The sequence below is a fragment of the Anthonomus grandis genome, chromosome 22 (assembly GCF_022605725.1).
Source record: "Anthonomus grandis grandis chromosome 22, icAntGran1.3, whole genome shotgun sequence".
NCBI classification, from domain to species: Eukaryota; Metazoa; Arthropoda; class Insecta; order Coleoptera; family Curculionidae; genus Anthonomus; species Anthonomus grandis.
In genome coordinates, this window is record NC_065567.1 from 10,089,685 (window position 1) to 11,243,117 (window position 1,153,433).

At 32.3% G+C, this 1,153,433-nt stretch overlaps 11 protein-coding genes and 2 long non-coding RNA genes across 44 annotated transcripts; 4 read left to right on the forward strand and 9 right to left on the reverse strand.

Annotated features, from left to right (window-relative positions):
• Positions 1 to 1,974: 1,974 nt before the first annotated feature.
• Positions 1,975 to 14,249, reverse strand: LOC126748782 (membrane-associated tyrosine- and threonine-specific cdc2-inhibitory kinase). The gene is made up of 7 exons (XM_050458232.1): positions 13,866 to 14,249; positions 7,844 to 7,958; positions 7,294 to 7,784; positions 6,682 to 6,889; positions 6,353 to 6,498; positions 5,979 to 6,139; positions 1,975 to 4,651 (listed from the first exon to the last, which is right to left on the reverse strand). The coding sequence occupies exons 1-7, from the start codon at positions 13,929 to 13,931 to the stop codon at positions 4,393 to 4,395; spliced, it is 1,446 nt and encodes a 481-aa protein (XP_050314189.1). The 5' UTR covers positions 13,932 to 14,249; the 3' UTR covers positions 1,975 to 4,392.
• A 10,629-nt stretch (positions 14,250 to 24,878) lies between these two features.
• On the reverse strand, positions 24,879 to 175,499 carry LOC126748785 (myocyte-specific enhancer factor 2). Of its 13 annotated transcripts, none has more exons than XM_050458236.1 (10): positions 175,380 to 175,499; positions 163,391 to 163,432; positions 90,667 to 90,729; positions 38,761 to 38,925; positions 36,801 to 37,004; positions 34,514 to 34,684; positions 33,915 to 34,096; positions 31,860 to 32,040; positions 31,104 to 31,426; positions 24,879 to 30,319 (listed from the first exon to the last, which is right to left on the reverse strand). In XM_050458236.1, exons 4-10 carry the CDS (start codon positions 38,812 to 38,814, stop codon positions 30,082 to 30,084), a joined length of 1,353 nt encoding a protein of 450 aa, XP_050314193.1. In that variant the 5' UTR covers positions 38,815 to 38,925; positions 90,667 to 90,729; positions 163,391 to 163,432; positions 175,380 to 175,499; the 3' UTR covers positions 24,879 to 30,081. The 13 variants fall into 13 exon arrangements, with proteins under 13 accessions (XP_050314193.1, XP_050314197.1, XP_050314194.1 ...); XM_050458240.1 differs by having other exon boundaries at positions 175,376 to 175,486; XM_050458237.1 differs by lacking the exon at positions 175,380 to 175,499 and adding an exon at positions 174,955 to 175,206.
• Positions 79,171 to 108,889, forward strand: LOC126749251 (uncharacterized). Its single transcript, XM_050458953.1, has 2 exons — positions 79,171 to 79,416; positions 107,672 to 108,889. Exons 1-2 carry the CDS (start codon positions 79,171 to 79,173, stop codon positions 108,527 to 108,529), a joined length of 1,104 nt encoding a protein of 367 aa, XP_050314910.1. The 3' UTR covers positions 108,530 to 108,889.
• Positions 175,500 to 182,740: 7,241 nt separating the features above from the next.
• Positions 182,741 to 184,234, forward strand: LOC126748681 (uncharacterized). 2 transcript variants are annotated; one of them, XR_007664797.1, is made up of 4 exons: positions 182,741 to 183,454; positions 183,510 to 183,591; positions 183,649 to 183,799; positions 183,867 to 184,234. It is a non-coding gene; the product is annotated as an uncharacterized LOC126748681 (long non-coding RNA). The 2 variants fall into 2 exon arrangements; XR_007664798.1 differs by having other exon boundaries at positions 183,652 to 183,799.
• Positions 184,235 to 188,803: 4,569 nt separating this feature from the next.
• LOC126748694 (isoleucine--tRNA ligase, cytoplasmic) lies at positions 188,804 to 209,888 on the reverse strand. The gene is made up of 8 exons (XM_050458072.1): positions 209,575 to 209,888; positions 195,778 to 196,085; positions 195,240 to 195,719; positions 194,611 to 194,873; positions 193,163 to 193,368; positions 192,881 to 193,092; positions 191,359 to 192,629; positions 188,804 to 189,766 (listed from the first exon to the last, which is right to left on the reverse strand). Exons 1-8 carry the CDS (start codon positions 209,724 to 209,726, stop codon positions 189,056 to 189,058), a joined length of 3,603 nt encoding a protein of 1,200 aa, XP_050314029.1. The 5' UTR covers positions 209,727 to 209,888; the 3' UTR covers positions 188,804 to 189,055.
• A 12,109-nt stretch (positions 209,889 to 221,997) lies between these two features.
• On the reverse strand, positions 221,998 to 233,248 carry LOC126748589 (zinc finger protein ZFP2-like). The gene is made up of 5 exons (XM_050457928.1): positions 231,714 to 233,248; positions 223,490 to 223,781; positions 223,300 to 223,432; positions 223,046 to 223,245; positions 221,998 to 222,973 (listed from the first exon to the last, which is right to left on the reverse strand). The coding sequence occupies exons 1-5, from the start codon at positions 233,078 to 233,080 to the stop codon at positions 222,803 to 222,805; spliced, it is 2,163 nt and encodes a 720-aa protein (XP_050313885.1). The 5' UTR covers positions 233,081 to 233,248; the 3' UTR covers positions 221,998 to 222,802.
• Positions 233,249 to 245,066: 11,818 nt separating this feature from the next.
• Positions 245,067 to 781,956, reverse strand: LOC126748496 (plexin-A4). Of its 4 annotated transcripts, XM_050457765.1 has the most exons (19): positions 781,481 to 781,956; positions 665,188 to 666,356; positions 314,401 to 314,583; positions 287,186 to 287,314; positions 262,449 to 262,549; positions 258,461 to 258,590; positions 258,243 to 258,405; positions 257,977 to 258,185; positions 257,583 to 257,916; positions 256,912 to 257,491; positions 254,731 to 255,019; positions 254,137 to 254,388; positions 253,024 to 254,067; positions 252,761 to 252,941; positions 251,177 to 251,384; positions 250,974 to 251,122; positions 250,414 to 250,725; positions 250,195 to 250,340; positions 245,067 to 250,123 (listed from the first exon to the last, which is right to left on the reverse strand). In XM_050457765.1, the coding sequence occupies exons 2-19, from the start codon at positions 666,313 to 666,315 to the stop codon at positions 249,947 to 249,949; spliced, it is 5,715 nt and encodes a 1,904-aa protein (XP_050313722.1). In that variant the 5' UTR covers positions 666,316 to 666,356; positions 781,481 to 781,956; the 3' UTR covers positions 245,067 to 249,946. The 4 variants fall into 4 exon arrangements, with proteins under 4 accessions (XP_050313722.1, XP_050313720.1, XP_050313721.1 ...); XM_050457763.1 differs by having other exon boundaries at positions 250,974 to 251,384; positions 781,675 to 781,956; XM_050457764.1 differs by having other exon boundaries at positions 250,974 to 251,372.
• LOC126748497 (uncharacterized) lies at positions 651,473 to 657,964 on the reverse strand. The gene is made up of 2 exons (XM_050457766.1): positions 657,498 to 657,964; positions 651,473 to 657,420 (listed from the first exon to the last, which is right to left on the reverse strand). Exon 2 carries the CDS (start codon positions 656,981 to 656,983, stop codon positions 652,340 to 652,342), a length of 4,644 nt encoding a protein of 1,547 aa, XP_050313723.1. The 5' UTR covers positions 656,984 to 657,420; positions 657,498 to 657,964; the 3' UTR covers positions 651,473 to 652,339.
• A 38,226-nt stretch (positions 781,957 to 820,182) lies between the features above and the next one.
• Positions 820,183 to 856,909, forward strand: LOC126748498 (transketolase-like protein 2). Of its 2 annotated transcripts, none has more exons than XM_050457767.1 (7): positions 820,183 to 820,336; positions 835,618 to 835,732; positions 850,818 to 851,153; positions 851,258 to 851,573; positions 851,626 to 851,845; positions 852,275 to 852,774; positions 856,282 to 856,909. In XM_050457767.1, the coding sequence occupies exons 2-7, from the start codon at positions 835,626 to 835,628 to the stop codon at positions 856,684 to 856,686; spliced, it is 1,884 nt and encodes a 627-aa protein (XP_050313724.1). In that variant the 5' UTR covers positions 820,183 to 820,336; positions 835,618 to 835,625; the 3' UTR covers positions 856,687 to 856,909. The 2 variants fall into 2 exon arrangements, with proteins under 2 accessions (XP_050313724.1, XP_050313725.1); XM_050457768.1 differs by lacking the exon at positions 820,183 to 820,336 and adding an exon at positions 827,618 to 827,636.
• A 13,007-nt stretch (positions 856,910 to 869,916) lies between these two features.
• Positions 869,917 to 909,640, reverse strand: LOC126748159 (trehalase-like). Of its 6 annotated transcripts, XM_050457192.1 has the most exons (8): positions 909,494 to 909,640; positions 898,538 to 898,738; positions 898,032 to 898,283; positions 896,516 to 897,435; positions 895,913 to 896,463; positions 889,487 to 889,731; positions 882,797 to 882,907; positions 869,917 to 870,694 (listed from the first exon to the last, which is right to left on the reverse strand). In XM_050457192.1, the coding sequence occupies exons 3-8, from the start codon at positions 898,151 to 898,153 to the stop codon at positions 870,643 to 870,645; spliced, it is 2,001 nt and encodes a 666-aa protein (XP_050313149.1). In that variant the 5' UTR covers positions 898,154 to 898,283; positions 898,538 to 898,738; positions 909,494 to 909,640; the 3' UTR covers positions 869,917 to 870,642. The 6 variants fall into 6 exon arrangements, with proteins under 6 accessions (XP_050313149.1, XP_050313150.1, XP_050313148.1 ...); XM_050457193.1 differs by lacking the exons at positions 898,538 to 898,738; positions 909,494 to 909,640 and adding an exon at positions 898,381 to 898,456; XM_050457191.1 differs by lacking the exons at positions 898,538 to 898,738; positions 909,494 to 909,640 and having other exon boundaries at positions 898,032 to 898,471.
• A 1,840-nt stretch (positions 909,641 to 911,480) lies between these two features.
• Positions 911,481 to 949,665, reverse strand: LOC126748161 (uncharacterized). The gene is made up of 3 exons (XR_007664647.1): positions 949,575 to 949,665; positions 949,189 to 949,316; positions 911,481 to 911,570 (listed from the first exon to the last, which is right to left on the reverse strand). It is a non-coding gene; the product is annotated as an uncharacterized LOC126748161 (long non-coding RNA).
• Positions 949,666 to 1,040,966: 91,301 nt separating this feature from the next.
• On the forward strand, positions 1,040,967 to 1,092,021 carry LOC126749129 (catenin delta-2). Of its 10 annotated transcripts, none has more exons than XR_007664903.1 (16): positions 1,040,967 to 1,041,263; positions 1,056,777 to 1,056,862; positions 1,056,972 to 1,057,041; positions 1,068,956 to 1,069,021; positions 1,069,923 to 1,069,964; positions 1,071,012 to 1,071,327; positions 1,071,983 to 1,072,164; positions 1,076,712 to 1,076,957; positions 1,077,846 to 1,078,086; positions 1,078,170 to 1,078,474; positions 1,079,385 to 1,079,647; positions 1,079,711 to 1,080,225; positions 1,080,296 to 1,080,487; positions 1,084,582 to 1,084,734; positions 1,084,932 to 1,088,316; positions 1,090,768 to 1,090,978. XR_007664903.1 is itself a non-coding variant. In XM_050458777.1 (16 exons), exons 3-16 carry the CDS (start codon positions 1,057,010 to 1,057,012, stop codon positions 1,090,918 to 1,090,920), a joined length of 2,793 nt encoding a protein of 930 aa, XP_050314734.1. In that variant the 5' UTR covers positions 1,040,967 to 1,041,273; positions 1,056,777 to 1,056,862; positions 1,056,972 to 1,057,009; the 3' UTR covers positions 1,090,921 to 1,092,021. The 10 variants fall into 10 exon arrangements, 9 of the variants coding, with proteins under 9 accessions (XP_050314734.1, XP_050314733.1, XP_050314739.1 ...); XM_050458777.1 differs by having other exon boundaries at positions 1,040,967 to 1,041,273; positions 1,084,932 to 1,085,018; positions 1,090,768 to 1,092,021; XM_050458776.1 differs by having other exon boundaries at positions 1,084,932 to 1,085,018; positions 1,090,768 to 1,092,021.
• Positions 1,092,022 to 1,094,695: 2,674 nt separating this feature from the next.
• LOC126749131 (protein masquerade) lies at positions 1,094,696 to 1,140,549 on the reverse strand. Its single transcript, XM_050458785.1, has 10 exons — positions 1,140,302 to 1,140,549; positions 1,125,217 to 1,125,500; positions 1,118,196 to 1,118,238; positions 1,117,559 to 1,117,992; positions 1,102,246 to 1,102,561; positions 1,101,870 to 1,102,046; positions 1,099,393 to 1,099,624; positions 1,099,059 to 1,099,336; positions 1,098,830 to 1,098,984; positions 1,094,696 to 1,095,302 (listed from the first exon to the last, which is right to left on the reverse strand). Exons 1-10 carry the CDS (start codon positions 1,140,405 to 1,140,407, stop codon positions 1,095,135 to 1,095,137), a joined length of 2,193 nt encoding a protein of 730 aa, XP_050314742.1. The 5' UTR covers positions 1,140,408 to 1,140,549; the 3' UTR covers positions 1,094,696 to 1,095,134.
• Positions 1,140,550 to 1,153,433: the final 12,884 nt, after the last annotated feature.

A 1,153,433-nucleotide genomic window follows, 5' to 3' on the forward strand; every position in this document is an offset into this window, starting at 1 on the left:
CTGTAATTGTCTGCAAACGGCTTTAAGACAAACGATATATTCCTTACAAACCAACTTTACAGAGCCAACCACAGGATTAAAACCTCGAGAAAGGATTAAATGTCGCGAACTCCATCTATCACAACCACAGAACGCTTTTTAAGTTTACTAGAAATCTTATATTAAAGCAAGCAAAAAAAATCTGCCATATCTTAAGGTGAATGGAAACCCCATCTTCAGCAAAACGTTGAGGCTTTCGTGGAGTCTTCATAGCCAGTTCTCCTTAGACCTCTTCGGCTTGGGATGGTTTCCTAGACACCACTTCTTCCTAAAAAACGATAAATTTTCCAGCGAGACACGCAGCCTAGGCCACATATTACTTATTATAGGCAGCCCAACTCTGAAAAATTTGTCTGGCGAACCGGTCAACGAACATGCTAGAACTTCTAACGCAGTCGTCCTACAAAATGAGTTCCCAAGTTTTCGGCTACTGAAGTTGTATTACTGGCAAATTTTAAATGGAATTAACTTAAAGTGTAATAGGAGCGAGATCCTTATAAATATTGCGAAAAGGCTTTTATTTGGTCATTAGCCATAAACAATGTTAAAAAAATGGCGAGTGTCATCTGAAGACGAATTTTAAATTGAACTATTCTGATTGATTTGATCAATCAGAATAGATCAATACGAAATAACTTTTAGTAAAAACAGATAAATCCATGGCATACTTCCAGATACCAGGCAAATATTAATATTTCAGTAAATAGTTGAACTTATTTTGAATTATTTGTCTTCTTTTGAATTTCCAGACTGACATATTTACTCGGTATATTTGTCTGAGGGAATGTCTTATTGAGGAGATAATTTAAAAAAAAAATGTTAAAATGGGAGTGATATAAATAATATTTATAATATTGGTTTTCTATATTACAACTAGAGAGATAAAAAGCATAAGGACCTTACCGACAGGTGTTCCTACTTTTTAGTTTAAGGAAAAATGCAAGCAGGAAATAAAAGAACAAAAACAAGATATAATATATTATGTATACAGAACCAAGAACACCTGCAAATAATCGATTGATGTGATCAGTTGAGGCCATGCATAATATTTTTTGTTTGTTAGGTTTTAAATAATTTAAAAACTGACCACCCTATTAAGTTTTTACTTGCCTATATTTAAAAAAATAAGACTAATGAGTGATACCGAATTATCTGAAGTTATTTTGGATTGGACATCAAACCAATTTTATTTAGAGAATTTAAAATCAAAGATCCAAAAGTTTTAAACTTGTAGTGGTTGTCAGCATAATATCAAATAATAAGTATAAATTTCTATAATGAATATGGACCTAACTTATTTATCAGGTATAGTTTGTTACATTTGAGAAATTTTTTCCGGCAATTTTCAAGGTATGTTCCTGTACACATATTTTTTTGTTCTTTCATAGAGCATTTATTTTTATGTTTAACTTTTCTTAAACTGCTAGTTATTTTCCTTCTTAAATTAAATTTTTTACTTGGATAAGCGTACTGCCATTTCATTTGTGTCAAGTTTTTTAGGTTAAAAATTCAAAAAATTAGTACTAATATAATGAAGTATTTTTGTAATGTTTTTGGAAGAAAATAAAATTAAAAAAGAAAGGTAATTCCCCATTCCCCGAAAAGCACAAGTCCTTCGGGTCAAACACCAACTTTTTAGAGTTAGACTAAATTATTTTTAAAACATCACTAAAAGAATAACTGCATAATCTTTTTTTTAAAGATCACTTGAACGAGAAGACTTAAAGGTTAATTTAAGTAGTCGCGTTCAAACATCTGTAACTTTTGGTAACTTCTGCATTCAGGAGACTACTTATTTCACTTTTCCGATTTTCTTTTAGGCAATTTATATTTACTTTGATCGTCTTAACATTTTAAAAATACTTAATAAAAATTCGCTGGAACCTATTTAAACTCATTTTTGAGTGAAAATAGTATTGTAATAAAACAAAAAAGTTTTTGTTATAGAAAAATGTATTAATAAGCTAATAGGTATGGTTAACACAAAAATAAACTCTTCAAAAATACTAAACTAAAATCACAAATCCACCACAGAACATTTAACCAACCAACATGATAAACTAAAAATAAACATGACAAAATAAATAAATGCATAAGTAACTAAAATGAAAAAAAAAAAACAAAGCCAGTGATAATTCTAAAACTGGCTTCATTACCTTACAACCCAACCTGTACAACCCGGTTGAGGTGTATCTGAAAAATGAAACTAAAAACTAAAATATACATTCTGAAATAAAAGTATTTTTCCGAGTTTTTTAGCCTAATATTGCGAGAACCTTATTTTTACATTTATTGCATCACATATGGTTTTAATATAGGAACCTCAAATACGCGTGTATTATAAATAAATATTGCTCCAAAAATCTCTTTAATTTCTACAGAAATTTAAATTTCCTAATAAAAACCTCAAAAATTGCATAATATTTTCCTTGTATTAAACGTAAAATTTAAATAAAAATAAATATGAAGTGCGTTACTTAGTGAGGTATGAAAATATATTACCAACATAGTCATTTACCACTACTAAACTCTTAAGCAAAGACTATTTCTAAAAAAATAATAAATAAATAATGTGGATATATTCCACATGTAATATTAAATTGACTTTAGAAACATTTATTTTTTTAAGTCCATATTAATGTGCAAGTAAATAAATTGTATATTTCATTAAATGTACATGTAATTAAAACAATTAAAAAAAAAGATTAAATATGCCCGAAAATATTTGTAGCAATTTTTATATGCTGATAGCACTTAAAACTCTGATACAACAGTAACAAAATAGGTTAAGAAAATACTAAAAGATAAAAAACGAAGTACGATATAATAAAATCTAGGCCATACATATACAGAGTGACATAACGAAAAGTATGCGCATTAATTTTCCAACAGTATTTCGTAAAAAAATTAAGGGCTGCTGTCCTTAAACTTACTAAACTTTTTCCTTGTTTTTGACTATAAGAGGTTATAAGAGTTAACTATTGATTCCAGCATATTTTTCAGCACTGTATTATCAGTACAGTGCAATATATTAGCATAAATAGATTATGAAATTGATGAAGAAGATGAAGATTTGATTGTGCAATATATTAGCATAAATAAATTAAAGATGAAGTTTTAAAAAAACATTTTCCTTACAACGAATAGTTAAGTTCTGTTCATTCTTCTCAAAAGTTCTGTTAAACTTTTTAAGTAAAGGCTAAGAATAAGGGTGGTTTTAAGGATTTCTTCTTTTTAACTGATTACTCGACTATAAAAATGCTAACACCGGAAAGTGAAAGGATGTAAACGTTCTATATAGAAAGCGTTCGGGGTTTCTATATACAACAAAAAATTACGGGTTTGAAGATGTGGAAACAGAACCCACTAACTAAGAAGAGAAAAAAGGTTAAAAATATGGAAGATTGAAATAAATCCTTCCAAAAAATTCACCTGTGCTAAAAGTTTTTTTTTGCGAAACATCTGAGAAAACGATTTATACTTTTCATTAACCATCATGTTGATACTGCATATATGCAAAATTTATAAAAATGAGGCATTTTATAGGTGTGTACATCAAAAATGTGGGTGGATTGTGATATATTTGATGTCCTATTTCAGCCGGGTTACTGTTAAAATTTATTAGCTTTATAACCTGCATAAAACATATGAATAAAAATAAATAAAATGTGTACACACCTATAAATTGGTTTGTTGTTACTGTCACAACAAATTGCACAAGAAACTTATGTACTGCTATAATATACAGCCTTCTACATATAATCACAATTGCTTTTGCAAAACAATTAACAACATTTATAAATAATAGTAATGGTTTTCTTTACCGAGTAACACTTGTAGTTAGTAACGAAAATAAACTCAACTTTTTATGGGTTTCAAAAAGGTTTGAAGATAATTTAAAGCAATTTTTTTAAAGGAATACAGTCAGTTGCGTACAAAATATGACTTGGAAGATGATGTTTAAGGTGTTGCCATAAGACTCCTAAAACTGGTAATCATCTTGATAATGATAATGATGAATGATTGAATATATTTAATTCATTAACAATACTTGTTTTCAAAATGAATGGATATTGTACATTTACTTAATTAATTATTCAAGCCAAAAGAAACATCTCTTCTCTTACGCGAAAAAAATGTATCCAAATATGTTAAAGAATTAAGTAATTACTGATCACATAAATAATGTCCACACATGAATATGTAATGTTGTCTAAAAACCTATCTTTTAAAAAAATATGATTTAAGGACACTTCATTACATAATCATTCTATGTACTAATATCACAAATATAAACTCAGCTTTAACCTTAAATATCAATTTCTTCCAAAACTTGTACCTCCTACCAGTAAACTATTCACCAAAATGAAGCTTTGTTTTCGGAATGCGCCTCGTCTGTCTAGGTCTTACAACAGGAGTTGAAGATGGAAGAGAGTCTACAACAAAAAGCTCATCTTCCCTGTCAGTTCCCAAAGATTCTTCACAATCCATCCCAGAATCGGTAAGACAGCTGGCCAAATCACCGAATTCGTCATCCAATTCAGGGCTGCGAAATAAGACATGTCTGCTTCGGTTTTCTTTATCAATTCGGTCATAATTCCTATCATATTCTCTGAAATAAGAGATTAATAGTAATTTTGTTGTTTGTGTTTGAAAACCTTTTTTTCAGAATTGTCAAATGCATGTATGAAATAAATAACACATAACTACTAAGTATATAATTTCAACTAAAAGGGCAACCAGGAAATGAAAAAAAATGCATAAGAGATGACACAGAGGAACAAATAATAAACTTATGGTTTCTGTAGGTATCTATGTTTTTTTAGTTTCTAGGTGCCTGAAGAAATCAATGAACAGATACACATGTAAATAAGAACCTCCTTTCCCTGCTTTCCTTATTTGCGGAATATCCAAAAGACTCTTTTATTCCAAACTTATAGACATTTGTGTAGAAAGGAATAACAAGAAAAATTTGCGTAAAACAATGAACGGCTGTTATTACCTATCTAAAAATAAGAAATTAATGAAAATGAAGATGTTGGCAAAAGAATACCAAAAAATTTAAAAAAAAACCTATGTCAAAATCTATAAAATATATACATATCAAAACAGCAGAAGCAGCAAAAGCCTATTCTAAAGTGAAATTTCATTATAAATTGAAGATAGCTTAATTCTTACTAAAGTTGAGTTTCATCGCTTTTGTGAACGACACAATCGATAGTTTTTGAGATTATTGGGCAATGTATTGTGGGCCCAAAATACTACCTTGCGGAACTCCTTGACTAATATTCATGTAATCATAAAAAGTTGAATTCAAGGGCACTTTCTGCATTCTACCTACTAAATAGCTTCTCAGTAATTTTATGACTGACTCATGTAAGCGAAAATATCTTAATTTGGTGAGAACAAGGGAATCATCCAAGATGTCAAAAGCTTGACACCCAAGAGCAAATTCCATAACTGAAATGTGAATCCACTAATGCAAAATATACACTTCAAGCCAGCACAACACCTGCCACACTCATCACCCTTTTTATGGCATAACAAATTAAGGATAATATGTGATTTAACTTGGTGTCAATATAAAATAAAATCCATACTTCTTTTTGAAATATAGAATGTACAACAGACTTTAATCAGGTCGTTATTTATCATTTGCCTCAATTATTCAAATATATTCTTCCGTAAATTAAAATATTACCATGATAAAAACTACAGTAATGAGGACAGGTCTGCAGCCTAGATTTTGTTTTAAACTCAATTTTTGATGAACTTGGGTTATATTTACTCAACCACCACTATATCACCAATATATGAAATAGGTGCCACTCTTTAATAGGGTTCTGTTGCTGGTATCCTTTTTCTCCATTGCTATTATAGCTATGGTATTTCAATGTATAGAAAATATTTTAAACAAGTATTTTTTTAAACTAACTTACCTAAATCTACAACGTTCTTCATAGAATCCCGAGGATCCTTGATACAAGGACCTTCCATTGCAAGGAGGCGTCGTAGTATTATTGTTGTCATTTGCGTCCATCAGACGAATAGGTGATAAAGGTACCACCTGATATTCATTATCAGACTTGATATATGGTGCCTAAAAAATAAACAAATTTATTTAACTTGCAATGTTTGCTAGGAAAAAATCCCTAGTCAGAACAAGAACAGTCCATGTTGATAAAAAGTTATAAAGAATGAAGAAATAAATCAGTATCTTGTTATGGAAGCTTTCAGTAATATATTATAATATAGATAATATAATATAATTGTGAGCAGTAAATAAAACGGAATATTTTTAACGCAAACTTACGGCAAAGTCTTCTCTCTCCAATCTTTCATCCCTCTTTGCAATTTCGCCCAATTTGGGAAATAATAAGATAGTTTCTGCTGATGGCCGCAACTTGTACTCTGGTTGAAGCATTTTTTCTACCAATTTTTGGAGTGATTTTGATACCCCTTCAATAACATGAAAATAAATATTCATCTTTAAAAATTATTGTTTCCGTAAATACAGCATTTTATTCTCTTAACTGTTTTCTAAGAAACCAAGAATTTTAAATTAAAAATAACCAACTGATTTTTTAAAATTAAAAACCAAATGTAACTCGTTAATTAATTATGAATAAATACTAAACTCACTTGTATAAAACATAGGGGGCAAAACCATACTTCTCAGTTGATGCCATAGCATTCCATATTCAGGAAGTTCTATGTCAGTTGCTAGTTCCAAAATTGAAAGTCCCAAACCAAAAATATCACAAGAACTAGTATAAATTCCTTCCAATACTTCTACGGCAAGATATTTTGAGTCTCCATCTGATAAAGTGGATTTCAACACTTGGTTTTCCTTCAAAAAGTACGGATATTAGAAAATTGAATAATGGGGCGCCAACATAAAGGAAAAGCAATGTTATCACAATGATTTTAAGATGATTTTCTTAAAGTAAGAAGCAAAATTGTTGGCCGTCTTGATGTTTTGATGTTACTTGGCAACCCATTAAAGTCATTACAGCAAAAAACAACTGTGTGCCACCGGTGGACTACGACGGCATCTATGAATACATGGAATATACCACTTCAACGCGAAGGATTCAATAATTAATTAAACAAGAGAGAAAATTAAAATTAGCAAATCCAGCACAAAAGAAGTAAATAGTTCATTATATTCAAACACATTTAAAGTAATTTAATCATCTTATAGAGAATAGAAAATAGGATTATTATTAATATGTTATAACAAAGAATACTTACCCCTTGTAAGTCAACTAACAACCCAAAATCTCCTAACTTAAAAACGCCTTTACGCATCATAATATTGCCAGGTTTAACGTCTAGGTGCAGCAAATTCTTTTTGTGTAAAAAATTTAGGGCTTTGCTAATGTCATACAAAACATTCCAAAGTAATTCTTCATGTATATCACTGTTTAATTTTGAATAGTCAGCAAGAGACATATCGCAGTATTCAAGTTGCATAAAAGTGTCACAGTTTTCCTCCCAAGCCATAAAATACTGTACACAATTTTCATTAAATCCAATAGTCTCATTATTTTTAACTTCTGCTCGCCTATCTTTAAAGCTAATGTTAGCCTTTAGCCATTTAACTGCATAGAGCTTTTTGTCTTCCTTACTCCTGACTCTGTAAACTTTGCCAAAGCTGCCTTCACCCAAACAACCATGTTTGGTAAACACTTGGTCTAAATATGAGTTTTTCTCATTTGGATTGTATGCAGGACTCAATGTAGCTAAACAAAAAGATAAACCAAAAGGTAATATCTGTCTCTTAAATCAACAAGTAACTTACCATTGTTATTAAAGCATAGAAGGGTAAGTTTTTTGTTGCAGCTTTTTGAACTTATATTGCGCCTTATTTTTATAGGTCCTGGACATGAACGATTATGTCCTCTCTCAGCCAGTTCCTATAATAAGAAACAACAGAAATTAAAAATAGAGAATTTATTGTAAAACTAAGGAGCTTTACAGGCCTGATGCACTACACTGTTACTTAATATATTATTTACTTATTTTATACATTTTATTTCAATTGTTAATCTAGTCAAGATTGCAAAAAAAGGCATGACAAAACTGTTGAAGATCTATCAAATGTACATTTTCTTTGACTGGATGGTGCTTAATATTATACATTTAAATACTTAATAAAACAGTCATAAACAATAGTATGATACAAATAATTTATTATATATTATATAAGTATTAGCATATATGCAAATATTTAGATTTTATTAATGTAGCTTGTCCTCCCAGGTACCCATAGATTGCTTCGCTAATATTTGGCATCAGTTTTTCACCTCCAACATAGCCTGACAACTATTATCCTTTTTTTACAGGTACCCTTTTGGCTTATTGTGCCATCATTCTTTGAAGTAGGAGTGACAGCTTTACTTCTGCTACAGAAAGGGCATGTATTTTGTGTTATCTCTTGCATCATGCATATAAAACTGAGCAATATAAAACCCTCAATATTTATTAGCAATATGGACTAAAGAGATTTGTTATGAAATCAAACAAGCCATGCCAGAATTTCAATTTCAAATAAAAAATTCGTATGATCTACCAATTACCATGTCATTTTTATTAATTTTGCTTTTGTGATGATACTGCAGCATACTGATGACATCTTTTTATTCAATTCCAGGATATTATAACACGCAACAACATAAATAAAGCTATGAAAAGATGAATTGAAATCTAAGCACAATATTCACAAAATGGTAAACACAGTTGAGGTACAAGGAAAGTATGGTACATAATTCCAATTTTGATGGCATTCAATTAATGGGTCACCCTTAATCACAAAATCAAAGACATAATGATTAAGTGACAAAATTTCAACTAGACAAAATTGAATAAATAAATTTACTAGAAATATGATTTAAAAAGTTATAAAAAAATTCAACATTTTAAACAAATTGACAGCTTATGGGTATCAAAATATAAAGTTAATTTCCTCTTAAAACTAGCCTCTGAACTGAATAATTACCTATTTTGTTGGGTATTATGTCAGAAATATATAAATATCAATTTATAAAATACTATCTCAATTATTGAAAAGAAGAAGGAAATGAGAGAAAGACTTATTCATGTATTTTGAAAAAATATGTACTTTTGTATATGTATATAAACTTAAAATTCTTATGGAAAAAGTATTTGAATTTTCAATAGCCTATTGCAAAAAAATTTTTTGTACATTTTGGCAGTTTACAGATACTCAGTCATTGCTCTACTGCCTATTACAGGAAGAACTACAGCCTATTACAGGGGTTCCCCAAGGTTGTGTCCTGGAGCCGTTAATATTTTTTCTTTATATATGGCTTTCCTTTGCTCGCCATAAAAAGTAGGGTTATTTACTACTTAACAGTTTTCTCATTCTTTATATGGAAACTGCACCACTCGTACATAAGTCCGTTAGTCCACTATCCTCAGTCATAATACTTGTCAAGTAAACAACTTATCTCTTCCAATCCCCACCTCCTCACTTACGAGAAACTCTCTTATATTTATTAGTCGTAAAATATTTAATCATGTTCCTTTTTCGATCAGGATTTTACAGACCTTAAAAAGTTTAGGAGGGAACTAAAGAAATTAATCTTACCAAAAGCTTACTACAGCATTGAAGAGTATTTTATCGACTTATTTTAATATTTAAAACTAATTATATATCTGTTGATCAGATTTTTTTTATTATTTTTGTTTCATGTTAGTTCTTGCCTTTTCTTTTCTTCTTTTTTAGTTTTTTGTTTAATTTTATAAAATATGCTCCTATGTACAATCAAAATTGATTCTGTATCCTGTTATTATCCTGTGTAACCAAATACCTACTAGTATTATAAATTCCAGGATTAGAAAGCTTTTAGCACAAGTTTGTAAACTTAGCAAATAAAGTATATTTTGACTTATGTTTTCAGATGACACCACCATCATTTGGCATGGAAAACACATTGACCAACTGAAAATGTTTCTGGATGCTGACTTGCTTACAATTAGGGAATGAGGCATTGCAAATTGACTTTCTTTTAATGCTTCGAAAACAAATCTGTTAAGTTTCAAATGTTCAATAAATTCTATTATCATTAAAGAGCCAATATCAACTCGACAGTGTTACAAGTTTTTGGCATTAAAAATTGAGTACAGACTCAAATTCCAGGAACACATAAATAAAGTGTGCAGTAGGCTGTCATCAGGTTGTTATGCTCTTAGAATAACTTCTAAGAACTTAGATGTTTACATGGCAAAAAATGCTTATCATGCCCTTGTGGAGTCACATCTTCGCTATGGTATTTGTTTCTGGGTGCCATCATCAAAATCTGTAGTGCCACTCAAATAGTGTTCATTACATATTTTTCTATAAGTACAAGACAGAACCCTATTGCTCAGATAGGACTGGAACCGACTTAGTCCTCTAAACCACAATTTAGCAAGAGAAAAAAATATAGATTTTGTGTGTGCTTGTTGGCGGTTGCAGAAATTGTGTGGACTGGATTCTGTAAACCGTATGGTGTTTGACAGAAAGGGACATGAAGAAGTAAATGATTTCGGGTTGAATGAGGTGGCACATGGATTGAGAAGAGAGCAAGGCAGTCATAACATCTTGTTATTCATTTAGAACCTTAAAAGCAAAACATACATCATAGTACTCCCTTCTACTTGACAAGTGATTTAGTGATAGATAATCACATAGTCTGATCAGTAAAAATAGGTGTACCTGATCTTGAAAGATCATGATAAATCTCATGAACTTGAAAAATTTGTGCCGAACATTTTCAATCCTTGATATTTGATAGTTAAGAGACAATATTACATTAGCAAACTCAAGATTAGACCTGACCACAGTATATGCAAAGATTGAAAAACAGGAATACTATACTGAAATCCCTACATGGTCTCATTACTCGCCCAACATTCTGTTTGTATTAGATACAATATTATCAAGATGATGAAAAAAACAAAGCTTAGGGTCCAAATAGACACCAAGATCCTTTACTAAATCAACATGCTTTAGAGTTGCATAATTAATTCAGTATTGTACATGGTACAGACTCCTTTGTCTACTGAAAATATTAAGTATGTCATGCAATTGGCACCAAGAAAAGATTATATTAATGTCATTTTCGACAATTTCAATATGTAGAGGAGAGCAGATTTGTCTATAGTTTTAAATTCTCCCAATAGGAGAACTGTTGACTTCACAAGAAGAGCAAGATCATTATAAATGGATTAAACAGGAGATAACCAAGATGCACCCCTGTGGAACTCCTGAAAAAGCCACAAAGCTTCGAGACAAACAACCATCAATTTAAACTTGCTGCTCATGATTGCATAAATATGATTTAATCCAAGATAACAAGGTGCCAGTGCCAGACAATTGATGAATCAAAATGGAATGGTTAACCTTCTCAAAAACTTTACTAAAATGATTTACTATACCTCATGGCATTTAGTCTTCAAGTTAGTAAATATGAAAAGGTTGGTATTGACTGAGAGACCCTGACAAATCCATGTTGTTGATCAACCAAAATCTCTTGAAAAACCTCTGCCAGAACAGCCTCAAAAAGCTTTGGAATATATGGAATATATATAATTTTTATTTCCAGATTGAAATATTGGACAAATGTTGGACAGCTTCCAATTTTCAGGGAACAAACCTTGATTCAATGAATCACTAAATATTTTGTGCAAAGGGATATAAAAAGAATGCCAGCATTTTTTCAAATCAAAAATCCAATGAGGCATTTTGGTAGCTAGTATCATAAACAGAAGAGTAATGCTTTGCAAAAAGCTCTGAATCAGCCTTAGTGTCACCAAGGAGCATTACACTAGGAAGATTGGAACCACCATTAGACTGAGATCTTAGGAACTTCCAGAAGGACTTGCTGGCCTTTATAGCACTTTTAGCACTACTAAAATAATGGCTATAATAATCCCTAGATAGCAAACTGGCTTCCAGTCTTATGAGCTAAATTTTGCATAATCAGAGATGGAACCAGATTGTTTGTATAAATTGTGGGCAATTTTTTTCTGTGTGCTAAGATTTTTTAATCCCCTGGAGAACCAAACTGGATAATGACTTTTTATAGGAACATACATATCAAAACAATAGTATAAAACAGTGTCTGGCATCTCCTGAACTCTGCATTGACATGGCCTTTTATTTTTCATGTTCTATTACTATTTTCCGTATATATTATTGTAAATCTGTCATGAAACATAATAAATTTTGTTTATTATTATTATTATGAAGTTGGCAACATTAACATTTAAATCAGCATTAAACATTATTGTTACCCAATTCCAGTTTAGAAGATAATTTTTTATCAAAGTAAAATCTGCATGTTAAAAGTCATAATAATAAGTCACAGGTGAAGTTAAATATTTAGGATTAAGACAAGGCATTACCAGTTCAAGAGTGGATCAGGATTAACAAGACCATTAGATTTAATTGTGAAGGATAAATCAAGATTTAAAAAACAAAAATTGACCCATATTCATTAGCCACCCCATTGAACTGAGACAATCGAATCAACAATAGACAATAGAATCCCTACCAAACAGTATGTTACTAGCATATAGACCGGGTAGGTCTTCCCTGGGTTTACAAGATATACTAAGAAGATTAAAGTGACCAACCATTAAGACATTTTTATACAGGTCACAAACTTTTCTACAGTGCTTTTCATAAACAGACAGAAATGTGCAAGTAGTTCTACAGTGCTTTTCATAAACAGACATGTTCATGGTAGGTGGGATATAAATACAGCCAAATCAGTATTCCTTATGGTTGCCTGCTGAAAATTTGCTTTAGATATAGGATTGCAATGAGGGAGAAATTCTTTCAACAATGCTTAAGGGCCATAGATTGCCATCGAGTAATCCCTTAAGAAGTGATTCCTTTACACCAATTTTGAAGGAAGCAACATCCTCATTTTCAATCAATCATTCATGCTTTATTGTATCAGGAACTAACACTCCTATTTACAAAGCTGTATTAAAAAAGAAAAAATGTTAGATAAAAGTACAAAAAACTTTAATTAGTGATTTTTATGTCTAACAAAATAACAGCAAAAGGCAAACAAACAAGAACAACAATTATAAGTTTACAAGAGAATTAACAATACTAGCAATTTACAATGCTTCATAATAAAATTCCTCATGAGAATAAAAGGCCTTGCTTAAGGATACTTTATTAAAGTCTCACTATCTAAATTTTTGATTTTCACAGACACATGGTTAAATATTTTGAATACCTCTTATATGATTGAACTTTTAGTCAAGGAAATTTTTGGAATGGGTAATCCCAAATTATTGTTTCCAAATGTTGTTACCATTAATAATATTGTTCTGCTATTTAGTATTTTTTGTAAACTATATTTGCAGTCATTAAGTTAAAAAGTGAAGTCGAAGTCAATATAAGAATCTTGCAGTGCTTTCATGTCAAGAATTTCATTTAAAATCTTAAAATTTAAATATATTTTTTTATCATTAGTTTTAACTCCATTTCTGTTTGTCTGGTTGTGTTTTAATGAATGTTTTTTAACAGAGGTTAAATAACTTTTGTTTAGTTACCCAATCCTTGATACCCTACTATTTTTACACAAATTCTTAAGACTATTCTCTCAAAGCCTTTGTGTAAGCATCAAATTTGTCAGACATTTCATATTTTTCACAATATATTTACAATATATTAAACAGATTTCACGAAAAGGATGCTGAACTCTAATATGAGACATTTGTTTGGTTGTCTTTAAATGGTATATGCAACAAGTAATAGCAGGTTTAGAACCCAAAATAAGGTGAATCATACAACTTACCTTCTTGGTAGATAGCCTCTCATTTATGTGTAACTCTTCTAACCCAAATCCGCGTTTGCGATTCATTTTAAGCAAGTTTTAATAACAAGTTAAGATTAACACTACTAAAAAAACTACGATTATCACAAATATACGGTTTTTACATGGCCACGTGAGTCACTAATACATCAACCACTTTCCAAATAAAAGAAAGAGATAAAACTTAAAAATGTGACCGGAATGACACTGTTGACAGCGATGCCAAACAAAAAGCGCGCGCAGTTTGTTTTGCATAGGAGTAAACCCCTTTCTTTGTCACTCCTTTGTGTGTAACAAAAGTGGATGACGCGGGAAATTTAACTAGTCCACAATCAAATTATACGTCAACATTCCTTACAGGCGACTAACATTCTATGGAACTAATGGTCTCTCGCATTGGTCAACTATTAATTGCTTCTTGTTGCTTAAACTTCTAAAGAAGAATAGTTTAGGGAGGGAGAAAAAGAAAATATTACTCAAGATTAGTTATAATCACGAACTTAATAAATATACCTGGACTGCCAATTCAATGAAAAGTAAATGACCACTACTAGGGGGCCGCAATTTTGCGTGATTGTGTCCTTTCGATGTTGGTCACTCTGACAAATTTTAGTTGTGCCAACTGTAGGGAAACAAAACAATTAAAGTTTTTGAGAGGTTATGTTTACAAAAATACAAAATAGAAAGTTACATGTTACATATAGGTAAGAATTTAAGATAGTTGCGTTAGATCTGTGATTTTTCTGCTACTTCTTTAAGAATTTCGTTAAAATTTATGAAAAAAAGTAATCCTCACCTAAAATGAGACAAGGTTTCAATCAACTTGGAATAGATGCATGCACTTTAAAATATTTGTTTTATCATTCTGATAATCTTTAATTTTATAAATCCTAATACCATGAAAATCATGATATTCATTTAAATTTTTGCTTGTATTTACATAACAAATTCAGTTAAAAACACTTATTTTCTTTCTATTTTTACTATTCCAAGTTTTACTTTCCTTCCATGTACAGTGTTTCCACATTAATACCATCTACAAGAATCAAAATATAGATGATTTTATGAGGGTTTGTAATTATAAAGAGTTTATATAGTAAAAATATATTATTCTGTCAACAACTCAATATATTATTCTATTATAAACAACACAGACAGACAATTCACAATAATTCGGTTTTGAGAAACTGAACTAGAGGTGTCTAGTTCGTGAACGAACTAGTTCCAATGAACTATTCCTTACCCGGAACGAAATGAACTAGTTCCCATTTCTTAAATGACTAGTTCACGGGAACTATATGATTTTCTCTTCGCAGTTCCAAGTTGCAATACGGGACAGAATCGAGCCAACTCAGCCAACCGACGCGACGCGACGTGACGGATAGATGCGACGTTTATAAAAAGTTTATTTTTACGAAGAATTTGATACCTGGATTATAAGTTATATTGAGAGGTCTTTGGTTATTTTAATTTTTTGGACGTACAGACTAAGTCAAAAAAAAATCCTGTTAACTATGATGACGTCGGCAAAAATATTATGAACGTATTTTATTTAATTTTTTATTTACACGTACGCTATAAAATAGACAGACAATACTAACAATATACACCGTCTTATCGCTTTTCTGAATTTTATAGGTACATAACCTATTCAAGAAGTTAATTTTTTTAAATATTTTTTCTGGGTTACGAAAATAGTGAATAGTGTTGTCTGGACTGTGATACAATGTCAATTGACCTATTTTTCTTATATTTATATTCAAAATGTCAAAAAAGCGTGCACTTTGAGGTTTTAACCGATGATAATAATAGAGCGAAATATAGCTACTGTAAGCATTCTTTTTCGATCTCCGGAGGTTCGCTCGGGAACTTAAATAGGCATATGAAAAGAATGCAGTCCACCATTCCAATTACTTGATCCTTCTCTTTTCCCGACACAGAGAATGCAACAACTTTCAAGCATTTACATTCCGAAAAACCTTAAATTAATAATGATTGTAAGTAATGGTATTAGAGATGGTAACTTTTAATCGTGCTTGGGACCATACTAAGGGTAGATATTTTTTAGAACCCATAACAAGCAACGGCGCCAGTCAGCCTAAGAAATGTAAACTGTCGCATTCGGTTTTGCAAACGGACATATCGACTTATTTGACGAGTACCAAACCGATGTCAATACATAAACGTAAAGAATTGGACTGTCAGTTATTGCGCATGATTGTTAAAAGGTATTATCCATTTTTCTTAGTTGAAGATCCAAAATTTATTAAACTGATGAAAATGGCTGCTCCCGGCTATAAGGTACCGACTAGAAAAACTTATCTAGAAATATTTATACAGGAGCAACTGAATTCTGTTAATTCCTTAAGTGTGACAACAGAATAACAGATTCGTTGACATCGATAATCATTGAAAATTATACAGCCTTAACTATTCACTATTTATTAGAAGAAAATGATAATCTTGCGTTGGAATCCCACCTAATAGATTGCTTTTCATACAGTGACCGGCATACTGCTGAACATTTAACAGCCCTTCTAAGAGCAAAATTTGAAGAATTCGAAATAGGCGAGAAAGTGGTCTGTGTTGTCAGCGATAATGCGGAAAATATTCTAGCAGCGGTAAGAAACGGCGGTTGGAAGTCAGGCAGCGGTTTCGCACACTCCCTCAAACTATTAGTGCAGAATAGATTAAAGGCTACTGCCGCTAGTGTTATTATTACTAAAATTAAAGCCATTGTAACCTTTTTTAAGCAAAGTTCGGCAACTCTTACAAAATTGAAACAGATCCAAAATTAAATGGGGTTACCAGAATTGAAGGTAAAACAAGATGTGGTTACCAGATGGCACTCCACACTGGATATGATTGAAAGGGCACTAACAATCAAAGATGCACTGATTTCTACATTAGCACTAGAAAATTCCGACTTAAATACAGTAAGTACAGAAGAATGGTTTATTTTGGAAAAACTGGTGGTTCTATTGAATATTTTTAAAGACATTACTGTGGAGATAAGTGCTGAAAAAAACGTCACAATATCTAAGATTTTGATATTTGTTAATGCTATTTATGATCATACCCAGGAAAATTATATGCAACTTAAAGAACCAGAATTGAAAGCCGTCCTCGAAATATTTAGAGACAATTTTTTCAAAAGATTTTAGGATGTGAAAGGCAAGGAATTTTTCACAGAATCGACTGTTCAGATCTAGATCCAAGATTTAAAAAATATGGACTCAGAAACGAAAGAAAATATAATAATTGTGTTTCAATGTTAAGGAAAAAATTATCTTGTATCTACCCTAGTTTAATTAGTTCCGAGACTAATGTTTCGCAAACCACTAAAGTTCCACCGACCCAGGATGTTCAGAAAGTGCAATTAAGACCACCAACAAAATGGTCACTTTTCGACAAAGCTAAGTAATTTAATTCAAGAAGTGAAACCTACAGCAGCAGCTATTATAGAATTGGATCGTTATCTTAGCGAACCTTTGATTAACCGTGAAGATGATCCACTGGGATGGTGGTATGGACGGCGATACGTGTATTCAACTCTTTATATTTATAAATATATAAAAAAACGTCTTTGTATACCCTAAGTAATTTAATTCAAGAAGTGAAACCTACAGCAGCAGCTATTATAGAATTGGATCGTTATCTTAGCGAACCTTTGATTAACCGTGAAGATGATCCACTGGGATGGTAGTATGGACGGCGATACGTGTATTCAACTCTTTATATTTATAAATATATAAAAAAAGTCTTTGTATACCGGCCACTTCAGTTCCCTGTGAACGCACTTTTTCTAAAGCGGGTCAAATTATTACGGAAAAACGATCACAAATTAAATCTAAAAAAATGTCCCAAATGCTGTTTTTAAATAGCAATTTTTAGTTTAGTCTTTCCATGTTACTGAGCATGTTGCATTAGTTTATTGTTTTATTTAGTTTAATATTATACCCTTAATTAATATGTAACTGTTTTATTATTGGTTTAAGTTTAAAGTATACTTGTTTGCAAATGATAAACACAGCATTTACAAGTGGATTTTTTGGTTTGGTTTTTTTCATGTAGCCGAGCATTTCACATAAGTTTTTTTTTGTTTACTTTGATAGTTTAGTCATACATGTGTTATAATATTTCATTATCGCTTATAAATTATTTATTGTTTATTCAATAATAAACATCTACAAGGCATGTAATGAGCGGCCTTGTATGTTATATTGATTCGGTTCATAAAATAACAAAGATTAGTGGCGTCGAAAAACCATTACCTTTAATAATACATAGGATATTGACAATATTGTTGGTGAACTAATGTAAACTAAAGAACTAGTTCAATGAACTATTCCGCTTGAGGAACTAGAACTAAGGAACTAGTTCACCCCAAGGAACTAGAACTCTCATCCCTAAACTGAACCAAATACCTTTAAATAAAGATGGTGATACATTATTCACGTATTAAATAAGGAGAAAGATACATCGCCTGTTCCAGACGATATACCTAAGCGTCGTTTACAAATCGCCAAAAACTAGGCAAGTACTCACACGTCAAACGTCAGCGTTGTCAACTTCATTACCGTTATTTAATATATTTTTTGTTGGCAACACTAAAAATTTTAAGAGTGACCAATATCAAAAGGACACAACCACTATAAAAATGGCGGCCATCATGCAGTGGTCATTTTGGGTATCGTGGCCATATGCATTAGCAGTCCAGGTATATTTATAAGTTCGTGCTTTCTCCTTATTTAATACGATAATGGATAATTTAGCAGTATCCTTTATTTAAACGTATTTGTTTCACTGTTTCTTAAAACCGAATTATTGTGAATTGTCTGTCTGTGTTGTTTATCATAGAAAATAATATATAGAGTTGTTTATTTCTACTATATGTATAAACCCTTGCTAAATATAAACCCTCATAAAATCATCTACATTTTGATTTTTATAGATGGTACCTAATAATGTGGAAACACTGTACATAGAAGGAAAGTAAAAGTCATAAATTAAATAAATTTGTTAAGGAAACACAAGCACAAATTTGAATGAATATCATAATTTTCATGGTATAAGGATTTATAGGATTCAAGTATATCAGAATAATAAAACAAAAATTTTAAAGTGCATGCATCTATTCCAAGTTAATAGAAACTTTGTCTCATTTTAGGTGAGGATTACTTTCTTTCATAAATTTTAAGGAAGTTCTTAAAGAAGTACAAGAAAAATCTCAAATCTAACGCAACTATTTTAAATTCTTAACTTTCTATTTTGTTTTTGGATACATAACAAACCTGCCAAAAACATTATTAATTGTTTTGTTTCCCTACAATTGGCACAACTGAAATTTGCCAGAGTGACCAACATCGAAAGGCAAAGGACACAATTACGCAAAATGGCGGCCACCTAGTAGTGGTCATTTACTTTTCATTGAATTGGCATATATAATTGGTCTATACGACTCTATAGGTATATTTATTAATTTATCAGGGATATTTATTTGTTTCTATTTAGTGCATGTTGGTTTTCTTATATTTATATGAAAGTTGTATATCCCTATAATCATAGTCCAAGTGAGGTTTCATATTGTCATGTAAATTATTATGGATTTAATTCTTGAAACTTAATGTAAGAACCACTTGGGTCCATTATTATTTATTTAATACAGCGGCTTTGCCGACCGAGCCGAGATCCAGGAACCTATTATATTTGTTTATGTTACGATATCGTTTTTGTTGATGTTTCAGTTTTAAGATTTGGGCGTTTGGTTGTTGTGTTTAAAAAGAGTGGATTAGAGTCTTAGGAGTTTAGCTATAGGAATAAGTACCTTATATAATTTTATAATTTTTTTATGTCATTATATTAGTTTGTTATTAAGAAGTATCGCGTTTTATTTTGCTTACATTAATAATTAAGTTTTGAATGAAAAACTGTCATGCCTAAATTTTTGAATAACTAGAAGATAGTGGCAGATGTCTCTATTTGATCTACAAGTCCAGTCCCAGTTCAGTTAGCCCAAAAGAAAAAATTCTTAATAATTGCTGTAACCACCAAAAATAGACAAATTATGTAGTTTTATGCACATTTTATAATTTTTCAATAGGTTCCCTATGATTAATTGACCTTTCCCATTAATAACTTTACACTAACGTCAATGCTCCAAACATACATCTGTCATAAAAAAACTTCTGCTGTGCTATACAACGCTATCCCATGATTTGCAGAGCGAGGGCCTACTTGGATTTGCTTCCTAATGAAGAATCCTCTAAACAGACTAAAGAATTTTATTATCAACAAGATGTCTTTAATGTATTTAATATGGTAAATATCATTTGATCGATTGTAAATATTAAGTGTTAATAAAAAAGTGTTAAAATAAAAGCTGCATCCTAGAAACATGCATAAATAATCTTACCTTCATAGTTTGGTTGAAAAAAATCAATGTCTTTTGGATAATTTGTTACTAAATTTTAAGGTTTCTTATTCCTGGATGCTGTGAAGTTTAGTGGTATAACTTCATTTAATATAATTTCTATTTGCATCTTTGATTATTCCTAAATGTTCCAGGTTATTTCTTATTAATTCAAGCATATGTCAAGCATCCAGAATATTAAATATTTTTATTCCATTTTCGTCGCAACATCAAGTTGTTTTGATTCTGGTTTTTATGGAAGACCTGAGAACATTGAATGCCTAGAATAAGCCGAGCTGCAAACCATAGGCGAGGTTGTTCGAGTTCACCATCTCTCAGACAATGATGTCAAATTGACTTTTCAATTTTTCAATATATAATTTTCTTAATCCTATACATATTTTTTTAATGTGTTATATTTTGTAACATGTAAAAAATTTACTCTTTAAAAGTTTCGTTTATTTGCCGACTACATATATACTTTGAGAGTAATCAACAAATTTTTCAGAATAAAGAAAAGATTCCTGACAAAAAGTTAATGCAAAAACAAGCAACTTGGCAACGTAGAATACCTCTATGTTTACAATGCACGTATCCGATGTTGCCACTTTGTCTTGTTTTTCTAGATATTTTTTCATATCTGTAAAGCTAGCGCCCGATCGATATCCAGCAACCAAAGATCTAGAACGTAGCATCTGTAGTATAGTCAATATAGATAGACAGACAGAAATAGATTTCCATGGTAAAGAATTTTTAAATAATCTACTTCAATGCATGATGATGACATAATTTCAAGTTTTTTTGACACACATTTAGTGTGCTGGGAAAAGTTTGATCAACGTATTGACCTAAAAATTTGGTTTGATCGGATATTGAAATTGACAAACATTTAGTTTAAAAAAAAATTTAGTTATGTTTTCTAGTCTACTTCTGTTTGTACTGACAATTAACTGTTATTTCATGCAATGTCTATGTGTCATCTGCATAATTTCTGCCACGTCCAAGTCCTATTTCTGCTATTTTTGTGTAATTTTTCAAAAAATTGCCTAAAGCGTTTTAAGTCTTAGTTGATATTTTTTTTAATTCCATTTTTCCTAATTTAAATAGATTGTAACAAATATATAACAGTTATATGCTTTAGATAAGTCCAAAAAGAGCCCACAGCGATTTTATTTCTAATAGGTCAACGATGTTATTTGTAAATTGTGAGACAGCAGTCTGATGTTGGGTGTCACTAGAAAGATTTTCACTACGAAGAAATGTCAAAATACTCACTATAAGTCTCAAAAATCTTTGAAAAACTAGGGGGCAGGCTTATTTACTTGAGGCATATCAAGAAGAAGATTAATTTCCTTAATTGATGTAATATTATCATAAGCTGTATAAGCTTTTGGATAAGTATGGGCATTAGGATCATTTAGAGAATACATTTTGGTTTATACAACTCCCAATTTAAAAGTTTTTACTTTCTACTATTTACCAATATTTAACAGACACGAATGATACGACTTCAAAAGAAAAAAGTTTAGTGCATCAGTAAAAAAACATAATCTAGTAAAAAAAATGCAATCCAAAATTCCTCCGAAGACATTCAAAAGTTAAATTTTAATGTCATTAATAGTGTGAATTCTGTCAATCATCTAAGACTATACCCTTTGTTCCGCGAGCAGTTTTGGTTTTTTACCTTGGCAGGTTAGTTGACAATGCCTTCGACATGTAATATAGAGGAATAAATTTATGGGTATTATAAGCAAGACGCAAATATACAAGACATGTGTATGACCTATTATGACCTGCGCTACAGAAACACAAGCAGAAACAGCCGCTACTAAGCAACTGCTCAGAACAACGGAAATGAAGACGCTAAGGTCAATTGTGGGAAAAACTCTTAGGGACAGTGAGAAGCGACATCAGATCCCAGTGTGACCTACACCATGTTATAAGATGGTCCTGAACAAGAAAAAAGAGCATGGAGAGATCAGGTCGACAGAATGCCTCACAATCGATTAGCTAATATCGCAAAAGAAGAGAAACCAACCAACCTCAGACCACCCGGAAGATCTCCAAAACGTTGGTACGAAAGCTCGACATTGGAGTCACAACTAAGGCTATAACTTTGAAAAACAAGACTTTAAAATAAGAAGAAGATGTCAATCATATAATATTTTAATATGAAAACTTTATGTGTGATTTTTTTTTGTGTAAAGATTAGGCTTTCGCTAAATGATTCTTTAACTTACTTTAAATCTGTAACCATCCATAACACATAGTTGAAAACCATATATTCTAAGGTTCTACTATTGACTATTGGCTATTGACTTCTACTATTGAATCTTTCATTATTTCATGTACAACTTGCTAATCTTTACATGTTCAATTTTTTATCCTAAACCAATGCAGATTACAACAGCAACTTATTGAGCCAGGTGATACCATAGAAAGCCGGAAAAAAAATGTTGCTTAAAGATATTTGCATTTTATTATCACAGAATTTACTTTAAATCATAATACTTGTACTAGTATTATTATTTTAAGAACAGTTGACTTTCGTTTCAGTTTAAATGAAAATAAGCACTTCTTATCTTTAACAATGGTGTACATCTCTGAACGTGTAGACATTATTTATATTTATGGTTCTCAGGATATATTTCTTATTTATTTAAGGACAGCGCAACATTTGAATGAAAGGCATTCAGGTCAAAATTTAAGCCTTGAGTATCCTCGCCAACTAGTAGCCAAATTTATTGGAAGAAACTCGTTCTGTCACGAATAAAAAGAAAAATCGACGAATTAGTCGACGAAATAGTGCAAAATGAAATTCTGAGCCAATTTGCAATGACTTCAACTTTATCAAATCGCCAAGCAGCTGTAGGAACTGGAGTATCTCATGAATCAATTCGAAAGGTAGTTAAATTTCATAAGTTTTATTCCTATAAACTGCAAATACTGCAAGAACTGGGTGTCGACGACCCGAACAGAAGTTTCCAGTTTTGTGAAATATTGACAGATAGAATTACGGCAGAACTTCTATTGGTTAAAAATAATTGCTTCAGTGGCGAGTGTATCAATTTATATAAATGGGCATGCTTATAAGCAAAACTATCGTTTATTCGTCGTATTATCATTATTTAGAGAAGGGAATACCCAGTACCTCAGAAAACTAATGTTTAGGCAGGTATATTGGGCGATGGTATTATTGGCTCAATATTTATACCAGGAAATTTAAATGGCAACTTATATGCTGAAATGCTACAGAGATCTATCGAACCACTAATAAGCATCCCTGCTACTTTTTCCGGTTATTGACTGAAGTAGCCAAGTATGTTCTGAAGTTCACCGATCCTGAAGGTTGGGTTGCTCAAAAGCTGTTTGGAGAGTTCCAGCTTTGGCGGCTGTTTCCAGTAGTTTTATGCTCAAATTCCAAGAATGTCTGATATCCCTTTTCTAGATTTTATTGCTGAGACAGTATGTTGGTTCTGGGCCTATGAGTCTGTTGCTGGCGTCTTTGGTTGTAACTTGGATTATTTCTGGCCTGTTTTGCTCTTTGGCTAGGTCCGCGAGATCTTCCAGCAGTTTTGTACAGTGTTTGACCTAGTCTCAAACTGTCCTAAAGCGTTTGTTGTTGCCTGGTCTCCTGTTATGATTGCTAAGGTTCCGCCCTCTTGGCGCCCCTTCTCTTATCAGTTGGTCACAGGTCTGGATTCCTATTATGTTTACCTGTAAGTCTGTTGCTTCCAGGACCAGACTCAGTGTCTGCTTTTGTCAGAGTTGTCTACCCTGTTGTCTCCTGATCCTTTAGTACGCCCACTGCTAGCCCGATCTTCGGTCGTATGTCCCCAGTGTGCCATACTGCCTTGCCTAAGCCGGGTAATTTATGTGACCTTGGTTTTGTCCGTTCTTAGTGCCATACGCCCAAGGTCCTGTATCTCGTCAAATAGGGGTGTCCAACTTTCGTTATGTTCGTCGCACCATTCGACAGTAGCCTTTTTGCTTCTGTCCGTACAACTAGATGTAGTCGGCTTATTCCGGTCAGGTTTTCTAGGGCAGCAGTCGGTGTCATTGATATCTCTCAGACATGCTGTTCTTTGCATTTTGACGAGTATCTGCATAATAGTCCTTCTTTCTGCCGCATGCCACCATATTGGTGCTGCGTATGTCAAATTCTCACTGAAGGGCAAATAAAAGCTAGGAGCTGGAAAATAGAGGAAGATAAATAAGGTTAAGTGAATCCATATCATAACATGATGATTCCTTACTACTACTTTAACATACACTTTTCTGTAAAAGTCACAGATACACAGGACTGGGTGAGAGGCCTGGAAGGCCCGAACATATTTTTATGTTGAGTATTTCTTTTGTTGGATATATATCACATCACACAACGTTGAATGGCGGCAATATCGGCCTGGAAAACTGTGATACTGTTCCCTACACTTACGGCTATATTTGTTGTTCTAGTAATTCCTATATTTCAAACAGATATCCCGAAAAAGTTCTTGCATTACTTATTACTTATAGCTACAAAATTACAATCTTTAGAGGAAAATGGAAAATATTTTAGCAAATAAAACTGACTAATAATCTATATGTAACAAACAATTTTATTTGGTTTTAATTCAATACAAGTAGATAAATAAATGTCAGATTAATATTGCACATGACTAAAAAAACACCTTACGTCAAATGGATGTAACAGAGAAAATAACGTCTTCATAAGGAAACCTTTTTCTTGTTAAATCAGTTAGACAAATAAAATATACAAGTACAGCTAACGTTAAACAGCATTGTACAACAATTTATTTGTAAGTATGCTATGTACAAGTACAAGCTAAACATATGCATTTAGTCCATTTGAAAGAAGGCAAAAATTAACACATTTATGCATATAAAATACCGAAAACTAAATAAAAAATATTTACTCCATACACTTGCAATATACTAATCAGAACATCAATATTATATTATTTAATTAAATTAATATGTTATTCAAAAAAAAAACATTTTCTTTGAAAAACTGAACTGTCCAATTCCCATAATAACCTGCGATCGTATCAAAGTCTTCAAAATTTTAGATCTTACTAATATAATAGATATACAATCATTCTGTGACTAGATGTTTTTGACTAAAACTGTAAGATCACGTCTACTGTTTTTTAAAACAATAAAAGGGTATCTCGAAAAGAAATTCTAATTGATAAAAATGTATATTTTGTCAATATTCTGTAAAAGCTAGAGTACTTTACTATGGGAATAGGGCAATATCAAATAAATAGGGCATGTGGAAGCCATCCGCTCGGAGTCACTGGGAAGTCAAGGGAACCTAAATTAAAAGGGAATTAAACTCATATGCTCATAAAAAAGGTGAAAACAACACACATTGGCACGAGTGAAAACACATTAACTTAACTGTACGTTTCCTAATTTAATAGAAGCTACATACATAGAAAATACCAATGTGTGTTAAAAAAAATAAAAAGGGAAAAGGCACCAAGCAGCAGAAAAATGGCTGCAGCGGGATAAGTGTGAGTAAATAGCAAAAATACCCTGTGAAAGTCAATAAAAGGTGATCATACAAGAGGGAAACCTCGTGTATGGACGCCTAAACACTATATAAATTGTACCGCAGTGGCGTTTAAGAAATTAATGATACGATCTATAAACCTTAAGACATCAAACTGTGTTTTTAACATACAGATACGTACATACTGATGTCGAGGCACTGTGTAAGGCAATCCTACAATTAAATCAGTGGAGAGGGCTCTTATGAGACACCCCGAGGGGCAGGTACTCTGTGCATCTCCTTACGTACTGGCGCAAGATGTATCTTTCTTGTTACCTTTAATGTCAAAAAGTGGAATTTTTTATTATTCAAACAGTCAGCTTAGGCTGGTTTTTTGAATAATGCTGGTAAACATAAAAACCAAATTGAATGAAAGAGATAAATAAAAGTTATAACAAAATAAATAATTACAAGCAAGTAATATTTTTCTAACATGAAGAATGCATTTTGATTTTCCTTATATTTTATGTGATGCGAAAATGATTTATTTTTCGAATTCAAAAATAATGCGTTTCTTCTAGAAGTCGAAAATAAATCGACTAGTTAGAGAAGCCCCATCATACTTTTACCTTTTTTACTAAAAATCGTAATTAATGTTAAATTTAGTAAGGTCGCAATTTTGTAATTGAAGTTCGCAGAGTCACATTTTTAAAGCGTACATATCTGGTAACGAGTAAGGAAAATTATTGTAATTATTAAAATGATCTAAATGGCTAACTAAATAGTAATGATTGACGCTACTAATTCGCAAGAACCAAATTAGTATGAATTATGTCTCTTCTCAATGTAAACTTAATTGTAATTTATTTGCATTACTGCCTTTATTTAGGTATCTAGTTCAATTCCTTGTTGTTATGGAACACATCAAGATATAGGTTAATATTAATGATTAAATATCCGTAATAGGTAGTTGTGATGTATGTGAAAACTTTAGAATAAATAAAATATACTAAAAATTTTTAAAGGGTACAAGAAAGATAACATATGGTAGACATATATAAAAAGAGCGTCTGCGCCTACGATTATTAAAATTCACATTTAAAAACTATGTGCAAATCAGGTGCACACAACAGTAGATAAAATATATAATATATTGTACAATTTCTATGTTTTTCTTTTTATTATAAATATTCATGAAGTGTCATTGATGAAGACTTTTTTAAAAATCATCACAAATGATTTAAAAGGCTGCAACAATGGACACCCTAGGTTTCTTAGAAAGTTGGTAATTTTCAAGTATAATTAAGGACTTTTCTTTAGAAACCTGGTCCCAGTACTTAAATATAACAGCCAGTGGACAGAGTATAATCTTATCTATATAAGGAAAGGGAGAGCACCAAACATTATATTTCACCAGGGCAATATCTACAAAAATATGCATATGTAAGGATTTATAGCGTTTTAAGTATCTTAGATAATTAGGGCAGTTTAAAAGAGCATACTATAGCAATTAATTATATTAAGAGTTTTTAACAAATTACAACGCATTTTTATATCAAGTAAGGTTATAGAAATATATTTTTTTTGGGACAAACTGTATATGTTGATAATACTTTGTACTTACTGTGCGTCCTTTAGAATTTAGAAATTGACAATATTAAAGCTTTCAAGACCCTTTTATTCCAGGCTTGATCAATAGTTTTATTATATATAAGGCCGCTGTATTTTATTTCACGTATTTTATAACATTTAAATGATATAACTAGTTAAACTTCAAAATGGTCAATACAAAAACGAATACAAGAAAACTGAATGGCTATTTTTAATGTAATTACAATTGAAATCTAGTAATTGTTATATTTTAAGATTAAAATTTAACAAAAATATGTTGTAAAAGCATTGTTGTTATCTGAGACTTGGTTAGCCCCTTGAATAAACTAAATGGTTTATATTAATTTATTGTATTAAATAGTACACTATTATTAAATTGTTGCGAGTTGAAATAAATCAATAATTTTTTTGTAAAATATAAAGCATTGAAATCCTTAAATATGCTTATAAACCTGGTAAACATGCGCGCTGTTGACATTGACATAAGGGAAGTGAGAAATGGCACATCTACGTGGATAGGAAGTTGGTAAGGTACTTGCACCAATAATTATGGTTTGTGTGGCATACTCGCTAAATAACAAGTGTACATCTTTTAAACATACATTCTAAATCTACAACATTTATAAAAAAACACTAATTACTTATGTACAAGACAAATGGCACTCTCTTACGCCCCACCTGTCTCACTTAATAAAATATATTTATATATCAATATATTCAATTTCAATTTGTGTCGAACATTATTAAACGTAACAATAGTTTCCTGCTCATGGGTTCTGTAAAAATATCAATTATTTTCTTTTTAAGTCCGACAAATAAATATACTATGTGCAACAATTAAACTAGTATAACGTGTATATTCTGTGAATAACAAATTTAACAATTTTAGAGTATATAATTTTCTGTTTATAAAAAATCTCCCGGGTGTATCGACTATTGTGGAGAATTTTATTGGCCGATCGGCCATATTGCACAGTCATTATAGATTAGGTCTTTTAAAAAGCATGTACATACAATATGAACAAAACAAGATAAAGCAAGGTTTATAAAGTCTTTTTTATCGTAAAAAAGCAATTTATTAATTAAATTTGAAACTCTAAAAAAAGACAAAAGAAATAATTACGTAAAGTAATTTACAAACATAATATCAAAGTGGCTTTTCTTTTTTTATAGCAACACACTGTGTGCTCTCTTAAAAAAGTTACTCCACAATAATTCAATACAAGGAGTTTAAACTTTAGTAATCAGTATTGATAACTTTGCTATTTTAAGAGCCAAAAAGTCAGTAAACTAGTGATTTTTTACGATTAACTACAAAAAGAAAAAATATAATCGCGTTTTAATAAATGCAAACAATTCATTTATTAACATTTTATTTTATTAGAGGTATATTATGGCAATGCTTGTACCTTAAGTAAAAGCACATTGCTTTTTTTATATTTTAGGTGTCTTAAAATGTGAAATAAATAAAAATATAATTAAAAGGAAAATTGATTACAATCAAGTTCTAATATTGAAAATCAAAACGGAAACACTAATTTTCTCACTAATTAAACTGACCTTAAGGTACTTTAATAAGCAAGCGTGCCCACTTATAATAAGTACGAACACTTGTTTATACCAGAAAGAAAGCTATAATTTTATTTTGTCGGCAAAATTTTACAAATTTCATATACCGGCAAATAATATAATTACAAGTACGTATAAATAAAAATGTATATAAATGTATTTGTATAAGATATGCTTTTTGGTACCTAGACGCTGCACCAGGCGAATCGCGACTGTGTACCGTCACCTTAGTAACTCATTTTAGTAAAACTAAAACAACAACATTCCACCATAAATTTCATTCATTCATCTGCCATTTATTCATTTCATACTAACTTAACACACAAGTTTTAAAAAATATGTTTAATTTTTCATGACTATCAACTTATTTAGTTTGCAGTTCATATTTTTTTTTCTCGGTTTTTAAAATATGGTCTAAAGACTCGAGTTTATCACATGTGATGACAAATTGGCAATTGATGCAATGTTTTTTTTTAAATAAAAGGTTGTACATAGGATTTTACATAGGATTTAATTGATGGATTATAATAATTTTAGTATTTACATTTTTGTTGCACGTTTTAGCCTTACCAACAGACAAAAGTGTTATAAGCTTACAATTTTTGATTGTATAATGCTTCACAATTATTTTGAGTCGCTAAGAGGTATTATTATAGAAAAATAAATATGTAAAAAATTAAATAATAAAGGTCTAATCGACTTTGTTACATGTATCAAGAATTTAAACCTAATGAGATCTTTAATAAAACCAAAAGACATTTCCTTATTGTAAAACGTTCCCTATTAAAAAATATCTGCTATTCCCTTTAATAGAGTTTATATTAGTATAAAGAAGAGGCTGATTCTTGACCTACATGTAAAAGTTTAGATTGAACACCAAAGCGACTTTCCAGTCATGCAGCATGGCCTATACAACAACATAAAAACAGCCAATTATTCTATAAAAATAAATCTTATTTCTTTTTTTCGTCCCTTGGCCACCAATTAAATCCTATTTAAATCATTGAACAAAGACATAAAAAGATCATAATCGCGCTTTAAGCTGTCCACTTCCACATGTTATCACTATGGCACTGAGAGGCACCCCGGTGCGGGTACCACGTGGCCTATGATGGCCAATCAGAGAGTCGCGGTCTCTTATGAAGCTGAACCGAGCCTGTGTCGTAATCTTGTGCTGAGGGTCCCGGCGGAGGAGGCGTCGGACTCACACTCTGCAGATTTGTCGGTGTCACGCTGCCTGGCGACGGGGTTACCTGACCGGCACTACTTGGCCTCGGATGATGACTACTGTGCGTCAGATTCAGAGTCTGTACATGCGCAGCTTGTGTGTGATGGATGGCCGTACTGCAAAATGTAGGATAATAATTAACTATCTAATAATCAATTTATAGCCGTAAGAAAATCGACAGTTATCCACCGAAACCATTATAAGAGGTCCCAGGTACTAATTATAAGAGGCTTCAAAACTAAATAATAATAAGCAATACAAAGGCCGCCATTTTTTAAATTTTACTTATCTATTTTTTTTTCCGGCCATATTTTTACCATCCTTAAAACATAACTTGATTTATATCTTATTTCCCCCTTTTATTATTTCGTTTATTTTAGTGTAGTTTTAATTTATGACATTGGCAGATACAATGTTCTTATTTCTGTATCTACCAGTTTCTTTGAGATCACCCATAAACTACATGAGGCTAATTTTCATCAAAATATCTTTCTCTTGGGATATTGAATGTCAGTTCCCGAGTGTCACGCAACAGTTTATTTTGACCCCTCCCCTTTTTTAAGTATATAATTTCAATGTCATAAAATAATTACAGACTGAAAATGAAAAAAAATTAAATTCAATTCAGAGATTATTCCTGAAATTGAATTGCGTTTTTTTAAATAAAGATTTTTTATATGATTTATACGTCACGTAACATTTTCTGAAGAGGTCCCCTACCTTGCTATTCTGAAATATGGTAACACTTCCTCAAACCCCTTCCCCCGTCTTTAAAGTGTCACATAGTTTATGGATGATCCACATTTAATTAATGACCAAATAATTTACTACTGGAAGTTTCAATTTATGATTTTACATTACTAATCTATATAAATATATTTATTAATTCAAATGTAATACCCAGAAAGATGCGTATGATGATCTCTTGGTGGTGAAATAGGTTCACTTTTAATTTTTACAGGAAGAGGTGACCCCGCGGTAGGTGGCGGTGTACTACTAGACACTGCAAGGTGAGGCAGACAGCCACTGCTCGACGTGCCACTATGGGCCAGCGATGGTACCATCTGGTGGCCACTCCACGCCATAGAAGTTAAAGTCATGTCCGCAGATCCAATACTGAAATCTTGTGCTCCAAACGAACTTAAAGACCCAGGATACCCCCCTAACCCTGGGGTTTGTAGGGCCACTACTGGTGTGTTAAGGGTTGCTTGTGATCGAGCGTGCTAAAATGAATAAAAAGCGTAAATAATCTTTAATATTTTTTTTTACATTACGTTTACATCGGCCAATTTATGTTATGTGTTTTTAATAAGGATTTACTCTCTGTTACTAGTTCATTCGATAAAGAGTTTTTAATTCTTTTCCTACCTTTTTAAAAAAAAATTACATAAAAGTAAATAATAAAAACCTTTTATATATTAACGATTGTATGACCAAAGAGAAATCCTTGTTTGAGGTGAAAGAGCTTAATTGACCTGCTGGTGAGCTTAAATGAGGAATCAATACAAATAAAACGATCATAAAAATGCTGTTATGTAAAACATGTAATGTGTTTATTTGAATTTTTAATAATTTGCGTAGAAGATAACAAGATGTGTGTGTAATTATAGTGTATTATTAAAGTAATAAATATGACAATATTGAAACAACACATACCTCAGCGTATGAAACGTCGTCTGTAGTGATGCTCGATCCGAGTGGCGTGGGTATAACTACTCGTAAATTTGATCTGGGACCTGGTGAATGCTGCTTAGGGTGTTTAGAAGAATTCATCCCAGGTCCTGGACTAGGACCAGGTGAGGGTGAACCTCCAATGGGAGAGGCCGAGTTTGGATATCTGTTATTAAATAATATACTGGGTTAAAAAATCATTTTATAATCTAATTAGGCTGATTTATTATTAGATTATCTTAAAATGTATTAATTTAGGCCTTAAAACAGCTCAAGTTTTTTCAATATCGTAAAGACGATCGACTACTGCGCCGAAATCTTCAATATAAAAAAGGGCTATTTGAAAAATCTTATTTAAAGACATGCAGATTGTGGCGTTTCAATTTTTAATCATAATTAAATGACCACTGCCACTTTAAATTTGATTCTATATGTCGTCGATTTTAAAAGTATGTAGGGCCGAAAAAGATTATAAAAGCTAATATTATTTTAAGTTATAATAATTTTCCATAACAAAACAAATTTTCGATCAATGATTAAACAAGTTTTTTCGCAGGTCTCTATATCTAGTTGACATACATATATTTAGTACATTAGTTCATTTTAAACCTCCCTAACTTAACTTTAGGAGTATTTTAAATGGACAGGTATCTAAGCCAAAAGTTTAACTGTACAGAAGAAGTATATACATTTCAACAAGACGGAACATCGATCGACAGGATGCAAGATGATTTGCGAAGATCTCGTCCGAAAATCATACGGGGGAAATAAAATGAAATATTATTTATATTACTTTTTATTTCCTTATTATATTATATTATATTTTATCTATTAGTCTTAGCTTTGGAAAAAATTTACAATAGAAAGTCAAATTATTGACTTAATTTTCGAGATACAAAGTAACTACAAGCTCAATATAGCACTTAAATAAAAAAAGGTTTTTATAAAGTTCAGGTTTTATTTTGAAAGAAATAAATATATGGCAATAACGATTTCAACCCATTAAGTAAAACAGTCTCAGATATTACTTAGTATATATGGGGTGATTAAAAGAAATTATTCACTAAATAATTTTTTGACTTTTTCATTAAGCTATTATGTGAAACTGGTGAATTGAGTAAGCCGTTTTCATTACTCTTACCAAAAAATAGTTTTGCGAACAAAAGATCAAATGACGTAATATAATATAAAATACAGTGATTACCAAAACCACAGATGAAGCTTAATTCTGAAAAGACTGAAATAAAAAATTATTTGTCGCAACTCTTTTAAAGATTATGTACCCACTATGAAAATACAAGTTAAGATATAAGACTGTATGTATTTACTAAAACTGTTTTTTTTTTAAACTGAAGCCTGCACTATCCGGTATTTAAGAATTTTTACTTCCTCTTTGACAAAATTTTTTTGAAAATAATAAATATTTTGTAAAGTGACATATATAATTTCTAAACGGTTTATCTTTGTAGGATTTCTTTGGCAAGAATTTGTACATTTATGGTCAATCTCGCCTTAAAAGCAAACAATGCAAATTCACCCTTATATCGTGCATTGCCTTCTTCTAAATGCGAATGTTGATAATCTTGACTCTGTCAATTTAAAATTGGTGTAATATATATTGTTATTTCGTTTTAAAAAGGCTTTTTTCTTTAAGTTTAATGTACGTTAGCACATTCCTTTTTAATACAATATCTCAATGAAAACTTTCAAATGCCCTGCTAAACTGAATGGAGAGAATTTTTTAACATTTATTTGTCTCATTACTTTTAAATTAAAAAGACTTATCTAAAAATTGTACCGATTTTTCAGTTGATGGTTGATATGATTTCAACGTTTAAAATATCAATAAATGCAGAAAAACAAATAATGTAAACTTTATGCTTTGCACACTCGGTCAACATTGGACTGACCCCATGCCCCTACCATATCCGTCGGTGACCATCTTACTAGACAATGCCGAATCCGGAGAATCCGAGTTAGTGATCAGACTTGTTGAAATATATAGACTTTTATCATTTTTTTCCAATTAAAGACACTTACCCATTACTCATTTCTAACATGCCTCCAGTAGGATAAACTGAATCTGTTTCTGAAGAAGAAGGTCGTGGACTTATACTAGGATGTGCCATTTGCGGACTAGATTGTAGGAGACCCGAATCACCGTAGCTTATATTAACTGGAACTGATACTGGTTGCGAGTAGTTTGACGATCCCATACTAACCTAAAACGTTATTTACAAAGTTTAAATTAGGACAAAGTACTACAGTTCTTGGCATTAATACAGTTATACTAGTAATACATAATACCACTTTAATAACAATTGAATCAATTTTTATTAATATTAAAATATAATTACAAATAAGTTGCTAAAATTATTGTTTGTTACAATTATAAGAATAAGGTCTGAAACCATAAAGTTTTAATAATAATTAGACTGAATTTTTCCATTATTTTATGATCATGAAATTTACCCAGAGAGCTCATTCAAGTTAAGACTGTAATTTAAAGAAATAAGATTATATCAAGTAGACAAAGAATATGCTTATGAGATTTTTGAAAAAAATGTTACGTATTATTAATATAACTAATATCTATACTTTCAAAAGTGGTAATATAGAATTAAATCCAAAATACTAACAGGACTAACCCTTTGTCCGTTAATTGACTGGTTCCTCTGCAACATCATTTGAAAATCTTCATCGATTTTACTGTATTTCGCTTCCGTCCTTGGTGTGAGCTGGTATTCTGTTTCAGGTTCTGGGCTCTCGGGGCTCATCACTCCGTTTTTATGCTCCTTCTTATTAAGTGCCTGCAAGTGTCAGTGGACCAGCTCATGGAGAAAAACACTCGGGTATAATTTTGGCCAAAGATGACAAAAATTATACGCGGCAATTATTTAAAGAAATCCGGGAAGAAAACTTGAAAATGCTTTTTTGTAAACTAGTTTTTTTAATGTAAAAAATATTCTGTGCCAGAGAAATATAATGTAAATTTTTGAAAATTTAAAAAGCATAATTTCATCTTCTTCATTAACTTATAGCTACTCTAGCTTTTATAATGTTATCAAATAGTATTAGTAAGTGTTAGGAATATAAAAGTTTGTGGTAAGTATAGTACTAATTTACCAAGTGCTTAAGTAAACCCAAGGCAAACAATTGTATCATGAAATTAAAAATAAAAACTCATTATTCAATATTGCTTTTCAAACATTGAACTAACCTGACTTGTTAAAAATTATTAAACTTGTTAAAATATTATATTGATTTTAGCAAAGGCTGCCAATAAACAAAACAAAACGATCAATTTCTTGTTTAATATTTCCACTAAGGAGTAAATATAGAGAATCAGCGCGAAGAGAGCGAATGCTTCGTGTGATTCACGACAAAGTTCTCTCTTGTTCTATAGTTTTCTATCTATTTTAGTGTTTTTACTTTGGCAAACATTCTTCATGACAAGAGTAATTAAAGTTAGAACGAGAAAAACATTTCTTTTATGATTTAATCATCTATTGTAAACATCTTACTTCAATTTAAATTACTTTTAAATAAGAAATAAACCCACATAAACTTACATAAGAATTAATCAAATTTAGTATTTATTTCGCTTTTTGTGAGTCTGTTGATAGGTTTTTTAGTGAATATGCCTCGCAGAAGATATTTGTCGGAAGATCTTCGTACAAAAATAGTTGATACACAAAAGAGTGGTGTACGACAAGTGAAATGCTTAGTTTTTTAAATTTCCAATTTTAAAACACGTGATTCCTTAAAGAGCAATATATTGGCGGTAATATTAGTTCTAAGACCATACAAGGACGTCTAAAGAGTAAGATTATTATGAGAAGAGCCACTAAAAAAATGCTAATCAGCTGGAAGAACCAGAAGGCCCAACTCAACTCTGCCAAAAAATATTTGGATTGGGCAACAGCTGGAAAAAAGTTCTTTTTACTGATGAAAATAAATTTAATTTGGGTCTGATGAAATATCGTGGGTATATCGCCTAGATGGAAAAAAATTTAAGCCAAAGTACACAAAGCCTACTGTAAAGAATGGTGGTGGACCCTGCATGATATGGGGTTGCTTTTCTGGGTACGGTATAGGACCATTACGTGTTATTGAGGATATTATGAATAGATTTCTATAATTAGATATTCTAAAAAATCTAATGTTACTATTTTATGACAATAATTTACCATTGACCGGTATATATCAGCAGGATAACGACCCTAAAGTATACCTCAAGGAGGAACTAGACCGGCCTTTAAGACAACATCAGATCGATAATAAAAATTATCTAATAAATATTGAAAAGTTAGTAGGGGAAGTCTTTTCTCCACAAATAAAAAATCCTCTAATTTCAGGAGTGATGCAATTCGGCAAGTGTTCTTGCCATCATCCGCCTCTAAAAAACATTTTCGAACATTTTTTTCACATTTCAAATTTCAATCACAAAATGTGTATTTTTTATAACACTGTACTTAATACCTACAAAACTACTTCTAGGTTAGATTTATTGTTAGATTTAATTTTGCACATAAAATAGGTAAATTAGAAAAAATTATGTGAATTTCAATTTGAAGCAACAACTTGTGTTAATAACATTAGGCAAATGCAAAATGTTTCGATAACTAAATAATAAAAGATACGTCAAAATTTATAATGTTTTTAAAAACAAAGCCATTAGGAGAGAGTTATAAAAAATCTAGACATTCTGATTTATAAAAGCTGACGAAAAAAAAACAATTTCCATGCAGATACATAATTTGAAAAAATTATTTTAATATTGAAAAAAAAAGTTTTAACATTGTCTGAATTTTCTACACCCCGTTGCACTTATTGCACCCGTAAGCTATTCATTATGCGAAGTTATCGTGATTATTGTGCATAAGCCAAGTATTACTAGCCCAGTTGCTGCTGGTTTTGATGTACCTCGATAATATTTTTGTTGGTCAGTGATTCGTGAGGCTCGTTGTATTCCGTGTACTTGAGAAGTACTTTATCCATGTCCGTACTGGCATATTGGTACAGCTTGTTACTGCTACTGAATATAATAAGTGCTATCTCGCAATCGCACAAAACCGATAGTTCATATGCCTTCTTCATTACGCCAAATTTACGTTTATTGAAAGTTACCTAAGAAGAATAAAGTCATTTTATTATAATGCGATGTAAAGTTGCATATATCAATGGTGAATAATGTTAATTGAATAATTTTGTTTGTACACATTTGTTTTTTAATTTTTCTTTATTTTTATAGCAAAAAGAGTTAAAGCTGGTAAGTTCAGTTAATGAAAATTTAAATCAAAATAATAATTTATAGTAAAAAACTTGAGTATACATTTTTTATATTAACTATAATATATTTTAATTAATTAATTTAAATGATAAAATTCATTTAAAAATCGGTCAGTGATTTAAATTTGCTAATGCATATAAATACAAATGAAAATAATCAAAAGAAGTTATGTTATTTGTCATAATGTTAAAACATTAATTTTTATCAACTTTAATGATTTTTTAAATACATAAACGTTAATGTTCATCCTGTCTTTACTCTAAAAAATCTCACTTTTTTGATAGATTCAACTTTTTAAAAAATTTATACTTTATGATATTATGGTAGATATGTACCTTTTTTTGTGAAATATGTCTACAGATAGCTGAATTTGTTTTTCTATCTACCTTAGGTTAAATCGAAAGAAAAAAATCAAAACTTAATTTATAATCTTGGTGTGGAATTGAGATTTTAAGAATAAAGGAGGTTAGTAACTATAAAGAGCTAATTTTTGAATACAACAGCAATAAAAAAAGTAAGATATAGGATTCATATTTTAAGTCAAAATACAAGCATAAGGGAAAGCTTATATTGTATGGTAGGAATATAGAGCTATCATCGTAAAACTGTATAAATAGCACTAAAATATAGTAAACAAATCTGACTAAAAAAAATAAACTTACTACATATCTTGCTATGTATCACGTGTATTAAAAATATTAGCAATTCGCAGTAAGACTGATTTAAAATATTCGATTGAAATTTGACACGATCAGGAGATGTGACAAGATCAACAACTTATAGGAGCTTTATAGAAAAAAATAGAAATAAAATGGCATATTACACAGTAAAGGGTGAACAGCGATGATTTTTGATTATTGAATTTTACTTAATGTAACATAAGTTCCGATGCGAGTACTATTTGAGATCCCTTTATAAAACAGTGTTTATTTTATTTAACTTATACCTTTCTTTGACCCTGTATAAAATTTTGGGAAAAATTTTTATGCAGGTGAATACTACTCCCAAAGAACTTTAATTTAAGGTATCACAAAAAAGGTAGTGCTATTTATAATATTGGGGTTGGGGTGCATCGAGCCCAAGACGCGACGCACCCCATAGCCAAAATATGGTGGTTGTGGTTCCCCCTATCTGTATAATATTCATACTAAATTGCCCTTTTCTAACTTTTTTATTTCAGACATATTTGCATTGAAAGTTTTCAAATTGACACCCTATAACACATGTATGTTAGATAGACAAAATATTTTCAAGGGGTAATAAAACTCCCCAATTTGATGCTGAGTTTAAAGTCTCAAAATGTAACACTATTAAAACAAATTAAGCTGGGTTGGAAGGGATCTAACTATTTATATTACCTTAAAAACATTCAAAAAAATTCGAGTTATCAAAAATAAAAATAGATTTCTATAAGAGAATATTTCATCTAACAGCTTTAAAAATGAAAAAAAATATTGATGTACTACCCTTCATACTTTTTTTTAACCTTTATTTAATTTCATTATTACTGCTCATCATATTCTTGTAAATTCATTTGCAGGTTATACTTTTATGATGCTTTTTCCAATAGATCGATATTTTTGTTTTAATTACCTGTCGGTTTCGTTCATCTGTAATCCTGGATATTTGTATTTTTTTGCGACCCATGGCAGCAATTTTGAAAAACTTAAAATAAAACCCGTCGCGGAAAATCCAACAAGAGTCGGGATGCGACTCGTATTCTTAGTCCTATAAGGTTTGTTCCCCTGGTTTTGCAACCTGAAATAAATAAAATATTTTTCATTAAAACATTGAAAATTATAGCATATTAAAATTCAAAATTATACATTTGTACTAAGGGATATAGTTCGAAGTCTACTTCCGTGAGTCATTTATTTAACTCAAAACAGTTAAATATATTGCTTATATATTATTTCTATAATTATTTAATAAAGGCATTTTTATAATCCGCACTACAAAAATTATTAAATTAATTTGTAGAAAATCGGTACCATATGATGGACAAAACACTACTTTAATAACCTTTTTTCAATGATTTAATGTAATTTCGATGGTAAGCCAGTGGGCGACAAAGAGGCTTTTATGCACATAGGTCTCCTAATGGAGGTTTACCAGAGGCACCTGTCTAATGACAGCTGCTTCCGTCCATCTTCGGAGGGACCACACAGGGACGGCAGACTCTTCATTGTTGCAACAGCTACATATTTCGCTATACCATTTAAAGGTTCGGGGCTTACCAGCCGTTTTGCAGATCGCAGTCTAGCAAGAAAGTCCGCTTCCAGCATAGCCCGATACCCAGAAAAGTTGAACTTTATTGATACGACTGTATTGCGCAATTTATGATTTTCTGTCCGAATTTCAACGGGGGGGAGAGGGGGGGGTCACGATCATGCAGTAATATCACCAGGCATCAGTCTTAGTGATGTGCAACGATTACTTTTATAGGTACCGAGCAGATACTGATACTTTACTTTGTATTCGTTACAAAGTAGTCATGACTTGTTAGTTGTTAGCGAACATACAGGCCAATATTAAGATTTTATATGAATACCTATATTAAATTTAGGGCTTGCTTTGGCGTTTGTTAAATTTTTTGAGTATATCAAAGGGTTATCAAGTTTTAGTAAGATATTACAAAATTATACTTTAATACTTATGCTAATAAAAAATAATCAAGTAATCGGGCAAGACAAACGAATTCAAATACTTTTACCTAGAACAACCGGGTAAATATAAATAGGTATTATTGATTAATTATTTATTTTATTTCATTTGGTTTATTTCATTTTATTAACAATATTGCCATATTTTACTTATAAAATATATTTAGTACGCATAAGCAGCCACCGATGACTTCGAAATTTAGGATTCAAAAAAGTATTCGAGTAACGAGTAGTTGGGGTCGAAGGATTCGATTACTTCGAATCTGCGCATGTATCAGATATTAAAGTATTGAGTAGATACTATCCGCACATCTCTAGTCAGTCTGCGTCATATAGTATCAGGAGAGTTTGCAATATAATGTAATTCCCAAAAACCGATCTATCCTGGAGTGTTACAACTGCACGCCTCTCAGAGATACAACAGGTGGTGTACCAAAATTACCTCTCCTTGTGAAAAGTAGCCGCTCTGCTTTTTTGAGGTTGATCTTAGGCCTTCCGAGAGTCATCATTTATACACTATACGTAGGGTCCTCATCATTGGGCCCTACATTGTGGCGGTTTTCTTCCCCGGGCAAAGGTGGTTATCATTGTAATCCGGCCTGTGGTCTATGTAAGCCTGCGTGTATAGGCCAGCCATGTTTAAATAATTGTTTAGGCGGTCGACTACTTGGAACCACGGGATTGATGACAATAAGGACCTCCCTGTTGAAAGCCCTTAGCCGCTAATGTTTTGAGAATCTCACCCTTAAACTGATCAGATACATAGCGTTGCGAAAGCATGGCCTCTATTCATTTTATCAGGCAGAGTTTTAAGCCGTGACATTTGAGTGCCCGGCAGACACTCCTATCATAGCAGGAGTGTTATCAAACGCCTGGTCAATATCTAGAAACGCCCAAACAGGCCTTCCATTTGCCAGAGAATCCTCCACCCGAAGAGGTGTAGGGTCAGGTCCGATAATTGCTCGTCTGGTAGGCGTATTGTTACACACGCAGGGGTCTTATAACCAAGAAGCCTTTTTTCAGGCATCGATCCTCCCCATTGTCTTCAGCAGAAAACTGGTAAGGCTGACTGGTCGGTACTATTTGGGGTCTGTGTAGTCGTTCTTTTACTGATATTTCGAAATATTTTGTATTTTTTAATATATGTAACTTTAAGTATACTTACAAACATACTTTAATCACTGTATATTTACATATTATATATAAAATATTTAAAACATTTGATGATATAAGTTATTCCTGGACCCTGACATCCGTAAATATGTATATAAATTAATTGTTAATGTAAAAATACACTAAAAATTATTAAATTTTGCGCGAATTAAATATGTTACTGCCGAATCAGATTGAAATTTCATAGAAAAAATAGTAGACATTTATGAAATGAACTATGAAAAGTTGATTGCGAATTAAATTACACTTTTAATAAAATTATTTACCCGATTTTGACAAAATTGATAAATGCTAACATTTAACTCTTTTCTATGTTGACTTTCTAATTAAATTTTCAATACAATTTTAAAGATTTATCTTATTACTTCACACCAGCTTGTATTCAAACGAGTCTTGTGGATCGGTTATATAATCGCGATTATATTTACTATTATTATTGTGTTATAACTATAAATCTGTATTACAAACAAAAAAAAGTTTTGAATTTTAATTTATTATTATTTCACATCTTTGTTACTTTAGGTATAAATAGTATATTCATTTGTTTGGTTTGTGATCTTATTGTAAGCTATACTATTTAACATTTTGTTTGTCCTGTCACTAGCAAAGCTTTGACTTTTGTGTATTTTTTACTTCATATACAATAAGTAAGATTGATTAGATTTTCGCAAAAGCTTTGACGATAAATCAAGTTGATTATTCTTATGATGGTACATTTAAGTGGTGTATATTTCTAAATTAGTTATTTTACTTCCTTACTTTAACAAAGTGGGTTTTAACATTACTTATTTATTAAAATTAATTTATAAGATAAATAATAACATACATGTGATTGTATATTTGCTTCTCACCTTATTTGTTGGCAGTATATGTTTTTAGCTAATGCGGTCATTGAGATTATTGTTGTCTGTACTTTTTAAGTATGTATTAATTATTTTTTGAATAATAGTGAATGTTTACTAAAAGCGATAAAAACGTATGTATCTATAGTTAAGTCTTTTCATAGCTTGTTAGTCATAATACGTACTACATGATGATATATTCAAATGCAACGAAAGTTATATGCAATTTTCAGTACCTAAATCTTTATATTTTATTTCGGTTTTATGTTACGTCTCGGATCCTGACTTATTAGATCCATTTTTGCTAAAGTTTTTTTAATATTCTATTACTTGCAACTTATTATAGGTCTTTTTTTAAATTATGGTAAGCTTATAATTTATTACTAATACATTTGTCAAATTGTTGACGATATTCTTCTATATAACTGCAGTTGCTTATCTATAAATTATCTAATACAGCGAATCTAACATATTTTACAAATTACGAACGTATATCTCCCCGTTTCGCTTCATATGACATACATAATGATAACCCACCCAATCAAGTGGCTAAAGGTGTTTCGGTGTAGGGAGAAGAGCAGGTTTATTTTATCAGCAGGAATTTAAGTTCGACCGAACTTATAATAGGGCTGTTCCATTAAACCACGGCATTACACGAACCGATATTTTAGAAGGAAAATTTCCCAAAATCGGAAAACCGAGAATAAAAATAACGCCCTTTCAACCCTTTCTATCCACTAGTCGATATATCGATAAACTCAACCCTATCTAGTAGCTTTAGGACATTAATATCTCCAGGTAGGCAAAGGCTTCGGTATGTAGCTAATGTGAAATAGAAATTGATAAGAAAGGAGGCCACCCGCAAACACACTGACCCGATTTAAAAAGGCGGACGGCTGTGATGTGATGGTAAGGGGGTGGCAAAATCGATCGCCGAGGGCAAGGCCGGCCGCGTGCCCTCCTACGCAAGGGCACTGCGCTGCCGCCACTCCATGATACCGTCAGGGCGCTGTTGCCAACCCTAATTGCTTTCTCGATGCCATTTCCAGTGGCGTACCTGTATAAACTTCATTTAATCCACCTGTCAACTATTGATTTTTAAAACAGCCGTATGTTGACTCAACGTCACAAGGATGTAACCTCTCTTAGAGTAATAAAGTTTAATTCCGGATAACATTTTGAAATTCAATTCCTGAAGCTTTTATAATTACATTTAGTAACACTTTGGCTCTACGTAAGAGAATTATCGGCAAAGTTAAAAATACTGCTAATGATACTAAGTTTTTTGCCAATATAACTATTTTCATAAATAGTTGGCAAGAAATTAGGATATCGAATAATTTAATTTTAAAGAAAACATTTTATAAATACATCTTAAATACCAAATAAGAAGATATTCATAGTAAGTAGATTTTGATATGAAAAAATGAGAATTAATAGAAAGTCAGAGTGTAAATCTAATTTATTTGATATGTAAAAATTTGCCTAGTTTTTAAAGTTAGCATGGTAAATTAAACCTAGTAAAGTTATTTTTTTGAATCTTAACGTTATAAATAGAATCTTTTAAATTGTACTGCATTTTTATTGCATATTTTTTCTGAAATTAAAAATTTCTACTACATATGGATTTACCGTTCAAAAAATTAGTCAAAATATTACTCAAATTCAAATTTTGGGTATTGAGATAAGAAAGTAGAAGAATGCACAGGTGGTTATGGAGTTAGGAATGAAAGGAGCGATAAACTTATTGAATTCTGCCAAAACAACAATTTTGTAATAATAAATATATTGTTCAATATCGGACGTATCGACAATAACGTTCAATAACAGAGACTTTACATATGGAAAATACCAGCAGATAAGATCGTACGAAACTAAATTGACTATGTATTCACTAGACAAAGATACAAAAACGCAATCATGTCGGAAAAACTTATGTAAATGCCGACATAGGAGCAGGTCATAATCTGGTATCAATCGAAACTAGGCTTATAATGATATTTGCTTCAGAAGAAGCTCCGAAAATACTCGAATTGACACTACAAGATTAAGACATACGAAAACAAAATAAAATTTGACAGAGGAAAATAAACAAAGGACTAAAGGTTATAAAAGAAGAAATTCTCTAAAATACTGATATAGAAAAAACATATAGCTTCAAATGAGTAGATGAAATACCTAAGAATCAAAAGAAAGTGTTGAGACCAAAAACATTCAAAAAAAAATAATGGATGACAGGGGAGATCCGGGAGTTAATAGACAAAAGACGGCAGTTCAAAAACAGAGATTATATAAAATATAGAGAGATAAGCAAGCAAATAAAACATAAAATTAAGCAAGCAAAGGAAAAACGGCTAAAAAACAATGTGAAAAGATAGAGGAGATAAAAGATAAAACCAGGAATACTCAAAGATGCAAACGGGAAGCTAATTTTGGATACAAATCAAAAACTAAAAAAATGGACGGAATATATTAATGAGTTTCTTGGAGACACTAGATTAGGATAAATGGAAGATAGTGAGTTTTTAAAAATATAAAAAACATAATTAAAACTGGCCGTAACAAACAGATACATTGGATAGGCTACTGGACTTATTTAACGAAGTATACAAAAGATATATATATCGGAATAATGGTTACTCTTCTGCGCTTTCTCAAAAACCATAATCGGTAAAGGCTATTGTGAATACAGAACAATATCTTTAATAAGTCGCGCACTCTAGTTATTTTTGAAAGGAATAAATAGACGCATTAATAAAAAACTAGAAGAAGAAATAGATGACAATCAATTTGGCTTCAGAAACGGATGAAGTACCAGGGAGGCGTTGTTTGCACTAAATGTGTTAGCACAGATGTGTCTAGACATGAACATCGCTATGCATTTCTGTTAAGTTGACTTCAACAAAAAAGCCGTCGATAAGGTAAGACATGAAAAACTAGTGAAAATTTATAGAACAAAAAACATAGATAACAGAGACCTAAGAATAAAAAGAAATCTTTACTGGAATCAATAATTGTTCATTATCCACTATGAAAAAAGCCCAGAAATAGAAATAAGAAGAGAAGTGAGACAGGGTTGTGTTATGTCACAACCCTGAAGAGGTCACAACCCTCAATTTTTGAAGAGGCACTACTATCGGAGCATGAAGGAATAAATTTTTCATTTATTATTAGGAAAAGTAATAAACAATACGAAATTTGCGGATGAGACAGTGATTATGGCAAGCTCCGCGGACGATCTTCAAAAACTATTAAATAGAACCAGTATATCTTGTGAACAGAAGGGATTAAAAATAAACATAAAAAGACTAAACATATGGTAATAACAAAAAAGCTGAACATACGATTACTAGATCGACCAATAGAAAGAGTTCGAAAATACATCTGAAACAAAAATTACTGAAAACAATCCTCTGCTTCAGAGATCTCACAATAGAACTAAGAGTAAGAACTGAATGAGGTGCTATATGTTTTCAACATTATATTATGGACTGGAAAGCTGGATACTTAAACAAGAACACAGAAACAAACTGCAATCATTTAAAATGTGGTGTTATAGAGTTCTTATAGTGCTCAGGATACCATGGAGACAAAGAAACTATAAACATAAAGACGTAAAGACAAAATAAACATGGAAATACTTCGAGAAATGGGTAAAGAATATCGAGTAACTGAAACCATAAAAGCAAGAAAGTTAACATATCTATTACATATAATGAGAGGAAATATATAGGATGCTTAGACAAATTCTGCAAGGAAAGATAAACAGAAGAAGAAGCATTGGCATGCAAGTCTCCTACACTTGCATGGTTTAAAGAAATTTAAGGGATTGGTTTAACTGTAGCTGAATAGAACTTTTTAGAATGGCTGAAAATAAAGTAAGAATAGATGATATCCAACCTCCGATAGAAGTTGGCACCCAAAGAAGAAGACATAAGATATTAGTTACTCAGCTAAGATAGTAAGCAGTAAATTAAGTTTAATATGTATTAAATTTGTGTACACCAGCCTAAATTTAGTATTTCAAAACCATTAATTAGTTTACTTGTATAAGAGATAAAAACAATGTTTAGGTATATATAAAAACATAGAGAATACTAATTTAAGTACTCATATATTAACAATATATAAATCTACTCAATGTCCGATAGATCACTAAGAAAGTGAGAGAAGACAACATAAAATTATATTTGTACTTCGTGAACTATACAAAAGCTTTGTATAGTTCACGAAAAGCGTATGACTCTGTAAACTGGTCACTTCTATGGAGAGTGATGGGCAAAATGGATGTTTTCCCCAAGCAACTGATATTTTTAATTAAGAGACTACTAAAACAATAACGCCAAGGTTAGAACAGGACATATAGTAGGTATCCAGAGAGCTTTTAAGATAAATGCCGGTGTCAGACAGGGATGCATACTTTTGCCCCTCCTTTACAGCATATTTAGCGATGAATTACGAGAAAGTCCTTGATGATTGGGAAGTTAAAATATCGATTGTAGGAAGAAAAATTAGTAACTTAAGGTATGCGGACGGCGCGGCACCTTGGTTATTGCAGCAGGCGAAGAACAGCTGCTAAATATAACGAACCAGAGGAGAACTATTGTGGAGAATATGGTTTAAATGATAATGAAAAGTTATGATTATCAATCTATCCAATATCAAAAACGTAGCGGGATGTGGTGGACAAGTTTGTATGTATCTGGGATCGTTAACAAAATATGGAGGATGCTGAGCTGAGAGGATATAAAGAGAATATTTTCAATGGCCAGGACAGCAACAACTAAACTCATACAAATATAGCGAGACCAAACTCTTTTATGGTGAGAACAATTCCTTGATCTTCCTAATTGCTGTTTACCCTGCTAAAACATGGACGAAAAAGAATTGAAGCTTTCGAATTATGGCGGTACAGACAAATCCTGAGTGTCAATCAAAGAGTGTCATGGGTGGAACAAACGTCTCTATTCTACAACAATTAAAGATCAAAAAGCATATACTAAGCATGCTCTTTGCAACTCTCAGTTACTTTGGCCACATAGCTAGAAAAACAGGTGATCCGAAAAATGAAAATCCGGTCGAGGGAAAAGAAGCTAGAGAACGGTCCCCAGTAAGGTGTACCGATAGATTAAAAGGAACGACGGGACACTTAAAGCAGGAGGCAATACATCTAGCACAAGATGGAAACGCAAGAAAACAACAAATTCAAACGCAGAAAAGAAAAATATTTAAAATAGACAAAAAATATGACTATATTATTATCTAATATGTAAATTTAAAAATATATATAAATAAGAAATATATACAGGAAGTTTCAGAAACTCACAATCATAGAGGTCGAGTATAACGGGTGACTCGAAAAGCAATAGAATATTTGATTATATTTTTATCCTATATCTTATACAATAAAAAAAATTGCACTCACAAAAATTTCAATATTTAGTAATCTTCTTTTTGCGGTAAGGGATTTATCAAAAAATTAGAATTTATACAAAAATCCTTTGCTTAATGGGAGCTCTTAATCGCAAACTACTAAAATTACCATTAAGGTTCTCATTCCAAAAAAAGCAAATTCCTGTAAATAATTTTATTATAGCGGAGATATGTTATCCCTAACGCTTTGTTGCCTAGAAAGCCACATTTAGCATAAATATTATGTTACTGTTCTTGCATACTTCGCAAACAAATATACTTTTATTTTCATTAAAAATTGAAATAACATTTTTGTTTGAAACATACATAAAATAATCTTTATGTCTAAAGCCATCGTTTATGTAATTACAGAAAAAAGGGTTTTTCTTTTAATTTAGTTCTAATGAATCATAGATTACCTGGTACAATCTTTCTTTAAGTGTTTTTGAGTTTTACAGGTTCTTTCCGCATAAGTTAACATAAAAGTTTGACTAAAATTATAAAACTAATATTATCATTCATTTACTGTAACAGGAACAAAAATCTAATCGTTTTTTATTACTTATCTCACATAAACATATATGTAATTAAAAAAAAACTGCTTAAGTAGGTGCATTTTTTGGGGAATATTATTGTTCAAAAATGTCATAATTTTAAGTGCTTTCCAAAAGGGTTTTTTTTTTGTAAAAACGGCTATGGATGAAGGCAAGTACAATTTATTCATTTATGCGATCCTTTTTAACCGGCTTCACTTTTTTACAATCTTTTTTTTCGTGATTACCAAATAATAATAATTCACTAAAGTACAGAATATACCGTTTTTTTAAAAAAAAGTAAAACGTTTTCGCTAAATTGTAAATAACTCTCGAAATTGAGGCTTGGAGATAATTTGTTAGTTAGTTTATGAGCCACAATAAACCTAGGGTCGCAGACACAAGGTGCCCCACTCATAACACACCTAACCTAATCTAGTTAGTTTATAGTTTGTCTAGAGGTTAACTCTTTTCTGGTAAAGTATTTAATTTTACCAGAAAAGAGTTAACCTATAGATAAATATATACAAATTCTAGAAAATTTAAAATACAGGGATTCACAATAATATAACCTGAATAACTGGAGCTCAAACAAGATGAACCACAAAAACCAGCAGAATATCACAGAAACTATGAAAGTAATTAGCGGAATTACCATTTCATAATAATATATACATATGAAGCGATACCTCACTATAAGATGTGTATAATAAATACAAGGGTTAATAACTACTAATAAAAAGATATAAACTTTAATAATTTATGAAATACGGTTTGAGGAGATTGTGTGAGGTTTAAAAAAAATAAAAGTATATAATTTGGATCTACTATAGTAACAAATATTTTTTCGCAACAAATAAAAATGTATTTAATATAACACATTTATTATATTATATATATTATGCTATATATAAGTCAGTACTGTGAAGTACTGTTGAAATTTCATTTATAAATAACGCGTAAGTATTGGCGAAGAATTTAAAAAATCACTTCAAATATTTTAATAACTTTTTTTGCGGAATATTAATTTGATTTTATGATTTCGTTAGATTTAGATTAGCAGTAAAATTTCGATTTTAAGTCGTCCTGGCTAAAATGAAACAAAAAGCTTTGTATAATGCCTCCGAATTAATTAATGGAATTGGCTGAAAAAAACTTTAAATGCAAACTATTTTTTAGCATTTTTAAAAGAAGGCAAAAAGTAAAAAGGAAGAAAATTTCCGAAACAGAAAAACATTATATTAAAAAAATATGATCTAAATATTGTAAAATAACCATGAACTTTCGAAAAAATGTTCACACAATATGCGGACATTAAATAACGATAATGCGTATGTGAGGTTCATGTAAATGGATTAGTAACTTCGCGACATGCCTTTGTGAATGAAATCTACTGATTTTAAAACTGTTTTTTCTCTAATGATACTCTTGGTTTCTTTCAAAATATATGGAAATATCCAGGTTAAAACCTAATTATTCTCAGTAAATTAAAGCATATTAATGTCTAAATACCCGAGCATTTTAAGATACAAACAGCAATGCCCATCTCAACAGAACTAGCATTGGAGAGGCCGCAGGGCAACTTTGAATCAAAAAACGAAAATCATTGATGCATTTTTTATCATCAAATCGTGCATGAGAAATTTGTATGCATTGTAAAGTACCAATTACAAAAAGCAAAATCACATTATATAAAAATTACAGTTATGAAGGTTTTAAGTCTCTTCAACCTTTACCATTTCCTTTTCTCAAAACTCTATTTTCCTATATACAAATGTAAAGATTTTAATGAGACTGACTATCCATAAATCAGCCATGTGTGGAGCAAAGGCCCACGGGGCGTAACATCAAGTTAAACAGAGATGAACCCGGAATTATTCTGTATGTGTTTTTTTTTAACTTGATGTCTCACTAGGTGGCTTGTGTTTCGTCTCGCACGTAGGTCTAGGCTGTACCAAATTATTGAGAAAAAATTGAAGTAAATCGTAGCGGAAGCTTATAACGTGAAGTAATACGAAATTGAATCCAGGAAATGAATGTGGTCCATTATTCATATCTGGCAGTAGTCAACTAGTCATAAAATTCTTGACCTGAGGAAGTGGTAGAACATTCTATAAACCTAAGCTTTTCCATTCGGCTATTAGACAATTTTATATAGAAAAAACGATATTAAGCAGGCAATATGAAATTTGTTTAATATTAATTTAACGTTTTCTTTTATAAATTTCTGACGCGTGATCTGACCTACATCAAAAAAATAAATGATTTTTTTGAGTTATATATTTCATTTAGAAATAAATTTAAATGAATCGAAATTGCAATCTCCATACCAGTAGTTATAATAGGTCTGAGTGTATAAAAGGCACTGTTTTATTTAATTTTCTTACGCTGTAAATAAACCTGGAAATAATTTCACCTCATATGATATCATATGATATATACTGTATCGGACAAAAATTAAGCGACGCTATAATATTCCTAAAAAACTTTTTGACTGTACCTCGTATAATTAGGAACAATTTTGTAGTATCAGTACATATCTTTGTTAATCATATTTAAACATTCTTTGCCTCTTGTGATGAATAGCAAGAGATTAGTAAATTGTTGTATGTTTTTATGCATTTTCTCATGGACAAAAATAAAGCGACTTGATCGATGTTGTTCATACCATTAGTAGATAAACATCGGTTTTGGTCGGTATCAAATCTATATTTTGTTTAAAAATGCCTCGTGGTAAAAGTTTTTCTATTGATCTTAAAGAAAGAATTATTGCATCGTATAAGATAGTAACATCACAGTATGTAATAAAACAAGAACTAAGGGTTTCAAAATCTGTTGTGTCGAGGACCATTCAGAACTATCGAATTAGAGGAAAAGTAGTTAACGGGTAGACCGAAAAAAACTTCAAAGAAACTGGATAGAAAAATTAAAAGGATCTCCCAGGCAAATCCTTTTCTGTCAGCAAAGCAAATTCTGGCTGAAGCTAGGGGCTCCAATGTTTCCTCTCGAACGATACAGCGCAGACTAGTTGAAGCAGGTTTAAAAGCATGCAAACCTGCCAAAAAACCACTTCTTAGTAAGAAGAATATTAAAGCACCTCTTCTGTTTGTAGAACAACATGCTCACTGGAGACCGCACCGGAGCAATAGAAAAACGTACTTTTTAGTGATGAGTAAAAGTTTAATTTATATAAAAGTGATGGTGTTCAATATGTTCGTCGTATTGCAGGTAAAAGACTTGACCCAAAGTATGTCCAAGGTACTGTAAAACATGGAGGTGGCAACGTGTTAGTGTGGGGTTGTTTCTCTGGCTATGAAATGGGACCAATTTACCAAATTGAGGGCATTATGGATAGGTTTAAGTATAAATATATCCTTGAAAATGTCATGCTACCTTATGCGGAATGGAATATGCCACTACGTTTTGTTTTCCAACACGACAATGATCCTAAACATACAGCAAAATGTATAAAAGAATGGTTTAATGAAAATAAAATAGCCATTCTTAAATGGCCAGCCCAATTGCCCGATCTTAAACCGATTGAAAACCTGTGGGAAATTGTGGATAGGCAACTTAGAAGTAAAACCTATTAAAACAAAGAGTACATTTTTGAAGAAATTAAAAATATATGGAAAAATATTGATAAAGATATAATTGATAATTTAATTTCTTCCATGCCTCAAAGGTGCCGCCAGGTAATCGCAAATAAAGGCTTGTGGAATAAATATTAAGGGCGCAATCTGATAATGTTTTCTTTTATTTTTATTGTAAGCGTCGCTTAATTTTTGTCGTATAGAAATATTTAACTTTTCTTTTTCTTTTTATGATCTTGTTTATTTGGAAGAATTTTGGTATGTTATGTAATAAATATATGTTTATTAATGAGTGTATTTGTTTTATTGAGTTTTAATTCTTCTTGCGTTTTTGCTTTTTTAATAAAATAAAAAAACTGTATCGTCGCTCTATTTTTATCCGATACTGTACATATACACTAATAATATTACTGTTTATGTTTTTAAATATAGAAATTGTAATAATTGTCACAAAATTCTAGGTAGACCTAATAAATTATTTATACCTACTAAATCATTTATTTTTAGTAAAATTAAATCAGTGTTATAAATCTTAATTCAATTTAAAACGCTCAGTTAATGCAGTTTTCAAAATTATTTTAATCTAAATTCTATGCTATTAATTTTAGGGTTGGATCGGAATACTCGCAATTTGGACTTATTATAAAAAAAAAGTCAAAATATCAAAACCGTCACTCCAATTAAAATCTTATCACTGCAAAATTGAATATTTAAAACATTATACAGAATATTATTCAAAAATACAAAATACTGAAATTTTTGGACAACTCTTAAATAAGCTTAATTATGCTTACACTTTTTAAATATTTAAAATTGTATTAAATATTATTCAGATTCTTATATCATTTATCAAAATATAAATATTTGCATTTTGTAAAATATAGCACACAACTTTGATGTTTTAGTTTGACTAATAAAGTCATATTCCAAACAAAAAGAATTAAAAATCGACTTTTCATATTAAAATATTGAAGACTATCAAAAGGGTTCCGTAATATTTAATTTGCATTTTCTATTATTAACAGATTCTTACCAGAAATAGAAACAGAACTGTGCGTAATCAACTTCGCTCGATATAGGGTCATCGATTATATTTAATTTATTTATGTACTTTTAGTCTGACCAAGTATATTTTTCTATAGAAAATCATGTGTAAAAGAATTTTAGAATGAGATTTAGAATGAAAATTTTGAGGGCAAATAAAGTTACGAAAGCTTGATTGTTTACTAATTAATATTTGCTTCAGGTACTTTCTGTATTGATCTAGTTACTATGTTTGCTACTCTTTCCCAATAATCTTTTAAAAAATAAAAAATGATAATATGTAAGAATCTGTAACATAATCTGATATATATACAACTATAAAAAAAATAAAAAAAGTAAAATTGAAATTTAAAAAATATAATAAACGACTTTCTGATTTTAAGTTTCATTGATTAGATTATCAGAGATGAAGGTATATGCTTTGCAGTTTGAGATCTGCTTATCTTTTAGGCAATAATAATATACAATGTACCTGCACTTACGTATGTACGTACATACATACATAGATATGTAATTTCATACAAAGCTCGCCCTTAAAAAATAAATCCTCAGTAGCCTTGGTTTTTCGAAAAGTTTATTTTATATGATTTTGCACAATAGGTTATACAACTCGCGATAAAAAAGTTTAGTTAAATCATTACTGTTATCAAATGTGTTTGTTGTCCCGTAATAAAAAGCATGAAAACTCACCGCATTTAACATTATATTAAACGAATTAGTAGCGTTATTTTGCTTATATGTTGCGGTTTTTAAATTAACAATGTATCAAATGTGGATAAGATTTGTGACGCAAAAAATACATAAATAAATTGCGAAATTCTTTAATAATTTCAAAAACATCTCTTGGCTATCGCAATATCGATGCACCTATATGTTTACTAACAAAGATTACAAAATAAACTGACAAAATATCCTTTATATATCCAATAACATTTAAATGAATAAAAAAAATAAAAACCATTGATGAACTAACCTCACCGCATTTAAAATGTTATCGTAAAAATGATTATACACATACTACAATTACTATAGGTTCTATTTTAAAAAATTCTGCATACTATTTTTAATATATCGATAAAAGCGACGCTAAATATAGTTACAAACAAACAGAAAATAAATTTCATTTTGTTTAATACTATAAATAGTTAGCACAGTGAGAATTCTAATATTACTACAGAGTTTTCGATTGATAAATATCGACGTTTTTAAAAATAGTATTTTTTTTCAAACGGAAATAATACATAAAACTGTATTACGACATTAGGTTCATTCACCAACTACCTAGACAAACAACGATATCGGAATACGATTATGATATAAGTAATATAATGAGTTGTTAGATAAGTCACATTTTTTACAACTGTGGAGCTATTTTTTTTTCTTCCATGAACAATCTAAGATATGGCTAAGAGTGTTTTGCTTCAAAGACAAATAACCCAAATACATTAAACTAAGCTACTGGTTGACTTACAAACATTTCCTGTATAAAAATGCACCTATTCAGAAAATAAATGTAAAACAGTCTTTAGATTTATACGGATTCAATTTATGATCGACTGTATGAACATGTGAGCTATCCCCAGGAGTGTATCACATGGCTCTTAGCAGAGGAAAGAGGTTTGGAAATTTTAACCATACTATTATAGATATTATTATTCAAAATATAATATTGGTTTTGATGACGTTCTGACATTTAAATGATGTTGTGATGTTGTATAAATGTATAATTTTTCATATATATCTTTAAATTCAAACTTCTCATAGAAAATTGTAAGGAAAAAGTTCTTGCTCTATAAATATTTTAAGTGTGACCACAGTTACAGTAATATGAAACTGTGGTCACACTTAAAATATTTATAGAGCAAGAACTTTTTCCTTACAATTTAAAACTAATGAGAACAATATGTTTTGAAGAATGGAAAACTCTAAGCATATGTTATGTTACATTTTTGTGACCTCTCAAATAATTTAATTCTATTTATTGATTTTGATATAGCATGTGCTAAACTGTTTCTCCGATTCTACAAAAAAAGGTCTTTGGCGTGTTAGGAACGACGAGTCAAATGCTTCTGTTATATATGATGGTATGCTTCTTTTATCAACAACTTTGTGCATTTATTTCATTAACAATTATGCTACATATCTGTCTCTTTAAACATTATTTTTAAGCGTGAAACCAGATCAAAATCTTGGCTTATCTAAACTATAAAGGTTTACAATCTAAGGGGACCCATCGAAATCACTCCGCAAGGTTTACGGGTTTGTATGTAAAAATGAAAAGAAAATCGCTGGACCTGTATGTTTGTTCTTAGAGAAGTACATATTTACACATAAATCCCATCATTATAACTTCGACTGCTAGCGGCAGCAGCATTCACCCTTATTTTTTCAAATAGGAGGTTGCGCGACATCTTTTGCAAGTGTTTAAAATTTTCTGTAAAATGGCGCTTCAGGCTTTAAGTTTGACCTTCAGCCTATAATTTTGAATTAATTTGCGTAAATTTTTTGTACCTCTAAACCATTGTTGAAAATTTTTTATATCATAGCAAGAAATATGAGATTTGTCAGTACAATTTAGAATAATTTATATAAAATAAAATTGTAAAATCGAGAATATACACATTGAAAAATGTAGTATGTCTTTACTTTGATAATTATTGCTATATACTATTTAGTATCCTAATTATACTTTGATATATACATATTTGCTTCCAAAACATATAGGTGTTTAGAATTCTTGCAAGACCATTTCCTATTTTGTTCATGTTTTTTACAAGTAGTTTATTTGTTATCTTTTGCTCGTATGAATTTGTATGGTTCAGTAATAAAAATATTACAATAGACTACATTCTGTAAAAAATTAAAATATATTACTGTAAGTAATTATAATATTTAAAATGTTATTATACTGATAGATACGTGCGTATATTAATGAATTATGCTAGATTTTAGAACAGTTATAAAACCTAAAAATTATTTTAAGTCATGGCTATTTTACCCCCTAACAATTTTTTATTATAATATCTTGTGCACTAAATAATTATGCTTTTTAAAAAAGTTTAATTTTCTTATGCTTTATGATTTAAAAAAAAACTGAAAACGAAAAAATGTTCTATATAATATTATAGAATATATTTTTTTTAAGTAAAAAAACTTGTAGCAGACTTTCCCCTTTAAAAGACTTAAATTGCCAGCTCTGGTGTGTAATCTATTATTAAAACAATATTTTAGCACAAAATATTATTATAAAAAAAGTACATTGTGAAAGAAAAAAATGACTATTTGACCATATTACGATTCTTAAACGAATAAGATCATAGATTTTTACAATTGCAGACTTAGGTAGACACTATGGTTTTAGCATTATTTATTCAAATAAAAACGTGAAAATTAATATAAATATTTCAAAAAATCTTAATGTAAATATAATTTCTTTTTTCACTGGATGAGTTGCCCAAATAAACAACATATCAGCGTCATCCAAAAATGACAAAAAGAATTGCTTTAGCATTGAACTTTGTAAGATCTTAAAAGCAAATACATAAATACCGAATGTTATTGTTACAAATTTTTAAGGTTAGATTTTATCACAAAGTCTTGAAAAACAAAAAAAAAATTACCTCACCACTGCAAACCGAATTACGTATGTTACATTACACAGGCTGTAAAAATCACACAGAAAATTCAGATGAAGTAGAACAGAGCACTGGGAGAGAACGGGATAAGACGTGGGGACGATCGGGACGCGTCGCGGGTCGCCTTTCAGACTTTCACCTGAAACCGATAGACTGAAAACCGCTCTAAAATTTACAGAGCACCGACAAAAACTGAACTGGGGCTCGGGAGACGCGCATCACGCTACCGGCCTCGAATTCCTGATGACTCCTGCCAAGTTGCTAGGTTCGGGGTTAGCGCGCCACCAGAACTGGTCTTCGATTGGCCTGGAAACGACGGTGACGTCGGTTAGGCAACCAATCGCATCCGACGTCGGTTTTCAGTTTTCACATCTCCGAGGAGTCAGCTGAAAGATCCCGCGTGGGGTTAAATTCCTGAAGAGACGACGGCTTTCAGCTGTTTCTCGTATCATTTCTTTTACATATTAGATGTATATAATATAGGGTAAATCTTTAGATGACAGTGCTACTTTATTGTTTTCGTTTAAAATAAAATGCTTTGATTTACATGAAAAACTTGTAGATTAAAAGTTTGCTAATATTCGCAATTATTTTCCTCAGCGTAACTTGTGTATACTTGGTGACTTAACTTGCCCATTGTTCCTAGTCGGATGAAGAGCATTGGAAGCAACGATATTCCATATTAAGCCAATTCATTCTTAGATTTGATCTTCATCGAGGATTAAAATCTGGAAATCTTCATAGCAGAGGAGTTAATAGACAAACCCGACAAATACCAACCACCTTTGTCGTTTACACTTGCAATGCCACATCCGAAGAATAATGAAATCATTGGCAGCGGTTTTTATAGAGATTTTGACAGAGCAAATTTTAACACGATTATCACTTTTTTTAACAACTTGTAACCGGGACACTTTGTCTTTAAATACGTCTCTTCATGAAATCCTCAACATTTTTTATGAAGTAATTTATGTATGTAATGATAGTTTTATTCCATTAAAAAAGTATTATTCAAAAAAAAATCCAGTTTGGTTTTCTGCCGAACTAAAATCTATGAAAATTGAGAAGAAAAAATTAAATAGACAGTACAACACTAAATTGTATTTTGATAGAAATGTTAATGTTAGAGCCTATACAGTGCTTCCGTAAAGTAGCGGGTAAATTCAATAAAAATGAAATGGACCGTTTCTGAAAAAAATGCCTGAACCCGTCGATTTTAATATTGGGTTTAGGATTTTTCTATGTGGAAATTAAATATACAGGGTCACTCAAAAAAAATAATGTCATATGTTTTTTAAATGGAAACTACCATTTTTTAATGAAGAATCTGAAAGAACGCATTTTTTTACAAAGGATATGGTACAAATGAATAGTGGTTACGAAAGCAATTTTGAACGAAAAGTGATGATAAAATGTAAAATTAAAGAAATAGTATCTTTTAAAATAAAATCTAGATTAAGTTTTTCCAAATCGTTGGATAGGTAGACGAGGGTTCATTGAATGGCCACCCAAATCGCCAGATTTAACTCCCCTCGATTACTTTTTATGGGGATATACTTAAAAAGTAAAGTGTATATCACTAAACCAGTTTAGAAAATTTAAAAGAACAAATATGCCAAGAAATTAGAAATATTACTCCAGATGTCATTGACAACGCTCAAAAAGAATTTTTAAATCGCCATGGTTATTGTCTTAACGTTGCTTGATTCGAACATTTAATTTAGATAGGTATTTCTTTAATATTACGTTTTATCATCATTTTTCGTTCAAAATTGCTTATGTAAAAAAATGCGTTCATTCTGATTCTGCATTAAAAAATGGCGGTTTACATTTAAAAAACAGATTGATGACGTCATATCTTTTCTTTGAGTCACCCTGCATATTTAATTTCCACGTAGAAAAACCCTAAACCAAACATTACAATCGACGGGTTCGGGCATTTTTTTAAGAAACGGTTCATTTCATTTTTATTGAATTTATCCGCTACTTTACGGATGCACTGTATTTATATAACAGAATTTTCCCTAGGTACTAACTGGAGGCACTTCTGGAAGTTTGTTTGCTCTAGAAGAACCAATTTCCATACACCCACTTGCCTAGTTTTACCGCTATATACAAATCAAAAAGGAAATGATTAAGTAGGTTTAAGGATGTATAAAGAGGCACAGAGGACATTTTCAAACATATCAAAATTAAAATTATCTGCTATTTGTGGTAATAGTGGTTACTCTTTTTGATATTTTCTGTTAAATTATGTTTTAACAAAATTAACTTAGAATTGGGTATTTCGTTTTCACTGTTTAAAGGAAAACAGTGTATTGATTAAAATAATGTACGAGTAGTTAAAATATAGCAGAGGAGTCAATAGTCAAACCCGACACATACCATCCACCTTTGTCATTTACAATTGCATATATACCAGGCATACCAAATTTTACGTTATTCTTCCCTTAACATACAAAGAATAGTGCAAAAAGTGCATATAAAATAACAAACGAAGTTTCTTAATAGTCAGGCCTCTCCTTTATTATGTTCAAATTATCCCTGGGATCTAATGAATTTGCTACTGGAAGACAAGTTTTATAACACCAATTCCGAAAACTGTTGAAAACTATTAAGTCAACAACTATAGACCAATTATAGTTCTTAGTACCATACATACATACCGTACATGTTTGAAAAATTTGTTTGTGAGATTCTTAAATCTGCTCCTCAGGATCAATTATTGGATCGACAATTTGGTATCATTGCTGAGCGTTCTGCTGAATTGATGTATTTTCTTTTGTTGAATACATGACTGCGGAGAAGTGTAAAGTACATACTCACTTCTGAGTACTGACACTGACTTTTCCAAGGCCTTGATAGGGGTAAATCAGTGTTTGTTAATATATAAACTTATGAAAACAGCATTTTCGGGTCCCTCTTTAAATGGCTTGAGACTTACTGAACTGATAGAATACAGGTTGTCAAAGCGCTTGGTCATGAGATTCACGTATTTTCTGGTGTTCCACAGACGCTTACTTAAGACCTCTGTTGCACAACATTTCTGAAAATGATATTTTGGAGTGAATTCAGCACAGCTCTTGTCTCCTCTTAGTTAAAATTTTTTTTGAATTTTATCCACAGATAACTACTTTAAGCTTCAGTAAGATTTAGTAAGACTTTATGATTGGTGCTTTGGGAATGGTATAGACTGAAATGCTGGGAGTCACCTTGAAATCACTTTTATTTCCTAGGTGAAATCTGTTAATCAAATCAGGGATCTGAGGGTTTTACTTGGCAGAGGTCTGAGCTTTATTTCACATATTCCAAATGGTTTTAGATGCTTGCTTTTATTAAAAGGTGTTCTCAGGATTTACATAATATTACTCATTTCATAATGTATTGCTTACTGGTAGGTTCAAATCTTGAACAATTGTAGGTCTTGTGTCTAATCCCTTACTATAGTGAACATATATATGAAAATGAAAGTATGCAACCACAATTCTGAGATATGTGGCTTTTAAACAGAGCTGCTTATTAATTATCTAGATGTGTTTAATTCCCAACAATTTAGGTCATCCCTAAATTTAGAAAGTCTGAAAACTCGTCGCAAAGGTCAAGACTTAAAGATGTTTAATGATAATTTTCATTCTATAAACTTTCTCCGTTTACTTTTACATAAAATAAGTCTTCATATTAACATAGCTCACACAAACTAGGCAAGCAGTTTCTATTATTCTATACATTGCACGAATTATGTTCACAATTTCTTTTTAGCAAGAACTACTAGGTTGACCAATCAGCATTCTCATTTATTAAGTACCGGTTAAGGGCAACTTATATAAAAAACTTAATTTTTTCATTATTATTTTTATTATTATTATTAGGTATTTTTTTATTAGTACAAATGCCTTTCTCTTTAAATTTGACGACTGTATGTATACTTAAAGAAATGTCTTTTGCTTATTCGGTTTCCTTCTTCAGAGAATATAATTTTAAATATCGTTTTAATAATAGAATATCGAAATTTATGTTATTTTCTACACAATCATAAAACATTTAAAAAAAATCAAAACAAACGAGTATGTTAGCCAAAAACGAGTATGGTTGTATTAGGTCCTATCAAAACAAATAATAAAAGTAAGATAATTAAAAAGTGACACAGGTATAAAGCAAAAGTTAAAAAAAAAACTGTACCACCATGTACAATTTTTTATTAGGCCATAAAATACATTCCATCCGCATTCCAAGCCTTCGTTATAGCAAAAATAATTAAATTAATACTTGTAAAATAAGAATGCTCGTTAAAAACCTTACTGTTAGAAGTAAAGGGTGGGAGTCTTTTATTAATAAATAGGAAAAAAAATTAATACAGGTTTAAATACCTTAATTATAGTTCTGCCTATTAACCATGCTTTTAAGGTGTTACCATAAATCCTTGGTTGAAAATCTGCTGAGAGCGTTTTTATTAAATCTGCGCTGGTAGGTACCGCTTTCAAAAAATATACATGTGTACAAATGTACATTTCAAAAAATGTAACATATAAAAACATGGAATACCAAAAGATACCAAAAAACAACAATAACAATAAACATTTCTATTTTTAACTGCTCTCAAAAAATATTCGTCATCTTTAAAGACGCGCAAATATTTTAAATGTTGGTAATTTAGTATTGTTATCTATAAATATTGATCAGGTCGGTATCTAATAATAGGTAATTGGAATATTATTACTCAATACTATAATGATGGAAAATCATCTATTCTAATCTCCTCACAAATAAAGATGGTCAGAACACTTTTGTAATAATTTATTAGAAGATAATAATATTATTTTGCAGCAATCGAGGAAGACTCAATGGAATCCGAAACTGGCTAAAGACTTTATCCAAAATTAGAGTTTGCTTAAAACCATGGGTTTTCATATAGAAGACCTACTTATAAACTTGCTCAAAAAATTAAGGTACGGATTTGTAAAAACTTCATTGAATTTTGGTATAAAGTGATATTTTCTTGTAAAAATAAATACCTTTAAAATTTTTTGGATATGATGGTGAACGAAAAAAAGCCAGAACGCCTGAATCATGAGACAACACAAAACATGGAAAATAGAATGAATAATCTAAATTTAATGATGGACATATTTAGCTGGATAGATATTAGTAAATAATTTGAAACAGAATAGTACAATTCGAATATGATACTTGTAGGGGATGATATAAAAATATCTTCTTATAAGCCTATATGGAGATAGTACCGCAATGTTTATTTCTAAAGCCTACTTTGTTTCAATCAACAGTAAGTTTAGTTTTAGTTGGGCAACCCGCAATTCTACATCGCACTACATTTTGCACTAAGGTTAAAATTAGAAACAACAACTTTGTTTGAGTTCAACATGTGTACAGGGGCAAGGGGAGTGTTTTGTTTACAAACATAGTCATCGATTCTCTGTTGTCAATTTTCAAAAGAGGAAATTTTCAGCTATACCGAGTAGTGCGTCGCCGAGCGGAACATAGTAAACCCATGTAAATTTTAAGGGGGTCAATTATTGACTTCCCTGTACATTTTATAGAAAAAATGTAAGATAACTTTTTGAAAAGACTAATCTGGCAAACCCTTGTGCAAAGTTTCAAAAAAATTTAAATAAGCGAGTCTTGAATTATTCAGTTAAATGTAATTGCAAAATTAGCAAATTTTCGGTTCTGGTAAAACCAAACGGGCACCAGTAAAATGAATATTGTCACTGACGTGAGGAAAAGTGTCAATAAATCAGTGACAGTCGATATTTGAAAACTAGTATGAACTATTCAATCGACGAAAAAATAGACATTTTATTTAATATAACTTCTTCGTTATATTAAATAAAAGTGTAGATAAAAAAGTAATGTTATCGTGTCTTACTTTGAATGTATGGTTGTAAGATTGATAAAACGAAAAAAAAAACATTTCTTGTATTCGGCTGTACGTCAGATTTGACAAACCCTTATAACAAATTGTGTGCTGGTCGAAAATTTGGTAATTTTGCAATTACATTTAATTGAGTAATTCAAGATTCGCTTATTAAAATTTTTTGAAACTTTGCACGAGGGTTTGCTAGATTGGTCTCTTCAAAAAGTGATCTTTCATTTTTTCTATAAAATGTACAGGGAAGCAAATAATTGACCCTCTTAAAATTTACATGGGATTTCCTATGTTCCGCTCGGCGACGCACCACCCGGTATATCAACACATATAATAATATTAAATTAACATATTGATGTTAGATTTTGTATTAAAAATAAAAAATAGAAATAGATATATGTTATTCTAAGCGCAAAAAAAATTATTAACACTCCTATTGGTAAAACCGCTTCTAAAAAAATTGAAATGGCAACACTGCAGGCAAAAACTCATGTCATCTTGTCAAACGGCTTTGTGTTTACATTCGGCATTTGTGAAGTTCTGTGTTTTTACTTTAGTTTTAAGTTGAAAAAGGGCAAAGGTTGAGTCATGTTAGTGTTTTTCTGAACTGTTACGATAGTAAAAACTTGTGCCATTTGTGCCGCACCCTGGGAAAAAAGCGAATTAGTCGATCTTTTCATGAGTAAATACCGATATTATCATAATATCATATCCAGAGACAACTGTCGTCATAAACATAGAATTATAAAAACTTATTAAGAAATCTAAAATAATTATAAAATATTTAATTTACATACAAATGCTTTTTATTAGATAGTAGTACGTACCTTTACTCTAAGAGTTCATAAACGGTAATATTGTTTATAATTTAAAGCATAATCTATTAATAATAAATATTTATCATGTAAATGTTTTTTGACGACGTCACTGGCAAAGATTACTTGTATCGGTCGAATCAACAATGCGATCGAGCGGAGTTGCGACGTTGTTGCCTTTTTCTGTAATATAGGGACGTTATCTACATTCATTTAACTTTGAATGTTGACTTTTTCGTAGAGTATAATATCATATTTAACGAAAAAAAAATGCTTTATATTTTATTAAAGAGGAATAGCATTATTTTGAGCCTGTCAAAATAAGTGATAAATTTTTATATTATAAAGTGTGTTTTTTTGCCACTTCTACATAAGCATTTGGCATCATTGCATCACAGATGTTGCAAGCAAACAAATTACCCATAGTTCCACGGCAATGCTAATTCTAGCATTCCAATATTCTAAGGCTAGAACTATATCAAATTACTCAGTCACCATTAAATCGGGGTGCGATTCAAATCTTCTGTTCTTCTGTGTTACGTTTCTAAAACTAATGTCTTGTCATACAAAAATTCGTTGGAATCTTGAACTTGACCTTTACATTATTTGTATTTATCGATCACCGGACGCTAATGTGCTGATTTTCTGCCAAAAACTACTGAGCTTGCTGGAATCCCTACCTATAAAAAGTAAATTGATTTTATGTGGTGACTTTAACATTGACTTCACTAGTGTGTGTGCTGCTCAAGAGTCTCTGCAGTCAATTTTTGATTCATTGCGTTTAGAAATGCACATCAAGTCTCCAACCAGAATAACTAAAAATAGTTCTAGCACAATCGACTATATTGTGTCATCATTTATTCCATCATTCGTTGATTGTACTGTCTTAAATGCAGGGTTTTCTGATCATGAAGCTGCGATTTGTAGATTTTCTTTGGAATTTAAAAACAAAAATACTTTACGTCGATTAGGCCGTGTTTTTGGTGACAAGAATTTATTAAATTTCAAGAATCAGTGCCTTGAGTGCAATTGGGATTTTCTTTCTGATGATACCGATGATGAGTTTTCTAGATTTACAAGGACTTTATCAAATATTTCAGATAAATATTTTCCTTTGAGGCCTATAAAAATTAAACATCATAAGCCTTGGTCTACTTGTGGCTTCTCCGTCAGCGACGTTTTCCACAATTACGTCAGGCGATACAGAAGAGTTTATCACAAGACAATAAAAGCTGCAAAGGATGCCTATTATAACAAAAGGCTTACTGATTCTGGTAATGTGTCTAAAGAAACATGGTCTATTGTTAACGAAATGAGAAATAAATCTTCCTCGCCTAGCACTATCACTACTTCACCGGAAGACCTTAACAATTACTTTGTAAATGTGGCTAAGAACCTAATGACCACCATATCACCTTCTCACGATCCACTTTCGTATCTTTTTAATGGTAATCTGCCCAGTTTCTTTTTCACCCCTGTATCATTCACCGACCTTCGAAGTACAATTAACGAAATAAAAAATAAATCATCGTCTGGTACAGATCGCCTAACTCTCAAAATGTTTGCAAACCTGCCTGATTGCACCTTAAGTCACTTGGTGAACCTAATTAACATGCCATTTCAGAGGGGAATCTTTCCAAGCTACCTTAAGACTGCAATTATTATTCCACTGCATAAAGGACGGGATAAAGATCAAGCCTCAAATTATCGCCCAATAGCACTTCTCCCAACTTTATCTAAGATTGTTGAAAGACTGGTTAAAGAAAGGATTTTGTCATTTTTGCTTAAATATAGAATTCTAACACCGAATCAATTTGGATTTTTGAGAAATAAATGCACCAGTGATGCTATGTTTTCGCTCCTAAATAGTGTTTATTCTAGCCTAAACAATCAACGCTCCACAGCTACAGTTTTCTGCGAGTTCTCAAAGGCATTTGATTGTGTTAATCATAATATTTTAATTAACAAACTCCAACACTATGGGTTTAGAGGATCTTCTCTCAAATGGTTTAAGTCATATCTTAGTTTCAGAAGTCAACTCGTGAAGGTTGATACGACAACATCTTCATGCCAACCAATTGAATGTGGTGTGCCGCAAGGTTCAGTTTTGGGCCCCATTTTGTTTCTCCTATTTATTAATGACATGGCCAATCTGGATATCAGCGGCAAAATTTGTCTGTTCGCCGACGATATTAGCTTTACTTGGAGCACTCCAGATATCACGTCTCTGCGTGCAACTATATCTAACGATTTACTTACCATTAAGTCCTGGTGCGATTCCAATCTTCTATGCCTTAATATCTCTAAAACCAAGGTTGTATCATATAAAAGTACCATTTAACCTTTTACTCTACAAAATACCAGTTTGGATATTGTTGAATCTGTCAAGTTCTTGGGACTAATTTTAGACAGCTCTCTAAAATCGGAATCTCATATCGACACCTTATCCACAAAGTTCAGTATGTTTGCCCAAAGATCTATTTCCAAAGTATTAAGCTTTTTAACATCTAAATCAGTTTATTTTGCCCTTTTTGAGTCACTTCTTCGTTACGCCATTCCATTCTGGGGTTTATGCTGTGCCACTCAATTTGAGAGCGTATTCAAGTTGCAAAAGAGAACGATACGCTATTTACTGGGACTTGACAGTACAGCTCACTGCCAAGAATACTTTAAAAAACATAGAATATTATCTCTTCCTGTTTATATTTGAATCTGTTTGCTTAATCCGAAAGCATGTGTCAGAATTTCCAAAGAGGCCTTCTCATAACTATCCACTTAGAAGCATGATATTTATCTGCCAACCCCACGGTCGGAATTAGTAAAAACTTCAATACTCTATAGAGCAAAAAAAATGCACAATCATCTTCCTTTTACGATTAAATCTATGACAACGTTTTCCTGTTTTCGCCATGCCTTAAAAGCTTTACTATTGGAAAAGGCTTTATACACAGTAGAAGACTTTTTTAATCTTTCCTTTTAAATACCACACACACACACTGGCCCTATTTACTTTATAGTCTCCATCCCTAGAATTAGTTATACCTATATTGTGATAATAGTCGTAATTTAACTTCAACTTATTTTGTATACCTCTTTTACCTAATTTACATTTTCGTATTGTTTTATATTCTTTTTAGTATCAACTTCTGACTTTATAAACATTTAGTTGTATAAGTAATTTGACCATGTACAATAGGTTACCTATTTTGTATAAAATCTAAATGTCTTGCGTTTTTGTGTTTTTGTTTTTTGTGTACTCATGTGTTTATTTATTTATTTATATTAGCTTTGTCTACAAAATTTATAATTTTTTGACAATAAAGCGATTGTATTGTAATCTTTATACCTCTTAAGTTTTTGCGACTTGACTGTAGACAACCTTAAAATGAAATGTTCACGTAAATGTCTTTGGATCAGTTCTCCGATGCGTTCTGCGGTACATCAACGTTGTGGGACTCAATTTGAGCGTATTTTTAAACTACAAAAGATATTCGTTATTCAATGAAAAGTAATAGGACTCCGTATCAAGAATTCCTTAAAAAATATAAATTAACTTTTCCTTCTTTATCCCTATTTGAATTCACTTGCTTAATTCGCAAGGATACATTAGCAATTCGAGAAAAGCTAGTACAAAACTATGTACTATATTTATATTTTGTATTTTATTGTAAAAAGATTTATAGTATGTATTTAAGTGTTGTGTTTTTTGTTTGTTTTAGCTGTGTCTACATATTTTTAAAAAAATTTTTTGCCAATAAACGAAATTTATTACTATTATTATTATTGTGCTGAAGATTTTATGCCAAACGGCAATCGCACTCCCCCTGGGGAGAAGGAAAGTTTCACTTATCCTAGATATCAAAAGGATGAAGCTCTGATAGAGTCCTTTCCATGCTATCGGACTCTGTTCGTTACTTTTATTTACACTTAAACTAAAATTACATATGGTTCTTAAACTAGTTGACGTTATTTTGTTGTTATTATTTTTATTATCATTATTATTATTGATAATTATTAATATAATAATTGCATATTGTTTCACGTTAATTGAAAATTTCTCCTCAATGAGAACCTATGTTAACATTTGACAGAAAGCCACTTTGAATGACAACTGAAAAAAAAATCGTTTTTATGAATATATTTTTTACTATACTTTGTAAACAATAATAAAAATATTTTCTTCAACTTAATATATACCTATATAACTTAATAAGCGTATATTTACAAATTCCTTGAAGTAAAAAGTTACCTGTAATGACTAAATAAAAGCTTTTTATCCTACTTTAGAAAAAATTTATTAAAAAAGTTTTCAATATAAAACACCCGTAACAAGTAAGAGGAATATTTTATTGGTTTATAAACACCTACAAATTTACAAATACAAATAAAGGTTATCGATATTTATATAACCTTTATTCTATATCAACACGTTTCCCAATCTAAGACAATTTAATGATTTTGACAACATTCTTAAATAATATTTTTTTTTACGTAGTATTTCTTTTATTCTAACCAATATGAGGCTTTTGTAAATAACACAAGAAAGACAAGAGGTCAACGATAACGAGGGATCAGTTGATTGATGGAAGTTTAAGCAGTGTAAAGCAAATGAGCATTTTGAGCAAGGAAAGAAATTTTAACACTAAATTTGGCAAACCGGTATACTTGTGGCTTAGTTCTTGTTCTTTCTTTATTGTTTTTCAAATTTGCTGTACTCTTCTTATAATTTCATATTATTTCTTATAATAATATAAATTTAAAAAATAAAAACATACAATACTATTTTTACTAACTTTTTAATAATATGCTTTTTTACAATTTAATTGTATTACTACTTGTCATTTCATTAAGATGTCTTATAGTAAGCCTAATAATTACTAATCATTTTTTTGCTAATATTTCAGCAATGAAATATATTTTTATTAATTGGTTAATCATTATTAGAGAACTAATTGCTTTAACCTTTTATGCTATTATGAATTTCGATTTGTAGTAAAGTGCATATCAAGTTTATTACGTAAAAGTTATAAGAAAAACTTACAAATATTAATGCTAAGAATGTTAGACCATATCATGGTCTTAAATTTCATTAATCCTTTAAACGACTTTTCTAAAAGAAGTTTCATACAAGGCCAGACGAAATAGCTTTAAAAAAATACAGATAAAACCCTAACATAATTAAGCCAGTTTGGACTAAAAAAGAGCAGAATTACCGTGGCATTATTTTCACACATCACTAATGGCTTTCAACAATCTATAAAGCCTTCGATTTAGATCAATAAGTTCTCTTGTGAAGATAAAGTATAAAAGAAATGTTTGAACTGGGTACATGTAACATGGAGACTGCAAATAACTTATAAATCCATTAGTTTTGTCCCCTTTGATGGATTTTCGGTCTTCAACGTATGGAAAACTATCAGAATAGATCCGCCTTTTAAAAGTAAAACTTTTTACATTGCCTTCCGATATATGAAAATATATTGTTACTCCTAACATTTCGGAACATTAGGCTTTAGACATGTCAGACCGAAGAGATTATTCGTGCATTCAATTTTAGATCAAATTTTCACATAATAATAAAATGTTTTAATTACTGCTTTTAAGTGAAAAGTTAAGGAGGTTTCTAGTATTTACAATTTAGACCAATTTTTCACTTTCCATCTAATAATAAATATTTTTATATTATTGCATGACAGAGTATAGTGTCCCTCAATTAGGTATTCTGGAGCAAATGTCGGTAGCGGGATTAGGGACAACAAATCAAACCTCAAGTTTTTAACTGGCCGACGTTTCGACGATATATATTTTTCGTCTTTGTCAAGGCTAATATAAAAAAAATTTTAACAAGTTTTCCGGAAACCTCTAATTTTTTTATATTAGCCTTAATAAAGACGAAAAATATATATTGTCGAAACGTCGGCCAATTAAAAACTTGAGGTTTGGTTTGTTGTCCCTAATCCCGCTACCTACATTTTCACCATAATTTTTATATTATATTTTTTCATGTAGTTATTTAGAGATTTTTGTATAAATTGATTACTTGCCAAATTGTTAGGTTACTATTCGAATTTATTTGTTTGCTGTTAACTTTTTTGATTTCTAGCACAAATGTTTGGATGACCAGTATTGAATTAATTTGAAATGTTAGTTTTTGTCTTAAACATATGGGTTTTTTGACTAATAACAAGACAAAAAATCCAAACACTAATCCCATGGTCTCGTGACGCCCTATTTGTAACCCTAGTTTCAATCATGCAAAAACTTTTTTTTCGTTTATATTGATTGGTCGTTTTACTATTGACGCTTTTTAAATTTAATATAGGTTTTTATATAAATCAGATTTGAAGATGGTTTAAATATATATGTACCTTATTTATATCTTCTTCATAAAACGCCAAATTATGTATTGCCTATTTTTATAGCCATAACACAATTTCAAACAATTTCATTATCGCACATGGTTTTACAATAAGGAAACCAAAAAACGGGTCTTCAATGAAAAAAATTGCCATTTTTCTTTAAAAATTATTTTAGTCACATTAAAAGCTTGTCCAAATATTTAATTAGGCCACTCTTTAAAAACGTTATTTTAAAATACATACTCAAATTTAATACTTTACCTTCACACACTCGCTGCTAGAATATTTATTACTATTAGAGAAAAAACTAAAACTATAACACTAAAACATTTTCAACTAACCTTACGAAATATAACCGGAGCACATTTTGCCAATTAAAAAAAGTTAACCGATTTGCACTGATGTCAACAGAACTAACCTACACGTATCTCGAGTGAACTCATGAACATCTTAACCACTATCTCAGATCAACTAACCTTGAATCCGAACATGTACATTATATAATGATAAGATATCAGCCATGATTTTCGATAAGTAAATAACAAAATATATACATGCACGCATATATATCCATTACATTTGTTGCAAAGTTGTGTAACGACCAATAACAAAGCGTTTAATAATTTTTAACTTATTTTTAAATTGGAACCTTTCCTTACCTACTCTATCGAGCGGACTAGCAATTTTTCTTGATTTTCAGTCTCCACAAAAATTGACCCGTTGATTTTTGTTTTAAAGGGAATTATTTTAATTTTTTATTTAACAGGGTAATTTACCTAATTAGTTAATAATACAAGAGACAGTAACGACCAAAGATAGTCACATTAGATGATAAAACATGATATAAGTGTTCAGGTCTAGTTTAGTATACCGGGTGGTGCGTCGCCGAGCGGAACATAGGAAATCTTATGTAAATTTTAAGTGGGTCAATTATTGGCTTTCCTGTACATTTTACAGAAAAAATTTAAGATAACTTTTTGAAGAGAACAATCTGGCAAACCCTCGTGCAAAGTTTCAAAAAATGTTAATAAGCGAATCTTGAATTATCCAATTAAATGTAATTGCAAAATTACCAAATTTTCGGTTCAGGTAAAACTAGACACCAGCCACCAGCAAACAATTTGTTAGAAATGTTTTTTTTTCGTTTTGTCAATCTCACAACCATACATTCAAAGTAAGTCACGTTAACATTACGTTATTTTCTAAACTTTTATTTAATATAACGATGAAGTTAAACCAATAAAAATTATTATTATCGATTATTAAAAAAATAATTTTATCATACTTAGAATTTAATTAAACCAATAGCAGTATCTGAAATATTTTAAATTTATTTTCCCATCAAGCCTATCTGGTCCATTTCAACCATTAAACCTATTGTTAGTAAATTCGAGTCCAAAGACATTGCAATAAATAATTGTAAATGTTTAACTCAAAAGATCGAAAATAGATCCGAAAAAAGAGAGAACAGAACTCTCAATATTTTACTAAGTGTGGAAAAATAAAATAAAATACAATAACTTTTTTAAAAATAATAGAGAATTACATAAAAACATCAATTAATCAAATGCTTAAACAACCCCCCCATTAACAGCTAAACAATATCCTAACCGATCATAAAATCCATTTCTAACGTTACTTAAGTTGATATTGCGAAATTTTATTAAATTCTAACGAAATAGCGTTTTGTAACTGGTTTAGATTCTCAAACTTTACACTTTTATAAATGACACTTTTTAAATGATCCCACAAAAAGAAGTCATTCGGTGAAAGATCAGGTGACTTGGCTGGCCAAAGTATCCGGTACCGTGGACCAATAATATTGCCGTTAAAAGCATTTTCCAAGCACTCTCTCAACCATACGGGCATTATGGGCCGGGAAACCATCCATATGGTACCAGATCATTTGATCTTCCTGAACAACTTCTTCCAAGGCGGGTCCAATTTGATTTTGAAATAAGTCCAAATAGGTTTCAGCTGCTAGGTTATAGTCCATAAAAAAGGGTCCAATGATATGGTGTCCGATAATTCCCACGAATACATTTGTTTTTTGGGGATATTGTGTCCGAGTATGAACAAAGCGATGTTCATTTTCTTGGCTCCAATACCGGCAATTCAGAACATTTGGTTCATTGTTGAGGGTAAATGTACATTCATTGGTAAAACAAATATTTCTTAAAAAATTCCTATCATTATTTGCTCTTTCCATCATTTCAAAACAAAATGCCATTCTTTGCTCTTCATCTCCTTCCTGCAGCTCTTGATGTTTTTCGAATTTATACGAATAATATTTGTGTTTTTTTAAAGTGTGCAATACCGTTGTATGATGTTTATTTACCTCTTGCCCAAGAACCCTCGTACTAACCATCTTGTTTTCCTCCACACTCAGTAAAATATTAAGATCTCTCTTTCTTCGGCTCTGTTCTCTCTTTCTTCGGCTCTATTTTCGATATCCTTAGTTAAACATTTAAAATTATTTATTACGGTACCTTTGGACTCGAACTTATTGACAATACGTTTAATAGTTGAAATGGACGGAATTGGCTCGGTGGGGAAATAAACTGAAGGGGAATTTTATTAGGTAGGTTTACTTAGGCTGCTACTTATGTTTCATTTAACAGTTTCAGTTTAGCTTTTAGTAACTTATTTTGTTTAAGGACTCTAATTTATTTATTTTTATTGTAAATTCTGGTCGGTAAATTTTCTAGATTTTATATACATACTTCCTCTCTTTGATAGCTAGTGCTTTCCTTAAATTATTTAACTGCATCAGTAGAAATAATGTTGAATTTTCCCAGCGTTTCCAAATTGTCCCTTTTTAACAAACGACTTAAAAAGGTGACAAGCATGGTGACATTTAATTCAGTTTAGTTGTTTATTTTGAAAACAATTCAGGTACAGTCGAACCACGTTTTTATTATTAAAATAAATTAATCAACTAAAATCAAAATATTAAACGAATCCCATTCCGAGCAATAAAACTTACAAAAAAAACCAAAGACCCATACAAAAAGAGATCTAAGTTTTGTAATCCGACATCGAGAATTGCGTTTCTAATATAAAAGTATATTCCCGGTATTAGCGTGTTCCAGACAGGAGTGTGTTCTTGAGTTCCGTTACAATATTTTGATTAGGGATCAGTTTAAAGGTTTCTTTTATTTCCTTTTATTATAAGCTCATATACACATTTCTATCAAAAATATAAAAAAAGCTTTGGTTAAGTAAAAAGTAATAACTACTATAAAATAAGTATAAAACAAATTTGTTTTAAAGGACCACTCAATATAGACTATTTAGGAGCAAATCCTAATCGTCTAATAGTCGCCTTGGCGAATCCGACTCTTATGCAACGCTTTATTATTCAGTAGCCCAGTTCAGATTAAAAGGTCCTTGGCAAATCCAAGAATAAGTTGCTAATACAATCGTGGCTCGCAAATTTAAAAAAATCATGATGTTAGTAATCAAGACGATTTGAAAAAAATAATTTTAAGGTCTGAATCACAAAAGACAATTTGTCTATACTCATTTTCTGAATAAATAAAACACATCAAAACGGTCCTAGAGAACAAAGGTTATTACTGCCATATTCAAGGAATCCAAATTTCAATCATGTTCAGCTGATCTTACATTCCAGAAGCTACCGCTTGAATTTCTGATGCAATTTTCCTTTCGCACTAGCGGTAAACATTAGACAAAGTTCAAAATTAAAGTTCGCAAGTTGAGGGTTACCATTTAAGAACAAAATCCTAAAGACCTGGCAGCATTGACATGGATCCTGATCAATTGAATATATTTTATTGTAGTATGGCTTCTAATCTTATCAAAAATTTATCAGTTGTTTTTATGAAAGATCCAATATCATATCTTCGCAATGTTTCATACAGAGGCTCCTTTTCCTTTTTTGAGACGAACAGAGATGAAATTAAGGACGTAATATCTCACATTAATAAGAGATGTAGTGGACTTGACGAGATTTCGACGAAGGTTCTTCTGCACTTTACCTGACAGAGCTTTGGATGCTCTCTCCGATTCCATTAATGAATTTTGGGCGTGAGGTTTGTTTCCTTTTTGCTTGAAATCTGCTTTGGTGATACCTTTGTTCAAGGGTAGTGACCCAGGGGAACCCTCTAACTTCCGCCCTATTTCGTTGCTACCGGCTCTGTCCAAAATAATTGAAAAACTAGTAAAGAAAAGAATGTGGGATTATCTCCTTTCATTCAGGATTATTACAGACAGATAGTTTGATTTCCAGTCTTCTGGGAGTACCCGGGATACCATCTACAGCTTCCTCGAATGGATCTACTTTGGGATGAATCGGGGGTACTGCTCGGCAGCGGTGTTCTGTGATATATCTAAGGCATTTGATTGTATGGATCATAGAATAGTGCTGTCAAAGCTTGAGAAATATGGGTTCCCGGTTGCATCTTATGCTTGGCTCAAATCATACCTGGAGGGCCGTTTTCAGACTATACATCTTGGGAAAAAAAATCATCTTTGACAGCCATTTAGTGCGAAGCTCCACAGGGCTCTGTTTTGGGACCGCTATTATTCCTCCTCTACATAAATGACCTAGCTCACCTCAACATGGGAATTTTACTCTTTTTGCAGATGACACTTCGATTCTTTGGCAAGAAAGGGATATAGAGGATTTAAAACATATAATATCAAGCGACCTCAAACTTATTAAGAAAAGGTTCGATGCCAATCGTCTCTCTCTAAACTTTACTAAAACATATGTTGGCGGCTTTAGGTATGATGTGGAGGATCTAGTGTGAGGATCTTTTAAATTAGAGCCGCCTTGCGGGCCTGGAAGTTGTCAAGTTTCTGGAAGTCCTAATTGATGGGAAAAATGCATTTTGAGGAACACATAATGTGTTTAAGCAAGAAATTTTCATCAGCATGCTTTGCGGTAAGAGCAATTAGAGAGGAATTGGATCCTAAACTGGCAAGAACAGTTTATTTTTCTTTTTTTGAGTCACACCTCACATATGGCATTCCATTTTGGGGGGTGGCCAGTCAGGGTCTTTTGAATATGTTCTACAGAAAAAAAGCAATTCGATTTCTTATGAACATCAACCAAAGACAAAGTTGCAGACCGCATTTTGTGACTCAAAGAATTCTAAGCTTAACATCTCTCTTTATTTTGAAAACATGTTCTCTAATTTTCAAGAATCGCGTTTAGCTTCAGGGTCCTACGCCTTACTACAATACTCGCCAGAATTTTAATCTGCCTTTGCCATTGCCGAAAACAACGTTTATTAGGCGGTCTTTGATTTATGAGGGGCGAAAATTATATAACCACTGGCCACAATTGGCCTCAGAACCATTAAAAATCTTGACGCCTTCTTGCACTTTTTAAAATTTTTGTGTTATTGTATAATGATTTTTTTATATATGTTTTTTATGACTAAATTTTAAGTATTTTGCTTCTTACTTGGGTTAATGTATTAAATATTTTTTTACTTTTAGATGTAAGTATGTTTTGTCAATGAAAATTTATATTTTTTAAACAAATAAAGCATTTTTGACTTTGGACTTTGATCGTTGCTGTGCTTAACTAAATTAGATAATTAACCACTCAATATTTACCTCTATTTAAGGAAGAGTTTGTTACTTTCAAAATGTTTCCAGTTCATCTAAATTTTCAACTAGAACGTCCAAGTCAACTATAACGTCCGATAAATTACCACCAGTGGATTTTTAGATAAAAGGCCTAAGGTGTTATTCAAAATTTTATTACGATACACATCAAAATACGAAAAAATAAAAGTCAAAATTCTATATTTGAGGCCAATCGTTTAATGTCACTTCCGACTATTAAAGAAACTCTGGCATGAAGCATAGTAAAGTAAAAATATTAAAAAAAAACGTATATATATAGGTTTGGTTTACTATTGAGTCACCCAAAAATACCCCTTAATAAATTAAAAAAAAAAAGATTAAAGACATAATAAAATTAGTATGTTTCCCCCCTTATTCCATACGAGTACGAACAAACGTACTTTACAAACGAACCAACAATAATTATTCAATTAAAATTCATAAGGCAGAAACGTGGATAATACACTAGGGGAGATTAACATTAATCAACAATATTAATTAAGCAATAAAATTATAGATAGGTGAAAAAAAGTAAACTGAAAGACTATTTATTTACTTGGAACTATGTAGGCACTTGGCTGATTTTATTATTACCCAAGCGTTAAATTGGAATCCAGAGTAAATCCAAAACCAAAAGAAACCAAAAACCAAAAAAAAGAAAACTTTAAAATAAATATCCTTTGTTAAACAAGGATTAAGTACAAATCAAAAGCCTTACCTTACAAACCAATAAGTTACACCAACACTAACAAATGTGGTTACCAAAAAGTACCACTAACACTAACAAATGTGACACAGTCTTGATAAATAAACCTTGGAGGTTGTTATAAAACTCCCTTCCGGACAAAATTACTTTTCCAAACTAGAGTACATCAATTCCGAAATTTCAAATGGAATTGTCCACATTGTCCCCTATCAAGGGTAAAATTTCCGAAAAATTCCGTGACAGTAGTGACACCGTGCGGTCACAATTAGAACAATTCTCTTCGGTCACAATCTCAACAAATCTAGCAAACTGAGTAACTAGTAAACGATCTCTTCTTAAAAAAAAAACTACAAAAACTATAATTGCAATGCGAAACACGCATAAAATGCTGAAGCAAATAAATAATGCAAGTGCCAGAACAGAATTCTTCTAATGAGACATTCACAGGAGAAACAGGGAAAACATCGTATTGGTAACGTCCACGATTGCCCTAAGATCAAAAGCCAGCGGTTGACTGTCATTTTGACCCTAAGGAACTCTAAGCTCTATACATGGCATTTCTCCCCATATTAAAAATATCATATTTGTAGCTATTTCTTAAGTGCGTGCTCAAGATCAACAAGCATCCACTTCTAAGATGTTTTTTCCAAATGATGTCTCCGACAGTAAATATACATAGAGCATGATGAGAAAGCCAACATAACCAAAAGGTTAACAAAAACAGCCAATTCGCCTTCCAGAACAAGCTCTAAGCACAGAGAGAAACAAAATAAAGTAGCTTTTAGACTTCGATAATAGTATAGACCTAGTTGGATTACTAAATTTCGACAGGGATACAAGAAAAATACGTATAAAGCCTAATCGGATCTAAAGAAGTATGAAACAAAGGACAAGACACAAAAATATATAGAAGAAAAATTCCGGTGAAAAAATTCACCAGTTCTGGTCCATTTCTTATTTTCAATGAATCAGCTACTAGAGAAAAAGAAATAATAAAATTAACTCTTAAGAATATGTCCTAAATTGGTAACACGTCACGTGAATATAATAATGTCAACCGATTGCTGGTTACGGCGCTTATCACATTGTTTAATAGATTATATTTTTCGATAATTTTTGGAGTAACTAACTCTTAAAATATTAGTTGATGGAATGTGTAAAGACCAATATGAACTCGGAGAATTTGAAGAACTATCTTTGTTCGTTATTATGGGTTAAAAAATTAATTTTTCTTCCAAATTTTTTTTTCAAAAGTTTTTTTTAATTATTGCTACACTAAACCCGGTTTGATTGTGATCGATTGCAATTGTTTAGATCGCCTTGACAGGAATAGAGCACTACTTTTAATGGGATCAGCTTGTAATTATTACTCATTAACTTTATCTTGTCATAATATTATTACTGGGGTAGACGTATCGCTTTAAACTGCAGTAAAAATTGGAACGAATTTAGCAATATTAAACTGTCATCTAAATTAAAACCAAATATTGGTTTGACAAAAATCAGTCAGTCTAACGAAAAAATGCGCAAAACAAAACGTATTATATCTTTCATACAAATGTATTGAGAATGGTTTAGGAAGGGGAAGACAATTTTTTAGGAGTAATGATTCACCAAAAAAATAAAATGGATTTTTATTATGTATTAATAGTTAGCATTTTTGCAATAAAATTAGTAGATCTTAAATTTAACGACTCTTTTAAAGCTATTTTTAAGGTTGTATACTTTATGTAATCTACTATCTTTTTAGTCCTATCTTCCACATATTATACCTATTATTTCATGTCATTAAACACCACATGAAAATACCAGCCCATTACCGTTAAAGAGTGATACCAAAGAGTTTTGAATATAAAATATATCATCATTTTAATGTTGCACATATATCCTGTAAAATGCAAGAATGTAAGGAACTAACTAATTTTATGAAATATAATTATATATATATATATAATGTAACATTACCATCAGACTTACTAGACTAGTAATATACTAAATTCGGGCTATATGGTAAAGTCTGACCGTCCTCGTTTTCAGAAAACATCCCTCCCTGGAGTTTCCATTTAGTTGCCCAAACTCAAGTAAAATGGCATTTAATTAAGCATATTATGCCAATGTTTATCGTGAACTTTATATATTTTATTGACAAGGATAAAAATATTTTATATCATTACTATTGAGCATCAATCGTATATACGATATAAATGTATAAGTACGTAATCTATGTTTTTACTTTATATCATTTCGTATAAAATATTGGCACCACACATAAAAAAGGGATAGAAATGGAGTTTAACAGTCTGAGCGAAGACGAACAGGATCGAGCTGGGTTTTCCAAAAAAAAAAATTAAAAATGACTGACTATATATATGAAAAAAAATCCTCTCTAAAATCTAAAATTTACTTGAGTTGAAATTAACAACAAAAAGGTTTGAAAAATATGTAAGATAAAAAGGCAATCTAGACAGATTGAAACAATTAGATCCACTAGATTTGCGTTATAAATTTCTAAATATAATTAGTACTAACAAGCTAATTTTTGTTAAAATTGATTTTTTTTTTCGAACACGTGGATAATGAAGAGCATAAATCGGCCATAATACCCAAAGAAACCGCACATGTATCATCAAAACATTGCTTGTGCTATTTTCCTATATAGCTAGTCATTTTCCTTTGAGTTAAAAGCATTTTTCGCTAGTCAGAGGAAGCTGCTTTTCTTCCTATGTAATAGGGGCTTTGCGTTCAATTTTCAGCAAGCACGTATCTCAATGCCGCTCAGGTAAGGCACGTAGGTGGCTTTAATTGGTCTTATTTTAGTGCTCTGGCGTGTTAATTTTTAGTTTTGTTAGTTATTTTACAATAACCAGTTCTAAAATAACCTGTTGATCTCGGTTCTTTTTACATAATTACAGTTTCTATTTTAATTTTATAAAAAAAATGAAGAGATTATAACATTAAGTTCTAAACTTTGAGGTTTATACTTATACTTAACTAACACGAGGATTATACATCAGCAAACCGGTGACTGATAAACATAAAAAGTAATCCCAAGATATTTTAAATCCTTTACCACTAGACATTTTAAATGCTTATCCATTAGATACGCTTTTTTCACTTTTTGTCCTAACTTCACATATTATACACGCTGGGCCAACTAAGGTCTTATGTGCGGAAATCTATCAAAGAACATCTAAGCTAACTTGTGTTTTTTTTGTGATTTTTTTTTCTATGAAACTAAAAAAATTAAATGAGAGTTATTTAGACAAAAAACTTGATTGCACTTTTTGAAAATTAAAAATTGCCTTGCAAAATCGCGGTATTCGAAAAGTGTCCAATCCTTCTAAGCCAAACGATTTTCGGCCAATTAGAATTCTACCAGTACTCTCTTTAAATGTTGCAGCTGAACAACTCACTTCCTTCTTTGATAGGAATAATATTTTTCGTAAAAATCACAGCACTACTACAAATTTACTTCAAGTATCTCATGTCATTTTGGCAAACTTATAAACCCTGCCTTATTCTCTTAGATTTTAGTAAATCGTTCGATACCATAGAACATCAACTCTTATTAGGTAAATTAAAATATTATGGTCTTAGAAATGCAGCTCTACGATTCTTTAAAAGCCACCTTATTAATAGAAAACAAACTGACTCTGAAATTAAGATAATTAATCAAGGTGTCACCCAGGGCAGTATGTTAAGTCCTCTGTTTTGTACATATACAATACATATTTTGTACATATATGCAGCAGGCTTTTCTCAATTTCTGCAACATTTTAACTTTAAATGAAACCGAAGCCTCGGAGCAAGGTCGCTGCCTGTGGATCGCCAGTGCAGGTCTGGAGCCGTTGCTGGACATCACAGCATGCGGACCGTCGGTGGCAGGGTGCTGGGGGGACGGGTTCTTGTCATACAAGAAACTACAGCTCCACCACAACCCCCAGTTGCACAGGATCATCAAACACCAACCAGGACCCAACCTGCTGATGGTATTCCGCAGGAAATTCAGCCAGTGCTCACTCAAGCAGGGTTACCGAGACAGCGCTTAAAATTGAAATCTGCTATGAATAAATCTATAATGCGTATTTTCTTCAAGGTAACAAATCTGGGGCAACAAGTGATGGCATGCCGAATTCCGCAGACAATATCCAAATGACTGTGCAGGGACTGAACAGAGAGTCGCTAACCAATACCGCGTCATTCTAAGAAACTTGATCCCAGAAACGCGAATTACTCTATTAAAAGGGAAATTGCAGCAGAAAGAAATGATCAATAGACCTTAAATGAAGGAAGGGATAATTTTCAGGGCAATGCCGACCAAGAGAGAATAGAAGCGGCGGAAGAAAACTTACACCCGCCAGACCAAGCACCATTACCAGAAGTGATAATAAATGAAGAAACCCAAAATGAAGACCAGAATATTGAACATAATTATGAAATGCATTCTAAACTTAGAACAGAGTTTAGAAGAGACTGGCAGAGTATGAAGGCAGAAACCCCTCAACAAGACCAGCTCTTCCTAGAGTTAATTCTTCCCGCAAATTGGCTATTCTTCTTAATGCTGCCAACTTAATTATACCTAATTATACTCTTATAGTTACGACACTTGCACAGCTTCATCTGATAATCTACTGTGCGGTTACGGCTGTTATTAAAACCCTGGGATTAAAAATAACAAATCACCAGCAAAGTGTGACACGTAATGAAAGACCGACACCGCCATGGGAAAGGAGACTACAAAAAAGATTGAAAATATTAGGAAAGACATTGGCCGGTTAAAGGAATATATCGGAGGTACAAGAACCAGATAAGTACAAAAAAGAGTAGAGGAAATAATACGTCTGACCCAACAACATATACTGCAGGACCCAGAAAACTGTACTCCGGAACAATGCCTAGACACCCTTAAACAAAAGTTATCTATATATTTTTTCAGGTCGCTTTTAAACGCTCAGAGAAGCAATTCTATCGAAAGCTTAACGAGCCTTTTCCAAAAAACACCGCCATTAGCATTTACCCCACTATAGAAAACATCGAGGAGTTCTGAGGCACTCAATTAACAATACCTAGTGAATGCAACCTCGACACTGAATGCCTTACTGAAGAACGAGCAAAGAGCCAAGCATATGACATTTTTACCATTTTCAGTTGACGAAGTGACTAACCTCATAAAAAACTACATAACTGGAAAGCTCCAGGCCCAGATCACATCCAAAATTACTGGATTATGAAATTGTGGTCAACACATCAACAACTGTAGTGCTAGAAGAGTGCCGAACTGTGAACATTATTGAGGGTAAGTTACAACCAGGTGACTTTCAAGCAGAAAACAATCAGATAATGAATGCTATGGACGAAGAAGAATCCAACAAATATATAGGAATGGAGCAGGCGCAAAGAATAGACCATAGAACTATAAAGGATGACTACTAAGTTCACTAAAAGAATGCGACGACCCCTTAAAACAAGTCTTAATAGCAGACACTTATTTAAAGCTATTAATACATATGGAGTCAGTTCATTAACTTATTTTTTTCATATTATAGGATGGACTAAACCGAATATCGAAAATTTGCAAAGAAAAGTTGGAACACTCCTAACGAAAGCCAATAAGCATCATCCGCGCATTGCCGTAGAACGAACTACACTGCCTCGACATATGGGAGGAAGAGGAATGGCTGACATAGAAAAGCAGCTGACTGATGGAAGGCATGTTCTCGAGGTTTAACAAGAGTATGTCGACATAGCGGCGTCGAACTACTGGTTGACTTCGGGACAGTTTTTCCCAGAAACTGAAGGGTTTCTTGTGGCTATCCAAGATCAATTAATACGAACAAGAACTTATTTAAAGTTTTTCGTTGGTGACTCGACGGTACAGATTGACAGCTGTAGGTAGGGATGGGAGACAACGGAATCTATTTAGCATGTCACCAGTGGATGTCAAACTTTTGCACCAATGGAATATAAAGAACGATATGATCTAGTTGCAAAGATACTGCATCAGGAGCTCATAGAAAAACTAAACCCTCTTATCAGCAGCCAAGGTCCCATATTATAACTATAAGCCGGAACCAGTTCTTGAAAATTAACAACACAAATTCTATTTGGATCGCACTGTACTTACAGACCAACGAGTAAGTAATAATAGGCCTGACCTAATATTAATCTATAAAATTTCTAGGAAGACAACCCCTATTAAGTTACTTATTCCTAATAATAACAACAAAACATAATTGAGTACAGGGATCTAGAACACCAGATACGAAGACAATGGGAAATGAGAAAAGAACGGACAATCCCAATTATTGTGTCAACAACAGGAGTAATACCAAAGAGCCTGATCGAAAACATGAAACTGCTCAACCTTAAGGAAAGCATCTATAAGCTAATGCTGAAGTCGACGAGTCCGATAGCATGGAACGGACTCCATCCTTCTGATATCTGAAATATCTGGGATAAGTAAATGATCCCCTCTTCCCGAGGGAGGAGTGCGACTGCCGTTTAGCATGAAATCTGATAATAATAATATTAGTAATAATAATGTTAAAATTCATAAATATGTAGCACGTTTCTTGCAATTAAAAATATGCCCTTCAAGCAACAGTTACACAGGTTACTAAGAGAATTTAATAAATGTTAATCATTGGAAATGAAGGCAAAATCCTCAAATTTGCGGAAAAAATTGCAAGATAATTAATTAAGATAAACAAGGTACAAGGGATATAAATACAAAATGCTACATAATAATGCTTGGATCTGGAATGACAGCTAATTTCAAAATCCAAGCGAAGATATATAATCTTAAAATAGTGTTGTAAGTTACGAGATTTACTGTAACTCATACCGAATACGTCAACTTCATCGAAAATGGGACACCCTGCAGAGAGAAAGGTAAGTAATTATTTTGTCGCTTAACCTATATGCTCCGGGTTGCTGTACATTTCATGAAGTATAGACTGGTCGCTGTAACAAGGGACTCGCCAGCAGAGCCGCGGCGCGACAGCTGTATCCATATTCTGGATGTGGCAATGTTGAAAAAGCGGAAATCCGCCTGATGTCTCGCCTGTTACTCGTAATGGCATTGTTTGTGTATTGTCATATATCGTCAGTTTATGGTGAAAGTTACGCTAGTTATGATTAAGTTTTGTAATTTTGTTTATGACAGTCTTTGTCCTAAGTTTCTTATTTAAAAAAGAAAAAATAATAAAAAAAAGGGATTTTTTAACAGGAAGTAAAATTCTGTAAAAACATATATTACCATGCAATATAAAAAAGCAACGATCAATTTATTTTAAAAAATTGTTCACTCTTTTACTTAAAAAAGTAAGTAAAGTTGAATTAAAGTTTAAAGTTTTCAAACTTACGAGGATATTGCTTACTAACGTACTTAAAATTACCACTAATTACAATATCTTACACATTAAGGAAAATAATATAAAAAAGATAAAAACGGTTTTTCGTTTTCACTAAAACTGTTGAAAAGATTTTTTTAATTTTTTTTCGAAAAAGTTAGACTGTACTCTGATATTACATTTGCTTGATACTACGCTTGCCAGAAGACGATATTTTATAACAATTTATGCTTAAAAAGTGCGTATTTGTCGCTTTATTTAGATTAACGAAACGGAAGAGAAAAAATTCGAAAGAAAGAGAAATAGAGCCCTCCTACTCAACGAAAATATCAAGGCTGACAACCCACGTAAAAAACCTGCAGTTTATTGAATTTTTCTGCCTCAGTGAGGCTCAAGCGATATCGCAACCGATATCTGTAATAATTAGTTTCAAGCTTCATGCGTTTGGCGGCAAATAAAAATTTAATCGGGGATACCTAATTCATATAACTTAATTACGTATATAGGCAGCTTATACGTACCTACTAAATGCTAAGGTATTCTAAACTTTGAATAAACTTGATAAAGAGGTATATGTTGCAAGCCACAACTTTTTAATGTTGTTTGGTTAACATAGTGATCCTACCCTAAATAAGAAAAGACATTTTTTCCATTTTTAAATTAAAAATAATATATTGTATAATAATATTACGACTACCAAATAATATTTGATTTATGTTTACTGATTCTTCTAATTACGGTAAATATCCTACAATCTCCCTGCACTCGATGTCTTTAATGTTCTTAAATTCAATCGCAAAAATAACACTAACAATCGAGTAGAGATAAACTCGCTTATCTTTAAACCATTATTTTTTTTTAAATAGTCTGTAATAAAACGTACGTCTTTTCCGTACCTCTAGCTTTATCTCAGTTCTATCTTTAGTGTATACTTTTTTGTGGCAAACGCTATGAGATAAAAGAAAATTATATAAATACATTTGATTGAATATTGAAATACAATTGAATTGAATTAAATACAAAACTGTTATAAATTAAAATAGATTGCTCTTCAAAGGTATAATTTTGTAATTTTAAAATAAAAAAATATTGATATTTTTATTAAATTTTGATAATGATCAACTATTACAAATGCAACTCAAAAAGGTCCTGTCAAACTTTAAAGTCTATATTTTACATTAAAATATTACGCACTGTTGTCTATCATGAATGGAAATGATTTTAGCTGCGATCAAATGTTACGAGGAATGATGAAACCTAACTTCGTCTTTTGATAAATTGATCGAAGAATAGATTAGTCGACTTTTCAGAAGTTGGTCATAGATCAGCTCCGACTTAAAGAGATCGCATCCGCGAACTACATGCAAATGTAGGAAACATTATCAGAAACTGTACGAGATGATTTGAGGGGTCAATATCCTGCGAGATGACAGCTGTTATCAAAAGAGAATAGCCCTGCTCCTTTAAATTAGGATTAAACATAAAAATTAAACTGGAAATCAATGGCCCTAGATTAGTTCACAAAAGAGTCTCGATTCGGCTTGCATCCAAGTTCATATGGAGTCAGAATATGATGAGGAACTTAAAAACCCACAGGAAATGCACAATTACAGGGGCGGTAGTGTAATAGTTTGACTAGTCTAAGACTTCCCGCAAGATTGAATATCTGATTTTCAATGAAATATTTTGTAACTACACACATGCTCAAAATTTAGGGATATTTAAAACTTGAACTATAATTTTTTTGGTGAATATTTCTTTATTACCTTAAACTATATTAAGCAATGTAACACGTTTCTATAGCAATACTGATGATGTAAATAAACGACTTAAATTCATCTGCAAATATTTTACTCATAAAAAAACTGTTTTTTTAAAAACGCCTAAAATTTAGAATATAAATAATGTATAATATTATTAATTCTTTGTCAAATCTAATAGAGCAAAGGTATTTTTTAAATTGTTTAAATATGCCTAGACGTAATTTGGCAGATAATGAGATGTTAAGGACTGGTTTTTGGGCCCCCCAAAGGTAACTACTCCTTCTATGGGTCGATATGTTCAGTTAGGAGCTCGAAGAAATGATACAGTAACAGCATCACAATTAATCAGTCAAAACGTATCATCTAGAGAAGGTTGAGAAAAGTAAAATATAAAACAATAAAAGTGAAAGTTGAGAAAGTAAACCGAAGGCCTTCCTTGGAGATGTCAACGCTTACATCAAAGGGATCGCGCCAGTCGACTAGCTTTTGCTTAGGAACATGTCAGTTCGGAGCAAAATGAATGGCAAAAATGTTTCATATATTGATGAATGTCACTTTGTCTTGTATTCAGATTCTCGAAGAATATTTATATGGAGGGCACCTGGCACAAGAAATCGAATCCAGCATACCCAGAAAGTTCAAAGTTATAGAGCAGGCACAATAATTATGGTATAGACAGGAATTTCTCTTGGGCGTCGAACTGATCTCTTTCTTTGGGATCGTTTCTTATCAGACCGCTACTTTAAAAATGTTCTGGAACCTACTGTTGTTTCATAACCCCATTTCAAAATATTGGTGCAAATTTTATTTTAATGCATGATACTGCCACTCCCCATACAGCTAGAGTCACACGAAGTTTTTTGAAAGAGCAGAGCATGCGTGTTTAAGACTGGCCAACTCAATTACCTGATCTCAATCCTATAGAGCATTCCTGAAATATGGTTCAGCGAAGAGTTCTTTAGGGCCTTTGTAATTCAAATAATTCAATATGCCAAGATTTGGAGCATGTGTGTAGTTGTCTAGGATATAGTAACATATCGCTCGGATAAATTAACATAATTTTTATTTTTTTTGATGCAATTGAATTTTTACAATGATATTTATTCTACAGTTAAGTTCTTGGTAAACTAACCAAATACAACATTTCTTGGATGATCACAGTCAATAAAATCACAGATAATGACACGGATTGAAGAGGTTTTATCTGGAATTTATTAGTTAAATATACTCTATCAAACATAACACGTAAGCTAAAAAAACTAAAACGGCAATTATGAACATAAAAGAAGACTTTCAGAAGATATATCTGTTTAATATTTCTTCTATTACTCGTAAAAAGCTGTGAAGTAAATGAGCGAAATTTGCGGCAACTCGGAATAGATCGGTTGCCCCGATCGTACATTTCCGCCTCTTGGCCCTTCTTTATGTTCGCGGAGGAGAAACCCTATCGTTCTCTTTTGAACTTGTAACTTAAACCTAAGACCTGAGTTGGCCAAACTGGTATATTTAATTCTACGAAATACTTAAGATTTATGATTATGATTAATGTAATACTAATTAAACGAAAAGAGTGATTTTAAACACGTGAGTAAGATTATAGTATTTTCTTCTTTTTTTCTTTTTATTTTACAAAGTATAAATTAAAATTTACTAAAAAAGAACTATACATAGATTTTCTACATATAAAAATATATTTTTATAAAATTCCACTGTAATATTATATGATATTTTTATAAGCTAAAGATGCAAAAAAATACTAAATACGCATGATGTAATATTGATTTCATTTTTTCATTTTTACATTGCCAAAGATAACAATTAAAGAGATCTGTGCAAGGTCCTATTATTAAATACAGATCAAACAAATCAAAAACTTGGTTTAAAAAAATTAAATATCAATACCAATCACAATCATATTCATATAAAAAGCCATATCCAAATCAATAATAATCAGATTAATATAAGATAATTATTTATCATTGTAGCTAAAGAGTCCCTATCTGTTTTCTCTATACGCGTTTTTTGTTTATAGGACTCAACCTTTGAATCCCTTCTAACGTTAAACAATTGAGAGTGCTTCTTCCGGAGCTTTTACATAAAATAAATTTCATTGAGTGCTAGATATGTTTTTGCATTATTATACATGTATACAGTATTCAACAATTGCTAACGATTTTCTATTTAAGTTTCCACTGAAATTAAATAATTTAAAAGAATATTGATAGGTATTTTAATTTATTTATATATTTGATTTATTATACTATGACTTAATTACTAGGCAAAAGTTAGACAGCATTATGTAAATAGTACAAAACCCTCATGATGAATTGTCATCTCTCCTTCATAGGTCATTACTTCATGTACAATAATTTAATGTAACTGGATTTTCAAAAGAACGTTGCATATGACTGATTTGAGAGCAAATTGATATGCACCTATACACTACCGCTCAAAAGTATTTGCCCACCATGTACTCTTTTTAATATTTTAAATTAGATACAAAAATCTTATCTTTATACCTAAATTTAGATTGTATCTCTTTTTGTAAATTGCATATATGCTTAAACAGCATACCTATCAACTATGGTTCATTGAAAAACACTGAGTATTTAAAAATAGTCTTGCAAATAACAAACAATGTAGTGAAAATATGCACTTCTTCTAAAAAACTAATCTGTTTACAGATCGTTTCCGATGAAATTTGAAATATTTAAAGGTGTTTAGTCTTCAAGAATTGATTTTGTGTAACATTGGTAAAAAATTTCGCTTGCTTATTGACGATTGTCACCGTTTCTTTGCTGGTTTTTCAACATTCTTTAAAATGGCTAAAACAAAAGAGTTATCGTTAGAAACAAAAGGTATTGGTTCTACATTGGACTTCATAAGGCTGGAAAGACTAACCGTCAAATTTCGACGGATTTGGGAATTCCAAGGCGGACTGTTGATTATAATGTTAGGAAATTCACCAGAGAAGGGACTATTAGCAAACAAACCTCGATCGGGAAGGCCGAAGGCAACAAGTTCAAAGGAGGATTTAAATATTATAATTACAAGCAAACGCAATAGACGCCTTACCGCCCCTGAAATCACAGCAAAAATCAACAAGGAGCGTAAAAAAGCGGTCAGTGTTTCGACAGTAAAACGGCGAATTTATAATGCTGGTCTTAAAGGACGTTTAGCTGTATCAAAACCGCTACTGAAGGATGCTAATAAGAAGAAAAGACTTGAGTGGGCCCAATCACACAAAGAATGGAACATTGATGACTTAAAGAAAGTTCTCTGGAGTGACGAGTCGAAATTCGAGGTTTCTGGAACGAAGAGGCGAGTTTTTGTTCGCCGTTATGCCAATGAAAGGGTCGCTGAGAACTGTAGGTCTCAATTAAACACGGTGGTGGTTCGGCGATGGTGTGGGGTTGTTTCGGAGGATCTGCAGTGGGGGATCTAATTAGAATAGAGGGAATTCTTTGAAAAGAGGGTTACAAAACAATTTTAAGTGACAATGTACTTCCTTCTGGTACTCGAATAATTGGGAAAAACTTTATTTTTCAATACGACAATGACCCCAAGCACACGTCGAAATTGTGCAAGCAATATTTAGGTCAATTACAAAGGCAACATCTTCTGAAAGTTATGGTATGGCCCCCACAATCACCGGACCTCAATCCTATCCAATTACTGTGGGATAGACAAGTGCGAAAATCATGCCCCACATCAAAAGAAGACTTGTGAAGGATCATCCAAGAAGAGTGGCACAAGATACCTCAGGAAACTTTGAACAAATTAATTAGAAGACTACCGAAACTCTGTGAAGCTGTTATTAAAAATCGAGGCGGACATGCAGATGAATCCAAAATTTGATTTTCTTAAATTTAATTAATTGAAAAATGTATTATTTATACTCATTTTGTTATAAATAAACCGTTTCATAAGAATAACTGATGGGTTTATTATTTTTAGTTATAACTTTAAAACAGTCATATGTAGGCAAATACTTTTGAGTGGTAGTGTATATAGTACAGTCTATGAATACATATCTATTCTCATGAACTTTTAATATACTGAATCCGTATGTTCAATTATTCCACATCCGCCTTGTGAAATAATGTAGAAATCTAAAATTTGACACGATAAAATAATTGGGCTCAATAACTGGTATACTAATGCTTTTTTTTTTAAATCCTTTTTTGACTTCAAGCTCTCTAATATATAACGGTTAATAACGGACTTTTTTTTTATTTTTCGTAAAATTATGTTGTTAGTTCTGTATAAGGAAAAATGATTTACAAAGTGCCAATCTAAAAACTTTCAATGCAAATATCTCTGAAACTAAAAAAGTTAGAAAGGCGCAATTTGGTACAAATATTATACAGGTAGGAGGAACTTCAACCACAATATTTTGGTTATAAATTAAATAAAATAAACTCTGTTTTTATGAAGTGTTATTTCATAATTGTAATTAGATGCTCAAAAGGCATTCCATTTTGGGCTGAACAAAACTATAATCTATTTTCACATTCACTCATTTCTCACATTGTTAAATACTTCTCTTAAAATAGATGCACATTCTGTAATAATCGGTTGCCGAAGATCATCGAGTGAAGCTGGTTGCGTTTTAAACACAACAGTTTTTAAGTCAACCCAGAGAAAAAAGTCAAGTGGTGTTAGGTCTGGTGATTGCGACGGCCCCTCCATTAGATCTCTTCTCCTAATCTCCATCTTGTTGAAAATGTACTAAATCTTAGGTTCCTACCCCGCTGAATATCCAACTAACTTTGAATGGCGGTTTCCAATATTTCCAACTTCGTCTAGGGTCATTATTAATATATAGAGGTTCAACAATAGTATCACTCAGTATTCCTGCCCACACATTGAGTTTTCTGAAAAGTTGCGGATTTTCATCACTTAAGTATCTACAGTTGTGTTTACTTACAGAACTATTAAAAAAAAGGTGCATTCGTCTCTAAAACAAATAATTTCTAACTCAGGAGTAATACGTAATTTTTCTGTCATTCTCTCGCAAAATTCTGTTCTATTCACGCAATTCCTGAAGAACTGCATTCCAACTTAATAAACAAACTTCTTTATCGAGTTAAAAAAATTATTTTTAGTTTTGACAATGAAGTACAATGTAATTGGTTATTAGATTGGATAATTCAGTAGCAAACAAGAAAAAACAGTTCAGCGCCGAGTACTTGATTATCTGGCAACGGATTTATTAGAAAGTGTACATCTTTTCCAAGGGAAGGCTTTCAGAATATCACTTTATAAAACAGAGTTTATTTTATTTCAATTATACCATTCTTTGACTCTGCGTATAAAATTTAGGAAACATTTTTATGCAGGTTTTCCCTATCGGTATAACATTTGTACCACATTGCACTTTTCTAACGTTTTTAGTTTCAGAGATATTTGCATTGAAAGTTTTCAAGTTGACACCCTACATATAATTTTTTATTACCATTAAATAGCAAGTTAAAATAGTGTTACGAGTGGACATTAAATGAAGGTGCACCCTATAAAATATATTTTATTTAAAAGTTCATATAAGAATTTTATTTTTTATTAAAGAAGGGACAACAACCGGTTGACAACCGGACTTTTCAAACAAATCCAGATTTTCTAAAATCTATTAGCATTAACTTATATTAATAGAAGCATACATGCGATCAACATAGATTAGGTTAACTTTCTTGACAAAACATTAGATGAACGTTAGATTGGCATTCCTTTTTCCCCCTCATTATTTTTAAAGAAAATTCAATTCTTGATTTCCCTGATTATGGCTTGAAAATAACTTGTCTTTTATTTATGGTTTATTTTTTTACATATTTTGAAGCTTATACTCTTTTTTTCAACATTTTATTAAAGCATTTTTTTAAAGAAAATCAGAGAAAATGCAGACGTGTGCATATGTCATTTTTTTCGTAATATACCGCGTCATGTCAAATATTGGCAGGGAAAGAAGAGAATGCCAATGTAATCTAACCCCCAAAATCTCTGCCACTGAAGAATTTTCTCAATTAATTTTAATCACAACTTTATCTGTCTTTCTTTCAAATTTAATGACGTGTTGCACTATCCTGCATGAATATAAGATTAAACTAATTTATATATAGTCACTTACTTAAAATCATTCAGGTTATTATTTCCAATCATCAATGTTCAAGGAAACCCAGCTCATAAAAATCTGAAACAGAAAAAAATTTAATTACAATTTATCTTAAAAAAACAAGAGCTCTTAAAAAATTTTACTACTGCACTACATACGGGGAAAAGTTTACGATTAAAACCAATTCAAAAAATTGATACACATTTTATTCAGGTAAAAATAGAGTTTATATCTGTTACTATAGCGTAGCTTCAAAAACATTAAATTTACAAAAAAGTTTTTTTAGTGGTGGGCGCATACCGTACATTCTGACCACTCCTAACAAATATTCCAATAAAAAGACGCAAAAATAAGATTTGTGACGTAACCAATGACGCCGTACTCTGACGTCACAAAATACAGAGCGGTGTGGTTTATGTCCTGTCTATTTCCAGTACGGGAATTCTAAATCTAAAACGGCACCCGATGCCGTAGTGTAAGGTGTGGAGGAATATGAATGAAAAATCATAGTGCGGATTTATTTTAAAACAATTATTTTTGGAAAGGATTTTATTATCGATGCTACTAGAACTTTAAATATACCGGCCAGTCAAAATACACGCTAGTTCAAGTGTATATTAAGACCGCCGTCGGTCCTGACCCGTTTTGTTTGACAGCTCGTGGATCAATGCAACAGGCGACTTTATTTTTGTAACCGATATGAGTGGAGCACCGACATATAACTGACCCTTCATTTTACTCAATCTTTAATTGCCATATTCACATATATTTTAAACTTTTATGTACAACGCCAATGGTTCTGGCATTTGCTTCCGGATTTGGTAACAACTAGCGGATCATTGCCGAAAAGCTTCCAGGGTCATCTTATCTGATGTTTAGATCCTTTTACAGATTTAGCCAGTCACATTAACAACGAATAATTCAATATACTCAGACGTTTTAATACACGAGACGCCACGTGACTTTTAAATAAAAATAGTTTTATCATTTCCGTAATTCTATTAGGATTATTTAAATATTTACACATATTTGGATAACCACCTTAGCATCTTCAGAAAAAGGTCCAAACTTCTATAAAAGCGTCCTTTCGTATCAATAATTTAGACAAATTTAAAAAACGAAGCGCTACTTCAAAGAAAGGTTAATGCCTACTCAAAATATGTATCGTAACATACTCCTTCCCTATTGAAAAACTAGAGGACCTAATAAATAGCTCCTCCTAAGGAGTTAAAGTTATAGTTGTAGTAATGGAATTAATAGAATAAGCCGTAAACCTAGCTTTACTAAACAAGACCCATACATAGATAGCTTATTATATTTTTTTTATTACTACTTTCTCTAATATCGTATAGAATATTGACAATGCGCGCAATATCTTATTCGCAAATAATATTACGAGGGCGGGTCAATAAGTCCGTGACTTTTTGAATTTCCGCCCTTTAATGGAAATGGCAACTCTGCTCCTGTCAACAGAGAACTGTCAGTTGACGCTAAAATTTGAACAAGTTGCGTCATTTAGTTTGTGTTTGACAGCTGTTGATAGCAGACTACCACTCGTTTTGAGAAGAAAATGGAAAAAAGTGAATTTCGTGTGCTCATTAAGCATTATTTTTTACGGAGAAAAACCATCACTCAAACCAAGGCTAAGCTTGATAAATATTATGGGGACTCTGCACCATCCATTTCCATGGTAAAGAAGTGGATTTGGTTGGAATTTCGATGTGGCCGTACAAGCACGGAAGATGCCGAACGTACTGGACGCCCAGTGGAGGTCTCTACATCCAAAACAATCGAAAAAATTCACGATATGGTTTTAGCCGATCGGAGATTGAAAGTGAGAGAGATTGTGGAAGCCATAGGCATCTCACATGGTTCAGTAGTTTCAATTTTGAATGATCATTTGGGTATGAGAAAGCTTTCCGCAAGATGGGTGCCGCGTTTGCTCACAATCGACCACAAACGCAACCGTGTGACAATTTCCCAGGAGTGTTTGGCGTTTCAACCGCAATATGGACGAATTTTTGCTTCGTTTCGTCACCGTGGACGAAACGTGGATCCACCACAACACGCCGGAGACCAAACAGTAGTCAAAAGAGTGGATTTCTCGGGGTGAATCGGCGCCCAAGAAGGCAAAGGTGCCTTTGTCATCCAATAAAGTCATGGCAACCGTTTTTTGGGATGCACGCGGTATAATCCACATTAACTATCTTCAAAAGGGAAGAACAATCAATGGAGAATATTGTAATGACTTATTGGATAGATTCAATGAGGAACTGAAAGAAAAAAGACCACATTTGGCCAAAAAAAAACATTCTTTTCTACTAGGACAATGCAAGGGTCCACACATGTGCAGTTTCCATGGCAAAATTCAATGAATTAGGTTACGAATTACTTCCTCATCCGCCCTATTCTCCAGATTTAGCCCCCAGTGACTATTTCCTATTCCCAAACTTAAAGAAATGGCTCGGCGGAAAGAGATTTGACTCCAACGACGAAATCATCTCTCAAACAAATGCCTATTTTGATGACCTCGACAAATCATATTTTTCCGAAGGGATAAAAAAATTAGAGAAACGTTGGACTAAGTGTATAGAACTCAAATGAGACTATGTTGAAAAATAAAATAACTTTTTATATAAAAACCTGTCTTTTATCCAAAAAGTCACGGACTTATTGACCCGCCCTCGTACTATATTCGATATTTTTTAAGCGTTGTTCTATCTTTCTCTCGATTACCGAAGAGTTGGGTCAAACCAAAAATAGCAAAGCTTCTCCTACCGACATGCGTATTTAAGTTTTTTCCCATCTTGTCATTAATTGCATTATATTTTCTCTTTGGTATTTATTAGAGTAAAGTCTTCCATTTACAATTATCTTCTTTTACAATCAAATTCGTTTTTTCAGTCATCAATGTGGCACTGAGTGCAAAAAAAAAAGAATTACGGCAAATAGTATCAAGAAACTTTTTTTACACATAACTTTATGATTTTTACATTTCTAAAAATATATGTAACTATGACTCATATGTGAAATACGTCACTGTGTTTAAATATTAGTATTAGAAGCTTTCAGAACTCATGTTAACACAGCGATTGCAGTTTTGTTACTGTTTAGACTTTAAGTCGTTAAAGCACCTTAACCAGTGAGCTTAGGACTCAACAAACTACTTACAAGCTCCTTAATTTTATTTGTATTTTCCTAGGTACAAGTGATTTTGAGCGCATTGAAAACTTTAAATGTACACTACCGCTCAAAAGTATTTGCCCACATATGACTGTTTTAAAGTTATAACTAAAAATAATAAACCCATCAGTTATTCTTATGAAACGGTTTATTCATAACAAAATGAATATAAACAATACATTTTTCAATTACTTAAATTTAAGAAAATCAAATTTTGGATTCATCTACATGTCCGCCTCGATTTTTAATAACAGCTTCAGAGTTTCGGTAGTCTTCTAATTAATTTGTCCAAAGTTTCCTGAGGTATCTTGTGCCACTCTTCTTGGATGATCCTCCACAAGTCTTCTTTTGATGTGGAGCATGATTTTCGCGCATGATTTCCAGTTCATCCCACAGTAATTCGATAGCATTGAGGTCCGGTGATTGTGGGGGTCATACCATAACTTTCAGAAGATGTTGCCTTTGTAATTGACCTAAATATTGCTTGCACAATTTCGACGTGTGCTTGGGGTCATTGTCATGTTGAAAGTTTTCCCCAATTATTCGAGTACCAGAAGGAAGTACATTGTCACTTAAAACTGTTTTGTAACCCTCTTTTCAAAGAATTCCCTCTATTCTAATTAGATCGCCCACTGTAGATCCTCCGAAACAACCCCATACCATCACCGAACCACCACTGTGTTTAACTGAGGCCACCGTACAGTACTCAACGACCCTTTCATTGGCATAACGGCGAACAAAAACTCGCCTCTTCGTTCCAAAAACCTCGAATTTCGACTCGTCACTCCAGAGAACTTTCTTCCAGTCATCAATGGTCCATTCTTTGTGTGATTGGGCCCACTCAAGTCTTTTCTTCTTATTAACATCCTTTAGTAGCGGTTTTGATACAGCTAAACGTCCTTACCAGCATTATAAAGTCGCCGTTTTACTGTCGAAACACTGACCGCTTTTTTACGCTCCTTGTTGATTTTTGCTGTGATTTCAGGGGCGGTAAGGCGTCTATTGCGTTTGCTTGTAATTATAATATTTAAATCCTCCTTTGAACTTGTTGCCTTTGGCCTTCCCGATCGAGGTTTGCTGCTAAGTACTCAGTGTTTTTCAACGAACCATAGTTGATATGTATGCTGTTTAAGCATATATGCAATTTACAAAAGAGATACAATCTAAATATAGGTATAAAGATAAGATTTTTGTATCTAATTTAAAATATTAAAAAGAATACATGGTGGGCAAATACTTTTGAGCGGTAGTGTAAATATCTTGAAAAGGGTTAATCATAGAGAGATTTTTAAAGTATATCTTTTTTAAGCAAAACTAATTGCAAAATGCTCATTTCAAATAAAAAAATTAATTTTACCATCAAGCCTAAGAAAACTAAAAAAAAAATCAAAATGTTGCTGGTGGCATAATTTAAAAAAAGTTAATTATTTTAAATTATGCTAAAATTATAAAAGATTTACCTTATAAAAGAAAGCTCATTGTCCAAATTTTGTTACAAAAAAATGCTAAATTAATGGCCCAAAATCAAACAAATTACAAAGTTTATTAAGTTTATCACCCTGTATCTTGGTTATCTTTTATATTTTAATCTAAGTAAAAAATAATTCTATTTATTACATCTATATTACCAAAAAAAAATACAAAATACAAAAAAAAGCTAAATAAAAAATGCATCACAATCTATATAAATTTTGCTAAAGCATTCGACACGGTCTCTCACTCCTTGCTATTAAGGAAACTGGGCCGTATTGGGGTGAGAGGCCGTGTGTTAGATCTTTTTAAATCATATTTGGAAAATCGTATCCAAAAAGTGCGATGTAATGACACATTAAGTAGCGGGACGGTCTTTGGAACTAAAGTACCTCAAGGGACAGTCCTGGGATCAGTTTTGTTTTTAGTTTATATTAATGAATTGGGACAATCGCTAAAGAATAATTCGATTACTTGCTTTGCCGATGACACTGCAGTGACATTTACAGACAACAATTGGGAAAATGTATTTTTGAAAGCTGAACAAGGCCTTAGCGTTTTACAAAAATGGATAAGTAGCGATAAAATAAGCCTAAACGTTGTAAAAACTAAATTTATAGCACTTTCATTAACGGCTGCCGATCAATTCGAACAATCTGATATTAAAATTCATGCCACAACCTGTAATTTATTAAATACTACTTGTACCCAAATATACAGAAAACGAATAAAATTAAATATTTAGGCTTATATATTGATCAAGATCTTCGCTGGAATGAGCATGCTATCGAAACGGCGGAAAAACTTCGAAAACTATATTACAAATTTTACCAGCTTCGAAACATTCTAAATGGAAAAACAATAAAAATAGTTTACAATTCCCTTGTAGAGTCTATTTTAAGATACTGTTTGCCAATTTGAGGTGGTCTTCGCGAAACTGCTTTGCAGATTTTAAAGGTGTGCCAAAACAAAATCTTAAAGATAAATAATTCTATACAAAAATAATCAGTATCCTACAATTAATCTTTATTCTGAATTGAATGTTTTAAAGCTAAGAGGATTATTTGTAAGTACAAGTCTTTATTTCTATAAAAAAATAAAACATATTTTCACTGAGCTGTCATTATAGCAATAAAAGAAATAATGAAATACGATCATAATTTTTTAACAAATCTCATTTGCAAAGAAATATGTTATTTTTATATTTAAGTTATTTATAACAAAAAAATGTTAATATTGAACACATTTTATTTCACGAAATTATAATAGTTTTAAAATTTTGTTTAAATTTTTGCAATTTTGTTTAAATTTTTAATTTCCTTCTAGCTACTTCTTGTGCCTCCTCCGCTCCTCTGGTGCTTATAGTAGAATACCTAACATATTTATTTATTTACAAAGGAAACAAATACTTTTTTTTGTCTTTGTATCAATGTAGTAAATGAAAAATTTTGAACACAGGCCTAATTTGTGGTCTGGTAAAATTTTTAGTTTCATTCTAATGGATTTATTATTTAATTAAGATAATATGAAAAATAAGAATCACATTAATGATTATTAAATTATCTATATTTGATTATGTATTTGTAAAATTTCCATATTATATACATTTTAAATTTGAAAAAATTCAATTTTTTGAAATTTGAGAGACCTTGGAGTTTTAAAACTTAGACTATTTTAAAAGCTATAATAATAATATATTCCTCCGAAGATGTTTTAGAAGCAAAACTTCTAACCTGCACAATATCTTCATATAAAGATAATATTTTTGTGTGAAAAAACAACACGCAGATCATCATCATTCCATCACAGGAAATAATCTGGCAACCAGGACTCGGTTCATGAGTCAACATTGCAGCCGTCGTGACGCCTTTCCCCTTACTCCCCTTCTTTACTAGGATCTGCCGATTCTGGCCTGATGCCAGCCGGGGAAAGCATCTTCCATCTACCGCATCCAAGCACCGTTGCCAGGTATATGAGCGTTTTAACTTTTCTAGTGTAATACATGAAGATGGCAATTTTTTTGTGACTCAGACCTTGGACCGAATTACAGCAACAAACTTTAACCACTAAAGTCATGAAGGCAATAGAACTTTTTATTTTAAAATAATATATATGAATATATGTCAAAAAGATTAAAACGATAAAGATAAAAGTTATAAATCACTAAAACTTAAAAAACATCTAAACTAATAATAATAGGAGGGAATATAATAATTTTGATACATTTGGCAAGTAAGCAGAAATAGGCCTCAAGAGAAAGAAAATGCCAGTTGTAGAAACCACCAGAATTGACACCACAAAATTGAAAAGTTTTCTGGAAGGTACTATAGTAGAAGACATACCGCTAAAACAAAAAGAGAAAGAAATAATAAAAGTCTAAAGAATGAATGTCCGAAGAAGAAATGATAAAATGACGTTAGCAGCAAGAGAAACTTATGGGATAAAAATTGGTGAATTTGCAGGATGCGGATTAAAACCTTATTAGATTAAAAGGCTAGAAGATAAAACATCATTATACCCAATCATTATGCATTAATTACATTATTAATTAATATTGTGGCTAGTAATTGACCTAGTTCTGAAGAAATATTTTATATACATATGTGGGTCCAAGACGTCTGGGTAACGTACGTAATGTCACATTAGTGTGTTAATCATTAGTGAAATTCTACTATTAACTTCATTTTGAAAATAAAAACACTAGAAAACAACGCAATTATTCAATAAATCTATTCTCTTTATCCTGACGAAACTATAAAAAAACTGAGCCTTTGCTTTCTTAAAAAAAAACATGTGGTCCTTCGTCGACACACGCAGAAATAAATTCTTCATGTAGTAGTTCCAAAGCATCAATAGCGATGAATGTCGATTGCATCGGGCAGTTGAATATTTCCATTGGATATTGGATATTGACACCCAGTACACTAAAAATAAATGTGCAGCATGAAATCGTGAGATCTGGCTTTAAAGGAGATAAAAAAAGGTGGTCCCAACCCCCAGGTAAGGAAGGAGATAAATGAAACAGTCTGCCAGCCAAGTCGACATATTTAGCTCCGACGGGCCTCTTATTATGGGCTTATTGCAAAAGTCGAAAAAAAATTATTCGAAGAGAACTACATCTAAAACTCGGAAATATTTGGAAAAGTGTAAAGAAGTTAATTGATGGCATTAAATCAAGCCCAAATGTTTTTCCAAATATGTCTCTATTGAATTATTATTGAACTTAGACCTTACTTAGACATGTTGTATGAAATGCATGTAATATGTTTTTGAAAAATTAAATTTCCCTTTGATTTTTTAAATATTTTCGTCAAAGTATGTACTTAAGATTATATAATGAGAAAAAATACGCACAAATAATATCCCGTAAGTTATAAACCAGCGCAAGATGGTTTTGATATGGCAACATGGTTATCATTTAGCTCGTTACTGCTTAGTGCTACTGGCTTGCACACGTGCCTCAATCTAAGAATAGCATCACTAACTTTTTGTACAAAATTTATTGCCCGCGCTGAGCCGCAAGTCGACGAGATGTTGTTTTGCCTTTTTTATTTTGAGGGACCGCGCCGCGACGCCTTCCCTTAGCGTCATCAGAAACTTTCCTTTATTATTACCGACCGACGCCATATAATATTATTCAAAAGTCACATCGGACATTTTAATTCTTTGTCACATTAGTCTTAACTTGAATCCTTCGTTTTCGCTTTTATAATGGACAATTATTATTTATAACACATAAAACTTTTTTTTGGTAACATTTTCAGTTGTGACATATTTGTATATAATAAAAATGTAAATTCGGTAAATGAAAATGACAAAAAAAAAGTTATATAGTTTAAGTCCGAGCAGCCTTTCATCCTTAATGCGCTTTTCAAGCTAACAATTTCTCTAAAATGCCGATAACATCTTCATCATCATGACCTCTACTCCCTTTTGTTAATCATCTTTCTACAGTAATTGTTAATCTTTTCAGTTTTTTAGTGTCAACTCTGATGATGCTATATCCATATTGGTGAATGATCTTTTTCTTGCATATTTTATCGTGCATCTTTCTTATTGGATCGACTTGTTGAACTATCACATCAACATTATTATCATCTTGTTTCATCCCCATTACTAGTAATTTACTTTTCAAACTTTCGGTTAATTTTTGAGTACAGTATTTCTTTATTTTGTCACTTCTTCGTCTTTTATTTTCTAGTTTCGGTTTGGTTAATGTCGTGGTTGATAGTAATAATGTAAGGTTTTACACCTTACATTATTGGTATTTTTAGCAAAATACCCTACATCATGCACCATGTTTTCAGTCAATAAAACCTTATTAGGGGAATAGTATTTAGTAAATAATATTGTTATCGCCAATAAAACGGTGCATATTAATAGAGAGTGCTCCAACCGTTATTTTAATTTTAATAAATCAATAAATTTTCTATAAATTGAACACGCGCAAACATTATTTAAAAAATTCTCATTATAAAGGCGATAACTAAACAACAGTTTTCTGAAATAATGAAAAATTAAATATATTTTTTTCCTAAAAATAAATCGTATTGAGACCGCAGTAATTAGCACGTTATAACTTAATGCTACTGGCTTGCACATGTGCAAAGTATATATCGATAAATCAACAAGAATTCAAAAATTATTTCCACCTTTTATATGCATATCCCGAATATATTTTCAACACCCTTGATGTTTTTAGTATCTTCGAATTTCTGGGGAACAAGAGGGGTTCTCGTAAGTAGAAGTCAATGACCATCCTGTAACAGGAAGTAACAAATGTCCCAGGATTGGATGCGGTGCAGTCTTTAATGGTTACTCATCTCACCTTAGGGATCTGGCGGAACAGCCCAGAGCCATATGCTCCGTTTTCGGGACTCTAAAGGAGGTAACACAGGGGGGTATTTCATTTATTTCAATAGTTACATATGCGAATAACATTTGTTACAACGGATGGGTTCTTGTCGATCTCTTATAATATTTAGTAAAAATGTAATATAATTTCATATTTTTATCGGACTGATGTCTTGCTTGTCTCTGTATCTTACTATGAAATAGTAAGGTATTTTCAAACCACAATATTGCCGCTGAATAAAAATTTCAAATAGGTACGCTTCAGTGGGGTGCGGTATCATTTTTAAAAGAGAAAGAGTCTTATTCTTTTTTATAAAATATATCAACATTAAAATATAAAATGAATAATCTATTTGTACATAAAAAATAAAATTTACAATTTTAGTTAACATTGCTTATATATTCTGAGGCACTCTCTACATAGTTGTACTTGATGTCTATTCCATCAAAAGATGTACCAAGGCTAACACACCAATGCCTAAAATATCAAAACATTATTTTAAGTGATCTTTATAAAATGATTTTCTTCAATAAAACCATGGTCAAAACTATACATTGTAATAACAACTGAAAAATATGAATTTCGCAAATATATTCAAATAGATTTTGTTTCATGGAAGACTTTGCATTTATGTATTAATTTCGGAAATCAAAAATTTCGTTAATCCTTGACATAGTTAACGCGGTTTGGCTCACATGCAAATTTGTTTATAGCATAGCGTAAAATTTTGGGTTTTCGGATAATAGAGCTAAACTAAATTGTACAACTAGTTATTTAAGCCAACAGTTTAAAAAAAAATCAATAGATTCCTAGGCATTTCTTTATCACTTATTTATGTTGTTTCATAAATGAACAACGAATGCAAAGCTGAGATATCCAATAAAAATTCATGATTAAATCGTATTGAATTAACAGTATTCTTTTATCATAGATTATTATCAAAAATGTCTTCTGCAGATATTGTCAATTATAATTATTCTTTTTTTAGTTCTAAGTCCTTTTTGTTATCTCCTAGATTCTTCAAATCATCAATTAGTCTAATCCAGAATAAAATGTCAAGAAAAATGGAAATCAGTAAAAGAAAAAATCCCTGTAAAAGGATTGGAAAAAAAATCTAAATCAAATAATTGTTTAAGCCAATGCAAATTTTCCTTAGGAGTAGTAGCAGTCTCAGCCCCATTGTTCAATCAGTTCATCATCTAATCAATCATATCAAAACACAAAATTCTAGAGGAACATGTCAGAGTAAAAATATATAAAACATATTTTCAAAATGTGTGTCTACGATTTTCTGACAAAACCTATTGTTCCTATCGCCTACAAATACAACACAATAAATTATGAGCTGAATGAAAGCAAATACATCTTGATGGTCTTCCAGATTTTTGAGTAAATAATTTTATACACAACGTGATGACCATGACGTATGTCCCTGGCATAAATTATGCTCTTTCAAACTTGCTTGCCTGCGTAATATGAATTTTGGAAGAAATTCGTCCACAAAATTAATTCCAACGTTTTCATATTAAATTTCGGCGCAATTTCCGCTATAATTCTTTGCTGTGTAAAACAGCTCTAATATAGTATTGCCCATCAGCAATGTAACGTGTTGAATTTTTGTTCAACACATTGCGCTCTTTTATACAAACGCAATAAAATATTTTTTGTGAAATATTCAAAAAGATCAAATAAAATAAATACGTATTTATTGCCATTTTGTTAAAAAAAATTATTTTTAATTTTTTTTTTCATTTTTTAGATATTCTTTAAATATAGTAATAATAAATATCGTAATCTAATTTAAAAAAATCAATTTATAATACTTTTATAATAAAATATCAGTAATTCTGTATTCGTTCTTTTTCTATGCCCTACAAAAATATTTTAAATAGTTTGAAAAAACTATCTTTATCTACGATAATGAATATCTACGACTAATAGAGTAATGTAGACGGAAGTAATATAGGAAATAGATATAAATAACGGAATTTCAAAAAAAAATATACAGGGAGTTGTATTTAAAAGCCTAAATAAGTTGCCAATACGTTGAACCGAATACAACATATCAAACAATATAAATGACAATATTTAAAATACATCGAATTTTACAACATTGCCAAATTTCCAATGAATTATGTTTGAATTCAATTATAAATTGAAAGACGGTGTCGGTAATGCCTATGAGCGCTATCAGCTATTTATTTATTTATTTTAACGTAAATTACATTTGATAAATGTTACAGTTTACAATATTAATACCAATTGTAGTTATCTTAAGCTTAACGGCAAAGCTTAGTAGCAATGAACAGTATATGTGTCCATAGAATGGAACAATAGAATATCAAAAGAACTACAAAAAACACCCATAAAGAGAAAAATAAATAAATATCCAAGTATTTTATTGCTTAATTATGCAGAATAGCTTCTTTTTTGCTTCACACTTAAATTTATTTGGGGAAGTACAACTAAAATAATGTAACACCTTACTACAATATTTGTGAACGTTATTTGAGATTTGGTTTACTGGGCTGTAACGCAAGTAAAATGTTCTGCAATGTGGCACATGCTATTAGGTGCTTGGTTTGATGGCACATGAATTTTAAAGGTGGCTAAACACTCTGGGCTATCTATACAGTGCTTTCATTTCAAAACGATCCACCCTTTTTTTAATAACTTTCTTAAAAAAAAAAAACGTCAAATTAGATATACAGTGGGACGTTTAATTATGCATTTACTGAAGTTCTGTCAATCACTTCCTCACCTCCAGCTAACCTCACTTTAATACGTCAAATGGGAACCCCCATCGTGCATGATACATCATAGTAAGGAGCGTAAAATTCTCTATTCAACGGTACCAAAAAAAATGAAATCGGTAAATGTGTAAGCAAATAGTTAGTGAAAATGTCTAGAAATAATGAATATTTTATTTACGCCAAATTTCGGTATGTCAAATGGCTACCCCATGGTGTGATACATTATTTTAAAGGGAATTCATTATGCTATCAATGGTTGTAAAAAAAAATAAAATTGATTCACCAAGAAGCAATTAAAGTGTAAATCGGTAGGGTAGAAAAACTAATTATTTTATTAAATGTTCAAAATGCGCGCCGTTATTAGCAAGACAATAAAAAAGCCTATTTTCAAACTCCTTACGAACATTGGCAAGGGTCTGCCCGCTAATTTCTCTACATTCTTGAAATATTCTATTTTTTAAATTCTCAATACTCTCAGGTGGAGTTTTATAAACTTTGCTTTTTAAGTAGCCCCAAAGAAAAAAGTCTAGTGGAGTTAGGTCCGGAGACCGCGCAGGCTATTCGATTGCACCACGTCTGGCAATCCACTTTTCTCGAAAATTTTCATCAAGCCACTCTCGAACTACCAAAGTGTAGTGCGCGGGAGCTCCATCCTGCTGAAAATGTATATAATTTTCATTCAATAATATAGCACCATGTTGATCTACTTGATTTTCCATAGATTGGATGATGGAAGGGTACATTGCATTTTCTAAAAGGTTTAAATAAATTTCGCCAGTCAAATTTTCTTCCAAAAAAAATGGCCCGAATATTTCATTCCCATAAATTCCTGCCCAAACATTAATTTTTTGGGGATATTGGGTATGGCCTTCCCGAAAAACATGCGGATTTTCATTATCCCAGTATCTACAGTTATGTCTGTTCACCAGGCCATTTAAAAAAAAGGTCGATTCGTCACTGAAGCAAATGTTCGTCAATAAATGGGGATCGTCGTCAATTCGCTGGCACATCACTTCACAAAATTGAATTCTCCTATCAAAATCATCTTCTCCGAGTTCATGAAGAATATGAATTTTATAAGGAAAGAACTTATTTTTTTTTTAAACTTTATGTACGGAACCAGTGGAAATATTTGTTAGTTTTGCGGCCTTTGGTATAGACAAAGTTGGATCCATAGCAAATTGTCCTAGTGCTTCAACTTGGCATGCTTCATCGACAATTCTTTTTGTTATTGCAAATCGATCCCGTCTCTTCAATCTTCGTATCAATTCTAAAACGTATTTATGGCTCACGTTTTTATCTTGATACCTTTCATTAAATGCTCTCGCGGTTCTGCGAGCACCCCGATCTTGAGCTCCATAAAGGAAAATTATTTCTATTCTTTCGGCTAGCGTATACACCATTTTATTAACTAAAATTGAAAAATTGCACGCGTCAAACTGACAGTTTTAACAATAATAAATCGCCTGCTTTTTAAACGCCTTAAAAATGTAAGGTATTGCAGTGTTTTTTTGTACCTATTAGGTAGGTTTCGCAAAAAATATAAGTGAAATAAATACACATACAAAGTTATAAGACTGCAAAGATTTTTGCAAAAAATTTGAAGACACTCTTTTTTCTCGCAAATAACGGTACATATTCTTTACTTAAAAAAATAAATAATTTGCTTGAACTAAATGTACTGTTTGTTACCACACATTTTAACTTCTAAATTGCTTGTATTTTTTTTTTTGATGATCTATTATAAAAAATGTAAGAATTTTAAAATGATGTAGGTACCACACTAAAAGTATTCATTTAAAATACCAAAGTTTGGCGTAAATAAAATATTCATTACTTCCAGACATTTTCGCTAACTATTTGCTTATACATTTACCGATTTCATTTTTTTTGGTACCGTTGAATAGAGAATTTTACGCTGCTTACTATGATGCATCACACAATGGGGGTTCCCATTTGACATATTAAAGTGAGGTTAGCTGGAGGTGAGGAGGTGATTGACAGAACTTTAGTAAATGCATAATTAAACGTCCCCTGTATATCTAATTTGACGTGTTTTTTTTTTTTTTTTTTTTTTTTTTTTTAAGAAAGTTATTAAGGGTGGATCGTTTTGAAATGAAAGCACTGTATAGTTATTTAACACTTTTTATGCGAAAAAAACATCATAATACTCCTTTCTAGCAGACAATAGATTTAGGTTTAGATATGACATAGTAAGTTCACTGTTTAATATTATCCCAGACTTAGAGAGTGTATAGCTAGCATATCTTAGAAATTTATTTTGAATTGTGTCAATTCTGTCAATATGAATTTGAAAATAGGGACACCAAATAATGATTTAAACTATTCAGAATATTCAGTGCTATGTCGGTAACACCTCATATTTATTTTTCAAAACACTATACGCCACTGACTTTTTAAAACGTTAATAGTTTTTGTTTTGCATGAAGCAGAGAAAAATCACTTATTGTTCTTAAATTTGTTATTCATATAAACTATTAAAAACTGACCTGTAACTATTATTTTTTCTCATATCAATGCTCTATTACTATCCTTGTTTAAAATTACTTCTGAAACATTTTAAATAAATATAATTATAAAACATGTATTTTATTAAACATTAAAATTTTTTTTATATCTGTAGACAAGCAAAAAAGTTCAAGTTTAAAAAATTATAAACTTTGTTTAAAAATATTCTTTACTTAAGTGCCTTTTTAAAACTCCCAATTTACCACCCAATTTAAGAAGCTTGATTGAACAAAATCAGATAAAGCACTAGTAAGCTTTCACGAAAAGCAAAATACAAGAAAAAGGATTATACAACTCGTAGCTTTAAAGCAAAACATCCCTTTCTTATATTAATATAAGCTTTCCTTCTTAGAAGCTCCCCGTACACCAGGGTCTTAAACTACTCTCTTTTGCTACGTGTGACCTTTACAATATTAATTACAACGTTTTAATAAATGAATTATTGTCCTCAGGACTATAAAATAGATATAAAATGTACATACATAATATAAGCAATGTTATTAAAGATTACGGCGAGACGACGTTCATAACTATAAGATAACTTGAAATGAAAATGATTGAAAATAACATCATATTATGTGCATTGATTAATAAGCTCGAAAAAAATAACGTAAAATTTAACATTAAGTATAAAAGGTGTAATAAAATTCGGTGCATATATTTAAAGAGCGTATTGCTGAAGTTACAATAAGACTTTTTTTTCCTATAAACATGTGTCCTAAAATGCACCCCCTTAGAGCTACAGCCCGCGCAAATTGCTTAAAGAAAATCAATTATTTAGAACATTGACTATACGTCAAATATTTTGGAAATTTGCTAAAAAAAGTCCTAATTGTTTTGGGTCCTCTTTATATTTTCGGACCCAAAAGTGGTGTAAACCCAATTTTAGGAAAGGATTCAGGGAGGGTTACCCTTTTGATGGCCCATATCATACGTTTCCAATAGGAAACTTTGAAAATGTAGAACACCATCTAATTAGCCATGAAAAAATCTAAATTTATGGGTTTTTGCATTTTTGGATAACATTAACTTGATTTGACAAAAAATAAAACAGTCACAGCCCACTTCGTTTTTTTCTAATTTAATAGATTAATCAGGTTTAATAATACTCCCTTTCGTTTGTCAGCGATTTTCTATTATATTATGAAAAAATGCAACGGAAAAAAATTTATATTTTCCCATGGCTTACTAGACTGTGTTGCTAGATTTATAAATTTCTTATAGGAAACATAAGATACGGGCCATCAGAAGGCTAAGCTTCCCTAAATCCTCTCCTAAAATTGGATTTACACCATTTTGCGGAAGGAAAATAAAAAGAACATCCAAAAAAACGGGGACATGCAAATTTTCAGAAGAATTGATGCATAATTGTAGTTACGATACCAAACAATCGATTTTCTTCAAGCAAATTGCGTAGGCTGTGGCTCTGAGGGGGTGAATTTTAGGACACATATTTATAGGAAAAAACACCCTGCATATTAAAAGAAAATATAAAAAAACAGGATCTTAACATTTAGCTCGTTCGTCTAAGTCTTAAGAGTTATAGAACCAGTATTATAACTTTGTTTCTACAACTAGTAAAATATTAAAATTTGGACGAATCTATATAGTAGGAGAAAAATGTATAGAAACTGTTTAGGACGATAAGTATGGTAACGCTGTATCTGTATTTATACAAGGTGTCTCATTAAGGAAGGCGAGGTACCATATCTCAGCTATCTTTCAGCAAAAGAATCAGTAAATAAAAATAAAAGAGTATACTGATATTAATTTTTATTTCCTAATTCTGCCGCTAGGGAGAATCATTACTAGACTTAAGAAAATTTTTTTTTTTATATACAAAAAAATATTGTGACGCAAATTTAACTAGAATTCTACATCCTTTTTACCTAGAACATTTTTTTGCCATAAAATGCCAAATTAGGGCAATAGAGAAGAGATAGACCTATTGATAAAACTTTTATATTTTTGGTGCAGTCTTGTTTAAGAAAACAAGGTTTGCTTGTTAAAAAATACTACCTCACCTTTTTTCACAAAACCTTACCTTTTTTAATCTTTCTCTGAAATTTTAACCGGAATGCCATAATTATTATAATACTGTCAAAAATTCAGCAATAAATATAAAATACTTAATTTCATATTCTCATTGATTCCGGAGTTATAGCGAAAACAATAATCAGATATTGATGAAAGAGATCAAACTTTTATTACCAATTTTTCAAAAATTTAGAGATCGTTTGTTGTATCAGCTTCATTTGATAACCCTGCCACTGCTCAAATTTCGAAAGGTTTTGTGTATGCTCCTGTAATAGAAGTTCCCCATGAAGAAGCATTTTTAACGGAAAAGCAATGGGGATTATTTGAAAGTGGTCGTTATAACAAAGTCCCCATCTTTATAGGAATGACCAGTGAAGAATCAATGACGCTAATGCATGCAAATTCGACTGAAACCTGGGATGCTTATGATAATAATCCAAGCATTATGGTGCCATATGATCTACATATAACTAATACGGATATTAAGAAGTCAATAGGTTGGGAAATTTGGAACCAATTCACTGATGGTGAGGGTTTTAATAATGATCTCGTAAAAGGAATAAGGTACCACAGCGTCCACGATTTCGATAAGGCATCAATTAAGCAAGCTGAATTAATGTCGAATCATAGCGATGTATATTTTTATCAGTTTTCATATAGCGGATTAATGGGGTATTTTGGTTATAGATTAGCAGGCTGTGGCAACGTTTCTCATGCAGAAGAATTGTATTATTTGTTTAGCAAGTGGTATAGTAATGATATTCCTGACAATACTGACATGTCTTACTTTCCTGAAGCAGATCAAAAGGTGCATTTTAGGATTATGGCTTTGTGGACTAATTTTGCTAAATATTTGAATCCAACACCACCTTTTGTTGATGTAGATCTCTTGCAAAATGTGACCTGGGAACTTGTAAAGCCTAATGAGTTTAGATACCTGGATATTGAGAAGGATTTGATTATGGTGACAGGTTATCCCAAGGAAAAAAAATACTTATTTTGGGATACTTTATACAAAAAATATGCTGTTCCGCCATTAGATACATTTTAAAGCTGTGTTTAATAGATTTTAATATTTAAAAGTTTCCATGAAAACTGAGTAATTTTAATCGATAAGAAATATTATCTAAAAAAAATATAAAGCCATTCAACGTATTTGGATAAAAAAACTATTGTTTTTAGGTGCAGTCGTTGCAAAGTAATACGATATTCCTGGTTAAAAAAATCCTATGTAGTTGTTTAAAACAGACTGGGAAATTAGGCAAAATTTAATAACACCGTTTAAAATAATCTTTTATTCTCATTTATTTACCTAAAATATTACATTAATACATTAAACAGTTTAAGGCGTTTTTAATTGTTTTCATTATTTCTTGTTGTATTTTTGGACGGATACTGGACGCCGTATAAAAAATATATAATTACTAAAATTGCACCCAAAACTTTAAAATATAAAAATTTACAGTCATTGAATATCAAAATACAATTGAATATGGCAATTTTAATTCATTCCTTTTTTTAAGACTTTAATGTATATTTTTATCTTTTATTGATAAAACGTTAACGCGTTTACACAAAATAAGGTATTTTAAGTGTTGGAGGATACATATTTAAATGTAGTTTTTCAGTATATCATACAGAACGCAATGAGTAGCAGCCTGCTTTTTATGCGAACTGACGTAAATATATACTCGTCCAGGTACACTGAAAAAAGTCTTAAATATACATTCTGTAAACTCTGTAAATATTAATAAATACTTTTAAGAAAAATATAACAAACCCCTTTTTTAAATTCAAATTCTTCATTCTCTTTTTTATAAGCAAATAATAATGACCCTTATAACATTAATCCATCTAATATACAGTTTTAATTTGACATTCATTAAAAGAAAACGTCAATTAGTCGCGAAGCAAAAATCAACTTCCTTTACAGACTTCTATATCTATACTTCACAAAATCGTTAAATTCGCCAGTAGAGAAACGTCATTCCAAATAATTTGATTTCTTAAATATAATTTTTATGAACGCTGCCGGATACGTATGGCTATGTGGGTGTGCACGTATCTGGTTTTATTATATCTTTGTACGTGGAATTTCATATATATGACTTCTTGTAATTAAAGTTCTAAAGGTACCTACTAATTTAATAGAAAAATTTATAAAAAAAATGGAATTTAATAAAAGGATTATATATACAGTATTGTGCAAAAAGATAGCAACATTGAACTTTCCTGTTATATATCTTTTAGTATCTATTTTATAACTAAGGTTTATATATTATTTACAAGAATAGTTAGACCCTGTTTATATTTTCATATTATCATATTTTTTGTATCATAATAAATAAAACACCAAATTGTTTTATGCAAATTTATTATTCCAAAATATAGCAACAAAAAATAAAAGTTTTGATTCTAAAAAAAATATAACCCAACTAAATTAAAATCAATTCAATATTTCGTGTAGTACCCCTTCTCCTTTATAACATCTGCACATCGTCTTGGCATGGACTCAATTAATTTCATAATATAGTCATTGTTCACTTCTTTCCAAGCCTTTTCCACTATTTCAAAGAGAATATTTGTATTAGAGCATGTTAGGTGCCTGATTTTGGTGTCAATGTAATGCCATAAATTCTCTATAGGGTTTAGGTCCGGCGATTGAGATGGCCGGACCATTACATTTATTTTTTCATCGGATAGCCTCCTCTTAACAAATTGAGAAGCATGTTTTGGATCGTTGTCATGCTGAAATATGGCTGTTACTGGCATGACTTCATCCTTATATGGCACTAAATGTGTTTGCAGAATGTCTTTGTACATGAAACGATCCATTTTGCCCACTATTCTTACTATGGGTCCCATGCTACGAGCCGAGAAACATCCCCATACAAAAATATTTCCCCCTCCATGTTTAACGGGGGGGAAATGTACTTTTTGTTTAATCTTTGTTCACTGGGGCGTCTGACGTACATCACTCCATCAGTCCTGAATAAATTATATTTAGATTCATAACTAAATACGACTTTCTTCCAATCAGCTACAGACCAGTGGACAGTGGCGATTGGGCAAAGTGAAAACGAGCCTTGACGTTCTTCTTTGAGAGTAACGGTTTTTTGGCGGGGCGAGGAGCAGGTAAGTTGGCATCAAGTAATCTTCTCCTTACGGTACTGGAACTGAGGTTTACTCCTCCACCCTCTTTTAATTTTGCCAAAATTTGGGAAGAAGACAAAAAAGGATTTTCTTTGGAAATTCGTAGCAGCTGCATATCCATCCTCAAATTTGTTTTTCTGGGTCTACCAGGAATGGGCGCCGGTGCAGCTGTTCCAGTAAGGCGAAATTTTTTGCAAACTCTGAATACGATTGACCTGTGAAGCCGTAAGCTTCTTGCAATGTCACTCTGCCTAACACCATTTTCGTAATGCTCCACAATAATTTTTCTTACATCACCAGAGACGGTTTTTGAGCGACCCATTTTAAGTTAATTCTGAGATTCAAAAATTACAACTTTACAGCAGGTAAATCGATATTTAACTGATAAAATAAATGCGAAACAAGAATGTTGCTATATTTATGCACAATACTGTATATATGTACATAATTATATATACATATGTATATATACATATACATAACAGAGGCTATTGTGGGTCATAGTCATGGTCTTTTTTTTAAACCCTAGTAAATGAACACGACACTTAAATATTGTATATTTTAGCTTCCATATTTGTATCCCTTACGAGGGGGGTAGTGTCATTCCTAAAATATTAAGTGGGAATGGTATCGAGTTATACCTTATTTTACAGTGTCTTAACAGCATTTTCCTAAGATTGACCAGCTTTAATCAGTATATTATTAGGAAGTTCTTTTGTTAAAAATCCAAAAAATCGTACATTTTTTAAACAAATAATGGGTATGTTTTAAAAGTAGATGCTTTAAAGGTTTTTACAAAAAATTACTTTTTAAATTTTTTCCATGTCGCAATATAATGCATATATCTAGTAAGGTGTAAAAGATCTCTTCATATGATGCATTAAATTGTGCAAGAGAAGTATAATAGATAAGATGGTTGGTCGACTCGCAAAACTTATATATGGTATTCGAAGTAATGAAAATACTTATAATATATATTTATTTTTGGAATCTTAGTGCATATGAAACAAAATGTGATAAATAACGTACAACATATTCAGCTATTTTATTTTACTGTAATAACTTCATGTTATTCCCAATAATAAATAAATATTAAATCAATAGCACTTTATTTCCGACAGTCACCGACTTACAGGAAATACAAAAATGTAGTTAGATTTATAAAGAAAACTACAAGAAAACTAAACAATAGGTTACAAATGTGTAGATACTGTAATAATAAGTATAAATGGAAAATCAAAATATTTTAGGCCAAGAAAAAGTAGATAAACCAAGAAAAAGCAATACACAGAAATAATAATTAATAAAACAATTAAAACTTTTTTACAAACATATTTTTTTCTTAATGGATTCCAGCGAATCTAAAAATAAATCTATTTTATTTCCAAATACATTAAATCTTTGGCATAAATAATATAAAAGGTTACTTCACTTAACAGACTTACACAGTCTATTTCGTTGTTCAACAACTTAAACAAAAATGAAATGGTAATCACCCTTCTGCGATCTAGAGATGGCCTCAGCAGGTCCCTTTTTGATTCTATAGTGCAATATCTCAACACAGCTTGATTGTTTATGCGAAACGGGCAAAATTGGAGAAAAATGGAGAATACAAGAGAAGAAAATTTGACGCTGTACATGCGCAACCATAAGAAATTATTATTCTTGGATTTGAAACTTTGATTCACTACTACACTCATAATAATAAACAACAGCCGAACTAATGAACTAAATCAGGTGAACCAACCCCAAAGAAGGCAAAAAAAAATTAATCGGCGAATAAGAAGGCGTCTGTGTTTTAGGATACAAAAGGAATTATTTTCAAACATATGGAAAAGGTTATATCAGTCACTGGTTAATACTACTAAAAAAAAGGACGAAGTCAAAAATAAACGACCTCAATGGGCGAAAAAAAAAATCTTGTTTCATGAGATTGCACCTACTGATTCGTCGTTGTGGCTTAAATCAAGCCAGATTCTTTCAAATGGTTTTGACATAATACAATAAAATGTGCAAGAAGCATGAGAACAGCCATGCGCAGTTGCAACTGAACCGATTAATACATTTAATTAATTGAGACTTTTTCATATATCAATTAAATTTTTTACATTATAATAATATTTCCTTTATTGCCAACAAAATCAAAATAAATTTGACAAAGCAACGTCAAGCAGAAATGGTGAATTCCCTAAAATAGATTCACGATGAATATTGCATATAATAAGAAACATGATACAATCAAATACATATAGAATAAAATGAGATAGACTAACAAACAGTAAAAGTTAAAACAGCAACTACAAAGTTAAAATTACAATATCAATAAATGAAGTTCAAAATATATAGAATATGTACTATATTAGAGGCAGTATGTTCCTCCTTGAAGTTTAACTATGGCCTACACACTATCGGACAAAAGTAGAGAAACGTTCAAAAATTAGGTTTTATTTGAATATGCCGAGAATAATGCAGTTCTATGCATAATATAGAACAACGATATTTTTAAAAACTATATAACAAAAAACAAAAATTTTATGTAAATAAACAAAATACCCTAGGAACAAAAGTAGGGAAGCCATTTTTTTACTAAATATTTACTAATAAAATTCATCGTGGTAAAGTATCCCTTATTGACAATAACCTCACGATATCGGTTTGGCAGGGATTCCAAAAGAATTCTTTAATAGAATTCTAGGATTCTTGCAAGGAATCATTCTAGGAACTTTTATTAGATCATTTTTATTGCTCATCTGATGTAGTCTTATACGCTGGTCTAGTTCCTCCCAGAGGTTTTTAATAGCGTTAAGATCCGGACGTCGTGCAGAAAAGTCCATAACCTTCAAAACATATAATCGTCCTATACCGTACCCGGAGAAGCCCATATCATGCAGGATCGACCACCAGGCGTTACAGTAGACTTTTGATACTTTGGATCAAATCTTTTGCGTTCTGGACTCTGTATTAACGATATTCCATCGGACCGAAATAAATTAAATTTACTTTAGTCAGTTAAAAGACATACTCTTCTACTAAATATTCCTGCTTACCTTGGACGACTTTGTATGGGCTTAGATTTACCGATTTGGGAATTTTTTTATAATCATTTTAATTTTTTTGGTTGCTTTTCTCAGGCCGCCACTTTCTTTAATGCTCTTCAAAGAATTTCGTGTTTTATAATTAGAAATTGTCTTGCTTACAACGGATTTATGCAAACTAAGTATTTTGCTTGTGTCCACTTGTCGTACACCTCTCTTGTGAGCATCAAGTATTTTTGTACGAGGATCTTGTGACAAATATCTTCCGCGAGGCATATTCACTAAAAAACTAGTAACATATCACGTAAAGCGAAATAAATACTAAATTTGTGAGTTTCTCTATTTATGTCCAACCTAAAATATTTGGATTCATACTATAAATAAACAATTAGTAAAAGGAGTGTGGAAAGTGATGGAAAACAACGCCGTTGTTAACAGCGACAATATTTTTGGGAAATAGTAATTTAAATACTAAAGGTTTTTACAATTTAACGAATTTAAAAAAAAATTTTTACTTTTGTCTGGTAGTGCATATACGAAAAAACCCAATTTTCAAAACATTATTTTTTAAAATTACATTTTAGTTTTTAAGGGCTAGCTTAAAAAATAACTTAATATAAATGACACTATTTGCACTTTGCAAACTGAAAAATTCAATTGCTCTGTTCATTGGAAACTAACTAAATATCTAAACGAGGTTGCAATGACAAGAATGTAATAGAGGCAACAAAAAAACAAGATACTTCTCACGAAAAAATATGTAATCTTATTCGACACCCCAATCACTTCTCAATGCTGTCTCCCAGGTGTCATTGCTGAGAGAGATGATGAATTCTACCTTTTCAAGAAAATTCTGTGAGAATTGACTATTTTGTCATTTAAATGTGCAGCTCATACAATGAATGTAACATAGTCTAAAACCGAATATAATATACTTGTATATGTCTTTAGCACATAATTTTCGTCATAGCTAAAGTTTATCTTTGTTTAACTCATGGTATCTGCGGTAAGTATTTAGAATATTTGAAACTTAAAAGCATGGAACTGTAAAATGTTTATATCTAACTTATATAAGTGTAGTAACATCTCTTATTGCTTCTGATATTTTAAACTTGTTCTACCGCGTATAATCAGATAAAAAAAAAAAGAGCGATGGCCCAAGAAACGGAAATGATAACCAAAAGTAATGTGATAAAGACCTATTATATATTTTCAAACAATCTCCACGATATTGGCCAATCTTTATTTTTAAACTCATTCGAACTCTCGAGAGTGCGTGGTGTAAAAATAGGCATTCATATAAAGACGTGTGGTGGTGAGGTTCACGTAATTAATATTACTGAGCAAACCCAAAATCAAGCCTAATCTTGGGCAATGTAAGACGTGTAGAAAAACCGAGCCCAAATAAGTGCAAATCGGCAACATCGCAAGAAAACTGAGGTCGTCGTCGGGTTTGTAACCCGACGCAAGTCCTGGCGCTCCTTAAAAGGTATCGACGACGCCGCCTTATTTAAGTCAAGTCAGACGGAGAACCGAGACTCGAAACTTACATTAGAGGAATCGGACACTCTTACTTACATCTCCACCGCTATACTGATGTTTCCTTGTCTTAGTCGAGCGGACTTCAACTACTTTAGAAATAATGTCCTAAAATAGTTTTATCAATAGTGCAAAGGTCTATTCGATTCTATTCAATTTATTAATAATAAAAAACAGTATAAAAGAAAACAGAAATTATTTGTTCGCATTCTTGTATTTCGCCTATATTACCATAATAACACATACCATCATTTACGACTTCTGAGTTCAATACTTTTTATGAAGGTTTCTAAACATAATTCTATTTCTTCTTTATTGAGTATAGTGCTAGCGGTATAACGGCAATTCTTGCAAAATACTGCATTTTGTGATACCAAGGTACCACTTGGTACAGATGTTCTTTAGAACCATTTAAAAGATTTGGCCCGAAGAACACTCGAAATTTTCCGTGTGGGTAGATTTTAGAGGGGGTGGGGGGTTAAAATTAAAAAAAAAATTGATAAATAAAATTAAATAGTTAATAAAAAAAAATCAAAAAATTAAATTTACCCTAGAGGCGAGATCTGGGTGTCAATTTCATATAATTTGAACCGAAGGAATTTAATGGTAGTACCAAAAATGCCATACAGATGCTGGCAGTCTGTCAAAAGCCGTCATTTTTAAAAAATTGCCGACTTTTCATTGAATTTTATCTTTAACGTAAACCGGGTCGTGTAAGGTGTCTAGACTTATGTTTTTGGGGTCAGGAAATTCATTTATGGCATTAAAAATAACCTACGGTTGGTTATCGAAAATGGACGCTATGTACCATAAGCGATTTTCAGCTAGATAACTCATGCATTATAACCAATGCAAAATGTTAAATTGTATCACGTGGAGTCAAACCCTGGTAAAATTTCCCGCGAAACGGCCGAAAAAGTATCAAACAATAATATTGTGATACCCTTTAAAAACATTGACAGTGCTCCGTGATCCTTGCGCGAATTGTCGCCCCCACCATTTTGGCTGACGGTAGAATAGTGTTACATTTGCAAGTGAGTTCATTCCATTATCAAAAAAGTTTCACAATAAAATATAAGCTAAAGAGGTAAGAAAAAAAGGGCATAACCCACTTATTATTGCAGAACGCCATCGAGAATGCGGGACTACATAATATAATTGTTCGAAGTTCTGATACAGATGTTCTTGTACTTCTAGTATCTTTCTTTCCAAAGCTCAGTCAGAAAGGTTTAAAGCATCTGTGGCTGCAATATGGAGTAGGATCTAAACAACGCTATATTAGTGTTCACCAAATTTCGCAGACTCTTGGAGACGACAAATCTGAGGCACTGCGAGGTTTCCACGCTTTTTCGGGTAGTGATTTCACGTCCTTTTTTTGTGGCAAGGGCAAGCGTTCTGCATGGGCAGCATGGGACGAATCTTTCACTAATGCCTTTAAGGAAATTTCCAACCCACAAACTAGAGATATTCTACAAACAGACAAAAGACGAAATTAGTCCGATCGTATATGCGGACTTAGAGAAATTTACCATAAAACTGTATGGCGTATGCACATCGGAATCAAATGAGGTAAGACTATTTTATCTTTGAATGTACTGGGAAAATAGTACACAGTAAATTAAACATTTATTTTTCAGGATTCACGTTCAGGTATAAATGAGGTGAGAAAGCAGATGTTTGCTTCAGACGGTAAACACCTAGCTTCAATTCCTCCAACACGCGATGCATTGGAGGAGCACATAAAGAGAGCAGCGTATGTCGCTGGTCACATCTGGGGCTGTGCAAATCTTGTAAAGGAAAATTGCACAAGTCCTGAAGGATGGGGATGAACTCTTGATCTTGAGGTCAATCATTGGAAGGTTTTGTGGTCCAAGTTGCCACAGGTTTGGAAGGCAGTTCGTGCTTTAGATAGATGTGGCTGCGTGACAGGCTGCGAGACACTTCGGTGCAGCTGCCGGCGACAGAGACTGCCATGTTCCCCTGCATGCCAAAAATGTATGGGGGATTGCTCAAATAAAGAAGGGTAAATTTATTGAATATTTCCGATATAATCTACTACCGAACCTCCCATATTTATTTTTATGTGCAATTTGTTTTAGTGGGAATAACGATATGTTTTATTTGTTGCTGTTATTTATTTTTATTTGTTAATGTGTATTTTTACGTTGTTTTTATGGGATAAAAATACATAAATATATATAATAAAATATTATTACAGTCTTTCATATACACTTTCGATACCCGTGGGCTATTTTCAATATTATAAATGAACTCCTTGACCCGGAAAACATAAGTTTAGACACCTTACATGACCCGGTTTTGGTTAAAGACAAAATTCAATTAAAAGTCGGCCATTTTTTAAAAATGACGGCTTTTGACAGACTTCCAGTATCTGCATTACATTTTTGGCAAGACCATTAAATTGCTGGGGTCCAAATTATATGAAATTGACACCCAGATCTCACCGCTAGGGTAAATTTATTTTTTTCAATTTTTTTTTCTTAATTTTTACCCCCACTTCCCTAAAATCTACCCACACGGAAAATCTCGAGTGTTCTTCGGGCCAAATCGTCTATATGGTTCTAAGGAACATTTGTGCCAAGTGGCACCTTGGTATCAAGAAATGCAGTATCTTTTGGCGTACCGCTAGTACTAGTAGTAGCCTTAACATTAAAAAACTTATAAAAAAGTTAAATAACCTGGCTGTGACCATTTTAATCAGAATATTATAATAGGTTCATATAATATATTATTTGTTGACTATTATTGTTAATTATGGTACACATTCTAAGCAAATTTACAGTAGTATAATATTCGATGTCATAACCCTTTATAGCTTATCCACCCACCGTCGCGTCATAGCATAAACATTTTTTAAATATGCCATGTTTATATATTCTCAAGTAGTGTATATATTCTTAAAGTTCTGAGAAGAGTTTACTAGAAGTTGGAGCAGGCTTTATGCCTTGTTTGGTGATCAACGTAATACCACAGGTTATTGATTGAATTTAAATCTGGCGATTATGAAAGCCTCTGCAAAGCATTATTGTTAAACCTTTAAATTACTATTTGATTTACATTGCTTTTTTGATGTACGAAACCAATTTGTTGTTCAATATGTTACCTTACATAAATTGGTTCATATGTATGTCCTATTGGACAAAGAAGCTCTATAGCCCCAGAAACATAGCCACACCATGGTAGGCGTTTCACAGTAGGTGTGAAAGTTTGTTTAGTCTTGACCCTACAGAATCCTGATTATTTTTTAGCATTTGTACGATATTTAGAAAGTTGAAGTTATTAGAAAATTATTTGTAGTTGCAAGATTTTCGAAGTTTGAATAGCACGCTCTTTACAGCGATGAGATTGTTTAAAAAATAGGCCAAGATCCTAAATTTTATATAATGTTATGCGTAAAATTCTTATTTAGTCATTTGCATGTGATACGAAGTGCAATTTTATTTATTTTAAGATCATCAGCAGTTATCAAAGAAAATGTTATCAAATGTCCAGTTCTGAATTAAATTTAGATTCTGTTCATCTTTTAAAAATACACCTTTCTTGCTATAAAGTCCGTATTTCCTAAAATGTAGGTTATTAAGCATATTCCTATATTATGATTATTTCTTTATTAGACTTGTTGGATACGGGAAAACATACAATCTTATCACTAAAGCCGATAAGACATTATTAGGCCACTTCTCCTATCGAGAACCGATTTTTCGATATGATTTGCTTATAGCAACCAGCAGTATACTGGTTAAAAAGGTAATTATTAACAAGAAACTTAGCTGCCAGATCGCAACCGCTTTTGACTATTGGTAGCCTCGGAATTATCCTTTTCTTCTTTAAATGCCTTGCCTTTCGAGAACATTTGCGACCAATCGCATCATTTTAACTTTGCTTGCAGCACACTTGCAAAAGTGTCAGGCGGAAGAAAGAAGTTAAAAAATCGATTTTCTGAGCAAGAGTTTAAAGCTGATATTGTAATTTTAGTTCGACTGGCATATCCAGATGTTCAGGAAAGTGTAAAAGCAGACCACATAAGACGACACTTTCCAGAAGGCGCTAGTGCCACTCCCGCCAATTTGAAAAACTAAAAAAACTTGATGCGAAGGGGCAATTGTCGACCTATATTCAGGTCTTTTCGCTCCAGCACCAAGCAACAGTGCTTTCATCGACGCATGTGTGGATGGAACTTCTGCACTGTGCTGCTGGATACAAGTGCGACAAAGACAATCATATAGGAGTAATAAAATCTGCAGGTTCGGTAATTAAAATGGCTTCTACGAACAGCGACGGGATATCGAGCAAATCTTGATGGTGAAGCAAATGTTAGGTTAAACATAAGAACACCACATTTAAACATCCTGTGATAGAGGATCAGGTGATCATCAAGACGGACATAATAGACAGCACCTATTCCTGTAAAGATATACTAAGATACCAGTCTCAGGCCAGCCCAAAGAAGACGACTAAGGCATTTAGGTCCACAGATATCGAGATGTTTCTGATACTGGGAAGAAAGGAAGGACCAAAATAGTCCAGCACAAAATTAATACAGGAAATGCTCGTCTCATCCGGCAGAGAGCTTGAAGACTACCACTAAACACGAGAGCGGAGGCTGATAACATTGTCGAGAGTATGCCCAAGGAAGGTGTCTTAGAACCATCTAGCCATCGTGGTCTTCACAAGTGATATTGGTAATGAAAAAAGACGACTCGACCAGATTCTGCGTAGATCATCGGCAGCTTAATCACGTGACTGAGGAGGATTGATAACCTCGTCTGTGTAAAAAAATTAAAAAATCAGCACTCAAGTTTTCGAGCCAGTATGCTATTCGCCTCCCAAGACTTCGCTAACCCTCTCATTCCTTGGAGAACTGCATAACATAGAAACTCATATATTGCATTTCTCACTACATATTTCTGATTTAATGGTAATATATTTTTTACACTTCTACGAAACTGCTTGACTCATTTACTCTGTCCATCCAGAGTATTCAACATTCTGCGTTAATCCCACATTTTGAACGATTCTTGTTCTTTGCAGATACTTTCAGTGGGAGTCCATGCTTCCCAAACTAAAGACAGCAGCATAACACACGTACTCTCAAACAAACCTTCTACTCATCAAAGCTCATCATCAGCCCAAAAATGTGCATGCTGCACTCTCTCTTATTTTATAACTTTAGAGCTACCTTAATTAACGCCGAATTATAAGGAAGGTTATGCCGAATCACATTGGAAAATTATAACATTCTGGATCAAAAATATAAAGGCAAATTACAAACTTATTGTCACTTACATATGGTTGAGAAAAATGGAAGACACAGTACAACCACACATACTCCTAATAGGAGAGTATGTCCAGATCCATAAATAATTCTTGAGGTAGACTCACGGTTCCTAAACATTTCACAATCACGTGAGGCATAAACAACCTTGACTCTGGTGCGTTCCGTATAATCTATACGCTTTGACTCTACAGTCAAAAAATGTGGCAAGGCCCAACGTACCAGGGAACATCGTAACTATTGCTTTATCGGAAGTCATAGCAAGTAATATAACAGGTTTTCATATATTTTAGGTCACTTAGGATGGCAGCTGTAACCATTACGACTGGACTAAAAATGCTAATTCGCAATCGGCGTTTCCTTCCCCTAACGGGTGGCAGGAATATTTAAGCGTTATAATTTGCAACACGCAACCCAACAGCCCTGACGTCATTTACTGCTGAAAAACTGCAGTTCCTATTGATATTTGCCTCGTTCAAGGATAGCCGATAAACGACCGTGTAGCATAACCTACCCCTGCAATTACAGGTTCGTTTGGTCAAGAAAATAATTGTTAATTGAGATTACGAAATTAGATCACCAGTACAGGGATAATTAAGAAAACTTGATACCTTAAGTCGATTCAATGAAGTTGTCTTATATAACTAGGCTGCTATAGTGAGAATAGATGTACAAACATACGATCATAATACGCAAGCTGTACATTCTAACCAAATGCGATATCAGCTTAAGAAATAGGATGCAGATAAAACTGTTTTATCCTTTTTTTAAATCTTGATTTTCATCTGATTTTTATCGAAATAAAATTGATTTTTTGAAATATATCTTATTGAATTTAGCAGTTTATACATAATAGTATAGCGCATGAATAAGAAAAACAAAAGCACACAAATAGGGCGTTTTTCGGTTTTTAAAAGTACAAACAGGTTTGAAATATAGATTGGGTACAGAGCTTTTAACAACAAATCGATTCAAACTATCAGAAGAGTTACAATGAATTCGGAAGTTAAGTCAACGTTTTGCAATATAATATTAGCATGATCAAAATTGGTTAAGAAGAACATTAGTTTGGTCAACGAGCAGTCAAGCAGAATCTGATATCAATAAATACTTAAGATTTATACCTAACATGAAATTAAACTGAATGAAACCAAAGCATAATTAATCAGAAGCTTGAAAACATCCTTATCGAACTAAATTAATCGGGAAGTAAATATATGAGTATGGTACGTACAACTTAAATAGCTTTTAAAGAAAAAAACTGATAATTGATTATAATGCTTCATAAACATAGTTAACTAAAAAATGTCCGGGTCATTATTATTAATTTATTTAAAGAGGCTTCTGGGCAATTCCTAGATTTTAATTAATATATCGCGCTAAGCGTGTTTTATACAGGCATCTTAGGGGCTGCATCGAGTACCTCTAGAGGATTGATTTAATTGGATTGAAAGCAAATCTACAAAACGTCACCATAGAAAATAAAGGTTCTCTTACGCGTGTGATGTTTTCATCAGGAGCTATTCGAGAACTAAATACACTTTCCCCATATACAATGTGAGTAAACTATTATAATATATTATCGTGAGCAAATATTTAATAATATTTATTTATCATAAGGTAAGACAAAAAACGTTTTTCAATAAATGTAATAGGCCAACTTTCTATATATTTTTTACATTTTGTTTTTGTATTTTTACACTTTTATATTGAAAAGAAACCAAATGGTATCTAAGTTTGTGTCGGTATTTGTTGCTTCGTTTTCACGAATATAAAATTAAACAGATGTTTAAACAAAGAAAATATCCTTGGTCTTTGAAAATATATAAAACATACATATACCAAAAATTGGAACCATAGATGACGGCTATAATGATTTTGTATATATAAAGCAGCAATCTTATAATGTGCAAGTAAGTGGTCAGCACTATGATTAAATATGTTTTTTCTTGATTTAGCGCTATTTTAATTGATCATAAATATGTATTAAGATCTATCAATAATCATAGCCTAAAAATATACTTATTAAATTAATAGTAACTTCTTCAGTAAAAGAAAAAGATAAAAAACATAATAAACACAGGAATACTAAAACAGAGACATCTTCTCATTTATCACTATCATAACTAATAATTGGATATAGAATTATAGTTTTCATAGTTTTCGTAAATGCACTGAATATTACTCTTTCAAAATTACTTGGTTAGTGCTTGATGTATTGTGATTCCTGCTTTGATTTTGATCAATCTGCCTTACATGCATCTTCATGTTTTCGTTTTCTGCTTTTAGACTGTGTTACATCGATAGCAGTAATTGGTCCAAATGTGAAATATTTATTCAGTTCCTTTTGTGTAATGTTAGGATTTACTTTAATTTGAAAATCAACTACTTGGGCTGTAATTTATGCTTGATGCTATTAGTTTTCCTTATATTGTTAAAAACAATTTCCAACTTCCATTCATTCTTTTTGGTTAGGAGTTTCCGTGTTAACTTACATAAAAACTTAATTTAATTTCGTAATTTTTACAAACCCTTAATTTAATATTTTTTTTATTCAACTTTTTAAATAATTCGAGATTTTTTATATTTCTTGCCGTCAAATAACCATATTACTTTAAAATCTCCAAATACCAGCAGCACTATCATGAAATCACTTTCTAGCAAAATATTTTTTTATTATCCAAGAAACTTCAGTTTGTGTCTAAAAATTGAAATTTTTATACACAAACTACATTTTATGCTTATGCTAAGGTACAAACCTCTTGTTTATGCGCTTGCGCGTATGCCCGTCCTCGTTTATAGAAAATCATCCTGATCCGACTGTATATTAATTTTCGATATCGTCACAAGATTTAAATCTACTTCTTAATTTACTTTAAACTCACGGTTTTGTATATCGAAATTGCATGTAATCAACACTTTAGAGACACTTTAAATCATCACACAGCATATCACTTTATCAACGCTCAAAAGCGTTAACGTTTACAGTTTACAAGGTAGAAGACATTTAATATTACATTTTTTACAATTTTCAGTTTACAAAGTTCCAAGCATTCTATTAAAACTTTTCTTTTTTATTTATTTTTTTTTCGCGTCCACATTTTCGTTGGATCGATAAACAAAAACAATAAAAAAAAGAATTGACTACGCGGGAACATTCTCTGCCTAAATACCAACCGGTATACCAATAATATCGACAATGTTACGTATCGCAACATATATGAAAATTATAAAATTGTTACCTTGAAAATCTGTTTAGTAAACAATGTTCGTCGATTAATTATATTAAATAGCATAGGTTTAACGTGTTTAGTTGCTAGTCTAGAACCTGGACACGTTTGCTTCTTAGGCCCTTAGATTATATCGTGAAACACTAAAATGGACTTAAAAAATCATTATCCAAGGAATAGCTTCGTGAAGATATTTTAGAATCTTTTTCTTGCAGGCTGATGCTATTAGCTGAAAACTGTGCTCAAACAAAGGTATTTTTCAGAGAAGTAGAAAAGATATGAATGATATTGTCTTCTTACATTTTGTGAGCCAAATATGACTGAAGAGGATTAGTGATGTTTCTATTAACAATTCTAACCTCTATAACTCTTAAGAATATGGTTCCAGCGCGATTTGCCGATCCGATTGAAACGTTTTGAAAGAAACGCAGTGTATACGAAAGTTAAACAGCGAAGCGGGAGGTATACCACAGACATGATGTAACGACTCGTGTCATCCAAAATTTCACAATGTTGTCTTAACAGATTAATTGATAAATAAATATAAGGATGTTTTGTATATTAACACGTGAACTATTTCTTAAGTTCCGTATAGTAAGTCAATGTAAGGAAAAAGGGCGATTTCTAACAAGTATGATTTGTTCGTACTGAAAAAATAACAGCAAAACTAAATTTGCGCTATTCAAGCCATTTTTTAACCTAGGACCTCTTCTTCCAATCCACTGGTTAGTATAATTATTATTATCCAACCATCATTGCCGGGAACTACATAATGACCAGGTGCTACATCGTGTTGGAATTGTAGTAAGCGTTCTTCTAAACATAAATTTCCGTGTATGTTCTTTTGGTTTTCTAATTCACGCACTCGATAGATCGATAGGCCTTTGTTGTATTTCAGTATACATGTCGCCATTCAAATTTCCTCGTTTAAATATCGGGCCGGTAATGCCATATATACCAATCAGCCCAAATATTAATTTTCTGGGGCTACTGGGTATGTCCTTCGCTAAATACGTGTGGGTCTCGTCATTCCCGTAACAACAGTTTTACTTATTAACATGCCCGTTTAAATAAAAAGTACATTCCTCACTGAAACAAAGATTTTTAACTAGTCGAGATCCTACCGTAATTGTATCACCATTTCACACAACTCGATTTTTCTGTCCGGGAAGTCATCACCCAGTTCTTGCAGAACTTGCAGTTTATAGGGATAAAACTTATGAAATTTAAGTACCTTTCTTATTGATTCACAAGATAATCTAGTTGCTACAGCTGCTTGACGAGTTAATAAAGTTGAACTCATTACAAACTGTATGTCTAAAAAAAAACACAAAATTACTCTAAAAAGTATAAACTGATTACAATTTTATGTGGTAAAAGATACTCTTGTATAGCACAAGGAAGATGATGCTATTTTAGACACAAATACATTGGTGGCCAAAAGTAGATTGACAACTACTTATTTTTCAAATTTGTTTATATCATGGTTTAGGAAATGATAAATTAGGTAGGACAGTACCTGATTAAAAAACAACGGAGCCTATTTATAATGTTTAATTATATTTAAACTATTTATTCGTAATACCCAATTTTATTTAAAAAAAAATTAAAAAACTAAACAATTTTCAAGTGGCCAAAATTAAATTAACAAATTCAAAGCTTACTAAAATAAAAATAAGCATAGAAAATGTAAAGGGTTTTATTCAATAATGCGTTGCATAGCCTCTATTTCTTCTCACTTCCACCAACCTTTTGGGCATTGACCTAATTAAATTGTCAATATAGGACGTGTCAATGGATATCCAGCATGCCTTCAAAGCTTCAAAAAGTTCTTGTTTATTTTTGAAATTTTTACATCGGATGTGACGATCAATCTAATCCCAAATGTTCTCGATCGGATTTAGGTCCGGTGACTGTGACGGCCAATTGATAACATTAATTTTTTCTTGGGTCAACCATTGCTTAACGACCTTGGATGCGTGTTTCGGATCGTTATCATGTTGAAAGTAGTGATTGAGTGGCATAATTTCATCAGCGCAAGGTACCATAACATCCTGCAGTATGTCTTTATACATGAAACGATCCATCGTGCCTTCTATCAAGTGTAGTGGACCCATCCCATAGCCCGAAAAACACCCCACGGAACCACCTCCATGCTTGACTGTGGACACCGTATATTTGGGATCATACCTTTGGTTCACAGGACGCCTAACATATCTTTTGCCATCCGAATTAACCAAATTGAACTTTGATTCATCACTAAAAATAACCTTTTTCCATTCGGAGACTGTCCAGTGACTATGTTCTCGAGCAAAGCTCAATCGCGCCCGTACGTTTTTTAAACTTAGTAGTTCCTCCCTATTTGAAATTTTAACTCCTAGAGCAGGTTTCATCTTTTTTAAATCCAAAAGTGTTTTTTTTCAAATCTTGTTTTTCTTTTGGCTTTAATAAAATACTAGGTATATGTTTGTCCCATACGATTAGGGGGCAAAAAGTTTATAAAGTCTTAAATGGTTTTAGACTAAACCATAGAATAATTTTTTGCACTTTATTTCCTATTTTTGCTATTTTGCTCTGTCGATTTTCTAGAATTCCAGAAATTTTCTTTTAGTGTTATTTTCATATTTTGCATTCGTCATCAATAATTTAAGTTCTTTTTGACACAATTCGCACATCCATATTTAGATTTTGCCAACTTTAATTTTTTGATATAGTTGCGCGCTTATGCCTAGACAGGGAGTATGGTACCACGACTGAAATTTATCCCCGCAGAACAGGCTCTGGTTACCATTTCTCACGTCCTCCTTGCAAATCTTGCATTCGGCATCTTCTTCCTCAATTTGAGTCATATTGCATGAGGTAAATGTATTACCTCATGCAATATAAATAATATATAAATGTCTTTGACTTGAACTACTGGTCCGCAGCACATCAGTATATAAACAAAGAACATGCGATGGTTTAATGTTAAATAGGGTTAGTTTTGGCAACATTAAGTAGAAAAAATACATACAGTGACGTACACACACTAAAACTTTAGAAGACACTCGATCTTTTTTAAGTTTAATTTGCTTTTGTAATACTGAAAATATACTGTTTTTGTGGAGTAACTGCTGCGGTATGCGACGCGACCGAACAAAAAAGCGATATATATAATTTAATTTTACAAAAACAAGGATAAGGTGCGCCGAGGAGTTATTAAAAAAAATAATATGCAATAAAAAAGCACCAGGAAAAAAGAAGGAATAATACAATATAAACAAACGAAATAAAAAATTTATTCTACATTTAGGCTTTTCACCAAAATGTTACTATTAACTGGTTGCTAAACCGTTTTAATCAATAGTTTATTAAATACGTTAATAAATAAAACAGAATTTGGTTTCACACCTTAGAAAAAGAAAAAAATTTCTTGAAAGCGTGAAAATGTGATCTTTTCTTCCCGTACTCTTCATATTTTTTTAGTTAATATTAAGAATGGCATATACAGGTTGGGCAAATAAGCAAGGTAAGCGGCTGTATCTCAGAACCAGTACATCAGGCAATGGATTTTTTTTTAATTATTATACCGGATGGTGCGTCGCCGAGCGGAACATAGGAAAACCCATGTAAATTTTAAGGGGGTCAATTATTGGCTTCCCTGTACATTTTATAAAAAAAATAATTTTTTGACGAGACCAATCTGGCAAACCAAAAGGGCACCAGTAAAATGAATATTGTCACGGACGTGAGGCAAAGTGTCAATAAATCAGCGACAGTCGATATTTGAAAACAAGTATGAATTATTCAATCGACGACAAAATAGCCATAATTAAGTGGCATTATGGGGGAAACAGTTTTAGAGCAGTATCTGAAATGTTTTCAGTTTATTTCCCCACCAAGCCCATTCCGTCCATTTCAACTATTAAACGTATTGTCAATAAGTTCGAGTCCAAAGGTACCGTAATAAATAATTGTAAATGTTCAACTCAGGATATCGAAAATAGAGCCGAAGAAAGAGAGAACAGAGATATTCTACCGAGTGTGAAGGAAAAGAAGATGGTTAGTACGAGGGTTCTTGGGCAAGAGGTAAATAAACATAATACAACGGTATTGCGCACTTTAAAAAAACACAAATATTATTCGTATAATTCGAAAAACATCAAGAGCTGCAGGAAGGAGATGAAGAGCGAAGAATGGCATTTTGTTTTGAAATGATGGAAAGATCAAATAATGATGGGAATTTTTTAAGAAATATTTCTTTTACCGATAAATGTACATTTACCCTCAACAATGAACCAAATGTTCAGAATTGCCGGTATTGAAAGAAATATTGGTAAGAAAATAAACGTTGCTTTGTTCATACTCGGACACAATATCCCCAAAAAAACAAATGTATTCGTGGGTCACCATACCATTGGACCCTTTTTTATGGACTATAACCAGCTGAAACCTACTTGGACTTATTTCAAAATCAAATTGGACCCGCCTTGGAAGAAATTATTCAGGAAGATCAAATGATCTGGTACGAAAAGGATGGTTGCCTGGTCCATAATGCCCGTATGGTTAGAGAGTGCTTGGAAAATGCTTTTAATGGCAATATTATTGGTCCACGGTACCAGATAATTTGGCCAGCCAGGTCACCTGATCTTTCACCGAATGACTTCTTTTTGTGCGGTCATTTAAAATATGTCATTTATAAAAGTGTAAAGTTTGAGAATCTAAACAGTTATAAAACGCTATTTCGTCAGAATGTAATAAAATTTCCCAATATCAACTTAGTAACGTTAGAAATGAATTTTACCGTTGATCGGTTAGGATATTGTTTAGCTGTTAATGGGGGGTTGTTTGAACATTTGAATAATTGTTTTTATATAATATATGTTTTTATGTAATTCAACAATTATTTATAATTATTTATTGCAATGTCTTTGGACTCGAATTTACTAACAATAGGTATGATAACATTCTTTTTTTAATAATCGATAATAATAATTGTTATTGGTTTAACTTCATCGTTATATTAAATAAAAGTTTAGATAAAAAAGTAATGTTAACGTGTCTTACTTTGAATGTATGGTTGTGAGATTGATAAATCGAAAAAAAAAACATTTCAGTTTAGTCAGATGTAGCTATTTTAAATATACGGTCGCATTACTTCTCTTTAGTTCCTAATAACAAAGCTGGAGGGCGTAATTTGTAATAATTCCAGTTTTTTTCATTTTACTTCAAAAGTTTAAGTTGACCGATATACATTTCACGTATTTAAAAAGTAGATAAAATTTGCAAAAATACTTTGAAAACCGGACGATGATATACTTGCTCGTTTTAAAGTTATAGCGAATTAAAGTTTTTTTACGCACCGAGTCAAAAAGTTCGGGCTGAAAAATGTCTAGTTAACGTATAGTAAGCAGAAAAACCAAAAGAAAGTTTCTTTTGAAATTCAAATCTTTTGCTCGATTTTTTGTAAAATACTTTTTACAAAAAATCGACACTGGGAGTTTTATTTGACCCAGATTCAATACGCATATTGGAACTTGGGTGGTATCTTAACATTTGGCAATAGGTCTAACTACTGTTCGAAATATACTAAAAGATCACAGGTAAGTAATTTCATTGGCGCATCTTTTTAATATCGTTTTCTCCTCGAATATATGAGCATTCTTTTATTAATTTTATTTTAAGGCTCCATCTTCATTCTACATCATGAATAGGGGTATGTACAGTCAACAAAATTGAAAATGTCCCTCGTTCCGTGGCTCTTTACCCATTTACACGTAATTTAAGCACAATTTGGCTACACTGTATGAATGAAGAAAGTATAGCGGCATTTTTCGGAAATAAGTAATGGGGGCTGATGCGGGGTAGCTTATGCGATGGATCTTATTATAACATTGTGTGTAAGGTTACCATTGTAAATTTTAAGATCTATTTTTAAGGAGGGTTTTTCCATATTAATTGGTGGCACGGGGATGCAGGTAAAATGTATAAGGTGGTAATTATAAATAAATTTGATGGTAAGTAGTATTGTGCTGTCTTTTGTGTTTATAAGTGCCTCGAGTCTATTTACGTGTTTAATTTTTTTAATTTTTTAAAGTATTTTATGTAATATTTTTTCATAATGCCAAGATTGCCTGGACAGAGGGACAGTACCATGGAAATTCGTACTAGAATTATTGTTATGCATGAGATGGGTGCCACCTTACGAGAAATAGCAATGGCTACGGATCTTTCAGTAAGTTTTTTTTGTATGCATTTCGTTTAATTTTGTTGTTAGGTAAAATCTATTTAAACTAAACTATGACATTCGTCAAAAATCTTCAAAAATTCTCTTTAACTTTCATTTAAAAAAAAAGGTTTGTTTTTAAACGGAACCAACTTTTTTTAATATCCCGAAATAAGCTAATAAATTTAATAGATCAAAAACGAAAATTATTATCTCATCGTCCCGGGAATCTATTCAAATAGGAGTGATTTCGAGGGTAATTTATAATTTTTTCATTAAATTTTTTATTTAGAAAAATAGCTAAAGATTACATATTTTAAGTTTAATTTATCGATAGATATCTAAAAAAGTTATAAAACTCACCTATATTTTTTAACAAAAAAAAATATACATGTTATTGGGTCTATCAAAATAAAAAATGATTTTGTTTTATTTTTAAAGTAAAATCATTTTACATATGATTGATTGTTTTTTTTGAGGTAGTATTTTTTAAATCCAAGCAACCCTTAGACAGGGTGAGTTTTTTAAAGTGTTGCAACGCGATATCTTGAAAACATTCAAGTTTTTTCTAAATATTTAAAAAACGAAGGTATAGTTTTTTTCAGATAATAAATGAATTTAATGCAGTACCATACCCTAAAAAAAGTATTAATGGGTTTAAAGATTTCTCAAAAACGGTACTCGAGTGTAGTATAGATTGGCGATATTTTGAATTTTAAATTTAATATCTGACTCACTACTGCACCAGTTGAGGGTTAAGGGGAGTGGCCCTATAAAAAAATGTTTATTAAAATAATATTTAGTCCAAAACGCACCATGAGCCAATCCACTACCTATTTACGACATTATTTGTATCCATTAAGTATATTTTTATATCTGTATTATTATTGTATTTATTATTATACCCGTGAATGGGTTTTTTTTATGCCAAATTTAAGCTTTACCTCGTTAATTATATTTATTCGATTTAGTAATATGATACATTATGTATATGCATTTTACGATATTAGACTGACCATTGACATAAGTGAGCTTTGACATAGGTAATTTACGAAAAAGAACAGAAGATCGCCTCCATCGCCAGAATCTATCGCCTGCTTTTATTATAATTTAAAATAATTTTGTCTTTTCGCGCCGGTTGTTATTTTTAAATATGAAGGTTTTATAAAACTCATAGCAAACATTTTAATCTGAAATATTTTCACTTTGAAAACTTTGTCAATATTTTCGTTTTATTTGCTTTTCACCATATATTAAAAAAAGTTGTCATAGAAATATATTTTGACGTAACGCTCTGAATGTTTTAAAAAAACACCAACAAATAATATAAAATTTTATTATTGTTAAGAGACGCTGTTATTGCTTTTTTAGTACCTACTTTATTAACTTATTCTTAATAATAAAATATTTACTGCTATTTTGTATCTATACCTATACATATAAGCCACCCCTTTGCTAAACTGTTGTCACTAACCTAATAGTATAATAGATATCTATTTAATTAATTAATACTAATTACTGCATTTGCTTTTAAACAGGTCAAACAAGTTAGACGCTGGATCCAACGTCAAGAGGCAGAAGGGCATATAGAAACCGGACAACATCCTGGAAGGCAACCTGTATTGACCGAAAATATGAGAGAAGCTATTGTTACCCAAGTAAGAAATAACCCTTTCACAAATAGCTGGGTGGTCAAAGAAACCATGAACTTGGATGTTAGTATGCAAACAATTAGGAATACTCTTCGTTCAGCTGGAATAAATTGTAGCCGACGACCAGCCAAAAAGGCCAAATTAACGGTCGACAACGCAGAGCGAAGGCTTAGGTTTGCTCAAGAAAATATAGACCGAGACTGGTCAAATGTGGTATTTACCGACAAAAAAACACTTTCTTCAGACATAAGGTCGCATCAATTAGTGTGGAGACCTACAAGTACCAGATATGATTCCCATTATTTCCAAGAAACTGAAAAAAGCGGGAGAATAACATTGTCATTATGGGGTTGGATGACCCAAAATGGACCCGGAATGCTGGTAACCACGCCACCCCGAATGAATTCCGCGGACTTTTTTATCCAAGAAGAAATCACGAGAGTGCCTTATTTACAAACGGAAATATTACTTTATTCATCCATTCAGTTAAAAAGTGTGCTTTACTCATGAGAACCACATAGATTTTTTCTACCTCTTACCAAGTTATAGAAATAAACAATTTAAAATATGGATTTGCCGAACAACATTTTGGGTTAATCGAACAAGTGGGGACAATTTTGAACAGTTCTTGTAAAAACAATGTCCACTTAACTTGATAATGAGTAAAAAAAAATTCAATAACGCAAACTAACTTTCTTAATATGCAACTTTTACTATACGAGTATAGGCAATTTTTGGTATATCAACTTCTTTTGACGAGTTCTACACCCTGTATTTTTATATAGGTATACTTATAAATAAAATGTGAGGAAAAAGAAATAAAAATCTTAATTTTTTTCCCATAGTATGGTAGTCCTTAGTACAAGTACTTAGTTTTACTGCGCTGGACAGGGTATTCCAAAATAAGTAGTTTTGGTAGTATCTCAGCTCGTATTACGTTATTAATGGTAGGAGGCGGTGCTAACCATAGCGCGCTATTTTTTATGAAACCTTTAATGCCTTAAACACGTTTGAGTTCGCGTTTTTCATTTCCTAGACACAGGATGAAAGAGAAAAATCTCAACATATACAACATATACTTATCGTATCTGCTGTAGCACTTAAAGTTTCTATTATTATAATGTTTCCTTTTTTTATGATTACCTATATTTTGGTTTACACTTACTGGTTGCTGCCAGAATTAAAAAAACTATTATTTTATCATAGAATTACATCTGTTTGTTTACTTATTTTTAAATACACACCATATATTTAAAAATAAAAAAAACAAATAGGTATTTTTTTAAATTATATTATTTTATACAATAACGCACACTTTAAAAGTAAAAAACAATTTAAAATTTGGATTGGTATTTTTATTTAAGTTGCATTTTATTTTTCAAATGTTGGGTGAGTAATATAAAGTAATACTTTGATAAAAAAAAAATTCAAAGAAAACATCGATTAGGATTTTTATGTAATACATAAAAATGTAAAAACGATTTTTTTTTCTATTTATTTTGACAACAAGCAGCATTTGACAACAAAAATATAGGTTGTGAAAGATCAAGCAAAAAAATAATAATTTGGAGTTAAGAAATATAGTGTCCCAATAAAAAAATAACTAAAAGTAATTTCTCAAAAGTGATGAACCAAACAGAATTTTGAAGAGCGCATTTAGCCAACGTATAAAACACTATAGCGCATGGTCCTAAAAACTTTACACAAGGAAGAAAAACAAACTGATTGATTTTTTTAATATCAGCTTGCACAGCCACAAAAATATTCGAAACGTCCCATTGCAAAACCCAATCTACTGAAAAATGAGTTCCGTCACCCCTTCCTATTTATACACGACTAAACTCGATCGATATACACCCTAGTCACCTTACCGCCCGCCGTACGCTACCCCAGTCAAAAACCATGTTGCCAAATTGTAAGGCAACGAAGTCCGAGAGCAGATGCGAGGGACATTTTCAAATTTGCCGACTGTACATATGGTAGGGATGGAACGAACCTGATTTTGTGCGCAGAATTGATTTTTGTCAATGGATGCTAGAAATTATTCGCGAAAACAGGGATTTTTTGACACAGATTTTGTGGACGCATGAAGCTAGTTTTAGTAGCGGTGTTCTACCAACAGGCATAATATGCAGTATTACTCCGCTGAAAATCCTCTTAGGATGCGAGAAGTCCAGCACCCTGGCTGGCATTTTTGTAGCATTTAGCTGGCCTGCAAATGTATGATGTGGCATGATCAAATGAAAATCACTGGTCCTTTTTTTTTTGATGGCACATACCGGTAATGTTTTTTTTTTGAATTTGTTAATAAATGCTCTACCGATTGACATTGGGAGTGAGACGGACTATGCATTGCCAATTAACTGGTATCCATTACATTTTTCCCGTTTCGTGGGGGATTATACTAATAATTATTTTCAAGGGCGCTCGATCGGAAGGGAAAGTCTATTTCCTTGGCCAGCCAGGTCACTCGACTTTTACTTATGGGGTCGTTTTACGTATTGTGTATCACACTCCATTTACAACTAAACATGATATGGAAAACAGAATCCGTGATGCAATTAATCAAATATGAGTTGCTGAAATCGAAACAGCAGTTTTATCCACCCAAAGAAGATTGGAAGCTTGTTTGGAATATAGAAAGCAGTGTTAACATCTATCGAGGTAAAAAATATCTAATGTTTTAAAACAGCTACAATGATCTTACAAACAGATTTTGAATTGCTACAATCGACTAATTGGTTTAGAATTTACAATAGTTTTACTGATTCCACTTTCAATAGCCTTCTCCCAGCCCTGCTATCGTTCGTAGGCCAAGGAGCCTTAAACCAAAATGATGAATGAATTTTCTAGGCTTTTTAACAATATTTTGAAAAGTATAGGTTAATATATAAGTTTTCGGAAGAAAAGGCGTTTTTTGTTAGGTAATTTAAATTTAGGAAAATAATTACTTGTACTTAAATACTTAATTAATTAATACTTGTACTACGCCACTTGTTGCCGTATGTACAAGTCATGAGGTACATCCGCTTACTTTGCTCATTTGGTCACCCTGTACAATGAGAATGACAAAATTATCGAGTATTTTAAAAATATCTGCGAATATAAATATATAATAAATATTGCAATAATATTTGTTTTGCCTGTCGATCATTAAGCCTAAAGGGTTATGAGTGTGGTATGAGCACTAATGCTAGTACGTTATATAAAGATAGAGTAGTTGTTTTGTTAGTTACTAGTTTAACATCCTTAGCGTTTGATTGCTTTGGGTAATCCATTAAAAAGGGTTGAGCGAAGCTTGAGTGGACTGTTATTGGTTTCGCTTAAGGTGCCATTATCGGTATTGGTTGGTTAACATTCTGTTACTTTGTTCATAATTTTGTATGTGCTTTAACAGCTTTTAGGCAGGCGTTTGTCTGTCTTAAGTAACGAGCCGTATTCTCTCCGCCGTTTGGATGTTCCTGATACATTCTGTCTTAAATCAGTTTTCTATTTTCGGACATAATTATCGGAATATTCTGTCTCACATTTGAATAGTTCTTCATTAATATTTGTACTATTTCTTGCTTTTTATTCTCTTTGTTGGTTTCAATTTTGTTACACATTTATTATATTTCTTAATTTCTGAATTGAAGCGATGAGATCTGCTTTTTGAATCTTAAGGTCATTCAAGTTAGCTCCTAGTTCAGCAACAGCACCTATAAACTTTGATTTGTGATTATTTTAGCAATCGAATAGTATTTTGTCATCCAAACTTTTTCCAATGTATTGATTATTAGGGTCTGATCATTTTAAGTAAGACATGTAATAATAACTATTGATTTTAAATATTTTTTTTTCAATAAAGGTACTTGTAAGACCAAGATTTTTTTTCCGTAACTAATTAGTTTACATGTAATAAGTTCATATCACCTTTAGTACAACATTATTTGTGTGTGTCGCTAATTTAATTTTTAAAGTACCTCTAATGTAACGCAAACAAGAAAATCACTTAGTATTGTTATTACACTACAGGTCAAGAAGTACAAGTTGTGGAGGAAGTAAGTTGTCAATTCTTGGTATATACAATATATTACTTTTTCTTAACCGTTGCGCATTTTTTACTCCCTGCCCACGAAAGATAAAAACGATTAACGCGGTTTAAGTAGTCGCTTTACAAGATTTTGGCATTGGGCCAGGATCGAGTTTAAAATTAGCCTATGTGCTGCCATAAGCTAAGATGGCGGACATAAACTAAACACCGTATCACACACACAAAAACCTGATCGCTAACACAAAGGCAATGCGACATTTGCCAAATGCGAAATAATAACTGTTGGTGTGTCGATTCATAATTTTATTAAATCAATATTGAGCAAAAAAATATAAATTAACAAACCCATTACATTACATCGTGTTAATGACATGCAGAGGTTAATTTCATTCGGAATAAAAGAAACATCTCTAGAAGAGAAACATGTTTTAAAAACAAGTTTTCTTTGTATACACTCTGAAGTTCAGAAATTAAAAAATGTGTATTTACAAAACAATTTGTATTTGTATCTTTTAAAACATTTTGTAACTTAGTTAATTAAACATTTTTCGCAAAACTTTATAAACGAGAAGATATTTTTTTGCAGAAAAAAATATGATTGTCAAATTGTTCATATACTTAACATTGACCATTGAACCGAATCGATCTGGTTCTCGTCATTTTTAAAAATTGTTTTTATTGTTATCTATTATCTTGAATTTGCATTGTATGTTTTGTAGGTCGACACACAAAGTCGCACAATCGCGCCGATGTTTTCTTGCCGAATTATATTTTTCCTAAATTAAGTCCAAGAGGCAAAATACTTACAAATGTTTTTCTTAATGTTATTCAATGATGACAAAACGCATCCTTGAGAAACCATTCAAAAGAATAAATAAAAAAAACCTAATGCCGGGAACTAGCAAGCTTCGAAACGCATATAACAGAAAGAAAGGAGGTTTTAATAGTTTCTACACACAAGATATGTTAATGGTGTATTTGCATAAATTAGGAATTTAGTTAACACATTCAAGGTTATGGTCTTAACCTTACAAAAAATTTGTGTTAGGCTACACTTATAAACGAAATTATTTGACGAAATATTCATATTTATGATTTAGTAGTATCAAATGGCGAATTTAATGAAAAACCTATTAACATATGTGTACCCGTTTACTTTAAAAATATTGTAAGAATGCTCGTCTCAATGTCGAAAATTAAACAAGTTTACTCTCACAATTGAGATTAATTCAGAAAAAATATTTGTAACTTTCAAACATAAGATATTTAATAGACCGCGCCATATAAAAAGGTGTCATAATATTTCTGGTAAAACGTACTAGAAATAAGCTGGTTGTCAGTTAACGTTATACATAATTTTGAAAATTTCAAAGAAAACTAAAAGCTACATTTCACTTAAATGTTATTAAAGTTCAGTAATTAAAAATAAAATTATAAAGATCAGGTAAATCATTTGAGTAGATATTCGCATTTTTTTAAGTAACATTTGTAATATTTAATCATAGATTTGTCAGAAGAGTTTTAAATATTGCTAAAATATAAGAATTTAGAAAGAAATGTTTTTTTGAGCTAAGAAATTTGTGATTGAAAATAAGTACAAAATCTATGTTGTACAGTTTAAGCAGGGTCGTAGCCAGGTGGGTACGATGAAGGGTCGAGCCCCTTGTGCTGAGTTGCCTCTTGAAACTGAAACCCTGTTTTTTTTTAATTTCCCTGAAATTAACGTATTTTAATAAAACCTACATAAGTATTTCATAATATTGGTTCCAATATTTTTAATTATTTTACTCCACTAAAATTTGACTCTACTTTGAACCAGCAGTAACTGTTTTTAGTATTTTTTCAACATTTTTCGTAAAATGACTCGTGAATTCAAACAAATTGCATTTTAGCTATGGAAAAGGTCTGGATAATTTTTCGAATGAATTAAAGAAGATAATAGAGAAGTTTTGACGTTGCTTTCGGCTTTAGAAAATATCGATACAATCAAGATATTTTAAAAACATCTGAAAAAACTCAATTACCCTTCGCATCTAATGTTGAATCCACTGTTATATTACTAACTTCCTAGAAAAAGAACTTGAGGAGTGTCTTTTCAAATGGGGATATCTACATCTTATCTTTTTTTTCAGGAAATCAAAAAAAAACTGTTAGAACAAATACGAAAATATTTGCGGATAAGTGGTTTTACTGTTTAAAAAGTACATAAACCTACTATTAAAACACAATGTTCAGAAAAAAATCATGCCTTTTAATTTTGATGTTAGAAATTTCCAAAAATGTAGAATATCCTCTTTTGAAAAATCCATTTCAATTAATCCCCTTTTGTCTTGAATTAATTGTAAATATCCCCTTTTGTTTATTATTAGTATGAAGTATGAGTTTTTGTTTTAACTACATTTTATCAGGATAATAAAAAATTAAGCAGATCTTTTAATATTTTTTATTAAAAATATCTTAGACGCTATCAAAAATAAACAAAACACAAATTCTAGGTCAAAACAACAAAATATTAGTGGTCAGAAGTTGAAAATTTGTTAAACTTCACCTAAATCATCTCTAAGAAAATCACACATATTTTCCATTTCGGGGTTTGATTGTAACTCGGAAGCACTATTTGGATCATCAATTATTAATTTTAATTAATTAAATTAAACCACTCATCACCAAACTGTTTGTTCAGCAAGTTTTTTATGTCCTTTTTTTGTTCTCGCTTAATGAACGTAACCCCAAATTCAAATTATCTCATGAAAAAGGATGCCCTTTTTAAGAATTGTTACAGGTTTTTGCAATGGATTATCAAATCTATAGTTCTCATAGCATTTTAAATCAATGACCTTGAACCTTTTTTTTAGTAAAAATCATTCAATTTCTGGATACCATCCACTTTTTTATAATATTCCTCCAAGCTTTTTACATCTTTTAGAATCCAAGCGTGCCCCAATAATCTTTTCTTTCTTCAGTCGACCGAAAACCCGGTCTGCTGGTAGAAAACTGTGGCCTCGTACTGGAAAAAATAATGTTATGTCCTTAAGATGTCTTGGGGAGTCATTCAAAAGGTAGAACAGGAGCATGTGTATAATGTGGCTATTCTTGTTTTGCCCTCCGCAACCATTTAATATGTCAAATGGAAACCCCCATCGTGTGATACATCATAGTGAGCAGCGTTAAATTCTCTATTCAACGGTACTAAAAAAAATGAAATCGGTAAATGTGTAAGCAAATAGTTAGCGAAAATGTCTAGAAATAATGAATATTTTACTTACATTTTTATTTACACCAAACTTTGGTATTTTAAATGAATACTTTTAGTGTGGCACCTACATCATTTTAAAATTCTGACATTTTTTATAATAGATCATCAAAAAAAAAAAATACAAGCAATTTATAAGTTAAAATGTGTGGTAACAAACAGTACATTTGGTTCAAGCAAATTATTTATTTTTTTAAGTAAAGAATGCGTACCGTTATTTGCGAGAAAAAAGAGTGTCTTCAAATTTTTTGCAAAAATCTTTGCAGTCTTATTACTTTGTATGTGTATTTATTTCACTTATATTTTTTGCGAAACCTACCTAATAGGTACAAAAAAACACTGCAATACCTTACATTTTTAAGGCGTTTAAAAAGCAGGCTATTATTATTATTTAATTTATTATTGTTATTAATTTATTATTATTGTATTAATTTATTATTGTTAAAACTGTCAGTTTGACGCGTGCAATTTTTCAATTTTAGCTAAAACAGTGAGTTAATAAAATGGTGTATACGCTAGCCGAAAGAATATAAATAATTTTCCTTTATAGAGCTCAAGATCGGTGTGCTCGCAGAACCGCGAGAGCATTTAATGAAAGGTATCAAGATAAAAAAACATGAGCCATAAATACGTATTAGAATTGATACGAAAAAGAGACGGGATCAATTTGCAATAAAAAAAAAATGAAAATAGAGTTGTCGATGAAGCATGCCAAGTTGAAGTACTAGGACAATTTGCTATGGATCCAACTTTGTCTATACCAAGTGCCGCAAAACTAACAAATATTTCCACTGGTTCCGTACATAAAGTTTAAAAAAAAATAAGTTCTTTCCTTATAAAATTCATATTCTTCATGAACTCGGAGAAGATGATTTTGATAGGAGAATTCAATTTTGTGAAGTGATGTGCCAGCGAATTGACGACGATCCCCATTTATTGAAGAACATTTGCTTCAGTGACGAAACGACCTTTTTTTTAAATGGCCTAGTGAACAGACATAACTGTAGATACTGGGATAATGAAAATCCGCATGTTTTTCGGGAAGGCCATACCCAATATCCCCAAAAAATTAATGTTTGGGCAGGAATTTATGGGAATGCTATAATCGGGCCATTTTTTTTTGGAAGAAAATTTGACTGGCGAAGTTTATTTAAACCTTTTAGAAAATGCAATATACCCTTCCATCATCCAATCTATGGAAAATCAAGTAGATCAACATGGCGCTATATTATTGAATGAAAATAATATACATTTTCAGCAGGATGGAGCTCCCGCGCACTACACCTTGATAGTTCGAGAGTGGCTTGATGAACATTTTCGAGAAAAGTGGATTGGCCGACGCGGTGCAATCGAATGGCCTGCGCGGTCTCCGGACCTAACACCACTAGACTTTTTTCTTTGGGGCTACTTAAAAAGCAAAGTTTATAAAACCCCACCTGAGAGTATTGAGAATTTAAAAAATAGAATATTTCAAGTTGTTAAACTAAACAGTTTGTTAAACTAATTAAATTTGTTTTTCTAGCCTACCGATTCACACTTTAATTGCTTCTTGTCAATCAATTTTATATATTTTTTACAACCATTCATAGCATAATGAATGCCCTTTAAAATAATGTATCACACCATGGGGTAGCCATTTGACATACCAAAGTTTGGCGTAAATAAAATATTAATTATTTCTAGACATTTTCGCTATTTGCTTACACATTTACCGATTTAATTTTTTTTGGTACCGTTGAATAGAGAATTTTATGCTCCTTACTATGATCACACGATGGGGGTTCCTATTTGAAATATTAAAGTGAGGTTAGCTGGAGGTGATTGACAGAACTTCAGTAAATGGATAATTAAACGTCCCCCTTTATATCTAATTTGACGTATTTTTTTTTTTTTTTTTTTTTTTTTTTTTAAAGAAAGTTATTAAGGGTAGTTCGTTTTGAAATGAAAGCACTGTATATAGGAAATGCATATAATAAGAAATAAATAATAATTAATAGATGCAAAGACAAATCTAACTCACAAGTTTTAAACTCTACAAGAATCAAAGTTACATACAGATCGAGCTTCAACGATCACATGAACTGCGAAACCATTTAAACATAGAACATATTACGAGGACTCTCAAGGAACCTTTTAAAAAACCTGACAAAGATTAAGAGGTTTTGCAGGTGTCCGATCATCAATTACGTCAGCTAGTATACCATCAAATCTATAAGCCAAATGTCGACCAAATCTACGCTGAACAGACTAGACCCGATTAATGTGATACTGATCAAGTGGATTGCATGCAACATTCCAACTTTTCCACAACCAATAATCTAAAGGTAACTACACAAAGTCTGTGTAGTTCCCTTTAGATTATTGAATCTAGGCCTCTTTGAGAAAATAGACGACTTCTTTCAATTTTCAAAAACCAGTTTAAATGTACATTCCAGAATAAAGTTTCTAATTATGAAACTTTATGAAAACAAATCTCTCTGACAAATTAACCACCAAAGGTAAATTCAAAGATAACAACCCAGTTCAGTAATCTGATAAATTCTGCTCAACATAATAAGTATTGTTAATTAGATAATCGTAGATGACTTCAGTACACCAAATCTCCAGGTAGCTCAGATAGTTCATAAATACCCATCCGATGAAAGCTTATGTCATAATCGGTATAAATTATACAGTGAACAGCAAAAATGTGGAACAAATTCAATAAAAAATAAATGAGGGCGTGTTCGAAAAAACGCTCGCACACATCGATTAATATTTTGGTTGTGCATTTTTTTCAATAAAAATTTTGTATACATAATTTTTTTTTTGTCTCATGTAGCGGTCGTCAAAACTTGTTCTATTAAAAAAAAAATAGAAAAAAAAGGATTTTACTTTTCTATTCTTACTTTATTACCTTTTTTCTAAAAACATACAAAATATGATACATGTCAAAAAATATGGAACAAATGCACTTAAAATTGTTTAAGTATCTAACAGAACAAGCATTACTTAAGGTATAAAAGGTATATTGTCATGGTAAGTAAATTTTCAAATATGACTTTTGTGAATGCGTATTTAAAGTAAATGTGGTTCTTTTAAATGAAACTCAACGAATTGAATTTTTATTGGAAACAGAAATAAACAAAACACTCAAGAAGTTTGTAATTTGTTTAATACAAAATATCCGGAAAGGCCCATTACAAGTAGTACAGTAAGTAAAATGGAAAGAAAATTTAAAGAAACAGGGACAGTAAAAAAATCGTGTACCGCCAGGTCGTCCAAAAATTAATGATAAAGCAAGATTTATTATTTTAGTAGAAGTAGAATATAATACCCATATTTCGTCTTCTGAAGGAGCCTCAAATAATATTGTTAGCCAACGAACATTTGTGTATATTGAAGAAAGAAAAGTATCATGCATACAAACTTAGATTACTGCATGAGCTAAACGATGATGATCCTGATCGCAGACTAGAATTTTCTGAAAATTTGATGAAAATATGTAACTTAAATCCATTATTCCATCGGCAGATACTATTGAGTGAGGAAGCTACGTTCTGCTTAAATAGTACGGTAAATAAGCAAAAGTTTAGGTATTGGAGCACGAATAATCCCCATTGGATGAGAAAAAATGGTACACAGCATCCGAAAAAATGAAATGCTTGGGCAGGGATTTTAAATAATAAAATTATTGGACCTTTTTTTTCGATGAAATTCTTATCGGAGATCGATATTTAGAATTTCTTGAAAATGACTTAATTATATAATAACGCATTTTCAATCCAAATCCAAATCAGCTTAATATGCCAAATAGATCTATTTGGTTTCAACAGGATGGTGCCCGACCCCATTTTGACTCGTCAGGTACGCGAATATTTGAATGCGGTATTTTCCGGACAGGGGGAAGGAGGGGTCCTACGAAATGACCTGCAAGATCCCCAGATCTCACACCCCTGGATTTTTTTATTTTTTTTATTTGAAATCAAAAGTTTATAAAGAGAAACCGCGCAATTTAGATGATCTCAAATTTAAAATTAGTCAAATTAATGAAAATACTCTTAGCAGTGTTTTGAATAAGTTTTTAAATAGACTAGCATTTTGCCAAGAAGTGAATGGTGGGCATTTTGAACACTTAATAAATTAATTAAAATATTTAATTCGTTGAGTTTCATTTATAATTTTACGTACATTGATTTTTTTTACATGTATCATATTTTTTATGTTTGTAGAAAAAAGGAATTAAAAAGCAAGAATAAAAAAATGAAATTCGTTTTTTTCTATATTTAGTAAAATAAGTTTTATAGACTAAAAACAGCAATTTTCAAAACCGCGTATCTTAGAAACAGTAGAATAAAAGTATAGCATGTGATTTATAATTTTGTGTAGAATCCAAAAATGTAACCACACAGAGGGTGTTTTATTTAAAATTAGAAAGATGGTATTGACCACGGCTACATGAGACTCTAAATAATAATAAAATCATTTTAACAATATGCTAAACGATGTTTTAAACGAATATTTTGAGTAAATACTAACATCACATATCGAGTAAAATTTACGTTCTCATTGTTTATAAAATCGTGTTTAACAATCTTCGTATGAAACAAAAATAAAGCGAGAAATATTTATCAGCTATTTCATTTAGACATATCTTCAGTAACCTTATAGATAGATGGCTGACGTGGTATTGTGAGATAGTTAGTTAAAACAAAAGTGGTGGTGGCAAGATGTAATAAACTACTAGTACAATTTCAGTTTTTTTTTTATATTTTTAATTATCATAGAAATAGTTAATTCTTGTTATAATTTTGTTCAACGATTTTTTAGAAACTAGTTTTTTCTCCTCCTGATTATCAAATTAATATAAATCAATTAATATTATATCACAAAGATAAAAATGTATTCTCCTAAGGACGAAATACTCATACATCAAATAAACATTACTTCCATATCATCCAAATGAACCTAAAATAAAAACCTAATTTTATCTAAATCGAGTAACGTCGGAAGCCTCCGGAAATGTTCGGTACTCGGTGGTGAAAAAATCGCCTACGTCATAAAACATTCTACTACTTTATTTTAAAGCCTTTAATCACTCCTGCTAGAAGGAATGTTAATAAAAATATACTCACTTTGTGTCTAAAGTATGTTTATTACAAAGACAGACACAGTCTAATCATAATTAGTAAAAGATTGTAAAGTAAATATATGCGAAAAACCCTACCTACTTGTAACTATTCGAGATTCCTTAAATACTAAACAAAAACCGTTTAGGGCAAGTACTGTGTGAAAAAAAAACAGAATTAAGTATCCATAGTCCAGTCTTCATAAAACGACACTGAAGGAGTTCAACCGAAAGCACTAGCTACAGACGTCATCACTGAACTTGTCGCACGACAGACACGGCACGCACGTAAATTACACAGGGGCTCTTCGGGCAACCCCTAGCGAGCACGGGCCCCTTTTTGAGGGGCCCCAGCACCGTTCTACCGCTTGCTACCCACTAAGATTCTATCCAGAATAATATCACACAACAGGCTCAAAATATAAGTTTTATTTCAGTACTTGTATACAAGCGAAGCTGCTTTTTGAGTATTTTTGACCTGATGCCTAAGTTTAAGTTCCACACAGCAGAGCATCAGTTGCCTGAACCAAAATTTTAATGTTAATTATAGACATAAACAAAACAGAAATATCCATCCTATACATAGAATCTCGTTAACCTTATGGTTTTTTAATAGAACTCTGTATTTTTGGGACAATATACCAACCGCAATTGATAGAGTTTAAGGCATGTGGTATGTATACCTTTTCCGAAATATCATAACAAAAAGGAAGTTGTGCCGAAATATACTCAACCTTGAAACTTAAAGTAAATATGGATTTTTTGAATAAGTTTTTTTAAATGCCCTACCTTTAGATAAGACCTACTAGGTATTAAAGGTTTAAATTATTAATTATCAGCATTCTCCATGTTGTTTTTTTCACGTAAAAATTGATAAATTCCAAAATCAAGCATCAGATTTTTAATGTTTAATAAGGTAGACGCAAATATTTGCGTGCATACGATTATTTATGAAATAATAAATTAGTATGTTTTAAAATTTTTATTATACAAAAAAATACTTTTTTTTTGTACAAAACAAAAACACAATCAAAAAGTTTGTACACTTGTTTTATTTTAAATAGTTTATTTGCTCCATAAAAATAATAAATAAAAATACAAAAGACAAAAACATTAAAAATAAGACAAAAACGACAGTATAAAACACCGGCGTAAATTGCATGCTTTTTACCGATCAATGTCTTAGAACTAAAAAATATTTGCCTTCTTTTAGGGGTGTGCAAATACGTTTTTGTCAATTTATTTCATACAGATCCTAAAAAGCGTTTTTCTGCAAATAAATTTAAAAAGATTATGAGCATCTTAAATAAAAAAATATAATACTATAAAACCAACTATCATTATTAATTTGTGTCTTGACTGGCATTATGAATTATTTATCATGGTGTTGATTTATTGTTATTAACCCCCTAAATTATACTATTTTCCAGAAAAATCGCATAAGTGTTCAAATTTTTTTATTTAATTTATTTTTTTGTTTTAATTTTAAATAGAATTTTTAAAAAAATACCGCTCAAACCATTAAAACCAAAAAAAGTCTATAAAATACGTTAATGTTTATTTATAAGTCGAATTCGCAGGGATATAAGCAGCCGTTAGTTTTATAAATTAAATAAAACTTTTTTAGTTATAAATGGATAATAAAAATTTTTTGAAAGAGTGTATAATAATATAAGTCTGTATCGCTGTTGAACTTAGGTATTTAATATTTTTTTAAGGATTTTATTTATTTTTTGCATATTTAAAAAAACAAATAACCGACATATTAAAATAAAGTCACACAAAAACAGATTCGATGCTTAAGCTTCTTGTGCGGTCTCCAAAAAAAAAATGAAATAGAAAATGTTGTCGCAATAACTTTAAATCGATAAAACGTCATATAAGTTGACGGCGCTACCAGATTATCGTACACATTTTCTTGTTATTTTTTTTTTTTTTTTTGGGTACGAAGTACACATTGGTTTTCGTGGCCCCCTTGCTGCAAAGTTTTTCACACATATGCTCCATAAAATGTCCCCTACCGGTCGTGACACAGCTGTTCGCCGTACTACGTCGCACACGTGCAAGTCAACTCCACGAGCCAACACGCAGACATATCTTATGTCGCTTCCAGGGACGTAATATGCATTTTTTCCGGATCAGATTTTCCTTGGCATTTTCAGATTTAAAAAGGTTAGGCACAAATGAATGTTTTGTTATGACAATCAATACACAGGGTGGCCCTTCGAAAACAATCCAGCAAGGTTTGGGGCCCTTTTTTTAAAAAATTTTAAAAAATGTTCGGACCTCTCGATTATTGATTTTAAGGGACAATTTTTTTTAATACTTTCAACCCCTTAACATCAACCCCTTTGGCGGGGGTTGCAACCACCCTCAAAATTTTAAATAGGAGTAGGGTTGAGTTTTCGCAGTATGCAGCTTGTCAAATATTTTCAAATAATACCATTGTTTAATAATTTGTTTTTAGAGGTTCTTGATTTAAAAAACAAAAATGTTCGCACCGTCGATTTTTGATTTTAGAAAAAACGATTTTTTGCTTAAATTTTTAACCCCACAACTTCAACCCCTTAGCGGGGGCGACACTGACCCTTATTTTTTAAGTGGGAAGGGTTTTGATACATCTTTTGAAAGAGCATTCAATTTTCTTTATAATAGCTCTTTGTTTTTTAAATTTGAGCTGCGGGTTCCAGAGAAATCTAATTTAATTTTATTGATTAGTACTTACGCATCATCTTAATAAATGTTGAAAATGTCTACCTCCATACAATAGTACAGTAACTGGTCAAAGTGTTTCCGGACATTGTGAAGAATATTGGGTCTTATTTGTTGGCATTCATAAATGATGCGGTTTCGTAAATCTTCTAACGATTCAGGTTGAGTGGTTTTGAAGTTTTCGATTTCAGATGTCTCCACAAAAAGGAATCAACAGGAGATAAATCGGGTAATTTCGTGGGCCATTCGATATAGCAACCCTTCTCTCAATCCATCTACCAGGAAACTTTACATCCAGAAACTGCCATACTTGTAATGCATAATGGGGAGGAGCCTCGTCTTGCTGAAATATCGCATTTTCCTCATGGTAGCGTTGGTCGATTTTCATAATTTCAATCAATGCTATGTTAACGGCGTTCTCCAAAAGGCCTAAGTACGTATCTCCATTTAAATTTCCCGGCAAGAAAAATGGTCCAGTTATGTGATGATGTTATTTTTGAGGGAGTTGATGGATATATGATTCTTGGATTCGTGTCGGACCAGTACCGACAATTATGACGATTGACAGTACTATTGAGAAAAAATAAACATTCGTCTAATAAGCAAACATTTAAAAGATAGTTGGGATTATTTGAAGTTCGGACATTATTTTACAAAACTGTAAACGGCGGTCGTTATCATCTTCATTTAATTCTTGAAGAAGTTGAATTTTATATGTGTGCCATTTATTATGTTTTATAATTCTCTGTACAGTGGTTCACGAGATTCCCGTTACATGAGAAAGTTTTCTGGTACTTAATGTAGGGTTCATACTAACTTCACCCAGAACATCGACTTCTACTGCCTCATTTCTCACTGGATTTTTAATATTCCGTTTTTTATTTGCCACCGAACCAGTTTCGCGAAATTTTGCCACTAACTTTAGGATGTAACCATGATGTACGTGTTTATTTGCATGTCATGTTTAGTTACATGTCAAACGAAAGAAAAGCACAGAAATAACTAATTCACATCAACTTGTTTACTGAAGATAAAGTCTTTTAAAAAAGTTTTTAATAGTTTGCTGGACTGTTTTCGATGGGCCACCCTGTATTAAAAATTACTAATTTCTTTTTTTTTTTTGTTTCATATGCTTTATTTCGTAACATATAAAGTTGTCCTATCCTTCGAAACTTTAGTGTGAAACTGAAATCACGAGACAATTTTGATCTTGCAGGTTAAGACAGCATTAAATGTTTGCAAAAATCTTGTTTCCTCGTCAGTTCATAAATTCAAGTTACAACTTTTGAACCCCACAATTCCAAAATTATATTGTTTACACAAAATCCATAAACCTGGCAATACAATGAGACCATTTGTCTCCACTATAGGATGTCCTATAGGAACTTACAACATTTGAATGTTTTCAGTAAGGCAATGTGAGACATTAAAATTACGTTATGAATGCTTTTCAGTCAAAAAACAACAACAGCTTATTTCAGAAGTCAATAATTTAGTTCTAAGTGAAAATGGAATTCTTGTTTCTTTCGATGTATTTTCACAAATTCTTCACAAGCATGTCTATACCAGAAACTTTGGAATATCTGATTGAACTTTTGGCAGGCAATGGTTTCGATAAATATTCAAGAAATAATTAAATTAATAAAACTTTGCATGTCACAAAATATTTTTTAATATAACAACTCGTACTATGAACAATAACAAGCCGTGGGTAATTGCCTCTCTCCCTTTCTAGCAGAACTCTTCATGAACCGTTTTGAATGAAAAAATTATATTCCAATACTTTCATACTAGACAAAAGCAAATGAAACATTGATAATTTTGTAGAACAACTCAATAACTGTTTCCCATCCATCAGATTTACCTTCGAATAAGAAATAAATAATCAACTTCCATTTTTAGATACTCTTATGAAAAATATAAATCCGTTAGGACTTGAAAAGAAACAAATACTTTTAGATACTTAACTAGTAACTCTAACCATTATTTTCAAAATAAAATGGCTAAGCTCTTGGTTTGATCTCATTTCCTCTAAGTAATAACGGTTGCAATATCAAAACTATTTTGTGATTTAAACATATAAAATGTTTATTCTTATTTAAACGTAGAAGGTTATAAATCAATTCTAAATGAACAAAAAACAATTATAATATTAAAAAGAATTAAGACGATAATATATTGTTGAATGCAACGACCACCTGTAAATCTGCTTTACTATAAACTATGAATTTGCTGGTTCCTTTGGAGTACTCAAGACAAGAACATTCTTGGGCACTTAATTTTTTCTTTATTTACGTATTTTTAATGATGTTTGATAGATAAGTAATTTTCAGTAATAATTTCCTTGTATGACATATATACTAAATAAATCCGAAGAAGACAGCTAGAAAAAGAGCTATATGGAATCATACTTAATTTAAGTAATTATGTAGAGAAGTACTGTTCAAATTCAATTTTTACGATTTACTTGTGTAATTTTTTTCGTATAAAGAACTGTTTTTGAGAATATAAAATTTTGGAAACTACCCCCTCAAATATTTATTTAAATGAAAAACTATTGATGTTGCGCAATAAAATATAGTATACAAGGAAGTAAAACATAATAGAAAATGTCAACGTACCTTAGAGGATGTTTAAAGGGATAACGCGGGACGGTTCCCAAGCCTGCAAGAGGGAACTCATCAGAAGATGACATTAGGGTAAAATGCCAATTTTAGGGGGAACGAACCTACGATGTCTTTTGGAAGTCATTAATTTTCAAGTAAAGTAAACTGTTATCTTTCTTTCCCTTATAGATAATACACTAATGTTGGGTGCACGTGACAAAAGCCCTGTATAATGTTAGAAACAGTGTACAGGGCGGTCCACGATTGACGCACCATTAGGAATCGGCAACTGTAACAATTACGATGTTTGTTAAATTGTGGCAAAGTTCGGCAATTTCACAATTTTCGTATAAAACAAAATGCCGCCTCTTCATAATTTAATAAAGATCCGACATAAATAATAATAAGTGGCTAGTTCAAAATGACTGGTAGTTTATCTATATAATTTGGCCACTCTTACTTCTACTTACTACTTCCCCGTCCGGGAAAACTGTTTTGCTAAACTTTCTCTACTAGATCCGTTACAAATGTGAAACATAATAAGCTAGCAGTTTTAAATTTAAATTAAGATCTTCACATTAAAATCTTGGGTAATTTTAACTTTCTTTTGAAACTTTTTTTTAACTTTTGAAATCCTAGTACTTCATTACGCAATATTACTACTGCTAGTATTAATATCTCGCAATCAAGTTTTTACTTTCGTTGGGTTCTGTATATAATGCCTATATATACCTACAAAGAACAATGTATTAATACGAGGATGAAGAACAAACTTCTCAATTATCCAAATTGATCAAGATCATTCTGGTCTATAGCAAAAGCTTCAAGGACTTCTGCAAAGGTTTCTGTAGGTCAAAAATTCCACCATTGATTAGGGAATATGATTTCATTGCAATGACCGCAATGGAAAAGGCAGACCCAGCAAGGTCAGATAAACAAAACAAAAACAAAACAAAGCAAAACACCACCGAGAAAGGCTTCTTCGATGACAGACCTAGTCTTCCGTCACTTAAAAAAGTTCTGAAAGGCTTGAACACTAACAAGACCACCGGCTCTGATGGAATACCGCCAATATTAAAAAAGTGTGCGGTCGTGCTGACACCACCGTTGTGCAAACTGTTTTCTCTTTCATACAGAGGAGGTCTCTTCCCTGGACATTCGAAACTTCGCGGATTCAACCTGTACCCAAAAAAGGAAAAAAGACGGTGGCCAACTATTACCGGCCGATTGCTTTAATCCCGGCAATCGCCAAAGTAATTGAAAAACTCGTCAAGCAGCAAATTCTGAAACACCTGGAGTCTACCGGCATAATTAGCGACCGTCAGTATAGTTTACGAAAATACAGGACTACTAGAGATTTGTTGGCCTATGTCATGCATGAAAACCTCTTAAACAAACTGTATTCTGATAGTTCGCCACCAACTCTCGCTGCTTGGCTTGAAAGCTTTTTTGAGAACTGATTTATCCAGGTTGTCATTGATGGACACACCTCGCAGATCTTTCAAATTGACGGTGGCGCCCTCAGAGATGTATCTTGTTTCCTACCCTCTTCCTAATATATATGTACGACCACGCCAAGACTTCTAATCCAATTTACAGCTTTGCTAATGACAGTACATTTGTGTCTTTCTTCAGGTCGCTCAACGACTTCAGCAGACACTCAATGTCAGGCGTCGCCAGGTAACAACTATTAATACCGACCTCAACTCCATTTTGAATTGTGTGTTTCTGAGTGAACCTGATTGAGTTTGACGCATCGGGACGCAATAAGGCTGCTGTATTTTCAAAGAAGGCTGCCTCTGCCGCCCCAAACTTATTACGTCAATTTGCTTGTTAGGTGTGGAGGTTGGAAGCAATATGCCTTGGCGTGATCATGTAGCGGGAATAGTAAAGCGGCTTCTCAAAAACTTTAAAGCGAAACTTTTAAACTGGGCTCTCTTTAAAACGAGAAGTTTGCATACACCACAACAGCTTTTAACACTGTACAAGGCTCAGATTCAACAGTCTCTTGGATACTGTTCTCACATATAAACATGCACTCAAGCACATTTTGAAGCTACATGATTCCATCTAGAAGTGATATAGGGATAACTGAGAGCTTGGACAATTTGGCACATAGAAGAAACGTAGCGGACCTGACGTTCATTTCTGATCATTTTATCGGAGTACCATACAGTTTGCCCTTTTATATCAGTGTATTCCGTAAAAAAAAAATAAATTACAAACCTTCATTATAAATTTACTTCAAATTGAGGAAAAGACGATTGTGGTAGGATTGTTCACTTTCCTGAACAATTGATTGCCTTTCCTGAACAAATTAATTAGGTGACACCCAGTGCACATTATACGTGCACATTATAGCCACAAACAACGCACTGGAATCGTTTAATAGAACCATAAAAGATAGCAATACATTACGCGAAAGATTTCCTTTGTCTCGTTTTCTGGTTATCGCATCGGAGATGGTTAACGAATGGTCCTGCAAAACTACAGAGGAGTCCTTTTCAATTACTGCGCTTATTAAACTTCCTGATTGGACAAAAGCATATCAATGGGCAAAATTAGACAAAAGAATAAAGGTGTTAGATGCTGACACGAAGAACAATGTCTATATAGTACCAGGAGGTCAAGTATTGGATGTTCAGACTGAAAACCCTTGGAAAACTTTTGATGAATTCAAAGAATTTTTTTTCCACTTGGAGAGTAACAATTCCCAAAGAAAAAGATGATTGGATGAATGGTAGCTGCAATTGTCCACAGTTTTTTTAAGATGTATATGTGCAAACATCTTCTGGGCCTAGCAATTAGATTAAAATATACAGTTCCGCCTGTAGAGGCAAAAATATCCATATTGGACAAAAAAGAAAGCGTGGACGTCCATCAAAATCCAAACCTGCTTTGGTAATTCAGTGATGTTTTTAATTTATTGAAGTCTTATTAATAATTTGTTTAATGTTCACTCTTTTTTGTTTTGTGATTCAAATACTGTTTTAAAAATGGCATTTTTTGTTCTTTTTGTTTTATAAATAGAAGACAATAAAGTATATTTGTGATGCCTATTTTTGTTTTATTTTATGCTCACTAGCTTTTGTCATATTATAAAGTATGAAGTTCAAACAGTTTTTAGAAGCTTTATTATTTAAATAGCTATCCAGATTAGTATAAAACAGTTGACAATATTAACTTTATTAGATGCTAAAGATTAGATGCTCAATAAGTATTTTTGTTGCTCCACCCAGTTTTTAAACGTGCTAAAAAGTATAAAAACTGATGTTCGATTAAATACTACCCAAATAATAATATTACACTCTGAGCAGTAGGTTTTTAGATAGGATAGTATATACATTTAGTAGGATTAAAATTTTTCACAGTAATATACAAGGAAATATATATTTTCATTCAATTTTGATCAGTTATATTACTCGTTAAATAAACAATTATTTCATTAACACAATTTCAACAACAAATATTTGAAGAGATTTTTTTCCTTCCTGAAAAAATCATGAAAATAAAAAATAACGATTTAATATGGAACGTTAATTTGAAACCGACGGACGTGCATTACGGTTGCTATGGTCAAAAATTCTAATTAAGGACTAAAAAATCTTTCCGAATGAATTATAAAATTAGAAAATACGAACTTTTACGATGCGGATATAACAAGAACTTAAAGCCCATTAGCGAATATTATATTTTACCTAATATAAAGTATAAATTAATACTCTAAATTTGAGTATTCATTTGAGCGCTTTGAGAAATTATCCCCCGCTGTTACCAGCTTGCTTTAAACTAAAACGAAGAGAATGATTTTTACGGGGGCGTTGAGCACGTGCTCTCCCACGTGGCTTCCATTTTGAATAACGAACAGGAGAACACAACAGGCCGTGCTAAAGTGCGTCACTCCAGCTTCTTGCTACAGCTGCTATCGATTCTTTTATAATATCATTTCGCTCAGCGTACAGTAATAAAATAGTGTTCGAATATGAACATTTATCATGGGCGTAACATATTGAAAATTGTTGTTCTTATGATAATATACTTTCTAGAACAAGCAGTTATGTTCTTCTATTGAAGATGCTAACATCCTTAGCGAAACACGTCTCGAGAGTAAAATAAAGAGTTTTGGTTAGTGGTAAAACTGTGTCGTAATTTGAGTCACACCAAAGGTTCCAATTATAGGACTATCCTTAAGATGGCTTGTTAATAAGAATTAATTTCACAATCATCACCTGTTATCACAAACATCCTATAATTTTTTTATAAATTTATATTAAATTTATTGGGGTATATTCCAAGTTCAATTAATTTTTAACATATTTATAAATATCAATAACTACTTTTAATATGGCATATTAAAAGATCCACCATCCCAGTCCTCATGTTCAATAAATATCTTAATAGGTAATTTTTTTAAATTTTAAATTAAGTTCAAATAAAATAATATTATAAAATATATGCAATTACCGAGATGCCTCCTTAAATCCTTTTTGTGCAAAATTCAAAATAGTTCAGAGAGACTACAAAGAGTTCCCCTCAAACAATTCCAATGCACTTAAACGTATATAAAGTTCAGGATATTCCTTTTTAAGTTTTAAATAAAGCCGCTTACACCGAAATCTTCGTTCATTTTAGGATTTTGACTTAAATGAGATTATTTATACCACATAGACTGTCTAAAAATGGCTTAAACTCCAATTTTTCTGGTATTACTTTCATTGTCTAATAATAATGATGTGTGTTTATTGAATCAGATTAAACCGGTCTCTATCAAAATTGATTAAATATCAATTTTAAAATAATACTTGCCAAATACTGCCAAAATGTATGAATTGTAATAACGCAGTATTCATTAAATTGGTACTTCCATTGCAATGAGTGACATTAATTCCCGGTAAAATTAACATAAAATACATTTTTTTTAACAAATAATTAAAAAAATGTTAAAATATTTGATTCTGCTCTTAGTTAATTACTATTTTTAATGAGACGATTTAAATTCATTTACGCCATTTACCAAAATATAAAAAGTACTCCGTTAATCACGTGGCTCATCATGCCTGCTAAGGATTATTTATGTAAATTATTATTTTTGGTGTATGTTTTTTTTTGTTAATGAGTTATTATCTAAATAAAATTTACTCAAAAAAAATGTTATAATATATTTAACAGAGTTTTTAAATTTCGTTAATTAAATGTTTCAATTAATTAAAATGTTTCGTTTTTGTTAATAGATATCATATTGGATTTTATTCATTAGAAGTGACCTTTATGGTAGTCGCTCAGTCAGAGAAGATTAAAACTGTATATAAACTTTATACTGTAAAAACTTTATACAGTTTTAATCTTATCCCGAAGATGCAAACATCCACTAACACGCTAGTGGTAAAACTGTTAAAATGTTAGTGTTTTTTTCAAGTTCTGATGAGAGAGCTTTATTTATATATCTCATCATATTTTAGCATATGTTTTTTTAATGGAAACCACCATTTTTTAATGCAGAATCAGCAAGAACGCATTTTTTTACAAAGGATATGGTACAAATGAATAGTGGTTACATAAGCAATTTTGAACAAAAAATAATGATAAAATGTAAATTTAAAGAAATACCCATCTAAATTAAATGTTCGAATTGAGCACCGTTAACAACCTGACAATAACCAAGGCGATTTAAAAATTCTTTTTGAACGTTGTCAGTGACATCTGGAGAAATATTTCTAATTTCCTGGCGTATTTGTTCTATTAAATCTTCTAAACTCGCTGGTTTAGTGACATAAACTTTATTTTTTAAGTATCCCCATAAAAAGTAATTGAGGGGAGTTAAATCTGGCGATCTAGGTGGCCATTCAATGAACCCTTGTCTACCTATCCAACGATTTGAAAAACTAACCACACTATGCTTTGGTAAAGCATAGTGTGGCGGGGCTCCATCTTGCTGAAAAAAAAGATCACGTTGGTGCATGCCGGGTTCTTCCAAATCCGGATACAAAGTTATCAGAGCAGGGATAAAATCATTTTGAAGTCCGAATACCTCTCACCAGTGAGAATTTCATTAAAAAAGTAAGGTTCTAAAACTGTTCCTTCCACTATACCGCACCACACATTGACTTTTTGAGGATGTTGTGTATGACATTATGTGGCCCAATGAGGGTTTTCGGTCGCCAATTCTGTCTGTTCACATAGCCGTTTAGAGTAAACGTTGCTTGGTCAGAAAATATTCGTTTTACAAATCTATTGTTATCAATACATAATTGCTTCTTTTGCTCAGAAAATTCATTTCGGCGATCAAAATCATCTTCCGATAGCTCTTGAAGTAAGAATGTTTTATAAGAGTGGAACTTTGCTTTTTTCAATACTTAGTAGATCGCGATAAATTAACATTAGAAGCCGTGCCTGTTGATTGTGGCTTTGGGATTATCTTGGACCATTAAACTCATCTTCTTCAGTTATTGAAGCCCGACCAGCTTTTTGAGTATCCCGAACATGCCCGAATTCACGAAACTTTGCTTCAACTCTGCTTACCATGCTTTGGCTAATTGGCGACCGATTAGGATGAGTTGTACTAAACAACTGAACCACCTCCTTTTGAGTACGCGACATCTCCCCGAAACCAATCATGCACAAGATTTCGATTCTTTCACGTTCGGTAATAAAGTGTAGTTGCTCTCAAAAAAAATAAACACCACTTGCAAATGTAAAAATACTTCAAATAGTTGCACCGAAATACATTCACTTTTTGACACTGACAACAATAACGATAATAATAACTAAAAAACCAAAATACTAACATTTAATTTAGAGGTATTTCTTTAACTTTACATTTATCATCATTTTTCGTTCAAAATTGCTTATGTAACCACTATTCATTTGTAGAAAAACCCTAAACCAAATACCTATTAAATTCGACGGGTTCAGGCATTTTTTTCAGAAACGGTCCATTTCATTTTTATTGAATTTATCCGCTACTTTACAGATGCACTGTATATCTTTCGCTACCGATCACAATCTCTTAATGAAGCGGGTCTGATCACATGATGAGTTGCAAAAATTCTTAATATTACTGCGTTTATAAATATACGTCTCGTATCATTCTGCTCGCTGCATTTCTACCATTCTATTTTTCCACGTGCCATAATTTTAACTTAGTTTCTGTCTTATAAAATAAATGGAGACTGACAAAATTAATATTTGTTGTTTGATTTTTGTCAAGTGCGAATATGAAATTATTGTATGTTAGTAGATATACTGTTTTATAAACAAAAATAAAGAGTGTCTTAACAAGAGCTCCAGATTTGAAGAAAGAGACCACACCATGTCACAGAATCATAAGCAGTTCTTTTAATACTAATTTAATTTTATATTTTAAATATTACAGGTTTTTAATTATAATTGTAATAAAGGATAGATTTTTTCTTTCAAAAAAATAAAAACAATTTTGAAAAAATATATTATACCCTTGGTTAAATTAAAGCCAATCGAATTTTTATTGATAAACTGATTCTATTTAGGAATATATAATTTGTAGTTTTAGTGAATTGTATTTAGGTCAGGATAGAATTTTATTTAACATAAATGCTGATCGATCAGGATCAGCCAGCACACAGTTGAAAGTATGAGCAATAAAGTTAAGAATTTGAGGTAATAGTTTCAAGAATGAGCACCGCAATAGTAACAAAATAAGTTGTTAAGTAAGAAAAACAATAGTACTAGAGTAAATACGATTAAATAAAAGAATAAACTTTTTAATATTGTATTCCTCATTAAAAAAAACTGAGGTTTCAGGTTTTTTACTTATTTGCCTCAGGAAGATGCATGAACTAAAATCAACTCGATTAACTAAGAATATTTATATTTGCAAGAGAACGATATTGTGAAAAGCTGTCCTAGCTCAAAGATGAACGTTATTACTAGGAAGAACATGCAGAGTATTACAGGTTCCTCCTAGCTATAACTCAGCAGCTGCCAAAAAATGTTCTTTTTGTGCGTACGCACCTAGTTTAAAAACCCTAGAAACTGCTTGTTAATGAACATCGCAGATTCAGCGCTCATTTTTTCCGATAACACCTACATATGCCAATTAGCCTGTCAAGGCTAATATGCCAAGCGTCCTTGGGGGCCAACGCATAATGTTGCGGCCAATGGGTAAAATTTTAAAAAATAAATAAGAGATTTGTGTTATAAAATCTACAGATTTACAGACTAAGGTCATGCAACCACCACCCTTTCCACTTCTTATTTTAGAATTGGCACTAGTCCCTCCTAGGGGTTTTGCAACCCCTGGTATGGAAGTAAATTTATGCATTAAATGAAGTCATCAAAAATTAAACGTTTGTATGCCTGGTTAAGAAGTGAAAACAGTAGCCTCTGTTTTCACACCTATATATATTTAGGCACCTCAATTAAAACCATTATTTTAAGTAAATATTGCTTAACTCATTATTAACTCGGTTTATGTGACATTCATTTATTTTATATACTTCTCTAAAAAAATATTGATTTTTATTATCTATTTTATGTTTTATTATAAAGGGCAACACTGTGCAATAGGTCAAGCCAATGACTACGTGAACGAACTTTCAGGAGGACGGTCAACGAGCATTTGAAAGCACTGAATCGATGTTCTTCCCGCGCGCACAAATGATCTGCACGCTGACGCTTTTCCATGTGAAATAATACCATAACATATTTTTTGACTTCTTTTCCGAGTACAGGATAGTTATGATTTATTTTATTTAGCCTATTTGTCCGCTACTATGAATTTTAAAGCCTCCGTTGTACAAAAACCTTTCAAAATTTCTGAGACCGTAAATTTTATGTTACTCCAATATTAGTTGGAACTATAGCATTTTTTAATAGTACTTCACAAAAAGCTGAAAACAAAAAGTCTCCAAGATTTTAAGCTTTCATCTCATCGAAAATCAGAAGAGTCAAAGACCGTTTAAAATGAGGTCATTTGATCAAAATTCTCTGCTTGTCCACAATTATATTGTTTATAAATAGGCAAACCCTTTAAATATCGACAGTTCTCTCACCTATATAGTTGTTAACTGTGCGTTTATGGATTTAATAAATTGTTTGTATTATACACGTTTGATATACGTATTTGTATATACTTCATGCACGGCCTTTGGATTTCGTAAATATTTATAAGCAGCTTAACCGTGTAGATATTGTGCAACTATTTATTTCCCTTTGTATACAAAGTACCGGATATTTAGGCCACATATGCGTTTTTAAAAAGCATCAAACTTCTCTGAAAAAATTGGAGCTTAGCACATTTTCTATAGCGAAAAAAGGACGGTATTACGTTATTTTTATAAAAGAGTGTTATATTGTAGTACATTAATTATAATGCCTAATGTACCTAAACATAGCGGATGAGATACTGTGAGACGGTGTCTCATGGTCCAAACTGAAGGTGATAGGGGAGAAAAAAGTAATGTGAGGTGAAGTTTATGTTTCCAATGTTTTAAAGTTTTGTGATCGCAAAAATTGCTTTTCATTATTTAAAAAAATTTAAAAAGCCTAGAAGGACCTTGGTGATTAATTCACAGTATATTCATTCGTAAAGAGTAGAAAGAATCAGTAAAAAAAACGCAAAATATAAAACATAAAATCGTATCATTCAATTAGTTTATTTATTTTTTTTTAATAAAAATCATTGGAAAATATTTTTTGGTCCCTAGCTCATTTTGCAAAACTTCAAAATGGCGGCGGGACGCCATTTTGAAAAATTTAATTAAATAGAAAGAGGGTTCATGCGATACATCGTTTAAAAGCTCCCACTGAATGCTTTATGGTCATTACTTCTACACATAGCAAAATAGCAGCCTTTCAAAATTTTATCTTTCGCATTTCCATTTAAAATAATTAAACTTTAGGTAATACAGAAATGTAACTATTTCACTACAAAACATGTTAAAAAATGTGCACCATTAACTTCAAGACAGTAAAATAATCTCTAGGAAAATGTTCACAAAAATGTTGGAAAGTAGCAACATCGATATTGCGACATGTATCAATGTATTCTTTGACTTAGATCGAAGGTAGATTCGACCTGAGTGACGTAAACTTCTTGTTTTAAGTAGCCCCATAAAAAAAGTGAGGAGGTGTAAGATCGGGTGACCTGGCTGGCCACTCGGACGGCCCTCGACGACCAATCCACCGATTATTGTAAGTATTAGTCAAATATTCTCTTTCCTTTCTTCAATCAATTCTTAACATTTCTGCTAAGTGGGGCGGCCCCATCTTGTTGAAAAACTGTTTCTAACTTAAATTCATGAGACTGTCTTCAATAATCTCAAGAATCAGTGGTTCTACTGCATTTTCCAACATGTCTAAGTAAAGATCCCCTGTCAAATTTTGGTCTAAAAAGAGAGGCAGGGCAATGTGATTCCCTAATATGCCAGCCTAGAAATTTATTTTTTCTGAGTATTGTGTTACACGAAATATGTGGGTATTTACGTCACTCCAATAACGAACATTTTGTCTATGAAGATTACCATTCAAAAAAACAGTACATTCATCACTGTAACAAATGTTCTTCACATAAGTAGGCTGGCGTCCTATTCTCTCGGTCATTACTTACAGCAGAATTCCATACGTCGATCAGGATCATCTTCTGTCAACTCATGACAGATTCGAATTTTACACGGATGAAATTGATGTTTTTTAAGTACCCTTTAGACAGTACCAGAAGATACATCACAAGTGTCACCAACTGTGGAAGTAGAATGTTGTGAAATGTGGAGAATCTCTTACCATAGCTGCTATAATATCCACCTGTTTTTCTTCGGGATAGCTGGGACGCCCTGGATTCTTCCTACTGGCAACACTACCCGTCTCGGTAAATTTCTGAATTAGCTCGCGTATATACTTTCGACATATTGGGCGGTTAGAAAAGCGAACATTAAAAATTCTTTTCGTCTCATGTACATTACGATTTCCACCGTAAATTAAAATAATCAATTTTTTCAGCAAGGGGACGCTATTGGTTTATTTTTGCTTATCTATTGATCGATATACTAAAAATTTATGAAATTATAATTTAAGTATAAGTTGTGTAGAAACCATTAGTGTCATAATTATCTTAAAGAGGCGTGTGAGTTCCGACAAGTGGCTGTGATTTTTTTTCTTTTCTTTCCTTGTAAACTATCCAAATCTCTGTCCTCTGTAAAACCATGACACATATTATATTGAAACTAGTTTGAAATTTGATAATTAGCCGCAAGAGGGCACATTTCTCTTGCATTCCATTGAGTATAATTTTACGAAAAACATTTAAACCACATGGTCATACTCTATCTACTAAATTGCCCTCTTTAAAGCTATATAAAATTTATTAAGATAAACAAATTTGTTTAAACCAGATTTTAAAATAACTAAATTTTAGTATAAACCAGAAAGTTTTTAATTAAAAGTTATGATGATTTATACATCTGCTAAAAAGAGCATTAAGCAATTATATTACGATTTGTTAAAAACAGCACTTTGATTTATTTATTTGCTTTTGTGTTATATCCTTATTAAGTTTATTAATTCAAATTTTCCTATTAAGCAGCACAACTTACGCAATCAAGCAGCATACGTCCGACATCTAGCAGCCAAATAAAACAGAAAAATCGGTGAATGGATATTTTTTTTTAAATATAAAGTCAATAAAGTTTGCGGATAATAAATATTTTTGAATAATAGTATGTACATTCCTAAATTATTATGAATCAAACGACCATCGCAGCAACTAGGCAAGCAATAAATAAATTTAACTTTTAAAGTTAACTTTTTGGTCATACATAGACAAATTATAACTGGTTTAAACGTACTATAAAAGTACACCAACAAGGAAGCATTTAATATATATAGCATAAGTCAAGTGTAATGTAATTCTTCTATCTGTATATTATTTAGGAGTTTAAGCGAGTAACTAGCCGTTTAAGAAAAACTGGTAGCGTACCTCCTCCACTTTTTCATCACCAAAAAATGTTTGATGGTCCCGTTGTACAGAAGAATGGTGCTTAAAATGTTTTCAACTCGTAATTTAAAACTAATCGTCCCTCTGAACGCTAAAAAAAGCACCAATCCCTTTAATCTGTTTTAGTCCCCACTACATAGTGTTAGCTGTAATGAGGAATGAACTTGGAATACAACCCAATGCACATATTTTCCTAAGAATGTTCTTCTAAAAGTTCTAAAATACTACCTTAAGGTTACCTCTTTTTTAACATTTTCCACTTGGAAAAGGGAAATATATATAGTTTTACTACACTATACAAATGCACTTACAGTGTTTTGCTAATTACTAATAAGGAAATTACATCAAAGGAATATTCTTACCATTATCATCATGAATTATTATGTTCTTTCTAATAAAATTGCATATAAGAATTAATCAGTCACATAAAATGGCGTACTCACAAAAAAGTTTCTCACAAACACATAAGACCATCCCAATGTTAGGGTGCAGTCAAGCATGCTATACGCGCCACTTTTAAATTAATATTGAAATTTGAGGTTACATGAAACATATTATTTGCATAACCCCGAAAAGATTAACCCATCCTCTTTATGCAAAAAAAATATGGTTTTTTCGAAGCCACATTTGTTTAGTCATTTTAATTTACATCCCTATCAGCGCATATTTAAAGGATTATGTTAGAACCTCTTACTGCATATCAAATATCCATTGTAAAATCAAAAACATACACGTTTTGATAAAGATAGCAAAAAGGAATTTCAAAACTTACAAGGTTTGAGGCAAGATAACGATAATGCAAGAAATAATGTTTTTTGTTCGGATTTAATTAAGGTGAATAATAGTAATCTTTTTTTTTTATAAGAAGTCCATTCTTGAAGTAGAGTAGCTATAATATAGCGGGTTGAGAAGGGCGGGAAGTCTTTTCTCCATCACAGTCCATCCAAAACATCACAGCTATGTAGTGTTAGAGCCTGATGATGATAAGTGGTAAAACTCATCGAAATGAATAACTCTTGACAAAGATTGGCATTTTCATTCGTGGAGAAAAGTCTTCCCGCCCTTCCCAACCCGCTATATAGTAATCTCAGCTGGACATAATGTAATGTCCTGTCCTAAATTATGTCTTGCGATATACTCTTTTTGTTAGTCTAGATATATTTGTTTGCTACTCCTTATCAACATACAGAGATCACACTAATCCTATTACAACGTAATATTAAAATATTTCGTCATTCTTTGTTCTTGTTCTGCTGGTCGAGTTGAGTCTATTTGCATTAAGTTTATCGGTTTTTCTTTCTTCTATAATAGCTGCCATCCCTCGTGTGTCGTATATGCTGGTGAAGTTCATATGTGGTAGGGATTGGGTTAGAAAGGTGGGCATTTTATATTTTCTTTTGAGACGATCTAAAATTGTTATAAAATATTTTATGAGATTCAAGAAAACAGCAAAGATCATTTGCCCTGTAATTACCATCGTATTATAAGACAAGCTAGCATGATATTTATTTTTCCTTTATGGCTAATAGCTTTTGGTCTAAATTTGAGCCTAACACAAGTTTCAAAAAGACAAGTGTAGTGCTCAGAGCAGATCAGAAAACTACCTACTTCCTGAGAAGAGTTTGAGATAATAGTGACAGAGAAGCAACCTCGCCTGAAGGAGGTAACATAAATATCAACTTCTGAGTGTTTTTTTTTTAAGATTTGAGCCATATTATTTTTATTATTCAAATTACTGTCCTTCAGAGTATTGATATATTTTTTTTAGAAATTACAAATTCACTTTCTTCTCTTTAATGTCCTAATAATTAACATAAAAATATATTTTTATGTAATTCCATTTAAAACAGAAACTATTAATAGATTCCCTTATTGTTACATATTCGTGACATACTGTTGTAATACACTTACAACATTTTGGTCTGATATTACATTAGTGTCTCATAGCCACATACCATCAATATAACTTTCTAGAGCGCAGTTGCGGAAATTCGGCGATAGCGGGTCTGTCTATGATGTTGTTTCTCTTGTACAAAACTAAGTCATTTATGTACACATAGTAATTTTTGAAAATAATTTGTATCAATTAGAATCTAAACTAGAATATTAAGTTAAACACTTACCAAAGCAGGCGTTTCTTCAAAAGCCATGTTGATTTTTCGAACCTAAAAAAAATATCAATAATTTATAACAAATTTCTCACAAATTCAAAGATTTTTTTGCTATGACATGTAATACATACAGTGACGAAGAAAATATATAATTTTTTTTTTTTGAGTGACAAGTACACTTGCGTTCATAGAAATCGGCCCACTGAAAACTTTTGACTTTGAATATATTTTTTTTAAAAATTATACATCAGATCAAAAAAAGAAATATGCTGTTTGAAAGACAATTTAATATCCTTTAATATGAGTATAAATTTATGAAAACTTCCTAATGAACATCCTATCTTTAACATAGTGAAATTAATGCATTAAGAAAATTAGGCTTTTTTATTATTAACATAAATAGGGTTATTGACAATTTAAAACTTAACACTTAATTTTTTAATAATGTGTATGACCTCCTCTTGCCCTAATAACATCTCTCATACGATTAGGCATAGATCTAATCAAGTTTGCTATTGTTTCTTGTGGGAAGTTTAGCCACTCTTCTTCTACTGCAACAATAAGCTCTGGGATCGAGTTTGGGGTACGAAGTCTAGCTCGAATTCTTCGTTTTTAGCTCATCCCATAAATGTTCGATCGGATTTAGGTCAGGACTGTATGCTGGCCACTCCATAACCCGAAAACCGACTTCTGCAATGTAATCTTGCACGATTCTTGCGGTGTGCGGCCTTGCGTTGTCATGCATAAAGGTAAATTCATCTCCAATGTAGTCGACGTAAGGTACCACATGAATTGCTAAAATCTCCTCGATATACTTAGCAGCCGTTAAACCTCTTCTTCCGTGAACACGGTCGCCCCTACGAATGAACTGAAGGTCGGTTCGTGCTTCTATAGAAATTGCACCCCAGATCATGTAGGAACCACCTCCATAAGCACTTCGCTCTTCAAAGCAGCAATCTGCAAATCGCTCTCTTGGTCTTCGGTACACTTTCCTTCTTCGGTCGCTATCATGGAGGCATATTCTGGACTCATCTGAGAACAGAACAGATCCCCATTGTTCCAACGTCCAATTCAGATGATCCCTTGCAAAACGCAAGCGTGCTTGCCAATGAGCTGGAGTAAGTTTTGGACCAATCGCAGGTGTTTTAGGGGTCAGGTTATTTTCCTGCAGTCTTCGTCTCACTGTCCACTGACTAATAGGCACTCCTCGCACCTCACGGAGCTGTCGTTGCACTTGAACGGCATTAAGGTGACGATTTCTTAATATTGTTAACACAATAAAGCGGTCATCACGAGCGGTTGTAAATCGCTTCCTACCTGTTCCAGGTCGCCTATGAAAGGATCCAGTCTCCTCATAACGTTGGCACACTCTTCGAACTGCTGCGCGAGTCATATCCAATTGTCTAGCAACAGCTCGCTGACTAAGTCCATTTTCGATTAAAGCAATAACTTGGGCGGCTTTTTGTGGTGTAGTATGCATTAAATTAACACACTTGAACACTATTGAGGTTATGAAAAACGAATAATATGCAAATTTCAGTTGCAAACGCAATAATTTTATTATTTGACAAATTTGTTATATTCGTTACAATCACCACATAAACACGGTTCATTTGTTTACCGGCTTCTTGATAAATTTCTACTCACATTAAAGGATATTAAATTGTCTTTCAAACAGCATATTTCTTTTTTTGATCTGATGGATAATTAAAAAATATATATTTAGTCAAAAGTTTACAGTGGGCCGATTTTTATGCACGCAAGTTTATATTAGTTTCTGTTAATTATTGCGATGTATACACAATTAAATTGGATATCTAATAATCTTTTTAAAGAAAATAATTTTTATTGACATTCATAATTTTACATGAAATGCATTTTGAATTAGAATTGGAAATAAGTATGAAAACCATGGATTCACTATTTTATAAAATACATATATTGTTATATACATATTATTAATACTGGTATAGTAGCTATGACTACTAAACCAGTTGGCATCCAAGACTGCCTGGCCTCTTTTAGGCACAGAGTCTCGGGAGGAATTTTCAACCACTCATTAAAGAATATAAAATTGTTGCTTTCTAAGATCGCAATGCATTACACTTCAGCTATCTAACAGATGTTTAATATGGTTTAAACCTGAGGATAAGAATGGTCGTTCAAGTACAATAATGGCTTTCTCAGCAAATTAATCTTTTTGTATCTTAGTCGCAAGTTTTGAATCATTATTCTATTGAAATATCCATCAAGAATATCTTCTGCAAATGGTAGAAAATGCATTTTCGAATACCTTTTTTTATTAAAATCAAGATCGAGAAAATTTTCCCCAAACCATCATGAGATCCAGATATTCTCAATGAGCAAACTCTATTGGAGCCTTCCTATTCTTTTTTGATCTAAGGGCGGCTTTTTGACAGTAATTCTTCCATAGAGATTTATTGAGTGAACGGTTAATTACGATTCTACTTATACCCAAAATGCTTCGAAGTTTTATTTCTAATTTGTTCTGGAATTAAATTTGAATATTCTTAGTACTCTCATTTTTTACATAACCAGGATTTTATATTTTTGTATGATTTTTGTCAGCGCATTAAAAAAAAAACAATCGACAACTGTTTGTTTAAATTTAGATGAAACACACAAACACCGATTTCTTGGCATGGGAAGCTATTATTTACACCATATTTGTACTGCTGAATTTAGAACCTAAAAAATTGATACTTTCCATACTTATTTCCATCCACAAATCTTTATTCCAAAAAAAAACCGTAACAAAATTTCAGAATAAAGTTCAAATAATGTTCAATATACGTATCAGTCAAAGGATAACAAGAAAGTAAAAATATTAGGCCTCCTGGTTGTTTTCCTGTTTCGATCAACAATTATAAGTGGAATGGACATAATTCTTTTCAATTATTCTCCTTCTTCATAATTTTATTTATTTTTAAAGCTTTAATTTTTAGGATAATTGTCAAAAATTACGTTTAATTTAGTACTTGAAAATTGTATTTATTATAGTATCTTATAATTTTGTTTTATTAATGTTGGCCTAGAAGGTATGTAAGAATTAAGAATAAAACACTAAAGGTAAAAGAAATTCATGCGATATCGCGATTTATCATGCAAAAGTCTAAATGTACGAGAAAGAATTAATGTTACTAAACAACACTATAAAAATTGCTATAATTATATAGCAATATATGCTAAAACTAGATAACTTGATTTTGGGCTATTTTGAGTTATCTATAATTTCGCATTAAATATTTTGTCCCCTTTTCAATGCTATAACTAGATATCTCCTAGAATGACTAAAAGGTATTTAAATAAAGTTGCGAAAAGTAGTTAACTTCGACATTCCTATCTTTTTTCGTTCTATAGTGGGATATTTCAAGTTGCCTAGTTGTTGCATTAAAATAATAAAATCACTTGACAAGGCCAATAGAGATAACTTAAGTTATCTAGTTCTTGCGTTATTTTTTAAATATACTTGGATGTCTTCTTCTCTGGTTAGTTGAGATATCCAGTTACCAGTTGCCAGCTGTAACTCGTGATGAGAGGGTGTTTTCTTATTTTTTTCTTGCGGAACGAGTTTATTTAAATATAAAATATTACTTCTAGAGGTAAAAAAATTCTGGAGGCATTAAAGCATATTAAAGGTTAAAATAAGCCTAAAAAAGCAATTCTCGTGAATAATAATTGGAGTCTAAAAAAGTGAGGTTATGTAACACACAAATTAATATTGTTGTTTATAAGTAATCTTATAAGCTCTGCACCCTAATTCTTTCTTCTAGAAGCTGAAGTAAATGAATCAACGGAGTTATTTCCATTTAGATAGCAGCCCCAATCACCCTTAACGGATACCGGAAGTAAGTTGCTTTTATAGTTTAAGGGCCTATTTTACAAGTGCCGTTTAACCTCAAACCGAAGTTTAAACCGCACATGCTTGCATTGCAATTTGCAGTTTAAGCTTCGGTTTAAAGTATAAACGACACTTGTAAAATAGAACAACATTTAACAACTAATTATGATTTTTATCGCAGCCGATAATGTGTTACCAAGAGCAAAGGACATTTCTAATTTCGCAACGATAGAATGCCGGCCTGCACCCAGTACTACATCCATTATCAGTGATGCCCAAGGTATAAAAATACTTTACTAAAAACTGTTCCTAAATTAAAACGGCTGTTATTTTTTTTAGATGGTAACAATGGTTTCGCAGAAAGGGTACATATGGCTATTATGCAACCTGGACCAAGTGGTTTTTGCGTTGAATCAGATGTTGAGCCCTTTTCGCCGGAAGATTCTGATTTTATTCCATCAAGCTCTTCAAGCGATTCGGACATGGAATTAAAAACAATTTCAAAGAAAGCTCCTCCTAGGAAAAAGAAAACTACATATAAGAAATCCGCAACATTTAAACAACCAAAAAAAATTGCGAGGACAATTATTGAAGAAGTAGATTTTGCCGAACCTCAAAAAGATTTAGAAGGTATGGAGGAATTTCCAACTAGAACTAGCAAGCCTAGGAAAAGAAAAAAGAATATTAACAATTGGAACTGAATTGTATAAAAAAAAAGAAGACTGCACGGAGAGGCCTATGTTTCATCAAAAGGAAAATTTGTACCTGGAACATCTTTAAAAGATCCTTGTCCACCAACTTGTAGACGTAAGTGCAGCAATAAGGTATCCTATGAAGAAAGGCTTAAAGTATTTCAGAATTACTACAAGTTGGATTTTTATGAAAAGCAAAGGGACTTTATTAATAGCAACACGGAAAAAATTAAGAAAAAATGGACCACTACACAAAATTCAAGACGAGATAGCACAATTTTATTTTTTTTACCTCGAACTAATAACAAAGTTCAAGTTTGCAAAAAAATGTTTATTAATACTCTTGGCGTATACACAAAGGTGTCGTGGACATAGCTTTGAATAAAAGAACTGAAGGCAATTTAAGTACAAGTGACAACAGAGGAAAACACGTGAAAAAATCAACATCTCCTGAAATAATTCGAGCAATTAGAAGTCACATTGCGAAATTTCCAGTAATGGCTTCCCATAATTGCCGTGAAAAGACGCAAAGAAAATACTTATATCCAGACTTAAACATAACAATAATGTACGGTATGTATAAAAAAGGTTGTGAAGAGCGAAATATTGAATTTGGAACTGCAGCTATTTACAGAAAGGTATTTTGCAATGACTACAATTTGGGCTTTTTTCGTCCACGAAAAGATCAGTGTAGAATATGCTGATCCTATGCATGGCCTATAATACCCCTGGAAGTGATCAGAGTAGTTTAGAGTCTGAATATCAAGCACACATAAGTGCGAAAAATAGGGCCCGTGAGAAGAAAAAATCTGACAAAGAAAAAGCAGCCGAGTCTGAGGGAAATGTTTTTTGCTGCAACTTTGATTTGCAGCAAGTTCTTTTGGTTCCGAGTGACAAAACTAATAATGCGCTATTTTATAAGCAAAGACTTAAAACCTACAATTTTACAATCTATGACACCGTTTCTCATCAAGGTGATGTGGAGTGTTTTATGTGGAGCGAAATCGAAGGAAAAAGAGGCAGCTGCGAAATTGCTAGTTGGCTCTATTCTTATTTTAGATATTTGCCAGAAGCAGTTAACCATATCGTTTGCTACAGCGACAGATGTGGAGGTCAAAACTTAATCAAGTATATAGCAGGTATGTGCTTGAAAGCAGTTCAAGAAATTCCTCACTTGCAAGCTATAGATTTGAAGTTCTTGGTAAAAGGACACAGCGAAATGGAATGCGACTCAATGCATGCTGCCATAGCTACCGAATTTAAAAGAGTCGGCAAGGTAAATATTCCTTTTGACTGGAGAACAATCACGAGATGTGCTCGGAGAAAGGGGGACAAACCATACATAATTCATAACGTCACACACAAAGATATTTTTGACTGGAAGAAGTATTCTGAGCGGGCTTATATTTTTCGAAAAGAAGACAGCAATAGAAAACCCGTAGGTTGGCAAAAAATATCGTGGATAAATTTTTCTAAAAATTTCCTTCATCCATTGTCCAATCATCCATTGTCCTGGAACCACTATATATGGGACAGCTAGGTTTCAAAAAAGAGAAATATAATGATCTTAACTCTTTATTTACGATTAAACCTCTGGGTCTTCCTGAAGAATTTCGGTCGTTTTATCAAAAACTGCCTTGTCAGGATCGTTCCAACTAATAGAGGAGTTAAAGCTTCTTCTGATACTGAAGAAGAATTTTAATAACCTTTCTTCAACAAAAACAAACACTAGAATAATTTAATTTAGTTTATACATTTCAACCCGATAACTTTTGAAAAATTCATGCTATAAATAGATATATTGCAAATTTGTGCTAAAAGTAGACATCTCGTTTCACACTTTTGTTAATAGTAATTTGTATAATCTTTTTCAATGGCAACGCTTAAAACTTCCAAAAAGGCTAGTTTCTTAGAATAAAATGTAAGTTTCTAGAAATATTTGTTGTTTTTTTTTTGGTTCTCAAACTTGAAATCAACTTTCTGCAAAACGGATTTTTTAAAGTTATCTAGTTTTAGCATTAAGGGGGCGATATTATAGTAGATGTATCATTCGATTCAATTTATTAACATAAAATAAAGTATACTATATATTAGATATGTAATGCATGTCCGGCACCTTCGCCGAAATTTTACTAAATCTGCTTTCATTAAACGTGCAAAATTTCACTGCGCGGTAAGAAGTTTATTGAGCCGATTTTACCAGTAAAATTAGGAAATAAAGAGATTGTATTGGAAATTTAAAACTTACAAACTCCGTGAGTTTGTTGCATTTAAACACAGCTTTCACATACAAATTTACAAATATGTATGAAATTTATCGATTTTCGCACAAGAAAATTCTCCTCTTGTATAAAATTGAATCTAAAAGTTACAAAATTAATATAAAAAATATAAAACTGGTCAAATGAAAAAAAATATATTTTTTTACGCGCTTTTTTTCCATATACCTTGTGTGGTGCCAACGAAAATAAGACTAGCGTTAGGTATTAACGTTTTTGAGAAAATTATAAATGATTTTTAAAAATTAATTTCAATAATGCCATACAATATTGAGACTGCGGATCCTTTATATTTTAAAATTATGCCTAATAAGTTATTTCATCATATTCCTCAAAAATATACTATTTAACAGTTTTTTTCAGTTGCTAACGTCAGATGTTTCACACTACACATAAGTGTAACTATAGTAGAACTGAAGAAACTTACGGAGATTTTTTATTAATTTACCACAAAAGTACAAGCATATTTTAGAGGTCAAAATAAGAACTTTTTTGCTCATAAACATGTCGTATCCGAAACAACATCCCTTCCCAGCAACGGCCATATTAAATTCCTCTAAATGATAAATGGGTCTTATATTTTATGACCACGTTTACGCGGAAATTGATACACAGTATAATCATAAAACAGAAATTTTTTTCAGAAAACTAAGATTTTAGATTTTTGCTTTTTAGGTTTGTTTTCCATGATGTTTATTAAAGTCTTTGCAGAAAATATCTAATTTCTTTGGTAAACGTATAGAGAAAAATATATCCATTCGTGGTGAAAAGGTCTAATTTAGACCACAATATTTGAGAATATTCTTTAAAGAACCCAATATTCTTTGAGTATATTAGTTTTTACATAAAACTTGCATAAAATTATTTTACATAGGATATATCGAGAGTAATTTTAAGATAAACATAAAAAACGGACTGAAGTATTATTATCGATAGCGCTTGTTATTGCTTAGTTGTTATTACTAGGTTATATTCTATTTCGATTTGAAAATCACATGGGTTATTATGTTTATTTCAAAAAAACTTTCCCATAATGCAAATTAGCTTAACAAGAAACCTGGGTTTGGGTTTAAACCTAATGTTACGCTGGTTTAAAGAATTAGTAGCATTAAATTCTACACACGGAGAGTAATTTAGTAATGCCAAGTCACCCTAGCGTTTAAGTTCTTTAATATAAGGTTTAAAAGCATAGAAATAATATTACACAGAAATATTTTTTTGCCATTTCAGCAGAAGCAAAGTAGTGCTCGTAAAATTATTTGACTACTGGTACTAATATTCTTTGTATTAAGAATTATAATTATTAATTTTTTTCTAATTATGTTTTTAAGACCGCCATCTTGTTTTAAACTCAAATAATGTCGCAATATTCGGATATCATAAAGCCACACTCAATTATTGTTAAAAATCAATAAAAGTTACAACTTGGAAAGGAAGAGAGTACTTTTTAAGACTTGTGAATCAGTGATAAGATTTTTTTTTACATAACTTGTTCAAACAGTAGATTTATATTATGTATTCACTATAATATTATGACCTTGGTTGGTTTTCATAGTAAAAGATTAATTTGTTTCAAATTGTTTGTTTGAATTTGCTAGTAAAAAGTATTCAATGTAAACTAGTGAGATAAAAAAAGTTTTTTTGTATGGAAAATCATAATGGTTGCAATTAATTAAATATTCTCAACTTTTCTTATAAAAAGCTTCTTTAACATGCTTACGATCAATCGAATTATGCCTACGCAATATTCACGGATAGTATATGGTTACCACGCAAATGTTGAGTATTCGCAATACAAATTGTGTTGTTATGATGTTACTTAGCTGAAAAGTAAACTTCGAGAACCACCTATTTTCCAAGAAAATATATTCAAATTTTGTCAACACTTTAAAGGGCATAACATTTTCAATTTACTCCAATAATTAGCGGCAAACATGAAAATTTCACTCCCTCATTAGTATTTTTAACGAAAAAAAATCAATTCAAATAACTGCTAATGAATATCGAGGATAAGCCACTCGGTATCTAAGCAATACACAACATGCGTTAATATAAATTGACATCAAGAAAATTATTAAACCCAAAATACCATTTTATAGCCATATTCGAAACTTTTTAGAAACTTATCAGTCCATCGGTGATGGGCTAACTTTATACTATGTAAAACTAAACTTTTAATGTAAAATAAGCGAATTTTGTAATTGAGTTGGATCAGTGTGTCATATAATGAACGATTCAAAAGACCGAAAAGAAGAAGAGAAATGAAAAAAATCGATGTGGAAACCGACAATTTAGGTGTGTGCCGGATTCCCTTGTAAATATTAAAACAAAATGAATGGTGTATTTAAGAATGCTTACTTATGCGTTTCTGTTATGTTTTTTGGAACGTTCTTGAGAGGATATAGAACGTATTCAATATTTTTAGGCCACTTCTTCGTAATTTTGGAAATAATGTTTGACGTTATTCCTTGCTGTGTACTGTGTAAAACGGCTCTACATATAGACAACTTTACGAGCTTTTAAATTTATTTTTTATTAACTTTTAAATTTTACGAGCACTACTCTGCTTTTGCTGAAACGGCAAAAAAATATTTCTATTTAATATTAGGTTTAAAAGAGTAGGGAACTTAAACGCTAGGATGGCCTGGCATTTCTAAATTACTCTCCATGTAAAACTCTCCAAAAATAATGTGAGGTGGCGATTATATTTCAGTAAGAACACGTTAGATCTGGACTGGAAAGAGGCGGTTTTTAAAAATCAATCGAAAATTAATTTATTTCGAACTGATAGACTTTTATATATTGTAATGATTGTATGAGTAGTAAGCTGTGCTTAACTCATAAATAAAACACACCACTTTTTGTATTCAGCATATAATCAAAACAAAAATTGCTCCTTAGCGCTTTCGGCCGTGGACCATCATCAGGGCTTAGGATATTATCAATGCAACGACACTATTTAAAAATGGTGCAAAGCACATCTTTGCCTATGGTTTTTTAAGTAAATTTTTTTTAAGCAACGACACTGCTTTGACATTGCCCTAAGCCCTGATAATGGCCCACGGCCGAAAGCGCTAGGAAACAATTTTTGTTTTCATTATAGGCTGAATACAAAAAGTGGTCTGTTTTATTTATTTCATATGTTAGACGTTCTCTTAATGGAAGACAGGGCCAACAATTTATCACGCCTACTGTGGCTTGAAAATGGTATGGGGATGTTTCTTTAGCTTTGAGAAGGGGGCTCTTCCGCGAATAGACCGGCATATGAATCGATTAATGCACCTGAAAATACTGAGCCACAAACTGATTTTATAGATTGATAACCTAATGCATCTGACTAATTTTTGCAGCACGATAATGATTCCAAATATAAATTCAAACTTCGTCAGTGGTTAGGGTTAAAAAATAACTATTTTTGCTGCTTCGTGACTCTAGGACTATATCGCCAAACCTAACCTTTTATTCATTTAAGTTTCCGTACTAACTTTCCTTTTTAATAACACCACAAGTTTTCCAGCGGCCTTATAGTCGCCAGACTTAAATCCCAAAAAATATTCAAATAATAATTAGAAAATATTTTTTTATGAAATTTTTAAACATTGCTTTTAGTGTAATAACTATAGTCAATAAAATTTATGATGTTAAGACGTTAATTCGACGTTATTCTTTCTTCTACTACTCTGTATTTTATGAGATTAGTATAAGTTTTGTCTTCATTTTTAAACGTTTCAATATCGAAAATCGAAAATGTTTTTTTTGAATGGCAGAACTTTATTGTGTTTTATTTCAAAGTTTCAATAATTAAAAAGCATAATAGATTTTTGCAAAGATGAAATGAACCCAGACAAAAATAACGATATTATTACATGGTAGTATAGCAATATAATCTTAAAAATAACGTTACAAAGAAAATAAATCGGCCGACTGTCATTGGAGGTAAACGCACTTAACTGACTTGTCTGCCTGGGCCTGACAGTTTCATAAAATAGCCAGATGTGAGAAGCTACTAGTAACTTTGCTGGTAATAAGTAGACAAAAATATAAAATATGTATTTATTCATCAACGTGTTCGAGAAGATCGACAACGTGCGTATTGCAAGAGAGGAGACCATATTAAAGGTTGCTTTTTTCGTTTTTCATTCCTAAGTTAATACTTAATGCCAAGAAGTCATACAACCTGTTTTGCTACTGTTGAACAGGACGATGTTTTGTTTTTCTTTTAAATAAATGTAATTTCTAGAGGGCGCTGGTAGATTGACGTGCAATTTAAATGAAATAAAAACTATTAAGGCTTGTTTTCAATTTTTTTTCATGCTACATTACATTTGATAGCAGGGGTATAAGGTCACAGGTCGCAGGCGGGATAGCTTATAATCAAATAAAACTCAAAATCTTTTTAATGATAAGATACATTACAAGTGGCTTATATTAATAAGAAATGCTAAAAAATCTTCATTCCCTCTTAAATTTTACTGACCCCTGCTGGCCTTTGAAATCTTTGGTTAAGCAGCTACAGCCCATCAATGTCAACACAGTAAATTTGCCGGTGAAGGCCACGGCAAAATACATAAGTATGGGCTTAATAACACGTTTGGCTAGGTCAATTTTAGTAAGAAGCTGGTAGGACAGGGTCAAAACAATGTAAACAAATAACTTACAGTCAGGGCAGTTAATAACAAATTCTGACACTTAACACAAGAAACGATGGTATAACCACTAGCACGGGTATATGACACTACTTACACTACTAGCCAAGTTACAAACAAGTGCACTACCCCCCTTCCGCTCTTGGCGACTGATATCGCGAATCGCGATGAAACAAGTCTGACGTCAGCTGTTATTGATTCTAGAGAACGGTAGGAATACACTGATCAGTAATGCCGCTATTAACCACCGCAAACAGGTGACAACTTATTTTATAATATTAGGTACCCAACGCGTGAGTTGGTACGTTTTTGAACTATTAGGCAGCGATATATTCTCTTTCCTCTGATATGCGACACCAGCATTTCCCGATGATGTCATTATGACATCACACTATACAATATTCGCTTTAGGCAAATTTAAGGCCTTGATTTTATATTATACACTCTCAATTTAGTTAACATAATATACACATAATGTCCATAACCAAACAAAATTTAAAAAATACACAAATTCTTACCTACATTTTGGCTTATAAATATAAAATCTTAACGGCACTTTTTAAAAACAACTTATAAAATATTTGATTACAATTGATATAATAATAATGTTTATTAATTCGCTTTTTGCCTTCGGCATTGTGAAGTTTCTTATCATGGACACCCGAATTCTCATTAAAGATAAAGATATGCAACACAAACAACTTCTAAGAGGAAATTTAATGCTGTGTTTATACTGACACGTTGGTAGCCACGTAGTAAACAATAGTAGTAAATAAATCTGAGCGCTTTTGTAATGTGTTCGCGTATCAAATTACTTGGTTAAGAATTCAGTCGAAATTTGCTCAATCGGTGAAAAATTACAATAACAATAAGATATAAGTCCTAATCTAAGCCTAGTAAAATAGTCAAATATTAACATCGAACATAAACTATCACATATTTGAAGAGTGGTCGAGCTAAATGATCTAAGTGCTAAAATATACATTTTCGTTTTTTTTCTCTCAATATATTCTATGTGCCACCGCCAATATCCTACTATGAGATCTAAGTGCCAATTTCACCCTAGGGCTTGCAAACGAAGTCCAAATATGGGGCCACCTCTATGTCCGGCATCATATTCTTTGCTAATTGATCTAAGTGCCGGTATGCAGGTCGATATTCTTGGTTGGTTTGTCGTTAGATTCGATTGCAACTTAGGAACTATATCACCACAGCCGTTAGAGCAGAAAAAAAGCTTTTTATAGAAATAAATTTAGGAACTGTACATATGGGGAAAAATTGAGTGAATTAAGAAAAATATTACCTTGTAAGCAAAAACAGATTCCTGAAGCTTTTAAGAATCCCGATAATTTCAACAATTATTTTGTTGACAGCAGTAAGGTACCTAGCAGCAATAATAGTCAGGAAATAATTAATTTTTATAAAAATAATTCCTTGCCCGTTTCAAATTTATTTTTATTTCGCACAGTGAGTTATAATGATATATGTTCTATTTTATTTAGCATTAAATCCAAAGCATTTGGTATCGACAATCTTAATATAACATTAATTCATATGTGCTGCCCTTTTATAATACCTTTTATATTGCATATAATTAATAAATGCATTGAAAGCAGCTATTTGTTGGAAAGAGGCCTTTGTGATGCCATTGCCAAAGGTAAATAATCCAACAAATTTTAATCAGTTTAGATCCATTAGTATTCTGCCTACATTTTCAAAAATTCTTGGAAGAATCTTAGACACTCAAATTCGAAATTTTTTAAATGCTAATGATATCTTGCCCCCTAAACAGTCTGGGTTTAGAAAGAACTTCAGTTGTGCTTCGGCGATGGCGGATGTTATTGATGACATCATAAGATCTAGGGATGATGGTATGATTTCTGCCCTTGTTCTATTGGACTATACGAAAGCCTTTGATTTTGTTAATCACGAAATTTGAAAGTCTATATTTCACTATATAGGTTTCTCTGATAAAGCTATTAATTTCATTAATTCTTATTTAAGCGGTAGGGTGCAGCGAGTCAAGATAGAGAAAAATGTGGTATTTTGGGACCCTTATTTTTTATTATTTATACTTTTAGATTTTATTTTTATTTAAAAAACTGCGTTTACCATTTTTATGCCGACGATGCTCAGTTGTATTACTCTTTTCTGCCAGAAGATGCTAAAAATGCGGAAGCAAAAATTAATCAAGACTTACAAGCCATATGTGATATTTCTTCAAAGCATTTTCTAAAATTAAATCCTTCTAAGTCGTCTGTAATGTTTATTGGTAATAAGCAAAAAATTAACCATATTTTAAACAGCAACACTATTAATATTAAGATGGGTGATGCTAATATTCCTGTTGTAGATAATTGCAAAAGTTTGGGCTTAATAGTGGAGAGTGATTTGCGATTTCATCAACACGTTTCTAATGTTCTAAAAAAAGGGTATTTTGCTGTAAAATTAATTTACTTGCATAGGCATTATCTAAGTGAAGATATTAAAAAAATGTTGTGTGACTCTTTAGTGCTGTCACAATGCAATTATTGCGATGTTGTTTACGGTTGGTGCCTAGACTATAATGACAGGTGCCGATTGCAAAAGCTTCAGAACTCATGTATTCGCCTAATTTTTGGCATACGCAGACATAATCGCGTTTCCCATAGACTTTCCGAGCTGGGGTGGTTAAATATGCAAAATCGTAGGGTTGCTCATTCACTTACTTTTTTTTATAAAATTCTTAAATACCGCAGTCCACCTTACCTATACTTTAAGATTACTTTTAGAAATGATGTTCACCATTTGGGCTTAAGAAGAAACACAATTCATATTCCAAGACATAAGACTCAATTATTTAAAAGGTCCTTTTCCTATAATTTTGCATATCAGATGAACGCTTTGGGCACAAATTTTGAGTTGGGTTTGGTGTCTGTTCAGACTTTTCGCAGGAGAATGATGGTGCGTCTGATGAGTCAGCAGCTGTCTGCGTAAAATATTGAAGGGTCAATATTGTTAGTTTGGGTATGGGTGGAGACTAAAAATTTGTGTTTAGTGTGGGTAACTAATGTGCGTGTTTTTTTTTTGTGAGAGGTACTATGTTAATGTTAATGTTTTAAATTTTTTGGGTAGGTGTGTATAATTAAACTTAGTCTGTTACAAGCGTTTCTACATTTTTTTTTCTAGTTAGTTTTTTTAAGTTTTGGGCCACAATGTTAAAGACCAGAATCTGCCTTGGCAGAATTCTGAATTTGTCGGCCTTTTATTTGCATAAAATAATAAATGTGTATTTCTTTCTCTTTTTTTATGTAGTTATGTTGAATTTGCAAATAAAAAATATTTATTATTATTATTATTATTATTATTATTGTTATTGTCTGTGTATTTATATGTTAAAGTAATTACAATGAACTCTATTGCGTTTGGCGATAATACAAATACGAAATCAAGAAGAAAAAAAACAGAGTGAAGCTAGATTGAGTGGAAAATCTTATGTTACACAAAAATCAAAGCTGCACAAACCTGGAAAAGCCGTTCCTCAAAATGAGGTTAGTACGAGATTTTTAACGATATTTCGCTTGAAATTTTAGACTGCTCGCTGCGCGGCCCGATAGTCAAATCTTTGTAGCCGATAGTTACATTACCCTGAGATTTTTTTAATTTCAGATCACCTGTAAATGTAAATTTAGCTGTAGGGATGTGATTGATATGAAAGTTAAGCTTTTCGATCTATACCATGGCCTTGAACTCAACGAGCAAGGCAGCTATTTCATGGGATTATTGCAAGTTTTACCAGTCCAACGTCGCCGCCATGGTACCTACGATGATTCAGCAGAAAGCAGACGAGAATGTACCATAGCTTTTGCTGTTCCAGATGGGCAAGGTAACGCAAAAAGGGTATGTAAAAAAACGTTTTTGGAGATATTTGCTATCAGTCCGCAGAAGATTACCACGCTTGATTACAACTTGCTGCTACCATACAAATTCTATAGAAGAGTTTTTGTAAAGGATTTTCCAAATCTTTCTTTTAGAAGACCTAGAGTTGATACGTGCAACTTGTTGACTTGTGATTTACTGTTTTTAAGAAGCAAGGACATAGACTTTAATGTATCAAGAAAAGCTAAAAACGAGCTGGAGTTGCATCATAGAAAAACAGATAAAGGTTATTCAAGAAGACAGTGCGAGTAGCACTCTTCCAGGTAGCGATACCTGTACCATTACCATGAATCTACAGAAAGTTTTTTCCCTACCAAAATTAACGCATAGTAGTATGTATTACAGCCGCCAGTTGTCATGCTACAATTTTGGAATACATGTGCAAGATACGTCAGATGGGATAATGTGCATCTGGCATGAAGGACTGTCGAGCCGAGGTGGCAACCAAATGGCATCATGTCTTCTACAAGCCTTGAACACAGGTCAGCTTTCAACTTATAAGCGAAAACTATGTATATGGAGTGACAACTGCGCAGGGCAATTAAAAAACCGAATGTTCACTTTCTTATACATGTTATTAGTAGCCAATGGATATTTTGACACCATCGACCATAAATTTTTAGTTTCCGGCCATAGTTTTTCGTCTTCAGATAGAGATTTTGCCCTTATCGAGAAACAAGCAAAACGTTCTAAGCTTCAGACAGTAAACGATGTCAAAACGGTAATTGCGGCTGCTAGACTCTTAGATATGGGTGAATGTACTTTTTTTGATTTTGATAAACTATCATCAAAACTTATAAATACAACTAAACTACGCATTACACAAGCGTCGTGGTTACGTGTGACGAAAGAAGAGCCCGGCATAGTATTGTACAAGAAAAATTTCAGTGACTTAATAGGATGGGGGAAGTGCCGTGTATTAAAAAAGGGTGTGACTGTGCAAAATTTAAAGTCGGTTGAGCTCTTAGCCTTGCCTGGTGTTGAGCAAATAAAGGAAAGTAAGAAAAAAGACCTTCGCGCAATGCTAAAGTACATTGATCAGGACAATAGGGCATTTTTTTCCACTATTTTAGATTTTTAATCATTTATTATTTTTGTGGACTTAGATCATTTCCGTTATTTCTTCACTTATTTTGCTTTACGAAGTTTCTTTGATGTCTTACAACAGAACATTTGTTTTAGTTTATCTCTGTGTTTGCTAATAAAGCCAATTGTCCATTAAAAAAATTACATTTGTTTTATTTTCCTTATTTGTCAAGTTTTCTTTGATTTCTAGCAATTTTTAATTTTGGCACTTAGATCACTTAGCTCGACCACTCTTCATTTGTAAACGTGACGACATAACTTATTAATATAGTGCAAGAGGTACATTTAATCATAAGATTTTTAAATGAAAATTTCAGTGGTAATAATAAAATATGCCCTGGATAACCTAGAGGCCCCATAGGATTTGAATTGAAACATTTTTACCATATAAATTTTAAACACAGCTCTAATTTGTGGATTACCCTCCGTAAAATACACCCTATAATAACCTTGTCCTGTGTTTCAAATTTTAATTTTGTTCAATGTATTTTACAACTATGACATTTTACATTTACCTGCTCCTATGTATTATTATACCGGGTGGTACGTCGCCGAGCGGAACATAGGAAATCCCATGTAAATTTTAAGGGGGTCAATTATTGGCTTCCCTGTACATTTTATAGAAAAAATGTAAGATAGCTTTTTGAAGAGACCAATCTGGCAAACCCTCGTGCAAACTTTCAAAAAATTGTAATAAGCGAATCTTGAATTATTCAATTAAATATAATTGCAAAATTACCAAATTTTCGGTTCAGGTAAAACCAGACACCAGCCACCAGCAAACAATTTGTTATAAGGCTTTGTCAAATCTGACGTACAACCGAATACAAGAAATGTTTTTTTCGTTTTATCAATCTCACAACCATACATTCAAAGTAAGACACGTTAACACTTTTTTATCTAAACTTATTTAATATAACGATGAAGTTAAACCAATAACAATTATTATTATCGATTACTAAAAAAATAATTTTATCATACTTAGAATTTAATTAAACCAATAGCAGTATCTGAAATATTTTCAATTTAATTTCCCACCAAGCCTATCTGGTCCATTTCAACCATTAAACCTATTGTTAGTAAATTCGAGTCCAAAGACATTGCAATAAATAATTGTAAATGTTTAACTCAGAAGATCGAAAATAGATCCGAAAAAAGAGAGAACAGAACTCTTAATATTTTACTAAGTGTGGAAAAATAAAATAAAATACAATATAACTTTTTTAAAAATAATAGAGAATTACATAAAAACATCAATTAATCAAATAAATCAAGACCAATAATATTGCCGTTAAAAGCATTTTCCAAGCACTCTCTAACCATACGGGCATTATGGGCCGGGCAACCATCCATTTGGCACCAGATCATTTGATCTTCCTGAACAACTTCTTTCAAGGCGGTTCCAATTTGATTTTGAAATAAGTCCAAATAGGTTTCAGCTGTTTGTCGAATTTATACGAATACTATTTGTATTTTTTTAAAGTGCGCAATACCGTTGTGTGATGTTTATTTACCTCTTGCCTTCGAAGAACCCTCGTACTAACCATCTTGTTTTCCTCCACACTCAGTAGAATATTAAGATCTCTGCTCTCTCTTTCTTCGGCTCTATTTTCAATATCCTGAGTTGAACATTTACAATTATTTATTACGGTACCTTTGAACTGGAACTTATTGACAATACGTTTAATAGTTGAAATGGACGGAATGGGCTTGGTGGGGAAATAAACTGAAAACATTTCAGATACTGCTCTAAAACTGTTTCCCGCATAATGCCACTTAATTATGGCTATTTTTTCGTCGATTGAATAATTCATACTTGTTTTCTAATATCGACTGTCACTGATTTATTGACACTTTTCCTCACGTCAGTGACAATTTTCATTTTACTGGTGCCCGTTTGGTTTTACCTGAACCGAAAAATTGCCAATTTTGCAATTACATTTAATTGAATAATTCAAGATTCGCTTATTAAAATTTTTTGAAACTTTGCACAAGGGTTTGCCAGATTAGTCTCTTCAAAAAGTTATCTTACATTTTTTCGATAAAATGTACAGGGAAGCCAATAATTGACTCCCTTAAAATTTACATTGGTTTTCCTATGTTCCGCTCGACGACGCACCACCCGGTAGTAATTAGTTTTAAGTTTTAATTGACTTTGCTTTTTTTATGATGTAGTCGCGTAAAAAAGTGAACAGAAAGTAGTACGCTAGACCATAAAAGAATAATATTCTTAACAGTGCTGTAATACCAAATCAAACCTCATATAGAAAATTTTCACTTGTGGAGCTACAGTTGCATATTTGTAACTATAAACTAATCAACTTTATTAATATCACCATATTTATGAGTTATGACACTGGTGAGAAGACAAAGGCGGCCGACGGCAAGAATGGGGGAACGATTCTATAATTATGAAATCTAATTTTTAATACAATAAAAATTACAAAAAAACGTAAATTTTTATTCTTAAATTTAGTTTAACAAGCCTTTAAAATATTCATGATTTTCTAACCAAAAGATTTTTGTAATATTTTTCAATTTTTTTTCATATGGAGCGTTCTTAATTGAAACAGGAACTCTATAATAAAAAGCATAGGCAAATCTTTGACATAAGCAATTACTCACAAAATCAATAGGAAGATTTGTTTTTGTAATTTTACTCTTGATGTAGAGGCAGCCTCTATACGAATACCTACTTATACAGTGCTTCCATTTCAAAACGAACCACCCTTAATACCTTCTTGAAGAAAAACACAACACGTCAATATACAGGGGACGATTAATTTTATATTTGACAAAGTTCTGTCAATCACTTCCAGCTAACCTCACTTGATATGTCAAATGGAAACACTATCTTGTGACACATTTATTGTAAGCAAAAAAATTAAGACAGTACCAGCGAATAGTGAGGTAAAATGTCTGGTAATAACGGCTATTTTATAATACAGTAAGGGTGTAAAATTATGTTTAAAAAATAAACAATATTTTTTTCAATTTCATCAGTTCCCAGAATTTATTTTATTAAGTGCTCCAAGTTTTCTCCGTTATTTGGGAGACAATAATAGTGTCTGTCTTGAAATTCCTTACTAACATTGTCTCAAGAGTTTGTCCGCTAATATCTCTACATTCGCGACTAATTCGATCCTTTAACTCATTAATAATTTCAGGTGGGGTTTTTCGAGGACTGGATTTTTTGGACTCAATGAAATGTTTATTACCATACATTTTTACTGGTAAATCGCTTTAACTTGCATCAGTTTTTTTGGCGAAGTAAGATGGAAAATTGTTTGCCATTTAAAATATTGTGTGCCACGATGAGGCAACCATTTGACCTACCAAAGTTTAAGTTAATAAAATTGTATCTTTTATTACCACACAATTTTGCTTACTATATGCTTATACGTTCTCCGATCTTGTTTTTTTCGGTTTGGTTAGATGGGAGATTCTGTGCCTTTTAGAATAATGTATACACTTAGGATAGCCATTTAAAATACAAAAGTTGGGTTGGGTTGGGTTCGGTAAAATATCCATTATTCCCAGACATTTTTGGTCACTATTCGCTGGTACGCGACATAAATCGAATTAAGGAGAAGGTATTATTGGAAAAGTGTTTTTTGATAAAGTAAGCTCAATATTTTTATTTCCCAGACATTTTTGGTCACTATTCGCTGGTACGCGACATAAATCGAATTAAGGAGAAGGTATTATTGGAAAAGTGTTTTTTGATAAAGTAAGCTCAATATTTAATATTTCTGATTATTTATTTACGCCAAAAAGCCGTATTTAGCAGGAATTTTAAAAATCGAAGTCCTAATGATGATTGGGCTTGAAAACCGGATGAAGTTGTGGCTATATTTCGAGAAACTCATGCTGATTTGCCCCTACTGAGTCAAAGTACTGTGATTAAAATTGCGGATCAGTTCAATACTCGGGAAAATGTAAGCGGTATCCCTAAACAAAAACAACCATTGGTAAGTGAGGATACAAAACTGGATATTCTACTAGGTTATAAAGAATCACCTATAACTCCGGCAAGATAAGTAGCACGGGATTACGATCGATGTCACCAAACAGTTTTGAAAATTCTGAAGTCACCAGGCCGCACCAATCCAAACCGCTGAATCCAGTCTAGGTTTTGCTAGTGGACGATGCCGATCGTAGATTACAATTTTGCGAAACCATGATGTATTTGGTTGATAAAGGTCAAATACTTTTCAACTAGTTGTTATTTTTATACGAAACAAACGACTTTTACTATTAAATGTATACATGTACCTTTTTCTTTTAGGTAAATACTAATGTAAAAATTGTAATTTTTAACTTGTAAAATTGTTATTATTATACTGAAACAAACCCCAAATGGGTTAACTTTTCATGATCTTTTAAAACTTAAACAGAACCAGAAACGTTTCAATTTAATTTCAAAAGAAATTCGATTTTTTTAATAAATTAATGACAAACAAAATGTCGAACCTCCATTTTTAAATGAGCATTTGTACAATGTGGCACAAGAGGTATCATTCCACTTAAAAAATTATGTCAGGACTTACATAATTTTTTAAGTGACCTCTTGTAAGATGGCTGAAATACTTTTTTACAGATTGATCACTTTCTCAAGATAAACAAAGTACGCGTTTTTTGTTGTTAATTTCCATACCTCTAAGCAGTTTTTTTCAATTTAAAGTCAATGGTTGATTTATTTCAAAAAGAAAAGTACTCCGTCAATTTCTTTTTTAAAAGAGCTCTCCAACAAGGTGCTACAAGTGACATCATCCTATTAAAAAATTAAGTAGGGTTAGGGTTCATCCTTTCAGAAAAGTTGAAAAAAAGTTTTTATACATTTTTAAAAGCCTCAAAAACTTTTAGTAGCCGTGTTTTTGTGTTTTTCTCAAATATTTTTTTCAAGAGCGATAGCGAATTTATTCTAGTTCCGCCCTGTATATATATCGAATATTTAAAATTTTATAGGTATAGTATAAATCATCAGTTGGATGTCTACAATGTCTCCTTTGAAGTCTTCTTCAATACAGTATTTAGACACATAAAAGTTTTTTAATACTGTTACTATAGGCACCTCCCGATAGAATTTTTACAGTATCTTAGTATGGAATCCACAAGCCAAGTATATAAAGCAATTTTCTTCTAGAATGGTTTCTAACTTAATAAAGTTTATAAAAAAATATTTCCAATTTTTTTATTGAAATTTATTATATGTTCATTCCATTGCAAATGCTAATCCAACCACCAAGATATTTGATTTTACTTACTTTATTAATATTATTTTATAGACAAGGTTGGTCTTTACTTCTACGAGTCCTGCTGTGAATTAATATTTAGTTTCTACTAAGTTAATCATAAGAATCAGACAACAAAATTGTGTGGTAATAAAAGATACAATTTTATTAACTTAAACTTTGGTAGGTCAAATGGTTGCCTCATCATGGCATACATTCATAAAAAAGATTCTAGTCATATTTAAGCAATTTTTGTTTTAACCATGAAAGCATCTGAAATCAATTATTTTTCAAAAATAAAAACCAAAACATAAGCCCTCTTAAAATCGAGATGATATATCTTAAAGGCAGACTTCGGGAACATAGAAATGATCAAAAAAAGCGATGATCAATAGCGCATAGAACATACATTTAATGTTGACGATGTCGTGTTTTTAAGCCAACAAATAAATTACAAAAAAACTCTGATAGCTGAATTAATAAAAATTAAACATAATAAAACCGTTAATAAGAGAACTGACCTTAAAAACTTTCAATATTTTAGTATAATTGGTAAATTAAAATAATATTCTGTTATAATCTCGAGACATACAGTGTTGTCATTTCAAAACGAACCACCCTCAATAACTTCTTGACGGACCAGCAAATAGTAAGCTTAAATGTCTGGTAATAATGAATATTTTATCGACGTCATACATTGGTATCTCAAATAGCTGCCCCATAATGTGATACATCATTTTAAAGGGCATATAATCTCTTATCTAACCAAACCGAAAAAAACAAAATCGGTTGACGTATAAGCGATTAGTACCTAAGCACAATTGTGTGGTAATAAAAGATATTTTATTACCACACATTTAACTTAAACTTTGGTAGATTTTAAATGATAAACAATTTTCCAAGTTACTCCGCCAAAATGATTAAGGGTGGTTCCTTTTGAAACGAAAGCACTGTATAAGTCAACTATATGATCCACCATTAGAATATTAATAAATTGTTTTAAATCCACAAAAAAAAATTAATAAAAAGAATAAAACAATCGAAATAGTTTCAATTGTACGCTTATCCTTCTGTATTGTCCTCCATTTATTTTATTTTAAGATCGACTTAAGCCTACAAATAAAACGTGTTTAATTAAACTTAACTTTCTACTTGTATCTAAAACAGTTAATATTATAAGCAAATTGTTATATTAATTTGTATTAAAATAAATCGACTCGAACATGTAGTTTTACTCCTCATAACCTTTGGATATTAAATATTTGTTAGAGCAGCTTATACCAAAACATTGCCCACACTTCAATCCAAGTTTAGAACAATTTTCATCCATCATTTAAACACCACAAAATACTTTGCGTAGTTTGTATCTTTGTTTTACTATCGGTATCTTTCACTGTCAAATTAAATATCTAACAACTGTTTGGTTTGGTTTTTATCATTTATTATAAATAAAAATACATAAAGCGTGTAAGATTAGTTAATATACTATATATAAATTTTTTCCTTCATGTACCATTTGTAGCAAAAGGTATTACCTCGCGATTATAAAAACCGATTGCATTAAATTACAATCTCCCTGGAATAACCCGACGAAAACCTAACCAAAACAAAAAATAAGAATTACGGCAAGACAACGGCAGGGGAAGAAAGAAAGTCATAGAAGAGAGGACCACAAAAGCAACACTATTAAATAATAAGTTCTATTATCATTTACATGTCAATTTATCAAGTCAACATGAACACATTACAAATCTACAATTATGAACAATAAAAATTAGACACTATTGAAACATCAATTTAAAATCAAAACTCAATGTATTTTATTTTATTCTTTTTTACAGGACTCAACAGAAAAACTCCAATAATAGAGAGGAAAAGATGCTTATAAACATGAAATCATCTTATCAAAATAAAATTAATATTATAGATATAGTAAATTATTAATAAATACCTAAAAAAAGATTATATAAACTAAGTGAATTCTTTTAATTTCGGCTAGGTTACAGTTAAATGTGTCGCACTGATCCTGTATAGAGTTGTATGTATTGCAAGCTCTACGTATAGGTAAAAATTTTGTAATGTTGGTTTTAGATCTTGCAAGGTGAAAAGTTTCAAGACTGCGAGCTGGCAGCCGAGGAGGGAGTAAATTTAGTAGTTGCAGGATCTCTGGCAAGACAATTAAGCCATGAATTAATTTATACAAGTATTGTAGATCTGCCGAAACCCTTCTTTCCTGTAAAGATTTTACCTGACATTTTTCAAGTAAACGAGCATGTGAGCAGCCGATTTTCGGATACACTCTTTCGCATTTAAACCAAAGGAATAAGAAATTTTTACTGTATATTTTCATGTTCTTGAATATGGTTTCGATAGGATTCTCGGATTCTCTCTCTGGACTAGGATCCGCAAAACTGCTAGTAGGTTGAAACTATAATCGGCATAGCGAAATGTGTAGCTGCCACATCAATAAAATCTGCTCGATTCAGAACCTCCAATGTTGGACGGAAACACCTGACAGGGTAAGGCGCATATAGTTGGGACCTCTGCCTGTCTCATCAAACAACTACTGCGCTTCGCAAAATTCGGCTAGTGATGGGTGCCGTTGGTACTGGGAGAGAGGAAAGTTTAGACGTCATCGGGGAGGTCACAGCACTCACGCGCGGTACGTTTAAATATCTGGACAACAATAAAAAAAGAGCAGAAAAAAATCAGACCAAAGCGCCTTACTGGCTTGTCCAAGGCTATTGGCCTCTGGTAACCTTCGGTTGGATACGACGACTCCATCAGGAAACTTATGTGCACAACAGCCCTCTGGCTCCCGATTATAGGTGATTTAAAGTATCACCTATTTTGTAAATTTATCATTAATCTCTTTGTTACAACCTTAATTATTTTTTAATTAAATTAAAGTCGGTTTCAGAGCATTATTATTATAATATTTTACAAATTACACAAACTGTATAAATAGAAATTCAAATAAATGAAAAAGGCCACAGAAAAGATAACATTTAATTCATTTGTAACTAATTTAATTTTATTATTTCTTATTAAATAAACAAGCTATCTGCGAGGAAAAAAATAGAAGGAGAACTTGGGTTGAATTAATTTAAATACACAAAAAGATGTAGGCTTCTGTTTGTTCTTGGGAGATTTACAATCTTTTTTCAACATAAACAATTATAAGGATAGATGTAATTCAATGGTTTAAAAAAAAGCTATCATAAATAAAGTATGATTGATCAAAGTTTTAATTGGATAATTTTCTTTAATATAGATTTTTTGTTAAAGTAATGTTCTCAGATGTAAAAAATGTTTTTTTCTAAAAGTTATAGAAAATATTACGTGCCTTAATTAAAATACTGCCGGAAAGTTCTATCCTACCTTGTAATTCTTTGCAGTGGGTTTTTGATGGACCGCCCTGTATGGCTAACAAACATTTATATAAAAATTATTTCAATCGCTACACATGACAGTATTTAAGATCTTATTTTAAGTTTTATTCGAAAACTTAATTTTTTTTTAATTATATACCTTCGCATTTTTTTTAATTTTATTTATTATGATACAAAAAATGTTAACTATCGAGTATTATTTAAACTATACACCAAAAAATTTCGTTAGCAAGAACCTTAACTTTAAGATGGTTGGGAAATTATCACAATTGTTACGAAATCAAGAGTAGAATCAGATTGAACAGAAACAAATTACTCTACTGAAATTTTATTTATTTATTAACTTGACAAATGTAACAAAATACCAAACGTTCAAAAAACGTTTAGGAACTTTTAAAAGTCAACATTTTTGGTCAAATGAGAATAAACAAGTTTTTGAAAGCATAACGAAATAAATAACTTCTGGTCGATTAACAAATTTCATATTAAAACAAGAATGAATAAGTTAAAATAATACTTTACCAATCGTTTACAGATCGAGAGGGAAGACTCGGGTCTTCACTACATTTTATTGATTCTTCCAAAAAATGGTTCTTTCTCCAAGAGGATTTTCATTAATGATTGTTTTTATAACTCCTTCAGTATTAATTGTTGAAAATGAACAAAAAGGTTGTAAAGTAGGTGCTGGAGTTTCGACAGTCTTTCCCTGGGGAGTGACAAATATAGTATTTCCTTTTGCATTAAGTAAATCTTTTGTAGACAAAATATTTTTATCTAAAAATACTAAATCAAAGTCTTCAATACCAAACAAAGTGCTAATTTCATGTCGGAATTGTTCTATAGTAATGTCCTCGTTATTATATTCTAAAAGTACGAGTCCCTTCGTAGCACCATTACAATACTTGGTTTTTAATCCGACAACCTGCACATTTACCCATTTGCATTGTGGCAGTAATACAGGTTTTCCCAAAGCAATACAAATTTTACAATCTTTAAGCGTTTGATTTTCCTGAATAATAAAAGAGTTTGAGTTTTTATTAGCCAAGGGCTCCAAAGTTGCTTTAATTGTCCCTTCAATGAACCCCTTATATTCTTTAGCAATACGGTCTATATCACCCTCAGATTCATAGAAAACCACAATTTCATCTGTGGGAACCAGATGCGCCTTCTTCCTCAATTTCTGAATGCGGTTAATGATTTCTCTGGCAGTTCCTTCGTCTTGCATAGATTCATCTGGAGTAACGTCCATAAGAATCAGAACGTCGTTATCACTATTTACCTAAAATAAATATTTTCGTTAAGCTAGTATGCAAATACTAACGAAGTAGGTGGTTAAATATTAAAATATAATGATAAGTTAAGTATATGAGTAAAATATATATCCTGAATAACATAGTAAAAGATCTCAAAACCAAGCTACCCTTAAAAAAGATATCTACATTTGGCGTCAAGGGCTCGTTTAATAATAAGATTAGTTATCACCCAGCATGCCATAAAAAGTTGGTATAAAGACACTAAGTTAAAATTCAATGTTTTTTTTTTTAAGTTAGTTTAGAGTTTTTCGAAATGTGGCGTCCACTTCAAATACAAGCTTCTTCTAACTTTGTTTCTTATATTTCGTATTACAAGCAAAATTATTATAATATATATGATTCTATAACACACAAAATGTCTTCGTTAGTTGCAATATTCCATTACTATTCTTAGTTATATCATATAGTTCATTCATATATATCAATTTGTCAACCGTTTTTTATACAAAAGTATAAATTAGACGTCTTATTAAACCGTAAACACGTAACGATTATAAAGCATATGTATTAAACTCTGAAAGTAATATATTCACTGACCCATCAAGTTCTTGGCTTTATTAATGACAAAAAGGGTCATTCTAGAAAAATGATAATACAGTTGTCACCGATTTGCGAGCCACAGTAAATGTGAAAACTTGACGTTTGCGCCATTCTCTAGGGGGGCATTTATAGCGTATGTTGACGTAGAAAACCATATAACCATGTATGCGTTCATAATTAGAGCCTAATCTTGAATTTACGTATCTACTGTTTTCTTTTGTTTTAGATATATTATTCTTTCTCTCTTTCTGTTCTCTTTTCTGTTGAGTAAAATTATTTTTTATATTATTAACAATTTTCTGTTATTGGGATATCTTCCCTGAGGAACATAAAGGCTTATTATTATTTTTTTCATATTGCCAACAATTATTATCTGCTTACGAATATACAGTAACAAATCTACTCAAAATATTCTACATAAGTTATGATTTTTGTTTAAATAAAAGACACGCTTTTTTACACTAGTGAACGCATTTCTTAAAGAAAAATTAATGAATTAATTTGGAACTTCCCTAGACCTTCACCAAGTTTATGCCTGGTGTTACTATTTAAATTTGAACATTTACGAAATTCATTTAAATTGCCATTTTTTAAACTTTTGGCTACCCATATATTGCTTCTCCCCAAAAGATAAAATGTAAGCTTCCTCTAAGAAATATAAATAATAAAAATTGTAAGACTGGACCTATACTGCTCAATAGTTTATTATTAAAAATTTAAAATGAGTACCATGTATAAACTCAGTTTATTACGTATTTTAAGAAAAGATACGAGTTCACGAATCAAACACTGCATGAAATGAGAAATAAAGGAGAATAATAATTTTATTAGAAGAACTTCATAATTCCAGTTTGTACCCAATAAGCCTTAAATTACATGTGACAAAGTTCACATAATTTTTTTTCTCCTTTGTGTTATTTACCTCAAAAAACTATCAATATAACGCTTATATAAAAACAAAATACAAAAAACAACATTCCTAAGTACAATAACAAATTTAAAATAAACTATATATTACCTCATATTGTTGAGAAATCATCTTGTCAGAAGTAAAAACTAACTTGATCTCATTAACATCAATGCGCTGTCCACAGATATCCCTATAACCCTTGGTAACCATTTCATTGATTTCACTATCAGTAAGGGCTTTAATGACTTCAGTAACGGCCTTAAACTCCTGTTTTAGCCTTAGGCCAAGTACCTTGTGGTCCGGCATTGCTCTCAATGTTATGCCAAATTTACTCTTGTCAGTAGTAGTAGAGATTTTGCGTACATTTAATTCAGAAAGAATGTAATCTTTCAGAGAAAGAACATCTTCAATGTGCTTTGGATCTTGATGAACTACAATCACCTCAGGTAGTGGATACTTAATGGGTATAGTTTTTCTGTCTCTAATGACCCTACCAAGCTCAATAATGCTTTGCATCCGAGCTACTGCTCTTTCTATATTAACATCAATCAAAGACCTATCTGCAGAAGGATACATGGCCATATGTACACTTTCTGTTTTAGCATTGCGGGCAATTGTTTTCATGTATTGGTACATATTTTCTGATATAAATGGAGCGAAAGGAGCCATCATTCTTACGATATTGTCGAGCACATTAAACAACGTATTAAGGGCAACTAAAGCATCGGCTTCACCACCTTCTCCCTTTAGCCTTTTCCTATTCATTCGAACATACCAGTTGGTCAAGTAATCAATAAACTTTGTCAGCCTTGGTACAACTGTGTATAGATGGTAAAGTTTCATTTCCTTCTGAGTGAATTCTAGTAGCGATTGAGTAAATGAAAGAATCCACTTGTCCATAATGTTATCACTCTTCGCAAACGAAGGGTCATAATAAAAAGGTTTCTTATGTTCTTCGACGAAAATTTCAATATTCTGCATTAAAAACCTAAATGCATTGTACCACGGTAAAAATACATCCTTCACAATATCGCGGACACCTGACTCCTTAAATTTTAAATTCTCTGCTCTTACAACAGGGCTACTAATCAAATAGAGCCTTAACGCATCGGCTCCATATGTATTAACAACAGTTAAAGGATCAGGATAGTTTTTCTTTCTCTTGGACATTTTCTGCCCGTCACTTGCTAATATTAGGCCGTTGACTACTAAATTTTTGTATGGCGCCTTGCCAAAAAGGGCTGTGGATATTACAGTTAAGGTATAGAACCACCCTCTTGTTTGGTCAATACCCTCAGCTATAAAATCTGCGGGAAAATTTTCTTCAAATTGTTTTGCATTCTCAAATGGATAGTGTTGCTGTGCGAAAGGCATCGATCCTAAATTTAAAACAAAATATATTTTTAGTAGAAATGTAGTTAGAAATGTAATGAGTAATTTTGTAAATATTTTAGTTATTTTATACATATTCACTTATTTTTTTAAATTAGAATTTTATAAATCGTTTGTAAAGAAACTAACAATTTAAAAAAACTGAAATAAGCCTCAATACTCTATGAATCAAGCAAAACTTATTTTTGTTACCCAAAAAGAAGTTTAAAAACATCTGTTTTAATATGTTCAACCTTACCTGACTCAAACCAACAATCAAAAACTTCGGGGACTCTCTTTAATGGGGGATTGCCAGGTTTTAGGCTAGGAATTTCTAAGTGATCAATGCTTTCTCTATGTAGATCTGTGACCTTTTGCCCAGTGAGCTTTTCCAGTTCTGCAATACTTCCAATGCATCTTATTTCGTCTCCAGATGCAGACATCCAAATTGGAATTGGCGTACCCCAATATCTGCACAGAAATTATGTGGTATTATTAGTGTTTATGCATTTATTAAATACAAGTAATTTAACAGCCTTACCTATTTCTGCTTACAGCCCAATCTCGAGCTTCTTTTAGCCAGTTGCCAAACCTCTTTTCTTTTATGGTTTCTGGCACCCAATAAGTTTCAGCTGTGGCGTCAAGCAACTCTTGTCGCATATGTTCAACCCTTACAAACCATGATGGAACGGCTCTGTAAATCAAGGGCGTGTCAGAACGCCAGCAAAATGGATAACTATGCTTGATCTACAACAGACGGATGAGCTATACATAAATATAAAGCATGAACACTACTGATGGTTTTACATACAGTTGTCGTCAAAATAATAGCAGTATTTATTTGTTACTGGATGCTTTAAGAATTTGATGAGTTTTTCTAATCTACTGGTATGTTTGATATACTTCACATTGTGGTCATGATCTTTGAAAATAACCTTTTATTTAGAAAGATGGGTAGAAACAAGCATTGTTCTCAAGAAAAGCGTGAAATAATAAATAAATATTTAAAAAAAACACTACGCGCTCAGGGAAAATCATATTCCCAAATACAAGGAATAATAAAAAAAAGAACTCGAACAGTTAGTAGCAATTCCTGGCATAGCATCCCGGTATCGAGATGCCGTAAAGTCTATGCCACGACGATGTGAAGCAGTAATTGCAAGCAAAGGCTTTACCATAAATTATTAAAGTGTTATATAAATTGTAAAAGTACTTTTTTGATTTTTCTAAAATAGTTTTTTTTTTAATTTTTTTTCTTTGAACACTGCTATTATTATGACCATACAATAAAAGATATATTTTTTAATTTTTTAGTTATTGTTATTTATTAATATTAACATATACTATGTTATTGTGTATTTCAACCACATAAAAATATATTTGCTTTACTTATAATTTCCCAATAAAGATACATTTTTCTTTTCGTTGTGCACATACTGCTATTATTTTGTCTACCACTGTATGTAATAAATAAATTAATAATAAACATTTTCCTCTAATTTAAAAATACGGTAACTATGCGACATGTGGTATTATTAACAAGTTTAGTGGACACAAGGATACCTGATATTTATGATAGGATAAAGGAAGATGGTTTCTCAATTGACATTTTATTTATTTATAAATGCTGTTTGAAGACTTTATTATCCCAATGGTCTACATCTAAGGTTTATTGCCATTACATATATGCCTCCACTCCATTCAAAGCTTCAGTTAACTGGTTATAACGTATTTTATTATCACGAACACGAGAACAGATTAATAATTTATTAGTTGTATATATTTGGTAAAATGATTATACACACACCCCCCTACTTGTAGTACGCATGAAATATTATATAACTAATAAATATAATAATAAATATATAACTCCGATAGACATTCAACGTAACACTCATCTGCTACATTATAATATTTTCATTTTCTTTTAGATAAAATACTAAGTGGCAGATTTCAAATAAATATATATTTGAACATCGACAATCTTACCTGGGATAAATGAACCAGTCTGTCCTGAGTTTTTAAATGTTGAATAATCTGCTTATCAGCATCTTTAATGTACAGCCCCTCAAAATCCGAATTAATAAATCTTCCAGAGTCGTCTAAGAGAGAGATGGGTTCCATGTCCTTTGTTATGACTCCAGCTGCTAGGCATACACGGTAATCATCCTCTCCAAAATAAGGAGCTTGGTGAACTATACCAGTACCTGACTCAGATGTTACATATTCATCAACTAAAACTCGAAAAGCACCTAAAAGAATAAAAAATCAAATGTAGATGTGGCAGATTATATGTAGTGAGAACTATAATTTTTAATACTAGAACTAAAAGAATATGGATGATAAGAACTGGAATAAAAATGTTTTACAGAATTTTCCCTCAAATTGTACAGTTACCATTTAGAAACTTTAAATTTTCAAAAGCTTTGCTGGGTTTAAATAACAGTTTCGAAAAGCCCATTTGGTGTCAATTTCACATCCTATTGTCTTATTTGTGGTTTGTTTATCATAGTTGTTGTACCAAATGAATTTAACAATATAACATATAATTTCAAGTAAAATAACTAAGTAAACAGATATCTGTATTACAGAAACTGGTTATTGAATTTTGTACTTACCTCTTTCAGCATATTCTTTGAAGTACGGAAACAATGGTTGATATTTAGTACCCTCCAACTTTTTACCAAGAAATTTCTCAAGAATCTCATAGTCTCCTTCTTGAAAAATGCTGTCAACTCTACATTCCATCATAATAAACATCTTTCCAGTTGAGAGCTGCTTAAACTTAACATATTCCAATAATGGATGGACACAAGCTGCCATATTGCAGGGTAATGTCCAGGGAGTAGTTGTCCACACAAGGATTGCCGTATTATCTTTATCGCCAATGATTGGTAAGCTTACAGTCACAGCTGGATCAACTACCTCCTTATAGTTTTGACTAGATTCAAAATTGGAGAGCGGGGTGTTGCAGGCAGTGGAATAGGGCATCACTTTATTTCCTTTATAAACTAGCCCTTTTTGATAAAGTTGTTGAAAGACCCACCAAACCGATTCCATAAACCAAGGATACAAAGTTTTATAATCATTCTCAAAATCTAATTAAAATTAAACATAAGTTAATAAAATGCAAACTTAGCTCTGAAGCACACCTACCAATCCATCTACCGAGTCTGCTAATGATAAACTCCCAGTCCTTACTGTATCTTGTAACGATTTGCCTACAAGCATCATTATAATTAGCAATACCCATTTTCATTACATCTTCAGGTCCTTTAATATTAAGTTTTTTGTCAATTTCAAACTCTACTGGAAGACCATGGGTATCCCAACCGAATCGTCTCTCGACGTGATAGCCTTGTTGGTGGGCATATCGTGTTATTACATCTTTTATAGTACCAGCAAGAATATGGCCATAGTGGGGTAGACCTGTGGCAAATGGAGGACCATCATAGAAGGTGAATCTAAAATTTAACTCAGAAGTTGAAATTTACTCCTCCTGCGCTGTTAAAATTAAATGAATTGAGAAAGTAACAAAAAAAATCTGGTTTTCTTTATAATGAAATATTTTATTAAATAACATACCGGGTGGTGCGTCGCCGAACGGAACATAGGAAAGTTTCAAAAAATTTTAATAAGCGTATCTTGAATTATTCAATTAAATGTAAATGCAAAATTAGCAAATTTTCGGTTCAGGTAAAACCAAACGGGCACCAGTAAAATGAATATTGTCACTGACGTGAGGAAAAGTGTCAATAAATCAGTGACAGTCGATATTTGAAAACAAGTATGAATTATTCAATCGACGAAAAAATAGCCATAATTAACTGGCATTATGCGGGAAACAGTTTTAGAGCAGTATCTGAAATGTTTTCAGTTTATTTCCCCACCAAGCCCATTCCGTCCATTTCAACTATTAAACGTATTGTCAATAAGTTCAGGTCCAAAGGTACCGTAATAAATAATTGTAAATGTTCAACTCAGGATATCGAAAATAGAGCCGAAGAAAGAGAGAACAGAGATCTTAAATATTCTACTGAGTGTGGAGGAAAACAAGATGGTTAGTATGAGGGTTCTTGGGCAAGAGGTAAAAAAACATCATACAACTGTATTGCGCACTTTAAAAAAACACAAATATTATTCGTATAAATTCGAAAAACATCAAGAGCCGCACGAAAGAGATGAAAAGCGAAGAATGGCATTTTGTTTTGAAATGATGAAAAGAGCAAATAATGATAGGATTTTTTTAAGAAATATTTGTTTTACCGATGAAAGTACATTTACCCTCAACAATGAACCAAATGTTCAATTGCCGGTATTGGAGCCAAGAAAATGAACATCGCTTTGTTCATACTCGGACACAATATCCCCAAAAAACAAATGTATTCCTAGGAATTATCGGACACCATATCATTGGACCCTTTTTTATGAACTATCACCTAACAGCTGAAACCTATTTGGACTTTTTTCAAAATCAAATTGGACCCGCCTTGGAAGAAGTTGTTCAGGAAGATCAAATGATGTGGTACCAGATGGATGGTTGCCCGGCCCATAATGCCCGTATGGTTGGTTAGAGAGTGCTTAGAAAATGCTTTTAACGGCAATATTATTGGTCCACAGTACCGGATACTTTGGCCAGCCAGGTCACCTGATGACTTCTTTTTGTGGGGTCATTTAAAAAGTGTAATTTATAAAAGTGTAAAATTTGAGAATCTAAACCACTTACAAAATGCTATTTCGTTAGAATGTAATAAAATTACGGTTTCTTAGCATAGTTTGTTAAAAAAAGTTCAAGTTCAATATAAAAACTCCTGCTGGACCAAAGGGTGGCAAGTGTTTGTTGTGCATAAAGGTGTTAAAGTGCTAATAAATTCTGAAGACAAACTGGATGAACTTACGAGGAAGAACAACAACAATCAGGACCCGCGTAATTACTAATGTAAGGGTTTTTATTTTTAACTTAGGTTCAAAATCTAAATGTGTTGAATTGATCAAAGAAAGTTAACAACTTGAATATGGTGTTTTTTTCCGGTTTATTGTGATTTTCTTTTTTTTTTGGTTTTTGTTTTAATTTTTTTTCAGTTCATGTATCTTGCATTTTTTATGTTGTTTATATCAGGAAACTCCATATTATATTATTTTCCTTTCAAAATGCTTTTCTAAAAACTTACGCTCTCTGTGTATCATTTATTTTTTGGGTTATTAGTTATTTAGTTTGTAGTATCAAGATTCTCAATCTTCGGTGTTTGAGTAATTGGGTCTATACAGATGTGAAGAACAAGACCTATATTGTATATCTTTTTTTCTCTCACTCTATTAAAATTATAATAATATAATGATTAAAGCTTATGAACTTTTGTCTTTCATATCCAGTTTTTCTAATCACAGTTATGTATATAAGTTTAGTGTGTATATTTATATAACACTGATTAATTATAATTATTTTCATCTTAAATTACAATTATAAATTAGTTTAGTTAAAAAATAACTTCTGGTTCTAAGTTACGACACAAGATCCAATGTGATCATTTCATTTAATAATTTTCTTTTTGATGTATTTAAATCTCAAAGATGTAATCTTATATCTTGTGAATATTATTTAAATAGGCCAAAGTGCACCTATGCAATAATGTTTAGTCAAAGCATAGTGAGTGCTGCTGTTGTGATATGCGTTTTGTTTCAATTAAATTTATGTTTTGAGAATGTATGGTTGATAGTTTGTATTAAATATCTGTTAGTTTTAGTGTCATGGCGAAGGGGGTGGGTGGATGTGCGTGGGTCAGGATATTTTTTATGGGGTGATGGCGGTTAATACAGCAATACGAGCAGTTAATCAGCAAGATAATTTGATTAATCAAGATTATAAGAGGGTAGGTATGAATTTTACTGTTGCGCATTCTAATATTCGATCGATGAATACCGGATTTGACGAATTTTCAAAGTATGTGTCCGATTACGACTTTGACATTTTGGGACTGTCAGAAACGTGGTTAACTCCTGAGCATGATAGCAGTAGCTTCGAAATTCCTGGATACAAACTTCTTAGGAGGGAACGAGTAGGAAGGGGTGGAGGCGTAGGGATATACATTAAAAACAAATATAAAAATGAAAATATATATTTTAATGTAATTTTAGCTGATTTTGAATATGCTAGCATTAAACTTAATATAAATAAAAGATCAATTATGTTTACAACTGTATATCGTCCGCCTTCACCTAATGCGGATCATTTTATTGATTGGTTAGAGGAAATATGTAGCTTATCCTTGCCATTTTACGATCAGGTTATCTTTGTTGGAGATATTAACATTGACTTTTTAAAACAACATTCCAAAAAAAAAAAAAAACTTGAAAGACTCTTAGAAATTTTTAACCTAAAACAAACAAACAAACAAACAGTTTTAGCCTCATTGATGTTATTATAACAAACCAATCATCAATCATAAAAAAATCAGGTTCAGTAAGTATTTCGCCAGACATTTCAGACCACAATATGGTATATACTGTTTTGGATTTTGCCAAGGGACGTGATACTGTTAAATACATCCAGTATAGAAATTATAATAATATAAATCGCGATCAGTTTAACTTAGACGCAGAACAGCTACCATGGGATAATATATATTATACCCAAGATATAGATTGACATATTTAAAAGGAATATATTATTTTTAATAAATAAACATGTTCCGCTATTATCCAAAAAGGTAAAAGAAAAACCGTTTACGCCGTGGATTACAAATAATATTAAATTTCTTATGAAAGAAAGAGATAAGGCTCATCGTAGATATTTAGAACAAAAAACTGAAGCACACCTCCAGTACTATAGGCAATTAAGGAATTTCGCTAAGCATGCTGTTGCGAGGGAAAAAATCACCTATTTCAACACAATGACACAAAAGCATGGAAGAGAATTTTGGAATGCTGCAAGAAAATTAAACCTTGGCTGTAAGAGGCATTCTGGCTTACCAGACAAGTTTTTAAATGCAACTGCTCTTAGGAACTATTTTTCAGGTTTAAATACCGCAGCTGATACAACTTCAAATGAAAAACTTAATTTTTATAAAGCTAATAGGTATTTTAACACAAGGTCTTACCTAAATTTTACACAATTGGATGAGCCAACATTAATTAAAATCATTAAAACAATACACTGTAATGCAATAGGTGAAGACCCCATAGGCTTACAAGATCTAGAAATGTGCCTACCATATCTTACAAAATCATTATTAAATATTTTAAATAGCTGCTTATTACAATATTTTTATCCTACAATTTGGAAAAAAGCTATTTTGAAACCTCTAGCAAAGGTAGCTGATCCAAAAGGGTTTAAAGACCTCAGACCCATTAGTATACTGCCTCTGGTATCCAATATTTTAGAAAGGTTTGTGCACCAACAAATATGCAGCTTTGTTGATTTTTATAATATCATCCCGGACTGCCAATCGGGTTTTGGAAATAACTTTAGCACTACCACGAATCTAGCACACCTTCTTAATAACTGTAGGATAAATGAGGAAAAAAAGGAAATAACATGTCTCGGATTATTGGATTTTAGTAGAGCTTTCGATACTTTAAACCATGAAATCTTATTAGCAAAGCTTTATTATTTTGGTTTTTCGAACAACGCGATTGATTTCTTTAAGTCATATCTTAATAATAGAGCGAATTGCGTAGTAATCAACAAGGCTTCTACAACTGAAAAATCAAGTTTTTATCCTGTATCTACCGGTGTTCCCCAGGGTTCTATTTTCGGGCCGTTGCTTTTTTCATTGTATGTTGCAGATATGAAATCCTGCATAAAGTACTCAATGTTTATTTATTTATTTATTTATAATACGGGAAAACCCCATTAACTGTAAATTTTACAAAGCAATAATATTTACATAAACAACTGTCATAATCTAAACCTACTTAAAAAATTAATACTAAAGTAAAAAACACCTATACTACATATACTAGAAACAACCTTAATAATTTATAAGCAAGAATGTAAATACAAAATTTCACAACAATGTTACAACAATATGCTGACGATTCCCAGCTGTATACTTCATTTTCAAGTGAAACTCTACCCATAATAGAAGAACAATTTAATAAGGATTTAGAAAATATAGATAACTTTTCCTGCGACCATAATTTGAAATTAAATTCGTCTAAATCATGTGTAATTTTTCTAGGTGGTGGAAAGAACGCCCTTAATGCAGCAACAACTTTAAATGCAAAAAATCGTAATGAGCAGCTACCAGTAGTATGAGAGGTCAAAAACTTAGGAGTATACATTGATAGCGGTATTTCATTTCAAACACATAAAGAATAAGCTCAAAATTGCATACATGCGCTTAAAAAAACTTTACGGCTTAAAAAATCATTTACCTCCTAAAACTAAATATTTTTTATGTAACACACTTGTTTTATCCTTATTTGATTATTGTGATGTGGTATATTCGGATTAATTGACTGAAGACTCCGCTTACTCAATACAAAAACTTCAGAATTGTTGTATGCGTTTTTCTTACAAAATTCCATTTAGAAGTCACATTTCTCCTTATTTAAACAAAAACTTAATTCTAAATATGAAAAATCGTAGCAAATATCACATGTATTCCTTCGTGTATAAATTTATAAAAACTAGGGAGCCATTATATTTAGCTAACAATTTTACAAATTTTCTTCATGAGCATAACACTAGATTTATAAATTTATTTAGAATACCACAACATAGAACAGCAAATTTTCAAAAATCTTTTGTTTTTGTCGCCTCTCAACTTTGGAATAGACTTCCGGCTAATTGCAAAAGTTTTCCGTTTACTGCATATAAAAAATATATTCGTAATAAACTGCTTGATTCTCAAAAAAACAATACTTAATCTACAATAAAAATTAAAAGAGCTGAGCCGCTTGATCTTCTATTGCTGTCTACTTATTATTGTTATAAATATTAATTAATTTACCTTTCCTGCATATCCAGAACCCCGCCTGGTTCGCCTTACTTAAATATGATACTCAACACATGCATGTCTCGATTAATTAAGAAAATCTTTTTTTTTACTTTTTACTTTTTACTTTTAAGGTTTTTGAAGGGCTATGCCACACAGGTTCTTATGATGAACCTGTGTAAACGGTTCTCTATAATCGAGGCATGGTCCTATTTATCATGTATTTGGTGGGTTGTACAACATATGTATATTATTATGCTACAATTTTGTATATGATTATTTATTTACCTTCATGATAAATAAATTTGTTTTGAATTTGAATTTCAAAAAAATGAATGTTATGATCGGTTAGGATATTGTTTAGCTGTTAATGGGGGTTGTTTGAACATTTGATTAATTGATGTTTTTATGTAATTCTCTATTATTTTTAAAAAAGTTATTGTATAAAAAGTTATCACTTATTTTCGTCACGTCGAGTATCACGTCGATCCGCTCTTAAAACGTTTTTTTATATAAGTTAAAGTAAATCTGGAGTGTTGAATTTTATGTTAAATTGTGTGTTTCAAAGTAGGGTATTCTCCCTGTCTTTGTTCCTGAGTGCTACTGAAGATTGTATTACGTAAAATCAACAAAATACAAAAATATATGCGACACTACAAAAATAAACACACAAGGTACCCATTGTTCAAATACAAAACATTAGAATTTCTTTTGTACTGACGAAATACTTTAATAATACGATATTCTAGTCCGATTAAATATTAGTGGAGCGAATTTTGCTCACTATTTTAAAGACTTTTTGTCCTTTTTCCTGCAATGGCAGATGTTTTCAAATGTTGTAAATACATATAATGCCAATTGGATATGCATAGTTTGCAACAATATCTGCCATCCTAGTTGCATGAAAAGAACTAAACACTACGAAATTTTAAATGACAACTTAATCTACTGTTCCACTGAGTGCAGAGATCTGGCATCTAGAACTAGTGACGAAGATTATGACTCTAGAACCTTTCTGGGAATGGTACAAAATCTACAAGCTGAACTGGAGCATAAAAACAATTACATTACGCGGTTAAAGCGCAACTCTGCCGTATTGGAAGATGAGTCAACTGAGATGGAGTCAAAGTTTCGGAATGACCTTGAATCTTTAAAAGCTAAAGTTCTGGAATTACAAAACCAATTAGAAGAAAAAGATGTGTTAATTAAAAAGTACGAGGATAAAACTTATGCGGAGTGCGAAACCCAAACGTTAGCAAACAGTAATTCCACTTCAACTCAAACATTAATTGTGGGTAAAATTTCAAAAAGTTCCCAATCGGAGAAAGTTAGAGCATGTTCTTTGGGAACTCAGACCGTTTTTAAGTCATACACAGAAACAGAAGTTCAAACTGATGATCCTGATACTCCCCCACTAACACTCGCAGACGAACTTAGCTTCAAAAAGCCTGCATTATCCAACTCAAATCATCATAATAACGATAATAAAAACACAATTGAGAAACTATACAACGAAATTTCACTTCTTAAGTCTCAGAAAGTAGAACTAAAGGACAAACTTCAAAGTTTTAAAGTGACGGAAGAAAACCTAAAAAAATCGATAGAAGAAATGACTGAAATAAATAGAAAGATGATTACTACCATTGAAGTTTTAGAAAAGAACAATGAATCTTATGTAATAGAGGTCTCACAGTTACGTCAGCGTTTCTCGAACCTCAACAATATCTGTCAAGTTTCTAAACTGGACGCTCCCACTTGGTGGGATCTCTGGTAGGAAAGAATATACTTGTTATGGGTTCGTATGTTCAGGGTTATCTTCCACTTTTAAAACGGCTCACCAAGGGTAAATACCCTATTGCCGTCGGTTTACCAAAGACGACTATGTATTTTTGTTTACTTGTTCACAAGCTTCTATAAGCTGCAAAGAGCTAGATGAATGCGGCATTAAAGAAAAAATAAGACTATTTGAGCGAATATTGATACGAATCTTGCATTGATTGGCCCAATGCCATTACCTAATCGTCCTACATTTAATAACATTATTGCATCCCATAACCTGACACTCCACAAATGCATTCAAGGTGCACCTACAGCCATCTTCATACCTCTGCTCTTACCTTCTCCTAAACAGCTGGTGGCTGAATACCTAGTGAACTGTCTTGCTCTTAATGACGGTAGGATCCACTCACTGGAGGTGCCTCTTAATCCCAACATCCAGCTATCATCAAGCAGAAATCCGTCAGGCGTGGAATCAATGCAGGTTCCCAACACAGATGAAAATTTTTTATTGGCCCTTCAGATTCCAAAGAAGTCAAGGTAGCCCCAAATTCCAAGTTCTCGTTAATGTTACTAAATGTACAATCTCTCCGTAATAAAATAGGTGAACTTTCTCTACTTTTGAATGAACTAAAGGAACCTAATATTATCCTCCTCACAGAACATTGGTTTAAAGTGAACGAAATGATGTACATTAGTAACTATGTAGTGATTTCTAGCTTTTGTAGAACTGAATTATCTCATGGAGGATGTATGATCTTAGCTGGCAAAAGTTTTTTAACGGAAAGCACTTTTCAAAAGATTGATAAATTTAACCATCTTCTAAAGGAATCTGTTTTTGAATTTGCTGCATCTTTTTGTAAGGATTTAAACCTATACATTATTTGTATTTATCGGTCACCATTATCTAATAGCTCTGAATTCTGCTTATGCTTGGAAAGTCTCCTGCTTATGATCCCATGTTCATCCTCCATACTGTTGGCGGGTCATTTCAATGTGAATTATAATGTGAAATCTATTGCAACACTGACCCTCCATAATTTACTTAGTTCATTTAACCTTCAAATGCATGTTAGGTCTCCCACTCGCATCACACGGTTCTCGTCCAGCACCATTGACTATGTTTGCACTGATTATCCCGAACATATGGTGGATTGCACTGTTGTGAATTCTGGTATGTCGGACCACGAGGCAGTGATCTGTGAAATCAGTGAAGGGAAATGCCCCAAAACTGCTGAGTGCTCCTACGGTCGAATTTTCAGCAGGCGGTACTACGACAGATTCCATGACTAGTGTGTGGCTGCTGGATGGGAAAGCGTGTTGAATTCGACGGATCCATTGTCGTGTTTCCACCGGAAATTGATAAACCTCTTTGATATCTCTTTTCCCAGGGTGAAAATTAGACCAAAAAAGAACAAGAAGTCCTGGTTAACTACGGGACTTAAAACTTCATGTAGAAATTTGAGATCCCTTCACACATTAAGAAAGTTCACGAATTGCCCGGCTTTTCATCAATATTTTAACTCTTATAGGTCTTTGTATCGGCGACTAATAAAACTCGCCAAAAGATCCTTCTACTCAAATTGCCTAAATAAGGCCACAAACAAGTCTAAAGAATGCTGGAAGATTGTTAATGATATCCGTCAATCATACAGCAATTATTCCATGGCAGTCCCTGAATGTTCTGCTAGTCATATAAATGACTTTTTTATTGGAATTGCTGATAAAATCCATAAAGATTTGGGTTTCCCAACAACAGATCCACTTACTTATTTATCAAGCACCAGTATTCAAGGATCATTTTTCTTTATACCTACAGACTTGGTTGAGCTTAAGGAGGTATTAACTTCTATAAAAAACAAAAACTCAGTCGGGGAGGATGGCCTATCTGCCAAAATACTCCTGAACATGCCGGACATCTCTCTGAGTATCCTTGTTGAAGCTATAAATGCATCATGGGTTATGGGCACCTTTCCCGCTTGCCTAAAATCTGCTAAGGTTATCCCAATTCATAAGACGGGCAGCCTCGCTGAACCATCAAACTTTAGACCAATATCCCTTCTGTCCACACTTTCAAAGATTATTGAAAAATTGGTTAAAAAACGTGTGATGTCTTATTTTAAATCAAAGATTATTCTTAGTGGTTCTCAGTTTGGCTTTCAAGAAAATAAAAACACAAATGACGCAATGTTTAACTTTATGAGTGATGTCTACTGTCAGATTAACGGTGGTGGAGTTTCCGCTGCTGTGTTCTGTTACTTGTCGAAAGCCTTCGACTGCGTCAGTCACGAGGTTCTGCTGCGGAAGCTCTTCTACTATGGTTTTAGGGGCTTGGCGGCGAGTTGGTTTTGTTCATATCTGAAGGGTCGTCGTCAGAGAGTGTGTGTGGGGTCGGAGTATTCTGAATATCAATCTGTTGCCTGGGGAGTACCTCAGGGGTCGGTACTGGGACCAATACTTTTTCTCCTATATATTAATGACCTCATCCGACTTAATATCCAGGAAAAATTCACGCTCTTTGCTGACGACACCACCGTTCTCTGGCATGGGTATGATACCGACTCTTTGAGAATAGCCATGTTGGCTGATCTTCAACTTATATATGAGTGGTTCAGGGCAAATTTACTATCATTAAATCCAGAGAAGACCAAACTACTTTGTTTTACAAATAATAACCGTAATCTTGATAATATTCTTATTGCTAACTGCCCTGTCCCGCCTTATTCTAACAATAAGTTTTTGGGTCTGGTGGGAGGAACTTAAGTTTGAGGACCATATACGGAGTCTCAGCAATAGGGTTTCTGCGGGTTGTTTTGCTGTTAGGGTGGCCTGTCGGGAGCTTGGCATGGGGATTGGGAGAGCCGTGTACTTTTCCCTGATTGAGTCCCATCTCAGGTATGGTGTCTGCTTTTGGGGTAGTGCAAGCAACTATCTTCTACAGAGGTTGTTTGTTCTACAGAAACGTGCTGTGCGTTATATATGCGGGATATCACCTAGGGAATCATGCCGACCATATTTTATTAGGGAGGGTATTCTTACAATCTACTGCCTATACATATAGGAGGTGGCATGCCTTATTTTCTCCCATCAATACAGGTTCGTCCTACAGAATCTGTCACCCGCCAGCGGAATAATTTGCAGCTTCCCATTCCAACATCTGCCTTGGTAAAGAGATCAATTTTTTATGAAGGTATAAAAATCTTTAACCACCTACCAGAGGACATTAGAGGGGCAATATCTCTCATCAAATTCAATCAAGTTTCTCTTGAGGAGATTTCTGAGTGGTCGAGCTTATTACTCTGTGGCTGAATATTTCAACGACAATCAGATTTTAATTAATTAAGGGAGACCTAGCTCTTTTCCTAACCTGTTTGTTTTAACCCTAAATGTTGAACTGTACTTAGTTAAGAAAAGTTAGATATAGTTGATTTTATTAATTCAAAAAAAAAAATTAAAAAGTAAATTTTAACTGTTTAACTTTGATTCGTCATTGTAACTTGTATTTTTAAATATAATTTTAAATTTGTAACTCTGTCTCTTTAGGATTAGGTGAAGCTTTGTTTATAACAATATTTTGTTCAAACAATAAAGCATATTTGAATTTGAATATTTTATTTTATTTTTCCACACTTAGTAAAATATTAAGAGTTTAGTAATTGTTCTCACTTTTTTCAGATCTATTTTCGATCTTCTGAGTTAAACAATTACGATTATTTATTACAATGTCTTTGGACTCGAATTTACTAACAATAGGTTTAATGGTTGAAATGGACCAGACAGGCTTGATGGGAAAATAAATTGAATATATTTCAGATACTGCTATTGGTTTAATTACATTCTAAGTATGATAAAATTATTTTTTTAGTAATCGATAATAATAATTGGTATTGGTTTAACTTCATCGTTATATTAAATAAGAGTTTAGATAAAAAAGTAATGTTAATGTGTCTTACTTTGAATGTATGGTTGTGAGATTGATTTTGAAACTTTGCACGAGGGTTTGCCAGATTGGTCTCTTCAAAAAGTTACCTTACATTTTTTCTGTAAAATGTATAGGGAAGCCAATAATTGACCTCCTTAAAATTTACATGGGATTTCCTATGTTCCGCTCGGCGACGCACCACCGGTATATAATACAAATGGAAATCTTAAAGTATCCTCAAACCCTTACTTGCTAGTTATAAGTGATAAATTGGAAGCCCTTAATGGACTGCCATAATATTTACAATAATTTTGCATTGGCATGCCAAAAATTTAGGAGGAAAAATATATAGATTTCTAGGACCCATAACATATTGAATGCATTCACAATTTGACAGTCTGATGGCTAAATATACTGGTATTGTAATTAATTTATTTCAAACTTTCACACACACCAACCACTCAGTTTTAGCATTATTTAAAGGAATTTAAGTGATAATAACAACATTGAGATGAACACTAAAAGGAGGAACACAGAGAGGACCCAGGCTAGAATTTTTTTTAATTAACTATTATTTATGTAAACTTAATATTTTTAAATGAATTTCTTCCAAAATACATAAGAACAATCTTTGTAAAAAGCACAAATATGATATAAAACTGGATAATAAGTATATATCTTTTATAACTTAGCAGAAGCAGCAACAATTCAGTGCTGAATAATAGGTTCAGAAATTAAGGTACATTATTAGTGTGACCTAAAAGCTTACTAACTTTTGCTTGTTTTAGTTGAAATGATGATTAGAAACAACGTACACACTGTAAAAAAACCACATCATCAACATGATGTGAGGTCAGTGATATTGATATTGCATAATTACTATTATATGCAAGACTCCTTGCTTCACTGCAGATGGTCAGTCATTTACATAGATCAAAAATATTAGGGGACCAAGAAAAGAACCCTGCGGCACACCTACTGTGACACTTTAACTTTTTTAATTCAGAACCAGCAAAATGAATCCTTTCACACCTGTCAGATAAAAATGATTTTAACCACTTTAAAATCAGACCTCTAAAGCCATACATTTCTAATATTTGCAACAGTATTTTTTGACACATAGTCGAAGACCTTGACCCTATGAGATGATACAGCTTCTCCAACATATGAAAAACTGCACCACTTGTATTCTTGGAACACTAAAAACCAAATTGAGATTTATTTAAGAGAGATTTTTTTTCTAAGAATGCATTCATCCTATTTTTAAGCAGCTTTTCAACAATTTTAGAGAGTGAAGGAATTAGAGATATAGGTCTGAAGTCAGCAGAGGTATCCTCTCCCTGTTTAATAATGGGAATAACTATAGCTTGCTTTAACAGAGCCAGAAAGTCACCATCCAAAAAAGAGGCAATTATGCATTTAGCCAATGATAATAGTGCTGGAAATTGCCTCCCAACCTGAAGAATACCAATCAGTATTTATCAAAATTAGAACTTAAGTATCTTGGCTAAGGAGGATTCAATATAATTTAATAGATTTAAAATAAATACTGTCCTAAAGGTAGTTTACTCTTGAATCGAAAAATATCAAACTGCACTAAAATATACTTCTATGAGCACCATTATAGTGATACCGTCTTCTACCACAAAATCAACAAACATTGAAGATGTTGGCTTGTATCCATTTTAAGTGGGATACCCTGTATATACTAAAGTCAAAATAATTTAGAGATTTCTTCCTAAAGACCAATAAATACACTACCATGCCTCAGAAAAGGCATTAAAAGGGTGTTTATATTATAATGTCAACAATCTTTTTCAGAGAACTGACTTTATCCGCCTTATATGCTTATGTGAGTAATCCAGACTCAACTAAGGTGTCACATTTTAAGAAGGATGTTCTAACTTGCTTTTCTTATTTATTTTATTTTGACAGGATCTTAACTTTATAGAAAATGTGTATTAGGACAATATATCAAATAAAATTTAGGGAAGAGTTTAAACAAATCTCCTTCTCTCTTTAGAAAGATGAAATTTAACATCTAGTGAATTAAAGGAATTGGTTAACACATATTCGTTTAAGGATGTATTTTATACATTAGATGAATTTAGTGATGGATCCAAGAATTATTTTTAGGAGTTAAGTACAATGAACAGTCATGTTTAGGTAAGTATAAAATATGTAACTTATTGTTAGATGTTTCTATTGAAACTGTTTTAGCTTAGCTTTGTTTTAATTAATAAAGCAGCATCTATCTATCCCTTTATTTTTTTGATTTTTGATTATGAATATCTATGAGACAGCAAGTTAACTAACCTGGGCTTGTCTTTGGATTGTTTAAGACAAGTTTCAAAAGCCTTGATTTCATCCCAATATTTCTGAATTTTTTCTTCCTCTGTCTGAAAATTTATTGTTTCAGGGACCCTTGGCACTTGATAGTTGGTTATGGGACTTTGATTGCTGGCCATTTTACGGATTCGCAAACCATATATAAGTGAACTGTCCTCTTCAATAGGATAATGTAACTTTTATTTACACTTTCATATCCAGTTGCAAGAACATCTGGAATAACCCAACACAACTTACGTACCCCAAAACGTACAAACACGGAATGGTAAAGGAGAAAACATAACCTCACTACCTAACATCTCAATTAAATCCGTGATTAAAGGTGCTTTTACATAAATAAGTCAATGTCAATGATGGCGATAGTCGCCGCAATTAATGACACAATTAATCTGGAGTCAGCACTGGACATGACAGCATGCGGACCGTCGGTGGCAAGGTGCTGAGGAGGCGACTCCTGTCATACAAAAAGCCACAGCTCCACCACAACCCCAAGTTTCGCAGGGTCACCAAACACCAACCAGAACCCAACCTGCTGAAGGTGTCGCGCAGGAAACTGAGTCAGTGCTCACTCAAGCAGGGTTACCGAGACAGGGCTTAAAATGGGCACTAGCCCTTAATGAATCTATAATGCGCATTTTCTTTAAGGTAATAAATCTGGGGCAAAAGATGATTGATTGGTCTATAGACAACAGCTACATGTCGAATTCTGCAGAAAATATCCAAATATGAACGTGAGCAGAGTCGCTGACCAATACCGCGTCATTTGTAGAAACAACTTGATCCCAGAAATCCGAATTAGTTCTATTAAAAGAAAAATTGCAACAGAAATAAATGATTCACAGACCTTGAACGCAGTAAGGGACAATTTGCAGGACAATGCCGACCACGAGAGAACAGACACGGAAGAAAACCTAGACCCACCAGACCCAGTACCTTTACTAGAAGTGATAATAAATTAAGAAACCCAAAATGAATTCCAGAACAATGAACAAATTGATGAAGGGTATACTAAACTTAGAACAGAGTTGACAACGGAATGGCAGAGTATGGAGGCACAAACCCCTCAACAAGACCAGCTCTTCCTAGAATTAATTCTTCCTGCAAATTGGCTATTCTTCTTAATGCTGCCAACTTAATTATACCTGATTATATTCTTTCAGTAACGACACTTGCTACAACAGCTTCATCTAATAATCTACTGTGCGGCTACCGTTGTTAATTAAACCTTGGGAATAAAAATAATAAATAACCAGTAAAGTATTGCAAGTAATGAAAGTCCGACACCACCATGGGAAAGGAGGCTACTAAGGAAGATTGAAGATATTAGAAAAGACATTGGCCGGCTAAAGGAATAGATCGGAGGTATTAGAACCAGAAAAGTGCAAGAAAGAGTAAAGAAAATAATGCGTCAGACCCAACAACATACATAACAGGACCCAGAAAATTATACCCCGGAACAATGTCTACACACCCTTAAACAGAACTTATCTATTTTTTCAGATCGCTTAAAAAAGTATAAATCCATTAATAAAAGGAAACAAGATAATTTACTTTTTGAACGCTCAGAGAAGCAACTTTATCGAATGCTTAATGACGCTGCTGCAACAAAGACTGCTATTAGCATACCATACCCCGCTAAAGAAAACATCGAGGAGTTCTCGGGCACTCAATTAACAACAGCTAGTGAATGCAACCTCAACACTGAAAGGCTGGATGAAGAACGAGCAAAGTGTCAAACATCTAATCAAATGGCATTTTTACCATTTTCAGTGGAAGAAATGACTAATGTCATAAAAAAGCTACATAACTGGAAAGCTACAGGCTCAGATCACGTCCAAAATTACTGGATTATGAAATTGTGTCAACACATCAACAACTGACCAACCTTCTAAACGACGTACTTATGAATCCTCAGAATATGCTCAATTTTTTTACAAAAGGTACTACATACCTCTTGTCCAAGGACTGCCAAAACACTCAAGATCCGGCTAAATATTGGCTAATAACATGCTTATCCACACTTTATAAACTGATTACATCTTGCATTACAGAACGTATTTACAGACATTGTGACCAGAATAACATCATACCGGCTCAACAGACAGGATGTACCAGAGGTGCCATGGGGTGTAAAGCATGGGGCATTTAACAACAAGAGAAACCTTTTCGCAGCATACATTGACTACCGAAAAGCTTAGATGCAGTTCCACATAAATGGCTTATTAATGTACTTAAATTCCCGCACATAATTTCCTTTTTAGAACTCACTATGGCATCTTGGCGAACATCAATAAAACTTCAAGTAGCGAACGGTAACTGCTTTGAAACTATACGATTCCTATTCGTAGGGGTATTCTTCACGGAGATTCATTATGTTCACTTTGGGTTTGCCTTGCCATAAACCCACTTTCTAGCCAACTCAAGTCATCTAAGTACGAATTTGGCTTCAAAAAGAATAATAGAGAACTAACAAGAGTAAACCATCTACTTTATATGGATGATTTAAAAATTCTTGCGGCAACACGCAATCAACAATGGAATAGATGCTTAAAATAGTGGAAAGGTTGTCTGATGACCTTTGGACTGGATAAGTGCCTGGATAACTGTGAACGTTATTACGGGATGTAAACTTACAAACTACAAGCAGGTGATTTTCAGGTAGAAAACGGGCAGATAATTAATACTATGAATGAAGAAGAATCCTACAAATACCTAGGAATGAAGCACGCGCAAAGAATAGACTATAGAAATATAAAGAATGAGCTGACTACCAAGTTCACTATAAGAATGCGACGACTTCTTAAAACAAGTCTTAATAGCAGAAAGTTATTTAAAGCTATTATAACATATAGAGTCATTTCACTAACTTACTCTTTTGGTATTATAGGATGGACTAAAACGAACATCCAGAACTTGCAAAGAAAGGCTAGAACACTCCTAACGAAAGCCCATAAGCAACATCCGCGCCGTAGAACATGCCAAACAATGCCGTACAACGAACTACGCTACCTCGACATATGGGAGGAAGAGGAATGGCTGACTCAGCAAATTGGTAACTTGATATCCTGTTTCTTAAGAAAGGCTGAAACATCAGACATCCATCGTGCCGTATGTGAAGCAGACGATTCAACACCACCTAAACTTCAGGAGCTTAAGATACCCATACACCATAGCACTGAGCAAGAAAAAATGCAAGTTTGGATGGGAAAGCCATTACATGTAAGGCATGTTCACGAAGTTCAACAAGAGTATGTCAACATAGCGGCGTACTCTAACCAACAAGAAATTATTTAATGTTTGCGTAGGTGACTCGACGGTACAAAGTGAGAGATGTAGCTATTGATGTGAGACAACAGAGTCCATTCAGCATGTTACCGGTGGATGTCAAACTTTTGCACCAACGGAATATAAAGAACGGTATGATTTAGTTGTAAAAATACTGCATCAAGAGCTCGCAGAAAAACTAAACCTCTTATCAGCCGCCAAGGTAGCATATTATAACTATAAGCCGAAACCGGTTCTTGAAAATGAGCAACACAAATTGTATTGGGATCGCACTATAGTAACAGACCAACGAGTAAGTAAAAATAATCCTGACCTAATACTAGCAAACTAGTTTAAAAAACATATGTAATTTTAGATAATAATAAATAATAAATAATAAAATAATAATAATAATAATAATAATAATAATAATAATAATAATAATAATAATAATAATAATAATAATAATAATAATAATAATAATAATAATAATACGAATACGAATACGAACAACAGCTACCTGCACTACTGATAAATACGCTTCCAAGTAGTAAGCAAACCTAGAGCTTGTCTCATACTGGCCTACCTAGAAAAGAAGCGCCGGTGTCTGCATAAAATCAGAACGAAAAAAAGAGAACATGGGCACAAACGAAGTTACTTAATTTAGAGAAGAAGCCAAGTCCAAAACGGGGTCAAGTCTCCCAAGACAAGTTCGAAAAGCAAAGCCATAAATAAGTAAGAAGGTGGGCACTGGGCAACATCTTTTATTCCTGGTGTCCACAATATGCACAGTATTATGTGCCGGACCATTTTACGGGGTAGTGCTGTGTCTTCCTTAAGTATGTAGGAGAATGTGTACTGTACCGTTCTAAGAGTTTTGCGCCTAGGCTGTAACAAAGTTCCAGGCAGTCTGTCCCTGTAATACCGTTTGACTCGCCGCGCCGTCCTTAGTATCTGCGCAGTCCAATTTTATTTTCTTCACAAGCAATATTTTCCGATAGAAAAATCTGATAGATTGCACAAACATGTAATAAGCCAATAATAGAGAGGAGATAAACATTCACAAGAACAAACAGTCGTCTATTTTTTTTTTCACTTTTTATGCGATTGAAGAGAACCAAAGCAAAGGATTCTTTAACCGACCTCGGTTCCGACTACATCTGAAGCAATCTATTACTGACTTTAAAACCGTTCAAAATCAGTCCAATACTGACTTCAAGACCTATGACCGACCTCGATACTCTCAACACCGGGAGGAGTCTATTGCCGAAGGCGGTCTATTAACGAAATCGACACCGTTCGGAACAAAAGCAGTCTATTACCGAAAGAAGTCTATTATCGACTTCCATACCGTTTGTATCAAAGGCAGTCTACTACTAATCTTGACACCGTGCGCAGGGAAAACAGTCTATTAGTTGAATAGAAGTCCATATTTAGTAGGAGAATGCGTATATAAATATTACAAATAGGGGAAGTCTTTATCTCCAAGAAAAATGCATGTAGGTCACTTAGGTAAATGTATTATGCATTTCGGCTGTGTAAACAGCCATCATCAGATACAGAACATTACAAAAAACATATCTGATGATGGCTGTTTACACAGCCGAAATGCATAATACATTTACCTAAGTGACCTACATGCATTTTTCTTGGAGATAAAGACTTCCCCTATTTGTAATCTTTAAAACAGTCTATTACCAACGTCAACACCATTGGCATAAGCCCGCTCACATCAAAAGCAGTTTTTACCCAAAGGAATCTGTTCTTCCAATTAACTACTAAAAAAATCCGTCGGGTAGAGCAATTATGATTACTGTCCAAAGTCTATCGAATACTTGACGACAGGCAGAACACGACCTCAGCTGGTACATTGTCATCCGAAAAAGTGATGACCCGGAGCCAGGTCGTCCGAATCTGGTGACGCACGCGTCAATCTGCTGGATATATCTTATGAAGAAGTTTGGACTTAACACTTCTAGCACCGTGGACATTTCTGTCATCAGCTTCAGATATGGAAAGACTAGAATAATGTCACGTGATTGCACTTACTCCAGAAACTAAATCAGTGCTGTCCTAGCACGAGATCCTCACAGTACTGCTATCGTAAAAAAATTTCGAGTCGACCAACTTAATGCAGATTATCTCTACCATAAAATCCCCGATCAAGTTTATCCGACTCTAGACCGCATTTATAACTTTTTATAGTCGTGCCAGATTCGGATACATACGAGAGCTGCTTACTCATTCAATGGGGACCAAACTGTAGCAATCTGCCGCTTTCATAATTACCCAAAAATACTGCGGAGGGTTCAAGTGTCAACGAAACTATAATCGCCGCTACCGAAGCATATAGGATTCCGATAACCATTGAGATCTCCTGTTAACTAAAACCTCGAATTATTTTCGCAACTCACTTTCGACATTGCACTTTCTAAATCAACGTAATGCCAAACTACACCTCGGCACAGGCAATATATACCTCGGAGACCGTTTGTTACCATTCTCAGTCGCATGCACTGTCATTGGATAGCACTCAATAATGCAATGAACTCTCAAAAACTGGATCAATTTATGAAAAATGAGCTCAGCAAATTCAATGCCGTAATGGGCACCACACATTTAGTAGAATATTCGGTTCATCTACGAGACCCAGAACGAATAAAGCAGGGGTATTGACCGCAGAACCGTAAAATAATATTATAAATACTGAAGTTCGAGAGATGCTAGAGGACCGAATCATTAAGGACGTTTATCTAACGAGTAAATTTTGTTAGTCAGGACGCATATCCACTGCCTTTCATTAAAGCGATTTTGGACAAACTACGTAGGGCTCGATAGATATTGATCTAAAATAGAGCTAAAACAGTGCTACTGGCAAATTCCATTTTCCGAAAGCAACAAACCGATAATCGCATATAACGTGTCTGGAATAGGTCTATAGGAGTTTAGGGTAATGAACTTAGGGCTACATTTTGCACTGGCCATGTTCCAGCGATTAATAGACAGAATTATCAGACCAAATTTAGACAATTTTTGCTTCGCATATCTTGATGACATCATCATCTTTGGACAGACGTTACGAATAAACACAGAGAAATGTGAGTTTGGAAAGAAATTGTTGCTATATCTACATATACTGCTATATCTACTATGCTCTACAGCATCTGGTCACGTCCGATGCGATTCGAACTGACCCAGAAAATGTAGCCCCTTTCTGGTAATAGCCTCTAGTATCGACGCTTCCTACAAAAGCTTAGCTTACCTTTTGCATTAAAAATCGTTAATGATACCGACCTTTTTTCCGATGTAACTGAGTCCGTAACTCAGTCACAACAAGCTCGTGATGCTATACTCAAGGAGAATCATTATTATTAAGACAGTACACCTTGGAAATAATGCAAGATATTGTTCGTTATGTCAAGAGTTGTCCCTTATGTCAAAAGTGTAGGCCATCACAACAGATGTCTGTCTCAAAAGCTTGATTGATTAGTTGACTTAAGTCTTTTACTCTTATTTTTAAATATTTTCTGGCTAGTATCGGCCTGCGTGACATTTTAGACATGTCGGCCAGGCCTTCTATATAGGTGGCCTAGTCCGTGGCCTATGGATTTCGTCTATGGGGTGCAATCACCTGATCTGCTAAGTTTCTTGTCACCATCGTAATGTCAACTACCCTTCGGTTATAATTTACAGAAGTAAGTCCTAGGTATTTCTGCGTCAGTTTGGGTACAGGCGCAGATGTTTAGGCCTGATGCCTCTAGCACGTTTTTTGTTCCCTAATTCAAATTGATTTGTTCCCTAAAGCAGTAACGTTGATAAATTAGTACTCTCTTTTTTGTCAGCCCCGACACTATTTCGTTATGATGATTTCGTACCAATATGATTGGTACGTCAGTTTGAGTACAGGTGCAGATGTTAAGGCCTTATGCCTCTAGCCCGATTTTTGTTCCCTAATTCAAATTGATTTGTTCCCTAAAGCAGTAACGTTGATGAATTAGTACTATCTTTTTCGTCAGCCCCGACACTATTTCGTTATGATGATTTCGTATCAATATGATTGAACGAAAATTACAATTGACATTGCAAAAATACTCGGAAACTCCTTCCTAAATTGGCTTCTTCCGTCCTTTAACCATTAGCTATCTGGATATCGGGATCTCTATCTTGGTCTCTTTTAAGATCCCCAAGTATCATCGACGATGGTGGTTCTTAACAACTAATAAGGCTTTCTTAATACGGTTTGCTGGATTTAGGTGGACGATCGCTCCTTCTGATCGGTCTTCTTTAGTATTACATTGGCGGGAGTGGAAATAGCGTCTTCGAACTCAAGGGTTTGTGTTCGAGTAGCTACTATCTTAGCTAGATATGCTAGTAGTAAGTCAGTAATTCCATCCAGGAACTTTTGATCTGTCAAACGTTCCATGATTCATGGAACCGATTCTGGCAGCGCTTTTTCAACTGTGCAAGGTAGACATGTTCCAGGTGTAACTCGCCAAAACTTGTCTCCAAATGCCTCACAAGGTGAACATAGAATTCTTGCTCTTCTGCAGATATTCTTTGTAGTATGGCAGCAGCATCTTCTTTCAAGGCCAACGCAAGGAAAAGTGGCGTTCTCTTGGATGACCAACCGTTTGCTTTTAAAGCCGCTTCAAACTGACGCTGATAAATGTTCCAATATATAGGACCATTAAATTGAGGTCATTTGAAGTGCATCAGCCCAACATATTTCATATTGGCACACTTCGTCCTTGGTCTGAAGGTCTACAGGGCGGCTTTTAACATTGGCTTTTAACCGGAGTATTTCTAATTTAAATCTTAAATCTAAAAATATGCCATATATTAGATCTATTATCCGAAGCTTCATACTATCAAAGAATATATATCGATATATGATTCTTATATTTTTCCTATTACCGAAATTTGGCTTTCCCAGTTGATAATGGGGTATTACGTATAGACGGTTTCAGAGATAGAATTCTTGTGTATGTGAGAAATGTTTTTAAATTTTCTGTGTTAAATAGCTATGCCTGTACATTTTCTGTACAAATTTGGGTATAGCTGAAAATTTGTGGAATTATAAATAGTATATGTATTTTCTAAGGTCACCGGGGTTTCGAATATAAATGAATTTACGAGTGGGTTTGATTCTAATCTGTCGATATCTGCTCCTCTCTGTAAAATCACTAAGATATAATCTGATATGTGTTGGTGATCTTAATATTAATATCCATTATCTAGAATCTACACATAGGCAGCTAGCATTTCTCGGTGCAGATTTATAATATATCTCAAGTTATATATAAATCAACTCGGCCTGTTTTTAGAGAAAATAGGTCTTTTTTGGACGTTTATTATTTGTTCTGATAAAAAATTCTTAATAAGCAGTAATATTGATCCAACTTTGCAGGTGTTAGACCATTTGTCATTTTGTGTTAACGTCGGCTTTTTATTTCTAAGCCCTTCCCTGTTTTATTAACATATAAAAACGTTAGAAGCTTTAAAAAACGCCGTTTATAATGATTTGGTTCATTCATTCGTTTACATAATGTATTTTACTTGACAGATAGTAATGATAAGGTTGGTGTTTTAAATGCTTGCATTCTTAGCCTTTTCGATAAACATGCATTATATGTAAATAACAAAACGGAAGAGGGCTTAGATTATAGACAATATTAGATATCTTATGCTTTTACCGAATAGGGCTGCTCTTTCAAAATAAAAAAGAAAAAAAAAGATAAATAATTGGGAAACCTATCGCTAACTTCGGAATCAAGTTACAATAGCTATTGAACGAAAGGGCTACGTTGAATAAAGATTGCGGCAGGGTAAAAAAACTAAAACGTTCTGCGCAAGATTAATATTTACTCCAAACCTCGTAATGCAAGTCCTGACCTAAAGCTAATCGCGAGACAATTAATAATAATTTTTTTTTGTAAATCCTGCGAGCTTGGATACTGCGAACCCAGTAACTTTGATATTTATCTCAAAAATAAAAAGAAAGTAGTTGGAAACTTTGAGTTTCAACTTGTATCTCTCGAGGAAGTTAGGCAGGCTTTATGGTTATGCTGCCACACTGTTGTCTAATTATTCTCCCTTTTATCCGTGCATCTCGTTAACTACTGTATAAAATCGTCTACTTTTCTAGAAGTGTGGAAATCTTCATATTTACTTCCAATACCCAAAGTTGCATCATCAAGTCAATTATCCGAACTATCAGTCTATCAGCATTCTTCCTACTGTCTCCAAAAAATATAGATTATTAGAAAAAGTTTTGTAAAATCAAATAAGGGCAAAACCTCCAAAGATCACTATTTAACCTTAAATACAAATAAATATCAGGCCTCTCTCGTTGGTAGGATTCAAAGCAAAGACAAGTATAAAACCTTGTAAAAATTAATGTAGATGGTGAAACAATAAAATGTACTACTGTAAAATGCATTTGTAGAAGGGCATACCCAGTACCCTCAAAAAATTAATGTATGGGCAGGCATTTTAGGAAATAAAGTGATTTGGCCATTATTTATTAACGAAAATTTAAATAGAGACATTTATTTGAATATGTTGGAAAATACCATCAATCCGCTTATCACTGAATCCATTGAAAACCAAATCGATGATGATGGAAACCCTATACTTGATGAGGCTGAAATATATTTCCAGCAAGACAACGCTCCTCCTCACTATGTTCTTCCCGTTCGGCAATGGTTAGACGACGAGTTTCTAGATAAATGGATAGGGCGAAGGGGGCCTATAGAATGGCCTGCTAGATCTCCTGATATAACGCCGTTAGACTTTTTTCTACGGCGTCATTTGAAATCTATTGTGTTTACTCCCCAACCTGAAAGTTTGGATGAACTTCGTTAACGCATCATCGACAGCTGCCATGAGATCCCACAACATGTTTTTGAAAATGTCCGTCTGGAATTTGAACATCGCCTATATCATTGTTTGGCCAAAAACGGGCAACATTTTAAACACCTATTGAAATAAAAACTGATATTTTCATGTTTTTGTTTTGTATCTGAACAAATTATGATAAACAAAGATTTTTCTAATTTTCTCGAAAACGAATCGACCGATTTAAAAAAATCAAACGTCAAAATAAAAGACTTCGAAAGACCTTTTAAACAAGCTATTACTCGATACCCCTTACCATTTAAAATTTTTAAGAGGATGACCCTGGCGGACAGAGGGTGAAAGGGGGTGAAGTAATTTTAGGTTAGAAAGTTGTCCCCCTTGACAAACCTTTTGACGTATTTCGGCGTTTTTTTTTTAAACAGTGGTTTTCGATAAATCCGTGGTGGGAAGAAGTTTCTCTATATATATTTAAACTTTGTTTAAATATTTAGTTATAATGTTGCATAAATATATCAAAATATTGTTTCGTTTTTTTTATTGTTTATAATTTTATCCTCTACAAAATATTAATGTTTCCGATTTGGCAAAAAAAATTATGGGCGCGGCGCCCACAAAAATTTGTACATAATTGACTTTTTGTACTCTTCTAAATTCCTATTAGGCTAATAACTGATAACCGTATAATAACTGATTTGCCCCCCCTTCCCTCCCCCCAGGACCTCAGTCTGGATACGTCACTGATAGATGAGGTGCACTGTTTCGTTCTGGATAGTGATCCACTGTCTGCTTAATTTAGCATAGATTATCTAAATGATAAAGAGATTTGACTGAAACTTAAATAAAGGCTGATTTATAACTAAATGTTTTAATGTTAATATTAATAATGGCATAAATATAATCCATCTTGAACATTTTACTTAGAAATTAACGAACACATTTTCGACAAAATTATCGGTCTTAAATAGAAATTTATCTAGTGAATTAAAACCAGTTTTTAGTTATTTATTTAATTCGGTTTTAATCTTCTCCCGAAGATGCTAACATCGTTAGCGAAACACGTATCGAGAGTAAAAATAAAGAGTTTTGGTTCGTGGTAAAACTATACGACGTGGTCGTCGTAATTTGAGTGTCACATCAAAGGGTCCAGCCATAGGACGATTACTTACCTAATTAGATTTAACTTTTGTATAAAATGTATTTAGCCTTTTTAGTGCCAATTAACAGGGAATTTTTCAAGTCTTTTGGCAAGAAATTAAATAATTTAATTGCCCAGTATTTTGGTTTGTCCGAATACTGTGTACAAAGTGCCATTTAAACACACATTGCAAGTATTCATAGACTGCTTTGAATGCTTTTGCATTGACTTTTGCTGTCTGAGGTCTCCATTAAAGTTTAGTGTCGAAATTGCATCTTGTAATATTTACATGTAGTAATTTTTTATCCAATATTGGTTGATTTCAAAACGTGCTTGCGTTTTCTTAGAAACATAATTGCCTCTATTTCGTTATTGGCCTAAAAGTTAAAGAAAATGTCATATTAAAAGCTTCTTAAACCTATTCTGTCTCCTATGATTATACACTTACATCAACCACATTACATTCACATTTTCAGATATGTTAGAAAATATGTAATCAACGTACTATGAGAGACCTAATAGTAGCATCAGTGTGGAATCCGAAAAGGTCTATAAATTGAAAAAATCAATGCAGCTCTTTTTTGTTAGATGGTACGAGGAACACTTAGACAAACGGAAAACAAAAATATGTATCCCCAGCAACAAACAACAAAGACTGCGTGTTTTTTTTTTAATTTCAAATAATACATTTTATTAGTTGTTTCATAAATTTGTTAATAACCATTCTAATAAATTGTTTTGATTGTGTTGAGTTGAGTTAAACGTCAAACCGTCCTAAGCATACCAATAAAAGCAGTAACTTATCGGAGAATAATAAATCGGGATTAAATTTTTGTAATGTAAAAGTTAATGAAATTTTGTCTGGGCATTTAGAGAATACTGTGTAAAAACCAGAAGTCTCAGTCTAGAGTCATACATTGGATTACGTCACAAGTTATGTGTTTTAGTCTCCGAAGTGCAATGCGCTGTCAAAGTCTCATAATACCGCTTTTTTTTGGTAACATCACTAATCCAATCGGCGTCAATTTTTTGTAAAATTTTCTACAAAAACTAATTTAAAAAAACTATTTTTTTAAATTTATTAACGAGATTATGGTAACTATAATGGTATTATCTAAATATTAACACAACAGATTCATCAATCATCAGTGTTGAAACACTAAGTAACAAAACTAATTACTAAAATAGATTTATCGAAAAAGAATCATGATAAACGTACGTCCTTAGTTCAATACGATGCACCCGAACATGATGTAAATGAACTTATATTGAAAACAATCTTATTTCAGCATATTTAACTTAAAATCGCGATATTATAGTTACTAGGCAATTTTAAAAATTTTATTATGTTAAATTTATTTAAGTATGTTATTTAATTACGATTAATTGTATGTAATTTTAATTTTATTCTAACAAAACCAGGAAGTACGTTTAGCAATTTGACTTGAGTAAAAGTATATTAGGAAGCAAGGTATTAGGCGCCAGCTTAGTCCAAATTATATAATTTATTATTGCCTTAATCGTCGGCAATAGTCCATATATTTTATATTGAATATGGGGTTTACGCCAGTCGACCTAGGCCAAAGGCAAAAAAAGTATTGTTTCTTATCCAAACCATACTTTTTTTCGATATACCTATATACCTTTTCCATATTAGAGAATATATGTACTTTATATTAGAGTATATATAGCTACAATATATATGTTCTTCTCAAAACTACTCATTACAACCAAAGAAGCTTACGAACAACAAGTTAATTGACAATGCGAATCGCATCCTTCTTTTTTAGGTTAAGAGCCTTATTAATTATTCATATAAGACTGGGACGGCCTATAATTAATTATCGACAATGACTATATTATGGATTGTTAAACAACAACGCGCAAGCAAAAAGTAATTAACGTAATTAACAATAAACTAGAAAATGAACAACTATTCTACTTTCTTAAGGCAACATGCTCAGGATGCTGGGTTTTAACATGCTTCTTACAATCGCCCTTTTGCCTGAATTGCCTACCGCATACAGAACATGCAAATGGTCTTTCATCGGTATGAATTCTTTTATGATTATTTAAAGCATCTGCTCGGAAAAACTTTTTATGGCAAATCTAAAAAAGTATTTGTTACAAAATCATTCAAACTACATTTTTTTTTTAAATTTTGAAACCATTGGTACTTACCTCACAACTATATCTTCTATCATTTGTATGAATCAATCTATGTTGATAATAAACTGACCCTGTAAGAAAAGTCTTACGACATACATTGCACTTGAATGGCCGCTCTCGTGTATGAACTTTTCTGATATGATCTTTTAAATCTGGTCTGATAGTATATCTTGCGTCACATCCTTCATGAGTACAAGCAAAAGGTTTTATACCTAAAAATATAAATAAGAATATTTTATAATGTCAATTAAAACTCCAACCAATACCTTGGTGGAATCTCATGTGCTGCCACAAATGGGAACTTTGGGAATAGCTTTTACCACAGGTGTCACAAATGTATGGTTTTAGGTTCTTGTGAATCCTATAATGAATGAGCAGCCGTTTAGCGCTATCAAGTTGCTAGAAATTGAAAATAATAATGATATCAATTGTATATGAAAACCTAAATTAACAAACCACTCCACATTCTTCGCAGTAAAAACTATTCATATGATCACTATTGCGATGTGCTTCTAGAGCTTGAATACTCTGAAAAACTTGGGAGCATTTTTCGCATTGATACCGCAACCCATCATTTACCAATGTATCGCACTTTTTTTTATTTCTTCCAGTTTGTTTTGGAAATTCCAATAGATTTTTTCTTGCCTTTCCTTTTGAAACATGTCCTACCGACGTGACCTGACTTGAAGATGGATCGTGTGTTGCTTGCTGCTCAGATTCTCCGTACGTAGAGTGAGTGAGTTGTACACTACAAATAATACAGATTTGTATAAAAGAAAGTGCCCGAACGTGATTAATATAATTAGATTAAATAAAAATTTTGTATTTTACTGTATTGTAATAAAAAGAGAACAAGATTAGATTGTATGTACATATGTATACATAACTTTCTGGTGGTATTACTGTATTAAGGATAACACATTTTGCTGCATAACTCTACTACATATCTAGTTTAAGAGATTTTGCTTCAACTTGTTTTAAAATTTTTCTCAAATAGCTTACTCCACCAAGAAAGGTACTCACAGACACGTCTAAAACTTGGCACAATGAATAAAATTTGTAATGTATGTGTATACTGCATGCATAATGTATTATTTATGTCCTCGGTCTGAACTATAAGTTTTGAGTATTTTTGCGCGAACAAGACAAAAAATCGTCACTATCTCAGGCCACTCTTTGATTCCATTATTTTCGTCTCTCACAGAGATGAAAAATATGCAGGCCATGACTGTAGAGCCATCCGCTACAATTTTATTAGTTTGGACCGCATGTAATTTTATTATTTATGCTTCTTATCGGTGATTATTAAGCCACAACGCGAAGCAAATAAAAAGATCATTGCAAAGTCCATCACTGGACAATCGGTCCGCATTCTCACCCTCGTTTTTGGTGAACGCTTTATAGGTGATTAGCAGTGAGTGGAGGGTACACAACAATGGATCAGAAAAAGAGAAACCGTAGAGTGCTGCGCACCAGCTTTACCAAGATGGCTGGTGAGTTCTAGGAGCTTTTGTCATCACTGGAAGAGAAAGGGAGATTAATCACAGTCTCTTTATAATTAATAAAGCAAAAAATGGAGGTTTTAAAAAGACTTGACGGGGAGATTTATGCCCTTATGTTAGAAAAAGATGACATTGAGGAGGCAGATTTATTAGCAGAAATAGAGGGTGCAGATAGATATTTCAAAAGATATACAGACCTGAGTCTTCAGTGTGAGGAATATTCATTAAAGCCTAAAGTAGAGGAGGATCCAGAAGAAGAGATAAATTCGGAGAGTAGTGATAGCAACACCAGACAAGGTAGGCGTAAATTTAAGTTACCTCTTCTTGAATTGAAAAAATTTGATGGAACTGTTAAAGACTGGTTGCCTTTTTAATCTTAATTTTAAAAGGTTCACAATGATTTGGCAATTGATGACAATAACAATGTTGAATACTTAACACAGGCGACTATGTATAGCAGTAGGGCAAGGCAACTAGTCGATAATTTTCCTGCGACCGGAAGTAACTATAATAAAATTGTGGAGTATCGTCAAGAGCGTTTTGGTCGGGAAGACCTCCAGGTCGAAGTTTATGTGTGTGAGTTACTTAAATTAGTAATCAATAATATCTCGACTGGCAATAAATTAGACATTATTCGGTTATATGATAAACTGGAAACTCAGTTGCGGTCCTTAGAAACTCTTGGTATTACTTCTGATAAATACGCGGCAATGCTATTTCCTTTGGTAGAATGTTGCTTATCGCCAGAGTTATTAAGAATTTGGAATTGGACACCAGACACCGGAGACACAGGTAAAATTTCACAAATTTCATCAGATAGTACAGGTGGTCTTACTACAATCGAAAATCGACTTAAAAGTCTTATGCATTTTCTAAAATTAGAAGTCGATAATTAACACCATATTTCTCTAGCAACAGAAGGTTTTAATTTGCGAGGCTCTGTTCATAAGGATTTCAAACGAGATGGCTACCAATCAAATAAAGTAGGATCAGATTGTGAGCCTAAATTTCAAACCGCGATGGGTTTAATCAATTCCGATGGAGCCATAAACGACAGCAGCAATTGTTTTAAAGCTTAGAAATTAGGTTGCGAGGAGAAAAGGGATATTTTAGCAAAAAATGGTGCATGCTTTTGATGTTTAAAAATTGATCATTCATCCTGAAAATGTCGAACACGTTTAAATTGCATAGTTTGTGGTAAATCTCATGTTACTTTAATGTGTCCAGAACTTCCATCATGTAACTCTAGTCGGGAAAGTTCTGAGAAAAAAGAAGTTATAGAGAATGGAATAACAAACGTACATCAGACTCTGGGAAATAGTTCTAATACTCTAATCTTTTTACAAACTTTATGGGTAAAAGCGCAAATAAATCTAAGTACGTGTGCGCGCTGATAGGTACCAGTTCCCAAAAATCTTATATTTTAAAAACGACGGTCGATTTTTGGGCTAACAATCGAAAAGGCAAGTGAACATTATTCATGGTTTGTTTGGGGGCACAGAGTTACCACAAGTTCATAGTTGTTATGATGTCATTATTAGCTATAATTTTGAGGCACTGGATCAACCTGTTATTTGCAGAGGAGTGAATGAATGTGAATGGAAGAATTACGGACACTTGATGTCAAGATATCAAATTCATGTAATTCTAACCCTATCGAACTTTTAATAGGATCTGATATCGCTGGTAAACTGTACACAGGCAGGAGACATATTTTGAAATGTGGTATTGTAGCTGTAGAGACTCTATTAGGATGGACTTTAATGGGAAAAATACCACTTGAGCAAAAAACCACTTCATCTATGACTGCCATATCTCTTTTTGTAAATAACGTGTCTATTTATAACCTATAGGAACTTAACGTGCGGAATATAAGTGATCCGGTAGAAAGAAAATCTCGTAAAGAGACGGCCCTGGCAGCAAAAGCATTATCTCTCGAGACTGTCAAAACCGATATTGAAGGACAATACGAGGTTCGACTTACATGGCTTGCCAAACAGGCTTATGTCAACGCCAGAAAGAGATTGGGCAATACAATCTCTAAAGTTACGAAGGATGGTTATAATGAACCTATAATCAGGTTTTTAAAGATTGGCAAAATGAGAACATCATGGAGGAGGTTTGTGAAGATCAACGAACTACAAGGGTTAATTATCTACCTCATAGGCCCGTAATCAAATTAAATTCAACCACAAAAATAAGACCGGTATTTGATGCTTCGACCAGGGAAAAGGATAGTCCCTCCTTAAACTAGTGCCTTGAGAAGGGGTAAATGTAATTAAATTAATTCCAAACATTTTATTGAGGTTTCGCCAACAAAGAAAAGGTGTACTATCAGAATTCGAAAACCGTTTCTACAACTTAGCATACAGCAAGATGACAGAGATTTTCATCCATTCCTATGAAGTGATAAAAATGGCCAAGATAAAATATTTCATCATCGTCGTGTGGTGTTTGGTATTAACTGTAGCCATTTCTGTTAGGAGCTTCACTGGAATAGCCTTTGTCAAGGATGTCCGAAAAATGTGAATTAATGGCAGTATTGTAGTCAAATTGTCAAAAAGTTTCTATGTTGACAATTGCGTGACTACTGTCGCCAATGAAGAAGATTTGGAATCATTTATCAAAGGATCTACAATCATAATGGCTGAAGGCAAATTTGACCTTAGAGGGTGGGAGTATACTGATCAGATCCAAGATAATACTCGAGATCCTATAACAGCTGTATTAGGCATTAAGTGGCATAAGGAGGAAGATAGTTTATTTTTAAATCAGGACATCGAAAATATTACAGAACTTCTTAGTCAGCCAGTAACAAAGACATAAATGTTATCACTGGCGCAACGGATATTCAATCCCATAGGATTTAGTTACCCTACAGTATTAATACCTATTATTACATGGGAGATACAGATGATGAGGAAATTGAGTCTTTGTTCAAGAACTGGCTTAAAGAACTTCCACTTTTATCAACCATCAAAATTACTGGATGAATAAATGCAAGACCTCAAGAGGCTGAACAATGGTCCCTGCATACCTTTTGTGATGCAAGTAAGGAAGCCTTCTCTGCTGTAGTGTTTCTAAGTGGGGTACAGAATGGCAAAGTATTTGTTCATCTATTGAAGATTCATCTAAATCAAGGATAGCTCCAAAGAAAATGTTATCCATTCCAAGGCTTGAGTTAATGGGAGCTCTAATTGCTGCGAGGTTGTATGGTAATATCGTGAGTAACTTTGAAAATAGAATTGAAGCCTTTTTCTAAAGCGATTCAACAGCGGTCCTTTCCTGGATAGAAAGGCCCGAGGAGTGGTCAACTTTTGTCTGGAATCGCATTTCAGAAATAAGGAAGCTATCAGCTTCTGGCTAAGTAACTTTGAAAGTTAAGTTACTTAAGTAAAAAGTAAATACTTAAACTTAAGTACCGAAGAAATTAATGAAGCCGAGAATTTTATGCTAAGACAAGTTCAACAAGAATTCCTGGAAGACAACAACAATAAAAATAGACTAAGTGGCATGGATATTTTCAAAGATAAGGATGACCTCATTAGATTAAAATCACGCATAAGTAACAGGAGTGATTGTGACAACTTTCTTTTTCCTGTGATACTACCTGGAAAAATTTTTTGGTTAACACTTAAAGTTAGCTCATAGTGGCGTCCAAAGTTTGATGAGTGTTTTACGTCAGAATTATTGGATTTTGGGTGGTCGTTGGGCCATAAAACATGCTATATCAAAGTGCGTGGTATGCAGAAGACACATATCAAAGCCAGTTACCGTAAGACCGCCACCTTTACCGGTTGATCGAATTCGCGATGCTATAGCATCCGAGATAACTGGAGTCGACTTTGCTGGTTATAAGTCAAATTTGGAGAAAAGGTGTGGATATGCCTTTTTACGTGTGCGGTATATCAAGCCGTTAATTCGGAAATCTGTTTGTCTTTATCTGTTGTGTGTTTCATGTAAGCAGGAGGGGTCGTCCACGGGCCATTTTCAGTGATAACGAGACAAATTTTGTGGTAGAGTTTGACTTTGAGTAGACTTTGAAAAAATCGTCGAAACTAGTAGTGTTGAGCGGATTCAATGGCGCTTCAATCCTCCAACGGCGACGTGGTGGTAAGGATTCTGGGAAAGACTTGTGGGACTTTTAAAGCAACTGTTGCGCAAAGTGTTGGGGAGTGCTTTACTTGATTATGAAAGTTTGTTAACAATTATCTGTGATTGTGAGGCTATTATCAATTCGAGGCCACTCACTTGTTTGTCAACTGACCCCAATAAGTTGGCACCTTTAATCCCTATGATGTTTCTTAGAGATCAGTATGTCAGTGGTGTTCCAGACTGTGCTGCTATTGACCGTCAGTCTCTATCTAGAAAACTGCAGCACGGACAGAAATTGATAGAAGATCTTCGTCAAAGGTTAACGAGTACCTAGAGCAGTTACAGCTGTGGTCCAAGTACCAGTCATCAAGTAAAGATTGGAGATGTGGTTTTTGTTGGCAATAATTTAGACAAGCGAGTTAATTGGCCGCTGAGGCGGGTTATTGAGCTGTTACCTGTTAAAGACGGTGATGTTTGAGTTGTGCGGGTCAGAACCGAAAGGGGCCAGCTTTTGAGGCCTTTACAAGGTGTCTATCCCTTGGAATGTGCGGACGTGGACCTGATGGATAGCAAGGTTTCTTCTAGCTTTGCATCGAGGTCGACCGAAGCAAATGTACCCTGTGAGGACCGAAGTGTATCTAAGGATGATATCGAAAGCGCGAATCGGGAGTGTTTCCCCGAATCGAGCGTAAATGATACGGCATATGTCTCGCGAAACGAGCGTACGGTTCACGTGCCGATCAGGTATAGGGATAATAATTAGGGAAACTTTTTCTAGATAATGTTTACTGTATAATTTTTAATTTTTAAGGTTTATTTTATTGTTGAAATGTTGCCTCTGATTTTATTTACGTGAGTCATGTTTCTTGATTTTAAAAAATGCCTCAGTTGGGAGAATATCAGAGCCACCCGCTATAACTTTATTAGTTTGGACCGCATGTAATTTAATTATTTATGTTTCTTCGGTGATTATTAACCGCGACGCGAAGCAGATGAAAAGATGCCGTATCGCTAATGTGTTGTGTCCCCTTTTCTTGTAATAACAAACGTCCGCTACACAAGCTTTATATTTTCTACAAGGTGTTTCAGAACTATGGGATCAAACTTCTTGAGGTTGTTCAGTGCAACAGAAGAATCCATTTAAGTATAGGAACCCATGTCCGGAAATGCGTCACTACGCCACTACGGCCCTAAGACGCGTTAAAATTTATAAAAAACCTTAATTACCTAAATAGGATCTGCTGCATTTATTTTTACCTTTTGTACATGATACCATAACAACAATTGTTTAAAATCAACGCTTATCAATGTCAATTCTCAATGTCATGTTTAAAAATTTTATAGCTTACAATTTTTAAACATTTATTGCTAATGGAAAACTTTACCAATCAAGAATTGGCGGATATGCATTTGGCATACGGAGCAACAAACTGCAATGCACGAGCAGCATCGCGATTGTATCATGAACGTTATCCTGAACGACAGCATCTTGGATACAAAAAGTTTATGACGGTTCATCGGCGGCTCGCTGAGACAGGCATGTTTAAGACCAAGATGCATGATACTGGTATTGCTCGAACCGTAAGAACGGTCGAATTTGAAGAAGAGGTGCTTCAGCGAGTTGCCGATGCACAGATAGCACACCTGACGTCGCTAAGAATATGAATACAAGTAACGCTTCTGTCTGGCAGGTACTACACGAGCAACAACTTCATCCCTACCACTTCCAGAAAGTTCAAGGTATGACTGCAGCCGATTATCACCCTAGAGTTCAATTTTGTGGATGGCTTCTGGATCACATCATTGCACAACCAAATTTTTTACGATATGTTTTGTGGACCCATGAAGCTTCTTTCACAAGAGACGGTATTTTTAATAGTAGGAATAGCCACGTTTGGGACGAAGAAAATTCTTATGCAATGTTTCCAAGAAAACATCAGAATCGTTGGTCTGTCAACGTATGGGCAGGCATTGTTGATGATTATTTAATTGGGCCATACCTTCTACCGGAACGGTTAACAGGACCTATTTATCTTCTTGGAGGAAGTTCTCCCAGGACTCCTTGAAAATGTTCCACTAAACGTTAGACAGCAAATGTGGTTTCAGCATGATGGAGCGCCGGCTTACTTTGCTGTACAAGTACGCGAGTATTTGGCTCAGCGGTTTAGGCACCATTGGATTGCCAGAGGTGGAGCAGTTTCTTGGCCTCCTAGTTCACCCGATTTAACGTCGCTCGATTTTTTCTTGTGGGGACATGTAAAGTTTTTAGTCTACGAAACTCCAGTAGAATCAGAGCTAGACTTCATTGGACGAATAACAGCAGCATTTGAAATCATTCAAAACGAGGATCAAATTTTTAGTGTAGTCCGCCGAAATCATGTGCGGCGTTTAAATCGGTGAGGTTGGAGGAAGACATTCTGAACAGTTGTTGTGATGGTATCATATACAAAAGGTAAAAAATGCATCAGATCCTATTTAGGTAATTAATATTTTTTCTAAATTTAAACGCGTCTTAGGGCCGTAGTGGCGTAGTGACGCATTTCCGGCCATGGGTTCCTATACTCAAATGAATTCTACTGTTGCACAGAACAACCCCTAGAAGTTTGATCCCATGGTTCTGAAACACCCTGTATATTATGAATAGTGCTCTTATAACTTTAAAAGATCTCGGTCGATTTTAAATTAACGGGACCGGGATAATAGGTTTGCTTTTTATTGATAAATTTAAGTATACTACATGTTTTTAACCAATTTAAACTGCCCGATTTTTATTTAATAATATAAGATAGTGTATTACAGCTTTTAGCTTTTTATTATTGAACCGAACCGCGTATGGTGTACGACGGGTAGTTTCACATTAATAAGCACCCAACAATGACAGTACTCAACTGAACGCACAATATAGGAGATACAGAAAATCTAATAGTTAATGTTAGGCGCAAGATAAAAAAACGTTTCTTGTGTTTTCAGTATTTATAACGTAATTTTTCACCAAAAAAACTTCTTACTGAATTGAGTATGAAATACTCAGTATAAAAGCATTCATCAAAAACAAGTAAAAAAAGCTTTATGTATAATCTTACCTATTTGAATCGTCAGCTTTAGCTTCCTCTTTCACCGCTGTTTGATTGGTAGACTTAGCCTGCTCAACTTTATTTTCTATTTTGCTCTCAGTTTTGTACATTTCGAAGTTTTCATCATTTTTGTTGGCAACTTGCTTTGTATCTTCAAAATTTAAGCTTGGTAATGAGACAGGAACATCCAGGACCTCTAATACATCATGAATTACTTTGTTTAAGTTTTTATTATTTTCTGGGATTTCCTGTTGTCTCTTTTCCTGGTTGTTTCCATGCGGTGCGTATATTTTTGGCGAATAATGTTTTTTCTTTATTTTATGATCATACAAATTACTATGACTTTTAAATTTTCGATTGCAATAGTCGCAAATCAATAATTTCGGCAAACAAAAAACGTTTGAAAATTCAGTACAGGTTTTAAGCCAGTGAGGACATGCTCTTAAATATGATTCAAAAACTTGGTTACAATCAGCACATTGATAATTTTTCGCTGTTGTGTGCTTACGTTGATGAACCAACATAGAGTTTCTGTCTGCAAAAATGCTGTTACAGAATTCACATTGTATTAAAGTTTCAGTAAATATGCTTTCCACAGGGCTGTGTTCGATAAAAACATCATTTTCGGGATCACAATCCTTTTCAAGAGTATCATTGTTAGCTGTCTCATCTTTATTTATCTTTATAAATGGTTCTAAGCAAGTTAGCACGTGATTATAAGCATTCTCTGCCGAAGAAAACACTGCGTTGCACGCCCTACATTTATATACCCTGAGGTCGCTTCTGTAAAATTTTGAAATTCCTCCCGCCTTTTTACAATGATTTTCCTTATGAATTTGAAGTCTGCTTCCACTTACGAAATGTTTTCCACAAAACTCACATTCATTACTTTCGTTTACGGTATGAATGGTACTGTGACTCTCTAATTCGGCCTGAGTAGCGAATGTTTTGGAGCAAAAGTCGCATTCGTAAATAATTTTTAAGTTTTCCTCTAAATCCAATTCGTTTTCGTTACGTTGGTCAGAAATGTCATCTTCATTTAAATCGCAATGGTGGCGTTCATACATATATTTAGTGGGAAAAATAGTTTCGCAGTTTTGACACCTTGACAAAACAGGAATGTTTAATTTGATCGGTGAATTATCTTGCGCAAGTGTAATAAAATTTGTGTTATTTGAAGTCTCTTCAATATTAAAATCTTCACTGCATCCCAAATTCAATTTTTCCTCGTCATAGTTTTTAAAATATTTGAAATCAGACTCAGAAAGTGCTGGAATTACTTCTTTAGGTTTCTTGCCATTTTCGCTCCGCAATGTATTTACCACTTCGTCACCTTCTAGTTTGTAAATGTAGATTACAACGTTGTCGTTGCTCATTTTGAGTTAATTTATAGGAATACTATTAGGACTTCACACACTGTTTGAAATTGTCGTTATACAATTATTAAAAATTCACTGACACATGTAATCACACATTATAAATAAATTTGCACATTTTAATATGAAAATTTGGATTAAAATATAAGCTGACACAAGAGACGCGAAAAAAACATGACAAGACGCAAAACAAATATAGCGATGCGCTTTTTTTTTACTTTTAGTTTTAACTTCCGCTGTTACGTCTCTGATGGCGCCACATAATATTTTTGGAGCGCTCTATAATAAAGTTTTATTTATTCTCTTACGTTAAAAATAATTTAACGAAATCTTTATACAATTATAATTTGTGTCGATATACAAAAGTAACTTAAGAATTAAAATCTATTAAATTTTTTACTTCATAAAGTAAAAAAATCATTGACAGCTTTTAACGTGCTGTCTTTATGGTAGGGTCATACTTAACTGTGCCTAATAGAAAGCACAGAACACGAAAGTTTCATCGTGCGACGACGTCTACTTTTCAGTTATGAAATTCAAAATGAAATACAACAATAAAAATAAAGTCATCTCCCATGACTTTATCAGTGGTTCCTAAGAGTTAAATACTAAATTATCGTTTTGTTTTTAAATCACGTTTATTCAGTTAACGTAACAAGTGTGTTTTTTTTGTAAAAATAATTTAAAGCAATCCACAAATGATGTTGGCTTAAACTTGGTCTCTTATTTTGTTTTTAATGTAAAGTGTTGTCCTTATATTATGAATTTTATTTCAGTATTTTCTTAAACAGTGAATCTAAATAACAGTTCTTCCCTTATAAGGCTATATATCGACGACTATGTGGTGATACCACATAAATAAACTCCTGGACAAAATTATCGCACCACTTGATTTTTAGAGATTTTTTTTTAATAAAGATAAAAAAATAAGCAAACTTATAAGCATTGTTGACTATGCATTATTAATTAACAAAAACAATTATATTCTATTTAACAAAACGAGATTTAAGTAACTAAATTCAATACAAAGAAAAGCATCGATTTTCAACTTCAATTTTGATACAAAAATAAAACAATAGACCCATAATGAATTCTTAATAATGTGTATTGCCACCTCTAGCTGCAATGACCACTTGAAGTCTTTGCAGCATTCCTCGTATCAAATTATGAAAACTTTCCTGCGGATGTATTCTCACTCCTCACGAGCAGCATGTTCCATGATAAAGCATAAACATAGTTTTTGTCCAGTTCTGCTTTTTATATGAGAAAAGATATTATAACTGTTTTAACTGATATTTATTTTTATTTAAATTAAAGCGGGAAAGGTACTTCTGGTCATATATTCAAAATAAAAGAACTGGTTTTAGTCTTCCCTCCAGAATGACATACAATAACAGGATTAGTATGAATATCTCGGATACTGCGGATATCTTTGCAGAATACTTTTCATCCGTCTATTCGGATGAGCAATGACATACCATCTTTTGATTTTGATAAATCAATCTTCCTCTAAGAATAAGCTCTGCTCTGGACCAGATGGGATTCCGGCATTCTCCCTAAAGAAATGTGTTTGTGTTCTTACGAAACCAATACTGTTCATTTTTTACAAATCTCTAGGTACTGGTTCTTATCCCACTCTCTGGAAGAGAAGTTTTCTAAAACCCATTTTTAAATCTGGTAGTAGAAATGAAATTTCCAATTATCGGGCTGTGTGTAACCAATCTGAGTTGCTAAAGCTGCTTGACGCCTGGTCAGTCATAGGATTGCCTGGAGTTTATAATCTTTATTTAATCCTGAGCAATTTGGATTTATAAAAGGCAGATCTACTGATGCTAATTTGGTGCTGTATGTCAACTACCTCTACCGCTGCTTGGAGAAGGGACTTCAGGTTGACTCAATATATACAGATTTTTCCAAGGCTTTTGATCGAGTTAACCATGGGGTACTCTTGCAGAAGCTTAGGGCTTTAGGTATTGTGGGGCCTCTTCTTTAGTGGATCTCGGGATTCATCAGAGGTAGAACCCAGATTGTTAATCTTGGAGGTACATGTTCCTCTGAAATTTTGGTACCATCTGGGGTACCACAGGGCTCTCACTCGGGCCCTGTTTTGTTTTGCCTCTTTTTGATTGATTTAGTTTGGAAACTTGAAAATTGTCGTGTGCTAATGTTTGCTGATGATGTGAAGCTATTTAGGCTTATCACATCCCTTTCTGATGCTGTGCTCCTGGAAAAAGACCTTAATTTATTCTTTGATTGGTGCCACTTGAATAGAATGTCCCTTAATATCAATAAATGCCATAAGATGACTTTTTCTAAGCAAAGAAACCCTATTGCTTTTCTTTATAAAATAAATAATGTGTGGATGGCTTTAAAAGGCCTGATGATGCTCTAACTAGAGCGAAACACGTGTAGCCCGTTTAATTACATGTTGTGAGACTGTGACTTTGTGTTTTTATTTGTTTTTCGTTAAATAAATAATGTAGCAATTGGTGTCAAAACAGAGGTTTCTGACTTAGGAATATTTATTGACTCCAGGTTGTCTTTTAAAAGTCACATCAATCAGGTGACTGGTAGGGCAATGAAAATGCTGGGTTTTATCCAACGGTCTACAACTGATTTGTCTTTGTTTACTTTTAGATTACTTTATTGCTCTCTTGTTAGGCCCATCTTGGAGTATGGCTCAATTGTGTGGTCCCCATCATATAACTGCTACATTGAGCAGATTGAAAAAACTCAAAATAAATTTTTAAGGTTGGCGGCTTTTAGATGTGGTTACAGGAGACAGGAGTATTACTATTAGTGGGTCAGGGATAACCTGAACTTACCCACATTGGAGTCACGAAGAACATTACTCGACTTATGTTTTATGCATAAGGTTTTAAATGCTACTATAGATTGTCCCGAGTTATTGTCTCTTTTTAAACTTAGGGTGCCTTCCAGATTGAATAGACAATCAGAAATATTTTCAGTCCCATTCCACCATACCAATTATGGCATTAATGAGCCAATTACACGAATGGCTCGAAGTGCTAATGGTCTGTCAGGACAGATAAACTTTTTTGACTCTAGGATAACATCTTTTAAGGGGCAGTTAAAGAATATTATTTCATAGGAGCTTTAATACACCTTACACTGATTTATAGATAGTTTTGTATATAATGTTTCTGAATATATATGTTTGTATGGGTATGCTATGTAATACTTTTGTAAATGGATTCTGTTAATAAATAAATAAAATAAATAAATTTTGTCCAGGAGTTTACATTACGTCATACTTTACAGGTGGAGCAAAACACTGTTTTTAAAATTGGTATTGAAAGATATTTTAGGAGTTTAGGTGTTTCAGTTTTTATTAGATCATTAAATAGATGTTTCCTTAATTTTGAGCTAAATGTAAGAATTCTTATTTTTTTACAGTAGATATGGGAAATCACTTTTACCTGAACATATGAAATTGATAGTTACTTGATGTCACATAGCTAGAAATAAGGAAATACAAGTTGAGGGAAAAAATATTGCACAGAAAAAATTATATAACTATTTTCTGGATATTGTATATATATTCAAAAAATAAAAACGAGTACAAAATAGTTGCTATTTTTACTTTTCAACATGAGGTAAGTTGTCATAAAAACTATGGCAGTCTTTTGATATCACAGCCTTTAGTTGTTGAAGATGATCCCATTTTTGTTTTTTTATTTTTATAGGCTGGTTTCTCAATTGACAGAACAACAACAAATCATGTGCAGGTTTGCTATGGTTTCTTCTTTCTGGAAGATTCTGAACTTCTTTAAAATCTAGTTTGATTTGAATGTTACCATCTGACATGTATTTTATTACTTTTATGTCATTTACATTGGATCATTGACTTTTTTGTCTGCTCTTATGGATGAATATTTCTGGTTTACAGAGTAATCCTTTACAAAATCATAGGTAGGGATTTTTTCGTCTCGCCTCTTGTGTTATTCTAATGTAGTCGCTAGGTAAAAAAATTGATTTATTCTTGATATTTTGTTCAATTAGTGCATGTACAGAATCAGCTTCCATTTGGGTATGCCCCTTTTCTAGAAATTTTTGGAAGATCAATTTTTCGACAATACTAAATTCTTGTTCTGATAACAACATCCGTCACTACATATTATGACAGGTTTTGATACATCTTGCAAATTTAAAATATAGTCAACTAAACAGGAAGCGAATGTATTAGCAGTTAGGTCTGCTTCCGTTTCAGTGAACCAGTAGCATAAACAATGGTGTGTGTTTACATCAAAAATAGTAAAATTGTGACACACAAGCTCAATAATTATGGCTTTAGAGGTGTGGCATTGCAATGGCTGGAATCCTATCTGTCTAATCGTACCCAAAGAGTTACAGTATCTGGATGTTTATCCGATTCCAGATCCCTTAAAACTGGAGTACCTCAGGGTTCAGTGTTAGGACCACTATTATTTTTGCTCTATGTAAATGATTTGGGTTCATTAAAACTGCAGGGCAAAGTGGTTCAGTTTGCTGATGATACCACTATTTTATGGAATCATAGAGATTTTGATAATGTTAGAGCCCAGGTTTTTAAGGATCTTAAGATTTTATCCGAGTGGTGTGCTTCAAACAGGCTTGTATTTAATGTGGGCAAAACCTTTATTATGGAATTTAAGTATGACGTTCAGGGCCTTATGTTTAGTGAAAACTCCCCCTTGCAAAACAAAGAAAGCTGTAAATTCCTTGGTATTACCATTGATGGTCGCCTTCACTTCGAAGATCATATCCTAAATCTTGCATCAAAATTATCCTCTGGATGCTTTGCAGTAAGAATGGCGGGGCATGAGCTGGGAGGGGTAGTTGCACGTTCAGTGTACTTTTCTCTTATTGAGTCCCACCTTCGTTATGGCTTGCCTTTTTGGGGTTTAAGCAACAAGGGATTATTAAACATAATTTTTGTGATTCAAAAAAAGGCAGTTAGATACCTATATTCCGCTGGGTTAAGAGATTCTTGTAAACCTCTCTTTATATCTCAAAAAATCCTAACTCTTTTTATCTTAGAAACAGCTACTCTTATTCATAAATGTCCTAAACCTCCCTCTAACACTGGTCATATGACTCGCCAGGTTAACGATTTTCCCTTACCAATCCCTACATCCTCCCTTAACAAGAACTCACTTATATACCTTAGCAAAAAAATTTACAACCATGTTCCTCTATGTATCGGACAAATTTTAGAAGTTAAGAGATTCAAAAAGGAATTAAAATCACTTTTATTATCCAGAGCATATTATAGCCTTGACGATTTTTTTAATGATACCTTTTAACCTGTGCTCTGACATCATTTTAGTGTTTTAGTTTTGTTTCCTGTTAAATAATTTAATTTACTTCTTCTAAATTCTGTTTTATTGACAGCTTTACTTATTTTTTAATGAAATTTATCAAAAAGATGCTTTTTTTTTCTCAATCTGTTTTGTTATGATTAATTTTGGTAATGTGTGTAAATGTTATGGTAAAGTGTTTTAGATGTTATGTTTGTTTGAAATTTGAAATTTAAAGTAAATTTGGAATTTTTTAGTTTTTAGGATGCTTGTACACAAGATTTTGTTTCTCAATTGAGGGAACAACAACAAATCATGTGCAGGTTTGCTATGGTTTCTTCTTTCTGGAAGATTCTGGAATTCTTCTTTAAAATCTAGTTTGATTTGAATGTTACCATCTGACATGTATTTTATTACTTTTATGTCATTTACCGTTGGATCATTGACTTTTTTGCCTGCTCTTATGGATGAATATTTCTGGTTTACAGAGTAATCCTTTACAAAACCATAGGTGATGTTTTTAACAATGTAGGGATTTTTTCGTCTCGCCTCTTGTGTTATTCTAATCTAATCGCTAGGTAAAAAAATTGATTTATTCTTGATATTTCGTTCAATTAGTGCATGTACAGAATCAGGTTCCATTTGGGATTTTTTTTTTTGGCTAAGCTGCAAGTTTACAACTAATGCAAACATTATTCTTTATCATCAGAAATATCGTAGTCTATATAGAAAGACGATAAAAGCAGCTAAGGTTAAATATTATAGTGACCGCTTCAATATGTCCTCAAATAGGCAGAGAGAATGTTGGTCAATTATAAATGACTTCAGGCATTCTCACAAGAAAGTTTCAGAACCAGAAGTAAGACCAAATAGTTTAAATGATTATTACTGTAATATTCCTCATTTATTGCTCAAGGATGTGAATACTAATATTGATCCTTTGCATTATATTCAACAAGTGTCAGTTCAAAATTCTTTTTTCTTTTATCCTGTTAGCCTTACTGATGTTAGAGATGCAATTAAAAGCTTAAAAAACCATAAATCAGCTGGAGCTGATGGAATATCATCAAAATTACTACTCCTTTTGCCTGACTCAACATTGAATGCCTTAGCTTCTGCCATAAACAATTCCTTTCATAATAGCATCTTTCCAGCATGTTTGAAGGAGGCAGTGGTTATCCCTCTTTATAAGGGTGGAGATGTGAGTGAGCCTTGTAATTTCCGTCCAATTTCTATATTATCTACCCTCTCCAAGATAGTTGAAAAACTTGCAAAAATCAGAATTTTATCTTTTTTGCAACATAATTGCATTTTATCTGCAAATCAGTTTGGATTTCAAACGGGAAAAGGGACTCATGACGCTGTTTTCGGCTTTTTGGAGAGTGTCTATGTGTCCTTGAATTCTGGAGAGTCCGCGGCGGCAGTGTTTTGCGATTTATCCAAGGCATTTGATTGTGTAGATCATGGAATACTGCTGTCTAAGCTCAATAATTATGGCTTTAGAGGTGTGGCATTGCAATGGCTGGAATCCTATCTGTCTAATTGTACCCAAAGAGTTACAGTATCTGGATGTTTATCCGATTCCAGATCCCTTAAAACTGGAGTACCTCAGGGTTCAGTGTTAGGACCACTATTATTTTTGCTCTATGTAAATGATTTTGGTTCATTAAAACTGCAGGGCAAAGTGGTTCAGTTTGCTGATGATACCACTATTTTATGGAATCATAGAGATTCTGATAATGTTAGAGCCCAGGTTTTTAAGGATCTTAAGATTTTATCCGAGTGGTGTGCTTCAAACAGGCTTGTATTTAATGTGGGCAAAACCTTTATTATGGGATTTAAGTGTGACGTTCAGGGCCTTATGTTTAGTGAAAACTCCCCCTTGCAAAACAAAGAAAGCTGTAAGTTCCTTGGTATTACCATTGATGGTCGCCTTCGCTTCGAAGATCATATCCTAAATCTTGCATCAAAATTTTCCTCTGGATGCTTTGCAGTAAGAATGGCGGGGCATGAGCTGGGAGGGGTAGTTGCACGTTCAGTGTACTTTTCTCTTATTGAGTTCCACCTTCGTTATGGCTTGCCTTTTTGGGGTTTAAGCAACAAGGGATTATTAAACATAATTTTTGTGATTCAAAAAAAGGCAGTTACCTATATAAATACCTATGTTCCGCTGGGTTAAGAGATTCTTGTAAACCTCTCTTTATATCTCAAAAAATCCTAACTCTTTTTATCATAGAAACAGCTACTCTTATTCATAAATGTCCTAAACCTCCCTCTAACACTGGTCATATGACTCGCCAGGTTAACGATTTTCCCTTACCAATCCCTACATCCTCCCTTACCAAGAACTCACTTATATACCTTAGCAAAAAAATTTACAACCATGTTCCTCTATGTATCGGGCAAATTTTAGAAGTTAAGAGATTCAAAAAGGAATTAAAATCACTTTTATTATCCAGGGCATATTATAGCCTTGACGATTTTTTTAATGATACCTTTTAACCTGTGCTCTGACATCATTTTAGTGTTTTAGTTTTGTTTCCTGTTAAATAATTTAATTTACTTCTTCTAAATTCTGTTTTATTGACAGCTTTACTTATTTTTTAATGAAATTTATCAAAAAGATGCTTTTTGTTTCTCAATCTGTTTTGGTAATGTGTGTAAATTTTATGGTAAAGTGTTTTAGATGTTATGTTTGTTTGAAATTTGAAATTTAAAGTGAATTTGGAATTTTTTAGTTTTTAGGATGCTTGTACACAAGATTTTGTTGTCTTACGTAATATAGCACATTTTCTTTCTTTCTTTCTTTCTGGGTATGCCCCTTTTCTAGAAATTTTTGGAAAATCAATTTTTCGACAATACTAAATTCTTGTTCTGATAACAACATCCGTCACTACATATTATGACAAGTTTTGATACGTCTTGCAAATTTAAAATATAGTCAACTAAACAGGAAGCGAATGTATTAGCAGTTTCAGTGAACCAGTAGCATAAACAATGGTGTGTGTTTACATCAAAAATAGTAAAATTGTGACACACAAGCTTTGTCTTATAATATAATGCAGAGGCATTTAAATAAGGACAGACTTTTGCAGCTTGAACATCTTGGGTCAATACAATAGTAATAGTTTGTCATTGTTCTTTTCTTCTCTGGCTGAATTCTTCTTATCTATGTGACACTGATAAATATTCTCGTTGATATTTTTAGTTTCAAAGCTACAGCAGGTATCACATTTATCCTTCTTGGGTTGTTGGAATGAAATGTTTTTCTCTTTAACAATGGAGCCAAATGTATACCTACAAAGTGGTTTTATGCTGGGATCTTTTTCTCTACAAACCCTTGAGTATTCCCTATAAACTGATGCCATTGAATCTCCATAAATTGGTTCGACATACAATTTATTAGTCGATTTTCTGCAATAGTGGGAAGGAAGCTTCAGCAATGAATACAAGAAATCTATGAGACATGCTTTGAGAGATCAATATTTTTTGTTGTTGGTTCTTTTCTTTTCATTTCACGCCTAGATGTATTTATAGCATCTTGAGATGGATGCATACCAGATAAAGATTGAGATACCCAGTGAGAGACGGTTTATTCTTTTAGGCCAAAGGTTGATAAAATTAACTTTTTACATACTGATAAAACTTGTTCATCTGGAGATTTTATACTGTATTTTAAGCTACTTGATCGTCTTGATGTTTCTCCTGGGGCTTTTGTCGATCTTGCAATATGAGATTTGGTTACTAGAGTTGAAATGTACACCTTTTTTTGGTCCCAAGTCATATTTGACTGAAATTCTCGAAATAGCTTCTGTCGGTCTTCTTCAGTAATCGCATTGCATTTCCTAGTTTTTGATTCACACCTTGGTCCGATTTTTCTTTCTTGTCTTTCAGTTCCCCGTTTAGCTGGTTTATTTTTTGGTCTACTCCATCCTGTGTAAGCCTTTCCATGTTGTCTTAACTTTTTATTTTTGTTATCATTCCACTCTTCTTTTACTAATAAGCGCTTTCTTTTATTGCATTTTTCATCATCATCTGAATCTTCTGAGTCATTCTGTTCTGAGCCAGAAATAGGAACATATTCTTCACCTTTACCGTTAACACTATTAGGTTCTTCAGAATAATGTGCCTCGTTTTCTATCTCCATGTCGGGAAACAGATTATTTTCAAACTGATTGAGCCTTGGAATATATTCTGTGCATACCTCACCCAAAAGTGAACTATCGTTTAACAATAGAGATGCGTTATTAATGGTTCTTCCCTCAAATTGAATTACATCACGAGTTTCTTCTTTATCAGAAAATAAGTCAGTTTCAGTTTGAGATAGTACAACTATTCTGCTGTTACAGGGCTCTTCGGTGTAAATTCTGTTATTTATGTTCTCCCCCAGTTCATCCAACCATTATATATGTTGTATGATGCATTATATGATGTTGTTCAAGGTAGAATAATCTAGTCTGTCTGAGCACTATAGTAGGAGGAATATTTAAATTAAGCTGACACAACAACTCAGGAGACTGTATTACATTGTTAAGAATCTTGTATGTGGTGACAATATCGCAGTTTTTACGTTGAGTCTCCAACTTTTCAATGTTCAGCAATCTATACATTTCACTGTAATTAATATCAATACAAGGAATATTAAGCTTGTAAGCAATGTATCTTATGAATTTATGTTGAACTTTTTCTAGACACATTATATATTTAGCATAATAAAGTGACCATATACATGAATTCGACTCAAGTTGACTGCAAACCAATGAAAAATACAGAAGTTTGATGGAATCAATACTGCTGAAATCATGAGTGTGCCTCTTAATAAAACCCAACATTTTGCAACCCTTATTACACAGGTTTTCAATATTTTTTGAAAAAGTTAGTCTGCAATCAAAAAGCACCCCAAGATCATGTATCTCTGATATCTTCTCAATAAGTGAACTCATTAGATGGTACTGATGAAATGGTGGACCAAAACTCCTGGTAAATTGAATATATTTGCATTTTTTAGCATTTAGGACCATTCTATTGTTCTTGCACCATAATTCAAATTTGTGAAGATCAGAACAAAGTTCGTGATGTGCCAAGTTACTGTCTATAATTCTAAAAATCTTAGCATCATCAGCAAAAAGCAACACATTACAATAATCAAAACAATGAACAACATCATTAATAAAGAGATTAAATAAAAAAGGGGCAAGATGGCACCCTGAGGAACCCCAGAAGTCACTGGAAAAGGACCAGAATAAAAGTTATTTATCTTTACAATCTGTGTTCTTCCAGACAGATATGACTTCAACCAGGCCAAAAGACAACCACCAATGCCATAGAGTGACAACTTTGCAACCAGGAGAGAATGATTAACCCTGTCAAAGGCCTTGGAAAAGTCAGTATATATGGAATCAACCGACATACCGCTCTCTAAGGCCTCCGACAAAGCTGTTTGGTAAAGCAACAAATTAGTGGTAATGGACCTACCTCTGACAAACCCATGCTGCTTAGTTGAGATTATGTTTTTAAATTTCTCTGATAAAAAAATCTGTGACAAAACTTTCAAAAACCTTTGCAAAGTGACAAGCCAGAGAAACAGGACGATAGTTTTTCACATCATTCCTCTGACCTGTATTCTTAAATATAGGAGTCAAATAATTTAACTTCCATCTACCTGTCTTGAAAGAGTGTTGGAAATCTACCTGTCTTGAAAGACAAATTATAAATCAGCCATAGTGGATGTGCCAAAGCAAAAGCACAGTGTTTTATGAAGACAGCTGGAATACAGTCAGGCCCAGGGCCCTTATTAACATTGACATTGGTTAACTTTTCCAGTATATTTGTACGTGCATTTCATTAATATCAAAAGAACATGCAATATCAGGCTGCATAAATTCTTGAACATCAAAATCATCAGGATAGTAGACTGAAGAAAAATATTGTGCAAATAAAGATTTAAGCTATTTCATGGCCATTTTCACCCACTGCGTCTAAATATTTCACAGTAGATGGAATACTGTTATTTTGTGTCTTTGTGATCTTTGATCTCTTATATATTTCCAAAAATATTTAGGATCACTGGAAATAGAAGATTGGCTCACACTGTCTTTTTCACACAGCTTTATACATTTAAAAACTCTTGAATGAGTATTCTATTTTCAGTGACATGCTTCATACATATTTCTTAAAGATTAACAGTAATTTAACTAGTGCAAAAAATTGTCCATCACATGGTGTTCCGCAAAGGATACAATTTAATATAGCAAAAATTTAATATGAGCAAACTTATCTTAATTTATAATGTTAAATATTTTTTCATAAAGTTAACTTAAAACAATTTGTTTTAGGTGCTTTAGTGGATATTACATTAGATAGTAAAACGGGTACTCCTAATAAAAGAACTAAATAAAAAGCTTTACAAACTTATTAATGGTGGTAGCTGCTTGCTTGCCCTCCCTCTGCTTTTGTATGTTATCGAAAATAACTTTTTCTCGAAAACTTACCTTAACATTTAGCAAAACTATATATAAAAGGCGTTGAGCATATAAACTGAATACAATTTTTTAGTCGACACCAGAGACTGCTGATACTTATGATATAATGTAAAATTTTTTTTTAAAGTTCACTTGGTTTTATTTAAAAAAATATAGGATTATAAGGTTCATAATGTGGATTAGGTTTCAATAAAACAAGATTAGTTTTCTATTAAGTAGTTTAGTAACTCCATTCAGTCTTTTAAAATAACATATAGTAATACATTACCATTCATAATATAGCCGATGCAATCCGATATACACACAATTACTATGGATATATCAATAGATGCGTACATATAAACACGATTGTTCATTCACTTAGCCATACTTACATACGTACATATATTTAGTATTTACAATTCTTACTATGCATTTATCCAGAAGCAGTTTTTTGGCATAAAAATTGTATATACAATGCTATAAATAAAGTACAATAAAGAAATTAAAAAAAAATACGTGGATTATATAAGAAAAATAAACCAGGTAAGTATTTCAAACATGATATGCGGATATAGCTGCCCGTAAGCTTTTAATATATTTATTTTGAGAAACATTTTTGGTTTAATAGGGACGGTGCCTATAAAATTCACAAAAAATCGATACTAAATATATAGCATAATAGCATTCACAATATTTTTTTGTTCCCTTAATTTATTTTTTCCTATAATCCAAACATCCAGTGATTATATAGACACAAAATCGACACTATACGATTTTATACAAGGCATTACAAACGTTCATACTTTGCAATACCATGTAGAGATAATAAATATTAAGCAATACTTAGATGTGTAATAAACAGGTAACTAACTCTCTTAGGAAAGGTAAATGTCGTTCCAATCAAAAATAATCACTAGAATTTGAATGTATTCTTCAAGACAATGATAGCTGGAAATTCTATCCTTACTATCTTACCTTACTATCCCAGAGACGTAAAAAATTCAAGTATTTAAAGAATTTATAATATAAAAACAAATGTCTTATCAATAAAAATGGCAGTTAATTAGTACTTACACAATAAATGTTAAGTGCGTTTTTTAACAATATCTGTTTATTTTTTTGGAAAACTAATATAATTACGTTATTGAATATAGCAAGCGGCTGAAAAAAATGTGATTACGGTAGGTGGTTATATCGCATTCGAAAATTTTATTTACCATTGCGAAAGAGTGTCCTTAATTAAATTATTACTGTAAAAATGTTAAATACTGCAGGATTAAAACATTTTGCTTTCATAATCGCATAACTTACACTTCCTACAGTTTTTGATGAAGAGGAAACGGCAATAAAACATTGTATCACATAACAGCCAGCTAAGTTAAAAAACGCTCTACAAATATTCTTTCCAAAAGTATATATGATTTTCTTACTCATTTGTACCTATTTTAACTTCTGGAAAGCAATTTAATAAATTGACAATTATTGCAACAGAATAAGATCACTGAATGATTTCTGTGACACTCGTGAATAATATCAGATCTCGTCGTCTAGCACTAATATTCATATTTAGACACATACAAAGAGCTTAAATTATAATATTTTATTTATAAGTATAGTTAGTACTCTCTCACTAAAAAGGAATGTTATCGACAATGTCTTAAAATTAATGGTACGTTCTACAACAATATTAATAAATGAATACAAAAGTACGAAAATGTATATTTAAAATCATCGATGAGTATTTTTTACACTATAATTGTAATAAAATGTAAAGTAATGGCACAGAAACATTCAGTAATATTAATTAATAAGTAAAAAAATATACAATAAAAATATTAAAATATACATTTGTATGATGCATAAACTAAAAGTATATAAACTCGATATAGCGCATCTCTCTCAAGCTTTAAAGAACAGAAAAGGTAAGTTTATAAATTTGCTATATTTTATACTAGTTTAGCAATGTACAAAAATAGTTGAGTATAAATAAATAATTAAAAGATAACTCACTTTGTAAAAAAATCGCCACCCGAATGTAATAAGATATATTTACGAAACAATACGACTTACTGTTAGGGACACTTTAAAAAGGTTAGGTTGCAATTAAAATAAATGTGCGAAAAGACAAAAACAAAAATTAAACAAACATTTTTTATAATGCCTGACTGAAGAGTTTTTGACACAATACTCATATTAAGGTACAATATCCATTATTATACATTTTTATATCATACGGATTTTTAAAAGCATTTTTGACATATGATTATAGACATCAATCAATTGTTTCTGATTAGGAAATGCATAGTGTGCTATTTTTCACAAATAATTTTATATAGCCCTATGACACATAATAAAATACTTAATACTTTAGAACTAAAAAATCTATGAACGATGATAAAGAGTTCCACCAATTTGTTTTAAAATTATGGAGAGATTGATGAAAGAAAAATAGTGTCTTTTAAGAAACTAAGTTGAAGAACCCAGGGTAAATTATTAATTAAAGTATGAACAAAAATGTTACAAAAGAAATAAGTTAAAAACAATTATTTTAATTTAATTAAATTACTATATTTTGTACAAAATAATATATTAATTTGTTTAAAGTCATTACTGAATGATTGAAAAATCGCAAGTAATTTTACACCCTGGTAATTTTAAAATTTTGAAGGACTATCAATCCTAATTGCATTTTGGGCGTGTACCTTAATTCTACCATTATGCGAGTAATTTTTAGACAAAAACCAAATATTTTTACCTTTGGAGCAAATTTTTCTTATTTAGGATAATCTGGAATATAAACAATGGGATCAATCTAGTTAATTTGGGGAGGTCTTTAAATTCTTATCAGAGATAATTCTAGTTTCAAGTAAACCCTATTACAATTTCTGTGCAATAATACCAATTTAAAATAGTTTGATTATACCATATAACAATTTAATGATATTAATCATTAGATTATTATAGGGCGTATAACCCATAAATAAGATTTAGGTATCTCATTATTGATTAATCTATTCTATAGTAAAATAATGTTGGAGAAATAAGTTAATTGAAGAGGTAACTTTGACTTTTTGCATTTTCCATGAAATGATATCATGTGTTAGTCATAAAAGTACTAAACAAAATGTAAATGAAATACCATAGCTTGATTAATAATTAATGAAATTTGATTTTTTTAGGATAATTAATTTTACTGTTAATTTGGAAAAGGTTTATTTAGATAATACTTTAATTGAATAAAAATCGCTTAGAAATTGTTTTTCGGGCAATATTATTTAAGACTGCTAGTAGAAATATGGTACAGTGAGTGAGTACAGAAGCTTTGAACTAAAATACAAAAATATTGTTAACTGTATAAAGTTTATAGTAATTACACATATAAAAAAAGCATAAAGTTGATATTTCATATTTATCGATATTATGGACTAAGGCTGAATTTATCAGCACAACAAAGCAGAATCCTATAGTTATCATAAAAATATAGTACATTTATTATTAAGGTACCAGTACCACTCAATTGCTGTTAATATGCCAGTTTGAGTGGGACCGATTCCACATTACACTGAACAAATATAATTGCACAACAGCAATCTTGTAACACACAGAAAAGTAATAGTTTTTTTTGTATTACGGATATGTATTAGTTAGTCCAACCTTTTCTGTCAACATACAATACATCTGATAAAAAATCTTTGTAGTTAGAGATAAATCTATAATATTTGGGAGTAAAGTAAGGCTAGTTTTAAAAATTAATTAGATTTTTAATTATTATCATAGTCCGTCGTGTCCAAAATCCTATATTAAAGTATTTAACTGGAAAAAAACTACTTAAGAAAAGTTAATGATTTAACTTTTCTTAAGATTGATTATTGATGTCCAAAATTTGACTATTAGTTTCGATACTACAATTTATTTATCTAGATATTAGGTTTCTTTTTAAATGTACTAATAGCAGGAAATGGTTTATGAAGTTTCTCTTATACCATGTATTGAACCAAAGCTCAACTACATTACCTATTCAGCTCTTTTCCTTTCTATTTATTCAATTATTCTAGAAGGCACTTACCATTTGAGCAATTTCATATACTAAACAAAAATCTAATTCTTTAATTTAATTTTAGTTTAAAGCTCTATGTAATTTCTTTTTTATAATTTCAGAACAAAGAAGTCTAGGATTTTCATACATTTAAAGGTTGGACAAAAATTAAGGTTTTATATATTCCTTTAATATAACTTCTAATATAAGTCTGTCAAATCTGATATTTTTGAAAAAGGTAACCTAAATATTAAATCGGTATCATTTAATTCCTTAATTCATATTTAAAGTACATTCATACAACAACATATAAAATAAGAAATGATATAATTACATAGTTGCTACAATCCAGTATCGTAAATTTTAATATATTTTTAAAAAAGTAACATGGCATGACCGTACCTGTATTTAGTGTTTTTTTTTCTATCCTGCTCGATTAATAGAAAACTATATTGCTTTTTCTTGATTCTTTTATTTTTGCCCCAACATTTGTTAGTTTTTGAAAGATGTATAATGAGTCAATTAATGGATATTAGCTCATATGAAAGTAATATTTAGAATGCAAGTATTTCATTCTATTTAATCGATTTTATAATTTTAAGTAAGTACTTACACTTCAAAATTTAGAGAGCCAAAATACTTTAACAAAAATGATTTTGAACACACCCAATGTTTATAAAGTCACATTTGCCAACTCATAAATGTGAGTAAACTTACTAAAACTGTATTTTATGGAAAGTATTTTATTATTCAAATTATTCTACAAATAAAACTAACACCTTACTTTTTAAAATATACGAGAAGGCAACTCTAAATCATTTATAACTGAAAACCACGGCAAAACCAATGTGAAGTGGTTGACAGAAAAAAATTAAGGAGGACTAATTTTGGCGTATAACACTTATCAGCAAGCGAGTTCCTGAGGTGCAGGGGACAGAGGGGGAGCTGATGGAATCAAGAGATCATCGCCTTCACCTTCATCCGATGGAGGATTCATTGGCAAAGTATCATCTGATGAAAACATCAAATCAAGCTCTCCTGACTGGCACGTCAGGTCAGGCCAATATCATGGATTCCCTGACTCGTTCATTATATTATGAGCCTGTTCTAACTTCAGGGCTAAACGTTGCTTCTCAGAAAACTCATCTTCTTCTAGGGTGACAGTTAACTGTTCGTTGTATTTCACTGCATAGTTGTATAATTCGTGGAGGGCACAGTTTGTGTTAAATTCTGTTGTGTGTAACTGTAACATAAATATTTACCATATAGTATAGTGACTATAACAAAATCTTATTTTTATTATTTCGTACTTACCCTAGAATCCTCGGCTAACATCGCATTCATATCTTGGTCAGAAATGGCTGGCATACTTTTGATATCAGAATAATATCTATCCACCCAATCTTTATAACATGGAATGTCCTTTGCATATAAAAGCTTAGAACTAGGGGAATCTTTTCCTAAAAAAGACATAACATTTGATTAACAAAATAGGATTTTTTATTTCTGGAAGGCATGAAAAAACATTCTTACCTAGTCTATGATCAGACGTAGAACAAGAGTCCATAAAGGTTTGAGCAACAACGGAGAGGCACGCGTCGACGATATTCGACTTGTGAATATCAAATACGAAATTGGGGTTCTTTATTAGATTCACCCAAAATCTAAGCGGAAGTGAGTTGCTTTTCCACGTGTGCACTACTTCAGGATCCGAGATACCATGTTGCAATGCTTGGTCATCCAGAAAATCAAACATATATTTTATGGCAAGCGGCAGGGCAGACCCTCTATGCGCTGTGCTAAATATGGTTTCAAAAAGGTCATCCACGAATTTTTGTAAAGTACCTAAAAATAATACCGTTTGTTAGGATAAATCTAAAACTCAAAATATACAAATTACATACTTAAATACCATTAAAAATGCTTGTAATATATTATTAATAAACTTGCAATGTTGAGCAATATTTAAATCAGTTATTCAAATTATAGTATTTGTATAGTACTTCTAGATGTTGTATCATTTGATGTTATGATACAACATCAAATGATGAACAATGAATGAGCAATGACAAATGAATAAAAAAGGTACATACCTTTTGTGGCAAGCAACCTAGTCAGATAAATTTCAGATACCATTTTGTTGCCCCTTTCACCTTCTTTCTGGTTATCATTATCATGGTGTTTTACCAAATGCCACAATTTATATCCCTGATCATGATCATGATTTAATGGACTAGTGGCTCTACTTAAAGGTGGACTCACAGAGTTAAGCTTACTCAAATTTAATGTTTCATACTTATGTGTCTTATCATTCTTATCGGAAAATATGCTCAGGTTGTATATTGAGCTTTGTTTTGATACTAGACTAAGGCAAGCCCCGTCAGGCACTTTATAGTGTTGGAGCGTATTCTTTCTTTTCCACTCTCCCTCTACTTTAGTGGTGGTATCTTCGTCATAGAGAATCAATCTTCCGGAGGTTCCTGTGCGCCATTCTGTAAAATAAACTAAATTTCCTGAATAACTAATAGCCGAAACATAGTAGCGATTGGTCATATACACTTCAACGAGACGTCTGTAGTTGTTTAATTTTTAAATTATGACCCGCTTAGTCAAAATGTCTAAAGAGGAGCAAAGATCAATATTTTCTGTACTTTAAGTTAGATTCATTTCAGAAAAACTTAAACTATATAAAATTATTTTAAAAATTGGCGTTTATTGTGACTCAAGGAATTTCAGGTGAATTTTATTTTATAACCTTGGATAGCGTTTAAATTACCCTAAAGTAAAAAACTGGTAAATTATATTCAGATTAACGTAAACTGTAAAATAATTATGGTTGGTCCAAAAATAAATAAATATGATCGTCTTATATTACAGAATCAAGTTCATGTCGGGTTTATCAAAGTACCCACGTTTCAGGTAGTTTTATATGTATTTATTATAATTGACCTCTTTTATTTTCATCCATTTTTATATTTTTAACACTGGTTGTAATGTTTATCGATCTTGAATTTTTTTTCAAAAGTTTAAAAATTCCTATAAAGATACCAAATTTTTTTGGTTTTAACCTTTATAAAGGCCCTAATATTCCCTCAATAAATAATTAACCGCATTAAAATGTAACCTAGATTTCCTTTCAGTTCTAGTAGCTATACTGGAAGTTCTTGACTATATTTGTGTTTTTTTCACCTTTCGGCCAGACCTTACAGGTCACAAACATTATTTCTTGGGCTAATTACCATGGTATTTAGCCCAAGAAATAATGTTTTAATCAGTTTCCTCCTCTGTAGACATATATCTTTTAAATTCTAATGTTAGTATGATGCAACTAGCAATTAGTCTTTCTATATTGCTAATCGGGGAAGGTGTTAGAAGGAAGCATATTTTTGGTATTTTTGGTACAGTTTAGGTGAAGGCGTTGGACCACTACAGTGATTTTGTATTAATGATATGGAAACTGATGTAAATTATATTTTTATGATTTTTTTAACTAATTTTTTAAATTCTCTTGTAAACATACTTTTCTCATTAAATCGTTTTTTGAGAAAAATCAAAGATTTAATGTTAACAAAGTACAGCACTCAATAGTATCGACAAGAGGGGCTAATAATCATTTGTTCATTGAATAATTTACAAAATGCCCCTTTTTAAATTTTTACGGCAGATTCCGTTTTTGTTTTGTTGAAATTTTAAGAAGTTAACTGAACATGTTTTCAGATTGACTTGAGAAACAAAACCATTGTAATATTAGTTAGGTTCACTGCCTTTACCAACATATTTAAAAATTATATTCTAAAGTTTCTGCCAAAACTAAATTCATGCAAGCGTGTGGGGATTTTTGGTAAAAAGGGAAAATAAAATTAGAAATTCAAAAGTTCACCTAAATCAAGATCCTCCTTTCTAGGTCTTTGTGAGTAAGGCGTAGCCCTATAAATGGTATCCAGGCACTTTTCTTTAACCTGGTTTATGGTATCACAGTCCAGAACCTTTACTGGAACATTATCTGTATTTATATCCAAACCTCCCACAAAGGCTTGTTGAGATATCGATACGTATACAGTCTGAAAAAGTGTAATTACTAGCTTATCTTAATTTTTGGATTATCGTAATAGCTTATTAAATGTAATTAACATATTTGCTTACCATAGGTCTAAAATCTATTGATTGTCGGATAAGTTTCTCCTCACTAAGTGAATACCTAGCTTCAGAAGTTATAGCATCTACTGGACCTTTGTCTACTTGCTGTTTAACTGCTCTGAATAACATAAATAATGGCTCTCCAGCACATTCTCTTAAAAATTTGTATAACAGGAAGGTAAACCACGCGCTAAGCATTTTTTCTGCCACACTTTCAGTTCTTCTAAGCAGAAGTTTTGGATGGCTTTTTCCTTCCATGCATTTCTCTATTAATTCAGCTAAAAGGGTTTTTAATATATCAGTGCAATACTCCATTTTGCTTTGCAAAGTGACCATAATAAGACTAGCTACGTTTACTCTATCCCTCATAGAGAAATATCTATTGCTCTCCAAAGTCCTTATAAATAAAAGCAGAAATGTTTTGTTCATTATTAATTGACCAAATAACCTAAGCCCCTTCTCTTTGCATATTAACTCGGGCCGTTCCCATTGAAGAACAACATGATCTTCTTCATTAGGGAACAGGATTTTCATTGCATATGTTCTATAGTCTAAGAAAGGAATACCACCAGCAGTTAGATCGCTTGTCAGATCTGTCATTTCAGTCTGTAGTTCGGCGAAAGCTTCTTTGCACTCTGCGGCAACCCTTAACTCTAATATATCCATTTGTTCTTGCATGTTTTTTAATACTCTATTACTTTCTGTTGACTTTCTTCTGTACGCGATCAAAAACATGACAAATGATACTGCGATAATAACCACAATAATACTTGCTCCAATTAACGTAGGTTTGGTAAATGTTCCATTTAAGCTTTGAGGTGAAGAGTAGGAAAGATGACCAATAGAGTATCTAAGAGAGCCTCCCACAGTTACAACAACTTCTGGTAAAGCTTCTCCATTTAGTTGACCAGTTTGATCAATAGCAGGAGGTTGAGCTTCAGGGGGTCGGCAAGTTAGTTGCTGTCTTGATAACGACGTTACATTACAGTAACTTGTTCCTATGCGTACTTCTACATCTGATTCCTGGCATGCTCTGTCAATATTTTGTCCCTGCAAATGTAGACAATAGTTAGCGGTGTATAATTTTCGATATTGTAGAATTTTAAATTATTAACTTACGTTGATGTTAAGGTAGTCTGATTTGTAATATTTCACCTCCTTATCAAATGGGTAGAAAGTGGGATTAGGATAAAGAAGGAATGGGTTAAATTCTTTTTTAGATTGAGTCAGATTTTGCACTCCAGTAACATTATCCATACGAAATCCATACTCTAGTTTTAAAGGATTATCTGCATCTAATTTTGAATCTTCTACTTCATCTATTACTGGGCTCATGCAGACCATACTAGTATTGCTTAGAACTGTACATTCCTAAAAATAAAATAATTTACATATTAATTTGGAGTAGAGTGACTCCTGCATATTTTTATTGATATATATGACATCGATATAGATGACTATTTCATTATCAGCTTTCTTGAAAACTTATTGTAAATAAAGAAGAAAAAGCGTTATTAGGAGCATTAAAGGCAAAAAGGGGGTGTATACTGGATATACCTAGTTGAAAAGAAATCAACCGGACGGCCGATCAAAAATAAAACTTTAACATTGTCGGTGATTTTTGTTATACGGAAGTGACAATTTGTTTGACAAATGGAAGTTATGTTCATTTGTCATGATTTAATTACACTAAAATTTAAGACTTATACTTACACTAATAAACATCTTCTGCTCATAAAAGACATACATCTGGGGCTTCTGTATATATGCCAAATTCTTTCCAGTTACAGATATTTTAATACCACCGGCTGGGATACCCTTGGGAAATTTTATTTGTCCGCTTTGCACTCCGGATTCAGCAGATTCAATTACTGGATCTTCCACATATTCGAACATCATATTTTCAAGGTATCTATCACCTTTATCAAATTTCATTTTAAGTTTCTTCTTTGATGTCGTATTTGAAGCACTTGTGATGCACAGGGCCTGGTTCTGTTCCGTACTGTAATACAAAATATTGATTAATGAAAGGAAATAGTCACAACAGACTAAAATTACCAATATGAACTAAATTAAAATTATAAACTCTGTATATATACAGTTAGTTAATGGTATGTCATAATTTGCAAGAGCTATTCGTGGATTAATTTTAAGTACAAAAAACAAAAAGGTGTGTTTGAATGTGAATACAAATAAAATGATTAATAACAAAACAATCATCGCTGACAACAAGCAACGCTAATTTCATTTATTTCAATAATTTTTGCTAAATGTTTATGTAGTTAATATAAAATATTTTTTTAACGATTTCTCCCATACCCTAAGCTTTACGACGTTTTATGACAAAAGAGGCCTTTTTGCTTATAATTAAGTGATAATAAAGAACCTAATAGAGAATGATAATTAGTTCCTCAGGGTTCGGTTCTGGGTCCTATTTTATTTCTATTATATATAAATAACCTGGCGTCTCTTCACATAAGAGGATTCTTCATTATTTTTGCAGATAACACCACCATTTTAGAGGCAAACAATAATAAAAGCACATTAACAAGAACAATTTCTGAAGATTTATTAACGGTTAAACAGTGGTGTGATGCTAATCTGTTGTCTTTAAATATAGATAAGACTAAATTATTAAGTTTGTATGTTCAGACCAGTTAATGATTCAAAAAAATAATTGGAAGTTAATAATTTTAACAGATTTCTTCGAATTGTTATTGATGATAAACTGAAGTTTTGTGACCATATATCAGCATTGAGGCAAAAACTGGCTAGAGATGTCATGTTGTTAGAGTGATTTCAAATGAACTGGAATCTGCAAAATCAGTATATTTTTTATTGATTGAAAGTCACCTGTGGCACGGAATAGCAATTTAGGTTGCTGTAGTCAAGGGCCTTTTAACTCTGTGTTTGTTTTGCAAAACAAAAAAGAGCCATTAGATGTGTCATAAATCACAGGACTCATGTGGACCCCTATTTAAAGATTTTATTTTTTTTTTAATTATATGTTAGTAATATTTCGATATATATTCCCATTTTATATTATAAGAAGCTTTAAGAACAAATACCATGTATTTATGCTACTAAAGCATGTTTTTATAATTTATTTTCTTAAGTTAATCGCGTAGTATTTGCCATTACTACGCCACTTATATAAACTTTTCGAATTAAATTCTACACATTAACAATGTTATGACATATCATTAAGTAACACCTTTTATATCTTATTAGCTAATTTAATTTTTAATTAATTATTTGAAACATGCTTGAACCTTTAGCGTGAGGCACCTCAACCGTCATGGAGTTTTTATTAAAAAAATGTAAGTAACGCATGGTATAAATATAAATATATTTTTTAATAGCAATTAGTAAATAGAATTAATAAACGTTTACTCTAAAAATTGAAAATAAGTTCCTGTGTACAAAAACATAATTTGGTTAAATGGTATTTAAGAGCTGGGTGTGGGTGAATTGATTGGGCAATTTATTAATTTAACTAATTTCCAGGTTTCCACATGAAAGGCCTGGAGTAGATGTATAAAGAAGTTAAAAACCAAAATGCCGTGAATAAATAAAAAATACTGTGAATGCTAACAGGGAACTATTTTCAAGCATTTGATATGTTAATTAAGTTACCAACTTGTTTAATTTTAAGGCTTATTAAGGCTTATACATAAATACAACATTTAGATCACGGTTTAACAAAAAAGAACATTTTGATAGAAACTACTAAATCCTAAAAAGCGTATGGACACCATTCTTAGATTCAGGTAGCGTAAGTGGGGCAATGGCGAATCAACTGAAATTAAGGACTCTTTAATCTGTTAACGCATGGCTATTTTACGCACTCAAGAAAGCGAATTGCTGACGGTGTATATTAAAAAAAAAACTTACGAAACTATTTTACATGGTAGATCTTCTAGGAAAGCCTGTATATTACTTCCTGCATTCATATATTCTCCAGTTATTTGAAGTGCCGTGCCACCAGATTTTGGTCCATATCTTGGTGAAATCCCAGTGATAGATGGATCGACAAATCGGTAATGTGTCTTGGATTCTCCCCGATAATCTTCAACCTTAACTGTAACCGGTCCTTGGCGAGGTTCCTTTGTACCAGGACCATCAACTATACATACAATTTGTTTTGTTTTTATGTACAAATGCTTGTAAGGTTGGCAACTGATCCCCGCTATGCTAACCCCTGTATATATATTGTCAAATGTTTTTCCTAAGTTAATTCCTTGAATGGTAATATTGGTACCTCCCTCCCAGGGACCCAACTCGGGAGAGAATGAGGTAATTTCAGGATTAGGGCAAGTTTGGCTCCTATTTAGCCAGACTGCGGAACCTACTTCGCACTGATCCTTAACCTCGCATCTATCAGAACTTTGGCACCATCCGCATTCGTACTTTTCCGAGAGAGCTAAGCAGATACCGCAGTTGTCTGCCATGTCATGGCAACGATATATCACAACTAAAATATAAGAGCATTACAGTTAATGAGATAAAAAAAACTTAAATTGGACTTAAAAAACGCTAATTAACCAGATATGAGAACTACGTACTGTGTATGTTGTCCGGGTTATCCAAAGGCTTTGATCCACCCCAAATTACGGCAAAGGTAGCAGTTATATTAGGTGCTCTCGATGAATAGGAGAACTCCATCGAGTCACAGTAAATAGTGTCTCCGAGCAATTGGGCATTAACACTAGTGACCCTGCCTTCAATGTTAAATTGACAAACAAATCTCGTTTGAACAATAAATTGTCCAATAATATGAACTTTTACTTTTATAGCTTTTTTAATTCCTGAAGCCACTAAAATCTCCGGAGTATTACCAACAGTAGAGTTAATAGTAGGACAAAATGCAGGTCCTGACCTGTAGCTTGGACCAGCTCGCTGAAATTAAGAAAATTTTAAAACCTAATTTTTGAAAAATATATTTTGAGATAGACTTACGCTAACACCAGTTACAAGAATATCATTTCGACAATTCTCAGCCGTGTCATGGGTACATCGATGTCCATCAACGCACCAATCACAAGGGAAAGAAGAAGAAACACATTGTGTGCAAGAGCTGTAAGTATTGCAGTCGAAAAATGTGAAATTCGTTGCAACAAAGTCTGGACCCGATGTCATCCTTACTGAAAGCTTTGCTGTGAAGTGGTCTAAAAAAACAATCAATTATTTGCATTCTAATGACAAACCAATTGGCGTTTTCTTACGTTGACCAGGAGGTATAGAAGGTAAAGAATCCGTTCTTGGTGTGGTGCAATTAACTCCAGAACCTTTTCGCGTGGCATTTGTTACTAGAGTTTTATCCAAAGCAGTAAATGCACATAAAAAGTGACCGCTGAGACTTGGAAGATTATCAATAACTAAGTCGAGCTACAAATAACGAATGTTAAATATAAAATTTTAAAATGATGTTTATACTACAAACCGTTCTGGCTGTGGTCCTCTGTAACTGATTGGGTATAACCGAAGTTATGGTAGTACAACGACCACTTTTATAACTAATCCAGTATAAAGGGTCTTTAGCAGCGTCTTGACAGTCTGATCTTAGGCTGCATCTGAAAATAATATATGCTTATAGATCTAAAATGTTTTAAAAGGTGTAAGAAGTATCAAAAATAACACATAACGTAAATTATACACAGTGGAATTTATGTAATGTTAATAAAAAAACTGAAAATATAAGTAACATCAAATTAATACGTATATTAAACTTCAGTGTAATTAAAAGACACACTAAGGTAAAACTAAAATAATTTAAAATGTGTTAATTTTTTTGTGCAAAGACAAGGAACCGTTCATGGTTAAGATAGAAGAAATAAAAACTTTATGTGAAAGAGGAGAAAGTGACACGTAAAAAACAAAGAGCCAGACGTGACTGTTTTATTTGTCTTAACTTATCCACCGTGATCAAGTTGCAAAGGATGAATTTCTATCCATGACAGAGAATCTGCCCGCAAAACAAACTTACCCGCTGACAGCAGTTTTAAGACTTTCAATTACATGTCCCTTATTTTTACCTTCGGCAAGGAACTTTTTAAATTAAATTTGGTGTCAAATAATCCGGTTTCAAGTTTTCTTCCTGCTGAAAAGGGCCCCTTAAATCCTAATAAATACCGTCCTAAATCTGAATCAATATCTGGAAAGATAGATATGATAGAGCTTGCACCTTTACAAAAGCCTGTTTACTCGCTTCGGTCCGTTTGAACTTAAAACGAGAAATTATAGTCGTAAAATAAAATCAAAACGCCTTTAAACATCAGGGCCGTAATACAAACTATAAAAAAAGACTTCTGTGATAGTTTGAATGTTGTGTTCTATTTCTATAGATTATAAATGAACTGATATTTAATAGAAAATGTATAATCTGGATATACACTGAAATTCAAAAACAATCCCAAATGGACCTTTCCAAACACTCATTTGTTTGTAAATCAATGAAAATTCATCCCAATCAATCAATTCAAGAATTTAAATAATACCTTGTAATACAAGCTTTTCAGGCAGAAATGTATATTATTTTGAAAATGATTTTTGAAATGACTTTTTGATCGAACATAAGGTTTCGCACAATGTAGGTAATAAATTTGTGATCTTTCACATAGTTAAAAGTCACATACACATCATTCAAATAAAACTTTTTAGGAATTGGAAAAGAAACACAAAAGCAACTATACTTGTATCAATAAGCATGTATGGGTCAAAATATTCACAGTAAACCATGGCTGCGCCAAGCAGCCAAGCGCTGCGTTGCAACTACACTAGCCAGGGAGCCATTACTATGTTAAGTAAAGATTCAGACAGAATTTGCAAGTTAATAATAATATAATAATATCCTTTATTTGCCAACAAAATCGTATACAGGACGACAAAGCAACGTCATATAAAGAAGGATCTAGCTCCCAAAGGATACATTAATTTTTCTTATCTAGAATTCATAGAGGCAATAGCCTCATATAAACAAAATTTAAAATAAACATAAGTTATAATTATTATCTAAAAGTAAAAACATTTAATCTGCAATCAGTGGTAAACAGCTTTTTTAAATTGGACTTTAGATTCAATGCTTCTAATATCAGCTGCTACCTGCTGATATTAGAAGCATTGAATCTATAAGCCCTGATGGCCATATAATGAGAACCTCTTTCATAGTGAGCTGAATTATGCAATGGAATGCGGTGATCGCTTTTATGTCGTGTGATCACAGTCACATCCTCAGCGTACATTGCCTATTCTCAACAAACAAATGATTGTGTTTTTTCACGAATAACACCAAAGAAGAAAAGTATAAGGAGGGAAGGGTGAGTATTTTTAGTTTGCTGAAGTAAGGTCTATAGGAAGTTCTGTAGGTCAGGCCCAATAAACAACGAATGATACGCTTTTGCATTCCAATTATATCTAGAGCTCCTCTTGCTGATCCCCAGAAACAGATACCATATTGTAAGATCAACTGTACCTGTTCGAAATAAAATAGGCGAAGAGATACCTCAGACACTACATCCCTTAATCTTCTAAACAATCCGCACAAGCTAGCTAATCTGGAATAAAGGTTTTTAGTATGTTTCTCCCAATTTAAATTGAGGTCAATGTGTACTCCTAAGAATTTAATACTATTGGCTACAGGAATTGACTGCCCACCAGACCACACAAGTAGAGATTCTGAGACAACAGTGACCTTCGAAAAATTAATCTCTCAGTAAGAACTCTAGTAACTCCGTTTTACTAGAGTTCAAAGACAACTTACGGTCCGGACACCAGGTCCTCATGCGCTCCACTGCGGTTGTGTCGTTGGCGAATTGACAAATCATATCAGAAGGGAACAGCTCAGGCAAACCATTGACATAATATAATAGGAAGAGCACAGGTCCCAAGATTGAGCCCTGAGTCACACCTCTTCCTATAATTTGGGAAAACGTTGGTTAGCCGAAATGTGTCACACAAACTATTTGTTCTCTTTGCTCTACATATAAACTGAGTAATTTAGATGCTGCACCCCTGATGCCATACTGTTCCAGGATGTCCAGCAGGAATGGTCAACTGTGTCAAACGCCTTAGACAAATCGAAATACAGTCCAGCTACTCAAGAGCCTTTCTCTCAAGATCCTCCATGATATATTGTCATGCACTAAATGGCCATTTCCGTCGATCTTTTGGGAACGAATCCGTATTGTTGTTTATTTATTATTTGATGGTAAGTTAAATAATTCATAACTATTTGATAGATAAATGGATGGTAATACGGATACCGGCGGAAAGTTGGCAATATTCGTTTCTTCTCCCTTAAAAACAGGTACTACTTTTACTCGCTTAAGAGCAGAAGGGAAAACTTGGGTAGCAAAACTCTCATTGAATAACATTGGAAATGGGTCCGGCTAAGTGAATCCCCACTAACTTTAAAACGAATTCCGGAATTTCATTCGCGCCAGAGGAAAATTTATTTGGAAGGTTCATCAATATCTTAAAGATATCCTGAGAATTAACAGGATTGAGAAATATGGTTGGATAATCATTATGCAAGTCATGTATATTGGAGTTACAGCTTTGTTGATGGCCAAGAGTAAAATGTTTAGCAAATAATTAAAGCTGGGTTTTCAATGGACTGACCATCTTTCCTTAAAACAATATTGTTGTTAGTTTTATTTTTACCTGACTCAGATTTTATGATTGACCATGCCGATTTTATCTTGTTTTTTGAATTTTGGATTTTGTTATCATTTATAGACTTTTTATAAGAGGAGATGTAACATCGATATTGTTTCCTTTCACGTTTGTATGTAACGAAGTATTCCCTGGAATTAGTATATTTGTACCAAACATAGAGATCTTTTATGTAGTTAGAATATCTTTTTATCCAGGTTGGCTGCTACATAAACTTTCTAGTTCTAATTTTAAGGATTTTAAAAGAAGTATGTATCATTTAGAAAAGTCATTAAAACCAAAACATACATTGATATAAAAAACATACACGACTGGCCAAATATCTTTCTTGGATGCCGAAATACCCGGGAAAAAATTATAGGCAAAGTCTTAAGTTAGAGAGAGAACAACAATGCTTCACCAATTCCACGTTTTCCCACTTGCACTAGTCGCTGAGAAGAAAAATGTATTTTTGCGTGGTAATTACACTCGGGATTGATCAGGCGCCGAAACATTAGCACTAATCCTCTCTGCCTTTTTCCCTGTTCAACTTAGGTCGAAACAGGAAAAATTCTGTTGTTCTCTTTTTAACTTGTTATTTTAAGTTAATACTTTGATTTCCATAACCAAAATATAAGTTGGCCAGACGTGCATAGTGAATATGGAAAGAACAAATTACAAAACCATATGGCTAAAACTCATAAATTATTTGCTTTTCATCCACAATTTTATAGAGTTATATCGGCCGATAATTGAATAAATAATTTATAAAGGCTTACTTATTTTCTAATGAACACCATCCGCAGTACGGGTCTTTTACTCCCAAACACTCCATACAATTTCTGTAGACTGTGCATTCTTGAACTTTCACTTTTGACACCTGCAAGAAAAAAAACAGTTAAAAAAATAAATGGCGTACGCATTACTATTTTTACTAATACGAAAATATATAATTTTTTATAACATTTGCTTACATTATTTTATAATCATATTATATTTAAAAAAGAGATGTACTTTAATACAACAAATGCGTTTAAAGCACCATAATGGTAAGGTAAATCGAATAATAATAATAGTAACAATCCAATTCAGTAATAATTCGTCATTTGGCTTTAAAAGCGATATGAACTCCGATACAAATCATGGCCGGTGACTGCATCATTGCAGTTCAAACTTCCATATTTAATAAATCTAACTTGACTGTGACACATATTTGGATTATTCGATATATTCGTTAAACGACATAATTTGTCAGCTTGTTGTATACAATTGACGATTACATTCTCAAACAATTAGAATAGGATGAGTTCGAAAATGCATGCTCTCGTTAATTTTTTAAAGACAATTAGTATTATTAAGACGGTGGGGCCTAACAAGTTAAATAGTAGTTATATTAACCTATCGCGATACTCACTACACTATTCTATTCTTATAATATACCTAATGTTCTACAGATTAAAAAAATACCTTGTCCTCTGAGATGCGTAGATGAAAGACTACTAAATACAAGACATGAAATAAAATATTCACTATAAATAAAGCGTGGTTGACTTAGTGCATTGGATAGAAGAAATATAGAATAGCCGAATGTAGCTTTATAACAACCATTTCATCTGAAAATAAGCTGGATAAGCTGAATTTTAAGCTGCTGTACTCTTAGATTTGAGAATACAATTACTTAATCTTCTCCTTTCCCCAGTCGTGCTATTGCGCAACCGAATCACAGTTATCAAGATATTTTGTTCAACCTGTACTAGGATTAAGAATGAATTGTAACGTTCTTTTAATTTTTTTTATATTACTGTTATTAAACGATAATAGATAAAAGATAATATTGGGTTTAACATCTTGTAAGTTGGACGTTGTGTTATACAGAGCTCAATTTGTCAATATAGTTGAAGCTAGTTTTAGGCACTAAACGTACAAAATGGTAGTTTCTTAGGAGTTAGACTGATTTATGAAAAAAATACCCAACAAACATTAAAAAATTATCTTCCAAACTTTTATTATCTAACCAAACTGAGAAAAAATCGGTGGACGTATAAAGAAAAAGTAAAGAGTAAAAAATATATGTGGTAATAAAAGACATTTTATCAACTTAACCTTTGGTAGGTCCAATGGTTGCCTAAAGTGTCACACATTTTTAATTTTCCATCTTACTTCGTCAAAAAAATTGATGCAACTTGAAGCGATTTATCCGCGAGGTCGCAAAGTTAACTAATATTTCATCAGGTTCTATACACAAACTTAAAAAAATATGTTTTTCCCCTACAAAATTCAAATGCTTCAACCACAAGGAGGAGATTTTGATAGGAGAATTGAATTTTGCAAACTGATGTGCCAGCGAATTGACGAGGACCCGTATTTAGTAAACATCTGATTTAGTGACGAATCAACTTTTTTTCTAAAAGGTCTGGTAAACCGGCATAACTGTAAATACTGGGATAATAAAAATCCACACCTTTTTCGAGAGGGTCATACTCGGTATCCTGAAAAAATTAATGTTTATGGACAGGAATTTATGGTAACAAAATCATTTTTTTTTGGAAAAAAATTGAACTGGACAAATTTATTTAGACCTTTTCGAAAATACAATATCAATCGTCCAATCTTTGGAAAACCAAGTGGATGAAAATGGTATCGGAATCCTAAACGAAAATAATTTGTATTTTCAACAAGATGGAGCTCCCCCGCACTACGCTTTTACAGCTTGAGAGTGGCTTAATGAACAGTTTCCAGGGATGTGGATTGGCAGGCATGGTGTAATTGAATGGATTGCACGGTCGCCAGGCTTAAGACCACTAGGTTTTTTCCTTTAGAAGTATTTAAAGAGTAAAGTTTATAAAACCTCACCTAAAAATAATAATGATTTTAAGGATCGAATTTCTCGCGAATTTAGAGATAGTGGAGAAACGCTTGCCAATATTCGTGAGAAATTTCAAAAAAGACTATTATTGTGTCGCGAATAACGGAGCATATTTTGAGTACTTCTAACAAAATAAATAAATTCTGTGTACTGATTAAAATGTTTATTTTTAAACACATTTAGACATCCTAACTGTTTATAAGTCTATAAACTTAGGATGTACATATATAGGATAGCCATTTGACATACCAAAGTATGACGTCGATAAAATATTCATTATTACCAGACATTTTAGCTCACTATTCGCTGGTACGTTAACCGATTTAATTTTGTTTTGCTACTGACTTGATGATGTGTTACACGATGGGGGTGCAAATTTGACATATCAAAGGGAGGTTAGCTGGAGGTGATTGAAAGAAATTTGTCAAATATAGAATTAAACGTCCGCCTGTATATCTTAATTAACGAGTTTTTATTTAAAGAAGTTATTAAGGGTGGTTCGTTTTGAAATGAAAGCACTGTATACAAAAGACTGACTTTCCGAAATTGTGCAATATGCCTGATTCTCCTAAACTTTAACACTTCAATCACTGTTATTCAAAAAAAACTTGGAGTCGTCGCTAAACATCACGTGATTATGGTTTGCTGATCCAATTAATATGTTCTTCTGAAGATAAGTGTTGTGAAAAGCTACCTTCTATTATCTGAATGTGAGACATACTTTAATATGGCACAAAGTTGTAGAAACTTATCAAACTATAGACGCTCTTCCACGACCCGAATAAGACTTTTTTCTAATAATTTGATAAAACGCAATCTATATGTATGTGTGAGATCCATTGTATGTCTTCATACATTTTTCAATTTTTGTAGTTAAATCTCAACATTTTTAAAAGAATAATATATTAGAGATAGATGACAATAATATACGTAATACAACGTACTAAGGTACGTAAAAAAATATGACAATGCAAATTCAAAAGCAGTACCTAAGCAGAAGTAAAATACCATATTTCAATTATTAAGGAAATGTGGAGAAGAATACACATTTCACCCACCTTTTCACATTATAAATAAACTCCAAAAAATAATCTCCAATAAAGTTAAGTTATGATTTTAAAAGTGTGTTCCATATATGTAAACGAGATAAAATGCATTCATAAATGATAAAAAATACTTTTTCGAAAGTTTAAGAAAAGAAAATCACAAATAAGAAAAAAAACAATGTTTCTATGCATTTACAGAATAATTTACTTCTAAACATATCTAAGACTAATCTTAAGATTTTTGGAAATATAAATAAACTTGAAAATATTATGTCGATATAATTGTCCATACAAAACCTGAATTTATTTTTTAATACGTTTTGTTAAGACTGCAAACAATTTGGAGATTTTGTCGATTGGAAAATTTATACAAAAATAGTAAATGGCTTTACGATTGTGATACAATAATAGCTTTATTTTAGATTATTCACTTAAACGTATCTTTTATTATTTGAGCAGATTGAGTTTTAATAAATAATAATACTTTTTTTCTTCTATCGATTTTTTTTATATAATAATATTAAATAATGGAAAACACTGCCAACCTCTATAGGTTATCCTTGGAATTAAAATTTTAACGAGTTGTTTTTGTTTAATATTTCTTTTACTTTGAGACTTCTTACTTGTCATATTTGTTTACGGTGTATATTTTTTTCTTTCGTAATATATTTTGGTTTAGTGAAGTAGATTTCGCAAACTAGACTATGGCTAAATTTTCATTGGTAGGATCTACCAAATAAACGATTTTAATGTATATTCGGTTTCTCTACTATCATGCTTCGATGTAAATTAGATTATGAAATTTGGAAAGTATTAGGAACGAAAAGCTGAATACAAAAACGGTAAACACAGTTTTGATAAAGCAAAGGAGGAAGAAAAACAAGTATATTATCTCACGCTTATCTGCAACCCCTTGGACAGGGTGAGATACACCCCTAAAATCTTAAATATAAAGAAGGGTCAAGTTGATCGTTCTATATATCATGTCAGCAACGTATAAAGAAAAGAGCAATGGATGCAAAATAGAACCTTGCGGGACAGCCGTAGGTAGATAGAGTGTAGTAACTTGATTTTTTGATTTTGATTTTTTTTTGTCAAAAAACAATAGCAAATAAACCAATACAAAATACCTACGGTTTGACATGTTTAGGATGTTCAAGAGACATGTCAGTATATTGATAGGCATAATTTTGAACATTTAATTAAATCATAATAAAAAAAATTTAAAATGTGTTTTCATTTATTATTTTTATTCATAAACAGAGAAGAATTTTCTAAAATTTTGTTTGTATCATGGGAAGCATTTTTCAACAGCTTCAACATTATGTATCTCACCCTGTCCAAGAAGTTGCAGATAAGGATGAGAAAATATGCTTGCTCTTGTTTCCCCTTCATTTTATAGACACTGTAATTTTTTGGTTTTTTTATTCAGTTTTTTGTTCCTAATACATGGCCATTTCAAGTTTGTCACTCTATTTACAGGGTGTCCAGAAAGTCAACGATAATACTGAACATGCTGATGGAGCAACTCATAAGAACCCAGAAAAACATAAAATGACCTTAGTAAAAAATCGATGGTTTTCGAGATATTGGCACGTTAGTGGAAGTCACCAAAATCCTACTCTTGGATCAGATTTTCGATTGTCACGCCTTAAAAATAGATATTTTTTAGATTTTTTTTAGCTTTGCAACACTGAAGTCATTTTACTAATCAAAGACAAACATTAAACTAAACAGCCAAAACGTTTAATAGGACATCTATTCTAAAATGAAGTATTACTTATTTTTATTTTTAATACCTCGACTTTCACACCTCATACTGGACGAAAAAATTGTACGGCAACCTGGCTAATACCTCGTTAAGTTGGCCTCATTTAACCTACTTTTAAAATTTCCCAATATGTTTTAAAAAACTGTTTACTGATATTATGTTTGTTATTGTTTATTTGTTATTAAAATTAAATAATTAGATAAACTTTAAAACTTTGTATTTTTAAATACATTAATAATTTATATTCTCTGTACTATTGTTCTACAGGTTTAGTTGAACACAAATGCGCATTCTTTGTTTCAAATTTTTTTATTTACAAATATGCGTTGTGTGAAAACTAATTAAGCTATGAAAATGGATGCTGCTCGTCGGATAATATCTATGTCGGATATTTTGCATTGATTGAACATTATGCATTATTCAGGAATTATGACATCGGCCCTATTCGAATAAAGTAATATATTATTAAAATGCAGGTCTCCTCTATATAGGTATATATATTTGAAGTCATTACTTATTGTTGCTAATCTAGCTCTTTAATATAAATTTAAATTTCAATCTATCGGGACATCACGGTTTATATCTAGTTAAAGCGAATAATATTTTTTATTAATTTGAAAATACGATCATGGTCGTGCTTATCTATACAGGGTGTCATTGAAATGGTGTAAAAAAAATCGGGTGGTAATAGTACCGCTAAAAATAGTAAAAAAAGATTCTATAAGTATAGGGCGAAATTTCTTTACACCATTTTAATGACACCATGTATAAAAACATACCTGTAGAAAGTTATAAGGAAATGCAACCCACCAAATTTAAACGAATTGCATCAGCCTCCTAAGTAATTCTATTATTTTACACTATAAATCTTAATACTGTACTGTAATTTCCCAAAATCAATCTCTCGATGAATTTACGTTCTGCTATATAAGAATATACCAAATATTCCGGACTTAAAATAGCCTTTTGTTCGGATATTCGGAAGTGGAGGCTGATCTGGCAGATCCACCAGGCGTGAAACATTTAAGGGTATAAAGTGTTATCGATATATAAAAGGTCTAAGCACGAACATAAACGTGGTGCACCAACATCTGCAAGCAAACATACCTCACACTTTAGCTGTAGCAAAGACGAAAGTGAACTCGAAAACAATGAAGATTCATATGCTGTATCCAGGACAGGACCTCCACACCCGATTTAAGTACAACTTTGGACTTGCCGTCTTCATTAGAAGGGGCATACGTTGGCAGCGGGAACAAGTTCTGGAACTTCCTGGGTTCGATGTTATGTGGTTTAAAATAACAACCGACAGTCAAATCACGAGACCAAGAGTGTGAGAGAGTAAAAACTTTATTTTACTCTCAAGACATGTTTTCCTCACGATATTAGCATCTTCTGGAGAAAATTAAAACTCAACTAAAACTACTTAAGATGTATACACAAACAGAGCAAAAATGCAACGAAGCATAACCGAACAAATCTTAACCACTAACTAAACTATACAATTGAGTATAAGGGATTGGACCTTTATCCTTATTAAGAATGGTCTTTTGGTTTTTGAATAATGCCAAGGTTTCGTATGCATCTAGTTTTCTATTGATACTACTGGTTTAAGTAATTTTCATTTGTCAGTCAAATTGGTTCAGTCAAACTTGACTTTTCAACTCTTCCATATTCCACAGGAGCTACATGTTTTTTAATTCTGACATTAAATGATCTTCTTGTTTGCCCTATGTACTTCTTATCACAAGTTGCAATTAATCTCATATATTCGGGATCCTTTTCATTGGTCTTTATTTTATCTTTTGGGTTTCCTAAAAGATTATATATCAATTATTTTTAACTTGGCCGTATTTGAAAGACCTTTTAAGAAAAGTCTTTTTCTTAAAGTTAAGTCTAGGGCTAGGGCTAAAGGGCCTAGGTCTTTAAAAACCCTATCAAAGCCTTTTGTCTAGATAGGATCATATGGTATTGCCACGAAAGTGTGCAACGTCGTATTCGACAAAAGCAAATGCAATATTGAAAATTTTGTAGAAGGCATTAAACATAATAATCACTTAAAATTTGATAGTTAGGTAGAAAAGAAACAAATACTTTCAGATACATAACTAGTGACATACCATTGTTTTCATAAAATGGCTAGCATGCATATCTTGGTATATCGTTTAATCTCATTTCCTTTTAGTAATAACAGATTTAATAAAGAAAAAGTAAAACAACAAAAATGCTGCTTATCGCAAATGTCAAAACCGAAGCCCTGCAAATCGTGTCAACTTTGATGCCTTGACAAATGCGTGCAAGCAGACACTCGAAACCTGCAAAAAACATATAATGAGAGAGTGAAGAACAAACTTCTCATTTACTCAAATGGATCAAGATCGTTCTGGTTCCAACCGTAATGAACAGGCCAGACTTGCTGGGGCAAATGTTCGTATCAGACTCTACCATAGACCTACACGGAAAAACACCTTTGCCCAGAAAGGCTTCTTTGATGCCAAAGATAGTATTCTCTCACATAGATCTTAAAAAACTTCTCAACAAACATTAACAAGGATGCATAACATATTAAAAAATTATGCGGTCGTGCGGACACCACTATTAGGCAAACTGTTCTCTTTCATACAGAAGAGGTCTCTTTCCTGGAAACTAAAAATTTGAGCAGATTCACCCAAAAAAGATCGTGCCTATTAATTACCATCCGATAGCTTTAGTCCCGGCAATCATCAACGTAATAGGGAAACTTGTCAACTAGCAAATTTTGAAATACCTGGAGTCCACCAACATTATTAACGACCGTTAGTATGGTTTGAGAAAACATATATCTGTTGGCATATGTCACGCATGTTTGGACCGAGGCTATCGAGAAATCCGGTGAATCTGGTGCAATAGCTCTGGATATTCCAGAGGCATTCGATAAGGTCTGATATGATAATGATATCTCTTAAACAAATTGTATTCTTATGGTTTGTCACCAACTCTCGTTGCTTGGCTCGGAAATTTCCTCGAGAACCGATCCATAAAGTTTATCATTGATGGACACATTCTACCCTCATCTCACATCTCTACCCTCTACCCTTTTCCTGTTACATTTTACCGACCTTCTCGACTTGTAATCCAATTTACAGCTTTGCTGATGACAGTATATTAGTCTCTTCCTTCATCCTTCAAGTCGCCCAACCAGACTACTTCAGCTGACACCCAGTGCCAGAGGCGTCGCCAGGTAACGACTATTATTGTCGACCTTAAAGTCATTTTGGAGTGGGGTGAGTGCAATCTGATTGAGTTTAATGCAGGTAAGGCAAAGGCGGCTGTATTTACAAAGAAAACTGCCTCTGTGGCCCCAAGCCTTATTATGTTCGTGATTACTTTTACTTTGCCGCTGTCTTCGGCAGTTCGCCTGTTATGTCTGGAGGTTGCAAGCAATATGCGTCTTGACATGATCATGTAGCGGAAATATCTAAAGCGGCTTTTCAAAAACTTGTGGCTCTCTTTAAAACGCAAAGGCTGTATACACCGCAACAGCTCTTGATGATTTACAAGGCTCATATTCGTCCACACAACACCTCAACTTCGCTCACCCACAAACACGCATTGAAGCTGCTTGATTCCATCCAGAAAAAAGGCATACTCCTTATAGGATATCAAGAAATAACTAGAGGCTTGGACAGGGGAGGCACAGAAGGATGGGAGCTGATGTGACTCTGTTTTATCGATACCATCACGGTAAATGCGCTTTCGAACTGGCCCATATCATTCCACCTATTTACACAAGATCTACTCTATAAGAAGATGCATCTCATGAATATCCAGTGCATCTGCAGACGCCTAGAACGTCGCCATATCGGAACTCTTTTTTTTATGGAGCAGTGCAACTCTGTGGAATCAATTCTAGTGTAATCCGTAAAGAAAAATTTTCAAGAATTTATTTATTTTTGTTTAATCTCTCATTTATTTTGTAATAAACTGCCAGAGCAATAACATTTTTAAAACTATATTCACCACAAATCACTTTATGGGAAATCCAGAAAGCGTTTTTTAACAGTAAAACAATCTTTACAGCTCCTATTAGCTTAAAAAGCTAAACTTAACAATTTATAAATAGTACCTAAATTTAACATGCAACACTTGTATAACACTGAATATACCTCTATGTCTGCTTATAGAAATCATCTAACAAACAAAGCTTGTTAAAACTTTCACCAAAGTTTTAACAAGCCTTGTTTGTTAGAAGACTTCGGTGATCTGACAACAGAGTGCGATGGGTAGCCTCGGCTACTGTACGTATAAATGCAATAATTGTGTCATTGACACTGTTTTTAGAAATCTAGCGAAACAGTTTATATTTATAGCTGTTTTTGATTTTTTTGGACTGTTTTTTTAAATTATGCAGTAATTAATAAATTTCTATCAACTTGAATTTATCCAAATATGTTTTACAAAAATTTTGTTTCAGGATTTGCGACTGTAAGTCGTTTATTTTCGACGGTAATTGTGTTTCATATAATAAATTTCCATGTGCTCGCATATTGAAATAAACATCTCAAATTTCGGAATAACACCTGAGCGTATACCAACTTGGTAAATATGTTTTGTATTATATAGCTCACAACTTTTGTACACACTTCTAATAAGCTCTAATTATAAATTGTTTCTGCTTTAATCCGAAATGACCATTCAACTTTATGTCGGTCACTTCGTTGGATCAGTGGTACTTTAATACTATCGTTAAGCCATTTAAACGAAAGGAAAATATATTTTAAATTAATTTCATTATAGTTATGTGAACATGAATAATAAAAAACCTTATTTACGTCAACGGGTAAATTAGCGAATTTTCACCGATTGCTTCTAGCTGTAAAAATATTGGTATGATGTTCAATTTTGTGCTTTCTTTATTTTTGGGTTATCCTAATACCCTTTGGATAAAATAAACACATTTTTAATTGCTAGGATTTACCAAATAAGTGTGCAAACAATTTTTTTTTTATACGATTTGATTTAATATTTACTCTCCATGCTATATTTGTTTGATTCAATTTGGAAACTTGTTATATTTCGATAACTTATTATAATTGAGGATTGAATAAAATTTAAATAATTTTCATAATAAATTTTCTCAAGCATTTTTGCCAATAAGTTTCTAAATAATTTTTAAAAATTTAGAAAAGTGGAAAATGGCATATAGCAACTTTTCATCACTTGTGTAGTAGTGTTTCTGGTTATTCGTTTTTAATTTCGAAAAAATACTATTTTCAACTCTTTCGTTTCAATCTACTTGGCACGCAATTTGTGCAACAGCGATAATAACGATTATTCTTAAACCAATATGTCTAACATACAGTGGAATAATTCTATGATAAATTTATTGAGGCTAAACAGAATAAAAGATGGAAAAAACATCTATAATACTCATTAAAGTAGGCTTTTTGGATGGCCTTTACCTGCTGTCTCACGTGCTCAAGTAGTCATGTCAATACCAATAGATCCATCAATATACGTTTACAGAGAAAATTTTAACCAGTGTCGATGTTTTAATTATTACGTTTATCTCTATTTGTGCAGAATGCTTGCAATATAAAATAATTAGACCCACCACCTTATCCTAAGATGAAACTGACAATCTTGCATTGCAAGTCCTGTGTAATAACTAATTTTCATCCGTAACAAAACAATAGCCTTAGAATCTGTATGTAAGGATGTATAACTGTTACGCGTGTTTAATGTTTCTCTCTTATTATCAGTTTTTGTTACAGTTTATCAAAGTGTTATAAGTTGTGTTTGATATCTAAATGTGTGTTTTTAAGTGCTTAATTTGACTGGCTATAACTGAAGTTAATCCCTAGAACAGAATTACATAGAATCAATAAAATGCCAAAGACAGAGTAGTTTTAACAACAATACATTGGAATTTCTATTATTCAAGGAACATTCCTATAGTAAATGGACTGCTACCGTTAATATTAGTGTAGCAAATTTTCATACTTTTTAACTGATATTAGTGCAGCGTATTTCAGCTGAAATATTAAATTTTAGTGCCTCTTTTTTAATCGCAAATTGTTTGTGTAACCAAGAAGTAAAGGATGACGGAAGTGTTTGTCTGTCCTTATTGTAATCGCAAATGCAATCGTAATCATGCAGTTATTGAGTGTTCTAGTTGTTTATCGTGGGTTCATAAAGGCTGTTCCTTGTTAACAAATGCGGAATACGATCTATTGGCTGGGAAATTTAAGAAAAACGGGTCTCATAACTGGACGTGCAAAAATTGCAAATCAAATGTAAACAAACGTCTTTCTGCTGGCTCGGGCTCTGACATCGGTCATAATATCACTTCTGTAAGTGTTTCTGGAGACACTGAAAGTCTTGAAAGTGAGGTAAAACTAAAAAAGCAAATGGATAGCCTTATAAAGAAACAAAATACTTCGAATAAGGACATTCTTACAATTATGGTCAGCAATATTGACCTCTTATTGAAGCAAAAACAATGTTTGGAAGGCTCTTTGAAGGAAATTAATGAGAATGTAAGACTTAAAAATGATCGAATTGACGCTCTGGAGTCGAAGATTGAAGAACTTAGTGTAGAAGTCTCTCAGCTTAAGCCGGGTGGAAATAGACAAGAAACAACAAATGCCCCCCTAATCCACTTGTCTGCAGTACAGCAAGTGGACATGTACTCTGAAATTCAAGAGAGATCCTCCTGTTCAAAAAATATTATGGTATTTAATATTAATGAAAGTCGTTCTGAGGTGACCAAAGACAGAATATATTATGACAGAGCGCAGATACTTGAGGTCCTAAACACTCTTAACTTGCCTGAAATAACTGACTTCAAAGTCTCTCGAATTGGAAAAAAGAGTGAGAGGTCTAGGCCAATCAAAGTTATATTTGCTGAACCTGGATCTGCTCTTGCTTGCCTAAAACGCAAACTGAGGCTTTATACCACAACTGTACGCATTAAACCTGATCTGACCCCAACTCAACTAGCCCATTTAAAGCAGTTATACTCAGAACTAAATGAGAGAAAGGCCAATGGTGAGAATAATATCGGCATTAAATATAAAAATGGTAATACGTTTATCACCAAGATTAGCTCCTCTTCAAGTGATGGTCAGTCAAAACACGGAGTTTAAACCCCCTGAAAATATATTATCAGAATGTTGGTGGTATGAAAACGAAGGTTTCAGATTTTAAACAAGCTGTGGCCCTGACTGTATATGATGTAATTATTTTAACTGAAAGCTTGCTTTCGATCAATATAAATGACTCCGAAATCAACATCAGAGGCTATTCAACATATAGAAAAGATAGGTGTGTGCTGACAAGTGAAAAGCAGTATGGTGGAGGAGTCGTGATGTTTGTCAGGAGTCCCAGGCTAGTGAGCACTGATTTTGAATCTGTTGAACATTTGTTTGTTTGTTGCAATTATGGAGGTACCCAACTTATTTTTGCAGGAGTTTATATCCCTCCTAATTCTGGCCTTGATGTTTATCAACACCACTGTGATGCTGTAGAGCAAATTTGTTACAATAATCCATCATCCAAATTAGTTCTGTGTGGAGACTACAACCTGCCACATGTCACATGGGGCAGCCATGAAGATCGATTAACTGCAATTGGTCAGCCTGTAAGCCATGCAACCTGTTTAGTAGAGTCCTTTACATTTTTAGATCTTGTTGAGATGTAGATGTTTACTTAGATTTAGTTTTTCTTCATTTTAAAGAAACCAATTTTATGCGAGCTATTGATTATCTGTTGCCTGAGAGTATGCACCATATTCCTTATGTTGGTGAGATAGCTGTTATGCATCCCCCTCAATTGAAAGTAGAGCATACTTACCTTGATTTCAAAAATGCCAATTATATTGGATTTAACAGCTTTGTTTCCAGTATACAGTGGGGTAGTCTTTTTCAGGATAAAAGTATTCAACTCTGTAGTGACACTTTTTATGAAATCATTAATCTGGGTCTAGCTATGTTTGTTCCAACTAAAGTGTACAGAAGCTCCAATTTTCCTTCTTACTTTACCTCTGAATTGAGGACAAAAATAATATTGAAAAAGCAAGCACACCAACAATATAGAATAAGCGGCTACCAGAGGGATTTTCAATTATTTGCTGCAATGCGGTCTGAATGTAAGATTTTGGCCAGACGAGATTATAACAACTATTTAATCAACACTGAAAGCAATATTACTGATAACCCTAAAAAGTTCTGGTCATTTGTTAACCAGCAAAGAAAATCTCACAATCTACCTACCTGTATGTTTTATAATAACAAAAGTGCAGATAATAGTAAAGATATAGCTGATTTATTCGCTAATTTTTTTTCTAATGTTTACTGCAACAGTAATGTAAGAACTCCCAATTTTAGTTTAGAGAATAGGCTTGATTTTTCTATTTGTGATATTGGCAATAAAATGAATAATATATACACTATTGATGACATAGTACTTAGTTCTGTTGAGTCAATAAAGGATTTAGGAGTAGTCTTTGATACTCAGATCAAATTTGGGGAACCTGTGATCTTGTGGAGGGGAAGGCCTCTCAGATGTTAGGTTTTGTTTTACGAACTTGTCGTGACATGTCTATATCTACTTTGAAGATACTTTATTGCTCATTAGTTAGAAGTCATTTAGAGTATGCCTCGATCATTTGGTCTCCTTTTTATAATTGTCACAAAATGCAACTAGAAAGAGTCCAAAAGAGGTTTACCCGGTACTGTTCCTACAAGTTGAATATGCAGGATAACCTACTTGACATGGAGGCAATATTGGGACTTCAATCGTTGGAATCTAGAAGGATTCAAAGTGACCTCAGCTTTATGTATAAGGTTATTCATGGGCTTATTGATTGCCCTGCTCTCATCAACAGCTTTAATTTAAAGGTCCCTGCATGCACCCTAAGGAGACATGAACTGTTTGCTTTACCAATCTGTCACTCCAACTATTCTTTACATTCTCCAATCTGTCGTAGTCTTACCTATTTAAACTCTCACCCTGAACTTGATCCATTTGCAAGCTCACTCTCTGGATTTATTGGTCAACTGGGTCAAATATTTTAATTTATTGTTTTCTTATTGTGTTTATTTCTTGTGTATATGTTTTGAAGACTGTCTAATTATGTTGGTGATAGTACTTTTATTATGTTAATTATACATCTTTTACTTTATTTAATATTGTAGCCAAATCTTTTGTAGAATGGGGTTTCCCGTATATTGATTGAATAAATAAATAAATAAATAGCCTGACCGTTCCTATTTTGACTGGCTTTGGCAAATTTTATTGCGTGGAATAGGTCGAGTCGGCATACACACTCAGTCGGCATCACATCTCCCGAATAAAGTTACCCATCTCTGTTGAATCCTCATCAAAGTCGGCTTCGGTGAGGATGCAATTTTAAGTACTTTTTTTATTGATACAGCGTATAGGAAATATTTTGTTTTACTACTTGCGTTTTGTCGAGTTATGAATGGTTTTGTAGTTGTGATTAGGCTTAAAATCTGGGAGGAAATTGTGGTACGCATGTACGCATTGGTGAAACGCATTTTTCGTACCAGTCGCTACAAGAAAACCTTTTTGTTGTAAACCTTTTTTGATCCATTATCATCGAATACAATTTTATTGCGACGATGATACAAGCCCTTATTCTTGGTCTAGGTGTAATAAAAACGGGCATGATAGTAATGGGCGTGGTAGACTAAACAATTTTTTTATATGTTTTTACAAGAGTTTTTGATAAATGAATATGGTTTTATCTGTTATATTTCAGATCTGCTTAAAAATATTATGGAACCAGTGCTGCCGTACAATTAAAGGATAACCTGCATCCTTAAATTGTAACAATTATAATTTTTTCAAATGCATAGATGAAATTAATACAAATTAAACTTTGTTCCTACGTCTAGTTTGGTTCATGTTTTTGACATATAATTATAATGCTATTTAAACTTTGAACAATGTTGCAAAATTTATACTTTAGTATTTATATAAAGTTATAATATGGTAATTACAGCCTACGTTAAGCTGTGTTTGGGAACAGATTTTTTATATAAGTTTTCGTATTACTACATACGAGAGTGCCTTGAAACATTTCCGACTTAACAAAGATATAAGGCACTTTTTCTTAAAATGGCTTTTCATTTTCCTAAAGAGTCTGCTTGTAAGTCAACCATGGTTTTATCTCCTTAACACGTCCAAATAGTATTCGGCATCTTTCAGAATATTTGTTCAACGAAGGTGACGGTTTCCTCATTTGAAAAAGTCTGTTTCCGGGAGTTTATGGTGCTTATTATTAGATTACGGAATAAAAAGAAAACGTCTGGGGAGTAAGGAGGTGATTAGGCCATTCAACCCCTAATTCGTGGATTTCCGCCATGGCAAGCGCTAAAATCCAAGAGTTGATTTTATTAAAGCATTTTTTTTTAACTGCAAATATGGAAGTTTTTTCGCAATTTTTGCTTATCGAGTACATAGTAAGCTCCAAAATTTGATCAGATATAGCGTCTAACTAATCTTTAATTTATAATTTACGATAGTAAATATTCTCTAGAAGAAGAGAGACTTTTCTCTAGAGACTTTTCTAAGTAAAAATACTCACAACGACTTTGGCAAGAGATAAATGATTCTTAATAACCCTGCATCGAAAATGGCTGGAAAATGTTGGTGAGTACCTATCAAAAAGTAGGCCACCAAGTTTCCTAAGCTTTCATTGATAAGTTGTTTCAATTTCACATTAAGGTCGGAAACTTCACTGCCCTACTCTTCTTTATACCTTTCTTTATACCTATGATCCATGAAATTTCTTAAATAATGCAAATATAGAGGTCTAACACCATATATAAATACAGGGTGCGTGAGCAAGGCGCACGGCTAAAATAGCGCCTAAACTATACCGAGTGGAAAAAAACTTATGTGACATGGTTAAAAGGTTAACAAATTCTACAAACTAAAAATAATTTTATATATACAGGGGGCGTCACAAATAAGTTACAGAAAAATATGTAGTTTTTTCAAATGGAACACCCTGATTTTAATGGCAACAAGATCTTTACAATGATACCTCATTTTTTAAATTTTATTACGGCGTTGCTACGTAATTCGTATTTTGAGGATATTTTTAGTGTTTTAAGGGGGTTTTAATAAAATTCTTATAGCAGCCGCTGTGTTCAATCTAGATAAACGAAATTTGTAATGCTGTTAGTTTACGATATCATATCAGCTTTATCTTTCAGTAAAAGTCTGAAGTTTTTTTTATACAGAGTGTCGAATATAAATTTACCAATTTACTCGAATATAATATGCAATAACTCAATTTTAATGGAACAACCTGTATTTTTCTCTTTCATGAAGTTTGCTTATGTATTGCTTACATTTCTTACAAAGTATATCCTACACCTAACTCGCTTTTTTTAGAGTTAAATAAGCAAACTTCATGAAAGAGAAAAATACAGTGTTCCATTTAAAAAAAATCGAGTTATTGCATATTTTATCTGAGTAAATTGGTAAATCTATATTAGATACTCTGCATAAAAAAAAAAACTTTACACTTTCACTGAAAGATAAAGCTGATACCGTAAACTAACTACATTAAAAATTTCGTTTATCTAGATTGAACAGCGGTTGCTATACAGGGTGTTCGGCGCATAAACCGACAAATTTTTTTGGCATATTCTTGGCATTTGAAACCTTTTTACCCTAATAACTTGGACGCTAAAAGTTACTGTTACGAAGATATAAATTTTTTAATGTTTTTTTCTCCAATTACTTAAAATGTCGCCTTTAAAACCATATAACTTTTTTATTAGTGACAATAAATTTACGATTTTTGAAAAATAATATTCCCTAATCTATGGTATTTAAATAGGTAACAGCTTTTGTTTCGACTAATTGTCCTAAAGGGACATACGAAGTTTTTAACAAAGTCAGTAATTGTTTGAAAAAAATCAACGTCAAAATTTAATTAAAAAAAAAAGTTGCGGCAATTAGGAGCTTCATTTCATTTTAATAAATTCACCAATTACTGACCTTTCTGACGGTGTGCTTATTATTAATAAAAAAATGCATGGTTCAAAAAATACAGTATTCTATAACACGAGTAGAAATCGATCAGAATTTAAAAATCATGTTTTTGATCGTTCATTTGAAGAAAAGTTTAACTAGAAAGAAACATAATTACCTAAGTAACTATTTTCTTGTTATACATTTTGTTCGAACTGCTGTCATCTATTCCTCTGCACGCTCGATATCTCTTTCGTACTTCAACAGTTATGGTAGATAAGCGTATTTCTTCTCGCATTGTTCCAAAAGCGGCGCTTATCCTTTCGATTAATACCTCTCTCGTAGGCAACTCCGTAGCATAAACTAAAACTTTGGCCCGCCCCCAGACGTAAAAGTCTAAGGAAGTTAGGTCTGGAGATCGTGCCGGCCTTTAGGACCCAAGGTATTAGGGTAAAAAGCTTTTAAATGATTTCAAGAATATGCCAGAAAATGTTGTCGGTTTATGTGCCGCACACTCTGTATCATAAACCCCTTAAAACACTAAAAATATCCTAAAAATAGGATAGCCAATACGCCTATCAGGTGGGCAAATCCACGGACCTGGCCCTACACCACCTCGTGAGGAAGGTGGAGGGTGCTCTGGGTAGTGGCAAGGCCTGTCTGGGCGCGTTTCTAGACATTGAAGGGGCGTTCGACAACACCCCTTTCGCATTAATCTGCCAAGCACTCGAGAGCCGCGGCTCAGAACCCTGTTTGGTTAGCTGGATAGAGGCCATGCTCTCGAAACGTCATGTATCTGCCCAGCTGAACAACGAGATTGTCAAAACGTTGGCGGCTAGGGGCTGCCCGCAGGGAAGAGTATTGTCTCCTACCTTGTGGTCGACAGCCTGATAAATCTTTTAAACAATGCTGGCCTATACACACATGCCTACGCTGATGATCTCCTCTCCTTCTGATGGGCAGTGACTGCATGGCTCCAGTGACTGCGAGGGATTCGTGACGCACATTGCAGGCAGAGAGGAGTGGCAGCATTTCAACAGACCTGGATTGCTAAATAGGGGCACCATCTGGTACACAGATGGTTCCAGAATGAATAACAGAGCTGGATCAGGGCCTTGTCGTGGGATCCCACATACCAGTAGGGCATACTCGCTGGGCGAGCACGCCACTGTCTTCCAGGCCGAAGTATTCGCTGTATTAAAACGCGGACAGAAAATCCTAAGCTTCGGACCCGCAATACAGTCGTATCAATATGCTCGAACAGCAGAGCTGCCATTAAGGCTATCACGGTCGCAAAGGTAAGCTCCAAGCTTGTACTAGAGCGCATAGAAGTCCTGAAAAAACTAGTGCAGGTTGGCTGCAGAATCCAGCTCGTCTGGATACCTGGCCACGCAGGCCATGCAGGTAATGAGAAAGCGGACTCTCCTGCCAGACTGGGATCCGCGAATGTGCCGATGGGGCCGGAACCCATAGTTGGTATCGCCAAATGCGTTGCGGTCGCGTCAATGAAGGTTCTGCTGGACAAGTGAACCCACCGAAGATGGACTCCTGTTCCCTGATATGAGACAGGCCAAAGCGCACATAGGTGGGCCCTCTGCCTGTCTCACCAAAAATCTACTACGCCTAAAAAGACGCGAAATTCGGCTAGTGACAGGTTTTTTAACCGGTCATTGGCACTTAAGAAGCCATCTCCATACTATCGGTATTGCGGACAACCCGGAATGCCGATGGTGCTGTGAGGAGGATGAAACCGTTGACCATGTAGTCGGGGAGTGCCCAACACTCACGCGCGCCAGGGAGACACTTTTAATGTACAGAGTGACTTTAAGTCCTTCAGACCAGAGAACCTTATCGGTTTCTCTAAGGCCGTTGGGCTCTGGTAACCCCTGGTGGGGCATGACGGGTCCATCAGGAGACCTATATGCACAACTGCCTTGGCAGCCCACTGTTTCGACAATTCAATTCAATCCTAAAAATACGAATTACGTGACAACGCCGTAATGAAATTTAAAAAAATTATGTACCAGTGTAAAGCTTTTGTTGTCCCCAAAAGCATAACTTATTTTTGACGCACCCTGTACATGTAAAATTATTTTTAATTTGTAGATTTTTGTCAACCTTTTAACCATGTCACAAGTTTTTTTTCTACTCTATAGTATAGTTTAGGCGCTATTTTAGCCGTACGCCTTGCTGACGCACCCTGTATATAAACACTTCCAGAAATACCTCCCAAATGGTTCCTATCCTATTTTGTGAGTGATTTATTTTACATTTGGCACTTATTTTAAAATCGACAAAAATAATTGCCCGGCAGCATTTACTATAGGCTTCGGCACCCATTTAAATAAATCTTGATGCAGCCAAGCTATGGACTATTTAAGGTGTCGAATCATATAGCGGAATGTCATGTAATAATCATTTATAACGGATGCTGAATCCTTAGGTACAACCTCAGAGCGGTACCGAAATGTAGAGTGGAATGTTGAGATTGTTGATGTAGGTCTGTAGGCTATATATGTACATTTTTTAAAATCTAAGCTATGTTTTATTGGTTTTTTTTCTTATGACTATTTCTTTCTTCTTATTATGAAAAGGATTTCTTTATAATTTAACTACCCCACTATATTTTTTGTTTCACCGTGCAGAAAAAATCTGCAATATAAAAGTTATAGGTGTTATGAAGCTTCCATTTAGGTCAAAATTATTAATCAACATGTGATACTTTACATTTTTCGCAATTTTAACAAAATCTAATAATATACATATATCGATAAGAGCAAAAATACAGTTCTTGTTCGTAGCGTTATTATGAATCGCCTTGTATATAACATTATTAAAAAAAAAACTAGATAACAACCCCTACCACCTCATTTATATTAAATTAATAAAAATCACCAGAGTGAAACAAAAATGATAATCAAATTTTAAACATCCTGTATTATGTTAATATCTGTACTATAAGGACAAAAAAGGTTATTGTTTAAATAAAGTAGGTGGATAAATCAATAATCATTATTCAGTAAAAGTTGACTCAAGAAGCATTATTATTTATGGATTAAAAAAAATATATATATAAAGAACATGGTACTCATATAATGAAAGCGGAAAAGTTTTACATCATGTTAAACGAAAAAACTGACACAAACCACTTAAAAAAATCTGAAAAATAACGGTTGTGTGCAACGATATGCACCTTATTACTCGACATTCCACTGTGTGTTTCAGCACCAAAATTTTAGTCACCAAAGTTTAAATTAACCAATCACAATAGAGAGGGGTGCCAAATCCTATACTGGAATGTCTAAATGCGTTCCGGCAATTCTAGCATCACATGCTAATATTGATATTGTTTCTTCAGCTTGGAGAATTGGGAATCTAATGAACGATTTAGAATCTATGATTTTTAAAAACATAAATAAAAATCATGAGATTTTTTTCAGACTGGAAATCATTTTACAAAAATAAAAACAGTAAATCTAGTGTATTCCTTTACAACTCTAAATTAAAAAAAAATACTAAAATTATATAAGTAATTAAAAGAAAATATTAAGTATATCAAACTATTTCTATTCGACAGGTTTTAAGTCTATACGTTTTTATTCGTCTTTTTACATTCTTACATTCTAGAAACACATCTAAAACAATTTTCAAAATTTTTTTTTTTGGAGTAATATTTTTGAGTAGCATTTAAAAAATACAGTTTATATCACCAACACTCTTTTTGTTTAGCTTGTATTCATCAATAAAGCCCCTCATTTGAAGTTTTACTTAAAAGAGGTTCTGCTATTTGATATGTTATCCTCAATGTTATGTAGCAGACCATTTTGAAATCGATCATAACATATTTGCTATTTTATTATATAATGACTAATAAAAGTTTTTTTAAACTAATATCTGCTAGAAACCTACAAGTAAGAAATTAAACAAATATCACAGTTATACAGTACAAATGTAAAAGGTTAAACCACTTTCATGTAATTTCGCAAATTTCTATAGTCGATAGTGTAGCTCGCGCGAACTGGAAAATTGTGGCCTAAAGCAAAAAAAGGAATCGACTCCTAGCCCTGACTTAATAGCCGACAAACATGCCACTAAGAGAATCGACATATTACAAATGCCTTACACCTAATTGCTCTAATCCAATTATTTCCTTTGCAAAATTACTACTAACCGAGTTTAGTACTTTATTTTTTATTCTTAAAGCACATCACGTACTACACCCCGCTGCCTACTTGCCTCCCTATGGAATTACCATTTTACAGTAGAAATGTTTGATTCACATACATATATTTGACGTTGTATCATCTTGCTTTACTAAAAGTATATTAAATATGTTTTTTTAATACCTATAAAATGCCAAATTGTTTTTCTTTATAATATGATACTTTTAGATTAATTTTTCGAATGTCAGAATATCAGATTGACAGTGCTTAAAATAAACTCTTACAAGTTCCCAATTAAAAAAAAAACCTTTTTTTTTAATCATACATCGTATCACACTATACATATTTTTGTGAAATTTGGTATAGTTTTCCATCCATCAAGAGGACTTTCTGATTTGCAACTAATTCTGTAAATCCAACCTATGATGTACGTAAGCACTTTAAACGGATATTGTTAAACAAAGAAGTAATATGAATTTCTTTAAAATTATAACTATAGGGTGTTACAAAATTCGGTGCAAATATTTTAAGAGCGCATTGTTGATGTTAAAATAAGACTTTTTTTTTCTATACACATGTGTCGTAAAATGGCACTCCCTCAGAGCTACAGCCCGCGCAAATTTATTGAAGAAAATCGATTATTTGGAATTGTAACTACAATTATGCAACAATTCTTCTGAAAATTTGCACGTCCCCGTTTTTTGGGGAGCGTACCCTTCTGATGGTCCGTATCTTATGTTTCCTATAGGAAATTTAAAAATCTAGCAACACCATCTAGTTAGCTATGAAGAAATATAAATTTCTTGTCTTCTGCATTTTTTCCATATAGTTAAGGGTTTTCGAGAAAATCGCTGATAAACGAACATGAGCTTACTGACGTTTTTAGATGCAATTAAAAGCTTAAAAAACCATAAATCAGCTGGAGCGAGCTGATGGAATATCATCAAAATTACTACTCCTTTTGCCTGACTCAGCACTGAGTGCCTTAGCTTCTGCCATAAACAATTCCTTTTATAATGGCATCTTTCCAGCATGTTTGAAAGAGGCAATGGTTATCCCTCTTTATAAGGGTGGAGATTTGAGTGAGCCTTGTAATTTCCGTCCAATTTCTATATTATCTACCCTCTCCAAGATGGTTGCAAAAACTTGCATTTTATTTGCAAATCAGTTTGGATTTCAAACGGGAAAAGGGACTCATGACGCTGTTTTCGGCTTTTTGGAGAGTGTCTATGTGTCCTTAAATTCTGGAGAGTCCGCGGCGGTAGTTTGGGTTCATCAAAACTGCAGGGCAAAGTGGTTCAGTTTGCTGATGATACAACCATTTTATGGAATCATAGAAATTCTGATAATGTTAGAGCCCAGGTTTTTAAGGATCTTAAGATTTTATCGGAGTGGTGTGCTGCAAACAGGCTTGTATTTAATGTGTGCAAAACCTTTATTATGGGATTTAAGTGTGACGTTCAGGGCCTTATGTTTAGTGAAAACTCCCCCTGGCAATACAAAGAAAGCTGTAAGTTCCTTGGTATTACCATTGATGGTCGCCTTCGCTTCGAAGATCATATCCTAAATCTTGCATCAAAATTATCCTCTGGATGCTTTGCAGTAAGAATGGCGGGGCATGAGCTGGGAGGGGTAGTTGCACGTTCAGTGTACTTTTCTCTTATTGAGTCCCATCTTCGTTATGGCTTGCCTTTTTGGGGTTTAAGCAACAAGCGATTATTAAACATAATTTTTGTGATTCAAAAAAAGGCAGTTAGATACCTATGTTCCGCTGGGTTAAGAGATTCTTGTAAACCTCTCTTTAAATCTCAAAAAATCCTAACTCTTTTTTCTCTTTTTATCTTAGAAACAGCTACTCTTATTCATAAATGTCCTAAACCTTCCTCTAACACTGGTCATATGACTCGCCAGGTTAACGATTTTTCCTTACCAATTCCTACATCCTCTCTCACCAAGAACTCACTTATATACCTTAGCAAAAAAATTTACAACCATGTTCCTCTATGTATCAGACAAATTTTAGAAGTTAAGAAATTCAAAAAGAAATTAAAATCACTTTTATTTTCCAGGGCATATTATATTGACGGTTTTTTTTAATGATACCTTTTGACCTGTGCTCTGACATCATTTTAGTGTTTTAGTTTTGTTTCCTATTAAATATTTTAATTTACTTCCTCTAAATTCTGTTTTATTGACAGCTTTACTTATTTTTTAATCAAATTTATCAAAAATATGCTTTTTTTTAATTTTTACAATCTGTTTTGTTATAATTCATTTTGGTAATGTGTGTACATTTTATGGTAAAATGTTTTAGATGTTATGTTTGTTTGAAATTTGAAATTTAAAGTGAATTTGGAATTTTTTAGTTTTTAGGATGCTTATACACAAGATTTTGTTTTGTTTTACGTAATATAGCACATTTTCTTTCTTTCTTTCTTTCATTATTAAACCAGATTAATATATTAAATTAGAAAAAACCAAGTGGGCTGTGACTGTTTTATTTTTTGTCAAATCAAGTTAATTTGATTCAAAAATGCAAAAAACGATAATTTTAGATTTTTTCATGGCTAATTAGATGGTGTTCTACATCATAAGGGTAAGCCCCCCATAACTGCTCTCCTAAAATTTTGTTCACACCGTTTTTGGGACGGAAAATTTCAAGATGATCCAAAATAATTAAGACTTGCAAATTTCCAAAAGATTTGACGTATAACTGTAGACACTGTATCAAAGAAACCATTTTCTTTAAGCAATTTGCGTGAGCTGCAGCTCTGAGAGGGTGCATTTTAGGACACATGTTTATAGGAAAAAAAAGTCTTATTTTAACTTCAACAATACGCTCTTAAAATATTTGCACCGAATTTCGTAACACCATAACAGTTTTTTATTCCTACTTAGAAAATATCCCCTCTTTTTTTTCTAGCTCACGAAGTTCTAAAAAAATATATAGGGAATATTGTTTAAATTATTATACTTTTTATCATATAGGTACTCGCAGAGTTTTCACACCCCTAAAAACATACAAATGCTAAGAATTGTTATAGAAAAACGTGTAAATTGAGAAAACAACAATAACGACTGTATAAGATCTTAACGATTTAAAACGTTATTTGAACATAAGTACATTTTCCCAAAGTTTACGACTCAAAAGTTAATGCGCTAACGCCTTTTATTTTTTTCGTAATATTAAGAAAACACCCTGTACAAAACCATATATGATTTCAAACTTTGTAATAAATTCTTTATAATTTATTTTTCAATATTTGTTTGTATTATTAAAACAATTATTTATTATAATTTAATTATAATAATCACTATGCTATTTATTGGCTTATTACAATTCCATGCAATACGTTAAAGCACTTAACCACCAAACAAGGGCCTAAGAAAAAACAACGAAAGAAGGGATAGAAAATAATAAAGAAATTTAATTATAGATGTCACTAAAGATGTCTGACAGGGTCGTAAACACTTTCTGACACTTTCAAAGACCTGGGTGCGAATTATTTATTAGCTTCAAACGTCACGGTCTCTCTTAACCCTTGTTTGCCCTTTTGGTCGATCACGATTTGTTAGTAAGGTAGTTATTTTAAAGCGCTTTGTGTTAGTGATTAGCATTCGATATAAATTTTTGTACTGCGCGAGGACCAGTGATGGCAACATTTAGAAATTAATTTACCTTTTTCTCCGTCATAACGTACAGATGCATCAACTGGGAGTCGAAATGTAGATCCTGGTTAACTGGAGAATTTTCCTCTACCACAATATCGCCATACTCAAGGGCTGATGTCTGGGATTCCACTACAACCTAAAGCAGAAATATGAATAATTAATTTTAGCGACAACGCGGGCAAATTTGGATATGCGTTATGTATACATGTGTATAAATTTAAACAACATTTTTCATCGCTCATAACTTTTAAATAAATCGAAAAAACTAGCTGTACTTCACATAAATACTGCACTAGGGCTACATTCAAGATTAATAGGAGATGGGGTCAGTCAAATCAGCCAAAATCATAAAATATTAACCGGATATATTTCGAGTCCTAAACGTTTTTCCATATATAGATGTTCTGTGCAGTATTCGTGGTTTATTTTCATTCTAAATAGCAGTACTTTTGTTGAGGTTATACACATAACCTGAACGAAAAATAAAATATATGTCATATAATTTGAAACTAAATAAAAATAAAATGATCATTGAAAAACTAAAATAAAGTTTATATAATTTAAAATTAAATTATACAAATGTCTCCATTCTTACTCTTTTCGTGTTTTCTAACAATAATTTTTACCAACATATTTACTTTTTCCATAATTTTTTTTTTGGCTATATAAATTAAAAGAAAATATTTTTTCTCACACCTTTACCACCGTGATACTACTTTATTATTTTAAGTTAATCAATAGTTTTTCTTAGTGCCTGGCGATTCTTCAACATTTCCAATGAGATTTATATCCGGACTTAATTTAAGCATTATGGTAATTAAGATAATTTCGTACTAAACGGGCCACGTGTGGTCTTGCATTATCATGTGGAAGGATATACTTTGACTCCATATTTTCAGCGAGCGATATAATCTGGAGTTTCAAAACAGTTATGCCTTTGTATAGGGAATTTCCCTTGGCAAAGAACTTTTAGGCCAGGGTATTCAAATATGTCCCGCTCTATACTAGTGTAGATAGTATAATTCAGGCACCTCCAAAAGCCTGGCCATATTTATTTATTTATTTATTTTTAATTTTTATTTATTTATTTACCGGATGTCCCATTCTTACAAAATTACAAAATAAATTATATCCTAACCCTAGATGCATACAATTATACCGCCATCAACAAATATATTAATAAGATATTGTATAATAAACTTAATCTATTAAATATCTAAATTTTCTATAAATCAATAAGATATCTATCTAATGTATATAAATATGTAGCAGCCCAAGATATACAAATAAGATAAAACTTTCAATAACTTAACTAAAAAAATATAAAGCAACTAAAAACATACCATTAAAATAATTAAAATAAGAAAAGTAAATGCAATCAAATTTATTTGATACTTAACGCATAGTACTCAACGAGTAAACTCACTCAGACACCTTTTAAGTTTTAAAGGCTTTAAATCCACTAAGTCAAAAGCGTGATTAAATCTATTTCCCAACATGTGGAGTCGATTACTTGGAGAAAATTTACCATAGTTTGTATGGTGATATTCAACCAGAAAAAGGAACGTCTCTCTAAGGACTCTGGTATTGCATCTAAAGTTTATCCGCGATAACAATTCAGGGCAATCAATAGCATTATTAATTAACTTGTGAAGAAATATCATATCACACCTAGTTCGATAGTCCTCAACAGAAGTCATATTTAGCCTTAACTTAAGTTTCAATAAAGACTCATCTCGTACATTCAATCGCCAGACATAAGTCCTGAGAAATTTATTTTGGACCTTATCAAGACTGTAAATATGGTTAGCATAATAAGCGGACCAGACTATGGAAGAGTAAGACATGGCACTACGAATAAGTGTAATATATAAAACTCTGAAGGCAGCTACTGAAAAGTCTTGAGTATTTCTAGTTATAAAACCAAGAGTACAAAGGGCTTTACTAGACAAACTATCTATATAGGGTATGAAAATCAGGGAACTGTCAAACAACACCCCCAAATCTTTAATTAGCGATACTCTTGATATTTTGATGATTTGATAATACTAAAAATATCGTTAATAAATAAATTAAAGAGTAGATGCCCCAAATGTGACCCCTGAGGCACCCCTGAAGTAACCAAAATAGGAAGTGAAAGTGAACCCGTTACATTAACGAGTTGTATCCTTTTTGTAGGTAACTATTTAGCCAAGAAAGAAACCACTTAGGGAAACCATAGCATTTTAATTTAAAAATGAGCAATGGATGACTGTGTCAAAGGCCTTTGAGAAATCAGTATAGATGGAGTCGATCTGATGACCCTTCTCGAAAGCCCTGACAATGAAGTCATGCTATAATACAAGGTTTGTAGAAGTAGATTTACCCTGCCTAAACCCATGTTGCTCGTTGATCAAGAGACCTCTACAATACCAAGTAAGATATTTGTTCAGGATAAGCTCAAAAAGCTTAGGGATAGCAGATAACATAACAATGGGCCTGTAATTTTTTATATCATCCCTGTCACCATTTTTGAATACAGGAGTTATAAAGCTGTCACGCCATTTTTCAGGGAAAGTTTGTAATTTTAAAGGCAAATTAAATAATATACACAAAGGTCTAGACAAACTATAAACACATCTTTTTAGGAAATAGGTAGGAACATTATCAGGACCATAACTCAGTTTGTCCTTAAGATCAAATATAGATTCAAAAACCTCAGACAGGGTCAACTGGATAAAAGGCATGTCGACAGAATTTGCTACTGGAAAATTAAAGTTACTGAGATCAACCTCATCAGAGTGATAAACACTAGAAAAATAGGTAGAAAATAACTTTGCAATATCCTCCCCCGAATCTGCTGAAATATCATTTAAATGCATAGTATTTGGGATACCATAACTTTTATTAAGGGAGTTAATATGATTCCAAAATTGTGTGGTGTCAGATTGAATTGACTCATTTAAGGTCATCTATAGCATTGCTCAGTATGAACTTTACATTGAGTACGTAGGTTAGCAAACAGGACATAATCTTTAGCTAAGTTAGTAATTTTGAATTTAGCATGAGCAGTCTTTTTTGATAGAACAAGATTCCTTAATTCTGGGGAAAACCAACGAGGAAACCTGGAAGGTTTATATATTTTTTTTGGTACATAGAGATAGATTGCATATAAAACTACTTCATAAAAGTTATTCACTGATTTATCGATGTCTGAATCATCAAAAATACTAATCCAGTCCACTAAAGAAAAATAATCATTCAAACTTACAAAATCAGCATTTTTAAAATCAAAACAAGTTATACTATAATCCAACCTTTTAATCCTATCACTAACCCTATCGCAAATTGTTGCTAAGTGGTGAAAGTTGTTCGGAAGAAGATTGTCTAAAGCTTGTTGAACAATTATTTTATGGCACTCGTCAATACTGTTAAAAATCAGATCCAGAAATACACCATGATTGTTTGGAATAATGTTAGATTGTCGCATATTCAGATAAGAAAATGATTCACAAACTATTTTGGCTGGATAGGCCAGTGCGCACTCAACTAACAGACCCTCTTCAATTGAGTAATTCCAAGTGGCTAAGGGTAAATTGTAATCTCCAAATAGAAATACAGGTATATTGGGAAAATTGTCCTTAATACTTTCAACTGCTGAGCAATGGGCACGGTAGACTTCTTCTGAAGATTTAGGAGGAATGTAAACACAACCCAAAATATTAGATAGCTCACCATAATCCACTTGAACAAAAATGTGCTCCTTTGTGCTCATTTAAGATATCGGTCTTGAGTTGTTTGGCTTTAAATTTATTGTGTACTAACATTAATACTCCACCACCACGTTGTTTAGTACTAGTTAAGGAATTGCGATCTAGCCTAAAAATCTGATATTCAGAATTAGCTAATTCATTGTCTGAGTAATGTTGATTTAGCCAAGTCTCAATCAAAATAATGACATCATAATCACATTGCAATATGGCACCACGAAGTTGATCAAGTTTAGTACCAATGCCAGCCAGATTCTGGAAATAAATAGATAAGCTATTCTTATGTTACCATCAAGTCTATTTCGACTTGTCATAGCATTTTTTACCAAATTTGATTGTTTAGTTACCACTTTAACTGGCCTGCTTCTTCCTTCGGAAGCCTGCCGTACTCGTAAAGCCTTTAAAACATCATTCTGTGCGATGCCAACATTTTTTAAGATGGAGGCGAGTACAACATTGTCATTAATAATTCTTTCTTGCATACTGCTACTTTCAGACTCAGAAACACCGTAAACCATTAGATTGTTCGCCCGCTCTGCACGATCTTCAATTTCATGTAACACTGATTCCATGTTAGCAGGAGCACCCCAGTTCCCTTGAGAAGTCTGCTGTTTTTTTAATGTTTCCACTTCATCCTTTAGGGATTTAATCTGCTCCTCCAGTTGAATAAATTTGTTTGTCAGCAGAGGAATTTTTTTGAAGGAGAGCACACAAAAGAACAGAATAATGCGTTCCTGCACAACTATGGCTTTTACTTCTGCTCACTTGCACAAAGACCGGAAAATTTTTCATCCAAATGAAAAAATACACGGCAGCTATCACATCTAGAGGCTTTCTCTATGTGATCATCATTGATTGGCTTTAAACACTTGTTGCAGGGCTTCATTATTCACAATATTACCTTACAAACTTTACTTAGAAAAACTCCAATAAAAACAAAATAATTGTGTAGAATCAATATGCTACACACACAGTGGCGACTTAGCTCTTTAACTTTAAGCAAAATAAGTTTTAGTTTTTGCTATAATATTAAAAAAACTCAAAATTAAATCAGAGCAAAAATAAACACGTGTACAATTTGAGGTTAGGTTATTGAACTGTGCAACACAAAAGGAGCTCGTCTGGCTGTCGCCAAATTCTAACACTATTTGCATTATTTAAAAAAAAAGGACTCGTAAGTAAAAATTAAGTTGCTCCATGGCTGCCTTCTATTAATGCGCTATTCTGCAAAAAAGTTTCTAGGCCTATCATGTGCAGGATTATGGAGATACTATAACTTGAATTCAACTTTTTCCGCAAAGTTAAATACGTACGGTATTTACTTCATATATCATAATTCTAATGGTCTTTAGTATAGGACCTGTTAAAAACTTAGACCATCTTTAATTTTATTCATTTTTTTTATGGCGTGAATAAGGTTTATGTGTTTATTTATAAGATACATTATATTTCAAATAAAAATGTCAATGTCTTTATTAATTGCATACTTTTAACAAATAATGGAAAATATTATGCTGTCCAAATCCAGTAAAGCTCTCTAATTAAATACTCAATGATATCTAAAATCAATAGCACTACCAAATGTAAAGCCAGATTGAATAATGAAATTTTAATATAACTTGTTTTGGTGGTTTATATGGAGAGTATGTAATTAGGGGCCATAGAAATGAAAATGTGTACATACATACATTATTTAGCCAACTTGACGGGCGTTTGATTTTCATATAGTACCACAATATTTGATAACTAAGTTGCAGTGGCGTAGGATAAAGAAAACAGAAGTTGAAATGTCGATTAGAGTATCGCTTGATATGAGATACATGCGAGGTGACCGGTTATTAGATAATGAATGATTTGATCAATTAATCAGTCAGCCTTTTTCTTAAAGATACATAACAGTGCGATAATAATTTAAAAAAAAACACAGGTCATAAGAAGAGTGTCTTATTCAATTATCTTAGGAAATAAGTAGCATATCAGTATCTGGTTTTTTTTAAAGACAAGCATTATTTATTTTCAGTATATTCCCCAACCTGCTTCTCTTTTGTTACAAACAAAAGTTATTTGTTGTGATCTTCCTTTACTAAACATAAGTCTTAGACATACATTTTAAATACTTGAATTCTACTTGGCTCGAAATTATTAAGACTAGCCCATTGTAGTGTGTGGCGTTCAGATTATTTGCATTTCACGTTAATTAAAAACAACATTTATTTGCCAAACACAGTAATAAGTACAAATTATTAAATTAAATAGTATGACGCCATTGCTTGCATCATCAGAAAGTCAAGAGCGAGAGAGTCTAGTAGTTTCCGCTTCTACACCTCGCGCGGCGCTCTCCTCGCGCATGGTGACGTCGTCATGAGGAAGGGATGCGGGATTGCCAAGAGTTTACAAAAATAACTGTCGACCAGACACCCATAAAGTGTCAAAAAACTATAATGGCGATAAAAGAGATTAAAAAATTGCCTTGTAAAAATATTGTTTTTAAAGCAGAATATCCGGTATTTAATTTACGAATTTGGATGTGCTCAGCAAGAACACAAAGCAACGGATATTGAATTCAAGTTTTTACCAGGCGGAATTATACAATAGTATTTCACTGTAAATCAGAAAAAAAATTATGCTCATATAATGTAAAAAGTAGTCTAAATGATAATTTTACATTGCTTACGGCCGGAATTAATCACTTCATTAAAATACACCTCCAAGTTGCAATTTTCATTTCAACTTTGACTGATACATGAGATGCCAACACCTTATACACTTTAAAACTCGACTGCGACAAAATGATTAACAATAACCCTTGAAGAGTTTTAAGTATGCCTGATAAAATGTTTTGAGTTCAGTTTAGTATACCGACGGAAAACTTACAAGTTAAATCTAAGTTAAATCTAAAATTTCTGGTACTTGGAAAGTTAAGAATTTTATAAATTTTCATGCATTTTGTATTTATGAAAAGCAACTGCTACTAGTTATAAGTTGAATTATATTTTGATGTCAACATATAGGGGACTTCACCAGCATCGAGTATCTCGATTAAAGTTATGGTTCAGATTTCAAAATAACACTAAATATAACATATACATATTAAATTTGGTATAAAAATCACTATAAACCACCACTAATGAATATTATTAAAGATAAGAGTGAAGTTTCCAGGCCGAGGGTATAGTTTTTTATAATTAAAAGGTTTCCAAAAATACGGCCTCAATTTCTATTTACTTGTTTTATTTGTTATGACATATTTCGTCTTGAATTTGAGACTCCTTTAGATGGCTAGAACACAGACGACCAAGGAATCAAAGCAACAGGTACATAATTACAGAACTTACAATACAGGGTGTCCATTTATAAACTGACACATTTTAACTGCTTATAAGTCGAGAACGAAAAATTACAACAATGTGCGGTTTTCACAGAACTTCATCAATATCTTTAAAGTTTTTTTTGACAGTGCTGCCAAGTTTAAAAATTTACCTGAAATAGGAGGAAAAAAATTGATGATTTTCAAAGGCCGATTTCTCAAAAATTTTAAATGTAACACCCCGTACTTTTTAATGTCACATGAAAGCCTGTTAAATCCCCTTTCCGAAAATGTATAAATTGTCTTAAATTCATTATTTTTTTTACAGAGCTAATTTGAGTAAATGACACCTTTTTGAAAATTTTCCTAGAATACATATTCGGTGATTGATGAACATTTTCTGGTAATTGCCTATGTATCGCTTTAGCATGATCATAATTAAATAATTTGCGCTATTGCCATGTCTATAAAAAGTATTTATTCTATGTATTAAATTACAACTATTTACAACAATTTTAACAACAAACAATTGAAGAAATTAATTTTAAATTATAACTAATAAATTAGCTGCTGAATATCACCCCCATTTTGCTCGGAACACAAATGTAGACGGAGAAATAAGTTGCCGAAGGCCTTTTGAAACCCTGTATATAACAACAGATACAAATTTGACCAGAAAAATATAAAATATATTAGAGGCTCCAGTACGTACTTTTAATTGTGTTAAATTTTTTTAACGCAATTTTGCACTACGAAAAGTAAAGCTACTTTTTTTTTAAAGAGTTGAAGAAGTGATTTTCAGATGTCTCATATAGCGAATGTAGACCCGAGTTTAGTTTAATAATTGCATCTTTTACGTCCTTCTCCTTAAACAAATATCATATTTAAGTGTCGTCAGCATAACAATTAACGAACACTGTAAGTACTGAAGTGAGTTGTGAACAGAAGAGGCCCTAGCACACTTCCCTGTAGAACGCCCGAGTAAACAGATATTTTTCCAGAATATTCCCTATCAAGTGCTACTTTTTTATCCGCGCTTTTAAAAATGATTGAGTCAGAGATTGTGCTCTCTGACCAGAACTATTATAAAAGAAAATATTATATTATTTAAAAAATATATTTAGATTTTCATGTAGATAGAGTAAAAATATAATATATATAGTGTCATTAAATTCGACTGTCAAAGTTAACATAGATTTCCAGTACAACCGGAAATGCCAAAACTATCAAAATATTTTAGATGTGTTCTCTCAATGAACATAAAACCTTGTCAAATTTTCAACATTTTCCTATTCAATTCATTGTTATCCTATAATCCATCGATGCAGAGGACGACTCTGTATAAGTCTTTGTATTTATTAGTTTATTAAATAATATCTGGATACAAATAATAATTTTATCATAATTTTTGTAAAAATATATTTTTCAGCTATTGTCTAATGAGATGCGGAAAATGTGGTTTTAAGTATAAATATAATAAATATACAAATAATGTAGTAAAGATCATTTTTTTCTTAAATTGATGAGAAAATCTTAAAAAAAAATACATAGAGAAATATTGGGATGTAACCGATACTTCGGTATAAAATACGGTAAAATATACAGGTTGGGGAATTGAAGATTACCCATTATCCAAAATAATGGCAACAATGCTTCCTTTTGTCGATGGCCGAAAGCCTCCGGTCATCTGACAGGTATTTGCTACTTTTTTTACACTAACAATATCGATATCGGCATGCCACATTTTGCACGTGTGGAATTTTAAAGGGGAATAATTTTTTCTCAACTTATTATGGCTGTTTATATAGTATTTTTAAATATACAACAGCCATATAACAAGCCATCCGAAAGAGTTCAAATTACTAAATAGTTTTATGGAGGCAATTCGGCAGTACAATGGAGACTTGTTTTCAATTTCATTTAAAAACAAACCGATTCCTTGCAAAAAATCAATTTTCATGTCATTCTGTTACCTTCAGAATTATCATAAATGCCACATTAAAGTGCAAGAACCTTCGATCGAAAGGGTCCAGAAGCAAACACGACTGGAAGAAACGGCTTCTAGTGCTCTAGAAATTGATTTAACACGATCAAATAGAAGTATTGGAGAGGAACATTTTGGGTATAGACCATAAAGCTGTTACCAGTATTTGGAAAAAACATACGTACAAATGTCTCAATTACTTCAATACTCAGAAGATATTTCCCGATATTACATGGCCATTTTTTATTGATGGTACTTTAAATGCCCAAAAACATCTTGTTACTGCAAAACCATGTTTTTTTCTGGCATTCAAATGCTCCATGATTTAGAGATCGTGTTGTTGCAAATAGAACTAACCATCTTATTAATGTAATATGTAATGATTTCCTAGATTTCCAAATTTGTCGCCAAATGTCTTTTATTCTTGGGTTTATCTTAAGCAGAGCATTTACAAACACAAATTTAGAAGTTTTAATTTTCTTTTTATTAGAATGTTGCAATTAGGTATAATTTTTATTATACAATACACAACGTAATAAACATTTTGAGATTACAATTCTATGTGGTTTGTACACTGATGTATCTAAAGCCTGCATCAGAAAAATACTATCGAAATGCCTGAACTTACGCGAAAGTTCAGGCATACTTTGCGAAATTTGGGAAAAATTGCGAAACGTCGCACTGAAAAACAACGGCGTCGCGTATATTGGATTTCATTTGAAATATTTAAAATGTTTAAGTCTTAAGCAGTAATTTCTTTTAAGTAAAAACATTGTAATATAAAATACAAATTTCTTGCTGTTGGGCAACGTTTCCAAATTTTAAACTTGGAAATCCAATGATGTTGCCATTATGCCAATTAGTATTATGCTTTTTAAAATCTGGCACAAACAATAATTAAAACTTCAATTATTGTTTGTAAATTTTAAAACTGTATCTTTAATAGCTTGTGTACAAAAACAAAAGCTTTTAATGAAATTCCAGCAAACAATTCAGTTCATATTTATTTCAAGAATAGTTTTTTCGAGGCATGGGTAACCACCATTACGCGTTCTTTCCACGAATTCACATTTAATCGTGGCCGGAATGCGAAAGCGTATTTTGAAAACTGCTTTTCAATTCATTCACGATAATTTGGTTTACGGCATTCGGCGGGGCTTTAGCTAACCTTGTCCGAGGGTCAACATTTGGTAAATTATTTCCAAATTTTGTAAAAATATATTAATTCAATGTTGGTGACAATATTAGAAGCGTCGGGAGTAATGCGATGATAATCGCAAAAGAAGGCCTAATATAGGCCAAAACGTTGGCAATTAAAGAAACAAAAGTTTTGAAAAGCTTGGATTTTAATTAACCCCTTATGAAACTATTAACCCTTAAAAATTAACAAAATGAAACTGGGTCACTCAAACAACACACAAAATCTATAATTAGATATGGTATATGAATATAAGGCAGTATATGTACCGCATATTCATATACAGGGTGTTTCAGAACTATGATTTCAAATGCTGCTGTTCTTGGTCCAATTAAGTCTAGCTCTGATTCTACTGGAGTTTCGTAGACTAAAGACTTTACATGTCCCCACAAGAAAAAATCGAGCGACGTTAAATTGGGTGACCTAGGAGGCCAAGAAACCTCTGGCAATCCAACGGTGCCCAAACCGCTGAGCCAAATACTCGCGTACTTGTACAGCAAAGTGAGCCGGCGCTCCATCATGCTAAAACCACATTTGCTGTCTAACGTTTAGTGGAACATTTTCAAGGAGTTCTGGGAGAACTTCCTCCAAGAAACGCAGATAAATAGGTCCTGTTAACCGTTCCGGTAGAAGGTATGGCCCAATTAAATAATCATCAACAATGCCTGCCCATACGTTGACAGACCAACGATTCTGATGTTTTCTTGGAAAAATTGCATAAGGATTTTCTTCGTCCCAAACATGGCTATTCCTACTAATAAAAATACCGTCTCTTGTGAAAGAGGCTTCATCGGTCCACAAAACATATCGTAAAAAATTTGGTTGTGCAATGATGTGATCCAGAAGCCATCGACAAAATTGAACTCTAGGATGATAATCGGCTGCAGTCATACCTTGAACTTTCTGGAAGTGGTAAGGATGGAGTTGTTGCTCGTGTAGTACCCGCCAGACAGAAGCGTTACTCGTATTCATATTCTTAGCGACGTCACGTGTGCTATTTGATGGTTCATCGGCAACTCGCTGAAGCACCTCTTCTTCAAATTCGACCGTTCTTACGGTTCGAGCAACACCAGTATCATGCATCTTGGTCTTAAACATGCCTGTCTCAGCGAGCCGCCGATGAACCGCAATAAACTTTTTGTATCCAGGATGCTATCATTCGGGATAACGTTCATGATACAATCGCGATGCTGCTCGTGCATTGCAGTTTGTTGCTCCGTATGCCAAATGCATATCCGCCAATTCTTGATTGGTGACGTTTTCCATTAGCAATAAATGTTTAAAAATTGTAAGCTATAACATTTTTAAACATGACATTGAGAATTGACATTGATAAGCGTTGATTTTAAACAATTGTTGTTATGGTATTATGTACAAAAGGTAAAAATAAATGCAGCAGATCCTATTTAGGTAATTAATGTTTTTTATAAATTTTAACGCGTCTTAGGGCCGGAGTGGCGTACAACCCCCAGAAGTTTGATCCCATAGTTCTCAAACATCCTGTATGAGGCAGTATATGTCTATCTGCCTCATATATGCAGATAGACATCATATTCTCTATATGAATAGACATATATTCTTTATATATGTCTATTCATATATTCTATTTTAAATTTATGTAAAAACAACATAGGTCTTCCACTAAATTTCTCTTTGATATGTTTGAAATCCGTATTAATACATTCTTACAAACTGCTTGAATTGAGCCAATTTTATCCATCATGCCTCGATGTGTTTAAGACAAAGCAGTAAGCAGATAAGAGTTTGGTTTACTTTTATTAAAAATTGAATTTCCAAAGCTTGTGAATTGGTCGAGATGGAGCTGTGGCATAAGGTGGAGCAGTTGTGCTGGTCGACTTTTAAGAACTAGAGAGGGGCATTTGTTCTACTAGGAATTATGACATTTCGTGCTGCCTTCATTCTGGAGAGTAATGTTTACCAAGAAGAATGAGGTTCATTCTTCAGAGTGGGGTGCACGGTGTAAAGCTATTTTAAGGTCAACGTTTTGCCAGCTAAAGTATCAAAGCCAACTAGAATTTAGTGCTCTCAACACAATAATTCAACAAACTACCTCCGCAGTTTTCTTTTAGCAAGGCTGAATTTTTAGATGCAAATTTTATTAATTTTAGTCACAATTTTAATGAGGTCTATTTACGCATATTGTTAAGTTTTATTATTTTAGTGTTTTCTAATGTTTGGTTTATAATTTTATTTCTTAATTGGGAAATATTTTATTCAGCATTTTGTCACATTTTAAGAATTATGAATTTGGGAATACAGTGCGGCTATTAATAGATCAGAGGCACAAAGGGTATTTGTATTTCAGAACAGATTTATGAGACTGATTTTTGGTTTGAAATATAATAAGAGCTGCCGTGAAACATTTAAAAAATATAATATTTTAACAATGCCCGGAATTTATATAGTTAAATTATTGTTATACATATTTAAAAATTAAGAACATTTATCCAAAGTAAGTGATTTTAATGAATATAATGTTAGATGTAAGGATGCTCTTTATTTGTCAAAATTTAACTTTGTTTATTTTAAAAAGACCCGCTTTTATGAAGGAATTAGCTTATTTAATCAACTCCCTGCTTCGTAAAAACAAATAGATAACTTCAACATATTTAAAAATAGACTAAAACGGCTTATTATAAGTTCTGTCGTCTATGATATTAACGATTTAGCAACATGCTGAAAGTCACCTAGTCAGTGTCTGTACTTTGTTTGTACTGACCAAATAAATCAGTAATCATTAATTGTATTCCCCTCCTCTTATCTTTTAAATGCGTTAATATAAAAATTTGAAATCTGGCTTACATCATTAGCAACTTAAATGGCAGCGGAACGCCATTTTGAAAAATAAAATTTATTAAAAAGAAGGGGCCATGCGAAACAAAATGGCAGGTGTAATTTGTTTGTAGGTGTATTGGTGTTTGTAGAGTTTGTATTTGTTGTCAATGTCAAAAAACAAAAAAAATCAAAAAACTCTTCAAACTAGCTTAATTACTTTTTTACTTTTCAAGATAAACAAATGAAATTTGGTATATCGATAGAATAGTTATATTGGTATATATATGGTTCAATAGGCAGTGATACTAACTTTTTTGTTTTAAATGGGACAATTGGTATATTATTACGTATTTTGATAGAAAATAATATTCTGAGAATAGTGATATCGCATTCGCTACTTTTTGATTTATACTCATAGAAAAAATCTTTTTTAAATTTTGAAATAGGGTGCCATGAATGCGTTGAAAGTTTTCATTTTTAATCAAGTAATCACCAAAAATAAAATTCATTGTATTTTATTTCTCGAATCTTTTACACGCCTACATAAAATTTCCAAACCAGTATTTTTAGGCACTTACTTAATTTTTTGAAACATTACGTTATTATGAATAACCACTTTTGCCATGCAGTTTTTCAGTAATACAGCCAGTAAATATTTGAAATATTAGTAAATACTAAAATTCTTTCAAAAGCTGGGGCGAATTTATTTGAATGACAAATAATAATTGCATTTGACAAGATGTCATGTATTATATCAATTGGAAAATAAATGAAGAACGCGTCAAAAGGCAGCCTCCTATTCAAGAAATCAAAGCCTTCTATGCTATTTTAATAATTAAATGCTTACTTAATATTCAAACTTTAATTTGCGAATCTGTAACCATTTAATTATAACATTTTATAGCATAATTTAATATAACCTATATATTTCTATCTAATAATAAAAAGAAATCTAAATATTTCTTGAAAAAATTTTTACAAATAAAAGTGATCCTAATTTCAAACTTCTTAGTTTTTAAACAATATTTCGAAAATACGAGTAATCAATCTGCGAGTACCAATTGATTGTTACTCTATCTTCTGTTGTTTTCAAGATAATAAAAATATTCCCCATCCTGTTTGTACGATCCAAACTATATTAATGGAAACCAGACTGCTTCAGCGTATATACAGAATCGAGGATTGCAACTGTACAGATATAAACATATCTGTTCTTGAGACAATCGAAAACAAGCAGTTACGCCGTTACAAATCCTCGCCTAGGGTGAAATCCGGAGTAAATTTAGCAAACACAGTGCTTGTACAAGTCCCGAGCTGAGCTATCGGTAGGGAAATCGGGCTGACTAATTATCGAAGTATCAATTGGTTCGAGCCCAAAATTGACGTATCAAAGCAAACTAGTAATAACCGATCAATTGCATTACGCTCAATCTTAAAGAAAAAATACAATTAATTTTTGGCTTCGCTAAGTAATATCAGCATAATACACACATCAAAGTGTTCCAGGGAAAAAAGTACCGTAATGTGAGGCTACTTGCCCACCTCGGGGTAACTTGCACACCACGTGTATTTTTGTTTACTTTTTTTTTTAGGTTATGTTATTTTGTGTTTTATCACCGGCTATCTGTTGTTACAGGTCAATAAAGTATAAAAATGGTTCGTACGTACAAAAAAACTCCGGGAGCAAGAAATTACCGGAATTACTCAGAGAACGCCTTGCGCCAAGCGGTAGAAGCAGTAAATGCGGATATGTTGAGGAAATTAGCAGCCGAAACTTTCAAAGTAGTTTTAACGGACTACGTTAGGTCGAAGACTTCTTGGTGCACACTCGAAATCAGTTAGTCATCCAAAGGTTTCAAATGATCAAGAAGAGGCTCTCATTTCAAAGACATTGGGTGTTGTAGCAAATTGGGGATTTCCTCTCACAAAAGTTGATATTCGTGACGTAATAAAAAAATTCTTGGACAAACACGGTAAAAATATTCGAATATTCAAAAATAACTTCCCTGAACCTGATTTCTTACAATTATTTATAAAAAGGAATCATTTAAGCGTTAGAATGGCTTCAAATATAAAGAGATCCAGAGCATCAGTGGATCGTAATGAAGTTTTAAATTTCTTAAATAATATTGACTTAGCAATTAGAGAAGCGAAAAGCTCAAATTTGTATAACTATGATGAAACCAACGTTACAGATGATCCTGGGTCCAGGAAGGTGGTAGTGCCAAGGAACACGAAGAGAGTGGAAAGAGTTCAGGAGCATTCCCGGGCTACGATCAGTTTAATGGTTTGTGGAAATGCCAATGGAGACCTTTTACCACCAATGGTTGTATATAAAGCTTTGAATCTTTATGACAACTGGACGGAAGGTGGACCACGAGGAACAAAATATGCGAGCAGTGCGAGCGGATGGTTCGACATGAACTCATTCGAAATGTGGTTCTTCCAGCTTTTCCTGCCTCACGTCGAATCCACCAGAGAAAACAACGACCAGATGATTCTCGTTGGTGACAACTTGGCAAGCCACTTTTCACCACAGGTGATAGAGGCATGTGGTACAAATAACATCTACATAACTTATAACTAACATATGAAAAGAAAATGGAGAGAGATTCTCGATCAGTGGAGAAAGGAGTCGCGGTTCCAAGGCTGTATAAGAAAGAACAATTTCCGAACCTACTAGACAGATTGTGGAAAGGGGTAAGTCAAAATGTAGCAGAGAATCTCAAATCAGGATTTAGAGCAACTGCACTTAGAGCAAAGTTTTGAAGCGCATTCCTGGTGGACTAGAAGATGCAGACATCGAAAGAGTCTTAGACAACAGCTTGGTTGATTTGTTGAAAGAGCACCGTGGAACAGGGGTTGAGAAAAAACGCAAAAGGGGAAAAAAAGTCGAACCTGGAAGTGATGCGTCTCGCACTGTCACAGACCCTAATATTTTTGAAAATCCTCTAACCGTTCCTGAGGAATTTCGAACTACAGCCGAAGAACCAGAACCCTCTTCATCTAGCGTTTTGCCATGCACTCAGCAACTCCCTACCAGGAAAATCAAGAGAGAAAGAAAGACTTATAACTCCCAGTTGGAAAGACTACAGAGGCGCAATTGATTGGATACAATGCACGAAGTGTCGAGCTTGAATTTGTGGACCCTGTAATAAAGACAGCAAAGACCCTTATTTTGAATGCGAATGGTGTGAAGATTCGGAAGACAATGAATCTCCAGTCGATGACAGTGATGCCGACAAGGACTTCCTAGTTGACAATATTAAATAGCCAATGTTTTGTTTTTGTTACACTTGTGATTTTTTCAAAGAATGTGCCTTATTTTACCAAAGTTTTGCTAGATAAAGTTTGTTTATTTTTCAATAACTTCTTATTAATATTTCTAAGGATTTATAGGTACAGAATTTGTTTTTAAGTTTCATATATTTTGACAATATATTATTTTTTCTTTAAAAATATTGATTTTTAATTGGTTTTAACGGTGGCCCTTGTTATAGGTTTTTTTTTCATATGATTAAGGCGTAACATGCACAGAATATGCTTTAGAATGCAATTTATAAACATTTTTTCATGGATGTGCAAGTTGCCCCAACCATGGGGTAACTTGCACACCCCACAAACAAATTTTTTTTGGGACCAATGGCTGCATTCTTCCAATTTTTATACCAGCCATGGGTAGCCCTTAAATAGGTCGGTACAATGTAATTTTTGCAAAGTTGTAAAGTTACAATGTACGGGGGTACATTGGGAAATGTGCTGAAAACGTGTGCAAGTAGTCCCAGTTTACGGTATCAAAGGACAATTGAATGATAATTTGGAAATTTATTTGAAAATATTAAAATTAAACATCTGAATTCATTTTAGAAACACTGCTGAATATTAATTTATCAAAAACAGAAAAAGTCATCGTAGTGTACTGAAGGATTAAAATGTATGACCATTTAAAGTAATCAAACATCGAAAATTGGTACTAAGAACAGTTAATTTGTTAGAGAAAAGTCCTTGTTAATAGACTGTATGACCACCCCTGTTGTTATTAGCAGCTCAACATCTTAATTGGGATTCTGTCAATTAAATTGTTGATGTCGTTTTGCTTTTTTTTTTTGAGAAAATTTTGCTTAAGTCATTGATCTTGCATACTTACAGTTCAGCAACACTTCTTTTATCTGAAAAACTATTCCTTGATTTTTCAAAATGTGCCTTTTTAACATATCGCGGACGTCGCGGATGTTCATACCCCAATGTTGCACGCACAATTTAAACAAATTCTTACTATACTGGCAGCAAAATTATACTGAATACATTTTTCAGTTTACCAAATGCCCTTAAAAAACTAGACTATTGATTTAATATCAACAAGGATAACTTAATATAATGAAATATCTTCAAAGGACGTTCATCTTTAACGAAACAACAATAATTATTGACTTAAGAATAACTAAAGAGATCTCATAATTATAATTTTAGTGAAGATAAAGTTAAGACACTTAATGGCTCCAATGGTATTTATTAAGGCAAAAAGTTGATCTACCAGATTTTCTTTTGACAAGAACCCACATTAACATTACAAGAAAGAAAAGCTACGAATTTACGGGAACGTGGTCACGGCATACAGAAGGCCTTAAGGCTTTGACAGTCTCCTAAAAAGCCTGATACGTACAATGACTTGCAACGAGTTGTTTCACCATTTTAAAGCGTTTAAACGGTATCTGAAGAGTATTGAAATAAAATATAATCTTGTGTTTTTATTTATAATATAATAACTGTTTGTCAGTTTCTTCATAAAAAATAGATGATTTTTTATTTAATGCTAATAACTTATAAAAAAATAATTTCTTAACACCAGGTTAACTTGAATAACAGCAATATTTAAATTGTATCTATTCCTTATCAGAAAAATTATGAAATGAGACAAAAGTATATTTCAGTAAACATAAGAACTAAAAATAAATGTGATTTGTTTGGTCAATAACTGTAGAAACTGAAAACAGCAAAGATCTTCTAAAACAATTTTAAAACTATATGTGTCAATCAATAATTTATTATTAGAATTGACCATGGCTCAAATTCGCGTGCGTTGTAAAAATTCTGAGTCACATAAATAGCCCCAACGTCAAAAAACCTGACCAAAGGCTATGTGTAGTAAAAAAATCTCATGAATAATATATAGACCTTTACTTGGTTATATTCCCTACACACCGAACCCTCATGAAGTTTAATGAAATAATGTTTAGGGATCAAGTGGCACTATTAAAAGGTCATTAAAATAATTCCACTTTCAGAAGTTACCTACTAGTACAGAAAGATTGTTTCCGTTTCCTATTGTAAGTTTCTATTATCTATGAACTATTTTCTTCAAGTTATTTATTCCTCCATATATGGTTTTCTTATAGTATAAAATATTTCTATGCATGTATGTATTTTAAATCACACTGCATAACATACTAGAGGAAAACTCAAAAGGACGAATGCATGAAATTCTACGGATAAAATTTATTATTTGAAAGAATATTACTAGTTTCAGCATTTATGTGTATAGTTCTTGGAAAAAGAACTGTTATATTCGTTTACTAGTGAGCAAACCAAAAATAATAATTCTAAAATAGAAAAAATATTTTAGAATTTTATTTTACGATAAATTATACAAATTATAACAGTTTATAAGTAAAACAAAATTCAAATCATTTTAAAGTTATGAGGTTGTCTTACATAATTTTACGAAAATGATCTTCATATTGGGTCGCGTATAACCTAAAACCGCAAAACCATAATTTATAGTGTCAAAGAAATAAGCCCCAGTCCAGCGGTCAAAATTTGCATAACTTCTATCCTCGCTTAATTCTATTAGAGCAGCAATAAATTTAATTTCACATCAACGCCTTATTCTACCCAAAATCTCAGTTGTTAACTTATTAAAAACGATGTAAGGTTAATGATATACTAACGATTCAAATCTGGTTCAAAATTTAAATCTGACCTCTGTATCCATTCAGTATTATACAGTGCTTTCATTTCCAAACGAACTACCCTTAATAATTTCTTAAAAATTAAAAAAAAAACAACACGTCAATTGAGATATACAGGAAGACGTTTGATTTTATATTTGATAAAGTTTGTCAATCACCTCCAGTTAACCTCACTTATACGTCAAATGGGAACCCCCATCGTGTGACACATCATTGTAAGCAGCATTAAATTGTCTATTCAACAGTGCTTAAAAAATTTAATCAAAATTTTGTGTGAAGCCAATATTTTGTGTGAATTGTCTTTCGTTTTCTTTACTTCTTTAGGTCTGATTATTGTTGTTAATTATTGGTTGATTCTCTCATTTTGCTCTTTGAACATTTTTTGCTTGAGAGATAAATTGGAAAATCCTCTTTAATATTGTGGATATTTGTTGATCTCTGCTAAGTTAAGAGATTCTTGCAAACCCCTCTTCATTTCTGAAAAAATCCTAACTCTTTTTTCACTCTGTATCATAGAAACAGCTGCTCTTATTCACAAAATTCCCAAACTACCCTCTGACACTGGCCATTTGACTCGTCGTGTAAATGATGTTCCCCTACCTATTCCTACGTCTTCCCTTACCAAAAACTCATTAATTTACATAAGTAAAAAAATTTACAATCATGTTCCTCTGTGTGTTAGACATATATCGGATGTTAAGAAATTTAAAAGAGAATTAAAGTCGCTTTTATTGGCTAAGGCATATTATAACCTGGATGACTTTTTTAATGATAGGTTTTAACCTTGGACATGTTGGAAAGTTTTCTTTTTTTCCTTTTTTCTTCTCTAGTTTTGTCAACAAGTTTACCTTTATTTAGTAATTGATTGTTTTATTTAGTTATCTTTAATTTAAGTATGTTCAAAAAGTTTTGTCTTCTTGTGTTTAATTTTGTTCATTGTTTTGTCAATTTTTGAAATTGTATTTGTGTTTTGTTTTTTTAGCTTGTAGGATGCTTGTACACAAGATTATTCTTACGTAATATAGCACATTTTCTTTCTTCTTTCTTTCTTTCTTGAATTCTTGAAACTAGGTAAAAATATGGTACTTTTACAATAGGGAGAATTACCATGGATGGAACTTACCATTATTTGGGCTGTGCTCTTTTGTTTTCATCCAACTAAAGCGAACTCATTATTTTCCGCATGAAAATCCTGGTTTTCCATAAAATGATGCATGATTCAACCTACGGCCGATCGTGGAAGTCGCTGTTGCTCTGTTTTTCATTTTTCTATAATAAGTTCATCCCATTTGACGTTGTTCTGGTGGATTTCTTTTATCTATTTAAACATTCCATGTGAGGTTTTAGCGGTCAAAAAGATTCTAGAACGTTTTCAGTTCGTTGAAGGTTATGATTGTAACCGCAGGTGTCGTAAGAATTCTTGCAAACTCAACCCTATTTAGGGGATAAAAGTGGTTCAATTACATTTGAAACTTTGGTATAGTTGTACAGAATTATCCATTTTATGCTTGGGAAAGTAAAGTTAAATAAAACACACAAGATATTCAGATGGAGACGAAATTTTTATTTTGTTTTAAAGATTGAACCATTCCATTATATGTGAAATACAATATCATTTACATGTCCACCGCGGACCTCTGACAAACTTCAATCCTTTTAAGAAAATTTTCAATCACTTTTCGGCACATTTCAGGTAATATCTCGGCTAGAACTTCACGAATGTTGGCTTTAAGTTGTTGAAGAGTTTGAGGGTTATTGGCGTAGACACGATCTTTCGCATAGCCCCACAAAAAAATCCAAAGGTGTTAGATCACAGGATCTTGGGGGCCAATAGATATCACCTAATCTTAAAATTAAACGTACTGGAAACTTCTCTTGCAAAAGAGCTCGGTTGGCCTGTGTTGTGTGACTTGTGGCCCCGTCCTGTTGGAACCACATGTCTTCCAGATCTTCTTCTTCGATTTCTCTCCAAAAATAATTGGTCAACATGCTTCCATACCGTTCAGAGTTTACTGTTAAGGCTCTCCCACGATTGTTTTCAAAAAAATACGGACCAATGACACTACCAGACCATAATGCACACCATACAGTCACTTTTTCGGGATGCAAAGGCCTTTCTACGATCACCTGAGGATTTTCAGAACCCCATATGCGGCAATTCTGTTTATTTACGTAGCCACACAGCGTAAAATGAGCCTCATCACTGAAGAAAATTCTGCTCGAAAAATGAGCATCAGCAGCTTGTTGTTCAAGCATCCAATTTGCGAATGTTCTGCGTTGTCCATGGTCTGTAGGCTTAAGTTCTTGAGTCAGTTGGACTTTGTACGGATGGAGCTGTAAATCTAAATGCAAAACTCGCCACATTGAGCCGTAAGACAAGACCCAACCCAACCCAAATTTTGAACACGCCGAGGAATTGACAAATTTGGATCTTCCTCCACACTTTGAGCCACAGCAGCGATATTTTTAAATTTTCTTTCTGTGCTCGAAATTGTTTGCACTGTAGGACGATTATGTCGACCTTAATCAGCTCGTAAAGCTCTAAACGTTGACACAGGAGAATCACCATTTTTATAGAACAATTTAATAATTTTAGTACGTTTTCGACTGTTAAACGATCCATATTTATAAATGGCAAACCTTTAAAAAAAAAAACGCTTCACATGACGTTTATTTCTGACAGGTCTCAAACGGCAGGGTTAAACTTAGCCAACCTCGAATCGGATAACCCGCTACTATTGTTTGGAACCGTAATTTCGCCCGGAACAATTTTATAACAACCTCCAAGGGTTTATTTAAAATCAAACCCACTGCATCACACACCTTAGTGGCACATTTTTGATAATCCTCATTGGTTTCCGAGGTAAGACCGAAGATTTCGAGTTGATCCTATTTTAATAAATGTTATTTCTTTTACGGTTTTAGTTTTCACTTTTTAGCTTCCATTTCAAGGTTTTTCGTTTGGCTTTATTTTCAAACATCTTCGTTTTGTTGAAATTATTACTAACAATAATCACTTCGTTAGCTATTATACCGATTTTGACATACTGCCCCTCTAGTGACTGGAATACACTACAAGAGGAACTGATACTGCTGGCTAACTACAAATCCATAGCAGCTTAACATCAGCTAACTACCTAGTTTTAAGTCAATAAATAATGTTAATTTTAATTACTTATCTTTGGTATCTTTTTTTTACTTAATATTCATTAAATGAATGCCCCCTTAGTTTATGCCCATACTTGCTTTATTAAGTGGAGTTTAATTTATAGGGTCTACTTGTGAAGCACGTATACTCGCCATGAAGTAAAGGGTGTAACTAGACCAATCATAATTTGTTATTTTTGTTGACTTAGTTACAAAACTGGTACTTAGAGCCACAATAATGTAAACCAACATACAATGTAAGATCTCATATATATATACCTATATAAACATATTCATTTGTAAGTGTAATTTGATTGAACACAGGACTTTCATTATTAGTCGATAACATCCATTGTTGAGCCTGTGAACATATTATCTATTGACTTTAATTTTTCCGTATTTTTGTCCTCTTTGTCCTTCTGGGCCTTTTGACTAGAAATTCGGTTTTATTTCGTTTTTGTTTAATTTAAATTAAGATTAGTTGGTAAAATTCTGGACTTAACAAACTCCCCCGAGTAGAGTTGAATATTAAGTGGTTGAATGTCTAATTTCAACCAGAACGAGCATCTGGTCCTTTACTTTGTAAATCACAACCCTACATTTTTTTAATCCTTCTCAGGTTTGAATACCTTTGCTTTTTAAATACCCCCAAAGGAAAAAAAAGTCTGGCAACTGTGCGGGCCATTCAATTGCACCACGCCTGCCAATCCACATCCCTGGAAACTGTTTATCAAGCCATTCTCGAACTGTCAAAGCATAGTGCAAAAGAGTTTAAGTTTATAAAATGTCTTTTATCACCACATATTCTTGCTTAATATTCGCTTATACGTCAACCATATTACCATCATTTTATTTTACCATTTTATTTATATATACCGTCATTTTGTTTTTTTTTCGGTTTGGTTAGGTAGCCATTTGAAATACAAAAGTTCGTGGTCGATAAAATATCCATTATTCCCAGATATTTTTGGTCGCTATTCGCTGGTACGTTAATCATTTTAATTTTCTTTAATACTGTTAAATAGATATTTTAATGCTACTTACAATGTTGTGTCACTCGATGGGGATTCCCAATTGAAATATCAAAGTGAGATGAGGAGGTGATTGGTAGAACTATGTCAAATATTAAATTAAACGTTCAAATAAAAGCACTGTATATTACTTGCCTACAAAGCTTTTGAAAATTAAAACTTCTATGAAGATGGCAAATGGAAAACGTCTATTATCATATTTGTTTGTCCATTCTTTGGTTTTACAGTACGCTCTTAAAAGAATTCGGTAAGATGATCAGCGAAATGTTAAGAACTGCCTCTACGAGTAGCAATCTAACACAGGCAATTATCAAATTTTTTGTATTGTTTATATTTTTATATTGTAATTTTCTTTATTGTTTAGATGAATTGTTTTTAAAAAGAGACGTATCTTTTTTGTGCCTAAATATTTTTTTTTATTAAAAATAAAAACTTGCAAGTTTATATAATGTTTGTAATAAGGAGTTGATAACTACATCGTTTTTAAAATTTTTTTTTTAATTGAATTCATGCGCCTTCAAATCTGCGGTACAGTCTCACTACTACAAACTTATCGGATATAATTTAAAAATAAACCCAAAAAATAAATCCTGTTATCCGGGTCGTTCTATAGGCTAGCGAACCAACAATATTTTAAACGTTTGGAATTCGTTTTTTTTTGAGGTGCTACATATACTTGAAATATCTCGCTTGCTTGCTTCTTATGGAGCTACAATTTAACGTGGACTCTGAACCACGAGTGGACTCGATTTCCTTCGTTTCCGACTGCCGCCCAGATCACTGTTTATTTTTCTCTATGACAAACACAAACAGCCATGCTTATGCCAGGATTCGAACCTGAGACCACACGATCGCATCGGGAACACTTGCCCACGGTGCTACCGGGATGCGAATTTACAATTCCTCTACCATTACAGTCACGAGGGTGACTGAATTCGGGTAGTTTTTATTTGCAGAATATTATAATATAGTTACATATTCTATTCCACTACGGGTACAGAAATTAACTGTATTGGTGTATGATTTGTAAGCGAAATTTTTGATTACATATTGAGTAAATGTCTACACTGTTTCAGTCATGTATGTAAAACTAATCAAGTACGCACATAAATTAATTTATTGGACTTTTATGTACACAATGTTCGCGTCCGGTTATAAATGTACCCCCCCCTTTAACTTTTTTGTTTGACGTTTTCAGTAAATAGAAATTTAAATTTTATTTGATTTTTGGATTCTCCTTAAAATTCTCAACATTTAGGCAAATACAAAACTTATAATATAATATATTCTTCTTTTTTTCCAGAGTGGTTAGTTTTCCAGACTGTATGCAATTCTGACCTTTTTGTCCCCTTTCCTTTCTTCGAGCTATAGCTGTAGGTTGTACTCGAATTTTTCGGTTCCTGGAATATCGAGTTGTGTGAGAAAACATAGATACTATTTGTGACGAAGTCTGCTTTTTCCAATGTTGTCACAAATTTTTTTAGCACTGTGATATTCAAAGGACATTGATCTTTTTTTAATATATCCGAAAGTCTTATAAATTCGGCTTGCATTCTATCAATAGTTTCGTTGTATTCTTGATTGAGTGTTTCGGTAATTATCAAATCAAACGAATTGTTAGTTTCAGATTGATGTGATTGAAAAATAATATTATTTTCTGGGTAACACGTTTCATTACTTTCTTCGGGATGACAGTTGTCATAGCTTATGTCATCAATATCATCGTAAAAATTGGATGAATACATTTCTCCTCAGGCAATTTTAGCAAAATCTTGCCGATCGCATTTAGTCAACAACAACGATTTTTTTAAAGAAAGTCCATATTTTTCTTCTACCGCACATAAATGCTTAAAATATTGCCCTCCTTGACCAAAATAACAATCACAACACTCAGTTTCAATATTCACTTCGTAAGAGTTACTTTTCGATGTAACACGGTAAGTTAAATTACTGATCTGTGTTACTTCTTCGATATCTTTTAAGCGTCGAAAAAACTTATTATAAACTAGAGTTAAATGTCGTCCTCTTGTGTTAGCAAATTTTAGAAGTCTATTTTTGGGACAGTTTTCAAAAATTCCTGTGATAAAATCAATAAGTGCACACATGTTAAATACTTTACATCTTTGCAACATAATGTCCTTGAAAATTCTGATGGAAGCTTCACAATAATTACTTGTATTATTGCCCCTATGCAAAACGTCACTACGAAACGGTCAACGCCATTCTTCTCGACGGCCCCAAATGAGTTCTAAATGAGCTTTGGCATTATTGTACTTGTTTAGAGTCTGGTTATTTAATAACTGAAACAAAAAGCTCTCTGCATCTGAAGTAGTCCTAGCAAATAAAACATGGCGGAATAACGTCATGTCTTTCGGTCATCTTTCAGAATCTTGTTATTGGAGTCCCATAGCCAGCGCCACAAAGCTTGTGTAACATGAAATATACACAAAAGCAAGCGAGCCTTTTGTGTATTACTTTATTTACTTACGTATTTACTTTTGGAAATATTACTTTCAATGCATTTCTTTCTGCGGAGTCATCGTCGGTCATAATAATTTATGGCTCAAATAGTTTATCACATGTGGCTTCTAAGTATTGCTTTGCAATGTTTAGAGCATGTGAATAATCATTTTCTGATTTATTTTTATGAAGAATAACAGCTATTGGCAAAAACATGAATTCAATGAGAATGTTCATAATTTATATTGATCACTGCATTTAAACCTTGTTTTAATAAGTTAGATTTTCTCAAAGTAACTTCAGTCGTTTTTAGAAATTTTATATTTATACTTGCCGAGCACCCATAATTTCTTGTACTTCCTTTTTTCTTAATTACACGTTTATTCTTTTTGGCTAGATGACACACATATAGTTTGCGAAATTCATAACGAACACAGTTATTAAACACTTTGCTTACTATCCAATTAGTGTTTCTGTTACGAGAAAGTCTTTAATAAAGTTGTCAAATTTTTTCTGATAATTTGTCCCTTTTGTTAACTTGCACTGGAATTTAGTCACAAATTGATCTTGATTTTTCTCTTCTAATTCAAGATAGTGAATTTCACTATCCACAATACCACTCAATATTGTTTTAATCATTTTGAAGCACTACAAATATGTTAAATTAAGGTAACTACACTGTCATAACCTAACTTAACGACGCGACGCCGACGTGGCGTGACAACGGATACAAACAACGGAGTGACTAACTGACTGATATAAACCGTTTAACAGCAGACTTTTTTTTTAAATTTAGACGGGTTAGACTTTGTAAAGACAAAGGCGCACAAAATAAACTTACAAATTCTATTCTATTATTCTGCACCGTAATAGATTAAAAAATGTAACTAATATTCTGCAAACAAAAACTACTCGAATTCAGTCACCCTCGTGACTGTAATGGTAAAGGAATGTTAAATTCGCTACCGGGGTCGGCATACTTCGGGCTTTTGAATTTTTTTTCTCTAATACTGGTCCAGTCAGATAGACCGTTTAGCGGGACAACAGTTGCTTCTCCAAACACCACCTGTGGGGTATTGCTTGTGGATTGGGCATGCATCCTGTCTGTATTTGATCAAAATGCTTTATTTGAATCTAAATTTCATATTCTGGTAGCTGTTGGATGATTTTGGGTTTATTTTTTTAGTAAATCGGTAAAAGTAGAAAAAGTCATTATTTTCAAGGTTTTTTCCAGAATTATTTACTAGACATAAAAAACAGTAAGACTGTATAAATTTAATTTTTTTTGAAGATCCTGGAACATTTTAACGTGCGCACACATCCCGTTTGCAGCTATATAATTTGGTAATTAATTTGTAAACTATATCTAAATAAACGTCATACAAACTGAATAAACCCACCGCTTAACCAATAAGCATGTGTTACGTTTTTTATCAATATTGCGGACACTATATTTACATCGGTTTATATAGGTTACATTTATAATTGAAGAGCTATTACCTTTCCGACTTTTAACAAAGTATGCGTTGACCCGAAAAATCATTTAATAGTTGTCATGAAAATTAAAAAATTTCTAAATACCTTTTTAAGATGTCCAGTGGAGGTACCAATAAATACAACAGTAAAATCACCAGTAGATGTCGCTACCACTGCGGTTAACCTGGTGTTAAAAAGCAGCACTGGTGTAGCATTTACCGGATCCTCTCCACCAAGGGGTGTATTGACATCTAACCCGCAAAAATCTTCGGCAATCGATGATAATTTCTGGAAAATAAAATATTATATATTAGTATGTGTTTTAAGGAAACGTTTACTAATTTTTTACAACGATTCGAATGTAATGGATATAAATCGGAAATCAGTAAGTAATATGGCTTTTAAGAAAACTAAAGAAACTAAATGCAATGCTCAGGCTGAAGATTTTACTATTATATCTCTTACAAAACCTGCTTAGATTCCGGTATTAATAATGAAGAATTCATCATTCATTCTCGATTCTAGCTATAACTTTTATAGAACAGACCGTAATGTTGACAACAGTTCCAAAAGTCGAGGTGGAGGTGTGCTTCTTGCTACCAAAAACTATATTAAATCTCGTAAAGTGGATATTGCTGACCCATCCATAGAAGAAATTTGGATTTTAGCTGATCTGGGCAACCGTGAGGAATACTGCCTTGGCTGTATTTATATCCCTCCTACCTACGGACATATCTGTTTATGAAAAGCACTGTAGAACTATTGCAAAAGTTTGTGACCTGTATAAAAATTTCTTAATTGTTGGTGACTTTAATCTCTTCCTAATATATCTTGAAAACCCAGTGAAGACCTACCTGGTCTATATGCTAGTAACATACTGTTTGGCAGAGATTTTATTCTCTGTGATTCACTTGCATTTTCAGATTTATCTCAGTTCAATGGGGTGGCTAATGAATTTGGGAATCTCTGCCTTTCAAATCTTGATTTACCCTTCACAATTAAATGCAACGGTCTTGTTAATCCTGATCCATACCATTCTCCTCTTGAACTGATACTGCCCTGTCTTAAGCCTAAATATTTAACTTCACATGTGACTTATTATTACAACTTTGAGTATGCAGATTTTACTTTGATTGAAAATTATCTCCTAAACTGTAATTGGAAAACAATAATGTCTAATACTGATTTAAATGTTAATGTTGCACACTTTTACTCTGTATTATATGATTGCTTTGATATGTTTGTTCCCATAAAGAAGTCATTATCCAGTTTGGTTCTCCAGGGAGTAGTAAGCTTTTTGCAAAGCATTTCTTTTCTGTTTATAATACTAGAATCAAATGCCTCATTTGATTCCAATAACGATATCAATTATAAGCTTAATTTAGTGTCTGAGGTTGTGAAAAGTCCTACTGATGTTGAAACTGTACTTTCTAAAGTTGATGCAAATAAGGGTGCAGGTCCTGATCAAATTCCTAACAGGGTGTTGAAAGAATGCTGCCATTCTCTTTATCTCCCTTTGCACAAATTATTTAGTGATTCATTCAATCAAGGACTGTTCCCTGAAAATTGGAAGCTGTCCAACGTTTGTCCAATATATAAATCTGGAAATAAAAACGATGTGTCTAATTACCCCCCCCATCATATCGTCCATTTCTAAGCTCTCTGAGCAATGTATCGAAGCTGTTCTGAAGAATATTTTTTAAGAGATTTTGGTTGATCAACAACACGGATTTGTCAGTGGTCGCTCAGTCGATACCAATCTTTTCATATTTAACATTTTCATTTGTAGTTCATTCCATAAAGGCCATGAAGTACATGACATTTCCAAGCCTTTTAGCCTTTGGAAAGGTTATCCATTCTATTTTGATTCATCAACTGTCAAAGCTTGGTATCTCTGGCATCTTGTTATCTTGATTAAATCATACTTAAGCAATCGTGAGGAGCAAGTTAGAATTGGTGGTTGCTTGTCTCGACGCTTTATGGCTTCTTCAGGAGTTCCTCAGGATTCGCATCTTGGTCCTCTCGTGAAGTCAAAATGTCTCCTATTTGCTGATGATTTAAAACTGTATAGACAAATTTGGTCTCCTCTAGATATTGAAATCCTGCAAAATGACAAACGTTGCTTCACGAAATTCAGTACAAAAAGGAGTCTGTACCCTGTAGAATACTTAATTAATAATTCAACTCTAAGGCATGTTGATTTAGTAAAAGATCTTGGTGTCTATTTGGACTCTAAGCTTTATTTTTCTCACCACTTTGATAATATTATTTCTAAATCAAACAAAATGATGGGCTTTGTAAGGAGATCATAGAGGGATTTCAGCAGTATTCCTGCATTTCAATATTTGTACATATCTTTGGTCAGATATAATCTTGAATTTGTTAGTGTAATATGGTCTCCTAATTATCAAATAAATATCAATAGGATTAAAAAAGCACAAATTTGTCAAGTTCATGAGATTTATCCTTTCAAGATCAGGTACACTTCATTCTACTGAAGAGACTATATCATATCTATCACTAAATCCCTTGGCAAGTAGAAGGGAGTACTATGGTGTATGTTTTGCTTTTAAGGTTTTAAATGGTATAACAAGATGTTCTGACTGCCTTGCTCTCTTATCAATCCATGTTACACCTTACTCAACCCGAAATCATTCACTTCTCGATGTCCCTTTCCCAAGTGATAAATTTATATATACACCTTTGTATTCTATAAATGTTGTAAATGTTAATGAAAGTAAATAAATTAAATTAAAAATGTTAAAATAAAAAAATTTAAAAAACTCTAAATTTAATTAACGAAAATAAAAATTAAAAATGATTACTTTGTTTGTCTGGATTTCAGATTCAATAAATTTTTGAATATATGCTATGTCCCTTTCTCGACGATAGTCTTAATTCATTAATGTATGTGACCAATGTTTTATTCATTATGTTACGGTACTTAAAAGTTATTGCTGCATATGTTCTTCTGTCACATGAATCCTGAAATTTGAGATAAATCCCCATTCCATTAGGCCTCCCGCAGAAAGCCAAACATATGAAGGTCACTCACTTGACAATAAATTATAAATATAATACATGCAATATTCCGCGTGAAAAAATCTCAAGATTTAGTTAAACTTAGTTCGTTTCAAATATCTCACAAAATAGATGAAATAGTAAACATTTATTCAACTTCAAAGAATATCAATTATAATAAAATCACAAAATTCCACACGTTGGAATTTATACAGGGTTAAGAAAAAAAGTAACTAACAGGGGTCGATAGGAATTATCTCCAAACTTTTTTCATTAAAAAAAATATTAAGTCGAGGCTGATGGGAAATAACCTTCTTATTAAATTTTGCTTGAAGACCCATCAAAACTGTTCTCGATCAATATTAAGATTCTCGCTTCGGTAGTTTAATTCAAATAATAACGCTATTCTAAATTCATATTTTAAATTGGATTAACTAATCTTGAACACTTTATTATTTAAATTTAAATGAACCACACACATTTTACTAAAATGTAGATAGTGCATCCGGAAACTTTAAAAATAGAAATATTAATGTTATTTGGGATTGGGATAGGATGCGAGCCCAAAATGAAGATAACACATTACTTCAAGCAAGGCATCCCGATTTGCCTCCAATAACGCAAGGTACTGTAAACAACATTCCAGGGCCTTTCAGAACTGATGGACATGTTACAATATTATTTCTAAATAAAGACCTCAAAGCGAGAGTAAAGTCTTAAAACAGCAGCTAAAATACTGTTTTTTCCACATAGAATATTTATGAGACGTTATTAAAAGACGTTTACAGAATATACCAAATAGCCCATCATTTCTACATTAGGGCTTAAAAGCACACTAAACTTAGTTAAAATCTATTCGTACAGGGGTAATTGAGAAATGTCTTAGTTTGTAGTCTATATAATATGGCATGTCAAAGGCTCAAAATAAATAATTACCAGAGTAATGTTATTATTAGAAATCACATAAATGATGTTTTATAAAATAACAAATATTTACATGAGAAATATTTATTATTAATAGATTATGCTTTAAATTATAAACAAAATTACTGTTTATGAACTCTTTATGCATTTTTTTAACGTACCTCATTAGAGTAAAGATACCTATTCAATAAAACGCATTTGTAGATTTCTGTATAAGTTTTTATTGTTCTACGTTTATGACGACGGTTGGCCCTTGATATGATGTTATGACAATATCGGTATTTACTTGTTAAAAGCTCGGCTTGAATCGCCCTTTTCACATGGTACGGCACAAGTTTTACTATAATAACAGTCCACAAAAACACTGAAATAACTAAACCTTTTTCTTTTTTCAACCAAAAACTAAAGAAAAAACACAGAACTTCACAAATGCCGAATGTAAACATAAACCGGTTTATCAAGATGACATTTCGCAAGATGACATCAGCTTTTGCCTGCGGTGTTACCATTTCAAATTTTTTAGAAGCGGTTTTAGGAATAAGTATGTTCGTATTTTTTTTTCCTTTGGAGATGTTATTTTTGCGTTTACAATAACATACATCTATTTCTACTGTTTATTTTTAATCTAAAATCTAAAATCAATAAGTTAAATTAACATTATTATATGTGATGATAGGTATAAAGCTAAAAATTTCCTCTTTTGAAAATGCGTGTAAAGTTGACAAAAACTCGAATCGATGAATATGTCTGTAAATAAAACACCCTTCTTGCCCCTATGCACATGTTGAACTCAAAAAAAATTGTTGTTTACTAACTCTAGTCTTTCAATGTTCTTCGACCATAATCCGAAATTTATACAGTAAAATAATGTTGACCTGGTCGATGAAACTGGTCGATTTCTGTGTCAGGATTTTTTTTATTTTACGGTGCCAATAGCGAGGGTGAAAATTGAAAATATAGATGGGAAAGAGAGGTCGACTTATACTTTATAGCCCTTTCAACCATGATTTCATATGGTAAATTACCATAATCCTTATCCACATCCTGATTATGTTATTACTACAATCCTTTTGGCGAGGGTAATTTTAGCCCCCAAACAGTGCTGGAGTTTAAGGGGAAACATTTTGAGCGTCTTCTGTTCGTTTTCACTGAAATAATGAATTTTTGACATAAATGAAATCAAATTTTTTCCAATATTTTGATAACCTATTAAAAACATCATGTTGTGACAAAAAAAATACTATTCCCAAAATTGGACACTATGACGTGATCTACTTTTTGTACTTTTTATAGCAGCAAGTCAACTCAATGAGAAAACTGGTAGAAAATGATGTCCTCAATTTTTGTCCTTGTATATGCTTCCACCCCACATTTTTCATTCTAACGATTTCCACAAAAACATGTTACAGGGTATTTTTTCGTCAAAAATATGGCAGATTGAATGTGTTATGAATACATTTTTCAGTTTAACACATACGCCGTAAGGAATTTAAACTATTCATTTAATAGCAACGAAAACAACTTAATACCAATGTGATAAGGTATGTTTAAATCAATGTCCAAAAAATAATAAACCCAATTTATCTTGGAAACAAAATTTTTCATCTAAAGATAAAACGGCTTTTTTTCATGTCCCCTAGACGCTTCTGATATGCATAGTTATTAAATGTAACTTAAGCTGAGCTTAAAATCAAAGATTATCGAACATAAATTTACTTTCAAGATTTTTTTTAAAACTTTTTCCTCCAAAACATGCAGTTTTTGATATATTCCCGGTGTTCCACTTTTTTAACAAGTTGAAAAAAATATTTAATCAATTAAAAAAAATGATTATTAAGAAAAAAATTTCATAACAAAGGGTTTCTCTGGAATTTTTTTGGCATCTTTGGTTTTAATGCATATACGATCTCTCGAAATCCCCTTTGTGGGGAGGCAAACATCCAAGCGTTAAATCAGCTTTAAATTGATGGATATGCTGGAAAGTTTAACTAGGTCTTTTTTTATTCCAGTCTTCGTTAATTTTTTATTGAAAAATTTTGCCGAAGAAAATTTTTTTGCGCAAGCATAGCAGAAAAATATTTTGGTTCGATTTTTTTAATGCGATTTTCACCCTCTGAAGTATTATCATTAAATTTACGAAGATGCTTTCCAATAGATGGATTACAAGATGTGGATAAAACCATTAAACTTTTTATAACAGATATTTTTTTGTTAAGAATAACCTATAACAGTTAATGTTTTTTATTCGCATTATACAAGGTGTCCCGGTTCATGTGGGAAATCTCTCGGATTCAGGTAGAACATCGAAAAATAATACCGAACGTTTTTATAAAAAAATTCCTACAGCCCTTCTTTACGAAGATACAGCCTCCTAAAGGACGCTGCTGGAAATTGATTTTTCATAAATTACTTTTAAACTACCCGGTAGAATTTAATAAAAATTTTAGGTGATGAACAGTATTAGGGACCTCTTAAAATGACATCCTTAAAATACATTTACCTTGTTTACTTTACCAGGGGCGGACTAGGTTGTACACTTTAATGCGTATGTTTTTAACACCTTGTATGTTAAAGTCTAAAAAAAATAAATTTGGATACCTTGAACCCTAGGCTAAAAAAAAGGTACTCTTTTTCATTATCAATAAAATGAACCGTTTTGGAAAAAAAAAATTATAAACGAGCCAATGTTTTTTTTTTTTTATTTTTTTTTAAATGAGATAAGTACGCTAGTTATTTAAATAACAGAGAAATTTCGATGTAAGTAATTTAATTTAAAATAATACATGTTCCTAAAAATACAGTGGTGTCCTAAAAAATACTTTTACAAAATAATAAAAAAAAACCTATGATGAGTGTATGTTTTTAAATTAGAAAAAACAACTTACAAAAAAATGCCAAAAACCAAATATGTAAACAAAAGTTAAATTCTTCAATACGAGCAATAAACAATTAATTAGGTTCGACGTGGGCTCCGTGAACTCTAACACATTCGCGGGCACCACGAATCGAGGACTGCTGCACTCGCCACAATAACCCAAGATTGTTTTTTATATTATCACAATGAAATGTAATTCTTTGGAGCAGTTCTTCTCGAGTATCGACTGGGGTGGAATACACCAAGGTTTTGAGGTGACCCCATAGATAAAAATCTAATGGCGTTAGATCGGGAGACCGAGGAGGCCAAGCAACAGGTCCTCCTCTACCTATCCAACGGTTTTCAAAACTATTATTTAAGTGGTGTCTTACAGCAAGGCTAAAATGGGGTGGGGCTCCATCATGCATAAAATACATATCTCGGTGGGTTGCAAGGGGCAAATCTTCTAATAAATCTGAAAGATTGTTCTGGAGGAACTCCAAATAAAGTTCCCCGTTTAAACGTGGTCGCAGTTCAAATGGCCCAATCAAAAAATTGCCAATAATTCCTGCCCAGATATTTATTGATTGGAATTGATGTTGATGATGAGAAATAATAGTATCACGGGGATTTTCATCAGCCCATACATGCGAGTTATGTAAGTTTTCAATTCCATTTTTGGTAAACCCTGCTTCATCCGTAAAAAGAATCGTGCTGATAAAGTTAGGGTTATTGCGCTGCTGATCTAACAGCCAGTTTGCAAAGTGTATTCTAGGAGTAAAATCTCTGGGCAGTAGTTCATGCACTTTTTAAATGTGATATGGGTACAACAGCTGTTCTTGAAGTACCATATGTAAAATTGTTTTGGACGAATGAAGCTGAGCGGCTAATTTTCGAGTACTCGTTGTAGGAGTGTCAGCTACAGCGTCTAAAATATTTTCTGTTCTGTTCTCCTCCGACCACCATTATTCTTTTTTTTTTTTCAAAACATCCTAAAATTGCATTAAGGAAATTTAATAGTATTACCTCATTAAGTGGAAAACAGAAACCTACCAGTTTCCCTTAGACGTTGATCAACACGTTGAAATGTTGTCTGATCCGGAATAATGCGATTGGGAAATCTTTCTTCGTACAATCTTTTTGCTTCCAATGCATTGCAAGACGCCAGACCATACATAAGATGCATATCTGCATACTCAATAAAAGTAAACTCCATATTTTGACGTAATTTAAATTAAAAGCTACCAAAAAATACAAAAATTAAAAAAATATTATCAAATAAAGGATGAATATGTTGACAAAGATTAGGTTTAAATGATAGGTATTTGCTAAATTTGGAGTATAGCAACGTTTGTAACAATAATGCGTTCAAAAATGCAAAAATTCCGATAAATAAGTCAGGTACAATACAATTGGTTTACATTATTTTTTAAGTTTTTTTTTGTTTAGTATTCATCTTAAGAATAACAAAAAAGAAATAAATGTATAATAAATAAGAAATATTTTGTAAAAGTATTTTTTAGGACACCACTGTATTCTCAGGAACATGTATTTTTTTTTAATTAAATGACTTACATCGAAATTTTCTGGTCTTTGAATAACTGGCGTACTTATCTCATTTAAAAAAAATTAAAAAAAAAAAAAAATTGGCTCGTTTAATTTTTTTTTTCTCCAAAACGGTTCATTTTATCGATAATGAACAATAGTACCTTTTTTTACCCTAGGGTTCAAGCTATCCAAATTAATTTTTTTAGACTTTCGATATTATTTTTCGATGTTCTACCTGGATCCGAGAGATTTCCCACATAAACCGGGACACCCTGTACATGTAGCCACCTTTAAGAATTTTCGATAACAATAGGATACTTTAAATTATTAATTAAATCTCAATTCTCAGACAAAGAAAATTTTTAATTTTTTTTGCCTAAGAATTGAGTAGCTTACGTAAATGGCATTACTTCTGAACTTCACATTCGACATGGTAAGGCTAGTTTCACCAATTTATAAATTTATGTGATATAAGATTTTTCGTTTTTTTATAATTTTTTGATTGGTAAATAAAATCTTTTTGTCTAAATTTTCTTTTTGATTTGAATTTAAATTATTTGGACAAAATATTAGTAAGAGAGTGAGGAGTTTATCTCAAAGTAAAAATTATATATATAAAATAAATATTACGGAAATCGGTATTATATCTCACTAATTTTTTTAAGTAAAAACACTAAGCAAATATTTCAAAGATACAAAAATGCGAATAATATCGATTGAAGTTATGCATTAGGAATTGTGTTAGTCTGACCTAGACTAGTTTGGGTTTACCTTTTTGATGTTTAGTTTTAGAATCAATAAAATTATTGATTTTATATTAAAATTGTCCATTTTATAACAGTTTCTTTAGGTATTAAACTTTACGATTTTCCTTGTGTGCATTCGTTAGCAAAATTTTTGATGATAAAATTATTTTTACACTTAACACCATTTATATCAATTTAGGCTTATATGCAATTCAATTCGTAAATTCTCATAAAATAAAAATTATGGAAAAAGTTTTTTTTCTTAAGAAAACTTTGTGATAAGTTCTTTACCTTTAGAAAGATATTTTTCGCCCTATCTCATTAAATGGAGTAGTAAAAAACTGTGCCTGGGCTCAGGTTCCCCCTCCAAGACTTAAAGGGGCACTTAGACCTGTTACGAAAAAGTACGTTTCTGGAAAAAAGATTGTCGTAATTTTAAGATTGTCGTAATTTCTGTTCCGTCACGTTTCTCCATAATGCGTTCCCATATAAAGCAGACCGATTCGAGCGTGAAGCTGTCCAAAAATTTGAAAAATATAATCGTTTACCGCTTTTTATGTGCCTTTAACTTCCCTTAACAGTTTTATTTTAACGTGTGTATACGCCCTGTAGTTTATTGCAGCAAAAACGAATATGTAAACCCCTCACGTACGTGCCAAATAGAGAGACTGGTCACTTTTCATAATTTTTAAGTTGACGGTAAAAAATGTCTAAGCCATTTCTAATAAATGAAAACACGACGGTGTTCGAATGCAAGAAATCCATAAAAATCTATTTATTTGAAACTTTAAAACTCTAAAAAAATGGAACGCACAAAGTGACGTTAAGCTTTTCAATAAAAAATTAGCAATAGATGGAGTTTTGTAATTTAAATATTATGCAACAATGGATCAGGCTATTTTATTATTAATACAAAAGAGTTTTACTTAAGAGTTTTTAAGAATCTATGGTTTTCTACGAAAATTGAAAAAAAAAGTAATTACATATATAGGGTGTCCGGAAGCTAGATGCAATTCTTTAAGGGGGTGATAGCTGACTTAATTTCAAACATTTTAAGCTAAATATGTGTAGGTCGAAATTTGTTTATAAATTTTTTATGGCAATAAAAAATTTTGCATTTTTCTCAAGAAATACCAAAATTTCACACTTAAACGATAATAGAGCGCAAGTTACAATTAGTATCGGAGTTTCAAAGTTTATTTTGTTTTGTCTAATTTGTATTAATAAAAATACGATCAATTCCAAGCTTCTGTGTAAACTTCCTTTTATTTTTAGAAAGAGAAACGCCCTTTATTTTTAGATATCACTTATTCTCACAATTATGGTCTCTTTTGTGCGGCAGGTCATGTAAACAAAAATTATTAGACTGAGACCTCTCATAAGCCTACTAAGCATTAGAGCCCCGATTGTAGGGTTATTTTAGGTTTTAATGTTAAATAAAACACAATTTTGCTTAAACTATTTATTGTTTATGTTCAAAATGCAATCCATTATTTGTAATACAGGCACGAGCCCTTTTTGTTACTTCGGTGGTGGTTGCTCTTATGGTCATATCTTCTTTCATCCTGTCAAATGCTTCATTTATTTTGCGAATCAACTCTTCTCTTGTTCTTATTTCGGTGGTGTATACAAGCTCCGGCCTTTGCCCGGCCCCATATAAAAAAATCCAACGGAGTTAGGTCAGGCGATCGAGGAGGCCAAGGAAAGGTTCCGCCTCTACCGATCCAACCGTCCGGAAAACAGTCGTCTAAGTAATTCCTGACAGCCAAGGACCAATGCGCTGGACAACCATCTTGCTGAAAGATTATTGGTGTTTCTCGTTCCAATAATCCAGCTTCGTCTAGAAGAACAGGGATATCATTTTGTAGAAAATCTAAATAGTTGGCACCATTTAAATTCTCTGGTAGAAAATGTGGCCCAATAATAGTCCTGCCTATTACTCCGGCCCACACATTGACCGAAAATCTGTTCTGAAATGATTTTTGTTTTTTCCAGTGCGGATTTGCATCTTTGGCAGCCCATTCGTGGAGTTGTGGAAGTTGGAAAAATTGGACTCGTCTTTCCACAAGATACTTCTTAAGAATAACGGGTCCTCGATGTCCATGTTCAATAAAAAGCGGCAGAACTGAATTCGTCTTGCAGGGACTTCTTCTTGTAAGCCCTGCACCCCCGTACCATGAAAGGGATACTGTCCATCTTTCTTCATGGTCGTTCACACCTTCCATCTAGAAAGGCCAAGGTCTTCAGCTACTTTTCTGACGCTTGCAGTAGGGTCTGCGGTAAAGGCTTCCAGTATTTGCTCCTCAATCTCTACATTATTATGGCCAGGATCGACTCCACGTGCCGGATTATTCCCAATGCCAAATTCAGTAAGACGGCGAAAGGTGTTTTGAAACACCCTGAAGTTTGGTAACCTCCAATCTGAATAACGTTCCTGGTACAAGCGTCGTGCCAAAGCTCCATTACCGTTAGCGCGTCCATATGTGAAGACAATGTCAGCGTACTCTTGGTTGGTAAATTCCATTTTACAATACTGTTTAATAAAACGGGCAGAAACTCGATTTAAAAAAACAGTGGATGCAGTCAGTACGAATTTGATAATCTTATTAATTAGAGGCGAGAGTGAAACTAAACAACAAGAGGCTAAAATCACACGTTTTTATTTATTAAGCGAGTACCTAACTTGTAACCCCCACCCCAAAGTACCTACTAGGTACCCCTTACCCTACAGTATCTACTATTAGGTACCTCTGCTTAATTTTGTTTTTATTACTTTTTATTTAACTGAATGTTTACCTGAACTGTCCCATAATAGAAAACCAATCCAGTAAGTTTTGTTTACATGACCTGCCGCACAAAAGAGGCCATCATTCTGAGAATTGGCCAGGCATCGGCATGAGTGATATCTTAAAATAAAGGGCAGAAGCTAGGCATATTTTTAGAGAGATTTGAACGACAAAAACATTTTCATAACAATTATTTAAACATAAAACAAAGCATTTTTATTTTAACTCCATGTTTATTTTTTACGTTTCAATATCTCTATTTTTTCTAATAAGTTTACACAGAAGCTTGAAATTATTCGTATTTTTATTAATACACATTAGAAAAAACAAAATAAACTTTGAAACTTTGATACTAATTGTAACTTGCGCTCTATTACCGTTTAAGTGTGAAATTTTGGTATTTCTTGAGAAAAATGCAAAAATTGCCATAAAAAATTTATAAACAAATTTCGACCTACACATATTTAGCTTAAAATATTTGAAATTAAGTCAGCTATCACCCCCTTAAAGGATTGCATCTAGCTTCCGAACACCCTGTAGATTTCCACATGCATAAAGTATTCTCGCATTAAAATGTACAAAGGCCTAAATAAAAAAGATTATCATTATATCAGCTAGCAAAATATATACCTACTATTGATTGATCTTCATAAATATCTTAAGAAAATGGTCTTAACTTAACTTTTCCCTTAACGGTATAATTATAAGCAGTAACGACATAAAACTTTTCCCAATTTTGAAACCTGGGAAACTATTTATTAACCAAGACAGGTGGGACCTATTTCCTAGGGTGAAAATATCTCCCTCTCTTTGAAATTGTAAGCTGACGTCCCCTCCTCATTTTGTAAATGATCTTTCTGACATTATATTGGGTGAAGTTTGTTGTTTGTTACTATTAGAAAATGGGATTTTTTTTTACTCTATAGCCCAGTAAGGATATAAGGAAACCTATATGAATTAAAAAGTAAAAATTAGTAAGAAAGTTTAGTTTAAGTAATAAATTATGATTGGTTTTTTACTTTTCTGAAAGTTCGTTATCTCAAATTTCACATAAAACAGAAATTTTAAATAACTTTAATACGTTGAAAATTTTCCGTTAATTAAAATATTAACATGCACATTTCGAAATAACTTTAAAATTAACACGAAATGTATTGTTCGTGAAAATAAGGCAAGCATCCAAAACTCGCGTCAATAAGCAAATGTAATAAATAAAGCAGTCTCGAATGGGAATTCATGTTGGATCATAATTTCACAGATCCTACTTCCGTTTTATTGCTATAATAATAACTTACGCCTGGGCGTGTTCAAAACCCTAATTAAGGAAAATTGAACAAAAGAATTTACCAGCTTTACCAAGTTTTATTCTTTATTCTTCACGAGACTCGCAAAACTAAGTTTTCCCTTCCCAGAGTTATTCCCCTTTCCTTTTCAATTCTTATTTTATCAATAACTTAATTTTAGTAAACAACAGTCACCATGAGTATGATATATTAAGTTACAGTTATTTTGTTGATAAAATGGTTCTTTGGCTTTCTTTGCAAAAATAAAAAATAGAGTTATTACTCAAAATATTCAGAAACGTTATAATTAGTTAGAGCAAGTTTACCATTATTTAACGATATTTTCTTCATTTAAAGAAAGTCCAAACAGATAACAACGCTCTCAAATTCTCGCATGTATAGGCGGGTTGGAAAGACGTTTATGAATATTGGAAAAATAGGCTTTCTTTGTCAACACGACCGTTCAAAAGAAAAAGCTTTGCGAATCAATAAACTCTAAACACTAAGGGCGTGGATTTGAGCCGTCTTTTAAATGTAATGCTAATTCTAGCCGTTGCGTGCTAGCCCAGGACTTTACTTAATTTGGGTTTCTGTACTCGACCGCGTTTCTTTTTTTTACCTATAATGCAGTTATCGGTAAGTAACTATTTTCCATTTTTGAAGTTAATAAGATATTTAGTATAACACTGTAGGTTTTTGATCCTTACATCTAAATCAGCAGCCATTTCGGTATTTGTTAAAATTAAAAAGGATCAATATTTTCCTTTTTAAAAGGGCGAGAAAATAAATAGGTGTTTAGCATTGCTATTTTGTTTTAAGTTGAAGTAGGTCTTGCAACTATATTGCATTTACCTGTTTATTTATCTAAAAGCCACTGATTGTTGCGTTCTTGTTATACAGTGCATCTGTAAAGTAGCGGATAAATTCAATAAAAATGAAATGGACCGTTTCTGGAAAAAAATGCTTGAACCTGTCGATTTTATTATTTGGTTAAGGGTTTTTCTACGTAGATATTAAATATACAGAATGACTCAAAAAAAAAGATATGACGTTATCAATATGTTTTTTAAATGGAAACCACCATTTTTTAATGCAGAATCAGAAAGAACGCATTTTTTACAAAGGATATTGTACAAATAAATAGTGGTTACATAAGCAATTTTGAATGAAAAATTATGATAAAATGTACAACTAAAGTACCTATCTAAATTAAATGTTCGAATTAAGCACCGCTAACAACCTGACAATAACCAAGGCGATTTAAAAATTCTTTTTGAACATTGTCAATGACATCTGGAGTAATATTTCTATTCCTGGGGTATTTGTTCTTTTAAATCTTCTAAGCTCGCTGGTTTAGTAACATACACTTTGATAAAAAGTAATCAAGGGAGTTAAATCTGGCGATCCCGGTGGTCATTCAATGAACCCTCGTCTACCTATCCAACGATTTGGAAAAACTTCATCTAGATAATTGCGAACAGGTAAAGCATAGTGTGGCGGGGCTCTATCTTGCTGAAAAAAAGATCACGTTGGTGCATGTCGGGTTCTTCCAAATCCGGATACAAAGTTATCAGAGCGGGGATAAGATCATTTTAAAGAAAGTCCAAATACCTCTCACCAGTGAGAGTGTCATCAAAAAAGTAAGGTCCTAAAACTCCTCCTTCCACTATACTGCACCACACATTGATTTTCTGAGGGTGTTGTGTATGACATTCTGTGAACCAATGAGGGTTTTCGGTCGCCCAGTATCGACAATTCTATCTGTTCACATGGCCGTTTAGAGTAAACGTTGCTTCGTCAGAAAATATTATCCGTTTTACAAAATTATTATTATCATTACATAATTGCTGCATTTGCTCACAAAATTTATTTCGGCGATCACAATTATCTTCCGATAGCTCTTGAAGTAAGAATATTTTATAAGGGTGGAACTTTGCTTTTTTCAACACTTTATGCACAGTAGACCGCGATAAATTAACATTAGAAGCCGTGCCTGTGATTGTGGCTTTGGGATTATCTTGGACCGTTAACAGAATGTTAAGCTCATCTTCTTCAGGTATTGAACCCCAACCAGCTTTTTGAGTATCCCGAACATGCCCGAATTCACGAAACTTCGCTTTAACTCTGCTTACTATGCTTTGGCTAATAGGCAACCGATCAGGATGAGTTGCATTAAATAACTGAATCACCTCCTTTTGAGTACGCGACATATCTCCGAAACCAATCATGCACCAGATTTCGATTCTTTCACGTTCGGTTAATTTTCTCAAATTTCATGCAATAACAGTAGGTAATAAAGTGTAGTTACTAATAAAATGCAGGATGACACTGCTTTGACCTCTCAAAAAGAATAAACACCACTTGCAAATGTAAAAATACTTTAAATAGTTGCACCAAAATACATTCATTTTTGACACTGACAATAACAACGACTAAAAAACCAAAATACCGACATTTAATTTAGATGGGTATTTCCTTAATTTTACATTTTATCATTATTTTTCGTTTAAAATTGCTTATGTAACCACTATTCATTTGAACCATATCCTTTGTAAAAAAATGCGTTCTTTCTGATTCTGCATTAAAAAATAGTGGTTTCTATTTGAAAAATAAATTGATAACGTCATATCTTTTTTTGGGATACCCTATATATTTAATTTCGACGTAGAAAAACCCTAAATACAATATTAAAATCGACGTGTCCGGGCATTTTTTGCAGAAACTCAATCATTTTGATTAAATTTATCCGCTACTTTACGGATGCACTGAATATTATTTTAACTTTCCTTTGTAATTTCCTTAACATTCATATTGCCTTAGTTTTTGCGCACTTGGCATAAAGTGTGGCACTTTTTTTTGCATGTTATCTCTATTCTTATGGTGCTATTCAATTAAAAAATTAGATGTCTCTACAAGTGCTATTTGAAGGGTATTTCTGGTGTATATTTCTGGTATAAATTCTGCATTAGAAGTATATTTATTTAATAATCCAGCAAGTACGTATTTCCACACCTATAAATCAATATGCTTGACAACGATAATAGGCTTAGGGGATCTCTCTACCTTTTTTGCTTAATGATGCAATTGTATACCTTAGTATTTGCGCTATAAACGTTTTTATTAACATTTAGTAATAATATTATTATTACTAATAATAAAAACAATTCTCACAAACTTCCTCAACCGTTATTGAGTATGTTTGTAGTGTTTGTACTCAAGATGAGGACGATAGCTGTGAGTGTGCGGTAATGAATCCACGTCTGTCTGATCATTGGTACTTTTTGGTATTGCTTTGGGTAGGTATGGAGAGCGAGCTGCGCGTGCTAGGAAACAGGGAAGAATCTCTTTAAAACATAACTTTACACGTTTTATGTAGAAATGTCAAAGCACCGATTGGACGGGCCCATCTAACAACCACACTTTGTCTCAGTTCCATAGCTCCCTAACAACAATCTTTGAAACAAGGTTTTCCTTAAGGAATTTAAAGACCAAAAATAGAAAACTTTGGGTTACCAAAGGTATAATAACTGCTTCTAAAAACTTACATTCTATTCTTAAATTTTTTATGAGTAAGGCCTTCTTTATCTCTTATTTTACTAACTAGAGGAAAAATTACAGAAAAGTAATAGAATATTCAACAAAGAAATATTTTCAAGCCCAATTAGCACTGTCTTCTAATAGACAAAGGGAGTGCTGGACCATTGTCAATCAATTGCGCAGCAAAGCCAACAAAGGGAATTCTAAGCCGTCATTTGAGCCTGAAGTTCTTGAATATTTTTGCAATGTTTCACAAAGACTATCGAGTAATATTAAAAATGCAATTAATCCCCTGGATTTCTTAAAGGACAGATCTCCTGACTCATTTTTGTCTGAAGATTTCCATGGTGGTCCCACTTAACAAAATGTACCGATGCCAATAGCCCCGAACACTTTCGGCCCATTGCACTCTTGCTAACACTCTAAAGGATAGTTGAAAAGTTGAGAGTAAAGCATAGAGTAACATCATTTTTGGAAAGCAAAGAGATTCTTAACTTTAATCAGTTCGGCTTCCAATCGAAAAAAAATACATCTGATGCTATTTTTCACTTTCCTACTAAACTTTATGTAGATCTTAATAAAGTTTTCTTTGCTGCACCATTTTGTGATCTCTCAAAAGATTTGATTGTGTAAATCACAGAGTATTGCTGCAGAAGCTGGAACACTATGGCTTTAAAGGCAATTCTTTTCTCTGGTTTGAATCATATTCATCATAACAACTCAACCAAGTCTAATCATTATCTAGAGATATTTAGATCTCTGCGCAAGACAATTAAAGCTCTAACTGCACAAGCCTACAAAATGTACATCCATAGTATTGAGAACAAAATAACCTCCCATCCGAGTGAATTTTGGTCTTTTATTCGAAGCAAACGTAATCAGTCTCAAATCCGGCTCAATGAAGCTTTCTAACCAATCATACAATACGCCTGACAATGGCGAGCCAGTGTCTCAAAAGCAAAATGACCTCTGGCCCAGATCTAATTCCTATTTTTTTAGCTAAAGACTGCTCTGTTGCACTTACAGACCCTCTGCTCCACATTTTTAATCTGATCCTTAACACAGGCATTTTTCCCAATATCTGGAAGCAAGCCAAAGTTTGCCCTATCTTTAAAAAGGGCGATGCTGGAACAATAGAGAATTACCGCCCTATATCCATTATGTGCAATTTCTCAAAGTTATATAAGTAATGTGGCCAGCTACTTTCGAATCAAAAGTCCAGTTGTCATTAATTACTCAGTTAATGGAGAGTCTCTGGCAAGGTCTACCTGTTTTAAGAATCTTGGAGTCACCTTTGACCGAAAATTTTCTTTTATCCCTCACACCGAAGATACTGTTTCTAGAGCTACTCGCATGCTGGGCTTTATTATTAGAAATTGCAAACTTTTTTCGAACACTGCCACTGGCAAAACTCTCTACATGCATTTGTTAGCTGTAGTCCAGGCTGGACTACAGCTCCCTCATTTGGTCTCCCATTTACAACCAGCACATTTACCTATTAGAATCAGTCCAACGGCGATTCCTTAAATGTTTGGCATTTAAGGATGATGGAGTCTATCCTCCAAGTGGTTTTGACCATAACCTGCTGCTCTCTAGATATACTGAACGGTCACTTGTGAAGAGGAGACATATGCATTCGGTGAAATTCTTGTTTAATTTACTTAACCATAAAATTGACTGCCCATCCCTTTTGCAAAGGATTTGCTTTCACATACCACGCCCAGGATCCAGACAGTGTCTAGCTTTTAACTTGGACACAGCCAGGTCCAACATTCTGTACCAGAGTCCTATTTACTTTATGTGTCAAAACTTTAACACTATTGCTGATTCTTGTGACATTCACCATGATAATTTGGCACTTATTTTGAGTCACCTGCGTATGGTCGGTGGGGGAGGCTAGGTTATTTAGTTTTTAGTTATTTAGTTTTTAGTTTGAATACATTTATTTACTCATTTTTTTTCTGCTCTTCTGATTTAAATTAATTCTTGATTAACTTGTACATTTATATATTTAATTGATCCCCCTGTAACTGGGTATATGTATTGGAAATAAAGCTTATTATTATAACTGTAAGGGATGGAAATTTTGATTCAAAATTGAATGACAATTTATTTCTATATAAGCATTTGGCATCATTGCATCAGAGATGTTGCAAGCAAACAAACCTGCACATAGTTCCACGGCATGCTACTTCTAGCCTTTCAATATTCTAAGTTGCTGACTTTATCTTCTCTTTTTATTTTCGAAACCTGTTTATTATAAAAAAAAAAAGTCCAGACATCTAGCACCCACTGTAAACAATACAAGGCAGAGAGTAAGAGAGTAGTTTACTAATAACCATTCTTCACTCAGCTCTTATCAAAAATTCCATGTTATACAATGCCAGGAAGATCTATAATCGTCTGCCAAAAACGTTGAAAGAATCCAACAATTCTTAAGAGTAAACTAAAAAATATTCTCTTAAGCAAATCCTACTATACCGTGAGCGAATTTTTGCAAAACAGAATTTAATTCCTCGGCACTTTGGTTTTTCTTCCCTGCTTCTCTAAATATTTTAACTAGTACTAGATTGAAGATCTTAATATTATTTTTTGAACTTGTGTGCCCTGAGTTTATAACTTATCCTTTTAATGTCTGATTATTTATTTTTTTGTTTTGTAACCTGTTTTAAAATTTTTTTTTGTGTTTCATCTGGATTTTAGCTTATATTTAAATCCCTTGTTACTTAAAATATTTTTATTTATTTATTTCACTTTATCGTTGGTATAGCTTTGTCAATAGAATTGAAATGTTCTATAATAATAAAGCATTTTTTGAACTTAAACTTGATATTTTTTTATACTATCTTCATAATTTTAGGAATATTTGTTACTACCTTAGATAATTTGTAACTTCATAAACGTCATTTTTAGCGGTAAATAGAACATTTATTATAATGAATAAAATATTCAAAACCATCAAAACAATTCCCTGGTCAAAAGCATCATTTTATTCTTTTATCAAATTGGTGACGATGGCCGGAATTTATTAGTCGACCGATCAATAGAATGTAATAAATTATTTAAACCCACAGTTAAATGATTAACTAATGTGGACGAACTATATGAAAACAATAGTAAAAAAAGCATTTCTTTTTATTCTCGGCTTATACATACCATTTTAAGATTCAAAAATATCAATCAACTTGTAAATAAAAAAAAATCAATGACCCATACTGCTTAAAATTATATTATTGTTAACGATATATGTATACTACTAGAAAAATGTATAATATAAACAGTATTTAAAAAAAAAATAACTTTTTAGTAGTAATATATTGATCCGAAGAATAATGAACAGGGAGGCCATAGGGAGTTTTTACATCCACCATTTTTTTTTACGTCTAGAGGGGTCTAAGATTTATGTGCTTGTAAAGCTGGCCCCGCACAAAGAAATAAAATTATTTTACTGGCATTCAATTTCTCTCAAATAGTTTTAGGGGTGACCTGACAGCTTCTAAAAATTCTATAACTGTTCAAGAAAATAGAGCTGATCCGGGCTGTCCATGGCAAAATTTTGACCATTGTGTGAAATATTCAAACGGTCATAAAATGTATATATAAATATTTTCTCCTCAGGTGAAGTTCGCATTGTTTAATATATTTTTAAGACTTGCATCTTACATTTTATTTATTATGGTAGGACTTGTTTTGTTATAAGAACTCTAGATTATTTAAATTAATGTTTAAGTGACAACAAAATTTTTTATTTAAAATCGATTGATTTTTTTGAGTTTTTGCAAAAAACTAAGATTAAACCATATTGGATTTAGATAAATTTAAAAAATTGGATAGATCCAATATATGCACTACATGAGATGAAATACGTTTTTTTTTTATCCGAAAATATCCGGTAGTTTGACATTTTGCTACTCTGCAGCTGAATACACTCCTATATACCTCTGAGTATCGACAAAATGAGATGATCGATGTCTGGTTGTGGCATGCTATTCCAAGCAACTCGAACTTACTTACTAGAACTAGATTAGCGGTGCCAGAGATGGTGCAAAGTTATCAGTATCCTCTTATCATGTCCCATACATGTTCGCTGGGATTTAAATCCGGTGAACGGGGTGGCCACGACAAAACAGTAACAGCATATTTTGTATCGTAAAAGTTTTTTTCATTTATTAAGTTAATTGGTCAGCGCTATATATTCCTTCGAGGAACAAGCCAGGCTGCAGTTCTCCCCTCGAATAGGACGTGTGGACGGCCTTCTACGTAATGCAGTAAAATGATTTGTAGGACATTATCAACATAACGCGCAGCAGTCATATTGCCTCGAGTAGAAAGAATTACTCCAACAGTCCTGCGTATATGCCTTTCAACAACAAATCCAATGTCACGCTGTTCTCATGGTGCATACCTAGACAGAAACGCGATATGTCGCTGAAGATGACATTATGTCATTCTGCCTCTCAATGTTGCCATTCTCTGCTCGAGTTCGATGCACCGACAAATTGTACATAAAGTAACAGACCAGTTGATCGTTCGTGCTCCTCTACCTTCTTCTATCCATATCCAACACACACGCATTATCATCATTACAGTACAATTAATATTGTGGCCAATTTCGCGATAGGACAAACCAACATCTCGATAGACAACAATTATACCCCTGTCAAAATCGCTAACATGATGATAAATTTGACGTCTTCAAACTTGAGGAATTTTGTTATGCTTAACACAAATAAACGGATGAGCAATAACCAAATTCAGGAAATTATTCGTTCTGGGTGTAATACTTCTTATATTAGTAAGTATATACCTAAATATACATTTTATCACCGCTGACGAAGTGATTCCTTTACTATTGGGTGTATTTAGGTGAAACTTAGAAGTATATATTTTACTAAATATAATAGGTATGTACAAAATCATTGCTATCAAATGTCTGATCAATGAAGATGTCTGTAAAGACAAGTTTCATTAGCTACCTAGAATCATTACAGATTTCAGTATTATACAACATTTAGATACCTAAATAAATATTCGAGTTATACTATTATATTAAAAGTTCAATTCTAAAGTAAAGTGAAAATATATATAAATATATATATATACAAAAAAAGTTTCTATAAACATCAGTTGTTTCGTTTCTGAGAAAAGGGGCATTAAAACGTATTTATGGTATTTCTAAAATATCATAAATAACAGATTTGGTTAGGATTTAGTATAGTTAAATAAAGCAGCTCCGGATGCATGTTCAAAGTAACGTTATTTTTTTAAAACGACTTAAAGAACCATCGAAAGTTTCGTGTCCTAGGAAACGCCATGTTCTTTTCTCAAATATCTACCCCTCACATTCATGTTTTTTTTAATTATTAACCTTTTACAACAATAAATTAATTAAACAAAGACTTTTTATCTGGCTTTGACTAATTGCTTTTCAGTTAACAATATATAGTGAATGAATAAGCCTTGCAGGGGAACATATGTATTTAAAGTATTGTATGTAAATTAAGACAAAGGTAAAATAACATCAATTTAAAAATCTGTCTTTAACAAATCTGCATACTTCAAAAAACTTTGATTAGCTGACAAAAGTTTAAACTTAATAAAAAGCCAGCATATCAGATTATGTAATAATAAATTCAAAAATCATGCAAACAGCGTGGAAAAACATAATGCGAGAAATTGTATATAACTAGATTTAAGTAATAAAAAAAAACATTGGGTGATGTAGGTGTGGTGTTCGTGAGGTTCATATATATAATCGTCTAATGAATCTTTTGTCAGAAAACGTAAGAAGCTAATACAGGGAAAAGTGAGGCAACTCTTAAATTAAATTTGGCAGTGCATTTCGTGTTACAGGGGAAAAACACTTTTACGAAAAATGCGTGCGATCTCCTACACGGCCACAGATTTTCACGGGGAGGCAGGAAGAACATTTGTTCGGGCTACGCTACACCTAAATTACGTTTGAGTAAAATTAAATTGTAAACCGTCCAGCACAAATTGCTCTATAAAGTTGTTCCCCCAATTCTAAGAAGTTCTATTAGACGAGTTGGAATTGCCTTGTACAGTTCAAGTTGGCTTGGTAACTCGGACGGTTGAGGTCAAGATATTATTGTACCAGGTGGGAATATGCAGAGACAGGGACGAAGTCTCGAAATTTATTGTTTGACCCAACCGAACCTTTCAGGTTGGGGTATTTAATAACTTTAATATCAAAACTTTTAGTGATTTGTCCTTGGGTTTCTAAATTATAAACTTACCTAATTTATAACGATTATATAATTTTGAACTTAAAATATATCGAAATAAACAAATATTTAAAAAAAGACAAATAAAGTAATATTATTAATTTAAATTATCTTAGTATAGTTTAAATAGATACCACCTTAAATTCAATTTATTCCGAACAGTTTCATGAAACTACTAACTTAATAAAATCGAGTCTAAAATAATGCAGTTTTAGGAAATACATATGTATTCAAAATAATACAGCTTTCAGTTCAGGCAAACTAGTTAATGCACTAAGGTACGTGTTATTTAATTTAGGAAGTTAGGCCAACTTAAAAACAATCCATATGCAGCAAACTTAAAGGAACTATAGATAAATCATTTTAAAACTTAACATTGCTCTTCACCTTACGAAAAGTTGATCAGAACATTTCTGTAGCATAATAGTGTATTCGCATAGTTTTTAGTAAAAAGTTCATATTAATCGGATGCGATATTTTATTCTAACAAGCACATTGAAACAAAATTCGACTGGATTAATTTTGATTCGAGCCAAATTTAATACATTTAATACATTTAATACATGAGCCCAATTTAATACATAAAAGGTGCATAGGTTAGATATTACCTAAAGATACAAAAGATTAGGTATTAATTAAACATAAACATAACATTAATTTTTTTTGTTAATAAAAAATAACAAATACCCGTAAATACCACTCACGCTAACTAAATCATAATTATTCATATATTACCTAAAAAAATAACATAAATAGGTATTACCTAGGTTAGATACTAATTAAAAGGAAACAAATTTTCTTTCTTCGGCAGAGGGCAGGTTAAGATCAAAAGTGAAAGGACCTGTATGATAGGACCTGTAAGAAAAATTATAGTAGTAATAAAATTATATCCAAAAAGGTAATAAAAATAGTAATACCTATTAAATATTTCCTAAATCTTCATTGAAAGTAAAATGCCCCCTAAACTCTGTAGGATTTCTTAATGTGCATTTTATTTGGCTACAATCAATAGAAGATATGTCTTCCACTTGAGGGTTTTTGCCCATATCGTCGAAGACAACTCACTTTAAAGCCGCTTTCATCCTTGGAAATGATTTTTGAGACAAACACTTTTTTTGCCTCCTTTTTTGTTCCTTCGTTGTATATAAATTCGGCCAATACAAAATTGTAGGCAGGAAAATCAGAAACTGTTTGAAAAGAAGGGCTGTAGGTTAAAGTCTCTAATGGAGCGCAAACCTTTGATGTCTGCTCAGGGGACTTCGGTGCAACAGAAGCTAAAGAAGCACTTTCTTCAGAGCTACTTAAGCACAAGGTTTCTTGTTCCTTTTGGGCAATGGTAAGAAGATCTTCTTCTTCCGACGAGTCCATATACACAATATTGTTAAAATCGCTGCTATCGCTTTCTTCTGACGAGACTGACGATCGGTTATAATTTTTTAAAGCTTGCTTTTTGTTTTCCAAAGTTTTTCTGGCAGCTCCTTTGCTGGTTGATGGGATGTTATTCTGTGGGGTGAGATCTTCAAGGGTGATACTTTTTCCAGGAGCTACGTCTATTTTACACCTTTTTCTGGCAGGGGCATTGGTATTTCTTTCTCCGTATCTCATGTTCATTAACATAATTAAAACGACATCCGAAACCACCTGAGAACTACTAGGATCATTATTTTCATTGGGCTCTTTCGGAAACCGACCTAAAACTTCCTCAGGGTTCCATGGATAAATCCCGCATTTCCTGAATCCGGATACCAAGTTATCGGACTTGCAATCTGGTGCAACAGCATCACATAACGATTTCAATAATCGAGGAAATATTTCTTTTGGTAACACTTTCGACTTTTTTTTTTAACTGTTTCCATGTATCCAATATGGATCTCCACTTTCGCTTTAAAGGCCCATAAAAGGCCACATCTAACGGCTGAGTGATGTGGGTAGAATTTTTGGGAAGACAACAAAATGAAATATTGTTTTCTTGAACTGCTCACATTACCTCTTCAGAGAAATGACTTGAGAGATTATCTCCTATAAGCACGACTCGCCCTTCAATGTTTTTTCGAAAAGGTATAAATGAATTTAGGAACCAATCGGCAAAAATAACTGCGTCAAACCAGCCGCTCTTACTGCGATTATATCGAGTATTTTTTGGTCCTCCTTCAGTCCAGGTTTGCTACAGATTTTCAGCCTTATATACTACGTACGGTGGGAGTATACGTCCATCCGCAGATCCACAGAACATTACGGAAATGCTACTTTTCGATGAATCTCTAATGCGTTCGGGGTATTTTATGCCTCTTGGAAAAATACATTTTTCGTCCCCGGGTCATCTGACAAATTTGTCTCATCATAATTAAATATCCTGTTTGGAAGTAAAGGCTCACCGTTTTTAAAAACTATTTCTTTTAAATTGGAAAAGTATTGCGTCATTTTCTCAGGTGTTACGCTTGCCTTAGATTTTTTCAAATTTTGACAAATTCTTAAAGTGAGATGATTTTTGTGTCTTCTAATAAATCTGCGACACCACTTCTTACTGGGCAACTTATTTTCAGGCAGTTGAGGAGCATCTATTCCGTGCTTAAGGATTAGTTGCTTTACCAAGTGAGACAAATCTGTATAATCAAATGGAAAACCCCATTCACTTACAAGTAGGGCGTGTTGCACAATAGCATTTTCCAATTCTACCGGAAGGACAAATGGGTTTCCAATTTTTCCAGTGTGGCGGTTGTTTAACTTATTGGACAATGTGCCTTTTGGAAAACCGTACTGTTTACTCGCCTGACAAAGGCTAATTCTTTTATGTTTTATCATATTCGGCACCTTTTCAAGATTTTCTTTATCTTCGGCATTATTATAGCGCCGGTATTTACGTTTTGGATTTTCCGCCGACATTAATGTAGTCTAAAAGAAAAAAAAGTCCTATATTAATATTGCTTCCCTGTTTTAAAAATGCACCCATAACTTTGAACAGCCGTTCAAAGTTATGGGCAGTTTTTAAAATTTAGAGGTTAGGTTATAAAATGTAAATTAAAAATATTATACCCCAAAATTCAAGTTTACCCATATACTTACGGTTTTATAAGACCCTAGAGCTCCCAACAAATACAAAAAAAAAGTCTTTACAACAACTGTGTGGTCAGATGCAAGTTAAAGTTTTCGCACTACAAATTTACCGGTTTTTTTAGACAATGTTTTCAGGATGAATAATATAAATCGAAACGTCCAATGCGCTGAAGGAATGTATTCGTGTAGGATTGGTCTAACGTATCGAACAGTCGATATTATAAATTGTCTAGGCGTGATGTTAGAGATAATATGTTTTTATCGCTTTTTGTTCAAAGTTATATGACTGCTCAAAGTAATAGGGTTTTTTGGTACCCGATATTTCACAATCTTAATTTTTCCACACTTTTGGGGTGCTGCCTGCTTATGTCAATTTTAATACGTAAAAATTCACCGTCTTCGCATCGTTTTAGAACGAAAAAAAGCTTAATTTTCGATGTTATGAAAAACTTGCTCAACTGATGCCTTTTAGAGTAACGAGATTGTGAAAATAGTTGTTTGTAAAGGTTATCGTTTTTATATAGTCAATTCTAAATAAGTAAGTTATAATTTTATTCCAATGCTTTACTCATATATATAAAAAATATGATGTGATATGGTAATATAAGCATCCCCCCCTCACAAGCCAAAATAATTTTGCTACAATCGTTGTTTTAGACAGAACATTTACAATAAAATTAGATACATATTTAATAAAAAATGTAAATCTAGAACTAGATACATAACCAATAAACTATAGTTTTCAGCATTAAATACCTAGTTTGCATTTGTGGTTTACCGCTCTTACTCATTTCCTCTAACAAATAATAAATTTCATCGAGAGTCAAAAGCTTTTGTCAATAAGATTATTATTTATATTTAAACATTATCGATGAATTATTAACTATTTACATTTTTTAAGAACATAAATCAAATTAGAACAAACCTGTTTTAATATTTAATTATAATGCTTTTGTGATTGTTAAACGACTTTAATTGTCTCGCCAACTTATTTAAAATCTATAGGAGATTTAAATCTAAAAAATTAAAAATCTCCTGGGCGGTAAGAATGGTCTTGTAACCAAAAAGTCTTATATTATTATTTGCGACATTACTCGTGTTAAAATAAAAAATAATTTGGGATACATGTTTTCCAAGTGCAATAAATTTTCTTCACTTCTAACCATCACATTTATGTTACTTAAACATTTTAATAAATATAGTTATGAACATAAAGAATTGATATTAAAATGTCTACGGAATAATTTAGAGTCTTATATTATGTGATCAGTGCCTTCATTAAAAATAAACGGTATAATCGTGACTGTAAAACCGATAATGCATTAACCGTTACATAGGAATTTTGCAAGGTTAACTCTGTGCTAAAGTAGAATAAGTAAAATGGTCCAAGAGTTGCTTTTTTCGAGCGCTTGCCTAGCACGTTATTCCTACGATTTATAATCGAGATAAATCTCAATTCTTATTACGACCGAGCAGAGCTACTTTCGAGAATTGCACTGCAAAATATTAAAATTTCTCATCAACTGGGGAAATTTTATAATTTATATTGTTCTTTGCGCTTGATTTTTCAGAAGTGCAACTGCAAGCTACATTGTAAATATTTATGGAATTTGTTTTTATTACTTTGAGACCAGATTTCTAGGACGAGAGCATATTTTTTGTATTAGTATTATTTTTATTACAAAAAATAAACCACATATTAAATACTTTTCTTAGGAATAAACAATTTAATAAATTATTAATTTATAATAATATTCGCAATCTGACATGTCAACTGAAGCGTTTTTGAAACAACTGTAAATATTAATTATTAGCTCGCACATTTCTCTGGATAAAAAAGATATTCAGAATTTTTCCTGACTACATTGGTCTCGTGTGTTGTTCTTGTGCATTATTTCAGATAAAATGTATTTATTTTGTAAGAACATTTATTAAGAATGAGGAATAAAATACTCATTTTTTTAAAGAAATAAATGAGTAATATTGCATTAATTATGGTATGCATTTAAGGAATGCACGTATACTGAAAATAATTTACTTACGATTAAATAAAAAAGTTTCACAAACGGTAAATTTCAATATAACAAGTCATCATTCTAAAAAAAACATAAAAGTAAGCGACCAGTTTAAATTGAAGAGTAGCGTAAGTTCTTAAAAAAAATCGGGGTACTCACATCAACTCACACTACCTGGCTGCCATATAATATAAAGCAGCTACGATAATTCCTGCCTGTTCTGTAACCAAGGGTAATCTCTTTAATTTACAGTATACATCTTCAAAATTCTTAGGAGCTAATTGGTATTATCTTTTAGTTTATTAGCCTACTCTTTTCAACTACATTAAACATATTGATATTCCCATTGCAAAAACCATTATCAGCATAATATTGTGTTTATACTATATTGTATATCTAATATTAACTCCTTATTATCCTAACTTACACGTTTTGTCATAGCATTTATATGCTAATTATTGTATGGCTTTAATACAGGGTTACGTTTTACTTAAAATGGTGCCTCAAGAAAGTCTTGTTTAAGTCGTAAGCAGCTAAAAATGTATCAATAACATTAACAAAAAGTTAAACAATATCTGCTGTGGACATCATCCTAAAACATTTTATAGATGAGAACTAAGATTTAATAATATGCAGCAATATTATTTAAGATGGTACCGTAATGTGGGGCTACTTGCCAACCCCGGGGTAACTTGCACACCAAATGTATTTTTGTTTACTTTTTTTCTTAGGTTATGTTATTTTGTGTTTTATTGCCGGCTTTCTGTTGTTACAGGTAAATAAAGTATAAAAAATGGTTCGTACATAAAAAACTCCGGGAGCAAGAAATTACCGGAATTACTCAGAGAACGCCTTGCGGTAGATGCAGTAAATGCGGGTACGTCGAGGAAATTAGCAGCCGAAACTTTCAAAGTAGAACGGACTACGTTAGGTCGAAGACTTCTTGGTGCACACTCGAAATCAGTTGGTCGTCCAAAGGTTTTAAGTGATTAAGAAGAGGCTCTCATTTCAAAGACATTGGGTGTTGTAGCAAATTGAGGATTTCCTCTCACAAAAGTTGATATTCGTGACGTAATAAAAAAATTCTTGGACAAACAAGGAAAAAATGTTCGAGTATTCACAAATAACTTCCCTGGACCTGATTTCTTACAATTATTTATAAAAAGGAATTATATTTAAGCGTTAGAATGGCTTCAAACATAAAGAGATCCAGAGCATCAGTGGATCGTAATGAAGTTTTAAATTTCTTTAATAATATTGACTTAGCAATAAGAGAAGTGAAAAGCTCAAATTTGTATAACTATGATGAAACCAACGTTACAGATGATCCTGGGTCCAGGAAGGTGGTAGTGCCAAGGAACACGAAGAGAGTGGAAAGAGTTCAGGAGCATTCCCGGGCTACGATCAGTTTAATGGTTTGTGGAAATGCCAATGGGGACTTTTTACCACCAATGGTTGTATATAAAGCTTTGAATCTTTATGACAACTGGAGGCAAGGTGGACCACGAGGAACAAAATATCCGAGCAGTGCGAGCGGATGGTTCGACATAAACTTATTTGAAAAGTGGTTCTTCCAGCTTTTCCTGCCTCACGTCGAATCCACCAGAGAAAATAACGACCAGATGATTCTCGTTGGCGACAACCTGGCAAGCCACTTTTCACCACAGGTGATAGAGGCATGTGGTACAAATAACATCTACATAACTCCCTTCCCAGCCAATGCCACGCATTTAATGCAGCTCCTTGATGTGGCCGTATTTGCGCCTATGAAAAGAAAATGGAGAGAGATTCTCGATCAGTGAAGAAAGAAGTCGCGGTTCCAAGGCTGTATCCCGAAAGAACATACTGGACAGATTGTGGAAAGGGGTAAGTCAAAATGTAGCAGAGAATCTCACATCAGGATTTAGAGCAACTGGTTTGCATCCTGCAAATCCCAACGAAGTTTTGAAGCGCATTCCTGGTGGACTAGAAGATGCAGACATCGAAAGAGTCTTAGACAACAGCTTGATTGATTTGTTAAGAGCACCGTGGAATAGGGGTTGAGAAAAAACGCAATATTAGCAATATAGTAGTAGTAGCGATATATTAGCGAGCTTATATTTGTGGACCCTGTAATAAAGACAACAAAGACCCTTATTTTGAATGCGAATGGTGTGAGGATTCGGAAGACAATGAATCTCCAGTCGATGACAGTGACGCCGACAAGGACTTCCTAGTTGACAATAATAATTAGCCAATGTTTTGTTTTTGTTGCACTTGTGATTTTTTCAAAGAATGTGCCTTATTTTACCAAAGTTTTGCTAGATAAAGTTTGTTTATTTTTTAATAACTTCTTATTAATATTTCTAAGCATTTATTGGGTAGGTACAGAATTTTACAGGTACAGAATTTTGTTTTTAAGTTTCATATATTTTGACAATATATTATTTTTTCTTGATTTTTAATTGGTTGTAACGGTGGCCCTTGTTATAGGTTTTTTTTTCATATGATTAAGGGGTAACATGCACAGAATATGCTTTAGAATGCAATTTATAAAAAATTTTTCATGGATGTGCAAGTTGCCCCAACCACGGGGTAACTTGCACACCGCACAAACAAAATTTTTTTTGGACCAATGGCTGCATTCTTCCAATTTTTATACCAGCCATGGGTAGCCCTTAAATAGGTCGGTACAACGTAATTTTTGCAAAGTTGTAAAGTTACAATGTACGGGGGTACATTGGGAAATGTGCTGAAAACGTGTGCAAGTAGCCCCAGTTTACGGTATTTTATTTGGTCTCCTAAGTTAGGAATTTTATATGGAGTAAATGGCGAAAAGAATACCATTGATAAAATAACTTTAAATGACTTTGACTAAACTTTTATCTTCCGGATTTCAAACTATTTCCTTTTGAGAAAAAATAAATTTTGTATTTTGTAGAATAATATAGTTGATAAAAAAAAGCATTAACACACTGCGATAGGAAGAAAAAACAAGTTACATATAGTACGTTTATATATATATATATATATATATATATATACCTTTGTTTGTTCTAAAATTATATACGGATTAGCCCTTTTTCTATTGACTTTTTATTTCTTTTTCTATTAACTGTAAATTATATATTTTTCTTTTAAACGACAAATTTTGATCTAATAGTGTACATTTGAAATTTTTTTACGTTGATGCTTGCGATAAAAACCAGAGACCGAATACCCATTATGAGTGATGTTCTGTTCTATCGCGTTAACCAATCGTAACCGATTTCTGTTATGTATGTCATATGAATGTACGGTTTGCTCATGTGTCCCTGTCGAAAGCATGAAAATACCATTAATGTGTCTTTTGTTTTTGAATTTGGAATTTATGATAAAAGCCAGAAATTATTTTCTGGTCTAAAGTACTTACAGCTTGCTTAGTATTTTATTTATAGTTTAGATTAATTTATATTTACTTCTTAAGTTAATATCTGTTGACCTAACTTTGGTGTTTTTTTTTATTTTTAATACCGATTGTATTTAGGTCTTCTTTAATAAAATATTCAACTGTATTATAATTAAGTCTGATGTATGGGATTATATTAATTGATTTAAGATTTTATAAACAATATAACAAAATCCGTTAATATCTGAACCTCTAACACATATTTTTAATCTTAGTTTTAAGACGGGTACCATACTGACGGAATTGATAACAGCTGTAACAAAACCGATTTTTAAAAAAGGAGATAAGGAACTAGCATCTAATTATCGGCCTGTTTCTTTAATAAATAGTATAGCAAAAGTTTACGAAAGATTAATTAAAGTCAGATTGTCTACCTACCTTAAAAAATACGACTTGATATCAAACAAATAATTTGGTTTTCGCGAGGGCATTAGTACCCAAGACGCAATCGGCAATTTAACTAACAAAATCTACCAATCTCTCAATGGTTGTAATCCTTGTCTATGTGTCTTCCTGGATCTGGCTAAGGCATTCGATACAGTTGACCACCATAAACTATTGGAGGACTTGGATAATATTGGAATACGGGGAATACCGCATAAATTATTTACAAATTATTTATCTAGTCGCACTCAAAAGAATTTCAGAAGAGGTTTTCAAAGATGTTTTTAATTGGTTTTCGAGCAAAAAATTAAGTGTAAAATATGATAAAACTAAATTTCTGCGTTTTTCGTCATACAGAGATGGTCTTCAAAATTATGATAGGTTAAACATTTAGTTGAACGATAAGATAACTTATATTTCAGCAGTACCTAGCATAAAATATTTAGAAATTACCATAGATGAACAACTTAAGGTGGAATATTCATGTACACAACGTTGCAAATACCTAAGATCTTTATCACGTAAATTTAAGTTTTTAGCTGGAATATTAAGCATTTCGCATTTAAAAATGATTTATTATGCCTTGGTAGAATCTCGTCTTCAATACGGAATTTTAGAATGGGGAGGGACTAGAGACCTATTTTTAAAATGCCTACAAATTGTTCAGAAGAGTATCATTAAAATCATTTATAAAAAACCTAGACTATATTCCTCAGATCTACTGTGCAGTAAAACAAAAATTTTCGATATTCGTCAAATATTTTTTTATAATATTTTAACATATTTACACAAATATAAGTCAAACATTTCATTAATTACCCATCAATATAATACAAGAAATCGTCAACAGAATTCCTCACAAACCACTACAGCTAGGAAGACAATAGACCAACATTGTTTTACTTTATCTTCTTACCAGATGTTATAATTTTTTACCAGTAGAAATGATAGGTGTTATTCTAGGTAGCAACTCATTGAGATTGGTTAAAAGTAAGATCAAAAAATTTATTATCCTTTAAAATAGACAGCTTATTGATGGTTTGGTAAATATTAGAAATTAAGATGTCCACTTATATGGTCCTTTAATTTTAATCTTGATCTGTGTCTTACTTTGGTGCAGTACGGTAAAAACAGTTTTTCAAAGGACTACAAAATACAGTAGGTCTTTAGTTTGGTAATCCTGTTATAAAAATGTTTTGTTGAATTGTTTGATTTATTTGGTTTTGATTAGTTTTATGGGTTTTAATTAATTTTTATGCGTTGCAAATAGCATTGCAATTGCAATAGATTTATAGTTTAGATTGTTTATTTTGTTTTGCAATTTAGGTTTATATTAAGGCGAAAAAAAAATACCAGCAAGTCCTCGCACAGCGTACTAGCTCCTGAGGGCTTGGTGCATTATGTATTTATTGCCAAACCAATGTTTATTAAATTTACTTGTATTTCTTTTGTTATATTGCATTTGAAAATAAACATTATTATTTTTATTATTATTATTATTTTTATTTGTATTATACAGGGTCACTTTTAACGTGCCCACCAGTGGAATATTCCAAGAGAGGGTGATAGATATAGAGCATCGGTCAAACCAAAGAAATTTCGCAATTGTTTAATACGAAAAGTTACTTCAATATTCTTTCAAATACACACATCAAAATGGTCTAGGGAATATATACAAATACGTAATATTTCTGAGAAGATTGGAAAAAAGTTAATTATTGCAATTTTTTTACATTATTCGAATAAAATAACAATATAATTATTAACTTTTTTTTGTAGATTATAATTTACTTATAATTTAGAGCCCAAATAAAAATAAAGAACAAAATCCCATTTATTACCGTATATTAAAAAGATTATAAAAATAAAAATTTACCAAATACAAATTAAACTAGTAGCCAGATGGTCCACCTTTATTATTAATAACACTTTGGCATCGCCTAGGCATACTTAAAATTAAATTATTAATTAATTTATGGGGCAACTCCTCCCAAACATGTGTCACAGCAAGACGAAGCTCCAGAGCGCTTTGAAAAAAGTCAAATCGTTGAAGAAGTTGCCTTTTTAACAAATCCCAAACATGCTCAATTGGATTAAGGTCCGGTGAGGTAGAGGGCCAGGGTAGAAGATTGATTTGATTTTCCTCAATAGCGATTCGTACAAGCCTTGCTCGATGTGGTGGGGCATTATCTTGTTGCAACAACGAATTTGGGCCCATTTCGCGTAAATATGGAACAATTACAGGCAGTAGTATATTATCCCTATAACTTATTCCAATCATTAATGAGGTTCGTTTTTCCGTCAAGTTTAATGCCACCCCAAAACATTAGTGATCCACCACGTTGCCTTACTACTTCCCGGGCATGACGCAAACGACTTTCATTTCCTTCCTCTCTCCAGACACGAATTCTACCAGAATCAGGATAAAATGAAAATCGAGACTCATTCGTAAAAAGAACTGTGGCCCATCTTTCTTGATTCCAATTAACCTGTTCTTGGCACCTCCTTTGGCATTTCCTAAAGTTAACCGAGGAACCCTTAGGGGTCTTCTGGCATGAAGTCCTCTCTCATGCAAACGGTTTCTAATAGTTTGACCTGAAACCTCGACGTAATGCACTCGTGAGAGCTGCTGAACCAAAACAGGGGCTGTTACCGTGGGATTTCTTTGAGCTTGCAAAGTTATAAAACGGTCTTGGGCAGGTGTGGTAACTCGCGACGGGCCTTGATGCCGTTCTCTAACATCATTTGTCTCTCTATATCTTGTCCACAAACGGTTAATTACACTGGGAGATGTATCCAAAGCTCTTGCAACGTCTCTTTGATTTGTTCCTGCCTCAAGCATTCCGACTGCTCTTAGCATTTCCTCTCGAGTTAAATGTCGTCTTTCCATTTTTATTGAATAAAAACTAAATCACAATTGTTCGGTTGGAACCACAGAAAATGCGATATTGCGTTAGAATTTAAAAGTTATAATCTGCGTTATTTCGACAAAATGTGCAAGTAGCAAAAAACGCTGTTCTGCCATGATTTTTTGTACCCAAATATTTATTTTACTTCGTTGGTATCTTAATATTAAAGGTAGTATCTATTCCGTATGAAAATATAAATATATAAAATTTTATAAGGCGAAAAAAACTATTTTTCTAAGTGTTCCTTAGACCATTTTGATGTGTATATATTAAAAAAAAATATTTTTGCTCTATAAACAAAAATAGGCAAAAAAATAAGAAACAAGAGGAAGCCGCTCTTGTTTTGAAAAATATGCCATAACGCTCCTATTAAATGTTATATTGGCATAAACATTAACATCATAAAGCACAATCATTAACACAATTTTCACCAAATTCTTGTAGCAGGTAAATGAACAATGGGTTCCAGAATTCGTGTACTATTAAAAGTCCCTCAATGAGCACCAGATTAGTCCGAAAACCTATCGACACTCCAGCACAAACCATAGCAGTTCCACCTGTCTACTTCTTGACTGGTTTGTAAGCGAGACGACTAGCAAGGGGTTCGCGCGACACCTTCCGCCTTCTTAAATTAGGACATAAACCAAACCTTGATTCATCGGTGAAAAGAATGCATGCCCATTTACTTTCAATCATGATGTTTTTTGGCCCATCCTAATCTCTTTTATAGCTTGAGATGTTGTCTTTGCATATTGACTATGTTGCATTTAAAACAAATTCTTAGTACACTGGCAGGAAAAATTGTACCGATACATATTTCAGTTTACCAAATACGCCTTAAAAAAATGTAAGCTTTTAATCTATATAGAATTTAATCTAAGCAATTTATATTAAAAACATATTTTTTGTCAAGAAATAAATATAGATTTTATACTGTAATTTTTGTAATTTACAAAATCTTCTGTCCAACAGTAATTTAAGATTATCCAGATTTTTGTTTAAAGCCTCTTGAACTGTCAAACATTCAATTTTAAGAAAGTTTTCATCATGCTGATGATACAGAAAGCTGAAAATAGACGTAACGCAGGTAAAATTAAAGACGTAGTTTCTTAAAACGGACATAAGAAAATAAATAAAAGGTGATATACTGGTATAACCAGAGAGATAACTTTTGTAATGGGATCTAAAATTGATAGACATCAGTTACGAGCCGTCGTAACTTACGTCTTGACAGTCTCCTACTCTAACATTTGTTGGAACTTTGTATTTAGTTTGTATATTATATGTTGATTTAAATAATTACCATTGTTCTTATAAATAGAAATATAAATATAAATATAAATATAAATATAAATAATTAAAAGCAATATGAAGTACTTACTGGCTATATATTTTAATGTCAAAAAAGGGTTTTCCAGCAATAAACGCAACGAAAACTAGTGACAATATTTGATGTTTTTACTAGATCCTAATGTAGACATGATAATATTCCACCCTTATATAACGTTAGCAACATTTTGAAGTTATCATGAAACTAAATATTATATTAAAATAATACCCTTTACTAAAATTCATAGGACAAAATTATATTTAAAAAAAATCGGTAGTAGTAATAGTAAAAATTTAGTGAGTTGCCGTATTTTGTAGTTTTTTTTTGCATTTAACTTTTTATGTATATAAAGCCAAAAAATCGAGAGTAGTATATGCATAAACATATAAACATATAAAATTATTATTACATCTAGTATTTTAAATAGAGTTTTTATTTCAAGTTTATTCCAAATGAATGAAAATAATGGTTGGAAACGCGAACGTTTATTGTACATGTAACGCCTAAGTGCATCCGTCAGGTAGCGGATAAATTCAATAAAAATGAAATGGACCGTTACTGAAAAAATGCCCGAACCCGTCGATTTTAATATTGGATTTTGTGGAAATTAAATATACAAGGTATCTCAAAAAAAAGATATGACGTCATCAATATAAACGAAAAATTATAATAAAATGTAAAATTAAAGAAACACTTATCTGAATTAAATGTTTGAATTGAGCTCCGTTAACAACCTGACAATAACCAAGGTCATTTAAAAATTCTTTTTTAACGTTGTCAATGACATCTGGAGTAATATTTCTAATTTCCTGGCGTATTTATCATGTAAAATCTTCTACTCAACTCGCTGGTTTAGTGACATATACTTTACTTTTTAAGGATCCCCATAAAAAGTAATCGAAGGGAGTTAAATCTGGCGATCTGGGTGGCCATTCAATTTACTCTCCAACGATTTGAAAAAACTTCATCTATATAATTGCAAACAGGTAAAACATAGTGTGGCGGGACTCTATCTTGCTGAAAAAGAGATCACGTTGGTGCATGTCGGGTTCTTCCAAATCCGGATACAAAGCTGTCAGAGCTTTCGGGATAAGATCATTTTGAAGAAAGTCCAAATACCTCTCACCAGTGAGAGTGTCATCAAAAAAGTAAGGCCTAAAACTCTTCCTTTCACTATACCGCACCACACATTGACTTTTTGAGGGTATTGTGTATGACATTCTGTTAACCAATGAGGGTTTTCGGTCGCCCAGTATCGACAATTTTGTCTGTTTACATGCCCGTTTAGAGAAACGTTGCTTCGTCAGAAAATATTTCCGTTTTACAAAATTCTGTTATCATTACATAATTGCTGCATTTGCTCAAAAAATTCATTTCGGCGATCAAAATCATCTTCCGATAGCTCTTAAAGTAAGAATATTTTATAAGGGTGAAACTTTGCTTTTTTCAATACGTTATGCATAGTAGATCACGATAAATTAACATTAGAAGTTGTGCCTGTGATTGTGGCCTTTGGATTTTCTTGGGCCGTTAAGCTCATATTTTTCAGTTATTGAACCCCGGCCAGCTTTTTGAGTAACCCGAACATGCATGAATTTACGAAACTTTGCTTCAACACTGGTTACCATGCTTTGGCTAATAGGCGACAGATCAGGATGAGTTGCATTAAACAACTGAACCACCTCCTTTCGTTGTAAAAAAGCGTTCTTTGTGATTATGCATTAAAAAATGATGGTTTGATGACGTCCTGAAAATGCGCTGTCGTTTTAACTTTGATTATGCTCTTTATTTTTAAAAAACACAATTACATTTTTAAAACAAAATATTTTAATTCATTAACTAATTAGAATAATTAAATAGAATAATTTTAATGAATTAGCTTTTAATATATTTCAATTATTATTCATTTTGGCTAGAACTATTAGTGCTTATATCAGGTAATATCATACAGTGCATCCGTAAAGCAGCCGATAAATTCAATAAAAATGAAATGGACCGTTTCTGAAAAAAATGCCCGAACCCGTCGATTTTAATATTTGGTTTAGGGTTTTTCTACGTGGAAATATAATATACAGGGTGGCTAAAAAAAAGATATGACGTCATCGGTCATTTTTTTAAATGGAATGCTATATTTTTTATTGCTATTATGAAATATATGCGAAATTCCAAGCAAGTTTCGTATAACACACCTTATCTCAAAACTCAACTGTTTCAGAAATATTTACATTTAACCAACAAGAAAGAAAGTAAGTACGTCTATTTACAAATTAAGATAAAATGGAGGATAAAATGTTATAAACTGTGAAAACTCTTATTAATGTATCAAGTGTTCAAACTGATCCCCATTTACTTCTTGGCAGAAAGCAAGACGGTTTACAAACTCATGTAAAACACTATCAATTATTTCGGGTGATATACACCTAATTTCATATCTAATTCTATTTTACAAATCTTCTACGTTGTTTGACTTCTCAATATAAACTTTACTTTTCAGGTACCCCCATAGAAAATAGTCGCAGGGATTTAGGTCTGGTGACCTGGGCGGCCACTCTATTGGCCCTCTTCGTCCTATCCATCTTCCTGGGAACACTGTATCCAAGTAATTACGGACATCTCAGGGATAAGATTTTCTTGAAGAAAATTCAAATAGCGTTGTCCTGTTAAGTTTTCTTCGAAAAAGTATGGCCCTATTACTTTATTTTCCACGATACCAGCCCAAACATTAATAGATTTACGGTACTGTGTATGAGCCTCAGTTGCCTAGTGTGGATTTGACACTGACCAGTACCGACAATTTTGCCCATTTACGACACCGTTTAAACAAAAAGTTGCTTCATCCGAAAACAAAACTCGTAACACAAACTGACGGTTATTATTGCAAATGTTCATCATTTGCTCGCAAAATTGGTTTCTTCGATCAGGATCGTCCTCATTGAATTCGTGTATTATTCTAATTTTATAAGGGTGGTATTCATTTGCTTTTAAGATGCGTCATACTGACGTTTCGGCTATATTATTATCAACTGAAATTTGTGAAGTTGCATTGTTTGGATTTTCTTCGACGGAGAGCAGAACGTTTAATTTTGTTTCTTCAGAAATTTTTGGACCACCTGATCTTGGCAAATCCCTAACATGACCTGAAGTTATAAATTTGTGCTCTATTCTACTAACTGTTGAGTGAGAAATTGGATAGTTTGGGTATTTGGTTGGTATTACAGTTCACTTACTTCTTTTTGCGTGCGCACTCGATCCCCGTACCCTAGCATCATCAAAATTTCAATTCGTTGGGTTTCCGTTAAATTAGCCATAATTTATTCTGATAGAAACTATTAATCTTCGAACTGACAGTGACATTCGAAAATGGAGATTCTTTACAAGTGCAACCATGGAAATAGAAGCAATTGGCAGTATTTATAACATTATTTTTATCCTCGATTTTACCTTAATTTGTAAAGTACGTCTAACTTATTTGTTTTCTTGTTATTTAAATGTAAATATTTCGGAAACAGTTGAGTTTTGAGATAAGGTGTGTTATACGAAACTTGCTTGGAATTTCTCCTATATTTCATAAATGCAATAAAAAATATAGCATTCCATTTAAAAAAATGACCGATGACGTCATAACTTTTTTTTGTTCCACCCTGTATACAAAAATGTATGTGAAATAATGCGCAACTTAAAATAACAATCGACGGGTCCGAGCGTTTTCTTAAAAAATCATGTCTTCAATTTTTATCGAATTTATGCGGAACTTAAGGCGGTCACTGTATATTTCTTATTCTTAAAAATATCTATAAAAAAATGGCAATTTTACACGTGTTACATTTTCACTGCCAGTGTTAGTTTATTCACGTTTTAGTAAAAAAGGGGCGTTGCTGTCTTTCCTAATTTTGTTAGATTATGTTTACACTTATGCTACGGAATATTTTTTTATTAATAAATGTATTTAGTTATTTTTCTTTTTTTAACTTATGGTAATTTGTTTTTAAAATTTTAAATCTATAAAAATGTATAATATTTTAGGTATTTTAAACGAGGCATATTTATTTAAACTTTAATTAACCAATCTAGTAAACTAATTAACCTATTAACTGAAGCATATAAATATATATTAAAAATTATTATACATATATACCTTCTATATATCTACTTAGTACTATACTTACAGCGAAAATTCAAACAAATTTTATTTTCTATTCATATGTTAGATATCTACCGAGGGCTTTTTTTGGAATCTGAAAATATGCACCCAGCAGACTATGAAAATTTCAGAAACTTTCAGTAGCAGCCTGCTGCATTCTTGAAAAGAAAGCTTTAAAACAGGCAAGGAAATATTATGGCAGCATCGCATACATCCTGTGTATAGGTTATATTTAAATGTTTAGGTGTGGTTCATCTGCCCACAACACGTTTCTATGTATAAAGTCAACAGACTCGGTTTTTTAATCAAATATTTCACGTTTATTGCGGTCGGAACTCTATAGACTTTTTATTATCTGATGCTTTAAAATAGATTGCCAATTGAAAATATCAGAGAATCAGGTAATAGAGATTCACGCCCAATTTCGTAATTTTGTTTTGGGTGTGTTTGCTGCTCTTTTGAAAATATAAAATCGCGAATCACGCCTTGGCTAGTTTATGCATACTGTTACTCAATATTGCTTTTAGCACCTATTGTGCTGTCTAGTTTGTTTATAAAAGTAAAGTTAAAACAATATTTAAGTAAGAGGAAACTCTTGATAGGTGAGGGTTGTATCAGAAAAAGATAAATAAAATAGGATTAGGCATAGATTTTCTGTTTAGAAAAAAAACATATCTTGAAAACCCTACATATCATTAATGGGTTTTTTATTTTTTACCGAAGTCTTAATAAGTGAGCAACAAATCCATTGAGCCATTTTAGTGAATCATTAATTTAAAACTGTTTTGAACATATTTTTTAGAGTTTGGAAAAATACAGAGAAATAACCGAGGCATCAAAATGTTATTTATAATTTTTGGTTAAACATCCCAAAAACTGAAAATGGTTAAGCTATACTCGTCTATATCACTTATAAAATTATCGAAAGATGTGCTCATTTTGTCATCCTTTATAATTTCTTAAGGTCTAACATCATGAAGATGTAGACTTTCTATATCATAACAGCTGGTAAATGTGCGCTAGAAGTCATAATATTTATCTCTCAAGTCGTAAAAATGCAGTGCTCCAAAATTAGATAAATCCAAAAAATTACTATAATAAAATCTAATTAGACTACAAATTATATTCACAAATAAATATAGTTTGTAGCAATTTTTAGATGCAGATGCCAACTTTTATTATTGGCATGCACTCGTATACGAAACTTAAATATCTTAGAATTGCGTGAATCTCATAAATATAATTTTATTATAAGGTAATTAAAAATACTAGAAGCACAAATTATATTTTAACCATAAAAATTTTAATGAATATTATTTAATAAAGGGCAGATTTATTTATTGATAAATAACTTTCGGTAAATTTTTTGTGCAAGGTTATTTATTAAGCCACAAAAAACCAACTTAATTGATTAATAACCTGAGGCCATCCATCTTTTTCTCATACAGAAATCTGCACAAAAGTATCGCCATTTTCCTATATTTATATGATGTATTATAGAGTATCGTCAAAATATTGTTAAAACTTTCTCAAATTTAAATTCCCTCGGCCAAATTCTATTTGGTTTCAATATAAAGGATCGATAATCTTCAAATATTTCAATTAGTTTTCATTGAATCTAGACGGCTCACCTTATTTGAGCACCGAAAAAGCGGCGGAAGAAGAGGGGGAAATTTTTTGCATTTTCCGAAGAGAAAAGTTAGTTTGAGCCCTCTATGAAAACAGTCAGGCTTGCAGAATCCTAAATAAATTTTAATTTACATATAAATGACGTTCTTATTCGGCTACGCTGTTTGGTTTTATGCAAAAAAATTACTTTTCTGATTTCTAGACGGGGCTATTCTAGATATTGAATAACGAATTTTATCATAATGTTATTATACAAATTTTGTTAGAATAATTAACAAAAAAAAAGAAGAAACTGTGATTCATTAGCGGCAAATATGAGTAATATATATTTTATTTCAGTTTCTATTTATAATTTTAATTACTTATTTCATTTCTAAAGTAATCAAATTCAAAAAAGCCACATAAACGTAATATAAATGTATTAAATTATACATATATTTACTATAAATATTGAAATTTATGATGTTTATTGATCTGGTTAACCAGAGATATGAAATATTACAGGAAACGTAAAAATATTTTTAAAAGGTTAATTTCTTCACAAATGATTTAAACCCTATTTTATAACAAAATTATACATTTAAAACTTATAAAACTACTATTTTAAAACCTATTAAAACTCCTCAAATAAACTAATATACCAAAAGTCAGCCATATACAAGGTGTCTCGTATCGTTATGTTCAAATTTTAGGGGAATATAGTACGCTTCATTTTAAGTAAAAAAAAACGCAAAACTTAAAGCTCCATTTTGATTTGTTTAAAAGTTACTCGCCCATGAATGTTATTATAGAGGGTAATACTAAAAATAAATTCCTAAAGTATATAAAAACTACTAATTTTTTTTTCGGAAATCACAACGAATTTGTTTTATGATAAACAAGGTAGTTAGTTATTCCTGGTTTCTTAGTGAGTATCTTTGTGTATGGCTACTGTAACGGCAGTGCTCGTCAAGCAGTTATCATATATCGAACATCGGTTTCCAAATAGGCGCATTCCTCATTGCAGAACATTTCTGGAAGTACACAGACAATTTCGGGCATGCGGACTGCGTGATTATTATTTCGATCGTTGAGTGAACTTGCCAGCAGACTTGGATCAACGAGTATTAGATCCTGTTGCAAGAGATCCAACTATTAATGTACGTCGAATCTCTACACAAGTGGGAGTACCGCGAATAACTGTTTGGCGAATTCTAAAACGTGAAGGCTTACATCCGTATCATTATCGTAAGGTATCAGGTTTGCTTGAGGAAGGTCACTATCCTCGTCTAGTTTATTCTAGCTGGATTTTAAGAGAGTCCCGTCTTAATTTTATTTCTGCAGAACAGTTCTGTGAACATATGAAGCGACATTTACAAGGCGTGGTAATATAAATCTGAGAAACCTGCATAGGTGGGAATTAGAAAATCCAAAAGCTGCACGTCCTTGTAATTTTCAACATGCATTTTCTGTTAACGTTTGAGCTGCTTTAATCGGTTGCTTGGTCCTGTTCTACTTCCTGGAAGATTCAATGAAGACTTCTTATGGAAGAACTGCAAGGACTTTTGGAGAACGTCCCACTCAATATTCGTCAACACATGTGGTTCCAAGTGGATGGGGCTCCACCGCATTTTGGAATTGTTGTCCTAAACTGGGTTACGGCCAATTATCCAAGATGGATTGGTCGAAATAATCCTATTGTCTGGCCACCTAGATCACCCGATCACAATCACCTTGATTTTAATTTATAAGGGGTACATGAAAGATTTGGTATAGGCGCAAGTTTCAAATACAAGGGAAGAGTTGGACCGTATTCAGCAAGCTGCTGAACAAATAAGACAAAAGAGGGGTCAAATACAGATAACTACGTCATCTGTTGGCTTGCGGGCACAAACCTGCATTCAAGAGGTGGACAATTATAAATATTATCAATTAACCTTTTTTTTATAAAATCATTTTTTATTTACTTTACAAATTAATTTTTAGTATTATCTTCTTATATTTTAGTATTATCCTGTTAAATTTAGTAATAACATTCATAAGCGTGTTAAGCTTTATTAAGTTAAATTGCTACCGTTTTAATAAAAATTGTTCAAAATTGTCCCTATTTCTTCGATTAACACACAATCTTGCTCGGCGAATCTACGAAAGAGTCATGGATTCGCTTATTGGCACAAGCTTCGAAAATAAAATCGTGGAGTATTTACTACTCCATACACCAACTCTTTCAAATAGCCCCATAGAAAAAAAAACCGTTAAATCTGAGGAGCGAGAATGTCAAGAAATGGGTCCATTGCACCCTATTCCATCTATTCCGAAACTCATTATATAGATGTTCATGAACTTTAGGTCTAAAATATGGCGGAGCCCCATCATGTGGGAACCACATATTAGGTTTCACATTTAGATGAACATTTTCTAATAATTGTGGTAAATTCGGTCGAACAAAATTTAAATAAATTTCACCGGTCAGTGAAAAAAGTAGGCTCCAATAGCATGCCATTTACCACACCAGCCCAAACATTTCATGAAAATCTATGTTGAAAATTACGGCAAAAACTTTTTTACGGCATGCGAATTTTCTACTGCCAAACATTATTATTGTGGAATTTTTGCATTCCATCTCGTGTAAATATTGCCTCGTTTGTACACAAAATTAATTTCGTAAAATATTTATTTCTGTTTTAAAAGGCTCTGGTAAAATATAACTCCTCTAGGATGATCTTCAGGTTGTAACGCTTGTACCCGTTGATATTCTTATCATATTAACTTCCACACTTTACTATGAGAAACTTCAACTTAAACTGCTATGGCTCTAGTACTCATTGTGGGGTCGTCTTCGACCATTTCTAGTTTCAGGTTGAGCAGCTCTTCCAGCGTGGTTTTCTCGTTATTCTTTTGAATACCCAGTGTCACGAAGTCTAATAACTAAGTGTACAAACATACGTGGGGCCGGACGAATTCTTAAAAGAAACCTTTTCGCATATAACCTGCATGCTGCAGTTGCATTTTGTTGGCAGTCGCCATAAGTAAGTACTATGTCCACCAGTTAGTTCATTGCTTTCGTAAACATGGGCTATTTTTCTGCACAAAATAATCATACGGAAGAAATACTATTAAAAGACTAATGCAACTAATCGAACCATTGTACAATAATAAACATTAGTTTTTTTATATTTTTATTTTTTCCGATTTTTTGTGTTTTACTATCTCTTTTATTATGCAACTTTTATGTAAGTAATTTCTGGTATATCAACTCCCTTTGACGAGTCCTACAAGCAGTTAAAATAAATGACTCGATAATTAAAATTGAATTGAAAACATCCTGCATATTATAAATGATTGCTTTAATTTACCCTATCACCCGAAAAAATGTGAATAATCGGTGTATTTTTACAACACCTTGTATATTAAACTTCTATGTTTGTATATGATAATAGTGATGTTTGAAAACTAGGATCGTAACACTTGACACGAAAAAAATATTATACCTGAAAAATATAACTATATCTAATTTTATACGACACATTGTCCATGTTATTGGATTTATTATTCCTGTATAATACCTTTCTCAGCAGATTAGGAAGTTTCCTAAACATAGGATTAGGCTTGTCCTAAAAGAATTTTTAATATGTACATTATTCTATTATATTAAAAATTTTTAGGCTTAAAATAATAATAAATCAGCAAAAATGGTTTTGGATTTGTTTATGATGTATGTATTAGTAGCATTGGACATTGTTCCGGGCTTTGGCCAGGGTTTATTAATTTGAAATAATTACCTATTATACAATTTCATGTACTCTAAATTATGTTCGTACCTACTGCCATGACGAAAATGACTAATTTAATATTTCCATAAAAAACCAGTTTTATAAAATCTCACCTCTATATATATGTAGAATTAAAAACTTCTATACAACAAACAAAATTACTATAAATAGGGCTTATCTTTAGTCAAAACTTTATAGATAAAAGCTACAAGAGTAAAAATGATATAGAAAATAAATATTGATTTAACGTATTTTCTCTATCGTGTTTCAATAATATTTTTCGTTAGAAGAGCAAACAATTTTTTTTTCGTATCTCTTCACCTAAACCACTACATTTTCTATGAACCGATTTAGGTTTTTTTTAAAGAGCCCCTTGTTTATCCTACAACCCTCTATTTATGAAATATTATTTGTCACGACCAGCCTGAAGTTTGTCTGTCTCATTCGTTAACAAATTAGAAACGAACATCTTTGAATACATATACATTAAACATACAGATCCAATTTAATGTAAGAAGAAATGGGATCAAACCCGATCACACCCGAAAAGAAAAGAGAAGGACAGGAGCCGCTAGTTTATCATAAAACTACTCGAATTGATCCATGACGTCGCTCAGAAGGCAGATCGACAAAATGTAATGGATGGAATGCACCGAGTAAAATATTTCATTTCACTCGTACATTTCACACACGGATTACAAGAGGGTACAAGGCATAGTTTTCTTATAATCGGTACTATCATTTCCTCTTTCAGTCTTATCCCAGCCACAACCAACTCTACTTATAAAGAAAGCTTCTACACAGGTGCTGTGGAATCGCTGTACTACTTCTGAGATGAGGGGTGGTCCAGACATCACAAGACTACGAGTCTGTCTCAAATATGTGTACATGGTCTTATCAGTAACGTTACTGATGGTTAGTTATTCTGTCATTAATATTTCAACACACACAATCATGTTTTAAGAGCACGGTATCTCAGCATACCGCAGCAACCTGTTTTAGGTTTTGAAATCATCTCAGTAGATATAAATAACAGTCTCCATTCGATTGGTACGAATGCCAATTTATTGTTGAATGATAGTCGTTGACTGGTTTTGTTGATATAACTCTCGGTCACTGTGGTAGATCTTTAGCCTCACAAATGATTTCTGTCTTTGGCCTTTGTTTTTCGAAATTGTCAAAGAAAGTTACTGCACAGCGTCAAGGATTATTCTCTACCATTCAACATTCGGGAAGATTAAATTAGAAGTAATTCTTAAGACATTATTTTCAAAACAGCAACAAATAGAAGTGTCTAACAGGTTTTAAATGAAGAACAATTTCCTTTAATTCTTAAGTTTGACAAGTACTGGTGCTTTAAACTTTTGGTTTAAATACATGCATTCACAGTAACATATAATTAAATTATATGCACTTATACATTTCTTTTATCATTCTATTTAACAATTATTAAGTAAAAAAGGCCTCAGCTTAGAGGTGTAAGTGCACTCATTCGCATTCCTTCCAAATTAAAGTTCCTTATGGTGTAAAATAAGACAATGAAGCAACTTCAGAGTTTAAATACTTTTACGGCTGTAATTTGAAATTAGCGTAGATTTCAAACAAAAAAATGCCATGGTCTACTGAAATTTTATTATTTGTGCATAAAGCTTTAAATTATAGACAATTTCATTCCTAAATAATAGGTCTAATAAATAATTGAATAAAATAAAAAGGAAAAACTTATTGACTCATTAAATATAAAATGGAAGTAAAATCTTTTTTTATCAGAAATATTGGATTATTATCTTGATCTTTCTTATTATTCTACCTAAACACAAGAGCCACCATAAGAGATTTAGTTTTAGATGCTTTGAAAACGTAGGTCGTGAGTAGACCTTTCGATGAGAAGCTCTATTATTTGAAAAGCAATTATATCTCATTTTTAACTACTGATCAATGAAAAATCTAATGATAAGAAACTACGAAAAAGCTTAATTCTGACCTTGACACAGTCCGTTAATCTCAAGTCTTTATAATGGAAGATCAAGACTGAAATGAATTCCGATGAAGAGTTAATATAATCCAAATAGAAATGCAGAATATTACAGAATTTTTCAATACCCTGTGTGTTTAGAAGAAATTTACTTCATTTATGTTGCTGATACTGCACATGATAATCGACCTAAAGAACTTTGTTCTAAAACAAATGCGTTTGAAAAACCAGAATTTTTTCTGAATCCAGGCCATAGAAGCAGTGAACTGAGAAAATCAGTTAAAGATATAAATGTTAAATGGTATTTGTTCTTCATTTTATATTTTAGAAAATTTTATACAGTTACGTAATAATATTAATACTCTAGTGATGACGAGCCCTTATATGTATTATTACTATATGTGCCCATAATGTTATTTATAATAGTAATTGGGCTCTATATAGTGCATTTCACGCAAATTAAATTGTTCTATATAGGATTTTAGAATCTAATCATGCAAGTAACTTTGAATTAGATATGGCATCATTATTGTACGGTGAAACTGTTATTTTAGTTAAATAAACTCCTGAAACTTTTTTTCTATAAATTTGGTGTGTTTCATAATTTTCTGTTGGAGAAAGTTTTTGAATTCTTCCTTTGTTTTTGTAGACGTTTTAATTTATATGTTCTTTTTATTTACAGGCCACCCACTGGAGATATTGGTGAACAAACCTGACTATCTATTATACCAACTGTCCCTACATTCTAAATCTATATTAACTGGTAACTTTAAATAACTTCACGTAACCTTGCCAAATCTTACTTCTCTTTCAAGTATATTGAAATCTTACGATTTAAAAATGCAAGTTCTTTCTCCCACACGTATAACATTCTCATCTGCAACTACTATTGATTATTTGTGTAGAAATTGAAATGATGGTCATGTACAGTACTCTCTTCTAGTATTTCTCACCATGAAGCAATTCATGTCTTATGTGATAGGATAAATCAAGGTTTTCCTATACAGAAAAACGATTAAAGCAGCAAAGGTTAAATATTATAATGACCGCTTAAATATGTCATCAAATAGGCAAAAAGAGTGCTGGGCCATTAATAATGATCTTAGGCATTCTCAAAAAAAAATTTCTGAACCAGAGGTGAGACCATTACATTATATTCAGGAAGTGCCAGTCCAACAGGCTTTTTTCTTTCATCCTGTTGATCTCGCCAAAGTTAAGGATGCAATTAAAAGTTTATCAAACAATAAATTATCTGGAGCTGATGGAATATCAACAAAGTTACTACTCTGTTTGCATGACTCAACATTGAATGCCCTAGTTTCTGCCATAAACAATTCCTGGCTTAATGGCATTTTTCCTTCATGTGTAACAGTGGTGACCTCTCCTCATAAGAGTGGCGATTTGAATGAGCATTGTAATTTCTGTTTTATCTATATTCTCCAAAATAGTTGAAAAACTTGCAAACAGCAAAACTTTGTCCTCTTCACAACATAATAGCTTTGTTCGCGGTGATAGTTTTGAACGCATCCCTGATCAGTCAGGAACTCCTTATCCTATAAGGATATGCGCATGCATGATTCATAACCGGTTCGGAATTTATTTCAACCGCGAACGATTCACGGACTGTCAACATCTAAATTTGTTTGGGTTAGTATAGGTTGTGTTTTTCGATTGTTTCGTTTAGGAAGGACTTTTTTTTTTTAAACAGTAAGGATTTAAAGCAGGGAAATGGCTAAGAAATACTGTAATACATTTTAAGGGAGGTATTTTTTCTGAGTCTCCTTTCTGTTCTTTATAATATGGGGATGCAGCAAATCGTCTACCAGTTCATTCGTCAGTGCTGAGCTCATACGAAAATGTTAAAATACAGGTGATCATCAGATTGTGGGACAATCAAAATATTCAACATTTTTGGGAACATCGGTAACTTCTAAGAGGTTCTCATCACTGGAACTCAAATGATCAGACATGATAATTTTATCAGGAACAACTAATCTAAAACAAAATCGATTTAATTAAACAGAAATTGCTATTTAAGTGACAAAACACCCATAAAACTAACAAAAAACAGTAGGACAAGCAATTATTATTTGAAATAGTAACTATTATTGGTTTTATATTTAGAAATAAAATAAAATAAGCTCCACTTATCAGAAAATAAACACAAAAAGAGTAAATAGTCAACATACATCAAATAGGTCATTAAAAATCTACTGCGCAAGTCCAGAACTCAAAATTCTAATGGGAGTCCAAGGATTGATTGAACTAGTTATAGATTGATCCCGAATAAGTAACAAAAAATCCGCGAACGGCAGGGTTTTGAACTAGAAGTTCAGGACTGGTCACCGCGAACGCTCTTTTTAATAATGCGCATGCGAAGTAATTCTGAACTTGTCCAGAGCTGTCACCGCGAACAAAGCTGGTACGAGTCCAAACGAGTCCCTTTGTGTTGCTGTTTTTAGCTTTTTGGAAAGTGTCTATGTGTCCTTGAATTCTGGAGAGTCGGCGGCGCCAGTTTTTTGTTATCTAGCCAAGGCATTTGATTCTGTGGATCATGGAATACTCTGAACTTTTTGAATTATCAAAGCTCAATAAATATGGTTTAAGGTCTGTGGCATTGCAATGGCTGGAATCCTATCTATCAAATCGCACTCAGAGAGTTTCGGTATCTGGGCGTTTGTCTGATTCTAGATCCCTTAAGTCTGCCGTACGTCAAGGTTCAGTGTTAGGATAACTATTATTTTTGCAGTATTTAAATGACTTAAGACTGCAGGGCAAATTGGTTTAGTTTGCTGATGATACTGCCCTATTGTGGAGTCATAAAGATTCTGATTTTCGGGGATCTTAACATTTTATCGGGGTGGTGTGCTTCAAACAGGCTTGTGTTTAATGTCGGTAAGTTCCGTATTATGGAGTTTAAGTGTGAGGTCCAGGGTATGATCTTAGTGAAGAGTCCTCATTGCAAAACAAAAGAAACTGCAAGTTCCTTGGTATTACCATTGATGGTCGCCTTCGATTTTAAAATCATAGCCTAAATCTTGCAGCAATATTATACTCTGGATGTTTTGAAGTAATAATGGCAAGACATGAGCTGGGAGGAGTTATTGCACGTTCAATGTGCTAATGTTTCTCTTGTTAAACAGTTTCTCTTGTAAGCAACAAGGGGATATTGACCATTATTACCATTATTATTGTGAATTAAAAAAAAGCAGATAAATACCTAGTTCTGTTGGGTGAATTGATTCTTGTAAAAAACCCCTCTTTATATCTCAAAAAATCCTAACTCTTTATATTGGAAATAGCTACTCTTATTCATAAATGTCTTAAACCTTCCTCTAGCACTGGTCATATGACTCGTCAGGTAGATGATTTTCCCCAACCAATCCTCACATCCTCCCTTACCAGAAACTCGCTCATTAGCTTAGTAAAAAAACTACTATCATATTCCTCTACCCATTAGACAAACATTAGATATTAAAAAGCTTAAATGCAAGTTAAAATCACTTTTATTAACTAAAGCATATTATAGTAGCCTTGATGAATTTTTTAAATATACCTTTTGACCTGTGGTCTAACATCATTTTTATATTTTTAAATACCTTTTGTTTTGTTCTATTATTGTTTAATTTACTTGCTTCAACGTCTGTTTTTGGCAGCCGTTTTACTTATTTTTAAGCCTCTTTTGTTATTATGCTTTTTTAAAATTTTATAGTTTTCTATGAATTTGACATTTTTTAGGATGCTTGTACACAAAATTTTGTCTTACATAATATAGCGCATTTTCTCTCTTTCTTTTTTTCTTGCTTTTAATAAAACAATAACTAGTACATGATCCATCATATTAGTAATATGACCATAATCGTCTTGGCTCGTATCAGGTGTTTTATACATTTTATTTACATGAGATAGAATAAACCATTGTTATTAATAAAATCAATATTTGTCTGTATAAGAGTCTGCACTAAAGTGTTTCTATGTACACGTAATTATTTCCTCTACATTAATTTAATTTCCTAGGTCGATGCGTAATTTACCTGATTAATGTATATTGGAGTGGTCAACACAAATCTCCCCTCAGAACTCAAATATCTTTGTCCAATTTTGGATAAATCGTATTTGGTTAATGGCCGTATACAGAAAAGCACTAGGCAATGTCTTGTAGTCCATTAACTAAATGTCATATTGGGGGAGCCAGATTATTACCGAAATTTAACTTTTTCTTTAAGTTGGATTATAGTATTATTTATACCACAAAAAAAATAGTGACATATATTGCAGAAAGCGCAGAGAGATTTTTTTAACATTTAAATAATATAACAGCATTTTAATAGTATAGTTTACATAAATTTAAAAGTAAATAGAAGTAGAATATCATGGTAGGGTCTTAAATATGGCATTTTGAAATAAAAAAATGCAGTGCTTTAAAAACACTTTTTTTAAATTACGAAAATGGATAGCATTGTCTTTCTGAATTAAAAGCCCGTAATTTTTAACTGACTTTTTGTCTCTAAACTTCTTTGTTGTTTGAGGTAATTAACGTTTGGAATTTGGTTTGCGCGATTACAAAATTGAGTTTCCGGAAACAGCAATAGAGGATGGAGGGTAAAATTGTTGTGACAATAACTGGCAGAAAAAACAAAAACATTTTTATAACGAAAAAATAAAGCTTTAGACATATACAAACTCCGATTGCGTGATTGTAATTGTCCGTGGCATTTTCAATTTAGTTGAAATCATACTAAATATGCACCATTTGTCAAAAAGGCCATTTATGTGAAATTCATAAAATTCCAGCATAAATTGGTTTATCGAATTTCTGTTCCATTAAGTTCTACTAAACAATCGTGTTAACGTTCCAAATTATTGATTTGCACCGTTCTAATTTAATTAATTTTTATTATGCTTTAAACTTTAAGGCATGCTTCATTGGTTTCTTTTTAAAAGAAGAAATTTTATTTAGATTTTTATTTTTACTCGGTGTCAAGTTTATTTCTTTCTAACATTCACAATATACTGGAAGTAGTGGAAAAAGAGAGTTTTATTTACCAGTTTTACGTCTGAAACAAGAACTAATTCGGCGTGTGTGTTTTGGTCACACAAAAGTAATCGATATGTTGTTTGGATACGATGTGTAGTTTGGATTTTCAAACGACATTCAGCTATAAGTTATTAGTGCTATCAAAGCTTGAGTATTGTTGTCTAGTATGGTATCCAACCTATCAGGCTTATGTACAAGATTGCTCAAGGTATTAAATTTTAAAGAAAATAGCGTCTATCCGTAGAAATGATAATCTCATTTTGCTTTCACAGTGATTCACTTGGTTTTCAAAGAAACCTTAATTTTCTATCATCTCTTAATTTTATTTATAAACTACTTCATAATAAAATCTTTTGTTGTCATTGTTGGACTTTTAGTATCATGAATTTATTTACGAATTCTCCATTTTTTTTCAGAACTTCGTGAACCAGCATAGCAACAAATTCAGTAGTTTTTATAAGTATTACTGTACAGTATTACTGTTCTCTTAGGCAGTTCGCAATTAGGCTATCCAGGTTTTTTTTAGTAGTATTATTTTATTTCTTTAGGTTTTTTTATTTAGTTTCTATTTTTTAGTAATTAAGTTTACTAACAAAAAAAGAGATTAGACTGCTTCTATATCATCATACAATGGGGAATAGAAAGTTATTTTGTCTTTATAAAAATTCGTTAATCCTCTTCTAACCTTCACAATTTCTTTGGTCATTCAATATCGATCTCTAGCCAACTAGCATTAAGAAAACAAAATATCCAATATCCAAAACTTTCTGACAGTCCTCATTGACTAGGCTTAATAAATCTGCAGCTGTAACCTTGTACTACTTCTTTTTATGAGGCAAGCTAAAAATAAACCTCCATAAGAAAAACCCTGGCATGAATTTGACGAGTGACGGTTTAAAATGATAAACTTTGGTTGCCTCCAGAACTGTCATTTAATTAGGCTAGGAAGTCTTTTGGTTTCACAACTTCTAAATATTATATATTACGTTCCCTAGTTATCATCCACCGGCAATCAAATACTAAGGTAACTGATCAAACTGCATATTAATAGTAACGATATTTGTATTTAAACACATTTAAAGTATGTGCCTTTAAATCTTGAGGTCACCAGTTGTAGTTTAGCTGCATTATGTAAAAAAACCTTTCTGATAAAGGGTTGTTCATTGGTTGTTTTGAGCATTTCGTGTTTAGACATTGTGTTTTAATTAAGTCTCTGTAGTTTAAAACATTGGAAAATCTCGTATGGCCTTGCCACAAGCTGGTATAGTCTAAGTAAACTCAATAGAAGAAACAAAAGATCTTAATTAGTTTTTTGTTTATTTATTTCAAGTGAGAAAATCTAAGTTTGTGTTTTAGCGAAATTCTAATGTGACGTATTTATATCATGCGACGGGATTGGCTTTGAACAGACATAACTTGGAAACTCCGAGTTAAAATATGTTTATGCTAAGCTAACAATTTTTATTTTTATATTAGAATTTTGTACTGATCTATTTGGTTATATGGTTTTTAAAGTCCACTTAAAAATTATTTGGTACAAACTTAGAAAAACGTTTATTTAACATAAGATATTCCCCATTTAATTAAAATCTAACGCGCAAGTTTATGACTAGCACTACCCTCCCCAAAAAAAATCTTGTAAATTTATAGGTAAAGTTTAGTGTAATAAAGGGCAAAATATTACCCCTCATATCAAAATTTCCTTATTCCGCCCCCATACAACTAAATATTTGAAGAACTAATTATGATTTATTCAGGATAGTAAGGGGACGAAGCTGATATTTTGCCACCCCAACAAGTGGATAAATTCACGTCCTTCGGTGGTCCGTACCTTCTTTTTATCCTGCTCGAGCAGGGGTCGAAGTGTTGGGAAGGGAGTTTTACCGTAATTTCATTCTAACGTATTAGCAGGGCTACACTAACTACATTTCTTGTTACTTTCTTCGACATGAGTAACAAATCAACTTTTTTTAGCCTCCCTTAGAGCTTTTATTGCTGGGGTCCATTTTAAGCATTAGTGTAAAAATGCTAAAAAAAACCCTTTCACAGAACTGGACGTATCTTAAGCAACGTATTAATATTTAACATTACATTTAATGTTCATTATTTACAGTATTTTAATGTATAAATTCAATGTTAAATTAATTTTTATTTAAATCTTGAAAAGTTTAAGAGAAAATCAAATGATTCTTTCATGATTTAAACTACATTATTTATTCCCAATATTATTATTGAATACATTCCTTTCTCGTACCTTCATCCAAGTACACATGCCGCGTAACTGCTATCTTTATGTAACTCTCTGGCTTACCTGTAACAAAAATAAACAATAATTAGTAAACATAAACAAAATATATAAGTACAAGCGTTTTAATGGATATTTTAGGTGTGTGAGTAAAAAATTGTTTTTAAACTATCAAACATCAGTCAACAATCCGACTTTATCTGCAGTAAACAAGTTGATGTGAATTACTTATTTCTGTGCTTTTCTTTCGATTCGATAAAAATGGTTTATTCTATTACGGAGAGAGTGGAAATTATTGAATTATACTTAATAAACATTCAATGTGCAAGACTAACGGCAACTTTGTTTAATGAGAGACATGCAGATAAACACGTACATCATGGTTACATCCTAAAGTTAGTGGCAATCGCGAAACTGGTTCGGTGGCAAATAAAAAACGGAATATTGAAAATCCAGTGAGAAATGAGGCAGTAGAAGGCGGTGTTCTCGGTGAAGTTAGTATGACCCTACAATTAAGTACCAGAAAACTTTCTCATGTAACGGGAGTCTCGTGGACCACTGTACAGAGAATTCTAAAACATAATAAATGACACACATATCAAATTCGACTTCTTCAAGAATTAAATGAAGATGATAACGACCGCCGTTTGCAGTTTTGTGAACTGCAACTGTGAACTATCTTTTAAATGTTTGCTTCTTAGACGAATGTTCATTTTTTCTCAATGGCACTGTCTATCGCTATAATTGGCGGTACTGGTCCGAAACGAATCCAAGGATCTACCATGAGGTTCATACTCAACACCTTCAAAAATTAAACGTTTGAGTTGGTATTTTTGGTGATCACATAATTGAACCATTTTTCTTACAGGGAAATTTAAATGGAGATACGTACTTTTAGAGAATGCCGTTAACCCAGCATTGATTGAAATTATGGAAAACGGCCAACGCTACCATGAGGAAAATGCGATATTTCAGCAAGACGGGGCTTCTCCCCATTATGCATTACCAGTACGGCAGTTTCTGGATGAAAAGTTTCCTGGTAGATGGATTGGGAGAAGGGGTGTTATCGAAAACTTATTCCACCCAACCTGAATCGTTAGAAGATTTACGGAACGGCATCATTCATGAATTCCAACAAATAATACCCAATATTCTTTACAATGTTCGGGAACACTTTGAACAATTACTGTATTATTGTATGGAGGTAGACGACGGACATTTTCAATATTTAATAAGGTAATGCGTAAGTACTAATCAATAAAATTAAATTAGATTTCTCTGGAACCCGCAGCTCAAATTTAAAAAACAAAGCGGTATTGTAAAGAAAAATTGAATGACCTTTCAAAAGATGTATCACAACACACCCCTCACTGTTTAAAAAATAAATATAAATGTGTATACAGTCGCATCAATATACTCGGACAGCAGAGCTGCCATTAAGGCTATCACGGCCGCAAAGGTAAGCTCCAAGCTTGTACTAGAGTGCATAAAAGTCCTGAAAAAACTGATGCAGGTTGGCTGCAGGGTCCAGCTCGTCTAGATACCTGGCCACGCAGGCCATGCAGGTAATGAGGAAGCGGACTCTCTTGCCGGACTGGGAATGTGCCGATGGGGCCGGAACCCATAGTTGGTTCGCCAAATGCGTTGCGGTCGCGTCAATGAAGGATCTGCTGGACAAGTGGACCCACCGAAGATGGACTGAGTCCCCTGATATGAGACAGGCCAAAGCGCACATAGGTGGGCCCTCTGCCTGTCTCACCAAAAATCTACTACGTTTAAAAAGACGCGAAATTCGGCTAGTGACAGGTCTTTTAACCGGTCACTGGCACTTAAGGAGCCATCTCCATACTATCGGTATTGCAGACAACCCGGAATGCCGATGGTGCTGTGAGGAGGATGAAACCGTTGACCATGTAGTCGGGGAGTGCCCAGCACTCACGCGCGCCAGGTTCAAATACTTGGGTAACACTTTCAGTGTAACAAGTGACTTTAAGTCCTTCAGACCAGAGAGCCTTATCGGTTTCTCTAAGGCCGATGGGCTCTGGTAACCCCCGGTGGGTGTCGCTCCGGCTAAGGGGTTGAAGTTGTGGGGTTAAAAATTTAAACAAAAAATAGTTTTTTTTTTAATTTGACGGGTGCGAGCGTTTTTGTTTTTTAAATCAAGAACCTCTAAAAACTAGCGCTGAAAGTATTAAACAATTGTCTTGTTTTAAAATCTTCGACAAGCTGTCTCTCTGTCGAAAACTCAAGTTAGCAATTATTTCCAACGTGGCAGTTGTAAATAGAATAAAAAGACCTTTAAAATAAGCTTATCACTTGACACTTCTCATATTTAAGATTTTGAGGGTGGTTGCAAATCTCGCCAGGGGATTGAAAGTATTAATAAACATTGTCCCCCTAAAATCAAAAATCGACCCAGCATGTTTTAATTTTTTTGAAAAAAAGGCCCCAAACCTTGCTGGACTGTTTTCGATGGGCCTCTCTGTATAAAAATGTGAAACCTACTCTGACTTTTTGAAATGCCACTTGTTGGAAACCTCTTTAAAAAAGGAAATTGGCGGTGTATCTTTTTTAAACAAAGGTTTTTGTTTCATAAGACAAACATATTGGTGACATAAAGATAAAGTGTATTTCACTAATCATACTACAGTGGAAGAACTTGAAGCAGCCGTTCGACAAGCAATTCAAGAAATGCCACGACAAATTATCAAAAATGCTTGTTGGGCTCTGATTGAGAGGTGTACATTATGTATTAACAAAAAAATGAGGTCTTTTTAAACACTTTATTAACTATTTTTTTTAATTGTCTAATTTCATTTATCGTTGTAAGTTAAAAATAACTTGTTTCAATTTTTTGTAATTTAATTTTAATATTAATGAAATGACTTTCTTGTTTGAAGAAAAAAAACAAAATAATTGATTAGCAGCGTTTGTTTTCACAGCCAACTAAGTAAAAAGGTCAGTTTTGTGCTATGGTTGCAAAAAATCTAAAATGCCTAGAAAAATATCGTTAACATCAATCGATTGGTCATAGTAGATAACCCAAAACTTTTTATTTATTAAAATCGGATTCAAGATGGCGACGATATTGCAGGTTTTCTAAAAACCTAATTTTTAGATTTAGCCCGATATTTTGGAAACCCCTGTAGATATCGTGGATCTTACTGTAGCATCTGATTGGGCTTGGAGCAGCACAACTTTTACCCCATTCAACCGAAACTATGTCTCTTACCGTTGACGACATCCCCATGCATTTAAGCCTTTCAAATTTTATCTGGGACAACCTGTATATTACGAAACAGTTTTAAAAATTCTAGTCAGCAGGAAGAAGACCCTTTAAAATAAAACCAGTCCAGGAGCTGCTAAAGAACGATCCTGATCGCAAATTAGAATTTTGCGAAACCATGATGAATTTGGTTGATAATGGTCAAATACTTTTAGACGAAGCCATATTTACTATTAAATGAGATGTAAACGAAAAAATCTACTTTCAGCAAGATTCATTATTCAGCGCATCTCATTATGCTGCTAATGTACGACAATTTCTTAATATTTTTTAAATGGACGAAGAGTGACAATCGAATATCCAGTAAGGTCGCCTAACCTTAATCCATTAGATTTTTTTTTCATATATTTTTAAAGGCCACAAAAAGTATTAGTAGACGTGTTTTTTGCGTTTTTCTGGAATATTTTTTTAAGAACAATAGCAAATTTATTTCAGTTAGAGTTCGCACCCTATATATATAATTATTAAATTTAATTGTAGAGGTACTTTCTTCGGGATTATTATAAAACTATATTTTTAGATTTAGATATGAAACACCAGATAACTTTAAGGGAAACATTAAATCAATCATTTTTTATTTAATAAACACATTTCCAAAACTCAAATTGGAAGCAACATTACTCGTTTATGTAGGGTAAATAGAAGTTCTGGTGTGGCATCTCTTAAAACAAAATGTCATCATAAATAGCTATTAACTGTAAGAATATTTATAACCAATTCTCTCATTAAACGCTGGTTGTAGGACTTTCGTAGAATCAGATTCCTGTCCTTATTTTAGAATTACGATCTTGTATTATTCCCAACAAAATAGATTCTTGATTAAGAATGTAATAGTAACGACTTTTCTTTGGTAGCCTAAACTCCTCTAATTTCTTAAAGACAGTTTATGTCTAAAACAATAAAACTTTCTTTTAATACTATTCCAAAGCCATTTAAACTTAGCCAGTAAGACTTTCCTATTTACGTTCTCTAACCAAATTAGTGAATACAGCACCTTTACTACCTCTGACTGAAAAGAATATCGAACTTTTTAAGCACGCGAAGTTATATAGAAGTTTTGTGTACCTTTTGGCTTATAAGCTTATTAATATTATTTTTCTAGTGGAATTTAGAACTGTTCGATCATAAATAATATACTAAAATATGTAATTAATCACGTTATAATTATATTACACAGTGGGGCTCTTAATTGTTTCCCCCTCCCTTATCTTTTGAATGTGTTTATATAAGAATTTGAAATTTGGAACACATCATTAGCAACTTAAATATTACTTTTTGGTCCCTCATTTTGGAAACTGGAAAATAGCGGCGGGAAGCCAAAAAACAAAATTAAATTGAAAGAGGGGTCCTGCGGTACATTAATAATAATAATAATAATAATACTTCTTTATTTGCTCATATACATCCAACAGCTTAGCATTGTCAAAAAGTATAGACTGTCAAACGCCAATACTACAGTGCGTAAAGGGAGACATTAATGTATCACAGTTTTACCTACATAACATAGCAAACAAAAAACTTACATTTTGTTCACAATATAAAACAAAATACAATTTTGGTTCGCATCAGAAATGCTCACTAAGTATATATGAAACATTTGTTATACAGGTATGAAAGTATAATATTCGATAAATTTTGATAGATTAGATTAAAGACTATTGTAGAATTCGTCCAATGAGTATGGACAGATCTCCAAAATCAGGTTTTTCGTTACTTGCTTAAATCTATTTAAATGTAGTTGTTTTGTGGTTTCCGGTATTGCATTAAAAAGTTTTATGGCATTAGTCATATAGCCCTTATGGGTCAGACTAAGCCGGTGTTGTGGAAGTAAGAAATTTCCCCCACATCTGGTGTCATATAGGTGCCTACTATTTACTGTGCTAAATCTAAAAGAGTGTGTTCTAGTAAACGTCAGACATTGGTGGATGTATAGGCCAGGCATTGTCATGATTTTTAAATTTTTGAATAAAGGTCTACAACTATCTGTTGGTTTTCTGTTTTCTAGATTTTTGCAACTTAAATGCTCTTTGCCAGTCAGCCGAGTTACCCCAAAATAACAGTCCATATGACAACTTTGATTGAAAAAGTCCTATATACGCCGTTCTACATACTACTGGAGGCGCCAATTGAACAATTCTGCGCAACAGAAAAAGAACCGACGAGAGTTTTATTGCCAGATCTATTATATGACTCTTCCATGATAATTTATTATCTAGATAAACATCCAGAAATTTGATCGCGTCTATTCTCTGATGTCTTTCCCTTAAAGAGAAATTAACCACCTCTGTTTTATTTGAACATAGATTATTGTCAGCAAACCATGCTTTTAATGTGTGAAGTGTTGCACTAGTTCCATTCTATAGGGAAATCAGATCTGAATGCCGACTGAGAAGAGTTGTGTCATCCGCATGTTGTACAGACATCACCTCCGAGAAGTGAACAGGTAATTCATTTACATAAAGTAAAAACAGAAGAGGACCCAAGATTGATCCCTGAGGCACCTCTGCTGTTATTGGAAGTATGAAGGATGTTCTTCCTCCACAAGTCACCATCTGCTGACACATACAAAGGTAGGACTGGATAAGTTCCAGGCAAATACCCCGGATACCATAAAAATCCAACTTGGTCAACAAAATATTATGCGAGACCCAGTCGAACGCTTTTGAGAGGTCTCAGAAAATTGCACCCACTGTCTTGCCCCCCTCAAATGCATCAACCATTACCATGAGTGCATCAGCAGTGGATCTTCCTTTTCGAAAGCCAAACTGCGCTGGTAAAAGTAAATTATGTTTATCAAAAAAATATATGAGACGTTGGTTTAGACAGAGCTCAATGGGCTTGGATAATATCGGTATTATTGATATGGATCGATGATTTCCTGGATCATTCATATTATTTTAAGCTACCTTATTATATACTCATATTATTTACTTATTTTAAGCTTTTGTAGAAATGTACCAGATGAAAAACATTTGTTTATTTATTATTATTATTATTTGAAAGCTCCCTCTAAATGCTTTATATGGTTCTAGATTCTAGAATATTAAGTCATTACTTCTACCCATAGCAAAATGGCAGCCTTTCAAAATCTTATTGTTCGCATCTGTTTTTTTAATTACATCTGTTCAGATGTAATTTGTTTGTAGGTGTGTTGTTGCTTGTAAAGTTTTTTAATTTTTTTTGTTTTTTTTTTTTGTTTTTTGACACTAACAAAAAATACAAACTCTACAAACAACACACCCACAAACAAATTACACCTGAACCAGTGCAGTAAAGAAAATTAAAAAAAATAAGATAAAATTTTGGAAGGCTGCCATTTTGCTATTTTGGGTAGAAGTAATGACTTAACATTCTAGGACCATAAAGCATTCAGTGGGAGCTTTCAAACGATGTATCGCATGACCGCCCTGTCTATTTAATTATATTTAATTTTATTCAAAATAGCGTCCCGCCGCCATTTTAAAGTTTTGCAAGGGACCAAAAAGTAGTATTTAAGTTGTTAATAATGTGTGACAAATTTCAAATTTTTATATAAACGCATTCAAAAGATAACAAAGGGGAGGGGGGGACAATTAAGAGCCGCACTGTATATTAATATAATGAATAAGAAAAAAGTTAGGTTTTATTAAAAATGATTATGTCAAATATTCCTTAAAAATTACAAAAAGAAGGCGTTACGATTCGTAAATTAAAATGACCGATCAGTGTTCACTAAAATTTATTTTAAATTTTATAACCTAACTAACTTTAAAAAATAATATAACACAATAAATAAGAAAATGACAAGATTGGCAGGAGTAGGTGTAGATAAACCATATTGTACTCTAGACAATAGACTAATCTATATTATTACATAATGCAAGATGTACTAGTGCACGTTACCAACGGAAGTTAAATTATAGGTGGTTATTTCGACTTAAGAATAAGATTTACACTATTGTCTATTATGTTAACATCGGGTTTGACATATCCGATTGTGTAGGCCATTAGCGGGGATGCCAGGCTTTTGATTTATATGCCTGTTTATACGCCTTTGAGTCTACCTCTATTTGATAAGATACGGCTATAAACATGAATTAGTGAAATCTGGTGAAAAGCTCGGTTTGGTCAAATATCTAAATTATCTATATTGATTATTGATTAGCTACATGTAAAATAACTAATACACTTCAAGTTTTCCTTTTTTTAGTAAACTTACTAATAAATATTTCAATGTTTTATACGAATACCAAAGTATAAGCTGAGGAATATTGTTTAACAATCAGAAAAATTGAAAAGATAATTGGTGTAGCAGATATACGGCCTATACGGCCTATGTCAGGATTGTCTAGTCCTTGTCAGCGAAGAAAATTAAAAAATACTTAGGAAGAACTATGCCAATTATCAAGAGTAGATGCCAAATGGGCGGCCAAAGGTAGGAAGGAGTAGAAGGACCAGTTGATGGAGAATAATGCTTTAAAGAACCATAAAGTATTATATAGTCATTCTTCAGTGTATTAAGTGTTTTAAATAACAAAAAAGCATAATAAGAAAATACAACCTTCAAAGAAACTTATGTTAAAATCAAATCGAATTTTATAAATTATATTAAACCTAAATACAATATTTTAATCGGATTAACAGCAAAAAAGTTAGACACGAATAGTCACGTGACTCTAAAACTCAAAATTTTTCAAATTTAATTTAATTTATCCTAAATAAAGCCCAAATCCAAATGAATCCGCGTCAAAATTTTTTGGACGCGAATGATTTAATAACTATTAACTTTGGAAAAAGTCTAATTATACGTAAATAACCAGCTCATGATGGTGTGGTAATACCTAAAAATATAAGACCTCTCAGTGCCACTTCTAAAAACTTATAAGTAAAAGTTATTGGGTATGACTATCTTGGAAAAAGTTCAGTGATACTCACCCTGTGCGGTACATCTAAAGCGGTACAAGTCTAAAAAACTTAAATTTCCAGAAATCCTAATAAGAAAAATTTCCTGAAAAGCTTTAAATTATTTTTTTATCTACGTTACCGATTAACGTCTAAAGCAATTTGATTTTTTTTTTAATTTTCCTACTTTCTAAATGTGGCGTCAAACTCCTAATTACACTTGTTTTCTTGTGCTATCTTAATTAAGCCTAATAAAACTACTATATATTACACACCTCGCCTTATATCATCTTCGCGAAACGTATTATCATTCCATAATTAGCCATAGGCAGCATAAGTTCTAGGCGCGTACTTTGTGTTGTCTATCGGGGTCTTAAAGTATCACATTGAATTCTGAACTTTGACTTTAGATTCGAATAAACAATAAGCAATACGGACATAATAAACAAAACTCAGTGTACTCAAATACAATATGCCACCTTGAATCCTATAATTATATTAGCTGGATGATGTAATTTATTGCTTCTCTTTTCTATGCACGTAATAATAATTAATTAATGACAAAAGTTATCGAGGGTAGATATTGGTAGACTATACGAATGTCAAAATGCTAGGAAACAAAAAAGGCAAATTGGTATACAATTAATTGTCGCTACACTAATTTTGCTTTACAGATGCCAATTATCAGTCAGTATTGAAAACGGTTAGTAATCACTTATCTGGACGAAGAGAAATCTCCACCAAAGCCTAAAATAATCGCCATAGTGAGATCAAAGTAAGAAAAAAATTAAAAACGTTTAAATATGTATCTTATTATTATGTTGCGACCAATTTTTTCCTATTTCTTTGAACATATCTTATCACGTTCATCATATTACGTTATTCTTGTTGATATTAAATAAATAGCTCAATTTTTCAAGGTAAACTGAAAAATGTATTCACTACAATTTTTGCTGTCAGTATAGTACGTGCAACATAATCAATATGCAAAGAAACATTTTCATCGCGAAATACAGTTATACGCTGTTGTATGATACACACATGATCATCCGCAACGTCGCAAAAGCTGTAAATTCTACCAAGAACAATTATAGGAAGGTTATGGCAGAGATTTCAAGAGACTGGTGATGTAAGAGAAAAACATACTGGTACAACAAAAGCAACGAAATCCATAAGAATGCGCCTTTAGCCATGACGAAACTTCAATATTACTGCCACGCAGCTAAGAAGTGAGCTTCAAAATGTTCATGGCGTTAGCGTCATTGCTGGTACAATAAAGAATATGTCACATACAAATAATCTTCACGTCAGACCTCCCATTAAAGATCCAGTACTATCCCGTGGATATCGCGCAAGGAGATCAGGATGAGCCGAAGAACATCAGAATTGGCAAGGGCATGAATGGATGTATTCACACTCTTGCATTTCTATGCATTCGTTTTACCAATAAATGTTTTATTTCACATCCTGATTTAGGAAGCTGAGGCAGTGGAGAATACCTGGCAACGCGTCTCGCTTGCGAGCAGTTGACAGGCACTAAGGCAGAAGTTTGAGCTGGAGTTTTGATAGGATTTTGTGCTAATCTGGTTCCTATTTGGGGGTTTTTAACAGGTATTGGCATGGCATTACATTAATTTCTACATAATCCTCTGACTGAAATCCAACCGAGCATATTTGGGATATAGTGAAAAGTCGTTAAAATCAAGGAGTAGTATTCCGGACAAGCTTGAACTAAGCTGTATACAATAGCAATGGCTACAAAATGAGCAAAGAAATATTGGCAATTTAATAAAGAGCATGACAAACGTCGAGCTGGTAATAACAATAGGGAAGGTTCTTTTTTATTAACTTTTCTTTAAATTTTGTTCAATAGGTTATTTCTTTAAATTGTCATACATTATTAAACTACGGGGATTTTTGTTTTTAAAAGACTAATATTTAGCAAGTGTTCTTGAAATTAAATTGCAAATTTTTGTTTAATTGTCGTTTAATACCATTATCTCCTACACCATTTTGTTGTATGTTTTTATACAAGGTGCCTCTGATTAAAATGGTACTACTGGTATCTAGGTAATATATAAGATCGGGTCGGATAACTTAGTAAACTAGTAGGATTTTTTCTGTCGATTAAAATGCTAAAAAAAATAGAACATTTCGTTTTCGCGAAAATATGAAAAATGTACTTCTGTTAAATAAAATCTGTATATTCTTACAAAAGAAAATAATTTGTTTTAAAAAAGTGTATTTACACTAATAGTCTAAACCTAAAAATAACAATAACAACATCTTAATCATTTTGCCAAATTTGGGAAAGTTGACTTTGATATTTTTGAGAACAAAACAGATAAATCATTGTTTAAATAATAAAATGACAGTAGCCATAGAGATTTATTAAAATAAATACTTATACGTGAGCAAAGTTTTTGTGATTTTTATAAAATATACATTAGTAGAATACCCATATTGCAAAATGTGATATATTATAGAATGTTACCTTGTAGGCCGCAAAAATAGTGACAGAATGCTAGAAGAAATATACTTCTCAATTCTCTACAGAAAATTTAGAAGTAACGAAAACTTGTTTAAAAGAACTAGAAGAAAAAATCAATTTATAGTAATCTGGATGTGAAAATTTGGATTTTGACATATTCTGAATCTCATATGAAAAACTCAACTAGAGATTTACCAAGAGCTTATGGTGTGAGCTTGAAGGTTATGGCGGGTCTTAAAGAAACACAAATTTGTGCCATATACGTATCGACCAGTACAAATTTTTTGCCTGGCGATAACGAAAGAGCACTTGCTTTTTGCAACTGGCTACGTAATGCATATGAAGCAAATATTTCAAACAAAGGTATGCTTAACCGTAAAAAATGTACACTATTGGTCCCAAAAAAATCTTTTCCTTATTGATCACAGAAACCCTCAAAATAAATTTAGTATAAAAATTTGGTGCGACTTAATAGGAAACCAAATGATAGGACCTGTGTTTAATGATGTCGCCTTGACCGATAGGAGATATGTTGACCTCATAATATCGGAAGCGCTGGAAGATTATTTGGATAATGTTAACTCGGAGAGACGGCAACAAATCTATTTCTAACAGGATGAAGCATTTCCTCCAACTTAATAATGTAAGAGTGTTACTTAACAATAAATAGATTGCGACACGTGGCCAACTAGATCACCAGACCTAACCCCTCTTGACTTTTATTTTTGGGGTTACATAAGGAATAAAGTGTATGAAAAAAATACAAAACTGTTGTTGAACTTTAAACAGATATTAGGCAAATAATTGGATCAACAGATGGAAGATCAATCTTAAAAGCTACGCGTGCTTAAGTGTGCTCAGAAATGTATTAAACAAGATGGCGATGATTTGCTAATGTTACAAATTAAATAGGTTTACTTTATGTTGTTATTATATTTCAAAGCTAACTTGTTTAAATTTGTTAAAATTATTAATATCGCTATAACGTTGTTATTTTTAGGTTTAGGCTATTAGAGTAAACAAACTTTTTTAATAAGAAAATTATTATCTTTTGACTCATGTAAAAATATACAGCGGATTTTATTTAACATAACATAGGCACATTTTTCATATTTTCTCGAAAACGCGATGCTAATTTAATTTCTGTTTTCACCATTTTAATCAACGATACCAATAGCGCCGTCTTAATCGGAAGCACCAATTTACCCAACAAAAAATCGTATATAGGTTGAGTTGGGTTTGATAATTCATAGATGAATCTCTCTCAATCTAAAAACACAAGGAAATAAAATGAAATCTTAGCTTTATTTATTTAAAACCAAATTACTTGATTACATATTTTTTACACCAATTATTTTATATAATAAATGTTATATTTTGAACTAGACTTTTTTTATTAAGATGTTAGGTAAAAAAAAATAATTTTTGAAATTACAGTTCTTCCAATTAAATTTGCAAAATTTTATAAATGAACTGGAATTTAAACCAAAAGACATAAATTATTTGTATTAACTGTCTGCCAGGTGGCACAAAAAATATTACTCCTAGTTTTTTTTAATTATTAATTCAATTGCCTGTGTGTTTGTAATTTTTACGTTCTCCCAATATTAACTATAATGCTTTGTTTAAGCTCTAATAAATCTGTTTAAATGCTCAACTGCTATTTTTGAATGAAAATTTTTTTGTAAATTTTAACGAAGTAAAGGAAGCATGAAAATGTAAATTCGGCAAAATCCACATTCACAGTTAATGAATGTCTTTTGCATAATCGAAGATAGAATTATAGATCTTTTTGCGGTTCTTTTCCTCTTTCCTATTCAAATCCAAAACATATAACCTGATACTGTACTACAGAGATAAATGGATAAAATTATTGTTAAAAGAACTTAATATTATTTCTTGTTAATAACGAGGTAAATAATGTATTTATTATATGGGTTTCTTCTTTTCATTTCCATGTTTTAAAGATGTTTTAGTATATAACCATATTAACTTTCAGTTTTATGATTGCTCTTTTACAGCACGTATATTGCTACAATTTCTAGTAATAAACGCAGTCTCACGGTGTATTAAATAATATGGATTTTCGAAGTAAAGAAAATTTATCACTTTTCAGATTTATACTTTGTAGGCTGATATTTATTTCAATGCCGCTATCAAGCTAGACGCTGGTGTAGAAACCCATAAACATAAATTCTCAATGGCTCTTTTTACAATTTACAATGTGAAAAGAGAATTTTTAGCTCTCATATGGTGTATAATTTTATATCCTCTCTTTTAGAAAATGGGTTTTATTGTCAAACTCCACGATATGTATTAGATTTCATTCATCTTTGTCATTTCTTTTTTACTACTAAAAATTGTGGTATTTTTGTTCGAGTTAGTAAAAAAAGCATAATATATTTGGTAATTCATATAAATAAATAGTTTATAAATATAAAAATTAGAATCCAATGCAACAAGACGTCTAACTAATAGTATAGTTTAAAATTTATTATTTACTTTTTTAGTTTATTTTTAACGATTTTCTGACATAATATTTAAACCGTTGTATGAAACTTACTCCATTTAATTATATAAATTATCCGGAAGAATATTTTGAAAATAAATAAACTAGTCTCTATTTATAATTGTTCATCAAGTATTTTCAAACAAGCATTAGACAAGACTGAGATACTACGTCAAATTAGATGCTCCCAAAAGTTTAGAAATTTAATATAATAGACATTCGGAGATGACATACTTGATTGAATTTGATTAATGCCTACAAAGAACCATCCAGCCATAGATGCTTTTGGCGTCTAGCGAATGCCATTTTACAACAGCAAGTGGATGAGCATGTCGGTGTTTTTATGTCGAAATAATGTGCATATTTTATTGAAATTGTTTTATAATACCTATATATTTAACATTATTCCGACGCTAGACGATAAAGAGTGCGGTATTATTATTAAAAGTAAAACATCGGTTTTCCATCTAGGGAATTTCGCTATGGCGAAAATTTATTATTTATTTAATTCACACCACTTTGGTGAAGCGAAATATAATAAAACTATTTTTTTTTATTTTATTTAAGACTGGAATAGCACAAATGTTATCATGATCGGATAAGTTCATAACTATTACATTCACTATAGTATCCATAACTTCCATTTCCTAATAAGTAACTATCGGTAACTAAGGTATCTGCACTTACGCATACAAATTTTGGAAAAATTAAAGAAAAATCATTTCTCTTGATACGCTAATGATTAAAGAATTTTCTGATCGCGCTTGGTCTACCAAAGAAATATATTTGTTACTCCCTGAGAAACGATATGAAATAACATCGATTTTAGAATAGTTTAACAACTGGTTATTTTGGCAGTTCGGTGATAAGTGTGATCTTTATTTGTAACAGTAACAGCAGGTATAATAATAAAGCAAATTCAATTTTTTATGCAATGCCATAATACGCTAAAAACTGTTGGTTACTAAAATTCTTAACTACTAATTTTTAAAACAAATTCCATGAACATGATTAAGCGCCAACATAAAACTCCAATATGGAACAAGTCAAGTTTATATCGAACATCGAATTTCCACATTCCACATTGATGTGATTGATTGACCAACAAAATGGTTTAGAAGACAACAAAAAAAAAACGTTTTATCTTTAGACTAACAATTTTTGTTTTTAAGATAAATTGTGTTTATTATTTGTTGAACTTACGTAATCATATTGTTATCATATCATTACGTATCAATTACGAGTTGTTGGTGTGGTACAGGTTGGTATAAATAGTTGCGACGTCAAAGGAGCTGTAATCTACCAAGAGAACTATAGAAAGGTTGTTGCAGAGATTTGAAGAGAATGGTAAGAGAAAGACATACCTCTTCCGATTGAGCAAGAGCAACACAACCTATAAAACATGATATGTTCATTCGATTTCAGGAATTACGAAACCCCAACTGCCAATCAGCTAAGAAGTGTGCTTCAAAATGCCAATCACGTTAGGGCTACTGCTCAAACGATAAGGAATAGAATACATGGAAACGTCAGGAGTCCAGTCCAAAAAACATTAGAATTGGAAAGGACGTGAATGGGCATGCATTACTTTTACCGATAAATCAAGGTTTGGCTTACATCCTGATTGAAGAAAACTGAGGATATGGTAAACATCTGGCAACGCGTCTCGCTTGCAAACCATTCAAGTTGATAGGTACCAAGGCGGAACTTACAACATAAAACTTTACAAAAAGGTTTTGACCTTTTTTACACAATATTTTTAATATGTTTGCCCATACAGAGTAAAATTTTATATAGAATACATTTTTTCTTAGTTATTAGAATCACCTCTATGTATCCTCTCCTTCCTGTTATTTTAATATAATAAGTTACTGACCCTTCCTACCTTACTACTTTATCCCCTGTCCATGTTGGTTTCCTCGGATTATTTATAATCCCTCAAAACACCGTCTCCAGTTCTTTTTAATTATCTACGAAATTAATTTACAGCAAGGGATACGAGTTTTGAAAATAGGATGAGGTTTTTAATAAAAAGAGTTGGTATTAAGAGGCCTTACACCAATTTCCATCGGTCGGAAAATGATAGTAAATATAGATAGTCATACATATAGTGTATGGTACAACATATACTATGAATGAATCATATTTTTGTATTCGAAGAAATTATGCAAAATTGTACGGCAAAGTTGTTTATAAAAAATCCGAAGTATTCCTTTTTTTTCTGCTGTTTCCTTAGTAGGTAAATAAGTTCTGAATTTGCTTTAAAATCGGTTAATTTGTTTACTTTAAATACAAAATAATAAAAAAAACATAATTCAATAGTATTATTCTACTGACGATTAAGTACTACAAATTAAACCCAAATTCAATCGAGGAAGATTTCTGTAATTTCAGCATTTTTTTGATAAAAACGTACCTAAAACAATCGCTTTTCTCCGAAAACTAAAAAATTTTAAACGATCTCTTTGGCCTTTGACATCCGTAGAAGATCTGCTCTCTTCAATATCACTGTAAAAAAGGAATTCCCAGTAAAAATTATAATATACAGATTGGCGAATGGATCACTACGCATATAAAGATCCTAACAGGCGAAATGTTGCAACGGCGCCGCCAGTACGCTGGTGTTCGAGGTTCGAGCTCGATTATTTTAAATTTTATTTTAGCAAGCGTCTGACGTTGGTGGGGAATGTATCTCTTGCGGCAAAATTTAAAAAAAATTTATGCAGCATTGGTATAATATATTTCTAATGCAGTAATTACATGCGCAAAACCCGCATAGATTTGTAATTACATTTTCTTATGCTGTGCATTGCATATTTAAAATTAAAGCGTTGTTCTTATTAAAATAAAATAGAATGTAAACAATATAAGAAACAAAACAGAAAATAACTCTAAATAATAAACCTAACAAATAATTCTTTAAATAAAATGCTGAAAAGGACCTCCTTTAGCTAAACAAAAGGTTAGCATATTATAAAAGCTGTTTCTTCTAAAGGAGTTTGAGGTAAAATGAAATTGGCAGATTCCACAATTTTGTTCAACCCTCTAAATACGTTGGCCTACTATTATAATGTTTATAAATAGTTTCCTTAATCCCAAAAATAAAACTTATTTGGTGACAAATCGGGAGATCTTTTAATATTACCAGTCCCACTAATAAGGCCGTTAGAAAAAGTATTTCTTAAAAATTCTTTTCCTCTAACCGCATGATGAGCAGGACATCCATCTTGCTGAAAATAGACTGATCTAAGGTCTATATCAGGGAGAAATTGAACAGCAGGAAGAACTTGGTTTTGTAGCAACTCAAGGTATTTTCGGCGTTCAAAGTACCATCAATGAAAAATGGCCCAATAATATGGTCGCCCAAAATACCAGCCCAGACCTTCAACTTTTGAGGGTACTGAATACGGAATTGAAAACTTCTGTGCTCGTTATCCTGAGACCAGCAACAAAAATGGAAGGATTATGTTCACCATGTAATGGAAAAGGCAACTCATCTAAAAACAGAATATTTTCTAAGAAATTTTCATTTTCATTTGCCTTTTCCATCATGGTTTCACAAAATGCTTCGCCACTGGTTTCCAGGAAACTCCTCCTGAGTTTTGGCGTATTAAAAACATTTGTATCCATGTTTTTTCCAAATACTCGCCACAGTTTTATTCTGTATATTCAGTTTCTCTCCAACACTTCTGCTCGATCGTGTTGATTTTAAAACTAAAGCACTACAAACCATTTCTTCCCGCCCTTCTATCTCCTGGACCCTTTCAATAGGTGGTTTTTGAGCTTTAATGTGACAATTTCTATATTGTTGGAAACAAAAAGATGTCTCAAAATTTTTCACATTTAAAATAGTTTAAGGACAAGGAATCTGTAATTTGTCAAAATTTATTGAGAATAAATTCCTGCATTCTACAGCCGAATTGCCTCCATAAAACCTTTTAATCAACTAAACTTTTCCGGAAGGGGTATAAACAGCCATAATGATAAATATTTAAAAAAAATTAAATAGCGCTTAAAGACTCAATAGTGCAGTATGCAATTACACGGCAAAATAAAGTCTGCTGATTGTGCCATGCCGAAAAGAATAAATCAGACGATCGGAATCCGACTCGTCGCTTATCAACCAGAAAGTAAATGAGAAGCGGTGTTGCCATTTATAATGCCTATGTGTAGTCTTCTATTCGCCAACCTGTATATAAGTTTGCAGGCACTTTTGCGATTCATGAAGAAACGCACAGCACTTGCTTAGCTTAAAATATCTCTAAAATTTTAATTAATTGGCTTTAAGTACTTTTTCCAGAATTTGACTCTGATCGTTGCGACAAAAGTTTTTAATTAAACATCTCCCTGTTTTCAAATCCAGAGAATGCAAATATAAGGGTTTATTTTTTAAAAAATTACACTAAAATTAACCTGAAGTCTGTGCCATAAACAACTTATGTCTGAACTATTTTTTTGCAAGTTAAGTATTTTTGGAAAAATGTGGGTGCGTAAATTAAAATAGGTCCTAATAAAATATGAGTAAGCTTAAAAGTATTGATTATTATTGATATCAGTAGGTTAAACCTCGAACAAAAACTAAAACAATGCAAGCATAAACAATGAATATAATTTTATATAATTTATTCAGCGACAAAATCACGAACTAAATTTGCAATAATATGCTATAAAAACAGTAAAACCGCAAAGTGGTCAAGACGTATTCTAAGAGGTCATTTCGTGGAAACCGGATTGAGCCAATATATTGATGCATCGACAAAAAGTTTAGATTGCATATGAAAGTGTGCTTGCTGGTCCTGTTAAAGATGACTAGTAATTGTATTGAATGTTGAATTTGCCGCAAAACCCGACAACAATTCCCAGAAGCTATCAAACGCGCTGCTGTTGCGGTTGTGCTGATTATTATGGCGGTTTTGTATATACTCTCTACGTTGCGGACATAAATAGATTTTTTTTATAACATCTAACCACATATTTTGTCCTTAACTAAATATACTATATTTATATATTTTTATTATTTAATTAACCTAATTTATAGATAATAATTTAGCACAACAATATGATTTAGCACACACATAATCGTTTACATGACTTGATAAGCCTCTCAATAACATTGTCCTGAATTCCTTCAGAAAACAAACTTTTGCATGTAAGTAAAATATCTTTTTCTGCCTATAAACTGATTTATTGACTGACTGATTTCTTTCAAAAAAAAATTAAGTTGAAAACACACTATATTGAAACAATTGAAATACATTAAAATACCGATAATTGACTTAAGGCATCGATGAGTTTTCTGATTCCTGATATTGATGGAACAACACTCTATCTTAACATAATGAATAAAATACCATGGAAGCAGCTAAAAAACTTTGATAAAAGCAAAGAAGGTGACTGTAATATAATTTAATCAAAAATTCTACTATATTAAGTAGAAGATATGTCTATTCAGCTAACACAAAAAATTTTAGAACGCATAAAATAGTAGTACATTACTAACCTAAGGAAGAAAAGCCAGTGCTCAACGTTACAAGTAATTTGCTACCTAAGAAAAAGCCGATTCTAACAAACATGCAAACCAGGAATTATTTATTTCGTCCCGAAAATACTTTGCTGTTTTCCTCCTTTGCTTAACTAAATATGATAAATTTGTTATGAGACGTTTATTCCGTTTGTAAATTTATATTGATTTATTTGTGTAAATACATATAACAGTCTTAAGATTTAATGATAAATTTTGTTGTGTTTCAAATGCCTTTAGGAATGTGTTAAAAATTGTTAAGGTAGTCACTTTATTTAAATAAATAGAATCTGAACCATACATGGAAATTGTGTAATCTGTAGAAGACATTTTTGATTGTCTTTTACAACTTTGATCTGTTTGAAAAAGTGTTGCTTAAATGCCACACAATTAGTTAGTTAAATACGTAACTTTATAAAAGGAAAATAATTGCAAAAAGATGCTTGTAAATTCGACCAGAGAACAGCTAGCTTGGGTTCTTTTTTCTAAATTTTGTCTCTGGGTGTGTTGACAGACCGAAATTTTTAGACCATTCTTTATAGTCACTAATATATATGGTTTTCAACATTTAATTGTTTTCACAAATAAATTTACATTTTATTAACAAAAATCATATGGCATTTAGTAAGAAATTAAACTAAATATTATGAATAAAAAAAATTTAGTTTTTTAAACATTTGGAAAATACAATATATTAAAATTTTTTTGGAAAATCATTAGAAAAATTAAGTAAAGCTTAAATGTCCAAAATTGTTCACATGATAACCTTAGAAATTTTCCAATAATAAAAAATTTTATTGGAAAAATTCTCTTTCTTATTTTGTTTATGAATAAATTATCATTTTCTATTAGAAATAAGTTATTTTCAGTTATTAAATTGGAATAACGAAGAGGATCTAATATAAAATTAATAAAGAAAATAAAACCGAAAGCTTCTGCATTATTTAAACGATAATTTTATCATTTTCCTTCTTTATTTCCTTGGAATATTTATAACTTAGTTTATCGGGATCCTTTTCCCGTAAATATTTTTAATTCTCTCTCTTAAATATTCCCTGTTTTCATTATTTAGAAATAGTGTATGCTATTAGGTGTAGTAGTAATGGTGGGAAGACAGTGTCTGGTGGGTAGGCCTAAAAGTCCCTTTCCGCCAACCCCGGAAACTCTGTCATCACCGCTGATCACCCTCCAGTCTCCCTAAGCAGGCGAGCCGTCCTTCCCAGTTAAGGTCCTCTAGTTTCTCTCGTGGCAGGAACAGAACACCCATGGTTTCTCTCCTCATCTTAGCCCAGCATTTTAGATAACAACATAGCCTTCGCATTCTCCCATAAAATGATATGCCATTTCCTCCGCCAGATCACACCTGGGGCACAGCGTGCTGGGTACCACGCCTAAGACATGCAGATGTCGCGTCGGTTGAGTCTGCAGTGACCTGTTAGGACTTTCAGGTCTGCTATAATCCCTCTGTGCCGAGACAGCAGCCACGCTATAGTTAGATTTGATAGCAGTTCTTTGGCCTATCGACAACCGCTGTTCCTATTCCAGTTTTTCCTGGTCTTTTCCCATGCCCAGTTGTGTAGGATATGGGAACTGTGTCTTTTGCATAGCCCACGGTAGGGTTCGGCGCTAACTGGTGGAAAAGCTGATTCGAGCCTCGTGAACTCGTTCACCCGCTCATTGCCCTCCACTCCGCTGTGCCCGGGAACCCAAAACACTCGAGCCGTCTTCCTCCTACCCAATGTGTCTAGCGCATCCCTGCACTCTTGCGCCAGTTTGGAGCTGGTCCTGGGTGCTTGGATGGATTTTAACGCAGCCTGGCTGTCGGAGTAAATGATTATTTCAGTCTCCAGGCCCTCTTTGACTTCTCTTATGGCCACCTCGAGAATGGCGAACACTTTGGCTTGGAAGACTGTTGAATGTCTTTCAGACGGGGAAGCGTGTCCTCGATCGGTATCGCTATGATACTCTCCAGCTCCTGGCAGCCCTGTGTGAGTCGTGTACCGTCTGTATACCATATTTACAGATCGTTTCGAGGTCGAGCCTCTATGTTAGGCCATTCTTCCCTGCTTGCTCTGTCAACCTCAAACGAACCTCCTAACTACAGAGTGCCCTCTGGCTTTGCATTGAGGCGCAGCAGAATTGGCATTTCCTTCTCTACCAGTTTGGTAATAGATGCATGCCTCGCTACCCCTAGTGTATGCTATTAAATTATATAAATACATAAATCTTTTCTTCCATATTTAAGCTTAAAATACCAGTGCCATTTATAGAAATAGAACAAAAATTTTGCCTTTTCCAAATCGACTCGAGGGAATAAATATAATTTTATTTTCAAGTCGAAATATTTACCAAAACAGTTCTTAAAGCACTCTCCAAAAAAAGTTGAGTACTCGGTAAAATTAGGGTTGAAATTTTCACCAACGTCGGTCGGCGTCGTCCAAATGTAAAGTGCAGCGGGCGTGCATCTGCTTAATCGTAAAAATAAACGCTAGTTCAAGTAAACTCCCTAGAGGTTGAGCTTTCTGCTTCTGAAGCGACTGTTTGAATGTTACAACACTCCCTTTTTAACTATTTATATATATAGTCAACATTTTGTATATGCAACATTTAACGACTTTGGTATATGTACTACATATTTTGCTTAAATATATTAGTGGATTATAAAATTAGTGGATATGATAACAGTTATCTAATCATTAACATTGCAATAAAATATTAAAATCCAATATGAGGTGTCAAAAATAGATAATTTAATTATGAAAAAACATTAGAAATTATAGCTATTATTATTAAAATATTACTAATTTATCAAATTATTTATACATTACTTAGATTTTGGTAACAGAAACATATCTCAAGACCTTTAAGAATAAATATTTTCTATATAGTACTAGTCACTATAAGGTAGCTGGACTTTTTGCTTCACAAAAATAATTACTAATTATTATTAAATAAATAATAAAGTAATTCTTTAAAATGTTAAAGTTTAGAAAAAATTCTACCGGCAAGCTAAATAGCACCTACTACAGTTCATTAATGTCGGACGCGAATGATTATTCATATAGCGCTGTATTGTTATCAATACTTCCAAAAAAAAGGGTAATCGATACTGAAAGTTACTCTTTCTCTTTGCTATACAGGCATTTTTTCAAGTAAACCAATTAAATGTTATGTATAATCGATTTTCAATTATTACTCAGCGTTTTTAATATTGTAAATAATTTAAACGATACTTTGAGACGTAAATTATTTCAGGTTATTCGTTAAACATAACTTACCTTACTAACAGTAAAAAAGCCCGTTTAAATTGTTGTATTTAAATTTTAAACGTAATTTATGATTTTAATCACAATAATAAAAAATAAATTAGACAGTAATGTAGCTTAATGCTTGCACCAAAGACACGTGTGGTGATATAATAAACGACCGACTTATTTTTAAAAAAAGTTGTGCAATTTTAACTATCAAAAGTAATGTATCAATTAAAAGAATGTTATAGTACGCATCTTGCCTCGTCCTAACTATAATGTAAATTAAAATGCTTGAAAATCTAAGAAATTAAAATGGTGGAAAACATTGTTATGTATGTAATGCTTGTTACATACACATAGATTCAAAAATTTTGCATCATCCTCAATTTACAAAAGTTTTTTTTATCGCCAAAAATAGATTAAAAACTTATCAATTGATTATATTTAATTAAGAAAACAACTAAAGTACTTAATTTATCTTAATCAAATGTCCTACAAAACTTTATAAGACCGTGTATTTCCACCTCTAGCGTTTATGCAAGCTTGGACACGCCTGCCTATACATTCTATGAGATTGGTTATACGCTGTTGAGGAATTTTGTGCCATACTAAGTGAGGAGCATGAACAAGCTCTTAAGTTCATAGGTGGGTTTCTGCGAGCTGCCATTGCCCTGAAAAGCATGTCCCAAGCAGGTTCTATGCGATTCATGTCTGGCGATAGTGCGGACCAGTCCAAACGATTGATGCCTTCGGATTCCAGATACTCATTTACAGCTCTGGTACGATGAGGTCGAGCATTATCATCTATAAAAACGAAAGCCTTATCTACAGCTTCTGGCCATAGTGTGACGTAAGGGTCTAAAACCTTCCTTATGTATTTGACACCTTGAAATTAAATTAATTCTGTGAGATCATTAAACATGATGCAAGCCCAGAATATAGCACTGCCTGCTGCAAAGGGTAGTAAAGGGTGGACATGAGCATGCTACGCAGCTCTTATTGGCTCCCTTCATGCCCGTACCGGAGTCAGAAAAAAACACCGGGTTTCAAAATACCACAGGTAAAACCATGTGCTTTTCTGTTCACTGTAGTCGATGAACTTCGCGCTCAGGTTGTAGTCGGGGCACTCTTAATGTTTAGCGACAGCTCAAACTGTTTTGTCAGTATTCGCCTCCGCAATGTCAAGATCGATACTTGAACTCCCATGACGATATAAGAGAGACATACCAGAAGCATCACGCATATTTCTTCGAATGGTTAAGTGAATATAACGGTTCTGTTGTTGATTAGTTACACGCCTTCTACCGCTTCTCGGTCTACCATGGAGAGAATTGTTCTGGATATAACGATACGAGCCACATTACTTTGCCAAACTCCAACTCTATTAGCCATCATTTTTGCATGGTCTTTTATGACTTGTTAAGGCATCTTCTCACGTAAACTCGTAACGTGTAACTGTCTTGATCTTAACAATCGAATCAAAAATAAAACATTTACAAAAAAAAAATGGTAAAAAATATTTTTATCGCACAAGAAATATGAGACTAAGACGAAATATTTGTTGCCCGATAAAAATATTGACATTGACAAAAAAGCCCACACACAAGTGTGGGTGCTAAAGAATTTGTTCGTATAAAAACAAGGTGATGCAAAACTTTTAAATCTATATATCTAATATGAAACATGTTAAAATATGTAGGTGCAACATTGTAGAGCTCTGAAAGAAGTAAGACGATACTATTTATATATCTATATTGTTCGAAAAGTTCTTAAGCGTATATGAATTTTGGTACAGGATATTATGGCATATTACGATATATGGTATTCTACATACTTTTTAAAGATTTTTTTTTTACAAATCAATAGCGTGCTTGATAACTCAAGATTGCGTAGTGCAAGGTTGAATCAGAGATTTGAAGAGTCTGACAAAATATGTACTGGGCTAATAAGAGCGACAGAACCCATAAAAAATTATAGATTTATTCATCTTTAAGCATTACAAAGCCCCAATATTACTGCCAGCTAAAAAGTGAGCCTCAACAAATTGGTTATGCTGAAACAATAATGAATAGGCTACACAAAAACAATATTTCTGCCAGACGTCTCGTTAGAGCTCCAGTACTATGCCGTAGAAATCGCGCAAGGAAATTAGGATAGGCTGAAGAACATCAGAATTGGCAAAAGCGTGCATGCATTCTTCTTATCAAGATTTGGCTTACGTCCTGATTCAAGAGGACTGAGGGCGTGGTGAACAACTGACAACGCATTTCACTTGCAAACCCGTCAAGAACGTGATAGATACCAAAGCGGAACTTCGATGGTTTGGGCTAGAGATTTGATGAGTTTTTGGGTTAATTTGGGCCACTGAAATATTTTTAATAGTAAACGAACATCGAGATCAAATTCTGAAAGCAGTTGTTTATCCACGAGCTACAAAATGCCATTTTACTGTCCGTGCTAGCTTTTATTCTTTGAAACTGTATTGACTTCGGTTAAGCTTGTATTACACACGTAGATAATGGTTCCTTAGTATGGATGCTGTATTTTTTCTCCAAAATTGGAGTTAATTGAGCTGAATAGAAAAATTGGTTGTTTGCTCCTGTTCGTGATCCCTTATGTTTTTTTTAATTTTTGCCCTGGTTTTCTGGTTGCTGAGCTTTGAAAATGCCAAAAAGCAGAAACACGCATCGGCAGGTACCATCTTTACTTGTTCTGCTTCGTGATAGGGAGTATCCCAAATAACCTATTCTTTTTCCAGTTTATTGTTCTTTTAGATTTTGTTACTTTGATATTTCAATATTTTACTTCTTTTAATTGTAATTCATTATTAATTCCCCAGTATACGATACAATTTTGTGTTTTTGATAAATTAACGTTTAGCAGAGTTTTCGAAATAAATTGAAATGTGTTTAATTTCAATATTTTCTAAATAAATTTCCAAATGTTCAATTAATTGTCCTTTAATACTGTTATCCGTTAGACTATTTTGGTGTATGTATTATAAAGTAATATTATAAAGTAATAACGTATAAGAATTCATTCAAAAGATGAAGCTAAAAATATACATTAAATTTAATAAACTATTAGTCTGCCTCATAGATTGGTATGCCTAGTTCAAGATTAGCAATTAAAAAAAATTAATTAATTTTATAATTAATGAAAACTTTATGATATAGCTTTTTAAAAGCTTGTTCAAATAAAAATAGGTTGCAAAAAACTCTTGAGAAAAAAAGGTATTAAAAAATAATTTAAAATCACTTTACCAGCTAATTAAAAAACTAACTTCAAAAAGAATTTTTAACGATTTAACGGATCTGTTGTTTTTATATTTTTATAAAATCTATAAATTTAATCGTGAACGCAAAACTTTAAAAGTTAACGGAGTGTAGTCTCAAAATAGCGGTCTTATAAAGTTAGCAGAGCATACAAAAGAAGAATATAAACTAGTCAAAACGAAATAAAGACCACTATTAAAAACACTCGTAGTTTTATTAATTTTTTAATCACTTTGGTAAATTTTTGCTATTATTTATAAAACAGACACAAATATTTCGTGTGTAAACATTTTTTTTGAATACATTTAGTACATAAGCTCCTTTTGTTTGAAAAAAAAAACAATCTTTAAGAAATGTATTCATTGGTAATGTTGGTGTATTGGGAAGACTTATTGGTTAAAGAAAACATTTAAATCAAATGGAAGTAATGCCGCAATCATTTAAATTGGAACATGGGTCAATGGAGCATAAATACGGATGAGTCCAGTTTTATACTAAGCCACAATGATGCAATCCAAGCTCTCGCACCTTGAAGACGAAGAGGTGAACGATATCTGGATCAAAATGTAAGGGAAACCGTTCATTTTGAAGGTCGCTCTATTTGGTCTGGGGCGGTATTTCTTTAACCGGACGAATCTATTTACATGTGTTTCGTGGGGCCATGTAAACGCTCGCCAATATTTAGAAGATATTATACAACCTTACAATATTGCCTTTTGCCCACGAGGAAGGTCCAGATTTCATTTTACAGCAAAACAGTGCAAGACCCCACCTTGCCAGGCTAAAAATATTGACGGAGCAAAAAATATTGAGGGTTTGGAGTGGCCAGCATATTCTCCAGACCTTAACCCTATTGAACATCATTGGGACCACCTTAAGACAAGGATAAAGAATCGCCAGCCCCCTTAAAATTTGGACCAACTGGAAAACATAGTTCAGGAAGAGGTGGCATAGTATTAGAAGGGAGACAATTGCAAATTTATTTGAATCTATGCCTCGATGGTGTGTAGAGGTCGTACGAGCTCGAGGAGGCTATTCACATTATTAGTCATATTTTTTTTTGAATAATTTAATATTTTTTTTGTTTGAATTATTATCAAGAAATAGATTTTTGTTGTTTTTCTTACTAGATTTTTTTTAGGCTCTTTAAAATTTTTTATTGCTTTGTTGTTAAGTTATAGTTTTGACAGTTTTTAAAAATAAAATAAAAATATGCAAAATAATTAATTACAAAAGTGATCCTTATTTCATTTTACGTAGTTTATACAGGGTCTTTCAGAACTATGGGATCAAACTTCTAGGGGTTGTTCAGTGCAACAGTAGAATCCATTTGAGTATAGGAACCCATGTCCGGAAATGTGTCACTACGCCACTACGGCCCTAAGATGCGTTTAAATTTAGAAAAAATATTAATTATCTAAATAGGATCTGATGCATTTATTTTTACCTTTTGTATATGATACCATCACAACAATTGTTCAAAATATCTTCCTCCAACCTCAATACACCGATTTAAACGCCGCACATGATTTCGGCGGACTACACTAAAAACTTGATCCTCGTTTTGAATGATTTCAAATGCTGCTGTTATTCGTCCAATTAAGTCTAGCTCTGATTCTACTGGAGTTTCGTAGACTAAAGACTTTACATGTCCCCACAAGAAAAAATCGAGCGACGTTAAATCGTGTGACCTAGGAGGCCAAGTAACTGCTCCACCTCCGGCAATCCAACGGTGCCCAAACCGCTGAGCCAAATACTCGCGTACTTGTACAGCAAAGTGAGCCGGCGCTCCATCATGCTGAAACCACATTTGCTGTTTAACGTTTATCATCAACAATGCCTGCCCATACGTTGACAGATTAACGATTCTGATGTTCTTGAAAAAATTGCATAAGGATTTTCTTCGTCCCAAACATGGCTATTCCTACTATTAAAAATACCGTCTCTTGTGAAAGAGGCTTCATCGGTCCACAAAACATATGGTAAAAAATTTGGATCGATAAAATTGAACTCTAGGATGATAATCGGCTGCAGTCATACCTTGAACTTTCTGGAAGTGGTAAGGATGGAGTTGTTGCTCGTGTAGTACCCGCCAGACAGAAGCGTTACTCGTATTCATATTCTTAGCGACGTCACGTGTACTATTTGATGGTTCATCGGCAAGCACCTCTTCTTCAAATTCGACCGTTCTTACGGTTCGAGCAACACCAGTATCATGCATCTTGGTCTTAAACATGCCTGTCTCAGCGAGCCGCCGATGAACCGCAATAAACTTTTTGTATCCAGGATGCTGTCGTTCGGGATAACGTTCATGATACAACCGCGATGCTGCTCCTGCATTGCAGTTTGTTGCCCCGTATGCCAAATGCATATCCGCCAATTCTTGATTGGTAAAGTTTTCCATTAGCAATAAATATTTAAAAATTGTAAGCTATAAAATTGTTAAACATGACATTGAGAATTGACATTGATAAGCGTTGATTTTAAACAATTGTTGTTATGGTATCATGTACAAAAGATAAAAATAAATGCAGCAGATCCTATTTAGGTAATTAATGTTTTTTATAAATTTTAACGCTAAGGGCCGTAGTGGCGTAGTGACGCATTTCCGGACATGGGTTCCTAAACTCAAATGGATTCTTCTGTTGCACTGAACAACTCCCAGAAGTTTGATCCCATAGTTCTGAAACACCCTGTATTATTCAAATATAATTTTTAATGACATATTTTTCTTATCTAAAAATACTGAAAGAGTCTATTCACTATATTTTAATACAAAGAAACGAATTAAGTATTGTATGCACCAGACGAGTTTCAAAACAAGCTATTTTGAAATTAGCAGTAAGCACTCTCTTCAATTCGATGGTTCGTCACATGGAAATATAACTAGTTTAATATTAGGCTAGTCAATCAACTTGGAACTGTTTCTAATAGCTACAATTCCAAAACACAATTCATATTCATACGTAACTCCACTGCCTAAATTTCCACTAATTGGTATATTAAACCTGCAAACACATGGAGAATTGATAGTTCCATTTCCTCATGTGCAACTCTATTTTAATTTTATAACCATCTCTGTAAGTAAAGGTGCTCGATGTAACGGATTAAATATAATAAACATAATGTAGTTGTACTGATTAAATTTATTGTTTTAACTGTATTATTTATTTTATTATTTCTATAATTAATAGTTTATTTAAAATCAGTAAGTTGTCTGAAAGCTTCGCAATGTAAGCATAAATGCTATATATTATTTCTAGGCCCGAAAAAGCTCTAACAGTAAGATAAACACGTTTGCATTTTTTTTTAAACAATAGATGTGTCATTTCGTCCCAATCACACGACTGTCTTTACTACTATTAGAGAATTCTTGTGGCTAAAAGATATTTAAGAAGGTGGTCGATGTTTTTGCTTCCAATAGCCAACATGTTTTTATGGCGGACCCTTAGGTATGAAGGTCTCAAGGGAGAGGGTCTGACTAGTCTTTAACAGAAAGATATCCAGACGGGGTGTCCATGGGCGACTCGTATCTGTTTTTACTTTTATAAACAGAAAGCAGTGCAAGCGGATACACCGAAATAAAACAAAGTGAATAAGGTATTTAACAATTATCATTTATTTTTAAGACATGGCAAATGTTCAGTGCGTTCATTATGCAGATATGTTTATTAAATTAGCCGTGTTTTAATTTTAACAAAACTCATTTTTTTATATGAGCTTTTGGTGATTACACGATATGTTTAGGATATAAGAAATGTCATTTTCTGTCGTTTAATATTTTTGGGAGCAAATTTGTTTTTCCAGTTTGTAGATTTTGTAGGTTTTATTTTTTAATATTGGGTATTTTTGTTTATTTATATTTAAAGGTATTAAAAGTGACATAACTGTCTTGTAATTGATTAGACTTGAATGTAGTTTTTTGAATTTATTAGTTCATCACAATATTGAGTTGAAACAATTTAATAATAAATTTGCTGATACAACTTATCATATTGTTTTATTTATTATAAATATAAACGATTGTAGCTGCTAAAAATTAGTAATATATGAAGTTTATACAAGTTCTAAATTATAGACCCTACCTTACAGGTATATGTTATATTAAATTAAATATAACAGGTATAAGTCTAATTACAAGACAGTAACAATAACAAATTATTTCTTAATATAGGTACATACTATACCAAACCAATTCAGATTTTTTTCCCAACAAAGGATTCCGCAAATAGATATAAAAGAAATATTAGAATAATAAGAATAACACATTGTATGTGAAGGTGAAAAAGATTTGTATTGAGAGTCTGCAAGTAGAAAGTATCATTTATGCTAGAACTGGAACGTGAAGCAATGAAATTTAATTTCTAAAATAGATAGGGGCAGTCTAACATATTATTAACTAGTTTATGTAAAAATATTGAGTTGGCATTCTTTCTACACTTCTTAAGTGATGTGGAGTTTGGAAAGTAATGGAAAGGTTGATCCATTGGAGTCCAATGGACAATCCTGAGAAGGATATACTGTATACTGCTCAAAACTTAAATATTTCAATAATCTTCTTTGAACATTCTTTATGGTAGAACAATGAACATTACAATCCGGGGTCCATATAACGGCTGCAAACTCAAGCCTAGAACTTAACAGCATCAATATATTAAAATTCTCAAAAAAACGTACAAACATTTTCAAAGACTCAGATGCAATGGAGTTATAGTATAGTATAAAAGACATCTCAGTATTAAAGTTTTAATAACTAAAAACTGCTGCTTTATTAATTATACACATCCAAGATACAGATTTATTTACCAATTCAAAAAATCTAATTTTATAGTCTTTAATGTAGTTTTGCACCTAGACATTGAATGCCTGTTGTGCAAATAAGAAGAATTAAGTTTGCTCTTAAATTTACTAATGATTAATGCTACTAAAACAAAGTAGATATTAGAAAAAAAGAATATTGTAACCTGTCTTTATCCTAATATTTTATTAAACAGCAGTGCATTTTAAAATGTAAATGCTTTAAACTTTTTACTAAAATTTTAAATTGTGTTATATTTCTAATTGTTATTGGTAGCACATTATATAGTTTTGGAACTATATAATTAAAAGAATTTAAATTTAAAGTTTAGTGACTGACCGGTAGTACTGATGACACTGGATTATTTTGATTTTTTCTTATTTTATGCTTATAAATACAATTTTTGAATATTACACATCATACAGTCTATATAATTTACTTTTTTTATAGGCAGGTCCCCTAAATTCCTAAATTTATCTGAGCGAGTAAGTAGTACGTACTATGTTTAAGTAATAGTCGTAGAAGATTTATTGTTTTTCCTTTTATAAGACCCTACAACACATTTTTTAATATTCAATTAAAGGTTATATTAATTACATCAATTATTAATTACGGTTAGCTTTGATTGAATAGTTACACGAATATTAACATATTTAATTTTTGTATACAAATGTTTGTCGTCCCCGTATAACAGATAATTAAACATTTAGCGAACTACCTATGTTTTAATAAATAATTCAGAAAAATAAACCACCAGATATGGCATAATGTATGATAAAACTTAACTTTTTCGTTTATTAAATAAATTGTAAACTGTTACTCGTTGAGTAAAATCATATCTTGCATGTTATTATAGAAAAAGAATGTACACTTTTTATTTTATTTTACTTAATTTCAAATATTACTGAATCTAAAAAACAACACGAAAAAACATGTATTACCCATATAATCTGTACAAATCTTTAAAACATTAATTATAAGTAGAAAAAGCTACGGTTTCCCTATAATTAGGGGATGCGAAAAAGAAAATAAGAAATATGATGCAATAAGTCTTCCTCAGTAAATAGATGTCTTTTGGATTGAAATATTAAACATTGGCGCTATGGATAAAAATCAAATATTGACATTTTAAGCTTCCTCCAGATACAGAGATTGTAGTTTGTTTGCTTTTTAATAACGAATGTAAGTAATTGTATTTTCCTACTGAAATTCGACAAGGCAGTACAAGAAAATAAACTTAATATAATAAAGTCAATAAAAATTTAAGCGTTTCTAAGAAATTCAGTAAAGGCAATATATTGTATATAGTTAGAACCAGTATCCTATTAAAATACATACATGTAATATTCTTAATTTATATACCTTTATACATACTTTAAAATGGTCTAGGGAATAAGAAAAAGGCCAGTTTATTTTTAGAGGAATAAAGTAGTTTCCAAGACAAATTTTATTTATTATTTATGCACATACCTTATCACATTCATCATATTAATTTATTCTTGTTGAAATTAAATAGCTAAAATTTGTCAAGGAGTATTTGGAAAACAAAAAATATATTCAGTACAATTGCTGCCAGTGTAGGAGGTCTAGCAATTAAATAACGAGACTGGTTACGAAAAAGGGTTTTATTATAAAAATTATTACGTTTTTTCCATTGATCGAAGCAGTGCTGGAAGTCTTCTTTGGTGAGGGCCTTTAGGAGCTCTGCCGTTTTTTGCTTTACCGCTTCCATCGAATCAAATCGGGTCCCTTTCAAAGCAGATTTTATCTTCGGAAACAAAAAATAGTCGCACGGGGCCAAATCTGGCGAATACTGCTTCACAGATAGCGCGTTATGGGCAGGTGCGTCGTCCTGATGCAAAATCCACGAGTTGTTTTTCCACAACTCGGGCCGTTTCTTACGAACTCGTTCTCGCAGTGTTGCCAAAACTGACAAATAGTAAGTCTGGTTGACAGTCTGACCCTCTGGAACCCATTCAGTCATCACGATACCGTTAATATCGAAAAAACGATCAACATTGCCTTGAATTTTGATTTGGACTTCCTTGCTTTTTTTATTCTGGGCGATTCAGGCGTCTTCCAATGCATCGATTGCCGCTTGGTTTCAACATCGTATTGAAAAATCCACGTTTCGTCGCAAGTAATAATGTTTTTCATCAGTCCGGGATCTTCTTCTAACCTTTTAAGGAAATCTGACATTACACATGACAAAAGTCAACTTCGCATGACTTTTGTCATGTCTAATTCTCCGTGTAAAATTTTTCTAACCGTTTCTTTATCGGCGTTTACAGCCTCGGCAATCATCCGGGTGCTCATTCGACGATCTGCATGCACAATTTGGTTGATTTTGATCACTGTTTCCGGAGTTAAAACAGTGACAGGGCGACCTGAGCGCTGGTCATCTTCAGTGCTCTCTCGGCCCTCATTAAAGCGCTTACACCACTAAAAACACGCGCACGAGAGAGAGAATTTTCCCCATAGGCCTCTTGCAACAATTTATAGCACTCAGTCGGAGTTTTTTTCAATTTAACGAAAAATTTAAGATTGATGCGTTGCTCTTGTTTTTCGTCACACATGGTTTTCGGCACGAGAAAAAACACGTTCGTTTCAAACCGCTACTGCACGAATACTATAATAGTGACGAAAACGTGTTTTGGTACGTGCATAGACAAGATATCCTAGATACCCAACGCACTAGTCGTTTTTTTCCCCACCCGTCTAGGGCGCCCTCTAAGCACGCAGTCTCGTTATTTAATAGCCAGACCTCGTAGTGTGAATTTGTTTTAATCGTGCGTGCAACATAGTTCATAAATATGCAGAGGCAACATCTTGATTGTGAAACACATTTACAAGCTATTGCTGTGAACATTCGCGACGCCGCAGAAGCTGTAAATTCTACCAAGACCAGTATAGAAAGGTTGCGCCGGACATTTGAAGGAACCGGTGATGTGTGGAAAGACATACTAATTCAACAAGAGCAACAGAATCTATACATAATAGGTTAATGCACTTTCAGGGATTACGAAACACCATTATTACTCCCAACCAGATAAGAAGTGAACTTCAAAATTTTCTTGTCATTAATGTCACTAATCACACAATAAGGAATAGGTTACATGACAAAATCTTTACGCCAGATGCAAGGAAATCTAGTAAGAAAAACTCATAAGATTACTGATGAATCAAGGTTTGCCATACGTCCTGATTCACAACGCCTCGCTTGCAAACCATTCAGTAAGTTGACAGGTACCAAGGCAATATTTCATCTTTGAGCTGGATTTCAACGGGTTTTCATGCTAATCTAGTTCCCAATGAAAGGTTTTTAATACAATCAAATTCGCGAATGCATTGTTCATCTATGTGGTACAAAGTATGGTGAAAATTTTATAATTATGCATGATAAGGACATCCACATGTTACAAGAATCGCTAGAAACTTTTTGGAGCAGCACAATATTTAAGTATTGCCATGGCTTTCGCAATCCCCGAAATTAGATCCTCTTGAGGACCTTTGGGATATGTTAAAAAAAGTGTTTTAAATCAAAGAATAGTCTTCTAGACAGTTGCTGAGCTGTATGGCAACAAACTAAGCAAAACGACATTGACTTGAGTATATTTAGGAGCATGCCAAATACATGTCGAGCTGTTATTGAAGTGTATATCCGAACAGGGATGGATATACACTTTATGAACAAGGACTTTTTTCTATTAACTTTTCTTTAAATTTTGTTATTTCGAATTATTAATATTTTACTGCTTGACATACATTATTACTTCCCCGATATACCACGATTAATTTTTGATTTTTCAAAATTCTTCTTCGTGAAACAGAAGAATTGAAGCGACGTGGAGGACCAGGAAGGCCAATGACCTAGAACTAGAAAAGAATGAGCTGGCCATATGAAGATCCAGGTATTTCTACTCGTAAAATTGCAAATACTCTAAATGTAAGTAATGGTACAAGATTCTTAGAGAATATTTGTTGTACCCATACCACATACAACGCGTTCAGGCACTTCTTCCTGCAGATTTTCTTCTACGTATTGCATTCTGTCAATGGATTTTGCACACATTGGTTTCAATCCCTCAACTACTGACTCTTATTATTTTTACCGATAAAGCCAAGCTCAAGAAATGTTTGGGCAGAATAATCATGTTTGGGCAGAAGAAAATCCACATGAGCTGCGTTCAACATCAGTTCTCGTTAAACGTTTGGGTGAGAATTATACGTGACTTCCTAATTGGACCGGTATTTTTGCCAGGAAGACTTACCGGCGAGGTATACTTCAAATTGTTGGAACAAACGCTACAGTTTCTGGAGGATTTACCATTGGCTACATGAAATGGAATGCGCTTTATGTACGATGGTGCCCAGCGCACTTTAGCATTTTGGCTCGACAGATTTTAACACCCTTTTATTAGCTCGGATTGTATCCATGTATGTATGTAATAGAATTTTTGAACTTAATTTTCACTGGCTTCTAAAAGTCTGATCTACCTAAGACGGTAAGCAGAATTTTGCTTAATTGTACGTTAAAATCATTGTATTTTCTATTTATCAAATTAGTATACTTTTTCAGGTAACAGTCATTTTATCGATTTCAATAATAAGAGTATGAAAAGTTTGAACATGCCGCAAAGAAAGTATCCAGGTAATATAAGATGCTTTCAACAAGATAATGAATAATAGTTCACAAAATTAAAAAAACACGCTTTTATTGCTAATAGAACTAAAAAGGAGAAAATAATTTTTAATTATAAAAAGTTTTTATTACAGTGGAAGAAGGTCGGACAATCAATCATAATTAATTACCCCAAATTAAAATCATAATAAAATTTAAGTTATTAAGAGAATAATTCAAATCAAAGCAAAAAGCGTGGGGTGCTCGTTATATTAAATATGACAATTATTATGCTTAAATATATATATGCTTACAATTATTCTCTATGACAATTAATATGGCAAGTATCTATGAGAGAAGCGTTATGAGAATAAAGTAAAATGCCCCACACGCTTTTTACTTTGATTTGAATTATTCTGTTAATAACAATAACTTAAATTTTATTATGATTTTTATTTGAGGTAATTAATTATGATTGATTGTCCTACCTTCTACTAATGTAATTATAAGCTCTTTGTAATTAAAAATTATTTTCTACTTTTTGGTTCAATTAACAATAAAAGCGTGTTCTTTTAGTTTTTTAAAACTATTATTTATTAACAGTAACATACGGAGATCGCTGGATTGGTCCAGGTGGAGCTCACATATGGCCTGCTTGATCCCTGGATTATTTCCTATAGGGACACCTAAAGTCATTAATTTATACTACTCCAGTGGAAGATGTAAAAGATTTGAGAAATCGGATAATTGCTGGATGTAACGCAATCAGAAACAATCATGGTGTTTTTGAGAGTCCGGGAGTCGATGAGGAGAAGATTGGATTTTTGCATCTGAGCGAGCGGTAGTCGTTTTAAACAGTTCTTGTAGATTAAGAAACATTACATGTAATTTTTGGTAATAAATAATTGGTATTGTCAAAATTCTTTTTTGCCCCGTATCTTCGAAACAAAGCATGGTATCAAAAATCATAAAAAGACAAAATATCCTTAGAATAGTCCAAGAGATAATGGCTCAAATTTTTGCCGCATGTTTAGTAAACACCCTGTATCAGTGTCATCAGTGAACAAGGAATCGTAGTCTCAAAATGTTTATTATGGTGTGCATTGCATAATGAAAATTAAAGCGTTATTCTAATAAAAGTTAAAAAAAACACTATACACAAATTAAATGAAAACTCTTAAAAACAAATTTTACATAAATTAATTCTTTAAATAAAAGGCTCAAACATGCCTCCTTCTTTGACTAAATAATAATCATAAAAGCCATTTCGTCCTTTCAAAAAAATTTCTGCTGAAATGCAATTCGCAAATTCAACAATTTTCTCTTGCAACTACTATAAATTTGTTGGCTTATTGGTGTTTAAAAATAAATGGTCTCCTTAATATTACCCCAAACAAAAGTCCTTATCGATTAATCTAGACAGATCTAAGAGGCCATATAAAATCGCCAGCGCCACTAATACGCTTAGGAAAAGTATTTGTAAGAAATTCCCAGGTCTAAGTCAGGAAGGATTTAAATGATAAGATGAACTTAGTTTTGTAGCAACTCAAGCTATTTTTGGGCATTTAAAGTACTAGGTATTAATAAAAAATGCCGGTATAATATGGTCACCCCAAATACCAGCCGAGGCATTTAATTTTAGAGAATACTTAGTACGGAATTGAAAACTCTCGTGCTCATTTCCCTGAGACTAATATTGGACAACGCAACGGAAGGATTGTGTTTTCCATGCAATAGAAAAGAAGAATCATCTGAAAATAGAATATTTAAAAAAAAAAAAATTTGCTTGCCTTTTACATATGCCATTTACATATAAAACTATAAATTATTTGTGAGACACGCAAAGGTATAAATGTAAAATATTTCTCATATCTTCTATATGTATTCGTCTTTAAGTATATATACTGTATATAGCACTGATATTAAGCTTTCGTACATTTAAAATATTGCGAGACATATTGTTTTGGAAATGAGGCCGCCTTCTTCAATTACTCGCTCCCTTGACAAATTCCAACAATCTTTCTTTCGGTTTGACTGTCGAAAACTCAAGAAAAACTTCCTTGGAAAATATTACGGAATAAACAAATATCCCAAGACCTGCTTTCAATATATCTATTGCAATACAGCCATGTTTTATATAATTACGTTGGAATTGGAAGAAAGGAAGGGATCAAAGTGAGTTAAATAGCGGTTTCTATCGATGTTCAAGTAATTCTGCTGTAATATATCATTAAGAAAATATAAATGAAAGAGAGCGATAATATATTTTTTTCTAACTATATTTAAAAAAATTAATGTTTATTAAAAATATGATATCCTACAAATGAAAAAAAAATGCAACTAGCTTGCGATGTTACGTGAAAAATAATATATTTATTAATTAAAATAAATTATTTAGTTACATCTCATTGGTATAAAAGCAAATATACTTTACGTGCATACCTATAAAAATGGAATAAAACTTTATGAACATACAGTTAACGAGCTTGCGTTTTTTTAATTACTTTCCAAAAACACTTATAAACCTTCAACATTTATCTTTATTTAAAAATAACCCATTAAAAATCTAAACCAACTGGTTTGTAATTTCATAGTAATTTTGTAATTTGGTAATAATAAATTAACAGTAACAAAAAAATGCCAAAACTGTTTTATTCGTGTTTGGCTAAACGTAGTTAACATTAATTAAAGTATATTTACTTACATTCTTTTAGGTGAAATATCACAAAGCGTTTAAACACTAACCAAAACTCTCTGTTTTAATCTTCTCCTAAAGTCGCTAAAATCCTTAGCGAAATACGAGTCGATAGTAAAATAAAGAGTTTTGAATAGTGGTAAAACTGTTTTGTGATACAAGTTGAGAGCTGGTGGGAGAAACTAGTGTCGCGATCCAACAGTTAATGAAAGTAGTTAAAAAAAAAGACACTGCACTACCGTCCTCCGTGTATTTCTTTTTTTTTGTATTAAGAAGGTTCTATTGCTTTTCTCCTATGCAGCTAAAGAAGTCTTATGAACTGGAAAGAGGATTCAGGATATGTGTATTAAGTGTTTGAAGGTTTCTGGTATACTATGGAAATTATATTTTTTTTACGTGTCTTTCCTCAGGATGAATCACAAACTAAATACTTGTATATACAGGTGTCGTAAGGTCTAGGGTGGGCATTGGTATCTCGGAGAGCGTAAAAGATGCTTAGAACCTTACATGCTTACCACATAGAAAGGCTAGAATTAGCATCGCCGTGGAACTATGGTCAGTTTGTGTGCTTGCAACATCTCTGATGCAATGATGCCAAATGCTTATGTAGAAATGGCAAAAAAATACTTTATAATATCATAAAAACTTGTCACTTACTAACTCACTAACTTCAGAGGCACAAAACAATACTACTATTATACCTCAAGTCAATTATTGTATTTAAAACTTATTGAACTTAAATTAAGTATAACGAAAGGTATCATTAAATATTTAAGTTCATATTTCTTTTAAATACGTGAATAAGTCTATTTTCTTCTTCTTTTCAATTTTTTATAGTGTGAAATAAATTTGTTTTTGCAAATTGATTTTTGCTATAAGTGACGTAATATCCAATAAAATAAGTAACTCAATATGAATTCGTCACAACAATACCGATTTTACTTTAATACTACTGTTCCTCCGTAATAAAATATAAAGCATTTTCTTTAATAATATATGATAAGATACTCTATAAAGAAGTCAATATCCAAAGCAAAATAAATGCAGATTACGTATATTTGAGAAAAAGGCAACAGCATCGCAACGCCGCTCGATCGCGTTATTGATTCCAGCAACACAAGAAATTTTTACCAGTGACGTCGTTAAAAAATATTTACATGATAAATATTTATTAATAATAGATTATGCTTTAAATTATAAACAATATTACCGCTTATGAACTCTTTATGAGTTTTTTTAACGTACTTCTTTAGAGTAAAGGTACCTATCTAATAAAACGCATTTTTATGGAAATCAAATATTTTGTAATTATTCTTGATTTCTTAATAAGTTTTTATTATTCTACGTTTATGATGACGTTTCTCCGTTGATATGATGTTATGGCAGTATCAGTATTTACTTGTGAAAAGATCGGGTTGAATCGCCTTTTGCCTATGGTGCGGCACAACTTTTTACCATTCACAAAAACACTTAAATGCGTCCTTTTTCAACTAAAATCTAAAGAAAAAACACAAAACTTCACAAATGCCGAATGTAAACACAAAGTCGCTTGACAAGATGAAATCAGTTTTGGTTGCGGTGATGCCATTCCAAATTTTTTAGAAGCGGTTTTAAGAATAAGAATGTTAATTATTTTTGTTTGGAAAATGTTATTTTTAAAATAAGATTTTTTCATATATAGTTGAAAATTCTTCTCTTTTAAAAATGTGTGACAAAACTTGACAACATAGAATATGTTTGTAAACAAAACACCAGTAAAGTTGTTGTTTAATAATTTCTAGTCTTCCAATGTTCTAAGGATAAATGCTTCTTTGGTTTTATGTAACAAGCGATTATTTTATTTAAACAAAATAAGTGTACTCTAATTCTTATTTCATTTCTAGATATACAGTTTTTTTGTGATTTAAAGTTAATTCGACATTTTTTAATTAGGTAAGATATAAATAAGCAGTTATATAGATGTATGAGACGCGCAAAGGTAAGTATTATAAAATATATAAGGAATTTTATGTTGTGATTTCCATTGCCATGGCAATAAATGAAAAAGTTCGTCCCAAAACTTTAAGCGAAGCGAGCAAATTATCTCCCTACTCATTGATTTTCTAGACGAAACTTGCCATATTACTCTTGTGCTCTTCTAGAGAGAAACACACAATGTCTCTGAGCGCTTGTTAGAAACTGCAAATCTGATAAGCCCTTAAGTATTATTATGATTCCTAAGTGTTTACAGGAATATATACTTTAGTTCCCCTTTGCTTCTAAAACTTTTCTTTTTCAAACTGTTGGAATATTAGTCACAAAGCCTTAACAAGTTTACTAAAGGACATGTCTCTGTACTTCGTTTAATTTAAATAACTTCAAAATACTACGCTAGCAAATGACTTCGTTCAGGTAGGTACCGGAGCTTTTAATCTTAAAATTAAAAAGGATATATATAATAATGGTCCCCTACATGCGCCTAAATCGAGATTAACCCATATATAAGTTGGTTTTAGGGACTAAACGTATTAAATTAAATTTAGGGTAAATGGACCTGCGGGAAATAACTTCTACGCTTATAACTAAAACAATCTATTGCATCTAAAATACTGCTTCACGACTTACAAATCCAGAAAATAATTTCTGGATTGAATTATATTAAATTATTTCCCTTGTGGCTTAAAGTATTTAAAAAGAACTTAACGATAGTGGTATTAGTGCGTGTTTATTTTTGAAAGAAACTGAATAGAAAATTAATTATTTCTTAAAATCATATGGTAAAAGCTTATAAAATTAAGTAATAAAAGGTAAACCATATCTATATGAAGAGGTTAAAATAATACAATTTTTATTGAATTTGATCGTTAATTTTTTACCGACTTTGCGAACCTATTTTCGCCAATAAAAAATACAATTAAGATTTCTAATTTCCCTTTTACCTAACTGAAGCAACGTTTTTATTTTCGGAAAGTCTTTTTGCAAGCCCCTGATAAAAATCGTATTGTAATTCAGTTTTGGAGGTAAACTTATTTTTAAATTGAGTTCCTCCCCATGAATTCGCGTCACGGATTTATCTGTCGGAATAGGCTCGCAAAAAATCAGAATTTAAATACGCTTAGTATAAATATTAATGCTTGACGCGTTTATTTTATTTCTTTTTTTTTTAAAGCGTCAAAAGCCGCTGAAGATTACTTTTTTATGTTTACTTATGTAATTGGCTTTTCTATTGGTTGAAAACCTTTTATTGGCTGTATATTGAAGGAATATTTTTACCTCCTCATACTTTTTTTGCATACAAGTATAGCTATTTAAAATAACAAGATAAATATAAAAAACTAGTCGTTTTATTTCTTTCTCTTAGGCTCGAATATTATTTATTAAAAAATGTTTGATAGAAGGGCAAGCCTTTTTTCTAGATTTTCTAAAAAGGCATAATTTCCATATCATTAGAATGAAAAAGATTTTTTTCACATTTTTATATCACAAAAAGGAAATCTTAAAAAGTTTAAACAATTACTTAAAGAGTACATACATATAAAGATATTGACTAAATAAAAATAACTAACATATAAAACATACATATCGAAAGTAAGACTTTTGTTTTGAATGAACAAGTATAAGGTTCTTTTTAAAACATCTCACTCAATTTTTTCATAGACATATGCTAAAAATACAATATAAATTCAAAAGCACGTAAAAAATGTTATCCAGAACAAATTTTTTATGCCAAAATTCAGGCACCCCCTTTTACAGTCTAACTAACTACGGCCTATTTCGAGGTAGGAGTGTAGTAGTCAGATGGCATCATATCGAAAGACTGACAAAAGAATATTTTGAAAAATAGAATCATAAGGTATAGTATTTCAATCCCTCTTGAAGTGAATTTTAGTAGCTTGATTAATTTCAGAATATAACTTATTCAAATACGGAAATACCATTGTTTAATTTCTACCGTTGTCTGTTGCAAATCTATTTAGTTGATATATATTTGCATCTCACAATTAATGTTTTGGATAATATTGTGGACAAAGCCTTATTTATGCGTAATGATTTTAAGTTAATCACAAAAATCTAGCTTTCGGATTTGAAACTCTGGTGATCATATACAGGGTGATTTTCAACCTATGAGCATAAACTTGGGAAATGGTAGGTGAAGATCAATAATGAGTAATAATGAGAAAAAAATTTAGTTAAGTATTTTCGGTTTCCGAAATAAAGTTAAACAAATGTCAAGAGAACGTGTATCAGACGAACTTATTTTGTTTATTAATAACTGATAGTAAACAAGTCATAATGTTTGGAATTTGTTGTTTGGAATCTTTAGCAGTACTTAGTTTGTTAGTGGCTGTGATCGTTATCGATCGTTATTTTCACACGAACAAAATAAAAGCATCAAATGTAATGGCGCACATTTTTACAAACGAAGAACTTGTCGACATGGTTTTGGTTTACGGAGAAACGCATCAGAACGCAGTGGCAGCAGCTGATCTGTATGCCCAAAGATTTCCCCGAAGATATCACCCGAGACGTGGGGCTTTCTTACGTGTTATTCAGCGGAGTAGAGAAACTGGCAATTTGCGGCCGCGGCCTGGACAAGATGGAGGAGCTATTAGACCTAGGCACATTCTAAATCTGGAGGAGGATATTTTTGAAGTTATCGAAGAACAGCCATGAATTAGCACTAGGACAATTGCAGCGCGATTTGGAATATCGCAATCTACAAGTTGGCAAATTTTAAGGCACGAGTTGCTGTACCCGTTTCATGTGCAGAGGGTACAAGCCCTACTTCCAAGAGATTTGCCGCTTCGAGTACGCTTTTGTGAGTGGTTGTTACATCACCAGCAGTTAAGCCCAAACTTTACCATGAACATTTTAGTTACGGATGAGGCAAATTTTACTCGCAATGGAATTTTCAACTTTTATACCACTCATTACTGGGCTTTGGAAAATCCGCATATTACACGGAGAACATACTTCAACAACGTTTTTCTGTAAATGTATGGGCTGGAATTCTGACCGGGATGCTCATCGGACCTTTTATTCTGGAAAATCGTTTGACTGGTGCTCGGTATTTAGAATTTTTGCGCAACAATTTACCAGTGCTCCTTGAAAATGTGAATCTCAACGTTAGGCAGAACATGTGGTTTCTTCATGATGGAGCTCCACATTTGTCACGACTAGTGCGACAACATTTAGATCGTGTGTTTCCCGGACGATGGATAGGCCGTAATGGTCCAGTTGGTTGGCCCCCTCGCTCGCCTGACCTTAATCCATTAGACTTTTATTTGTGGGGTCATATGAAAACAATGGTGTATGTAAACGAAGTTGATACTGAGCAAGAGCTACGACATCGCATAAACGCTGCCAGAGACGCAATTCGCCTACAGCTTGGTTTGGCCCATGCATGTACGTCTTTATGGATTCGACGAGCTCAAAGTCTGTATCGAAAATAATGGAAACAACTTCGAGCAGTTGCTTTAAATTAGTTTAAATTAAACACGTTAAAAAATACATGTTTTTATTTAAAAAAATATGGATATCTCCACAACTAAAAATATTTTACTATTTTTTTTTTCATTATTACTCATCAGCTATCATTTCCCAAGTTTATGCGCATAGGTTGAAAATCACCCTGTGTGTATATAAGTGTCGTAGGTAGAAATTAGAAATGCCTTTATAGTCAACTAATTTTATACATTAATCAACATAGGAAAATTCAGATATTTTGTATTTAAACGAATATACAGAAACGGAAAAAGTCAGAAAAAAAACACGACAACTTAGATATACAGAGGGTCATTTAATTTTATAATTGACAAAGTTCTGTCAATCACCTCCTCACCTCCAGGTTACTTAACTTTGATATGTCAAATGGAAACCCCGATTGTGTAGTGAAGCTACTAATGATGTGAATAGTGACCTAAAATATCTGGTAATAATGAATATTATATCGACGTTGTACTTTGGTATGTCGAATGGCTATCCTATAGTGCCATATAATCTGACACCCAGCGGTGTATAAAAAATTTAAGTATATAAACTTAACAGTAAGGGTGTGAAAAGGTGTTAAAAAAATTAGTAATTTAATCAGTTGACAGAATTTATTTTATTAAGTGCTAAAGATGTGCTCCGTTATTCGCGAGACAATAATAAAATCTGATTTGAAATTCATCACGAACATCGGGAAGTGTTTGTCCGCTACTATTTCTACATTCGCGATGAATTCGATTTTTCAAATCATCAGAAAAAATCTAGGTGTGTTAAGTCTGGCGACCATGCGGGCCGTTCAATTGCCAATTTATATACCTGAAAATTGTTCATTAAGCCACTCTCAAAGTGTCACAGTCTAATGAGGGGAAGTTGGTTAGATAGGAGATTAGATAAATGCCCTTCAAAATGCTGTATCACACTTTGAGTAGCCATTTGAAATACAAGTTTGCGGTTGATAAAATGTCCATTATTTCCAGATATTTTTGGTCACTATACGCTGGTACGTCAACCGTTTTAATTTTTTTTTGGCACTGTTGCATAGATATTTTATTACTGCTTATAAACGATATCTCACACGATGGGGATTAACATTTGACATATCAAAGTGAGGTTGGCTGGAGGTGAGGAGGTGATTGACACAACTTTGTCAAATATAAAATTGAATGTCCCTCTGTATATTGAAATTCACGTGTTTTTTTTAAGACGCCTTAAAATGAAAGCACTGCATATGTACATACAAAAAAACTATGCCATCACATTTTATATTAATATAAGTGACAATGAATTTAATTTTTCTACCTTAAACGTACTTTGCATAATTTTAAAGTTTTAACAGCAGGCGAGAATCCAACTCAAAAAGGGTACGTGAACTAGTCTAGCTACTTGTTCTGTAGCTAGTTAGCAGAACATTAGTATACAGAGAATCTGATTAAAATTCTATAAACATCGTAAGCAATTACGAAATCCCAAACGCCAATGCACATATACGCACATACCAAGATTGTTTTAGCTGTAAGCGGTTGCTGGCCACAGACTAGGAATGAGGACCCTAAACGCGGGATACGATCCCTTAGGGAGTGACCGGTCTTTCCGAATTAGATATCCAGACTAGCTGGACTTTGGATGGGACCCGTCGTCTAAATTGCTATATAGCCCGGGAAGATAAATAACTTGATACGCCGTGTACTCAAACTGATGTTCCTAGTTTCGCGTTATTGTAAATAAAGTATGAGCTTCATTAATAAAATTTTACTCTAAAATTAGACCCACGATAATGGGGTTAATGAACAAAGATTAGAAAATACATTTTTGATGTCATTGAATAATACTATAACAGCTTAGCGGTAAGGAGTACTGAGTAGTAGTTTTAACTATATTTTTTATAGTGCTACTTAAACTATTAAAGAAATTAATAAAAAAAAAATATTTTAATATTTTAAAATAATATACAGGGTAATTGATGCTGGATGGTACCTTAGAGGTTTTTTGGGAGAACGAAAAATTGATTTTTTTTGAAAATTTGGCATCATGGATTTTAGCTGCTGATCTAAGGATTAAAAATATTTTTAGCGATACAGCGTTGCCGCTTATATCAAAAAATAGAAGCAACTTTGTTATTTTAAGTGGAATATCCTGTGTATTATTTTATTTTCCGATCCGCTATAACTTTAGGACTATTAGTTTTCACTATAAAAATTTGTTCTACGTTATACAGGGTTACTCAAAATTAGTGATTTTACCGCTAGGTAGAATAATTGTGAAAAAAGCATTTTTTTAATGGAACACGCTGTATATTATAAAATATTCTAAAAGGAAATTGCAATCCCTTTCTAACGAGGTATCATGTTCCTATATCTAAGTAGTTCTGAAATAAAAGCAATTTTCTGTAAAAATCGGAATATTTTGACATATTTGCTTTAGGTCATGAAAGGTCATCACGCAACAATGCTATGCTATTGATGTTTGACAGTTATATATAGTTGATTAATAGTAAATACGGTTGGGTGTTTTTTTTTAAAAAGTGACCTAAAAATTCATTAAAATGGAAAGAAATAGTGATTCAAGTGAAGTTTTTATGAACCTACTTTCACGCTCACAAGCTTCCATCCGGAGTGCAGCAGATGATTTAGGCCTAACTTATTATTCTGTGTAAAAAATTCTACGACGACAATAATACGCATCCCTTTAAATTTAATTTGTTTAAGTAGTAAACGTCGTGTTCGATATTGTGAGACACTTCTGACACGCACTCAAGAGGATCCAAACTCTAAAAAAATAATATGGACAGATCAAGCACAGTTTTCTAGAGAAGGTATTTTTAATAGAAGAAATCAACATTTTTGGGCTAACCAAAATCCAAATGCGGTTACGGAAATAGGATTTCAAGAAAAATTTAGTTTTAATATTTTCTGTTTACTAAAAGACAATCAAATAGTTTTCTCGCATCTGCTCATTACACTGAGGAGGTGACGCGTGATTTATTTCAGAAATTCGATGACCGCTGGTTTAGGCGTTTGGGACCATAGGATTGGCCTGCGAGATCACCTGATCTTACACCACTTGATTTTTATTTTTGGGGTAATTTGCAAACGGTATACAAGACACCGGTTAACATGAAACAGGAACTACATCAATTGCATTGGTCAACAAGATTCTTCTGAAATACAAGCAGCGACAACACATGCTATACAACGCAGGATTTTGAAGTGCTTAGAAGTCAATGGCAATCATTTTGAAAATTTATTGTAAATTACTTATAAACTTAGGATAACTAACTAAATTATTCTTAAGTTATGAAACGAATTGGATAAAGTTATTTCGAATTCGCACAAATTTTCTTTTATCCATTTTTTGTAAACATTTCGTTGAACTTTCGGCATGTTCTTGCTACAATTTTGTCACATTGTCCATGAATAATAAATAGATTCATCAAAACTTCATTTGAATAATTATTTTTATCATTTTTCACAATTTTCTATGTATCTAGCGGGAAAATCACTAATTTTGACCAACCCTGCATAATGTGGAACAAATTTTTATAGTGAAGCCTAATGTGCAATGCTTTCGTAAATTACGCTTATAATTTAAATTTTTTGCGCATTCCAGTGCCGTAGTAATAAAAATTTATTTGGAGCTATGTTTTGGTCAAAAAATAAAGAAAATAATGCATAATTTGTGCACTTTCAGGCCAGGCTAAATCGATTTTAGCTTAGAAAGATGCATAATTTGTGCACTTTTAATTTCTCGATAACTATGATTCGAAATTTTCAAAAAAATTCTATTTTCCGTTCTCCGTAAACGTCTAAGGTACCATCAGCCATCAATTACCCTGTATAAAGTTCACTATTTCAACTTCGTTTTTCAACTGGGTGAGTCAACAAGGCGTACGGCAGAGATAGCTTCTAAACTAGACGACATCGAGCAAAAAGTTCTATAGAAAAATTGCAGGGTTGCCAAAAATCTACCAACAAAAAATATTTTTTTACATACAGGGTAGGTCATAAAAAAGTTATCATAAATTATTTTTTTTTTTATAATGACTCGAAGAGAGCTTTAGTTTGATATAATTTTTTTTTTATTTGCATGTGACGTTACAAGGTAATTAATTTTCTGTGGTTATTTTTGTCTTTCAGAGGATTAATTTAAAAAATTATAACTAACTACCTATACCTGTTAAAGACTGACAGTGATATTTTGTATTAGAGATTTTTGAATTTACCAAAATTAAAAACGCACTATCGCAAAATTTTTAAATTAAACTGTAATTATCTGTAAAATGTCTTAGTTATTTTTAAATATGTGCTCACCTAAACCATTTATTTTTTAAGATATCTTGAGTTTTATGTAAGAAGACATCCCCAAACACAAGTGTCAAAATCTAAAGGATAGATTAGAAAGAACGGTAAATGTTATGTATGAAAAACATAAACGGGTTAAAAATAAAGATAATAGGATGGCAGTAATTTTCAGTTTTATTGAGGATGATTAGAAAAGTACTGGACAGCTTACTAGAGTTTCCTTTAAGTGCACCATCAATTGCCCGTATGATCTGAAGCAAACCATTCAATCCTTACCACATGCGATTATTACAAGAATTACAATCAGAGCATTATGACAATATGATCACTTTTTGTCAGTGGGGGCAAAATAGGATGCTAAAGCATTAATTTTTTGATTTGAAGCTTTTTTCCGACGAAGCTATATTTCATATATATACAGTGTGGCGACTTTAACTGGAATAAATTCAGTTAAAACTAATCAAAATTTATCTCGCAAAATTCCTAAGACCCGCCGATTTTTGTTTATTTTTTTTTACATTATATATATATAATAATGGCAGTGTTAATAAGTTTAAGAAAATGAAAGATAGCACGAAGAGTCAAGTGGCAAAAGCATACGTTTTCGGGATACTCCGTAAAAAGAGAAGTAGAACAAGTAAAGAAACTTCCGACACTTGTTTCTGCTTTTTGGCATCTTCAGGGCAGGGCAACCAGATAACCAAAGGAGAAAGTAAAGTAAAAACACATAAGACATCACGAACAGGAGCAAACAACCAATGAAGTTAAATTTAAAAGAATTGAAATATTGCGTATAAAGAATGTATTTAATTTTGGTAAAACCGGAAATTTTTAACAAACAATCTTCAACAGATATCTGACTAATCGTAACACAAATTTTGTAAGTCTAGGTTGAATTCGTAGTTACAATTCTTTAAACGAAAAGGCAAAAATAAAATTTATAATCTGGCAACGCAGTATGTAAATACTTAAAATGTAATTACTAGTTCTTAATCACCATGTCATTATTAAAATTCAATATAAACATTTAAATGTTTCACCTTTCCTTTTTAATATATTAAAGAAACTCAAAATTCTTATAATAATGAAGTTTGCAACATCGCATTGACCTAATTTAAAAGCATTAGGAATTTTTTATAATCAATAAGTGTAACTATACTGCGGCAGGAATTATTCAACGCGATTTCTCGCGGCTCTTTAATTAAGAATCATTGGCAATATCCGAACACCTTTAAATTATAAATAATAACCGGGGTCGTAAATGTTTACGCTCATTGCTTTATTGATCACTCAGAATAAGTGTTTTCGTTAATGTATTGATTGAAATTCTATAGGGTAAATACCGTTTTTTTTAAGTGAGAACAATACCTATAATTTCATTCGGTTTTTATTCACGTTACCACTCACTCTTTATATCGGAAAATTTTCTATTTTGTGCATTATGACTTATCTCTCACGTTCATCTACTATTATATTTCCTAGTATGAGCGTAAAAAAAAACAAGAACCAAGACAGTGTGATGCAACAGTGCATAAAAGAAGTGATTAATGCAGTCTCATAAATTTAATTTTTTGAAGCTTCAATATTTTTTTGGCAATAATATTACCGGAAAAAATAATATTTGGAAGTAATTATCAGCAGTTTTGATGCGAGATAATAGTGAAAAATATTAGCATTAATTTCAATAAATATCATGAACGCATTCATTCATATACGCCCATGGTACTTTAGGTATCACAAAATTGAAGTAGTTGAAAAATATTGATTATAATTAAGTTTGCGTCAACTAAGATCTGTTTTTATTCCATGTAACGTCTAACATCCCAGATAGAAATGAAGAGATTTAGAGATGGATATGGACTCTATCTGTAAATTGTATTTGCAAGCGTTTGATCATATGCAAAAAATTCATGGAGTATCCTATATACCACTAAGTAAAACTTTTTTAGTTAAATAAAAAATGTATGATAAAAATTTATCTTAATATGTATAATTAATTTTAATTCTTTCTAATATTTTTATTTTAATAATTATATTGACCTATGGACTATAGATTCGTTTAGTATCTATATTAGTATTTATATCTATTCTTCGAGACAGTAATACTAACACTGGCTATTTAATACCCTGTATATTGTTCTTCTTAAGCATTACCAATGTTTTGTTGCAATTTCTACAATCCTTCATAATTTTTCTATAATTGTCTATATAGTTTTTATTTACAAAAACATATGAACGGAAGTAAATTGCCTTTAACTCCTTCCCCAATGCTGCTTATTAATGAATAAAATGTGATACTTGACAAACGCCAATTAAGATGTCAGATAACAGTTGACAGGCCATTTTGGGATAATTTAAAACTCACTAAATTAATGGATTAATGTTAGCTGAGAGAGGCCTTATAGTGCGATTGCGATTTTGTTATGCAAATTACGAAGCAGGGCCCATCTTAGATAACGTTTAGATTTAGCGAGGGCTACCAATTTTACTTTTTAAAGTGGCAAAAGTCTTAAAAATGTATATATTCTTAAGCATTCTAATTTTTTATTCGATATGCTAAATTATACATTTGAAAACGATAGATCAAAAATCTTTCTTTCAATAAAAATTAAATAAATGAAGATGTAATATATAAAAATTCTGTTAAATAGAAACCTGTACACCATTACCAAACATAATTTATGAACATAAGTCCTACATAAAACACAATCAGTCTCAAAAATCGAAAATTACATAATGCATGTGACAATAACCATAGAATAAACTGGGCTGCTTCCTCAATTTTAGCAGAGGAACCAATTTCAAAATTACGTAAATTAAAGTTAAATGAGGATGCATACCTACTTGTTCGGTTGATTTCAATAATACATGGATTCCTTTGCTAAAGAGAGAGGTAGGACAAGGCAATCTTAAAATTAATTGATAAATTGAAATATATTTTATTTATATATCTACTATTAAATTACATTAGGATCATACCCCTTTATTTAAAAAAAAAGTAACCTTTTCAAAACAATTTATCAAAGTCAAACAATCATCAAATTATGAAAAAATGTATTTTAAAACTATTTTTGAATTAAGAACCAGAGTAACAAAAGAAAAATAAGAGACTAAAAGAGATAAGTATATTTTTTATATTTATAATTTAATTTTATTTATTTTGCAACGAAAGGTATCGTAAAGATTTCAGTTCATATTTCTTCTAAATACGTGAATAAGTCTATTTTCTTCTTCTTTTCGATACTTGAGCGTGCGAGATAGTATATTCTAAATTGATTTTTACTATAACAAGTACGTAATACCCTCAATATGAATTCGTCGCGACAATACAGATTTTACTTAAAAATCTTCCTATTTTATTTTAAGATGCCTTGGGCATAAATCGCTAATTTTTGGATTATATTAGCTGTCTAGGCGAAGACACACCTTTTAAAAAAAATAACTTGGTAATATTAATTTGTTTTATAACAAGCTACAAATAAAATTTACACTGCAAGAGTTGCCTAAAATCTTTGTCTTACAGGCTATTTACAACATTTTCCTGATTTAGGTTGTCAAGCTGGGAGCCATAAATTTATTTAGGAAAAAGCTGTTACTCGCTGCGCATTCTTTCGAGTTATGTTTATACGGTAGTGGGCATTATTAACGGCTACAAAGTAAGGCCGTTCTGAAACATTCAAGCAAACCAAGAGAAAGTAATATGTGTAGGAAAATGAAGTTGCTTACTAAAAACAAAATTCTGAATATATTGCATCAATGTCGCTTCTTACATACTTTGCTTAATATAGATTTGAAAATATATCGTTGGCGGTTTATGGACCTTTCCTTCCATAAATCAGTGGTACACTGATTTATAAAATAATGCGTAGACTTATATGTACTATTATGCCAAAAAAAAAACTGGGACAGCAAAATCTCCTAAATCTCTTGGTCTATTAGAATAAGATATTTTGATGTTGTCAAAGTTAATTTAATTTTGTTACAGCCGCATCAACAAAATCGTTCTTTCAAAATGCCTGCATTATCTCCTCAACAAAATGCGATAATATACACTCGTCTCATGAATGGAGTTCCTATAAGAAGAATCGCAGAAGAATTGCGCATTAGTAAAAATACCGTTTCCTTAGCTAAGGCAAAAATTGCAGAATATGGAGCTATTGTAAGAAATCCAGGTTCTGGTCGACTAACAATTTCAAACGACATTCAAGATAGAGAGTTAGATGGCTCTAAGAAACAATCCGTTTGAAACAGCAATAAAGGCGAAAGAAGACACGCATTTTCCTGGTTCTGCTAATACAGCTCGTAGTAGGATAAGAAATTCGGAAATTAAAAGTTGCTGTGCAACAAATAAAATATTTTTGACTGAAGCAAACAAACAGAGAAGATTAGAATTTGCCCATCAATATGCACACCAAAACAACATATGGGAAACGGTAATATTTTCGGATGAAAAAACCTTTCAATCGTGCGATAATGGCAAAATCCGCGTTTACAGGCCTTCTAATACCAGATATGATGAAAGATATACGCATAAGACTAATCAAAGTGGACGTTTTAGTAACCTTTGGGCCTGATTAGTTTTAGAGGACCAGGCGTTTGTCAAATAGTGCAGGGAAGGCTTAATGCCTTAGGATATTGCAATATCCTGAACAATGTTATGATGCCATCTGTTGGTAGACTACACCAACAATAGGCAAGATTTTATCTTCCAACATGATAATGCTCCTATACATAAAGCCCGTATAGTTCAAAACTATCTAGACAAAAGACGAATTCAAATTTTATTGTGGCCCTCGAAAATATATGTATAAAGATAACTTTAGGCCTAGAAATCAAAATGAATTATGCCTAAAGATAGATGACGCATGGGACCAAATAACCGAAGAATATACCAGAAACTTAATTTTAAGTATGCCACGACCTGTAATTGATAACGACGATGCGCTTACTAAGTATTAATAATTTTTTGTTATTCCATTTTATCAAAAAAGATATTAGTTAGTTTTGGTTTATTTATAAAATGTGTTCCAAATAAAAATAAATATCGAGAAATAAAAATGTTTTGTATCAATATTATTTCTTAAATATGTAATTATAAAGACTCCAAAAATTCAAAATGCGTAAAGATGTATACCATACCCAAGGAATGCGATTTACTATAATAGACTAGGAGACAATTCCCTACCTAAATTTTAATGTTCCAGTTTTTTTTTCGGCACGATGGTACATCAAAATGAAAATTTGGAAAACATTGAAATTAAGCACATCTGAATTAATTTTGGAAACACTGCTAAACAAATATTATTATTATTATTTAAAATAAAACCATCGTAATATTTTGAGAGATTTATAATGTATGACAATTTAAAGAAGTAAAATATCAAAAATTCGAAATAATATTTAAAGAAATGTTAATAGAAAAGAAAAGTCCTTATCAATAGAGTATATAACCACCACTATTGGTAATACCAGCTTGATCTATTTGGCATGCTCCTAATTAAATTGTCAATGTTGTTTAGCTCAATGTGTAGGTATTACTTTTGCATAGAGTTCAGCAATTTTGATCTTGTGTGGAAGACTAATTCTTAACAATGGGTTCCAGAATTTGATCTCAGTTCCAGAACCAGTCCATTAGTCCAAATAGTCCAAGATTCCAACCTAAACTCTCAAAAGTTCCACCTTAGACCGGTAAATTTCTAGTAAACTTCAATAGTTTGCCGCGTTGTCAAGTGCTCGCCACACCTTCGGCCTTCTTGAATCAGAATGTAAATCAAACGTTGATTCCTGGGTAAAAAGAAAGCATATCCACTCAGACTCTTGCCAATTCTGATGCACTTAGGTTCATCCAAATCTCCTTGCGCGACGAACATTTTAAAGTCTACTTCTAAGGTGATTGGCGCAATATTGAAGTTTCATTATGCCTGAAGGCAAATAAACTTTACAAAGATAGGTTCTGTTACTCTTGTTAAACCAGTAGGTCTTCTTAAATCTCTATCACAACGTTCCTATAGCCGTTTTGGTACAATTTACAGCTTTTGCGACGTTGCGGTTGTTCATACCATCTGCATCATACCAACAGCTAGTAAGATGTTGCGTTTGAATATTAACTTAAAGAATTTAAACTACTTATAATGATCAAGTCTAATAAGGTTTATTTAAAGGAATATCCAATAAATAATAAACACAATTTGTCTTGGAAACAAGTTTTTTCATCTAAAAATAAAACTTTTTTTTCCTTGCCTTCTAGATCTATCTACTAAATTTAGTTCTGTTAAATTGCTCTTCTGATAATGAAAACAATTAATTCGAAAAAAAAGGAATGTTAGAACAAATATATTTGCAGGGGCATGTATTACTATAAAACTTGACATTCGTCTAATAATTTACAAGTAAAAAATATCAATATACTTCTAATTGAACAGAACTCACATAGATCAATCGGCTAACGTTTTTTGGTGCATTCTACTAGCCCAAATCAATTGATAAAAAATAATATCCTAATTAAATACAAATATATTTATCAAAGCACAATAAGCAGAATAATGATAGAAGTAAATATTGATTATCAACGCTAAACCAAATCATAAAGCTCGATGTGATATATGCAGGAATAACATGGCCGCAAACATGTCATTCTAAAGACTACTTGATAACAATAATTTTAATATGGATTTATGACCATTTTTTTTCGTTAAATTTACGTTTTAAAGTATTAAATAAATTAATTTTCCTTTATTTATAATAAAACCTGTAAAACGATTAATATGAATACATCTGTAGATGCTAAACTTTACTCCTTCTGTTTCATTTCATCATCCACGATTTCATCGGAATTGCTTCTTCTGGTGATTACTTGTAATCAATAATTTTTAAACATCATTCACGCAATAATACACACATGCTAAAATCTAGGGATTTGATTTTAATTACAAGGCGGATGTACATTTTCAAATGAAATATTTTTGGACCCATTATAACTGGAGATACCACAATAACAAATTAATTATGACGTGATATCAAATTTTCAGAAGATTTTCTTCAGAAAAATTAAAATTTATTTCCAACATATGCAACACAAGAAAAAATCTGTTATCAAAATTAAAAAAAAATAGAAAAAAAAAAAATATGTAATGTGACATGCATTGTTTGTGGCTCTACAACGGGTTTCCATGCTAAGGATTAGGTTATTCAGATCTTCTTAATGTTGGGAATTTCAATCCAAAACTGGTGAAGAGCTTGAAACAGCTGATCTCATTTTGAAACTCATTCTGGCCCTAAGAACTCATCGCTAAAGCATATCCCAGGCACTCTATAGGATTAAGATCAGGCGATTGAGCTGACCAGTCTAAAATACGAATGTTCTGCTCTTCGTGTGATTCTAGCTGTGTGTGAAGTGTTATTATCAGTATGGAACAATAATAACTGCTAGAACATTTTTAACGTATCGGTCTGGTGATAAAAAATGAGCCAGCAGAACGAGCTTCGTTTGACTCGCAAGAGAAATTTCTGCCCATACCATAATTGTGCTCCCTCTATAACTGTGAACCTCCTGTGTATGATGGATTCCATGTGCCATGTGCATGATTATTGTGCCATGTGCCCTACATCCAAGTACTCTTAAAAAATCTGAATACAAGCCAAAGCAAGATTCGTTAATAAACAAAACATTTTGCCATTCATTCATTCCAAACATTAATTTTTTAATTGCGGTACTATTACTGTGTCATTTCTTCAAGCTTCTAACTGAACAATTCGATCCATATGAGGAGTTACCCTTGGTCGACACAAATGCCTTTTGCGTGTGGCTTCAGATGCGAGAGATAATGCTTTGAGTGGTGCAAATAATATCAATCAATCAATAAATATTGCTAAAACTGTTTTACACTGCGTAACATAGTTTAAGGTAAGAAAAAAACTCATATAAAAAAATAAAACCCATACTATCACATTATATGTATTTCCACAAAGTCTTTTTATCATGGTGACGTTGTTGATAAATTCTGGAAAGCACAGCTGCCAGTGTGTTGATAATGCCTATAGTCAAAGGCCGCGGCTTTGAAATCTCACAGTAGATACAATATTTTTCCTAAATTTTCACTACATTGTCAGCATTTCCTCTAAAATTTAAGCAAAGGAATTTGAGATGCCGTTTTTAATGACTCTTTTGCAATTGCAAATACCATGAATAATATTAATTAAATTAATCATTTATTAGAAGCTTACTTTTTAAATACCGTTCTAGCAATCCAATTACAAGAAATATTATGGAATAAATCCTTCAACTTTATGGCGGTATTGGCCTACTTTTTAACGTAATGACCAATTTTATAGGGGATTTAAAGGATAATGAATTTAACATAACCCTAAATTTTATTTCAGGTCTTTTAAAAGCTTTTGATTATGGTCAGATTTAGAAATGTTTCAAGTGGTAAAATTGTTAATACGGCAATGAATACATTACTCGAAATATACTTATTTAACCAATCTCTTAAAATTAATCGAGTAATTTCTTAAAATCATTTTCTAAGGAGAAAGATGCGAGAATCAAAATTTTTGATTAGAGAATATACCATAGGGCTATGCAGATAAGTTTCGCGTGCAATTTATTCTAACTACTTTCTTTATTATTCTTAAATCTATACTATGCGAGTGTCGACTACATGGGGGTGAAACTGAATTATCCGGTCTCCGCTATAAAAAGAGACATTGTATGAGTTGTCGTATAATTTTATTTAGGCAATGCGGGGTGCTTATTTAATATTAAAAAAAAATCCATAAACACAGGTGTCTCTGTTTATGGCTGCCCAAAATAATGTCACATATTTCTCAGCTATAAAAAATGTAATGCGCATTTCTTGTTAATTTATTGGTCATTATTCTCTGAAGTTTGCTGACCTAAAGCATTGGTAAAATGTAATTTCATTAAATTATTATATAGATTAAGCAATAACGCTTAAAAACAACAAAACCAGTATAATAATAATAATAATAATAATAATGTGTTTATTTTGTAAATCATATAAAACAATCCGATACATAAATATACAGGGTGATTTTTAAGTTGATACTTTTTTTTAACTGTGTATAGAACTCGGTAAAAAATACATTTTTTTCAAATGACTTTTTTCGATACGCTCAAAAACAAGGGACATACAGAATAAAAAAAGTGAATATAGGTTTGTTTTTCATCGTCTGTTTATGTTTAGTTTGTGCTCGAATTTTTGTATTATCGATCACGCATTGTACCGATCAGTTAGTCTTAGACACTTTTGGTTTATTGTTGTTAATTTTAAATTTGCAAATCCTAAAAATGGCACATCGTTATAAAAACAATGAACTTGTGGATATGTTGCTTATTTATAGAGAGTGTATTCAAAGTGCTGCTGCTGCTTCGGTATTATACGCAGGCCGCTTTCCTTTGCGGAATCATCCTACACCCAGAAGTTTCATAAATCTTATTCAACGGGCTAGGGATACTGGCGATTTACGGGAACATCGTGGAGGGCATGCAGGAAGAGGAAGGAGACCTGAAAATGTTCATAGGAAAGAACAAATTTTAAATCTCATCGAAGAAGATCCAACAACAAGTACTCGAGTTGTTGCAGGGCAGGTCGGATTAAGTCAAACAAAAGTATGGACAACATTGCGCGAGAATCAATTTAATCCCTTTTACGTTCAACGTATCAAAGCGCTACTGCCAGAAGACTTCCCCCGCAGAGTTCAGTTTTGTGAATGGTTCCTACAACAATGATCAACATTTTTCGAACAAAATTTTAGCCATGGACGAGGCAACATTCACCCGAAACGGAATTAACAATTTTCGAAATACGCATGTTTGGTCTGTTGATAATCGCCATGCAATTCGCAGAACCAATTTTCAACACCACTTTTCTGCTAATGTGTAGGCAGGAATTGTGAATGGGATACTTATTGGACCATTTATCTTACCAGACCGTTTGACGGGCGATGTTTATTTGGACTTTTTGCAAAATAATCTGCCTGTTCTGTTAGAAGACGTGCCACTGAATATCAGGCAAGCTATGTGGCTCCTGCAGGATGGAGCACCTGCCCATTTTAGATGAGAAGTGAGCGAATTTTTGGATATAAGTTACCCAAATCGGTGGATTGGCCGAAATGGACCAGTTGCATGGCCACCAAGGTCACTAGACCTAAATCCATGTGACTTTTTTCTCTGTTGCGTGCCGTTACGGAACAGTGGTTAGGTCGAGCAAATCGTTGTGTTGAAGTTAATGGTGACAACTTTGAACAACTTATTTAAATTAGAGAGGACCGTATTGAACTCATTTTATAACATTTTGGCAATGCAATTTTTTTATTTTTCGGTTTTTTGAATAAAGTTATTTGAAAAAATTTTTTATTTTACCGAGTTCTATACACAGTTAAAAAAAAGTATCAACTTAAAAATCACCCTGTATAAAATATTAATTTTGTCATTGATTTACGAAAGGGAGCCAAAAACAATTAAAAGAAAGATCAAGTCTAACTCCGAAAACATAAAAAAAAGAATTCAAAAACAAATATACAATTGAAAATATTATATACTACCACTGTTGCCCGCAGAAAACTAAGCAAAACGTACAAAAAAACATACATATATACATACATACATATTATAAACCTTGATCAAGGCATCACATAAGACGTAACCAAACACCATGCTACTAAAGCAGTAATTTTACCTTTTTTTTAAATGAGCCCTCCGATAAAGCTTTTAGATCTATAGGAATGTCATTATAAAGCTGATAAAAGTTTTAAGAGAAAGATCGCTGAAAAAAACTGGTCTTGAAAAAAAACTTAACTTAAAAAACTTGAAAAAAACTGGTGGTGGAGTAATTAACCCTTTATATCTTAAATTTAAGTTATGAACGTCTGTTCGGTATTTAATCTTCTCTAGCAAGTAAGGATACTCGGGAGGACACTTATTAAGTATAATTTTTTGAAATAAAACCAAAGAATGTAATTTGCGTCTCTTCGCCATATTTAACCAGTTACAGTCCTTTAGTTTATGAGAGACCGGCTCATACTTTCTAATTCCATAGATGTACCTTAAACAACATTTTTGTACCCGTTGAATCTTTTGTATTTCAGTGAAATGTAAACAAGGTGAGTAAACCACATCACAAAAGTTAAAATGGCTCAAAACTAAAGTGTCAGTCAGCTTAATTTTTAAAGATTGCGATAGTGAATGCCTGTGAGGATAAAGTAACTTCAGCCTTTTATAGACAGGTTTTAATATGGAATTTAAAGCGCAACTCGACATCCAGATACAACCCTAAACTTTTTGAAACTTTCTCACAAGATAAAGAATCATCACCTATACTTATGGTTATAAAAGATTCAACACTCTCCTTGTTTCTACCAAAAATCAAGGGTTTTGACTAAGGGTTAATAAGAAGATTATGATGATATGAAAATGATAACAAAATATTTAGATCCTCGTTTATGACTTTCTCTGCATTCATATATTCAGATGGAAGAAAAGAAAAATAAAGTTGTGTATCATCGGCATATTGGTGTACCTTGCAGAATTTTAGGCAATTAGTAAAGTTGTTAGTATAAATATTAAAGAGTAAAGGGCCCAAAATTGAGCCTTGTGAACACCACAACTCACCATATTCTGATCTGCCATCTAATGTTTCAACAAACTGAAATCTATTTGAAAGATAGATAATCCATTAAAAGTACAATTGCGTGCTCTGAAAACCCAACAAAATTTAAGATTGAAGAAAAGAGTTATATATTATATATCCTAGCATAAATAACTATCATAATATGCCGGGTGTAATTGTACTATTTAAAAGCGTGTAGACAGACTAGCTTGCAAATTTCGCCAATAGCAAAGCAGAAAGAAAGAACTCTTCTCTCCGAAGAAGAAACTCCACGCATATTAGTCAAATGCGAGTCACCATCGGTAGCAAGAGTCTGAAATTAGCCTTTTAAACCAGGTAACCACACCCCGCTTTTAGCAGGCGCATGACTTTGCTATCATGTCACCCTGTCCAGGAAAAACTAGATTACAATTCAATAAATGAATCCAGTAAGTTATCTAGGGACCTTCCTAAGTCCCTAAGTCATCTAGGGATCTAATAACCACTCCGCTGGAAGAACTGAGGAATCTTACGACAGACATTGACTACGCCAACCTGTCCATCATTTTTACGCGGTTTACGTTCCCCACAAAGCGCCTACCTACTGACATTAATGCTTCCTCTCTCCATCTAACTTGCATTACTAAGTTGTCCCGGCCATTTGCCTATCTGTATGTAATGTTCAGCAAATCTGTATATTTAATCCATACAATTTAATATAAGATAATTCAAATATTCGATTTCTTAATGAAAATAACTTTATTTCGAGCTTTGGTGTTGGAAGTTGCCGAATTAAGCAGAACTTACTAATGACGGCTTTCAAACAATTAAACAGTTTTCAGATGTTCTTCATACTAAAGGTAAACCCGCTGTAAAAAGTAATTATAAAAATTATAGTAATTTATATTGAAATAGTGGGATAATGGTGTAGCCTATTTCCTTACCAATATTAAGATTGTAAAGTTCAAGGTGATTAAAAATTCAAGCGTGCAGGAAGATGTTCGGGATGTGGCGCCAGGTGATAAAACACACTGATGCTTGCTAGTACGCACAATTACAAATAAACCTATTTGCCAAAAATCCTGTCGATTATTGGAAACGGAAAGTTGAATGGAGTGGTAAATACAGGGTGTCCCAAAATTAGTGGACGAAACGCGAACCCTGTATTCTTTGGTCAAGAATAACCTCACTTTTTCCTATAAACATATATCGGCAAACGCCCCCCAAGGGAGCTGAAGATGGTTTTTTCCACTTATTTTCGAAACGGGTAAATATAAAAATTTTAAATTTTGGTATTCTCCCAATTTTGATATGCTGAATTTAGTTGTCATTTCATAATTTTCATTATTTAGTCAGGTGCGTATCATTTAGGGGGTGAGCCTAAAAAAATACCTAAAAAAAAATTGTGTGCAAAGTTTTTGTTTTTTTTTCTTTAAATTTTAAAAATTTGAAGCTTTTTACGTAAAAAAGTACCTCTTCGTCAATAACTCTACGAGTTACCATTTTCGAGAAAAACGCATTTAAAAATAACGCTGCATAGTATTATTTTCACTACCAATTTTTATGAAAACTTAGTAGCAGACTTTGGAAAAAATTGACACACTGCATAATGACATTAACATTTGTTGTAATTGATTAGTTGTCATTTCGCATTCAAATTGTTAATATCTTTTTAACTATTAAGAAGAAGACTTTTCGATCCGTGAAAAAGTAGATATTCATTTTATGTATGGGTTTTGCAATGGAGTATCGGCGGAGGTTTCTTCAAGAAGGCTTCCACATTGGAAAGTTTTTGTTAGAATTCATAGAAATTTACTTGAATATGGATCCTTTGAACGTGCTCGAGGGCAAGGAAGACCAATTGCAAATGATGGTTATGGGGAAGTACTAAATTTAATTGAAGAAAACCCTCAAATATCATTGAGAACCTTAGAAGAGATTACCAATATCCCAAAGTCAAATGTAAGTAAAATTAAATATGATAAATAAATAATTAAGTACCTAATTTGTTATCCAAAAAATTAAATTTAAAGTACTTATAACTAAAAATTGAGATTGGTATAAATAGTGTTGTTATTAATTATTATCGTCGGATCGCATTAAATTCATTTCAAAATACTCTAATTACTATTATTATTATTATTTACTTTATTTACTTGGATAAGTCTTATCACAAACATCAAACACCCGAAAACAAATCCTTTTGATGACTAACTGGAATGTTTAGTGGCTTACTAAAGTTTAGGCTTATTTCCTATGCAATATAAAATATTTAAAAATAATTTCAGGTTGGAAGAATGACTAAGATGTTAGTCATTATAAAAGGGTTCAGGAGTTAGAAGAAGAAGAATTTCCAGCTCGAGTAGACTTTTGTCATTGGATTTTAAATCACCCAAATCTTCGTCAAAAAATTTTGTGGTCAGATGTGGCAACTTTTTCTAGGAGTAAGGGCTTTAACAGCCGTAATACTCATTTTTGGAGCATCGAGAATCCGAGAGTAGTTCGACGAATTAACTTTCAGCATAGATTTTCCTTTAACGTATGGGCGGGTTTGATAGGAGATAAATTGATAGGCCCAATTATTTTGCCACACAGACTGGTCGTCATTATTTAAATTTTCTTCAAAACAATCTCAGAGATTTACTGGACGATGGTCCCATAGAAACTCGGCTGGAAATGATTTTTCAGCATGATGGGGCACCAGCTTACTACAGCCGACAGGTGAGAAACTAGCTGGACAATAATTTTACAGGCAGATGGATAGGCCGAGGTGGTCCAATAAACTGGCCTGCACGATCGCCCGACCTTAATCCTCTGGATTATTATCTTTGGGATAATATGTGCAATATTATTTATGCCACCGAAATTGATACTCCAGAAGAGCTTCAGAGGCGAATTCTCGCAGCTGCAGGCCAAATAAGAGAAAACCGATTTAAAATTCTTAGATCGACCCAAAACATTCAAAAAAGTTCCAGGTTATGCATTCAGGAAAACGGAAACTTGTTTGAACATTTGCCTCAAATAAATTAGTATTTTTATCTGTTTGCAATTTTATTTGTCAATTTACTGTTGAAGCGTGCTATTGAGTTTTAATAAAAATTGTTATTAATAATACTATGCAGCGTTATTTTTAAATGCGTTTTTCTCGAAAATGGTAATTCCTAGCGTTATTGACCAAAAGGTACTTTTTTACGTAAAAAACTTTAAATTTTTAAAATTTAAAGAAAAAAAAACAAAAACTTTGCAAACAATTTTTTTTAAAGTATTTTTTTAGGCTCACCCCCTGAATGATACGCACCTGACTGAATAATGAAAATTATGAAATGACAACTAAATTCAGCATATCAAAATTGGGAGAATACCAAAATTTAAAATTTTTATATTTACCCGTTTCGAAAATAAGTGGAAAAAACCATCTTCAGGTGCCCCCTTTAAAAGGGAGGTAGCTCCGTTGGGGGGCGTTTGCCGATATATGTTTATAGGAAAAAGTGAGGTTATTTTTGACCAAAGAATACAGGGTTCGCGTTTCGTCCACTAATTTTGGGACACCCTGTATAATAGGGTGTTTGACAAATAGTTTGCCAAATGACAACTGTTCTTTTCATTTAGAACCTATTAAAGCCCATAAAATTGTCCATTTTAGTACTAATTTTTATTATGTCCATTGCCTTACAAAGGCTTCAGGTTGGTCTTTTGTGTTCTGAGGGCTTTATTTCCCTTGTCTTCTCTTAAGTATATGTTAGTGGTGAAATGCGTTCTGTTTTTGTTAAGCGCCAATAACGTAACTGGAGTAGCATTAACTATAGAATGCACCATCCAGTTGTCGAACAAAAAAGAATAATACTTAATGAAAATGGCAAGTAATAGTCTATTGGTTGATTATTGTAGTAATGATGCAAAGTTTTCCGGTAAGTGATCAATAAGTTATCAAGAGAGAGATGAATTTACAAATTTTATGCACGATGTGCTAATATTTTAAGAATATACTCAGGTTTTTGAAACTTTATATTTTTATAATTTACACCTAACAAAATTAAATAATCACAAAATATGCAAACAATCGGATGCACACTCTATTGTAATGGAATCTGGCTTTTTTTACTAGCTAGAAAACTATTCATTTGTAAATTATCCTAAAGTTGTAATAAATCTATTACATAATTCACCAACTAGGGGATAGGGCCACAGATGTACGGTTTTGACCTCAATGGCATGGCGACATGTCCAACGTATTTTAGTAATGCTGCTCGGTTTCCTCATGACCAGAGATTCCAAATGCGTTATTGCTACTGTTAAACGTTTAGTCAATGGCATATATGTATATATTTGTATCTAATCTAAATAATCGAATGTGGCTTACTTTTAGTTAAAATAATGCATTTAATATAAGAGCTTAAAAAAATTATGCAAAAAACAAAATCAAATCGCTTTAATAACATAAGACTTCTTGTGTAGCCAGCGAAATGTCGTAATCATATCTATATATTAAAATCTAAGTAAATAGAAATTTAAAATATAATTTTTACATAATTGTACTTACAAATCACCCAAGACAGTAGTTACAAACAATAGCATTTATATGTTTCTATTAGATAAAGTATTAAAATCAAACTCCTCTGTCCTGACCTCGGACAGAATTATTAGTAACAGAAAAAAAACGCAACAAGTAACCAATAGCTATTACAATTAAATTAAATATTAGGTTCACAGTAATCACAGTATTATCTATAATAATTATAAAAGTAAGCACTTTCAATTTTCGAATCGATGTGAATAATTTTTAGAAATAGCTTGAATTAGGAAATTGCGAGATGTTATTGTTAGTGATACCATGGGTGATGATTTGTATCGTTGCTGATTCCAGTCACATAATTTTTTTTTTACTTCACAGTCTTTATTCTTGTTATGTGTCTTACTATACTTTTATGAGTTTATCATATGGTAGCCCTCATTTGCGGAAAGTGTCATTTTACCATTAATGTTTAGGCTTGTAATTTCATTAGCAAACCCTCAAACAAATTTTTTTGCATCTATTGGTTGACTATGACTTAAGCTCAAAAGAACACAAGTTTTGTTTAAGGATAAGCTATAGTAATATATTTCCAATATGAAGGTAAAGTAAAATTGAACGATAGACAATCGAAATTTTTATTTAAACAATAGAAAAACATATAATACATAAAATGTATAACTATTTATAGCGGATAAAATATTAATTAATAAAAATTAATAAAGCGGACAGTTTCAGTTTTCCCCCAATTTGGGAGACCGTTTTTCAATGGTTGTAGTGTTTTTCACAATTTAAAAATTCATATTCTCTTTCTGTTCTATTTGAATTATACGAAAATTTAAAAAAATTACGTTAAAAAATTACTATTTATAAAAGTAAGTGTATTCTAAATGTAAATAAAAATGGTTTAGAAGTTTACACTCAAAATTTGCTCAAAGTACAATAAAACATTTTCCTTAATTTAGGCCCTTAAATAGAGAGGGTAAATACCTAGATTCATTTTCTAACATAGAGCACAGATTCCCGTCTCAAAGCATAATAATTTTCCTGAGAGGTATGATGTTATCTACTTTAAATCTATACATACATCTAATGGGGCTCACTGCTGATAATTCCGGTAGGTAAATGTGCCTTCAGCCAGCAAATAGACATGTTAATGCACGGTTATTTTGATAAATTAATTTATAAACTTTGATAACACAGGCCTGTATTAGCTTTAGCTCTGCTTTAAAGCTTTATGAAAATTCCATTCAAAACTTTTCTCGAGATTTATGAATCTTACTAGCTTTTTTCATTTGGCTTCTTCTTTAGAATTTTCTAAGTTGAGATACAGACATTTTTGATCTAACTAAGGGAAGGCGACATGGATGAGACAAATTAGTTAATCAAGCGCACCTCTTCAAAAGTGACTCGATAAAGAAAGGTTTTTAAAAAAACTTAAATTAGATGAAAAATTAGTTAATGTAGTTAACATTTATATCTTGTTAAAGTTTGATTAAACTTCAAAGATTATGAAAAATATGCTGAGAAATACATAAATAAAATAAAAGCAGACTATATAGAGAAAAAAAATGAAAATTTGGTAAAACATATTAAATTGAGTGAGGATAAACATACACGAGGTACGTGTACAATTTATTTGAGATGACGGACATTCTGGCGAAATATATTAACTTTGTCATTTCTAATGAAGGTTCTGTAAACTAATATACATATTTTTTAGTGTCTATGTATGGTTCCTATGTACACGGATTCCAAAAAGTGGAATTAAATAAAATCTAAAAATCCAAGTTAAAAAATATTTTTAAATCTTCTATTTTTTTATTTATATTAAAACTTACTCAAACAACTCAAAATTCTAATAGAAAACTACTGTTTTTTGCAATTTTTTCAGAATGAGTGTAGTGAGTTTCAGGGGAGTACTCTCACCGCTGCTGTGGAACCTTTTATCGTACCTGCTGGTAAAATGACTGGACAGACAGCATATCTGCGCTGTGCAGACGAAATCGTTCTATTAGCACAGGAGGCACCCAGGCTCATGTATTTAAAAAAATGCAAAGAACTCTGAAGGTTGTCGAGCACCGGTACATGGAAAAACAACTAAGGGTAACCCTTGCAAAACTACTCTAGTTGCCTTAACAAAAAAGAGGAAACTAGAGCCATTAGAGACCTAGTGCTCTTTGGCGAATACCTGCGACTCGAAGATAAAGTCAAATATGTATAGGGGTGACCCTAGATAAAAAAAAACTCAGCTACAAGAAGTATGTAATCAACAACATAAACAAAACCACGAAAACTTTTATGTACTGCAAGAGAATATTCGGCAGATCATGGAGACTATCACCAAAAATAATACATTGGGTATACACAACAAAGGTGAGACCCATCATTAGATATGCAGCACTGGCAGCATATGGTGACATGCGGCAGAAAGGAGGACTGTTATTAAGAGACTCAATAAAACACCAATAATAGCGTGTCTGGGTGTCAACAACAAGAGCGATGTCAACAGCACCGAGTGCTACTGACTGTCGAATGACGCAACGATCATAAGGAAAATTCTTGTTGATTCTAGTTTGCCCACAATAACACCTACAATTTAACCCATGTTAAAAATAATTCTACGCTCCTATTTTAAATGTGTTATAATTATAACTTAAGAAACCTAGACTTAGTATATGACGAGTAGATGACTTAATATAAGTCGAAACGTCGACATTTAGGTAAACAGGTTTCTGTTTTATTTCTGACACCACCCAACAACCCTCCGCAATATTGAAGATATTGGGTCACAAACAAGAAACTGAAAATAACGAAAATTGGACACTTGGCCGTATGGCACTAAGAACGGAAAAAACCAAGGTTTACACAGTTAACCAGGCCCTTTGTAATTAAAGAAGGAAAGGGACCACTAGGAACAGAAGTTACACGGCTTACGCAAGGCGGTTACTCGGTATGATATACTGCGGCCACACGATCAAAGATCGGGGTAGCTGTGGCCGCACTAGAGGATGGACAACAGCGCAGGCAACTTACGCTGAAGCTAGGCCTGGAACAAATGGACCTACAGGCAACCATAATAGGTATCTGAACCTGTATCTAACTGATAGAGGAATGGGCGCCAATGGGCTGAATCTTCGAAATTATTACACGAGATCAGACAGCATCAAACGCTTCAGGACAGTTTGAGACTAGATAAAAAAACTGTACAAAACTGCTGGGAAGGTCTCGCGGACCTAGCCAAACAGCAAAACAGGCCAGATGTAACAGAATATGGGCAAAGATGGTGCTGCAAGAAGGAGAATCAAATGCAATCAAGGGCGCCAGCAACAGTTCCATAGGCCCAGAACCAACATGATGTTTCACCGATAAAACCTGGGGAAAGGATATCAGACACTGATTGAGATGAGATTGGAACATAAAAACTGTTAAAGTTATTAATAAATATTTCAATGCTAATATTTTTTACAGTAGAATAACCAAAAACTGAAGAGTATGATTAATTCTATTGTAATTTTATGACAAGTATTTTGTTGGTCATATTTAAATATTTTTATCTTTTATTTTAAACTATCAATTGAGGTATTTTTAATACTTGACACGTTATTAATAATATATTATTATTAATATCAAACTAACGACCTGATAATAGTATTTAGGGGCAAAAGCATAAATTATCTTTTAAAGGAATATAAGATTAAGATAAGATAAAATTAATAAATGGAAGGAATAAAGTTTATCGGTAAATCCGCTTAAAACAACGATTATTTCTGTCATGAGAAAAAAGAGACCTCAAGAACTAAAAAGCCCAATGCTCAATGAAATGTTAATATGATTCTCTAAGTGAGTCGAATGCGATGTAGTCACATTTGACCAGCAATGGAGGCGCTCCTGGATCCGACAATCTCTATTCTAATCCATAAACTGGTATTCCCTCAAACAACAGCAAACATGGTTTGGTATACTGACTGCTCAATCACCAATGCTCGAGTGTAGGCATGATAACAAACCTAGGACTAAAATTGCTATATGCTTGGAAAATATATTACACAACATTTAAATCGTGACCTTATAATGCTGCGCTATATATTCATATATTTAAGGAAGGAATAGCGTGAAGCCAATATCAGATTAGCCGGAGACTGCATAAATCAGAAACAGAAGCTTTGTCAAATAAACCACATGTACTTTGGGGTCAGATCATGAAAGTCACCATGAATAAGGATAAATTAGTCAGAAAAGGCTCAAGCCATAAATCAATAGGTTCATAGTTATTATGTTGTATTGCACAAGAACAGTTCAAATCTAGGTTATAAGACAAATTTGTAAAATCTAACAAGTCTAAATTTTTGGTAGACCTTTCGAACCACAACAGGAAAGTTGTAACAAATTTCTCAAAAAAGAGTTACGGAGAGTGTTAATAATAATAGCCTATAAAATTCTGCATCTTATATTAACAAACTTTGAACCAATTTTTTGCAACAAATATTCAAATTTAGTATCTAAAATTTAAAGAGAAATTATAAAACCCCGGTCACATTTGTATTTCAGGTTCATATGTCTATATCATCTTTTATCAAACCTCAATTCTGACATCCAGATGCACTACAGAAAGTGGCAAACTAAGGTTAAAGAAGGGGTTTGAAGTCGAAATCCCGACAAGGGAAGAATGGTCGGCGAACCAAATTAGAGAGCCAAGTGGTTTCCGATAGTCAAACTGCCCTCAAGGCGATTTAGAAACCCAGGGCCAGCTCAGCGCTAGTCCAGGAATGCAGAGACGCATTGGAAAGGCTTGCAACACACAGGGAAGTGAGACTGAGGTGAGTCCCAGGACACCAAGGTGTTGAGGGCAATGAGCGGGCCGACGAACTGGCAAGACAAGGTTCGTAGGCCCCGAACCTTGTCTCGGTCTTAGCAAAAAACAAATCTTCCAGGCACTCAATAATTGGGCCTGGGAAAAAAACAAGGAAGAATTGGAGAAGGACAGAAGGATGTAGACAGTCCAAGGCGACTGCTAACAAAGACCCGACAAAGTATCAAAGCCTTGGTGGAAATCCTGACCGGGCACAACAGTCTAAACAGGCATCTACACCTTCTTGGTATAAGAGAAAGTCCACTCTGTCCGAATTGCGGTACAGGGGAGAAAACTTCATACCACATAGTAGGTATCCGTGATAGGTAGAGTCGCCTGAGAAGGAAAATTTTAGGAGCAACGAAACTCCAACGGGAAGATCTTAAAGATTTGGACTGGGACAACGTGCAAGCCTTTATTAAAAGGACTCAGTGAAGACCGCGCATTGGAAGTGGAGGCGTAGGGGTGTGTGATTCTGAGGTTGGCGAAAAGGGACTGTTCAGGCCTACTTGCCGAGCTCTAGCTTCCCCACCCTTACTACTACTACTACTACTACTACTACTACTACTTTATCAAACCTCTCAAATTACTACCCTTAAATCTATTTTTACTTTGTAGGCTTTACCGGATACAAGTCTTCGTTTTCGCGATGATTTACGCTTAGACTCGATTATAACAAATGCGGCACAAGCAATAATGGCGTTATATTCATCAAATTACTGTCGAAAATATGTCTACAACTCAACCATATTTAAGTGGCCGATGAAATTTAGATGCACAGTGGCAAAACCATGTGACGAAGATCATCAGTAGTCATTGAAAGAACTCCGGTCGTAGTATACATCGCAGTGTTATGGCCGAGTATTATAATGAAGGTCGATTAAGTGACTGGTGTTTTTTGTGTATTTTCAAAACTTTAATTAATTTTAAATTACCTTATAAAACTAAAATAAATTATTAATTGGTCAAAATCGAGAATAAATAGTGGCCGGAAAAGTCAATATTCCTCTAAAAAGTTATTTTCTAATAAATGTTTCTTGTAAAGTGTAAATACTAATCCACCCGTTATACAGGCATCATCATTTTCAATTCTCAAAAAAAGAAACCAAAACAGAAGCATTGAAACTCTTCTTGAGGATGCAGATTTGAGAATTTTGCGGAATACTATGCCTACATTAAAAAAAATCACAAAAAATTTGTCAAAGATACCAGCTATCAAGGATGCATCAGAGAAAAGGTCAAAACAATCGAAAAGTGCTAATGGAACATTAGTCCATCAGATCGCTTAGGATTGAATTTCCAATAAAAATAATGCGTCAGTATAGCGAAGCAAAGCGTGACATCATATTGGAAGTTTGGAAGGTATTAAAAAACCGATAGGCAAAGGACTACGCCTTATTACAGTGCCGGTGAAAGCGGGTTTGTTCCTAATGCATATGTAAGTTCGAAATCATCTTGACATGAACTGCGAAAATTATAAAAAGTCGGACATGGTGACTAATTCCAAATTTTAAAGCAGGAACTAAGGTTGTATCTATACCATCCAAATCTGAACCCAAGAGTTTGTTTGCGCTGAATTAAAGAAATATGTGGCAAACACAAACGAAAAAACCTAATTTGTAAATTTGATTTTAAAATATATATTATATTTGTAACTAATATTATTTAGCATTTTATTTGGCTGTAAAATAGTATATGGATTTTTAAAATATTATTTTAATTTTTATTTATTGGACAAATAAATTACATTTGAACTTGTATAAAAAAGTCCAGTACAAACAGAGTAAAACATTTTACCTGGGAAAATAATACATTATAGACCAAACCGAAAAAATAAAAAGAACAAATTTTTTACATTTTTGCAAAAAGAAAATCATTACGTTTATTTAGGACAAAAAAAAATAATTTTTTCTTGTGACGTTTGCAATTAAGTAATTCTAAAAGAATAAAAATTATAAAACCTTTATTTTAATTGAACATAATGTTACAATAATAAATAGAACATATTGTATATTATGAATGTTTTATATTAAAAATGTAATCAAGCAATTCAAAAACAATCGGCTACAATAAGTGAATTTTATTTATCATAATAGATATTATATTTATTGCAAAATATTACTAAAAGCTACGCAAATTCGTAAAAATTTTGTATAAGGTTTATCGTTTTTTGTCCCTGTTGCACATTGACTCTCTCACTCTTTCGTCTGCGCATCTCATCGGCCACTTGGGTATGGTTGAGTAGTAGATATGACCATGCTGAGTCTTTAATTTGTTAGTCGAAAGTATCGAGAGTCTATGAAAATGTTCACTAAGCAAGGACGCGGCTTTAGATAAAAAGCTCTAATTACAGTTGGGCGTTAACACAATAAACCTTTTTAGCTTGCGGTAGACTTTGTCTAGCTAAGGAAAGGTACACCATCTGTTTCAAAGCTGCGCCAAGTTTTGTCCCCTAATAACGCGCGATTAGCGACAGAAGCGCGCCTTTTTTTAATTTAATTTAATTTAAAGGCACAGAACACAAATATAAGAATTAACGCAACGGCACTGTTTATATGCAAATCGGGGCGACCGATACCGTTGCTTTGGCAGCGGCGTAAACAAATTTACTGCGCAACCGAGCCGAACAACACGTGCTGTACCTTTCCTTAGCTAGGCAAAGTCAAAAAAAAAAAAAATTCTAGCAAATCTCATTAACAAAGCTAATCTCATGTAAGGTAACCTAATACTAAAATTATAAAAATAAGAGTTCTGTTTGAAGAAAAATATTTACTATTTAAAGAAGTTGAAATAGTAACCTAACTTATTGTCATGTAAAGGTTTAAATTTAGATTTGGAAGTCCTCTTTAATTATCTAATAAGCGGAGGCTGATATAACAAAATTTACTTACTATTGCCCTGGCTTAGTTGTTTTTTACTTTAGTGACACTCACCTGAAAATAATAAATAAAAGTTATTATTACCATATTAGCATTACCTCAAACATTATAAAATTTATTAAAATTAAAGTATTTTAATAGTATATATTACAAGTTCTTAATTTGGGTGCTCAATTGTTAATAAGTTAGAATTTGAGAGAATTGATCGGAGGGTTCGGACATGAGGGCGTATGGCGCCCAACGCAGTAAGTATTAACTTTAAATGTAAATAAGTTTTCATATCAGTTTTAGATAGCCTTAAAGATGTTTTTTTTTTTTAAAGAAGTTTATATTTTTTAAACATGTTATAATTTATTTCTAAATAAGGTAAAATATTTTTATTACAAATTAACAACTAAATAGACATACATTTTCCAAAACTCAATTTTGGATTGATTTAAATAGCACGAGTAAATCGAAAATTTAATATTCATTTAATGTTACTTAATAACGTAATAAAGTTTAATAAACTCTATTTAAAATTACATCCATAAATGTAAACACGTGCCAAAGGCAACCATGTGTACGCAAAATTAGAATTTCAAAATAAATTATTTATGTTTCTGAACCGTGAAATTTTTAATTATAACATAGTGGCCACTTTTCCGGTACGTTATATACAGAGTCGGCCAAGAACAGCGTTATGGAAATTGCACCTGAAGCAAAAAATTACATTCTTAACAGAAGATATGTTAGGAGATTTGGATATAAGTTTTCCAATTCTTATCTGTTGTATCATTGTTTTAAGAAGCGAAACACACACGAAATCCTTCATTATAGATTAAGAATTTAGTCTAAATACATTGTTCTTGAGACAGATGTTGATAATGTGACACCATTATGTTTCTAGAAGAAATCTGCTATAGATGTGAATAGAAAATTGAAGAATGGTTTTGGAAGCGGGAAAAACGATAATAACCAGGATAAGTGCTCACAAATTAAATTGTTGAACATACGCCAATGTTTGAAATAATACGTCACAGTCACTGGTGTCAAAATAAATGCGATAACTTTTGTTTATTTAATGTTTGTGTTTAATGCATTTATACAGGGTGTCCCCTTTGAAATGGTCAAAAATGCTAAAAATGTATATACAAGAGTCATAAAGAAGGAATTTGAGATCGAACACCGATAGTCGAAAGAGCGCCTTTTCCAAAATACAGGGTGTTAAATTTTTTTTTTAAAAATTCGATTATTTTCCTCTGTATTATACGCTTATAGCGATTTGAATGAAACTTTTCAGTTTTCAATGACAGGTGGTGAGGCAACTTTTTGAGGCATTGCAGGAGATTTGACCTGTCCAGGGACGCCACTGTTTAAAAAAAAAATTATCGAAATATTTCGTTCATATTTAATGAAACAAATCCCTTGCATTTTTGCGGTCCGACGCACCGCTTTCGCGCAAAAAAATACAATTTATACAGGGATCCTTCAAAATTTTTTTGTCACAACGAAAATTTTAATATGATTACAATGAAAAATAAATAATTTAATTGAACAATAAACAATTTAAATAAAAAAACTTAAAAAGAACAATAAAAAATAATTTAAACAATTCAAACCAAATGCTCAAAGTGTCCTCCATACATTTTCTGTATCTGTTGACCCAAGATGTACGCGAGATGACCATAAAAAACTGCCTTAAATTTTCGGGAAATAATAAAATAAAGAACTCTGGAATGGAATTTATTTTTTTGCACCAAAACGGTGCGTCGGACCGCAAAAATGGAAGGGCTGAGTTTTGTTAAAAATAAACAAAACATTAAAAAAAATAGTGGAGTACTTGTTTTTTTATAAAAAATATAACGTGCATGTGGTGCAAGTCCGTCCCTGGACAAGTCAAATTACTTGCAATTCCTCAAAAAGTTGCCTCACCACCTATCATTTAAAACCTAAAAAATTTATTTCAATTAAAGTTTTTAATATAGTGGGAGAAAAATGAACTTTTTTAAAAATTTCAACACCCTGTCTTTTGGAAACAAAGCACTTCCGGCCATTGATGTCCTATCTCAAACTACTTTTTTATGGTTATTGTATATACTGTAGCATTTTTGACCATTTGAAGGAGACACCCTATATATAATATAGAATATGCGTTACTTTTAAATATGTTAATAATTTTATTGTTGTAATTATACTTCTATCACAATAATCGACATCCAGACTTCATTGCAACATTTTTTGTATAACATAAGAATAAATCAAGAATAACAAAGAATTAACTTCTTGGAAGTGAGGCTCACCAAAACCAAAACACAGATTTTTGCTTTTTTCGTAATACAATTAATTTCCTTTAATCACATCGTTTTTTAAAGTGAATAGCTGCGACCAAATTCACAATTCACTGCTTTTATGATACAGTGCATTTATGCCTGGGTTTTTGCCCTTATATGACACAACTTGCGTAAAGTCGATGGCTAAACTAATTTACAATTATTTACAACGCTACTTCACTGCAAGTAACGTTTGCCGATCTAGACGCGAAAATGTAACGTTTTCACATTTTGGAACCCTCAGTATTTTTGGTCAAATATTTTTTCGAAAAAGATCGCAATTAATACTAAAAGATTGTTATTGGTCTAAGTAAAGTAAAAACATGGCTAAATTCTCGTAAATTATCACTTAATCTTGCTAAAAAAAATTATCTTGCTTTTTCTCTTACTAAATCAAAAAGGTATATATACAACTCAATTACTCTTCAATAAGCCAACACAATAATATATGAGGTGTCACATACTAAATACTTGGGCATAACTGTAGATCAACATCTTAAATGGTCAGAACATATTCATGATGTAACGAACAAATTAAGAGGTCTAATTCACAAATTTTACCAGATAAGAAACATATTACCTCATAAAATTATAACTATGATATACAAATCATTAGTGGACTCCATGTTAAGATACGGTATCATAGCCTGGGGGGACTTTACAATAATGCTCTCAGTCAGTTAAATGTAATTCAGAATTACCTATTAAAGATTATTTACAGAAAAGATTGTCTATATCCAACAAATCAACTATACTATAAAAGCATTTTAAATGTTAGAGGTCTATACTTTTTTAGCTATTATACAGGGTGTTTCAGAACTATGGGATCAAACTTCTGGGGGTTGTTCAGTGCAACAGAAGAATCCATTTGAGTATAAGAACCCATGTCCGGAAATGCGTCACTACGCCACTACGGCCCTAAGACGCGTTAAAATTTATAAAAAACATTAATTACCTAAATAGGATCTGCTGCATTTATTTTTGCCTTTTGTACATGATACCATAACAACAATTGTTTAAAATCAACGCTTATCAATGTCATGTTTAAAAACTTTATAGCTTACAATTTTTAAACATTTATTGCTAATGGAAAACTTTACCAATCAAGAATTGGCGGATATGCATTTGGCATACAGAGCAACAAACTGCAATGCACGAGTAGCATCGGGGTTATATCATGAACGTTATCCCGAACGACAGCATCCTGGATACAAAAAGTTTATTGCGGTTCATCGGCGGCTCGCTGAGACAGGCATGTTTAAGACCAAGATGCATGATACTGGTGTTGCTCGAACCGTAAGAATGGTCGAATTTGAAGAAGAGGTGCTTGAGCGAGTTGCCGATGAACTATCATATAGCACACGTGACGTCGCTAAGAATATGAATACGAGTAACGCTTCTGTCTGGCGGGTACTACACGAGCAACAACTCCATCCTTACCACTTCCAAAAAGTTGAAGGTATGACTGCAGCCGATTATCATCCTAGAGTTCAATTTTGTCGATGGCTTCTGGATCACTGCACAACCAAATTTTTTACGATATGTTTTGTGGACCGATGAAGCCTCTTTCACAAGAGACGGTATTTTTAATAGTAGGAATAGCCATGTTTGGGACGAAGAAAATCCTTATGCAATTTTTCCAAGAAAACATCAGAATCGTTGGTCTGTCAACGTATGGGCAGGCATTGTTGATGATTATTTAATTGGGCCATACCTTCTACCGGAACGGTTAACAGGACCTATTTATCTGCGTTTCTTCGGGGAAGTTCTCCCAGAACTCCTTGAAAATGTTCCACTAAACGTTAGACAGCAAATGTGGTTTCAGCATGATGGAGCGCCGGCTCACTTTGCTGTACAAGTACGCGAGTATTTGGCTCAGCGGTTTGGGCACCATTGGATTGCCAGAGGTGGAGTAGTTCTTGGCCTCCTAGGTCACCTGATTTAACGTCGCTCGATTTTTTCTTGTGGGGACATGTAAAGTCTTTGGTCTACGAAACTCCAGTAGAATCAGAGCTAGACTTAATTGGACGAATAACAGCAGCATTTGAAATCATTCAAAACGAGGATCAAATTTTTAGTGTAGTCCGCCGAAATCATGCGTGCGGCATTTAAATCGGTGTATTGAGGTTGGAGGAAGACATTTTGAACAATTGTTGTGATGGTATCATATACAAAAGGTAAAAATAAATGCATCAGATCCTATTTAGGTAATTAATATTTGTCTAAATTTAAACGCGTGTTAGGGCCGTAGTGGCCTAGTGACACATTTCCGGACATGGGTTTCTATACTCAAATGGATTCTACTGTTGCACTGAACAACCCCTAGAAGTTTGATCCCATAGTTCTGAAACACCCTGTATTTATTGTTTTAGGAATAAAAATAAACAGCATGTAGATCATGCTTAACCTATCGTAAATAATTATAATAATATGCTGATTTTCTTTTTTAGAAGCTTTGATAGTAACCAGAGATTTGCATCTGTAGTTGCACCAAAAATATATAATTTGCTACCTAATAGTATAAACGAACTAAAAAATTATTGTTAATATATTAAACAAGTCAAAATATTTATTTCAAAAAACATGAATAGTCTGTTAAAATTTTTGTAATTTATTGTGTTGTGTTGTCAGATTGTTGAAGATCAAATGGGTATTTCTTGGGGATTGTTAATGTAAAACTATCCCAAGGATCATTGAATATAAATTTTGTTATTAATAATTAAAATTGTTAATAAGTTAAGGCTACAGGAATATATTATTTCACTTGTGTCATAATTTAATATTAGAAATGATATATAATAAACTTCTGCACATACAGGTGCATGAAACAAATTTGTGAAACTCAGTTCTAGATATAGGATTTACATGTATGTATTTTTGTACTGTACATTTTCTAAATAAATAAAATAAATAAATAAATACTGAAACATTAGAAATATCAAAAAACACAATTAGAAACATTTGATCGCCGAAGAATAATGGAATGATGCCATAAAAAGACGTCGTACTAACTTTTGCCTAAGTCAACAATCACGGTGGAGATACCTATATTTTCCTATCCTCACATATACAAAAATAATTATGAAATATTTTCTTAATAACTCAAATGAAAACACTCTACGTCGGAATCAGTAATCAGTGTTTAAAAATACTTTGCGATAATGAAAAAAATCGATCGTATTTTGGTGCTCACTTTGTCCCTGGACGTAAAGAAATTAATTATCTTTATCTTTTGCCCCAAAAAGTTTTCTGTAATACTTGCGATTTAGACAAAAAATTAAATTCAGATAATTTTGATTTTCCCAAAAGAGGGCAAGGAGTGAGGATTCATTTTCATTTTTACGCTTAGACCGTAAATCTATTAACTGACACCAAATAAACCCTGCATGCATGTTTTAAATCTACGGACCTGTTCTGATTGGTTGTACAATTGGCAAAACCAGGTTTTTATCTCAGTGATTCACCGTTAGAAAAAAAAATGAATACAATATTCTATAAAACAAAAAATGTGTCTAATAAATATTTATCTTATTTTCTAGGAAGTTTATACTCTTAGATAAAAATTCAGTTATTTAAAATCTCAATAAATTCTTCACTCCGCTTTTATAATTTATATCCATTAAACACATATTTACAGTTTCCATCCTTTCTAGTCTTGAGGGTATAGATTCGATCCAGACTCTTTTCAAGTGGATAATAAAAAAAGCAATGTGGATGGAATTTTATAGTTATAGCCGTGCTCTTTAAGGTCCAATACTAATATATCATGTGTCGTATTTTTATTGCTATGTTTACTGTGTAAATCCATTAATGATGGGGCTGTAAAAGGGTGTACGTTATTCTATCGGGGATTATCTATCAGATCTAGGTCATAATTTAAATAATTAATATTAATATTGGCAAATTAGATCATCCAGCACTGCAAAGACTAAGGCAATACGTTCTCAAAATGTTTAAACTGAAGCAGATCATATAAAACATTTAGCTCATCAAATCATTGATCTCATAAGGAGGTCGGATTTACTAGAAAAAATCTATAACAAATACGAGCAACAATTAACAGAATATTCTTCATTAATAACTTAAATTTAGGTTAGTCACCTTTGATAATGATAGTTGTTAGATTGCTACTAAAATTACAATTCTAAACACTAATGGTTACTTCATATTTAAATTCAACTTAAAGCTACAAGTCTGAAAACGTAATATGAATTAGATTTAAAAACTTATTCCTAGCAAAAGATCATTATGATAGATTTTTGCGACCATTGACAAAATCTGAGACCATAATGGAGGTTGCCCACCTATTTAGCTTTACAATTAACCAATTTTGCTTTCCCCTTCATTTACAATTTATAAGAGACAATCAAATCAATCATACAAACACTCTTAAGGTTGAAAATGATATGCAGCATGGTTTAAATGTAAAAAACTCTGTATTTGGCCTTACTTATTCAATAAATTTCATAAATCAATTGATAAATGTTAATAAAAAGCTATATAAATTTATGATACATGACTACTTATAAATATCACTTTATACTGGGCGTTGCAAATTTACATATAATTACATCCTATAACCTGGTTAGTAAATCATATCTAAGTAATATCTATTACTTAGATATTAATATTTATCTCTTTTTATATATTTAATTATGTTGAATTCTCTCTATAAGAGCTTTTATCAAAAAAAGGAACAATATTCTTATTTACAGATCTCCTTTTTCCCGAGAGAGATTTAAACTTAATATAATTGAGATTGAAGTAAAACAAATATTAAAATTTTAAAGCAAAAATTGATTTTTTTCTCCTTCTACTTTTAATCTATTTTCCTTGTTGGCAAGCAGAATTTTGGTGTATTGGTATTCAAAATGGTATGCTATGGCGAGGGAAAAAAAGTGAATCTAAGAATAAGTTTTTAATTGTATTAGAAGCTAAAAAAATTAAAAAGAATAGATTTAAAGCAAAATATTTCACAGGAAATATTGAAAGGGAACAATATCCGCATTCAAAAATTCTTTATTTAAAATCGTGAATTTCATACAAGGTGGCCCATCCAAAACAGTCCAGCAAGGTTTGGGGCCCTTTTTCAGAAAATTTCAAAAAATGCTTGGGCCTGTCGATTTTTGATTTTAGGGAGACAATTTTTTTTAATACTTTCAACCTCTTAACATCAACCCCTTGGAGGGGGGTGCAACCACCAAATCTTAAATAGAAGTGAGAGTCAAGTGATAGCTTATTTTAAAGGACTTTTTATTCTAGTTACAACTACCTAGTTTGAAATTGCTAACTTGAGTTTTCGCAGTATGACAGCTTGTCAAATAATTTGAAACAATACCATTGTTTAATACTTTTAGCGCTAGTTTTTAGAGGTTCTTGATTTACGAAACCAAAACGCTCGCACCCATCGATTTTTAATTTAAAAAAAAAACGATTTTTTATTAAAATTTTTAACGCCACAACTTCAACCCCTTAGCGGGTGTATTATGATACATCTTTTGAAAAGGCATTTTTCTTTACAATAGCGCTTTGTTTTTTAAATTTGAGCTGCTGGTTACGGAGAATCTAATTTAATTTTATTGATTAGTACTTATGCTTTATCTTATTAAATGTTGAAAATGTCCGCCGTTTACCTCCATGCAATAACTATTTGAATACAGTAACTGTTCAAAGTGTTCCCGAATATTGTAAATACCCGATATTCGGGTGTTATTTGTTGGCATTTATGAATGATGCGGTTCCGTGCCATTTATGAATGTAACGATTCAGGTTGGGTGGCATACATTTTCGATTTCTTGCTGAAATATTGCAAAAAAAATTGTCCCCCTAAAATCAAAAATCGACGAGTCCAAGCATTTTTTAAAAAAGGGCCCCAAACCTTGGACTGTTTTCGATGGGCCACCCTGTATACCGCCGCCGTAACAAAAGACCAGAAAAACCAGAATTGATAAAGATTAAATATTTTTACTGAAAGCCTATTGTTGACCCTCAAATTTAACTCGATGTTAATTTTTTTTTTAACTATAGGAATATCACTTCAATGATGTGTTTGAATGTGTTAAATATATTTCCATTTTTTAAAATGTGATTTACAAATCGTATAATTTTATTAACATATAATATTTGCCAAGACATATTTTTAAATCCACAGGGAATGGAATGTGTAATTTTGTCTACTGATGGGTTAAACCATCGGCAACATCGGCGTGATCGGTTGCATCGTGCGAACGGCAAAGAAAGGTCGCAATGCATCTGACCCTAGTTACCAATAACGGCCATTCTCCGCTGTTATCCCACAAGCGCGTTCGAAAAAAACCTATAGACACGTCTTAAGTTACATCGTTTTATTCCGAAAGGCTTATCTCTTCCGCCTTAATAAAAATCCCTGCATTTACGAGCTCGAGTAATTGTATTTCTAGATTTTCGAGCCTGCTCAATACCGACCATTAATTACATATGCGGTTATTATTTTGTTATCGAATGCGCCGTGAACGTGAAACCTTCATGAGAATGCTGTTTTACTTTACATATTTTATCGATTTAAAGTAACTGATACGTGCTAATTTTAAAGCAGTTTTTAATAAAAGCAGCAGGTCATTTATTTTCTCGAAAGTAGTAAATGGATAAAAAATGTATTAGAGAAAATAAACAAGATCTGACTAATCTTTGTAGAACTTCAACTATTGTAAAACTTAATGCAAATTAAATGATCCAATAATATGAAATAAATACGTAAATCACTTATAGGTAAATCAAATGATACATACACCAGTCCTATGGTTGGAACTTGGAAGCTATAGTAGCATACTCACAAATCACAAACCAGTTTTGTAAAAAAACTGTAATACAAAATTAGATACCCAATTATATTAAGTGATCTTAATGCCTTCTTTTCAAATGACTTGAATTTGTTTGTGATTGGAATGAAATTGACAATTTTGATTAAACTTATTAATTTTGATGTCTTTTGCAGATCATACTTTGTACACAAATTTTGAGTTGATCAGAAAGTAATCGATGGTAAATCGTCGCCACACATTTCTTTCATTAGAAAATTCACCCAACAAAAGCCAGAAATTAATTCATGTTGTTTATTTGCATCAACACCATATTAGTAGAATATATAAACATGGAACCATATATGTGCCAACTCCTTTTATCTTTTCAATTTCTTCAAAAGATTAAATTTTAAAAATAATAATCAAAAAACACGCCATTCTATGTATCAAATTGGCGAATAACCAATTAATATATTATTTCCTTTGATATTAATTTCGTCCGCCATGCATACATCACATCAGCCACAAAAGAAGATAAAAAGCATGAAAATACAATCAGCTGGTATTCTGGCGTTATTTCTCTTTTTAAGCTCAAATATTACAATGCATCATGTTTTTGTTTCAACCTGTCAAGAACAAGTGTAGGACAAGATGTCCGAGCTCGTGGCGTAAAGGTGGCTATACATATAACGCTGTACTAGATTGACACACGTGCATTAAAAGAACAATCTTAACCCTTATGTGACTGGGAAAAAAAACACCTTCTAAGGACGGCGTGGGTACCTACTATGTATTTTATATAGAGCCGTGGCTTTTTCTGTGAATTTCTACCCTTAACTATAAACATGCACATCTGTGTGGGTTTTTCCCTATCTCTGGCCCCTCGGACTCTTTATGTTTTTGCACAAGATCAGTTCATATTTGTCAGTAACGCGCTGTACCTACTTGAGTAGAGTTTGAATTACTTTAAATCTAAAGTATTTTTTATACGTTAAAATGTCGGATAGTGAGGCCGGTCCTAGTCGAAGCGATAGTGCAAGAGGAAGATGACGGAAGACAAGGTAAAACAAATATATTTATTATTTTTACAGAATAGGTAAAATGTCAAAGTTAATACAGAGTACAAAAGGAGGTAAATTAAATAATAATAGGAATATTATAATAGGTTGACCTATTCGGAATTAGAAGAAGCCTTAGAACACCTAAGTGATGAAGAAGAAGAGCCATTTATTGCTTCTGATGAAGAGGAGTATATTCCACAACTGTCAGATAAAGAGGGCGAGAATTCTGATGTTGAAAACGATCCTGTTGTAGAGCTAGAAGATTCGGAGTCTGATGATGATGATGAAGTTCATCCAGATTTAGCTTCACAATTCCAATGGACTAGAAAGATGGCACTCAGTGGAATGACTCACCTACACCACAACGACAAACGGTAGGTCGAAATATTTTGCGTGAAAAAAGTGGTGCACCAGCCTTAAGTCGTTTATATACGCCCAAAGACATTTTCAAAACTATTATATCCCCAGAAATGTGTACCCTGATTCTAAAATATAGCAATAAAAAAGGGAAAGTATTTATTCCATTTACTGATGTAGAACTAGATGCATTTTTCGGAATTCTAATTACTGCTGGTTTACATATGTAGGTTCAATAAAGAACATATTTCTGAAATATGTGGAAGATGGATTCGCTCCCTTTGTTTCGCGCAGCTATGCCTCGTGATCGCTTCAAAATGTTTCTAAGATTTATTCGGTTTGATGACCAGAATACGCGTATAGAACATGCAAAGACAGATAAAGCAGCTCCAATTCAAGATATCTGGATTATGCTGAATTCAAATTTGGCAAAAAATTATCGGCCAACAGAGTGTATTATAGTAAATGAACAATTATTTCCATATAGAGGACACACTAAGTTTACCCAGTACATTCCCTCGAAACCAGCGAAATATGGAATAAAGGTTTTTTGGGCTTGTGATGCGATAAATTCATATCCTCTAAAGGGTCAGCTATATACCGGAAAACCACCAGATGATGAACGTCAGGCAAATATTGGTGAGAGAACAGTATTGGACTTAGTTGCACATTATAAGGGATCAGGAAAAAATATCACAACAGACATTTTTTTTACAAGTTACCTTTCAATATGCAAGCACAAAAAGATAGAGCCATAAATTCAACCATTTTTGCATTCAACAAAGTTGCTACATTGTGCTCTTATGTTCTAAAAAAAAAAACAAGGCAGTGATTTTTTTATCAACTATGCACACAACAGGCGAAGTAGATAATACTTCTGTTGCAAAGCCTGAAATTAACAGATATTATAACAAAACTAAAGGCGGTGTTGACACTATGGACCAAATGCTATGTGAATATACTGTCAAACGTAGAACAAATCGCTGGCCATTAGCATTTTTTTTCAACATAATTGACGTTGCTAGTTTAGCTTCATATTGTATATACAAGGAACCTAATCCTTCGTTCAAAGCTACTGATCAACGTCGGCGATTTTTAAAAGATCTTGGTAATGAGCTGTGTTTGTCAAATATCCAAATAAGATCCCAAATTCCAAAAGTTGTTGGTAATCATTTTACTCGTCAGGCTATAGAAATGGTACTTCACCGACGAATGCCTGTTCCTTTAGATAATCCAGTTAGAGAACAAGCAGTTTGTGAACGAGATGCATCTGGACGTGTAAAGGTGGTTGGTAGTTGCCAAATATCCTCACTGTAATTTTCTACGACTTCTTATTACTGTATATATAATTAAACATATGAATTTAACTCTTAAAAATTTTATTAGTTTTATAAACATAGTATAGGTACCCGGGTAACCATCCAGTCAACTATGGGTGAAAATTTTTTACACCTTATTTACTTTGAAAATAAAAAAAAAATAATTTCAAATTTTAACAATAACTTAAAAAAACCAAATTAAGAAATGTCACAAAAGTACAAGCTTCATCGAAGGTGAGTTAAAAAGATATTCATATCTGAAAACTGAAAAGGTACCCGGGTACCTTTCCAGTCACATAAGGGTTAAACTGAACCGTGTTAAATGAAATATCATGATTTTTGGCCCTAAAAAAGATTTTCTTAAGGTTAATCTGAATATTGTATTTGATAACATTACTCTTCCTAAGGTGGATTATGCCAAAAATTTAGATTTGTTTCTAAACACCGAGTTAAGATTTCACGATTATATAGTAAGTTATTGATTGAAAAGTTTATTTTAACATTAAAAATTCTACATAACATTCACCATATTATTATTTTAAATTTTCATTTGCGTAAAACGTTTAAAATCCCTAGTCTTGTCCAACTTTAGCTACTTTGGTTTTATCTATGATACTCAACATCGAAGAGAAATGTTACAACTCTTTTCCAGCAGAAATAGTACCAATTTGAAGAATACGGACCTTAGTAATTTAATTTTTCCTTTTAAATTTAATATCTCTTAAAAAAATCTATTCTTTGAAAATCATACATCAAGTCACAAAGGAAACACAGGGATAAATATCCCACGCATTAAAATAATTGCCGACACCAGTTACGGTTATGTACAGAATGAGAAATAGGGCGGACGTAACCCTTTTTGTTGCCTCAGACCACTCCAAAATTTATAATAAATGCATTACATATTTTTAGGGCCCTTAAAGAAGAACTATATGCATTGTATAAAGAAATATGAGATAGAGAGGGGTTAAAAATAGCTGCTAGTCCAGCTTAATTTAGCGTAGTTTAAATTTTTAGTATCGTCTAGTTTTTAGTTTTAGTAAAAATTATGATTTCCTTTTACTACAGTTATCTCATATTAAAGCAAATGTTTAGTAAAACGGGCAACCGAGAACAACTTTATATGCAGAGAGTAAAAGAAGTTTTGTAAGCAGGCAAAAATACTCACATCAGATATCCTGTACAACATATTTTAATATACTATGTGCCCTTAGATATTAAAGTTACTAACTTAGCCTTAGCATTTAATGAAATTTCTGCTTTCTCAAAAAATATGTGAAAACACAAAATTTCTATAAAATGAATAATTTATGGTGTAAATGAACTTATTATTTCTTATTTATGAATAAATTTATTTTATACGAAAAATTATAAGGGAGATGTTTTAGAAAGTTCATTTTTCATAATACTAGATGCAAAGGTTAAAACTTGTTTAGTGTTGGGGCACTAATAATTAAAAAAAACTATGCAACCTACTTTAAAAAGATTTCGGCTCTACATATATACATAAACATGGTAATAATAGGGCCCAAAATATATTGGATTCAACAATTATAATGTGACGTAATTCAGGAACACACTTCTTTCTGGGACACACTTACTTCAGGAATACTCTTTTATGTTAGGAACACACTTTTTATTAACAACGTCAAAACTTTAACCTTGCACTGACTATTGACGTCGTTTAATTGTTTCCAAGGTAAACAACAAAACAGATTAAAATGTCACGAAACGCTTTTAAAGACCCATGGACCGATTTAGAGATGTTTAGAATTTCCTACATTGTTTTTGTTGATAGAGACCAGTAATTTCAAGAGAATACTGAGCGTCAAACCAAGTAAGTATACAAATTCTAGAAAATTTAAACAACAAGGATTTAAAATAATATAACCTGAATAACCCTCGCCTAACCTAAATAGGCCCTCAAGAGTAGAGTGTGGTACGGCAAACTGTAGGGATCTAAAACAGTTCTTCGTCAACTTCCCTTGGCACTCTGTCTGCTTCCAAACATCAGATCACCACATATGTAGTGACGAGATTACAGAAGTGATTTTGACGGACATGGAAGCTTATATACCACATTCCAACAAAAGATTAAATACTAATACAAAACTTTGGTTTGACAAAAAATATCAAAAAGTAGTTGAAAGAAAACACCGAGCAAAAAGCCTATGGAAGCAAAACCAAACCGCCCAAAACCATGCCAAATTTATCGAAGCAAGAAACAACTGCAAAAGGGTTATCGACTCTACCAAGGATCGCACAATCAGAGGATTAAAATCAAGTTACTTAGGTGTCCGAGCAGCTCCAGATCCTTTTGGTCTCTTGCAAAATCTGTTAACTCCAATTTTAGCAAATCATCAATACATCCACTAACAGATGAAAATGGACAATTGGCAACCACATCAAAAGAAAAAGCCAATATGCTAGCCAGTATTAAAGAAAAACACCACCAACAATGGAGCAGGTCAATCACAAAATGGCGGAGTTGACTTTTTGCCACAGAGATGTCCGAAAGACCTTGCAAAATCTAAACACAAATAAGGCAACAGGACCCGACGGATACCTGAAAATGTGACCTGGAAATTAGTCTTGTAGTTTCTAAGCTATTTAATCTATTTTATATATAGGAGACTTTTCCACCGTCCTGAAAAATCGCTGCAGTGCAACCGATTCCGAAGAAGGGCAAAAAAACTACACCATCCAATTACCGTCCGGTTGCTCTGCTTACACTTATTTCAAAAGCCATAGAAAAGGTCATCAACACAAAACTGCTAAAATACCTGGAAAAACACAATATATTCAAAGATAGACAATATGGTTTTAAAACAAAAAAGAGATCAACAGGCTACATGCTAACTTATGTCACACATCTATGGCATAAGGCATTTGAGCAACATGAGGAAACAAGAGCGGTGGCATTGGATATGTCCAGGGCATTTGACAGAATGTGGCACGAAAATTTGTTAAACAAACTGAATGCCTTGGGTGTTTCCGTGACACTTTGCTCCTGGTTTTCTAATTTTCTAGGGGATAAATCTATTTATGATGTTTTGGATAAACGAAAGTCTGGCATCTGTAAAATTAATACAGGAGTTCCTCAGGGAACAATACTTTCGCCAACACTTTTTTTAATATACATTAAAGACTTGCTAAACAATACAAAAAACCCTCTCTATTGTTTTGCAGACGATGGCACTATTGTATCCCCTACTATACCACTAAGATTCATCAAGAGAGTTTCACAGCCCAAGAATTATACGAGTATCTCAACTTAACGAAGATTTAGAAAGCGTAGAAGACTGGGGAGTTCGTAACCCCGTACAGTTTAATACAGGAAAGACGCAAGATTATGATGGCTGAAAGAACGATACCTTTAAAAACCCGTCTGAGTCTTCTAGGAGTTACCGCAGATACTAATCTGTCATGGCATACCCATGTGTCAGATATTGCGAAGCGTGCTGGTCAGAAATTGGGCACATTTGGTCAAAAACGTTTTAACCTTTCTGGACAGCATACAGAAACGCGCTGTACTACTTGTCAACAATCCTGAATATACCTGTAAACTTGATAGTTTGAAACAGGGAAGATCCATCGCAAACTTATCTCGTTTTTATAGACACTTCAATGGAAAGTGTTCCAAAAAAATAGCATAGATTATTCCACCATTTTTGACTCCTCCCCGACGATCACGACAGATAGTGAGAAATCATGGATTTGTGGTCGATCTGGAGACTCCTGGAACAGCTCTCTATCCGACTGCTTTTATCTGGGGGACAGCGGCACTCTGAAACGAACTTCCCGCAGACGTGTTTCCCGAGGACTACAATCTACAGCGATTTAAGACGAATATCCACCGACACTTCCGCGCACTTAGGTTTTCCTTGCAAGTGTATGCAACAATATAAAAAAAATCAAAAAGCTAGGCACTATGGGTAAAAAGAATAAACTTAACGGAAGTAGAACCCTAGATAAACTTATCTATGAACACAAAGATACGAACAAAACAGTACAAAAACTATGAAAATATTTAATGTATTTACATTTTAATAACAATATGCTTAATAATTAAACCAACTGTTTAGTTAAATATTATAATAAAAAATAAGTCCAGAGGGAAAAAGCTAGTGGAAAAAAGCTCTAATCTAGGAGGAAAGTATAAAGTAATATCACCCGTCAGGCCTAGTTCAGTCTGCTTCTGAAGGAGATGTGTGAAAGCATCAATATAAGTCTTTGAACTCTTTGACCTTTTAGTCAGCTTCTGTTAATAAAAAAAAATAAAAAAAATGATTATCCTATAACGGTAATTATCCACAGATGGTTAAGCAGTTGAGCAACATTTTATTTAAGTCTAAAAATTGCTTTTTAATTCAGTAATATCCGTAAAATAATTAGAAATTTTAAAAATTTAAACACGAATTGTATTTACATTTCAAAAAAGGCTTGTATGAAAAGACACATATGTAATTAAATTGTTTTATACAAAAATATTTAGTGGGTGGAAGAATACCAGACATATTCTCTCAACAAACTCTCCAGAAGATCAGACTTAAGTTATTTAACTTAAAAAACTGCTTACGCAATACCCTCTTATACTACGTAATATAATTAATAGGGTTAAATTCATTCAAGAAATTCCACCGTATAAGCGAGAACTATTTTTGGATACTTTACTTGAGATCTAACCTTGAAATTTGATTAAGGCATAACTGAAACACCTGACATATTTTCGGCTCATATTAAATAACCGAAAGACGAAAATTTAATAGGGAGCAAATATTCTATACTATACGATATGTACATAATATGTTTAATGAAATTAGCATTAATAGAACATAAAATTAATAGCATTTTTGTAAGCGGCACTAGTTTCCTGATTAATAAATATTTAGTGGCTTTGTGCTGTTACAAATATTAAAGATGCGCTTATAAAAACTGCATCCAGATAGTATACAGGTTAGGGAATTGGCGAGTACGCACTGTCCAAAATAATGACAACACTACTTCAGTTCGTCGTTGATAACCTCCATTCGAAGTATTTGTTACTAATAATATCTGCAGGCCTAATTTTGCAGTGCGATGCACGCTGCACTGTTGAATTTTACAGCGCTTTTTTATTATTTTTTTCTCATGTGAATATGGCTCTTTATCCTTTCTCCGAAAGAGTTGAAATTATTAAAGGGTTTTATGAAGCCGACAATATAATGTAGGTATTTATTTTCACTTATATTTGAAAATAGGCCGATTTGTTCTCAAAAAATGTGGTTTCGAATTTTACGTTACTTTTGTCTTCAATATTGTCATAAATGACACACTAAAGTGCATAAAGTTTATATAGTCCAGCAGCAAAAGTGCCCAGGAGCAAAAACGACTGCAAGAAATAGTTTGTAGTGCCCTGGACGTGGATTCAACATGATGAAGTAGAAGTGTTGAAGACGAAGTGGTTATGGACCATAAAACTGTTACCAGTGTTTGTGTTCGAAAAATATTTTACGAAAATATTCTCAAATCATATTTTAGATATATTTTAGAAATTCCCGTAATTTACCCCATTAAAGTCTTATTAACGTCGACGGTCGTTCTCGAAAACAACGCCGTAACAGGCGAGTAGAAGAGAGCGTACGAAATGCATGCATGCGCGTTGTCATATTCCGACTTTAAGGACCTCTCTATGCATAGTGATCGACTCGCCAACCTATATATCTATCTACTTTTTAACAAAATCTAAAGAGAAATCCTTAGAAAATTGAAAAGCTAGAATTTGCATTGCCGGGGATCTATGGGCAGTTGTTTGCTTGCAACATCTTTTATGCAATTATGCCAAATGCTGTAGAAATGGCAAAAAAAACACACTTTATAATATCATAAAAATTTGTAAAAATTGAAGTGATTTTATTTTTAATTAATGAAACAATTTATTTTACGCTTTAGATTTCAGACTCAATATAATACTTCAATATAAACCCTATCCCAATTGTAAGTGCCGAAAGACGAATACAAGAAAAGGCCAGTCGAAGAGACTAGTTTCTATTATGTTGAAGATAATGGAAATAATTGGGTATAGGTCGTGTCAAAATTTCTGTGAAAAAAACTTGCAGCAGCCAATTGCTGCATGTTTGATAATGTTGTTTCCGAAGCAATATATCTGTTGAACCGGAAATATGGCTAGACTAGACTTCGATGGTGACCACTGTTCATTTTATTTAGAGATTTGACGCGGCAAACTCGTAAGCAATATCTGACAACATTTCTCAAATTGTTTATGCTGCTCATTTATACATCTCAAGACTCAAAAATTAAACTAGTTTATTGATCTGCGATGGCATCACATAAGAGAAAACAGTATTATCGCAACACAACCGGTTTTTGCTGACGTGTAGAAGAATAATAAATGAAGGAGACCTGTCTCTTCTGAGTGTTTTCTTTAAGAAGGATATTTGGGACAGTTCATTAAGATATATTTCCCTTTAAAAAAGCACAGTTTTAACTGAATAATTGTTGAAGTATCAAAGATATTGTTTTTTAAATATTAAATATACATATTTTTTAGCACATATGGCCTACAAATTTAGGTAATATATATTACCTTACTTTAATTATTATAGTATATGGGCTCTAATTATAGTAAAATAAGACTATAACAGTTATATGAAACACTTCGACATATCTAAACTTTATTGGTTATCTCTAACTAAGGCTAGTAATATTATAGTAATGTTAGTATTTACTATTTTATAAACAATGGAATGTCCAATTGCATCCATTTTCCAGTTATCCAGTATATAAAACAATACCGATAAAATCAGAAATTCTATATTATTAATTTTTCAAGAATATTCACTATACCTGATTAATAAGAAAACATTTAGATGACAATATAGACATTTAGATAATGATTTAGATTTACAATAGTTTGTAAATTTTTGTTGATACACTTTTAATAAGTCTCACTGTATATAAAACCAAAAACATTATATTGATAATAGTGTTTTATCAGTTGATGGGTGGAGAAACCTATTTAATACAATGATTTGTAAAATATAAACCTAAATAAAAAAAAGTATAAATTCTAATGCTACCTTAAAAAATTAAATATAATATAAAGACACAAATTGGTTATATCCACGTGGTACCCTGCAAGTTGTTAACTAAACAAAAAACCAAAGAAACGATAACATATTTTGTTTACTGGAACGTTGGCAAATAAAAGAAAAAAAACCTCTCGTCATATTTATGATATTAACAAAAGTCACCTTTTTGTTTATATCATAAAGCAAAAAAACAGAAAACAAAACAAAATAACTAAAATATTGCAAGGCTATACTTCTGAAGTGTATTCAAAATCTTTTACAAGTCAAAATGTACTGCAAGGCGGTATTCAAAAAAAAATTAAATAAAATCTGGATCAGTGACAAACCGTTATTTAAAAGCACCACATATTTTAATTCGATGTTCTTTTTGATTGACAGTTATAGCCCAAGAAACAAACTTGCCAAGATCTTCCATTAAAAATCACTTAATCGAGCTCCAAGATAACCTGCTACTCTCTGACAGTTGATCAATTATCTGTCGGCGGTCTGTGGGCATAAGCTCTCGAATTTTTTCAGTATGTCGATTCGGGCAGTTGCTAGGCGTCCAGAACGAGGGTTGTCATCAATCATCATGTCGTCATTTTTAAACCACTCATACATTTGTTCCCATAGGGTTATCCTTGTTAGCAACTTTCAATATAACAGTTTCACCAGTATTTTTTCCGAACAATACTTGTAGATTTTGGATCAAGTGATGCTATTATAAGGATCATTTAATCTTGAACCTACATACAGATATTAAGGCTCATGAAAAAATATCTAACGATATTTGCTAGACAGTTATAAACAAAAGTAGAAAAATAGGTAGATGAAAATTGTACTAAAGCACTACTAAGCAGTATGAGATGCAAATTAGGCAAACCTTTTTAAAATACCTATCAGAAAAACGAGTAGCAAAGACTAAAGAAAGACAGAGATAAAGACATAAATGAGAGTATATTATACTCTATGTATGTTCTATTTTGGGCTATGGTCGATTCAGATAGTTTTAGCTTACTTTTAGTTTAGTTTTAGCCTATATTCTAATATGAATTAAAATTTAAAGTAGACTTTAGTCTATTATAACTGTAGTGTCAAATAATTATTAAATGTAAGTCTAAGATTAAGAAAACAACTTTGGCAAAAATAATCACTGCAGATGAACAAAACAAGCCACTCGTGTATGATAATGCAAAAAGCTTTTTAGGATGACCATAGATTTGTTCTTACAGCAGTAAGAAACAAGTTTTCGACAAATAAACATGCGCAATAGAGTAAAACGCGTTCGCACAGAAACTTCTGATCGGTTTCAAATCAAAAGTTTGATGTTCTTACACAAATTTCAGATTGTCATCTGATTGTCAGACTTGTTTTCGGATTTATTTCAAGCAAAGTGTCAGAATTCGTGTAGCCAGTCAACGCCGATCTTCGGAATATGAACATAACCTCTAAATTGTTGTTTGTATTTTGTCGTTTTGTATAGTCCCTGATATTCGTTTTAAAAAATTGGATTTTAAATTGTTGGATTAGTCTAAAAATACAGATTAAGGAAATGAGTGATTTTGAATCGTCGGAAGAATTTGATCAGCATTTTGTTGATTCCGAGTTATGTTGATTCCAACATAGACTTTTAAAGAAGGTTTACTTGAAGAACGGATAAGTCCCAAAAATCAAAACTATTTTGATGAAACTGTGTTCAAATTTAATAGAATAGAATTTCTCGACCATTTTAGAGTAAGCCCTGAAGTAGCAAATAATTACACAATCTTAAACTCTAATAATAATATTTTACAGCTATTTTAAGGTTGTACTGTAATTTTTTTTTGTTTATGTTTTATTTTATTGCCCTTTTCCCACTGGCATAAAAAAGCGAGGTTATTTTTCTTCTCCACTCAACCCGTATTTGATGTTCGCACAGACAAGACAGTTTCAAATCGATCAGAAGTTGTAATATTTTACGCATGCGCATCAAGAATGGTTTGAAAACAGTTTCAAACTTGTAAGAAATTTGCAGTGAGAACAAACCTTATAATGAACATAAATTTATGATCACTATCCTAAGGTTCGTCATTGGTAGGGGGCAGAAGCTTGAAGCATCGAAGCACGAGCGCACGAGCATGCGTATTCGCACAAAAGATTTTATTGCAATCAAACTACTGCAATCTACCGATCTGTTATACAAAGTAAGGGAGAGTCCATATCAATAATAATACCTAATAAGTGCAAAAAATTAAGCAAATTTATAATGAATAGATAGGGTAATCTGCTTTCATATAAGACTATATCATTTAACAGAAAAATAGGTCTTAAGCCTTACCCTTGAAAAATGCGATTTGAAGAAGCATCAGTCTTACTTCACCTTCATTAAAAAATTAGAAATACATAAAAATAACACTATTTTTATGGACATGCAAACAAATGGACAATGAATTATGAACTTTCTGGGTGATATGTGGTGAGATGAGCTGTTAATTTAATTCATTTAATATCGTTGGACATTTTAATCATTCTTTTTTTCATTCCCTTAGAGAACAGCATTTTTTACAAAGGATATAGTACAAATAAATAGTGGTTAAATAAGCAATTTTGAACGAAAAATTTTTATAAAATGTAAAATTAAAGAAATATCCTATCTAAATTAAATGTTGGTATTTTGATGTTTTAGTTGTTGTCAGTGTCAAAAAGTGAATGTATTTTGGTGCAACTATTTGAAGTATTTTTACATTTGCAAGTGGTTTTTATTCTTTTTGAGAGTTACTGTATGAAATATGAGAAAATTAACGGAACATGAAAGAATCGAAATATCGTGCATGATTGGTTTCGGAGATATGTCGCGTACTCATAAGGAGGTGGTTCAGTTGTTTAATGCTACACATCCTGATTGGTCTCCTATTAGCCAAAGCATGCTAAGCAGAGTTGAAGCAAAGTTTCGGTAATTTGGGCATGTTCGGGATACTTAAAAAAGCTGCTCGGGGTTAAAGAACTGAAAAAGATGAGCTTAACGCTCTGTTAACAGTCCAAGATAATTCCAAAGCCACAATCACAGCCATGACTTCGAATGTTAATTTATCGTGATCTACTGTGCATAAAGTATTGAAAAAAGCAAAGTTCCACCCTTATAAAATATTCTTACTTCAAGAGCTATCGGAAGATGATTGTGATCGCCGAAATAAATTTTGTGAGCAAATGCAGCAATTATGTAATGATAATAATAATTTTGTAAAATGGATAATATTTTCTAACGAAGCAACGTTTTCTCTGAACGGCCATGCGAACAGACAGAATTGTCGATACTGGGCGACCGAAAACCCTCATTGGTTCACAGAATGTCATACGCAACACCCCCAAAAAGTCAATGTGTTGTGCGGTATAGTGAAAGGAAGATTTTTAGGACCTTACTTTTCTGATGACATTCTCACTGGTGAGAGGTATTTGGCCTTTCTTCAAAATGATCTTATCCCCGCTCTGATAACTTTGTATCCGGATTTGGAAGAACCCGACATGCACCAACGTGGTCTTTTTTTTTCAGCAAGACGTAGCCACACTATGCTTTACCCGTTCGCAATTATCTAGATGAAGTTTATCCAAATCGTTGGATAGGTAGACGAGGGTTCATTGAATGGCCACCCAGATTGCCAGATTTAACTCGATTACTTTTTATGGGGATACTTAAAAAGTAAAGTGTATGTCACTAAACCAGCGAGTTTAGAAGATTTAAAAGAACAAATACGCCAAGAAATTAGAAATATTACTCTAGTTGTCATTGACAACATTTAAAAAGAATTTTAAATCGCCTTGGTTATTGTCAGATTGTTAACGGTGCTCAATTCGAACATTTAATTTAGATAGGTATTTCTTTAATTTTACATTTCTCACTATTTTAATTGTACTTTTTCACTATTCATTTGTACCATATCCTTTGTAAAAAATGCGTTCTTTCTGATTCTGCATTAAAAAATTGTGGTTTCCATTTAAAAACATATTGATGACATCCTATCTTTTTTTGGTCACCCTGTATATTTAATTTCCACTTAGAAAAACCCTAAACCAAATATTAAAATCGACGGTTTCAAGCATTTTTTCCAGAAACGGTTCATTTTATTTTTATTGAATTTATCCGCTACTTTACGAATACGCACTGTATAAATATTATATAATTGTATAACCGCTGATATAAGTCAGTATTTGTAATAAAATTAATTGAGATTTCTTTAAGAAACATCAAAAGTTAGGTAAATGCTTAAAGAGGAATCTCCTAGGACTCTATTTAAAACAGAGCATTTCAAATTTAAAATACTATAAGTCGCCAATTATTTTAATTTACGAAGTTTTTAAGATGAAATTCATTTACGTTAAAATACCGAGAATCGCTCTTTAAATAATATTTAATTTCCACTAAACGTCGAGATTTTTAACTACTCACAAGAGATTTATGAAGCTAAAGGTCGATTTTCCGACATTTTTCTTCCCAGTAAAAGTTTCGATTAGAGATATAAAATAGTAATTTAACTTTACCAATAATTTTTACGATGATAATCTTAGCAGAAACGTCCGTCGACGTAAGGATACTAGCTAAATGATAATGCCATAAATTTTTAAAGGGTTGGAGTGTATTTAAATCCTTTTGTAAGCCTATTTGTGGATTAAAGGACCTTTACAGTTCAAGATAATTCCAACAATAAGCCTTTTTCAGCACAGTTTAGGTGAAACATAACATGTAAATCTGGAAGATATATGCCACAATATCCGTTAAATTTAAATTTCTAATTAAAATGATGTTTAAAGTTATATATAGTTTACTCGTGAGAGAAAAATAAACGCAAGTAATTAAATATTTCCATTAGTAGTAGACATTTTTTATCAATACTCTTTAAATCCAACCTTATTTTAGACTGACGCGAGTTCTTCCAGAGAATGTCTTCTCTATTCGATAGGAAGCTTTCCTGGACACTACTGCTTTTAAATACGAGCGCTTCAACGTTTCAGCCGTCGAATGGATTTTGAGATTGAAAGTAACTGAAATATCCTGAATGTGTAGCGAATAAAATCCAGCCGAACTATATAACTTCATGGTATTTTCGTCTCTCAAATATTTCTCCCGAATGAAAAGTCTTGTCACGTTTAAATTAAATGACACCTGCTGTGGCTATATATTACCTTTAAATGAACTCTTTTTTCTATTTCCACTCGGGAGAAACTAATATATATTATATTTATTTTTTTTGCTATTTTACTCACTTACAAAGTGGATATACATGCAAAATTGATTTTTTTTTCCTGTTGGCATTATATTAAAATATACCTAATATAAATAGTCTTTTAATTGCGTTTTTAACAATAGCACTTTCCTAGTGAAAATATTTATAAGATTTTTTAAAACTATTTAACTCCAAAAAATATATATGTTTACAAGTACAACTTTAAAAAAATTATTTGATTTCATACAAACATAAAATTGTTACAAGATCTTTGTAAAGCCTTTGACAGCATAAAGATTTTTTCAAGGTATTGAAAACTTAAATTTTTCTAAAATGGTGATCTTTTCAAAGAAACTTGTAAGTCATTAGAATTATTTAAAACTAACATCAATACAATTTTTGCACAAGTTTTCAAAATATTTAAAGTTTTGTAAAGCGTTTGGAGATTTTTTTTTAATTTATTGCATTTATTTAGGGAACGGCAACATGGCAAATCTGTGAGTAGGGGTGCTGTCGCTTGGCTCCGGCTAATTTTGTTTACATAAATAAAAAATTCGTAATTTTAAAGTGACGATCCGGTTTTAACGGATGCGGTAGAAACGCTGCGGTACCGCATTGGTACGACAACACAAAGTAGTCCAGTCAAAATAAGTAGAAAAAAAATGAAAGTTTACAATAATTCAGGGAAAGCTGAAAATTTACATAGATGTTAAAAATAGTATTACAAATAAAATGACAAAAATCCCCATCGATCCTCCTTGTGCTAAAAATTTTATACAAGGTCGAACGTCAAAAATATTGGTTTTTCGCATATATCTCGTAAACGGTAAGTTTTATCATAAAAATAGGTCAGACCAAAATTGTAGATCATAAAATAATATACAAAAAATATTTCTACACTTTTTTTCGTGCGAGTCACCATTCTTGAGATATATAAATACTGATATACGCTTTTTCTTCAAAAATACTGACATACGTCCTTACTCCACCGTGTCATCTTATGAAACGTTCAATACAATAAGTAACGGTCTACCTGATTGTTGAAGAGTCGTCGGTCGTATACCTGCTTTTTTCAAAGAACGGTATACAGTATATATTGCGTAGAAGTGTTTAAAAAAGACGATTCTTCCCCACAAGCCATCATTGCAAATGGAATCCATTTTCTTTTTGCCATGTACGAAGCTTCAAAAAAGATTGATTGTTTAGACAAGTATCGATATTTAAGTTTTGTAAAAAACACACGAAATAATAAAAGAGTAGAGTTATCTTGCCTTCCTCCGACATCTGCTTCTGCTTGTCAACACTTATATCGAGTATACTACCAAGTTCGAGTCTGGCTTGGTAATGAACTGGATTGGGGTTGGAGGTTGACAGATAATAGTTTGCAGCCAATTCAAACTGTACTTGCACCTGCTCCAGAAAAACTCCTTAACACTATGTTCTGTAATTGCAAAAAGGGTTGTAGTAATAGTTGTCGCTGTAAAAGAGTAGGATTGTTTTGCTCAGCAGTGTGTACGCATTGTCAAGGACAATCTTGCTCCAATGCTGACAAAAATTTAGCAGATGAGGATCCGTATGAGATAAAAGAGAAAATTGATTCATCTTTATATTTATCAGAATCTATAGAAATAGAAGAAGAGGAAGAAGAAAGCGAAGATGAAGATTTTTTTGAAGATTATGAGTTATAATAAAATTATTTTTACATTATAATAAAATTATTTAACATATATAACATTTTTATACAGATATATAATAATTTTTTAAACGCTATTAACCGCTATTGCATGAAACTTCCTTACTTGCAAGATAGATTGTGGACTAAGCCTACTGGGGAAACCACATTAAAAAAAACGCGCCGATCACACTACCTCGTATAGTACAGATGGTGCGGAAATGTGTACATATTATGTGTAATACGATTTTTTCAACTTTTAAAACCGCAATATTTCAAGAACGGTGACTCGCAAGAAAAAAAGTGTAGAGACATTTTGTGTAGGTAATTTTTTGAACTACAATTTTTATCTAACCTATTTTTATGATAAAATTTACCGTTTACGAGATAAACGCGAAACACCAATATTTTTGACGTTTGACCTTGAATAAAATTTTTAGCACAAGGAGGATCGATGGGGATTTTTGACATTTTATTTGTAATACTATTTTTAACATCTATGTAAATTTTCAGCTTTCCCTGAATTATTGCAAACCCAAAATTTATTTTGACTAGGCTAATAGATTTAAAAAGGAGGCGATACACGATGCGTTAGCACCGCATCGACGGAAGAGAAACGCAGCTTGCTACGGTAGCAACGGACGACGGGATGGTCCCTAGCCAACACACGTGATTAAATGTATCGCGACACGATCCGTTTGTAACGCGCATCTTTAGTCATTTTCACCTAAATTATTACATTAAATATCTTGTTTTAACATAGTTAACAATTGGTCAAATGATTTTTTAGATATTCTATAATAATTAAAAAACTTATCATTATACAGCCGAATATTTGTATAAAATTTATCGATTTTTTTTGACAGGATGATGGATGCCTTCAATGGTTACGTTATATTCGCTCTCGCAAAAGATTTTCTGCTTTAAGACCACAAATAATTATTAGCAATGAAGACATTATCTGTACAAAAATCTCGAAACAAATAATTTTTTTAATTTTTCTTAGTGCATATCCGTTTTCAACGCAGTGTGTATCGCGTATATCCCATGCGGTAGAAACGCATCCGTTGAAACCGCATCTTGTATACCCGCACTAAGCGGTCTGTGAAACAAAAATTGTGCAAGAACGGCTGCGAGAAGCCTTAAAGACCTCAATACACGTGTTGAACTAATTTTTGAAGAATTCAACACCGGTCTACGCAATCTCCAAGCTAAATTGTCGAAAATGAAAACAACACAACATCGAACAGTCAACCAAAATAAACTGGAAGACAATATTATGGAGGCTTTCGAACGAAGAATTCAAGACTTTTGGTGTATTATGAATAAATCAAGTTGGTTCAATTAAATCGAATGTTGACTTAATCCAGAAGCGGACTCATAATATAGAAATGAAGAACAACTCATTTTGTGTGGTACTTCATGGTATCAAAAAAGACAAGTCGCTAAACTTATATGATGCAGTTGTTTTCTAAGAAAATAAATGTGATTTATCGATGTGTTACCGTTTGAGAAAACAAAATTTTAAAAAGGGTCCAGGCCGATAATGGTCGAATTTGTAAATCAGTGGTGTCGTAACGAAATATTAAGCAATAAAAAGAAACTTAAAGGCTCTGGAATAATTACTACAGAACTGCTTACTCGGAAAGTCGAGTCTTGTTTAAAAAATCACGCGAGATGTTTGGAAAGTCGTCGTGGTCATATATTATGTAATGTATTTTTTTTCTTATTTTATAATTATTTTAATATCTGTTAAAATTCTCATTTATTCAATTAAGGCATTATCTATCTATTTATACGATTTTTTTAAAATTTATTATAAAACTAATTAATAACTCCAATTATCAGCTTTTATATAAGACTAAACTAAAATGAAATCGAAACAGAATGGCAGTTAATTTTTAAATACAGAGTATTTCTTAACCTATACGCATAAACTTGGGAAATTATTGCTGACGGCAAATAATGACTAATAGTGGAAAAAAAAATTAGTAAAATAGTGTTAGTTACGGAGATAAACGACTTATTAATTAAAATTAATAAATGTTTATTTAAGTAACTGTTTGAAGTTATTTCCATGACTTTCAATACATAATTGAGCACGCCTAATCCAAGAGTTGCAGACAGCAGCTAATCCAGGTTGTAGTCGAATTTCCTCGGCGGCAGCAAATATCCGATTTCTTAATTCCACAAATAAACCACAAATTACAAATTCTGCCTAATGTGAAGAGGGACTTCTTCAAGGAGTACCGGCAAATTTTGTCGCAAGAATTGTAAATAAAGAGCACCAGTTAGACGATTATCCAAAATGAAAGGGCCAATAAGTATTCCGTTTACAATTCCAGCCCACACATTTACTGAATATCGTTTATGAAAGTTTGTTCGCCGAATGGCATGCGGATTTTCAACTGCCCAAAAATGCATGTTGCGAAAATTGTGAATACCATTGCGTGTGAAAATTGCTTCATCCGCAGCTTAAATGTTCCTGGTAAAGTTTGGGTTTAACTGCTGCTGATGTAACAACCACTCGCAAAAGTTTACTCGAGGCGCATGATCCCTTGGAAGTAAAGCTTGTACCCTTTGGACGTGAAATGGATACAGTAATTCATGCCTTAACATTCGCCAAACTGTGACTGGTGATAATCCAAATTGCGTTGCAGTTGTTCTAGTGCTTATGTCAGGATGCTCTTCGATGATATCTAAAATCAAATTCTCCAGATTTAAAATGCGCCTAGGTCTAATGGCTCCACCATGTTGCCCTGGCCTCGGCCGCAAATTTCCAGTTTCTCTACCCCGCTGAACCACACGCAAAAAAGCTTCACGCGACGGATGATACCTATGAGGAAACCTTTGTGTATAAAGATTAGCTGCAGCCACACTGTTTTGTCTTGATTCCCCGTATGCCAGTAACATGTCCATTAGTTCCTCATTTGAAAAATTATGCGGCATAATTTTAATAAAAAACGAAATACGACCACAACTGTATCAACTGATAGCAAAGTAGGTACTACTAAACATAATAAACATCATCCGGACTTGTTTACTTCTTAATTTGAAAACAAAATTCCACCTGATAAAGTTATTACATTTTTGTGAAAAAAAAAGAATTATCTCAGAAACTAAAAATATTTTACTTAAATTTTTTTTCACTATTAGTCTTTATTTATCATTAGCAATAATTTCCCAAGTTTATGCGTATAGGTTAAGAAACACCCTGTATAAAATAATTTTATAATCCTCAAAATACGTCGTCAAATCATATAATCATCATATTATGTTAAAACCGTAATAAAAGGAACTATTTAATCGTGGTATGATTCAATATAGCACCCATGAGAAAAAAAATGATCATTTAGGGCGGCAAAACTGGCCATAAAGAAAGTATGATTATTTACTATATGACATTATTATGTCCACCGGAATAAGTAATGGAAAAAGTGTCATTCATTTTCCTTTACAAATTGAAATAACGAAAAAAAGACTTTTTCAGTTCAATTTTTTTTTCAAATTTCTCAGAAATTATTTGGAATTGTTTTCTTTTTTAAACAATATTTTAACAAGCATCTAACTTTGCCATAATTTAACCTTAGTTGAATTGCACTTTGGCATTTAGGACGCTCTGTAAAAATCATTACTTTTTTAAATCGAAATATGAAGTAGAGATTTTTGATTCTTATTAGAATGTATTTTAAAATGATAAAATAATTACAAATTATACAACGAAAAAAGTTTCATCTAAAAAACCCTCGGTATGGGGTGCGTTCTTATGTAAATAAATTATGTTACAACCAGGCCAATGGGGAGCTAAACCAATATAGCATGTGAGTAGGCAATTTCTACTAGCAATATCTACAACTATTTATTGAAGATGTCATTATAAAACCTAGGAAGCATTTGTTGGACTCGCACCTTAGAGTCCCCTTGAATAGTCGTCAATAAACCTTGTATATTTAGATGCTTAAAAAACTGTATGCATTATAATATCACATACAATGCTTTTAAAATGAAAGGAATACATTTTTTCAAAATTTCGATGTTTCATGTTTTACAAATCATTTAGTATTGGCACTATTTAAAATGTAGACAGCCTTAAGTAGGAACTGTGACGTCTGCATTATTTGAATTGTTTAAATGGCATACTATAAATCGTGTAATATTCAGAATTGATTACAATATTGTAAATTATATTATGTTTGATTTAAGGAAACTTAGGATATACTATAGAAATATTAAATTTTGGTAGTTGTACTACTGTTTGAAAAATACATTAATTCAACTAAACAACAATTAAATAACAACCATCACGTTATGTACGAGTCAAACTCTATTTTAAATAATAATAAATATTAGTTTTGCAGTTTGCTAAATGTTTTAGTTCGTAGACGATTAAAGAACTTATGGATTGCAAAATTGAAGAAAATTGATTTTTCATTGATGAGGTACATCAGCAACTTGTAGTAAAAGGATGGTCAGTTATGCTAAAAAGTTAATCGATTTTTATTTTAACGCAAGACTTGATTTTACCCAGAAGTTCGGCGAATTAACCCAAGATTTCTTGTCAAAGAATTGGTTGCCTGACTAGAGTATTTTAACAAATTTCGTACCTGTAATAATTCACCTATAAATAATTCGTTGACCGTAACTCAAGGAAAAACTAAACCCGACCTAAGAAAAACCTACAGTCATATAAAGTTATAAATAGTATCATAATTTGGAGCAGAGTAAGGTCTCTTTTATACTGCTGTGGCGAAGGTATTTTAAAAATTTACGAAATAATAAGAATTATTACTATGTAATAAAGTAAATACGGTATATACGGCCAAGTATTCTTACCTACAACCTTAAATAAAATATAAGTCTATTAGTGAAAAAATGTGTATATTAGTTAGAAATATTATATTATTAGATAGAATTTGTAAAATTTGGTATGAAGTATAAGCTCAAATCCTTATCCGCAAAACAACTAATTTAAAAATTCAATTTTTCTTAGACGTAAAATTAAAAATCCGCCTGAAGAAATGTTCATACAATAGTTTTCATGAAGATTAGACTGGATTTCCCAATTGTATTAGGCGCTCGAGCGAAATTTCCAATATCTCAATGTAAATGCAATCAAAGACTTGATATGGATTTCAAAATGACGACATCGCCCGATTCTTATTATCGAAGTATAAGATTGTAATTTTAAACGAAAACTGGTTTTACTACTCCAAAATGTTTAATTAACCACTTAACCCGAGTTTTCCTAATGATCCTTCGCAAATGAGTATTTTCAAGAGAATATTAAGACTATATAAACTAAAGCTTTCTTAAATAATAAAAACGTATTTATTAGAGCCAGATGTGCAATAGAGCAAAACTTAAAATCTAACTAATTTTATAGTCCAATCTCTATAATATTCTGTATCATTGTCCGAAAATTACTAATATAATTAACGAAGAAATATTTGAATTACTACAAGAAGTCAAATTGCAGAATAACAGCATTAAGGCAGATATTTCGAGAATTGACGCCACTCTTGAAGAGTTCAAAAGTAAAATACAGAAACTGGAGGATAATATTTGTTAATTGGAGACTGATAATTCCAATATTAGGAAGAAGATGAAATATTTGGAAACACGAACGAAGTAGTAATATTTGGATTTGAAGGAAGGGAAGAAGACTCTTTGAAGAAGAACGTAACAAATTCCTTTCCTAGACCCTTGCTGACATTGATATGAGGACATGAGATGTTGATAATTCACAAAGGAAAGGAAGCACATGGGAAGATCAAAATAGACCAATGTACCAAAATACCCAAGTAAGATTCGTCACGTTTTTTTGTAAAAAAGCTAATTTTTACCAAAATCTTGGCCCCAACGTAGCAAGGAACTGGATAAAGAAAATATACACCCATCACTGACAGAAGCCAAAAAAGTAGGAAGACCAAAGCAAATAAAGGAGAAACAAGTGAAAAACAAAAAACAACTAACTCACATCAACGGACCGAACCGCCTATCTCCGTGCTTAGTGGTAATTCACAAGCAACTAGGCAGACAGAAATAAAAACTTCCATTTATAGCTATGGGCAAGCTTTGCTTGTAGGTATAGTTTTGCAGTTGGATTTTCTATTGAACGCCTCCCTTAAGTTTGTCAGAGTCTCTTGAATATCTTGAAGATCAGCTACCTCATATCATTCTCACTTATATGCTTCAGCCTGAAAATCCTATTCGAGTAAATGCAGTCACGTTTTTATAACCTTATTCAATATTCAACACGTTTAACTTTTCATGGTAATCCAGCCTTACTGGGCCTAGTATTTGTATCACATGAGCACATTTTCAGTTAAGCTGAATCTAATACATCTCAGATCATTGGGGATTTTTTAAATAGGATTAATAAATATGCATAACAACGGACAGCTAGATACTTGTCTGACCGTAAGTGTAAATACATTTCAGATGTTATTAGTTAATTATCGTGTGGAGAATTCTTATACATTCGCCTTACGAATGACAGACATACAGAAATATCAATGATTACAAAGGCGTTTTAAAGTAATGCGGCATAACTTGATCATCGCATCTCCCCGCATATCGTTCAATATAGCAGTTTATTGACGAATACGTACCGCTTCAACATAAACTCTTGCATACAACATTTAGAACTTTAGAGTGAATCATAGTACCACAACTATACTGACTGGTTTGGTTGATGATATAACAGCCAACATAGATAAAAAATATATTACGGCCCTTTTATTACTTGATTTTTCTAAATATATATCATAATAATAAAAGAAATATATAAAAGAATTTAAATACTTATACAGGTAAGGGACAAAATTTCACCACGTTACTTAAACTGTTTAGGTGAATTCGAGTCAAAAATGTCCTTTAAACATGGGTCCCCAAATGCTTCCTTACCAAGATATGATTTTTTTTAATAGTGTTATTAAACCGAAAACCACAATAATGCAGTGAAAATAATTGTTTAAAGTGTTCACTTTTACAATGTAAGCAGGTGTCTGGCGCTTTTAATGATGTGGTTGAGAGCTTGCCCAATAACACGGTACTTTATTAGTTACACATATTACTTAGGCCGTTAACGATAATATTGATTTTACGAGGCAGTTTAGCTCTGGTATGTGATTTGTCTGCATACACTAAACTCTTCATATCTCGTCATAAGCAATAGTCTAAACGATTTCAGTTCGGTGAACGGGGAGCCCAGGAAACTGCGTCCCTGCGTCCATTCCAATGTGTAGGAAAAGAATTATTTAAACATTCACCTATATTTCTTCTACTCTGGGGCGGTGGTCCATCATGCTGTAACCACATTTGTTGTCTTTTTTGAATCGGACTATCCACAGGCCCAATCGGAATATCCCATTCAAGTTGCCCAGAATGGGAATTCCTTAAATTATTGACGGCGTCGGGTGAATGTAGCCTCATTGGCGACTAAAATATTATTGACCAAATTACGACATACAATAAGACAATTGCAGAACTGCATACGAGGGCGCAGATCAGTAGCTGCCGAGCTTGGACTGGCTGGCAGATAAAATGAGTATAAACCGAAGATATGCATTGTGCTCCATACAGTTAGTTCCTATAAAACTAATGGTGACCGTCCAACACTATTTAGTATTATATATTGGGTAGCTGCTGATGAAGACATATGAGAGAAATATTCGGGATGATGTTCTCAGTTGATTAAAAACTCTCCGAAATACTCGTCTACCATTCGATTTGTATCCCGGCGCCGATATTCAACAACTGCTGCTCTACTACTTTCGTTACAATATCTGTATACTAGCAGCATACCTGCGTCTTCTTCATTTGTAAAAAGAAACATAACACTAATTTGAGCAAATTTTTGGAGAACTACTTGAATAGAATAAAAAGCGAAAGTATCCAAGAAAAAGAAAAGACCAAGTATCCATGCACCGTACTATTTGTTGTTGATAGAACCTCACAGTAGAGATAATTATTATTATGGCATTGTAGTTTTCCGCACAACAACACCGTTAAATTAAAAAAAAAAATCATATCTTGCTAAGGAAGCATTTACGGACCTATCTTCTTAGGACATTTTTGACTAGATTAACCTAAAGAGCATGTAGTAAAATTTTGTCTTTTACCTCGCGGGACACCCTGTGTAAATATTTGAATTCCTTATATATATACAACATAATAACAAAAGAAGATATTTTATTATAATACTAAGCTAAAATTCTATAACTAAGTATAGCTAGTTACTAGGGTTAAGTGGAAGAATAGCTGACTAATGCGGTTCAGTACCACGATCAGTTAAATCTCACCGTATTAAACTACATATAAATATTATTGTGTTTCAAAATAACACCGAGAAATAAATAAATACATAATTTTATACAATTAGTTAATAATTAAGCAGCTTTGTTACAAATTAATCAATTATAGAAAATAAATCCTTTGACCTTATTTAAGGCACTTTCTTGATTGTCAACAATAGGTAAATTTTGTATGCATCTATTTTTCAGTTGTTAATGAAATTATTGAATATAAAATATTTTTATTTCATGGTACGACTTTCATGTGGAGAAATAAAGAACCCTTACCGAGCATTCGAAATAAACTCATTTTACTATTAAATATAAAATGGGTTTATTTCGAATGCTCAATGTGTAAGGATTCTTTATTTCTCCACATTTACTATGAAAATCGTACCATAAAACAAAAATATTTTATATTCAATAATTTTATTAACATATAGTAATAACTGAAAAATAAATGGTTAGATGGATAGGAGGTTATTAGAACGGAATTACCTTGACTTATTTACTTTTTGGAACGAAGAAGAATCAACATAGTAATTGATACGTATTAAATGGAAAGACTAATAGAGCTTAATAAAACGAGTATATAAAGCCCGCTTATGATTTAAACTGGAAATAACCCATTACCAATAACTGTTTAATAATAACCGAATTTTGGATATGCTTAATACAAATTCGGTTAATTAGGAATATGCAATTTAGTTCAAATATCATGATATTTAAATATAAATAGATAAATTATTAACAAAGCCTATCAGAAGAGACTTTTAATATTGCAAGAAAGGCACAAATATATTAAAAGCGTGTATACCACGTATAGTAATTACCATCGATAATAACATTTTCCTATATTTATATTTATGGTATGCAAAATTGTCGATTAACACGACTCCATAGATGTTGAACAGATATTGCCCATTAACGAAACAAATTTTATTAAATTGCGATTCTCTAAACGCAATTTCCGATGTACACATGCATTGTAGCTGGAATAGATTGCTCTACACATCCTATCATGTTAAGGGCATATAACAAATAATTTTTCGAATAAAAAATCTGGGCACAAAAAAAGTAATTTTTGTATTTTAATGATTACGCTTTCTAGTCCTGAAAATTAAGTATAGGAAAGTATGGTGAGCGGTCAAAAGAATGGATCCTCTATTTTTTTTCAATATTAAAATTATAAAAAATTCAGATTTTTAAATTAAAATGATGGATGGGCACCATCTTAAAAAACTAAATAAAAAAACCTCGCGCAAAAGAAAAACGACGATATATAAATTCCTTAGTAAAAATATAACCAATTTTGTTTAAACACCATTATCGTGATATTTTCACAATGCTAAAGAATACTTTGAACAGTTGCTCTTATATAGAGGTAAACTGCGGCGATATTCAACGATTAATGAGTTAAAACGAAAGTACTTATCAATAAATTAATTTAATTCTTCGACAACCCGTAGCTGAGATATAAAAACTGAAGCGCCATTTTAAAGGACATTTAGGAAACTTATTCAAAAGATATATTTATTCGGGTTTAGAAGTTGTTGCCCCTTACCATTCAAAAGGTCGCAAACGTTGCTAAACCGCTTTTGATGGGCCACCCGATATATACAGGGTGACGTTTTGAAAACGTACAATAGCTATACATGAGTTCAAGAATTCAAGTAAAAGTTCAAGAATGTCGAGCTATTTAAAAAAAAAAGTTGTAAATGTCCGCAGCAGTTAAATAAAATAGACTCTATTATAAGGTCTTGACAATAAAAGAAATGAAACAACAATGAAAATGAAATTCTTGTTTCTTTCGATGTATGTTCATTGTACCCAAGCATTCCTATACCAGAAACTTTGGAATATCTGATTGAACTTCTGGAAAGTAATAGTTTCGATAATATCCAATAAATAATTAAATTAACAAAACTTTGCATGTCACAAAATATTTTTCAACGAACAACTGGAAGGTACTGCCATGGGTAATTGCCTCTCTCCCTTCCTAGCAGAGCTCTTCATGAACCGTTTTGAGTTAAATGCAAAAAATATATTCCAATACTTTCCACGAGTTTGGTTAAGATGTGTTCATGATGTGTTTACCGTGTTCGACAAAAGCAAATGCAATATTAATAATTTTGTAGAACAACTCAATAACTGTTTTCCATCTATTACATTTACCTTCGAACAAAAAACAAATAACCTACTTCCATTCTTAAATACTCTTGTCACTAAAAATAATAATAAGTTAGAATTTGATATTTTCAGAAAAGAAACAAATACTTTTAGATATATAACTAGTGACTCTAACGATTGTTTTCAACATAAAATGGATAGCATGCATTTCTTAGTACATCGTTTGGTCTCATTCCCTTTAAGTGATAATAGATGTAATACAGAAAAAGCAACTAAAACAATTGCTAGGGTCAATGGTTATGACGATAAGATTATCGGTAAGCTGATTAGAAGATATATGTTTAAAGTTAATCTTAAAAACTCTACCACATTTTTAAAAGATGAAAATAATCAAACTTTCGTTGCAATACCATGCGATCCTATCTCGATGAGAGGTTTTGATAGGGTTTTTAAAGACTTAGGTCTAAGAATGGTCTATCAAAGTTCGACCAAGTTACGAAATCTTTTAGGAAACCCAAAAAATAAAATAAAGACCAATGAAAAATCCGGGATCTATGAAATTAATTGCAACGACTGATGATCAGATGATCAATTAATATCAGATTTAAAGAACATAGCTCATGTGAAATATGGAAGAGTTGAGAAGATTGAACATGTATTAAATACTGATCACTTTGTAGGGATAGACAAGTTAAAATGACTTAAACCAAATAATAACAATGGAAAATTAGTTGCATACGAAAGTTTAGCAATATTCAAAAATCAAAAAAATATTCTTAACAGAGTAAAGGTTCTTTGGTTGGTTAGTGGTAAAACTGTCTCGTTAATTTAACAATAGAAGTAAGTTTGAACATTTCTTAAATTAATAATAAAAAAATACAATTTTAAATTAATTAGGTACTGTTATATTTAATAAACAAAAAACCTATACCTCTTCGAACGCAGTTTTGTTACTACCATTTAAAGGCATTTTTTAAGAGCTTTAAGATCAGCTATTCTGAGCAGGGGGATGACTTTTAAGATTATAAAATTGAGACAGCTGCAGGTGACGGGGTAAATGAAAAAAAATTGGCTATAACGTTATTTTGTTTTCCGTTCTCTACAATAGAGATTTTTAGATTTTTCACCTTGTGTTCGTTTCTACTGAAACGTTTAATATTATTATATTATTTTTGAATGTGAATCTACCGCAGTAATTTAGAAGGCTTATATTTTTCATTTAAATTGAAAGAAAATATCGTTATATTTTAAGGGATCCTTTAGTGGGGTAATTGAAATTCCAGACAGATGGAGATGGAAATGAAAAGTTTACCCGTACCAATAAATCGTTTCTCCTTGCCCAAAACCGACACGTACGATGTTTAAAACGGACCCCAAAAAAAATCGTTTCAATCTCAAAGAGGAGACAGAAAGTTATTCAGGGATCGGAGTTCCAAATTATTGACTTCAAAGGGCACTCGACGCCCTAATATCGCCTAAAGACTCTAAAGTAATTTTTTTGCAAGTTTTTGCAAGGACGTGGTCTTCTTCATAATGCGGAGGATAAGGTGTAATTTATATTGTGATTAATATTCATTAGGCGCAAATGTACCCCCGTTTCTTACTCATCGACCAATTCATTAAAAGTGACACTTTTGGAACCCGGAAAGTAAACAGACCTGACGTATATATCCCGAATCTCAAGAAGTAAAGCAATTTAAGCAAGTCTGGAATTTTCATTGGTTAATTTTGAATAACGAATTATATGTCTTATTTAACGTAAACAAAGGTTTAAAACAAAAAAGATAAATACTCGTTTATTACCATACCATAACAACATGCCGAAAAGAAGTAATTATGTCACATGTAGCCTTAATCCTTTCTAGTTAATTAGAAACTCGTAATTTTTACCATGTTTGATATACTTAGGAATAGTTTATACGGTTCAGAAAAACGGTTTCTCACTTATTCTGTACGGCTTTTTTTAAACTAAGAATATACAAGTAAAATAATCGTTATACACCGATACAAGTTTGGAAAGAACGGCAAGATGAATTAATAAAGCATACATGAAAAAGTGGTGGAAAGCGCTGCATGACTGCTATGTATTATTTATATAAAAATAAAGATATAAGGAATTAATAATTGTTTTTTATTTGCCAGTTATCTCTATCTACATATGAGGTCTGCTAGAAAACAACCGATCTTATTTCTTATATTCAAAAAAAATCCAACGGTATTGAATGAAGCTTGCTTGCATGAGCCACCCTTAAACTTTCGCGTAAGTAGCATGAGTTGTATGATGCAAAGTGAGGTTATGCGTGATTATGAGAATACTTTTAAAGATATTACTCTGGGTATTCAGTTGGATGAAAGAATAGTACAATCATTTTAAAGACGATGGCTAATAAGTGAAGAGCAAGCAACGCTGTGGTCGACCGTCAAATTACTAAAAGTTTTACATGTATACCCTACATTGTCTACGTGACGTCACGCGGAGGAACGGTAGAATTGACGGCTTTATCACTCTTGCATACTGTTCGTTACGTACCTGTTTAGCTCAATAGGCTTTGTAAGGATTATCATTATTATTATTATTATTATTATTATTAGAAATTATTAAAAGAAAAAATCCATCGTGATCAATCATGTGGCTCCGACTTCACAGGGAAGCTGTAGCACTAAATCTACATACTTGGCTCGCTTTTTCCTCTCCTTAAGCTCGACATTCGTTTCTGCCGGGGCAGAAAACTCTATGACATACATACATACAGTTGAAGGATATTTGTAACATCCATCAACATCCCTGAGTGTTGTTAGGTTGATTATTTGGACATTATGGTGTTAGGTTGACTATTTAAGTATTGGGTTTACTCATTTTGAATTTCCGTATTTTTGAACAGTTTTATGTCAAATCTTTTCATCCTTTAGATGTCTTAGATGTCTTAGATGTTGATTTCATTCGCTTACTTATTAATAACTGTCTAAAATGGAAAAGTGTTTTCGTAGAATTTTGCGGCATTTGTTTTTTTTTCACTACTGTTTCGTTGTCGCCGGGAGTATAACGAAGTATCGTCGTTACTGTAGAAATGTCGTAGATGATAATAGAGCACTACATACAGTATACACTGGACAAGCTGAGAGTAGATGAATAAGCGTTTCGGGATGCTGACGACATGTTCCACAACTAGTGTTGGCCCCGACAGAAAATTGACAATTGTAGGCTAGGGTGTTAGTTACTCTATCCTGGCAAGCAAGTAGAAAACTCTAAGTCTGAGACTTCATACCGGCAGATTTTAAAAAAGCAAACGTAGGTCCTCTGGATAGATATATTTTTTTTCATAGGACAGTCTTTAAGTTTTTAAAGCATCTGACTTTAACACGCGGCACTGCATCATCCGCTCCCACTCCGTATCTGCGAGTTAAGCGATCTGTTGCCCTAAAAAAATGCTCCGAAATTAGCGGCCTCCTGACCTTTCATGAGGCGTAGTAGTGGATCTTCCTTGTTGATGATTTTGTATGCCATTACAAAAGCCAGCCACTCCAAGCTTAAAAGACCTCTTCCTCCTTAATTTTTTGGGAGGTATATTCTGGAAACTGACAAACGTGTATAAATGCTGCCTTTAATAAGCTTGCTCATATTTGCAGCAGCAATCTTATTTATACCGATTCTCAAGTTTTACGCAGGTGCTGCTTATACCTGCTTTGGAGCGTTGTTTTTACATTCTCGGTATCCTGCTTCCAGGTTATTCAAAATCGCTTCGTCGGCGACTTGCTTATTTTCTGGATCGTTTCCATATTGGCTCTTTTCTGGGGTTAACACCGTACATTTATTAAGATATATGTGTCTGAAATATTCGTGGACCACTTTTAGGGATTGTTATAGGTATCTTTAGCGGGAAGAAAATAATTTAAAGTCATTCATATAAAACGGACAGTAATTTTTGGCCCTCGTTTTTAGTAGAGCAGAGCAATGCAGAAAAGTAGAAATCTCAGAGAATCGCCCTGACATACACCCTCTTTAAATTAAAAAGAGTAGGCTCTGTAGAAATCTTTTCGTTTCCCGCTAATAAAGAAAACTTTTTTTTCTAGAGCGGCATCCGGTGTTCGATGCATTGTATTAGAAACTTCATTGTTTCAAGTGTTTGTGCGACTTATAGCGTTTTCAACCGATGTATTAGAAGTTCATGTGGTGTTGTATCAAATGCCTATAATCAAATCAAGCCATTGACAGATTTCCATGATATTAGATCGAATTATGTGTAACACATTTGGTCTATCAACAAATTCTCATCACAACCTTAAAGTTTCCTCCTTCTGCCACGCTGCTCACAAATATCGACCGCTTTTTTCACCTCCTTCTTTATGACTCGCGGACTGTCGTGTAGACGTAATCGCATGTTTCTGCAAAAGATTCTGAGATTGGTCAGGAGTCCGTAACCGCTTTGCAGATTCATAGATTTTCCTCCAAAAATCCTTAGATTAGAGATCAACAATTGTTTCAATTTTTAGAAATTAACCTTTTAAGGATTTATTTTCCTTTGAATAGTACACTATTTCACGTTAGGAGCTTATAATGCAAAGAGTAGTCCTGGTAGAAAAAGTAGATAAAATTCTCCTTTAACATATCAAAGGATATGCTGGTGAATATAATTTAACTTATATGGAACAAATGTAATTTAAATAAAAGTTTTTTACAGGTTAAGTTTAAATTTGTCTCCTTAAGTTAATGTAGGTATACAGTGGCAGACCATCTGCTGAGCCTGCTAATAGAATTACACTTTTAGTGGCCCTAAAAACATAAACAAGAGGATTTTTTTATTATCGTATTTTAATTTATTTTTCATATTCGCAGATAGTGGGCTGCTTAATATATTATAATAAAGTCGGAAATACATAAACTGCAAAAAGCAAAGAACAGTTAAAAATAAAATATAATAATGAAAAATAGAACAAAGAAAAATAGTTATCACCAAGTCCTAACACCTAAGTATATACATATAAATCCATAATATGCTAAAAATTCTTAGCTAGAAATAGAATAATAAACATTTTGTTTTATTTTGCTTTTCTAAATACAATGTCTATAAAATTTGAAAGGTAGGTGCGTTATTTCCGCAATGGCTTAAAAATTTAAATTTGCTTAAGTTATGTAAGCTACTGACTACAGTAGCATTGTCTCGGATTATAATAAAAATGGATATTTACTTAGAGGTGGTAAATGAGAAGCGAATATAAGCAACAGAACAGTATCCCTAGCCAGTGTAAATCGTGCAGCGAGGCAAACTATGATTCTACCTGATTGCGGTCCGTAACTACGCCATAGAATAGGCATGGCATTAACATTAAAGCACTTTTTACAACATCCCCTCATAGAAATATGCAGTTGCAAACCTGTTTATGCAAAATGATATCTACTGTGATCTATATATAAGAATAGAGATTTTTCAGTATCTTTTCGTTTATCACGTATTTTAAAAGTGAATAAGTCTTGTTAATTTACCACTAAGAACTAATTTCAAAGACGTAGTCGTCTGATTTAAATATATACGCTGTAATACAAATAGAGGTAAATTTTTTATAAAGTTGTTCCTTTTTTCTTGGCTATCTTGGTGTACAACTCAAGCATATTTTTATATAAATACATATTATATTCAAACATATGGTTAAATTAGTTAGGTGTTGATGACTAAATTTTACCTAAGTTATTGGAGATTCAACTAAGCATTCACTTGTATTTCTCGTCCACTGCTGCAAAAAGTAGAAATCTTCATAATTCGTAGTATCCAATACTTCCTTCACATAGACTTACATGAAAATCCATACCCATCCAGGTCCTCCGCCTCAAGTCTACAGACCTCTTAGAGCTAGGTCTGATCTATGTTTATGATGTGTAAGGAATCATCAAATCAGGAAACTACAGTCCTATCAGAGTTTCGTACTTTTACAGCAGTGTAGTATACTACTATAGATACTCATTACTAACCCCATAAATACTGATCATTAGTCTTTTTATCACCATCATTTTAAAATTTACACTACTTTGCTGTGTGCTTCATATCTTTTTTTTATAATTAGGTTTAAATTAGTTACTTTTTATTAGTTATGTCTAGTAAACCGTATAGATAGACATGTAGCCCCGTAAATAGGCCTGTTTGGAAGTAGTCACGCGGACTTTTGGCCCTATAGAATTAGGATGTGAGATTAGATTATTTATTTAAACTGGCAATGTAACTTCTGATTCTAGATTAATGACTTTGGCTTCTAAGTTTTGTTTTAGCATAGATCCGCATGAAAACCTTAGAACTAACTTTTTTGTGCTTATTTTTAGTTTTAAACGATAACCTTAAATTCTAAGCTTAACCAAGGGATTTTGATTGATTGGAAACTCACTTGGTCTTAAAGTGCTCTTACACTAAGATCTTAATTTGAAGGGTGGCCGATTTCCTTGAAGGATTTTCTTTTGGATTTGCAGGCATAGTACTTGTAGTAATTTTCTGTTTTGATGATTATGAAGATTTTCTCATTCATGGTGTTTATATGGTATTAGGTGATGTTTATAATTTATTTTCTCTCTGTTGAACCCACGTCTACTCTACTACAGTTGTTAGTGCTGGTTCCCTTCTTTTTGAGCAATCACCTCTAAAATCTCAATCCTTTAATATTCCTGGTGCTATAATTTGGTTTTCCCTCCTTCTTCGGTTTCTCTTTCACCAATTTTTCCTTCTCATTGTTTTCAATTTTACTAAAAATTATAATTTAAATTAAAATAAATAAGAAATGCAGCATGACTTTTGTATTTATAGCAACTGCTATATTGTTAAAAGCAGACATGAATATTTCCTGTGAGATTCGGCCTGATCCGCCATATTGCGGCGTAATCAAAAATTTTCCAAATATTTTCTTAACTATAGTCATTTGATTTCAAAAACGTTTGTAGTATGCTTTAATTCTTTCAACTTTAGTAAAATCTTCTTGTGTGATTCAAGATAATATGCAGTTTACTCAAAAAGTTTCATTATTCAAAATATATTACTATATTGTAATGGAATTCAGGAACACATTTGCCTGGAATACACTTATTATAAGCGTGATATTACAAAACTTTCACCTGACTCGGTTTGACTGTCTTGAATTGTTTATTAACTCTATTAAGACCTATGCAAAAATTTGGAAATGCTTGGAAGCTTCCACATTGTTTCTGTCGATGGAGACGAATAATTTAAAAAAAAAACACTAAATAAACTACTAGAGAAAGACCAACAGAGAACTACTAGAAATTAGACCCTAGAGGTGAAACAATTAAAGTAAATATACGTAGAATACAAAAATAAGAAAATACATATAGAGCACATTTTTACATGCCTCAAAGGAATAATCTCATGTCAGTTATTTCATATACCAAGGCTTAATGGCAATCCAAAAGCAAACCTCTTTCATCAAAATCACTGATACATCGATTTTATTCTATTAATCCGTTTGATAAATGATCTGAAACCTTTAAAGTATAATATGCTTACTTATAAGTAGCTATTGTATACCCTGCATATAAAATATATTATTTACCCTCTAAACGCTTTTAAAAATAAAACTAAAAACAAATGCGCTGTAAAGGATTTAATTAGTACCTAATATAAATATTAAAATGTGGTAAATAATTACATATAACTTTATTAATATATAGCAAGCAATAGCTTTTCAATTTTAAAACAAATAGAAAATTCAATTTTAGCGATGTAATTGTGTTTTTGACAGCCGAGTACATGTGGATTTTTCTCTGATAATGGAAGTGTGGGTTTGGTATTTTATTCTTTCTTAGACAATAATATTTTCAATTATACTTTCTGAAAAATAAAGCTTTATTCAATTTAGTCATTTAACGTTTTAGTCACAAATTGATAAGAAAATCCAAAAAAATATTTCACTGAGCTATATGTATTAATCAATTCCATGTATATAGTGTGAGAAATCTATTATATCAGGGACCTAGGCCGACTTCCAAGTATGTACGTTTTGAAGTTTCGAAAAAATTTGTTATTTTGAAAATTTATTAATATCAACTAAGAGACTGAGTTAAAAAATGCCTTTATTACAATTTGAAAAAACGAGTAAAAAATAATTTAAAAAAATAATCAAAGTTTAGCTTTTGTGAAAAGAATGTTAAAAATATAAATTTCTCTTAATTGTCCCCCCCTCTGTTATCTTTTGAATGCGTTTATATAAAAATTAGAAATTTGGCACACATCATTAGTAACCTAAATACTGCTTTTTAGTTCCTAGCACATTTTGCAAAACTTCAAAATGGCGGCGGGATGTCACGAACATTTCTAAACTTAAGAATGGGGAACTTTAGGAATGTGGCAACATCAATATTGTGGCATGCATCAATTTTTCTTTGGCGTAGATCGAAGGTAGATTCTGACTGGGTGACGTAGCATATTTTCCCTATAAAAAAAAGTTCAGAGGTGTAAGATCGGGCGACCTGGCTGGCCACTCGGTAGGCCTTTAATTGACTCGTATCACCAATCCGCCGATTAGGGTAAGCATTAGTCAAATATTTTCTAACATTTCTGTTTAAGTGAAACGGTGCCTCATCTTGTTGAAAAACTGTTTCCAACTCAAATTCGTGAGGAATGTCTTCAATAATTTCAAGGATTAGTGGTTCTACCGCATTTTCCAACATGTTCAAGTAAAGGTCCCCCGTCAAATTTTGGTTTAAAAAAAGAAGCCCAACAATTTGATTCCCTAATATGCTAGCCCACACATTTATTTTTTCTAGGTATTCTGTGTGTATTGCACGAAATATGTGGGGATTTACGTTGTTCCAATAGCGGACATTTTGTCTATGAATATTGCCATTCAAAAAAAGTATATTTATCACTAAAACAAATATTCTTCACATAAGCAGGCTGGCGTCCTATTCTCTCGGGCATTACTTCGCAGAATTCTATACGTCGATCAGGATCATCTTCTGTCAATTGATGAGCCATTTGACTTTTATACGGATGAAATTTATGTTTTTTAAGTACCCTTTTCACAGTAGCAGAAGATACATCACACGTGTCACCAACTGTAGAAGAAGACTGTAGTGGATCTCTTAAGATGGCTGCTAGAATATACACCTATTTTTCTTCTGGATAGCTGAAACGTCCTGGATTCTTCCTACTGGCAACACAACCCGTCTCGATACATTTCTGAATAAGCTCGCGAATATACATTCGATACACTGTCAGGAAATCCAACATTCAACATATTCTGTGTATTCAACATATTATTCGCTTTTATATATTGGTAAACCAAATAAGTTTTTGCGGGGAACAGTAACTTTTATGATAATAATGTGACATTGACAAAAAATATAAACTCTATAAACAATAACATACCTACAAACAAATTACACCTCGACAGGCGTGGTAAGGAAAATAAAAATAAATCTAGATAGAAAGAAATGCAGAAATACAAACTTATTATCAGGTCTGTGACTAATACAACTCATTTCACAGACCTTTATTACACTTACTAGTCACAAATCGCTACCTGATAAGTTGTATTTCTTATATATGCCAAATTTCAAATTATTATTTTATTATATATATTATATATAATATCTATATCACTATAGAAGTGGCAATTTTAAAACAAAAAAAATGTGACAAAATCTCAGGTGACAGTAAAATTAGGATCAAATAACCGTCGAGAAACAGAATATTTTAAATCAGGAGTAATTTACAAGCTGGATTTATATCTCTTATAAATTACGGTTCGCGTCAGCACTATAAAGACAACAAATTTATAGAAACAGTCTTTAATTCAATTTAAGTTATTAATGTGAGAAAATAAGTGCTGAAGTTGAGAGTTCAAGTTCAGAATTTCAAAAAAAAAAATTCCAAAGCAATAGAGCACTTCAAAAATAACAAGTGATTGTCGGAAATGAAAACAGCCAGGTGTTTAAATACTTACAGTTACTATATAGGGTGAGTCGGGAGGAACGCACCAAATTCCAGATGAGTTTGTACACGTGAAAATAGTTTTCAAAAACCCATATGTTCTTATGCGATTCTCATTTGTTTTCAAAATATAACTTAATTACACACTAACAAAAATTCCACCAATAACTGTAAACACATTCTTCTTCATCTGCGAGGGGTTTTTGTTGCTTTTCTAATACGTCGACTTAGATTAGGGCCTCCCGGGTGTTGACTTTCAACTCCACAAACAATAGTCTAGTGGTGTGAGGTCTGGAGATCTTGGAAGCGAAAATGTGTGGGCGAATTAAATAACTATAGACCATACCACATCACACGTTTATCGACAACTTGTGCTGAAAATGAGTTGCCACTGTTGCGTGTGGATATTGGTCTGACCATACATGAAAGTTGTGAGTATTATTTATTGATGCCATCATGGGTAAATGTGGCTTCATCGGTAAAAAGCATACGCGATACAACAGGATGATTATTATTTATCCACTACAAAGTTGTATACGTCTAATATAATCTTTCGGTTTTGAGTGCTATACATGCTCTACATGTAGGTATGGATATAGGCCTTACTTGTGGAGCGTGTTGATTACTCTTTTCTGTGGAATGACCAATAGAATAGCAATTGTTGGTGAGCTGGTCGTTGCATCATATTCTACCAAATTCAGAATATTTTGCTCCATTTTCTAAACCTTGTCGAGTGGCTCGTTCAGATGTTATGTTAGTACTGGGCATAGTTCCGGTCTCGCAAAGTTTGTTAAAAACTCTGATCAATAAGTTTTTGTCCAGATTTCTCCCGTGTGGAAATCGTCGATGGTATTCTCGAACAGCAGCTGTAGCCTTACCATTATAAAAGCGGTTAATAAAAACCATATATTCTAAATTTGAATAGATGTTTGGCATTTTATACGACTTGATCGTATAAACTGGAAAATAAACGCTTCAAACACTCTGATACTGGCATTAACCCAATTGACCAAAAAAATTGGCACCTACAGCATTTGTGAGAAGAACCGGTAAACTATTTAAAACATTTCAATTTAGCTATAATTTACAAACCAATGAGAATGAAATAACAACGTGATAACAATGATGTTTTTTAAATTCTTTTCACGTGTACAATGCTCACCTGTAGTTTGGTACATTCTTCCCGACTCACCATGTATATATAATACATATAGAGACTCCAGACGCAAATATATTAATTTTGTGGTAATGGTGTAAATTATAATGGATTACGTCGATTTCATTGTCTAATTTGCATTGCTATGTATAGAAAATTAAATCACGAACCTTCCAATATGCCCGAGAGCGAGCCCAATAACCTCAAAGGAAGTCAGTTCATGGATAAGGTTTTCGCTCTAATAGAAACTTGGCTTAAAATGGTTTGTGTCAAGGTTTGACTAATAATTTTATATACTTTAACATTATTTTGCTACATTTATTTATTTTAAACTTTAATTATACTTACAATATTTTTTCAAGTTATGCATCTTAAATTGGTCCTTTAAAATTTACTATCATATTTTTTTAATTTGATAAGCCTAGGGACTGATATTTTACTTATAATTTTAGTTCTAATAGAAGTATTTGGCATGGTCAGTAGTTAGTTTGAAAACTAGTGTTGTTTGCTTTCTTGTTATTTTACCTTTTGACGATGAAGAAATAATGGACATTGAGATCCATAATTTTGAATGATTTGAAAAATAAAAAGATTTCAGAAAAACGGAAAACGAATCACTAAACGAAACTAATGATGCTTACAAAGAAGTAGCAAAAATAAGTTTTAGAAGAGTAAGAAGTATGGTACTCGAAATTTATACAGCTCAGTTTAAACAACAACACAAATAAGGATACTGATGTTCTATCCGATATCGTGTTTCCAGAAGAATAGCTGCCCTAATTTTTGAATAAAGAAATTTTACTAGAATTCTACCATTCTCGGTAAAACTGTAATATTAAATCGAGTTGTCATTGCTACTAACAGCTCATATATTGAAAACATTAGTCACGAAAAACACATCTATACCAACGAACAAAAATAGTAATTATAAAATGGAATTATAAATGGAAAAAGTCATTAAAAACCCTGATAGATTTACTCTTCTATATTTTTTATTAATATGATACATTAATTATTCTTTAGTATAAGTAAAGTATATTCAGAAAGGGTCAATTATGACGAGCCTCCTAAAGCCTTGCCCTAGGGCTTACTACTTCTTGAACAAATAATCCTACTTTAAATAATGAGTCTACTGTGTCGCAGTTCCAAGAAAATATCATTAAATTATGTAGTACGTTTTTCTTTAAATTCTTGATCATCATTTTTATCTGTATTCGAATTTGAATTTATTCCTGGTTTCTATCTACGAATAGAAATATATTTTATGATAATAAATCCATTTTTGAATCAAGTATTTTATCTAAAAGAGAATTTCAGTGCTGAATATTATTTGAAATAACAGGATAAACGAATTATATCCCTAATAGATAGGTCGCCGCGGGATGTAGAGAGAGCTGAATGGAATTCTTTAGGGAATACCATCTAATTTTGGACTGATGATATAAAACAATCGATTTTCCAACATGTGCATTATGTTTACTACTGCTTTTTGATAAATTTATTGTTTATATTATTTGATCTTAAATAAGGCTTTTTAATGTTTAGTAATTTTAAATTTGAAACCAACTATGAAATTCAGATATAGGAATTGAAATTACGCTAAAAATATAAGTTATTTCTGCCAAATGCAATAAAATCTTAAATTAATTATGTAGTATTATAGTATTTTTAGCATTAGCATAGCCTAATGAAAATGCGAATTATAGATTCATTGTTTCCTCCCGTCGTTAGTGTACTCTTTTTCCTTTTCTGGAAAGAAACAGCTTTTTTATTTTGACTGAAACTGCCGTAAAACTAAAACAAAATGTTATAAATGTTTGGGTCATTGTGAAGAAGTCAGAAAAGGTTCTTTAAAATTTTCAAAAGCTTGATATTTCTAGATAGATTATTAGATTTCTATTTATATGCCAGTAATAATATTTGCACCTTGGAATTTGGAAGCACCCTAATGTAACTTTACTTAATTCGTTTACATACATTGAAATTAGTTTAGGTTTACTATATCCTGCACAATAGCCCAGAGTAAATACTTTGTCAAATATGACGTGACAGATTAAAATTTTTTTATAGATTTATTGCAACTAATGTTTAATTTGTTGCCCATTTGACTCAATGAGTCATTTGCAATAAAAATTTTGTGTACAGGGTGTCTCAAGTAGACACTATAACGCCAACATTTTTTATGTGATTTCTTAGAAAGTAAGTAGCCCTTAGTATTTTCAAACAGTTTCGGATAGCAGAACCTACTTGATAAAGGCTTGTAATATATTTGTGAGTATAATTGTCACATTAGTTGTCATATCACGCATAACTTTTTAATAAAATGCATTTATATGAGATAGAACGAATTCAAATACGAAAAAAAACGAATTAAAATACTTGCACCTCCTTACTTTGCCATCGCCATTCGACAATTTCTGGATGCAACTTTTCCTCACAGATAAATTAGACGAAGAGGACCGATTAAGTGGCCATCAAGGTTCCGGTGACCTAAAACACCATATATTTTTTCTTATGCGGCTGTTTAAAGTCCAAAGTTTATGTGAATAGACCGAATAACATGTGATCTAAAGCAAATAATGCGAGAAGAAATTAGACTAATCGATCCGAAAGTTATATAAAATGTGCAATTGGGAGTTATTTAGCGACTTCAAAAATGCATTGAAGTAAATTGACAAGAAACTGAACAGATGCAATAAATATTGTATAATTTTTTTAATGTTTCATTAGTCTATTACGTAAAATTTGAAACCGCTGACTTTAGGCATATGGTATGCTATATATATATTAATGTTGACCTCATACTCAAGGTATCCTATATAGAGAATTTTAATTGCAAAAAACGCGCAAGTGATAATGCTAATCGACGTGTCTGAAAAATAAAAGAAGAAAAAAATACCTGAATTTTAAATGAATTTGTTCCTTTCATCGTGAATGCACCATCAGCCGGTATATACAGGGTGGCGCATCGAAAACTTTCAATACTTCTTCGCTGACAATGACTGCAGTCTCTCTTTAATAGGGCATTTGCATTTTCATGAATCTTTACTGCTAGTTTAGTGCTAAAGTGAAACTCCTGTAGCCTCTCTATCCATCTTGCCACTTGACCCTCCGGATTTTTAACTCCCTGATTGGAAATGACCATCTTTTTCTGATCTTTCGGAGCCAACTCAACTTGCGAGTAACCACTTTAGGTCTGGGTCCACTAGTTAGTCTTCAGGTCTGGTTTGTAAAAGAGCTTCCATCCAGTCGTGTCCTCTGGACACTCTGCTCTCTTGGCCAGTGGCAGTCTTCGTGTGTTCTGCTAAATGGGACGAGTATTTCGTGTATTGATTTTGTGCTGCACTCTGTTGGTTCTTTCCTTCATGCTTGAAATACCAAACTTTCTATGATCCTGTCGAACCAAACTTGTAATATCAGCTATAGTTTCTTGCAAGGGCTCTCCTTATTTCTAGCACCGATTTTTTAACTGCATGTTGTAGACATTTTCCAGATGTGACTGATCATAACGCATCTCCATATGTTTTACCATATGATCGTAGACCTCTTGCTCTCCGGAACACATTCTTTGCAGGATGACAATAGTATCTCCTCTTAGGGCTAACGTAAGGGTGACCAACTAATTGCCTTTGGAGCTTCTTATTAGTCTACTTTTGGCATCGGTTAAATTGAGTGTATGAGAATTTTACGTTTTTCCATATTTTCAATTTTCTTTAGAAATAACAATTGTGCTAGAGCAACTGCATTGTCCTCCAATGGATTCCATCCAGATGCACACTTATCCCATATGTACGCCATAAACTTAGTAGGAAAATTTCGAAATTGAAAAAGAATCAGTTAATCTACAAATGTGATAAATCCAGTCCTAAATAAACCTGTAGAAGTTGCAGGTTTGAGTCATATGTAAATCAATCCCACAGTCAGTACAAGGAAAGTAAGTGAAATATCAGGTGTTTCACGTAAAAGTGTCTAGAAGATTTAAAAAAAAATAGATTTTATCCCTACAAAATTAAAGTAGTTCAGAAACTTAAAATGATAATAAGCGGCGATTAGAGTTTTGCGAAATTATGAATGAATGAATAATTGAAAACCCAGAATTTATTTTTAATGTTTGTTTTTCTGATAAATGCAGCTTTTTCCTTAATGGTATTGTAAACAAACATGGGAAGTACAGACCCAATATTCCGAAAAATTAAATGAATAGGCTGGCATTTTCGACATTTTTTAACAAGGGAAATGTACCTTGAGTTACTGGAAACTACTATTAATCCAGCTACTGCCATTCAAGAAGATGAGCGAAATCGACCAGAAAATTTAATTTTTTCAGCAAAACGGAGCACCTCCGCATTATACGTTTCCTGTAAGGCAATTTATGGAAGATGGATTGGACGGAGGGGTCCAGCTGACTGGCCTGCTAGATCTCCTGATTTATCACTCCTTGATTTTTTTTGTGGGATTATTTGAAATCCAACATTTATGCTATACATTCTTTAGATGTTTTTCATAACGAATAGTTCACGGAGTGCCAACAAATTACACCTGAAATTTCATGCGCGAGAATTTCGAGCAGTGCCTCTACTCTGATATTGAAGTTGGAGGAGGGCATTTTCATTATTTTATTGATTAGAAATAAATTAAATATAAATATTAGAATATTTTTATTGATAATTAAATTTTTTTGAAGGATCCAACATTTCTTTTTATTTATTCATTTACTGAAAGAAAATGAAATCACTATTTTTAAACTCATAAAATAAATTCAGAATTAACAAATATTTCAAACTTTTATCACTTAATAATTTAAAAAAAAAATGTCAGTTTTCTATCCTTTTTGCTGTAGACTAGCCCTCTTAAAAATGTGAAATAAATAATTAGTTTGAAAGGTGAAACAAAAACCTGCTTTAAAAAATTTGACAAGTTCTGATATCACAGAATCTGAAAACAGCAAGTTAACAACCCGCGTAGTTAGTATTAACAAGGTTGATAGCAAAGATTTATAAATACGAGATTATTTTGTCCCCCCCAAAAATCAAAAGGTGCGATTTTGACGAAATCGCGGAGAAATTCGGGGTGGAAAGTTTTCGGTGCACCACCCTGTATATAGCGGGTGATGGCATGTATATTACAAATAAAAAACTGAACGAAGTATAAAAACATGGTGCACACAAAGGAGAATAAGTGTAGTTTATCCTTCGGTTTATTGAATTTCAGCAATAATATAAAAACACCTTCTGCTTCTAAATGCCAGACTAAACGTTGTGCATTCCCTTATGCCTCCATTATATTAAGACTGCAAAACGCACGACTGCAGTAAATTATAAGTATTTCAAATTTGGATGGCTGCGCTGCATATTTAAATTCCTTTTTCGTAGGATCTGTTACATGTTCTCAAAATGGTGTAATATTTGTAAGGATGGAAATATTTGCCGAAAAGTATATGGCTATAAGAATTTCTAAAGTTGTAATTTATGGAGATTATTGTTCCTTTCCCGTTCTTTCTTCTTCGAGGCCATATCTAAAAAGAGTAATAAGGTGCATGCGATGAATGCCTTACTAGAATAACAATTATATGTGTGGTTTTTTAGAGTTTTATTCAAAACTATAATGTGAATATTACTGTTGCCCTATCCTATAGTATCTATTGTCTAATAGGCTTCTTCAATTAAACATAATATGTTCATATAAAGATTAAATAAACACCTAAAATTATATCTTAGTTGTATATTTATACGTAAAAGTAATAAATTTTCGTGAAATCTCTACTAGGCGGTTTTATTATTTATTAATTTCGGCGTAAAATTACAAATAATTATTGCTTTAGTAGGGATATTTTTTATAATTTAAAACAATAGTGGCCTATGTATTAGAGAACTATGTACCAAAATCAAATGGAAGCAGCTTTATATATCGGCGTGCTGAATATAATGTTGAAGGGTCTGCTAAATAAGGATTTAATAATACAATACCTACAAAGGGTAAACGTTTAAACCGTATGAAAGCAAAGAGGTATAGGTTCATTAATACATGCTCTATTATTATCAAACTTTCCATTTTACTTCGACAGATTTATGATTTTTAGGAAACTTGCCTTACGACGTTTTGCTTCAGTTAATTATACTATTTTATTTTATATATCGATGGTTGTTTTATAACATTAAGCCTCATATTTTAACTTTTAAGTAGACTTAATTACTATGCAATTTGTATCATAAAAGAATAATTGTTAAATATTATTTTATTTAAATATATTTATTTAATAGTACGACACTTTCTTGTCTGTAATAGGTCACACAACAGAAAATTAAAAAGTAACGTTGAATTAAATTTTGAATTGTCAAAACAGTGGGCTGCCAAGCCAGTCGTGCATATAGGTCTCCTGATGCCCCACCGGGAGTTACCAGAGCCCAACGGCCTTAGAGAAACCGATAAGGCTCTCTGGTCTGAAGGACTTAAAGTCACTCGGTACAGTGAAAGTGTTACCCAGGTATCTGAACCTGGCGCGCGTGAGTGCTGGGTAGTCCCCGACTATATGGTCAACGGTTTCATCCTCCTCACAGCACCATCGGCATTCCGGGTTGTCCGCAATACCGAGAGTATGTGTTAGGAACTAAACGATATTTATTTTTTTATATTATTAACCATTTATATTTGAGATATATTGATGAGTCCATATTAATATGTGCTCTACGTGACAACGTCGCAAAATGTTTGTGACGGCCGGCCGTGTGGGCGTCATGAGAGAGTCTCGTCCCTGTCTCGGTAGCGTTAGCGTCATCTCATTTTTTAAGTCTAATGAAGCTCAGGGAATTTAAGAAACCATTATCGGCTGCGCACCCTTTTGTCGGTCCTATCATGTGTTGTGCCTTTGTTAAATAAATATGGTCCTTCAAGCATACATTAGTTGTTAGTTCACTTCTCAAACCTGTGCGAGAAAACTACGACCCCACAGTATGGAGATGGCTTCTTAAGTGCCAGTGACCGGTTAAAAGACCTGTCACTAGCCGAATTTCGCGTCTTTTTAGGCGTAGTAGATTTTTGGTGAGACAGGCAGAGGGTCCAACTAGCCGGAACAATATCAACTAGTTTCGGCCCCATCGGCACATTCGCGGATCCCAGTCTGGCAAGAGAGTCCGCTTCCTCATTACCTGCATGGCCTGCGTCGCCAGGTATCCAGACTGGACCCTGCAGCCAACCTGTACCAGTTTTTTCAGGACTTTTATGCACTCTAGTACAAGCTTGGAGCTAACCTTTGCGGCCGTGATAGCCTTAATGGCAGCTCTGCTGTCCGAGCATATTGATACGACTGTATTGCGGTCTCCGCAGCTTAGGATTTTCTGTCTGCATTTTAATACTTCGGCCTGGAAGACAGTGGCGTGCTCTCCCATCGAGTATGCCCTACTGGTATGTGGGATCCCACCACAAAGCCCTGATCTAGCTTTGTTATTCAATCTGGAGCCATCTGAGTATCAGATGGTCCCCCTATTTAGCAATGCAAGTCTGTTGGAATGCTGCCACTCCTCTCTGCCTGCAATGTGCGTCACGAATGCCTCGCAGTCCAGAGTCACTGGAGCCATGCAGTTACTGCCCATCAGAAGGAGAGGACATTCCTGTATGGCCCGTGATTTTTGCGTGACCCTCGCCCGCACGTAGTTCGCCGACTACGTATAGCCTGTACGAAGTCCTTATTGCCTCGAATTGCACAACGAGGTCCAGAGGCGGAAGGCCCAGCAGAGTCTCAAGCGCTCTAGTTGGCGCCGTCCGCATGAAACCCGTTATGCTGAAACATGCAAGACGTTGGACTCTGTCCAGTTGAGCACGAATTTTCGCTTTCTCCGTACATGGCCACCAAACGATAGCCCCGTATGTGAGAAGAGGTCTCACAATGCGCGAGTAGATCCAGTGGAGGATCTTAGGGGACAGACCCCAGGTATTGCCGAAAGCCCGCCTGCAGGCCCATAGCGCGCAGGTGGCCTTCTTCATTCTGATGTCTGCATGATCGTGCCAAGAGAGTTTGGGATCTAACTTGATTCCCAGAAATCAAACTGTCCTGGAGTAATGCAGCTGCACGCCACCTAAAGATATAACAGGGGGCGTGCCAGAATTACATCTCCTCGTGAATAGTAGGAGCTCTGCTTTTTTGGAGTTAATCCTGAGACCCCCCGAGAGGCACCATATGTCCACCATACGCAGGGCTCTCATCATAGGGCACCGCATTGAGACGGCGTCTTTCCCTGGGCAAAGGATGACCAGATCATCAGCGTAGGCCTGTGTGTATAGGCCAGCATTGTTTAAAAGATTTATCAGGCTGTCGACCACAAGGCACCACAAGGTAGGGGACAATAATACTCCTCCCTGCGGGCAGCCCCTAGCCAACGACAATCTCGTTGTTGAGCTGGGCAGATTCATGACGTTTCGAGAGCATGTCCTCTATCCAGCTAACCAAATAGGGATCTGAGCCGCGGCTCTCGAGTGCTTGGCAGATTAATGCAAAAGGGGTGTTGTTGAACGCCCCTTCAATGTCTAGAAACGCACCCAGACAGGAGTGGCAAGGCTACCCAGAGCACCCTCCACCTTCCTCACGAGGTGGTGTAGGGCCAGGTCCGTGGATTTGCCCGCCTGATAGGCGTAGAAAAGTAACGTTAATGATCTAATACAACTAATAAGAAATTCAAACTTGAACGACACCAGAAAGACATTGTATTAGTGTTTGCATTATTGTCGTTTTGTAATTTACATCAAATCTCTCAGAATAGCACCAGTGATGAAATGCGTAAATACTGTAATATCTAATCAGTCTACCTTTTACAACTGAAATGTGAATTTTATGTGACATAATTTTTTTTTTCATAACACTCAATATCAACATTTGGTAGGCGATGTAAAAACGAAGGACACTCAACTAAAGGAGGAGAAAATGAGTGACAAGAAATCCTTTCGTATTGACCTTCGTCAGACAGAAGATGTGTCAGAAAAGCCGACTCGGAACACAGTTGCAGTTTAAATGGTTCAAGGCGGTTAATAAGGTTAGCTAGAAGTACCAGTCATCTCAAAATAACAAGTAGCATTGAAATTTGATGCATTGAATTGATTTTTAGGTGCAGTTATTATCAGACATCTAAGCGCACTTTCGCCTGTATTATTCTATATAAAACTTAATATCCTAAAAATAATTAAAAATAGCTGCCCCGACCCGTCGCAGTTGGCCGGTTGAAAATAACCATTGGAATTTTAAGGATTTGCACTTTCTGTTTAAATATTATCAAAAAAGAACTTATGGATAAATGTGCAAATAAAATTTAGTAGCAAATTAGTAGGATTTTTTTTGTTGATTAAATCGTTGATCGCGTTTTCGATAGAATGTGAAAAATAAAACTTTTGTTAAATGGAGTCCCCTGTATAGTCTTAGATAAATCAAAAAGTAAAATTTTTTTTATTTACATTAATAATCTAAACCTAAAAATTTAACAAAGTTATAGCGAAAATAATAATTTTACCAAACTTAAGGCAAGTTGGCTTTGAAATAAAAAAATAACGTCAAGTAAACCTACTTAATTTAGAATGGATGACCAAAAACATCGCAATCTTACTCAATAGATTTCTCTGCACACTTAAACAGGCGTCTTTTAGCTTTTAAGATTGATCTTCCATTTATTGCTCGTGTAAAGGAATTATTAATAATATTATTTGCCTAATATGTATTTGAAGTCCATCAACACTTCTGTATTTTTTTTATAGACTTCATTCTTTATGAGTCTCAAAAATAAAAGTCGAAAGAGATTAAGGTCTGGTGACCTGTTGCGAACGAATCAAGCTACGTGTCGCAATCCATTTATTAGCTATAATCAGTAATATTTTTGCATCATTTAATTAATGGTAGATGCTTCATCCTGTTGGAAATGGATTTGTTGCGGTTTCTCCAAGATAACATTATCCAAATACTCTTCCAGCCCTCCAGATATTATGAGGTCAACATATCTCCTTCCGGTAAAAGTGCCATCATAAAACACAGGTCGTATTATCTGGCTTCCTACAAAGCAGGCAACAATATTAGATATTAGTATCGATCAATGTTGACTGATCGATACTAATACTAATATCTAATACGCCATATTGTTTCTAAGCTCACACCGTAAGCTAGTAGCTCTAGTTGAGTTTTTCATATAAGCTTCAAAATATACCAAAATAAAAATGTCAACATCCTCGCTTACTAAAAATTGGTTCCCTCTTCTAGTTCTTTTAAGCATGTTTTCGTTAATTCAAATTTTCTGTAAAGAATTAAAAAGTATCTTCAATAAGTGGCGGTACTCTTCTAGCGGTCTGTCACTATATTTTCGGTACATTCTAACAGATCGCATTTTTACTAATTTAGATTTTACAAAAATCACAAACTTTGATAGACGTGTAACTGTAAGTATTTATTTATTTTTTTAAATCCCTACGGCTACTATCATTTTATTATTCAAACAATGATTTATTTATTTTGCTCTCTTTTTGAGAGCCAAGCCAATTTGCCTAAATTTGGCACAAAATTATTAATATCGCTATAACTTTGTTATTTTTAGGTTTAAGCTATTAGAGTAAATACTTTTTTATTAAGAAAATTATTTTCTTTTGATTGATTTATGTAAAAATATTTAAACAAGGGATTTTATAAAAGTTCATTTTTAATATTTTCTTGAAAACAAGATGTTCAATTTTTTTCCTGTTTTCACCATTGTATTCAGCAAAAAAAATCTTACTAGTTTGATAATTTACCCGACCCCGTATCTCAAATGTTAACAAAGATACCAATGGCGCCGACTAAATCGGAGGCACCCTGTGTATTGGTTTTATAAAAATAATAGTAGTTTTTAATAAAAAAAATCTTCAGTTAATGACATTTACTTTTGTTATGTTTAAGTTTGTTATTTTTTTTCTGCAAGACCAAGTCAGTACAAATGTTTCAGGCAAAATAATTTTAAATAAAAGCATTTTAGAGGCCTCAAAAATTAAAATTAGAGACACTAGTCGAGATGGAAAACGACGGACAGAGAACACGAAGAAAAAAACAATTAACTTCTCCATTTTCGGTATTTTCGAACCCTCCTCGAGAGATTGTTTAGACATCCGGTTGTAGTCCCTCTTTAAATTGACAGCTTCACAAAATAAAGAGTTATTTCGACCAAAAATAATGTAGGGGCACTGAATGAGACCATATTTTTCTTCCAATGATTACTATTTTCATTTCGACGGTATTACTAACTGTTGGCAGTTAGGTTAAATATAACGCGATGAAAACAAAGCCCATTCTTGCTGCTTAAACTCAACAGTTCAAGGCGGATGAACGGAAAAGGACAAAAATAAACAATAACCACTTTTTCCTTAACCATTCCGATATTTCCATTCATAAAATCTGTTCCTTTGTTAAGCGACATAATTTGACTCGTATTTATAAATATAAATGGAGAAGTGTTGTTGACTTCACATTTTCTATGATAAAACGGTTTAGCTCGAATCTCAGATTTCGTCAATAATATTTGGGACACGCTAAAAGTATTTCCACATGTAATATTAACTAAAAATGGGTTTAAATAGCTTATATATTTCTAAAAGTTTTTGCACGCCATTATTAATAATTGTAAAAAAATAGGTTAGTAGGTTTTTATATTGCTATGAAATGTTTGCAGAAAATTGAGTAATTATAATTCATGACCTAATAACAATTTATTTGTACAAAAAAACGTGTTTTATCATACATATATGAAATTTTAAACAGATATTTGTTTGTCACACACCTCTTGATCAAGACTTTTCAATGCGCTTCTTCTTTAAAGTTTAAAATTATACAACTGACTAAATATGTTGTAGTAGTATAGGAATATAACTTATAATTGAATTTTATACTTTTTTTGTCACTTTCTGTTTGACCCAAAGTTCCAATACCTTTCTAGTTTAAAATAAATAATATACAGATTGAACGCATCACATGTTAAAATCATAATATCAAATTTTCAAATTTTTGCATCGTTCTTTGACTCTCTTTGCATTCCTTTATTTTGTTTTTCATATAAAATAAAGTGGCCGATTAACATGCCTATTTTTTCCATATTTCGATACCATACGATGATCATAAAAATTCAGCCGAAAAACAAAAAATTTAAACATTTTATTTGTACTACAGTTTTTCAAATATCTGTTTGAATTCTTTATAATTTTCGAAAACCGCAATAAAATTTGGTTCACCCTTATCTCAGCAGAACTTTTCTTTCTTCCTTTACGGCTGTAATTAGGCTTCCAAATAAAGTATAGGTCGACAAAGTTATCTGAAGCTTAGGGGTGTAGGTGAGACGGGAGGTAAATATGGCCACTCCATTGACGTACTATTTTTTATTTTTTAGAAAATTTAAATAACTTAATTTTCATAAAGTCTCATAAACACGTGTAGGCTATACCTACGCCTCTGTTTGTCGTAGAGGACTGCCTAAAAAACCTGGAGTAACCTAAGAAAGGATGACGTAAAACACCTACGCCTCGAACACATCTGAGTTCCATCAGTTTAAAAATTGGCTCGGCGCGAAACGGCAATGATTTTGCTGTTGTAGTAACCGAGCCAATCAGATAAACTGTCAATCGCGCGCCGCCACTCTACCGTACTATGTTGCCATATTGGTTTTATTTTAGTACCATATACAATGATAGTTATATTAAATTTAAGAACATTGTGGCGGTAACTTTACAGTGTTACTATTTTGCCAAGAGTTTGCAGACGGTAGCGCAGAATTATTGGAAGCTTGGGATTGTTCGAAGGTTCACTTATGACTGGCTATTAAAGAATCTAAACTTGACTATAACTGTTAAATAAGAGGGCGCCACTTAGTTTTTTTTTATAAATGAAAAAACTAAGAAAAAGACTTATAGGAAAAGGTACATAGGTTTCAATTAACAATTAAATGATCCTGGATAAGGTAGATTTAAAGAGGCAAAAAAATCTCAACAATACAACCAAATTACGAGGGCGGGTCAATAAGCCCGTGACTTTCTGGATAAAAGACAGGTTTTTATATAAAAAGTTATTTTATTTTTCAACATAGTCTCCTTTGAGTTCTATACACTTAGTCCAACGTTTCTCCAATTTTTTTATCCCTTCAAAAAAATATGATTTGTCGAGGTCATCAAAATAGGCATTTGTTTGAGAGATGATTTCGTCGTTGAAGTCAAATCTCTTTCCGCCGATCCATTTCTTTAAGTTTGGGAATAGGAAATAGTCACTGGGGGCTAAATCTGGAGAATAGGGAGGATGAGGAAGTAATTCGTAACCTAATTCATGGATTTTTGCCATGGAAACTGCACATGTGTGGATCCTTGCATTGTCCTGGTGGAAAAGAACTTTTTTTTTGGCCAAATGTGGTCTTTTTTCTTTCAGTTCCTCATTGAATCTATCCAATAAGTTGTTATATTATTCTCCATAGATTGTTTTCCCCTTTTGAAGATAGTCAATGTGGATTATACCGCATGCATCCCAAAAAACGGTCGCCATGACTTTATTGGCTGACAAACCCACCTTTGCCTTCTTGGGCGCTGATTCACCCCGAGAAATCCACTGTTTTGACTGCTGTTTGGTCTCCGGCGTGTTGTGGTGGATCCACGTTTCGTCCACGGTGACGAAACGACGCAAAAATTCGTCCATATTGCGGTGAAATAACGCCAAACACTCCTGGGAAATTGTCACACGGTTGCGCTTGTGGTCGATTGTGAGCAAACGCGGGACCCATCTTGCGGAAAGCTTTCTCATACCCAAATGATCATTCAAAATTGAAACTACTAAACCATGTGAGATGCCTATGGCTTCCACAATCTCTCTCACTTTCAATCTCCGATCGGCTAAAACCATATCGTGAATTTTTTCGATTGTTTTGGATGTAGAGACCTCGACTGGGCGTCCAGAACGTTCGGCATTTTCCGTGCTTGTACGGCCACATCGAAATTCAGTAAAGCACTTCTTTACCATGGAAATGGATGGTGCAGAGTCCCCATAATATTTATCAAGCTTAGCCTTGGTTTGAGTGATGGTTTTTTTCCGTAAAAAATAATGCTTAATGAGCACATGAAATTCACTTTTTTCCATTTTCTTCTCAACACGAGTGGTAGTCTGCTATCAACAGCTGTCAAACACAAACTTAATGACGCAGCTTGTTTAAATTTTGACAGGCGTCAACTGACAGTTCTCTGTTGACAGGAGCAGAGTTGCCATTTCCATTAAAGGGCGGGAAATTCAAAAAGTCACGGACTTATTGACCCGCCCTCGTATATATGAGGTATATATGAGGTATGTACATATCAAAGATATGTACACACCTCACGTTCTAATCTGATAAATGTTAATAATTTGCTATAAATTAAAATATGAATAATGTTGATATGATTAAAATAAATTTGATAAAAGTAACATTTAAATTATGATTTCACTACTAGGTAGATTTCAGCACTTGAAAAATAAATTGCAATTATTAAAGTTTTTAGTATATATTTGTATTGCGCAGGGAAAAGTTCATGAACCTTTTTACCTAAGGCATATCAGCCTTGACCCTGTTATATCTACTACCAAAAAGGGTACTAAAAAATACTGAACAAAAAATAATTAATATTATAGATAAGAAATTGACGTATTAAATTATGACATTGATTAAATATTTGTAACGCTAGATTGAAATAAAAGGTATATTAATAAAAATTTAAATAAGTGAGACAAATCTATGGTTAGTCATATTTAAATAAATGGAATAAACTGGCCTGTATATTCCTCCAAGAAATGAACGGCTAGGCCTCAAAACAGAGGCTGTGAAAGTATGCCATTTGTAACTTAGCTATCCGGACTAGGAATCTCTAATATTAGCTCTAACTCTGGCTCCAGCTCCACCGCTTTCAGCAATTTCCCAGGGAAATTAAAAGCCTGCAGCCATCAACAATTGAAGAAAAATAACGAGGAAAACGGAAAAGTAAAACCCTAAAACAACGGTTGCCATTGTATTCACTGTCGATAAAAAATGAATAGCGCTAAAAATGTGACACACTCACCTTGCTAAGTTTCATTATCTATCCATCAAAATCTTGGGCATCCTGCACCAGAATTATGAAATAAACGGTTCCCTAAAGGAACAAGATTAAGGACTATAAATTATAAACCATATTGGCCACTTCCTGCTTCACAAACTTTAGAAATAAAAAAACTGGCCTTTTACGTGCGCTCCTACCTGCAACACGGAAACAAGTCGTCGAAAAATGGACGCAATACCGACTAAATCGATAACGACCCCACCTGTCGCCTGAGCTGTCAATATCAGCCAATCAGAGAAAATATTAACTATGACCAATCAGAGAAGTGACGGACCGTCAACAGATAGCATCGATAATTAAACCAGGAGAGTGATGCGTTACAGTAGTAATGGGTCGTTGACAGTATGAATTTAAAGAAATATGAATAAAAGAAGTTCACTGAAATTATTAATGTAATTATTGAAATTAATGAAATGTCAATGGAGCGTTAGAGAACATAAGAAATAGAAAAATAAAACGCTACAACATAATGTGTTTTTAGGGGATCAATATGGACAACTTTGCTTTAAAAATTTTAATAGATATGACACGCCTCATAGATTCCTTCTCGAGACAGAGATAAAGTTGTCGAAGAACAGATCTAAGACCTGATAGAATAAAGTCGGCTTTAACTGTGTCATCAAACAAAAGTACTCTGTAGAAATTAAACAAGCATTTCGAAACTTTGAAAATATATTAAGACACCATTAAGAAACTAAATAATTACATAATTTAGTAAAAATATGATAAACAGTGTAGAGTGTAGCCTGTACGCATCTAATTAAGTATTTAAGATTGTTTCTAATCACAACTATAGCAATATCGAAGTTATTAAGCTTTTCTAACAGACCTAATGATATTGTTGTAATAATCATACAAACGGAATGAATCTGCATCGGCCAAAATTATAAGATTCATTGAAGATATTCCACTTTTCCTTCTGTTATTTGATTTTTCGTTTTCCCAAAGAGCCTATTTTATTTTAGTTGTTCGAGTGTTAAAGATGTTTGAAAAAAGGTATTAATTGTGTACCCTATCTAAATTATATAAAATCACACAATTACTGCTGGGAGATAGCTGGACGGATAACGGCTTGATCAAGATCCATCACACACTCGAATATATGATGTCTTCCGCATTTCCGTACGATTTCGAGGGGTCAAGAATTGCAATACACATAAATTTCTACATTACAACTGAATTAAAAAAGAAACTGTCTGGCATCTATTTCATGCCGGACTTGAAATAGACTAAATATTAAACGCATTTGTATTCAATGCAGCATATAGCCTTTCATCTAATTATTTTCCTGATCTGAAATTCTTAAAAGTTCCACAGTTTTGGTTTCATTGATATCAGTTCTACTGAGAGTGGCAATATTACCATGTCATTATTATTAAACTTTAAAGAAGCTTTTGATACAATTAATCATCAAATACTTTATTATCCAATTTATTCGTGTTGTTTTTTATCTTGTATTTCAAAAGTATATATTTGTCTACAAAAAGAATGGACTACTTTCTCGCAAGGTAACCGAATGACCGCATGATAGAAAACTAATTAGTTATCATTAATTTTCTTTTGTAAACCAGTTACTTTTGTTCATAACTATCTTCATCAAACTACAATTTCTTTCATCCATATGGGAGAATTAAATTAGATGAAGAAGGTTCTTTAACACCTAATTTGAACGCTATTTTCAAATATTATTTTAAGCGCGATACTATTTGTATTTGATTATCATATTTTGGCCGTTACTAATAACTAATTTCTTTATGACATTAATTATAACTGACATTTTAAGCAGCCCCTAAGAAGGTTTCACGGTAGTTTTTTATATCAAGAATTTCTTTATATATTTCGTAATTTCTTATACTGCTTTATTATGACTATCGATGATGTTTGAGGTAGGCCTTCTCATATTGGTTCAACATATGACACTACGTCTCGTTTCCGATCATCAAACTGATTTTTCCGTTATACATGTAGGTTCTTTTCCTTAATATATTAAAATTCTAAAGCGACCTTACCTTGAATCGACATAAGTCTCGAATCAAGATTGATGTGGGTCTGACTGAGCATGCAGTTTATTGATTTGAAGTGAACTTTTCGGTTGTGCTGTACGACTAATAACATAGAATAACTTTAATATAACATATTTCTGTTTCTACGAGAATACGAATCTTACCTTGCAGCAAAGAAAGGTTAAATGATAAACGTCGGTTTGATTTAGGATTTTATTTTAATCAAGATAAAATCTTTAAAGATTAACCATTTGCCTCCGTTAATGCATTATACAAAGGAAGTAAAAGCCCTTTTTCACTTTTAGATTCAATAACTGAATTATAGAATTCATTACTTCTCATAAGAATAACATTAATGTAATAAAATTAAGCTGTCGATCGCTTGTAACCGAGAAAAATTAAAAAAAAATATGATTTCCTAGTTGAAAGAAAAGAAATAAAAAAATATAAAGAGAACGATGTCTTAAAATGCCTTTTAAAACTATAAAATAGTTAGCGAAAAACTTACTGTATATCATGATTAAGGCAATGATTTTTACTTATAGCATAATTAAATGAGAAACTTTAAAAGTAGGAAAATCTATTTCCACAGAGGTAAGCAAGAATATAGGCGTTTGCGAAGTGTGTGAAATAATTTTTAATTGAAAAGCTTTAATTTTCGCCTTATAATGGAAACTAATAAAACTTTGACTGCCTGAGATAATTTGATTTTATAAAGAGTTCTCCGTAATTTTTTAGTTATTTAAGGGCATTTTGAATGGTAGAGAGCAGTTTCAACTCAATGTGTCTTCCAGTTTTTTTAGATATGTTGCCTATGCTTAGGTTAGATGTTTTATTTTATGCTTCAATTATAAAAATGAACGTCCCAAGTAACACTTATCTAATGATATGAAATAAAGGGCCCGTTGGCGTCTAGTCATAAAGTGGGTAAATGTTATTCGTGTGGGATGTGAAATGAATAAAGAATTTTAATTGAAGAGCGAAATGTTCAACCGTAAGCGTTACATTTTAATCGTTCCGTATAAAACCGGCATCATTTTCGGTTTACGTCTCATCCGAATATACGTATTTATACGAGTCGTATTTTCTCTAACTTAATATTCAAGAAAGGTTTAACTCGAGTAACTCATAGGAGCATAATGTTTTATACTGGAATACCTTTGATAATATCCTTCGGTTTGGGTTTACCTACATACACATCGATAGGTTTTGATACCCCTATAAGTATCTTTAGTATGCATACTTTGTAGTATAGTGTTACCGAGCAAGAGGTCTTGATTTTCTAAATTAAAATCCTTTCTTGGATTATATATAATTTTATCACTAATAATAAAGCTATATAATTAAAGCAAGTCAGAGATTAAAAGATCTCGAGATCACAAGAATAGTATTGTATAACTTGTATAATTTAATAGAACTAATAATACTGTTTAATTTTTATTATTATTAAAGTAGTTGCAGTCACTTATCTTCGTACAACTAATTTAAAAAATTATAAATGATTAAAAATATTTGCAAGAGTAAATTCGAGACATAATCACTAAGTAGGTAGATCATATTTTAAAGGTTAACTATTTAAATCATAAAATTAAAAATTATTCGTAAAATTATCTGATATGAAATTAAAAAATTATGTCTACGTAAAGTCATATCGGTCTTAAGCTACGTGCGTTACTCACGTAGTTTAAAATCAAGACGCGAAAAGGAGTTATCAGTCTATTAGGTACATCCTACACTCGAGAGGTGAATTGTGTTTAAATTTAAAATTAAAAAAAGGCCTAAAGTTAAGGCAATGTGGGACGTACCATCGTGCCGAAAAAAAAATGGGACATTAAAATTTAGGTAGGGAATTGTCTCCTAGTCTATTATAGTAAATCGTATTCCTTAGGTATGGTATTCATATTTACGCATTATGAATTTTTGGAGTCTTAATAATTACATATTTAAATAATAATATTGATACAAAACATTTTTATTTTTCGATATTTATTTTTATTTGGAACACATTTTATAAATAAATAAATTAGGCGTAATTCATTCTGATTTCTGGGCCTTAAGTTATCTTTATACATATATTTTGCCATGTTACCCCAAACGTTTTCAATTGGGTTGATATCAGGGCTTTTCGAGGTCCACGGTAAAACTTAAATTCGTCTTTCGTCTAGATAGTTTGGAACTATAAGGGTTGTATGTATAGAAGCATTATCATGTTGAAAGATAAAATCTTGCCTATAGACTACACCAACCGATGGCATCACAACATTGTTCAAGATATTGCAATATTATAAGGCATTAAGCCTTCCCTGCACTATTTGACAAACGCCTGGTCCTCTAAAACTAATCCAGGTCCAAACGTTTATACTAAAACGTCCACTTTGATTAGTCTTATGTATATCTTTTATCATGTCTGGTATTAGAAGGCCTGTAAACGTGGATTTTGCCATTATTGCACGATTGAAAGGTTTTTTCATCCGAAAATATTATCGTTTCCCATATGTTGTTTTAGTGTGCATATTGATAGGCAAATTCTAATCTTCTCTGTTTGTTTGCTTCAGTCAAAAATATTGTATTTGTTGCACAGTAACTTTCAATTTTCGAATTTCTTATCCTACTACGAGCTGTATTAGCAGAACCAGGAAAATGTGTGTCTTCTTTCGCCTTTATTGCTGTTTTAAATATTCATGTTTTGGATTATTTCTTAGAAAGCCAACTAACTCTCTATCTTGAATGTCGTTTGAAATTTTTGCTCGACCAGAATCTGGATTTCTTAAGTTTCGTATAGACCTGAGGAAACGTACCCGAGACGCGCGCGCGACGTCCCAAATTCGTGCAGTATGTACGGGCTCGAAGGAGGCGCGCGAGCCGCCCGTTGTGGGCACGCTGCGATCCATTTTCTGTCGGTATTTTCGACGCGCTCAAAGGGGCCCATCGGAGACGCGTTGGTACAAGTTAGTACGGTTTGTGGCAGCTTCCGAAGGAGACACGTCGGAAATTAATAAAAAAAATTAAAAACAAAATCTGTTGCGATGTGAACCGAAGACAAACAACTTGATTAATTCGATTTGTATAGGGGATTTCCAAATTTATGGGATCCAACAAATAGAGATTATTTTAAGAAGGACAAAAAGCTAGATGCATGGAAGGACATTGTCTTGTCATTAGAAGTCTAGACTGACTAGTCTTAGTCTGACATTGTCACGAAATAAACACTAGGTACTAATCAAAGCAGAGGCTAGAATAGAACTGAAAAAAAAAATATCCGACCCGTAGGTGGCGCGTGGCAGGCCCGTCGCCCCTCGCGGATAAAAAGTCGCGTAGTGGGCGCGCGGTAGGCCCGTCAGAACAAAAAGCCCGAGAAAAGCGCGCCGCAGACGCGTCGCTTTAGGTCTGTACCCGGCTTTACAGTAGCTCAATATTCTGCGATTTTTGTCTTAGCTAAGGAAACGGTATTTTTACTAATGCCCAATTCTTCTGCGATTCTTCTTATAGGAACTCCATCCATCAGACGAGTGTAAATTATCGCTTTTTGTTGAGGAGATGCAGGCATTTTGAAAGAACGATTTTGTTGACGCGGCTGTCACAAAATTAAATTAACTTTGACAACATCAAAATATATTATTCTAATAGACCAAGAGATTTAGGAGATTTTGCTGTCCCAGTTTTTTTTCGGCACGATAGTACATGCCTCAACTTTGGGCCCTTTTTTTAATTTTAAATTGCATCACTACGCTGATACACAAGTTCATCACTGCTTACTCTCACATAAATTAAAATAATGCAATTGGCCTAATATGTCAAAAAAACTTCACTCTTTATTCGTATTTCACAAAATGGTCCTAACTAAAAGCTCTTGTTACTTATTAAACAAAAGAAAATATAATACGGATGTTCATAACTTGAATTTCGGATTTAAATGCTGATTACACTACCATATCAAAAGATTTTTTCTGTCGATCATTTTCATGGATTTATAAATACATTTCTCTAGAATTTCAGTAATTAGCAGAGATGTTATTTAAAAGAAAAGTAAAATTAAACTTTTCTGTGTGGGCGCACGCGATGAGTTCCCGGAATGGATGTAAGGGTATAGAAGCAAATACCAAAGTCTATACAGGGTGTTCGAAAAATTGACGGAGATACTTCAATGGGTGATTCCTTATAAACAAATATGAGAAAAAGTTTCTATAAACATGGGTCCGGAAATGCACAGTTTTTAAGATACAGGGTGATACATTTTTTTAAAAGAAATAATTGTTTATTAATATTAATTATTTTTCTAGGAGAACTGACACTTGTCAATGTCAAACCTTCATGCAGAAATGATTTTTTGTTTTCGAAGGTACCTGTGATTTTTTTACCAAAAATGAATTAACCAATTATGTCCAGTGAAATGTCATAAAACGGTATTTTTTTTTGTCGAACCTCAAGTGAGATACGAAAAAAATACAAGAGGCGAAAAAGGCAGTAGTGTAACTTTTTTGCCAATAATATTTGCTAAGATGTTCCCCCGGGACGCCACTGAACCTTATAATTTTAATCTAATTAGGGCTAAATTAGCCTCTTTATACAACAAGTAATTCTGCCAAATTTCAAAAGAATCGAGTAAATATTTTTTTAATAATAATAAAAATAATAATAGAAATTATCAATCTTCTCCCAAAAAAAATATCACCCTGTATCTTGAAAACTGTGCATTTCCGGACCCATGTTTATAAAAACTTTTTCCTCATATTTTTTTATAAGGAATCACCCATTGAAATATCTCCCTCTATTTTTCGAACACCCTGTATAATTCAAGTTGAAATATGTAGACTTTGTAAATACTTATTTCGTTTGTTTTGTTTTCAGCGGCTAATAGTACATACTATACAAATGTATTTTTTTTTTTGCTTATTGGGATCAACCGGCTTCATTGAGTGATCGATCAGTGAGTGCAGCCAACTTTTTAAGCGACAAGTATTATTGCTATTGATATTGACACTGGGCACATTACAAATATGAAGGTGGATGGTTACTTACTAATATATAGTATGTAATGGTTGTTATGGTATAATATTGTCAACCATAGCAGCAACTTCTTATTTTCTCGCTATCAATATCGGAAATATTGCCTTCCAATATTGCTGCCACTCTGACAGATGATAAAAAAAATTACTAGGACATTTTAATAGGAGCGCAATAAATCCGACAATTACATCTCAAATTTAGAAATGTCCACTTAAGGACAACTCCCTAATATCGCGTGGAAGGTATTAAAAATTCCCTTTCCCTCAAAAGGATTGATTTTTTTGTTAAGGTCATTTGTGTAGGGATAGGAAAATTGATGTGCAACTCACTCTGCGTGTTTGATATTTGATATCCGAAATTAGCCAGCTATTTTTATATATTTGGCATTTATTTTGCAGCACCTCTTCACTATAAAATTTGTTTTTCTTGAGAGTCGAAATGCATCAATGCACATTAGCCTAAAAAATTGCGTTTGTCCAATTACGTCATCCAATCTATTCCACACTGCTTATACAACCCACTAAAGTTTTCTGCTGCTGTGGAATTTAGGGCTTCTGGATATCTGTCCACATTATGTCTCCGAAATATTTGATATTTGTGACACAATACCACATAAGATGCACGTGCACTTTAGGTATTCGGTTAACATAATTCTAGTTATTCAAATTTTATGTAGGCATACTATGGCTAGTCGACTTTAAACGATTATCATTTATTATTATTAAGTATATAATTTTTTATACGAATATAAATTGTCGATAATGTAATATAATACAAAATTGCTTTATTTAAATTTTTAATATATCTGTATAATATTACGGTTATTTTATTGTCCCATCAGTAAACAAATAACATTTCATAATAAACCTACTTTTGATTAAAATAATATACAATCCTGTATTTACTTTAGCGAATTAATCTATGCATAAAACGCGATTGCAAATCATATTTTTTGAATTTCTACCACATAACTTATACTTAAAATAAAATATACAAAAACAGAAGCTCTAAAAAAAAGTTAATGTGCTTAGGTTAATAATTAAAAAAAACTTTTTTAATGATATATTGATACTGCCCAAGCTGGAAAAGATTTAATGTAATTTTAAAGTAGAAAGAGTAATCGTTTAATTTAGAGGCGGAGGCAACTTAATTTTAAGAGGAGCTGAAAATCCAAAGGACACAATAAAATTACTTTTTACTTAAAAACTTTTTTAAGCAAGTTAAAAGTTTAAAGAGAGTATTCTTCGTAGCATTGAAGCAGGGAGATGTAATCTGGCAATAAAAAGAAGCATTTTTCGTGCCACTATACTTCTTTTCCGGAAATTGCAAAATGCACAAATTGTCAAGAACTGTTACCGTTTAGATTGGGTAAGTGCACTACTGCGAATTTGCATCCGTAGCAACTTTGTCTCATAATTTTCATAAGATTTTGTCTCGATTTCCTATTCTTTTTATTTAGTTTTGTACTGAACTGTTAAATAAAATAAAGCTAGAGCGTGCATAAGCAAAAATCTCATTAAAATATTTCTTGCGGCCAAAACGGATCATGGATGGTAACCCAGTGGAAATAAAAACATATTAAATATTATATCAAATTTAACACAATAAGGTATTCCAATAAGGGGTCTATTTAATCTTTCTATGTAAAGTTGGGCTAGTTAATTAATCTCATATAATAGGCTAGGCTTGCTCTAGTGAATAAATAAACAATTTCTTTTCTGTCAACTAATACCTAGTTAACACGTCATGGTTTCTTGTCTTTTTCGAGTCTTAACCCGAGGCGGTGCTCAGCTAAATCTATTCACACTTATAACAAGGCTAATGATCCTTTGTGCATCGTAGAACAAGTAGATGATGCAACTAGATGACCGTGCTGGAAATAGAAGTACTGTCATATCCGGAACACACAGGAACTGATTTAAATAGTTTAATTTGTTTAGACCATATCTTTCTTGATATTGCAATAAATTCTTCATAAATAGATGAATTGGTTGGCTATATTTCATTTTTGTGTTTCTAGAGTAAAACGTAATTAATATAAATGGAAAATAAATAAAAAAACTTAATACTAATTTTAAAAAAATTTGTAAATTTTTTAAGCAGGTATTTAAAGAATATTTGTTGTAAAGTTTTTACAAATAAAATCCAAGAACATCGTTTTTTTTTTAATATTGGGAAATACTAGATATATTCTAAAATAAAAACAGGTAGATACAAAAGATAAAAACTTCTGATACCGCACTAGAACAGGTAGTAGAACACAGAGAATAAAACAAAACGGTTGTCGGTGAAATCAAATACAAAATGCTCATCAAGAATACAAATTACGGTAGATTTTTGTTGAAAATTAGCATTTCTAACGAACACGACGAGCCACTGAACAGGCTTGACTTTCGCACGGCTTTGATGCTGCACGAATTTAACCTTTAATCGTGCCGCTTCTTTAATTAAACGATATACAAAGTGGGCAAAAAGTTACGCTAGACTTAGTTCAACAAATAAATCATTATTATTTCGGCCCCCAGCTGTTTCGTTTGGTTTTTGTTCTAAACTTTATAGCTATGGCGTGCTGTTTAAGATTGGTATGCTTTGTAAAAATGCATAATTAAATTAGTTCTAATTGATATTACTCTTTAAAAAATCTTATCGTATATATCTTACCGTTACGTATTATATAATTAGTAACAGTAAGAAATATAATAACTAATAGATGTTAGAGATGAAATATCGTGTCATAGTGACTTTTTAAAGTAAATAATATTTGGCTAGTAGTCTTGGCCGAAATTGCTAGTTTTAACAATCTAAGCTCCCAAGTAACAATTTGCAGTCACCTAAGTTGAGATTACTCTTATTTTTACTAGTTGCAACGTTGTTTTCAGTGCAAAATTTAGTTGGTTTTGCAACGAAGTTTATTTTCGACCAAACTTCGACGTACTGCATCTGTATCGCAACTGTTTTAAAACTCTGCTGTTTTTACAACGTATTTTTTTACTATAGAGGGTAGCAGTAGTAATTTACACTTAAAACAACGACGTGCAGGCGTGTACAATTTTTCGAATCAAAAACCCAGTAAGAACAACGTTTTCTCATCGTTAGCGAATGGGTATTACATTGCCTGATCGTCTGTGTTGAGCATTTTTCGCTGTAGAGGGAGCTTTTTGACGAAGTTGAAAACAGAGGTAGAGGGAATAAGAGGAAGAAAACATATTAAATTCTACATAACCTACTTAATCTATATTTTTATAATTCATTTTTTGCTTGGAATTATTGGGATTTATTATTTTCGTTTCGCTTTAAAAAATGAAGAGATATAAAGACTTTACATATTCTGCAACTTACTACAGACGCAAAAAAACTTGCAATGGAATCAAAAATGCCTACAACTAGCTTACCTGAAGTTGATATGGATTATGTAAAATCAATAAAAGTGGCAGAAGATAGCAGTGAAAAGGTTTGTATTCAATTTTACATATTTAAAGTTTAAAATACTGGGTTTACTTTTTGTAAATGGTTTCCTTCATGGTTCCTATATCCTAGTTTATAGCCTTTCTTTACACAAGAGATTAACCAGTTTGAAAACAATGGTAAATTGTATAAAGTTTTATTTTTTAGGATTTATATAGCTGCAATAAGAACTCACAATGTAATGTTAACATTAGAGGCCTAGTGAATGTTTTTTAATATCTGATTATGTTCCTATATCAAATTTTTGTCGTCAACAATCTATACATGGAGGAACCATGATCTTGGCTATGCAAACAATTGAAACGATTTTTTGTAATATTGATAAGTATGATAATCTTCTGTTAGAGAATGTTTTTGAATTCTCTCTTTCTTTTTGTAAGCGCAGTTTTAATTTATATATTCTTTGTGTTTATAGGCCACCTACAGGAGATATTGCTATGTTTTTGGACAAACTTGATTCTCTTTTATCCCAGTTGTCCCTACACTCTAAGGTTATATTGGCTGGTGACATTAATATCAACTACACTGATGAAACCTTGCCACGTACTTCTCTTTTAAGTATTTTAAATTCTTACGACTTGAAAATGCACGTTCTTTCTCCCACACGAATAACTTCTTCATCTGCAACTACAATTGACTATTTCTCTACAAATTTTGATGACGTTTTATGCACAGTACTCCCATCTGGTATTTCCGACCATGAAGCTATTCTTGCTAAAATACCATAAATCTTCATCTCATTATATGGGAAGAATTTTCAGCAGGAGAAATTTTAATGCTTTTTCTGCTGCTACAGCTTCGGTAAATTGGAATGCACTTGAAACGGCTTCTGACCCACTTAAAAATACAATTAAAGCAGCAAAATCTAATTATTATAGGGATCGCTTAAATATGTCATCAAACAGGCTGGTCGATTATTAATGATTTTAGACATTGCCATAGAAAAGTATCTGAACCGGAGTTAAGACCTGACATTTTAAACGACTATCATTGTGATATACCTAATATCTTGCTCAAGGGCATTCGTAGTAACATTGATCTATCTTCTACAAGTGTCGGTTGAGCATTCATTTTTCTTTCATCCTGTCGATCTTACCAAAGTAAAAAATGAAATCAAACGCCTAAAAAACCATAAATCATCTGGAGCTGATGGGATATCTTCGAGGTTGTTACTCTTTTTGCCTGATTCAGCCTTAAATGCTTTAGTTTCTGCCATAAACAATTCTTTACATATTGGCATTTTTCCTTCATGTTTAAAAGAGGCAGTGGTCTTCATAAGAGTGGAGATTTGGATCAGCCTTGTAATTTCCGTCCCATTTCTATTTTAGATACCTGTGTTCTGCTAAGTTAAGAGATTCTTGCAAACCCCTCTTCATTTCTGAAAAAATCCTAACTCTTTTTTCACTCTTTATCTTACAAACAGCTGCTCTTATTCACAAAATTCCCAAACTACCCTCTGACACTGGCCATTTGACTCGTCGTGTAAATGATGTTCCGCTACCTATTCCTACGTCTTCCCTTACCAAAAACTCATTAATTTACATAGGTAAAAAAATTTACAATCATGTTCCTCTATGTGTTAGACATATATCGGATGTTAAGAAATTTAAAAGAGAATTAAAGACGCTTTTATTGGCTAAAGCATATTATAACCTGGATGACTTTTTTAATGATAGGTTTTAACCTTGGACATGTTGGAAAGTTTTTTTTTCTTCTCTAGTTTTGTCAACAAGTTTACCTTTATTTAGTAATTGATTGTTTTATTTAGTTATCTTTAAATTCAAGTATGTTCAAAAAGTTTTGTCTTCTTGTGTTTAATTTTGTTCATTGTTTTGTCAATTTTTGAAATTGTATTTTTGTTTTGTTTTTTTTTAGCTTGTAGGATGCTTGTACACAAGATTATTCTTACGTAATATAGCACATTTTCTTTCTTTCTTTCTTCTTTCTTTCTTTCATTCTGAGTTTATATTTTTCGAGCTTATGAATTTTTTTGTAAAAGTTAAAGTTTTTGTTTATTAAAGTTTGTAAAAAAACGTGCTGCATACGCGCAACAAACTGCAAACAATAATTGAAATATTAAAATTTTAGGTTCGGTCCATCCGTTCTTCCTCTTGTTTTAGGCTAACCAGGGACAACGACAGCAGGTTTCTTATGTAACCAATAAAAATTAATTACTTATTTTTTTTTCGAAATCCGCTATAAATTCAGGGCGCGCGTGTTATTTAGGGCTAAAATAACATCTTTTTACAGTAAACTATGTTCCGTTTATAAATTATGCTTGTCAATCTTTCAAAACGGGTATTTTACCCGTATAATTCACTATATTAAACTAGATACAAAACAAATATTAATAAGGACTGTTCAAAAGATGGATTCAAAATGTTGTATTTTTGAAGTAGCTGCCTACTGGAATTATCTATTAGTTTATTGTTAAAAAAGTAATAAATTTTTCTGTTGTTATGGCGTCCATCCGTCCAAAAACCAGTAACTCTAAAAACGTTGCAAAAGCGTTTAGAAAGTTAACGGGTAGTCACTGCGTTTAATTAAATTATTGCAAATCCCGCTTGCCTTGTTTTGTTTGGTATTTCATTAAACAGTTCAGTTATACTGAATCGTTCTTAAAACTATATTAGACAGGCCCATGACAAGTATTGAACTCAAACCTAGGCTCACACTGCTAGGCAGTTATATACCCACTGTACTATCGGGGTTGAAATCTCGTAGCTTGAGTTTCCCAGGTTCTATATGCTGGCTTTTAGTCAAAAGAACATAAAATGTTTCAAATTAATATGTGGATTATCAATTTATTCTATATAAATGAGTCTTGAAATGAGGATGAAGCTTCTTGATATTTTGAATCAGTTTTATTTGTTATCTTGAAAGCAACTAAATGTAAATAGCTAACGCGAGTCAAGTGAAAGTTTTATAATCTGACCAGAAACATAAAAACGAGTGCGTTATTGGCTTAAAAGTGTATTCCTGGTATGGTGTTTAAGATAGGACTATGTTCCTGAACTCCGTTACAACATATCGTATAGTACTTAGCCTAAAAATTATATTTGATTTCTCCGAATGTTCACTGTGTTCCAGTTTTTTAATATTCAATTCAATTTTTAATGCGTTATCTCACTTAAAAAATGAATTAGGGGTACAAATATGTATTATTCTAAAAACATTATTTTGAAAATTTCGACATTGATTGTGACAATGAACGATCTTGACACATAATTTTAAAATTTAACATAACACTCAAGATTAAAAAGTAAATGATTAAAGGGTAACGTTAAGTGTTGAAAGGTGCCCAATGGGGCATAAATAGTTACAGAATACAATTTTCTATCCAAATAATAATAAAATTAGTAAATGCTTTATTAAAAAAAATTAGATATATTAAAGACAACATTTTATTGAATGCGATGCCTAATCCAGATTTATTATGCATGAGTATATGTCCAATTTTAAAAGCTTCAGTCAAAAATTAAAAAGTTGCAATTTATTATAAAAATTTGCTTTTAGGTTTTCTTTGGATTTCCTGAAAATAATTATAAGATGTATTTATTTAGATATTCTGAAAATTCTTTAGGGCAAATAAGAGATTATGATAATCAACAATTTTTAAATGATACCATAATTTTATTTTTTTTAATTTGTCATCCAATAAATAAATGAGAGAAATTAAAGAAACTCTAAAAAATTTAATAAAAGTTCTTGAAACTAATCTCAATTTAACTTTCTACGTGGCGATGAATAGATTAGTGAACACGTTCAAAAATACCTGGAATTTCGAGGTTTTTGCAACATGCAATATACCGATTTCTTAATTTGTCAACATTTACAATTAAAGTGGCATAGCCTAGTTGTTTTTAGTAAACTTAAGACTTAAAAGTAAATACATTTTTATTGCAAGACATTCAAAATCATAGCTGTAATCTTCATAAATATTAATCTAATACTTCAGTTAAATATTCTAAAGCAATTATGCGCAAGTATACTAAACTATAATCTGTATGAAATATAAACTGCTCAATAATCGAACTGGATATTTTATATTATAAATTACCGAAATTTGCCTAAAAAAATAAAATTCATCGAGCTGCGTTTTATGCTATGAGTAAATCCTGTTGATAGCAAATATTTTTTGTCGTTTTTTCCTTTTTTTCATACATTCTTATCTGTTTTAAAGAATTCGGTTTCAAAATCCTAACAATTTAGTCACATAAAAGTGCTTGTAGAGACTTTATTATTCTCATTGTTAATATCATTGTTATAAATCTCTTTAATTTCTTAAAAATAATAGTTCTACGACAGTTAGAAACAGTGCAACTCGAGCAATTAGTACGTTGGCTACAGGAGGGCCTAACTCAAGAAGAAGTTGCTAACCAGCTAAATATGTCCCAAAGTGTCGTGAGTCGTGCATGGAATCGATATGTAGAGACTGGGTCTGCAGCTTACAGGCATGGTGGAGGCCGAGAACGTGCTACAACCCATGCTCAAGACCGCTATATAACAGTAACCGCAAGAAGAAACCGAACATTTACGGCTTCGATAATTAACAGCTACTTAAGGCATGCTACTGGGAGGGTAATTTCTAATCAGACTGTTACAAGAAGATTACATGCGTCCAATTTAAAAGCCAGACGACGTGCCACACATCCACGGTTGACGGGAGAACATCGTGCATGCAGAAATCGGTGGGCAGTAAAACACAGGAATTGGAATTTTCAAAACTGGAGGTCTTGTATGTTTACGGATGAGTCCAGATTTCGGCTACATATGTGCGATGGTCGAATTTTGGTGTGGAGGGAAAAGGGACAGCGATACCACGAAAATTTGATAGCGCCCACTACCCTTTTTGGTGGCGGTTCAGTTTGCGTTTGGGGAGGCATATGTTTCGATGGCCGCACCGATTTAGTGGTGTTAAGAAATGAAACAATGAATGCTATACGATGTAGAGACATTAATATAGAGAACATAATTGTACCATTTTTTGATGCAATAGGCGAAGAATTCGTTTTAATCGATGATAATGAGCGCCCGCACCGTGCGAGAATTGTCAATAATCGCATTGAATTTCATGGCATTACCAGAATAGACTGGGCCACCAAATTCAGCCGACATGAATTGCATTGAACATATATGCGCCGAAATGTCTCGAAGATTAAACTAGCTCGAACAGCCACCTCTAACCTAAGAACAACTAGCCAATAAATTATCGGAAATATGGCAAAACATTCCTCAACACTACATTAACAACTTAATAAGAACTATGCCAAACGGAGTGACAGCACTAAGACGAGCCAGGGGTGGACCTACGAGGTATTAATTTCCATGACAGGACTTTGGGGCACACTTTACAGGGTGTAATTTTATTTTAATTTTTCCTGTTGTGTGTTAAAAATTTAAATTTTTAGGAGATATCTGTTTATTTAATTTTTTTGGCGCTATTGTGAGTGAACTTAATAGAGATTTATTTATTACATTTAATTTTGTTTTATTGTAAATCATTGGCAAACTAAAATTGCAGATTTTTATACAATCCACTTCGATTGTTGAGCAGTGTATCTCTCTGCATATTTGATGTAAATCAAGCAGAATGTGGTTTATAATTCTGGCTTATTGGTTTTAATTTAGTCAATATAAAAATGAAAATATTTCATTCTGATTCACAAAATACAATTCATAAAAAGACTAAAAAATAATAGTTCTGGTAAATATTTAATATTGTTAGACTAGATTTAAAAACCAACTATATAAATACAAATAAAATTTTATTTGTCTAAATTTAGTTGTTAAATAGTAAGGTAGACTAATTTTAGCGACAGAAAATTTTAGCTACTAGAGAAACAAGTAGTATTCAAATTAACAGATGAGGGAATAATATACAGTAGTTAATACGTTAAAGAATAATACGAGAGATTGAGATATATTTTTTGAACAAAATCCCAATGCTGCCAGATATATAAAGTTCATTTTATTTTCTTATTTTATTTGCTGATACTGTTAGTCAAATATGTATACATTTATAGAAACATATTTAGCAACGTGCTTGCTTATTGCAACAGTTGCCAGTCAGTATCTAAATGTTGCAATTAAAGCCGATAACTGGAAATGGATTTTCGGATATCAGGAGTCTAGTCCAATCACCCACCTAATACAAATGTCTCCGTGATTTAGGATATTTCTATACCCTCATTTTGCTATTCATTATCTATATATCAATGAGAAAATTGCTTGACAGATTTACAGTATATAAAGTGTAACTACGTGAATATTGAACTAGTAAATATCCTTTAACCTTGATCTTTTTATAGATAGCTCTTGTTTTTTGCGATAATAATGTCAGATTTAAAAACTAATACTATAAAGTATGATAGCTTTAAAATTTGAAAGTAAAATTACTGGTATTAAATTTATATCAGTCATGAAACTCTACCTGCACAATTTCCATATTTAAGTAAAATTAGAAAATAATAAAATTATTATACAATGGTTTTTTGATATCCAGAGATAAAATATTTTTATGACATGGTAGTTGGCATACAACGGCTATAAGTTAGACCTTAAAAAACGTCAATAGCATCCGACAATTGACACTAAAGTTCTATCGCAATATGGGCTTTATACAGCCTATAAACAACGCACAGGTTTTATTGATTGAGTTTTTATTTCTGAAGGTATATATAAAGAAAGTCATAAGTTGCTCGATTGAAATTTAAAAAATAAAAAAGATTGAAACAAATTTAATTATAAAAATTCCAGCGATACATAGGTTTATCTCATGCAAACACATCTGTTGAATTATTAATAAACAAAGAATACACTTAAATACGCACAATCAAATTACACAATATTTCTTTAAATTTTTGAATATTGCTTAATTCAGGGGCACCCCATAAAAAATATAAAGAAATTTTATTACACACTTTAACACAATTATTTTAAATACTAATAACGGCCTTAAAATATTTAATTTATGATATAAACGAATACTAGTAGTAGTAGTAAGGGTGGGGAAGAGAGTAGAGTTCGGCATTCGGCAAGTAGGTCTACGTGTTACGTGTTCTTTTTCGTCAAGCCCAGAATGCACATGTCGGTCTGTCCTCTTAATAAAGGCTTGCACACTGTCCCAGTCCAGTTCTTTAAGATCTTCTCGTTGGAGTGTAGTAGCTTCAAAAATTTTCCTTCTTAGATGACTCCATCTATCGCAAATTCCTTATATGTAGTACGAAGTTTTCTCTCCTGTTCCACTAGAGTTTTGACAGAACGGACTTTCTTTCATACCAAGAAGGTGTAGATGCCAGGCAGTTGTATTCAGTTAGGATTCCCACTACGTCCTTAACAGAGGTCTTTGTTAGCAGTCGCCTTACTTTACATCCTTCTGTCCTTCTCGAATTCTTCCGTGTTTTTTCCCAGGTACAATTATTAAGTTCCTGAGTAATTTGTTTTTTACTGAGGTCGAGACACGGCACGCCTGCCGGCCTACGAAGGGGCTAACGGAACCTTGTCTTACTAGTTCGTTAGACCGTTTATTGCCCTTGACACCCTGGTGTCACCTCAGTATCATTATCTTGAGTGCTGCCAGTCTTTCCAATGCTTCTCCTGGACTATCGCTGAGCTGGCCTTGGGTTTTGCATCGCCTTGAGAGCAGCTTGACTATCAGAGTAGATAGAAATCCCCTCATTATCTTTCAGTGCTTCCCATTTTTTTGCTACTTCAAGTATAGCAAACACCCCTGCTTGGAAAACTGAAGAAAGGAATTCCCCTGTGTTCGCTTCCATCCTGGACACTCTGGCTTTGATAACTGATGGTTTCTATCCAGAATACTATGGTCATCTATTGTATTCGGAATTATTATTTTTTGGAGATTACTAAAACGTCGAACAGCAATTTGTAACAAATAATTTAAAGATCAAGAGCATTAAAAGTTAAATCCAACTCAATCAGTATCTTTTTTTCACGATGATGAAAGTCATATTCGTATCAATATTCTGACTTAAATTGAACTCCCAGAGGTGCGGGATCCTTATATAATCGCTAGACCATGGTTCCGGAACATTCGCTAACCTTCCACGTGTCTCCAGAGATGTCGTGCGGTTGGCCGGATCGAGGAATGATGAAGAATAACTGATATTCGCGGCGTTGTCCATATTGTTTCTAAAATATGTGCTGGGAGTGTTACAATAACAATTTATCGATACTTGACATTGTAGAGACTCAACTAATTTCATTTAGCCGAACTTTTCGTTAGCTAATTATAACAGAAATAATATTTCTTTTAATCCTGTTTTTGTTGTATGTTCGACAATAATTTTCTTGGATCAACTGATGAGGATTTAGGCCATAAGGTGTATACGTTTGAGTGAGCTACGCTCTAAATTTCAAAGTATGGCCTAAATCGTATATATTGTTACTCAAGATATGGGACCAGTAACACATACAATATACAACAAGGATAATAGATTTTATTATTTTGCTTTATTAATCTTGACATTTTATTTGAAAAACATCTTACCAAATTGCAAAAAAAATCTTGTAACGACAACCTTAAATATAATTTATTTTCTTTTGCATATTATTCTACTTCTATTATCAAAGTCTAGCACTGAAATATAGAGTATAGAAATTAAAATAAAGTATTTTTTTGTAAGAGATAAAAGTGATTTTATTCAAAGCTAATACAGTTGCCTGAGCCAATAGTATTAGGGAATGTAATGTACAAAGAGCCAAAGTAAAATGTGCTTCTTCTTCTTCTTCTTAGAGTGTCTATCTGTTCCGGATGTTGGCTATTCGAACTTTGTTAGTAGCAGCGAGGAATATTGAGTGGTTGGTTGATTAAACCACATTGTAAAATTTTTCAACCACGATATTCTACTTCTGCCTGCTCCTCTAGCTCCATATACCTTACCTTGGAGAATCTTCTGCGAAAGGATATATCGACTCTCAATACGCATAACAAATACATAAATAAACTATCAGAACTTCCGTATTCGTTATTCTCTCTATCCAAGGTATTCGTTGAATTCTTCGGTATACCACATTTCAAATGGCTCAAGTTTTATGGAGAAGGCGTCCGTAAGCGTACACGATTCAAGCCCATAAAAAAGGATCAAAAACTGTAAGCCGTGGCTGGTAAAAATTGTTTTATCCTGACAAATGCTGTTCTGGCTTTTTCAGATTAGTTCTGATCTCCACAGAATGGTTCTAACTATCATTTATGTTCGTGCCCAAGTATGTGTATTTATTGAGTTTTTCTAAAGAAGTTCCGTCACCAATAAAATACGGCGGGTGCTTCGGTTTTTATTATTATCATGAATTTTGTTTTATTCACGTTTATGGCCGAACCACATTGTCGACTGTATGATGTAACACTGTTCATTAGGAGTTGTAAAAAAGCTGTGCTTTCGGCAAAAATAATGGTAGCATCTGCATACCTTATGTTATTCAAATATTCTCTACTTAACGGCATTCCAGCTTTAATATCTCACTTCTCTGAAGTTGTATTTCCAGTAGGAAATGAAAATATTAGAAAAAATATGCATCCCTGCCTTAACCCACGTAATATTTGTATCTCTTCTGTTGTCTCTCTGTCTACCCTGAGGCCATCTGATTTCTAATCATTTTGACGGGCGTCCCATCCAGGCCAGCATTCTGCAAAACTTCCAAATAAATTCACATTTCAGCTATTCCGTGGGTCATATCCATCATCATAGATCATATTGAACACTTTTGTAAGCAACTTTCGATTCTTCCCTTCAGTCAACTTAAACATTTCAGCAAGAATTCCGTCGGGATCCAAGGCTTTTTGACCTCTATCATTTTTCAAAACTGCCTGCATTTCTACCTCTAATCTGGGGATCTTCTATCTTAATTCTATTGGGTTGCACCATTCTCACACGAGTTGCTTAATTTCCGATTTCTTTACTATAACTAGTCCCTAGTTTTCCTTAAACCCATTTAGTTCTTCTCATAAATCTTCCGGCCATTTCCTTTACCTTCTTGTGTAGATTAAACTATCTTCGATTTGCAAACATTTTTCCAGTTTCTCTTTTGCTTTGGCTGTTCTTATTTTTGCCCTTATTTTTCTCAGTATCATGTATTTTCTTGCTTTATTTTTAAACAATCTTCTTTCCATCAGTTCTCGTCCATTATCCAAGACTTCTTCATGTATTTGTTAGGCTTTAAGTACTGGTCTTTGACTTTGACTTATGATCCGATTGTACATTTGCTGCTGGATCCGTTTTTAGGTTTCTGAAAATGTTTCTAAATCTTTTATTAATGAATGTGGAACCTATTTGATTTCTAGTTTTCCCATCATTATGATTTCCACGTGTACAATGTTCTAGGGTGGTGTTGAGAGAAAGTCTCCCAGACCAAAGTCTCCAATATGTTTTCCAGTTCTTCCTTTTCCAAGTTTAGCATTAAAATCACCAAAATGGTATTTATATCATGTTGTGGCAAGTCTTGTTGATATCTTATTTTTGACTATAGACGAGATTGACATTTACGTTGCTGTTAGCTCCTGTACTCGGCCATCTCATCTCACTAGTGTCTAAAATTTGCTGTATAATCATTTCATCTCTTGAATTATGTTTTGCAGCTTTCCAGTCTTTGCAAACCAAAATCATGGTTTCTAACTTTTCCTTTTTTTACCATATTTTCTTAATATAAATCAATCAGAAAAAACGTGATTAATCTAGTGACTAGTTTTATTTGCAATGCAATTATCATTCGCTCCTTTAACAAAGTCTCGAATAAGTATGTATGAATGATTGAAATAATTCATGCAAATGACACGCATGAATACTAACAAAAGATTTTTGCAGTTGAAGTCCCATAACCGCAAAATCAACCAATTGAAAATCCCGCTTTCAATGAAACACCATGTAATTTCGCCTGTAATTTTATTAGGAGTCGCAACATCAATGTTATATGCCTCGCCACCATATTAACAGTAAATTATTTTTCATTCATCCCTGTAGTACACAATAGGGAGGGTATAAGCCCAATACCCTCTACCCTCTTTATAACATATATTAAAAAGGGGTTGCCAGGAAGACCCTGAGGATATAAAATGGCCATTTGATTTTTTCTTTTACATTGAGAGGATTGATAGAAATGATAAATTAAACGTTATACTGTACTATTGTGCTTCTGTTTTAACCAGATTTGTCCCCTCTAAAAAACAATGGGATGCTCTGACAATTAAATAATTTTCTGCAAAAGTATAATTAGTTTTTCTGCATATGGCTTTTTGTGTAAAACTTCCAATTTTTAGTTGGGTTAATTTCTATTTTTAGTACTAGCAAACAACAAATTTATTAAATTTGAATAAAGTCACACAATATGCAATTTTGGTTGGCACAGTTCGTTTTTTTTTTAAATGCCTAGTTAAAAGTAAAACAAAATCAACAGTTAATTTATATATTTTTTTATTGATTCAAAAGTATTAGTTAATACATTGGAAGGGGCTATATGCTGGACGCCCGCGAAAAACTTTAGTAAATACTGATGGTATAAGAAAACGTATTTCCCCAGCTAACTCCAGAAAATCAGAAATTTAGATCAGTTAACCATTGATATTTCCACTAAAACCGTGAGACGTCACGTCGTCCCGTAGAGAGGCCTTTAATATCTCGAGCAAATCGACTAAAACGTATTAAATTTGCTAGAGAGCACCACAGAAAAATGGAATTTAGTGACGAAAGTAAATTTTTGCTTTTCGGTACTGACGGGATTAAATTTGTAAGGCGCCCAGTCGGAAAAAGGTTTGATCCAAAATACCAGTTACCAACAGTAAAAATGGAGGAGGTGGTATTTATGGCTTATGGTATGGGGTTGTTTTTCCAGATCCGGGCCAAGTCCAATGGTTCGCATAGATCAGAAAACGGATCAACATGTTTATTTGGAAATCCTAAGGAGTCATATGATGCCATATACTGAGGAAAGTATGCCTCTAATATGGCAATTTCTACAAGACAATGACCCAAAACGTTAGCTCCTGTACTCGGCCATCTCATCTCACTAGTGTCTAAAATTTGCTGTATAATCATTTCATCTCTTGAATTATGTTTTGCAGCTTTCCAGTCTTTGCAAACCAAAATCATGGTTTCTAACTTTTCCTTTTTTTACCATATTTTCTTAATATAAATCAATCAGAAAAAACGTGATTAATCTAGTGACTAGTTTTATTTGCAATGCAATTATCATTCGCTCCTTTAACAAAGTCTCGAATAAGTATGTATGAATGATTGAAATAATTCATGCAAATGACACGCATGAATACTAACAAAAGATTTTTGCAGTTGAAGTCCCATAACCGCAAAATCAACCAATTGAAAATCCCGCTTTCAATGAAACACCATGTAATTTCGCCTGTAATTTTATTAGGAGTCGCAACATCAATGTTATATGCCTCGCCACCATATTAACAGTAAATTATTTTTCATTCATCCCTGTAGTACACAATAGGGAGGGTATAAGCCCAATACCCTCTACCCTCTTTATAACATATATTAAAAAGGGGTTGCCAGGAAGACCCTGAGGATATAAAATGGCCATTTGATTTTTTCTTTTACATTGAGAGGATTGATAGAAATGATAAATTAAACGTTATACTGTACTATTGTGCTTCTGTTTTAACCAGATTTGTCCCCTCTAAAAAACAATGGGATGCTCTGACAATTAAATAATTTTCTGCAAAAGTATAATTAGTTTTTCTGCATATGGCTTTTTGTGTAAAACTTCCAATTTTTAGTTGGGTTAATTTCTATTTTTAGTACTAGCAAACAACAAATTTATTAAATTTGAATAAAGTCACACAATATGCAATTTTGGTTGGCACAGTTCGTTTTTTTTTTAAATGCCTAGTTAAAAGTAAAACAAAATCAACAGTTAATTTATATATTTTTTTATTGATTCAAAAGTATTAGTTAATACATTGGAAGGGGCTATATGCTGGACGCCCGCGAAAAACTTTAGTAAATACTGATGGTATAAGAAAACGTATTTCCCCAGCTAACTCCAGAAAATCAGAAATTTAGATCAGTTAACCATTGATATTTCCACTAAAACCGTGAGACGTCACGTCGTCCCGTAGAGAGGCCTTTAATATCTCGAGCAAATCGACTAAAACGTATTAAATTTGCTAGAGAGCACCACAGAAAAATGGAATTTAGTGACGAAAGTAAATTTTTGCTTTTCGGTACTGACGGGATTAAATTTGTAAGGCGCCCAGTCGGAAAAAGGTTTGATCCAAAATACCAGTTACCAACAGTAAAAATGGAGGAGGTGGTATTTATGGCTTATGGTATGGGGTTGTTTTTCCAGATCCGGGCCAAGTCCAATGGTTCGCATAGATCAGAAAACGGATCAACATGTTTATTTGGAAATCCTAAGGAGTCATATGATGCCATATACTGAGGAAAGTATGCCTCTAATATGGCAATTTCTACAAGACAATGACCCAAAACGTACTGCACGATGGGTAAAAAGTTGGTTTCAAGAAAATAATTTGAATGTTATGGAATGGGCGCCACAGTGACCTGATGTTAACCCAATAGAAAACCTCTGGGATCAAATAGACAGAGATGATAATTATTTATTTAATGCAATAAAATTGGAATGGGCAAAACTTTCTGTGAATGTGCCATATTAGTGGATTCTATGCAAAATAGATGTGGTGCTGTATTAAAACCAAAAGGATTTGCTACTAAATATTAAAATTTTATATATTTTTGTTTCCAAACTTATGTGGTACCAATATTTTAGAATTTCTAAAAAATATGTTTTAACAAGTAATTTATTTTGGGTATTTTTTTATATAAAATATTAATTAATATACCCTCGTGTTACATAAGATTTTTTTTTCTCATATGCTATGACATTAAAGATTAATTTAGATTTTCCAAACTTTTGTGGAGTACTGTATACAGGCAGCTACAAATAAGAGGTACACCATTATAATAATTCGCCTAATATATAACCATTATAATAATCGATAATATATAATAATGACGCCCAATATAATAATTCGAATTTAACTATAAAAAAATAATGATGGTAGCTAAAAAACGCAACATCGTAGAGTAAATCTGACATCATTGATAACGAAATTTGTTTTCAAACCGATTGTAAAATAAAGCCAGGAAAATCATAATGAATTATAAAAATTTCTCAAAATTTAGGATATCTTCGGAACTTATAAATGATCAGGAGATCCAGAGAACAATAGTGTCTTTCAAAATTTATAGCTTAGAACACTTCTGCTTATTTTTTAACTTGTATTATTGAAATAGAGCTTAGTTGACTTCATTAGAAAATAAAAACTGATAATTATTAAAATAGTTGTTATTGTTATTATTTATAAAATAAATATTTTTATAATTATTCTACGTATAATAAACATAGAGTATTTTAAACAATAAAAACGTAAACAATTAACAGGATGTAGTGAATATTTGTGTCAGTAAATTCGGATATTATATATACTATGATTACATTTCTTGTTTTCAATGCAGCGAACAAAATTCAAAGAATATATGTGCTGTAATCTAAAACAAATAAGCTCTCATTATTTTCTAAATACCAACTGAAATTAGATATCATTTGTGCAAATGTCATTAACACTTGGGAGTTGCTGGGTTAACCGCATAATCGTATACAATATGTATATGTAGACAAGATAAAATAGTTTCTTGGTATCTTTTTACCATAATATCTGTAAATGGGCCATTAGTCTTTAAATAACAAACAAACATTATTTCTCATAAGATAATTTTAATAAAAAATAAACATTTCGATAGTGAATATGGAAATAATATGATTTAATATGATTACTTAAGAAATATTTTTCTTAGTACGTTAATAAATTATTCAAGGAAAATCTAATAAAATATTTAACACATTTCAAATTAAAAAAAATATATAACAATTAATAAATTTGTTAATTTTTTTAATTTTAAATTTAACATCAATATTTAAAGTTTTATTTTATTTTATGAAATTTACGGGAATCCCCATTTTACACAATAAATGTACAAAATAGATTATTACATAATAGATAACTTAACCTAGTGAGTTGATACAATGTAAATAAATATTTATATGTGTCTAAGAACTGAGTTGACACCATTACAGCAATAGTCTGCTCAGGATATTCTTAAAAACGGACAGTGAACTACTACATAAATCAATGTTATGAGCGTTTAAGACACTCAGAGATCTATCGATAGAAGAATGACGGCCATATTCAGTTCTGTGCATAGGAACATGATAAAGGTCAAAATTGCGTAGAATTCTATTTGGAACATTGAGACCCACTTTAGAAAGAAGGTCAGGAGCATTAATCATGCTATTAACCAGCTTAAAGACTAAACAAAGATCAGCGTTCACACGCCTTTTGGCCAATGTGTCCAGGTTAAGTATTACTCTCATGTCCTCACGATGGTACTCGTCAAAGCTAATGTCCATTCTAAATGTACCACACCGTAAAAATCCATCTTGTACTCTCTCAATCATATCTATTGAATTCTGATATAGAGGAGACCACACTACTGAAGAGAATTCAAGATTAGATCTAACCAGTGAGACATAAAGGAGTCTATAGGCTTGCAGAGAGAGATGTGAACTATACCTGTTTACAGCACTCAACACTCTTAGTCCCTTTAAATTATATTTAAAATACACTCTTAGTCCCTTTAAATTATTTATTTTAGAGATGTGATGAACAAATCTCAGATGATTCACATACTGCAAGGACTTACCAAGGATACTATATGTAGAATTGAATCTCTTCGAACCTCTATGAAATGATATGTAGCAACACTTGGAAATATTGAGCCTCAATCCGTTCATCACAGACTACATTAGTAGGTGCAGAAGTACAGCCAGGCACCTTCACACTCTGAGTTCTTCCTACCAGAAAACTCTTTAGCCATTTTAAGAGGGAGTCATGAAAACCAGCACTTTCCAACTTGGCCAGCAAGAGACCAAAGTTCACCCCGTCGAAGGCCTTGGAGAAGTCGGTATAGACCGCATCAGTCTGAATCCCCCCCTCCAAAGCCCCCAACAGATCACACTCGTATTGAACCAAACTGCTGGTTGTGGATTTCCCAGAAGAGAATCCTGACTGTTTTTCACTAATGATTCCTTTGCATTGCCATGTTAGCTGACCGCAAACCAAACTATCAAACAATTTGGCCAATGAGTTTTGAATACATACTCCACGATAATTGGCAATATCCTCCCTATTGCCAGCCTTATATATCGGCATGATGAAACTGTGCTTCCAAGCTTCTGGGAAGGTAGAGTCCTGTAAAGACATATTAAAGATCATCTGGAGAGGCCTACTAATTGTATAAATACAGTTCTTTAAAAAGACATTAGGTATATTACCTGGCCCACAGATAAACTTGTTAGGTAATTTCTGGATCTTAGAAAATACCTCCGAGAGAGTGAAGCGTCTAACAATAATATTCTGGGAACCAAATTCAAGAGAATCAGGAATGGGATAAGTAGAGTTGTCGTAGATTGTAGCAAAAAACTTTGCAAACAAATCAGTAATTGCTTCCCTAGACTCTGCCATTTCCCGGCCCAAAAACATCGAATTTGGAAATGCCTCAAAAACCTCCAAAAGTAACGACTATCATCCACCACTGACCTCTCCACTTTACCAATATATTCACTAAAGCAACGATCGTGTTCTACTTTACATCGAGATCTAAGGGTCGAAAAACGAGCATAAGAGTCAGGTGAGGGAGTAGACGTATCTTTTCTGTGTGCAGCCTTCTTTTTACAAATTAAGTCTTTAAATAAAATACTAAACCATTTAGGAAAAGATGAAGACCTTAGTCTCTTTTCAGAAACATACAAATCAAGGCAATCCTGTAAAATATCATTTAACTTACCCGCAGCACCATCAACATTCAACCCATCAAAATTCATACTCCAATCAATAGCCCCCAAATGAAAGTTAATAGCCCCAAAGTCGGCATTCCGAAAATCGAAATAAAATTCATCAAGCATTAATGAAGATGAGTCAGTTTGAATATTCATATGATAAGAAACGTGGTGCAAACTATTACTAAAAATGCAGTCAACAGCAGCTGAAATATTAACATTATGCAAATCAAAAAATAATAAATCTAAAAATGTGTTTTTGTTATTTGGTACGTTATTGTATTGAAACATATTATGATAAGAAAACATTTCAGCTAATACTCGGGCTGGATACTGTTCATTGCAAGCTACACAAACCCCATCAACATCAACATCAAAGTTATTGGAATATTTTAATCCCGCGATTCAAATTTAGTTCTTTTCGAAAAAAAAACAATAATTTTATTTCATTTGTTTATATTGTTTTAGAACGTTAATGTATACCATTCAATATTTACTGTGTACTGTGATTTTAAGGAAAATTCCAAGAAAGAATTTTATTCTTACTTTTACTAATAAAAAAGCCGATTGGTGCAGAAATAAATAAGAATTAAAAAATAGTAATAAAAAATCGGTAATGCTAAAAAATGCATAATGGTTTTATAATAAACTTTTACTCACCACACTATTAATCGGTATTAATCACTCTTCGAGACTTACCTAAAAAAAGAAAGAAAGAACAGTTAAAATTAGTTTAATCGTATAAGTACTTCATTATTACATAATACTTTTTCAAACTTGATAAATATTTTTATAATCAAAATATATGCTATTTATAATGATTTGATTAACCAAAAATAATAATAATAAATGTCTTTAGTTTTATACTAATATATCTTATCTATGAGCTCAGAGTGTAAGTCTATTTTTTTTACTATTTATTACAAAATATTTATTTTGTAATTTATTATATTATATTATTGTATATGAAAATAGGTATAGAGGCTCAAGGAAAACACAAAATACTATATTTTAATACTACTACTACTACAGTTCTTTAACACTTAATATTACATTTTATTGAAATCCCAAAAAGACATATCAAAATAAGCAAATGAACATAATAGTTAAAAAAAGAAATGTAAGGTGGTTTCTTTGATAATTGACCTAAAAATACATAGTAAGGTGTTGCATTCCATGAAATTTTAATATTAAAAAAAATTAAACTATACATTGCTGACGTGTTAAATATTAGTATTGTTGTTTAGGCATTTGAAATTGGTTTAAATAATAAAATTGAATAGTTAAAATCCTAATATATTGAACTACCATCCTTTGCAGACCAAATAATCTCTTAGCTTAAGTCGAGTGGCCCCATTCAAGAAGAATATACACACAAATTAGGTGCGTCAAAGAGTGACAGGCCATTAGACATACACTACTCTCTACAGATCAAGATAAATTTCATAATACAAATAAATCAGATTACCGTATATTGTAGATGATGCGCACATGCGTTGCATCAATTTGATTTAGGTTTATAGTAATATATTTAATTGTTTCACGGTTATTTTGAAAGTCATTCCTCCGTAAACTCACTTTTTTGTTGGGTGTTGTTGTTTCCTGGATTTTTTAAGTGTCCACAAGAAAATTCGCGCCATCTCCATAAAAAGTAACCAAAGAGTAGAGCAGTTATCTCATTCACATATCGCTTGCCCAACGAGGCAAATTTTTCAGGAGAGAGGTTTGAAATTTTGGTTGTGCGTAAGCTACTCATATGGTTTAAAAATATTTATTAGAGAAATTTGTACTTAATCCAGCACAATTATATAAAGATTTGGTAGAAAGAAATTAATAAAAACTCATTGATTATAAAAATATGACTTCAAAAAATAACATATAATTTTGTTTCTCAAAACAAGATTAAATAAACTTTATTCTTGACACATACAACTTATTTAAGCTAACTAAAACATTCAAATGTTTTAAGAACAAAGTAGTATGAGAAAACAAAAATCAATATGAAAAATTATTATAAACACGATTAGCAAAGTAAAATTTACGACTTCAAAATAGTGGTGTAATATTGTCTATCAACTTCGGGCATATGGGTCATCATTGCTTTACTAGCAGATATTTTTTTCTTCAGATATAAAGTTTTTTATATCTGCAAGCTTTGGGGTTGGCAGTTGTAATCCTTGTTTTAATAATAGAAGATTTCAAATTAACTTTTTCTCCAGGTCTCTTCAGTAAATTTGCGAAAATTTTAATACGGTACATTCTTATAATTAAGTAATCCTGCGCAGGTCTTTAGCTTTCATCTGAATTACACAGTAAGGTTTTTTGAGATTAACTTTTAATAAAAGTCGTAGCAAAGATACTGGAGAGAAAACTCACTTTTTTTAAGCACTCGTTCAATGCAACTATGCACGTTGTCAATTTCTTGGATACAAGAATGTCCAGATGTAGAAAATTTAATTGTAGCAGAGCTCAAATTAGGGTATTCTCTTAAAAAAATGCTATAGCATAGGACATCAATGAGTTACTGTTTTGCGGAATGCAACTATCACTCCAAAAGACTAGGTTAGTGATATGTAGATTGTCAATGAATACCGTTTCCCAAATTGTTACCACAGCACTGGCAATATCATTACCGGTTCGTCCCATAAACATTTCATGGCAAACAGCCCAATATACTTGCTTAGTAGTTAAAAGGATAGCTGTGAGATTGTATACATTAAACTTACTTCTGTAGTAAAAACTTTGCAGGTCAAAACATAAAAAACAGTGTTTTCATTTTCCCAGTCATTCTTTTTTCATTTCTGCAGGCAGTTTTCTCTGTGGTATACCTCAAATACTCTTTATTTTTTACAGATGTTAGTCTACTCTCATTTGCTAATAACTTCACTTCCTCACACAAGTCATTTGTATTTTTTCGGCTTATGAAAAAAAAAAGATTATATTTTATACATTTTTGAAATGCTAAGGTTTAAGTCCAGGTATTTTTTACTACTAGTCTCCCGGCAGTAGTGCGATTCCACATTGGGAAAACTTTCGATGTGCATTTTAACCAGATTTTTGTCATCGTCGTGAATTTTATGTTTTTCATGTCTTTTCCCAAATTTTCCCAAATGTGCATTGTAGATTGGCGTTTGACTTATACATAATGTTCCCAAGTAAAATAGCTTGCACACTTCAATCCTCTGCTGACGGTCATTAAAAAAGTAACGAAAACTGTATTTTCTGCGATTATTTTATGCATTCTTTCCTTTTCTATGTCTGTGTACAGCAAATTTTTCGGTAATGGAGATAAAAAAAAAAATTGTTTTTTAGTCATATAGTAAGTAGTAGTCTTGACATATTTTATTTCTTTTCTCTTCAGTAATAAATTTTTGACATCCATGAACACAATTTTTTTGGTTTCTCACGCATTTTGCAGGTACTAATTTTTTTCGTGTACATACACTACCGCTCACTAGTACTTGCCCACATATGACTATTTTAAAGTTATAACTAAAAATAATAAACCCATCAGTTATTCTAATGAAACGGTTTATTTATAACAAAATGAATATAAACAATACATTTTCATACATACAGTAGTGGCCAAAATTATAGCAACAAATCTGAATTTTACTAATATTTAATAATAACTATTATATGTATGTTTTAATCGTAAAAGTACGCCACTGGTTTAGATGGCCTCTTAATATTTAAACAAAATTTCTCATTCAAATAAAAAAAGCCTACCTGTTTTTTTGCTGACAATAAATATTTGTAATTGCAAATATTTCACCTGGTCATAATTATAGCAACATTTGAAATTTAGTGCTCTTTCAATCTGTTGAAGTGCAATATTGAAACAATTTATATTGTGATTTCTTGGTAGTTATTAACTTATTTAAATAACAGTATGAGTCGTGGTAAAACCGTGTCTGTTGAAGTGAGGCAACTTATAATTAATCAGTATAAGTCAGGCATCAAACAGTCATCCATTGCAAAAAATTTTGCTCTTCACAGATCAGTTGTATCACGTATAGTGAAAAGATACAATAACACAGGGCTGGTAGTACCCAAAAAAAATTCGGGACGTCCCCGGAAAACTTTAAAAAAAAGTGACAAAATGATTGTTCGGATTTCCAGGCAAAACCCATTTTTGTCCTCTTCAAAAATTAAAGGGCTTTTGGATGGCAGTGGGTGTTCCGATCTTAGTGAACGATCCATAAGGCGGCGTCTATTTGAAAATAAGTTGTTTGGACGCAGACCAGCAAAAAAGTCTTCTTTCCAAGAAGAACGTGAAGGCCCGACTTGAATTTGCTCGAGAACACCAGGGCTGGACTATTGATCAGTGGCGCAGAGTTATTTTTAGCGATGAATCAAAATTCAATTTATTTAAAAGTGATGGTGCTGCATACGTTCGACGTCCTGTAGGCAAAAGATTTAATCCTCGGTACACTTCTCCTACAGTTAAGCATGGTGGTGGTTCAGTTTTAGTGTGGGGCTGTTTTTCGGGGTATGGTACCTCTTCACAGAATAGAAGGGATTATGGATCGATTTATGTACAAGGATATATTAAAGAATGTTATGTTACCCTATTCTGAAGAAAATATGCCGCTGTTATATCAATTTCAACATGACAATGATCCAAAACATTCTTCAAGGCTAATAAAAGAGTTTGTCCATGATGAAAAAATTAATGTTATGAAGTGGCCCTCCCAATCTCCGGATTTAAATCCAATAGAAAATCTTTGGGAAATTGTGGATAACAGGTGTAGAACCAGGAATTTCAAAAATGCTGGAGAACTTTTCGAAGCTCTTCAGGATACTTGGTTGTCAATCGATCATGATGTTATAAACAAACTTATTTTATCCATGCCAAAAAGATGCATTGCTGTTATAAGGGCTAAAGGGTACTATACTAAATACTGAAGAATATTATTGTATTGTAATCTTATTTTGACTTTGGAGAATAAATAAATTGATTTTTCTAAAATGTGTTGCTATAATTTTGTCCAACCCGTTTCCTAAAAAAAATTTCCATTTTTTATTTCTTTTATAAAGTAACAAAAAAATAAACATAAATAAAAAGCTTTGTAAAAAATACATCATAATATATACCAGTTTTTTTTCTAATCTACCACATCATATAATTCGAAGGAAAAATGTACTTGTTGCTATAATTATGGCCACTACTGTATGTCCGCCTCGATTTTTAATAACAGCTTCACAGAGTTTCAGTAGTCTTCTTATTAATTTGTCCAAAGTTTCCTGAGGTATCTTGTGCCACTCTTCTTGGATGATCCTCCACAAGTCTTCTTTTGATGTGGGGCATGATTTTCGCACTTGTCTATCCAGTTCATCGCACAGTAATTCGATAGGATTGAGGTCCGGAGATTGTGGGGCCATACCATAACTTTCAGAAGATGTTGCCTTTGTAATTGACCTAAATATTGCTTAGACAATTTCGACGTGTGCTTGGGGTCATTGTCATGTTGAAAGATGAAGTTTTCCCCAATTATTAGAGTACCAGAAGGAAGTACATTGTCACTCCAGAGAACTTTCTTCCATTCATCAATGGTCGATTCTTTGTGTGATTAGGCCCACTCAAGTCTTTTCTTCTTATTAACATCCTTCAGTAGCGGTTTTTATACAGCTAAACGTCCTTTAAGACCAGCATTATAAAATCGCCGTTTTACTGTCGAAACACTGACCGCTTTTTTACGCTCCTTGTTGATTTTTGCTCTGATTTTAGGGGCGGTAAGGTGTCTATTGCGTTAGCTTGTAATTGTAATATTTAAATCCTCCTTTGAACTTGTTGCCTTTGGCCTTCCCGATCGAGGTTTGTTGCTAATAGTCCCTTCTCTGGTGAATTTCCTAACATTATAATCGACAGTCCGCCTTGGAATTCCCAAATCCGTCGAAATTTGACGGTTAGTCTTTCCAGCCTTATGAAGTCCAACCTTTTGTTTCTACTGATAACTCTTTTATTTTAGCCATTTTAAAGAATGTTGAAAAACCGGCAAAGAAACGGTGACAATCGTCAATAAGCAAGCGAAATTATTTACCAATGTTACACAAAATTAAATCTTGAAGACTAAACACCTTGAAATGTTTCAAATTTCATCGGCAACGAGCTGTAAGCAGATTAGTTTTTTAGAAGAAGTGCATATTTTCACTACATTGTTTGTTATTTGCAAGACTATTTTTATATACTCAGTGTTTTATGTACGAATTATAATTGATAGGTATGCTGTTTAAGCATATATGCAATTTACAAAAGAGATACAATCTAAATATAGGTATAAAGATAAGATTTTTGTATCTAATTTAAAATATTTAAAAAAAATACATGGTGGGCAAATACTTTTGAGTGGTAGTGTCTATATTCTTTTCCTTCATTATGAGCTTTTTTTCTTATATTGCATTTCCAAGATTTTTTATCTCTAGTTCTTATACGACTATTGTTTTTCACTACGATTTCAGCGTTTTCTGCGGTAACATGATCCGCAACTTCAAAATGTCTTGCTCTCTGAGTCAAAAAATATAAAACCCCTTTTTATATTTATAACAAACCTGCTAGTTTCTGCAGATGAATCTTGAAAGTATTGTCGGTCAACATCAGAATCATAATCTTCCCAGTCCAATCTAGCATTTTGTGTGCCCTCTTTCATTCTAAAAATTGCATTATTCCATAGCGACCTTTTTCCCTAACTAAAAATCAAATATACCTATACTGTCAATATCGGCGTCTTTTCTCTCGCATCATAATAGTTTTTAGATCATCCTCACTATCAGAAGAACTATACATATTTGAAGCACTATTAATATACTTCTAACGAACGCAACAACGTTTTTATCACATAAACACCTATTCTCCAACAAAACTGATTACTGGGCTCAAATAAGATAGTAAATAACACAACTGTATGGAGCACACAAAAATGTAAATACACATACAACTTTGCAACTTAAATCGTATGGTTTCAGAAAATAACAAAATTGTTTGGGAGCACATGCAACTTTGCGTTATTATTTTAAATATATACACTTATGTATTATTGGTTGCAAACCCCTAAAACAACCACATACAACTTTATTATTTCAAGGATAGCTGGAAATGGGCACATACTACTTAGTAATCTCAAAATGCCATTTTTCAAAAAAGTGGCGCTTACCACTGTGTAACTCTAGGCAGGCGATATATCAAGAACAGTAAAGCTCCTAAAACTCATCCTTGGGGTATTCCATGCAGCACAAACTTCACGTTCGAGAGCTTCGACTGCCGATATTCTACATATAAAGTAAGCATAAAAAATCCGTAAAATATGAGCTCATTCAAGAAGAATTCGCAGATAAATATAGTCACTCAGCTTCCCTGACGCTACTGTAGTATTTTTTTTCTCTAAAATAAAATTGTTTACTAATAAACAGGTTTTTGCACGCAAAATAATTTCAAAGTTGATTTATCAGATGCTTTCCAAACACCTTAAATATGACCAGAATTACGAAATAGTTATTTATAGTGAGTCAGTCACCTACGTTAAATATAGGTATGGTATTGCTTATTTTACGGCAGTAAGGATACGCACCCCTTCCTCTAATCTATAATAAATAAATAAATCAAAAAAGCAACTAAAATGACAAATTATAAATATAGTATTATTCAAAAATGCGTTATCCTAAAAATTACGATAGTAATTAAGTAATAAAGTATAACTTTAATTGTAATAGGGCAGTAAAACTTTATCTCGGGCCACCTCTGTATACAAAACGTTTCAGAAATGAAAATACGTAATAATATAGAGCCGTCTAGAGGGTGAAATGGGCTGCGAGAGAGCTTGTTCTCCAGGAAAGGGAGCAGCGAACATTCAGCCTTTAGTAATAGCCAAAGCACACCGCACACCTGCTTCCTCTAATAAATTTAATTAATCAGTATATTTTCTGCCGTCAAATTCTTCCAGGCATACCGCGTTTTAATTACTTCAAGGTATTTTTGTCTAATTTATTACAGGCAAAACTAAGAATTACTTTGCCTCACTACATCCGATTTTACCAAATTGTTTCGAAAGCCCTTTACTTTGTTTGAGCGATCCAATAAGCAAAGCAAACTATTCGAAATCTATACTAGGCGAAAAACTTTAATTAAAAGGGAGGGGAGAACGGGGGCGAATTTCTTTAGCAAGCAACTATAGTTTACGTAGCTTAGCAAAATAATCCCCAGTTCATTAACAAAACTAATCACAGGAAGCGGAGTTTCGTTAAAAGGTATTTTCCAATAGTGTGTTTGTCACGAACTACTTACTAATAAAATGAATCATCTTAAAACTGTAAATAATCTCATGTAACGTCAGTGTATTATCTATATTGACATACTAATAACAATGTTTAAAGTGGATTAATATTTCATAAAAAAAATGCATTTGCTTTCAAATAATACTTTTTTTTTAACAAAAGTCACTATTGAAACTGAGATCTTAAAAATTTGGTAGAAAAAAGAAGAAAATATAATCTTAAATGTTTCAGTAATTTAAAGATGAAATTAAATTTATAGAATTAACAAAGGTAAAAATATAATTAGCACAAAGCAATTAATAATATGCGAATAGGTCGATTGGTTCAGAGCCCTAATTCGAGTAAATGACCTGGGTAAAATCAGGTTAGTTAGTTAGCATTAAGTGAATATATGTCAGACAAAATTTTCCGATAAAAAGAAATAAATGGGAAAAAGAGATAAATTCCTACATAAAAATTATGAAAAATTATAAAAGAGAATAAAAAAATAAGCACTAATTTTTAAGAGTACAACTTAAATGAAAGAATAGAATTGAAAAAAGACCACAATATAAAACAAAACATAAAAAACGATAAATTTGTAGAAAAACGGTTTAAACAGTAATTTGAATGAAACAGTTCTCAGATCAATGCATAAATGATGAATTTACGAGATAATTTACGTCCCTCATATATCACTGATCTTGGATTTGGCAAAGGTAAATGGGAGGCCTATCATGTCCCATATCCTTGGTTAGTACCTTGGATTCAAATACGGTTTATTAAAAATAAGAGATGTGATTTACAAAACAAAGAGAGATACCAATGTTAAAATTCTCTGAGCCACAAAATAAGGCCTACAAGATTTTCTCTAGTTGTTGTTAACCAGAACTCTAATTGCCTTTCTGAAGGAAGAACCAAATAGTTAGAAGACCCCGGTTAGTCTCACCCCAAGTTGTCAAGCCAAGTCAAAAGTGGAGTGGTGGGACTCCACATTTGACGTTTATCGACGAAGAAGACCTTAATCCAGAGTTCACAACAAGCTGATAACGGCCTTCAAGGTAGCTTTCAAACAAGGACAGAACGACACCTTGGAACCCGTATCCCTTCAGCTTGGACAGCAGTATTTCATGATCCACACAAATGCCTCATTATCATGATCCACACGAATGCTTTGGATAGATCAAAAACAACCCCTCCTATGTGTTCCAACCAGCTTAAGTGCTCTTTGCCGACCGAAACCCAAATTGTTTAGATATTATCAAATTAAATAAATGAAGATATTCCCACATTCTTTTCTTTACCAATTTTTCCAAAAGTTTGGAGAGCTAGGAAGTAAGGGAATTGGACATAAATTAGAAGCGTCGATTGAAATCTTTAGGCCAAATTTCCCAATTATTTTCTAAAAATCCTTTGAAAATTCTTTTATTTATTTGTTTAGAAACTTTAGCCTTAGTAATCATCCTTAAAAGGAGGAATCACCATTGCAGATTTCAGACAAGACGGAAATAGACCTCGGAACCAAAACGCATTAATACAGGCAGATAGAGCATCCAGAACATTGATAGGTAAGTGCAAGAAAATCTCAGCAGAAATTGCATCAATTCCACTTGACCGTATGCCCCTAATCTTTGAAATCCCCTCCCCAATTTCTTTTCCGTTAGTATCATGAAATATTTTTAGAATTGTAAAGGCAATCCAAAAGTGCAATAAAACTTGGTTGCAATTAAAAAAAAATTGCAAAGTTTCTTTAAAAAAAACTAAACACAAGCGTAAAGGTATTAAAAAGATTGATAAATATTTACAAAGATCTTTAACCAATATTTTGCACCTACCTGAACTACTAGACCTAGAGCCAGAACAAAAACAAAAATATTATTTCCAACACTATAAAGCCATTTCACTAGAAAGGTTACACCTAAAAGGAAACTAAAAATGAAAAATTAGCTTCAACAATCAGATACCATATATTCTTATTTCTAATACGACCACATTCGTTTTCGATGTTTAGAACGTGCCTGGCATTGATAGGGCGACAACATTTGATAAAATATTATGAAATCGCCAATCGAGTCATCAATTATTTTTAAAATAATTTTTCATATTTCATTCTAAAACCCGCACCCAGGTCTAAGATAAATGTATCAACTTGCAATAATAAATATCAGTCTCTATTAGGTATAGGATTAGGACGAAATTACCTGAAGAGAAAGGCGACAAGTAACCTAGGGAAGGAGGAAATGATCCCGAGTTATGTCGTGTGTAGCTTTCACTACGCATAAAGATATTTCGCTTTATAGCGGCCAGCGCAAGTGAAAATTCAGTCAAGCATTGTCGATCTCTCTTTAGTAGTAGTAACTTGGGGAGACGAACGTCCAGCGGCAAGCATAAGTCTTTTTAAACGCAAATCCCGGTATAGCTGCTGATCGTCCACTATAACCCTACTCAGAAGTCCAGTCCTCCTAATGAACGAAAGCAAGCTGTGCAGTACAGGTGATTGATTTCCTCCCCTGGCAGGTGTGGAGATCCTAGAGCTTCACCCCTCAGCCTAGGGTCACCTGTGGCAATCGCCTATGAAATGATAATTTGTCTCCTTAGTCACGCATCATTAAAACACGGCGGTGTGGAAGTCTCATCTAAGAGATGCAAATGCCGGTTGAGTCTACAGTGCCTGTTAGGACTCTAGTTAAGTCCGCTATCGTTCCTCTGAGTCGAGAAAGCAACCGGGCTGCTTTCGTTGGGGTATTCAGCAATGTCTTAGCTTGTCAGCATCTGCTGTTCCTTGTCCAAATTTTACTGTTTTTTTCCAGTTATCTAGGATATGAAAATTGGATCCTTTGCTCAGTGCGATGTTAACTTCCTGCAGCGACTGGTGGGAGAGACGACCCATGCCTCGCGAATTCTTCTAATCCACAGTGTCCCGGAACCCAACTTGTTCACAGCATCGTTGCACTCTTGCTCCAGTATGGAACTGATTCTGTGCACTTGGATGGCCTTTAAGGTACCCTGACTGATGCGTAAATTATCACGGCTACCTCTTGAATAGCAAAATAGGCAGTTCCTTTTTCAGTCATTAAGCGAGAGACGTATTTCCTGCATCTCCCTGTCGATGTATGAATATATTTTTGGATTTGAATAGTAAGTTCACTTAATTGAACTTTGTTCTCTTACCGGTTCTCTAAGCTTAAATATATTTTCTGTTAAACAAGAAAATAATGGCTAAATAATTATTAACTTAATTTAATTCATAAATATGGCATCATGTCCATATTGTATTCTATTCTGTACCACTACGACTATACTCAAATTTTAAATTAAGGCTGGCCAATTTTTTTTTAGGCGTTTAGTAGGCGCTTGGCATTAGTAGGGCAACCAAATGTAATCAAATTTTATAACATAGTCGATATATTTTTTAAATATTTTTCCAAAGCAGATTTTACATACATCAATCTAAAACCCACATAGCATGAATATATCTTTATATGAAAGGAGACAAGACATCATTGCCATTAATTCTGCCTAATATCCTGCGTAACACAACCGGTACCTTTTCTGGTGGCGACAAAAAAAAAGTATAGCAGGTAAATGAAACGATACCAGATAACATGGCTTAAATTTCCCCTACAAAACTCGTCGTCGTCGTGTTGGAATGACCGGAGCTCCATCTTTAATTTAAGTATAAATTCTTCTTAATTGTAAAAGCATAAGGTTAATATAGTATGTGACTTATTATAACTCGTGTGCACGAAACATCGCCTGATAGGCATCAATTACGGAATTTTACTCAGATGCATATAAATAACTAATAATAATTTATCTTATAATTTTTTTTAGTAAAATAACTAAAAAGCAAGAAACTAATCTCTGTCGATGTAATATTAAGGAAGAGGCTTTTTAATTCCGTAACACGTGTTGGCCAAGTGATACACAAACTGCACAATACCGAGAATTATGGACCGAGAGGGGAGATTTAATTTGAAAATACTAATAAAAAACAAAATCCTCCATTTCACTGATTTTCTAACTTAACCAATCTAAATCAACTTCTTTTCTTTTTTTCGCTTCTTCAATACATATTTTCCGGAATATTATGTTAGTAAAATACGGAAAAAGGGAAGCCAGTGTGTATTAAAGTTTGAGGTAAATTATTACGACTTTATTTAAAACGTTTAAAACTTGCAATCGTCTTAAAATAAAACTTATTTTAATGTGTTATAGAGTATATACAGTGCATCCCAAAAGTTATGTCTAAATTCATTTAAAATTCAAGAGTGTGTTCGAAAAATAAATGCTCGGACCCGTCGATTTTTATTTCAAGTTGTTCATTTTTGTACGTGAAGTTTGTATATACAGGGTTGCTCAAAAATAAATTACGACCATCAACTTCATTTTTTCAAATGAAAGCACCTTTTTTTAATTTCATCTTTGAATTTCGCGTAGAATTCTACGTATATTTCATGCATCATGTCCTATACATAAAGTCAACACTTATCGAAAAAAAGACGATTCATGTAACAAATGAAAAAAGAACAAAAATCAAGTAAAATGTTCAAAATGGTTGCCATTCACGGCTTGACAATATCCTAGGCGATCAATAAAGTCTCGTTGCACATTTTCAATCATTTCCGGAGTTATGGCGCGCACTTCTCTGCAAATTGTCTCTTACAAGTCGTCTAGATTATTTCAAATCAAATCAAATTAATGAGTCTGGACTAGTTACTGATCGTGAATTGGATTCTTCTTTTTTATAGACATGTCCACGAAAGTTGAATCTCATTCATGTTCATATTCTACTAGTAAAATTGAAATTAGCTCTTCGAAAAACCTAAGTATCTTTATTCTTAATATACAATCCCTAAGAAACAAGATAGATGAGCTTCATCTTTTGCTGGACACATGTAATTTTCCTGATATTGTACTTCTGACTGAGCACTGGTTGAGGCCTAGTGAATGTTTTTAATATCTGATTATCTTCCTATATCAAATTTTTGTCGTCAACAATCTATACATGGAGGAACCATGATCTTGGCTAGGCAAACAATTGAAACGATTTTTTGTAATATTGATAAGTATGATAATCTTCTGTTAGAGAATGTTTTTGAATTCTTTCTTTCTTTTTGTAAGCGTTTTAATTTATATATTCTTTGTGTTTATAGGTCACCTACAGGAGATATTGCTCTTTTATCCCAGTTGTCCCTACACTCTAAGGTTATATTGGCTGGTGACTTTAATATCAACTACACTGATGAAACCTTGCCACGTACTTCTCTTTTAACTATTTTAAATTCTTACAAGAGGCCTTAGAATTTCTGCTAAAAACCTCCGATTTTTGGCTAAATTGTGCAAATATACCACAAATGAAAATATCCTTGTATATCATCAGAAATACCGTAGTCTGTACAGAAAGACAATTAAAGCAGCAAAATCTAATTATTATAGGGATCGCTTAAATATGTCATCAAATAGGCAAAGAGAGTGTTGGTCAATTATTAATGATTTTAGACATTGCCATAGAAAAGTATCGGAACCGGAGTTAAGACTTGACATTTAAACGACTATTATAGTGATATACCTAATATCTTGCTCAAGGGCATTCGTAGTAACATTGATCCCTTACACTATCTTCAACAAGTGTCGGTTGAGCATTCATTTTTCTTTCATCCTGTCGAACTTACCGAAGTAAAAAATGAAATCAAACGCCTAAAAAACCATAAATCATCTGGAGCTGATGGGATATCTTCGAGGTTGTTACTCTTTTTGCCTGATTCAGCCTTAAAGGCTTTAGTTTCTGCCATAAACAATTCTTTACATAATAACATTTTTCCTTCATGTTTAAAAGAGGCAGTGGTTATCCCTCTTCATAAGGGTGGAGATTTGGATCAGCCTTGTAATTTCCGTCCCATTTCTATTTTGTCTACCCTCTTTAAGATAGTTGAAAAACTTGCAAAAAGCAGAATTTTGTCCTTTTTACATCATAATGGCATTTTGTCTGCAAATCAGTTTGGATTTCAAGCCGGTAAAGGGACTCATGATGCTGTTTTTAGCTTTTTGGAGAGCGTCTATGTGTCCTTAAATTCTGGAGAGTCGTCGGCGGCAGTGTTTTGTGATCTATCCAAAGCATTTGACTGTGTGGATTATGGAATACTGTTATCTAAGCTCGATAAATATGGTTTTAGAGGCGTAGCGTTGCGATGGCTTGAGTCCTATCTATCAAATCGTACTCAGAAGGTTACAGTGTCTGGGCGTTTGTCTGCTTCTAGATCCCTAAAATGCGGCGTTCCCCAGGGTTCAGTGTTGGGACCACTGTTATTTTTACTGTATGTGGATAACTTGAGTTCATTGAAACTGCAGGGCAAGGTCGTTCAGTTTACTGATGATACCACCATACTATGGAGCCATAAAAAATCTGATTATATTAAGACTTGTATCCTTGAAGACCTTAAGATTTTATCAGGGTGGTGTGCTTCCAACAGCCTCGTGTTTAATGTAAGAAAGACGTCTATTATGGGGTTTAAGTGCGATGTTCAGGGTCTGATGTTTGACGAAAATTCCCTCTTGCAGAATAAAGAGTGCTGCAAGTTCCTAGGAATTACCATTGATGGTCGCCTTCGGTTTGAAGATCATATTTTACATTTAGCTGGGAAATTATCTTCTGGATGTTTTGCAGTAAGAATGGCAAAACAAGAGCTGGGAGGGGTGGTTGCACGTTCAGTGTCCTTTTCACTTATTGAATCTCATATTCGGTATGGCTTGCCTTTTTGGGGTTTAACCAATAAGGGGCTACTTAACATTATCTTTGTTATTCAAAAAAAAGCAGTTAGATACTTGTGTTCTGCTAAGTTAAGAGATTCTTGCAAACCCCTCTTCATTTCTGAAAAAATCCTCTCTAAAAAAAAGATAAAGAGTGAAAAAACTCTTTTTTCACTCTTTATCTTAGAAACAGGTGCTCTTATTCACAAAATTCCCAAACTACCCTCTGACACTGGCCATTTGACTCGTCGTGTAAATGATGTTCCCCTACCTATTCCTACGTCTTCCCTTGCCAAAAACTCATTAATTTACATAAGTAAAAAAATTTACAATCATGTTCCTCTGTGTGTTAGACATATATCGGATGTTAAGAAATTTAAAAGAGAATTAAAGTCGCTTTTATTGGCTAAGGACATGTTGGAAAGTTTTCTTTTTTTCCTTTTTTCTTCTCTAGTTTTGTCAACAAGTTTACCTTTATTTAGTAATTAATTGTTTTATTTAGTTATCTTTAATTCAAGTATGTTCAAAAAGTTTTGTCTTCTTGTGTTTAATTTTGTTCATTGTTTTGTCAATTTTTGAAATTGTATTTGTGTTTTGTTTTTTTAGCTTGTAGGATGCTTGTACACAAGATTATTCTTACGTAATATAGCACATTTTCTTTCTTTCTTTCTTTCTTTCTTTCTTTCTTTCTTTCTTTCTTTCTTTCTTTCTTTCTTTCTTTCTTTCTTTCCTTCTTTCTTTCTTTCTTTCTTTCTTTCTTGGCCTATTAACAAATACCTTCGACTTGAGGTATCCCCACAAAAAAAAGTTCATTGGTGTTAGGTCAGGCGACCTAGCAGGCCATTCGATGGGTCCTCTCCTTCCTATCCACCGATTGGGAAAGGTTTCATCCAAAAATGTACGCACAGTAGCAGCATAGTGCGGAGCAGCGCCATCTTGCTGGAAAATTAGTTCTTCGTCAGGGTAGTCTGGGTCCAATGGATTTGGAAATAAATCTAGTAATGCTGAAACTAATTCAAACTGGAGAAAATCGAGATACACTTGTCCAGTTAAAGTCTGTTCAAAGAAAAAGGGACTTATTATTCTTCCGCGCACTATTCCACACCACAGATTTAGTTTTTGAGGGTACTGGGTGTTTACCTCCATCATCCAATGCGGATTTTCTGTTGCCCAATATCGACAATTTTGTCTGTTCACACTAACATTCAAACAGAACGTGGCTTCATCGGAAAAAATAATATTTGTTACTAAATTATTATTTAGATTGCACATGTTTTGTAAGCGTTCACAAAATTTTTCATTTCGCCTATCGAAATCGTCATGAAATAACTCTTGCACAGGAATAACTTTGTAGGGGTGATATTTGTGCTTTTTAACTATTCGGTGAACTATAGATTTCGCCATGTGTAAATTTGCCCCAAAATGCGACGGAGGAGTACATGGATTTTCTTCCAAAAAAAAGCAAAACGTCAAGTTCTTCATTTTCATCTCGACCAGGACGACCAGATTTCGGCAGATCTCTAACATGACCGAATTCTCTAAATTTAGCCTCTATTCTACTCACCACCTTTTGACATATCGGAGGACGATCAGGATGGATTTCATTGAATAATTGAGCAGCTTGTCTTCGAGTACGTGTTCTCCAAACCCAACCATGCACAGAATTTCTATTTTTTTTTCGTTGCGTTAACTTTACCATTGTGAAAACCGCAACTTTACTCGCACACTTCACACTTGACAATATCTGTTTGGCGTACAACTGTCATACAGTTTCTATGAATATTTACGGTCACCAGCCAACAATAAAAAAAAAAAATGAATGGAATTTTGCTCTGTATAAAAATTCTCAGAGATAAGGTGACTCGTAAGGTGAACTTTAATAATAATGTTTGGTCGTCTTTTTTTCGATAAACATTATGATGCATGAAACATACGTAGAATTCCACGCGAAATTCAAAAATAAAATTAAAAAAAAATGTGCTTTCATTTGAAAAAATTAACTTGATGGTCGTAATTTATTTTTGAGCAACCCTGTATATGTAAACTTCACGTACAAAAATGCGCAACTTGAAATAAAAATCGACGGGTCCGAGCGTTTTTTTTTTCGAACACATCCCTGAATTTTAAAAGAATTTAGACATAACTTTTGGGATGCACTGTATTTCTGAAATGTGTAGGTCGGTAAATTATTGATTCTTTTTAATAATAACTACGGTCTGTCGACTTTTATGTAAAAAAAAAAACAAAGTGTAGTGAGGACAATGGAATCTAAGGCTAAGCATTTACAGTAATATTAATATATAAAAAATATTCATATTTGTTGAACCAAACTAAAGTTTCTATATAATATAATATATGTAGGTACGCCTACAAAATAATCATAGAATAAAACGATTTTATTTAATTTCCCTCGGTCGCATATAATCAATAACCTACACAGACAAAACCACAATTTACTGGCAACAGTTTAAATAAATATACATATAAAAACATCAATTTCCTTTGTGGCATTGTTAAACTGACCAATGGCTTAAAAAAGTTTAAATTTCACCCATCATTTTCTATAAAAATGCATATTTGTTGCAATTTTTATGTAAATGCAAGAACGGAGAGAACAGAATCGAGCAGATAAAATAAAAAAAGTGCAGGGATCAAAAATATATTAAAAATATGAACTGCATTGCATACATTTTAAAATGATAAATTTTCATTCTCTTTTTTTTCTATAACTGTTTTTTTATGAGGCCAACCAAAATTAATTTCGGGGAAAATCATGAGTCATAAATGATCATCATAAACGAACTGTCAAAATTTGACAGACATAATAACTTTTGATATGGAACGAGAAATTTGTATTTTAATAGCATTTTTTGAATTTTGGCTGAATGTGTGAGCAAATTAGTAATATAAGAAGAGAATGTGTGAACTAAGATATTTATTTTCATCTTAAGCTCGTTTAGGTTAGATATACTGTTATTCCTTTAGTTCAGTGGCATAGCGTGGTATTGCACCATACAGAAAATAATAATAAATTATTTTGTGGCGCTTCTCTAGACTTTTGAATTATTAGTGGGAGATCGTCCATTTAAAATGAAAGAACTTGTTGCGAGTATTTTTACCATTTATTTGTACGGTATTTTGAAAATCGATTAAAAATTTAAGACATTTGTATTATTTGGCCACATCAGGCTAAATATTGTGACCATCATACAAATGAAATGCAAGTTTGCCAAGGAGCAAATATGTTATTGGTATTTCTTTTGGTCTGTCATTTTTAATTCCTGTTTTGAACCAATAAAAAAATATTGTTACCTTAATTAGGACTAAAAATAGGAGTCCGCAATAGCTTCCTCAACTAAGTAGAGTCTGACCCAAATTCTCCGTAAAAAAATCCGAGAAGTGAGGGAGGACTGGCGAGAATGATGTCGAGTTTGTCGTGTGCGGCGTTCACTACTCAAAAATATATTTCTTAGCGCAAGATCTCCACTTGCGCTAAGAAATATATTTTTGAGTAATATATATATTTTTAATCAATTCGTTCTCTCTTTAACTAGACTTTACCTACCATTTTTGTTGCATGTAACGGCTACTTCAGCACTCAAAAAATAAATTAGCCGGTAATCTCAGAATAAAAATATTTACATTAAATAAATAATACAGATATTTTTTAAATTAAACTTTGTTTTCTTCTTATTCCATCATGTGGATGTCATAGTCGAACATAACGAAGTCGTTCTAGTAGCGTCATAGCCAATATAAAATGTTTTTCTTTATTTTGTCTTTTTTTATATCCATACTGTAGATCTAATCATTACACGCTGATAAAGCACACTAACTTTTTGTCGATTGATTTGCTTTGAATTTATTGTTTGTATTGTTTACCATAATCGTTTACAGCAATAGGCTTTTATCGATATGTTTACCAAAACATGCCCGTGTTGCATAAATTTAGGCTTACTAAGGCATCAATGTTATAAACTCAGTCTTATTTTTCGAATAATTTGATAATCTCGTTGGAAACACAATATTGTGGTATACGTACTTGTACATACGACGTGAATAAATAAATAAAATAAATCAATAAGCTTCTATTTCATAAGACCAATGCAGTAAATGCTATGGAAAGCGTAAAAAAAGAGAGAAAAAAAATTAAAATTTTTTTTCGGCATTATAAATAAGGTTTTCCAATTTAAAACTTTTAGAATAAATATTTTAGAATAGACAGTACAATACGCGTGACATGTACAAGTACATGACAACGCATATGTGAATTAAGTCTTTATTTTTGACGTTTTGGTTCTGAAATTCCATCCTCAACTTCTTTTTTTAATATGGAGGCCATTTTGTTTTTTTTGCTAAATTAAAAATATCGTTCTTTTCCCTTTAAAATGATGTATGAATACTTTATGAAAATATTTCATTCTTATGTCAAAAAGTTACAAAGTTAATTTTTCGCGGAGTTGGCCATTGTACACTGTACATAAATTGCGTAATTTTCATGTCAGAATTCCTTATTCAAAGGGGAGATACACATAATGTGAATATTCGCTATAAAGGCACACTGGCAATCCCCTAGCATAAGACTGAATTTCTGAAAAGTTCTTTCATATATACTTCTGCCTGTATTTACAATGGCCTACCTGTAGAAATTAAAGATTTAGGCATGGCCTTTTTTAAGTCTAAATTAAAAAAAAAATTGGAGACTGCTGATATTTTAATACGGGTCTAACTTTGATTCTGGTATGATTCTCTGAATAATTTTTGTTTAAGTTGTTATTTTCAAGAAAATTGTACAATGTCCTTTTGTTATTTATTGTGGTGATCATTAAAACACGCCTAGCGGTACTTTCCACCTTTGTATGTGCAGGGTCCGGCAAAATGATCTCCCACATTTTGATTTTTAATAAAAACGCCAATGTAAATGCTATTTATATTTTATTTTTATTAACTAAAAATATATGGTATGCCATTTTGTTTTTATTAAGTTTTGAAAATTACAGAGTCCAAGTGGCGACCATTTCTTTCGACACACATTCGAAGCTGATTTCTGAAAGTTTCCATTACCGGAGGCGATATTCCTGTAATTTCTTGGCGTATTGCTGCTTTCAATTTGTCAATGGTTCGGGGATGATGTTGAAAAACTTTCTCTTTCAGGTAGCCACAAAGGAAAAAGTCGCATGGGGCAAGATCAAGTGAACGCGCAGGCCACCAAATGTCTCCACGTGATTACGCGTGCTGGAAACATTTCCCTTAAGCCTTCTTGCCGTATGAGCTGTAGCCCCATCCTGTTGAAAGCACACATCCGGATGTTGAAGTTCCCTAAGTTTTGGTTCCAAAAAATTACGTAGCATGTCGACATATCGATCAGCAGTTACGGTAACCGTTACCCCTCCTTCTTCAAAAAAATAGGGACCCCAAACACCAAAAGAACCAACAGCACACCAAACGGTAACACGTTGGCTGTGAAGTGACCTTTCATGGAGCTGCCGCGCATTTTCTGGTGCCCTGTAGCGAAAATTCTGCTTGTTCACACAGCCAGACAAATGGAAATGAGCCTCGTCACTCGTTATTAAAAGCGCATATTGTGGGACGTTTTAAAGAATATCATTGGAACATTCTCGGCGATTTTCCCAGTCCCGTTCACTAAGTTCTTGCACGTTCTTTTGTATGGGTGGAACTTCAGATCGGTGTGCAAAATTCTTCTCACAGAACGACAAACGCAAAGCAGAGGCATGTTTAACAGCTGAACGTCTAGGAGATCGTTTAACTGCTTCTCTTACAGCTACAATGTTTTCAGGTGTCCGAACACTTCTGGGTCTACCAGTTGATTTTCTTTTTAAGGCTGAATCTGTAGCACTAAAATTTGAAACCCACAACAGTATTGTTTTGCGATCTGGAACTGGATCATGTCTACCAAGCGCGAAGTGAGTACGAAAATTTCTTTGTGTCGTAATCACAGATTCGTTACTGTTGAAAAATGTTTCGATAACGAACGCACGATGCTCGCCCGTCCAGTTCATGGCGACAACAGAAATGGCAAGGCGCGCGCAGCCAACCGACTACGCTAAGCTGGCTCCCTCTTTAGTGATTCGGGCTCAGTGGCGGCGCAAAATGTTGGAGATCATTTTGCCGGACCCTGTATATAGAATATTTAAGGCTCTTTGGAAAACTGCAGATTTTTCAATATCGAAAACAGAATGGCAGATATCAAGCGAAATTTTATCTTATTATTGGCATTTAAGCAATTTTTACATTCAAGCACATGAGATGTACAATTAGTAGGGTGATCCCCAGAGCTACATTTCGTACAAACTTCACTCGCTTTATAGGCATCCGTTCTATGGCCAAAACCCACACACTTAAAACGTCTATACACTCTTACATAATAGAAAACTCAACACGATAATGATCATTCAACACACTTCTGCCTCCATAACGAGCCTCTACTACTCCATAACGAGTCTCTTTAGGATCACATTCTATTATTTCCATATACCTAGTTCTCATTTTTTTTGGAGACAAGAACTCTTAAATTCATATCCTTATGGCATATAGAGGCATTCTGAGCTTTTAGGGAATTTACTAAATCTGAATCATCTAGTTTGTCAAATATGTCGCATAATTTAAGGCAAGAAATTTTGGAGCTTGGTGTATTTATCTGATAGTTTTTTCCCCAAGACTTTTTGAGGTTCCTGTTTTACCTTTTTGAATTCTTCTTTGGTTTCACACTTCTAGTCATCCATCTTTAACAGATTTTAAATCTCTAATACCTACCGCTAAATCTGATGGATTGAGTTCCTTAGTGACGACTTCCCTTGTTGTAATACAAACGTATCATCCATTTTTTCTCTAAGAGACTAAACGAAAACAACACAAAGGTAAAAACACAAAGTCACGGTCTCATCAATCGGAGTCAATTTCCAACAAGCTGGAAAACTGCTCGAGTGCAAGCTGTACCCAAAAAGGGTAAGAAGACGATGCCCTCCAATTACCGCCCGATTGCACTAGTTCCAGTAATATCGAAGATTATGGAGAAAGCAGTCAACCAACAACTGTTAAGATATCTGGAATCATCTGGACTAATCAGCGATCATCAATACGGCTTCTGAAAGCTTAGATCCACCGGCGATCTTCTGGCTTACGTCACACATTTGTGGACGGAGGCTATGGAGAAGCACGGCGAGTCCCGCTCAGTCGCTCTTGACATTTCCAAGGCATTTGACAGAGTGTGGCATGAGGGACTACTAACCAAGCTCTCCTCAATGGGCATACAAAACTCATTGTTGAATTGGATCAAAAGTTTTCTTGAACAACGAACAATCCAAGTAGCCGTCGATGGATACCTCTCCGACAAATTTAACATTAACGCTGGAGTCCCTCAAGGATGCATTCTACCCTTTTCTTGATATATATCAACGATTTGCTAGGAACCACTGTCAATCCAATCTACAGCTTTGCGGACGATAGCACACTTATTTCCACATTTAAGTCCGCCAAACCAACGACAGCCGCAAGTTCTCAGAATCTTAGGCAGCAACAAGTAGCTTCAACCAACAACGATATTAGAGCAATCTTGGAGGGGGGCGGTAACAATCTGGTCAATTTTAACGCTAAAAAAACGCAGGCTGCAGTATTTACGATGAAGACTAACCTTGGTGGCCCGGAGCTGGTTATGGCAGGGAAAACATTGCCAATGAAATTATCTTTACATCTTCTAGGAGTCGAGGTCACTAACAGTGTGTCCTGGCATGACCACGTTGCCGAGGTCGCCAGGGCGGCTTCCAAAAAACTCGGAGTGCTTTTCAAAATGAAAAAACTGTATACACCAGAACAGCTGCTGACTCTTTATAAGGCTCAAATACGCCCTTCCCTCGAGTATTGCTCGCATGTCTGGAGATCTGCACCCAAGCATAGTTTAAACCTGCTGGATTCTATACAGAAGAGAGCTATTCGTCTTATCGACAAACCAGAACTGACAAAGAGTCTGGATTGTCTGGGGCACAGAGAAAGGTGGCTGTTTATTCTACCGTTATGATCACGGTAAATGCTCCCCTGAGCTGGCAGGCCTGATTCCACCCAGGGCTGTTCCGGCAAGAAGGACGCGTCTAGCAGTTGCGGCTCATCAACATCGAGTCCATCTGCCTACCCCAAGGACGTCGCTGTATCGGGAGTCATTCATCTAGAGAACATCTTCTTTGTGGAACGGGCTTCCATCTCACATATTTCCCGACGCATACAACCTACAGCGATTCAAGATAAATGCCCACAAATATCTTCGCGCAAGCACCACTCCAAGAGTGACATAAGACTTTCCTCTTCTGCTTACTATAAAAAAAAAAAGCATCATCAGGCCTAGACCTACACAGATCACATTACAACTTGTTGTAATGTGATGTTGACCGTGACTTTGTGTTTTTACCTTTGTTTTGTTCCCTTGTTGTATTACTTTCTTGTTTATTTTTTGGTTTAATGACAATAGCTTGCCCTCGATTTTCGACAACATTTTGGTATGTATTATAATAAACTTTTTTGGAATTGAATTGTATCAGAATGTGAATGGTTACCGCATTATTTATTTACTCAATTTTACTCAATAAAGACTTTTTAAGGGTATCAAGTTCGTTTTTCATGTCTTTACAAAACTGAATACAGGGTAAGACCAATAACATTTTCTACAGTCTTTTACTCACGACAGCTTAGTTCATACACGCCAACGGATTCTGCTTGCCAAAAAAATCCGGTAATATATGATTGCGTTAAAACAAAGTATTCCAACAACACCTTTTTTACGTTTGTTGTTGCGGTTCATCATACATTTGCATTGTAAACTTGTTTACTTTCAGCAATATATACTACTCAGAGCACTAAATATCAGCAAATATAAACCCTTCTATCGATGGCGATTTAAAGAAATAAAATAGCAGTATTAAAGTAATTACTTCCGAGAATATCTCACGATTTACGAACCTTTCTTGTGGAGCACATTAAACTATTGTTAACACCCTAAAAGTGACCACACACTTGTAGAGATATTCTTGTATCTACGGCCTATTCACTATATATTTTATTTATATTGTCTATTGGAGAGAATATGTATAAACATACATGTATCCCAATAAAAATAAAATTTGAATATACGCCTCACTAAAATCTTATATTACTATAATAACTTTATTTGCAGAACAAAATGATATAGAGAAATGTAATAACGATCTACTTAAAAATTTGGTGACAAGTTTATTTTTGACTAAATTTAAATAGCGTTTCATAGGCTTGTGAACTTTATTCACAAGCTTTAGTGTGGTTAACAAGAATGTGGTATATTAAGAATACCATAAGGTTTCTCTAAAATGTTAATAGCAATAAAAAAACTAATCCCTTCTGGCAAAAGCAATGAGGGTAGAAATGTATTAAAACTGACTAAATCAAACGTTTCTTCAAGCGAAATTTACATGTTAATAGATTATATGAAAATACATACATAATTCATATCTACCATTTTCACGAGCAAAATTATCTTAACTGTTGAAGCTCATAATCTTTGCTTCTTAAATAATGCATATTTTAGCTGAAGAATATGCTGCGTATTTCTCAGAACAATACTTTTAAAACAATTATGAAATTGGTGCTTTTTAAATAATGAAATTTTGTTCAATATGAGATTTTTTTTATAAAAAAAAAATTATAAACAGACAAAAAATATTTATTTATTTTTTACAACTACATATGACCTAATTCAATTATAAATAAATGAAGTTCATGAAATCTAATGAATTATAAATGGTGGCGTACTTGTACCATATTTGCATATATTAAATGAATATGTATTAACCTTTTTTTTAGATTTTATGTAAATTTAAGGATTCGTTTATGAATTAAAAAAAAAATTAAAAAAATTACAACTTAAATAACAGACAGGGCAGTAAGAAACAATTCATCTACTTTATATTAAAAATAATAAAGCCATGCATAAAAAAGAGTTTATTTATGACACATTAACACTGACATATGATTAATTATGTATTTGGGCTGTTCATGATCTGTCAAAATTCAAAAAAGGTTGACAGAAAGAGTGTGATCAAATACATTAAGAAATATAGGATTGTGAAAATGTAAATTTCTACATGACTTGCATAAATGCATAAATTAGAAGAATTGTCGTAGAAAATATATAATTCAAGTATATAAACTAATGAAATTGATTATTGGGCTACTAAACATAATAAATGTTTAATAATTCGTTCAATGTACTTAAAAGAGTATGCTCCACAGTTCAGATTCGATCCAGAAAAACAAAATATCATACTTTTGAAATAAGGCTTGTGAATTTCTAGCGATTGTATAAATCGCTAGTGCTTATGCGGTGAGTTCTGATGTACGTTACCCAATATCGGTTTCTATGACTTTGAGCCATTGGAGAACATCAAAATAGTATTACAAAATAATTTAATAGCAGTAACGGGGACAAGATTAAGTCCTCAAACAGTAAGTAATTGACATGAATATAAACCAGCTGAGGTATCTCCTTTTGGCTTGGTTGTTTCGATACAAGAGGATCCCAAAATCCAAAATGTTCAGAATTACTAGTAATGCGAAAACCCCATGGCTCTATCTTTTATAACAACCGAGATAACCTACAAAAGTGTCAAAATTTGAAGCCTGTACAGTTAAGAAATTAAGTCTATAAATACCTATGCATGGTCTGATACTTTCTTATAAATATCTGCTTTCATATCAATCAAAGTATAATAAAAACAGTAAATACGAAATAAAAGATTTGTCAATAAAGATAAATTTTAAAACAACATTAAAGAGATAGATAGAAAAAAAACGTTATTAGTGATTGACAATTCAAGTAAAAGTATGATCAAAAGAGTAATTTATATTCTGCAAATGTCTTAAAATGATTCAGATTACCAACCTTAATATTGAAGGGTATTTACTAATTTAAGACCAAACCATATTTTTAATAGAATTAAGAGTTTAAGGTTTTACCCCACTTCGAAATGTGCAGCTGCATTTTATAAAACTTTTCTTGCTCATTTACCGACATAAACGAATCGCGTTTTCAGTTTTTATATATGGCTGTTTTTAGAGTTGGTAAAACTCTATGGAACTCGAAGTAAATTTCTTGGAAGAATTTTTTACTAAGTAAAAAACAAACGATAAATGAAGTTAACAAAGGTTTTTGAGAAACTCCTTTAAAAGCTTTAAAATATCGATGAGTTAAGCTTGAATAAACATTTGGTAATATGGAATCTTTGTAGTAAGTTTTCATAAAAATAAAGTAAAAACACACTTTGAAAGTTAAAGAATTATGAGACTTCTTTAAAGTTTTTTAAGATAATTTTTTTTGAAGATTTAATACTATTTTAATAATATAATATACAGTGCATCCGTAAAGTAGCGGATAAATTCATTAAAAATGAAGTGGACCGTTTCTGAAAAAAAATCCCGAACTCGTCGATTTTAATATTTGGTTTAGGGTTTTTTAAATGGAAACCACCACTTTTTAATGCAGAATTAGAAAGAACGCATTTCTTTACAAAAGATAAGGTACAAATGAATAGCGGTTACATAAGCAATTTTGAACGAAAAATTATGATAAAATGTAAAATTTAAGAAATACCTACATATCTATCGCGATTTAAAAATTCTTTTTGAACGTTGTCAATGACATGTGGAGTAATATTTTTATTCTTCCTGGCGTATTTGTTCTTTTAAATGTTCTAAACTCGCTGGCTTAGTGACATACACTTTACTTTTTAAATATCTCCATAAAAAGTAATCGAGTAAAGTTAAATCTGGCGATCTGGGTGGCCATTCAATGAACCTTTGTCTACCTATTTAACGATTTGGAAAAACTTCATCTAGATAATTGCGAACGGGTAAAGCATAGTGTGGCGGGGCTCCATCTTGCTGAAAAAAAAGATCACGTTGGTGCATGCCGGGTTTTTCCAAATCCGGATACAAAGTTATCAGAGCGGGGATAAGATCATTTTGAAGAAAGTCCAAATACCGCTCACCCGTGAGAGTGTCATCAGAAAAGTAAGGTCCTAAATCTTCCGTAGCTCTTGAAGTAAGAATATTTTATGAGGGTGGAACTTTGTTTTTTTCAATACTTTATGCACAGTTGGAAGCCGTGCCTATGATTGTGGCTTTAGGATTATCTTGGTCCGTTAACAGAACGTTAAGCTCATCTTCTACAGTTATTGAACCTCGACCAGCTTTTTAAGTATTCGAAACATGCTCGAATTCACGAAACTTTGCTTCAACTCTGCTTACCATGCTTTGGCGAATAGGCGGCCGATCAGGATGAGTTGCATTAAACAACTTCCTTTTGAGTAGGCGACATATCTCTGAACCAATCATGCAAAAGATTTCGATTCTTTTACGTTTGGTTAATATTCTCATATTTATACAATAACAATAGGTAATAAAGTGTAGTTACCAATAAAACGCAGGATGACACTGCTTTCGCCTTTCAAAAAGAATAAACACCACTTGCAAATGTGAAAATACTTTAAATAGTTGCACCAAAATACATTTACTTTTTGACACTGACAACCACAACTAAAAAACCAAAATACCAACATTAATTTAGATATGTATTTCTTTAATTTTACATTTTATCATCATTTTTCGTTCAAAAATGCTTATGTAACTACTATTCATTTGTACCATATCCTTTATAAAAAAATGCGTTCTTTTCTGATTCTGCATTAAAAATTGGTGGTTTCCATTTAAAAACATATTGATGTCATCATATCTGTTTTTTGAGTCACCCTGTATAGTTAATTTCCATGTAAAAAAACCCAAACCCAATATTACATCGACGGGTTCGGGCATTTTTTTCAGAAACGGTCCATTTTTATTGAATTTATCCGCTACTTTACGGATGCATTGGGGTGGTCCGGTTTCGATGGCGGGAAATTAAATGGCCGACGGAGAACGAAAAAATAATAAGTTTGCTATTATAAATAATATTCGAAAAATGATTCGTTAAAAAATTACAGGGTGTCAAAATTCTAAATAAAAAAAAATCAATTTTTTTTTATTTTTCTTAAACTACTTTAGATATTTTAATGAAATTTGGCACATTTAGACAGTTAATCAAGACGCATCTTTTTGTGCAAAAATTATCAATTTTATTTACCAGTGGCGTATGTGCGGGCCGATCTTCATACAATTTTAATTAAAAAAATGATGCGCCACTGATTTTTTTTTAATTTCTTTTTTTTTATGAAATTCTTGTTTAATTTAAAATAAAAAACATCTCTTTACTTTTTGTCGTACGACACACCGTTTGCGAGTAAAAATGCTGATTTATAACAACACATAAGAAGATAACACATTTAATTCGTTTAAAAACAATAACAAAATAAAAACAATTAATAATTAAAGAAGTTGTTCAAAATGCAGCCCACCGACCTTAATACATTTTCTACACCGAGTTATTAAGGAGTTTATTGCAGCCAGTACCACGAAATTTTGATTTTGCATGTCATTACATGCTTCCTGAATTCTTAAGATTAATTCCTCTCTGTTAAATACGGGATTAGCGTAAATTTTATCCTTAATGTTTCCCCAAACGTAAAAATCTAGTGGATTAAGATCCGGTGACCTGGGTGGCCAGGGTATTGGTCCAATACCATTTTGATCATTAATATCATTCATCCCTAGCCGGCCAATCCACCTTCGAGGGTAATTATTATTAAGCCAGTTTCTTACACCTATTCCAAAATGTGGGGGGGCTCCATCCAGTTGTATCGAACTTTCATGTCTCAAATTAATGGGTAAATCCTCAATGTAGTCCGGCAGACTATTATTTAAAAACTCCAGAAATAGTTGTGAGTTTAGCCTTGGAGGTAGGAAATGCGGACCACAAATATTATCACGAATAACGCCCAACCAAACATTAACGGAAAATTCATTTTGAAACGATCTTGGCCGAATTGCATGAGGATTCTGTTGTTCCCAAACATGAATTTTATGAAAATTTATCACTCCGCGTTTTGTAAAACAAGACTCATCCGTCCAAAGTATCTTGTGTAAAAAGTCGGGATTTTCCTCTGTTGAGTTTAAAAGCCACTGACAAAATCTTACTCTCTTTTCAGCATCACCAGGGTGTAAACCCTGAACAAGCTGTAGGTGATATTCATGTCTGTGGTCAGCGTGTAAGGTTCGCAATTTTTGAGATTTAGGAATTTGTAGTTGTTGAGCTGCCTTGCGAAAGCTCAGCCTTGGATTATTATCAAAAGTGCGCAGTACACGATTTTCATTATTATTCCTCTGGTTTCAGTATTGTTCATTATTACCACGTGGACCAAAGTTCCTAAAATTTTGATGTGTTCTAATGAACACGCGAGCATCTGGAATTCTTCTATTTGGATACCGTCTTCGATATTCACGAACTGCCGCTTCCGCATTTCCATCACAAAATCCATAACAAAAATGAATATCAGCGTATTCATTACTTGAAAAACGCATTTTTCACAATACTTTTGACAACACTGTTAACAATAGCAAAATTAATAAGTTAACCAACGCAATAATTTGACTTACTTAAATAATTAACTGTCATAATAAAATACAAACAAACTGTCTTTTCTTTTATGCATGCATTGCCTTCTTACCGGCATTATTATATTCATTATTTATTTGAATTTCGGAATCCAGATTCTTGTGTCTTTTTAGAACCCAACAGAATAATTTAGTCTTTAATTAAATTTAGTATTTTCATAATAAAAAAAAAATCAGCATTTATAAAAATTTATTTTTTAACTCGCAAACAGTGTGTCGTACGACAAAAAGTAAAGAGATGTTTTTTATTTTAAATTAAACAAGGATTTCATAAAAAAAAGAAATTAAAAAAAAACAGTGGCACATCATTTTTTTTAATTAAAATTAATTAAAATTGTATGAAGGTCGGCCCGCACACACGCCACTGGTGAATAAAATTAATAATTTTTGCACAAAAAGATGCGTCTTGATTAACTGTCTAAACGTGCCAAATTTCATTAAAATATCTAAAGTGGTTTAAGAAAAATAAAAAAAATAGATTTTTTAATTAAAATTTTGACACCCTGTAATTTTTTTACGAATCATTTTTCGAATATTATTTATAATAGCAAACTTATTATTTTTTCGTTCTCCGTCGGCCATTTAATTTTCCGCCATCGAAACCGGACCACCCTGCATATAGGGCGTTATAAAGTTAAGTAATAAGTGTTGATGTCTCTGTCAAAACAAGACATACAAAGTTGATTAAATAAAGAATTTGTTGGTAATATATTTTTTAAATTATTTCATTATCGATACCAATAATCACCTATGTTGTCACACATAATAAACTTCGTGCAAAAGCTGTTACAAATTATTATGATAAACAATTTGAAAAAAAAACAGAAAAAATGTCGATATAATTGAAGCAAAAAGTAGGCTGTAACGTTATAGGGAAAAACATTTACAATCAAAAAAATATATAACTTTTGAGTGAAAATATAAAGGTAAATTAGCCGCCAGAATATCATTCCTGGCGATTCTGAATCTTAACTACAAGCCAGATTACAAAGCAGAAAAATTACGCAAAATGAACACGTTTAACATCACAAAAATTTTTAAGATACACAAAATCTCACATTTAAAAAGAAAAGACCTAGTATCGGTATCTCTTAGAAAACTGAATATTTTGAGATCCAAGAAGAAATACAAACTATTTTTTTAAACCAAAAATATGTTTAGGTCAATGAATTAATACAAATAATTAAAACGTATTTACGAAAATTGTTTATATATAACTGTCGAAAGGATCATCTACCAAATTTTACCTGTCAGAAATCACCTCGTTAAGTAATAGAATATCCTTAGACAAACTTATTTATACAATAATGCAAATGTATAAATTTATAATAAATCAATGTTTTCCAATAGCACACAATGTACAAAATCCCCAATAGGCACTTATTTCTGATGCTCTATCTCAAATGGAAATAAGAATGAGGGACAATGTCAAAGAATTGGCAATTTAAAAACGCCACAGCAGATTTCTATGAAAAATGATTTCCTACAGGATAAGTTTCAGTCGCGTGGCTGTGATGACGGGACGTAGTTCGGCTCTGAATATTCTAAAAATAAGAGTTTTCAACGGAAGTAGCTTGTTTTGTGTTCCGCTACTTTTTATATTGTTAAAAAAGCCTTTTTAATATTTTATAAGTTTACCAACAATTTGTTTACATATAACAAAATGTGTAGTGGATATTTTTTATTATAGAAAACCAAAGCAAAATATATTAGTCAGTCCACGAATGAAGCAAAAACATATTTTTCTACTAACATGATTTTGTCTAATACGAGTGCCAAGTGCTTTCATTTCAAAACGAGGCAGCCTTAATGACGAAATGATCAAAAGTCTCAGACTCGTTTATGACTCTAACGCATTACCAAATTTTAAGAATATTCTGTCATACTATCAATTTCTTGGAACACAATTAAGTTTTTCTAATCATAAAATAATTTTTGCTATACATGTTCCTATATTAAAACTTAAATAGTCCACCTTTCATCATTTACTTCCTATTATACAAAATATTTCCATCGTGATCCCAAAATATTCATATATTTGTTACTTTTCAGCTACCCCATAGAAAATAGTCGCAGGGATTTAGGTCTGGTAACCTGGCCGGCCACTCTATTGGCCCTCTTCGTCCTATCCATCTTCCTGGGAACACTGTATCCAAGGAATTACGGACATCTCGAAAGAAATGTGGCTGTGCGCCATCTTGCTGAAACCACAAATTATCTGTTGGGACAGCATGGTCTTGTTCGTCTGGGTATAGGACAGCCAAAGCAGGGATAAGATATTCTTGAAGAAAATTGAAATAGCGTTGTCCTGTTAAGTTTTCTTCGAAAAAGTATGGCCCTATTACTTTATTTTCCACGATACCAGCCCAAACATTAATTGATTTACGGTACTGTGTATGAGCCTCAGTTGCCCAGTGTGGATTTGACACTGACCAGTACCGACAATTTTGCCTTTCTACGACACCGTTTAAACAAAAAGTTGCTTCATTCGAAAACAAAACTCGTAACACAAACTGACGGTTATTATTGCAATTGTTCATCATTTGCTCGCAAAATTGGTTTCTTCGATCAGGATCGTCCTCATTTAATTCGTGTATTAGTCTAATTTTATAAGGGTGGTATTCATTTGCTTTTAAGATGCGTCTTACTGACGTTCCGGCTATATTATTATCAACTGAAGTTTGTGAAGTTGCATTGTTTGGATTTTCTTCGACGGAGAGCAGAACGTTTAATTTTGTTTCATCAGAAATTTTTGGAGGACCTAATCTTGGCAAATCCCTAACATGACCTGAAGTTATGAATTTGTGCTCTATTCTACTAACTGTTGACTGAGAAATAGGATGGTTTGGGTATTTGGCATTAAACAGTTCACTTACTTCTTTTTGCGTGCGCACGCGATCCCTGTACCCTAGCATCATCAAAATTTCAATTCGTTGGGTTTCCGTCAAATTAGCCATAATTTATTGTGATATAAACTACAAATTTTCGAACTGACAGTGACATTCGAAAATGGAGATTCTTTACAAGTGCAACCATGGAAATAGAAACAATTGACAGTTTATAACATTAAAACTCGATTTTACCTTAATTTGTAAATAGACGTACTTATTTGTTTTCTTGTTATTTAAATGTAAATATTTCGGAAACAGTTGAGTTTTGACATAAGGTGTGTTATAAGAAACTTGCTTGGAATTTCGCCTATATTTCATAAATGCAATAAAAAATATAGCATTCCATTTAAAAAAATGACCGATGACATCATATATTTTTTTGTTCCACACTGTATACAAAAATTTATGTGATATAATGCGCAACTTAAAATAAAAATCGACGGGTCCGAGCGTTTTCTCAAAAAATCATGTCTCTAATTTTTATCTGTATATAGACTAGCTTTGCAAAAACTTACATAGCTGCATTTAATGTATTTTTGTTTCCGTTATTAACAGTACAAGAGCTAATGAAATATTGAAAAGTCTATAGTGCATTTTCAGATTAGATTATTTTTTTTTTAATTGAAAGTGTTCATTTGTTTTTAAATATTATACCTTTCTACCTAATTAAATTATAAATAACAGATTAAAGTATAATCTAAAAACCTCAGAGAAAAAACGTCAAAATACAAATGTTTAAAAAAATTAATTACTTACAAATAAACATATAATAAATAAGATAAAAGAAATACGTTATTAAAAATAATAGTATCTTAAATTTGCTTATTTATCTAGTTCTTTGCTTAAATTATTTTCGAGACATTCAGAGCTGCCTATTAAACAAAATTTTGGTCGGTCATTTGGGACTATGAGGGTGAATAAATATACATATAACATATAATTATTCTAAAATGTAGTCCTATTGGGATCCCTGAATTTTAATCAGAGGCCCCTCATGTGGCTTTGGTTATGGATTTAAATGAAGTGTCTCCCTCTGTTTAAAAGACCCTACCACTAGTCCTTTATTTAAATAATACACAATTTAAACCAAATAAGCTTTTGAGGTTTTCAATTAAAGCTCTGCATTGATGGGATTGAAAACCTAAAAGCCTCAAATCTGGTAGAAATTTCAAAACTAATAGCAGAATATGCCTATTAAGGTTTTCCTGTTAATTTAAGAAAAAAATATTTATTTCTGATATAACTTTATTGTACCACAATCACTTACAATTAAAGGCAAAAATGCTTCAGGGTCAAAACTAAAATCCTTTTTGTAACTTTAAAGCAAAAACCAATCATTATTTGAATATGCATTGTGTGCCAACTTTGAATGCAGAAAGACGACAATCGCAGTTTTTCATATTATCAGGATCAATATTTTTGTAATCAAAATTTTTTATAGATTATTCACGGATTGACTCCCAGGCAGGAAAAACTTTTTTTATCGACCCAAAAGCATCTTATTTTATTAAATTTAGGTACCGGGCCTTTAAAATTAAGAAAAAGCTAACAATACCTTTATATTTTATATGTAATAATTCTAGAAGAAGTAAATAAATACTTTTGGATTTTCAAACAAATTTTGATCCCATGGTTAAATGTTCAGGGAAAAAAGATCTAACCTTAAAGACGGTGGTTTGCTCTAAATTAACAATTTTTGTATTCCATCAAATTATTTACGTTTATAAAATTAGTATTTCTGGCCAACTGACAAATAAAAAACAAGTCCTAAAAATTATTTGTATGTATTAATGTGATTTACTAGCGTTCTCAATTTGAGATGGGATTTTGGCCATTTCTCACTTACTTTTCTCCTTACATATGGATCAGTATACGGTATTCTCTCCTAAACTATAACATTTAGCAATAAATCATTTTTGTTCTAACGTTAGCATCTCTACGTTTTTTCCTCTAATATCACACTCAATAATATGGTATTGACAAAATAAGTTGGTGTGTAAGTAAAAAAATGTTTTTAAATTATCAAAAATCAGTCAACAATCTGACTTATCTAGTATCTTCAGTAAACAAGTTGATGTGAATTAGTTAATTCTGTGCTTTTCTTTCGATTCGATAAAAATGGTTTATTCTATTGTGGAGAGAGTGGAAATTATTCAAAATCCAGTAAGAAATGAGGCAGTAGAAGTCGGTGTTCTCGGTGAAGTTAGTATGAACCCTACATTAGTACCGGAAAACTTTCTCATGTAACGGGAGTCTCATGGACCACTGTACAGCGAATTCTAAAACATAATACATGGAATACATATAAAATTCAACTTCTTCAAGAATTAAATGAAGATGGTAACGACCGCCGTTTACAGTTTTGTGAAATAATGTCCGAACTAATTTCAAATAATCTTAACTATCTTTTAAGTGTTTGCTTCTCAGACGAATGTTCATTTTTTTCGCAATGGCACTGTCAATCGTCATAATTGTCAATACTGGTCTGACACGAATCCAAGGATCTATCATGAGGCTCATACTCAACATCCTCAAAAATTAAACGTTTGAGTTTGTTTTTTTGGTGATCAGATAATTGGACCATTTTGCTTACCGGGAAATTTAAATGGAGACACGTACTTAGACCTTTTAGAGAATGCCGTTAACCCAGCATTGATTAAAATTATGGAAAACGACCAACGCTACGATGAAGAAAATGCGATATTTCAGAAAGACGGGGCTCCTCCCCATTATGCATCCTGGCACATAGATTGGGAGAAGGGGTGCTATCGAATAGCCTGCGGGATCACCCGATTTATCTTCTCTTAATTTCTTTTTGTAGGGACATCTGAAATCGAAAATTTATGCCACCCTGAATCGTTAGAAGATTTACGGAACTGCCTCATTCATAAATGCCAACAAATGACACCCGATATTCTTCACAATGTCCGGAAACACTTTGACCAGTTACTGTACTATTATGTACTGTATATACTGTATATAGTATGTATGGAGGTGAACATTTTCAACATTTAATAAGACAATGCGTAAGTACTAATCAATAAAATTACCTTAGATTTCTGTGGAACCCGCAGCTCAAATTTAAAAAACAAAGCGCTACTGTAAAGAAAATTAAATGCTCTTCCAAAAGATGTATTACAACACACCCCTTCCCATTTAAAAAATAAGGGTGAATGTCGCCCCTGCTAAGGGGTTGAAGTTGTGGGGTTAAAAATTTAAACAAAAAATCGTTTTTCTAAAATTAAAAATCGACGAATGCAAGCGTTTTTGTTATGTAAATCAAGAAGCTCTAAAAACTAGCGCTAAAAGTGCTAAAAAATCATCGTATTGTATCAAAATCCTTAACAAGCTGTCATACTGCGAAAACTCAAGTTAGCAATTTCAAACTTGGCAGTTGTAACTAAAATAAAAAGACCTTTAAAATAACCTGATCCCCATTTCTATTTAAGATTTTGAGGGTGGTTGCAACCCCCGCCAAGGGGTTGAAAGTATTAAAAAATGGTCCCCCTAAAATCAAAAATCGGCGGGTCCGAGCATTTTTTAAAAAAGGGCCTTAAACCTTGCTGGACTGTTTTCGATAGGCCACTCTGTATAAGGCCTGCATAAAATAAAAGTAAAAATCTTTATGCACACTCTGTAGGTACTATCGAAGGTTCTAGGTTCTATCTTTAATAATAAGGGAAATAACCTGAATTAATAACCAAAATGGTATACATAGAGCAAAACCATCAAAAAGATTAAACAAATAGGAGCAATGAAAAAATAAGAAAATAACATTTAAAAATAATTAATGATACTCAGCTTAGAGGAAATTACATTTCGATACGTAGCGAAACTATACGTATCCCCAAAACACATTTTCCCCTATGAAAGAACTAAGAAATTAAATATTTGAACTCTTTCTGGATTTTAAGTGAAAGCCTCAGAAAATAACAGATTTCAGATCAGACAAATTATCGACAATTGTGTGTTATGATTACTTCGAAGGAAGTTGAAAAATAAAATAAAACGACCCCTTTGGGGAAACCAGAAGGGCGCGATAAGGGCGGACGTTAGATCCGAGACAAGAATTAAAAAGCCGAAGCAGAGTCACGTGGGAGGCATAAAACAGATGAACTAATCAATAATCCAATTGGTCGTATTTTTTACGCAAAACAAAGTGTGTTCTGAAGTTGAGGTTAGCATCTTAGTTATTCTACAGGGTGTGACTCTATTGATGTAAGTATTTATATTTCAGCTCAACCGATTTGATAAACTTGGTCTCGTCCCAGAAAGAAATCAGAGAATGAAAGAAAAGTCACATTGATTTCCAGGGCCCCCTCAATTTGAAAGACTCTTTTGTCAACATTTTTTCTAGAAATTATTATATCATAATTAATAAATACAATAAATTTAATTTGATATTCTTATGAATTTGGGAGTTACAGCAAAAAGAATAATTATTAACTATTAATCAACGAGGCCATCTAAAATAAAAATTGTTTGCAAATTGAATAGGCAGTTATGTAGGTTTCTTACTTCCGATTTCATTTATTTATATTTTTTTGAAATTTGTGCACAGCGCCGTCACAGTAAATTTTGTCCGCAAAGTTCATACGCACAGCAATCTTTTTTGAGCTATTTATCATTTATTTATATATGTAGGTATTATTGCAAAAAAGTCTTTGCATCGAAATTTTGCAATATGTCATTAAAATTATTGTAACTTGTCGATGCAAATCTTTATTTTTATCTTTGTACCATCTTTCTACTAAGTCATAATAAAACAAATATAAATAAAGAGTGTATGCACGAGCTTTTTTAAGACCTAAATCCTCTGTTATAAAACGCCTAACCGATTCACAAAAAACTCGTTTACAACAAAATTGATGAAAGTTATAATATAAACGATTATTGTGTTTTATAAATATTTTTGTAAGATTGTGTTTATATAAAAACATAGATAAGTAGAGTTTTGATATTTTTTTTATATACATATCAGCGTTTTTTTAAACATATCAGCTATACATCAGTCTATATGGACAATAATAAATTTTTAAAATAGAGCCACGTAAAGCTTTACTTAAAACTTCTAATAAATAAAAAAAAACAATGGTTTTATGAGGTATAAACTCCCTTGTTAAACACAATTGACATAATCGATAAGTTTGTTATGAAATACTACGCGCCGTCGCGATGATGTGTATGAGCAACAATGATAATTTATAAATTGTACTATTTTATTTACAATTTTCATAAGAAAAAACGATAGCTATTAAAATATATATTTCAAAAAATATTTTTTATTTATTTGTACACATAAAAATTGCCACTAATTAGAATTAAAAAGGGTACGCGGTTATTAAAAACCATGAAATACATCTTTCAAAGAACATTAACGGTAGGAATTAACATACTAAAAAGTGATAGAGGTGAACCACCCTTGGAAAGCACCGGGGACATTGTTGTTGCCTTGCATTTTATACGTCTTTGTTTTGGGGACATGAGACATAAGGCTCTTTAAAATAAAAGCTCTTGCTGTAATAAAAAAAATTTAAATTGTTTTTTTTTCGTTATATTTTTTATTTACTTGCAAATATATTTTGGTGTAATACGATACCAAAATTTTACTCATAAAAGATTTGTTTTCATCCATCTTGATTAATCAAAAATTCGCAATAAATTAAGCTGGATCTTTTTGCCACATCAGTAACGGATAGTTTTTAATGCCCTAAGAAGCTACACGCATTTTCACTCCCAAATAGGCCTGAAAACTAAATCAGAGTAATTCAGTAATTAGATCATTAGTCGTAGCGAAAATATAGTAGAATCGGGATCAAAAATACTACTTATAACATGGTGTTATTTCTTTTACCAAAATCTCGCTATTTTACTTGTGGACCTTTCAAATATTGTTTATCTGTCAACGACGGACGCCTCGATCAAATATTAAAAAATGTATGTTTCATTTTTAAATTATAAAATTTTGATTAATTTTACAAATAAATTATATTAAGAACCGCAACATCTGAAGTAGAAATGAAAAATTCCAGGAGGATCGATGCCGAATTTGGCATTATAGATGAGCCAACTGGAGACTGTTAAAACAGATCCTCTGTTCGTTTCGATTTCAGAGATAATTTAGGCAGATATGGAGGCGTATATTCCAAACACCTTGCAAAGCTCTTCACAGAGCCAACCGTGGTTTGTTAAAAGTTGCACAAAGGCAGTTAACAATAAAAATGCCGATTATCCCAAATGGCGCCAAGATGAAAGATTTGCAAATCCTGTCAACTTTGAGCAATACATGCAAACAAACAATTGATAACTTCAAAGACAAATATATTGAGATTGTACTTTCTTCCTATTGTTACTTCCCAACTGCCCAAATGGCTCGAGATCATTCTGGTTTGTAACAAAGGTAGATGGTCAAGGTTTCTAAAGGTCAAAAATTCCACCACTTACTAGAGGAAATGCCCGCAATGGAAAAAGCAGATTTGCTGGGTGAGATATTCGCATAAAACTTGTCCGTAGAAAGCAAAAGCAAAACACCACCCACTTTGCCAAGAAAAGCTGCTTTGATCCCAAAGAGTCTTCTGAACGAAAGGCTTGGACAATAAAGCCACCGGCCCTGATGGAATACCGCCAATGATATTAAAAAATTATACGGTCGAACTGACACCGCCGTTGTGCAAATGGTTTTCTCTATCATTCAGGAAGAGACCTTTTCCCTGGAAACTGACAACTTGTGCGGATATAACCCATACCCACAAAAGAAAAAGGATGGATTTCAACAATTACCGTCCGATTGCTTTAGTTCCGACAATCGCCAAAGTAATGGAGAAAGTGGTCAGCCAGCACATTTTGAATTATCTAGAGTCCACTAATATCATTAGCGACCTTCAATATGATTTTTAACGAGAAATATGGTGAATCCCGTGCAATAGCTCGAGATATTTCAAAGGCCTTTGATAGGAACTAGCTTAAAAACCTCTTAAACAAACTGTATTCTTCATCCAGTCAGCTCTCGTTACTTGGCTTGGAAGCTTCCTTGAGAACTAATCCATCCAGGTTGTCGTTGCTGGACACACCTCGCAGAGGTCTCAAATTACTGCTGGTATACAGACCTCTGGGATGCATTGTTCTCTATTTGTTACTGTGTCTCCTTCAAGTCCTCCAACCAGATGACTTATTATGTCCGGGCTTACTTTGCTACTGTCTTCGTCAGTGCGCTTGTTAGATGTGGAGGCTGGAAGCATGTCTTGGCATCATTATGTAACGAAAATAGCTAAAAAGGCTTTTCACGAACTTGGGGTAAGTGCTCTTTCGAACTGGCTCATATCATTCTACCTACACGCAAGATCTACTCTATAGGCGGATGCGATTCATGAATATCTAGTGTATCTGCAGAGGCTTAGAACCTAGCTATATCGGGACTGCTTTTATGGCGAAGTGCAATTCTGTCGAACCAGATCCCAAAACACGTATGTTCCTTTGAACTTCAATATAAAGAACAGAACAAAAATATCCACAGATATTTTCGTAGCACTCATGATACTCGAGTACCTTAGGGTTTGGCCTTTGGTGGTAGTGTAATCCGTACAAAAATAAAAGAACAACAATTTTATCAACGTATTGCGAAGGAAAACAAATTAAGTTATAGTTAAAAATCCTTTTTGCGGACTTTGATGATGAACTAATTTTTTATAAAGTTTTATGGTATAATTACGCTGCCTTTTTGACTTAAGATGAATGATGATTTTTGAAGTTGCCTTTTTTCTGAATAAACACACCAACATTCTCCAGCTCAAACAAAATTACAACATAGGTTAGACTTCCCTTCTTAAGTTATTATTTGTATAGGGTACCATTGAAGTTCAATAATAATAATGGGTGGAATGCATAAAAAGTAGTATATGCTAATGCTTCGAGTATGTACTACATTTCTAAAGTTTATACTACACTAATGAAGCATTTACTACTCTCTGTAGCATATACTACTATGTACGCGATACATAGAAGAAGGTGCTATGCTTTGGAAGTATTTACTAGTTATAGTAGTATTTACTACAGTTTAAATGAAGTTGGTGTTTGACAAACTTCGGACCCAACAATCAAAGTGTTTTAGTAAAAAATGGCAGTTTTTATGGATGTGCATCGTCAAAAAGTATACAAACCAAGAGAAGAATACAATAATGGCAATTTATATCGGAAATTATTTAGGTAATTACCATAAATTTAATAGTTTTTTCTATCCCAATCATCTAATCACGCTTTGGTATATTTGATTTAACAGAGAAAATGTAGAGTGGCTTGTACATTATTTTCTCCAAGATGATAATGAACCGGTGGAAACAAGGGGTGCAGCCCTGTCACCGACTCGGAAAATGGAGGTTTTTTTGAGAAGTTTAGGTGTTTCTAGTAAATTAACTTTGTAATTTGAAAAATGTAAATAACTTTTCTTACAGGAGATCCTGGATTTCAGCAAGGAGTTGGTGTTGATCTAGACGTCAATCAAAGCACTGTTTCCAGAACCTTAGCCACGGTATCTAAAGCAATTAATTCAAAAAGAAACAATTGGATAAAGTTCCCCAACACTAACGAATTGCTTAGAGTTGCTATTAACGAGGGAACACGTGGTGAGCGAATACCCAGGGTTATAGGTGTTATTGACTGTACCCATGTAAAAATAACAAAACCATCTATTCACGGTGATGAATACGTGAACAGAAAAGGGGTATGCTCAATAAATGTTCAAGCTACTTGTAATGTCCGAGAAATGTTTACAAGTGTGGATGCATCTTGGCCAGGCTCCGTACACGATAGTCGAATTTGGCGAAACTCCATAATGCATGGAATTATGTATAATAATGTGCACGAAGCAGCTTTATTAGGTGATGAAGGATATGGTGTTGCCCCGTGGTTATTGACACCATATAAAAATCCAACTACACCAATGCAAGAAAATTATAATTTAATCTATGCAAAGGAACGATGTGTCATAAAGCGCTGCTTTGGTTAGTTAAAACGGCGGTTTCCAATGCTCCAGTATACTTTTCGCCTAAAAACTGACACCATTCCGGAACATATTGTGAGTGCATTTGTACTTCACAATATAGCTAAATATCTACAAGATCCATACCATGATTTTGATCGAATTGAGATGGAAGTTCAGCTCCCAATGAACTAATGCCAGAGGGTAATCAAGCAGAAATTCGAAATCAAGGTACACAGCGCAGAAATGAAGTTGTTATTTCGTAATGATAACTAACATACCTAATAATTTAAGTTATTATTATTATTATGATAATTATATACTAAATAGGTAACTTATGAAATGTTCAATAATAAACTAAGTAAATAAAAAAGTAACAACTAAATAAACTAATTATTTCAATTTTAGGTTTGTGACAAAATATCAAACTATAAAAGAAATAAATGGATACTACACCTCATATTATATTTAAATTATGGGTTCATACGTAGATTTTATATTCCTGTGAATAATCCAACATGTCCCGCCTAATTAAATGGTCAACTAACTGCCCACCAGCTTTGGCAAAATTTACCAATGCAATCGCGGCCCGTTCCTGAGTTTCGGCTGAAGACTGTTGAGCTCGAGAAGCAGAAATTTGGGCTTCGGCTTCTTCAATTTTTTTTCGTAGACAGGTCTTTTGTAGTTGAATAAGTTTCTCCTCCTTATCAGCTGCTTTAAAACCTTTAGGTGTCATGACTTTAACTTGTTTGGAGCCAGATTTAGAACTGAGGAAGTCATCTTCACTGTTTTGGAAGGAAACATCAATCTCATTGCTTACACCGGCCTGACATGCACCTAGTACTCTGTGTAGAACTGGGTTTTCTCCTACATTCCATAAGTCGTAGAATTTTTTTTGCCATTCCGTCAGTACAATTCTTTTATTTCCAGTTTTTTTCTAATATTTTCTTAACTTTTGTTTTCATGTTATTAAACTTTTTCAAAATTTGTTTTGTGTCTAGGTTTTTTCCCATTATTTTATTAAAACCAGTTGTTAATTTTTTTAGTGCATCTTCTTTTTCGTTTTTAATTTTTGGTGTCATCTTTTTATCAAATAAAATTTAATAACTTTCAAGTGGAGTAACAAATAATACTTGTTCGTTTTTATCTTGTCCTAGCTCTTTTGTTGCATCGGAATCTGAAGAATCACTCATAGTTAAACCAGTATTATAATCACTGAACTTTTAAAAAGTTTGAATCTGAACCGAATTACACGAACACACTTAATAAAACACACAAGTAAAACGAGTTTTGACAAGTGTCTTATCAATTTTGAGAACTATGACACGCGCTTACTGCGACACTAGTAGATACTTTTCTCTTAAGTAGTAGGTACTTCTGTTGGGCCGTACAGTGTATTATTTACTTCATAGGCGAAGTAGATACTTTCATGTAAAAGCAAATGCTACAAAGTAAATACTTTTTAGCGAAGCATTAGCATCTACTACTTTTTATGCATTCCACCCAATGTGTGTAAACAAAAAGCTTTAACACTAATCTTTTTTGCAACATATTCCAGTACGGTTCTCCCGTTTTGCTTGATGGATCGATATAGAATTGCCTTAATCATTAAACTCCCTGCGTACGTTTGTACGAATTATGATGCAGCAGATCAGTATTTAGTAAATTTGCTGTCTTATTATAAATACTTAATCATTGTACTGGATTAATTATGAGAAATAATTTAGAACAGCACACATATATTTTTCAGAAAAAAAAAATGCTATTTTTTTTAAAGTTTCTATAATTATGATATGTAATGCAAAGTCCGAATTTTGCATTATTATATTTTATTATATGAAAATATAATAAAATACAATGAGAATAAAAAATTAGAATTTTGGGGAAATAAATGGTCAGATATTGTTTCAAAGTTATAGCAAGGGGATATTTCAGAAGTAAAATACTTTGGTTGAGGGAACGGAACCGAGAATTAGTTTGAAATATCGCTGGAGGCTTAAAGGGTTGAGAACGGACTTTATAAATGCCTGATACTCCGTCAAGATAGGCAAAAGACTAATAGTAGCCAGATTTCTTACTTTATTGTTTAAAAGTCTTGTTTCGCCGTTTCCTTCTAGGGTTGCCTTTATCTTTCCAGTTAATACTTTATGCGTATAGTGGGTACAAAATTAACTGTGTTAAAAAGATAAAAAAGAAAAGGGATGTTTTCAACAACCAGTTCGACCACACACATTAACAGTTTTTAATTTGCTAGTACTATGTGGACCAAACAGGCGCCTTGTAAGTCATTAGTCAATATTAATTATTTAATAATAGTACTAGGTATGGGATTAACGCTTAATTTGATATCTTTTTAAATTGTAAAATATTAAGATCCTAAATAAAGCCGATCTGTTACGTTTTAATGTTCTGATATAAAAAATCAATATACGTTTCAGATTCTCGGTTTTAAGTACTTAGCTACGAAATATAGACGTTCGCTTTTTAAAGTTCGACTTAATACCGATCAAAATCTGGAAAGGCAATGTAAGAAAGGCCGAGATTAATAAACACCATATCGCTTAAAAATATAGAATTTCTTTAAAAGAATGTTGCACGTACCATCTATCAATCCAGCCCTTACCAATAGACGTGTTGCTCACGCTTTTCTTTTCGTATCCATATGTCATGCTACCCGTTTTCTAGACACGCTATTATCACAGCGTTTGCTGTGCCAAACTTTAATCCCATTGTTATTTAAATCATTGGCGGGGGTGATATTTTTATCGCCCTATAACCCTTCTTTCGCATATATTTTGCCAAAGGCCATTATTTTACTGAGAACATTCTGAAGGTAATTAATCTTCTCGTAACAATTTCCTTTCATAGTCAGTATAAATCGCTTTCTTAAGAAATTGCTTTAAAATGTCAGGTTTTTCGGTTTTGAAGCAAATATAAATAATAATAATTAAAACGATGATAACAAATATATAATATATTATATCTACTAGCAAATTTATTGAAAGGCGTAATGCCTAATAACATATTGACTTTACTCGACTGGCAAATTTATTATTCTTTGGGGTTTATCCTCAAAAAACGTATACGATGAATAATTTCTGAAGGGCTTAATAATTTGTTAGGCCTATTCGTCAGCTATATATTTTTTGTGAAAAATATGACATATTTATTTACAATTTTTAAATTTTCATTTCCAATATACCCGGCGTTATAAGTACCCTTTAGCTATTTAATTATTTTTCTAATGGCTGTTTATGAACTCCACACTATTTTTTTACGCAAGTTTATAGTTTATCAACCCTCTGTTGTCTGATTTTCAAATTGTTTGAAACAAATATATTTTTTTCGCAATAACCAAATAAAAAAAGCCATAGTATAGAAAATGGAACACTACATAATTGCTGGCTCGAAGGCAAGAAATGCCTATTCACTGGGCTTCCGTTTCCTTAACCTTAATCCGGTAAATTTCAGTTTTTGAGCTTTACAATAGATTTTGTGTATCTGATTGCTATAATAAATAAAGTACGGAATCACAGAAACAGATAAATTTCGATTAACCAAACATTATATAAATTCGCAATATCGGTAGATATACAGGGTGATTTTTATAAGAAGGTCATGCTTTTGGGGGATGATAGGGGACGTTCAAATAGAACTTTTGATATAAGACACTATGGGTCGGAAATACCTCAGAAGCAAAATACAAGGGGTTAAAGTTTTTAAAAAAATGAAGAAATTAATTTTTAGTTTTTTGACTGTTTAAAATATCGGTGTCAAATTTTCTCAATAAAGCTACCTAATAAAGATACTTTAAATGTAAAAAGTAAATGTTTTAGTTTCAACCAGTGGCATAGATCAGATAGGCATTAGAGTAATTTTTTAATAAAAAAAAATAGTACGCCACTGATAATCAAAAATTTTAAGAATCCTTGGTTTATTTAACAGGAAAAAAGGTATCCTGCATCTTTTTCCCAAAAGGCACCATTTTATTAGAATTTAAAAATAAATAACTTTAATAAAAACTAAGGAAAAAAAAATTATTAGATAACGTTAAAAAATACTAAATAGTAAATAATAATAATTAATAATTAATTTAAAAGGTGCTCAAAGTGGCCGCCATTTTGTTGGATACAGAGCCTGCAGCATAATGTTAAATTGTCGTGAATTTTCTGAATAACTTCACCCCTATCTTTAATTTCGGTATTTGGTCTCGCAGGAACTCATCAGATTCGCCGAGTGTGCATATCCGCTAAACTCAATGCCACACAAATTGCAAAGAGCGACATGATAAAAAAATAGCTAATAGCTTTGACGGTTGCTAGGATATTTTTGACATACGAATCAAAACTTTGTTATAACGTCATCTTCCTGATTAATTTAAATAAGGTAGTTGTTCTACCGTTGCTTTATTTTGAATGTTATGGAGCGATTTACGTAGAATGAATTGGCAGATATGCATTTAACCCTTGGTGAATCCAGAGGAAATGCTGTATTGGCTCGCGCGATTTATGCTGAACGTTTTCCCAATCGAATAGTCCCAGAGAGAAGATTTTTTTCTTAAGGCCGACAGGAGTCTACGTGAGGGAGGACAATTACAAGTAAGTACCTACTTAAAAAAAATAAAAACAAAAAATTAACATGTACTTTTTGTTTTAGGTGAACCCAGGCATAGAGTTCGTGCAAGACCTATTCGTGATAATTTTGATGAGGAAATACTTCACAATATTGAAGAGGATCCAAATACAAGTACCCGAAAAATTGCTGATCACCTGAGGATAAGCCAAACGTTGGTTTGGAAAGTTTTGCATGATAACCACCTTTATCCATTTAAAAAACAAAAGGTTCAGCATCTGTTGCCCCAAGACTATGCTAATAGGTTCGCGTTTGCCACTTGGTATCTTCAACAAGGGGCTGAACACCCAGATATTTGCCAAGCTATTTTGTTTAGTGACGAATCAACGTTTTGCCGAGAGGGACATTTCAACCCAAGAAACAATCATGTCTGGGCTGATGACAACCCTTATGCTAAATTTATCCGTGGCTACCAACAAAAATTCTCTGTGAATGTTTGGGCAGGCATTGTAGGGGAGAACTTGATTGGTCCGTACATTTTGCCAAGACGTCTCATTGCAGGGAATTATTTGATTATTTGATTTTTCTTCGAGATGTACTGCCTGAACTTTTAGATGATGTGCCATTGAATGTTCGGCAAATAATGTGGCTTCAACATGATGGTTGTCCGGCACACTATAGTCGCGTTGTCAGGGAATATTTGAACCAAAGATATCCTAGACGTTGGATTGGGAGGGGAGGCCCAGTGGTTTGGCCAGCGCGCTCCCCCGATTTAAATACCTGTGATTTTTATTTGTGGGGTCATTTGGACCAACTTATTTATTCTACACCTGTGCCAGATGAACATGATCTATTGGCTCGCATTGCAGTAGCTGCAGGCGAAATTAAAGATAGGGGTGAAGTTATTCAGAAAATTTACGACAATTTAACATTTCGCTGCAGGCTCTGTATCCCACAAAATGGCGGCCACTTTGAGCACCTTTTAAATTAATTATTAATTATTATTATTTATTATTTAGTATTTTTTAACGTTATCCAATATATTTTTTTTCCTTAGTTTTTATTAAAGTTATTTATTTTTAAATTCTGATAAAATGGTGCCTTTTGGGAAAAAGATGCAGGATACTTTTTTTTTCTGTTACATAAACCAAGAATTCTTAAAATTTTTGATTATCAGTGGCGTACTATTTTTTTTAATTAAAAAATTACTCTAATGCCTATCTGATCTACGCCACTGGTTGAAACTAAAACATTTACTTTTTACATTTAAAGCATCTTTATTAGGTAGCTTTATTGAGAAAATTTGACACCGATATCTTAAACAGTCAAAAAACTAAAAATTAATTTCTTAATTTTTTTAAAAACTTTAACCCCCTGTATTTTGCTTCTGAGGCATTTCCGACCCATAGTGTCTTATATCAAAAGTTATATTTGAACGTCCCCTATCATCCCCCAAAAGCATGACCTTCTTATAAAAATCACCCTGTAGAAAATTTCTTATATGTTAAGTGTAGTTTCTAGCCTTTTTTTTTGAATGATAAGTTATAAATTCATATTACTTAAAATATCCTAATAAGTTTAAAGAAGCAAATACTCCTTTAATTTAGAATTTAATAGGAACCAGCCTTACTTAATAAAACGCATGTAGAGTTCGTAGGCGTTCATTAAAGAAGCGGACCAAAGGATACGATTTTAATAAATTTATATGAAATGCATTAGTTAAATCTGTCGTGTCTCAAAAGATGTTAAAGAATAAAAAATAGTACTAAAAGTTCACAAATGTCAAATATGGCGTTTTCTTTGTTGAAAGGAAAGCTCATAAATTAAAATTTACATTAAACGCTGATTGTTTACTTGACATATCGCATTGCATGTATTAAGACAACTTTATATTAGTCATTATTAGCTTTGTTCGCAGATCACTATCAGACCAAATTCTTACTTTTTAAATCAGTCAAGATTGTTTGACCTTGCGTATTCAAATCTTCGAAATCTGTATTTACTATGATCGACTCCATTAGTTTTAGGGCAGTGTCAGGGTTACCCGAAAGAGTAGCGCCTATGCCAAGTAATATATTTTAGTGAAATACAACTTAAATACAAATATCAAAGAAACAAGTACAATAGAACTTGTGAAGAACAGCTTTACAAGCAGGTACAATTTGTCTTTTTAGACAGGGCAAACAAATAGTCCCTGAAATGAACTTGGTGAACAAGGCTTATATCAAATAATAAAAAAATATAATAATTTTGTTATTTTTTTTTTAATATTAACTTTTTTGTAGTTGAGTTTGCTGTGAGCCGTGGGGTGCGAACTGCTAGTAATTGATGCTTTTTGGGTCTGCGCAGTAAGAACAGTTTTTAATAAATAGTAAAAAAAACACATTACGGTTGGGGTAAACAAGGGTTTTCCGTTATAGTGCCACGGCGTAATAAATCATTTGTAAATCTAAAAGATTGATTTATTTAAAACTACTCTATTAAGTAGAGTAAAAAAAAATACCAGTCTATTTTCATAAACACCAAAAGATACGAACTGTACATGGGTGTCCAGTTTTCGACACTTTTATGTATTTCCGGTGCTATTGAAGATATACGGCGCTATAAGGTTTTTACAATACAGTGTTACTTTTTCGTGAAATAAAATGCGCCGTTACCAATAGATGATCCGCTGTCTTACGAAAACTTTTTATAGTTATAGAGGGTGTTTTTTTTAAACATCTGAAAGAAAATAATAATGTTAGTTCATTCTAAGGAAAATAAGGATCAATTTTTTTTCCTTTTTTATAACTAACTAGTTTATCACCCTGCAATTTAAAATCGAGCTAACATAATGTCATGTTATCTGCATTATGGCTAATTAGAAAAACCGTGTTGCTAATACTCAATTAAAAAGATATGAAAAATGATGGATACCTCTTCTGATGATTTTCCAAAATCATTGGTAGTTTTAAAGTAATTAAAAAAGTTATTAAATTTCGTCATCGGCCCTAATAGTATTAATTTATACGCGAACAAAGAAACTTTACGAATTGAAAGCTATTTTCCAATTTATATACATTTTATTCTTACGATAAAGTAGTCAGGTAGTGGACTAGTTACCATAAATTTGTAATAATATTACCTAGATAATAATAATGTAACAGTAATAATGAACCCGCCTCATCGGAAGTTTAAGACTCCAACTATGACCTATATAAAAAAACTTTTGAATTGTTTAGTGATTTGTTGCTTTTAGTAATAAAATTTGCTGTGTACTTACATTTTTAATTATAAGTAAAATTTTATACTTTTACCACTCTCCCGAAGCAACACATAATATTTTTATCGTTATAAATAACAAAATATATTTATTCAGCGATTATTTGGTAAACTTTTGGTTTTGGTAGATTTATCAACCGTATTAATAAATTGTAGAATATATGTATATCATATACTATTCTGTTTACAAAAGAGAGAAAATTTCGGCATTTAAATAAATAACACGGGATTTACGTATCTCGTTTTTAAATTCGATGACTACATCTCAAATATTTGATGAAATGACTCCGATATCGCATATATGCCACTGTGTAGCATAAGATTTACTTTTCATACACGTATATATCTTATAGTATAATAATGAAATATCACACATAGAAAAATCTAGAAAAAAAGGAGGATATATAAATAAAAAAACTCAAGAATACAAAATTTGCTCTAAAGTAAACAAGGATTTAGAAAATAATTCATTGGTAAAAAATATTACTTATACAGGTTGTTTCCTAACTACGGTACGAAACTATACAGGGTGAATCGTTAGGTCGTTTTATGAAAAAAAGTTCCTATGAACGTATGTCGGGAGTTGCTTTGTTTCTGAGATACAGGGCGATGAAGGTTCAAAAAAATAACGGTATTTTAAAAATACTATAACTATCCTTAAACCGATTTGGTTGAAATTTGGTGCAGTTATTTGAAGTTATAAGACGCTTATTTAGCTGTAACTAGATTGAAATTATTAGGTCCAGTGGCGTGTCAGTGGGCACCACATGCTTATTGTGGAGAAAAAAACAAGGCCAATAATTAATTGTTTTGCAGCTTTTTATTTATTTTTGTATTTAAGCAACTAAAAATACAACTTTTTTGTATCTTATCTTATTATGTTCATATCTGGCTTTGTTTTCGAGAAAAAAAATTTAAAGTATCTTTAACTCATTCTAAAAATTATCCATGGACGACAACATGAAATAAAAACCAATTAATTCGATAAACAATTTCGACCTTAAAGTACATGAGCAAAATGTCCACCCTCCAATGCACAACTTTTTGGTCTCTTGTGTCTTGTTTACTATGATAATAAACATTCAACTTCTACGATTTTTATTATCAGATTTTTGAAATACAACAAAATAACAAATACATTGCTTCTTATGACAAATAATTGGCAAGTCCATTCAAGTACCTCCTTTGTACCTACCTGCTTTGGAGACCAGCTGACAGTGATAGAATTGCTATAAGTAAAATTCAGCTGTCAATAAAAATATGGGTCTGTCTGTAAAAATGTCATCTGGTTTTAATAAAAATATAGGTGGTGGAAGACCAGAAACTATAACAACGCCTGAGTTGGAAGAAGCTATACTTGATGCGATAGAAGAAGATCCTTCCAATAGTATCAGGAAGATTGCACTGCAGCTTGAAGTCAGTTCAAAAACCGTTTGGAAAGTTCTAAAAAGAAACCTCCTGCATTCATATTACATACAGCGTGTACAAGCTCTACTGCCTCGGGATTTTCATCCAAGATTAATGTTTTGCAGGTGGTTGATTCATACGATGGCACACAATAATAATTTCCTACCAAATATTTTATTTACGGACGAGGCAAATTTTTCAAAAGATGCTATTATGAACTTCCACAATGATCATTTTTGGGCCGACGAAAATCTCCACGTTATTAGAGAAACTCATTTTCAGCAACAATTTTCGCTGAACGTTTGGATAGGAATTATTGGTGACTACCTAATTGGCCCATTTTTTTTACCGGCAAGATTAACAGGTGAATCCTACACGGATTTCTTGCAACACCATTTACCCACTTTATTAGAAGAAGTACCCCTACAAGTAAGAGTCAACATGTGGTTTATGCACGACGGGGCTCCAGCTCATTTCAGTGTTCTTGCTCGTCAGCATCTCGACGTCATCTACCCTAATTGCTGGATTGGGCGTGCAGGACCTCAAAATTGGCCGGCTCGCAGTCCTGATATGAATCCCCTGGATTACTATTTATGGGGCCATCTGAAGGCTATTGTTTATAAAACTCCTGTTCTAGATGTGAATGACTTGAGGAATCGGATAATTGTCAATTGCAATATCATAAGGGATACTCCAGGTATTTTTGAGCGTGTCAGACACTCAATGACATATCGTTTGCAGTCGTGTATTTTATCAGAAGGTGGGTATTTTGCTCATTTACTTTAAGGTCGAAATTGTTTATCGAATTAATTGGTTTTTATTTCATGTTGTCGTCCATGGATAATTTTTAGAATGAGTTAAAGATACTTTTTTTTTTTCGAAAACAAAGCCATATATGAAGATAATATAAGATACGAAAAAGTTGTATTTTTAGTTGCTTAAATACAAAAATAAATAAAAAGCTGCAAAACAATTATTGGCCTTGTTTTTTTCTCAACAATAAGCATGTGTTGCCCACTGACACGCCACTGGACCTAATAAATTCAATCTAGTTACAGCTAAATAAGCGTCTTAAAACTTCAAATACCTGCACCAAATTTCAACCAAATCGATTTAAGGATAGTTATAGTATTTTTAAAATACCGTTATTTTTTTTAACCTTCATCGCCCTGTATCTCAGAAACAAAGCAACTCTCGACATACGTTCATAGGAACTTTTTTTCATAAAACGACCTAACGATTCACCCTGTATAGTTTCGTACCGTAGTTAGGAAACACCCTGTATATCTTACAGTGTAATAATGAAATATCACACACAGAAAAATCTAGAAAAAAAGGAGGATATAAATAAAAAAAACTCAAGAATACAAAATTTGCTCTAAACTAAACAAGGATTTAGAAAATAAAATTCATTTTAGAAAAATGCAGTGGCTTACTTATATTTAAAAATATTTACGATAAACGCCTTATGGACATCATTGGTAAAAAATATTTTTTTTATACGTCGAAAAATGTTTAAAAAATATCTACATTAGTAGTAAATTTATGATTTTATGGTTTTCTATAATTAAATATTCAACGTTTTGTTGATGGTAAGTATATTTGTTTAGAAGCTCATTCCATTAAAAAAGCATTTTGCAAACGTCTTTAAATAGTATACAATATACCATACTTAAACATTGGACTTTTATGAAATAATAATTGTATAATATTAATATATAATAAACAATAAATACATACAATAACATACAATAAACATAACTTTAAATTCCTTGACGTATATCACGTGGATATTTTCTCCCATATTTATAGTTGAAGTTCAACGAAAAATGTTTACCTTGTGTAAACTAAAAATAAACGTTTATTTAACTCCCCTTCCTTAATTAAGAGATTTACAATAATGCAAATAGAATTGGACTAAATTTTTGAGCATTTCACTTTTATTGATGAAGATAATCATTGAAATTCAAATACGGTAGAGCATTTAAATAAATAAAATCAGAATATATTATATTCAATTAGTTAAATGAGAAATAATTTAAACTAAAAAGTCATAGTTAAATATCTGCAATTTTCTGAATTTGTCTGAATGATTTTCTTCAAAGCTGCAGCAATCATTCGCGAAGATATTCAATCCACACCTATTAATAGTGATTACTATCCTCCTACAAATCAAATGTTCGACAATATTAATGAAGATATTCCTGAAAGTTTGCAATATTTATTGGAACAAATTATCATTTAAAATAAAAAAGGAAAGCTTGAGCCACTGAAATTAAAGTGTACTGCTTTGAGTCATTGCATTATGTCAGCAGTGCGACCACGATCCTTCATATCGCATTTACAAATTGGCTTATCAGTTTTTCTACATAGAAGATTCGGGTCTAGGCGTATATTTTTGACATATTATCAAGCTTGGGATTATCATCATCATATAAAGATACACTTCTCTATGAAGTTGCTGCTATTCACCATCCTCAACCGTTCATATTACCACCTGAAACTAGAACATTTATACAATTCGCTGCTGAGAATGCTGATATTAATGTTTATACAATCGATGGTCATAATACCATTCACATAATAAGATACGATAAAGCTGTTAAACTTTCAATGCTACCACCGACATCGAGTGCAGCTCAATCACTTTTATGTCGTGTTTATTATCAAGTCCAGAAATGGCTTGGTAAGAATTTGAATCCATTGGATTGGGGATGAACCATGGTTGATAATTATTTACAGCCAATACAAACATTATAGCCACCTGCTCCTGATGTTTTATTAAACACAATCTTTTGTAATTGTATGAAAGGTTGTGGAGCTAATTGCGGATGTAAGAAACTTGGACTACACTGCTCTCCGATTTGCGGCTACTGCCATGGACAATCCTGTTTAAACATAAAATCGGACAATGAAGAGTCCAAAAACATTGAATTTGAGAAAATTTAGATCCAATGAATTTTTTGTGCTCAACACTTGAAGTTGGGGAGACTTGGAAGATGCCGCATCATTTCACACTGATGACTAAATAAAAAATCCTATTTACTTCATATTTTCGTTGTAGCTTCGTGGATTAGGCCTATTGGGGAGACCACATGAAAAAAAAAACGCTTCTGGTACTTTACCTCTATGGTGACGTGGAAAAAAGTACAATATTTTACAATTTTTTCAATGTCCAACATTGAAAGTAAAATTTCTATAAAAAAATTACCTCTACGAAAAAAATGCATAAGACCTTTTTTGTGGAGAATTTCCTACTGAACAAAAAAGGTAATAGCTCATTTTATCGTAAGATTGATAGTTTCGATGTTATTTGTAAAAAATGTTTTTTGTGACCTTTGACCCCCCATAAAAAAAAGCTCCACTTGGATTCATGGGTACTTTTGCGGGATGATTTGTCATGTCAAAAACAAGAAAAAAAAAATTCAGCCAGATGGGATTTTTTCAGCAGAGAAAGTCTAATCGTCCTGGACTACAAATATGATCTGATGGATAATTAAATAAACTTACATCGGCCTTTATTATATTAGGGTTCCATTCTTATTTCACACATTCAATATAGAGATTTAAATATTTGCTGCTCATATAATAATTAATAAGAAAGTTGTGCTGCTCATGTGAACCGGAACGATCAAAATATCTTAATCGCATAACTGCTTCAGTAAAATCGGATACTTTTCACTCAAGATACTTTCTCAATAAAAATTTTCGGTTATCTTTACTTTAATATGATCATTAAAAGAAGTGCGCAATTCTTGTGGGTAAGGGGTTTTTAATAAAGATTAATTACATTTAAGTTTTTTTTTTTCGCGAATGGAAACCAACTTAACTATATTAGCAATTGCTGTATTAGAAGTATTTTCATATTTATCCACAAAAGACCGAAAATAACGTGAGTTAAATCTCAGATAACCAGTTATTCAGTTAAAATTTTAAAGAGAAATCACATACTTATTCCTACCTTAATCTTAGTATACGTACCAATATATGTTATATCTACGCCATTTCTTGACTTACCTGTAACAAAAATATACAAAAATTATTAAACTATAATAACAAGTAAAGAATAAGTAATTCAATATATAAAATATTAATTTAATACTATAGAAAAATTTATTGTATTTATTGTCCTCGAATATAAATCTATAATCTCTAAAGCAAAAAATCTATGTGAAACGAACTTAAGGCGCATATATAATAAGCCGTTTTTTGAAATTATAGTCAAACAAATTGCACCAAACTCCAAAAACTACTACTTACATAATGCTTGCTACTAGTTTTATTTATTAAATAAATATCTTGAAATTGCTCAGATTACAACAATCTAAAACCAAACAATTCAAAACATCTGTCGAAAATAGATGGACAAAAAGTCCAAAATGGCAGCGATACTATAAATAAAAACCCTGATAAAATAGGATCTAGAATCACTACTGAAGAGTGGTTGGTAAAACCTAGCCCTCTTAAACTCATGACCAATATTACGAAATTACTTGATAAAATTCTTATATCATTATTCCTGTTTCTTCCGAGATGAAAATTTGCACATAGTTATCCCATTGTAATGTAGAGTCAAGATAATTTAAAAATTAAGGTCAAAAGGCTAAAATTGACAATAAGATAAGTAACAATACAACATTTTGTACAACAGTAACAACAAGTAACAATATAACAATTTGACAATAAGATGGTAAAACGAAGAGAAAATTCCGTTACCATTAGAGTTAAAAGTAAAGCAAATCAAGTTACTTTCAATGTTTCCATCGATCAAATGAAAATTAGTGGAATTTCTATTTGATATCGCATCCCAATATTACACAATATGAACTGTTATAATGGATGCTTTTCAAGGATATGTAAAGCGTCTATTATATCCATAAAAATTCATTTCTCTTGGGATGTTGCAATAAACTAACCCATAATATTCAGTAACTTTCTCACATATTCATGAATGAAGATAAAATAAGGCGAGTTGATGATGTTTAAAAATTATTTATTAATTTTTAATGTTTAAACATAACAAATAAATATAAACCTAATTACTCTATTGCACAAGAACATATAAACAAATTAATATAAGAAAGTATAAATATAGAATAAAGTAAATTTAAAAGGCAGACCAAAGAGCACATTAGTGGCACTTTTTATGGGTGTTGATCTCCCAGGATCGATCGAAGATCCAGCCCTGTTGCTGCCGTCAGAGTGCTTTGCCATTTCGAATTTCCTTGACAGCCAACGTGTTCAACCGGTGTCTCGCACCCCTCTTTATATCTCCTACCGTTCATTCTTTATACTGGGTGTCAGGACCGTCCGAACATGCTCACAATGTCACCTAATCGAAGGCCTAGGATAAACTCACTTAATTGTTTTTCTTCCCCCGCTTTTTATCGTTTTCTCTTTTAGGGGATGATATTTGTTTGATGTTGAAATGTCTTAAATGAAAACTGTGCGGGTATCAGCTGTGATTATACATGGTGTCAATTATTTCTTTGACAAGTAAGATTTTTGAGAATCAAAATAGGATGCACCGCTTTTTAAAAGTACCACCACACCAATATACCAAAGAAGATTCATTTTAAAGATTATAGGAATTATTTCAACCTGTTTGATACTTTTTTAACAAAGGTGTCACCAAAGTTTTATTATTGGGTGATTTTAACCTACCTTTATTTAATATATGTGATAATGATAAAAATAATTTGTTAACTGAGTTCCTTAATTATTATAATTTAGAGTTAATATTTTTAACATTAAAAATATTAGAAAGAGATACCTTGACTTAATAATTTCATACATAAATTTTTAGATTTTGCATATAATTTTTCTAAAGGAGACTATCAGCTGTTATATAATCTTTCTAAAACCAATGGTTGATCGGAACTATTGTTAATCACAGATGTGAACAGCAGCCTTAAATCATTCTACAATCATGTGTATGGTCTATTGGATAGAGCTGTTCCTAAGCATCAGATTAGGACCTCAACTGATAAGCATATATTTCCCTCTTGGTATTCAAAAGATTTAATCAATAAAATTAAAGAAAAGAACAATATACATCGAGTAATCTGTAGGAAACAGACTGACTTGACTCTGCAAAACCAGTTTAAGAATCTCAGAAAAAATCATTAAACCATTAAAATATTAGAGTACAATAATTATAAAAAGAATATTGAGCACAATTTAAATTTAGAGCGTAATGCATTTTGGCAGTTTTTGCGCAGTAAATCAAAAAAAGATGGTTTGCCCAATGAAATGATCGACAATGAAAATACATATTAAATAGCATAAAGAAATTAAAACGTAAGAAATCAACTGGGTCAGACAATATTCCTGCTTTTATTAATTTTAATAAAGGTCTTGCTGAATATATGATGAAACCTCTAAAACATATTTTTAATCTTTCATTGGCTTCAGTTTCCTGACGCATTAAAAACAGCACAAATAACACCTATATTTAAAAGTGGTAATAAGAAAGATATCAAAAATTATCGTCCAATAAGTTTCATTAATGTCTTGGCAAAAATCTTTGAAATGATATTGTATAATGACTTATCTTCATCTTTAAATCCTAAAATATCTAAATTTTAGCATGGTTTTATGGAAAACTCCACTGTAACAAATTTATCTATAATATCAGAGCTTGCGGCTGAAGCAATATCTGATAAAAGTCAATTAGATGTAATATATACAGATTGTGAAAAAGCATTCGATAAGGTTGATCATCATTTTTTGTTGGCAGGCTTGTGGAGCTTGAAGTGTCCAAGAATGTATATGGTTTTATGGAGTCATACCTCTCTCAAAGAATACAGTGTGGGAAGGTGGCTCTCTGAGTGCCCACCTTCACATCATGGAACACCATGGATCATGGAATATGGTTGCTTCTTCAGGGGTTCCCCAGGAAAGCAATTTGGGGCCATTACTTTTCCTGTGTTAGACTATCATGACACAGACAGACTGTGATGCTCTCCAAAAAGATATTGATAATATGTGTAACTGCTTTAATGCCAACAAAATGTTCCTAAATATAAATAAATGTGAATTCATTACATTTACAAAAAAACAAACCCAATCTAATATAATGTCAATAAATCTTATCAGGTGACAAGAAAAAATGAGGTAAAAGACTTGGGTGTCATTTTTCAATCAAATATGAAATTCAACAACCACTTTCTTCATATTAGGAACAAAGCATTAAAGGCACTTGGTTTTGTTATTAGAAACAGTAAGGGCTTTCAGCTTGACACCATAGTTAAACTATATAATGCACTAGTGAGACCACATCTTGAATATGCCTCACAAATATGGATGCGTATGGAGGCCATACACATAGATCAAATTGAAAGGGTTCAAAAGCGCTTTTTAAGGTATTTGTATTTAATCAAAAATAACCATTATCCATTTATGATCTCTTACAATTCTATGCTTGCTAGTTTTCATATTCAGTCACTTTTTAAAAGAAGGAAGAGACAAGAGCTGTGATGTTTTTGTATTATATAGTCAATGGTAAAAAATTTAATGATAGTTGCTTAATAAATTATATTGATTTTATTGTGCCAAAGAGTAGACTTAGAATCCAAAACTATGGAAAAATATTTTATGCTAGTTCTAAAAATGATGTCTGTGAGTAGTCAAATTCTAAGTAAGATACATATAGATATTTTAGATGTTGCTCTAAAAGAATTTACGTTTTTATTACATCAGGAATAATGAAAGTTTTTTCTTTTCTTTAATATATTTGATGTGGTTTAGTAGTTAGTTTGTTTAAATATAATTATTATTATTTTTCTTTTGTTTCTCTTTTCTTAGGTATAGTTTTAAGAGATTTATGATTGTTACTATGTATTGAAGGATATGAGGTATGTATTTCATTTATGTGTATGTACTTTTGTCTTTACTTAACTTTACATGTAATTACCTACTTGGAAAAGTATTGAATAAATAAATAACCCCAAATTATGTTTTTCAAATAATATTTGAATCTTTTAACTATTTTTTTATACTTCTCACCCGTCTAAATTAGGAAATGACTAATAAATAAAATAAGTGTTTTTAATTTTGTATCCATAAAATTATCATATGTACCTATGCCCAAACTAGAGTTTATAAAACTGTCATCTACATTTCTACAATTTGCTACATATTTTGACAGTAACGTACATCTGAAAACTTTAAATATAAGATTCCTGACGTAATGATATAAAAAGTTTCTATTTATGTAACTCGAAAATTTAAAAATAAGAGCCATAACATTACAAAATCTTGTACTCGCCGGAAAGCTGCAAGCCGAAAAACCGCGAATGCCTCATCAAAGCCGTCGTTTAAAACCCCCCTTTTGATTACTGCAAGCCACAAAATAACCAGAAAGTAAGTTTTTAGCCCCCTCAAAAAAATAAATTATCTAACAAAATTTAATCCCAAGAAATTTCCTTCCTACAGTTTTTTTTTGCCTTTCTTTGGCGCCAGATTTGTTTTTGCGGGAGCTTTGTTGAAAACTGGTTTAAATTAAGTCAAGAAAATTTAAAAATGAAATGTCGTATTTTTCTTCTGCATACTGAATTCATTATAACTATTTTGCCACTAGTTTAGTTTTTTAGCAAAACATAAACTGGAAAAAATATTTATAAATGCCCCATAATATGCCCGTATGAGAAAATAAAGGAAAAGAATGACTGCAAACAATAACCTCGCAGTCCATTTTTATAGTAGGTAAATTACCTTTTTAAAGCTGGTGTCCTTTAATTATGGGAATCGCATAAGCTCAACTTTCCTGGCTGTCGGGCTTTAAGTATTAGAGGGCGACTTGGCGCATAAATAGGGACTAATTACGTTTTTCAAGAATAAAAAACATGCAATAATGACAACATTTCCTATATTCCAAACGTAATTTTATTTTCTTCTGAATATCACACTGAAAAACAAATGTTAATTATAGTTTATATTAAACGCGATTTAAATCTTTTTTTATCGTATTTTTAATAATATACGACGTCTGACTATTAAATAACGAGACTGCGTGCCTAGAGGGAGCCCTAGACGGGTGGGGAAAAAAATGAGTAGTGCGTTGGGTATCTAGATATCGTGTCTATGCACGTACCAAAACACGTTTTCGTCACTATTATAGTATTCGTTCAGTAGCGGTTTGAAACGAACGTGTTTTTTTCTCGTGCCGAAAACCATGTGTGACGAAAAACAAGAGCAACGCATCATTCTTAAATTTCTCGTTAAATTAAAAAAAACTCCGACTGAGTGCTATAAATTGTTGCAAGAGGCCTATGGGGAAAATTCTCTCTCTCGTGCGCGCGTTTTTGAATGGTGTAAGTGCTTTAGTGAGGGCCGAGAGAACACTGAAGATCACCAGCGCTCAAGTCGCCCTGTCACTGTTTCAACTCCGGAAAGTGCAGATCGTCGAATGAGCATCCGGGTGATTGCCGAGGCTGTAAACGTTGATAAAGAAACGGTTAGAAAACTTTTACACGGGGAATTACACATGACAAAAGTCTGTGCGAAGTTGGTGCCAAAAAACCTGACTCCTGACCAAAAGCTCTTGCGTCAACAGGTCTGCTCAGATTTCCTTGAAAGGTTAGAAGAAGATCCCGGACTGATAAAAACATTACTTGCGACGAAACGTGGATTTTTCAATACGATGTTGAAACCAAGCGGCAATCGATGCATTGGAAGACGACTGAATCGCCCAGAATAAAAAAAGCAAGGATGTCCAAATCAAAATTCAAGGCAATGTTGATCTTTTTTTTTCGACATTAACGGTATCGTGATGAATGGGTTCCAGAAGATCAGACTGTCAACCAGACTTACTATTTGTTAGTTTTGGCAACACTACGAGAACCAGTTTGTAAGAAACGGCCCGAGTTGTGGAAAAACAACTCGTGGATTTTGTACCAGGACAACGCACCTGCCCATAACGCGCTATCTGTGAAGCAGTATTTAGCCGGTAAGCGCACTCCAGTGCTCGAACACGCGCTGTATTCGCCAGATTTGGCCCCGTGCGACTATTTTTTGTTTCCGAAGATAAAATCTGCTTTGAAAGGGACCCGATTTGAGTCGATGGAACCGCAAAAGCTCCCAAAGGCCCTCGCCAAAGAAGACTTCCAGCACTGCTTCGATCAATGGAAAAAACGTATAGAAAGATGTGTGGCGAGGGGAGTATATTGAAGGGGAGCATTCGAATGTATAATAATTTTTATAATAAAACCCTTTTTCGTAACCAGTCTCGTTATTTAATAGCCAGACCTCGTAGACAATATAATCTTAAAGTACTGTTAAGTGCTTTATGACATCATCAAAATTATATATTTTTTAAATATTTCGTAAAAATATACTTATACGTATGGTTCCTAAACTAAAGCAGGCTTATATTGCGAAGTATACTAAAGAGCCCTGTGGAGATCTGAGCTGTACATCAGTCAAAGATATGATTAAAAAATAGGATTTTTAAAAAGTACAATGATATATCAGACTTTGACGAAAGCAATCTGGACAAGTTAGATTTACAAATAAATATATCCTAAACATAAATCTACAATTGTGAAAAGAGGCGAAGTCCAGATGTAGAAAACCTATAAAAATAGGTTCATCTACCCTGCTCTACTTAACCTTACATATCCATAGTATTTTAATTCAAGAGAAAAATCTTACAAAACATAATGAAATATATATTATCAATATTATCAACAGAGCATAATTTTTAAATAGAAAGGGGACAGATTTCAAAATTTTGAAGAAATAAAAATTTTAAATTTTAAAAGTGTTATAGGCATATTTTTTATTTAACTCTCCTGCTGGCAATAATAATTAAAGATTTTATGTTTAAAGATTCGTGGCTTCAAAATCTTGAAACAATCGGGAACAGAGTTGTAAAGCTTTGAAATATTATAGGAAAAACTTCGTTCATAAATAGATGTTCGATGCAGAGGAGGTGTTATCAGACCTTTAAATCTAATATTTATATTATGTACATGTCATCTATAAATTATTTTATTGTAAAGATATATAGTTGTCTTATAAAATAATAGCCTATTATAAAAAGATGCACAGCCTGATTTCCATTTTAACCCAGTTTGTTACAGAGAGTTTATAAGAAGTTCTTTCATATTTACGAATTCCATAGATATTCCGCAAACAGGAATTGTGCACTCCTTGTAAACGACATCCTCATAGTTAAACACAGACGGAACGAGAGCGTTATATAACATTGTTTTTAATCCCTGCGATAGAATGTGTCGATTGCTATATAATAATTAAGTCTAAAGTAAGCTTTTTGGATACAATGAGATACGTGCCGGTCAAACTGCAATTGACTGTCAAAAATAAGACCAAGATTTTTTATATTTTCCTTTATTTCTAAAGACACGTCACCTACCCTAACAATAACTTGATTTTTAATAATTTGCACATTTTTTTTAGGACCAAATATTAACAAACAATACTTGCTTGGATTTAGATAAAGAGAATGTTGTAAGGAAATAGATCTAAAGTTTTCTAACTCGGTAATAATACATTGAAGCGACTCACGAATTGTTTGTATGTTTAATCCGTGGAATAACATGGATGTATGTCATATTTGGTTATTTTTCTGAAATATGCAGAGTGGCTGTCAAGTGCAATACTATAATTCAAAAATTCCTGTTCGCTAGACTACTAAAAGATCTACTGAAAATACACTTTTAAGCAGACTTCTTTTGGATTGGACTATTCTGTGCGAGATGACTCAAGCGATATCAATAAAAGTATAATTAAGTTGGCAAATCTGAAATGGCCGTGAAAAATTCTTTTAAAGTAAAAGCCAACACGAGTAAAGTATATGTTAAATTTTATAATTAGTTTATATTTAGGAACCATTTAAGTTGTTATGCTAAATTACATCCATTATAAAGCATTTTCATCGTATGAGGTGAAAATAAAAACATTAATGTAGCTTTTATTAGTGATAGTTACATCTAAAAAGCATACAAATTTACAACGATTTTTATTTTTGATGCTTTTTCTATTAAAAAAAAACTAGAAAAACTAATAAAAATTACAGCATTTCACCCCTCGCAATGTATACAATTTATTATGTTTTTCATAATACATACATTAAAAACCTAATGTTTTTCATCAACAATATAAAAAACTGAAGACAGGATTTATTAGAAATAGCTCAAGCGTCCGCTATTGCAAATCATATTGTTTGTATACCCATCGCCCATTCTTTTAACATTACATTAATAAATGTTAAGAAGACGTGGGTTTAAAAATGTCAGAGAGCGGGCATATGTATATAAAGCCTACTTGAAGATTGAGTCATGTTTTGCGTTAACTTGATGTTGATGTAGGCAATTATAATAACCGAGAAGCATCTCTTCAGTATATGTTTCTTAAATATGCCGTGTATGCAACAAGCTATTGCCAACCATTTTTAAATAGATGTGCGTGTTTAAACACAAAAACTGTAGCACCCAAGCTTTGATGGATGATTGTTCAAAGGCTTTTATAGAAATAACGAACTACTTCATATTTTCAATTTTTTTCTTAAATAATTTAAGAGCTTTACTAGTTTTTTTACAAACATATTTCGCCTAAGAATCATCAATTAATCTTGACCATTAATTTTTTTTCTAAAGGTATATTGTTCTAATAAATGTAATTAATCTTTTTTATAAATGTATATCTGCAATATTATTTTTTAATTAAAGCTTTTCTAAGCTATTAAAAAAACTCACGTTCTTATCACAAACATTAAAAAAAAATTAAAAAATACTATTTCGGTCTATCTATAACATCAAGGAACTTTACTTTACCGGAAAATTTGGGTATTTAGGAGGAAGTCGCTTAAAAAAGCTGATCAGAGTCGAACACCAAAATTGACACATGTCCTATGGGTATAAGTGTCCACTATGTGAATGTAATAATGATAATAATAATAATAATAATAATAATAATAATAATAATAATAATAATAATAATAATAATAATCAGAGAACCAATCTCAACAGCAAAAATATGTTTAAGGCACTTAACTCCTACGCATGTTCAGCTCTTAGTTATTCTTTTGGGGTAATTAATTGGAGTAGGACAGACATAGAAAGGCTACAAAGAAAAGTGAGGACCCTACTTACTAAAACGCACAACCACCACCCTCGAAGTGCCACTGAAAGAACAATGCTTCCCCGCCACCTTGGAGGAAGAGGATTAATAGATCTGGGTAAACAACTTGAAAAACAAATCACTAACTTAAGATCCTATTTTTACAGGCAAGGAGAAAATTCCACGCTGCATCGCGCAATAAATCAAATAGACGAATCCACTCCTCTACAACTTAAGAGCGAGGAAGCGTGCAGCTACCATCATACGGACCAGGAAAAACTCCGCATCTGGATGGAGAAGCCCCTTCATGGGCGGCATCCTAATGAGATCAGCCAAAATCATGTCGACACTGCTTCGTCGAACTATTGGTTGGTATCAGGCAAGATGTTTCCAGAAACCGAGGGCTTTCTACTCGCCATCCAAGATCAGGTTATTCCAACAAGAAATTATCTCAAGCACATCGTCAGAGATCCGTCCGTACAAAACGACAAATGCCGGTATGGATGCCAAACATCAGAGACAATCCAGCACATAATAGGAGGATGTCAGGCCTTTGCAGCGACAGAATACAAAGAACGGCACGACTCAGTTGGGAAAATTTTACATCAAGAGTTGGCAATGAAGTTGGAACTTATTACAACAGAGAAGGTTCCGTATTATAAATATACTCCAGAACCCGTAGTGGAAAATGACCGATATAAGTTATATTGGAACCGCAGTGTACTTACCGATCAACATGTAAGGCATATTAGACCAGATCTTATTTTAATAGATAAAATTTCCAGGAAGACAACTCTAATTGACGTAGCCATACCGAACAACAATAATCTGCAAGAGAAACACACTGAGAAAATCGCCAAATACAGAGAACTAGAAATTCAAATCGGAAGGCAATGGAGAATAGATAATGTTCAGACCATCCCAATTGTTATATCGACAACGGGTGTAATACCGAAGAGTCTACTGAAATACATTAAACAACTAGGAACTGGCGAACATCTATATAAGCACATGCAAAAGGCAGTACTACTGGCAACTGCTCGCAGCACCCGGAAATTTCTAGGAGATAACTCTACATTTCAGGTCACTTAAGGATACCAAAAAGGCCCCCACAGACCACAGAGCTTAATCCTTTTGATATTGCAGGTATCTGGGATAAGTAAATGATCCCCCCCTCCCCCCCTTAGAGGTAGTGCGAGCCTTAACTGGCTGTAAATAATAATAATAATAATAATAATAATAATAATAATAATAATAATAATAATAATATTAATAATAATAATAATAATAATAATACTAATAATAATAATAATAATAATAATAATAATAATAATAATATATTATTATTATTATTTAATTAATAAGTTTTTATTTACCAGCATATAATAAAAAACACAGGGTAATTCGAGGATAGATGGCGCAGAAGGTGAGATGGCGCAATGGTTTTACAGCGCCGCCGCTAACGGTAAAGGGGAGCGGCTGTGCTCTGAGGTATTTCAGTTCATATCAGGCATGCCACCGCGTTTGTGTTCATCGATTAAATGTCTACTTAAATATCAATTTATACGTGATCCGTATAGTGCAAAAATATTTGTCGGAATTCCTTCTTTGTGCTAGTGAGCTTTAAATTTAACAATAATTTGATTCACAATATCGTGTCAGGTAAGTAAAAATATTTAAGTTTTGTTATATAACCTCAAAATAGCGCATATTTCAGAACGTGTTTAGTTTTTCAGGTGCGCCATCTCTCCTGTCAAAACGAGGATAGATGGTTCACTTATTTTTGAGGTGAGATGGCTCATTAATATTTTTTTTTTCAGTATGTCCACCAAATACAAGCGTATTGAAAGTTGTTCCAGGGCTAGTTGGACCGAACAACAGTTAGCCGACGCCATTTAAGCCGTTAATGAAAATAGAATGGGAGTTAATGAGGCTGCTCGTAATTTTGGGGTACCAACAACCACTCTACGAAGAAGAAAATTGGCAGAAAATATAAAGAAAGGTCCTCTTGGAGCCTCCTCCACGTTAGGCGAAGCTGCTGAAAAAAAGTTGGCCACACATACCCTAAAACTTCAAAAAAATGGATTTTGAACTGATGTGCGAAGTATGGCTTTTAGATTGGCCGAACAGCTGGGTATTAAACATAATTTTAATAAGGAATTGAAATTAGCTGGTTATCCGTGGCTGCAGTTATTTCTGCAGAGACACCCAAGGCTGTCAGTGAGAAAAGCAGAAGGAGTCTCCATTAATCGATCCTTGGGTATGAGCAAAAAAGATGTTGAGACTTACTTTCAGCTGCTAGAAAATACTATGACCGAGAATGATCTTATGAATAAACCTGGACACATCTACAATATGGATGAGACGGGTTTACAACTTAATAATAGGCCGGGGCATGTTATTGTTAAGAAAGGATCTAAAAACATCGCAAGTATCAGCTTCGGTGAAAAGGGAGAAACCATTACGGTTATAGCCTGTTGTAATGCGGAAGGCGTTTTTCTTCCCCCAACCTGCGTCATGAAAGGAAAAAACAAAAAGCAAGAGTTCGAGATGCCTCCGGGATCCTTGGTTTATATGTCAGAAAGATCGGCTTATGTCAACAGTGACATATTTTTTCAGTGGCTCAAAGATCAGTTCATTCCGAAAAAGCCGACAGGGACAGTTTTGTTACTGCTTGATGGTCAGGCTTCACACTGCAATAACGTTGAGATGCTAGAATACTGTATTGAACAGAACATCATACTGCTTTGCTTCCCAAGTCATACGACGCAATTTTTACAACCACTAGATAGATGTTTTTTTAGATCGTTAAAATTAAACTACTACTCAGCTTGCAGTTTATTTATTAAAAATAATCCTGGACGAAAGCTCACTAGATTACAATTTGGAAAGTTACTTGCTGAAGGATGGAACAAGTCTGCAACTGTAAATAATGGAACTTCGGCATTCAAGGCTACGGGAATTATGCCATTTAATCCTTCTGCTATCCCAGATGACGCCTATTTGACTGAAAATAGTATCGTACTTGAGGCTCCCGATGCAGGTGAAAATAAAATTCCAGATGGTAGTTTCACCAACTCAAAACTGTGAATGTCGGTTCGAAATGTTAGTCTATCAAAAAGATACTCTGGAATTTTCTCGTTAGGATTTTATAGAAGAAGCATTTTTTTGTAGAATAAACCTGTTCTGCATATTTAGCCACCTAATTTCTGTAAGCTTATGTGAAATCGAGTATGGACGAGAAATTTTAAAGAGTAACCTAAGGCAGCTATTCTGAACCTTTTGTACTCTGTCTCGATCAGCATAATCTAAACATGAGCTAAAGATAGGGCTTCAAAAATTAAAATGTGATAAGACTAGAGACTCGCAAAGCATGGTTTTCATTTTTTTACTTAAGCAATGTCTTTGTCCATGAATAATTTTTAATGATCCATAGGCTTTCTTCAATAATAATGAAATGTGATCTTTGAATCTCAGCTTTTTATCTAATAAAATACCTAAACTTTTGCAAGTTGTTTTAGAAGGAATCGTATTGCCACCAATAGATAGACTATGGTTACTATATGGAAGATACTCCTCACCAAAGATCAAAAAAGCTGACTTCATAGGATTAATTTTTAGCGCATGCTCCTTAGATTTTAAATAAATATTTTATAAATCTGAATTAAGATTTTTAATTGCATTAGCATACTCAGATTTTTTAAAAGAAATATAGAGTTGCGTATCGTCTGCGTATAATTGATAATCACAAAAATTTAGACGAGTAAAAGCTTGCAGTATATAAAGTATATAAAAGGGGTCCTAAAATACTACCCTGAGGAACGCCCTCCTCAACCGGAAGTGATAAAGAAAGGCTATTATTGAGTTTAACTTGCTGTGTTCTACCTGAAAGATACGAGAAAATTAGATAACATCAATTGTCGGAAAAACCAAAAAAATGAAGAATAGAAACTAAAATTTTATGATTGATAAGATCAAATGCCTTCGTATAGTCCAGCAGTATAAGAATGGAAGCTTTGCTTTAATCTAAGGATCTTAGTATGTCGTCCGTCACTGCGGCCATTGCCGTGGCGCATGAAAAGCCTGATCGGAAGCCGGATTGTTTTGCAGGTAATATCGCAAATTTTTGGAGTTGACTATGTATTTGAGACTCCAAAATCTTTTCCAAAACTTTTGAAAATGGGGGTAATATACTGATTGACCGAAGATCTTTAAATTCTACAGGAGATGAGTTTTTCGGAATTGGTACAACAAATGCGTGTTTCCATTCTGCGGGAAAAAAAGAATTTAAGATGCTACAATTAATAATATGTGTGATATAGGGAATTATTTTAGGGCAAAACAATAAAATAATATCAATGTTCAGTTGGTCTGAGCCAACAGACTTAGTTTTAAGTTTTAGAATAATGGAAATTACATCATACTCTGTAATAGTATGCAAAAGTAAATCGATTTGTTATACCCTCTCTTAAATTGTTCTTCGAATAATTTAAAAGTACATCATTAGGAGAAAAATGAGTTTCAGAAGAATTTATAAAATAATAATTGATATCGTTAAGGTCACTTAATTGCTCAGGAATATTCGCTTTATTGTCCTTTACAATGTGAAGTTTTTTAATTTCTTTCCAGATTTCGCAAGGTGAACAATTTAAGAATTTTTGGGTAAAGTATACAGCTTTCTCTCTTTTTATTGCAGATGAAGTAAAATTGCGCAGTTGTTTGTAATAATTCCAATGACCCATCTGTTTTGTTCTCTTTGCCTTTCGGTATGCTGAATCACGTAGTTTTTGTAGAAGTTTAATATCTTACTTATATTGCCAGTGCTTGTAAGCGAAGAAAAAATGATTGAAAATAAAATGTTTACATCTTAGCATCATACGAATTCAAGTTTATTGTTATAAATATGTCGAAGTAAAAACTTTTTTAGCTTTTCTGCACCTACTTCTTTTCTTTTTTATTGTACTTGACAATATAAAACGGTAGCTAAATATAATTCTAAACATAATTTTTAAGGGTATAAATTATAGAGCTGATAGAAGATAGATTGAATTAATTTGTACTATATCAGACAAAAATACACACCTTTAACAAACACAAATATTAATACGACATGGTTAAAATAGCTTATATGTGATTAAACTAGCATTTCAAAGCATTTGTTGATTGATATAGCAATGATATTAGAAGATTTATCTTTATAACAAATTCAGCAGCAAGGAAATAAAGCTCCATCCGAAAACCGTATCTAACCCTATATTCCAGTATTATTAATGCAAACAACCTCCAATAGCTCCCAAAACTAATTGTTATAATTAAGATTTTATCTCTCCTCTTAGGTATCTAGAATCTATCGGCGCGTAGCACAGAGAATAAGAGGGGCGGCTCCGGATATGGTTATATAGAATGGTCAGGCACACGGTATATCGCATATTGAATTGATACAAGCTTAGGCTTGAACTGTGCTTATTGTCAAAATATTCAATGTGTCGTGTCCAATAATAATACTGCTATTGGCAACGCGGCAAACATAAACGTTGTACAAACAGTACAGGCCCTATCGCCTCTAGTATTGATCCCTAGCATTTTAAGGGTGAAGGCAATTTGCATGGATTGTCTTTACGTTATTCAGAAATATACAGTACCTTTAAAAAATATTATATATAAAATCGTATAGGAAGCTTTAAACCTGAACAGTTTCTGTACTATCAAGATTGAATTAAGGTCCAAAGAGTTGAGTCTGGTTAAATATTTAAGATTTTGTGTACTTTTTTATTGGGACTATATCAAAGTAAAGTAAAGTAAAGTTTATTCATGCCTACAAAAAAATTTTTCTTACAATCGTCACAAGTAAATACATATTAAAAAATTATTTCACTTACAAATTAATAAAGTTTTACATTGCAAATTAAAATCCTTATCTAAAATATTAAAAAAATAACACCCAAAATACAATTTCACAAATACTAAACAAAATAATCACAATTTACAAACAGTTAAAATTTTGGAGACCCCAATATCAATTTCAATTTCCTAAAACCTATTTTTGTTTCATTTTCACCAATTTTCACAGTTGAGCTTGTAGATATTCATCAAAGCTACAGAAGGCTCTATCAGCAAGTAATTTTTTTACAGAGGCAGCAAAAAGTTTTTCATTTAGAGCTTTAATATTATTAGGAAGTTTATTAAAAAAGCTTGGGGCATAATAAGTAGTTGAGATACGAGATTTATTGAGTCTTAGAAAGTGCATTTCCAGGAAATCCACTTGTCGAGTGCTGTGAGTATGAACTCCTGACCTCTGGGTATATTTTTGTAAATTATTTTTTGTGTATATTAGACATTCAAAGATATATCGTGATGGAAGTGTAAGAATTTTAAGTTTTTTGAAAGTCTCTCACATCGTCCCTGAAACCCAGACCCTCGACAACCCTCAGAGCTCTTCTCTGCAGTTTAAAGATTCTCCTAGCTTGAGGTGCATGACCCCAAGCCAAGAGACCATAATTGCAGGTGGACTGTATTAGCGCATGGTAAACCATTAACAAAACATCCTTATTTAATGTGCCTTTTAAGCGTTTTAAAAGAAATATTTGTTTTGCCAATTTATTTGCAATGAACTCCACATGCTTATCAAATATCATAGTAGAATCTAAGTGAACACCCAAGAATCTCACCCCATCCGAACTCTCAACATTGGTACCCTCTGTATTTCTCAAAGAGAATAGGACTTCCTTGGGTTTGTTGACATTTAGGCTAAGTCTATTTGCACTGAACCACTTGCCCAAATCTGACTTCACCTCCACCAGCATCAGCTTCAGTTCTTGCAAACTAGTACTCCTGCAAAGAGCAGTATCGTCAGCAAACAGCAGCAGCCTAGACTCAATATACCTGTCGATATCATTGACATAAATAATAAAGAGGAGTGACCCCAAAATAGAACCCTGTGGCACACCATGAGTTATTTTGCATTCTTCTGATAAAGCTCCACCAGAACAGGTTTTCTGTACACGTCCAACAAGATAAGTTTCAAGAAGTGATAAACTGGGCGGGATCAGACCATAAAGTTTAAGCTTGCTCAGAAGGATCCTATGGGATATGCAGTCGAAGGCCTTTGAAAGGTCACAGAAAATTGCCCCAACATAGGACCCCATTTCAAAGCCCTCAACCACATACTCCAGAAGATCCAGTATAGCCTTAACAGTCGATTGTCTTTTCCTAAACCCATACTGAAAGTTTTTGAGGATTTCATTTTGTTCAAAATAAATATAAAGTTGATTTTTAAAAAGTAGCTCAAAAACCTTCGATATTATTGGAATCAAAGATACTGGACGGTAATTATTTAAATCATTTCTACTCCCTTTTTTAAAAATTGGTATGATCTTTTGAATTTTAAAGCCATTTGGGTAGATGCCTTCCCTTATACATAAATTTAAAAGCTTTGTTAAAGGATATATTAAATGCTCTTTTAATTGTTTTAGAATTCATTCCATATGTCTCTAGAATGTTTATTTTTTAAATGACTTATAGCATCTCTAACTTGTATATACCTTTTTCTAAAGATTTTGACCTGTTCTGCAAGTTCTAGACATTTATTATTGCTATACAAGGAGTTTAAGAAATGCAAGGTTTCGCGCATTTGCTTTAAATGATCATTAAACCAAGAGACCTGAAAATTTCCCACCACACTCTTCTTTTTTACTGAGAATGATGCATTCATTGCATTCACTAATAAACCAATAAAAAATGATGCTATTTCATTTCCAGTATCAGGGGAGCATAGAAAACCCCAGTCAACGCTTTCCAAAACATGTTTTGGATACTTCTCTGTGTAATTGGTCTATGAAAAATTTGCTTTGTGTGAGTCGTACTTTGCATGTTTAGAAAATGAACTTTAATTTGAACGGCTTTATGATCTGATAGAATTATCTAAATGAATGAATGAATATCTGATGAAAACAAAGTTTTTATCAGTAAAAACAAAGTATCGAGATTAATTATTTATTATCCTATTTGCTTTGTCCTTGTCGAGACTTTTAATTAGTATATTTTTGCATAATATGACAGAAAATTACATCTTGGAAACAATTGTCTCAGACATTTTTCTCAGAGGTACTTTTATTATTTTATCTGCAGTAATGCAGATATATACTAATTTTATTGAACAGGTCCATTTTGGACGCAGAGTGAATGAACCCATTAATACCTAGCGTCCCTTATAAGGGACAAGCAAATTCCTTGCGATAAAAAAAAAGTGGGGATACATCGAGCACTTAGAGTTGCAAAGCGTATTTAGCAGACTTGATTCGACGTGTCAGGTATTTTTGTTTTCTATTTCTTGCGAAATTATTTATATGTTATTAAAAATGGATCCCTTTATGTACTCTACTAGGGGTCAAGGGTAAGTTTTATTTTATGTATGTGTAAATAAATATTTTCCGCATTGATTACTAATTGAATCTTTATAAATAATGTTCAAAGAAAATAGTAAAGGTCATCGAACCCCTGATTTTGTAACCGCGTGTAAAATACGTTACTACATATCAAATAAAATAAAATCAAATCAAAATGGTTTATTTGTCAAAATTTACAGTTTTATAGGTCAATAAAAATTATAAGGAAAAAAAATTACATTGACAAATAGGACTATTCTCTCGATTATAAAACCGTTTTCCCTAGTAAGCACAAGCAAAAAAGGGATGAAAAAGCCCTTTACAATTTACAAAAACAATTTTACAAAAATAAAAATTAAGTTTTTATATAGGAATGCAAAGTAAGATATACAATTAATTACAGAGAGGACAGACGAGGCAAAAAAAGACTAGGCTAGGCTATCAAAAAATATACGTATGTATGCTATGGAAAAAGAAAGAATAAAACTAAAAACGGAATTTTAAAATATAATCTCTGAACATTCCACTGAAAATTAGCATATTATATACACATGTTGTGTCCCTTATAAGGGACGCTAAGCGCTGTCTCCTTTATTGCAGATTGACCTTAGCTCAACTAATGGACTGTTTAGAGGAGGATGACGACTTGCCGGAATCTAACATCTTTATTTTACCTCCAGATGATGGAAATGAGACCGAAGTTGATAGCGACGAATCTGACGACGAGCATGCAAATATAGATCACCTACCTCGCGGAATCCGATCTCAGAAATGTGAAATAGCTTACGTAAATGACTCTGACGATTCTGACCCTGAAGATTTACTGCCTTTATCTGTCCTTCAGAAACACCTAAAAGGCAATAACAATACAAAGCAAATAACAGAGTACGCATACCAAAAATCAAGATGGCGAGAGCCTGATCCTGATACTGGCCGAGTAAATAATAGTGACCTTGTGATTGTCTGTAGCCCTAGTGAACCCTCACAGGATGCAAAAAATGCAACTACCCCGGTTGATTTTTTCAAATTGTTTTTCAAAGAAGAATTTTTGACGTTGATTAATACGGAAAGTATTAGGTATGCACGACAGAAAAATGTAGAACTAAATTTTATTCTGGACGAACTGCATGTGGTACTAGAAGCGTTTCTTTTATCGGGATATAGAAAACATCCAAACAGAAGACTCTATTGGTCGAGTGAAGAAGATATCCCAAAAATATTACAAAACAGCATGCGTCGAAATCGGTTTGAGACTCTACTAAAGTATATTCACTTAAATGACAATTTAAAATTAGCCCAAGACGACATGCTTTATAAATTGAGACCCTAGATAGATCATCTAAACCTGAATTTTAGAACACACAATAGCTTTGATGAGCATTTATCTATTGACGAGAGCATGGTGCCATATTATGGAAAACATTATGCCAAGCAATACATTCGGGGTAAGCCCATAAGATTTGGCTACAAAAATTGGGCTAAGTTTGTTGTTCGAGTAGCGGATACATATATGGTTTTGAGATTTATACCGGAAAAAATCAAAACAAAAAAAAAGAAAAGAAATTTGGTTTGGGTGGAGATGTAATACTATCTTTACTAGAGCAAGTCGAATTACCTTCAGGTAAGAGTTATAAAATGTTTATGGATAATTACTTTACAGGCCTTCCTCTCTTTGACTATTTATCGAAAAACAATTATTGTGCCACAGGCACAATAAGAGATAATCGTTTAGAGAAATGTCCGGTAAAAACTAAGAAGGAATGAAATAATCAGCAAAGGGGAAGCTATAAGTATTATCGAAATGACACCAGCATGCTCGTACAATGGAAAGATAATAAAGTTGTTTCTGTTCCATCCAGTTTTGAAACCACTGTAGTAACTAACACACTTCGTTGGGAGAGGGTCACCCGATCTAAGAAGACCGTTCCTCAGCCGAAAATAGCCAACTATAATAAATATATGGGTGGTGTGGACAAATAAGATGGTCTTGTTGCGGCTTATAGATCAAGATTTCGATAAAGGAAATGGTATTGCCCACTAGTCTTATATTTATTAGATGTATCTGTTGTGAATGGTTGGTTACTTATGCGAAAATTGAAAACAAATCATCCTGACTCGACGTACGATTCGATAATATTGGGCATCTGATAGTCTACAATGAAACCGACCGCCGTGTGCCCTATGTGGAAAAAAAAGTCAATTCATCTGCAAAAAGTGTAACATTGCATTGCATCCTAAAATTTGTTTCAAACTTTACCAAGATAACTAAATTATAATGTAATTATATACAAAACATAATAAACATGTTATCTTACTTTAATTTTTTTTCCTTTTGCCCAGCGTCCCTCTAAAGGGACGCCCTAAAACAAAAGCTCTAGTGAATTAAAACTTAAAAAACATTTTTTTTATGTTTATTAGACCCATAATAAGGTATCTTTTCTAATTATAATTTAAAAATAAAACAAAAACTAACTTTGGGCACTAATGGGTTAATAAGAAAGATATTATCTTAGAATGAATTTTTTGTTTCCATAAAATAAATTTCCAGTCTTATTCAAGAGTAATGCATTTCGATGTTATAACTTATCATCATCGGACTCAACACTTAAAACACACAAAACACGAATTAAGGTAGAATGAAAATCCTACTCTCACTTGTCTATTAAACCTAATTCTGTTTTATAATTCTCATGTTTCACTAAAAACACACAAATTTAATATTAGAATATTCTCTCTATTAGACTATACATACATATATTATACCTAGTAACTTAGTTTCGCTAATTCTATTATTGAATATTTATGTTTTTGATTTTTTGTAATCAGCTAACACGAATTTTAACCCTATTTTCACCTTAATATGTGAAATTATGCCAAATTGATTGATATGATCTTTTTCGCAAGCAGGCTAAATAATTTCCTTTTTATTAATTAGAAAATTTGTACCAACCCTTAATTTGAAAAAATCTTGAAAATATGCAGAGATGTAATAAAGATACTCTCCTACAAATGTGGGGTTGCACCAGCATATTTAAAAAATATTAATTTATTCCAATAAAAAATTGGAAGTTTTAAATGAAAGAAATAAATCTGTATCTGGCAAAACCCGCTTAAAGCTTAAAAATATTTACTGTTAGACCGGATGTATGTACAACTTTAAAATAAGAAGTCATTTGGATTTACGTATATTACCCAAAACGTAAGTAAGTAATTTTAAATTAAGGTATTAAAATATAATAAAATACCAAAAAACTTCACCCTAGAAACAGACACTCTCCTTTTTTTTGTTGTTTACGAATTTTTATTTTTGTTTAAAAAGAGTGACTGGGCCTTACACTACAATCTTAGGACATAAATAATTTTGTATGTTCAGTATACATAAAGGCTGGGGATTCTAATTGTTAGCGTGATTACAAAATATATTCGAGAAAAACGCAAAAACAAATCTACTGAGACTTTTTGCGGTCTTAAAAAAATTTTTTTTTGACTCTTGCAAAAGTAGAACACTAATTTTTTTTTAATGGAAAATCAAGGTGTACTTTTCTTTTTGAAAAAAATAAGCCTTTAACTTTAAAATGAGAAAAAACTATTTAGAAGTACGAAAATTAAAAACAAAATATCATGACATTAATTGCGTATTTTGTTTATCTTGGACAGATGATTAATCACTATAAACTGCCCCAAAACTATGTAGATGCCACCGTACATGATCACCTTTAAGTGAACGTAATAATTCAAATTTTTGATTAATAAAAAAACGTAGATATAAAGAGGTTTTTGTCAGATAAATTGAATTAAAGAATGGGTAGGTATTATTATAAATGTTCTTTAGTAATGTGTATCCAGTATTTATTTACGCTATAATGCCATATTCGGAAACCAGAACTCAAAATGAGGTTGTGGCGCTATTTCGAGAACCTCATCCTGGTTTGCCTCCACTAAGTCAAAGTACTGTGAGTAAAATCGAGGAGCAATTCAGAACTCATGGACTTGTAAGAAGCATGCCTATACAAAAGCAACCATCGCTAAGTGAGTATAAAACTGTATATTCTCCTGAATTATGAAGAATTATTTATTACTCCAAGTAGCTCGGGATTACGATGTATGTCACAAAACAGATATATAGATATAAAAATTCTAGTCAGCAGGAAAAAGAGTCTTTAAAATGAAAACAGACCAGGAGCTGCTAGAGGACGATCCTAATCATAGATAAGAATTATGCGAAATCATGATGATTTTCGTTGATAATGGTCAAATACTTTTAGACTGGATGTTTTTTTCAGTCGAAGCCACTTCTACTACTAATGGGGAAGTATGTGTGTAGATGATGAAGCCGTTTTCAAGTTCAAGTGAAAATCTTATCATGTAGTCTTTGCAAATATCTATCGCACAATTCTCTCTACGTGCAATGGCAAAATTGTCCCATCGGTAAAGTGGGTGGTAAACTGGAATCATTAGAGATTGAACTCTTGGCCTGATATTTTGTGATAATTTAATTGGTGACAGATATCTTCAATTTTTACAAAATCCATACATTGGTACCAGAATTAACATGACTACTTTTTATAAAAATTCCATTTTCAGTAGGAAGTCTCAAGCCTCAAGACTTCAGAAAAAAATCTACCTTCATGCATCCGCCTCATTATGCTGCTAATATACGACAATTTCTCAATATTTCTTTCAATAGGTGGATTCAACGGACAAAGACAATCGAATATAGCGAGGCCCCTGACTCCATTAGATTTTTACATTTCAGGTAACCATAAAGATTTCAAGTTAAGATCTATGCTACAAGACCCAAAAATATTATAAAACTAAAACAGAGCTCAGAAACAAAATTCAATTACTAACGCTCAATGTTTTAAGAAGTTTACATTTTTATCATTGTTTAGGGCTTTGTTAAGAAATAAATAGTGTAATGATATTGTAAACACCAGTAGAAACCAGCTGATGCTCTGTCATTCATGAATGACAAGTGGCACACCGCAAAATATCTATAAGGTTGGCGAGAATCGTTCAAAACAGCTTTCAGCCGAATATATAAGCAGCCGCATCGCCGATAGTAAAGTTCTGCATATTGGTGCAAATTTTAAATAGTTGTAAACAAATACAGTAAAAATAAATATCTCTAGTAGTCCTGATTTGTCTTAACCTGTATGACTCAGGTAATTTTTTAGCGATTAATCAAGATTAAAAAAATACGCATTTTACGTCGGGTTATTTTGATTTAAAATTTTCATACCGCTAAACAGTTTTTTCTAATGTAAAGTCAAGGGTTAATTTATTATAAAAATAAAAGTACACCGCCAATTTCCCCTTTAAAAGAGCTGTCCAATAAGGTACGTAAGTTAGGTTTGACCCTTTCGGCGGGGTTGAAAAAAGAATTTTTAATATATTTTTAAAGACTGCAAAAAGTCTTAGCAGACATATGTTTTTAATAGCGCCAGCGAACTTGTTCCAGCTAGAGTCCCCACCCAGTATATGTTATGTAGAATCAGCAGGTATCTAGCTAGTATTTCGATATATAATATTATTTTGAGGTTCTATAAGTAGCAAAACTTAATATTAAGAGATTAAAAGGTGTGGCAACTCTTGAAAATATTGTTGTGTAAATTCATAAAACAAATAATTTCCCCGACTCTGGGAAATCTCTTTCTCGTGTCACGTTTGAGAATTTCCACAGTTCAATAGTGACTATTAATTATCTCTTTTCCATCGGGATTTACATCCGATCTAAAATGCAGATAAAAACAATGGCGATTGAGTTTTTCGATCGAATCGAACGTTTAACTGCAATCCATTTTTAAAGAGACTTAGACCGAGTTCAAATGAAGGGATCTGAAATTCTACACGACAGAAACAGAAATTAGAAGTTTAGAAGTGGAATAATAATAATGATAAAGATCATTACTAACAAAGACGAATTTGTCAAGACCAATAGATTTTTTGACTATTTGACATATTAACATGACAATATTTGTCTTTTATTTTTAACTTTATGCTATGCCACTTTTTAATGTTAAATGATTGTACAGGGTGTCCCAAATTCGAGGGTGACCATTGGGATCCCGGAAACCGTAAGAGTTACGGGGTCGGTTAAATAGAGGCAAAGTTGCGCAATTTGAAGCTTAATAAAATGACGTTTAAATAATTTTAGAATTCCGGATATTTCCGGACATATCCAAAAAAAAAAACGAAATTTATCAAAATCGTTTTTACCTTCTATCGACTTTATTTAAAGGCATATCGGAAAACTAAAAACACTTTTTCATTCTCTACAACATGACGTAAAAAAAAATTTTTTTTTTTCGATCATCATCAACTTTATTTTTTTTTGGGGCTTTTCTTATGGGCGCCATATTGGATTTTCTCATTTTTAAAAAGTATTTTTAATTGCCTTTAAAATGAGGTATCGCACTTGCATGTCCGATTACTCCTTCTAGTACTTCCCATAAGAACTCAATGTGATTATATCAATGGGATTTGTTAACAAGTTTATCTGGGAAATTATCACCAACTCTGTTTTTTATATGAACCAAAGTTATGAAATTCCCTGTATTCAGTTGATACATTTTCATTGAATTGGTTTAAAAAAAAACTATATCAAATACAAAGTATTTTATAGTTTCAGTTTATATAAAATCAATTTATTTGGCAATCCCATTGATAAATCTTTCTCTCTTGCACTCATGGGGTTCTTATAGGAAGTACTAAACGGAGTAATGGGACATGCAAGTGCGATACCTCACTTTAAAGGCAATTAAAAATTCCCTATAAGAAAAAATAAAGTTGATGATGATCGAAAAAAAACGAAACGTCGGATTAATATTTTTTGCGTCATGTTATGAGACATAAAAAGTGGCAATGAAAAACTGTTTTTAGTTTTTCGATGTCTCTTTAAATAAAGTCGGTAGAAGGTAAAAACAATTTTAACAAATTTCGATTTTTTTCGGATAACTCCGGAAGTATCTGGAATTTTAAAATTTTTTAAACGTGATTTTATTAAGCTCCAAATTGCGCAACTTTGCCTCCATTTAACCGACCCTGTAACTCGGTTACGGTTTCCGAGATTCCAATGGTCACCCTCGAATTTGGGACACCCTCTACAAATATTTCCTTGTTCGTATGGAATAACGCGTGATAGATGACAATACTTGTCATCTAGGCAAAATATATTAACACTTACAGTGTTAAATACATTTTGCTATTTATAATATGTTTACTTTAAGCCTTAGATTACGGTTAAAGTAAATAAAAATACCTCTGAAATGAAGTCTTGATATTAAAAAATATAACAGAAATTGAATGAAAATAATAAAAAGGTAAAAGAATAGGATTAAGAGCCTTTATTAGGTTCCCTGAAATTAGCGTTTGTGTGAAATCGGAACAAAACTGTATAGCTTTCTCGGTTAAAGCTGCTTTTCAGGAGAATTCTAATTCAAAATTACTTCTTAAGTAAATCAAGAGATCACCAAAATATTGACCTTAAACAACTTGACGAGGGTTTGAAGTCAAACGGAGGAGCGCCAGGAATTTTCCTCATTTTAAAGTTTGACTTCCTGCCAACGACCCTAATTAACGAAATTTTCTTGCCTGTATAGCCTTTCTCAATCAAAAAGGAATTTCCAGCTTTTGACAATGTCCACTAAATTTCTACCAAACTTGGCATTTACTTTGAATTTGCCTCTTTCAGTTTATATAAATGAGTATTGTGTGGGCAATCCAAGACAGGAATTAGCTGTAGTTTAGTGGACCTCTTTATCGATCTAGTTCAAAGTCCGGACTTGCTAAGGAATTTAACCGACTTCTAGAAGTACATTTTATATTTTTATTGAAGTTACCATGAACTTCATTTTTATAGCTCATGTTTACATTTATTTAAAGAATGTTTTTAACATTGATAAAAAATTACTGCGACAGAATTAAAGAGACTCATTTTGTATTTAGTTTCGCTGAAGTCGCGATTAGTTTAATTTCTGTTTATTAGTTTGAGAATATCATTAGCAATACCTCGTGGTAAACATTATTCCATAGACCTAAAAGAAAAAATTATAGAAGCCTATAACTCAGGTCGCTCACAAAAATTAATAAAAGAGCAATTCAACGTCAGTAAACAAATGGTTTCCAGAACAATAAAAAATTATCAGCTCCGTGGAAGAGTGACAAACCTTAAAAGAGGTAGCCGCAAGAGAAAAACCTCAGTACTGCTGGACAGGAGAATTAAACGACGTAAGTCAGAATAATCCGCGTCTATCTTCAACACAGATTTTGGCTGAATTGGAGGCGTCTGGGGTTTCATCCAGGACTGTGCAGCGGCGATTAGTGGAGGCGGGGCTTCCGGGAAGGAGACCAGCAAAAAAACCCCATCTATCAAAAAAAAATGTAGCTGCTAGAATGTTATTTGCAACACGTCACCGTTACTGGACAGCTAAGGACTGGAATAAGGTTTTGTTTAGTGACGAGTCTAAATATAATATTTTTGGAAGTGATGGAGCGCAGTTCGTACATCGCCCAGCAAACAAAAGGCTTGATCCAAAATATGTTTTTGGTACTGTGAAGCACGGAGGTGGCAATTTAATGGTTTGGGGTTGTTGTTCGGGTTATGGAATGGGTCCTATCCACAAAATTGAGGGCACTATGGATAGATTTATGTATCGGACTATACTGGAAGATGTAATGTTGCCTTACGCCGAATGGGAAATGCCGCTAAGATTCACGTTCCAACACGATAACGACCCCAAACATACGGCCAAACTTGTGAAGGAATGGTTTTTGGCTAACAAAATTCAAGTTTTAAAATGGCCACCGCAATCGCCGGACTTGAACCCAATTGAAAATCTTTGGGAGATTATAGAGAAAAAGATTCGCACTAAAAACATCGGGAATCGTGCTCAATTATTTGAAGAAATCGAGAATGCCTGGAAATCAATGGATCCGGCTGTAATTTCGAATCTCATTGGATCGATGCCGAATAGATGTGAAAAAGTTATCCAGAATAAAGGGTACTGGACAAAGTATTAGGTTAGTTTCATTAGTATAGGGTACAAATGTACTTTAAGGATAAGTCTCTCTAATTTTGTCGCACAGAATTTTTTGCATTTTTTTATTTTTCCTAATAAATCTTGAGAAATGTTTTTTTTTTTATTTATTTTAGTGCCTTTTTAAACTACTTCAAAACATAACATCCTTCAACACAAAAAGAGGAATTTAATCATTTTTATCTTACATAAAAGACGTAAGTAGTCGAGTCTCTCTAATTTTGTCCGATACTGTATGTAGCATTAAAAAAATATTTAAATTACATATATTGACTAAGACTGCTCGGCTTTACCCAAAATTAAACCATTTAAAAAAATACATATAGTATTAGATTTACTGTTATAACATGAAAGTAAATTAAACCCAGCTTCATAGGTAGCCTTTAATTGTTCAGTACTTCGTACTCGTTTACTCGTAACTCCGAAGGGTGTTATGCCAGAATTTTAGTAATATAAGATATACCCGGCGAGCTAAGCTAAGGGGAACATTCTATAATTTCGCTGCTCTTTAAGCAAAACTTAAAGCAAAATTCTTTACGTTACTTCTTTGAGCAAATATTTGGTATGTATTGTTAAGTATATGTTCATTTTACGACCATTTGCGACACAACTAAGTACAACTTAGATTTAAGGTTCAGCTTAACTTTTAATGGCGTTGTACGAATGATACTTACATTTTTTTTAACTAAGTATTGGAAACGCTTGGCAACATCGTAAATAATCGACTGATTTGTTACTAGTAGTTGGTACAAATTTGCGTGCACCAATAAAATTGGTAGAATTAGATGTCACATTTGACATTATCGACATTTCATTATTTATTTATTATTTGATTTGGTATTTGTTGATCGAAATTTTTTTAAATTCTCTGTATTAATTTAGATCTGAAAAGGTATGTTAATGGGTGATATGAGCAATCCTCGAGAAAAGAAGAGTATTCGAAAGCATGCTCCTAATTTCATAATTAGAGAAAAAAATTATATAAACAATTATAGAAAATAACCAAAGAAATCCAACCACTCGGAAGGATAAGGACATTGCATGGGGACAAATTACTAATGCATTCGATGCAGCAAATGAGGAAATAACCTATAGAACAAAGGAAAACCTAAAAAAATATTACGACAATATTAAAAAAAATGTTAAGAAAGAAGTGGCTAAGCAGAGAAAGGAAATAAAAGGAATTTTAAGGTTAAAAATCCCAAAGTGTCACATAAGCCAAAGAATAACTGCCGCTTAGCATAGAATCAGTTTTAAGTAAAGCTCAACGTTAAAGTTTCACTGGTGCAACAAAATCTGACACTTAAGGTACACTTAATGTTAAGGTTAACTAAGTGTAAGTGGTGCAAACGGCCGTTAGAGGGACAATCAGTATAAAGGATGCTTAAAATTAACGTTGCACTTTACTAGCATTTCAAGCAGCACTAGAGATGAGCAAAACTGTTATTTTTTGATAACAGTTGCAACTATTATTGTTATTTTTTCACAACAGTTTAAAATAACAGATTTCTGTTATTATTGTTATTTTGATATTTACTTGTTATGTATACTATACTTTTTGAATATAATGCCACATAATTTTGTTTTAATACCTCTTTTAGTTAAGAAAATTACATTTAGAACTTACAAAGTTTAAAAGTTCTGGTTTTCAATAAAAACCTCCATTTTAATAGCGTTATTTAGCAATAAAATCTAAAATCATTGTTTTCGCACACAACCTCATCTAGTCAAAACAAAACACGAATTGTGTATATGGGCTGTGAGATCTAAAGCTAAAAGCTAGTTAAATTTCGTAATAGTAAATTTTTTGAGTGTTAGTGTGAGTGTAGTAAATGATTTTATTGAACCAATTATTAGAAACTTGTCCAATTTAAGAACAATTAAATATTTCACCTGTAATAAATGGAAAGGTAAGAGATAGTATAAGAAAATTTATGTTTTCTAATAATTAACGCCTGTACCAGAGAAATTAAAAACAAATTTTTAAAAGACTTTTTAATTTCCCTGCTCTTGAATTCGACCATGAAATATAGAACATAGAAGAGCAATTTTTTTCCGCTATTTATTAACGATTCTGTGGGCTGTAGGAAAATGATTTGCAATGTTTGCAAGAATTCTAGAAACTAGTTCATTTATTTTTGTGGACAAAATTCAAAATTAGGTTTTTGTCTTTCAGGTCAAGTGAGGCAAAAAACCTTTTAAAGGGGAAAAAATCAATCATCTGGAATTTTTTTAGACCAAAAGATGAAATTGTGGCCCGATGTAACTATTGTCGTCAAGTGTTATCTTACAAATCATCTATAAGTAATTTGAGGCAACATCTTCAAAGAATACATCCGTCAATAAAGTTAGTGGAAAATGGTTCTACAACAACTTCAAATAATTCTCCTTCATATTCATCCAGTAGTAATTTATAATCAACGGTATCTACCGCTTTTGCCTCTATTCCATCCACGTCATCAGCACCCGTTCATTCACCCACCGCATCAACTACTTCACCTGCCTCATCTATTTTATCTGCATCATCAGTCGACACTAATATAAATGAAAAGCATACAAAAAAGTTTAGACAAGCTGTGCTTTCCGTCCCAAAAAAGATAGGTTTTTCGCAAAAAAAAAGCATTGATGATATACTCCTAAAATTAATAATCAAGGACTTTCAACCTTTTTCGATAGTTGAAGATGCAGGTTTTAAAGAGTTTTGTAATGCCCTAAACCCATCTTATTGTCGTCCCAGTAGAAAAACTCTATCGAATACATTACTTCCAGCGAAGTTCGAAGAAGTGTTAATTAAGGCACAAGAAAAACTTAAAACAGCCCAGGCAGTAACAATTACCACCGGTTGTTGGACGTCCTCTAATAATGATGGCTTTATAGCCGTAACATCACATTTTATTGATGCAAATTTTAAAGTAAAGTCAGTATTATTAGAGCTTGTAGTGAGAGCCATACAAGCAAACATCGCGCGACGGACCTCAAACGGATCGCTAATGAATGGGAAATCGAAAGTAAAATTTTACTAGTCATATCGGATAACGCGGCTAATATTAAAAAGGCAATAAGTGATGAATTGAAATGGAAACATTTAGGTTGTTTAGCACATACAATAAACTTAATTGTTCAGGATGCATTAAAACTTGTCAATCCGCTTGTTGCTAAAGTTTCTAATATTGTTTGACACTTCAAAAGAAGTGCAGTTGCGAAGTGTAAGTTGGATGCCTATCAAAAACAAAATGGCAAAACTCCGAAAAAGTTGATCCAATCTGTAGTGACTCGTTGGAATTCTGTATTTTATATGCTTCAAGGATTCCTGGAACTTAAAGAAGAAGTGAGAACTACATTAGCTGCTTTAGGAAAATAAAACTGGCCAATGCTCACAAATCAGGAGGTCGAGTATATTGATGAACTCATTCAAATACTTTCACCCTTTGAATCAACGACCGTGTTTATGAGCACAGAAAAACAAGTAACGCTTTCATCCGTTATCGTGGTTTCTAATGGATTATATGATTTGTATGTACAAAGTATGAAAACGTCAGTTTTCTGATATGACAAAAGGTGTTTTGTACAAGCTTCTTGAGGGCATCGATACTCGATTCAGGACTCTGCAAAATAGTTCCACTCTTCTGTTAAGTACGTTTTTGGATCCGAGATATAAACATATTGGATTCAGTAGCGAGACAATTGGAGACCAAGCAAAAAAGATCGCAACAAATGCAATTACCGCATTAATAGAGCAAAAAAATCAAGAAAAAAACATCACTTTGGAAGAAAAAAGGTTTCGGAAACACAACAACCGTTTTTAATTTGGAATTCATTTAACAAGAAAGCTGCAAATATAAATCCGAGTCATTCGTCACAAGCACGTGCCGTTATTGAAATTCAAATATATTTGAAGGAAGCGATTATTAGAACGTACCGAAAATCCGTTAAAGTGGTGGAAAAACAATAGTTATAACTACCCCTTCCTAAGTGAACTAATAAAATTAAAATTTAGTACAGTAGCCACATCTGTACCTTGTGAAAGAATGTTTTCTAAAACGGGGCAAATTATAAGCGATCGCCGAAATAGAATATCAAGTACAAAGGTAAAAAACATTATGTTCATTAATCAAAATGACGATTAGTGTAATACTGATTAATACGAATTTATACCGATTATTTTTATATTTTGAGTTCAAGTTTCTATATTTTTTGTTAGATATTATTTTTTCTTATATGTAAAATGTTTTTTGAGTTTATGTTTTTTATTTTGTGTAACCAATTACTCCTTATTTTACAGGTTATTAAAGTTGGTTACAATTTTTTACAACAATGCTTTTTATTTCAATTTTAATAACTTTAAGTTCATCATCGGATTTAAAAACTATCGAGAAAATTATTAAAAAGTTTAGGGATTGAACCCGGATCGGCTGCATGCGCAGAACGTAATTTCATTACGAACTGCATGTACTCCCATTCAGTTTTTGCTATGCTACAACCATGTTTATTTACAAGGTTAAAAACGGTTGCATATCTCAACTTCTATAGTTATTTTATACCTGTTATTTTAGACGAGCGACAACAGTTGTATAATGTTGTTGAGGAATAACAGTTAAAAAATAATAGATCATTAAATAACAACCCATCTCTAAGCAGCACACAAACTGTACAATGAAACAAAATTATTTTTTATTAGTTATATTAAGAGCGTATTGAACAATAAAATATTACTTAACGGCTTTAATTAAAATAAATCTGTTATATAAAGAACCTTATTTTATAACAAAGTTTTATAGATAACTATGTGAGAGTTTAATAAAATATTTTCATCATGCAATAAGTAATTTGGTATAAAGTTTTATAAAACAGCTTTATATATCTATATTGTTTTAAGCACAATTTGTTATTTAGTTATTTGCTTTATAGTTATTATAAAACATATCTATAGAACAGATGTAAAATCATTTTATAAAGGTTTTATAGCAACAAAGACTTCATTATAAAACAAAATACTTTCAGTGACTTTATAGTTTTCAGGACTAAGTTTATAAAAATATCTTATTAGAATTTTCAAAATGTTACTTTTATACGTCATATTTGACAAACCATAGACATATGATTTGATATACAAAAAGTATTTAGAACATATCATAGAATTGTAAAACTTCATAATATATATGTAGGTATGTTCTATTTAAAAAAACAAATGTTGATGCCACAGTTGCTACTTTCATATAGTATTTATAAAATAAATATGTGTTTTTGTCCAAGAAATTATTGTTTAAAAAGACTATATAACTTTTGAAGACATCAACGCCTTAAATTAATTTAGGATACCTGCTAGAATAGAAAAACATAAAAAATTGGAAAAATTTTAAAATGATAATATTTTAAAAAAGCATATTATTGAAAATCATTCATTCGGATTAAAATATTAGTGAGGCAATTAGATTGCCCTCTTCATCAGGGGACATTTCTCACCCTGAAACATTGGAAACTGGTCAAAATGGTGACATATCAGATGATGAAGTGGAAGTTATAAATAATACTAATAAGGTTAAGGAACTAACTGACATTTCTAAAAACATAGAAATAAGTAGTGAGCTAAGAATATGGGCGATAAACTAGGTAAAAGATTTCCCAACATTATTTTATCAGATCTCAAAATCACGTAACGTAAACAGCCGTGCAAAGCTGTCCTCTTCGCCTCTTCTAAAAAATACCTGACAAAAACAGCGGACCTTTAAATTTTACACCTGTAAAAGCGCCATCTGTTAAGTGTTCATAGCGTTTGCGTATAGAACAATTATGTTTTAAGCGGATTCTTTATAAAATAAAATTATATATCACTTTTATTAAAGTTAAAATAATTATGTTATATTAGTGTTTCTTATAAAACATTTATCTAATAACGATTTACGGATTACGATTCAGTTTGTGATATTTCTAATTTGTTCATGTATATAGTATAAATGTAAGACAAAATTGTAAAAAATGGTCATTTGTATAATCTTAATTTTAGGAAATTCTTTTTACTCATATAAAATCTTTAATATATATTTCAAAGGAGCATCAAAAATGATATGCGAATCTGCAGATATAATATTAGTAAAATTCGTTTCGCAAGAAAATATATGCGTGGAGAATCCTAAAATCTGTTTCCCTATATAATAACCATTCCAGGTTCAGTGTTGTTTTTAATTTCGTCAGTTATCTTTTCTTTTTACAGAGGTATGGAGCGTATAAACTTTATTAATTTTATTAATCTCTATAAGTGGGATGAAATAATCTCCGACGAATACATATTGTGTTGATGGAAGTACTTTTATTTTCATAATTCTATTTATAAAGTCTTATAAGTTATAAAACAATAATATAATATTAATAAAATCATTTTATAATAAATGCTTTATTATGGACATGAATCGACTTTATAATCTTATATAAAACTTCTAAACAATAATTTAATAAAATAAAATATTTTATTAGCGTGGGCTCCTTTTGTACTTATAAATGCTTTAAACATATTTGTGCTGCTTCGGGTTCCGTGCTAATTTTCTATTAAAAATCGTTAATTATTTAAAAAGCGTAAAAACAAAGATTCGCGATGTTTTTTGTTTTGATTGTACTCTAAAAAACTTTGGCAACGCCAAGATGTTTAAGGGGTTGACCTGCACCGAAACATGCCAACAATTTAACAGATGCGGTCCGCATGAAAAGAGGGACAGGCGACACAACTTAAACCCCAAGTGAGGCAGAGGAAGACTCCAAAGACTTCAAAAGTAAATAAAATAAGCACATTCGGACATTTAGATATTTACCGATAGTTTGTACTTCTTTAAACTGTTCACGATTTCTATAGCTTCGAGTGTTTGTTTACGCGATGCAAATAGAGAGGGTGGCCGGCTAGACGCAAATGCGATTTGAGAAACGCGACGTTCTGCCTTTGGCGACTCAAATCTCTGAAATAGGAGGCGGAGGGGTGTTTAGTATTTCCAGAAAGGCACAATCGTTTTCGCATCTCCCTTAAGTTTGTTTTAGTTTTTTGTATGTAGGCTGGTTATATAATTGTATATTTACATAAGTTCCAATTTGATTTTCCCCCTGTAACTGTACGTGTCAGACGATAAATAGATTGAATTTCCTTGCAGGTTGTTTGCTAGGTTGCAACTGTATTAAATCTATTGTTAATTTTTCAGTCCTTCCTAATGTATATCTAAATTATTATAAAGGACGATTCTTAGAAAGAAGTTTAAAACAATTAGTACTTCAAATAAGAACAATAGCTTAGTTGCATAAAAAAAATTATTATTTTATGAATAAATAAATAATTTGCATAAATTGTCAAAAACATTTGGTAGACAAAGTAAAATAATATAAAAACCTAAAAAATACAATACACAATACATATATTATATGCGTAAATTATATACAGGGTGTCCCAAAAATCAACGATAAATTCAAAAAAGGTACTCGAAATTCAAAAAAAAAATCTGTTTTGAGTAGTTTTAAAATTATAGACATTCATAGAAAACCGAAAAAAAAAATTGACACCCCCTGTTGATCTTTTTAGTACTGTGGTTACAAATTTTTGAATTTCTTAACAATTTTTTTTAATGTAAGCGTGAATAACCCTTCGATAAATTACAAAACTAAATTCAAAACAACTAACCACATTCTTAATAAATTATCAGATTTTTGCTCAACTTCTGTTGAAAATTGTGCCTTTTGACCATCATTTTCCAACTTTAACTAACTGTCCTGGAAAAGAAAATTACTTCACTTTTTGGCAAGTGATTTCAAAAGTTACCGTATCTAATCTATAATTTAAAATGGTAAGATACTTGCTAGATTATTGGTTCAATAAGGGTGTATTTTTTTTTAGTACATAGTCAAATGTACTCTAAGTTAAGTCAGTAATTGTACAGTCAAAATAAATAAATGAAAAAAAATCAAAGTAAATGAAATAAAACTTTATTATGAGTCACAACAAATGCTCAAATTGTCTGCCCTGATTCCCAATACACATTCTATACCTTTTGAGAAAAGATCGCGTTAATAATCGGAATCGCGAATCTTCCATTGTTGATCTGATCAGTACCTGTATTTTTCGGTGCAGTTCAGCTACGTCTTCTATAGGATTGTTGTAGAATGTGTCTTTTATTGCTCCCCAATAAAAGAAATCCAAAGGATTTAAATCGGCTAAACATGGCGGCCACGCCAATATTCCTCCCCAACCTATCCATCTGTTCGGGTATTCTCTGTCGAGAAATTCCCTTAAGCTGCGTTTCTCTTCCGTCGATGCGGTGTTAACGCATCGTGTATCGCTAGGTGCTAAGGCATAGGTTTAAATAGTAGGCGATACACGATGCGTTAGTACCGCATCGACGGAAGAGCAACGCAGCTCGCTGCTGTAGCAACGGACGACGGGATGGTCCCTAGCCAACACACATACTTAAATGTATCGCGACACACATTCCGGTTGTAACGCGCGTTTTTAGTCATTTTCACCCAAATTATTACATTAAATATCTTGTTTTAACGCAGTTAACATTTCGCCAAATGATTTTTTAGACATTCTGTAATAATTGAAAAACTTATCACGATACTGCCGAATAATTGTATGAAATTTCGATTGTCGATTTTTTTTCTACACCACTTTCAAAACATGGATGCCTTCAATATTTACGTTATGCTGACTCTCGCAAAAAATATTTTGCTTCAAGACGACAAATAATTCTTAGCAATGAAGACATTATTTCCCGATGAAGGTCTCGAAGCAATTAAATTTTCGATTTTTTTTTAGTGCCTAACCGTTTTCAACGCAGTGTGTATCGTGTATATCCCATTACATTGAAACCGGATTGTGTATACCCGTACTAAGTCAAGAAATCTAGGTAAACTTCGGCGTTCAAATTTTCCGGAAACTCGAATGGTTCAATAAGTATTCCTGTCCACATGTTTACTTTAAACTGGTATTGTGACCTGTCCTCTTAGTGTAAATGTGGATTTTCCTCATAACACTCATGTATGTTGTGGAGATTTATGTATCCATCCTTAAAAGTCGATTCATCGGACCATAGAATTCTTTCCAGGAGTCGCGGATCTTCTCTATGTCTTTGCAACATTGTTTGACAAAATTCAAGTCTTTCCGGGTAGTCTTGAAGTAATAAACTTTGTACTCGTTGTACGTAGTGCGGATGTAACTGGTCAATATTCGATGTGCCGAACTTTTAGACACGCCTGTCCTTGTTTCTATTCAACGTACTGAGGTACTCGGATCACGCGCAACTTCTTGTAAGACTTCGGCCTCGTAGAGCAAGCGCGGTCTGCCTGCACCACCCATTTGATTTGGGAACCGGCCTTCTAGAAGTAGTCGATGCAAATTCTGAAATACTCTGTAATCTGAAAAACGCTCTTCATTAGGGTACCTTTGACGATAGAGTCTAGCGGCAGCATTAGCATTGCAACGACATTCTCTATAGATGAGATGTATGTTTTGGCTTAGTTTCGTTTATTAAGTAAACAATCACACGGTTATCGATAGTCCAGAAAAAAGCTAAAGTCCAATAAACCAAGCCAAATTAACGAAAAAAGCCAAAATAAATAAAATACGAATACAAAAAGATACGTAGTAAATGGAGGATAGCAAAGTACTATAGTAGCAAAGGTCCTAATGACCTAAGTTGCGTCGCTACCTGTCTTACTTACCCTGTAGGGGTATTTCTGAACGGGAATACCCGTATAAACAAAGTAAAATAATATAAAAACACACAAAAACAGAATACGTTAAGTCTTTGCAGAATAAAATACAAATTTCACCTGGTCAAAATATAGGTATAAAAAGTAACCTAGTGGAAGAAAAAATACAAAAAAGTCAAAATTTTAAATAAAAGTTGAAAATATTAAAAAAAAAACATAAATATTAATATAACCGGGTACAGCTATCTAAGTACAATTGCAAATATTGTATATTATAAGTACTGATTTCATCATATACACTGCGCTCCAAAATTAATGCATAGTTTTAAAAATTGTTTTATTCAAATATTTTTTATTTCTGAAACTACCGAAGTACACGTATTGTTACATCTGAACTATTGACGGTTGATTTTTGATGAAGTGTAAACAACCGCATACTTCTTTATAGGCACAGAAACGAACAAAGATAAAAAGTATTTATGTCGATATTTCTCCATTCAGCACTTCATGCATTTTACTTCGGTAGAGTCGATATCCGACGTGATTTTAACTTCCTATATTGAGTTCTTGCAAAATGAATCCGCCGCAACGAGAAAACTGCAATTTGTCAAAAGCTGACCGTGTTACAATTGTTACTCTTCATGAAATTCAGCTGGCTGAAAGATTGAATGTCGTCCAGTCAACCATCTTCAGAGTTTTGAGTCGGTTTGCACAAACTGGTAGCAACATTAAAAGACTAGGCCAGGATCGTGAAAGAGTTACAACCTTTGCTGAAGACCGGTTTCTACGAATTCGTACCTTGAGCCAACGGTTTGTGACTAGCACTTCTGTGCAAAATGAGTTCTTGAAGCGATACAATTTTAGAATAAGTCAAAACACATTCAGAAAAGGGCTAGTGGAGACCAATAAAAAGCCTGCTAGAGCAGCTATTGGTATATTATTCACCAGAAAACATAGAAGACGTAGACTACAATTCGCTCGTGAATACGTTGGTTAAAAAAATAAAGATTGGGCACAGGTAATGTTTAGTAATGAATCCAGATTCTGTCTTTTTTCTGACGATAGATGCAATAGTGTCCCGAGGACCAGGCGAACGATATGCGCAGTGCAACATAGTGGCAACCGTTACTCATGGTAGCAAGTCAGTAATGTCGTGGGGCGGGATTATTGTGGAGGGCTAGACAGAATTAGTAGTTATAGGTAGAAAATCGCTTACTGCACAGAAATGGGTACATTACAGACATTTTAGAAGATCATATGGTCTCATTCGTCTCCTATGTTGGAGTTTTCTACTCATGCACGATAATGCGCGACCACATGTGGCAAGGGTAAAACAGGAGTATCTTGATGAAGTCAAAATCGCTACCCTGGATTGGCCACCCAGAAGCCCGCATATGAATCCAATAGAGAACATGTGGGATATTATGGGGAGACCACTGCGAGAGTTATCGAGACTCCCAAACAACTTAAATTACCTTTATTTGACATTGGTAGAAATTTAGGGTCAGATAGACCAAGATCAAATAAGGACCCTAATTATTCAGAAATAACCGTTATTGATATTTTTTTTGAATATTGCAATTTATATATTTTGTAATATATAAATTCAGTGACGATACTAAAAATTTTTTACCAACAAAAATAAACATTATAACACATTATGTATTTGTATTTTAAATATATAAGAATCTACTAGAATGACAAAAAAATGTGGTTCTAACTAGTGGTGTAGTAACTAACTATGTGGTCTAAGAAAATTCTATATTTCAACAAGGCAGAATTCTTCCTTGTTAGGCATTACATATACGGCTGATACACATGTTTCTGATCAAAACATTTCCCTGAAGGGGCGTCGCGTATGCTTAGAACATTGAAAGACTAGAATCAGTAAACAACTTTGTTTGAGTTCAACATGTGCTCAGTGGCAAGGGGGTGTTTTGTTTACAAACATATTTTTAAGTTTACCCACATTTAAAAAAAAACTATGACAATAACACATACAACAATGTTTATTTAACTTATTTATGTTGAATTTTGGATTAAAAATAAAAACTAGAAATAGATATAACCTATTCTAAGAGTAAAAATAACATGGTAGAATGGCAACACCGCAATGAATAGCTTAGTGATGCACGAAATGTCAGCTTGTCAAACGGGTGTGTGTTTATACTCGACATTTGTGAAGTTCTATGTTTGTTTATTTCGTTTTTGGTTGAAAAAGGAAAAAAATCTCATTTGAGTGTTTTTGTGAATTGTGACGATGGTAAAAACTTGTGCAGTTTGTGCCGCACCATAAGAAAAAGGCGATTTAAGCCAATTTTCACAAGTAAATATCGATACTGCCATAACATCATATTAAGGGAGAATCGTCATCATACGCGTAGAATGGGGGATTATAGAAATAAACCTAAATAAAAACTAGATTGTGAAGTGTGTATGAAATACAAGAATCTTTAAATTTTTTAGTTTATTTTTTTAAATACTTGTTTATTAAAAGGCTATAAATAAAAAATAGAAATGCTAAGAATCTGTATGTATCTTAAAACACGAATTATTAAGAAATCTATAATAAATTTAATATATTTTATTTCCATAAAAATGCTTTTTATTCTATAGGTACCTTTAACCTAATAAAAAACGTTAAAAAACGCATAAAAAGTTTATAAACTATAATATTGTTTATATTTAAAGCATAATCTATTATTAATAAATATTTATCATGTAAATATTTTTTGATTACATCACTGGTAAAGATTCCTTGTGTTAGCATAAACAATGAAATCGAGCGATGTTGCTCTTTTCTCTAATATACGTTATCTATATTTATTTAACTTTGAATCTTGACTTTTTTATAGAATATTATCATATTTTATTTTAAGAAATGCTTCATATTTATCAATTAATTCAAAAGGGAACAGTAGTATTGTTTGGTGCCTATTACCTAAGAAATTTTTATTTTATAAAGTGTTTTTTGCCATTTCTACATAAACATTGGGCACCACTGCATCAGCGATATTGCAAACAAACAAATTGCCCATAGTTCTACGGCAATCTAATTTTAGCCTTTCAATGTTCTAAGCTTGTATGCTAGTCTCTCCTTAATTTTTTTTGTAGCGACAGCATCACTAATAAATGCCATTAAGTTATACCGGATATTCTTTATAACATGGACATGAACGGCGGACATTTTCAAAAATGAAATAAAAAGTAATTTTTATGCGATTTTATGAATGTGATGAATTTGTGTGTGAATATGCCCTCTGAAAATAGGAGTATAAGGATCCGAGTTTTCCTAAAGCAGTAAACATTACTGGGCTGATTCCGATCGGCCACCCTATATAACTAATTCATAATATACAATCGATGTTTCTTTTGCCTTATGTATAGCCTAATTACTTAGTAATAAAAAGTACATTATATTATATTGAAACCGTCAAGCTTTTTTTTGTATAAAAGGTAAGTTGAAACTATCCCTTAATCGCAAATACTATTGACAAAATCGGTCTAATGTCTAAGTGAAAGAGTCACAATATTAACACGCGATTTGAATATTACTAAACGAAAAAATATTAAGTACTAAAAGAAATTAGTTAAGGATTTCTTGCTATAAATTTCTTTATACACAGTTGTTTCATATGGATGCCTATTTAGACACAAGGTATTTCATGAGGATGTTAAAAGTGTCTTGCAACTTAAAAATTGATTTCTATACTCTACTTTAAATAGTTTTAATCCTCAGGTTTCCACATACATGTTTTCTATGTTTACAATTTTTTTAAATTTTTAGATCCTACTGATTACACTTTTAACTTGTTTGTTAAGCAGCTTTAATACACATTTTGTATATCACATTTTCACAAATTTATCAACGGTTAATATTTTGATATGTTATCATCAAAAGTTATTTACTATGTGAAATCTATAAATTTTAATTTAAATAATTGGAACCCTTTTGCCTCGTATCTTGTTTAAGTTTTGTGCTTAAATAATAGGGGGGAAATAAAGACTGTTTAAGTCTGAAAGGCCCTATATAAATTCAACAAAGAAAATTAGTAGGCCTAAAGAAATGTTTTCTTATCGAATTTCTAACGCCATTATAAATACTTTCCAGGCAAGTCTCGAAGTTTTAACTCGATAATGAAAGTTCAAAGGAATTCAAATTTACTTTGTTCGATACCCATTGGCGGGTGAGCGGGTCCGCCTGGAGAATTTTTTACCCTTTTTAATTAATACTCCCAAAAACTAATGCTTGACACCCTATAATAACTCAACACCCTAACATTTAACCAACAGTTTCTAGTCAGAAAATTAAAATTATAAGCTTTTCAAAACTAACCGGCAAGGCACGTCAAATAAAAAAGGAAATTACCCCGATATTTCCATCTTAATAGTTTTATCTTTACCGTAAGTAATGAAATTTCTAGCTTTTGTAACAAGCAAGATTAAAGCAATAATTTAAAATACAACTTGCCGCTAGTTTTTGTTCTTTGAGAGGCAGTTTTCTCTTTAAATATGACTAGCATATAGCTTAGCTGTTAACTATAGGCCAGGATTACAGTTTGTATGGCTGCGTTAATAAACTGCGTTATAACCAGAAAATGTCTACTTTTTAGGATGGATTAGATTATCTTTATTTAAAATCAAACATCAAACTATTTTCAGCACATCATGGATAAGCCGGGATATATTGGTCGGTCGACGTATGGCAACATAGCATGAGATCAATCGACTTGCTTGTACTGTCATGCTGCAAAACAACAAAATTGCATGTTTTTAAATCGTAACTTCAACATAAAAAGTGAAATCGACGTACTAATTCCTCGTTGTATATAAACTATAAAAATACCCAAATGATCTAGAAAATTGCTTTATCAGCACGAAAAGAAATATTATTATTTTTAGCAATAAGTATTTATAACACTAGATATACCATATATTGCTGACATATAATATGATGGACAAAGTTACAGAGAACAGCCTGTGCCTAAATGGGAAATAGAATTACTTTTTCTTTCTGAAGAGAATTAGAAAAGGCAAGCAGAAGTTTTGAGGCATGCATATAGCATTCAATGAATGATGACTTGTTTACAATTTTATCAGTTTGAATTTTTAATATGTAAACTTGATGAAAACTACAGCATGCAGTATCAACAGATTAATTATTATACCAGTGATAAAAACTAGGCTTGAGCTAAGTCGTGAATTTGAATTCACAGGTATAACTGTTAACGCGATTTTCTATTCACTGTGAATATAACCTGTGAACGTGAATTCACGATTGAGCGCCGGTTGGCGAGTTTGCTTATCGTTTAGTTTAATATCGTGGCAGTGAATTCGCATAATAAGAAAAGTATTACTATTCTGTGTTTATTGTGTTAAGGATAGTTCCTACCCAGATACAAATATTAAGGGTATATTTAGGGTATAAATATTAAAAGTAAATAAAAATTGAAGAAAATATCATTGACAATAACAACAATGATTCATTGTTTTCATAGACATTTTGAAAGCTAATATCACGATGTCCTAATAAAAAATAATTGTCTTTAAAAGTTTAAAATAATGATAAAAACAAACATCTATAATACTCGACCTTCCTCAGCAATACATTAATTAAGATATTCTATTATAATAAAAATGCAGTAAAAAAAACTAAATAAGCATGACAATATAAAATATAATACATGTACAATAAAAATAATTTATAAAAAATAATTCTTCTCTCGTTTTTCCCCACAAACGAGAGAGACGGATAGACGATGGGAGTGAGATAGTCTGTTTAACGACGGCCAATCGCTGATAAATGAATTACTTCTTTCGGCTAATTTCAACGCGCATTCGTTTATCTTTATGTGAACGCGCCTTTCTCATTCACATTTTGACATTTCACAGTTTATTTGCAAGTTGTCATTAAGTCGTGAATGTGATTTTTTATTCACAGTGAATGATTCACAGGTAGTGAAATTTTGCTCAACCCTAATAAAAACACCCACTGTAACAAGCATAAAAGATTATTCCAGAAAAGTAATTAAAATTAAGTGATTCTAAATTTTTAATTATTTAACCAACTGTTATTATACAGGGTGTTTCGGTAGGAAAGGGAAATATTTTGGGAAGATATTCAAAAGGTGAAAATAAGATAAATTAACCCATATGTTTTAATTTGATTCTTATCCGATTCTGAAATAACCGGCTCTAAAGTTTTTTTTTGTAAATTTTTGGAATAATAACGTTCTCTGGATTTCATGGTTAGCTATTGGTTACTTAAGCATGGTTACTAATTTGATTGATTCTGAGCGTTTCAATTTGAAAAAAGACAAAGTTTCCCTTACGTAATGCCTCACACATTTACCCATAGGGAGTATGCTGACATGATACTCGTGTATGGTTTCTGTAATGGTAGCGCATTAAGTGCTGTTGATGAATACCGACGTCGTTTTCCAAATTGAAGAATTCCTAATCGAAAAGTTTTTCAGACAGTTTTTGCAAATGCTCAGGAAACAGGAATGTTTCCAAGCGTAAGAATTAATTCTCAACGAGAGGCGGGACTAAATGTGGAAAATGAAGAAAATAGTCTGGATATGGCTGAAGAGAACCCGGGTGTTAGTACGAGGCGAATTACAAAAGAACTTCAATTTGCATTACATGTGGATGTTTGGAAGACACAGAGACAAGAGGGTGATTATGGCTTAAGGGTTCAATTTTACGAATGGATCCAACAAAATCGAGCCCTACATAAATACATTTTATTTAGCGATGAAGCTCATTTTACCCGCAATGGAATTAATAACCGACACAATGAACGGTGGCCAGATTAAAAATTTTCATGCCACGTTTGAACAAAACTTTCAATATCGATTCAGTGTTAACATGTGCTGTGGAATGCCGAACGACCAGTTGTTTGGTCCTTTTGTATTAGATGAGCGTTTTACTGGAGAAGGATATTCATATTCATATTCATTGGATTATATACATGTTGGATGATGTTCCGCTAATTGTTCGACACCAAATGTGTTTTCAACACGATAGTGCCGTTCCTCATTGTAGTCGCCGAGTGCCTAATTTCTTAGACAATCGTTTTCCTGATCGTTGGATTGACAGAGGAGGACCTCAAGTTTAGTCACCGAGGTCACCATGTAGCGCGTAACTCTGTTCAAACCAATTTATTTCCAACCCGTGTGAGTCATACCTACTATCCAACCACAAAAAAAATTACTAAGTCCAGACAAGCAAATTTTGTTTTAAAAGATTCAGAGATTAGGTGGCCGCCAGCTTTTAGACAGTGGAGAAGGTAGTGGGAGAAATTTTAATAAGAGCGCCACTTGATTTAAATATTTTACACGAAACCCTGATATATTATGATGGAATATAAGCCCCCCTTAATCAAGAAAATGATGACCTATATTTATGCCTGTACCTAGATCCTAAAAGCTGAAAACAATTTGGGAAAAACTCAAATAACAATCCATAGGTCCACCAGATTCTTATAATCATCTAATACATAGTCATCATTTATATAAAAAAATTAAATTCCACTGAGATATTTAAATTTAGATAATTATTCAAAATGTAATACTGTAGTAATTTTAAATGAATAAAAAATTGATAAAAGAATTAAGAGTTACTTGAGGTATGCTTAAGGCGAGGAATTAGTAAAAAAAAAACAAATCCGCACTGAACTACTGTTCAAGGGAAAAATCCAAAACGTGATCACGTGTTGTTTACAAGAAGTATATGTTTGGAGCCTAATTCACAATACCTCACTGACCCTAAATACCTTTTACAAACTATAGTCAAGTCACATTAATCTAAATAAAACTTTTAAATAGTAAGGTTCAAATTTGAAAGCCTATTAATGGTATGTTGGTGCAATAAAACCTATTAACCAACAACCAACACTATGTCAAAATCAATTATGTCGATGCTCGACTCAAATGGAAACCCTCAGGTTAATATTAATAGACTTAGCAAGAACCCCTTAACGTTTTTGTTTCACATAAAAGAAAATAAACCCATAAAGTTCAAATTAATAAATTAACCCCCAACCCTAAATCAAACCGTTCAATAAGAGAAAAATAAAATAAAATGTGCAAAAACTTGCGTGTCCTCTAATCTCTTGTGTATTTTGGCTAAGGTAGCTTAACTCGACAGCTCTGGAACCAGTCAGCTACAACCAGGGTAACGACCACATGGGCAAGTCGATTTCAGGCAAGTTCCAATCCAAAATCGCAGAGCCACAGTACAATGCTTAGTCCAGGCTGTGTTGAGGCTCCCTTAAGCCGGTCTCCAACAGTGTTGGGATGACCAGAAGAAACCAGAGAATAGGAAGAGACCAGAGAATAGAGGAGAGAATGAGAAAAAGGAGAGGCCTCTAAAATAGAGGATCAAAAAAAATCAGTAAAATAAACACACAATCAATTCTATGGCAATTATCAACATGTTGCTACATACCTAAGGTGGTGAGCGAGGCCTAAGAGTCTCGTTTTGTGGTTAGAAAATTTCAAAATCCCATAAATGGTGTGGGAGCAGCCGACCAAATCCAAAAATATCAGGTCAATCCGAAATCCTCTCAGCTACAACTTCCCACTAGACGTTCATCAAATTAAACCCCAAAACTTGGGAGGAATATTTTTCCATTCAACCGAATTACCGGCAAGATGAACTTAAATTTTCCTTAAAACCACAAAATGTCGACTGTTCTTTCTGATAACGGGATGGCTACCGGCTGGACAAGGAACTGACAACCCACCAGACAATGACAGGCGACACTGGCAGTGAACTTGTCACTCTCTCCCTTCGACACGATCTGACCCTGCCTCTTGGTGCAAACTACGGCCTATTTTAGGCCTCATAGAAACTCTTGACAAACAAACCAAAGGTCAGAAAGTTCCCAACACCAGGTACATGAATAGGGACTATAGAAACATAATACGACTAACTCCACAGAGATGTGCTGACAGGATAGGGTAGGTAAATACATTCCTAAAAATAATCAAACCCCAAAAGCCTTAAAAAAAATGAATTGCATTACTATCAAACCCCAAATTCCATTTATAAAAACTGTAAATCACACAACCCTTTCAAGCCGATACCAAAACCCATAAACCTTTGCCCGAATTTATATGAAATCCCATGTTACATGCTTAGGGCAAAATCTGCATGTAACAACCAGACTTAAATCCACTGGATTATTGCCTCTGGGGGTTGCTGAAAGCTCTATAGTGTACGAAACACCAGTAGAAACCGTAGAAGGACTCCACAATCAAATTTTGCATGCTTCAAATATTATTCAAAACAATCCCCAAGCAATTAAATGAATTTGGAATTTTGTTCTTTTACTAGTATTGGTTTGTGTTGCTTTTAAAATAAAAAATCTTACAAATAAACTTCAGAAACGGTTGAAAATCGAATTAAAACATATGGGTTAATTTATCTTATTTCGACCTTCTGAACATGTTGCCAAAATATTTCCGTTTTTCCCATAAACACCCTGTATGTTACATTACATACTTGTAAAATTTGAAATACTCCTAATTCACCAAACAAAATAATTTACCAAATTTCTTGGTGTTCAAGATTGGTTTTTGAAGAAGGCACATAGTAATTGCGTTTATTAAATAACAAATCGTACTATTAAAATGCAATATATATTTTTTTACAAATTGACTTTTTTCTATGAACAGATTAATTCTATTGTCTTGTATGTCGTTGAAATATGGTTTTAAATATACTACTAGTTCTTCTCCCTACAACTGAAGAGTTAGGCACCGATGTTACCTGTCATCTTAGCCAACCACATCAGTGTTCCTTCCAAGTTTTCAACTACTTACATTTTAAACCGTATATTTAAATAACGTTATAATTTTAGAAGCAACGCTGCCCAATTTGTAAAACTTTCAAGGTAAAAAGTAAACTTAGTGCGGGATTCAAACACGAATCCTTCAGTTTTCCACTTCAATGCTCGGAATTCCTCAGGCTTCTTAACGAGGAGTCCATCAGATTCCTGACTAGGATTTTTATTATGCAATACCTCATATATATATGCATATATATATACCCATTTATATATGCAATACCGAGAAACATTACAAAAGAATGGCTTGCGTCTGAATTCATAATGTTACCAAAGAAATAGGAAGCCAAAGCATGTTATGACTACAGAACAATTAGACTTATGAGTAGCGTGCTAAAGCTCCTGCTCGAAATCACTTATCGATAATACAAATATAACCAACCGCATAGACTGGAGTTGGATTTATGAAGGGCATGCATACAAAAGATGCAACTTTCTGTCTATAAGTATTGGACCTGTTTTCTAGACTACCAGAAGGCGTTCAATAGGATAAAACTTGAAAAAACGATAGACGTCTTTATCAATACGTGAATGGATAATAAATATCCAAGGATCATCCGAAACCTTTATTGGAATCGATCAGTTACTATTAAAATTAATACGGAAGAGCAATCCAATACAGTTGACATTCTTCGGGGAGTTAGACAGGGCTGTATTCTGTCACCACTCATATTTAATCTCTGTTCGGAGACGATCTTTAAAGAGGCCCTTGAAAATACCCACATAGAATTATTGCTGAATGGAGAATGAATCATCCGGCATACAGATGATATACTACGTGGTTTTCACTAGTAACATGTATAAGAAGAAATAAACAAAATAGAAAAGTCGGCAATAACTATTTCTAGAAATTAACATTAGTGCAACCAAATTCATATTAATCAATAGAACTGGTAAAAGATGCGGCTTAATGATCAACAACTCACCAATAGACAGCGTAACACAATTTACCTATCGAGGAACCATGATCAATGATAATTGGGACCACTCACAGGAGATCAGGTGTAGAATAGAGAAAGCACGTCAAGTCACAACCTCAACGTTGACATCAAAATCAGACTCCGCCAATGCAGTCATAGACATTAATCAAGGCTACACAAAGAAAACTCGAAGCCTTCAAAATGTGACTTTATACATCAGTAGCCTTAGCATCCTCCTGATGCTGAGAATATCATGGGCGGACAGAGTGACCAAAAGAAAGCTTGAGAAGGTCCGACATATTATAAAGCCAATGTCAATTTTTAAAGTTAGTTCTCCAAGGAAAAGTTTACGGCAGAAGACCACCAGGAAGGGGAATATCTTGGCTTGAACCATTTGAAGCAGCCGTGAACAAAGTCATCATATCATATAGGATGATCGCCAATACTCGGAACAAATAAGCACTTGAAAAAGAAGAAAAATAAAAAAATATATATTCGTGCAGCACTGATAAAGAAAGTCCAGTGTCATGTTATTCTCACTTAACCATATTAATTCACATATAAAGAAGAATTTTAAAAATTACTATTCGTGCCTGGCAAGAACTAGTATTACACATTAGGTCACATTCTTGGTACTCAGCGTTGCCAGCTTATGATCCAACATAAAATAATCACTAGATCTAGGATTTATTAAGTATATTTATTTATTTATAAAAATGGCGGTAACAATGTCGAAAAGGTCGATCTTTTTCACGCTTTTGTAAGTCCGTTAGTAATTGTCGCGTTTTGAATTTGAGTGTATTTTTATTTTTGTTATATTGTGGTATAGCGAAATTCTGTTGGTATCTAATATACCTACCGTGAGCTGCTGTGCGCAGTAAAAATTTGAATTTTACGATTTGAGAGGCATGAGGATTTTTAAATGACTTGGGTATAAAATTAGATTGAGCGTTCGACTATTGGGCATATTTAGCCAAAAATTAAACGTGATATATAATTGATGGTGATTTACGTAACTCTAGAGCACGCATTTTTCAAAATATTTATTGCTTAAAAGAAATTTTAATGTTCTTTATATTTTATAATAAGCCTTAGCCTTTTTCGCCACCTGAGAAGGCCTAATGTAAGTAGTTTTTTTGCATTATACACATTTAAAATACTTTGAGTTTTATTTGACGCCAATTCCACATCCCATTTAAATTTGCAAATATAAAATATATCATGATTTACTATCCCCTAAGTTACCAAGACCGCAAGAATTAAAGTACCTTATAAATGAGAACTTATGGCGTGGCGTCTTTATAGCTTGGCCAACTGAACATTGCTTTGCCAGTGTTGACGATAATATGACAATAATTCTAAACTTTTAAACATTATAATGACACTATAATTTTTGATTTATGTCAAAACCTCTTGTTGGAAGAGGTATTGTTTATCACGGTAACATATTAGAGACACAAGTGTCCCACTGACAACAAATCTAATATAACATGTTATATTTCATTGTTAATTTGAAAAATGTGCTTTATTTAAGCGTTTCCTTAAAAGCTTTTCGTTTAACAAATATGTCTCTTTATATCAATACATTAACAATTAAATAAAAATTAATAAAATATTAATGTAATTAAAATACCGACATATAGATTAATTCAGCAAGACCACCAAAGAGATATTATGGGAGCAAATTGAACAATTAGGTTTATTACAATGCAAAAAAAACTTCAAAGTTCGTTTATTGGGAATTTAATCCAATGATGAATGATATGAAATTTTATATGGAATGTCGTTTTTTTAAACAAAAGCTATTAGGCGCAGAATTTCATATTTGCCGAAGTACAAATGCCTGTAAAATCCGTTTTTTAATATTAACTATTTAAAACATAAAACTGCAATCAAATCCATTTCCAATTAACAGTTTCCTTTTTTTTTCGAATTTTAATCGGCATGTACAAAACAAGAAAAAGTAAAACAAAAAATTCATGGTTTGAATCAGATATTAAAAAGGATGTTGAGTGCCGCAAGGTATCTACATATAAATTTTAAAATCTGGATAAAGCGTTTTTCCTTTAGGTAAACATTTACTCACATTTTAATTTTTCGTGTTTAAGCCTTTGATATCCAGAATCGAATTTTCAACTTAACTATATTTGTTTAACCCAGCCACTTTTTTATATTTTCACTAGTATTAGGTAATTTATTGTCATATTTCATGAAAACCTATTATTTAATTAAAAATTTTAAATTGACAAAAATTTTCTTTGAACGACAAACATGAGACTCAACAAAACTAAGTAAGCCAAATCTACAAAAGTAATCAATCTTACACTAATACAAAATAACAAAAATTAAGAATGACAAAACTGTCAAATAAAAAATGAACAGACTGTAACTGGTCTTTACCGTCACCGTTTATTTTCAACTTATTGGAGCTAGATAATATTGGAATTAAACGAAAAAGTAAAAATACATACATATATCTTATTCTAAGCGTAAAAATAACATCTTCAAAGCAAAAAAAAATATTACCATTTTTATTCTTAGAACCGCTACTAAAAAATTTCGAATGGCAACACCGCAAGCAAAAGCTGATGTCATCTTGTCAAACGGCTTGGTATTTACATTCCGCATATGTGATGTTCTGTGTTTTTTCTTTAGTTTTTGTTGAAAAAGGTCTCATTTGAGAGTTTTTGTGAACTGTTACGATCGTAAAAACTTGTGCCGCAGCATGGAAAAAAAATGCAAATAAACTTTTTCAGAAGTAAATATCGATACTTTCATAACATCACTCCACGGGAAAAGCGTCTTCATAAACATAGAATAGGGGATCAGAGAAATAAACCTAAATTAAAACTTATTAAGAAACCTATAATAATTATAAAATTATTAGTTTCTGTAGAATGCTTTTTACTAGATAAGTACTTTTATCTAAAGAAGTACGTTAAAAAAAAGAGTCCATAATTATTAATAAATATCTATCAAGTACATATTAAGTGTTGACGGCTTTACTGGCAAAGATTTCTTGGGTCGGTCCTTTTTCTCTAATATACGTTATCTGCATTCATTGACTTTTTTATAAAGTTCTTATTTATTTAAAAAAATGCTTCATATTTCAACAGTATTTGTGTGTGTCAAAATAAGTGAAAATTTTTTATGATATTATGATAAGTGTTTTTTGTCAATTCTATATGAGCATCTGACATCATTGTATCAGAAATGTTGCAAGCAAACAAATTGTCTATAGTTCCACGGCAATACTAATTCTGGCCTTTCAATGTTCTCCCTTCCCACCCTTAGCACAGTTTTTTTTAAATAAAAAAAACTCATGATCATTATGCGTACACTAGAGATGAGGACACAAAAAGTGATTCGACCAGTTGATTAGGGAATTTTGAATTGTTTTTTAATTTATTTACGATAGTCCATATCTCCCTACCGACACTACCTGCTTGAACAGCCTCTTATAATTACTCGTACTTATGTTTGGCAGCTCTTAGTTATTTTATAAATTTCTCTGCAAAGAATTTTTTTAAGTGAAATAATGAGCGCGTGTTTTTTTGTAGATAAACGTACGTCTAGTAGACCAGGACTAATGCTGTTGGATTTTATCACGTCTAAGAGGAAAAGCTTCGAAAGCAAAACTATATACTGTAAAACGGGGCTTTACTTTGACTTTCAGGGTTACTTTGACATATTTTGGGACCAGTTTGACACCACCTGTTTTAAAGCGAAATGCGAGGTTAATTTAGGATATTTGATATTATTTTAGGCTATATTTTGTGTTCGGCTGTCTGAGGTAAACATTATTATAAATTAGCAGTGACTATGAGAAATTATAAAAAATAAGGTGCGCTTAAATATAAAAACTATAGTGAGGAGGACTTAAATAAGGCGTTAGAAGAAATGAGAAATGGGTTGTGGCAAAATGCTGCTGCGAAAAACATTAACCGAACCACCCTTTTGAATAAGATACATCATAAACACGAAGGGAAACCTGGTCATTCAAGTATTTTACAACCAGAAAAAGAACCATCGATTACTGAGACATTGAGTACTGTCAGCGACTGAGGTTTTCCAATGTCGAAAGCGGACAAACGGAGCGTCGTAGAAAAATATGTAAATAAGCAAGGTTTTAACGAGTTATTCCACAATGGAATAGCAATGTTCCAGGTTTGAATTTTGTGGAATCCTTTGCAAAAAGAAATGCGCTCAGTAATCGGCTAGCGACAAACATTAAAAGGCAGACATTGGCAGTTGGACCTCCCCAGATTTTAGAGTTTCAAAAAATATTCGTCATGTTTTAAGCACAATGCGACCTTTTTAATCACAAATTTATAATTATGACGAAACCAATATCACCGACGATCCAGGAGCTAGAAAGGTGGTGGTACCACGTGACAAAAAACGTGTAGAACGTGTCAGAGAGCATTCCCAAACATCAGTAAGTGTAATGTTTTGTGGTACAGCGGAAGGTGTCTTAATACCACCTATGGTCGTGTACAAATCAAAAAATCCGTAAGAGAATTGGACCAAAGAAGGGTACAAGGCACATTGACGCACGATGGTTCGACATGAATATTTATGAAATGTGGTTTTTTAAAGTTCTCTTGCCCAGTATAAATATAAATAGAATCGAAAACGAAACTGTTGTGGTACTAGGAGACAATCTTGCATCTCAGTTTTCACCAGAAGTCATAAGAGTTGCCGAAGAAAGCCACATTTATTTTGCGGCATTCCCACCTAACTCTACACATCTTTTATAGTCTCTGTATATTGGGGTTTTTGGACCAGTAAAGAGGAGGTGGCGAAAAGTGTTGGACACATGAAGACAGAAATCAAGGCGCAAAGGAGTTATCCCTAAAGAGCAATTTCCATTACTTTTGACCAGATAGTGGGATGCTATCAGTCCAACCATAAAAACCAACCTTCAAAGTGCGTTTAGAGCGTTTGGAATTTTTCCATTTAACCCCGAAGTAGTTAGATCTGCCATCTAATCATATATAATTGTTTTTTTTTAACCCTATATACTATTCAAATTACAAAAAAAATTCACACTGCGAGGTCAAAGTAACCCCGCGCGGGGACTACTTTCATTTAAAACGAAAAATAACGACATGTCAAAAAAGCCCCACATGGAGTTACTTTGACACTAACTTTAAATATTTTTTTTACATGTTTTAAAAATTTTATGTTTGGTAAATTTGTAGTCAAAGGATCAATTGTTCCTATCAGATAAAACAAATGCCTGATTATTAAATATTTTAAAAATTACACCAGAAATTTCCCTAAAACCATGCCAATGTACCCCGTTTTATGGTAATGACTTAGTAAACCTACAAAACTCAGTATCGGCATCATCAGAGAAGAAGTTTTTATAGAACATTTAGTTAGTGATAAGAGAAACCAGAAATAGACAGTACAGTCAGCGAATTCCAGATTATAAGATGGATGAGGATTATATGATGGAGAGTTAATGTGCATATCTGTACCGAACGAACCGAAAACTGACTGAAGGGATTCTTGGGCAGCACACACACTAGAGAAATCAATATTGAAATCGCCAAATAAAATTAGTTTAGGTACTTTTTAAAGGCAGGGATTCTAGCAAGCTCAGTAATTTTTGACAGAACATCGGTACATCAGGGTCAGATGTTTTGTTAATCTCATAAGAATTATGGTAGACATTGGAAATTTCAATTACTTTTTCTAATAATAAAGAGTCAAGCGTCGTTAACACCAAGAAGTCGGTGTAAGTAGAAAATATCATAGTATTTCTATAGTTACTATAGTATAATTTTGAATAAACACAAGGCTTACTTATTTCACCAATGTAATTTAGGTATTTCGTGAAAAAGTAGACTTTTTCTACCTTTTGTCTTTTAGAAATAAGTTCTAGAATTTCACCTAGAGATTGTTTATATTCAATCCACTTTGTCTGTTGTATACCATGTACTACGTGTCGATAAACTTCGTTCGGTTCGCATCATCATATCAAAACCATATCAAAACCTCGCAATCATATCAAAACCTCGCTTGATCATCCTCTCATAATGCTAAATCTTGTTCAAAACATATAGCGTTTAGATATTGTTAGAAAAATACAGTAGTACAGTCTCTTAGCGACTTTGCACGGCTTTGTATAATTCATAATCTATTAATACTAATATTTTTATATAGATTTATATATAAAAGAGTGAAGCAAAGCCCACACGCAATATTTTCCCATAATACATAATATATACATAAGCAAATTATTTTTGTATTTGAAGTTGCTAGGTAGAAAATAAATTCGTATAATAAACGCATATACGCAATCGAAAATGTTTAATTTAATTGAAATGTTAACTATATATTTGCATCAACAAATTTTAAACCGAAAGGTGTAAAATATTTCAAATTATATTAAAATAAACATGTACAAGATAAACAATTTAAAACAAACTCAGATATATCATTAAATATATTGTAAATTGTTTCTTTATTTTGAATATTTTTAAACGTTATTACACATTTCAAAAACCTAATTAATTTTTTTATTTTTAAAATTTAATAAATCCAGCCATAGGCAGCTGTTTAATCGCTTGGTTATAAGAATATGGTACATTGTATGCCAAGCGGTGCAACGGCAACGCATTCAACCGAGAAAATGTTTGATCATATTCCTTTTTCGTTTATATACCTTATTATGTCGAGCCGAGTATGCGGTATGCAATCTACTTTTAATTTTCTTGTGCGTAATGTATGATAAAAATATAAATTTAGAAGTAATTCAGGATGAAATTACCTTACCCAACCCATTCTAGGGAGTGTTTATTTTTTTAGCAAGTAATGAGCGCACTATGCATTGGCGATTTAATCACATTCTAAATGATCAGATAGATACAGAATATAATTTAAACTTAGTAGTTAAAATTGATTAATTTATTAACAAATAACTTTTTTAACAAAAAAAATTGGATTCCCACACCTTTTAACAGAGACAGGGTTGTCAAAGTTAAGTCAATTATTTAAACACCTTGTAGAACTCTATTCTATTTTCATTTTATCCAATGCGAACCTTTCAACGCACTTTTCTCAGTGATCCTAATAACATTTATCTTAATAGATCTTTTGAAACTGGAAAACGGAGTTATATTGTAAAATACTCAACAAATGGGCAACATTTTATGTAGGGATTATGATATTTACGAGATAAAAATCTGTTGCATATTTGCCTTTCCGCTTTATACAAATAAATTTATTGTCGATTACATATATTGCAATTATCTGTGGTTGATATTCAAATAAAATCTGGCAACATAAAAAAGTTAATTGAAACCGGTCCATTTTTTTATAAAAGAATATTTACAGATTAAAAAATTATCAAAAATAATTTGCATTTTCCACGACAATAATTTAACTTGTTTTAAAACAATGGTTTGTAATCGTAATTTCTATGTTAAATGAATCATAGTGGAAATGTTCAGTAGTCATAAAGCAACCATCGAATATTTTTGAAATACAAAAATCATTTATGCAAAAACAAAAATAGCACAAAACTTTATGAAATATTACTTATTAAAAATATATAAATTTGTGAACTAAACTTTTTAAAAATAATCTGATAAGGTAAGAAAAAAATTAAGAAAAAAAATTATTTCCTAAGATATTTCAGTGATTTAAAGATTAAAGTAAGTTTATATAATTAGCAGAGAAGCACGCTATATAACATTATAAAAAAACTTAATTATCGTTAATCTTGCTCTTATAAGCGTTAATAGTTTTATATAGGATTATATGATTTATTTCTTTCACTAGAAGAGCTTCATTTTCCAGAAATCGTTGCCATAACTGAACATTGGTGAGCCTGTGATAGTGGATAATTACACTACAGTTGCCAGATTTGATAGAACAAATCTAACTCATGGAGGTACTGTGATATTATCTACTAGCAACGGCTTTTCAATGGTAACTAAGTTCGATAATTTAGTTTCTGAAAAAATATTTGAATTTTCCATTGTCTACAATAATAATTTTGATCTTTACGTTGTTTGTATTTACAGAACAACTGATGCTGACGTAAATGTTTTTTTCCAAAAATTACTAAGCTTGCTTCAGTCTCTGCCGTTAAAAAGCAAACTCATTTTATGTGGCGACCTAAACATTGATTTTTCCAGTTTGTGTGCTGCTCAAGAATCTCTCCAGTCCGTTTTCGACTCTTTTGGCTTAATCATGCACATTAAATCACCTACCAGAATAACTAAAACCAGCTCTAGTACAATAGATTATGTCGTATCTTCCTTTGAGCCAGATTTCGTCGATTGTACTGTCTTAAGCTCAGGTTTCTCAGACCATGAAGCAGTGTTAACAAAGTTTTTCATAACTAAATCTAAAAGTAAAATTAGGCCGTATTTTCTCGGATAAATTTTTTTTACATTTTAGGCACCTTTGTCAATAAACTGACTGGAATATTCTCTCTGACGACGTTGATTCAGAATTCTCTAGATTTGTAAAAACGCTATCTAGTCTTTCTCACAAATCCTTTCCTTTGAGACCTCTTAAAAAGAAGCAACATAACCCCTGGTCTACCCAAGGCTTGCGTACATCTGCTAAGAACATGCGCTTATTATCTCATCTTAAGAAATTTTCAGACAGCGCTTTTTTTCATGAATACGTAAGACTTTACAAAAAAAATTATCAAAAAACTTTAAAAGCCCCCAAGGATATTTACTATAATAGGAGACTGGCTAAATCTAAAAATGTGGCTAAGGAAACATGGTCGATTGGTAATGCTTTGAGAAATAAGCCTTCTTTGTCGAATACTATCTCCACTTCATCTGAGAACCTTAATGATTATTTTGTAAATGTGGCAAATAATTTAATGAGTACCATAACTCCTTCGCATGATCCACTTTCATATCTTCCCATTGCAAATGAGAATTTCCACAGTTTTTTCTTTACGCCCGTAGTGTTACCAGAGCTTTGCAGTTCAATTAGGGAAATCAGAAACAAAGGCTCTTCTGGAATTGATGGATTTACTCTCAAAATGTTTTTAAATCTGCCCGAATGTAGATTATGTCATCTTATTACTCTAATTAATCTGTCTTTTTAAAAAAGTGTTTTTCCGAACTGCCTTAAGATGGCGATAATAATTCCACTACATAAAGGAAGAGACAAAGATCAGTCTTCTAACTATTGCCCTATCGCTCTTCTTCCCACATTTTTAAAAATTATTGAAAGATTGGTTAAAAAAAGACTTCTATCATTTTTGCTGAAATATAAAATAATTACTTCCCTTCAATTTGGATTTTTAAATAACAAATGCACAAATGATGCTATGTTTTCTCTTTTTAATAATGTATACTCTAGCTTAAACAATCAACACCCTACAGCAACAATTTTCTGTGATTTTTCTAAAGCCTTTGATTGTGTTAATCATGACATCTTATTAAAAAAGTTGCAATATTGCGGGTTTAGAGGAGCGCCTTTTGAATGGTTTAAGTCGTATCTCAGTAACAGAAGTCAAGCTGTGAGAATTGATTCGACTATGTCTTCTTGCAAGCCAATACAAAATGGAGTGCCTCAAGGTTCCGTACTTGGCCCTATTTTGTTTCTTATCTTCATCAATGACATTGCTAATCTAAATATTAACGGTAAAGTCTGTCTATTTGCTGATGATACTAGTTTTACCTAGAGTAATCCGGATATTTCTACACTTCATAGAACCGTATCAAGTGATTTAACTACTATCAAATCATGGTGCGACTCTAATCTCCTTTGTCTCAATATTTCCAAAACTAAAATGTTGTCCTATAAAAATACCTTGCAATCTTTTGTACTTGGTAACGCAACAATTGACGAAGTTGATTCTGTAAAGTTTTTAGGGCTAACTGTTGACAACTCGTTAAAATGGGACACACATATTGACTCTTTATCAAGAAAATTAAGTTCCGCTTGTTTTGCGTTAAGATCAATTTCTAAGGAGCTTAGCCTGTCTACTTCTAGAACAGTTTATTTTGCCCTTTTTGAATCGCACCTTCGATACGCCCTTCCCTTCTGGGGTACATGTAGTGCATCTCATTTTGACCGTATTTTTAGACTACAAAAGAGAGCTTTACGTTATACACTGAGACTTAAATACAGAAGTCATTGCCAGCATTTCTTCAAAAAATTTCAAATATTAACCCTTCCATCTTTATTCAGATTTGAGTCCGTTTGTCTAATACGCAAACACCGTTCAGCATCTGATAGGCCCCATAGTAATCCACTTAGAAGCACGGAACATGATCTATACCTGCCTACCCCACATTCAGAGTTAGTCAAAAGTTCCATATTATATAATGCAAAAAAATGCACAATCATCTGCCATTGGAAATTAAATCCATCACATCTTTTTTTTGCATTTCGTAAAGCATTAAAAGCATTCTTACTGGAGAGAGCTTTTTACACAGTTAACGATTTTTTTTTTGTAATCATTGATTTGAAATTTCGCAACATTTTTTATATTTTTTTTTGACATAGAGAGATTTTTTAATTATTTTTTTTTGACATTGTATACATTAAATTGTATATTTTATAATAATATTTTTGACTACTTACAATTTTTAAATTGTATTAATCTGTATATATTGTAGATATTCTATTCTATTTATTTATTTGTTTTTTTTTAAATTTTGTTTTGTTTTTCTTTTTTTAATTGTGTTTTGTTTGTATTTTTGTGTCTTTTTTGTTTTACAGCTTTGTCTACAAATTGTAACAATTTCTTGACAATAAAGCATTGATTGATTGATATAAAATCGATTCCAGTCCATAATAAAGCATTTACAAAATTATTTGATTAATTTTATATTATTGTTTTATTACTAACCTATAAAACTATTTAAATATAATTATAAAATATACAAATTTTAATCAACACAATTTGTATTCGACTAAGATTATTTTATCACACTGATAGAGATGAATAAAATTAATAAAGTTTAGAAGCTCCATACCTTTTGTACAAAGAAAAGATAAATGGCAAAATTGAAAATAACACCACGCCTATCATGGCGGCTTAGCTATGATCATACCTGTAATGATTTTTATATAAGAAAATATTATTTTAGGGTTCTCTGGGCGAATATTTTCTTGAGCAACGAATTTTACTGATATTATAAGTGCATATTCGTATCTCATTTTTGATGCCCTTTCGGAATATTAAAGATTTTAGATAAGTAAAAAGAATTTCCTAAAATTAGGATTAAAAAGATGTATTATGTACATTAATAAACTAGAAATATCACAAACTCAATAGTAATTCAAGACTTTTTTTTATTAAAATTGCATATGAATTTGATTTAATTCATACAAACCACCATGGCGGAAATAAATGTCATTAAAAAATGGCGTCATTAAATAAGTCTATTTTATTTTATAAGAAACACTTATATAACGTAATTATTTTATCTGTGATAAAAGTGATATATATTTTTATTTTATAAATAATCCGCTTAAAATATAAGCGTTTTATTCGAGAACGCTATCAACACATAACAGATGGCGCTTTTATGGATCCAATATTCATGAGGAAAGATTTGAATTTGAGTATGGTCTTTATGTTTTTAGAAATGTCACTAAGTTCATTAACCTTATTAGTACTATTTATAGCTTCAGTAGTCTTCAAAAAGTTATATAATCTTCCTAAATAACAATTGTGTGGACAAAAAACATTTTTATTTTATAAAACTTTTATAAATACTATATGAATAACATTTTAGAGAGTGTAATAAAATACTTTTATAAACATTATTCTTAAAACTATAGTCACTGAAAGTAATTTGTTTTATAATAAAGTATTCGTTCACCTGATATAGCTTACTACAAAACCTTTATAAAATGATTTTATATCTGTTTTATAGATATGTTATATATAAAACAATAATAAAACAACTAAATAACAAATCCTGCTTAGCACAATGTAGTTATACAGAGTGGTGACTTTAACTGGAATAAATTCAGTTAAAACTAATCAAAATTTATCTCGCAAAATTCCTGAGACCCGTCGATTTTAGTTTATTTTTTTTTCACATTTCAAGATAGTTTTTGTATTTTTTAATTAACAAATTAACCCCAACTTTTTTTTTCAAATGGAAAGCCACTTTTTTTAAACTCTCATTGAAAAGAGCCCTTTTTCTTGATTTAATTGCCCTATTTACTTTTGTGATTATCTAAAGGAGAAATACGAAAAAAAATAAAAACCATTAAGTTATTAAAAGTCTCGAAATATTTTGTGTTGGTAAATTTTTGGCGTGTTTGTTTATTTTATTGGTATCGAGACATTTCCTGACATTGTTGTAGTATCACTGTTAAAGTGAATTTCAACCAGTTGTTAAATAAGTTAACTTATATTGAAAAAATGCCCTATTTATCCGAATCCCACAAGATTGAACTCTTAATGATGATTGGTTATGGGGACCGAAGTCGTACTCACCTAGAGGTTGTCCACTTATTCAGGCAGAAATATCCAGATTTGCCACCTATTAACCAAGGTACGGTTAGTAAAATCGAAAGCAGATTTCGAGAAGTTGGGCACGTGAGAGATGTTTCAAGACAAAGGTCTTCTAAAATCGATGAAAACACCCAATTAAATATATTGTTAGCGATGGAAGAAAATCCGGTAACTGCAGCCAGAAGAGTAGCTCGCGAAAACTCTATTCATCATAAATCTGTGCTAAAAATTTTAAAACGTGCAAACAAACGACCTTGTAAAATGCAACCCGTTCAAGAGTTATTGGAAGACGATCCAGATCGCAGAGTTCAGTTCTGTGAATGAATGATGAACGCCATTGACGAAAATCGCATATCTTCGGAGTGGATCCTTTTTTATGATGAGGCTACATTCACCCTAAATGGCCATGTTAATATAATAAGCAGAACTGTCGCTACTGGTCTGACGAGAACCCACACTGGGTAAGGGAAACTAATACACAATATTCCCAGAAAACTAATGTTTGGGCTGGCATAATTGATTTGGCTGAATGATGGCATTTTTTCGTCAGAACTATTTCCAAATGAATATTCGGTATACCGCTGTGATCGTAACTATGCAGAGATGAGAGAGAAGAGGGGTGGCGGTGTTATTTTAGCCGTGAAGCAAAAATTTTCGGTCATTAACTTAAATTTAAAGCTACCTCAAAATCTTAATAATATGGTCGAGATTGTAGGAACTAAGTTGATTCTTGGGTTTTCTGTCTTGTTTATTATTTTATTATATATACCGCCCGGACTCAACTCCCAGGTATATGAAGATATTTTTGAATATTTATCTACTTTAACCTATTTATATAATCAAAGAGTACTTGTTTTGGGTGACTTTAATATCCCCGAGTTTACTTCTTATTCAGTTAATTCTGCCTCATCCAGTAGACTAAGTCAGTTTATTCACCTCTTGGAATTTTTCGACTGGCATCAAATTAATTCTATTAGGAATTCTCAAGGTAGGATATTGGATCTTGTCATCTCGTCTGATTCTGAGCTTTGCACAGTGGAGGGTTGCTCTGATTCTTTGGTGGAGGAGGAAGCAGTTCATCCATCTTTACTCATAAGAATTAATGACGTCAAGAGCAAGAAATGTAATACTTGTAAAGTAGAAAATATTTTCTATAATTTTAAGAGAGCTGATCTTAGAGTTTTATATGATAGCTTCCTCGGAATTGATTGGAGTGATTTGGGAGTCGCTGGGGATGTCAATAATGCCCTGGAGCTCTTTTATCAAAAAATTTATTCCTGTCTTAATGAGCTTGTTCCAAAAACTGTAAAACGAACACGAACCTATCCGCCATGGTTTACCGCAGAGATAATGAAATCCCTAAAAGAAAAACATAACAAGTGGAAAAAATTTAAACGTTTTGGTCATCTTCAAGATTTAGCCAGATTTAAAGAATTACGTTCTAAGATTAAAAGAGATATTGATCTGTCTTATAAGCAATATTGTAGAGGGCTTGAAGATGAGTTAAAATTAAAACCTCATAATTTTTGGAAATTAATTCAGAACTCAAAAGAAAATAGCTCATTACCACAATCTAGGTTTGATCAGAGAAGAGAGCTGTTAAGTAGCCCTCAGGGTATTGCCAATGCATTTGCCGATTACTTCCAGAGTTCTTACACTACTGGTGAATCGCCGCAAAATAATGTTGATATAACTCAAAAGCCTTATGTACAGTCCATAATTTTGTTTGATTTCACTGAAAACGATGTTTTACTGGCCTTAAAGACTATCAAGCCAAAATCAATAGTTGGCCCTGATAAAATACCAGCTTTTCTCTTATATGATTGTGCTTGTATTTTTGCTAAACCGTTAACAGTTCTCTTTAATCTGGCTCTAAAACAAGAATGTTTCCCGAACCTCTGGAAGTCATCAAAGATAATTCCAGTACACAAAAAAAATGATAAAAATCTCATCGAGAACTATCGGCCAATTACAATAATCAACAACTTTTCTAAATGTTTTGAACGTGTTCTTCATTCGGCCTTATTTCCTTCAATGAGGGGTCTTATAGATCATCGTCAACATGGATTTATGAAAGGTAGATCTACCACTACAAACTTAGTTTGTCTTATAGAACATATATCTGAGTCAATAAATGCCACGTCACAGGTTGACGTTATTTATACAGACTTCTCGAAGGCTTTTGACCGTCTGGATCATGGTATTCTTCTAATAATCTTGACCAAAACTACGATTTTTCTTCTCACCTAATACACTTTTTTAGCTCTTATCTTACGGGTCGTCTTCAGCACGTGGAATGTTATGGCCGTAGTTCGGCTCAGATAGTTGCAACGTCTGGAGTTCCACAGGGCTCCATATTGGGGCCGCTCTTCTTCAACACATTTATTAATAGTATATCGGAACAGCTCACTGTGAATAGTTTGTTATATGCGGATGATACAAAATTGTATTATGGCATCAATAGTATCTTAGATTGTATGGAATTGCAAAATAATATTAATCTCCTCAATGCATGTTGCAAAAATAACAATCTTCCTCTTAATGCTGCCAAGTGTAAAGTTGTTTCTTACTCTTTGAAGAAAAACCTGATTATGTATGACTATACTATGGACAGTGAGACTGTCCCGAGATCAACGAAGTTCAAGGATTTGGGGGTGACATTCAACAGCACTCTTTCCTTTCAGTCACATATTCAGGACATTGTTAATCGGAGCTACAGAATGCTGGGTTTTGTCATTAGGAACGCACATAGCTTTAATAATATCTTTAGTCTTAAAATTTTGTATTTTTCTTATGTGAGATCAATACTGGAATATGCTTCTTCTGTGTGGTCACCATTTTATATGAATCATATACATGAACTAGAAAAGTTCAGCGTAAATTCTTAAAGTTCCTTTCATATAAATGTGACGGAGTGTACCCAGAAATTGGTTTTTCACATCAACGCCTACTAGAAAGGTACTCCTTTAATAGTCTTGAGGAGAGGCGAAAATCTGCTGATCTGTAATTTTTATTTAAACTTCTTAATAATAAAATTGATTCGCCAGACTTATTACGACATGTAAATCTTCATGTGCCCCGCATATCATCTAGAAATTCTGACACATTTTACCTATCTAGACCTAGCACGAATATTTGTAAATATTCTCCAATGCGTAGAGCATGTGGCACTTTTAATTCTGTTCAGGATCAATGTGACATATTCAACTGCAGTTTGTCCGAAATTAAAAGAGTACGCTTTTCCCAGATAGTAGACATAAACAAAATTATTTTTTATTCAAGTATTGTATAATATTGTAGGAAACTATTGCTATTAATAATGTATTCTTTTTTTTTCCCTAGTTTTGGATTGTAATTTGTATAATATTGTATTTTTTCCCCCACTCAATAATTGGAATTTTTTCTGTGGAGTGGTGTAATTAAAATAAAATAAAAAATAATTGGCAGGCAAGTTATAGGGCCCATATTCTTCAATAATACTTTAACTGGGGAAAGATATCTAGAATTTCTTGAACATGAACTAGTTCCAGTCTTACGTGCCTTATATCCGAGTCAGTTAGATCCAGATTTGTATGATGAAAGAATCTGGATGCAACAAGATGGTGCTTCCCCACATTATGCCCGTAATGTACGCCAGTATTTAGATGACAATTTTCCAAACAGATGGATTGGTAGAAGGGGTGCAATCGAGTGGCCGGCACGTTCTCCCGATCTCACCCCACTTGATTTTTTTCTGTGGGGACATTTGAAAAGCCAAATTTATATGAGCAAACCAGGAAACCTAGACGAACTCAAAGAACGTATTAGGCAAGAAATCCGACAAATATCTCCAGAAGTGTTAGAAAATGTCAGAAACGAATTTTATTATCGTCTTGGGCTTTGTCAACAAGTAAATGGTGCTCATTTTGAGCATCTTATACATTAAACGCAACTTTTAATAATTGAATGGTTTTTTTTTTCGTATTTCTCCTTTAGATAATCACAAAAGTAAATAGGGCAATTTAATCAAGAAAAAGGGCTCTTTTCAATGAGAGTTTAAAAAAGTGGCTTCCCATTTGAAAAAAAAAAGTTGGGGTTAATTTGGACCTCCCCTGTAAATGAAAAAATACAAAAACTATCTTGAAATGTGAAAAAAAAATTAAACAAAAATCGACGGGTCTCAGCGAGATAAATTTTGATTAGTTTTAACTGAATTTATTCCAGTTAAAGTCACCACACTGTATAAGATTGTTTTATAAATGCTTTATAGCAAATTACTTATTTCATTATAAAAATATTTTATTAAACTGTCACATAGTTATTTATAAAACTTTGTTATAAAATAAGGTTGTTTATAAGACAGAATTATTTTAATTAAAGCCGTTAAGTATTATTTTATTGTGCAATACGCTCTTAAAATAACTAATATAAAATAATTTTGTTTCGAAGTCGACTTTGTGTGCTGCTTGGAAGGTCAATTGGTTCAGAGCCCTTATTTGAGTCAATAACCATGGGTAAAATCAAAGAATTACTCGGAACTATACATATAATTATTATTAAGTGAATATACGTTGGACAAAATTTCCTGAAAAAAAAGTTAAATAGGAAAATAAAGAAGACAATAACTAAAACAATTTAAACAATAGAACTTTAAAATAAAGAATTGTAACATAGATAACTCAAATATCCTTTATTCACCTTATTTTCAAATATAACTCTATTTTAAATTTCCCTAGTTTTAGCATGTGATAAAAAATTTTGAATGGAATAAACGAGTGAATTTTTTGTTACGGTTGAATGAGGTATTAGTAATAAATCACATTTGCATTCCAGTTTGTTTCATTGGTTTTCATTCTTCTGCAGATTATAACTATCGGTTTATTATTTCGCATAATGTGAAATATTGATTTAAATTTTATCATTTTCTAGTTTAATGGCTGTCCAGTACCGTACATGTTCTTTAAAATTTAATTTTTATGTTTTTCCAACAGGAAGAATTCTGCAATGTTTTGAATTTGAAATTATAAATGAGGTACAGCTTTTAGCACTATAGGTTGAATACTAAAAAATATATTGTTGATACATGGTAAATTTTCATAAAATTCAAAGACAAACAATTTAAGTTTTTTAACATAAATACCAATAAGCTATTTACCTACTAAGCCACGACTGATGCCATAAAAAAAACAATGTTCTAAAATTATTTGTTTAACTGGGATAAAAATTAATATTCACATACAAAAATAATATCAAATACTACAGTTACAAAAACAAAATGTTTTGTTGAAATAATGTAAGCACGGGGAATTACAGCAAAAGGACAAGTTAATGATACTCCGTAAGGCGAAAGGCAGAAAAAGTAAAGATGGAACCTGCATACATGTGTTTCTGCTTCAAAGCAAGGCAACCAGAAACCCAAACGAAAGAGCGAAGAAAAAATAAGGGATCACGAACAGGAGGAACGACCAATTTGTGTAATCAGCTCTAATACATCCGGTCTTGGAGCATACTTGTGTGATACAACCTCAACCCAATTCAATATAGTTTTAAAGAAAGACTGCTGAAAGAAGCACACAAAATGAAACGAAGAAGTATAATATCCTTCAAACTCCGATATAATAATAATAATGATAATAATAATAATACTTCTTTATTTGCTCAGGGGAGACATTAATGTATCAGAGTTTTACCTACATAACATAGCAAACAAAAAACTTACATTTTGTTCACAATCAAAAGGCATCTAAAATTTTATACAGATATGAAAGTATAATATTCGATAAATTTTGATAGACTAGGTTAAAGACTATTGTAGAATTCGTCCAATGAGTCCAACGGATCTCCAAAATTAGGTTTTTCGTTACTTGCTTAAATCTATTTAAATGTAGTTGTTTCGTGGTTTCGGGTATTGCATTAAAATTTTTTATCGCATTAGTCATATAGCCCTTATGGGTTAGACTAAGCCGGTGTTGTGGAAGTAAGAGATTTCCCCCATGTCTAGTGTCATACATATAGGTGCCTACTATTTACTGTGCTAAATCTAAAAGAGTGTGTTCTAGCAAACATCAGACATTGGTGGATGTATAAGCCAGGCATTGTCATGATTTTTAAATTTTTGAATAAAGGTCTACAACTATCTGTTGGTTTTTTGTTTTCTAGAATTCTGAGTGCCGATTTTTGCAACTTAAATGCTCTCTGCCAGTCAGCCGAGTTATCCCAAAATAACTGTCCATATGACAACTTTGATTGAAAAAGTTCTATATACGCCGCTCTGGAGGCGCCAATTGAACAATTCTGCGCAACAGAAAAAGAACCGACGAGAGTTTTATTGCCAAATCTATTATATGGCTCTTCCATGATAATTTATTATCTAGATAAACAACCAGAAATTTGATCGCGTCTATTCTCTGATGTCTTTCCCTTAAAGAGAAATTAACCACCTCTGTTTTATTTAAATTCAAACATAGATTATTGTCAGCAAACCTTGCTTTTAACTTGTGAAGTGTTGCACTAGTTCCATTCTGTAGGGAAATCAGATCTGAATGTCGACTGAGAAGAGTTGTGTCATCCACATATTGTACAGACGTCACCTCTGAGAAGTGGGCGGGTTATTCATTTACATAAAGTAAAAACAGAAGAGGAACAAAGATTGATCCCTGAGGCACCCCTGCTGTTATTGGAAGTATGGAGGATGTTCTTCCTCCACAAGTCACCATCTGCTGACGCTCACAAAGGTAGGACTGGATAAGTTCCAGGCAAATACCCCGGCTACCATAAAAATCCAACTTGCTCAACAAAATAATATGCGAAATACAGTCGAACGCTTTTAAGAGGTCGCAGAAAACTGCACCCACTGTCTTGCCCCCCTCAAATGCATCAACCAGGTAGTCTACCATTACCCTGAGTGCACCAGCAGTGGAGCTTCCTTTTCGAAAGCCAAACTGCGCTGGTGAAAGTAAATTAGGTTTATCAAAATAAGATATGAGACGTTGGTTTAGACAGAGCTCAATGGGCTTGGATAATATCGGTATTATTGATATGGGTCGATGATTTCCTGGATCATCCATATTACCCTTTTTAAATATAGGAACAACTTTACTTATTTTAAGCGTTTGTGGAAATGTACCAGATGAGAAACATTTGTTTATTATTAGAGATAGTGGCAGGGCCAAACCATTTGCAAGTTGTTTCAATATTTTATTGCTCAAACCAAAGATGTCTTGAGCAGAACTACCACTTAAACTTTTTAAAAGATCAATGACCTCTATTTCGGTAACTGGTGAGAGAAATACCGTTGAATTGTTATGTACATATTTTGCTGTAAACTGTACAGGGTCATTAGATTTTTGCAGTGTATTTGTAATTGAGTCAGCTATATTCACAAAGAATTTATTAAACTCAGCGAGAGCTAGATTACATTTCGAATTACTAGAATCATTATTTTTTGTTTCTTTAATGATGTTCCAGATGGTTTTGGATTTGTTATGACTATTTCGTATTTTGTTTGTATAATTGTTGGTTAATTTGGGTTGCAGCGTGAAAATATAATGCGTGAAAAAACTTTAGGATTTGTTTATTCAATTTTAAAAGAGAAAACCCCAGTCTTCGATCAGCCACGTGCAAGTGGCGTGAGGTTAGTCAAAAAAAAAGGTTAGATTAGATAAGTAACAACGACGCGTGGTCTTCCTACGCCGCTAATCGTCTGTCTCCTTCTCTTCACTATCGCGAGGGGAATCACTCTCCGACGCAGGCGGACCAATCAGCAGATAGCATTTTAACGCGCGGCGCCCTCAACAACCGGTTACGAAACTACGCGTTACGGGGTGCGCACAACAACTGTTTATTTACGAGGAACATTTGCAAAGTTCGCTAACATACCGCCGCCCTTGGAAGTTCCCGATAACTTTCAATATATCTAAACTTAAAATACCAATATAAAGAACCTCAATTCGAGACTGGGGGTACAATGATACAAAAGCTTAGAACTAATATAGGCTTAAATAATAGTACAAAATCAGTAATAGTCATAAAGTTAAGTGCAAAATTTCTAGCATATGACCTTACCAACAAAATTTCAAATAACAGAGAAATTTATAAATTATATTAGGCATTCTGTGCGGATTAAAAATAAATTGACATGTTTTATTTCACATGAAGAAAAGCATAAACATACTCAATAAAACAAATAAAATTTTACATACTTCATGTAGAAATAACAATTAAATAGGAGAAAGATAGAAATTAATATATTAAAAGCAAAAGAGAAAAGACAAAAGTGGACTGTATATGGGTTATAGTTTAACATATCACTCTTTTACTTGCAGAATAAAAATTAAAAATTATACATAATTATTTCTACTTACATAATAGTTAATATAATGACAGTTTTGCAGTAAGCAAAGGTATACATAGCGTTAATAACGTCAATTCAGGGTATTATTATAACCGACCTGGGCACATTTAATAGGTAGCGGGCACAATTTATTTACTGCACGTTTGACGACACCATTGTTTGTACGAACACTTACTACACGCACAGTACTGTCACTGCCAGGATGTAGCTCGATGATTCGTTTAATTAAAGGTTTTCCTTTTAGTGGCCAAAACTGTTGCCTTACAAAGGATAGGGTTGTTTGACTACCGGGATGTAAGTTTTTGACATGTTCGTGGGTAACAACTAGCTCGGTGAACGGATGGTTATGAGGAAGTACAATAGGGTGTTTATAGTCAAAGTCTATATTCGCATGACTTAATCGACCACCTACTCGTAGAATTTTAGAGCGGTCGAGAAAAGGATTAAGCGTGCTAAGTTTACTTCTGGCTTTAACACCACGGTTGTGTTCCAATTCAAATATTTCTTCAGGAAATCTATCAGCTTGGATAAGCTTAATAAGGCAAGAAGTACTCTGGGAAATTTCATTTGGTGACAAATGTCCAGTAATTCTTTGAGCTTTGTTTTTTAGGTTATGAAGGAATCTTCGACAATATGCTACAACATTAATTAGCTTGGGGTACGAAGAAAATCTTGAACAAATATTGGTGACAAAGTCAATATTTGGGTTTGCGATAAAAACAAAGGATTTTGGGTTAATTTCAGGGATTTCGGATATTTCACGGGCTTGACGCGCAAAATTTGAGATATGTTTGCCTGTGGGCCAATACTTTTCTGGTTTTTTTAAGTATTGAGGTCCATGCCACCAAAGGATATTATTTTTGAGATCAGTAGGAGTCATGCCCCGCGATATAATATCAGCAGGATTCTGAGATGAAACAATATGGTACCAATTGCCTGCATCAGATAGTTGCTGAATTTCGGCAATTCTATTACACACAAATGTTTTTAAGCTGCGAGGTTCTAAGCTTAACCAGCACAGTACTATAGAGGAATCGGTCCAATAGAAAATTTCCGATATGGGATAATTAAGAATCTTAGTAACCTTTTTTACAAGTTTTACGAGCAACAGAGCGCCACAGAGTTCCAACCTGGGTAAAGAAACAGCTTTGAGGGGGGCTACACGAGATTTTCCACAAAGTAAGTTGCAGTGGATATTTCCATCTGCATCTTCGGAACGGACATACATGCATGCACCATAAGCGTTTATTGACGCATCAGAAAACCCATGTATTTGAACCCTTAGAGGATTTTTAATTGTAACTTGTCTAGGTATATTAAAGGTATTCGCTTTTGCAAGCTGATTAGAAAAATTCAACCAGATTTTGTGAAAATCACTGGGAACAGGTTCATCCCAAGATATTTTAAGTAGCCATAGTTTTTGTATTAGAATTTTTCCTTGTATTATTATAGGTCCTAAAAGACCCAGTGGGTCAAATATTGTTGATATTGCGGCAAGAATGGAGCGTTTAGTCACTAAGACATCAGGTATATTTTTTAGATTTGACGAGTATACAAATTGGTCCTTTGGAGAATTCCATGAAATTCCTAATGTTTTACTGCTTGATCCCTCATTAATTACATACTCTATAGACCCATTGTCAGGAATATCAGATAATACAGTGGGGTTATTAGAAGCAAGTTTTCTAAGTTCGAAACCGTATTCTTGAAAAATCGAAATTAAATTGGATTTTATTTTTACGAGTTCATTCAGATCATTACTTCCTGTGAGGGCGTCATCAACGTAAAAATCATGGGCTATGATACGACTTTCATTGGGAAATGAGGTTTTTTTGTCAAGGGATACTTGCTTTAAACATCTAGTAGATAAAAATGAAGCACTTGCAGTACCGTAAGTTACGGTGTTTAATTGGAAGTGTTGTAAATCACTATCGGGAGAGCCCCTCCAGACTATCCGTTGAAAATTTCTCTCACAGGGTTTCACCAAAATTTGCCTGTACATTTTGGCAAGATCTCCTGTAAGAACGTAATTATGTTCACGAAATCTGATGATGATAGAAAACAGATCCATTTGAATAGTGGGGCCGACCATAAGGGAGTCATTTAGAGATATACCTGTGGTCGATTTGGCTGAGGCATCAAATACCACTCTCAATTTAGTGGTGGTACTATCCTGCTTTTCCACAGCATGATGAGGCAGATAGTATGTAGGCACCGAGGCGGAATCCTTAGTGATATCAACCTTTGACATATGGCCTAAAAGCTCATATTCTTGAATAAATTGAGAGTAGGAACTATGAAATTCCTTATTCTTTAGAAATTTCCTTTCTATAGCAAAAAATCTTTTTTCTGCTATTTCCCGAGAAGAACCTATTTGGGAAATATTCTTCTTAAAAGGAAGACTGACTTCAAAACGACCTGAAGTAGTACGAGAAACCGTTTCAACAAAATGAGATTCGCAGTCAAGTTCTTCTTGTGATAATTTATTGGGTTCGTGAATAGGTTCCTCTATATGCCAGAATTTCTCAAGACAATTTTTTAATTCAATATCAAAATTTTTATTGAGAGAAAAACAGGATATAGGTTTACAAAATTGATCTTGATGAGCTGATATGGGTCCGGAGACAACCCATCCTAATAGTGTATTTTGGAGAATTGGATTATTCTTTCCGAGTCTTATTTGGCCAGAAACTAATAGTTCATAGAATATACTAGCACCCAGAAGTATGTCTATCTCAGAAGGTTGATAGAATGTTGGATCTGCTAGCTGAACGTCATGTGGAATGGGAAATTTAGAAATATCAATAACCTGCTGAGGACATTCTTCTGTAATTTTATCGATTACTAGGGCAGAGATTTTAAATTTATAGTTTAGATTTAAATCTTGAAAAGTCAACATGGTTCTTTTATTTATATAAGTTGTCCCTTGATTAATACCACATACGGGTATGTTAATCTTTTCCCATTTGAGGCTTAGCTTATCGAATAAACTTCTAGATATAAAATTGGACTGAGACCCGCTATCCAAGAGAGCTCTGCAAGGAATGCGTGTCTGGTGCCCATCATACACTTGAATTAAAACAGTAGATAGCAATATAAAGTTATTCGAGCTTGAATTAGCACAGGCTAAACTATAGTTGGTTATGGGATTATTTTGACATTCTTCTTGGTGGAATACCGGAGTATTTCTTGAATTATCTGGCAATACATTTAAGGAAGATGGCTGATGAGGTGATGAAGTACTATTTCTATCAAATATATCTTGATTAGAATTTACAATTCTTGAGTTGCAAAGTGAATTGCTAGAATGAGGATTGGGCAAAGTTGAATTGATGTCATTTGGATTTGCACCTGGGTTCACCCTTAACTGAGTGTATAAGGCTGTTTGAGGAGATTGATTGTTACTGGCTTGCCTAACTAAATCAGATTTAGGATTTACAGCAACTTCGAAAGTTCTAGGACTTCCAAGCTGATGCAGCAAGGAATGGTGGTTGCGTTTGCAAGTCCTACAGAAATGCTTCGATTTGCAATTCATGTTAAGATGACCTGGACGCAGGCAGTTAGTGCACAGTTTGAGTCGTTTGGCCTCACTATACCGATCATTTATGGATAAATCTATAAACTTTTTACAACTATAAACAAAATGATTAGCCTTACATAATGGACAAACATTTTCAAAAGCTGGATGGGCAAATGTTTTGTGTATAGAAACATGCTTGGAGGATTGTGACTCGTGTTTATTATAGATCTTGAAGTCAATAGACTCTAATAAATAACACCTCTCAGTAAGAAAGTTAGTGAGATCTAAAATGGTAGGGTTCTCCATATTCTTAGATGTAATTTCCCATTCTCTGCGGGTAATTTGACTTAGTTTGGAGGATAAGAGATAAATTAAAATAGTATCCCAGTGGATCACTTTTTCACCTAAGTTTTCAAGGCATCGAAAATGCTTTTGAAAGCTATCCAAGAATTTGCGTAAGCTTGAATGATTTTCCTCTTTAATCATGGGTAGGTTAAAAATTGCTTTGATATGGGAATGTGTAATTGCTTTTTTGTTTTGATATCTATCTTTAAGAAGTTTCCATGCTATGGTATAGTTATCATCACTGGCAGTGAGTGAACTGATGACTTGAGCAGCATCACCTCTTAAAGCAGATTGCAAATAGTAGAATTTTTGAACCTTGGGAAGGCTAGGATTTTTATCTATTATGGATTCAAATGTCTCAAAGAATTGAGTCCAGGATTCATAAGACCCTGAAAATTCAGGAATTGATATAGGTGGGAGCTTAGTCATAAGTGTAGTTACATTATTTATAGGTTCTGAGCTTAATGGAATGTTCTCGGGTATGGGAACACTTAAGGGAGTGAAGCTTTGAAGCATGAAGGTGGCTTTGGATATAATGGAAAAATATTTTTCTTCGAAATCTGCTCGCACATCATCCTGATCTTCTGCCTCAGGAAGATCATACCTCAGATGAATATCTTCAATGCCTGACTGAATTTTTTCAAATTCATTGAGACTAGTTTTAGCAGCTTGTAACCGGGTTTCAATTTGAACTTTTATATCTGGTGAGCTTAGGGTTTCGGTAGATGCATCTAAAAATCTTTGAAATCGGGTAAGAGATGCCTTAAGATGACCTCTTTTTGATGTCAAAAACTTTATTTCACCTTTAGCTTTAACTAAAATCTGTTCTGCAGTTAATTCTTCAGCCATTGTTTACTACGAGTAATGTTGTATATTTATTTATAAATATTATACTTACAAAAGCGCAAAAAGGTTCAACTTTAGAGGCTAAAAATTAATATTGAGCTGGTCATATACACGCTTGACTGAATTTAATAGCGTAAAATCAATTGGTTAAGGTTATACTTTATTTCAATAATAATAAAGCGCATAAAAGACTACAAATAAATGAGAAAACGAGAGCAAAATCAATTGGAATTTCATTTAAATTGAGCAAGCCTTTGATTTCTCGGGTTTATTTAGGGTTAAAAGATTAAAATTCGGGTAAAATGTAACAAAACAAAAAGCACCAAGTAGGTATTGGGCCTGGTATGTAAAGTCTACAAGCAACAGGTTTGCTTTTAGGTTTAACTTGAAATCAAATACAATGTGATTCAAATTTTGGGTAAAAATCTCAGCTTATAACCCTAGGATTACGTTTAGGTTTCGAGACTCGACTTAGACGGCGAAGGTTGGCTTTATTTAAATGATTTGGTTAACTAACCTCTTAGGTATCTGCTGGCTGCTTCTCAAGTTTTCACTTTCACTACTTTTTCCACTGGCACATCGACTTTTAAACGTATTTGTACGTTTTCATTCGACTCGAAGGATCAAAATGTTGGTTAATTTGGGTTGCAGCGTGAAAATATAATGCGTGAAAAAACTTTAGGATTTGTTTATTCAATTTTAAAAGAGAAAACCCCAGTCTTCGATCAGCCACGTGCAAGTGGCGTGAGGTTAGTCAAAAAAAAAGGTTAGATTAGATAAGTAACAACGACGCGTGGTCTTCCTACGCCGCTAATCGTCTGTCTCCTTCTCTTCACTATCGCGAGGGGAATCACTCTCCGACGCAGGCGGACCAATCAGCAGATAGCATTTTAACGCGCGGCGCCCTCAACAACCGGTTACGAAACTACGCGTTACGGGGTGCGCACAACAACTGTTTATTTACGAGGAACATTTGCAAAGTTCGCTAACAATAATACGAGTGTCTCGCTTGTTTTATTTTAGTTTTATATTCCTTTATGCGAATTTTTAGCCATTCTGAGAGATCTAGAGTACTGTTATGTTTATTTAAGGTAGAAAAGAAGTTTAAGTTATCTCTCAATCTCTTCAGTTCATTATTAAACCATTTTTTTCTTTATTTTTGGTGAGAATTGTTTTAGTTTTTTTGGGAATATGAAAGTCTATAATAGACATTAGAACATTGAGAAATATTTCAAAAGAATTGTCAACGTTTCAATTATCAAGTACCAACAACTAGTCAACGTTTAGTAATGAAGTAACACAGCGAGAAAATCTCTCTCCACAATACGGTCTGAACTCTAAGACCGTTGAGTGGGTGTTTTCAGTACTTTCATTTATTGATTCATATGTATTAGTAATAGCCATATGATCTGACATTTAAGTGTCCCATAGAGTACATTTACAATTAATTGCACAATTTGTTATGCAATTATCAAGGCAACTACTTTTTGTGGCTTTTGAGATTCTAGTTGCGCTATTTACCAGGAATTTAAAGTCATATGTGCTGACAAGTTGGGTGAACTCGGCTGAAATGAGGTTATCCGCTAGTAGATCTATATTAAAATCACCATAATTAAAGGTATGTTTGCGTCTATGGAATAAGAAATTTAGAACTGTATCAAGACTCTGAAAGAACACTTCCAGTTTACTTGATGGAGATCTGTAGACGCTCAAAACTACAACCTGCAAGGCTTCAATCTCAGTCGCAACGACTTCAAAGTGTGTCTCTATTGACATGTTGTCTATAGTTGTTGTATATATATATTATTTTATAATAAAGTAGATAGGAGAAACTTATATAAATACGGTAACTTTAATCATTTCAAGGATTGAATAGGTTCAGAAACATGATCAATCTTCATTAAAGCAAAAATAAATCTACAACCTTTATTCTGTATGCGCTGCAAGAGATATTGTCCCTGCTGATCTAAACATGGAAAATATACTACTAAATTATACTGAATAATTGGGAGAACTTCAGGAAGCTTTTTCCTAGTTTTAAAGTTTAGGATAGACTCATTTGAAAACTACTCAAAACGAAAAAGGAGCCACACTGAAATATAAGCTATTTCATAAGCTTAGATTCCACGTATTTTGTAATTAAACGAAAATAAAATTTTACAATCACAATGTATAAACTTCAGCCTTATTCGTAGAGTTCTGAACACTTTTTTTTTGTCTGGATATCCTCAGAAAAAAATTTAGACATTTTAATGTTAAGAATTCCTTATCAGCGCATATAAAATTTGCTTCAGTTTTTATCATTTTTTGTTAAAAGAGGGAATACTGATGTGCTAGGTAAAGGAATACGCTGTAGAGTGTACCTAAATGAAGTTGCAATCACTAAGGCCGTAACATTAATTGAGGAAGGTTATTCCAGAAGAAGAGTCGCAGAAATTCTGAATGTGAGTCGGGTTGCTATAAACAGAGTATGGATTCGGTATTTAATTTATAGCATTATCAGAAGAAGGCCCTATACTCAACATCAAAGGGCCACAGCACCTCGAGAAGACCGTTTATTAAGTCTGTGGGCGATAAAGGAACGAACCACTATTGCACGAGTGTTTTAAAATTAGTTTAGCAGCCACAACGGGAATCAGAATTTCTGATCAAACAGTACGTAACAGACTTCATCAGTCTCAATTGCATGCTAGGAGGCTGGTTAGAGTGCCGTTTAACAGCAGAGCATCGAAGAGCTCGAAGAATTCTGACAATACCACAATGGAGTATTGTTTTATTTACGGATGAGTCCAGATTCTGCTTACATCACAACGATGAACTTCGGGTATGGCGACGAACAGGTGAGCGGTATTTCCACTCTGCTGTGCAAGAAACTGTTTGGTTTGGCGGAGGGTCTATTATGTTACGAGCTGGTATATGTTTAAATGGGCATACCGACTTAATGGTAATTGCAAACGGTTTCTTAACGGCATTACGTTACTTAGAGGAAATTTTAACACCACACATGATTCCTTTTGCGGATAATATGGGAGCAGATTTCAATTTACAACACGAGAATGCTAGGCCACGCGTGGCTAGATAACAACAATTTTTTTTTAATGACCATAATATTGAAGTTATGGCATGACCGACTAACAGGCCAGATCTGAATCATATCGAACATCTGTGGGATACATTGGGATGAAGTTTATTGGAGCGGCAGCCTATGCAAACCATACACCAACTTGACGAACTTCTTGTTCAAGAATGGGAACAACCACCCCAAAAGTTGATCAGAAATTTGATTAAGAGCATGCCCAGTTGTTGTGCTGAAGTTATCAGAGCCAGAGGAGCGCATACTCACTACTAAGCTATTGTTCGGCCCAAAATCTTCACGATGTCAGAAAAGGCATTTGAACATTGGAATATTCTTTAGTTTAGTTAGTTATTAATAGCTGTCGATAGAATATTTTTTTAACTATTCATTTTATCTTTGAAATTCCAAAATTTATTTTTATACAAGTTTGACTTTAGCTTTAACTGTTTTCTCAAAATTTGTTCTGAAAGAGAGAATGACACATTTTTTTATACGCATTACGACACTAACGATGGAAAACAACACTTTTTTTGATCACTTAGTAACAAAAAATCAATAGCTGTAAGAACCATAATAAAATAATAGTAGTAAAAACAAGTACTATCAATCCCTGATGCTTATCTCATTTAAAATTTTTCTTACAAGTAAAAACTTGGCCATGATTTATTTATGCTTTGTTGTGTGACGTATATCAATTATAATGTTTACTTTCATTTATGTTAAATAAATGCCTTGGAAACTGTTTTTTGGCTTCAAGCATTTAGGCGGAAAGTTTGCCTAATAACCGACATTCTGCGATAATTTTGAGCAAATTAAAAGAACCATTCGATCATTACCTTGTCAATGGGCACAAATTCAAGCAGCAGAAAACGAGATTTTTTTCGGTTATTTATGCTCTTCACTGATGAATGTACGTTCGACAGAAATGGTTTTATGAACCGACATATCTTTCATTTTTACGACACAGAAAATTCCCACCGAGTTTTTGTTAATAATTTTCAACACATCAGATGAAGCATCATGTTTGGCATGGAATACTATATCATTTTGTCATTGGTCCACACTTTTTTGAAAATCGTGTAACTGGAGAAGTTTTCTAAATTTCTTAAGAGAGGATTTTCCACGCTTGACCCAACATCTTCCCGACTTTGTAAGGCATTAAATGTGCCTACAGTTGGATGGTGCACCAGCTCACTTCAGTGCAAATATCAGGGAACATATCACGCCCCAATTTGGTAATACTCTACGCTTCTAATATACTCTGATAGTTTTTAAGTAAAATTAAACGTTGTACTGTCTATGAAAAACTCTCATTCTTCCTTTAAGAACAAACTTTGAGAAAAACGGTTAGAGAAATATTGAAAACTTTCTTCCAAAGGAGAGTCTTCAACCCAAACCGTATGAAATTGGGAAAAAGGAATCGAAGTCATTATACTTCAAACTAGTTTGTTGATCAACGCGTTGGACGAGTTCGTCAAAATGGTTCGTTAGTAGATAAATCAGCTCTCGTCGAAAACGTTGCTGCTGTTGCTCAAAATGTGCCTGAACATCCATCCACCTCAACTCGTCATCCTTCTCAGAAATTAAAGATTTCTCGCACTTCTCTGAATTTTGCATAAAGACCTACAAAACCCAATTGGTGTAATCATTGAAGCCCAACAATTGAAAAAATACTGAAAAATTGGGTTGATAGAATGTAAGGCTAGTTGTGGCAGCCACGTGAATGACAATATTTTTCATTCTTAAACACAGGGTGTCTTAAAAAGGCTATACATAAAATCCTAGGACATATTTATGAGATCAAAATAAGCCAATTTAAAGCAACTTATCTTAGTCCAAAGTTGCTTCGTTTCTTAGTTATGGGGTGTTAAATTTTAAAAATAAAAATTGATTTTATTTAATTTTTTTAACATTTTTGACATATACTTTGAAAATTGGTTCCTAAGGGTTTTTTGGTATGAGGAACTCAGAAATGAGTATATTTTTACTGTGGCCGATAGAGCGCGCTCCATATTGCACTGATGGTGATAATGTAAAATGGTCATAACTTTTTTGCAAGTTTGGTTTTTATTTTTCTTGTAAATGAAACAATTTCCCTAACGTTGTTGAGTAAAAAAGGTACTCTTGTTAGAAGCCGCTAAAATTAATCGTTCCCAAGATATTTCAACTTTTAGTCTTTCGTACTCCACCAAAATATTTTTTTTTAAGTTCTTAGTTTTAGTAAGGAAATTCAGTCATTAATTAGTGCTAAATGATGGAGAATTTTCGTTATAACCCATATGTTCGGAAGAAAAAAGCATTGTTTGATTTGGTACGATAAGTGCTTATTAATGAGAATTTGCTAATGCGAAAATAATTAAATTGTTTTAATCTTGTTAGTAAAAATTAAACTTCTAATTTGTTAAAAGGTCTGAAAGATACAGTTTTGCAGAAATCATACGGATATGTTATTAGTTTTTGGATATTGTGAAGGAAATAACCAGGAAAGTGTTAGGGTATATGGGCAAAGCTTTCGAAATCGGCGTATACCAAATCATCAAACATTTGCTGCTACTAAGAGACGCCTTTGCGAAACCAGTAGTGTTACTCCTGTAACTGTCAATTATGGACGGCACTGCATGATAAGAACTCCTCAGATGGAGGATGAAAATTTGCAAAGAATCCATGAAGATCTTACATTAAGCACCAGACGCTTAGGTTTAGAAGTAGGAGCATCTACGGATGTGGTTCAACGAACATTGAAAGGACAGCCTTTTTATCTATACCACATCCAAGAGGTACAAGACCTTTTGCGTATGAATTTTGAACAACGTTTGGGCTTCTGTCAATTTGTCAATGAAAACAAACAGCAAAATTTAAATTTTGGTAAGCAAATTTTGTTTACCGATGAAGCATGCCTTACTAGAAGTGGTGTAACCAATTTTTATAATGAACATGTTTACGCTGATAAGAATTCCAAGGCTTAAGTAACTCATTTTCAACATGATCTTAGGGTCAATGTGTGGGCGGGCATCATTTGTAATTTTATAATCAGTCCTGTAATTTTACCACTAAGGCTAACTGGTGTGAATTATTTAGAACATTTATAAAATACGTTGCCAGATTTATTAGAAGAATGGCCATTACAACTTCGGCAAAATATGTGGTTCATGCATGATGGTGCTTAACTGGATTTCACTTTAAATGTTCGGAATTATTTGCATCAACAATATCATGATAGGTGGATTGGAAGAGGAAATGACGCTCCTGTAAACTGACCACTACGCTCACTGGACTCGACTCCGTTAGATAATTTTTATGGGGGTATTTAAAAACGATGGTGTACTCTAGAGCAATTATGGACGAGGATTCAAAATGCAGCCAACATACTAAAGAATGATGAGGGGTTGATGCAAAGAGTACTTTGTAACTTTACTATGTGTATTCATGTTGACGGAGGTCATTTTGAACAATTGTTAAAAATATATAATAATCAAAATTACTTTAAATAAATTATTGCTTCTCATTAAATTATAAAAATCTTCCTGCAAACTTTAAAAGTAACAACACAAAAAATTTAATTGCAATTTTTTATTATTCCGGTGCGGCATCAAAAACTAAACGACGAAATATCTTTGGTAACGGTTAATTCTAGCGGGTTCTAACAAGAGTAGCTTTTTTACTCAAAAGCGTTAGGGAAATGGTTTCGTTTGTTTAAAAAAAATAAAAACCAGACTTGCAAAAAAGTTAGGGTCATTTTACACCAGTGCAGTATGGAGCGCCCTCTATCGGCCAGAGTAAAATATGCCCATTTTCGAATTTTTCATACCAAAAAATCCCTAGGTACCAATTTTAAAAGTGGTATGGCGCAAAATGTTTAAAAAAATTAAGTAAGAAACTTCGATCTTTCCAATAAAACCGAAATTTTGAAAAAATAATCACTAGTTTATTTTTTACAAACGATTTAAATTCCAAATCTTAACTGGCCCACCCTGTATAAATGAATGCTTTATAGCTTAAAAATTACAAACCATACATGCATGAAGGTAAGAACGCATAAAAAAATAATATGCAATATACTGGAAGTATATATATAGATAAGTATAGCGATATTCATTTAACCATCAGCGCAAAAGCATACTCTAATATATGTTATATGAATACGCCTTTTTATTCGCCTTTTTAATAGATCATACATAAAAGAAAATGTAAAATTCTTATTCAACCCAAGGTCGCCTGGTGTTAGATTATAACGATTAATATTCATACTGACTTGCCTTAGGCGCTAAAAACGTTATGGTTTGAAGTAGATAACGCTATAAAAATGGTTTTGTGTTGTATACAAAATATTAATTTAATTACTTTAGCACGTATAAAAAAATTGTAATAAGGATATTTAGGTACTTGTTGGCAATTTTTTTAAGTAAAATTGATCCAGGATGTATTCTTATGAATATAAGTTCTGTATGAAAGATTTAAAAAATGTAAACCATCTTATTCATTTCTCTAAATAAGTTTTATAAGCAATATACACGTTGATAAAGAAGTTTTTACTACACATAAATCTTTTCCAGAACGGACACATGTTAGAGAAAGGAAAAAAATATGCAAAAACAAAAAAGTTTTTTCATCATTCTGCTGTAAAAATGGGACAAAAGGTCTGAAGCATGTAAAGGCTCTTTTTAAACTTAAAAGCGGATCAACATTAATTAAAGCTACCACATAGCGCTATTTACTTTGCCGTTTGATTTTTAAAATTTTATAATTAGTTCGTGAAATTAAGCGGTAAGTATTTTTTTCGGGCATCTGTACCAGACCGAACTAAAATATTTCATTTTAAAACGATCCTCCTTGATTATATAAATGCTAAAATTTGCGGGTATAAAACTGGAGCGAAACAGTTTTCCGCATTTCTCAATGGTATTTTGTAATTTCATTTTCTAATACTTTACATATTTCTTCCATTAAAAAAACTTTTAAATGCGTTCCAGGATTTATTTAATATTTCCGGAATGACGTGTATTATTTATTTATTTTTATTTCTGGGTTTTACACAACACCCATACTGCAAACACCCATAGGGTATTTTTTCTGACCAAATTACTATATTCTTTAAACCTACCAAATATATTAATAAAACTGGACTACTTACCGTTAGAACACACTGATGACTAGGAGAAATGAAGTCCAAGCCTCTTTGCCCTACTCCGCTAAAACATTTCTTGATATTTTGCATGAATTTCCTCCGTATAGCTTTTAAAGAATAAACACATAAGGCAGAGTTATTTGAGGGTTTGTTTTGAATAACGTGGTCACTCTCACTAAAAACCGCAAATAATACATCATCCTGTGCTGTGATGCCTAGATCAGAAGCTAAGTCAGAACCGGCTTTTCCGACGTAAGCAGCTTGAACTAAGTTATATTTTTTCCCCTCATTATCGCTCTTAGCCGGAATTGCACAATCTATGGGTATCTCCGTATACGAATAATAGTTTTCATCATCGTGACAAACACGAACGAGTTTACTAATAAACTGACTAGAAGTTGTATGTTTCATTTGAGTTGTAAGAAAGTAACTAAAACCCTCAGATGCAAATCCGTACACATAAGTTATGGGGTATCGTTCTCTAGCTAAAGAGTTCACAAACATTCTGGTACCAGTTGTAACTGCCGTTTGTGCTATCGCGAACATTTTGTCTTTATCTAGGGACCTAGAACTCACGGCTGGAACTTCAGATCGATAAGATCCCAAAGTGAAGGTGACACCAACATACATGACCTGTGAAACTGGAGGGTTTGGTGGACCAGGAGCAATAAATGCTATTGTGGATGCAGTTGCATTATTAGGCACCACAGCCTCTCGGATTTCTATCGCCCCATCAGAGATATTGTGCAAATTTCTCACAGTGCAAATTCCCTGAAATAGACTACCACAAGCAATCAATCTCGTCGTAGTGTAATCGATTACCAATGCCTTATTTACATTATCAGTCAACTTCTTGTTCTTTGTATTACATTCCAGCACTGAGCAATCGTCTGAGTCCATCTTAGGGCCAGTTTGTTCTGACACACTTAGCTCGAGATCAGGAGACAGCTGATAAAGCCTATTAACCGCGCCGATATATACTCGTCCTGTATTCTTATCAACTACCAGATGGTTGAAGACTATAGCATCTTTATCGTGAAACGTCCGAACGATGTCCGTCGGCGTGGCAGCAGCGATCCCGTGAGCGATTGCTGCCACCATCATAAAACAAGTCACCAGCCACGATCGCATCATTGCCGGTGACAGTTTCTACAGCAGTTTCACGTCATTTGGAACTGAAACAAAAAAAAAACTGTTACAAAGAGCTGATAAATTAGAAAAGAGGAAATTAATTTTACTTAATTATCTTAGAGCTATTCCCAAAAAAAACATTTATAAATATTTATGAGTATTAAGAGTACATATATTTTATATGATTTATAGCTACGCTAACATAAAAAAAAATATTTTTGTTTTTAGAGGTTCTTCAACATCTAATATTTTAGCAGTGAAATTTTAATACATCTGTTGATATCTAAATAAATGATCCAATATCACTACTCTCAACAGGAGAGTTTGATACTAAAAGGAAAATCCAATGAGGGTACTTATTTAGTTATTATATCTGTGCGCTAAGAAATATATGCAATGAAACGATAAATATAATACAGAATTAATATCTATAATGGATTTATTTTTTTTATATCTATTAAATATAAATTATTTATTAAATGTATAAACAAATACTTAGTTTAAACTGATGAGTTTTTACTTAAATTAAAATTAAATATCATAGACTAAAATTTTGTCAGGACGTGGTTTTAATTATTATGCCTTGTTCTGGTTATTTTAATAAAAATAAAAAATATCTCGGTAACCGCAAGTATCTCATTAAAATACATTTCTTTACGATACGGTTTTAACTTTCTACTTTATAATTACGCGCATATACCTTGCTCTACTATTTTTGATTTACGTACTTTCGCTTGACTTTTTTACGACAATAGAAGCAATATTAAAAAAAAAAACAAAACCCAGTGTTAAGAGATTGTGATTATTATCTAAACGTGTAAAAGTAATATATTTTGACATATTATAATTATCTACATTTCTCTTTCTCGAATGGTTTGGCATATGGTGTAACATGGTAAAGAAAATGCTCTTGACCTTTAAAATAATATGATGAATTATTTTTACTAAAACAAATGTATCAAGTCATAAAAATGAATGAAATTGTGCTTTCTATACTTAAAAAAATGCACTTATTTAGCCAGAAACCACAGTTCATGTGCACTTAATATGATTACCGAAAGTATCGGTGTCAAAGATGAGTATTTACATGTATACACTCAAAAAAATCAATATGATAACAATTAACGTTATATTTTTTAAGAAGTATACATATATTTGTATCGCCACAGTCTTTCCAAGGTTAACTTCGGCTGATTAGCCTTCATTATAACCACATTAAATTACAGCCTGCAGCGAATATGATTGCTGCATTTTTAGACCTAGATAATAAATGAAATTAATTTCTTGAAAGAATAATTTTCTTCTAGTCTAAGTGAGCCGATCGTTATTCCCAGTAAATAACATGCTCAAATATTTTAATAACTGTGTAGGCAGTTATAAGGTTTTAATCCTTGACTAGCTTAAAAGTAGTAGATTAGATGGATGTATTAATATAAAGAGAAAATTAAATTCGTCTATAAACTAGATCAGGAATAATGACAAAACCATTTACTATTACGTGGCTAAATGTGCTAGATATGTATTTCTATTGATACCAAGCTTCTTTAAAAAATAAGAATAGGCTAAACTAAAATTTATCAGAATTATTTTGTATAATAGGCACAGTTAATGTTCTTTCGTTACCTCTCAAGGGATGGAAAAATAGTAAATGTTTACCGAGTAGAACAGAATTAAGCTTGCAGCGTTGAAAGTTACTTCAAGGAATATAAAGAGCTAGCCAACTTGAGCTACTTGAATACAATTTTTAGCTTTCATTTAGTATTGTAAAGTTTCACGTCAAATGCTATCAATCTGGCCATTTTCTTCCGTGGATCATATAAGCATATTCAGAAATGTAGATTCAATCCACACAGAGTTTTATCAACCTCGAATAATGCTTAACGGATATTCATGGTATAACATAATTATTATAAAAAAAATCCAGAAGGAAGATATACAAATTAAATTGGATCAACTTCATGAGTTACAGGAGTAGATTATTAAGGTATAAATCAAGGATTTTTGAACCTGCCCTAAGAAGTTTATAAGATTTTTATTAGTATTAACCGATTACTATCATATGATTTAATACCATTTATAATGCTTTTAATAAATCTGAAGATTCGTTACCAGAAAGTACATCAATCAGAATTTTATGTTGTGGTGTATATTTTATAGCCACTGTTATATCCAGGCAAGCTAGTCGTTATGTTTTACCTGAGTTTTACTATGTCAAGGTTTGCTTACAAAACGCCATTATTGTTTAGGTAACCAGGATCCTATGACAAGCAAGATTAAACTTTAATTTCTGCCGATTAGTTTTTTGAAAAAAAAAAGGAAAGTTCTCCGCTAATCTCTTATATTTAACATTGAACGAATACATCAGTTTATTATACAGGATGGCCATTTGAAAACGAAACAGAACCTATTTTGGGTCCCTCAGAACATTTGCGAAAAAATCCTCGAACCCGTCAATTTTTGATTCAAGGGGGAAGCATTTTTTTGCTAGTTTCGCCCCCCTGAGGACAAAGCCCTAGCGGGGGTGACAAGAGCTCCCAAAATTTTAAATGGAACGGGGGGTCGAGTGATACCTTATTTTGAACGTATTTTTAAGTGGATTATAACCCTAAAGTTTTAAATCGTTACTATTTGCCTAGTCGATACAGGGGCTAATAAAAGTTACAAAAAAATGTTAAAAAGTATAATTTTAAATAAAGGGCCTAAAGATAAAAAATCAAGGAAGTAAATGTTCAAAATGTTGGCCTTCGACTTCCATATAATAACACAGGTTTTGTTCAAACCTTTCCCGTACATTTTGCAAAATTTCTGGGGTGATTTGACGACATTCATCAATTATTCTTTGTCGCAAATGGTCTAGCGATGTTGGCTGACTAGCATAAATTGTAGTTTTTAAATGGCCCCATAAAAAAAAAATCTAACGGGCTTAAGTCCGGGGAACGAGGAGGCCATTCAATAGCTCCTCTTCTTCCAATCCTTTGTCCTGGAAACGTTTGGTCCAAATATTGACGAACCCTTGCAGCATAGTGGGGTGGCGCCCCATCTTGCTGAAATACTAGACGATTTTCCAAGTACTCGTTGTTATTTTCTAGTATCTCCACTAATGCTGGATGAATTGTATTTTCTAATAACTCCAGGTACATCTCTCCTGTTAAATTGCCAGGTAAAAAAAGGGGCCTACGATATGTTTACCAAAAATGCCAGCCAAACATTTAATTTTTTAGGATGTTATGTATGCATCTCACGAAATATTCTGGGATTTGAATCAGCCCAATAGCGACAGTTGTGACGATTCACAGTACCGTTTAGGGAAAAGGAGCATTCGTCAGAAAAACATACATTAAATAGAAAGTGTGGATCATTGGCGGCTTGTTCAGATATAGTTTCACAAAATTGTACTCGTCTATCAAAATCGTCTTCGTTTAGTTCTTGTACGAGATGTATTTTTTACGGATGAAACTTGTTTTTTTTTAATATCTTCTGAATGCTGCTTCTCTTAATACCAGACCCGATTGATAACTTCCTTGTGCTCAGTGTAGGATCTTGCACAATATGGCCTAAAATAGCTACTTCTGAAGCTTCATTCACCACTGGATTATCCATTTCGCGCTTTTTATTAGCCACAGACCCGGTTTCCCTAAATTTTTGAACCAGTTCCAAAATGTAATTGCGATGGTACTATACTAAGATACCAATACTAAGATTTCCGCAACTGTCTTATTGAGTTTAAAAATCATTTGTTGCTAGTGTTATATTACTCACTTAGTATTTCCCATTACATGTAAACTCGTGATAGAGCCTCTATATTATATTAACATTATAATTACTTAGTGATTAAATTTAAAGAGCAAATTATTTTTACAGTCTACTAATTGCCGCATAGTTCACCTTCGAAAATGGCATTAGCTCTGCATTCACGTCCACTGGCATTTACTTCTTCAATAATTAAACGGATATCGCTTTGTATTAGATACCTCCGAAGAAAATTTTTAATTCATTTATAAAATGAGAGTAATATAGCATAGGTATGATTGAGAACACTTACTAATAATACTACGACTGTAAGTAAACGTGTTAAGTTTTTTTTTAACTATCTTTAAAATATTTTTTATTAAAGCAAATTGAATATTAAACTTTATCAATAATCGATCTTTCAGATTTTAAATTCGCTTAAAAAAGCAGTTGCTGTATCAAAAAAACCTCTAAAAGGCTTTGAACTGTCTCTTTCAGCAGCAAACGGGAAAGCAATTTTAGAATTTCGAAATTTTATTTGTGGTGAGATTTTCTTTTATGCGTTTTGCGATGGAACAGCCTTAAATGTATATGGTTCCCCAGAAGTTTATTCATTTTTTTAACTAGAATTGCCAACCACAATTCAAGAAATATTAAAAAGTAATTACAATATTTAGCTGACTAAATATAGAAATTGTAAAAGAGTTCGATAATGTTTATGTCATTTTTGAATTAACTAATAATTTTGGACAAACTTGTAGTTGAAATTACGTTTCATTCGACCCTTCGTTTTAATAATTTTGGGAATTGGTTTGTTAAGAAACAAGTTTTTTTAATCTAAAAGATCCTTTATATTTTATAGCTTTATTAGGAGTTATTTTATATATATATATTTACTTTATAGCTTTATTAGGAGAAGCTTACAAATTATACAGATCTGGTAAAAAGAGAATGACATTGTTTCGCCGATTTCTCGTTACCTCTCTAGAAGAAATACGCTGCACGTCTCGAATGTCGAACTTTATTTGGTTGATGGTAGTAAGAGTCCTCTTTGGAACTTGATTTATTATTCCAAATTAAAACATTGATTTACGCACACAAAAGCTGAGTTGGCCACACGTGTATACATATGAGCAAGGTTTATAGATACTATTTAATAATTATATTATGCAATTTTAGCAGGTAATTTACATAAAATATTAATATAAAAAAGAATTACAAACTATAAGCCAAATCCACAGTCAAGTTAAGAATTAATACCTGTTTTTTCGTTTTTGATCTTCCTATGAATAATAGATTCTTATAATTTGACTCGAGTGTTCCAAATCTTCATATTGTCAACGTCAAATTGGTAATTTTCATGTAACGTAAAGACTACAATTTGGAAAATATTGATATTAAGTAAATACGAATTTATTTTACAAACCCAGGAATTTATCCAAGTATACTGGACCATCAATAATCTATGACAATTTAAAGAAGTTAAATATCAAACATTAAAACTACTCCTGGATCTAAAACACGCCTTTTCAATATATTCCAACCTAGCTCGATAGAATTTAACTCAAGGGATTGCTCAAATGCTCAGGCCATAGCAATAACCTAATACTGTGCTGGTCCAAAAAATGTAAGGCGGTTCTTGCAACATACGAACGTGCATAAGAACAACATGTTCACCAAATTCTGTACGCGTAAATGAACAATTGCTGTTAAATTTCCTTGGTGTTACAATTTTTTTTGCTGTTAAACACCTTTCAACCCTATCGAAACAGACCAAACCCTGCCTGGTGGCCGCCATTTTTATAGTGGTGGTGTCCTTGTAGGGTTTTATTTTTCTATTTTTTATGTTCACTAACGCTCCATTGATATTTCATTAATTTCAATAATTATATTAATAATTTCAGTCAACTTCTTTTATCGATATTTCTTTAAATTCACACTGTCAATGACACATTACTACTGTAACGCATCACTCTCCTGGTTTAATTATTCATGCTTTCTGTTAACGGTCCGTCACTCTTCTGGTTGGTCTTAATTAATGTTTTCTCTGATTGGATTGACATTGACAGCTCAGGCGAGAGGTGGGGTCGTTACTTATTTAGTCGGTACTGCATCCATTTTTCGACGACCTGTTCCCGTGTCGCAGGTAGAAGCGCACGTAAAAGGCCAGTTTTTTATTTCCGAAGTCTGTGAAGCAGGAAGTGGCCAATATGGTTTATAATTTATAGTCCTTAATCTTGTTCCTTTAGGGAACTGTTTATTTCATAATTCTGGTGCAGGATGCCCAAGATTTTGATGGATAGATAATGAAACTTAGCAAGGTGAGTGTGTCACATTTTGAACGCAATTCATTTTTATCGACCGTGAATATAATGGCAACCGTTGTTTTAGAGTTTTACTTTCCGTTTTCCTCTTTGTTCTTCTTCAATTGTTGATTGCTGCAGGATTTTGATTTCCCCGGGAAATTGCTAAAAGCGGTGGAGCTGGAGCCAGAACTAGAGCTAGTATTAAATATTCCCAGTCTGGATAGCTAAGCTACAAATGGCATAGGGTAATTCGAGGAGAGTTGGCGCATCAGGTGAGATGACGCAGAAGCCATTTTGCCGTATCGCTTAACACGCATTTATTTTAACCGTACGGCAGGGTACCTTTAGACACGCCATTAGATTTTAAATAACTTGTTTTTGCTGTTCGGTTAATTAAGTGGGTGATTTTTTCAAAAATTATATTTGTGCTAGTCCAAAAATATTTTTATTGTGTGGAACAACATAGTTTTTAGGTAAGTTATGTCGTATGTATATTTGGTTTTTGATTATTTTAGGATAGTTTATTGCTGTTTAACTATTCCTAACCTCAATTGACCACGCTATTATAAACCGGCTATTTTAAATTTATTGCGCCAACTCTCCTTATATAGTAAGGTCAGTTAGCGCAATTACTGATGAGGTGAGTCGACGCAGGTTTTAAAAATGCTCCTACTTAAAAAACTATATTTTGCTCAATCACCAATAATAAATTTAACTGGTTTGTTATGCCTTTCGCCTGTAATTAATTATATTTAACTTTTTTGCAGACATGCCTACACAATATAAAAGAAAAGGAAGCGTTTCTAGGGGCAAATGGTCAAAAGAACAGTTAGCTGCTGCAGTTGCTGCCATAGAAGCGAATGAAATGGCGGTTCGTGAGGCAAGCCGGACCTTCAGTGTTCCAAGTCACTATACGCCGTCGGCGTAAAAAAGGGGACATGCAGTCTAAAAACTTGGGACCCTCGTCCACGCTGGGGGAAGAAAACGAAGCTAAAATAGTAGCACACGTTAAAAAACTTCAAAAACATGGATTTGCGCCTACAAAAAGATTTGTTCGTTCTATGGCATTCAACCTAGCGGAGCAATTAAATATACCTTACAAGTTCAATAAAGAAGCTCGTTTGGCTGGATATCCCTCTGGCTTGATTCTTTTCTTAGAAGAAACAAGGGACTTGCGATACGCAAAGCTGAAGCGGTTTCCTCAGCTCGTGCATTGGCAATGACAAAAACAAACGTTGCTTCTTACTTTAATCTTCTTGAAAAGACATTAACCGAAAATGGTTTAATGAATGAGCCTGGGAGAATATTTAACATGGATGAGACAGGCTTGCAATTAAATACGCGTCCTGGACATGTTGGACAAGACTGGATACAGTGCATTCAGTGTATGAGATGGATGCACGAAGAATGCACAAAATATCTAAATTTCTGCTACTTGTGTGGGAAAAAAACAGCCCAAAAAAGATAATTCTTTGTTACCAATAGATAGCCAATAAGACATTTTTCTGTTTTTAAGTTTGAATGAGTTTTTTTTCTTACGTTCCTTTTTTCTGAAACAGATTTGTTTTTCAATAAAAGCTTTAAAATATTGATGTTATGTTTTTAATTATTTAAACACCTAATTTTAACACATTTCAAAAATTAAATTTGAAAAGTGTGGCTTAAAAAAGAATGCGTCAACTCACCTTAGGCAGTACGTCATCTCTCCTATATCAATTTTTTTTTGCTGTTAAACACCTTTTAATGGGAACCAGATTAATACAAAACCCTATCGAAACAGACCAAACCATCAAAGTTCCCCCTTAGTACCTATCAAGTCAGCCCCATTGAATCAGAACGTAGACTAGACCTTGCTTTGCTTCATCGGTAACGCATGCGTTGAGACGCATCCATTTTTTTTTAAACACTATTTTATAGACGTTTTGTGAATTCCGATGTTCGGTGGTTCATCGTAATATACTTACTAGCGCTGTTTCGACGGGATAGTACTGGAGCTCTAACTGATCGACTGATATAAATATTGTTTTCAATCGCAGTTGAAGCAACTTCTTAGCTGACAGTAATTAGTCTTTCGTAATGCCCGAAGGCAAGTAAACCTATCATATACAGGTTCTGTTGCTCTTATTGGACAGTTTGTCTTCCTCGCATCATCTCTCACCTCAAATTTCTGCCACAAAATTCCTATAATGCTCTTGGTCGAATTTACAGGTTGTGCGACGTCAATGGCCCATCGGAACAACAGCTTGTAACTGTCTTTCATGACCAAGAAGTTGCCTTTGCATATATTGACTATGTTGGACGCATAATTGAAATAAATTGTCACTAGCAAAAATAATAAATTTTTCAGTTTTACCAAATACGCCTTAAAAATTTAAAATATTTATGTAAAATCACAATTTATCTCGGAACCAATTTTTTTCATCTAAAAATAAAACAGATCTTTTTTCTGGTTCCCTAGAATATTTTGATGTTTTTTTTTTATCGATTGGTAACCAAATTTTCAGAAATATATTTTTATTTAATTGAAAAGCAACGCTCATTGTTGTATTCTAATTAATACAAAACAACTTATTGGGATTAAAAAAACTATTCCAAAAAATGCCTCAATCAATATCTTCTTTTAAGAAAAATAACTAAGTTTAATAAGAAACTTATTTTGTAAATATATTTGTTTATTTTATGAAAACAATTGTTTTAACGTTATTACTTGAAGTTAATAGCATATTAACTATTATTTTCACTCTTAATCTCTTACTTCTTCTACTGGCACTAAAGATGAACTTAAATTCTCGAAATACAAAAACCAGTTTTTAATTTTTACATTTTTAAATGACAATGATATATGTTACTAAAGTAGCAAAAAGCTTAACTATAGTATTTCGGACAAATGTCCATATAAAGAAATATGTTATGTTGCAGAATAACTTCTTAAATTTTATTAATATAATTTCTTGACACATTCTTCGAGCAATTTGCGCTGGCTGTAGCTCTGAGGGGTGCATTTTAAGGCACTTGCTTATAGGAATAAAAAGTCTTATTTTGATTCCAATAATAAGCTCTTAAAATATTTGCACCGAATTTTGTAACACCCTGTATATAGAACTTTGCCTAATAGAAATTTAATTTTTATTTTAAAATGACAGTTGATTTTTATTTTAAACCGAAATTAATTGATTTACACGCTAAAAATAAAGCGCATTGACGCTTAAAATTAAGGTCCTCGCGATGACAAAATGCTAACTAATATCGACAAATAATTTTAAATAATTCTACTTTCAAAAGTAAAATGTATTCGTTCGCTTAGTCATTTAAAACTATTTTATTTAATATATTCTGTTTGCAGTCGTATTAACTGTGAAAATAAACTTTAGAGAATTTAAATTGTTAATGGTTTTCATATTTTAAATTATGCTGTCTATATCAAAAGTAACTGGTTGGCTACTATAATTTTTTTTCCATAGACAATTTTAAAATTTAGTATATTCATCAAAGCTTTATTCAATGTCCTGTTTTAGAGTTTTATGAACGGTGAAATGTCACATAAACAAGACAAATGGTAAATATATAATAAAAAGCTTCAACAGCAGCATTCATTTTTGTTAGCCGACTCTCGCAGATTGAATCAAAAAGATAAATGTATCTAAGTAAATCGTTATTTTAAACTTTAAAATTCTCATCAGCTTAAGATGCCGAACAGTTGTGCCGCTAATAAAGTTACCTTGTTTAAGGAAAAAAAGTAAAGAGATTACGCATTAGAACATGACCCTCTGTGACCCAAATTGAAGTTGGTATGCTAAAGAAGCACGTGTCGAGTAGTAAATCTCGTTAAAATACGTTTATTTAATAAATTTAATGTGTATATCGAAAGCAAGTGGTTCTCCTCTTTATCTTTTAATAGAAAATTATAAAACTTAACATGAATACATACATATATGTATGAGATAAATCCGGATAAAGCAACGCAAATAATTGTTTTTCATTACTTTCAGTAATTTCCGAAAATGTCGATAAGTTGCTATTTTATATGGGGTACCCACTATATTTTGATTTTCAATTATATAATTTACAAGGGTTGTGCATTGGTGCAACTCTGAACTTCTTAATAAGAACTTGGATCCCAAAAATAATATTTCAACGCATTTGTCGAATAAACTATATTGTATATGAATCACAGTAGTACAAAATTTCTGCAGTTTAAAAAAAAATTCTAAATTATTAAGAAAAAAATTAGTCATGCTATCTGAAATTAAGCAATAATTTAATTAATATATAATTTAATATTATACATAAGTTTTGAAGGATATTATAAGAAATACGATATCGATCACCATCTATATTTCTATTTCTATATATGTATGATAAAAAAAATTAAATCCGTCCTCTGTTCCATCCAGCTTTATCTTGAATGCAAAAAAGCCAAATTTGAATTAACTTTTCTACAAAATAATTAAGAATAAAAATCGAACATATACAATGTTTAACAGGAAATTAGTGTTTCATGTAAATGAGCCTTAAAGCTACCTAAGAGATACAAAGGATGGTTTAATATGTATCTGATTAAACAGATAAATTAAGTCACATACACCTAACCAATGATCATTCCAGTTGCTTAGCTACTTCCGCTAAAATAATTATAGTATATTTTAAGATGAAACAAACGAGGAAAATCCGTAGGAAAACCTGGAGACCGAAGGAGAAACAAAAAAACTTTACATGAATTAACGTGTCCGCTTTCTTGCTTACTTATCCGCAACTAATAAAACCAGGACACGAGTAACATATCCCGGGTCCGGTGCTTCAGTGCCGGATAATTCCTTTTATACCTTCAATAAATTTCGTAATAAAACTAAATTGCTGACTCAATTGGATAACGCGCTCGTTTAACAACTAAAAAATAGACCGAATCCTTAAAATAAAATTAACGAGCGAAAATCCATGGTAGATCGTCTTAATATGTCCGGGAAATTTAAGTAACGAGAAACGGAAATTGAAAATAAAAATCCAACGGGAACTTTTGTAATTCGTACAGAAGTAATCCATAAGAAGCACCAACCTTTAAGATTTCTTTTAGCGCTCTTCCATTCTCCTCAGAAGAAAATAACATAAACAATAAATAAATTACAAAATAAAACATATGGTTTGAGACAGGACATGTAAGAAGACCAAGATGTGAAAAAATTTGCTAAAAATATTGAAATTTTGTAGTTACAAAACAATTTGAGAACAATTGATAATTAAGATTTATGGCGGTTGATGATGATGGTTCCTTTTGAGTTTTTTTTATGGAATACACTGATATAAAAGGGAAAACCCTATGGTACTCGAGTATTACGAGTATCGCCAGCGCTACGAAGGTAAAGTCCAGTGCAAGGATATATTAGAATTGTCACCCGTCAAAACACCAGCTTTCCACCTGCCAAACAATGTCATCCACCTTGGATAGTTCTGCAAGTTGTAATGTTCGGGAAACCTGTTCTTTGGGAATTCGTTCTACAAACTTGCACTTCTCCATAAAAAGAAGTCCCCATATTGCGACGTTCTAGGCGTCTGCCGATGCACTCGATATACATGAGTCGCACCTTCCTGTCGAGTCTATCGTGCTCTAGTTCTAGGTAGAAAGATATGAGCCAGTTCGAAAGAGCATTTACCGTGATGGGATAGATAAAACAGTGTCAGGTTCGTCACTTTTCTTCTATGCGCCTTACTGTCTAAGCTTCCAGTTATCTCTGGATCTCCTATAAAACGTATGGCCCTCTTCTGGATCGAATTAAGCAGCTTCGAAGTGTGTTTGGGTGCAGACCTACATATGTGAGAGCAATATTCAAGAGATGGACGAATATGAGCCTTGTAAAGCATTAAACGCTGTTGCGGTATATCCAGCCTTTTCTTTTTACAAAGAGCCCCAAGTTTTGGAGAAGAGGCTTTAGCTACATCATCATGTCAAGAAAGATTGCTTTCAACCTCCACACCTAACAGGCGAACTGACGAAGACCGTGGCAAAGTAGGCCCGGACGTAATAAGGCTTAAGGCGGAGGCAGCCTTCTTTGTAAATACAGCCTATAGAGTCTTATCTACGTTAAATTTAATCAGATTTCACTCACCTTATTTCAAAATGATGTTAAGGTCGCCAATAATAGTTGTTACCTGACGATGCCTATGGCACTGAGCGTCAGCAAAAATAAGTCGAAATCAAAATTAGTTATGCGCAAACAGACTACTTTTAAATATTGATAAGATACATCAGTGGTGCGATTCTTATTCACTATTTGGAGACGTCTCGTCTCTATTACTATGATTTCGCGATTCTTATTAGGAAAACCGAGACAACACGTAACGATTCGAACTGTCATTTCAGTCACGACCGATGTAGATGCCGAAATGGTACCTTAACCTCACATATTTATTGTTTTCTTCATCGGTCTGTCGATTAAGGATAGTTTCAATAAATCTCTTTGCGTCTAACACTATTAAAATGTCATTTAAAATTAGAGAGGACCATTTGACTGCCTTTGCAATTTTTTCCAAGAAAATCCAGATTTTGCCAGAGGGCGATTGTCTTTCTCCAATGCCCGCCAGGAATTTAAAAAACTATGGCAAGAACTGGCTAATAAAATACCTTAAATTCATTAGGGCATGGAACAAGGACAACTGAAAAGTGGCAAAGGGTAAGAAAAGTTATTTTTTTTAGAATTATTTATAATAGCATAAGAATAAAGTCAATGAAAATATATTATGGAGCATAGATGCCTGGAATTTTGAAAAACTATTCAGCCTTATTTATTTAATTTACATGCGCATTTAGGGAGTGATAACCTTTGCGATTGATATAATTGTGTTCTTCATTATTTGGTTTTAGAATAGCAATTTTAGTGCAATCAATTGCCCCTCCAACACCAGGAAACTGAAATTTTTGCATAAAATTCTCTTTCACAATGTTCATCTCTTCTTGTTGTAAGAAATTTAATGATTCTAGCTGTAAGGTTGTCATTAATGGCATTGGTGACTTCATGAACATATCTATAAGAATTATGTGATTTAATGTTGATATAAACTTATAGCAAATTAAATTATCTATGGACAGATGTTTGAGTAACTCACAAACTCTAAATTAAAATCTCCTCCTAAGTATAACTAAGTATATACTTCGGTAATAAGAGCCAGTATCATAAAATCTTAGGGCAACCAAGACTTTTTATTGCACTGTAACTCCACTAAGGTATTTTGGTTGGCTTAAGTATGGAGTTAACTCTTTAATAGCTCTTTGAATCTGGTGTCTGAGAGTTCTTCTAGATTTAATTCCATCCTATCAGAGATCTTTCAAATGTAGAAAATGCAGAGATGAGTTTTCTGGGAGTTGTTTTTGACCCACAGCTGCAATGGGGTAAGCATATTGTTGGTCGTGCAGGATCTCAACGGGGGCCTGTATGTACTCGGAAACCTCTGTAATTTTATCTTTGCTGATATGTTAAGAACAGCATACTTTGCCATTTTTCATTCCTGGGGCCATATAGCAGAGGTAAACAGGGTTTTTGGCTAACAAAGAAAGGCATAAGAGTGATATCTGGTTTAGGTTACAGAGATGATTGCAAACATGTTTATGTTAGTCTTGCTCTCTTGACTGAACCCTCTTTATATATGCTGGAGTGTCTGCTGTATATTAAATAGTATGAGGGTCAGTTTCAAACTCACAGGGATGTCCATGACTAGGCGCCACTCGTGCAAGGAATAACTTGGTACTTACCTATTTGCGTCTGGGGAGATGTCGGGATGGTCCAGGTTACTGAGCCATTAATTTTTTTAATGTATTACTAGATAGGACTAAGGTTTTACCAATTAAATATTTTAAGTAAAAGGTGAGGCATCATCTAATAAACAATGCGTTCTATTCTTTTAACGAGTATTTTAATTCAGATTTTAGCAGATTGTAAATGGCCATTGTTTTTAATCTTTTTTGTTCTAGTATCTATCTTACATAAAATATATTGTTTATAATTGTTCTAACATACCCTTTTAAGTAATTTCTTTTTAATTAATATTATTTTATCTTTTTTTGACGTATGTTAACTCTATATGTGATAGCCTAGTAGTATGAGTATCATCAATATACTGTCATCAATAAAACTGTAAATTAAATTAGAAGTTTTGTCGAGAAGGTCGCTGATCTATAACAGGAAGAGGGTAGGGTGCGTCTTATTAAATGCATCCCTGATGGACACTAGAGTTAATTTAAAAGGTGAGAGGTGGTGGCAAACAATAAGAATACAGTTTTTTGTTTAGGAGGTTTTCATACCCATACCCTATCAAATGCCTTTCCACATATCCAGAGCTATTGTACAGCATTCGTCATATTTCTCGATAGCCTAGGTCCAAACATGGATGACATAAGCAAACAGTCGACCTCGGTTTTCGAAAAATATACTAACGGTCACTAATGATGTTGGTGGACTCCATATGTTTCAAAATTTGCTGGTTGAAAATCGGATAGTAATTGATATGCACCACCTTTTTTTAGGTTCTTTTTTCCTTCGGTATCGGTCGGATCTGTGCTATTTTCCAGTCAATAGAGCACTTCTGTGTAAAAGAAAAAAAAACAGTTTGAATAATGGTGGGATAAACACGACAGCAAACTTTTTTATTACTATTGTCGATATTCCATCAGGGCCGGTGGCCTTATTAGAGTGCAAACCTTTGAGAAATTTTTCAAGAACAGAGAACAGATGGGAGATTCTTTGGCATCGAAAAAACCTTTCTTGGCTAAGCCGGCGGGGTTTTACCATACCGTTTTACCGGGATCTAGGGTATAATTTATTACGAACATCTGATCCGGCAAGTCTATGTTTTCTAATGCGATCATTACAATAGAAACATCTTGCATAGTTAATGTTGACCTACAAAATCCTTGATGAACTGCTGTCGCTACAGACCAGAATACTTTTGATTGATGTTGGCAATTAAGAAGTTTGTTCTTCACTTTATATATTTCTGTGAAGGTATCGATCGTCTGCTTGCGCGCATTGCTCAAGACACAAAAGTTGACACGATTAAGGCGCAAATTGTCAATCAAAACCCTAAAAACAATTCCTAAGAGGTATGGATGTAAGAATTAGATCCTACAGACATGCAGAAATTGTAATCCAACATCCAACAGCTAAAAAATCTTCCTGAAATTAATTACTGGTATATTAAGACAGCAATGTGTAGTTGTAAATAAAAATGATCTTATGGTTCTTAGGGATTAAAAAACTGAATTAAGATAGCAGATGCCATGGAAAAAACGATTTTGAGCAAATAAATAATATATGATGGTGTGATCAAAATGATACATCAAACTTTTAAAAGTATTCTTGAAATATTTAAATCAATAATGATTTCCCATGTTTAATGGTATTTATTACTTACCAATCGACGAAAGTATTATGGGAACACCCAAAGTTCAATATATTCCTTTTTTTCTAAAATTCTATTATCATAATTCGTAATGGAAAGTCGATTTTGTGAAATTTAAAAAAAAACTTAAATATTAAATCGTTGTATACCTGGGATGATAATATTCACAATGTCACTCATATAACAAACTTTTTTAATAATGAATATAATAAAGTAGTATTTTATAGGAACTATATCCAACTCGTATTTTCTAAATTAAAACAACTAATACCAGTCTGAGATCGATATGTCTTTTACTATACCCTGCTCATGCAACAAATATAGTGATTCAATCAAGCAAATAAAATAATTTTAGTTTCGAGTTAGATTCAGATAACGGTAATATGATTTCGTAGAGTTGAGCGTTCTGGTGTTATAAAAAATAAAATAAACCAAATTGCAAACTGGCAATTTGACATTTATAATCCGTCCATCCATTATTATTTTAAAATTACTATTTAAAGTATAGTTTGTTTAGCGCAAACCATTTATTAAATTTATTTATTTTTTGAATCTTTAAATTAAATCATTGTAAAATACTACAAAAAATAATATTAAATGCACTGATAGCAACTGGAAAAAAAGAGAGCTGACTGAAAACTTGCAAACCAATGGCGATGAAACTTAAATAACTATTATAACTGACAAATTGATAATAAAAACCCGCTTTTCTTTGTTTTTGTCTATTAACTTTTTCGGATAATACCATCCAGTTTTTAGCAAATTATTTAAAAGGCTAATTCATCGTTCTCTTCAGACTCCTATCTCTTGCAGAAACTACAGTCAAGAGCCTTTTGCTAGTAAATATTAATCTTGCATACTTAGGTCTTAACTTCTTCTTGCTGTGAGATCGATATTACATTCCAGGGGTTTTATTTACTCGGCTCTTTCACTAAGGGTTATACCAGATACAAGTTTAGAATATACAATTTTTTTTTCAGACCTGCATCTTTTTGAAGTGTGCATATTTACTGCCTGCCTATTATAACAGTATGCCTGATTATCCAGGAGTTTTCTTTCGTGCTGCAAGCAGATCTATAACAATTTCTAGGTATTTTTTGGGCAGGGTAAAGCTTTTATTGTTACTTAACTATATGGGCAGCTCAATATATCTTTATTGATGGAACCTCTTGTTCAATTTTTCTTCCAGTTTATGTTTACTGCGCGTATTTCGAATTGTGTTGGTATTTGGATGCAATACTCTATTGATACAAACGATTTGAATCTTAGGTTAATTTTCAAAAATTTTAAATTTCTCTGAAGCTTTGGCCCATGTTCTACTTTCTTTTTCCAGTTAACCTGAGGTACAAATTTTATCTTAGAAATTATCAAGTACTCATTTCGAATGTGTAGGCACAAATACTAACTAATCAGTAACTCAGTATAATATATTAGAATTTATATTAAACATTAATTAATTAACAGTTTAAATTAATGACTTCACAAGATATTATTCTGTTCATTATCTAGTGCGTATTCTGTTATGTACATCAGTATTTAAATGTAGCCACTCGGAACTGGGATCATTTAATTATAAACAATCACTTTTAATGGAAAAAAAAACAGTATAAATTCACGCTCGGGATACAACTATGAACGCTCAAGTCAATTAGAAGTAGCTATTAAAAGCAAATTCTTTTAATATGTAATTCGCTGCCGGAGATGAAAATAACAATACCCTATACCAAAAACTGCAAGATATAATCATAAATAATAACCGGTCCGAATTAATTTAACTTTTGTGCCATTAATGTACTGTAGAGATTTCGCATATATACACTTCCATTTAAATTTATGGTATAAAATTTATGTTCGGTACATTTGATATTTATACGTAAAATAGAAATAGAAAAAACTTATCTAATGTATTACTTTTTTAATTATTTTAATGAATATTGGCATCATAAACATACATAAATATCCAATATTATATTTAAACGGTAAATAGCCAAAATTATATTTAATATTTGTGTGGGCATTAATAAGCAATTACTGAGCAATTTAGAAATGTGTGCTGCTATTAGTATTTTAAAATATCACTCAGTCTTAACCAGTTTTGAGAGGGACCTAGTGCAATTTAAATTAACTATGTCATGTTTAGTTATGATCAAGACTTATAGTAACGGATTTATTTATTTGTATTGGTATTTAGTGCCAATGTAAAATCTATAACATTTTTCATAAAAATAAACGCAAAGCAAAATAGGATTTATTATCGTCTGATATAACAAAATACTTAATACTTAAATAAATAAAATACTTAAAAATACAAAACTTAGTTAAATAAAAAAATAGTAAGATCGAAAAAACTGCTTCTAATACAGCGTTACCAAGCACAACATTTTATAGTTTATTTAGCAAAAATTATATTTCTGATAAATTCGAAGCGAAATTAAAAGCAAAATTCGAGTCAGCTTAATCCGAAATCAAACAGCAAATTTGATAGAAAAACACGGTTTTTCAATAATTACTTTAAAGAACCGGGCAGCAATTATAAACAAATTCGTCAAATAAATTTTGAAAACCATTCGGCAAAAAAAATATCGGCCCATTTAACAATGTAAATAAGGCTTATGATATTTTAAGGAGTTATATAAACATGTTTACTATTTTCGTTTAAAAATTTTCAAGCCCATTTAGCTTAGTCAAATTATCGAATAAATCTAAATAAAAAAATTTAAATAAACATTCGAAATGTATAAAAATAATATTTAACAATTAGTGAAAAATAACAAATACTAAAAGCATTAAATAAATTTATGCTGTTAGTATTCGTTGTTTAATTCAATAGAGATGCTCAATGACAATAAAATTCAAATCATGTTGTTCTGTCATGAATAATTATGTCTTTCTCCTTTGAACAACATCCAAACTAGTATCGACTTTAAAAGTATTTGCTTTTAGGTTTATTAGACTTTAAGTTAATTAATATTAGAAAGTAACGAATAGTTTCTTCATGCGTACGTTGTGCTAAAGTTAGAGGTAATCAGAGCAGAAAAACAAAACAAAAAAGTATATCTTCAGCTCTTATTATTAAGTGCGATAACTCTAGACTGTAAGTGTTTAAACCTTATAACCCTATATGGTACCCTGCATCTACACCAGATTACTGCTATCAAACGTATGTACTTCTTGCACTGCAAGACCAAACGCACTGCAAATTACAGCAAGACAAAGCCTGAGTCAAATGCAAAAACTGATGCTCTATTAGATCTTCCGTCCCTTGATTTGGTTGTTCAAGACGAAAACCTGGACTGCAGACTGGGAGTACATCACGGGATATTATAATAATAATAAGCCTTTATTTCCAACAGGCAACTTGCCCAATAACAGGAAACAGTTGCAAAACAATAAAAAATATAGTTTAAAGAAAAAAAAACACAAAACAAACCTAAAAGAATGAAAATATAATATATATAATCCGGTAGGTAATAAAATACGTAAAATTTAAGCACTCGTCCAAAATTTCAACTAATGATGTAAAACAAAACAAAATTAATCAACAGCAACAACTATTCAGCCATATTGAAATTCACATGTTCATGTTGAGCAAGGATTGCACTGTTGCCGTACTTAATTATAATTTTAGAAATACTAGAGAATTGGACACAAGCTATCCCGTATTTTTGCATTCATTTAGACGGAGATGGAAGAATGTTTTTTCTTAAATGCTTTGATAATTAAATACAATTAGCGTTGCGAAAGATTAGTATCGTGGCGCCACCTTAGCTCACCTTTTATAAAGGAAGAGAGAGACAACGAAATACAATATATACAGATTTAAGAGAGCAACAACAATAGGATAAAAATTTCTATCTAGTTGCACGTCTCTTTGGTTGTCTCTGCTAATCCCGTCCTCGGGCCCGCCGGGGCGGTGCTCTATCGCAGGAACTCGTACACGTGCGACGTTGCAAAATTTCGCCTCTATGCGGTTTCCTATAAGTAACGAACGAAAACACGATCTGTATACAGAAAAAGCATTAATGATAATATTTAAGAAAAAAGACACACCAAAATTTCCATCATTAACTCTTAGAACCTGTATATATTGTAATATATATAAAATTGATTACTAAGAACTTACATTACTGGACTTTTTGTGTTCAATTTTACATTACTTTTTAGTTGACAGAAGGTAGTAAATTTTTTGAAAAAGCTAGCCTTAAAATTGCAGATATTAGAAACGAGTATTAATTGACAGTTAATGTGAAATTGATAATTTACAAAAACATTGAATACTAAATAACTAAGCTAAATAGTAAATCCATTATCGGCTTTATGCTCTTAAATTACTATTCTCCAGAACCAAACTAACGCGACTAACAGGATCTGCTTTATCATAATATTTTCTCATCCATTCAACGAACTAATTAGTACGGAATTAACTCTCGGGCTCATAAAGCTTTAGAGGTATTATATTTAAAGAAATCACATTTAAATATCCAATCATAATTCAATAATAAAATTGATCCAGGTCAAGTGAAAAGCTAAATAAGGTTTTTAGATACATCATCAACGTGTTTAAGTATAAGTAAATGCAATTTATTTATTTCTTTTTATTACTCAATTTTTAGTTTGCATTTTATCAAGTTAAATACAACTACAAGTAAAAAGAATCCTTTAAATCACATTTGATAAATTTAATCTCTATTTAGAACATTATAAAGGAATTTGACATCAATAATACCATATACAGAAAACTGGTTACTTTATCTACAGCAAATTGTATTTCGAAAAATAGACGTCGACATGAAAAACATACTATGCCCATCTCAGTATTTCTTTAATATATTTCCAATCTCATACAACTTTATCATTATGTACAATTTCTTAAAGCTTCTAGTTAAAAAAAAAACATTTTTAATTTCACCTTTGATCCGTAGTTTGCAAGTGTGCTCGAAGTTTCCGTATTTTTTCTAGAAAGCAGAGAAATAATGAGGATCTGTTTGTCAATGGTTTTTTTGATTATTTTAATTGCATGCTTGTATTCAGCTTAGTTCTTGTCCTTTCCTGGTTTAACATTTAGCTTGGAGTGTATGGAAAATATGCGAGGTATTCTATTGAATAATATTGCCTCTAGCTGAGCATAAAAGAGTTACTCTTCAACCGCTTTGATTCTAACCACGAGGCATCTTTAAGCCTTCTCTATTTTTGTGCACTATATTTAAAGCCGAGCGATATCTTTATACTTTTTAAGTTTTTGATGTAACAAGAAACCATTTAAAATACCATTGTGATCTAATGACACGGTTCATTCAAATGATGTAAATTTACATATTTTATGTAATTACTCTTGAAATATTAATATTATGTATGATATTAAGTACCCACAGTTGTCAATTTTTTTAATAATTTTTTAAAACTCAAAAATAATAACACAGCCCTATTGCCTTTTTAACTTAAAAATGACTTATTTGCAATCTCGCAACATCAAAATTGGAAAAGAATTCGACGCAATTCCTCTGTACATAATACAATCCAAAAATAATAAATCGATTATAAAAGTATTACTACATAGTCTTCCCCAAACAAAAAAAGCATTACTAGGCAATCTTTCTTAAATAAAAAAAAAACAATTTCCCTCTTTATCCCTGCCTCTTGCAGCCGACAAAAATTAAAGCAGCAAAATAGAAAACACAATGCGAATCAAAAAAGAGTGAAAAATAAGTCCAATAAGCCAGACTGGATATGCATGTTATAACAAGAACGTCATTTTTAATGAAGCGTTAGATCGCAATCAATCGGCGAGATCCTTCATGCGAATTTCGTTAATTTTATAAAATATTCAATATTTATAAAATATAAACAAATCTTCAGCATTGTCGTGATGCTCTTTGAATAATACAATGTATTTATGGTGATTTCTAGTATCTGATCATGATCACTTTTAATTAATTGTTGTATCATGAGGTTGGTTAAAAATAGTTTTATCTGCACTAGCTGATTCTCACTGTAATGCTGAAGTCGTACTGAATTTACTCATTTACAACTGCATTAATATGTATTACTACCGTATATCAAATGTTTGTATCTCGATATTTATAAATGTTTATTTGTTTCAAAATATAATTCAATTAATAAAAAAATACATTAGATTTAAAGCTTGCTAAAACTTTTACATACATAAAAATTACATGCGTTTTAATATTTTTACCTCAAACAGTAATAATTACTGTTGAATAATGCGTGAGGAATAATTTTGAATTGCCTACTTCTCTTTTAATAGAATAATATTTAAAAAAATAAAAAAACATATCCTATTCGGCCCTATAGCCAAGATTTGCTATATAACACCAAAAACCCGACGAACGCTTAAAGTCGCAATGTTATCTTTAAATTTTATTAATGCCAAAAATCATTTATTTTCCATCGAGGCAATTTTGTGCTGATGTTGTCGAAATCTCTGTATAGTAACTTTCGGTCTTATTGTTCCTATATGGTTTTAAAATTTTAAGAAAACAATTCCTAATACTTTTGCGGCGGTGCGGTCCAGAGAATTTATTCCAGAAAGAAGTTAGTCCTTTATATTCGTGGTCCGTTTCGAGCGGTCAGTAATGGCCTCTTTCCTTTCCCGCTGATGGCCACTTGCCATTACAGTACTCCGGCGAAACACGTCGTTTTCTTCTAAATTGTTTTTTTCTTATTGTGATCCGTGTGTTAAGAGCACTGATAAATCGAACGGTAGGGCTATTTGTCCCTTGATGGTTTTTCCATTTTGTCTAAATTGTGTTTTAATTTAGCTTGAACATGTCGTTTCATCCTAACGAGTAACTAGTACATATTTTTATTTATTTATGTAATTATTTATAAGCGAGCAAAGCCCAATTACATTCCTGTTAAACTTTTAAATTTACAACAGTAATATATAATTTGGATAATATACAGAAAAGTATTAAGTAATATTAATTAATCATTTTTAACCAATGCTTAATCAAGTGAGGAAATTATTAGGACCATCATTACTACGGTGAATTGGATAATAAAAGCTATCGGCGACTAGTTGTGTTCAGTGAAACATGAACATAGATTTTATTGAAGTAGCTCTGAAGCTCCAGATTTCCCATGTAGGGTAATGTAAAAAGTAATAAGATCCCTCTCCTTATGGCGGTCACTATCCGCCATACTAAGCACATTAAGTATATCTGCATCATTGTAATTATCCAAGATATTCAATTTATATGCAATTTGTTTTAAAAATGTCTGTTCAACTAGTTTAAGAGCATCAATATGTACCCCATAGAAGGAGACAAAAACACAGGAGGCATACTCTAGATCAGGCCGAACCAGGGCACAGTAGAGTGGCAGTACTTATGAAGTCTTGAGACTTCTTCTTGAGTCTCCCAACAAAACCAACCATCCGGAAAGCATTATTGATACCACTATGTAAGTGATGAGAAAACTGTAAGCTTGTATCGAAAGTGACACCCAAATCTTTAAAAAGAGGAGCTCCTTCGAGGGTATAGCGATCGATAATGTAGTATTAATCAATAGTATTTATAAATAAAACGAGAAAACGTCACTATTTTACATTGAGCTGGATTCCATACCATTTCTTTCGCACCAAACTACGTTATTTAGATCATATTGTAATTTGCCACAATCATCAGGGGATTCGATTATACAGCTCAATTTTAGATCAACGGCAAACAACAAGAATAGGCAGATAGTGAAGCATTCATCTATATGATAAATAAAAATATTAAAAAGAAGTGGCCCGAGATGAGAGCCTTGAAGTACTCGAGATGGAACCTGAATAGTCATAGACAAAATCAGTCTACGATCAGATACGTAGCTCTTCAGGCAGGACAAAACAAATTCATCAATACCAATAATTTTTAGTTTCGGCAACAAAATATTGTGAGGTACCCTGTCGAACGCCTTGGGGAAATCTGTGTTTAGTGTATCAAGTGGATACGCTAAACACATGGATGCCTTTCTTCAAGGCATCCAACAAAAGATTCACCTGAGTAAGCAGGTTCAGCTCCGTAGATTTGCGTGGTCTAAATCCAAACTGCTGATTAATTAGTAGAGGTTCAGGAAGGGGGATGACTTCACCGAGGTCACTCACTCACACCTAAACTAAAGTAGTCTGGTCACTTCAGTTTAAAGGGAGAGATTGAAGATGGTATAAGGGTCTGGAGAGATTAAAGCTACGTTTTTTTAGGAATAAATTAAGTACACCGTCTGGTCCAGGACCATTGTTAATATTCAATGATGCGAGTTTAGTAAATATATCTGATATTATCGTCAAAGTGAGGGATATGGGTATCGGATGTAGATAATTCATGAGTGAGGACATTAACGCTATGTTGTGAGTATATTGGAAAAAAATAATTAGCAAGCATGTTAGCAATCTACTCCTTAGTACCACTTGTCTTGTCTGAATAACTTAGTGTATTTGGAAAATAACTATTTTTCTATCTATGATTAATAGATGATCAAAATTTCTTTATGTTTGAGCCAATAGCTGGTTCAGCGCAGTAAACATACTGTGCGTAACTTTCTTGTGTCAGATAATACGATTCTTAAGTTCAATTGAAAATTATACTGGGAATTTTCTAGTCGAGTATTTTTTCAGAGGTAGATTATCATGGTTTTAAAAGACTTATTCAAAACTCAAAAATCCCAGTCAAACTGATCCAAAAAGATTGCCATCTCATGAAAATTGGCGGACTTAAAATCCCTGTAGAATCCCGACACGCTCTTCGACCTCGACGAGGCAACTCTTTAACTTAATACATAGCGGTCGGTGAACAACAGGAAGAACTCAAAAAATAGTCTATACTTGTTTGACATCTGTTGAGGGAAACAATGTTAACACCACAAAGCTGCTTTTCTCACATAAACCATGAGGCAAATTGAAGTCGCTCATAATATGTAGGGTAGAATCCGGCATATGAAGAGCGAATACGTTCAATGCTACAGAAAAACTATATAAGATTGTGCTGACGAATGGGGTGGGATATAAACAGCTCCTATAATAATATTCAAATTAACAGACCTAACAGATACAAAACATGTTCAATATTATTAGGAACTTGAAGACGTTTCCTAGATGTAGATTTGTGTATAGCAATTAAAAACCCTCCCCCTCTCTTGAAGACACTGGTACTGCTGGAACGGTCCTGGCGATAGGTATTTAAGTCAGTGAGGCCAAGTTCTGCATCATACTATATGCCAAGTCTCGTTCTCCATTCGATAATCTTTGCCTAAATTCAGCTATTACTGTGGCCTCCGCTTCTGCCTGTATCTTGGTCAGATCTAGACCTATTTGTACGATATTTGTACCTTTTAGTTTGGTTCTGGAACGAATAGCAAGATGTGCTTCCTCTTTCTTTTGAAAAATGACTTTGGCCACAGACCTCTTCTGTGGCCGTGTGCTTTTTACTTCTACAGTGGAGATATTAAGAGAGTTCAAGAAAGTATTTACCCTGTCCAAGTCCTTATTTTGCTCAAGCAAGTTGTAAACAATAACATTGTTGAGTTCAACAAGTTCAACAAAAAAAACCTATTAGTTAATCCAGAACCTACACCACCTAGAGGTGTTGTTCAAAACTTGTGTACGTGATTTCTTTTTTAGGTCCTCCTTTAACTACATCACTTCCTCTTTTAGTTGATCAATAGCTTTTAAAATTGAGGGTATTTGTATCAAGCCGGATTGGCAGTCCTCACAAAGAAATTTCAGACTACGCTGGCCTTTCGAGTTCTAATGCCTTCATTTCAGAGGAAGTTAAGCCAGAGCAGACGTTCTTACGGACTGCACTTTTACAACTGTCGCAGTTTGTGAGAAGTTTTGAATTAGCTTGATCCATTTTACAGTTCAGGCACTGCATGGCAATTTCATAGGTTAGCAAATAACAAAATAGTACTAAAATTTTATTCCAAAATATTAAGAAACAATTCGACGCAAAAGGTAATGGCTGAATCTGCTAGATTTTAGACACAATTTGCTATAGGAATATAGAATCTTCCACTGATATAATGTTAAATGTCGGTATTATACAGTATGAATGATGAATGTCTGTACCATAGGATTAAAATGTATAACTGCTTTGTTACTGGTTCCGTTTTTTATACGCACAGTTAATTGTGGATAATTGTTTTTGATGATTTCAAGTATCGACATAACGCAATTATCTCAAAGATGGCCCAATTGCATTTGTTGCACTGCAACACACATTTTGACACCAATATCAATAAATTAAACAAAGATTAACATACGCAAAATTTAGTTTTTACTCGAGAATAGTTTTAACGAACACACACAAGCTGACTTTAGTAATAGGTCTTTAATACGAAGTATAAATTACATATTAAAATTAGTTTAAAAGCATGCTATTGAAGTATGCTTTTGAACGCGCATCAAACTTTATTATTTATCGATATTGACAAGGCAAAGAGACGGGATATTGGCAATATTGCTAATCTTTATCAGCTGCTTTACAAATGCCTACATATGTTCGATCCGTATTCTGCAACGTAGATTATTTTTGTTCGATAATTCAATTATATATGTTATTTTAATGTAAAAAAAGTATGAAAATATAGACTTCACTATTATTTGTTTTCTATTTAGGACTTCATGCAGTGTTATGGATATTTTTTTTTCCATTTAAGTCCAAAGGCAAAAAACCAGATTGAAACGTCTTTGAATTAAATGTTTTACATATGAACACAAACGACGCCTCGCTTCAAATGGGTTACGGTTAGGAAATATATCATAATACGAAGATTCTGATTGTCCTTATGTAAATTTGTGACCATAATCTATTAATTGTGTGGTTGTAATGCTCGGAGAAAGATTAAATTAACATACATCATTTATGTCTATTCGCTTAAACTGCAATATAAATTTGGAATCATTTATGTACCTATGTGTTTTATTTAAAATATAAATGCTTATTTTTACTATTCAAACTTGATTTATCTTACATTTATAAGCCTAGTAGAATACTGCAATACGTTTTTACTATTTAATATATAATAATATGCAATATGAATCCATGTAATCTATGATGTACTTCCTGTAAAGAACATTTTTTTTAATTGCGTAATTTTCAGTATTGCTAATTTTTTAAATTCATGTCCTTTACTCCAGTTACTTTTGTAGCACAACCAATTAAATGTAGCAGTATTAATTTGCAGTGATCTGTAACATTGTATCGAACATACATTTATTGCGTATATAAGATATATTCCCGCTCAACGTGTTCTTGTGCACGATTTTTGGTCTATTTAATAGACTTTTGCCGTAATGAATTGAACTTAGCTCTGCAAATTTCGTCATGATCAATTCACATATTAAAAAAATGATTTCCACTTTAGCATAACATATAATATAAATAATATTATTCTTTTTAACGCATAACCATAATTTGCTTCGTAAGCGGTGTTAACAAGTTTACAATATTTTTTTAAACTCTATATATCTAATGACTACTTGGTATTTTAATGTTGTGTCGTGGGTCATAGTGCAAACTGAAGCATGTGATTTCATTTGGCTTGTTGATCAAGTTTATCTAACATGTGATCAAATTCTTTAATATATTTTCGAGTAATCACAACAGCACAAAATATTTTATTACTCAAAAACCGAGAGGAAGTCGATGTTATATAAACTGTTTTATCAGATATGAAACTTTCTCATAACTTGTGTCATAACTCGAAACAGCAAGTATTTTTGAGTTATGGCGAATTTCACTTAAAATACTTAATGACGATCATAGTTCGTAGTCTATAAGTGCTCTAATAAAATAAGTAGTATGTAAATTTAAATTCTTGCTTCTTTTATTAAGCATTTAATCCCCTAAATTTTGTCATTTAACGATTTAAAAAAGTTTTATTATTAAATTTTTACATTAAACTATAACTTATTCATTTAATTATAGGCACGATTGCTATTCTTTAATTATAAAATGAATAAAAATTTATGAATAAATAAAATAACGCATAGTTTACTGAGTTTTGTCCTTTGATGTATGAAACACAACCAAAATAATTAAAAAGAAAAAAATATAATATCGTGCAACCCCACCACCCGATAAAGCTTATCTGTTGCGCATACAACAGACGCAGCGAAGGCTAATAAAAATATCTTAAGCATTTGCCAAATGTCAGAAAATGAAATTACTACTTTTAATTCAACAGGAAATTAATGAACGCAATGATTCATTAATTGTAAATATTAATAATTTAGTTTCCTTATGTTTCAGTCCCCAAAAAGAACTAAAATTGTGTATTCCAAACTTGATCCCGATTGTTGTTCCGCCTAAAAATTTAATACGAAACATAACTTATTTGAAATTATGTATTGGTAGTATTTAGAGGGTTTACATCGTAGTTTTCTAATTCATAGCGTATAATTTCAAAGAAGACATCCGATTCAAACCGTTTAATAAGTATATTTTTAAATGAAAAAGCCGTTATAAAAGCAGGATGTAAACGCACTAAGTCAACGATATTTATATAGGAATATTTCTTTTTTCCACTGTCTTCCATGCACAGTGGCCATTACATTCATCTATCTGCGCATATCATAGACCAACATACCTTATTGGTTGACCTGTAACTGTATATACGGGATATTTCGATATTTTGTTTTATACTAGCGTTAAAAATTGATCTGTTATTATGACGAAACGACAAGGAGCGTATACCCTTTTAATAAAATTGTCAATAACGTTATTAAATTCATGTGGTGATATTTCACTAATACAGGGTCTAGGCTAATTCTGGTCACCAACTTGGGAAATGACACGACCAGGAACAAACTCGTGCAATATCGTCAATGTTTCACGGGCGGTATGATACGTGACACTGTCCTGTTGAAACCACATGTGGTCAAGATCAATAGCTTCCAAATGAGGCGGAAGAAACTATGTTATTATTGCACTATAACGTTTGCCATTCGCCGTGACTGCATTACCTTCTTGGTTTTCGAAGAAAAACGCTCCAATTATTCCCCTATACTTATATATCACTGTATGGTATGGTGACACGTTGTTGATGCATTGCTTGGATGAATCATTCGTGGATTTTCTAAGCCCCAAATGCGACAGTTTTATCTGTAAATGAAGCCACCGAGGTGAAAATGGACTCCATAACTGAAAATTATTTTATTTGCAAAATTAGCAGTTGCTCAAGGATCCAATTGGTGAATTATCTTTTTGTTCATCGTCTTGCTGGCAAAAAGTTGTTGCGTCAGTTGAATTTTTTTGTAGGCATGCAGCTGTAAATCTTAGAAAGAATTTGGTTGAAATGTCCAATTTTTGTGCCCGATGACGAATTGACGTATCTAGCCTTTCTGCCATACTCTCGCGAACAGCCGTGATGTTTTGTTCTGAGCGACCTCTACGTGTGTTTCACATCAATGACCGAACCAGTCCTTTCGAATTTTTTGATTATTCTTTCCAAAGTAAATGAATTAAAAATATTATTTCGACCGAAGATTGAATGCATTTTACGAATAGTGGCAATTAAAGTTTCTCCATTTTGATAATAATTTTGACAATCGGGAATCGTTGTTATACCATATAATACTTCATATTTACTAACTCACATCTGCCAACATTCGATCTGTCATGTCATAATTATGTTACATTATGACTGTCAAACATGGCACGCAATTCAAATCTTGCCTTCTTATTGAAATATTCTTTTTGAAACACTCTTTCTATCGAAATAAATACAGCAGTTTTTAGTTATAATTCAATACGTCATGCATAGAGACCGTGTTTTTATTACAGTAACTATTTTGCATGTTGCAAAGCCGAGATAGGACACTGTATAGGTAACTTATTAAATTTACTAATTAAAAGATAAATCCGGGCTTACATCGGATATGCATATTATTAAACATACATATTATTATTATTATTATTATTATTGGCTTTATTTGTGATCAAATTCAAAACCAAAATTCATAACAAACATAACTAATATTATTCTATACGTCGATAATATTATTACTAATAGCTTTGGCTGGAATTTATTAATGAGTGTTTTAGCGCATAAGTCAATGGAAAAATAAATTGACGTAAAATTGTAATGACACATTCTTACAATTTTTTGCAAGTTTAAAATGTAACCTATGAGGTTTATTTATTTAATTGTCTTTATTACAATGAATTTATATAATATGTATAATTGCACATATTCCATAGTTCCACGATAATTTAAATTTTATATTACTTGGTTATAGTTTTGTATCATTTGCCCTATATATTAAAAATTTGATTTCTAGCTCACTCTCTTCCGTTTTTTTTAAATGCGATGCAAATTTAAAGATTAATTTAAACAATTAAACTATTAATACTGATGTGATTAATGTCAAACATAATAAACCATTGGATAAAACTGTAATAGAAACATTATACAGGGTGTTCATTTAAGATAAGTAAGCTTGAAACTGCCACGTAAGAGATAGAAATAAAATCGCCAGATGAATAAAAAATCCTCCATGCAATAAAAATTTACCTGTCTGCAAATTTCGATATTCTAGCGTTAATAAAAAATGCATTTTAAATATATTTAGGGTGAACTGTTCCGAATTAACACAACATATAAAAATCATACACATTTGTTTTAGTAAATGCAAGAAATTTATTTCTATTGAGCATACTATAGGGTGGTTTGGAAATAGTTTGATAGAAAAATCTATGTTAAGGGTCTTTAGTTTAAAATAATATTTTTGCATAATTCAATTATTACTATATATTTAATACTATTTAGGTATTAAATAATACCTGACCAAGTATTCCATGTTTGATACAACTGTCATTATTATATTATTATCAAGGTGCTAGTAACTTTAGATATAATCAATTGAATTTCAAATTAAACTCAAGAATTTTAATTAAGAGCTTTGATGTTCAATAATTAGTTTTATGTTTGAGCAAGGGAGAACTTTTATTGCAAAAACTCTCTATTTAATAACTTTAGGAGAGGTAAGGTTGCAAAATTTATGAAAAACTACAAAATATGTTACAATAGCTATTCGTTATAAAATTTGTATATAGATTTTTCCGCGTAAATATTTTTTTCTTAGAAATAGTGTATTCTATATTTAGTGTAAAATTATTATAACTATAAATAAATAAAAAGGTTTATCATAAGCCGCTAGACAAGGGAAACGCCTCTATTAATAGAAATTAAAATTCCGCACATTTTATAAACGTACATTTTGTATCACTGTCAGTTTACCTTTTTAACTTCAGATACCTAATTCATCTTTTAAAATAAATATGTTAGATAGCGCCACAGCATAAAACAAGACCCAATGTTTGTTTTAACGGTTTACCTTTTCAGATCCAGTTACTTAATTAATTAATCTTTAAAGAACGACTTTTAGATGGCGCCACTCGATCACTCATTTCGAAACAAGGGCGAGAATAAATACTCTGGTTATTTTAATAACGAATTTTCTCTCCCTGATTATAGAATGAATAAATTTCTTCATTATAAAGTAAATCGGAATCGCCTTTCAAAAATACAGCATGTATTTCGTAGCCATACAAAAAATACATTCACAATCTATAACATATTTGATTAAACCTGATTTCAACCAAAGAATTAGCAATTTTTAATTTCAATTTGAAAATCATTAGATATGATTTGTTTCTGACTTATAGACATAGTATCAGAACCATTACCTAAAGTATATAACCCCAGAGATGTTTTAATAGGACGAATCTTAAGTCGCGTCAATTTTCTGACTTGAACTTCTCTCCCGGCAACACCTTATATACTCGGCAGACCATGGCTGCTGAACTAGTTTTGAAGGTGGTAGATATTGGTACAGTAGTAATAACTAAATCTTCAAAACAACCGTAAGACAAAACGACTCGGAAGTTAGGAAAAAGAAGCACCAAAGTGGACCCGAACAGGAAAAGTTTCCAGATGAGGAATTGCAGAACCCGTTTGGTCCAACGACCACAACATACACTAAGCAGATGCCAAAATTGTATGTACGGAACGACACTGTAAAAAAAGAACATTTCTTGAAACAACGTACATCAAGGAATCTTCAGCCAGCACAGTATCGAAATTCCCAACATCTGGAGGCCTCTACTATCAGGACTCAGCACGATATAATGAATTTCACACATAGCCAAAAGTTCCACACGACTACGCACATCATTAGTATTGATCATTGATCAAAGCTTTGGAACATTACAAATGAAAAGTTGGGCAGAAAAACAAACACTAACAAAGATTCCATTATTGCCATTACAGATAATAATAAAAAACAGCAGAGTTGTTCGAGGACTATTTCGCCAATTCAGTAAAAAACAGATTAGATAATTCAAAATTAAGTAATAAAAATTATAGTGTCCCACAACAATATATAACAAATACTTTTTATTTTAAGCCTGTAAGCTTAGACGAAATATCTTTGGTTGTAAAAGGTTTAAGAAATAAATTTTCCAAAGAACTTGACGAGGTCCCAGCAAAAATTTTAGAACAGTGTTGTGATTTAATTTCGCCATATGTGGCATTATTAATGAACAAGTCTATGGCAGAGTGAGTATTTTCCACACACTTAAAGTGTTCAAAAGTTATTCCGGTGATCCATCCTAATAGAATGGAGAACTACAGGTCTACTTGCATTTCAAGTAGCTTCTCCAAAATGTTTGAAAAGCTTATGTATGATCGATTAGTATGGTTACTTGATAAATATAATATTCTATATTCCTCGCAACATGGTTTTCAAAAAAATATGTCTACTGAAACAGCTTCTCTTGAAATATTTCAGTATGTCTGGGATAATATTGAAAAAAGATTGAATGTAGTGGCTTTTCTGTTTGACCTATCTCGAGCTTTTGAAACGATTAATCCGATTTTTATTAAGCATAAATTAGAGAGATTAGGAGTGCGAGGTATTGAATTGGGTTATATCATATATGACCGACATATCCTTAGTTGTAAAAGTGGGTGATGATTTCTCAAGTCAGTATAACTGCGAACTTGGAACTCCATAGGGTGGCACTTTGCTTTTCCTACTATATGTTAACGATCTCTCAGAATTCATTGGCGATGTTAAATTGTTCATGTCCGCAGACGATACTACTGATGTAGTTACAGGAGAAAGTATGGAGGAAATCGAATTCAAAGCCTGCTTTATTATAAAAAAGTTTAACGATTGGTGTGAGGGAAATCACCTTATAATAAATTTGGAAAAGACTAAAAGCATAAGTTTCTCAAAGAATGTGTTGGAGATATAATAGACCAACACCTATCTTTTCTTTCTCAAATTGACGAGATATGCAGCAAACTATCTAGACTGTATTTTTCATTGTTTACCCTTAAAGAGCATCTAGGAATGAAGGGTCTACTGAGTGTATACTATGGTATAGTGTACCCTCTCTTGACCTCACATGTTGCTGTTTGAGGTAATAGATCAGAGGCACAAAGGGTATTTGTATTTCAGAAAAGATTTATGAGATTGATTTTTGGTTTCAATTATAATGAGAGCTGCCGTGAAACATTTAAAAAATGTCATATTTTAACAATGCCCGGAATTTATATATTTAAATTATTGTTATACATATTTAAAAATCAAGAACATTTCGTCAAAGTAAGTGATTTTAATAAATATAATGTTAGATGTAAGGATGCTCTTTATTTGCCAAAATTTAACTTTCTTTATTTTAAAAAGACTCCCTTTTATGAAGAAATTAGCTTATTTAATCAACTCCCTGCTTCGTTAAAACAAATAGATAACTTCAACATATTTAAAAATAGACGGATAAAACGGCTTATTATAAGTTCTGTCGTCTATGATATCAACGAATTTAGCAACATGCTGAAAGTCACTCCTGCCTAGTCAGTGCCTGTACTTTGTTTGTACTGTTTGTTGGTACTTTTGTGGTTATTATAGTTTCTAAGTTTTAGATCAATTAAATCATCGAAATTGAAATTGAAAATAAGTGAAATTGAATAGTTATCGAAATTGAAAATGCTTCGAGTAACCAAACAGCCACTTTCAACATGTCAAAGTCAGCTTGGTACGGAAAAGATTCCAGAAAATGGGCCAAAGAACCTCCACAAAGATCTAAGGTAAAATCCCATAATATTATTAGGGTTTTATCCGGACTGAAAGGTCCTGCTCGACAGAAGGAACCATTGAGCCCCTTAGAAGCTTGGAAATTGTTAATAACTGATGAAATGTTGAAAATTATAGTTGAGCACACAAATACAAGAATTGACATAATGGTATCAAAATACGCTACCTTCAAACGACGTAAAAACTCTCGCCAAAAATTTGCTCCAACTTTCATTGGTAAGACAGATAAAATTGAGATAGAAGCTTTCATCGGTCTTTTATTCATGCAGGGTATATTAAAGTCAGGTCATAAGGATTTAAAATCATTATGGGCAACAGATGGAACTGGGAGAGATTTATTTAGATGTACAATGTCCCTTGTACGATTCCTCTTTTTTTTAAGCTGTTTAAGGTTTGACAATCATCTTACAAGGTCCGAGAGAGTAAAAATTAATAAGCTAGCTGCAATATCCGATCTTTTTGAAGCTTTTGTGAAAAACTCTCAGCAGAACTATATTCCAGGACCTCACGTAACTATAGATAAAATGCTGGTTCCATTCCGGGGAAGATGTGCATTTAGAATGTACATACCTAATAAGCCTGCAAAATACGAGCTAAAAGTGCAGATCTTGGCCGATTCCCAAACACACTATATGTATAACGCTGAGGTTTATACTGGAAAAAATATCCAACATGAAAAAAAATCGCCATTTTCACATCCAACTGATGTCGTTCTTCGGATGATCAAACCAATTGAGAAATCCAACCGAAATGTCACTGGAGATAATTAATACACATCAATGGAGTTGACTAATGAGTTAAAAAAACAAGGGATTACCTATGTAGGTACAGTGAAAAAAAAATAAAAGAATGATCCCTCCAGAATTTTTGCCGGACAGAAAAAGGCCTGTTAAATCTTAAAATCATACATTACATTGGACAAAACCATAGTATCTTTCATCCCGAAGAAAGGAAAATCTGTTGTCTTAATATCGTCAATGCATCACGACAGCACTATTGATGGAAGTACTGAGAAACCCGAAATAATTATGTTCTATAACAGCACTAAAGCAGGTGTAAATGCTTTAGATGAAAAATGTGCAACCTATTCCACTTCTCGGCGAACCCGTCGATGGCCAATGGCAATTTTTCACTGTATTTTGAATGTGTCTGGTGTAAATAGTCGTATAATATATCAGTTTTCACGTGGAGAGAAAATAACTCGCTACAACTTTCTGAAACAACTAGGTATTGCACTATATACTCCACATATTATGAAGCAAAGACTTTACAACCAAAAAGTTCCCTGGAAACTTCGTTGCCTCGCCGCCGATATTCTTGGAGTAGATATGGAGGATATACCTACACAACCGCCAACCCAAAATTTATCAAAAAGAAAGAGGTGCTCAATTTGTCCTGGAAAAAAAGATAGGAAAACAAATACATGTTGCATTGGGTGCAAATTACCTATCTGTTTACAATGTGCTTTGAAAGTGTGCCCAAATTGTAAATAAAAAGTTTTTTTTTGTACTACCCAAGTTCTATATTATATAAATAATGTTTTTGATATCAAATAAAAGTTTTGGTTAATGTTTTTTTCTTTCATTTTAATATTTTAAAACCGGAGTTATCGACGGGTCAGAGTGATCCGTCGATAGCAGTTGCGGGAAAACTATTTGTCAGTAACAGTTACGGGATAATATTACCCGGCTAACAATTGAAATTCTTGTAAAATTGACTTCTTTTTTTTGTATTATACAACAACACGACCTGAATTATCTATTGGTTGAACTCTGGATATTACCAATTCTGCAAAGTGGAATGCATAAATTATCGATTAATTTTTTGTATTAGCTATTGCTATGAATCTATGAGAATTTAGCCTACTTTTAAAATGTATTCAAATCATGGAAACAGCCGGTTTTATTTTTGATTTTTGTGTTTGATTCGTGTCTTAATAATCGTTGGCAGTTTTTAACCAGAAATACTAAAAAAAAATCGACAATTATATTGGGACTAATAGGAAACCATGATCTGCACTTCTTGCAGCCAAGAATAAGTATAGATTGCTATTACTATAATATTAGCCGGCTAACAATAGAAATTCTTGTAAAAATTATTTTTTTTTTAGAACAACACGACCTGATTTATCTATTTGTTGAACTGTGGATCCGAAGTATTACCAATTCTTCAAAGTGGAATGAATAAATTATCAATAAGTTTTTCAACTAATATATGGTAAATCGAGGAGAGATGGACCACTCGCGATATCTCGGAAACCGTGGCAACAGTGCTTGCCGCGCCGGTGTAGAATGATGCAATAGCATTAGTTGTTGATCGGTAGTACAGCTACTCGCGTGTGTGTGCCGTTTTTTAAAAGTTATTGAGTTATTTTTTCTGAATCGTCATCGAAATTTTGCATGGTTTTTTTCTTTGAACAGTTACTTCACTTGAGTTAAGTTTTAAGTTAAGTTTTAGACATGTAATAGGCAAATATGTATTTCGCCATGCACTTAACCTCAAAAATAGAGTGTTCACATGTTTATTTGCTTAAGGATTTACTGGTCCATCTATCCTTTTTTACGACAGAAGGACCAGCACGAGATAGGAGAGATGGACCTATATAATAAATGATTGTTGTTTCAGGATAATAATGCCCAATCAGTACACTCGCAAACGAAATGTGCCCGAAAGGGGTTCTTGGTCTGCAGAGGACTTATGTTCTGCTACTAATGCAGTAGTGCTTGGCGAAATGGGTGTTAACGAAGCAGCAAAAGCATTCCACATTCCAAAAACTACGTTTAAACGCAGACTTGCAGCTAGCAATCTAAATAAAACCGATTGTTTAGGCCCTGGCAGCTTGCTTGGGAAAGAAGCAGAGGCCAAGCTCGCAGACAGGAAGTACGCATAATGGCCTATAATTTAGACGAACGTCTTGGAATTCAACATAAATTTAATCGGGAAGATGGTGAGTAGATGATCTTCATACTTAAAGACTACCTAATTATTGACTGAATTTTTAGGTAAAGCTGGTAACGTATGGCTGCTTTAATTTTTATGACGGAATTCAGACATTACTGTTCGCAAAGCTGAAAATACCTCAATAGAGCGAGCTTTGGGAATGTCTAAAAATTTTTTAGACAACTATTTTAAAGAACCCGATGCTGTACTTTCTGAGAATTATTTGTTTGGCAGGCCTGGCAACATTTATAATACGGACGAGACAGGTCTACAATTGAACACGCGAGCTGGGCAGGTGCTGGCTAAGAAAGTATCGAAAAGTATACCTTCAATTAGCCCGGGTGAAAAGGGTGAAACGATTACAGTAATTGTCTGCTGTAATGCAGAAGGAGTTTATTTGCCTCCTTACTGCGTGTTCAAGGGAAAAAATGCTAAAGCGGAATTGGCTGATGGAATGCCACCCGGCTCACGTGTACGCATGTCAGAAAAGTCAGCGTACGTGACATCAGAATTTTTTCTGGATTGGCTACAGAATCATTTCTACCCTAGAAAAGCACCTGGATAGGTTTTGCTAATAGTAGACGGACACACTTCCCACTTGACTAATCTTGACACGTTGCAATTCGCTGAGGATAACGACATTATTATATTTTGTTTGCCAAGTCATACTACGCATTACTTGCAGCCGCTTGATCGGGCCTTCTTTAAGAGCCTTAAGGGGCATTATTACGATTCGTGCAGAAGGATGATCAAATGCAGCCCCACTAGGAAGTTAAATCGATTACAATTCGGCAAACTTTTAGGGGAAGCCTGGGGCAAATTGGCTACAGTCAGCAATGCCGTATCGGCCTTTCGGGCAACAGGAATCTGGCCTTACAATTCAGATGAAAATTTCTCCTGTGCCTCTTATAACACCAGCAATGAAAAAGGCTCGTGCTAATCTAGTAGGTAACTTAACATCACCAAGTTACATGGCTCGAATTCGCGAGAAGACGCAGAGACAAACACGTCAGCTTAAAAGGCAGAAGAAAGAAGAACCTTCCAAGAAGAAATCACTAAAATCTACTAAAAAAGTGTTGCAAAAGAAACGGAGGCATGAGTCTACCTCTTCAGAATCTGATGAAGACATACTTTTGGATGATTCGTCTAGCGGGTAAGAAACCTTCGATGACTTAGAAAATCAGTGCGTCGGGTGTCTTGAAGATTATCGCCTTACAAAGAAAAAAGAGGACTGGCTACAATGCATTATCTGTTCTAGATGGTTGCACGAAGGTTGCACATCCTACACCAACACATGCCAACTCTTCCGCCCCCATTATGAAAAAGGGGAAGAAAAGACTAAATTAGTGTACACAAGATCTCTTTTAAGACTTTCTATCAATGGGCCAATTTAGGTTTTCAGTTTTTTATGTTTTACATTTATTTGTCGAGTTGCATTCATATTTAAACTGTGTCAAATAGATTACCAACATATATATTTACGTTGTACTTTTTTTAGAGATTAATTTCTATAAATTAATAATTTATTGAAAGTTTTCTAAAAGATGATCCATCTCTCCTACTATGGTCCATCTCTCCTATAGTCGGTGATCCATCTCTCCTATACCCTCTAGGAGAGATGAACCAATTTAAGTTTTTAATTTTTTATATCTTATAATTATTTTTTAACTTGCATTAATGTTTAAACTGTGTCAAATAGAATACCAAAATGTATGTTTACGTTGAACTTTTTTGCAAAGGTTTATTCAAAAAAATTAAGTATTTATTGCCAGTGTTTTGAAAGGTGGTCCATCTCTCCTCGATTTACCCTAGCCCACTTTTAAAATTTATTAAAATCATAGAAACAGCCAGTTTTCTTACTTTTTAAAACGGTTTTACTGTAAATCTTATTTGATGGATATTGTGCTGAGATCTAAATATAATTTTTACTTAAATCTAGTATTTCTGTCTTCATTTTTTCATTTAATTTTTTCAAATTAACTTAACATCTTTAAGACTACGTATTTTATGCAAAAGTAGAAAGATTAACTAAATAACAAGAATTAGATATAACGTCTATTATCTGCTGGATAACTGAAGCTTTTTGTGTTTCATTCGTTTTAAATGAGAACTGAGGTTAATGAAAGAACCGTATAAATTTATTTCACATAATAATACTAAGCTCCATAATCCAATCATATTAAGTTAAGTCGGACTTCATTATTTAATAGAACCAGATTAATAATTTTGTAAATCCAAGAGACACGGTTCTTATTAGCGTAGTTTAAAAGATCCAGAAATCTCCAAGCAACCAAAAAAATTTTTTTTTTCGGTCAAGATCATTTTGGTAATATTTAATCAGCCCTAAAAACGCAACAATGTTGTTGCTGTCTTCATGCTTCGTTCTTTTCTGGGGAAGTTCTTCACCAACTCATCAAAACAATTGAAAGAATCTAAAATGAAACAAAGAATTTAATAGGGACAGACATTTGAAAAATATTTATGCGCTTATTTAAATAAGCGATTTTGATTCATTAAGAGAGCGTTACATGAGGTTGATATTATAGAAGTTCATCAGGTCCCCCAAAATTTGTTCATCAAGAAAGTAAACATTCCGAAAAAAATAAAAAAGTCATATAATGTAAAATCTTATTGCCATAGATTGCTTGCCATTCAGTAAGAAACTAATAAAGATAAAAAATTTTTAAGGTTTATTATTAATAAATCTAAGAAAGTTACTTTATCAGTTAAAGAATGACGTATAATACTTAAATCCGGTAGAACCAAAAACAAAATGTTTGCCCAAAAGACAAAAAAAATTGCAAATGTGAGAATGAAAAAAAAAATCGACAACCTGTTAATTCACAACTTGTAAAACCATATGTATAATCGTGGTAATGTATCATTTTCCACGCGTGACAGATTAAGGGTTTGTAAATTCATATGAATCAAGTTAAAATATTAGTAGAATAACAGACTGGTCTCATGTCATCGATAATAGGCCTGTCTGGCTACTACACTAGCTGACGGCTTTTTCACCGAAATGATATGACATTTTCACCGGCAGTGAACCAATGACATTATAATGAATTTAAAGCATTATGCATGTTTCCTATTAATAGATATTGATAGCTTTAAATTATAAATAATTTAGATTTTAATAGAAGTACTTGACGTGACAAATTATATATACATAAAACGATATTCTAAAGCCGAAAATATTAAATTCATCGATTAGAAACAAGTCTATGTCAATGATTATATCCGGTTGGTCAAATTGAATTTTTCACCATAGTATGTCTTTTTCTTTAGTGCAAAACGATAAATATATGCAAATGTATGAGACTTTCTCTTATTGTGTATTATTTGATAATAGGTATAATCTTAAGGAGACATTTACAGTTTTCACATGTGAGAAAAAAGTGCGAGAAACAGATAATTATAAATTGCATATTCAATTTGGCTCTAAATTACATATATTCAAAGAACTAGAAATATTTATACCACATAAAATTTCCTTATCAGTGACAGATATTTAAAAATTATAGAATCAAATTTTCTAACTATAATGCTTATTTTATTCTTACATAAACCATATATTGTTAAAATATTTCTGTTTCTTCTGATCAGTTAATCTGATTGAATTATATTGTAAGTAAAATTTCGCAGAATAGACTCAAGTGCAACCGGTAAAATTGAGTCATGTAAGAGTCATTTCAAAGAAAATACTTCCATGAAATTTTAAAGTTTTTTTTGTTCGTGCGTGTCGGCCTGCTATAAAAGTTAATCTATACCGTTGATCATTCTCGGTTTAGAAGGAAATTTAATGGGAAATTCGACTACCTTCACTCAAGGATTTACTAGATTTTTAAAGTGGCCATATTTACTGCTTTTCATCTGTTCACCTAAATAGCACCTACAAATTTCTTATTAAAATTAGTTTCATTAAAAGCATTATTAAAAGTTTATTCATCGTAGTATAGTGCTAACAGATTTTTTAAATTCAAAATAAACATATATCATATTTATTTTATGACATCATCAAAAAGTATATTTGTAATCAATAAGTCTGACATTGAAGTAAAGATTTTATACTCATACAAAAATACTGATATTACAATTCTCATGACGTATTTTACAGTTTTCTAAATATGTTAATTAGTTTTTATGTTAATTAAGGAAGTATAAATATAAATTTCGAACATCATTAGGAATATATCGAATATATAACTATGCGAATGAGTGTAAAACCATTCTCTATACAATAATTATTTAAATACTGGTGAAATATCAGCAAATATTTTACTGTAATTACTAAAAGTTAATACGAATTGTTTGACTACAATTAATTTATATTCCATATTTGTAAATTCAGCAGAATTAAACCGCTGTATTATTTAATTTTCAACTAAATATTTTAAAAAAATTTAATAAACATTATATTATTCAGCCGTATATATGTATATTATTTGAATTATTTTTACATATTATTATGCTTTGTAAATTTTATAAGATAAAAAAAATCCACCATAAGTGTTCAGGATGACCTCACAAGCATATTCTCACCTAAGATATATCTTGGAGCTATTAAAAAAAAAGTTAAAAAATAAAGCTTTCTAAGAAATATTGAAGATTACATAATAAAGGGTAAGGAAACGTTTAAATCTTAATAAATCTTACTATGACTAATAAAACATATGCATGAGTTAGGATTTTTAATCAGACAAAAAATAATATAAAACTAAGAAAATAATGGAATGAACTGGAATATAACAGATAAGCAGCATTCTGCATTTTTTTCGGTCGATAACATTTTTAGAGAATATATACACTGGTGGCCAAAAGTAGATTGACAACTACTTATTTTTCAAATTTGTTTATATCACGGTTTAGGAAATGATAAATTAGGTGGGACAGTACCTGATTAAAAAACAACGGAGCCTATTTGTAATGTTTAATTATATTTAAACTATTTATTCGTAATCCCCAATTTTATTAAAAAAAAATTAAAAAATTAAACAATTTTCAAGTGGCCAAAATTAAATTGACAAATTCAAAGCTTACTAAAATAAAAATAAGTATAGAAAATTTAAAGGGTTTTATTTAATAATGCGTTGCATAGTCTCTATTTCTTCTCACTTCCACCAACCTTTTGGGCATTGACCTAATTAAATTTTCAATATAGGACGTGTCAATGGATATCCAGCATGCCTTCAAAGCTTCAAAAAGTTCTTGTTTATTTTTGAAATTTTTACATGGGATGTGACGATCAATGTAATCGTAAATGTTCTCGATCGGATTTAGGTCCGGTGACTGTGATGGCCATTTGATAACATTAATTTTTTCTTGGGTCAACCATTGCTTAACGATCCAAGCGTGTTTCGGATCGTTATCATGTTAAAAGTAGTGGTTGAGTGGCATAACTTCATCAGCGTAAGGTACCATAACATCCTGCAGTATGTCTTTATACATGAAACGGTCCATCGTGCCTTCTATCAAGTGTAGTGGACCCATCCCATACCCCGAAAAACACCCTCACACCATCACGGAACCACCTCCAGGCTTGACTGTGAACACCGTATGTTTGGGATCATACCTTTGGTTCACAGGACGCCTAACATATCTCTTGCCATCCCAATTAATCCAATTGAACTTTGACTTATCACTAAAAATAACCTTTTTCTATTCGGAGATTGTCCAGTGACTATGTTCTCGAGCAAAGCTCAATCGCGCCCGTACGTTTTTTAAACTTAGCAGTGGTTTCTTTGCAGGGCGTCTTGTTTTTAAATCACTATATTGAAGTCTCCTTCTAATGGTACGACAACTAACTGAACCCACACCTTCTTCTTCCAAATGCAGCTTGATTTCTTTTGAAGTTGCGAATGGGTCAAGTTTTGCTTTTTTCAAAATTAATTTGTCAATACGACTAGTGGTCTTCTTAGGTCGGCCAGTTTTTTTTAGAGGAACAACACGTAGATTAAAATTTTTTATTATTTGACTTACTGTTGCCCTCAAAAGAGAAAATGTTCGAGCAATATCCGCCTGTTTAACCCCTTTACGGTAATCGTCGATTATTCGCATCTTAATATCGATCGATAAAGTTATACCACGTGGCATTGTGAATATTTTTCAAAACTAATTTATAGTATTATTTATAGTATTATATAATAAATAATAGTAAGGAAAGTCAAATCAACAGAAACCAACGCATAAAACTCAGAGACTGAATAAATATGTTGTTTGTCAATCCAATTTTGGCCACCTAGCAGTCAAACAAAATTATTGGAATTTGATAAAAAAAATATTGAGAAAAAGTGCAAGCAATAAATCTATGGAATTTGTTTCTTCAAACTATGTTGTTTACATTCCTGAACACTAATAAGCTGAACCGGTTTTTCCTTTGCTTCAGATAAAATATATCCATAAAAATGGAATTTGTCAATCTACTTTTGACCACCAGTGTATATTATATCGTCTTGAGGTGAGTTTTCATGCATCCGTCATGCGACCATACGACGGTACGAAATCGTGTCTATTGATGAGAATACTGACTTCTTTTTAATCAGAAAATTACGTCATCTTTAAATTTAGTTGGTTTTCATAAATCCGAAGTCAGTACAAAATTACTTATCATTTGTCTATTTTTTGTCTTATTTGCTGTTAACGTAAGAATTGCATCTTCCGCTGTGTCATCATTATTTCATGATTTATCATTACAATATGATATTTCGGCATTGCACTATCTCTATAGACAAAAATATCCTTTTATTTTTATAATTATTACAAAGAGTGCATAATAAACTTATCTTTTTATTTTGCTGTGACGCTTTATACAGGGTGTTTCAGAACTATAGGATTAAACTTCTGGGGGTTGTTCAGTGCAACAGAAGAATCCATTTGAGTATAGGAACCCATGTCCGGAAATGCGTCACTACGCCACTACGGCCCTAAGACGCGTTAAAATTTTTAAAAAACATTAATTACCTAAATAGGATCTGCTGCATTTATTTTTACCTTTTGTACATGATACCATAACAACAATTGCTTAAAATCAACGCTTATGAATGTCAATTCTCAATGTCATGTTTAAAAATTTTATATGTTCAAGGTATGACTGCAGCCGATTATCATCCTAGAGTTCAATTTTGTCGATGGCTTCTGGATCACATCAGTGCATAACCAAATTTTTTACGATATGTTTTGTGGACCGATGAAGCCTCTTTCACAAGAGACGGTATTTTTAATAGTAGGAATAGCCATGTTTGGGACGAAGAAAATCCTTATGCAATTTTTCCAAAAAAACATCAGAATCGTTGGTCTGTGAGAACGTATGGGAAGGCATTGTTGATGATTATTTAATTGGGTCATACCTTCTACCGGAACGGTTAACAGGGCCTATTTACCTGCGTTTCTTGGAGAAAGTTCTCCCAGAACTCCTTGAAAATATTCCACTAAACGTTAGATAGCAAATGTGATTTCAGGATGATGGAGCGCCGGCTCACTTTGCTGTACAAGTACGCGAGTATTTGGCTGAGCGGTTTGGGCACCGTTGGATTGCCAGAGGCGGAGCAGTTTCTTGGCCTCCTAAGTCACCCGATTTAACGTCGCTCGATTTTTTCTTGTCCATGTAAAGTCTTTAGTCTACGAAACTTCAGTAGAATTAGAGCTAGACTTAATTGGACGAATACCAGCAGCATTTGAAATCATTCAAAACGAGGATCAAATTTTTAGTGTAGTCCGCCGAAATCAGGTGCGGCGTTTAAATCGGTGTATTGAGGTTGGAGGAAGACATTTTGAACAATTGTTGTGATGGAATCATATACAAAAGGTAAAAATAAATGCATCAGATCCTATTTAGGTAATTAATATTTTTTCTAAATTTAAACGCGTCTCAAGGCCATAGTGGCGTAGTGACACATTTCCGGACATGGGTTCCTATATTCAAATGGTTTCTACTGTTGCACTGAACAACCCCTAGAAGTTTGATCCCATAGTTCTGAAACACCCTGTATTATATTATCCTGGTAGTTTTATGTTAAGATGGTAAAAAAATACTTTCTAAATAATAAAATATAAATATTTAAAACAAGAAGAAATTTACCAATCACTAACTGCTGCACTTAGCTGCTTGTAGTTAAGGGGTGATATACAAAAAATTAGATTTATAAAAGTTGTATAATATAAGAGACAATAAAAAATTGAAAATTTGAAAAAAATTAGAATATTAATAAACAGATTTCTTGATATTCCCGGCGAATGCCGTATAAATACCCAGCATTTTTTGTTTACTGCTCTTACCGTTAATCAAAATTTGTGTTATTGTATGGTTTTCAGCACGAATTTTTGGTTCAATCAGTGGTATCAGTCTTTTAATTGTGCGTATTTCATTTGTCTGAATATTTTGTGCGGAAAAGTTGACGATGTTTACAAAAATCAATAAACATTATAATGGACCTAACTTTTACCTAGACACCCGGCCTCACACTGCTTTTAAACAAGACATTTTAGAAATGTTCGAAGGCGACCCAACAACGAGTACTAGAGTCATAACAGTTCAAGTTGAAGTAAACTGTGGAAGACAATAATAAGAACGCTATATGCTTATCATCATCAACGGGTTTAGCGTTACAACCTGAAGATCATCCGAAAAAAGTTGTATTTTGCCAATGGCTTTTTGAACACTTCAGCAAAAAGATTTACCAAAATTAATTTGTGTACAGACGAGGCCACATTTTTCGATTTCTTGGCCTCCTCGCTCGCCAGATTTAACGCCTTGCGATTTTTTTCTGTAGGGCTATTTGAAACAGTTGGTATATCATGATGGAGCAATAAATACTTCGGAAGAACTTCAAGAGCGCATTGAAAATTCTTAATGATTTAATTCGGGGAGATCAGGATTTTATTTGGAAGTCGTGGATTCGCCAACAAATGGGGACGATTTACAACAATTGTCATCACAAACTTCTTTTGACGAGTTTTACAAGGTGTTAAAATAATTGACTTAACTTGAAAAACACCCTATACAGAAATGTGAAAGTACGGTATTCGAGTATCAAGCGTAAAACACAGCACTAAATAACACGAAAATGTGCATAGTTCGTTCTGTTTTTGTCCTTATATAGGCACGGTTTTATTCACAACAAATGTTGATTTTGCAATAACAGTTAAAAAACAAAAACAAACCAAACAATCCAGAAGTGCGAACGTGCGAACTACGCAAGCAAAATCGGTAAAGTGGAGAAAACATTTAATACTAGATGACGTCGTAGGGGCCATGTCACGTGTCACACTATTGAAACATTCATGAATTTAGAGTGCAAATTATCGATTTGTTCACCCTGCACTCTCGTCAAAGCGAATAAATCCTTCGCTTTTATTAAAAATGTTAGCTTCCCATCATCTTCTACCACCAGACTAGAGATTTTATATATAACAAAGACAATAAACAAAAAAGATAAACACAATGTCTTTATGGTTGCCACGTAAATCCGATATCCATAAATTTATTTGAACCTCATCCGATGAAGGTAGATTTAGGTCCCTGACGCCAAAAATGTCTAACCAATCAGAAGTCCGTTAGATCATCGGACCATCGTATAACGGATGTATCAAAAATCACCTTTAGACTTTGATTTAATCTCATCCGAACTGTCAAGATTATCTAAAAGATGTTAAAGGCTATTGAGCCTACTGCCATTTCGTTTAAGGCGGGAACCCACCAAAACTGCACGAGCCGCCGAATTTGTTAGTGGCCAAACGCTGGTAAAGATCAAAGCAGTTTCTGTAACTTGCGCGGGCATTTGAATATCCGATTTATATTTTTTATGTATTGTCATGTCGGCTTTGGACCTATGTCTGAAAATTCCTGAAATTGGTATTCGGTCATTTTAATGATCATTGGTCATATCGATAGCGAGTATTTATTAAAGGAATTAAAAAAAAATTCCACCCCATCAGAATCTTTATTATTATAATGATGATAATGATATTGCATTCTTTCCTAATCATCATCATGATTAATATCCATTGGTTATATTATTCGTATTTATAGAAATAAATCGTTAATAAAATGGGTACCTTTATACTAAAATCGTCGGGAACTCACATCGATAGCGCACTTCGGCCTATACGTGACTTGAAAAGTATGAGTGGTACTCTTACTTCTTTAAACCTAAATATTTTTAGTCTCTCATTATAATTATGCCCTCTAGCGATTTGTTTTAGTCGGCGATAAAATTGTAGTGGCTTCGGTAAGATCGTTTGTACACAATTATATCTTTGAAGCGACATGTTCATTCGCCGGTCGTTTCAAAGTTTATAACAATATTTTCCTGTATATTTCACTAAAATTACTAGAGCATATTTGAAAACCATCAGCGAAGCCGTCGTCGTCATCATGTCAGCTACAACAGCTAAGTTTCATAAGCGTTCCTCAACAAAAATAATCTCAGGAGAGTTTAGGTTTACCCATCATGATTTTAACACCAAGGCAAGATGACTGAATATATTCTACCTTACCTAGATTAATATGAATGAGGCAGTATGAATAATTAAGCGTGTTTAGACAGAGATTGTTCCCTGTTCAATTATACAGGGTGAATCCCAAACATTTTCTGCCTAAATTAACCCTAAGGGTAAGGCACTTAATTATATTTGTATAGTCCGGATAGTTAATGTCTAGATAAAAGATATATTATAATAATAATACTAATAATAATAAAAGGCCGTTATTTTAAACTCGGGGAATCTCAGCAGAGCTATTTGGTTAACCGAGCATACATATTAAAATCGGAAATTATATAATATTAATAAACATAAATTAATAATAAAGCAAAAAGAAGAGAAAATAAATTTAAATATTTAAATGCATCAATACTTAAAAAAGAAAAAAAATAAGTATCTCAAAACGCATAAAATTAATCTATTTTAGAAAGAAAAAGTAAAAGATAAATTAAACGATTTTATAGAAGCAAAATAAGAACATTAAAGAACGCCTGTAACACAATCTAGGAAAGTAGCTTATTTAATTACCATTTAACAAATATTCTTTAAAATTAGTCTTAAAGGTTATAAAGCTAACACTATCCCATCTGCCAAGCAATTCCGAATTTAAAAGTTTTGGAGCCAAGTATGGCTATTTTATCATTATATGTTTCAAAGTTTAACCGATAGCGAGTATCACGGACATGTATGTAGGTATGTCGAACCAGCTTACTTCTAATGTAGTCGGGTGATTGTGGACAGAACGCAACACTTTAAAGAGAAAACAAGAAAAATGTAATTTAAAACTGTTTAACGTGTTTAACCACTTCAACTCAGAAATCTTATGTCTAACATGATCCCTTCTCTTTAAATTGTAAATCAATCGCATGCATGAGTTTTGCATTTGATATCCAAGATAGGCATAAACACATAGTCACAATGATTACCCACTGAAAGTACTAGAGATTCACAAAGTTGCTTTTTTAAATTTTGATTTAAAATATATTTATTTTTGTATAGATTTCTAAGCGAAATATAACTTTTCTTTGTTTGCTACGTGGTTGTGTCCATGAGTATATCCAAATGTTTGTATGAAGTTACATCATTAAGTTTCTCCTTGTTCATGGTTAGATTTATGGTTACCTCAGCCCAGTTCTTATTGTGACCCATATACATAACAGCAGACTTACTAGGATATATCTTCAAACCATTATTTGTTAATACTGGTAAATGGATTCCAACCATCTGTTAATTCTTTCTCGCGATGCATTTGCACTAGACTTCAAAAAACTGTCGTAAATCTAATAAAAAGTAGAGGTCCTAGTATGGAGCCCTGTGGAACCCCACTCTTGAATTCACATGGATTGGACAAACGATCCAGCACAAGTACCCTCTTCTCTAAGAGTTCTTCCTGATAAGTAATTTCTAAAAAAACCAACCACACTTTTACTAAAACCGTAGTAGCCCAATTTTGCACACAAATAATAGCTCGTGATTGAGTATATCAAAAGCTTTATTGTAGTCTAGAAATATTAATGCCGATGTCTTTCCTATATCTATCTCCCTTTATCTCTCCTTTCTCATCGAGTACTTTCAGCAAGGCGGAAGATGTACTGTATCCTTTTCTAAACCCAGATTGACACAAGGCAACTAAATTATTTTCGTGTATTCAACAATCTAGTTATAAAGTACTCTCTCGAAAATCTTTGACAATACGGAGAGTAAGGCAATGAGGCGTAAATCAGTGAATTTAGTTGGATTACTGATTTTTGGTAGTGGCAATACAATAGCATCCTTCCAAGATGAGAATGTAATAAACTTAATCTGGCATAAGGCCTTATAGATATCACTATACATCACTTGAACACAGACTAAATTGGAATCTACTTGCAGTACATTTTGTAGTACGATACATTTTAAGTGTCCCTTTGTTGACTTTTGGTGAAATTTTTGCACTGAATCTAAAAAGAAATCGTTAATTTTTTGGGAATCTCTTAGAGAAGGAGGTAAATCAATTGTTTTTTGTTTTTCTATAAACGTTCATTTCGTTTAGGCTACTCCAACGTTTCTTACTATTCTGTGATCTACTAATGTACTCAATATATGCCTTTTTTTCATTTCGAACCGATTGCATAAAATAATTTTTCACCTCTATAGTTTTCTCAGTCTTGGGTACTTTTTTTTATACTTTGAAAAGAATTAATTGCAATATTGCTTTAAAATTTTTAAAGTTTCTATAAACCATGGAGCTTTGGCCTTTGTGATGCGAACTGTTCTTAAAGGTGCATGGAAATTAAAAATATCTATAACTTTTTTTGAGAAAATTTTAACTTTTTCATTGATATCGTCACAGTTAAATACCTCGTGCCAAGTTTGATTTAGAAGATCACTCTCAAAATTCTGTTGATCAAAGTTCTTATAATTACGATAAGTTACCATGTTAGGTAAAGTTTCAGGGACCTGAATGTTAAGATTGGAGTATGTAAGTTCGTGATCTGATTCGTTATGCATTTGATAGTGTATAACATCTCCGCCTACAAACTTTTTATTGGATGTTATAAAAACGCCAAAATAACACGTTGGGTTTGATACAAGTTGATGTAATTCAAAATTATTGAGAAAAGTATCTACCGAGTTACTAATACTATTATGACACAACAGATTTATGTTTAAATCTCCCATAAATACTAATCCATCACAAAGAGGAATCATGTCGGCCACTGAGCCCTCTAATATATTAAGTGCTTGCAGTGCATTAAAACGCGGAGGACGATAGAAACCCCCAAAGTAACATTATTAATTTTAGTTGTTAGCCAAAGTGGTTCTAAAATTCTTCTTGTGAAACTGCTACGTACGTACATATCAACACCACCTCCACGACCCTGTCTATCCATTCTATGATATGGATAGACAGTATCGGGTATGTCTGCAGTAAACCAGCTCTCGGATATTCTCAACATGTCCAGTTGTAATTCTAAAGTAATATTACGAATTGCGTCAATACTTGGCAGAAGAGACCGAATATTAACGAAGATTTGAGTACAAGAATTTAAGTGGACGTAACCACCGTAAGAAGACCATAACCGTTTAATGTAAATGAAAAATCATATAAGGCATAAAAGACTAAGACAACAAATTTTTTAAAAAATTGAAAATGTGGAAATTAGGGATAATCTTAATTCAAACTTTTAGATCTAGTTTTTATGTCTATTATTTGTCGCTGCAAAAACAGTGAAAAAATATCAGGTTCCACGACTAATTATACGGACCAAATAAGGAGTGATTATTACCCTGATAAGGAAAGTCGATATTTGAATAGAAAGCGTTATAATTTATAATAATTACACTAAACAAGTAGCTGATGTGTATTTTAAACTCACGGGCAATAAAATTTGGATGCTTGGCATCAGTAGGTGTTAAAAATAACCAAGAATAAGGCTCAATAAGCCGGCATTTCCAACTTTTTAGAAAGATCATACGTAAAATGAAGAGAACCTACTTATAACTACTTATGGCTTAAATTGACCTAAAATCATATGTGACATTTACTCATAAGTTATATCTATTTCTGCAAATTAAATACTGGTAAAATCATTCAATATAAAAAAAGAAGATTGAAGTTTCTGCTACTTCTTTCGATTTAAATATTCAACGCTGATAAAGTATTAATTTTAGTTATGAATCAAAATATTGTTATTTTCATAGTATTGTAATTGTAGGTGTCTTTAAATACAAGGTGTTGGGTCAATGATAGTATGCGGTTATGTTACGGGAATGGTATGGGTTCATTCCACAGAATAGAAAATCGCAAAATGTTATAAAACCTATTATGGAAAAGCTTTGTTTCCTTATAAATTGTATGAATCCATTATCGTTGTTTTTTATTAATAAGCTAAAAGAGCGGCAAGCGAAGGCCACAGTATTTTAGAGGTCTTTTTTATGTTAAATGACCATAAAAATCATCATGAAATTCTTTATTATTTATTAAATAAAATATTGTAATGGTATTAAATAGATGACGAGCAACATGAACTTGAACATCCGGCACTCAAACCTGAAAAATTGTATTTACTAACTTCTCAAAATATCTAAGTAAGTTTTGCTTAAGAAAACGCCAACTTACTACGAGAATAAGAAAATATATTCTGCACCTAATCTTTGTAATTTGAAGATTTGTTAAATCTATATTTAGTTATTTGTCGACAAAAAAGCAACTTGCTTAATAACTAGTATCAACAAATAAAAATATGAGCGGTTTTTCGCATTATTTGAGGAGTGAATTTTATGGAAAGGAAGTAAAAATAATCTTCATATTTAATTTTCTAGGGTAATTAATATATGGGGTATAAAAAAGGCTATAAATATACAGGGTCCTGCAACAGTGCGTCGGTCTTCCATAAAGCCTAAAAAAATTAGGTTAAAATTTTCTAACCTCTTAAAAAATTTTTCGGACCTGATAGCGCATATCCGGAAAATATTTTGAAGTATCCAGGGTGCTTCAAAAAAGTAGGGCGGGCGATATAAGCAGCATTTTTTTAAAATGGAATGCCATTCTTTTTATTTTATTTTTAAGACCGCCTTAGGCTACCTAGTATACGCGCTAAATATGGCTGCTTTGTCATGCGCAGTTTGACTGCAATAATTTTTTTTTTTAAAAATCTAAAAATCAGTACATTATTTAATTTCATCTTGATACTAGAAATGTTAATTCAATGTCAATATTGGACTTAATTGGGATTCTAGAAGAATGGAGAATTACTTCGACTTAAATTGTTTCCTTCTGTCATATACAGGGTGTTCGTAGTTAGCAATCATATTTTACGAATTAATAGAAGAATTAATACATGAACATTTTTTATTATGTAAACATATTAGCTATCTTTAGTCGTTTTTAAAATATTCACGATAATTATCCGTAGATAATAAAATGTTTAAATAAGAACCAGGAAATCTGCATTCTTAACAACATAGGTATTTTAATACCTTTTTTGTTGCCAAGCAAAATATTTCACCTGTTTCTCTAAATAAATTTTTGACATTTTGGTGAGAATATCATTTTTGTATGTGTATTATCAAGTATTCAGTTATTTCAATTATCGTAACTTTGTAAAAGAAATTTTGACTTTTGTTTCAGAAATCTAATCTGAACGAAAATTGCATACTTATAAAATGCATTTTAGCAAAGACGAACTTGTTGACATGATATTTGTGTTGGGGGAATCTAAAAAGAATTGCCTCTTAGCCTCTCGAATGTATGGGGCGCGCTATCCTGATAGAAGATGTCCAGAAGAAAAATCTTTTAGAAGGTTACTAGCAAGATTTGTGGAGACAGGGAGTGTTTGTTACCCCAAGCAAGATAGAATGAGGCCTGTTACTAATCAGGAGCAAGAGTTAGATGTGGTATTAACGGTAACCGAAGATCCTCACCTAAGTCAGTCAAATATCGGAGCAGCAGTTGGAATAAGTGAAAGATCAGTGCAACGAATTTTTTAATAGGGATATACAAAACCGACTTGAATTTTGTAGTTGGAGCAGAAATAAATTACAAAACGACCCCACGTTTTTTAATAATGTCCTATTTACGGATGGGGCAACATTTCATAAAAACGGATCAGTACATAACTTTCATTATTATTCATCTGAAAACCCCCATTTTATGCGGCAGATCGACTACCAACAGTGATGGTCATTAAATGTGTGGGGTGGAATTATTAGAAGCACCATTATCGGTCCCTATTTTTTTAATGGTCATCTCAATGGAGAAATGTACCTTCAATTTTTACAAAATGAACTGCCTAGATTACTTGCAAATGTTCCATTAATTACTAGAAACCGAATGTGGTTCCAAAAGGACAGAGCTCCTCCACATTTTTCTCGAAATGTCACTGAATATTTGAATGTAACCTTTGAAGAAAAATGGATTGGAAGGAATGGACCTATTAATTGGCCAGCCAGATCACCTGACCTAGCAAAATTAGTTATTTTTTTTTATGGGGTTTTGTAAAAGAAATTGTTTATAGTAGAAATCCACCTACAACGGCGGTAGATATGGAGCAGAGAATACGGGATGCGTTTGCTCAAGTAACTCCACAAATGCTACATGAAGTAGAAAGAAGTTTTCAGGAACGTATTAATTTATGTTTTGAATAAAATAGAGGACATATTGAACACTTAATGTAATAATAATAAAATGATAAATATTTTTAATATGCTTGTTTAATAATTATCGTGAATATTTTAAAAACGACTAAAGATAGCTAATATGTTTACATAATAAAAAATGTTCATGTATTAAATCTTCATTAAATGGATAAAAAATGTACAGGGTGTTCCTTTTAAAAAAAAGCGAGAAATGGAGCTTTGAAATTCGTAAAATATGATTGCTAACTACGAACACCCTGTATATGACAGAAGGAAACAATTTAAGTCAAAGTAATTCTCCATTCTTCTATAATCCCAATTAAGTCCAATATTGACATTGAATTAACATTTCTAGTATCAAGATGAAATTAAATGATGTTATGATTTTTAGATTTTTTTTTATAAAAAAAATTATTGCAGTCAAACTCCGCATGACAAAGCAGCCATATTTAGCGCATATACTAGGTAGCCTAAGGCGGTCTTAAAAATAAAATAAAAAGAATGGCATTCCATTTAAAAAAAAATGCTACTTATATCGCCCTACTTTTTTGAAGCACCCTGTATACTTCAAAATATTTTCCAGATATGCGTTATCAGGTCCCAACATTTTTTAAGAGGTTAGAAATTTTTAACCTTATTTTTTTAGGCTTTATGGAAGACCGACGCACTGTTGCAGGACCCTGTATAGCAAAATATTTCCCAATAAACAATAACTGCCTATACATTAAAGCATAAATACGCTATAAGTAAAAGAAAATTAAAAAAATCAGTCGTCCTTATGTCGTAAGAATTAGCCAATCTATAAGAAATAGTTGATTCTTAATTCTGACATTATAGTTATCCATTGTTTTTTTTCATAATCATAAATTCATGTCAATTGACTTGGCATAGATCACCGAATTAAATTCTTGATTGAGCAACAGAAAATTTTTTAACTATTAAACCAAACACCAGATACATAACAGCGAAATGAAAATAACATGTGTGAAATGCCAAATATTCATCTTTACCGATACTATCTAATATATCGTCATTATGGATCTTATGAACGCTTACTGACTTACCGACTACTTATACAAATTACAACTTAGAGGTTAAATACTTTGGGGGCTTTTTTAAAAAAATATACAAAAATATTTTTGTTAAGCCTATGTATTGTACTAAAATATGATAGACCTACAGACAATAAAAAATATTACTGCTATATATTTGCCCAAAACTGCCCATTGGGATCATAAAATATTCTGCTGTGGACACAAATTATCAAATTACATTCAAAAATATTTATGTAACACAGCAATATTTACAAATACATTTTATTGCTCCAAAAAATTGTCTCATATAAAATAATCCTATATATTTTTAAGCCTATATACATTAAGAAAAGTGGTGGAAAGTTCCAGCCGCAAACCAGTGACTGTACAAATAACTGTGACTGTACAAACTTGGGTCGGGTTGAGAAGTCAATATTACCTGGGTTTGCGAGAGATATTAAACAAAGTTCTAGTCAAGTACTTGAAAAGTGCTTTTTTAAATGCACTTGTTCAACTTTTTGGGATAAATTTTAAACGCGTATGTTTGTATATCACACGAGATTCATAAAATATTCAAACCATCTGGGAACGAACCGAGAGAGGCATTATCAACTTTAGAACAATGCCGTTTTTATCCCATACAATTTCCTTTTTTTGAAATATTTTTGGGTTAAAGGCAACAGTCTTTTGAATTTTTTATAAACGGCATAACAGAGTTCCGTAATCATCTCTAAATCTCTCAACACCGATATGCATATTCCCTCCGATATATTGCAATTTTCCAACTGTAATTTATACCCCTTTAATTAATTTAAGAAGCACGAGAAACTGAATATAGTAAAATATCCAAAATTTAATAGAAGCGGTTTAATGAGGTTTAAAAATCCCTACCATAAATTTCTGTTAAAACAAATCACGGTTTATAACGGCTTCATAATTGCATTAAACACAGTATACTACAACATAAATATTAACACATAAGTGTATTAACTGGAAGTTAGAGTCGGGCTTTTGAAATCGGAATTGAATAAAACAAGGGTAAAGTCTCGAAATTACATTTGCCGAAATTACTGTTTGCTTATATAAGAGAATATTATAAATTTTCAGCGTTTATTATCAACATTGCTATGGCCTGATACGAAAATTGTAGACAACGACCAATAAGTTTCCATATTAATTAAGGTGTTAGACTAATTACATATTTATATAGGTTTCAATGAGATTTTTTAATTTAATTTTAATGCATCGTAAAATTTGTCTTTATTACCAAGCATGTCGATCATAGAAGTTATATGAGGGCAAAAGAAAATCAGTTTTATTGACACCTTTTTTTTGCATTTTATTACGTCGTATTATGTCGTATTATTTAGTGGGATATCCAAATGATAATAGTTTCATATCATGTTCAAGTGAGGCAAACATCTTTTTAAATTTTAACAAAGAAACAGCAGTTTAATAGCTTAAATGTAAACCGCTGTTTTTTTAAATTTAAATCATTATAAACTTATTAATTAACCGAACAATACAGGGTGAGTTTTTTAAAGTGTTACAATGCGATATGTCAAAAACGGCTGCAAATTTTTTTTTGACATTCTGGTGACATTTCAACTATACCGGGGGGCACTTTTTGTGATATTTTTGACATTTGTCCCTTCACCCTCCTAAGAGGGGGGGAGGGTCACTTCCTTATTTTAAATGGAATGACGTGTTTTTTATTCTTAAATACGAATCTACATAAAATATGAAGTCTGTTTACAAAAAAATTTTAAAATTGCTCTGCTGGTTACGGAATTATGATCAAAAATGTTTTGATTAAATTTAAAAATAATTCGAATATTTTACCATAATAACAGCCGGTTGCCATGGAAATCCTACTGTTTATTTTACTAGTATGGATGGAAATGAAAATCCTAGTAACAGTAGGATTTCCATGGCAACATAACAAGCAGTGTCACATAAAAATTTTGACGTGTTATTAACAAGTAAATTGTGTTTAAGAAGAAAAAAATGGAAGCGAATTTCAGTGTAGAAGTAGATATGTTGTTAATTTTGGGGGAGTGCAGAAAAAATTATAGGGAGGCTGCAGTAGTGTGGGCCGAGAGGTTTTCGGATATTCCAAAATCTCATATGGCCTTTAAGAGACTGGAGACCAGAAGTCGTATGACTGGTAGTCTAAAAAGTAAACGACGAAATCGGATTAAAACGCAAACAGATGAAAATAAGGCAGTTGCTGTATTAGGAGCAGTAGCTATTGATCCTCAAATCAGTACCAGGCGGCTTGCTTTAGATGCTGGAATTAGTCAATCATCAATTATAACAATTCTGCACCGGTACAAGTTTCATCCTTAGCACATTACACTTCATCAAGAGCTTTACGGACATGATTTTAAGAATCGCATTAATTTTTGCACTTGGATTTCTCACTGGATGAGAACTGTACCAACAAATCAACATCCCTGGTCTGTGAACGTATGGTGTGGTATTTTCGAGGATAGAGTTATTGGTCCGAATTTTTTCCAAGGTCATTTAAATTGACAGGTCTATACAGATTTTTTTAAGAAATCAGTTACCTCGTCTACTAAACCAAAATTTAAATCGTACGTATGGTTTCAGCAGGACGGAGCTCCACCCCATTATGCCATACAGGCCCGTACTTATTTAAATGAGATTTTTGAAAACAGGTGGATTGGTCGAGGTGGTCCTGTCAACTGGCCTGCTCGTTCGCCAGATTTGACCCCTCTTGACTTTTTTTTATGGGGATTTATAAAAGACAAAGTAATGGCTAGTGCACCTACAACTCCAGAGGACATGAAGAACAGGATTCGTTTTGCTTGTTCATTAGTGACACCAGCAATGTTACAGCGGGTACGAAACTCATGTCAAGAAAGGATAAGAAAGTGTTTGGAAGTCGAAGGCGGTCACTTCGAACAGCTCCTTAGGCATAATACATACATAGACGATAAATAGTTAAAAAGTAGGAAATAATTTGTTTTTATTGTAGTAAAATATTCGAATTATTTTTAAATTTAATCAAAACATTTTTGATCATAATTCCGTAACCAGCAGAGCAATTTTAAAAATTTTTTGTAAACAGACTTCATATTTTATGTAGATTCGTATTTAAGAATAAAAAACACGTCATTCCATTTAAAATAAGGAAGTGACCCTCCCCCCCTCTTAGGAGGGTGAAGGGACAAATGTCAAAAATATCACAAAAAGTGCCCCCCGCTATACTTGAAATGTCACCAAAATGTCAAAAAAAAATTTGCAGCCGTTTTTGACATATCGCATTGTAACACTTTAACAAACTCACCCTGTATAAACCAAACAATCGAGTTTCAACAACTAAAGTGAACCACGATTTCTAACAAATTTTGCCTATATTCTATTTCTCTCACCTATTAAGATTTCCTAATTGTTAGCAGGCAAATAGTAAAAATTACAACCTTTAATAGAATAAAGTCGACTAATAATATATATATGTATATGGTCTTTTGCTCAATACAAATATAAAAAAATAATATTATTGCTGTTGAAACAAATATTATTTACCATAGATAATTATGAAGACAACCCACCTTTATTAACACAGTCCACTTACGTATAATGAAAAGTTTTATACTAGTCTTTATCAACGTAATAAGTAAACAAAGTACTGCTTTATTGTGCGACAGTATTGTTACTCATTTGTTCCTAAAAATAATATTTTCCTTTGTTAATGCATTATCTTCAATCAGACCGGATATTACTTATCTACTGCAATGCTCATCCTGCCTCTTATGAAAATACGATTAAAGGCAATGATAGTTTTTTTATTTTAATTTTTAAATTAAAACCTCTTAGTTCTAATAACATAAAATAATATACATGTTGTGCAATATACTTATTATATACAAGATATATTAAATAAACTCGGAGAAACTTTTTTGTTATTATAATTGAAATAATATTGCTGTTATTAAATAAGTAGAATTAGCTAACATAAATCAAAATTTAATAAGACATAATTCTTTAGTTTCTTACAATCAGTTTCAACATTTTTGGCCATTCCAAATGCCAAGATTATTTTGGTATTAACTAATTTACTTTCCTCATCATCATCAAAAATATCAGACACATGTTTTGTCCAACCCATGTCCCTTCATATTTCTAGATTATTACGCAAATCTAGAAAACATTTTAGAAAATGCAATAAAAAACATACTCAATTTTATGCTAAAAATAAATAATTGTCAAACATTAGATATTTAGTTTATGGATTTTTTAGTGAAATAACCATTACAAACATTTTTCCTCATTTTTTATGTTTAGTAGGCCGGAATTTTGTATCCCAAACAGCATCATGCGTATCACGTACATACACATTATATAATTATGTCATATACATTAAGGTAAATATGGAATTTGAAAGTCGCCATAATACCGAAAAAAAATGCCCGTGTGAAGTTTTAAAAAGCGTATTTGATTATGAATGGACTTGGACAATAGCTTAATTAGTTTGTTTGTAAGTAGTTACTACGAGTTTCTAGAAGTGGCTTAGGGGGTTTCATATCTGTACTGGAGTGGGAGTTAATTTAATGCAAATCAGTTGTCATTCAATTGTCAAATTTGTCAAAGTTACCATCGTGAAGTATTTTTTGGTGCAACATTATTCAAATACTTTTTTGCTAAAAGATTTGTCTTGCTTATAACATTGTGTGCTACTAAAATGAAGTAGCTTTAATAAATCATTAATAATAGGCCTAGTCGTTTTATTGATTTTTTTTGCTTTGCGTCTTGTATATTTTTAAATAATCTTCAGTAAACTTTGTTTTTTCACATAGAACATACACACACAGAATAAACAGGGTGTCTCATTAATAATGGTAAATATTTTAACAGCAGATTCCTCAAGAATATGTTAAACCTTAAGGACACAAAAATTTGCATACCATTTTAATTGCATAAACATTGCTAGTTTAATGCAATCGAAATGGTATGGTCGGAATGTAAACGAAAATATGATCAATATATTTCCAATTTTAAGGGGTCACCTTCAGAAATTCTGACTACATGGGAAAGGGTAATAAACGAAATTTCTATAGATCATTGGCAAAAATATGTTTTTCATACAGAAAAGGTAATTGAAAAGGCTTGGGAGGCAATACAAGTGTGTGATGCCTATGACATTCTGCCACTTGTGATTACGACTGACGAAGACGACGATGACGAAGACAATATGTCTGATTTCAGTTCTAACTCTGACAATACTGACGAGATTGATTAAGCTTTTTTTGTTCTAGCAAATTTTATATTATGATCGTCGTTTAAGTATTTATTCAATCATATCGTTGCAATTTCATTAACTTGGTAATGCAACATGGCGTGTTTTTTTGAGTTTGTATGTTTTATTTTTTGAAATGATATTTTTATTTTAATGTGTTTACATATTCCTTCAAGCAGCATTTTTTTTCATGAACAAGTAAATTAAATTGTCAGTATTTAAATTTTTCCAAGTGAGTTAAAATAATTTTATACCATTATTCACAATTTTTGTAAGCTCGGTTTTGTTACGTCTACTGCTCGTGCCGAATTCTACTTTTCAAATATGTTGTAGATTTGGTTTTTGCGGTCTTTTGCTTGGAAAATATATGAGCAGCGTAATCCTGATCTGATTTTATCCCATTCTTCTTTATATTTGCGATCGTTGTTGTGCTCAATTTTGTTGCATCTGCGGCTCGCTCTATCACATTCTCAATTTAAAGTGCAATTCCATTTCGGACTTGTTGTTTATGTCCCATTATTTATGATTAATTATAATAATATTTGTTAATTGTTAAGTTTGTTAATAATACAATAAATACTACAAGATTTTTTGGGAATGAAAGTATATACACGAATATAAAAATATAATAATATGCTGCTCAAATAAATCATTTGTTAATTTCTGAACGTGTAAAAATACATAGCAGACTATTAATTTATGAAGGCGATGATAAAGTTTCTAACCTAATATTGATTGGCAAAAATATCTACGCCATACGTTTTTTATCACCTGGATGACGTAACTACAAATACAGGTATAATTTCGACTTTAGAGAATAAAATTGCCTTTAATTAAAGGTATCACTCGACCCCTATTCTTCACTGAGAGTGGGGGGATGACTTTAGAGAAACGCAATTTTCGTCAATAAATGTTCCCGTCAATATTAAATTTGACGTGTTCGACCGTTTTTGCCTATACAATTTTATTTTCATGATTTTCACGGTGGACTGTTTTGTCTAGGACTAGCTCGCTGGTCTATAATTTATGTATTTAAATATAATGTCCTTCCTTTATATATAATTTATATGTGAAAAGAGGTATACTTCGTTAAATATTAAATCTCCATTAAAGCTTTTTATAACAGCACACCTGCAAAAAAGGTCTTAGTATATACAGAAAAAAAATTTTAATAAAATTTAAGATATCTGCTATATAGATGTGTAGCTGATAAAAGTTTTAACCTCGGTTTTAGTCCTCAAAGAAAATATTTGTAAGCTTCTAACCTTTTATAAGGTGAAGTGCCTGCGGAGTGCCTTTATTATTTTTAAATTTAAAAGCTTTTATGTTTTCAATGGTTTAAATTTATGTAGATAAATTAGAATATATATGAAAGCTTCGGAATAAAAATGAGTTAAGTAGGAGAGCTCTGGAAGAATAAAAACATTGAAACAAAGCCAATCAATATTTTAATTAAAATAATATTAAACGACACAGCTCAGCTATAGTGCCCAACAAAAGAATGGAAACGTTTTCTTTATTTATTATTTCTTACGATTACCCTAATTGCGGCCAATGCAGTATTCTGTGTATGTTTCTTAAACCTCAGCAATTTTAGTAATAAAGCACAAAACAACGTTAAATTTGTTTTTGCGGATTGTAATAGTGTTTTGAATTTTGTTGTTTACAAAAATATGGAAACATTTTACACATTCTTCTGTAAAATTTCCTTTGTTATTGATCGGCCTTAATAACTGAGAAAGAGAGGTTCTAAAGGCTATGCGGTTTTCATCACAACGTGCTACTTTTTAATGAAACCAAAGATGTACCAGTCAAATTTGCCATAGCTATCTTATTTTTTGCATCACAGGGTGAGTTTGAAAAAAATGTATGGTACACATGATTAAAATTTGATTGGTTTGTTGGTGGTGGATAACAATGGAAGGATCTAGCTCCATTATCGCCAATTTTCATTGAAATCCGCGAATATTGCATATGATTCAATGGTGAAGCTGTCGACTCCCAGTTAGTTTTACCTTGAAAAAATGTATTTAGAGTTAGATTTTGGCAAGTTTGTTGGTAGTGAGAGATAGTCAAAGGATTATGCTCTACTATCACCAATTTTCATTAGCATATTCATCCCCTGTAACTCTGTTATTCTTAGAAATTAAAAAGGGAAAAACTGATATTTGTAGATTCTTTTGCGTAGAATCCAGTAGCGTATTTAAATTATTTTTTTAGAGGCCACAGGTTTTGAGATATTGACGTAACTATTTATTTAACAAATCACCCTATATATCTTTGTAAAACGTGTTTCCGCTTGCCAAGAATTTTACAAAAAGATAGCATAGTCTACTCTTGCAAGCTAGTATATATTTATTTTTATAAATGATGAACCAAAATTATATTTTTGATGATATAGTGATATTATATAATTATAATTTATATTATGTAATAGATAGCCGTAGGTAACCATGGTAACGCAAAAAAAAACAAAATGAATAACATTATCATTATAAGGTGATTGACGAACTAACTCGAGTATGTGAATTTTCTGAGTCTGATTAATGTTATATGTGTAGATCGAGGTATGTTTAGTTCATTAAGTCGGGAACAGTGGAAATGTACGATATAACAGACCATAGGCTTGTTAATTCTTTCTTGAATTTAAGCCTCGATGTACATAAACCTAAACTCATAACTTTTCTAAATTTTACACATTTTGATAAAGATTTGTTTAATGCTTTTATGTGTAATACTGATTTTAGCCAAATATTGACCCAAGACTATATAGACAACTCCATTGAAATGCTGAGCACGCAATTAATTAAATTCTTTGAATACTTTGCGGCTTTAAAAACTATAAAGCTTAGAACACGACCTAAACCATATATAACAGACACAATCAAAGAAATCATAAAACTAAATTAAAAAAAAACTAACAGTGCTTCTGTAAGTAAAGTAGCGGACAAGTTCAATAAAAATGAAATGGACCATTTCTGAAGAAAATGCCCGAACCCGTCAATTTTAATTTTTGGTTTAGGTTTTGAATGAATAGTGAGAGAATTAAAAAAATACCTATCTAAACTAAATGTTGGTATTTTGGTTTTTCAATTGTTGTTGTCGATGTTGTTGTCAGTGTCAAAAAGTAAATGTATTTTGGTGCAACTATTTAAGGTATTTTTACATTTGCAAGTGGTGTATATTCTTTTTGAGTGGCGAAAGCAGTGTCATCCTGCGTTTTATTAGTAACTAGACTTGATTACCTACTGTTATTTTATGAAATACGAGAAAATTAACCGAACGTGAAAGAATCGAAATTTTGTGCATGATTGGTTTCGAAGATGTGTCGTGTACTCAAAAGGAGGTGGTTCAGTTGTTTAATGCAACTCATCCCGATCGGTCGCCAATTAGCCAAAGCATGGTAAGCAGAGTTGAAGCAAAGTTTCGTGAATTCAGGTAAGTTTGGGATACTTAAAAAGTTGGTCGGGGTTTAATAACTGAAGAAGATGAGCTTAACGTTCTGGTAACGGTCCAAAGCTGTATGCTTGTGTTTGTTGAACTTGTAATCTCTGCTGTGTTTGTTTCAGTCTAATGTTTGTACCTGGATGGTATCTTCTGGAAGGGGGTTGGATATTTAGATATGGAATTTTGAAAATGTTGCTCGTGCTAGACTGTTCTGGGTTTAAACTTTGTGTATTTGCATATTTTAAAGTAAGGTAAGTAGTTTTATAGTTCTATAGTTGGGGGGATACATTCTGCTTCACAATACAAGCTTTGGACTATGAAAAGCTCCAAGAGGTATTCTGAGTGCTGCATTCTCTATAGGTCTAAGTGATTGAATATATTTTTGTGGAGCAGATGAATAGGCGATAGATCCGTAGTCTATTTTCGATTTTATTAAAGCTTTGTAAATTATGAGTAGTGAAGATGGATCAGCTCCCCACTTTGTATGTAATAGCATGCGCATAACTTGCAAGTCTTTTTTGCAATTTTGTTTTGTGTATGTGATATGATATTTAAAATTTAGTGGTGAGTCTAAGTAGACCCCCAGAAATTTATGGTGAGATTTAGTGGTGATTGGTTGGTTATTAATATGAAGATCAATCAGTTTGCTGCAATTCCTTTTTCTACAAAAATGTATTCCTATTGATTTATTCGGTGAGAAATCCAGGTTGTTGTTGCCCACTATACTAATCTATTTAAGTTGTTTTGTAAAATAGTACGGCTTATATTCGGGTTTATAGAAGAGTGGTGCATTACTATGTCATCTGCAAATATTCTGACTTTGACAGATCTCCCAAGGTGATTTGTAATATCATTAATGCCTAGTACAAACAAAATGGGGCTAAGGACCGCACCTTGGGGAACTCCTGTGTCTTGTGTATAGTAGTTTGAATATGTGTTTCCCAATCTAACTTGGAATGTTCTATCAGTAAGGAAATTACTTATAAATGACATCATGTGTCCACTAGTCGTCATGAGTTTAGAAGATTTAAAAAAACAAATACGTCAGGAAATTAGAAATATTACTCTAGATGTCATTGACAACGTTCAAAAAGAATTTTTAAATCGCCTTGGTTATTGTCAGGTTGTTAACGGTGCCCAATTCGAACATTTAATTTAGATAGATATTTCTTAAATTTACATTTTATCAAATTTCATTTTTTTGAGTCACCCTGTATTTTTTTTTCACGTAGAAAAACCCTAAACCAAATATTAAAATCGACGGGTTCGGGCATTTTTTTTAGAAACGGTCCATTTCATTTTTATTGAATTTATCTGCTACTTTACGGATGCACTATATAGCAGATACAAGCACTCACTTGCTTCGCCTGGTAAATATTACCAGCATTACTTATCAACTGCAATAAATGGCTTATCTGACTTTTCAATTGAATAAGGGTAAAATAATTATAAAAAGATTTGGTCAAAGCTTAATAGTTGGAATTTTCATTCAAGGGTTTCATTTAAAATTCCTAAAAACCTGAAAGATGTCACAAGAAGTAGCAATTACTTTGCCAGCATAGGTGATAGGGCCATCCCAGTGGACCCAGAGCTGGTCAAATATTATTCGTCCAACACTAGGTTGCCTTCATCGAATAACACCTTCAAATTATCGTAGTTACAGAGTATTCTGTTTATAAATCATTTTCACAGCTCTAATCAAAATGTATGGGTATTGATGAGATTAGTTATAATATGCTTCTGTTTACCATTGATTTTTTGACTCCAATTATCTAACTCCATTGATCATGTGGAAAACGGCATTAGTAAAGCCACTGCCCAAGACTACATGCCGGTAGTCTGGAAGAATTACGACCAATTAGCCTCTTGACTATCCTTGGAAAAGTGCTTGAACGACTGGTTTCCGACATGATGAACAATTTTGTTCACTCTCAACACATACTGCTAGATGTTCAGTCTGGATTTAAAGCTTGTCATAGCACAGCAACAGCACTTAGTAGGGTTACTAGTTGCACATCTAAAATTATGGAGGAATCAAAGTCTTCTGTCTGGTACTTTTAGATTATAGTAAGGCATTTGACCTTATTAACCATGATATGCTGATTGCTGTTGCACTTTTTTGGACTTTCTGATCAAGCTTGTGGCTGGTGCTCAAGGTTGTGGACCTTGATGGGACTAGGCCTGACATTCAATATCTTCAACATAGTGTGCCTCAGAGTTCCTCAGGTTCCATTGTTGGTCCCATACTTTTTGCCCTTTTTATTGCTGACTTACCATCTCATATTCATCAAGGCTTATCACATCTATATGCTGTCATCATTTTATCCTGAAGATTCTTCCGGGGGACTTGCTGGTGTCAGTGTTGATCTGGATAATGTCTCCAAATGGTCTTATGGGCATGGTTTGTTGCTTAATGCCAAAAAAAGTGTACACCTGATTATTGGGTCCGAGGCCGTCAGGGCTAAGTTCATTAGGTTCAATTTTACAACCATTGGTATAAAAGGAGTAATTATCCCGTCTATTGAATATGCTAGAAACCTGGGCCTTGTAATGGTTGTTGCGATAAATTTTCGGCAGCATGTTTTGAAGAAGCTATGCTTTGTTTACTTAAAATTGAAAAGCCTTTATTCTTTTAAATGTTCTTCCCGACCATATTAAATAACTCTTGGTGAGATCCTTAATCCTCCCACAGCTAGACTACTGTAACTCGGTTTACTCCAGCTACCTCACAGAAGAGTATAAAACTAAAATAAAATCGGCTCAAAATATGTATATGCGTTTTGCTTATGGAGGTCGTAAGTTTAACCACATCACACCATTATATGTCAATAATAAACATTTAAAATACAATTTTCGTGTTGACCTCCACTTTGCTATGTTTGTATATCGAATTGTAAAACTCAACTTTCTATCTTTTCTTACTAATTTTGATATTCGCTTTCATCGCACAACAAAATTTGAAAACTGCTTTGCCTACCGTGCGAGGAATTTCTCAATGCAAATTATTTGCTGACGGTTGGCTCTGGTCATTGTTCGTTTAAAAATTAATACACCAAGTTTTTACAACAGATAATATTTTTTTTCTCTTCTCAACACTGTATGCCTGGGTTGTGTTGCTTAGGTTGTCTGTATATTTATTTTTATTTAACTGTTTGCTTCTTATTATGAATGTATATATTTTATATTGGAATGCAAAAGCATTTTCCGCTGCTCTTTTAATTCTTGCATGTTGGCATATTGCTATGAATAAATCTAATTCTTTAAATACCTCTCCACAAAAAAATACAAAACCGAGAGATTCTAATACATGACCTGGGAAAATGTTTATTTATTCAGTTTTGTATTATTCTAGCATTGTGGGCTGGAGCCCTACCTTGCTGGAAGAATATCAGTTCAGTTACGCTACTGGAATATCGAGACATTAAATCCGAATCTGCTTTGACGCTTTCTTGGGAAAATCACATGGGTGTTTTCCGAGTCAAAAACCGCAAGTTGTGTCTATTAAGAGTTCCCGATCTTATGAAATGTAGCTCGCCTGACAAAATTATTTTTTATTTCAAAATTCTGGATTTTTTATATTTATGAACCAATTGCGGTACAAGTTTATACTTGTAAGATTTGAATCTGTGTCTTGATCTATTTTCCTGCACGAAGTTTTGGGAATAGCTTGAACTGCTAAAACGTTGACCTCTGATTACTCGTTTTCTTTTTTGTAAATTTAGGGTCAAGATGTGTCAAAACATACATGTTGTGAACCAGTCAAAAATAGACAGAAATTTTAATACAATCCAGAAGTAACCCAAAAAAAAACTGCCGTTGATATTGAGAAATATTGTTTGATATTATTCATATTAAGAAATATACAATATTGGGAACTTAAGAAGAAGTAAGTAAGGAATACCCAAAGCTCTCTGACATGACAGACGTCGCCTTATAATGGGAATACTTCAAAGTCGACGTGTCGTTAAAAAAAACCATTATTGAAAAAACGACAGTGGTTAGAATAAAGTCTGCTTGAGATTACAAAGACTGGACGAAATATGAATGGTCTTCAGTACTTTTCAGTGATGAAAGCAAGTTATGAAAGAAGACTTCCTCGTCAAAAATTCGACCTAAAGTATTTTATTCGAAATGAAAAACATGGTAAGGAAATCTTATGGTCTGCGGGTGTTTTAGGCAATCTGAGACTAATCCACTAGCCACAATTGATGGTAATTTCTCAAAATGCAAGCATATTGAATAATAATTTGTTGGCAAAAAAATTGGAGTACTGAATTGGCCTTTCCAATCGCCCGATTTGAACCCTATAGAGACTCTTTGGCAGCAAATCAAATTAGAAGAAACATCAAAAAACCAGGAAGAATGAAATTAAATTTCAATCGATTATTATGAGAAGCTAATATCTCAATGGGAAGGCGATGCCAAGCTAATGACTGCATTACATCACCTTCCCAGGCTCAGAGGTGACCAACTTAATACTTTAAAAAAAAATTAATGAATGGTATTATTTTGTTTATAGTTTTTTTCCATACGTATCTTTGTCACTGTAGTATATTAGAAAATGTAAGCTGATTATTAATGGAAATGTAAAAAAAATTGCTTTATTTAGATCATAAATAGGAAACTACCGGGAATATTTATTTTTATACTCTATGCGTAATTTTGTCATTCTCTGTTTTATTATGGCCCGTACAAGCCATAAAGAATTTTCAAAAAAGATAATTCTAGGCACGCATGGCACTAAAAAAATATAAATAACTTCATTGTGTCCTCAAATAAATACCAATGTAGAAATCGTGCTTTTTACCAGTGAGTATATAATTTGTTTACTCAAATATTAAATTTGAATAGATTTATACATTTATTTAAAGTTTTAAAAACTTATTATTTTATTTCCGATCTTATTTTTACATTTCTTTTGTGAACAAAAAATGGAATATAAACTATTTTAGTCATAACTGAATCTTCGAACTTGCAATGCCTTTATTTTTAAATTTAACCGTTATCAAGTTTTTACTCTACAAGCTATTTTATTTTTATAATTAAAAAAATACATATGTATTGATGTTACATATGTACAGATGCTTCCAAGTCTTGATGATATTTTATAACAATTAACTCAAATATTTCAATAATAAACTGTGCAACAATGTTTTAAGTAATTTTTCTAAATTTCTACACGAACTAACATAAATATATATATTTTTTTAATATGCATAAATTGGTAATTTCTTTGTTATTTGAACAAACGAAGTAAATCCTATAGGCTCTTGAAACGTCGGATATTTTTTGCTGAATGAAAAAAAGATCCATTAGTCACGGACACACAACTGTTAGCCTCCTTTTCTAGAGCATGAAGATTACAAGCCAGTTTAAAATTGGCAAATGAACAATATTTTTTTCATTAGAAAGAGAACTCTGGTTCCTGACGATATTTTAACCATATTTTGAATGTTAAAAATAATTTATATATGTTTATGGTTTCAACATTTAAATAAACTTGAGACGAGTCAAATCCGTACCTTTAAACCCGCCATTCCTTTATGAAATAAATAGTAGTCTACCTAAGAAAATTCCTTAACTTTTTAAGGTATTATATTATGGTTCCTAAACGTAATAAATTCCGGGGATGATGCCCTGTGGCGCTGCCAGTGCAATGCCATTTTTGACACAAGATAATCCACGTTCAATTAATTGCATGGCCGCTCGGTGTATTCTCTAGATTTTAATACAGTTTCAAAAAATACATCATGTTACCATTTTTTGAGAGTTGATAGTGGGCCATGAGAAAAGCTTAAACTCAAAAAGTTGAATCTCCCCTCCCCGCCAATTTTTGGAATTCTCAAAAACATTGGATTTTATTTTTCGCGGAAACGGTAGGAATTACGAATAAGTAAGTAGGACATACAATGAAGAGAATAAAATGCTATACAATTTCCTTCATGGAAGCGAAACCGTACAACCAATCAGGACAGAGATAGAGGGCGCCAAAGTTCTTTTTTCTTTTAAAATTTCAGTTTTTCGAATTTTCATGGTAAATTTTTTTTTCAGTGGCTATTCAATTGAAAAAGTGGCTAGCATAAAGAAACACATAAAATTTATGTATAATTATTTTTTATAAGATAAACCGTTTTGGAGTTACAGCGTTTTGAATCATACAAAAATTTTGAGATTTCATTTTTTGCGGAAACATAAAATAAAAATATAAGCAAATACAGAAAATGTTGCAAATAAAATTCTGTACGATTATATTCGTTAGAGCGAAGCCGTACAACCAATCGGAACAGAGATAGAGGGCGCCAAAGTCACCAAATTTAAGTTTTTCGAATTATTGTGACAGAATAATTTTTTTATTGTTGCATGAACTTACTATTCTAAAAAGACATACTAAGAAAGAAAGTAAATGCACTTGCCTTTTATAGCATCGTGAATTTTCAATAGGGCACGTCCAAGTACGTAAATAAAATGAAAATAATGTAAAATGAAATATTTTTTGGGGTATTGGAAAATGATATTGAGATATTCAAATTATTACTGCGATATGAAGAATAAGAAATTGAAAAATAAATCATAGTAACGGAGAAATCAAACAAAAGTATAATGCGATGCTGGTTATTCATTTCTTCTTCGGCCTTCCTCGTTTTTTCGACTTCTTAGTAGGAGTTTCCTCATCGCAAGCTCGTTCTTCATTTGTAGCTAATGCTGCTTTTTCCGCTGTCACCATCTCTGGTGCGGAGGTGCTTGGAACACTTGTGGGATATGTTGATGTTTTGTAAACTTGTGATGGAAGATCGTCTATATATTTTTCATCTGCAATGACAGCAGACACGTTGCTGACGTTATCCTCTCCACAGTGCTTGTTTAGCATGCAAGACGAGCTTTCCTATAGTTACCCGCTGCTCCACAATTATTGCGATGACATTTGCATGAAATGACATTCATTATTCTGTCAGGAGCGGGGTCAGTACATCGCATCCAGCATTTCACCCAACCACGTCCGTACTTGATAATAAACCCTTCGCCTACGTTGGTTTGCAGCAATCATGAATGCTGGTAGAGATGAAAGGTTCATCTTTATCTTGCTGGCACTCTGCACAAACTTGGTGTACCCAAATGTGCTTAGACTATCTTTCAACGTATTTTTTTTTTTTCAAGTACTTTATTGTCGAAAATTTGGTACATGTACACGAATTTTATTGACAAAGCTTCAGAAAATAAATACAATCAAATCAGATTTTACAAAACAAATATAAAAAATTTATACAACATATAAAATGCCTAAAAAAAAATGCAAGAGAAAAATGTTACAAACAAAATATATGCATGTAGACAAAGGTAGCAGAGATAAAGGGTCACATAAAGGTATGTTCAAAATTAAAATTAACAGATTAAAAGCTTAGCATCTACTACACAACATCCTCAGCCTTAAAAAAGTCTTCAATCGAATAAAAGGCTTTTAGAAGCAAATATGACAGTTTACAACGAAACTGGCGCAAAGACTGAACACTTCTTAATTCCACGCTAATGTGATTATAAATCATTAAACCGCGATATATAAATGAATCTTTGATAGATGTAAAATGAGGAATAGGAAGGGGAATATTATTAATCTGTCTGGTAGGATAACTGTGATGTCGGATTGGAAAACTGTTCTTATTTTTGAATATTAAACATGCAGTTTCCAAAATAAATAATGATGGTAGGGTCAAAATACGGCTCTCTTTGAAAAGATAACCACAATGCATTCTAGAATGGGCCTTAAATAAACTTCTGACAGCCCTCTTTTGCAGCACAAAAACAGACTGAAACAGATAATTTGAACATGAACCCCAAAATGGAAGAGCATACCTTAAATGCGACTCGAACAAAGCAAAGTACACATCACGAGCAACATCTCTCCCCAGTTCATGAACGGTTGCCCTAACAGAGAAGTAGCCAGAAGCAAGTTTTTTATTTAACTTTATTATATGGTCAGAAAAGTTTAAATCTTTATGAATGACTAAACCAAGAAATGCAGAATTGTCTACCATGTCCAATGCGTTCTCACCAAAATCAAGACTCTCAGCTTGAAAATTGAAACCAATAATATGGAACTTTAACATATTTAAGCAAAGTTGATTGGAATCACACCATTGCTTCAATTTCAGGAGATCGGCTGCAACATTTCTGACAAGCTGCTTGGGATCTTTATTCGACCATAAAACCGTTGTGTCGTCAGCAAACAATGTAAAATGTCCACATATGCTAAGAGTAATAAGATCATTAATGTATACAAGAAATAGAAGGGGACCAAGAACTGACCCCTGTGGAACACCACAATCCACAGACTCCCTACCAGAAAAGTCACCATTAAGGTACACAGACTGCTCGCGACCAGACAAATAGCACTCAAACCACTTCAGTGCAACACCCCTAACTCCATAAGCAGAAAGCTTCTGAAGCAGTATCCTATGACTCACAAAATCAAAAGCTTTGGACAAGTCACAGAACACCGCCGCAGTCGCTTCTCTTCCATTAACACCCTGGAGAAGTTTGGACAAGAAATCAAACATAGCGTCAGAGGTGCTTTTCCCTGATAGAAAACCAAATTGTTCATCTCGAAGAACCCCTTCCCCCAGAAGAAACCTTAAAAGACGATCCTTCATAAGTCTTTCAATTAACTTAGATAAAGTAGACAAAATTGAAATCGGCCTATAGTTGGATGGACTAGAACGATCACCACCCTTATAAAGAGGCAACATTTTTGCTAATTTTAGGCAAAGAGGAAATGTGCCCGACTGAAATAAAATATTAATAGCATCAGAAAGAGCCTGAATAGCACTCAAAGGAAGTTTTTCCAATAAATTCACTGAAATACCATCGTCACTAGATGCCCTTTTCTTTTTCATCGATCCTATAGTGCAAAAAATCTCCCTGGGAGTAGTGGGGCTGAGGTAAAATGAGTTTCCACTAGTGGTAGGTAAAAATTTGAGAGGGTCATAAGTGGAAGAGAGACCCTTTGTGAGGATATCAGCAACCGAACAAAAGTACTTATTCAATATGTCAGAATCAATCTGCACTTCTTGAGAGCCGTTACTTTTGGACACAACCTCATTAACAATTGACCACGCTTCGCGTTGCTCATTGAAGGAATATTTCAAACGTTTGGAATAATAAAGTCTTTTCGCCTCACACACAACTTTCCGGTAAACTTTTCGATATCTCGAGAATAGCGACAATACAAAATTATTTATCGGGTAGAACTTTTTTAAAATACCAAAAAATCTAAGATTACGACCGGAAACGCGAATACCAGTAATGCGAATCCCGTATAAGGCGATAAATATTAGTTATCCTGCAGCCTCGATGCGCAGTGGGTAAGCCTTCCGTGTCTTAAAAATGTGCATGATGTCGAACACTCTCGTCACTGTTGAGTAGGTTGATAAAGTAGTGTCACAGCCAGAAAAAGCATGCGCGAAAAGTAAGTAGAGTCTAGCATTGTATTAACTTGAAACTGTCTGGAGGGTAAAAAAATAATTTTTCACCAAAACCGAAAAACTGAATAATTTGGTGACTTTGGTGCCCTCTATCTCTGTCCCTATTGGTTATACGGCTTCACTCCCATAAAGATAATTGTAGAAAATTTAATTTGCAACATTTTATGTATTTGCACCTTATTTCGTAAAACGAACCGTTTCCGCAAAAAATCAAATCCAAAAATTTTCTAGATTTTTCAAAACGCTGTAACTCAAAAACGGTGTTTCTTACAAAAATTTGTATACATGGAATTTATGTGTTTTTTTATGCTCTACACTTTTTCAATTCAAGCGACTGTAAAAAAAATTATTTTTGACTATGAAAATTCGAAAAACTGAATTTTGGTAACTTTGTCGCCCTCTATCTTTATCCTGATTCTATTAAGTTTTCGCTCCCATGAAGGAAATTGTAGAGCATTTTATTCTCTTCATTTTATATTTTACTTGTGCGTACGTCCAAGCGTTTCCGCGAAAAACAAAATCCAAAATGTTTTGAGATTTCCAAAAATTGGAGGGGAGCGCGGCATCAACTTATTAATTTTAAGCTTTTTTTTTGGACCACTATCAAGCGTGAAAAAATGGTAACATGATGTATTTTTTTTTTTAAGTGCAGACCTTTTTTGATGCCAGATTGACTGTGCTATTTAGCTCTATTGACGAAGTGGTTGCTGAGGTTGAATTCTATAGACAAAGTACTGAAAAATTGAGAGAAAAGAGATGCATTGCAGTATAGTCTGATGATTGATCAAAAAAGTTAAATTTTTCAACAAAAGTAGTTTTACTGATTAGCCTACTAAATGACATAATATTATACTCTATATACACAGGAAAAAGTTTTATTTAAAAAAGGTCAAAGCAGGAGTCCAACCACTGCGACTTTAAAACTGCTTTTCAAAACTTGGGTGAACAGAAATGTCAAGGTCACATGAAGGTCAAATTCAAATTTCAAATACACATTGTCTTTAAACTAAAATTGAAAAACTTTCTCGAGTTAACAACTATTATTAACGTTTTCTAGAATACACTTTCATTTGACTTTTTAAATAATTTTTCCTCGATTACCTCTAAAATTATGAATTAGCGCAAATTATAAATTAAGCATCAGCTTAACTCCATCAGGTAAAAATATCTAATATATAACAAACACTATTCTTATCAAATTTTGCTTAAAATCTGAAACTATATTAGAGTATACCGAATTGCCCATTGCCCAATCTTTGAAGAAATGTTGTTCTATTTTAAATAATCGTTAAGTTTTATTGGGTATATTTAAACAATCATAATCACTATAAAACATGCATTTTACAAAATGAATTTTTGGTTGAAATATTTTCAAATGCCCTTTTGAAATAATTTTACCAATGTAATTGATTGCAAATGATTACAAGGATATTAGTTTAAAACTTATACAAAATTTACTGTTTTTTCACCTTTGTAGATTCCGAGGGAAGTTCTAGTGATTTCTTAATTGTTTCAGTTTGTGTCAATAAAAAAGATACTACTGAAGCATGAAATGCAAATTTCCTTGGCATTGCTGCTTTTCCAGAACATTTATTATAAATAATAGACAAATTGGATTGAATATGGGCGCTAGGTCTAGTAAAAAAGGGGAAATTAGTAATTATCTAAAAAAAGCCACTGAAAAAACAAAGATATCTCCGTATTTAATTCCCTAACAATCAACGATTATATTTTTAGTTATCTGATTGGCTTAACGAAAATTCTTCGGCTTTTTGGACGTCCAAACAAAAGAGTCCTTTTACAACTTTGGATCTAGTCAATATAGAAATGTTTGTTTTATAAATTCTTGTTCCCTTACGAGAATAGAGACGCCGGTTTATTTATTGATAATAAATAAACGAGTTTATATCAATAAGCAAATAAAACATATTTTTTGTTATTTTAGGAAAGGCGTTTGAGATTACGGAACTTGTCGCACATTCTGCTACAGGTCTCAAAGCGATCTGTTTTCCATTGGAGATGAAGCTATTAGAAAGCCTTAAAGATATAAATGTCAAGATTATTTGGACACCTATACTGGCCTACGGAATACATTTTTTTTTTGGTTACATTGATCAAAACATTTCTGATTTTTTATTGAAAGTTACAGGTTTAGAACAATAGAGATATACATTTTAATATAATATTTGTCTATATACGGTTAAAAATCATTCATCAAACATGGCATTAGTTAATCTAAAATATACGTTCTTTTCATGAGCTGTAAGGTCTAACATTGATTCACAGTTATTTTCCCCAATAAGAAATAGGCGTTTTTTCTTTCAATAAACCTACCAAGAATAAATTTTATTACTGGAAAATATATTATTACTTGAGAAAAATAGTTAGACATTTCTGATAATGTTATTCGGTAAAATCGTTTCAAGAAAAAAGTATTACGGAAAATAATCGTTGAAGAAATTGATTGTTCGTTAAATGAGTAATTCGATAAAACGATGTTCGGAAAAAAATAATATTCGAGAAAGTGACAATTCGGGAAACCGGGCAGGAACGCCGACATTAATTATTAACGAATCGCTTAATAGAGAGTAGTAGGTAACGTTTTAGACGTAGGAGTTTCTTCGCTTCTGCTGACGCTTATGCATTGCCAATATCGGATAAATTTAATATTTAATATAAATTTTACTTTTTTGGTGGAAACGGGGATTTCCTATATTTTTACTTAAGAGGCAAATCATGTCATTTATTTTTAAACAGCATTATTTAAAATAATATGGAAGTAGTGTACTATAAGAGGAATTTAATTCCAATATTCTAGTTTGAGGATTCATAAATATGGTAATAATTTGATTGATTTAATTTTTTGATGCACTGCTAATTTGTATTCATATACAGGGTTTTTAAAGTTATGTCTTTCGTTATTGCTGGAGCTACAAATTCGGTTAAATCAGCAAACTGGTAGTACAAACAGGTTTTTTTCCGCTGATTACAATAGTGAAAATGAAATAAAATTTGAACAACGCTTTCGCGAGTTCCATGTGAAAAAGTTCCATTTATTTAATGGGACAGTATGCAAAATTCTCAACTGATAGTAAGTACAGTATCGGACAAAATTAGAGCAACTTTTTAAATCATTAAGTTTAAGTAGCATATTATGGTTTACATGTTTTAAATTAACTGGTGAATAAAGTTTAATTGAAACACAGGTAAAATATAATATCTAAATTTAATTTCTAATACAATCCTACTTATATTATTGAAATAACTAAAATAACGGTTTTTCATCACGACAAAATTAGAGCAACTTAATTTTTTTTTCAAATTAAACTGTACACAGAACTACAAAAATCAATATTTTATCCAGTGCCTATTGTGCCTAATGACATCATTGCATCTTTTCGGCATTGAAGTTACCTTATTTTTTATTATCTCATCTATGGAATTCCAAGCTAAAAGGAGTTCTTTCTGATCAGTATTATATATTTGTGATCGACGAACACGTTTTTCCACTATTTCCCATAGCTTTTCTATGGGATTTAGGTCTGGCGATTGCGGTGGCCACTTTAAAACATTAATTTTCCATTCCGCATAAGGCAGTTTTATATGTTTTCCAATATATCAGCATTTTTCGAACCTGTCCATTATGCTCCTAATTGAGTAAATTGGACCTATTCCATAAGCCGAAAAGCAGCCCCACACCATGATATGCCGCCCAATGTTTTACAGTAATAGCAACGAACTTTGGGTTAAGCCTTTTTCCTTTAGGACGTCTTACAAATTGTCTTTTGTCATTTGAAGATATAAAAAAATTAGACTCATCAAAAAAAAGTACCTTTTTCCGTGGTGGTCTTGGTCCTTGGTCCACTATTTTTGAAGAGACTATGTTGGGAGAGATAAAATATCTGGGGGTTATCTTGGACTCCAAATTAAGCTGGAACCAACATCTCGACAAACTAACCAAGCGATCGGAATCAATTTTATTGACGACCAAACGTATGCATGGGCAAACTTGGGGATTACAGCCCAAAATGGCACACTGGATCTACACTAGAGTAGTAGCCCACTATAACTTATGCTGCACTAACATGGTGGCCAAAAATCCTGCAAGTAGGAGCAAGGCTTCAGCTAAGCAAAATACAAAGGCTCGCATGTCTATAGGCATAACAGGGGCCATGAAAACTATACCATTCGCATCCATGGAAGCCCTTCTTAACCTCCCACCATTACACCTGGTGATTCAAGGAAAAGCAAAGCTGGGACTGGAGCGAATGGGAAATAATAGTCAAGTTAAATTGACAGAATACCAAAGATTATCAGGAATCTGTGAGGCAATCAAATCAGAAATGATTTCGGATCACATGATTCCGCAGACCATGTAAAATCAACAGTAACCGCAGACCAGACGGAGATCTTATTTGTTACACAGATGGATCCAAAACCGACAAGGGAACGGGAGCTGGAATTTTTGGAGAAAAACCTAAGCATGAAACGTCCCATCCGCTTGGAAGACATGCCAGTTTTTCAGACAGAAATATTTGCGACACTAGAATGGGGAAAACATTAAGAGAGCATACAAGTAGATCTTAATAATAACAGATAGCCAAGCCGCCGTAAGGGCCTTATCGAACCCTAGGGTCACATCAAAGCTGGTTTGGGAATGCCTCATGAAACTGAAAACCTTAGGAGACCGCACACAGTCATATGTGTTCCGGGACATACAGGTATTCCAGGAAATGAAAAAGCCGATGAACTTGCAAGAAAAGCCCTACAGTATCTTATACCGGACTAGAACCTGCACTGGAAGTGCCAAGAAATACACTCCGCAGTGAGATCAGGGACTGGGTGAAAAGAAAACATCAAGCTCACTGGACAGAAATGAGACAGCTGAAGAGAGAAAACATGTTAATGAACTTTAAAATAGATGAACAAATTACTAGAGACCTCCTTACATTTGGAAGGAACAAACTCAGAACACTTATAGGTATCAGAACGGGTCACATGGCCGTTAAAGAACACCTGAACAGAATTGGAGTGTATAATGGAGACCTTAAGACCGATTGTGCGAAAAGGAACCAGAAACAGTCCGACATGTCATTTGCAATTTCGAGTGCCGCAAAAGGCAAGGAGGAGATACACTGAGAGATACACTGAACCCAGAAGCATTAGGTACCACAGCAGCAAAATAACCTGTACCGGTTGGTACAGGGCAGCGAGGTGCTAGGCTGGGTAGTATACATGTATATCGGGGTGGGCACAATAAACCTTTAGGCTGAGGTGTATTCGGACATAATGACCAAGAGACCATAAACACCATGAGAAAAAAAATATCGTGAGTGGTCTCGTTTTGATAAAACTTAGCAAATAACATTCTTATGTCCCTATTTTTCTTAGATAAGAAGGGTTTTTTGGCTGGTTTTCTCGCTGGTAATCCGAAATCCACTAAACAACGTTAAAAAGTCCTGGAAGACACGTTTACGTGACCAACTGCGGCTAAAATCTGAGTTGAAAACCGTCCTGGACCATATTTTATAGGTACTTAGTTGTTTAATGCGCCTGACCTGAAGTTTTTCGTGGTTTTTCTTGGTCGACCACTACGCTTAAAGGTCGTAACCCGACCTCGGATTCGGTTTCACAATTTTTAATAGTTTTTGATACAACGTCTTTTCGAACTATAAGTGAAGTTGATATCAATACTTGTTTTTTCCCAGATAAGACGCGAGTGCTAAGAAATCAAGAAAGACGCAGTCAGTTCTATCAATTCATTTATCAAGTCAGACTTAGTGCTAATTTTTGTCGCTGAATTCTTTGGAGCAATGAATCAAATTTCTCCAACAGGGGCATAATGAATACGAAAAATACCCACTATTGGAGTCTAGAAAATCCGATGATTTCCATCCCTGTAATCCGAAGTTACGCTTTAATGTAAATGTTTTAATCGGGTCAAGAATTGCAGGTCCTGTATTTTATCAACGCGCATTGACTGGCGCGCGGTAAGTCGAGCTGTCACACTTCGTGATTTCTTAGATAATTTAAATTTAATGGAAAGACAACATATCTACTTCGAGAGATGGAGTTCGCCATCCAATTAAAAAAAATGATCTTTTTGACATCATTCGCAAATGAGTATTTTTTATTTTATTTTATGTTCTCTTTCGTAATCAGCGGAAAAAATACCACAAGATTGCCTTTTTAACCGACTTTGCAGCTCTAATAATATCGAAGTTAGCAATAGAGTTTACACAGACCGACTTAAGGTTTTTAAACCTTGTATAAATTAATATATTTGTTTTACCTCGAGGAAGACTGTGTGTGACAACGATTATAAAAATATTTTTTAACTCGTATAATTTGGATGAATAAAGTGGATATTTTTGTTATAACAAGTAATATAGTAAGCAAAGTATAGTATATATTTCTAATATATGTATAGGGTGTCCCATACTCGAGGATAGCTATTGAAATATCGGAAACCATTAAATATGGTTGGAGGTAAAGTACCGAGATTATTAAATCTTCTTTAAAATTAAAATTAAAAAAATCGAATATCAATCTCTTTTTCATAGCAACTCTCTCTTCGCCCTACACGTGTCGACGTTTCTTCTATTAGTGCCCAACATCAACACGTTCTTCTTATAAATACGAATAACATGTTAAAATTAGTGTTGATAACATATATGAGCTTCCCACTTGCATATATGGAGCAAATATTGTCGATACTTTCCATATGACCTTCATGAGAATGAAAGAAACGGAATAAATTTACCATCAACATGCTTTTAATATGCAAATGTGATATATTGTTAAAAAGGTAATTAAAGGTACTAGTTAAATCTGATATAACCCAATATAATTATAATATAAGAAATAAATGATGGATACTAAGGACAAAACGTGGTTTAACCAGTTCTAAGACACCATCACGAAAGGCGAAACAAAACGATGCGAGTTCCCATTTAATTTGTCAAAAACTGAAGCCTTCATATTAATTCGAAAAGTTCGCAATTTTATTGCGCGACACAGTCTAAAATACAACTTTACTAAGAAAGTACCTGTGCGAAGATAATAAAAAGGGTCTAAAGGCTATTCCGAATAAATACGTCGTATAAACCTTCTCAGATAAAATTAATTCACTTTAAAGCGGATTTAATAAAAGATCTTTTTTATTATTGTCCTGCCGTCTAGGGTACAAAGGTATTAAAATAAAATAAAATGAAACTGAATTCATTTTGAAAACACTGTTGAACAGTAATTTATCAAAAATTCATCGTAGTATACCGGCATATTAATAATATAATAATATGACAAAAAAGAAATTTAATTTAAAGAAGTCGAGAAAGAAGTAAAATATCGAATAGGTATTCAAAACAACCAAATTTTAAGAAAAAATAATACAAAAGAAAAAGTTCTTGTTATTAGATTATATGACCACCCCTATTATGAATAACAGGACAACACCTGTTTGACATGCTCCTAATTAATATGTCAATGTCGTTTTGCTTAATTCATAGCCATTGCTCTTGCATACAATTCAGCAACTTCCCCTTGTCTGGAACACTATATTCCTTAATTTAAAACACGCCTTTTCACACGCATCCGAAACATGCTCGATAGTATTTAAATCAGCGGGTTGCGCAGGCCGGGGTAATAACTGAATAATGTACTCTTCCAAAAAGTTTTTAGTGGTTCTTGCAACATGCGGACATGCAGTATAGTTCTTAAGTACAACATTTTCACCACATTCTCAAGCGCGTGAAAACTTATCCAAACTTAGGCCCAAACCGTCAACTTCTTGAATGGCCACGTATTCGCCACACCCTCAGCGTTCTTGAATCAGAACATAAACCAAACCTTCGGTAAAAAGTATGACCATTCACGCTCTTGCCCATCTAATGTTTTTCGGCCGATCCTAATCTCCTTGCGCGATTTCCCCAAGATAGTACTATAGCTCTCATAAGACGTGTAGTGTAAAAATTGCTTTTATGTGATAAGAAATAGATTTATTCCCTATACTGCTTGAGCAGTGACACTAACGACATAGACATTTGAAGCTCAAGTCTGCGGAGGTTGGTCAAAATATTCGGGTTTCGTCTGAAGAGAATAAACCTGTAATTCATAGGATCTGTTACTCTTTACATCATCAGCCTCTTCTAATCTGTACCACAAACTTCCTGTAGTGCTCTTGGTAGAATTTACAGGTTCTGCGTTGACTTGGATGTTTAGATCACTCTGTATTATAACAACTACTATTATAGTACATGCATAATTAAACCAAATTCTCACTACACTGGTAGCTAGATTTATACTGAATACATTTTTCAGTTTACCAAATACACCTTGAAGAATTTAAACTAATTATTTAATGACAACAAGAACCCCTTATTATGTTGAATGTGATAAGGTATGCGGAGTGGTAGGAATTTCGTGAATCACTATCATCTAAGGCGAGTGCAACACTTTATGTTACACCACGTAGAACCGCGTAATTGATTTTACTGTTGATTTCGAAGGACCACAATTATAGGTTGAATTTTATCTCAGGAAAAGCATAAGTTACATTAAATCACAGTTACGGGTTACTTCTTTACATCCCTTTACTATTGTAAAAAAATCCGTTTTTACACAGCACTACTTCAAATACATAATACACAAGATTTGTTTACCCAACACTTATATTTAAGGGTATAGACAACTTCCACTACTAAAAATGCTTTCAACACTTGGAGTACAGAGGAAAACTGCTAGTGAAAAAGACAATATTTAAATTTTTTTACTATTTTTAGAAATTCTGGGAAATATTACTTATACAGAGAGGGATCGAGCGCGTTGACCGTGTGAGAAACAAGAAGCTACTAATGACTTTCTTTGTGTTCGACTGCTTACGCAATCGTTAGGCACCGTTCATACTTATTAGTGAAAAGCGTATTTGTTGCAAATATTAAATTGTGACGTGAAAGTGTTGTGCCTTTCATAACAGTATGTTTAAAGGAATGTCCGACAAATAATAAACATAATTTATTTTTAATTTTTTTGTCTAAAAATTTAACGGCTTTTTTTCTTGTCCCCTAGATTATTACGCATAAGATGTGTATATTTTCGCTAAAATCTTTTAATATTCTCACGTCCAAAAAAGACCATTTTCAAATTTTATGGATCTATAGACTTATCAACCAAAAACGCGTTTCTTAAGTGGACGTATGTTATCTTATTGTGTTCTTTTCTTAAGTGATTGGTAAATATAATTGTCGCATAAAGAAATATCATAAGCCCTCCAAATAGTTGTCTTATGATTTTACCTATTAACAAATTTAATTGATGGTAAATCCGATTAAGATTATTAATAAATTACTTCTTATATTATATAATATTTACGTGTTTACTAAATGCGAAACTATATATTCTAAGAACGTTCAACCTTATTTTATACGAAGCCCATCTTTCCGTAACATCGTATGAAATATGTATAATATAAAGGTCCGGAAAGTGCCCTATAGTCTAATAATGTAGTTGTAATTGTTCTGTTGGCCTCTCTTCCATTTGTATGTAATTTTAATCTACCAACGTCTTTAGATATGGTCAAGGAAGCGGTTCATCTTACTCATCATGGGAATCTGACCCCGGTAACATCTCTTGGGTTAGTACCGTAAGGTGTGGGTTAATAGTTATACCGGAGGTTATCCATATTTTTTATCTTACGATATTTACCATTAATGATTAATTTAATATTATAAGCTTTTATAATAATAATAATAACATTGTCTGGTATGCTCATACAGGACAAAATATAGTGTGTTAATTGACAATTAGAAGGTGAAGTCGTGATATGTGTTTGTATCTCAGCCTGAAAATATTTATTTTAAGAATGGTACTCTTTGTTCCTCCCGATTCTTTTTATAGAGCTCTCATGAACTCGATATTTTACTTGCACGCCTCTCGAGATAATATAAAAAATGTATTCCATATTTAAAATGTTTTATGCTATTCTATCTTAGTAATAAAATTTTTAAAAAATACATACCAATAAAAAATTAAGTCTATAAAGAAAAACAACATAAACCACTTTAAATAAATTTAAATTAGATATTCGGCGTCCACTGTCTTCGTAAATACACTTGTTTTTTTTTTCAATAGAAAAACGAATATTTTTAAAAATGGTTGCACTTAATCCAAATTCTCTTGGTCCTCACAATTTGTTCGTTAATAAGTCACTTATTATAGGAATCAGATACACAAAGACTGAAATTTAAAGAATTTAGGTTAGGGGAACAGAGTGGCTAATCCACTTCAAATATCATTTAAGCATTAAAGAATATTTTTATTCTGTGGCTCTTTTTGACTGTTATTTTTTTAAATAAAATTATACAGAATGTATGCTTCGATAAAATCAAAATGTGTTCCAAATTTCAAGTAGACACCTCAAGAACTGTCGGAGTCGGATATATTTTGAAAATATGTTGAGACCCTGAATATTAAAAATATCCAAATCAAAAAGTAACAAAAAGCTACATGTTTTGATACAAAGGGGTAATTCACCTTGATTTGTAATACAATGCATATAGGAAGAAAGATTATATCCAGTATTGGGAAAAATCAAATATATTAATAAACTGTTGACAAATCGATTGTACGCATTCTCAATTAAATTTAACAAAAAATATAAGTTCTCTGCCATAATATAATATACATGGTGTTTTTATTTAATATTGCTACAAAATTCAGGGACGTCTTTCTTAAATGAAACCAACCCAAAATGAACAATCTTGAATATTGAAGTAAGAAGTTTTCTATTCACAATTCAATTAAGGATCTTAAAATACATAATGAAAAATGTAAAAAATGTATGTACATGTTTTCAAAAAAATGTATGTACATTATGTGTTTCTAAAGATAAAAATCAGTAAATATTATTAAATTTAGTTTAAGAAAAAATATCTACAAATTAAGGAAAATAAATTAGTTATTCTCTTACAATTCACCTTATGTTAATATGTCCTACACATTTTTGATTTAAACATTTTATAAGAAATTTAATTCCGTACAAGAAATATTTTCCTGATTTTTGTCGCAATATTAAAAAAACATCCTTTGTAATGTTGCTACCATTGTTGGTCAATTTCCTTTAACCATATCAGTCAAATATTGATGCGAAATATAACCAGATGACAAAAGGACTATATATCTTACAATAACTCCTATAGAGTTTTAAATTTAAAACAGATCATTAGAAAGGCCCAAATCAAGTTACTGGAAATAATACGTTTTCAGTATTATAAGTTTAGATCGCAAATCAAATCGCAATATCAAAGCAAAAACACACTGTTAATATAAACAACAACTTATTTCTATTATCAATTCGCGTATCCCAGTTCATGGTTACGCATCTGCCTGCTCAAAACACGCAATTAACTTTGGAAACTATTGTAGGTAAATATTTACCATATAGACCTAAAGTAACACATCTTAAGATCCTTTATATTCATTTACCGTCTAAAATATATTCTTTCCTATATCACCCAGAACCTGTTTGTCGATAATATGCTGGCTGTGGAATTAGTCAAAGGACATGCCCAGACAAGTTAATCCGATGACAAGAAACTAGAAATTTTAAACAGCTAACGTTATTTTTATTGTATTTTTCCTTTATAATTATTACCGTTTTTTTAAGCTTGCCTAAATTGAAAATATTAATTTTTCGACTCCGAAAAATGCGAAAAGTCGGAATTCACTTCCTGTGATCGGATTTGACTAAAAACCTTATAGCATTACGTGTATGTCATGTCTCCTGCTTCAACAATAAATAAGAACATGTGATATTTGAGACGTGCCTGTAATTCCAATATGAAAACTTGAAAAAACGTGTTAATACTTGTATTGAAACAAACCTATAATGAACGCTTTATGGTTTTAAGCAAACACATTTTTTTAAAACTATTCAAGTTTGAGATACATGATGGGCTTAAAATGGGCTTTTAAAATTCTTTTCAACCTACTCAATTGCTTTTAGTAACTTCCCGGTTCTACCGGAAATGGCTTTATCTTTTGGCTTTCAAGCTGTATCCACTTATTTTCTGTGATAAAAAATAACAAAATAACTTTCGACTTTGTGTTCGAAAATATTTCATTTTTTAATTAGTAAGTGAATTTTATTACTTTTTGATATCGGGATTAGTATGGGAACTTGCAAATTAAAAATATGATTTGCCATCAATATACAGGATATTTTCAAAGTTTGAAACCATAAGAAAGGATTTATTTAACTCGTCAAAAGATGTACCAAAAATCGCCTATATAAAAGTTACATAACCATTATATGAACAATTTGAAAAAATAAGAATACTGAATAAAAAAATTTTGTGATATTCTCAACGAATGCTGTGTAAATTCTTACCGGTTTTTTCTTTATTGCTCTTAACATTTATCAAAATTTGTGTTATTATAGTAATCAGTACGAATCTTTGTTTCGATCTGTTGCATCAGTCTTTTAATAGTGATTATTTCAATTGTCTCATTATTTTGTGCGAAAAAATTTCCCTTGCTTTATAAAAACAATGCAGTAGTGCATATTTTACTTACCTATGGATAGTGGCAACAAAATGCAGCCGCAGCATGCAGGTTTTATGTGGATTTAAGAAATCATCCAAATTCGTGGACGTTTGTAAATTATTTATTATATATAGTTATTAGACTTCGTAACACCAAAAATATAAAAGAACAACGAGGAGGCCACGCTGGAATAATACAAATTAAGGAAGACATTATAAAAATGGTCGAAGGCGACCCAACAATGAGTACTAATAGTAAGGGTGGGAGAGCTAGAGCTCGGCAAGTAGGTCTAAATAGTCCCTTTTCACCAACTCACCCACCCCTACGCGTCCACTCCCAATGCGCGGTCCTCACGGAGTCGGCCCGTCCTTTTAATAAAGGCTTACACGTTGTCCCAGTCCAGTTCTTTAAGATCTTCCCGTTGGAGTGTCGTTGCTCCGAAAGTTTTCCTTCTCAGGTGACTCCATCTATCACAGATATTTAGAATGGGTATGAAGTTGCCTCCCTTGTGCCGCAATTCGGACCGAGCGGGCTTTCTCTTATACCAAGAAGGTGTAGATGCCTGTTTAGACAGTTATACCCAGTCAGGATTACCACCAAGTCTTTGGATACTCTGTCGGGTCTTTGCTAGCAGTCGGATTGCTTTAGAGCCGTCATGGTCTGTTATCATTTCCTTGGCCTGTCTACATCCTTCTCTCCTGTGCGGCGGCCCGCTCATTGTCCTCGGTACCCTTGGTGTCCTGGGACACACCTCAGTCTCACTTCCCTGTGTGCTGCAAGTCTTCCCAATGCGTCGCTGCATTCCTGGACTAGCGCTGAGCTGGCTCTGGGTTTCTGGATCGTCTTAAGAGCAGTCTTAACTATCAGATGCAAATACCCCCGTTACCTTCCAATGCTTCTCGTTTGTTTGCTACTTCAAATATAGCCGTTTGAAAACTTGTGGTGTGTTACCCTAGCGGAGGGATTGTGTTCGTTTCCATCCTGCATACTTCCGCTCCGGCCGAATTGGTGCTTTTCATCCATGACCCATCTGTGTACCAGGCCTGGGGCTGGCTCTTTAATTTGGGTCGCCGACCATTCTTCCCTTGTCGGGGTTGCGACTTGAAACCCCTTCTTTAACCTTACTTTGCCAATCGGTGCAGTGCATCTGGATGTCAGATTTGGCATATTCCTAAACATCCTGAGAGCAATCGTCATATCGCCCTGTCTTAAGTGAACATTGCGCCACTCTCCGCTATCCTTCGTTCTGTTATGCGCCGCCATGACTTTTAGACTGGGAGGTCCGGTAGCCCAAGAAAAATATTTAGTGGTGCCGCAGGTGTTATTCAAACCAAACAATGAATAGTAGAGCCACAGCAGCTTAAGTTGAAGTTTCTCATAGTAAAGGTGTGGGCGACAATATGACAGCAGTATTATCCTTACTATGACCAACGAATAGAAGCTTTACAACCTGCAGATCATCCTAGAAGAATTGTACTTTGTCAGTGGCTTTTAGGCCAGTTCTGCAGAAATAAAGATTTTAAGAAAATTAATTTTGTGTACAGATGAAGCCACATTTACACGAAACGGATCGCAACATTTTCGCCACGATCATGTTTGGGCAGTAGACATTTTGGATGCTAAATTTCTACTAATTTTCTACTATACTAAATTTCTACTACTTTGCAAAAAGATTTAATTTTCAAGATAGAATTTCATTAAATGTTTGGGCTGACGCGATAAATGGTTTTTTTTACCTCGTCTGACCGGTGATTCTTATTAAGATTTTCATCTACCACAATCATCACAAGATGTTCCTTTAAATGTGAGATAGAATATATTCCTCCATGATGAGGTTCACCACATTATGGACGAGAACTTCATGAGCATCTAAATAATGACTTTCCGAATAGATGCATGGATACGCGATGGACGACACGAGAATTTTTCCAAGCTTATAAAGCAAAGAACAAATGAGGACAATTTTGAACAATTTTTGTAAAAACGGTAACCATTTAACTTAATAAAAAAAAAAAATCAGTAACATGAAGTAACTCTCTTATTACAACTTTTATATTACTGGTGATTTTTGATATATTCTTTTGACAAGTTCTACATGTGTTAAAATAAATAACTCAACTTTGAAAGCACTATGTATATGATATTCCCGGTAAAAAAAATTAGTAACATCAGATGTTAAAGAAGCTACAACAAAAAAAAAACAATCTACCTGATGAGTTTTTTAATTTTTCTGACCAAGAATTTAGTAAAAATAAAAACATAACAGTAATAAGTAAATATTCCATCTATATTAATTTTATAAATAGAAATATATAAAATGCGTTTTTTATTATGATTTTAAATTTTAAATCAAGCTTTACTTAATTAAACATTTTTCAGTGTTTCCTTCCATCTCTTAAACATCTTAAATTAAGGATCAAGTACAAGTCTCAAGTACATGAAGGCTTTTAATTAAAAAAACAGGGTCATTAAGCACTTAAGTCACAACTAAGCAGGCTTAATATAAAATTACAAGCTACTGCAATACAGCTGAGTATACTCCTTGAAAAGAAATATAAAATATGTTACCTCTCAATCAATAAGAAATTAATGGGCGCCTAAAAAACAGTGTTTTTTGGCCCTTTGCCATTTAAAATGCAAACCAGCTTTCTCAATAAATTGAAAGAATGTCATGCACTAGTGCAAAAGCGGCGAGCCCTATGTTATCTGTAAACCAATTTAACTGGTCCACACAAGCAAAAAAAAATTAATTGCATCCGATATTTTCAGAAATCAAAAAAATTGCCAATTGGCGAACCGGAATAAAAGGAGATTTGAGTCGTTAATTAAAACAAAAAAAACTATCAACAAACAGATGAGACCGACTAGTCACATGGAGAAAAATTTAAAACGTGTATTAAATAGCCATTTTTATCGCCTTGAATCGGAATGGCTATTCCTATAAATCCATTTTGAATAATAAATCTTTAAAATTGTATCTATTAAGGCTCAAGCCTTAAGCGATAAATATTTATAGTACGTAGAACGGCAGGTATAAGTTCAAACAACATTAAATAATTTATGAATAGATTAATGAAGATGTTTTTTTAAGTCTAGCTTCAATTTCTTTTTTTATTTCTAACTTTTATTTTAAAAAATTCAGGTTTTTTTTGGAAACACAAGTATATTTTCTGAAAGAGGGGTTAATGAAGATTCGAAGAGAAATAACAGCATAACACAACGCGATGCCACGAATTATTTATCAATGCAAACATTTTCTCACGGCCATTTTAACTACTGAATACTGAAGGGTTTGGGATATTATGAAAGCATAAAATATTAATTAAAATAGTCATTAAGAATATATATGAATGTTGCCATTATACAGTGCAGCCGTATAGTAGCGGATAAATTCAATAAAAATGAAATGGACCGTTTCTGAAAAAAATGCCTGAACCCATCGATTTTAATATTTTTATATTTAATAATTTTTTCTACATTGAAATTAAATATACAGAGTGACTCAAAAAAAAGATAAGGCGTCATCAATATGTTTTTTAAATGAAATTTAAAAAATGGTGTTTAATGCAGAATCAGAAAGAACGCATTTTTTTACAAAGGTTACATAAGCAATTTTGAACAAAAAATTATGATAAAATGTAAAATTAACGAAATACCTATCTAAATTAAATTTTCGAATTGAGCACCGTTAACAACCTGACAATTGAACGTTGTCAATGACATCTCGAGTAAAATTTTTAATTTCCTGGCGTATTTGTTCTTTAAATCTTCTAAACTCGCTGGTTTAGTGACATACACTTTACTTTTTAAGTATTCCCATAAAAAATAATCGAGGGGAGTTAAATCTGGCGATCTGGGTGGCCATTCAATGAACCCTCGTCTAACTATCCAACGATTTGGAAAAACCTCATTTAGATAATTGCGAACGGGTAAAGCATAATGTAGCGGGAATTTTGAAGAAACTCCAAATACCTCGCACCAGTGAGAGTGTCATCAAAAAAGTAAGGTCCTAAAACTCTTCCTTCACATTTACTTTTTAAATTAGGGGTTTTCGGTCGCCCAGTATGGACAATTCAGTCTGTTCAGCTGGCCGTTTAGAGTAAACGTTGCTTCGTCTGAAAATATTATCCGTTTTACAATTTTTTTTATTGTTATTATTTCATAATTGCTGCATTTGCTCACAAAATTCATTTCGGCGATCAAAATCATCTTCTGATAGCTCTTGAAGTAAGATTATTTTATAAGGGTGGAACCTTGCTTTTTTCAATGCGATAAATTAATATTAGATGCCGCGCCTGTGATTGTGGCTTTGGGATTATTTTGGACCGTTAAGCTCATCTTCTTCAGTTATTGAACCCCGACTAGCTTTTTGAGTTTCCCGAACATGCCCGAATTCACGAAACTTTTCTTTAACTCTGCTTATCATGCTTTGGCTAATAGGCGACCGATCAGGATGAGTTGCATCAAACAACTGAACCACCACCTTTTGAGTACGCGACATATCTCCGAAACCAATCATGCACAAGATATCGATTCTTACACGTTCGGTTAATTTCCTCATATTTCACACAACAACAGTAGGTAATAAAGTGTAGTTACTAATAAAACGCAGGATGACACTGCTTTCGCCTCTCAAAAAGAATAAACGGCACTTGCAAATGTAAAAGCACTTCAAATAGTTGCACCAAAATACATTCATTTTTTGACACTGACGACAAAAACAACTAAAAAACCAAAACATGTAATTGACCAACAAAAATGTAATTAACCAACATGTAATCTAGATAGATATTTTTTTAATTTAACATTTTATCATCATTTTTCGTTCAAAATTGCTTATGTAACCTATTGTAAAACCACTTTGTAAAAAAATGCGTTCTTTCTGATTCTGCATTAAAAAATGGTGGTCTCCATTTAAAATTGATGACGTCATATCTTTTTTTTTAATCACCCTGTATATTTAATTTTCACGTAGACAAACCCTAAAAACAATATTAGATTCAGGCATTTTTTCTATTTCATTTTTATTGAATTTATCCGCTACTTTACGGATGCACTGTATATATGTAATATTTTGTAACTTAATTGTAATTTAGACTTTTTCAAGAAATTAACAGAACTAAAAATATGATGATATATGATAATATTTACAACAAAAATCGATCTGTATAAACCACATTTTTCTCAGAGTCCTACCTTAGTAAAGTAATAAACCAATAGATACAGGATAGAATATTTATTGCAATACACTTATTGTACAATGTACAGTATTTGTAGTATCCTGTATCTACAATTTTATTATTTCATGATTCTCTCTATTTGTTTTCATATTTTTGACGGCACAGGAAACCGTGTGTCGATTTTAAGAAATATATGATGTGCTCAGGAGTTTACGATTTATCAAACTTCTTATGTAACTATTAATTTGTTAAAATCATTATGTTTTATGCATGACCCGGGAAAATTATGTGTTAATGAATTATGTGCTTTGTTCCATACTTTGGAACAATCGTGTTCAAGAAAAAAGAAAAAAAAGTGGCTCAGTAGCATTATTTTAAAACTGCATTCAATTTATTATGGAATTGAATCCAGTGAACGCAAAATTTTCCTTTTAGATGCATGTTATATTCATGATACCGGGTTTGTTTTTAAAATGAAAGGTGGTATGGCAAATTAGGTTCTGTATGGACACATTTAATACATATTTTGTTTAAATTTGCATCCAAATTAGTTTATGTTGATTTCATTACTTTAACCAGATTACATTACGTTGGGTTGGGTCCAGCATATTAGTTTGAAAACTAATTTTAAATACAAATGTTCCTGGTTATTTTCGCATTAAGAGAGAGTTAGCCGATATGTTTTCTCTTTTTATGTCCATAGATATAGGTAAAATCGAAGGCAAAAATAAGGGTAAATAGGTTTTAAATTATTTTTTAAATGCATTGCTAAAAATCCCGGTCGTGGAATAGATTTTAGAATACGTGCCATAATTTATAAATAAAGCAGATGTGTACGTTTAGTTTTGATAAAATTTTAAGAGAAACTAAAACAAAACTGAAAAATCATGATTATATAATATACCCGGTATAATAAAAAGAACTTTTTGAGTAATACAAACGAAACTTGGTATTTGGGAATAAAAAAATCATTTTAATTGTGGCTTTCTATGTGTATATCTTTTTATCTCAAACAAAAGTTGCTCTTGTCTCCATTTTATCTTATTTTATAATAAAACAATACAAAAGTAACATACCAAATTTCGCTCTTTTTGTTTAAAAACCAAAGGAGTTCTATGAGCGTGGGATTCCCTTTATCGTGGGACACCCGGTACATTTAAAATAATATATTACGCTAGCACTAATGTTGTTTTTTTTATATTCCAACAGCATATATAATTTGTTTCAAAATATATATTTTACAAATTATTAAAACATCATTTTCTAGCTTCTTAACCTTCTTGTGTCCAGTTACCAATCAGAAACATTTCGAGTTCAATTTATGAAGCGAAAAACATATTTTGGTAATAACTTGTGACAAATGGATGCCATCTGGTAAACAATTTACACTTTGGTTAAAGCCTCGTAATACTTTAAACTAAAATATGGGTAACTTATGAACATGTCTTGAAGGCTCTTATTTCATTGCACACTTTTAATTGGCCTTTAGCGACCCTGTGTAAAATGTGTGGTAAAATCATGTATGCGCAGATGATTATACAGTTACAGATTACTATTTGTTGCTTACTAACTAGATTTATTATTTATTAACCAGGTTGAAAGTCACTATTGATCATTTATGAATAAGCCCAAGAAAAGTAAAAATGTTACTCTCAATTTTAAGCTGAAAGAATCTGTTCCTTAATTAACTCAAAATAAATATATAAAAAAACATCTTCTGTGTGGATATATAGTAGCAATATAACAATTTTACTTTTATGGTTTAAATACAATCCTCTCTTGTAGACATATTTTTCGAAAAGCAGGTAAAAGGAACCAATTTTTAACTTGAGTACTTTTATTTAGAAATTTATATTTTTAAAACTAACATCGGATTTATTTACCCGACGCTTATTAAATTTGGTATTTAAAATAATTAGGATAGTTGTAATAGATACATTTTTCAAAAAACACGATATAAATTTAAAATACTAAACTACATATTCAATAAACACTTGAAGGCAATATAGCATAAACACAAATCCTGCCTTGTTAGTCTCTCCTTCCGGGAGCTCTGCATTTTCTCTAATTCATTTCATAATATACGAAGAATTTTGGTTTTGTTTCATTAAAAGGGAGTTAAAACACTTTCTAAGAAGCTCAAGTGGCACCGCCATGTGCCTGCCTGATGCCGGTCTAATCGCTTTACTACCTACCCTTTTTAGAATTATTTTAAAGCGCTTTGTTACCATGTCGGCAACGAGTAGATATTATTTGCCAGTGTCAACTACTTGGTGTTACTAAAAGGGAATTAACATTTGCGAAATATTTCTCTTAAAATTTTATGTAATTTGACAAGGTATTTGAGTTCAGTGCACCAACAATGTACAGGAGGTCCATTGAAAAAAATTCAGCAAGGTTTATAGCTTTCATAACTTCAATCAACATTCATAAATATTTCTCGACTGTTTTCAATTCTTATGGGGTAAAATTTAAGCAACTATCATTTTAAGTTCGAAAGGCAACAAAAAGCCAACTATTAAAAGCTAAGAAAAAGTATATTAGAAAAAGTATGAAAGAACTATAAAAAAAATCACTAATAAGGCAAAATTATTGCAAATTGATCTGATCTGACCAAACAATCTTATGTAAATTGGACCAGGATTCAATGACTACGACATTGAACTGCAAAAACGACAAATATATTCGATAAACCCTGTCTTTGTAGTGCTTTTAAGTTGGTAACCATGTAAATACAATATGAGACAAAGATCCTGTTTGGTTTAAATGTAAAAAGGGTAAGTTCGCAAGGTGCATTCTTTATGAAAGTGTATTAGTATGTAAAATCAAATTCATAGATGAAAAAAAAAATTGTAGAACTGCAATCGATGAGAGTCTTATTGATGAATCCAATGCGTATCACATGTAAGATCACAGTCTACTATTAAAATTTTAAAAATACTCCAAAAATATAGAATACATACAATTCAGTTAAAAATAAACTATTTTTGAATATCAACTTTAATTGAACAGACTGTGCCTTAGAACTCAATTTTAGGTTCAGTTATTCCTTTCTGCTGTAGGTGAATCGCCTTGCTGGCTGGTCTCTCAGTATGCAGATGACAGATCGATCATTCTGTCCAGGCCTATTCTCTCTATACTGTCTAGGGGGCGTTCTCGCGTGATTAAATATATTGAGAATTAGCGCACAAATAGTGCTTTGAACTAGGATTATTCAATATTTATAAAAACAAGAATGAGATTCTTTGATGTGAAAGAAATCTCTACTTCAAATCAATTTAATAAAGTTTCGCAGAATATTAATCGATTCTGTATTCATATGATCATGTAACCTACTGTATTGAGCGATATTCTAATAAATACTATAAAGCAATTCTATTTTTCTTCTACACAATCACGCATTGCTTACAGGGTATCAGCGAATGGTGGAAGAACAGGAATCATCCAATCGTGGAAGAACAGCGTTTATCGCACAGAAATGCACTTAATAAGATGCATGCTTACACTACATCTTAGAACTTTATGTAGAACATATTTTAAGAAATTGTTTTTTAAAGTACATTCTTACTATTTCCCTTCGCTTATGCTATCTCTTAAAACAAGTTTTTACTGTGACTGTGTCTCACTATGCTGATCTAAATTTGTGACATTTGGTTTAATACTGTATTGTTTAAATATGATGAAATTAGCTGTATAGTCCATATTTTATAATTTATTGTTTTATGATTTGGTGACTTTTTATTAAAATTATGTATGTGCTATCATTTTAAGCACTCACGCCATTGGTTTATAAAGGATTATACTGGCAAATACTGAATTTAAAAAATCACAAGTGATTTAGATCTTTGGTTATTACAAATTTTACCACGTTTATCAAAAATCTTTAAGCTTACGAGGGTGGTCCCAGAAGTATCCGGCCTGACCTAGAGATGTCGGTAGTAGTTTGAAAAATATCAGTGTATTAGAAAGTTTTTGTTTTTTTTTTATGGTAAACACAAGCACAAGAGGAAAGTCCTATGTCACTCTTGGAGTGGTGCTTGCGCGAAGATATTTGTGGGCGTTTATCTTGAATCGCTGTAGGTTGTGTTAGGGAAATATGTGAGGTGGAAGCCCGTTCCACAAAGAAGATGTTCTCCAGATGAATGAGTCCCGATACAGCGACGTCCTTGGGGTAGGCAGACTCGATGTTGATGAGCAGCAACTAAACAAGTATATAATCTATAAAGCATATGTTGCAAGTTTGAAGACGCCGCGTTGTTTAGTATTTGTTTGGCAGCCATCAATAGTGAACGTTTTCAGTGAATTTGTGAAAATCGAGAAAATTGGTCATTGTTATGTGATAGGTACAATACTTTTATTTGAAAGGCCTCAGCCCAACCAATATAAAAGCTGAACTGGATTCTACTCTGGGTGAGTCTGCTCCTTCGTTAACGACTCCAGAAATTTTAAAGAAAATTCACAAAGTGGTACTGGATGATCGTCGACTGAAAGTGCGCAAGCTAGCGGACATAGTAGGCATTTCAAAAACTGCAGTACATCGCATATTAACTGAAAATTTTGACATGAGAAAGCTGTGTTCAAGATGGGTGCTGCGTTTGCTCACACTCGAGCAAAAACAGTTTCGTGAAGATGTTTCAATTGAGTGTTTAGCGAAATTGAATAGCAACAAAGCAGAATTTTTGCGTCGTTTCATAACCATGGATGAAACATGGGTCCATCACTTCACATCTGAGACAAAAGAACAATCAAAACAATGGACTCAATCAAGACAATGCACCAGCTCACAAATCCGTTATTGCAATGGCCAAAATTATCGAATTAAAGTTTGAATTGCTACCTCATGCACCCTATTCGCTAGATTTAGCCACCTCAGATTATTTTCTGTTTCCAAACTTAAAAAACTGACTCAGTGGCCAAAGATTTTCCAACGATGAAGAAGTGATGTCTGCAGTTAATGGCTATTTCGAGGCGCAAGACAGTTCTTATTATAAAAAGGGTATCGAACTTATAAAACATCGCTGGGAAAAGTGTATAGAGCTGAAAGGAGATTATGTTGAAAAATAAATAGTTAGTTTTCTTTCTTGGGTCGGGTACTTCTGGAACCACCCTCGTACTTAAGTAGTAAAAATAACATGAATGAAAACACTATACTACCAAAGGCTCAGTGAAGTATTGTGCAAAGTTATTATTAACGCATCAACCCTTGATGCGGTCACGAATGTATCAATACATATTTTTTAAAAAGATTAAGACGCTTAAAGAGTCTTATTAAATTAATGTCACGGAAAAAAGACGAAAATGAACTTTGTGACGTATTACGAATACAAATCAGGATTTGAGACAAAAATCCACTTAAATTTTTATTTTCTGTAAATAAATCTTTTCAAATTAAAGTTTACATAATAAAATTGAATGAATATTGAAAGACTCCTGTAACATCCTTTTATAATATTTGTTCGATTTAAAAATGACACTGTTAACGCATAACAAATATGTATTTGCACTTCAGAGAAGTATTATATTAATTTCATTAATCTGTTCTCCCTAAAAAAACGTTGTTATGAAACCTGCATCGCAATTAACAATCCGTTGCCTCCGTTGTGTACATGTACTAATATAATACAGTCACACACTATTTCCATTTAGGCATTTTTAACAAACATGGCTTACCTAACTATAGCGTCATGTTATTGAAACTGCCGCAAGCTTCTGCTCTTACTAGGTAATACTCATATCACGTTTCTTAGGGTATTTATTACAACTTATTGTATTCACCGGAACCGAGACCGGAACCAACCCCTATATCGTTTATGCCGTATACATGCATATTTTTTCAATACTATATAAAAATTTGTCGGAAATTTTAAAACTAAAAAATAAACTGAATTTTACGACAAACATTTTATATGTAAATAGTTTGTACATTTGTAGATAGATATAGATTAAGTAAAGCATAATATAAGCACTTTAGGAATATTATTAATTTTATAATATTTAACTTTTATAAAATATAGTATTAGTAGGATTTAATAATATATTGTGAGAAGAGGTGCGTGCATGATAAATTATGTGGAATAAAATGTCATGTCGTTGAAATGCTGATGCGACTCTGTACATAATACGCAATTCACTCAGGAATATCGATGTCACAAAAAACTCGATTTTTACAAACCAATTGCCAGATCTTCTACGTCTTGTATTATATTATTTGGAATATTGGTATGATTTTGGAAAATAACGATATAGACCAGGTAGTTTTCAGACAGAAAACGAGCAGGGTAGATCATCGAATGAATAGACGCCTGTAAATAATAGGAGTAAAATAAACCCAAAGATTAGATTATAGAATTATACGGAATGAATTAACAAATAAGTTCATTCAAACAATGAGACATAGTAGAAGAAACTTCTGTAAGGAGATAAATACGTACGGTATTACTGGGTTAACATATTTTTTTGGTATTTTAGGATAAATTAAGACCGACATCCATAACTTGTAACTCAGCGCCGGAATGCCTTTAAGTAACCCAAATTGCCTCGAAATATTGTGGAATGAGGAATGGCAAATCTAGTACAGTCAACATTACTTAAACTCCAAGTAGAAACCGAGTATAGTACCGACCACGATAAAATATAAACTTGGATTGGAAATATGGATAGGAGTATGTCGATGAGCTTGAGCGTCGAACTAATGATTGACCTCAAGGCACAATTTCCGAAATGAAATATTTGGAATTTGTTGTAGGTCCTCAAGCAATACAGTTATGCAGATGTAGGTACGGAAATTGAAACATCGAAGTCTTTCAAGCATATTATAAGAGGTTGTCACACATTTGCATCAGCAGTATATTCATCTGTCTTATTGATACTACTATCCCGAATACCAACAACTTAAAAGCGACATACAATGAAAACATAGAAACGTTCATTAGAAACTGACATTCTCGTCATCCTTGATAAATCATTTCGATTATTAAATACATTAAAATGAATATATGTAAATATGCAGTCACTTGATCAAAAACAAAAAATGTTAATCACGGCTTTAGTTTAATATTTGCTTTAAGTATTGTCCTCTTAAAGTTTAAAAAGTTAAGTTTTTAAACATTTATATTAATATAATTGAACGTAAATTTTTTATACCTAAGTGTATGCCCTTAAGGTACGAGTTAATTAAAGTATGAACCTTAGAGTTAGCATCAGATTTAATGCAATAAATTTGCTTAAATACTGTGCAATCAATACTGAATCTTTAATAGGACTTAGCGAGTTAAATGGAAAACCGCTTATTAAAATAGAGACATTGAAATAAATAAACACGATCCTCTAATTTATAAGAGCACAAATATTTAATAAAATCGCACGATGTACGGAACTAATAAGATTAAATCATTAAGCAATTTAACATAAATCAGAATAAAAACCGCACCGTTTAGATAAAAGTATTTCGAAATTAGCCATTGTTGCGTAATAATGCCTTTCTCAAATACTTCGAAATGGACAAAGTTGATCAACTTTAACCGTTGCACTAAAATTTGCCGTAAAAAAACCGTCTGAGGCTCAAAATTCAATTACGTTAGTAAAAAGCTTAGCTTTAATGCATTATTTAATTATTTCAGACATATTAAACATAAAAGCATCATTTGAGAATATTCCGAAGGTATAGACGGATGACAGCGATTTATCAAGCAAAGCATTTTTGGAGAAGCTTCTATATAGTTAAAATATAATTAAATATAGGTCTAAAATATAATTTATAACTCAATATAGAAACCCTTTCTCTGGCTCCTATTTATAATTGTAGAATTTATACTTTTGACAATTTTAGTACTCAACTATCTACTATTATTGTATTAACTATTTAAATCTTTTTATAGAGCATTTTTAATCAAATTAGTATGAAACAAATATATATTTTTTTGGGAAACAGTCAAGTTAGAATTAATGAGTAGGTATTGCAAAGTATTACTTTTACCGTTTATAATAGAAAACAGAAAATATTTTTATCATACAATTCTGCAATTCGTTTGAATTACTGGCGACGATCGACACCTACCTACCTGCCCTGCGTATTTAAAATGCCCATAATTGACCATCCATGAAAAAATGTCTTTATTTACTAAGGTATATTAAATAGAAAGAGCAAATACTACTAGGGGGCCGCCATTTTGCGTGATTGTGTCCTTTCGATGTTGGTCACTCTGACAAATTTCAGTTGTGCCAATTGTAGGGAAACAAAACAATTAAAGTTTTTGAGAGTTACAATTAGTAAAGAATTTAAGATAGTTGCGTTAGATCTGTGATTTTTCTTGTACTTCTTTAAGAATTTCGTTAAAAAAGAAAGTAATCCTTACCTAAAATGAGACAAAGTTTCAATTAACTTGGGATAGATGCATGCTCTTTAAAATATTTGTTTTATTATTCTAATAATCTTGAATCTTATAAATCTAAACTTAAACTTAAATCTTATAAACCTTAAAACCTTAATACCATGAAAATGATGATATTCATTTAAATTTTTGATTGTACTTAACAAATTCAGTTAAAAACACTTTACTAGTGTTTCCACATTATAGGTACAACCATCTATTAATCAAAATCAAAATATAGATGATTTTATGTTATTAAGGTTTGGCATTAGCAAGGGTTTATATAGTAAAAATAAACGACTCTATATATCATTCTATCATAAACAACACAGACAGACAATTCACAATAATTCGGTTTTGAGAAACAGTGAACGAAATATGTTTAAATAAGGATGGCGATACATTATCAACGTATTAAATGAGGAAGCTACATCGCCTGTTGCAGACGATAAACCCAAGCGTCGTTTACAAATCGCCAAAAACTAGGCAAACGTCAGCCTCGTCAACTTCATTACCGTCATTTAATATATTTTTTGTTGGCATAACACTAAAAATGTTCAGAGTGACCAACATCAAAAATAATGGCAGCCACCAAACAGTGGTCATTTTTGGGTATCGTGGTCATATGCATTAGCAGTCCATATACATTTATTAGGTTCCTGGTGTTTCGGGTTATTATTCTGCTGAAAAGACCAACGAAGTGGCATATTTTCTTTAGAATGAGGAAGCAAATGGTCTTCAAAGATATTTAAAAACTGGTACCGGTCCATTTTACCATCTACTTTTACCAATGGCCCTATTCCCCAACCAGAGAAACAGCCGCAAATCATAATTTTGCCACCCTCATGTTTTACCGTTGCCCTTGTATAACCGGGATCCAGTTTAGTGTCTCTAGAACGGCGAACCTATTGCATGCCATCCGATCCAATCAAGCAGAACTTAGTTTCATCGAGCTTGCTTTTCCAAATGGTTCTGGGCAAACAGGATCCTAGCTGCTCTATTCTTCTTGGATATTAAATGTTTTTCAGCTGGTCGACGTCCGTAAAGGCCCATTTGGGTTAACCGACGGCGAATGGTTTGCAAAGATCCTTTAACTTCCGGTATTTCTTTACCGGACAAAGGGATATTTAGTGGCCAACCTTTTAATTTTTCTCTCTGCCACTTTGTCTACTTTTCTTGGCCTATACCCATCCTGGGGTAGGCAACTACTGATATGTATATGCCTGTTAATTTGTGCATATCATTTTGTTTAACACCATCTTGAAACTTTGAAATAAGGTCAATTTCACAAGGCAATTTGTATAGTGTAACACAATATATCACTATTAACACCAAAGTGAAAATAAATTTAGACTCTTTGAACAACAGAAAATAAATGCCGTTTGGAATGTTTGTCCACTTTTTTCAACAAAAAAACTGTGAAAATTTCTTCTGCGCATGATTAAGATAAGATAAAGGATGTTGCAACATTTTTAAATAGCATTAGCAAAGATTAATATAGCTCAGTAAATAGTTTTACAAGTAGTAAATTTTAAAGATTTATTACCATAAAAGTAAATGTTTTTCCACTTTTGGCCGATAGTGTATATTCAGTATCAAGTTACACTAAGTTTTAGGAAATACAAGGAATCTCTTTTATTCTATGAAAAGAAATGCTTTAGTTCTTAGAGCTGCTCTTATATATACTAAAAAGACTCTACATTAGGTAGAAGATGCCGGTTCTGTTTTCTCTATAAAAGTTCAGTCTATCAAAGTATAATCCCAAGCAGTGTTAAATAGTAACGATTAAATGATAATATTTCTGCTGGCTTATATAACAAATTTATATCAAACATACATCAACCTGGCATTTAACACTTAAAAAAAAAAACACAGCAGCCTTTGCTTTTTTTATTTATTGGCCTATAAGGAAAGCTTAAAAACAAAGCTCGATTCTTTCCTCTCTGAAATCTATTTCTTAAAGTTTCTAAAAAAACAGAACTGAATATTTTAAACTAAATTTACAGCATAGAGATCACTCGATTTTCTACCCGGCAGATTAATTTATTCAGATAAATATAGCCAACTACCAGCATTGTAAAAACAAAAAAAGAACTGTTTTTAAGGTGTGATTGTCAACATCCGCATTTCATTGTCTTGAGAATCAGATATTAGGATATAAATTTTTTTTCCGAAAAAACAATTTCCATACAAAAAATTAATATTAAATAAATATCTTTTGCTGGAAATTGAATTCTTCTACACCAGTGATCTGACAAAAACAGTTATTATTGTTAGCATGCAACTAAAATCGAGAGTAACAGATATTTAGCATAAATTTATCGAGATCATTAACAGTTATACGAATAAAGTTTTTAACAACCTTTTAAAATAGGTTGTCATGATAAGAATGTTGATATGACACGCAATTTTTCCGATACGTTTTTGTAAGGGTATTTTTTCATATTATCATTTAAAAGATATGCTCTCTTTCAAAAGGTCCTTTATATTTCTTTGTAATGCTTCGCTAAAGTTACAGTGAATTTTTTTTAATTTTATTTTTACATACAAAATCGTAAACCTGTATCTATATATACATTCATATTGTTTTGAGGGCAAATAAGATAATTTATTTGAATGACTAGGCAGACAGATTGGCGAAGTCAACCAACTATAACCAGCTTTAGAAACTGCAAAAAACAGTTTTGAGACCAAATCTTAATACTAAGGCCTTAATACTAAAACTCATAAAGACGGCAATAAACAATTAGGTAAGTAAGTAAGACACGCAACATCTGTACAGACATCACAGGCATAAGATTGCTCTGGCACATAATGAGATGTAAAAAACAATGATCATATGCGACTGTTCAGCATTGGAAAGAAGTAGGGACCTTGAGACTGCCTCACCTCAACCAGTAAATTAGAAAAATGCCTTTACCCAAACAACTTATAGAACTCCGCCGAACGTCGGATATTACGGAAAATCGAAGTAAGTATAGGCTACAAGAGATTTGTTTACTTTCCCAACTCAAAATTCCTGGTTAACTAGCTATTGTAAGAAGCTAGTTTTTCACATTTTAAGTCCCGTACGCTCAAATTTTAGTACCTTTATGATAAGAAATCTAAAATTCAACAATTTTAGTTTGTTTGTCGATTTCGTCAGAATAATTTAATCCTTAAAATTACGGCAACTGAGATGAAGATAAAAGCCAACGAATGAAAAAAAACTTCTATTAAGGGGAAGAAATTATTTTCGATTCCAAAGTTTGGGAACTCATTCAAATGTATGATTAGGGGCGCACCTTCTGTTACTTGGCATACCTCAAACTTAATTCAAACTGTTTTGCATATTTGTCTGTTGTTTGCTCGTCGCGAATTGCGAAAATCTATCGCGCTACGTCAAAACATAGGGAGTTTCTCGCTATATACTCTCCTAGCGAGTTGCTGTTTATTAAATAATAAACATGACGAACGTTAGCTTGGCGTTAAATTGAAAATAACAACTCTGTTTAATAAAAATTATCTTTTTTTCTTAATTTTAATAGCAAGCTTTTATAGAGGATTTCAATATAACTTTCTTTTTATTCTAGTCGAAATTGTACTAGTAAGCATGAATAAACTTTACTTTACTTTACTTCAACACCTAAAACATTCGTTGGGTCGCCAGTATTAGACTCTTCTCTCTCAAATCGCTTTCCAAAGTAAATAAACTTTAAGCTTTAAGATCCGTATCAAATACTGTCGTTAATGACAATTGATACGGATATTGATGATGTTGACGAACTTCACCTAAGGCAGTACTATAATGCATTCAATTTGATTATTTCACAAAACAATAACCATTGCAGTGCGTGATACTTGCAGGCTAGATCGATCGCACGTGATTTCGTGGTAAAATTTCACCCTTTCCTATTGGTCAAAAAACCATATCGTTTCGACAGCCGAAATTCACTTCCCGTATAAAAGAAGCGTTCTTTTGTTTTAAAGTGCTAGAATATGCAAATTGAATATACACTCTAGTTTTATCCCGACTTCGATTTAAAGGTTTTACCTATAATATAATTCTTGGTTTTAAAATGCTAGCCAAGTATGCCTAGAACCTAGAAGAATTTTAATAAATCCGTTCGAAATTAAATATATTAAAACTTTGGCATACTTTCAGTATACTATAATAATACAAATTATCTCTTTCAACTCGTTTAAATGGAACATATTACCTTATAATAAAAGCCCGTGTTAACCAAAAAAGTTCGTGAATTTCATAACATACTGTATGTAAAATTTTGAATGGCAATCCAGGCATATTCCTCGATTTGGCGCAAAGCCAGCTTTTTTGAATGTGTGATAACTTCCTAATTTAGAGTTGAACTTAAATAATCGGTGAGGGCTGATAGAAGTTTGTTATTTAAAGTTTAAAATTTATCGCTTGAACGTTATCACTTCTGTTTTAAACTCAGTTTCGTTCCCTTGGATTTATCAGATGAGTAGCATCTGTTTAAATAATACAAAAACGATTAAAATAACGTATTATACCATGCATATCTAGTTGGCATCCTAATTTTATATTATTTTAATGTATATTACAATTTACATTTATATAAATCTGTAAATGCATTCCATCAATAGGTTTGATGTAAGAGAACATCAATTTGTTACTTACCTTTGTATCTTTCACCTACATATTATAGCTATTATGCTTTTTAAAAGACGTCTTTGGCCATCCGCTGGCGTTAAGACAATACGGATTATGGGATCATTATGAATATTAAATCTTAAGTTAAGACCTGCAAAGAGACTTCCTATCTGATACACCTTTTAGACTTAATAGAATGATAATAATTCAAATCTAAATGGCAGAATATAGTAGGCAATTTGCGTATTTATGGAAATTTCCATATGCTCCTAGCTCTAAGACGTTTTAAATTACCAATTTAGTGCATATGATTTTTACCTTGTCCAGTACCGTAACAAAATTACTTAAATGTGCACTGATTTTAGTCCAACTGACTGGTTATATTTTTCCGAACTGTTTGACTTCCACAGTTAAAAAATTGATTTTCAATTTTTTTATTATTATTCTGGCTATTTCCAACCTGAAGCATTCATTTTCAAGCCTAATATTTTGAAGTGACTTAGTTTGTTCAATAGATCTTGCTAAGCCAACAATATTTTTTTTTATAAAACAATGCCAATTAATTTAATTTGTTCCTGGCTTTCGAAGAATGTCAAAGAATAAATAAATATGCAGCGTACCCTGTATCATACAGCGCGGCTATTTTTATATTAAGGGATCCGCCTTTTCAGAGGTTTTTAAAAAGTAACGAAACGTTTTCATTTCAAACATACCGCCTTGTTATTGTTACGAATTAAGAGTAAAAAAATACTGTATTATAATTAAAAAGAAATATTTTGAATTTAGGTCAAATACAGAATACAATTGGATACTGCTGCTTACTTACCAAAGAATCCATAACAAACCGCATTTTTAACGTTAACTCAATATGTAAGAATACAAATATGATAGCAATACCATCGTAAATATGCAGTTTATTTCTCTTAGGGAACATTATGCTGAATGAAAAATTATTTCAAATTGGTATCATTAATTAAATGTAACAACTAGCTTTGGATCATCTTTATAAAATTTGGGGAAAATCGGAGAAGGAACCATTAATAATACTTTCCGTATACAGAGTTGTCTTCCTTTTTAACTTATATAACTAGAGACCATCCAAACATAGCAGAGTTCACGAATTTCATCCGAAATGCAATGGGTATTCACTACAGAAAATAAATTACTACAATTTGTCAAGTTAAAACCTTGCTTTGACCAATGTCATTATTTTGGTGGGATCACATTTTTCTACAAAGGCTCACATGAAAGGGTGTTTCAGAGCTCATCGGAAAAATTAAATATAAACCGCAAGAAAGCTGCTTTATTTTTCAGTGTTAGCCCGGACAGGTCATTTTATGACAATTTTTTATTTTAAGAGACCTCTTACAGTATTTCGAGATTTTATCAAATACAATCTTAGAGGCAGCTATAATCGGATTAGGGTATCTACTAATACTCCTTGCGGACTGTATAGAAAGCAACTAAATCTTGGTTGTTACTAATATTTCTAGTGTTTTTTTCATCCTCTATACGTCAGATCTTTTTTCTAGAAAAATAGTTCTCAAAAAATTAACCGCAAAAAAACTGCAAAATATTAAACTGTTTAATGGTGTTCATCTATAAAATGACATTAACTTATGGTTGTTCTTAAACTGTGTTACAATCTTTTTATTTAAATAACCAATTTATTTTGTAACAAATTAAGCAAGTTAATTGGGAGTCGTAATCCGATGATAGGATGAGGGTTGCTGCCGATGTATGCGTCTCAGAAACGATAAAAACCGTTATTTGTAACTTTCCTAATTTTTAGGATCAAAGACTTCAAAGTCGCATTTTCAAAAAAGCCATTGACCTATTGTTCATTTAAATATGCAAACATTTCAAGAATGTAAAAAATAGGTATAAACAAATGATCACTTCGGATTTTCGTCTCGTCGATTTGTATATTTTAACTAACATCCCTTGTACACGAATCACCATTATGGTCTACCCTATATGATCGAGTTATTTTTTTCATTAAATAACCTTTATAACAAGAGGAGATTTAAAAAGGGGAAATCCAGCATTTTATTTTGAAAATTGCCTGCCTTAAAATACCGCCCTTATCTCCATCGGAATTAAAAGGCGAATTAGGAGAGGCTTTATTATAAGGTTATTTTATTCAGCATTTTTTAGCATCTCCGTTTTTAATAAGCCAATGATTAATAGATTTCGTTATTATTTGTCAGAAATGCCTTTTCCGCAAATTTTATGATAACTATTAATTGTATGAAAACGGCATTTATTGATGATTATGATTCTTTTAAATACCGACTAGAATAAATATATTTAAATACCAATTCCGATTTTTCCGAAATACTTATATAAACTCGCCGCAGGGTATAAGAAAATCCGCCAAGACTTGTGCCAAAATAGTTGACAAATTAGAATGTTTTCGTGAAAAAACTTATAACTCGACAAGGCGATTGGTATATATTCTAAAAAATGCAATATTAGTACAGAAACTCAATTCTTCATAGAAAAATAAAATGATATTTAATTAAGAATAAATTGATATTCGTAATCAAGAAACAAATTTCAAAAACAAAAAAAAAAATTCAAAATCAATATTTGATTAAAATCGGATCAAATTCTTGTATTGCGATAAAATCATTAAAAATATTTATAACTTAAATTAATATTTGTAAGTATCCAATCCAAAATTAGCAGGCATATACTAATGACAACGGGATAATTAATAATGATCAATATTAATAAGCTGTAGTACTGTGCATTCTTTAAAATTCGATGTTTTTCGTAAAATATATTAGAATATACCAGAACCAACACTTCGCAACTTAATAAGTTATTACTTAATAGTTAAGATAGTTAAAGCTGAGTTTAACCTCACTGTTGAAGAACAAAAAAAATATATTCTTACTTTACTTTGCAATTTTTTTATATCAGGAAGAATTAGTCGCATGACCTGCGCACAAATGTTGTTATAAGAGAGGCCATGAGACAATGTTGGAAATTATTTTAAAATTCTTAAAGCTGCCGATGATTTTTTTACCATAAGTGGGGAAGGTTAGGTCTATTTAAATTACAATTTTATTGAATAATCGGAATTAACCAAGCTAGGTCTCGTTGAACGAACTCTGATTATAATATGCGCATATAAAAATAGTCAAAAGGAACTGTTTAATGGCTAATTATTTCTTACTCATATTTTATTAGAATGGTAATTTTGTCTTAAACATAAGATAGTTAAAGGCTTATTTATTATTATTTTTACCAATATCTCCAGTTTAAAGGTTTTTGCGACCGTTCTTGGAACTTTCCAGCAATTTTTCTCGGCCACTTTGACCACAATATGTTTTTTCCGTGGGCCATATGACTAATACTTTCCGAGATACTGCTAAGAGCCATTCTTAGTGGGTCACTTAGTATAATTTAATGAATATGAAAGCAACAGTTTTTTAGGGTCGTGCAAGTTTTGCAAGGTTTGTGGTTGTACAGGACGACGACGAACGGCCCTTTTAAGTTGATCCCAAAGATGTTCTATTGGGTTGAGATCCGGGCTACATGCGGGCCATTCCAATCTTGGGAGTCCAACTTCATCCAGATATTCGCTCACTACATGTGCAACGTGAGGTCTAGCATTACCATGCATTAATGTAAATTGGTTCCCAATAAATGGAGCAAATGGGACAACAACTTCTTGAAGGATTTCCTCAATGTAACGGTGGGCGGTTAGAGCTCCATTTTCAATAAATACAAGATTGGTGCGTGCTTCGGTAGAAATACCCGCCCAAATCATGACTGAACCGCCACGATATGAGATTTGTTCTGAAATGGTGCAGTCAGGATATCTTTCATTTCTACGTCTGTATACCCGCTCACGACCATCCGGCGTCCTTAAAACAAACCCTGGATTCATCTGTGAATAGTACGTTTGCCCACTGTTCTAGAGTCCACTCAAAATGCGATCTTGCACCTCTCAACCTCAGTCGGTGTTGTCGATGCCGAGGAAGTAATTGTGGACATCTTGCTGGCCTTCGTGAATAAAGTCCAGCTTCTGCTAATCTTCTACGTATCGTTCTTTCACTTACACTTCGAAGTATTCGCAAATCATTTTTTAGACACACAGCAGTAGATCTTCGATCTCTTAAAGAACTAATGGTGACAAAGTGATCATCAGCTGTATGGGTCATTCTCCTTCTGCCAGAGCCTTGTCGTCTAGTAAAAATTCCCGCGTCTGTAAATACCTATTCCAGGCATCTCGAACTGTACACCGCGGAAATCTCAGAGTACGTGCGACATAACTTTTGCTACGGCCATCCTCTATTAACGCAACAATTCTACCCACGTCTGCTGGAGTTAATACCATATTGACACACAACAAATTATAATAGTGACACTGTCAAACTTTATGTCATATTAATTGCGTCCTTAGCCAACGTCGATAATTTTTAACCGAAAACTTGACATTAATTATCTAAAAATAAGCTTCAAATCAGCGTTTTAATAAAAAATTTGCAGCTCGCAGCAGAAATGAGATAATGAAATGAATCAAAAATCGAAATGTTTAGAATACATCAAAGATTACAAGGAACAGTATGTAAACAGAATTATCCACCCTAATTTTTCTACAGGGTCTTTTGAAATTACGAGAAAAAACAACAGTTTGTTTTACTCCTGTAAAATATAGCCTAATCGAAAAATGCTACTTTACAAAATGATTTAAAAAAATCACAACAAATGTATCTAAAAACTGATGGTAAAATCGTGAAAATCTGATATAAAAGAAAAAATTTATAAAACATCAAAGTTGGCCAATATTTCAGGGTGACGGAATGTTGTGCCGGCGAGTATACTTACATCTATAAAGAAATTATAGAAATTCTATAGTTTTTTTGAGTAATCTAAATATTTTCCATGTTTTGAGATCGTTATTCTAAATTATTAAAAGAAATATTACTTTTCATGTCCTATCTATGCTTTTGCTTGCTTTGCTTACTAATACTCACCATTAAAACCTCTGATGGTATGTTTTCCCAATAATTATGGTATGTAAATACCTTACTAACTACCTAATACCTACTACAAAATTACATATTTAAATGTGTTTTCAAGCATCAGTAGCTGTAATTGGCCAATTCCCATTTTTCAATTAAAAGCTTGCCAGCAAAGTCCGAATTAAAATGGATTTTTGGTAAGGTCTTTGTAACTTTTCTAATTCTAATGTTAAGCTTACAATGATTGACCATCATTAGCGGTATCAGGGGTTGCTTCCAGATACGCTTTTTCTAAGTAAGTACATTAAAAAGTTATGTTTTGGTTAAGTTAAAAAAAAGTTTCAAAATGGATTTAGTAAAATATGGTTTCTTCTTAGTTATAAAAGTATATAATATCTCGCAAAGAGTTAATGAGTTAATCGTAGCAAGACTTTTGAGGTATACCTTTTTTAAGTAAAACTGTTTGCAAGATGTTTATGTTAAATAAACCTAAAAATCTACCATGTTTCATAAAAAATCAAAATGTTGCTATAGTAATCAATAAATAAAACTATAAAAGTAAATCAATCTCGGTACTATTAAAGTATATATTTTGTTCCCACAACCAAAAGTCAATAGAGGATATTATCAAAACCAGTCACAAATAACAATAATACCTTGGTAGGCACCCTTTTTCAAAAACTCACTCTAACCAATTTATTTGTTAAAATACTATGTACCTACATAATTGAACAAGCAGTTTGCCAGTTTCACGTAAGTGCTTCACATACACTTTTTTTAACCAGTAATGAAAACTATGGAACAATGAAATTACTAAGATGATGTAAAATAAAAAGTTAAATCACAGGTAAAAGTATTTAACAAAAAACAGAATCCTTTAAATACTAAACAAAAATATAGATTCTTAAGTACTAGGGTGAACCTCTTCTAGTCCATCTTGTGTTTTCACTAACAAAACTACTAATTAAAACAACTAACCATTTAAATTGTTAAAAAGCTTAATATTTAAGAAGAATATTTAACACCTATAAGGTAAGAAAATATACAGTCATAAAGTCATGTGTAGAATTTTCTTAGAATCATACAAATTCCCATGCTACCTTAGAAACGTTTTTATTACCATAAAACGTTGTGCAACAGCAAAATAAACTGCTGTTTGCAATAAATTGTTACAAGAGTTAGAATAAACCTTGAACCATTCATTTGTTGTTATTAGTCACCTTATCCGTTAAGATAATCTTGTTTGTTTAGTCTACTTTTGCTAAGGCTTTAGAAATGCATGTTTTTAAATTGATAAAACACTTGCATGAAAATGTGAATTTTAATGATCATATTTTGTTTTATCAAACTTGAAAGCATTGTCATACAGTATTGTGTAGAATAATATTAAGTTTCTTATTTTATTAGGTATTAGCCACTATTTACACAGGGTGCCCCATAAATAACTTAACAGATGAGTCCTTTTAAAAAAGGTAAAGGCTAAGTTAAAATTTTGTAGTCCGAAAGTCGAAGACGACCAAGATGCAGGGTGATAAACTAAATATTTTTTTTTAAATTTTGGCCATAAATTTAGCATCAAAATAACAAAATTTTGAGTTTTTTTTTTGACATGGACAACCTTAAATTTAACCTTTTTTAAAATTATGTTATAGAGGGCTCCACTAGCAGCATTTTGATTTTCTGTTTAACTTCGTAACTTTTTTAGACTTGGCATAATTTTGTTTTTTTACGTAATCTCTGCATTGTGCAAACAGTTTCCATTAAAAAAAGGTACACTTCAAAAATTCTGCGACGATTCACCCTTTTCGAAATATTTACAAAAATTTTATTTTCCTACTTTAGGTTAAAATACTTCTTAAGTAGGATATGCCTGACAAGGGAAATTATTATAAATGTCATTGTCACTGTCAGGATTTATGTTCTTGTCAGTTACTTCTATGAGCGATTATAAAAAATGAAACTTTTATTAACGTTATCCATTACCTTTTATTGCGTTCTTATTATTAGTTATGTTAGCTATTATTTATTGCTACTCGCACGAAGTCCAGATTTTAACACCTTAGATTTTTGCATTTGGGGATACATGAAATTAATATTAAAAATATTAACTGCTACTGACTCATTTCGAAAGGAGCAATTATTTTCTGAAGATTTTAAATAGTTTAAGAATATCACTTTTTGAGTGCATTGAAAACTTTAAATATAAATATCTCGAAAAGGGGTAATTGTAGTGAGATTTTTGAAGTGTACCTTTTTTAAGCAAAACTGTTTGCACAATGCCTATTTTTTTAATAATGCGAATCCTAAAAAAGTTAAAAGAGTTTAAAGAAAATAAAAATGTTGCTGGTGCTCAATGACATCATTTTATAAAGGGTTAATGTTAAGATTTGTCATATAAAAAAGAAGCCATTGTCCAAATTTTGTTAAAAATGAAGAATACATGCTAAATTTATGGCCAAAAGTTTTCAAAAATTACCTTGAGTTTATCACCCTGTATCTTGGTTGACTTGGAGGTTTGACTTGCTGATTATGAAAATTTAACTTAACCTCATGCTTTTTTTAAAAGGAATCTGCTGTTAATAATTTACTTGATGTAGATTTTTTAATGTCCAGGGACTATGGATCTACCTATCAGCCAATGAGTAATATAGCAATATTAATTAAAATATATATATTGTTTGCACACTGCATATTTTAGATAAAAAATTTAATAATGCCAATCCTAAAAAAGTTATGGAGTTAAAAAAATAAAAATCTTGTTGGTGGTCTATGACATACAGTATTGTGCATAAATATAGCAACAAGTGATGTCTTCAAAAATATTATTTGCTCCTTTATTTATTCCATATTATTTCTTTACTTTTAAGTACACGCCTCTGTATTATTTATAAATATACCGAGATATCATAAGAATGCCAATGCAGAGTAAGGAACTTCATGTTTGTTTATTTAGGCAATGTGCATAAATATACCAACATTCTTGTTTCGCATTTATTTTATCTGTTAAATATCGGTTTAACTTAAAATGGGTCACTCAAAAAACATCTCTGGTGATGTAAGAAAAATTATTGTGGAGCATTACGAAAATGGTGTTAGGCAGAGTGACATTGCAAGAAGCTTACGGCTTCACAGGTCAATCGTATCCAGAGTTTGCAAAAAATTTCGCTTTACTGGAACAGCTGCACCGGCGCCCATTCCTGGTAGACCCAGAAAAACAAATTTGAGGATGGATAGGCAGCTGCTACGAATTTCGAAAGAAAATCCTTTTTTGTCTTCTTCTCAAATTTTGGCAAAATTAAAAGAGGGTGGAGGAGTAAACCTCAGTTCCAGTACCGTAAGGAGAAGATTACTTGATGCCAACTTACCTGCTCGTCGTCCCGGCAAAAAACCGTTACTCTCAAAGAAGAACGTCAAGGCTCGTTTTCACTTTGCCCAATCTCATGTCCACTGGTCTGTAGCTGATTGGAAGAAAGCCGTATTTAGTGATGAATCTAAATATAATTTATTCAGGACTGATGGAGTGATGTACGTCAGATGCCCCAGTGAACAAAAATTAAACAAAAAGTACATTTGCCCCACAGTTAAACATGGAGGGGGAAATATTCTTGTATGGGGATGTTTCTCGGCTCGTGGCATGGGACCCATAGTAAGAATAGTGGGCAAAATGGATCGTTTCATATACAAAGACATTCTGCAAACACATTTAGTGCCATACATGGATGAAGTCATGCCAGTAACAGCCATATTTCAGCATGACAATGATCCAAAACAATCTCAATTTGTTAAGAGGTTAAGAGGCTATCTGATGAAAAAATAAATGTAATGTTCTGGCCATCTCAATCGCCAGACCTAAACCCTATAGAGAATTTATGGCATTACATTGACCAAAATCAGGCACCTAACATGCTCTAATACAAATATTCTTTTTGAAATAGTGGAAAAGGCTTGGAAAGAAGTGAACAATGACTATATTATAAAATTAATTGAGTCCATGCCAAGAGGATGTGCAGATGTTATAAAGGAGAAGGGGTACTACACAAAATATTGAATTAATTTTAATTTAGTTGGGTTATATTTTTTTTAGAATTAAAACTATTTTTTGTTGCAATATTTTTGAATAATAAATTTGCATAAAACAATTTGGTGTTTTATTTATTATGATACAAAAAAGATGATAATATGAAAATATAAACAGGCTCTAACTATTCTTGTAAATAATATATAAATCTTACTTATAAAATAGATACTAAAAGATATATAACAGGAAAATTTAATGTTGCTATCTTTTTGCACAATACCGTAATTTTAAAAAAGGTTAATTTTAAGAATTGCCACATCAAAAAGAAGCCATTGTCCAAATTATCTTAAAAATGAAGAAATTTATGGCCAAAACTTTAAAAAATTACTTTAAGTTTAAACTCTGTATCTTGGTTGACTTGGATGGACTTTCAGACTTTAAAAATTTAACTTAACCTCATTCTTTTTTTACAAGGAATCTGCTGTTAATAATTTACTTGATGTAGATTTTGTTATATCCAGGGACTATGGATCTATCTATCAGCCAATGAGTAATATAGCAATATCAATTAATATACATAAGTAATTATATATATAGATATATAGCAATGTTCTTCTGGAGATAAAGAAAAAACCCACCCAACTTTACAAATTTTACAAACCTCAGTACAATTTTTGTTTTTTCATATACAAAAAAAAGGGTACAATATTAAAAATATGAAAGCAGATCACGGCTAGATTAGGAATTAATTAATGTATTTTTGAGAATTATTAGACTTTTTTAAATTTTATAATGAAAAATCATTAAAAAAAATTAAGAAGTCTTCTGTTAAATACCCTAGATGAATTGAATTTCTTTTTTTTCACATAATTTCGAACAGGGGCGGATTTACGCAAAGGCTGAAGCCTAGGGCGGCAAATATTAGGGGCGGCAAAATCACGTTTAAAAAAAATTATCGGAATAAATAATTTAAAAAAATCTGGCCGAATTCAATCGTCATAAGCAGGCTTATTTTGATTAAAACATTCGAATTCAGCCTAACCTATACGCAGCGTAGGCTTCGTTGAAATTCTCAAACGGCGAGCATGTTGCCAAGAATTTAATAAAAAATTTTCTTTTCTAGATATTACTCAACTGAGCAATATGAGTTCTGGTGAATTAAAAAAAACTGTTCTGTTCCTACAGGAGAGCTATCCCAACGACCTAGACATACACTTTGAAGGTGAAGCATCACATTTTCTGGAGCATGTGTTACATTCTAAAAAAGACACCCAGTGCTCCATTTTAGAACTATATGAGTGGTTTACAACAATGAACTTAAAAAGTATATATCCAAATATTGACATTGTATTTAGATTGTGCATTTGTTTTCCAGTCTCAAACTATTCTGCTGAACGAAGTTTCTCTTGTTTGAAACGCATTAAGTCTTATTTAAGATCAACCCTGGAACAAGAAAGACTAGAAGCTTTGGTAGTATTAAATATTGAACCAGATGTGACAAATAACGTAAATTTCATAGCATTAATGATTTTGCAGAAAAGAAAGTTCGAAAAAAAATCTAAGAATTATTTTTTTAATATTTTTTTTTTTTATTTTTATTTTTTTGTATATTCTATGAAATGTGTTTGTTTTAAAGAATAATTGTTGTTTAATTTTGCGTTTTACTTTTGTTAAATGTGTTTATTAAATGTTTATAAGCAGTTCTAATGTAGTTTACACTAATAATATAATGCTTCTGATATACAAAAAATATTGACTTTAAAATATTAAATTAGGGCGGCAAAAAGTTAAATCCGACCCTGATTTTGAATTATGTATAGTATTGTCTAATGTAATTTTTTATTTATTTTAATAGTGACATAATATCTAATAAAATATATAACTTAACAAGACAAAAATAGAGATTTTATATTTTATTTACGTTTTTAATACGTATACATATACGATATACATAATTAAATACATATAGGTATTCGACATCTTTTTATCCCTTTACCACTAATGGTTTTACAAAATAAATCATCCTTATTATTAATTAGTAATTGGTATATATTTAGGCTTATACCACGGTCTTTTTTATGAGCCTAAATATACTTATATAAAATCAATACTCAGAATATAAATCCGCAACCGTTTTTCCCCAATTTTCTTTTCAAAAATAAGGGTAGGAGTGGAAGATCAAGTTTGTGCACATTTTTGAATAATTAAGTTTATTCATCACGGTAGTTTTTCAGATTTATATTCCTTTTTCAAAACAACTTACTGTACTATCTATTGTTATATCACAATGAAATTAAGCATGCCCTAATGCCATTATGGTACTGTGCCAGTCACTTGCTCCTCACATGTGTTTAAAGCTATTTTTGGGTGTAATAAAAGTCACTAAGCCATATGTCTTAAAGAATAGTTAAACTTGATGTAGGTATTCAGTTATTTACTTCTAATCTGTCTTCCAATTGTGGATTATAGAAATTTAGGCTATTCTAAAACCTAACTTAAATGATTAGGTATTTAAGGTATTTTGAATGAAATAAGTGTTATTAAAAAGAGATTAATCATTATTAGAAAGAGAATTACACATGGATGTAACACATATTTTCTTATTAATGAAAACATTTCAATTTTGACCGAGAATTAATTTAATGAAATGAAGTAATAAGTAATAAAATAAATGATTCTATTACCCATATACATAGGAATGTTAGTATACCATTATATTGATTGTGAGGTAGGTAATATAGAATCTTCGCGCGCCCTAAGCCTAAGCAACACACCTACGCATGCAGTAAGGAATTCCGTGCGGTGAATTGTCACTTTTTCCACATCCCTCGAATGTACAAACAAAGCCCACACAAAAAAACCTTTAAAAAACGCTTTATTTACAGTAGTGGATACTTCTGTGTCCAATGTGAAAATGTTATTTCAGGCCAGGCTATCAGAAAAATCATGCAAGATAACCATAAGGTCAAGCAGAGAAAGCATAATAATAAAAGTCTGTGACAGAATTGGAATGCGGTGTCTGGTCTGGTCTGGTAAGACTTTTCAGTTGTTTAGTTCCTATGACATACCGTAATGCGTGGCGCTGAGAGCGCTTGAATGTTTTTAATGTTATTAAGTCTTTAAACCTCAAATTTTCTAAGGTATTTAGCTAAAGTTTACTGGGGTAGCTTGTATTTTTACCTAGTAAGAAGGCTTCAGTTATCTTAGGGCTCTGTTTTGACGTGAAAGCACATGGCATGCGTCTAAACGATAATATTTGGACACTCGTTCTGCCTCGAAAATGCAAACAGAAACACATTCGATGGTTGTTTTTTAAGTTGTTAGCCTATAACATCGATAAACATCAACACACACTTAAAAAAATGCGAACATACCACTATAACTCATTAAAAAAACCACCGAGATCGAAGCGTTGAGGTTAGAATCGCTTTTGCCCACTTAACTCGTTTTCGACCACAATGTTTCTACAACTAAAACGCTGTATTGTCCTTTAACAACTGTATTTATTTATGCCAATTGTTTGTTATGTTTCTATCACGGTTTTGGGGTAATAAAACAAGAACTGTCGACCGATTCCGACTATGCGATGATCGGGAATAACCGGCTCTCAAACAGACAGCAAACGCGTAACTAATTCCGCTCGGATTCGGTCAACTAACATCTCTTGCCGAGACCAACCAGAGTTCCCATATACCCCACCCTAGTGACGCAAGCGCCTACCTGTCAAGCTTTCACGAGCCCAGCGTTCGGAATAACCAATTCCATTGATGCCGCTTCGTTTAACGATTTCCCCAGTTTTTAACCGATTCTCTTATGATATGAACCGGATTTTGAATTATATCGCCTTTCAAACAAAGAATTTATAATGGAATCAATATGGAATATTAAACATGTTTTTATTAAAGTTATGAGGTTAATTTCTCACCCTAAAAATCATTTAGTTGTTGGAGATATGAATATTAATTTGCTTGATGTTTCGCAAGTAACCAAAGAGTACAAAGATTTAATAGCATTAAACAATTTTAAAATTAATAACTCGATAAATGAGGAATGCGCTACTAGAGTTACCAGTTTATCAAAATCTCTTATAGACCATGTTCTTAGCGATTATAGTGGTAATTTAAGTTGTAAAGTTAATGTTAAAGAAAATGCAATTTCAGATCACAAACTTATATTGCTTGATATTAAAACACCTGTGCAATTTTATAAACCAAAAGTAGATTATGAAGTCAAATCTGTAGATTATAAAAAATTTGTAAACTTATTTATACAAAAAATATTAAGCATTAACGTAACAACTTTTCAAGAATTAATTAATTTAATTAATGAATGTAAAAATAAATCTCAATATACAAAAAAATTAAGAATACGAAAAAATAACACCTGGATAAATATTGAACTTCTTGAGCTTATCAAAAAAAGAGACAAAATATACAAAAAGAAAATTAACCAACCCGAAAACCTAACTATTATCTCTGAATTTAAAAACATAAAAAATAAAATTAATAATAAAATACGTGCTTTTAAAAATAGGTATTTTCAAACCCAATGGAATTTAGCTGGAGATAATGTTAAAAAGCAATGGGCATTTATCAACAGCTTAATAAAAAACAAAAAATCTAAAGTAATAATTAATGAATTAATAATTGAAAATAACATTATTAATTCTCAGCTTGACATTGCAAATAATTTAAATACATATTTTTCTCAGGTCGGTGAGTTTCAATAGTTAAAGATTTGGAAACGGAGATTCAACTATCAAACGAGATTTTTTCTATTGATGAAGTCTACAATGATAGTTCTATTTCTATAACATTAACTAATAAAGAGGAAATATCAGAAATTTTAAAAGAACTAAAAATAAACTCAGCACCTGGATATGACGATATTACGGTTAGGGACATACATAATCTTGGAGAATACATGATACCTGTTTTGGTACGGTTAATTAATAAAACTATACAAAAAGGGATTTTCCCATCAGAGTTAAAAATAAGTAAAATTACACCTCTTTTTAAGTCAGGTAATAAAAGATATATGAATAATTACAGGCCCATTTCAGTCGTTAGTGTATTCTCCAAGATTCTTGAAAAAATAATAAAAAATAGAATGTTATCTTTCATTAACTCTTGCAATCTATTGAATGATAAATATCAATATGGCTTTATAAAGAACAGTAGTACACTTGGTGCGGTTGTGGATTTTGTAGACTGTATTTCAATGGCATTAGATAAACAACAAATAGTTATAGCTGTCTTCATAGACCTAAAAAAAGCCTTTGATGTAGTAAGCATAGACATTCTTTTAGACAAATTATTTAAAATGGGATTTAAAAATGTATTGTACAGCTTAATTAAAACATATTTGTATGACAGAAAACAGTACGTAAAGCTTGACAATATTATTAGTGAATGGTTATCTAACACCTACGGGGTACCACAGGGATCCGTTCTTGGACCTCTCTTATATATTCTTTATGTACTGAATCTCAAGTTAGCCAAGCTAAAAGCAAGATATTTTACCTTTGCAGATGACACTGTACTGGTATATGCTGGAACAGATGAAACTTCTTTAACACAACTTATTAATAATGACCTAAAATGTTATCTTAAATGGCTGTTTTCAAATAAATTAAAAATTAACATTGAGAAAACCAAATACATGATATTCAAACAAAAAAATAAGTCAGTCAGCAATAATCTAAATATTAATATTAATACTGTAATATTAGAAAAAGTGTCGAATATTAAATATTTAGGTTTGCAAATAGATGAAAATTTAAATTGGTCACTACACTTAAACAAAATTTTTGATAAAACAGTTCCAATGCTATCTGCCTTATATAGGAGTAGAGATTATTTGTCTGAAAAAAGTAAATTTCAAATTTATAATGCCTTCTTTCTCACACATTTTAGGTACCTCTTGCCAGTATGGGGTATGTGCGGTGAAGTTAATTTTAATAAGGCTCAAATTTTGCAAAATAAAATTTTGTTTAATTTTGATTGGCTTACAAGTTCTAATACAATTTATTCAAATTTAAGTTTAAACAAATTAAAAGTGATATTGGAGATAGAACAATGTAAACTTGTATATAAAATTATAAACAACAGACAAAAAAGTAACATAAATATTATGTTTTACCATAATGTACATAATCATCAAACAAGATCACTAAATAATGTTTATCAAGTTTCTACAAGAACTAACATAGGTTTAAGAAATCCAATTACAGATGCAATTAAAACATTTAATAGTTTACCTCATTGTATAAAAGATATAAATAACTATAGATTTTTTGTTAAAAACTTAAAAGATTTAAAAAATGTTAATTAATTTATGTATAAAAAATTATAAGCAACATTGCAACATTTGTTTACTATAGATAATTAATTACTGTTTTGTTATTCTCGGGGCCAGTGTTTTCAAACACTGATTGGAGAAATTGTTAAAACTCGTTATACATTGTATTATTGTGGTTAAATAAATTGTTTCAAAAAAAATTTGATATTTAGTTCAGATCTGTTTAAAATATACAGGGTGTATAAGAAAAAATAAAGCACCGACATTCTCGGAAAATTTTGTTTTTTTGAAATCTGGTTCAGGTCCATTTTATTTTTGATGAAGACAGCTATGGAAGAAGAGTTCATCAATATTATGTTTCTCGATATAGAGCAAATATTGCTTTGAAGGTTCCCACATAGCAAACAAATATTATATGTAAATGCTATGTATATTCATAATATCCTGACGTATATACATACAATGTCTATTTTTAATGCTCTGTTTATTTTATGGATATGAAATAAATATACATTTGTCACACACTAGGTAATATACAGTGTGTGTCAGCCAAATGGAATAAATTAGCTAATAAATAGATGGGAGCGTGTTGAAAAAAACGCTCAAACACGTCGATTGATTTTTATAAAAACTTTTTATACAGGGTGTATCAGATAACGGTGGTCAATACCAACTTGCTTAGTTTAAACATAACACCCTGTATGTTAATTTTTAGATTCCTCAGATCATTTTAGACATATTTTGTATACAATGTCCTATACCTATCTATCTTTGACTGTTTCGGACGCATTAAGTAAAATTCAAAAAATAACATTTAGAAAAGAAAATTATTTATTTTTCAAGATTCTCTACAACTCACTTAATACTTCTTGCCCATTTAGGTCTTGGTAATGATAAAGCAAGCAAAAACTATTTCAGCATTCCTTTTTATTGATATGAGAAAAAAAAACTAAAAATTGTTGTTTACTTTGGTTTAAAATGCCAGACTTAATGTTGACTCATGTTGTATGACAGAAGTAGTCGTCAGTGCTATAGTCGTTTGAATTTCATTAACTACACCCCAGAAAAATGGTTCATTTAACAGAAATGCACAAAATAGCAATTCTACAGATGATTGGCTATGGAGATAATACACGGACGCAAATGGAAGTAGCTCGCTTATTTCACGAAACATTTCCAAATTTGCCGCCTTTAACCCAAGAGACAATTAGTAAAATATAAAAGCAATTCCGCGAGCTGGGCCATGTTAGGCAGGTAAAAAAAGCAGCTGCCAATGCAATGAGTGAAGATACCAAATTGGCTGTTATGCTTGAGTTTGAGGAGCATCCACATACATCTACTCGGAAAGCAGCCCCAGTATTCGATATTAGCTATTGATAAAATTATACCCACCCAGGAGCTCACGGAAGACGATTTTGACAGGAGAATGTATTTTTGTGAACACATGATGGCAATGTGATCCAATTACAACATGTTATGTTTTCTGATGAGTGCACCTTTATTTTTCACGGTCATGCCAATCGTCAAAATTGCCGCTATTGGTCCAGGAAAATCCTCGCTGGACGAGAGAAGACAATACTCAATACCCTGAAAAGGTTAACGCGTGGGCAGGAATTATTGAAGATCAGATCATAGGTCCCTTTTTTATTGAGGGCAATTTGAATAGCGATAATTATTTAGAATTGCTTCAAAATAATGTAGTGCCAACGCTGGCCAACTTGTATCCTGATCCAGGAAACCCACAAATTCCAGCGAATATGATATGGGTTCAACAAGATGGAGCACCACCCCACTACCAAATAAATGTCCGGCAGTACCTCAACCAAATATTTCCAGATCGGTGGATAGGGAGGCGAGGATCGATGGAATGGCCAGCACGGTCTCCCGATCTGACGCCATTAGACTTTTTCTTATCAGGATATGTAAAAACTATTGTATACAAAACTAAACCCACTGACTTAGCTGACTTACGAAGACGAATAACCCTGGCAATTAGATCGATCACACCTGAGATGTTGAGTAACGTTAGAAGAAATTTCTATTTACGGCTAGTGTGTTGCCAAGACGTTCGTGGCGAGCATTTTGAACATCTCCTACATTGACATTATTGTTTAGATTTGTATTATGTATAAGTTTTTGAATATGTTGTAACAATTTTCGGCAAATAAATAATTTTCTTATCTAAATGTTATTTTTTGAATTTTACTTAATATTTCCGAAACAGTCAAAGATAGGTATAGGACATTGTATACAAAATATGTCTAAAATGATCTGAGGAATCTAAAAATTAGTTAACATAAAGGGTGTTATGTTTAAACTAAGCAAGTTGGTATTGGCCACCGTTATATACTCCCTGTATAAAAAGTTTTTATGGAAAAAAATGCGCAACTATAAAAACCAATCGACGTGTTCGAGCGTTTTTTCCAACACGCTCCCGTCTATTTATTAACTAATTTATTCCATTTGGCTGACACACACTGTATAAAATATACTATTAGTATGTACAGTGTATATCCTAAATATACTAGATGTTTAAACTATATCCAAGAGTTATATTCTATGGATGTATAAACATCTATTATATTCTAAGTTTCTGTTATCTTTATAGAATATACAAATACATTTTTAATATTCCAGGATATATAATAAATATTTCTAAGGTGTATACTGGGTGGCAGTGGTGGCACAGGAAAAAGGGAACACTAAACAACTTTGTTACTTTTCAAGATAAACAAATGAAATTTGGTATGTCAATAGAATAGTTGATGTTACTGTAATTTACAATGATAGTGTATTTTCTACTTTTTGTTTCATACTCATAGAAAAAATATTGTTTTTATATTTTAAATAGGGTGCCGTGAATGCGTTCAAAGTTTTAATTTTTAATCAAGTAATCACGGAAAAATAGTTTTCATTGCATTTAATAACTTAAATCTTTTTAAACTGTCCATTAATGTTGGCATTTACTTTATTTTTTTAAATAGCACATTATTGGGAACAACCACTTTTGAAATGCGGTTTCTTTGTCCCAAGAATTTGATATGATTATCTTTGAAATCGGTTGATAAATAAGCCCATAAGGAGAAAAAAACTAAGTGTTGAAAACTATTTGTTGCACAGCAAATACGGTGCAGGTGATCCCGGGTTGAATTCTCGACATTGTCTGTTCTTTTTAATTTTTTTACTACTTTTATCACTTGTTTATATTATCTTATATTATTTATTATTGTAATTTTGTTTTAACCAATCAGAACGACATAAAGACCTCAAAGTGACCTTCCTAAAATGACGCCAAGAGACGTCATTGTCAATTTTCACAAAATATATTATTTATACTTGAACATAAAAAAATAAAGTGAATCTCAATGTGTAATATATTATATACATAGAACATACACAACATTGTTTGCACTTTCTGGACTTTATAGGTATATACAGTGGATATCGCATGCTATGTGGGTTAATAATGACACTGACAAAATGAAGCTACTAAAGTACTTTATTAGCCAAAATCTTATTAGGTTTTAATAAAAATGAAGTGATTTTAGCAATAAATGTGATAAAACAAACTGCGTCTTGTTAAAACAACTAAAAAAATCTTGTTAATTTTCTTTATTTGGTTCTACTAAAGTAAAAGTCTATTTTTAATAAGTTATGTATTTACTTTTTGTGTCTTTTTAAAACACAAAAAGTAATAGTTAATAGTAAATCTCACTAAATGACTTATTTAAAATGTTTAAAAGTTCCTATACAATTTAAGACCTCAGTTGTTACACTAATATTCAAAAGTGGGGACAAAGAAGATATAAGTAATTATAAGCCAATAAGTGTAATCTCTAACCTGGCAAAAATATTTGAGAAATGTCTTAAGGCTAGGTTGATCGAGTATTTGGATTCAAATGAGTTATTATCGAACAATCAATTTGGTATTAGGTCGGGGTTGAGTACATCACATGCAGTTTACTTACACTTAGATAAAGGTGAAAAGTGTATTGCTTTGTTTTTGGACCTGGCGAAGGCATTCGATACAGTATCACATCCTCTGCTGCTACAAGTTTTGGGGACGCATGGTGCTGTATTGAATGTCTTCTCCAATTATTCAAATTCAAATATATTTATTGTCTAACAGGAATCTAATCCTTATCACTAAGACAATATATGAAAATATAAGTAATAACAATTCATATATCTTGAAAACTAATAATAATCATATATAAAAGGCTCTTTCTTTGCTAAATTTGTGCTATATGTTTGTAAGCAAAAAATGTTTTGTTTTCTAGTATTAATATAAGGTACAACAAAGTGTAGAGCTGCTCCCAATTCCGGGCAGTTAATACGACCTTTACACAATTTGAACGAAAAAGCAAACTTGTACAAATGGTTTCCTGATGAAGGGAAAGCATATTGAATCTGCTGAGTATCCTTATTCCGGATAAATTCCATCAGTTTTAAAAGCGATATGTTTCAGAAATTTACGTTGAACAAATTCAAGTCTAACAATGTGAACAGTATAGTTTGGTTACCAGAGTGGAGCTGCATAAAGTAATCGCGATTTTATTAGGGAATTAAATAAGATGTTTCTACTTGATATATTAGTGAAGTTTGATGTAGCTCTTATAATAAAACCAAGAGATTTTAAAGATGACTTTATGATTGCAAAAATTAAGCATCTTGTCAATAGTGACACTTAAATCACGAACATAGTCACAGTTAGAAAAAATTGTACCATTTAATGTATAGTCGAAGCTAATTTCATTTTTTCGCAAAGTAATAGACATCTTTTTACACTTTTCAATATTAAGAGGAAGCCTATTAATCTTACACCAGTTGTAGATTGAATTAATATCATTTTGGAGAAGCAAACAGTCATCACAATTAGTTACAATGCGAAATATCTTTAGGTCGTCAGCAAACAGAAGACTATTGCTTAAAAAGTTATCAGATATGTCATTGAGAAAAATGGAAAACAAAAAAGGAGTAAGATTGCTACTCTTATATGTCGTTCAGGAGACCACTTTAAAATATATAGGGTGTTACAAAAAAATTAAACACAGGCATTTTCGTTAAATTTTATTTTTTGAACTCTCGTTCGCATCCAACTTAAAAAAATATTTTCTTCATTAACGTTTGTCGGTTTTTTATTTAATCTTATATAAAAAATCAAATAAAAGTAAATAAGTCTAATTAATTGTATTGGAGTTTTTCACGGTTTTCTACAATGTCTGATGAATTTTAGCTGTCTTTTTAACCTAAATATTTATATGTATGCCCTTTACTATAAATAATTTTTTTTTAATGTATTATATCAAAACAAGGTCGAAATATTAATTTAGGTTATTTTTAATTTCGCAGATTTTGATTTTTAATAATTTTTTATGAATAATGTTTTTAATATTTATGTGAAAACTATTTTTAATTTAATATTTCGTTCAGGAGACCTATGTAAAATATATAAGGTGTAACAGAAAAACAAAACAGAGACCTTCTCATTAATTTATCTTTTTTATAATCTCGTTCGCGTCCAACTTAAAAAAATCATGATTTTCTTCCATAACAGTTCTCGGTATTTTAATTTAATGTTATGTACAAATTTAAAAGCACTAACTCAAATCAAATAAAAATAAATAGTTTAAATGTTTGGGTTAGTGCTAGAGTTTTCTCCAGGTTTACTTAACATTTGGGAAAAATAATAAGGCATCAAGTAATGAGTTCCTATATTCATATTAAATGTGTTTTTATTAAAATTATGAGTTTATTCTAACGTCTAGGTCAGATGACCTTTTTAAAATATACGGGTGAAGCAGAAAAAGCAAAACACGGGCCATTTCGTTTTTTTAAAAAAGCTCATTTACGACTCACTTAAAAAAAAATCATAATTTTCTCCACAAAATTTGACGGTCTTTTATTAATTTAAATATTATTTAAAAATTTTAAAAAAATTTTACACAACACTAACATAAATTAAAAATATGGTTTGGGTCTGGATTTTTTTTACAATGCATAATGAATGTTTTAACCTAAATAACTAAAATATATCGCTCTGGACATAATTTTTCTCTTTATATATTGATTTAGAAAAACATCTCGATCTCAGTTTTGCTTTTTGATAAACGTTTGTGAAAAATGACTTTAACGTATTAAGTAATGGTTCTTAATTTTATATCTTATTGTTTTTGTGACTGTATTTCACTGTTGTTATACAATTTTTTTGCGTCTTAAAATTGACAATTTGATTCGTCGAAATATCAATGTAACTCAAAAACAGACTTACGTTTCAAATAGTGTTTATTTTCTACTGACCCTCATCCAACTATTTTCCACTTTAAAAGTTACTTTAGGGTTATCACTTTGGATAAATGTCCCTCTCAATATTTCTATTTATCATTAAAAGATATTATTTATACGTGCATCTATTTATTTTTAGTATGTATTCATGAAGTTGCTTATTATTCGTCAATTAAGATGTCTAAAGCAGGACAGAAAATATTTTTAGAATGTGGTTCTGACGTTCCTAGATCTATGTTTATTATCCTTTGCATAGCGATGCGTAGCTCCAATTAATAAAACGAAGCACAATTTTAAAGAATATGTAATGCCCTTTTAAACGATTGGTCACAATATCCTGTTTGAAAAAATAAGGGTGAATGCTGCCCTCACAAAGGGGTTAAAGTTACAGGGATGGAATTAATATGTAAACATGGTGTAACTATGAACCCTATAGCGTTTACTTTCAATAACCGTTTTTTTTTAAACGCGAAATTTACATAATTTAATTATATCATGTTTCCATACTTTGACTTCCAACACTTTAAGACAAAACAATGATTTTCGTTATTTCATGATATTCCGTCTTTTACAGATTCTTACGTAAATATTGCTTTCTTATAATGAAACGGCAACATTGGGCAAAGGCACAGGCGAAACAGATTAGGAGAGTAGTATGCTTCTGCTCAATAGTTATGCGATGCGGGGTAAACTCACCACAGGGGTGCTTTGTTGTTTACGAAATACGAAATTATCGGAAGAAGTTACCGAATCTAATTAAAGTAATTTTGATTTATTTACCTTATTTTTAAATAGTTTTATAGTTTTGTTTAAGTTGTTAGAACGATGGATTTACAATACCGTATAATAGGTATAAAATTTTCTCCGTAAGCATCGATGTTGCGCAAGCAGTTCAATCATTCAGTTTTTCTCAATATCAGTTATACACCCATACATTTCATTAGAGTAATTAGTTTTTAAAACTATAATCAATAATATTACAATAATTATACCCGCTATTTGACTTTTAATTTTATTAATAGATTTTTATTAATAGAAAAAGTTATTTGTCAATTAAATGTCTTGTCTTGGTCTATTCATCTTGTATCTATTAATCATAATGTCAAGCATGGATTATAAACAGGAATTATGTTTTAAAACAATGGCATTTTGCATATACCTCACAAGAGTCATCACCTACTTACCCATTGATTATAATTAGGTAAATTAGTAGAAGCGGTATTTTTTGAGAAACCTACAAGATTAAATAAGTTGTGGTATTTTTGTCTAAGCTGTCAAAGTATCTATTTCAAATTTATCAAAAAGTTAAGTATAGGTGTAACACATACCGGGTGGTGCGTCGCCGAGCGGAACATAGGGAATCCCATGTAAATTTTAAGAGGGTCAATTATTGGCTTCTTTGTACATTTTACAGAAAAAATGTAAGATTACTTTTTGAAGGACCAACCTGGCAAATCCTCGTGCAAAGTTTCAAAAAATTTTAATAAGCGAATCTTGAATTATTTAATTAAATGTAATTGCAAAATTACCAAATTTTCGGTTCACATAAAACCAGATACCAGTTTCAGCAAACAATTTGTTACAAGGCTTTGGCAAATCTGACGTACAGCCGAATACAAGAAATGTTTTTTTTTCGTTTTATCAATCTCACAACCATACATTCAAAGTAAGACACGTTAACATTACTTAACTTTTATTTAATATAAAGATGAAGTTAAACCAATAACAATTATTATTATCGATTATTAATAAAATAATTTTATCATACTTAGAATTTAATTAAACTAATAGCAGTATCTGAAATATTTTCAATTTATTTTCCCATCCTATCTGGTCCATTTCAACAATTAAACCTATTGTTAGTAAATTCGAGTCCAAGGACATTACAATAAATAATTGTAAATGTTTAACTCAGAAGATCGAAAATAGATCCGAAAAAAAAGAACAGAACTCTTAATATTTTACTTTTAAGTGTGGAAAAATAAATTAAAATAAAATAAAATAAAATGCAAAAACTTTTTTAAAAATAATAGAGAATTACATAAAAACATCAATTAATCAAATGTTTAAACAACCCCCCATTAACTGCTAAACAATATCCTAACCGATCATAAAATTCATTTCTAACGTTACTAAGTTGATATTGGAAAATTTTATTACATTCTAACGAAATAGCGTTTTGTAACTGGTTTAGATTCTCAAATGTTACACATTTATAAATGACACTTTTTAAATGACCCCACAAAAAGAAGTCATTCGGTGAAAGATCAGGTGACCTGGCTGGCCAAAGTATCGGGTACCGTGGACCAATAATATTGGCGTTAAAAGCATTTTCCAAGCACTCTCTAACCATACGGGCATTATGGTCCGGGCAACCATCCATTTGATCCCAGATCATTTGATCTTCCCGAACAACTTCTTCCAAGGCGGGTCCAGTTTGATTTTGGAAGTCCAAATAGGTTTCAGCTGTTAGGTTATAGTCCATAAAAAAAGGTCCAACGATATAGTGTCCGATAATTCCCATGAATACATTTGTTTTTTAGGGATATTGTGTCCGAGTATGAACAAAGCGATGTTCATTTTCTTGGCTCCAATACCGGCAATTCTGAACATTTGGTTCATTGTTGAGGGTAAATGTACATTCATCGGTAAAACAAATATTTCTTAAAAAATTCCTATCATTATTTGCTCTTTCCATCATTTTAAAACAAAATGCCATTCTTCGCTCTTCATCTCCTTCCTGCAGCTCTTGATTGTTTTTCGAATTTATACGAATAATATTTGTGTTTTTTAAAGTGTGCAATACCGTTGTATGATGTTTATTTACCTCTTGCCCAAGAATCCTCGTACTAACCATCTTGTTTTCCTCCACACTCAGTTGAATATTAAGATCTCTGTTCTCTCTTTCTTCGGCTCTATTTTCGATATCCTGAGTTAAACATTTACAATAATTATTTATTACGGTACCTTTGGACTCGAACTTATTGACAATATGTTAAATAGTTGAAATGGACGAAATGGGCTTGGTGGGGAAATAAACTGAAAACATTTCAGATACTGCTCTAAAACTGTTTCCTGCATAATGCCACTTAATTATGGCTATTTTTTCTTCGAATGAATAATTCATACTTGCTTTCAAATATCGACTGTCACTGAGTTATTGACACTTTTCCTCACATCAGTGACAATATTAATTTTACTGGTGCCCGTTTGGTTTTACCTGAATCGAAAATTTGCTAATTTTGCAATTACATTTAATTGAATAATTCAAAATTCGCTTATTAAAATTTTTTGAAACTTTGCACAAGGGTTTGCCAGATGGGTCTCTTCAAAAAGTTATTTTACATTTTTTCTATAAAATGTACAGGGAAGCCTATTAATTGACCCCCTTAAAATTAACATGGGTTTTCCTATGTTCCGCTCGGCGACGCACCACCCGGTAGCGTATTTACATACTATACTACAGCACAGAGCACCATAGAACTCGGCGGCTCTGCACCGCAGTACAATATGTAATTGAGAAATGCGCTTATTTATCACTACATACTATATATACTACGCTACAGAGCATTAGAAAGAAAAATGTTTTTCGTCTTAAAATTATGTGATTTGTTTGGTGCTGTAAAATTGTTAGTAACAGAGTGAATAAATATGTTATGATTATTATTGGTTTTTGATTCATTTTTGTTAGTAATTTTAATATACAAGATGAGGCGTGTTAAAATATTTAATGAATACAATGCTACTTTAAAATAAAAAAAAACAATGTTGTGAAGGTGTGTTGTATTTTGGGTTTTAGAATTTCGATAGTGCTTTGTTTCTAAGCTAGGTTTCTTATTTTAATGTATACGAATACAAAGTATGTATCTAAATAAGAACATATAAATTGTTAGATTTTAATCAGGTGCTATCTATTTAATTTAGATTTGAAATTTAAAGGGTCTAATGAATAATAATAAAGCAATTACTTTTGCTTAAAATATGAAAGCAAAACCTCAAGACTTTGCGGATTAGAAATGGTTGAATTAGAAGTATATTTTTGTGTGTTAATGAGACAGAATGTATAGGAATATACAAATTATTATTTATTTTCTTTTTATTTTACTCATCTACCTAATATTATCTACCATAGATTGGACATTTTACCTATCTATAGACAATATAACCAAACTTAAGGAGTTTGTACGAACACCACTGTTAATCAGTAAAAAAAAGCTGTAAAAAATCATTCAATATTTTATTAGGTCTATTTTATATACAAAAAATAAAAGACATGATACCTAGTATTCATAACAAAAAGATTAAATTCAATAGTACCTATCATAACTAAAATAGCCCTAGAGGAAAATATTGATGAAATGTTTTTTAAAGATATGATGGATACTTCTAACATAGAAGTGACCACAAATGAAAATAAGAGTAAAGAAAAAGATGACACACTTACGTTTTTTCAACAAGATATGGTTCCAAATTTGCCTTCATCATCTTCACATCCAGATGATCTACTTAAGAGAAAAGAAGTTGCAGTAGAACAATTAAGTCAACATTTTTTTAATTTTCGTACAGATGGTTAGAGAAAAGAGACTCGACTCCTGAAGCAACAAATATGGTGGTGAAACTGAACAAAACATTAGAAAAAATAAAAACCTCATAGGAGCTGCTAAATCTCTTTAGTAGAATGAAGAATATTTGTCGTCGAAAAATAATTAAAATACAGCCTACGTCCACAAGTAGAAGATTGCAAAGACCTGGAATGACATCTGAATCAAAAAGAATTCAGGCAGGAAGACCAGCAAAAAATAAATAAATCATCCGAAGACGTAAGGTTCCAAGGTCACTGAATCAAAGTGTTGACTGCAATCGCCAAAACGCCAAATCTCATTAAAAAGTTGATTTTAGGCTTATTAACTATAATAAAATACTATTTTAGATACTAATACAACTAATTAGATAATAAAGTTAAGATACTAACATAAAATTTGGTAGACTGAGATATTTTATTTTTATTTTACGCTAAGTACCTGTGTTTATTTTTAATTAATATTTGTTTAATACCCATAATTTTCTATTAAAATTAATCTAATAAAATAATCTCTTATAGTCGTATCCTTACTTGACACACCTTCTAATTCTAAACAGTTTGTTAACTTTTCTGAAATTGCAAAAAAAATTAAAGCAAACTTCAGAAGAATACTTAACGTAGTCAAGCTTAACCACTGAAGGAGTTTTTAATTTAGTTTTTAATTTATATGAATTGCAGAATAATATAAATCAACTTTTGCACCATTAGTATTTTGTGGTTCAATGTGTGGCTATCTTGAGCATTTTTACCAACATAAGAGCATTTTTTCGCTATTTTAGAAAAGTTTACCCCACCGTATTATCCATACAAGAAGTTTAATGATAAAAAATATAAATCTGTACATTCTGAAGCGAAACCTATATTTTAAAATTAAAATTTAGGAATGGACTAAAGAAATTACGTTTTACGCGTACGTATTTACGTACCTTTAAAAGCCCACAAGCCACTAATAAAATTTTTATTGTACAACACACCTTCACATTAGGTATTTGTTTTCAAATTTTCCAGTCGCATCATATTCATTAAATATTTAAACATCCTTTATCTTGTATACCGAAATATCCAGGAAAAATAATTAATAATTATTTACTAATTATTTTGTATATAATAATTGCAATTATTTAAATTAATAAATAATTACACAATAATTAAATGTGTTACTACCAATTTTACAGCACCAAACAAATCACATAAAAACATTTTTCTTTCTAATGCTCTGTAGCGTAGTATAGTATGTGTGTGAGTGATAAATAAGCGCATTTCTCAACTACATATTATACTGCGGTGCAGAACCGCCGAGTTCTAGGGTGCTCTGTGCTATAGTATAGTATGTAAATACGCCACCCGGTATAATTAAATTCCCGTGAACAGACGCTTTCTAAAATAAATTATATTCACTGGTCCCTTAAACGCATGCGGATTTCTTTTTGCACCGTTATTAATAAAACTATATTAGGGAAAAATTAATATGCATCAAAAGAAAACCTTATTTAATAAGCTTCAGTGACCATTATAACCTGTACATCGATTGCAAAAATATTACCTTGTGGGTAAAAAAAATAAAAAAAAGGAAATGCAGTATTGCGAGTTGCGATAGTTCATAATTAAACTTATCCAAACAAAGTAGCCAAAAACTGGTTAACGAAATAAAATAACTAAATCGATAGAGAAATCCAAATAGATTTGAACAGCAAGGTATTGTTTTTTCTTAATAATATATTAAAATGAGGATAAAAGAAAAACAATTCTTAAAAAATACCGAAAAATGTTTTGAACGGATTATGAATTGCGTTAAACGCGGAATCCGCTCGTGATCACGATTTTTGTACCGAACTGAATTTATTACGACGTGAGTCGGTACGTCAAAGAAAAACGCAACGCTTGCTGCATAAAAATTTCATTGTACGTGTTTTCTGCGTGATTCTGTGTAGTTGTTTTTGCGCATTGATTGTTTGGAATTATTATATATCTTCATAATTTTTTTTTATCAAACTTATAGGTACATAATTAAACACGAACACTTTAACGTTACCGAAACAAGAAGTACGTATGATCTTCAATGACCTTCAACATTCACATTATGTTACAATGTGATTCTGGTACGTATAGGCAACATCTTTTATGGAATAAAGGCAACATAACCCATGTTATCAATACCATTTTGGAACCTTCTTCAGAATTTATTGTTCGCAGCCATTAAATTAAGGTTTTATCTGCGTTGATTTATTGATTAGTATTTCAACAAATGAAACATAAAAATACTGCAAAATTATCGAAAAAAAGAAAATCCTATTTGTTGGTTATTAACGCAATATAATAATAACAATACTTAAGGCGTAACAGATTTTTTTAAACAATGTACTAATTTTTTAGGTTTCTTGTAGAAATTAGCGGGTTTTATTTAATAATTAGTGTTAATTTATAAGTTAATGTTGTTTAAATTTTTACTTAACTCGTACACATTAAGTAAATTTGATGAAATTATTAAATTTATGATTATTTCGAAGAAAAGAACCTGCCCTGAAGAATCTTTGTTGCCAATTCTTTAAATATCTCTATTAAGAGCAGTTTTATTAAGTAAAGCTAATCACAACATTTTAATATACCTAAATTGAACATGCATTTTAGTGTTTAAATTCACTTCAAATCAGTAATTTTATTAAGATAACCTTAAGTTCATTGTGTATTAAGTATGAGATTGCATAATCCAAGGTATTCATAAAGGCCTTTAGTTTTATATTACTGTTTTTGTGGATAATTTCAATTGACAAAGTTCGGTTGTGGCTTATAAAAATCTTTTCAAGTAGAAATTAAAACTTTAACTGTAAATATTGTGACCTTTCCAACCTAATAAATAAAATAAATTTAAGGAGTCTTTCGATAAACGTACCTTTATGATTTTCGAATTTTGCATTAATATGTTAACCGAATATTTAAAGAACATGCCGTTTAAGTTTTACTAATATCTAAATGTACCGAACATAAATGGGAAATATTCGTTAAGTATTTTTTTTGAATATATATTAGGTCAGACACACGACAAAAGGGACATTATGGCATTGAGAACTCCTCCTGAGTTGATCCCTTATACTTTGCGGCCTGCAGATCTATAGTCTATTTATAAGATTACTTGATGCATATCTCCAGGTACAAATTCCCTCTCATAATTGTAAATAAATAAATATGTTTTCTCATTAAAAACAGAGAACCACATTGAATTTAGATTAAACTATAATCAAATATATAATTTTAAAAGGAAATTTTTAATATTTTTAAGAATAATTTTAGTTGAATAGAGAGGATTTCTTGCTACATTTTAGATACAAACATTCCTTGTATTTTGAAATCGATCTCATATTGAGGCGATTTTGTATAGAACTTATCGACAAAGCCCATTCATTTAATGTTGACATATATTTTGGAATACTCATTCATTATTTATTAAGTTCGATATAAACAATTAGTTAATATTTACAGAATATATTATGCCATTCGAGTTTTGTTATTTTTCAGAATTATAATGGGGCTTTAATCATTTCGGTACCTTGTAAATGATGTGTATCACAAGACCCTTTTTATCAATTTAATCGTTTCATCGGCCATTTAATAATTTATAATGGCATTCCAAATAAATGTTTCAGATAATAAATATATATATTTACAAATGCGTGTGAGTACTACAATAAAAAATTCAAATTCAATTTAACTTCAATATTCGGGATGTTTGCTTATTTCATGAAAATAAAATGATACGACAAAGTAAGGTTCCTGATTGAAGTGACTAAGTGTAAGTCAGAGAATAATTAAGATTCAATAATTTAAAAAATTGAAATTGGACGCGGTTATGCAACTCATACAGATTAAATAAATAAATAACTATTTATTACCAGCAAAACGCAACCTCACAGATTAATAGCAGTTAATTGCCTAGTGCGAATCTGAAAACGATTCAATATACAACCCCAATTTTGCAACAAGTATGATATCAAAAAAGAATAAAATTATAAATAAAATTAAAAGAGAAAAACAATTTGTCATAAAGAATCTTCTTGACTTTTCATTAAAATTTTTTTTGTTAAAGAAAAACTTATATGAAAAATAGAAATAAACGGTAATAATTATCAGAAATTCTAAAATATTGGTTTACAACTGACACGAGGATGCAATTATATCAATGCTCTAATCGGTCTGTAAAACCTTTATGGCATGAGATGATGATATCCAAAATATACATTTTCAGAGAGGTAACGGCTTCTGAGTTATGAAGCCAGTGAAACAAGACAGAAGCACTGGTCAATCTGCAGTCTCTATTACAAGAGAGCGTCTAAATAAACTCTTAGAAATTTGAAATTAATTGATAGGGAACTGCATTCAGGCTTGACATAAATTGATTCCTACAGCTTAACTTCATTATAATATATCAACCCTATTTTTGGAGTATTTAATACGACATTGCTTTTGTTGAACCGTTCCTTTCGTTCATCCAGATATGTCATCGGTTTTTCTCTCCGTTCAAAGAAGCGCAATATTATCAGCATAATTGCAAACAAGTTTCTGATAAGTCGTTTACGTATAGGTCATAAGATAAAGAAAATGAGCCCCAAGATAAAACCCTGAGGCACTCCCTGAAGCATACGAGGTAAGGAGTCCTGAATATTAAAAGAGAATAAAATTATAAATAAAATTAAAAGAGAAAACCAATTTGTCATAAAGAATCTTTATGACTTTTTATTTAAATTTTTTTGTTAAAAAAAATCTCATATGAGAAGTAGAAATATACGGTAATAATTGTCACAAAATCTAAAATATTGGTTGACAACTGACACGAGGATGCAATGACGCCAATGCATCTGTTTTTCTCTCCGCTCAAAGAAGCGCAATATTATCAGCATAATTGCAAACAAGTTTCTGATAAGTCGTTTATCTATAGGTCATAAAATATGAGCCCCAAGACAAAACCTTGAGGCATACGAGGTAAGGAGTCGGGAATATCTCCCATGAAGGCCCATGGCTTCAATCATTGTAATCATAGTGTCATGCTTTTGACAAATCAAAATAAAGCTTCGTGACCTTTTGCTCAATATTAAAACGTTTACTTTATGGCACTCAGGTGTTTCTTTTTTGGAACAAAGCCTGAAAGCCATATTGTGGGTGTACCAATAAATTATCTGATTTATTGAACCCAAAAATTCCACTGTTAAGTTGTGTTAAATTCCACTGTCAACACTCTGGATAATAAAGATACGAACGTACAAAAATACGTAATTCTTCATCGGGTGACGGACACGTTTTTTTAAAAATCATTTTCAATGAGGTTGCCTTTATTCAGAGTACCTCTTATTATTATGAATTCGGCCGATGTCCTTGGACCTTTTTACGAATTCCTTAATGTCTAATAATAATAATAATAATAATAATAATAATAATAATAATAATAATAATAATAATAATAATAATAATAATAATAATAATAATAATAATAATAATAATAATAATAATAATAATAATAATAATAATAATAATAATAATAATAATAATAATAATAATAATAATAATAATAATAATAATAATAATAATAATAATAGTTTAAAGGAAGAAACTTAGTATTTTTGATAAATTTGATTCCCTTGTAGATATTTTTCTGAAAATTGATACGCAGTATATAAGCATCCATAGCGTTTTCCCATACAAAATTTAAATTTTTATATTTGCCATTGGCGTTGATGCGGGCTTTGAACTGAATATTTCTTTAAAAGAATAGGATACGCCACTGGTTTTTCTTGTAATAAAAAATATTTTTGAATTATCTGTTTATTTAAGAGCATATCTTGTTTTCAGGCAATTTTTCGCCCGATGCACGATTTTCGCATAAAAAAAATTAAAACCATTATTGTGAATAGCCAAAAAGCCTAAACATGATTGTCTTAATCAAGTATTACTTTTTCAGCATTTTTTTGAAGTTTTTTCCGGTAAAACATTCAAATACATGCCTCCAATACATACATATATTAAATTTATCGAAAAAATTAATTTTTTCTTTCAACTTTTTCACCGTGTAGGGTAAAATCTAAGACGTTTAGGACATATGTTCGGAGTATAGAAACTTTTTACTCCATTTCGTCTAAGGAATACGCCGCTAAATTTTGTCGCAATATTAAAAAACACTCTGAATGTATCAATAACTTAAATGAGCAAAACTGAAAGAATTTGGAAAAATACAGTAAATGAAAAAATGACAGGGTCTTTAGAGACCGATATTTCTATTATAGGATTTTGAAACTTATTTTATAACAACATTTGTAATTCATGTTTTTATTTACATGTATGATATAAATATCAAGGGCTCAGAAACCATATTCAGTGCAAGTCACTTTTCTGCGAAAATTGAGTTTGCTTTCTCTTAAAAGTTAAGACGTTAACGCCTAAGTCGATGTTTGAAAGTAAAACCAATAAATGGCAGCACTTTATTTGGCTTCTCAATATGATTGAGAAATATTCTAAAGTAAAAAAGTGTAAGTCATCCCGATGCGTCAAAACGTGGTTGCAGTTTTATTAGGCACCTTAAAATGAGTTATAAGTAAAAATCTAAGGAAATTAGAAATCTGGTTCTAATAAAACATTCAAAAAGTAATGCAAATAATAAACGTACGAAATATTAAGCTAAATCGCTGCTAAGAAATGACTTTTCTTTTAAACGACCATAAATTTCTCATGTCAGGCTATAGGCATCTTCCGAATGATGAGGATTTTTGAGTCATTCAATCGTTAATTTATGGACTAAGATTATTGTCTATTAAAATAACTTAGTTGCCAATACTAGAAAACAAATCTTTTTAAAGTAATAAACATAAAACCGGTTTATAGTTTACCTCGACAAGAATTAAGGTTTAAAAGTTAATTATTTTATATTACTCTATATAGAGAAGTGGGTATCTCTATCGATATTTTATAATTACATGCAAATTTTAAAAAGAAGGTAAAGTAATTGAATAGCTTTAGAAACTCTTAAAATTATATTTACTTAACAATATATTTTTATATTATGGGGACAAATTTCATTTTTAATATCTCAGTTTAAATGCTTGTCATAGTTCATGGGAATGTGCAAGCAAATGTGCTCAACTTTCGGCACATGGCGCATTCTGGCTCGTGGCGGTGAACTTGATTAGAGTCAAATGGCTTTCGGAACATGGTGCATTACTTACACAATTGTGACCTTTTTTTAGGTTAGGTTTTCAGTGGTGCTAGATAAAATACTTATAGGTAAAAAAATCATATTTTAAAAATTGATGAGCGAATACTTTATTTAAAATCAAAAGACCTTGGCTAAGTTGTATTGTTGCATTATACGAGTGTTCCCGATCTTTTTCAACCTTATATGTACGAAAATAGACTTCTAATATTCTCTATAAAAATACAAATTATTATAGACTCACATATGGAAATTAACAATCTCTAGTTTTATTTAAGATCAGACTAATAAAGAAGTGACTAAAAATTACCTGTCTAATGAAAAGACGTTAATAAAATAAGCAAGCTGACTTGCAAAATGGCATTAGATTTAATAGTTCCTATAAATATTAGTTTGCTGTCAAAGTTTCTCCTACATTTAAAAGAACGTCATAAAGCCTACATAATCTAATGTCACACCTGATTAAATTTAGAATATGTAACTTTAATTTTTTTAATACCTTTCGTTCGGACTATAAAATGCAGAGTGCGATTCTGTGCACATAAATTCAAATTTCAAAACATCTTTTCTCGGAGCAGCTTTTCAGTAGTTCACTCCGCCTTTTCAGTATTCCCCATTTTTGTTTATAATTCCTATTCTCGAATTCATACATTCGTATGTGTACGTATATACCCCTTCGCAAAAGAAAATGTCAGTTGCACGCTAAGGCATACAAAGTGAGATATAAATTCATTTTGTGTAATAGTATAAGAAAAACGCTATGTTTAGGTTTTTTGCTTGTATTTTGTGGTTGGGTTGGGTTATCTTGATAAAATCATATTGCAGAGCTTGTACTAAGATATATAAAACAAAATAGTTAAATCAGTTTTGGTTGGCATCAAATTTTCACAGACATAATGGTTTTATATATAGGTTGGGGAATCAATAATTGCAAGAGGTGGTCAAACGCGGAATATGGCAACGCGTACGCATGAATTTCGTGCGCTCTGTTACTCGCCTACTACGTCATTGTTTTGTAGTACCTCGTTAGTATGTGTTTGACTTTGATTTGGTAAATGTATTACTTGCAATAAAATGTCGAAAAATATGACGCAAAAGTTACAACCAACATCTTCGTCGAGACTACGATTCTCAACAGAATCGTTATCTCAAACCGTATATTATGCTGTGTAATGCTAAATGAAAATTGCTTTAATAAAAAACTTTAATAAAAGTAGAAAAATGGTAAACACTATACAAAAATTTGTTGGCCTACTAAATTCGCGTTTTTAAATGGTCTTCTTAAGACAACCCCAAAAATAAATGTAATTTGGGGAAAAATTTGAAAATTTTAAAGGCCATTTAATATTCCCAACCCCAATAATCGACTGTTAAGAAGAGTATTTGTTAAAAATGATTTTACCATAAACGCATTATGAACAAGACAGCCATCTTGTGTAAAATACACCAATCTCAGGTCTAAATCAGGGAGGGTTTGAACACAGTCTAACAAAAAGAATCTATATACTTTGAATTGAATCTATGTACTTTGGTTTGAAGGTCAGAAAGAACTTAGTTTTGCAGAAACTCAAGATATTTTTAGGCCTTTGAAGTATCATTGATAAAAAATGTCTCCATAATATACATCCATCATACATAATATATTGCCCAAAATACCAGCCCATACATTTAATTTTTGAGGATACTTAGTACGGAATTAAAAACTTCCGTATTTATTTCCCCGAGACCAATATCGAATAACGAAAGGATTATCTTTCCATGTAATGGAAAAGAAGATTCATCTGAAAATAAAATATTTCATAAAAACTTTACATTTTCATTTGCTTGTTCCATCATAGTTTCACAAATTCTATTCTTCGCTCACGATTTTTGGAAAATTTGAAATGCTTGTACCCAGATTTCTTCCACATACTGGTCTACCAACAGCTTTATGGTTCCGGCGCTCAATGCAGTGTACAGAATTGAAAGCGCCAAACATAAAACTTTGATTAATAATTGTAAAAAACAATTTTACCAGCAAAAAATTATTGATTTCGAAAATCCGAGTAGAACCATGTGGTCTGTTGTGTCAGAGTTAAATGGCAACAAAAAAAGGTATCTAATATTAAAATTAATGATAATGGAGTTTTTTTAATTAATAATCCCAAAGAAGTGGCTACTTACTTTAATGATTTTTTTATAAAAGAACCAAAAAGCATTTTAAGCAATATTGCTAAAAATAAAAATATGGCTAAAGACATAAACAGGTCAGTTGTTTTACGGCAAAGCATGAGCATTATTCCATTTAATGAAAATGAAATTTTACATATTATTAAAACCAAAATTAAAAACAAAAAGTCAAGTGGACCTGATGCCATTCCTTTATATATTTTTAAGAATACTGCTGGGGCTTGCCTTAAACCATTAACTGATCTTATAAATGTATCTTTTGAAAAGGGAATTTTTCCAAATTCGTTAAAAATATCTTAAGTTATACCAGTATTTAAAAAAGGGGATCGAGTTATGCCTGACAATTACAGACCCATAGCCTTAACCTCTTGTTTTTCTAAAATTTTTGCATATGTAATGCTCGATCGGCTTATGTCTTATTTGAAAAAAAATCAAGTTATTTCGACAGGCCAGCATGGCTTTGTATTTGGTAGGTCCACAACGTCTGCTGTTTTGGCATTTTTGTCGGGGGTAATTGAGGCTCTTGAGGCGGGTGAGCGCCCTGTTGGGATATTTTGTGATCTCAGCAGGGCGTTTGACTGCGTAGATCACACTTTGCTCTTGGATAGAATGGAATCCTATGGTGTAAGGGGAGTAGTGTTGAGCTGGTTTGCATCATTTTTGGCGGATCGCTCACAATATGTAGCAGTGAGGGATAGCTCCGGATCTAGTATGCGGTCTGAAAACCTTAAAGTGGACATTGGGGTCCCACAAGGTTCCGTATTGGGCCCGGTGTTGTTTCTTTTATTTATTAATCCATTGCCTCTGGCAATAACACATAGTGTCATCACCATGTATGCTGATGATGCATCTGCGCTGGTCCGAAGACAGAACATGGAAACAATTGATATATCTGCTGGAAAAGCCTAAGAGGAACTTAGCAATTGGTTTATTTTAAATCAACTTTACTTGAACAATAAAAAGACTAATTACATGGTTTTTCATGCATGTCATAGTCAGATAAATGGTGATATTGATTTATGTGTAACCAACGCTAACGATTGTTTAAAACGCCAAAAATCAGTTACGTTTCTTGGCTTAACATTGGATGATTCACTTTCTTGGGAATCTCATTGTGCTGAGTTGTCGATGAAGCTCGGTAGCTTATGTTATGCCATTAGGAACCTTAGGGTGGTAATGGAAATTAATCAACTAATTTGTCTATACCACGCTATTATGCACTCACGAATTTTGTACGGTATTCAGCTCTGGACTGTACATCGCATGCACGTCGAGTGTTTATTAGCCAAAAACAGATTCTTAGGTGAATTGCCGGAAAATCACCGATGACTTCCTGCAGACCTCTTTTTAGGGAATATAGAATATTGACGGTCCCGTGTGTGTAAATATTTGCAGTTTGCTTATATGTTTTTAAGAATTTTAATTCCTTTACTGCTAATGGTAGTTTTTATAATTACCCAACTCGTTCTAGAAATTACTTGTCCATGCCTCATAGCAGGCTACTTATTTCTAAACAATTTGTATTAAGAATAGGTCCAAAACTATATAACAAATTACCGAATGATATAAAGATTAGCAAAACCGTTTCGATATTTAAAAGGAATTCCTAGCCAATAAATGTTTTTATGATGTAGATAGCTATCTAGCTGATCAGACAGTGTATAGAGTATTATAACTTTTTTAACGATGTAAGGTCACTTTACTTTTGACTATTTTAACTTTTTTTTGTAATATATAGTATAGGTGGATATTTTTGAATTTTAGTTATCTAGGTAGTTAGTAATATTTTTTTTTTTTTGGGCCAAGATTATAACATGCAAAACTGTGACGAAATCCATACACTATGTGTCTATTTTTTTTTGGATAATAAAAGTTTTGATTTTGATTTGATTTGATATACCGAGTTCCTCTATTTGATCTTCTACTTGATCATGTTGAATCCACTTCTACAAACCATTTCTTTCTGTAGTTCTTATGACTGGATCCTTTCGATAGAAGATTCTTGCAATATAGTGTGGCACTGATGACAATCTTAAAGACAAAAGGATTTTTAGACATCCAAAATCATTAAAAAGATGACCACCAGACGACAGAACGAAAGGAAGCTGTGTTGCCATTATTTTGTACAATGCGTAATCTTCAATTCCCCAACCTATATATATGATGCGTCTTGAAATTTGGTTGTTTTAAATTGGTATCTGTCTTGTCTTTATTGAATTTATGTAAAAATATAGGGTTTCTGCAAACATAAATATATACAAAATCATCATTGCAAAACATTACTTATTCCTTATTAAATTATAAGTATGTAGTGGCTTTTTTTAAATTTAGCATTTTATAAAACTTAGATCTCTAAGAGGTATAAGTTTTTGATAATAAATTATAAATATATTTTATATTTATAAGAAGTTGCGCCAAGAACATTATAAAAGTTTCTTAATCCACGAACTTGAAAAGACGTAGTTATGTAGCATTAGTTCTGATAAATAGTTCCACAGGCACCTAAAGTTTTGATTAAATTTTTTTCTGGATTCATTTTGTGTTAGGTTACTACTCCAGGTTGTAGTTGGTAACGTCTAGCCACTCATCTGTTCTGCTACCTATGAAAGGTTAAGAGGTTCGACAACATATACCGACACATTGGACTTTACTTATCGAAGGACTTCTCTCAGGATCTTCAGATCTTTGTCGATCAGCTATAAGAAAGTCGTGGAAAGACTAATCCTATGGGACTCAGAACTGACTCACTACTGTAAGACTCATACTGTATCCCACCCTGAAAGTTTCGATTACGGAGGGAATACTTATCCACATCCCGCACGAAGATGTGTCTCTTCCTTAGGCCAAGCTAAGAAGCAACTAAAGGCCTCACTCACCGCAGCAATCATTGGTTAGATGCAAATAGGCTGCTTTGGCTAAGACATCGCAAGAAAAAATCAGCAATCAGCAACTGCGTCTACGAGTACGTTAGATTAATAAAATGTTGACGTAAAAAGAAATTTGATTGTTATATATACTTTTAAGTTTATTATACTATCCCGTAATTTAACCTACTTCACTAAACCAACAACAATTAGTAGTTATTTCAATAAACGAAAAATATAGGAATTGATTAGACGTTCAAAATCCATTAATAATTAATGTCATTTATTGCTTTAACATCACCTAATACTTAGCATAATTAGTCATATGTTCACAATTCAGATAGATTTATGCAGGATTATTTATTTTTATATAAACTTACTCGTAATCGGCCTGAATGTAAGTATGGTTGATTCCCCATATTTTTTTATTAATATCTTATGACTTTTTTAGTGCAGATTGTTCGCCTTTGAAATACTTAACTTATCTTACACTTATTTTACATTTAATGACAGGAGTTACTGGTTTGGTAAAAAGATAAACGAGCTATCAGTGCTACTCTGCATTACGTAATTTTAGATCTATTTTGTATATTAATTTTTAAACGGTATAAATAATGTTAATAAGATGTATGGGATTTAAAACCCTTAAATATTTTGCACCATATTATTTAAAATATACTTAAATGAAAAACTTTAAAATTAACAAACTACACATTTTTTAAGAAAACTGATTATCCTTGCTATACAGTCTTAAAAGTGTCTAACAAAGGCCTCTCCCCTTTAAACTTTACTAAACTTTGTTTTCCTACAATGAATTGTTACAGGGGTAGGGTTCAAAAGCTCTACAAGAACGGTATTTTACTATTGTATTCGGCTCTAAAATGGAAACTTACCTATCAAAGCGATATCTAAGAGAAGGTGTTATATTGGAATTGGAATAGAAATCTTTTAGGACCAGGTAGTACCCACAAAAAACTATATAAAAAAAATGATAGATATCAACTCTGATAGGTATTCATCAATTTAGCATATTGCAAGGCAGACTTCTACAAATTTATACATTATTTATTTATACTTTCAGATTTTTGTCTTATTCTATAAGACAATCCATAAAAAATATAAATGGAGATAAAGTATACTGCCGGAAACTATCCATGAGAATGCTGTAAAGTATACTAGTATCGTATATGAATTTGTATCTTAATCATGCCGTTTAAGTTGTACTATCAGAAATAATAAGTAAAAAAAAGCTTCTACAATTAAGGCCTAGATGTTTCGACAACATTATTGGAGACAGCAGGTCTATATTAAATAGCATCAAAACTTCAAACCTGTTCTTAAATTTCTAAGTATTTTATTAGCGAAAATACTGACTTGCTGCTAAAAATCATGACCATCATTTTACTCTGTTAAAATTTAGCTTCTAGGAATGAAAACGACTTTAACAGAAACTTGTAATGGGCTTTGAAATTAGCACAGCCCTGAAACATAAACTGAATTGTAACTATCCCTAATAGCTAAAAATGTAGATACGCAAGGCATGTATTTTACTATTATTACAGGCTAAGAAGTATTTTTTAAGGATGGAATGATTTATAAAGAAATCCAGGATTATGTTAGGGCAATATAAAAAATTATTTTAAGATTTGCTTAAAACAAGCTATACAGAACAATTAGTTCCGGATTTACAGCCATGTTTTAATATTAAAAAAAGTACTTCATACCAGCATTAATCATGAAGAACGAACATTCTTTACAGATCATGGAATAATAACAGATAAGCATATAAAAAGGAAACCTGCCCGGATAATAGATATACCAATTATTAAAGATTCAGATACAAGATTAGGATCGCAAAATATGTGAATTGACTTGAAAGAATTTGACCTACTATTATGGCCTCAATTTACCCCTTTATTATCTGACTAAAATAACTGGTGGAAAAATTAATTGGAGACGCAGTAAAATTAAAAAACAGGGAATTCGAAAGAAGTAATAACACCAGCCCAAAACCCAATAATATAGAAAAAATGTGGAGCGGCTCAGTTTATATTCACAGATCACTTAAACGCTATCAGAACTTTTTCTTATGTACTTGGTGCCGTTAGCAATACTCTGAAAAAAATCGATTATTCAACGTTCTTGTCAGGATTTCGGATAGTATTTAATTCGTCTTAAGACCTGAGACTGTAATTTTCTTGCACTATAGTCACTTATCACGTGACCGTCACACAACTTATCACGTGTGTAGAGATCGAGGTATTAAAATAAGCACATAAACTTGGGAAATGGTAAATGAAGATCAATAATGAGTAATAATGAGAAAAAAATGTAGTAAAATATTTTTGGTTTCCGAAATAAAGTTAAACAAATGTCAACAGAACGTGTATCAGACGAACTTATTTTGTTTATTAATAACTAATAGTAAACAAGTCATAATGTTTAGAATTTTTTGTTTGGAATTTTTAGCAGTACTAAGTTTGTTGGTGGCTGTGATCGTTTTCGATCGTTATTTTCACACGAACAAAATAAAAGCGTCAAATGTAATGGCGCACATTTTTACAAACGAAGAACTTGTCAACATGGTTTTGGTTTACGGAGAAACGCATCAGAATGCAGTGGCAGCAGCTGATCTGTATGCCCAAAGATTTCCCCGAAGATATCACCCGAGACGTGGGGCTTTCTTACGTGTCATTCAGCGGGGTAGAGAAACTGGACAAGATGGAGGAGCTATTAGACCTAGGCACATTCTAAATCTGGAGGAGGATATTTTAGAAGTTATCGAAGAACAACCTGGAATTAGCACTAGGACAATTGAAGCGCGACTTGGAATATCGCAATCTACAAGTTGGCAAATTTTAAGGCACGAGTTGCTGTACCCGTTTCATGTGCAGAGGGTACAAGCCCTACTTCCAAGAGATTTGCCGCTTCAAGTACACTTTTGTGAATGGTTGTTACATCACCAGCAGTTAAGCCCAAACTTTACCATGAACATTTTAGTTACGGATGAGGCAAATTTTACGCGCAATGGAATTTTCAACTTTTATAACACTCATTACTGGGCTTTGGAAAATCCGCATATTACACAGAGAACATACTTTCAACAACGTTTTTCTATAAATGTATGGCTGGAATTCTGAACGGGATGCGCATCGGATCTTTTATTCTAGCAAATCGTTTGACTGGTGCTCGGTATTTAGAATATTTGCGCAACAATTTACCAGTGCTCCTTGAAAATGTGAATCTCAACGTTAGGCAGAACATGTGGTTTGTTCATGATGGTGCTCCACCACATTTTTCACGACCAGTGCGACAACATTTAGATCGTGTGTTTCCCGGACGATGGATAGGCCGTGATGGTCCAGTTGGGTGGCCCCCTCGCTCGCCTGACCTTAATCCATTAGACTTTTTTTTTGTGGGGTCATATGAAAACAATGGTGTATGTAAACGAAGTTGATACTGAGCAAGAGCTACGACATCGCATAAACGCTGCCAGTGACGCAATTCGCCTACAGCCTGGTTTGGCCCGTGCATGTACGTCATCATGGATTCGACGAGCTCAAGTCTATACCGAAAATAATGAAAACAACTTCGAACAGTTGTTTTAAATTAGTTTAAATTAAACACGTTAAAAAATACACGATTTTTATTTCAAAAAATATGGATATCTCGAAAACTAAAAATATTTTACTAAATTTTTTTTCATTATTACTCATTATTACTCATCGGCTATCATTTCCCAAGTTTATGCGCATAGGTTGAAAATCACCCTGTATACCTATAGGAAAGCCAATACATGTTTAGTAGGTACTAACTAAGTTGATGATCTTTTCCAAGAAAATTTAATTTTATTGTTGAATGAACTGGAAGAAAGGCAATTTGTAGATATTTATTTTGCAGTTAATTTTAATGTATGGTTGCAGTATCTTGGCATCCTACCCCAATTGGAAATACTTTTGTAACTTGGATACAGCATAGTAATCTAACTCTCGAGAAAAATACTATTATAGCTACGTTAGTCTTTCTAAAATCACCACAACGAATAGTATTCGTTGGCGATATATATACGACTGTACCATATTATATACAATGGTACTGGCACGCATATTGGTATACAATGGTACTGGCACGCTTCCACTGAATTAAAGAGCTTTGAAAAACGTTGTTTAGGAATGATTGTTCGCACGTATCAGAAACGTATTTGTATATTATAACCAATAACAGTAAGTTTTCTTTTAGCTATTTATTATTTTAAATTATTAAATGAATTAATATTATTGGGGTAACTTGTACATAAATGAATAAATTATGTTTAAATGTTACTTTAAATTTAGTATATTTTTTGAATCTATTTCATTACTTCGGATATAAATTTGAAATTATGGGTATCGACAGTTTTAAATGAATGTTTTTTTAATGACAGATTTTCATATAATATTTTTTCCCAAATTATCTGCACCATGCAAAATATTCTCTAAAGGGTAGTAAACAGGTGCAATGAAATTAACGTAACATTTAATAACGGCTAATATAAGTATTAAAAAACCGGAAATTTTAACTGCTCATAAAACACAAAGAACTGAAGCGATCGTCAACAATAAATTAAAAAACAAAAACCTTGATGCCAATGCTCGTCGTCGAAATTGGTATCAATGTAGTTTGCCAGCCTTCTGGCAGTATTTTTGTTAATTAGGTTTATGGAATTCCGAAAGGGTGAAGAGCAGGGCGTATTCTAATTAGAAATATACCTTCTCTCAAGTGGAAGGAAATGAATTGGGTTTTGCCGAGAAAGGGGATTTAATTATTATTCTGTTTTCTATTTACGTTTAGGTCTGATAAAAATTTAATTGTAAAATGGTTAAGTATATTTAGCGCTGGCGGCAATTAAAATTATATGTTTAATTTTAAAAAAGAAAAATTTTCAACATTTTTAATCAACAGGTAATTACACATATTTAGTTATTAAAACATCACCAGCGCTTGAAAACTAAATTTTATTTATTTCATTTAAAAAATTTTATTTAAAAAAACCTAATTAAAAACAAGAAATTAAAAAAAAAAAAATTGAGACTTAACTTAAATAATTAATTATAATTAACTTATATAATTTACAATACATGTGACTAAATTTTTCATATGAAATATGTTACAGGATAAATAGGGTTAATTGTTTTAAATTCCTAATTGTTATTCAAATCAATCTTTTTTATTTAAGGCGACGCCTTATTAGAAAATAATATTGACAAAAAGTGTATAAAGTATATAATTAATTCTGTTTTATATATTTCAATTTTAATAGAACTGAAGATATGTTAAACTACGAACCTAATACTGTCGGATGACTTCAACAGATGTATGCTGTTAATTTTTTATATATTTTATGTATTAAATTTTTATAATTAGTATATTATTGATTTTTTTACCTATATATTTATCTATATATGAAAAAATTTTATTTCCAGAATTTAAGAAATTTGCCAGTATTTTTACTAGATTACCAGAACTTAATAATGAGTTACGTTAAAGTGATTCAGTTGTATCAAGTACCTCACCTAAATTAATTATACTATATTTGTGTCACTTATATTATGCAATCAGTGTGGGGAATTTGCAGAAACAGAATTTACCGGTATGTAGTACAATGTATACCATAACAAATTGAATAAAGCGACAGAATAGGGCATTCTTTGCTATCTTTTGGTCATCTTAAAATGTGGTATTTAAATGACAATGACTGCTTATGGTAATACCTAATTACAATATTTCTATAAACATATTTCCAATCTCCAAAATCTGGGTTTTTTCCGAATACAGTTTGGCAGCTGGTACTTCATTTTCAAAATTAGAACTATTGAAAAGGTAATTAACGATGAATGAATATAATAATTACTTGCTTATAAATTAAGATAGTCAATTAAATTAAATTAAGATAGTCACAGAGGTGCAATTAAAAAATTGGTTAGAAACACTTTATAAGTTAATCCAGGCATTCTTGAAATTGATCAATTGGTATAAATAGATCAATCATTTCTGCTATGAAAAATTACATAAAACTGTTCAGTGTTTAACATTCTCGTCTTGCTTATTCTTAGAAAAATGAAACCCGGTAAAAAGAACCAATAACACCAGCTCACTCTCAGGAGGTTATAGAGGAAACATCCACCTGCGCGAAGTCTCCTATGTCTCATTCTATGAATATTTCAGAAACCCTCTGCGACTCTTTATTATACTACCCATAAGCAAAGCTCAATCTGGTATGCTGCAAATCGCAAATATGTATTTTGAACTATTTCAAAGACTTCTTAATCTTATAGAGACATAATGTGATCCCAAATAACTGCATGGTTGCAAGATCTCCGTAAAATATTTACAGACATAGCTGCTAAAGTTGTTACTACAAATGATGCCTAGAACTTTCGTGGTCTTTGAGATAATATTGTTCCAATAAAAGACATTTTAGACTCACTGAAGATTGTAGTTGATTTATTTCTTTGTATCCCAATTGAGTAAAATAAAATATTAAGCTTAATATATTTATAAAACAGACCTGATTTGAAGCATCTATATCATGTTACAGTAATTCTGAATTATGAAAACATAAGATAAAAAATAAAGTTTAAGGTCACGTGCAAGACCGAAATAAACCGTGGACCAGAGCACTGGTCAAATCAGATATAAACGTATGGAACCAGTTTAGAATTGACTGATTTTATGTGCAAATTTAGCTGCCTTCCCATCAAAACTAATCAAACTGAGAGATAATGGGTTCCATAGGCCTAAATGAAAAAGCTTCTTAATAAATAGATGACGGTTAATCTTATCAAGGATTTAGAGAAGTTCTGAATATCAAATCCGAACTGGCTTAAAAGCATTTTCCAGGGATTCAAAAACCTAAATTTCTTCAAATTTAATGTTAACATGTGAGAATCAATTGATAGTGATTGCAACAAGGTAAAAACGTTTATTTACAAAAAGCAATGCAATTGGAATAAATCCACAGCTTACCACAGTTTAATTTATGGTGTGACAAAATATTAAAAACAATTTAGTTATAAATTTGTTTTTCAAATAATAAAAGATTTTATTAAAAATGCGCAACACCGGCGTATTTTTATAGGAAAAAATAAGTTGTTGGGTCCTCGATCATTCTTCGAAAAGTTATTTCGTTCTTTTGATAAATAATACGGGACAATTCCCACTGGCATATACATCAATGCATCTTGAAACGTCTTCCCATTTCCTACATTGCTTCGGCACAGATAACTGCGTATAAAATTATTCCTTCTGCACATCGGCTGATAAAGCCCTACTCAGTTTTCTCCAGCTCCTAACCAACCCTTTTATATTTCCTAGCGAATCTCTAATCTAATTATACGTTTGATTTGGTACTTGACTGGAAATATCGACAGTTCATGTGACATTCATGTGACATTCTAAATTGGGATTTTATATTACACTCTTTCGTTATTTAAAAGGTTTTATTCTATCTATTTAAAAATGCTATTTATTTAGTAGAAATGAAACTATTTAGTTAGTTTAATGTCAAATAATATAAATATTTTTTTAGCAATAAAGCAAAATAATCTTAATGATGTAAAATTGATGAAGAAATGTACATAACATTTTATTTACCTAATATTTTCCTGAAAAGTCATATGTGTTTATAGGCGCGGTGCTCGACTTATGTGATCATTGTGCAGTCATCGATTACTTGAAGTATAATTAGCATTTTTTTTAATGGATTTAGTAATTGGTGGGGATATGATTTAGTCCTCAGACAGAATAGGGACCGACGAAAGCGCAGAACCTCGAATTTTTGAAAAAAAGGTCAACACAAGAGATATTTCATCTATAAGGAACTCTTGCATCATTCTTTTAGACAAAAATGTATGCCATATGCAAGAGAAAATAATAGAAGAACCTATAATAACCATTATATATTAATAATATCTAACGACTAGGGAGCCTTGGGTGCGAAACTGATATGGAACTGCGTTCGAAATTTAGAGAAGCTGGAAAATCATAACAATCTAAAATGTGTGTGGGTACAGGGATGCAGGGACAAACTTGGAATAATTATAGAGCTTCGAACAAGACACATGGAAATTAAGGGATGATAAATAGAATTAGTGGGTATAACGGAGACCTAGCCTATCGTCTTTTGCAAAAAGAAAGCAGAAAGTGCAAGACAACTAAACACCAGAGTAGCGAAAGTCCAGTACGCTAGTATTCGTACGACGAAGTATTAACAGAATGAGGTGCACTCGAGAGTTGGACGAGCGGACGAGCACCAAGAATTATGTTATATATCACTATACTAACCATATTGTTTAATAGATTGGTCCACAGCAAAAAAATTGCTTTATTGGATTATTTTATCTTTAAACCAATAAATTTACCTTTTCATCTAAGAAATTAAGGTTTCTCCATCAATATTTCATTCTTTTGGTATTTTTTTGCTGACAAATTAAAGGCTCTTGCAGCTAGGGTGAAACTTGTATTGAAGTGATGATTAATGTTGATGACACTTGATTTGAACAAAAATGTACAAATATATGGTGTATGGTGTAAGTGTTAAAAAAATTATTTTAATTGAAAATTTACTTCAATACCTTTTTTGCTTAAAATTTTCCATTCCTAAGAAATTCTAAATTAACCCTTATGTGACTGGAAAGGTACCCGGGTACCTTTTCAGTTTTCAGATATGAATATCTTTTTAACTCACCTTCGATGAAGCTTATACTTTTGTGACATTTCTTAATTTGGTTTTTTTCAGTTATTGTTAAAATTTGAATTTTTTTTTTATTTTCAAAGTAAATAAGGTGTAAACAATTTTCACCCATAGTTGACTGGATGGTTACTTTATTATATATATATTGTTTTATTATATATACAGTAATAAGAAGTCATAGAAAATTACAGTGAGGTACAAATTAACGCAACATAGCAAACAAACACTTAAAAAAACTAAAAAACATTACTTATGAATTACAGTTTTGACAAATAGTTTGAGCCACTGAATGCTCATTACAAACTGGTTTGGAGCACGATTTACAGGCTTTACGAGTTTTTCTCTGTTTATGGGTTCGCTCTCGGCATATTTGGCAACGACCAACCACCTTTACACGTCCAGATGCATCTCGTTCACAAACTGCTTGTTCTCTAACTGGATTATCTAAAGGAACAGGCATTCGTCGGTGAAGGACCATTTCTATAGCCTGACGAGTAAAATGATTACCAATAACTTTTGGAATTTGGGATCTTATTTGGATACTTGACAAACATAGCTCATTACCAAGATCTTTTAAAAATCGCCGACGTTGATCAGTAGCTTTGAAAGAAGGATTAGGTTCCTTGTATATACAATAAGAAGCTAAACTAGCAACGTCAATTATGTTGAAAAAAAATGCTAATGGCCAGCGATGTTTAACAGTATATTCACATAGCATTTGGTCCATAGTGTCAACACCGCCTTTAGTTTTGTTATAATATCTGTTAATTTCAAGCTTTGCAACAGAAGTATTATCTACTTCGCCTGTTGTGTGCATAGTTGATAAAAAAATCACTGCCTTGTTTTTTTTTTGGAACATAAGAGCACAATGTAGCATCTTTGTTGAATGCAAAAATGGTTGAATTTATGGCTCTATCTTTTTGTGCTTGCATATTGGAAGGTAAAAACGTTTTATTTTTTCTAATTGTTCCTACTAAAGTCATATTCCATGAATTTAAAGTACGAGCAAGTTGCAAACTTGTAAAAAAATTGTCTGTTGTGATATTTCTTCCTGATCCCTTATTCACATCTATAATGTGCAACTAAGTCCAATACTGTTCTCTCACCAATATTTACCTGACATTCTGGTGGTTTTTCGGTATATAGCTGACCCCTTAGAGGATAGGAATTTATCGCATCACAAGCCCAAAAAGCCTTTATTCCATATTTCGCTGGTTTCGAGGGAATGTACTGGGTAAACTTAGTGTGTCCTCTATATGGAAATAATTGTTCATCTACTGTAATACACTCTGTTGGCCGATAATTTTTTGCCAAATTTGATTTCAGCATAATCCAGATATCTCGAATTGGAGCTGTTTTATCTGTCTTTGCACGTTCTATACGCGTATTCTGGTCATCAATAAATCTTGAAATCTTGAAACATTTTGAAGCGATCACGAGGCATAGCTGCGCGAAACAAAGGGAGCGAATCCATCTTCCACATTTCAGAAATATGTTCTTTATTGAACCTATGTAAACCAGCAGTAATTAGAATTCCAAAAAATGCATCTAGTTCTACATCAGTAAATGAAATAAATACTTTTGGAGAAAATGTTTTCGGCGGCTTAGTTATTGCCAATAACCTTTGGTTATATTCCTCCGTAACTCTATTCCCTTTTTTATTGCTATATTTTAGAATCAGGGTACACATTTTTGGGGATGTAATAGTTTTGAAAATGTCCTTGGGCGTATATAAACGACTTAAGGCTGGTGCACCACTTTTTTCACGCAAAATATTTCGACCTACCGTTTGTCGTTGTGGTGTAGCTGAGTCATTCCACTGAGTGCCATCTTTACTAGTCCAATGGAATTGTGAAGCTAAATCTGGATGAACGTCATCATCATTATCAGACTCCGAATCTTCTAGCTCTACAACAGGATCGTTTTCAACATCAGAATCCTCGCCCTCTCCATCTGACAGTTGTGGAATATACTCCTCTTCATCAGAAGCAATAAATGGCTCTTCTTCTTCATCGCTTCTTCTAATTCCGAATAGGTCACCCTATTATAATATTCCTATTATTATTTAATTTACCTCCTTTTGTACTCTGTATTAACTTTGACATTTTACCTATTATGTAAAAATAATAAATATATTTGTTTTACCTTGTCTTCCGCCATCTTCCTCTTGCACTATCGCTTCGACTAGGACCGGCCTCACTATCGTATAAAAAACTTTTAAGACATTTTAACGTATAAAAAATACTTTAGATTTAACGTAATTTAAACTCTACTCAAGAAGGTACAACGCGTTACTGACGAATATGAACTGATCTTGTGCAAAAACATAAACAGTCCGAGGCGCCAGAGATAGGGAAAAACCCACACAGATGTGCATGTTTATAGTTAAGGGTAGAAATTCACAGAAAAAGCCACGGCTCTATATAAAATACATAGTAGGTACCCGGGTACCCACGCCGTCCTTAGAAGGCGTTTTTTTTCTCAGTCACATAAGGGTTAATTATCTATAATATAAACTCCTGGACAAAATTATCGCACCACTAATTATTTTGTCAAGAAAATTTAAATAAAAATAAATATCAGTTAAAACAGTTATAATATCTTTTCTCGTATAAAAAGCAGAACTGGACAAAAACTATGTTTATGCTTTATCATGGAACATGCTGCTCGTGAGGAGTGAGAATACATCCGCAGGAAAGTTTTCATAATTTGATACGAGGAATGCTGCGAAGACTTCAAGCGGTCATTGCAGCTAGAGGTGGCAATACACGTTATTAAGAATTCATTATGGGTCTATTGTTTTATTTTTGTATCAAAATTGAAGTTAGTGAAAATCGATGCTTTTCCTTGTATTGAATTTAGTTACTTAAATCTCGTTTTGTTAAATAGAATATAATTGTTTTTGTTAATTAATAATGCATAGTTAACAATGCTTATAAGTTTGCTTATTTTTTTATTTTTATTAAAAAAAAATCTCTAAAAATCAAGTGGTGCGATAATTTTGTCCAGGAGTTTATAATAATAATATAAAATATATAATATAATAAACTTATCGACAAAAAATGATTACTGCTGTGGGAAATATGCTAGTTATGATATAGTATGTCTTAAATTAAAAAAAAGCTATACATACTTTAGATGAATAATGCGTATGTTTGTAGACAAATTTTAAGCAAGGGATTTCGATTTTATCTTAATTTTATGCAGGCATATTTTAAAAGTAAATAATGAATTACATCGCAGTGATTTTCATATCTTGATAGAAAATTATCATTTTGATAAGCTGACAAGTAAAAATGTAATTAACTTAACCTAACCAATATATATATTATATATTTTATGAAAAATATGTGTCTATCTAAGATGCAAATCGTGCGATGTAAAAATAAGGTCTTCCTTTTTTTGTTTGTTTAAAAAAATACACTAAATCGACTGTATTTGTTAGGGCCAATATCCAAGGGGGAAACTACGGCTAAAATTAAAGGGATTGCTTAAAAAACGCTTAAAATGTTTTAGTGTACTTTTGTGTGGCAACGCTGCATCAACGTTCTCCGACAAAAGACCATGTCTTAGAACACTAAGCAATGCCCTAATTATTACGAGAGCATAAATAAAAATAAATAACTATTGGAATTAATTGTATGAATTACTAATAATATTATTCATATAGGTATTTCGGCAATGATACGCGCAGTCTCCCTTCTCCTAAGTGTTACCTGTCCCCTGTCCTGTCTCATCACTCTCATCCCAATGCGCGTCAGTCGACACTGTCCCTCAGCCTTAGCTATCGTTTAGTGACTTTCTCGCCTATTTTTTACTGATTTGTGTTTTGTGGATTCAAGTTGAACTTAAAATAGATTATAAAGAAGTTTTAAAATCGTGGGGTTCTTAATCATACAGTTAAGCTTTCTATGTAAGTATCCCATACACGTGTATATTTTAAAATAAGTAAGGTTATGTTAACATTTATTTTTCATGTGTTTGTTATAATATACTAGTTTTTATTTTATATCCGTCATATCAAGATTAATAACAAGATTATATTGCCGATACTTCATCCTACAATTACACATCTTATGTGTAGGGTGGCCGTTTTATTAGGAGCCTATACCTTTTCTCAGAATCTACAGAGTGTGCGAAAAAATTTCTTACAGAAGTGTTTTCGTTTTAAGCGAATTTTTAAATTATTTGAGTTTCATCAATACAGGGTGTTCAAAAAGTGCTGCACCGACTTTAATACCAGAATTTTAAATAGGACACCCCGTATATTTTTAGGTTCTTTGGGAGAAATAAAGGTAACTTTCACAAGAACTACTTATCCGAATTTTGTGTAGTTTAGACAGAAATTAAGGTTTTGTATTTTTTTAAGCAAATTTATGTCCTCGGCATACAGGGTTTTGCAATGCTGGTAATTAAGACTTTTTAACAAAATTCTTACCACGACTTAAGAAGACTACCTACTATTGATCGACGGTGTCCGGGTATTTTAAATTTATACAGGGTGTCTCAGTTAACAAGATATATTTTTAAATTTTCAATTCGCAATATTTCAGTTTTTTTAAATGGAATACCCTGTATTTTATATAGTATTTTTAAAAAAGAAGAGCAAGAAAAGCTATTCATCGATATATATGTCCTATACCAAAATCTAATTGTTAAGAAAATATTTAGAATTTTATTGCAGTTATATAATTTTAACTCTCTACAATAATATCGCTCTTTGAACAAATTTTGCGAATTTAGTATTTCACCATAGTAAACTGTGAAATAACAATGGTTAATATTCGCGCTTGTTGTATCCATAGCTACAGAATAATATTTAAACCACTTCTGTAAAATAAATTTATTATAATTGTAAGAAATAACAGCCTTAGAAAAACAGCAACATAAAGCTAACTAAAGTCTAAAGTAAGTTTTCAATATCTTCTCCATTTTAAATAATATATGTAGTATAAACAACTTCTAAAGGTTCTGTAGTATTGGATACAAAATCTGTTTGATTTAAGTAGGCTACAGCCTCTCTAATACTTCTTTGCACTTAATTTACCGTAGCAAACCTTTGCTTGTATACAGTGTCCTTTAACACATTGATGGACAGTGTGAACATAGTCGATGTTCCAAAATATTCACATTGATATTTTAGAAACATATGAACCGATTTTTTTCATATTTTGACCATATATATAAAATAGAATAAAGTTTGAAAAAAACAACTTTGGACGCCATACTGCCATAACAGTTGTGACCCACCAACATTACTTTCTGACTTTATGACAGGACAGCAGTAATTTTTTAATGACAATTTTGGGACACTGTACTGCTGGAGCAGTATAAATTTCTAAAACGTTTTAACTAAATTTATTTTGAAGAAAGAAATAAAATACAACTTAAAGTAAAAACTAGTTCCTAAGGCTACAATGGTAACTTTCAAAGCATGTCGGACATAATGCTGGTTTGTCTTCACAACCCTTACATCTGTATGAAACTTGTGTCCTTTTGTCCTTTTTGAGACACTCCTTGCAGTTTAAAAAGTAGTTCTTCCTTTTATAATTCTCAGAGGGCAAGGGGATTTTTTCGGGAAAATGTGGAGTATCATTATTATCTGGTCTTGCTGGTGTTCGCCGATTGTCATGTACAGCAATGTTTTTGTTTGTTTCAAAAAAAAGTCTACCATTTTTTTCATTTGCAGGTATTTCGAGCAATCCTCGAATAATCTTTTCTCGAAATTCGATCATTCTGATATTTTTTACTTTTTTCTTGTAAATAATAAATGCGTTAAATATTGTAACGTCTAGTAAATGAAAAATTATTTTCTTATACCACCTTATTGTTTTTCGTGGGCATAAGTAGTAAGATACAAGCTGATCCATTCTATCGACACCAGACATATATTTGTTATATTCTGCTACTTCAACTGGTTTTAATTTCACCTTAAAAAATATATATTATTATATTAGTGTACCTATTTTAGAAAAACAAAAAATTTACCTTGCGAAAGCGATTTGAGACTTCAATTAACTTGGGATGATACTTGGTGGTTAAAAGTAAGACATCCCTGTTGTCTCTCCATTTAGAGACGTATACACCTCGACGTCTTCTCCAGATGTATTTCCCCTTTTTCAACTTTTTCAAAGTCACAACTTTTGGATTGCCTTTCCTATTGCTCCTGAGGGTCCCTGTTGTGTGAGTTTTGTGTTTTAGGAGGTTTTCTGAGAGCTTTGCACTATTATAAAAATTATTCATCACCAGATGGTGTCCTCTATTGAGATATGTACTCATTAGTCGCAAAACAAGCGAATCCACTTTTGATTCCGCTTCAATTTTTTCACTTTTTCCTTTGTATATCTCTATATTAAATAGGTGCCCATTTGGCGCATATAACTTAAACAATTTTATTCCATATCTTGCTCTTTTATTTTTTATGTACTGTCTGAAACTAAGCCTTCCTCGAAAAAGCAGTAGTGACTCATCTAAACTTAAGTGTTCCTCAGGGCTATAAGCATTTTGGAAGTTCTGGATAATAATGTCCAGAAGAGATTGTACCGTGTACAGTTTATCTTGACCTACATTTTCATAACAACATAGGTATGTTAGAATTTGCTCATATCTTCTTTCAGACATAAAGTGAGAAAATATAGGGTGATAGTATAAGGGATTCACTGAAAAGACCTTCCTTAGCTCGGGATATCCTATTTGGGCTCTAAGAAGGGTCACAGCTATAAAAATATCAAATTCCCTTGGCTCAATTGAAACAAATTTGGATGACCTGGAATTTTTTTTGTGTGGTCGAGAAGTTCTGGACATGGTCTCACCATATTTATTAGAGCAATTTATTATTACCAAAGCATTTGAAATACTTCAAGGGAACTCATATCATCAGTAATGTCAATTTTTATTCCTGCTGCATCATGATCAAAGTTAAAATTTGGGATATCTCTTAGCACAAATTCAACCTATTCATCTAAAAAAAAAATACAAACATGCAATAAACAAAGAAAAGTATAAAACTGGAAAACTCACCGTCTTTCTCTTCGTTTCCCTCATTTTCTCCCTCATTGTCAATATATTCACAATTGGTATATTTTCTTTCTATGACTTCTCAATTTCAGAACTGCTGCTTAAATCACTATCTCTGGGTTAATAAGTAGGGTCATTTATATCAAATTCACCGTCTCTGTCTACTAAAGGGTCCTACCTTTCCGTGTCCGTAGAATCACTCTCACAGTATTCATCACTAGACACTTCATCATAAAGTTTGAAAGAACAACAATCTCTGCTAATCAACAAACAATTTTTCTAAAGAACAACAATCTCTGTTGTTCTTTAGAATCCATTATTAATTACGCAGATCACAAAAACACGTGCTACCTCTGGGATAATTAAGATACAACTGGGTAGTAAACAATGAGACGGTTACTGCTATAGCAGTAAGAGCGCCAAAATTACTCCCCACTCAACTAACAAACAGCTTGCCTATACAAACTAGTTTCTCCTACTAGTAGGACAGTGCCCCAAATTTAAAAGAGTTGAGGTGGGACAGTATTAGTTGAACTACAGTAAATCTATATTCAAATTCCTACTGCTATGGCAGAAGTGAAGTTTCATACGCGATTTATTTTACTGCCATAGCAGTAGGTGTCCCATGGCGTGAATTTTAGAATACTTCTATGGCAGTAACGTCCATCAACGTGTTAATGTTCCCCACAGGAAGAAATCTAACTGAGTAAGATCTAGACTTTGGGCTGGCCGAGTGATTATTCCATTTTGCCCTGTCCAACGTATTTCAACTTATATCATTTTCTATTAGCGGCTGTATTTCAATCCTTGCCATATCTAAATATCTTCTTGAATTCAAATTTTTATTAAAGAAAATTGGTCCTATAATTTTTAAGCGATAAATTCCCCACCACACCTTTACGGCTAGTCTTTTCGTGTAATGTGTATTTTTCCTATTTAACATTAGTGTTGATGTGTAAAAAATTGACTCATCAGTCCATATAATTTTATTAAAGACATTTTCATCCAAATTCATGTTCATTGACCTATCACAGATGTTTGATGTTCCATCATATGTCTCTTTCTTCTAAATGTTGAACAGGTCAACATTTATTAAGGTTATTAATCTTGAATCACGCTTCTTGTGATATTTAACTCCAAAGCGGCTTGCCTGGTGGAGGTTTCGGGTATATCTTTGAAATGTAGAAGAAATTCTAGCTGCTTCTCTTTCGTTAGAACTCATCGGGATCTGTTCTTAGGTCTTGGGAGTAAACTACTATTTTGCCTGAATTTTGCCAAATAGCTTTTCTGGAATTTGCCGTAACGGAAATTTTCTTCTATACTCTCTGAGCACCAAAGCTGGACTTTTTGAATTTTTTGAACATTCAAGCATATCTACTTTTTCCTCCACTGTATAAAACTTTTTAAGAGATATTTCAATTTAAATAATATTAATAACTACTGAGCTGACAATGTAAATTTGTGAAAGTATTATTCTGTAACTATGGATACGACAAGCCATTGTTATTGATATTAACCATTACTAAATTAGCAAAATTTGTTCAAAGAGCGATATTATTGTAGAGAGTTAAAATTATATCACTGCAATGAAATCCTAAATATTTTTTAAACAATTAGAATTTAGTACAGGACATATATATATATATATCGATATATAGCTTTTCTTGCTTTTTTTAAAAATACTATCATATAAAATACAGAGGGTATTCCATTTAAAAAACTGAAATATTGCGAATTAAAATATATCTTGTTACCAGAGACACCCTGTATAAATTTAAAATATCCGGACACCGTCAATAGGAGGTAGTCTTTTTAAGTCGTGGTAGGAATTTTATTAAAAAGTCTTAATTACCAGCATTACAAAACACTGAATGCCGAGGACATAAATTTGCTAAAAAAAATACAAAACCTTAATTTCTGTCTAAACTACACAAAATTCGGATAGGTAGTTCTTATGAAAGTTACCTTTATTTCTCCCAAGGAACCTAAAAATATAAAAATATTCGAGGTGTCCCATTTAAAATTCTGGTGTTAAAGTCGGTGCAGCACTTTTTGAACCCCCTGTATTAATGGAACTCAAATAATTTAAAAATTCGCTTAAAACCAAAAAATAATTCTGTAAGAAATTGCACACCCTGTAGATTCTGAGAAAAGGTATAGACCCCTCATAAAACGGCCACCCTGTACATATTTTTTGTCATATATTTATCTGTATACCTATTGTAACAAATATGTTCATCGTAAGCATATAAAATATACATAAAAATAATTAGAAATAAAAATTATATAGAAACAGCGAAAATTTTAAAAATGCTTCGATGGGTATCCGCTTCAATTCCTACCAACTCATACTCAACTCTTTTCGCTTTATTCTTTTCCTTTCATATTACCGTGCATAAATCTTTAAAACTTTAAAATAATTATGAATTATACTGTAATGATCTACTTAAATAAGTTAAACTAGATAAATAAATGTCAACTTGAGATGTTCTCTCTTCATAGGGCTGCTAAGCCATATAAATCTGGATGTGTTATCCCATTTTAAAGAGCCAATGCGGATAGGCTAACAGTAAAAAAGACAATTTTTTTGATGTTTTTTATTAATTTTTTCTTTTGTAAAAATCCCCGTAGTTGTTTAATGCAGTAAACTTTTCTTTCAAAGTCTTTTCACATTTTAAAAAACAATATTTTATTTGTCCTATTTTTATTACTAACATATTTTAATTGTTTTTTATTAAGTACATATAATATTTTTTATTTAATACATTAAGTTGGACTTTTTTTTAATTATTTTTATGATTTTATCTCAAATAAGTATATGCATATCTATCCTAAAAAAATTAATTTAATAATAATATGTCAAGATTTATCATCCAACAGCTGTGAAAGGTCATAAAAAGTATATTTCTGCCTAAAAGTTGAGGTTTACAGTAATTAATACAAGAATTGGGGTATGTACGACTTACGTCAGTAGGTACGGTATGTCAACACTTACTACGTGTACATAATACGTCATTAATGTATTGTGTTGTTTGGGTTATACGAAGAATTTGGGTATGTACGACTTACGTCAGTAGGTACGGTATGTCAACACTTACTACGTGTACATAATACGTCATTAATGTATTGTGTTGTTTGGGTTATACGAAGAATTTCGTAATCAAGATGGACGACGATCCCCCAATTGGGTCAATTCTGGCTGAAATAGACGGGCTTATTTTTATAGTAAAATGATGCAAACTCGTCCTCAGGCAAAGTTAATTTTAACACATCAGTCTACAAAAGGTAAAATAATTTAAAAAAAAAGTTTCATAAGTCACTATATGAGGATCGAACTCCCAGCTCCTTAAAATATTTTGATACTGATTCAATCTGTGCTCTGGAGCGATTCATTCTAATTTAAATAAAAAAAAAAATTTACAGCTGTTACCTTAATCTCAAAAGCCTTAATTGTTGTGATATAAATATTTGATTCCACCACAACTAATTGAATAAGTTTCTCGGGGTACAGGGTAAACAACAGAATACTCATATTAACGATTTATTGAGATTTTTGCTTGAATAACATGATATTTTATATATAAGTAGTAGTTGCAGTTAGTTCTAGTGAGAACTACTATATTTTTACCCTTCCGTCGGGTTACCTATAAATTTGCATTTTGCATTTTTAGCAAAGCACTTAAAGTTTTAAAACAAAATATCAATTCCATTCCTGGTAATTATTATCCGATTTTCCATCGAATATCTCCACTTATTATCCCAATTGCAAAGCCCGTAAAAAGGAATTCTATCAGACCTGTGACTCATTTTTCATGCGATAATGGAAATTTCCGGGTATGAAAACGGGAGCAAATTGGAGTTTAAAAGAGATTGTAATTTTAACACGTCATCGCCATCTAGCCGAGAAGATGGCAGGTTTCAGCTTTCACAAAACATTTATAGATGCCAGCAGTGAGCACTGTGAAACTAATAACGGACGACAGTATGAACGCACCACATGGTTTAACTTGAGCAGGGTTAATCAGGAACTCTACCTTGATGCCAACAGAGTTTGTTTTTAGAATAAATAAATAAAATTACGTAATAGTTTTAATAACGAACCAATTCTCGTGATTCAGAGGTTTGGTATATATTGATATAACATGTTTCGAAAAAATTATAAATAGAAATAGTGCTGTGGTTAGTTTTAAAAAACCGTAAGTTATTTTTTGTCGAAAAAAATATTTAAGAACATCGTGTTTCGTTATCGTACATATTATGTCAGTACCTTAGCTTATTTTCTGAATTGTCATCTAGAAATTTGTGCCAAATTATCACAGCATAATAGATAGAGATTGTTTGTATATGTTTAAGGACTGTATTTTTAAAAATAATAATTGTAATGTATATAATCCGAATGCACGTTTTTTTTAAGGAATGTCATTTTTGACTGAATGTGACTCTTGCAAAGGTGCCACCTTTAAGCATTTTTAGAATTTTATAATTAAATGCATTTCTGATTAAGTAAGTTAACCCTGTCAGTTCACTATTTTTGTGTCAAGTGAAGAGTTTTAGTAAATAAATTATTTTGAAGTAAGATCTGAAAGTTGAGTATTTAACATAAGAAAATTTCATGAGTCATGACTTTTTTACGAATCCTGTGATTGAAAAATGATATGCGTTTAATTTATAGCCTTGCCCATATTATAAACAGGAAATCTAGGACCTATATTTTTCTGCATATCGTCGACGAGTTTCATAAATATACTATGGCTAGTTATTAGCCGATAATTTTCTGCTTTCTCCAAGACAAATTTAACGTTTAGTTTACGTTATCATAACCATCAAGGAATGAGCCGAAAGAAATTTGATGAATTTCACTAAAATAGTCTTTGAAAACATCGGAATTTAGTCCTGCTGGTAATTTCCAGTACGGAACGACTTAAAGGTTAGCAAATCTTTTTTTTCCCTCTTTCCCTTCCACCAAGTCCTTCTTCGTTTCCAATTTTGTACTATACAATATTGTACTATAGGGAACCCCTGTTAAAAACGTTGTTTTTTGCAAAGCACTACAATTATTTGTGAACTAAGGATCATTCCTTAGATTGTTATAGATATTTAGATAAATTTGTTTGGCGTCTGTACTTAAACAACTACGTTATAAAACTGCTAGATTTTCTCTGTAGCTTCTACTTCCCTTGCTTCTTTTTGCTTCCTCAACACTAGAAAATGAACTATCAGAACTATGTAAGTCCAAATCACTGTCCAGATCACTCTTTTTTATCACAAATGTTATTGTCTTTCTTGTACACCCACGGTCTCCATAAGCCCACACTCACTTTCCTCTTCATTTGCCAAATTTTCCTACCTATTTTCCCAGAGTCGAAATGTTTTAAGGTCTTTAGATATAATACCAAAACAAATCCACAAACACAAATAAAAAAACACACTTCCTCACTGTAAAAACTGCAAAAAATTTAGACGAATACAGGCCAAATTCTAAATTCTTTACTTTCATAAACGTGTAAAAAGCATAACCTCACATGGCCTCCCTCCCAACTACCTATTAAAGGTGATAGACCCATCCAACAACTATGTTAAAGGCGATAGACCCATCCTTAAAGATCTCTTTAAAAACACATCGATAGTAATACAAAAACTGCTCAAAAATTTATTTGGGTACGGCCCCGTAATTCTTAAAATCAGTGGGATAGAGAGAGATACACAATCACTTGCACAGCCTAAAGTAGGAATCGCCAGAACACAGGTGTTTTATCTTTGTTTAATAGAATGGCTAAAAAGAGGTGACAAGTCTGTGAGTGCTGGAAGTGTTTAAAATATTTTGTAAGATGCTTGGATTTTAGTCCGCGATCAATTTTTTGATATTATTTTCTTTCTAAAAATTTACATTTTCGAAAGAAAAATAAAAAATAGTATAAAACATGGGGTTTTACGTATATTTAAAATGATTTCATAGATAGACAATATACAATTTTGCCATTTAAACATATATATCATCCGACAATAAATATTACATAGGCGCACGGACTAGTTAGTGCGGCACCTGCGACACATCAAAGATTCTAATAGATCTCTGAACTGGACTTTACTCTTTTATACTTTTAGTATTTTCAACGCCAGAAGGTAAAGTGATTATGTGACCTGATGAATAAGAATTTTCAAGGAATAATACAGTGTTCTTGGCAATGCTCCACCAAAATTTAATATATTTTATTTTATTAGTGTATATGTATATTTTTTTTTGCTAAAGAGCAAACTTTTAAGAGTAAACTTTTTCGAAAAAAAAATTGAAAATAAAATAAAAAGACACTTATACATTTTTGCCTTCATCAAGAACTTCTGATAATTGCTTATCTTCCTGGAATGTCCAGAATGACCACCGAGGTTCCACTAAACCTTTTTCCGCAATAATTTTTAAACGGTGAACTCGAACTCTTTGAAAAATTATTATTTAAACAAAATATAAATAAAACTTTGATATGAAAAAAATAATAAATTATCAAAACTTTGTGATAGATACTATTTAACTTGTATAGGAAAGACCATCCTTTTTTTTGTCGGCGAAAAAATTCCTTATGCTCTTGAACCTCCGGTAGTGTGGGAATCCGTGCCCGGTTACCCACTAAAACTACCCTGGTAGGGGGTGCCAGTTTGTTCCCTGCATTGCATTCTGCCTGTTGGAGTCTTATTGTGCCGCTTATATTTACTCTTACTACATGTTCAGTTCTGTTGCTTCTAGAAACTCTAGTATTTTGCCCAATGGTGCAGCTGTCGCCCTGGTCTGGAAATGCTTCGCAGAAGCATATAATGTGAAAAGTGTTTTCTTGTTCTTCTTCACAACCTCTACATAACAGTATATCTACTTTCTTGAATCTATTTAGGTATTTTCTGCAGAGAGCAAGGCCTGTGACCAGCCCTGCTACCTTTCGCAGTTGTTGCCTGGAGTAGCCCAGTATGTTCTCACCATTCCTGAAATGCCGGCTGCCGAAAAGTTGTCTGGAGAGTTCCAGCTTTGGCAATTGTTCCCAGCAGCTTTTATGCTCAAGTTTCAATCGCTTTTTCAGGTCTTATCGCTGACACAGCATGTTGGTTCTAGGCCTATGAGTCTGTTGCTGGCCCCCTTTGTTGCAAGTCGGACTACCCTTCTTGCTTACCCACCATGCCAAGGAGCCATCTTTTTGTTCGGCTCTTCAAAGCAGGTGATATATGAATGATCTCCCTACCATAGCTTGCACCTGCAAGTTTGAGTGCTGTCTGCGACCCGCTTTGCGTGCTTTATTAGTATTCTGCCGGTCCTTTAGAGTATTAGAATGATCTTGATTCCTCCGGCCACATCTCTCTATAAGAGGTTTCCGGTTTGGACCCCTGGGCTTCTTTTGGGGTCTTTGAGACCCCGGTGTGCTACCCTAGGAACGATGTCGCTTTTGCGTCCCCTTCTGTTGGGTTGCTGAGGTCTTGGTCGAGATGGGTTTCGGTGCCTTTCCAGGCACCCTCCTTTCTTGCGGCCGCTTGTCCTTTGGCCTTGCGCCATTGAGCTGCTGGCGGTGTTTTGGACGCGCCGTGTTCTTGCGCATTAGTAGACATTAAGACACTTAAAAAAAGATTCATACACGAAAATAGAAGAAAAATAACCCTCGTAATAAGAGTCCTTCTGGACTCTAAAGACCGTAATATATAAGTTTTGCTACGATAAAAAAACGCTATGTCATTATTGTCATTATCCCTGAAATATGTCAAGAATATTTTGTATTAACTGCAATCAGTCAATTATATTTTGGACCGAGCTATAATACTTTTAGCACTCATATATCCATGTAACTACCAACACAAAAATAAAACAATTTTAGGTTGACCACTTTAAAAATTTAGTTCAATTTCAAATTTTAGTTTAAGTAAAGGTGCAGGAGTTGCAACTAAATAATTTTTATCTCTGGGGCATTGACTCGCAAAACAAAATAAGAAAAAATTTTCGGAATCTCTAGATGTAAACAGTAAACAGTAATACTTTTATTACCCACTGCAAAAAACATGCAACTGCGTAAGGTTGGAATCACCCTAATTGCACAAAAAGAATGTTTTTCTTCTGAAAAAGTTTATCTATTATGATATTGATATAAGGTCCTAAGGCTATTGGTGTAAGATTTAGATGTAAAGATAAACTATAGAATTATTGTATACGATCAAGTTAGTGCTAAAACTAAATTGGGGTGGTGGAAAATATAGATTAGAAAATTTGTATACATAGATGATGGATAATTTATAAGACATCTACTTTTCATATTGAATTCTATTTTATCTGATAAAAATCGCTTTCAAATAAGACAAGGGCATCATTTATTATTATTTTTGTTCACTATTTTGATTTTAATAATCTTATAACATCAGATTATTTAGATAAACTAAAACATTATACGCATTTTTTAACAATATCAGCAAGTAAGTGTTTTTATCGTAGTACTGACAGGGTTATTCCGGCGCGTTCACCATTTTCTGCTTGATTTTGTTTGTGGTTCTGAAAGTTGTTATTTAATTTGTTATGATATTTAATTTATATTTAATTTATTATAATAGCTTTTTATACATTGAATAAAATATTTATTCAAATAGTATCCCAGATCACAGTTGAGTGTAGAGTAACGAGAAAAAGGATAAATTCAAAAGATTAAGATCGACTTTTCCACTCGCAGGGCCTAAACCCTTCAAAAAAAGGAGTAAGGAGCTAATTTCTTATGACATAAATGCACGGATATGAATCACAAATCTTCAAATTCAACAAGTAACAACAAATTAAGGCAAGCGAAATATAATCTATACAGTAGACCCCTGTACAACTAAAAATGACAAAGGCTTTTTAAAATTCCCAAGTTAATGTTATTTACTAAAGGGAATAAAGAAAGACTCTTTAATCTTTACTCCATTGGGTTGCTTTGACTTGATAGTTCTTTACAAGGTGTATATTTCAGAACTTTTCCAAAGCACCTCAAATTTCCTTTTAATGTCATTATTTTAGAGTTTCATGTTTTAAAACCGTTTTTTAAATTCGTTTTAAAGAATTTTCATTTTAGTCTATATCTTATCTCATTTAATAAATGTTAAAAATGTGGATGAGTTTAATTATAAGACTTAATTCACCTCATAAATAACAAATTAATGAGCTTAACCCAGATTATTTAGCAATCTTCTATCTAGGTTCCCTTCACCCTTTGTGTTTACTTGCAAATTAATTCAACTCTAACCATTACTGAACTGAATGAATAGTGAGGAGGAGCTTTATCTTGTTAGACATGTACTCAAGCCTCATCAAGAATTTCCATATCCCAATCTTTAAAAGATTCATTAGTTAGCGGAGTCATAGAATTTTTTAACATTTACAGATTAAAAAAGTATATGAATCCATAAATGTGAACATGCTTTTTAGTGTACTATAGTAAACAAATTATACCAATAATATAAAAGCATTAAATATAATTATAAAAGTGAAATAATAAATATGCAAAGTTATAGGAACAGTTAACCCCTAAAAAAATTTTTTGAGTTATGAAGGCATCATGAAACCTAAAGATTATTCCTTAAATATTCAATTATTTATTCAAGGGATCCAGTGTTAAGGAAAAAAAGTATTTGATCGGAGTAAGTTTTTTGTTATAAATCTTTGTGATAATGAATGATTTTTTTTCGATTGTTAGTTCATATTTTACTTATTGTTTTTTTAAAAACTCTTGAATGTTGTAATTCTTCCTACACGAGTCGTCATTGTAAAAGATTAAATAGACAAAATACAACATAGTATAAGAGACAATAATATAATATCTATCACTTTATATATGTTTAATCTAAAATTTTAACTAAAGTTTGGAAGCAAGAATGAACTATAAATAAATGGGATCAATTTATGTGCAGAATTGTTTCCCTAAGACACATTTCAACGGATTTTTTCTTGGTACAAGATTTCTCGTTAAACCTTAGAGATAGAAACTTTTAAGTGGTGAATTTGATACTCTAGAAATTTTTATTTTTAACATATAGTAATTGTTATTTAATCTTGTCGAATTAAAATTGGAGATAGCATATTTTGAATTTTTGGCAAATATGTGATACATAAAATATTATTTTGACATATTGGTAGATTTCTTACATTTGTGTCATATAAAAGACCCCATCTAATAAACTATTGATTAGTCAAGGCATTTAAATTGTGAAAATAATTTATATATTATAAGTGCCGAAATACAGATAATAATATCTAGGGTTAATTTGTATTTCAAACATTTCTGAGCTTGTAAAATTCATAAAATTTTTCTAAATTTTGACCATAGATTAGATAACTGTGTTCACTTTCTGCTGTGGATTTTTAAAAATAAATATCCAGCAGCGTAAGGATAATACCCAGATATTACCCTTATATTTTGATTTTTTAATATACAATTAAAAATTATTAAATGTTAAACTTTCGTGCGTATTTAATAATTTTCAATCGTTACTAATTCGTTTAAGTAATTTTAAGTTGTTTATTCTGACAAAGTGGCCAGTATTTAAAACATGTTAGGCCAAAATTGACTTTTCCACTCTTTCATATTTAACATGGGCTACATGTTCCTGAAATCTGACATTCATTAATCTTATCATTGACATTCATTGATCTATATACTTTTTATCACAATCACGAGAGAGTTATTAATATGGAACTAAATGAATCGTATTTTTTCTAACCGATTATTATTTTTGAACACAAGTGTAATTAACTTGGAGAAGAAAAATAGAGATTTGATAAATAAAAAAGTTCAATATTTAGATCAAAATATTAATTGTTTATTTAATATTCATGCACCCTACAGAACTATAAGAGTCAGTAAAAAGCCAGCTCCCTGGTTAACACCTTAAGACTTATTTTAAAGGAACGTGATAAGGCTTTGACTAAATACAAAACACAGAAAATTGGAGATACTACACGAAGTGTCGTAATTTTGCGTTGGCACCAATAAGACGAGAAAAAGCTGCATATCTTGCAAGCTTCGAGCGGGACAAAACTGGTTAAAAATTTTGGAAAAGTCTAGAAACTTTAAATATTAAAACAACCAAGAATAATAACGAGCTGCCGTTTATTATTTCTTGCCATTATTATTTCTTATATATACTTCAGATTTACCCGGTCTTGTTGAAGATTCTAAAATACATCAGTATGCTGATGACACTCGAGACATACATTATTTCGACTCTGCTAATTTTGATAAGGTGGCTGATACTATTAACGCTGATTTGAACGTAATACATCAATTTTCAAAAGAGCATAATCTTGTCATTAATCCTAACAAAACAAAAATGGTTTTGTTTTCAAACCGAGGATCACATAAAAATATAATGGAAACTGTTAACATCTGATACTGTGAAGGTTCTGGGACTTAAAATAGATAATTCTTTAAGGTTTAAGGAGCATGCTATTACTCTTTTGCGGAGGTGTTATTTACGCGTTTGTATGCTTTATGCCAATAAACACATTTTAAATTTTAAAACTAGGAACAAACTCGTAGTGTGTGTTAAGAGTTAAAAAGTAGCATAGTTCTATTTTATAATATTATTGCTTTTTTTTAATAAACACATTATTATTTGTTTAGTGATAAAACTGCTTTGTAATTAGATCCTAAATAATTATTCGGTAACCACCGCGATTTATAAATATATTAGAATTAATATTATCTTAAATACTTTTTATTTATTAAAATAAATAACTCTTAACTTTTACGGACGATCAAATAATGTTTCACTTTTTACTGCCGTTTGTTTCGCAAGTGTTACTTTGTTAACAGCATTTACACACAACAATTTACTGTACTTTTTAGCATCAGTGATATTTTTTTTCTAAAATCTAAATCAAATTAGCCTGCACTATAAATAATACATAGTTCTTATTTAATTAATTAACACAGAAATCACAAATTAGTAGGAAAGTACTTTCTAATCGACACTGATATTTTCAACACGCTCTAATATAAGTCAGAACCTTGAACGATTTTAACGGAACAAACCTATTGGTGGAATAAAGTGTCGAGACCGTTTCGACGTGGCTCTACGTAATAACCGGCATCGGCACCGGCAATCGAAATTACTACTTGTTGAATCGACTGATTTAGTAGGTCTGAGGCCGCTAAGCGTATTCAAGCTTTTAAATTGCATTTGTAGATCTCATAATGTCGAACTATCACAAACTGGAGTCAAAAGTGGCTCAAGAATTAAGGGATATTGCTAACAAGCTGCGAATACACTCAGTACTTTCAACCCAAGCAGCTAAAAGCGGGTAAGTTTTGTCATTTTAATTTTCTAACATGTGGTCGAGTCAACTTGTTTCAAATTGCGTGATGCGAACGTATATCTTTCTTTTTTCTTCCGCTTTGAAAGGTGAGATAGATAGATTGCCGCGCCAACATTAGTTAAAGTAAAGATATGGCTTGTTTGGCTTTATTTAAATATTTATGGCTTCGAACTGTGATTTATATTAATATTGAGTTATAGGTTACATTGAGGATATCATGAGAAAAATTCACAATGAGTTTCCAATTTTTAAGTATTCATGTTTATTGATGATATGACTTGCTATTTTAATTTTTTTTTCGAGTAGTAACATCGTTACAGAAATTCATACGTTTATAAAAATGTTCAAATTTATTACAAGCTAAATAATGTTAACCTCTATAAATGACCTTTAAACTGATGAATTTTTATGTTTGGACTTACTAAACATTAAAGCTTATTGGTAATGACCTGACACTGAATGTACAATATTAGTTCTGTAAATAGCTTTTTGAAATGTTTCACTTACAGTACTGGAGTCTTAGAATATAAAGATGTAAAGTAAAACAAGAATATGAAAATAGAAAGTTAAATCTAAAAATAATTACAGTCAATTTATTAATTATGGACTAATATTCTGTGTAATAACATTTAGCTTTTATTAGATGTTGGTATAAATAAAAGCTAATCTTTGTCACGGAAGGGATTAGATTGTTTCTTACCATGTATTATTTCAAGCATCTTTAAATTTTGTAATTTTAATGACGAAGTTCTCTGCTTTCTATTATTTGAATCCAATATTTCGGCATTCTAGAAGACTTTTATGGTCACTTATTGTTTAGCTATGCAATTAATCCTCTTACTAAAAAAATTAAAAAAAAAAATTGTGATATTACGACTTTTTGTTATTAATCTAATTAAACCTAGTATATCAATAAAATAAGTTTTATTTTATTAACTGGCTTATGAACAATAGATAGGAAAAGTAGATTTTACTCGATACTTTTAATAATAAGTTATTTAATATTACTTTTTATTAAATTAATATTTACTTATCTTAGTATCATTTACTGTAGCCAATAACAGATTTAATGGTGTTTTTTTGCTTGTGTTTAGTAAGTAATCTTAAATATATATAACAGTTTTATTTTTTTTAATGTTTTAATAAAAAACTTAGACAATCTAATAATGTCTTTCGGTAAATATATAAGCATTTTACTATAGATACGTACGCAGATTTTTTTTGTATGCCAAAGGGTAATTGCTCCAAATCCTCTGGAATATTATATTACCGCAGAATCTCTATTTAATTCCTTATATTACCTTTTACTGTCCCACATTCCCTTATAATTTGTTCTTTATTGCATCAGCCATAATACAATTTCGAATATACAAGTTTTTTGTGAATAAATAATAATCTCAAAGTTAAATAGACCCAGAAGGACAATAATATAAGTAAGTACTTATTTATTACTATTCTGTTTTGGTTGGAAATTGGTTAGACAAAAATAGATATTACTCAATTTTAGATTTAAAGAACCTCCATAATATAATGGTTCTTATCATTAGACCGAAATAAAATTTATAAATTATTAATATAATAATGTTATACGGTAGAATTTGTAGACTTATTATTAGCTAGTTGTCATTTATTTAATACCTGCTTAAGTTTCTGAATGACTTCCTGTAGGAAGGTTGTTGTTTTTTTTTTTAACAAATCATTATAGGTTTATATTCCGCTGCTACATTAATAGGGTTTCTTAATACAATATTTGCTTTAGCGTAATTTTGCTTAAGATTTGTTTATTTATTAATACATAGACGGGTATTTTAACTTATTTAAATAATTTGTAGCTTATTAATTGCTTAAAAAATCTTGCCTGCTCAGAATCTTATTCTTAAAGAATAATTTAGTCAGTGGAGTGAATGTTATAATATATAACATATATATGTATAATATATATATGTTATAATAATATAACAATTTAACTTTTCTTTGGGTTATACAGGGTGTTCCGTTGATCATGTTACAAACTTCTAGGGCAGATAGAAAACGTCAAAAGAAAAACAAAAGTTCATATAAACATGGGTCCGGAAAAGCTTCCTCAGGGAGCTAGAGCTCTTTGAAAATAACCTTTAAAAACTAGTTTTTTTTAATAGCTCCGGAACTACTTTAGCTACCGCAACCAATTTTGGGAGGTAAATTATTATTAGTACGTTTATTCTTTTGAACCTACTAAATAAAAAAAATATTTACCAGGGGCTTCAGAATCAGGGAGGTATTTGGTAAATTTAGGCCCATTTCTTTAAGACTTTAATTTCTGCCCGTTTGGGCATTAGATTATGATGTTTCTATGCTTTTTACATAAAAAAGGTGCTCTTAGTAAAAGTCGGTAAATATCACCGTTTTTGTGGAAATTGACTAAAATCAAACTAAGATACAACACCTGAATTAATTATTTTAATAATAATAATAATGCTAATTCATAGCCACTGTTAGTATTTTTTAAATTTGTCACTGTCAGTATTTTTTACATGATATTAATTCCCTTTTTATGACGGTTAAGTAATGGAAGATTACAAGTTCGATGTAATGGTAGAGCTGCTTCTCGACTATATGAAGAGCGTTTTCCCGAAAGGCGAATCCCAGCTCACACACTTTTTGAAAGGGTCAATCAATGGCTCAGGGAGACTGGCTCCGTTAAAATAAAACGCCAAGATAATGGCGCGCAAAGGAACATCCGAATCCCGGATTTTGAGGAAGAAGTGCTTCAGCGATTTGAAGATAACCCATCAGTAAGTACTCGAGCAGTAGCTGATGCGATGCATGTAAATCATGTTAGGGTATGGAACGTTGTTAATGAACAGCTTCTTCGGCCCTACCACCTGCAAAAGGTGCAATCATTAGGACCCAATGATTTTAAGCCCCGCGTGAATTTTTGCTAGTGGTTTCTTGACCGGTGTACAGAAGAACCTCAATTTCCAAAATATGTCCTTTTTACTGACGAGGCTTTATTTACAAAGGGCATTTTTAATTCTAAGAATAATCATGTGTGGAGTGAGGAAAACCCTTATGGTATTCATTTTAGGAGCTATCAACATAAGTTTTCGGTCAATATGTGGGCCGGCATTGTTGGAGAACGCTTAATTGGTCCAATTATGTTGCCTCCTCGTTTAACGGGAAATATTTATTTAAATTTTCTAAGAAATGTACTGCCAGAACTATTAGATGATCTGCCGCTAAATATACGACAGAACTTATGGCTACAACACGATGAAGCGCCAGCTCATTTTTCACTTATTGTCCGCGAGTTTATAAATGAAAATTTTGGAAGGCGCTGGATTGGCCGCGGAGGCCCTGTCACCTGGCCAGCGCGCTCACCAGATTTGACACTCTTAGATTTTTTTCTTTGGGGGCATATGCAAAGTCTCGTATATGAAACTCCAGTCGAGTCAGAAGAAGACCTGGTGGCCAGAATTTCCGCAGCTGCTGAAGTAATCCAAACCACGCCTGATATTTTTAACCACGTCAACCTTAATATGGTGCGTAGATACAATAAATGTATCGACCGTGGCGGCCGGCATTTTGAGCAATTAATATTTTAAGTTTATTTTTGTAATACCAATCTTTAATAAAATTTGTTTACGTTTCTAAAATTGTTAATTTGTTGGTTTTTTATTACACTTAAAATCATTTAAACATTTTATGCCTCAAGGTAATTAAAGTGACAGTTAATTAATTTGAGTACCAATTTAATAAAGTGGCTACCTTAACTTTTTTTAAACATTTATTTTTTATTTACACCAGATTTTTTTTTTAAATTGTTTATTAATAATAATAGGTAATTCATTTTTGTATCTCATAACTTGCTTTTCGTCAATTTTCACAAAAACGGTGATATTTACCATTTACCGACTTTTACTAAGAGCCCCTTTTTTATGTAAAAAGCATAGGAACATCATAATCTAATGCCCAAACGGGCAGAAATTAAAGTCTTAAAGAAATGGGCCTAAATTTACCAAATACCCCCCTGATTCTGAAGCCCCTGGTAAATATTTTTTTTATTTAGTAGGTTCAAAAGAATAAACGTACTAACAATAATTTACCTCCCAAAATTGGTTGCGGTAGCTAAAGTAGTTCTGGAGCTATTAAAAAAAAATTAGTTTTTAAAGGTTATTTTCAAAGAGCTCTAGCTCCCTGAGGAAGCTTTTCCGGACCCATGTTTATATAAACTTTTATTTTGCTTTTGACGTTTTCTATCTGCCCTAGAAGTTTGTAACATGATCAACGCAACACCCTGTATAAATGGTATGTTATTATTGTTATTATAATTATGATAATCATTTGTCATCAGATTTACTCCTTTTACAGATGATCTTTGTTATTTCCCTATTTAGACCGAATATATTTGGTTAATTTCCTTCAGACCATTTTCACAGTCAGTTTTACCGCAAATAACTCTAATTCGGTAACTCTTACTCTTCTGTTCTAACCTTAATTTTTTTGAAATTTCTTTACCGCGACTAGCAAACTCATGTACACATTTTAATCTTTGAAGCCAACATAAACTGAAGAAACGTCAGCTTTTTTAAAAGATTGTTAATCATTATTTGCGGTAAATTTAATATTGAGTCCAATTGTGGAATGAAAATATCCAGAAAAAAATTGCTTCTTTCTACTTCCACACCATCATTAATTAAACCAGTCCAGAAAACATTGACTGCTGACTTGCGCATGATTAGCATAATTTTTAGCAAAAAATACTTTATAATCAAATATTTACATTTTGTACCGAAAAAAAATATTCCCCAACTGTCAATGCGGATTTCGTAAAGATTACAGCAGCGCAACAGCAATAACTGCCCTTTTGGATGATTTATATAAGCCCTATAACGATGGGTTACTGAGTGTACGTATCTTGTTGGACTTCTCGAAAGCATTTGATACGCTCAATCACGGGCTTCTCGCAAAAGTAAAGTACTACGGTTTTGAGAAGATTCTGTTGAACTAGCAAAATCCTTTTCTAAAGATGCAGGAAATAAAAAATATTAAATAACAACAAAGAATGATCAACTGTAAATATTCCGTCTGGAACTGTTGTCACAAACATATCAACCTGTTTTTGGACGAATTTTTCTATGCACGCCTTGTCAATTTTATTTTATTTTATATTTTTAACTCTTATTTAATCTTTTTATACCACTAACGGAAAAAATACAAATTGCATCAAACAAATATAATTGGAAACAGATTTGTAGAAAATAAGGTTTTTGAAATAAAAATGGCAAAAAATCATATTTAATAATAAAAAAAAGTTCGTACATAAAAATTATGAATTATGAACAGTCTTAGGAATAAATCACGATGTTAGTATGGAAAATCAAAATGTCTTTAAAACTTTTATTTAAAGCGTTAGATAGCGACTAGGTTTTTTTAATCTTTTTAACGACTTTAGTTAGAAGTCCGATTGTATCATATGATATTAGCAGGTACTTTTTTTGTATTTGTACCTAGGAGTTTTGAAACATGGAATTAAATTTTTTTATGCCGCTATGCTATAAAATCTATTACACTTGTTTTGCTGTTTAAATCAAAAGAGTTCATCTACTTTTATTTAAAGTGTTTTGTTAAGTAACTTTAACAAAAGACTGCTGTTTATAAACGTATCAGCTCCTCAGAAGTGGGTAAACGTTCTTATTTACGAGTTAAATCGGCACTTATACAGCTTGAAACCACATAATCTCTGATAGCTTTTATACTAAAGCTGCATTCTTGTAATACCATTTGCAAATTTTTCTTATTAATACTCTATATTCGTTGGTGTAGTTTTATAAACTAATTTCGGTGCTACAGATAAAGTATGAAATCTAACTAAAAGTAATTATAATTTTTTTTTAAATGCAGGTAAGGACTTGAAGTGTTCTACAATAGTATGAAATCAATGTACATATATATGGCGGACCCATTTCATGTAATATAAACGGCTTACTTGTGCTAAAAAACTCATAAAAAGCATTGATCGATCAAAATTACGACCTAATCTAACTAAAAGTTATTATGTAATCTTTTAAAAATGCGGTTATTGACTATGCAGCTTATCTGAAACATTTCTTTTACGCTAATCTGTGTTGACTTTAAAATAACCTTGAATATAGTTTGGTGATATTGATTCATATTCGGGTAGTTCTTGAGAAATAAATATTTAAAGTACTCAAAATTGGTTTTTATATTAAATGTTGTTTAATAAACAATAAATAATTGTTTTCCTTCTTACTAAAGCTAATAACTATAAAAAAAGTTTGACAACTTACAAATAATGATAATCAGTATTTTGTCATAATATAATTTATTATTTGAGATGATGATAAATTTACTATTTAGATAATAATAAGAGCTTCATTGCATCATATATAACAAGATATACGATATATTTTATGTAATATTCATGACTTCCGAAACAGATGAAGACCTAATATAAACTGAAGTATACAGAAATGTGCTTTATTAATTTTCATACTTGTTTAGGATTTAATAATGTTTCAGACTGGTTGTTCTGGCATTTTATAGCTGTCCCGCTATTTGGGTTTTAACACGCATGTTGTATATACATACGTATATATTTAGTAAATTGAACTTAATGTTAGGTGCAAAAGACATAATCACTAACAGATTTATATACGATACGTTCCAACTTGTAACAAAAATTGAAACCCCAATACTAAACCACTTGGCGTAAAAAAGGAAAAGGGTAGACAAAGCGTTACTACACCCTATAGATCGGAAAGTTTTTGATCCCTTCAATATCGAGTAAGGGCCACAAGGGCGGCAAAATACCTACCCTAAGTTTTTTTAATGGGGCGTAACGATTACTGTCATTCACACTCTGGCCTTACAGACTGGAATTCGATAGAACGATATTTCTGTTTCGTTTCAACAGAACAATTAATAACGCATATACTACAACCATCAAAAATAAAAAGAAGCTGATTTTTCGATTTTTTATTTTTTAATTGATCGAATTTTTAAACTAAATTTTTTAATGATTTTATTAATTATCAAGTAACATTTTCGTCACTGATACTGCTACACTACGATAAAACATAGATGCTGCGATTCTTCTTCGCTTCATTACAATTATTAGAAGTTAATGCTCTCTTAAATCCTTTCAAATGGGTTCGATGGGAATCGCTGTTCAATGTGTCAGGTGTGTCAATTAAATGCAATTATAATTTAAAACTTGACGCCTTGAAATTCTACTGAATTATCTCGTTTTGATAGTTTTTATGTTTGTTTTTGTAAGATATATGATTTTCTTTATCTGTATTACCATATATGTGTTTAAATTGTATAATTTTTCAAAAATTTTTTATTAAGTTTATGTTTTTACATATGATCTTTAATTACTTTATTTACTTTAATTACTTTATCTCTTTTCTCTTAATATACAGGGCGCTTAATTAAGTTGGTAGTCATTGCTTATATTTAAGATAGAGGGTCGGTTAAATTAGCAAAGTAGTATGATTTTTTTGTTGATTAAAATGATGAAAACAAAAAAAAATTGAACGTGAAAGATTAACTTTTGTTCAATGTTTAATAATCTCCAATAAATGAGAAAAAACATCACCATCTTGTTCAATACATTTCTGAGCACACTTAAGCACGCATCTTGTAGCCAGATTGATCCTCCATCCCTTCCAATCCTATTGATTTAATTATTTACCTAATATGTGTTTAAAGTTCATAGGCGGTTCTGTATTTTTTTTATTTACTTTCCAGTTTTATGTAACTCCAAACATCAAAGCCGAGAGGGGTTAGGTCTGGCGATCTAGGTGGCCATCGAATCACTACGTGTCATCACGTTACATCATTTAGTTGATGGGGAGATGTTTCATTCTGTTGGAAATAGAGTTTTTCCCTTCTCTCCAAGTTAATATTATTCAACTAATCTTCCAGTGCTCCAAATATTATGAGGTGAACATATTTCCTTCCAGGCTTCCTATTAAGCAGCACCAAACGTTTATACTAAATTGATTTTGAGGGTTTCTGGAATCAGTAAGCAAGCAAGTCTTATTTCGGTATTGTTTATACAACAGTGTTTATACTGGTGGATACCTAAATAGCAGAAATTTGTATTTCTCTAAGACCTGCTATACTGTTACTAAGCTCACACTGTAAGCTCTCGCTAAATATCTAGTTGAGTTTTCAAAATACAAATTTTAGCATCCTCGCTTACTATAAATTGGTTTCTTCTTCTAGTTCTTTTAAACCGACCTTCGTTACTTGTAAATTTTCTGTAAAAATTAAAAAGTATCTTCGATTTAGCAAGCTACGAGTCTGGAATGTCTGGTGGTACTCTTCTAACGCGCTGTCGCTATTTTTTCGCGATAACATTCCAACATATCGCATTTTGCAATACGGGTAAACCGCTTTTTATTCATTTAAATTTAAAAAAAATACACACAAACTTTGCTAACGTGTAACCATCAGTATTTATTTATTTTATTAAATCGCTACTGTCTTTTTATTATTCAAACAATGATTTATTTTGCTCTCAAAAAGTTCAAATCCAAGGTATTTATGTGAAAATATACAGGGGATTCCATTTAACAAATGTACATTTTTTACACCTTCTCGAAAACGCGATGTTAAATTTTATTTCTGTTTCCATCATTTTCAGTCAGAAGAAAAAATCCTACTAAATTTAAATTTATCGGAGGTATCCTGCATTAAAAAAAAATCAGTTTGAATATTCTATAAATAATTTTGCCCGACTAAATTAATTTTTAAAAGAATAAATTCTAGACCCATATTTTAATGGGTGAGACCATGTGCAGTATATGAAAATTGCTAATGTTCCATTGCCATTATCACCTTTGATCAAATAAGTTTTTTATACCTTAATGGGCGCTTTCATTTAAATATATCTCATAACAAATCATAATTCATTTACTACCAAAAACTGTCTTGTGTTTTTTCCATTTTTAAGAAAATTTCAGTAAAACCTGATTTCTATTCGCTTTTTTTAAATCGAGTCCTGTACAGGTTGATATAAATTTGTGCTGAACTAAGAAAATCTCAGTAATTACGAAAAATTATTAATCAAATATGGGCAATGCATATTACACTATCTGTTATACATATTTTTACCCAAAAATTCCAGAAACTGAGAGCTGTTTTTTTATAGATTGGATGTTAAGTATTTGTTTGAAGTAGGAATAAACGTTTAGGCTAAATCTATATTTACATTACAAACAGTGCAGTTTTAATAATATTAGAATAATATGGTAATAGTGAATAAAATGTTGGAGAATTAGAAATATTAAAAAAAAAAGTTTTCTTAAACAAACATTAAAGGTGATTCCTTATGTAGGTTCACGAACAGGAGCCAACAATGTCTTCTCTTAATAATTTTCTCACATTTTTCCTTTTAAATATACAAACATGCAGAAAATAATGCTATATATAATAATGGATATAAATCTAACTATAATAATCTTGTATAGGGGACAAAAACTGAAAAAAAATGAAATAAACTCATCGTTTGATAATTTTACATTTTACTAGCCAGTTATATTCGTTTATATTTTAAGTTTTAAATAAGTTATTTTACATTTAGGAAAATGATCCAAAATCTTTTTTAAATATGAAATAGTCAGTATATGGTGGTCATTTAAAAAAAAATCAATGCTGGTATGAGAGGCCAAGCCAATCTTTAAAAAATGGTCGGATTCCAAGATTTTTAATTTTAGGTGAATATTTTGTTTCTATTCTTTAATTTTTTAGAGGGAAGACAATTTAAAGTACATTTTCAATAATATGTGAGGTTTAGCTAACGCGCATACTACCTGATTTGCCAGTTGACAGAACAAACATGACCAATTGACCTATTAAATATAACATTTAGACTTTCCCCAGAGTAAAGTATCAAAAATAATATTGAGGTATTCTAACCAGTTGAAACCAAATATATTGCTCAATTTCGATTTTTTTAAAAATTAAAAAACATTTCATAAAACTTTCTTTTAAAAAAATGTTTTCGTGGTTTTGCCTCAGCCAAATGCAGAATGTCATCCAGTTTTGAAAATCTTGGTCAAATAATCTCCGATGTAGACTTAATTAATATGGCCGATATTGATACGTATGGCGCTTTTTTAGACAGATTTTGTCCATTCTCAATCCATACATCCTTGTCTACTATATACGAGGGCGGGTCAATAAGTCCGTGACTTTTTGAATTTCCCACCCTTTAATGGAAATGGCAACTCTGCTCCTGTCAACAGAGAACTGTCAGTTGACGCCTGTCAAAATTCGAACAAGCTGCGTCATTTAGTTTGTGTTTGACAGCTGTTGATAGCAGACTACCACTCATTTTGAGAAGAAAATGGAAAAAAGTGAATTTCGTGTGCTCATTAAGCATTATTTTTTACGGAAAAAAATCATCACTCAAACCAAGGCTAAGCTTGATAAATATTATGGGGACTCTGCACCATCCATTTCCATGGTAAAGAAGTGGTTTACTGAATTTCGATGTGGCCGTACAAGCACGGAAAATGCCGAACGTTCTGGACACCCAGTCGAGGTCTTTACATCCAAAACAATCGAAAAAATTCACGATATGGTTTTAGCCGATCGGAGATTGAAAGTGAGAGAGATTGTGGAAGCCATAGGCATCTCACATGGTTCAGTAGTTTCAATTTTAAATGATCATTTGGGTATGAGAAAGCTTTCCGCAAGATGGGTGCCGCGTTTGCTCACAATCGACCACACACGCAACCGTGTGACAATTTCCCAGGAGTGTTTGGCGTTATTCAAACGCAATATGGACGAATTTTTGCGTCGTTTCGTCACCGTGGACGAAACGTGGATCCACCACAACACGCCGGAGACCAAACAGCAGTCAAAACAGTGGATTTCTCGGGGTGAATCGGCGCCTAAGAAGGCAAAGGTGGGTTTGTCAGCCAATAAAGTCATGGCGACCGTTTTTTGGGATGCACGCGGTATAATCCACATTGACTATCTTCAAAAGGGGAAAACAATCAATGGAGAATATTATACCAACTTATTGGATAGATTCAATGAGGAACTGAAAGAAAAAAGACCACATTTGGCAAAAAAAAGTTCTTTTCCACCAGGACAATGCAAGGGTCCACACATGTGCAGTTTCCATGGCAAAAATCCATGAATTAGTTTACCAATTATTTACTCATCCGCCCTGTTCTCCAGATTTAGCCCCCAGTGACTATTTCCTATTCCCAAACTTAAAGAAATGGCTCGGCGGAAAGAGATTTGACTTCAACGACGAAATCATCTCTCAAACAAATGCCTATTTTGATGACCTCGACAAATCATATTTCTCCGAAGGGGTAAAAAAATTGGAGAAACGTTGGAGTAAGTGTATAGAACTCAAAGGAGACTATGTTGAAAAATAAAATAACTTTTTATATAAAAACCTGTCTTTTATCCAAAAATTCACGGACTTATTGACCCGCCCTCGTAGTTTTGTTTCAATTTTTATAATTTTTAACAACCTACTTTTTCGGCTCCACACACCTTAAAAAACATTTTAACGTATGATTATTATATAGCGTCATTGTATAAAAGTGAAAATATGAATTATATATTTGTTTCAATGGTTTGCCTTTTTAAATCAAGTCACCTTAATTCATGAGCCTTAGATTATGGCTAATTTAAAATAGAAATAAATGAATATTTTTACGGAATCAAGCTATTCCTTTGCCGAAAACTATACCTGAATGTATTTCTTTCATAATAGTCGTATAAAAACAATATTTTGAAAGAAATGAGTACCTGTTCTTTGACATTAAAGTTGATATCTGCCTGTCAAAAACCTTGACAGAGTTGACATGTAAAGGTACTCAAAATTTGTCGTCCTGTATCGGTATGACGTTGTCAAAATATTACACAAAGAATGGATTTTACCGACCTTATGAAAAAATCCCACATTATACATAGAGAATAAAATGGAATGAAATTGCTCACCAGCAAACTACGAAAAGACTTTAAACATTTAAAATAAATGAAGATATTTATCAGAAGCTTAACACTTCATATTATGTATATTCGTCTATATACATACGTTTTTAGATTATTTTATATCTGATAGGCACTTGATATTTGCTATCGGAAATTTAAACATTTCTAAAACAATCGATATCTGGTAATGTTAAGCGATAACTACTATTTCGAACTTAATCCGCTTGTTACTGGCTACGCTATTAAGCAAAAAATCTCTCAAAGGAAAGTATTCCGAACTTTACGAGCCGCACCATTTCGATTTTATTGGGTTGGTTAAGTTTCGGTTTGCTTAAATCTTGGTTTAAATGAGAATAATTTGTTACAGTTAAAAAAATTCGCTATGCAAATGGATCTTATAATGTAACAGGTCTTACGCAGCTCAATTCAATATTTAACATAAATAACCGTAAGTTGGATCTCATATTCACAAACATATCCGGGATTGTATCTCATGACACTGCACCTTTGTTGGTTGAGGATAATTATCATCCCGCACTTTCAATATCTTTTGATTGGCAAGTAGCTAAACTATCCAATTTTACAACAAATAATTTATGTAAGTCATATAACTTCAAGAGAGCTGATTTTCCAGGTCTTTATACATCTTTGTATAATGTAGACTGGTCGTTTCTAAATAATTTAAATAACATTAATTTGGCCTAATTAATCCTGCTTTATTCTGGTCATATATACAGACAAAGAAGGGTTGTTCAAGAATACCAGGTAGAATGCATGACCATAACGAAGTGTATGAGGAACCGAATCACATAGTAAATGCATTTGCGGCCTATTTCCAAAGTGTTTATACCTCTACAAACAATGATGAAACTGACCATCTGTTATTCAATCCAAATGATAACCATGTAGTTTCAAATCTCTGTGTGCATATAGATGATATTTCTGAGTTGGAAATTGAGCAAACTTTGAACAATATGAAGAGTAAGTCTAGTTCGGGCCATGATCTTATTCCCTGTTTTCTACTAAAAGATTGTAGTGCTGTTTTGGCTGAGCCTCTTAAACATCTTTTTAATTTGGCCTTTAAGACATGCACATTTCCGTCATGCTGGAAACTGGCTAGGGTATGTCCGATATTGAAAAAAGGGGGTGCTTCTGATATTGCCAATTACAGACCAATTGCGATTCTCAGTAGTTTTGGAAAGGTCTTTGAGAAAGTCATGTACAACCGTATGTTTCCAGCAGTTCATAGACTCGTCGCCACTCAGCAACATGGATTTATGCCCCAAAGTTCTACAATGTCTAATCTGCTTCAATTTACTCAATTTTTAAGTGATGTTATTGATGACATCGGCCAGACTGATGTAGTTTACACAGACTTCTCAAAGGCCTTTGACTGCATTGATCATTTTACTGTACTCTAATAAAAATATGCTCTTTTGGATTTAGTCCATCACTCGTCTCTTTTTTTAGATCATATCTTACTTCAAGGCAACAATTTGTTTCTTATAACGGCTTCAAGTCTGAGTTGTATTTGGCTTCATCTGGGGTGCCTCAATGATCGAATTTTGGGGCCTTTACTGTTTTTACTTTTCATCAATGACCTTTCCCGCGCCTTAACTTGTGAAGACTTACTGTTTGCCGACGATTTGAAAATATATAGCAGAATCAATAGTATTGACGACTGTGTATTTCTCCAACATCAACTTAATATTTTACACACCTGGTGTATAAAGAATAAACTTAAAGTAAATATATCTAAATGTATAAAGTAGTGACATTCACTCGGAAACGTAAACCATTAAATTACGTATACAGTATCAGTTCTGAAGAATTAGAGCATTGTGAAAATATACATGATTTGGGGGTTACATTTGATACCCAACTGACATTTATTCCCCACACTCAGTCAGTCCTTTCATCCGCAAATAGAGTTTTAGGTTTCATAATGAGAAACTGTAAACAATTCACTAATATTACATCTCTTAAAACACTGTTTTACTCACTAGTTCGATCAAGACTTGAATATTGCTGCTTAGTGTGGTATCCAATATATCAGATTCATGTTATGGCTCTAGAGAATGTTCAAAGAAAATTCCTCAAATTTTTGCATTTGAAGGAAACTGGTGTCTATCCTCAAAGAGGATTTGATAATGCTCTTTTACTGTCTCAGTTTAATATCGATTCTCTTAATTTTAGAAGGATGCTTGTTTCTAATAACTTTGTATATAGGCTTACTCACAATCTTATTGATTTGCTTCATCTTTTATCAATGTTAAACTTTAGAGTACCAAGATGTAACTCACGGCTTACCGAAACATTTTATTGTCCTCATTCGAGAACTAACATTGGTAAGAAGTCACCAATTTTTGTTATGACCAAAAATTTTAACAGCATCTCTGCTTTGTGCGATATATATAACTGTTCTCTTAGACAAGTAGGTATTTTCACTAGGGAAATTTTCTCCCCTCTTATTTAAGTTAGATGTGTAGGTCTTATAGTTTAAGCACATATTGTATTTTTCAGTTTTTTTTTTCATATTTTATATCTGTTACTTGGTGTGCTAGCTTTGTTCTGTAAATGGTTTTGTACTGTTGAATAATAAACAATAAATAAATAAATAAATAAATAAAAGAGCAAAACAAAATTTCTCCCTAAAATCTAGTATCCACGATTTATAAAAATATTTCTTTGCTATCTTTTGCTATCAAATCATCAAGTGCTGGAATATTATTTTTATCTGAACTCCATGCGCGTGGTTCATTAATGATAAAACATGAATTAAAATAGTTGCGGTTTACATAACCAGGATATAGACGTGATGTAAAATTAATTTGTTCAAATTAGGCAAAGCCACAAAAAGAGTTTTAAGATAGTGTAGAGTCGTGCACTAGGCGATTCTTTTCTAGTATTATTTTTCAATATACAACACACTAAATAGATGTGAAAAGTTACAGAGCTTATTTTTGTTTAAACTGTATTTCCGAAAATGATCGTTAAAATATTTTTAAAAAAAGATTGCGTTTACATTGATATCTTACATTTAATTATATTATCACACATATATATAGAGCCCGCCTTGGTAACAATATATTTTTAGACATCCGACATCATGTTCATCCATCGCAGAAATTATGTCGGTGCTCTTTTTCCATACGATGAGGTACAAGGTATCCAATCCAAAAGACCCGTCAAGTGACCGTTTTGTCCTGTCTAAGGGACATGCTGCTCCTATTCTTTATGCTGCTTGGGCTGAAGCAGGCCTATTTCCTGTGGAAGATCTTCTAAATTTAAGAAAAGTTGATTCGGACCTCGAAGGTCATCCTACACCAAGGTTAAATTTTATTGATGTAGGAACAGGATCTCTTGGACAGGGACTTTCCATTGCCGGAGGAATGGCCTTTGTAGGAAAATATTATGATAAGGCTAACTATAGGTAAATACATGGTTTACTATAATAACTATAAAAAATAATAGTTTTCAGTTAAATTAAGTAACAAAGAAAACTGCTGGCATATATTTTATAATTACACTTTTTAGAACTTACTGCTTAGTTGGAGATGGAGAAAGTGCGGAAGGTTCAATTTGGGAATCTATCCATTTTGCATCATACTATAAACTTGATAACCTGTGCGTTATCTTTGATGTTAATCGTTTAGGACAGTCTCAAGAAACCAGTATGGGACATGATGTCGATACCTACCGTAAAAGGCTCGAAGCTTTTGGTATGAATGCAATAGTCATTGACGGTCACAATGTTGAAGACTTAGTAAAGGCCTTTCATACTGCGGCTAACACAAAAGGAAAGCCCACAGCAATTATCGCCAAAACCTTAAAAGGAAAAAATTTCCCAGAGGTATGATAATTATGCATCTTAAGAAAAATATATTATTTGGTTAACCTTATAGATTGAAGATAAAGATAGCTGGCACGGAAAGCCCTTGGGCGCAGAGTCTAACCGTGTTGTCGAGCACCTGAAGAGTTTAATTGTAAATCAGGGAGCTCTGCAAGTGCGTCCACAAAAACCATTAAAAGATGATGCTCCAGCAGTCGATATTACGAACATTACATTGACAAGTCCACCTAACTATAAAATTGGAGACAACATAGCGACCAGAGTTGCTTATGGTAAATATTAGTCCTTTTTATTAATTAAACATAAATCTTATTCACAACTAATAAGAACAGGATATTTTTTTTTAGATATTGTGTCTAATTATTTGTAACCCTTTATCACATTCTTAGGATAATATAATTGATTTGGCCTAAATAATAGATCTATATTTAAACTAAGCAGATTGAATTATTTTTCTAAGATAGCCTATTGTAACTATAGCCTGGAAGATTATAGGGCGAAATGGCGATTAAACATCATATTCTTCATCGTATTTTTAATATTGAAATAGATGAATTTCAAAATAAGTAATAATGTAATTTACAAATAAAGTAATTAAAGATTTAATTATGGATATTTGTCCACTTCTCTAATATCTGTTAATATGTCATATACATTTGGGAATATAAGTCGAACTCACTATATGTTTTTTTTAATTTTAGGCACTGCTCTTGTAAAGATTGCGCAAAGTAATAAGCACGTAATTGCTCTCGATGGAGATATGAAAAACTCTACATTCTCTGAGAATCTTTTAAAGTTTGATTCTGCTCGTTACATTGAATGCTTTATCGCCGAACAAAGTCTTGTGGGTACAGCAATTGGAGCTGCATGTAGAGATCGAACAGTACCATTTGTCTCAACCTTTGCATGTTTTCTGACTCGCGCATTTGATCAAATACGTATGGGAGCTATTTCACAAACTAACGTTAACTTTGTTGGTTCCCATTGCGGCGTGAGCATAGGAGAGGATGGCCCAAGCCAAATGGGTCTTGAGGACCTCGCCATGTTTAGAGCTGTATATGGCAGTACTATATTTTATCCTGCAGATGCTGTCGCCACGGAGAGAGCTATTGAATTGGCAGCAAACACAAAAGGCATCACGTTTACGAGAGTAAATAGACCAACGACGGCTGTTATTTATCCCAATAATCAAGTTTTCCAAGTAAGTTTTAAAATTTATTATATGATAGAATTTAGTTTAACATTCTTGTATATAGACTCACTTATTACATTGTGTTTACTTTAATGCATGGTCTTTTGAATATTTAAATTATATGTATATTGTACTATAATTTATTATGTTGGCTAGTTGTGATATAAACTATATTAGTATAAAAAATATATAACCTTTCAAGATTATTATGTCTAGAAGATCGTGAGAAGTTTAATGTCTTATAATATGTCTAATAATTTATAATCTTTTTATAATTAAAATCGATCCTAAAATAATTAAACCTAACCTAAATATTTTTTTATGTAATGTGAAATTTGTATATGGCTTTTAAAGGCCTGATGATGCCATAGCTAGAGCGAAACACGTGTATTCTATAATTAGATGTTGTGAGACCGTGACTTGTTTTCTTTGTTTGCATCAATTTTGTATGTTGGTCTCTTTGTCAATAATGGATGAGATTTTTGTTTTTAAATAAACTTTGTGTTGACATAATTATACAGTGTGTCCCGTAATTAATTGGACATAGGTTAATGTAGGATACCTGACAAGAAAATAAACCGTTTGAGCTCAATATCGCTTAGCAAAATGTTATTGGTTTTCGTTCTACAGGGTGTTAAAACTAATTTTTTACCAAACATTTATTGAAATGTTTTGGAATCCACTGGACAGATTAACCTAAAATTTGGCGTACTCTAATTATTTGGGATGAGGAACACGAATATGATATCTATTTTGCCATTGCCACTAGATGGCGCCACATACAACAACATTGAGTGATTAAAAAGGTCATAACTTTTTTGACCTCCCTGTACGTACATTTGCGAGTGAAAATAATAAAACAGCATTTAATTCTAGTCAAAAAAGGTATACTTCTTTGATCTCCAAAAAGTAGACCGTTTTCGAAATAAACGCATTTTTTTATTAGGTTGCGTATGAACACTTAATCTAAAATTTAATTAACGATAAAATTAGAAAAGGCTGTTGATTATAATAATTGTTCAAAATGTTCACCATCCACCAGGACACATTGTCTAATTCTTTTATTTAAATTTTGCCTGAATCCAAACAATGGTTTTTCTTGGGCCCTGACGGTATTGACTCCTTCCACAATCTTTTGCCACAATTCCTGACCGTTATTTATTTTATTTTTATACACAAGTGATTTCAAGTAGCCCCAGAAATAAAAATCTAAGGGATTAAGATCGGGACTACGCGCAGGCCACGGATATTCACTACCTCTACCAATCCATTTATGACGATAAATTTCGTCCAAGTAATTTCTGACTTGCAGTGAATAATGTGCCTGTGCACCATCGTGCATATACCCAACTGTCACGTCTTAAATTCAGGGGCACATCTTCTAGAAGAATGGGTAGATCATTCCTCAAGAAATTTAGATAACGTTCTCTATTAAGCTTAGCTGGCAATTCAGACGGTCCCAGAATACAATCCCCAAAGATACCACACCAAATATTTATTGAAAACTCATGTTGAAAATGGTGTTCTTGGGAAGCATGAGGATTTTCCATCGAATAGATATGATTGTTACGCCAATTAAAAATACCTCTCCTTGTGAACGTGGCTTTATCCGTAAATAAAATTTTATATATTTACCAAAAAATGGATCATTCAATTGGCGCTCGCTTAAAAATTGACTGAATTGGAGTCTTGCAGGAAAGTCTTGAGGAAGAAGATTTTGAACTGGAGTGAAATGATACGGGTACAGTTTTTCTTGGCGTATAATTTTGGATACCGAAGATTTCCTTACACCAGTGGCTGCCTCAATACGTCTTGTGCTGGTTTTAGGATTTTCGATAACACGAACCAAAATTTCATCTTCCATATCTGCTCCAATTATCCTTGGTCTTCCCGCATTTACGTTTTTTGAACGAAATGAGCCCGTTTCGCCTAATCTATCGTACAACGCTTTAAATGTTTGATGATTTGGCTGCCTTCTATCCGGATACAGATCTAAATAACGCTGCGCTGCTCTTCGACTAAGAAAATTTTCTTGAGCATATACACATACCATATCTCGCATCTGAGCATTAGAAAAATCATTGTGACGCGGCATTTTTAAGCGAAAATAACACAACAAGAACACGAGCTTTAGCCAAATTAAAGACTTACTTATTAATACTTCACCTTGACAGGTCGTAGTTATGATGTGTTCATCCTAGGCAAAGCCTACTTTGTAAAACTCCGATAATAATTTGTTCATTCGCAACCTAATACAAAAATGCGTTTATTTCGAAAACGGTCTACTTTTTGGAGATCAAAGAAGTATACTTTTTGTGACTAGAATTAAATGCTGTTTTATTATTTTCACTCGCAAATGTGTGTACAGGTAGGTCAAAAAAGTTATGAACATTTTAATCACTCAATGTTGTTGCATGTGGCGCCATCTAGTGGTAATGGGAAAATAATGATATCTATTTTCGTGTTTCTCATCCCAAATAATAAGAGTACACCAAATTTTGGGTTAATCTGTCCAGTGGATTCCAAAATATTTCAATAAATGTTTGGTAAAAAATTAGTTTTAACACCCTGTAGAACGAAAACCAATAACATTTTGCTAAGCGATATTGAGCTCATACGGTTTATTTTCATGTCAGGTATCCTTCATTAACCTATTTCCAATTAATTACGGGACACCCTGTATATTTGTAGAAATACCTAATTTTTAATGAGATAAAAAGTAAAGTAAGTAACATCTAATTTATGCAGAATATGTGAGTAGTAATAATATAAGGCATGGGCATAACTACTACTCTACGTCCTCTGCTCTTTACTCTTTCGAATTATTTCTAGTGTAGTTAGGAATACCGTTCCAAAATGACGAAATATTTATTTATGTTTGCTTTGAACTTTTAGCAACATTAAAAAAAATCCAAAGAAAGTATTTAAATATAGTTATTATATTGCTCATTTCAAAGAAGAATAAATTTACTTGGTATTTTTATTACATTTTTTAATAATAATTTAATACGTAACATAATATCAGTAAGATATAATTAATTAAACATATTTAAAAAATATTTAACTACTTGTACAGCTTTTAGTAGAGGTAGAGTAGACAAAATAAAATAGGTTATGCAAATAGTGCATTAAATATCTAAAAATAACCCGGACCGAAGAGTACTAAGCGATCTACATTCTTAGTCTTAACAATAATGTACACATACCAAATTATTCATAAGTCTTTGACGCTCTAGAGAATGCCTTCGACCCATCATCTGATCATGGCAAATTTTATAAGGAAGTTGTATTTCATCAGAACATCGTATTGATATATTGAACTCCAAAGTTTAGTCAGGCATTAATTTTTTTACTTTATTTTCTTAATCTTGTGTCATTTTGAAATACATAAGTACCATTACTTAATGGTCAACGCGTTGAGAAAGTAATTGAGGAAAGGGTGGAATTAGCAATAAAAAACAGTAAATTAATTTGACATTATCATCTTACTAAAAGAAGTTTTCTTTTCTTTTATAGGTTGGCAAAGCTAATGTCATTAAATCTACACCCAAAGATAAGATAGTATTGATTGGAGGCGGTGTCACCCTTCAAGAATCCTTAGCTGCAGCCAAAGAATTAGCAAAACATGGAATTCCAGCACGCGTAATTGATCCATTCACTGTCAAGCCTCTGGATTCTGAAACTATCATTTCAAACATTAAAGCAGTGGGCGGTAAATGCGTGGTTACTGAGGACCATTATTACGAGGGAGGACTTGGAGATGCCGTTAATGCGGCAGTGGCACTAGAGAAAGATATTGTCGTAAAACACCTAGCTATTGGAGAATTGCCTAGGTCTGGACCGCCAAATGTATTACTAGACTTATACGGCATATCTGCCAAACACATTGTTCAAGCTGCACAAGATTTGGTTAAATCATAAAATTATTTAATTTTATAATTTTTATCGAACTTTTGGTTTGTGTTTTTTTCGTTTTATTGCTTTAAGGTTTAATATGTTTTGTTCAACCTACATAATTATTTCTGTTGTAGAAAATGTTGATTAATGATGTATGCGGTATTTTATAGTTTATTTGAGTTGTAATACTTTCAAAAAGGTAGTAAAAATTTGTATTATTTAATTCAATAAAAAAAATTTAGAAACATGTTTTTTCTTTTGAACGGGAATTCTGAAATTGAATAGCTAAAATATTTAGGTTAGTTTAAAACCACTTAAGAATAAAATGTTTTTTTACTATATATTTACATGTAAATGTATTTGGATCTAATCGAGGCATGGGTAAGATGTGACTGAAGTTTTTATATGTGAGTCCAAAATCTCAGATGAACGAATGAGTTCTCGTATTTTAATAATATAATGATCAACAACTTTTAGATCAAACTGATTCACCAATGTCTATTAAAAAAGATAAACAGAGGATTTCAATCATCCTCTGTGCTGGTTCAAATGCATATATAAAGTATTCAACCGCTTAAATATAAGCTGCTTTAATAAGGGAAAATATGAAAATGTCATAATAATAAGGTACTGTTTACTACTCCATGCAGATTCATTATCTCAGGTATCCTTAAACCCATAGTGCTTTAACCTAAGTACCACTGAGGGTTAGGTTAAATCAAATAAAAAAAAACCAACACTGACATCAAGATAAGTGACATTCTGTACATTGATTTCGTTGGAAGTATGTATTTTATATAATAGAAATATTTGTCATTCTAGAATATATAGGACAAGCAAAAACAAATCGAATTGTCTTAATTATTTCATTGCAAGCCAGCCCTTGTATTCTGTTTCAGACGTATTTTGCTTTGACTCTGCAATTTCAGAGGAACTTATTGATAGAAATGCGAGAATATAAACGAAAAACTTTGAAAGTATTTATAAAACTGTGTATTATTAAAAGATTATCTATGTTTATTAGACTTATAAATGCAATCCATGTCTTTGAATCCAAAGATTAAATATATTTGCTTTAATAAAATTGCAAATTGCATGCTTCTGATTAAAAATAATTTCATGATAAATCAAAGGCTCTGTTTAGGCATATTATCAGAAAATATACTTGTCAAGGGCTTGTATGAATGTCCTGGTATTGTGCGCAGTATACTTAATAAATGTTATCTTGGGACTAAAACCAAACAGATGTATTTGCACTTTTTAGCTATTTTCATATTTTTTTACATTTTTCCGTTTTATATTGCTGTAGGTACTTAAAATACTAATTAGTTTAGAAAATTTTCTTTTATAATTCCTTATTTCCGGATTTAAAAAGCCTAGATGTATTATTAAATCAAAATTCTGTTTTTCTATAATTTTGAATTATATTTTATTTCTTATTTATTTACGTCAAGTTTTAAATCGTTCTAGTCCAAATATGTTTTTAATATTAATTAATGTTCATCTAGTAACTAATTTTAAGCATTCGTGCAAGAATTTGGTTTTTGCACTTATAATAATAAACTGTTTTATTGTTCAAAAAATATAATTTTACAAAAAAAATTAAAAGCTAGTAAAAAGGCTATTCTATTCAGCTTCAGACTCAAAAGCGAAAAGGGCTATTAAAAATCTTAAATATGAATACATAAGTAAAAGATCTATCAAAGCAAAAGTTGACACCTTTTTTTATAATATGCTTGACATACTTTTTAAATTTTAAATAACATATATAACAATTTATATATAACATAATAACAATTTATAATTGTTATTATGTAAGAGAACATAATGTCTCTATTGTACTTCGAGGTTGTAGGAATGTTGTTTCTACATATATTTAAATTAACGACAACAGCGAAAAAAAACAATATTCATTAAATACCTTTTAATAAAACTATAGAAAATGTCAGCAAAGTCAACTTTACATTGAGAATCAATGTTTTAAGTCTATCTAAGACATGTTGACATCATCCACACAAATAAAAATCATCGACATAAATCTTATATTGTTTTAATATTTCTAGAACCTTTGACCCTTAATTGAATAAAGACATAAACAATGCAAAATAAAAAAAGTTTTATTTTCCCTACTTCATTTAAGTCTTCGTCAAACTAAAATACTTCAAAAAGTAAAGCCACTGGTTTTAGATTATTTAACTTTAATAGGTGATTTTAATGCGAAAAAGGTTATGAGACATCTGAAAACCACCTGGTTTCAATAAATAAAATATTTGCGTATCAACATCGTATAAATGATAAACACAGTTCTGTATCTGTAGCGAACTTACAAAATTTGATGTCTAAATTGAAAATAGAAGATGCTCTAATATACTTCTTTAAAGAACATCTTGATATAGAATATTCACTCTTAAATGAACTCTTTGAATTCTCTGGATAAGAAGTCAAATGTATTGTAAAATAGAATATTTTAAATAAATTTATAAGTTAGAAAATTAAAAGCAGCAAAGGATAATACTGTTTTTGTACTGCTCTCATTTAGAGGAAAAAAATAACCGTCACACCCAGTAAGCAGTGACTACTTCCAGTGAAATCCAAAAAGTTTTTTTTAGTAAAAGCTTAATATCTTTAAAAAAGAGGAAATTTGAGTATTTTTTTTTGTGTAATTTATAGCGAAACCCGCATATTTAAAGATATTTTTAATACTTTTCGTCATAATATACTGACACTTAGACACAGAACAATAGAATACCAAGGCATAGGATAACAAATTATCCGAGATCATTTGAGTTTATTGTAATAAAATTTTGGAATAATTTACTGAAGAAATTTAAAACTTTAGGGAAAAAAAAATTTAAAACTTGGTTACCTTTATTATTCTTGGTAGGTATATACTTCTGATTTGCCTACTCGTATCAAAAATTGTAAGTCGCATCAGTACACGGATGAGCGGCAGATTTACCATTCGTTTAAGTTTGATAATATTGCTCACGCTTCTCAACTTATAAATCATGACTTAAATAATATTTTTGAAATTTCAAGAGCTCATGGTCTCAATTTAAATACTTCAAAAACTAAAATGCTTATTTTTGGAAAAAATAAGGAAGTCATTCAGACTAACCTCAACTTTAATATTGAGTTAAATGGGGCCTCTCTTCACTACTTAATGTATACAAAAAATTTAGGAATATACCTTAATAATGATCTTCGTTTTGAGTATCATGTTTATTAGTCATCTTTCGCCAAGTTGTGACTGCTATATATCTACAAAGAATACTTTACTAAGGATATAAAGCTTAGATTAACTAACTCCTTAATACTTTCTCACGTAAGCTATGACAATATTGTTAATTGGCCTGCACTCACTGAAATCTGTAAAAATAAGCAACTTTGCAAAGGCTACAGAACTCTTGTCTACGGTATTGCTACTCTCGCAGAAAGTTTGATCGCCTAACACCCTTATTGCGCGAATCTGGTTGGCTTAATTTAAATAAAAGGTATAAGATGTATACGGCTACAATGGTTTTTAAAATCAACAGCACGGGGTGTCCAAGTAATCTGCATTCAAAAATAGTCAAGAGAAGTGATAGACATGAGCGTGTTATCCGAACCAGAGACTTTTTATACGGTTCCAAAACATAGGAATACCATGTTTCAACGATCCTTTAGCTATAATGCTGTCAAACTTTTTAATTATATACCTCCTGAGATCAAATAGGGTCCATCTTTAAGTAACTTTAAATTAAAGTTAAAAAAAATATTTTGCAGATAGACTAACTGCGTTATCACATCGCTGTCGTCTTTTTTATTTTTTTATTTACTTATTCTAAAATTCTAGACTGGAAAAAGTATCTTTACATTAGAGCTAACTGTGTATCTTCTTATATTTGAATTTTTTATGAATGAAAATATTTATATACGTTTAACTTAAATTTAATATTCATATTTTATTAAGCTCCAAATATATTATACTTTTGGAAGGTCGCCTGTATTGTTCACTCATTGTATTATAATATTATACTTGGTTTTTTTAACCAGTGGTTAGGTTGAATAGCTATGCTAGACCTCGCCACGCTTAAATAGTAGTTTTTATAAATTTTGATGATAAAAAGAGGTTTTTTATTATTATTATTCTTATTAGTATTAAGTTAAACGCTAATAATTTTTGTTCCTCTTTTGTATACAGGGTGATTTTCAACCTATGCGCATAAACTTGGGAAATGATAGCTAATGAGTAATAATGAAAAAAAATGTAGTAAAATATTTTTAGTTTTGGAGATATCCATATTTTTTTAAAATAAAAAACGTGTATTTTTTAACGTGTTTAATTTAAACTAATTTAAAGCAACTGTTCGAAGTTGTTTCCATCATTTTCGATACAGACTTGAGCTCGTCGAATCCATAAAGACGTACATGCACGGGCCAAACCAGGCTGTAGGCGAATTGCGTCACTGGCAGCGTTTATGCGATGTCGTAGCTCTTGCTCAGTATCAACTTCGTTTACATACACCATTGTTTTCATATGACCCCACAAATAAAAGTTTAATAGATTAAGGTTAGGCGAGCGAGGGGGCCACCCAACTGGACCATCACGGCCTATCCATCGTCCGGGAAACACACGATCTAAATTTTGTCGCCATCATGAAGAAACCACATGTTCTGCCTAACGTTGAGATTCACATTTTCAAGGAGCACTGGTAAATTGTTGCGCAAAAATTCTAAATACCGAGCACCAGTCAAACGATTTTCCAGAATAAAAGGTCCGATGAGCATCCCGTTCAGAATTCCAGCCCATACATTTACAGAAAAACGTTGTTGAAAGTATGTTCTCCGTGTAATATGCGGATTTTCCAAAGCCCAGTAATGAGTGTTATGAAAGTTGAAAATTCCATTGCGCGTAAAATTTGCCTCATCCGTAACTAAAATGTTCATGGTAAAGTTTGGGCTTAACTGCTGGTGATGTAACAACCACTCACAAAAGTGTACTCGAAGCGGCAAATCTCTTGGAAGTAGGGCTTGTACCCTCTGCACATGAAATAGGTACAGCAACTCGTGCCTTAAAATTTGCCAACTTGTAGATTGCGATATTCCAAATCGCGCTGCAATTGTTCTAGTGCTAATTCCAGGTTGTTCTTCGATAAATTCTAAAATATCCTCCTCCAGATTTAGAATGTGCCTAGGTCTAATAGCTCCTCCATCTTGTCCAGGCCGCGGCCGGAAATTGCCAGTTTCTCTACCCCGCTGAATAACACGTAAGAAAGCCCCACGTCTCGGGTGATATCTTCGGGGAAATCTTTGGGCATACAGATCAGCTGCTGCCACTGCATTCTGATGCGTTTCTCCGTAAACCAAAACCATGTCGATAAGTTCTTCGTTTGTAAAAATGTGCGCCATTACATTTGACGCTTTTATTTTGTTCGTGTGAAAATAACTATCGAAAACGATCACAGCCACCAACAAACTAAGTACTGCTAAAGATTCCAAACATCATCTAAAATTTACTATCAGTTATTAATAAACAAAATAAGTTCGTCTGATACACGTTCTGTTGACATTTGTTTAACTTTATTTCGGAAACCAAAAATATTTTACTACATTTTTTCTCATTATTACTCATTATTGATCTTCATCTACCATTTCCCAAGTTTATGCGCATAGGTTGAAAATCACACTGTATAGAGTTAAACATTTTTGTTTTCTTGATAGTAGGTTGGTCCCCTTGTTTCTTAGTTGTCGAGTTTAAAGTGGCTAAATTCATTATAAATAATTTACATTGGGGATTTACAGCAACTATTTTCGATCATCATTTTTTTGCTACTTGGAGTTATGCCACAGCACAACGCAAGTTTGTTCGTACACGTTTTTTTTTTGTTTTTTAATATTTAAAGGTTTTAATCTTGAGTATTTTGCTGTTTATTGTGACACTAACGTCTGTGCAACATCTCTGAATCTCTTTGATCGGCTTTTATAATCGCTGCGCAGGTCGTTTTCACTAAATTGTAAAATTATGTGATTTTTTTAACAACGCAGATCTATAGCCTTTCACTCCGGAAATCCAATTTAATATATCTTATTCAAAGAAATCCCAAACAATAAGAAACTTTAACGACATAAGCCGTTATAATAAATGTACAAAATATACAGTAGTAAACACCATCAAGAAATATAATAGATGGCTGAAACATTAGTTTAATAATTATTGTATCCAACTATTTTATTACATAATTTCCAATTATTTTTTTAAATTTTTTTTATAATTTATATTTTTACAAAAATATTTTAAAAAATCTACACTGACTTAAAAAGTTTCATTGCTGCAAAAAACATCAAACGTTTCGTGAACGAATGAGCATTAACGAAGCGAACGAAAACTACTTTTCCTTAGAATTACCATTTCAAAATTTTAAGTTGAGGTAAGCTCATTTTTAAACGATATGCAGCTGTAGATCTCGAAGCTGCTTATAATAAATATTCTCAGTATTCGGGTAAATGTGCAATGGAAATACATTTTACAATTTCTTAGTTACTAACACATTTAAATGATGTTTTTTGTTTGTTTCTAGAGCTCTTTCGCGGGATAAGTCAAAATTAATTATAGATTATAGTTTTATAGTAGGTAACTATAAGAATCTAAAATTTAGATTAATAATACATATGAAAGCTCGGAACATGGCAAGCGATAAAAATATTTTGGGAAAAAAACTAGAACTGTGTATCAAACAAATGTAAAATCGCATTCTAATGGCACTAATTTATTTCATATTTAACTCGGTTTAGTAGGTTCAACATATCGTATGCCACCTTCCTTGCACGTTCTTTACGTAAAACCTGTTAACATATTAATTGTTTTTTTTTCTATTAATAACTCCATGATTAGATATTATAATTTGCCCCTAATTGACAGTCTTTTTATTCTAAAAATACTTTCATTTTAAATAAATAATTACGCTATTATCAAAATTTTATTATTTTTGTTAGATTAACTAAATAACAATCATATTAGTCATAGTCTATAGTTAATATTATCCCAGATATAATCAATATTACGTAGTCCATATTATCTCTGTATTAACTTCTACACAAACTATAGATACATACCTTGTATCGACCATTATTCCGATTTCTATAGAACTCTCTCGCATACAGGTCATAATAATTAAACCGACTTGGAAATTTTGATGACGCATTGTAACAATTATGTTTTTTTTTTAACTAGCGGTATAACCAATCTTTTATAAAATTACATAAAATAATGTTTTACTTTTGCGAAACGGATGTATTAAATTTGTTATTTAATTGGATCTTTTCTGCTTAAAAGGCTTCTGATCCTTTCCTATTCCTATCTGTGAAGTTACCAAATTTTCGAATTTACTTAAAAAAAAGCTGCAGTGTTTCAGATATCGCCACCATAATTAATACGCAGATATAATAACACAAATGCAAATTACTAAGGAGTATTTTTCAATAAGTTTAAAATTTTAACCGGAAAAGTTATGTGCTTAAAAATTAAAAGAAAAAACACAATTCATGTGCCTTAAAGAACGGCCTTAATATTCCTCTCAAATAGTTTTAAATTTTGAAACTAAATATCGCAAGGTATAGTTTATTAAGAAAAAACCCCTAGTAGAAGCGGTACTACAAATGCCAAAATATAATAATCCAGATACCTACCCTAGTCAATTACAAAATATTGCTTCTGATTTATATATGCACATTTTGAATGTAAATATGAATATAAAATGCGACTATTATCTGTAAGCAATAATCTAGCCAGTATCCTCACAGCTCTTGTTTGCATCCGAAACATATCTACTGACCATAAACTATGAATGAAAATGGTATTTTAACACTAATAAATAAGCCTGCTTCAGTGCTTCAGTATACGATGTGACCCCTTTATATATGGATTCATATAGACAGCTATATGATGACCAGCGAAGCGGTAGAAGTCAAACATAGCTCTGGACATTATCTTACTTAAATTATTACAAATTATATTTTTGCAATATTTATAGACTCGCGATAGGTTATACGCTTAAGAAGGCGGCATCCCGACGACAAGGCTAACGTGACCAACATCTAGCCAATGCTAGGTGATCGACATTGATATACTTGGATATCCAGACAGCAGGTCTCATTTGTCCATTGTTGTTTATAGTTAAAGAATAGCGCATATATACTAACATTGGAAATATCTACATCAGATTAGACATTAGATTGGAAACATCTACATTAGATTATTTTTAACTTTATAACGTTTTGTTATAATTTTGCTTAAGTCACCGCTTGACAGATTTATTGTTGATGATCTTTTAACACTCCTCAAGCTAGTACTTGATCAGAATTTTTTCGTTTTCAACAACAGGTTTTTTAGACAAGTTACTGGACTTGCAATGGAATCTTGTCTCTCTCCTCTTCTCAGTGAGATTTTTATGCACCATTTGGAGAAAAGGATTGTCAATGGGAAGTTTGGTGCTTTTCTCACTGTATATAGGAGATACGTGGATGATATTTTTGTGGTATGGAATGGAAATGATCTGGAATTGGCGGATTTCCTCATTTCTATAAACTCTCTTCACGCAAATATCTCGTTTACCATTGAAGAAGAAAGAGATGGAAAGTTACCTTTTCTTCATGTTCTTATTTCAAAAAATACCAACAAACTTGAATTTGAGATCTACCGCAAATCCACCACTACGGACAATGTCATCCAATACTCCTCAAACTCCCCCTACAAATTTGCCTCTTTTAATTCCCTTTTCTATCGCCTTTTCAGCATTCCCCTTTCTAGAGAAGCTTTTCTTGATGAACTAAATATAATTAAACATATTGCTTTTATTAATAGTTTTCCACTTGATATAATTAATCGCCTTTATTCTAAATTCTATAATAAATACAAACTTACTTACAACTTAATCCATCTTAATAATGAAAATAGTCATCTTTTTAGATCAATGTCATTTTTTGGTAATATTTCTATTCAGCTTGCAAAGTTTTTGAAGTCTACAAATCTTACAATTGCTTTTAAAACCACAAACAGTTTAAAAAGTCAGCTAGTTGGTACAATAGGTAAGGCAGATTACTTTTCAAAATCAGGGGTATATTCATTAAGATGTAATGACTGTAATGCCATATACATAGGGCAATCCGGGAGAAAAATTTCTACAAGAATAAAGGAACATACAAGTTTGGTGGACAGGTATAGGGATACTGACATGATCGAAACTAAATCGGCGTTTGCAAATCATTTATTGGCCTCCTCACATGGTTTTTCTTTAACTCAGGGAGCGGATATTTTGCATGAGTGCTCAAAAGGCAAAAAACTGGACTTGTTAGAAAAAATGAAAATAACTAAAGCTAAGAAAAGCCCTGTCCTTGTGTGTGTGAACGATATTTTCACGTTTGAACCTCACCTCATTTATAACAACCTCTCTTAAAAAGTCTTTTCTTCTTTTTTTTTTTCTTTTTCGATTTTAGATATTTTTAGTTTTTATTGTTAAGATTGTTTACTTATATTCACGCATATTAGTATAGTTCGGATTGTTTCCCATTTTTGATCATGTTACTTGGTGGTCTATGGGTTGCTGGATCGTTCCCCACTGGTGACATTTTACATTATTACTTTTTTATTTTTTTAATCATATATTTTTATCTATGGTGGGATTTGTTAACTTAACCTAGCTTTTCTTTTGTTGTTAGTTCTAATGTGATCTGTGTAGGTCTAGGTAATGAGTTTTATAAGCGTTCTTTTTGTGAAAAATGTTAAAATGTATTTTTTAGGCCTGATCGATAGGAGCGAAACACGTGTAGCATTTAAAAAATTATATGGATTTGATGAGACCGTGACTTTGTGTTTTTACCTTTGTTTTGTTATTATAATTTGTTGGTCTGCTGGGTATTTTTGGTAAACTGATATGGAAGCTAATACGGTTAAAAATGTTAATTTTGGGCATCTGAATGTCCGATCACTGTTTACAGGCTTTGATCATCTTGTAAATTTAATTACGTTAACCAATACTGACATGATGTGTATTTTTGAGAGCTGGCTAAGCGATTCTGAGGCTGATAATTTTCTGATACCGAACTACAAATTATTTGTAAAAAATCGATGTGGTAGGGGTGGGAGCGTGGCTGTCTATGTACGACAGATTTTTGAAAGCTCTTTGGTTTTTACCGACATTGACTTTTCTGATGATTTAGAGTGTTTATTTATTAAAGTAAATATAGGCAAAATAGTTTTTCTTGTTGGAACAGTCTATAGACCACCAAGGTCAGATTTAGGGCGTTGTGTTGAATGTTTTGATGATATATTATCACATGCATGTCTACAGTATGAGAATATTATTATCCTGGGTGATGTTAATCTTCATCATTTAACAAATAATATTTTACTTGATTGTCCTACAGCTTATGATTATACTCCACTAATAAATGAGCCTACTCGTATTGCTGGTATGGCACAAGCACTCATTGATGTTATCTATTTTAATAAACCCTCAAATGTTACAAGTACAGCAGTACTTAACGCTGATTTAATTAGTGACCATCAAGCTATATTCTGTAGTATCGAGATTGAGGCACAGAGTAGGGAGATAAAAACGAAACTCTATCGTAATTTTATAAACATTTTAATAAAGATGATTTTTATAAGGACCTGAATAAAGTTGTGTGGGATAATGTGTACTATATCAATAATCTAGACGAAAAAATTCAGTATCTTACTAGTAATATTTGCTCATTATTTGATAGACATGCACCTTTTACGACGTCAAAAATTTCTAAGCCTTATACCCCGTGGATAACTGCAAATGTGCAACTTTTTATGAAAGAAAAAAATAAGGCATTGTCAAGTTTTAAAAAGTCTGAAAATTTGGCGGATTGGGCATATTATAGACAGATGCGTAATCTTGTGGTGGGAATGATTTGGCGAGAAAAAAGAAATTATCTGCAATTTCATCAGAACATCAGAGATAGTAAACAGTTATGGAGAACTATTAATAATATAAGTCTAAAAAATGTCTCTAATCGTTCTATTCCTTTAAATCTCCGAGATCCAAACAAAATTAATGACTATTTTGCTTCAATTTATAGCCCGTTAGTTGCCCGGAAGAAGTTGCTAATTTTCAGAATAAGCAGTTTAAGTATGATCTAATTTCTTCATTCCGATTAGCCAAAGTTGAGCAAATTTCTAAAATAGTCTTAAACCTAAAATTAAATGCACACGGTTGTCATTCAATAACAGCGTTAATGTTGCAACACTGTTTTCCAAAGCTATCTCCATACATTACGCATATTATAAACTGTTGCCTAGAAACTGGGTATTTCCCTGGTATGTGGAAAACTTCTCTCTTAACACCCTTGGCTAAAGTTAATAATCCGACTAATTTTTGCGACCTTAAGACCAATTTCATTAACATAGCACGACATCTGTCTTACTAAACGTTACCCAAGACATAATTTCTGCAATGGATAAAGGTGACTCCACAGCACTTATAATGCTTGACTTTTCCAAAGCATTTGACACCTTGGATCATCATTTGCTTTTAGCAAAATTGGCTTATTATGGCTTTGATAATGTTTCTCAAATGTTTTTTAGATCCTACTTATCCAACAGAAGGCAAATGGTGGTCTTGGAAGATCAGACTTGTTAGACAAAGACTTGTAGTTGCAAAATACTTCCTGATCCAGGGGTTCGCAGATGATATGCAAATTTATCATTCTTTTAAAACTGAATCTGTATTAGAGGCATCAAATAAAATAAGCAACGATCTTTCTAAAATTTCCTTCTTTTCCTCCCAAAATAATTTAAAACTCAATCCTAAAATCCAAAGTCTTGTGTTATGTGCTTTACCTCTAAGAACAAAAAAAGATTTGCATTGGACGGTTTAAAGCTTTTTGTGGGGGGTAATCAGCTAAGTATGGTGAAATGTGCAAAAAATCTTGGATTGCTTTTGGATGATGAATTGCGCTTTAAGTTACATGTTTCTAGTGTCATTAAGAAGTCATACTATCCTTTAAAGCCATTGTATGCAAACAGAGATATAATTAATTTTAAAGCAAAGAAAAAACTGTGTAAGTCTTTAGTACTACCTATTATGAATTACTGCAATATTGTTTATTTTCCATGTTTAGACAAAATCACTGCGTACCGTTTGCAAAAACTGCAAAATCAATGCTGCAGATTTATTTATGGACTGAGAAAGTATGATAGAGTCTCTGCAAGGCTATGTGAACTTGGGTGGCTGCGCGTGGAAAATCTATTCTCTTTGCAATTGGCGGTTTTTGTGCATAGACTGCTAGCGTCTTCTACTCCTCCCTACCTCTGCAAAAAACTTACTTTTCGGAAAAATTTACATGAAGCAAATCTAAGATTTATAAATAAGTTGTCAATTCCTAGATATCAAACAGCCTTCTTTCGTCGTAGTTTTCTGTATAATGCTGTGGCAATTTACAATGACCTTGTTTCGAATACTATAAAAGAAATGTCAGTAGCGGGTTTCAAGAAAAAACTAAAGCTGCATTTTTTAGCAAAACAGAATAGCTAAATTGTCAGTAGGTATTTCTTATTTTATAAGTAGACAGGTTGTGATACATCTTATGAAAAGGGATGACTTTTTGTTTAAAATGGCCTTTCGCTTTTTAATTTCAAACTATAACATGCCGAGAAATTGAATTTAATTTCTTTGTTGAGCACTTACGCTTTATTGTTGTCAAAATTGTTGAAAATGTATCGTTTCACTCAGAAACTGCGGTAGAGGTATTAATATGTACATAATGGTAAGCAGCTTTAAAATGTTGGCTAGTGGTAAAATTGTTTTGTGATATGATTTAATTGTTTATCTCAGTACATCCTTTAATCCTCGGCATACAGTCTCTGGAGTCTCACAGAGAGTGCATGCCGAAACATTCCTGCCATTGTTACAAAATGTTCTAGTTTATCTACCAAAAGAAATTCCAAGGAATATTGAGCAAAATCTGTGGTAAATGCAGGGAGGTCATGCCTATTGCACTGTTGCAGTAAAAAACATCGAAGAAGGCGATCCTTGGTAAAAAGTTTAATTTAAACTAATAAGAATTATTTTACTGATTTTTAGTAGTTTGCTATTTAATTACAAAAACACAACATTATTTAATATACAAATATTTATTTTGTTTTTTGTATTTACATAAAGAATTACTAATAAATATAGATCACATTGTGTAACCATGCATTAATATTGTTTACAACAACACTATAAATGCATTAACTATAATACTCAAGGTATAAATAATTAGTAAATTCGGAGCATATAAAAGAAAAAGGAAAACTTGCAAAAAGAAAAAAAAATAAGCAAATATCCAAATATTTAGTCAAAGAAATTTTACTCAAATATTATGCAATACATAAAACAATCAGCCACTTCATGCAATTATGTAAAATCTTAGTAAATTATGAAAACATGAAAACTGTATTTTTAAGCTATTTATATAAATGTTAAAGAAATTATTAGATTATTAAAGATTTAAAACCCTCCCCTATGAAAAAGATCTGGACCTGCTGAAACTATGCTATTAAACTGTTTTTGTGTATTGAAATTTTACGCTGTCTTTTCTAATAATCCACATAAAATATGCATCGAAACTATTACATCGATTTCTTTTGCAACATTTTCCTCATAGCTTTTACACTAATACCAATATACATATTACTGATCTTATTTAAATAGTGCATATGCCTTAAATTAACATCTAAATAAATAAATATTCTTAGTAAAAAAATGTTAAGATAATCTCAATTAACAACCTGCATTCAAAAAAAAAATTCTATAAACAGATAGATTTATTTCGCAAAAATAGAAATATGACATTTCATTTATCTTTAAGTCAATGCTAAAATTCTCCAATATAGCATTCATCATTTTTCCATCCTGATTATTAGGTTAATGGTATGAGATTCTTATAAAAGAGATCCAAATTCTAAAGCGCTTGCTTTCATCGAAAAGGTTATTTTCGGCCCTTATCGTTCACTAGCATTTCTACGTTTCGAGTCCACTGGCTATTGAGTAAAGAAAGGAAAATGGTACTTTAATAGATCCTTTGCAAGAGGAAATGTTTTTATATGTTTCGATAGTTCACAGAAAAATACCAAAGAGAACAAAGCTCTTAGGGTATTAATATAAAAAAATATGGCTCTATCAATTTTTTTTTCACTTTATTCTCTAGTTAAAATAATATAGTTCAATAGGATTTATAGTTTTGAATGTGAAAAACTAAAAAATATCCCCGGACTCGTATACTTTTGTTTTCAGGAGAACATATTTACATATAAATTCCATCACAGAATTTCAATCCCTTAGTGGAGGCGGTCCTCACTCTTATTTTTTCAACTAGAAAGGGGACGTGATATTGTATCCGGAAACAGTTATTGTACTATGGTATGGATAGAAATGACAGAGATTTTCAACAATTAATAAGAAAGAACTGAAATTAATCAATAACACTAAATCCAATTTCTCGGCATCGCCCGAATATTAAAAAACGAAGAGTCGTTTTAAAGAAAATATAAGGCCGTTTTAAAAAATATCACATTTCCCTTCTTATCTGAAAAAATTATGCTGGATGTCATCCCCACTAAGGCGTTGAAGTTATACGACAGAATTTATGTGTAAATATATTCGCCTCAAAATAAAATAATATATTGCAAGGATTTTTTTACACATATATTTTCAGATTCAACACTGTAAATATAATAATAATAATAATAATGATAACAGGACGTATAGTATATAACAAATAAAATTGCATGCACACCATCAAGCGTTGTCAGATCTTAAATTTTTTCTTTAAACCAAAAAATGCAGAGAAAAGAACAATTTTCGATTGCGAAAAATTAAAAGAGCAATCCCGCAGAAATATGCCATTTATTACCTACAGAATAGCAAGAAATTTAAATAGCAAATATTTAAAAATTGCGGCGCTGAAAATTTATCCGGTTGGCAACTATAAGTACGTCAAAAGATATGTGCATGAAAGTCTTTTTGGTATGAAAATATTGGGGATCATTGTGATGGAATTATAATTAAACAAAGAGAAAAAATCAACTTACGAGAAGCTCTCGGCAAGTTCGACTTATTAAGAAAAAAGTGTGTAAAAGAAATTCATCGAATTTGAGTTCAATCTTAAAGTTAAGGCTGATTTAAAGATCAGCTACCCCAGACGTCTTACATGATCTTAGCCTTGCTAAAGTTTTGGATAATTTCTAATTATTAAAGTACTTAATATGAGTATGAAGTATGTATGATGAATAATAAGCCATATTAATGATGCTTGCTATTTACTGCTTAATAGTATATTAAAAATTATTAAGTTGAGGCTCTCGATTTGACCAGCATACCCCTATAACATCCTGAAGAAAATATTTAAGCTGGATTAAAAATATACAGTGCATTTTTTTATCTCGGGTCATAGGGTTTTACGTGTAATATTTTCAACTTCATGTTAGAACCTGTTCTATTTAATCGATAGGATTGAAACTTGAAACAAGTGAAGTTTAAGTTAACAGACTTTAAAAAATCCCATTATTTTGCAAAAAAATTTGCGAGAAACCTATTTAAAATACGTTTTTCTGATGAAAAAGTTTGCTTTTTCTGCACTTCGTAACCTTCATTACCTTTACACTTTAAAGCAGGTAGACAAATATCTGGCAGTGATACAAAATAATTTTTAAATTGCTCCATTGAAATTGTTCAAAAACTCTTTAAAATGTCGATTTACACTACGGAGGAACGTATTGAGATGGTTTCAAACTACATTAGAGGAATGTCGGCGCAAGAAGTGGTAGATAATTTTGCCGTGTCTTATCCTAACCGTTCCGTCCCGTCTAGATCAACTGTACAACGGTTTCATGAAAAATTTATTACGATTGGATGCATCGCCAGTTCTCACTTAAAACGAAAAAGAACCGAAACTGAAGTAGACGAAGAATTTAAAATGGAGGTATGCTTGGCCGTTGAAGAAAATCCAACAAATAGTCTTACTCAGTTTGCTGAAGTTACCGGAAAAAGTAGGAGTAGTTGCTATAAGGCAATCAGAAAAGAAAAATACAAATCTTTTAAAGTTAGAAATGTTCAAGAACTCTCGCCTAATGATTATTTTCTTAGAATGCAGTTTTGTGAACAGTGGATGGAACGAATTAACAACGACCCCACAATTACAAACAAAATACTATTTTCAGACGAAAGTACTTTCTGTACAAATAGTACAGTCAACAAACAAAATACTCGAATATGGGCGCGAGAAAATCCTCAGGTCATCCAGGAAACACATACCCAAACAAGACAGAAACTTAACGTGTGGGCAGGAATTCTTGGAGATCGAATAATTGGACCATTTTTCATATAGGGTAGCCTGAATACTGCAAAATATTTAGAATTACTTCAGGTGCAGGTCATTCCCGCATTAGGAAACGCTGTTCAAAATGGCAGGATAATTTTTGAACATGATGGAGCCACCTCTCATAGTGCAGCGACCGAGTTTTTGAATGCCACGTTCCCAGGACGCTGGATTGGACGTTTTGGGCAATCTAAATGGCCGGCGCGAAGCCCCGATCTTTCGCCTTTAGATAACTTTTATTGGGTCTATCTATCATCGAAAGTGTTTGATATTATTAGAGGCAGACCCAACAATATCGAAGAACTTCGTAATAGAATTATCGAGACTTCGCGTACCATTACTTCCCGGCAGCTCCTAAATGTTAAAAGACATTTCTACAACTGTCTGGGCTTTTGTTTGGCTCAATTTTGGAGGTCACTTTGAACAATTTATTTGAAAGGTTTTATTTGTTTATTGTTGATTTTTGAAAATATATTTTTGAGATTTTGAGGAAATTATTTTGTGTCACTGTCAAATATTTGTCTACCTGCTTTAAAGTGTAAAGGTAATGAAGGTTACGAGTTGCAGAAAAAGCAAACTTTTTCATCAGAAAAACATATTTTAAATAGGTTTCTCGCAAATTTTTTTACAAAATAATGGGATTTTTTAAAGTCTGTTAACTTAAACATCACTTTTTCCAAGTTTCAATCCTATCCATTAAATAGAACTGGTTCTGACATGGGGTTAAAAATATTACAGTAAAACCCTATGACCCGAAATAAAAAAAATGCACTGTATATTCAATTATAAACAGTAATAGATGTTTTTTACCAATTTATTGTACAAGTACAAAAATATTATTAGTAATAACCTTATATAAAAAAAGTTTTAAACAAATAAAAATATGTGTTAAATTTCTACAGATTTGGATTCTCTCTTTTAGAACTTCGGTCATTAGTACAGACATCTGTGGTATCGATAGAAGATAGAAGCCAAATCTTAATTCCGTAAGCTAAGCCCCAGATGAGCAAAATGATATATTATATATGGTAAAAAAAAAATTATATATGGCTTATTTTTAATTTATGATCATAATCTCTCTAGTCTTTTATTATTATTTTCTCTATGAAACCTGCTACCGACTTAATCAAATAGTTTTAGGGATAGTTAGTTTTCGGTATAAAATTAAACCAATTTAAAGGTATTGTTTTTGTTTTTAATTTAATGAAAAAAAGTTCAAGAATTTTGATCGAGTTTAAATGTGTTTAAATTCGGAAGAAAGATTATTATACTAGTTTTTTTTATTATAAAGTTTTTCTTGCCTTAAATATCGAAGTTGCTGCAGATGGTATACATTTTTCAGAGATCCTTCAATTGCAATTTTATCGTTAAAACAAACAAAAGTAGATTTAGTCTGACGTATATTATATTTGATTTAAAATGGCATATACCCCAAGTATACTAGCTAAAATACGTTTAAAATACTTAACAGTTAGTAAAAATCTCAAACATTCACTCTTGTATGCGAAGTTCAACAAAGGCTATTAAAACTATTAAAAAAAAGGTCAGGGACTGAATTAAAACTTTTTTTTATTAAAAATTTCTTTGCATTTTATATTAATTATCTGCATAAATATAAATTTTATATATTCTAAATAAGGCACAATTTTATTATATAAACACAAATTTAATTTAAATAATATGTTTAATATCACAAAAATTTAGTTGAATAATACCTAAAAAACATAAATTGAGCTGAGATTCATAAGATTTGCCTAAGTTTAACATAAATATATTGGGTACCTAACAAATTATTATAATTAGTTTAACGCTATGCAAATTGCCGGTAATACTAAAGGAAATAGGCGTTTATAATTCTATGAATTTTTCTTTGGTTGGATAACTACAATATCCAATTAGATTATAAACGCTTGGCCCTTTTACCAGTTTGGTGCATTTCAAGGATTATTGTTTAAGTATTAGAATAGAAAAACTTAGATACACCAAACCAATAATTGACAATTATAGCAACCTCTATTTATCTAATTGTAACTAGTAGTATACAAAACCAAAGCGTATACCTACCTAATAAAACTAGCAATATAATGGTTTATATATTAAAAAGAATATGTTATATAATTCAAAGTCAAACTCACCTAACTTGTTCTTTACAACATTTATGTACTGAAAAATAAAATTATACATGCGCATGAATATATATTTTTTAATTTCATAGAAATTTTTGCCGATAAATTGTTAAAAGTATCAAATTAATGGAACTTTAATATTTTAATTGATTTTTATGTAGTTTAATTTATTGCCAAGTAGATGGTGTATTTTTATTAGTTGAAGTATTTAGATTACATTTTTTCAAGTAAAAACCTATCCTGCTAGTAAGTCCTAAAATTACATGTATGCAAATATGTAGTTATAGAGCATATATCTCGGCAATTTTTTAAATAAAACGGCTTTACTGGAAAAATAATGTTGTAAGTTCTTTCTTTCATTTACTGGTCTTTAATTTTGGTGTAACTTTATTATATAAATTTATGTTTCCTTTCACATAATTTTGACTAATCACCTAATAGATCCTGTAAAATTGCATAATCAGCATACATGCTGAATATTATGCTAAAACTTTATAGCTTAATAAGTCCATAAATATAAAAAAATATTTTATTAAGGAATTTAAATTTAATTAAAAGTAGTATGTTTTTTTCGTAGTTTAATTAAAATTAATTCGCATAAAGTATAATTTAATTTTTCAAAAATAACTTTATTTTTTAACTATATTTTCCAGCAATATTACAATTAATGATATTAGATAATAATTAATATCTGCTCGGAAGCTTTTCGCAAAAACAGAAAAATTAGAAATTTCGTTTGGCACTTATTGTAATTAAAATATTGGTTATTATTTAAACAATTTTTTAGTATAATCTAAAGCATACACTAATTATTATTTATAATGCACTGCACATAAGTAAAATATTATGTTTACTAAAGAACCATATTTAAAAGAAATATTTAAAAAAATACTTGTTGGACCAGCGACAGTTAATATATTAAAATTAAATTATCTACGTTTTACGTACGTTTTTGTTTAAGAACCCACCCATATTGTCTTATTCGACATTCGCATTATGTGAAGAGTTTCGTAATTTTCTTGTTTAAAAAGACAAGTTTTACCGACCCCGTCTGAACCACTTCATATTCGAATTTAAATATTGCAACTCTTCATTTTGCCAAGTCAATAATATTTTAAGTACATAATTTTATATTTTTTTTATGGTGTATGAGTAACCTTTATATAATAATATAACTTGTTGCTAATACCAGTTTTCAAAAGAACTATCGAAAAGCAATTTTGATAGTAAATTTAGGTTCGTAATGTATTTTACTCTTTGTTAAAATGTTATTTAGCTACGTATACACATTTCTTTATTCAGCCGAATAATGTAAAATTTGCAGACATATAGATACACATTTGCAAAAGTTTAATTTAATAACTCATACACTGAACATTTTTTAAAGATAAACATATTAAATTTAAAAAAACAAAATTATAATAATATATATTTAAGGTAAAATGAACATCCTGCAGTTTCCCTTCACTTATTTATTAAACATTTAGTTATTTAAAATTCCCTACATGTTTCGGACACAGTGGTGTCCATCATCAGGGGATAAAAGGTTTAAAATTGCTATTAGATATACGCCCCAGGGTTTGATACCATGTCAAAAAAAAACTTGTATTTATTATTATTGTTTTTTTTTATTTTTATTTATTTACATTTTGTTGTGGACAAGGACCGAATAGTATGCTAAAAAATATATATCCTGTTCGGTCCTTATCAACAACAAAATGTAAATAAATAAAATTTAAAAAAAAAAAAATACATAGAGGTTTTTTTTGACATGGTATCAAACCCTGGGGCGTATATCTAATACCAATTTTAAACCTTTTATCCCCTGATGATGGACACCACTGTGTCCGAAACATGTAGGGAATTTTAAATAACTAAATGCTTAATAAATAAGTGGAGGGAGACTGCAGGATTTTCATTTTACCTTAACCTACAACTCCACTGCAAGTATGGACTATTTCTTCACTAATATACACGGTGTCCCATTAATAATGGTAAATATTTTAACAGCAGATTCCTCTCATAAAAATAATGAGGTTAGGTTAAATTTTCCTAGTCCGAAAATAAAATGCAACCAAGATACAGGGTGATAAACATTAAGTTTTTTTTTTAATTTTGCTCATAACTTAAGCATTTGTTCTTTGTTTTTAATGAAATTTGGTCTGTGGGGGTTTCCTTATATGCCAAATATAAAACTTTCAATTTTTTTAAATCATCTCATAGAGGGCGCCACCAGCCTTATTTTAGTATTTTTTAAATTCTTAACTTTTCTCATAACTTTTTTACACTTTATATAATGTAATGTTTTATTATAAATTTCTATTCTGCAAGTGTTTTTCCTTAAAAAAGGTATACCTTAAAAATGTCGCTAGGATTTACCGTTCTCGAGATATTTGGACTTAAAACTTGCAATGCGCTCAAGAAAAAATGAATATTTTTCTACTTTAAGTTGAAAAAAAAAATAAGTAGGCTGCGTCTAACAAAAAAATCAAAAAAAACAAAGTCACTGTCACTGTCATGATTTATGTTTTTTTAGTTGCTGTGGCGCGTTATAGCTCACACGATTAGTTACTTTATTACCCTTTATTGCGTTATTTTTGTTAGTTATTAATTGTTACTTGTTAGTTCCAGTAGTCTTTATTTATCACTTTAGGTTAAGATACCTAGACATCAATATTTTTCTAATTCGGAAATACGAGATATGGTTTGTGTTTATGCCCAAGCAAATTACAGCAGTCTAAGAGCTTGTCGACGTTATGCGCAATTGTATCCAAATAGGAGGCAGCCAGATTTTAAACTCTTTAAAAATGTTTACCAGAGACTTGGGGAAACGGGTTCATTCAGGCCAAAGCGAGATGTTGGGCGTCCAAATAGACGTAATGTGGATCAAGAAGAAGAAGTGTTAGCCCAGGATGCTGAAGATCCAGAAATAAGTGTAAAGGTGCCCTTACACGGGCAATTAAAATTGCTCAATTTTAGGCAATATTGGTCAATTTTACTTTTGGAAATAGAAAGCAATTTCGGCAATGGCAACAAGTTTCACTTTTTAAAAATGCTCTGCAGCAACAATATTGAGCGATATGGCGCAACTCCAAGAAACTAGCAATAAATTCATACACGACCAGTTTAGTTGAAAACTATCGCTCGCAATGGACGTTGATTCTCTAGCAGCGGCGGCTTGCACTGCCGCTTTTTTGCTTCTTCTCTAATTTTTTTTAACTCATTATTAAAGTATGTGCGCAAGTTTTTAAATTTTTTTGCTGCCTCGTCGTGGGAAATTTCAAAATGCAGGCCAATAGACGTCCATTCATCTTTTTTAAGCAAGCGATGAAGTCAGAACTTTTGTTGTCCCACAAGCAATTACGCAAATGAACTGCATCAATAAAGTTAATAATCTTTTCATTACTCCAAGCCATTTAAGCAATACAGAATATATGGACCAATATTGCCGAAATAATTGCCGTATTTTAATAAACTTGCTAGATGTTGCTCAATTAATTGCTCCAGATTGATCAATTGAGTGGCCGAGCAATAATTGCCCAAAAAATTGCCCGGGTAAATGCTGCTTAAGGCGTATGGCGGCAAGAACTGGAATTAGTAAGTCCTCAGTTTTAGGAATTTTTCATAGTGGGCGTCTTTATCTATACCATTTTACGCCAGCACAAAATCTTTTGGAGGCAGATCTTCCAGCGAGATTAGAATTCGCTCGCTATATCCACGAACAACAAAATCAAGATCCCTATTTATTAATAAAATTATGTTTACGGATGAAGCGACTTTTACCCGACGGGGAATTTTTAATTTTAGAAACAAACATTCATGGGATATTGCAAATCCAAACCTCATTACTGAAAGACACTTTCAACACGAATTTAAAGTTAATATTTGGTGTGGTGTTATAGACAATTGTTTTACGACCTTACGAGTTACCTCCAATTCTAAACGGTGAATTATATTTAAACTTTTTAGAAACAAAACTCATTGATTATTTAGAAAATTTGCCTTTAAATCTGCGCCTAGACATGATTTTTATATAAGATGGCGCTCCTGCGCATTTTGCTAGACCCGTGAGAGAATATCTTAATGCTAATTTCAACTGGATAGGACGTGGAAGTCAAAGACCTTGGCCCGCACGAAGTCCTGATTTCAACCCATTGGATTTTTGCGAGGGTGGAGCGAAAATTTTTTTTTTTGAAACTTAAAATGCGTAAATGCTGAAAATTTCATTTTGTTATTACAAATTGGTGTGCAAAATTTCAGATTTCTACGACGTCACCTTTGGCTGCCCAAATGACCTTGAAAATTGGCTTTTTTATATAACGCGGGCCCGTAACAGTCTCTATATAAAATCCGCTGTCCGACTTCGTAAGTGTTCGTTTTTAATCGTATTACGCTTCGAGACAATGGGACCAGGGCGATTCATGATACTATTACTGGAAGAGTATTAGTATATATACTATCTCGAGTATTAGTATCATGAGGGCGATTTAATGTGTAATTCTTTTTAGTTGATGCTGTGGTTTCATACGCGCCGTTCGAAAAAATCGAAACTACTTTGCCTGCAATTACTCCAAGTGAACTTAGTACCGACCAGCAATACCTTTATGAAATCTGTACAGCAATTTCAATAGGAAACATTTCTTTGAGTTTGTCGCAGAGAGGGCCAGGAAAATTGTATCATTCCAGGTGGTTAACTACAGCCAATCGAATTTTGAGATTATATGTTGGTACCGAAAATCTATCAACAAATCTTAAAATTTTAACGCAATATATTATGAAAGTGTATGCTGTTTCATGGTTTGAAATAAAATCTAAACCTTCCTGTAGGCATGGCAGCAAACATGTTTTTGGAATTATTCAAAAATCCAGATTCTTACCAGAAGAAATTAGAAATATTATTGATCCTGTCATTCAAAGAAACGGGTACTTCGCTCACCCAGAAAACATGTTGTTAGCTATGCTCTTTGATAGTAGAAAAGCAGTAAGAGAATTAGGTTTAAGAAGACTGCTAAAATGTAGACAACACAAGCCATTAGGACTAAAAGTACGTGAGTTTAAGGTACCCTTATTAAATTTCAAGGCCACAGACTACATTGACCTAATTGATTGGCAGTCGATAACAATTACCGAGCCTCCCCTTACAGTGTCGATTTCCGATAGCAGCCTTATGGAAATGATCTCAGAAGTTCCAAGTGAAATTGACATTTTAAAGTTTCCATGCCATTCACAAGCAGTGGAACGCTGCGTCAAATTGGTAACTGAAGCATCAACTGCAGTCTGTGGCTTTGATGCACGTGATGGTTATATAAGGTCCAAAATAACTTCTAGAGCCGCATTGCCAATATTTGAAACAAAAAGTCAATATTATAAAGTTTTAGAGAACTAAAAAAATTATAAGCATATATAGTGGTGAAATGCGGGCGGGCGGGCGGTTTGAACTCGAGTTGCAGCCACCTCCACGTGGTGAGTTCTGGGTTATTTTCTTTTAAAAAAGTAGTTAATAAAATTTTAAAAGGAAATAAGCGAAGAGCTGCATAGAAATTTGAAAAAATGTTGATTTTTCTTATAAATATTCATGGCTCGTTGGGCAGCCAAAGATAAGGTCACACCCAACCCAGATTTTGCGCAGTAATCAGCGGTTTGAAAAGGCAACTTTTTCAAATATAGGCATCGCCATATCTCACAAATAAAAAAAATCGGCCATTTTTACTCCACCTAATGGGGATACATGAAATCCATTGTTTACGAAAATCAAATAAACACATTGGAACAATTATTAGAAAAAATTCAAGCCGCTGCTGAGTCATTTCAAAATGAGCAATTATTTTTTAAGATTCTTTTAATAAAAGAATTTTAAAATGTCTTGAGACAAATGGAGGCCATGTGGAACATTTACTGGCAAATATTGATAATTTTTATTTTTAAGTAATTATTTAGGTTTTATATTTTTATTTATCAATCATTTAAAATGTAATATAGCAATTTAAATAGTTTAAAATATGGTTTTCATGGATGGCTTTAAAATCTTTAAATGTAAATATCTAGAAAAAGAGTAATCCTAGAGACATTTTTAAGGTATACCTTTTGTAAGCAAAAATGGTTGCAGAATGCATATTTAAAATAAAAAATAAAATTATACAGGGCGTAAAAAAGCTATGGAGGAGTTCAAAAATCCACTAAAATGTGGCTGGAGGCTTCCTCTATAAGATGATTAAAAAAACCTAATAAAATTAGATTTGGCATATAAAAAAGATGTTACAGTCTAACAAGTAGATTTTTAATTGTATCTTCTACATGAGGTTAGATATTTTCAAGAATATTTACACTTAAATTCAGTTATTCTAAAAATAGTTGACAACATAATCATAATCTATTAATTAGTGATTTTCATGGGGGAATTTCCCTAAAAATGTTTAAATATAAAAAAAATAAACCAGTGCATTTTATTTTAAATAAACAACAACATAATAATATATAAACATTTTTACAATGCTCATTACCAGCGAATTTAGTTATTTTTTATTTTAAGTTTTCTTTAAGTGAGAAATCCAATGCGGTTTACTACCAATTTATCAATATCGCTTTCCAATTCTATAATTTTATTTTTTTCCAAGGTTTCTTATTAATACATTATTTGAAAATTAAATATTTTTATTTATAACACTGATAAAATTTGTAATGTCACCTTAAAAAAATTAATTTGTATACTTTTAATTGCAGCATTATAAAACTATTTTTCTAGAAGACTAAATTTGCTGATATGAGTAATAATGATTATGGCTTACAAAATTATTAGTTTATTACTTATTTACAGCTTAAGGATTCTCAGTAGAGTTTAACGGCACTATAACAGACCAATAAACTACTGGATGAACTTTAATATTCCGCTATAGATTACTCAAATAGTTGTACTAAAATAAAGTGTAAATAATTGTTTAAAATAAAGAAGTGGCTTAGTTTTCCAGGAAAATTAATACTAAAAATGCCAGAGAGATTTAAAATAATTAGCTGTCAGTAACTTTATCTTTTCAATATAGCCAGCATACCCAATTAAAATATAGCGAAAATAAATACCACTTAATATTAAAAATCTTCTTAAATCAGCAAAGAAAAACATCATAAAAGAATTAAAAAATATGTATTTAGTAAAAAGAATAGCTAATAAACTTCTACACCAAGTAATCTTTAATAGACAAAAATTTAATTTCAATAAAAATCCTTTAAAAATATTAAAGTTCTAATAGTTGGCCTCTAAAATCCGAAACACTTCATTAGATTCAAACAAGGAAACAATAAACAATATTACTGTAGCATAACATTTCGATAAGGTTCAGTAAAAACATAATCAAATCCTTGTTTGGTTAATGCTCTAATCGGCTTTCAGAATATAGATTTACACTAAAAATTGTTAAACAGACCTATTAGGTAATAGGTTGTTTAAAAAAAGAACAAGTCACGGTTAGGACCAACAGCTATATAAATATTAAATTACCACGAATTTTGACGAACATGAGGTCGTAAACAACCGAATTGAAAACGATAATTGACCAGACCACGCTTGTATTATATGGCACAAAATGAGCTAACAGACATTCAGAGTAATACTGCGGTCCCAAAGACAACTAATTTTAACAGCTTACCTTGCATTCACTTTTTGACGTATATTCCTAAGTTTTGTGTATGTTGCACTAGAGGGTCTTCTTTTATCTAATAATGTGGTGTACTTTGTTCTTCTTTTGTAAATACATATACTGTAAGAAAAATACGCAGTTTAGTGACCAAAATAGGCGTGGTATTTCTTTTATCTTTTTTAGAGAAAAGTGTTTTTTTAGTGACGTAAGATCAATATAATTTAGAAGTTTGTTTTTAACATTAACGTCCTCCAGAAAAGATAAAAGTTTTTCGTTTTGTTATATATTTGTTATTCAATACAGCATCAATAAAAAAAAATCTCGCAACTGCGCTAACAGTACAGTATCTTCTAGGCACTAATAAGTATTAAAATTCATAAAAATATTTTTGCTATTATTGAATAAATGCATTCCACATCAATCAAAATGTGTTAGGTAAAATAATTTGCAAAACTATGCCAATTAGATATAATAATCTGCTATTACGTGCCGCATTGATGCGAGATTTTTTCGGCTCTCCTACACCCACACATGCATGCGTTAAATAGGTTGATAAGATTATATGAAGTGGCGAAAGCTTTATGCATAGCGCATCATGTAACTCAATAAACTCGTATAAAAAAGCAAATAATATGTCCCGGTAAAATGATTCTAATTTAAAAGAAAATGTTGTCTGCCACTTAAGTTAAATATGTAATTTCCTTGAGTTATTTAAATGCAAGAATATTGCCAATTTTAAGCGTTGTACTTGCTAAATTGCAACAGAACATTTTTTTATAAAAAACCGAGCAGTAGTATAATTATGATAGTATCGCGATAATCGAGAAAAAAATTAGTACCTTTACCTATTGTTCGCTTCACAGTTAGGTGGTTTGAAGGTATTAGTCATAATGAAAAACATTCTTTGTTAAGCAACACACAGAGGGCAAAAATTAGATTATGTTTTTAGAGATTATTTTTATTTTCGACTTGTATAAACTATACGTATAGATATGAGACTAATAATTACAGACACTTAGTTACTTAGTCTAAATAATCATTACCATTAAAACAACAACTGCAAATTTTCTGAGGATTTAAAACCTAAATCGATACCTTCTACCACAAATATATCAAAACGAATTTTTGTCTCGTTGTATCTGTGCTTCCACATAACATGAGATATAAGAGGGCATCCAATATCAATTCATATAATTCACTTACGACTTTATATAAAAATTTAATAAAACTTTCTATTTTTATCATAGATTGTATTGGAATCGAAGCACCTTTCAACTTTTCAGTGAAGACTAAATAAATATAGTTATTAATATATAAATAAATAAAATTAATAAAAATAATATATATTATTAATAATTAAACCGAAAACGTCTATTGTAGCCAAATGAAGAATAAGTCTTGCAAATCCAATAAAAAACTCACGGGTTTTTTTAAGCTATTATTTTCTTCTATATTATAAGATAAATATTATTATAATTGTTATAATTAATCCATGATTTTGCAAATGTCTTAGATTTGAGTTTTATAAAATTCAAGGGTATATTTTTTATATGAAATTTAGCAAACAAGTTTTCTGAGCATTAATATATGTTTTAAACATCTTAAATTTGAAACTACATAGTGGCTAATCTATAAAATAATTTTTTTAGATAAATTTAACACGCTCGAAATTTTTACAAAACTGAGAGCATTTTCTATGCAGCTTTAGCATAAAAAGACACTTAAATTTTTACGTTTGCCATTGGTATTCATGTGGGATTTTATAAAAGTACTTGATTGGTTATTGATTTAGCAGTCAACGTTAGCTATTGACAAAAAGTTTTTATATTTTTATTCAGAATGGTGCATCGAGCAAAAAAAGACTAAAAGATCAGATGTGCTATAAAAGAACTAAAGAATTCAAAAATATTATTTACTACAAAAAAACCAGTGGCGCACGTTTTTTTTTAATAATATTCAATTCAAATCGAGCATGAAAGCCAATGGCGAGTATAACTATTTAAATTATTGAAGAAGTAGTCCATTCTTGCTGTGAAGTTAATAAATCAATGGGTGACTAAAAGTATTTCGGTCATCCTCCACTAAAATTATTTAAAAAACTATTAATCCAACATGTTTCGGACAGATAACATGTCCAACATCAGGGATAACAAATTGAGGGGTTCTGTCAATTCATATTATAGTTCTAGTGCCTCACACAAGGGTAAAACGAATTAAACTACATGAGAAAAGGATAAAACTTGGATTTACAAAAACATAAAACTAAATAATTAACAATAGGTCAATAATAATACGACTATTGTGTTGTAAACAAGTTATTTATATAGTTTCAAGTTTTTAGAAATCCAAGTTTTGTCCTTTTCTTATGTAAATCAAAAGACAACAACACAAAGTCTGGTGTATTTTAATATTCGTTTTAACCTTGTCTGAGGCACTAGAACTATGGGATGAATGAACAGAACCCCTAAAATTATCATCTCTGATGATGAACATATGTCCGAAAAATATTGGATTAATAGTTTTTTAAATAAATTTAGTGGGGGATGACCGAAATACTTTTAGTTTCCCATTAATTTAAATTGTGTATCGTAAATAGCTGCATGGAAACTACGTATCAATTTCTAGAAAAAATATCTACAATCATATATTAAAAAAAAGGTATGTTTTCTTTACTTATAACTTTACCACGATTAACTATAAAATCCAAAATCTTTAGGACATTAGGTTATAAGAACTAGGTTAAAATATAGATTTTATTTAATAAAGAAGCCACTGAATTTTGTCGACATAAAAATAAAAGTGGTGCTTATTTGTGACAATCATAATAAATTAATTAAAATCTAGTATTTGTAATAGAATTATTACATTACATATAAAGAGGTAGCAAATCTGAAGGTATTTGAAAATCTAGAATAGAAAAGATAGGACTTTAAAAATTTATTTTTTATTATATATTTGTTTTTTTTAGATATTAATGAATTTCATTTCAATTTTAAACTGTATAAAGCAAATTCGACCCAAGATCTGTGCACTTAAGGTTCCTCAACGGTCTCCTGTACTTTAGGTCACCGTAGTCCACAGATAAGTGTATAAATAAGTTACTCTATTTTTCATTACAGATTATTGCACCATTACTTTTATATAATTTTGTAAATTATATTATCAAAATAATATATTAGTAAAGTATGCGTTTCTTGTCTGCTCCGTAATATTTCATTCTGTAAGATCCGCATAAGGTAACATTATAAAGTAAACAGATCTTGAGTTCCATCATCATTGGTGTCATGTTATTTCATTTTGAGGCTTTTTGACATTTGATTTTATAAAGTATCAGTTTATATATACAATTCTATACCTAAAAACCATAGGGGTCTTAAATTGCAAATTCTTGGTTCAGAAGGGTCCTACTACTACTAGTATAAGAAAGTAAAATTGAATTAGTATTTGACTATCAAATTTTCAAATGATATATTATATACTAAGAAATCATCGGAAAAATCAAAAAAATTTTTGGTTAAATCGATTTTTAATTTTATGAGAAAAATTAATTCTTTCATTACATAAAAATGTAGGTCTAGTATTCGTTTATTTTAAAAGCGACAAAAATAGATGTTTTTAGAATACCTAAGATGCCACATGTAATAAAAGCATTTTATGTCTCAAGCTAGAGACATTTATTCTAGCTATTTAGTCAGTTAAAACAAGGTTTTGACAAGCTCTCATATTGACTAGAATAATGGGATAAATTTGAACTCGGTAATATCAATCACGACATGAAATTATATCAATTTGACCTTACTTTTTAACTAAAATTTTAAGATTAATTGTCAACCCCAACACGGGGTAGGTAAAATGGAAAAAACCTACAGACTGCAATTTTAAAAAAGGAGTAATATTATTTCTTAATTAATAATATACATAGAGCATATATTTAAAAACCCAAAATGGCACAAATGTCGAATGTTAAGGCACATATTGTATACTACAAATATTTTATAAGATATTTATAATAAATATGTTTCTACGAAATTTCTTTAAGAGTTCTTTGAAGGAATAAAATAAAAACTTATTAGAAAGTAGAAAAACCACAAAACTTAAAATTATTAATGAATATTTTACACTAGAGATTTTTGTTGAATATAGTCATATAAATTATTAAGATGTAGTAGCTTAATCATTTCAAAAATTTTTAATTATAATATATTTTCTGCATATTAGCAAATAAAATCATTGCAATTATTAAAATAAATTTAATTAGCGATATAAATTTATATTTCGATGAAATTTAATTTAAAAGTTTATTAAAAAAAATAATAATTTACTGATTATTTAGTCGAATAGAGTATTAATAACTATGAAGAAACAATCGAGACATTAATGTTTACTGAATCCTAAAATCCTCTTTATTATATCAAAAAACCCACACACTACCATAATAAAAACAAAGTTTAGACGCTTACTTACCAAATTACTTGCTACAAGGTACGATTTATATTTAAAAACTGCAGGTTTCTTCACTGAAAAGTTCAGCAAATACCTTTAAAATCACAAACACAGTACAGCAATAAAATCCTCAGAAAATTAGCCATCTAACATGCTACTATCAAACATGCCACACACTAGCAGGTACCCAAATTATAAATCTACAATCTACTTAAAAATTAAATCACATTTCAAATAATACTAATGGTATCTCAGAAATGACACGTTTCTTGTTGGCATGTATTGGTGCTTATTATCTAAAAATACAAATATATAAAAACGCCAACTCCAAACGTCTCAAATCTCCCTTTCAGCTACAACATAAAATGCTCTACACAGAATTTAGCACAAAAGGAACTCAAAAATGTACTCGTGTTATCTATATAAGCCTGAGCTACGAATAATATTTTTCTAAATTTTATTCGCAACACTTTCCATTAATATCACACACATGCTAACGGTTCTCGTGAATTTTCTCAAATTATGTTCATCCTGAAACAAAGGAAAACTATGTTAATTTTATCATTGTCAATTGCTCTGAAAAAAAAACTTAGTTTTATATAAACTTAAATATGTAATTTATAAGACATTGACGGTAATATAAAATAATGTATTATAGTGTAATCAAACAGTAAAAATATGAGTACTGCCCGCATTATATTTTTATTTTAGTGAAGTAAAACAAATATTTAATTATCGCACCTAGCTATTAATTTTTGGATTTTCATATTCATAGATTCGAATCAATATTTTAAACTGGCCTTTTATACAGCTTAGTAAAAGAATTTCAAATTCAAAAGTCTACACAGCTGTTATTTCCGTAATAGAGGGTAAAAAATGAAAAATCAAGAATTTAAAATAATCTAAGCTTTAGGTCATGAACGGTACAACAAAAATTGAAAAAGTTACGTACAGACCTATTTTGAATAAATATACAAATAATATAAAATCGATTAATTTAATTTTACGATTTTATTATAGGGTAAAAAATGTTAAATTAATCAGAAGTAACTACCTTAAAATGTCATTGTGGTTGGAATTGATCAAATATCGTGACTAATGCAATAAATTAACAAATGGCAATTAAAAATTACAATAGAACATAAAGTTACAAAAACAATTTATATATCAATAAAAAGTTTAGTGCAGTGTTTAACAGGCCTTTTCGAATATTTTTATCGCAGTATTATCATCTCGTTAGTAAAAAATAGTAGACCACTGACTAAGTATATGGAAAATAAATTAATAATTACTGCCATATCTTTGATGGGTTTTAATGAGACCCATTAAAAAATCACCAGCATGCCTAATTTAGCTTTAAGCGCCTCTTTTTGGCCTAGATTATATAATCCTGATTGCAATTTAAATCAAAAAATTAAAGCAATTATATTTATTTTTTGCAATATGAAATATATTACTTATAGCAACTTATTTAAAAATAGAGCAAAAATGTGGTCACTTCCTATTTCTGTGACAACTTTGCAGTTTTTATAACCTTATAAACCCCAAAAAATAACTTATTGTTAAAGACTATATTATTTGCGTATCAGCAAATTAAATCTAAATTGACCTCCATTTAAAAATAATTCACTCAAAGTTTTTAAGATTGATTGACCATGCTCTTTTAAAAAAATTATGACAAATGAGAATAATGAAAATTTGTCTGATATATTTCAAATTTAATAACAATATACAGGATGAATCAAAAGATAAAAAGGCAGATGATAATTTATACAGGAGGATTTTCTCAAGCTCTTATAGGCTGTGGTGTCATATTTTCATATTGACAGCAATAAGAAACTTTTTTATCACGCATTTTGCTTACACCCACAATAACAATTTAAATTCCAAAGCAGACTTACTAGATTTAATAAATTAAATAACTTTACAAAATTCGTTATCAAACTAGAAACTTAAATTTGGTATTTACAAGGTGTTGCAAGGTTTTATGAAGACTAACCTTTTGTAAAAACAAAATTATTAACTAATCATTGATTACAGTTTATAATTTCAGCTAATTAAAAGCAACACCTTTCTATACTAATTTTTTTAAGGTAAATTTATAAGAGGCTCAGTATTGTGCCTACAATAATCCTTTAAGAATACAATGCAATATTTACTAGACATAAATATAAACAAAAAATACTTTTTGTATGACGTGGTTAAATTAAATAAATATTATTGTCTATTCATCGGTTTCATGTATACGTACCTCACCCTATAAATCCCGCCGACAACGAGACTAATAATGCTAAAAGTGCTGTAGTAATTGAACTAATACTAGAACTCGAAACTCTAGCTTCTTGGACGCTGGATGTCAGGGGTAGTGGAGGGTCATCTACTGTTAGTTTATCTGCATATCTCCAAAGAAGATCCATAATAACTCCATTCGTCCAACCAAAACCTAACTGAACTTCATATTCTCCACCTCCGCCACTGCTACCGAATATTGTAGAGTCATACTGCAACAAGTAGAAAAGAAGGTTTTGTTTGAAATTTCGTTTTCGAAAAAAGTCAGGAACTTTAGGAATTAGTCTTAATCTATCTTATCAACTATTTGTAGTTTTTCCTAAATTTCTAAATTCTTTTTCTACATTTCAGTAGTTTGTATAAAAATTAGTATACGATTGATATAAACTATTTTAGCAAGTTTTAAATCTTGCCCCTTATCTTTCTGACAGACGCTGAAATAAAACTTAACATGTATAAAGGGATATATTAAATGGGTATGGTGATATATCCAAATCTCATATACTAGTAAAGTGAATATAGGGTTTGATGTTAAGCTAGTAGTAGTAGTAGTGGTGGGGGGGGGGGGGCGCCGTTTAAATTTGAGCTAGGGTCGAAGTATGTGAAATTTATTAAAAAACTGCGCAAAGTTATGTTTTATATTGTTTTTTTTTTTAAGTATATTAGCATTCTCCATAAAATTAAAAACTTTGAATTTTTGTAGAAAAAAAAAACGTTTATAGATAATTGCGACTTATGACCATAACATTAAATTTTTGCCTTTTTGAAAGAGAGATATATAGACAGAGACAATATTTTTATTTTGCTTTTTTAATAATTCGAACTAGCTGGTTAGGTAATAGATAGAATTTAAATTCCTCATAAGGTAGAGAAAGATAATATAAACTTTTATAGTAGTTTATCGCAGTAAATAAAAAGTATGTTTCAATAAACTGAATTGTTATTTTTCATCATAATGAAAAACAAATTAATTGATATTATATTTTTGTATTAATGATTGCATTAAACGCACATTATAGCTGATATTAACCTCCAAAGCATTTAAAAACTCCTACAAAAATGTAAGTTCAACACAAGTCAAAATATAAAATTTCTAATGTACCTATAACTTATTTGCTTTTTAATCTAAACAAATAAAAATTGGTATATATACAGTGCGGGACTTAATTGTTTCTCCCTCTTATCTTTTGAATGCGTTTATATAAAATTTTGAAGTTTGGCACACATCATTAGCAACCAAAATACTACTTTTTGGTCCCTAGCTCATTTTGCAAAACTTCAAAATGGCGGCAGGACGCCATTTACAAACAACAACAACAAACCTACAAACAAATTACACCTGAACAGGTGTAGTAAAGAAAATTAAAATAAATAAAATTGCGAAAAATAAGATTTTGAAAGGCTGTCATTTAGCTATGGTTAGAAGTAACGACTTAATATTCTAGGGCCATAAAGCTTTCAAACGATGTATCGCATAACCCCTTTTTCTATTTAAATTTATTTTTCAAAATAGCATCCCACCGGCATTTTGAAGTTTTGCAAAAAAATAGCTAGGGACCAAAAGTAGTATTTTGATTGCTTATGATGTGTGCCAAATTTCAAATTTTTATATAAACGCATTCAAAACATAAGAGGGGGGACAATTAAGACCCGCACTGTATAGTTGTAGACGGATTCAAATGTCAGATTCGGATTTTATCAATCTGACACCAAATATCCGAAAAATTCTACATCTAACAAGCTTTCCTTATGGCAACATTTCAAAAAGCTATTATACTCCAAGAATATTCTCCACGAATTTTCACATAAGCCTAAAATATATTGGCTTATGTGAAAATTCGTCAAAAAACACCATCAAAATTATTTTTCCATGGTTTTCCATGTTGACTAAAATGTAACATTCTTATTTATTCATAGCACTCAAAATAAAAATTATGATTTTGATGTCTCAAAAGATTTCAATTGAGATGTCACTATTTTTAGATTATCTAGAATATTATTTTCTATCGAAATATGTAAAAATATACCAGGTATCCATTTATCCATCCATTTAAAATTGGTGGAATATTGGAATATTAACTTGTAATAAAAAACAAGCGAATGCGTGAAATAATGCACATTCGTACATACCAAATTTCATTTGTTTATTCTTAAAAAACAATGAAGTTATGGCGTGTTCTCGTTATCCTGAGCCACCCAGTATATCTAAAATTTGCATCAGGAATAAAAGAACTGTAATTTTTGAAGTTACTAGTGGTAATAAAAAAACTTAGTCTGAAAAATAATTTTTAGAAACGACTAAAATAACCCAAGGTCTATCCCAGCTAGAAGCCCTAACCTAATACTGGGCGGACCAATGGGCGGTTGGCATATTGAAAATAGATATAATTACCTACACTTTTTTTATAATATTTGACGATTTTCTGGATAAAATTTATTAATATTTATACTTTACATCATTAGTTTAGATCCTACAGTCTTAGGACTGTATGAACTATATCTGAATGGGTCCGGACATTTCATGTTTTGTCGACCGCATATTAATAGGACAATTTACTATTCAATTGGCCTTTAAATTCAAAATATTCAAATGCTTTTCGCTATTTAATTTACTAATTGATTTAAGTGTTTATATAGAAACAGAGAATCTCATTGAATATAGGAATATAAAGAATTATAAAAACAAAAAAAAAATATTATCATTATTTAGTAATTAGTTCAACTATTTAATAAAAAATAATATCGGCAGTAGTAAAATTGCCTCCACTTGAAACTTAGCTAAGGTATTTTTACTTTATTACATTTTTAAAGTTTAGAATTTAAAGGATGCCAGAATATAATATAGGATAAGATTGAAGTTAGACTAATAATTTTAATGACATAAGTTTCTTACAAGCACATCAAACAAATCCTATGTGAAAAGAAGCTCTTTTAGACATTGCATAAAATGAGAATCTTAGTAAGGTCCTGTCCTTGTTTCGTTTTATAGAAATAAATCAAGGTTAGCACTGCTCTGCTCGATAAAGAGCTGCGCGGGCCTTTATCATGATATCGTATGTGCAGGTAATAAAGCGACCAACTATGCGACAGAACCGTACTTAAAACTATAAAGATTTTTATAATCCCTATTCTACTATTAAATATGGAAATTAGCTTTTGAAATAAATATCTTATTACAACAACATATGTATTTTAAAGAAATAAAGACTAAAATAAAAAACATTTTTTGCATGTTTTGGCTTTGGTTGCTTGTTAAGTGAATAAGCAATTTGTTACATACTTAAATACGTTCAACTGGCTATGTAATAAGACTTTTCCACCTATTGGAAAAAAAAATAAACGTCGCAAATTTCACGGTTCTTCCTATTTTCTTTTGAAATCATTAAAAGTTTATTTCTATGTTCGTTTTTAGTAGAAGAAAGTCAGAGAAGTCATTGTTATTGTCAATATATCAAAACACAATAACTTTGCTACCAATAAAAATATAATTGGCGAAATTTTCGATGCGTTTGTCTTGAAAAAATAGCAAAGACCAAATCGTTTGAAGAAACATAATTTTCTTAAGTTTTATGATATGTCAGATAGAGAGATAGAGAGTTTTGATGAATAAGTTTTCTCGTTAATTGTTTTTTTAATAATGGCCATCACGATAGTAACTATAACAACTAATCTCACGGTGTCAGCCTATTAAGAGTTACAACCATAAATATAATCGCAAAAGCACTGTTAATATCTAGTTGAGCTAGAGAGTGTAAGAGTTAACTAGCTAGTTTGAGAATTAGGTAGCTCTGAAACCTTAAATAAAAAAATTAACAGTAGGACAGTAAGAAAAGCCTTATTTGCCCCTATATAGCAAATTTTCTTAATATTTGGAAACTGCTAGAGGCATTTCTTCTTTATTAGTATTCCGGCTTTAGTAATTTTAATTACATAATTTTTTTTCAATTTTTAATGTATGTTACAGTCTATCTACATTCGTCATTGAAAATCACGACGAATAAATTGCCTCACAAAAGAAACATATTACAATATGAATTTCTGTGTACAAATGGCTACTATAAAATATATTTATAATCAAAAATATTTATAGAAATATGAACCAGAATACAGAGTTTATAACAAATTATTGTAGTTACCTTATTTTTATAACCTGTACGTAGAAATTAGAGATATAGAAGGTACATTTGTGTTAATACATAAAGGAGTTGTTTTGGATTTTAAATTTCTTTGAACATATTAGCTTGGGCTAGTTTTAGCCATGCATCCAGTCGCATTTTTTTAAATTATTAATTATCATAACTGTAAATTTAAAATTAAATCGGACACTTACAAACATTACCATGGCAAGTCTGGGACTCGAACCCAGGGCCACAAGACAGCTTGGCGGGTATATACGCACCGCGCTATCGGGGCCAGATTGAGTCTAATATAAATGTTGTTTTAAATGGTATTAAATGGTAACTATTTAAATAATCAGATTTCTTACATATATATATATATATATATATATATATCTATCTATATATATATATATATACATATGAGTCAACGCATTTTTTCTTAAGGATTTGTCAATATAGTGGAGCAACAAAACGGGAACGTTGGCAAATTTAGTATAAAAACTAATGCTTTATAAAAGAAAATGGTCGTGGATTATGCACCTTATAATTCATATAATCCACGAATTGAACCAAGTAAATGCATTCTGGTTCTAACGAAACCATTTTATACAAAGAAAAATTGGCAATAAGGATATTTCAATAAATGGTCCAACACTCAAGGTCTTGCGATTTAACTATGTGTGCATTCTTCCAGGGTTAGTAAAATCGAAGATCTATGCTAGTAATCCAGCAAAAATTGAGGATTTATTAATTAACATCACAAATTTTATTCATCATTCTGGAGATACCCGTTTGAATACGAATGGGTGTGAAATGACGCTGCCAATAAAGTCGTGGTATGAAAGGATATTATTTTTAAAACATAATTGTAGTTATTAAATCCACAACCCACAACCAAACCAAATAATAGCCCGCAAATTTAATTGAGACCTATGCTTAATAAAACTAGTACAAACTTACTACTTACTAGCTCGTTCCATATCTTTTATCATATATGAACGTATATTAAAAATTTAAATCAATGACGTGACGTGGCAAAAAAATTCCGCCGCATACGCAGGCTAAAAATAGGATAAGGCCTTTGTTGGTGAGCCCAAAAGCAATTGTTTAATAACAATTTAAGTTAAATTTTAGTGTATCACGCTGTAAAAAGATGATCTTCACCTTGTTAATAAATTTAAAGCTATTGTTTGAAAAAGGCGTGCAAATTTTAGAAGGTTAGTTAAAGAAGTAGCAATATTTACTTACGCTTGGAAAATAATTGTAACATACGGCAATAAGCGATTTTTTAAATCATTTAAACCATAATAACTGTAAGCAAAACTTGATTAACAGATTATGGTATACGGATGTCGTATTATGCATTTTATAGTAAATGTAAAATGTCTATTAGATGAGAAGCATTAGGAGCGTAGGCATAAATATTTTAATTTATTATAATATGCTTAAAGTAATAAATATAGCTAGCATGCAAATTTTCGTAGATGAGTTGATCGTGTTTGGGTGTATAAATTAAAATATGTGCTTAAACTCGTTGAAGAATTAAATTTATATAATTTTCAAGGTATGTATTTATTAAAAAAGTTAATTTGATTCGTAAAAAATACGTAAAGCAGAATAAATAAAAAACTCAAACGCAAAAACCTTAATACGGTTTATGCAAAAGTTCAAGGTTAATTTACGTCATAACCTTCAAATAACGCTTATCTCGAAAACGTGATTAACAACCAGGAAAAATCATAATACTTGAGAGCAAAGAACTTTGAAACATATTTTTTATTGATGTTGGTAAATCCACATCAAAATAATATTCAAGCAATTTCGGTCATAATCGGTCTTAAATATAATATTTTATAATTCATATAAAGATTGACTTTTTCTAGTTAATGCCAATAGTTAATATTTTAAGTAATCTATTAGAATAATATTCAAAAATAATCTCTTCTTTAACTTTCGATGTATGTTTAATATTTATTAAATTAAACAGTTTTTCAGTAAATTCACGGAAAATAAAATATAAAGGTTGGACCTGTAAGTTGTTTTCCACACCTAAGTATGTTCCTAGTACTATTGCATATATTTTTAGTAAAACCTATTGAACATATTTAAAATTAATTGCGTAGTTTACAAACAGTACCTCTGTAATTTTTGCAATTTTTTTTTGTCATTCAAGGTAATTCATAAAAATATATGCCGTTATCTTTAAATATTAGACATTTTTGAAAATTAATTATTGTGACCTATTTAAAATGTACAAAAAAATAACACTTACTTTTTCAAACATCAAGTCCTTGTCCGCGTAGACCTTGTAATTTGACCTCACCCAGTTCTCAGCAATCTGAAATGCTAGCGTGGTTGCATATTTTTCTTGGGTATTATTAAGACCAACAATCATCATATGTTGAAGAGGAGGCCATGCATTTGGGTAGTCCCATTGTTCTCCAGTATGTTCTACTGAGCTAGGTACTCCACCAGGATATAATATTTTTTTATTCTGTAGGTATTTTAGCACACTTCTTACAGTTTTATCCTTTTCTGATTTATTGTAACAACCTGTCCATAAAGGAGCAATGTTACTAGGGTACCAATAATCTCTTTTAACCTGATTATGCAGGTCATAGTCTAACCAAGCTCCAATTTCTTCATGCCATAAAATAGCCGTGGTGGCAATCATCCACTGTTCGGCAAGGTCACTAAAATATCTAGCTCGTTCCTGATTGCCAAACATATTGTTATATTCAGATAGTAAAACAGCATTCCAGTAAATAATTGCATTTAAATCCACTGGCACTATGGATCTTGTCTTAAGATTGGTTAAGTTTCCTATAAAAAAGTTTTATTAAAATTACTATTTTTTATGTTCTAATTATCATACCTTTATTAGTGCTATTGGTGATAAACCATCGGCTAGAAAAGTCCCAACCAGACTCAGCTGCAGCCTTAAGTTCCGAGTAGTAGGCTTCTTTTTTGTTTTGATCCTTAAATATTTGAGCTGTGCCAACATCTTCTGAGTAGGATTCTGGTCTTGGTCCACGAGACCTATCTCCGTATACAGCTAGTGTATAATTCTTTCCATCAAAATGAATAACTTTGGAATGTTTAGTCATCCAGTAATCAAATTCCTTTTCCATCGTAGGTAGATTTTTCTGAACAAATTCCTTATCATTGCTAAACTCATAATACATATTAATCATAGGAACTAGAAGTGGTGGCTGCGATCTTGCCAAGTAATAAATTCTACCCCCGTTGGGGATGTGGCCATAATGTTCCACAATATAAAGAAAATTTTCCAGGATTCCTCTAACAGTGTGATGCATCTCAGAGAGTAAGAGTCCCTGAATAATCCAGTAGGTATCCCAATAGTAAAATTCACGAAACCTTCCACCCGGTACAATTACTGGATTAGGAACCCAAATAATACTGTAATGGTCTTTATTGTTTTTAACGTCATCTTTCATTTTACGTCCTAAAATTTTCCAGATTCCATTTAACTTTTTGCCCCAAGCTTTAAATTTTTCATCCCCAATTTTGTCAAGAAACTTTGGATGCTCAACCCAGTCTTCAGGAGTCCACTCAGCAAATTCCTGACCTGCAGGATCAAAGTTTAATTCTACGAACTTTTGAACTTCCTCTCTGTTCGGTTGTCGCTCTTTATAATCTTGCATAAATAGGTCAAACTTAGCCATTGTCTCGTTTGGTGAGTACTTCATTTTCATATCGACGAACGTTTTGGAATCTTTATAGATCCTAGCCATTTGAATTGTATCGAGTAACTTGCCATGGCAGTAAATATCACTGAAACAATTTTAGATTAATTATCTTGGCTTCTGGCCAAAACAGTAGACAAAACAAGTTCCTTATAAAAAGTACGAGTAAATACTGAGCGTTGTATTTGTATGACGTTTTTAAGGTACACTTTTATAGCAGATTAAAATATAAAAAAGGAACTTGAGTGAAAAATGTTAAGGATCTACTCATATGTAAATAAAACGTAATATTTAATTTTTTTGCAAAATTCTTTAATCAAACGAAGACATAAATAAAGAAAAATGTTAATTTAGTTAAAAAAACAAGCCTGTCTTGTTTATTTTTTAAAAATGTTGTAAACATAGCTATGAAAAAATTGCAAAAGGAGTTTATTTTGATCCAACTGTCATATTCTTTCTTTTTCGGAGCGATTGAATTTTTTGTTTAAAAGCGGATTGGCAAAAGTCCAGTATCTATACAGAAATATTATAAACCAAGGTAAATGCGGTAAAAAGTAATTTGATGATGAAATTTTTAGTTTTGTGGCAATGCACCTTTTGTAATTTGCAGCAAAAGAAACTTTTCTTATAGTTATATTAAAGGTGATAGTTATACAACTTTTTAATTATTATAAAGTAACTTACCTAGAACAGATTGGAGGGAGATTCTCGTAGCTGTCATATTCGCTCCTAACCATTTTGCAAAGGCTGACTAGGATCACCACACAAAAAATCACTTTGGTTGCATAACGATACTTTAGCAACATTTTTCAGTCTTTAAAATATAATAAATTAAAATAAATAATAATAAGTTAACAATTCAATAAGTCTTTTATAGAAAAAGTTACTATCTATGCCAGGATTACGTGACAGGCAAACACTTCCACTGATTCATTCCTACAAAAAAAAAATGACATTAATTTCTCAGTCCCCTCACCGTTTTAACAATAAAAAATTAGCGTATATCGCACAACTACACAATGTCAATTTTAACCTTAGTGTTAATTTGAAACAAGGCGCGAAACTGAATTGCTACTGAGCTAAGCGCGACTCGGGTGACTGTTCTGTTTAACTGGCTATATAGAAAGAAGTTCGCGTTGAAACAACTAAGCAGGTGATATGGTTACTGGGTTGTGCAAGCGCTGACGTACCTTGTGACGTAAGAGACGAGCCTCTTTCCTGTGCATTTCAATTGGCTGGAGTCCGACACACCTTTCTTGAGAATTTTGCTTGAATTTTTAAATTACGTTACCTGCACGATTAAAGTGAGTCGTGAATATAGTCATATGTTGTTTACTTTATCATCAAAGATCGAAGTTCAATAATATCAGGATGTAGAAATCTGTTTCTCACTAGAATTTAAAAAGAAAACGAATGGTAAAACAATGATGGGTATTTTATATTGTATCAATTACGGAAGAAATAAGAATTTTTTTTACTCACATCCGGGAGACGTTGGATATTATTTTGGTATTACACCATATACCAAACATGAAGATCCAAATATTATTTTAACTCTCAGCAATTTAAAGTAATATATGAGTTCAGTTATTTTTCTAGCTACCAGAGCTACAAAACATCTTTAAAAAAAATACTATTAGAAGAACTTATATTTATTGCCATAATAAAATACTTCAAGGATTTGACTTCAAATACTTCAGCAGGATTTGACTCGTTTTACTTTCAATTTTAGAGTGCTAATAGGTTATCATACTTTCTGTCCTAGCTTCATTTCAAACATCTGCTTAAAATTAACTTAGGTTAGTAACTCTCGCATAGTGGAATCTGACTATCATTAGCACGCGTGGTAGCTTCGTCGGACTACTTCCATCTCTATTCAGCATTAAGGAATAAATTGAAAGAGACTACTCTCTTTTCACGTTATTATCTGTTTAAATTAATAAACTTGAAAACAAATATGAACTGTGAATTTAATTTCATAGCACAACAGCAGGATAGAAATTAAGTATTCCCAATAAATCACTTATTAAGAGAAATAGAATTATGAAGCTTTATATGAACTTGATAAGTTGCTTACATCAGTTGACCAGTGAATAGAAGTGCTGGCATCTATATTTCTGTAAATCCAGTTACTAAATAAACAGGTTTGGTACTTTAAACCACGGTAGGGACACTATCTGTGGGTGTGGGTGGCTTTTACCCTGTGAGGAATTTTATGGTAAATCATAAGGGGTGCTCTCATTAATCTCAGAATACCTGAAATTAAGGAGAGATCGTGTATTGTATGCTACGTAGATTACAGATACCCTGTGCAATCTATTATTAATGACATTTGATATTTACTGGTTTTTATACGGTAAAACGATTTTAAGGTCGATCGAGGTCATAAAATTCAAGGATGCCAGTCTCGATTAAAGAATTATATGTGTATATTATAGTTATTGTAATAAAAATTAACTTTCAAATTAATTTTTTTTAAACATATGCACAAGGTAAAATAGTAACTCACAGACACTTTGTTCTTCTCATGTAGATTATATTATCAAACCTTTGATGTCCAATAATTTACTTAAGTAACCATTTCTAAATCAGCTATATACAGTGACCGCCTAAAGTTCCGCATAAATTCGATAAAACTTAGAGATATGATTTTTTGAGAAAACGCTCGGACCCGTCGATTTTTATTTTAAGTTGCGCATTATTTCACATAAATTTTTGTATACAGGGTGGAACAAAAAAAAGATATGACGTCATTGGTCATTTTTTTAAACGGAATGCTACATTTTTTATTGCATTTATGAAATATAGGCCAAATCCCAAGCAAGTTTCGTATAACACACCTTATCTCAAAACTCAACAGTTTCCGAAATATTTACATTTAAATAACAAGAAAACAAATAAGTACGTCTATTTACAAATTAAGGTAAAATCGAGGATAAAAATAATGTTATAAACACTGCCAATTGTTTCTATTTCCATGGTTGCACTTGTAAAGAATTAGTCGAAATCAGTTAGTTCGAAAATAGTTTTTATCAGAATAAATTAGCTAATTTAATGGAAACCCAACGAATTGAAATTTTGATGATGCTAGGGTACGGGGATTGAGTGCGCACGCAAAAAGAAGTAAGTGAACTGTTTAATGCCAAATACCCAAACCATCCTATTTCTCAGTCAACAGTTAGTAGAATAGAGCACAAGTTCATAACTTCAGGTCATGTTAGGGTTAGGTAGTAAGTTGCATGTTAGGGTTAGGTTAAGGTAAATTAAACATTTTGCTCTCCGTCGAAGAAAATCCAAACAATGCAAATTCACAAATTTCAGTTGATAATAATATAGCCGGAACGTCAGTAAGACGCATCTTAAAAGCAAATGAATACCACCCTTATAAAATTAGACTAATACACGAATTAAATGAGGACGATCCTAATCGAAGAAACCAATTTTGCGAGCAAATGATGAACATTTGCAATAATAACCGTCAGTTTGTGTTACGAGTTTTGTTTTCGGATGAAGCAACTTTTTGTTTAAACGGTGTCGTAAATGGGCAAAATTGTCGGTACTGGTCAGTGTCAAATCCACACTGGGCAACTGAGGCTCATACACAGTACCGTAAATCTATTAATGTTTGGGCTGGTATCGTGGAAAATAAAGTAATAGGGCCATACTTCTTCGAAGAAAACTAAACAGGACAACGCTATTTGAATTTTCTTCAAGAAGATCTTATCCCTGCTTTGGCTGCCCTATACCCAGACGTACGAGACCAGACAGTGTTCCCAGGAAGATGGGAACTTCATATAGGACGAAGAGGGCCAATCAGTTTAAACACTTGATACATTAATAAGAGTTTTCACAGTTTATAACATTTTATCCTCCATTTTCTCTTAACTTGTAAATAGGCGTACTTACTTGCTTTGTTGTTAGTTAAATGTAAATATTTCTGACACAGTTGAGTTTTGAGCTAAAGTGTGTTATACGAAACTTGCTTGGAATTTCGCCTATATTTCATAAATGCAATAAAAAATATAGCATTCCATTTAAAAAAATCACCGATGACGTCATATCTTTTTTTTCTTCCACCCTGTATACAAAAATTTATCTGAAATAATGCGCAACTTAAAATAAAAATCGATGGGTCCGAGCGTTTTCTCAAAAAATCATGTCTCTAATTATACCTATACACACAGGCCTACGCTGATGATCTGGTAATCCTTTGCCCAGGGAAAGACGCCGTCTCAATGCAGGGCCCTATGATGAGAGCCCTGCGTATGGTGGACATATGGTGCCTCTCGGGGGGTCTCAGGATTAACCCCAAAAAAGCTGAGCTCCTACTATTCACGAGGAGACGTAACTTTGGCACGCCCCCTGTTATATCTCTAGGTGGCGTGCAGCTGCATTACTCCAGGACAGTTCGATTTCTGGGAATCAAGTTGGATCCCAAACTCTCCTGGCACGATCATGCAGACACCAGAATAAAGAAGGCCACCTGCGCGCTATGGGCCTGCAGGCGGGCTTTTGGCAATACCTGGGGTCTGTCTCCTAAGATCCTCCACTGGATCTACTCGCGCATTGTGAGACCTCTTCTCACATACGGGGCTATTGTTTGGTGGCCATGTATGGAGAAAGCGAAAATTCGTGCTCAACTGGACAGAGTCCAACGTCTTGCATGTCTCAGCATAACGGGTTCTATGCGGACGGCGCCAACTAGAGTGCTTGAGACTCTGCTGAGCCTTCCGCCTCTGGACCTCGTTGTGCAATTCGAGGCAATGAGGACTGCGTACAGGCTATACGTCCTCGACGAACTACGTGCTGGCGAGACCGGTCACGCAAAAATTTGGTCACGGGCCATACAGGAATGTCCTCTCTTTCTGATGGGCAGTGACTGCATGGCTCCAGTGACTGTGGACTGCGTGGGATTCGTAACGCACATTGCAGGCAGAGAGGAGTGGCAGCATTCCAAGACACCTGCATTGCTAAATAGGGGGACCATCTGGTACACAGATGGCTCCAGAAAAAATAACAGAGCTGGATCAGGGCTTATTGGTGGGATCCCACATACCAGTAGGGCATACTCGCTGGGGGAGCACGCCACTGTCTTCCAGGCCGAAATATTCGCTGTATTAAAATGCGGACAGAAAATCCTTAGCAGCGGACACCGCAATACAGTTGTATCAATATGCGCGGACAGCAGAGCTGCCATTAAGGCTATCACGGCCGCAAAGGTAAGCTCCAAGCTTGTACTACAGTGCATAAAAGTCCTGAAAAAACTGGTACAGGTTGGATGCAGGGTCCAGCTCGTCTGGATACCTGGCCACGCAGGCCATGCAGGTAATGAGGAAGCAGACTCTCTCGCCAGACTGGGATCCGCGAATGTGCCGATGGGGCCGGAACCCATAGTTGGTATCGCCAAATGCGGGGTGCAAAATGAAAAAAATGCAATGAAGGGTCTGCTAGACAAGTGGACCCACCGAAGATGGACTGAGTCCCCTGGTATGAGACAGGCCAAAGCAAATATAGGTGGGCCCTCTGCCTGTCTCACCAAAAATCTACTACGCCTAAAAAGACGCGAAATTGGGCTAGTGACAGGTCTTTTAACCGGTCACTGGCACTTAAGAAGCCATCTCCATACTATCGGTATTGCGGACAACCCGGCATGCCGATGGTGCTGTGAGGAGGATGAAACCGTTGACCATGTAGTTGGGGAGTGCCCAGCACTCACGCGCGCCAGGTTCAAATAGTTGGGTAACACTTTCAGTGTACCGAGCAACTTTAAGTCCTTCAGACCAGAGAGCCTTATCGGTTTCTCTAAGGCCGTTGGGCTCTGGTAACCCCCGGTGGGGCATGACGGGTCCATTAGGAGACCTATATGCACAACTGCCTTGGCAGCCCACTGTTTCGTCAATTCAATTCATTCATGTCTCTAATTTTTATCGAATTTATGCGGAACTTTAGGCGGTCACTGTATACTAGAAATGTAACTACTTTGTTATAATTTTATAATTTTTTATTGATTTTTGATTGAACCTGGCAAATTAACGCAAAGATGTATACGAAATACATACAACAGATATTAAACATTTTAATGTACATATCACACATTCTTCATGATTCATCAATATCTCTTTTTGCTGCGCAATAGGATCTCTTGAGAACCAACTTATCTACCGCCAATTTTTGAACTGTATACGTATTTATTAAATTTTTCTATCAAAAGCATTAGAGAGTCATTTAAAGAGAGAAATAAATTATTAAATAAAAATCGAATCAAAATACTTTTATTTAGCTAAATAAGTAAGCAACTAAAGAGATGTTAATGAGACAAATAAGTAAAACATTGCGAATTTGCGATTATAAATCGATACATACATGCATAAAAACAATACCTATTCTATAAACCCCCTCTTATTTACAAACAAAAAAATAAACGAAAATATTCAGCCTGAGCGCAAAGCACAGTGGAAGGAATTTTAAGGAACATTATTTTAAAATAAAAATTAAATAGGCCGCAGGCCACCGTCAAAATTCACCGATTCTGCAGAAGTCAAAAGTAATCATGAATTAATAAAAATAATAAAATAGGTTTTTGATAAAAGGTATTTATTTAAAGAAAAGAAAATAAATATGTAGATATAATACTCCCAGCACAGCATATTCCTATTGTAGTATCGAGAAAAAGTTTTTATTTCTTCCCAACCTGATATCTTTTCTATGAATCTTACTACTCTTTTTTTAATACTTTAAGATCCATTTACTTACTAAAGCATGACTGCGCTAGCTACTAACAATTTATTAACATTTTTAGCAAATATTTTTTTACCAAACTTTTCGTTATAATGAGATGTAACATTTCATGCCTTTACCATTACTTGGCTTCATATTTCAAATATGATCACACATTTTAAAATAATGTGTGTTTTTAGTTAACACGTTACGATGAAATAATGAAATTTGACCTGTCAATAAATTTAAATGGAAGATTTTGCACTGGAATTGTTTATCACAGGGCAGATTCTTAATGCATAATTTTTCCACAATAAAAAGGTCTTAGATATAGTGTAACCTTTTCTGGGTCAATACAAATTATTTTAATATGATGAACTTAAATGCTTTTTGAGTTTATTATTATGTTTGGTAATATTATATAGTATTTTACACCTTAAATTTGTTATTACAAATTATCGGTGAGTCTTAAGGTATAAATCTTAACAAATATGTATTTGTAAATAACTGCAACCCAGAAATCAAAGAAAAAAGATAAATAAATAAAAATATTGATAAACCCTCTTCTATTCTCTAACTTATGATTTCTTTGGCGATCTCTCTAATATTCTTTTTATTAGAACTTCAGGAACTACGACATGAAATTTACATACATCTTTTGTCCTATTAGGTAATATTAGTATTTGCGTACCGTTTGGAATGAAAATATAATCTGATTCCTTAATATACAACAATAGGTACAGGTCAGAAAAATATCTTAAATTGCTTAAAGAATTAGTGGATTTAGAAATTTATTAAGTATTGATTCTAAGAAGAAGCGAAACAAAAATATCCAACTTTCCTATTAAGTAGTTTTAAAACAGATCTAAAATACTTAGCAAGTTAGTGTATTGGAGAGAATCTATGATGTCATAAATCCAACTTTATGGAGATAAAAACAACGCTTATAATTTTAGTGACCGTATTTATTAATTGGTCTATGGATGGCTTAAAGAAATTACCAAGCCCATTTAAATTTTCCATTCAAAAGAAACGGTAGGATTTTTTAAAATTGTCGTTAAGATCCACCTGATTTACTACATTTTGCCGTCCGCTAAATAGATTCTTAACAAATAAAATATTTTAGGTACTTAATATTCATGTTTTATTTTGTAAAATAATAATATTCTTTGATAATAAACCAATTTGCCATATATTACATTAGTTGTTGTGTCTATATAGTTGCGCTCACAGGTTCAAAAATAATAGATAATGAAATAAAACTGCCTGCAAAAGTGGAAACACGAAGTTTATATCACGTTTTACTTAAAACTGAACTGAATTTGAATTTATCGTTAAGCATGAACTTTTAACAATTTTTTAAGTCTCGGGTTTTAATTTCGAAATATTAGTCGATATTTGATAATTACAGGATTTTAAATGGTGCATATTAATTATATTAATAAGCATGTCCAATTATTTAAATAAATAACTAAAACTTTAGGTATTCATTAACGGTCATTTGTGGGTAGGGTTAAAAGCCGGAGGGTATCAGAGGGCATAACTATGTCTCTACTACCATAGGATTCGATTTGAAATCGCCTATGATAAGGAGGACCAAATTTAAATAGGGCCTAGTTGAGTCCATGGGTACTCTAGGAGGACCTACCTCCTCCAAAGAAGAACTAGATTACCTCTGTAAGTGAGGCAAAACAAAATAATTAATAACACTTACCAGACAGCATATGCTCTCAGGAGAGTTAGCGGCAAGTACTGCCCTGTTGGAATGACACTCTGGACCGTCTTCAACAAGAAAAAGGTCGTAGCACCTCAGGTTAAGGGGGAAGCTCAAGAGAATTGGGATGTATACTTGACAGCTAGACGGCAATTTAAAAATGAAGCCCGACGCTGCAAAAGAGACTGCTGGCGCCTCTCCCAGACTCAGCTCATCTTCTGAAGCTACTGGGCTCTGACGGGAAAACTAAGATAGGATACTTAAAGAAAGGTGAACTGAGGACCTCAAACAAAGAAAATACCATCGAGCTTCTTCTCAAAACTTACCAGCTGCATGACACTGGCTAGACTGCAAAGACTGGGTAATTACTGGAGCTATGAGAATAACACTTGCGTCACCACTAAACATTCTCATTGGGCTACCAAAATTTCCAGTCTGGATTGAAAGGAAGGCCATGGCGGCGCATAAGAGGATAAATGATAGCAGAGAATCGCGCAATGTTCACTTAGGACAAGACTATATGATATGTTTTTTTTATCTGTCAGGATGTGTAAAAGCATTTTAATCTTGACATACAGATGCCAAAAGTACTATAGCGAGTGGCAAACCAAGGTTAACGCAAAGCTTTCGAGACGAAATTCCGACAACGGAATAATGGTCAACGAATTAAATCAAAGAGCCCAACGTTTTTCAGGCCTGGTACACAGTTGGGTCATAGATGGAAAACATTGAGTTAGCTGGGGCCGGAGAGTACTTAGAGGATAGAAACGAACGCAGAAGAAACCTTTCCGCTAGGGAAACACACTACAATTTTCCAAACGGAGGGGTTTGCTATATTTAAAGGTAGCAAAAAAAAACGCGAATCATAGAAAGGTAACGAGGAGATTTGCATCTACTCTGATAGTCAAGCTACCCTCAAGGTGATCCAAAAACCCAGGGCCAGCTCAGTGCTAGTCCAGGAGTGCAGCGACGCATTAGAAAGACCAAAGCACATAAGGAATTAAAAATTTCCCAGGAACTTAATAATTGAGTAAAAAAACAGGGAAAAATTGGAGAAGGGCAGAAGGATGTAGACAATCTCCTTGGAGATGATAGAAGATCATGACAACTCTAAAGTAAGGAAATTCTTAATAAAGAGTCGACAAGGGATCAAAAACTTGGTGGGAATCCTAACTGAGGATAAATGCCTAAACAGGCATCTGCTTCTTCTTACTATAAGAGAAAGTCCGAATTACCATGCAGGGAAAGAAACTTCATACCATATATTAGAAATTTGCGATAAGTGGAGTCACCTGACAAGGAAAATTTTTGAAGCTACGGGAAAATCTTAAAGATTTGGACTGGGACAGCGTGAAAGTCTTTATTAAAAGGACCGGTGAAGATGACTCAGTGAAGATCGTGTCGCCTACTTGCATCTTTATTTCCTTTCTGCTCACCCTTATTAATACTACTGTTACTACTACTACTACTACTGCTACTAGTCATACATTAACATTAATTGTATATTAGTTAGAGCCATTCCAATAAATTTCAACGAGCTAAATAGATACTATGATGAAACTTTAACCATAGATTAAATGGACTAAATATCTCATGTTTTCAGTGGGTCTGACTATATACTAAATATCAAAATATACTTCAAAAATAAACCTTAAATATTTTATTGTTCTTAGTTCTAGAATTGACTTCAGAAAATCCATCAAGTTTAAGTTAAGCCGATCATGTAACAACCGTTTCATTCATAATGCCATCAGAAATATGAAGATATGTAATAATGATATGTCTATAAGTGCCTTAGGCTCGTTACGTTTGCTTGAAAATATATTTATATCAGAGTATTTTACCTGTTGATCTTAGACAAAAATTGTCAGCAAATTTTTATCAAACTTTGCTAAAGAACAGCTTGCAATACAGCTAAGAAGCGAATAAAAGCTTTAATTTGGACGAAATTTAGATCGCTCATAGTTTTCTTCTACAAACTCTTAAAGTGTACGTTACTTAAAACTTGGTAAATCAGTTACTGTAATTGTGCATTCATATGGTTTTTAAATAGAATATTGAAGATACAGCTTAAATCGTAGGGCTTATAGCGTTGATTGATAATATTTAATCAACGCTTATAGTTTCGAAGTAGTAGTTTCTTTCAGTATTTTTTAGCGTTCAGTATGATATTTTTTATGTGTATCATGTTCGGTCTTATGTTCTGCTTTAAAGATGATCATAAAGCAATATCCTTTAAAACATATTTTTATAAAAAGCTTTTTTTTAATAGCAATAAAACTATTGTAGTTACATATACACCATCTTACTTAGTTTTCATTTATTATAGGTTTAAAAATATACAATAGGGGAAACAATAAAAGTAAAATACTATGGTAATCAGTATAATATTACTAAAAGCCAACACATACGATTTGCCAATATTTCAAGGTTTAACAGTTATTCGATTTGTTGAACCTGATTTTTAAATGTATTTTTATTTGATTTTAAGATATGGTCCATGTATGAACGTAGGTAGGCTTGCCATTATTATTTCTCAATATAGTATTTTTTTTTCATTTTTAATTTATGATGATAGGTTGACCTTGTATAGGGTAATCTTTTCTTACATATTTAATTGACAAATCGTCATGTATTAATTATGAAAAAATATAAATTGTCTTTAGCTAACATGGTTATACTAAATTCCTTCAAAAATTATATTTTATTTAGATATACTGTATTTTATTAATTTTTCCTAATAGTTTCTTTTCTTTTTTTAAGTATATACTTGATGATAAACCAAATCTCAATTGTCACACGTTTTGCCAAAGTCGTTTTATATTCACATTTTTTGTATTTATCTAAGCGTCAAAGAGCATATGTATATGTTCTATTTCCTCGGAACTATTTAATCTGATTGGTCAAATTGCTGAAAAACTAATAAATTCCTAAAATTAATGAACACTAAAAAATATAACGGTGGACCACATTTCTTTATGCATAATAGCAAGATAAGATTTAAAGATTATATATCTTATTATAAAGAAGTACTTAATCTTATAAAACCAATGTATTTTTTGGCTTTATTATTATTATATGTATGCATGCAATATTAAAATTGGCAATGAATAAGTTTTTAAGACCCTATAAAACAATACGATCTAAATTTCAAACTGGTCACAAGTATTTTAATTTTTTGTATTTGTTTTTTAAAGACCAAAAAATATTTTACGAAAGCCTGACTAAGCGCAGTAATCCTGTGATTCATAACCAAATAAAAGCCTTTTGAATGCCCCCTAATATTTATAACAAAAGGATGACATTGCCACATTTATTAATTGCTGTATATGAATTATAAGGATACTTCGTATCGAGCAAATGGAGCCATTTGTTACCAGCTCACTTGGTTTCTTAATTGTCTCCAACATTGATTTGATAAATATGTCAGGATTTAGAAGGGCCAGTCGATCGATAATAAATGTGTTTCCGAGATATCAGTTTTATTTGCCAGACTATTCTTTTGCTTCTTATTTTCAAGCTTACAGCTGTTCTTTGTTTTCTTGGTAAGTAATTTTTTATTTAAAAGAATCAAAAAAATATATGTATTATCTTAAATATTAGTTTATTAATTGTTGTGCAAAATAAAATAATACTTTCCAGAAATAACAAATTCAGCAAATCAATCAATCAAATAGAATTAATCACATATATATTAGATTGCTTAACTTCCTACCTGTCAAGAAAAAACTTCGTCATGCATCATCTTATCAAGTTTAAAGTTTAAAGATTAAAGTTTTATTTTAGCACTGATAGAATTGTTTGAATTATTATATACCCAAAACGTATTGCACAACGTACTGCAATTAACCAAAAAATCAAGCTTATTTTTAGTTCCCGCCTGAGCAAGCAGATTTTCAATATGTGGGGGCTCGACACATACGTACATACATGTGGTCTCACACGTCATCAGTTTGATTATATTTTTACTTGGAATTTAGCGCAATAACATTTGATGTTATATACATATTCAATTAATCGATGTCGTAAAGATGTAGATAATTATCGGGTTGCCTTATTGCTGTCAATGAAAATATCATTTGGGAAAATTAAAAAATAGCATGTTTAGCGCCAGCTGACATTTTAGGGTCGTTTAGGTTAATCAAAAATGTCTGTGTGAAACCAACATATACAGAATAGATACAGAATGGCAAATAAGTCGCATCATGCCTTTAATTTCTTAATTACCTGGTATATAAAAAAAGTGACCTTAAAAGTTGTTTAAAAAAAATATGGCCGGCATTTCTACCTGCATGCTTTTTTTCTTTCATTTCTGATTTGGTTTCATGGAGACCAAATTTATTTTTGAAATAACGGTTATGTGAACTAGTGCATTAGCATGATCAAACAGTTTTGTTTTTGCTAAATTCTAACACTTTTTTCTTGATATCATATGAGTCCCTGCAATAAGTTTGCTTAATACTAGAAAAATTATCCTCGCACGTCCCTAAAAATTAACGCCATAACCTTGCCTTGCCTTTTTCGAATGTGATTATTTAAAATCATTGTTTCAACTGCTCTTCGCATATCTGATGTGAAATAGTAACCTCATTTTTATCCATGGTTATGAACAGACTTAAAAATATTTTCTTGATTTTCTTCAATATTTCTGGTGTTTATTCAACTTATTTAGTCGACCACTGCGATATTTGCCTTTGCAGCCCTTACGGCCTCTTTTAAGTTCCGCAATCCAACGTTTAAATGATATAATCGACAAGCAGACTTCAATTTAATGCATTTTATCATATTTGATCAATTTTTTCATTTTTACAATTGTACTGAGAGCGTTCACTATTGATGGCTGCTGAACTAATACTAAACAATGCACCTTATCAGGTTAATGCTTTCATCCACTTCAAACAAGAACTTTTTTCAAACAAAAACTGCCATCTGTACTTCTGGGACCAATCTAGTAAATTTTTTGTGATAAATTAAATTCTAAAGGAGATATTTAATTAAGTAAATAAATTATGCGAAATAAGTTTATAAGTTACATAAGGCTGTTAAGAATGCAACTTAGGATCAGGCAAGAGATTGTTGTGTAATATTTTTTTAATATCGCGAGAAAAATAAAAGAAAAGACAAACAAAAATGATACAGATTATAATTTATCATCATAATATTAAAAAAAATATTTTATATTATATAAGATATCTTTATCTTAAGTAACACCTTCTTCCAGGATGATTTAAATATATTTACTTCTAAATCTTTTAAGATAATTTAATTTCAATAAGATTATAGCATAATATTTTAAATTATCTGCCTAGTATTAGTTTCGTGCCACCATAACTCCAAGATATTAATCCAAAATATTTATATCTTTTTGTCACTACCAAGATGATAAACAAATTAAAGACAATAATAAAATGTACAACTAAAAATTAAAAAGTTTTGATAAGAAATTGTATGACAAGGCAAAGGCTACTTAAATATTTTTTTAAATTTATTTATAACCTATTTGTGCGGTAAATAATAAAATAAAGGATTAAACCTTTATTAGAAAAATCGTATTCTTTCTGAGGGAAATCGAGGAAGAATTGTTGAGAAAAAAAAGCACGTTTGATGAAATGAAAATTTAATGGTTTATTATTATTTTTCACAAGCAAATTTTTAGTTTTTAAAGATACAGTTCATGTTTTTTTTTATCACACAATAAGTAACGCCGAGATACACACCGTACAATACCCTCAGGCGGTAAACTTAATTCTTCTTCTGCTGCGTTTTTGGTCATTATTCTAGTGAAGGTGATTCTAGAAATGATGATAAAATAATCAATCAATTGAGAAAATATAAACAATTCAACAAGTTCTTAAATATAAATAGTTACAATTTGAAAATTACTCGGAAAAATAATATTAACATATGTGTCTAACAAGTCTAAAAGCAAATACATAAAAGACAATGAACACTATTATTGTATATTAAGATTAATTTATTTATTAAAAAATTGCAATTTTAAAATGTTAATTACTTTGCAAAAAGTAAGCTAAAGACCCACTTAATCATGAAATCAGATCAGAATTCTTGGTTTAGTATTTAACAAGGAAGTTAACTCAACTATCAAAACTACGTTTGCTTATGAAATTTGTCATATTAGCGGAAATGTATTAAAAACTAAAATGTATTTGTGATAAAATACGATATTTTCATTAAATATTAGTCTAGAATACGACATATTTTGTAACAGAGAAAAAAATATTTTACAAAAATTAAAAAAAAAATGCCGATCAATAAAATAACGAAACCAAATAGCAGCAAATCACCACTGCGTTACATTGCCTTTTCGACTGATTACTGCTTTTATACGTCTTGACTATCTTTGACATCTGGTAAGTAAAACTGTTCCAAATTTCTTGGGGACAAGTTCGCAATTCTGCAACACAAGATTTCAATTGGCGATAGATCTGGACTACTTGACGTCCATTTTAAAGCTGGAATATTGTTTTTTATCATCCAATCTTTTACTTTTCTGGCCATATGGCAAGCGGCACCATTTTGCTGGAAGATACATTCGATGCTGCTTAAACGCATTTGTTCAATTTTGGGGTGTTAAGTTATTTTAAAGCACATTAATATACTTCTCAGCATTCATAATACCTTTCACAAAGTGCGAGTTTCCCACTTCACTTGCTGACATGGATCCCCAAATCATAACAGAATCCGAAACCTTAACTTTTTTTTTTAGTTTTTTTAGTTTTCAAATTTTATATATTTCCTTTTTTTGGGTATTGAGATTTATTTTTACTTGGTGGTGATTATTAATAGGGATTTTGGCTGCCATATTCAATGTCCTTTATTATTGTTTTTTTTAAATTAATACATATTATAATATATTATTATAATAATATACTTATGAAAACTCCCTTACTCTCTATATCTAGTACCAACTTCTTTTGTTAAAAAGTAATTATGTAGTCAGAAAAGTGGAAGTATATTTTTTTAAATAAACTTTTACATTAAAAATCATCTAGCTGTCTGTTTTTTTGCCATTGTTCTTTAGCAGTTTCTTCCATTGAGAAAGGAAATAATTTCTCTGTTGCCGCCATGGATTCCAACTTCATCTCACACATCAGCATATGGATACTAAAGCATTACATTATATATACTTTATTGTGTCGCTGAATGACAAACAGGGACAGTAAGCTGAAAAAAACAAAACTTTAAACCTGTTTAATTAATAAAAATAGAGTTTTCTTACTACGGCAAAAAAGGGACTTTTTCCCAGAAAATGGAAATTATACATCAGTCATAAATGTATCATACCATGTTTCGGCTAAACAATATACATTTTTTAAATTTTCCTTAAATATTCTATACGCCACCTGGCAATTCCATTACAGCAGTTCTTTTGTTATCCATCTTAAGCTTAAATCCAAGTTTTATCAGGTATCTCCACAAGGTTGAGACTGATAAATGTTTGTCCTTTGCCGATAAGGTGTCTCTATGGTCAGAACCTCATTGTTTTTGTATTTAGAATACACACCTTTCCTTAGCAATTTGGCAATATCCGTGTCAAGTCCCTTTGATTGTCCTGCATTTTTCCTTTTTATTCTGCCTTTAATCCTTTTTTTTTACAGTCATACGAGTATTATACTATAGAAAAAAACGCTGTTTTTTGCAAAGCACTACAATCATTTGTGAACTGAGGATCATTCCTTAGATTGTTATAGATATTTAGATAAATTTGTTTGGCGTCTGTACTTAAACAATTACGTTTTAAAACTGCTTGATTTTCCTTTGTAGCTTCTACTTCCCTTGCTTCCTCAATACTAGAAAATGAACTATCAGAACTATGTAAGTCTAAATCACTGTCCAGATCACTCTTATTGTTTTCATCACAAATGTTGTTGTCTTTCTTGTACACCCACGGTCTCCATAAGCCCGCACAAATACTTTCCTCTTCATTTGCCAAATTTTCCTGTCTATTTTCCCAGGGTCGAAACATTTTAAGATCTTGTATAATACCAAAACAAATTCACAAACACAAATAAAAAAAACACACTTCCTCACAGTAAAAACTGCAAAAAATTTAGACGAATACAGGCCAAATCCTAATTTCTTTATTTTTATAAACGTGTAAAAAGCAAAACTGGCAAAACACTGTAGCGTTTTATTTTTCTATTCCTTATGTTCACTAACGCTCCATTGACATTTCATTAATTTCAATAATTACATTAATAATTTCAATCAACTTCTTTTATTCATATTTCTTTAAATTCACACTGTCAATGACACATTACTACAGTAACGCATCACTCTCCTGGTTTAATTATCCATGCTTTCTGTTGACGGTCCATTTTTCGACGACGTGTTCCCGTGTTGCAGGTAGGAGCGCACGTAAAAGGCCAGTTTTTTTATTTCCGAAGTTTGTGAAGCAGGAAGTGGCCAATATGGTTTATAATTTATGGTCCTTAATCTTGTTCCTTTAGGGAACCGTTTATTTCATAATTCTGATACAGGATGCCCAAGATTTTGATGGATAGATAATGAAACTTAGCAACGGTTTTACTTTTCCGTTTTCCTCTTTATTCTTTTTCAATTGTTGATGGCTGCAGGCTTTTGATTTCCCCGGGAAATTGCTGAAAGCGGTGAAGCTGGAGCCAGAGTTAGAGCTAGTATTAGAGATTCCCAGTCCGGATAGCTGAGCTACCAATGGCATACATTCACAGCCTCGGTTTTGAAGGCTAGCCGTTCATTTCTTGGAGGAATATACAGGCCAGTTTATTCCATTTATTTAAATATTACTAACCATAGATTTGTCTCACTTATTTAAATTTTTATTAATATACCTTTTATTTCAATTTAACGTTACAAATATTTAATTAATGTCGTAATTTAATACGTCAATTTCTTATCTATAATATTAGTTATTTTTTGTTCAGTATTTTTCAGTACCCTTTTTGGTAGTTAAGTAGATATAACACGATTAAGGCTGATATGCCTTAGGAAAAAAGGTTCATGAACTTTCCCCTGCGTAATACAAATATATACTAAAAACTTTAATAATTGCAATTTATTTTTTAAGTGCTGAGATCTACCTAGTAGCGAAATCATAATTTAAATGTTACTTTTGTCAAACTTATTTTAATCATATCAACATTATTCATATTTTAATTCATAACAAATTATTAACATTTATCAGATTAGAACATGAGGTGTGTACATATCTTTGATGTAAATATGATTTGGTTGTATTGTTGAGATTTTGCTTCTTTAAATATACCTTATCCAGGGTCATTTAATTGTTAATTGAAACCTATATACCAAGTCTTTTTCTTAGTTTTCTTTCATTTATAAAAAAAAACTAAGTGGCGCCCTCTTATTTAATAGTTAAAATCAAATTTAGTTTTTTAATAGCCAGTCATAAGTGAACCTTCGAACAATCCCAAGCCTCCAATAATTCTGAGCTACCGTTTGCAAACTCTTGGCAAAATAGTAACACTGTAAAGTTTACGCCACAACACATCAAATAATAACTTCACATGACCCCCCATTGGGAAGCATTTTAACCTTTTAAATGCAAGTGAATGATCACTTTTCTTATTTCATCAGAAATAGCTTTACCGTTTAGCCATTTTTAATTATTATTAACAATACCAATGTATTGAAAGTTCATTTAAACGTAAAATGTTATCATTTGCTTTACAAAGCTTACCTTTATTTTATCTAAGCACATAAACGAACCATTCACGTATTTTCCAATACACAAATCATTTTGCAAAGAAGACACTTACGAAATAACAACGCTTGAAAAATAACTGCGTCGGTTTTGTGATAAATGAAAATAAAATTTGAAATAAAATTTTAATTAGCCCTTAAATAAATTAAAAACTATCATGTTTTAGAGGGTGGGACCAACTTCACTGAAACAGGACTCGTATAACAATAAAATTCATACATATATTACATTTATTATATGTAAAATTAAAAATTTGGGAATCTTTCGTTTTGAACTTCATGTTGTTACTAACTTCATATTCTTTATTGCCTTGCACTCAGACAAAAACTGCTCATGCGAAACTTACAAAAATATCCGAGTTTTTAATACGTGCGCAATAATTCAATCTGGATAAACAGTTTAAATTACATTTGTCTTATCTTATTTTCAAAAATTATAAATTATTTTATGCCTGTATAAAATTTGATAATATTAAAATAGGCTCATCTGCACTTACATTTGCAAATCATTTACGTTTTTTTCCACAACCAAGCTACCTCGCGTCTATGCTCTAATATTGTCTACAGGGTGTTTCAGAACTATGGGATCAAACTTCTAGAGGTTATTCAGTGCAACAGTAGAATCCATTTGAGTATAGGAGCCCATGTCCGAAAATGTGTCACTACGCCAGTACGGCCCTAAGAAGCGTTTAAATTTAGAAAAAATATTAATTACCTAAATAGGATCTGATGCATTTATTTTTACCTTTTGTATATGATACCATCGCAACAAATGTTCAAAATGTCTTCCTCCAACCTCAATACACCGATTTAAACGCCTATAACTCTGATTCTACTGGAGTTTCGTAGACTAAAGAGTTTACATGTCCCCACAAGAAAAAATCGAGCGACGTTAAATCGGGTGACCTAGGAGGCCAAGAAACTGCTCCACCTCTGGCAATCCAAGGGTGCCTAAACCGCTAAGCCAAATACTCGCGTACTTGTACAGAAAAGTGAGCCGGCGCTCCATCATGCTGAAACCACATTTGCTGTCTAACGTTTAGTGGAACATTTTTAAGGAGTTCTGGGAGAACTTCAAGAAACGCAGATAAATAGGTCCTGTTAACCGTTCCGGTCGAAGGTATGGCCCAATTAAATAATCATCAACAATGCCTGCCCATATGTTGACAGACCAACGATTCTGATGCTTTCTTGGAAAAATTGCATAAGGATATTCTTCGTCCCAAACATGGCTATTCCTACTATTAAAAATACCGTCTCTTGTGAAAGAGACTTCATCGGTCCACAAAACATATCGTAAAAAATTTGCTTGTGCAATGATGTGATCCAGAAGCCATCGACAAAATTGAACTCTAAGATGATAATCGGCTGTAGTCATACCTTGAACTTTCTGGAAGTGGTAAGGATGGAGTTGTTGCTCGTGTAGTACCCGCCAGACAGAAGCGTTACTCGTATTCATATTCTTAGCGACGTCACGTGTGTTATTTGATGGTTCATCGGCAACTCGCTGAAGCATCTCTTCTTCAAATTCAACTGTTCTTACGGTTCGAGCAACATCAGTATCATGCATCTTGGTCTTAAACATGCCTGTCTCAGCGAGCCGCCGATGAACCGCAATAAACTTTTTGTATCCAGGATGCTGTCGTCGGGATAACGTTCATGATACAACAGCGATGCTGCTCGTGCATTGCAGTTTGTTGCTCCGTATGTCAAATGCATATCCGCTAATTCTTGATTGGTAAAGTTTTCCATTAGCAATAAATGTTTAAAAATTGTAAGCTATAAAATTTTTAAACATGACATTGAGAATTGACATTGATAAGCGTTTATTTTAAACAATTGTTGTTATGGTATCATGTACAAAAGGTAAAAATAAATGCAGCAGATCCTATTTAGGTAATTAATGTTTTTTATAAATTTTAACGCATCTTAGGGCCGTAGTGGCGTTAGCTGCCTGAGATCACTAAAATTAAATTTATTGGAAACGGTCCGATTACTTCAATTTGCATTCCAGTAATATTGATAAATCTCATTTAACTGCGTATTAGTTTCTTAAAATTTTGCCACTACAGATTTTATTTTTTACTGACATTTTTATTCATTCCTCTTTCAATGTTTAGTCCCTGATAATGTTTTATTCTGTATAATGTAACTGGTGCCGATTTTGTAAACGGGAAACAGGACTTAATTATCTTATTTCTTACAATGTATGAAGGCATTGCCTGCTATTTTAAAAGACTGATTTTTTATGCAAAATATGTGGGTAGTTATGAAAACAGGTTTAATTTTTAATTACCTTAACCTTCTCTATACATGTTAATTTTATAGAATTAGTCAATTTTATCTTATAGACATTTTAATAAATTAGTTCCAATATTATTAGATGATAATGTTAAATTGACAGTCACGATATTATATAGTATTGTTATTCGGCCACAACAATAATCGACAATAATCATAATATTAGATGCCAGTAATTAAAAAAGAAATAAAGAAATAATCAAAATAAGAAATGTAAGCTAAAAGTTTACGGGTGGAAAAATTGGTTTTTATTTATACAATATTTATTTATTCCCAGAGCAAAAAAACTATATTGATAAATATAATGACATAATGGCCTCACTCACGAGCCGTTTAAGTCACGTTATTGTTCGCAAAAAGCAGATATTTACCTGAAGCATTTTATGTATACATAAGGATATTTCTCCCCCATTTCTTAGTTAAAAACGTGTTTTTCAAAATCATTAATAGTATTAAAAGAGGCAGCTCAAAGAAATTAATCGGCAAAGTAAGAGAGAGACAGCTACAACACTACCACATAGCAATTTTATCGGACGTAGTTAATGAGGTAAATTAAAAACGAACCTGCAGAGCTATAATTTCTAGAGATCAAAAAAATTTCCTGCCACATAAAAAATATAAAACATATTTATTCAATATCTTTTTTATAAAATAAAACGAGATACATATTGAGATTTGTTATTCATTTAATCATAATTTTACACTATATAATAAAAAGGTGATATAAAAAAAAACTTAAATTAAGAAATTTCCAGACAAATAAAATAATTTACCGTATTAAATGCTAATTTGACCACATCATAATATAGGAGCCCGAACATATTTAAATTATATATAGAACGAGTACGGAATGAAGCTTTTGAAATTTAAAGGTAAATTTGTCTAACTTGCAAAGAATATTTAAAATTACCTTAGCATGATCGTGCATCGAGTAAAATATTTAAAAAATAAATATATTTTACTCATCCCTCTTACTTAGAAGACCGGAAAATATACCACAGTCTGTTTGGGAGTAATATATTAAATGCATTATTATAACATGTAAAAAGCATTTAAGAATAAAAAATTCTAATTAAACTAAATAGTTATAATACAATATAATAGGTTTATTTTATTTTTTTTATTCCAATTGCATTAGCATAAACGAATTAGCATAAATTTAGATCAGTAGAAATCATTACAAAATAAAATGCAGATATGCAGTCTGTTTTTTGTGTTTACATCGACAATTTATATTGTCATCCTAAGGATTCCATACATGTACTCTTTTAGTTATATTTAACTCGTGTGAAAAGATAATATGGGTGTTGTCCAGGTTATATACATATATGTTTTAAGTAAACTCAACAAAAAAAGTTACTAGTAAATATCTAGATCTTTGGACTAGAAAAATAGTTTGCTACTGCTGCTTAAAATCACGTGTCAGATAAGCATTAATAATTCTTGGTAATTGCAGCAGCCTTGAGCAAACTTTTGTTTTACACTCAATAAACTAAAATACCAAATGTTTCTTAAACTAGTTGACGTTATCTGCGTTTCTATTTATGACATTATTGACGTATTATGCGTTTCTTTTTCATTTCTGCGTGAGCTTTCTGATGATCCGAGATGTGGATAACAACGTCGACTTCTGCATTAGCTTATAGAATCTTTCCTTAAGGTGGAGCAGTTTTATGTTTTCGATCAGGCTCTTTGGTATTACTCCTGTTGTTGACACAATAAGGGGGATTGTCCGCACTTTTCTCATTTCCCATTGTCTTCGTATTTGATGTTCTAGATCCCTGTACTTAACAGTCTTTTCATTATGTTTCATTCTAAGGTTGTTATTATTACGAATAGCTACATCAATAAGGGTTGTCTTTCTAGAAATTTTATCGATTAGTATTAGGTCAGGCCTATTGTTACTTACTCGTTGGTCTGTAAGTCCAGTGTGATTCCAATACAATTTGTTTTGCTCATTTTCATGAACTGGTTTCGGCTTATAACTACGATATGATATCATGGTTGCTGAAAAGAGGTTTAGTTTTTCTGCGAGCTCTTGATGGCGTATCTTTTCAACTATATCATGCCGTCCTTTATATTTCATTGGTGCCAAAGTTTGACATCCACTTATGATGTGACTGAATGGTGACTAAATGGACTCCGTTGTCTCACATTTTTTTCCCGAAGTCAACCAATAATTCGACGCCGCTGTGTCGAATGTTGAACCTCGTGAATATGCCTTGCATGTCATGGTTTTCCCATCCAAGTTTTCATTTTTTCTTGCTCGGTACTATGGTTTGTGGGTATCTCAAGCTCCTAGAGTTTAAGTGGTAATGAGACGGCTGCTACACATAAGGCCCGGTAAATGTCTGATGTTTCAGCGATTATCGCGATCTCAGCGATCTTATGAAAAAGAATCGCAGGTTACTAATTTGCTGAGTCAAGTTTCTGCTATTAAGACTTGTTTTAAGGAGTCATCGCATTCTTGTAGTGAACTTAGTAGCCAGCTCATTCTTTACAATTCTATGGTCTATTCTTTGCACCTGCTTCATTCCTAAATATTTGTAGTATTCTTCTTAGTCCATAGCATTAATTATCTGACCGTTTTCTATTTAAAAGTCATATGGTTGTAGTCAACTCTTAATAATGTTCAAGGTTCGGCACGTCCAGTCCAAATGTCATTCTTATATCATCATAGAATTTTTCCACTATTTTAGGCATGTGTTCTAGTTGATTTCGTGTTGCCGCAATTTTTAAATCATCTGTAGAAAGCAGATGGTTTACTCTTGTTACTTCTCTATTATTCATTTTTAGGCCAAACCCATACCTAGTCGAATTAGGTTGGCTAAAAAGTGAGTTCATCGAAAGGCAGAACCAAATCGGACTTAAGGAATCTTCCTAAACTATACCTCTATGAATAGGAATTATATTAGTTCCAATGCAGTTATCGTTAGGTACCTGGAGCTTTGTTGATGCCAAGATACCATAGTGACTTCTAAAAAGAAAATTTATGATATAAAATGGTACCTTTGGTATATCTTTGTATGACTGTTGAGCCGCTATGATGCTATTTTGGTCACAATGTCTGTAAATGCATTGTGTAATGCAAGATGTAATTAGTTTATAGAATGTGGGTAAGCATGTTATTGGCCGATACTAAGCCGGATCTTGAGTGTTTTGTCAGTCCTTGGACAAGAGCTAAGTGGTACCTTCTGAGGATTCATAAGCACGTCGTTTAGCAGGTCGGTGAGTTGTTGATGTGTTGACCACAATCTCTTAATCCAGTAATTTTGGACGTGATCTGGGCTTGGAGCTTTCCACTTATGTAGCTTTCTTATGACGTTAGTCACTTGGTCAGCTGAAAATGGTAAAAATGTCATTTAATTATATGTTGAACACTTTGGTGGTTCTTTATCCAGCCATTTAGTGTCGCCGTTACATTCACTAGGTGTTAATTGAATTGAGTCTCCGAGATTTTCTCAATCTTTTCTTTAGTAGCGTTCAACCAGCAAAATAATCCTGTTTCCTTTTATAACTTTACCTTTTTAAGCGACCTGAAAAATAGATAACTTCTGTTTAATGGTGTCTAGACATTCTTCTGCAGTACAGTTTTCTCGGTCCTATTGTGTATGTTGTTGAGTTAGACCCATTATTTCCTTTACTCTTTCTTATACTTTTCTGGTTCTGATACCTACAATGTATTTTAGTCGGACAATGTCTTTCCTAATATCTTCAATCTTTTTTAGTAGGCTCCTTTCCCAGGGAGGTGTCGGTCTTTCATTACGTGTAATACTTTGCTGGTTATTTATTGTTGTTAATCCCAAGGTTTTAATAACAGCGGTAGCCGCACAGTAGATTATTAGATGAAGCTGTTCAACTATCGTAGCTGTAAGAATAATCAGGTATACTTTAGTTGGCAGCGTTAAGAAGAATAGCCAATTTGCGGCAAGAGTTAATTCTAGGAAGAGCTGGTCTTGTTGAGGGATTTGTGCCTTTTTATTCTGCCATTGCCCTTCTAAACTCTGTTCTAAGTTTAGCGTACACTTCATTATTTTATTCATTTTTTTGATATTCATTTTCAGTTTCTTGATTTATTTTAGTTTCTACTAATGATGCCTGGTCTGGTTGGTCTCAGTTTTCTTCCGGTTCTGTTCTTTGTTAGTCGGCATTTACCTGCAATTTGTCTCTGACTTCGTTTAAGGCATGTTGGTCATTTATTTCAGCTGCTTTCTTTAATTTCCCTTTTAATAGAGTTAAGTTGGGTTTCTAGGATTAAGTTGTTTCTAAGAATCACTCGGTGTTGGTCAGCGACTCTGACTGCGATATTTTTTGCAGAATTTGACATTAAGCTGTTGTCTGTAGCCAATCATCTGTTGCCCCAAATTTGTTACCTTAAAGAAAATTCGCATTATAGATTTATTTGCAACTGTTCATTTTAAGCCTGCCTCGGTAACCCTGCTTGAGTGAGCACTGGCTGAGTTTCCTACGCAGCATCTTCAGCGGGTTGGGTCCTGGTTGGTATTTGGTGACCCTGTGAAACTTGGGGTTGTGGTAAAGCTGTGGTTTCTTGTATGACAGGAGCCTGCCTCCTTAGCACCCTGCCACCGGCGGTCCGCATGCTGTTATATCCAGCGCCGGCTCCAGACATGCAGGCTTTGGTCATTCCTCATTTTCAGGGGTATTCTACCATTTATAAGTGGCTCTGGTGGCCCAGGTTGCCCCTTTAGTCACCTTTTACAACATGTAGAAAATACCGGGGGACTATTCTTTGATATTATTATTATTATTATGATAAGTAATATTATTTCATTATTATTAACTTTTTCTTTATAAATAATCATAATAGAAGGCAAGCAGTAGTGGCGGCTTGTTGATTTTTAAGTAGAGGCTACTTTTCCGTCCATAATTAATACACAAACAATGTAAGTCACTTGTTTCATCCTACCCGTGAAAACTCAATATTAACGACGCTAAATATATCGCCTTTTTAAATTTTAGCAAACTTGATTATATTGCACTGTATCTACGGTAGGAACTACTAGGGTACTATTTGATTTTCTAAAAAGTTTAAATTCACGAGGAAATTTAAGATTAGTGAGAAATTAATGCTCGAAAGATTCAAAATGACTTCAAAGAACGAGATAAATTTACTGCTAATCTAGTATTATATTTTATACTATGCTGCTTATTCGGTGTACCTAAATTACAACCAAAGAAAGAAAGATAGAAAAAAGGTTTTTTTTTGTGGATTCTGGTAATAACTCACATTTTGCACAACAATTTCCTCATTGAATTGCCGATGCTAACGATTCAAATTAAAAGTAAAAAAGTTTATTTTTATCAGAAGAATTTTAATGGTCAATTAATATAAATAAATTTAAGAAGTGCTGCCATTTAAATTTGATTTTATACCCGAAAATTAGGATATATAATTTGAATGTATCAGCGTCAAGATTCCGCTTGATGATGCGACATCTATTAGCTGACGTTGACTTTAACCATTGAGTAAATATTTAGGATTTATTATAAAATTTTTTAATATACCCAAATATTGAATCGACGATGTAACAGAGATTATAGTACTCTACATCAAAAGAGGATGATGCTAATTGCACAATTGTGAAAAAAAAAATAGATCAGGTCCCAAGCAAGGGAATTAATGCTTTTATTACACCAATAATTAAATTATATTAATGGATCTTAAGCATCTTTTTTTAATTAGATATCACATGGGCTTCGTTACATTACTGTAAAATATCCAATTGGCATAGGTTATGCTTCAATCATAAAATTATGACATAGCGTAAAGTGTCAAGTAAAAAATGTTATTCCTCGCGCAAATAAACTTGTTACCAGGAGATAAATCTATCCTATAAGAAACGGTGAGATAAGCTGAACAGGTTGGTAGAGAATATTAACGAATTTACATGCGAGTGACGTACGATTTGGGTATTGCAAAAGTTGTTCTTGAAATTCATTTCACGGAAAAACCAAATTTCACATTTTTATCCATATGCGTTATTCTTACGTAATAATCGATTTTTTTAAAGCCGTAGGAAACTTTATTGGTGAAAATCGATATCAATCTTTTTGTTGGTAGTTTTATAAGAGGCGAACGTGTTAATCGCTGTAAAAGTTTACATCTCTTACCGTCCTTGGGGTGATGAGCAACTTAGTAAGAAAATTGACGGGCAATGCAAGACATTATATAAAATTATACGAGGTTCGCATCCAATATCAATTAATAGGTACCGGATATAAAAAAAATTGTCTTTAGCCTATAAGGCCGGTATTAAACTAGTTTCAGTTATATTATAATATATATAAAGCAAATTTAAGAACCAGGTTCATCATAACAAACATTGAAAAATGTATAACACGCTAGTTTTATTAAGAGATCACTGCCTTAAAAAAAAATAGTTCTAATTTCTGTTATTCTTTATAAAAAAAAATATGATTTTTTTCTCAAATCAATTTCAAAATTTTGCACTTAAAAGATTAAATATTTTTTACTAGAAAGAGATAAGAAACTAATAAGTCATATCCTTCTTAATGGTTTTAATCCCTTTTATAGTAGTGCAAATAGATTAAATTATACATGACAGATCACTGTATAGATAACGATAATCTATACGTTGACATATCAAAAAACTGTTTTTTCTTCGTAATAATTATTTAAAAATATATTGGAAATACCCAATAAAACTGACTGGACTCCGCAAGCTGCAAAAATACTTATATCCCTATTTTTAATACTAAGAAAAAAAAATGATTTGCCTTAGTTATTCGTATTTATTTATAATGAAATCTATTTTTAAAAAAGAATTCAAATTTCGCCTTATTTTGTATAACGTATATGAGAAACATCTTGTTTTCATTAACCAGTAGCACAGATATAACGATAGTTGTCTTGTAAAATCTATGTTAGACATTTCGTATATGTATGATAATAAAAATTTATTATGTTCCAAATAAAATTTAAAAAAAAACCTGAAAAATACAGAATAACATAAGAAAAATAAAAGGTCATAACACTAATACATTTGTTCAACCAGATACTGATTAGGCAGAAATACCTTAATTTAAAAATGATGTCTTCTTTCTCTCAGAAAAATAGAGAGTTCCTACACATATTAAAATAATGTTTATATAAGTATAATAATATAAGAAATCTGGAACTACTAGAAAAAGCTACTAGAAAAAGAACTGATTAAAAAACTTGAATTATAAAATGAAACGTCTATGCAGCTATTTAATAAAGTCAATTTTTTCATTTAATGCATTCAGCCACAATCAATTAGGCCAGTCACCGTCTGATGAACTAATTTAAGCTTCTTATCATTAGAAAGACGAATATTTAGTAGTTGCCCGAATGAAAACCGATAAATATTGTATGTGGTTCTTTCCGAAAATTACATATGCACAGTTACATAAGTTTAAACATTACTTTATAAATAGTAATGTTTCTTACTCTAGCTCCACTAGGTATTCATACTGAATCACTGAATCTCAAAAAAAAATAATTATAAAAGTTTTAACAATTTGGCAAGTTTTAGTTACATACGTTCAAAATCTTATCGTTCAAGATCCGTGTCCAATCATATACCTAAATTTCCTCCAGCATAGATAACAGGAATTATGTATAGTAGTTTTAACCTCACTTGAAGAAGCAAAAATTTAAAGACCCATAAAAACCATAGGAGTGCGTGCCGTTATTTATAAAAATCTGTTGGTGAATAATAAAATAAAATAAAAAAATTTAAGTTAAAGTTAGAGTTTTACTGACTATTATTTCGTTGATCTGGTTATTTTTGAGATGAGAACTTATTTTTATGTTGCCTACTTAGGTACATTTTTATAACGCAGTAAAGTCGACTAGGATTATTCACTCAAACACTTATTTATATTATTGCAAAGTACTCACCAATGCTTAACTAACCTTCTGAAAGACTATCCTCAGAAGTAGAATCATCAAAGCCAGGTTGAATTATTATTTGGGGTATGGGTGGCAAAACGGTATACTCTCTTTCAGTTTTAATTACGTGCTCAACACAATTTTTCCATCTATTAGTTTCGAATTCTGATACAATTTTGCGGATATTTTCAATAACTACCGCACTTAATGTTGGTGAACTGTTGCACTTTCGGAGTTGTTTTTTTAATGTGCCCCATACTAGTTCAATACGGTTAAAAATATAATAATATGGAGGCAACCTTAAAACGGTGTGTCCATTATTCTTAGCAATGATATCAATAACATACTCATTTTTAAAGTTATAACCTTTAATGGTATTAAGCAACTCCTTTTTTAAGGGGATTTTGTTAGGGACTGGAATGATCTTAATTTTTATAAAAGTTATGATATCTTATTTTTTAGAGCTGTTGTTTGGTATTTTATTTAATATTCTGGAATGGTAAGATGCATTGTCCATAACGATTACTGAGTTTGGAGGAATGTTTGGTAGGAGCTGCTCAGGTAACCACTTTTCAAATAATGCCGCAGTCATGTCTTCGTGGTAATCTGCCGACGATTCAGAAATATTTTTAGCAATTAAAAGTAAAGCATTTTTAACAAATCCTTCTGTACTGCCAGCACGAAGTATAATGATTCGCTTTCCTCTTGAGCATGGCGTATTCAAAACACAATTTGTTGAACTATCAACCCAACTGTATTTAACTACGTCATGCGTATCAAACCAAGTTTCATCTATATAAATAATATGTCTATTTAGGTCCCGATACAACTTAATACTACGTAAATATTCTTGCCGAAGTTCAACAATGCGCCGCGATTCCATAATAACCATTCTATTATTTAGTTTTTGGTGTTTAAACCCGCACTCTCTTAAGATATACCGGAGTGTTGCCAAGCACTTATAGTCATAATCAGGGTACTCGACAAGTTTTTCTTAATCATTTCTAATGTTGGAACCCAGTTAGCCTTATAAAAGTCTTATACTATACGTCGGATAACGTCGTTGGTAGCTTCATCAACTCTTCTAAGTTTTTGGCTGACTCTTTTTCTTTTCACAGAATGGTCTGTAACATCTCCCACTTTTAAAACGCGATAAATTGTCGACGACGGAATTAAAGTTAATTTATGAATACGTTTAATTATGGCATTTTCTGATATATCCGGACTTTCTTGTCTAAGGCAATTAAAAATATTTAAGATTACTCTTTGACACTGAACATGTAAGTCTTTATGTCTAAACTAGCTGGATTCCTCACTAGCTACACTACTTGTCGATACTGTATCGGCTACCCCAAAAGGTCTCCAGAAAGCCGTATTAATAAACAAAAAAAAACAATAACAACACTAAAATAACTATAGGAATTAACAAGGAAATAAAAACTATTTAATTATATCAAAAAAGAAATAAACAACAACTGCACAAACTTTAACAAATTGCAAATTAAAAAACAAAGAAATATTATAATATTCATACAACACTCTCATTTAACATCAGAGCAAGACTAAAAGAGCCGCCTGCCTCGATTCGTCCTGCCACCTGCCACTGTGCTAAAACTTTAAAATAGTCGGCTTGTCAAAGGCGACGGACCCGTCATGCCCCACCGGGGTTTACCAGAGCTCAACGGCCTTAGAGAAACCGATAAGGCTCTCTGGTCTGAAGGACTTAAAGTCACTCGGTAGACTGAAAGTGTTACCCAAGTATTTGAACCTGGCGCGCGTGAGTGCTGGGCACTCCCCGACTACATGGTCAACGGTTTCATCCTCCTCACAGCACCATCGGCATTCCGGGTTGTCCGCAATACCGATAGTATGGAGATCGCTTCTTAAGTGTCAGTGACCGGTTAAAAGACCTGTCACTAGCCGAATTTCGCGTCTTTTTAGGCGTAGTAGATTTTTGGTGAGACAGGCAGAGGGCCCACCTATGTGAGCTTTGGCCTGTCTCATACCAGGGGACTCAGTCCATCTTCGGTGAGTCCACTTGTCTAGCAGACCCTTCATTGAGGCGACCGCAACGCATTTGGCGATACCAACTATGGGTTCCGGCCCCATCGGCACATTCGCGGATCCCAGTCTGGCAAGAGAGTCCGCTTCCTCATTACCTGCATGGCCTGCGTGGCCAGGTATCCAGACGAGCTGGACCCTGCAGCCAACCTGTACCAGTTTTTTCAGGACTTTTATGCACTTTAGTAGAAGCTTGGAGCTTACCTTTGCGGCCGTGATAGCCTTAATGGCAGCTCTGCTGTCCGAGCATATTGATACGACTGTATTGCGGTGTCCGCAGCTTAGGATTTTCTGTCCGCATTTTAATACAGCGAATACTTCGGCCTGGAAGACAGTGGCGTGCTCCCCCAGCGAGTATGCCCTACTGGTATGTGGGATCCCACCATAAAGCCCTGATCCAGCTCTGTTATTCATTCTGGAGCCATCTGTGTACCAGATGGTCCCCCTATTTAGCAATACAGGTCTGTTCGAATGCTGCTACTCCTCTCTGCCTGTAATGTGCGTCACGAATCCCTCGCAGTCCACAGTCACTGGAGCCATGCAGTCACTGCCCATCAGAAGGAGAGGACATTCCTGTATGGCCCGTGACCATACCTTGATGGAGTATTCCTCTTATTCTTCGGAATAAAGTCCCATATTATCCTTAAATTTATTTAAATGACAATGTAAGATGTGCATTTTTACATCCGATAATGGAAAAATGCATATTGGTTTCCAAAAAAACCATGAAGTACTGCCTTAAATTTACCAGGCTCTCTTCTCCTCCTTACTTAGTAACTGCGGAAAAATATCACAATTCATTTCCTTCAAATATTAGAAAGCTTAGGACTTAATTAGAAGCTTTTACAAATTGTTTAATAAGACCCAATTTAATATATTTAGGGTAGACAATTGATTCCCATTTAATATTACATTTTTCCACATCGTACTGAGTACATACGTACAGGCCAATGTTTTTGGCGGTAGTGAGCGGCATCATTTCTACTATACTCCAGAGGAAAAGATAACAGGAGTATTTAGTATCGCATTCCATCTTGAAGTCTTTAATAACTTTCCACTTATATTTCACATATTTAATTGCAGTTAATATCATTTTAACACTATCATACTTTTGATTGAGATATACGAATTAAGCATGTATTATAATAGAACAGCTTTTAGATTTTTTGTTGAGCTGTCAATAAAAAAGCACCACTCAGTTGTTTTACATGGAATACCAATTTGTTAAAATAAACCTTTCAAGTCATGACAAAAACAGAATCCATCTTCGTCACTAAAGAAACAGAAAAGTTATTCATGACGTTTTCTTTAATCGGTGATTCGAACATGAGAATTAAGTAAATTCCATTGGTCAAATTGCTATAACTTCTTAACAAGCAGATATTTTCGATTTGTAATTCCCTTTTTATATATATTTGCTTAAATAAAATTAGAATATAATAAGTAAAACCTATTTTATTCACCTCTATCATACATCATTCTAAGCAGCATTAAATTGTCTATACAACAGTCCAAAAAAAATAAATTATAAGATAGTGTCACACCACTTTTGTTAAAGTCTTTGAAATTATAACTAGAATTTCATTTTCAACAAATTGGTCATCTGAAAATATTTTTTTGTTTTGTGATAAATACAGAATAGCTGTGTTCTAACAGAATCTTATGTTTTAGTAGAATCCATGAAATTGCATCAAACCTAAGCCTTGACTCATAGGAATCGTCAGGGTTATTATAACTTGAGGCAGAAACATAGTCGCAACAACTTTAAAGTTAGTGCAATCCTTTAATGAACTGACTTGGCATACCTCCATGCTTTCTTTAATATGGGGTTTATATAAAAGATATTATTACATTTACTTTTATATGTGCCTAGACAAATAATAACATAGATGTTCTTACACACGTGATAGTTTTAGATTGTAGTAAGAAGTAGACAATTAGAAATTGAGAATACTGTTAGTTTCAGAAAAATATCAAAATTTTGAATGAATATATATGTAAATGTAAAATTTGGGTATTTTAAAATTTAACTTATGTGAGTATTGACGATGCAATTCATTCAGCGAGCTCCACCATGTATACAGATTTAAAAATCAGTAAATCAAAAAATGTTTACGATTTGCTGTACTGACCCATCTAATAAAGATTAAGTTTACTCACCGGGGAACCTCGGTCCCCTTGATTCAGTCATGCCAACAACCACCAATATAGTTACTTTATGTTTGCTTATAATTTACATATATATCTTCTTTCTTCAACGACTAGCTAGTGTCTCCTAAAATAGTTAACCTAGCTACCCCAGAAGCTCCACTGCCGCTAAGCAGTAAGCATCTCATCACTCGGAAACTAAGATAACATATACCGAGATCTTAGAATCCAAATGTGTCAATCGAGAAGACAAGTGAGGGCCCTCTATAACTCACAAGACCAACTCGAAGGAACTGCGCGCTCAAAGGGCATCCCTGTCGATTGCTACACAATCGACCACAAGCTGGTAATACCTCGCTAAACAGCGACAAACTCTGGTATACCATAAAACTCTAGCCATGGACTTATACAACAACAATATAAAATATTACTCTCATGTCGACATGATTAACCTGTGCACAAAACAATCACAACCATTCTAATATCCACCTAGTGGACAACACCACCACACCTGGTCAACTATGACCACTCTATATACATGACTCTTTATAAGCCGAAGTGCTAGCACTCACTACCTCTTTTACTTTTCTGGGTCTCTCTCAATCTCTGCTTATATTATTATTTACGTTTAAGGTATAGATTTTCAAGGATGTAAGATAATTCTCAGGCGATTGAGACACTTTTAAACGAATACAGGGTGTTTATAAAATACGTTTATTAAATATATTAAATTACTTTAGGATATTTTACATAAATCAATTTTATTGCAGTCAAGAAGTAAGAAAATAATAAAAATAAATAAAATGAAATGAATACATTCTCAAAACAAATACCGGTAAACTTTTAAATAACTAATAATTTTTAAGTATCTAAATATTCTTACTAGCTCATGTTTTTTCCATTCATTTAGGTCACCAAGGAACCTTATGTCTTGAAAACTTACCCCATTCCAAATTCTATACCTTTTCACAAAAAACAAAACTTGAAAGTAGAAATTACGGTAAATTAAAAGCGATTAATTTCAGTAAACTTTTCTTGACACACGAGGCAAGGTTATTCCAAAACCAAAAGTAAAAAGAAAAAATTCGTCGAATTAAAAAATTGTCATTGTCAAGACTGTCACTAGCATCACTACTGTGAAATTTTCCTAATGTCAAGTCACCCTAAGATGGCCGCCGCCCGAAATTCAGCTTTGGCGAATAAGTTTCATGGGGCTGGCCTGAAATATGATTCCCATTGAAAAGATATTAGTGAGACAATGAAAACCACTCCCAAGCTGTGAAACTATATTAGTTGTGATGGAAATCTACTAAAAATAAATGTGTGAAGCTACATTGTACGCGTGTAAAGTTATTGTCCACACAAATCGATGGAACCCTAACTTCTTCTTCTTCCTCAATTACAATGGACTCGAATCGTTTTATCGACTTCTAGCCAGATCAATTTTAATTTTTTTTGTAAAGACAAACAAAAACAAGCAGACCCTTAACAGAATTCGAACCTGAGATCACACGTTCACATGGTGAACATGCATTTGCTCACGATGCCACCGGTATTATACTGGTATAGTAGTACTTGTATTATATTCATTATTTTCCTCATTCCTATTTCTTGCCTCTTAAAAGTTTTTTTTTTAATATGGTCGAGGCAAAACATATTTGGTATGGCTGATATCTGTACTACTGTCATATTTTGACAAATTATAAATTACATGTCAAAAAAATATCAGATTTAATTGACATTTAAATTATAATTATATGCTACTGCGTAAAAAGGATTATTTACTTTACTGTTTAAGCTTTATAAACCTTGGAGACTATGTAAATTAGATAGTTTGAGTATAGTAGTAGAAAAAAAAGCATTTCTAGCATTTAGAGAAAAGTTAGTTTCTAGTTCTTGAACAAGTTTTAAATTAAATTAAAAAAAAACTTAGTGTAAATTAACTTCATCATCTTACACACTAAAATTCAGAAATTGGATTAAATCGTCATATTATAGCCTGACACACCTACCTATAATAATAACACACCTACTTATAATGTGTAATATTTTGCAAAATTTCATCAGACTCGTCAAAGAGCACGTAAAATAGATAAGAGTTTACGTTACATCTCGCGACCCGATAAATATAACTATATGGAAAGCAAGAACTGCATACGTAACCATGAATCAGGTGATTCATTTAGTTGTTGTCTTTAAAGATAACATATGAATAAATTTAAACTTTTTAATTTACTATAACTTATAATACTACTACTATACTTATACTACTACTATATACTACTATATACTTATAATATGGTTGATTTTCCTATAAAAATATAAGAATATTTAAAGCTGTAATGTATTACTTGATAATATCAAAAGTATCATCTTCCTTAAATCATGTTATTAACTGGTTTAATGAAATATCAAATAGTCAAGTCACAAAGAGTTCTCTCAGAACGTCACTCTTATAGGAATTTAGATGTTATAAATTATTCTAATAATTATCCTCATTCTCATGATAATATAAATATTCACACATTATTATTTATTTAATATCTCGCATTTCAATTCAATTGATGTTGCAAATATGTCTTATGAAATAACTAAAAGGATACATAGGGAAGATGTAAATTTTGCTCATTTTTAATAGCTTCTAAAGGTGCCCTTACACGGGCAATTAAAATTGCTCAATTTTAGGCAATATTGGTCAATTTTACTTTCGGAAATAGAAAGCAATTTCGGCAATGGCAACAAGTTTCAATTTTAAAAAATGCTCTGCAGCAACAATATTGAGCGATATGACGCAACTCCAAGAAACTAGCAATAAATTCATACACGACCAGTTTAGTTGAAAACTATCGCTGGCATTGGACGTTGATTCTCTAGCAGCGGCGGCTTGTAGCGCTTTTGTTATCTTAAGCCAAAAACAAAAGAAAAGAAACAGACGTATTTGGGTGCGATCCTTTTTAGCAAGACGAAAACATTCTTCATTGTGTTATGAATTGGACGATCTTTTATTTAAAAACTTTACTCGAATGTCCCGAAGTGATTTTGAAATTCTTTTAAATAAAGTCAGCCCACTAATTACGAAGCAGACGACCAATATGAGAGACTCAATTTCTGCATCGACGAAACTTGCCTTAACCCTCCGATTTTTGGCTACTGGAGATTCCTACAAAAGTTTAATGTATCTGTTTCGAATTTCCGATTCTTGCATTGCACTGTTTCTACCTACGGTATACAGAGCTATTGCAGATGTTCTTCGTGGATATATAAAGGTTGGTATACTTTTCATTGTTGTTAACTTTTAAGTAGTCGCGTGCGCGAAGTTACTCTAATCAAATCTATCATGAGACTAGATAAAAAATCGAAAATCAATATAAAATATTTTTTTAGGCTTTTTTAAATTTTTTATATTACTATATTACCAGTAATTACTAAATAATTAAAATAATACGATATAAAAAATTTAAATAAAAAATACACTTGAAAATACAATAGTTATGTTAATACTACTTAAAGGTTAACTGATATATCATATTGTATTGTTGTTTAAATAAATGTAATATTGCTGTCTGAATTAGGGGTAAAGGGAGAGGGAATTAATTGGACCAGAATTGTTTTTTTTTTAATTTAATCGGTTATGTACTCCATGGCAGTACTATTGTCGTCCATATTTGTGATTGTTCTAACCATTAAGACATTATTTTTCCGCTAAGACCCAAATAAATTTCCACCTGTTGAAGGAGTAGTTCTGGGTTGGTGAAACTTTTGACCAGAAGAAAGGTTCGAGTCACTATTCTGGTAAACCGATGCCGATGTAGGACTAGGAGAAGGAATATTTATGTAGGAAAGAGGCGAAGAAGCTGGAGAATCTATTTGCTGGCGCTTTGCAGAAACTTGTAATGACATAGAGGATGATTTTTGCATTCTAATATTTTTTTCGTCAAAATAGCCCATATCAGCCTCATATAAAATTTGAGAAATTTTAAATTCTACCTAGTTGCGCACGTGCAGGTTGTATGTAAGAAGTTTCTGGTTTACATGCTCTCCAAAGGCTAGTGATTTAGTAGAAATTTTCTGTTTAACAAGGTCCATAACTTCACAAGCTTCTTGGTGACGATTATCTTCAGTGCGTTTTTTCTTATTTGCACCATTTGACTGCGAGGGTGGTAGCAAATAGGGGCTATTCATTTCATCCGTCTTCATACTATCTGCAACTGTTTCCACCTAAAAATAAATAATTTCTTTTTTTTACAGTTGCCTACAAGCGCTCAGGAATGGAAAAGTATATCAAGAGATTTGAAACTTCCCACATTGTTTAGGTTCTATAGACGGAAAGCATATCCGAATAAAGTGCCCTAATAAAAGTGGCAGTCATTTTTTTAACTACAAAAAATTTCATAGCATTGTTTTGTTTGATGCCAAGGTAGAATATCTGATGGAGGAGTTTTTTCCAACACAATATTTGGGAAAGCTATTTTCGATAAAACATTACCCATTCCACCAGCGGAGCCACTACCAGGCCGAGAAAGGAACACTCCTTATGTTTTGGTAGCGGATGATACATTTCCGCTTTCCGAAAAGATTATAAAACCTTATCCGTGCGATTTAAACAAAGGATCTCCAAAAAGAGTGTGTAATTATAGAATATCGAGAGCACGCAGAGAACGTTTTTGGACTATTAAGTTCAGTATTTCGAATTTTCCACACAAGTATTGATCTTGAAGTTGAGACAGTTAAATGTGCAACTTTGGCTACTTGTTATTTGCATAATTTTTTACGACGAAACAAGCGGGCGCGGCAATTATACACACCAACTGCAATGTTTGATATGGAAGATACCGATTCTGACACCATTATACCTGGGCAGTGGAGACAAAATTAAAATCCTGACGATTTAACCAATTTAGAAAGACGTCCAAGAAATGCGTCTACATTAGTAAAACTAAATAGAGACGAATTTATGTTTATGTCCGAACACGGAAGTGTTCCTTGGCAATCTGCTTATTTGTAATTTTTTTAATAGATTTTTACTATACAAGGTGTCCAGAAACTCAACCGACAAACTTTACGAGGTTTAATTCTCCAACAAAAAATAAGAATTTTTTTTTATGAATGTATGTCCTAAACGTCTTACTTTCGGATCTACATGGTGTTAAAAATAAAAAAAAAACAGTTTAGGACATACATTTTGTAAAAAACAATCTTATTTTTTTGCTGCAGAATCTCCCTGTGAAGTTTGTTGGTAGAGTTCCTGAGCATCACCCTGAATACTATTTATATTCACACATTTAAAATTCCATACATTTTTTTATACGTGTTCTTTAATTAGCAATAGGGTTATTTAAATTAAAATTGAATAAATTTACTTACCTCTGATTGTGTTTCTGTTTCTAGTCCTGAATCAGCTTCATCTGTGCCTTTTAAAAAACTTAAGCTTTTAAAAGCAAACCAATTGCTTTCTTGATAAGCGCCACTGTCGCTTTTTTGCTTCTTCTCTAATTTTTTTAACTCATTATTAAAGTATGTGCGCAAGTTTTTAAATTTTTTTGCTGCCTCGTCGTGGGAAATTTCAAACTGCAGGCCAATAGACGTCCATTCATCTTTTTTAAGCAAGCGATCTTTGCCGAAGTCAGAACTTTTGTTGTCCCACAAGCAATTACGTAAATGAACTGCATCAATAAAGTTAATAATCTTTTCATTACTCCAAGCCATTTTACTATGAACCACGTGCAATCACATATACACAAATAATAAAAATTCTTGTTAAAAATAAATGATTGTACCAAAAAAAAACCCGCATGCACGCCTGGCACCTCGCTCTCGTAGTGGAAGCGAGACGTTAAGCCAAAAAATAAATATGTGAAAGCGAGATACAAAATAAAATTGACTTAAATTTCCATGTCCAGCGGATATTCGGCAATTCGTCTCGGCGACATTAAGCAATATATATATGGAGCAATATTACCGAAATAATTGCCGTAATTTAATAAACTTGCTAGATGTTGCTCCATTAATTGCTCCAGATTGATCAATTGAGTGGCCGAGCAATAATTGCCCAAAAAATTGCCCGTGTAAAAGCGGCTTAAGTTCCTGTTCCCCAACACTATGCAACTTTTGTTAGTCAAACCTGTATGGACATAGGAGTTCTAGCATTCATAGCTGAACTAAAAAAAGGGTCCTCATTTAATAAAAATTATGGTTTTATGTTACATAGTAACAGCTTCATCAGACTATTTAAGTAGTGTATTTTTTTAATGGCTTTTAAAATTTTATTAATTTGGTATACTAAATACATTTTTTACTTTAATTTAATTTTTTGCTAGTATTATTTTGTGAATTTCCCCGTCATTAAATCTCAAAATTAATGCATTGATTCTTGCTAATGATCCTGTTGATTAAAACAACAGCTTCATGTTAAATTTTATACTCAAAATGAAGATTTCTAAGAATTTCATATGCACAGATTTATATAAAGACTTACTTATGTAAGAATATATATTTATTAATATACCAAATATGTTCAACATAGCTGGGATATGCAGCAAGTCGTTTTATGATTTCGTAAAATTTAATAGCGTCTGATGATTTATCATTTTAGATAAAATTTAATTTTAAACTCGATTTTCTCCACTACACCTTTGACCTTAATGATCTTAGTTAAGGTGATCTTTACTCAGCATTATTCATAAGTTTATAGATTACACTTATCCAGATAAAATCTGTTTTAAAAATTCTGATTAAAACAATGATTAACCAATAGATATAATAGAAAAAATATGCTAGAATATCATTACAACTAAACAGATATTTTAGCATTTCTTTTAGAAGCTGACAATAGTCTTAATTTAAAACTAAAAATAAAAATAAAAAATAGGTTTGGAAAGAAAAAATACTACTAATTACAAATATAGTAGCTAACCACATTAAAATAGCTTTTGGCAACTTATGACATATACATACATTTCGGTTAGTTTATTTAAACTTCTAATAGCTAGAAATCGATACATTTATATAAAGCAGAAAACAGATTAGATGAGATTCATTTTTGTTAAAATAAGAACCAAGAAAAAAGCGAGAACATTTTAAAATATGCATTTAAAAGTATTTGAGTATATTTTAATAATTAACACCAAAATACTTTTATTAAGTTATCTATACTAGAGGCGTGCTTTTACACTATTACAAATTACTTTTAAAAATTAGGTACAATTATAATAAAAAAATCTGTTGGCATATTGATGCTTAAAGGATAAAAATATGATTAATTTCTTAAACAAGTTAACGTTTTATTTTTTCTTCCGAAGAAGAAAATGCTAGATAGGCGGGTGGCGGAGCGCTCTAAAGACGTCGTTTTAATGAGAGACCCAATATTTTGGTATAACTTTATGAGACCTAAAAAATATTTTAATTTGCAATATTTTTTACAAAAAATTCTTATATGCCGACTTTTAGTTTTGGTCGTAATCTACGAGTATTAATACCGCCAATTAATAACTTTAAACGGGCCACTAGTAATAGGATTTACAAAAAATTAGCATACTTTAAGAAGATGGTTAATTACTCGACATTTAATGGGTGAATACTCTAACAAGGTAGAAAATTTAATACTTAATTCAAAGTCAAATAAATGCTATGGATTATCTGAAAAAATCAGAGAAGATGAGGATATTCAAAAAATATTAACTCTAATAGCATCCACATGGGTTAACCCTTTTGATAATGAACACTTTACGAATGATCTAATACATATTACCACTGGAAAAATCGCATCTGAAGTTGTACAGCAAGGACTTTTAAATTTTAAAGAAAAGGCATCATTAAGCAATAAGAAGTTTGTAGGAGATAGGCTAACGATTTACTGCGATGTTAGTTTCTGGAAAGCCATACCGTGCGATCAAGTTAAAACATTTGTCTTTGATAACATTAAATATAAGAAAGGTGAAAAGCAACAAATCATCAATCCAGAATTTATGTTTCGCAGAATCGTTAGTGCTGCTCAATACAAAAATCTTGACTTTTCCAACATCCTCTCTTACGAGCTAATACCTATTCCTACATCGCTTTTTCATGAAGACAGCACAATGAGAAAAACTACAAAATCCGATTAAGCTAACAAACTTGAAAGCTTTTCTGATATTTTGTATGAGCCACCAAAAGCGATCGAATCATATCTTATCGACGGAATGGTGCTTCTCCAGGAATTAAATGAAAGATCATTTAAAAAGTCTGAAGATATTGCCGATATTGTGGTGAAAAAACTTTTGTTGATATTAAAGGAAAATGAACGATGCCACACAATAACGCTCATATTTGATAGATATGATATAGAGGACTCTATAAAAGCTTTGGAAAGACCGCATAGGGAGGAAATGAAAGTAGGTACATATGCTATAATTGGCTCGAGAAATGTTCCAAATTTTCGAAATTTTTTAAAGTCTACGACGAACAAAATATCACTAATAAAGTTTATAACACAGCATCTGACTGCTTCTGCGAGAAAGCTACCAGCAAAGAAAGAAATAATAGTTGCAGGAGGTCTTTAAGATGGAAATTCTTGTGTAAAGGTATAAAAGTTAACGTGGTTAATCAATGCAAAAGTGCAATATAATTTTTTATTTTAGATATCAAATTCTACGAATATGGAGGACCCTGTTTTACGGTGCAATCATTAAGAGGCAGACACTAGGTTAATCTTTCACCTTCTTAATGAAAATTATTCGACATCTAAAATTATATTGCGGAGGGTTGTTGGGTGGGGTCAGAAATAAAACAGAAACCTGTTTACCTAAATGTCGACGTTTCGACTTATATTAAGTCATCCTCAAGAAAGATTCGTTGACGACATTGCCACGTGTATTCCAAAAACTGAAATAGAAAACATAAAAAGTACATTTAACAGTTTCCACCCTAAATTACAGTTCACTATAGAGTGTGAAACAAATAACAAACTTCCATTTCTAGACATTCTATTAATCAGAACAGAAGATAATACAATCATCACTGATTGGTATCACAAACCCACTTTCTCTGAGAGATTTCTTAACTACCAATCAAATCACTCATTTAAACAAAAATTAAACATAATTAGCAACCTAAAATCCCGCGCAATAGCCTTATCTCACTCCAGTTTTCATAAAAAAAAATGTTAACAAAATTAAAGATATTTTACTAAAAAACAATTTTCCTCATAAACTATTAAACAAAATCCTAAACAACAACCCTACACCTATTAAAGTCAAAGAAAACCAAAACCATAAATTTGCAAAAATTCCTTATGTCAAAGGTTTGTCTGAAAGGCTATCAGGAGTTGTTTCTGATGATGAAGTCAGAATAGCGTTCAAAAATGAAAATACCATCAACAAATACTTCTCAAAACTCAAAGATAAAACACCAAATGAGTTACAAAGTGGCGTGGTTTATAAAATACCCTGTTCTGATTATCAAGGTCTGTATGTGGGTCAAACGGGCAGGTACTTAAAAACCAGAATTAGCAAACACGAAAGAAGCGTAAAACCAACGAACTACGCAGCATCTGGGAAGACTGCTCTAGCAGAACACTCCTTCAATCAACAACACCAATTTGATTTTAACAGCACTCAGATCATTGGCAGAGAATCAAATTATAAAAAAAGAATTTTACTAGAAATGGTTAATATAAAAAAGTATAAAAAAAGCATAAATAAAAAACAAGACACCGATGATCTAAATTCAAGTTACTATAATTTAATTAATTTACTACCAAAAAGATAAAACTAAAACATAAAATTTATTTTTGTCAAAGAGTGTATGCCCCAAATTTAGATCACACAGTGTATTAACAAATTAAGTTTCTGGTTTTGAACGTATAGATACATACATCTTCCTTATCTACTAATCCTTAACTTATCAACATAACATTGAATCATAAAAATTAAATAAATAAACGCTCGGAAGAATAAAAACATTTGTTTCTTGGCTTATTGTTGATTCTAGTTTGCCCACAATAACACCTACAATTTAACCCATGTTAAAAATAATTCTACGCTCCTATTTTAATTATAACTTAAGAAACCTAGACTTAGGTAAGAGGTGTAATGTATATAAAAAAAAAAAAAAAAATAATTTTATACTGTTTTTTTTTTATAAAATTTTTTTTTAACGGATTGTACCTGAATGTAATTTTAACTGTGTCGTGGTTTTTGTTTTTTGTTGTTTTAATTTTTGTAACTTAAAGAACATTTATTTTAATAGTGTTTTTTATGTACTTGAAATTACTTTGTTTTATCTCTGTAATTACTTGAATCCATTTCAGTGTCTTGAGGATGACTTAATATAAGTCGAAACGTCGACACTAGGTAAACAGGTTTCTGTTTTATTTCTGACCCCACCCAACAACCCTCCGCAATATTGAAGATATTGGGTCACAAACACGAAATTGTTACTTTATTATTATTGGAATAACGACAACTTAAAATTAAAGAAAATATATATGGAAAAGTGTCACAGCACAAAAGTATGAAATAAAAAAAAAATATTGCAGTTCATGCGATTGCGAATACGTTGGGAAAAAAATATGTGATGGTTTGCCAGCTCTCCATGCTTTGACGGGCTGTGACACAACGAGTTCCTTTTATAAAATTGGAAAAAATTCTGCTTGAGGCATTTATTTTCGCAATATTATTAAAATTAACTTGGATGAATTTGGAAAGGTTTCGTTAAGCGAAAGCTTATAAAAGGCAAGAACATTTATCTCGTACTTATATCACAGGGAAAAGTGTCAGAACCTTAATGAGATTAGGTTGAAATTGACGCAAGAAACAAAAAAATCAGCAAAAGAGATTCCGCCAACTGAAGATGCATTTTGTCTACATGTTCAAAGGTATTAACTATATTAATTCTGCATTTTTTAATCCTCTAATTGACATATTTTTCTCTTTAAGGTATTATTTCCAGGTAAAAATTTGGATTCAAAGCCACATTGGTATGTTGAATAAAATGGATCCTACGAATTATGGCTGGGTGCGAGAAAACAATATCCTTGTGCCAAAATTTTCAAACAAAGCACCTGTTTCCGATGATATCAGATCATTATTACATCTTTTTTGCAATGAAAAAAATTGCAACACTAATAAATGTGCCTGTAAAAATGAAGGAATATTTTGCACCCACGAGTGTAAATGTAACATGAACTGTCAAAATGCAGCTAATGAAACAGAATGAGGCTTTTCATAATTTCATTTATGGATTTTAAACGCATAATCTGAATGTAGATAAAACTTGAAAAGAACACTAATAAACCCAAAGCACAGATGTAATGAGCTATTTACATCTGTGCCCAAAGCCCGAATTATTTCAGTTCCAAGAACATACTCTTAACAGATGGCAATAACGCTAGATCGATCAGCCACGAATCACGACGAATCTATCCGATCTTTATCTACACCATACTCTATAATCTGTCCTGTTTCGTCAAAAACTTTATTTTTATTGCCTTTTGTAGAGAATTAGTTTATTAGCTGAAAGCTTTAACCTTTTAACCCTTGAAGCTTAATTACGCATCATTATTAATAACTAACTAGGTTATAAAAGTGCCACATATTAGAACCTTATTAGTGTTAAATATTAACCAGAAACCGTTTAACTATATTTCTATATTTGAGAACTCATCTAATGCTGTTTACAAGAGAATGAGTAAAAGAGGCTTCTATATGAAGTTATGAATGAAGAGCATAAAGCATTTATATGCATACTGATTTTGATTAGTAATTAGAATAGGTAAATATGTATGGCTTCGTGCTGTGTTTTGTCCACGATGAAAGTAATAAATATAACTTTGTAAGTGCTTGGATTTGCAACGGATATATAGCTCTATTTATTATAGGACGAATGGCAAAACAGATTAATTTAATGTTTTGACAATTTGCCCGATGCTAAAGAAATTATGTACTCAAATTAATTTTTTTGATAATAATAATAGTTTCTATGTTTTCTAAAATTAAATAATCTAGTATAATATTTTAAATACACGAGCAGTGTTTGCTCTTGAAAAAATGCTCTTTTACAGGGATAACCACTAAAATAAATAAATAACAAATACCCAGTTGCTAAGAACTTTTGCCATTTCACGTAGCTGAGACATCATATAATTTAGTATCATAATTATACTATTTATTTGCTATTTCAATATTTACTAAAAATAAATAGTATCTTGGATATATTTAAATAATTTGTAGTTATTTAAAATATAACCAAAATAAAATGTTGTCATGTACCTTTATAGAAAGATCTCAAATCTCGTTCATAATGTATTTATTTTTTATTACTTAAAATGAAATATTTCGAATTTTTTTTCGCATAACATATTGATAAAAACATGTTAAATTTAAATGTAATTATGATTTATAGTAAGATCTTTTTCATAATTATTATACTAATCTTCATATACCTATACAATTAGAAACAATATACAAATGAGAGAGTTGTTTCGTTTATAACTGATGTTTTCACTCAGGAATTACTATATGAAACACAGTTCCTTTTGACTTGACTTTTACTTAATTTTCATTTAATAACATGAGAAGAATAAATATTGTAATTTTGAAATACCTATATCAAAGGTTAATATGCAATATCATTTGGTTCGTAGTTGTTTTTGTTTAGTTTGGTAGTCAGATTCAAAATAAATAATAAGTGTTCAGTAATGGCAATAGCATTATTTGAATGTTCTTATAATTCTCCAAGTAAATTTTGAATAACTCCTATATTTAAAAGCTTGTCTGCTCACTAACACCAAAATTCCCATTCTCTTGTGAAAATGGACGAGTATTAAGAAGTGGAGAACTAGTAGTACAAAAAAGGAACGATTCGTGTGCATTTGCGTATTTTGGTGTATAATTTACTAGTACTTAATGAGATTAATCAATAGTAAGAGAGCAATCAGAGTAATCAATCTCGTTAAACTTTATCAAAAGTATCGCGAGAATACCGGCGGGTAACGGGAGTGACGGACAGGACAAGTGTATATAGAAGAAATGAATCAGCAACCAATGATACAATGTTAATCAACAATGTTAATGTCCAATCAATGGTACCTTCATTTTTCTCTCATTTCATACCTCACATATATTAATTAATTCTCCATAATTATTGCTATCACGTCCACAATAAGTCTGATTGACATACTTTTGCAAGGGTTATAATCTACATTTAAAAAAAAGTGTTAAAAATTCGCTTAAAGATAATCGAACTCAAAAAGGCCCGACAGAGTTTTGCAAATTTTTAGTAACTTTAAACTTTCCATTTGCAAGAGTTAATAAATTAAATTTTTAATTTTTCCAACGACTATAACACAACAGTAAGAGATGACATGCGGGAAGCTCAGATTATAAAATAAAATCATAACCAAAATTAAAATCGTTACTTCTTTGAATTGCAATTCACATTATGAAATAGATAGATTTACTGCTTTAAATTGTCGCTAGACCATGGCTCCAGAAATTCCGCTAACCTTTCACGTGTCTCCAGAGATGTCGTGCGGTATGTCCGACGAAGAATAGGTGATATTTGGAGCGTTACCAACATCGTTACACTATTTTGTTACATCCTATGATATAGTATGTCTTTTTAGGTCTAAATGGACATGAAGGGTGCTATTGTGCATATAAGTCTCCTGATGAATCAGTCATGCACCAGTGAGGGATACTAGATAGCTTTAAGCTATTTAGAAAAGCCACAGATGTATATAGCCTCGCACGTACGAATCGCATATGTGAGAGAGGTTTAAAGTGGCAGTATTTAGTTAAAAGATCCGTCATTAGCACGGATTTCGCTTCTCGTTAGGCTCAATTGTCTGATGTGACAAGCGGCGGGTACAATAATGTGTGCCCTAGCGTCATGTCAGATGCTTACGTTTATCTACGGAGGTCTTGCGTAAAGCGGACCCTTTAATGACGCGATAGCTGCACTTTGGGGCCTACTGGTAGTTTTATGAATCCCAGTCGCATAAGGCATTTCGCTTTGTTGCTACCAGCATATCTTGACTGACCAGGCATCTAGATAAGCTTAATCCAGTAGCCCTACTTTACTAGGTTCTCTAGGACTATAATACATTCCACTACCAACTTGGAGCTCATCTTTATGACCTAATGGCCTTAATGATGCCTCTGTTGCCCGAGCAGCTTAAGGCGATTATATTGCGATGTACGTAATTTAAAGTTTTCTGTCCAAATTTTAACACAACTAATACTTCATCTTGGAAAACACTAGTATTCTTCCAGCGATTAGGCCCTACCGGTAAATAGGTTTTGACTTGAAACCTGCACTCGCTCTATCGTTTATTCTAGGGCCATCTATATATTTGTTATTATTGTCCCTTTGTTTACTAATGAACATAATGGATGAATGGACCTATTAGAATCCTGCTACACTCCTTTGCCTGTCATATGGCTCACCTTATCAAGGTGGCTTTCGCCACCAAATCTGCCATCTTTTGCAGGTGCCATATAGGTACCATCAAAAGGAAAGGTTCTTTATGACCTGTGACGATATTTTAACATGACCGGTGTCACCGCCTTTTTTCCCTATACCCTGTACGCAATCCGTATGGCGTCGAATTATATTGCAAGATCCAGGGCCGAAAGGTTCAATAGAGTCAAAAGATCTCTAGTTGGGGCAATTCAGATGGATCTTGTGATGCATCCTCTATTCTGAGAAATTTTATATACAGTGCATCCCAAAGGTTATGTCTAAATTCTTTTAAAATTCAGGGGTATGTTCGAAAAAAAAACGCTCGGATCCGTCGATTTTTATTTCAAGTTGCGCATTTTTGTACGTGAAGTTTGTATATACAGGGTTGCTCAAAATTAAATTAGGACCATCAACTTAATTTTTTCAAATGAAAGCACCTTTTTTTTATTTCATTTCTGAATTTCGCGTGGAATTCTACGTATGTTTCATGCATCATGTCCTATACTTAAAGTCAACAGTTATCGAAAAAAAGACTCTTATCTCTGAGAATTTTTATACAGAGCAAAATTCCATTCATTCGTGTTTTTTTATTGTTGGCTGGTGAACGTGTATTTTCATAGAAACTGTATGACAGTTGTACGCCAAACAGATATTGTCAAGTGTGAAGTGTACGAGCAAAGTTACGGTTTTCACAATGGTTAAGTTAACGGAACGAGAAAAAATAGAAATTCTGTACATGGTTGGGTTTGGTGATAGAACACGTACCCAAAAAGAAGCTGCTCAATTATTCAATGAAATCCATCCTGATCGTCCTGCTCGAGATGAACAACTTGACGTTTTGCTTTCTTTGGAAGAAAATCCATGCACTCCTCTGTCGCAGATTGGGGCAAATTTACACATGGCGAAATCTATAGTTCACCGAATAATTAAAAAGCACAAATATCACCCCTACAAAGTTATTCCTGTGCAAGAGTTATTTGATGACGATTTCGATAGGCGAAATAAGTTTTGTGAACGCTTACAAAACATGTGCAATCTAACAAATATTATTTTTTCCGATGAAGCCACGTTCTGTTTGAATGGTAGTGTGAACAGAGAAAATTGTCGATATTGGGCAACAGAAAATCCGCATTGGATGATGGAGGTAAACACCCAGTACCCTCAACAACTAAATGTGTGATGTGGAATAGTGCGCGGAAGAGTAATAGGTCCCTTTTTCTTTGAACAGAATTTAACGGGACAAGTGTATCTCGATTTTCTCCAATTTGAATTAGTTCCAGCATTACTAGCTTTATTTTCAAATCCATTGGACCCAGACTATCCTGACGAAGAACTAATTTTCCAGCAAGATGGCGCTCCTCCGCACTATGCTGCCACTGTGCGTACATTTTTGGATGAAACCTTTCCCAATCGGTGGATAGGAAGGAGAGGACCCATCGAATGTTCTGCTAGGTCGCCTGACCTAAGACCAATGGACTTTTTTTTTGTGGGGATACCTCAAGTCGAAGGTATTTGTTATTAGGCCAAATAATCTAGACGACTTGAAAGAGAGAAGCGAATTCTCTCTTTCAAGAGATAAGTGCGCGCCATAACTCCAGAAATGATTGAAAATGTGCAACGAGACTTTATTGATCGCCTTGGATATTGTCAAGCCGTGAATGGCAACCATTATGAACATTTAACTTAATTTTTGTTCTTTTTTTATTTGTTACTTGAATCGTCTTTTTTTCGACAACTGTTGACTTTAGGTATAGGACATGATGCATGAAACATACGTAGAATTCCACGCGAAATTCAAAGATAAATTAAAAAAAAGGTGCTTTCATTTGAAAAAATGAAGTTGATGGTCGTAATTTATTTTTGACCAACCCTGTATATACAAACTTCACGTACAAAAATGCGCAACTTGAAATAAAAATCGACGGGTCCGAGCGTTTTTTTTTTCGAACACACCCCTGAATTTTAAATGAATTTAAACATAACTTTTGGGATGCACTGTATATTAATTTTTTTAGGTTTACATGCCATCGAGCACCATACAATATCGAAATTGATATCGATTGTTATATAGAGGTACAACACCCAGTCAAGCGTTCCAGCTATCGACACGTTAAGATTCAGTTTTATGGTAGACTTTTTGCCGTAATAAATAGTATTAGACAAAATCAGCCATACCATTTAACATAAGAAAGTAAGTTGAGAATGTCAAGAGTGGGTCCAATAATCCTCAAATCTGAAATCCACTAAACATTTAATACAAAATGAGAGTAGTACATTCACTCCATAGTCAGAGTTAGGCTACACAGATGACAAGTAAGGCCATAGAACTAACCCAAGACACTCACATCACAGTTCACAAAATAATAAATCAGAGGTGGCTGCTGATGCTTCTAACAAAGCAAATACAAGGGAGTTAGAAAGAATGAGACCCAGCTATTTTTGTCTAGCAGCAACATAGGCATGTATCTAGTATTTCATTTTTAATGGTACATCAAAAGTGATGAAGGTCTAAAACTCAAAAAATATTGCATTTTTAAGCTTGTCTTGACTAAAAATCAATTCCTGGAAATTCTTAAAGGTTGTAAAATACATTCGAAAATTAAAGGCAAATTATACATGCTAAGAAATGGTTAACTGCTTGTTATTCACTTTCTACAGATAGTTACAATTTAAGATACATAAGCTATTTGACTTGGTGAGAATCATAATGACCTAGGAAAATAAATCTCAACGCATTTATAAACAATGGGATGAACAAGTATCTAATTTGGCCAATAACTGAATGGCCGATATAATTAGTACCTTTCCTCATCAAATCCACTTCGCCAAAATTATACGTACTTAATACCATCGTTTATAAGTAATATTTTATCTAGGTAACTCTCCATTCATGCGCAAAACAAATTATATCATAAAAAGATTTTGTATAAAATATTTGAATTAGGCGTAATTTGACAATTTTTTCGCAATGGAAAAAAAATAATTAATCCAAGTTATTGCTTTCAAAGGGACCTTTTTTATTAAAATAATTATGTTTGTTTTATTATTAAAAAAAAATTTATGCAGTTTTTATTTCCTGATATATTTTTGCACTAAGCAATTTTATATCAATACTATTAATCCAAACAGGAAATTCAACAATGTGATAATATATGTATATATATTAAAATAATATATTAAAAGTATTTTGACATAGGAAAATAACTAAATCTATTGAACTAATATTCGTAGTGGCTTCTATCATTTTAATCACCAAGTAGAACTTCTAACAATAACTAATATAAAAACATCAGGTATCCTCTGACGTAGCAGACTTAATTTGCTAACGATACATACTACCTACGTCATGTGTATTTGAACTGATGCAAAACACGCTAGGTAACAATAATAGAGATTAAATTTGAGAAATAATCCTGTTGTATATATACTTCATACAGTTTTTAGACATACGTGAATCCCGTTAATTAAATCTACGTTTTATATTCTTCTTGTAAGACTTAAAATAAAGACGAAAGTTTAGATTCAAAAATTTTCTACTTTAACTACATTATTAAATAACTTGGTACTAAATAAATTAATACCTAAGGAATATTATATTAGTAGAAAAATTAGTACTACTTACCATGGTCTAGAAAACGTCTACAAACGGTATATAAAAAAAGAGGTAAATAAATTATATGCGGGGAATGCAATTCAAAATAGGTTGGAAAAATGGAAAGAAGGTTGGCGTTCTGTTGGTTTGGTAGGTTTTTTTTGACAATACATCGGCCTTTGGTTGCTATTTAAAACAATTATTTTAATATCCACCAATTTCTAAATATTGGGTATATTTTAATTTGAAATATTTTCACAAAGTAGAGAATAAGACGTTTTAGAAAATGTTAGCATTGTAAATCTATTTAATAATTCCATATATTCCATTTAATGTTTTGGCACTTAATGAACCAATTGCTGGATATTTTGTGAAGACGGTGACATTTATAGATGAATTGTGTTATATATTTACGTCCGTTTAATAAAGTATATTACACTCTATTTTTTTTTAATATTCTGTTAATATCAGGTTGTTGCATAAGCCTAATTCACAATATTTTAATAGAAGTGCGACCTTCGTACGTCAGTCTGGTAGCCACTGTCTACAATAAAATAGCGGTTAGTTGTGTTTGTTTATTTATGTAATGTAATTTATTTATTTTTGTACAAATCTGTAAGGTGCCGTTATAGTATGTATCCCTTTCCGAAGTTGATGTAAATATAATTTAATTTTTTTGTTTTTATTTTAATCGTAACACCAAATTTTTATTAATTTTTTTTTGTGGCTTTAAAATCATTTATGAAACGAAACTCTTTGAGAAATAAAAAATTAATAAGTGAAGTATTCTTCTTTTAATTCCGCACCATAAAGCAAATCCTAAAATAAATTCTATTTAGGCACATCCTTCGTACGCTAAATAAGGCTATAATTAAAATTTCCCGGTGTAAACGGCTCTTTTATACTGGTGTAAGATTTACATGGCAGAGAGTAGAACTTCCAGTCATCCCCGGGTCTGATAGATTTATTATTTTTGAAAAAAAAAGAAAAAGAAAAAAAAACAATTTTAGTTTGATTCTCCAGTTTTTAAATATCGTACTTCAATAAATATTTTACTGTTACCTCTTTAAAATTTTAATATTTTGTTTAAAACTTTCTGAGTTTTTATCTTTAGTTACCAGTTAATATTTTTTACATTACTTAAGAATATACTGGCATAATTATTCTGAATCACCTGCCAATAACACACACTTCCTCCACTTTATTTAACCTTATGTCTTTACGCAATCCTACCTAGTTACTAAATATTTACCTTATTAATTGGATCAAAAAAAATTGCCAATGTAGACATCTTGCAGACAACATAACTAGTTTTTTTAATTATTACTCATTGCAGGAACAGCTAAATTTGTCCTATGTTTCGTAGGAAGGAAATACTTGCTACAAGGATATAAAGAAAAAATTACTACTACAGTTGACCTTTGATATAGTAAGTAGGCAATGACCTCTGTACTTTCTATTTTAAATTGAAAAAATTAATACTAACTAACTATGAATACTAAAAAATGAAATAACTAAATTTAAAATAAATTTTATGTCTCAGATTTTTATTAAACAGTGTTTTCTTCTTCCATAGAAGAAAGAAACTATGTTTATGGAAAAGCTAAACTCATGGCTATATAATTTTAGTTTACATACCCTTCATATGTTACATCAGGCAGAAAAATAAAAATAATATTCCATTGCGTCATGTATCTACTGTTTTTAATCACTCCCATCATATTCACGTGAAATTTCTGAAAGTTAGCCAACAGACAAATAAAGTAGGACAATTATTTTTGAAAAAAAGAATGACTAGCTTGTTTTTACATTTTTGAACGCTTGTGTGAGTAACTAATTTGCAACAAACCGACAAAAATGATCTTAAATATATCATGTAAACCTGTGAAATTCCAAAATAATTTTAAATATAATTAAATGTTGTTAAATATAATTAACTGAGGTGGTTTTTTATAAACACTTATAGATTTAGAATAGCTATATTTTTATAAACGGACTTCCTAAATCCGTTCGATCAATAATTTTAAGTTTATACTTACCACGTGAAATTAAATGAGGAAAAAATTCCTTTGGTGGCTATAATGCTTTTAAGCTTGCTGTTTTTAATTTATTGGATTATTCTCGTATCTTACAAAAGTCACACTAGCTATATATAAAAAGGGTAAGTTGGTTGCTATACACAACCCGGACATACCTAGTAAATAGAACTAATTAATATTAAATTGAACAAATCTATCCAACTGCATCCAAAACATGCGCAACTACACTTATAATAGAACAGCACTTAAAGAAACCCAAACACCATGACAAAAGTTCTCAAAAAAAAAAGGGAAAGAAGAGCTAATGAACTTGGAAATTTCTGTTTCCACCAACGAAGAAAGCGATGAAGAAATACCATCGGGAAACGAGGTCTAGTTGTTAAATTCCAGCTCCGAGGTGGAAACGATTGTCAGTAACCAACCCAGTGGAGAAGTTCAGTCACCACAGGGCAGTCGGGACCTCCAAACCAAGGAAATGAAGGAAAAAGCCCGCGTTGAAAGGAAAAGGCGTCAAAAAAAAATATAGGAGAAGAAAGAGGCAGGAGCAGCGAAAGGCCAAAAAGGAAGCCACCCAGGGCGGACCTCAGGGAAGGGCGTCTGCTTCTGGCTTGTCTGCTCCCAGCAAAAAAGAGGAGTGGAAGAAGGTCCGAGGAGCAAGGAGAACCGAGAGGCTGAACTATGAGCTTCCGGGTCAGCCAGTTCGAAATGCAGAAGCTGCAACAGGCTGAGTAGCAACTTTTTACGAGCTGATTACCCTGAAAGTATTCAGGGTGTCTGGTAGAAGGGAGTCGCCCGGCCAGTTGCGGCGCCGTTAAGTTCCGATGGGTCTGGCCGGCCCAAACAAGAATAGGATAATGGCTCCTCCACTCCACCAAGATCTTGAAATGGAGCAGATACGGGTGCGTCAAGTTAATTTACAACATAGCCATGCCGTTACCGCTAAACTGGTAAATGTCATGGTTGGCAAGAAGAGAGAATTTGCATTAGTTCAAAAACCTTATTGCTTAAGGAAACAAGTCAGAGGGCTAGAGGCATACGGCCTACAAATCTGCACCGGTGCCCAAACTAACACACGAACGCCTAGGACCTGTATAATGGCGTTCAGGGATCTGCAGGGTACACCGCTGAGCCAGATCGGCTGCAAGGATGCCAGCCGTCATCCTAGAATACTGTGTTGGTAAAAGTAACCACAAGTTAATTATTGCAAGTTTATATATCTTCCGTATGAAGTTACACATCTACCCCTTACGGATGGATTAATTTCTTTAGTTAGGGAAATTAAGAGGTTAGGTATTCCGGTAATTATCAGGTGCGATGCGAACGCGCCTAATATGGTATGGGGTAATACCAACGACAATCCGCGATGTGTTTCACTTCTCGAAAATCTTATGTCGGAAAACCCATATGTCGCGAGGAAGGGCGCAGAACCTACCTATCTGAATTGCAACCGAAGGGAAGAGATTGACATTACAATGGTGACACGCAATTTTGTAGACAAGATAGGTAACTGGAGAGTATCGAATGACATAACTATCAGATCACAGAATGATTCAATTCAAATTAGAGTCGAACGAGATGATTGCACCGCTAGAAAAAAATCGAAGGATTACGGACTGGGATACCTATAAAGAAGATCTGGCAGATGTATCTAGGATCTCAGATGTGCCGATACTAACCAGAGAAGATAAATGAATTAGGTCAACTACTACTTTCTAGGAGGCAGCATGTCCTCTTAGTAGAGAAAACGTGCCTGCAAGGTACCGTGGTGGAACGAGGCCCTTAATAAACTTAAAAGGGAGTCTAGAAGGTCCCACTTCCGAGTTCTTCAGAGAGGATCTCAAGAGGCTTGAAATGTGTATAAAGGTGAAAAAGCGCTTTAAGATAAAGGAAGAAATAAAAGAGCTAGCTGGTAAAGGTCCTGTAGTGAACGAGAAACGATGTACAAGTCCGCCAGACTGGTCAAATTTCTTAGCTCTCTAGAGAAGACATGGATGACAGCGAAATCCTTATCTCCAAAGTGGGCAAAAAGGACTACAGCCTGGCCAAGCCCTATAGGGTCAGTTTATCGTCCTTTCTAATGAAAACCTTAGAAAGGATTGTTAATAAACAATTAACTGAGGTAATTCTGAAGACACGTGTACATAAAAGGGAGATCTACAGGAACTACTCTACACGCCGTAGTTGAAAAAGAAAAGAGAAGCATCAACAATAAGCAGGTTGCACTTTTCTTTGACACTGAATAATCCTTTGACAATAAAAAACCAGTCAGATCTGAAAGGCTGTACAGACCAGGAACACACCTTCATTTGTCGGTTGGGTCAGATTAGCGCTATGAGAGGGGACTGCTAGCTCAGCTTTGGAGAATAATCGGGCAGAGATCGGGGTGGATGGTGGGTACCGGCAAGGGAGTTGCCTATCGCCAAAGCTCCGATGTCTCGTCATTGACGATCTCCTAAGGCAGTTTAAGCAGGAAGAGTTCTATGCGCAGACTTATGCCGATGATGGACTGGTTATATGTGATCGCATGCAAAGCGCATACAGGATCATTCAAATGAGGTGCGTGAAAACGGGCAATCCTGACAAAATAGAGCTCATAGTTTTCACGAAAAGGAGAAATCTTGCAGGACGAAGGCCAATAATGTACCAGAAACCTCTGACACTGTATGATTAGGAGGTTCCTTTAAAGTTGGCATAGCTAGCAGGAACGAAGAATCTAACATAGAGGCTTGACCTTGAAAGTATTTGCAAATATGGTACACAGAGGGCTGTCAGGAGTTGGGGTGTATCGTAGCGACACCGATCACCGACAAGCTTTCTCGTTTGGATTACATTTAAGAGTCGTTTAAGCGGAAGTGTTTGCCATTGGAGGTGGGCACCAGAGAAGAAGTCAAAGGGGGTCCAGAGACTGAAATAATCATTTACTATTACAGCTAGGCTGCCTTAAAAGCCATCCAAACACCCAGAACCAGCTCCAAACCAGTCCAAGAGTAGAGATGCGCTGGGCACATTGGGTAGGAGGAAGATGGTTCGAATGTGTTGGGTTTTCGGATAAAGAGGAGTAGGGGGCCATGAGCGGGCGCACGAGGTCGCGAGGGTCAGATCAAATCTACCAGCAATTAGCCCCGAATCCTACCTTGGACTAAGTAAAAGACACATTTCCCATATCCTAGAAAACTGGTACCCGAAAAAAGACTAGAAAAAATTCGAGTAAGAACAGCGGTTGTCGATAGGCCAAAGAATTGCTATCAAATTCAACTAAAGCTAGGATAACGTGGTTGCTGATCCCGATATAGGGGAGATTATAGTAGACCTGACCGGAGTCCATATAGGTTATCTACCTATACTGGGTGGTACCTAGCCCGCTGTGCCCTAGGTGTGGCTCGCGGAGAAAACGGCATATAATTTTTTAGGAGAATGCGAACGATGGGCTAGGATCAGGAAAGAAACCATTCGTGTTCCCTTCATGCCACGAGAGGAATTAACTCGAAAGGCCTGCCCTACTTCATTAAGAGGACCAGTCGCTTGATTAGGGAGACTAGAGAGGGTGGTCAGCGGTAATGATGGGTAATGAAGATTTCAATTATTTATTATTTGTTCAGTTATAATCTCGCAAAAGTCCAAACGTCGGTCTAAAAATCATCTTCGTTTAATGGTTGTACAAGATGAATTTTACAAGGGTGAAATGTATGTATCTTTAAATCTCTGGGAATGCTTGTACATAATATGCCACACACTACAGGTAATTGCCTTGTGCTTTATGTACGGTTTATATTGACGTATTCCAAAACAAGACTTTCTATAGGTTTGTTTCTAACTATCCATCGATTTGGAACAATCGGTTTTCATTTTGCAACTGATCCTGTCTTTCTAAAGTTTGCCACCAGCTCAATTATGAATTTTTCGATGAATATTTTTATGTGGATTCATTTGATTAAATACCTAAGCATTAGCACATCTACCATTTTCGTAATACAATACAATCAGCGACTCTGCGATTCAGCTGTTTCTGCAGTTAAATAAACCATTTAAGAATTAAATAAAATTTAGTTACAATCACAAACACAAAAAACCTCGTAAATTTGTATTCCACAGCAGAAAAAACTAGTTCCCATTACTTTTTTCTTTAAATGATAGAATTTACAATAATAGTTTTAAGCGATAAACCTAGAAAGCATTCATTTTTATGTCGGGTGATATGATGACCATTAAATTGAGGTATCACATGTAGTTTAACTCCATTTTCATTTAAGGGATGAGTGGTTGGATGAATGGATGGTTAGTGACGAATATGAAAATAAAGCACAAACGACTTCTCTGATATAAAAAATTAAAGGGTCTTGTGGTCATTTTTTCAAGAAGCAATAATTCGTTTAATAATCGTTTTCATTCTTTTTTCTAATTATACTTTTTTTTTTCCTATTTTCTTAAATAAAAAAAGATGCATTGAAAGAAGAATTCAATTACCTCTAAAATAAGGTATAACTTAATTCAGTTGACCCCTAATCTCATTTAAGATTTTGGGGTTGGCACTGCTTGTAAAAGCTGATATGCACAAAATCATTCCCCCTCAAAATAAAAATCGATGGGCCCGAGCGATTTTTTCAAAAAGCGGTATATGAAATATCAAACTTGTCTTGTTTTGACTGAGTACAATTTGTATGTTGGTAAGCCTTAGACTGGCTACTACTACTACTGTACCCATGTACTATTTTCTTTATAATGACCAATTAGTTCAAAAATCGCTTGAAACTGTTAAACTATTTTCATTAGTGTTTTAAAATTTTAATTTTGGCATGTTTACTCAAAAATACTAATTCTAAATAAAACTTATAGTTTACTTTTACAAATCTAACTTCAATGATCTGATTTTTTCTGTGAAGCTAAAACCTATTTTATATCGCGTCCCATCCTTTTTCGTATGTTTGCAGATTACCTAGTCGAGTTAAAAGTATCATAGATTTTTATCTACTGCGCAACACTTTTGTATAAGTGCTATTAGTATCGAGGAGTCCTTGAGTTCACCATATATATATATCTATCACAAACCAACCCTTAATAGCAGATGATAATGATTTTCCCGGTGAAATTGGTAAGTGATAACTGAGAATCGCTGTAACATCTAAAATTTTATATTTCTTCTTACTCATGATTTTCTGAACAACTTTACTTTCCTAAACAAATTATACGCACCGATTGAGAAAGGAATGGTTTATAACCTTTAAAACTCTTTAACTTTGAAACTAATGGGTTATTAGTAGCTTATTAAAACTGCTTCGACTATTAGTTATTTTACAACTTTTGAAATTAACTACATCTTTCAAATACAACATTTTTAATAGTCGTCAAATGTACCCTTTCTACTAGCATTAATAAATATGAAATTTGGCAGCTGGTGCAATTCATAGGTGAATTCCTGGAAGTTTTAAATCTTTATGTCTAATAGGCCATATTTTTTAATAACAGAAGTTAATAAGTACACAAAGCAATTTAATCCATGGAAAAAGAAATAATATATCTAAGCATTCAAACTCACATACTAATTCTAGTCATGGTGATCTCAACCTGGAAACTACTTACGTCCACAAATTACAGAATCGATTTATCACAGCGCACATCGCATGAAAAGGCGATTTCAATAATATACTCGTATGAGGTCTTGACAAAGAGAAGCTCTTGGTCCTTTAGGAATATCTCACATTTAATTTAGAGGCCAAAAAAGATAGCTTGGAAAGTAGAACAAGACTACTTATCAGGAGAATAAGTAACCTATCTAATAATTTTACAAGAGTATATTTTATCTTAGCTATAATGGATATAGACTGAAGTGACCCAATAGTAGCATAATCAAATGTTTGGACCAAATAGACAGCAAACATGATATGAAAAGAATTATACAGGATGAAACTAATTGGATTACATACAATGCAGCTACACTTTTTAATTTGGATCTGATAAAGCAGTAGTTTAAACATAGATTTCACTGCACAACAAATCGAAGGTTATTTTATGTTGACTGAAATATTTTTATTGCTGTTTACTAATTCGAGGCATCTGATTTCGAATCTGTCGTCAGTTTTACTCTAACAGCTCGAGTTGTTTAGATATAGCTACGTTCTTCTCATTTATCTTTATTTTTGGTTTTTTATCAATTATAGTCGCGTTTTAGATAAATTATTGTAATTTTCATCATGACTTCGCTAAGAAGGGTCTGCATTAACGATCCGAATTGTTTTTGTTATATTTGTGGTGAATATGTTTTTCAAAAATTTCGATTGAATATGTCAGACTTTGTGAAACGAGCGTATTTAGAGTGTTTTGGTTTTCCTTTGGAAACAGATAACAAGTGCTGGGTGCCCAATATTGTGTGCAAAATTTGTGTTGAAGAATTACGTTTATGGGCCACTAAGAAGAGATTCTCTTTTAAATTCCAATCCCCAATCATTTAGCGTGAACCTTTAAATCATCACGATGACTGCTATTTTTGCGTTGTTAATATAAAAGGAATCAACAAGACGAACCGCTCCAAATGGATTTGGAGGCCTGTAAGGAGCTCAAAAGATACATCTTTACCATTACCATCTACATCTACAGAAAGTTCTGATGAATTGAATGAACTGAGTAGCATGAGCGATGACGAGTTTCTTCCAGAAAATCTCTTTGAACCAAAACCATTCGATCAAAGTGCACTTGATGATTTAATTAGAGACCTTGGACTATGCAAAACTTCGTCTGAATTATTGGCCTCCAGATTAAAAGAGAGAAATCTTTTAACTAAAGAAACTAAAGTTTCTTATTACCGCACTCGAGAAAAAGACTTACTTCCCTTTTTCGCTGAGGAGGATAATTTTGTATTTTGTACTAATATTTCTGGTTTAATGACTGCCATGGGCTTGCAGAAATATGAACCAATCGATTGGCGTTTATTTATTGACTCGTCAAAACGGAGTTTGAAGTGTGTACTATTGTACAACGGAAATAAACTAGGCTCCATACCAATAGCACATTCAACTAAAGTTAAGGAAGAATACCCCACAATAGCACTGGTCATGAACAAAATCAAATATAACAATCATAAATGGGTGATTTGCGTTGATCTTAAGATGGTGAACTTCCTTTTAGGACAACAAGGAGGCTACACTAAATATCCTTGTTTTATGTGTTTATGGGATAGTAGAGCAAAATCAGAACATTGGTCAAAAAAGAATGGCCCTCTAGGGAAGCACTACTTCCAGGTAGTCTTAATGTTATAAATGAACCTCTAGTGCCACGAGATCGTATCATATTGCCACCCCTGCACATTAAACTAGGTTTAATGAAGCAATATGTTAAGGCATTAAATAAAGATGGTGAATGTTTCAAATATATTTCAAGGAAATTTCCAAGTCTAAGTTCAGAAAAACTCAAGGCAGGTATATTTGATGGTCCACAAATTCGCAAGTTGGTAAACGATCCTAATTTCACCAGCTCAATGTCAGAAATTGAGAAGAATGCATGGGATTCCTTTGTTTGGGTTATCCAAAATTTCTTAGGTAATAGGAAGGGTAATGATTACATTGCGCACGTCGAAGAGATGTTGTCACACTTCCAGCGACTTGGATGTAACATGAGCATCAAAGTGCACTTCCTACACAGCCATTTACACCATTTTCCTGAAAATCTCGGTGACATGAGTGAAGAACAGGGTGAACGATTCCACCAAGATCTTCGAACCATGGAGGAACGATTTCAGGGTCGCTGGGATGCACATATGTTGGCCGATTTTTGCTGGAGTATTCAGAGTAGCAGTTCATTCAAAGTAGTAGAAACTAGTAGAAAATCATATAAAAGAAAATTCCTGAGTGTATAGTTCTTGTAATTAAAAATGTTTGTACGTTGAGTGTATTTTTAATTCCCAAAAAATACTCCCTCCTTTTAACTCAAAAACTAGAGCTGACACATATAAACTGATGACATTATTTAATATCAGCATTAAAAATAAGCCTAGAATCATAAAAATATTCCATGCAACATACATGCTGTTGGGCGGTGTTTTAGATTAAAACTAAACGGCAAGTAGTATAATTGAACCCAAGTCTCTTTAAAGCTCAACACAACAATACTATTAATATACGGTATGAAATTACATTTAGACTAAAACCATATGCCAAGGTCATTAATTAAATCAAGTCTGGTCAATATAGTAAATAGGTCATAGAGATGATATTAATTTTGGATCTAATGGCTGACGAAATTATACTTAAAGGATACAATACTTTTTAGTCCTAGTCTATTTTTTGCTTGTCAAACCGGCTCAAGACAATTCTATAGAAATACGCAATCGACGAATGCCAGTTTATGACATTTAACATTATTGAATTACTCACTATAGCATAGTAATTGTATGATATTGATTTTAAAATCCTCATATGTATAAATACATTTTCATAATGTAATATACATACATATATATTGTAAGAAAGGTAAAAAACAAATCCGATTAAATAAGCATCAAAAGTATATACAATATTATTACCATGACTTTTAAGCAATTTGAAACACTATGCTTTTACTCTTTTAGTGACAAAACTGTAAAGTAGGTTGTAAAAATGGTATGCGTGTCAACTATCACAAATACATCGAGTAAATATATTCAATGCAGCATGAGTTTCGAGAAATTACACAACTTATTTAAGTTTATACGGCGTGAGTTTTTTCACGTAGGGCAACCAAAAGATTTATGATGATATGAATCATCTAGTTCTGCCTTAAAACGCTTAAAAAATTAGTTAGTATTTAATACAAATGAATATTTATGAGAAAACGAATTGAATTTCATAGAAATTAAAAAACATTTGTGAGAAATTAAAAAAAAAAGGAAAATATTGTCTACAGTTTTTTTATAACCCGGCTACTAATCCCACTTATGTTCATTTAAAATGTAGTAAATTTTTCAGTTCAATTTTATTTTCCCTTTTTTTAATTTACATAATAAAGTTAATTTTTATGTTCGCAAATTTGGCGGTTAGTATACTTGTACAAGCGTTCTCCAACAAACTTGGAGAATAGGATTCAAGCAGCAGCTATATTGCTATTATTTCGCAACGAAAAATCGTGTCTCTGATTTCAGATGACATTCACGTCTTCTTTTTTTCTGCCAGTGGTACTTTCTCGCCTTGATGCGTAACTTGAATGCAATATTTTATTTAATAAATAAGCGCTCTTTACCAAGAGAAATATTTTAACAGTCAAACAAGGTCAGTGTCAATATGTGGGCGGGAATTGTAGCTATTTAAGTGATGGACCATTTTTCCTCCCATAAGTTAATAGTCTAACCAATAAATACAGAGTGATTTTCAACCTATGCGCATAAACTTGGGAAATGATAGCTGATGAGTGATAATGAAAAAAAAAATGTATTAAAATATTTTTAGTTTTGGAGATATCCATATTTTTCTAAATAAAAAACGTGTATTTTTTAACGTCTTTAATTTAAACTAATTTAAAACAACTGTTCTAAGTTGTTTCCATTATTTTCGATACAGACTTGAGCTCGTCGAATCCATGAAGATGTACATGCACGGGCCAGACCAGGCTGTAGGCGAATTGCGTCACTGGCAGCGTTTATGCGATGTCATAGCTCTTGCTCAGTATCAACTTCGTTTACATACACCATTGTTTTCATATGACCCCACAAATAAAAGTCTAATGGATTAAGGTCAGGCGAGCGAGGGGGCCACCCAACTGGACCTTCACGGCCTATCCATCGTCCGGCAAACACACGATCTAAATGTTGTCGCACTGGTCGTGAAAAATGTGGTGGAGGACCATCATGAAGAAACCACATGTTCTGCCTAACGTTAAGATTCACATTTTCAAGGAGCACTGGTAAATTGTTGCGCAAAAATTCTAAATACCGAGCACCAGTCAAACGATTTTCCAGAATAAAAGGTCCGATGAGCATCCCGTTCAGAATTCCAGCCCATACATTTACAAAAAAACGTTGTTAAAAGTATGTTCTTCATGTAATATGCGGATTTTCCAAAGCCCAGTAATGAGTGTTATGAAAGTTGAAAATTCCATTGCGCTTAAAATTTGCCTCATTCGTAACTTAAATATTCATGGTAAAGTTTGGGCTTAACTGCTGGTGATGTAATAACCACTCACAAAAGTGTACTCGAAGCAGCAAATCTCTAGGAAATAGGGCTTGTACCCTCTGCACATGAAATGAGTACAGCAACACGTGCCTTAAAATTTGCCAACTTGTAGATTGCGATATTCCAAATCACGCTGCAATTGTCCTAGTGCTAATTCCAAGTTGTTCTTCGCTAACTTCTAAAATATCCTCCTCCAGATTTAGAATGTGCCTAGGTCTAATAGCTCCTCCTTCTTGTCCAGGCCGTGGCCGCAAATTGCCAGTTTCTCTACCCCGCTGAATAACACGTAAGAAAGCCACACGTCTCGGGCGATATCTTCAGGCAAACATTATGACTTGTTTACTATTAGTTATTAATAAACAAAATAAGTTCGACTGATACACGTTCTGTTGACATTTGTTTAACTTTATTTCAGAAACCAAAAAAATTTTACTAAATTTTTTTCTTATTATTACTCATTATTGATCTTCATCTACCATTTCCCAAGTTTATGCGCATAGGTTAAAAATCACCCTGTATAAGCAAACATAAGCGCGTAGTTTATATGACCATAGACCAAATAGCGGTAACTCTTACACTTAACCATGAGATCGCCTCCTAAAATATGAGATGCTGTGGTACCTCATTGTAGAAACGACACGCTGAATAATCGAATTGGAACTTTTACATCTCTTTAGAGTTATTTGTTGTAATAATGACATCAAAAAATTTTCAAATCTAGTTAGGTAATAAAGAATACTCACAGTATTGTTAACTAAGTAGCGATATATATTCAGTTTAAAGCTTTGTTGTATTCTTTTTTCCTTTAAATTCCTTCGCATATAGATTCTTTATCTATTTCTTTTCGTTTTCTTATTAATCGTTAATCGAATACGATAGATCGTATTCTCTCTATCATTTTCTTAACGATGAAACATAAGGAATGTATTTTGGTCAGTCCTCCTGTATAGTGACACAAAAACTACAAACAAAGCTCTATCATAAAAACATAATAAAGGCTAATTTTATGTTTTTTACCAAATACTACTAACAACAAATTCACTACTAATTTACTACTACAAACTATTTTGTTTTAATCAACGACTTAGTATGAATGTTAATTTAGATGGTAAATTGCTAAAAATATTTAAAAAATATTAAGCCCTTGTGAAAGAAAGTAAATTTAAAAATTAATCTAGCAATTCGCCCAAACAGAATTTTAAATTTTGTTTAAACGTTTTAAATTAACATTTATTACATTTAGCAATCTTTCGATATTATGATGTATGTCTTTATTATCTTAGAATAACTCATTTTACTGAATTGTACCCTAAATAACCTCTGAGTTGACCTACGTTTTGTTAAATAAGATCCCATTCCATCAAATTTGAAGCTTAAAAATATTGCAATGTTTAGATGAATGACACAGTCGGACGTAACTTGAGAATTATTTTTATATTGCGTAAAAAATTAAGCTTTTACGATTTTATTATTATTTACACCGAATTAGTAATTAGTGACTTCTGAGGGAAGACTTGAGTTACTTTAATTAGTTTTTCTTACAAAGTAACCAAAACATCATATTTGAAACCTTTTAAACGTATAACACAATTGAATTGGCTACCACTTTATCATTTATGCTACCTTCAAAAACGTCAATTCTAAAACTGTCACATATAGAAGAATAATAGAATGTTCTAAATGGGCATTCGGTAAATATATCTAGAAATTTAATATTTGTATGTAATATGTATGTATAATGTTAAAATATGTTATGCTTTTCGAGTTTTTAGAACGAATTTTCAGAATGATTTTCGCAAATCTAGAAAAAATCAGAAACCGAACATATTCATGTATTTATGCTTGTTATAACAATAAACTAAAAATACACCTTCATAATATCCTGAGTAAGTAAAAGTTGAACAGAATTAACACGTTGATATAAAAATAAGTATTCGGGACAGTCACGTATTTAGTTTCACACTTTTAGTAGACAATAATAAAATGCGAGAAGCGATTTGTGTAATAAGTATATATTTTTCTACTGGCAAAGCGCTTTCGGCTAACTAATAGCCATCATCAGTGCTCCCTAAAAGATCTAAAGAATATAACTTCAAAACTTCAAACACTAAAATTATCACACTTACGACCCAAAATAAATAATAAAAAGCAAAAATAACAAAAAACTTTTTTTCTAAATGGGTCAAAACTAAAAATATCATGACAAAACTTATTTTAAATAAACAAATTTAGACAACCGTACGTCACAATTTCACACTTTTGCCTAGCGCTTTCTTCCGAAGACCATCATAAGGGCTGTGACTACAAAAAACCTGAGCAGATTAAAATCATTGTAATTAAAATTCCAGATTGTTTCTTTACAACAATACACATGATTTCATAAATATAGAAATTATACAAAAAAACAAATTAACAAATTGCTTACTTGTCAAAAGGATGAGCGTTTAAATTTAGAAAAAATTAAGACGTAAAGTAATAAATAAGACGCGTTTAAATTTAGAAAAAATATTAATTACCTAAATAGGATCTGATGCATTTATTTTTACCTTTTGTATATGATACCATCACAACAATTGTTAAAAATGTCTTCCTCCAACCTCAATACACCGATTTAAACGCCGCACATGATTTCGGCGGACTACACTAAAAATTTGATCCTCGTTTTGAATGATTTCAAATGCTGCTGTTATTCGTCCAATTAAGTCTAGCTCTGATTCTACTGGAGTTTCGTAGACTAAAGACTTTACAAGTCTCTACAAGAAAAAATCGAGCGACGTTAAATCGGGTGACCTGGGAGGCCAAGAAACTGCTCCACCTCTGGCAATCCGACGGTGCCCAAACCGCTGAGCCAAATACTCGCGTACTTGTACAGCAAAATGAAGCGGCGCTCCATCATGCTGAAACCACATTTGCTGTCTAACGTTTAGTGGAACATTTTCAAGGAGTTCTGGGGTTTCTATAGCTATTTTTGGGTTTAAAAAAAATCGATTTTTCGCATTTTCAAAGTGCTATAATTCCCTTAGTTTTTCTCGAAACTCATTATAACCCGGTGTTTTCGTGTTGTAGGTGATGGGAACAAGCCGCTGGTATAGTTAATACAAATTCAAAAAAAATCAATTTTTGGTGAAAAATTCGATACGGCCCCCCCGTATCGAATTTTTATATACCCGAAAAATGAAAAAACCCAAACTTTGAAGGCCTATATCTCGGCTTCTATGGGAGCTATCGGGAAAATTCCAACGGTTTTGTCTTAGTTTCGTCCTTCTGAATCCAACGAGACCATCCGCAAGGTCGTAGCTCCCATATTAGCTGAGATCTCGCATTTTTGTGGCCCATTTTGGGCTCAAAAACGGGGTAAAAAATTGACTTTTTTCCGAATTTTCAAAGAGCTATAATTCCACTTGTTCTGGTCGAATTTCGTTATAACCCGGTGTTCTCGTAATGCAGGTGATGGGAATAAGCCGTTGATAGGGGTTTCTATAGCTATTTTTGGGTTTAAGGAAAATCGATTTTTCGCATTTTTAAAGTGCTATAACTCCCTTAGTTTTTATCGAAATTCATTATAACCCAGTGTTTTCGTGTTCTAGGTGATGGGAACAAGCCGCTGGTCTAGTTAATTCAAATTCGAAAAAAATTAATTTTTGGTGAAAAATTCGATACGGGGGGGTATACCCGAAAAATGAAAAAACCCAAACTTTGAAGCCCTATATCTCGGCTTCTATGGGAGCTATCGGGAAAATTCCAACGGTTTTGTCTTAGTTTCGTCCTTTTGAATCCAACGAGACCATCCGCAAGGTCGTAGCTCCCATATTAGCTAAGATCTCGCATTTTTGTGGCCCATTTTTGGGCTCAAAAACGGGGTAAAAAATTGACTTTTTTCCGAATTTTCAAAGAGCTATAATTCCACTTGTTCTGGTCGAATTTCGTTATAACCCGATGTTTTCGTAATGTAGGTGATGGGAATAAGCCGCTGATAGGGGTTTCTATAGCTATTTTTGGGTTTAAAGAAAATAGATTTTTCGCATTTTCAAAGTGCTATAATTCCCTTAGTTTTTCTCGAAACTCATTATAACCCGGTGTTTTCTTGTTGTAGGTGATGGGAACAAGCCGCTAGTATAAGTAGTTCAAATTCAAAAAAAATCAATTTTTGGTGAAAAATTCGATACGGGGGGGTATACCCGAAAAATGAAAAAACCCAAACTTTGAAGGCCTATATCTCGGCTTCTATGGGAGCTATCGGGAAAATTCCAACGGTTTTGTCTTAGTTTCGTCCTTCTGAATCCAACGAGACCACCCGCAAGGTCGTAGCTCCCATATTAGCTGAGATCTCGCATTTTTGTGGCCCATTTTGGGCTCAAAAACGGGGTCGAAAATTGACTTCTTTCCGAATTTTCAAAGAGCTATAATTCTACTTGTTCTGGTCGAATTCCGTTATAACCCGTTGTTTTCGTAATGTAGGTGATGGGAATAAGCCGCTGATAGGGGTTTCTATAGCTATTTTTGGGTTTAAAGAAAATCGATTTTTCGCATTTTTAAAGTGCTATAACTCCCTTAGTTTTTATCGAAATTCATTATAACCCAGTGTTTTCGTGTTGTAGGTGATGGGAACAAGCCGCTGGTCTAGTTAATTCAAATTCGAAAAAAATTAATTTTTGGTGAAAAATTCGATACGGGGGGGTATACCCGAAAAATGAAAAAACCCAAATTTTGAAGGCCTATATCTCGGCTTCTATGGGAGCTATCGGGAAAATTCCAACGGTTTTGTCTTAGTTTCGTCCTTCTGAATCCAACGAGACCATCCGCAAGGTCGTAGCTCCCATATTAGCTGAGATCTCGCATTTTTGTGGCCCATTTTTGTGCTCAAAAACGGGGTAAAAAATTGACTTTTTTCTGAATTTTCAAAGAGCTATAATTCCACTTGTTCTGGTCGAATTTCGTTATAACCCGGTGTTTTCGTAATGTAGGTGATGGGCATAAGCCGCTGATAGGGGTTTCTATAGCTATTTTTGGGTTTAAAGAAAATCGATTTTTCGCATTTTCAAAGTGCTATAATTCCCTTAGTTTTTCTCGAAACTCATTATAACCCGGTGTTTTCTTGTTGTAGGTGATGGGAACAAGCCGCTGGTATAAGTAGTTCAAATTCGAAAAAAATTAATTTTTGGTGAAAAATTCGATACGGGGGGGTATACCTGAAAAATGAAAAAACCCAAACTTTGAAGGCCTATATCTCGGCTTCTATGGGAGCTATCGGGAAAATTCCAACGGTTTTGTCTTAGTTTCGTCCTTCTGAATCCAACGAGACCATCCGCAAGGTCGTAGCTCCCATATTAGCTGAGATCTCGCATTTTTGTGGCCCATTTTGGGCTCAAAAACGGGGTCGAAAATTGACTTTTTTCCGAATTTTCAAAGAGCTATAATTTCACTTGTTCTGGTCGAATTCCGTTATAACCCGGTGTTTTCGTAATGTAGGTGATGGGAATAAGCCGCTGATAGGGGTTTCTATAGCTATTTTTGGGTTTAAAGAAAATCGATTTTTCGCATTTTTAAAGTGCTATAACTCCCTTAGTTTTTATCGAAATTCATTATAACCCAGTGTTTTCGTGTTGTAGGTGATGGGAACAAGCCGCTGGTCTAGTTAATTCAAATTCGAAAAAAATCAATTTTTGGTGAAAAATTCGATACGGGGGGGTATACCCGAAAAATGAAAAAACCCCAACTTTGAAGGCCTATATCTGGGCTTCTATGGGAGCTATCGGGAAAATTCCAACGGTTTTGTCTTAGTTTCGTCCTTCTGAATCCAACGAGACCATCCGCAAGGTCGTAGCTCCCATATTAGCTGAGATCTCGCATTTTTGTGGCCCATTTTGGGCTCAAAAACGGGGTAAAAAATTGACTTTTTTCCGAATTTTCAAAGAGCTATAATTCCACTTGTTCTGGTCGAATTTCGTTATAACCCGGTGTTTTCGTAATGTAGGTGATGGGAATAAGCCGCTGATAGGGGTTTCTATAGCTATTTTTGGGTTTAAAGAAAATCGATTTTTCGCATTTTCAAAGTGCTATAATTCCCTTAGTTTTTCTCGAAACTCATTATAACCCGGTGTTTTCTTGTTGTAGGTGATGGGAACAAGCCGCTGGTATAAGTAGTTCAAATTCAAAAAAAATCAATTTTTGGTGAAAAATTCGATACGGGGGGGTATACCCGAAAAATGAAAAAAACCCAACTTTGAAGGGCTATATCTTGGTTCTATGGGAGCTATCGGGAAAATTCCAACGGTTTTGTCTTAGTTTCGTCCTTCTGAATCCAACGAGACCATCCGCAAGGTCGTAGCTCCCATATTAGCTGAGATCTCGCATTTTTGTGGCCCATTTTGGGCTCAAAAACGGGGTCGAAAATTGACCTTTTTCCGAATTTTCAAAGAGCTATAATTCCACTTGTTCTGGTCGAATTTCGTTATAACCCGGTGTTTTCGTAATGTAGGTGATGGGAATAAGCCGCTGATAGGGGTTTCTATAGCTATTTTTGGGTTTAAAGTAAATCGATTTTTCGCATTTTTAAAGTGCTATAACTCCCTTAGTTTTTCTCGAAACTCATTATAAGACGAGTGTTTTCGTGTTGTAGGTGATTGGAACAAGCCGCTGGTATAAGTAGTTCAAATTCAAAAAAAATCAATTTTTGGTGAAAAATTCGATACGGGGGGGTATACCCGAAAAATGGAAAAACCCAAACTTTGAAGGCCTATATCTCGGCTTCTATGGGAGCTATCGGGAAAATTCCAAAGGTTTTGTCTTAGTTTTGTCCTTCTGAATCCAACGAGACCATCCGCAAGGTCGTAGCTTCCATATTAGCTGAGAACTCGCATTTTTGTGGCCCATTTTTGGGGTCAAAAACGGGGTAAAAAAATGACTTTTTTCCGAATTTTTAAAGAGCTATAATTCCACTTGTTCTGGTCGAATTTCGTTATAACCCGGTGTTTTCGTAATGTAGGTGATGGGAATAAGCCGCTGATAGGGGTTTCTATAGCTATTTTTGGGTTTAAAGAAAATCGATTTTTCGCATTTTCAAAGTGCTATAATTCCCTTATTTTTTCTCGAAACTCATTATAACCCGGTGTTTTCATGTTGTAGGTGATGGGAACAAGCCGCTGGTATAAGTAGTTCAAATTCAAAAAAAATCAATTTTTGGTAAAAAATTCGATACGGGGGGGTATACCCGAAAAATGAAAAATTTCAAATTTTGAAGGCCTATATCTCGGCTTCTATGGGAGCTATCGGGAAAATTCCAACGGTTTTGTCTTAGTTTCGTCCATCTGAATCCAACGAGACCATCCGCAAGGTCGTAGCTCCCATATTAGCTGAGATCTCGCATTTTTGTGGCCCATTTTTGGGCTCAAAAACGGGGTAAAAAATTGACTTTTTTCCGAATTTTTAAAGAGCTATAATTCCACTTGTTCTGGTCGAATTTCGTTATAACCCGGTGTTTTCGTAATGTAGGTGATGGGAATAAGCCGCTGATAGGGGTTTCTATAGCTATTTTTGGGTTTAAAGAAAATCGATTTTTCGCATTTTTAAAGTGCTATAACTCCCTTAGTTTTTATCGAAATTCATTATAACCCAGTGTTTTCGTGTTGTAGGTGATGGGAACAAGCCGCTGGTCTAGTTAATTCAAATTCGATAAAAAATAATTTTTGGTGAAAAATTCGATACGGGGGGGTATACCCGAAAAATTAAAAAACCCAAATTTTGAAGGGCTATATCTCGGCTTCTATGGGAGCTATCGGGAAAATTCCAACGGTTTTGTCTTAGTTTCGTCCTTCTGAATCCAACGAGACCATTCGCAAGGTCGTAGCTCCCATATTAGCTGAGATCTCGCATTTTTGTGGCCCATTTTTGGGCTCAAAAACGGGGTCGAAAATTGACTTTTTTCCGAATTTTCAAAGAGCTATAATTCTCTATTTTGTCTAGTTTTGTCTTTTTTCTTTATTTCCGTTCTAGCTTATTTAGTATTGCAGGAGACTTTAACCTACCTGGCTGCACTTGGTTTAATGAAAATCAAAATCTTAAAGTTACCTTTTCGGATGGGTGTTCGAATGTTGCACCAGCTTCACTGCTTGGACAGGTATTTAATTACTTAGATGGTAAAGAAATGTTTCAGCTACCAAATCCGGAAGTCACATTTCTTGATCTTTGTTTTTCTAATATTAATGGGTCTTCTGGATTGGCGGATGATTTTTTATTGCCGGTCACTGCCTCTTGACACACTCCGTATGAATATGTCTTTTCAGTACCATATATGTCAATGTCGCTGAATTATTCAGTAAAGTTTTTTTACTTCAAAAGTGCTGATTTTGTATCGTTAAATAATTTCCTTGCATCTATCGACTGGTCCTTTATTAACAACACTTCTGATATAAATATTTCCCTAAATAAGTTTTATGACCTTTTGTATGAAGGAATCAGCTATTTTGTGCCTATTAAATCCTATAATACTGGTAGCTTTCCTGTATGGTTTTCAAGAGAGTTAAGAAGCTTAGTTTTACGTAAGAGGATTGCTCATAAGAAGTTTAAAGAGTCTCAATTGCAAAGTGATTACTTGGTTTTCTCTGGGCTTCAGCAGTCATGCAGTGTATTGAACGGTCAGTATTACCGCGATTATATTCCTCGTACCGAGAATAATCTATTGTTAAATCCTAGGTTATTCTGGAAACATGTAAGCAATGTTAAAAAGTCAAATATTATTCCTAAACATATGTTTTTTAATGATGAAACTAGTAATGAGGGTGGTGATACTGTTATTTGCCAAATATTTGTCAAACGTATATTCTGATAAAGCATTTCAAATACCTAAATATTACATGACAGGGCTTGTGGATCTATTCGATGTCAAATTTGTAGAATTATCTTTAGTAGAGGTTTTTGACGAGATTTTTGGCTTACAGAGCAAGACTTCTGCGGGACCGGATGGCATACCCAGCTTGCTACTTCGTGAATGTGTATGTACTCTGTCGAAGCCTATTTGCACTTTATTCAATCTGTCTTTAAAGTCGGGAGTATTTCCTTATTTTGGAAGAATTCGTATATTACGCCGATATTTAAGTCTGGTAACACTAGTGATGTCAGTAATTATCAGGGAGTTTATATACAGTCAACCTTGCCTAAACTTTTAGATGCACTTGTAACCAAGCAATTGTCATGGCAATGTAAAAGCTTTATTATTAACAGTCAACATGGTTTTCAAAAAGATCGTTCGACTGTTACTAACTTAATATGTTATGAAGATTATTTGTTTAATGCTTTTGGTAAGGGTTCACAAGTTGATGCTATTTATACGGATTTTTTGAAGGCGTTTGACAAAGTTAATCATGCGCTTCTACTGGCAAAGCTCCAAGCTTTGTGTTTTGGATCAAATGTTGTTTGTTGGCTAAGGGACTATCTACTGGGTAGATCGCAATGTATACGGCTTAATATAACTTCTTATCTAGCAGCTTTTCTGTGCTTCTGTGCCATCTGGCGTTCCTCAGGAGTCACATGTGGTTCCGTTGCTTTTTACAATCTTTGTTAATAATATAGGATTATTTGTAAGAAATTGTGAATTTTTATTATTTGCTGATGATTTGAAATTGTTTTTGTCTATTGCTTCTAATCTTCAATGTCAATTGTTACAGGATGACTTGCATAATCTCTATGAATGGTGCAACCTTAATGGTTTAGATTTAAATGTTCCGAAGTGTTATTCAATAACTTTTGGAAGAAATCGCAATCTTACATTGTTTGATTATAGTATAGGTTCCACTATTTTAAAAAGGGTACCGGAAGTTAGGGATCTCGGAGTAATTTTCGATTCTAAGTTGACATTTTTGTCTCATGCTGAAAAGTTAGTTCAGAAAGCGTATAGAAATCTAGGATTTATAACTAGATGCAGTCAAGACTTCTTATGCTCTGTCTATAAAGTTCTGTACTGTTCGTTAGTCCGTTCTGGTTTGGAGTATGCTAGTCCCGTATGGTCTCCATTTTATAAATCGCATATTGAAAATATTGAGAAAGTCCAAAATAAATTCTTAAGAAATTGTTCTTTTAAACTTAAGGTTCCATTAGCTAATGGTCATACTGATTACAAGTCGGTCATGTCAGTTCTCTCTTTGGACTCACTTGAGTTAAGGCGTAATAATTCAGACTTGTGTTTTATTTTTAAATTAATATCTGGCATGACTAATTGTGATTATCTTTTAAATAGGCTGAATTTTCGGGCGCAAAAATTGACTAGACTGAAAAAACTCTTCTATGTAGATTTTGATAGTAGTTCTTATGGACAGCATAATCTTATAACTAGAATGTTCTGCATAATCTTATAACGTTCTTTCGATAGATATAGTCTTGACTTGCACGTTTCTTTTAGCAGTTTTAGGAGTTCTCTTAAATTAATTAATTAATTAGTGACTCGTTACTTTAACAGGTTTCTTTAAATTAATTTGTAACTTTGATTGATTTATGTCTTACTATTATCTAGCTTAAGTTGTATTATTACTAGTATCTTTTGTGTTATTTTATTTTTGTAAAATTGGTGGATACTGTTAAATAAATAAATAAATAAATAAATAAATATTAGAATCGTTGTTTTGAAGAAACCTTGATGATGACCTACGGCCGAAAGCGCTAAGCAGATATTAGTATATTGTTTTCACATTCAATATGTGTTTTTATTTAATTTTGACTTTCCCAATAATCAATTACAGCATACAACCGAAGTTTATGTGACTGATGAAGACTTCATTTAATAAAATAAACTTGGGAGATGTACTAACTGATGTTGAATATTAGCGGGATTTATCGTCTATTTTTTGTTTATAAAAAGGTACAAGTATTTCGATTTTTTTTCAAATTCGTATTTTATGAAAATCAAAAAGAATAATCTGAAAAATTAATATGTTTATCCTTTAATAAATGTATCTATTGCAATATATTAAATTTGATACTTTATTATAATTAAATGTCGGTAAATAACTTACACTTATTAAAGTAATTATGCTTTCACCAATATGTCAAGAAATTCCGTTTTAAATAACTAAACGTTTAAATAAATAATGTATTGAGGTGTCTTATTCCAAAGCAGATTTGGACGTCTAATATGTTTCTGTACAGTCTCATTTCTTTATTTTTTAAAAGCTACCTACTTCTTATATGCTGAAAGAGCAGTTACATTATAATGCAATGCCTTTATTATTCCTAAGGAAGTATTTATAGAATAAGAAGATAAATTGTATGCAGATTTATATTCGTAAAACATTCACACAGTCGTTATAAATAACTATTGCCTCCTAATTACGACACAGAATATATAAGAGATAAGTGTTGCATTGCAGGTAAGTACTTGGTAGAAATAAAAGTTTATTTTTTTTAGCTATTGGTTGATTTTCTGTTCTCCCATCGTAAACTTTTATTTCGACCCTCTTCAGACCATATAACACACTCGAACAACGGCTCATCGAATGAAATTCGAGTTGATAATATAATACAGCTGCATGTTATTAGTGTTCTTAGAATCTTAATAAAGCAGCCATTACCTGAATAAGTAGTCAATCTTCCACATATGGTCTAATCATCCTCTTTGCAATATTTGAAATAAGATTACGTGTCCAACTTCCGTATCTCATTCTTCCTGCCACTTTATTATTAGGTCAGCTTTTAAGATTTGTTTTGCTATGAGTACGTAACGTTTATATTATTGTAGGTATGTGGGAAATACATATACAGACGCCTCTTATACCACGGATTGATGCTGTTTTGAATGCAAATATTCTATTACGGAATATTCTTTAACAATAATTAGTTTAAGTTCAACACAGAATTTGACCAAATTAAAAAATAAATTTGTTGTGAAAGAAGAAAAGTTTTACTGAGATATATTGTATGTAACTTTCTGTCAAATCCTTATCGTCAACTTTTTTAAATGATTCTAATAAATTTAGACTAACATTTCAGATATAAGAAATATAGAATTAAAATTTCAAAAACCTGTACTTAGACACTATGTAATAACTTAAAATATTCGATCTAGTTAATATCGCCTTTAGTAAAATCAAAATTCTGAAAAAGCATATAAGCTCCTTCATAAAATTATACAAAATATATGATAATATAAAATATATGAATCTTTCCTCACCGGTTATGTGATGCATCAAAAATGGTTTTCCATTTTATACTGTAGTAAGCTTAAGTTACTGATTGCAATAGGTATATTGATTGCTGATCTCGTAAAACTTTTCCTAGAAAAACCCTGAGGTTTAGAATATATAGGTTTCTACGGTAATCGGCTTTACCGTAAACGAAAATGCAATACTACACTTTGTTACCTTCATATAAAATACAAAAAATAATCGAATACAATTTAACGGTTTTGAAATTAAAAATTTATATAAACATTTCAAATCCACATTAAAAATAAACGAACTGTGTTTCCTAATCTCCTACACGACAAAATTGTCCTATTGGCTGAGCAAAGCTCTTTAGATTTTCTGATTTCTATATAAGCAAAAGGGGCGAATTTCTTAATCTCTTGAATTTCGACTAAATCTTTGGGGTTTTCATCATTGATTCCTCAGGATATTTTTTTTATACGTGACCAACAAATTTAATACATAAGAACGTGGCTAAAGCAAAGCCTAATAATTTGGAATTTTGAACGGGAACGAAATATATCGAGAAGAAATGAAAGTTAGCCAGTCGGAAAAGTGCGGAGACCGTAGTTCCTATGGAGATATCAGCCTTTACGCATCAATAGATAATATTTAACTTCTTCTGAGGCAAAAAAAGTGTTTTGTAAAGTAATTTGGCGATAATATATTTTATAATAATACAGTGGATATAGGAGTATTTTTTTTGACAACTTTTTTAAATTCGCTCCCATCCAAAAAGTTTGTGAGATGTAAAATATCCCTGAAAACTTTCGTCCTTAATATTAAAAATTTTCCCAAACCATGCAGAGATTTTTCTTTTCAAATATATGTAAACTTATTTAAATTTTTATAGCGCAGTAGCATTTAAAGGTATCATTTTTGAAATAAATAATAAGACCTACAGAAAAAAGTGCAAACTTGCACAAATACTTGTCAAAGATATTAATAATAATCTGCTCCAAATTTAAAAAAAGAAGAATTATATAAATAAATAACTTGAATTTATACAATTAAGTAGCAACTAAGAAATATAGAACAAATATAATGGCTTGTACAGGACAACAAAAGGTAATTCTATTAGAAAATTTAGAAGCTTTGGATAGAGAAATTCAACAGGATACATTAATGAAATTGGAAATTAAAGTGATTTTAAAAACACCTTTTTTAATATTTTAACATTAGGTCTATTCATAAAAACTTTAATGCATTATTAGTATACTTAGAAACTTAATTTAAAGAAAATAAATTGAATTTTAGTGACATTATTATATTGGGTGAATCATTTGAAGCTTATGACAATCAATATAATATTAACGGATATAATATGTTTTATAACGGCACTAGACATAATAGGAATGATAGTATTTTGATACCATCCGGTATCATGGATACCAACACGGTACTTGGTAGAAATGAAAGTTAATTTTTTTTAGCTATTGGTTGATTTCTGTTTTCCTATCGTATACTTTTATTTCGACCCTCTTCAGACTATATACCACATACCCAGATAGGCGAAATCAATTCCCAAGTAGACAAAATGTAATGGTTCTTCCCAGTTGATCCAAGATATCATCGATTCTCGCTATGGGAAACTTATGGAGCACAAAGTTTCTTGATGATTTGCCTGTAGTCAATTAATTGACTACAGGCAAATCAACAAGAAACTTTGTGCTCATAAGTTTCCCATAGCGAGAATCGATGATATCTTGGATCAACTGGGAAGAACCAAATGGTTCTTAACACTCGCCTTAAAATCAGGATTTCACCAGATCGCACTGGAAGAAAGCTCACGGGATATCACCACCTTCAGCACAAACACAACTTCCTATCGCTTCACTCGTTTGCCATTTGGTCTTAAAGTTAGCCCAAACAGTTTCCAAACGATGATGAGCATCGCTTTTGCCGGTATAACACCTGAAAAAGCTTTTCTCTACATGGACGACATAATTGTAATAGGATGCTCAGTAGGCCATCACCTTCAAAATTTAAGAAACGTTTTTGACACTTGTCGAAAATTCAATTTAAAACTAAATCCAACTAAATGAAAATTTTTCCAAAACAACTGCTATTTCCTAGGTCACCAAATATGTGCCGACGCATTTTGCTGGATGAGTCGAAATATGACGCAATTCTTAAGTACCCTACACCACAATCAGGTGATGACGTCAGAAGGTTTACCAGTTTTTGCAACTACTATCGATGGTTTATACAAAATTTCGCTGAAATAACGGAACCCTTAAGGAAGCTTACAAAAAAGAATGCGCAGTTCCTATGGACTGAAGAATGCCAAAGGTCGTTCCAGAAACTGAAGCAAATGCTTATCGACCCACAAATCTTGAAATATCCAGATTTTGAGAAGCCCTTTATTCTTACAACGGACGCGTCAAAAGAAGCCTGCGGGGCAGTTCTTTCTCAAAACTCAAAGGGTCAAGATCTCCCAACAGCATACGCTTCACGAAGCTTCACTAAAGGCGAAATTAATAAATCCGTCATAGAAAAAGAACTAGCTGCAATACATTGGGGAATTATCCATTTTCGACCCTACTTATATGAAAAAACCTTCTTAGTTAAATCTGACCACAGGCCGTTAGTTTACCTATTCTCAATGAAAAATCCATCATCCAAACTTATGCGTATGAGACTAGACTTGGAAGAATATGATTTCGCAATAGAATATACATTAAGGGAAGTGATAATGTGGTAGCAGACGCATTATCAAGAATTACAATTGAGGATCTCAAAAACATGACGTCAGACTGCCACAGAATTTTAGCAATCACCAGGTCGATGACACAGAAAAACAAGTAGTCCTAGCTGACAATGCAGAAACCTCGGCAAAAACTCATGCTACAACAATTCAAGAAAATTGCAATAAAATAAAATTCGCAAATGACAATTACAATTTATTTAAAATCCCATTAGTAAAATTCGCGCTTAAGCCAGATTATCTAAGGATAATTGTGGAAAAATGGGGAAAAAATAAAATCAGCGCTGAAAGAAATATATTTTTAACCAATGGCAATTTTTCTTTAGGGAAAACATTGTCTCAGCTTTAAATTTTGGCTCGTGAGAACAATTTGCAAAAATTAAAATTAAAAATAAATGATAAAATATTTAGCACGTGCTCATTAGACGATTTTAAATAAGTAAGACAAGATTTTTTAGACAACTTGGAAATATTTTTATATGGTGACACCAAAACAATTAATGACGACAAAGAAAAACAAGGAGTTATAGAGAAATTCCACAATGACCCACTTTTTGGAGGCCATTGCGGCCAAAAGAGGCTGCTAAAGAAGATAAGGACCAAGTATAGATGGAAGAATATGGCGCGTGACGTTGCAAGCTACGTAAAACACTGCAGAAAGTGCCAAATAAATAAAAGCAAAATCACCCATAAGGAACCCATGATCATTACACCAACTCCGCAACAGGCTTTCGACATAGTGTGCATAGACACAATTGGACCATTGACTAAGAGTGATAAAAACAATGTTTACGCTGTAACTATGCAGTGCGAGTTGACCAAATACCTCGTAGTTGTACCAGTGCCAAATAAAGAGGCATCAACTGTAGCAAGAGCTATCATGGACAACTTTATTTTAGTTTTCGGCCCCATGAAAGAGATCCGAACGGATTTGGGTACCGAATACAAAAATGAAGTTATGGAGAAGTTGTCTAGCTTACTGAATATTAGCCACACATTTTCTACCGCTTACCACCATCAAAGCATTGGGGGGTGCGAAAGAACTCATAGGGTATTAAATGAATACTTGCGATCATACGTTAATGAAACGCGGACAGACTGGGACAGTTGTCTTGAATATTTTTCATTTTGTTATAATACAACACCAGGAGTTTTGCATAACTAAACTCTTTTTGAGCTAGTTTTTGCAAAAAACCCTGAAATTCCTAACGAACTGACAAATAAAGTTAACTCGGTTTATAACATTGACGCTTACTACCAAGAAGTTCGATAACGCATGCAATTTTCCTTACAACGAACTAGGGAATTTTTGGTCAAATCGAAAGAAAAACGCAAGGTTAAATACGATCAAACATCTCAAGGTCTTAATTTAAAGCCAGGTGACTTGATTATGGTTAACAACGAAAATCGCACAAAACTTGATCCTTGGTTCAAAGGTCCTTTTGTAGTAATAAGTATTGATAATGTAAACTGTACAGTGAAAAGTGAAAACGGAAAAGAACTTAAAGTGCATAAAAACCGAGTGCAGAAGTACTGCCAAAGTGCCAAAAGTGATAGTGAGTAGCTTTAAAAAACTGTTCTATTTTTTTTTCTATTTTTAAGAATTAACTTTAGTGGTACCACTGGCAAAATAGTTACAGATTGACGTCACAGTATGATATAATAATATTAGTAGTTTGTTTTCAAATTGCTTCTTAAACATTTCCCTTAAGGGCGGAGGAGCATGTCACAATAATATGTAAATAGTATTATTATTATCATTACTATGTACTTGAACTATTGTTTTATTTACTTTATATTCGTATCAAGAATTATTACTATAGATTACAATTTATTTCATAAATCCTAAAATTGTATAATTTAAATGGTAGTTTGAAAAAAAAAATCAAAAAGGTAATTTAGATTCAGGCTTAAGGTGTTATTTTAACGCTACATCTTTTCAAATGGACAACGAATGTCTTCCATCATGCGCGGATGAAAGCCATTCTTTCGAAAGGGAACGATGTGGTGCCATCAAGGTTTGTTATATTATGTTATATTATTATAACCTCGATTATAACCTTGTTCCGAGGTTGTGTTATTGTTATAATGCGTCACAACCAAACTGTATTCCGATGAATCAAGCATACAATAAACGAGTCTATTACCAAACCTTGTTATGGTCTTATTTCATACACCCTCTGGTACCTACTTTCCACAGTTGGTATCCATGATACCGTGTTTTGAATGATAATTTACATAAAATCTAGTTTAGCTGCTGGTATAAATCACATTTTGCTTAAAAAGTCTAATGTCACGATAAGCCAAATAGCTTTAAAAAAGGATAAGAGTACTCTGAATATAATGTGCATGTAGAGGCCTCCTAACACAGACAAACAACTCTTTCTTCAGGATATTGAAAAGTATTTATCGCAGGGTACAAACTTTGATTGAAATGTCTTTTTGGGCGATATAAATATAAATCTATTGAATAAAGAAGATATTTTGGCAAATTCGTATCTATCCCTTTTTGGTCATTATCTGTCATATATTAATTAACCCACAAGGGTAACATTAGATACTAACACGTGTCTTAATGATATTTTTGTAAATAACAAAAAAATGAATGCTCTACAAATCAAATCGTATGTGCTACGGGCAGATTTAACAGATCATTATCCGATTATGTTAAATAAATCAAAGAATATATAATCATAAATAAAGAAACTGTTACTAGGGTGAATGAGAATTAATTGTGCGATCTCCTGAGAAACGAGGATTGGTGTTGTGAAACAGACGTGTCAAAAGCAACTGATAATTTTTATAAAACTTTTTCAAGCTACTACAATCAGGCCACCTACACTAAATCATTTTACGTAAAAGAATTCGATAAACGAAAACCTTGGATAACAACTGGTATAATAGTAAGTATAAAAAAGAGAGACAAAATGAAACAACAGCTTTTGCAAAATTATAACGAACGCAACTTTCAAATATATAAAACAAAAAGCTAAACATACCTATTATAAAAATAAAATTGAAAATTCTGGCAGCAATCTGAAACAAATTTATAGATTTATAACTGAAGCAACTAATGGTCAATCGAAAAACCAAAAAAATTGTTTACCAATTTTAAATAAGACCGGAAATGCCCTTTTTAATGGCCCCAGAGAACTAGCAAATTATTGCAATGAATATTTCATTAACGTAGGGTTAGATATGTACAGAAAAATTAAGCGAACTCAAATATGTTATTGGAGAATCCTGTTCGAGTAGTTGATTCATTATTCTTTAATCCAGTTAATGAAAACGAAGTGATCATTCAAATAAATAGTCTTAAGAATGATAGTTTTCCTGGAATTGATATTTTTAAATCCGGAGACAAGGCAAATATCAGCAATTGTCGACCTTATTATCGGCGTAATAAATATTTTTTTTTTAAATCTTTGAAAAGTGCCTTAAAGACAGATTATTAACATATTTAAAGAAAAAAAACTTAATATCCAAACATCAATATGGTTTTCTTAGTAGATCTAGTACCAGAGATGCCCTCTGTCAGCTTACTAAACAAATTACAAATTCACTCGACGATAATAAAAAGTGTATTGGGGTATTCTTCGATCTGGCAAAAGCCTTTGATACCGTGCCCCATGATCGGCTTCTTGATATGTTGTCCAGGTCCAGCATAAGGGGCACGGTCTTAAATTTATTGAGAAACTATTTAACAACTAGACAACAATTTTTAAAAATAGAAAATATTTTTAGTGATCCCCTGAAAGTGGAGATTGGGATTTCTCAAGGACCGTACTGGGCCCATTACTCTTCATTTTGTATATTAATTCACTAACATACCTTAAAATTATCAACGAATTTGTAATATATTATGCCGACGACACAGCAGTCCTTTTTTCAGATAACACTCGGGATAAAGTAAGGAGAAGCACAATTATGGGCATTCGTAAAATAAAAATATGGCTAGACACATTTAAGCTGTCACTCAACATTTCTAAAACACATTATATTGTATTTTCTCTAAATGAAGCAAACCGCCCAACATTCCATTCTTTAGATGTAGGTTACGATACTCAACATAAAGATGTAATTAAAGAGGTCTCTTTTACTAAATATTTGGGTGTTACAGTGGATAAGCATTTAAAAAGGAGCAAACATATTTTAAATCTAACTAAGAATATTCGAAAGCTATTACGAATATTTTATATCTTAAGGCAAATTTTATTAATTAAAAAAATTATTAATATACGTAGGGCAGACTGGCCTAAAATGACATACCACTTTATTTTTGCTTATTAGTTTTTTATTCTTTTAATGTAAACATACAAAATCTTTAGTAATTTATAATACTAAAGGTTTATAATAAGAATATAACCTCATTTTTTTTAAATAAATGAATAATCCTGGCGAAAAAAATATTTAAAAAAATATGTAAATGTGTCATTTTACCCGAGCATACTTGGGTAAATTGACATAAGAAACTTACACAGATCCATAAGGTCATTACAAGTTAAAACTAACAAAGTTCACATACATATTGTTTGCTTCTTTTAGAAATACCAGCACACTCACAATGTGCCCATTTCGAGCACGATTGACATCTAACCCAGGTTTCCTTGGACTTGGACATAGAGTACAAACTGTTACAATATAGGCAGGATGGATCATCTTCGTCGTCTTCCTCGTAATCTTCTTGAAACGGCTCTTCATTATCAGAGTTTTCGTCCATTGGGACAATGTGTTCGGATGCTACTATGGCAGCCTTACGTGTTATGCGGTTTTTACTTTCTTTGGCAAATTCTTTGATTTGAATAACTTCTTTTAAACTTTCAGGGCTTTCAACTAAATGAGTTAAATTTTTTTTGGTTCGTTTCGCGGCTTTGCGAAATTCAGCAGCTTGTTTCTCCGCTTCTCTAGCTTTAAGTTTCTCTAATATTGGGGTACTCGTAAGCACTTTGGTTCCTTCTGCCTTGCGCTTTCTTGGGTTTGCTTATATCCCGGATGAACTTGGAAGAGGGGAAATATCTTGTGGGCGAATAACTGAAATATTGTTTATATTCAATGAATGGTTAGCCACTTGAGTACCACCATCTTGATATCTATCTGTGACCATTCCTGTTTTCATAAACCCACTTACAGCATTTTGATTTGTAGCTGCTTTTCCATATACTGCAGCAAATAACCCGCCAATCTGATATGAAGAAACAGTTTTGCCTGGATGACATTTTAGCCATTTTGTAACTTCTTGATCATAAAATGTTTTTAGTGGCCCAAAAAAGCACACATCTAAAGGTTGCAGTCGGTGGGTGCAATGAGGTGGGAAACATATCATTTCTATTCCATTTTCTTTTGCAAATGGAATGAAATGGTAACACTTTATTTGCCTTTGAAGGATTAGAATATTCTCTAAAATGTTGCATCCATTTTAGAAAAATCTCGCCCGTCATCCAGTCTCCTGAGCTATTCCCAATGTACCTAAGGGAGCCTCGTCGGTCAGTTCCTTTTTCCAGTTTTTTCTGGGAAAAATTAATGATGGGGGAATATAGGCTCCTGCTGCGCTCATGCAAACCACAGCTGTAATATGCTGCCCCCCTTCAGCACTTGAAATTAAACCAACTTATTTTCGACCTTTAGTAGCAAGTATTCGGCTAGGTTTTTGGATAGTAGACAGGCCAGATTCGTCTACATTCCAAATGCGCGTGGGGTTAATATGCTCTTTTTCAATTGTCTCTTGAAAAGTTCTGTGGGGTTAATATGCTCTTTTTCAATTGTCTCTTGAAAAGTTCTAAAAAAATTAGCAATTTGCGGTTTATTGAAGGATTGTGCTCTAGCGGCCGAAGTAGCTTCAGGCTTTCTAAGAGATATATCGGGGTTTCTGGACCTAAATCCACGTAGCCAATCCCAACCAGCCATTTTAGTAGTTGAGTTCAACCTGTGTGCAATTCCATTTCTTTCTGTCAGTTGATATGCCAAGGAACGAACTTCATCGCATGATAAACCAAATAAACAAGATTCCAATAATTTGATATGTTGAACTAGGTCCCTCTCCAACTCTACGGAAAACGTGGTTTCGTATCGGCCTAGACCCTTATCAGTAGCTTTGACTCTTTTATTTTTGTCCGATGCTCGTCTTCTTAGCGTAGCCTGGGGTACGCCAAATGTTTTTGAAGCTTTGAGCCAGCCCATTTCTCCATTTTGTACTGCCGCAATAGCTTTTTGCATCTGTAACGGATCCCAAGACTGACGCGTGGTTTTTCTTGAGTAATTTCCAACCATTCTAAAAAAAATAAGAAGAAACAATTCATTTTGAGAAACTGTAAAAAAATAAGGGCAAAATGACATATTATGTCATTTTAGCCATATAGGTCCTATGTCATTTTACCCAACTTGCACCACAAACACATGTTTATGTATAAAAATGTTATTTATCAAAAACAATTTTAAAATGTTGTTATTTTACCAATAAATAAGATTAATACATACCTGTAATTAGGCTAGAGCGTAAAAAATTAAACTTTAAATACTTTAGTTAAATCTTCTGTTTTAAAACACAAACATTTTGTAGACTTGAAAAATACAAAGCACGCCCTATGAACGTTAACGCCAAACTAATCTCGATATTTTTAATACGCGTAATATAAAGACATGCCGAGACACTGTTGACATAAAGTTATTCCGAAAAATACTGTTGCCAAGTTGGAGATTTTGTACCTATGTTGTTTTACCCTAGTATGTCATTTTAGGCCAGCCTCCCCTATATAAATCCTTGGTGGAGTCACTTATCAGATATGGTATTATTGTATGGGAGGTCTGTATCATAACTCTTTAAATTCCTTAAACGTAGTGCAGAACTACGTTTAAGGAATTTAAAAAAATGCGTTTGAAAAAAATAAGCTTTACTTAACAAATCTGTTATACTCCAGCGATATTTTTGATGTTTGATTAATCTATGTATTAGAGGTATGCTGCTTTATTAAAAAAATAACGAAAAAAACAACTATGTAATGCATTTTTATAATACCAGAATTTGCGTAAACACTAGTTACTCAAAAAATTAACACAAATTTGAACAAGAGATCTTTAGCTATCTTGCATCAAAAATTTTTAATTTAATTCCAAACAACATCAAGAGTGTTTATAGGTTCAAAACATTAAAAAAATATGTAAAAACTTTATTTTGGAAAATAGAACAAAAATTAAAGAACTCTTCATCTAGGTTAGATTTTTGTTAAAGTGAATTAGGGTTGGGGGTAGGATGATGTGTATTCATTTGTATGTTTTGTTATTGTGGCTTTTTTTTTGTAATGATTAGGGTATCCTTTATTAATTTTCTTTTTCGTAAAAACAGTTAGGAGTACATGCAGATATTCGGTTATCTAGGTGCTTAATTCGTAATTTTGTTTGTTTATGTTATGCATTATATTTATGTATGTGGATATATGAAGTAAATAAATATTATTTTTTAAATTCTGCTAACGGAAGTCCAGTCTATCACAAAAGTTACAGAAAATTTAAAGATATCAAAATTTATTATTTATTATGTTATCTTACTTTTAGTGATCCAATTAATTGTTTTTAGTATTTTAGATTTAGTTGGTTATAGGGCTAAGCAAAAACCAAAATAAAACAGGGATGTTTTGTTTTGGCTAACAATATTTAGACACCTTAGCAATTGCAGAACTGCCGTGAGACTTATTACTTTGTTAATTTTCGATAGCTGGTATACTAATATTTGCGTTGTTTACGTGTTTTCTCAAAAACATACCTTTAATGGACATCTTAAAGTTGTATCAAAGCACCGTTTCATGATTTACAACGAAACGCCTTAACTTATTTCTGTGTAAGTACATTTGAGTATTCCTCCCTTTGTAACTTTTATTTTCATAATTTAAGGAAAGTATTTCAATATTTTAATTCTTATTTTACGTAGGTCTCAGATATACAGGATGTTATATGATGATATACAGGGTGTTATTGCTTAGATAATTTTAAGGAGAAAAGTTAAAATAAAGCTACGTCTTAAACTCCTTAACATTTGAGCTACAGAAAGTTGTCATCCTTAAAACCAAATTTGGACCTGTATACATTTTTTTAAACTATTCAATATTAAAGTACCGCTAGATATCTACAATTAGAGTTGTGATACTGTAATGGTAAAATAATATACATATGTTTATAAAATAAGAAAATTGAATTTTTTTCACTAATAAATTGACCATTAATAAAAAAAAAATATTTTTTTCCGCGGTAATCGCATGTCGGACAAAAAAAGTCAAGAAATGAAATATGCCCCTAAATGAATGGAGGTTATAAAAATAAAAATATTTACAAGTACATTTTAGTCTACGTTCTTGTACGAAAGTTAATAAAGCTATGATATAGAAACCATATTCTTCTTAAGAACTTAACACCCTGTATATCATTTATTAAACATAATTTTATTTTTAAAATTTAGTACTGTATATTTTTCATTTTAGTTGGCTAATTTAAGACATTATAACTAACGAATTTTAGCTGTAGTTGATAACTTATAATAGGGGCAATAATATAAGGTTATGTGTTTATTATATATTTATTATATTGTTTATAATATTTTTTTTAACCTGTTTATGGACATTTTGTAATAATATCATGTAAGTTTTACTATGTTTTTAATTAATTTATTAGTTTAATAACAACCTTTTATATTCTACTTACATAGTTTTCCCTTGACAATGGTTTAACAACCGAAATGCGTCGGGATTCTTGAAATAAAGATTGTGAAGTAAACAGGACCCTTCGTCTATTATTTTGCTTTAAATAATATAGATATTTGAATTTTATAATTATTTTAGAGCCCAAGGAAGGCCTCAAATAGGACGAAGCATTGACATAAAGAAAAATTTTAAAGATTTTGAGTTTTATTTGGCCCACTATACAGCTAAATCTAAGAAACTTTAAAAAATTAATTACAACCTAAACACTCATTACAAATAAAGAACATAAAAAAATATGCAAAGGGTAAAGAAAATCTTTTTATTAATTTTTATTCAATTTAATGCATGGGTAATATACGAAAGTCCTAACTTCTAACTTTGCTTGCTATGCAGCCCAAACTTCATATATTTCAGCAATTTCACTGGCTAATTATTGAATTTGCCAGCTATTGAACCAGCTATTTGTAAGCTGCGTTTAAATTTCACATTCTTCCACAACTGTTTAGATTTTGCTACAAACCAATTTAACCTGTAACATTTAGGTTTGGGTAGTCTTGGAAAGCCTAAGTCACTTTCGGTATCGGTATTCAGATATTCACGATCAATTTTGTTATCCAATGGTCGACCCAGTTTGTTTCATAGGAGTCATTTATAGGGGATTTTTATGTGTTTGCGTTAAAGTTAAATATTCATAATAAATGAAATATTAATTAGTATTACCGATTCATAATATTTTGAAGGTTTACAAAATTCTATTAATTACAGAAATGTCAAACTAATGGAAGGCTCAACTTTAGGCTTATGTCTCTTTTTATGGAAAAAGCTTTTTTAATATAATTTTTAATCCTTTTTTAAATACTTAAGCTGAGTTTTTTAATTAATGGATGCCAGGCCAAATTTGTAAGAGGGATATGTAATGCTTTAATTAGTCAGAAGCTGTTTGAGATATGCTCATATACTCTGTATGTGCTGTATCCGGCATTATACAATTTGCTAACTACGAGCTGAAGATAGAAAGACCAGGAAAGGAAATAATTTTTTAAGAAAAGGGACAAAATACAAAGGTCTACAACGTTTTCACTAGGGGAAGGATAACGTGAGAGTGAAATATATTTTCCAGTATTATCTAAGGGTTAGGTAATAGGAGCCGTAAGTGAGCACGCGTTTTTTTCGGTTTTTGATACAAAAAACGTACCTAATATTAATAATTATTTATATTAATTACATCATTATTTTTCAATTATTAAAATTACCATCCAAACTAAAACATATATTCTTATGGAAAATTTCGTTTTAAGTAATAATAATAGTGTAATAAATTACATAATTATAGTCATAGCACTTAATAATATATCTAGGATGATTCATGACCTACTGTACGTTATGTGGAATATAGGGTAGCGATAGATTTTAACTAAATGGATATTTAAATCGATCAATGTGTTTACCTAAATATTAAAATAATTTTTGGGTTTTGGTAAAAACTTGTTCATACTGTAGTTAATGGTGTGATCAATTTTCGTTAAATTTTACAAACGAATACTCTTGGGACACCAAATCGAAATTGAGTATTTTACTCTATTCTATACCTGGTTGTATAGGTTATAAGGTTATAAAACCAGACTCTGCCACCAGTATTAAAATCGGTAGAATTCGCCTTTATGTCATAACTTCGATTTAATTCTGTTAATTTTCTGGTAGAGCTTGCCCTGTGTATGTTCATTCTTACAACTACCGTAAAGTAGGGCTACTTTGTGACATTGCCAATTTTAACTAAAATTAATTTTCTTACCAGGTCGCTAAAAACGATAGAACGATTTAAATTTCATATAACAATAATGTACCGGGTGCGCCATCTAGGTCAATATGACAAAAGCCGGTAGCAAAACATCGCTCCTCATACCAGAGCAGAGTTGAAAATTAGGCAAATAGGTGTTTTTTGATTTGTGTGTAAACTTTCTTATGAGCGCAAAAAACCGTGAAAGATTTTTTAACCAAGGTAAGTTTATATTAAAGTATAATATGTTTGCTTGCTTTACTGTAAAAATTGTATACTTTCGAGTTTTTTTTTAATTTGTTTTTTCTATTTTTACAAAAAAAGTACAAAGCGAGGAGCGACTTTGTGACAAAAAAAATGTCACAAAGTAGCCCCTTACCTGTTAAACAAAGGCCGAAAAAATTGTTTTCTTTTAGATCCAATGCCAAGGGCGTACAAAAAAAAATTGGCTGCCGCAGCTACAAAAACTATACAGAAGAAACGTTAGCTGAAGCTCTTAATGATATCAAAAATAAACGAATATCATTACGCGGTGCTGCGGAAAAATATGGTATACATCGAAAGACTTTATGGCTGAAAATTAAAGAACGGCACAAAAACAGGCCTGGACAACAAAAAGTATTTACCGACCAAGAAGAAGATGCATTTGCCGCCCATATTATCACTGTGTCAACTTTTGGTTTTCCCGTAAGCACATTTGATCTAAGATGTATAGTTAAATCGTATATAGAACGTCAAGGCAAACAAGTTAAGCCTTTTAAAAACAATATGCCAGGACCTGATTGGGTCAAGTCCTTTTTGAAGCGACAACCGCAGCTTTCACAGAGAATCGCGCAGAATATTACACATGCTAGGGCTGCCACTGATAAAGACACTGTTAAAAATTTCTTTGATAATTTGGAGGCTGAGTTAGAAGGAATTCCTGCAGAAAATATATGGAATTATGACAAAACAAACCTTGTTGACGACCCAGGCCAGACAAAAATAATAACCAAAAGGGGAACAAAGTACTCTGAGCGAATCAGAAACTCTTCCAAAGCCTGTTCTTCTTTAATGGTATGCGGAAATGCCGAGGGTCAATTAGCTCCACTTTATATTAATTATAAATCTCAAAAATTATGGAATACATGGATTGAAAATGGACCCGCAAACGCGCGATATAATAGAACGGCTTCAGGATGGTTTGACTACCAAGTTTTTGAGGATTGGTTTTTAAATCTTATGCTGCCAATATTAAAACGGCAAGAAGGGCGAAAGGCCCTTATAGGAGATAATCTTAGCTGGCATTTTAATCAGCAGGTCATTCAAGCATGTGAAGCTAATAATATTCGCTTTATACCTTTACCTCCTAATACAACGCATCTACTCTAACCACTTGACGTGGCGTTTTTCCGCCCAATGAAGGAAAAATGGCGAAAAATTTTAAACGAGTGGAAGGCAAGCAACTACGGCAGCAGAGTCTCTTCCATACCAAAGGATGAATTTCCAAGCCTTGTAAAAAAGCTGATGAGTCAGTTCGAAGAAAGAGGGACCTGATCTGAGCCTAACATCTGGTTTTAGAAAGATAGGCATTTATCCTTTAGATCGAAACGAGGTCATGGACCGTTGATGCGCTCGTATTGTAACAGCACATACCGAAATAGCTGAGGTTGTGGGTAATATATTCAAAAACTTACCAATTTAAGGATTGACGCAACCAAAGGGAGGCAGATCAAAAGAAGAAAGCGCCTAAACGTTTCACCAGGTAAAAGCATAAGTAGTAGTGATTTTAACATCCCATTTCTGCTGAGAATACACAAAACAACGATGACCCTCAACCTGGACCCGGCATCAACAAAAGAAACGCCTAAAAAGCGTCAAGATAATGCATCAACATCAGATAGTTCCAGTGAAAATCAGGACCAACTTAAATACATGGAAAGTGATGACAGTCCATGGGATGAACATTTTTCCAGTGATGAAGATAAACGGGTACTTGAAGAAAGAACTGTAGCCCAAAAAGCAGAAAAGTCAGAGGGAAAGTACGTCGTTATTAAATTTGAAGGAAAGTATTTTCCAGGTCAAGTTACGACCGTATACAGCATAGGAGCGACAGTAAATGTGATGGAACGTGTTGGAAAGCAGTGGAAGTGGCCTCAAAAGAAAGACGAGATATTTTATAGAAATGAGGAAATTATTATGGGCATAAATGACCCAATTCAACGTGGAAGAAGAGCATTATTTGACATTCGAGAGTTAAGTGATTTTGTTGTGTAATCACAGGTGTATCATATATTATTTACCACCAGTTTTATTACTTAGTTTTCTTTTGTTTAAAGTTACCTACACATTAATAAACATTTTGTTAATATTTTGCATAAGTGCATAAAAGTTATTTTTTAATTATTTATGTGTTTTTATCTACCAATATCCTTATTTAAAATTTTAATATTATATATTTTTTGTATATAAATAGAGCATGGGTGTTACTTTGTGCCAAAATTGTATGTTACGTTAAATATGAAACAAAAAGATCCCTGTCACAAAGTAACCCCGACCCATAGGGTGACTTTGTGACACTTAATTTTGTTTTTTTCTCAAATTCTACTTCACATATCGAGTTATCGATTTGAATCAAGAAAGAACAAATATGAAACGATAAGTTGGTATATCTAAAATAATATTATTTGCAAGTTTACATGATTTATCATCCAAAAACCTAAAAAATTGTCACAAAGTAGCCCCACTTTACGGTACCCTTTGTTGTATGAGATGGTCGTCGTATTCCGCTCAATTTGACATATAAGTGAAATTTACTTATGGATCGGTAGACAGCCATGTTGGTGTGTTTGCATCAAGGTTTTTCTTGCACGTTTTCTGTTTCTGTATCTATATTTTTGAGTTTTTTGACTTTTTGCATTGTAACAGTTTCCACCTCCGCCTATACGATATCAGCTGGTAAAGTTCAGTGTAGGTGACGGTTGGGAATAAGTTAGAAAAATGGATAGAATTTGATTTAACTCGAAATTATTTGAATGTAACGAATATCGTGATCATTGTCATTGACATTTTTAAACTGATAGTTTTAAGTTCATAATTCATCGTGAGCAAAACACGTGTCGAAAATGAAATAAAGAGTTTTGTTTAAGTGTAAAACTCTTTTATGATACATAAATCTGTCATACAGTATATTCGGGATATATGTTTTGAAGAAATACAAATTTACCTTGGTTTTCTTTACCTTGGTAATCTTTGGAAGTTTACATACATAATTACAACTTTGTAACCACCTAAAACTATGGAAATTAAGATGGTTCAAAAATGAGCTTTATTGCATTAAAACATATTAGATTCAGCCACTCACAGGTATATTGTTATGTATTTATGACATTCTATTGTAATATACCTACAACATTTTTGTCTGATTACTTATTGTATCATAGCCACATATATTCAATATAACTTTCTAGATCACAGTTACCTTATATGATTCAGAGCCATCTAACATAGGAACCTCATACAAATCTGGTACCCTTCCTGAAACTTTACTTAAGCTTCTCTTAAAAGCAAATCTTAAAATTGAATTGATAAAAATAAATGTAATATAAATAAAAAAGTTAAATATCATAAAAACAAAAGTAAAATCCATGGGTTTTTGCATTTTTGTAATTATTAGAATTTTTTTAGACATAATTTACATATTATAACAAGACGAATTGTTTTATTACTATTAAATAACAATATTTGTAAAGTACTATATATTTAAATTTTTATTAAATTATTGAAAATATAGATTTGCGAGAATATTTCCAGACTTAGTTCTTAAAAAAAAGCCTAAGAATCGAATATAAATTTAGTAAAATATAATAAAGTGAATTTTTTAACTGGAGAAAATTATTTTCATATTAAGCATTTACGTTTTTTATATTACCAAAATCTCAGAAATTTAACATCGAAATTTAATGTACAATATACGTAAAAAATGAGGTTCTTTACCCTAAAGGTCTCGTGACTGAACGAACACCTGACTATACGAAAATCTTATTAGAGGGGTGGATTTAAAGATTATGCCAAACCGACGGAACATTAATTAGTGACAACAAAAACGAATTGTAGTTTACCGAAAGCAGCTAGTGATTAAATAGATTTTCTGATTTTACGAGGTACTTTATAATGCCATGCCTTTAACCCCAAAAAAGAATACACACAAATGTTCTATTAAGTTCTTAGAAATATAGGCCTTCTTAAATTTCTTATCTAAAGTATCGCTAATATATTTTTATAAAATGTAAAATTTAGTCGTAGAGTGTCTGCCAAATGTCTTCTTTTTCCAAAAAAACAATGCATTTTAATGATATTAAGTAAGATAATTCCAGATGTAATCCTGACGTATTTTATATCATTCCTAATTTTACTGAAGTAGTTTTACAGTATGATACCACATGCATTCTTACATATTCACATATACTTTACGGCTTTACCCGTAAAAATATTTTACAAATTGAAAGATTCTTTTGAAGAAAAAAATTTTGTTTTCAGGGAACATATTTGTACTATTTTTATCACTGGAACTTTAATCCCTTAGCAGTTATTCAACCTCCTTTTCTTAAATAAGGATGGGTTCGTGCTTTAAATTTGATTTGGTGCTTTAGATTTCTATTGACTAGTGTATCTTATTTAGTGTATACCGATAATATTCGCCGTTTATCTTTATACAATAGCATGGAAACTGTTTGAAGTATTCTAGGATATTACTAATAATATTATGTTTAACATCTATGTGGGGTAAGATTTCGTAAATTTGTCAGATATTCAGGTCGCATACGTTTTTGATACCAGATATCCATATAAAAGGAGTAAATAAATCTCACCCCTCCTCTCAAACAATCCAGAAAACACTATACAAATGTCTAATCCTTACGCTACCCGATGTCACAATTGTGACTTCCTTATTTACTAGTGTTATAAGGATCAAAAAATTTTTAATCTGGGTGGAGAACCGTGCGACTTGATTGTGAATAGTGCATTTTATAGGTGTGCACGCGCAAATCGTTTATTTTGCCGGGAGTGCATTCTTGTCATAACCTGAAAAGTTTCAGATTCTTTTCAACAATGGCTCGTGCAGGTAAGTTATTATTTATTTATAGAATTTAGCGGAAAAAAGAAGCGCTTAATATTAAATAGGTATAATAAACTTTAATTAAGTGTATTGTTTTTAGAGATTGAAAATATCTTTAAAATTGTTGATTCCAAGAATGGTTTTGTTATGTATATCACAGTTGTGAGCCACGGGAGTTAACGTGGTTTGGTTTTAATTAAGTTGGATACAATTAATTCTTTGTTATAGGAAGAAGTAAGGAAATTATTGATTTGGACCATCTAAGGGATGACGAGGAGGCATTGTTCCAACTTCTAGACGAAGTTGGGTCGGATTTAGAGTCCGAGGATGAAGAAGATGAGTTTGAAATTCACGAAAAGATCCCAATTGTAGCACCAAATGAAGCTGATCGCTCTTCAGATTCAGAAGATGATTTACCCCTCATACATTTCCAGACTCTCCAGTGGAAGCATGGAAACTTTAGAAGCAAGGATTTTCCTATAAAAGAGGACTATACTCCCCATCCATCGTAAAAGCTCCAAACGAATATTTTGCTAAATATTTGGATGATGATTTTGTCAATAAGCCGCAAATTTCACTTCCCAGTATTTCTTGCAACAAAATACAAAAGAAAACAACTTTACCTCTCAAGAAATAAAGAAATTTTTCGAAATTAATGCTTTGATGGCATGTATTCATCTTCCAAGGATACATATGTATTGGAATGGAAAATATAAGTTCCCATTAATTGATGGGGTCATGACCCGACATAGGTTTTACATGATACATGTAAATTTACATCTCGTTGACAATCTTAGCGTATCAGAAGAGGAACAAAAAAAGAATAGATTGTGGAGAATACAGCCGGTAACTGATTTGATTCGCAATAGATGTAAAACCATTGAAAGAAAAGAAAAGACAGCTTTTTCTATTGACGAACAAATGATTCCTTTTTTGGGAAGATGTCCAGTTCGACAATTTGTTACAAATAAACCAAGACCAGTATGACTGAAGAATTTCGTTCTTACGACATCCGACGAACTGGTATTGGATTTTGAAATCTACCAGGGCAATACTACCCCACTAAAAGATAGGGATTTAGGCTTGGCTCAATAATATTGCGTCTAGCAGAAACATTACCTCAAAATGGTTACCTGTATTTTGACGGATACTTTTCAACTATTGCTTTGATGAACAAATTGACGAGTTTGAATATAGATGCAACTGCTACAATTATATCCAACAGAGTGAAAGGGTTTGATTTTAAAAAAGACAGTTTAATGAATAGGGGAGAGTCAGAAGAAGTTGTTAGAACCGATAATAAACTTTGCATTACAAAGGGGAAAGATAATAAATCTCTTTTAATGATATCCACAGCTTTTGGAAGACAGCCGGAAACTGAGTTGCATAGATGGAATAAAACAGAAAAAAAACGTTCAGGCATAGCATGCCCAGCTGTTGTTAAATCATATAACGAAAACATGGGTGGTGTAGATGTTGGCGACCAAATGATGGAATACTATCTATCTTTCTTTCGAACCCGGAAATGGACTCTTAAAGCCATCCTACATTTGTTCGACTTAGCAATAGTAAACAGCTGGATGGAGTATCGAACGGATGGTTATAGTCAAAACCGAAGCAAAGATATTATGGATCTTTTGGAATTTAGACTTAATCTTGGGGAATATCTGATGGCCGTTACTAAGAAGCGTGTATTGGAGGAAACAGAAGGGCAAGAAAATATAGAGGAAGAGACTAGCGTTGAAGGAAATGAAATAGAAAAGAGAAGAATGCCTTCCAGTTTGCCCTGTGCAGACAAACGCTTTGATGGTTTTGAACACTGGCCAAAGAATGAAGAAATGAAGAACCCAGTTAACTGCAAGTTAGAAGGATGCAAAAGTCGGTCCAGAGTGCGTTGCCTAAAATGTAATGTTTTTCTTTGTTTGACCAAAGATAAAAACTGTTTTATTTAATTTCATACATTGTAATAAATTTTGTTTCACAATTGTGCTTTTCTAATGTTGGCTCCCTAGACACACAATTGTGTACTCCCTAAATCCCTCCCCTAACCCATTCGAATATTTTTTAAAATAATTTTCTGTACCTTTTGACCCAACTTTTTCGGCGTAAAATAAATATAAACCCCAAACTCAATTTTTTTTATCTCGGTACTGTAAGGGCTAACGCATAGGAACTCCGCTGCAATATCTGATTTTCTTTAGAGTAACTTGTTTTAACATAATTTTCTGTAACTTCAATTAGCTCGTTTACAATATTATCTAATAAGTTTAATAGTGTCTTTATTTAAATTAATCTGCAAGAGAAATTATTCAATTATCACTAATAATATAAGTGTAAACAATGATTTATTTATTTATAAACGGGCAAAGCCAAATTACGATTCTGTTAAACTTTTAAATCCACAACAGTAATACATGATATAGGTAATATACAGAAATACAGAAAAGCATTAACTAATAATAATTGTTCTTAGCGGCGCATGAATATTGGTTTTTTTAAGTAGCTCTAAAGCTCCAGATTTTCCACGTAGGATTTGTAAAAAGTAATAAATTAATTTGTTAGGAAGTTCAGTTTGAATTTTAATATAAATTTTCTTAAAAATCTAACTTATATAGAACATATACAGGGTGGTCCAGTTCAAACGTGCTTTTTGACAACTTCATCATACACATAACATATTGGATAACTAAAAGGCGATAGGTCTAGTAAACTGTAAAATGTTTCATCGTACAGACATGTATTAAGAGTACATAAGAGGTCAATAAATATGTAAAAATTCTTAAAAGTAAAAATATACATAGTTTCTACAGGGTGGTTCATTTTAAACGTCATTAATTTTAATACGTGATAGAGAATTTAAAAAAGAAATAGACTTTCATTATAAAATTTTTCTCAGAAATGTTTAATAACAAAAATACGGGGTGTTAAAGTTAAGAATAATTATTTGTTTATTTATCATAATTTTTAAACTACCAGCTTAATGTTAATTAAATTTCGCACGCAGGTTACTGTAGTGAATTGTCAATTACTGATTGTAAAAAAAATTGCCAGTGGCGTAACATACGGAGGGACTTGGTCCTTTTTTGCCTCAAATCTGTGAGACGATAAAATATTTTTTTATAAAAGGTCAACTGTTAGATTGTCCATTTAATTTGGAAAAAAAGTTACTCTTGCAAAATTTTGATTTAAGGCACTGTTTTTAAAATATCTTAGTTTAATTGTACAGAAAGACAAGTTAAAATGCTGAAAAACTTTATCAAACCTGTCAAATGAAATAATGACTTAATGTAACTTTTGATCATCTTTTATATTCAATATTTTAAAAACAGTGCCTTAAGTCATAATTTTGCAAGGGTAACTTTTTTTCCAAGTTAATAAATGGTCAATATAACAATTGACTTTCTATAAAAAAAATATTTTATAATTGCAGATTTGAGGCAAAAAAGAACCAAGTCCCTCCGTATATTACGCCACTGGCAATGGTTTTATCAGTAATTCATAATGCACTACAGTCACCTGCAAGTAAAAAATTTAATTAAAATTGAGCTGGTAAGTTTAAAAGTTATGATAAGTAAACAAATACTTTTTCTTAACTTTAACACCCTGTATCTTTGTTACTAAACATTTCCTGAGAAAAATTTTATAATGAAAGTCTATTTCTTTTTAAATTCTCTATCACGTATTAAAATTAATGACGTTTAAACTGAACCACCCTGTAGAAACTATTCATATTTTTACTTTTAAGAATTTTTACACATTTATTGACCTCTTATGAAATACATGTCTGTACGATGTCTGTACGATTTTAATTTTACCTAACGCCTATAGTTTTTTAGTTTTCCAATATGTTAGGTGTATCATATATGTGTAAGTTGTTAAAAAGCATAACAAAACGGAAAATGAAATCTACTTGAAATGAATGTCGGAATTTAAGTAAATTTAATTCGCTTAAGAAATTTCATCCCCTTAACTACAGCAGTAAGATCTGAGAAAAAATCATATCTTCAGTATAAATTGAAGACAGATCATCGTGGGTTTTAGTGTATCTAAATTATAATGGCAAAGAAAAAAGGTTTGGAAAACATAACAATGAAGAATAATTTAAATGACTAAACTCTTTTATTAAAATGTGCAAATGTAGAATTATCTAGAGCTTAGATTAGAAGATTCTTTAAATCCAAATATCTCTTGTAAATTCTCAAACCTTCAGAGGTTGGTGTTGGTCAATATTCCACCAGTATCTTCCATCCTCATCCAAAAAATGTTAAGTTATATTTGATGAAATAAATATAACTTAAAGTATAACTTATTCATGGCAGGTTCCCTGCTCATTTGCATAATATCAAAATTTTGGATAATCCAAACTGTTCTTGTGGAGAATTTGGAAATTACCAAAGGGAAAAAAATAAAATTGCAATTGCCATCAACGCAGTCAGATTTCCAAACTGCTTTTTTATCTTTTTTTGAGTCATCAGGCATGGAATGCATCGCCGTGCAATGGACGTCGTCTGCATTGGTGTTTTTGCACTATGTATTTGATAATTTAGATAGAATTCTTCTTTGACAGATCCCTAAATATTTTAGATTCACATTCATAATTCTATTTAACCTATTTAAAATTATTTTACGAGGAGCAACCAAAAAGTTTGTATTACATCAAGAGTTTCTAGTAATTGTCTGCATGTTAAAAAAAGTGTATATTTTTGATTTTTAAATAGTTACCTAATGAATTGTCACTGTCAGCAATATGCAAATAACACTTCGATTTATTTGTTATTTTCTGATTTAAATTAAATTTGATTTAAAAAAAAATCAGAGGTTTAGGAACTAGCAAAAATTCTCGAAGAAAATTATCTAATAAATGTCTGTACTTTTTATTAAAAACTTGTACTAACAGTAGAAAGATGTCGACAAATAATATTATACACCTAATTGCGATAGAATCGTCATTTTTAAACATAAGACTGCTAACTTTTAATGCTTTCTCTAGTGACTTAAAATCGTCTACACTCTATCCAAAACAAAATCAAAAACACTATTCTCTTAAAGTGTTTGTGAATCAATCTTATCTTGACTATAAATCTGAATTGGCTGTTTCGTTATTAATTAAATTATTTTCATTTGTTTCTAATATTCTTGTTTTGGTATTATATTATTTGTTAGTTGTGTTTATCAATTATTTTATGTTGCGAGTATTATTTTATGAAATTTACTTTTATTTCAACTCTTAAAATGGAATAGCTGTTCTGGATCTCACACTCTGTTAGAATCAGCTATGCTATGTAATGTTTTATATAAAAAGACGATAAATATGTAAATGGAGGCCAATGAACATTATGACTTTCATTGAATTTTCATTGCCAATTTTCATTGAATTAAAAGAACACGAGAGCAAAGAAATAACGAACTATTTATATTAAGTAGTTTACTAAAAATAAATCTGAATTGTAGTGAACTAACAACGTAATAAAAGTTGTTTTTATTATGTTCTGATTTATTGTTTTTAATATTTAATAGATGTAGTTATTTTTATTTGAAGGGTTCTGTTTATTGTTATAAGAAGAACATAAACTGCTCAACAATCGAACTGGATATTTTATAAATTACCGAAATTTGCCTAAAAAAATAAAATTCATCAAGTTGCGTTTTATGCTATGAGTAAATCCTGTTGATAGCAAATATTTTTTGTCGTTTTTTCCTTTTTTCCATACATTCTTATCTCTTTTAAAGAAGTCGGTTTCAAAATCCTAACAATTTAGTCATATAAAAGTGCTTGTAGAGACTTTTTTATTCTCATTGTTACCAATAAATCTCTTTACTTTCTTAAAAATAATGGTTCTACGACGGTTAGAAACAGTGCAACTCGAGCAATTAGTACGTTGGCTACAGGAGGGCCTAACTCAAGTAGAAGTTGCTAACCGGCTAAATGTGTCCCAAAGTGTCGTGCATGGAATCGATATGTAGAGACTGGGTCTGCAGCTTACAGGCATGGTGGAGGCCGAGAACGTGCTACAACTCATGCTCAAGACCGCTATATAACAGTGACCGCAAGAAGAAACCGAACATTTACGGCTTCGAGAATTAACAGCTACTTAAGGCATGCTACTGGGAGGGTAATTTCTAATCAGACTGTTAGAAGATTATATGCGTCCAATTCTAGAGCCAGACGACGTGCCACATATCCACGGTTGACAGGGGAACATCGTGCATGCAGAAATCGGTGGGCAATAGAACACAGTAATTGGAATTTTCAAAACTGGAGGACTTGTATATTTACGGATGAGTCCAGATTTCGGCTACATATGTGTGATGGTCGAATTTTGGTATGGAGGGAAAGGGGACAGCGATACCATGAAAATTTGATGGCACCCACTACCCTTTTTGGTGGCGGTTCAGTTTGCATTTGGGGAGGCATATGTTTCGATGGCCGCACCGATTTAGTGGTGTTAAGAAATGAAACAATGAACGCTATACGATATAGAGACATTATTATAGAGAACATAATTGTACCATTTTTTGGTGCAATAGGCGAAGAATTCGTTTTAATCGATGATAATGCGCGCCCGCACCGTGCGAGAATTGTCAATGATCGCATTGAATTTCATGGCATTACCAGAATGGACTGGCCACCACATTCACCCGACATGAATTGCATTAAACATGTATGGGCCGAAATGTCTCGAAGATTAATCCAGCTCGAACAGCCACCTCTAACCTTAGAACAACTAGCCAACCAACAACTTAATAAGAACTATGCTAAACAGGGTGACAGCACTAAGACGAGCCAGGGGTGGACCTACGAGGTATTAATTTTTATGACAGGACTTTGGGGCACACTTTACAGGGTGTAATTTTATTTTAATTTTTCCTATTGTTTGTTAAAAATTTAAATTTTTTAGGAGAGATCTGTTCATTTAATTTTTTTTAGGGCTATTGGGAGTGAACTTAATAGAGATTTATTTATTACATTTAATTTTGTTTTATTGTAAATCATTGGCAAACTAAAATTGCAGATTTTTATAATATCCACTTCGATTGTTGAGCAGTGTATATGCCAGATTGCCCAAGACAAAGGAAAGACTCATTTTTTTTTCTTTCTAAGTAAACCAAATGAAATTGGTCTGAATTGGTATGTAGGTCTATTACGTAAATACAAATTTTTTTGCTGTTTTGTGCCGTTCAGTTTGACAGGATATTGTCTGAATTTCGTAAGAAAAGTCATATTCTAAAAACTAACGATTCTTTAACATTTCTTAACAGACAACTTAAAAAAACAATATTTTTAAAGTTAGTGTTATGAATAAGTTAAAAATATAATGTTCGAATTAAGGAACCATTAAAAAATTTATCTCTTTTAAAATTAAGGGTATTTTTCGTCAAACCAATGGCAGAACACATTTAAATATGTCAAACGGTACGCTTTTACGTAACATACCAAATTTCGTTTATTTTGCTTAAACAGCAAACCTAACAGATTGCTTCCTTTATCTTTATATATTTAATTTATTTATTTTGTAATTAGTAATAGCTGCCTACAGCCAGTTTCATTATATGGTAGGAGGCCTATTGCTTCAATTTCGCTATTTGTATTTAAGTTTAAATCTACTTGGTATAAATTGTTATACGTTAGATCTGTAAAAGCCTATTTTTCAAAAAAAATATTAGAGGGAAACAAGGCATTCGACTTATCGATACCCTGAATTCGTCCAAACATCATTAAGCTCTTTAGCGCGCCTAGGATGAGCTTAGAGCAGATTATTCCCATGGATTTGCATTTTGATGCAAAGTAGTGGCCACTGAATTGTTTTCCTAACGGATTTCATCTTTGGGGCCTTTTGTTTTCATTAACTTACTTGATTGAAGATAAATAATTTAAATTTAAACTAACATTTAGTTCTCGTTCGAGTTTTCCCACTGCTATATAATAAAACTTTTTTATTTGTTATAGGACTTTAAAAGTGAGTTTTGTATTAGCATTTCTCTCGAATAGATCGTGTTTAATTAACTTCTTACCGACATAATTTTTTTATATTTTTGTTTCTATTTTCCTGACATGATAAGCTAAGGCAATATCAACACTAGATACTTAAGCTTGTGTAAATATATTGCGTTTGTTCAATTAGTAAAGAAAAAAAGGTTGCTTAGTTTGGTCGATAGACAGCCCTAATATGGCAATTTTAATATCGCTTTTCTTGTTTAGTTTAAAAACTGTTCATACTATTTTGCCAATGTTAATCAAGTCACAATTATCATTTATATTATTTCGTGGACGTATAATGTAAATTATTACCTATTTTAAATTTCCATTCCAATGGAATAACCCTTAAAAAGCTTTGTACATATTCTTTAAACCAAAATTACCGTAGTTGAGCAAACTTAGTACAAAGTTATTTAGTTTGGGCACTACAAGGCGGCGGTGAAATAAAAATCTTTAAATATTTAGAAATACCCTATATACAGGGTAGGTCAGGAACAACACACCCAACTTCAGGTGGCTATTGTACACGTGAACATATTTTGTTTTTCGATTCATTTGTTCTAATTATTATATGTTTTTAAATTATAGCATAATTAATTTTGGTCCTTTTTGTTGTTCTGACATGTCCTAGTTTAAGTATGTTTGTCACCTTTATTTTCGAGTTTGTACGATTAAAGTCATAGAAAATCCCAAACATATAGATGTTTTTTGTCAAATTTACATATGCAAATATATTTTTGTTTACGGCTTGTAATGGGAATGCTACAGCTGCTGTTCAAGAATACCGTCGACGATTTCTACATCGGAGAAATCTGGACTAAAACATATTTATCAAAGTTCTTAACACACTGGTTTGTGGCGTGGTATGGTCGATACTTATTTCCTTAGCTTACATATTTTAGAAAATTGTCTCACAAGAGAGAACTACTTATTTTTTGCGAAATTAGTTAAAAGCATTATTAAAGAAACTTCCTCTAAATATCAAAATGAAAATGTATTATCAGCACGATGCGGAGTGCTCGCTAGCTCAAGCAATATTTGGACGAAGAGTTACCAGGACTATAGGTTGGTACTAGTGGTTCTATTAGTTGACCCCCATGATCTCCAGACCTCACACCACTGGACTATTGTTTGTTGGGCTGGTTTCAAAATGAGGTGTACAAAATAAAAGTCGATACTCGGGAGGGCCTTACTTGATGCATTAGAAATGCTACAGTGTTTGTCAAACAAAAATATGAATCATTTAGAAAAGCAACAAAGGCTCTTTCCAGATGAAGTAGAACGTGTTTAGAGATTAATAGCGTTATCCCAAACAGCATCATACGTCCTAGGTACGTAATTACGTAATTATGTCATATTTATGTCCATACGTCCATTGTTATAACAATAACGTATTTAGTACCGTAAAATGGGGAAACATTGGCCCATTTTTTTATTTTTTTTTCTATTATTTGGCTTATAATAAAATACTTGTTAAGCTATATGGTATGTAATTTTTATTTATGCATCATAATGGATATTCCCATAGATTTTGTACTTCAGTCTGCATGTATAATAAATTGTTTATCAAAAAAAAATTTTTTTTCAAGTGGGCCAAAGTTACCTTGAAATGGGGAAACTTTGTCCCGTGCATGTTAATTAGGTCTTGGGTTAATGCTTCACTGAAACGTAGGGGGTTAAATTGATTTTAGGTAAATAAAAGCTTATGAAAAAATACTGGCGGTTTTTCAAACAGATAATAAACTCAAAAATTCGTCCTTTTTTTTTGGCCACCTCCAAAATTTATTTCCTTTTTCCATATAATCTACTCTAGGTCCTTCTTCTGAAATCTTGATAATTTTTCCAGGATATTGGTTGGCATTAAACGTTACCAACACAATATCGCCTATATTTAAATTAGCACGACTTAGTTCAATTAGACAAAATAGGTCTCTCAATATCAGGATTTTGAACAACCTCATTATTCTCGTCTTCAATCAAATCAGAAAATGAATCGCTTAGCTTATTAGCTTCTAAATCGTTTTCATTTAAAGAGCTCTGAGAAGAGCTTGCTTTGAAGACAAATTTCGTCTTGGCTTAGTGGATTTTTGCTTTGAAGATTTAGGCTTGGTATCTGGGCTTATTAGGCTTTTTATTGCTTTTCCCAGCAGGAATCTGCAATTTTTTTCTTCTCTGCTTGGTCCTATTTTTAGTTCCCAAATATTCTGCACGTTTTGCCTCTATCTGTTCCAAAAAAGCTGAACCCATCATGACGTCTTTATTCACTTCAGTCAAGTTTTTTGGTAGGCGATCAAGTAACATTTGCTTATTTAAAGGATAAATCCCAAATTTTTTAAAACCAAAAATTAGATTCTGGCTTTTATCTATTTCTAGATGTTAAATTAGTTCTTTAAGTAAGGGTGGAAACAAATCCTTGGGAATACTTGAAAATCTGGAACCAGATTTTGACTCTTTCCACTTTGTTAAAATATTTCGCCAAGCTCTTTTTAGTGGGGCAAAAAATGCCACATCCAATGGTTGGGTAAGGTGAGTTGTGTTTGGCGGCAAACATACGAATCTTATATTATTCTGCTCACATAGTTGATAACCCTTTCGCTAATATGCGATGAGAGGTTGTCACCTAATAAAAAAAAGGTCCATATTCGTTTCTCACTTCCGGAAGAAAATGATATTCAAACCAATCTTCAAATGTAGGTTTGTCAAACCACCCACTCTTGGAGCGGTTGTAGCGACTTAGAGTGGGTGGTTTTAGGAGGGCCATTTTCTGTCCAAGTAGTCCAGAGATGCTTGGTCTTGTATACAACATAAGGAGCAAGGCATTTTCCTTCTGCATTGCCACCAAACATAACAGAAGTGGCATTTTTGCTAAAATTGCATATTTTTTCAACATACTTAGCCCCTCTTTTACAAATGACTTTTTTGTTTCCTAAGTCATCACTAAGTTTGCTCTCATCGTAATTCCATATTTGAGAGGGTGGAATGTGTTCTAAAACAACTGCCAAGTTTTCCATATAGTCATTCAATGCCGCATTGGGCTAATTTTTTATGACGCAGCAAGTAAGATTTTGTCCACTCATATCCAAGCAGAATATCTTTGAACAATGAAATACCGGATCCTTTTTTGTCTAAGTAAGCTTTAACAGCCATTCGAAATTCCATTGCAACTACAGGAAAACCGAAATCTGCTAACTTGATAAGATGTTGTTCAAAAGCAGCTTCTTCCGCATCTGAAAAGACTCGAGATCGGCCAATAGTTTTGGAGTATTTGCCCTTTAATTTATTTTTGATTGTAGATCTAGGAATCTCATAAGTTGCGGCAGCAATTCGTTGAGACATTCGACCTGATCTTATTTCTTGTAAGCATTCTTCCAGTTTTTCAGACGTATAATTTGCATAGGATCGTGACCCAAGGCGTTTTTTTGGGTGTCAAGGCATTACTAACCTTCCTGAAAAAAAATATGATTGTAAAATATTTGTTTCTAGTTGTTGCGGTAACATTGGCTCGCGGGCCAATGTTACCCCTAAATATGGGCCAAAGTTACCCTAAATCATATTATCCAGGACAACAACAAAAGGAGAGTTAATAATATAATAACAAATATATTACGCTCTATTTTATAGTCAACTATAACGCCAATATACTTACCGAGATACTAGAACTTTCCTAACAATTGGTGCCGATCAAAGTTTTAATGCGTAAGTTATTGAATAAAAATCGACCTATCGGCTTCAAGATCACCTTTCGACTGAAAAACACGCGGTCGCCGTCGGGCGGCTGTTAATGAAAGTACAAAAACGCCCTCTATCGACTGGAGTTTACATAATAGAGTTGTTACTTTTTCGGTGCTATTTTTAAAATAATCTTTTTTCTTAATGTGGGCCAAAATTGTCCGCAAAGGGTTAATGTTTCCCCATTTGACGGTACGTACTTTTGGATACGTAGCTCATTCGTACATACATTACTTACGTCTTGCGGACGTATGTACATAAACCTACATATAAATAGAAAATGTTTTAGCGCCTATGGATTATAGAAGAATAAAAAAAAACATAATTTTTTGTCAATATATTAGTAATAAACTATATGCAAGGAAGGAGTTCTTTTTTAAATATACGTATTTTTAAATACTTGTAAGTTTTATTTTCAATATTTCTAAATTCATTACAGTGTAAACAAAAAAAACTATTTGCATGCTTCTTTGCTTTGATAAATAAAGTCAACAAATTCGGTATGAATGAGACAACAACTGTCAAATCCAGATTCCCTCTTTCCAAAGGACTGACATACTCTATTAATTTAATTAATTTACATGTTGATTTGGTCAAAAAGTAATTAGGTACAGGATTTTCAAAATATCTAAAAACTATAGATAATGTACTCTTTGTACCTATTTGTCATAATAATATAACAAAATTGTCAAGATCATCGTTCGCAAAAGCAACCCAGTGTTTTTGTTGTCCCCACTGACTGTCAAATAAGTAATTGGCAAGATGAGGGAGTTGACACTGTTGACCGTGTTTAAGACAAGCGACATGCCAGAACGAACGCTCTTCTTATTCTTTCAGTCTGTTTGGCAGTATTGGCGTCATGGCGTGGGTTCTCCCTTTGTAATAAAAGTTTACACTTCTGTGAATTTAGGACTTATCACAATTCGGCTTATAATAACATTTTCTTATTATATTTAAATTTAGTTTTACTTTTTACTCAGTGATAGAAAGGATCTACTACGATCTAGCCTAATTCATGGTAACAGCATATTTATTCATTTTAGTAGTAATGAATTACTTGTTTGATAATTTGCTTATTTCAAAATATAATTTTAAGGCGCAGCAGTACAAGCAGGGATTGGAAGCACAAAGAAAATTGAAGACTGTATTTCAGAATAGTTGGGAAGAACAAATGATGTTTTTTTGGCATTTAAACATTAATTTTTTTATATATTTTTTTATAATCAATATATATTCAGTTTTTATAAATGAGTTATTTTTTCTCTCAAATACATTTTACTACACAAAAAAGTCACAATCACAAGAGTCGTGTAAACATCCTAGATACGTCATATTATGTCCATTACGTGACGTAATGGACACTTACTTTTATTCATTTGGTTAAAATATTTAAAAATGACCTTGTTATAAATCTTTCTTTCAAAACTTTATAAGTACGAGACTGCTGACTGAGACACCCACCATAAGTACAATTGCCTTCGATTTTTAATGGAATTCGCCAATGTTTTTCATTGAACCACTATCAACGTTATCTCCACTTTAACCCGTATTTGTACTTTCTACTAGGCACTCTATGGTTTTCTTATTAGTGATCTATGGATGGGTTTTGGTTGGGCCCATAGCGGCTAAACCTATAAAGTAACGAGCGAAGTTTCTCAATCTCCGGTCTTGCGCCCAAACGTCTTTTGGACTGCTTGCTACTTAAGCAATTCCGCGACGCATTTGGGGGATCTTTCCAGCTCTTGCTTCTGTCAAAGGTGAACCTTGCTGTCCGCTGTGGCGGAGAGAGATTAATCGTGTCGTGAAATAAATCTAGTATCATCTCTCTTCGCCAGCACATTTTTAGCTAAATTAATACTAAAAACTAAAATTCATTAGTGTTCCTTCATTTTCAATGAAATATTTTTTGAAGCAGGATGGTTCTTAGTGGTTCGATGCCTCTTGAAACTTCGTAAGTAGTTTTCACAGTTGGTGACATTTTATTTGGTGTACCGTGTTTCCATTGAGAAATCTCTTAGGGCTTCTTGAATATGAATTTGTAAACCGCCAGCCATGACCCAGTAGTGATGAGGATTTCGCCTTGAAGCCAAAAAGCAGATAATTTCGCCGCCCTTAGCCCCGTCAACCCACATCATGCCTTAAGGCCTATGTGGTGAGAAATAACCCATCGTGGGCTCTCGCCCCTGAAAGAAGAACACCATGGAACTTGACTCGTAAGCTTACTAGTCTTTTTCTTATCCTCTTTAATTGATCTTAATCATATTCTTTTGATTCCTTTGTCGTATGATTTAACATGAATTTATTATTTTTATCACCTTCTCATTTTAATCTTTAAAACTTAAGTTATATTTATTTTATCATTATGTAAATTAAAACAATTCAATGTAACACTTTATTATGTAATGCTTCCAAAGTGATCACTGACGAATTCAGGTACCTTTAGGTTATAAACTAATATTTTTTTATTAATTTTTGCTTCCATTTTTAATACCATCATGTATATTTACTTTCCATGTAGATTTTGTTTTCCTTACAACTTTAATAAACGCCCTATTAAAGTTAAATTAAGGTGTTTTACTACTGAGTGAGTGAGTGTGACTGAGACAACTGACAGAGAACCCACGAAGCCGGCCTGATAGGTTCTTTTTTTTATCATTTAAATTTAACAGGGTTTCTGTTTCTGATCAGATCTAGGGAGTTATTCTTGTTGTTTAGAACTTTTAAATCAAGACTATCGAACAAACTCAACTCCCTAGAAATAGTCCCTGTAAACCGGGTTGTTTTGCCGGACTATTATTTTTGTCATAACAAGATGGCGCCCAACGTCGGGCGTATAATTAAAATTTAAGAAATTTTAATATTTCTGAGCAAAAAATTAAATCGGATATACTTAACATTTAATTATTCCAATGAGCATAACTTAAAAATTAACCTTGCTAAATCTAACATCATTTTATAAGGCTGTAATTCAGGAATTCTGAGACACCTATACAGACATATAAATATTGAGATTAATGGAGAAAAAATTACAGTTGTAAATGAAGTGAAAATATAAGGATTGGCTTTAGATTCTAACCTTTATTTTGAGACACATATTAAGAATACAGTAAATATAGGTTATATGCGTCTCAGAAATCTGTACAGATTCAAAAATGTCTTAAAGAGTAAAACTAAATATTATATCTGCAATTGTATTATTCTTTCCTTACTCGACTACGGTGATATCGTATATTCTAATTCTATAAAATCTGAGCTTTCTATATCTATACAAAAATTGCAAAATAGCTGTGTAAGATTTTCTCCTGGCGCTGCCTATCGGGAGCATATGACACACAAGAAAATTACACATATATGCCTTTATATATAAAATAATAAAATCGGGTCAACCCCCTTATTTAGTAGTTTTTTGCTACTCTCTCGCATTTACACAATACTCGTAATGTTGGAAGTTTTAGGATACCTCAACATAGTACAAGTAACTTCCATAAGTTATTTTCAGTTGTCGGAGTTACAATGTGGAATAACTTGCCAAATAATATTAAAGAGTTGTCACTTAATAAGAAAATAAATTTTACACCAAGGTTAAGCAAATTCTTCTTGACTCCCAAAGAGATGCCTAGTAGTATGTTTAATATAAACTGCAAAATTAACTAAGACCAAAGATAAGCGGGCCAAATTCTTGTTGCCTTCCGTCGCCTGCCAGCCAAATTGCTTTGCCATTTTTGTTTCTGCCCTTTTTAGTTTTAGTTTTGTTCTTTTTTAGGTTAATTAGGATTTTTTTTTGTGTTTATTTATAATCTTTTCAGTTTCATTATGATGGTTTGTAATGTCATTTTCTTGTTAAGGCCTGTTTCACGCAACTTGCGCTATCGGTTTTATATAATCGCGAAGCAGTTCCTTTTACGAAAAATTGACCTGTAGGTTGGTGCGTTCCTCCCGACTAACCCTGTATTTAATGTGGCGCTTTATATGCGTTGGGGAAATTATACATTGTAAAATAAGTAAAACTCAAATAAAAGATACTGCTCAGATAGTCAATACTAAACGAAAACGTAAGGCCCAATTTGCAAAAGAATGTTGTCTCGTTTGGGATAAAAATTTACAAACATTAATTTTTATAAGCTTTAATATTTTAAAGCTTAGCATGATACGTAAAAAAGTATTTTGTGATGGTACGGAATTCATCGTTTATAGGAGGCCGCTAAAAAAAAACACCTGTCTAGTAACTCGACAGGGTTTTACGTGGATGACCACTCCAATCAAAATGTCTACCGATAAAGGTAAAAATCTGTAACATATATTTTAAATCATTCTCCAGTCCCTACTGAACAATTATTTTTAAGTTTTAAGGAGTAGAACTGCTAATAGAATATTCACTTTTTTTATCTAACCTTATCCAGAGCTGATATTTCTCCACATTTTCCTTTTTTTAAATTCTCTATCTCTCTTCTGTTCAAGCCGTTCTGTCCATTCGTGTCAATCAGAGCGTCAAATACACAGCAAAGAGAAAACATACATTGGACGGAATAGACTGACGAGCGACCACTCAACTTCTTGTCTGCCGTTTTGTTTGTGCGTAAAGCTTTTGCATATCGATATTTTGTCTTTTGCGTGTTCGTCAAACCGCATTCCTTTCATCTACATCATCTAAATTGGCCTCTATTCATAGTTTTGTTTGGCAAATCCGATACTAACGAAAACAAAACTTCCACCAGTCCCAAAAGATAAATCAACTTTTTAATAACATAAATATGTGTAATATAAAAATGTTTAAAATTCAGAAACTTTATTTTTAAACTCATAGAATAGTTATCGTTAAGTTTGGTTTTTCCATTATTATTTTGGAAAGATTTTTGAAGGTTTTGGTCGGTTTTTCCAAATTATGCAAAACTACCGATTAAGTATACGTGTAGACGAGGCTTAAGACGGATAGTAAAATAATTTTGTACGTAAAACAATATTGGCAGTTATTCATTTTTAAATTGGGTGAATCGCTACTATGAATCGCTGATCACAATTTCGATTACGGTTTATTAGTTAATAACATGTCCAGTGAAATATAGAATAACCATATTTTAAACAATAAACGCAAAATATTAATTTAATGTTAATAATTTTATTTAATAATTTATTTTACTCATTATTAAATAATTAATATATGTTCCGCGTTTATAGTAATTGCAGATAAATAGATTTTATAAAAACTAGTAGCTTTAATTCAGTCAATAAAGATCAAACGTTAACTTAACGATTGAGATAATTGAGTTCTACAAAGACCCCAAAACTGATGTACAATACATCATTACGCTGTTCATATATTATATATTTTCCTATTCATTGATTCAGCGCACTTTTGTGCTCAGTGAACTTTTTTTCAAGTCTCGTTTTTAAGCAACTTTATACTATACGTAAAGGCCTTATTAATTTAGTTATTCGTTTTTAATTTTAATTCTAAAATTCAAAAAAATAGGAATTAAAAAAATCTTACTTTAGAGATATTGTATATTATGCCTACATCAAGTCATCAATTTCGTAAAATTGTTAATATATATATACAAAACACGCAATTGAAAAAAAATCTCAAATGAATAAATTCAATGTCTGAAAAATCTGTATTTTTGTAATTACTTTATTTAACGTTGAAATCTTATTCTTACCTAGAAATAACACATAAAATGGAAATACATGTAATTAAAACACAAAAAATCTTCTGCCAAGAAGAGACCTACTATTTTTACTTCGTAGAGAACTCTGTTCTTAATGATTTCATATTACGCGAAGTACTGGATGTATGTACCTTATTACTTGTCAATTTGCCTCTTAATTCTAGGTTGGCAAATGCGCTGAAAATTTTAAATAAATGTTTTAAAGATAAAAGTTTGGCTAAAAAAGATTTTTTAACATCCACTTGTTAATGAAATAAGAGCTTTTCAAATATTGGAAATGTGTTCTAATTAAAGTTTGAACTGATTGTTTGTTTAACTAATTCTTTCTTTACTAGATTTATGTACCTGCAAAAAGTCTATAAAGTAATAGCAGTACAGGGGGCATAATCATTAAACTAATTAAAGAAAATTATCGAGACATTAAACAATATTTACGTTAATTAAACCTAATTAAAATTAACCGCTAGAGTCCTTTCCGATTTATTTATTCAGGGCCATAATATATAACATAAATCATATATTTCTTGCGAATACCATTAAAGCATCATTTAGTATCTTGATGAAACAAGAGGAAAGTAAAGGAATCTTTGTCGGATTTTTATCTTTATATTTAAGATGTTATATCAAAACTCAAATCTTTAATATTTACTCAGAAATAACTAATATAATATACCTTATCACTATTAAAAAAAACTTTATTAATAACTTAATATCTTTGCCCTATTCCAACAATCATTATTAATGATTACAGATGAAGAGCCAGGGGGAATAAGGATGAAAGTCTAAGAAACATAAAATCGAAATATCGATAAAATTAAGTTTGAAACCATTCTATATTTAGCGTTAAAACTATTCAATGAATAAATATGTACTATTGGGTAGTTCAACGGCGTTACTACCCGAAAAAAAAATTGTAAGGCTCTAGAACAATAAAAAACAAAAAATTCTAGCAGAGATCGCAAAAAACTGAGAAAGAAAGATGAGGGTCCAGTGACTTTCATCGATATTTCCTCTTATTATCAAGAACTTATATGGTTTTTCAATAAAAGCTCAATTTTACAAAATAAATCTTTATTGTTTGGTGACAAAATCGAGACTGCGAAATAAAATATAAATTCTTAATTGTGTGGCAGGCTGCAAATGTACTCCTGTGCCGATTCTCCACAAAATCTTGCAAGCTTAGTTGGATCTTTGAACTTAGCACCTAATAAAGGGAGTAGACCTGAAACAAGACAAACTGGATAAGGTAAAATCTCATCGGAAAATGCATACAAATTTATACCTTCATAAGAAATTCCAGGTAATTCAAACTCTACCCTATTGTTTGGCACCAATGGTTTTCCGACGATATCAGCTGACTGCCACTCCCCGCTGAATGTTGTCCGAAAATACACAAGCCTTGGATTTTGCTTTGAAAATTTTATTTCCCTAATAACTCTAGTTGGAAAGGGACATTTTTTTTTGTAAAATGTATTTAGAAGCACTTCCCATTGCCGGAAAAAGTGTTGTTGAACATTTTCAGTTTTAAAGGGCGATGGTTTATTCCGACTTGACTCGAAAGCCTCTATCCAGTCTTGCGGTATTTCTGCTCTATGCTTTTGATTCACTGCGGCGAAGTCCTTATCGCACTCCATATATGAATGGCCTCGAATCGGAAATGTAATTTGAATAAATTCCAAACGTTTCTGGAAATGTATAACATAATGCAAGTATCTAAACATAGTACAGTTTTTATTTTGTCCTGGGCAAGAGTCACAGAAAATGTTTAGTTTCCTCGTTTGCTGATTTAGATGATTAGCATATGATGCAATAACGAACAAACATCCGAACTTCCCTTTTTGCCTATTATTTCTGGATACGTATAGAGCTTGATTATCCGATAAAATGTGAATAATAAATGTGTAAATTGACAATTGACGGCAATAATACACGTCATTTGTGGAAATGTTTGGAACTGGCAAGTTCTTAGCATAATCGATGCATATTGATTCCATTTCCATTATCTTTCTACTCTCATTCTTCGCAGCTGTTTTCCTTTTGTATAAGGTATCTGCTTTCCTCAAATGAATATCTTTATCTAGTTGCAGTTTCTTCACTTCTCTGAGAATTTCAGCAGTACTTTTTTCCGTCTTTGAGAGTTTTGATTGAAGATTTTGTATTTTGACGTTTATCTCGTCACAGAAAGAACAGGTATCTGAATGAGGGTACCCAAAACTAATGTTGACGTTCTTGTTAAAAATTTTTCGATAGCTGTCGTAAGATAATTTCATATCATGATGTTTTTATTTAAACAGTTTATGCATTTTTTGCAACATTTAGGTCCTCCGATAGATACGTTTTCTTGGACTTACTTAAGCTGTAATGGCTGCTACGGGATTTGAAAGACGAGATGTGCTGCTTTACACACGCAATTGTTTCCTTGGACAGAGCATGCTTTCTATTTCTGTGCTTACCTCTGTTGTCAACTGGAGAAACACCTGTCATTTTTAATGACCTTTGAATTGTTTGGACACGCTGCCCACTTATTCCGTGAATTGACAGGAACACTTTGAAGCATATCTGAACATCAGAAGTGACACCGTCTTGCCCCAAGACTCTAACTCTATATTTGTATGATGACTGATTAAACTTAGTGACTTCATTTTGCGGTTTACGGGGTCGTCGTCGCTGAATGGGCACTACGGAAATTAGTCCGGCAAGATACGAGTTCTGCTCATTGTATGATGATAAAGAATTATTGAATTCACGCAAAATTATACGACGCGTTCCTCGTTTACAACATAAAAATATTTCAAATTCTTACACTTACAATCAAGCGAAGTTTCTTTGTAGCATCACAAATACGTCCATCTTTCCTTCGTTTTTTCGTCAGAGCGCTAGGCAAACTATTCTCCATAACCTCAAAAATGCACGTGTTTACAATATTTATCATTTATCACTCACAACAACACAGTCGCACTGATTTGAAAGTGATATTTTTATAATATTATGAAGTAATATTTTTAAAGGCGCCATTCAATCCATATGGGACTCTCAGCATTTTTTCCGCTGAAGCATGGACTTTCAGCGTTCTTTCCTAGTATATCTAATTTCATTTCGATTATAACTTTGGACTGTCATCTTTGTTTCTTCTTATACTGTAACCCGACAAAATAGAGGCTATAAGCATCGTTATGCATTGAATACTTTATTTTTCGTTAAATACACTTTCACCGTTCTTCCCCCTGACTCTTCAGACTCTATATTAAACCCTTTAATGCATTGTTCATATAGAGGCATATGCCATACATAATGCTAGTCAAGAAAGGCAATGAAGTTAAAACTTTCTCGCTCTTCCAAAAGGTACTGGAAATTGAAAGGAAGAAATTTCCATCAATGTTCACCAGAAGGAGAAAAGAGCTGTTAGCTACCATAAAGGTGCTACTTGGTTTAACTCCTCACATCGTCACATTTCGTCACCGAAAATTAGCAATTTTTTAGTAAATATATTTTTTGTCCGAGAGATAAATGACAGGCAACTAAAGTAATTGCTTTTAGAGAGGCCAAAGTATGAAAGTTAAATTTATACTTTGATTATTAAACATCACGTCAGACAGTGGTAATTGGCTAATTTGACCAAATTGTAAGGTCTTTTACCGTGGATCTATTTAAAAATTGAACAGAGGCGTCTTTTATGTATTGTGGCCAAGTAAAGTTATAACATTATTGTATTTTTATATCCGCAGATTAATATTTTTTTATTAAGCAATTTAAAGTTTATTTTATGTACAAAATACTCCAAAATTAATTAAAAATTTAAACAATTGAAAAACGTTTTTTCGGATAAAGGAAGGAAGTTTTTTCTTTTAACCTGTAGTTTTACACTAGAGTCTACGCAGCGGTTGCTTCTTTCCACCGGGTATGAATAGACAACTCCGATTACATCGGCGCGTTGCGTATTGTATGACAGACAGAAGTTTGAGTTGCCTGACGTTGACACAATAGTAATTTATGTTGATATTATTTTATTGGGTTGTTTAATAATTAACTAATTTACTACCTAGTGTGAGCAATATTAAGCTTAGTTATAGACTACCTGTAAATGTGAATACTGATATATTTTCCCTGTTGTAATTATGGAAATTACTTGCGTTTTGTGCTATCAAATCTTTACGAGAAAAGGCATTCTAAAAATACATGTAAAACGAAAACACCCGAATCTTAAGAAAGTGAAATTTCATGTCAGTTCTGTAATAAATTTTTTACTAAAAATAATAACCTTAAATCGCATGTGAAACGTTTTCATGCTAAATCTTTTAAGAAATTATATCCCAAAGAAACACGAAATGTCAAAGTAAAAACATGTGCTATGTGTACACAAAGCATACCATTAACACAGATGTTTAAGCATTCATGATAACAGTCATGATATAAATATTGTGACAGAGAAACTTAAATTTTTTTCAGTGTCTGTTAATTTTCTGACTAAAAGAATAGGATTGAAGAACAATACAAAACACAGTTTTGCAAAAATTTCTCTAATTCATCAAAAAAATATGTCCAGACCAAATATGTGTGTTCTTGCTCAGGAAACTATACACCATCTATCTGTGGAACTAGAAAAAAGCATTTAAAGCTTCAAGGCAGCAAAAAATCAATGCATTTTGTTCTTCATCTATAAATTTATTAACTAATATTGATGGTAAGTATAATTTTCTAATCTATGTAACCATGCAATCCAATCACCTAAATATAATAAAATAATTTATAATTACAGGTAGTTGCACTGCATAGTATATTAAAACTCATGTGGAGCACATATGACTTTACTTATATAACATTAAACATAAATGAGAGAGAAGAGTTGGCAAAAAAGATTGCACAAAAAATTCCTTTTGATATGATATTGAATGGAATACGAGATTCAGTGGTCAATTCAAATTTGCAATGGATACATTTGTGCACCAAAAAGGCCTATTTTATATTGAACAATCTTATAAACTTTCACATTCACCAACTTGGCATAAAAGTGATGCTATCAGTGTAGAGGCTTGGGTAAATTTAATGCGAGAACAAGGAGACTATGATTTATTTTATAAGCCACTTGGGCTTGACTGAATATCTTCCATTTAAATATGAGGATTTCATCTTAATAATCATGACAGACCCTCAGAATGTTAAAAAAATATGGAAATGATATAATTTGCATAGATGGAACCCATGGTACCAACGCCTATGATTTTGAACTTCATACATTTATGGTGATGGATGAGCTTCATGAAGGGTTTCCTTGTGCTTTTTTAATATCGAATCGTTTAGATCATGAAGTATTGAAAATATTTTTTATTGGGGTACAAAAACGCGTTGGTGTCCTAAGTGCAAATCATTTATGTCTGATATGGCCGAGGCATATTTCAATGCCTGGCATGAAATAATGGGGTAACCAGAGAAAAGGTAGCAAAAAAACGTTATTGATAATATACTAAAATACATATTTACCATTTTTCTGTACAAGGTTATTCTGTACATGGCATATCGATAAAGCACAGCGAGAAAATATTTCTACTAAGAATAAGCAAAAAAATAAAAAAAAGAAACTTTAAAAAAACCATCGGACTAAATGATTTTCCCAAATCTTTTATTGTAAAAATAAGTAAAAAGTTTCTAATTGTTATAATATTTTTTTTTAGATTTTATAAAAAATAAATTTATGTATACCTATTAGTATTTTAATTTTTACCCCATTTAATTTATAAAAATAATGTAATTTTATAATCCCTCCCCCTTGAATATTAAAGAAAAATAAGAAGATAGGACCCAACCTAAATTTTTATCGTAAACCGTTGAAAAAGGATTGAAACTATTTTCTAATAAAATAGTTTTAAAGTCGCAAGAAATTGCCAATCTAATTCGTTCGTATCTCATCACAAAACGATTCCGGAAAACACTTTTTGGGAACTGTCAAATAACGGCTTAGGTTAACGTGTATGTATACGAACGTATGCATCGTCGAAATATATCTAATGTTTAACAACCCGTAACACACCGGGTTAATTGGTGTTGCCTATCCATACGCCAGTGGACAGAAGCAACTGCTACGTAGACTCAAGTTAGTTTTACTACCCTGTAGCGTAAAATCTAAGACGTCTTGAACATATTATGTTCATAAAAACTTTTTTCCTTGATTTCGTCCAAGTAACACGCCTCTTAATTTTTTCGTAATATTAGAAAAACGTCCTGGATATCTATTACGTATGTTAAAGGGTCAATGTCTAGAAAATGCAATCATTGAATTTTGATGTAAGAAGTTTGCTGTAGGAGTCATCGGTCTGAAAAAATTACATGTAAAATTCGCATGTCAATGGTATTTAACATACTGAGGGGTGATATTTGATGGGTATCAGATTCATTGTTTCGTTGAGTAAGAGATCAATGCTGTTCAAAACGAGAAATCTAAATTCAATTAATTTGCTTTAGTATCCAAAAAAATGTTATAGATAAAGCAAATAAAAAAACATTCCAAAAAACAAGCACAAAAACACAGCACAGAGAACACATAATCACATAAATCTTTTTACAATAAAATACAAAACATAATTATAGCACATAGTCGTAGCGCAAATAGAAAAAACTCAAAAACTTAAATAAAATAATATTTATAACGTCCTATAAAATTATTAAATAAAAAAATCGTTTACGGCATATAATGTTCTCTCTAGCAAATGTAATTTCAATGCATAATCCAAACAAAGTAAATTTTGTTAGGATTATACATTATAAACCTTTTACCTAATTCTGTCCGTGGGGTTGGAAGATAAAGATCATGGTCCTAAATGGGTAATTGTGAGATGGCCTTTGTGGAATTCCTTATACATGTTCAAGAATTCCGCAAATGGATTCAAATATGACTAAAGAAGAAAAAATTCATATTTTTTAAAGATATCTTGACAAGGAGTCATACTCCCTAGTCTTAGCATATAATAAACAGCTCTTTTCTGCTTTAAAAATACGCTCAAATGGAGTCGCACAACACGTACCCCAGAATGCAAAGGCATATCGGAGATGCGACTTGAAAAGGGAGTAATAGACTGATCTAGATATTGCCAAGTTTAACTCTCTGAAAACCGAAGTACAAGGGTTGCAGAGCTTAATTCTTTATATTAAAGACTTATCTAGAGTAAGTCCCAAAAACTTAGTAGGTTTAACGATTGCTAAGGTGCTGATATAAAGTACAAAAGGTTCTATGCAGTTTCTTAATACTCGGGTTGCTCCAAGTAAAACAATCGTCGACAAAGAGACATATTTTGTCATTTATAAAAAGTAGAAACAAAATAGGCCCTAGAACTGAACCTGGAGGTATCCCACATTCTATCGGCTTACAAGAAGTAGTCGTCATATTAACATTTACAACCATTCGATAGATGTTCCTCTGAACTCGTAGTGCTGCAACTCATTAATTAAGTTATTAGGATGTACACAGTCGAAAGCTTTGGAAAAATCGCAATAAATTCTTACTGCCAAGTGATCCTTATTTAGACAGAAGTATACTCTACTACTAATCGTTGATGCATTTGTTTCTGAAGAATCCAAAATGAAATATACTTTTCATAACAATCATATCTTTTAAAAATGGCATATATTTTCTTAAAAATAACTTATTGGGTAATAAATGTTTTAAATAAAATCTTAATTTTATTAAAATATTCATTAGTGCAATATTTGTATCTACACAAATCTTGTTTTTTTTTTAATTACTTAAAGATGACAATGTACAGATACAATATTAAGAATTCAGAACTATATAATATTAAAATTCATATTCAATTTCTATAAATAAAGTTTTTCCTGATAAATTAATTTTGTCAGATGTAAAGGAAAAAAACTTAAAAAATAATACCCTCTGCAGGTTTTACTTTAGCCATTTATCATGGCATTCTCGCCAACATATCAAGAAGAAGTTAGTTAATTCATCCAAGGCATAGCTTTTACATCGAAATTAATAAGGAGTCCAGCCTGTTTTATGGTAAAATGAATTGTATGTAATAATTTAAATATTTATCTTCGAACCCGTATAGTTTCAGTGGGAGCTATTTATACATTAAATCAATCACTGTAACTTCAGTCCCTTAGCGGAGGCGGCATCCACTTTAAATAGAGAGAATGATAGTAATACATCCTTTACCAGAGTATTACATGTTATTTAAAACAGCCCGCTATTTTTTCTAAACTACCATTTAACAACGCCCATTTAAAAGTATAGCAACTGTTCAAATGGTTCTCGGACATCATTATTAATAACGGGGTGGTATTTTTTAAAACTCAGTAGTGCTGTGGTTCGATAAATTCGCAGATTTCGGCTGGATAATAAAAATTGTTAATCTTATATATTGCTACAAAAATAAATTAAAGGGAGAAAAATCGGGAGATCTCGCAATCTATTCAATATCACTCATTGTAGCAATCCATCTACAACAAAACATTTAATTCCGAAAATATTGTATATGTAAAGCATATACATGCGATGAAGCTGCGGCCTGCAGAAATATTTGATTTTCTTTATCGTTGCGTTGACCATTAACTGCACAAACAGAATTATTATGATCCTTATTCAGATCTTGAATATGATGAATTTTATATGGTAGCCATTCTTTAGGTTTAGAATTTTCAGTAGTGCTGGAAATTCCCGTTTCTTAATAAAGATTTGTACTCCCTAAGATAATATTCTTAGTTACATGATCCAAAACATCTTCTTTTACTATCCGATTTTACACAGGATATTTAAAACTCCGTTTTTTATTCGCCACCGAACTTGCTAAAGTTTTCCAGAATTTTGCAATTACTACTAAAATTAAACCGCATACTTTATGTCTATCTACCTTCTAAACAAGTTGCATTGCTTATTAATTTTTTACAGCATTTTTGCAATTGATTTAACATAAAATACTCACATAAAATGATATTAATAGTGGGCAAACAAAAAAGGAAAAATTACACAAAAAGCGAACTGCTATTTTGCTCTGAATAATTATATTACAATTATTTTGAACATTTATTACGAATTTATTGTATATTTCTTCGATTAATGCTTAGTAAATGTCTTAAAAATTATTTATTAAATTTATAAACATTTTTCTTAGACAATGACTTGAAGACTGTAGCCCTAATAGTAGTCCGCTTGACGTTTATTCCGTCAACTTATTTATAGTTCATCTATTATTCTTTAATTCTAAAGAATTACATCTTTGGTGATGATTGCTCTGACAGCAATTTGCGTAGGTAGGTTATTATATTCTTCTCAATTTATCAATTCTTATAGCTATCATTCTCGGAGAATACTTAAAATCACCTGTAACTGAACGTCTTCTTAACTCTTTAGAAGTGTTATATATTTTCATTATATAACGCATTATAAATCTTCCTACAGGGATAAAAAGTTACATGCCTGAAAGTTGATGGATTAACAGCCCCTAACGTCATTAGTTTTTTAGCTTACATTCCAGTATTATTCAACAGGGCCAGCAGTTGAACCGTTTATTATCACCATTCTATCCTTAAGAGCACACGAAGTTTATCCGAGTGATAAAAATACATCTTTTACTTAAATTTTACTTTTTGGATTTAAAAGTCCGCCAATATTTCGACTTGTATTGTTTTGAAAGGTTTGCTAACCTTTTACGTTCTCCAGAAATGTCGCGCGATATGTTCACCTCACGTGTCACCGAGATGATTCCCATACAGAAAACAGCTGATATATTCGCAGCGGTAAAGATGCTTATAGTAAGTACCCTCCCTCGCCTAAGCTTATTTTGCCCTGAAATGATGCCAAAGATGGTGAATATTACTATCATCAAAAGATTTCCCTCTTGCAATAGGGACTCTTGTAGAAATAACAATCCAGATTCTGCGAATCATGCTCTAGTCCGAGTTACCGAGTCCGCATGCCAGCTTTGTGTTGTTGCTTGGGTTCTCAGGTCATGGGCAAGCAACAATACTTATTTGACCGACTTCAGGGTTAGACTAACGCAGCTCTTGAATTTTTTGAATTTTCCCAGAGACATCTCAGCTATTTCTCCATACATTTGCCAATCCTTAGCCACATAATCTACTATAATATACTCAGCTGGAGCAGAAAACAGATCATAAATTGAGAGACCCTTTCTTCTTTTAGGGCCGTAAAGCCAAAACAATTTACCATTGTTGTATTTTTGACTTTAGCATTAACATCATATGCGTCCTTTATTGAAACGCCGATATCTTGAATGAAAATGGAAACTTGACTATAAAAAAGCGTTTTAGAGATATTTTGAAACAAGTTAGATGAAAAATCTCGCCGTTGGTCTGAATGTAGCTCCGAAGTTACACCAAATCCGCCGGTTTATGCTTTTACAAAAACTCTGGGACCTCTATGGAATGCCCCGTACCACTCTCTCCAACCAGAACCTATTACTAAATAATGCGATCATCCAATCCTACCTCTATATATCTTCCATATAAGTTACCATTACCATAAAATTCACACTCTTTTATGTTGTAATGTTGTAGCTTTGGGAGCAAAAGCTCAGATCCAAATTGTCAAATATTTTATAGCACAGAGGCACAGCATAACGATTTATCAAAAGCAGTATAAAATCTCACTTGTGATTATTAGTAGAGCAGTAGCACAATATGATCTAAAGCCTGACCAAAACGTTGGAAATATATTTGATAACTATCTGAAGTTTTCCGAAACGTTAGAGAGGAGTTTGGAAACAGACTTTATTATTGCTTACAGGAAAATGGACAATGTTTTTAACAACTAATAAGGTAATATGTACGTAGATCTAGTCATGTCCCTTCTGCAAATAAAAAATTAAAAGTTATTTTTGACGAAGTAAAATAATCAATAAATAGAAAACCAACTCTTTAAACTTTAGATTTTGTTACGGTTTTACAACGATTTTAACAGTGTAACCTACTCCTCCAATCATTTGAACTATAAGGACACCTACTGTAATAATTTTTGTGTAAAGAATAACCCAATAACCAAAATCTCAATGCAGGCTAAGTCTAATTTTTTCTGCAAGATTAAAACGCGATTATTCGGAAATCTTTGGAAAGCAAAAAAATAGGATACTCTAAAAAGAGAATTGAACGCCTTTAAAGATGATGTGCTACGACCCTTATTCCCTATAAGGGTGATAACTACCCCTTTTAAGAGGTTGAAACAAAAAGGGTAAAAATATAAATTTAAAGTGTCCCATTTCAAAATAATACTGACGTGTCTTTTCGATTTTTCTTATTTTTAACTGCAAAATATGCAATGATTCCAAAGATGAAATGAATGTCGATATCGGCAGAAGATTCCCCTCGTGCAACTGGACCTGTAGAAATAGCAATCAATGCTTTTCCCCAAAGAACAACGTTGAGAAGTATAACAGCATACAAGAATTTGCACGCCTGTAGTTCTAAAGACCACTTCTAATATGCTGCAAATCATTCTTTAGTCCAGTTTATCGAGTTCCTATGCGACTTTGGAAATTGCTAGGTCTCTCAGATCCTCGGCAAACAATTTATTCTTTAGAAGATTTTTGCAATACTTGTAGAAGAACTTTACTAAAAATGTTCAGAGTGACCAACATCAAAAGGACACAACCACTATAAAAATAGCGGCCACCAGGCAGTCATCATTTTTGGGTATCATGGCCATATGCATTAGCAGTCCAGGTATATTTATTAAGTTCGTGCTTATAGCTTACTCGTTAAAATATGGTTTTAGTTCGTGACAGATCACACGTCAAACGTCAGCGTCGTCAACTTCATTACCTTTATTTAATATAGTTTATGTTAGCAACACTGAAAATGTTCAGAGTGACCAATATCAAAAGAATACAAACACTATAAAAATGGCGGCCACCAGGCAGCGATCATTATTGAGTGAGGCCGTATGCATTTGCACTCCAGGTATATTAAGTTCGTGATCACAAACTATAAATTTTAACCATATCAATCTTTTTACCAATATAAAAAAAACATAGAGGTTATGCCAATCTATACTCTATAATTTGCCTTGAGTTCCTCAAATGTAGATCTCTACACTCGAATTTTTTAAAGACACGTTTTACTTTCTTGAATTCTAAAAAGCAATAAGCAGCCTCAATATCAGTCTGTATTGGCTCAGATGTTGTAACACAACACAAATAACTAGGCAACTTTTACAGTTTGCCTTTTTCAGAGCCACTAAACTCCTCAGACCGGAGCACTTTGTTGGCATTTCTAAGGCTAGCCTCTGGTAATACTCAATGGGGCACGACGGGTCCATCAGATGACTATAGCCGATTTTCAGCGATGAATTGGTAAGAACCGCAGTTATTCTTTGGGTTGACAACTTTGTTATTAGAAATTAACGAGTTTCTCGAATAAAAATGCTTTTGTTGCATCTTAAATAAATTATGTATAATAGTCATGTAAATTTGCATGAGTGAAGCCATAAACACCTATTGGAATCAAATTTAAATTTTCTCTCCTTTAATTTACCTTTTTTGTAGCATATAACATGTTCTCCTTGATAATTTAAAACTAATTGGTATTTATTTTTCTTAGTTTATAAAGGGCGCACATCATATCGCAATTCTCAATCAATTTTTTATAATCTAAGCATAACCTTCTTCTGGACTGTATAACCGAAAGTTTAACCAAAGTTTTAAGTACAAAACCGGGTAATAATTGATAGGCGGCCACACATCAACGAAACATGAAACAAGAAACATGAAATATATTTCATAGAATAACAACACACTGTCTTAAATAAGAATTCGCACATCGGCGAAATGCGTTTCATGTGACGTCATGGAGAAGCAAATCTCGTTGAAACTTGTTGCATGAAATAGGTTCTGCTCTATATTTTGTTTCGTGTTTCCAGTTATTTCGAAGGTATTTTCATATTATTTGTTAATTTGATCAAACATATATGAAAACAAAATGAAAGACGACGAAGAATTTAATGTGATGTTTGTGTTAGTGATTGAAAAACATGAGGTTCTTTATAATTATAAGTTGGAGAAGTATTCTAATAGAAACGCCAAGGAATTAGCATGGAAGCAGGTGGCTATTGAAGTAAAATGCACAGGTGAGTGTTGTAAAAATATTTTATTAGTTATTTAGTGCGAATACATTTTAATTAAACATCTTAAATTAAACACATACTATATTTTGCCATGGTAAAGCCACTTCTGGTTTTACAAAATATTGGCATAATCTATCCCTTAATTGAACTGCTGCGATTTTTGGTCGACCATATAACTGTGATGGAATATTTATAAGGTTTTGGGGTAATTTCATGGAAATATCCGATGAAACAAATACTCCATCGTGTTTTCGGATAAAGTTGTGTAGAACACATGCAGCTTTTACAATATTTTCAGTTTTATCAACAATGCATGTTATTGGTCTATGAAACACTCTAAATTTAGAACAGAGTATTCCAAAGGCGCACTCAACACTTTTTCTCGCCCTTAAAAGGCGATAGTTAAATATTCTTTTGTCATTATTTAAGGTTCTTTGTGGATATGGCTTCATTATTTCTTGCCTTAACGCAAATGTTTCATCTGCAACGAAAAACATTGGAAAAGGACCACTATTATCTCCAAGAAGTGATCTTACCGGTGGAGTATTCAATTTATTTTCATTAAGTAGCCTACCATTCTGGGAATTTTTAAGTACTGCAACATCGCTGTTTCTTCCAAAATCACCTACTGATATTACAGTAAAAAGAGAATCGGCATCAGCGATTGCCATTAAGACGATCGAATTGTATGATTTATAATTATAGAAATCAGAGCCACATTTCGGTGGAGCTTGGATTCGCATATGTTTACCATCTATACTATCTAGACAGTTGGGGATATTCCATAAATCTTTATATCTCTTAGCAATTTCCAGCCACATATTTTCTGAAGGCAAAAGCATATATTCTTTTTGGAGGTATTTCCAAATTGCTTTAGCTGTTTCGTTCACTACATATAAAGGATAGCGCTCGAAATGAACAACCCGTAGCGAGAAACCTGCAACAAACATAAATAGCATTAGTATATTTTCAATATAAATATCATGAATACATGATTTTTTTGTTTGATTTCAGTTGAGGAATGTAAAAAGAGGTGGAGGATGTTACGAATTAGTCTCCTAAGACATCTAAGAGAAAACAAGAAAGTAAGTGGCAGTTCTGGAAAAAAGAAGAAACCATTCTCTTTGGAAGATGCAATGAAGTATTTGATACCATATACGAAAAGCCGACATCAAACTGGAAATGCGGAGTCTGATGAAGACGAGATATGTGATAATCATTCGCAAATGGAGGACAGTCAAACCTATGGCAATGAAGAAGATTATTAATTTTAATTAATTATTTTATTAATATTAATTATATTGAAGAAGTGAATGAAATAGGCACTTCACACTTATTGCAAAAAACAGTTTCTTCACTGCCTACAGATTTGCCAAAAAAAAATCCGGAAAGGTTCATTTCCAAGAAACGCAAAATTGAAAGTACTAAAAACTGGAAAAATTCAGCTGTAAAATGTCCTAATGCCTTGAGTAATAAATAAATTGTAGATACAGAAAAGAAAGAATTATCCGTCGCAGAAGACGCCGACTTACTTTTCCTGAAGATGCTCTAAAGAGACAGTTCAAAAAACGAATTTTTGTTCTTTATGATGACATCTTAAATGAAGACTGTGCGCGTAGTACAGATTCCTCTTCAATCCCTATATTCTTCCGCAGTATCAGTATCTTCTTATGACAGCAACATACAATATTCAACTGATAATGGAAAGCAATATGCGGACCTTGTTAATGCAACTGTTTTTTAATAAAATAATATTTGTAACCTGCTTATATTAAAATATATGTTTAATATCAATTTTATTTTCTACTTACCTCAAAGTACAATGAAGGACGAGAAGCTGAGCTATTTGCCACCATATGCGGGCTTACGCAGCTTGTGGAGGAACCTACCAGAATCCCCGATCGAGACGGCGAGTTCGCGAGTCTCCTAGATCTGGTCTTGGCTTCAGACCCTGACTCGTACACTGTATCAGTACATGCCCCCCTAGGAACATCGGACCACAAATTGATAACAGTCTCTTGCCAGTTGGAGGTTAAAACGCAGGATCCTTCGATGCCGCGGAAGGTAAGGCACTATAAATCAGCAGAGTGGAATCATCTTCGGGAGTTTTATCGCTTATTCCCTTGGAAAGAAGTCTGCTTTAGAACCAATAACATCTCAGAATGTGGAAACCAAATTACAGAGACGATCTTGGCAGGAATGGAAGCTTATATCCCTTTTTCTACTAAATGCGGATCAAATAACAAGCAATGGTTCAACCTGAATTGCAAAAAGGCAGTAAACACTAAAAACGCAGCATATCGAAAATGGCGTCAACATCCTTCCATCGAAAATCGGAGGAACTTTTTAGCCTCCAGAAATAGCTGCAAGCGAATTATTGATGAATGCAAAGAGAGTCACAACAACAAGATGAAAAATAAACTGCTAAACTGCCCAAATGGAACAAGATCTTTCTGGTCGGTATCGAAAGCCGTTAGTCAAGGATGTGCTAAGTCGGCCTTGCCACCCCTAACAGCAGATGATGGTTCTATCGCGGTAACAGCAAGGGAAAGGAAAAAAAAGCCAACATACTGGGTAAACTCTTCGCGTCCAATTCTACTCTGCACTCGCAAGGCAAAACACCGCCATATTTGCCAAGGGTGAATTCATCGATGGGAGAAATTTCGTTTCCCTAACGAATTATAAATAAAATTCTTAAAAGCGTAGACACCAACAAAGCTTCTGGACCCGATGGAATTCCAACCCTAATACTAAAACGTTGTGCAGACGAATTGACTCCTCCCTTATGTAGACTGTTCACGGCATCGTATAAGCAGGGCCAATTTCCAACAAGCTGGAAAACTGCTCGAGTGCAAGCTGTACCCAAAAAGGGTGTGAAGACGATGCCCTCAAATTACCGCCCGATTGCACTAGTTCCAGTAATATCGAAGATTATGGAGAAAGGAGTCAACCAACAACTGTTAAGATATCTAAAATCATCTGGAATAATTAGCGATCATCAATACGACTTCCGAAAGCTTAGATCCACCGGCGATCTTCTGGCCTACGTCACACACTTGTGGACGGAGGCCATGGAGAAGCACGGCGAGTCCCGCTCAGTCGTTCTTGACATTTCCAAGGCATTTGACAGAGTGTGGCATGAGGGACTACTAACCAAACTCTCCTCAATCGGCATACAAAACTCATTATTAAATTGGATCAAAAGTTTTCTTGAACAACGAACAATCCAAGTAGCCGTCGATGGATACCTCTCCGACAAATTTAACATTAACGCTGGAGTCCCTCAAGGATGCATTCTATCCTCCACCCTTTTCTTGATATATATAAACGATTTGCTAGGAACCACTGTCAATCCAATCTACAGCTTTGCGGACGATAGCACGCTTATTTCCACATTTAGGTCCGCCAAACCAACGACAGCCGCAAGTTCTCAGTATCTTAGGCAGCAACAAGTAGCTTCAACCAACAACGATATTAGAACAACCTTGGAGTGGGGCGATAACAATTTGGTCAATTTTAACGCTAAAAAAACGCAGGCTGCAGTATTTACGATGAAGAATAACCTTGGTGGCCCGGAGATGGTTATGGCAGGGAAAACATTGCCAATGAAATCATCTTTACATCTTCTAGGAGTCGAGGTCACCAACAGTGTGTCCTGGCATGACCACGTTGCCGAGGTCGCCAGGGCGGCTTCCAAAAAACTCGGAGTGCTTTTCAAAACGAAAAAACTGTATACACCAGAACAGCTGCTGAGTCTTTATAAGTATCAAATACGCCCTTCCCTCGAGTATTGCTCGCATGTCTGAAGCTCTGCACCCAAGCATAGTTTAAACTTCTATACAGAAGAGAGCTATTCGTCTTATCGACAAACCAGAACTGACAAAGAGTCTGGATAGTCTGGAGCACAGGAGAAAGGTGGCTGATCTCTGTTTATTCTACCGTTATTATCACGGTAAGTGCTCCTCTGAGCTGGCAGGCCTGATTCCACCCAGGGCTGTTCCGGCAAGAAGGACGCGTCTAGCAGTTGCGGCTCATCAACATCGAGTCCACCTGCCTACCCCAAGGACGTCGCTGTATCGGGACTCATTCATCTGGAGAACATCTTCTTTGTGGAACGGGCTTCCACCTCACATATTTCCCGACGCATACAACCTATAGCGATTCAAGATAAATGCCCACAAATATCTTCGCGCAAGCACCACTCCAAGAGTGACACAGGACTTTCCTCTTGTGCTTGTGTTTACCATAAAAAAAAAGAAAAAAAAAAGTAATTAACAACTTTTTATTAACTCTAAAGCCAGTCTGAAGCCAACTAATCTAGTAAATGTCTGCAAAAAAGACATTCTATAAAATGATGGAACGGACGGATGATCACTTAATTCTCTTGATACTGCATATGAACCATGTTTAAGGTTTATTTTGTTATACGGATGCACCCAATAACGTCGTTTATTTCGTTTTGATAATGTGGTAACAACAGCAACTATTGCATCGTCCAAACTATCATCGGTGTCCATTGCTAACTGAAAACTGAAACTAATTTTATTTTTGATTCATTAGTTTGTGTATCGCCGAAACAGTTTCGCGTTGCGTATTTCATATTTCATGTTTCACGTTTCATGTTTCTTTGATGTGTGGCCCGCCTAAAATACCAGAATCGCAGAAACGCATTGGTAAATACCAACTAAGAACCATTCCACGCTGAAAATCGGCTATTGTATCATTGTGAGCAGCGGTCTATGGCTGCCTACAAGATCTCAATTAATTTTATAACAAAACCAAAATAATAATTTTAAGTATGCGGAGACAACAGCCATAGAAAAGAAACAAATAAAACTAACTTAATTTCTCTCCCCCTACGGGCCCAGCCAATTAAATATGTACCCACAGAACACAAATATAGAGTATCCAAGATTCTGGGGAATGATCGTTATGAAGTAAGAGAAATTTCAGGAATGCATCGATCTCAATATCCTTATGTCGGGGTTACTGCGACTGAAAACCTAAAACCATGGATTAAATTATAAATTGTTCATTTAAGGTACGCATCCATTTCTTTGATCATCTTTTCTTTTGTTGAGTTAGAGTATGGTAATTCTATCTTCGGGAGTAGGTTAAAAACCGGTACTCTGAGTGTCAGTAGCGCTCAGACGAAGCATAAGAATACCCAGATTACTCAGAAGTGCTCATAAAAGAACTTTTAATAGTTATTCTGCTATGTAGAGTGTGGTGGTTCTATCTTGGAAGTAGGGTTCGACCTGGTACTTCGAGTAATAGCAATTACTCAAACAAGATAAAATACCCAGATTTACATGGTAGAATGATATATTAACTACCCTGTCTGAACTTAAAAAGAGAATAACAGCATAAAAAAAAATACGCTAAAAGTTAGTTAAAGTTATGTTGTTTCTTCCAGAGTCAGCCGAGTAGACGACTGATCTGGTTCAGCAGAGTGAGGACACTCTAAGAGGTCAGGAAGGGCCGAATGTTATCAATCGCTCTATTGATGGCATTATGCCGACTCAAGGATGAAGCTGACTGAACCAAAATCAAGAACCGTGGGACGGGAGAGCAACGCAGAGCACAAATATAGAGAAATGCGTGTTGCCTAATAAACAGACAGAAATTCTGTTGACAGCTTTATTGACGTTATTGACAAAGACGGGGGCAACCATCTTGGGTGGCGTGTGGCGGGAAATTTAAGCCTGATCTATTGCCTGATATTTAAATTTCAAGTAATTTGCAGAATTACAAAAGTTGATGCGTTAACTGACGAGTGATGAGATATATTTAAAAATATTGCATCTCAGACATCCCTCATCACTTTAATCAAGAATTAACACATCAACTAAAATATTATTTAATTTAAATTTGATTCTCAAGACATTGCTTATTTAAGATATTTAGCTATAGATCTTACCAAGAATTATAAATTGGCACGATAGATTTGGGACCAAATTTTAAATAAAAAAAAAACAAAACTAAATTGTCTTCTAAATGTATTATTTTAAGATGAATTAAAATAAATTTAACAAAGGGTTTTAAAATGCATAAAAAAAGTTACAATATATTCTAAATTAAATACTGCAAACTGTAAGTATGGTATTAATAAGACCTTTTATGTAAAAAATAGAATTGTTTCAGGTATAAAGCATATTTTAACTGAAAATCCTAATTTCTGGAGTTTAGAAAAAATTACCTGTTTTTTTTTGTTTCCATAAGTGTATAAAACATTATAAGAAATATGTAACAAAATAATATATATCCACATATTATGGAAAACAAAATATAAGCTCTTATAAACACAGAAACTGAACCTATCTCTTGAAATAAATCTGGCTTCTCATTGTAAATAAGTTAATTAATAATTACTAGATATAAAACAAATACACATGTACAAGTTAATATACTTGTTTTTTTTCCATTTTATTTTTTTAGTATAAGCAAATAAAGACAAAATATGACTTTTGATTTTTGGTTAGTCACAATCGGGTAAAGATGTTACAAGTCAGTGGGGTTGTCAGCAGTAAACATGAAACATAAGAAAACAGATTAAGACAGTGTATTGTGTATACAATATTATATTCTAACCGGGTTAAAATCAAATCTCCTAATAAGTATTTCATCCTAATGATCCAAAATACATAAGTTTTTATTATTAGTAAGTATTGATTATCACATTAGTTATGATTACAATTAAGATTCTAAATAATACCAAAGAAAATAATAGTAATCGTTAGTATAATTATCATTGATAATACTTTAAAGGATTTTATATTAGTCTATAATTTTACTTTAAGCTAATAACATGATTTTAATTATGGATCAGTAAATAAAATAGGACTGTAAAAAGCATAGCATTTACTATCAAAATGTCTCAGCTAATTTAAGTATTTAAAAAAATAAGATATTACATACTAAAATCTTAGTATTATTAGCTAAAAAGTTAAAAAACAAAAGTGTTCTGATTGTGTATCATGAGTATTAAATGAGGATATTCAAGATTTTTGTTTTTTTGAAGGCATTTTAGATTGTCAAACTTTTTTCTGTTTTCTAGAATGACCAACACTTAAAGATTGTTGTTGTGGTTTTGAAGTTGGCTTTTGATTTTATCCTTTAAATATTTATAAACCAACCAAAACTTTTTCTTTAAATTGACTTAATGACCATGGCTATCCATAAATGTGCATAACTAAAGGTGGATCGACTTACGATTAGGGAAATCAGTTTTTGAGAAGGATTTATGTCAATGTGTTGTTTTGAATTGAACAAATAAGTTTTGTGTTTCTACTCCATGTGAATATCATTTCTACTCAAGAACCAGAAAAGTGTTTGGAGCAAACTCGATAATTGGTGACATTTTTAATCGGGCTTAAATGATTTTTGTAAGGATGGATTCAATGGAAATTTAAAAAATCTATGATTTCTGTAACTGTCTGGGCAATTCCTAATATACAAACTAGTGAATAAAGGATATTTGCATGAATATCTTAATCTAGATAAAGACAAGGAAAAGGACATACTTGATATTTTCCCAGTGAAGGTTCAAGAATTAAAACTGAATTGTAAAAAAAAAGTTAAATTGAGAACACAAAAATGATAATACATCCAAGATACACCTAAACATTATTAGAAAACACTTAAGCGGGGCATACACGGGAAGACATACCTCGCTGCATGCGGCGTATCACGTAAATTGGTCTCAGCATCACACAACTCCACACACACTTGAGGTATCTCATGGCACTGCCACTGAAACATCCGTTCTATTTAAAATGTCGTGCTACAATCTTCTTACCAATGAGCAAATCTGTGCAATTGGTGTAGCAGTTGCTATAGTAATTGATGGGGATGAAGAGAAAAAGAAAAGGCCCAGAAAAAAATGGTCAAGGAAATGGCTAACACAAAGAAAAATTTATTTACACATGAATTTGATACGCGAACTGCAACAAAATGAAAAAGGGGACTTCCTAAATTATCTGAGGATGGACGAATCTAGTTTTAATCTTTTACTTAATCTAATTAGACCTGCAATTGAAAAACAAAATACTCTAATGAGGGAGGCCGTGTCTGCTGAAAACCGCCTGATAGCCACACTCCGATATTTAGCTACTGGGTGCAATTACGAAGACTTGAAGTTTTCTTGTGCAATATCACCTCAGTTGTTAGAGAAGATTATTCCTGAAACGTGTTGGGCTATTTAAAGAGGTTTAAAGGAACAATATATGACCGTAAGTAAATTTTATTTTATTTTAACAAAAGAATAATATAGTACCAAAGAATAAACTAAAACTAGAACAATTCTAAAAGTAAATTCAAATTCTAATAAAATATTTCTGTTTAATAAATGTAATAAAAGTACATGTACCAAATTAAAATTAAAACTAGAACAGTTATTTTAAAAGTAAATTCAAATTCTAAATAGAATTATACTGAAGAAAATTCATGGTTGTGCATTGAACCTTAAAAATGGAGATAATTCCGTAATTGGGAAATCTTTATTTGCATGAACGTTTGGATGCCCTCCTCCATCAGTCGGATTTGCCTGATCGACTCCAAACCTTTCGGTACAATCACGTTGAGACGAGAGCGGCATGTAATTTTGGTATTGTTGTGGACGTGGAACATTTACTGAACAAAATTCATTCAATAACCCCAATTTTTCATAGTAGACCGCATCATTGATTAATTTTTCAGTAAAAATTCTTTGTTGTTCATTCATACCTCTTAAGTCATTGGCTAGTTTTTTGCCAGTTATATCAAACATGTCTTCAGGTAGTCTGTCACCTGCAGATCGGCCCATATTGGTCAAAGTTTGATGAGTCAGACTGACAAGTTCTTTTTTTTTTAATTCATGCTCATCTCTCTGCCGCTTCAAAGAAAACTTTGTTGAAGCAGTTGAAGGCGTACTTGAAAGAGGAGAGGTCGGTCGGTTCGAATTGTTACAAGACCTTTGGGGTGGTGAACCAGCATGCTCATCGATTTGGCTGTTATCTTCCTGAAAATAATAAAAATAAGCTTGTTTATTATATTATTTTAGTTCACTTATCATACATATTTATTTTTGTAAATAAAAGTGTATCTAATTTATTTTATCTTTTTTCAGTTTCCATCTACAGAAGAAAGTTGGAAATCAGTTGCTCACGACTTTCAAACTTTATTTAATAACTGCGTCGGAGCAATAGATGGGAAGCACATACAAATAGTGAAACCTGCATATAGTGGATCATACTTTTACAACTATAAAGGAACATTCAGCATTGTGTTAATGGCAGTTGTAAATGCAAAGTATGAATTTATGATGGTACACGCGGGGACCAACGAACGATTTTTTGATGGAGGGGTTTTACAATAAACTTGTTAATAACAATTTGAATCTACCAAATGCAACTGTATCCAGTAAAGCACATCACGTACTGCCTTATACATTTATTGGTGATCAAGTATTTCCTCTTATGGTAAATCTTGTGGAGCCATATCCGAATAAGAACATAACAAGGGAAGAAAAAATATTTAATTACAGACTGAGTCGAGCACGTCGCGTTGTAGAAAATGCTTTTGGCATTATGGCTTTAAGATTTCGTGTTTTTTTAACTACAATCGCGATTGACGTAAAGAATGTGGATGCTATAGTACTGGCAGCTTGCACACTACACCATTTTTTACGACGCAATGCAGGCAATAATTACATACCTCCATCTTATGTTGATTCGGAAGACATAGAGAATGGTGTAGCAGTACCAGGTCAGTGGCGAGATGTCGGCAGAGCCTTAATGCCCTTACAGCAAATCCCGCGACCATCAAATCTTAATGCCAGGGAAGTTCGTGAATCATATAAAAGTTTCTTCAACAACGAAGGCCGCACATCATTTCAAGAAAGAATGGTCGATGGAAGTAACTAACTTTGATTTTTTTATATTTACATTATCTGTCTCAACGGTTTCATCTATTTCGGACTGCGATTCAATGCTTTCGGTACCCTGCCTATGATCTTCGGTTTCTGTGATAAAGCTCATTATGTCAAAATACCATAAGCTTGGCACATATCGGTCGTCCGCTGAGCATCCAGTTCTTGTCGAGGCTTTAATTTTCTTGAGTTCTCGCCGAAAGCCACATCGGAAGTTATGGATTTTTTTTGTAACATAATTCCTAGTTGCCAAAGGATTAACTTCTTTACACTTCTTGGTCAATTCTTTCAATGCTGCATTGCATAAATTCCGGTCCGCATAATTTTTCGATTTTACATCGCATAAACATGGAAAACTTCGATACATCTGTATAAATTCTTCCCAAAATGCTTTGTTTCCATCCATTTTTAAATATTTTGTACCTATTTATAACCAACAGAATTGATAAATAATAAATAAATAAATAACTAAACGTCGTTTTTTAATGCTCCCAAGTCACTATCTTTTGACGATCAGTGGCGCTACACAGCCATTCACAGTGAAACCAGTTGAGACTGTCGCATTGCAAGGCCCATGAAACCGTCGGAGTCGGTCTCAATGATACCGTCTCAATGATACATGATACTAGCTAGACCGCAACATTAACAACGAGATTTGTCTCTGAGACCTAGGTATCGCCGCAAGCGGAGAGGTAGGTCTCACCGTGTATGCCCCGCTTTAGGTATGTCATAATTGAAATTTACCTGTCTCCTGCTCTATGAAGCAGTGGCGGATCTGGAGGGTTTTGGTAGGTGAGGCGAACCCCAAAAATTAATTATAATATATTTTCAAGTTATATAACTTAAAAACAATGGACTGTAACAGGTATTATAAAACGACCAAAAATTTAATACACCCACATTTAAATTATTTAAATATTTTTAACTCCTTTTTGCAGAATAAGGCTCTCAAGACTCAAGGGCTCGATTTTTAGTTACTAAAAAAGTTTTTATAATTTTTTCATAAAAGCCCTCTTCGTCTGTTTTGGAACTAGTCATATCATTAATAAGCGACTTTTTGATTGACAAGAGTGCAAGGTCAGATAACCGGTCTTGATTCATAGTATAACGATGGTAAGTCTTTATTCTTTTAAGGCAAGAAAAATGTCTTTCCACACTTGCACTTGCAATAGGTAAAGTTAATATGAGCATAATAAGTTTAGTTGTATACGGAAAAACATCTTTTATGTCGTTGTGAGAATATTAAATATTTGTTGCGGACTACAGCCTGAAAACTGTTCATCGCCAAATATTATTTTCAGTTCAGTTTTTCACGCAAGTCTTTCCTTTTCAAAAATTTTGTAATTTAACTAGGTTTGCCAACAAATCTTCAGGAAATATCTTTCTAAATTTTATAAAGTTATTGCATTCAATTAGCGCTAAAAATTGTATGTCTGTTAAGTTCTTAAATCTTTCTGTTAATTGTACAACTATTATATCAAGAATTTCAAAATAAAGACCTTTCATATTTTCGTCAGACTTTTCTTTAAGATTATATGAAAAACTGATGGTTTGTTTAGCATTATTAACTAAATTAGCTGATTTTGTTTTGAAATTATAAAAAATATCATCCGTCCTTAATTTGCCCAGTTGCGTAATACATGTAGCAACATATTTTTTGCATAGGACAATATCAAATGTTTTTTTTTTGTAAAATGTCATAAAGAAAATCTGTTTTTAAGAAAATTTCGCTAAACACATTTAAAAGAAATACAAATTCAAATTCTAAAAAAGATTTTAGAAATCCTTTAGCACTATTAATAGAGACCGCACCTGAAGATCGATCATTCATAATATTTTCAAACACGGAGATAAAGTTGAGGTATTCATTTGTTAGTAGCAAAATAATCTTGGATCTGGATGCCCATCTGGTTTCGCAAAAGGACGGGATTCGTTTACCAATCAGGTTGTCTGCAACCACTCTTCGTTTGGCCGACTGATGAAAGAAATTAGGGATTCCAGATAAAGTAGCAAAAAATATTCGACATTCCTTAATAGATTTGCATCCGTCTTGAAGTACCATATTTAGTTTATGGGCTGAACAGTGAATAAAAGTTGCTTCAGGAGCATCATTTTTAATTTTCATTTGCAAACCGTTAATGTGACCAGCCATGACACTTGCTCCATCATAGCACTGTGCCACGAGCTTTTTTCTGTAATTAAATCGAGATAAAACGCTGGCAACTAATGTGTATAAGGCTTCTGAAGTTCGGTCATCACTCACATCGTAAAAACCCAAAAATCGTTCATAAATATTCAGAGATTTTTTCTCTACATATCTTAGTGACATTGCACACTGAGATTTTTCAGTAATGTCGGTGGTATCATCTACAATTACGGCAAAAAACTCGTGTCTTTAAGTTGCTGATTAATCTCTTCTTTAATTACTTCACTTATGCAAAAAATTAAATCATTTTGAATGGTTTTTGAACAAAATGATTTTCCAAGCTTTTTAATATGATTTCGTAGTTCTTCATTATATTTTATTTTGGAATTAAAAACTTCAATAAAGTTTTCCCTATTTTCCGAACCTTCACCCTCTCGATGACCATGAAATGACAGTTCTTGTTTTGCTAGGAGTATAGTGGTATCAGTTAAGTTACTAATTAACATTCTGTTTTTTCTAACTTTCTCATTGTATATGATTTTACGATGTGAGACATTTTCCTGTAGTAAATCTTTTATTCTTGACATGTTTTTTTCTAGTCTTTTTAAATTCATAAATGACGTTAAATGATTGCCTGATTCCGCATGCTTTTTTGCTGACCGTTGCAAATTTTTAAGGTAATTTTTCATAGTATCCTTCTTTGACCCAGACAGACTTTACATGTGAAAGAAGAACACATGGCCAACAAAATAATTTTTGAGCATATATACTTCCACACAACCAAGGATGGGTATTGTACCAAGATAATTCAAAGGAACGAAAATACTTTGAGCCTGAAACGTAATTAGTACTATTGTGGTTGATCGACCTATATTTTTACAATGTTTAAGATTTAAAAAAAAATGGTTTAAGGAAAATTTAAAATAAATAAATATAATATAATCATTATTTTCTAATATTTAGGTCGATCAACATTTAAAAGAGGATGAATAATGAAGAAAGGTATAGTAAGCCCAATTTTATATATTTTGTCATTTAAAAAAATTATAAAAATAAACATAATTTGGCATAAGTAGGTTTACTTTAAATCGGTTGAGTATATGTGGTTTGGAACTTCATGTATGGCAGGAAACAAGAATAAAATTGTATATGTATAAATATTAAAATAGATTAGATTTTATAACAATATGTTATTTTATTCTTAAAAATGATTAGTATTATTAAATAAAAAATAATAATATAAATATTATGATTATTTTTTATATTACATTATTAGTAGAAGTTTACTATACTCTATTTCAGAAGTGTATAGAGCAATAAACTGGGGAATTCCGTTCTGTTTGGCTATATTTCGTGGTAGTTCATAGGCGCAGGTACTTATAATATTTATGAATTTAATTTTCACGGATTAAATGCCTTTATTTTGAAAGAGATTAAATACTAAATAAATACTTTTAATCCTTTTGTATAGGTACCTATCTTTTAACGCTTTGTAACATGCAAAAATGGGGTCAGGTAATATATACAGACCATAAATACTTTTAAATCATATTTTAAACGTTAGTAGTCACTGCTACGCTGTAGTGTAATCACAATATTATTATCCCAATATTTAAAAAATGGAGGTATTCAGTCCAACGAAAAGATGTACTAAAAATTCTCCACTATCGCTGAGTGAAAAAGTTATTATTTTAAATGTACATGATTGCATAAAACACGATTACCCTAGTTTTACTGTGCAAGAAATTGTTGAAAAATGTTCTCGAATGAGTGGAATTGGAAAGTCCACCATTTTCAAATTGTTGCGGGAAAGAAAAGTAGCAGGTCAAGTGGAATCTCCCAAGCAAAAGCCAGGACGACCTATAAAAGTCCTTGATGAAAATGCTAAATGTATAATTCGAAGAAAAGTTCACTCTTTTTATTTTAAAAAGGAAATACCCACCCTAGACAAAATTTTAATGGAGGTTGGCCGAGATGACAGTATTCCGTTGATAAGTAGAAAACTTTTATGGAAAACTTTAAAAAATATGGATTTTGCCTGGGAAAAGCATAACCGCAAAGCACTTTTACTGGAAAGCGACGAAATTGTTTGTTGGAGACGACAATACTTGAGAAGTATCAAGCAGTACCGCAGGGAGCAAAAGAAAGTTTTTTATCTTGATGAGACGTGGATTAACGAAGGTTATATAGTCCAAAAAATGTGGCAAGACAAAAATATAACCAGTGCTCGCCAAGCTTTCATAGAAGGCCTGTCTACGGGTATTAAAGTACCTTCGGGAAAAGGAAAAAGACTTATAATCACACATATTGGAAGCGAAGAGGGATTTTTAAAAGAAGGTCTGCTAACCTTTGAGTCGACTCGCACAGGAGATTACCATGAAGACATGAACTCGTTTCGACGTTTTCGAGGACTATTTTGGTGAAATGATAAAATTTCTTCCTGCTAATTCGGTGGTGGTTATGGATAACGCAAGCTATCATTCACGGCGAATAGAGAAGACGCCAACTTCAAGTTGGAGAAAGCAAGAAATTATCGATTGGCTGACTGCAAAAGGTATTGCGTTTGAAGCAAATTTGATAAAAAAAGAACTGCTGGCAATAGCAAACTTACACAAAACTCGTTTCATGAAATACGCCGTGGAAGATATAGCCGAAAAATATAATATAACTGTACTGCGCTTACCGCCATATCATTGCGAACTAAATCCTATAGAACTGATATGGGCGCAGGTAAAAGGATTTGTAGCAAGACAAAATACGACTTTTAAAATGAAAGATGTTAAGCTACTGTTTGATCAAGCCATTACGGAAGCGACACCAGAGAATTGGCGAAAAGCAGTCCAGCATGTAATTAAGCAAGAGGACAAAATGTGGGATCTTGACAACCTCATCGATCAGACAGTCGATCCTTTAATTATAATGTCAAGAGGTGATGACAGTTCGTCAGATGACGAAGAAGACTACAATCTATTATAATTTAAAATTGTTATACACTGTTCAAAAAGTGCCAGATCCAAAAGTGACATTTTCAACTGTTTTACTCTACATATTATGTTCAATAAATTTGTGAAAAAAATATATTATTCCATTTAAACAAAAGTAACTTTCTAAAATAAAATAGCATTTAAGTACATTAATTATAAGGTAAAAAACAAGTCCCAGTTGCACGCCTTTGGCGAACCGTTTTCAATGTTTATCAGTGGGTTACAATGGGCAAAACTCATAAATTGACCCAAAACCGGGTGGCACTACCTGCAATCAACGAAAAGAAAGAATTTTACATTGAAACTATTACCCAACTAAGGTAGTGGCATAAAATATTGGTGGATCACCAGGTACCACTTTTGCATACCTAATGAGGTTTTATTGCTCTACACACTTCTGAAATAGAGTATAGATACTAATATTTCAAAGATGAAATATAAAAAAATATATTGCCATACGTGAAATTTAAACTACTCGTTTCCAAATTACTATCATCGCCCTTTCTTTACCTGATCTTTTATCTTCTTTTAAATTGCATAAAGATAGCTGAGGTCTACCAATAGTAAGAATCTCTCTTTTTTCATTTTCCGTTCTTCTGGAAAACGGAATTTCCAGCAAACAAAGTAATGGGTCATATTCAGGGCCAAAAACAGGCATGACTTTTTATAATTAATTAAAAGTGTTTTGTAAAGTCTAAATCACACACATTTAACACTACAAACAGTACAAAAACAAATAATTCATGTTTATTAAAAAAAAAAATTATTCGTGCTGTTCTCCGCCCGCCACTTGACTGCCAGCGGGCTTTTCCAACTTTGAAATCGTTCCGTACCGGGTATCTTTCGGTTTTTCATGCGGCGTCAGCGAAGATCGCCTCAATCGAACCATTCGGTGGCGATATTTTGTGATTGCGCGGGCGGGTATAGCTCAAAGAGCACGTTCAGAAAGTTAAATGTTGAGTACCGCTGACCAATAGGTTTTACCGGATTTGTATACTACTATTTTACCGAAATTAATTTTAAAAGGTCTTAAATATTGATTGATTTTCATTTTTTAAACGAATGCTACTATATAATATCGTATTTTTTTAAATATTTATGCAATGTGAGGCGTCGCCTCCCTTGCCTCACCGGCAAATCCGCCACTGCTATGAAGTTGCACGATGATTCCATGTTGGCACGTTTGTAAAATAATTTATCAACCCAGGACTCAAAAAAACTAGAAAAAGCTATAAAATATAAAATTACTTAAAAAATGAAGAAAGAAAATCATGAGATTTTCCACCCAAAGAGAACTTAAAAAAGACAATCATCAAATACGACAGTTAAAATGTCATTAACGTCACTATTGCCATATTTGTACGTCAAAAATTAGACAATCAGAATCAATCGGCCATCTTGGGTGGCAAACTATTCCGCCCCGCCACATTCAACCAGAGAAAAACAAACCACCGAGAAGGGACAAAGCCGGGACCGATTTTTCTTGCGCATGTGCGAGCTTATTTGGTATACCTGTCTTATTGCCGGTCCCCTGCCAGCCGTCGGTTAGTCCGGTAATATTCGACGCCTACTTTAGTCTAGTCAAGTGTTGCCTGAATTTTTCTCTGTGTTTATTTTTTGTGTGTGTTGTCATTGTGCTCTTTATTTTATTAAAAACTTTTATAATATGCCTTATACCTGTGCTTTTCGTGGATGTCATTCAAAGACAGGGTGTGGTGTTTCTTTCTTTGCTTTTCCGCAGGAAGAAGATCGGTAAGTTCAACTTTTCTTTTAATTGTTTCCACTCAAAATAAGTTGTTTCTTTTTTTGTTTTTCGTAATTACAGTAATTAGAGGATTTATCTATGCAGTAATTAAAAAAAAAAAATTTAGCTTTTGAATTAAACATGTAATTTTATGACTTTCAGTGTCAAGTTATGGCTGACAGCTTGCTATAGAACAGACTTGTTTTCGATACCTAGAGAACAAATAACCAGGAACTATAAGCTCTGTGAGTACCATTTTGATGAGAAGTTTTATAGTGCAGGGCCCTCAAGAAAGCGTTTGTTACCTAACGCGTTACCAACATTATTTCCTAATCCCACAAAAAGGACTTGTGAAGGTGAACAGCTTGAGGATGGACAGCCAAAAAAAGTCTCAAAGGAAAAGGACATAAAAATTCTATCCTGTTAGCTTTTGATGGGTTAACTTAACTATAATTTTTACCTACTAACTAATATTAATTTTATGCTTGAAACCTTATTTTGCACATAAAAATATATTCTGTATCTATTATATTTCTTCTTTTTAGATATTTTAATACAGCCTGCAATTATGAAACCAGCAACGTTGGCCCAGCAAAGTATTGCCGAAAAAAATTCTCCTTATGACAAAACTAAGACGCCTAAAAAACACCCATTATTGGATATTTTTTCTGGTAAGACTCTCTTCTTTCAGTTTAGTAGGTTGGAATAAGATTTCAGTAAAAATGGATTATTTTTCAGAAAACTCTAATTAGTTTTATACCATTTTATAACAAGGCCCAGACAAGGTCTTGTTATAAAATGGTTATACAAAACTTGTCTGGGACAGGTACTAGGATTAGGATTAGGTACCAAAATGTCTGGACCCCATATAAAATGGGTAAAATAATACCCTTTGTCTTTGTTTCCATTTCTATAAAAACCAACCTCACCATCACTTATTTATAATTTATTTAAAGTTTGAAAACCAAATACATAGGTAGTTTTACCTGAGCAGAATTTCCAAATTTATTTTAGTTTACCAAAGACTATATGGTAAATCAGTTTTACTTTCTAATTTTATTCATATTAAAGATGTAAAGTTTTAAAATGTTAAAGCATTTTTTTATTATTTGCAGGCCCAAGCACTTCACAATATTCAGTGTGCGAGCCCCTCGGCAACCTCCTATCTATCGAAATAGATAAACCGTCCGAGAATTCTCCACCAGGCCTTCTTTCTCCGTCAGCTTCTACTCAGACTTCTTCTCAGCTGAGTAGTAACACTCCCTTAAATACAGATTGTATCGAAAATTTCTTTGGTGCTGTAAGGCAGCAAAGTGAGAATAATGTTAATCCAACACCACTGCAATTCCAAAGAGCGTTTAAAAAGCTGTTCTGTCAGAATTACTTACATTCGGAAAGAATGAATTGTAAAAATGATTTGGATAGTATATTGATGAACGTCAAATTCATCAATATACCCGAAATTTTCAATGAAAAAAATCTGAAGTTGCAAAAGGTATTGCACTTCAAAACTATAGTTATAGGACAGACCATATTCCCACAGAAAATGCCTTTCGGTATGTTTGTTGCTATATTATGAAAAGAGCACTTGAAGTTCATATTAACTGTGATACCTGCACCAATTTCGGCAAAATGTGTGATGAAATGGATATAAATAGATTATTTCTTCATTTTAAGGCTTATAATTCCAGTATATGTAACTTTGGTGGCTTACAATCTCCTCCAGAAGAGTTTGTTTCATATATATTTAAATTAGAGGAAATATTCAATTGTAATTTTGAGAAAATGTGCATAAACTAGGGAATATCTAACAATTTATTTAACATAATGAAAACTATTAATTATGAACACCCTTGTGCACATTTTCCAAAAACCTTTATCTTAAAATTATTTATAAGGTTGAAAATATTTTACACCATTAAATATAATAATAGGGTCTTAAAAACAAATAAAGATAAAAATGTTCGAAAACTAAAAATTTTGCGGAATGTATAAATGTACCTAGGTTTAATTTAATTATTGCCAATGTATTTTTGTGTTTCATTATACAATGAGCCAATATTATTTTCTCAAAAAATAAAAGTTTGTTTAGAAGATTTTTTGTTTTCCATTATTTATCCTAAATGGTAATTTTTATAGTTCCGGCACTATACCGGATGACACAGGAAAAAGGGAACACGCAATAACTTTTTTATTTTTCAAGATAAACTAATGAAATTTGGTATGTCAATAGAATGGTTATAAAGGCATATTTTGACGTATTCAATTGTTTTATATTGAAAAATAAAAAAGTTGTTGCGTGTTCCCTTTTTCCTGTATCACCCGGTATAGTTTAGGTATACCTATAACTTAACTATACCAACAGTAAAATAATGTAATAGTTTTGATTTCAAATTCCCAATAAAATTTTTAATCTATTAATTATCGTATTTCTCTCCGTGTACGGAACTATTAAATTGCCAAAACGATTTTTCTCCGTTACTTTATATGTAGCGCCAGTCATTTAAGCCCGCTCAAGGGCACCAAAATTGGACCCCAGAAAATCAACGGTAAATGCGAGTTTTGTCGCTTCTCGGTGGTTTGTTTTTCTCTGATTCAACCTTCATACCGGTATGTACCAGAATAACTATGTATAAGAAGCTGTTTGCCAAGAATGTATTTTTTCACTAGGCTCGAAGGAGCCCCACTCTTAAAGTTTCCAGTATGCTTGGCAACGCCGCGGAATCTAATGCTTTGTCGAACATCAGGGTGACAGATGACAAATTACGCTTATTATATCGGAAATCATAAATAACAAAAAGCTGATGGTCGAAAAATGCATTTAGACTTGAGTGAAATGGTTGTTATTATTTCCAAATTCTTTCATCTTTAAAACAATTATTGGAGAAAAAAATTTGCTGCATTCTCACTCATATTCATTTCTTAAAACGAAATTGTTTTTCACAAGCAACAAACATAATATCCTCATAACTGACAGAGCGGGAGATTTAAATTAATTCTTTATTTATTAAAATATGAGCTTTCGCTAAATTTTTAAAAAAACAATAATATGGAAATTAATTGTCTAAACTCATAAAAAAAATATAAAATAACCCAAATAGCAATAGTTACCCTAAAAAAACAACTAAAACACAATTCAATATTTGAGTTGAAGTATTACCCAGCATGCATCTCGCAAAAGGGAGTGGGACAGTGTGAGCAAAAGCGACGATGTCTATCTAACTGGTAGCGAGAGTTGTGTATTGCTCTGGAAATAGTTTTTGTGCATATAGTGGAGATATTAAGAAATCAATCATTGCACGAAAGAAAAGGGTGATATTTTTGAGAGATTTTAATTTGCAGTTATGTGATTTTTGACGGAAATTTACCGAAACAAGATAAAAATGTTAAGTGGCGGTATTTATTGGTGACGTAGTCTGCATTATAATACCTGTACCAAGTTCTGCATGACCTTCCAAGGCCCCAATTAAAAACATGATAGGTTTGTAAAGGTATTTGTTTAGTGTTTATATTGGATTGAACACAATTAGGTTTATTAATCTATTACTCAAGAATATAAGGGCGGATATACCTGTCATTTTAAGATTACTGCCCCAATAGCTTACAAGATAGGGTTTTATAAAACAAATCCATGTTAGCCCCACTCTACACCTTAGAGAATAGCACATCTCATTGGGTTAAATTTTATATTTTTATGCTGTGATCATTTTCACCTCATGAAAGCAAGCATTCATTTAATTATGCACTCTATGAATCAATTAAGGTAAAAAAGACTATGTTTTTTCCATTTATAAGTATTGAATGTTTGCTGAGACTGTTTTATGATATGTAGCTATCAACATCAACTATATTATTATCCAATCATTTTATAGTTAGTTATCTGTAGGAAGCTTTGAGACATATATGAATTTAATTTTTTTAGGGTTCCTTTCTGTTTCATCCTTTACCAAAAATTGTATATTACTAACAATATTTTTGATAATTACTGAAATTGCCACCAACACTTGGCAGATTGATGCAATTCATATTGTCAATTAGGTATTTCTTTCAATTTTATGCATCTTATTCTCTCCTTCTCCCAACTCATTAATCATCTGTACAAATAAACAACCATAACCATTTTGCATCTTTTTCTTGTAACCCCTGTAACACTTATAAATTTCTATATTTATTTTGATTATTGAGAATATGCTGTCTGAAGTATTATCAATTTTATAATTAAATCTTATATGTTTAAAACTAAAAATAATTTCAGAAAGTGTTGTGAGCTTCTTATTTGATTCTTATATTTATTTATAAAATTGTTTCCTACATACCCTTACCAACAATAATATCCAAAACATGGTACTTAAGAAAAACAGATTGATAGTGACATAAGCTTATTCAAATATTATTAAATTAAAATAGATATAAATATTTCACTTGTTGACACAATTCCAGTGAGAATATCAGCTTCATAGTTATTGGACTATGACATTCAATCTCAAATGTTTTCATGCTTTTTGTCCTATGGTTGCAACCTTTGGTGTGACACTCAAATTACGAAACAGTTTTACTGCTAACCAAAACTTTTTATTTTACTCTTGACATGTGTTTTTCTGAAAACTGAGTTTTAATCTTCTCCCAAAGATCTTAGGTATGTTAACAACATTAGCGAAACATGTGTTGACAGTAAAATAAATAGTTTTGGTTAGTGGTAAAACTGTCTCTTAATTTAATTTCATGCTTTTTACCTAGCTTAGTAATATTGCTTTTGAAATTATGTTTTTTTGAACAAAAAATGGAATTTGTAAGCATATTTAACGATAGATTGTTTGTTTTTTGAATAATGTCAAAAAACATTTTAAACATCCTCCAAATTATTGAGAACTGCAATTAGAGTAAGATTTCAGAAGATTAAGAAGACCCAAATTATTACCTATTATTAATTAACATTTAAAGATACTACTATTCAAAAAAATATATAACATATAAATTCTTTAAAATATTTTAAATAACATTTGTGTAATATATGCCTTGTAATAACTTATATAGTGTTTATAATAAAACTGGAGTTGACTGACATCATTATCACTACATACCATAAAATGAAGGAAAGATTATTAATTTATGTGAATCCAGGAATGTAGAAATCACAATCTTATAGGGTGACTAATGCTGTGATGCTGCCCTTATGGAGTCAAAAAGGTGTATAATAGAATGTATTTATCTAAAAAAAATTGTTGATGAAAAGCATATCATTAGAATACTAACTCAAATGTTATTACTTTACATGGTCATTTACTTGAATCTGACAGTGATGTTTACATGAAAAAAAAATTATTGTAATTATAATCATGTAAACATCACAGTAGTGTAAGAGTCTGATGATGATGAGTGAACTCATCAAAATGCATTCCTCTTGACAAAAAGATTGGCATTTTCATTAATGGAGAAAAGTCTTTCCCACCCTTGCTAACTTGCTATATTATCTACACTCCACTTCAAGAATGGACTTCTACTTACAAAAAAAAAAGGTAAATAGTTCATCAAGAGTAAATGAATTAAGGCCAATATGCCATCTGTCACCAAAATTCTTAAAAAGTTGGTTAAACTTAAATAGCATCTCTTAAAATATACTTCCAAAACTTGACCAGGTTGACATCACATAGTTTCGGATAACAATAAAAAGAAAAATAGTCACAGGTTTCAAATATATTGGAATATAAGGTCAAAACATTACCTGTGTTTTGCCTGTAGTAGGCATCATCAGATCTGCTGTAAGAAAGAAACAGGAATAAAAAGGTTTATGGATGTTTATTAACTAAACCTAATTTATGCTCAAATTACAAACCAATAAATTCATACATTCTTCATTCACTAATAAAAAAAAAACTACATGATGCAAGTGAAGGGTAGAAATTAAAAGTTAAAATTGATAAAACTTGTATTCTGTATTGTCATGTCAATTTCATGTATGGTAATAAAATGACCTAGATGGTTAGCAAAAGTTGATTTCCTTTCCGTGATGTCACAGTGTCTATGTTTGTTATATAGGCTTAAGAAGAGAGAACTCTTAAGAGTTCCAATACCCTAGTGTGAATTTGACTCCCAGATTGGCCCATATAAACTGCATTGCAATTCTCTGAAACTCTCCTTAAGGGTGCTAGATCCAGGAGAAAATTAAATTTCACTATAAAAAAATGAATGCTGTCAATTCTAAATTAAAATATCTATTTTTCACAACTAGGTATAGGGATGAGGTCAAGTCTTGGTCGAAAATTCTCATTAAACTAAAAAATTGTAAAACTATATTATCAAACAAATTAGCTTGCAATATGTAAGTGCTATTTTTCCTTTCATAATTGCTACCTAAACCTGTCAGATATCAGTTTCTCTCCAGATGAACTTTAAAAAAAAAAATTTTTTTTTTAGTTTGATTTTTCACAAAGTTTTGACATAAAGTATAAGGCAACTCTAGCAGTAGAGATGGACATATCATACCAAGTACTGACATTTCTAGTGAGAATTTAGTTAATTTTCTTTTCAAAATTCTTTTAATTCTTCTAACAAATCATAGTTATCATAATAAGTTTCATCTCAAGTCATTAACCAAAATAGAATTTAATGACCACTAAGGCTGATAAAGGCTCTTGTCTGGTTGTTATGAAACAAGCCACTTACAGAGGAAAAAGTCTTGGAGTTCTTAAATTCTGATGAGTTCCAACCATTGAATATGAAAAAGTACAAACACTTCTAAGGTACACTTTATGAGGGCGCTCTTACAGAACAAATTTAAGACCTTTGGAAACTATCAAAAACTCCACTGTGAAAATTATGTTAAAAAAATACATGTTATACCCAAGAAAACTTTTATAGTACAGTGAAACCTCTGTTGAGCGGATACTCATGGGACCTTCAAAAAGTGTCCACTCAACGGAGGTCCAAGGGAAAAAGGCCACACAGAAGCAAAATTAAACAGCATGTTATTTTTTTAAACAAGTTTGATATTAATTATTTAATGACAATATAATTAGGGTTACAAAATAATTATAATTATGCAAAAAAAATAAACTTAAGAAACAAGCCAAAACAAAAACTTATGAAATAACAAACTGAAAATAAAGTAAACTAGTACATACATACATATAAAGATTTTTGTAAGAAATAATATGTAAATATTTTGGAACACATGTACAAATTAAGATCATTGTTTATGTTTAAAATATTCTAATAAAGACGTTTGTCGATTTTTTTTGCTGAGCAAAGTATCTTGGAAATGAAGATCAAGCTTAGATAGTATTTCTCTATATATATAATAGCATCAGCGATTTCTTTGGCTTTCGTTTTAACAATTGTACCTAAAAAGATAATAGGCGCATGTAAAATATACAGTAATATGTGTAATAATTAAAGTATGTTACCTGATAATGGAATATTTTTGCTTCAAGCTCTAATGAACCACTCATAGCACTGTCTGTCAATATTTCTGCCCTCTTCTCTCAGGAAGCTTCTTTTTTCATTCACATTTATATTTGAGTGGAACTTACTTAATAAAACATCCTTATTTTTAATAATCTCAGCTGCCTGTGTTTTTCCTATTCCAAACCGTTTTGCTAAGTCGCGTAAGCTTAGTTTGTCTTTATTAAAAATCTCAATTACGTCAACTTTTTCTTTAAGAGTTAGCACTTTACGTTTTGACGACATATTGGTTGTTACGCTAATAACGCTAGAAGATACGACAATAAATTAAAGCTAAATGCATTAACAAAACAGTCAAAACACAAAAACATCTCGACAAACCGGCGCCATGCGAGGAGTACCGTCGTATCGGGGAAAACCCAGGCTCTGGCACCAATGCAACCCCCGATTGCGTGTTTAAAGTTTTTCTGTGTCCGCTCAAGAGAAGGTTTAGCGATTCTTCGGACCACTTTTAGGTGTCCGCGTCCGCCCGAGAGAGTGTCCATTAAAGCATATGGGAATTTAGTGTATTTTCAATGGGACCAAAAAAAATGTCCGCTCAAGGGAGTTGTCCGTCTATTGGAGGTGTCCGTATCAGAGGTTTCACTGTATGTGGAATTTTCTAACATTAAATGTATGTTTGTACATAGTCTTCGTTCATACATAGGAATAATAAATTGAAAAAGTTTGTGAAGCATTATCATTTGACATGAGTAAATATAAACCTAGAAACAATAGAAACCTAGTAGTACCTACCTCCAAGAAAACTATATTTAAAATTTGTAGATCTTTTGGCACCTAATTGCTATAATGAAATGCCCAAGGACATTAAATCTATAAATAAACTAAAAACATTTAACAAAAAAGCAAAACTTACATACATGATGATATTAATAAGTTTATGAAGTTTTGCACTCCATGATTTGTATTTTAATTGTTTATAATTTTAAATGCAATTAATTAATTCTGCAAAATTCTGATGGTGTATACAAATTTGTCATTACAATAGTTTTTAAGTTAAATTTATTAGCCTTGAAAAATCTATATTAAAAGACATGTATTATTTTGGTTAATAAATTTATCCTTATTATTATTATTACATACATAAAAGTAAAAAATTCACAAAGAGTTTTTCCATATTACCTAAGAGGCAACAGAAAAAAAACATTAAAACATATAATATGTTATAGGGTCAAAAATTAAAATAAAACAAACACACAATAATAAAACCATAGTGAGGAGAGCATCATTTGTTGTAGAATCCCTGAGTAAAGATTTTTAAACTGAGACCGATTATGTTCGATAATCAATAAACACTTGTTATTTAGAAAAACAACTGCTTCATATGGAAAACAGTCTTCAAATTACCATCCTCAATCAAAATAACGCCCTCGGAAGGAATGCAAAATCTGGTTGTCTGTTTAAGGTTAAAATATATTTCTTGGTACCAGGCATTCTATCAAATATGGTGAAAAGATAGAATACCATGCAAAACTAAGCCAAAATGAGGGTCAAAGTGAAATTTATATTTTAGGATTCTATGTATTATATAACTAGGTGTGATGTGATCAAACTTTTGTCCTCCACATACAAGCAATGTTGAATTTTGGGCCCTTTGAATTTTTCTCCTAAACTCTGCTTTAAGAAAATTGGATACATCATCACAGTAGTCATAAATTTCATGTCTTATGTTAGTGACCATAAAATAGAGTATAGAGTTCATGTTAGAGAAAGAAACCCACAAGAAACTACCAAATTAAATTAAAAAAATTATACTACCCTTCCTAGACTTATTAATCATTAGAAAAAATGAAAAATTTTTTTTTAGAAATTTACAACTAAGCAAACAACCTTCATCCACAGATCACGTAATACAATTCTCTGTTGCTGCTTTTAGTAGTTAGTTCTATAGACTTTGCAAAATCCCAGACACAATAAAACATATTGCAGTTATTAATGGGTTGCCAATTAATTCAGTAACTAAATTGTTTATAAATTTTATAATTATTTTGTTTGTAAATATTACCAAAATTAAAATTTCTTACAACATAGTATGTACTAGATCAGGTATACACAATTTACAATAAATTTAATTTACTTTAACTAAAGGATAAGAAAGATATCTTAACTAAATCGGGAGTTTATTTGTTGAGCTGTAGAGATTGCAATGCAGTTTATGTGAGCCAATCTGGGTGTCAAATCAACACTAGCATATTGGAACACTTAAGTCTGTATAAGAAACAAAGGCTCTGATTTCATGGAAATGAAATCAACATTTGCTAACCATAGGAGACAATTGGATATTGTGTATTTAGATTTTTCAATGGCCTTTGATAGGTTGGACCAAGACCATGGTCATCATCATTGAAAAAATGATATCTATGGGTTTCCATCATGGCCTTGTAAAAGTCTTTCTCTCCTATCTGAAAGATCATTCCCATTATTGAATGCAATGGCTTTAAGTGAAATTGTTATCCCACACTGAGTGGTGCCCCTCAAGGAAGCAATCTTGCCCCATAAAGTTTTTCTATATTTGTCAATGATATCACTGGTACCATTATGTCTCAATGTCTTTTATTTGCAGAGGACTTCAAAAATTCACATAATAGAATCGATAGAGGATTGTGATCTATTGCAACAAGACATTGATGCTTTAGCACACTGGTGTACAATAAATAAATTACCTCTGAATATTAAAAAGTGCAAGTGTATGTCAATCTCAAATATTTGCAATGATATTTATTAAATAATGTAACTAATAATAAATAATAATAACAGTTATAGGTTAGGTAATACTCCCCTAGAAAATGTTGACTCTATGAGGGATATAACAAACCTACATTTCCTTCTTTTCTGGAAGTCTGAAGGCATGGCTTTTTAGTTGCCTTACTTGTGTTAACTAAATTCTTTATATAACCTATTGTTTTTAATATGCTCTCTTTGTTTAATATTTTAATATTCAATTCCATGTATATAATCATATTACCTTCTGTAATTATGCTTTTTTTTGTATTGGTGGCTAATAAATGTCTTATTATTATTATTATTATTATTATTATTATTATTACATTCCACAAACACATCAATGAAGTTGTTAAATCCTCCTTGAAAACTCTTGTTTTCATAATCAGATCAAGAAGAGAATTCAAAAGGTTGGACAGTCTTGTTAATTTATATAGTGGCCTAATTAAGTCCAAATTACTTTATGCAGCAATGGTGTGGTTTCCCAACTTTACTGTCCATATAAACAGGTCAGAATATGTGCAGCTCAGGTTTTTGAAGTATGTATGCTTCAAAATTGATGGAATACACCCTTCAAGGGGGTATGACCATAAACTACTTTTACAAAGATTTAATTTTTTACCTCTGAGGGACTGCACTATTCTGAGCAGCCAGCTTTTTTTATTTAAACTATTCAACTATCAAATTGATGCACCTCATTTTTTAGGGACTTAAACTTTTTTGTTCTTCCTATAAACACTAGAAATCACCTTCGCTTTTATTTAGAAAATAGACCTACTAACTTAGTAAGAAATGTACCTTTATATTGAGCTTGCTCATGGTTTAATATTTTACACAGCAATAATGAGATTGACCTGTTTAATGGCACTATAGCTACATTCAAACGCGAAATTGCTGCAATGATTATGACCTTATAACCATTAAATATTTCTGTATATATAAACTCTTCATTTAATTCTCTCTTGCCTGTAGCATACTCTGAAATTGTGAGCTTAAAATTTCAGCATTTTGTTTTTGAGTCAAACCAATTTTTGTAGACTGGTAAGTTTTATATGTTGTTTACCTATGCGGCCTTAAGTATTTAGTTTTTAGTTTTTTCCAATTTATTGGTCTGTATAATTACTTTTAATCTGTTAAGCATATGTTGTCTTATTATTAGGAATTTCCTGTTAGAGAATGTTTGGTAAATAAGTAACAAAAAAATCTACCTGTAGGACATTTTTCCCCCTAACCCTTTTGTTTTGTTTATATCTTTAATATGTGGTAACTAGTCTCCTTCCTTTTTTTAATTTCTACCCTTGACTTGCGAGTTTATTATGTTTTGCTCTTCTCTTTTTTATTAGTATACAAGGTATGAACTTATTAGTTTTTAACAATGCAAACTATGTAACCTAAATGGAATCGCCAAAAAAAAAAATGGCTATGTTCCGTTCTATACTGCCTAGTAAAAGTTTTAATTTTTCTGGTCGCCCTGATGAAGGCCAAAACATTGGCATTAAAGAAAAAAAGATTTAAAGAGCTTGGATTTTAATTGACCCCACATCCAAGTTAACCTTAGCCTGTTACATACAATTATTATATTTGGTATAATGCCATTAGAACATGTTAGTTTATTGTGATGTTGCATAAGTAAAGCTTACCAAATACTAATTTCTACCCTGAAGCATGTCAAGCATTGAAAGAAACATAAAATTTGCCTTATTTCTCTCATACAATTAAACTAATACTTTATCATAAAAAGTTTTCAGTTCTTTTGTGCATTGAAATTTGATCCAATCATTCATTTTTTATACTCAAATGGAAATATCATGTACATCCTTGTCTATGATCATTAACTAATCAATTTAATGATCACAGACCTATTACAGAGACTCCTATCTCAGTTAGGTATATGTCTCTTAATATAATTAATTTTCCTCTGAAAAACCAAATTCAACATTTAAGATCGGTGGGTGCCCTTTGTAAAGGTGTACCTATGTTAAGGTATTTAGTTAATTACTTCATCTATGGGAATTGTGTGGAAATAATACCTTTCCAGTAGTATAATATACCATCATATTTGATTATGCTTATAGTGAAATATGATGGTACACTATTACAACATTTTTTTTGATAAATCAATTCTAAATGTTTGAGAATTGTAAACCAATTTTGCCTGATCAACTGTCAAGTAATTTGTTGAAAAAAAACATGTGTGAAAACATCACATTTTCAAATTTATTACATTTTTTTATGGTAACCAAATTTTGTCCAATTGCTCATGAACAAGTTAAACACTTTTATTATTTATTTATTAGAAAATAATGACTAATGAATGAAAATATTAAAAATAATAAAAACTATTTATTGCATTGTTGCAACTCTTTCATGTACACGCCAATTCTTTAGTTTCTTTGTGTTAGTGTAATGTTAGGCTTGTATATTGTCTATAACTTTCAATATAATATATTCTTTGTAGTAACAAGACTTGATAATCTGGGACATGTATAGTTAATAGTTTTGGACTTAGAGAGCTCCATTTATTTTACATTGCATTCACTTTATTAGAAACTGGGTAGATGTTTCTTTCTATCACAGGATTTAGAGATTATATTACAAATTTAGTTCTTACTTTGTTTATGTCAATGGTTTTAGTTAGCTCACCTAAATTTATTTATGAAAAAAAATCTTTTAAAAAATATCAGAGTTTCCATTAAATACAAATCTCCGACTGACTTTAAGTCAAAAGACATAACAAGAGATAGAGATTTTTATCATTAATTTGTTCTTTCTTAACAAATCAGTTTGTATTTTCACTCATTATAAATGAAATTATCAAAAAAAGTCCCTGTATAAAGGGTATAGTAGTAAACCTTAAAGTTACGCGGAAACGGCTTTATCTAAGATACAGCTGTATTGTTTAAGGTTATCTGTCATATGAGTTGTTGAAAGTTACACATAAAATATGACACATTTTAAGATAGGCCCAGAACTGTATGAAAAACAAATATTAACAAAGTAAACTTAGTAAAGGTTGATTGATGTTTTTGTTCTGTGTTTAAGTGAGTGTAAATCGAAATATTTTTAAATGTTATCTTGTATTTATTGTATAATGTTAGGAAATTTGTTATTTAGAGCATAAAACTATAGAGAATTTTTTTTCGGAGAACATTGGTTTTAGCGGTCAATGTTGGTATGTATTGTATTATTTGCAATATTTTTGTTGGGAAGGCTTACAACCATATTATATTATACAGTGCATCCGTAAAGTAGCGGATAAATTCAATAAAAATGAAATGGACCGTTTCTGAAAAAAATGCCCGAACCCGTCGATTTTAATATTTTGTTTAGGGGTTTTCTATGTGGAAATTAAATATACAGGGTGACTCAAAAAAAAGATATGTCATCAATATGTTTTTTAAATTGGAAACCACCATTTTTTAATGCAGAATCAGAAAGAAGGCATTTTTTACAAAGGATATGGTACAAATGAATAGTGGTTACATAAGCAATTTTGAACTAAAAATTATAATAAAATGTAAAATTAAAGAAATACCTATCTAAATTAAATGTTGGTATTTTAACTTTTTAGTTGTTGTTATTGTCAGTGTCAAAAAGTGAATGTATTTTGGTGCAACTATTTGAAGTATTTTTACATTTGCAAGTGGTGTTTATTCTTTCTGAGAGGCGAAAGCAGTGACATCCTGACTGACATTCTTACTTCAACAGCTATCGGAAGTTGATTTTGATCGCCGAAATGAATTTTGCGAGCAAATGCAGCAATTATGTAATGATAACAATAATTTTTTAAAACGGATAATATTTTCTGACGAATTAACATTTACTCTTAAACGACTATGTGAACAGACAAAATTGTCGATACTGGGCGACCGAAAACCGTCATTGGTTCACAGTCACAACACCGTCAAAAAGTCAATGTGAGGTCAATGTGGAAGGAAGAGTTTTAGGACCTTACTTTTTTGATGACACTCTCGCTGGTGAGAGGTATTTGGACTTTCTTCAAAATGATCTTATCCCCGCTCTGGTAACTTTGTATCCGGATTTGGAAGAACCCGACCTGCACCAACGTGATCTTTTTTTTCAGCAAGATGGAGTCCCTCCACAAGTTTTTCCAAATCGTTGGATAGGTAGATGAGGGTTCATTGAATGGCCACCCAGATCGCCAGATTCAACTCCCCTCGATTACTTTTTATGAGGATACTTATGTGTATGTCACTAAACTAGCAGTTTCCATTTAAAAAAAATATTGATCACGTCATATCTTCAATTTCCACGTAGAAAAACCCTAACCCAAATATTAAAATTGACCGCTACGGACATTTCATTTTTATTGAATTTATCCGCTACTTTATGGATGCACTCTATATTACAGTGAATTATTAGTCTGCAATTATGTAGCTTTTTTAATTAGAATGATAACGTTATCTTGCAGTCCTAATATGTTGCAATATCCGTACTGTGCAAATTTTTAAGGATGCCATCAATTTATTTATAGAACAAACAAATAGGATATTACAGTCAGTAAGTTTATTATAAATATTAATGAATAGAGAGTCTTTTAAACCTTTAAAAACTATATACCTGAAACATATGAAACAGTTATTTACCTGATCCCCCCTTCAACAAACCCCACAGATCTGTTGTGTTTTGTCATCCTGCAAAGCACATGATTTTCTTTTAGTGCCAAACACAGGATTTATTGTTTCTGTCTGATTTTAAAATTTGCAAAAAGTGTGTAATTTGCTGCATAAGGTTGCGCTTTGTAAATACACAAAACATATAGACATAGATAATAGATATATGTACATAAAACATACATATTTTATGGTATGGTATAGAAACATAACATATTTCTATACATTTTTCCCTATAAATTTGATGTAAGAATGCCTTTTTTCTCATATAACATCTTCCTCAGCATTAATATTTGAATACTCTATCGAATGAAGGGCTTGTAGTTTTCATTCGTTATTTTTCACTAATTGTACATTGTATTATTGGTGTTATTATTCTGTGGAATTGTGTAAAATGGATGAAAACAGATAACTTCAACCAATAGCAAGGGAAAACAGTTTTTATATCATAATTTTATCTAATTTAAAATTGCTTGCAAATTAAATGTTTAATTGTATTATTGTGGGTGTTTGTTGCGTTTTTATGCATTATAAATGAAAAAAGTTTTCAGAAACGTCATCTTCGAACGACAGAGCAATTTCTTTAAATCGCTTTTCAAACCAAAGTAGGCAATCTCTAATGCATTTTTAGTCCAATATTTTAAAGTAACCTGAAAATGCGCCATATTTCTCCCGCTGGTGCTTTCGGCTACAAGCAACAAGCGTGCCCATATAAAAGGCGGGAACGTCAGAATTAGGATTTACTTGAAAACTGTTCATTTTCGTGTAGTTTGTAGTAATGGCTCGCTATATTGTATAAGGTACATCCGTCTAAATTATTTTAAGTTTTGTTAATTAGTGGTTTTTAAGTATTTAGAACATTTTTTTTTTACTAATTTGATATAATTTGCTTATAATTTCCTATAGCATGCCTGGATTAATATGTGAGCAGTTAGAAAAATGGATGCATATAATAATTTTTGGTACATCCGTTTTAGTTTGTGGTAAGATTTACACTACCGCTCAAAAGTATTCGCCCACATATGACTGTTTTAAAGTTATAACTAAATATAATAAACCCCTCAGTTATTCTTATGAAATGGTTTATTTATAACAAAATGAATATAAACAATACATTTTTCAATTAATTAAATTTAAGAAAATAAAATTTTGGATTCATCTACATGTTCGCCTCACAGAGTTTCGGTAGTCTTCTTATTAATTTGTCCAAAGTTTCCTGAGGTATCTTGTGCCACTCTTCTTGGATGATCCTCCACAAGTCTTCTTTTGATGTGGAGCATGATTTTCGCGCATGATTTCCAGTTCATCCCACAGTAATTCGATAGGATTGAGGTCCGGTGATTGTGGGGGTCATACCATAACTTTCAGAAGATGTTGCCTTTGTAATTGACCTAAATATTGCTTGCACAATTTCGACGTGTGCTTGAGGTCATTGTCATGTTGAAAGATGAACTTTTCCCCAATTATTCGAGTTCCAGAAGGAAGTACATTGTCACTTAAAATTGTTTTGTAACCCTCTTTTTGAAGAATTCCCTCTATTCTAATTAGATCGCCCACTGCAGATCCTCCGAAACAACCCCACCGAACCACCACCGTGTTTAACTGAGGCCACCATACAGTTCTCAGCGACCCTTTCATTGGCATAACGGCGACCAAAAACTCGCCTCTTCGTTCCAAAAACCTCGAATTTCGACTCGTCACTCCAGAGAACTTTCTTCCAGTCATCAATGGTCCATTCTTTGTGTGATTGGGCCCACTCAAGTCTTTTCTTTTTATTAACATCCTTCAGTAGCGGTTTCGATCCAGCTAAACGTCCTAAGACCAGCATTATAAAGTCGCCGTTTTACTGTCGAAACACTGACCGCTTTTTTACGCTCCTTGTTGATTTTTGCTGTGCTTTCAGGGGCGGTAAGGCGTCTATTGCGTTTGCTTGTAATTATAATATTTAAATCCTTCTTTGAACTTGTTGCCTTTGACCTTCCCGATCGAGGTTTGTTGCTAATAGTCCCTTCTCTGGTGAATTTCCTAACATTATAATCGACACTCCGCCTTGGAATTCCCAAATCCGTCGAAAGTTGACGGTTAGTCTTTCCAGCCTTATGAAGTCCAATGATAATACCTTTTGTTTCTACCGATAACTCTTTTATTTTAGCCATTTTAACGAATGTTGAAAAACCAGCAAAGAAACGGTGACAATCGTCAATAAGCAAGCGAAATTACTTACCCATGTTACACAAAATCAATTCTTGAAGACTAAACACCTTTAAATGTTTCAAATTTCATCGGAAACGAGCTGTAAACAGATTAGTTTTTTAGAAGAAGTGCATATGTTCACTACATTGTTTGTTATTTGCAAGACTATTTTTAAATACTCAGTGTTTTCCAACGAACCATAGTTGATAGGTATGCTGTTTAAGCATATATACGGTATAAAGATTTCGTATCTAATTTAAAATATTAAAAAGAATACATGGTGGGCAAATACTTTTGAGCGGTAGTGTATATATTGTTTATAATTAGAAGCAATCACCTAGTACCATGTGAGTACTCATCGTACTCACTCTGTTATTAATATATATCTTAAAAATGTCAACTTCAATAATAAGTTTTAATATTTGATAAATTGAACAAAAATTACTACTTATAGAAATTACACAATTTTCAGTAAGTAAAAGAAAATCAAAATGTGAAATAAGATATAGTGTGTCCAAATAAAAAAATTAAAGATTTGAAAGTTAAGAGTGCTGAGAATATTGTAGGTGGATACAGGTTAATTTTAGGTTTGTTCACATAGCAATGAAATTTTCTGACAAAAACTAAACTGAAACTGCCTGTTTCCCATATACACCTAGCGTTAATTGTCAATCACTATGATAATAGAGTTTAGACATAGTTAACACATAGAGTTAAGCTATATACCATGTTAGAATTTTATAGTCAACAAAATATCACCATCATTTCACCTGGTTTGATTTGATTTGACTAATCAGAAATTGTGGGGTGGCAAAGTATAGTCCAGTATTCTATATAGTCCTATTTCCTTTGTTTTTCATAAAATATTTATTTGAAGGTTGTAAGCAAGACGCCTATATTCTGTGTATTAAATTAATGAGTACACCAGCTTTATCATTCTTGAACACTTCTAAGAATAACAATTTTATAACTAAAATAAATTCCTTTTACTACTTAATAATAGAAGTTATTTATAACCTTTCAAAGAGTAGGAAGGTAGAATTCTTAAATAATATATTTGTTGCACTTTAATAATGTAATTTTGGTTCCAGCATTACATAAATGACTTCACTGTTTTCAAAGTTTTTCCCAACTCGAAGTTTGTATAACATTTGAAGTTCACGACTCTCGACGATTTGTATTATAGTATTTTAAAACGTTTCCTAAGGCGCCACATTCTAAAATAAGGGTTACTTTATGAGCCTTTACTAAATTCAGTTTATATTGGTAAAAAAAACATTAATCGAGAATACTTTTACTAGAATCATCATTAGTTGGCAACTTCTTCCAACTCCTAATTCCTTTGCAAGGTATATCGCCGAGAATCAAAGAAAAGAAACAATTAAAGACAACAATATTTGCGATTACCAAACATTTAATTTTTTTTTGACAATACCAATTACTACCAACAAAATTTATAAAAAAAAAGATATTGAATAAAATATCCTCGAACACATCAGTACTTGCTATAGCGATGTCATAGATATCATTATGCTCTAACTTCATGATTTTTCAATAGTAATATCTAAAATATATTTTAATACGTATTATAAATTGTTATATTATTAAACTAATGCTATTTTTTTTTAAAAACAATAACTCTCATAAGCATTCAAAAAAAATTTCGATTTTTTTTTAAAGGTTTATGCATTAATTCCAGATGTTAATGGGACTTAACAATAGTTAATATTTCCTGTATAGTCGCGTATTATATACACCTGATGATATAACAAACGAACCGAATAGGAGAAAAAACAATAAAAAATATTTCTCAATGCAATTAGCACAGGTCATCAATGTCATTGCTAACTCGGTATATTAAGCAAGCAAGGAATGTGCTTGCTTAATTAAAATATGCATTATTTATGTATCATCCATAAAAATACTCTTAATTTTTTTGTTTACTCTTGCATTTTCCTTCTAACATTGTTATTTTTTTATTGCAGACTTGCCTTGCCGAATGTGGCGCATCATTCCCGGACAGAAAATCCAAGCTCAACCACTAGACTGACCCAGGAAATATATCTTCAAAGTAATTATTTTGTTTTCTTTCCCTATTTAAATTTCTACATGTTTAGTTTCTAGCTTTAGTTTATTTCACTCATTCTATCACTAATTTGTATTTGCATGTTGTCACACAGGGAAAACTAAATATTAACACACACACACAGCATCAAAAATGTCAGCTAGCCAACTTTTGGATAATTGTGTGTAAGTAATATTCCATTAACTAATATGTGTAATTATATTTGCTGAGTTACCTTATCCTAGAACATAAAATTGCTAATTGATGTAAAGGGGTGTCTCTATTTTAAGAACTATTGGTGCAATTTATTGATAAAAAATTTTAGTCGGTACAGGTTTAAGCTTTACTGCTTTATTTAGCTATATTGGAAAATAACGCCTTTAATAATCTTTAATTCAATTTATCCATCATTGACGTAATTTTGCAAAAGATTATTAAGTTGTATCAGTCAAATTATTGTTGCCCATTAAATCAATTATAATAATTTTTCATAAATATAGTTCCTGATATCAAATGCCATAAATATATTACATATTAAGGATTATCCCTTGAAAATAAATAATATAAATTGATCAACCAGATTATAATTTGGACCATTTGTGTTATCTTTAATAATAATATAAATATATACTAGCTAGTTGCAATCAGCAGTGTTTATATTTTGCTTATTTACTAGTACTAAATTTGAGGGTGACAAGTGAGACTATTCCTTCTTTTATGCCTTCCTCTTTCTGATTTTTTGCCATCTCTGCTTTGAATTTTCCTAAATTTTTCGGTATGTATTGCAAGAAGTAAAGCCTGCATTAAAATGGCAGATATGGACATGTTACAAGCTGTCAAACATAAAAGGAAAGCCTAAAGTTTCTTGTGATCTTAAGTGTATTTTAGTGCAAATAATTTGTATAGTTGATTCACTTCTTCTTTGTTTGATTGCTGATTGTTTTTATAATAAAATAATTCTCTGTTTATGTCAATTTTCTGTTTTTCCATAATTCATGGCTTAAGCGCGTTTGGGAAAATTGCACTGACACTGCACTGATACTGAAATTTGAAGACTTGTTGCATATTTTGCACTGATTATATGTCGTAATCTAAAAGACGCGGCTATACACTATTCCATACTGGTTGTAATAGCAGGTTATCTGTCTAACTATTAAAATTCAAATTACGAGACAGTTTTACCACTAACCAAAACTCAAACACTAACTAAACTATACAATTGACTAATAAGGGATTGGACTTTTATCCCTGTTAAGAATGGTTTTTTGATTTATGAATTTTGCTAAACTTTCATATGCATCTAATTTTTTATTTTTGTCAACTGGTTTAAGTAATTTTAAATTGTCTATCCCTACAAAGTGACTAGTATTTAAAACATGTTCAGCCAAACTTTGCAATTAATCTTATCGATCTCAGACTTTTCATGGGTCTTTATTTTATTTTTTGGATTTCCTAAAAGATTTCGTTACTTGGTTGAAGTTTGATAGACCATTCTTAGACCTAAGAGTCAAGTTAGAATCATATGGTATTGCAACTTAAGTATGCTTATTTTCATCTTTTTGAAATGTAGAGTTTTTCAGATCAGAACTTTGAACTTATGTCTTCTAATCAGCTTATCAAGAATCATATCATCATAACCATTGATTGACCCTAGCAATTATTTGAATTGTTGCTTTTTCTTTATTAAATCTGTTATTACTTAGAGGAAATGAGACCAAACGATGTACCCAAAAAATGTATGGTAGCCATTAACAATGGTTAGAGTCACTAGTTATCTATCTAAAAGTTTTTGTTTCTTTTCTATAAATATCAAATTCTAACTAATTATTATTTCTGATGGCAATCTAAGAATAAAAGTTGGTTATTTCTTTCTTGTTCGAATTATCAATATTGCATTTGCTTTTGTGGAACACAAACACATCATCAACATATCTTAACCAAACTGTCCTAAGAAACGGGGGGGGGGGGGGGGTTACCCATGGTTGTAAATAGAATTACCCATGGCTGTACCTTCCAGTTGTTAAGAGTACGAGTTGTTATACTAAAAAATATTTTGTTAATTTCATTATTTCTTGGATATTATAAAGAAACTGTTGGCTGTTTTTGACTGAAAAACATTCATAAGGTAATTTCAATGTCTTACATTGCTCTATTGAAAACGTTGAAATCTTGGACATCCTATAGTGGAGACAAATGGTCTCATTTTATTTCCAGCTTTATGGATGGTTGGTAAACAATATCATTTTGGACTTGTTGGGTTTAAAAGTTTTAACTTCAATTTTTTGAAGAGGAAACAATGTTTTTGCAATCATTTAATGATCTCTTAACCTGCAAGATCATTTTTGATAAAGGGTTTTTAGAAATATTTTTATATGGGCCATTTTCAATAAGATCATCAACTCATTTTTCCCTTGTAAACTTTTAATTAGAAATAATCTTTTTCTCTCAGTCATTTAACAATATTAGAACCTGATGTGTTTTTTGATTTGGCAAGATTTCTTATAATTTGGTTGCGAATCTGTTCTCTAGCAAAATCTTTTGAAGACTCTGGAAAGTACTGAATTGATGATGCAACACTTACTATAATCTCCTCCAGGTTTTTTTTTTCAGTTTGAAACTGGTGCAAAGTTAAGACCCTTATTAAGAACATAACAATTATTATTATACATTATTCAAATATGTTTCCTTGAAAATGGCTCTGCGCTTGATACTCTAAATCAGTTTGTCTAAAAGTAGAAGTTTTTTAAAAAGTCTGTATGCCATTAACTCTAAAATGCCACGTTTACTATACAATGTTTAATTATATTAAATTATGTTTAATTATATTAATTATTATAAATGTTTAATTTCTAAATCTAACCATTTTTGCATAGCAAAAACTTCAACCCCTTTGGCAAAACGAGATTGACTTTTAAAAGATACATCAATAAACCTGGGAAAGACTGAAAGGCGTTTGCAAGATTTTAAAAACCAGACATGCATTAATTACTAGTATTGACCTTAAAATGTAAGTTCTGTTTCGCTGAACTTGAAGTCATCGTAATAGTCCTATGGTTGAAACCTTTGGTGTGACAATCAAATTACGAAACGATTGTGATAAAAAGTAGATAGGACAAACAACAAGATCAATTAATTTCAGGTTTAAATAACATATAGCTCATATGAAATGTGTAAGAGTTGAAAAGGCAAGTTTGGCTGAACATGTTTTAAATGCTGGTCACTTTGTAGGGACAGAGAACTAGAAAATTACTTAAACCAGTTAATAACAATAGAAAATTAGGTGCATACGAAAGCTTAGCAATATCCAAAAATAAAAAACAATTGTTCGATAAAGATCCAATCCCCTATAGTCAATTGTATAGTTTAGTTAGTGTTTAAGATTTGTTCGTCTATGCCTCATTGCATTGCCGCTCTATTAGTTACGTCTTTAGTATATAAGACTATTTGTAAGTAGTTCTAGTTTACTTTTAATATTCTCCTGAAGATGCAAACAACGTTAGCGAAACAGGTGTCGAGAGTAAAATAAACAGTTTTGGTTAGGGGTAAAATTGTCTCGTAATTTGAGTGTCACACCAAAGGTTTCAACCATAGGACTACCTTACTATTTCATGAAACATCTTGCGATTCTTAATAACTGTGCTACTTTTTCATCAAAATTTTAATGCTGTAAACAATAATGAGCTAACTTTTATTTCTGAGATACATGCTGAAATTTTCATGAAAATATTCCAATTAGTTTATCATACTTTTAATTTTAAAGTGAGTGGTCGGTCACTTTTAAATGATTCTCTTTGACCCTACTATCCAAAAATGCCTTTACTTTTAATATTCTTAAATGTTTTAACTGATTATCTTTTTTCATGACCTACCAGGATATCTTTAATTAAATAATATGTTTCTCTTCTCTTATAGTTCTTATTATTTTAAGTGCCTACCGTACTAATATTTTTTTATTCAGAAAAAATAGAAATTTTTTTTGCCATCAAAATATAGAGAGAACTATCTACGGAAAATGATGCACTCTTTTTTCCCTACTATCCCTATATTAACTTAGATAGGGCCTAAAATATGATACCGCACTCAAAGTCAAACTTTTCATTTTCACTCTGTATCTAGAAGCAAAAGAAGCGGTATTAAAAGGTTGTTCGAAATGTGGCACGGGTTAGTGAAAATCTCAAGATTTATCTTTAATAGTAAGGGAATTAACATACAATTGCCTAAATAGGACATAGGGTGCAAATACAAATAATATCTTGTCGTTATTCAATGTTTGTATCAAAATTGTGAGATGAAACAAATATGAGTAAAACTCTGAGAATTTCGTTATTTCGCATAATTCGCGTAACACAACTAGATTTGTAACTAACTTGTTAAGCTCAGAAAGGACTAGTTTATTCCACAGGGTCTCAGTTTAAAAAGAATTTCGAATAAATGCAACATATATACATACCGGGTGGTGCGTCGCCGAGGCACAGGATAAAAACATAGGAAAACTCATGTAAATTTTAAGGGTCAATTATTGGCTTCCCTGTACATTCTATAGAAAAAATGTAAGATAACTTTTTGAAGAGACCTATCTGGCAAATCTTTGTGCAAAGTTTAAAAAAATTTTAATAAGCGAATCTTGAATTCAATTAATTGTAATTGCAAAATTAGCAAATTTTCGGTTCATTTCTTTGGTGTCTGGTGTATACCAGTGGATCCATGTTTCGTCGACCGTCACGAAACGACGCAGAAACTCCTTCGGATTACGTTTAAACAGCGTCAAACACTGCTCTGAAGTGGTTTCATGGTTACGCTTGTTTTCCAGAGTGAGCAAACGCGGCATCCATCGCGTCGACAGCTTTCTCATGCCCAAAATTTCATGTAGGATATGACCTACGCGGTATTTCGAGATGCCTACTGTCTCAGCTATCTCGCGCATCTTCAATCGGCGGTCTGCCAATAGAAGATCGTGGATGTTCGTCACATTTTCCTCCGTGGAAGCCATTTTGAGAGCACCTGGGCGTGGCTTATCAAAAACCGACGTGCGACCACGTTCAAACTCATTAGATCAATTTTTGATGGTTGCTATCGAAGGAAAAGAGTCACCGTACATAGCATCCAAGCGCCCTTTGATTTCTCTGCGCGACTTCTCTTCCAAAAACAAGAATTGAACCACCAGTTTTTTCTAATTTTAACAGTAGCCGTCTACGAGAATGTAGTACACGATAGTACATTTCTCTTGCGATAGTATCGCCACTAGGCGGTGAGACAAAGTACTTGTCGGACCGCCCTCGTATAATGTGGTGGCCACCCTGGCCAACATATTCCAGTGTCGTCCCCGCTATGAAGTATAAAAATTTTAAATCTTTTACAAGAAATCGGCTCCAAACCTAAAATAGTACCTATATGTCCGCTAAAGCCCCCGAACAATTGATCTTATTTGATTAGCTGAATGTAACTTTAAATTCCAGAAAAGTCCTAGGCTGGTATTTCATTTACTATAAAGATAAAAATTCGACTTTTACCGCTTCCATCAACTGCATTTCCTATTATTACCTGATGCCACAAGTTAGAAGAAATGATAAAAATACATTTAAAACTGATATCAGTAGCACTGCTCACATGCTGGTGTAGCTTGAAAACCTTAGAGGTTTATAATTCATTAAACACTTTGAAATATTCAGCAAATATTAAGTGACCACAATGGGGCACTCCCAAGAACACAAGTATCTCATTTAAAATAAAGTTCATTATATATTAGTATTATTTATTACTCTATTCATTAGAGCATTTAACAGATAATCATAGTACATCAAGAAGTTTAATGGAAGCCGCAGTTTTGAAAATTTTCATTCAATTTGAAATATAATTCAGTTTGTAAAGCGTCCAATTATAGCACGGCAGTCTAACAATCATGGTATTAATTCAGGTTATCATGGGAATGCTTGCATTCTGTATAGGCATTTGCATACACAGAATTACCACAGAAAAGCGGATAGACTTTTGGACTTTTCGACGGATTTTTTGTAAAAGAGTAGGGTATGTTGGATGAGGTAGGAAGAAAATCTAAAAGTGATGATAATATTTTAATCTTATATTAAAGAAATATTCAAATAAAATACGAGCATTGGACATAACTGTTCCAAACATACTTAACAGTTAATTATTTTTATGAAAGATGAAATCTTTAATTGTCCTTATATCTATAAAAGACACAATTATTTATGAATAATACTTCTATAATGTCCTTTAACAAAATGTAACTTTTTCGGTGATTTTGACTTCGCTGTATAAGTAAATATTTGTTTTGTATTTTCTTTTTGATAAAGAAACCTAAAATTTGGTTTAACGCTGTATGCCGTTCTAATTATTTTCATAGAAATTGCAATTTATTCGCAGTAAACTTTGCACAGCATAATAAAATAGAAATCGCGAAATTCAAACTTCGGAGAAAATTAAATTACCCAAACAGGTTTAGCTTAGAACGGCATTTTTTGAACTTCTTTTATATAATTTTACATTATATAAATCATCTCGAATTTACCAAGTTAGTTGTATCAAGCTATTATACTGTTTTAGCCAATTACGTACTTTATTGCTAGCAACATTTGTATACAATAATTGTATATATGACCGGAGAAAAAATGTGTCATTTAAGCACTACATTAATGTGATAACTATTTAATAATAATAGATAATAGATACTAATAACTAATAGATATTTAATTCAATTAACGACTTATGTACATATTACTTAGCGTAAGAAGTATTTCGTAGTACATTTACGTAGCGTTTATTTGGGAATTATTTTTTTGGAGTATTTGCTGTTTTTTCTACATTACAAATGGCAAAAATAAATTTACCATGCAAAGACATTGTCATCCTTTGTTTGACTTGCAAAGCCTTCAAATATTCGATATATGTAAAAGTGCGATAATGAAAATGATCCAAAAAAATACGTGATCGGTTATGTAAAGAGCTCTATTTAAAAGGTAAAATAAAACTATTTCTTGTATTAGTTAAACTATGTAAAGAAAAATTGTTTGAAAAATTGCATCTTTTTTTAAGCAAAGTACTAAATACTACTACTAGAGAAAACCTAACTCGACTTGAATGACATCCAAATCATCAGACTATCATCGCGGCTAATTAATATAAAGTAGTCAAACATTCTCTCAGAAACTTCTAAAAATTGGTTGATGCCAGGCCGTGTTAGATGTTAATGGTTTTTTTTACGAAATACTAATACAATCATATGTTTTTAGAGAATAATGATGGTTTTTATTTTTATTTTTAACTGTAATTTTAAATTACCCCATCATTTAAAAATATTAGCCTCAACATAAATTTTTAAAAAAATAAATAGACATCCCTCTAACTCATATTCTAATTATAGATACGTCGCTATAAGCTCAGAATCAACTATAGCCAAGTAACATGCAGTAAACAATATACACGTTCTAACAAGTTTCCATTCCTCTTCCACCAGCGTACAGTGCTGGCCAAAAGTGGAGAAACTTTTAATATTTTGATTTTTTTCTTATTAAAACTAATTCGAAGTAATTGTAAATAATGTTTATGGTTATATCTAGTAGTGACGAAAATAATTAGAAAAAAAATTGAAAACAAATAATTTATTACAAAATATGCAAACAAAATTTATTTTCTCTAAGGACAAAAATGGAGAAACTTTTTATTTTTATGACATAATTATGTTATAATACAAAATGTGGATAAAAGCACACTAATACTTTGTGGCATAACCGTTATTCTTCACAACTTCACTTAACCGTCTTGGCATAGATTCAGAAGATTGTGTATAATATCTCCAGAAATTTCACTCCATGCTTCTTTTAGGACTTGGAATAATTCGTCTTTATTTCGGAACTTATTCGGATTTTTTTATCAAACTTTTTTGTCTAGGTGCTCCTACAACTTCTCGATGGGATTTAAATCTGGACTTTGAGCTGGCCACTTTATATGTTTAGATGTTTAGATAATATTGGCTATTCATGATCCCATCTATTCTCACCAGTGGACCAACGCCATGCCCGGAAAAACATCCCCACACCAACACATTACCGCCTCCATGTTTGATTGTGGGAATATTGTACTTTGGGTTGAATTTTTCATTCTCGGGCCGTCTAACCCATCTCATACCATCTGACCCAAATAAATTGAACTTACTTTCATCTGACCATAAAACGTTTTTCCATTGATTACAGGTCCAATGTAAGTGTTCTTTTGCGAATCTTAAACGAATTTGTCTATTTTTCGTTGAAATGAAAGGTTTTTTTACCGGTCTCGTGGCTTTTAAGTTGGCGTCACATAAACGTCTTCGAATAGATCGAACTGAAAGGGAAATGCTGGGATATGCCTTTTTTATATCTTCGGCGGAGAAAAATGGATTTCTTATAGAACATCGTCTAATTAGCTTATCAGTTGCAGATGTTGTTTTTTTGGGTCTACCTGGCTTAGAGATGCTGGCAGTAGTGCCTCTAGTTTGCCACAATTTGATTTGTTTACAAATGACACTTTTATGAAGATCAAGTTCTCTAGCGATTGTTACTTGTTTCACTCCCGCATTGTGCTTCTCAATTGTAAGTTTTTTTATTTGTTCAGATAAATTTATACCTCGAGGCATTTTAATACTAAATAGGCTTCTTCACAATCGAAAACGAACTGCTTCAAACGAGACCTATTTAATTTAAGATATTTAATACAAAAAGTTTCTCTATTTATGTCCTCAAGTAAAAAAAAACATTGTTTACTATTTACATTCCTGTGATAAATATTCAAACTGTTTTGGTATGAATTTATGGCTTAGGCTAAGATAAACATTTTTAATACATGGTGTCACAAAAATTTTGAATAGATTATTAAATTAGAAAATAAATTAAAGGTTTCTCTACTTTTGGCCCGCACTGTATTACAGCGTTATACGTTATACTTACCTATTAATAAGTTGTGTGAAATCAAAAAAGTGCAGTCCATTAGAGTCCATAAGTAAATATAATATAACACAATTAATAAGACTTTTGCTGGTGTTAACTAAAGTAATTCCTTACACTTAGGTTTAACCAAAAACCTTAAAATTGCGAAAAACAATTTGCACTCTCATTTATTAATGTTCAAAAATCAAATATTTACTTCACAAGCTTAGACTTAACAAAAGAAAAAATAAACAAAAAAAATGATTAATACACACATTCAGTATATTAAGTACGTTGTTTATTAGTTTTGTGTCAGGTTTTTACTCCAAAATTATTTCATTAACGATTGTTGAGTATATATTAATTTTTATGAATTAATCATTAACTACGAACATCACTTGATTGAGACCAGAATGACCCATCAGTTTCTTCTCTAAAGAAGAATTACCCGACCCAAGAAAGAAAACACGAAAATTTTGGAAAGAAAATATTCATTTTTCAACATGATCTCCTTTAAGCTCTATACATTTTTCCCAGCGATGTTTTATAAGTTCGATACCCTTTTTATAATAAGAACTGTCTTGCGCCTCGAAATAGCCATTAACTGCAGACATCACTTCTTCATCGTTGGAAAATCTTTGACCACTGAGCCAGTTTTTTAAGTTTGGAAACAGAAAATAATCTAAGGGGGCTAAATCTGGCGAATAGGGTGCATGAGGTAGCAATTCAAACTTTAATTCGTTAATTTTGGCCATTGCAATAACGGATTTGTGAGCTGGTGCATGGTCTTGATGAAACAACACTTTCTTCTTAACGAAATGCGGCCGTTTTTGCTTGATTTCTTCGCTCAAACGTTGCAATAAGTTCGCATAATACTCGCCGTTGATAGTTTTACCTTTTTCAAGAGTGTCAATGAAAATTATCCCTCGCGCATCCCAAAAAACCGACGCCATGACCTTGCTTGCAGATGAAACGGTTTTCGCCTGTTTTGGAGCCGGTTCTCCCTTTTGAGTCCATTGTTTTGATTGTTCTTTTGTCTCAGGTGTGAAGTGATGGACCCATGTTTCATCGATGGTTATGAAACGACGCAAAAATTCTGCTCATCCGCGACACCCATCTTGCACACAGCTTTCTCATGTCAAAATTTTCAGTTAATATACGATGTACCGCACATTTTGAATTGCCTACTATGTCCGCTAGCTCGCGCACTTTCAGTCGACGATCATCCAGTACCACTTTGTGAATTTTCTTTAAAATTTCTGGAGTCGTCAGCTCATTTGGTCGACCACTGCGATGCTCGTCTTGGCAGTTCGTACGGCCTCGTTTAAACTCTGCTAACCAATATTTTACTGTAGTTAACGAAGGAGCAGACTCACCCAGAGTAGAATCCAGTTCAGCTTTTATATTGGTTGGGCTGAGGCCTTTCAAATAAAAGTATTGTATCACATAACGATGACCAATTTTCTCCATTTTCACAAATTCACTGAAAACGTTCACTATTGATGGCTGCCAAACAAATACTAAACAACGTGGCGTCTTCAAACTTGAAACATATGCTTTATAGATTGTATACTTTGTAATACACTGATATTTTTCAAACTACTACCGACATATCTAGGTACTTCTGGGACCAGGCTCGTATAAGTTTAATCAGGTGCATGGGATTTGCAGCCCAGTTCGCAATATGTCTTTAATTTTAGAAGGAAAGTGTTAAAAGTTGATGTCGTAAAGAGTTGTTGTTGAGTTATATATAATAAAAAATTAGAAAAATGTGATTCAGTATCGGCACAGATGTTTCCATGTCCAAGGGTTTGTTTCATTAAATAGAAAAAAACTCTTTAAAAAAATACTGCTTGACGTTCTAGCACAACTGGACTAACTGTTACAGCACTCTTAATTTTTTAAGTATAATAATTTAGAAAAGTTTTTTTATTGGAGGTGTATAACGCTTACCATCGCCATATTCAACGATTTCTGGCCATATCGAATTGCCGTATTTCCGATATGCTGGATAAGCTACTACCTGCAACTTCAAAATCTTTAAAATTTCTTTTAATTTATTCATGCAGAAAACATACTTGAGTTGAATTTTAAACGGTTGAGAGGTTAAGAAAGAACGCAAATCGATACTGATCTTTTTTGTGATACTGATTAGAAACTTATTCGTTCATATATTTTCGCCAGTGTGAAATATATTTTGTTATGTAAATTAGTAATAACAGCTTACTACACACCAAATTTACGGCACTGTCACCATTTTGTTTGTAGCTAGTGCAATAAGACTCTTTTTAAATGATTTTATTGAATATGTTTTTTCTTAGATTGCGACATTTTGAGTACCTAAAACTTCTTTAATTCTAGTAGTTGACGTAACTGATCTATTTGACAATATAGATGACAAAATGACCCAATAGATACATTTGATTATTCAAATGTTGATAATTTGATTATATTAAATCGATATATGTTGATTATCTTAAACAGATTGATGACGGTGACTAATAATCCAGACTTAGGTTTTGAAGAGTGCAGCGGGTAAAAACTAATTTTCTCAAAAGAATAAGGTTAAACAAAAAGCAGTAAATGGCTCTTATGCAATTTAATATAAACAACCTTTTAAGGCTTTTAATATTTCCGTATATGCTTATGTTTATGCTAATTAATGTTTTGATATACATAGATTTTGATAATAATTACACTTTGCACTCATGCATTAATTTAACATACAATTTTAACAGATTCGAAGGAACAACATGGTTTTCAAATGGATTTGTTACCGTCAGAACAAAACAATATGAAATTTTTTTAACATTAAAACAATAAAAACTAAACCTTAGTGTGGAATTTGAAGTCGCAAGCTAAGTCAAAGTTTGCTTTAACGATACCTAGCTTCAGTTTTTATTAATACAGCTGCGTTCCCAGTAAAATTGTCATTTTTAATAATATAATTGAATTTTCTGCTGGATATTTAGGGTTTTGCAATGCACAACATTCCTCCTCTTCCTTTTAACAGTTTCACACCTTACTTATATGACATATTGTATAAACACCATAAAAATCTTGTCTTACTTACATAGTTCATCTTAGTAATCATATGCATGACATATAATGTTATTTCATTAATATTATAATCATTTTATTGGTCGCTTGCTAACATTTTCTGTGCTTTGCATTTTGGCAGCTTGGTTAACAGGAGGGTGGAACAGAGGTCAGAACGAAGTATTACTCATACTGAAGTTACTCAAAGGTAGGATTTTTCTTATATTAGTTTGCAAAACATCAATAAGCTTGTATCACTAACTCATTTGTTAAAGTTAATTTTGCATGACATTTCAAAATTAGCAAAGTTTAGTTATAATTTTTTAATATACGTTTCAGTTTTGTTAGCTTTAGGGCCTTAGGCTTTAAATTGATTTAATTTTTTGAATAACGTTTTCTATTCGTTTTGTTGCGGTAAGTTTAAATTACTGTTAAATTTTTAACTTATTATATTCTAGTAAGTTTATAATTTGGTTTGAATAGTGTTTTTTTGCATCATATGAAGCGTTTAAAGATAATCTTTATTTACGACTTTATGGTTTTATTGGAGATTTTTCATTTAACCAAACTAGTAAACTAAATTGAGCGTTTTTTTTTTAATGATACAAACATAATTAAAAGATTCCCATTATCGATAATATAACATCCGTCTTTTTGTTGTAAGTGGGGCCAATGCAAATAAAACATAAACGTTAAATCTAATACGTGTACATATTACGGCTTCAACAATTTTTATTGTCATATTTTTGCTATAGCTTTAGAATCCTAATTTATTATATAAAAACTAATAAAGGAATAAAAACCGATCGAATGCCTGCCTTTTGTCGTTTTATTCCGTTTACATTTAAACTTTTTAAAATTTCCTTGGAACTCTGCAACTTTTTAATTCAGCAATAGAAGTTCCAAAACTTTTAAGCTATTTACCAACCGCTACCTCTTCGGATCTCGCAATATATCGTAATATTTTTTTATTAATGCTACGAAAGACATTTGGAAAAAAATGCTCAATTTAAATATGATAATATATTTCTGTGATCTAAAAAAAATGTTTAAAAAGAGATCGAGATTTGTATGTAAGTATTGTGTGTATTTTATTTTTTATTTTTTAGGAGAGTGTTACAAGATCAGGGCGCAGACATGCAGCACTACAAGTAAGTTTGTTCCCGTTTAAATATCGCATTGCATGATTTTTAAACTTGTTATGTTACCAGGTTTATATTTTTATAATATGTACAAATAAGCATTTGAAACAAATATCGAAAACGGGATAGTAAAATTCCCTTTTTACTACTTTTTGATCTACTGATTTATCACTATTATAAGAATAAATTAGGAAAAGTAACTATCGTTCTGAGAATAAAAAAGAAATCTGTACGTACATAATATGAATCACTATGAATGAAATATGAAGGCCAATACTCTTACCGCAGAAAATATTTTTTATCATATCTAATTTTAAATTGCAAAGTATTGATATATGCCAAGAAGAGCAAACTAGTATATTTCCGAACCATGTTTAATAGCAGAAAGCCTACCGAAACTGAAAGTGGGGATGTAAAAGTTAAAGATGAAGGCGAAATTGTACTTCCTTATCAGCTAAGCTTTTTAACTGCATAATGCATATCACTAGTATTTATTTGATAAACACTGGAAAGATAGGCTCGAGGATAACATATTTTATACCCACCAGGAATTAAAACGAGGGTGGGCTAAATCCTAAAAGTGACTAAATAATTAGTAAATACATGTTAAAATCTCGTTGAAGTTGTAAAGTCCTCAAAGTCAATATGGAAGATATAAATATGTGTGTGAATATGGTTTCTCCACTTTACATGTCACTTTCAGTTTCTTGAGAATCTGCCGATTGATTTTTTTATTTCTTGGCCTTCTACGAATAAGACAACTCCTTTAAAACTTTATATTAAAATATAGGGGTGCCATATTAAAAACTTTCTACCGAAGTTTTAATGCTCTCTTGTTAATCAATACATTATTATACATATTTCTTTGCATTTTTTTCTCCTGCTTGATCATCTAAGACGAAGAGTTTTACACTAATATCTAAAATTGAAAAAAGTTGGGAAGAGTGTCGACATTTTTTATTTTTTCACCCTGGACACTGATAATTTTAATCTAAGTCTTTCATTATAGTCGGTTAATTTTTTAAATAAATTAATATGTTAATTGTTAATCTCTAGGGGACCAGACGTGTCAAGTCTTAACGAGGGCAACTATCATACCCACAGTAATGGCCACTCAGAACATTCCCCAAACTCAAGTCGAATGTCTGTGCATAGCGACGAACCGTTAGTAAGAACGCAGAAGCAGCAGACTACGCAACAAGTGACCACTGTTACCAAAGTGGTCAGGGAAGTCCAGCAAATAGGAGAACAGTCAGGGGAATATATACCTATTTCTTTAGGTTCCTACCCTCACGGGTCACATTATTCAGACTATATTGATCAGCCTCCTCACCACATGTATTCTCAATACCATCAACATCCGCATTACCAGGTAGATAATATATATTTTGAATGTCTATTATTTTTAGCGTATAAAGTTTACGAATTTAATTACAGTCAAGGTAAATAACAATTTTTTTTATAAAGCTGCGAGAAGAAAATTACGTTTTTTGAATAAAGTTACATTCATATATTTTAAAAATATATTTTTACAATCTGACAACAGTTTTATTTCTTTTTTTTTTAATTCTTTTAAAAAATGTTGGGCACTAAAAAAATATATTATCATGTTATTTTGCCTACTGCACGATTTTTGTTTAAAAGTTTTGCAGATTCTATTTCCAAATCATTACGGACATAATTTTGAATTGGCGAATATGAAATAAACTTTTTGCTACATTAGGGTCAAAAATAGACAATTGATACTGAAGATTCGATTGTACAAGTTTGATTGTATTATCACTACCACACATAAAATTGGCCGATATTTCGACCTTACCTTTTGAGTGTTTCTCACAGAATAGCGTTACACTCAAACGTTTAAAACTGTTAATATAAATTAAAAAAAAAAAATTTAAAATAAAGTTCAACATTCATTAAACGATAAAATGATAAAATAATGCTTTGAAAGTCACAAAAGATAATTAATTTTGATAAACAATTATTATAAACGTTTTACATTGTTTGAAGAAAATGTCTCGTTTTAGGATTTTGAGCCCTACCCCAGTCCTTATGGGACATATATGGGTTACTCTGGTGGAGCCGAGCGACCTCCTACTCCTCCTAGTCCCAGCGAACACAGCGCAGACCCTTCGCCCCTCCCCATGTCAGCTCAACCACCTTCTGCTTATTTAGGCTCAGGATATGATGAGCTACCTGAACACTATATGTAAGGTTATCAAAAATTATGTACTTCAGCTTAAAAGACAATAACTATTTCACATGATTATTTTGATACAGTATTGGCCAAAAGTAGATGAACACATAATAAAAAAATAGTTCTTTAGCATGATTTTGCTATTGCGATTTTTTTTTTAAATATCTTCTATATTCTGATATTTGTACACAATTGAGTAAATAAACCGGGCATTCTATTCTTTCTTAGTTGATTACATTTATTAGAAAAAAATATTAAAAAATTATTGGTTAGACAAAAATAGAAGAATAAAACAAAATTAAATTCTACAAAGTTCCAAATTAAAAAAAAAAGATGCTTAAAAATATCTTTAAAAAAACCTAAACTAATACTTTGTATAATGACCCTTATTGCGAATCACTTCCTGGCATCTTTTTCGCATAGACTCAAGAAGTCTTTTGATTATTGCAGGATCCATGTTTTCCCAGGCATCGTTCAAAGCAACAAACCAATCATCTTGATTTTGACCTAATTGGTTGATCTAGTATTTCCCATAAGTTTTCAATTGGGTCTAGTTCCGGGGATTGAGATCACATTGACACTCTACAACGGGCATCGTTTCATCTTCTAAAAACCTTTTTACCAATTATTGTGATGCATGTTTTGGGTCATTATCATGCTGAAAATTATGTAATAATGCCATATTTTCTTCCAGATAAGGTCGCAAAATATTTCGTAATATATCTTTATACATAAACCTATCCATTATGCCATTTATTTTGGATAGAGGGCACATCCCAAGTCCCGAGAAACATCACCAGACCATAACTGACCCCCCACCGTCGGTAACAAACGGCTATTACGGAGACGCCTTACATGACGAATCCCATCCGAAAAAAACAAATTGCATTTAGATTCGTCACTAAAACACACTCCGTTTCCATTGATCCAAAGTCAAGTCTTTATGTTTCTTGGCAAACAATAATCTGGCCCTTACAATTTTTTTTGAAAGCAGCGGTTTCTTTGCCGGTCTTCTTGGAAACAGCATTTCCACTAGTTTCCGCCGTATGGTCCTTGCACTTACCGGCTGATATCCCATTTCCTCAATTTTGCCTTTTATTTTGCTGGATGACAAAAACGGATTTTTTTTAGAAATTCTTTTAATCACTTTTTTAAATTTAAATCGACTTTTTTGGGGCGACCACATTTGGGTTTGGCTATAACATTTCATCTGTCATGAAATTTTGTTAAAATGTAATGGATAGCTGATCTTCTTATTTGAAATGGTCTTGAAATCTCATATTGCAGAACTGGCTGCTACAGGTCTTCAGCAAATTTAATACCACGTGGCATAATGGCAAAAAAGCTAAACCACTATTTAGTAGCTAAACTGATACTGAAAGCAACACATAAATAAAAATGTCTCAGTATATGTGTTTTGTACATCTACTTCTGATCAGTCAAAAAATGTGTTTGCGATCTTATCTTATTGTCGTTTGCAGAAACTAACACTGAGAGAAATTTGTTATGCCAAATAAAAAAATATTCAAATTCCAGTTTTCTTTTAATTTTTGGTTTGTTCGTATAATTTTGGCCAATTCTGTACATACATATGTCCTGTCATAGCAATTATTGTACCATAGTCGTCCCGCCCAACAGATAGAGTGGTCACGCCCGCTTTGTGCGCAAGGGGTGGTAACTTTTGGCCTGGCTTTTTCAAAACGAACCACCTTTAATACCTTTAAAAAAAAAATGTCAATTTAGAAGGGGGCGTTTAATTTTATATTTGACAATGTTCTGTCAATTACTTCTTCACCTCCACCTAACTTTACTTTGGTAGGTCAAGAAAATGTTTATTCTACAGTGCCAAAAAAAATCGGTTGACGTACCGGCGAATAGGGACCAAAAATGTGTAGGAGAAATGGATATTTTATTGACCTCAAACTTTTGTATTTTAATGCGAATGAAGGCGAATGTAGAGATATTAGCGGATAAACACTTGCCAATGTTCGTGAGGAATTTAAAAACAGACTTTATTATTGTCTCGCGAATAACGGAGTACATTTTGAGGACTTAATAAAATACATTCTGTGAGCTGGTTAAATTGTTTATTTTTTAAACACTTTTTTACACACAACAAAGTATAAAAGGGAGTTTTACAGCTGAGGCAGCAGGTATGTTATTTTACATTGTTATTCATACAGTAGTTATTAATGTGCATACATCTATATATTTTTTTGATTAGATGAGTTATAGCATAGCTAAGTTATAATATAAGTTTTGCTTTATTTTTCAGAAATTACTTGTATGTAGTAAGTTCTTTAAAAAATATCCTTTTTTTCAGGAGGTTGTGTTGCAAGTGTGTACATAATACTTCGGGTACTGAAGAATCACACGACTTTCATTTTTTTAAAAAATTATGCATGTAGTATAATGTAAACTGAAGGAACGCAATATACACGAGTAGAGAGTAATGCAGTTCTATACACAATGAAAATCAACAACATTAAAAAAAAAAATTATTTCGATAAAGTAATAAACTATATAACGAAAACCAAAGATTTTATTTAAATAAACAAAATACTTTAAGGACAAAAGTAGAGAAACCAAATTATTTTAGTAAACATTTCAACATAATATTTATTTCTCAGCTAATCCCTTATTGGCAATAATCTCGCTATATCGGTTTGGCATGGATTCCAAAAATTTCATTTTTCTCCATTAGAATTCCAGAATTCTTGCAAAACTTTTATTAGATCATTTTTATTGCTGATTTTATGTTGTCTTGTACGCCGGTCTAGTTCCTCCCAGAGGTTTTCAATAGGGTGAGGATCGGGACTTTGTGCAGGAAAGTCCACAACCCTAATCTTTTCTTATAAAATCCATTCTTGAATCACCTTTATGTTTAGGATATCCTGCTGATATATCCAGGTCAATGGTAAATTATCCTCAGCAAGGGTTAGCACTACATTTTTTGGAATATCTAGATACACAAATCGATCCATTATACCCTCAATAACATGTAATAGTCCTATACTATACCCAGAAAAGCAATCGCATATCCTGCAGGACCGACCACCATGGGTTAGAGTAGGCTTTGTATATTTTGGATGAAATCATTTGCCTTCTCGGCTATTTACCTACTATATTCCATCAGACCCAAATAAATTAAATTCACTCTCATCAGTAAAAACAACTTTTTTCCAGGCATTGATTGTCCAATGCAAATATTTTTTCGCAAAGTTGAGCCGGGCCTTCTGGTTCTCCCTGCTGATTAGCTAATTTTTAGCACTAAGTTTTATCAATGATCATCCGACAAATACCTTCCGCGAGGCATATTCACTAAATCAGAACAGATCTCACATAAAGCGAAATATATACTAAATTTGGTTTTTTTCTTATGTGAGTTACTCTATTTTTGGCTAACCTAAAAATATTCGGATTCATACTAGTTTAGAGAATAATAAATAAACAACTGACGAAAGATGTGATGGAAGAAAACGCCGTTGTTAAGAGCGAAAATATTTTTAGGAAATAGTAATTTAAATACTGAAGGTTTTTACAATATAATGAATTTCAAAAAAATCTACTTTTGTCCGTTAGTGTATATTTTTTTAATTTAAGTTATACAAACAGGAGTCAGTATTCTATGCCAAAAGTCTCGAGACCTATTAAAAAGTCAATCTATTATTTGGACGAAACAATGGGTCAATGCAGGTCATGTGGCCAAAATGGGTAGAAATATACCACCGTAGCTACTTCAAGAGAAGCCTTTGTTCAATGATTATCTACTGGCTTGACAACCCTCAAGAAAAGGAAACTGCCTCACAGTCCTCCGTATCAGTTCCAACAAGTTTTGTATATGGCTGGATTTTTCTGTTTATCAATTTTTCATCTTTGGTTATCTTTATAATCTATATTAACTATCTCTGTTTAAAATAAGTTAAGCATTTTAAAAAATATATTTCAAAAAGTAGTTCTAGGGTAGTAGGGATTAAACAGAAGTTAGGCTTTACACTTATGTAATCGTATGACAAGGGGTAGGCAAACCTCTTTAACAGGTATTCTTCTGTTTTAAAACACAAATACATTTTTATTTATAATTATCAATTCAATTACCGATCTGGTTATCTGACGCCGAACATATAAAGGTATTTAATCAACAATAACTTTATGTTTACCCCCATTATTCTTTATTTTTATTTAGGAACTTATCTTTTTGCCTTCATAAAAATTATTATTATTCCTTAATAAATTATTATATCTTGTAAAAGTTTATTGTTTTATAAAACCAAATAATTTTTAATTTAGCTTATAATTTTTAAATTAACTAGGCTACTGAATTAGTATACCCACTATATAAAAAACATTCAGTTTGATCCAAATAAAAGCAAGCTCCGCTAGTCTAACCCGGCCGAAAAGCGGTGGATCGAAATACGGATTATTCACGCACTTTTATTACTCTATCTGTTCACCGTGACGACTATAGGAATTAATTATTTGACTTTGCATTTAAGAAAACATTATTTGTACATTTTTGTTTAAACTGGAAGTAATAATATAAAATGTATCTGTTATAGGGTGACACCTTCACCTGGAGGTCCTATAGGTATAGATCCTTATCAAGACGACCCAGGGGTTGTCTACGGTTATGTTTCACCTTCTCCATATGGAACAGTTCCTCTGTCGAGAAATTATGTAGATAGCTTAAATGGGCCCGTATCTGTTGCTCCTAGTATGAGAATGTTTGAAGAGGAAGACCTCTCAAAGCATATAAATAAAATGTCTTTGCATGGACACAATGTTGGACTGCCTCCGCATGAAAGGTAAAAAAACGTTGTATCTTATTTAATTTACTTTTGCTTTAATGAATCTCTAAGGAAAATGTCTGCTGTTTCTAGAAATCTACTAAAGAACAAACAAAAGAAAAAACATTCTTTTTGTTGAAATCACTTACTATAGCACGCATATTCAGTGCCTCTAAAAAATTTAGAAACGGTATCTTCAGAAACTAGTTGTAGTAGAAATAAGCAATTCTTAGAATTCGCTTGTTTCTTGTTATAATAAATAAGAATAAATACAAGAAACAATAAATATGATAGATACATCTCGGTTGCACAACTAAGCCCTTAATAATCATATAAAAATATGATTAAACATTTAAATTAAGAGTCTGAAAGAAACTTAATACCATGTGCTCTATTTAGTTCTATTTCCAAGACTTCTTGAAACACGCATTGAATTTGTGACATTCCGAGCTTTTATAAAGAAATCCATTAAGAACCCAGGGACATGGTTAACTTTGGCAATTCTATTAAAAACATGTCAAGCAATGTTATTACTTATTTCTTCAAAATCCTGATATATTTGGAGTTTTATTAAAATCAATAAATTCAATGTAAAAAAATCCATTTTCTTCAGGTCCTTCGTTTATATAATAAATTATAGAAAAAAGAAGTTTAAAATTTCAAATTTTTGTGTATTTATTTAATTTAAAATACAGGTTACCCGTGTTTAGCCATCAATGGCAATATCAGACCTTAACAAAAGTATAAAATCATGTCACACTTACTTACTAAGCGAATAAAATAAATTCTCTTAATTTTAAGTTAAAGTATGTAAGACACACCTCCACAAACTCGACTACCAGCCGAATTATCGGCATTTCTATATTTAACAAATAAAAAATATTCTTAATATGCAATTTATTCTAGGGTTCACATTTCTTCGCCAGGCAGCGTGGTAGGTGACGACGAGGCTCGGGGAATGCGCTGGAGGGACCCAAACCTTCCAGAAGTCATAGGGTTTTTAAATAATCCTAATAATGTGATTAAAGCTAACGCGGCAGCCTATTTACAGCATCTGTGTTATATGCACGACCCCAACAAACAAAAAACTAGGGCACTAGGTGGAATTCCACCTTTAGTCAAGCTTCTCACTCATGATAGTATAGAGGTAAATATAATATTTGACGTTAGTTTGCCTGTAATTCAAATTAATATAAATGTGATTCCGCTGATTTATTATAATCTATCTAGGTATACAGAAATGCATGTGGCGCGCTTCGAAACCTTTCATTTGGGCGGCAAAATGATGAAAATAAAAGGGCAATAAAGAATGCTGGTGGCATTCCGGCTCTTGTTACTTTGTTGCGACGGGCAGGTGAGGCAGAAATTAAAGAGTTGGTAACTGGAGTCATTTGGAACTTATCATCGTGTGAAGATCTTAAGCGAAATATTATAGATGATGGTGTTTTAACTATAGTTACTTATATAATAATTCCACATTCCGGCTGGGATCCACAGGGAAATCATGGCGAGACGTGCTGGTCTACGGTGTTTAGGTAAATTAAAAAAAATTTTTTTTTCACTTACACTTATATTACAATTTGATTAAAAACGTTTAAATAAAGTGAGATAGACTATTGAAAAACTAAAAAAACAATTATTACTATTATTGTTTTTCTAGTTCATTTTTAAATGAAAATATATTGTATGGATATATTGCGGTATACACGGTGTTTCAAAAAGTCAACCGAATTTTGAGGAGTTATAATTACGTCAAGATACATCGATATATTCTAATTTTTCTATTCTTAAAATATTAACCGATACTACATCTATTACATATTTTTTATACCGGTTTTTAGAAATTGCTTTTTTAATTATTTCATGCTATTACATTGGCCGTAGTGCCTCAGTCGATAATAGTTAAATTTCTCATTGATCCTAATTTCCAAATCGTATATTATTTATTTCAAATATTGCAAAAATTTATTATTTTGCTCACAAAGCTAAATGATTGTTATACTGTTCGTAGGCATAAATGTATAATTTTATTTGGATCATATTAAAAGTAAAATTATTTTTCCCTATAACTACATATTTTTATTCAATATAAAAACTCTAATAATATTGATTAATAGATATTCAATAATTTTAAATACATATTTTAACAAATATTAATTACTAAGTAATAAACATAACCAAAGAAATAACCTAATATTTGAACTTAATAAATTGAAGTAAGGCAAAAATTGATTTTTTTAGTCGTACCTGTTTTATACTGTCTTAACTGTTTACATTCCTTTCATAATTGTAATTTATGTCAACAAGTTCTTTTTAAAATAATAACTTTTTTCGCACTCTTAATTTAGAAATTTCCATTTTTATTGAAAAAAATTATGAAAATAAGTAACAGATTTTTAAGCCTAATGAAATACATATCCAATTCATTGTATTTGTACTTTTTAGGAATGCCTCTGGAGTTCTTCGAAATGTCAGTTCAGCTGGAGAATATGCAAGAAAAAATTTAAGAGAGTGTGAGGGACTTGTCGATTCGTTACTGTTTGTCGTTCGCTGTGCCATAGAAAAGTCAAATATCGGCAACAAAATCGTGGAAAACTGCGTCTGCATATTAAGAAATCTTTCATATAGATGTCAGGAAGTTGAGGACCCGAATTATGATAAAAACCCCCTTCCCACTCAAAGTCGAGTGGCAGCTAGTAATTCGAAAGGTAAAGGTTTCTATAGAAATGAGATTAAGCTACCATAATATTAACTTATATTTTTGTTTGTAGGTGAAAATTTAGGTTGTTTTGGCGGTAGCAAAAAGAAAAAAGAAGGCAGCTCATCTGAAAGTAAAGAAGGCAGCTTTACGAATTCCTCAGCTTCGAATTCCGGTAACCGTGCAGAACCAGTCAAGGGCATGGAACTCTTATGGCAACCAGATGTAGTCCAGTCATACTTGGCTTTGCTACAGAGCTGCTCGAATCCAGAAACTCTTGAGGCCGCAGCCGGAGCACTTCAGAATCTAGCAGCTTGTTACTGGCAGCCAAGTATTGAAATCCGTGCTGCAGTTCGCAAAGAGAAGGGTCTACCAATATTGGTTGAGCTTCTACGAATGGAGGTCGATAGGGTGGTTTGTGCGGTAGCTACAGCACTTAGAAACTTGGCAATAGACCAGCGTAATAAAGAGCTTATTGGCAAATACGCTATGCGGGATCTCGTTCAAAAGTTACCATCAGGAAACCCTCAACATGATCAGGGTACTTCTGATGATACCATTGCTGCTGTCCTTGCTACGTTGAATGAGGTTTGTTAATTGGGTTTTTAGCAGCAAAAAATTAGTTTGTTCTCTGGATACTCATGGGGTTTAATTTTAGGTAATAAAGAAAAATGCTGAATTCTCTAGATCTCTTCTAGAAGCTGGTGGGGTTGAAAGACTGATGTCGATAACTAGGCAACGACAAAAATACACCCCTAGAGTTCTCAAATTTGCTGGGCAAGTTCTTTTTACTATGTGGCAGCACCAGGACCTCCGGGACGTTTATAAAAAACACGGTTGGAAAGAACAAGTAAGATTTACAAAAGACAATTTTATAGTCGAGTCTTATAGCTACTTCTATATACTTTACAATTATTAGTAAATGTGCAAAATTAAAAATATGAAGATTAATTATAATAAAAATAAAACTCATGTTTAAAATAAATTTTATTAGAATTTAATATTTTTTAAATAAATCTCAAAAAAATGGACGTTCTGGGAGAAGAACATCTGTCATTTACGTTATTCTAGATATTGAATTTTTAAGATAGATTTTAACATTGATATTACATTCATGTCTAAAGAAATGCTTTTCATAATAATAATGCGTATTATCAGGCAGAAGAGGCACTGAAATAAGCTGCATGAAGTAATAAGAAAATCCTTTAACGCGTGCGCCAACGATATGTTTATTAATTGGATAGAGTAATAAAGCACTAGACAAAATTTAATATATTTATTATACCAAAATCGAGGGGATCAAATAAGAAATAAAATAAGTTCATATCTTAACGTTTTATTAATTTTGTGATTTCAAAAAATATGTTGAAGATTAGATATAATTTTAGTTTTTGTATTTTGGGTAAATCTGTACATATTTTAAATCGAACAAGTACTTGTTTGGAATATATCTTCCAATGTAAGGAGTCCAAAAAAGTTGATCCTCTATTTTATTCGAAATACATTCCCATGAAAATATTGATAAATAAGAGTAAACGTGAGCTGGTCGTATATATTGTTCTACTAAGTATTCATTTATCTACAGTTGTGGTCAAAATAATAGCAGTAGTTGGATAAAATTAAATATTCACAACCTATTGTTATTCCCAAATTCTAAAGCCAAAATAAAATATTTATTCGAAAAATATCAGTCAACAGCACGTGTATTATATAAGAAGTACGTGTATTTAAAAGCCGATAACAAACATATTTTTTCCAGTTGTAGTGAGACCTGAATTTTAGGTGGTCAAAATAATAGCGGTATTTATTTGTTATTGGATGTTTTAAGAATTTGATGAGTTTTTCTAATCTACTGGTATGTTTGATACACTTTATATTGTAGTTATGATCTTTGAATATAAACTTTTTTTAGAAAGATAGGTAGAAATAAGGATTGTTCTCAAGAAAAGCGCGAAATAATATGACAATAACGCGCTCGGGGAAAATTATATTGTCAAATACAAGGAATAATAGAATAGCTAAAATGGTAGCAAATGCTTTAAGATGGCAGCCCAAAGCCGAAACCCGTGGTCGTAAACGCAAAACTACAAATAGACAGGAAAAACTTTTAATTCGAGCCTCAAAGAAAAACCCATTTGCCTTTGCTTCTCAATTCCAAGACTTTGTAGGACTGGATGTGTCCAGTCGAACTATAAGACGTCGATTGAGAGAAGCTAATTTGTTTTCCATAAGCCCACGAAAAGTGCCATTATTAAATAAAAGGCAAATTAAGAACAGAATAAAATTTGCAAAGGAATATTTAGCATAGCCTGCGTCTAAGTGGCGAAATATTTTATGGTCAGATGAAAGCAAAATAGTTTTGTTTGGTAATACAGGACGTAGAACATACGTTAGACGCCCTTTGAATACCGCCTATCAATCTAAATACACCATTAAACACGGTGGTTCTAAAATTATGGCATGTTATGGGGTAGGACCAATATATTGGATAAAAAATATTATGCAACATTAATATGCTAGAATGGCCTGCGCAGAGCCCAAATCTCAATCCCATCGAGAATTTGTGGAGAGACATTATGGATGCTGTGTCACGTGAGAAACCAAAAAATCGAGAAGAACTCTGGACAGTTATTAGCAATTCCTGGCATAGCATCCCGTTATCGAGATGGCAAGATCTTGTTAAGTCTATGCCACGACGATGTAAAACAGTAATTGCAAACAAAGGTTTTATAGGTAGAAAAGTTTATAAAGAACCGGCTGCTCAATATGCGCACAAACCCATTTTTCAACACAAAATCGATAGAAAATACGGTGGCAGAGAGAAAAGACGACCGCAATATATTTTCTCTCGCTTCTTATTAAAGAAACCGCAAGAACAAAGCAGCCGCCGTACTTCGTTTCTTTGTACCTGTCGGGGATTTAAAGCCTATGACGTAGCCTGAAGGCCTATCAGTGTCGTCTCGTACGGGAAGTGAGTTAATCGTGTTATAAAGCATTTAAAATCTGTTGTGTGTTTTTTTTTAAGTATAATAGTGAAATAGACTATAGTTTTTTTAGTTAGACTATCGGAAATTTCGGATGACGAGTGGATAAATATTTGCAACCATATAGACAACATAGAAAAACAATATTTCGAAAGTCATCACCTTTTTGATGAAGCATTGGATTCTTTAAAATTTACAGTAAATACAGGCTCATCTGATGAAGAGATCGAATGGTCTTCATCGGATGAGTCTGATTTAGGTTGTAATACACTATCTTATAGTGAATAAAAATATATAATATGTAAAATAATGAAATAAAACTTTAAGCTTATACCAATTTGTTTCTTTACACAAGTCGTTTAAAATACGAGACCTAATCCTTAAAAAAAATGCGAATAAAGAATAATTTTCAGCTACCTATTTGAAGTCCTGTTTTAAAAATAATTAGCGAACTGCATCCTCCTGTAAGTAAAACTATTTTTTATTATGATTTTTTATAGGCACATCACAATGCTAGAAAATATAATTTTAATTTATCTACATTTTTTTAAACGAATCTCGAAGCAATCAAATTCAAATATATGCATTCTTAGTTGATATTTCAACTAAATCAAACGCACTTATAAAATCGCTAGCTATACCTACTAAAAATCTAGGGCTATTTAAACTCTAGTACAAATAAATATTAATAATTTCAACAAGTGCGCCGACCCGATCGATAGAATAACGAGATGCGCGGATTTTGCCGCCTGTTGATGTCACCGGTTCTTTATAAACTTTTCTTACTATACGATAAACTATTAAAGTATTATATAAATTGTAAATGCACTTTTTTTGATTTTTCTAAAGCGCTGCTATTATTATGACAATACAATAACATATATTTTTTTTATTTTTTAGTATATCAATAAATAAATTTCTTTTTTATTGTTATTTATTAATATTATCATATGTTATTGTGTATTTCATTACATAAAAATGTATTTCCTTTACTTATAATTTTACTAATAATTTTTAATACATTTTTCTTTTCGTTGTGCACCTACTACTATTATTTCGTCCATAACTGTATATTAGTTACTAGTTTAATATTATTAGAAGGACTAGTGTATGTATATTGGCCAACTAAGGAACGTTGAAGATTCCGAATTTCATTTTAAATTCTCATCCTGACAACAAATAAAGCATTCATATTTTTCGTTTTTACAGTATTGAGACTATTTGAGAAAAAAAATTCATAAATAAATAGATATAAAAGTTTCCTAATATGGAGGTTGTCAAAGCATAGTGTCATTGATACCTTCGAGCTGTGATCAAGTCATTAAAGAGATAAAAATACAATATTGAGTAAAAAAGAGGGAGCAAAATGTTAGATCTTCTGCGTTAGTTTTATACAATATACAGATTAGTTAATATCTAGGTATCATATGTAACATCTGAATAATGACGAACATTAAACTTATGTTAATATTTAAGTTACGTTATTTAAAGTACATCCTCTTCTGACTTACATTGCTTAGGATGGACTTTCCGTATATCAAAGTTAGCTCTCTTATGTTATTTTAGATGTAGTATTTCGCTTATGAGTTTATTTATTTTGGTTTGTAAAGCTCCTTTATATTGTTAATACCAAAGGAATGATTTAGGGATCATTCATGTACATTATACTACTACTGTAATTTGACCAGCGGGATTTGAAATAAAGATTATTTTTACCTATAATGTTTAGTATCTAATTATTTGTACTAATTTTTTTACATATCTCTTATAATGAATTCAATAAAAATCTGAAATGAGCGCACTAACTTTGTAAAGTTCACACTATTCTCAAAAAATCCAAGTACTAAAAGAAGTACTTTTGATTACAAGACAAAGGAATGTATAGCAATATAGTTTTTTAATAGTTCTATTTTTATTTTATAGTTTGTACTTGTCCTTGTAACATTAAGGTTTTTTTTAGGACTTCGTCACGAAAACGGTGGCAGCAAGAAATGCAGGGCCGAATTCACCTAACAACGCAAATAGCACTTTGAACAGGCCGATGGCATCACAAAGTGGTACTAGATATGAGGATCGTACAATGAAAAGGGCACCAGGGCCTAGAGTTTTCAGGGTAATTTTGTTTCTTAAAAAGGAATTTTACGATTTTAAACAGCTTTTGACTCATTTATTGAATTAAAGAAAAATGGTTATATTTTCTTTTAAAAGTTTAGCTGATTTTACCTAAATATACTGTATGCAAAGCTAATAGAAAAATCTGCATGTTTCTCAGTATTCAACCTTATCCTTTTATATGTCATGTTGTTGCAGGATGATATTCCAATGGCAGATATGGCATATCCTGAAAATGCACAGATAATGGGCCGACCGTACCCGTCAGGCTCCAATCCGCCACCAGTAAGTCATTAAGAAAAAACGACCTTTTTCCTTTTATCTCAACTCATAACCTCTCCCCTCCATAGTTTTTGATCCACGCGTCCATGTCAATTCGTAACTTCTCTCTTTATAAATAGTGTTATTATCGAATTATATACATACTATGTACTAAGCGCTTTTGTTTAAGCCATTTTTGTAAATTAATCGGACTAAAAGGCACATACTTGCTCAATGCGTAGGACTATTACAATGATAATATTGTTGTTTGACTTAAATAGACTGTCTATTTATTTGCATTACATTACGTAGCAGACATGTACTAAACAAAGCAGTTTAAACCCTTGTTGTAAAAAGAAAATATAAAAAATTGTTCAAAATTAACTAGAAAAGCATTAATTTGATGTAGGTGACCTAGGTGGCAAAACATTTATTATTGATGAGCTATAGGCCCTTACATCTGGGATATGTGTACTAGACACACCTTAATTATTTGATTCTCTATATTCTATTAGTGCCTAATAAGATTTATATCAGTGACTATAGATTTCAATAGAACATAATATTTTAGGTGGCAGCTAATCCTGTAGCACATAAAACAAGTTAAACATGAATATTATTTATATACTTAGTATGTCTGTGATTAGACCTAACACTTTTTTAACGTTTTTCTTTATATACTGTTATTTCAAAATATATACATATTTTAATATTAAGTAGATTTTGTTTCAGTGCTAAAATATGACCAAATTGTGGTTTCAGGTATCTATAATACTACCATTGTATATTAATTATTTAAGAAATTTTTGTAGAAACAAAAATATTTGATGCAAGGTCTTAACTGAAATTGAACAGGTTTAAAGCTTATCAAAGGGCGTTTCAAAGTTAAATTTTCAACGAAAATAAGGACCAAAATTTTCAATTTAGTACCTACATGATATTAGACCTTAGTTGCTGTCTTAATCTTTTATACTACAAAATTTATTGTAATTTTTTTTGTATTTAAACATTTTTTTTTCTAAACCGTTTTAAATACTAATACTGGTTGTATGAGAGATGATTTAGTAGCATGTCTGTGTCTATATTAGATAGAAATTATTTTCGAAGTTAAAAGAAGAATCAAATATAATTGAAACAAAACGTCTGGTGTTATATGTATTAGTAACTAAACATTGTTGGCCTTTGAATAGGTTACGTTTATTAGCTAAAAAACGCCTAAAACCCCCCTAAATTATGGCTATATATACATATATGTATATATAAATATACAATCATATTGGTAAAGAAAAAAAATCTGAGAAAAGAGTGTATATAGTTAATATATAATACACTTTTTAGCAAGTGAAATTATTTTTGTCTTATTTATCGTTGGGTTAATATTTCAAAAACTTATTTTAGGGCATTGCAAAATAAAAAATTTAAGTAATTTAACTTACACAACAGGTCTAACGATCTCTCAAAAGTCCATTTAAGTAATATGCAGAAAAAGTCTCTCATTGATGGAATATAGAGAATGGATTTTATATAAAATATTTTTCATATCTGCTTATAACATTTATCAAATAATAAGGGAGAACTGCTGTTCATAAATGTTTAGAGTATAGCTGTCCTAGGTACATATTAGGATACTTAAAGATATATTAAAATTGGGGTAGTGTAATGGTCACTTTGTTGTAGTTTTCATACAAATTATATTTACATGATTAAATACATGATATATAACGTACTTCTTATTATATTCTTAGGGTGCTAATAGGTATCTAACCAAAGCTAAATACACGTTTAATGCTAGCTGTTTGATAGGGTATCATAATGAAATAATAGTAGGATATTTGTTTAGTTTTAAATATATACAAGGTGATTTAAAAACGGTAAAGTACAGATATTTAAGTGCATATTAAATCTGAAATTTTAGGTCACCCTGTCCCTAAACCATATTCAACACGTACATCTTCTTTTGTAAAATATTTCAAAAACACTTGCATTGTAACTTGCCATACAAATTTACATCATTTTAAAAATATTTATTTGAATATTTTACAGTTTTTATTTTTTACTTATTTATATGTATCTAACTATATTTGTAACACATTTTGGCTTGTAGTATTATGAAATTATTGCTTGGTTCACTTGCAGCTTTATGCTATATCTACTTGTCATTTCATTTTATCAAGGGTAGGTATTTAATTTATTAATGAATTTTAGTAAATGAGCCAATTTTAACTGTTGGTTAATTACAGATTGTGATTCCAGTTATTTAATCCATTTATTTGATAAATTTTAAGTTACTATTTAAAAAACCGAAACTTTCGGTAACTCGAGAAATTCGGTTTTCTTAAATTTTTCTAATAAACTAGTAGAACCAAACCTCTCATAAACAGTCGAAACTCCTATATTGTATTATATTTTAATATTAATTGACATTTGTTGTTTTTTTTTTATTTTAATGCGAAAAAAAAGCAAAAATATTTAAAATTATGTATGCCAAAAGTTGAATGTACAACGTAAAATAAAAAATTTAAAAGCTCTTAGCATCATAGAATTTACGTTATATGTTACCCTCGATAAAATAGAGAATGTTTTGCGATGTAATTAACCATAAGTTTTTAATGTGCAACAGTTCAATAAAGTGTTTGTGACTATACAGATCAAAATCATCATAAGTTTGATCATTAAGTAAGATATAAATATTAAGACAAAAAAGAGCATTCCACAGTGTCTTTATTGATGTTTATACACATAATATAGGCGTAAGCGAAAATACCCTGTATATCTCTTCCCATCGTGAACTATTGATGATTTTGCTTTCCATTTTTCTCTCGTATACATGTATAATCAAATTGTCCGTTTGGTGTATTCAGTTTTTCAAAATCTATGTATATAAAATATGCAAGTGCCGTGTAGATGTGCAGGCCAGGCGACAAAACTTTAATTGACAGTAAACCATTGAATAAAACAATAATCAGGGTTAGTCAATTATTTGTTTTTTTTTTTAATATGCCACCATAATAATTCCCTAATTTAAAATGTCAACATTGCTATTTAGTTTAATCGTAGTAAAATAGTACTAGATTTCTAAAATTATCAGCTAACATGCACCAAAACACCTAAAATAATAAGCATTATCTTGTTTAACAATTTAGCGAGTATAGATTCCTGTCCTTTCCCAAGACCTTACTAACCCTATTTACCTCCTAACCCAAAAAAGGAGTTTTAAAGCTAGGTAAGAGTTGGAGCTACCTCGTACAATCCCGGAAAATGCAATATGGGCGACCAGGTTCCAATGCAGAAGGTGATAGCCAAGGTTCAGGGCGGCTCACAGGTAATGCTGCATTTATGCTGCACTTGCGTGCCGACTGCGTAGCTGGCACGATCATTAGACATGCGCGTCATTAGCTCTCCGTTTCTATTTTTAAGTTTATCTTCTTTCTTTCTGGAATGATATCGTAAGCTTCGACGCATGAGCAACTATTCCTTTTGCATCTTAATAATTTGCACTGCAAATACATTGTTAAACTGCTGAAACATTAGGTTCACGTAAAAGCGAAATAAATAATTTTATTTTTTCGAATGTGTATAGGTTAAGTAATTAGTAGATATGCACGTTACATATTTTTAGATATTTTATATATTTCTACAAGTGCCAGTAATTGACTACATAAAGTACTTTGACCCTTTAAGAACAGTTTTTCTTAAATAGTTGGATAGATAGCTAGAAATACCGTAGTGTATCCAGTGTAGATGTTGCTGATACTGTATGTCCTGGGGGTCCTGCTAATACTTTATATCTCGTAATTGAGACAAGGCTCCACAAACATTATTTAGTTTATTAGGAAGTTATACAAAAATATAGAGCGTTTTTATGTTGAAAAAAGCCTTTGATGATGCAAACTGCCATCAATTAGGCTGGAGTTTTTAATAAACATCTTCGATACCAAGAGAGTATTGTAGAAAATAGTAGATATGTGAACTTAATTGTAAATTATACTACTTGCTAGTATATTAAATAATTAAATAAATAAAACCTAAAATTTTGGTCTGTCATGTTAGGAGAGAAAAATTAAAAAAAAATAATAAAGTTTGTGTATTTTTAATAAAGTTGAGTACGTTAAGGTTTCAGCAGTTTACTTCAATGTTTTAATTTTATATAGAATTCCTTAAAAAAACATTTTGTAAATTATTTTAAAAATTTATACTGCATATATTTGAGCATGCGTTGAGGTAAAAGTAAATATATAAAAATGACCCGTGCCGACAATGTAGTCAGCTGCAAGTGTCTAGTGTAATTGTGGTACTTATTGTCCGGGAGCTGCCCAGTGCCTTTGGTTTGGTTTGAGCAGCCCTAAAAAACTGTAAGGCCCTGGCCAGCTTCTGACGTAGTAGAAGGTTAGGTCAGGGTGGAAAAGATGTGTGTACGTTTAACAGTAGGTATTGTATATAGGTTGATTTCGTTCATTGAATTTTGATAATTCACATATTTTAGACACATATATGTAAAATAGGTTTATTACTTTTATATAAAAATATGTGCAGAAACAAACTTGTATTATACAAGCCTAATTGTATAAAATACTTTTCTTAAAAACATTCTACAAAAGACGTTTCAATATGGTATTCAACGATAAATGTGCTTATTACATCATGTATCCCTTAAGATGAACATTTTTATTTAATTTAATATTAATGTATATCGTTTATTATTATATTATCGATAATTCTGTTAACATATTTTATTATTGTATTAATAGAAAATACAATAATATAAACGATAAATTGGTATTTGTATTGCAATATGGAGCATGTAAGTAGCAAAATGGTTTGCTCTGCACGATTTACAATCGTGACTTTTGCACAAACTTTTGTAACGCTAGATGCTTTTAAATTTTAAAAGCAAAACTAACTGTTTTTATGCAAAATAGAAAAAAATCACATTTAACAATCGAATGTACAGGTAAGAAAAATGAAAAACAGCTTTCTGGGACTAAATATTTTAATATTTAAATCAAAATAGCAACGTTTTAACGCGGCTTAGCAATTATTTCATGTTTCAAATTTTTAAAAATCCGTTTACTTTACATATAGTGCATATATACATTTTTCTGGCATATATAAATTTATATCAGCACTCTATTAGTCACTCAAAATTAATAACATATTTGGATTTTCGAATGGTGTACCGAATGCGCTTTTTGCTTTGGTCTAACTTTATCAAGAAAATGGCTAGTTACCGCTCAACAGCAATAATTTAAAAAAAGCCACTTAAATTATTTTTACCCTTATTCAGGAGTACATAAATTTTCTATTTGCTGTTGATTGATTTTTTAAATAAATTCCAAAATTATATTTTTATATTCTAAATATATAAAAGCCCCAGATAACACAAAAGCGCATTTTCTGATAAGCTATTAAATAAAATTTTCCCAGCCATCTATCTTTTGTAAAAAAAAGTTAGATGGCTCTGTTGTTTTCGAAGCTCTCAAATTTGGTTATAAAATTTCTAAAACCACAATAGGCTCTTAATGGCATTAAAAAGTGACTATAAATCATAAGGATCTTTTAATTTTATCAATTAATTTTATAAATGTGTTGCACACTCAAAATAAAGTAATTCAATTTCCAGTAGCGTTTACTTTAGTTTTTTTAAGAGAGGCATCTCTAGAACGTAATAAATTATTTTGCGATGGACGCGGTTGTTGCCTTTTAGTTTGTATAATACGTAAACAATAAATCATTTTCATTTTGCAATGAATTATCAGTTTTTTTATATTTGCAGCCGGAGCCATTGTACGCGCAGGTCAACATGGAGAAAAAGCGCAATAGACAACCAAGTGTAGGAAACACCAGCCTAAATCACCTAAGCGAGCCGCAGAGTCAAAGTCAAACTGCTCCGTTGCGCGTTTCTGCGGGGAAGGATTCCTGGGTTTAAAACATTATTATATGTTATTATATTTAATAGATATTATCGTGTATCGTCTGGTCTGAAAGTGTTTTTTAATTTCTGGTTATAATGATGTAAAGACTGAATGTAGCAAAAGTAATGGGGTTTAGTAAATAGTAGATTACCGCGACGTAACCAGACTTAGAATGCTTTTATATTTTGACGCAGGAGAAGTTTTATTTTTAGTATATATTTTTATGGTTGTGTTGATCCCCTGATTATGCTTTTGTTACTATTTATTTATACAATTCCTTAAAGTAGACCTTGCTTTCAAAATGTTTCAAATTTTGTTGATACTTTTTAATGATATTGTCTTAAAAGATTTTCTGAAAATCTGTGTGGAGTGTTTTTTTTACAAAAAATATTTTTAGATCAGACTACTGATTTGTATATCAATATTCAACCCTTAAGAACATACAGTGTGACCCATTACGTTTACAGAAGATAATACTTTTTATTGAAATTTTAATTTTGAAGGAAATTGCTTCTCAGATAATATAAAAACTCATCTTTATAAATTTGTACTTCATAAAATTGTGTACACTTAAAAAAGAAACGTAAAATTTTATAGTAACGTATACCGTTGTAAGTTCTTGTCAAAAGATATTATTAAAATAGCTTTTTGTAAACAAATAATAAAAAATAATCTTATTTGCTGTAAATTGTTGGCTCACCTGTATGATGCACTGATTCATATTAAATATGTACTATTTAGTTTATGGTTTACTGTGATTAAGCTACAAGTAAAAGATGCGAAAAAAATAACATTGCCTGTAAATATTACTAGGTACACATACATTTCCAATTTTTAGTTACACACGCATTTTGTGACTTTTATAATACTAAATACTTTAGCAGAAAGATGAATTTATTGTATGTATACTTAAATTATAATCTCATATAAACACATTATAGAGAAAATGATGAGTATTGTTTTTTTTTTGTTCTTTAAATTATATTTTATTTTTATTGATCGGTTTTCTTTTGGTTAAAACCATAAAAATGATTTTCTTAAAATATTTGATCTATTCAATATTACCATAGCGAATTTTAATATTGTTTATAATAAAATAAAATAATTGTAATTAACATGATTTTGTTTTGTCACCTTAACCATGCAAACAGTCCCAAGAGATCGCGTTTACTAGATATGCAGGGTGTTCAACATCTATTATAACTTTAAGTATTTCTACTTAACTCTATCTAAAATATACTTTAATTAAAAGTAATATTTCGAAAAACAAATGTTTTGTCCCGACAGTTAAGATACCGTGAGATGAGCTGATCTACTAAACTTAAGATAAAGGGCTTACTGGAAAAACTGATACCTGACTGTACAAAAATGTCCAAATTATGCAATAAAAGAGTGGAACGACCAAAACCATATGAGGCTCTTAATCTGGTCGAAAGATAGATTGAAGGTCGACAAGGGACGTTGAATATTTGGAAAAAAAACAAGCAAGTAATCTTTTATTGATTGAAAAACCATGCGACTTGAAACGTTATGTTTTTTAAAATTTCTATCAGTTTTTTTTAAACGGACACACCGCGCTCTATTTCAACCGAAAAAAAAACTGTTAAGCCGAAAGTAAAACAAAAAAAAACAAAAACTTTCTATACAAAAATAAATAAAACTCTAATATTAAGTAATTTTTTTAGTCAAATTGATATTGTCAATTTTTATGTCTTTTTAATGCTTTTATTCTTGGGTATTGTATTATTGTGTAAACACATGTGTGATTTAGTTAGCAATCAAGCAATATTTCAGTTATAAATTAAAATATTTAAAAACAGATGAAAGTCTTTCTATCAAAGAAGTCGTATGTCAAAGAAATTCCTTTGCTCAGACATTTAACGCTCTAGTGTAAACTTTCTTTCATAATACTTGCTTCAGTTTTACCTCCACCTAATTTTGGAACGGTAGTTCCAGAACAAGCGCAATAACACTTTGTTAGTATGTATATCTTAAGGGGCTTAAATTTTAACGGCTCTGTTACTAAGGAATTTGCCTTTCTAACCTAGTAGGGTAAATATTTGAAAGCCTTTCAAATTAAGCTCAACGATAATTTTTTTTTCTATTGATTTAAAATTTAATCAAAAGGACAAATCGAGTTTTGGAAATTGAAATCTTAACTAAGTTAACCCTAAATTAAGTAAGTATTGGTTTAATTTTTTGTCGAAATTAAGAATGGACAGAGAACGGTTAAGAACCGATATGTATATATTTTATCATATCGCTTCGTTTATAGAAGAACGTCATAACTCAAAAAACTGCATTTTGTAGATAAATTATAAAAACAATTCATAATCTAACCTATTATTTATGTGAAAGACCGTCACAACTTGCACTTCATAACATAACCGACAATTGGCACAAGTGTCGTTTTACACTTCATCAGATTAACTGATCGGTTATGCGGAAGAACGACAGTTCTTACTTAAATCGCAAGAGAGACTGTTCTTTTGTCCTAATTTTTACGAAAATCATATCATAGAAAAGGATTTATCGCGATTAGAAAAAGATAATGACAAAACAAGAATTAGCGACAACTATGTAGTCGCTGTTTTTGATTTACAAGCTGTCCGGCCATGCCCCAAGGGATATGTCTCTTTTCTACTATAAGTCTAAATTAAATGTCTTAAATTTTACCATCTATGAAATGAAAGGAATAGCAAATTTAGATGAATGTTTCTGCTATGTCTGGGATGAAACGAATGGCAATCGAGGAGCAAATGAAATAGGATCTTGCTTGCTGAGCTATATAGAACATACATCACAGGCTAGATCCGAATGTGACGATCTTGAATTGGTTTTTTATTTGGATAATTACGCTGGACAGCAAAAAAACAAGTACATAATTTCTATGTATATGTATGCTCTAAGAAAGGATCCTAATATTAGATCCATATGCCATAAATTCCTTGTAACGGGACATACGCAAAATGAGGGGGATTGTGCACATTCCGTAATAGAATGGCAAGTAAAGCTCTACAAATCAAGCTCAATATATTTACCTAACGAGTACATAATTCGAACTGCAAAAAAAAGTGGAAAGCCTTTTCAAGTAAAGGAGCTAAGTTTTAAGGATTTTTTTAAAATTTAAAACTTTTAAATGGAAGGATTGGAAATTTCGGACAGAATAAATTAAGCGACATCAGAATTCTTAAAATTGAAAAAAATGATCCACTTAGAGTTTTTTATAAAACGTCGTATTCTCAGGAAGAATTTTCGGCAATGACGATCAAAGTAGTTCGAGGTAAGAGTAACGTAATATCACAGACTCTTGAACCTGCATACAAGTCTAAAATAAAAATTAGTGAACGTAAGCGGTCAGATCTTCAAGATTTAGTAAATGATGCAGGCATTCCATTATGTTATGCAGATTTTTACAATAACCTATAATAAGTGCTATTTACTGTTTGTATCCTTATTACAAAAAAAGACAAAGTCACAATATCAATAAAGTTTAAATATTTTTCTCAAACAAAGTCACAATATAACATATAACGATAGTTACGATAGTTATAACGAAGTTAAAAAAAAATTAATGTAAATCTCATGTCACTTGTTACCCACTATACTTTGAGGTCTAAAATCACAATAAAAGGATTTAATTTGTCTGCAAGATGAAATTGTTACAAAAGATTAAAAATCATTAATCTTTAAACCTCTATTTTGACAAATATTAATCATCCAATTATATTTCGTAAATAAGTGTTATTTAGGAATATTCCAATCCGAGGCAAAATAATTCTCAAAACAGTTTCATAACTGATTTTTTAATATTTTTAACGTCTTATTAAATACAACAATTCTAGGAAGAATCCAATATTCGTGCTACATTTAAATATAATACCTAAAATTATCACCTTCCCCTTATTTGGTAACAATATCTAAAACTAGCCAATCTATACTGAGACAAATTAAAATAAATTATTCCTATATATTAATAAAAATATGTACAATTTAAGCCAAGTGTAATAGCTAACTGATAAATTGCCATACACCTATATTTCTGTATCAAATCGATACAGAGATCCTCAAATAATAGTTCCCGGCTTACACTGTCATCTAATGAAAGCCCTAAGAACTATGAAAATCTATTTTTATTTAATACAGCGACAACCGCGATGAAAAAGTCGCGACAGTTGCTATGTGAAATATCAAACCCCAAATGTTACAAAAACATTTATATAAGAAATTACAAATTATTGACGCTGATGATTTGATTTATCCAACCAATAAAGGAAGAAACTTTCACGTAGACGCCTGGTACATCCACTCTGCCGCATCCAAATCCCCAGGAAACAAGGCCGGCCAGTTCGTAAAAACCGTCGTCCTGACATACTAAAGGACCGCCGCCATCACCCTGAAAAAAATGAATGAAATCGTCAGCATTAAATAAAAAGGTACCAACTTTAATCATTCTTAAATCAACAAATTTGGTATATTAATAAAATTTAATTAAATTCAGTGGTTGGGTTGGGTGGTTGTACAAGCTTCGTCTTGCAAAAAGCATAAGATAAAAATGACTAGAAAAATTTGTAAGGTTTTTGAAATAACAGAATTATGTATTAAAGCATGTATATGTAGCGTTTTTACTGTTCGTTAAGGGGTAAATTGAAACACTCGATGTACAAAAATAGTAAACAGATTTATTTTACACGTTCACACTAAACACGATTATTTAAGACCACTAGAAATATTTATATACACTCTATTTATTTACTCATATTTGTGCTCATATACTCGGCAGACCATGTTTTCGGAAGATTCGCTAACCTACCACGTGTCTCCAAAGATGTTGTGCCGTATGCGGTCGCTTGCGTCACCGGGATGATTCCGGAATAACGAAAAACAGATGATATCCAGTTGAAGCTCAATAGAAAGATGGTGGATGTCGATAGCGGCTTAAGGTTCCCCTCCTGCAACAGAATCTCTTGACAAGTATAACAGCTTACTAGAATTTGGACGCCTATAAACCAAAAGACTCTGACGTATTGGGAATCATCCTACAGTCCAAGTTATCGAGTCCGCATGGTTTGGGAATTGCTAGGCTTCTTAGATCCTCGACAAATAACTCCTTTAGAGAACACAAAGTTTTCCAAACGTTCTTGTGTTGGCTTCTCATGTAATGCCTCTTTGGTAACCACATAGAAAATCTTTTTACCAGTTTCGTTATCTTGAATGCTTGTCCGACTGTGGAGTTAGACTGACGCAGCTTTTAAATATTGACGAACTTTCTGCGGAAAACCTCAGCTATTCCTCCAGATATTTGTTAGTCTCTAGCCACACATCGTGTCCGAGCATACTCAGCTGAATTGGTAAACAGGTCTTGCTGCGCATACAGGTCACGCCGTACCGATTCTTTCAGCCATTAGAATGATAGGCCATTCGTTGGATTTGACGCATCTCAGCGTCTTCGTGGTTTCCATAACATGGAGCCAGTCGGTTAAAATGAATGACTCGAGCTTTACCCCGTGGCGACTTTTGTATTCCGTAAAGAACATTATTGATGACCTCTGGTCGCTTTGGATCGCCCATTCTACGAAGTTTCGATGACAGACTATTTCTTCTCTTACAGACCATTTCGCAACATCGGTTCCCTGTTTCTTTGGTTGCTAAAGCCTACTTTAGCCAAATACTGATTAATTTTATTGTTCTATTCATTTGTTTCACCATATCACTTAACTGCGGGTGTACTGCAGTAGTCCTTGTTTTCTTGATTCTAAGCCTCTGACATATGTTCCGGAAGCTAGATTTGAAATTTCAGCCTTGATCTGAATGTAGCTGCACAGGTACACCAAATAGAACAATCTTTTCAAAGGGACTCATCATATTGGCCCAGTTAAATCTTTCCCTCACTTTTCCCAGAGCCTTTGTTACTCCAAGATGTCCTCCTGATACATCGGCGTGGATTTTCTCTAGCCCCTGTAAAGTCCGACATTTATGCACTTAGTATCTCTTACAGTCATTATAAACTCATATTATAGACGTGCATTAGCCGTCAAATTTCTACAGAAATGTAGACTCTTGTTGGTACATTTTATCTCTTTTCTTCGACGACTAGTCTAGGACGTTTACAGGACATATTTTTTTTAGGTGGAGCATAATTAAGTGAACTTGAGAATAACTAAAAATTATTTATTGAACTTATAATCTATCATTAGAAAATGTATGAAAAATAATTTTGTACATTTTCATAACAAATGACCTGGCGTATCTAAAATTGCCTCTCTTTTGTTTTCAGATGTCCACCCTGTTCGGAAATATTTCAGTTCTGGGTATTGGGGAAGCTCAATACTCTCTTCTTTCCTAACTTTATATTGAGAATACTCAGCTTATGAGACAAGGGTGCTTTAGAATTTAAAAAAAACTCTTTCCGTTAGAGCTAAAAAACGCCAACTTATTCCATAAAACCCTTTTTACACGATTTAACCTCACTACCTCAGTAAATAAAATATAACTGTAAATTTTAGATATGATCTTAACGCCAGATTTGGTGATCGATGGCTAATGCCTGAACATAAATTAAACATCCATAAGAGTTATTAAATACTAATGACTCACATAATAAAAATACAAATACTTAATGTTTGCATGTATAAACAAGTCAAGTGTTTCATTTATTCTCAAGTCAAATACACATATAATTTTTATAACACGAGATACATGTTGGGAAATGAAGATTGCACGTTGTCCAAAATAATGGAAAAATCGCTTTCTCTCGTCGACGGATGGTTTCATCCAGTTGTCTGATATTTTTTGTTTTAATTTTTTACAGAACAGCGCAAACGTGTGATTGCACGCTGCATTTTTGAATTTTAAAACTTATTATGGCTGCTTATACTCCTTACGAAAGAGTTACATTATTAAATAGTTTTATGGAGGCAATTCGGCCGTACAATGTAGAGATTTGTTATCAATTACATTTGAAAACAGATAGATTTTTTGCGAAAAAAACAATTTTAAATTTGATTTCATATTTTGAGACATCCTTTTTTTCCTTTAAGATTGTTATAAATGCCACACCAAAGTGCAAGAACCTTCTTTTGAAAGAAACCAGGAGCAAGAGCGAATGGAAGATATAGTGTGTAGTGCCCTACAAGTGGATTCAACACAATCAAGAATTGTTGGAGAGGAACTGGGTATGGACCATAAAACTGTTATGTGTTTACGAAATAGTCGATTTTCAGGTTAATCTTCTTTTCTATTACACGGAAAACATAATTCTTTCTTTGTACGATGTTAGTCTGGAAAATAAGAACAGAAGTTTTCAATTCCGTACTCAGTATCCATAACATTGAATCATTGGGCCAGTATATTGGGCGATTACATTATTGATAGCACTTAATATTTTTCGAAATGTTACTACAAGTAATGCAGTAACCTCTATCATAGTCATATGCATACTAATGTTGTGTTAAAAAACAACGACGTAGCAGGCGAGTAGTAGAGCACCTTATTTGAGCACCTCTCTATTGGTACTGATCGATTGCCAAACTTGTATATAAATATAACGAATTATAAGAGAAGGCTGGAAGACACCGGTATTTTAGCCTTTAAGGAGGAAAATATATTTGTCTAATGTATAGAAAAATCCGCAAACACGAAGCAGACAATTCTATATACTCTCTTCCCCGCAAAATAGTGGTCGTTAGAACAAATAAAATTAAACAACAACAGAAGGTTTAGACAAAACTTGATAAAAATAATTTATGTAAAAGTGTCCGCTGGCTTATATTTACATTATAACATTGGACGTATTTATTGCCATACGATATAAAAAATACGTACACATGTATTCCTGTGAGGGATGTTAAAATTTTAAGCTTCATCTAGTATTTATTTAAGTGAGGCACCTATGCATTCTATTTAGTCTTATAACGAACTTACCTGACATGCGTCGTTGCCCTCCTCTCCACCTGCGCAAAAACTACTAGCAGGTAGGATAAAAATTTTTTCAGTAACCGCGTTGACTTTTCTGATACATTCTGCGTCACTTACAATAGGTAGTTCAGCTTCTCTTACTCTTAGTGGTATAGGACCAGCTGAAATTACATTAGACATAATATTGAGCAATATTTTTACCTTTATTTTCTGAATAAAGATCGATTTGTCTCACCTTCGCCCATGTATCCATAGCCTGTAACCGTGCATCTTTTCCCAGCAGCGTGGCTAACTCCTCTAGCCGGTAAGCATACCAGGCATACCCCATCTTTGAGTTCAGCTTGACCGTGAAGTTTTAATAGGGCAATATCATTGTCCAATGTCTGACTATTGTGGTTATGGTGAATGTAAGTAGTGGCTACTCGTAACGTTTGTGCGCCGGGACTGCCATATTTTTTAGTTAGGTCATGATCACCCACCCGAACGTAGATTGCGTCTCCCGATCGAACGATACTACAAATGCAAATATAAGTGATCATTGTGTTATGAAATTATATCAAAATATGTACTTTGTTACACAATGCGCGGCAGTAAGTACCCATTGAGTTCCAATAAGTGCTGCTCCGCAAAGATATTGATTAAGGCTATTAATAAGAGCCACTTGCCAGCACCATTCTCCTTGATCTCCATCTTCTCCTCCCACCACTCTGCCCATTCTTGAAGTACCTTTTACTCCGCAAACGTACTTGCTATAGACCTGTGCTCTTTGTGTGGTTGCAACTGGTTTTGGACTATCAGTAGCTAAAAATAGAAAATACTGACTATTCAAGGTGATAGATCATATAAACCTCTAGAATATTATTGATTTGTATATTACAAATAAGTTAAGTCGACCAAATACAGTCAAATGTATTAGTAATAACTTGAGGATTCGAAGCTAGTTTGTGTTTGCGGTATAACTTCAGATGGTATAAATAAGGAAGTTGATAGATAGGGCAGGAATTACTATTAAACTCTCACAGCTTATATGGTTGATGTTCATGCAGTACGGTATAAAAGCTAGTTTATATTCCGGATATACATTAATGATAAAAGAAATATTTTATTGCTACTAATAAAGAGTATTTACAAATTTAATTGTATGTTTTTGCAAAAAAAGTTGTCTTTAAGTAAAAAAAGTAAACCCTAAAAACATACCAAAGTCCTTTTGGTATATTTTTAGGGTTTACTGTTTTCTCTAGGATTGTAATAATAATTTGGCAGTGAACTGAGTTGCTATAATATGTCAGGCGTATCTGAAAATGCTTTCATTAAATCTCCTTTTTGTTATTTTGTCGACACTCTGTGCCTTTAATTTGCCTGCATATTGCAAATTTGCTTGTTCCTTTTTTCAAATTCCCTCGTCTACTTTCTCTTTTAGGCTTATCCCATTAAGCCTTCTTTATCAAGCACTAGATTCTCCCTCTGCCCCCCAGGGTCATCCCCTTAACAATTTTAAATGGCAAGAGGTATCGAGTAATAGCTTAACCGTCTGAAATATATTTCCAGCAAGACGGCGCTCCTCCTCACTAGGTTCTTCCCGTTCGGCAATGGCTAGACGACGAGTTTCTAGATAAATGGATAGGGCGAAGGGGGCCTATAGAATGGCCTGCTAGATCTCCTGATATAACGCCGTTGGACTTTTTTCTATGGGGTCATTTAAAATCTATTGTGTTTACTCCCCAACCTGAAAGTTTGAATGAACTTCGTCAACGTATCATCGACAGCTGCCATGATATCCCACAACATGTTTTTGAAAATGTCCGTCAGGAATTTGAACATCGCCTATATCATTGTTTGGCCAAAAACGGGCAACATTTTGAACACTTATTGAAATAAAAACTGATATTTTCATGTTTTTGTTTTCTATCTGAGCAAATTAAGATAAACAAAGATTTTTCTAATTTTCTCGAAAACGAATCGACCGATTTAAAAAATCAAACGTCAAAATAAAAAACTTTGAAAGACCTTTTAAACAAGCTATTACTCGATACCTGTTGCCATTTAAAATTTTTAAGGGGATGAACCTGGGGGGCAGAGGGTGAAAAGGGGTGAAGTAATTTTAGGTTAGAAAGTTGTGCCCCTTGACAAACCTAGTTTTTTTTTTTTAAACAGTGGTTTTCGATAAATCCGTGGTGGGAAGTTTTCAAATGAACACCCTGTTTTTAGAAAGTTTTACGTAAATTTTGAAGAATGTAGCATAATTTTTTTTCAAAAAATATCCACTAGAAAGTGTAGTATTTTATTTAAGAAAAAAAAATTACACTTTGCATCGAGAATTTACCTATGGTTACAACTATTTGCGGGACTTTTGCCATTACAAACGTAACACTATTGTGTTGAGCATGTATTTTGCCTAAAAAGTTAAAAAAATATACAGCGGATTTTCTGGAAACTGCCTTTTAAACCACTAAGGTCTACATTTTGAAGAAAAACAGAAAAAATTAAATATGTCGAAAACTATCAACTTTTGCATAATACATATTAGGGTTCAATTTACTTCTTACCCCCTCCCCTATCACATCTCCAAAGGAATGTATCGAATTACCAGTAACCCTGTATATGTTGCTTTTATTTCTTAAGCCTGCGTTCTGACGCTGCTTCTTTGTTTTAGGTATTCTATACAAATGTTTAAATAGATTTTCAACGTAAAATGATGAATTTGGCAAACTTGGCTAAAAAACCGTATAATTATCCAATGTCTTTTGTCTTCTCATGCTTACATATATTATTATTAATATATATAAGAGAGACATTTTAAACGAGACAATTTCGATACTTGGATACTTTGCGAGTCGCACTGTAACTCTATTCTAACACAGCTATATACTGAGTGCTTAAGATGAGGATCCTAAGGATATGGATCTCGGTACCTGGTGGAGACACAGTTTGGGTTCAACTAGAAAAAATTGCTGCTCCTTAAAGCATATTTACAGGCCGTTGGAAAACTTTAATTAAATCTAGTATTTACTACTTAATATTTTTTTATGAAATCAAATTTACTTACTAGTTTGAACAGGAACAGAATGAACGGTAAACTGGGGAGGGTTTGGACCAACTGTAGAAGGTTCTTTACTCGCAGGCTCATCTTTCTGGCCCAAAGCCTCTTTTATTAATGATTTTGAGGCACAGCATTTTGTACTTGCTTTTCTGCATTTAAAAATTTCGGTCATTTCAGCATTTCCTGAAATAAATACGGTTACTAACAGTAAATATGACTGACTAGATGTTAACTTTTGAGATGACTAAAAATAAATAAGTAAATTTATTTGACAATAACTAAGTAAGTATCTCGACGAATTTAATTTTCTTTTGTAGTATATATTTTGAGGTCATAGCTCTAAATTTAAGTTATTCTTAATTAAAATGAAAAACGTTCTTACTAAAGCAGGTGAAACTTAAATAGGAAACAATACAGGAGCCGGGACAGTCAGGTCTAGGATCCATTGTAGTGGTTGTAGTAGTAGTATGTGGTTTTTCAGGCTTCGGCTTTGAAGTGTAACTGCTTCTTGTATTGTCGCAGCAAACAGAACCTTTCTTGCAGTTTGACGTATGAGGAATTAATACAGAAGGTCGCTCGCAGAAGGCGGCCATGATATTTAAAAGACAAAATCCTGGGCATGATGGTCCTGGGTCTCTGGTTGTTGGACGGAATGTTGTAGTTGTACGGATTGGTTGTCGTGTTACTGGTTCTTCCAGCTAAAAATATGCAGAAATAACACTTTTCTGATTTATACAATTGTCATTTTGTCAATTTGATTTATTTCCAAAATGGCGTATGTAGAGAATCATATTCGCTAAATATGTTAGTTATTAGGCCAAGCAAATGTTACTGCGTAAATGTTTACAGAACATAAATTAACCAAAATATTAATATTACCATTTTATTTAAATAAACTAATGTTTTTTTATGAAATACTTTAAGAATAGTACAAGAAAGAATTGATTATAAAGTACAAAAAAAATCTTTTGTTGCCTCATAGTATCATTGAATGTTAATATTAAGATACTTTATTTCACATGTCATTTTGTATGTGCATAAATCATGAAGAAGTTTCAATTTTTTTTTTTTAATTTCAAATATTCAGTACCTACAAGCTAGCTACTGTATATTTGAAATAATAATAATTAAGAAGTAATAATAGTGATTAAATAATAACATAACACGTAAGCTATAAGGCTAATAAAGAATATAAGAATAGAATATAGAGTAAATGGCTTCCAACAATCAAGTTTGGCTTTTAGTTGCTTTAGATGTTGCTATTACCGAAATATTTATTAACATTTATTAACGTTTACAATGCGATCGTGTGGTCATCAGTTTCGAATTCTAGCATGGAAATGGTTGTTTGTGATTTTTTGTACAAAAAATTCCTCCGGTCCGTTGTAATTGAGGAAAACAAAGCTTGTAACATTAAATATCTTCACAGGTTGAGTCTAATGTTAAGAAGCTTTGGGAGTGAGTTCAGGCGCTCACAGTTTATCGAAAATATACCTTATTTCAAGTTTGTCTTCTTAGTTAAAAGTGATACGGCTTTATTTACTAGTGCAATTATCACTATGGCAATCTTCAGGTACATACGTATTAAATTAAAGTAAAATATTTTTTTATATTTTGTGAACAAGTTAAATTATCTTAAGCAAGAAAAAAAAGCCTGAACATATATATATACAGGGTGTTCATTTGAAAACTTCCCACCACGGATTTATCGAAAACCACTGTTTAAAAAAAACGCCGAAATACGTCAAAAAGTTTGTCAAGGGGAACAATTTTCTAACCTAAAATTACTTCACCCCTTTTCACCCATTGCCCCCCAGGGTCATCCCCTTAAAAATTTTAAATTGCAAGGGGTATCGAGTAATAGCTTGTTTAAAAGGTCTTTCGAAGTCTTTTATTTTGACGTTTGATTTTTTTAAATCGGTCGATTCGTTTTCGAGAAAATTAGAAAAATCTTTGTTTATCTTAATTTGTTCAGAAAGAAAACAAAAACATGAAAATATCAGTTTTTATTTCAATAAGTGTTCAAAATGTTGCCCGTTTTTGGCCAAGCAATGATAATGGCGATGTTTAAATTCCTGACGGACATTTTCAAAAACATGTTGTGGGATATCATGGCAGCTGTCGATGATGCGTTGACAAAGTTCATCCAACCTTTCAGGTTGGGGAGTAAACACAATAGATTTCAAATGACCCTATAGAAAAGAGTCTAACGGCGTTAAATCAGGAGATCTAGTAGGCCATTCTATAGGCCCCCTTCACCCTATCCATTTATCTGGAAACTCGTCGTCCAGCCATTGCCGAACGGGAAAAACATAGTGAGGAGGAGCGCCGTCTTGCTGGAAATATATTTCAGCCTCATCAAGTATAGTGTTTCCATCATCATCGATTTGGTTTTCAATGGATTCAGTGATAAGCGGATTGATGGTATTTTCCAACATATCCAAATAAATGTCTCCATTTAAATTTCCGTTAATAAATAATGGCCCATTCACTTTATTTCCTAAAATGCCTGCCCATACATTAATTTTTTGAGGGTACTGGGTATGCCCTTCTACAAATGCATGAGGATTTTCATTACTCCAATATCTACAGTTATGCTTATTAACAAATCCATTTAGATAAAATGTGCATTCATCGCTGAAGCAGATATTTTTTACGTGAATAGTATTATTATTAATCGCTTCAGTCATTTTTTCACAAAACTCAACTCGCCTATCGAAATCGTCTTTGCTTAACTCTTGCAATATTTTCATTTTGAATGGATGAAATTTATGAAGTTTGGTAACTGTGTGAACAGAGCCTAATAAAATACCAGTGGCAGCAACAATTTTGCGTAATGAAGTATTAGGATTTATTCCAAAATGACCCAAAACTTTAACTTGAGCGGCTTCATCCAAAGTTCGCCGATGATCACGTTTTTTATTTGCAACAGATCCAGTTTCAGTAAACTTAATAACAAGGTCCAAAACATACCTATGCGACGTTATCTTCTTCGGATGTCTGGCGTTAAACGTGACGGCAGTTTGCCGAGCACATTGATTTTGGGTACCATAAATTAGAATAATTTCCACTCTTTCGGCTAGTGTGTAAACCATTTTGGAAGTAAAATCTTCAATTCAACAAATAAATCTTCACTATTCCAAGACTGTCACAAATGTAACTGACGGCAAAATAAATTCTTTTTTTTCCTTAGCAATTATAAATAACTAAGCAGGTATAACAATAAATACAGTTCGCCCAGGAAATCTGTGTTGATAAAAAGAATGCGGAAAAAAATCCAGTTTGTTATTTACCTTTTTCCACGTCTAATCTTCGGAATTGCTGTTTATGTTGGTAGTTTCCGTTTTAAATTATTAACGAATTGTAGATTTAGCAAACCCTAACGGGCAACATTTTGAACACTTATTGAAATAAAAACTGATATTTGCATGTTTTTGTTTTCTATCTAAACAAATTAAGATAAAAAAAGATTTTTCTAATTTTCTCGAAAACGAATATAGAGTGATTGATGACCGATGGTATATGGAAAACAGAACGTAGTATTTTTCTAAAAATTTAGTAGCCATGGTGACAGACAATGCTCTATCGATCTAAAATATGTTCAGCGCTGCAGCGTTGCTGCTTATATAGAAAAATAGCAACAACTTTGATTTTTGAAATCGAACACCCTATACATTTTTAGATCTTTTGATTCCCTGTTTCGTTTAAGGTCTTTTTTAATCATACTTTCATATACCCATTAAGCGATTTTTGAGGAGAAAAATAATTTCGCGTATTTTTTTTTAAAATCAAGGCATAAATAATTATTTATATCTGAAGTAAATTCCTAAAAAGCTCAAATTTTATACATCACTTTAAAAGACCATCTTGATTAACTTCTCATAGCCTAATTTAATCAGCATTATAGAGAGTCGTCGAAAATTAAACTAAAATTCTTTATTTACTAAAATGGCGAATAGTCCATTTTTTTTAAATGGAATCCTTTATATTTTATGTTTTATTCTAATAGACAGTAAAAATTATTTTAATTTAATTTAACACATTCGTATACCTAAGAAGCCGTATTTTAGAAATAACTTATTTAAAAAGAAAACGTTTTTATTTACTACTCAAATAAAGTTTTGATGAAGCTATTTATTTTCCATGAACAAAGTGCTCAAATAATAGCAAGAATATGTATAAAATTTAACACAATGTATCTAGATTCACAACCAGCAGATAAAAAATATTATTTATACTACAAAATACTTCTTCGTTATAAAGACTACTACCATTATTCTCTAAACAATCAATTATAAAATCGTTTTATGGTGGATATATTCGTTGCTCTTCTAATTTCGCTTTTATCTAGCTCAGTAATAACTTGCTGACGTATGTAGCTCTTCTTTACTGTTTACTGGTGTTGCGTAAAAGTTTTCCTTTATACTACCCTATAAATAAAAATCAAGGGGTGTCAGATCTGGCGATCTCGCGGTCCCATACGCCTAAACCATCTATCATCAAACATGTCGTACAGTTCTTTTACTATACTGTCTCCAGTGTGTAAGGCAGGACTCCATGATGCTTAAATCAACAAGTACGCAAATCTTGCAATAGCAAAAAATTACTTTTTAAAATTTCTAAGAATTTGGAATAATTTAGTGGTTCATCATAAATTAAAAAAATTTAATTGATTATCCTTTAGAAGGCAAAATACATTGAAATGAATTTTTTTTTAAAAACCCATTTCTTTTATCGCGTGTGGATTTAAATCAGCCCAAAAATTACTAGTTATTTATCGAAAATTCGTTCCCTAGAAAATTTTGTTTCATCGGTCCAAATTATTTGTCTTAGAAAGTAAGCGTCTTCATAAATATGAATCAAAGGGTTTTCACAGAATTCTACCCTTCTGCGATGTCTTGTGGTTTCAAAGCCTGAGCTTTGGTGAACTTGTATGGATGCATTTTATAATTGACTAATATTTTTTGATAGCATAATAAAACAAAACTAAATCTTAGCAATCTTTCTTTTAATTGTAACTTGTGTATATGCAATGAAATACGCCCATACATTCATAATATTATCTTCTTCATTGGTAACTGGCTTTATTTTATTTAATTCAGGTTTTATTTTAGAACCATAATTAACAAAATTATTTTGTAACCTTCGTTGATTCATTGGTAGATCTGGATACATTTCCGTTAAACTTTCTACATGTTAATAGCAAGAACATGATCACATTAGTGATGGAAAATAAATAGACTCATCAAAACTTTATTTGAGTAGGTATATTTCATTTTAGACTTTTTAATTAAGTTGATCAGAAAACACAATGTTAGTATTTTAACTTAATATATTACTAAAATTCATTAAACCATTGTAACATTTTCATGGCTAACTAGGAAATTTACAAAATAAAAATGATTAAAATTATCAAATTTCATGAAAATATGTGTTTAAGTCTAAATCGCGGCTTACTTAGTAAGAGAAGGAATATATAATACTAAATTAAAGGTATTTTATTTTTATAATAAAATATAGAGTGTTCCATTTAACAAAATGGACTTTTCGCCATTTTAATAAATGAAAGATATTAATTTAATTTGCAATCTTGATAATAATGCTGATTAAATCCAGATATGGAAAATTAATTTTACAATAGTATACTTATACATTATTTACAACTAGCTGAATGCCCGCGGCGTTGCTCGCGTGAAAATAAAAGAAAAGTCGAAGAAGGCCTCCAATAATAGTAAATGCAACCCACAATACACAAAAATAAAATCCGAAGCCTCGCCTCATTGATAGTACATGCAACTCACAATTGCCACGCCGTTTCTCTTGAGGTCAAGGGGCACGATTAATATAATATAATTATTATAAAACCAAGACACAAATAATCTTAAAAATTATTCGTTAGATGCAGAGCGAGCGGTAAGACTCAGTCGAGTCACCTCTCGGGTATCAGTCTCGCATGGAGCCGCCTTGTTGTTATCTCTACCAAAATAAAAATAATACAGAGGCACTTTTTCAATCGTATTTATTAATCAGTTTTATGCCGCTATGCGATATTTATCATATCGCTAACACCTCTTATCAGTGGAATTTCAAAAAGTTCGTTCGTATCCGGGGCCTACATTATAAAAAAACATTGTTGCAGTTAATTTTTTTTTCTTAAGTTGATGCCTGCGACTCGTTGGTGCGGGCAGTCTCCGTTCAAACTCCGAAGCCACGCCCCCTTAGTTCTCGAGGTCACGGGTAACAATTTTCCCATTTTTTACCCCTAATCTGTGGAATTTCGAAAAATCCGTTCTTATCTGGTGCCTACATTATAAAAGGAACCCGTGGGCAAAATTTTCAACGTTTCCAGCTATTGTAGTTTGGGCTCTGCGATGATGAGTCAGTCAGTCAGGACAAACTCTTTTATATATATATAGATTTGACCTATAGGAACGTAAATAGCTGAGAAATAAATAATTAGTTATCCCTCGGTTTTAAACAAAAAACACGGAAAATTATTTTTTTTCTCGAAAAGTGCCGAACAAATTTTCCAGAAAAATGCTACGTTCCGTTTTCCATATATGGCTGATGTACCATCGGTCGTCAATCACCCTGTATATTAATCTGTATTAGACATAGATTCAAAAGTCTTGCATCACCCTAAAATTTCCGGAAGTTTTTTTTAGCAATTTAGTTGTTTTTCTAATTAAAACTAATCCATTAATAAGTTCTTAATCTATTGTGGCTGATAAAAAAATCGGAAACTATTACAATTATCAGAATAAATACTATACATAAGTACTATCACCGTCTATAGATTACAACAGTTTAATTTATTTTGTTGTAATCTTATTTTGTTGTAGTATTAGTTGTAATCTATAGACGGTGGTACTATCACACATAGTATACACACATATGCCATTTTGCTCTTGCCACCATTATGTTTTAGACCTAAGTAGTGATGCAATATTCTAGAAACGTGAAATAGCGCGTTTCAAATAAAGTATTTTAAGAATAAACCAATTCCAACCTTTAAAATGATGGGTTTTTGATTAAATGGTTACATATTCTGCAATTTTATTATTTAATTAACTTGCTTTTTCTTTTTTATTTTATTTTTCAAGTAGTAGGTGCGTTCTATTTTAAATTTAAATATTGATAATATATATTACATGGTTGCTCTTAGTGAGTTTTACTTAACAAAACATGATTCAAAAATATGAAACATAGTATTTTAGGCGATATTATAGCCACTCCACTTCAAGAATATTCTTCTATAAACGAAAACAGTAAATTTTCATATTTCCTTATGGTCTATCTTAATAATGTATTATAAGGTCTTCCCCTTAATAATCTAACATTAAAGCTAGCTAACACTATATCGTATATTTATATTTACATAAAACTAATTGAAAATACTTTAATACACGCTTCGAAAACATTCCGGTATGAAGCTTTTAATATTTTATGTAAGTGGCACTTTTAATTTCAGACTGTATACAAGTTTACCCAAAAGCCCCTATAACTTTTGATATAATCATAAAATTGGAATAATTAAACTATGAACCTTTTATTCTCGCAACAAAAGCAAACCCAGTTTTAAACTCGTTTATAGATAAGTATCATAGTAAGCCCATATAACCCAGCGAAAACTTTCTAAAGTTACCGTTTTACCTTATCCATAAAAAGTTTTTAGGTTGGTTTTTGTTTTACGAATTTTAAACACACACTACATTATGTTTTTAGTCAATTTTTAAACTATAATCTATTTAATTCACTCACGTAAAACTTTTAAGTTAAGTTTATAGGGCTGTGAAGTCGTGTGGTTTAAGCTTATATTGAAATTAATTACCTTGCGGCGAACGTGCAACTTACTTCAAACCTGGAATATTTAAGATAAAGTGCATCCTTTATAATTACAAATAGATGTAGCAAAGTAATTCTACTCAAAATAACCATCCAAAACTTTTAATTCCTTACTGAAATGACACGCATTTTATATCTTAGTTTGTAACAAAAAAATCTTTTTCTAATTTATATAATTTTTGCCATTTTATAAATTGAACATTAAATTCCATTGCATTATATGTTGGGTTATCATGGTCTGTATATACCAGGTTTATAACCAGAATTCTGTTAAGCAGTTAGTGTCAAAATATCGTAACAAGCTTAAACTTATATAAGAGAGTTTCGCAGAAGCTCCAGTAGAAATAATTTAATTTTCGTTAAAAACATCCAATATAAATTTATTTATTTTAATATTCATTTATCCTCAGAGAGATGTTACAGATCATTAAACAACATTAATGATCAAATTTTGGAAAAAAATATTTACCAAAGAAATGTACTCAACAATTTTTGAAATCAGGAGTCCAGAATAGTCCTCTTGGGTATCTCAACCCAAGCTAACGATGTTAAAATTTTCGAAGAGCTGCTAGCGTTTGTAGAATTAACTTTCTATATCTTCATCCTATAATATTCTAAACATGTTTTATTGCTAAAGATCTAGATGTCCAAGGAAGGAGGTTGACTTGTTCCTTGTTATGGTCGTTATGGTATACAGGGTGGCCCATCGAAAACAGTCCAGCAAGGTTTGCAATTTTTTTTAATACTTTCAATTCCTTAACATCAACCTCTTGGCGGGATTGCAACCACCCTCGAAATCTTAAATAGTAGTGGGGATCAAGTTTATTTTCAAGGTCTTTTTATTCTAGTTACAACTGCCAAGTTTGAAATTGCTAACTTGAGTTTTCGCAGTCTGACAGCTGGTCAAAGATTTTGAAACAGTACCATTGTTTAATACTTTTAGCGCTAGTTTTTATTCTTTACTTACAAAACAAAAACGCTCGCACCCCTTGATTTTTGAAAAGCGATTTTTAGTTTAAATTTTTAGCCTCACAACTTCAACCCCTAACTGGGGGCGACATTCGCCCTTATTTTTTAAATGGGAAGGGGTGTGTTTCAGTGTCATTCAATTTTCTTTATAATAGCAGTTATAAAGAAAATTTTTAAAATTTGTGCAGTGTGAAGAATATCAGTTGTTATTTATTGGCATTCCTAAATGATGCGGTTTCGTAAATCTTCTAACGATTCATTTTGGGTGGCATACATTTTCGATTTCAGATGTCCCTACAAAAAGAAATCAAGAGGAGATAAATCGGATGATCTCGCGGGCCATTTGATAGCAACCCTTCTCCTAACCTATTTACCAGGAAACGTTTCATCTAGAAATTGCCGTACTAGTAATGCATAATGAGAGGAAGCCTTGCTGAAATATTCCGATTTATAATTTTAATCAATGCTGTTACAGTACAGGTTAACAGTATTTTCCAAAATGTCTAAGTACGTATCTCCATTTAAATTTCCCGGTAATAAAAATGGTCCAATTATGTGACCACCAAAAGTACCAACCCAAACGTTTAATCTTTGAGGGTGTTGAGTATGAACCTCGTGGTATATCCTTAGATTCGCGTCGAAACAGTACCCACAATTATGACGATTGACAGTGTCATTAAGAAAAAATTAACATTCGTCTGAGAAGCAAACATTTGAAAGATAGTCGGGATTATTTGAAATTAGTTTTTTCGGACATTATTTCACAAAACTGTAAAGGCGGTCGTTATCATCTTCATTTAACTCTTGAAGAAGTTGAATTTTACATGGGTGCCATTTATTATGCTTTCAAACTAACTTCACTTTTCTACGAGCATTTTTAAAAAATGTTCAAAAAGGCCCCCAAACCTTGCTGGACTGTTTTCGATGGGCCACCCATATATGTCTTAAGAGAAAATCGTATCTTAGTTTCGTCTTACTGCACAACGGCTTCTAACCCATATCCTTTCACCATTTTTATCTAATTACTAGCTAGACTCATTATTGTTTGCAGAATAAAATGCCTGTGTCTTTATCCTACAAAATGTTCGATTGGCCTTATTGCTGATGATCTAGAAGACCAAGGAAGAATGTTGACTTATTCCTTAATAAGGTTATAATTATGGTATACATGTCTGAACAGAAAATCGTATCTTGATTGCGTCTTACTAGACGACTGCTCCTACCTTGCTATATCCTTTCATCATGTTTATCTAAATATTATCTAGACTTATTACTAGTGACTTTTTTCTCTTTCTATGTATTACAAGAGATGATAATCGTTTCAGCTAATGGTAACACTAAACGGAGAAGGGTATGAATACTAAAAAACCTGATCACGTTTTTTTTTATTTGGCTTATTTGAAATGACTAGCGAACTGCTGAAACGATTACAAAATCTCATCCTGGTTGCTGAAAGAGAGCAAGCACACAAAATGCCACGACTAGAGTATGTGAAGTTGGTGGTAGGCTTGTTAAAGGCCGAAGTCTCGAGTCTAGAGCGAAACCCGTGTGAGCCTGTGATTATGAAGTACTGCTCACGAGATGTGTGTTTGTTTTCGTCAATGCTGAAACGATCTCTGATAGCTAAACATTTTCAACTGGCGATAGATAAGTTAATTAGTAAACCTTGTTGTGTTTTATTTTCATTGTCACTGCATATATTTGTTCATATTTTCTATCAAATTACACTTTAGCCATATAACAGGAAATTAAATCTAAAACTAAAGTTTTTAAAATATATGGTATTATTCGCTAAAAATACTATATAGTCATATGGTTGGAATCTTTCGTGTGATACTCAAATCACGAGAGTTTTACTACTATTTTTTACACTAATTTATATTTATACTATATTATATTTATTTCACTCTTATTTGAGAGTAAATAAAAGTTGTGGTTAGTGGTAAAACAAACTGTAACGTGGTTTAAAAATACTTCAATAAAAAATTGCTACGGACCGATTCTTAGGAGGAAATATTGATGTAATACTCCAAAAAATAATAAACCCTAAACTTAACTGAGCCAATAACAATTACAAATGTAAAATATCGAAAAAAAAATAGAAAACGTATAAAACATAGAGTATATACCTATATATATAAAAGAGTTTGTCCTGACTGACTGACTCATCATCGCAGAGCCCAAACTACAATAGCTAGAAACACGTGAAATTTTGCCAACGGGTTCCTTTTATAATGTAGGCACCGGATAAGAACGGATTTTTCGAAATTCCACCGATAAGGGGTAAAAAATAGGAAAATTGTTACCCGTGACCTCGAGAACTAAGGAACTAAGGCTTCGGAGTTTGAACGGAGACTGCCCGCACCAACGAGTCGCAGGCATCAACTTATGAAAAAAAAATGAACTGCAACAATGTTTTTTTATAATGTAGGCCTCGGATACGAACGAACTTTTTGAAATTCCACCGATAAGGGGTGTTAGCGATATGATAAATATCGCACAGCGGCATAAAACTAATTAATAAATACGATTGAAAACGTGCCTCTGTATTATTTATATTTTGGAAGACATAACAACAAGGTGGGTCCATGCGAGACTGATACCCGAGAGGTGACTCGACTCAGTCTTACCGCTCGTTCTGCATCTAACAAATCATTTTTAAGATTATTTGTGTCTTGGTTTTATAATAATTATATTATATTAATCGCGCCCCCTTGACCTCAAGAAAAACGGCGTTAAAATTGCGGGTTGCATGTGCTATCAATGAGGCGAGGCTTCGGATTTTATTTTTGTGTATTGTGGGTTGCATTTACTATTATTGGAGGCCTTCTTCGACTTTTCTTTTATTTTCACGCGAGCAACGCCGCGGGCATTCAGCTAGTAAGATATAAGACTGTATAACAAGTATCTATCAGAAAATAATGTAAAGTTGCTATAAAAACTTTTTTTTAAATTTAATTCATAAATTTAATATAACTTTTAAGATCTAACCTTTTTAATGAGAGTTAGATCTTAAAAGTTGCCATTTTAGCTTTTCTAATGAACTCTATACATGAGTTAGTTATGTTGCCCACATGAGAAAGGAAAACCACCTGAATTTTTTCATCTCTCTAAAAAGTTGTTTGGTGCGGATAGGTGCTATAAACTATTTTAGGTAAGCTTAGAAGTTAATTATTTTAGTTTAGAGTCAAGCAAGTATTTTTTACACAATAAATTTGCTCTAGTATTAATTTGATTCCCTATCCGTTTATTTCCTGTAGTCGGAGTAGCTTTAGTTCGGCTTAATGAGATCTAATTAGAAGATTACACAAGACAGGAATGTGTATTTTTTTCGTTTTTTTGCCAGGCACAACTTAAAACTAATCGTGTGACTAGTATCTAATATTATACGTAAATTAAATATAACTATAGGCAATATTTAATTATTCTTACAAACCTTTTTATTAACCTATCAAATTTATATTTCAGTAAAAATTGTTATGTATTGTCATAGAAAAATATTACTTCTTCCTATAACATGAACTGTGAATTTACTTATATTTGGTATTGGTATACTGTATGTTTTATGTAATATATAGACAATATAAAAATGTATGTCTAATTTGTAATTTTACATAGACTTTTAGTTCAGGCTGACTTTAAGAATTGTTAAACATATACATGCACAGTATGAGTTTAAACACGTACCTTTCGGTTTTAGTCAAAGCGAATATTATTTCTAAAACTTTAAGATACTATATTTCAAACGCAAATTTGAAATTCAGACTTGCTATAAAGAGTCAGCCACAAGCTGCTTATCCCAACCTAAAATTATATACAACATAACCAAACGATAAATTCAAAAAAAAGTAATCCTCATATACAAACCTATACATAATATAGAAACCAGAATGGAAAGTTACACTTTAACCAACTTTAAAAATTCAACTTAACTCAATATTAAACCTAAATGAAAAAAGTAACTAAAACCTTTCGGTGATAAGTAATTCTAAATATTCAACGAAGCAAGAAATAAGAACTGTGGTAGATTTGGGATAAAACGATGCTTCTATCAAACTTACGCAGTTTTTTTTAAAAACTTGTCATTTGAAATATCCCTAAAATTATTTAGTAAAGAGTTGTAAAGAAAACTAGAGAAGTAGGTAAAAGAACCCTAAAGAAGAAGTAGTTTAAGGTCGTACTATTACCAAGTTACATACGCGGCAGCTTTTCTCAGATATGTTGCGAGCAAAAATTATTTCATTAAACAGATAACGGAGTGTATTAGAGCGTGTTTATTACACGATGAAAGAAACACGTAAATGCATATTTATTTGTGGTTCGATTTTAAGCCAATAATTTTCCAGAAGAGTACTGTGGTGCCTTCTCTTCAGACATGCCAAACAATGCCTACAAGAATTCTCTTGTTTTTACAAACTGACTCCTGAATTCTATGCCTATTTAGTCCAAGCAAACGGAGCCCATAAACAACATAGCAATAGTCCAAGAGTGACAATATTGTCATATTGATTTAGTTAGTTTTAGTCTAGTGTTTATGTTTAATATGAATTTTTTCTTCCTCAATTACAATGGACTCGCGTCGTATTTCGACGCTAGTCCTGAGGTATGACTGAGCTATGGTTATATGATCTCCCACTGTCAAATCTTGATCAAATATAAGCCCGAGTTTTTAACATTCGGGTCTTAAGGAACAGTATACCTTCCAGAAATAACTTATTAGTAGTAATAATATTATTTCCCTGATTTATCGAATACACCAACAGAGCTACTAAGTTTAACAATAATCAATTTTTGTTGGACAAGACAGTTACTTCTTCTAAATTCTCGTTAAAGGTGATATAGGATGTTGACTTTATGATGGACACTCGTGGAGAGAAGAGGGGAAGATGGTAAATAGATTTGGCAATCGTCACCTGTTCCGTCATCCGTAAAGAACGTAAGCATCAAAGGTACCAAAATTGACCCCTATGGTAGCCCACCAGCTATGTTGTGAATTTAGACCATCGATATCTTCGGATAGATGTTACCATGCTGCCAGCCGCTGCTCCCGACTAGTCTAGTATATCCCATCTGACGGCATTTCGCGAAAGTCCATAACATTCCAGTATGACTAGCAAAACCTTATGATTAAGGGAGTCAAATGCCTTCGAAATATCAAGTAAGAGTAGCACCGAAATAGATGATCTCATTGCCCGCAGCAAGTCATAGATCAAATTTAAAATAGCTTATACTGTACTGAATCGCCGCCTCAACCTTATATGAGTTATTACTTGGTAGAATATTAAGGGAATTAATATAGGAATTGAGTTGTTTATCTACGATCTAGTATTTTGGAACCAACATTTAAAATGCCTATAGGTCTTAGCTCAGTAATCTCCGTTATATTGATTTTTTCAGAATAGGGATTACAATAGCTTGATTCAAATAATCGAAAACTTAGAAGTGAGATATTAATTATATTCTTTAGTGCATTTCAACTACAAAATGGTAGGCACATTTTTAACATTTCCAAAGATACACTATCCGTTCCGCTACCATTGGTTTTTATTCTCTTAACTATATGACATACTTCATTTTCATCCAAGAGTGAATAAATAAACTTTTTGGTAAGAGCATTAAGCTTGTTACTATTAGAATAATGGTTGAGAAGTTAGATACATAAAATATCTGCAAGTTTAATTTACAAAATCTTCTTAATTAATCATTATTTATATTAATAGAAAATTTCTGTTAAAAACTATATTAATTAAAACCATTGCATCTTTCTATTTTCTAAACGAGGGACTAAAAATATGTTTAGATTTAATTTTATGATCATTAATTGGAAAAAAAATATTTATAAGCGGCGATTATTTATTTGGCCTGGTAGAATAGCATAAATAGCAAACGAAAAATATTTTTTCCTGTAACATATAAGTCCAGTTTTTCATTTCTTGCAGATAATTGGAGGTGTCAACCTGCAATAGTAGTGAGAATGCTAGCTAAATTATCGTTTTCATTTTCACGCCCTGAAGTAGCAGATTGTAAAATTTGATTATAAGAGTTGCTGACATGGTTTGTACTTTTTTCTATAACTTTAAACTTTCAAATTATGAGCATGTTAGCAGAGATTCATACTTTTTTACCTAAAATAAGCTAAAGCAGTTTACTTCTACTTGACTCGTATATACGTTATATATACATGTTAACATTATTTGTTTTATAACAAGTCTATTCACGTTAAAACAGTAGTGCGAGAAAAATTCCATTTATTCGAATATATTATTTGTCTAGCTGAATCTATTAGCCTAGACTATATCTTTTGTAGTATGTACATACTTTGACTATTTTGACCAGATTCAAAATAAGTATTAAATTAATATGTATATTCTTTTTTAGATTATTATTATACTATTTTTTAATTTACACTATAGACATGTTGAAAAAATCTACCCAATCCTATAGAAAGCAAATAAATTTATGAACTTTCTAAATATAGAAATTTAGCACGTTGGATATAACTTTACATTTAAAACATAATATATACATCCATCTATATATAGCTGTTGTAGTTACGAAGGTTCTAATATGTACTACCTTTTGACATATTCGGTATATTATCTGACTTATAGTCTTAATTTAATAGGTTTATTTATTTGAAAGTATACACTCTTTGCTTTTATTTATGCTTTACAGTGTAAAATATAACCCTGCTATGTACAGTTTTAGTTTAATAACTCTTTTAATAGACCAAACATATTTGGATAAATATTGTTTCTTTATATTTTCGATGCAATTCTATCCTATGTGTTAATACCTTATGGCAAGCATGTTATTTTGTTTTTATCTAATATACTTACTACCACATAAAAATTATAAAATAATAAAAGACCGAGTCTTACCGGAGCTGCAATGCAACAACTTCCTTTATTTTCGCAAACTGCCTCTGTATCGACATCATCACAAAATATGGCAAAAAGTCCAGTGACACACTCACCACTGCATTGCTTTTGAAAAACCTGAGGTCTATTAGTCGTGATTCCATTGTTAATTTTTAAATTATGCGACTGGGTTGTTCTTTGGGTTGTAGACGTCATACTAGTAGTCGAAGTAGTTGTACTCTTTGGTGTCGTTTTAGTTTCAAGTTTGGTTGGATTAGTTTTGGTTTTGCTGGGAACTATGAGTTCTGGTGGTGGAGTATCTCCATAAGCATCACTGGATACGCAACATTTTAGTCCTGGATGGCAAAGACTTGGTTTATTAAGGATAGCCTCGCAGTAGTCTGCTACTCTCTCAGCTACGCATACTCCGCGTTTTTCTTGACATTCTTTGGCACCTAAAAAAATGCATATTCCACTTTTGTATTTATAATATTATAAAAATAGTAAAATCATTTGACATTCTTGGAATATTTTATTATTATTATAACTTTTCAAATTAAAACATTTTCTCTTTTATATTATTAAGTCTTTCTAAACTATGAAACACGAGAACTTTAAACACATGTTAAATTTATTTGAAAACTTTAGTTTCACTTACCATCGTCTTTGCTGGTGGAATTGGAATGCTTGTTTAATGCTGTCTAAAACAGATATAGTTATTATATTGACCAAACGAGTGCATTTTTAATAATAATAACTTTATATTAAATTCTCAAGATATTAAAAAAAAACTAAATATCTTGTATTTATATATTTTAGTTTAAAATTAAAATAACCTATACTTAATAAAAGAAAATAATTAAATAACTAATAATGTTTTTGTAGTTTTTTATATTTAAAAATGCTTTATTTATTAAAGTCTTTAATCAAATACTATGGATTTAAAATTTTATTAATTTTAACTCATAATTATTGAATATTTTTTGATCACTATAAACAATTTATTATAGAAGAAAATACTCCAATCAAAAAGGTGTAGGGGACAAGGAAAGAAAGCCGTCTTCTTTTAGACGAAATTTGGTTCCGAGACAAATTGTGTTAATATTTGTTGGACATTCGTTTGAACATACCTTAATCCATTTTTTATATTACATTATTTCAGTTGATGATAAATAGATGGTCTTTAAGTCGTATTTGGTAAACGCAAAAATGTATTTAGTATAATTTTTGCTGCCAGTGTAGTGCGAATTGTGCGTGCAATATAAATTTTTATTCTTCCAAAGAATATTTATTTATTCATCAATTTCTATTTTATCCCCTTTAAAGTAATCCCCTTGTCTGGATATAATACACTTGTGCCAACGCTTTTTCCAATCCTCAAAATATTTCAAAAATCCTTTTTTTTGTAATCTTGTTTAGCTCCTCCTTCAATGCCGTCTTTATCTCCTCAATCGTTGTAAAGCGCCGACCTTTCATGGTCCTCTTCAGTTTCGGGAACAAGAAGAAGTCACAGGGGGCCAGATCTGGGCTGCGTGGTGCCTGCGGCATCATTAGTGTGTTGGTTTTAGACAACAATTCGCGCACAAGCAACGATATCTTGGTGATCCAGAATGCCTCCACTGAGATCATTGAGTCTTAGTTTTGACGTCATAACCGTATACCCATGTTCCATCACCTAATGACTCTTTTGGTTCTTTTGGTCGCAATTAAGCAATTTCGGAACAAATTTTGCTGAAACACGTCTCATACCCAAAACACCCGTTACAATTGCTTAGCACCCAGGCAACCAAGTGACGTCTTAAAACCGTGACAAAAACGTTAAAATCATGTGAATAAGTCCCACCAAAATTACGTTAGTTAGGTGATGTGAATGGGACGTCTATTACTAACTATTTAAAGATGTTTTTACTGACGAGATTTTCGTGACGCTTCTACTGAGGTATTCCTCAAATCTTTAATCGCATTTCTAAAGAGCCTAAAGTTTTTATACAGAGCTCTCAAATTTGTTAAAATAGGTACTCTCACGAGATGTGTAGGAGCTTATAGTCATTTACATTTATAATAAAAATGTAAAAGTATTTTTCCTGTAAATCTAAAACTGTAGTCCAAAAAATGCAATGTTAATTAACGCGACGTTTTGATTTAATGGACATATTAATATCTATTTTCTTTTTAATTATGATATGATTTATTTTCACCCATAGGTAAAAATTCTCTCCAAGACGACTAAAAGAACTGAGACAAAATTTAATTTAATTTAAAAAATTGCAAGGTTAGGTAAAGTCGAAATTATACCCATTTGTAATGACGTCATTTTTGTTTATCTTTGTTTAGCATATTCCAAACAGCGGCGAGAACAAACTTTTGAAAAAAATTGGTGTCTGATGATTATTTATCTTATATATACTAGGTTATGTGGAATATCCGTCACTGTCAATCAAAAATATTGGTTTGTCAACTTGTTCTTGAAAGTTATTTCGAAAAGTGTTAGATAATGCCTAAAAAAAGATATAATAGGTATAATGAACAATCGCAGCTGATGATTTTAAATATATTGGCTTTTTTTCAACTGGAAAAGGAACAAGTCCGAAACGGAATTGCACTTCAAATTGAGAATGTGATACAGCGAGCCGCAGATGTAACAAAATTGAGCACAACAACGATCGCAAATATAAAGAAGAATGGGATAAAATCAGATCAGGATTACGCAGCCCGTATATCTTCCAAGCAAAAGACAGCAAAAACCAAAATTACAACATATTTAAAACATAGAATTCGGAACAAAATTTATTCTATGTACGCCAGAAATATGTAATATTGGCAACAATAAGAGAAAAGTTCAGGGAAGAAATTGAATAGTTTGAGGTTTCCATTGACTCCTTAAGAAGAAGGATCAATAGTATAGATTTCAAGTGGAAAAAATCAAATAACAGAAAATATTTGATGGACTTGCCAAATATTGTTCATAAAAGAATCAATTTTTTAAGGGAGTATATCAAAAATAGAAATGTAGGTCCGGAAGGTTTTACTCCAATTTTCATTGACGAGACGTGGATTTTTTTTTTGGCCAAGGGATCATTTCGTAGTAGCTGGCAAGATGACACCAAGCACACGGATTCAAGGAAAAACAGTGAAGGTAAAAATTATCTGGTTATCTTTTTAGATTTTTTTTTAATAAAAACTATTGCCCTTGTAAGGGCCCTCTAACTTCATAATTTCATAGTTTCATATAATTTCTCTCTAAGACAATATGAGGGAATTTAACTCCATACACTAGTCGTATGTGCATGGAACATTACTTATTAATTATATTAAATTTATGTTCTGGAAGAATGATTTCTAAAAGAAGAGAATTGAATTATCTTTTATTTTTAAGGTCATCGTTATATCGTGGTCCACGCCGGAACCAAAGATGGCTTCATCAAGTGTGCAAATTTAATATTCAAGAGTGGATTAAAGACGGGAGATTATCATGACAATATGAACAGGAAAAACTTCGAAAACTGGTTTAAAACTCAGCTGGTTCCAAATCTTCCCCCAAAATCATTTATAATCATGGACAATGCAAGTTACCATTCTGGTTTATTAGAAGAAATCCCGAGAAAATCTTGGACAAAGCAGAGACTGACCGAATGGTCGAAGAAAAAGAATATTGGCTTTCCAGAAAAAGCCACGATATAAATATGGAGTATTGCACGCAGAAACTGCCCTAGTGAAAAAAGGTACTTTCTTGATGAATATGTTAAACCTTTAGGACACAAAATTTTGCGACTGCCACCATATCATTGCCAGTTTAATGCAATTGAAATGGTATGGTCGGAATGTAAACGAAAATATGATCAATATATTTCCAATTTTAAGGGGTCACCTTCAGAAGTTCTGACTACATGGGAAAGGGTAATAAACGAAATTTCTATAGATCATTGGCAAAAATATGTTTTTCATACAGAAAAGGTAATTGAAAAGGCTTGGGAGGCAATACTGACGAAGACGACGATGACGAAGACAATATCTCTGATTTCAGTTCTGACTCTGACAATACTGACGAGATTGATTAAGCTTTTTTTGTTCTAGCAAATTTTATTTTATGATCGTCGTTTAAGTATTCAATCATATCGTTGCAATTTAATTAACTTGGTAATGCAATATGGCGTGTTTTTTTTGAGGTTGTATGTTTTATTTTTTGGAATGGTATTTTCATTTTAATGTGTTAACATATTCCTTTAAGCAGCATTTTTTTTCATGAACAAGTAAATTAAATTGTCAGTATTTAAATTTTTCCCAGTGAGTTAAAATAATTTTATACCATTATTCACAATTTTCGTAAGCTCGGTTTTGTGACGTCTACTGCTCGTGCCGAATTCTGCTTTTCAAATATGTTGTATATTTGGTTTTTACGGTCTTTTGATTGGAAAATATATGAGCAGCGTAATCCTGATCTGATTTTATCCCATTCTTCTTTATATTTGCGATCGTTGTTGTGCTCAATTTTGTTGCATCTGCGGCTCGCTCTATCACATTCTCCATTTGAAGTGCAATTCCGTTTCGGACTTGTTGTTTATGTCCCATTATTTATGATTAATTATAATAATATTTGTTAATTGTTAAGTTTGTTAATAATACAATAAATACTACAAGATTTTTTAAAAATTTTTTGGGAATGAAAGTATATACATGAATATAGAAATATAATAATATGCTTCTAAAATAAATCATTTGTTAATTTCTGAACGTATAAAAATACATAGCAGACTATTAATTTCTGAAGGCGATGGTAAAGTTTCTAACCTAATATTGATTGGCAAAAATATCTACGCCATACGTTTTTTCTCACCTGGATGACGCAACTATAAATGGGTATAATTTCGACTATAGCTTTTTTATTTGAATTAAGGTACTGAAAATCAAAATGCAAAAACCCTCTGTAAACACTTTTATTCTCTATTAAGTTTTTATTCTTAACTAACACTTTCAATAGAGGTTTTACCGTTAGAGATTAGTGCCGTGACATGTTAAAAAAGTAACAAATTATTCTATAACAAAAATAAATACAATACTCGTTCAAGCTATTATTTATACAAAAGTTACTAAAATCAATACAAAGCATAAATATTAAAAATAATAAAATATATAAACAAATATCAAAGTAAGCTGATTCCGATTGGGCCCTACATTATAAAGAAATTAGAAGGACCAAACCGGCAACTATCAATTTCCAAACGGAAATGCTGTAAGAGAATGGTGGTAGTGGTAATAGATTATAAAACATCACAATATAGGAAAGTTATCTTTTGAAAGGTATAAATTAATAGTATCACATTATTTGTACCTACTTACCCGTATAAGTTTACTGCAATAAATATCACGAAACACAAATTTGCATCAAAACGCACAAGTGCATCAACGACGCCGCCGCCATCATGAACGCCATCCACAAACGGAGAGCACGTGACGATAATGAGGACGACACGGAAAAGGCGCAGTGTTGCCAACACTTTGTTTTCATCAATTCCAAACCTTCATGGAGTTTTTTTGCAGGAATGATTTATTCTGTCCATAAGTTTATCCTGTCTGTGTTTATACGTCAAAATTGATATTTTAGAAACATTAATGTTAAGTCCTCTTTTTTATTGTAATTCAACGTTATTTTATCGTCACAAAAAGGGCATTTTGCTGACTAATTCACTAAATGACCATATTTTGACGTTATGCCATTCTGTAGTTGCCTGGGGCACGAACCAAATGAGATGCCGATATCTCGTTTGCTATAATCAAGATACTTTGGTTTGGGCTGGAGTTCAATAGATTTTCGGACTAATTTGGTTCCGATTGAAGAGCTTTTAACAGCAAACGAATATCGGGGTCAAATTCTGGAACTCATTGTTCATCCACCCAGTAGTACAATATTCAGGTATTGCCATGGCCTGCGCAATCCTCTGACTTAAATTCTATAAAGCATGTTTGGAATATGTTGAAAATACGGGTTTTAATCCAAAGAGTGATGTTCCAGAGAAGGGAAGATTTGTTGAATAATTGCATAATGATTTTATAGCACATTTGTCCCCTAAACCATTTTGATGTGTATATAAAATTTTAAATATAACTCGATTTCGCTCAGCTAGGTATAAGAATTGTTGTTTTTCTAAGTTTAGAAAGAAGAAATCAGCAAACAAATATAACAAACAAGGAAAGTCATTTACTTGAAAATTTAAAATGGCATTATAGTGGTTAGAGGTGGAGGAAGGAGGAGAGTGTATCAATATCAATAGTCTCGTCTCCAGTTGAAAACGAGTTTAAAGGTATTATTTATGTAATTTATTATTATAGATAATTACTAATGTATTGATGAATGATTTCTAGTTCATTAAAATTGATTTTTATTTTGTAAGAGTTTTAAATAAAAATATACAAATGTTAGGAACCACAAATAAGCTACTAAAGTTGGCTGAAATATTCTATAAATATTTTATAAATAATATAAAGAAGTTACAGAAATATTCGTTATTTGAAATTAAAGTTTCATTAGTGTGAATTATTTTTAATGAAACCAAATACGAAAATTAAATAAAACAAATTCTAAAATTATTGTTCATAGCTTTTCTGTATATCATCGCAACCCTCGTCGAAGTAGCAGAGCGGAAAATTTGCCATAAATGAATATTTATTGAGCTGCATGTAAATTGAGTTTTTTAGACTTCTGCTTTAAATCATAAATTCTGATCCAAAATTAAAAAAGTCTTGCTAAATAAATATATATTGTAGCGCGACTAATATTTTATATTTCTGCAAAGCATCGCTTGGGCTTTTAGAACCACAGTGACTCATTTTCAACCTTTCTGAGATATACTTTACGCATTGATTAGTACATTAAAATTCATTGTTAATTAATTCGTAAAAACTTAATATTATGAGAACATTAGTGCAGTTTCTTTTATATCAGTAGATATTCTGTTTGAAAATATTATTGGGTCAAAGCCCGCATGAACGCCAACGACAAATACATAAAATTAAATTGTAAATTGGAAAATAGTTCCGAATCTATAGAAACTGCGTATCAATTTTCAGAACAATATTTATAAGGGTATCAAATTTTCTGAAAAACGCATTCCCGAAGTTTGTCGCAAAACTGAAAAGACAAAACACTCTGTAAAAGTTCTTATACTTTTCCCAAATCAATGGTTTTAGTTTTCCAATTGAATAGCACAAAAACCACACATGACAGTACTTTTTCTTGCATTTGAGTGTTTACTGACAGAGATATATAAATTTTTAAGATTTTGCTTAATGTTAAAAACTTGAATTACATTATTTCCTAATATAAAGTATATGACTCCTTTTTCGCATTTATCACTAAATAAAAGAAAATATATAGCGCGTTATTTAAAATTATAAATATTCTAGAGTTTGAAAGTTGAATAAAAATTAGAACTTTGACGAATCTTTAACGTAGACCAATTAATTTGTATATCGGTTATTTTTAGAAAGAATTTCCTAAAACTCTTTTGGCTTTTAATATTTAAAAATACCAAGGGATAGAATAAGTATCTAGCTCTTATATCTAAAATTTAAAATCAGTGTATTTCTTCATTTATGGGAATCATTATTGTAGGCCCGAACAATTTGCTTGCGGCAGACAAAATACGTACAATCTTGTATTAGAAAAAAGTAAATACATTCACCTGACTGGTTGTTGTTTGAATCGTTGTTCTTGGTGTGGTGGTAGTTGCGGTAGTAGTACTCAACGCTGTGGTAGTCGTTGGCATAGTAGTGATTTCATACTTTGTCGTAATATTAGCATCATCAGTTGTGTCGTTCCTTGGCGAATCAGTGCAACATTTCATTGAAGGTGACGGACAAGCCACGTCTTCCAGGACATCATAACAAATAATTGTTGCTAGGGCATGTACGCATACACCTGGACAGTCTTTTGAATCTGCTGTGCTAGTTATTGTATCAAGGAGGCCTAGAAAAAAATCACTTTGTAACAACGAGTTTAGTATTATGTTACAGACTTTTATCATATGAAACACTTTTAAGCAATATTATTTCATTTTAGCGTTATTACCGCAATTCAGATTTATTTAAATGGTAAATATAAGTCCTCTAATTAAAAAATGCTTGAAAATTATTTTCATAATAAACTTACTCAATGCTATGATCAAAAAAACTCAAAGCTGAAGACAAAAAAAATTATTTAAAGATAGGATCCGTGATTTTTGGTGCACTATCTCACAGTACAATATAGAAATTATAGTTGTTATATAAGAAATTGCAAATTGTAGTTGCGACATAAGAATTACGACAATATTATTACAAGAATTTTGATTTGAGATAAGAATAAACTAGGAAGAACGTGTTTAACAAAAAAATTGCAAGAAAAATGACTTGGTTTAACTCAAGATTGCATAACTATTGTAATACGGAACAAACCCATAGTATAAGTGAAACCTCTCGCAGCGCTATCTTCAAGTTGATCAAAAAGATTCTCGAGTTTATTGACATTAAACAGCCTGTAGATATTATTGAAACCTATTTAGCCTATTTATGATTAATCAGAAAAGAAGTTGTTGAAAAGAGTTCTTTTAAAGGTGGATTTACATTACCATTAATACATTTGGAAGATAACCATAAAAATAAATTTATTAGTTTGTTCAATGATGTCAAAAGGTTCAATATGATAATGTTCTTTTGAACATATTCATGATACATTAAATTATGTTTTTTTTTCAATTGCTTCGTTAGACATATCCTATAACCCTCATATTTTAGGGGGCAGCTAGAAAAATAGGCAGATTATTTCGAAGGTTATGTTACTATACATTACAGCACAAAAAAACTGAATTGAGACTAACAAACCCTGATTCAATTGTCATAAACCTTTTATTAAGCATACAATAGAAAAGAGTAAAAAATATGTTTCAAACCGCGAAGTAACCACCAATTTTCAATATAGAACCCAAATAAAAAAAAAGTAAGGAGAAAAAAATAAGTCAATTAGGTAAGGCCTGTATATTACATAGTCATATAATTAGAAAACTAACAAGAGGATCTACATACTCGTAATTAATCAAAGGCCCAAAACTCTTCTCAAGGCTTCTAAAATGTTCGAATAGTATACCCTGCTGCGATCATCAATAACTTCTAGAATTGTTCAAAAGTACAATGCTTGAACGGATCTGTCTGCGTATTAAGGAGAAAATGTATTCAATCATCTACACGTTTTAGATGGACAGATAGGTAGCGCAAATTTAAATCAGACGGTGCATAAACATGTACTTAAAATAGCACGCTGAGGGCCGGTATTATAAAACTATTTTGACAGATAGCTTAAGTTAACTTGTGAAATAACGTCACATGACACAGTTAACTTTTAAATGTAGAAGTTACCTTTATCGGGTGGATGGGGTATCAGTTAAAGTTAACTTAATAAAAAAATTCTGGTTTTTAACATATATTTTGCCAATAATTTTGAATATAACCTAACACTGACAAAGCTTCTATTCCTCGATATATAGATGGCGGTAAAAAACTGAAATTATCTCCTCGAGACTACCGGACTGTCAAGCATCTGATATGTCATATAAAATGCCGCCATTTTTTAGGGTTCTTTAGCTTGTAGAGGCTTTTTTGCTAGAAGTATATCTACGGCCAAGCTAAGCCAAAATAAAAACACGAAAAATTCATGTTTTGACCGTAGCACATGGCCCTAATAACTACTCAAATACGAAGAAGAAGAAATGGAACGTTTATAAAACTGACATTTTATTGCTAAGGGTAACTTGATGGTTAAAGTTAAAGTTCCTTTTAAAAAATATTTATAATACTTAAGAGATGTGTCATGTAGATCACATAGCCTATACATTTAAAGAATGTTTCGCCAAATACTGAATCAGGTAATTCTCGCTTCCCACTCTGCTCTTTTAATTTTTGATTTAATTATGAATCGTTTTCATAATTAATCACTTATAACAACTAAATAGAACACGTTGTGCACAACAATGTTCCAGGAGGTTCTTATTTTAAGAAATTATAAACGCAATGGTTTTTTTATTATGAGACTTGTCTCATATAATGTAATTATTCGCACACTACATCATTACCCCGATTTGGCGACAAGGTATATGCTTCGGACTTCGGATCACCAAAACCTAATAACCTCTCCAAGAGAAATACGCAAATACCTTCGCCGGTTACCCAATAACAAAGCACCAGGTCCCGATGGCATTCCGTATCGCCTTCTCAAGTCTCTACCACGAAAACCACTTGTACAACTAATGTATATTATTAATGCAATATTAAGACTGCAACACTTTCCCATTCAGTGAAAAAAGGCTGTAGTTCTGTGAAAAATCCATCTCTGCCTAGCTCCTATCGCCCTATTTCCCTTTTAAATACCATGGGCAAACTGACTGAAAAGATTCTCCTGGACAGAATCAGCAGTGTGGTTGAAGCCAGAAAGATACTCCCGAGGGAGCAGTTTGGTTTTAGGCCTCGACATAACACGACTCTGCTTACCACACGCATTGTCCAAGACATTTTTGATGGTTTTAATAAAAAGATGAACACCACTATGTTGCTTCTAGATATCGAAAGGACTTTTGATAAAGTGTGGCACCATGGCCTGATCTTCAAGCTCTTTACCCTCCTTGATATTCCTTTGCACATTGTATCCCTAATCGCTTTTTATCTTCAAGATCGTACCTTTCAAGTTAAAATAGAAAACAGTCTTTCAACTCCCAAACACCTAAAAGCCGGCGTCCCCCAAGGTACGGTCCTATCCCCTCTTTTGTATAATCTGTAGACATCTGATATTCCCAAATTTCCAAGCACCAAAATAGCACTCTACGCTGACGATACAGCTATTTATTCCCAGTCCTTTTACGCCCAGGCTACCAAACAAACCGTCTCCTACGATTTATTAACACTTCTTTCCTACTACACAAAGTGGAAATTAACAGTGAATGCAACAAAAACTGAGCTCGTAACATTCACTAGAAAACGAACCAATCACCGTATAATAACCCCGCTTGTCATAAAAAACACCCCCATCACCCCTTCCAAAAAGGCAAAGTATCTCGGAATAATGCTTGATGAAAGATTATCTTTTATCCCCCATGTCTCCTCAGTACTGCAAAGGACTTTTGCAGCACAACAAAAACTCCCTTAATCTGTCCTAAATCACCCCTAAGCCCAGAAAATAAATTGCTAATCTATAAACAGGTAATCAGGCCTTGCTTAACGTATGGCGCTCCAGTCTGGAACATTATATCCGATACGCAAAAAAAGCGCCTTCAAATTTTTCAAAATAAAATTTTGAGGGCCGTCTTATCAGCGGACAGATACACGCAGATCTGCGATCTGCATGAGGGTAGTGGTGTGGAATATATCTCTTACTATATCAACGATATATCAGAAAAATTCTACACCTTCTCCGTGCAGGGGTCGGAAATGACGCAAAATATCACAAACATTAGATTTAATAATCAGGAAATCATAAAACATGGGCCAATATATAAAAGATTACCAATTTATTATCGGGTTCCTTGACGGCGGCAATATTCCTAGATACACCCTTCATGCAATATCCCACTCACAATTTTAAACCAACAGAAACCATACAAACGTACGATACATAACCACACAACCATCTAAACAGACCTCACAATATATCGTACCACACTTGCTACTGGCATTATTGTACTGCTGCATTAGACTACAGTAGAATATCTTACTTTGAGGCTTTGGGCATAACCTTTTTTGCTACGAGGTACCTGATTTTAATTTAAATGAGGTTTTTCGTGCCAGTTTTCCTCAAAAAACATCATGCATCCTGATAACAACCCGCGGCTTACTTGCGTCTCAGTGCTAAGAGCATCGCGCTTACCACCAATGGAAGCTCCCTCATAAATCTTTTTGGATAGGCGGTGGGATACAGTATCGGCACTGGTTGAATGCTACTTTTGTATTGTTAAGGCCATAACAACGGTCCCCCTTTCCAGGGTTTTTTTCTTAATAACACGCCTGCCTGCGTGCAGGATATTTAAGAATTCTATTCTATTTAAGTAGTAACGAATAAGTAGTACAATTAAGTTCGAAATATAATTTATAGGAAATAAATAAAATGTTTGGAAAATATTTGGACTTCGGATCCAGTGGTCTCTGGTTCGATCCCTATTTAATTAAAACATTTTTTGAAAAAATCTTTTTTATATTTTTTGTCCTTTCATAATTGTATTTGTTTTCATTCCTTTTAAGATAATATGTACTGGATGTGATATTTGGCGTTTTAAAGTCCATATTTTAGTCAATAACGATACATGATGGTGTAAACTCATTTTATTTTATATTTTTTTATTTATGTCAGTGTGAATCAGTGTGTGGCTTTTGTATTTAGATAGGTATGTTTTTTCTGTTAATTAGCGTTCTATTCTGTATCATTTAATATTGATAATTTTATTTAGGTCTGATGATGCCCTAATACGGCGAAACGCGTAACCTAAAATAGATGCTTGATTTATGAGACTTAGACATTGAGTTTACTTTCTCCCTCCTTTGGTCATATACTTGAGTGTCTTTGAGAGTAATGGATGATTATTTTGAATAAAATAGATAAGATAGTTATAGGTAACTCCTTTTTTACTTTGATCAGTGTATCATCAGTATTGACCTATGTAGTATCTACCAGACATAACAATTTATATATATCTCTTTGAAAGTTCTTAAAATATGCTTCTTCTTTTATTCTTATTCTGACATAGAGACATAATATGTTAAAAATCAATTAAATATAAACCTAAGTAATAAGTTTAGTTATATGCGGCAATTCTTTGGATTATAAAATAATTATTTATAGTTCAAAAAGTAGATCTAAAAAATATGGCTTAAAAGAATGAGAGGAGTCCACATTTCTGGGTCAAGCAGTTATCATAAAATATATTCTAAACAAACGAACTATAGCAAATCCTGAGGGAAAAGAATGGCTGATATGTCATTGACGTAGTAGTATGGAATAAAGCAATAGTTTTTTCACCGTATTTAACATAATTTCTTTTTTAACTGTTTTAAAAGACTTGACATGATAGGTTTTTTGTGCATTAATTAGTAAAATATAAATAAGTATATATTTTTTTTATTTTATTGCCATTAAATCAGACAAAACAGGTTTATGAGGAAACTTCAAATGTTAAGTTTGTAAAAAAATAAATGTATATATAAATATACGTTTTTTTGCTTCTATCTATTATATCAAATTATCAGATACCAGATAATCAAATTCAAATCTATTAAACACGCATTTGTTAAGAATTTGCATTTAAATGTAAATTCCTCATACATTATTTATAGTTCCCTAGACTTTAAAGAAATAACCGTATATTCATCGTTAAAAGTTGAACAAACCTTGTGAACATTAATTAATCGATATAGTCCCACATTAGGCCGCAAATAAAGCAGAGCTTACGTGGTAGGTACCGTATTATGCTTACCCAAATTTAGTTAAACAGGTGTCCTTTCCTTTGTGTTAATCTAAATGGATTTAATTGAAAAACCATGTATTTTTAATTAGGTAGCGTAAAGAGCACATAATAAATTTTTTGTATTTTTTAAAGCAAGTAAAAATATAAAGCCTAGTTTATGTTAAATTTAATTCATAATCCGTTATTGTTGCATGTTTTAAGGTCTTTATTAGATCTTTTTTTTGTATACCAATAATTAGAGATTTAACTAACATTTTAATAAATTGTATTTTTTCCATTATTTGATTTAAAAATCTTAGCAAAATTAAATTTGAATGAAATGCATTCAAGTGGAATTTAATATATTTAACTCTAATGACTAATTCGAAAATAGTTATTAATTAATTAGAATAATCAAATATTCATTCGAAATAATGGAGTAGCTGGATTTATAATAACTTGTACGTTCTGGAATATAATATATAATTTCTAGGGTGTAATGGGATATCTAAATATAAAATCTTGAAAAAGTTCCCATCAACATAGACTTTAGTATAGTGTATGAATATGACATTTAAACCGGAACTTGCATAATATTAATATGATACTACCTCGAATGGGAAACTTAATATCAATTTATTGCAGAATCAATTAATCTCAATCTGATATCAATCATCTTTTTAAAGGTCACTTTTTTGGATTCGACTACTAACGCACTATTCTAAACTCAAGGTAAATCAATGAGATGCACAAAAACTTTAATTAACTATAAAATCTTGAAGGTTTTTTAGCATCATTTGATGCCACCATTAGAAAAGTGGGAACGGATAATCGTTAAAGGTAGTTACTAGATTACCGACTCAATTCGAGGCTTCGTTAGTTGATTCTCTTGAAGAAATTAACCTTATAACCTTATTTTCAAAAATGTCAATCACTCAATCTATTATCTGTTTCTTTTTCATAAACCTATATCTCCTCTATTTCCCTTGAATTCGTAAATAGTATCTTCATATATTTTGTATTGTAAAATCCAAAAAAATTTTGTAAAAGCCACAACCAAAAACATATATACTCTCTGATCAAAATCATTGTTTATGGTTCAATAAATCAGTCGCTAAATATTACGGTAGACGTGCTTTATATACTTATAAAACTTAGGTTCAATTTAGTCTAAATTTAGCAGTTGTATCAGAAAGCACTCGACTACCACTCAATGAACTATTGCAGCTCAAAATATTAGATTTTATCGAACAGATCGGGCTTTTTAGAACTTTCTTTTATCTTCTATGTTTTCCGGTAAACTTAAACAAGGTAAACAAACATAACTGAGTTAATTCTTTTTAGTGCTTTTACTTATTATTTATCTAAGATGTTTGTTTCTATTTCATCTTTTTCAATTCTTGGTATTTTATTTCATAGTAATCTCATTATCAAAGTCTGGTAATGTCGCTAAAAAATCATGGTCGATTGTTAATAATCTGAGAAATAAACCCTCTAGTCCAATACTATCTCTACCTCTCATGAGAACCTCAACAATTATTTTGTAAATGTAGCGAAAAATCTAATGAGTACCATAGCTCCTACCCACGAACCACTTTCTTATGTCTTTAGTGCAGATGAGAATTTACACAGTTTTTTCTTTACGCCAATAGTATTACCTGAGCTTCGCAGTACGATTAGGGAAATCAAAAATAAGAGCTCTTCTGGAACCGATGGACTCACGTTGAACATGTTTCTAAACCTGCCAGAGTGTACATTAAACCATCTTACAAATCTATTCAACCTGTCTTTTCAAAAAGGAGTTTTTCCCAACAGCCTTGAGAAGGCAATAATAATCCCTCTACATAAAGGAGGAGATAAAGATCAGTGTTCCAACTATCGCTCAATTGATCTTCTTCCCACACTATCAAAAATTATTGAAAAAGAAGCTCCTATCATTTCTACTGAAATTTAAAATACTCACTCCTCAACAATTTGGATTTTTAAATAAGAAATGCACAAATGATGCTATGTTCTCTCTTTTTAATAATGTATACTGTAGCTTAAACAACCAACATCCTACGGCAATAATCTTCTGTGATTTTTCTAAAGCTTTTGATTGCGTATACCATGTGTAGTGTAGTATGCATATTGTGTAGTATGCATATCTTAATAAAAAGTTGCAACACTACGGGTTTAGAGGTATGCCCCTCGAATTGTTTAAGTCATATCTTAATAACAGGAGTCAGTTTTGAAGGATTACTACGATGTATGCTTTTAAGCTAATAGAATATTTTGCTTCTCATATTTATCAATGATATCGCTAGTCTGAATATTAAAGGAAGAACCTGCCTATTCGCGGATGATACTAGTCTTACCTGGAGCAATCCGGATATTGCCGAATTTTATAAAATCATATCAAGTGACTTAACTTCTATCAAAGCATGGTGCGACTCTAATCTTCTTTGCCTTAACATCTCCAAAACTAAACTTTTGTCCTATAAAAATAATTTGCAATCTTTTGTACTGGATAACGCAACCATTGACGAAGCCGACTCTGAAATTTTTGGGGCTTACTGTTGACAAGTCGTTAAAATGGGACATGCATATTAAGCCTTTAACAAGAAAATTAATCTCCGCTTGTTTTGCGCTAAGATCAATTTCCAAGGAGCTTAGCATCTCAACCTCTATAACAGTGTATTTTTCCCTCTTTGAATCATACCTTCGTTACGCCCTTCCTTTTTGGGGTGTGTGTAGTGTCACTCAATTTGACAAAACTTTCAGACTTCAAAAGAGAGCTTTGCGTTATACACTTAGACTTAATTTAAGAGCTCATTGCCAGGATTTCTTTAAAAAATGTAATATCCTAACTTTGCCGTCACTACTTATATATGAGTCCGTTTGTCAAATTCGCAAGCAGGTTTCATCAAATTCAGATAGGCCATCCCATAATTATCATCTCAGAAACGCGGAGTATGATTTATATCTGCCTACTCCACATTCAGAATTGGTAAAAAACTCTATATTGTACAAAGCAAAAAAATGCACAAACATTTGCCATTGAACATCAAGTCCATCACATCTTTTCCTACTTTCCGTAAGGCATTAAAATTATTCCTACTGGAGAGAGCCTTTTACTCGGTAAAAGATTTTTTTAATACTTAATTTTAACTTCACACACACAGACTGATTTATTGTTTTTATATGTATTGTTTTATGTAGCTAGTAACTATGTAGTGTTTTGTTTATTTATTCATACTTTTGACCACATACAATTATTGATTTGTATAAGTTTATATATTTGTTTTATTTTATTTTTGTGTGTTTTGTTTGTTTTTGTGTTTTACTTTAGTTATCAGTCTTTGTCTACAAATTGTAAATTTTTTTTACAATAAAGCGATGATTGATTGATTGATAGACGTGATCTTTAGTGTAGACTCCCATTAGTGTTACGTGTTTTCTGCTTAACCTCTAATAGTGTGCCCTATATTATTTCTAGATCAGGTTAAATGTTTTTCCTTTTTTCAAGATTACTCAACCATATTGTTCTTGATTGAGCTGATGAATCTCAAAATAATCTTGGACTGTTTATGAAAATAATACTTTTAAAAGAATCTTTAACTAAAAATCAGAAAACTGTTAGTAATAAATTTGGTTTTGTCCACCTCTGGAAGTAGTATATGGATCAGTTCATACAATTTGATAATAAGCATATAGTGCAAATTGCTTGTGAGCGGTATACCTAGTTTCTATCGAGCTATAGAAGATAGTAATTATTACTATAATAATATTGAGTTTCTGATCTTTGATGGTTCATGAAAACTAAAGCATGAAAACTAAACTAAAGCTAGTTCCGGACCTTTTTTTTGGCATATGGCTTCGCTAGTCTGTCATTTTATATTCGCTTCCAATATAATCTATCCATATTAGAGATATTTTGTTAAATACGTATAAATTTTAATAACATGCATTCCCTCCATTCAAAGTTGCTTTATAGTTGGATCCTTGGCTATCGATCATATACAGGGTGTTCATTTGAAAACTTCCCACCACGGATTTATGGAAAACCACTGTTTAAAAAAAAAATCCGAAATACATCAAAAGGTTTGTCAAGGGGGACAACTTTCTAACCTAAAATTACTTCACCCCCTTTCACCTTCTGCCCCCCAGGGTCATCCCCGTAAAAATTTTAAACGGAAAGGCGTATCGAGTAATAGCTTGTTTAAAAGGTCTTTCGAAGTATTTTATTTTGACGTTTGATGTTTTTAAATCGGTCGATTCGTTTTCGAGAAAATTAGAAAAATCTTTGTTCATCTTAATTTGTTCAGATAGAAAACAAAAACATGAAAATATCAGTTTTTATTTCAATAGGTGTTCAAAATGTTGCCCGTTTTTGGCCAAACAATGATATAGGCGATGTTCAAATTCCTGACGGACATTTTTAAAAACATGTTATGGGATATCATGGCCGCTGTCGACGATGCGTTGACGAAGTTCATCCAAACTTTCAGGTTGGGGAGTAAATACAATAGATTTCAAATGACCCCATAGAAAAAAGTCTAACGGCGTTATATCAGAAGTTTTAGCAGGCCATTCTATAGGCTTCCTTCGCCCCATCCATTTATCTGGAAACTCGTCGTTTAGCCATTGCCGAACGGGAAGAACATAGTGAGGAGGAGCGCCGTCTTGCTGGAACTACATTTCAGCCTCATCAAGTATAGGGTTTCCATCATCATCGATTTGGTTTTCAATGGATTCAGTGATAAGTGGATTGATGGTATTTTCTAACATATCCCAATAAATGTCTCCATTTAAATTTATGTTAATAAATAATGGTCCAATCACTTTATTTCCTAAAATGCCTGCCCATACTTTAATTTTTCGAGGGTACTGGGTATGCCCTTCTACATATTATAAACAAAAACATGAATTTTGTTTTCTATCTGCACAAATTAAGATAAACAAAGATTTTTCTAATTTTCTCGAAAACGAATCGACCGATTTAAAAAAATTAAACGTCAAAATAAAATACTTTGAAAGACCTTTTAAACAAGCTATTACTCTATACCCCTTGCCATTTAAAATTTTTAAGGTGATGACCCTGGGGGGCAGAGGGGGAAAGGGGGTGAAGTAATTTTAGGCTAGAAAGTTGTCCCTTTGACAAACCTTTTGACGTATTTCGGCGTTTTTTTTTAAACAGTAGTTTTCGATAAATCCGTGGTGGGAAGTTTTTAAATGAACACCCTGTATGATAGCCTCGCTTCTTAAGAAAGTTTCATTATTTACTCAAGGGATGGGATATTTATATTAACATGAAATACATGCGATATGACAATTTAAATATACATCTCTATATACATAATTAATTTTATATTTAACAAGGTTCTGTCAATCAGCTCCTCACTTCCAGCTGATCTGACTTTTATATGTCAGATGAGAAACCCCATCGTCTGACAGACACATTATTGTAAGCAGTAATAAGATTGAACAGTGCGAAAAAAAATTAAATCGGATGAAGTACCAGTGAATAATGAACTAAAATGTCTGGTAATAATGAATATATTATCGACGTTATACGTGTGATACATCAATTTAAAGGGCATTCAAGCTACTACCCAATGCTGCATAAAAGGTAAAAATTTATAGACTAATAAACAGTAAGGGTGTAAAAAGGTGTTTAAAAGATTCACAATTTATCAGTTTACAGAATTCATTTTAGTAAGTGCTCAAAATGCGCTCCGTTATTCACGAGAAAATAATAAAGTCTATTTAAAATTCCTCACGAACATTGACAAGCATCTGTCCGTCAATATCTCTTCATTCGAGAGTAATTCGATCCTTTAACTCATTATTATTTTCGGGTGGGATTTTATAAACATTGTTTCTCAAATACCCTCAAAGGAAAAAAATCTAGTGGTGTTCAGTCTGGCGGCGGTGCGGGTCATTCAATTGCACCACGCCTGTCAATCCACGTCCCTGGAAACTGTTCATTAAGCCACCCTCGAATTTTTAAAGAGTACTGCGGGAAAGCTCCATCTGTATGGAAATACAAATTATTTTCATTTAGTATCCCAACACGATTTTCATCCACTTGATTTTCCAAAGATTAGACGATTAAAGGATATATTGTATTTTCGAAGAGGTCTAAATGAATTTGTCTAGTTAAATTTTCTTCCAAAAAAATGGCCCGATGAGCTCATTATGATAAATGTCTGCCCATACATAAATTTTTCCAGGATACTAAGTATGATCCTCTGGAAAAAAGTGTGGATTTTTATTGTCGCATCTACAGTTAAGCGGGTTTACAAGTCCATTTAGAAAAAAAGTGACTCGTCACTGAATCAGATGTTCTTTACTAAATGGGGATCCTCGTCAATTCGCGGGCACACCAGTTCGCAAAATTTAATTCTTGTATAAAAATCGATTTCTTCTTTTAGTAGTATGAATTTGAGTTTTGTAGTGTTGAGTTTTGTGGTTTTTATTTTTTTAAAGTTTTGTGTATAGAACCTGTTGAATTATTGGTTTACTTTGCGACTTTGGGGATAATGTTGGATCCATTGGGAATTGTCCCAGTACCTCAATCTTCATTAACAACCCTTAGTACACTTAGTACACTTTTTATTGCAGACAGATCCTATTTTCTTAAACTTCCTTAACAATTCTAGTACATATTTATGCTCTAGGTTCTTGTCTGGATGTGTCATTAAATGCCCTGGCGGTTCTACGAGCGCACCGATGTTCAGCGACATAAAGAAAAATAATTTCTATTCTTTCGGCTACCGTATACACCATTTTAAATTATTCAAACTTCTGAATTTTTAACTGAGCGTTTAAATTTTTTTTAGCGTTAAAACAATTTTAACAATAATATCGTCAACGGGTTTTTAAACGTGATAAAATTGGTAGTTACTGCAGGGTTATTTTTGTACCTTTTACTGGTACTGCAAAAAATTTTTTGGAAAGAATTTCAAAGTAGCATAAGATTCCTTACAAATAATAGATGCCTATTAAAAAAAATATTAGACTCAATGAACTGTTTATTTGATACATTTTTAATAGTAAATCACTTAAACTTGCATCAATTTTTTAGGTGAAGTAAGATGGAAAATTGTTTGCTATTTAAAATAATATGTAACACTATGAGGCAACCATTGAGCTAGCAAAGTTTAGGTTTTTAAAATGTCTTTTATTACGTTATACGTCAACTGATTTCGTTTGTTTTTAGTTTAGTTAGACAGGAGCTTGTATGCCCTTTAAAATGATGTATCACATTTAGAGTAGGTCGCTATTTGAAATACAAAATTGTAAGGTCGATAAAATATCCATTATTCCCATTTTTGATCAATATTCTGCTTACAAAGATGTGTGACAGGGTGGGGATCCCCATTTAACATATCAAAGTGAGGTAGGTGATTGATAGAGAGAAAGTGATGGAGGTGATTGATAGTGTTTTGTCAAATATAAAACTAAATGTCCCCCTATATATCTAAATTGACTTGACGATGATTTGACGGTGTTAATTCAAAAATATGCTCCACCAAATCATCAACCACCATCATCATTAATATTCTTGCAATACTTTACAATTGTGACATTTTAAGAAAAAATAATTAGTTAATTATTTAAGAAAATTAATTTTGCCGTTCCTGATAGATGTCGCTTACAGACCTGTAATTCAAATTTTTATAAGTTAACTTACCTAATTACTACGCATTTTTTTCCGATTTTTGTTTTATCTAATTTTTTCATAATACACTATTTAATATTTATTCATAAAACTTTAGTTAGCGTAATCTACAAGTTCCAGTTAAATTTGAATTAAAAATGCTTCTCTAGTAGTAAAGAAAAATGGATATGTTAAAATATTATTCGGTAAGTAATACAGATGCAACTTATACATTTCATTGTACAAAGAATTTATTATACCCATTCTGCTTGCTCCAAAGAACTTGCATTTGCAATCGAGAGTTAACAAAAATTATAATACAATGTCCAAAGAGAATCAAAGACATTTAACTTTCTTTTAAATTTAAATTATCGCTAGTCATAAAAATTAAATGAAGACTATATTTTCATATAATTTGTTTTGAAGAGACGATTTGACGGTAATTGCGAGGAGCTCCTTAAACTTTAGATTTTCCTTATAAAATCTGCAACAGGAAAAAAGTAATACGACATAACATTAACCGGCATACATTAGAAATAAACCTAGTTTTATAAACTTGTCTATAATTAAATAGCAAAGGTTTTTCAAAATGAAAAATATTACGAAACTTACGCTCATATTAATAGGTTTTATGCTATTGTCTAGTATATTGATATGTTTTTGATTGTAGGTCCTTTACAAATACTAACAAATGTTCGAATAATTGGACGCCGATAATACATATTTTTATTGTGAGGACGTGCATATTGATTTTTATTTAACGAGTTTTACAATCTGATAAACGAAATGGTAACAGGGAGTACATAATCCTTTTATAAAACTAAATTTCTATTATCGTGGATAATAAAATAAATACATGTACCACGTAAAAAAGCTCTTTAATCATAAACTTAAAGTTGAAATCAGAAAGTCATTTGTTGAATTTATTATAGCCCTTAAATATATTAAAGATAACTTCTTATTTGCAAACAGAAATGTCCATGGTTGAATTAGTTATGATATATTATGTGCCTATCCACTCTATTCCATACATCAGTTTAATATATTCTTTGGTTTTCAAATTGCCCTATCCTTCCCTAAAAAAGCCAATAAGCAGAGGCGCGTGTCGGCAAGTACCACCTTTATTTTTTCTGCTTCCCGACTTATAAAATATCCCAATAAACTTTTATCATTTAATTCTACGTGGTAACTTTCGTTCTTGAAAATCATTTACTAAAATATGGTAAACTAGTGCTAAACTTAAATAATTTCTTAGCATATAAACAAATCAGTTAAGCTTTTTTACAAAAGCTTTTTTTTCTTTTATGGAAATGTGTGTCACACCAATAAACTACTTAATAATAACAGTACTCTTAATAAATTTAAATATATGTAAGTTAAAAAATTCTTATAAGAAAATTATAATTATTCTGTAAAAAAAACTGTAAATTAATATGAATATTTAATATATAGATGAGTATGTAATAATTACCACACGTTTAGTTTATAACAGTACTTGCCTGTACCGTTGTTCGCCAAAAGAAGAAAAAGCGCGATCCCGAACGTGTGTAGGACTTTCTTTATGCGCGAGATAAAAAAATTCCTAAGCGATCATACAGATAAGAATAAATTGACTTGAGATAATCTTGCCATGATACAGATAGGATATTGAGAATTGAGACGTACCTGAAAAAAAACTACCCGCTAGGGACTCATCCTGAGTGACGGTACCACGAATAAATAACAGCAAGAAGAACAAGAGAATTCTGTAGGTCCCGGTTCTAGACATCATAGGGTCCCTAAATCGCTAAATACACGGGCACTAGAAATACATATACACACACAGAACGTTGTTAGCTTTGCATTGCTTTACTAAACTACGCCTGGGGCAGTATGTTTCATTCATGTATGCGCGTAAAATAAATTTACCGTTGCTAATTATTACTTGAGACTTCAGATGGTACGGCGCGATGGTGGTGTCGTTTTGTACCCACCATGCCGACACGATGGTATGGTACTGTATGTCTTTTGCCGTGACCGCGTCTTTTCGAAGCTATTCGCTGTCTGAGATGAGCTCTTGCTTCTTTTTTGTACGGTATCATGCTAAGGAAACCAGTCTTTAATTTTGCACCTATTTATTATTTTATTATTGGGCTCCAGTTTAATTACAACCAGGCCGTTAACTAAAATGAAAAATAACTGAAAATACAGTCACCAAGCTATAGCTATAGTTATTATCCATACGAGTATTATACACTATGACCCGAAAAGGTAAACCTTAAAGGGTGGCAACATCAACACAAACATATTAGAAATATGTCATTAATAAAGTGAAATACGTGAAACATTATTTTCTAAAGATCGTTTTTGGCCACTTCCTTTATTTTTGACAAGCAAAAGCAATCCTTTATTTTTAACATTTCCAAATTCTTGGGATTGTTGTAAGACATATTATTTGTGATTGACTTGACATAATACTATGAACTTTTTTGTCTTTTTATTTAAAATTGTATTGTATTCTTAGAACATTGAAAGGCTAGAATTAGTAAACAACAACTTTGTTTGAGTCCAACATGTGCACAGGGGCAAGAGGGGTGTTTTATTTACAAACATATGTGACGATTCTCTGTTGTCAAGTCGACACAAATTTCCAACGGAGGAAATTTTTAGCTATATTTTAACAAACATTATAACGTTAATTTAACTTATTTGTGTTGTATTTTATAGGAAAATTTAAAATAAAAAGTATAAATACTACAATTAACCTATTTTAAGAATAAATATAATATCCTTAAGCAAAAAAAAAACAAAATTATTAACATTCTTATCCCTAAAACTGCTTCTAAAAAATTTGAAGCGACAACACCAAAGCTTAAGCGCCTAAGCCATACGCGTTGTGTCATCTGTCAAACGGCTTTTTGTTTATATTCGGGATTCGTGTATTTTCTTTCATTTTTGGTTTAAAAAGGAAAAAAGGCCACATTTTAGTGTTTTTTTAAATTGCTAGGATAGCAAAAACTTGTGTCGTTTGTGCCGCATCATGGTAAAAAGGCGATTCATGCCGATCTTTTCACAAGTAAGTACCGATACTTTCATAACATCACATCATGGGGTAACCATCATCATAAACGTAGAATAGGGGATCTTATAGATATAAACCTAATAAAAACTTGAATGTGAAAGTGTGTGTAAAATACCAAAATATTTATATTTTTAAATCTAAATATATTTTTGAACATATTCATCTATCAATAGGCTATAAAAAATATAAAACTAGAATTTTGTCCCTGGTTTTATTGCAGGATTTTATGTTTTTTTTGTTGTTTTGGCAGAAAGATGGCATAATACCTATGTACCTATCTATATATAGTTTGATATCTATGTATAAAGTTAATTTTGTCTTTCTTTAAAATTTGTTCCATAATTTTTTTTTTGTTTTACCTTATTGCAACTTACAATAATATATATAGTAATTGGCACCACATATTAATTTATTACTGTAATTTTTTTCTGCTTTTTGATTGAATATCAAATACTTATTATAGATTGCCTAATGATTATGCCCAAAGGGAACAATGGGTTTCATTAATGGAAATCAACACAATTAAAATGAACATATTTGTTTGTTCAAATCACATCCCTAGAAGTGATATAAGGGAGATAATATTATCAGTAGCCAGACTTTATTAAAAAAATCAGCTCTACCTTAAAGGTAATTTTTTTTAAATATATTTTTCTAGTATATTTATAGAGTATGACTATATTTTACCTTAAAATTATTGATAAAGGTTTGCTTCTTTTATTTACTACATTATGTAAGCTAAAAAAACAACCTTTTAAAACTTGTGCTTGGGCTATGTTGTAAAACATACAGCTTCATCACAAAAAGTATTATTGTTACTCATATAAGCTTTATTTATACCTAATACTTATTAAATTAGGTATGTGTGTAAAACTATTTTTTTACTAGGATTTCTGATGCACTGGTTAAAAACACAGCAGCCAATAATTCAGTTAATTTACCAAGTGATTTACCCTTCAAAGCTGCAGGGGTAGCTTTCCTGAAGAGTGCAAAAACTTCTTTAGCTTTCAAAACAGTATATAGTACAAACAGTGAAGCTAATATAGACAAGTATGGATAATTAAAATAGATTAATATTCTTGATACACCAAATTTTGTATAATTACAGATCTGATCATTCATCATCAACAATAACTGCATCTGAGAATTATAGTTCTACAGTAACCGTGGGGTCTAGGTCAACAATTACTATTTCTCATCCAAGCCGTTTTTGTTTAACTGCTACACATTCCCTGACTCTGCCAAGGAAAAGGTAAAAATACAATCAAAATAGACTAGGTACTAGTTTTATGCCATGTATCATCCTATTCTATATATCTTATTTAAAAGTGATATAGTATTTTATTGTATTATATTTGTTTAATTAAATGCAATTAATCAAATGTATGATATTACAAAGTTTTTTTATAATAACATACATTTTATTGATCAATTGGATTATCATAATACAATTTTTTAATTTTTTCTTTTTAATTTTGGTAATACTATATTTTTATGTATATTATTCTAGGGCAAAATCAAAATGATATCCTGAGGATCTAAGCACTGATGATTCCACCGTTTCAAAAGCTAAATCACTTGTCACCAGATTATGGAAAAAAAATAAAGAACAAAAAATTAAAATTCGAGGATTGCAACAAGCAAATTTGCGCCAAAGAAATTGAATTAGATGTCTCAAGTCATTATTAAAATACTAACATACTAACAAAAAATAATAACATGATTTTCGAAAAAGCCCAACATACTACATATTTTATTTGACTTGTAAAAGTACTTGTTTGTATATTACTATTAATAAACTATCTAATCTATTGTACATAGTGTTTATTCTTAGCTTTATTTTTCAGTATAAATTAATATGATATAATAATTGGTATTATATAGGTCACTATTAAATGTCTCAAAACCATTATACAGGCTAAATACTTATAATAAAAATCTTATAACCTACAAAAAACCTGCAACTCCTTCACAATTTGAACATCCTTGTAGTTTTAACTTTTTTCGCTGAAGCAATACTGTCCCTGTAAAAAAGTCAGCACCATAGAAGTATATATTATGTGATATAAGTAAGTGATGTAAAACTGAGTTTTGTCAAAATTTTGCAAAATGTTAAAAATGTGTGTCTTAAAACATGATTTATTAAGAAATCTATAATATTATATTAATAAAATATTTAATTTCCATAAAAATGCTATGACAAAAATGCTGCCTTTTATTAGGACCTTCCTCTAATGAAGTCCGTTAAAAAAAACACATAAATAGCTCATAAATGGTAATATTACTTATACTCAAACTCTTTAATAATTAATAAAAATTTATCAGGTAAATATTTGTTGACGACGTCACTGGTAAAGAGTGCTTGTATCGGTGACATCAACAATGCGATCGAGCGGCGTTGCGATGCCATTACCGTTTTCACGTTTCTTCGTACTTTATTTTCATTTATTTAACTTATATTGACTTCAATATAGAGTATCTTATCAAATTTATTTTTTAAAAATGCTTGATATTTTATTAAAGGGGAGAAGTAGTATTGTTTTGTGCCTTCGGAAACAACTGAAAATTCTTATGATATTATAAAGTGATTTTTGCCATTTCTCTATAAGCACTTGGCATCATTGCATTAGAGATGTTGCAAGCAAACAAACCTGCCCATAGTTCCACGGCATGCTACTTCTAGCCTTTCAATGTTCTAAGATTGTATTTAAATTAGAAAATAGTTTTCTTATGGCCTTCCAGAATTGTACAGACCCTAGGCTGTAACCTCATCCTACAACTTGCATGCTTCTGGCCTTTACCGCCTTACTGAAGCTAGAACAACGCAATTTAATTTGAACAAAAAATTCTGCACTTCGTGAAAGAAAACCGATTTAAAATACTTGGTTCGTGCACCTGTACTCTAAACGAGATTCTTTAGGGGGTATCCTAAATCAATCTTCTTTATCATTTTCATCAATAATGAGAACAAACTTTAAACCTTAAGGATTATCTACATCGATTAGCGTTTTTGCCAATGATTTTTAAATCACAAGAAATCTACAACTCGCCATCTACATAGATTAAGAGATTCCATCCATTCACCAGTCAATGAACGACTGGTTTGACGAAAATGAAAAAGTAAATTATAGTAAAGCTAGAAAATATATTTCCCAAAGCCTTGCCGTGGCATCCATAGGAATACTCTGACACGAGTTTGTACTTTGTAACGTGAAATACAAATGTGACGCAAACTCTTTGCACTTGCTGAATTCAGTTTATTATGGAAACTTCCAGACACGGGCCATAAATACAGTTACCCACAAAGACTTTCTTATAATAATAACTAAGTACATGTTTATTTGCATATAAAATTTTCCTGGTATCAAATGACCTACGAAATAACCCAGAAAATGCTTTCTGAATCAGAAATTAATGTCAAATCTTAAACAAACATTATGGCTTATGATGGTTTTATAGCAGTGCAAAATTATTTGTAAGGCAATCTTGACTTTGTAAGAATTCAAGGAGTAAAAAGTATTATTTCTTAGCATTATTTACAGTAAGTTAATCAACATTAGAAAAATCATGTGTTTAGGATGGCTCATCGAAAACGGTCCAGCAAAGTTTACGGATTTAAATTTGAAAATTGAATAAATTGGATTCTTTAGATGGTAAATATTTTCTTTAAAATGGCTTCGTTTTTTAAATTTGAGGTATAGCTTAAAAGAGAAATAATTTTATGAATAAATGAATTTGATTGATTAGTACCTTTGTTTAATTTTATTAATCAATGAAAATATCCGTCGTACCCCTTCATATAATACTACAGTGACTGTATAAAGTATCCTTGGATATTGTCAAGAATATCGGCTGTAATTTGATGGCCATTTATTAGTGATTCGATTCCGTGAATCTTCTAAGATAAATTCTTAGGGTACAATAAATGTTTAATTGCTGGTGATCATTACCTAGAAATCGCTTAGGAAAATAGTTATAGTACTGCAAAAGAGTATGCAAGAAAATGTGATAATTTATCTTGCAAGATTAGCAACTGTATCTACATCTGATATCTGTAAAATTCGGATCCTTTCATATACAGTGACCGCCTAAAGTTCCGCATAAATTCGATAAAAATTAGACACATGATTTTTTGAGAAAACGCTCGGACCCGTCGATTTTTATTTTAAGTTGCGCATTATTTTAAATAAATTTCTGTATACAGGGTGGAACAAAAAAAAGATATGACGTCATCGGTCATTTTTTTAAATGGAATGCTATATTTTTTATTGCATTTATGAAATATAAGCGACATTCCAAGCAAGTTTCGTATAACACACCTTATCTCAAAACTCAACTGTTTAGTCCGTCTATTTACAAATTAAGGTAAAATCGAGGAGAAAAATAATGTTATAAACACTGCCAATTGTTTCTATTTCCATGGTTGCACTTGTACAGAATCTCCATTTTCGAATGTCACTGTCAGTTCGAAAATTAATAGTTTTTACCAGAATAAATTATGGCTAATTTAACGGAAACCCAACGAATAAAATGATGCTAGGGTACGGGGATCGAGTGCGCACGCAAAAAGAAGTAAGTGAACTGTTTAATGCCAAATACCTAAACCATCCTATTTCTCAGTCAAGAGTTAGTAGAATAAAGCACAAATTCATAACTTCAGGTCATATTAGGGATTTGCCAAGATCAGGTCGTCCAAAAATTTCTGAAGAAACAAAATTAAAAGTTCTGCTCTCCGTCGAAGAAAATCCAAACAATGCAACTTCACAAATTTCAGTTGATAATAATATAGCCGGAACGTCAGTAAGACGCATCTTAAAAGCAAATGACCACCCTTATCAAATTAGACCAATACACGAATTAAATGAGGACGATCCTGATCGAAGAAACCAATTTTGCGAGCAAATGATGAACATTTGCAATAATAACCGTCAGTTTGTGTTACGAGTTTTGTTTTGTGATGAAGCAACTTTTTGTTTAAACGGTGTCGTAAATCGGCAAAATTATCGGTACTGGTCAGTGTCAAATTCACACTGGGCAACTGAGGCTCATACACAGTACCGTAAATCTATTAATGTTTGGGCTGGTATCGTGGAAAATAATGTAATAGGGCCATACTTTTCGGAAGAAAACTTAACAGGACAACGCTATTTGAATTTTTTTCAAGAAGATCTTATCCCTGCTTTGGCTGCCCTATACCCAGATGAACAAGACCCTGCTGTCCCGACAGATAATTTGTGGCTTCAGTAAGACGGCGCACCGCTACATTTCTTTCGAGATGTCCGTAATTACTTGGATACAGTGTTCCCAGGAAGATGGATAGGACGAAGAGGGCCAATAGAGTGGCCGGCCAAGTCACCGGTTCTAAATCCCTGCGACTATTTTCTATTGGGGTACCTGAAAAGTAAAGTTTATATTGAGAAGCCAAACAACGCAGAAGATTTAAAAAATAGAATTAGATATGAAATTAGACGTATATCACCCGAAATAATTGATAGTGTTTTACATGAGTTTGTAAACCGTCTTGCTTTCTGCCAAGAAGTAAATGGGGATTAGTTTGAACACTTGATACATTAATAAGAGTTTTCACAGTTTATAACATTGTATCCTCCATTTGATCTTAATTTGTAAATATGTTGACGTACTTACTTGCTTTCTTGCTGGTTAAAGGTAAATATTTCTGAAACAGCTGAGTTTTGAGATAAGGTGTGTTATACGAAACTTGCTTGGAATTTCGCCTATATTTCATAAATTTAATAAAAAATATAGCATTCCATTTATAAAAATGACCGATGACGTCATATCTTTTTTTTTGTTCCACCCTGTATACAAAAATTTATGTGAACTAATGCGCAAATTCAAATAAAAATCGACGGGTCCGAGCGTTTTCTCAAAAAATCATGTCTCTAATTTTTATCGAATCATGCGGAACTTTAGGCGGTCACTGTATAAGAGAATTGCCTGTAGGCACTTTTTAATATAAAATATATAATAGATAATCTTTTGTTTCAGAAGACATGTATTCTAGCCGGAGATCAGCCAGTAGTTTGACGTAGCGTACTCATCGTTTTCTTCCATATGTGCGTTTACGTATATCTCCCGTGTTAGCTACCAACTCTGCATTTTCCAATCGGATGTTTGTATTTTATAGGGTTCTTTGGGTTTTATCGAGGTATTACAGCAGGACATTCATTCATTTAGTTGGTAGTTTATTCAGTAAGTTAATAGAATTATTTGTCTAGAATACGTACTCATTTTATAAATATTTAACACTTAGAATAGCCCTATGATTGGCTACTCAAACATCGTTTGATAAAAGAAAATAGTCTTGATTTGGTTCCTTCAACTCCTCCCAAGTTGTATTGGCTCAATAATGAGTTCTCCCAACTCATTATTGAGCCATTAATGAGTTGCTTTTTACATCCCATGGCATTTTTAGTACAACTGCAGATAGGTTGTAAGTTATATTATTTTGGTCACAGTGTCCATATGTTCGTTAGGCAATAATAGATATACTATATTATCTTATACAGAATTATTCTCTGGGAACTATATTGATAGTCTGTGGAAAAACTATAATTAGGAAAAAATATAAAAATTTTAAAGTATACTAAAGTCGATGGGAGCCTTTCAAGATGGCGGCCCGTCCCGTTATACCGAAAGTTGGTGTCAGAGTTATTATTTTGAATAGAACGCGCTATATATTACTACATTTTTGAATTCTATATCGGAATCTAATTTTTGTGTATAATGCTCTATATTTAAGTAAGTTTTTATGTTAAAAATGACGTTCGCAGACCCTACGATAATTATCTTGGTATATATTTGTCGGGTTTCCTTATAGAAATAAACTAATTTTAATAGCTATATTTGAAATTATGATAATTATTTATAAAGGGCGGTCAGAAAAAAGAATAATAAAATAATTTAATAAACTCCCTAAAGACAGTTTTTTCAAATGGAAACCTCCTATTTTTATAATGTAATACATTAAAAATAAGAGTAACTTTGTAAATATTCCTATTCTGAATGATTCCCTTGAACTGCTAGACATATCTCGCACCTATGTAGTAATTTTTCACGGATGGCTTTTCTTACTGACTTAGAGTTGGGTTTTGAAATGCAGTTCTTTGTCTTCGCATGCAATCTTCCTTGGTGGTTACTCCGGTGATATGATTACGATTACTAGATTATTTTTGACTGTTCCCCAGATAAACGTAGAGTACTGTCAGATCTGGGATGCGGGGTGGCCAAAGATGTGATCCGTTGTTGGCTATCCATTGATCGTAAGATATAATTTGCAGCTGCTTATTGACTTAATGCCCATTATGTGTAGGCGCTTCATCGTATTGGTAGAATACATTTCTATGGTTAGCCAGTGGAAAATTTTCTAGGTAGTTAAATTTAAAATTATTTAAGAAATTATAACGCTATTATAATTTAAATATATAATGACATTTTTTAAATAGATGCACATTACTGTCGCTTCATTAATGGAACTTTTTTCGTAAACTTCGCTTTATCCATTCAGATAATAATATCCTTTAATATGTAATTCTTCTAAAGAACTCTACATGGAAAGTTGATCTCATTGTGATGCTGAACGATGGAAAAGACTTATGGATGAAACTTGTGATTTCGTAAAATTCTTGTTAATATTGACTGAGATATTCTAATCCAAATTGTCTGGTAGATATTCCTGGGTATGGTGCAAAATATGTCAACATTGCAATTTTAATATTTTCATTATTAACTACTTGTTCATTTTTCTGTACTCTTGCATTACTTTCTTATCGCATGTCCTTCAAATAATTTTATCACATTTCCATTAGAAAAGAATCATTTTAGACGGTTTATTAGATTTCATATTTATTTATATTTTTTACCACCCCGTATTAATAAATATCGAAATTCCATACTAAGTCTATTAAAATTAGTTACCTAAAATATAATGGTAAAAGTTTCCTTATACAAAAATTGTAATTGTAACTATTGTGGGGTCTGCAAACGTCATTTTTGACATAAAAGCTTAAGTAGTTCAAAAGTGGTAAGACAGATATAAACATTATACATAAACTGGCACTGACTAAAATATAACGGTTTCCGTATACAAAAATTGATAATTATTCTAAGGTCTGCCAATGTTATTTTTCACATAAAAACTGAAATATTTCAAAAACGGTAGATAGATATATAACAATATACACAAAAAGTATTTAGATAAGGTAAAACTCAAAAATATGAAACGGTTAAATGGTTTTTAAACTAAAAAAACTTAAACCTCTATAACTATAGAGAAAAAATCGTGTTCAAGGTGTCTTATAGTGCTAGCGGTATAACGGCAATTCTTGCAAAATACTGCATTTTGTGATACCAAGGTGCCACTTGGTACAGATGTTCTTTAGAACCATTTAAAAGATTTGGCCCGAAGAACACTTGAAATTTTCCGTGTGGGTAGATTTTAAAGGAGGTGGGGGGTTCAAATTTAAAAAAAAAATCAAAAAATTACATTTACCCCAGAGGCGAGATCTGGGTGTCAATTTCATATAATTTGAACCGAAGGAATTTAATGGTAGTACCAAAAATGCCATACAGATGCTGACAGTCTGTCAAAAGCCGCCATTTTTAAAAAATGACCGACTTTTCATTGAATTTTATCTTTAACGTAAACCGGGTCGTGTAAGGTGTCTAGACTTATGTTTTTGGGGTCAGGAAATTCATTTATGATATTAAAAATAACCTGCGGTTATCGAACATGGATGCTATGTACCATGAGCGATTTTCAGCTAGATAACTTATGCATTATAACCAATGCAAAATGTTAAATTTTATCAGGAACCCGAACTTTGAAGGCTTATATCTCGGCTTCTATAAGAGCTATCGGGAAAATTCTAACGGATTTCTCTTAGTTTTGTTATTTTAAATTCAACGGGACCTTCCGCAAGGTCATAGCTTATATAATAGCCGAGATATGGCATTTTTGATGCCCATTTTTGGCCTCAAAAACGAGGTCGAAAAAATATTCGATTTCTTAGTTCTGCTTAAATTGCCTTATAACCCGGTATTTCCCGGTATATCTACTTGATGAGAACAATCCGCTAGTATAGTTAGTTCGAAAAAAAATATTTTTCTGAAAAAAATCGATACGGTGGGGTATACCCGAAAAACGAAAAAACCCAAACTTTGAAGGCTTATATCTCGGCTTCTATATACCTGCTTGACCCGGAAAACATAAGTTTAGACACCTTACACGACCCGGTTTTGGTTAAAGACAAAATTCAATCAAAAGTCGGCCATTTTTTAAAAATGGCGGCTTTTGACAGACTTCCAGTATCTGCATTACATTTTTGGCAAGACCATTAAATTGCTTGGGTCGAAGTTATATGAAATTGACACCCAGATCTTGCCGCTAGGGTAAATTTATTTTTTTCAATTTTTTTTTCTTAATTTTTACCCCCACTCTCCTAAAATCTACCCACACGGAAAATCTCGAGTGTTCTTCGGGCCAAGTCGTCTAAATGGTTCTAAGGAACATCTGTGCCAAGTGGCACCTTGGTATCAAAAAATGCAGTATCTTTTGGCGTACCGCTAGTACTATTATTAAAAGGGGTTTTAGAAAGCGTTTGCGAATCCATGTTAATAGGAATTTTTTGTCTTATTTTTTTGAAAGGATTACGGCCACGAAAGGATGCCACTAACTTTTGAATCACCCTGTATAGACCAAAAAGTACAAAAAACGACGTCTTCAAGACGTCATTTTTAAAACTACTTGAGTTTCGGAACCACACTTACTCCAGGAATAGGTTTTTATGTCGAGAAAACACTTTTAATAACGTCAAAAAAATCTAACCTGACTCGCGTTAATTGTCGTTTCATTGTTTCCAAGGTAAACAAAAAAAATTAATTAAACTAATAAAAATTACTATATAATACTACTTCACATATTATTAATATTTGAAGAAGAAAAGCGTAAAAAAGGGTATTTTCAAATGAACACTGCTCACCTTGTATAAATGATAGCGTTAAACTTAACACACTGTTTTATTTCGAAAGGATGCAGGTTTAATTAACCCTAATGATTTTTTTTTAAATTTTGCACCATAAAAATTTCACAGAGAAAAAACTAAAAAAGTCAATTTTTTAAGGTTTTTTTTTATTTTTTTCCCAAAAAAAACCTTCTTTTAAAAAAAGTCCTTCATAAAAATTGTAGTTCTCGATGAGGTGCACCTATCTTTTGTGAGTTATTATTTTCGAAAAGATGTTGACTGTTAAACCGTCATCAAAAAATAACAAAAAATACTTCTCGTATGCTGAGAATAACCAACAAACTATAGAGATAAGGTCCTCATTAACTTTAATCGATCTGTTAAATTTCATACCCTTGACCAAAATCGATAAAAAAAATTTTTTTTGACTTTGAAGGCGTCCTAGTTCTAAACAAAAAAACAAATGAAAATTTGTAAATAATCAAATTAAAGCCTCATATTTTTAGATCATAAAAAGGTAAACATCATTTCTCTACCCCAAATACAACCAAAGTTATAAGCACTTTTGTCCGGCGCGGCGGGTCCGAATTTTGTGCGAAAACTCCACTGCCACAGACCACGGGACAGCTCGTCTATTAGAGCATCGCCCTAATAATAAAAATAATAAAATAATAATTATAATAATAAATATAATAGGTATAATAGTATATGAACCGCGATCGCTTTTAAAGACCTACAGAACACTTTAGGAATGTTTAGAGTTTTATACATTGTTTTTGACGGTAGAGACCAATAATTTCAAGAAAATACTGATAGTCAAAGCAAGCAAGTATAAAAATTCTAGAAAACATAAGATACAGGGATTTACAATAATATAACCTAAGTAACCCTAATTTGAATCCAAATAGGGCCCTCAAACAAGATGAATTACCTAAAAACTAGATACTATATGTGAAAAAAAATAAACTAAATGTATGTAGAACCATAAATAAATTTATCTTATCAACTTAAACTACAAAATACGAATAAAACAGTACAAAAACTAAAAGAATAATTTACGTATTCGCATTTTCATAACATCATAAATAAATACCTACAGAAACGTTGATTTTTTTAAATATTTTAAACTTGAGTTACTTATATAAAAATAAGTTTAAAAAAGTAACATCAAATGCAATTGCTAAGCTATAAATTCCGATTCCAAAAAAGGCTAAAACAGATATCCAAATACGATTAAAGTCTCACCTTTATCGGTGGAAGCAAAATATTATGGCTCGAATTGTCACTGTAAGTGTTCAAGGGATATAATTTATTAACAATCATTCTAGAAATCTTGAAAATACATTATCACTTCTATATGATTTGCTGTTAACTGCTTAAAATTTAGAATCATTTAAATGGTAAATTAAATTAAGATAATTTATGCCATTCCTGCTTAGAAAAACGTAGCATTATGTTCTATAATAATAGTAATTAACTAATTAAGTCATTTCATAAGTTGGAGTATTTCATAAAAATATTTTCAACAGTTTAGCCTTTATTTAAAATAAATATTATTTTAATTTATTTGATCGAAATTTTAAACTTTCCTTTGTTTTCAACTAAGAGGCGAAAAGGGCCGTTTTATTAGTCGTAAAAGTTGGTACTCAAAAGTTAGACTTTATAATTTATCTAGCTATGTTAACTTTATTGCCTTTCATGAATTTTTCGTAAATCTAAATTTAATATTATGATAGAAAAATATACCATAAAT

Coding starts and splice junctions, on each gene's coding strand:
- LOC126748782 (XM_050458232.1), bottom strand. CDS start 13,931: ATGAATCGCAAACGCGGATTTGGGTTAGAAGAGTTACACATAAATGAG. Junction 7,959..13,865: donor AGAGGCTATCTACCAAGAAG/GTAAGTTGTATG, acceptor TTCTTATTATAG/GAACTGGCTGAGAGAGGACA. Junction 6,499..6,681: donor GCCCCCTATGTTTTATACAA/GTGAGTTTAGTA, acceptor ATGTTATTGAAG/GGGTATCAAAATCACTCCAA.
- LOC126748785 (XM_050458236.1), bottom strand. CDS start 38,814: ATGGGTCGCAAAAAAATACAAATATCCAGGATTACAGATGAACGAAAC. Junction 34,685..36,800: donor CCAACAAAAATATTATCGAG/GTACATCAAAAC, acceptor TGACACTTGCAG/GCACTTAATAAGAAGGAGCA. Junction 30,320..31,103: donor CATCATACGCATCTTTCTGG/GTATTACATTTG, acceptor TACATTTTGCAG/TACGGCCATCCATCACACAC.
- LOC126749251 (XM_050458953.1), top strand. CDS start 79,171: ATGCAGCAGGCTTTTCTCAATTTCTGCAACATTTTAACTTTAAATGAA. Junction 79,417..107,671: donor CAGGACCCAACCTGCTGATG/GTATTCCGCAGG, acceptor TCAAAAATTTAG/AGATCGTTTGTTGTATCAGC.
- LOC126748694 (XM_050458072.1), bottom strand. CDS start 209,726: ATGGCCAGCAATCAAAGTCCCATAACCAACTATCAAGTGCCAAGGGTC. Junction 194,874..195,239: donor CAAAGAATATGCTGAAAGAG/GTAAGTACAAAA, acceptor TTATTCTTTTAG/GTGCTTTTCGAGTTTTAGTT. Junction 193,369..194,610: donor GACTGGTTCATTTATCCCAG/GTAAGATTGTCG, acceptor CGTCTGTTGTAG/ATCAAGCATAGTTATCCATT.
- LOC126748589 (XM_050457928.1), bottom strand. CDS start 233,080: ATGAGCAACGACAACGTTGTAATCTACATTTACAAACTAGAAGGTGAC. Junction 223,782..231,713: donor AAAGCTGACGATTCAAATAG/GTAAGATTATAC, acceptor TATTATTTGTAG/TGTACAACTCACTCACTCTA. Junction 223,433..223,489: donor ACTGCGAAGAATGTGGAGTG/GTTTGTTAATTT, acceptor TTCAATTTCTAG/CAACTTGATAGCGCTAAACG.
- LOC126748497 (XM_050457766.1), bottom strand. CDS start 656,983: ATGGCTGAAGAATTAACTGCAGAACAGATTTTAGTTAAAGCTAAAGGT.
- LOC126748496 (XM_050457763.1), bottom strand. CDS start 666,315: ATGATGCGATCGTGGCTGGTGACTTGTTTTATGATGGTGGCAGCAATC. Junction 287,315..314,400: donor CCACTGGACATCTTAAAAAG/GTATTTAGAAAT, acceptor TTTCTGCTTTAG/GTTGTAGTGGAATCCCAGAC. Junction 254,389..254,730: donor AGCAGAAGATGTTTATTAGT/GTAAGTATAAGT, acceptor TTTTATTTTTAG/GAATGTACAGTTCTAAGCAA.
- LOC126748498 (XM_050457767.1), top strand. CDS start 835,626: ATGTCGAACTATCACAAACTGGAGTCAAAAGTGGCTCAAGAATTAAGG. Junction 851,154..851,257: donor TATGATAAGGCTAACTATAG/GTAAATACATGG, acceptor TACACTTTTTAG/AACTTACTGCTTAGTTGGAG. Junction 851,846..852,274: donor AGCGACCAGAGTTGCTTATG/GTAAATATTAGT, acceptor TTTTAATTTTAG/GCACTGCTCTTGTAAAGATT.
- LOC126748159 (XM_050457192.1), bottom strand. CDS start 898,153: ATGTTGCTAAAGTATCGTTATGCAACCAAAGTGATTTTTTGTGTGGTG. Junction 889,732..895,912: donor AGGACTTGATGTTTGAAAAA/GTAAGTGTTATT, acceptor TACTTGTTGCAG/TATGACTCTACAATATTCGG. Junction 882,908..889,486: donor TTGTCGGCGGGATTTATAGG/GTGAGGTACGTA, acceptor TTTTTCTTACAG/TATATGTATTTACAAAAGAA.
- LOC126749129 (XM_050458777.1), top strand. CDS start 1,057,010: ATGTCAGCTAGCCAACTTTTGGATAATTGTGT. Junction 1,071,328..1,071,982: donor ATCAACATCCGCATTACCAG/GTAGATAATATA, acceptor GTCTCGTTTTAG/GATTTTGAGCCCTACCCCAG. Junction 1,080,488..1,084,581: donor AACACGGTTGGAAAGAACAA/GTAAGATTTACA, acceptor GGTTTTTTTTAG/GACTTCGTCACGAAAACGGT.
- LOC126749131 (XM_050458785.1), bottom strand. CDS start 1,140,407: ATGATGTCTAGAACCGGGACCTACAGAATTCTCTTGTTCTTCTTGCTG. Junction 1,125,501..1,140,301: donor AGCGGGTAGTTTTTTTTCAG/GTACGTCTCAAT, acceptor ATTTTTTTCTAG/GCCTCCTTGATACAATAACT. Junction 1,117,993..1,118,195: donor TTCCACCAGCAAAGACGATG/GTAAGTGAAACT, acceptor GCATTTTTTTAG/GTGCCAAAGAATGTCAAGAA.